Here is a 916,728-nt window from a genome sequence, read left to right on the forward strand (position 1 = left end):
CAGTTGACAGCGTTTGAAAGGTAATAGGGAACAAGCGTCGAAAAACAAAAACTCAATTTTATTAAAACTTATCCTCTTTTACCTTTCATTCATGGACAGCCTGCGGTTGACAGCGTTTGAAAGGTAATAGGGAACAAGCGTCGAAATATGAAAACTCAATTTCATCAAAACTTATCCTCTTTTACCTTTCATTCATGGACAGCCTGCGGTTGACAGCGTTTGAAATGTAATAAAGAACAAGCGTCGAAATATGAAAACTCAATTTTATCAAAATTTATCCTCTTTTACCTTTTATTCATGGACAGCCTGCGGTTGACAGCGTTTGAAAGGTAAAAGGGAACAAGCCTCAAAATATGAAAACTCAATTTTATCAAAACTCTCCTCTTTTACCTTTTATTCATGGACAGCCTGCGGTTGACAGCGTTTGAAAGGTAATAGGGAACAATTGTCGAAATATGAAAAATCAATTTTATCAAAACTTATCCTCTTTTACCTTTCATTCATGGACAGCCTGCGGTTGACAGCGTTTGAAAGGTAATAGGGAACAAGCGTCGAAATATGAAAACTCAATTTTATCAAAATTTATCCTCTTATACCTTTCATTCATGGACAGCCTTCGGTTGACAGCGTTTGAAAGGTCATAGGGAACAAGCGTCGAAATATGAAAACTCAAGTTTATCAACACTTATCCTCTTTTACCTTTCATTCATGGACAGCCTGCAGTTGACAGCGTTTGAAAGGTAAAAGGGAACAATCGTCGAAATATGAAAACTCAATTTTATCAAAACTTATCCTCTTTCACCTTTCATTCATGGACAGCCTGCGGTTGACAGCGTTTGAAAGGTAATAGGGAACAAGCGTCGAAATATGAAAACTCAATTTCATCAAAACATATCCTTTTTTACTTTTCATTCATGGACAGCCTGCGGTTGACAGCGTTTGAAAGGTAAAAGGGAACAAGCGTCGAAATATGAAAACGGTTGACAGCGTTTGAAAGGTAATAGGAAACAAGCGAAGAAATATGAAAACTCAATTTCATCAAAACTTATCCTCTTTTACCTTTCATTCATGGACAGCCTGCGGTTGACAGCGTTTGAAAGGTAATAGGGAACAAGCGTCGAAATATGAAAACTAATTTTATCAAAACTTATCCTCTTTTACCTTTCATTCATGGACAGCCTGCAGTTGACAGCGTTTGAAAGGTAATAGGGAACAAGCGTCGAAAAACAAAAACTCAATTTTATTAAAACTTATCCTCTTTTACCTTTCATTCATGGACAGCCTGCGGTTGACAGCGTTTGAAAGGTAATAGGGAACAAGCGTCGAAATATGAAAACTCAATTTCATCAAAACTTATCCTCTTTTACCTTTCATTCATGGACAGCCTGCGGTTGACAGCGTTTGAAAGGTAAAAGGGAACAAGCGTCGAAATATAAAAACACAATTTAATCAAAACTTAGGGAACAAGCGTCGAAATATGAAAACTCAATTTTAACAAAACCTATCCTCTTTAACCTTTTATTCATGGACAGCCTGCGGTTGACAGCGTTTGAAAGGTAATAGGGAACAAGCGTCGAAATATGAAAACTCAATTTAATCAAAACCTATCCTTTTTTACCTTTCATTCATGGACAGCCTGCGGTTGACAGCGTTTGAAAGGTAATTAGGAACAAGCGTCGAAATATGAAAACTCAATTTTATCAAAACTTATCCTTTTTTACCTTTCATTCATGGACAGCCTGCAGTTGACAGCGTTCGAAAGGTAATAGGGAACAAGCGTCAAAATATGAAAACTCAATTTTATCAAAACTTATCCTCTTTTACCTTTCATTCATGGACAGCCTGCGGTTGACAGCGTTTGAAAGTTAATAGGGAACAAGCGTCAAAATATAAAAACTCAATTTTATCAAAACTTATCCGCTTTTACCTTTCATTCATGGACAGCCTGCGGTTGAGTTTTCAAATTTCGACGCTTGTTCCCTATTACCTTACAAACGCTGTCAACCGCAGGCTGTCCATGAATGAAAGGTAAAAGAGGATAAGTTTTGATGAAATTGAGTTTTCATTTTTCGACGCTTGTTCCCTATTACCTTTCAAACGCTATCAACCGCAGGCTGTCCATGAATGAAAGGTAAAAGAGGATAAGTTTTGATAAAATAAGTTTTCATATTTCGACGCTTGTTCCCTATTACCTTTCAAACGCTGTCAACCGCAGGCTGTCCATGAATGAAAGGTAAAAGAGGATAAGTTTTGAACAAATTGAGTTTTATATTTCGACGCTTGTTTCCTATTACCTTTCAAACGCTGTCAACCGCAGGCTGTCTATGAATGAAAGGTTAAAGAGGATAAGTTTTGATAAAATTGAATTTTCATATTTCGACGCATGTTCCCTATTACCTTTCAAACGCTGTCAACCGCAGGCTGTCCATGAATGAAAGTTAAAGGAGGATAAGTTTTGATAAAATTGAGTTTTCATATTTCGATGCTTATTCCCTATTACCTTTCAAACGCTGTCACCCGCAGGCTGTCCATGAATGAAAGGTAAAAGAGGATAAGTTTTGATTAAATTGTGTTTTTATATTTCGACGTTTGTTCCTTATTACCTTTAAAACGCTGTCAACCGCAGGCTGTCCATGATTGAAAGGTAAAAGAGGATAAGTTTTGATAAAATTGAGTTTTTATATTTCGACGATTGTTCCCTTTTACCTTTCATTCATGGACAGCCTGCGGTTGACAGCGTTTGAAAGGTAATAGGGAACAAGCGTCGAAATATGAAAACTCAATTTTATCAAAATTTATCCTCTTTTACCTTTCATTTATGGACAGCCTTCGGTTGACAGCGTTTGAAAGGTCATAGGGAACAAGCGACGAAATATGAAAACTCATCAACACTTATCCGCTTTTACCTTTCATTCATGGACAGCCTGCGGTTGACAGCGTTTGAAAGGTAATAGGGAACAAGCGTCGAAATATGAAAACTCAATTTTATCAAAACTTATCCTCTTTTACCTTTCATTCATGGACAGCCTGCAGTTGACAGCGTTTGAAAGGTAAAAGGGAACAATCGTCGAAATATGAAAACTCAATTTTATCAAAACTTATCCTCTTTTACCTTTCATTCATGGACAGCCTGCGGTTGACAGCGTTTGAAAGTTAATAGGGAACAAGCGTCAAAATATAAAAACTCAATTTTATCAAAACTTATCCGCTTTTACCTTTCATTCATGGACAGCCTGCGGTTGACAGCGTTTGAAAGGTAATAGGGAACAAGCGTCAAAATATGAAAACTCAATTTTATCAAAACTTATCCTCTTTTACCTTTCATTCAAGGACAGCCTGCGGTTGACAGCGTTTAAAAGGTAATAGGTAACAAGCATCGAAATATGAAAACTCAATTTCAACAAAACTTATCCTCTTTTACCTTTCATTCATGGACAGCCTGCGGTTGACAGCGTTTGAAAGGTATTAGGGAACAAGCGTCGAAATATGAAAACTCAATTTTATCAAAACTTATCCTCTTTCACCTTTCATTCATGGACAGCCTGCGGTTGACAGCGTTTGAAAGGTAATAGGGAACAAGCGTTGAAATATGAAAACTCAATTTCATCAAAACATATCCTTTTTTACTTTTCATTCATGGACAGCCTGCGGTTGACAGCGTTTGAAAGGTAATAGGGAACAAGCGTCGAAATATGAAAACGGTTGACAGCGTTTGAAAGGTAATAGGGAACAAGCGTCGAAATATGAAAACTAATTTTATCAAAACTTATCCTCTTTTACCTTTCATTCATGGACAGCCTGCAGTTGACAGCGTTTGAAAGGTAATAGGGAACAAGCGTCGAAAAACAAAAACTCAATTTTATAAAACTTATCCTCTTTTACCTTTCATTCATGGACAGCCTGCGGTTGACAGCGTTTGAAAGGTAATAGGGAACAAGCGTCGAAATATGAAAACTCAATTTCATCAAAACTTATCCTCTTTTACCTTTCATTCATGGACAGCCTGCGGTTGACAGCGTTTGAAAGGTAAAAGGGAACAAGCGTCGAAATATAAAAACACAATTTAATCAAAACTTAGGGAACAAGCGTCGAAATATGAAAACTCAATTTTAACAAAACTTATCCTCTTTAACCTTTTATTCATGGACAGCCTGCGGTTGACAGCGTTTGAAAGGTAAAAGGGAACAATCGTCGAAATATGAAAACTCAATTTTATCAAAACTTATCCTCTTTTACCTTTCATTCATGGACAGCCTGCGGTTGACAGCGTTTGAAAGTTAATAGGGAACAAGCGTCAAAATATAAAAACTCAATTTTATCAAAACTTATCCGCTTTTACCTTTCATTCATGGACAGCCTGCGGTTGACAGCGTTTGAAAGGTAATAGGGAACAAGCGTCAAAATATGAAAACTCAATTTTATCAAAACTTATCCTCTTTTACCTTTCATTCATGGACAGCCTGCGGTTGACAGCGTTTAAAAGGTAATAGGTAACAAGCATCGAAATATGAAAACTCAATTTCAACAAAACTTATCCTCTTTTACCTTTCATTCATGGACAGCCTGCGGTTGACAGCGTTTGAAAGGTATTAGGGAACAAGCGTCGAAATATGAAAACTCAATTTTATCAAAACTTATCCTCTTTCACCTTTCATTCATGGACAGCCTGCGGTTGACAGCGTTTGAAAGGTAATAGGGAACAAGCGTTGAAATATGAAAACTCAATTTCATCAAAACATATCCTTTTTTACTTTTCATTCATGGACAGCCTGCGGTTGACAGCGTTTGAAAGGTAATAGGGAACAAGCGTCGAAATATGAAAACTAATTTTATCAAAACTTATCCTCTTTTACCTTTCATTCATGGACAGCCTGCAGTTGACAGCGTTTGAAAGGTAATAGGGAACAAGCGTCGAAAAACAAAAACTCAATTTTATAAAACTTATCCTCTTTTACCTTTCATTCATGGACAGCCTGCGGTTGACAGCGTTTGAAAGGTAATAGGGAACAAGCGTCGAAATATGAAAACTCAATTTCATCAAAACTTATCCTCTTTTACCTTTCATTCATGGACAGCCTGCGGTTGACAGCGTTTGAAAGGTAAAAGGGAACAAGCGTCGAAATATAAAAACACAATTTAATCAAAACTTAGGGAACAAGCGTCGAAATATGAAAACTCAATTTTAACAAAACTTATCCTCTTTAACCTTTTATTCATGGACAGCCTGCGGTTGACAGCGTTTGAAAGGTAATAGGGAACAAGCGTCGAAATATGAAAACTCAATTTAATCAAAACCTATCCTTTTTTACCTTTCATTCATGGACAGCCTGCGGTTGACAGCGTTTGAAAGGTAATTAGGAACAAGCGTCGAAATATGAAAACTCAATTTTATCAAAACTTATCCTCTTTTACCTTTCATTCATGGACAGCCTGCAGTTGACAGCGTTTGAAAGGTAATAGGGAACAAGCGTCAAAATATGAAAACACAATTTTATCAAAACTTATCCTCTTTTACCTTTCATTCATGGACAGCCTGCGGTTGACAGCGTTTGAAAGTTAATAGGGAACAAGCGTAAAAATATAAAAACTCAATTTTATCAAAACTTATCCGCTTTTACCTTTCATTCATGGACAGCCTGCGGTTGAGTTTTCAAATTTCAACGCTTGTTCCCTATTACCTTACAAACGCTGTCAACCGCAGGCTGTCCATGAATGAAAGGTAAAAGAGGATAAGTTTTGATGAAATTGAGTTTTCATTTTTCGACGCTTGTTCCCTATTACCTTTCAAACGCTATCAACCGCAGGCTGTCCATGAATGAAAGGTAAAAGAGGATAAGTTTTGATAAAATAAGTTTTCATATTTCGACGCTTGTTCCCTATTACCTTTCAAACGCTGTCAACCGCAGGCTGTCCATGAATGAAAGGTAAAAGAGGATAAGTTTTGATGAAATTGAGTTTTATATTTCGACGCTTGTTTCCTATTACCTTTCAAACGCTTTCAACCGCAGGCTGTCTATGAATGAAAGGTTAAAGAGGATAAGTTTTGATAAAATTGAATTTTCATATTTCGACGCATGTTCCCTATTACCTTTCAAACGCTGTCAACCGCAGGCTGTCCATGAATGAAAGGTAAAGGAGGATAAGTTTTGATAAAATTGAGTTTTCATATTTCGATGCTTATTCCCTATTACCTTTCAAACGCTGTCAACCGCAGGCTGTCCATGAATGAAAGGTAAAAGAGGATAAGTTTTGATTAAATTGTGTTTTTATATTTCGACGCTTGTTCCTTATTACCTTTCAAACGCTGTCAACCGCAGGCTGTCCATGAATGAAAGGTAAAAGAGGATAAGTTTTGATAAAATTGAGTTTTCATATTTCGACGATTGTTCCCTTTTACCTTTCAAACGCTGTCAACCGCAGGCTGTCCATCAATGAAATGTAAAAGAGGATAAGTTTTGATGAAATTGAGTTTTCATATTTCTTCGCTTGTTTCCTATTACCTTTCAAACGCTGTCAACCGTTTTCATATTTCGACGCTTGTTCCCTATTACCTTTCAAACGCTGTCAACCGCAGGCTGTCCATGAATGAAAGGTAAAAAAGGATAAGTTTTGATAAAATTGAGTTTTCATATTTCGACGCTTGTTCCCTATTACCTTTCAAACGCTGTCAACCGAAGGCTGTCCATGAATGAAAGGTAAAAGAGGATAAGTTTTGATAAAATTGAGTTTTCATATTTCGACGCTTGTTCCCTATTATCTTTCAAACGCTGTCAACCGCAGGCTGTCCATGAATGAAAGTTAAAAGAGGATAAATTTTGATAAAATTGAGTTATCATTCCACACAAGTATATTTCGCATATCTATGTTTTTTAATACTGTTATAAATATACATAAATAATTACTTACTTCGCATGCTTGTACGTTGGTTCTGTTTCGACATCTCCACAATCATTACCTCTTCAAAACATTGTTTATATGCAAATATGAACCGATAGCAAGTGTTTACTTAAGTCAAATTGACATCTTACGCCAAACTAAAAATTACGAAATTTCCATAAACTAAACTTTATGTCGGTGTCATAAAGACGAAACGCCGCTTACGCCGAACTGTCCTTAATCAATCGGCATTAATGTCAGTCACACAGGCGTAAAAATGTGTTCGCCTATATGAAACAAAATTCCATATTGATTTGTAGATACGCCAAGTAATGTCTGGCAAACCACTATACGTACGAGTTTTATCTTTGTACATATAATAGAACTGCGTTCTAGCAAGACAATGCAATATTTAACTCAAAACAGCCATTTTGTAATTTCGCCCTTATGATCCTAGAACCCCGATTTAATGTCAACGACACACATACTCTTGCGCAGCCCTTATGAATGAGAGCTTGGCGCATGGAACTCAGAAATAGTAAAAGTTCTATGGCTTGGCGTAATAAGGAAATTTGTTTAGAATCAATAAATCGGCGAACTATATTTCTGTAGACGATAAGAATGCCAAAACTACATCCGTCTTCTTTTCAGTGACGAAGGGTGGACGTAGGTTGTGCATATCGGGTAAAGATAGTGCATACTAAATTTTGTCAGTCAAACATAACATAAGTTTTCATTGAACTCTAAATTGCAATGTTTACTAAGTTTAACTAAGATTTTAAAATTCAATTAAATCCTACTGATCTAAGCGATATAATACTAAAAAAATATTCGACTATTAGCTGCTGTCTTTCTAATGATTTTTTAATTACCACCTTTAAAATGCACGTTAATTACATCGATCGGCCGCCTGGTCATTACGCGCCAGGTGCGTCTTCAGCGTCCAAAGTATTAATAGGATGTATTCTTAATTCAACGAAAATAAATAAATACGACTGTAAACGAGTGCACCATTTTCGTCGGGTCGCGCATAGCACACCTGAACTATAATGGTTTGGAGAAGGCAGGGCTTAATTGAATTTTAAAAACTAACAGCACATCTGCCTGTATTCTTAGTTCAATGAAAACAAATAATTATGACTAACAAAAAGTATAGTGCGCACTATTTATGTTGCATCTCAACAGCCTACCTCCACTCCTCGCCACTGCCATTAGACACAGAGATCCGTAATTTAAGCTATTAGTAAAAAAAACTTCATCACTTGATATTAAAATATATAAGTAATAATATACTTACAAATAAACTATCACACACATATTATGTGTAAACTTACCTACAAATGAAACGTAATATCTGCTTCTTACTTCTCAGTACGGCTATTATAATTTTTAGTTAGACCCCTTTTTCTGATTCTATTTTTGTGACCGAATTGCATAAGCGACACTAATTCTTAAATTGAGTCATATTTTTAAAAAGTATCAACACCACCACTTAGACACAATCTTCAGGACCTTATAAAAGTGCAAATTTTAAAAATCGAACCATTGGGTGATTTAGAATGATTTTTTTCCAAAATTCTTAACTTTTGAACATTTTGTATTTTGTCGGTTATTCCCGATAGCCTTTCAAACGCCATCGACGTATGAAAGGCTTAAAGGAATAAGCGACAGTTTTGATGAAATGGAGTTCTATGTAATGGATGTTATTTTTCATGTGTAAATAAAACTAGCTTAACGGTGCATAAAAAACATACAAACTATTAAATTTCCATATGTACCTATGTGATAGTTTAATACCTATTAAATGTGTTTTTAAATAAACAGTTCGGTTGTTTTTACAACGTTTTTCTTAGCTTGTATTCTTATTTGTCCGGTGATGCTTTGTCCGGTACAAATCTTGCAATCGATTTTTTACTGAGTTCCCGACTAGCTAGACATTTGAAACTTTTAGAATATATCAGAACACGATGCCAATGCATTCTTTTAATACTTTTAGCCCTTTAAGTAGAATTGAATTCATTTTCAGTTAATTCTGTTTTGTATGAAAAGTTATTTCGACACCATTATCGGTTGCTAGGGGTCTGGGGTCCTAGCAACTAAATTATTAATATATACGTGCCTTACTATTGAAATCATTATGACATATTGTCAAGTACTTACAATTTTTTTTAAATCGTTTAAGCTAGTCAAGTCAAGTTGATATGGTTCAACAGAATTTAAAAACGTTGTATATAAAAAGTTCTTTTTTATCTTGTAATTATTTTTATATAGGTAATATTTTATCTTAACAAATCCAGTATTCTCAAAATATAAATTCATTTTAAATCAAAAATGATGCTTTAGGTAAGTAAGTAGGTACCTAGGTACATACCTAATTCATTTTGCTATTGTCAAAATATATTTTCCTTCCAAGCGGACCAACTCATCACGCTGATAGTGAAGAGGCGACGTTGGACCTAGCTCGGCCACTGCGGACGCCTGAAGAGAAGTTCAACCTGACTGACCTGTTTCTTACAAGCCACCATATTCCAACGGAAGGGCACCAAATAACATCTACAGACCTACAAAGTTATCTAAAGAATGGATGGGGGAGCCGCCGTCGAAAACTACCCAATCAAGACTCGCAGCTGGACACATTCGAATGACGTTTTCAAAATGGCGTCCATAGTGTAGTTCGTAGTTCAATTTTTGACCATTCTTTAGATAAGTTTGTAGGACTGTACGCTATGGCCCCCACATCCTTAACCGGGCCCCCAGGCTAGGATCTTTGGCGGGAGCCCCTTACCTATCACTAAGGACAAATACAGTGTGACGCTCCACATAGCGTTTTCCAAATGGTGTATACGGTAAAATTAATGTGTATATTTAGTGTTTTTTGCATATTTTAATACATCCATTTGAATCATAATCGCAGGCGACTTTTTTTTACTATGGAAGCAATTTTGTGATTTGTGTGTTTATCTCACTTATCTGATGGACTCGCCTCACCGGGCCCCTAGGCTAGGGCCCTGCCAGAGCCTCCCTTGTGGGGGCCATGCTGTACACGGTGTATACGGCGGAGCCACGGAATGCTGGAATGACGCAAGGAGACTGATGAGTGACAGGGATTCTTGGAAGCGCCGAGTGGTGTCCATAATATGTTTCAACTAAGTGGCGGACAAGACATTTATAACAAAATACATCGAATTTGTAAAGAAAAAAACTTCGCTATAACCTTTCTAGTAAAGCAACCAGCAGCCCGGTAAGTAGGTACTACTACCTATGAGAGAAAATATGGCGTTTTGTGGTAGTACCTAGGTATCTAGTGAAGAATATTAGTTTAGAAAAACTATTTTTTCTCCCATGAATAATATTTGGGAGATTTTCAAAAATTGCTTTATTTTTTAGTCTTTTCCAAATTATTTACTTGTATTAAAACAACAAAAAAATCAATAGTACATAATTCTTGTTAAAATTATCAATTTACAAGTCTGAAAGGCATTAAAGAATCGCTTGTACTCAAAACATGACATCGACATTAGGTACTTCTTTTACCAAAAGTCCAGAAATATAATATTATTATTTATTTACAACATTGAAGTAAATAATGCTATTTCGGTTAACCTATAATATTCATGTACAATACATAATAATTACAAGATAAAAAGAACTTTTTATATACTTACAACGTTTTTAAATTTTCTGTTAAATAATCATATAAACTTGACTTGACTAGCTTGAAACGATCAAAAAAATTTGTACTTGATAGAAATGAGTAGTATAGTTCCTATATACGATAAGTGCACTTTTGGTCAAAATTGAGATAATGATGACATTTTTTCTACCGCCAGCGCTCCACAATTTGGTTCAGTTGATTCGTTCCTAAAAACTATAAATTCATATGAAAAGAGAGTTTCAAAATCACGATGAATTCCTATCGGCGATAAATCCACGGTGCGGTTGGTTCCTAATGCCGATAAATCCATGCGACCTTGTAGACAGCCAATTAGCATTTGCTAAAATCAACATGGCCGTTGTAGCAGTTCGCGTTATCAAAAGTGTCTCAAGTTTTTAGTAGAAATACAACGAAATAATGTTTGATCTTAGCCAGAATGTTGCTAAAGTGGAAGGAAATACATCAAGGAACCGATTCATCAATTAGGAATTATGGAAAAAGGTTGGGCGAATGGCTAACAACCATTCCTCGAAAAAAAGGGTCTCTTAATATAACCTTCACTCTGTGGAGGTTCCTATGCTCTGCTTAGGAGCGAAGATGGTAATTACATTTGTGTATCTTTTTCTACTATCACTTACCTAAAAAATCTTTTTAAGTTACCTAACCATGTTATATTTTTTTGATTTTATTTTACTAATCATTTGTCTATTTGATAAAGAGAAGACAAACCTTATGTTCGATTCGTTCTAATGTATTAGGTTTTATGATAATAAATAAATTTTAAAAAAATACGATTTTTATTTTACTGACGAAAATTCCCAGATCACCAATGAATGAAATCATTCTAACAAATTATTTTTGTATTTATTGAAATAATAATTGTTTTTTATTTACCCTATACTTGTCAACCACTCATCGTTAGCGTTGAGAAACAAAGACCGATAAGTCACACCTACTGGGTTCCTAAATACGATAAATTTGACAGTTAGTTCCAAATGCCGATAAATCCATCACTGTGAATATTTGTATAAAAACAACACACCACCATAATATAAATTCAATCATAGGTTTTCATAAGAAGAAGTAGTTTTAAATGAAAATATTTAGTTTGCAAACATTTTATCAAAGTGGACTTATCGTATATAGGAACTATACGACTCAAATACTGAATAATGAAAATATCATTTCATATTGATTTCCATAGTAACATACGTATTATTATTTAATAATTTAGTTGCTAGGACCAGCTGGCAACCAATAATGGTATAGAAATAACTTTTCATACAAAACAGAATTAACTAAAAATGAATTCAATTCTGCTTAAAGATGGCTAAAAGTAATAAAATAATGCATTGTCGTCGTGTTCTGATATATTCCAAAAGTTTCAAATGTCTAGCTAGTCGCGAAGTTAGTTAAAAATCGATTGCAAGATTTGTACTGGACAAACAACCACCGGACAAATAAGAATACGACCTAAGAAAAACGTTGTAAAAATACGTAATATAACCATCGGAATATAAGGGAAAAGAAGAAAATAGGTACCTAGGTAATTACATTATATTTACAATCACATCGTATTTATAAAATTTACCTAGTTCATTATTAAAAATATTTAAAACCAATAAAGACATCTCATAAAATTCGTATTGAATCTAATTGGAATTTTACTATTTACAAACTATCGCCGCATTGTGTAAGATACGTACAAAATATAAATATTCCACGGTGAAATGTTGAACGAAGAACTCGTCATTTGATTAAAATAATGTTATAGGAACACATGTTCCACGTACAACGGCATACGAAGAAATGTCCTGCGGTGAACTGTATACGTACAAATTTCAAGACACCTCACAAAAGGGGCTCGCAATAGTGCGCCATATGATGACGAGCCGACCACTCAATAATTCAAGTGAATTTATTTACCCTTTCACCGCGGAGCATTTAATTATATTTAATAACCACATTTAAATAACATGCTAATTATATCTAATGGGCAACTAATGAGGGCACAATAGCTGTGCCGTCAGTAAAATACAAAAAATACTCTTCATTTCATTTCGTGGAACCGTGGGTTCGGATTTGGAGAACACTATTGTAGAACATCACAGCCCCTAACCTTAGAAATAGGTAGGGGGCCCATCAAACTTCCTGGCCTAAGGGCCCGCTTCAAAATGTGCAGGCCATAGAGAAACCACTGTTTTTCCATTATTTATTTTTTCTTCCCTCAGACCCACGATGAAAGACCATGAGTTTTGTTAATAAGTATAGAATTGCGATTACTACGGATAGTGGGTATGCGAGTGCACTTTTTTAGCAGTAACGAGAAGGTAAGAGAGCAAACCAAACAGCCTCTTATCATACTGAGAGTAATAACGTTGAACCAGGCTCGAATTTCAATCTAAATTGCCTGTTCTTCAAGCCAACTGGATTGCAGCGTTCTGGAAGACGGCTAAATACTATCCATAGAGTTTATATGGCGGGTATCTAACATAGGTAACCTAAGAAGACATATAAGATTGGCGAGAAGAAGGGATTCTTGAAGGCACTGTGTGGTGTTCATACACTCCAACTAAGGAGCGGACATGGTCAAAGAAAAAAGAAAAACAATGCATATCAATATTATATAAAATTTATTGTAGCAATTATTAATGCTTAATTTATAATATAAAACAGTAATTATACTCATGAGATGGATACATAAATGGAAAATATTTGATTGGAAGTAATTAATATGAGGATTATAATAATCGTATATAGGTAGGTAGTATCACTCCCCTCCATTTTGGTAAGAGAATTTCTCAACTGTCACTTTGTGTTTTGTTTTCTTTTTTATCGTCTGTATTTGGGATGAAGGTGGATAATTAAGGCACCGGAATTGTTATCAGAAACGGCGAGGTTTATTTACGTTTATTATACTATATGGTTACATTTTTTAATAATTTAATTCTACGGAGGGCGAAATGTACGCGTTCGCGATTTTGCTGCTTGTCGCCATCTGCGCGCCATCTTGAAAAATCATTCCCAACGGTTTTTTTTTTTGGGCGACGTTGCATATCTCCAACGGTCAAAGACAATGTTGCCGGCCGACTTTTAACATTATTTATTTTCGTAATCAGCGCTTTATTATTTGTTGGCTTTGATACCGATTCGGGCGTCTCCAGATACACAAAGACATCCCCAAATGGGGACCATACGGGGGTGTCACAGTAGGTAATTGAATTGAAATTATTATTTAAACATGACATAGACAGTAATTAAAGAAAACAAGAGAAACATAACTTAAACCAAAGGTTACCATAATATAATACTTTCGTGTTCACACTAATGGTTAAAATATTGTCATGGATAATGTTACCCTAAGACACTTGGTTACAGTCTATGGGTGACAGATAGCCATGTCATGACTTTAACTCGAGAATCCATGTACTTAGTAATTTATAACTGTCATTTCAGTTGTACCGCAGACTCCCCATTATTCAGCCTAATGGCGGGGCGAGACGGCACGAATAAACAAAAAACACAGATAATCCGAACTATGCTTAAAATACTACATATTATTATATATTTCTAAAGCAGACAATTATTTTAACATGTTTAATTATCATTATTTATCAAGAAAATCTGTGATTTTGGTTTGTTTGCAGGAATCTTTCTAATATCAGTTCGAATTTAATAACGAATTACCTATCTTCTGTTCTAGATGAGAGTTTTAAATTCCTCTCTGTTTCTTCAAAAAATCTAAATAAATATCGAGGAGACTGACTAAACCCGCTCTTAAAATAAATTTGTTCTGGTAAAACCCTCTCTGCGTATCCGACCAATCAGACGCCGCGATTTAAATAATGACTCTTCACGAATCCTTTACTCCATACAAACCGTCAAACCGTTTTCTCGTGCGCGTCATAATTTTGCTTCAATTATTTTACTATTTTTTACTTTTAATAAAGAATGTTTTAATAGTTAGTGTGACGGAATCTCAACAAGAACAATCAAGGAAGCGTTTTAAAAATCCAGCTGCTTGGAAATGTAGCCTGTTACGCCAATAAACGTATTTAAAAATTGACTATATTTTGCTGTATTGTTATGAATAACCCAGTGGTGGCTCATATTATTTTCTAGTTTTACGTGTATTTTTTGTTGTCATTTATATTTAATATTCTGTGTGATATAATAAAATATCATAAGGTTCTTACACGTTTTTATCATTATTTGGTTTGTGTCAAAAATATAATTAAAGGAAAACTATTTTCTGTCGGAGAAATGCTTTTTGTTTGATAATTTGTACTATACAAATGATAGATTTAGTAGGTTATGTTACGTTAGGCTAGTTTTTTCATCTCCCTTGATAAAAATGACATTCCTTATCATTATCTCCACGGGACAAGTTTTTTTCGTCATAAAATTGTATCATTCGTTAATATGAGCGATAATGAATTTTAATTCAAATATGTTTATTAATTTGTAGATTAGTTTAGTTGTAATAACGACACATAGTTAACAATGCTGTGCTATCTTGTAGAAATACCTTTACTTTTATAATACGCTTTTGCAATAAATTTCAGAAATTCCACGTTATCACTATTATTTGTAGGTATATAAAACGGAGCAGGAACAACAGAATATAGGTAATAAATATTTATATGGGAAAATAAGTAAGCTCATACTTCGCGACTTTTGTTTATCAGATTTGGTTTTCTGAATTAAATGCTATAAATATCTAATATACCTAAGTAGATTATGAATAATATAGCTTAAAAATATTATTATTTTATTTTTACATTTAATAAATAGGTTGGTAGGTAATGATGGGTTTCCCACAGACATGGAATTTGGGGACACAGGTAATACAGGGATTAGTTAGGTAAAGGCCTGTACTTAAGTCCGCTGGGTTTTTTTTATTTATGCTATTGATATTATTAAAAAATATGTTATTGTTATTTCAAATTATCTTATAATTACCTTTTAAGGGTTTAAAAATATCTTTCTGATTCAAAATATGGTCATTAATATTAAAATTATTAAGAATTATTAGGGCACTTATATAATTATAAAAGATTAGTTACCTATTAAACAAATAATTTGCATGGTACGAGTATGTAGGTAATAACTAATTGTTTCCAGGAAAAGTAACATTTTTTGATAATTTTTTTTGTTTGTTATAGAATAAAAATAAGTACATGACATTAACATATTAAAATTAAAAAGTTTCACAAAGGCAATTTGACATAGTAAAAAGTAGGTACTATTCAACTAAATAACTATTTTTTTTAATTTAAAAAAAAATATTTTTAAGACAAGTACATACCACTATTTTTAAAAAATATTACATACCAATAAAACAGCTAAATATGTAGGTGCAATGCGAAAAATATACAGCTCCCAGTAGGTAAGAATGGCTATAAAATATTTTTTAGACAAAGTAAATTCGAAAATATATTACATAATTATAATAAATACGGACCGCTACTGAACTATCATCTCCTGTCAACAATGTACCACTGTGCGACAAACATCGCTCCTTTTAAAAAAATCCGCGTCGAACGCCGCTCTGTCAGGTAGAGACTGACAAAGACCGCTCTTGGGATAATTAAAATGCATTTATTTGAATAAATACAGCTTATACGTTGGATTTGACAATTTATTATACTTTTCCGTATGTATATGGTATAATATGGTCAAAACAGTTTTTCGTCATTTACTCAAAACTCAAAGTATTCCAATAAAGTGTCAACAGCTGACACCAGATGGGTTGCCGCAACACATGATTGTGATACATTTTTTACTTATAGGACCCGTAAACATGAAAGTGAGTGTTTTTTTTTTTAATTAAATTCATGCATGGATAAACCACACACGCATTATCGGAGGTTTACTGTACTAAGGATCCCATTAGACTAATGACATTATTAATGGCACTCAATACAGTGGCTAGCAAGTAAATTCGCGCATAGCGACATTCGCACATGTATAGGTAGACGTCACGCAATATCTATTATGCGATATCACGTATCGGGAATTTATAGCAATATGACCTTTATTGTATTGGCGTTAGAACAGTGTTTCTAGTGTCAATGTTCATTTGAGCGAACCCGTTCGAACCGAACCATTCGGCGGACCCAACAAAAACATCGGGAATTTATAGCAATATGACCTTTATTGGAATGGTGTTAGAAGAGTGCTTCTAGTGTCAATGTTCATTTGAGCGAACCCTTTCGAACCGAACCATTCGGCTGACCCAACAAAAAGCATGGGGAATTTATAGCAATATGACCTTTATTGGAATGGTGTTAGAACAGTGTTTCTAGTGTCAATGTTCATTTGAGCGAACCCGTTCGAACCGAACCATTCGGCGGACCCAACAAAAACATCGGGAATTTATAGCAATATGACCTTTATTGGAATGGTGTTAGAAGAGTGCTTCTAGTGTCAATGTTCATTTGAGCGAACTCTTTCGAACCGAACCATTCAGCAGACCCAACAAAAAGCATCAGGAATTTATAGCAATATCACCTTTATTGTAAGTGCGTTAGAACAGATTATGCCATTCGGCAGACCTGACAAAAAAGTGAGTGTCATTTTTTTTTCCCAGATGCTTCGTCCATATTAATGTCATTGCATTAGACACATTTATTTTAATACTAATTTAAACATTCGACAAAGTAAATTCATTTGATAGTTTTTACACAGTTATGTAATCGATTTTTTTAATCATATCGGAAAGGGCTGGTGAGTTAAACAATGTATAGAAAATTTCAACAGAAACATTAGCGAACTAGTCAAAAATGTGTGACGCAAATTTGTAACAATCACCTTGATCGCAGTGTAGAGTATATTATGCTTCATAACTTTGCACACCGGCGCTAGGATAAAAATGATACATATATTATTTATTACTAGATTTATTAATACAATTTAATATCATTTGATCTAATTTTATGCGAGGTAATCAAGCAGAGGCGTATTACTGTAGTAAAAAGTGCAAAGTTATAAAACGTATACTCTACTTGGGTAGTTCATTTTTCAACTTCATACAGGACGTATTGCATGAATATAGAATAGGATAACAGTGTTGTAAAGACACTAACGTCAATTTGTTGTCAAATGTTATTTTTATTTTTTTGACACTACAATAGGCTACAATCACAGTGGTGTATTTAATCATAGAATTAGTGAGACAATCACAAACACGAGGTTTGGGGAAAGAAAATCACATTGTGACCTCACCAGGAGTTAAATCCAGAAAGGCCAGCGCCAGTGTTACCAACCGTACTATAATTATAGTATTTGTACTATAATTTTGGTCCGCGTACTATGTACAATATAAAACAGGTATAGTACGCCCAAAATACTATAATTTGGAATATCAGAAAAAAATGTGTAAAAAGACACTTTTATTGACATAATGGTGCATGTATATATTGATTTAGAACAGTGGTCCTCAGAAAGTTTTCTGGTGGTCCGCGATTTTTTGGCGTCCAAATGCTTATGCTAAAATTTTAATAAAAACCTGTGCAACTGTAAATATTTGAGCATTGTGTTTTTGTCCTTAAATATATTAATGGTTTTACGTGACGAAATTAACTGCTATCATACGTTATTATATTTATATAATAATATGTTTTCCTTATACGTTAGCGGTGCGTAAAACGTTTCTAATAATTTCAGTAATCCGCAGCTGTCAAAAGGTTTAGAAACACTGATTTCGACCATTTTAAGGGACAAATAAACATTTTAAACATAGTATGGAAGTTTAAGTCAGAAATTTGAATACCTGAATTGAAAACTATTTCAGTCAAACAAATAATTTAGATGGACTAAAATACCTTGTTCAGCAAGAAAAGAAAAAATACCTACGCCAGAAGTGAAAAGGAATCTGACAAAATTACTGAAAAATATGTGTTTACAATAGACCTACAATGCGTTTTGGTATATCCAAAATCTAATGTGTCCAGCGCATATTTTAAAACAAAACTTGCCATTCATAATTTTACTCTCTGCAACCAAAAACGATTGATGGTCTTTGCAATGTTTTGATTGAAGTCGAAAGTGGGCTTACTGCAAATTAGCTTTCCAGTGTAATGTGTCAATAATTTACTCTTCCTCTTCTGCCTCTTTCTACGACGACGACGACGACGACTATAAAACCACTATTCTGTATAGTGATGGAGCAGGGAAAAAAAACCAGGAAAAAATTTAGTACTCACCAATGCTTTATTAAATTAATATTGCAATGCCACGTAATATCACCAATGTACATTAAAAAAAGGAGAAGGACCACACTCAAATTAAGGTTGAACGATTCGCTCTGTAAATGAAATGAGGTTGAGAAATAAAAAAAACGTGTTCATGCTGATTATATAACTGCGTTTAAAGAAGCCAGGAAAAACCTAAGCCATACCATGTCACAATCTCCACCTATAGTAATAGGTAACGACTCTACCTACGCTATGGCCGGTCCCAAGCCCGGATAAAGGAGGAGGGTTCGTCGTAGGGTTAATCACCCAACACGGTAAAAAAAAAACCCTGATTACGAACACCAAAACAACTGCCTTGGACCCCGGACTCCCCATAAACCAACGACCCAAGCAAAGAATTAAGGACAAACGATTATATTATATAGAATGTGGCACATGGAACGTACGCACTATGTTGCAGCCGGGCAAGATGGAGGAGGTTGCAATAGAATTGCATGAGTATAAAATGAGCGTGACTGCATTGCAGGAAATAAGATGGGAGGGCGCAGGTTTCATAAACAAGAGAAACTACACTTTGTATTACAGTGGATCTGCAGGTACGCAGGGTCGCTATGGAACTGGGTTCTTAATCAGCTCTGATATACGCAGGGCAGTAACTAGGATTTGAGCCAATTAGTGAGAGATTATGTAAACTTAAACTGAAAGGTACACTTTTCAATATTACGTTCATCAACGTTTATGCCCCAACTGATGATGCGACCGAGGAAATTAAGGATAGATTCTATGAAGATCTGCAGAGAGCCTGCGTAAAAGTCTCCCCACATGATACTCTAATTATCTTGGGAGACTTCAATGCAAAAATTGGAAAAGAGGAAGCATTTAAAGAAGTAGCTAGGCAGCACAGTTTGCATGAAACGACAAGCGATAATGGTGAACGTCTATGCTTTTTAGCGGCTGCAAATAATTTCATAATTAGTAATAGGTACATGGTTTAAACATAAAAATATCCACAAAGGAACCTGGAAAATACCTGGAAGTAATACATGCAACCAAATAGATAGAAATAGATATAAAAGAAGAGCGACAACAGTGGAGGATGTGATCGTCTGCAGAGGAGCCAATTGCGATTCTGATCACTTCCTGATGAGAGCAAAATTAAAACAAAAAATCTCCTTAATACTGAAAAAATAAGGCCAGAGAAGAACTAAATGGAGAGCTGAAAAATTGAGGGATGAAGAAATTTCGGATAAATACCAGGAATCTATAGAAACAAACTTAGAAATGACTTTAATAACCGATGATGTGAATGTGGACTGGGAAAATACAAAAAACTGTATTTTCACGAGTGCCACAGAAATTCTGGGGGAAAACAAAGCAAAAATAGATGCAGGATGGTTTGATGATGATTGCAGGCAAGCACTGTTTGAAAAAAATGAAGCAAAGAAGAAATGCCTACAAAGGGAAATGCGCCAAAATTACGAAACTTATAAAGAAAAGAGAAAAACTGCAACAAAGCTCTGTCGAGAGAAAAAGCGATTGATGCTCAAGAGAATACTTCAAGACATGGAATGTCAAAGAAGAAACAATGAACCCAGAAAATTTTACAAGATTCTTCGAAATCTAACGAAATCCTATCAACCCAGATTAAACTCCTGTAAGGATAGTGAAGGACAAATGCTGATCGAAAAGAAGGACATTATGGAAAGATGGAAAGATGAAAAGGTTATTTCACAACACTTTTAAATCAGGCTTATAGTAATGGTCACGAGGAAACGGAAGAAGTATTGTACCACACTGCTGAGGAATTTATTAATGAGCCTACTCTGCCTGAAGTAAGAAGAGCATTAAGAACGCTAAAAAACAATAAAGCACCTGGAACCGACCGGATAACAGCCGAACTGATAAAGAGTGGTGGCCCTACACTGGAAGCAAATATCCACAAGATAATTCTCAATATTTAGGAAAAAGAAATTCTACCTGAGGAATGGAAGATGGGTATAATCGTGCCTATTCTGAAAAAGGGAGACAAAACAATGTGCGATAACTACAGAGGGATCACAATTCTAAACACAGCTTATAAAGTTTTCTCATCTGTACTGTATAGCAGGTTAATGATCTATGGTGAGGAAATCCTGGGAGAATACCAATGCGGCTTCCGACCAAATAGATCCACCATAGATCACATCCATCTCATGAGGCAAACTATGGAAAGCGCACGAATACAACCTGACACTCCACCACCTATTTATTGATTTTAAACAAGCTTTCGCCAGTGTGAATAAGGATAAGATGCTGCAAAGCCTAAAAATACTGGGAATTCCCTTAAAACTAGTAAGGCTAATAAAGACCACACTGACGGATACTAATTACAAGCAGATCCAAACAGAGGATGATCGACCATGGTGGCACTATGAAAATAAAAGCAAAAAACGTTGGGCTGGAAATAAACCAGTCAAAAACTAAGGTACCGCTGCAGAATATAGTCATAGGACAGCATGCATATGAAGGGGTGGACAAGTTCACGTATCTCGGATCCAGCCTAAATACCCAAAATAAGACAGCAGAGGAGATAAATATCCGCCTTATCTCCGGGAATAAATGATGGCATGCCTGCAAGCGACTGGTGGGTCGAAAATTCTAGGCCGAAGAAGTAAACTTCTAATTTATAAAACGATTATAAGGCCAGTGGTCACTTATGGCTGTGAGAGTTGGTGCTTGACTCAAAACGAGGAGAACAAATTAGCTGTCTTCGAGCGCAAAATACTCCGCAAATCTTTGGACCCACGTTGGAAAATGGGAACTACAGAATTAAAATGAACCACGAGTTGGAAGAGCTGATTGAACAGCAAACAATCATAAGACACTGTAAGTCCCAAAGACTACGATGGGTGGGATATGTGGAGAAAATGCCTGAAGTTAGAGCGCCAAGGATCATGACGAAGTGGCTACCCCAACGAAAGAGACCCAGAGGCCGTCCAAGAAGGAGATGGGCTGACGCCGTAGAAATGGACTGGCTTCATATAGGAAGATCCGGTAACTGGAGAAGTGTGGCGAGAGACCGGAGTGAGTGGAGAGCGGTTGTGGAGGAGGCCAAATCCCACCCCGGGATGTAGCACCGTGGAAGAAGAAGAAGATACCATGTCACATATTTATGCCATCATTTTAATAAAAAAAATATTGGTGTTAGATTTTACAAATCCATAGGTACGACCAGGAGGAAAATTAATGACTTATATTCGAGCACCGCAATATAATGGATCTAATAAATGGAAATATTAATTTCAAACTGCGTTTTACTGAAGAATAGCAAGAGCTCCCTGTACGAATAAATTAAAGTACTATTATGCAACCAAAATTCTTTGCAGCCTTCCTCAACTATATCAAGAAAGGCATGAAATAAAATAAAATAACTAAGAATACCTTCAGTTCTTGAAAACAAGTATGGTGGCTGATTATTACTAATTTTATAATAATCTGTCATTTGAAGCTAACTCGAAAATTAAAATGAATTAAATATTATTTTGTTCATTTATGTGATGCTTATTACCCCTATTTATGCGATGTAATTGAATTTTCCAACATAATGTAGACAAGCAATAGATACTGTAAAACTTGGTGCTGTTTATTTTAATTCAAACATTGTAACTCCCAGTTCAAATCTCAAAAAAAACAAAAGCAAACCATGTAACTCCTCTATATTCTATGTTAATAAATATTTTGTAAAAATGACCAGATTTACTCATTTATAACATTAAAATACTAAAAGTGTTCAAATTTCCTTAAAACAGTTTTTTCTTCCTTCTGTGAAGTTGGTTAATAAGGAGTTACAAGTTCCGCGCATTTAGTTGACGAAATGTCATTCCAATATTATCTTTTGAAGAAAATATCGTTGCATAAAAATACATTGCATTTTTCAAAAATATGCATACCAACCTAATTATTGTATTATAACTTATTTATTTTTTATTACGGATCATAAGTTAAAAACAGTAGGTAAGTATAATTATTATTTACTGCATTTTTGCTTATGAAACTAACATTGATCCATTCAAAATCATAAATAAAAAGACAAATTTTAAGTTTAATAATGATTTTTTTTTAATTTTGACACTTTTGTGAATACAAAATATTTATTTTTAAGTAATCTATTATAAACCGAAATATTTAGAGAGCATACACCGTTTTGGCTATTTTGCGAGATTCTTTTGAGTGGATCTTCCAAACGGATGCGGTTGTTTTTGTTCGGGATATTTTGACGGGGTACTTAGTAAAAATGGAAAAATGGGAATTTTTCGCGTAATTTAATCATATCGCAAAATCAAATTTATAGCCTAATATAAAAGATAAAAAATTAAAAAATCATGTTAAAAGTTTAAAAAAATATATGTAATCGTATGCACCTAACAAAATAATTTTAAGGTAAATTTAATGGTTCAAGTATCAAGTCACTAAATTTAAAAAAATAATATCTCTCAAGATATAATCTCGAAATCAATAAAAGTATGTGCACAAACGTAAGCCAATAATAGACATATTGATGACCTAATAAAAAGTTAAAAAAGTTTGTTGGGTGGTTCTACTTAACGTTCATCAAATATTTCATATCGAATAACTCACGCACTATATGAGAAATAAATAAAAAAAAGTATGCAGAATTGCGCATTAGCTATGCGACAAGAGATTTCACTAAAAAAAATATTTTTTAACCCACGAAGTCAGGTTTTGCATAAAAACTTAAAAATTAAATAGCTCGCTGAATACAGGTGAAAAGGCAAAAAAGAATCGTGCACTAACGTTCACTACCAACGCACTAGTGCTTACAATTTAAATTTTTGAAAATAATCCAAGTTTAGTGACACAAGTATCCAGCATTTAGCTGGGTCACCCAAATTGAAATGCGAATAACCCCCTTAATGTGCGTGCACAAACGAAAAAAACGCGTGCACAAACGTGCACTAACGATGCACAAACGAATGCACTCAAAAAAAGTTGAAATTTCAACATTGGGTGACCCAACGTTTAGCTGGAACACCCAATTTGAAATTGGAATTTTTCGGTTATTATAGGTGCACAAACGAAAAAAAATCGTGCACAAACGTGCACTAACGATGCACAAACAAACGCACCCAAAAAAATTGGAGTTTTAACATTGAGTGATCCAGGTAAATGGACCTGTAATTATTGTGTCATTATTTCGTAGTTTTTGAGCGAAAATATTTTTTCTAAGTTTTTTACGTATGGCCACATTATATTACTCTATAGTCTATGGCCATTATGTACTGTCAAAAATATACGTCAAATTCTTCCTGTCAAAATAAAATAGGTTATTATTTGACCACAAAAGTTTTTTGAATTGAAGACGGCACATAAATAATACAATGTCAGACAAATCTAAAATTAAAAAGTTAGTTTTTACGTGAATCTATTAAAATTGTTAATTCAATTTAAATAAACAAAGGATGTAATATGTTATCCTTCATTTTTCAGGAATCAGAACAAGGATGAAAAGAATCCAAAATATAAGGCGAAACCTTTCAAGGAGAATGCCAAAGCGAAGAGGATTCCACAGAATGAGAGACCAATCCAGAGAGCTCCCCCACCAGCCCCATCAAAAACTGCAGACGGTGTGAATTTTCCTATGCCCGATAATATTGTGAATTGTGGTTAGTTTTAAATGGGTGGGAATTAATCGCACAATGCAATAATCAAAATTCACAAAAAAAAATAACTTTAACATTTGGAAAGTAGTTTTCACATATATTAAATGATTTCACAAATAAATAGATGAAATCACATAAAATAGTTTGTTTCACAAAACAAAAATCATAAATCACTCATTGTAAATACAAATTCACTCAATTTTGACAACTGCACACATTTGTAAAATTGTTTTCACCGACAAATAATATATCGCACAAAGAAAAGGTAGAAATTCACAAATGTCAAACTAATAATTGTAGCAGCAATACAATTTATTAGAAGGCAATCGCAAAAATGATGCTTAGGTGTCAATATAATTAATGTTTAACGCAGTAATATAAATATGTGTATATTCGTGCTGCTATCGTTCATATATTATTTGATGTAAATCTACAACCAAATAACACCACCTAGGTATATCTTTTTCGGTTCATCGATATAAATTTTGGTAAATGTGGCGCAGATGCCGTCTTGAGATTGTATAAGTATCATTTTTGAACTAAACCTAACCTAACCTAATCTAACGTAATCTAACCTAATATAACCTAACCTAACCCAACTTAACCTAACCTTTTTTTTTTTTTTTTTTTTTTTTTTCGGCGGGGGGAAATCTTCTTAAGACACCACCAGCAGTCAGCGGCGACTGACTGATGGTAGTGTGGGATTCTTACCCACTAAAACCCCCCTCCTCTTCTCAGCTGCCCCCCCGGAATCCGCTTTTATGCATTACTTCAGGGAGGCAGCTATGTCCTTGCCTTTTGTTAGGCCACTTCTACCTGTTCTCCTCGCCGAGATCTTTCGTCTTCTTCTTTGGTCTTGAGGACACACGATGCGAATTCTGCCCATGCTGACCATGCAGCTGTGCTTTCCAGCATTGAGGAAACCATGTTCGTCAGCGACATTGCTTCCTCGCTGACAATCCCTTTCAGGGTGTTTCTGGCTTCCTCCCAAGCTGGGCAGTCAAACAGCGTGTGCGCAGGGTTATCGTCATGGCCTCCACAGTGATGGCATTCGCGGGTCACTTCTTTCCCTATCCTGTGAAGGTAGTTGGAGAAACATCCATGACCAGTGAGCATTTGGGTCAGGTGGTAGTTCAGCTCGCCGTGTTTCCTTTCGCACCACGCGTTTAGGTTTCCGACGAGCTGATGTGTCCACCTGCCCTTTGTGGAGGCATCCCACCTTTCTTTCCATTTTTGCATGGTCAGCTCCTTAGCGTCGACTTTTTTTTGACCGTTGTACACTGCTTGCCTTTCTTTGGCAAGCAGGTCTATGGGCGGGGTGGCAGTCAACACGAGGATGGCGTCCTCCGACACCGTGCGGTATGCCGAAGCGACTCTGAGTGCACTTCTTCTTTGCACCCTTGCCAGAGTGAGCCTCGTGCTCTCTATTTTCGTGGCATCGGCCCATATTGGGGCGCCGTATAGGAGGACGGAGTGGACCACTTCGGAGTAGAGTTTCCGTCTCTTTTGTTTTGGTCCACCGATGTTGGGCATCAGCCTGGCAAGGTCTTCTGCAATTCTCGTTGCCTTGGACGCCGCCTTTTCTGCGTGCTCTGCAAATCGCAGCTTGTCGTCGATCTGTACTCCGAGGTACCGTAATGATCTGGAGAACGGCACCTCGAAGCCGTCGACCTCAAGTTTTGGCGGCGCCAGCTTTCTGCGCCTTGCGAAAAAGACGGCTTCTGTTTTATGGACAGCGAGTTCGAGCCCTCTGCTGTCAAGCCATCTTCTGACTTTTCTTATAGTCTCCTCTGCAGCAAAGCGTAGTAGCTGGGTTGTTTTAGCTGTGACGAGGACGGCCACGTCATCGGCGAAGGCAACCAGAGTCGCTTCTTCGGGCAAGGGGATTTTAAGAAGGCCATCGTACATTACATTCCACAGAGCTGGCCCAAGGACTGAGCCCTGTGGAACACCCGCCGAAACGTTACGTTGGCACTTCTTGCCCGTGCACTCGTACTCGAGTACTCGCTCCGTGAAGTAGCTCTCGACGAGCCTGACGATGTGCACTGGTGCGCCGATTTCGACAAGCGCGTTGAGGGTTTGTTCCCAATTTGCCGGGTTGAAGGCGTTCTTGACGTCCAGTGCAATCAACACGACGTGCTTACTTGCCTTGACACTTCCTTGCCAGGCAAGTCGGATCGTCGCTACTACCTTCGCTGTTGCATCGATGGTAGATCGACGAGGACGGAAACCGTGCTGGTTGTGTGACAGTCCTTTGTCTTCATCCTCCAATGACACCTGGAGTCGCTGAAGGATTAGTCTTTCTAGCAGCTTTCCGGCTCCATCGAGCATGCAGAGTGGTCGGTACGAAGATGGGCCAGGTGGCGTCCCTTTGCCCTTTGGTATGAGAACTAGTTTTTGCCTCTTCCAGGGCGAAGCGAAAGTTCCTTCCCGCAGACATGTGTTAAAAACCGCCAGCAGCAGCTCAGGGTCAGTCAATGCGATTCGTTTGATAACCGCGTTTGGAATGCAGTCTGATCCTGGTGCCTTTGCGGTTTTTATGCGCTTGGCAGCTATAAGCAGTTCTGCTTCGGAGAATGGGCTGATCACCTCGTCCATCGCAGCACAGGAACTTTTTCTGGGCTGGTGCTGTAGAAAAAGGGTGCTTATTACCGACTCCAAATTGCCCGGACCCTGGAGGTAGGGATCTACGACTGCAGTCCGGAGCCTCTTTCTTACAATTTTGTAGGGCATGCCCCAGGGATCTTCATTGACTGAACTGCACAGCTCGGCCCAGCATCTTGCCTTGCTCTCTTTGATGGCTCTCCGTAGCGCCTTCCTGTGGTCTTGGTGATTCCGTTGGAGGTCGTCGTTGCTAGGTCTCCGTTGAGCCCGGCGTCTGGAGGAAAGGCATTCGCGGCGGAGCTCAGCAATGTCTTCGTTCCACCAGTAGACTGGCCGTTGCTGGTTTTGGCTGCTACGTCTGGGCATTGAAGCGTCACAACTGTGTTGCAGAAGGTCATTCAGAGCGCTGGTAATTTCCTCAGCACTAGCACTCTGTGATTTGCTTAGCACCGCACTCCTTCTTTCAGCAACGGCCTCATCAAGTGCCGTCAGGCTGAGCTTTCGGACCCCCCAACCGGTATTTGCGAGATTCGGTTGGAGTCTGGTGAAGCACGCTTCTAGATCAAAACTGATATAGCGGTGATCGCTGTGGGAGTATGCGTCTAGGACTTGCCAATTTCTGATTCCCCCCACGACCGATTCGTCCGCAAACGTGGCATCAATGATCGAACCGTTACTGCCTCGGACGAAGGTGTGACGACTACCAATGTTAGCCGCATGTAAATGCAAGTGAGACACCATCTCAGAGAGCAAGACTCCTCTTCTGTCTGTTGTCGATGAGCCCCATTCTGGAGCTTTTGCATTGAAGTCTCCGGCAAGGATTACAGGTAGGATTGACGTTTTCACGTCATCTTCGAGGCGTCTGAGGTCATTTGCGAAGGCGTCTATGGGAGAATTGGGAGAGAAATAGCAGCTGTAAAGTCTAAGCTTTTCGATCTCTACCCATGTCCAGCCGCCTCCGTTATCATAACCGACGCCTGTGATGCGTAAGTGAGTAGTCGGCACGTAAATTGCAGACCTCGAACCTGAGCCTGAGTACCACCGGTTTGTGGCATTGCGATGCTGCTCAGAAATTATCACGAGGTCTGCTCGCCGCTCCTCAGCTATCTGCACCATCAGGTCCTGGGCAGCCTGGCAACCATTCAGGTTAATTTGGAGGACTCGGATCATTTTTTCTTTTTCTTGTCCTCCAATGCAGCTCTGAGGGCTGCGCAGTTTCTGCTCCCTGTCTGGTGATCGCAGCTCTTTTTGAGGTTGGCGCATGTCCTGCAATTGGGCTTGTTTGTGCAGGCGGCGGCTTTGTGGCCTTCCGTCCCGCAGCGATTGCACTCCTTGCTTCTGTCTTCAGGGCTTGTACAATCCGCTGCGAGGTGCCCAAATCCATGACATTTGAAACACCTTGGGAGGTGAGCCCGAGGTCTTAGTCGGCAGTTCACCCAGCCGATCCGTATTTTCCCTCCCTTGATAAGGTCTGCGGACGCATCTCTAGGTAGTCTGACGACCGCCAACTGGGTGCCACTAAAGGCAGGCCTAAGAGAGATGACTTTTGCATCCTTTGCCATTTGGGGGGACGCAGCCGTCAAAGCTTCCATCAGCTCGATGGTATCAGTTGCTCCGTCGATATCACGAATTTCGACAGTGACGCTGGGGGTAAGCTTTCTCACCTGAGCTCCTTCTCCCAGCGCCTTGGTGATTGCGTTTGCGAGCTCTTCGGTTTGGCTTGTGCCTCTTTTCATTTGCAGGAGCAAGTCTCCACTCCTGGTTTGTCGAATTCCTGCTACCTCGAGATTCGGGAGAACGACGTTCTTCCTGATGCGCCTGAGAGTCTCCGCGTAGGAGGCGTTGCCCTCAGCTTTGACTTCAATTGCGTCGTTTCTGGGTCCAGGAAGTTGTCTTGTCTTCTCTTTTCTTGGATTTTCTTCTTTCCCTTTCTGGGACTTTTCTTCTTTTCCGTTCTTGTTTTTAGAGTCTTCTTTTCCTTTTGGGCCATTTGGTGATTTCCTCTTTGGTATGGATTCTTTTTTCCCCTCCTTGGCCTTTTCTGCTTTGGCCGTTCTCTTGGAAATGACCTTGCACCACTTTTCCTCTTCTTTTGGAGACCCAGCTTCCGTGAGTGATGAAGTCTGGGTAGCCTTGGTTTTTAGCTTCGACCCAGTCTCAGCCACGTCTTGGCAGGTGCCCGTGTCATGCTTGCGGAGGTCAGCCAATATCAATACCGCATTGGTGATCACCGCTAGTCCCTCCTTTATCGGGGCGTGGACGTTGGTTTTTTCCTTGATGTACGCCATCAAGGACGTGACCTTTGCCTCCAGCAAGTCCACCGTCTCCCACATCTTCGTTGTATTTGTTTTTGTTTTATAAGTGTCCATAGTTGATCCCACGAGTGGCAAGGGAAGAGAAGTCCATCCGACCAGAGCCCCGCATAGCCGGATAAGCCAGAATACTCAGAGGGGTTGGCAGGTACCTCTGAGGGATCGTTTGCAACCTGTTATTTTGCGTCTACAGGCCACTCATCCATCAGCACGATGCCTTACACTATATCTTGGGTTAAAGACGTTGTCTGTTCTTAGTAAGCTGCCGAGGCAGCGGGAGCCCCACTACCACGACAAGGTGACAGACGCAGGGGGGAACTTAACCTAACCTAACCCAACCTAACCTGACCTGACCTAACCTAACCTAACCTAACCCAACCTAACCTACCCCAACCTAATATTAGGTACCTAATAATATAATCTTAGATTGTGATAATGAAGTATCAAAATCTATGAGCATTTTAAATTAACAATTATTGGATCGAAAAACCTATGTGCCGACAGAAAAGGGTATTTATTATAATTGTCTACTGGAATAAACTGTTTTCGTAAAAAAAATCATAAAAGCTCATGACGGCATCTGCGGCACAATTACCTAAGTTTTAATTAACGTCACTTTCTAAATAGGTATTTATAGTATTATTTGAATCTGAAAGTAGGTACCTAATACATACTTATGTTTTGCCAAAATATTGTTTAAAATCATTAAACCTAATTTTCATAGTGTTTGTATTCTTTTACGATTAATTGGTTACAATAGTATATTGATACGTGAAGACTACTTTTTCCTTAGTGCAAATCGATCATTTGAGTGTTGTAGTTGATTTGTGAATATCATCCATTTCCGATGTGACGAACATCTTTTTAAATGTTGTCAGCGCTTTGTGAAAACAGTCTATTCAATTGTGCGAATATATATTCCCCGTTTTAAATTGTTTAGATATTCTTAATATGCCTACAAGTGGCGAAGGGTAGATATAGGCTGTTAAGATCCGACATAAATAGTGCACATTAAACTTTGTTATTCATACATATTTGTGTTTATTGAAGTAAGACTACAATTTACAGACGGCGTTGGTTAGTTTTTAAAAATCAATCAAACCCTGGGTTAACCAAACCATAATAGTTTTGGTATGTTTTGGACGATCCGACAAAATTATGCACACTTTTTCATTCATACTTAATTGTTTTCATTGAATTAGAAATAAGTACATAATACACATGCTGTTGGTTATTTTTTTTAAATTCATTAAGCCCTGCCTAAACCAAACTATAATAGATAAAAAAACATTATTCTATCTATAAAATATCTAAAATTATGTATGATTTAATGGCATAATTTTAGATATTTATAGATAGACGAGTATTTTTTTACTGTTATCTATCATGGCTTGATTGTCGCAGGGTTTAATTAAATTTTAAAAACTAACCAAACCATCTGCAAATTCTAGTCTTAGTTCAATGAAAACAAATACGTACGACTGACAAAGTTTAGTGTGCACTATTTATGGCGGATCTTAACAACCTACCTCCACCCTGCACCACTGATACCTACCTATTTGCTGCCAATCGTCGTGTGAAAATAGCTCATTAATCTTCTGAACAAAGAGTCACAAGTTTGAATCCTAACAGTTTGAGAAAAAGTAAATATACAGTAGGTAGTGTCATTTCCCTCCATTTTCGAAAGTGAAAACACTCTTGTCACTTTGCTTCGTTGTGGATTTTCGTCTGGATTCAGGACATGGAGGTGGACAAATAACACACCGGAATTGTGATGGAAACGGCAAGGTATATTTACGTTAATATATTCTAAATGGTTACATTTTTATACAAATTCTTTTCAATTTAATTTTGACGGATAGCGAGGTTAACACTGCTTACTGCGTTGCTGTCAAAAATGCTTCTCCCGCTAAAACAAATGACCGCTTACGAGCGGTACAAATGCGGCGTTGCCGTTCGTATTTTTTTTAACGGTATTCAGACAATGTTGCCGGTCAGGTATTTAACATTATTTAATTATTTTCGCAACCAACCCTTACTATTTATTGATTTGATACCGATTAGGGCCTCTCCAGATTCACAGAGACATCCCCAAATGGGAACCATTCGGTGGTGTAACAGTAGGTACTCCGTATCATCATTTAAATACTAACGCCAACAATGCGAGTAACTCGGTGTGAAAGGCTCCATTAACCGGATGGCTGCCAATGACGTCTTAAGACGCGATCTTTTCCGTGAACGGCACGCCGCTCATACAAAAATGATGTCTTTGGACACACCGCTTTAAACGGGATTTTACTACATAAATCAATTATTTTAAACATACAAATATGTTGAACACACAACGACATATATTGGGAATATCGTCACATCTCAGAATTGAAACAGAATTCGTTTTTACCACTTGAACGTAAATTGATTTTTATTTTTTATTTTTGCAATAAAATTCGCGGCGTGCAAGGTACCTACCGGCAGTAAAAAGGTTAAATTTAATATAAATTCAGTATCTGTCACACTGGTACCGGGTGCGGAAATCCTCCATGCAAAACCACCCTAAATAATAGCTTAGTATTGAGTCTTCACTACTGTTTCGAGACCCAGATTTTGCCTTGTAATACAACAATATATTATATTCAATTGATATCAACTGTTATTTTTACCACGTTTTTATTAGCTCGTATTCTTGTTTGTCCGGTGCAGATTTTTTCTTGTGTATCCAGTATAAATTTTTTCTTGTTTGTCCAAGATTTTTATTGGACGGTTGAAGATTTCTAACTAACTTCCTGACTAACTAGACATTTGAGACTTTTAGAATATATCAGAACACAACGACAATGCATTCTTTTAATACTTTTAGCCATTTTTAAGCAGAATTGAATTCATTTTCAGTTAATTCTGTTTTGTATGGAAAATTATTATTGTTGGTTGCTAAGGGGGTCCTAGCAACTAAATTATTAATATATACGTGCGTTACTATGGAAATCAATATGAAATGTCAAAATGACATTTCAGTATTCTATATTTATTCAGCACCTATTTCTATCAAGTGCAAAAAAAAGTTTTTATTAATACATAGAATTGTCAAGTTTATATGATTCAACAGAAAATTTAAAAACGTGGTATATAAAAAGTTCTTTTTATCTTGTAATTATTTATTATTAATCATTGTTTTAAATTGTTAAAAAAATGTGTATTTTGAATTACTCAGAAAATACCGATGACGGTGCACCGCCAGTTGACATGAACAATCCATTTCCTAACCTCAGACGGGAGACTGATGAAATTCTTATAATCACCGGGAAGCCGAATTCAAAATTCTCAAAACGGGAAATAAAAAGTAATTGGCCAGAGTTCGAACTGCCACCAGAAGATTTTGAGACCGCTGAAGAAAGTTTCCAGGGTGCTGACTTTGAAGTAAGTCATAGTTTATTGTTCTTCTTCCTTGAGCTTGGACTTGTTACCTGACCGACATGTCCATGTGGAGGAGAAAAACAGGATGCAAACCACATCCTTTGGGAATGTCTGAGAATGTGCTCCGAGAGGGAAGAGTTACTCGAGTCGGTCCTACCAGCTGTTGGACCCATCGGGCCGTCCAACCTGGTGGCCACAAAGGCCAATTATCTTGCATTTAAAAAATTTGCAGTGTCTTACTGCGGGTGTGAAGATCTCTTCACATAATTTTTGCTGTCTGATCTGATGATAAGCTTAGTTTTTTTTGTTATATTATTATTAAATTCCTTTCTTTTTTGTTAATTTACTTGTGCCCTTTCTCTCCCGGGCACTTTACATTAGAGTAAAATCAGTAAACTCAGTCAAAGCTCACTTGTGGGCGTGGCGACCTCAGTCTCGGGTAACTGCTCCTGGGACATTACCAGGCGTAAACAACTCTACAGATGCTTCACATCAAACGTAGTATCTCATGATACGCTCGATTAAGACCGAGTGCGGTGCGGGTTTGGTTTGGAGGGCGTGTTTGTGTTATTCTTCTTCTAGTCATCTCCACTTTAAACACATGGCCGCAATATGGAGACCACAATTATTTTCACTTCTTGAAAGGCACGCTAGCAATCTGTATGCAGGGTTACTTTATCCAATAGGGTGGCTAATATCCAGTGGGCACTGTGCCCACTATCAAAGTGTGGACCGGGGCGTTGCGTTCTGTTTCAAAAAGAATCTGGACAATCTTAACTCAATTTGCTGATCCACGGTCATGATAGATTTGTATGCTTTGGTGACTATCAACTTCAGGCAGTAACAAAATTCAAATTTGCTAATTTAGATTATTTTGGTCGTAAGATATACTTGTCATTTTATCTAGGCATATATTACCATAGACCAGGGGGGGGCAAACTTTTTGGATGGAGGGCCAAATTCAAGAATTCAAAATGAGCGGCGGGCCGCAATTAAAATACCATTTTTAGATATACACTATTTATTATCACGAAAAATAAACATTACAAAAAAATTAATGGGAAGAATGAAACTGTTGTACATTTTTTAACATTTTTTTTTAAATTCAGGTGCTAATTTTGAAGTTGATATTCTCAAAACTGCTTGTAAATGGGCATCGGAGATATTTGATCGTAAAGATTTTTTATTGAGGTTCATGATCGAAAATGTTTGTTCACATATATAGGTTGATCCAAAAATTACGAACATTTTTCTTGCATAATCTTAAAGTTGGTCGAATTTGTCTGAATTAAGGGCATTGTAAAATTTGGAAATCCATTCACGACAACGCAATTTCTTTAATCAGTGTCACACTGCAGATCAATAATCTCAAGTTGTAGCTCTGTCGGTACACTATCAATATCTATTGAAAATGGATTGCGTACTATTGCTAAACTTGTCTCAATTTTTCGGAAGTCACCAAATCTTTGTGAAGAATCGTCATTCAGAGCTTTAATAATTTTACCATATTCTTCAAATTTATATTCTGGTATATTCAGCAACTTCAAAGTTGGAAAGTGATCCACGTTGTTATTCGATATTTGTCGAAAGAATAACTTGAGTATTAATTGAAATCCATTCAAACTTTTTACTATCATGGGCATATATTTTTTTTCCTTGCAACGCGGAGTTAAAAGTTTTTAAATGTGTCCCGATGTTCAACGTAGAAAATAGTGGTTACATAGTGTGAGACGAGACGCAAGGAAGACGTACTGAGATAATATATTTGCAAAACAACAAATTCTTCAAATTTTAATCTATTGTCAATATTTTTTAAAAATATATAAAAAAGTTATTCGTAATCAGAAGTACAATTAATGATGTCGGGCCGCAAAAAATACCCGGCGGGCCGCAGTTTGCCCCCCCCCCCCCCCCCTCCCCTGCCATATACCATTATTTTTAAGATAACGTAAAATACCGAGAAATATATACGGAGATTATGTAATCAAAGCAATCGAATTCAAACTAGAATGTGAGCCACCGTCTTGTTTTTGGGGCTGCCAATTGAAAAATAAAATAATAAACTTGTTGCCGATACAACCACACAAACAATCATTTGATTTTAAAATCGAACTGCCTTCATCATTCCAAATACGGAATGTCTATAAAGCGCGAATTATATTATGGTGCATGTCGTCTACTATCACGTGATGTTACAGTAAGCTGCCGCTACAAGAAAAAAGTGTGTAATGTCGTTTTTCTTGGTGTTTAAAATGTTATCAGACTGATGACGTAAATGTGAACTCTGCCATTCTTGGTGGTGTTGGCTTGTGTGTCTCTGATAATTACCTTAGGAATCGAGGGCATCCGTTGTTTGTTCTCCCACGGTGCAGAACTAACCTGCCATTAGTAATGCCAATTGGGAGGGCAGTAACCATGTTTAATGAAATCGCTTTGGATATTGATATATTCCACTTACGTGAGGGTGAATTTAGGTGGACGTTGTTTTATAAGTTTTAAGATAGGGTCTATCAAAGTCCACTCTGTGTGCTTCCATCTACTTTTATTTTGTTACTTATTTTATTACTTATTCTCTGTATTTTTTATTTTTAAAAATTATGAACACTTATTTTATGTCATGTCGTGAACGCTTTGAATTTATTATTTGTTATGTTCATTATATGTAAAATAAATAAATTTGATTTGATGCTCCCATCCCGTGGCACATATTAAACCTTTTCAGTTAGCAAAATCTGCCGAAATCACCAAAACAACAATGAGGTCACCTCACGCGTACCGCACTGCATGGAGACCCGCATGATTCAATGAACGTTTTTTACCATTTTCTACATGCCTACACTTTTCGACTGTCATGTCAATGTCACGTTTTTTTGTTTTTAGCGGTTGGCACTATATATTTTCTATAAGAATGTTGTCTATTATCTATGGTCTGCAGGTTGGGTTCTGTTCAAAATATTATCTATGAATATTATCGTAAGTAATTTTAATATACGCACACACGTAGAAACTTGAAATCAGCATAAATAATGAATAATAATTCAAAATACTAATACATTAGAGTTGGTATTACCCATCATTGAATTTACAGAGGTGGTGGTCGTTCAAAATATTCTGCAGAATGACAAAACCATAGACTAAATTTGTCGCTGTGACAGAGTGATAGTCCACTACATGCACCATAATGTATTTCACGCTTGACACTCCCTCTATCTAGAATCAAAATTCTTTGGTATTGACAAACGTTGATATTAGATACCACGTAGTGTTCCTCTAAATTCTAAATTATATTGGCCATTGCACAAGGGAATTATGAAAACAGAATAGCATGTTTATTCCAGCTACATTCTCTCCTAATTCGGACCTATTAATATTTCTGAATTTTTTGTTGAAGCTGTATTGTAAAGTTATAAAAAAAAAGCAAACTTTCATACATCAATCTCCATTTTGACAAAAATATGTGGTAAGGCTTCATTTTAAGATGTCAGTAGATTATTATAATAAATTAATATTTAATTTCCTTTTTTCCAGACTCTCCTACGCACCCCAATGTCTTTGGGCAGCCATTTTCAATTTAAACACGAGAAGACTTGGACGCACCGAAAAGAATCAAACCAATACGCCGACTTATTCGGGCTGGACTCCAAGGTGATCTCCGACGCTCTCTCTTGCATACCATTCTATGAAAGAAATCGGTTAGACCCTTCGCTGTTCACCAAAGAACAAGCGGCCAAAATGAAAAATACTGCCAATAGAAATAAGGCAAACTTTGATAAAAATTTGCCAATTCTTTCACTTGAAAATGAAATATCTATTAATATTATTAACAAGTTTGGCGCAAAAACAGAAATGGAGAGAAGTAATTCTGAATCAGAGGAAGTATCTCTGTCACATTCCGTAAAAGATTTCAATGAAGGGTCACAAATTAAATCCGTATCAAATGTTATCAATAGTGTTCTTCCGGCAAAGTTGGAAAAAGTTGCTTTGAATGATGACGATGATGAACTGGATATGCTCTTGGAAAATGTGTTACAGCCAGTTAATTCAAATATTAAATTACCTTCAATGTCTTCAGACGGTATGTAGCTTATTCTATTACTTACACATTTGCAGGTTGCACCATATAATTTTGTCCTTTTTTGTTCGAAAGTTAAAACCATATTATAGTAGTACAGGTAACCCCCCGTTCATCGCGGGGGATACGTTCTAGACATGGTCGTGATAAGCGAAATTTCACGATCAACGGGGGGAGGGATTCCCTTGTTTTGGCCACTACATTTATTGTGCAAAATTTGCGATTACATACTGTCAAGTAATGCATTACAGCCACGTTTTACAGAACTCACTCGTTCGTCGTTCTCTTCTAAAAACTCCATGTATTGATTGTGAAGAGAAAGGGCCTTTTCAATGGTTTTAACACTTGCCTTTCGCATGGGAACAGATTTGGAGACGTCATTTTCTAGGGGCGTATAGCAGTCCATTTCCTGCAGCTCTTCATTAGTTAAGGGTTCGCCGTGTGATTTTAACAAAGAAATAAATTTAATGAAGAAATCAATATTTCGTCCCTGTTGTCTTCCAATAATGTTTCCCATCATTAAAACTTGAACTGTCCTAATAATGTCAATGTGGATGTCATAATTATTATGTTACATGTACATTATTTATTTTATTTAATTCCAGGTAATGTTTCAATAAGTATACCAAAAGTACTGACTGGGTTTCAAACAACTCCTCAATCGCCAAAAGTAAACGCACCACCAGAAGTTGATTTGGACAAATGGCTGGACGATTATCTTGAAAGTTAACTAAATCATCCACCTACCAGATATATTTTATGCACTGTAGATATATCCTGCCTAATGCTTACTGAATACTTAATAAAAGTAAAATTGTATGAAAACATAATGCAATTACAGTGGGTTCTGGACTTAGGACGAACAAAAAAATCCGTTATTTTTTTTAGTTTATGTCACCCCGCGTGCACTTTTGGGTTACATGTAAAGTGTACGTAAAATATTTCACCGTGGCACAGTTCGCCGTGAGCTTTCTTATCGGAAAGAGATTACCGTATACTATACGGTCTCCAATTTTATTAGATTCAATATGTACATTAATTCAATTGTCATAGCTGATTTTGGCAAAATTCATGAAATCAAGAATGAAAACCTAACCTAACAAATAATCCAGTGTATCGGCTATTATCAAAATTTGTTTGCTACTGGCCTTCTGTAAAGTGTAAATCCACAAGAACCGTGTTTTATTTAGACATGAATTTTATGTCAGTACTTATACGACCCAAAGAGGTTGGACGGTCTTTAATATACGGCCATATATTTCCGATACAACATTTCACGGTGAAGTGTGATACGGCAAACTGCATACGTACTAGTTTCCGGATACGGAAAAAGACATAGCTTTTAAAATGTAATATGTAGCACTAAAAGAACTAGATGAACTTGGAAAACCACCCAAAAAAATGTGCTAAAAGACATGGCTGCAGTTTTTAGCCAAATCAATGATGCAATTTGAAAATATGGACCCAGACATCGATAGATCTTCAAAGTAACGCTGCCTCATTCAGCAAGCATTTACTGTTATAATGAAATTCGACTTACAACCTAGGTGGCCAAACGTAACCCTGTCATATGTTGAGAACTCACTGTACATTTTATTTTACATGTTGACATTACAACAGAAGCGAAGGGTGGAGGTAGGCTGTCAAGATCAGCCATAAATAGAGCAAATTAAACTTTGTCAGTGATACATATTTGTTTTTATTGAACTATGACTACAATGTACAGATGGTGTTGGTTAGTATTTAAAAATTAATTAAACCCTGCCTAAACCAAACCATAATAGTTCTGGTATATTTTGGGCGATACGACAAAATTGTTAACACTTTTTCATTCATAATTATTTGTTTTCGTTCGATTAAGAATACACGTGTTTCATTTTTTTAAAATTCATTAAGTCCTGGCCAAAGATATAAAATATTGTTCTATCTATAAATTGTATAATTTTAGATATTTTGTAGTTAAACATCTTGACTATTATCTATTATCTGAATGTTGAATTGAATTTTAAAAACTAACCAACACCATCTGTAAATAATTATTGTAGTCCTATCTATATCAATGAGAACAAAATATGTATGACTGAAAAAGATAAGTGTGCACTATTTATGGCGGATCTTAACAGCCTACATCCACCCTTCGCTACTGCATTATAAATATGTATGTTTCTTTCAAATAAAACAATTAAATCAATATGATTCCTTGTATTTCGTTTTCGTGATAAGGTACATTCATTTTTATTACATCTATTTGTGTTACACAAGGAATGGTGAATTCAAAGCATTAATATTCAGCATAGATCAATATGATTACATACCATAATTTTTTTTTAATATAATCTGTACATTAAACATCCATTTAAAATATATTATCCTGCCTAGTATTGATTATTAAACTTTATTTAGACTACATGTATGTCTAATATTATTTTATTGTTTTGTATTAATTATTTTTAGGTAAGTTTATCTTCTATTTACACCAATTAATTATTAATATCCATCAAATGCCTATTTACTTATTTCATTAACTTTTCTCTATGGTTAGAATATAAATTAATAATATGCAGTGTTTAATTTTTGCAATATAGCAACACAAATCAAGATTTTCCCGCTAAAATATGGTTACAAGTAAATTGTACGTAGCACAGTTCGCCGTGAGCTTAGAGATGACCATATACTATACGGTTATCTCTATTTATAGCACCGAGATGAAAAAAATATGCGTTGTTCTGTATTTCTAATTTAATTACATACCTATTTTCTATTGTCTTTCCCTTGTATGTCAATAGTTTTTATTACATATTTTGTAAGTGTTTTAGATACAAGTCGGTTTACAGGAAGTCAGGCGGGATCCGCGCCAATTTTCATAGCTGATTTTGGCAAAATTAATGAATTCAAGAATGAAAACCTAACCTAACCTTACAAATAATCCAGTATATTGGCTATTTTCAAAATTTGTTTGCCGCTGGCTTCCTGTAACCGTGTTTTATTTAGACATGAATTTTATCTCAATACCATATGACCGAAAGAGGTTGGACGGTCTTTAATATACGACCATATAACAACGCGCGGTTTAAGTCTCGGCCTATAGCGTTGTGTGTCCTAGGTTCGAATCCTGGGTCTGGCAAGTTCACATATTGTTTTTCAATTTTCTGTATGAGTCAGAGTATGGACCTAATAGGTTGAGCAAGTGGCTGACATCCATTTCTCGTAAAAACTAAATCTGTTAATACAAACCTCCACTCTGTGGAGGCCCATATGATCTTATTAGATCGGACATAGTCAAAAAGAAAAAAAGGTTTTTTCACGGTGAAGTGTGATATGGCGAACTGCATTGGTACAAATTTACGGACACGCTAAAATATGTCAATTCATATTTCTTAACTATCTGCGTTCATTTAGGTAGATAATAATAATATATTGTACTTGGGCAGACTAAACAACAACGACATGGTGGATTTAAATTACTTTAAATAATGAAAAAAGAATAACCATTTATATTAATGACAATCTTAAAATGGTGTTTATAGAGTTTACCGTCTCTACGTTATATAGTTTAACTATTAGATACCTACACATGGATATATTTGGTTAAATCTTAGTTCAATTATTAAATTAGACAATCTATTCTATATGTTATGTATTATTTTACCATAGAGTTAAGCCACTCTCGTAGAGGCTTGCTAAATACTATTATAAAAAAATTAGTACGTTTCGGTAGTGGGTTATTCATAGAAGTGCTTGGAGTATAAAAAATGTGCTTCGCTAGTATTAGTACGGCTAGAATTAAAATATTAACAGTGCAAGAGGCAGTTTACACAGCAATCCAAGTACCTACGTTATATATTTGTTGCCCGTTGAAAATTTCTGCTATTTACGGATCAAGGGTTTAACAGAAAACAGAAGACGAATACAAATGAATCGATCGGACAGGATAAGCAAAATATACTATTTACATTTTTCAAGGTGTTATGTATATAAAATTGTGTGAATATTTAATTATATTAATATTTCAAACAGAGAAAAACGAGACATTAATAATAATATTTTGTAGTTACACTGTTTTGTAATTCAAACTATAATAAATCAGTATTTTTAAGGTAAAACTCAATAAGTGACACTGAAACAATCCAAGGGCTATACATTATCTGCATAAATTCTACATGCCAATGTCAGAAGCCCTATTCTAGCAATTGTGATTGCTGTTTACATAACATTTAGCATCTGCATGCGTACAATATTTCAATAGTATTAAATAATTAGCATACACTTTTTAAGTCCACACAAAGGTGTGTTAATTAATATACCTATAGAATAGGGTTATAAAATGTAGGCATGTCGGAAAGTTTTAAAACATTTTCTCTAGTGTAATTTTGTACTTAGTGAGTTTCATCAAATTATAATATATTTTTCAATTGAACTTTATCCGTGCTGTAATATGCAAAATATTATTATCTATATTTAAAACATCAAATAAGTATCTATGTAGTAAAAAAAAAATTCTTAAATGCTAAAGGCTAAAAAAAGGTTTTGAAACTTCTCCGCAACATTCGATAGACATGAATGACTGGATGATTATCTAATTGGAAAAGTGAATAGCCTGGATTGCGGAACACCCCGCCCCTTTGCTACATAAGTGCTCTTAAATATTGCAATACTAGCTATGTGAAAATTAATCTTGTAGTCTACAACTCTACTCATCTACATGTATATTAATGTTAGTATAAGACGTCGCGCACGTGTGTGCATGCGGTGTCTTTAGTTCTTATCTAAATCACATTATTACTTTTGTTTGAGCCTTTAAAAAATGAAAAACACAAATTCAGGAACAACGCAGCACGTTTTAAAAGATGCGTTGATGCATGAAATGGACAAGACACACTACTCTACCTTACAAAATTTATAAATATATATTATTTATTAATATTATATTTTATCGGCATCGATTTGTCAAAACCTACTATGTGCACATACCATAGTAAATTCTCCTAAGTGACATATTTTCTGTCTGCAAAATGTTACAAACCTCGTTCCTACGTAGGATGTAATATATTAGACAATTAGACCATCCCATAAACGATGCAGTATTTTAATAATGTTGAAAGAAATGTATTTTTTAATCTGATCTGTGCCGGGAGGTTTTGTATGGCGGCAAGTTAGAGGCCGCGAATTTTTTAGCAAAAATAATTCTTATTATTTTTTTTTTTTAAATATATTGAAAGTTTATCATAAACACTAACCAATCATATGATAAATGTCTCATTATTGGACCAGTATTCTTCTGAATTTTAAATTATTCAAAACAAACGCCTGAGACTGGCATTCTGTCTTCAAAGACAGGTGAATAAGTCCGCGTTTTTTGAGATCAACAGCAATATATATAAACCACTAGTTGATTTGATTTTTAGTAAATACTTTTAGCTAGATCTCCTGAAATGGAAGTTTTCCTAATTACAGTGTAATTTTTATATGGTGGTCGAAAGCTCTTTCGGTTGAAGGTACCATTCAAATTTCAAAAACAAACTTTTGAATTTAATTCAGCTACGATTGTTAGATGTTATTCTGCCAAGAAAATTCCAACTAAATTAATTAACTAATTTACTGGTTATTGAAATAAGTCCAATGTGAAGATAAGTCAACAATAATTGTTGTGGAATTCTGATATAGTTTTCGCAGAAACAAGAGTTCATTTGTCACATGTTAATGTGGAAAAGTTAGAATCACAGATACTTTGTGAATGTCAAATGCAATGGCTCAAGATGAATTATTTGTTCAGAAACGGAAGTTATGTTGTTATTCCCTATCTTCCTTTACCACATAAATGACACAACAGAAACAAATATAAGGACAGATGAATCGCTTTAAAGATAATGTTTAATAGTTTTTATTGTTGAATCGATATATGGTTACTAAACTCTTATTAGCTGGAATATCTAAATATGCACATAGTAGGTTTTGCAGATTCAATAGCGAGTGTTAGTGAGCATCATCATTCCTTGTCGCGGGCCACTCGAATAAGCAAATCCGGACTGTAAAAAAGCTAATACCAAGCATGTTCCAGTACCATAATGCCTCTGTACTCAATTCCTTTCGATAATTACAAAATTAAGGCAATTCAATTCTTATCAATTATTTCTCTACAATCTCTTCATTAGACAATGATTTTCAAAAAATAAAAACAAACGAATTTCAGCTGTCATGATCATGGTGAAGATAATATCATTGGAGTGGGGATATATTAGTAACAACTTTATTATCAGATGCTAGATAACCTCTTTTGGAATTTTGATGACAATCAATCTCTAGTTTTTTGTCTTTACATGCATGCAACACTCAAATGTGTACATACAATGTTATTTAATTCATTTAAAATGTAATCGATTTAAATATTTAAAATCTGTGAATTATACCATTAATTCTAAATAAGAATGTATTGCAGTACTAATTGTGTCGGTTGAACTGCTCAGTGTCTTTTATGTCATTCCGTAAAAATTGTTTCAATATTAAAAAATCCCCATTTAGACTAAAATAAAAATGCAACATTTTTGTAATGTAAAGACTGTGTACCCACTCTATGTATTATCTTCTCTGTGGTCATGGTGTACATATAATATTAATCTCTATGAATACGTCTTATATTCTATCTACAAGTATTACTAATTTATTAAAATTAGGAATATTTCATCCAAATAAAATATATAAACTACGTAATACAACATTTGTTACTTCTTCTTCAAGACGTTATCGAAGAAATTTTTATTGATACAAGTCCAGCCAATAAGTGCTCTATGAGTCATCGCAAAAATTGTCATGTTTGAATTACTGTTTGGATATAATAACGGTTTTCACAGGTCATCAAGACATTTCGTGTTGCCAGTTTTTTGATGATATTTATATAGTAGGATTTGTTATGACGGGACCAGACGCATGTAATGTAACGCGAATTGTATGGACAGCACACAATCTCCATGCAAATCCTGTAGTTGTTCGAGTTCTCGGGCACCGCGACCGCCTTTGTGTTCGTCTTAAAAACCGACAGCCGATGGATCAGCGCGAACGTCGCTACGAGCATTACATGTAAAGATCGTAGCTACGTCCAAATGACAAATTCGCGTTGCATTACACACGTCTGGACGTGGCTTTATAGTTGTTTGAATAACACTAAGTAGGAATATAATACGGTTAAATCTTTTTATTTATATCCACAAATTGAAGGAACGTATTGAAGAAGATGAAACACATGTCATGAAAGATATTTTATTTGGAAAAAATATATTACAAGAAAGTATTCTTATTTTAAGAATCTACTTAATACTAAATCTACGTTTTATTGGTCATCGCGCACGCACTCTTTAAAGAATCTTTTAAAACAATATCATAAATTTCAAATTATACATCTTATAACTATGTTATTTAATTACTTAGAAGCTTATAGATAAAATGCGTCGGTGACTTTCAAAGTGTCCGCCTACTTAATATTGGCAAGAACAGTGAAACTACATCTGGCACGACATTGTCAGCCTCAATATGGCTGTTGGAATAAAAAGCTGATACAAGCATTAAATAATCTACATTATGAAAAAAAACTACTAGGTATACATTTTTTATAACTATTTATTTAAACAATCATAAATATTGTGTTTACTGAGTTAAAACCACTCCTTTTGCCCTATTGTAATACTAGATTCACTTAAATTGATTTAGTAAGGTTAAGTTAGATTAGTATGCCATATAAGCCATACTTCATATTTTTTTTTTTTGTTATTTGGCAACCCTTCACCTGATATCAATAATTCTTTGTTGCCTAGCAACTTGAGATAATGTAATTTGTTGTTGCCTGTCAAATGAAGGTAAAATTAACCATGTCTACCATATTAAGTCTTTTGAATAATGCTGTATTCAATAATTGAAGGCATCCCCTAAACAACGAAAAGCGGCACTTCGCATATTAAGTTATGTATAAAACAATGATAATTAGATCACTGTGAACGTTTTAATGTATCGAAAAGATTATATCCTTCACTTCTAGATGGTGCTGTAAGGTTTTTAAAACTGCTTAATCCAAGATCAACGAAAAGCAGAACAAAGATGGCGGATGTTAATGGTGTGAGTGAATGTGTGTGAATCTAGTGACATAGATCAATTAATAATAAAGGAAGATTCTATGAAGTATAGAAGTCTATGTTTTCTATATTAACAATATAATATCAATAAATAAAAAATATTATTTTCCTGTAAAAATATTTGATCAAACATTTTTCTTCATTCCTCAAATTCGTTGAAATGTGCCCCTTATCGTTGTTCGGGGGGGTGCCTTCTATTGTAACATTATATGATGGCCCTGTGGCTTAAGCGTCGGCCTATGGCGTAGTAGGTGCCAGGTTCAAATCCTCGGTCTGGCAATTACACACATTGTTTTTCAATGTGTGTTTGAGTCAAGGTATGGACCTTATAGGTTGGGCAAGTGGCTGACATCCATTTCTCGTAAAAACAAAATCTGTTAATACAAACCTCCACTCTGTGGAGGCCCATTTGACCTTATTAGGATCGGAAATGGTCGGAATGAATAATATAAACTAATGCGCTACAGAATATTAATTAAAAATTATTATGTAATTAATTTTGATCACTGTTGAAAGAAATTACATGCGTATTAAAGCCAAGGACAGAAGATAAAATGGTTTTACATTGTATTATGTAAATAATATAATTGTACATGATGTTTACTATATTATTAATATTTGGTACAAGATAAAGGAATGTCAAAATTACAACAATTATGTTTTAAAAATATTGTGACAACAATTTATTATTGGACAGATAGATATAATTATTATAAAATAAATTCCACTATGCTAAATTTTGATGATCAATAGACAATAATGTGTAAACCAATAGACAATATAATAATTACTAATTACATCGATTCAGTAACTACCTACTGATATTTTTAATGGCTATCGAGAGTGTTGTTAAATACACAACTCGAGTATCCCTGCATGATAAAAAAATTACAATTCCGTCTTTGGCGAATGTGGTTTGTATTCTCTTTTGCCGAGGTGAGGTCTCTCGGGGTACCTTCCGTGTTGGTCTTTCACGATCCAGAAATGATCGATGATCGCTCCGGCTTTGTCCTCGGACACCTGAAAAGAAAATCACAAGGATGTATATCATTTATATTAGTTTAGTGATGAATGTCACATATTTTGGGCAAGATTTTCTGTAGAATATTGTCATGTAGATAGAACACTTTGGAAGAAAGCTTGTGTGACATTGCTCAACATGCACAAAAAGCAGAAGGCATCAGTCCAGTTTATCAAATGTTTCTGCGAAAGTAGATTGACAGCATAGTATTATTTTTACATTTCCATCTGAAAACTGTTCAAAGAATCGATTGGTGGCGATTTCAAATCGATTAGACCAATAAGAAAAAAGGGCGAGTGGCTGCCAGTACGTCAATTCTGCCCCATTACACGTGGTGGGCTCTGCACTCGTAAGATTTTTGGTTGAGTGGTCGTGCCACTTGCAAAATTGACACCTGCATTGTCGCCTTGCTTCCTGATGTAGGCCATGTGATTGTGTATTCCTCTTTATCCTTCCTAAATTTTCGTTCGTTCGTTCTTAAGAGTTAATGTGGTAAACTGTACTGTTAGGTGTATGAATATGAACACTGCTCCAAGGGTGTCCGGAAACTGGTACGTATGAAGTTCGCCGTATCACACTTCACCGTGAAATGTTGTATCGGAAATATATGGCCGTATATTAAAAACCGTCCAACCTCTTTGGGTCGTATAGTACTAAAATAAATTTCATGTCTAAATAAATCACGGTTCTTGTCGGTTTACGCTTTACACGAAGCCAGCAGCAAACAAATTTTGAAAATAGCCGATATACTGGATTATGTGTTAGGTTAGGTTAGGTTTACATTCTTGAATTCATGAATTTTGCAAAAATCAGCTATGAAAATTGAATTAATGTTCATTTTGAATCTAATAAAATTGCAGACCGTATACTATATGGTCATCTCTTTCCGTTAAAAAAAGCTCACAGCGAACTGTGCCACGGTGAAATGTTTTACGTAAATTTACTTGTAACTCCAAAAATGTTATCATTAGCCAAGAGCAAATGTTGCAAAGTGATATTTTACTATGTTAACTGAAACAAGATATATCAAATCAGATATTGGATTTTGCTGAGCCATAACATTCTACTGAGTTTGCTGTTGAGATGTGCGTCCTGTGACCCTCCGTGGGGCTTCTGCTATCCACCAAGCTGATAAGGACTCCCTAGCAAAGATTGAGATTCAACCAGTCTCTCTAGAACTATTTTTGACAATGTAATTTTGTATTAATACTATCGACTGAAGGTACTTGATGGAATTTGTTAGTAAACTCCATTAATTTCCAATACGTTACCATTGTTCCTAGAATGGACAAATTTACACCTCTTGAGTGTAGTATTTTTATTGTTTGTAAGTACTAATGACCTATTATTTACAATTTATTATAATATGCTTATCGAATGTATTATTATTATTAATAAGATCGGGGTCTTATTACTAACACTTCAACTATTCATAATTTGTTCGTTATATTTTTTATTCTGACCCTTGACTTGATAGGTAGGTAATGGAGTTTTTATATACTTTATTGTATTGATTTATTATATAAGTTAAGAATGTTCGTTGTCAGTGTGTGTTTGTCTTTGGTGAGTACACACAGTGCCTGAAGATGCCGAAAGGCGAAACCCGGGTCGCAAAAAACGACTCAAATCGAATAATACATAGCTTAAATCCATTAGAATGTAATTTTGTGTCGGCGGCTGCGGTTTTGATTTTGTGTTGCATTCTCCACCCTGCCGTCATATGAGTGTATGAATGAATTCAAAAAATCTATTTTACCTGTTCAAGGTACATGTGTGTAGCGTTATATGCTTTCATTCTCGTGTATCCATAGTCCTGGCTGTGATAGGCTGACCATTCCGGAGGTGTGACTGTAAAAATAACGCATAAAATATAAGAAATAACAAATAAACCAACGAAATAATTTCATCGAAGAAGGATTATAAACAATTCACTGAATACTTACCGACGAATGGTTCTCGGCCTTCCTTGCAACCGGCGGATCCGGTTATGATGTGGACTGGAGCTCTGAAAATATTCAAAAACTTGTTTAATTTAAGTTAAATAGTGATTGTGATGAAAACCGAGTACCTAATAAAATAAAATAATAAAAAAAGTGTTTATTAAATTATTAGGAAGTGCAAGTACACTATAACAAAAAAAGAGTGATCCCGACACCAGTTACTAATTAAGGTAATTACAGTCGAACTTGGTTAGTACGAGGAAGATGGGACCGACTGAATTTGCTCGTTGTAAGCGTTTCTTGTTATATCAGAGAACAGGTATTTTTAAATGAGCGGTCACATAAAACAAAAATACACAATTAGAATTTTTCCCGAAACAAGCATGACATTCATAAACTACAAAAGAAGTTGTTTATTGTAATGAACGCTGGTAAGTACGTACTGACTTCACAAATCTTGGATTTTTTACATGCAATTTCAACCATATGCGTGGAAACTTTTTCAATATTGTCAGCGAAAACACCAATTAGGTAGGTACTTAGACACATAACCGTAATCCGATCCCGGCGGCATCCTGTCCGGTCGGATTTTATTGCTTAGGGTCGAAAAGTTTTTCGATCGACACATTAAGTTTTAAGAAAAATTTTGACAATTTTTAGCTCGGTATATCCGATAAGTAACTGGTTATAAAAATGAATAAATGTATGGAAAAGATCATAAACCAAAATGTCAACGAATGTTTCCTTGTTACATCCGAGATCTCGCTATATCCGTGATCGTAATAACCGAGTTCGACTGTAATATGATTTAAAATACAAAAGCTGATTGTCAATAAGTAACGCAATTTAGAAAGCGCTTCAGAGTATTTGTCGCAATTAGATAAGACACGTATAGCATAGTGGTCAGTGCACATGGGTTCGAATCCCGAGGGGCGCAGGTTAGAATCCTGCTGGATGTCATATTTTTTTCAAAAGGATTTTTTCTAGTGGTTATATATTTTCTAAGAAGTGTTTTCAGTTTATATATATTCAATAAAATAAAAATTATCTTATTCTTCGAGACACTGTTCAGGTTCGTGTAAGATTAATTATTGTTACACTCACTGCGGGTTGACGTAAGGCTCTTCATAGGATCCGTTATAAACGGTGTAGTCGTAGATCGGCCAAAGACGCTCGTACGAATGCTCGTGCGCCCAGATTTCCAAATCAACACCATACTTGTAGAATAGCTCTTCCAGACCTTCACAAAATACGGAGACAATTGAAATGGCAAGTATTTTCAGAGTAAAATAGATTTTTGTGCGAGCGAAAATTAACAACGTTTCAATCAGTAACTGCTACCCACTTTCCACCCCCTCTACTCAATTATAACATGGAATTTTATCAACTATCCCTTTCCCACATTACACAGACAATGCTCAATGACAGGACATCAAAGATCTTAACCAGTTGGATACCCTAGCACAGTGGTGGCGAACCTATGGCACGCATGCCATTGTTTTTTAGAATTATTAATAACCATGTCCTTGCTTTTTCGTACAAGGTGGTTGTTAGTAATTTTGGACAATCACAAACACCCAGGCTTTGAGAAAAATACATAAGTATTGTGTCCTCACCGGGAATCGAACCCAGAACTCTCGGGCGGAAGGCCAGCGCCTTACACACTGCACCACGAGAGCCGCCGCATGCCATTAGTTGCACGCGAATGTTTTATTTTTAAGAGAAAAATACCTATAATAATAATAAATGACAGATAGCATTGTATAAAAAATAGCAGGCAAATACTCTTCAAGAATACGCATTAATTTTAATATATGTATATTATTGCATAGGTCGGTTATGCGTCTCATATAATATTATCGCACTAACCTCATCAGGCGGCGGGAAAAACCGCACCGCAAAGCTCTGATTTTGATCAATTTACAATGCTTGAGACCACTGTAGCGAGAGAATGCTTCATATAATCGGAGCAGTTTTGGTATCAATTTACGTGCAAGGAACCAAACTAAGTAAAAGTAATACAATTACAAACAATTTCATTTCTACCCACAAAAATGGCTGTACCAAATATGAAACAAAAACTTGATGGAGCTTGTAGTAGTAATTCTGGCAGACAGTTTTAAAATTGGTTGACCGATTGTATGATGTAATTGAAAAAAGTGATAAAGCTATTATGTGTGCTATGTTCTGTGAGTGATATCTAAGATGTCATAATTTTTTAATAGAATTCTTAAAAACCATTTTTTTCTCCGTGAAAACTTCTGGGCACGTCAAACAGTCGAAAAATAATATTTGGAAAATTTTGGCACGCGTACGTAAAAAGGTTCGACAACCCTGCCCTAGCGGAAGTGACCTAGATGAGTCCAAGTGACTGTGCGGAGGGGGACTGGAGAGGAATGACAAGGAATAGGAGTCAGTGGAAGAAGCAAAATCCCACCCTGGGATGTAGCACCATAAAAAAAGAACAAATCACGGTCATAAATATGTACCCAATAAACATCCAACATGTATATCTATTTAGTTTGCCACATAGGGTAAAAATCGGTAAGTAAAATAATTTTTCAAGTGACCTGAATGAGCCAGTCAACGGCATTATAGAAATCTGTAAACATCAATAATTCACTTGTAACAATATAATATGATGATGTCATCGTCATGACCAATGTTCCCTGTAAGGTGTGCACGTGTGTGCACCTGTGTGCATGTGTGTACACCTACCAAAATGTGTCCGTACACATATTTTCATCCCCCGCACAGTCCTCACACAAAAATCTTGTAAAAGAAAGTTTCCTTTCCCAGATTTTAGTTTTGCTCAAATGCACAATTCTTCGAAAAAAAATATTTGTTGCATCACCCCACTCGTTGGGGTGAAAAGATATACATTTAGTGTTCATATTGTACAAAAACAACCCATCATACAAATATATAGATTTAATATATATTTAAAAAAAACGTTCTGCAAGTTTAGTATTTCATATATTTTATCAACAAATACTATTTTTTCTTTATTTCTTATTTTTTTATGTACTTCATAAATTATCGTTGTTAGTGTTATTATTAAAGTACTCTCCCAGTAATCCGCCACCCCAAAAACCAGACAAGTGTCCAATTAGTGAAAGCGGCGGATTATAGTGTATGCATACAAAATATGGTAAAAATTAAAACAGGTGGTTCGTAAATATTTTTTTTGAAAAATTTGTAATAGCAAATTACGGTTTTATTTATAATCAAAATCAAGTATTTACTAAATTATACATATTTATTAACTACCTGAATATTAAACAGTAAATCACTTGACACAACCAGTTGTTCAGTGAGGCAGATATTCTTGAATGGCTTAGGATTTCTGGCTTTCCCTATGACCAAAAGCTTCAATTTGTGTGTCCCGGCTGCATTGGAGCACGGCATAATAATTGTGATGCGGTCCTTGGGCACTTTCCTCCCTGCTACATTACTTTTTTCGCGATGAACGTACGTTTTACAAAGGAGTAGTTTCCAAAATAAACCCGTCTCATCTGCGTTGTATACTTGTATGCTGCGGACTACTGAATTTGACAATTGGATACCGGTAAATTATAGAGCTTGATTTTGTGCTTTCAATTATTAAAAATAACGGCGGATTGTAGTAGTTGTCGGTAAAAATATAAGTTTTAATAAAAATTGTATGTGTGTGCTTGTCTAGGGGGGGGGTGTAAATTTACCGCACCGGGTGACGAGTGACACTGCTCAGATGCGTTGATGATCCGCACACACAATAGAAAAATAATTAGAGGGAACGTTGGTCATGACTGCGACTACATTGTTCAGATTACTGCAATTAAATCGCATTAAGGTGATACATCAGTGAAACGGCAAATAATTTTCAACTATAGGCGCGACGAAATTTTGGACTCTTTGGAGTTGGAAACACGTCAATTTGTTTCGTGATGGCGACGGGCGTATTAATTTTTAAATCGTGTAAAGATGACTAAAAACGGTACCCATTTACTTTAAAAAGAAAACATGTCAATGAATATATTATTATTGTAACTGATAGAACAATAAACAGAACATTAAATGGACACATGTTGGATTTATATGACAAATTATATTGGATTTGACAATCCGCGCATCGCCTAGACACAATCTTTTTAGAGCGTGCATCAACTGAGGTTGATGCATCAACTGATAACCTTAAGGCTTATATACATATCATAATAAAGCTTTCAACAATCACAATTTATATCTATGGAATGTTTTCAATTATACAATACATTATTGCGGGGAATAATCAAAGCAAAAAAATATATTGATAGGGAAGAAAGAAAACACATATTATGTGAAAGTAAACATTCATACCTTTTTTATTATGTAGGTATATTTAATATTATATCATATTTAATATATAGGACAAATTTCTGACTAGCGCAAGAAGAGAATACATAATATTATACAAAAGGACAACACTGAATGCAGGAACAAATCATGCCATTCTTTAAAACTAGATGGAGTAAGAGGGGTAAGAACCAAAGCTAAAAGTAAATCGGTTACTTGCACAGGTAGAAACACACATTGAAAAAATAAAATACATTTTTTGCCAGCTGTGGCTTCAAAGATAGGTTCTCTACCAACTAGGCCACCGTTGGTATACAATTAAGACATAAAGTGCGTTACATATCGAGGGCTTAGTGTCAAACAACACTATCTACAAAAGTGCAACTTTACAGGAGAGCCAAAAATCGTTATTTTAGATTCTTGTTACTCAACAAGGGAAATGTTTATTTAAAACCTAATGTTAATATTTTATAATTTATTGTGTATTGTACATTTATCTTGCTTATGATGATGTTAAAATTTATAGGGATAGTTTTTAAAAAATATGAAAACAAGGGTTACTTATGTAGTTAGCGTTAAACTTTACTGACGATTTAATAAGAAATTAGAAAAAATTGACATAACGTTGTTTGACTATCATGTAGCCGTAAATGTAAAATAACGTTATCTTAAAAAAAAAAAAAACACTTTTTTGTAGATAACGTTGTCTGACTTTAAGCACTCGATATTTTAGCTACAATTTTTATATTTTTATGAATAGATGACATTATGGTCCCCACATCACGTAGTGGGCCCTCAGGCTAGGATCTTTGGTGGGCCCCCTACCTATCGCTAAGATTAAAAGCAGTGACGCACTACGTTAATGTTTTTAAAATTCTGTTTTAGGTCAATTAAAGGGTAATTATACAGAGTATTATTAGCGATTTTTAAGACATCTACTTTAATTATGGAGTTGTCGAGTATCAACACACAATAATCAAAAATTACATTATATAATTTAAAATGTTAATTGTCATTAAGTATAATAGCGCTGCAGGCGACTATTCTACTGTTAAAGCTAATCTCTAAACTTATCCGGTCAACCCGCCAAGCCGGGCCCCACCAAAGCCCGGGCCCCCAGGCTAGAGCCCTATCAGCCCACCCTTTGTGGGGGCCATGGATGACATTGCAAAGGATCGATTTAGTGAATTTTAGCCGGGACAGAACAACATAATAGCAATTTCTAATGATGCACAATCTGTTAATTCTACATGTGCACTGTTAAACGTTCTACAAAGCAGTGAAGCGTGTGATTTAGTGTGTGTTAGTAGCGGGAGCTTACCAAAGATATGCAAAAATGGCAACCCGACGCGTGTTATCGTCTCGTGATGCGTGCAATCGTCCGGATTCAGATTGCTGCAATACATCGGACGGTGACCATAGACAACGATCCACGGGCGGAGCTTCCTGAAATTGAGAGCAAACGGGCTCTCTTTTAGACACTGCCACAGTGGTATCTAGTCTAATTCAAATCGCAGATCACTCAAGAAAAAAATCAAAACTGAAAAAAACACCGTAACTGTAAAACTCATCGACACCTTCCTCTAGAAGGAATAAAACAATCTGAAGTGAGCGCAAAGCGTATGTGTATTTTATTTGTTATTTCAATTGTCATCAGTAAACGCGGACAATATTATGGGATATGTTAACCCGTACAGTCAAATGGCAGTGACTCAAACTCTAATACAGTCGAACTTGGTTATTACGAGGAAGATGGGACCGATTGAATTTGCTCATTATAAGCATTACTCGTTATATCGTTATATAACATTTTTCACGCCACGTTCTATTTAAGCATAGAACATAAAACATCTGAAAACCATCGTAAAAATCCCCGAAACAAGCATAGCATTCATAAACTACAAAGCTTGGATTTTTTACATGCAATTTCAACCATATGCGTGGATACTTTTTCAATGTTGCCGGTGAAAACACCAATTAGGTACTTAAGACACTTAACTAGTGTCATAAAAGTTATTCGATCCCGGCGGCATCGGTCTAGTAAACTACTCTTTTGTTTTTAAACGGACACATTAATAGTTTTGCTCGGTATATCCGAGAAGTAGCTCGTTATAAAATTGAATAAATGTATGGAGAAAATCATAAACTAAAATGTCAACGAATGTTTCCTCATTACATCCAAGATAACGCTATTTCCGTGATCGTAATAACCAAGTTCGACTGTAATTCATCATAACAGTTTCATAACAAACGCCTCATTATGTTGGAAAACTAAAAACTGAATCTGAACAAACCAAATCTGAAAAATCGACATATTCATGAGAAACCTAAATTTATAAACTGCATCGACATTACATCGTCGATTTTCGGCGATGAAAAGTAAAAAAACAAAGGTGTTTTATATAAAATAGTAACCATCCGGAGTGATCGGCGCCTTAGAGAGGATGATTCTGCAGCGGTAATACAGATTTGTAAGTGAAGGTGTGCCAAAGTTGGAAACTCTCCACCATCCACGCCATCACATACCGGAGACACGGGTACCGAACATGGTCCTAGTTGGGAACCAAAGAATAAGGAAGTACAGATGATTGTGTCAGTTAGAGGAAAGCGATATAGGAAGCCAAGGCTCGAATCGAGCTGTAGCACCATCGGAAGACAATAAAGAAGTACAGTATCACGGGTATTAATTAGTTATTATGTATGAGATGTGATAAATGTGAGGAAAAAACCAGAAAATACTCAAATTAATAAGCCTACATTTTGATACTTACTACGGTGTTAATGTACTATAAAATGACATCAAATCGGAGCAATAAATAACACTCTGCCAATAACTATAGCTGTGAATACAGTAATGATAAGATTAATAAGCATTACGGCACTAAGACAAGAAAAACTATACAATTGTCTATGAGAGAGCATAATAATGAAGTATCCGTTGACTCGAGTCCAAGTAACATTTTTAAACAGACGTAACCCGCCCTCTTTATTATTGAGGTACATATATCAGTCGCGCAGGATTGCGGTAGGCTGTTAACACCCTCCATAAATAGTGCACACTAAACTTTGTCAGTCACACACGTATTTGTTTTCATTGAAATAAAACTACAATTTACATTTGATTTAAAATTCAATTAAACCCTGCGAAAACCAAGCCATAATAGATAAGAGTCAAAAAATACTCGTCTATCTATAAAATATCTAAAATTATGCAATTAAAGAGCATACATAACTTTGGATATTTTATAGATAGAATAATATTTTTTTATCTATTATAGTTTGGTTTAGGCAGGGCTTAATGAAATTTAAAAAAATTAACCAACAATATGTGTAATATGTATTCTTAATCGAATGAAAAAGTGTGTATAATTTTGTCATATCGCCCAAAATATACCAAAACTATTATGGTTTGGTTTCGGCAGGGTTTAATTTATTTTTAAATAATAACCAGTACCATCTGTAAATTGAAATCATAGTTCAATAAAAACAAATACGTATGACTGACAAAGTTTATTGTGGACTATTTATGTCGGATCTTAACAGCCTACCTCCACCCTTTGCCACTGCTTTCTAAATATGTAAGCACTGTCAAGAGCGGATAACGGATACTAATAAAATGCTCTCCCTATGTGCCGTAACTGTTTCTCTGACAATAAAACACAAGCTGTAATGATAAAATCGCATTCCGACGCTGCATCTGTCATGCTGTAGACGCCCAGCGTTGCACCTCATTCGTCCGGGTTTTAGTAGTGGTTATTCTGACACCCGGCGAGTTGCTGAGGGGAGGGTGACTCACCAAAGGCGTGCGTGAAGGGCAGGCCGACGCGCGTCACCGACTCGTACTGCGTGCAGTCATCTTTGTTTAGCGAGCTACAGTACATGGGGCGGTGACCGTACACTACGATCCATGGACGTCGCTTTCTGGAATTATCGGCCGGACGTATTCAAATTCGGGGTCTGCTCTCCTTAGTTATTAGTCGGTACTCAGCCACGGTTAAAAAAAGTCTCGTTTACACGAGGTAAATAGCATAATAGAACAAATCGACTGTATAATTTATTGAATTTCAATTTTTAAAAAATGGAAGATATAAATAAATAAGTGTGATGTTTAGAATTTGTAAAGTTGCATGCGCCAATAGAAGTTGTATAAATATTGTGTTTTAAAACTGTATGTTACCAATTCAAAATATCCTCTGGGGGAAACCAGCCTCGGCTGTATTATAATAATTTTAGTATAAACACCCATGTCCGGAAACTTGTATGTATGCAGTTCACCGTATCACACTTCACCGTGAGAGTATCGGAAATATATGGCCGTATATTAAAGACCGTCCAACCTCTTTGGGTCATATAGTACTGACATAAAATACGGTTCTTGTCGGTTTACACTTTACAGGAAGCCAGGAGCAAACAAATTTTGAAAATAGCCGATATACTGGATTATTTGTTAGGTTAGGTTAGGTTTTCATTCTTGAATTCATGAATTTTGCCAAAATCAGCTATGAAAATTGAATTAATGTTCATATTGAGCCTAATAAAATTGGAGACCGTATAGTACACAGTCATCTTTTTCCAATAAGAAAGTTCACTGCGAACTGTGCCACGGTGAAATGTTTTACGTACAATTTATATGTAACGGACAAAACCGCCCGGTCATTGCCGCCAAACCAAATCCGCCCGTACCAATACTCGTCAATACCGCCCAGACAAATTCGCCTAGACAAAACCGCCCGCAAAAAATACAGGAATATATAAAACAAGTGCTTTTTTGGTTTTTCGTATTGCGTATCGATAGAAATTTTTATACTCACGATAATCAGTGTAACTTGAGATTTAATCTGTTGCAGCTGTTAATAGAGTAATAACTTCAATCAAATCATCAGCTTTTAACACTTAGTACTAAAAACAAAGAAAATGCCAATAATATGTGTGATGCAGCTGCACAGCCTACACCTGAGTTCCCTAATGGCATACCTGGAATTTCTACTATTTTTTTATATATCTTTATTAGTATGTTTTTTTTATTTGTGTATCTAAAAATGTAAGAATAAAAATTGTCTCATTTCTAAATTGTTTTGGCGGCAAAGTCTGGGCGGCAATGTCCGGACGGTTTTGGTTCGGGCAGTTTTGTCCGGACCCCTCATACTGCTCCACGTTTGATTCCCAGTGTATTTCACAATAGAATTACTGTTTGGCCTCGTGGCCTGATGTAGTGTTAAAAATATTTAAAAAAAAATCAACAAACAGAACTCATTATGACAAATATGCACTACATAACAAAATAAAAACATAAATATAATTTTAAAACTTATTGACAGTTTGCCGTACCTGTTCTCAAACTTATTGGCCTCTTGGAGGTCTTGTTCGAGCCAATCGTACTGCAGGATCAGCTGTTTGAGGCCGTAGTTGAGGAAGTAGTAGAACTCCGTGGAGAGTGAGATGAAGTGAACGGGGCCCAAGTCGAAGCTGTACATCATACCTTCGGTGCCTCCGGGCATCGAAAATCTATTACGATAGTTGCTGAAGTTGCTGAAAGAACGTTTATTGAATGAATCGTATTGAAGATTGTCTGATTATATATGTACGTGTATGAGCCTGACGAGGCAGCAAATTAATAGTATAGTCCAGGGTTGGCGAACCTTTTTACGTACGCGTGCCGAAATTTCCCAAACATTATTTTTTTACCGTCTGACGTGCCGACCGGTTTTTCATGGGTGTTTTTCAAATATGAAAAAATGGTTTTTAAGAAATCTATTAAAAAAGTTTAAAAATTACAATTGAGTTCATGAGATTCTATTTTTCATTGTGTTTCTAGCCGAAGGTATATCTTTTATTCTTTGAATAAATTTTTCCTTGTTTTCAAAATTTTCAAAAAGATCGTGGTACCTACCATTTTAACCGTGCTTCTTTCATAAAATATATTCTCCTTCACTGAACGGTTTTCCATTTTTAGCGATTATGTTTGAGGCAAAATAAAAAGTAGCTATTATATTTGAATGACTGTCGATAAATTTATTTATTCATGGAACCGTTGAAATCTGACATTTATATTTATATTCATTGGCTCTACAATTTAGTACAGATCTTGCCCACCCAATATAAAGGTTATTCTAACAAACTATTTGATGAATAGTGGTTGATAGTCATAATATATTCAACCTCATTGGCTCCTTGATGCATCGAGAAATTGAACAAAACAAGCATCCACAAATTTAGAGATGGTCATACTATCTGTTTCTACGCAGCTGTCACAAATCATGTGATATATCAGATGCCTGATTGTTAAGGCCATGCATTAGTTGAGGCACGGTCTAAAAAGATCGTTGCTAGGCGATGTGCGGATTGCGGGTCGCGGGTGCAAAAGACGCCTGTCAAACGAAATATTATTTCTCATATAAATCCAACATACGTCCATTTTATGTTCTGTTTATTATTCTATTAGTAACAATAATAATATATTCATTGACATGTTTTCTTTTTAAAGTAAATGGGTAACGTTTTTAGTCATCTTTACACGATTTTAGAATTAATTGGCCCGTCGCCATCACGCAGCAAAGTGATGTATGTCTGACTCGACGTTCTCTCAATGAATGCGAAGCGAGTACAAAATTTCGTCGCGCGTACAGTTGAAAATTATTTGGCGTTTCACTGATGCGTCACCTTAAGAAAAGAATTATTATAGTTACATCTAATTATATAATGTGTGACATGTCACATAAAATAGATATTAACTTGATGTTATCTACGATAGATTGTGCAATCTGTAATGTACATAGTGCAAAATATTGAGAACGCAAACATGACCTGATTTTCCTCGAGAGGCAAAAACTGTTATTACAAAACCTCACAGTATAGGATGTACTCTCTTTCCTTCTGCCAATGTCACAAAGGTCATCTGCCATAAATGTGACATTAATATTTTTGCGATAGGCGTCCATGAGTTTATGTGACATGTCATATGTTTACAAAATCATACGTATTATGTAGCTCAGTGGCAAAAACTTCATATTGGACAGACAGGCGTGGACAGAAAGAGAGATTTCAAATTTAGACCCCCAAGAGACTAGTAAACGGTCGAATGAAATATCACTTCCCGCAGTGATATAAAAAAAGATGGATGCTTTTAATATTACCATGTGTCTTGCTTAAAAGACAGAACACAGCAGCACACAGACTAAAAAATTACGATTAGTTTTTCAATTTGTATTTGACAAAGACCCAATGGCTTACGCGAGTGGCTAACAATCTTTCCTCGTTAAAAAAATTATCTGTGTATAAGAAGCTTCTAAACCTATATTATTTCTCCAAAATTCTACGCTAATTATTTACATACAAAGATTATTACGATTACAGACCAATAATTTCATATCAATAAAAGATGTTGCTAGTTTTTTAGGTTGCAATTTCATTGATTTTGCACTATTCATGATTTGGCAAAATATGATTTTTAAATAATTCAAATCAGTCGATGTACACTTACTAGGCTTCTTCGTGGTTACCAGGGCAGACCATGTACGGAAGATAGCCTGCCAATGGCTCCAGCTGCCTCATGAAGGCGTCTCCGATTTCTCCATTCTCCGAATTCATATCGTAGGCAAAGTCACCGACGTGAATCACAGCATCGTACATACCCCGTTGAGTTTCTTGTTGCAATCGGACCAAAGCCTGAAATTCACAAGATGACAAAATTTTATTACAACCACCAATGTGAACAAAAGAGTTTAGCCTATATCTTTGTGTAGGTATTACAACACTTTATGGCTATTGTATGGAGTTGGGCTACGGCTACGTAGGGAGATTGACAGATCTTTGATGAGTTATTATATTATTATAATGTAGGTTACTGTGAGGCGCAATTTTTTGAGATTATTCAATCAACATGATACACAGCATTGACTCCGGCAGTCACAGGATAGCCATTGTTGACAGGCATTTTTAACATAAAAAATAATGAACCAAACAAAACATGTTAAACTACTAATCAACATAGTGGTTATATATAGCAGAATGCCGATCACATCCTCTGGGAGTGTCCCTATATGTCGGTTGAAAGTCAGTCCGCAAGTCAGTCCGACATTCAATTGGACCGGTCGGCCATTGCAACTTGGTTTGCGTCATTTTATGATGAGCGAGAATGTTTTTTCTCATCGAGAATTGACTGTAATACATTATATCGAAGTAAAAATCACGCACACTCTAGTAGTGCATGCCAACCAAGGTCTTGGGAACACCTTCGGCAAAACTTTGAGCGCTTCACTAGTTCGTTATGCCACGCTATACGCCTGCATAACGGGTGGTGGAGGGAAAATCAAGTGGTTGTATATTTCTCAAAAGTGTTTTCAAATTATATATGTTCAACAAAAGAATGTAACATTCTTAAAGCTTGTGAATTATTCGTTGAATAAAAAATAGTTTTTTATGTATTATAAAATATTTTAAGAAGGTAAATAATAATATGTTCACCTGTGCATTCTCATTGCCCATGTCCCCGAAGATGGCAAGCCTTGGACTCCAATTCTCATCCGTGGGCACCGTGTCGAACCAGAACTCTGGAGACCAGCCCATACTACTGCCGCAGTGATAAACTGTTGACAACATAATCAATTTACATATCATTAGCAACAGTTCCATAGTTAATTTTATAAGTACTTAGTTAAATAGTACTGAAGTATGTGAAAACAGACGCATCTGTGTACATCATAGTCTCCATGGATTTTGTGATGCGTGATTGATTGATTCTCGTGTGCGGAAACTTGTATGTATGCAGTTCGCCATATCACACTTCACCATGAAATGTTTTTTCGGAAATATATGGCCGTATATTAAAGACCGTCCAACCTTTTGGGTCGTATAGTACTGACATAAAATTCATGTCTAAATAAAACACGGTTCTTGTCGGTTTACACTTTACTTACAGAAAACCAGCAGCAAACAAATTTTGAAAATAGCCGATATGAATTTTGCCAAAATCACCTATGAAAATTAAATTAAAGTTCATATTGAATCTATTAAAATTGGAGCACAAGGATTAAGAAAGCATACGGCGAACTGTGCCGCAGTGAAATGTTTTACGTACAATTTACATGTTACCGATAGCCGTATGTTTCAGGTACCAAATTGGAAAACGGCCACCGTGTGGATAGGGACAAATAAAGAGAGTTGTTGGAAGAAGACAGAATACATCCCGAATTAATGCACTTATATAACAGTCTAATACGTTGTATAAGTAGCTAATAATCAGTTCTCATAAAAAATAACAAAGCTATACGCCCTACTATTACCAAAATATGGATCTGCGCATCTATTCTATACACAAGGCTGCTATCGTCAGCTATCGAGGGTAGTTTATCATATTGATGTATTGAGGTATTATAATTGTTACAATAAGTGCTATGTTTTAACAGCAGCTCTCTTGGCTGTTTTAACTTTAGAGTGTTATGCGTCAATTACATTGAGCTACTTTACGAGCTGTTTGTTGGCGAATTTAAAAGCGGGCTACTGCGATTGTGATGATGACACACAGAACTTTCCATTCGCTGAGAAGCCAACAAGCTAGCGACTATTTTGACAGAACGTAGTTCGTTTTTACCGGGAGGTCGCTACTACACTCTACTGCGCAGACACAGTAGGCCCACACGCCGGCGTGTAGCGTGTAAAGTTGACCGGCTTTTAACTTTTCCTTGTTCGATGATGACACTGGGCAACTTTACAGGCAGATTGTAATTTCGCCAACAAGCAGCTTGTAAAGTAGCTCAATGTCATTGACGCATTAGACAGTTTCGACAGTTTAGACGGATAACTTATTGTAACAATTATAATACCTAAATAAATAAATATGATAACTACCTTCGATAGCTGCCGATAGTGACCGATAGCAGCCTTGTGTATAGAATAGATGCGCAGGTATAAGTACTAAATTATTTAACTAATGTAATGTGGAAATGCACCATTTATTAATTCCTTGATGTTTTCTCTTGTGCTTTTCACAATTCTCAGATGTCATTTACCTATAAATTCAATATGGAGTGTTTACAAACATCAATTAATATGAATCGTTGATTGTAAAATTGCTTGGCAAATAATAATGTTGTTAAAAAATTAACAGTAATTGTTATCTAAGGTCAGCAGAATGATAAATGCGAAAATTTAAACATGCGTCATCATTATGACACTATAAAGTTAATCAAGAGAAACGCATTTTAATTCTCATGCCGAATACTATGAATATTTCACAGCACAACTTTGCTTTTTGTACAAGGTGGTTGATAGTAATATTGAACAATCACAAACACCCAAGCTTTTAAAAAAAACACATAAATATTGTGTCCTCACTGGATTCGAACCCAGAACTCTCGGATGGAAGGCCAGCGCCTTACGCATTGCACCACGAGATAATATTATTAAAAACACCTAGTTCAATAAAATGCCAGTTACACAACCAACAAATAAATTTGTAGAGCAAGACTAAACTAAAAGATTCAGACAAATATATTTTAAAACCAAAATCAATAAGCTAATGTGTATCTACTGCTAATATTAAATATGGTATTTTCTTAAGTTTATTTGACTGTTTTGGGCAATGTTGTGTTAAAAAGGCAAAGTTGCAGCATTTTACGGTACTAGGAACTTTAAAGGAGGAGTTGGGATATTATCAGATCATATTATGCCATAGGTCTCCGATTCATCAGCGATACTGATGCCATTTGTATGCCCCCCCTTGCATCGCAGCGTAGTGTGTTGAACTGAGCGGCGGACGCGTCGCTGAGTGACAACTTGTCAACCGTGCGCGGGCGCCCATATAAAATTACAAACACGGTGACAGTTTCGTTACTCAAAAGCCGCCGGCTGGAGGAACTAAAAAGTCACCCCAATGACACATCGCTTCGTGCATGCACCTCCATATACTGTAATGTATTTTGACACAGTGACGAAACTGTCACCATGACAAAAGTCACCCGTAAGTGTAATATTATTAAAATTTGACTGAAAAACTCTATCCTTGCACTCGATAAAGAAAGCATTCGATGAAATTAAGATTTAAGAAATCATATTACATTGTGCATTCGTTTGTTGTACGTTTTGGTCGCCAGTAGATTACAGATCATGCTGTGAATGGTAGTCTAAAATCCAAAAGGTAAATTTATCAATTATTGTCCATCTCAACAGATATTATCTTGAGTCGCAAAAGTGTTTATAAGATGTAGACCAGATTGGGTGCCGTTTTCAATCGAGATAATTAACTATTTACATAGTTCACAAATAAATACACAGATAAATTGTAATTGGATTTATTTCATTTGTTTACGAAGATAAAAATACAAAGCATTCCAATGAAGCCATAGATAATTTGTTTCTTTACACAATTAGTAACCATAATCGTATTTTTAATTCCAGTACAATTGATGGAATAGTAAAGTTTATTATATATTTAGATATATTCTATCTCCACACTATAGCTCTGTTTCCCAAATTTGACATAGCAACTCCAGTATTTATTTATTTTGCAAACCGCTATGTGGGTCTATAGAGAAAATTGATTTTATTTTACATAATATGTGTTCATTCCAATGATGAGAAGATTCAACATAAAATTCTTTTTTTCTTTCGACCATGTCCGATCCTAATAAGATCATATAGGCCTCCACAGAGTGGAGGTTTGTATTAACAGATTTTGTTTTTACAAAAAATGGATGTCAGCCACTTGCTCAACCTATTAAGTCCATACTCTGACTCATACACAAATTGAAAAATAATATGTATACTTGCCAGACCCAAGATTCGAACCTGGGACCCACGATACTATAGGCCGACGCTTAAACCGCGCGGTAGTGCACACTAAACTTTGACAGTCATTTGATTTCATTGAATTAACAATACAATCTGTAAATGATGATGGTTAGTTTTTAAAATTCAATTAAACCTTGCCTAAACTAAACCATAATAGTTTAGGTATGTTATGGGCGATCTGACAAAAGTTATGTGCACGTTTTCAGTCATACATATTTGTTTTTGTTGAAATAAAAATACATATAACCAACAAATATAAAAAGACAGGAAGGAACATACTGATTTATTGCAGTATAAAAACGGGCAACCAAATTCGCCATCTTGAAAGCGACGATTTCGTGTAAACAAATATCACGTGGTCTGTATGTGTGCGGTAAACTTTGTATGTAATTTTGTGTATCACGCAATGTCGGCCATATTTGCCAGCCTTTCTGATTGCCGTGATTTGTACATTATGCTCATTCCTCTTTTTTTTTATTCGTAGCATATAACAGATGGTATTAGTTAGATTTTAAAAATTGATTATGGCACCATTCTATAATCGATAAAAAATATTCTTCTATCTATAAAATATCTAAAATTATATATCGTTTAATGGCATAGTTTTAGATATTTTATAGATAAATGAATATTTTTTGACTATTCAACAACTATCTCTTGGATTGGGCAGGGTTTAATTGAATTAAACTAACAAATTCTATGTACACATTGTAGTCTTAGTTCAAAGAAAACAAATATGTACATTTGACTGACAAAGGTTAGTGTGCACTATTCTGTCCAGCTAAGTCAAAAGACAGTGTTGAGAACTGAGAACCCAAGTTTTATACACTTTCTATATAGAGATTATGTGAAAATAATCCAATAATTTTACATAAGATAAGAGAAAATGTAGTTTAAAACTTGGGTTCTCATTACACTAAAACCTTTTACTTAGCAGGGCAGTATTTATGTTGAATCTCAACAATCTAATGCCACCCTTCATTACTGATTGATTCACTTGAATCATTGTTTTAAGGTCCAAGGTGCTGTGAAGGTCGAAAATAAAGAATTTGGGGTATCTTTGCAATCTGACAGCAGTCTTGTGTATAGAATAGATGCGAAGGAATGGATATTTGTCTTACTTTCTCTCATCTCTCCATAACGGTTGAACGAATGACTGACTGACGACCTTTAAATCCTTGATCAGCTGTGATATTTGATAATATTAATGATATCACAGAAAAAAATATGTTTTCATATCATTTTGATTACACTACAAAAGCAGATGAAGAGTTGTTTACATAACGTTATCGATTGATAGAAGTGAATGTTATATTTTTATGATTTCACTAAATAAACAGCAAAATATTGTTTGGTTTTATTACACAGATAAATTTAGTGAGAAAATAAAAAGTTTGACTTCAATACATTGTATATCTAAAATAAATTAAGTAAATTTGTTCTGCGTAGTTAGAACCTACTTTTAATTGGCTACCTCGTCAGTCTCATACACATACCATTGGCGAAGGGTAGAGGTAGGCTGTTAAGATCAAACATAAATAGTCAGTGACGTCCCGTGGGGGTAGGCAGATTGATCGTAGCCTGGGGGCGGCAGTTACTCAAAGGGCGGCAAATCGAGGAGGATCATTACGTATATATAGAAAGGTACCTAAACTTAGTAATAACGGAAATATCTTTCCATTAAAAAAATCAGCTCACTGGTTGGAAACAAAATATATAAATTAGGTACTATATAATTTTCAACAGGAATTAATTTTTTTGTCGGGTTCGCATTTTTGTAGTTTACTTCCGCTGTCGACTATTGACTCGCAATATTGTCTATTAAAGCAGAGATGGCATTTATATTAGATTTAGTGTATACCTATATCTTGTTAGTAATGTATCCATACAACACAATTCTTAGATATTGGAGTCATGAAAGGATGATAAAAAGTGGTGTATAAAAAAAATGTGGCGGCATTTTGTCTAGGGACGTCACTGTAAATAGTACACACTAAACTTTGTCAGTCATACTTATTTATTTTGTTTCCATTGAACTAAGAATACAAATTGCAGATGGTGCTGGTTAGCTTTTAAAAATTAATTAAACCCTGCCTAAACTAAACCATAATATTAATACTATCGACTGAAGGTACTTGATGGAATTTGAATTTAAATTCTAATGGATTCAAGATCTGTACTATTTCATTTAAGTCATTTTTTGCGACCCGGGTTTCGCCTTTCGGCATCTTCAGGCGTCGTGTACACTCACCAAAGGTAAACACACACTGACAACGAACACTCTTAACTCTAGCTTATATAATAAATCAATACAATAAAGTAGGTAAAAACTCCATTACCTACCTATCAAGTCAAAGGTCACAAAAAATACAACAAACAAATTATGAATAGTTGAAGTGTCAGTAAAAACCCTATCTTATTAATAACAATACACTCCATAGCATATTATAGATCATCATTCTTTATAAACAATAAAAATACTACAATCAAGAGGTGTAAATCGTCAATTCTAAGAAAAATAATTTATAGAGTTAACTAATGAGATATTAGTCTTTAATAATACTCTTATATGGTACCTACTTTTTTATAACCTTATTTTTAAAAAACTATACATATAAACTCGCCTAATATAATATATATAAACTCACCTAATATAATATATATGTATATACACACCTATACATACCTAAATCCTCATCCATACATTCTCATACTTACATCATAAAAACGACTTAAATGGAATAGTACAGAGCTTGAATCCATTAGAATTTAAACCATAATAGTTTAGGTATGTTATGGGCGATCCGTCAAAAATAGTGCTTATAAGTTTTCGTTGAATTGAGAATACATAATATTACAGATGGTGTTGGTTAGTTTTTTAAAATTCATTAAGCCCTGTCTACACCAAACTATAATCGATAAAAAATATTCTTCTACTATAAAATATCTAAAATTATGTATGGTTTAATGTCATGATTTTAGATATTTTACAGATAAATGAATATTTTCTGACTATTATCCTCTATCGCTTGGATTAGGCAGGGTTTAATTGAATTTTAAAAACTAACAAACACTATCTACACATTGTAGTTTTAGGTCAATGAAAACAAAAATACGTTTGACTGACAAAGTTTAGTGTGCCCTATTTATGTAAGATCTTAACAGCCTATCTCCACCCTATCCCACTAGAGATAGGTATACAATTTTTTAAATGAATAAACACTTTTAATACGGTATTTTAAAACATAAATTGTGATCAATTGATTAGATTTTTTTTGATTAGATGAAAACGTATGATTGTCGCTAACTGTTTTCATACAAAACATTATTTTTCAGATGTAACATGGTTTCGTTCTTACAAAAAATAGATCTTGGACTTAGATTTGATCCATTGTTTTTGCCACATTGGACCTTTTGAAGGGTAAAGGTAATAATACTTAAAAATTGAAATCAAAACAAAAGTAATCATTGATTTAAAGTTTTTGCATTCGCACCCGTATTTTATGATCGCTGGAATGCCCAATGGTTAAATTTCATTGAAAGATAAAATAAGAAATGAAAATGTCCATCAGCGGGTTCTACAATGTGTCCTCGAATGAATCGTTAAAGTATTAAAAGACCCCTTCTAGATGGATGGACGACATCAGAAGAGCAGCCGGTCTGAGTTGGATGAAGATGGCGATTCGAGTCAGTAGTGGGTTTGAACATCGGAAAGATCCACATTGGATTGTAGGTAGAACTGTAGAGGTTTTGTATATAACTCTACAACTGTCATGTTATTGTCTATGGTCATCGATAGACCATAGACAATAAAGCAACGGAAATGCAACAGTTGTCTTTCGGCCTTCCTATAATGTAGTCGACACGCCCCACTGTTCTATGTCTCTCTCCAAATTAATGTAAACCTTTCAACTCAAACTAAAATCAATGTGATAGTTAGTAGATAGATGTAGTAATTTCTTAGCGCCGCGTTTATCCAAAATTTATTACCATAAAATAAAACCATAAAAATACCAACTCCGTGTATTATTCATCACTGCCCGAACATACCATGTCAAGCACACTTCAAGCAACCTTCCGAACAATCGTCATCGATGGAACCAATGATATTAATAAGGATAATCGTATTGGAAAAACTAATAGGTATAGTTTTAAGCTAAAAAATGTTCTATTTTAATTATAAAAACAATTCACAAAATATTGTACTTTGTGCATCCGTTTTTAAGTTAAATACGAATCGAATTATGTGTCACACTATAACATAATGAGTATTTAAAGAGGGTCAAATTACGAATAAATTTGATGTTCATCACATGTATAGATTTAGTCAATCAGCTGAATCAATTTACATCAATTCGACCCCAATTAGAGGCGGTTACTAACAGAAGCCAGCTGTCAACCAATGCAAGCAACAACATTATAGTTTTAACCTGGATATAATGATATAATTAATTTAATCAATGCACACTGACATTGCTTTAATATTTTCATAGATTAAATCTTTATGAATGACAACACTGCCAATAAAACTTGTTTTTTTTATAGCACAGCAGTCATTGGCTGCTTCAAGCAGACTCTAATACACTATCATCACGTCATGTGCTGTGACAGTAAGCAACCGTTACGGGTAAAAAATGTATAATGTCATTATTCTTGGTATTTAAAATGTTATCAGACTGATGCTCCCATCCCGTAGCACATTTTGAACTTTTAAACGAACATTCTCAGTTAGCAAAATCTGCCGAAATCGCCAGAACAACAATGAGGTCACCTCACGCTTACCGCACTATATCGGTAACCGCACGGCTCAATGAACGTTTTTTTATTATTTTCTAGATGCCTACACATTTTCGACTCGACTGTTTTTTGTTTTTAGTGGTTTTCTGTAAAATTTCTATTAAATTATGTTATCTCTATATCATATATTAACTCTAGCGCACAGAAGATAGGATATTTTTAATAATACGGCATGGTAAATCTATTTGCTGTATTTTCGCAAATAAATAAAATTATTACATTATAAAAGCATATATTTTATAATTAATATTGAAAAACTATGACAGAATACAAATAAATACATGGCACCTTTATTGGCTGTTTTAACCATTTTATCAGCTAGCTGTTAATTTTTAATGTTGGCATAACATATTATTATCATATATGTACTTAAAATAAAATTGTTGACACTAAATGTGTTGTTATTATGAAATTCTTACTGCATATGTTAGAAATATTACTATAGAATAATACATTATTATTTAAATCACGTGCACGGTTTAGAGGGGTCCTGTGTTTGAATCTTATTGGACATACAATCTCACCCAAAACTATTCTGGATGAATTTATTTAGGTGACTTCACTGGGAGACCACAGGAGTCTCCCTTAACAGGGAATATTTCAGTCACCGTCGCTTTGCAGACCAGAGTCTTTTTACATAAATTAGTAGTATGTAGGGGCTTGTAAATGAATGCGATAAGGTTCAAAGATACAGCTGATGGACTCAGAAGCAATTCTCACCGATAGTAATCAACTCGAGCAGATCAACAACTATGTCTATCTAGGACAACATGTGTAATATTAAATTACTCACAGAAGCAAAATCGCAGAGTACATTTGACTCAACCAATGTGTGTTACCAGGAGTACGGAGTGTGATAGATGTTGTCAAATTGATGAAAATGGCAATGGCATGGACATACTGTACAAAATATGCAGTCGCTGGATCGACAAACTGAGTTCATCGGAGATACATGGCAGTGAATAAGGAAGAAGAGAGAAATTAAAGAAGCTTGGGGAGACCTTTATCCAGTAGTGATCATCGACCCCGACTGATGATGCATATGAGATTAATTAACAGCAAACACCATTAGTGTTTAAAAGATATTTTATATTACCGACCGTGGCATTGAGATTCCGACCATATCCGATCCTAATAAGATAATAATATATGGGCCTCCACAGAGTGGAAGTTTGTATTAACAGATTTTATTTTTACGAGAAATGTATGTCAGCCACTTGCTCAACCTATTAGGTCCATACTCTGACTCAAACACAAATTGAAAAACAAATGTGTGTATTTGTCAGACCCAGGATTCGAACCTGGGACCCACGGCACTATAGGCCGACGCTTAAGCCGCATGGCCATCGTGGAAGCAATGAGATTAATTCTCCATAATTAACCGTAAATATACTAAGAGTATAATATCAAATAGATCATCGCCAATAATATGACAGCCGAGTCATCAACAAAAAAAATGCGGCATGGTGCATTATTATTTGTTTAGGTTCATTTTTTTTATTAACATTACGTTGTTTGCATACAAACTGTCGAGTCTAAAGATCACATTTCCTGTTTTATTATGTCAGTGTAAGAATACACAACATTGCAAATTTTTAAAATAATCATAGACTGAGTAGTCATGGTGCTTTCACCATATTCGATTACAAGTAGATGGTTATAAATTTAATTGTCAAACATTGTCCACAAGTTTATAAATAAATGTAAATAAAATGTCTATATACATATTATATATTCTTTTTAAAACTACAACAGGCCATGAGACCCAATGAAAGTAGTGTAGTGAAACAGTAGCATAGTTAGTAATAGAAGTGATAGAAGTGAGAATATCACATAAATATATTGTGACCTCACTGGACTACGAGGCCCACTTCCCCGACACATCTCCTCCTGTCATTGTTGCTAAATCCTTTACATCGAACCCCATCCCCCGATTCATTAACACGTTCGCGGACACAACGTCTATGATCGTCGTATTCTGTGAGATGTGATATGAGAAGATGTCCATTGACGTCCTCTACTGCTAGACAGTGCTAGACGGACTCTACAATTATTTCAATGTGTCATATCACTTACGTGTATGAGCTAACATGTGTCTGCGAATGTGTTAAAAATAAATTCGCTAAAAATAATATTCATACAGAATATTGTATTCTATTTATATTTTTTTGGTTTTGGAATGGCACATTGTCTACACCCCCCTAACTTCTTCATCACGTCATTACATTTTATCAAACCTTCCTTAGGGTGTGACATCGTAATATATGGATGAGCCTCTAATATACATAAAGAAGATAGTAATGAAAAGAAAAGCAGCATTTGATTTACTTCTCCAAAGTGTGGCGCTACATATTTTCGTACAAATATTAGTTATGATTGTAGATCAATAATTTCATAGTGCTTAAAGATGTTGCTAGTTTCTCTAATTACTTAGAGATGAAAAAATTAATTAATCGTTATTATTCGTGACGATTGCATTTTTTATTTAATTATTTTTAAATCAAGATAAATGATCATTAGTATCGAATTTTCTCTACTGGATAATAGTAGACTATATCAAGTTCAAATTCCTTACCATACTTGCTGCTGGGCGTCAGATTAGGCAGGAGAACCCTGTGGATGTACTGAGTGTGTTTCTTTGGTCCGCCGTCCACAAAGAGGGTGTGCTCACCGGCTGCCGCCATGATCATTCCGTTGATGCCATACTCCACGATGGACTCGGGAGTCTTGTCGAAGGTGGTCCATGTCACCACGATCTCGCTCACATTGTCTGCAGAAAGAGGGCAAAAGTATATGAAACCGAATACTTAGTTAACCTACTTTGGTGATTTTCAAACTTTTTCAGTTCACGGCACCCTTAGCATATAAAAATTCTTCTACGCTAGGGCACCCTAAAAATTATATGCTCTGAGCAGCCAATAGAAAATTTGGTACTGTTCGGTTAGCAGGAATACAGCGGAAAACACATTTTGAAAATAGCTGATAAACTGGATTATTTGTTAGGTTAACCTAACCCAACCTAACCTAAACTAACCCAAACTAACAAATAATCCAGTATATCAAGTATTTTCAAAGTGTGTTTGCCGCTGTATTCCTGATAACCGAACAGTACCGAAAATTTTCCAATACAATCACTTTCGGGAGCTTATATTTATTTACATTTTTTAGCTTTTCTGCAGATTTATTCCAACTACATAACACCATAACCACTTTTGGTTACTTTTCTAAAACTGAGATAAATACACTGTGTTAATAAGTATGTATTTAAAGTGCACAATGGTTATCTAAATTCGAGGTAACACCTGTCAAACGAAAACGTTCAGATATTACAGTAATATCTGGACAAAGTAGTAAACGGCTAATGCATCGACTTATAATGTCGTGGGTCCCAGGTTCGAATCTTGGGTCTGGCAAATACACATATTGTTTTTCAATTTGTGTATGAGTCTAAGGATGGACCTAATAGGCTGAGCATATGGCTGACATCCATTTCTCGTAAAAACAAAATCTTTTAATACAAACCTCCTTTTTGTGGAGGCCCATATGATTTTATTAGGAGCGGACATGGTCGAGAAAACAATTTTTTTTTAAAAATGATTTTTAATCTCATCACAGGCTGTCAATAATAAACTTTTTTTTTAAATTAAGGATAATGGTATTGCAGCATTTTTCGAAATTTCCATAAGGAATTCATATATAATTTGAAAACACTGCAAAAACATAGCTATTATACTGCCGTACTAAGCACAGAGGCCGTAACTGACGTATTTAGGTATTTTCATGTTTTTAGATATTTGGATTCTGCAGAGTTTTTGTACAAGATCGGTGAATAAATCCAAGCCGTAACTGCTATAGTTACAGAGAAATCAAGGGTTTTAATAGCCGTATCTACGGAGTTTGAGAAATAAACTCGATAAATACTAAGCGATTTGGTTGTAACTATCATTTACTAAGGCATATTAGCCGTATCTGACATATATATGGCTAATATCAATACATAATAATAATAATAACATAAATCAAATTTTCAAGGTATGTAAACAAATCTTAAACCAAAATTAACTATTATAGGCAAATAAAATAAATAAAAAGTTCCCCAGTATTAGCAGGAAAAGTAAAATAATATGAAAGCTCAGATCTCCCACTTGCCTAAAATGCAGATACGGCCTCTGTGCTTAGTACGGCAGTATAGTACCAGGCAGGACTCAAACTTGCATCCATTAGTCCAATCTCTTTGCATCCATTGGATTACTTACAATATGCTTTACCAATTTAGCCACCTACACACTTTCTAAGAACAATAAAATTAAGTAACTAATAGCCACGCAACTGAAGCACTTGTCAAATTTGACTAATCTGTGGTTTCGGGGTAAAAGTTCTTAAGTCGCATTTTTATGAAATTAAAATTTGAATGACAATGTGTGTAATGAATTATTGTGCTCTTTTTGTGTATCATAGATTTTGTTAAATGTAAGCAAAATAAATCGATATTTTAATTTGTAGAAATAGCTTAAATTAAGAAAATCATTTTTAATTCTAAGTAAAATTACTTATTCAAATCATTGAATATAACACAATATCAAAAACATAATTATATACAAATAATGTAAAAGAAATTTTAAAAAACACCAATAATTAACTTCTAAGCAAGAGTATTTTGAAAACTGTGTTTTATTTCAAAACCTATTATCTCAGCTTCAACCAAACTGACGTAAGCACTTTTACCCCAATACCACAGTAAATATTGGCGACTGGTTTTTGTGGTTTGAAACAAGGTACCACTAACAGGCACTTAATCTTAATACCTTGATTGCTAGCTAACATCAGGATCTCCACAAATTCTAGTTTTAATGTAGGTACTTGCACTTGCTAATAATTTAATAAACTATTTTTTTTTTCACAAGATAGGTATAAGAATTTTATTGAACATATTTAATTCGGAAACATTCTTAAATCTTGTGAATTGCCTATTCGTTGAATAAAAAAATAGTTTAACAAAATTTATAACATATTTATTTCTTTCTAATCTACCTTCCTTAACATAATATAACTAAAAAATCCAAGCTAGAATGTTTTCACTGTCTTTATTGAAAACATAAGCCATTAACTATTTTAAATAGACGATATTTAAATTTTTTGCTTAGGTATGCGTCTACCTTACTTGAATATTATTTTCAATACAAAGAAGTACCTACATAATGACTTTAAATAATAAATTTAATACAAGAATTCGTCGAATCAACGCAAAACATAGATTATTTACTAGTTGCTTTGTGCTTTCTTTGTTATTGAAGCTTTAAGTGTAACACAATACATACAATGGATATAAATCAATCAATCTCATCCATACGTACTTCCAAATGCCAGATGAATTTGTTCCGGTTGATACGCTAAATAGCAATTCACGGCACTCACGACAAATAAAAACGTTAAAACACGTAATAAAGCCATTTGGCTATCGCTTGAGAATGTTTTACTACCGATTTGGTTACTTATCCATTCGGAACTGAGTGTCGATTACAATTTTTCACGGGTCGGGTCCATCCACTATTGCAGAACAAAGAACGTCAGAGAAAATCGTCGCGCAAGTACCAATACCAAATTCATATACACACAGCTGACCACTGACAGCTCTATATATTGTTGCTAACTTTTACATTTTTCACATGAAACCTCCTTCCAATAAATCACTAAACTGACTAAATTTCTTAAAATAATAAATACAATATTTAAATCTCTTAAATTTATTTAATATTTTCTCAAAATTCCTTAAAAATAACATTATGGTAAATAACTATGCAGGAGCAATTTTCTGAACACGTTAAAATGTACCCCAACTGCTTTGCTTTAACCAAAATACACGTAAGTATAGACATTTAAACGTCTTGACAAATCCATTCAATATACTATTTCTGTAATTTAGAGCATTGTTTTTTTACAAAAACATTTACGATTACTCATTATTATTAATTTAATTATTTATTTAAAAAAATAATTTTCTTTGTGCTGATATTATTGTAATATTTGTTATTTTTTTTCATGAATAGCGCTTTTTATATAACTATTACACAGGCGACTTTAACGCATATATGCTGGACATTTTCATAATATGTAGTTTTGTTTTTTCTGAACGCATATACTTTGCCATGTGTATTTTTGCACAACTGAATTTTGACAGTATTGTTTTTGACAGGAGTATAGGTGACATTAAAATCAATTCTTTTTTCAGATAATATCTACAGATTTCTGAACGAACAAAACAGTTTTTAACATTTACACCCATGCTTAAATTATAAAACTATTCTAAAATGAATGGCTTATCCTTGAGGATGCCCGCCAAAGCAAACGAATCGAAGAAGAGTGAATACAAAATACCTGCTCTCAGATTGAAGGAATCTAGTATTAGTTACTTTGGTAAGCTTATCTCTATTTCAATGATCATTTCCTAGTTCGAATCTAATCCTGGACATTATTGATCAATTGTATTTTAAGCAGTGTAAGCATGCATTAATGAAATCACGAAAATAGATTAATTTCAAAAGCTTTAGAAAAATCGACACTAATGACAGGATTCGTAAATATTTTGGATCGAATGTGATTCGAACACATATTTTTCGCTTGTGTGGCGAGTGTCCGAGTTCCATGTCGTCATTATGGTTAAGGTGTTTTAAGACCAAAACCCTAACACAACCTACTTACTTATATTTGGGTTATAGTAGGTTGTTAAGTTTTGGTTTGGTTTTTGGTCTCAAAAGTCCTCAATCACAAAAACGATATGGAGTACTACAGCTTTACCCAATTAAGCTACCAACCCAAGTGCCTTACGTACTTGCGTATTACACCATCTGATATGTTTCAAGTTCCGCCAAGAAATGGCTTCTATCTTTGTAATGTAAGTTGGTTAAAATCAATCGTCCGGCAAACAAAGAATGTTTGTGCGTATCCTACTCGGTCCAAGATTTTTTCTTAGATTTTTCCTAGGCTATTCTTAACAGTGGCGAAGGGTGGAGGTAGGCTGTTAAGATCAACATAAATAGTGCACACTAAACTTTGTCAGTCAAACGTATTTGTTTTCATTGAACTAAGTCAATAATAAATAAGTACAATGTGTAGATGTGTTTGTTAGCATTTAAAAATTCAATTAAACCCTGCCTATTCCAAGACATAATAGTCAACAAATATTCGTTTATATATAGAAGAATATTTTTTATCAATTATGGTTTGTTATAAGCAGCGCTCAATGTATTTAAAAAACTAATCAACACTATCTCTAATAATATGTAGGTATTCTTAATTCAACGAAAACAAATACGTACCACTGAAAAAGTGTGTAAGTACTATTTTGTCCGATCGCCAGTAGCATACCTAAACTAATATGGTATGGTTTAGGCAGGGTTTAATTGAATTTTAAAAACTAACCAGCACCATCTGAAAATTGTTTTATTAGTTCAATGAAAACAAATAAGTATGATTGACAAAGTTTAGTGTGCACTATTTATGTCAAATCTTAACAGCCTACCTCCACCCTTTGCCACTGATTCTTAATGATCTATTTTTAATAAAAGTTATGCTACATTCTTATATCTTCTAGTCTTGAATAAAAAATAATTTAATTAAATGTCAAATTATGGTTTGGTTATTATAATTTTATGGTTATGTTTTCATTCCAGATAATTTACTTCCTAGCTTTAGGACTTTCACAAACACTCCTACTGTCAATGCTCAATTAGACTACGTAAGAAATGTGTCAAAGACCCTTAGTACTCCTGAAGAAGATGGGGTGACTTCCTCGATGAGGCATATTCTTGAATTTTTAGTTGTAATATTCTTGGATGCCCCTTTGAAACACCCGTTGAAGAATACTTGTGCACGGTATGATTTTTAATACTTTTATATTTGTTTAAGTAGGTCCTATTGTATCAGTAGCGACGACTCCATACTAGGCAATTATTTAAAGCCTACCTTCATAAGAAAAATATTTTTTAATTGCATATCGACATTGTATTTATATACCTAATCACTTCATTATTTTATATTCCATAAAAATAATTTATTTTGCCAACGAGAGATGTCATATAATATGTAGGATGTATTACACAGATTACAAAACAATCTGCAAAGGTTTCAAAAAATATGCCACAGCGCGCCATCTGTCTTGACGTAAATAAAGGTTGGATTATGTGTCAAATAATCCTGAATTTTTTTCATATGGACTTTACGCCACGCAACTTTCGCCAGTCTGTTGATTTATATGAAATAAGGTAAGCTCCTATCGCAGAGCCTAAAACATTCGCGCATAATATTGCTATCGTGACTGCACTTTGTCCAAAATAATTAATAATTAGAAAATAATTTCTATGGCTTTTAATCGGCTTTTAATAAATATAGATTGTTTTTAAAAATAAAAAGACATTTTATCTAATGATTTTTGATGGGTGTAAATGTTTTGAAAAATTCGTAATTTAAACATATCGTGGAAGTGAAGATTCCACATGTCTGGAAGGGTTTGATGATTGTAGGCTACCGTATGAATTTGGACTCGTCTAGAAGAGGGTTGTCTTATTAGTACATATGTATGTAGGTATTTAAGAAAACAAGATTGATGCTTATTAGTTTCAAAGATGAGTTATCGAAACTAAAAAGAGGGGGAGAGAAAAAAAAATGGTTGGTTGGGTTAGGTTAAGGCTAGTGTTATGTTTAGTTTAGTTTAGCTAGGTATGTTTTAATGAAGATCTTGGGTTGCTTAATTCTACATATTTTTGGTGATGTTGATCATGATATCTGATGTGTGCTGAAGTTAGATGTCTATTTGTGTTTGCGCAACTAGAATGTGAGTGTACTGTGTTGGACAATTGTGTTGAAAGGTTGTCGAGTTGCTGTTGCCAATGGTGTTAAAATCAGTGATCGACTGGTGTCAATGTCTTCTTGTGGTCCAGTATATTTTGTCTGTCGATGTCCTTTGGTTGGTATTATCTCGCAGCAGCTCATGTTGTGGTGCATGATGTGACTACATCTGGCACGGGAGGTGTAGGGATGGTTGGGTCCCATTCTCCCTGGCGCTGAGCTCTTCAATGACCCGTTTGGTCATCCTCTTTGTACACCATTTCCAGTCGGCGTACGCCGCTTTGATTTGAAGATTTGAAGAAACGTCGGTGTTGTCCAACTTACGTAGGGTTCATCACTTTGGGGGTGAGCGGATGATGGTGTGATGAGGAGATGAGTAAAGAACTGAAGTATGATTGTCGAGAGCGGTTGTGTGTTTTTTTGACAGAGTGACAAGTACAGTTTAGATAGGTACAATTAAGACAATATTATGAGATATAAAAACTAGTGAGATATATAGCTCGAGGCTTGGCGATATTGAGTGACTATCACACGATCAAAATAAAAGCAGAGTGAGATATGCATTCAATCGTGATAGCTTATTTATTGAACTCCTTACTATTGAATAATGGTGACACAGTATCCCATGGCTTTGGTTTGATATGCATTTTAAGATAATAAATATTACTGAGGTATAAGTTCTTATTTGCACTTGATAATTAGATTTGTGTGAAATTTGTATGCTAAAAATTTAACATTATAATGTAATGTAAAAACCCTCCATTAAATGAATAATGTGAACTCTAAATTATGTCTAATTTCTAGGCTACTGTCGTCGCAGAAAGTATTCTACCGAGATATCGAAGAAATCATCTCTGTAGAATTGATAAAAACGATTCATCGATGCACAATATCCGCAAATAACTTCGAAGTTGTCAATAATATCTGCAACTCTCTCATCGGTTGCTTTGAAAACTTCAACCCTGGCCCGGGCGGAATACAAAATTGCCTGACAAATGTTTTAAACTTTTTATTGGGTGTATTACAAATGTATGCCGCTGTTTTGAAGTAAGTATTGTAAAGCCATCAGGCTTATAATATATCGCTGTTGACCTGTTAAAACTTCCAACGTGACAATTTTTAAAAATGTTATACCTTCAACTTACATAGTTATCTCATCGGAGTTATTACAAACACTCAATGGTGACGAGCCCCCCAATATATGCTATTAAGAAACTTCAGAGACTAAATCAGTCTTCCTTCATTTTGTTGCATATAATGCAGTTTTTGTCTCTCCTGTAAAATTTAAATTTTGCCCCTTCGGAAGTTTTAACAGCTTACGACATTGAAAGTATATTAGGTTAGGCTGTAATTGCAGTGAATTTGGTAGAACTTCCTTCTCTTAAGGTGACGCATCAGTGAAACGCCAAATAATTTTCAACTGTACGCGCGACGAAATTTTGGACTCGCTGCCATTCACTGAGAGAATGTTGACCCGGGAACACGTCACTTTGCTGCGTGATGGCGACGGGTCAATTAATTCTAAAATCGTGTAAAGATGACTAAAAACGTTACCCATTTACTTTAAAAAGAAAACATGTCAATGAATATATTATTATTGTTACTAATAGAACAATAAACAGAACATAAAATGGACGTATGTTGGATTTACATGACAATTAATATTTCGTTTGACAGGCGTCATTTTCACCCGCCACCCGCAATCCGCGCATCGCCTAGCGACGATCTTTTTAGACCGTGCCTCAACTAATGCATGGCCTTAAGCTGTGGTCTGCGGATTCGAATCCTGCAAATGGATCCAATCAAGTTGTTCATCAATGAGTGTACACTGCAAAGGCTCATGCAAATGGCTAACAACTATCCCTCGAAATAATATTTGTCTTTGTCTCATGACTAGATGACTCATTTAAAGTCGACTAGAGTCATAAACAAATACCAAAATTCAAATGTGTGTCGAAAAGAAATTTTCAACTCTTTTTTGTATTCTTACTAAATTTGTAAGTAACCTTAGAACTGTCATGGCGATCTACAATACAGTGAGTGCATAATGCAAAGTTAGAACAAATTATCTGTATTGAACAATTTGCACAAATTATTTTAACGTGAAACCCACCATTAAAATTAAACTGCAGTATTGAATATTTTAATAAAATACAGTCGCTTGTTTCAGAAATGACAGTTCGAAACTATCACCAACTGAAAAAATGGAAATATACATCTTCATCCATAACGCGAAACGAGTACTTCTTTCAATGCTGCAAAAATGCAACGTCAGTAGTTACTCTTCGGAGTCAGGCTGTGCATCAAAATGGAGAGAGTTCTGCATCACTTGTGGGTCCTTACTGGAGCACGAGGACTTGCCTATGGATAGTGCGGGAATCTGCTGCATGATTCTGATTATTATTTTACGAGTTATGTACACGTCTGATGCATGGATCATGGTAAGAAGTCTTGAGATTAAATATGATTTAAACGTATGTATCAAAGATGTTGAAAAATACTATCTCCATCTGGATTCCATCTAGTCACGTCGTCTTGTAGTTTATCTTTATTTCGGTACTACCATTGAAAATAAACTTCAAAGTACAAAAATGTGATATTTACGACAAATGAATTAATTGCAGTTAATTTAATCATTAGCATCAGTAAGTTTTTAAATACTTCAATTTCATTGAATCCTTAATCAACTATTTTTTTTATTCAATGAATATTTCACAAGATTTAAGAATGTACTATGTTATCTACTCATTGTGACAGATTGTCTTTTTACACACCCTAAAATTGGCAAATAAATGTCATAACAGTATTAAAGTTCTCTGCAAATGAACCTGCTATGCGAAGTTACTTGTAGCTAACTTAATCAGTAGACCAATGATTCTTTTTTTTTGCATCAATTTTATACATTTTGGTTCCATCTCTACAGAAGAAGATTCTTCAACATCTTCAACCTATCAGTAGCGAAGGGTGGAGGTAGGCTGTTAAGATCAAACATAAATAGTGCGTATTGAACTTCATTAGTCATACATATTTGTTTTTGTTGAACTAAGACCACAATTTACAAATGGAGTTAGTTAGTTTTTAAAAATCAATCAAACCCTGCCTAAACCAAACCATAATAGTTTTGGTATATTTTGGGCGATACGACTAAATTGTGCACACTTTTTCATTCATACTTATTAGTTTTCGTTGGATTAAGAATACATATTACACATACTGTTACTTCATTTTTTTAAATTCATTAATCCCTGCCTAAACCAAACTATAATAGATAAAAAATATTATTCTATCTGTAAAATATCCAAAGTCATGCATAATTTAATTGCATAATTATAGATATTTTATAGAGTATTTTTTGATTATTTACCTATTATGGTTTGGTTTCGCAGGGTTTAATTGAATTTTAAAAACCAACCAACACCATCTGTAAATTGTTGTCTTATTTCAATGAAAACAAATATGTATGACAAAGTATAATGTGCGATATTTATGGCGGATCTTAACCGGATGGCTGCCTGTAGCCAAGTCTACACTCGGGACTTTTCCGTACGTCTCACGAATTGAACACAGGGCATGCGTCGTCGGTCCTCAAATCGGTTTGAAAATGGCTGACATTTTGTGATGAAAGTACTAGCGCACTGCGATCCGACCAGCTTGGATTTCTGTTCAACACCCTAGCAGCTTCGTATTTTTTCGGTAAGATTCGGGTTGTTCGTGCAGTTGCTTGTCAATAAATATATTTATTTTAGTCTATTGGTGGTCGATGTTAAGAATAGTTGATCATATTGAATGCATATTAGTATTGAAATATTACGATTTTTTTGCAAAATGTCGACTGAAATGATGACAATGAATTTTATTGAGGAGTATAGGGCACATTGCGCATTATGGGATATAACCCATAAAGACTCTACGAACAAACTGAAGCGCAGGTATATTATCTATCACTTCACGGAGTGAAAGCTGTGATGAACGAATGTAGACAGTAAAACGGATTCATCTCCTCTGCGCATGCACAAAACTTCTCGGTGTAAAACTAGAATTTAAAAGTTGAAGAGGAAGTGGGTGATGAAGTGACTAAATGTGGACTTAGCTAATGACGTCTTAAGACGCGAACTTTTCCGTGATCGGAACGCCGCTCACACAAAAATAGTCAACCTATTGATTATAGATAGTCTCTCTCTGAGGTTGTATAGTCAAGAAAACCTTTACATATGTCTGCTACTCCTTATATTACCCAATATGATGAGTTGTGCGAGATAATATTAATATATTAATCGTTGTCAATAATTCTTTTCAGCTTCTCAAGAACTGCTACAATATTCCGTCGGATGACGCTACTCAAAAAGAAATCTGCGAATATCTTAGCAATTCTGATTCAGATGGAGTCAAATTAATGATATCCAGCGCAGTCATAAAAGTTGTCAGCCTGGAAGACATGTGCACAAAAAACATAGACAATGTTCCCATAATAAATTTCATCACTTCTAAGTTGGTAGCATTGGGTGAAGAGTGAGTTAAATAATTTTGTTTTTAATTCAATTACTATAGCGACACTTTGCAGCCCATAAGCATTCACAATAATATTAATATAGTCTCGATGCAAATCAAAAAATAGATCTACAAAATTTTAAATATATGGGCATATTTTAGATATAAATGACTATACAATAACCACTTTAATTTATTATTGTCTGATGGCTTGGTCAAAGTCAGATTTTCCAGAGCATGGCTGATAACTGAACCTTGTAAAAATGTCTCATGATACCTCCGAACTATAAGGGTCAATATACTTAGAAATTGGATCTGATCAAATGAAAATTGTATGGATTCGTATGGAGATAAATGAATCATTAAACAGCATTTTGCTTTACGGCGAGCTTTCATGGAGTGTTGATATTAAATAATAATCATTGGCGAAGGGTGGAGGTAGGCTGTTATTATCCGCCATAAATAGTGCAGATTAAATTTAATGTCAGTTATATGTATTTGTTTTCATTGAACTAAGACTACAATTTACAGATGGTATTGGTTAGTTGCTTAAAATTCAATTAAACCCTGCGAAACCTAACCATAATAGATACATAGTCAAAAAATACCTGTCTATCTATAAAATATCTAATATTATGCCATTAAATCATACATAATTTTGGATATTTTATAGATAGAATAATATTTTTTATCTATTATAAGTAGTTTATTTAGGCAGGGCTTAATGAATTTAAAAAAATTAACCAACAACATGTGTAAAATGTATTTCTAATTCAACGAAAACAAATAAGTATGAATGAAAAAGTTGCATAATTTTGTTGGATCGCCCAAAATATACCAAAACTATAATGCTTTGGTTTAGGCAGGGCTTAATTTATTTTTAAAAACTAACTAACGCCATCTGTAAATTGTAGTCTTCGTTCAATAAAAACAAATACGTATGACTAACAAAGTTTAATGTGCACTATTTATGTCGGATCTTAACAGCCTACCTCCACCCTTCGCCACTGATAATAATTAAGTACGATATATTGCTTTTTTAACTGATACTAAATGATCACAAAAGATAAATGTTTAGTCAACATTTATGATAAAATATTAAGTGGTTCGATGTATTAAAAAAATAATAGCAGATACAAATCTATCTCAATTATGACAGATTGCAAATGAAGATTATGTATAATGTTTTTGATGTATTATTTTTGCAGATTATCAGTAGATACGACCATCATACTAGGAGTGGCCAGGACGATGTTATGCATATCGCGTATATTGAACAATGTCTCCGATTTAAAGATTGCCATGACCTTAGCTGATAGTGTATTGCAATTTGTCTGGTCGTATTTGGAGTATTATGTTGACAGCGTACGCCATCTATCCACTCAGACGTTGACTAATATCGTGAAACTGTCTGTGGGACTAGAAAAGAAAGGTATTTTTTTTTTTATTGTTGGTTAATTATTTTTTACCTATTTACCTCTTTGCCTATATTATTTTGCATGATTGTTTATGGCTGATATTGTTGAATTGTCTATGGCAGGGATGGCAAACCTATGGCACGCGAGATGATTTTCGATGGCATGCGAGTGTTTCATTTTGAAGAGTAAAGAAATATTACTATTTTATATACATACTATACTATATATTAAAAAATGTTTTAACTTACTGAACTGAACTGAAAAACTTACTGGGCGATTATTTAAATCCTATTAATTCTATATTACATTATATCAGTAACAGATTAACAGAGGCATCAATCCGTGATATATTGTAATGGTTGTTGTAATATATTTACCACCAATACTGATGCATTCAAAGGCTGTAATAATCCATACATAAATTTATTATGTTTTTATAGAATACCGTGACATCTACCAGATAATTATCGTAAGAGATCGGTAAATTGCTCTAGAGTTGAAAGCTTTTCATTCAATCACCAGCCTTCAGGAAAACAATTAAAAATGAAATCATTTCAAAATAGTTTTTTCGACACAGTTTAATCATATTATTCAATTTTAAATATTTTTTTAAATAAAATTGAAATTTTATCTCTTATGCTGACCTATTCAGCATTTGTAATATCATCATCTGACAAGTATTTACCTATGTACAATGATCCCCATAGCCTATTTACTTCCAAAAGTCACTCTTCTGTACTGTTATATAAAAATTTTAAATATGGCAACAAAAATGATTTACTTTAAAAGAAAATATTGCCAAAATTCACTACACAGTGTTTTTTTATTAAGCCCACAATGGCCGAGTGGCTTACACGTCGGCTTATAATATCGTGGGTTCCAGGTTCGAATCCTGAATTTGGCAAATACACGTATTGTTTTGCAAGGTGTGTTTGGACTCATGGAGTATGTGCCTAATAGGTTTAGCAAGTGGCTAACATCAATTTCTTTTCAATTACATTTCAATCAATTTGAGGCCCGTACGGACATGGTCAAAAATAACTAGAATATTAACTTGATTCCAGGAAATGATCAACTATCCAACAAAGTTTTCACATCAGTAATGCTACTTCCGAAAGACCGACATTCAAAATACAAAGGACTTGCAACTTTAGGATCTGAATATGGCTGCTGTATTCTGTTGCAAAAGATCCCTAATCTCGTAGAGGATCTTTTGTCTGCCATTAATAATGTTGCCGTACCGTCAAATGTTTGTATTATATTTATTATTGTATTTTTATTTACCTACTTATCTAAAAAAATTCAAGTTTCACTGATTGATATAGACTCATTTTATGCCAAATTTAGTTGACTAAAGTTGTGATGAAATTGAGATGCATGTCATGCTGTCACGGTGACAAATTTAGTCAACGATTTTGTCATTTTGCAGAATATTTTGAATGATCACCACCTCTCTAAATTCAATTATAGACAGTGCCAACTTTTGAATTATTATTAATTATTCATGCTAATTTCAATTAATTTCCACAGTTTCTACGTGTGCGTAGGTTAAAATTACTTGCGATATTATATCCATAGATAATATTTTGAACAGAACCCAACTTGCAGACCATAGATAATAGACAATATTTTTATAGAAAATAGATAGTGCCAACCACTAAAAACAAAAAATGTAATTTTGACATGAATCGAAAATGGGTAGACATGTGGAATATGATAAAAACGTCATGCAGGTGTCGATGCAGAGCGGCTCAACGCAAGGTGACCACAATGTTGTTTTAGTGATTTCGGCAGATTTTTCCAACTGACAATGTTCGTTTAAAGATCCAAAATGTGCTACGGGATGGGAGCATCAGTCTGATAACATTTTAAACACCAAGAAAACGACATTACACACCTTTTTTCCGTAACGGCAGCTTACTGTAACGTCACGTGATAGTCCAAGACATGCACCATTATATATTATGCGCTTAAACATTCTCTTATACTATTTGCAGATTTCAACAGCGTTTGAAACACTGATGTTGTGTCACTCCAAAGAAGTGTCCATTGATGTGTTGTTTGAAACGTGGATCCGCCCTGTCTTGACTTGCTTGATGACTTGTGAAGAAATAGATGAAATCAATGCAGCCAGTGTGTTGTCAATTCTAGAAGACATCTTGGCGAAGGCTGTCAAAATGAATTCTGAAGTTGTCACACTCATGTAAGCAAAGTTTCCTATGGTGTAAGAAGAAATCCCTTTCACCCATATCCCAGACCTTCTTCAGTTACCACTTTTTAATACAGTCGAACTCGGTTATTACGAGGAAGATGCGACCAACTGAATTTTCTCATTATTTCAGAGAATAGGTATTTTTAAATGAGCGGTCACATACCACAAAAAGTGGCAATTCAAACAAAAATACAAAATTAGAATTTTTCCCCGAAACAAGCATGGCACTACCACTATAAAAGAAGTTGTTTATTGTAATGAACGCTGGTAGGTATCTACTGACTTCAGCTTGGATTTTTTACATGAAATTTCAACCATATATGCGTGGATACTTTTTCAATTTTTTCGGCGAAAACACCAATTAGGTACTGAGAAACTTAGCTAGTGTCATAAACGTAATCCGATCCCGGCGGCATCGGTCTACTGTCGGATTTTATTGCTTAGGGTGGAAAATATTTTTAAATGATCGACACATTAACAGTTTTAAGAAAGACAATGTAACAATATTTTTGCTCAGTATATCCGATAAGTAGCTCGATATAAAAGTGAATAAATGTATGGAGAAAATCATAAACTAAAATGTCAACGAATGTTTCCTAATTACATCCGAGATCTCGCTATGTCCGTGATCGTAATAACCGAGTTCGACTGTATCTTGAAATGCTCTCCCAGACATTCCAGGATTCCCTTTATATGGACCGTGCCCGTAAACTTGTACGTGTGCAGTTCGCCGTATCACACTTCACCGTAAAATGTTGTATCGGAAATATATGGCCGTATATTATTAAAGACTGTCCAACTTCTCTGGGTCGAATGAACATAGTACTGACATAAAATTCCTGTCTAAATAAAACACGGTTCTTGTCAGTTTACACTTTACAGGAAGCCAGCAGCAAACAAATTATGAAAATAGCCGATATACTGGATTATTTGTTAGGTTAGGTTAGGTTTTCATTCTTAAATTCATGAATTTTGCCAAAACAGCCATGAAAATTTGAATTAATGTTCATATTGAATCTAATAAAATTGGAGACCGTATCTTTCCGATAAGAAAGCTCACGGCGAACTGTGCCACGGTGAAATGTTTTACGTACAATTTACATGTAACCTATATGCACTGGTTCCTAACATAATTTTATTATTATAGACTGCTGTCTTAAAAATGTATGTACTATAGACTGACAAGTTTAATGTGAGGCTCCGCAGTATCTCTAATTCATCAACATGATGTACTTATTCATCACTTGACACTTTCAGGATGCCGAACATATTGCCAAACATGAATAACCATGGAGTCTTATCGGAGGGACAATTCAAATGCTTGTTGGTTTGTCTTCACGTGGCCAGAAAGATGGGCGTTTTCGACAGTGTTGAAAGCAACAAAATTGAAATGAAGAAATGGAAGAATATTCTTGAATATTCTATTTTGGAAAATGCTGTGACTCATCAGTCTTCTGAGGTAAAGAATCAAGACAGTTTCTAACTTCCTCTACTGCAATGTATATTATAATATATATATAAGGCATAAATGACACTTAAAAAAACAAAAACAGGGTATAGGTATACATATTCACTGGCGATTTTTTGCATGGATTTTAACATTTCAGAACACCACATAAATTTATTTATTTATTTAAGAAAACAAAACAATCTGGACACAACAAATTTAAATTCAAGACGTTCACAAAATGACAATATTTACATTATAACAAATATTACCCTCACAAGAGAGAAAAAGAGAATATAATACTTATATCATAATAACATAAGTATAAAAAAAACATAAGTACAATTGTATACAGAAAAATAAAATTTCGAATACAAAATACATAGCACGTCACCGAAAATGTCTACGTCTTTGGGGAGCACATTGACTTGTCTTGCACCCCTCGCTAATGTTGCCTGATAGGCTCGACACGAGGAAACGGTTCCGATCCAGAATAAATCATAGGCGCATGTAAATTCAAATTCTTTAGGACACCAGGATTAGAAACCATCCCTCGCTATAATAGGCAAAAAAAATTCAAGACCAGAAGAGACTTACGAGATTCAAGAGAGTGAAAAGTAAGCATGCCTTATAGAAAGGCAGTCGGAAAATAATCATTTATATGCACAGAGCACAGATATGGGGGCTAAGATTAAATTCACTTCTAAATTACACTGTAATATAACGTCTTGCTTAGGTGGAAGTCGAGCAGAGAAGACCATGATAATATCTACTGTTTTTTTAGAATTGCTATGTTGGTTTTTATTGACATCTATTGAAATTCCATGAACCTTTAAACTGAATGATATCAAAAATAAAAATCCCAGCCATAATTATGTTGGTAACAATGTTTAGTATTGTACTCTGGTTTGACTTCATTAAGTATATTGCAAGCCCAATGAAAGACTTGTCTTAAAAATATTTTGCCACTTTCAGATCAGAATACTGGCGTTTTCACTGATCGTGGACTCCCACAAAACCACAGAGCATCTGACCGAAGAAGAATTTGACATTTTACAAATGTTCATCATCTACAATGTCAATGTGCAATCGCCGGCTATTCGACAAAGATCTCTTGGCTTAATCAAAAAGGTGAGGTTATCAGTTGAATTTGATTCAGTTTTAGGATTTTGGATTGATAATAAAGTTGTGATAATATTGAGATGCACGTTGTGTACTGTCACGCTGTCACGGCGACAAATTTATTTCGTCATTTTGCAGAATATTTTGAACGATTACCGTTTCTGTATATTCTATAATGGAGACTGCTAACTCTACTGTATTAGAATTTTCAATTAATTTTACCAGTTTCTACATGTCCGTACGTTAAAATTACTTGCGATATTACATCCATAGCAGTGATGCCAACCGTACTATAATTATAGTACAATACTATAATTTTGATTTCGTGAAAAATGTTAAATACTATAATTTTACGCCAAATATACCAAAATACTATAATTTTAAAGGATTCAAGATGAAAAATGTTCCTGTACTATATATTTTTCAGAAATAATTTTTACGCCTTTGTACTATAATCAGCATAGAAAAATATGACAACACTGATCCATAGATAATATTTTAACAGAACCCAACCTGCAGACCATAGATAATAGACAACATTCTTATAGAAAATACATAGTGCCAACCGCTAAAAACAAAAAACATGCGATTTTGATATGAGTCGAAAATGTGTAGGCATGTAGAAAATGATAAAAAACATTCATTGAGTCATACAGGTATCGATGCAGTGCGGTACTACGTGAGGTGACCTCATTGTTGTTCTGGTGATATCGGCAGATTTTGCTAACTGACAATATTCGTTTAAAGGTTCAAAATGTGCTACGGGATGGGAGCATCAGTCTGATAACATTTTAAACACCAAGAAAAACGACATCACACACTTTTTTCCCTTAGCGGCAGCTTACTGTGACGTCACGTGATAGTAAGCGACGTGCAGCATAATATAATCACAACTTAATATGTAATCGCTGTGATATCTTTATCATTCTCTACCTTATTAGAGACGTATCAAAAATAATGTTATGTTCTCGTAAATAGTACAATGAGAACATTAATTAACTTGGGTTTCATATACAGATTGGAACCAATATTAACTGTACAATTATAAAATTCACCACATTTAATTGTTACTGATTTTTTGCGCACACAAACCGTATTATTTGTCATTTCATTAGTTGCCTCTTGCAACAAATTGTAATTAAATACCTTAAGTTAATTTATACCTACAAAGTGTATTACTATTTTGTAGCTCTTAAAACGCTGGAAAGACAGCTTTGACGTGATCCTTCGAAACATCGAAAACTATCTGTTGAAGGCGTCAATGAGACCGATTTCCGTGTTGGACGCCAACCAAACTCTGGCTGATGCAGACGAGGCTCTAAAACAGGTGTATATCAGACACATTGAGCGACTCTGGATATTCTGCTTGAGCAATCTCTTTCCCGGTGCTAACTTCAGTCGGAGAAATATGTCATTGCAGATTCTGGTTTGGTGCCAAGAGTTCGATAATAGCTGCCACGTGGAGTGGTATGTTTATTGGTTTTATTTTTAAGTTAAATATTTTTTTATAAAGACCCTATAAGTCAGTTAGTAATGCACAACTTTTTTATCAGTATGTATTGCCAATTTTTTTTTTCTAGTTGTGCCGAACAGGGAATATGTCATTATTATTGAAATGAAATGAAATTTAACCAAAAAATGGACCATATAACTTCACACTACTGCTATGACATTTATTTGCCAATTTGCCGGGCGTGTAAAAAGACAATCTGTCATGATTAGTAGATTAACAGCCAGTAATACATACACCCAAGATTGCTGCGCGCCTTAAGCGTCGACCTATCGCATCGTGGGTCCCAGGTTCGAATCCTGGGTCTGGCAAATACAAATATTGTTTTTCAATTTGTGTTTGCGTCAAAGTATGGACCTAATAGATTGAGCAAGTGGCTAACATCCATTTCTCGTAAAACAAAATCTGTTAATACAAACCTCGACTCTGTGGAGGCACATAATATGATCTTATTAGGATTAGACATGGTTGGACTTATAGAAGTTCGTATGAAATGAATCATCAGTCATTGTTTTTACTTATATAAAATCATTGTCCCTCCTGAACATTTTGACAAATGGTTCTTCCGCGGTATTGAACTTACATAGACAATATTTCATATTTCATTTATTGTTTTGTTGCATGTTTCATCCGGCTTGTACATCACTGATTTTGGCAAAGAATCTATAGGTGTTCAAAGCAATTCAAATAATATAATGATTTCAGGTCATGGAAAGAATTTGACGTGAAATCTCTTATGTTCTGCTTGGAAGACACTTACGAATGCAACAAAAAACTGGCAGTCGACATCCTGGCAAACTGTCCCTCGCAGAATCTTGGATTCAACGTTGGTACCCACATAAATCAATTATTCTCGGCTATTACTTGCAGTAATTAATTTTAGCTCCATTGTGTTCTAGTTATTGAGTGCCTTTCTCTGAAACCATAGGTGATGGTTTGATTCCGTATCTGACAAAAATCACATGTGTTGTTGCGCGTGATCCAGAACAAGCAACTAACAACTATTCCTCATAAAATAAACTATTAATATATACTATTAGTATGGACCGAATAGGTTGAGCATGTGGCTGACATCCATTTCTAGTAAAACAAAATCTGTTAATACAAACCTTGGCACTGTGGAGGCCCATATGATCTTATTAGGATCGGACATGGTCGGACTTATAGAAGTTCGTTTGAAGTAAATCATCAATCATTGTTTTTACTTACCTATATAAAATCATTACCTTATATGAAAAACCATTAATCCCAGGATCGAAATTCCTAATTGATTCCCTGTTATCACCTGTCACAAATATACCTATCAAATTAATACAGCATTTATGATATTTCAGGTAAATGCTATTATCATAAATATTTTCAACGAAGCATTAGCAAGCACGGCCAGTATCAAACCAACTGACAGCATCACAGCCGCTTATCAGCTGGACTTTCTCACCAAGTTTCCCAACTGTGTATTACCAGTCGTTCGAACTATAGCCAACATTGGGTAAGAACAGTTTTTTTTATTCCAATTGAAATCGAAAACTACATTGCGTGGCATAGCAAAGAGTGCGATGAATGTGAAAAACATATATATGGGGATTGTCATAATAGAAAATTGGGAAAGGAGTAAAATGTAAATAGTTAGTATGAATGATAGTAAAAGAAGTTTAATAATTGTAATGCACAATTATTAAACATTGAGTGCCAACTAATTCAATCAATAAAACATGAAATATTTAATCTCACAGCTTATAAGATTCGGCTTTCTGCCAACTTAACCCTGTGTAAAGAATGCTTTATAATTCATTTATCTACCTCAAATAAAATGTCATTTGTAAACTCGTTGAAATATTAAATTATAATTTTTGGGCGCCTTGAAAGATGTGTAATTACAAATTAAATATAACAGTATAAAAATAAGAACACAGCTAATCGTGAAAAGTGTTATTTAATTACACAAACCATTGAAATTTAAAAACATACTAAAACAAATACAGATTTTTAATACAACTTTGAGAAGCGTTTACTTGGTATGGACATAGAGCATTTGTTGGAAGATGGTAATTATTACTTAACTTTATGTTTAAATTGTGATGGCTGGAACTTCATCTTGGCTGGAATTATGAACTGCGAATCCTTCTCCCTGTCCGAAAGGAAGTAACTACAAATGGCGTTAAACTGTATCTAATTGTTAAACAAGCACGTCCGATCGGTACTGAATCTAATCTCGGAGTGAGGATCTTGTGGGCGGAAATAAGTTATTTGTAAACAAGACGCTTTCAAAAAGGCGGGAAGAAACCCGATTGGCCTATTTTTAACCGTCATTGTCTTGGAAACAAGGGTTGACACACATTTTTTAACAAGGTTGTGCCAAATTTTGTTATTTAATTAACATTATTTATTTTAATATCTGCGTTTGAAATGTAGCCATGTTACGTGAAATGTAACATGACAGGATAAACAACTCAATTCGAGTCAGCATATTGATCGGCGATATTAAATAACTGCCTGCAATTACAAATTCATTAATATCCATTTCCCATAGTATCCAATTATGTCAAACTCAGTAAATAGCTTACTGCAATTATAATTTCCGCAATATCCATTTTTAAACTCCATATAGAGTAGCTGACTCAATTACAATAATTATTTCCTAAATATTATTTTTAAAATATTATTTTGATTGTAAGTACGTCAATAAATAGCGGATCATAATTCATTGGACATGTCACTCGAATATAAGTTCCCGGTCTGTTAGTATCTCAGTCTCTGTATCGCTCCGCACAACATCTCATTCTACTGAGACTCAGAACTCGGAACAATATCATAAGTATTGTAACATACTCTTGTACCAACTGTTTATGCTAAAAATAAAACTTGGCCTTCAAACCACCAAATCTCGACTTCTTCATCCACCATACATGAAACCCACATATAATTCAAACACTCATGCCATTCATGTTTTTCAGCTTTCGCCACCCTCCTTTCGAACTCCAGTATCTGATGATTACTATACTGCGGAAACATCTGATCAGAGAAATGAACGTTGCCAAAAAGAATATTTTAGTAGCGTCGAGCAATGGACCAATGTATGGACTTTTGTACTGCATTCGGCATCTACTGGGAAATATTGACTTTAGGTAACTACTATAGAACTTCTGCTTATTAATTTTTATATTCCTCACTGTTGGTGATTGTGAATATCCTCGTTAGATTTCCCTGCACTTTGCTGCCCGCGTAGCTGAAGGTATTGAAACCCCCTTAATGTCCTTCACTTTGTCAGACCAGAATCCAGAATGCTTTAAGGTTGAAACAGACACAATGACGATCTGACACATATATGCTAAGAGCGATTTAGTGTCTATGATCATATCTATGCCATTATCTATGACATGAAATACCGCCTGTAGCCATAGGATTCACCTAGGTTGCTGCCGGTCCCAAGCCCGGATGAAGGAGGAGGGTTCATTGTAGGGCTAATCACCCTACATGGTAAAAACACCAGATTACGAACACCAACACAAGCGCCTCGGAACACAGGACCCCTATCAATGAAAGACCCCGGCTACAAATTAAGGACAAACGATTTTATTTACACTGCGGAACTTGGAACATAAGAACAATGTTGCAAGCAGGAAAGATGGAAGAAGTTGCAAACGAACTTTATAAATATAATATGGACGTAACAGCTCTGCAGGAGATAAGGTGGAAGGATAGTGGCTGCATTAATAAAAGGAAATATTCTCTGTACTTAAGTGGAGCACTGAATACACAAGGGCATCATGGAACTGGATTTATTATCAATGCTAATATACGGAAATCCGTGCTGGGGTTTGAGCCAATAAATGAGCGACTTTGTAAACTCAGAATAAAAGGCATATTTTATAATATTACTTTCATAAACGCCTATGCTCCAACCGAGGATGCAACAGAAGAAATCAAAGATAAATTTTATGACGACATACAAAGTGCATGTGAAGCTGTCTCAGCGCATGATGCATTAATTGTAATGGGAGACTTCAATGCCAAAATTGGAAAAGAACAAATATACGCAGAAATTGCTGGAAAACATAGCATGCATGAAACAACCAGCGAAAATGGAGAGCGTTTGTGCGGCTTTGCAGCGGCTAACAATCTCGTAATTAGTAGCACCTGTTATCCACATAAAATGATACATAAAGGCACTTGGAGAATCCCAGGAAGCACGGAGTGTAACCACCAAATTGATCATTTACTTATATCTAAAAGAAGAGCCACAACAGTTGAAGATGTACGCTCTTGCAGGGGGGCCAACTGTGATTCGGATCATTTTCTTGTGAAAGCGAAATTGAAGCAAAAAATATCAAGAGCTCAAAAAAGCGATGGAAAGAAAAGAATAAAATGGAATCTGGAAAAACTTATGAATTCAGACCCCCTGAAAAACTACCAACAAGTGCTGGATAGCAAATTACAAGTGACACCAATTACTGATGACGTAAATGATGATTGGGAAAACACTAAAAGCTGCATAATAGCGAGTGCCACTGAAGTACTAGGGGAAAGAAAAGTACAAGCAAATAACGGCTGGTTCGATGATGCTTGCAAACAGGCAATTATAGAAAAAAACAATGCAAGAAAAAAATGCCTACAAAGAGAAACACGCCAAAATGCGGAATTTTATAAAGAAAAAAGAAAATATGCAACAAAACTCTGCCGTGAACGAAAACGCGAAATGTTGAGGAAAATGGTGGAGGGTATGGAGTCTCAGAGAAGGTGCAATGAAACTAGAAAATTCTACAAAACTTTCCGGGATCTAACTAAATTATACCAACCCAGAATGAACATTTGCCGAGACTCAAATGGAAAAATTTTAACTGAAAAAGAAGATATCATGGCAAGATGGAGAGAATATTTCTATTCACTGTTAAATCATGCTGGCAATGAACAAGGAGAACATGACGATGAAATGGTATATCATACAGCGGAAGAAATCATTGAAGAACCTACGCTGAATGAAGTAAAGCAGGCACTAAGGGGGTTAAAAAATAATAAAGCTCCCGGTGTTGATATGATAGCTGCTGAATTAATCAAAAAGGGGGGACCAAAGGTGGAAGAACATCTGTACCAATTAATTCTCAATATATGGGATAAGGAAACACTCCCCAAAGAATGGAAGATGGGTATTATAGTACCTATACTTAAAATGGGGGATAAGACTAATTGTGAGAACTACAGAGGTATCACGCTCCTTAACACAGCGTACAAAGTTTTTTCCAGTATTCTATATGCAAGATTACTAAGGTATACGGAGAGCATCTTGGGAGAATACCAGTGCGGATTCCGCCCCAATCGATCCACCATTGATCATATTCACCTGATGCGACAAACTATGGAAAAGACTTATGAGTATAATATGATTTTGTATCATGTCTTCATCGACTTCCAAACAACCTTTTGACAGTATCAACAGAGAAAAAATGTTGCATGCACTAAAATTACTAGGAATCCTCTCAAAGCTTGGAAGACTGATACATGTCTCCCTAACTGAGTCAAAGGCCGTCATAAACATACAAAATGAGCTAACGGACCATATTGTGATTGAGTCTGGTGTAAGGCAGGGTGACGCACTCTCCACCATGATGTTCAACCTGGTTCTCGAGGCCATAGCCCGTAAGGTTGACATAAGGGGTTGTGTTAACTCTAACACATCCCAGATGTGCGCCTATGCCGACGACATAGTCATAACTAGCCGATCCAAACAAAGACTGATCGACCATGCCACAACATTGAAAAAGGAAGCGGAAAAGCTTGGGTTAGAAATAAACGCCTGCAAAACAAAATACATGGTATCCACGCGAGAGCGGGGTCCACCTCGAAATATCTGTGTGGAGCAGCAGGTATGGGAAGAGGTTCAGAGCTTCACGTACCTGGGCTCTAACCTAAACACACTCAATAAAACAACAGAAGAGGTGAACATACGACTCATAGCTGCTAATAAGTGCTTCTACGCCTGTAAGAGTCTACTGAGTTCGAAAATCCTAAGCAAGAATAACAAACTGCTTATCTACAAAACAGTTATTCGACCAGTAGCTACCTATGGCTGTGAGACATGGTGCCTCACTCAAAGGGAAGAACATAAACTGGCCATATTCGAAAGAAAGATCCTCAGGAGAATTTTCGGGCCCACATTGGAAAATGGAAGTTACAGGATAAAAATGAACCACGAGTTAGAAGAATTAATAGAACATGAAACGGTGGTGAAATTCTGTCGATCCCAAAGACTAAGGTGGGCTGGACACGTTGAGAGAATGCCTGAGCCCAGGACGCCAAAAATCATGACCAAATGGATCCCACAGTGGAAACGGCCTAGGGGCAGACCAAAGAAGAGGTGGGCTGACTATATCGAAGAGGACTGGAGAAAGATGGGGAGGGCTTGAGACTGGAGAGGAGCAGCCAGGGAAAGGAGCGTGTGGAGGACAATTGTAGAGGAGGCCAAATCCCGCCCCGGGATGTAGTGCCGAGAAAGAAGAAGAAGATTGTATGAAAGCAATGACATCGTATTTACACTCTGTGACACAGGACGCCAACATAAGAAACGGGTTTTTCGGCATATATATGACCGATCGTCATAGACTCTATTTGAGCCATTAGATTGGCACTATAGAAAATTTAATATTCTACATATTGACGTTTTCTTAATACAATCAAAACGGCAGCCTGCTTTTGACGTTTTGCTTTGATTACTCATTTATCAGATTAGTCACTTATGGGTGAGAGATGGTGCTTAACTCAAAACGAGGAATATAAATTAGCTGTCTTAAACGGCTTAATTAGAGGCCAGATCCCACCCCAGGATGTAGCGCCGTGGAAGAACTTTTTTTTTTTTTCATTTAAATAATGATGAATTACACATTACTGTTTGCGCCTAGTGATACATTCGATTATGACCAGGTGTAGTACGGGGTGGGTTGGATTGTGGGTTTTAAATGCTATATAAATGCTAATATAAAAATACTAAATGATTTGTCAAATAGTTGCATGTAGTGCCCCCCCCCCCACACAGCAGTCAACTTATACCGGTAGATCTATCGAATACTTTAATTGTATCAATTCCCTTTTCAGCGCCATATCCGCCTGCGAGCAGTGGTCATCGACCATCAACCAGTTGATCGAGCTGTCGTTTGAGGTGAATAGCATCGTAGGGCCTGTTGTGAACAACTCATCACCTGAGGGACACCTACCCATGGACTTCAATGCAGGCACCACTAATGTAGAAGGCAACGGAGTGCATTTGGACAATGGCAAGAAAGTCACTGCACAGATGGTGCTGTTATGCGCGTGGAGATCTGTCAAAGAGGTAAAGACTTATCTGGTATTTTATCATCATATCAAACACCGACAAGGACTACACACTTTGTTCCATTCCAGGTTTCACTACTCTTGGGTGACATATCCAGTCAAGCAGTGATCATAGAGAAAGGAGCATCGAGTGTGAAGCACACCAATCAACTTCTGGGAACAGACGAGCTGATCGCAATCGGAACCATCAGTGAGCAGAGACTCCTGGACATTGGAGACCATTTCACTACGTTACTAGCGGAGACTAAACATCGCGGAGCCTTCGAACAGGCCTATGTGGGATTTTCAAAACTCTGCTCTAGGTTTGTTACTTGTACCTACTTCCATTTCTTCTTCTAATATAAATCAAAAAAAAAAAAAAAAAATATTGTCATAGTCAAACCGCTTAACCACGAAAGGCCCAGGTGCTGTGTGAAAGTGAAGAATTTTGGGTATTTTTGAGTTTATTCTCAGTTTTAATACGGCAATATTTACAATAATACTATTTTATGGTATTAACGGCCCACGTGCTCGTCGTAGGTCAAAATTGAGTTTTTATTGTATTTTCAAACCATGATCCTGGACACTCCTTAAACGTTGTAGATAATCTATTTATATAATTTTGAAGCCTTATTATCCTTTATAGTTATTTTAAACATTTGATGACTGTATAAAGTATTTTTGTTACATAAAATAGTATTCTTTTAAACCTCTCGCTCTAATGTTTTAGAATATAGTCATATTTCGGTACATAACTGTGCAGTGGTGTTAAGATTTTTTACATTTATTAATTTTTAAACGCATTTATAAAACCATTAGTATAATTTATTACGAGATAATTTTTGTTAAATATTCACGATAAAAAATTATATTGATAATCTCTGTGATCCCAAATTTGACAAGAATTAGGCATTTTATTATTCAAAAAATCGGCAAGATAAACACATTTGAAGATGATTCTAAAGATACCAAGGCCTGAACAAAAACGATGCACGAGTGCGAGTGAGTAAGTATTCGGCACCCTTACAATCTCTGCGACACGCGCTAGAGTAAGATAAAAGGTCTACATATCTGTGAGATAGTTTCCAAAACTATCGCCATCAAATCGGGGCGAAACGCTTCACATAGCGTCGATAACTTGCGAGCTCGAGTTGCTAAAATTGATATTTTTTGTGTTAAACATAAAGTCAATGGTAAATATTTTTAGTTAATTAAGTAGAAAAGATGGTTCTGTGTGTTGTCTTAAAATGTGGTAGCCGTATTGATAAGCAAGAAGATGGTATTACGTTTCATAGGTAAGTTGATACATGTTCGTGATAATTTATTTGTATTTTATAATATATTTTAATATCAGTGACCTAGTGTTTCTTTAAAATAACTTAAATTATAGATATCTTTACCTAATGGTTGCATTTTGACCGCTTAAAAATACTATATAACGTAAAAAAATAGAAAATTATATTTTAATTCTGAGCGTCTAGTGCGAGCACTAGCGAAATGGTCTATGGTCTCGAACATTTGTAGACGAATGCGTTCGCTCGCTCACAAACCAAACGCAAGGCACGCGGCTTCATTTAGCAATGCAACGGGTGGCGTCTATATGTATCTATAGTCTAAGAAAGATACTTATTATAAGCTATGTCTTTGACCATTCAAGTGTGATAAACATCTTATGAATAATGATTGCTTTATAATAATTATTGACCTAAGAATAAGGTAGTGTTTTTTTGAAATACGCCATTCCTTTTGTCATTCCCTAGTAGTTAAGCTACAACATACGGCCGTAGCCATAAATTGACAAACTATAATTAAAGTAGGGAATAAAATTATGTTAACGCGCGTGTTTGAACATGTACCTAACCGAATTTTTTTTTATTTTTTTTTAAACGGTACATGTTCAAACACGCGCGTCAATATCATTTTACTCCCTACTTCAATTATAGTTTGTCAATTTATGGCTACGGCCGTATGTTGTAGCTTAACCACTGGGGAATGACAAAAGAAATGGCGTATTTCAAAAAAACACTACCTTATTCTTAGGTCAATAATTATTATAAAGCAATCATTATTCATAAGATGTTTATCACACTTGAATGGTCAAAGATATAGCTTATAATAAATATCTTTAGAATCATCTTCAAATGTGTTTATCTTGCCGATTTTTTGAATAATAAAATGCCTAATTCTTGTCAAATTTGGGATCACAGAGATTATCAATATAATTTTTTATCGTGAAAATTTTACAAAAATTATCTCGTAATAAATTATACTGATGGTTTTATAAATGCGTTTAAAAATTAATAAATGTAAAAAATCTTAACACCACTGCATAGTTATGTACCGAAATATGACTATATTCTAAAACATTAGAGCGAGAGGTTTAAAAGAATACTATTTTATGTAACAAAAATACTTTATGCAGTCATCAAATGTTTAAAATAACTATAAAGGATAATAAGGCTTCAAAATTATATAAATATATTATCTACAACGTTTAAGGAGTGTCCAGGATCATGGTTTGAAAATACAATAAAAACTCAATTTTGACCTTCGACGAGCATGTCCCCCCTTAATATATTTTATGAGGTTATTAAATGTTGATTTCTAAGGTGACAAAAGACAAAATAACATAATGACAAATGCGTCTTCCCTACAAAGTTTACAGATTGTTTAGGCTAAGCTCGCAAAAATCGTGTCCGGAAATTTGTACATAATAGGCAGTTTGCCGTATCACACTTCACCGTGAAATGTTGTATCGGAAATATACGGTCATATATTAAAGACCGTCTTTTGGGTCGTATAATACTGAGATAAAATTCATGCCTAAATAAAACACGGTTTTTGTTGGCTTACAGGAAGCCAGAGGTAAATAAATTTTTGAAAATAGTCAATATACTGGATTATTTGTTAGGATAGGTTTTCATTCTTGAAGATCGTTATTGTCTGCAATGCTCCACGAACAACGCGTAATTTTTTGTCCGTATACCATACGGTCCTTTCGCGTGATGCCCAACATACACCTCTCCATGCCTCGCTGTGCGACTCCTAGCCTTTGGACATCTCTCGTGTTGAGGGTCCACGTCTCGCAGCCATGCGTGAGCACGGGTAGCACACATTGGTTGAACACCCTACGCTTAAGACATAATGGTAGGTCACTCTTGAAGATACCATTCAGACGTCCGAAAGCACTCCATACCAGCTTTGTTCTTCGAGCAATTTCGTCCTGCATGCTTCCGTCTATGGTCACCTGCTGTCCGAGATAGACGTAGCTGCTGACTTGCTCGAGCTGGGTGCCTGTAACGGGTACATGTAACCCACAAAAATACGCCTAATTCTTAATTTTCGACCTTTACACAGCACCTTGGCCCATAAGCTGTGCAAATGCGATTTCTTCCCGTGCACAGAAAATAGGCGGAGCTAATGTGTTTATTGTTGATAGATGCTATCGGCAACTGTATTTATTTTGCGCTTATTGTATCATGACAATGCTGCTTTACGGTAGCCAATCATAGCACCTTACAAAGGCTCAAAGTAACCGTTTAATATTTACTAAGCTTATCTCTCGAAACAGCGATAATAAACTCTAATTGTTTATTGGTTTATCTTACAGGCTGTGGAAAAGCAACTCCTCAAATTTACACAACCTCCCACGGATATGGTTGGATGATCTGATTCAGGCGATCGCATCGGGAGACACAAACAACTCTAAGCTTTGTGCTACTAGGCGTAGTGCCGGTGTACCTTTCATGGTTCAGGTATTACCAATAAATTATACACGATCACACCAACTAGGGATTGCAATACCGAATGAAAATACCAATACAGTGGAACCCCGATCTACCGTTCTCGCATAAATCGTTTTCCCACCAAACACCCATAAGAACAATCTTAAATAATCCCGCATTAACCGTTCCCCGATTTCCTCGATCTATCGTCTAAATATTATGGTCCCGTCACAAATATTATCCCGATTTTTGATTATCGACCGTTTTTGTTGAATATTTTTCACTTCGCTTTCGTAGGATTGTTTGCACAAGTCGGTCGGCGGTCAGGCTTGCCTCGCGTCTCGTATCACGAATTTTTATAAGTCGCAGCTAAAATGCCCCCCATGAAGAAAACTAGAACTCTGACTCTGAAACTAGAAACTGAAATTAATTCAAGTCGAAAAAAATCCAAAAAAAGAGTTTTTTTTTTTAATTATATATCCCGCATTTATTGTTTCCCACATTTATCGTTTTTTTAGGGTCCCTTGAAAACCATAGAATTGGGGTTTCACTATACCGGTATTTCCTATTGAATAGAAAAAATAGAAGTATCTACCAATAAATATAGAGACAAAAATCTCTTTAAAATATTAATATATCATAAAAAATATCTAAATACGTACATATTATAATATTTAAACCTTTAAAAATAGGTAAAGATAAGATACAGTACAGATGTTGATGTTTACAAATACTTAGTAGTTGATTGATTGGCACTTTCTTCTTCGAATGATCTTTTAATAAATTTATATTATGAAGTGATCTTAGATGTGTATGTGCCCCACTGATAATGCCACCTAATGTTTTATTAGTTTATTGTACTTTTTACATATCTAATGGCAACGGAAGTAAACTAGACATCGCGTAATGCGACAAAAAATATACAGTCCTCTTAAATCTTTTATGTTAGTTAATACATTTTGTTTCCACTTTCAATACCGAATATATCGGTATTGTCTGATTTTTAAAACCGGTATTTCGATATTGAAAAATACTGAGATACCGGTATTGCAATCCCTAACACCAACATGCATTATAAACAGCTGCTCACTCAGTCGATATAAATTTAACTTCTTTCCCAGGCACTCGTCACAACGGAGTTACAAGTAAGCGGAAGCCCGCAGAGTTTCCAAAAGTGCATTTCCACCCTACTCCGACTGGCGACATTCGACAATGCAGGCGATAGTCGCAGTGTATCAGTGGAGACTCGTACCCATTGCCTGAACGTTCTCCGAGCGTTATACCGACATACGGCATTGGGAGAGCATGTCAACCCTTATGTGGCCGATGGCTTGATGACCGCTGTTAATGGATTCGATGGAGCTACTTGGGCAGTAAGTGCTCGAAGATTTTTTTAGTAAAGATTGTTATCATTTTTTTTTTATTAAGATGACAGGACCAATCACAGAAGTATACAATATTGAATATGCCAATAAAGCGCGAAATATATTATGGTGCACGTCACGTACTATCATGTGCTGTCACAGTAAGCTGCCGCTATGGGAAATAACTGTGTAATGTCGTTTTTCTTGGTTTTTAAAATGTTATCTCCCATCCCGTAGCACATTTTGAACCTTTAAACGAAACATTGTCAGTTAGCAAAATCGGCCGAAATCACCAGAACAACAATGAGGTCACCTCACGTTGTACTGCACTGCCACTGCTATATACCATTAGCAGAACTATCGTAGCACTGCACATTTCCTTAATAGAAGTTTGTTCAATGTGTCAACACAATAAAATAAATATAATATTTCTTTAATTTAGGAACGAAACTCTTCAACTTTGCTATTCAGCAGCTTGATGACGAGGGTATTCGGGGTCCAGAGAACCAAAGACAGCGACGCCTTATGCATCAGAAATCGAATGACTGGAAGAATTTTCTTTTTGCGATATCCAAAGCTGTACGACTTCATACTGGTAATTATTTCTGTTGACACGCCATCAAAATAAATGTGAAATATCTTGAATATATTAATAGTCGTAATTATTATGAAAGAAGCAAGTGGACTGTATAGGCGGAGGATCACGGGGAAAGGAGGCGGTTGAGTATGAAATAACGATTAGGGGCACTGAATTAATTCCGTGGACAATTAGTATCCCAGGAATGTGCACAGGCTTGAATTAGTATATCCACAACACTTGTTGGTATGCTTAATCTCGATTAAATATAGAAAATTATGATGATTACACAATGTATTAGCAGCCAATAGTGATGCGATTTGCTTGAAAATCACTTCAAATTCAATTTTACTTAAAATGAACATAACATATTATAAATTTAAAGCGTTCGCGACATGACATAAAATAAGTGTTAACAATTTTTGAAATACAAATACAGAGCAATGTGAGTAAATAATACAATGAGTAATAAAATAAGAAAAGAAGTAAAGTAACATAAATAAAAGTAGATGGAAGCACACAGAGTGAACTATTTATAGACCCTGTCTTAAAAACTTATAAAATAATGTCCACCTAAATTCACCCTCACGTAAGTGGAATATATCAATCTCCGAAGCGATTTCATTAAACATGGTTATTGCCCTCCCAATTGGCATCACGAATGGCAGGTTAGTTCTGCACCTTGGGAGAACAAACAACGGATGCCCTCGATTCCTAAGATAATTATCAGAGACACACAAGCCGACACCACCAAGAAGGGCAGAGTTTCCATTTACGCCTCTGGAAAAAATATGTAGATAAATAAAGATCCCTTCTAAATTTTAAGCTACAACCTAAGAGAAAGTCAATCGGATAGAGCCACGGATAATATCCATACAGCCGAAAGTAAAGGAGTCTCAAAAATTTCTTCCGGACCCTCTCCACCATAAGGCCGTACTTCAACTGATGCGGGGCCCAAACGATAGACCCACTCTCAAGTCTGCTTTTAAACTGTTAAACTCTAGTACTTTGCTTTGTCTGAGTGATTTTTGATATTAAAATATTTTATTTCCAGGACCATTTGCAACGTGTGAAAACGGATTCCACCAGTAAGGATTTATTGAGGCCATCGCTTTATCCAGTTTTACTGTTATTGGCCCGTCTTTACCCGTCGGCATTGGAAGGAACAGATTCTAATTTGCAGGTAAATGCATATTGTAAACAAACTGATATAGAGATTTTTAATAATTCTGGCCAATCTTAATTTAATACGCCGATGCGCACTCGCAATGTCAGATCCGTTTGCTTTGTTAGCTGTTTTCTTCAGGCAATAACGAAATTAAAATTCAACGCAGCCTACTTTCTTAGACACATTCAAGGCACAATCTCCGTCCAACTCTTCATTGGCAGAGGATCAGAGTCTGATCAAGCTGCCTTACGACAATCCATTACTAACAAAATTCGTAGAAGTCTAACTGATTGAATTTTTAATACTCTTCTTATTTCTGTACACACTCATTTTGAATGCTTTGAATAGTAAAACCCAATGAGGTTTGATTTTTTCGTTGTGCTCACGGAAACATTCTCACAAATGAAAATCGTACATTGCCCACCTTCTGTTTGAGCAAATCCGATATAAAATCTATTTGGCTGAAAACCACTCCACACTAGGGATTCCAATCCCGGGATCCCGAGCTATTTTCGATACCTATGAATCCCGGGATTGATTTTTTTATCAATTTTTATGGAAAATAAAATAAAATCGAAAAAAATTTAATTAAGTTCAAATGTTTTTTTTGGGTTTTTGATCCCTTCGATTTCGAATTAACTGCGTTTTACTGTATTGTCTGCTAAATGCTAAGGTTCAGTGAATCCTAGTTCCATTTGCGATGACTTACCTCTTCGAAGCTTGGTTTTTGGCTAATAATTTTAATAATAAAAAATAAAAAAAAAAAAAAAAAAACAAATATCGCTCATAACTTAACGGCAAATTGAACTGGCTTATGTTTAGTATTAAAACTCTTAGCCTCCATTGGTCTGTTCTAATTACAGCTTGTTGGATATATCCCTTACCTGTTGACATGTTCGGAGAGCTGTGTGCTTAAGACACGACAACTTGCTGCTAAGGCCATGGTTCCTCTCATAAGCCCAGAAAGGTAACATCAACATTATTATATATTTATTTTGTAATATTTAAACGTATGCAGCATATTTAACTTCCTCGGTATTGACGTTTTAATCAAGGTTAGTTATTAATTAATTCCCCAATGAACGTAATGGATATCGGTCCTATCCCTGATAGAATTGATTGTGTAAAGGCCTTTTTGTATTAACATGTTGTCTACTTATATTTAATAATCTATGGCCCGGCGATGGGCATACATGAGGTCAATAAGAGCCACATTCTGGATTTTCATATATAGAACCACACCATAGTCACGTTCTCATGTAGTATTACATACAGAAATTCAAATTTAATCACATTTCTACGCAAATCTGAAGAAAAATATTGAAAGCACAGCACACACGCATACACCAATATGTGTGTCTTTGACAGTTGCATTCATATACACGCATCTTGTCACTTACAACATTTAGAAAGGAAAACTCTCGAAAATACAAGTATAATACCTATACTTTTATCAAAAAATATTGGGAGCCGCACTTAACCCAACGAAGAGCCGAATTTGCCCACGTCTGATCTATGCTGTTTAAATATGTAATAGTTATGTTTTTATATTCCTGACAGATATTTTGCTCACTTCAGTATGCTTTTCAAGATGTTATATGATCGTAGCATAAAGAAAAACTACTGCCATGGAATACTATTGCAGGTATGTTTTTTAACCTTAAGGCCTTCTCTTAGACTAAAATTCCAGCCAGTATCTAGGTAATGTATTTCAATGGCGGCTAGCTCATGGCAGGATTGGAATCTCTCAGTTTCAAAGCGTTTATGACTAAACTGAAGAGACGCGACATGTTAGCCTCCCAGTCTCTCAGTTTCCAGTCCGCCATAAAACAGTGGTGCCAATATCAGTAGATTCGATGAAAAATCATATTTTCTTACCAAAATTGGTAGCACTGAACTGAACTGAATAAGCAATAACAAGTCAAGATGTCAAAAGTTAAAGATGGGCGAACTAATTTTTATTTAAAATTTGTGGCCAGAATATTTCCGTATATATTTTGTATAAAATTTATTATATATTTTGAGGTTATGAGATTATTATTTCAAGTTAGTTTCAGTCGCGCCGTGTGCGAAGCATCAGTCATTAGCCAGTTTATGAGTTCCATCAGCAACCAGTTCGTTGAATTTTAGTTTCTCCTTGAGCGAAAGGCCTTAAAATCCAAAAAGATTGATCTGTACAGACTTCACACACAAACATAGTGACGTATGCATACCAGTGTGCTAGTAACTAATATGCAAAGCTAGTTACTCAATACTAGCATGCTTTTTTACTGGAATGTGTATCAGATACACTTTGCACTTGCATCAGAGCAATGTTAAAATGCCATAGTTTAAATTGCTGTATTTTACATATAGGTATATTTTTAACGCCATAATAATACAGCTGATGTTTCCAGTTGATAAAAATTCTCCAATCAATCGATGAGAAATTTTCTATGGACAAATCTCAGATGACCCTGATGCTGAACGATATCGAGCACAGCAAATGGATTCTGTTACAAATATTCGATGAGAAACCGTGCTTTGTGATAGCCGATGCGTACGTCCAAGTTATTTTGCTGTTCTTAAAAAGGTATAATATGTTGAAATTAATAAAATATCTTAGGGTCTCCGCTCGTGGCGACGGCTGGCCCACAGTGATGCGACGTAATAGGCCATAAACAGCCAGTCGGTGGATCTACAGACGTTTTTTAACCCACCGACCAGTCGTTTATGGCCTAAACCGTACAAAATTTTAGATATTTTATAGATAGAAGATTATTTTTTATCAAATTATCGTTTGCTTTAGGCAGGGCTTAATGAATTTTAAAAAACTACCCAACACCATCTGTAATATGTATTTTAATTTAACAAAAACAAATAAGTATGACTGACTATCTTTGTTGAATCGCCCATAGCATGCCTAAACTATTATGGTTTGGTTAAGCAGGGTTTAATTGAATTTTAAAAACCCATCCACCGTAAATTGTATTATTAAAGTATGACTGACAAAGTTAAGTGTCACTATTTATGTCGAATCTTAACAGCCTACCATCACCCCTTGCCACTGACGTAGAATATAAATAGATACGATGATATAAAAAAAAATAACGGTATATCGATTGGCTACTAACTAGTATACCAAATTTAATAAATGCTAGCGATTGTTAAATATCCATATGTATTTGTTTTTCAGATTCCCTTCATTAATGGAGTTGAAACCAGATTTTTTCAATAGTCTAAAAACACCTTTGATATTTGATCTGACTAAATTAAATCCATCCTACCATCTCCATTCCGGCAAAGAATCATTCTACATTGAAGGCCTCCACCTGCACATATATTTATCGTACATGAAAAAAGAAATGACAGATATATCTACAATTCTCTTAGATAGTTTAAAAAGTCCTATGTACGAAGTACAGTTGGCAGCATTGAATTATATATTGTGTATTTACAATAATGCCAATATAAAAATGATTAATGAACAATTCGAATTAGGTATCACAGAAAAAGACTTTGTGTCTATGGTACCGAATAATGTATTAAATAATATAACAATGCTCTTGGAATCTTATGACATGTATCGTGTTCATTTATTGAACCTTTTGAAGCCAAATACATATCTACAATGTAAAGAAAAAGCTCTTATGATTCTTACATATTTACCTGACAGCTTATCGGCGATTGTATCAGTGTTAAACCCTGAGGAATTGATAGAAGAAAAGATGTATTTAGAATTTTTCATTGAACGGTGTAGTTCTGAGCATGAAAATATAAGTTATATTTATCTGAAGTGTGTTCATAAATGCTTGGAATATTATAGTGCAAAGCATAAATCAATCTATGACTGTGTTAGTGAAAACACTGTGAACGTGTTGAGTGAGGCGATATACCAGTGTTGTTCTTCTGAAAATGTTTTATTTAAAAGATTGGCCGCAGCCGAAATTATAATTGTTTTTTGGAAATTCCTTGACTGGCAAAGTAGCAAGGGTTCCAGATGTAAGTTTTGTATTTTGTCTTATACTTATTTTACTTAGGGCCCTTACGCACTGTCGACCAGTCGCCATCTACCATGAGGTGTAAGAAATGAAATCAGCGTTTACGCACGTGGTTGACAGAGACCAGACGACAGCGCATAAGAGGCCCTATCCGTATTAGTTTTATACTAATATTCACTTATGAACGTATGTTTTTCTGTTTGTATGTGTTTAGTACAGGGTCTTTAAATCGTAGCTCTTTCGTTGTGTGTGCGGTTCTTAAGATTGTTTGTGAAAATAAGACTAATATTCGTGAGGTTACCACCAAAAGTTGGTAAGCTTGAAATCATGTTATGAAGTACATACCTAACTGCAATTTGAAAATTTTACTTTTGTTCTATATATCGGATGACCCTTTTTTTCTAGCATACATATTTATTTGTAGACCCATAGTCCGTTGTTTCTAAATTATTACCAACTTTTGGCGGCATGCAATTTTTTATGCATAGCTTGATTATTATTTTTTATAACCTTTTATGCATTATAGCAGAAGGGCTTATCCATCATCAATTTCAAGATACTTCTCGCAAGAGTTTTTTTTATTAATAGATCCAAAATTTATGGCTCTTTAAAAAAACTCAATCGTTGTGTTCCTCATATTTGGCTCTATAATACAATATATCTGGTCTATTAACAAGAACCAAAAACCAAATTTACCAATTAGTCATTCAATCTTGTAGATGCAGCAGTATTACTCCAATGGTCTTCCATATTCCAACTCCTCGATGACGACGATGAAATAATACGGCACAGGATATCTCCGCTGGCAAACATTTTCATCGGAACTTACGATACGGATTTGAAAAACTCCAGTCCGCCGTTCAACGAAAACAAAGCCAAGGAAGTTATTCTGCAGACATTTACAAGGTGGATGATGGAGTCGTCCGATAGTCATGCTGTAGGAATGTTGACAGCGATAAGCCTTGGAGATAGTAATACTTGCGTGTCGAATAATGATGCATCAGAAATGGAGGTAATGTATTCAATGCCTTGTTTAGTTTTAAAACTATGACGAACATTCTGTTGCCGATTTCTATTTTATGAAACCTTATGTTGTTCAGTTTCATTACATATACTCAGGGGCAGATTGGCCTGGCGAAACACTGGAAGAAATTCCGATAAGCAGATGAGTTCCTGATCCAAATATTTGTATTGCGAATTTTAAACGCATGAATATGTATATAGATTTCATTAAATTTGAAACTGTTGAATGAAGTTATATGCATAATTTCTGTCGCCTTGTCACGTTGTCTTTATTAAATTTTTATCTCTCTCAGAGCCGTACATCCTTTGACGATAGAATTTATTTAGTTTCAACACTTTATTTTGAAAAAACATATATTTTTTTATGTTCGTTCACTTTTACCAAAAAAAATATTTTAAGTCTTGATTTATTACAAAAAGCGCCAAGTCCATGTTTCATATTATTTAAAGCTTGGTTGATTTCGCGCGTGTTTAAGTCAACCAATAAGTGAACGTTCAATATTGAAAAGGGCGTCTCCCATGCTGCAGCATCTGGTAAACTCATGACAGTGCCACGGAAATATTTGCCTTATGCGGAGTAAATTAAAAAGTGGGATACAAATAGCGCTAGGTCCAATTTTATTTTGCCTGTATTTATTACATTTAAGAGTTTATCGGCTAAAACAAATTGCCATATGGTTCTAATTTCGACATAAAATACGACGGAAAAAATAATCTCACGTTAAAACAGATAATTGAAGCTTGAAACATAAAAACGTTGTCTCCCGAAAATATTGAATTGTGGACTTGTCGCTTTTTGTAATTAGACGCCTCATATGTAATACGTATTCACACATATCGTCGCCGTAGATGTCAAGGGAGCCAAGCCACAATTTTGGCGAAAATGAGTAAAGTACACAAAAGCATTTTAAAATCATCAAAGATGCAGTGGTCAATGGATTTAAGCCACAAAACTCTTTTGACTACATTTTTTGTACATTTCAATATTCAGTGGCCAAGAGATATAACACACATAACTTCTAAGATACTATTTTTTTAGTTATTTGTACAAAATAATAAAAAGATAACACCACAAAGTATATTCTATGTTGAAAATTTCACCGTTATATCTTTACAAACAAAAACGTTAAATAAAAAAATGTTACTTTCCTTTGTCAGACAAAATCTTTGAGTGCCTGTTTCTCAGCAATATGATTTTGTGGACTGGCTCCCTTGACATCTGCGACGATGATACATTGATGTAAAATACACAATGTACATAATATGGTGTCTTAAATCAAAATTTGTTTACTAAATTTAAAGTTTTAATTAATTACTTTTGATTACTACCACCATAGACTATAACATCTAGACGCCTCCCGTTGCATTGCTAAATGAAGCTACGTGCCGTGCGTTTGGTTTGTGGGCGAGCGAACGCATTCGCCTATAAATGTTCGAGACCATAGACCATTTCGCTAGTGCTCGCCTAAAGTGCTCGCACTAGACGCTCAGAATTAAAATATAATTTTCTGTTTTTTTACGTTATATAGTATTTTTAAATGGTCAAAATGCAACCATTAGGTAAAGATATCTATAATTTAAGTTATTTTAAAGAAACACTAGGTCACTGATATTAAAATAAATAATAATATACAAATAAATTGTCACGAACATGTATCAACTTACCTATGAAACGTAATACCATCTTCTTGCTTATCAGTACGGCTACCATATTTTAATACAACACGCAGAACCACCTTTCCTACTTAATTAACTAAAAATATATACCACTGACTTTGTGTTTAACACAAAAAATAGCAAATTTAGCAACACGAACTCGCAGATTATCGATGCTACGTGAAGCGATTCACCACGATTTGCTAGCGATACTTTTAGAAACTGACTCAAAAATATGTAGACCTTTTATCTTACTCTAGCGCGTGTCGTAGAGATTATAAGGGTGCCCAATACCTTCTCACTCGCACTCATGCATCGTTTTTGTTCAGGCCTTGACTACCACGCACATAGACCACTATGCTAAAGGTACCATACTAAATTATGACAAATTTTAACTAATGGCTCTTACAATACTCTCTGAAACCCTTTCTAAATTGTGTAATTAAGGAATAACCAATCAAAAATTTTATGTTACGTCATATCTATCGATTTTTTACCTTCCCACATTACTCTCTGAATGGACCTAATAGGTACGCCAGTTGCTTCGTTTGCTGATTTAACAATATTATATTTCAAATTGTACTGTTTTTTCTTCACTTTTAAATATTAGGTCACATTAAAAACAATAATTTCTCGTGCTAGCTTTGTAAAGGTTTTTTGTAATACCCCGATCGAGATAGGGCATTCATCGTAAAACTGTAAATATACTTTTGTATCGTGTAAAACAGACTTTTCACACACAGACGCAGCATTTACACAACTACTCTATGCGCACGAAAATAAGTGTGCTTCTACGCAGGTCCTTGCCTAAGTTTTTTAGCTATACTGACATTTTTGAACTTTTTGCAGTTCCGGGTGTTTGACAAAGGAGAAATGAACATTTTCCAAGAGGAAATAGCACTCGCTAGAATATGCGCAGAGGAAATCAGGAAAATACTCGACCGAAAGCTGAAGAATTGCACTCCTACGAGGGACGTAAACAAAATGAAGATAACCACTTACTACGGAATATTGAACGACAATCAAGACTTGAAAATGTGGGCCAATAATACTAGAAATTCAGACTATCAAATCCTCGTAGACTGTTTGAAGAAAGTAATAGGCAATAGTGATGTTTTAAGTGAAAATGTTCTCACTCTGAACGATGAATTATTGTACAATAATAGACTGTGTTTTTACAAAACTATGACCATTTTAAATGAAATTTTATCGCACAAATGAAGTTAATAAATAGTATAGTACCTTTTTTTTGACTGGCACTAAGTGTAAAAGTCACTATGGATCTTCAGTCATTTTAATTGACTGCTGATTGAAAGTATGCCTAAAACCCTATTGGTTTTGGGTAATACCTCACTAAGCTTTAAATGAATTGTTTTTATCTGTATTTATGATATTTTGTACATACCTACATATTAAATAAATACCTCATGTGTGTTTTAATTATCGATTTCAAAATGAATTTTTCTATTCTAATTGATGAGAGTTTTGTTTCGACAAATGTCTTAAGGCGATACTTCAGTAAAACGGCAAATAATTTTCAACTATAGGCGCGACGAAATTTTGGACTCGCTGGCACTCGGAGACCGAACGTCGAGGTGTGAATACGTCAATTTGTTTGGTGATGGCGACGGGGGTATTAATTCTTAAATCGTGTAAAGATGACTAAAAACGTTACCCATTTACTTTAAAACGAAAACATGTCAATGAATATATTATTATTGTTACTAATAGAACAAAAAACAGAATATTAAATGGACGCATGTTGGATTTATATAACAAATTATATTTCGTTCGGCATGCGTCATTTGCACCCGCAATCCGCGCATCGCCTAGCCACGATCTTTTTAGACCATGCCTCAACTGAGGTGCCTTAAGCTATTTCGTGTAAGAAGATTTGAGAAAGGAGTTATGATTGATTTTTCTTATCTATATTATCTGAAGCGCTCGCTATCTTGGATTCAAGATGTCACACACACCTGCCTTGATTTCAAGCAAATAAGCCATGATTGTAGAGTACATAAAGAATGTATTTCATGTAGCCATTCAAAATCTCACATACTGTATTATTTAATTAGATCTGGCCCAGTACCATAGGATAGTTTTATGTTACATTGAGTGAGGTTAGGTGGTTGAGCCAAATTGTGGTCGCATTCATCCTTAGTCTCTAATCCCCTTATTTAGTATTGTCACAAGATCAGACGATGAGCAATTACGGGTCATAAGAAGACCGTAATTGCGAACAACATTCAGTGTCTTCAAGACAGACTTGTTAAAGTTATCGCTCTTTATCTGATACGATACGAACGAGGCAGAGTTACTCAAAACACATATGTTAAGTTCAGTTAGCTCGAGACAACTGGTGCATGCCTTTTACCGCTAAACCACAGTTTATTGATTAACTCCATTATACAGACTGATTCATAAGTTGTTCATGAGCCACGGCCGGGTTAGCTTCATATAGTGTGATCGTCGTTCAAGCGATACTTCTGAATACCTGGAGAGCTATGATACCGGCTCTCATCATTCATACAATCTATCATCATCATTCATCAACCTCATATTATATCATCCATCAACAATGTACCGTCAAGTGCCGCGCACTGGGTAACCCAACAAACAATAACGCGCGAGTGATAGTGCAACCAGACCACGAAGCCATCATAAAAGGTCAGTGTCTGGCATCCTGTTAAGCCCTCCCCCCTAGATTCGGAATCCACCATCACCTTCAAATTATACAGTCCATTGCTAAAAGCGCCACCATTAGGAAATCTCGTAACTACTCATTCAATATGTATATAACAAAACAAAATAAAAGTTCAAAATGTTTTAATTTTAGTATCACTATAAAACGTTACAAATTTACACAAGTACAGTCGTTTTTAAAGATTCCTGTAACCTCATCTTCTTCTCGTCTTTCTTCTGAATGTGACTAAATCCTTGGTTTCCGTACCTTTATCAATAATCTTCTTCAATCTCTTATTTGTATCGCTGATCTCTCTCTGTATTTTGATGACGTGTTTCTTAACCTCACTGTTTTTAAACTGCACCTTTTCCGTCTGATTTCCTTTGGCCATCTCCAATATCTCACCGTGCAGGCTGTTAAACACGAGGTCTTTGTCGATACTGTATGACGAATCACCCCCTTCATTGAATAAGTCTTTAATTGCGACAAGTCTATTGGAAGGCATATTATGTTGATTTGTTTGCTGTTTTATGGAAGTTTTATTGGCCATTCTTAGCGCGACTGCGACACCCCACACGTCATCCAACAGTTTCTCACTGCACGACTCCATTTGCCATGACGCATTCCGTAGTTCAATCCGTAATCTTTCGCACTCCTCTATGCTAACGTTTTTACTGACATTCAAATTAACTTCGAGGGGATTGACTATATAAAGGGGTGCGAAATCCGGTTTCCGTACAGGTTTTCCTTCGTTAATTGATATTGCGTTTATGGAGAATTCAAAGGAGGCATAAAACTCGAAGAACTGATGCAGGAGTGTCTCGAGTGAGCTGACATTCTTCGATGATTCATTCTTAAATAATAATGGTCTTATATCTCTTTGGAAAGTGCAATTTACTAAATCGTCAGTCAATCTTTTGTCTGATTTTCCTGTAAATAAAAAAACATGCCTGATTAAAAACCAAACTTAATTAATTAAAAAATAATCTGATACAGGATTTTATTTATTTACTTTTAGCAAAGAAAAATTACTAAGAAAATGCTAGACCAAAGAGATTGAACTACTTAGATAATGGGAGTAATATAAGCTTTGTAAACAACAGCAGTTAAACTTATCAAATGGTTGAATTGGCAACTATATAATTATGTGAAAATCTATGTTCTCTAAAAAGAAAATAGCAGCCTATTATTGACGAATTACTTTAGTTATATGTTAACTTGTTGACCGCGGAGCATTTAATCACCGCATTTAAATAACATGCTAATTATATCGAATGGCCAATTAATTAGTGTACAACAGGTGTACCGTCCGCATGGAAAGGATTAAAAATGTATTTTCAATAAAAGGAATGTTATGTTGAACATAAATAATTTTGAAAAACACTTCTGAGAAAATATATTATAACCAATAGAAAAAATCTTTTTGAAAAAAATAAGACACCGGCAGGAATCGAACCTGCATCTCAATGACTTTTTTTTGTTTCCAAATTGGCGATCGGCTTTTGTATTTTAAATCAAAGTAGGAATTACTTTAATTACTAACCGATGTCACGGATCACTCCAGATTTTTTGTTGTAACTTACTTGAACTTGCTAGTAATTTTTAATTAAGTAACTATTTTTTATTATGTGTGAATGTTACATTCTTCAATCATGTGAATTACCTATTCGTTGAACAAAAAAAAATAGTTAATTAAAAATGTTATACTCTTAAATTTTTATACCTTCAGTCTTAAAAGAAAAAAATATGTTTAAAAATTATTGGCAAGCGCAAGAACACCAAAACGAAAATTCGGTTAACTGGTAAACTATGGCTACCTTTTTATTTCAACTAGTTTTCGACAAAGATATTAATTTGTAGAATGTAATCGAAAAAATAATCATTAACTATGTACTTATACCATAGCGTCGTGGGTCCCAGGTTCGAATCCTGGGTCTGGCAAGTACACATTGTTTTTCAATTTGTGTATGAGTCAGAGTATGGACCTAATAGGTTGAGCAAGTGGCTGACATCCATTTCTCGTAAAATCAAAATCTGTCAATACAAACCTCCACCCTGTGGAGGCCCATATGATCTTATTAGGATCGGACAAGGTCGTGAACTTATACTAAGTAATATATTGTTGATGATGTGTTTATTTATCATACCTGCATTTTTTTTGAGTTGATTGAAGCTGGGTAAAATGGCGCCACCGTCCGTGTTCTGTAAAAAATACAGCACCATCAGAGTCAACGGGAAATTGGTGATCCACCTTCCGGGCGACGGGTTAGTGATTCCAACATTCTGCGCCCACTTCCTGACCGCAAACACCAGAGGCCTCACCCGCTCGTCGAAGCATCCGTACATGTACAGCAGTTCAGACATGTACACTCCTGTCCTGCAATGAAAAAAATGTTACCATGTTAATCCGGAATCAAAGGAATTCGGTTTACAGTATGTTATGGACATGACCCCCCAACGGGGGGGCTGACAGGGCTCTAGCCTGGAGGCCCGGCGTGGTGGGTCGATCACTTAAGCGAGATAAATATACACTACAAATTCGTGCCAATAGTTAAAAAGTCGCCTGCAGTGCTATTTCCCAAGTGGAATTTTATAATTATTTTTAGTGTGATTCCTGGCTAATAAAAACAACTATTTTATCCAATATGGCGAAAGGCCGTGTGTTACTTGGCTATCACAAAAGGGGGTCGCGATCATTGCTTCATAATATGATAACGTGCCAACAATTCAAATTGATTTATTTAAAAATGCCAAAAATCTTGGAAAACCCTTTATTTTACACAGAACCCAGTTCTGCAGAATACCATTTGGGGATCACTATTTTATTAGTAGAAAATTACACGGCTCTTAACCTTAGCAATAGGTAGGGGGACCCGCCAAACATCTAGGCCTGGGGGCCCGCTTCAGGATATGGGGGCCATGGTTATGGAGATCGGTTATTATAGTCGTACTTACCAAAGATTAATTTGTAGCATCGAGCAATTAAAATTCAATGAATCAGGCGAGACATTACAACCACATATGACCTAGTTTTTTTTCCTTTGTCGCAAGTCGCATCTCCAAATCATGGAGCATCTAAATTGAAACAAAACACAATGAAGTGCGCACAAACATAAAATTCCTTGAGACTTTCACCGTCGGTCATTATTGGACACTCACCGTGTATTTTACGTCCTTTCCTATTCTAAAAGGATAATATAGTAAAGTGTATTGATGTATCTACCATACTACCGCATCTACTTGTGCATGGATTTACTGCTGGTGGTACATATCGACAAGAAAATGTACATGTAGAGTCTGTCTTCTATAAGCTTATTAATATACTTATTTGTGTTCATTGGATTAAGAATATATATTACACATATTGTTGGTTAATTTTTTTAAATTCATTAAGGCCTGGCGAAACCAAACTATAATAGATAAAAAATATTATTCTATCTATAAAATATCCAAAGTTATGTATTACTAGCTGACCCAGCAAACGTTGTTCTGCCATATAAATTATTTCTAGTGAATATTTTGGTTGTTAAATAAAAAATAACGAATGTATCGTAAGTGTGTGGGGATGGGATCTATGACAGAAAGAGGAATAGAGCGCTGTAGACGATGACCGCCGATAAAAACAAAAAAAACATTTACCATTCATTTTCTCAATTCAAAATGAGTAATGATGTTCATAATGAATGAATTACCTGTGACAGGATCTCGTTGTTTAATGTTTATGCAATAACTGTCTTGTCCCTTCCAGAAAATTAGCGGATATTGGAGAGCGTCCTATGAACGGTGTGTGTCAGCGATGAACTCCAGATTATTGTTTCTTCTTCGAATCACGATTTCTCGCGTCGATGTGCGGTCGCCAACCATGATTCCAGCAATGTCATCAACAACAGTCGCATTGAATCGACGTACGTGCTCTCCAGCTGGTGTTTTATCAGGATTGATGACAATAGCCTGATTGTCACTTTGCAATTCGTGCATGTGTGCTTTGAAGAATTTCAATAATTCATTGTGCTTATTCAACAGGGCGTCCATATCGCCGACGATGCGCCTGGTATTAGGCAAATTGAGGCTATTGTAGCCGCAACGTGCATCCACATGATTGATGTCCTCATGATGCCCTGATGGATGTAAAAATGTATGTGGTTCGTTCGGCATTGGCAGCAATGAGCCTACTTTGTGATATACTTGGCCTTTGATTTTGAACGTAGAATGGAATTGTTGACCATTTGCCGCAGTATTGTGAACTATTTCTGTTGCTCCGGACGAAGTCATTTGGAAGCATGAATTGAATGTGCGAATGGACTTCAGGAACAGGTTTGAATCTGGAACCGTGCCGATGAGCAAGCCGTTCAATGGTTCTGATGGTATCTCAATTTTTGGTAGTTGCACTTTTCCTGATGCGCAACACATCCCGGCTGACTCATGTTTGAATTTGAGCGCATGACAATGGGGACATTCTTTGTCCATAGCACCAATCAGCACTTTCGGATGAGCGGAATATTCAATATCTTGCTCGTACTCGAATGCGAGTCGAAGGAACGAAGCGGATGTAAATGTTCGATGTACTTGTTGGCGTTGTCGGTCATTTGCTCTGCGTGTGTTAACTACAAACCGGCGCGCTTGGCTCCGTTCCAATTGTCGTTGTTGATTTCGTTCAGCTCGTGCCTCTTGTGATTGAGATGCACGCAATTGCGACATACTTACACGCACGTTTTTGTTATTTTGTTGGATTTGTTCGTCTGTTCTTTCTGCTCTACTATTTCGCATGTTTGTTGCTTTATTCGTTCGACTGCCCAGATGGCCCCCCTTGCGTCTTGCTGGCATTGTGCACTGTAATACACGCACATAAAAATAGATAAATTAAAATAAATCGTACAAAATTTTGCACGCACTGCGTTGTGATATGCCGAATGAAATGTCAAAATGACGCGACGCTTCTCTTGAATTCTTCTCGGACGTAGCGCCATCTGTCATTCAACAACATAAATAATTTCGTTCTGTTTGAAATACGAACGACGGTTAAATTTGTTCATACAAAAATAATTAAAGGGCAATTAAAAAATGGGAGGGTGAGGGTAGGCTGGTGAAAACTTGGGGTTATAGGTATTTTTTTATGCCAAATAATAAAAAAAATACAAAAAAAAAATTGTCAAAAAAATAAAAGAAAATTTTTCTGGATAGAGATACCCTAATCACCTAGCGGTATGAAATATACTTGTTGACCTATTCTCATACCTAACAAATATACATAAAAAAATTCATAAAAATCGGTCGAGCCATTTCGGAGGAGTTCGACCACAAACATCGTGACACGAGATTTTTATATATATAGAGATTTAATTGCATAATTTTACATATTTTATAGATAGATGAGTATTTTTTGACTATTAACTATCTATGATGGCTTGGTTTCGCAGGGTTTAATTGAATTTTAAAAACTAACCAACACCATTTCGTCGGTCCCTATTAAAAAAGTCGGATCTGAAATTTTGTCATTTTTGGATTATTACGTAAAAGTTATTTAAACACTTTAAACATTTATACCACAATCACAGTTTTTTTTGTTTGTTTGAAAAATTTCGAGATACTCAAGTTAAAAATGACGGATCTACCAAGAGTGTCCGAATAACAATGTCGGTTCTTACCAACCGACATTGTTGGCTGGGCGTGGGTGAGAAAGATGCGTCGGATCTGACAGTTGCTGCTATGTTCTAAGAGTTTCTATAACCCGTATTTTTATTCATTATGGCAAGCAATAGGTCACAAAGGATATTTGATAAAACATCTTTGATTGCTCGTACTGAAAAATAGCATTTTGCAGATCCGACTTTTTTAATAGGGACCGAAGATTTGTAAATTGTAGTCTTATTTCAATGAAAACAAATATGCATGACTGACAAAGTTTAGTGTGCACTATTTATGGCGGATCTTAACAGCTTACCTCCACCCTTCGCTACTGGTATACGCCAGTATGCCCCTTGGAAAAAAATTTGCAGTCGTGATGTCGAAATAATGATACAGCGTATGTATAGTAATTTTCACATTTGCAAATCAACCAACGTAAATATATAAAGAAGTTTACGTTTTAGTAAATTAAGTATACAAAATGTTTATTATATTTGCACATTCTTACAAAAGTCGAAATGGCGACCATTGTCATTTTATTTTTGACATTACATTTTAAAATCATAATTTCAGAATCTACATTAATAAATGTTGTCGATCATTGGGTTTCTGGCTGCAGAATAACAGTGAGCGATAAAAATTGACAATGAAATCTTCAGTCTTCGCATTAGCTGATAGGGAACAAGGAGGGACAGTTTACTGCTTTAGTTGCGTTCGGCAGAAATATAATTAGACTGTCAATTGCAAATGAAAAGGTTTCACTAACATACTAGCCATGGACAAATCGCACTCCAGCCCCGCATAATCTTGGTTGTACTTGATGATGGGTATCCTGGCTTGCAGTATCCTCCTGACGTGGCTGCAGCCGGGAATGAAGAGCTGCACAATGTCACTTATCACCTCCATGAACCTCTGCTGCTGGCCGCGCCCCGACATTGTGGATTTCTTTGTGTGGAAGACCAAGCGCCCCTCCGGCTCACACTCCTGAAATTTGCTAAAGTATAAACGGTGACGATAGACCAAACACCGTAGTACAATGTTTACAAAAATGAAAGAGTGTCTAAATTTCGACATCACGGTGTTCTATGGAATAGATTGATTGACGTAATACAAATGCATAAGTCATAATTTTGAAAACACTTCTGAGAAAATATATTATAACCAATAGAAAAAATCTTTTTGAAAAAAGTAAGACACCCGGCAGGAATCGAACCTGTGTCTCTTGGGTTTCTCGCCATGTACATTACCACTATACTACGACTGCCATGCTTAATTGCGACAAATTTTAACACTTGGCCTTTTTAATACCTGCTCACAAGCGCTCTAAGTTCATCGTGTATTTTATGTAAATATTTTTAATGATTTCTGTCTATACCTGTTTTAAATAAACAAAAGCTGAGCAGTTTTAGTAGACAAGAAGAACTAAATATAAGTTAATATCACTATATTTTTACACACCAGTTCATTGTCAGCAGTAAATCGTAACAATAAATCTAAGTCACATCCCATCTTTCCGAAACCATTTACTGTGGATCCAAAAGGACGAACGGTTGCATCTGGGTACAGTCCAATTAACGCACTCTCCACCTGAAATAAGTTTAAGAAAAACTTATATAACTAAAAAACTTGCCGTTTTCAAAACAAGTGAGTAATCTATTAGAATCTTGGGCTGAGATGCATGGTATGTCACTGATCACTAAACACCTGTTATTCGGGCATATAGTGTTTGACAGGTAACGAGTGAGCGCACATTATTTGCTTTTATCGGTAAGCACGCGCAATGAGTAACTTAAATAGTGAATCAAATCAGCCAACTGTCATATTTTGACCTGAAGTTAAATAAATACCTACAGTTTTTAATGTCCTCTACTTGTTTCCAACAAAACAAAATTATTTTGAGTACCGTTATATTTGAGGTAAGGGATGAATGATGGGGTAAGTAGGTTCCAATGAGTAGATGGATTTTGTGGGTGATAAATTAGTCCCAGTTTATTTCCCTTAACCATCAAAAAGATACAATCGTTAATACAGATTCGTACAATGAGATTAATGAATTTTACAATTAATAATTACGTAGATTGTGCTACGAGAAAAATTACTAATCGTGAGATCGTAGATGCGTCTAGAAAGTTGAACGGCGTTAATACGTATGTGTAGTTGATATCTCGCCCCCTCGGTTTTTATAGTGAATTGAGACAAAGGAAACTTAAAGTTGGCTTGGGATGAATGACAGATGGTGGGTTCATGCCCTGTAAACCATTTCGTAGAATTCTGTCTCTGTTTGCATTATGACACAATGTTATCAATTAATTTATAATGTATTTCTTGATACAAAGTTGCAACATCGCATTTTCGCACGCTCGTTCTAATAAATTTCCTCGCAATCACAATTGGCTTGAAATTGATGCGTCTGCATTCCATAAATTCTTATGAATGGTGAATTTAGCAAGAGATATTATTTACATGTTTTGCGAGGCAGTTTGCTCAACCGAGTTCACTGACCGCAGAATATATCATTGACAATTGGTTTGAGATTGATTTGAAAGACACACTTAATATTAGTTTTACAACGTAACATAGCTTTAGGGTATTAAAATAAACATAAGATGCTAACTAAAAGGTACACTCTGTCTGAAGATAGTAACAGGTAACACCTACATATTCACAAACAACTAGAATAAAAAGTTTATATTACAAACTAATAATTTTAAATTGTTATTCAAACCCTATAGTGCACTTTTCATAGGTACTTTTACCATTGTATGTCAATAAAAAAATAATTTAGTAATTATCAGGCAATCAGAATTTAAAAAATAGCAAAAATTTTGATTGTGAAATGCAGGGTTGCTTTTTTTAATTAAAATTTTCGCATGGTTTTGTCATTATTTCAATGTGGGCCATGGCCTATGTTTCCATCTGCCCATGTGTTTTATTAAAACCAGATGTGAAAGTTTGCTAATGGTATACTTTGAGAATATCTTTCCAAACCTTGAGAAGATGTAATGATGATTTAATTCCGTGGATGATCAGGATATACACGGACTTCAACTGATTGAATATATCACAACATTTGTGGGTATCAGTGGCAAAGGGTGGAGGTAGGCTGTTAAGATCCGGCATAAATAGTGCACAATAAACTTTGTCAGTCATACGTATCCGTTTTCATTGAACTAAGACTACAAACTGCAGATAATTATAGAAATAATTTTACTTTGTCGGAAAGAAGTTAACTGTTTATTTAATTTCTGGTTACAAAACGGTACATGTCAGACTCATTGACTTACACAGATTTCACATGGTTACTCTTTACTCCTGAAAAACAGGTAATTAGTGTTTAATGATTAGTAACCTATGATCTCAAACTGATTGATTTGTACTTATTTAAATAACTTCAGTGTGTAGCGATCATGCTACTCTGGATTAAATTAGTGACACACTTATGTAAGTTTTGTTATTAAAAAAAAACATTAGCGATAATAATTGTCAGTGTTTCCTCAATCATAACTAGAGCAGTGGTGTTTGTTTTGATTGAGAATTACGGCAATATCCATGGTAATATATGCACAGGTAACCCATTCATAGCGACCCCGGCGAGTGCGGTTTCGTTATATCGTGATCCTTCTTTGGAAATTGTGGAAAGGGGATATTACCCACCAAATTTAATTTTTAATGTGGATAAGACAGGACTCTATTGAAAACTAATGCCAACACGTATGTTTATTTCCTCTTCTCTTCTCTCAACTCATTGAAGAAACTAATGGAGGTGATAGAGATGCCATGCGGGTTTGGTGCAAACAAATTAATATTATGAAAGCTATCAGAAACATCGACGACGCGTGGAATGAAGTCACCCAGTCGTGTATGAAGGGTGTTTGGAAAAGGTTGTTCAGTGAAATTGTTGAAGTTCACTGCAATTATGAAAATGATATTCAAAATATCATCGAAGAGATTAGTCTTATAGCCTTATCCGGAGGCATCGAAGGTGTTGATATAGATTGATACCAGATGGAAATCTCCCACAGGAGACTACCTCAAAGGGCGGACCGAACCATCATATTTCCCAAAATACCACAGCCTACATCCACTCTTCGCGGTGATCGCAACCCTCGGCCGAGCGGAAACCGTCTCCTTGAAATTCAAATTCGTCAAATTCCCGCCAAAACAGACGCGGTCTATCAAAAACGGCCGCTCGCGCCGCCACTAGTCAATCCGTCGGTAAAACAGGGAGCTTCCTGACCGACGGATAAAACAGGACGCCGCGAATCTGGCAGTTGGATCTGGATGGGCGCGAAAGCTCTCTCTTGCCTGATACGTCGACCAGCCAGCATCTCTCTTACATCAACCGCCGAACCAGCAGCATCTGACATCGGCAAAATCTCTTCTCGCCTTCGCTCGCCTCGGACGCGAAGCCAAGCCAGCATTCCGGACAGCCCGCCAAAAAGACCACATCTGACATCGGCAGATCGCCACGCCGCAAGCACTGACTCGCCTCGGATGCCAAGCAATCAATCAGCAGCCCAGCCGCGACACCACGTTGCAGCCCGCCAATTACCAACCGACCGCCAACGACGACAATAACCTGTATCGTATCTGTAACGACTACCCTGCAAAACGATGAAATAAACCAGCCTTGACCAAATACCCCGTGCGTTTCTGTCCCCCACCCCCGCTTTGACCTTGACGTTATCACGGCCTGCCATCTCCGCTTCAGAGCGCGCAGAAGGCCGGTGATAAGTTGGCGCCCAACGTGGGGCGCCAGTATGTCACCGGCCTTCGTTGGTGAGACGAATTCGGCGGGCCGTGACACAGGGCTTAGGGCAAGAGTGAGGGGCAGGAGACTGAAACACGGATTGTTAGGTCGGCATTTATTGATAGATTACTATTGTATTAACTGTATTAACATGGACTGATATAATTGAGATTAAGCGAGAGCCAGCACGGGGCGCAGGCTCTGTGGGCACGAGGTAACAGCGAGGGGCGCAGGCTTCCGAGGGCACGAGGCAGCAGCACGGGGCGCAGAATCGGTGGTCACGAGATGACAGGCACGAGCGCCGGCTGGTTGTATTAACTGTAAGGACATGGACTGATATAATTGAGATTAAGCGTGAGCCAGCACGGGGCGCAGGCTCTGGAGGCACGAGGTAACAGCGAGGGGCGCCGACTCCCGAGGGCACGAGGCAGCAGCACGGGGCGCAGAATCGGTGGTCACGAGATGACAGGCACGAGCGCCGGCGGGGGCACGAGGCGACGAGCACGTGGTGGCGGCTGGAGCGCAGACTCGATGGACCGAGTGGCAAGCCCGGGGCGCAGGCTCTGTGGGCACGAGGTAACAGCGAGGGGCGCAGACTCCCGAGGGCACGAGGCAGCAGCACGGGGCGCAGAATCGGTGGTCACGGGCGCCGGCGGGGGCACGAGGCGACGAGCACGTGGTGGCGGCTGGAGCGCAGACTCGATGGACCGAGTGGCAAGCCCGGGGCGCAGAATCGGTGGTCACGGGCGCCGGCGGGGGCACGAGGCGACGAGCACGTGGTGGCGGCTGGAGCGCAGACTCGATGGACCGAGTGGCAAGCCCGGGGCGCAGGCTCTGTGGGCACGAGGTAACAGCGAGGGGCGCAGACTCGGTGGTCACGAGGTGACAGGCACGAGGCGACGAGCTTGTACACTGTCGATTCCACAAGATGGCGGAACACGGCGATATCGACAACTAGCGGCGTGCAGCGATATATCCAAACTCGACAAATGGCGAATACGGCGGTATTGGCACTCGCGGCGTACCGTTATAGATAACTGAACTCACCAGGCGGCGGAACACGGCGATATCGACAACTCGCGGCGTACAGCGATATATCTCAACTCGGAAAATAGCGGACACGGCGGGATCGGCAACTCGCGGCGTACTAAATAATAACAAGATGGCGGGACACGGCGAGGTTCTGCGAGGACCTTTCGGGGCAACGGGCTGGCGGCAAGAGGGCGAGCCGGCTGGCGCCGGCCGGTTATATTGCCCACCCACGCGTCAGTGGTCATCTCTCTCTTTCCGCGGAACTCTCTCTCTGATGGCGGCGGTTGCGGCCATCCGGTTTCTGTATTGCCATAGTTCGTACCCAGAGAGAACTTATGGCAAAAAGAATGTTGTCATCTAAATGGTATTGGCAATGGCTATTTGACTGAAATGGACTGCATAAGGACAATTTTAGGCTGAGGTAGGCTGAGGTGTCCTTTTGGGAAAACTGATGCTTCGGTCAGCTGCGGTAGTATCCCAGGGGATACCTTTATCTGGTATCAAGATGATATTCAAACTTTTTTTAAATCACACGGCGAACCCTTAACTAATGAAGAACTGTAGGAAATGGACTGCCATACGACCCTAGAAAATGACGTCTCCGAACCTGTTCCCGTGCGAAAGTTAAGTGTTAAAACCATTGAAAAAGCCCTTTCTCTTCACAATGGATGCATGGAGTTGTTAGAAGACAACGAAGGACATTACGACCGAGTGAGTGCTATAAAACATGGCTGTAATGCATTACTTGACAGTAATCGCAAATTTTGCACAATATGTAAACGTAGAGAGGTCAAACAAAGGAATCCCCCCCTTTGATCGCGAAATTTAGCTTAACGGGGGGTTACATGTACTGCATTAATATAAATAACAAGAACAATCTACGAATCTACACTCCACTCATTGAGTCCGTCACGAGATGTAGGTACTGCTATAGTCACGAGTTCTTCACTCGACATAGTACATCTGTTATTCCACTCAAATCAAGTCTCTCAGTGCATTCTTATAATTAATCTCTTGATCATATCAATCTTATCAATACATCATTACCTCGCGATTATAATCTCACGTCATCATCCTTATTATTGTATTCAGTGTATCCTGTATCAACCAATAAACTCTCATCGCCCACACATCATCATACCTCCAAAAGTGTATATTGAGTCATTATTGCATGTGAACATTGAATTTGACAAACTGCAAGAGAAAAAAATTGTTAAAATGAACATAAATACTTCATTACCTGGCGTGCCACCATGTAGCGCAGTCTCGTGCCAAGATCATTCAAACATGTCATATCGTACAGTGTTTGAATTTGCTGTGATACATCATCAGCTTCTATGATGCTTTTTAAAACCGCTGCTTCGCTGGATATTTCGCAGCCATCCCTAACGACTAGCTGGGCATTGTCGGACGGTCTGTTGGACTTTAAGACGTTCCATATATGGTTGCCCATTCCTTTGCTGGGCCTGAACCAAAGGAATGAAGACTTCACGGGAATCAGATCAAGTTCGGTGACAAAGCAGCCATGAGATATTAGCTTCGAGGATTCAGCTTCACTACTAAATTCGACAAGCATGAAATTCTGAAAGAAATACAATCGATGAAATAATATTCCCAATAATGTGATATAGTATAAACAGCAGGTCTGTGGAACCCTTATGTTATTGAATGTTTGGTTTCAGTAAAAAAAAATCCGGATTCGGAACTCTATAATGCAGGAGTGGCCAAAGCGTTGACCGCGTAACTATTCCTACTCGCCCGTCTGTCTGATATGTACACATCTCTGATGCCCGTTCCACACAGCGTGCGAGACAAGTCGTGCGACAGAGACAACGCGCTACAATCTCGAAGTTAGCCTATTATCGACGACAGTTTCTCTAAAACCCGACGGGTAAAACAAGAGTTGACTTGTAGGTAAGTCACTTGACGACCTTACCACATAGCGGACGTGTGTGTCATCGTTTCGGGTTTTTTAAGTGAAGTTTTATTCTTTGACCCACAATGAGTCACCCGACCACAAGTTCCAAGAAGCCGAGAATGAAAAACTATAATGATGAATGGGAACAGGAATTTTCTGAAGAAGAAGAGTTTGTCTGAAGTCATCATTAATTGCTATTATTAAAATAGCTTGATATTGAATTGTTATTGACATTATCTGTTTATTTTCAATTTAGACTTATTTTTGGCTTTAAATTACTTCTTTTAATGTTAGTAGACCGCCGTTAATAATTTCAAAAGCAGGTCGCCCGTAGTGGTTAAAAGCTTGGCCACCCCTGCAGTATAATAATATCAACTGCGTACTACGACAGACTGAGGCCCAACGAAAGTAGGGTAGTGAACTGTAATGTAGTAATAGAAGTCAAATGATCACATAAACTCAAGCTTTAAGAAAACCAAATTAAATTGTAACCTTCCCGGGATCCTTGGATGATAACCCAGTGCCTTATGTATTGGACCATGAGGGTAATAATGGTTAAGCCCCGCACGGATACAGGTTGTAGTAACTAGTAGGTGAACATACCCACCGGTGATTATAGCAGCAAGCTTAGAAGCGTTAGAATCAAATCGCAGAATGAAATTGCTCAGCGGTGGAAGAGGTTAAGCGTACCTAGTATGATAGTGTGCGGAGTGGCAATTATAAACTGTACGGTCCGCTCTTATAACAAGACGCCGCATTCGAAATGCTAACGCTGATTTTCTATTCATTTTTTTAACATATAAAATGCGTGTTGATTTATTAAAAATGCAAACCTGCTGTCCATTAAATACGGTGTAGTGGTGTACTCCAACAATTGTCCCAAATTGAGAACAGTAAGAATGGAGTTCAGGGAACGATAAATCTGAATTCACTTGTATTATGGCGCTTCGTTTGGCTTGGCATCTTCTATTGCTCACGAGTGTGTCGAACGGAACGAAACTTTCTTGAATATCTTAAAACAAAAATATTAAATTCAAAAAAATAATTGAGGTTATCAGTGGTTAACCTATATTTTTATATAATTGAATGGCATGATAATACCTCCGTAATAACGCCTTTCTATAAAAGTGGATGACCAAATTCTATTTTTAATACATATAAAATGTCTATCTACTGCAAGCGTTCTAAATGTGGATAATTTTAAAACTCGCCCCCCATAGCGGAGCAAAAATGACATTTTCCTTCCCAAATTATAAGTAGAAATACCAACATTCCTAACATTAAAAACTAGACCATTTTATAAAAGTCATGATTGCCAACTTGTTAAACAATAAATCCAGCTTTGTTTGCCCATAACATTGTCATCCAATTATAATAATTTCTAATTTTTTTTCTCCAGCTTCCAATAATTCAATAGAGATTATCTAAAAAAATTAAAAAGATTTCGCATAAAAATAATTCATTTTTAATTGTCTATGCGTATTATTATCAAGTTTAAACCATTTTTGAACTCTTTTTTTTGTTTATGTCTGAATATCTGTCACTTCTGTCACGTATGAAATAGAGGTTATATTCAGTAGGTGTTATATTTAAAGAATATGTTTTCCAACAATATTTTAAAACTTTTAACCAAAACTTATAAATATGTACCCTTGCAAATCAAACATATGCATTCTATTGCATGCATACCAATGCCTAAATATAGTTCTATCATTGATAATAGAGAGTTAAAACTATGTATCCCTGCAGGATTGAATTTGGATATTTGCCGGGGTTATGCCAAAAGCAAAGATAAAGGAAAGGATAAGAAGGGAAAAGGAGGCAAAGTTGAAATTAGCTCATCGCAAATGTCGAATATTGTGAACCTGCAAGAGATCAAAGCTGAATATCAACAGCACATCGTTAATTTGAAAGCTGATTTCGTAGAAAATCTCTCAATAAGATCTGCAACAGGATCGATTGAAGCCTTGAAAATACATTTCAACAACAAGGATTACGAGTTACAAGAATTAGCGCAAGTCGTCAGAAAAAATCCCAAGACTGTGATCCTGCACATGGCGTCATTTCCGCAGGCTATTCCGGTGGTGTTGAAAGCCATCGCCGGCTCTGGGCTCAATCTAAACCCTCAGCAAGATGGAACGAGTATTTTTATTCCGGTCCCGAAAGTGACCAAAGAGCACAGAGAGAATCTCGCCAAGAATGCTAAAATATTATACTTGAAGTGCAGGGATGGACTGAAGCTGGTTGAAAATGAGTATTTAAAGAAAACTCGAAAAGCCGAGATTTCTGAGGACTTGATGCGTAGTATATTGAAGCAGATACCCGCCATTGCTGAACCATTTCAGATAGAAGCTAGACAAGTTTTCCATCAAAAGGTTACAGAGCTAGTTGGAAAAGATTGATATTTTACATCACAATCCGTTTAAATTACAGTCGAACTTGGTTATTACGAGAAATATGAGACCTACTGAATTTGCTCGTTATAAGCATTACTCGTTATATCGTTATATAACATTTTTCGCGCCACGTTCTATTTAAGCATAGAACATAAAAAATCTGAAAACCATCCTAAAAATCCCCGAAACAAGCATACCATTCATAAACTACAAAGCTTGGATTTTTTACATGCAATTTCAACCATATGCATGGATACTTTTTCAATGTTGTCGGTGAAAACACCAATTAGGTACTTAGACACTTAACTAGTGTCATAAACGTAATCCGATCCCGGCGGCATCAGTCTAGTTAACTGGCCGGTCGGATTTTATTGCTTAAGGTCGAAAATGTCGTTTTTAAAGGATCGACACATTAACAGTTTTGGTCGGTATAGCCGAGAAGTAGCTCATTATAGAAGTGAATAAATGTTTGGAGAAAATCATAAACTATAATGTCAACGGATGTTTCCTCTTTACATCCAAGATCTCGCTATTTCCGTGATCGTAATAACCAAGTTCGACTGCAATTAATCGATAGTTAATTAGGCTGCTTGACGTAAACCAGTTTGGCATCGTCCGTCGTGCTTTTTTAAAACCTAAAACAGAAACCAGAAGTAGCCCAGGAATAAGCACCAACTGAGTGGGTTGTGTTAAGGTTTTGGTTTGCCAAGTTCGCAAACCCATTCACATCTATCTGCACCGGCCTAATTGACAAGTACCAACTGATTTTTTTTATGTGTTATCTATAAAATATTAAATTTGGCATTTCTTATTACTTTGATTTGAGTATAGTAGTGGTATGTTAGGGTAGTAAAATTATGTACCTAAATATACTTTTATTTAATGTTCTTTGTGGAAGGCCACTGTAATTAAATATACATAAACAATGCAAATGTTTTTTTTGTACTTCCATATTATTGTTTTTAAAAATGCTACACCAGAGGCGAGTAACCTTTTTACCATTTACGGCACACTACATAATTTGAAAATTGCCATATTCATATATAAATTAATACTATCAACTGAGGGTACCAGCCAACTGCAATTTTGACCAAAAATGAGATTTTGATGACATTTTGTTATAAAGCATGTTTTCTATGCTTACACAAAACTTTAAACTCCTAAAACTATAAATAAATGTGTTATCGTTCTTCACACAAAACACCCAACTGCATGTGCCAAATTTACAATATCATAAATGGAAGAACTCCGCTCTTTATATTAAGGCTATACCTCAGTTGAGGCATGGTATAAAAAGATTGTTGCTAGGCTTGCGGGTCGCGGGTGCAAATGACGCATGCCGACCGAAATATAATTTGTCATATAAATCCAACATGCGTCCATTTAATGTTCTGTTTATTGTTCTATTAGTAACAATAATAATATATTCATTGACATGTTTTCTTTTTAAAGTAAATGGGTAATGTTTTTAGTCATCTTTACACGATTTAAGAATTAATACCCCCGTCGCCATCACGAAACAAAATGACGTATTGACACCTCGACGTTCTCTGTCAGACTGCCAGCAAGTCCAAAATTTCGTTGCGTCTATAGTTGAAAATTATTTGCGGTTTCACTGAAGTATCGCCTTAATATACTTTACATATAAAATGGAAGCTAAAATTATAGTGTACTAATTCATAGTGCAGGTTTTTTTTTAAATAAATAATTTCCAAGTGTATTTTTGGAATTGTTAAATTCTGCTCAATAGTTAAATTATTATGTTTTTTCTTTTTCCTGAACAATTTTCCCAAATGGAGTTGGCCGGTTTGCAGATTAAGCCGTCGATATGTATATTTTTAGACTGCTAAACTTTCTGAAATTAGTAATATGATGATGGGTTAACTTTCTTTTTTGAATATTTTTTTCATATAACTATATCTTGAGAAGATATTATTAATCATTATAATTCAATTGTATACTATGTAAGAATGATGTAGTTACTAATAAAATACAATGCTTGTTGAACAATATAACTATCTTATTTTTTGATTTATTTCTGCAAAGTGAAAGAGTAAAAACGTAAATGATATCTTGATATTATTTAATATTATATTTAGTTGTCTCTATTTAATGTGAATTGCGGTGGGTAGATACGAAAAAGATGTGAAAATATTATCAAATAATCAGATTATTAATTTTGTAATACTAAATACTGTATTCAGTTGAAAATGTCCCACTGAGGCGGACGAAACCGGTCCTAATATATTAATTATAAGTGGAATAAGTACTTATTAAATAAAAACAACAATACAATGCAGTTCCACCATGAATTGACAGTTAACAAAATAAAAGAAATATGATACTGTGCTGACAATTCAAGTTGATTTATTTAAAAATGCCAAAAATCTCGGAAAACCCTTTATTTTACACAGAACCCTGCAGTTCTGCAGACTACCATTCGGGGATCACTATTGTATTAGTAGAAAATTACACGGCTCTTAACCTTAGCGATAGGTAGGGGGGCCCGCTTCAGGATATAGGGGCCATACTACTATTTGTGGGCTTTGCTTCTAAAGTGTATATTCAGATTTTGATACATATGCAGGAAAACTAGATGGCGACATGGATTCTCAGAGGCACTGTGTAATGTCCATAAGCTCCATCACAAAAATGAAGCTGAAATGATCTGGTTTTATCATCAAAAAAATACATTTAAATCACATAAAATAACTTAGTATATTCATTCCAACAGCATTAAATAATAGTAATGTTACTTTGAAGATTTCACTGTGTTTTTGTCACCCCATCCTACCAATACTGAATACACATTAGAAGCAGCGACGGCTCCTCTAATACCATGCAAGTGCTACGCACTGCCTGCATTTTTGAAGACATCGCTCAACTTTTCATTGTTATTCATACGTGTATCACTCACTTCGCGAAGTAGAACATATAGCAGTATTATGAACAATACTCCGTTCATGAGCGCAAATCGATTGCGATCCAAATAGATTTTCAGTTTGCACAGGATTACAATGAGGTCATTGTATACTACTTAAACGATGGCCGAATGCTCCTGTAATGGCGTTTTGTGTAGAATTTTTTACACACTTTTAGATCGGCGCACGAAACAAAGGACTCTAGAAACAAAAACGCCAGTTTCTGTTTTGTAACAATGTTGGCGAGTTAATTTTTAACAATTTTACAGTTAACATATTTAATGAATCGCCAACATGTTACGAAAATACACCCTGCCGCGTTTATTTCTAAACCACTCTATCGCTGATGCATTATTCGCTCGGAGCGTAAAGCCATAAAATGTGACATTTATAATTCTTTATTGATATTAAATCATTCTAGCTGTTCATTCAAAACTTTTTAGAGAAATAGTATAAATAAACAAAGACATATTTAATTTACCTTCTGAGAAGTCGGTAAGAGAACACGGCAGCCTTCGGTGATTGAGGTAATCATGAAAAGACGCTTTACGACCTTACGTGGCTAGGACACGTATTCCGGATGCCACCAAAGAGTGTAACACTTCGTACCCGTATGGCACAGCCTCAAAGGTTCCGTCGCCATGGCCGGCCCTCCCTCACCCTGCAGCGGTGCCACAAAAGCGACCTACGTGCTGCAGATCTGACATGGCGTAAGGCGCAAGAGTTGGCGATGGACCGAGGGAAGTGGCGCGAACTTGTACTTGCCCTATGCCCCAATGCTGGGTCGTGATAGGGTGAAAGAAGAAAATCTTCTCTTTATAGAAGGTAGACCATTGCGCACTACCAGAAAATGCTATTCTGAAGACCACCGGCCGCCACTGATTAGAAGCAGACACGGACAAAGTAAAAACATTTTCGAAATAACTGGTTTTAGCATAAAAAAAAGATATTTCCATAGTAATAAAAATTCCATGGTCATTTTAACTGCTATGGAAAATCAAAATACATAATAACCAGGGAATACGGAATTAATGGGAACTGAAATACTTAACGGGTGTGGAATAACAGGCAACCGATCTCGAGTGTAGAAGAATATGAGATAAACTTAAACACGTGTCAAGAATATGTCATTCTAAACTTGTCCTTCGTTCTGACAACTGCTCTCGGTTTAACACTCATTCAATATTGGTATATTTGAAGGTTGCAACACACTGTTTTACTCTATAATGTGTGCTTAATTTTTGCAGGACACTCACATATTCAAAACCCTGCTTCAAAATGTAGTGTATTGGGGTATAGCCTATCGGAATTCTATTTATTAATCTATTCTGTAATGATAACATTGCATTGATATTTGTACCCAGTTTTTGTCTCTATTCACTAAATATTACCGGTACTCAATAAGGGTTAAATATCATCATCTGCCGGGGTCGATCCACTACTGGATGAAGGTCTCCCTAGCTCTCTTCACTCTTCTCTGTCCCTAGTTATTTTCTGCCATATAAGTTCATCGAAATTTATGAGTAAAAATATACCTGTTTTATATGTTGGTTTTCTTCATGTTGATTTTCAAAGCAACGCGAGATGAGTTGTTGAATGCCCTCGATTGAGTTGTCGAATAGGACAGCGTCATCGGCATATTCCAGGTCGCATAGCTTCAGCGTGGGGGTAACAGGTAGGTATGCCTCGGTCGGATGGTATTGACTTCCGTAGTATGAAGTCAAAGAGGATGATGAAGAGAAACGGTGCAAGGACACAACCATGTCTGGTAGCGAGTGCTGTGTCAGAATTGGAGACACTGTCACGGAATGGTTCGGGGTCACGACCGGAGTCAGACGGTTGTATACAAAGTTATAATATTATGAAACAACCTTCGTTTAAATCCGAAGTAAGTATCATTATTCGTTATTGACTCTGAAGTCCCTTGAAATGTTGATCGTATTTTTTGCCTTGTGTTCTTCTGTGCTGGCCCCTTTTTACCCCCTTTTCTTCTCGATTATTAATCTCTCCGGTTGCTCATCTTGTTTAGCAGCCTGGCAGGACTGACGCTTCTGTTGGTGGCATCCTTTGACTCTGCTTATTCATTAGTTGATTGTTTTTCCTTTGTTCGAAAGCGGAAAAAATTGAGTCGAAAGTATAGTAAAATTGTGAAATTGTGCATGAAGTGTAATGAAGACAGCAACGTCGCGGAGGGACTGGGGACGGAGACCAACTTGAATGAGTCGGAATTACTGATGGAGGATCACGTGAGTGAGCTGAGGGCGTCAGTATTGTCACTGGATAATAAGTATCGCAGATTTTTTCAATGTTGACCCAACAGGGTCTGCCTGCAGTGGTACCTACTCCGCAGAGGCCGACGGTAAACATCGACTCTCCGGTAAGTTTCTTACGGCTGCCAACAAGGCCCGAACCAGCGGAAAAACCCAACAGGATTCCGTTGCCTGTATTTAGTGTCGTAGTACAGGAACCTGCTTTTCCGACGCCAGACAAAGCTCGGGTAGCGGAACTTACCAGACTCTAACTTTTCGACACAGATAATTGGGCGGGGGTTCGCTATGCTTAAACCCAAAAACAGTATTTGGCGGCCCCGTCCTTCGTTGAGTTGGGACTCAACGATGAGTTACGCCCCTAAGATCGTTCATCGCAAACCATACATCTAATGGAGCGTACGATCGCCGGTCTCCAAAATGTGATGCTCGCTCAAAAGGAGTGCATTCGGGACGCGTTACAGCGAGTGGTCGACTCTGTCAGCGACCACACCATTGGTACTACTCTTTTTGAGACGGTCATAAAGGAGTTCGGGAACTCGTCAGCACTCAAGAAAGTGTCTGAGGACGTCACCCGAATCCTTTGTGGAAAACGGGCAGAGTTGGTTCAGACGAGGCGGCAGAAAATCCTATCGGTAATAAAAGACACCTTTACGCGAGAGGCTCTTAACAAGATCCCACCTAGCGCCGAACATATCTTCAACAAAGATAAACTGGCGGTTTTCCTAGAAAGAGGTGGGGGCCACGAGAAGGTCTTCGATCAGACCACCAAAGTGGTTGACCAGGGCAGGGAGAGTCAACCTAGCACTTCGTCAGGTGGACACAAGGACACCTTTCAGAGGCAGGGATACACGAGGAGGATATCAGACCAGGTTAGGGGTGGCTTGCCGAGAGACCCACGCCCATCCAACCGAGGTTTTCCCAGAGGTAACCGAGGTGGTGCGAGGGGCACTTACCCTAAACGCAGGTGACCGGGTCTCACTCACCACGTTCACAGGGGGACGCCTCCAACATTTCCAGGAAATCTGGCAGGCCAAGTGTGCACCACCACCATTATTAAAAATAATAACAGGAACCCGTATTCCGTTTATAAAGAAACCCTCTCTAATAATGCCTTCCGTACAATTCCAGAATAATTTCCAAACGCGACAATCGCCGGAAATCACTTCACAAATCGCGGAACTGAAGAAATCGGGAGAATTGGAATCGGCAGAGCACTAAGTCTTTGCCGACAGATTCTGGAAATCGCCAACCAAGCCAGTATATCATTGACTGCACAATACCTTCCAGGCAAATACAACTGCGTGGCAGCGCTCGAAATGGAAAATTTTACGAACCGGAGCGCTCGATAATTTTACGAAAATATCAACTATATTATACTATACTACAATAATTGTAAATGTGATTTATAAAAATAAGTGTGTTATTTTTTTTATTATACTAAATATCTAGCTCAGACGGTCAAATTAATATTTTTACGAGACGGAGCTATAATTTTGTGGATTTTGTAAACCGGAACGGCGCTCCGGTGCGTTCCGGTCCATTTCGAGCCCTGCTGCGTGGCAGACCATCTCTCACGCAGCAAAATTATCCAAGACTAGCACCTAGTTATGGCGGCTACAACTCCCCTATTTCAAAGATGGGGACTCCCAGACGAAGACCTGTTCGCGTCCAACACAGCCCATGTTGTTGCAACGTATGTCGTAGAATGTAGAATCTAACCACTTTGAAGACCTATAAACCTGCATGGGACAAATGGAATACATGGTGCATGGCCAACACGATAAGCTATAATACCCCCGAGCCGATTGAAGTGGCTAGATACCTGGGTCACTTATACAATAAGGAAGGTTTTTCATATAACACTATTCTTGTACATAAGTCAGCCATAGCTACCTTTTGCAAACCTATGATCAGTAAAGACATCAGCAGTAACATAGTAATGCGTCATATGTTAAAAGCCAAATCCACCCGCAAAACTAAACCTACTAAACCACCGATTTGGGATCCAAGAATAGTCGTAGACTACCTCAAGAAAACAACACCACTAGTATAATACAACTCATATGAAGTTTCACGCAGAACATCTATATTATTATTACTCGCATCGGGACGACGGGTTCATGACCTTACCCTATTCAGTGTAGCGGATAATGGCGACCATATAATTCTATGGCCAGTGTTTGGTTCCAAGACAGACACATCAAGGCACCGCCAATCCGGATGGAAATTAAACGCTTCCAGTTGCCAAAACATCGATCCAGTATTTTGCCTACGAAAACTTATCTGCGTTTCCAATGAGAGAAGAGAAGAAGGTGGTAATATTCCGGCATTATTTATCTCGTCAAGAGGCCCCCAAAAACCTGCGACTCGAGCAGTCATCGGAAATTGGGTGAAGTCAGTACTCGCTGATGCAGGGGTACAGGAATCACCAGGCAGTACTCGATCATCAGTCGCCTCCCTAAGTTGGTTAGAGAATTACCCCATAGATGACATCTTGCAGAGAGGTAATTGGCGCCAGGAAGCTACTTTTTAAAACATTTTACCAGAGACCGATAGACACACAGACTTCTACAGCGGGGGAACAAAATATATTGACCTCTCTGTTCAGCCCGGTGCACTGAGCCTAAAAGCAAGGAATATATTATACCTAATTCTCATGTTAGGTTTCATCCATTCTATCTTGCTTTACCAGGTGATAACAAACAGATATCTCAAGGGACTTCAGAGTCAATAGCGAATAATGAAAGGAGTTTTACCTACCATTAAAACTGTTATTATTCTTGTTGACTCTGAAGTTCAGAGAACACCTACCTGGTTTCCTTGAGACATATCAAAATGAATAACAAAGTGACAAAGGACGCCACCAACAGAAGCGTCAGTCCTGCTAGCCTGCTAAACAAGATGAGCAACCAGAGAGATAAATAATCGAAAAGAAAAGGGGGTAAAAAGGGGCCAGCATAGAAGAACACAAGGCAAAACATACGATCAACATCTCAAGGGACTTCAGAGTCAGCAAGAATAATAAAAGTTTTAATGGTAGGTAAAACTCCTTTCAATATATTTTTGGTCATCACACGTCAGTTAATATTTAATTCCGTTATATTGTAATATTTATATTGAGGAATGTTTTATTACAATATATTATTCGAATTTGACGTTGAAGTCCTTCAGATAGGGTTTGCTCTTCCTTCTTCGCGTGAGGTGTTATTCTACTAATTTAATTTCCTTTTTCCTGTCATTGGTCATTCCTCCCTTTTTATTTACTGGTTATACCCGCGAGTTAATTTTTTATGTGGGGAGTTTGGGACTCCTTTGTCTTCATTCTGGATTTGGCTTTCTTACTGTTTAGATGTTGCGTTTGACATTTCATTTCTAACTACCTATCAAAAAATTAAGGGGGGACATGCTCGTCGAAGGTCAAAATTGAGTTTTTATTGTATTTTCAAACCATGATCCTGGACACTCCTTAAACGTTGTAAATAATCTATTTATATAATTTTGAAGCCTTATTATCCTTTATAGTTATTTTAAACATTTGATGACTGCATAAAGTATTTTTGTTTGTCGTGTTTGAACATGTACCTAACCGAATTTTTTTTTTAACGGTACATGTTCAAACACGCGCGTCAATATCATTTATAGTTTAGTTATATATATATATATATATATTATAGTTTGTCAATTTATGGCTACGGCCGTATGTTGTAGCTTAACCACTGGGGAATGACAAAAGGAATGGCGTATTTCAAAAAAATACTACCTTATTCTTAGGTCAATAATTATTATAAAGCAATCATTATTCATAAGATGTTTATCACACTTGAATGGTCAAAGACATCGCTTATAATAAGTGTCTTTAGAATCATCTTCAAATGTGTTAATCTTGCCGATTTTTTGAATAATAAAATGCCTAATTCTTGTCAAATTTGGGATCACAGAGATTATCGATATAATTTTTTATCGTGAATATTTTACAAAAATTATCTCGTAATAAATTATACTAATGGTTTCATAAATGCGTTTAAAAATTAATAAACGTAAAAAATCTTAACACCACTGCACAGTTATGTACCGAAATATTACTATATTCTAAAACATTAGAGCGAGAGGTGTAAAAGAATACTATTTTATGTAACAAAAATACGTTATGCAGTCATCAAATGTTTAAAATAACTATAAAGGATAATAAGGCTTCAAAATTATATAAATAGATTATCTACAACGTTTAAGGAGTGTCCAGGATCATGGTTTGAAAATACAATAAAAACTCAATTTTGACCTACGACGAGCACGTGGGCCGTTAAGTGAACGTTATGTGATCAGTGATTATGGCGCAACATCTGAATGACCGTTAGGAGGATATTTTAAAAGCAATGGACACCAGACGGCGAAGCAGAACTGCTACATGGAGAAAATTTCAACGTACGAGCGTCGATTAAGATGCTGATGTTTGAGGTATCCTCGTTACGTACCTTATTTCAGCAGGGGGATCGGCATTTAGTGGCACAATGCCAAAAACAATTCTCGGCGGCCCCTACGTTCGTAGAATTAGGTCTAAATGACGAGTTGCGTCGGTACGACCACTCGTCATCAGCTAAACATCTGACGGAGAGGACCATCGCGGCCCTCCAGAATGCGATGTTATCCAAACGGGACAGCTTCTGGAATGGTATGCAAGGGTTAGTGGATTGGGCAACCAATCCTCAAAACATCATAACAGCGATGGGCCTGTACCAAAAAATCGAAGAGAGTTTTAGGGACAATGCATAATCAATTTTGCGAGGACATGACTCAGATGCTTACAGATTATGCAAGCTCGGCGCCAGGTGATTTCGTCCTCAGTGAAGGATACCTTCATTCGGGAGGCACTATCAAGGATTCTTCCGAGCTCAGAGTCCCAGAAAGCCCTCGAATTCACATTATAGCTGGGGTACTCCCAAGGGGAGACGTCCTGTGGGAAGCGAGTTCTCCAGGGGAGGTACGGGCTCCACCAGGGGTCCGTACTCCAAGCGGTGACCACATCTGGACGACCAAAAACATTGGGGGCCGCCTAAGAGACTTTCGGGGAGTCTGGATGGCGTAGGGTACCCCCCCAACATTGGTAAAAAAAAAACCGTAACCCGCATACCTTTTGTGCGGACATCACCATTGGTAATTCCTTCTTTACTTTTACGGAAAGAATTTCATACGCAACAATCAGCAGAGGTCACTCTCGAGATCGAGGAGTTAAAGAACTTAGGAATTCTAGAAGAAACGGGTCCAACCCCCAGTTTTCTCTCAACCCTGTTTCTGATCAAGAAACAAGACGGGACCCTATGCACTGTTTTCACTGCTAAAGCCATTCAAACTAATTCACCATTACAAGGTTCCAGCCGTCTTACAAAAAGAAGACTGGCTAGTATTGATAGATCTAAGCCAGGCGTACCTCCAGGTACCCATGGCTTCTGAACATCGTCGATTCGTTCGACTAGCCTACCGAGGGAAGCTCCTAAAATTCCCGTGTCTCCCGTTCGTGCTGTCAGCTGCTCCGATTATGTTTGCATTCCTGACCAATTGGGTCGCCGAACGCCTACGAAAGAATGGCTGAGAATATTCACTTACCTAGACGACTTCTTAGTAGCCAACCAATCCGAGAAACAGTCTCGGTTCAGGTAGAATACAGGATAACCTTCCTACAGTCTTTAAGGTAGTTAATAAATATAAAAAGATCCTGTCTGATCCCAAGTTAACAATTAGGGTTCCTGGACATCGCGTGGGACACACACAACAAGCGGAGGTTTCTGTCGCCGGAGAAGTGTGTAGCACTCCGTTACCATCTGCTAACGCAGGTACCAAAATGCAGTTGGTCCCTCAGACAGGCACATATCCAATCCCTTCTGGGGCGACTCAACTTCAAATCCTACCTCCACGAGGAAGGTTGCATTGCAGACGGCTACAACGCTCCAGTCATCAATATGGCCGAGGTCCCATCCTCGCCAATTGATGACAATCCCACCACAGGCCCAACAGAACATCATGTGGTGGCTCTAGGCGATAGGATCCTCAGAGTTGACACAACACAGGTACAAAAAGGTAGTTGGTCCCTAAAACAGGCACATGTTCAATCCCTTCTGTGGCGACTTAACTTCACATCCTACCTCCGTGAGGAAGGTTACATTGCCGACGGCTACAAAGCTCCAGTCATCAATATTGTCGAGGTGCTATTCTCGCCAATAGACGACAATCCCACGACAGGCCTAACAGGACACCATGTGGTGGCTCCAGGTGATAGGATCCTCAGAGTTGACACACAGAACCACATTCAACCATCCTGACGACAGACGCAACCGACACAGTCTGGGGAGCCAACTGAATGAACACCACCTATCAGGTACGTGGAAACAAGACCAGTTAGCATGGCATGACATTCCAACAGGAAGGAAATGTTTTCAATTCAATCTCGGGTACAAGCAATCATAGGATCAGATATGCTTCTGCAGACAGACAACAAAACAGTGATGGCATACATCAAAAACGAGGGTGGCACAAAATCTGTCACCCTCCTACACCTATGCCGACAGATAGTAGTATTTACCAGTCGAGCCAACATCACGTTACTGCACAATACCTCCGCAGATATTACAACTGCGTGGCAAATCATCTCTCCCGTAGATAACTCATTCCCGAATGGCACCTTATCAACACCGCAACCACCCTCCTATTTCAAAGATGGGGAGCTCCCGAGGCGGATTTATTCGCAAGCGAAACAGCACATGTCGTTGCAACATATGTCTCACGAGACGTTACAGACAGTGGCGCGCTGTTTCACGACGCTTTCAGCCGAGTATAGGACTTCAGACTAGCGTGGATATTTCCCCCACCAAACTTACTTTCACGAGTCCTAGTTCACCTGAACTCAGCAAAAGGGAAGTACTGACTAGTGGCACCGAGCTGAAAACAATGCTTTAGGGGTGGACTTACGAAAAAGGACGATAGTACCTCCTTATACAATACCTCACCTACATACGACACTAGTAGGTACGGAGGCCAACCGTCCACCTCCAAGGACCCAGGACCTGTCCCTTTAACTATGGATAATTTCGGGTGGGGTGAAATAACATCAAATTGAATGGTGAAAGAAAGGGCACTCCTTACTTCCAGATGGCGGCCTTCGACTCTAAAAACTTACAAACCAGCTTGGAACAAATGGAAGACAATGACATGGTGTAACATGAACCTAATGGATCATAATAGTCCACAACCAATGGAATTGGCCAGATACCTAGGCTACTTGCACAACATGGAGGGTTCGTCGTACAACACCATCCTGGTGCATAAGTCAGCCATAGCCACATTTTGCAAACCGATTATCATTGTAGATATCAGCATCAACGTGGTAGTACAACACAATATGTTAAAGGCAATTTCGGTACATAAAACGAAACCCGTCAAACCACCGGTTTGGGATCCAGGACGAGTGATAGATCATCTTAATAAAAACAACACCGGTGGAGTACAACCTATTAGAAACGTCTCGCATGACAGCTACCTACTCGGCTGCTTCTCGCATCGGGACGAAAGGTTCATAACCTCACACTACTCAGTAATAGTAGACAATGGATTAGTGGATAAAGGTGACCAAATAATTATACCGCCAAGCATCGTCAATCGGAATGGAAGCTAAGCGCTTCCACGTGTCAAAACATCGACCCAGTATTCTGGTTATGGAAACTCATCTGCATGTCAAACCCAAGGAGAGAGGAAGGTGGGGATATTTCGGATTTATTTATATCTTTAAGAGGACCACCAAAACCAGCCACCAGGACAGTTATAGGGAATTGGATAAGGTCAGTACTGTTGGAAGCAGGGGTACAAGAACCACCAGGCAGTGTCCGCCCAGTGGTGGCTTCCTTAAACTGTAAATATACCCAATAGATGATATCTTAACGAGAGGTAACTGGCGTAGTGAGTCGACATTTCACGACAACTACCAGAGAACGATGGACACACCACCATCAGAAGGGGAAAAGAACCAATTAACTTCTCTATTCAACACTATACATTGAACGTCACGATGGTCTATACCTCGTCAATGAATCATTGTCACATACAGGAATTTGGCATACCCAACACCAGGTGATAACAAACAGATATTTCAAGGACTTCAAAGTCAAATTCGAATAATGAAAGCAGTTTTACCTACCAATAAAACTCTTATTATTCATGTTGACTTTGAAGTCCAGGTAACTTCTACCTGGTTCCTTGAGCCATATCATAATGAAGACAAAGGAGTCCCAAACTCCCTACATAAAAAATGAACGCGCGGGTATGACCAGTAAATTAAAAGGGAGGAATGACCAACGACAAGAAAAAGGAAATTAAATTAGTAGAATAACACCTCACGCGAAGAAGGAAGAGCAAACCCTATATCAAGGACTTCAAAGTCAACATGAATAATAAGAGTTTTATTGGTAGGTAAAACTCCTTTCAATAAATCACTATCAGTAATAATATCTATCAGGCGATAGCCATTATCATAAACATAGACAATATTATCATAAACAATAATCTTTGTTATTGTTATTGTTGGTAGTTTTGAAATTGACATTTCTATAACGTAACGTTGTAAAATAAATTCAGAATTTTGGAGTGTATATTCTTAAAAAGATCAATCAAAATATGAAACAATCAGGAAAACTACCGGGAAGGGAGTATTCAAATGTTTGTAGTATTGTAGGTACAACAAAAAATATACAGAATGAGAAACCACAAGTTATCAAACACGCAAATAAGTTTAAAAATGACTTTGGAAATGCAGTGCGAAAAATAAATAATTCTGAACTTCCCCAAGTGTTGAATGTTTCTTTTGATGAATCAAATATTGATCATTTTAAATTATCTACGGCGGTTGTTAAACCAATTTCGCGGGCTAGAAGTGTGAATAAGTCAGATTCTAAAAAGCAAGAAAAGTTTTCAACAATATCCCAAAGTGCAACCAAAAAAACCAAATCTGATAAAATCATAAATGATGATAACATTTTACATAAATTTGTAGTATCTCTGGATATTCCAAATAAAGTAAATTTACAGTCGCCAATTATTATAAATACAGACTTGGACAACACTAACAAATTAGATTTGTTGAAAATTGAAAAAAGGGAAAAGTCACGTATTGACTTTCTAAAGGTAAAACAATCTTATTTTTAATAAATTATCCGTTTAAAAACTAGTTGTGTAGATATCGTGTATTATGTTATTTCAGGGTACTAACCCACCATCACAACATCTTGTGGATTTTTTAAATTTTAAATCCACGGCCCTAAACGATTGAAAAACCATGCAATTTACTTAAACCATAAATTACATTGAATATAATTAATTAATATTGGCAATATTCTTCTTTTTTCTTTTGACCATGTCCAATCCTAATTGGATCATATTGGAGTGGAGGTTTGTATTAACAGGTTTTTATGTTTTTACAAGAGATGGATGTTAGCCATTTGCTCAACCAATTAGGTCCGTACTCTGACTCCAAACACAACTTGCAAAACAATATTTGCCAGACCCAGGATTTGATCTTGGGACCCAGGACATTATACGCCGATGCATAAGCCAATCGATATAGATATAATAGAAAATATCGTAATCTGACAATATCCAAGATAACTTGTGTCGTTTATCAGATGTTTTATTAAAAAAATGTGTATAATATTAGCTGACTATCTTGTTTTTAAAACAAATTAAACACCAAATTATTATGTTGCGACTACATGACAGACATTATCTAGTACGAGTACAAAACAAAAAAATATTTGAATTTATAATTTATGTATCTTTCATAGAGCAGACTAAGTAAGCATGCTATGAGCTTTATTTTCACCCTAGTCATATGCCAACTACCCACACACGTTCTTGCTCGATGGTTTTACGCTCATTCGAACATGTCTCAGCATGTGTACCATCTCGTTTGATGCTTTTTTATTCAATATCAAGCAAACGGCTCGATGCGAAAAAGATTCAAGGGCCATAATTCTTGCTTGATGCTCGACAGAAATTCGCTTGAGCATGACTCAACGGGTGCGCTTTGACTGAGCGTCTTGTGTCGAGTTGCTCGAGCGTGTGGACACAACGATGAGCATGCTTCCAAGTCAACATGTTCGATTTAGCGAAACCGTCGAGCAAGAGCGTGCGTGGGTATTTAGCTATAGATGTTGTGGGATATTAGAAGACTTGGAGCCAAGTTTTGGAGAAAGCTAACCATGTTTGTAACTATGATATGGGGGTCGCAATCCTCAGTTATCATTAACTCCAAGTTGTACTGAGAACTTCTTCAAAGCATATACATACAATGTAGACAAAATACATGTCGTAAAAGCTAATTAATATATTTTTTGTGGTAAAAAACCATGAGTTAGTGCCTAGCACGAAGATTAGGTTAACACCATTGAAACAATTTGTTTATTTTGTTGCAGGAGGAAATCAAGTCATACAAGGCACATTTAACGAATTTCAAACCAGCCAGTGATGTTTCGTGTAGTGTTAATAATTTATATAATAGTCATAAATATAGTGCTAAAACATGGAGTGAACACACAGAAACCATAAACCGTAGTGAAGTGCATCCAAACACTCTAACAGAGAAAGATGATGGTAACTTTTACATACCTACCTAATGCATGGCTTAATTTATTTTACTAACATTTTTAATATAAATGTTACCACTAAACCGTGTAGAATAGACCTGGGCAAACTACGGCTCTCCAAATATTTATATGGGGTCCGCGAGCTTTAATTGTATTTCTGAAAAAAGTTTGCTTTTTTCGACATTTTAACGTTAAAAATAAAATTTATTGAAGAATTTGTTAATTTGTTAATTGTATTGTTTTAGTATCTCTGGCTTTTGTTCAAACTAAAATAGAATTTGAATCTAAATTATCAATCTGCAGTGTGATACTGATTTAAGGGAATTGCACCGTCGAGAAGAAATGAAGCGTCTAGTTTCAAAAGCCCTTAAAACGATTTTTAGTTTTGAGAAAAATGAGAGAAAATCATATCTATTAAATCTGTGAACTTTATGTATTTATTTTTTAATTCGTTACATTCTAAAGAGTATTTTGGCTTTCCATTTTAGGGGTATTTGAAAAACACACCCAACCATTTTAGCAGGTTTTGAAATTTACCCTAATTTTTGATCATACGTACTGACGGTTTTTGTTATTTTTTAAAGTTCAATCTTTGGCCATCATATAGGTAACAAAAATATCCATCTAAATACATATCTAACTCAAAAATTTTCAAAAACCGTTTTAGGGGCTTTTGAAAGTAGGCGCTTCAAATCTGCAAATTTTACAGCACTCTTAATTCGGACAAATTCGAACAACTTAAGGATTCTGCTCGAAAAATGTTGGTTATTTTTCGATCAACCTGCATAATTATGTGAACTAACATTTTCAATTATGAATATCAATAAAGTTTTTGTCAAATTTAGAAATTAACCTCATTTGCATCATTTTTATACAATCAATTGCAATGTTTTATTTGCTTGTTTTATATAACAGGCATGTCCATCATGTAAATCGGTCAGCGGGATGGATTTTAATCGATCACATGTTAGGTCCATAGGAATTGAGTCATTAAAATATAAATCACTTAAACACTCACTTGTTATAATTATAATAATTTCATTGAGATTTTTAATAGGAATCATTGACCATCCCTATTTTTATTTTCTTAACCAGCTTAGATGAAAGTCGTTTACAAATTAACCATAAGGAAGCTCGCATGATCTCGTCGTATCGCTTGATTCCTATTGCATCTTCTTCTTTCGTGCCCATATCCGCCCCTTAACTGGAGCATATGGACACCACGCGGCGCCTCCAAGAATCCCTGTCGCTCGCCAGTCTTCTTGCTTCGTTCCAGGTCAAACCAGCATCCCGTAGCTCCGCCGTATACACTCTGTAGATTGTATTTAGCGGCCTTCCAGGACGCCGGAATCCGGTCGGCTTGAAGAACAGGCAAGCCAGGTTAAAGTTCTCTTCTGGCATCCGCAGCACGTGGCCGAGCCAGGTCCAACGTCGCCTCTTCACTTTCAGCGTGATGAGAGGCTGCTTGGTACGTTCTCTTATCTCCTCGTTGCTCCTAAAGTCATACCACCGCACACCCAGTATTCGTCGCAAACATCTGTTTTCGAAGCTCAGTATACGGTTGCTCTGAGCCTTCGTAAGGTGCCATGATTCGCTACCGTAAAGCAGCACCGTCAGAATGCAAGCGTCGAATAGGCGGCATTTGGTTTTGACCGAGTACAATCGTGAGTCCCAGACATTTCGCATCGAGTTGAATGTTGCTCCAGCCATTCCCATTCGGATAGCGAGCTCTTTCTGCAAAATGCCATCTCCCGTGATGTGTACCCCCAGGTACTTGAAGCTGTCGACGCTCTCGATGCTCTGTCCATCGCTAATCAGAGGGAAATCTGGATCAGGACAGGTGCTATTGCACAAGACGTTGGTTTCATAGCCTACTGCAGGAGTGAGAGAAAGAGAAAAAATGAATCCTCACCAGTGACGTCCCATGGGGGTAGGCAGATTTAGCGTCGCTTGGGGGCGAGAGTTACTCGAAGGGCGGCAAATCGAGGAGAATCATTTGGAATATATATAGAAATAGCTATCAAAACTTAGTAGGTACATAATAACGAAAAAATCTTTCCTTTAAAAAATCAGCTCACTGGTTTTATCGGGTTAGCGATATCTAGTTCACTTCCGTTGCCCTACGACGTCCTTGGTGACCAGAGACGACACGTGCAGATTTGCGAATAATTACAGTTTGATATTTTGTTAGTAATATATCTATACTACACATTTCTTAGATATTGGACTGATGAAAGGATGATAAAAATACTGTCTAAAAAATTAGGCGGCGTTTTGGCGCTGCCTAGCGGCGGCATTTTATCTAGGGACATCACTGATCCTCACGCCTTAAACTTTAGCATATTTTCCCTCGTGTCTGGAAATTTGTACGTGTGCAGTTCACCGTATCACACTTCACCGTGAAATGTTATATCAGAAATATATATCGTCGTATATTGAAGACCATCCAATCTCTTTGGGTTGTATAGTTCTGAGATAAAATTCATGTCTAAATAAAACACGGTTCTTGTCGGCTTACAGGAAGTCAGCGGCAAACAAATTTTGAAAATAGCTCATATACTGAATTATTTGTTATATTAGGTTAGGTTTTCATTCTTGAATAATTCAAATAATGATAGCGTACTTTTTTCGTTCTTTGGTACCTACTGGGTTGATGACACTCCTACTTGAAGTTGGACATGCCTGTTATAATAGATAATTGGAGACATACATAGATCTAAGTCTAACCTCAAAAACCTCTAACCATCGGGGATTTATTTTAAGAAACGCAATAATTATTAATTACAATTCTCGGGCGAATGAATATTATTATTATTATTCCCTTCAAACATAACAATATGTATGCGACGTAACCTGAAGCCAGTGGAACGAATACAGGGCTGTCAAAATAATATCAATCTAATTTTACGTTTTAAAAAGTTACAAATTTAAAGTTAAAAATAGCTTACTGAACAGATGGAATAATTACATAATTCTAAGCGTCAAACGGCATACAACATTTATCTAAAATAATTATGAAAAGACTGGCTGATTATGTTATGTTATTTTTGTATTGTTCTTATTTTTTTGCTTATCAAAATATTTCACATATTATCTGATGATGTGTATTTTGGATATATCGTAATATGTATCTTGTCTCATTAAAATTGATATTAAGTTGATATAACATAGGAAAATCTGTAAATCATTAAAATGTTAATTTTGTTATAGTTTTTAATTAAACCTGTACAATTACATATTAGATTTAAACACTGTTGTACTATGTAACTTTTATAATATCAGATATCCTTACGTGAGATGGGCAAGATAAAAAATAAAACTGTAGGATGTCTGCAAAAGATTAAACAAAACCCATCTCATTAGATACCCGAATGGTAAGCAACTGTATCTATATATTATATTTTTCCGCCAAATTGCACACAATTAAAAACACATCATAAAAATAAGTAATTAGTCTTCGACAGCCCTGGTCGGTAACTTTGCTATCTTCTCAGCTTTGAATAAAAAAATGTGTGGGTGTCTCTACGTTAATAATATTTTTTTATATAAATTATTTCTTGCAGTGGCTTTACTTACCAACAATAATTATTGTACCTACCTATTTTTATAAAAGTAAAATTGCGGTTCTTGTTTGTAAAAGTGTCAGACTAAATTAATTAAACTAATCGGGTAAGTAATAAAAAGTCATTAATTGAGTTAGCAGTAGTAACCAAGTAAATGGTAGAATTCCATTTTAAAAGAAATGAAAATATAATTAATTATATTTTCATTTCTTTTAATAAAAAGTCACTTTCTTTTTATAATAAACAGACATCACTATATTACACTTTTTTTTAAATATGCATTAGAATTAAACAATGTGTACCTATTTTTTTAATAATTATGTAATAGGTCTTACACATTCAAAATAAATACTATTCAATAATAATGTTTTTTGGATAGCACATGAAATAAAAATGTAGGTAGATATGTATTTCAACATCCTTCGTATGTTTAGCTCTCGGACAATTTCTGGTTAAAACGTTATTAATATATTATTAAGTTTATATCGTGGCTATCCATCATATTGGTTACAATATTTCCCACCAAACAGATGATTAACAAATTGAATTTAGTAACATTTACGTATATTAGAAGATATCATTTTTTGGTCACCCCATATTTTATTCACGTTGACAGTGTTATGTTATGAGAGATCATTATTTACTTTAGACCAAAGCATTGTCGGCGACCTGACCTTTGAATATTACCAGTAGAGCAACAATTCCGGACCACATGTAAAAAAACCATATTTTCAATTCTCAAGGGCAATTCTGTAGAGCGTCCCCTTAATTTATTTAATAAATTATATACATCAAAATTATTGATGAAATTTAATAATATTCTGGATAAATAATAATTAATTTAAATATTAGTACAGCTTCTCACCATAATAATATAAACAAAACTTTCGGTATGGATGTTCAGATGTCACTGTATTGTCTGCATTCTCTATTTTCTTATAGTTACCATATAAATTATTTTCGACGTTATACTGCGGAAATTCAAAAATATATTGTATTTATTTCGATGTTTTTTTATGTTTCGTCCGACGTTTGTAGTTTAGGTACATCAATGTAAATCACTAAAATTAATTTTAACTTATAAAATTCATCTATTTGAAGACCCGTCGTGGAGTTATTTTAAAATGTAGGCAACCAGTAAATCAACTTTGTCACGATTTTAAATTTTAGTAAATTATTTCATAATATTTCGATTAGTTAGTAGATTCCACTATCTGACAAAAAGATTGTCCTTTTGAAGTGTCATTAATAAATATTTAATAAACTTTTATAAAGTTATAATTTCATAATAGGTATGAGCCGAAATAGCTCAGTTGGGAGAGCGTTAGACTGAAGATCTAAAGGTCCCTGGTTCGATCCCTGGTTTCGGCAGCCATCTTTTTTACATTTTTTTTAAATTTTATTTCAGAATCTTCTACTTCTTCAGAATTTTACTGGTGAGTGAATTTTTTTTAATAATGGAAGGCCTGAGTGAAAAGCGTTTGGGGAGCTTGCGGCTACATGTCAATCACGCGGTAAAGTGGTAAATGAATGTAGGTACAGACATATAAACTTATGAGCCACAGTCGAAAACTGCCCAATCAAGACTCGCAACTATACAGAATCTGACATTTGAATGACGTTTTCAAAATGGCGCCCATATGATAGTCCGTAGTTCCATTTATGACTAGGGCCCGGATTTGTATGCAACAAAAAACATGGTTATATGCATGCACTTAAAATCAATAAAATATGCACTAAAACCGAAGAAATATGCAGTTAAAAATTGTCATTTTTTGTGGGAAAAAATTGTAAATACCCACTTTACCCAATATTACTGACAAAAACTAGTTTATAATTTTTCAACATACCTAATACGATATCAGAACAAATAACACAAACAAAGAATATAAAGTTAATCAATTACAATTTTCAAAATAGTTTTTTCACAAGTAACTACAAATAATTGAATAATAAATGCAATGTAAACCAAACATAACTTAAAAAACGGCACACTTAACTATTCCTAAATACTATTTTCTGTTTTTTGCCAGAAAAGTTCTTTAAATAAGTTTGTAGGACTGTATTGAACCGGTGAAATAATTCATCTTGCACCCATGGCCCCCCACAAGAGGGGGGCTGACAGGGCTCTAGCCTGGGGGCCGGCGTGGCGGATCGAGCTGATAAGTGAGATAAACACATTATAAATTTTCTCTAATGGGAAAAAGTCGCCTGCGGCGCTATTTTACTTTAAGAGTATTAACATTTAAAAACATCTCGTTATGTAATTTTTGATTATTGTGTGTTGATAGGTATTCGATTACTCCATAATTCAAGTGGATTTTTTCAACAATACAAATAAATCGCTAAAACAGTACACAGAATACCCTTAATTTCGCCTTTAACCCTGGCGATGAGAAGGCGGGCCTCCAAAATATCCTGGCCTGGGGGCCCGGTTCAGGATGTGGAGGGCATGAGCACCTCAGTCGATACTTGTTTTAAGGTAAGTAAGTACTACCGCTAAATGATATATAATATAGAGTGTATACGGCAGAGCTACGGGATGCTAACGCAAGAAGACTGGCGAGCGACAGGAATTCTTGGAGGCGACGTGTGGTGTCCATATTCTTCAGGACATGGCCGAAGAAGAAGTACTTATCATTCTGGTAACAGGGATTTTTTTCCTTCGCCTCGAATTCGAACACTCATCGTAATTATTGTACCTGTAAAATTCTTCTACTTTTTCCAGTTACCGTGAAAATTCTCTCCTTCCAATTCTCACTTACTGTTCCTAGCAAATCCAGAGCATAGATTGATATGATAGACAACGAGGTAACTCGCATTCACAGGTGGTTATTGAATGCTTTTGGCTTAAGAGGACGCTCTACAGAATCGGCCTTGAGAATTGAAAATATGATTTTTTACATGTGGTCCATAATAACTGGTCTACTAGTTAATATAAAAAGGTTGCCGCCAATGTTTGTCTCAATAAACTCCCTACAAGTGAAGCTTGTGAAGTGAAGCTATGGGGTGACCAAAAAATAGTACTTTCTAATAAAATTTATTTTCTAATAAATTTACTAATAACATTTAATGTTACTAAATTCAATATGTTTATCAGTTCTTTGGTGGGAAGTATTGCAACTGATATGATGGATATGATAACTTTTTTGATTATGTGTTGGCCACGATATAAACTTAATAATATATTAATAACTTTTTAACCTGAAATTGTCCGACAACTAAACATACGAAGGATGTTGACATACATATCAACCTACATTTTTATTTCATGTGCTATCCAAAAAACATTACTAATGAATAGTGCTTATTTGTAATGTTTAGGACCTACATATTAAAAATAATAGGTATTGTTTAATTCTAATGCATATTTTTTAAAACGTAGAATTTACTGTCTGCCTATAAAAAGAAAGTGACTTTTTATTGCCTGCGCAACTTCACTTTTATACTAGTGAAACAAGTGGTAGGTAAAGCCAATGGGCGAAATGATATATTATATTAAGAGTGCCTAAAAATAATTATTAACATACAGTCACTAGACACATTATTTTTTTATTAATCCATCGGACTGGCGGGCATATAAAAAATGACTATAAAAAATGACTGTCGCTATAAAAAGTGTCTGACAGGGCTGCCGACGCAATTAATTATATTGTACTTTTTAAATTTAATTTATAATATATTTTATTTAAGTTTTGTGCATCTAATGCCGGGTCCACACTGGCGCAAAACAATGTCGCGCGACAACCTCGATAAATTTTACGATAATTATCATAATGGCTTAAAAAATTTTACGATAATTATCATACTTATCGTAAAATTTAACGAGGTTGCCGGCAACATGTTGCCAATTTGGACCCGGCATAATATCCACTGTGGTTCACGTAGTGGCATGTACCTGTTTTTCTGGGGTCAACTAATTCAAAAAGTAAACACCCATAATAGAATTTTTCCAGTTTTGGTTGCATTATATTCCAACTCATTTCCGATATTATTAATGGAAATTTCTCGGTGTACATAGTAAACAAACCTACGAATAAAAAAAGACAGTAAGGAACACAGTGATTCATCGCAGTAAAAACTGGCAACCAAAATGGATTATATAATATATTCCATCGTATTATTTTCTCGAAATCATAAAGATACTATAATAGTATTTGAGTATCAACCTATGTTCAATTTGAATTGGGTTATAATAATAATATACCCGTAGATATATCAATAGTATGTTTGCCACGATATCCACCCAAGTTATCAGTATGTACTTGCACAGGTTTGATTAAAAACTATGATGAAATTAACATTTTACAAATATTATATTATTTTGACAGCCCTGTTTTCTGATCAGCGGACACGTGCAGGTGGTGTTTATCAAATAATAATGTAAGATTGTCCACAATAATAATAATGTAGAAGGTCGACAATAGTAATAATACTAATAATAATGTTTTTTTTTTAAATAAAATCTCCGATGATTAGTGATTTTTGCCAAAAGATCGATTTAAATTAACGTGCGTACGACGCCGAGGTCGATTTCATACTAAATTATATTTGAATACGGAGCTCTTCAGCCGCCCCTTAAGAGGACGTTCTACAGAAATGGCCTTGAGAATTGAAAATATGATTTTTTAACATGTGGTCCATAATATCTGGTCTACTAGTTAATATAAAAAGGTCGTGTCAAAGTTGTTTGTGTTAATAAATTTGCTCTGTGACTGATCCGACTCATATTTCACATTTATTTCATCAGGGCTGTCGAAAACATAAATCATAATATATATTTATAATTTTAAATTTTTATTTATAATATATATTATTTAAGTTTTGTGCATCTAATGCCGGGTCCACACTGGCAACAAGTTAATTTGCTGGCAACCTCGTTAGATTTTACGATAATTATTGTAAAATTTCTTAAGCAATTATGGTAAGTATCGTAAAATTTAATGAGGTTGCCAGCAACTTGTTGCCAGTGTGGAAATGGCTTAATATCCACTGTGGTTCACGTAGTGGCATGGACCTGGGGTTAGCTAATTCAGGAAGTCAACACCCATGATAGAATTTTTTCCAGTTTTGGTTGCATTATATTCCAAAACTCTTCTGTAAAAATCGTTTCCGAGTTTATAAATGGAAATTTCTCGGTGTACATAGTAAACAAACCTACGAATAAAAAAAGACAAAAAGGAACATACTGATTCATCGCAGTAAAATCTGGTAATCAAATTCGCCATTTTGAAAAGCGACGATTTTGCGTAAACAAATATCACGTGGTCTGTACGTGTGCGGCAAACTTCGAATGTGTTTGTAATTTTGTGCAAAGTGCGAATGTAATGTTTTCAAATAATTGATATGGATTAATTATACCATCGTATTATTTTCTCGAAATCATAAACATACTATAATAGTATTTGAGTATCAACCTATGTTCAATTTGAATTGGGTTATAATAATAATATACCCGTATATATATCAATAGTATGTTTGCTACAAAATCCACCCAAGTTATCAGTACGTGCTTGCACAGGTTTGATTAAAAACCATGATGAAATTAACATTTAAAAAATATGAATGCTTAATATTATTTTGACAGCCCTGTTTTCTGATCGGCTTCATGTCGCAGGTGTTCATAAAATAATAATAATTCTCCGCGCGGCAGAAATTATCAGTAATAATAATAATATTTCTTGAAATAAAATCTCCGATGATTAGTGATTTTTGCGAAAAGATCGATTTAAATTGACGTAGTTACGACGCCGAGGTCCTTTTTATACTAAATTATATTTGAACGGCGGGCTCTTCAGCGGGCCCTTAATGGTCATAATTATTATTGAGATCGTAATGATGTGATTACAATATGATGAACGCCGCGTAGGTACTGTCACATGCTGTCACAGTAAGCTGCCGCTACGAGAAGAACGTGTGTAATGTCGTTTTTCTTGGTGCTTAAAACGGTATCAGACTGATGCTCCCATCCCGTAGCACAGTTTGAACCTTTAAAACGAACATTGTCAGTTGGCAAAATCTGCCGAAATCACCAGAACAACAATGAGGTCACCTCACGTTGTACTGCACGGTATCGTGAGTGACTCAATGAACGTTTTTTTATGATTTTCTACATGCCTACACATTTTCGACTCAGCAAAATCGCGTGTTTTTTGTTTTTAGTGGTTGTATGTATTTTCTATAAGAATGTTGTCTATTTATTATCTATGGTCTGCAGGTTGGGTTCTGTTCAAAATATTATTTATGGATGCTATTTCGCAAGTAATTTTAACGTACGCACACTCAGAAACTGTTAAAGTTAATTGAAGTTAGCATGAATAATGAATAATAATTCAAAATACGAATACATTAGATTTGGCACTCTCCATCATTGAATTTATAGAGATAGTGATCGTTCAAAATATTCTGCGGAATGACGAAACCATAGAGTAAATTAAATTTAGTCGCCGTGACAGCATGACAGTACGCGACGTGCATCATAATGTATTTGAACATGTGTCCGTCTTTGTCGCTGGCGCCGTCTTGTCTTTTAGATAAACCGCATCAGAATATTAAACCAAACATTGGATGCCCCAGATAGTTGCATCAATTTATGAGTGCCTAGGGTCGTAGAATGTCGAGAAGAGTGGGGCCAACCAGTTCATAGACTTTTCGACAGCCAAATCATCCAGTCACGATCCTCAGTCACGAGGTCCCGATGAAAAAGCAGAAGAACTTTCTATCCTGGTTCGGACCTGTGTGTGCGTCTGAGAGGAAGAGTATCGTCAAGCATATCAGATTGGTCACGACCGAGAAGAAGATGAGAGGAAAGTGCAATCAAAAACAAATAAACTTTGGTTCATTCTACAAATTTAATGTATTCCTTTGAATATTAAACAATTTAAGCTTCTAGTCTTTTGTAATTATCTTCATGTTATAATTTTATTCATTTATATATTTTATTTTATTATGATTCTAATAATATACAGCTGCTGCCCTTCGTGTTTTTTTTAAAGGAAAGAAAAAAACCACTTCCGTGAATTTGATTATGCCTAAGCAAAGGTGCTACGGGAATACAAAAAAAAACCGGTTTCATTGAGAATGGGGTCCCGTTTATAAGGATAATAATAATAGTATTTTACATCACATTGCGTTCATCTTGATTTTTTCATAATACTATTTACACACATGCGCTATTCTTGAATAAATTGTAAAATTGTACTATTCATTCATAACAAAGGAAGTTTGATTTCGCTAAGTATTCCGTTTTGAATTTCGAGTTATTCCAGTTCGTATTCGCAAATATAATAAAATAATAATACAATATACATACCTACATTGTCAGTATCGTCACTAGTCAAAATGCCGCCCTTAAAATAACGTCCCCTTTCATTTTTAATTTCGAATTGTCTGTAAATTCATTAGAATTAGATCGTGTTACCAACAAACCACCTTGTACGAAAAAGCAAAGACATGGTTATTAATAATTATAAATAATTACTAGATAAAAATTATATATAAGTACAACCTTTTTAAATTTTCTGTTGAATCATATAAACTTGACTTGACGATCAAAAAAATTTGTACTTGAAAGAAACAATACTGAAATGTCATCTTGACATGTCATATTGATTTCCTTTAGTAATGCACGTATATATTAATGATTTAGTTGCTAGGACCCCAGACCCTAGCAACCAATAATGGTGTCAAAATAACTTTTCATACAAAACAGAATTAACTGAAAATTAATTCAATTCTACTTAAAGATGGCTAAAAGTATTAAAAAATGCATTGGCATCGTGTTCTGATATATTCTAAAAGTTTCAAATGTCTAGCTAGTCGGGAAGTTAGTTAAAAATCTAACCTTTTATAGTAATTCATTCATTTTGGTTCCAACCAGTAAGCAGATATTTTTAATGCAAAGATATTTCTGTTATTACTAAGCTGTTTAAGTATCTATTTCTATATTATACCTAATGATTCTCCTTGATTTGCCGCCCTTCGGGTAATTGCCGCCCCCAAGCGACGCTCAATCTGCCTACCCCCACGGGACGTCACTGGCTGGATATTACATAATATTATAAAACAGTGGCATACCTATTTTGCAGTCTAATACATAATATTATTAATTAATTAAATGATCTTTGCAAAGTGAACATATTATAGGAGTGTGTCTTCATAAAACAGCTGTCCCAATTTCTTCGGCCAATCCATGCTGTCGCCACACTGCAGATGTTGTTTTTATTATTACAATTTTAGGATATCCCTTTGTCCACGAGACCGTCTTACGTCACGATACATCGTCCACCTTTCCTTGTTATTGACCCAACATCTGTCTACCTACCTCAATAATAATATAATGTTACGCATCCACAATGGCGGCCAATAACGTAATAATGCAAATGGCGAACGTAACGCAAACAATAAACAAACTTTTATTATTTTTTAAATGCATGTCAGTAAACTTGAATTCATTTCGTTTTCTTTGTCTATGTCGTTCCTAGGATGTAGTCAGTCACATCCATGGCCCCCACAAGGGTGGGGGCTTTGGGCCCCAGCATGGCGTGAAGTATATTAGTCTATGATGGCGTGGGTTGAATAGTTAAATGAGATAAATATACACCACAAATTTGCTCTAATAGTAAAAAAATTGAAATATAAAAAATCACTAAAAAAACCCTGGATTCCACGGAATACCATCTGGAGAACACGAATGTAGAATTATTAATTACTTACCTAATTTAATAAAACGCTTTTTTTTAGTTGGTAGGTACCTGTTTATTCCAATTTTATTATCGAAACCTGGACCAGTTTCGTCCGCCTCAGAGGACATTTTCTCCGTCTCAGAGGACAGAAGAAAAAAAAACAGGAAAGTACCTATTTACTAAACCAAATTCAAAAGGCGACACAAATAATCTACCAATACAATGCAATATCCGTCCAATATCAAATCCGATTTCAGCTAAATGTTGCGAAAGCCATTCCCAGTCTTTCTTGACAGAATCACCTTGTAATTTTTTAGAGTCCGGTTCGATTTCTATGATATTTAATCTTCAAATTAGATTATCTTTCCCCTAACTTACCATCACTTAAGTGCAATATACCAATATCCGAAGCGATTTGATTGAACAAAGTTATTTTCTCCCAAGTTCTGCACAACAGTGATGCTCCCGATTAAGATTCGGGACACACAAGTCAATACTACCAATCATGGTCTCCACAAGGGGGGGCTGACAGGGCTCTAGCCTGGAGGGCCCGGGCTTAGAGGGGGCCGGCGTGGCAAGGTGACCAGTTAAATGAGAAAAACACTCACCACAAATTTGCTCTAGTAGTAAAAAAAGTCGCCTGCGGAGCTATTTTCCTTAAGGTTGTCAACATTTTAAAATATGTGGCTATGCGATGCAATTTTATGTGGTTTGATCATGGCCCCCACATCCTGAAGCGGGCCCCCCTACCTATCGCTAAGGGTAAGGGACGCGCTGCGGTTTCGTTTTCCAAATGGTGTACGCGGTAAAATTAAGGTGCATTTGTAGCTTTTTTGTATTTTTGTACCCTTGTGGGGGGCATGGGTATGATGATTGATAATTCACGCGTAGAATTTTATTTTATAATTATTTGATGTGTGTTTCCTGACTTACAAAATGGCTTTTTATCCAATATGCCGAAGGGTTCCATATTACTTGGATACCACAAAAGGAGGTCGCGATCAGTGCTTCATAATATTATGTTGAGTGCCGTACTCAATAAATCAACTGGATTTATTTAAAATCGCTAAAAATACACGGAATACTCTTAACCCTGGGTTTCCGTGGAAACCACTTGGGGAACACTACTGTAAAAAATCACACTGCCCTTAACCTTAGCGATAGGTATAGATACTGGCCTTGGGGCTCGCTTCAGGATGTGGGGGCCATGCACCAATAATGGCACAGTATACAGTGAATATATGTACATAGATATATGTATTCCAAACTTTAAATACCTAAGAGAACGTCAGTTGGATGGAGCAACGGATAATATCCATACCTACAGCCTAAAGTAAAGAAGTGTCAAAAAAATCTTATGAACTCTGTCCACTATAAATCCGTACATCAACTGATATAGGGCCCAGACAATGGGAATATATCCACTCTCATTCAAGCTTGCTTTAAGGAATTATAAAGAATATCGTGGTCGGTTGCTCATACTAGGTATTAATTTATTTATACCTGAGTTTACAGCGACTGTACATTGTACCTACGCCTACCTACATAGGTATTGAGCATGCTTCCAATCACTGTCACTATATTTTTTATGTACCTGTCTACCTATGTTTAATCGATTTTCAAACAAATCTGTGACAAACGTAAAATCTATGGTTAGGATCAAAATATGAAATGAATATTATTGATTATTTTTATAAAATATTACTTCCTTATCTGTTGCGCAAAACCTTAATTTTGTTTGATTTTGCGTATTTTTCAGCGTGCAGACATCTGCCTCTTTAGCTCAGTGGTAGAGCACTGGTCTCGTAAACCAGGGGTCGTGAGTTCAATCCTCACAGGAGGCACTCTTTCCTATAATTTTAGTCCTTGCTTATGAATCCAATAATATCCAAGAATTTATAAATTTAAATTAAACGATAACCAAGTACCTACATTTATTTTATTAGGTACATAGTTTGCTTTGTAAATTCACTAGATACCTATTCTATTGATTACTTTACGTCGTTATTTTTCTATCATGGAGCTTGCGATGACTTTTATTTGACTTACAATGACGTACTCTTAGTGAAATTGTTTCAGAGTAGGTATCTATTTCAGACGATAGGTAATGTAAATCTACAAAAAATAACTTTTAGCGTAGTAAGTACATAGGTATTCGTGTTTTATACAATTACAACGAATACAGTTATAGTTACAATTAACTCTGTATTTGTTGTCAATGTGTATTTACCATTGGTGAGTGCGCATAGTGACTGAAGATGCTGAAAGGCGAAACCTGGGTCGCAAAAAACGTCTCAAATGGAATAGTACAAAACTTAAATCCATTAGAATTTAAGGTTTAATTTAAACTAAATTGAAAAGCTATTTTGATGAAGTATAGATACTTATATAAAACAAACATTGATATTACGTATGGCATTTTCTGGTGACAATCTCCGTTAGAAAGAAGTTTGAAACAATGAGCGATAAAGATAAAACAAATCTTTATCAAATGCATTCCCAGCCATTCATTATGCATGCTTATTAATACTTTGATAAGCATACAAAGATAGGCTCAAAGCTGCGCAGCTATAACAATGATCGTCAGAATCTTCACCATGCATAGGTATAATAATATGCATTATTATTATTGTGTGCAATGTATTTAATTAAATCTTCACACACGTCTGGGGCCTTATGTTGTAACTTGCGACTTGAAGTCGCCCGGTCGACATGACGTCATATGACATCATTGTGACGTACTACCGGAGTGATAATAGCATTCGAGAAATTAACGCTACTCAAATACTGGCGTTATTCATTGTCCCCATACACAAATAGATGTTTCAGCATAATAGTATCTATGGTGAGCCGTGTGCTTGGGCGGCTCGCCTCGATGCGTGTATTGAGGTTACGTCACAATTACGTCATGTCGTTGGGTGACTCCATGTCACAAGTTATAACATAACGCCCCTGGTCCACAATTCTAGGATCCTGGTCCCTGGACAACGTGTTATGACTTACGACATACTACAGGGGCCCTATGTTAGAACTTGCGAGTGCAAGCCGCCCGGTTGACATGACGTCATATGACATCATTGTGACGTACTACCGGAGTGATAATAGCACTCGAGAAAATAACGCTGGTCAGACAGTGGCGTTATTCATTGTCACCATACACATATAGGTGTTTCATCATAATAATATCTATGGTGAGCACTGTGTGCTGGGCGGCATGCCTCGAGCCTGTATTGGCTGACGTCACCATTACGTCATGTCGTCGGCTGACACACGAATCGATAGTTAGGAAATCGCGGTGCAGGTTAAGAGTGTTATGTTGTGGTTATGAATATGATGATGTTATTATGACAATACAAAAACAGTAACAAAAATTAAGCGGATCGTAGATACGATAAATAAAACTCAATGAGTAGGCTGAGCCATAAATAGTATAAATAATTATACGTGATACATACACATAATATAAAAAAAACAACAAACGACTTACAAGATGATCACGTCATTTAAATGCTATGCTGCTATATACTAACAGACATTTTGATATATAAAAATAATAATAATAATGATACATAAGCTTATACATAATATAAACATGTCGTGTCTGACTGAGGCACTGAGGTACACATTCACCACTACCAAAATGATTGTATTCATATCCATGGACCATGAGGCATGAATGCTGGTTGTGTTGATTCTGTAAACATTGTAAACATGTATGTCAGCATTTAACTGTAAGTGACGTATAATAATGTTAGTGCATGTGGAACATAAACAACTGCCAGAAGTCATGTACCTAAATTCAAACTCAAATTTCTTTATTTTACATAAATAATGAACATTACAAATTATAAATTCAAAGCGTTCACGACATGACATAAAATAAATGCTAACATTTTTTTAAATTAAATTACAGAGAAATGTGAGTTAATAATACAATAAGTAATAAAATAAGAAATAAAATAAAATAACAAAAGTAAAAGTAGATGGAAGCACACAGAGTGAACTGATAGACCCTATCTTAAAAACTTATTAAACAACGTCCACCTAAACTCACCCTCACATAAGTGGAATATATCAATATTCGAAGCGAATATTAAACATGGCTATTGCTCTCCCAATTGGCATCACTAATGGCATGTTGGTTCTGCACCTTGGGAGAACAAACAACGGATGCCCTCGATTCCTAAGGTAATTATCAGAGACACAGAGGCCAACACCACCAAGAATGGCAGAGTTCACATTTACGCCGCGTATAAGTCGGAAAAAATATGTAGCTAAATAAAGATCCCTTCTAAATTTTAAGCTACCGTATGTAAGCATAATTAAGAGAAAGTCAGTCGGATAGAGCCACGGATAATATCCATACAGCCGAAAGTAAAGGAGCATCAAAAATTTCTTTTGGACTCTCTCCACCATAAAGCCGTACTTTAACTGATGCGGGGCCCAAACGATAGACCCTCTCTCAAGTCTGCTTCAAACTAAGAGTTATAGAGAACTTTTAGTACTGTAACATCCGAAAAGACCCGGGAAGTACGCAAGACAAAGCCTAACATTTTTAGCGCCTTTTTACAAAAATGGTATCTAGGTATATGACCACTAAACGTCAGTCTACTGTCAATCGTAATGCCAAGATCCCTTACAGATGATATTCGCGAGAGAACTCTGCCATGCATCGAATACTGGAAAAACAATACTTGTGAGGCTTTAGTAAACGATAAAACATTGCATTTATCAATATTGAAGTCCAGTTTGTTACGCCTGCCCCAATCTAATAAGTAATAATATATTATCTATATCAAGTTGGAGTTGACGACAATCGTCCAAGGTGACAACTTCCATGAAGAGTTTCAGGTCATCAATCAGCAAACAACAAAAGCATTTTTTAATTACCAATTATAAAAATCGTGAACAGCTCACGATTGACACTCACAACGACAGCTCTCGTTGAACTGTGATGCGTGCAATTCACATTGAGCTATCTGCTATGTGGTGCAATCAATTTCTCGTGGGTCTGCGTACTAGTGCACAGCTTAGAGCAACCAGCGCTCGAAATCGAAAAGTTAACGAACCGGAGCGCTCGACAATTTTCTAAAGTTATTTAAGTACTTACTTAGATAGTCGTTGTTATCAAATTTTATGAGTATTTTATAAAATAAGTGTGATAGATTTTTATTATAATATGACCTATCTAGCTCGGAGCGATAATTTTACCGATTTCGGAACGGCCTCCGGTGCTCTCCGGCCTATTTCGAGCCCTGGAGCAGACACTGTACCTAAATGACTATTCAAAAAATGATGTATAATCGTGGATTACAATAATGCAGCGTTATCAAAACCGTGGTCGGTTTTTTTCTAAACAAATTTTCTAAATTCAACATATTGGTTTATTCGTCGATAGCTATTTCGGTTTGTGCATGACTAGCTAGTCTAAATTCTTGAAATGCTAATTTAATAAATAATGAAATTGTCTTTCGGCGAAGCCGTATATTTTGCACAAACTTTATACCTACTACATAATATTTTATGTATTATTTTTTGCGGTGTGTCGCTTGTCTCAAAAGGCACAACTACGAACTAATGAGAAGGTATGTAGGTATTATACCTAAATTGGATTTTGAAGCAACATAACATGGAGATAATCCAAAGATGGTCGTGACTCGTGCATTGTATCGTATCGCCTGTTCGTAAATGATTGCTATCTGTTCGATAAATGAACGGTCTCGTCATCTTCGGTCTACCAACAATGTAAATCGTGATTCTTGAATATTTCGACTACAACGAAATACAAACCATGATAATGTCGGAGATTTTTTATTTAGGATTCAGTCTTTCTTTTGTAAACAGTCATTCGAGAGATTTTATCATCAACCATCGTTGAGTCAGTTGAGTGAGTTAAGTTTGAAGAAAACTAGTGTGCATTTAGAATTTAGATCAATTTTACTATTAAATTTGTCTTCTTCAGATCCTTTGCTTTATTATTATAGATGTGATTGCTAAAATCTCAGGCGTTATCAACAATTTCCTTTTATCCGGAGCGATTCTCCTTCCTTCGACACCAACGATGATTACCCTCTTATCCAGGCTGCTCGCTGGAACCTTGTCTAATAATGTGGCCGAATAATTAAATGAAGAACGCGTCTCTTGGAGGCAGCGCTCGAAATGGACTGGAACGCACCGGAGCGCAGCTTCTGCTCGTAAAATCCCGGAGATTATCGCTCCGTCTCGTGGAATAATTAAATAACGCATTATGGTTTGTGAATCATTAAAATTAGATACTAAAATACAAAACTTAGTAAAATGGAACTATAGAAAAAAATATACAATATAATATATTATATAACGTGACGTAGGTACCTAAATCTCGATTTTCGTCAGCGTCATCGACAATATTATGCCGCATGCCACAAGTTTAAAGACAGTTACTCCATCTGACGGTCTAAACTTGGCTTTTTTTTATATAATAGCTACATACTTAAATATGTAAATATTTTCGGAAAATAATTGTCGAGCGCTCCGGTTCGTAACAACTTCCATTTCGAGCGCTGCTTGGAGGTAGATAAAGTTGTGATTATATATTATGCTACACGTCGCGTACTATCACGTGACGGGTAAAAAGTGTGTAGTACCTTAAGAAAAATATTTTTTAATTGCATATTGACATATTTATATAATCACTTGATTATTTTATATTCTACAACAATAATTCAATTTGCCAACGACAGATGTCGTATAATATTATGTAGGAATGTATTATACGGATTACAAAACAATCTACAATGGTTTAAAAAAAATTACCACAGCGCGCCATCTGTCTTGACAGTTGACGTAGGTTAATAAATGTCGATTATTTGTCAAGGAATTGTGATATTTTTTGTATTATGGACTTTACGTCACGTAACCTCAGTCAGTCTATCGAATTGTATGAAATACGGTAGGCTCCTATCACAGACCTTAAAACCTTCGCAAATCATTTTGTTGTCACGACTGCACTTTGTCAAAAATAATTAGAGAGGTAATTTAAAAAAATAATTTATATGGCGTTTAATCGTAAGTATGTTAATAAATATAAGTAGATGGTTTTTAAAAATACAAATAAATTTTATCTAATGGTTTTTGATGTGTATAAATGTTTTGAAAAATACGTAAGTAATTTAAACTCATCGCTCAATTTTTTGTCGTCAGTGAGTTTTTGAAGTTTCATTGAATTAGTATGTCGTTGTCATTAATAATTAGTAGTAATATCGTATTATCTTCACGTATACCTGACTATTGTGCTCTTTTTGTCAGATCTCCACAGCCTACATCTTTCCAAAAGTAATCCTTCGCCACTGATATACAACAATGGGTTTTTCAATAGCTTTGTTAACAACCGTCGGTATTTAAATAGGTAATGTAATGGCAATTATGGTAGCTTACCAGTGTTACCACAATTCAGCGTGAAAATATGATAAATAACAATAAATATGTACGACGAGGTAGATACCTTGGAATGTATCAAAATTATTAACATTCCATAACGAACGATACCTGTGGTCGGGTCGTGAAAAAAATAACTCTTGATTTCTTTAGTACCTACATATACCTACCTGTGTTAATTTGTATGCCAAGTCACGGATATCAAATTTGTATTTTGTCTGGGACAATGAAATCAAAATTACGTGGACAGAATCCAAAAATAAAATTGTTGACACCTTTTAAAAATGTCATATTTTATTATCGTCGCGATTTTTCGTCGATTATTTTCTGACATGGCAACAATTTTGGAAGACTCGTATCTGTCATTCCATTTAGCATAATACAATAATAATTTTATGTCCGGAAACTTGTACGTGTGCAGTTCGCCGTATCACACTTCACCGTGAAATGGTGTATCGGAAATACATATAATAATATGCCCAAATATTATAAAAGATCGTCCAACCTGTTTGGGTCGTATAGTAGATAGGTACTGACATAAAATTCATGTCTAAATAAAAAAACGGTTCTTGTCGGTTTACACTTTACTTACAGGAAGCCAGCAGCAAACCGATTATGAAAATAGCCGATATACTGGATACTGGATTATTTGTTAGTTTAGGTTCGGTTTTCATTATTTTATTTATTTTGATCAGCTATGAAAATTGAATCAATGTTGTTCATATTGAATCTAATAAAATTGGAGACCGTATAGTATACGCCGTATACGGTCATCTCTTTCCGATAAGAAAGCTCACGGTGAATTTTTTTATATACAATTTACATGTCTTCTTCTTATTGTGCCATCCCCTAGCGGAGGTCGGCCACCATCAAGGCGATCTTAGCTGTGTCGTCTGCTACCCGGAACAGTTCAGTGGAGATGCACTCGTACCAATCACAGAGGTTCTTAAGCCACGAAATGCGGCGCCGTCCTCTGCTACGCTTACCATTGATCTTTCCTTGAATGAGAAATTGGGGAATACTGTACTTTTGTCCTCTCATAAAGTGGCCGAGGTACTGTAGTTTCCTGGTTTTGATCCTACGGTTTTTCTCGGTTTCTTTTTTTTCGGTCCTTCCCCATTCGATTGAGAACTTCAACATTTGTCACCCGGTCAGTCCAAGGAACTTTAAGGATGCGTCTATACAGCCACATCTCGAAAGCTTCAAGTCTCCGTGACATCTCTTGCAGTAACCTCTTGTTGCATGTTACCATTGACATACTAGTAGATGAGGAGTACCCATACAAGTGTCATTTTAAAAATGTACCACAAAAGAAGATATTACGAATATCGTCTAATAATATTTCCTTGTAGGTATAATGCGTTAAGACCGTTAACATGGATTCCCGAATTTCACCCGTATTGCCCTGGCTGTAAAACTAAATTTGCGTTCTTGGAATAGTAACCCTTAGCCGGCTCGCACATCACAATTCGCCTTGTGTGCCTAACGGCCATAAATCAAAAGTTCTAAGACTTTCGGCGAATGTTGCATCGTACATCCTCGCACATCTGCCCAGCGGCAAACGTCAAACACGAAAAAAGAGAAGTCTCTCGTCTGCCATTTTCATTGTGTTGATTGTATGAACAAACGTCAAACGCGGCGGCGTGAGCGAGCAATGACATTGTAGACAGAGACAAAGACAGAAATGACCGATGGCCGCCAGCTGTGCGCTTGCGCGGAGTCGTCTTTTTTTAGATACGACATGCAGGCTGTTCGAAATTCGACATGTTGCATCAGCGGATCGTCTCGCGTCGCAGTTGCAACGGCCAATGTGCGAAGGTCCATTTAATAACATTTGTTTCTTGGTTTACGATGACGTCACATCGACGTATTCGATGCGTTTTTAGGCGAGACGAGTTCCAATGTGCGAGCCGACTTAGAGGGCTCGCACATCAGAACTCGCCGCATGCGTCTTACGACGAATTCGTCGATGTGACGTCATCGTAAACCAAGAAACAAACGTTATCAAATGGAGCTTCGCAGATAGGCCGATGCAACTCGACGCTGCGGCGATCCTGCATGCAACATGTCGCATTCTGCTACAGCCTGCATGTTGTATCTAAAAGAAGTCGACTCCGCGCAAGCGCACAGCCCGCGGCCATCGGCTATTTCTGTCTCTATCTCTGTCTACACTGTCATATCGCTCATCGCTGGTCACCGCGTTTGACGTTTGTTCATACAATCAACACAATAAAAATGGCAGACGAGAGACTCTCCAATGCGGCGAATGTCGATATCGCTAGGCAGATGTGCGAGGTTTTATCAAGGGACACCGCCTGCCCGTTCTCGGAAGCTTTGATTTATGGCGGTAAGGCACACGGGCGAGTTGTGATGTGCGAGCCGGCTTAGAGGGCTCGCACATCAGAACTCGCCGCATGCGTCTTACGACGAATTCGTCGATGTGACGTCATCGTAAACCAAGAAACAAACGTTATCAAATGGAGCTTCGCAGATTGGCCAATGCAACTGCGACGCTCGACAATCCGTAGATGCAACATGTCGCATTTTGGATCGCCTGCATGTTGGATCTAAAAGAAGTCGACTCCGCGCAAGCGCACAGCTCCACAAACGGCCATTTCTCTCCAGACTGTCGCCGCGTTCTGAGCAGCCACGATGCGGCGAATGTCGATATCGCTAGGCAGATGTGCGAGGTTTTATCAAGGAACACCGCCTGCCCGTTCTCGGAAGCTTTGATTTATGGCGGTTAGGCAGACGAGGCGAGTTGTGATGTGCGAGCCGGCTAAGGGTGTCTGCAACCCAAAGCTTGCAAGCTACCAAAAATTCATGTCTAAGCGGACAGAGCAAGTCGTCATGCGCTGACTATTAGTTAGAGTAATATGCAAGCTAGATCGGGCTTACTCATAATTATTGCCAGGTCGTTTTCGAGTCAAATATTAAGTGAGCTTATATCGAGTTAAGTCCGCTGATATTAAAACACTAAGTTTTAACACTGGCCGAGTCGCTGAAAATCGGGCGTCATTTTAAGAAGCATATGATTCATCCAGTAGTATATCAATGCATGTAACCAATATAAATGTATGGCTTTCGTCGTTATTTCGATTTAACGTAAAGTCGCATACTATGCATCTGGACCTTAGTAACGGCATTATAATAATAAAAATTCTAGTCAGTGATTAGTGGATTATGATGATGCTACGACAGGAAATGTACCTATTGCACAGATCGTAAATATACAAACACAGGTCGGGAATAAACAGAAGTAGGTGAAGATTTCTAACTGGGACAAAATTATGAACTGACCTAGAAACCGGTACGTGAGGTCAAAACCGGAACAGCCCCGGATACAATTTTATAGTCACCCACTCACAGTTATATTATCTGGGTATATTAGAAATTATTATTGTAATAGTATTAGTACCTAGTGAATCTGACATTTATATTTATTTTTTGACTGGACGTCACATTCATTTTGTTTTTAAAGTAAGTATAAAGATGTTATACTTACCAAGTATAACAGCTTTATTAATTGAATTATCGTTACTAAATCGTATAATATTAAATACTATCGTTAAATATTGTAAATTATACTTCTTGCCCCCGTTTCAGACGGGACACCGGTCGTGAGTCTAATACTACAAGGTTCTAAGTGTTCGTCCTTGAAAAAACAAACCCAACAAAGAAATAGTAATCTAAGCTACCTCATTGCTACTTTTGTTTCTCCAAGGACAAACACTTAGAACCTTGTAGTTCTCCACTCGCGCGGTGTCGCGCTCGTATATAATAAGGAGACCTTTGTATTCGAATAAAGGGGCCTTTGTATTATGTTTATGAACGCCCAGAGCTAATGAGGCAGAGAGAAAGAGCAGAGGCGGGAGAAGCCGTCTCGTTAACCTCTGATTTTGATCGATTTACAATGCTTAATACCTATCAGGCAATTAAAAATGAAAATAATTAATAGCCAATCAACATACTTGATGAAATTTATCGACATTCGTTCAAATACAAACAGCTGATTTGCTATTTTGCCTCAAACATTATCACTAAAAATGGAAGAATATATATGAAGGAAGCGTGGTTAAAATGCTTCCACAACTCTTTGAACATGGAAAAAATTATTCAAAGAATAAAATATATAAAATGGCTAGAAACACGCCGAAAGATAGAATCTCAAGAACTCAATTGTAATTTTCCAACTTAACAGAATTCTTAAAAAAATATATTTTTCCCTATGAAAAACTGCTCGGCACGTCAGACAGTCGAAGAATAATATTTGGGAATTTTTGGCACGCGTACCTAGAAAGGTTCGCCATCCCTGACTTATAGCATAACACGGATTAATCCGGCTGCTATCCAAGCTATCCAAGATTAGTAATTAACAATTTTGTCTTATAATTCTTATTAAAATACTTTATTGGATTCAATTAATTGACAATTATAAAATCAGGTGTTTAACATAATATATCGGTATGGCGTTTGAAACAAGACTATTTTTTTACATTGGCTACAATCTACATACTCAATATATATGTTGAATACTGAATAGAGAATAGATTTAAGTACTTTACTCGCGATGATATATTCTCGCGGACAAGGGTCAAAGGGAGAATATGTAGGTCCCCTATACAGCAAATTTAATATTACACAAAAACATCATACACTATCGATTTTATGTTGTGAACATTACAATTAATTCGTGTTACTACACCATCTACAACATTGTGGGAATATAGCTAGTATTTAGATTTACACAATAAATCTTTATCTATTCTAATCAAAACTTAATCTAAAGGTATCCCTTATTTATTTATATAAAATATCCCTTGCTATTATATTTAACAATATAACATAATACTGTGGGAATTCGGTCAGTCATAAATTTACCTTTTAATTAATGTTTTATATTATCTAATAATGTTTTATAACACAAGATATATTATTTGTTTGACAACCGAAATAGCTGTTAATAGCTGTACTGCCCTTCTTAGGAAGAAGGCAGTAACTGACTCTCACACACTTTCGAGATAAATGACATAATGTGTTTTTTCTCAAACTTTAGTACTGTGAATTAATAAAAAACAGTGGTAATTTTTATTAGTAAGATGATAAAATACAAACAAAGTAATAATAAACAAGCAGTAACTGCAATGAATAGGTGCAATTACTGCCTTTTTGCTAAAAAACATGTTATTTTATTCTACTCCTTTCTGTGATATGAATTTCTGTATTTATCAAAATCGGTGATATTACATTTATCTACATATTCATATCGTCATCATCATCAACCAGGATCAATCCACTGCTGGATGAAGGGTTCCGCAACCTGATTCTACTACTATATTATACCTATTTCTATCGTCCTTATCATCATTGACCTGAACCTGCTGGATAATGGCCTCCCAAGCCTGATTCTACTCCTTTCTGTCATTTGAATTTGAATCACAAAATCGGTGATATTATATCTATTTATATTTCCATTATCATTATGAGCCTGAATCAATCCACCGGTGGATGAAGGCCTCTCTAAATTGTTTGAATTTCTGTCGGTCATATGAATTGCTATATTTATCAAAATTGCTGATATTATATTTACCCATTCATAATATCGTCATTATCATCATCAACCAAGATTAATCCACTGCTGGATGAAGGTTATCCCAACCTAATTCTACTCTTCTTGGTCATATAACTTGCAATATTTTTTTAAATTTGTGATTTTATATACCTACCCATTTATATCGTCATTATCGCCATCAACCTGTATCAATCCACTGCTGGATGAAGGCCTCTTTAAGCTGATTCCACATCTTTAGGTCTTATAAATTCCTATTTTTATCAGATATAATATGTATTGCTTCATTATTTATCAACATTTGTCTCGATATGAATGTCCCGCACCGGGAAACTATATTGTTTAAGGTTAATTTTTAAATCAAAATATGATTTTTAAAATATTATTTTATGGCTGCAAGCATTTATTTTTATAGACAATGTAAAATAATGTTTAAATTTATTTTTTATGCTGCTAACCTTTTTCTATTATGTAAATGGGACTCGAAAGAGATTAATATTCGCGTTATATTGGATCGCTATTTATGATAATCACGATTGAGATGTATAATTATTTATCATATTTAAATGCACATACCTACACATATATTGTATTAAAATTAAAATGACAGTGGTAGCAATCGGCGATTGCCAGCTGTTCTGCTAGGCCTAGCAGCCTGAAATGGTGTCAGACGATATTGAGAAGGCCAGACTCCAGAATAGACTACGTACATGACTCCAAATTTGTATTGGCAGTGACGACATGCAGATCGTAAAACTGACAAATCAGCTAAATTTTCAACTGTCTGACGTGAATGAAAATCCATCCCGAAGGGAAAACTATGTCGCCGTCTATACACGCTTTACAATTATTATATTAAAATCCAACACCAAGTCACTATGACGAAAAGCTGTCTGCAAGACCTAGCGAGACAGACTGGCGAGAGCCAGCTGGCTCAGATAGTAATTATAATTGTTGTTTTACCATTTTAGGTAAGTAGTTCATCGATCCAATCGGTCTAGTATTAATTACTACATGTTTAGAAAATCTTATTAACTTAATTTTACTTTAAATCAGGTTATGAAAATATGTAGGATATTGTATGTTTACTTGGATTGAATCATCACTGGAATGCCTACATTGTTGTGACAGATGCCTCTAGTTAAATTGACTCGGTAAAACACCTTGGAATTTCTCATATATTTTTCATCAAAGTATAGTTTTTCTTCGAATTTTAACATGTTTCAAATGGATAATCATTATAAAATTTTACTTCTGTCACGCGTCGATGCCAAACAGATTGATCTTAGTGACTGATAGAGGTATTCGAGACAAATCTGGTCTTTACTACGGTACAGTTTTACAGATTCTGAAAAATAAGTCATTCTTTTATTACATGCCTAAGTAAGTACTTACCTACGTAGATAATATCATTATGTATGTCTTCCCTTTATAAATTGTGATTTCTTTAGTTTACAGAGTGTTGAAGCGGACCATTTTTTGAGTTGATCCGCTCCAGCTCCGCTCCGGGACCTAATACTTGCTCCGGCTCCGCTCCAGGGTCTTCTCCGCTCCGAGTAAAAAGTTTTAATCAGTAGTATTTATGTACGTATACAAAAATGTTAAAAAATAAGTATGTACATAGTTTTAAAATAATCGTCATTTTCATTATTAATTCTATTAAACAAAACCGACAGCAAATCGTCTCTCATTATCTGCATTTTCTCTTAAAAAAGTGAGGTTATTTATCACTCGCAGTGTTGCCATATTTCAAATAAGTCCAATTATCTTCAATGCATTTTAGGATGAAAATTTAATAAAAAAAAAACCATCCGGAGCAGTGGAGCACCTCAAATTTTCGGTTCTCCGGCTCCGCACCTGCTCCGGGTAAAATCCATTGCTCCAGTGCTCCCGGCTCCGTTTTCTTTCTAACTTTCTAACGATGGAATTCGCGACTGCTTTCAAAAGTTGTTTTGATAGTAGGTATTCATTCCCTAATTTGCCGCCCTAAGTAACACATAATAACATATAACCTACTTACGTCAGGTACCTACTTGGTCATGGTTAATTAAATAAATATAAAATGCTTAATTTACTAGGTACATCAATATAATTTTGTACCTATGTGATTCATGGTAGGTACATTGTGTTTCCTAGAAATAAATACCTTCCCTCATTGCAGTTGCCTTGGCGGAAACGAACTTATCTTAAAAATATTTTTATTATTATATTATTAAGTACTTTTTATAAGTTATAATAATATGTAATATCCGATTATAATAATTATTTATAATATAATGGTAATGTCAACAAAATAAACATAATAAAATATTAGTATGTCTAAAACGAGCTCCACAATTTCCTTGTATTATCGGCGTCTGTATTCTGAGATGGAGCATTTTTCTACCTCATTGGAAAATGCTCTACTTACAAAGGTGTTTATTGTTTTATATTGTGCGCATGCGCGGGATTTAAAACTTTTTACTGCTGCAGCAGTTCCACATTGAAACGTCAGAGTGTGCGTGTAAATTCTTTGCAATGATATAATCACGTTGATGTGATTTAAAAAAAATAACAATATACATAATCGACACGCAGTATTTTGAAATGTCATACTCATAATATAATATTTCCAAAATTACTATATACGTATATAATACAGAAGTATTACATTTAGTTCCAAAATACTTAGGGCTTTGCTATGGGAAGCTGTATTAATCCAACTAGGTTTTCAACATTACAAACACATATTATGTATTATCAATCCGTGGGCGAAATGAAGATGACGATATAAAAGAAATAAATGAAATAATATAAAATCGAAAAATGAATTAAAGATGGCAAATGAACCATCATACACATATGCACAAATGATAAAAAGGAAAAGTCAAATCAACAAACACATTTTAATTACTAAATTCCACACACAAACATCTGAGTTCTCATTCATAATGGTCTAAAAATTAATCTTATTTTGGCTGTCTCGAAAAGTACCAATTTAAGATTTAACGCCTTCTTCCTTTCGCACACAGCATTTTTTTTTTTTTAGAATTATTAATAACCATGTCCTTACTTTTTCGTAAAAGGTGGTTGTTAGTAATTTTGAACAATCACAAACACCCAAGCTTTGAGAAAAATACATACATATTGTATCCTCACCGGGAATCAAACCCAGAACTCTTGGGCGGAAGGCCAGCGCCTTACCCACTGCACCACGAGAGCCGCTCGCACACAGCATAATCTACTCTACTTCATCATTCATCTCTACCCTCCTGTTAGATTATTAACCGTCACTGACGACTCAACTATGTAATCCGTTAAGGGCTTAAACACGCAGAGAGCGGTCAGGCGTTCTGCGTTCCGCGTTCAGAGTTCAGCGTTCAGCCTTCTTTGTAGTGTGTGGACCCGGTGGTCCGACGCGATCTGACTGCCCGGTGTGTGCACAGTTTTGATGAAGTCTATACACTACAAAGAGCGCTGAACTCTGAACGCGGAACGTAGAACGCCTGACCGCTTTCTGTGTGTTCAAGCCAATCATTGGTTCAAGCCATTGAAGTTTGAACATCGGCGAGGTATAATCTTCGATTCGGCAGCATTGGTAGTTGCTAAACCTTCTCTATGGATACTACGCAGTAGGACTAGATACTCGTCAATTAGTATCTATGCATATTCTGGGTTATTGAGGCAGTCCTTAAAAAATATCCGCAAATCGACGAATCAACGATTATATAATATTATTATGTAGTGTCCTAAATACTCATATTTCCTGTATTACATTCAATTTAATCGTGATATTTTCTTGCTAGAATATAATATTTTAATTGCAATGTTTTATTTTTCTAGTGTAAGGATAGAGTTTTCAGTCATGTTTTATAATTTTACTTTTATATTCAAGGGACCGCTAAGTAGGACGGAACGCTACCGACTGAGATATCAAAAAAAAAAAATCTCCGTAAAACGCGCGAATTGAAAACAGCTCGATCAGATTGTCATAACAAAGTTATACCCCCTTAACACGTGCATGGATTTACTGCTGACGGTGAGTAATTCAGAAGATTTTCTTTGATTCATGCATGCAATGGTGCCTACTTCAGGATAATACATGTTTATAGTACATTTCCTTATTATGGCCGCGATATACGCACTATTGCTGACAGTAAATCCATGCACGTGTACGGGCGCTATTATATTTCGGCATTCTAATGTGAATCAAAAAAACGTATTATCTATCGATTATCCGTTATCATTATATAGTATGTTTAGTATGTACAAAACACATACGATTACCGCTTTCATTTCTTTCGAAATTATTGATGGATGCTAAAAACACTCGAAACGTTTGATAACTAAACGAAAATTCCAAATATATATTCATTAGCCTTTGATACGGCCATTTATTGCGTTTCACTATAATATAGCGTACTATTCAATTTAATTGCGATTATGGATGCATTCATGGCAGTGACAACAAAACATTTAATCACAATTCAACTGCAGTGACACGATGACGCTTATATGTGTGCGTGATTATTGAGTATTGTATTTGTGTGTACGTGCGTGAACATTCTTGCGCCGCGTGCTCCCTCTCAATAGAATGGAGTTCAAGGACTGCTGACGTTTCCCCTTTACTTTTCCCTCTTTGCTCTTCATTCTTTGCTCCTCTCGCTCTTTCCACATCAACATTCTATATTCAAAACCGACGATACAAATCGAACAGGAGCGAACTTTATGTCATTTATTTATTCTTATATTTGAAAGTAGGTGGAGGTAGAATGTAGATGGTATTTCATAATGAATCATTTTTAGCGACCCACGCGTCTCTCACTTTTATGCATCTTCAGACAGTCAACAGTATTATTTAGTGATATATTTTCATTGTGTTAATAATAAAATATTCATAAAAAATAAAATGAAATAAAAGAAACTTGAGAAGGACAGAGTTTGCCCCGATAATTCCCAAATTGTGTAGTTGAATTTCTACTACTGTTGAAATATCCTCAAGCAATTGAGGTTTTTAAATGATGTATTTAGGTAACCGAGGTACCGAGATAAGTAAATCAGCTTCAAAGTTAAATATGGCATAGTTGTTTTTAACATTCTGTAACGAGCCTTTTTTTAATATGATCTGGTACGTCATGTCGGTTATTGGGAAGCCAGGCGGGAACCGCGCTAATTGTCATAGCCAATTTTGGCAAAATTCGTGAATTCAAGAATGAAAACCTAACCTAAACTAACCCAACCTAACAAATAATGTAGTATATCGGCTATTTTCAAAATGTGTTTGCCGCTGGCTTCCCCATAACCGACTTGAACCTATGATCTATTAAAATATTATTCCATGAAAATGTAACGATTTTATCTTTGTTATTATGTTAAAAGTTTTAATGGGTACAAGTCAGTTAAAAACATTCAAATGAGTTGCGTTTCTATAACGATAATAAAAAGATCGAATGCACAAACAACAGTTAGACTGTTGACACAATGAATCAAAAATATCGTATTTATTGATTATTGAAAAAAACCGTATTATTACATACAATTCCAGCCACCAATGCGTGAGTTATAGGCCTTATTTTTAACAAAAAATGGCGACAAATAATGCTTCTATGTTTTTACACAAACCATTTGCAACTTTGAATCCCTTTCCACTCGTAAATAGGTATCGAGTAATTATAATAGCTATACATAAATTAAATAGGTACCTATACTCAGGGATGGCTCTAGTAAAGGAGCAAAGTGTGCACTGCACTCCCATCATCGATTAAATAAAAATATATAATATACAACCCCCATGTATTCCGAAAAATGCGATAGGAAACTTATACGAAATCAATCATTTTGAATTCCGCGCGTATTCGAACATGTGATTTCGACGCGCCAACGCCACCGTCTACCAATACACACGTAACTACACCAATGAGACGCGACCAATACACACATGCCTCCATCGGTGAGACATGCCAAGGAGCAAAATTCAAAGTGTACCTTGAATTTACACTATTTTTCACGCATACATTTAAAAATTTAGATCGACAAATGAGGCTAGTAGAATCAAAACCAACAAAGTTCTATAAGACTACATGAATCTTCGTTGGAAATGATGTTTTCCAAGTTAATTCTTCAGGAGGTTGCCTGTACCTAATGCCATAGTACACAAAGCTTAACTCGGCGTTCGGACAATAAAATCATACACTGGCCGATATAAATATTCCAACACAAGCGCTTAGGCCACGCGTCGAGATATAGTTGGAAGCCTAATTATTGATGACTAATGTCATGTCGATGCATGCAGTGCAAAAATAGAAACATACCTATTCCCGACTTATTTATCAAACGGTTAGTTTAGTAAGTTTAGTTCAACGTAAGCCGCTCCCGGTTTCACCGATTTCGCCGATTTCGCCGATATTATTATGCTAACGTTGGTGGATTAATTTTTTTATTTTCATTTTGAGATTACCCTATTACTATTAGTGTTTCAATAGGTAGGTATCTTAAATTTGATGTACACACAGTTCAGTTCAGCTTGTTAATTTGGTACTTAGGTGCATTATGATTTTAATCAGGTGGGTATTCCACAGAAAGGCTGTTATTGAGAATAAATAGGTACTTAGGTGTAGAATTGTAGACGTAGGTGGGTGGGTAGCTTTTAACAATTAATTAGCCTAGTGTTTGCCGCATTGAAGTAGGTACCTAGTTACATAGGACTTATAATATCTATTATTACGTTTATTTTGTACAGATAGGTAGGTAGGTATCTATTCAATAAGAAGGAACATGGAGCATAGGTACTGTCGTTGAATGAGAATTTTACAAGTGAAATTATTATTGTTCATCGTTATTTTAATTAGCGATTCACATCGAGACGGATGACAGTTTACATTGGCCGACATTATTAGCTCAGCCAAGTATTCATTCATTGAACGGTACCTACCTACCTATTTATAATTTTTCTTATTTGAAACGATAATGGGGCCCTATTTTGTGGTCGATTTGAGATTAGGTGGTACCTATTTTGATAGGTAAGTAAGTACGATAAAAAGGCCCCATTTCTTTTGTGGTCATTTTGAGATTAGGTAGGTATCATTAACCTTATCATTAGGTAGGTAATTGTGTAGGTAGTATGTCGATAACTACCCACTGTCCTATAGTTTAATGGGAATTAATTTTCCGAGTCGAATTCATGAAGCAATTATTATTCACATCGGCGCATCATCTATTCTATAGGTGGGTAAGTATAAAGACTGCTTTTGGATCACAATAAGTGCTAATACTTCGATACAACCCTACCTTGGATAGCTGCCGTAGCGGCAGAATGTCATCAATGGGAATTTAGAGCATACATCGACGATTCAATTCAATAACGTCATCGTAGGTATCGTGAAAATGCATTCATTAAACGAAGTTGCGATTTTATATGACAGATCACAGCACTGTCGTGTCGCGGGAACGTTCTGCGATTTGAATCTGACATGGGCTGATTTTAAAGAAAATACCGAAGATATTAATTTTTTCCACTCAATATCGACGTTTCGGCTTAAATATGTTCAATAAGCATGTCACTCATGTTAAATGTGCCGAAATTCCTTCGTTGCAAAGTTTATATCATTTTGTGCAGTTCGACGTTTAACATAGGGGCAGATTGGCAATGCGCGGAGGTGACATTTATTTTTTATAACTTTTATTATAACTATCTTATTACTCGATGGACAACGCTAAAACTTTGGAATATGTAAATATGCATCGTCTGAAACATATCTACAATGCGGCCGCACGCAATGAATTTTTAAAAATCGGCGGTCACAGTTAGAGTTCCGTAAACAACGCGACCGAATTATGCCAAATTATCAGCTATGTTTCGCATTAATCATTTCAAAATCATACGTATATTTAAAATGTGTACTGAAGAGAGCTAGCCGCCTACCTAGCCGGCTGGCTTTATATTTTAGTAAATGAATTTTTTTTAAATCGGGTTATTTAATACTTAATTATAAATAATGAATAATTATTATTAACGTGACAAATTTAAACTTAAAAATGAACTAATAGTCTTATACAGTAGAGAAGATTTCTACGTTACTGTTGGAGCATTATTGATACTTCAACTTTTCACTAATAATAATTTACTGGAAGTATTTGGCAAAAGTGTTACCCTATTAAAAATAATTTGTACAATCCCGATGATTTCAGTGGGAAGTGAGCGTTGTTTCTCAACTTTAGAAAAGGTTAAGTCATTTTTGAGAAATACAATGACTCAAGACAGGCTAAATGCTCTTGCGATGTTAAGTATAGATGTTCGTCTTATCGACGTGTTTTCAAAATCGATGGAAAATGGACTTCTTGTATAAATAGGTGAGTTTTTTTTTGCACTCCCTCATATTCTTGTCACCGGCCGCCACTGCCTATACTACTAATAGTCAAACTAGCCCGCTACTAAAACTCAATAAAAAAAATTAGCAAAATACTCTTTATTTTCCTGAGACATTACTATAAATCTCACACTGCTTCCCTCCGTATTTGAAACTGATCGTCCTCTTTTCATATTTGAGTTATAATTGTGTAAGTCTGTGAACATGGCTACAATAGTTAGTTATATAATATATTACTTGTATATATTTTGTTGAATCTAGTTGCAATTTCATTTACCTATATTAGCGATTGTTTAAAAATCGGGCGCATGGTTTACCCAAATTCGGCCCAGTCCGAACTCATCATACCGTAGTGTGCGTAGCGTGCCTCGAGCGAACAAGATAGCAGCAGCCGCAGAGCGAGACAGACGACCGACGTGACGTCACGGCCCGTCATACAATACCTAGGTATGTAATTTTATTGTGAATTGTGATTACCGAAGCGCTGCGTTCCGGTTTGTGCACTTAGTGACTGAATTCGGTACGCCAGATAACGATAAATAATAATTTATTTAAATAATTATCGCTTTATGTTGTAAAACAACCTCTCGGAACAGTTGTTACGTATTGTATCGCAAGCGCATGCGCGATTCGCTCACCGGCGCAATGGCGGACTGGCGCTCGGCTGTGTCTTTCTGATTACGTCTGTATTCTGTCAACCCACAATATTTGCTTAGTACCTAATAACGCGTGGCTAATTTAATAATGCGATACCGATCTCAATAATATTATAGTATTGCCGCCTTCGACAAGTTTAATTTCGCTCGACGTTTTTGACGCGCGTTGAAGCAGTGATCTCGGCATTTTTCTGACGGTAAATGTTTTTACACCGGAAATGAACGATTTTTCTATAACTTTGTGACGTAAAACATCATTAGAGTCGTGTTAAACATTTTGACATACATGCCAATATATACATAATGTGTTAAGCTGAACAAACACACAATCAGATACAGATAAACACGTCATGTGTAACAAATTAACCTAACATACCTAGTTTGCGTTGTTTTGTAATTATGTAGGTACGTAACAGGGGCGTGACAAAAAAGTTCGAGAAAAGAGTCAGAAAAACTTTATTCCGGTTTATTAAATTAAAACTAATTTATGAGGCCACCTTCCGGGTGGTGAAATTCGAATTATTTAATATAAACTAATTCAAATTAAAATACTTAAGTATTTTTACGCCACGTATTTTTAATTAATAGTAATATGAAGTTTGCGTTAATTAAAGTTGTATTAAAATGTCTAAAAACTGTACTTAAAATATTGTAACGTATTGCTTAAAACGTCAAGCTCGTAGTGCAGTATTTTGAATTCACTGCTGACCAGTTAATTACCACAACTCGGTCACTACTAAAGACATGCCTGGCGTGTAGCAATTAGCATGATAATTAAATGTGGTAAATAACTGGTCAGCAGTGAAACTATATGTATCTACTGTACGAAAATATTTTCTTGGCTACGTGTTAAAACTGTGAACTAAAATGATCCGCCCATTTTTAACCGCAATTCCATTAAAAGCTCCTCCCATTTAGTAAACAACAGCGCCTGGAAACGCAACCAAGAAGATGTTTTCGTACAGTAATGGCCACACGCCAGGCGTGTCTTTAGCAATAAACGAAATTCGCTATATCACTGTCAATAATATTATGTAATCGTATAGGGCAGCACACGTGGATGTTTTTGTCACACACAATTTTCATATTTAGAAAATAGTGAAGCTAAAATATATTGTGGTACTAAACCGTAATGTACTAAAGCTAACATAATTGTCACATTTACCTATACATTGACATAAATTATTAAAATACCTGACTTTATAAATGCATCATACTACCATGATTATAAGAACATATATACCCACGTTTAAAACAATCATGTTTTATATCCAACAGTCAAAATAAGGGTTTCAAGTTCGCAGGAATGCACGTGTGGGGGCCAAACGAGACAAGCCGATATGAACGGATTAGAGTCAAAACGGTTGGCTCCGCCTACGTGTTACTCCATAAATTTGTGGACCTTACTTTGATTCTCTTGTGCTTGTAATACTGTTTGAATCAAGATTTAATTAACCAATAATGAAGATATCTATAATTTGTAAATCTAGTCGAGATATTGTTTCTACAATAGTATGCAAGTTGTCAAATTTAAACAAAATTTTGTACACATAATTTTGTATAACGGTGGTACTATATTAATTTACCTAATCATGTTCCTTTTCTCTTTAGATTTGCTAGTGTGCCTGATTGTGCAAACTCCTCAACATGCCTGACCAAGACGCGGAGCAGTATGCTCTCCTCAGCAAGATGACGTCTGATGGAATGGACGACGTAGACCTGAAAGGCATCCAACTTCACACTTCATCCGCGAGGAGTGTCGGAGGAGCACCCAACAACCCAGTCAGAGAAGAACGCATCCAAACCGACAAGGGAGAAATATTAGTAGCAGTACAGGGGTTAAGGACCAGGCCGGCGATAATAACGTACCACGATCTGGGTCTCAATTGGGTGTCCAGTTTTCAAGCGTTTTTCAACTACATTGACATGCGAGCTCTGCTAGAGAACTTCTGTGTGTATCATGTCAATGCTCCTGGTCAAGAATATGGAGCTACAGATTTACCTGATAATTACACCTACCCAAGTATGGATGAGTTATCTGACCAGATGCATTTCGTTCTGGGTCATTTCAATATAAAATCTTTCATCGGGTTCGGGGTTGGCGCTGGTGCAAATATCCTATCTCGGTTTGCGTTAGCTAATCCAGCTAAAGTGGAAATGCTGTGCTTAATTAACTGCGTTTCCACAGCTGCAGGATGGATTGAGTGGGGTTACCAGAAAATGAACTCTAGACATCTTCGCTCCAAAGGAATGACTCAAGGTGTCCTCGATTATCTAATGTGGCATCACTTCGGGAGAGGAACCGAAGAACGCAATCATGACTTAGTCCAAGTCTACAACTCCTATTTTGCAAACCACATTAATCCTCTTAATCTGGCACTCTTTATTGATTCATACGTTTACCGTACGGACTTGAATATTGCTCGGTCAGAAACTGAACCACCAGGAAGAAGGACGAGTGATACTCCTTATCCCGGATTGAAAATGCCTGTTATGAATATTACTGGATCCCTAAGTCCTCATGTCGAAGATACTGTAACTCTCAATAGTCGACTGGATCCTTCTAATTCGACTTGGATGAAAATATCTGATTGCGGAATGGTTTTAGAAGAACAGCCCGGCAAAGTGTCCGAGGCTTTCAAGTTGTTCTTGCAAGGGGAAGGTTATGCTGTCAATTTACTTCAGAAGATCCCCAAGAACGATTGATGTCATGCAGAAGAGGTTCAATCGCTTACTCACGTGACAGAACCTGTTACTCTATGTGTTGCACCCACACGTTATTGAAGTCTGAAGTCTGATGTCAGTCAAGTATTAGTCACGAATAAGATCTTTATTTTCTAGTGCTTTACTGTTAGACTGCCACGCAAAACATACCAAAAATATAGATATAAAAAGTATTATATTGATTATAAAACTGCCATAATTGTTATCGATTGTTTAGCGCCACTTCAGCCTTTGATCGCTTTATCACTTTTTACTTTCATAGACTAGGTTTGCTCCCACACTTAATCAAAAACCGGTTTGAGTCAGTTTGATATTTTGTTGCGTATGCGTGAATCCAAAACAGTTAAGCGCGAACCAAATTGATGTGCATGTCGCCTCCTGTCATGGGCTGCCGCTACAGGAAAAAAGTGTGTAATGTCGTTGTTCTTGATATTTAAATTGTTATCCAGACTGATGCTCCCATCCCGTAGCACATTTTGAACCTTTAAAGTCTTTAAACGAACATTGTCAGTTGGCCAAATCTGCCGAAATCACTAAAACAACAATGATATCACCTCACGTTGAATCGCACTGCATCGTCACCTGCATAACATTTTGAACATTTTTATCATATTCCAAATGCCTACACTTTTCGAATGTCATGTCAAAATGACATTTTTTTTTTGTTTTTAGTTGTTGGTACTATGTATTTTCAATAAAAATATTGTCTGTAATAAAACTATGGTCTGCAGTTTGGGTTCTGTTCAAAATATTATCTATGGATGTCTAATAGATGATAGAAACTGTTAAAATTTATTGAAATTAGCATGAATAATAATTAATAATAATTCAAATTACTAAAACATTATAGTTGGCGCTCTGCATCAGTATCATTCTTCAGTGAATTTACGGAGATGGTGATGGTTCAAAATATTCTGCAAAATGACAAAACCGTAGACTACATTTTTCACCGCGACAGCGTGACAGTAGGCGACATGCGCCATGACATGCACCTCAATTTGGTTCGCGCTTTATTGTGACAATTTGTTATACAAAGCATGTAAACTGACGTAACTTAATATTGTAGCATTGATATAACTTTTGGTTATAGTATCTGTCAGCATCCTCCAAACATAAGGAGATAATCGAAGCTTAATCGATTCTAGTTGTTTTATCAGTGTTGAAACTGCAGGAGAAGAATTCAACTTAGTGTTGAATAATCATTAGCTGGAACAAAACATCTTTCCTTTTATATATTTGTTTTTCCTACAATTTTTACACATTTTCGCAATAATTCATAGAAATATTAGAATGCCATGACTATTGATGTTAAAATATGTATTGTGGCTTCTACAATGATCTGCAATTTGACTGATTTTTTATGTATTTTGAAATAAATTTTTGTTTGGTTACTGGTTAATTTTTGTGTACCTGTCTTCGAGTTTATTAATAACTATGGCCTCATGATCCTGTTTTCAAAAAATATTGTACTTATATATTTTCATATAATTCATAGTTTAGTTAAAATATTAACTATATTATATATATATACAATTAGTAAGTACCTACCTGTTCCAAATTTTGAAAAATTGTGTCTTGTTGAAATTTATGTAGTTTATTTTGTTTAATATTTGGCAAATATTGTATGATTTGTTCAGCATTTTGAAGAAAATGTAACATGTTACAAATAAAGGCAAATCTTGTGATAATAAACTAAATGTATTAATAGCACTTGTGTATTTTTCTTTTCTTCCATTTCAAATACTGGACTAAACTCTTTCCTATCTTATAATTATTCGACTACATACAATCAATCTTTTGTCATCTGTCTTTATATTATGCCCAGTGACATCTCTTTATTACCTAAATTTTTATCCTAAATTGTTGGACCTCTACACACTGTTTATTTTCAGTTAGGGATATTCACTACATAACATGTTTTCTTTCTTCTTTCGTACCTTTATTATCTTTCTTCGATTACATATTGATTAATTTTTCAGCTTCACTTTTATCTACTTATTTTTTACTTGATTCAAAATCAATATCCATTACAATATTGTATATCTCAAGTTTCACACGATATGCTGCCTGTACCTATGTGTACCTATATATCTAAATAGTGTCGTAAATTCGTGGTTTGGTTTCGTCTCCTATTGGAGAAAAAGTTTACCATTCTCTTTTACAATCTGTAACAGGACTGCAGTAGCGAAGGGTGGAGGTAGGCTGTTAAGATCCGCCATAAATAGTGCAAACTAAACTTTATCAATCATACGTATTTGTTTTCATTGAAATAAGGCTACAATTTACAAATGGTATTGGTGTTGGTTCAATTTAAACCCTACGAAATATAAGCCATAATAGATAATAGCCAAAAAATACTCGCCTATCTATTATAGATAGAAAACTATTTTTGTCTATTGTAGTTTGGATTAGGCTGGGCTTAATGATTTTAAATAAATGTACCAACAATATATGTGTAATATATATTCTTAATGCAACGAAATCAAATAAGTAGGAATGAAAAAGTGTGCACAATTTTGTCGTATCGCCCAAAGTATACCAAAACTATTATGGGTTGGTTTTGGCAGGCATTAATTGATTTTTAAAAACTAACCAATTCCATCTGTAAAAAATTGTAGTCTTTGTTCAATAAAAACAAATACGTATGACTAACAAAGGTGCACTATTTATAGCGGATCTTAACAGCCTTTCTTCACCTTTCGCTACTGGTGTCCGCTTATGACACCGTGGGTTCTATCCCACATCTGGTAAATTCTTGCTTTGTTTGCGTCTGCTAATGAAGAAAAAGTTGACCATTCAATCCGTAACAGGTCAGTCAGGAAATCTCTCTTCGGGACACGATCAAAACCACGTATGATTGTAGAGCTAACGAAAAAGTGTACCAAATTAATTTCCTAAAAGAATAATCAGAATTCTTCAATGATAAACAATTAAATATTGTTATGGAAGCCACAGACGATAAACTTCAACATTCTTCGAGGGTTGAGAAACAGGAATTATGACGTAAGTATGTTATTGAAGGTAAGCAAGATGTAAAGGTAAACAGTACCCAAACATGAAATTAAATGTTTCAACATAATAATCAATTCTTCCACCAATTGACCAATTATGACTTAAATTATTTTCTAATGGATTAAGTTTTGTACTATTCCATTTGAGTCGTTTTTGCGACCCGGGTTTCGCCTTCCGGCATCTTTTGCACTCACCAAAAAAGGCAAATACACACTGACAACGAAACGAATACAATTAACTCTAACTTATATAACAAATTAATACAACAAAGTAGGTAAAAACTTTATCACCTACCTAGGATCCTACCAGTCAAGAATCACAATAAAAAACATACAAACAAATTTTGAATATTTGAAGTGTTTATAAAAACCCCTTACCTTATCGTTATCAGTGTTATCACTATCACTCTTGGATGGATCATTATTCATTAGTAATTATAAGCAATAAAAATACTACACTCAAGACGTGTAAACTCGTCCATAATGGTAACGTATTGGGAATTTACTTGAGTTAACTATGGAGATATATCTGTGATATCAGTCTTTAAAAGGTTATTACTTATTAGTTAAACAATTAATCTTCTTTGTCCATATCCGCCCCTTAAGTGGAGCATATGGACACCACGCGGCGCCTCCAAGAATCCCTGTCGCTCGCCAGTCTTCTTGCTTCTTTCCAGGTCAAACCAGCATCCCGTAGCTCCGCCGTATACACTCTGTAGATTGTATTTAGCGGCCTTCCAGGTTTGATCCAGGTTTCCAGGTTTTTCAAGCCAACCAGATTCGCCGGAATCCGGTTGGCTTGAAGAACAGGCAAGCCAGGTTAAAGTTCTCTTCTGGCATCCGCAGCACGTGGCCGAGTCAGGTCCAACGTCGCCTCTTCACTTTCAGCGTGATGAGAGGCTGCTTGGTGCGTTTTCTTTTCTCCTCGTTGCTATTATGTTGCTAAAAATTAATATTCTAACAAAACTTAAATCCATTAGAATTCAAATTCTTTCATTCAATTCAAGTTCCTTCGGTCGATAGTATTAATACCTACTTACATTATAGTTTGAGACAACCTAGTCCTAAAATTCTATGAACGTACACACAACAAAATGATCACGTAGCTTTATAAAGCTACATTCTCTGTCAAGTGTAAATTTGATACATTTTCCTTTATCATTCTTCAGCATCATTTCTTTATTCCGAATCTGAACTCTCGTTTTCTTAAACCTTCCAATGCTATTTCCATAGGTTTGACATTTTCTGGCTTCTTGCCCAAAATATATACATCAATAAAATTTGTCATTTTATATGAAATCAGAACTAGACAAATAATTATTTTTTTTCTGTTCAGATTTGTTTTCTTGATTTCATAAACAAAATGAATAATCTAGACAGCATTTAATTTGACAGTAGGTATTCAGTTGAGTTGATTTAGATAGTTATCGTCAAATAGATCTCCCAACTATATTTCCATCTTTTGTTGCATTCTTAAATCTTGTGAATTTTTCGTTGAATAAAAGAAATAGTTAAGAATTATTAGCAAGTTCAAGTAACTTACAACAGAAAATAATGGAGTGATCCGTGACGTCGGTTAGTAACCTAATAAATAAGTACTTTAATTTAGAATACAAAAAACGATCGTACCTACCGTAACTTAATTTGGAGAGCGCTTATGAGCAGGTATTAAAAAGGCAAATAGTTAAAAATTTGTCGCAATTAAGCATGGCAGTCGTAACATATGGTGGTAATGCACAGGGCGCGATACCCAAGAGACGCAGGTTCGTTTCCTGCCGGGTGCCTTTTCGAAAAAGATTTTTTCTATTGGCTATATTTTCTCATGAGTGTTTTCAGAATCATGTATGTTCAATAATTAAAATGGTACATTCTTAAATTTTGTGAATTATTCGTTGAATAAAAGAAATAGCTAATTTTTATTATTTGTTTACATTTTATATCGAAAAGAAATTTGATGGAACTGCTGACGGAGGTCCGAATAAATTGGCACCAAACTATGTTAACAAGGTTTAAAATTTCTTGCCAAGGAATTTCTCTGGGAACTAAATGTATGAATATGATCACAAACATTTGATTCGGGGAAGCATTCAAAATGACAACTCAAAGGTCAGTTAAAAAAAACGGAACTTTATTAAAATTACTATAAGTCGTTGCTTTGGTCGCTTTTTTATTGACTTGGAATGTACTGCTCCTTTTATGGAGTAGTTTATAACTATGTGTTCATGCATTGAATGTATGTATTTAAATGCGTAAATTGTTTATTTCATTCTTACTTCATTACCAATCATAGAAAGAATTACAATTTAAGAACTGTCCAAATACGACATATTTTTAGAATTTAGATTGGCATTTCTGGTGTTTCATTTTGAAGACTGTTCATAGAATATTACAAACAATCGAAAATCGCTGGATAATTGTAGTTATCCAACTTCCGAAAGAAACCTAAAGGCGTGGATCAACGAAACAGTTGAATTATTATGCAGAAATACGTGGCAACTCAACGCAAAGGATTACTTTTAAAAGCAGTTTTATTTTTCTGTAGGCTTCCTTTCTTCATTATTCGTCTCTGATTTTCTTCGTATAGTATCTAACACTAGACAGTGGATATCAGCTGCGTTCCGAAGTGTCGTTTTAACAGATTCCGGAGATTTCGATTTCGCAGCATTGTTGATCGAGCTAACCTTCTACCAACAGCAAGTTCACTCCAAAACCTCGAAACAGTCGACGAGTTTGCAGGTATATCTGGGATCGACCAGCGATGACACGTCTTACCACTATATGGAAGGATCGGCGAATTTCTCGTTCGTTTGATCTAAACGCATGCTTGAGCAAGAGTACAGATGTGTTGAGCATTCTTTCTGTGCTCGCTGGTGGAGCGGTTTCATCAAAGTGTTCTTCGCTCACTGTAGAACATACCTATACGATTACTAAATATTAGATCACTTTTGCGTATTGTTAGATGTTGCACGGAAATAAAAATTGACCAGCCAAAAACGCGACCAAGTCATGCACTCGCGAACAAACAAATGTGATAGTTTAAACCAAACGAACAAAAACACAGAAAGAGAGCATTCGCTCGTTGTGTTCTTTAAACTTATTTTGTGGATTTTGTTCACTAGCTGTTTACACCAGGCGAGCAGGAACAGAATGCTCTAGCTTTCGCTCTATATTCTTGTTCGTTTGGTCTAAATGCACCTTTACATCTGACAATTTTCACTCCGCCATCTAAATCCTCTCGACTTACAGTTTAAACGTTTGTCAAGTGGGAGTAAAAAAACTAGGAAGCTATCAACTTAACATTAATTATCGAACTTCAAATGCGAGATAAAACCAAAATGCCTAGCTACTAATACCAATACAATGTGTAAGAATTATGACTGTTCTAAGAAAATATTAATTTAAAAAAAATCTAATTTATATTTGTTTACCAACTTTTCGATTACTCCAAATTTTTCTTTTATTCATCACGATGAAATTTTTGAAAATCCGCCAAAAATCTTCGAATCGAATCGCGGGCAATAATCCAAGTGACATTTCATACATTTTAGCTGAATTCTTGCAATTTGCTGTCTCATTAATATTAGGTATGTATGGAATGTTGAAACGTGACTGAATTCATTGTAAAAATCAATGGCTTATTGAAAATAAATGGTAAGTAAGATGATTGTCGGAATTGCTGTTTTTTGATCCGCCTAGTTCTGGTGATATAACCAATCACTTTGTAATATTATAATAGATATACCATCATAACTACTCCGGTGTTCGAATTATAACTAAGCTCGCTGGCTTCCTGTAAAGCAGCGATTTCCAAACTGGGAGCCGCGGAGTGTTGCTAAGAGAGGCGCGAAAAGTTTAACACAATTCACTTAAAACCAGAATCCATATTTTCATACAGTGAAAGTGACGTGACAAATGTGACAAATATTTATTTGAATATATAGATGTTGAATTTATTTAAAATTGAAGAAAAAATTAATGTAGCCACAGGTCTGCAGTTTGCAAATGCATAGTTTATAAAACGGCCGCTAGTTATAAACTATACAAAAAACAGTCATATAAAAGGTTGTTTGCAAACCTGTCTGAAAATATGGAGACAAATTTTATAATACCTCACTTCTACACTATTGTGAAGCGCGCTGGCTATCTCGTGAAAAAATGAAGTCTGAATAAAAGGTTCAAATCATAATGTTGAAATTTGACGCAAGTTTGTTTAGGAACGATAATTTTGTTGTATTTGGTTGAAATTAAAATAAAATGTGTGGATAAATCAATGCAAGGACCACTAATGCATTCACTGATTTAAAAAGACAAAGTGAAGGCATTCATAAAAATTTGGGAGCTTTGGAAATCAAAATTACTAAAAAATAAGTTCGCCATGTATCCACATTTAAATTATTTCTACGCCAGATATATATATATTGAAGAAAACAAAAATCTATTTATTGAGGTCTTGATTAGTTTGATAATGCACTTTAAACATTATTTTATTAATAGTAAAAAAAGTCTTGTTTTGTTTCAAGACTATTAAATATTTTAAATATGTGGTTGAAAGATCCTGATCTCGGGCCCACTTCAGGATGTGGGGCCCATGATAGAATCCATTTGTCAATGAACGATGATAAATTTGGATTGACTACTATTGAAATTGATTGTGCTAATAAACAAGCACATTCATCGCATGAAAAACAGATTAATTTAAAAATGAATAAGTACTTAGTAAAACCTTGTTTATTTTTTTTCATTTTTGTGTTAGTACATTGTTGACTATTTAAAAGGGTGTCTGTATTATTTAATGATATAAAGAGGGGGGGAGGCGCCAAGATTAATTTTTTTTAAAAGGGAGACGTAGTAACATAAAGTTTGGAAACCACTGCTGTAAAGTGTAAACCGACAAGAATCGTGTTTTATTTAGACATGAACCGACAAGAATCTTTTAAATTAGTAAAGAATGAGAATAATTCTTTTTTATGCTTATGTGCCAAAATATTTGTGATAACGCCTGGCGTTACAGCAAAAAAAAACAAGCAATATTAAACCATGTCAAAAGCTTTTTTATAAACTCTTCCGGCCAAATTTTGTCCCTCTACTCAAAACGCTAGTTCTGGCAAGAATGCTATAGGTTCGCCTGTGTCCGGAAACTTGTACGTATGCAGTTCGCCGTACCACACTTCACCGTGAAATGTTTTATCGGAAATATATGGCCGAATATTAAAGACCGTCCAACCTCTTTGGGTCGTATAGTAGTTACAGACATAAAATTCATGTCTAAATAAAATACGGTTCTCGTCGGTTTACACTTTACAAGAAACCAGCAGTAAACAAATTTTGAAAATAGCCGCTATACCCGATTATTTGTTAGGTTACATTAGGTTAGGTTAGGTTAGGTTTTCATACTTGAATTCATGAACTTTGCCAAAATCAGCTATGAAAATTGAATTAATGTTCATATTGAATCTAATACAATTGGAGACCGTATAGCATACGGTCTCTTTCCAAAAAGAAAGCTCACAGCGAACTGTGCCACGGTGAAATGTTTTACGTACAATTTACACGTAACCGTTCACGTGTCTCGTGTAGGTAGATTCCCACGCTGGTTTTCCTGGAAATCATGACAACCGACTATTTGACTAGGTACTGTATCTAACAAACCTACTGTAAAAACCTACAAAAATGACGATAATAATTGCCTGAAAACGATGATTAAAATGGGTGATGATCATTGTTTCAATCAAAAAGTATAACTCCATTTAAGGTCAAAATAAAGAAATGCATTTTATTCTTTGTTACTAGTTACAAATAATAATATTTCTGAGAATAGTGTCGAGTTTCCAAGAATGATTGTGGTTTATGATACATTTATTAATCAACATTATCATAATCATTTCTGAATCAACATTTTCCTGTTTCATATGAATGGATAATGAGTTGATGCATTCTATGTAGGTAGGTACATTAATAAGTATCGAATTTATAAGTTATAAGAGTGAATCGTTAAAAATGTGCATAAATGGCAGATTTTTGTGTCCAGGAATTTTCTATATCCGAGAAAGCAACAAAGAGATTTTGGAGAAACCGAGAAATTGTCAATAGGCTAAGTTTACCCAAGAAAATTTGAGATCTGATAAAAAGAACACACGTGTCAGGTATACTTACAAGAAATAAGATGATCATACGATATTACTACTAATGAATAGGTACATAGGTAGACACTAATGACAACGACACACTAATTTAATAAGCGATCAGTATAAATTAAATACGTATTTTTTCATAACATTTATACACATCGAAAATCATTAGATAAAAGTTCTTTTTATTTTTAAAAACAGTCTATATTAATTATTAATATTCCATTAAACACCAAAGAATTTTTTTTTTATATTATCTAATTATTTAGTTGTAGGCTCTGCGATCGGAGCTTACCTTAGTTCATACAATTCGATAGACTGGGCGGGGCTACGTGACGTAAAGTCCATTATGAAAAAAATTGAGAATAATTTTAAACAAAATCCGACCTTTATTTACGTCAAGACAGATGACGCGGTGTGGTATATTTTTTAAAACCTTTGCAGATTGTTTTGTAATTATCTGTGTAATACATTCCTACACATACGGCATCTGTCGTTGTCAAAATAAATTATTTTATAGAATATAATATAATCAAGTGATTATATAAATAAGTCAATATGCAATTAAAAAAATTGTCTTAAGAAGGTAGGCTTCTAATAATCGCCTAGTATGGAGTCTTCGCCACTGCTGAGTACAAAAAAAACACTTATGGGAATAAACGTTGTGCATCTGGGGTGCGCGTTGTAACCCAAATGAATCTTGAGGGGTGTCCTTATAAAAAGGCGATGTGATGCAATTTTAACGCATTTATCGAACTAATCTTGCAGCATGGTTAAGTTGTTTATCTATAGATATTAACATCGCCAAGTTGTCATTACCGATTTCCTTCAACAAGCAATGGCTGCCAGTTTCTGATATTCATTGTTTTTATTATACTTACTTACTTGCGTGCAGTTATAAATGATTTTACATGGTTTTCCACAAAAGTTTTTTTATTATTACCTATCTATCCATTGTCGAATAAGAACTTCTTGTCCACGTGTTAAAACTGTGAACTAAGGCCCGTTTCAGATGGGACACCGGTGTCGCGCTCGATGTAATATTGGAGGCCTTTGTATTCGAATAAAGGGGCCTTTGTAATGAATTAGAACATAAAACTGGCTGCGGTAATAAAAACAAGTGTGTCGGCGGCTTGGGAATGTAGCGGCCGACGGAAAAGTGTACCGGACACGCGTTGACTCATTAGCTCTGGGGCATTCATAAAAATAATACAATGGCCCTTTTATTCGAATACAAAGGCCTCCTTATAATATACGAGCGCGGTCCCGTCTGAAACGGGCCTAACAATCCCCTCCAGTGCACCTAATCGCAAATCGTTTTCAAATGAGAAACGCCCCCAAATTTATCATTTCATTTTACGCTCCCATAGTGAACGTATCTACCAATTTATGTAATTTGAAGCTATGTGTAATAAAAGTATATCTAAAACGATCAGAAGTGATGTTAGAATTATTATTAGCTTTTAGAAGTTTTGGTTTATTGCGAACAAGAAAAGGAGTCGCATCTGAAAGGAGAGACAAGACAATAATATATAATAGCACGCGTTGCCGCTACGACAGGTATGTCACAAGTCCTCTATATGCGACTACAGCGACTTCCTGTTATCGCCGATTTCTTGTTGTCGGACAATACTCATTATACCTAATGGATTGAGATTTTACTGATTGTATATGCCCCAAAAATTGGCAAATAATTGGCATGGTAATGGTTTGAAATTCTTTTAAAATGACCCTGCAATGCGAAGTCATTTGTAACAAACCTAATCAACAGACCAGAGGTCGTTTCAACATTGTGAAAATCTTGTACGTATTTTTTATCCGGTTGGAGCGGCCGATCGATGTTATGCCAATGAATTGAGTGTCCGGAAAAGATTTAGAATCGCAATATACTTGTATACTGTGAGGACATTATTTCCCGCCATAAATCTTGGCAGGACTGCCAACTTTACTGGCAATGTGATATTTTACGTGAAAGTGGCAACAATGAGTAATTGCCGTTTGAGAAATGCTTGTGAACAACTTCAGGGACGTGGAAAACACGGAGGCTATCTAGTTTTCAATCTCGCCATTAATTAATATCTTTACATTTAATGAATGTGAACAGTATGGAGCATATTATATCGATTGAAAACGAAATAACTTTCAGTATGTCATTTACGAGGACCAAATAATGTCGTTTGTTCAACGCGTGCGTACCTACTACCTGTGCTACTGTATGGCTGTGAGACATGGCATCTTACTAAGCTTCAAAGGTCTCGGCTTTTGCGCTTTGAGATCGATGTCTCCGCCGAATCTTAGTGGTACACTGGTATGACCGCGTTACAGACACTCGAGTTCGTGAGCAGACACAGCAGCCTTCGTTAATTGAGGTAATCACGAAGAGACGTTTTACGTTGCTGGGACATGTGTTCCGGATGCCTCCAAAGAGTGCGACACTTCGTACCCTTGTGGGACAGCCTCAAGGGTTCCGTCACCATGGCCGGCCCTCCCTCACCCTGTAGCGGTGGCTGGAATGGCGGGAGGCGCAAGAATTGGCGATGGATCGTGGGAAGTGGCGCGAACTTGTTCTTGCCCTATGCCCCAATGCTGGGTCGTGACAGAGTGGAAGAAGCCGAAGATGTCATTTACATTAATTGGCAGAGTCGTATTACCAATTATTTGTTATGAAAAAATATCACCGTGACGTGTTCTGGCGTCTTCAGCGATTATGATTCTCGGAAGTGGCTTCAATTTATGCCCAAATTATTTCATAGCATTTTTTTATAGAAACAATACATCTATCTTTTTAATTTAATCTGAGGAATGTGTATTATATTTGGCGCGACAAGCCTGACTTGAGGTTTGTACCATTTTCCAACTTATCAATCTTTATAAAACTCCGATGAGGTTGTAAAAATTTGTTTATAATTGACCACCGCCAATTTTTACGAATAATAAACAGTAAAAAATGAAACTAATTCGTGCGCTTTAATCAAAATAACATTATACAAGACCAGGTGTCGCTACTACCGATGAAACAGTAAAAAATCCCCCAAATAATACAGCATTAATTTATTGTATTTATCTAATTTTATGACGTATATTAATTACATGCAAATAAGTGGCTAAGATTTGTTTATATACCTACCGAGCTCAGGCGGTCAAATAGAGTAACTGTCTTTAAACTTGTGACATGCAAACGCTGTCAGCGCCGCAGGCGTAAAATGAGGCTAATGATATCATAAATATTATTTTTTACCATGAGTCCGACAAGTTTGGAATTAAACTTGAAATATGCTTAATAAAGTAGATATTATGTACTTAAGTGAATTTAATTACCTTTTAATAATTCACAAACCGGGAGGCGATAATTTCGGGGAATTCACGGACCGGAGCTGCGTTCCTGTGCGCTCCAGTTCATTTCGAGCGCTGGACTCACTAAATTTGCACAAGTTTTTGGGATACAAAAAAACATGGTCAGTTTTTACAGTTTCTATAATCTGTACATTTTTGTTTTTTTTTTTCTTTTCTATGTGCCTTTATGGATGCCTCGCATTTACTATCAAGGTGTCTTTAAGGACTTTGGAACGCAAACGACTCTACTTGATGCTAGTCAAATGAAAATTGTACCGGCTGAGAAATATGCCTTATTGAAAACCATTCATCTACCCGCATCGGGTATTGCTAATTTGAAATTGGCCATGGCCTATGAAACCGCCATGCAAAAACCCTGGAAAATTCTTTTTGTTTGCGGACATAATAATTATGTTGGTTACGACTAGGCTAATTTTTAGCTAATAAAATTTATATTTTTCTCATGTCTCAAGTGTTCGAATAAGTTTAACCGTTGAAAAAATTGTTTTAATTTAATTTAATTTTTTGAATTGAATTGCAGCTACGCTACTGAGTGCAGAGAGGAGTCATTCTCCAGATATTCATTCGTGGAAATCTTTCAGGATTCAGTAATCGCTTCTGAGAAAAAACACTGTTATGAAAAGCGAAATAATAATAATAGCGGTCAAGTGTTTGTTTGGGAGAGTCCAACGCACAAAAAATGAACAGAATCTGGAGCGCATTTTTTATCGTGATTCATATACGGCAAGACTGCGGTGTTTTCATCATTCATACTTTCGGCAATATTAGGTATTCAGGGTATTCTTATGCATTTATAAACCAAATAACGTTTTCTAGAAACAGTGATAACTGATTGTTTACTTTGTTTTGATTACTCCGAGACTCATCAATAAATCGCTAGGATTGAAACCATGACCCCCACATCCTGAAACGGAACCTAAAAGTGCGGCCACACCGGCAACAACTCGCGCGACAACTCGTTAAATTTTACGATAATTATTATAATTGCTTAAGAAATTTTACGATAATTATCATGCTTATCGTAAAATTTAACGAGTTGTCGCGCGACTTGTTTTCGGTGTGGACCCGGCATAAGGCTAGGATCATTGTCGCCATACGTATCGCCAAAGTTAAAGGCAGTGTGACGCTATACAGTAGCTTTTTCCAAATGTCGTTCACGGTAAAATTAAGGGCATTTAGTGTATTTTTAATGCATCCACTTGAATTACCTATGGAGTTAACAAGTTATGACACAAAAAAATTACATCACACAGCCACACATTTTAAAATATGACCAATATTAAAGGAAAATAGCGCATTTAGGACTATTGGTCCCTCTGAGGCGGACGAAACCGGTCCAAATTTATTAAATAATAAAAGTGGAATAAGTAAAAACTAAAATTTTGGCGTTTTATTAAATTAATCAATAAAACAATGCAGTTCCACCATGAACTGACAGTTAACACAATAAAAGACATTTATTCAAGTTGAAGAATCACAATGGTAGAATGTGGTGGATCACTGTCGTTTCGATACTGGATAATAGATCACAGCCTACATGAAATTGATGTAGATACCTATAATCATAGCCCCCACAAGGCTCTAGCCTGGGGGCCCGGGCTCAGGAAGGGCCCGGCGTGGCGAGTCGACCAGTTAAGTGACATCAAAAATTCTCTCTAATAGTTAAAAAATTCGCCTGCGCCGCTATTTCTCTTCAATAACGTTATTATTTAAAATTGTGTGGATGTTCGATACAATTTTTTATTTTGTATCGATACTTGACAACTCCATAAATCAAATGGATGTAATATATAAATAAACACTAAATATACACGTTAATTTTACCGCGTAACCACACCGTTTGGAAAAGGCTACTGCAGAGCGTCACACTAGCTTTATCTTTAACGATAGGTAGGGGGGCAGCCAAATATTCTAGCCTGGGGGCCCGCTTCAGGATGTGGGGGCCATGCCTATAATATATAGAATCGGATTGGTGATTCATATACCTACATAGGTAGGTAGGTACTATTTATAAAAATCGTCAATTTTATTATTAAGTGACCGTTTATTGTTGGACTGTATTTAAAACATTGAGGCCTTGTTCCCAATATCTTATGATACCTACCATTATTAATTTAGTCAATATTTTACGTGCTTTCCGTTTTAAAGGGTAGTATCTGCACTCTGTTATCACCCCCCGCCGGATCTCAACCCCCAATATAGATGCGACGTCACGTTTTGTCCGATCGTACAACTTTGGGGGTATATTATACACTCTGCCCCGAATATAAATAGGTGTAAAGTGTTTAATAGAATAAGTATATTATATTTTCGAGAAAAATATACATGTTTCTGAAAGATGTTACTACCGGACTATGGCTACGAGGACTTTTAATTGATTTTGTAATTAAAGTGTTATTTGCATTTGAAAAGCGATTAGCAAAAACGCAAATTTGTGCATCCTGTAACTGAAGTGTGTGCCCGGGATAACACAGTATTGACTCTCACATTCTTAGTTTTGAAAAAAATCGAGATAGAAAAACTATAAGTATATATAAAAAAATAGAAAAACGTTAAAATGATGAAATGTGTTTAATTTGAAAATAATTACAAGATAAAAAGAACTTTTTATATACCACGTTTTTAAATTTTCTGTTGAATCATAAACTTGACAATTATATGTATTGATAATTTAGGACAAATAAGGCAATTGTCAACAAATATTTTTTTTTGCTATTTTGCAACCAACAAACAAATATAGAATACTGAAATGTCATTTTGATTTCCATAGTAACGCACGTATATATTAATAATTTAGTTGCTATGACCACCCCCTTAGCAACCAATAATAGTGGATTGGATTGCGGATTTCTTCCGAAATAACTTTTCATACCAAACAGAATTAACTGAAAATGAATTCAATTCTACTTGAAGATGGCTAAAAGTATTAAAAGAATGCATTGGCATCGTGTTCTGATATATTCTAAAAGTTTCAAATGTCTAGCTAGTCGGGAAGTTAGTTAAAAATCGATTGCAAGATTTGTACTGGATAAACAACCACCGGACAAACAAGAGTACGTGCTAAGAAAAACGTGTTAAAATAGTAGATAATTTATAAAATGTGTTTATCACTTAGTATTCACCAGTTTTAAAGATTGTTTTACGACATGTTATCGGGTTTCTTTCTTTGGTCATAATATGATTAACAGCACTAAAGCCTGATTAGACAAGATATGTGGTAGAATTATGTTTACCATCTTTATCATATTTAATTTCTAACAGTTCTTCTTGGCACGTTGTATCAGGCTCTTCAATATTTACGGTAAAAGGATTTTTCATCCAGTCATACACCTTCATTTATACAAATCATATATTTTCTGAAATTTAAATAATTGTCAATTGGGGAATTTTATGAAAACATAATGAAAATGTTTTTAAAACCCCTACCGCCCGGGTGCCGGACGAAATCCCGAATGGCCGAAATTCCGAAAGCCTAAATCCCGAATGCCGAAATCCCGAATGGCCGAAATCTCGAATGGCCGGAATCCCGAAAAATAAAATGGCATTCGGGATTCCGACCTTCGGGATTTCGACCCAAACCCCTACCGCCCACCATGAAAGCTGGAACGTTCACTAGTGGCGGTAGGGATCAGCTTGACTACCCCTGCGGGTCTATTCACACAGTGCTGCTTTCGGTCCGCTACGGCAGCTAAATAGGGTAAGTATCGAATTATTAACACTTATTGTAACAATTACAATAATTTAGTTATAATTGTTACAATATGTAAGTGCTATGTTTTAGATAAGATATAGGTACATCGCCAGAGATAGATGAGATAGACAGTTTTCACAGTTCAGGGGCCTTATGTTAGAACTTGCGAGTCGTGTGAAACATCGTAGTCATTCGCGAAAGTGACGTAGGTTATCGAAATAAGGCATGTCGAAACTTATCACTACCTGAATTAGTCATAATCTGTGTCGACAATATTGCCCATACCAAAGGGCACTCGTGACCATAGTCCCCCATACGAGTTGAGTATGTGAGCATGCGCACTGATGTCTCGCGCCGATAACGCAGTTTAGTTTTCAACTGTCAAATAAAAGTGAAAGGTAAGGCTGCGAAAAGATAGTATTTTATTATTGGGCTCGCGAGAATAATTACCTACATATTATTATTTTATATTTCGCCAAAGCATTGCTATAGATTTGTATCGTTCACCCAATTATTGTAAAATATGTCAATCCCATAAATAGTTACTTTTGCGGCACTTTTAGGATCACGTAATCATCCGCGAAACAGATCAAATAATTATGTTAACTTATGTCAAAATGCTTTTTCACTCAGTGATGCACTATTTATACGTAATTTTCGATTAAACAAAGAGCTTGTGAGATATATTTTACAAATTCTCACGCCATATAGGTTTATTAGGTATCTTAAGTTTAATGTTACTACCTACCTACAAGCGTGAAGAGTTTACAATGCGAAAAAATGAATATGGTTGTATAGATTAAAATTAATCAAAGACATAGAAGATGTATGTTATATTTTGACACATTATTACGTTTATAATATTATATCCATGGAGAATTAAAAAGTCGTAGGTAGGTATAATGTTGAGACGGACATAACCTCACCTACCTCATTTCAATTAAGATCACTTAATTGAAACCTCTCCATTCTTTTGCTACTTTTGCACGACGAAGGACGTGAATTCATGTACCTATTACCCGATTTCCATGTTTATTTTGATATTTCGTTTCGTATGTGACAGTGACCTTGAAAATCAAAACGTCAAAATGAATGAGTTCGCTGACGGAAAGAACACGGCATTACCAATTTATAAACAATAAAGATGCCGAATTATTATATTACCTATTCACAATGTTACTTAATACTCTGTTATCTTGAGTTCAATTAATTATGTTAATGTTTTATAATGGTTTGTAATGAATAAATACCTAGGTACATAAAAATAAACGTTATTGAAGACACTGTGTTTATTTTGTTAAATCTTGTTTTACAGTGTAATAATATTATATGGTTTCGCATTTATCTAAGGTTATATTCTACATACATATATCTATATCATAATACTAAATCAATCGAATATTGTAGGAATTATACACAAACATAACCAACAAAAATAATGATTTCGTTTGACATTTCATTTTTGACGTTTCATCTTGTACCATAGACACCGATTTTCTCGGTTTTGGCGATGTTGCCAACTGGTCACTCGCGAATTAAAATAGTCCGTAGCGAGTGGCTTCAAAAATAGTTATTATCGTATACGGCATGAAACGGGCGATACTAACTTGTCATCCCACACGGTTGTCGACCACACGAGTCGATAGTTACGAATTCGGGCTGCAGACGGCTAACTTATTGTGATTGTTACAATAAATGTTAATAATTCAATACTTTTCTACCCTATTTAGCTGCCGTATCGGACCGAAAGCAGGCTTGTGTATTGAATAGACCCGCTGCTATAGATAATCGCCTAGTTTGGAGTCTTCACCGTTGGTATGACTGATACGGGTCTAGGACGATTAGGCGCCGGGACAACTGGACGCCACGCAATTCGAAAATAAAAAGCCGTTAGGTACTTATACGTAGGTACTTTAAAAACATATTTAATGTTATTATTTATATTTAAATTATTATATTATGATTTAATAGTTCGTGAGAACTTAAATATGTACACGTAAATAATGATGTAATCGTGCATATGTTTAATCTCCAACAAAAAAAGAGTTTTTTATTTTTATATATAACCTTAGGCATGGTAATTCTCAATCCGCAATAAAAGAAACATTATGTTAAGAGTAAATTGAATTAAAACTACTAAGTAGTAGATAGAAATTGATTAAAATGCATCGTCTACGCTCTGTTTACGTGTCTACGACAGTGCGGCGTCCAATTGTCCTGGCGTCCAGTTGTCCCATACCCGACTGATACACACTTACTGTTCTTTTCGATCATGTAAAACCAGGGAACTCAGAAATAGAAGAAATTCTGTGTGTAAAACAGAGGTAGTCATAGTTTGACTCCTTCCAACATGCAGTTTGCCACATTACTTTCCGATAGCAATTCGCAATTATTTTGAACTCCTCGATAACGCAGGCTTATCTAAATAAAGCCTTTTGCATTTGCATCACGTGCCTATTCCGGTCACGTCGCGACCGTCGTCCTCCTCCACCCTGACTCCTCGCTCTTCAGGCCTAGTCACGGATATCCTCACCTCTGCGCAGTGGAGTACTCGATATTCGAAGCAAGTGGAATAATCCGATTATCATTAAAAATTAAATAAGTAGATAAACGAGTAGGCAATTTAAAGATTTTTGACAGTATTTCCAAAACGATTATAGCATGAACATACATACATTCTTAAATCTTGTGAATTATTCGTTGAATAAAAAAAATATTTAATTAAAAATTATTAGCAAGTTTTAGTAAGTTACAATACAAAATATCTTGGAGTAATCCGTGACGTCGGTTAGTAATCAGAGTAATACCTACTTTGATTTAAAGTACAAAAGCCTATAGCCAATGTAGCTCAATTTTGAAAATCGATTCAAAGAGTATTATAACTATTATAAGAGCTGTCCGCGGGTGCGAAACCCAAGAGATGCAGGTTCGATTCCTGCGGGGTGTCTTACTTTTTTCAAAAAGATTTTTTCTATTGGTTATAATACATTTTCTCAGAAGTGTTTTAAAAATTATGTATGTTCAATACTTAGAATATTACATTCTTAAGTCTTGTGAATATTATTCGTTGAATAAAAAAAATGGTTAATTAAAGATTATAGCATGGTTCAACTTTTTTTTTAGACAATAATATCGGCCTTCACAGAGTGGAGGTTTGTATTGACAGATTTTTGTTTTTACATACCTACTCAATAAGGGTTGAATATTATCATCAGCCGGGGTCGATCTATTGCTGGATGAAGGTCTCCACATAGCTCCCATCACTCTTCTCGGTACCTAGTTCTTTGCTGCTACGTACCTACTCGTGACTACCTTAGCGACTCTTGCCCAACATATTAGGTCGAAATTTAAAATCAATATGTGTATTTGCCAGACCTATGATTCGAACCTGGGACCCACTACATTATAGACGATTATAGCATTTTTTTACCATGTCCGATGGAACTTTGTAGGTACTTATCCAAATAGAATCTCCAATATGATTCAGTGACATTTGATGTAAGCAATTATGAAGGAATACTGTTTATCAGTGTAGCCACCAAGCTGTCAAATATATATTATTTGGTTTGTTTATTATTTGTAATACTAGCAACACAACTTGTGTTATTATTTGGAACCAATACAAAATACTCCGAATTCACAGTTGTCAACTTTACTATAATTAATTACTTCACCGTGCGAAATGATTCGCAATTAATTTAATTATTAGACGTATATTATTAGGTACCTACTTCACCCCTTTGCAGATTTGATTATTCTTCATTTTTACCGCTATATCCTGGGGTGCCTTTGATGGTGCAGTTGATTAAGTACACCCTGTACCTTAGAGCTGAAAGTCTGGAAGTCACATATTGAATATTTTTCAGGAGAGCAGTTTTAACATAGTTAATCTAATCTAGTTAATGTACTCACTCGCGTTCGAACTAAAACTCCGTATGTTAGACTTCCGCACTTTTGCAATTAATCTTTTTGCTATATCTTAAAGAAAAAATGACTTAAATTGGACATCCACTCTTTCAGCTCTAAAGTATAATAATTGGACTAGGTACCGTCATTTTAGAAGTAAGCATTTTGAAAACCATGTGACATTGGACTCCCAAATTTTCAGCATTAAGGCGATGTCTTTGGCCTAAATTACACATATAATGTGACTTTCACGCCATCTATTTATATTTACAGGCATCTACCATGAATTTCTAAAAATCTGTTACTAAAAACTTTGGTCGATTCCAACCAGATGGCAGTAAGTTACCATAATAAGTTAATAATGAAATTGCCAGATGAAAAAAAACGCTAGACAAAAATTCATTTACATATTATAAGAATATAATATATTCTACTTACTATAATATTATTATATATATATACTTATTCAAATAATTATTATTTTTTTTAAATAAGTACAATATTTTATTATATCGTATTGACATTTTTATGATAGTATATTATAATATATTGTAGGTATATAATTTGATCAAATTCAATTACACAAAAAACGTTGTTTATGGAATTACCTTCACTTATTATAATATAAAAAAGTTCTACTAGTTATTTTGTAATATGTGACAATCTAATTCACTGTGAATTGACACATATAATTTTAAATCGTCTGCCAAGAGTAAAAACTGGATTCCATTGATAACATTGACAATGTCACAAGATTTGATATAATACACGTGATATGATATAAGAAAATAAAATATAATCGCTAAGACACTTCGCTTTCTTCCATTTTTTGTGATGCAAGTGCTTTAATCGTATGTCCAATCACGAGAGTCCTTTTTGCTGTACGGCGTGGGTACGGGGAATTTGAAAAAGAAAGTTAGTAAGCGTCCTTTGTAAACCATGTACGGACCTGTGTAACTAATTGTAAAAACAAAATATGTAATGGACTATAAAGTAACGTTGTCCAACCAAATATTAAAATATATAACGCTAAGACCGCACGAGAAAGACTTAGTGTTTTATTTAATTTTACCAACATATATAAATCCTTTTTTTTATCTTTTTTTTGTGAATCCGGGGTTCGATGGACACCTGAGCTAGCCTGGAACCCCGGGTATCTCAATTTCTTATCTCTGAAAACTGCTTGAGATTCATACAGGATAAGAAATGAGATGAATACAAATTGAAATCACCAATGATGGTTATACAATTATCAACTGGCAAGTTTTCAAAGTATGAAAAGAACGAATTATATGCATCGCGAGACGATCGCGGTGGAAAATACACGCAACAGTGAAAAATGACCCATTTCACCGTAATCGAATAATAACGACGTCAATAGCTGCAGCAAAGTGACAGTCAACAACAGATATACTATCTGGTCGGTCGGAGCGTACAGCAATGAGAACGCCACCACCTCTCTGCCCAAAATAAAAATTGCATTATAGTGAATTTTTTTTAGCTTTATAAGCTGGCGACCCCACAGAAAACCCGTCGCGTTCCGAGGTTGGGAACCCTTGGTCTAAACAGTCATCTCGCTCGAAAGTTTAGCTTTGCCAAGAAAAGTGCTGTTAAAACATAGCACTTATTGTAACAATTACAACAATTGGATACAAACCTTCCTTAGATAGCAGCGGGAAGCGTCTTGCGTACATAGTCTAAGGAATAGACACGCTGGATCCAAACACATGTTTGTGAAAAATTGTTTAGGTTTAGGAATCAGGTTATAGAAAGTATTGAGAATACTAGACGTGTTGAAAATAAATCTTGGTGAATATCTTCACCTTGGAAGTGAATAGAGGTAATCCACACAAAATTCAAAAACGTTTTTATTTGACCAAACAATTTTTGAAATACTTATTGGTTATAATTATTATTATGGTGAAGAAAAATAACTGATTTTTTTACAGGAACATGTATTTCTATCAAATTTGCTAAACAATCTAATACACAAATGACATCCGTGAAGCTCTATTCACTTCCAAGGCGACGATATCAGGAAAACATGTATAATAAATAGTAAAACGCATGCGTAGATTAGAAATGCTTTTTATTATCGCTCAAGTCCGACAATTCTAGGAATATATTCTTGAAGAATTGCCAAAGAAACCAAAATAACCACTAAATAAACTAACTATATATGGTATATAATTATATAAAAAAGTTCCACTAGTTATTTTCATTAAAACATTTTAGAATATAAATCATTGGTTACATTGTATAGCATTGTAAATTAATAATAATTATGAGATATCGTTATAAGCATAGAACACGAAAAATCTGAAAACCATCGTGAAAATCCACGAAACAAGCATGGCATGCATAAACAGCTACAAAAGAAGTTGTTTATTCTAATGAAGTATATATAATAAGCAATATTATTGAAGTTAACCCACGAGCCATCACGTGGCCCTACATTGGTTGATGTGAAGCATCTAGTTCAGTTTTAGGCTGGGAATGCCCTAGGAAAAGATACCCAGGACTAAGGTTGCTACGCTCAAAGTGAGCTCTGACTGAGTTTAAAGAAGTTACTTTCTAATGCAAAGTTCCGGGGAGAGAAGAGCGCAAGGAAATTATTAAAATAAAAATAATTCTATTGTATATATAAAAAAATAATGAAGCTAATCATACGAACAGCAAAAATTACGTGTAGAGATCTTCACGCCCGCAGTAAGACGCCGCAAATTTTTTAAATGCAGGATAATTGGCCTTAGTAGCAACCAAGTCGGACGGCCCGATGGGCCCAACAGCTAGTTGGACCGACCTGAGCATCTCCACCCGTTCGGGAGCACATTCTAAGACATTCCCAGAGGATGTGGTTGGCATCCTGAATTACCCCTCCGCATGGACATGTCGGACGGCTTACAAGTCCAAGCTCAAAGAGCTTGCCAGCGAACCCACCGTGTCCAATCACAAATTGATCGGTGTGATGGTCAGGAGTCAGATATTTGGTTATCTCCAATCGCCATTTAATGTCTGGAAAAAATTAAAATGTGTGCCGGCCCTTGGTTGATTCATTCCACCGTCACTGCCAGGTCTTCTATGCCGCGTCAAGCGTCAATAGACGTATAGTCAGGTTACTTTTTCAGCAACAAGGTATTCAGGGCAAGGTGAAAGTCACCAACAACGGCCTCCTCACCTTTGAGGAGCTTCGTTGACGGACCGCTGACCTGTATGTGCAGGTCAAGTGGAAGAATGCGGCCAGGACCGGAAGCGCGTCCGTTGAAGTTGATCGGTAGGCCTTTGTGATTTCTAAGAGCGCACTACGTAGTCTATCAGTTTTATGGATACGCGAAATTCCATGTCCAAATGTCAAGGAAAACTATGACATATTGCGAGAATTATATCAGAAGTCAACATAAATTACTTTTTTATTTTCTTCGCTTTAGTTTGCAAATTATTTAATATAAACTCAGGTTCGCGAATTCTCATACCCCGTTGGATACGGCTATCAGCTAATTCTGGAAGAAGGCAATCATTATAAAAACTTATCAAACGCGGTAGAACACGTGTCTCAAACTGTGGATCTGGCAAAAGTCGTATGATTTCGATTCCACTGTCGGCATATACAATTAAATCACAGTATTCCTTCTTCGCAATGTACAACTGTCCCTGTATTTGAAACCAATAATTATGTGATTCTTTTAAGTGAAGTACGGAGTTCACAATAGTTAAACATAATATATTGTTTTGTAATGCTGCCTCTAAAATTGGTTTGGAACCGATGGACGGAAGACATTTAACTTCTATCAACCCATTTTCCCCAATTAAACCGTCGGGGCTTGCTCCTAAAAATGGGAATTCCGTTCTTACAAAAAGACCACAAGGCATAACAGTGACTTTGTTTTTTGCTTCATATAAGGCAATAGCAGTGCGTTCATTCTTCCTGCCATACATTATATCCTTTGTCACAATATCACTTGGGAAAAGCATATTTTTAACAGTATTATGCCGTGGTGTCGTATTTCTCATTTTGAAAATATTCCCAAACTTAGATGCTGTCAAACGTTTATGCCTGGCATCAATCCACAAATAATTTTCACTTTGCCCTACTGTCGCCAACTGCAATTGCTTACAATCTGTATCGCAAGAAACCCCAGCCTGTAAAGATTCCATAATTTCTTTCATTTTCTCCTGTAAGTCCAACTGTGGAATATCTGAATCGGCAGCATGCGGGCCATATTCACAGTCAGCTTGGTTGCCTACAGGGACAGTTGGTTTTTTATACCTGGAAGTTAAATCTAAACGTCTCGCCTTAAGACGATTTTGACGATTTAGCCGACTAATAACAACACTTTTAATTATTCGACTAGGAGACATACCGGTTATATTTTTATGCATACCTAAAATATGTGCTGACCCCAGCGAATGAGCTAGTCCAGCACCATAACATCTACCCTTATAACTACTGCCTCTGGAGAAATCAACTCTTTTTCCACCTGTCAATTTGCTCACCAATGACATATAATTTTCTGCCGAGTTTGTGGTAACATTCGTTACCAGTCTATCAGCTTTTTGAATTATTCCGTCTAGATGGAGGCGTATACCTTTCATCATCAAAGATTTTTCCAAATATGGTACATTGTTTATATCAGGATGTGTCTTCTTGCAGTAATCTGCACGGCACTCAGAGTGTTCGCCAAATACATGATTGGGTCCATTTTTCAAATCCAACTTTAACTGAGTGATATTGCCTTCGCATCGTTTTATAGCGCATCGTGCAGCACTTTTGAGACGTTTAATCTCCTTCCGCAATAAACTTCGGCTTTTCGTATCGTATTTTACGTTATTAACCATCGTATAAAGTTTGCTAGTGTAGCATTTGACCATGTGATTCGCGCATTCCATTTTTTTAATTTTATACCCAAACGGTGCTCTCTCACGCACCCTAGCAAATACACTTGAATCACCATCCCCTATTAAAAATTTTACCCATAATTGATGTTTGTCAAAAATATAATTTAGTCCCTCAACTACAATGGTTTGCTCCATGCCTGTCGATGGTCCAGAAAAAGATATATTACACTCATGTTTCTTAGCTGGTTTTTTTTCATTGGCTGCGATGGTACAAATGTGGCAATATTTGTTCTTAACACCTAGGTAAAGAAGTTTTCCTATTCGTTTTCCGATGATGCATGCCACTCCGGATTTGGCAGAAAAACTATGGCCATAACTCCTTCTTGACCAACCTCCGTCAACAATGACCGTTATATAGGGGTGTTTTTCATCAATTTCATTATTTTCTATAGCCAACTGTTTCTCGATCTCTATATCCTTCGACATTTGATCACACAAATGAGTTTTCCATGACTGGCCAACTTTTTTTTCATGCCTTTGGAACGTTCCCGAAGACATGAATGGAATTCCCACAATACCGCATAATTCCTGTGCCTGACTGTAACCAATCCCGATATTTAAAGATCCCCAAACAAATGATGTATTAATCGTAGACGTTTGGGGTTCAGTTAATACTGACGCTGTTTTCTCACAACACCTGCATTCAAAATGCAATGTTGACTTAATACCGTCTCTTGTTTCTCTTTTTAGGACCATTTTTCCTCCAGTGCATTTTAACGGATGACTAAAGACTTGTTCCATCTGTTTAAACAGGTATCCAATGTCGACGATGCGTCTGCCAGAAGGCATAGAGCTCTGGATGTCTTCGTCGACACAATTGTACTCAACGACTAAAGGTGGTAGATTGTCCGAATCATCTGTGATGGTTATATCCAAATCATTATATATTACCGGAACAGGTTCGATAACCGATGGTTTAGGTCCAGTCGTTTTCGAATACGTTTTCAATTTTTTCGGCCAACAGCTCTGAATGTCTTCACAACTCTCAAGTCTTACACAATAATTGTGCTCATCTGTCAATACTGGAAGATTGTCTGGGTCATCCGAGATGGATACATCACTATTTATCACCGGAATTGGTTCACAAGCAACGGCTGTGTTGGATGATACTAACTTCCGTTTCCTAAAGTATTCATCACGACTTTCCATCAATATTTTGGTAGTTTTAGATAGTTTTGTATTTTTTCTAGTGTAGGACTTATATTTTTTAACACTTACACATGGCACATCCATAATTATTAATAAAATATAGGTACTAGATCAATATGTAACAAAGATTTATATTCACTTATCACACACCTCTGGTATTCACTATTTAATTAAACTACACTGAATATGAGATGTAATTTAAGCACTCACAATATAATTTATCACAACAATATCACGTAATTTGCACTGAGTAACATAAATTATATAAAAATGCATAAAACAAGAATAACAACACGCCAAACGTCAGTAGCTACAACATAACCTAATAAAATAATTTTGGTTGCAGAAAATCATACAATGTGTGATTTCTTCACCAAAAATCAATCAATAATCACACGACCTACTTAGTAACGAAAATGTTACTGATTAGTCAATTAATTTATAATTAATTACAATTATTACAATTAATTAATAAAAAGAAAAAATTGATTGGCGGTTGGCGAAAACGCGTGGTGATTATTGATGGTGCTGCCATGTCAAAATGCGAGATTTGTTTATTTTTATCATAAATAATGGTATAAAATAGTTGTAATTTAAGCAAATACTAATTGAAAATAATTTTCAGTATCAAATTTTGAATATAGGCAGGTTCCTACGTATATTAAGTAAATATTGTAATTTTAATTTGTTAAGTTATTTTTATTCATATGGCAATTTCGCATAGAAGTTTAACACAAACTGATTTTTGCAAATCTTCAGAGAAAAATGTTACCTTTTGTCTTGTCTATGTGTGAGTTTCATTTTCAACGTCATGTTATGGTTGTGTGTTTATTTTGTATGAAGGTATTTTGTTTCCAAATAATTCCACGACGGCAGCACTATACGGCCAAGCGTCGGCTAAGTGTTGTCAGCATGTTGCCAATTCGACCAATTATTATGGTTTCGATTTCTATCGATTCGTTAATATACAAAAATACAAGATTAAATTTAAATAACTGCCGTAAAAATTAATAAATAATATTTTTAATAGAAACGCTAAGCGTTATTCGCGATAAATTGCGTGTAAGCCGAGATTTTTCGATTTTAATTGCGTGCTTTCTAACCTCTAAATCGATGTTTTTTAAATTTGAAAAAAGAGATATAAGGATATAATAAATTCCAATTTTCGCTTAGCGTTTCCCTGGGTAATAGATTTACGTACATTTTTATCGTAATTTTGATAATAAATCTTATGTCATTCATTCTTACCACCCGATAGAAATGTACCGAATTTGACACTTATTTTTGGTATATAGAACTCCATGATACTTCTTAATTTTTTATTTTATTTTTCTCATTACTTTTGAATATATATTTACCGATTAATAAACTTTTCTAGCTATTTTTCGATAACAACTTTACCTAGAGACATCACCTTAAGATAATTTGAATACACATTTAAATCTGCATGTGACTTCCGCACTTTCAGCTCTAATGTACAGCCATGCTCTCATGACGTTTGCTTAGTAAATTGTGGGATGAAGCCTCAATCTATAAAGATGGAAAAATATTTTTTATCAACGTTTCTGGTTATTGTATTTGTAAAGCTCCCCCCTCGCCCGATATTTTGTTTGTTCAGGACACCACTGGTCCCTTTCTACCGTGTTGAAAACTAAAAGCACGTAATTCGTGCCATATCTATCTCCTAACACGTCCTAGTGTTTTAGTCTTGCAAAAAATATACTTTCAGTGCCGAAGTTCCACGTCGGATGTTTATTAATATCGGAATAGTCCCATCAGCTAAACTGGTCGTCTTCTTCAGCCATGTCTGCCCCTTTGCTGGAGCATATGGACACCACACGGCACCTCCAAGAACCCCTGTCATTTTCCAGTCTTTATACGTCTTTCCAGGTCATTCCAGCATCCAGTAGTATACACTCTGTAGGTCGTCGTGTCTGGAAACTTGTGAAATGTTGTATTGGAAATATTTATGGCCGTATATTAAAGACCGTCCAACCTCTTTGGGTCGTATAGCACTGACATAAAATTCATGTCTAAATAATACATGGTTTTTGTCGGTTTACACTTTACTTACAGGGAGCTAGCAGCAAACAAGTTAAAAAAAATAGCCGATATTATAGTGGATTATTATTTGTTAGATTAGGTTTTCATTCTTGAATTCATGAATTTTGCCAAAATCAGCTATGAAAATTAAATTAATGTTCATATTGAATCTAATAAGATTGGAGTCCGTATAGTATACGGTCATCTCTTTCCGATAGAAAGCTCACGGCGATCTGGTCCACGGTGAAATATTTTACGTACAATTTATATGTAACCGTAGATTGTATTTAGCATCCTGCCAGGACAACCAGTATCCGTCGCAAACATATTATGTGCTCGAAGCTCAGTATACGATTGCTCTGAGCCCCCGTAAGGTGCCATGATTCGCTACCGTAAAGCAGCACTGTCAGAATGCAAACGTCGAATAGGCGACATTTGGTTTTGACCGATTGGCGATTGCAGTCGTGAGTTCCAGATTATCCGCATCGAGTTGAATGTTCCTCCAGCCAGCCATTCCTTTTCGGATAGCGAGCTCCCTTTCTAAAATGCAATCTTCCCGTCATGTGTAACCTCAGCTATTTGAAACTGTCGACACTGAGCGATGACTCTGATAAAATATATCCACTATTCGTCATGTTTTTTTTCTAGTGAGTATATCATGCGATGTTTTCAAATTATGTATGTTCAATATATAGAATGTTACATTTTTAAATCATGTGTCTTATTCGTGGAATATAATAAAATAGTTTATTAAATTATTAGCAAGAGTACGTTATAAACACTAAATGATGGAATGATCCGTGACGTCGGTTAGTAATTAAAGAATTAATTAATATTTCTTATGCAAGACAGTAAGTTTTGCCTACTGGCTTCCTTATTTTTTTTATTGTGTTAACTGTCAAGTTATGGTTGAAATGCATTAATTTAATTTATTAAAACATAAATTTTTATAGTACTTTTTCCACTTTTATTAATTAAATCTCGACCGGTTTCGTCCGCCTCAAAGCGACATTTTCAACATTTTCAAGGAATTAATTATTAAAAACCGATAGCCAACATTGTAACGCAATCTGAAAAGCATTTCATGTAAGAACCAGTAGCTTAATAGGAAAATCACACTGGCGCGAATCCAGCCGTTACAAGTTCCGTCGGATGTCGTATTTTTTTCTAAAATGATGTTCTTTCTACTACTGGCTATTTGCATGAGATATTTCCATGTATGTTCAAAAAACCTTGAATTTAACCCGAACGCTACAAAAAAGTAAAAACACTGGTATTCAGAATTACTTTCATAATCAAAATTACAGTATAGCAGATATTTGGTTCAATACTATCTACTACTTATAATATGACAGACTACTGTGGAAAATGTACTGAACTGTCTTATATTTTCTTTTTTTCCTGTGACGTATACCTATGTGTTTATTTTGTCCTATAGTATTGAGGAATTGTTCTACCAGAGTAATTATTATTGTTTTATTGCCAGTGGAGAAAAACACATTTAAAATGTCACCAAAGCATTACGAACCCCAAACCGAAGCGAACGTGGATAGCAGTGCAACGACTTTTGGAATCCTGCCAACTGCCATGCATACTTCTTTAGGATGACCATATTGTTTTAAATAATATTTGACTCTTGGAACATTTTACAACTTTTACGTTGATGGAAATATTATACAATAATTAACACATTCAAATTTATTTATTTTGACATCTTGCTAAACTTGAGATTAAATATAAATGATGTGATCGTCGCAATAACTGGCAGACACGGAAAGCATTATAAAAGCAGACACCAAATAGTGTTTATACAACTATTAAAGCATTCCCGACCATATCCGATCCTAATAAGATCATATTATGGGCCTCCGCAGGGTGGAGGTTTGTATTAACAGATTTAGTTTATAAGAGAAACGGACGTCAGTCACTTGCTCAACCTATTAGGTCCATACTCTGATTCATACACAATTTGAAAATACAATATGTTTACTTGCCAGACCTAGGATTTGAACCTGGTACCCAAGGCGTTATAGGCCGACGCTTAAGCCGCGCGGCCAACGTGGGTGGTAATAATTATGCAACATAAAAATCGATAAGATATATAAAAACAAAAAATGCAGTTATTATGAATAGCAAATATATAGCAAGTTGTTTTGGAAGATGCAAGAGAACAAAACAGTTTCACTCTATATCTTTGATGTTTCATAGATTTGCAGCTTCGAGTCACTGATCCATGATATCCGCCCTGCACACGGAAACATAGTTTGGCGGTGGGGTTCATTTCGGTAAAACATCAATAATATTTTTTTAATGCGACAGAAGGGGGCGGGATTTTTACGGGTACATTCCTCATACCCAGACACTGCTTTTTTATTCTAGCGATGAACACCTGGCCGTCAGCTATAACTAAGGTGCTCACCTACGAGTTATAGGAATGTATCGCATCCACAAGTAGTTATCGAATGCGCGTGGTTTAAAGGAAATAATTGTTAGGATACAGTGTTCGTTTGTGTCGTCCGCGCTGTCTTGTATTTTAGTATGGCGCGTCGGAATATTAAAAATAACATAATACGATGCCTCAGAGCCAGTGTAACGGGCCTTCCACTGACAGGCCTTGCGTGTCATATATAGGGCCCGGATTTATATGCTAGTGCATGTTTTGTTAGGGTGTATGCAGAGCTACGAGAGTTGCACAGAAATCTGTCTTGAAAGACACAGAATCCAAAAATAAAATTTTATTGTGCATATAAATGCATATTTGAGACGTTAGAGCATATTTGAGACATTAGTGCATATTTCATAAATAAATGCATATTTTAGAGCTTTTGAATGTATAATTTTAGTTTTTTTAAATTATTTTATCGAAATATAACTAAGTTAGGAAGGAAGATAGTTTAGATGCACTTGCATTTTTAATGCCATCTCCGAGCTGTGGATTTATCAGTGGAAAAAGTGATTTAAAGTTTGCCCAAGTGGACGTTGAGAGGTAGTTTTCCGCATATAAACAAAATACTGACAGATACCTATGCGGAAAAATTTAATGCCAGAGCATAATAATGTATATTTTTTTTCTGGCAAAAAACAGAAAATAGTATTTAGGAATAGTTAAGTGTGTCGTTTTTGTTTTTTAATTTATGTTTGGTTTACATTGCATTTATTATTCAATTATTTGTAGTTACTTGTGAAAAAACTATTTTGAAAATTGTAATTGATTAACTTTATATTCTTTGTTTGTGTTATTTGTTCTAATATCGTATTATGTTGAAAAATTATAAACTTGTTTTTGTCAGTAATATTGGGTAAAGTGGGTATTTACAATTTTTTCCCACAAAAAATGTCAATTTTTAACTGCATATTTCTTCGGTTTTAGTGCATATTTTATTGATTTTAAGTGCATACGTGCATGCATATAACCATGTTTTTTGTTGCATACAAATCCGGACCTGGTGAGAAAGCTATTAGACTGCGACATCATCCGGGTCACGATCCTCAAAGATGAGATCCTGACGAGGGATAAGAAAAATCGATATTTCTTCGATTTTGCACTTTTTTCGTTACTCTAAAGCAAATGTATTGACGTTCTTGGTAGAATAAGTAAATTTACTTAAAATCTAGCGTTTTTCATGTCAAATAGCTTGTTTTCATACCCCGTCTGGCTTGTTTTTGTCAACCACAGTTGGTTACACTGATTCTAACCTGCAATATAGTCAATAGGCAAGTATTCTTGTAAATACAACCTTTGTCCCTGATTTTTTGTAACGTTTGGAGTTATGTCGCGGACAAAAAATACACTTTTACGAGTTCTATTTTAGTGCGCGTGAGTTCCGGGAAGTATGCAACTCGATTCGAGAATTCCTACTCACAGGATTAGTTGTAGGTAGGCACTCTGGATTACTCTGTTCAAAATTAATGGGACCTAGCTTTCCCTACCGTGTGTGGTATAACAGGGTGCAGATCTCGGCATGCCCTCCACAAACGGGGGCCTGACAAGGCTGTAGCCTTGGGGCCCGGCGTTGCAAGTTGACCAGGTTGGAATGTTTGGTCTAATAGAAAAAAAAATCGCCTGCTGCAGTTTGTGAATATTAAAATTTTAAAATACTTATGTGGTTGTTCGATGCAATTTTATATTTTTGTTTGTCGATACTCAACTACTCTATGAATCAAATAAATATATTTAAAAAAACGTTAGAAATATACTGATTACCCTTAATTTTACCTCGAACACTATTTGAGAAAAGCTACTTGCTAACGCGAGAGTCACACTGCTTTTGACCATTACGATAGCTATGGGGGCCGCCAAAGCGCTTCAGGATATGTGGGCCATGGATCTCGAGTATGGTAAAGTATGGAATAAACACAATATGTCGAAGAATATGACGTTATTTGGTTGACAAATTTGGTGGTAAGCCACCAATGTCATTGGTGGCAAGACCTACAAATTTTGAGCTCCGTAACTATTTGCTTGTTAAATCCACCAATAAAATTGTATTTCAAAAGTGCTCGTGTCAATATCAATTGGAGAATAATTTTCTTTGTCGACTTTTTTTTTGTCGACTTTGTCGAAAACAACAACAATCACACCTTTTTGCATCAACCATCACGGAAGAAAAATTAGACTCGCGATAATGTCATTATATCATATAATAAGTGTACAAATCTATGACAAAAAATTACAATTGTGAATTTTGAAAAAGTTTTTGTAAAAATAGGGAATTTGGCAAAGAGCCGCACACCAATACCCAAAGAGCCACATGCGACTCGCGAGCCGCGGTTTGCCGACCCCTGTCGTAGGTGAACACCCTTAGATTTACCTGCAGGCCAGATTTTTATAGCTAGACTCAAAGTGCGGAATGTCTGGTTATAAGGGATGTATCTGGAAAAGTGCGGTATTCCATGGTTGATACGACTAGAAGGTAGACTGGTAAATTTTGAAGTCAGTTGCACCCGCCCTCTCCCGCCGCCTTTAATTTAATATCAATTATAACATATTTTAGATAATTTTTCATAACTGATCTCCCCAAAACATGGAAGATGAAATTTGTCCAACGGTTGCTCATCTCCACAGTTGTAGAGGTATATATGTCAAGTTGTTGTCTATGGTCATAGACCATAGATAATAACGCAACGGAAATCAAACAGTTGCATTTTGGCCTTTCAACTTTCAATAATGTGTCAACAACGCGTCCTTGTTCCGTGTCTCACTTAATCTAAATTCACAATTATAATATAAATATTCCAACTCAACCAATATAGATACGTGACAGTCATTTACTCTGTTCCGTGTTTATACTAAATTTATTACCACAATATAAAACCATGAAAATACCATCTCTGTGTATTATTCATCACGTCCCGAAACACTCCATGTCACGCACACATCCGCAACCTTCAGAACAGATATAGGTACATAACATCGGGGACTATCATGCATCTTCCAATTACCCCCGATACTTTCAAGCTTTCTAGGTACACTTTGTAATATTATGTCCGGCACTTTTGTTTCCTACCGCATCCATATATTTATTTTTTGATCCCTGCGAATTGTGCCCAACTTACATCTCCCCATTCCGCATTCTACTACTGTCAGTTTTTTGACATCTCTTGAATCTAGGTTCCGTGCTTCGCACCCATATTAGGTACGTTACTGTTAGAAGAACACATTAATCAAACACTTCCGGGTCGATGAGGGGTCACTATTGAATATGTACATACCTAATTCAGTGTTCGAATTCACTCCATCTCACCTTTGATGTCAGGACAACGTCTTCAGAAAGAGAAATTTACTATATTGGATAAACTACTTTTGGAAAATTAGTACAGCAGTCAGGGAATTGCAGTATGTCTCCACGGTGCGACTCCAGTAATTTAATGTGTACGATGATGTGTACATACTTACTTTAAATTATAATGCATTAATGAAACTTGGTTGCCGGCTGAATGCACTTTTGAACGCCAAACATTGGTAGGTAGTGTAGTAACATTCATGAAGAGAGAGTGATTTTCATTAAAGATTTAACTATTGATTTAATAATCTTTTTAGGCACATGGTAGAATATACGCGTCATACCTTTGCACTCCGGCTCTAGGATGAAATTATGTAATAAGTATATTATTCTTAAAATATTTTTTACATACTATATTATCTATTATTTTTATTACTACACATATTAACACAAGTGAATATCAGTTGATCTAATTTTATGTGCGGTAATCAGGCAAAGAGGTAAAATGTGCAAAGTTATACAACGTATCTATAGCGCGAACCAAATTGACGTGCATGTCGCGGACTATCACGTGACGTCACAGTAAGCTGCCGCTACGGGAAAGAGTTTGTAATGTCGTTTTTCTTGGTGTTTAAAATGTTATCAGACTGATGCTCCCATCCCGTAGCACATTTTGAACCTTTAAACTAACTTTGTCAGTTGGCAAAATCTGCCCAAATCACCAGAACAATAATGAGGTCACCTCACGTTGAACTGCACTGCATCGACATCTGCATGACTCAATGAACGTTTTCATCATCTTCTACATTCCTACACTTCGACTATCATTTGTCAAATTCACGTTTTTTTACACGCACACGTAGAAACTGTTAAAATAATTGAAATTAGCATGAATAATTAATAAAAATTCAAATTACTAACACATTATATTTGGCACTCTTCATCAGTGCATTCTTCAGTGAATTTATAGAGATAATATTCTGCGAAATGACGAAACCATAGACTAAATTTGTCGTCTCGACGGCGTGAGAGTAGGCGACATGCACCTCAATTTGAGTCGCGCTTATAGGTTATCTATAAAAATACAGAAATGTTCATAATATTAATACTATCGACCGAAGGTACTATACACAATTCGATAGACTGGCTGAGGTTACGTGATGTAAAATCCATACCAAAAAAAAATCACAATTCCTTCATACATAATCCGACATTTATTTAAGTCAATACTGGCGCTCTGTGGTATATTTTTTTAAACTTTTGCAGATTGTTTTGCAATCTGTGTAATACATTCCTACATATTATATGACATTTCTCGTTTGCAAATAAAATTATTTTTATTTAATATGAAATAATCAAGTGATTATATAAATACCTATGTCAATATGCAATTGATATATAATATTAATATTTTTCTTAAGAATGTAGGTTTTCAATAATCGCCTAGTATGGAGTCTTCGCCACTGATCTATACATATTGACAATCCAATGTGTCTTTCAACCCTTTCGGATTGAAGTAGAGTCCACAGTCACGTCCGCACGTGCGCACGTGCGACAAATAACATGGCAACAGCTTCTGTGGCCCGCGTCCGGCATTCAAATCCCGCCTTCCTACTTACAAAGCGAGAATCTATTTTTAAACACCATAGTGTTAGCCAAGGCATTTCGAATTATAAATAAATACAAACACTGAAAACCGTAATCTGAGCACGTGCTGGGTGATGTATATTATATTATTACATTCTATATAGGAACCAGGAAGGTATTATATTATAATATTTTAGAGTGCACTATCTTGTAAAAATGTAGATGTCGCCAAACAGCTGGAACGGCGATGGACTGGCATGTACATACTTATAAATTGGATGGGGGCGCCACTGTCGAAAACTACCCAATCAAGACTCGCAACTGGACAGAATCTGACATTCGAATGACGTTTTTAAAATAGCGTCCATATGGTAGTTCGTAGATCCATTTTTTACCGTTCTTTAAATAAGTTTGTAGGACTGTAGCTCGGCGAGAAGATAAGGTCTGGGAAAATGACCGTTCTAAGCCCCACATACGATTCGTAGGTGACCGTCCCTATCCAGTTGGTATAATTGCGTACTACCAGGGCTCGAAATGGACCGGAGCGCACCGGAGCGCCGTTCCGGTTCGTGAAATCGGTAAAATTATCGCTCCGTCTCGTGGAAAAAATAATTTGACCGAAAGAACTAGATAGGCCATAAAATAGAAAATCTAATACACTTATTTTTATAAAAACACATACAATTTAATAAATATGTGAATATCTTCAGAAAACTGTCGACCGCTCCGGTTCGTAAATTTTTCCATTTCGAGCGCTGCGTACTACTAAATCTCTGGAACCAACGCGCGGAGTATCTGGGCACACAAACACTAATATATGACTTCCCTGCATGGCCCCCATAAGAGGGAGGCTGATAGGGCTCTAGCCTGGGGGCGCCGGGTGATTTCATGTCACGAGGTACAACATAGGACTGAGATAAACGTATTTCACAATGTGTAGCTAATTTTTAATAGCAAGAAAAGTCGCGTGCGGCTGTATTTTCCTATAACATTTTAAAATATGTGGTTGTACTTAGAAATAGATACTTGACAGCTTGACAACTACACAATTGAAGTGGATATTATTATTAAAAACATAAAAAATCGTTAAAATACACTGAATACGCTTAATTTTACCTGAATCACCTATAGGGGTTACACTGCCTTAGCGATAGGTAGGGTTGCCCACCAAAGATCCTAGCCTGGGGGCCAACTTTAGGATGTGGGGGCTATGACCCTGGATCTTTCCACTCTTATCGGCCCTTATTTATTCGCTCTCATGGCTACCACTGTATAACAAAAATACCGACACTAATGTGGATAGGCGGAAATGCATTCGGCGCAAGATTATTCTTTAATCTATGTATGTAGGGTTCAGGCGCCCAAATACAATGAAAATCAGGTACTGCGTGCGATTTCGTCATTTGTCACGATTGTATTATTAAATCATTGCTGATTTTTTATATTCATGCCAAAATATATTACGCTTACACAGCATCAGCCATTTTTCTTCTTATTGCCATACTGTCATGTGTCACGTGTCTATGCCCTGTTTCCCGTTTCTCCTTTCTCGTATTCCAAACGCGTTCACATCATATCCGGTGTTGCGTATCACTCGGTATTATTTATTTATTGTATCGCTGCGAGCGGACGCAGCCCGGCGCAGCGGGACGGCGCCAACGCAACCGGAAGTGACGCAACTGTGACGCCGCTTGCGATGCAAATTGACGCCAAACTGTCAAAACAAACATAAATAAACATCTCGCTTTGTTGGGCATTTTAAAAATTTCGCGGGAAATATCACTAACGGAATATTATGTTGGTTCTAAGTCTATGTGAACGGACACCAAGGGTAAGCGTATTTGAGGGTAGAAGCGGCTCAATAATGACATTTTCTCGACACTGTTATGTAAATAACGTTCGGTTACCATCACACTCCAGAGTTCTTCTTTCCGTGGTTGGCATAGATCAGTGGTATTCAAAACGTGTCCCACAGCATCCTGTAATAATTAATAAGTAGGTAATTATATGTATGCATTTAGATTTTTTTTAAATATTGATGTCATTGATCCGGACGGGATGTGGTTTCAACAGGATGGCGCTGCGTGCCACACGGCGACCGCAACCATCGACTTATTGAGATTAAATTTTAACGATAGATTGATTTCGATAGATGGACGTGTCAATTAGCCTACAAGGTTGTGCGATTTTGGATCTCTGGATTATGTCCTGTGGGGCTACGTCAAGTCCACAGAACAACTGATAATAAATAGAATTCTGATAGGCTATATAGCAACACAGTAAATTTTGACGCAGGGTTTTGAATGCGTGAGTGTCCTACGAAAATTAACCACTCATTATAGACGTGCAATAGTAGTACCAAAATATTAACTGAGCGTCAATGCATAAACCGAGAGCAGTTGTCAGTATTCGAGGTATGACGTATTCTTGACACGTTTTTTTTTTTATTTATCCTGTATTCTTCCTTACTCTAGATCGGTTGCCTGCTTCTCGTTACCCGTTAGGTATTTCAGTTCCCATTATTTCTGAGTCTGGTGAAGTCTCTTCTTTATGGTGATAAGCCAGCAGCACTTGACGCCTAATTATACGCCCGACTGCGTTTTGTCTAGACCAGCCGCGGTGGCCATATGCCCGAAATTATTTTCAAATGCTATTTATTGATCTTTCGAATTAAAAGAAAATGATTAAAAGCTATTTTTTGTTAATTTTTAGGATTTCATGTTCTATGGGATTTATAAAAAACACTTCTATAGTATATTATTATTTGTAATGTTTATTTTAGTAACACACGAACCATACGATATCATTTCCCACGGATGTAAACATATCGCGATAAGATTTGCCTTATGTATTTTTCTTGCACCTTAGCATTTAGAATATTCATATTATACAATTCTACCAACCTAGTAATATTAATACCTAGTCTAGGAAATATGAACCTGCTATCTTGTCGGCCATTAAGTGCTTACGCCTTACAGCATTTTTAGTGAATCCATTTTTACAGATATTTACATTTGATGTAGAACAGAATCAAAATATATATGGGAATGCTGCAATTTCTGTGTGAATTAACGTCAAAACAAAATTACTTTGATTAATACGTACCTAACCATAAAGTTGTGATTATATTGAGATGCACGTCGCGTACTGTCACGCTGTATCGGCGACAAATTTAGTCTTTGGTTTTGTCTTTTTGCAGAATATTTTGACCGATCACCATATCTGTAAATTCTATGATGGAGAGTGCCAACTCTAATATATTAGTATTTTGAATTGTTATTCATTATTCATGGTAATTTTAATTAATTTTAACAGTTTCTACTTGTGCGTACGTTAAAATTACTTGCGATATTACATCCATAGATAATATTTTGAACAGAACCCAACCTGCAGACCATAGATAATATACAGCATTCTTATAGAAAATACATAGTGCCAACCGCTAAAAACAAAAAACACGCGATTTTGACATGATGAAAATGATAAAAAAATGTTCTGTGACGTCACTAGATAGTACGCGACGTGCAGCAATATAATTACAACTTTATAGATATATTAATTGGAAATTAATCTTTGTTGAATCTAAGGAAAATACAATGACAGGTTCAATAACTTCGAAACTCATGAAAGCGAACTCAAATTATCATTTTTGACCTCATCTAATTTATATCTTCACAGCTCAAAAAGAACTAACTACTTATCATCGCCCCAAAAGCAAAAGGGCACTTGTGCATAAATTGGGTTTTGAGAAAAACGCATTTTAAGTGTTTTTGGAGTGAAAAAAAAGTGGAGAGGTTATTACTTAATAACAAGAGTGAAATGCAATTTTTATTTTTTTTATAATTTGCCATGTTTGATTTTTAAGAGGTTTTAAGTCACATGTTACCTTTTTCCTATATGCATTTATGAATAGCTTTATCTTCATCTTTTGATTTGCGAGCGTTGACTTTACGCATATTGTGATCTTCCAAAATATTTATTTGGGCCTCTTTGTCCGCTGCCAACATGTTTTTAAAATTTTCACAAATGCCCTTTTTCTGTAACGAAATTATTTTTTTGTACAAAGGCCCTTACTCACTTTTAAATAATTACACTTGTTACCTTTTTCCTATATTATTTTTGTAAACATTGCACATAGTTCCTTAAATCGTGTACATGTTACCTTTTTCCTATACATTAAATAAAGTCAGTTTACAAATACACAAGTAACCTTTATTTTTTTGCTCAATTGTGAATTCATGGGTTTTGCTTCACAAATGGGGGCTTATGAGGGCTCTCTACATTATTATAGAGAAAAAAATTACGAAGAAAACTGCATTCATAACTCAAAATCGTCAAAATTGCACATGTGCCCTTTTGCTTTTGGGGAGACGATATGGAATTGTCTACATAATAAAACCAATATGTATTTATTGGCCCCAAACCAGAATATTATATCACATTTGAAAAAATCTCAGACTAACAAAAAATATTTGTTTTATTGAATTTTCCTCAATTCGGCCATATTATGTAATAGTTAACTGGCAGACTTCCAATGTGAAAAGGTTTCCCTCCCTTGGCCTAGTCATATTTTATGATACCCATTAATTATTTCTATTAATTAAATTATTGTTTGCAACATCATTTTGAAAAAGCTCGGAAGAAAAATCGGATCGACCGGGTTTCAAACCCACATCTTTCACTCTCCGACTGTGTCCCAATATTAAGGTACGAGTACCTACCGATTTAATTGTACTTCTTGAGAATAACTGCTAATAACTACGCTAATTTAAATAATGATAAATATGATATGACTTGTATGATTTATAAGTGGCGTCGGACAAATCCAAAATTATTTATGTTTTGACGTCCTAGCACTTGATATTATAATTTAGCATAGTTAACAAGTCGAAGGACATCGAAACTAAAATTTGGTTTCCTTCTGATGCTACATATATAAATCATTTTAATAATATCGGATTATCAAACACATCACTAAAATAGTGAAATATGTCTGTTCGAGTCCCACCCGATCCTGTTTTTTTGACATTTTTTCCATTACCTGCCTAGTTATGTTTCTGAGTGATTCAATATAACAATAGTGAAGGGTGGAGGTAGGCTGTTAAGAGCCACCATAAATAGTCAAACTTTGTTAGTCATACATATTTGTTTTTATTGAACTAATACTACAATTTACAGATGGTGTTGGGTAGTTTTTAAAAATCAATTAAACCCAGCCTAAACCAAACCATAGTAGTTTCGGTTTTATTTGGGCGATACGACAAAATTGTACACACTTCTTCATTCATACTTATTTGTTTTTGTTGGATTAAGAATCCATATTACACATATTGTTAGTTCATAAAGCCTTTCCTAAACCAAACTATAATAGATAATAAATATTATCACAGCTCGAAATCGACTGGAGCGCACCGGAGCGCCGTTCCGGTTCATAAAATCCTGAAGATTATCGTTTGTCTCGTGGAAATATTAAATTGACCGTCTGAGCTAGATATACCATATAATAAAAATCGAACACCATTATTTTTTATATAATACACATACAATTAGATAAACTATGTTAATATTTTTGTAATAATTATCAAGTGTTCCGGTTCGTAAAATTTTCCATTTCGAGCGCTGAATATTATTCTATCTATTCTTTCTTCGACCATGTCCGATCCTAATAGGATCATATGGGCCTCCACAGAATGTAGGTTTGTATTGACAGATTTTGTTTTTACCAGAAAAGGGTGTCAGCTACTTGCTTAACCTACTAGGTCCATACTCTGACTCATACACAAATTGAAGAACAATATGTGTACTTTTCAGACCCAGAATTCGAACCTGGGACCCACAACACAATAGGCCAACGTTTAAGCAAAGTTATGTATGATTTAATTGCATAATTTTAGATATTTTATAGATAGACTAGTATTTTTTGACTATTATTTATTGTGGCTTGGTTTCGCAGGGTTTAATTGGATTTTATAATCTAACCAACACGGTCCGTTAATTATTGTAGTCTTATTTCAATGAAAACAAATAAGTATGACTGACAAAATTTAGTGTGTAGGTACTGTGTATTGCGGATCTTAACAGCTTACCTCCACCCTTTGCCATTGCAATATAATATATTATATATTTATATATTGATTGTATTTTCTCTCTTGGCGTGTTACAACAAAAATTTTAACTTATAATATAATATTGCGTCAATTCCTTTTACAAAGTAGGTATCAAATGATTCATTAATTTCAATTAAATATCATTGCGAATTTTCTACCAACAGCTTCGTGGTAAATGACCACATGTCCTTTGTTGCCTGAAATAGGTAAGTTTATCCATTCACCTGACGAGGGTCAGGTGATAACTGAAATCGACTAACTACCTACCTGCCTAATTCTCCCAGCATTCCTTTGCACCTGCCCCAAATCGAGATCTTATCATCAGGCACCTGCTGCTTATTTAATCCTCTGTCATTTCAATAATCGTCAATCATACTTTTGAAGGGAAAGTATGTTTTAGGGTTTAGACGTTCCTGCTTACTATATGTACATACTTACATGGATTTGAATGAATAGTGACGTGGTGTTGGGGGTTGGCTAATCAAATAAATAATAAATCCAAAGAATTTAGGGTAGAGGGTATTTATTTAATATTTTATACAGATGATACGACGTAATGAATTTTTTAGGAATGTAAATCTAGGATTGCAGCTGGTATACCATTTTGGTAATGTCCAACAGTAAATGGCAAGTGACGACAATACCTAATTATCATCCCATCCCGTTGTCTCTTTTACTTGAAGCCACCAGCTACTAAGGCGTTGTTGACTTTGCCAGAACTGGCTCACCGGGGGTGTTGTGGAACGGTGAACGGTGAGATCAACTTTTTATATTTAAACTGGCTTTATTAGAAGGTAATATATAAATATAAGTGTATGTTTTAGACCAGGGTTTCCCAAACTGTTCCGCGGAACACCAGTGTTCCGCTGAACCTGAATAGGTGTTCCGCGACAATTAGGAAAGGTTTTATACACTTTTGCAATGTTTTCTGAAAACTAGTAAGAACGATTCCGGGGTTCGATATCCATTTTCCGTGACAGCTAAACCAGTAGGCTTAAGCGCAAGTGACTATGAAAATCTTATTGATTTAATTAGTGACTGATTTGAGGATCAGCCTTTAAATGATTTCTGGGCGAGTTTGTCAGAAGAGTAGGTACCCCAATTTTTCAAAACAAACTATTATTGTTTTCATGGCCCCACAAGGGGGGCTGACAGGGCTTTAGCCTGGGGTCACGGGCTCTGGGTGGACCGGCGTGGGGGGTTGATCAGATAAGTAAGATAAACACACATCACAAATCCTCCTCGTTGGTAACGTGATCAGCCCAGGAAATCCCCATTATACGCTAATACAGCCACATTTAAAACGCATCCAATTCTCTCATGGTCCATTCCCTAAACATTTACATTCTGGTTTTGTTATCGTTCATGTTGTAAACTTATCAGTGGCGCACCCAGGGGGGGGGGGAGACAACGTGCCCTGGCACCCCCCAAACATGAAAATCATCAGAATGATTTTAAACATGGAGATTGAAAGCCAATAAACTATACCTTAGCCTTAGAGAAATAAACACGGCAAAAAATGATTTGTAATTCTTCAGCACCCTTTTTAGAAAAAATTCTTAGATTTTAATTTCTAACACAAAAATTTCGAAACACTAATGTCGGGTTTTTTTAGAAACCCAATCCATAATGAAACTGTCAAAAAATTCTCGGTGTCCACCCGAATTCCGGAGTGGTGTAGGTCATGGCTGGGGAGGGTTAACAGGGCTCTAACCTGGGGGCCCTGCGTGTCGAGTTGACCAGATAAGTGAGATAAACACACATCATAAATTGGTTTTAATAGTAAAAAAGGCGCTATTATACTTCATGGCCATGAACATTTTAAATTATATAATTGTGCAATATATTTTCTGATTATTATGTGTCGATACTTGACAGCTCCATTATTAAAGTAGATGTATTAAAAATCACCAATAATAACAATAATAAAATAAACACTGTACAAGTAATTTGAACTAAAACACAATTTGAAAAACGTTAATGTAGTGTTTCACATTGCCTTTAATCTTAGCAATAGGTAGGGGGTCCGCCAAATATCCTAGCCTGAGGGCCCGTTTCAGGATGTGGGGGCCATGGTGTAGGTACACCGAGTGCAATAAACAAAAGACCGATAAACGAGAAATTAGGCTGTGTTGTATTGAGTAGGTTTGTGTACCTATAAGTTAAATGCAATAATACTTTTTTTGTCCATTTTCAATTAATATTTTGAAACCTCAATAATAAAAAACCAAAAATCGACGATAAACATTCGTCGAAAAAAAACGACTACAGTCGGTGGTGGTGTAAATCAAAAGAACATTTTTTTTCAATGGAATTCGGCATAAATATTGTAGCTCTCTAGACCAAGCGGGTAGCACAGCCGATATTATTTGAGTAATGTTTTAGCATAATAGGCGCACATGTCCAGCATGGTCACTGTTAGTCACTTCCAATCCGCCAGTCGCTGATGACACGCTCAACGGTTACCGCCACTATGCCTCCAATTTAATAAAAACTAGGATAAACTGTACAAATATATCACCGCGTATTGTGATAATATGTAAACATAATAATATATGAAGAAGAAAAAGAGCCTATGGGACTAATTTAAATTCTCCTCCTTGGGCCCCCCTCCAATATTAAATCCTCATTGCGCCACTGAAACTTATGTATTAACAATTTGATAATTATACCTGTTCACGGTGTATTTAAATGTGCTAATTAACAATTGAAATGGAAAAAAATAAATTTATAAAAAATAACTATTGTTATCAACCGATGTTTTCAAATTCACTATCGCGACAACACGCTGTGTTTTTGTAAGTAGTACGTTCCTACTTACATCTTTGGTTGTTTTATTTTTTTCCTTTTTTCCCGAGTTGAAAAATATTTATCGCCATAAACTTTATCAATCTGGCCGGACGTGAAAGTAATATTATGATTTTACCGTTGAGAAGAGGGGTGGGGTGGTTTAGGGGATGTAAGAAACGTCAGAGGTGGAAACATGTTGCAGAATTTTCTAAATAATTCTACGAACTCATATTGTTTTTATGATTATGTTGTCACTGTGCAAAAACCATTTTTTGACATTGCGATGTTGCGTTGGTGACATGACTCTGTGTTATCAATCGTTTATCATAATTACGTCCTACCACCATACAAGTGAATGCATACTATGGTTTGAGAATGTAATTATATATAATTTTATTATTTATTATTGTCGCTAAATATTCAGGCTTTTACGCCACTACTAAGCTATAACGCGGCGTCTTACGTGGGCGAAATCAATGCGAATGTGACGCGACGCGGCGCGGCACGAAAATCAACGCCACATGTGGGTCTATTCTATACATATCGAACACTAAATTGATAAATAGTATCAAACTTAGGGTAGGTTTGTATCAAAATATTAGCACTTATTGTAACAATTACACGAAGTTGGATTTTATTGTTGCAATAAGTGCTATATTTTAACAGCACCTATCTTGCTGCTGTTAAAATATTGCACTTATTGCAACAATAAAAACCAGCTTCGTGTAATTGTTACAATAAGTGCTAATATTTTGATACAAACCTACCCTAAGTTTGATAATATTTATCACTTTATCACTTTAGCGGTCGATAAGCATAGAATAGACCCACTGTAGTGGCCTTCGTGCAGATAATACCCTGCGAGCGGTGCGGGGCTTCAGTGACGCGACCAAACGGTTTGATATTTTTGCGCGAAGTGGACGCGGCGGTGTAGGCGTCGCCATGGTAACAATTTTATAATAAACATAATATATGAAGTAATTATTTACATACGTCATCTAAATATTTATAGGCTGTTACCATGGTAATAAACAAATTGTATAAATGTGCGGTGGTGACAGCTGGTGACTCAGCTACACGTAGGACAACGATGCCGGTTCGCATCGTTTTGGATCGTATCGCTTCAAACCGCATCGCGATCGCGTTCGCATCGTCTTCGCCCACGTAAGACGCCCAGTTAATGAGCCTTGTCCAGAGCAATATACATAATATGCCCGCAAACAAATTACTTATACAATTATTGTTTAATATACTTTTGTCGTTGCATCAATAGCGAAGATACTTCATCGCAAGAGTATGTAAAGCATTTGAAGCCCAGCCGGACAAGGGGTCCAAAATACAAAAAATACTAATTAAAAGTAAATCGCACGGAAATCTGAAAAAAATAAGGATAATTAAAAAAGATTTTCGACATTCGATATGCGTTTGGTCCAATATTATAATATACCTACTTAATAGATTTAACCCCATAAAATCTGTCGGTGCCGGCCCAACTGGGCGACACGCAATCGAATGAAATTCGAAAATAAATAGATGTCTCTGAATTATAGGTACTTTTAAAATAAATATTTAATATTATTATTTATATACCTATACTTGGTGAGAATTTAAATATGCACACGTAAATAATGATTTAATTGTTCATATGTTTAAGTTCCAACAAGGAGAGAGTTCTTTTATTTTTATATAAAACCTCAGCCATGATAACTCTCACGCCGCAATAAAAACACATTATGTTACGAGTAAAATGAATTACTAAGTAGTAGATAATAGATACTGATTAAAATTCCTCGTCTATTTTCTGTATTAAATCGTAATTAACGTCTATTTATTTCATTTGACAGTGCGGCGCCCAATTTTCCTGGCGCACAGAAAGTTATCCCATTCCCAACCCCGTACGCCTGATCCAAATTTTGTAAGCTAGAAGCGTATTTAGAAATGTAAGGTCTGTCAATAAAACCGATAAGTTAGTTAACCTGGAGAGACTGGTGGTTTTAGGTAGCCTCAAGGGAAGGCGAATCGGAGGAAGAGCGTTGACGCGCTGTGGTGACATCCTTCACTGGAGAAGGTTGAAGTCTTCGTCGCTCAAAGGATGACAAAATGTCCAAGTGGCCACGATCCTAAGCCGTGAGAGAACGATCAGAAGAAGATTTCGATTGGGAAAAAATAAGTAATAATCGTAAGCTAAGCGCGCTACCCCTGTTATAATATTATAGTGGGGGGAAATCATGTATTCATTAAAAATACGACGTTATGTAACAGCTGTTGCCGACTGATGTGAAACCTCACTCTCCTGTCTCCATGATAGCGCAACACTATCACGAAGTTAGGAGCAATCGCGTGACTTGCAAGACAAAACGACGCCTGTCTGGAAACTTTCCACTTACGCTCCTATTCACTTCACTCCACCCGGCTTCTCTTCAATATTATTATATTATTACAGATTGTATGGGCGTCAAGCTTTCGTAATACGTACCTACTCGTCCTTAGAGTACAGTCAGTGTTGTTATCAAAGAAAAAAGTTTTCCTCATTTTAGAAAATTTGCGTGTTTATGGTATGGAATGAAATTATTTTAATAAATCTAATTATTCTTTTATCGGCTTGATGCAGAGACTATTCCTAGGTACTGTCGTGCCATTATTACACCCCCATTCTCCTCTGATCTCATTATGCATTACTAGTCCTTTTCCAGACCGAACAACACGCGGTATAGGTTGTACACTTCACAAGGTATGCTTTGGGTTTCTACCTACAAATAATACGAAATATCCCAATGTGACTTAATGTAGAGTGTAGATTGTAAATCAGGCGACCCATTCGCAAAATATAGATAAACGGACCTTTTTTGTAAACACAACGTGGAAACACAACAATACTCAGAAATATACTCAGAAGAGTGACACGCCATGAGTTTGTAGCTTTGTTAAATCCACAAAACAGATAATAAATCTAATTCCGATAGGCTATATACGAATACAGTAAAGTTTGACGCAGGGTTTTGAATGTGTGAGTGTTCTACAAAAAATGAACCACACATTATAGATGTAGTGTATGTTGCAACCTTCAATATACCAATATTAAATGAGCGTCAATGCATAAACCGAGAGCAGTTGTCAGTATTCGACGTATGACGTATTCTTGACACGTGTTTAAATTTATTACGTATTCTTCCTTATTCAAGATCGGTTGCCTGCTTCACCTTACCCATTAGGTATTTCAGTTCCCATTGTTTCTGAGTTCCCTGGTTAAATCACTAACCCGGCAAGCAAAATACGTGTTTAAACTGAACATGGATCATTTTTTTTCTAGGATTGGTCTAATGACTGTGGATTTTCTAAGTTATGTATTTTCAATAAAAATGAAACGTTATTAAATCTTGTATATCTGTCCATTATTGAATAAAATAATATTCGCGTATTGAATTATAATGTAAAAGTCTGCATATTATTAGGTTTTAGCAATTAGTGTTAGTACCTATCAATTCATCATCAAGGCATGTAGCGCGACTACACGATGAGAGATGGACAAAAATAATTACTTCATGGAACGGCCCAAAAGGGAAACGCCATAGAGGAAGACCCCATGCGAGATGGCAAGACGACATCATAAAGACAGCGGGCCTAAATTGGCTACAAATAGCCAAAAACAGTCCAGTGGGACTCTTTGGAGGAGGCCTTCACCCGAAGAAGGGTTGTTACAAACCAAACAAACTAATTACATATCATTGTTTAATTTATAAACATTATATAATAGTATTATATACAAATAAAAAGTCTTAATATATAAATGTATTATACAAAAATAATAATAATTAATTTTATATAAACTAGAAAATAAGTAGATAATACAATCATAGATAGATATATATACATAATAGATATATTCGTAAGATATATATATATTCATTAGATATAGTCAATTAACTGTCATTTACTTTTGTTTGTAAGAAATAAAAAGGCTTTTTATATTTATATACCTATCAATTATTGCCATTTATAACCTTCGCATGATAGATAAATGCTTAACCTGATCCAACTATAAATAAGTGTTCAACGTGTGAACATGGATGATAATCGAAAATATAATATTTTTAAATTGATATTGTATCACCAACTTTACTGCACTACTATATAATGTTATTATTTTCGTCTATGGTAATAGGGAAAGTTGTATTTTGCAGTGTGGCAATCTGGAGCAAGATGGCGGTAGTGCGGCATGCTGCTGTCATATTGTGTACCGTACAACATATTACCAACTGTAAAACTTGTAATGGATTCCACAAACTTTCCGTTCTTTAGGAAAACTTACACGTATTCCGAGCCGGAGATGCATCGTGGGTGCTGAATAATTTCTAAGTCTTAACAAAACAAAGCACGACCTCTCGTGGATATGAATGAGAAAGTCGGATATTGTACCTACCAGTGGAGCCATCTTAAATTGATATAATAAAATTAGGATTTTTAAAAAGTATTGAAGAAAGGCATTCTTTCAAGCCAAATAAAAATTTGAGAAAACGTCGGTTCTTCTTCATTTTCTTTCACCCTGTCATGACCCAGCATTGGGGCATAAGGCAAGCAGAAGTTCGCGCCACTTCCCTCGATCCATCGCCAACGCTTGCGTCTCCCGCCATTCTAGACCTGCAGCGTGTAGATCGCTTTTGTAGCACCGCCGAAGGGCCGCCCACGACGACGGAACCCTTGTGGCACAGCCTCAACGTAGTATCGAAGTACGAAGTGTTCATCACCGAAGGCTGCAAACATAAATTGAAAAAACAGGATGTGTATTTGCCAGACACAGGATAATACTCACTATCAATTAATTAATATTCTTATTCGTTATGATGAAATTGTAACATCACTCCCCGCAATGCTCAACAAACAACGCGTATTTTTTTATCTCAATGCTTTACTGCAATCTAAGACAGCTCATGGTGAACTGTGATACGGAGAATTGTAATAAGTACGTAAAATTTACAGGTATCCCAATAACCCGCAGTTGCTATTTACTTCGTCAATCAACATTCAATTCGTGCATTTTTTTATGATCTCTGAGGGTTTTGCCTGCAATGCATATTAGTACTTATCCTCATTTCTATAAGTATACTTAATAATGAAATTGAAGACGAAAATAATTTACAGACCTACAAAGTTATCTGGAGAATGAGATGGGAAAGCCACTGTTGAAAACTACCCAATCACGACTCGTAACTGGCAAAATCCGACATTCCAATGACGTTTTTCAATGTGGCGCCCTATGATAGTTCGTAGTTCCCGTTTTGGCCGTTCTACAGATAAGTTTGTAGGTCTGTACTTCAGTTGATTATTATTAAAAACTACAAATCTTTTCGCATTGTAATTTTTTAGAAATCTTCATATTACTTATATACATTACTTTCTTAACAGTTTGAAAACCATTTTGAACAATTATTCGCACTATTCACCGTATGGAATAATAATAATTATTGTAATCTACTATTTTTATGTTTCTTTTAAGTGAGTTTAAAGAATGTGAACGATAAATGCATTTACTATTTATAGCGATAAGACTTATATAAAACTTTATGACGGAATGCAAATCGATTAGGTATTAAATCAGGAATGTTCAGGTTGTAATAATTACTAATTACAATTAGCTATGCCAGCAGGTGTGTATCGGTAAATATGTACAGTATCTAAATCGCCTTTCATTTCAGAGATGTCTTTAGCGTACATAAGTGAAACGGAAAATAATTTTCAACAGTATGCGGAACGAAATTTCGCAGTCGTCGCCAATCGTAGACTGACAGTCGAGGTGTGAGCACGTCACTTTGTTTTGGGATGGCGTCGGTGGAATATATTCTTAAATCGTGTAAAGATGACTAAAAAACGTTCCGCATGTAGGTACTTGAAAAAGAAAACATGTCAATGAATATACTATTATTATTACGAATATAATAATAAACATATCATTAAAAGGACGCATGTAGAATTTTTATGACAAATTATATTTCGTTCGGCTTGCGTCATTTGCACAATCCGCGCATCGCCTAGTCACGATCTTTTTAGTTAGACCATGCCTCTGCTGAAGTATAGCCTTAACCACAGAGAAAGTAGCAAAACCTAACTGGCAAACATACATATGCTAATACGGTTTACATATTATACACAACAGTAGCGAAGGGTGGAGGTAGGCTGTTAAGATCCGCCATAAATAGTGCACATTAAACTTTGTTAGTCATACGTATTTGTTTTTATTCAACTAAAACTAAAATTTTCAGATGGTAGTTTTAAAAAATCAATTTAACCCTGCTAAGCCAAACCATAATAGTTTTGGTATACTGTGGGCGATACGACAAAATTGTACACACTTTTTCATTCATACTTTTTTGTTCTCGTTGGATTAAGAATACATTACACCAGTGGCGAAGGGTGACTTTTGGAAACCGGTAGGCTGTGGAGAAATCACACTTGTTAGATGTATTTACGGGAAATAAGAAGATAATCCGACATAACTACTGATGAATAGGTAGGTACACAAAAACCGATGAAATTTCGAAAGCTCACTGATGGTATAAAATTAAGCAATTAATTTGAGATACGCTCAAAATATATTGAAAATATCCGCTGTTGTGAATCTGTTTCATAACAATTTATAATTTAACCCGTAAACTAGACATTTTAAAATTTAATACAATATCAGATTTCAACTTACATAATTGGCTGAATAAATTGTCTTAGTCTATGAATAAACTAACTGACAAATAAAAATCACGAGATAAATTATTTATTATTTTTTAACAACAATCAATATTTATATGTGATTGAATCCATGGAAATCATTTTTTTAAATTATCTTATAAATTATTTTGAATAAATGTGCACTTACGTAATATGTAAGCGTAAGCGCTCCTTAAATAGCTTACCAATTTATATGGGCCGCCGCAGACGTCTTGAAATTATGAGAAACAAACTTCATATAAAAAAAGTTTTCGATTCACGCGAACGTAATCCATACAATATGTAAAGCGAAACGAGATGTCGCTTATTTTTTTGAACCTTCGAGACATGCCATAAATGGTTCTTATTGAAATAGTGGAAAAGATCGTAATATTTATTATGACAATTATACGATAGATGTCGTTGGGAATATTGGATATATTATTATGTGATTATATTATTTAATATGTCAATATAAAATTAAAAAAATATTTTTCTTAAGAAGGTAGGCTTTAAATAATCGCCTAGTATGGAGTCTTCGCCACTGCATTACACATATTGTTGGTTAATTTTTTTTAAATACATTCAGCCCTGCCTAAACCAAACTACAATAGATAACAAATATTATTCTATCTATACAATATCAAAAGTTATGTATGATCTAATTGCAGAATTTAATATTTTGTAGATAGACGAGTATTTTGTTACTATTGTCTATTATGGCTTGGTTGTCATGTGGTTTAATTGAATTTTAACAACTAACCAACACCGTCTGTAAATAATTGTAGTCTTATTTCAGTGAAAACAAATACCTACGTATGACTGACAAAGTTTAGTGTGCACTATTTATGGCGGATCTTAACAGCATGGCCTCAGGAGGGGCCCGGCAAGGAAATTCGACCAGATAAGTGAGATAAACACACATCACAAATTTCGTTTAATCATCGTTTAATAGTAATTGCTTTAAGCTATTTTCCTTCAATAATGTTATTGCTTATTTAAAAATAAGTATGTGGTTGTACGATACAATTTTTATATGTTTATCGATGCTCGACAACTTCATAATTCAAATGGATGTATTAAAATATACAAAAAAACAAAATATACACATTAATTTTATCGAGTACACCATTTGGAAAACGCTACTGTAGAGTGTCACACTGCCTTTATCCTTAGCGATAGAGAGAGATAAGACCCTAGCCTAGGGGCCCGCTTCAGGATGTGAGGGCCATGCATAACAGCCTACCTCCACTCTTCGCCACTGACACATAGGTATATAGGTTCTTCTGATGACGACTCAAACTAAACTGTAGTAAACGATGCTTGTACTCTCAATCAGATCGGAGTAGGTACTAAGACGTACAACTGCATTACGGCGAAACGTAATATGTACAATTAATTCACGTGTAACCTACAATATAAGTTAAATTTTACTTGAATATTCTTGGGTAGATAATAATGAAACATAAACCTGCCCTATTATATAATTTACATAACCACCTGTCCACAATTATGGTGTGCAGGTCTCCTAACCGCAGCAGGCCGAAGCTATTATTTACATAATGCACTCAAGACTAGGTCAGGAGCTAATTTATGGCCGACGTAAAATGGCGAACATGTTATTAAATTATTTATGCAGGTAGATCAGGACAGGTGTTCTCTCTCGCTTGGATGATGTGTTGACACACCAGCAAACAGCTGAGAAGAATATTTTGTAATGAAGTAGTCACCTTTGATACGACTGACTTCTCAGTAGACAGCTTAGATTGTCGTATGGTTCAAACAATAGTATGACTGGAAAATGTGTAAAATCCAGAGCGTTGGAGCGGAGTTCGTAGCAGGAGCACGGAGCACCGGAGCATTGGGATCTTACCCGGAGCAGGAGCACCGAAAATTTGTAGTGCTCCACTGGTCCAGGTGTTTTTTTTATTATTAATTTTTCGTCCTAAAATCCAATCTAAATAGTATATTTTGACACTTTGCAACACTGGAATTATTTTAAATGTAGTAACACTGCCGAGTGATAAATAACCTCACATTTTTTACAGAAGATGCAAATAATGAGAGACTATTTTCGGTCGGCAATTTTGTTCAATAGAATTAATAATGAAAATGACGATTATTTTAAAACTACTTGTTTTTTTAAATTTTTTGACATATTATATACATATAATATGTAATACTTATTAAAACTTTTTACCCGGAGCGGAGCAGACCCTGGAGCGGAGCCGGAGCAAGTGTTAGGTCCCGGAGCGGAGCTGGAGCGGAGCAACTTAGAAAAGGGTCCCCTCCAATGCTCTGGAAAATCAACTAAAATATATTATTCACATTCCAGATAATCACAGAAATAGGGTAGGTAACTTACCAACCATAGAGGTATTAAATAAAAAGAGTGGCAAAGAATCGGCTTTCTCATACAACTGAATGAAGCAGGCCAACAATAGCTGACACGGAGGATTTACTTTGGTCATTGTAACGTACCCATATAATATAATGTTAACGTGGAAATTTTGCCACAAATTGATTACCAGCCCGCCTCACCATACTTTTTCACCATACTAGCCTGCTTCACCATACTTTCATATAACCTGCCGCCCTTAGTTACCAACAAACTGCCCTCTGCCAGCCTTCAACCCCATACCGTAATCCTAGGATAGTATTGCATGTGAATAGCTTACCTCCATGTCTGACCAATCGTGGCCAGGCATAAAACATCTACAGCAGGGGTAGTCCCACAGAACAGATAATAAATAGAATACCGATATGCCATATTCAATACGCCGCATGGTGAAGCAGGATTTTGAATGTGTGAGTGTCCTACGAAAATGAAGCACGCATTATGCACGTGCAACGGTGTTTGTAATACACCAACATTAAATGAGCGTAAATGCATAAACCGAGAGCAGTTTTTAGTATTCGACGTAAAACGTATTATTGACACGTGTGTAAGTTTAGCCCGGATTCTTCCTTACTCGAGTCGGTTACCTGCTATCGCCTTACCCGTTATGTATTTCAGTTCCCATTATTTCTGAGTTCCCTGGGTAGTCCACTTTTTTATACATACCGCCCACTTTTGTATCTCTGTTAGTAGTAAAATATTCTAACCGCCCACCGGTTCCACAGTAATGTTGATTTATAAAGTAGGGAAGTAACTTTGCTTTATAAAATTTATAAAACAGAGTTACAGCAAGTTAAAGCATATAATAATAATTACTTACCAAATACTTTATTTCAGAATTTTGAGAATTTTGCACAATAAATCTTTATAAAACAACTTACTGTAGTTAAATCTATCTTTTTATTTATACTTTCCATACATAGAAGCATGAAGTCTGATGAAATTAGATTTAATTAATTAAATTATTAATGAGATCTCTGAGGCTGATACTGCGAAACTAAATACTGGATATCTGGTTCAATTTTTGTGAGGAACAAACGAAGGTCTTCTCTTTCGGAAATATTCAGGCAGTTTCTTTCTTTGGTCATAATATGATTAACAGTACTAAAGCCTGATTCCACAAGATATGAGGTAGGAAAGGTATCTATCAATAGACTGAATATCATTTTCCAAATATTATTTTAAAACCCCTACCGCCCACCATGAAAGCTGGAACGCCCACTAGTGGGCGGTAGGGAGTGTAGGGACCAGGTTAACTACCCCTGTTGTAAACTGTAAAGGATGTAGATAGTGATTGAAACTGAATAATGCAATCAGTAGACCGACTGGCAGACGCAAACTTCGAATAGGAAAGATGGAAGTTCTGTAGGCTGGGACATAACACCAATGGTGATGATGGTGAATTCTCAGTACACTCACATATTATCACAATAAAGAATTTTGTTGATTTAAAAGTGGCCCTCAAAGTGTTTATCTGCCGGAAATGTGTCTTGACTTATGTAACAATTAGCATATTTTGAATAAATTTGTTTTGAAAATAAATTATTCTCATTTAAAAAGGCGTGAGACATTCTTTTCGTCACGCTATCACACACAAACAATGGACAATTATTTTTAAAGTCAACGTCATTATTAGTGCATACACTTTAAAAATGTTTTGAGAGTTACATTCAATATTGGACCTCTCAAAGGTGAAATGCAAAACAATGTCCAATAAAATACGATTTCAATCACGTGCTCCGCAATATATTACATAGGTACATGCTGAGGAAAATTGTGTTGCCTTTTCTAACTTCTGGAGCGCCAACAATAGAAGAAGAATCTCAAAGGAACGTAGCTTTCATGGTCTTTAAAATGACGTACGTACTACTTTTGCTTAGTTGGATACATGGGTGAAATTTAATTTTTTTTTGTGTCACCTAGTGATTTTGCCATTGTTTATGGATTTTGCAAGATGGCGGATGTTTCTTCAGTATGACAAACGTCAAACACCGCATATTTTGAGATTATGAATAATGACGCATGGGATGAATTAACATTATGCACCCAACAAGTTCGAATTTGAGACTTTCTAAATTTTGAACTTAAATTCTCTGTGAGAAGTAGCTTTCTGGTTAGTTTTGAGAGTGACATATCGTAGTCGACTTAATCGCTTTCAAAATGTCAAATGAATTTGTACCTAAGCACGTAGCGTGCGATGTGGCAGTAGTGTTTTTAGTAGACAAGCATAGCATATAGCTCAGGACTAGCGAAGCACCTGCCTATGAGGCCGAAGCCTTAGAGGACGTCAAAATGTGTCACCCTATCACTCCATGGAACTTTGTGGACGCATTCTGCGATATAATTTGCTTAATATCCGTCAGTGTATGTTTTGTGATATTTTAATACAATTTTCAGCTATTCTATTACATAATGTCATGCAGGTTGTCTTTGCCTCTGTCCATGTAAAGAGTCAAGGTCGATTGTTGTAACATTTCGTTGTTTTTTTTTTTGTAATCTGTTTATGGCACGTTTGATAAAATATTATCTTTACATTTGGGTAAACTGCAAACAGATAACATCCTTGCTGACGTCATTCAACGATGATAATAAAGCTGTCAACTCCATTGCAAGGTGGTCTAGTTGTTCTATGAATAATTTATGTTTTTTTTAATTCAATAAAGTAGGCTTGCCCAACTTAAAGTAGGCTGTGATCTACTTAGTATCCAGTATCAAAACTGACCGCGATCTACCATACGTCTACCATTGTTATTCTTCAACTTCAACACACTTATTAATTATTATATTTGGCTAAGGACATAGACGCGTTCAAAATAAAACACTATTCCAGCGATTTCCAAACTGGGAAGCGCGGAGTGTTGCAAAGGGAGGCGCGAGAAGCTTAACACAATTAATGTAGCCACAGGTTTTCAGTTTCCAATTGCATAGTTCGCTATGACGAATATCGCTAAAACGGCCGCTAGTTATAAATTACATATAAAACAGTCCTATAAAGGGTTGTTTGCAAACCTGTCTGAAAATATGGAGACTAATTTTATAATACCTCACTTCTATACTATTGTGAAGTGCGCTGGTTATTTCGTGAAGAAATGAAATAAAAGGGTCAAATCATAATGTTGTAATTTGAGGCAAATTTCTTTAGGAACAATAATTTTCTTGTTCAACTTATCTATTTCGTTGACATTTAAAAATAAATCAGTGAATAAATCAATGGAAGGACCACTAATGCATTCACTGATGTAAAATGACAAAGTGAAGGCATTCATAAAAAATTGGAGCTTTGGAAATCAATATTACAAAAAAAAATAGTTTGCCTTGTTTCCACTTTTAAATGATTTCTGCGCCAGATACTCGTATATTGAAGCAAACAAAAATGTATTTAAGTACTGAGTTCGTGGTTAGTTTGCTAATGCACTTTTTACATTATTTTATTAATAGTAAAAAAAAATTATTAGCTATTAATAAAGCTATTTATATAAAAAAAAACTGTTTTTATTAAATAAATAATAATATAAAAATAGCTATTAATAAAGCTATTACATATTTGAAATATGTGGTTGTGCATTGCAATTTGATGTTGATGATTGATATACTTAAATGATAACTCCCGTGTATAATTTAGGAAACACTACGTTAGAACACCACACTGCTCTTAACCTCAGCGATAGGTAGGTGGGCCCGCCAAAGATCTTGGCCTGGGGGGCTGCTTCAGGACATGGGGTCCATGATAAAATCCATTTGTCAATGAACGATGATGAATTTGGATTGGCTACTATTGAATTTGATTGTGCTAATAAACAGGCACATTCATCGCATGAAAAACAAATTAATTTAAAAACGAATGTATGTAGTAAGTAAAACATTGATATTTTTATATATTTTTTTTCATTTTTGTATTAGTACATTGTTTACTATTTAAAAAGGTGTCTGTATTATTTAATGAATGGGGAGGCGCCAAGATTTTTATTTTTAAAAGGGAGGCGTAATAACATAAAGCTTGGAAACCACTGCACTATTCTAACTCACATTTGAAATATTTTAGAAGGGATTTCTTTGAAACAACCTACTTCTATAAAATATTTCAAATGTGAGTTAGAATAAATTTGCATTCAGTCTTGTGTTTCAGTTTCACCATTACAAAAAACAATATCCAATTTCTGTAATTATAAATTTCAATTACTTACTTATAATTTTTGGTGTTCTTTTGGGTACTCATCGTGAAACTAACCTCCTACTGCCCAAAGAGTTGTTATGCAGTTCGCTGTATCACACTTCACCGTAAAATGTTGTATCGGAAATATAAGGCCGTTTAGGTTTTCATTCTTGAATTCATGAATTTTGCCAAAATCAACTATGAAAATTGAATCAATGTTCATATTGAACCTAACAAAATTGGAGACCGTATAGTACATTATAATACGGTCATCTTTTTCCGATAAGAAAGCTCGCGGCAAACTGTGCCACGGTGAAATGGTTTACGTACAATATACATGTAACCACTTTTGACAGACACAAAACGCCTAAAAAATCAGGTTTGAGGAATTAGAACCCTGACGAAATTGTGTTGCACCAACTAGCAAAAGACAAATAGCCATATAAAGACATCAGGGATGCCTTCATTTAGCAAAGAATAGTCGATGACTGATACAAATAAAATATTATATAAAACAATGAATTGTTTTTAAACTTCTATTGCTTTTTAAATAATTTTAATGGGTACCCTATTCCAAGATATTTTCGCATTTATATGAATATAATATGTGATGGGTGATGGTACTCGTATTTCAGCGCAATCTTTTATATCACTGTCAGAAACAGCTGAAGCGTTTCCTATTGTTTATGACTCAAACAATATCATTAACCATAGACAATCCCTCTTCGTCTAGACCCTTGTCTTATTCACGAAGTCTGACGTATCTTCTCCGGCAACAATCCGCGGCTGGCCAAGGTCCAGTGGTTTCCAGTTAGGCTTGGCTTATTCCTCGTGGAGCGTATCAGTCTCGCGTTGGTGACCACCGTCTCCCATTCCTTGTTCTTCTCGGTGTGACGCGTTCGACCCAGTGATACGCTGACTGAACTGCGATGGGAAGCCAGGGCCTTTGATAATAGTACCCGTTCGTTTTACATGATGACTTCGTTGATTTACTACTGATAATTATGGTTGTTGGCTAATTGGCCATCATCAGCACATAGGTGTCGCAATTTCGTGTAAGTTTTTAGTCGGTTGATCTTAAATTAAATGAACTTAAGAGTCTGGGGCCTTATGTTGTAACTTGCGAGTTAAAGTCACCATGACGTCATATGACATCATTGTGACGTACTACCAAAGTGAGTCAATACCATTCGAGAAATTAACGCTACTCTAATACTGGCGTTATCCATTGTCCCCATACACAAATAGGTGTGTCAGCATAATAATATATATGGTGAGACATGCGCATTTTCGATGCGTGTATTGAGCTTACGTCACAATTACGTCATGTCGTCGGGTGATTTCATGTCACAAGTTATAACATAGGGCACCTGGTTCTTAATACCTCATTATTTTTATTATTATAACTTATTTCTCAAATGAAGCAATTAATATTGCTCAAACAAATAGAAATGGATACTGGAGAATTTCATTGTCATGAAACTGTTTACATCTTAACATTAAATCAGAATTTTAAGGAGATACAAGTCATATTATTTACCAGATATGAGAAACGTTATGCCATATGAGATTCTTCAGTTAAACAAATAAGTAATGTAGCAGATGACTGACTTCGAGTCAATATACTGGTCACAAACGTTCGCTTTCAATGGTTCAATACATGTCTAGTCGTCAATGAATTCGGGCCTTGTTACCATTATTTCGACAGTGTAAGAATTAGGAAGTCATTTAAACTATCGCACAATCGTCGCATCTATAGTCAGCATATTCTACACGAGTGAAACCCTTCGATGGGAACGAAATGTTCGAAGTGCAATAATGCAGAGGCTAACAGATTTCTCAATTGCAAACTTCATCAACACTTCGTCACTATCGTTCTACCGCGCAGGCGCAGATATAATAGCAAATCCCTACAGTCGCATGAAAACTCGGTAGCTGCAGAACTTTTTTGATTCAAGCACGAAATCTTGCAACTTGCATGATAATACATGCTTACATGTGCGTTTTTCAAGTTATACTTCTTTTGGCGCGTTTGGCACAGATCAGAGTGTACTTTTGGCGTGTGACGAAGTTGCGCGTCCCGATGCAACACATAATTTATTATTATGATGATATTCATTTCGGTCTCCAGGGTTCATGCGCGTGCGCATAGTGTCATTTAGTTAATCATTCAATACAACCAAGTAAACAGCACGTGTTGTAAACATAACCAATATTGTGTCATAATAAATACATATGTTTATAAACAAATTTCTGGAGACTAACATCCTACACTGTTAATTTTTATTCATAAAAGTTTATTCATATTGGAGTGTGTATTTATTTTGAGGCTATATTTATGTAAGTATTATTTATGAGTAAAATTATATATCAATAAATAAATAAATTTTGTGAATGTTGAGTTGGTAAATAATTCAAAAAATATATTAAAATTCGATTTTTTATTAATTCATCATGGGCACTTATGAATCGATTATAACATCTGTATGGCAAAGATAAGTTTTGGTCCAAAACAATAATTAAATTACAATTATCGTGTGCTATATGAGACACAGATGAATCGCGTACGTTTTCATCAACCTAATCCACTGTAATATTAATATACTCAGGTAACAGCTTATTTTGTTTTGTTACGCCAAAGAAGTATAACTTCTAACGCGCGTACATAAGTACACACACCGTTTTTTTTTTGTTATGGTCGCGATAATACGTACTGTCAGCAGTAAATCCATGCACGTGTAAACGGGATATAATACACAGCTTGGCTATTGTCGGGAATTTAAAGAGTTGCAGCCCTGTAATGGAATATTTTACTGAAATAGTAATAAATATTTTGAGATTTGCATCTGGAAGGATTCATGGTGTGATTGTTGCGTTGAAACGAAGTTATGACGGCGTGGAACAATTGGAGGCAGGTAGCGTGACGCGCGTAACAGAAACGGACACAACGTTATCATCACCGGGTTATTAGCTATGCATAATGAATTTGATGAACTCTCATGCTTTGTTCGCCTTTGTGTAATATGAAGTGAAATGAAATGTTACTGTTAGACGATTAACAATATAATTGAGCTTCCACTTATCCATTTGTGACATTTCTGTGTCCTTGACAAACTATCTTGGAAATTTTGAGCATTTGATATTATTTCTCCCAATTGTGGATAATTGGGATGAACAAATAATGACAGTCCAGAGGCATGTCACGGATTGGTTGAATCAGGGGTGCTACACATACAATCTTATCGTATTTATGTTAACAAAAAGGTGCTCATATGTTCTTAATAATAACTATAAAAATAATATTGTCAAATGTTTGATACCAATCAATATCAAATTAATATTATTATCGAATCTAATAAACATACATAATTTGAAAACATTTATATATAACCAATAGAAAAATCTTTTTTAACAAGAATATGACATTTAGCAGGAATCGAACCTGCGTCTCTCGGGATTCGAGCCCACGCACATCGACCACAATGCTACAGACATCTTATCTAATTGCGACAAATTTAAACAAAGAGGGCTCGCAAATCAGAACTCGCCGCATGCGTCTTACGACGAATTCTTCGATGTGACGTCATCGTAAACCAAGAAACAAACGTTATCAAATGGAGCTTCGCAGATTGGCCGATGCAACTGCGACTCTGCGACATTCGTCGAGTTGCATTAGCCAAAGCCTGCATGTCGATGTCCGGCCAATATCGACTCCGCGCATGCACACAGCTGCAGAATCGGCCATTTCTCTCCAGACTGTCGCCGCGTTTGGCAGAGCTAGAGCTAGCAGCGCTAGGCAGATGTGCGAGGTTTTGATCATGCAACATTCGCCGGCAGTCTCGGAGGTTTTGATTTATGGACGTCAGGCACACAAGGCGAGTTGTGATGTGCGAGCCGGCTAATGGCTCTTCATAGTCTTGCTGTTACTGTCTGTAATGCTCCGCGAACAACGCGCAATTTTTTTATCTTAATGCAATACGGTAATTTTTTTCTGATAAGACAGCTCATTGTGAACTGCGCTACGCCGAAATATAATACGTACAGCTGCTATTACTTGCAGTTAACGAAATTGGTTCAAATATCGATTTCCATGGTAACGTGTGTCATTTCCATTCTGCTTTCTACCTATAGTTCAATATTTTTAATCTCTACTATTCTAATTGATTTTTATTATATTTGAATCATTATTTCTTTTGACCCGGGTTTCGCCTTTCGGCCTCTAACCATTAGTGAGGGCACTATGCGCCCTCACTAATGGAAAACGCACACTGACAGAGAATACAGTTAATTCTCGTTTATATAACAAAGTCACAATTACGTCATTTCGACGGGTGACTTAATGTCACGAGTTACAACATTTTTCGATAGGCATCTAGCTTGTAAAAAACTGATATGGCTTGTGGCGTTTTTACTAGCATTATTAACAGCTATGTGCTGAAAATACTTTAGATATTTAGTTTATTTATTTTCATACGCATCAAATTTCTGACTATCCGATACATACTTAATGCAGGTAGATCGGTATGTACCTATTATTTTAGTAGCGTGAGAAATAAAACAACATAATTTAACATGTTGAAACAATAGGAGCATGCATGTCCTTATTGTGAAATGGTATCATATAATTTAATGTGTGCTTAGGTATGTGACATCAGTTTGACAATTATCGCAATGACGGAAAGGTATTGACTTCGTTCTTGGTAGAATAAGTAAATTTACTTGCAATTTAATTTTCAGAAAATCTTTCGTTTTTTTCCTGCCAAATAGCTTGTTTTCGGGCCCCGTCTGGCATTTTTTTGTCTACAACAGTTGGTAACACTGGATCGGACAATGGGAAACTAATAAGAAACATTTTTTAAACAAGCACTGAAAAGTAAAATCTGAAAATCGTGCGTTTGTCGAACTTGGACATTGTTTTTTTCTTCGTCGGTATTTTTTTTGTGTGAAGTAACCACTGCCTGGTTCGATTCCCATGGGCGGCCAATCGTGGCGCCGCGGCCCCGCTCTGGTGCCGCGTGTCGCTTCTACGGACCGCTGCCCACGGCTTCGATACCGCGTAATGAAATCAACAACTTAAAAATAATCATGTATTTACTCGGTGTAAATACGCACAAAGGAAAGGGAAATATATTTTGGTACAAGTCGGTTATGGGGAAGCCAGGTGGGAACCACGCTAATTGTCATAGCCAATTTTGGCAAAATTCATGAATTCAAGAATGAAAACGTAACCTAACCGAACTTAACCCTAAACTATATGCTCAGAATATCAGTCCTGTGCGACATTTCTTTTACCACGGGAAAAAACACGACTACAAATCGCAGTCCTCAGTTCCCAATGAATACGACAAAATATTCATCAGAATCATCACCGCCTTGCGCTACAAAGAATTTTCCAGGGTTTTTGCAAGGCGGTTTCATAGGCCCTGGCCGAATTCAAATTAGCAATACCCGATGCGGGTAGAAGACTAGTTTTCAATAAGGCATATTCTCTCAGCCGGCACAATTTTCATTTGACTAGCATCAAGTAGAGTAGTTTGCGTGCCAAAGTCCTTAAGAAACCTCGATAGTAAATGCGAGGTATCCATAAAGGCATCTAGAAAAAGAAAAAGAAAAAAACCCAACCTAACCTGGATTATTTATCCAGCATATCGGCTATTTTCAAAATTTGTTTGCCACTGGCTTCCCCATAACCGACTTGTAGGTACCTATTTTTTACCATAAGAATGAAGGATTTAAACGCCCACGATGGCTGAGGGGCTTACGCGTTGGCTTATAATATCGTTGGTCCAAGGTTCGAATCTTGGGTTTGGATAATACACACATTGTTTTTCAATTTGTGTTTGGAGTCAGAGTTTCCATTTCTCGTAAAAGCATAAAATCTGTTCATATAAACCTACACTCTGTGGAGGCCCATGTGATCCTATTAGATTCGAACATGGTCAAAAGAAAAAAGAAGAATTAGCGATTGCAATCCCGGCATGCCATGTAATATTGTGAACGTCTTGAATTTATAATTAGTTACCTACTCAATAAATTAGAAGACTCATATTGTTTTAACCCCAGCATTCACTAATAATTATTGTTTGTGTGTTTTGCCATCATCATTAGGAGCGTGACAAACCGAAGTGGGTGTCTTAAAGAACCCTAAAAGAGTACCGGACCGCCCCCACATTTCAATAGGATGTATTGTCACCGCATTATGATTTGTGTACTAAATTTCTCTGGTAACATAATAAATGAAGTAGGCAGAAATCAGAATAGAAAAACATTCCAAATCTTTTTATATTTTACACTTTTACAGAGTAGATGTTTTTAAATTGAAATAATCGCAGTCACAATGCAGATTCGTGACCATGAGTTATTAAACTAAATAATAAACAAGCAATTAAAATAAAATAATATTTTTATTACGTAATGTATGATAGTAGATAGTAATAACTAATAAGTGAATAACATTTTTATAGAATAACATCCTATCTCCGGTTTTGATAAGGATTATTTTTATTTCATAATTCATTTTGTTTATATAACAATATATTATAATAATATTTTGAGTTACATACAAAATTATCTGCACGAAAAATATCTTAGAGGGAAATTTTGCACGTCACCAGATAGCAGTGATTAAAATGTGAAAACATTATCTATCTGAAATTGATAAAAAAAAATATTAACCCATTCATGACTATGGGCTGTCGGGGGGTGGCTGACGATGTTGGTATCTTACCCCCGATATTATTTATTGTTCATACGGTTGCGTTGTGTGAGGGATGTGATATTGTTCGGGTCTCATTTAGCCGGCTCGCACATCACAACTCGCCTTGTGTGCCTGACGGCCATAAATCAAAACCTCCGAGACTGCCGGCGAATGTTGCATGATCACAACCTCGCACATCTGCCTAGCGCTGCTAGCTCTGGCTCTGCCAAACGCGGCGACAGTCTGGAGAGAAATGGCCGATTCTGCAGCTGTGTGCATGCGCGGAGTCGATATTGACCGGACATCGACATGCAGGCTTTGGCCAATGCAACTCGACGCATGTCGCAGCGTCGCAGAGTCGCAGTTGCATCGGCCAATCTGCAAAGCACCATTTGATAACGTTTGTTTCTTGGTTTACGATGACGTCACATCGACGAATTCGTCGAGACGCATGCGGCGAGTTCTGATGTGCGAGCCCACTTACGGAAACACATGTGGTTGTTTAAATTGTATTACACGGCATGATAAAATGGCAGTATGTATATATTCATGCGTATAATCAGCGGGTCATCGTTGATGACTTAGTCAGTCTAAATACCTATTAGTATCAATCATAATCTCCGTCCGATCAGTAAGCTTTGAGTCCGTCGCTCCGCACAGCATTCTGTTCGACCGAGTCTCGGACCTCGAAACACTATCATAAATATTGTAACATAACGCTCTTGTGACATATTTTTGTATCGACTGTTTAGCCGGCTCGCACATCAGAACTCGTCTCGCCTAAAAACATGTCGAATACGTCGATGTGACGTCATCGTTATTTAACAAAACACAATATGTTGCCAAATGGAGCTCCGCAGATTGATCGAATGCAACTGTTTCGTCTGAAAAAAAAATTCTGGCTGTTGCAATCGACAAATTGCATCCTTCTCGGGCTCCGAGTCACAAACAAACACCTACGAATTGGTCATTCCTATACCGGCTCGCCGATCACCGTATTCAAATATCAATACGTTTCGAAGGCTACGCGCGACTGTCGCTAGATAGATGCGGTATTCACATTCACAAGGAACATTGGATCTCAGTTCTCGGTTTGATGTGAGAGCCGGCTTACGCTGCAAATAAAACTCGCTCCTCCATCCATCGGAGCAACTGTTATATACACTCATAATACATCAGACCTATTTAATTTACAATGCTATTTGATTATAGCATCATATAAACTTAAAGCTTTTAAAAGTAAACAACATAATATAATATAAACATTTATGCACCCACTTGAATGTGTTAAACTTAAGAAATATTCAGAGTGATCTCACAGCATTCAAATCACCATTTAAAAGCAGTAAATTAACTAAAATAACGCATTAAACCAAAAGCGCATCTGCAGTAATAAATAGAGTGATATATGTACCTTTTTACACAAATGACACTTCAAAGTGCTATTAAGGAAATCTCTCAACAGATGCATTTTTCTCACCCTCTTTTAAAATACTGACACGAGTTAAGTAATACACTTAACTGGCATTTATTAATATTATTTACGAGTCATGCAAATCCGTTCTCACCCTTTTGGAGTAAAAACACCTGCAGATAACTATGTTGATTTAAACAGATGCAACCAGAAAGAGCACTTAACTGGTAATTATCAGTTTATTTACGAGCTTATGTTTTATATTTGAAGTAAAGCAATTTGTTATCTATATTGATTACACAAATGTGCATCTTTTTGGGTTAGATATTCAGATCTTACACACTCTTTAACCTTTTGACCCGAACTAGAAAACTCACTAACCATTATTAGTGTGATTTATTGTTGATGTAAGTAGATGCGATTATGGACACCTGCACAGTCGAAATATGTCATAAATGTTATTTCTTGTTAATGTAAAAGCATATATCATAATGCACACGTGCAGTCTGTTCAAGTCAAAAACCCATTAAAGAGAATAGTATAAAACCTCAGGAAATGCCACCCCTGTTTGTCTTTAGTCTCCAACCATAGTACTGTACGTAACTTATGTCTGTCAAACACTTTGTACTAAAATTATTACTGAAATAAATAGTAATGTTTTACTTCGCGTAAAACCCTATTCTTCATCGTGTTCATAATCAATTATAAACGCCCACCGCTCAAGCATCCTAAGAAGGTAAATCCCCTGACAAAACTACCTTCAAGACGTACCGTCTATAACCGTACAAGAAAACTGTGAAGAATTACATCAAGGAGATTCACAGAGTGTCCCAATTCTGGTAAGAAACTTAAGGAAGGTTAATATCATCAAACCATACAGGACCTGCCAATCCAGATCTCCTACTCCATTAAGCTACTCATCACTGGGACATAACACAACCACCAAATCTCGACACCTCATCTCTCCTCCTGACGACTCTCCATCTACACCTCCTGGTCATCCCCAATCACAGCGGTCTTCGTCCCTCAACCACGAGACCCCGATAAATGACAATTAATATATATATTTATAAATAAAATTCACACAAATCATTGATAGATGCTGTTGGGTTAAATTTACATTGAATGATGGAATGTTTACTCGAATATATTTTATTATCTCTTACCTAACGTAGAGAGAAAAAAAATATGATAAAGTTGTCGATAAAACAGTTACCGATATGCTCGTATTATCGCTTTGTTTTGAAGGCGGCGGGTCGATCGGGTTTATCTCGCTACACGTGTCGCGCGATAACAAGTAACGGCTTATTAATCGTTAATAACAAAATATTATTTATTCTTATTATGCAAAAAATGCAAAAAAACATCATAAATAATGCCGTAATCAATGTGATAGCGGTTAAATCACGTAATGGGTTAAAAATAGAATTTCTTTTGAAAACAAACACAGACTTACTACGTATCCACGTAAAACTACAGACGTTTGTATCCGGGTAAACTTCATAAGCGATTTTAGTTAATTTTTATTAAACATTTCTATATAAAGGTTCTGACCACAGAACAGATTAATAAATAGAATTCGGATAGGCTGTTGTCACACCCCCGAATTTTCCCCGTTTTGGAACGTCTACTCTGGGCGTCTAGAGAGGCCGGAACCATTTTCGAGCTGACTCATAGTAATATGAGCAGGGGTCGATTACAAGGGAAAAAATGCGTAGAATCATGTTCGGTATTAATGTAGGTATGTAAATTCCTGCCCTTTCCCGTACATTAATCTTAGCATATTTGTATATAAAAAAATAGTATACACCTTGCGCTCCGCAAAAATCAGAAAAACTGAATAAAAATGTAATAACCAAAAGTATAATTTAAATAAATATCGCCGTTTTCGACCATCATTCCTAGGTGTTCATTTTGTTCACTCCCAAGTCCCAATTAGCAAACGATGCCCAGCAACCAGCCTACTGAGCGAAGAAGAAGAATGCATCTTCTCGCTCGCGCACTTGACGGGAGGTGACACTATCCCCAATACACTTCATTTTGAAGAAGGGTTTAGAACTTTTGAATGTGTGAGTGTCCTACAAACATTGATATATCAATGCCAACGAAAATTAAACACATTACAATAGTGTGTGTTGCAATCTTTAAATACACCAATATTGAATGAGCGACATTGCATAAACCATGAGCAGTTGTCAGAATGAAAGACAAGCTTAAAATGACGTATTCTCGACACGTGTTTAAGTCTATTCCGTATTCTACCACACTCGTAATCGGTCGCCTGTTACCCGTTAGATATTTCTGTTCCCATTAATTTAGTGTTCCCTGATCCTGACACTATCTACGTATGTAAATCGAGTCTATATCACGAGGATCAATTAAACATGTTCTAAACTAAGTATGATCTTAATTGTGTCGCTATATTTCAAAATCAGCCAAGTCCACCTTTAGGTATTTTTGACTTATTTATGAATTGCTGAAGAACTACTGCTTTCTAACATTTCTGCATTATCAAAATGTGGAATTTATTAATTTTAAATATTCTATACTCGAAATAATATAAACTTTCACCCTTGTGACTGTATTTGAGAAAACACAAAGCTGTTTTTCTCCTATTCATCTATTATGGACTTGGCTGATTTTGAAATCTAGCGACACTTTAATTGGTACACGTTTACATGCTTGACGCTCGAGTAAAAAAGTAGCGCCACCGTTTTAGGCTCACACGTATGCCGGCGTTAGCGTAAAATTTGTAAAAAAAAATGAAAATCTAGCTACATAATAATTATGTAGTTTCTAATTTTACTAAACTATTCTAAAATGCATTATTTATATACCCACTATGTGTAATAATTATAATCTGACGTCAATTACATTTTTATCAATTCGTTCAGTTACAGTTAGGTACAACGTACAATTAAAATGTAATTCTCAGATAAGTAACATTTAAAGTTTATGTAACGTCATAAATATTATAAATCTTAATTTTATGTTTAAAAAATGTGACTAAATGTTGGAATTAATCACCTGAATAATCAAAATTTGAGTACATACCTAGTCATATAATAATATTATCATTTTTATTCACCACCAAAAACCAAATAAGTAAATTGTTTTCTTTTTACAGCCAATAAATATTTTTTTATGTCAGAACAAGTCATTAAATTCGTCATTATTTTTGGCGTGACGATTTTGGTTGTAAAATAATGTCTAGAGATATATTTTTTTAATAACCTGGGTCACGGTAAAATTGAAAGAAACTAAAATAATGATGTAGGTATGTAATTTTATATTGTACCTATGTATTACATCACATCACTTCACTCGTGGTGTAATAGCTCGGCTGGTTCATGACCCTTGAGATTCCCCTGTAGTCCAGCCCATCTTCCTCCATCTTACACCAATCCGAGATTACGATCCTCGGCCAGCTTCAGTCCCCAACACCCGTCCTGCACATGATTTTGTCGGTCCAAATCCATTCATAGTCGGGAAATTTTGTATCTTTGGATTATGTTGTGTTCACCTAATAATTGTAGATGTAATGTTGGATACTGCAATAAATCAATTGCAAACATTTGATGGAAGATGACGTCTAGAGAAACAAAACGCTAATGTTTTTTTCATACCCAAAACAAGCTTATGTCTTAAATTTTGTTTTATTTTAAACTTAAAACAATTGATTTCTGGAACGTTTTTGATATGTTCGATTTGAAAACATATTTTTCAACGACGAATAAAAATTGACATAATATGTCTAGGTAGGTACTTGTTTATTTTTGCGTTCATCATTATTTTGATTTGTTGATGAGAATGGCAATTACGCAGGTGACATATTTATGATTTTTTATTTAAATAATATAAAATAAATATATTGTGAATACATGAACTCCACATTGAAGTTGTGACCAAATTGAGATGCATGTTACGTCACTATCACGCTGTCACGGCGACAAATTTATTCTATTGTTTCCTCATTTTGCAGAATATTTTGATCGATCACCACCTCTCTAAATTCAATTATAGAGAGTGCCAACTCTAATGTATTAATATTTTGATTTATTATTAATTATTCATGCTAATTTCAATTAATTTTAACAGTTTCTACGTGTTTGTACGTTCAAATTACTTGCGATCCATAGACAATATTTTGAACAGAACCCAACCTGCAGACCATAGATAATAAATAGACAATATTCTTATAGAAAATACATGCACAGTACCAACCAGTAAAAACAAAAAACGTGATTTTGACACGTGTCGAAAATGTATAGACATTTAGAATATGATAAAAACTTTCAAAACGTCATGCAGGTGTCGATGCAGTGCGGTTCAACGTGAGGTGACCTCATTGTTATTTTGGTGATTTCGGCAGATTTTGCCAACTGACAATGTTCGTTTAAAGGTTCAAAATGTTAAAAACGATATTACACACTTTTTTCCCGCAGCTTACTGTGACGTCACGTGATAATCCGCGACATGCACCATAAGACGATTCATCTTTTACCCAAATTATTTCATTTTGGCGTGTTACTTAATTTTACTCATGGATGGTTATGTTATTATGTACGCAATTTAAAATTAAAACGACGTGAGGTACCTACTATATAGGATTCAAAAACTTCGTGAATTGAGCATAAATCTCTATATATATAAAAATCTCGTGTCACGATGTTTGTGGTCGAACTCCTCCGAAATGGCTCGACCGATTTTTATGATTTTTTTTATGTATATTTATTAGGTATGAGAATAGGTCAACAAGTATATTTCATACCGCTAGGTGATTAGGGTATCTCTATCCAGAAAATTTTTTCTTTTATTTTTTTGAAAATTTCTTTTTGTTATTTTTTTTTTATTTTGCATCAAAAATCTCCAATATCCGCTAATTTTCTGGAAGGGACAAGACGGATATGGCATAAACATTAAACAACGAGATCCTGTCACAGGTAATTCATTCATTATGAACATCATTACTCATTTTGAATTGAGAAAATGAATGGTTGATGTTTTTTTTGTTTTTATCGGCGGTCATCGTCTACAGCGCTCTGTCATATATCCCATCCCCACACACTTACGATACATTCGTTATTTTTTATTTAACAACCAAAATATTCACTACAAATAATTTACATGGCAGAACAACGTTTGCCGGGTCAGCTAGTAATATTATAGAATTTACTGTTTCGATGACAAATTTTGTCGGTGAAATCTAACTGACATGCTTGCGGTTTTTAACTAATGCGGTCAAAGTAATGATTCTTACACACATTGATAAGGATACATCATTTCATACAATATCTGGAAAAAAAGTGAATATTTTTCCAAGAAAAGTTATAGACATTGTTACCACTGTGATATTTAATTGCAACTAATTTTACTGTGGCTATGAGACTTGGCATCTTAACTAAGCTTCAAAGGTCTCAGCTTTTGAGCTTTGAGAATTGATGTCTACGCCGACTATTAGGGGTACATTGGTACGACCGCGTTGATTGAAATAATCACGAAGAGACGCTTCACATGGCTGGGTCATGTGTTCCGGATACCGCCAGAGAATGCGATGCTCCGTACCCATGTGGCACAACCTCAAGGGTTCCGTCGTCGTGGCCGGATCTCCCTCATCCTGCAACGGTGCTATAGAAGCGACATGCGCTAGATTTAGCGATAAATCGAGATAAGTGGCGCGACCTTGTACTTGCCGTATGCCCCAATACTGGGGCATGACAGGGTGAAATAAGTAAGTCCATGAGTCCTTTCTTTCAGCATCACATTCATATTATGTTTAGTCTCTTAGTAAAAAAAAGTTTTCTACGATGTCTGATGAATGATGATGATACTATTTCTTTTTCGAACGCTATTGTTTAATGATGATTTTTATTGCAAAAATAGTAATAAAATGCATAAATTTATTCAATATTGTGTCACGGTGTATCAGTGTGCAATATGACCGCTGTCTCACTGTTTGAAGGTCAAACGTTGTGGAGTAACACATTGGGCCGTAATAACTGTTTTCTGACGTCACTGTTAGATTATTAGATGCATCACTGTGCATCTGACGTCATCATAACTTATCATCCGTCATTCATAATCATTATAAATGCATAAATCAGTACGTATTCAAATTCAATAGCTACTTAATACCATTGATTGATTAGATTATGCCAATTAGAAAATAGTAGAAATCAGTGGCCAAGACTGCATACTAGGCGATTATTTAAAGCCTTCTTCTTAAGAAAAATATTTTTAATTGTATATTGATATATTTATATAATCACTTGATTATTTTATATTCAATAAAAATAATTACCTAAATTTACTAACGACATGTCGTGTAATATGGTGGAATGTATTATAGATATTTCAATCTGCAAAGGTTTAAAAAATATATCACTGCGCGCCATTTTTGTCTTGACGTAAATAAATGTCGGATTATTTATCAAGGAATTGTGATATTTTTTCGTATGGACATTACGTCACGTAACCTCAACCAGTCTATCGAATTGTATGAAATATGGTAGGCTCCTACCACAGAGCCTAAAACCTTAATAATATTGTTGTCATGACTGCACTTTGTCCAACATAATTAATAATTAGATAGGTAATTAAAAAAAAATCTATTGCGTTTAATCGCATACTTATTAATAAACATAGATTGTTTTAAAAAATACGTAATTTAAATTCATCGCTCTATTTTACTTCGTCAGTGAGTTTTTGAAGTTTCATTAAATTAGTGTGTCGTTGTTATTAGTGTGTAACTATTCATTAGTAGTTATATCGTATTATCTTCTTATTTCCCGTAAGTATACCTGACAAGTGTGCTCTTCTTCTCAGATCTCCACAGCCTACCTCTTTCCAACAGTCACCCTTCGCCACTGGTAGACACGTTGTGTTTATATCTATGTATATGTGTATTTATATTTACAAATTAATTAATGTTAAAAACGTCATGTTTGTCAACAATATGTTTATAAAACACTAACACAGTGATTGCCACTTTTTTGTAGCCAAATTTTATGTACCCCTTCAAGATCCCCATCTATCGTCTGTAAAATAGGTCTTAGAGGTTCGCCGAGATTTTACAAAATATTTCAAGAGTTCCCCAAACACAACAATCGGGGGTGGAAGAAGTTGAAATCTTACCCCTGATGGGCCTGATGTTGTTCAGACGGTTGCGTTAAGTGTGTGGAATGTGACATAGTTCAGGGTACATTTACTGAAACTCATGTGGGCGTTTAGATTGATTTATATTTAGTATGAAGCACAAATGCGTATTACATGGGATGATAAAATGACAGTAAATAGGTATATTAATTTATGTTTTGAGTGTAAAGATTTATTATAATACTTTTGAATTTAGATATTAAAACGAAACGGACGAGCTGCTCGTGTCGACTACACTTTGGAAGCGCTCTATGACAACTGTGTCATTTCCGTTGCGTTATTGTCTATGCTCTGTGTCAGTTGTAGGGTTGTATAAAACGTCTACAACGAAAAAACATCTATTAATTTTGTAAAAAAACAGACCATGTAGGGTAGCGTCTTGAGCCTTGAATCGAATATATTGTGTCGGCTACGTGTTACGTCTCCCTCTACGTGCCCTGGCCTGAACCGGCTTTCGGCGTCCTATTATGCGCTATTTTATACCATTTACCAAACGTCCTCGGTGGAACTATGTGTCATCTACGAAATACTGGCATGTCATGCGAAGAATCAAGATTACGTTAATTGTGATTTTATATAAATATCGATTGCGTAAAATATATCCTATTAATCAACCTGATTTTTTTGAAACAACGTTTTTTGTTAATTCTACCATGTTTTAGTTAATTATGTTGTTGTTTTTGTTGTTATGTTATAATTATTCAAATATCAAATCGTGACTTCGCTATTTTTATCATAATATTATTTTATATGTATATAAATGAGTTTTCGTATTAATTAGCTATCAATCATTAGCGAGGCCGGCGTCTACCATAACATTTATAATGTGTGCCACCTTATCTATCGTGTCTGCTACACATTCGTTTATCTGTTTATTAATAGATTTTAAACGATAACATTTATAAATAGTTATTGAATTATAATAATTTACATGTAAACAAAGAATCCATAAAGAGTCTGTCAGTTTGACGTTTAGTAGTTCCGAAATCTGCCGCCAGGGAACAGGAAGGGTGTACTCATATTGCCAGGTGTATAAAATCGTAATGCCAACAAATAATACGCGTTCTATTTTTCAATCAAATTGACATCCGGTTGAACGTTTTACCCCTCTTTACAAATCGATTTGTATTGAAGCTGAAGGCACGTGTTTGGAATAATATTTTATTCTGGGTCAAGGTTTTAGGTTTGATAATTATATTATTCACCCTTTTACTGTATTGAGAATATTCACATTATATGATGTCTTGTTTTTTACCTTACGACATAAAATCCAGGGGATTATAGCTACATAGTCATCCGAGTATACGTAAATACTTACACTTTTATTTATATCTGCATTCTGAAGTAACTCAGGAGATTAAAAGGATCCAAGTGCAAGGGTAAACCAGTTGATGAGCAAATAGACTTAAACGTAAAATATGCAATTATCAATTAATTATTCCACATAACTATTTCTCGGTTGCGAAGGGTGGAGGTAATTGTTAAGCTCCGCCATAAATAGTGCACACTAAACTTTGTCAATCATACGTATTTGTTTTTATTGAAATACGACTACAATTTATAGATGGTGTTGGTTAGTTTTAAAAAAATAATTGAACCCTGAGAAAACCAAGCCATAATAGATAATAGTAAAAAAAATACTCGTACCTATATCTATAAAATATCTAACATTATACATTTAAATCATACATAACTTTGGATATTTTATAGATAGAATAATATTTTTATCTATTATAGTTTGTAATATTAATACTCTCGTACTGGAATTTCAATTTAAATTGTAATATATGTAAATTTTATACTTTTCCATTTGAGTCGTTTTTTTGCGACCCGGGTTTCGCCTTTCGGCATCTTCAGGCACCGTCTAGGCAAATAAATAAACACTTTTGGTGAGTGTACACGGTGCCTGAAGATGCCGAAAGGCGAAACCCGGGTCGCAAAAACGACTGAAATTGAATAGTACAAAACTTAAATCCATTACAATTTTTATTATTCATTGTGATATTATGTTAGAACAGCCCTGCTGATTTATATGAGTAGCTCAATACACTCGTTAGCTAAGTGCCCTGCATTGTATTGATTCATAAATAACAGCAACATGAATGCAAATTTGCAAGGATTTAAATGTCACGTCAGAGGACAGTGCAGCACAATATAATTATTAGTAATTGGGCATTTTCGCCAAAGTTTGTACATGTTTGAAATTTGGGTAATATTATTTTTTCACTCAAATTAACCATTTTTATATAGCTAGCAGATTCCTTGTTCTATTGCTGAATTGGTGATAGCAATTTTTCAGCAAAATATTGATTAATACAATATTTATATCATTTTTATTATGAAATTGGGCATAATAAGTTTCCGTTCCGTGACTACGAAACTTAGCTTTTAAAACATGAATGAAACACTTTTTATCACTTAAAAGAGCTCTATTAGATTAAAAAAACCATACACTTCAAAATAAAACTACAAATAGTCAAAAAATATTATTGAATTTTAATTCTTGGGCACATTTCGTTCCCCTCCGTTACCCTATGTCTATAATGGCAGAGCATTTTTCCTTTAGTATTTGAAAAAACCAATCAATGTTCGTTCTGCTATTTTTTTAAAGACAATAATCACTTTAACTAAATTTTATTGGAAAAATAAATAAGTTTCGTTATTTAATAATCAAATGAAAAATAGTTAACGTTCAACTTTTTTGGGGACATTTTCGGAATGGAACGAAATGGTAACGGAGTGTAATTTGTAAAGCTTAAGTTACATGTTACCATAAAAACAAATTTTTGTTTTATGAAATTTATTTGAATTTTTTGATAGACAGATAAATATTCAACGTGCGTCAAAATAACAAAACAAATCAAACTTAATCACTAAAATAGACATATTTTATAATAAATTTCACAATACTTGTAAAATAAGGTAGGTAATAATTTTGACACACTATACATTACCATAACTTTATTTGGCATTTATATTATTTGTAACTCAGATAAAAAATATTTTTAAGCAAATTAACAATATATGAAAAAAAAAATCAGCAAGGGATTCAGACGCGAGTTCCTAGCGCGGCACGGAGTATATAACTTTTACGAAAATAATTATAGTCAAACTCGGTTATTACGATCTCTGACATAGCGAGATCTCGGATGTAATAACGAAACATTTGTTGACAATTGGTTTATGATTTTCGCCATACATTTAATTCTTTCACTGTTATAACGAGCAACTTATCGGATATACCGAGCTAAAATACTGTTAATGTGTCGACCGTTTTAAAACATTTCGACCCTAAGCAATAAAATCCGATTGGACAGGATGCCGCCGGGGTCGGATTACGTTTATGACACTAGTAAAGTGTCTAAGTACCTACCTTATTGGTGTTTCACCGACAATAATAAAAAAGTATCCACGCATATGGTTGAAAAATCCAAGGTTTGTGAAGTCCGTAGGTACCTACCAGCGTTAATTACAATAAACAACTTCTTTTGTAGTTTATGAATGCCATGCTCGTTTCGGGGATTTTTACGATGGTTTCCAAATTTTTTATTTTCGGCTTTTTGTGTAATGTGACATGCTCATTTAAAAATACCTATTCTCTGATATAACGAGTAACGCTTATAACAAGCAAATTCAGTCGGTCCCATCTTCCTCGTAATAACCAAGTTCGACTTTATGTTGTCTTGAAATTTAATTGTATTCATCAACATAAAATGTAGCTATACAGGTTGATTGTAATCAAGACGTACTTTTCTGACATTTCGTGAATACCTACAGTTCTAGGTATTAAATCTAATCGAGTACACATTTCTGTTAAACGTGACAAAAAAATACTTTTTCATACATTTTTATAAATTTCTATGCCTAAAATGTATGGAGAAGTTTTAAAATTTTGGTGGCGTATAACAGAAAGAGTATGACAGAGCCAGTGCCTGTCTCGCAATTATTTCAGTCTGGTGTTTTTTCTTTTCCTTCTGTTGTTTTTTTTTATCTCCATACTTTTATGTGCGCTATTTTTGCGTATTCAGACATATCACATACTTTTTTAATCTTTATTATATTATTATATTATAGTCAGGTTATTTTTTATATTTTTTAATGAAAATATTTTTGTTTTTCATACGAACAGACAAAATAATTTTTTTTATAATCTATGAAGAACTAAACACACACTGTAAACCCAACTTTATGCATGCCATTTCGTTACTTTTACATTCCACATATACGTTACCACCAATATAGTTTCGGAGTGGAAGTAACGGATTCTGTTTCAGAAGTGTTTGAAGCCAAAATTTAGCTTAGTTTTATTGTTAAACCTGCGATATGTTTTATTATATCTGTAGTATGAAAGATAAGCTCCATATGTGTAGTATGTGAAATAGAAATATGTGTTTTCTTACCTTATAAATCGTGGTAACAGTAGTGGAACTTCTTAAATGACCAACCCAGAAAGCAACCTGTTCCGATAGCGATACCGACACACACCAACAATTTAAAGTGTACATGGCGATCAGTGTTATACAAAAATGTTGCTACATTAAAAAAAAACATATTTATAGTGAAAATTTTTCGCCTTCATGCTAAAATCGTGGTAACGGAATGTGGAGTTCCACTTTTTCAAATATCCTGGGACACACTTTAAACGTGATTTTTTTTCAATATTGGTACAAATTTACGAAAAAACTATATATTTTCCAAAAATATATAATGTAAGCTGTTGAAAACACTACGAATTTAATTTTACACACTCAAAATTAATGACGAAATCAGACTTTGTTTATTTGAATTTATGGGTGGGACATGGTAAAAACGCACTACCTTTCGATCTAAATAATCAATTAAAAATATATACAGGTCAGATAGTTGTATTTAACTGATTGAATAGAGTAAATTAATAAATTTGCATGTTAAAAGTACATAACTTTCCAACATTTTATAATATAATAACTATGAAAAAATCAATCAAAGTCATGGGACATGCCAAAAACGCAATGTACAAACTTTGGCGAAAATGCCCAATTACACGATTGTGCTGACTCCTTCAATGCTGAAGCACATGACTATGACATCACCGTTATGTCATCGCGTGGAATGACAGTGAAGTTTACTTCGATGCATCAAGGCAAAATCAATGCTGCAATTAAATTAAAGGTAAGTGGGTATTGTTGTGTAGGTTCAATTGTTATTTATAACTAGACCTCAAGGCTTTAGAGCAGTGTTGAGCAGTGGCGAAGGGTGACTTTTGGAAAGATGTAGGCTGTAGAGATCTGATAAAAGGAACACACAATATGTCAGGTATACTTACGAGAAATAAGAAGATAATACGATATTACTACTAATGAATAGGTACACAGTAATTTAATGAAACTTCAAAAACTCGCTGATGACACAAAATTAAGCGATCAGTGTAAATTAAGTACGTATTTTTTCAAAACATTTATACACATCGAAAATCGTTAGATAAAAGTTCTTTTTATTTTTAAAAACAATCTATATTTATTATTATTCGATTAAACACCATAGAAATAATTTTTTTAAATTATCTTATTAATTATTATAATTTTAGGCTCTGCGATCGGAGCTTACCTTAGTTCATACAATTCGATATACTAGGCGGAGCTACGTGACGTAAAGTCCATGTAAAAAAATGAGAATTATTTGAAACATAATCCGACCTTTATTTACGTCAAGACATGGCGCGCTGTGGTATATTTTTTAAAACCTTTGCAGACTGTTTTGTAATTAACTGTGTAATACATTCCTACACATACGGCATCTCTCGTTGGCAAAATAAATTATTTGATAGAATATAATATAATCAAGTGATCAAATAAATAAGTCAATATGCAATTAAAAAATGTTTTTCATAAGAAGGTAGGCTTCAAATAATCGCCTAGTATGGAGTCTTTGCGACTGGTGTTGAGGAACATTTCCTTTCACGAGGGCCAAATTATATACAGTCGAATTTGGTTATTACGAGGAAGATGGGACCGACTGAATTTGCTCGTTATATCGTTATATAAACACTTTTCGCGCCATGTTCTATTTAAGCATAGAACATAAAACATCTGAAAACCATCGTAAAAACCCCCGAAACAAGCATGGCATTCATAAACTACAAAAGAAGTTGTTTATTGTAACGAAGTCACCGGCGCTGGTAGGTACCTACTGACTTCACAAAGCGTGCATTTTTACATGCAATTTCAACCACATGCGTGGATACTTTTTTCAATGTTGTCGGCGAAAACACCAATTATGTACTTAGACACTTAACTAGTGTCATAAACGTAATCCGATCCCGGCGGCATCGGTCTAGTTAACTGCCCGGTCGGATTTTATTGCTCAGGGTCAACAATGTTATTTTTAAACGATCGACACATTAACAGTTTTGCTCGGTATACTCGAGAAGTAGCTCGTTATAAAAGTGAATAAATGTATGGAGAAAATCATAAACCATAATGTCAACGAATGTTTCCTCATTGGAACCAAGTTCAAATTGTACAATACAGTAACTTCTTGAGTTACGACCCAAAATAGTGATGAAAGAAAGACAATAAATAAAAAGTCCGACTGTAGGTACTCGTACCTACTATAGATTGGTTTTTATTTATATATAACTTGGAAACACTTTCGTGGCCAGTTATAGTGTGTTTTAGTATTTATAAAATAGAAACACTTCCGGTTTTAGTATTAATTACGAGATCACTGAGATTAATCAACAATAACAGAGAATACTTCAACCGTTACACGAAAACAGATTAACAAGATAAGATAACTCGCTAGACCAAATCACTAGATGTACGTGCCAAAGGATTAGTTAAGTTCCGATATGTACCACATTTGACAACTAGATACCACACTGATCACTAGAAACGAATCTCAATAGTGTAAGGTGCTTAGTCATACAAAAAATGCTTATCACATTGCGTTATAATTGACTATAGGTTTTGCACAGATTGGCACGACACCAATGGTTATACGGGTTCAAATCCCGTCGAGTTTCTTATATTTTTCAAATGTAATTTTTCTAGTGGGTGTTTCTAATTTTGGTTTGACACCAAAGTGTTACTAACAAAGTACCAGTTACGAAAAATATTGTGATACAATAATATTGATTTGAATTGCCAATGCACTTGTAGATGGCAGCACAGTCGCGGAATCACTTATTTGGCGGATATTTTTTTGAAATTAAACGAACTTAATTTGTATTTGCAAAGATCAAACGGATCAGACATTTTTGCAGTTCACGATAAAATTCGAGCGTTCATGAAAAAGCTTATGTTGTGGAAAAGTTGTATTGAGAATGGCAAGTATGATTGTTTTGAAACACTTGAAACTTTTATTATTGAAAACCAAGTGGAGCCTAAGGCATAAAGCCCATTGACGCAGCGAGTGCGGCGCTCGCGCAAAATTTCTACAAGTGGCGCGTAAATCATCGAAAATACAACGTAATCAAATACGCCAGCGCACACTGGACTTGACGATGCCTTGTGCCCCGCCTGCCGCATGAGTCACCGTTTTTCGCTTCTCGGCGATACGATTTAATGAAAATACAAAGAAGTCCATTCATTGAACACGGCTACCAAAATCACGCTGCTCGAAGCATCGTCGTTCGACGGGCGAGAAGTCATTATTTAATAACAGAGAAGTCATTGTTTAATTTTAATTAATTTAATTTAATTTAATTTGTTTAATTAATTTTAATTTTAATTTCGCTGGTTGAATAATGTCGTCGTAAATATTAATTACAAGCCCCGAAATAATATAATATTTTTATTGCTTTGTTATGAGAGACGCTGTAATAATAATTATGTTGTGCTGCTTGGGCCGCTTATTACATAGGTGAAGGGTAATGCGCGGCAAGAGACGTGTGATTATGGTTATGAATAAACGCTTCATACGCCGACTTCGCCCGCTCGACGCGTTCTATGGGCACTATCGCTAAGATAAACGTACTGTCTGAAATTTCCAGTCATTTATCACTGTTAATAGATAACTTTGACGACTATTTTGGGGAAGAGATGGAAAAGTTTGATTCGTTGCGTTGGATTTGTAACCCATTCAAGACGACTTACCAACTAGTATGTCAACAAAAGCAAGTGAAGAACTAATTGATTTATCAGAAGATACGTCACTGAAAAATAGTTTCAATCGTTAACAGTTAACGAAGTTCTGGCTCTCAGTTGCTGATAATTATCCTTGCCTGTTCGATGAAGCTATGAAAGTCCTCCTCCTCTTTACTACCTCATATCTATGTGAGGTCGGATTTTCGGCTATGGTTAACATTAAAACTAAATACCGAAATAAATTGGATATATCAAACTCACTGCGATTAAAAGTACTCGTAACTAAAGTTGAAGTTGATGCTAAAACTGTAATGAAGAAAAATAAGAAACAAATACATCATTTCCATTTAAATAACTTTGTAAAAAAACCTTGCAGGTGTAGGTATTTAATTAATATTTTTTTTTATTTAAGTTGTGTTTCTTATTTCAACAGTCTTTCATTCATATTGGTAACACTTATAAAAAATATTTTTTTTTATTTCAATTAGAACAAATTAATAAGACAGCATAAGTAGTTCCACGACTCGCCACTAGGGAATCTGAGCATTACCAATATTTACGCCTTCTTTTCTCTAACAGCTAAACTCTCTCAAAGCTAAGAGGTGGGTCCCAAGATTGGAAATTTTTGTTAGATGGGTCGGAGCCCAGTCATCTTTGGGAACCACTGTTCTAAAGCATATCTCATATAACGGTGTTATTAAATATTATAATATTGAATGAATCAATAATTCTAATAAATTTCAATGTCACTGGTCTAACTCCGATAGAAACGGTGATGCAATTTTATTCCGAACTGCCGTTGACATCATTATTTTCTTGACACTATTTTACTTAAAAACAATAATAATTAATTGTTTTAATAAAAAATGATATCGTCAACCCGTTAACATTTGCTTCACAATATTGTCATACTGTTAGCGCATGCAATTATTATTGACATCAATACTAGTTTTTTCTAGTTTAATAAATTTTCGTTTGATGCATCTATTAGTAGCTATTAGTAAGTTTATCTTTTTAGGAATACCTCCGACAGCCAGTGTAGTTGACCGGATAGGGTCATCCGCAGTTAGTTAGCATTTGGCAGGGTGTGTCACATTTAATTTTTTGAATTCCGCTGTGAGATGGTTTCCTGCAGAGCGGGCTTGCATGATTGCAGCTGGCCGAATTTCCATAGCTTTGATAGCAATTTCAGTTGTCCGTCTGTGACGCGGTTCCTCTCAGATTTTCAGTCGCTAGTTAGTATATCTCTGACTTTGGTGGTCCTGTCGATTAGTTTTTTACGGCTTCCCTGTTTCACTCTGCTGGGAATCCAAGTTTCAGCAGCTCGGAATGAATTTCTTCCGCGCTTGTGGTTTCCGAATTGCCTCGCAGGACTATATTAATTATTCGATTTTCGGCAGTGAAATTTATTCGATCGATGTAACAATACGTCACACAAAAATCTTGCATTTTATATAACAGAGTTTCGCCATCCGATATACCTGTAACAGGGAACTCAGAACTAATGGGAAGTGAAATACATAACGGGTAAGGCGATAGCAGGTAACCGACTCGAGTAAGGAAGAATCCGGGTTAAACTTATACACGTGTTAAGAATACGTTTTACGTCGAATACTGAAAACTGCTCTCGGTTTATGCATTTACGCTCATTTAATGTTGGCGTATTACACACACTATCGCACGTGCATAATTCAAAACCCTGTATCAAGATGCGGCATATTGAATATAGCCTGTCGGTATTCTATTTATTATCTGTTCTGTGACCCGTAACGTTCTCCTTCTCCCACAAAACATTCCACCCCTTCTGTTCCACGATTCTCTCCCCCAACCCTCCTCAATATACGCCCAAAACCCGCGCTTCCGGAAACTTGTACAGTTCGCTGCATCACACTTCACCGTGAAATGTTGTATCGGAAATATATGGCCGTTTATTAAAGACCGTTGGGTAGTATTGTAGTACTGACATAAAATTCATGTCTAAATAAAACACGCTTCTTATCGGTTTACACTTTACAGGAAGCCAGCAGCAAACAAATTTTGTAAAATAGCTGTATACCTGGATTATTTGTTAGGTTAGGTTTTCATTCTTGAATTCATGAATTTTGCACAAAATCAGCTATGAAAATTGTTTTTTTTTTGTGGTTTTACCGAGGCTTTGACTGCGACTCGCTGTCATGTCGCCTCTTCTCTTCTAGAAGGGGATCCGTCGATCAGGTCCTCACTCCTATTCTGTTAAATAACTTTACAATTTTGCCTAGCTCTTCCATCTTACCCACCGCCAGGACACCCTTCAATTCATCGACATTCTCATAGATATCCGCAATTCGCAGCTGTACTCTGTGAAGTTCATATTTAGGGCATTGTAGTGCTATATGTAAAATGTCCTCTAAAACATGACATTCATCGCAGAGCTGCGATTCGCTTCTTCCCATGAGGACATCAAATCTTTTGCCCATTGTGTGCCCTGTTCTTAGCCTCAGTATTAACTTAAGCTCATTCCTCGTCAAATGAGACTCTACAAACCAGGGCACCTCTCGTGGTGATGGTAGAATAGACTTACTCCATTTCCCCTTTTCTAATGATGCCCTATGGTGAAAATCTATCCACATACTTTGGCCCATTTTCTTTATAGCCTCATTCCAGTCCAGGTTTTCTGGTATCCACTGATATGGTACGCCTGAATGGCCAGCTTCCTTTGCCAGATCATCCGCCCTTTCATTGCCCTCAATACCCATGTGCGATGGGGAAAATTGAATTAATATTCATATTCTAATAAAGTCGGAGAAAGCTTACGGCGAACTGTGCCACGGTGAAATGTTTTACGTACAATTTACATGTAACCCAGAGCCCGAGGATGGTTTACTACTAGATAATTACATCATCCTAAAATTGTTTAGTTATTTCCCATTTTTTATCGACTTATCACTTAAAAGTCAAAAGGCTTCAATCTCTACTCCATCGTGACATAACTATGCACAAATACCTGTACAACTTACGAGATGAATTAAGTATAATAATTAATACTCGGTACGAAGTTATTTTTGTGGTATCTAAAAGAACCGGTTTTTATGTCCCGTTTGAATGAGCTTAACAATCGTGACGTGGAGTTTTGCAATAAGACTGTTGCATGATTGTGGCACTGTCGGGAATTTATTATGCAACCGTAATTTGTTGCTTACCTGCTTACTTATATAATAGAGATTGGGTTGGATCAATCTAAATGAGTTGTCGATTTATGATAGACAATTCTCGTTATGTTATAAAACATTAGACATTAATAAACGGATTCGATAGAGAGAAAAAAACATCACTCACTTAAAGTCGATAGGAAGCTATTAGGTGTGTTAACATAAATATAACCACGATACACCGTCCACCATGGAATGCTAAGGAAAGTGGATACATTATTTGTCAAAATACCTACATTTGAGGTGATTTTTATTTTCTATACACCATTTAATACGCAGTAACGTCTCTAGACAAAATGTCGCCCGTAGGCAGTGCCTAAATGCAGTACTTTTTATCAGTGATGTCGGCGGCAGTTACTTGAAGGGCGGCAAATCGAGGAGAATCATGTGGAATATATATAAATACCAATTATCATTTAAAAAAATTCAGATCCCTGGTTTTGTTTGGTTCACGATGTCTAGTTTACTTCCGTTGCCCTTCGACGTCCTTGGTGACCAGAAACGACACGTGCAAATTTATGAATTACAGTCTTAGTTATTAACCAGTACGCACGGAAGTTGTGTTGGTCGTCGAAATTAAATATGCACCCTCCTCTACCACTCCGGTGAACGATTTTAGTCTGTATCGAAGCGTCACGCCGTCATCGATTATTAATTTAATAATGCCTGAACCTTTGCGATCTCAAACTAAACATAACATTACAGTAGAACATATTTCTTATATATTGGAGTCATGAAAGGATGATAAAAAATACTGTATTTTGCGGCATTTTGTCTAGGCACGTCACTGCCTTTTATCATCCTTTCATGACTCCAATATCTAAGAATTGTGTTGTATGGATACATTACTAACAAGATGGTACCACTAAATCTAATTTAAATGCCATCTCTGCTTCAATAGGCAATATTGCGAGTATAAATGTTCAGATACAACCAAAACTCGCGACTGACTGTTAAACATATTTGGATAAATTTTAAATTATGTATGCACGTGTCATTGCTGTTCACCAAAAACGTAACGTCTAAGGATAACGGAAGTAAACTAGACATCGCGAACCCGACAAAAAATCCTGTTAAAACTTTTATAGTACTTACCTAATTAATACATTTTGTTTCCAACCGGTGAGCTGATTTATTTAATGGAAAGATATTTCCGTCATTACGTTTAGGTAGCTATTTATATATATGTATACCTACCTAGTGATTCTCTTCGATTTGCCGCCCTTTGGGTAACTGCCGCCCCCGGCGCTCAATCTGCCTACCCCCTCGGGACGTCAATGTTAATACGTCAGTAAACCCGTCCGGATCTAGATTGCTATTTAATTAGCGACGGACGGACAATAGAGAGTGACGTCAATACCTGCAGGCATGGCCCCCACATCCTAAAGCGGGACCCCCTACCCATCGCTAAGTTTAATGGCATATGTGACGCTCAACATAACCGTTTTCAAAATTGTGCAGAGGTCAAAGGCCTTCAGTGTATTTTTAGCGTTTTTCTTTTTGTAGTTTTGATACACCTACTTGAATTATGGAGATATAAACACAAAACTGATAAAAATTGCACCGCACAATCTCATGACGTGCAATTGCGCTGCAGGCTACTTTTTTATTATTAGAGCAAATTTGTGATGTGTGTTTATCTCACATCTACCCGACACGCTAAGCCCGGGCCTGCAAGTATATTCCAACTACGTAATACAAATCTTAACTCATTTTCTGTAAAATCGTACATATGACTCTGGTTCTGAGGTGATTTTAAATAATATCAAACAAAATATACCTATGCATGATTACGTATTTGGTTATTCATTATAGCATCCATTTATTATTTTAAATACGATATTATATTACCCGACCCGGAGATATTAAGTCAATGTATAAAATGTTATTCATAAAAGCCAGTTTTTTTTAGATTGCATAAGACTTTATTGTTACCCGAAACAGGTTTTAGACTGTTTTGGGCTTGAAGTAATATTATGCTATGGCGTCATTATAAGGTAAAATAACACATTTATTATTATTTATAGTGGAAGTTGTTATTATTGAATTGACATTGAGGTCGCTAAGCAGATGAAATGGCAATGGTCTGGCGTGTTGCTCGACGAGTGGAGAAATTCCGTCATACAGTAGTATAGGTAAATCAGTCTACAGTGGCACCATGGGTACGGAAAAAGCGACTTGAAGTTGTAGTGGTATTGTTTGTTAGCATTAAACCAGGCATTGCTGCAAGCAATTCCAATACATACGCGTAGGCTGCGGTTAGCGTACAGACGCTCATGCGACTCGCGTTGAAGTCTAGACTAATTATCCGCTCCAAATGTTTTGCCTGTCCAACGTAGGAGCGTCTTTTACCAGCGGCTTGAGCCAGTGGCACTTCACCTTTTCAATATAAATATTTATTTAATATATTTAATGAAATTGAGAACCTGAACAGACTTATTTGGATTATAACCAGAAGGTATTGTATGATCTTTTTGTAGAATACCCACTTTGTTTGTAAACTTATATCGCTTAACAAATGCACGTTACAAACATTTGGAAGTCTACGCACGTATTCACCTTCACACATTGTTATCAATTAAATGTAGTCTGGGCAGCCCGTATCATACAAATGTATGAGATTTAACCAAAACAACATTCGTCGAGACCACACGGCGTTACTTTTAGTGAAACAACATCTATAGACACGTCCACGCTCGCATGTTTCTTTGTGCGTTTGCATACGTTTTCTATTCGTGGCGAAATACAAAAAAGTGCACATTTGTTTAAAATATTATCTATGAATTATTGTTTTTATACAAATGTTTGCAAAGAATTGATATGCAACTTTAAAACTGTTTATATAATGTTTTTTTTTATTTATCTTGATTTGAGACTTGGCATAACTCGGCACTTGATGGCGGTTCCACAACGTTTTTAGTATTTGTGAATTTGTTATCAAGTAAGAATTATTGCACCATCCATTCTGCCCTGAGAGAAGCTGAAGATCGAGAAGGATGAAAAGTCTTGGTCGCTCAAAGGATGACGAAATTCAAATTTGGTCACGATCCTCAGCCATGAGTGCACGATCAAGAAGAAGAATTATTGAGATCATGTCGGCATATTGAAAGATCTCGACTACACACGCCTACGTAAACAAGTGTAATTTTATAAAGTGTTCATTTTATTATACACGCAAAGTTAAATATTAAAAATATTATGTAAATAAACATAAATAATTTACATAGCCCGACAGTCACTAGATCAAAAGTGATATACAAAATAAGGTTAAAGTATATAATTTCCCACACAGAAGCCGGATTTTTTTTATTGTGTAGGTAAAAATCCCGTATTTCACAAAAACAGTGAATTTTCAGCATACCAAACCAAACCAAACAATAAAAATGCCGAACTACTAAAAAAACAATAAGAATTGAAAGTTTTGAAATGTTTAGTAACGCACAAGCGCATTTTTTGAAACGTGAATTATAATATTGTATGAAATCTGGTATAAGTTAATTAAATATTATTTTATTCAGAATTAAATAATATAATAAAATAATAAAAGGTTTCATAGAACTGACCACATATGGTTTTGAAAAGAAATATGACGCGCCGTGCAATAAAATAAGAAATTTATCGACGTACCGCGTATTATTATTAGTCTGTATTATTATTATTTTATCCTTAACACAATAATTTTGTCGCGAACAATATAAAAAAATAATAATATTTCATTGTTTGTTCCGCATAATTAAAAAAATACACTGGAGGAGGTAATATGATAATAATAATGTCTTAAATAACTTAATTATAGTAGGTAAGTATTTGTATTTACTTAAAAATAAACTTTTTCCGAGACCATTCAAAATCACAGTATTTTGGACGTACCTACTATACCTATAGACATTTTTTATATCGTACATAGTGCGCGGACCAAATACGCCAAATAGTTCGGCTGGCAAAGAAACTTGGTTACCTACGAGGAACGGTTATCAGCCATTCGCCGAATTTATTGGAACCTTGCTCTGTTAAATGTTTTACATTGTTATCAGCTCGCATCCAATCATAAACATTTAAGTTATTAGCAGTTACTTATTTTTCGTTCTATTTCGCTCAGAATAGGTCAAATTTATTCAGAGATGCGAACGAACGACATATATTTTTAATTTACCACCAATTTCGTCCGATATTTGAAAACATGTCTCACAATAACTTTGTATTTTGTTGTTTTTCAGGAATATATTGCATTTTTATAATATTAAAAAGTTTTAACACTATTGTCTACACTTGCAAGTTGAAAGTTGTGGTCTGTGATACCAAACATTAGTTATAATATTTTTTCTTATGTTGGATGACGTTCCTATTATGTATGTATGTATGTACCTACCTATGTGAAAAAGTGACGTCGAGACAGCCGTGTTTTCAGTTAGTATACATAATGATTTCAAACTAGAACTACGTATTTTCAGTACCTACCCAGTTAATAATATTAAATAGTATGTCTTTATCAAATCATTCTCGGATGTTATGTCATCTCGAAAGGAGTTCGTTTTTCACGTATGATATCTTAATGAACAGAACAAACATTCACGATTTGAACTGTGAAAGAAAAGGTGTAACATAAATACGTACCTACTTATGTACTTCCATAGTTACCTTGTATTTGAAGATTATTTGAATATCGAGAGTATTTTTTGCACTTCGTTCTTCCGTATTTGTTGATATAACTATACGAATGAAACCATAGTATATGTGCATACCTATTGTTATAACATTCCTTTGTATTTTTAATAATAATTCATTATACATATTGGAAACAATATGCACCACATACAATAAAATATGTTTTATTCAATTAATAATACACCTACACAAAGCGGTTGGACCGGGGATGATGGCGATGGGGCGAGGGAAATGGCGCGACCTTGTGCTTTCCTTGCACTACGATGATTGAGCCTGATAGTGTTAAAGTAAGAAATATTTATCACAGTTCAAAAACATAAAAAAATATATTTATTGGGAATTCTGTGCTCCGTGGCCATAACTCAAAAACTCCTGGATGATGTAATGATTGATGAAAATCTTATAGAACACAACTTATAGAACAGCAGCTTATTGGTACCAATTTACTAAAGTTTCGTCTTCTTTTTGTGCTCCGAACATGTGGTCCCCAACCAACCTTCTTCCAAAAAACAACTTTATGTTTTTCATGCTTTGAAATCGTCTTCATAACATAAATAGATTTTTTGTACTAGTCAGTTTCCAGATATGAATTTCAAAAAACGATATTACGATTATTATTTCAATATAAATCAAATCAAGGTTAATGTGTATTCAAATCTAAAACTAACTTAAATAAATTTCATCAGTCTACCTATATCAGTGGCTGGTTTAGAGACTTGAAAGGCCGATTCACTGACTGATGTTGAGGTCCCCCCACAATAAAGAATACTACCAACGTACCTAATAAAAATAACAATATATCTATTTCCCTATCCAATTATTATTGAAGATAACAGTGATGACACATAATATTAGTGGTTTATTTTTTGTATGTACAAGTACATGTGAGTTGGAGGAATTCTGCATCTCTGCATTCAACATCTTCAGGCAATATGTAGGTAATCTTGACTCAATAGGTAGGTAATAAGCTTTTTACCTACTTTGTTGTATTAATTTTATTAAGTATATAAGATATAATTAACTGCATTTGTTGATAATGTTTATTTACCTTTGGTGAGTGTGCATAGTACCTGAAGATGCCGTAAGTCAAAAACCGGGTCGCACAAAACGATTCAAATGGAATACATAGTACAAAACTTAAATGGATTAGATTATTTATACCTGTACATATTTAAAAAAAAAAAACTTAAAGTATAGGTATATGCTAGTGTAATTTATAATACTATGGGTTTAGTAGGTATTTTCCTTCAAATAAAAATGAATAACAAACTAAGACGCGCGTAAAACACAAAATGTTTTGTGATCCGAATTAAATATAGCAGCGGCTTCCCAACGCTACCGATTGCAGACGTTTTTGGAAGTCGGGCAAACGAAGGGCGAGGGGAACAGTCAATTTTGTTTGACACACCGCTTATAAGCCGCTGGAAACGCTGCAAATTCGACGAGCGGCCAGACTGTCTACCGCTCACTCTCCGCGCTTTCATGGTGGTCCCCATACATTTTTCGGCTCCTTTCGACCTGGCCGCTTGTAGGCTAACCAAGGGCTAACGCCTATGGTGCCACTGTAGAATGATTTACCTATACCCAAGGAGCAGTTCACGATTATAAAACCCGGGGTTACATGTAAATTGTACGTAAAACATTTCACCGTGGCACAGTTCGCCATGAGCTTTCTTATCGGAAAAAGATGACCGTATAGGTACTATACGGTCTCCAATTTTATTAGATTCAATATGAACATTAATTCAATTTTCATACTTTGATTTTGGCAAAATTCATGAATTCAAGAATGAAAACCTAACCTAACCTCACAAATAATCCAGTACATCGGCTATTTTCAAAATTTGTTTGCGGCTAGCTTCCTGTAACGTGTAAACCGACAAGGACCTTGTTTTATTTAGAGATGAATATGTCATTACGACCCAAAGAGTTAGACGGTCTTTAATATACGGCCATATATTTCCGATACAACATTTCACGGTGAAGTGTGATACGGCGAACTGCATACATACAAGCTTCCGGACACGAAAACCCGGTGTATGTATGTTTGCAGGTACGTGGCAGAGTAGAAATAATAGGATAAATTAAAATTTATTTATTTACATACTTAATTATAGTGTTATAATATATTTTCTCAGAAGTGTTTTAAAAATTATATTATTGTTCAGTATGTATTAATTTTATTAAAAATATTATATAGGTACAATTGCTGGTTTCATCTCATATATTATAACCTCATATTATACCAATAGTAATTTTTCTGACATTTCTTTTTCATTGGTTAATTTTTAAATTAAGTATGTATACCTACTTCAAAAAAAAATGCCACGCAGCCTAAAATATCTTTTTGCTTTATAAACCCTACTTCCAAAGTGCATTTATTTCCCGCCGGCTAGGAAATTCTTAAAAGCAATGAGTAGGTACCTACCCTGCCTATCCTCAAGGGATGTTACTACCACCTTACAATTCTCGTTCTGATTCCCAGGTTTAGGTCAGGAGCACACAGTATCTATTCATGCAAATCAGATGTATGTGTTACGCCGAATGTGCGAAATTGACTATTACATGAAATGGGCTAAATTTTGCCTAAATCATGAAAAATGCAAGCCCGTTGCCTTATTCATGAATTAGACAAAATATCTGGTGAGTACATGAATTCCGCAGTAATTTTTCTGCCTTGTTCATGCATTGGACAAATTAGATAGTAGCGCTACGGTGGTATTTTTTGCAACTAAACTAAATGTGTGAAATGCTCGTGGATTGGTCAAAATATACGTATATTATCTATGGTCAAAATAGGTGGTCGCGCTCCGGTGGTATTTTTTGCAACTAATCAAACTAACCAAATGAAATGTGTCAGATGTCATTGATTATAATATAAAAATATACCAATCAATAACTAAAATGACGTTCATATCCATTTACTATGCGCAAAAAAACTAGAACTATAATATGATAACGGATGAATTTTATTAAAAGGTATTTTCGCGATTTGATTCGTGCTTGGGTATCGTACATGCAATGGTCGATTGTACGTTTTTGATAGTTTGTTGACACTTGTTAGCTAACCTCAAAATGGACATTCAGTTGAATAATTCAGAATTACAAAACCTAACCTAACCTAACCCAACCCAACCTAACCTAATAATATTATATTATGTCCAATTATAACTAATAAAATCATCCGTATTAAATTTACTTTTTCTGCTGTCATGTTGACAGTTTAAGAATTCCATGCCCTGGCGACTTCATGTACTCGGCAGAAAATTTACCTTATTCATGAATAAGGCAACAGGCTTGACTATTACATGAATTAGCCAAAATTTAGCCCATTTCATGTAATAGTCAATTTCGCACATTTGGCGTAACAAATAACTGCTTCAATAATATTTAATTATATTATTATTATAATCTAATAAACAAGTTTATTTTAAATTCTATTATTAAATCAAATGCTTTTTTGTTGTTGTTTAAACTCGCAAAGTTCGTGCGCGTGTCAGAGATTAATTTGAATGTTTTTTTCCACAACTGCTTCGTCATCGACGATGCAAAAAAGGAACTGGTTTTTTCGGTTACAAAAATGTTACACACACCTTTTTGTTGTGATTTTTATTCTCAGTTTTTTTTGTCAATAAACGTGTTTTAAAATTATTCACGGATCAAAAAACAAAATCTCTCTTTATTGCGGCTTGTATGTTCAATTCAATTAATCTTATCAAGAATTACCGAAAAAAAACTGGAGGTAAGGTTACCAGTGAATATTTTTATTATTGTTGAATTAATTTACTTACCATTGAAAAATTTATAATTATATCCTCTCTTCCATGGGCAAAGCATAGTCGCGTTGTTATATATGGTAACAACATACCTACATAATTTAAAAACACCTCAGATATATTATAACCCACTATAAAAAATCACATTTAAAAAAAATACAATGTTCGACTAGATTTGAACCCGTATATCCACTGGTGGTTTAATACATTGGACGCTAACGATTAGGTGGCCATTCGATATAATTAGCAAGCTATTTAAATGTGGTAATGAAAAAGTGATTATACAATCAACAGTTTAATGGTGGTGGTGGTTCAGGTTCAAATCCCGTTCAAATGTGATTTTTTCTAGTGGGCATATTATATATCTGAGGTGTTTTCTAGTTATGCTACTCACTGCTACTCCTAGGTATTTTAGTTCCGATTATTTCTGAGTTCCCTGGTGCAATGACTGCTTTTTTGCAAAGAAATGTGTGTTATTTTAGCAGATGTCCATTTTTTTACTATGGATTTTAACGGTATTTTAGTGATAATACCAGGGAACTCAGAATTGATGTACTAATACTAGATACTCAGATAATACTGATTTTAAAGTGAACAGAATATTATATGGCTTTCAAAATTACCTAACGGATAGCATTCATAACTCAATTTCACAAATTTTGCGAGTTATTGCCTTCTTCCTTGGAAAGGCAGTATACCGGTCCTGGTTTTTATTATATGGTGTAGCATGCTCACTACATAATATTATCGTGTTATATTTTAAGTAATAATAATATAATGTTTCCCACCGATACTTGACGGTTAATACCATTTTGTAACATGCATACCTACTGCTTACTTGACGGTGAAATGCTCCACGAACAACGCGATTTCTATGATATACGGAAAGTGAACTGTGATACGGCGAGCTGCATAAGTACATTTTTCAGAATAAGGCTTTATGCAACATCTTTGTACTTCAAACCAATATTTCAATACGATTAAATTATTTTCCCATTAATCTAACAACAAAAATATGTGCCACGACAAAATGTCCCTGCATATAATTCGCCTTTCGTGCCGATCGTTTAAAAACCTTTATGTTAATAATTAAATTCACATTGTTTTTCAGCTTCATTATTATTTGACGTCCATGTTTTGTGCCAACACGCCAAACAATAGCTTGTTTTAAAAAAAGCGCTATTGCTATATAGAACACCATCGGCGCACTTTCATCTTTGATACCTATTTCACCTTTCATCCTGTCACTATGCTTTGCATTGAGCCAGTATTGTACGCATTGTTTCGGCATCATAATACCATTTCGAATGAGAATTATTACCATAAGGTCCGTTTCAGACGGGACACCGGTGTCGCGCTCGTATATAATAAGGAAGCCTTTGTATTCGAATAAAGGGGCCTTTGTATTATGTTTATGAACGCCCCAAAGCTAATGGCCAACGCGTGTCAGGTACACTTTTCCGTCAGGCCGCTACATTCTCAAGCCGCCGACACACTTGTTTTTATTACCGCAGCCAGTTTTATGTTCTAATTTATACGCGAAATTATGCGTTGACTGATTAGCTCTGAGGCGTCCATAAACATAATACAAAGACCCCTTTATTCGAATACAAAGGCCTACTATATTATAATACGAGCGCGACACCGGTGTCCCGTCTGAAACGGGGGTAAGGCTTAAGAGCCGCATGCAGAATCTAAGAAATCGTTCCTAAGGATAAGTCGCCGAAAAGGATGACTTAACTATAGACAATCCTGAGTATAGAGTTAAGGAATCCTTAACCATAGACTACTTTTGTTATGAACACGCCCCCTTCCGTATTACGCATGAGTGCAGGACCGTAACAAAAATATATAATAAAATTATAAATAATCCTTCGCAAACAACCATAATTTGACAACGATATTTACAAACATGTCCCCCGCAAGGGGGGGCTAACAGGGCTCTTGCTCGGGGGTTAATCAGATAAGTGAGATAAACACACATCACAAATTTGCTCTAATACTAAAAAATTCGCCTGCGCTCTATGTATTTCAACGATTTTAACAATAGTAGTACGATGCATTTTTTTATTATCGTATGTCGCGATACTTGACAACTCCGCAATTCAAATAGATATAAATTCTAATGGTTTTAAGTTTTGTACTATTCCATTTGAATCGTTTTTTGCGATACGTGTATCGCCTTTCAGCATCTTCGGGCACTGTGCACACTCACCAATTGCCGGCCACAGACGGACAGTTCTCGTAACAGGTTGAACATGCCAGTTAATAACTATACAGTTATCTTTGGTAGATAATCTGCGGCGCCCATAGACGGACACTTTTCGACCTTTCAGATATGTGCCATGTTCAAACTGCCAGCGACCCCCCACTCCCGTGTTTTTGTAAAACTGTTGGAATTTCAACTAGCCGAAAGTTCTCGTTTGACGTTAGATGCTGGTAACGTAAAGTAGGAGTAGCTGGCGCGATTTGGCGGCAAATTTTGACAGTTCTGTCATAGTTCGTTCGTAAGAAGTATATTATTTTTGTTGCGTGTTAGTTCTTTTGCGAGATACTCATATTATATAATTACGAATATTGTGGTGTCAACTAGGTACCGCAAACAATATTTTCCACTACTTAAATGTAAATAAAATGTAAACTTGATGTAAAATAAATCTAGACAAAAGAAATATGTACTTACGTAAATTTAGTATTAAGTTAATGTTATAATATGTACCAAATTAATAGATATTATTCAAAACCAATAAGTAAATTGTTTTGGTGATTGAATAAAACATATTACACAAATTTAATGTATATAACCCTGATTTAAATAAAACAATACGTATGTATTTTATCTTAATTAAATTTTATTAAAACAACAATAAGTATACTATGAATAATTTATTCAAAATAAAAGAATCTGGACATATATTTACACAAACAATAAATTGTAATCATAATAAATCTAACAAAGTAAAAATATTCGTAGATCAATCGTTCGTTCAAGTATACCCTACTTAAAACTAATTTAACACATGGTACCCCTGTGTATGATCTCGGCGAACATAACCTCCATAGTTTTTGACACTTGATCTGCCACAGACAATAACTGTACGTATATGGGCACGTCTGTTGACAGTTCGACAGATTTAAATGGGGTAGTTAAACTGATCTGTGGTGTGTCCACTAACGTACAGTTATTGAACAGTTATTGTCTGTGCCATGTTCAAACTGCTACGAGAACTGTCCGTCTATGGGGGCCTAATGGTAAATACAATTGACACACCGACCCGGGTCGTATAAAAATGACCCATTCAGATATAATTAGCATGTTATTTAAATGTGATAATTAAATATTAATTAAATGGTCCACAGTGAATGGGGACTGCGGACCTTTTAATATAGAGATATATTAAAAAATACACAAAATCACTAAAAATACAGTGAATATCCTTCATTTTACCTCGAACACCATTTGAATGCTGTATTTCGAAAACGTTGCTTGACACATTTTAAAAAACAGTGATATAAGTTGAAAAAATCTTCATATTACCTAAATACACAAATGTTAGTAGTTTTTTGTAAAGACAACGGTTAACATTTGCTATAAAATAAAATATTTTACATCTACCTACCTATTTATTTTTATACATATAGGGTTGTTTTCACTATTTTGACTAAAACACAATAGTGACTTGTAACGTTTTCAAAATACAGCATTCATTTTGAAAACGATAATATTGAGCGTCACATTGCTTTTAACCCTAAGTATACTTAAAAATCCTGTCCTGGGGAGTGGGGGCCCGGTTCAGGTTGTGGGCCATCCTTTCCTTAAAGGACGACACTTTCTTTCGATACGATACCCATTCCATGTATCGATACTTTTTCAATGGATAGACAGGTCTATTCTCCCCCTCTCCACTTATGTTCGCCTGATACCGCTCAAGAAACAAGAGTGTTACCATGTTAAAAAAATATCTTGCGGTGCCTGTAGAATCACGTATAATGACTTACAACGGAAACATAAGAGTATTATAATTAAATATTAATATGTATTTATAGTTATTGCATTTATAAAGTGCAGTTGTCATATTTTTGTCATCGTTTAACAATTATAAAATAATTTACCTAAACTATAGGAAAGAGAATTTTTCAATATGGTATTATTTTCAATAGAAAAAACGACCGAAGCTTTAAGACGAGGTGAACCATAGACAACATGATCTTAGCTAAGGACGATGTTTGTGCATAGTGTTTTGTCCTGAGGAAATCTTAGTTAAGACAAATGTTTCTGCATTAGGCTCTAAATATTTAAGTGCCTAGGTACCAGTGGCGAAGGGTTGAGGTAGGCTGTTAAGATCTGCCATAAATAGTGGACACTAAACTTTGTCAGTCATACGTATTTGTTTTCATTGATATTCAACTACAATTTACAGATGCTGTTGGTTAGTTTTACGAAATTTAAATCTTTTTGTTCATATGTAGGTACGTTGAATTAAATTTTAAATCGTGTTCGATATCTTGAAAAAACAACATTTACCTAGGTATATATATGGCTAAGTGTAACGTTCATTTAATGCAACACTTGTATATAAAATATACATAATAGTGGGTATAAACTATAAAGTGTTAGTCAGAGCCGTTAGCAACGAAGAATGCCCTTATTTTGAAACAGGTTTTCCTTCTGAAGGTGTTCAAGACTTACCTTACTTTTATAAGCAACACCAGGTGAGTAATCTAGCGAATAATTTACAGGATTTAATATATTATTCATGTAAAACATTTTATATGAATAGAATAGACCTACATTATGACGGACTTGCTTGTACCGATACAACATTACGGTAATAGATTATTGCTGTGAGTTAGAAAATAATTTAAATTTTACACAAATTTAACTATGAATACATAGTATAAATTTATACTATTAATTTGTTGGAAAATGTAATTATATCAGTCGACTCCTGATGAATCTGTATTCACTAGATTCGCGTACTGGCGTCGCGACGCACCTACTAGGTGTCTTCACTGATCCCGCCGGGCGTCATATTCAATTCAAAAAGGATTTTTCTTCTTCTTCTTCGGCCATATCCGCCCCGGACAACACGCGGCGCCTCCAAGAATCCCTGTCGCTCGCAAGTCATCTTGCTTCTTTCCAGGTCAAACCAGTATCCCTAGCTCCGCTAGTAGCTCCGCCGTATATACTATGAGTCGTATAGTATCAAAAGTAGAACTGTCAGAACAAATATATCGAAATTTAACTAAGTATGCCGAATTATTCTTCTGACCTTATAATGTACGACTAGCAATATAATAGTCGAATCAAAATCATATCTGTGTGGTATAACATTGTGATGGAAAATAGGGCTTAGTATCAGAATTAGAACTGTTCAATACTTTGGAAACAAAAGTAGAACTATTGAATTTGAATTGAATTTCTAATTTCTAAATGTAGAAACATATTTCATGCTACTATAACACTAAAAAACCCAACAAAACGTTTTTCGTCCTTTTCTCGAAATTATGAATAACGCACAGATCTACCTTCTATACTATACGACTCATATTGATAGTATTTAGGGCCTTCCAGGACTCCGGAATCCGATCGGCTTAAAAAGCAGGCAAGCCAGGTTGAAGTTCTCTTCACGTGGCCGAGCCAGGTCCAACGCCGTCTCTTCTCTCTCATCATATTAAGAGGCTGCTTGGTGCGTTCTCTTATCTCCTTCTTGCAAACATCTGTTTTCGAAGCTCAGTATACGGTTGCTCTGAGCCTTCGTAAGGTGCGATGATTCGCTACCGTCAGCACCGTCAGAATGCAAGCTTCGAATAGGCGGCATTTTGTTTTGACCGAGTACAATCTTGAGTCCCAGACACTCCAATGCAATGGTTAAATATTCCCCACATTCAGGCTATTTGGATTTTGTTATACCTACTGAAATTTCCATAAGTAGGTATATATTATTAACATTTAATAAAGGATATATTTCATCGAAATAAATTATAATTATTGCTGTAATAACTTCTTATGGCCTGGTTAAGAGTACACAAAAACCGATAGCCAAAAACGAATGCAATTTGATAAGCATTTTCATATAGAAACTACTAGGTATAGTAAGTGAATATTTCTGTAATTTAAATAGGCACAAGTGAATCAAATTGCATTATTTGTGGAACTAATCACCAGTGACGTCCCTAGACAAAATGCCGCCCCTGGGCAATGCCAAAATAACGCCCCATTTTGTATACAGTATTTTTTATCATCCATGCACGTGTCATTTCTGGTCACCATGGACGTCAAAGGGCAACGGAAGTAAACTAGACATCGCGAACCCGACAAAAAAAATACAGCCATGTTAAACCTGTTATGTTAATTAATACATTTTGCTTCCAACCAGTGAACTGGATTTTTTTATGAAAAGATATTTTCGTTATTACGTACTAAGTTTAGGTAGCTATTTCTATATCTACCAAATGATTCTCTTCGATTTGCCGCCCTTTGAGTAACTGCCGCCCCCAAGCGACGCTCAATCTGCCTACCCCTATGGGACGTCACTGCTAATCACATATTGTGATTAATAAATGTACATAACCAACGTAAAATTTTCGTATCAACAAAAAACAAAGTTTCAGTCAATAAATTAAAATGTTTAATATATTTTTTTAATTGTTTCAGGTAAGTAGGAGCAGTTAGTAACACCTATCGCCAGTTCAACACTTTACAATGCGAGATATCTAGCTGTAAGTAGTAACACTGATATTATCCATAAAGGTTAGGTGCTAGATAATAACAATACCTACGTAGATATGACGTGCTATCTGTATCATCTGCTGTTTATTCTGGCCTATTTAATTAACTAGATAACGCCAATTGGATTAAAAGACGTCAGACACAGGTGATGTAACAAAATACTATAGATAGTACCTAAATTGATAGCATTAAATATTATATTGATAATAATTAATATGATTGGCGCAATGCCTAAGTGAAAATAAGTGTATTATTATATTTGTTCCTAAGTGGACCATATTACAGTTAAAATAACAAATGAAAAACCAGGTATTTTCCAAATCATTTTCGGTACCTATCGTTTAATAAATCTATGGTACCATACAATTTATTTATTTATTTAAAAAAACAAAACATTCTGGGCATAACAACTATTACCCTCACGAGTGAGAAGAAAAAATAATTACAAGATAAAAAGAACTTTTTATATACAACGTTTTTAAATTTTCTGTTGAATTATTATGCTCAATATGCTCAATATGCTCAAACTTGTACTTAATATCAAGTAAATAAAAAAACAAACAAATATAGAATACTGAAATGTCATTTTGACATTTCATTTTGATTTCCATAGTAACGCACGTATATAATACTAATTTAATTGCTAGGACCATCCCCTTAGCAACCAATAATAGTATTTTACTTTTTACGGATTTTACTGAAATAACTTTCCATAAAAAACAGAATTAACTGAAAATGAATTCAATTCTGCTTAGATGGCTAAAAGTATTAAAATAATGCATTGGCATCGTGTTCTGATATATTCTAAAAGTTTCAAATGTCTAGCTAGTCGGGAAGTTAGTTAAAAATCGATTGCAAGATTTGTACTGGACAAACAACCACCGGACAAACAAGAATACGAGCTAATCAAACGTTGTAATATAAACATAGACAATTCTATACAGTAAAATAAAATTTCAAAAACAAAATAGGTACACAGCACATCACCGAATATGTCCATGTCTTTGGGGAAAGCATTGACTAGTCTTGCATCCTTCGCTAATGGCAAACATATATCTCGTCCCAGACGCGCATACAGAAGAATTGTTTGGAGGGGTCCAATTTGAAAAAAGACGGCGGAAGGAGGCAGGTTAACAAAATCTATCTGAAGCCACTGACTCCCACATTGAACTACTTATAGGTAAAATGACTAAATTGGTAAATAACACGGGCCGGAATCCAATAGATGCAGGTTGGTGTCCTGTCCGGCACCATATATTTTTTCGAAAAGGTGTATTTCTCAGATGTTTCCAAAATATGTAAAATCGTTAATATTAATTATGTGTTAGTTAGATAGTATCTACATTTTACACACATTTATAATAACCTACTACTCGATAGGCAAATTTATTATTATTCACTATGGTCCCATGACTCCCATGGAATAAAATATTTTGACAATTTAAATTTAAAATATTCCTATTCCACGGTTATTATTTCAACGCATTGACAAGCCGCAAACCTGGGAAGAAAAATGTAGGAATCCCGCATGGAATCTTTTTATAGGTACCCAAGACATCAACTACCTACCATTTAACTGGCTTTAATTGTAATATGATTCATCATTTGCAAGATGCAGGCATACATAACGGAATAATACACACTTAACAAGTCAGGCCCGTTTCAGACGGAACACCGGCGTCGCGCTCGATATAATATAGGAGGCCTTTGTATTCGAGTAAAGGGGACTTTGTATTATATTAGCCTCAGACCTAATGAGTCAACGCGTGTCCGATACACTTTTCCGTCTGCCGCTACATTCTCAAGCCGTCGATACACTTGTTTTTATTACCGCAGCCAGTTTTATGTTCTAATTTACAACGTGAAATTATGTGTTGACTCATTAATACAAAGGCCTCATATATAATATCGAGCGCGACACCCGTGTCCTGTCTGAAACGGGCCTTAGTGCATGCCGTTCACAAGCCAGGTTATTTGGAAGTTCTTTCTGGGACGCGTTCTCATCACAACTTTGAAGGGCACATCATGATCGTGACATACTCCTAAAATCGTAACGTGTAATTTCTACGTAAACATTTGGACAAAAACATTTGTACTTATTGCAGATGGCAGAAAAGCTTCAATACCGAATTACACATTCTTCGAGTAGCATTTTACTGACTGGTAATTTTGTCCGTTTTTTTTTAAACGTACCATCTACCCGAATACAAGAGTAATAAGTTATAATAAATAAGTAAGTAAGTTAGATTTATAATAGTATCGGTATAGGTATGTGGGAGTCTTTAGATATCGCGGATCACCACTTCGTCCAACACTATCCGAGTGGATAGGTGTTGCAGATGAAAAACGGTAGTAGATATTAGTGATGATAGAGAAGCGAAAATTTATTTACTGTTTACATAAGTACCTGCAATATAATAAATACAATTACAATACGGTGCGATGTATTTTCAGGGAAGTTATAATCGAATGGCATTTTTAATCAATATATATGGGAAAACGGATATTACGGTAATTGCAGTCAGCTATTTACAGAGTTTGATATAATTGGACACTACGGGAAATGGATATTAAGGAATTCGTAATTGCGGTCAGCTATTTAATATCGCCGATCAATATGCTGACACGGCTCTAGTTGTTTATCCCCATGGGTATAAGTATAGGTATATGCGTACCTACTTATATAGTTTCAATATAAAATATTTTTTAATACAAATAAAAACATATTATGACTGCAGGAATAACACTAAATGATTCAACTGTAGATTGGTAAGTCGAATAAGCGTCGCATCTCAAATAGTTAATGGCGCGTGTACGTACACAATTACCAATCGATGAAATGCTATACCTACAAAGGTGTACAAAACGGTCTCGGAGCTTTTATGCCATCTGCAATACCTACTTGCAAATGTTTTCGGCCAAAATGTAATACTTAGTACAAATGTTTATGTGTATGGTGACGTGGTGGACAGTGGAGGGAAAACATGTGGGTACTAATAAGTAATAGACTTAGACTCCGTATTCATTATGCTGACGTTCACGTCACATCCCTCGCGGACGGAAAGCATTGTGTCATCGCGTTCGACTGTTGCAAGTTTTCAATGGGAAGGAACGAGAGGGAATGCAGTGTTAAGATGCTGAAGCGGTGGGGAAACCGCACGCCAGCATAAAGAATACGGACTATATATTTCTCTACAGAATGTCACAACAGATCGATCTTTTACACGATCGTCACACTGACGATCCGGCTAGAAGATCAGCGGGGATGGATTCGCTTCGTGTAATTTTAGCATTATAGAAGTGGGAATTTAATCTCTTGCGAAGCAATCAAAACTGCATGCGACATAACATAATTGTTCATGTCGGTCGATGCAGATGAGCTTTACGTGTAAACAGGCCATAACAATTGAGCGATTACGTGCCATTTTTAATAACACACGCCTGCTCATCCTCCCATGAAGACGGCTCGTTCGTCACGCGACTGATTGCGTGAAAAACACACAATTCGCGAAGGTTGTCCGACTGCAACTGCTGACCGAGTTAATTGAGATAGCAGCGCGCATGTGTAATAGATTCGTGCGAGTCGAATGGGGTAATACCGCGCGAGGGGTAATTAAATAAGTACTGTAAATTATTGCTCTTATTAAAGAGGTAGCTTCTTCTTTCGACCATGTCCGATCCTAATATGATCATATGAGCCTCCACAGAGTGGAGGTATGTATTAACAGATTTTGTTTTTACGAGAAATGGATGTCAGACACGTGCTCAACCTATTAAGTCCATACTCTGACTCTTAGATAAATTGAAAAATAATATGTGTACTTGCCAGACCCAGGGTTCGAACCTGGGACCCTCGACACTATACGCCGGCGCTTAAGCAACGCGGCCACCGTGGACGAAAAAAAATCTAAACGCTTTTTCGCGTAACCTAATAAGTACCAAAGTGCGCACACGTAAAAATGGTTTGGAGTGTCTATTTTGAAAAATTTTCATAGTATTTTTCATTGATTTTTTAACAGGTGGCACTGAGCTTCAAATTCAATCCGCCTACTACTTATAGCTTCTCGTCGCTTCAACCGCAGAATACCCCACCTTTTCGGGTACATTTTCCATAGTCAGACTCCACGTTTTGAGTCTAGCGATAAACATCTAGCCTGCATCTATAACTAACGGTGTTCACCTACGAGATTTTGCGAAATGTCGTATCTACAAGTGGTTATCGAATGCGCGTGGCTTAACGATCATATTTATTAAAAATCGTTAGTGTCCCTTTATGTCGTCCGCCCTGTCTTGTCTTTAAGACATGCCACATAGCAAACATTGAATGCACCAAATAGTCGCATCCAACTTATGAGGGCCACGGGTCTTCTAGTACTAGTAGCCACATGCATGTTTTTGTCAGCGACAGTTGACGACACTGTCATGTATTCTCCTTGGAGTGAAGATCCGTTGTTCAGGCCCTTTCCAATTTTGTTTATACCGAACTCTTCCGTCTTCTTTTATATCATACTACATATTTTAGCTCTTCGACATTCTCGCAGCTCCAGTATTAGGAAGTACTAAAAAATGTTTTCATAAAAAAAACATTATAATAAGTAGGTTTGTAGGGTATATGCTTCATAACTTTGCACTCCGTCTCTAGGATGAACATGTTTTAATAGGTATATTCTAAAAATATTTTTTCATAAGTAGGTATATTATCTATTTATTACTACATCAGCCTAAATCTATCCACTGCTGGATGAAGGCCTCTCCAAGCTGATTCCATTTCTCTCGGTCTTGTGCGTTGCGTTGCCACGTACTTCTGCAGAACTTTATCATTTCATCGATCCAGTGGCCTCTATGTCTACCTTGCGGACGTTTTGTACCTCTTGGATGACTAAATTTGAACAACGATTGTCCTTTCTTCGAGCTATGTTACCAGCCCAACTCAATTTGAGACTTTTATCACATCGCAAACCCATGTCTGTTTCCTTATCCACTCACTCTTATTTTTGTCCTTTCACGTTTTGCCCAGCATGCACCTCTCCATACCACGTTGTGCTACTCTAAGTTTCTGGTTCTCTCTTTTACTTAGAGTCCATGTTTCACACGCATATGTGATTACGGGAAGCACACACTGATTGAACACTTTGCGCTCTAGGCACAGTGGAAGGTCACTTTTGAAGACATTATTCAGGCGGCCAAAAGCACTCCAGCCTAACTTTACTCTGCGAACAATTTCATCAAATATACATCCATCTATAGACACTTGTTGTCCCAGATATATGTAGTTTTTAACCTGTTCGAGCTGAGTGCCATTGATGAGGATCTCTTTTTGGCCCGCAAAGCAGTTGAACATGACTTTCGTCTTTGTTACATTTATTTTCAAGCCTACTTTGTTGCTTACTTCAGCGAGTTCCTACATTATGGTTTGGAGGTCTTCTGAGTGTTGTGAAAAAATTACTATATTATCATCGGCAAAGCGCAGGTGACTCATGTATTCTCCATGTATGGTGATCCCTTTGTCATTCCAGTCAAGTTGCCTGAATAAGTCTTCAAGGGTAGCTGTAAATAGTTTAGGTGAGATTGTATCGCATTAAAAGATGAAAAAATGCAAAGTTATAAAACGTGACCAATAGTCATCATCATCATCAGGGGCGCGACAACCCGGTGTGGGTCCTGGCCTCCTCCAACAGCTCCCTCCACCTGTCCCTATCCAGTGTGGCCGCTTTCCAATTTGGTACCCTCAGAATACGGCAGTCACTGGCAGCTCCATCTAACCAGCGAATCTTTGGCCTCCCTCTTCTTCTACGTCCTATTGGATTGCTGGACATCACTCTCTTTGCCGGTTCATTGTCATTCATACGGTGCACATGACCTAGCCATCGCAGTCTCCCAATCTTAATTGATTGAACTGCGCTGCAATCTTCGTACAGCCGTATTGTTCCAATAGTATCCTCTTCATATTATTTTTAACTAAAATATGTACATATACGAAAAACATAAGCTTTTAAACAAGCTCAGAATTTATTAATGTGTCGCTGTTTATCCCCACTCTACTCTCACATAAATTCCTACTATACTAGTTAGTAGTATATAATTAAAATAAAGAAATACGGTAGCAACAGCGACTGGCAACAGGTAGGTAAGTGACAACATAAAAGTATTAATATGTATGTTATATTGTAATCAGGCTGTAGTAAACCAGTTCGACCGGTTTTATAATTACTCACAGATAAACCATATGAATTATGAATTGTTGATTACCTAATGGCTTTACGTGACTATTAAAAATAGCAGTATCATTTCATTACCCATTTCGAAGTAGGGAATGACGTAGCGATTGCTATTCACTGTACTGTACGGTTTACAGTATTAATACTATCGACCGAAGGTATTTGATGGAATTTGAATTTAAATTCTAATGTATTTAAGTTTTGTACTATTTTAGTCATTTGCTTCAGCATTGAAGGCGCCAGCGTCGCACAATCGTGTAATTACTAATTATTATTGTACTGCACTGTCCTCTGACGTGACATTTAAATCCTTGCAAATTTGCATTCAAGTTGCCGTTATTTATGAATCAATACAATGCAGGGCACTTAGCTAACGAGCAGGGGCGAATCAAGTCAAGTGGAGGCCCTGAGCGGTAAAAATTTCGGGGCCCCCAAATTCAAGTTAGAAAAAAAAAGTTGTATATGTACATAAAAACTCTCATTAATTTATTAACATAAAATATAACAAAGGTAATAGAAATAAAATAAAAAAACATATATTTTTTTCAATTTCGTCTTGGTTTATTTCTTGCAAATTCGTCAATTATTTTGGCAGTGTCAATTCGGTTTAAATTTTCTTGCTCTATATACAAATGGCCATACTATTTATTCTTTCTTCTCCGACTACTCAAATATTTTTTTACACGCTTTAAAACAGAAAACGATCTTTCACCTGACGCATTAGATAAGGGGATTGTTATAAAAGATTTCAATAATATTTCTACATTTGGGAATGTGCAAAACATTTCTTTGGCGGCTCGATAGATGTCTGGTGTGGTTTTAATAATGTCCTTGTTTTCTTTAAGAAATATTAAAAAATGATAAAATTCATCTTCAAAAGTTCAACGTCAGCAAAAATTATTAAATTCGGTGCATTTTTTTATTGTTCGGAATCTAAGACTTCAGTAGCGAGACCATAATAAAGTAAACGATTAACAACCTGCACCAATCACAGAAATTATCAAAATCCGCCTGTAAGACAATGCTTTAAAGACATTCCAAGATCTCGGGGCCCCTTGGCACCTCGGGGCCCCACGCGGCCGCTTAGTCCGCTTACCGGTAGACCCGCCCCTGTTACCGAATCTACTTAGCTACTCATATAAATCACCAGGGCAACATATCACAATCAATTATAAAAATTCTAATGGATTTATGTTTTGTACTTAGTATTCCATTTGAGTCGTTTTTTGCAACCCGGGTTTCGCCTTTCAGCATCTTCGGGCACTGTGTATATTCACCAAATGGCAAATAAACACTGACAACGAATACTATTAACTTTAAACTATATAACCTATAATTATGTAAAAACTCCATTACCCACCTCATAAGTCAAGGGTCACAATAATAATTGCACAACTTCAAAAGACATTCGCTAATTTCGTCCAGAATCACCCCCGTTTACAAACGTAGTTCTTGGTCCATAAACAAGTAAACTTTATCCTGTCACTATTTATAACACATGTTTGAGATAGCTATAGCAAGTAGGTACACGACGTTTTTTCGGACATTCAAAAATTAAATAATATTATATTAAAATATTAACTTTGAATTTCGCGTCATCCGTGCTGGCCCGCAAAAAATCATCATGCGGGTTGCTCATTAATGGACACCACATACCTGTTATTAGAGGTCATATAGAGGATAGAGGTCACCAAATTGATGAAATGGCGGTGGGCCGGATACATTGCACGGCGAATGGACGGCCGCTGGACGAATGGAAGTCATTCAGTGGTACCCGATGGGCACTAAGCGGCCACAGGGGCGCCCTAAAACCTGCTGGATTGACGAGCTTGTCAGGTTTGGTGGAAGTACGTGGTAGATAAAAAGGAGTGGAGGGAGCTGGGGGAGGCCTTCATCCAGCAGTGGATCGACCCCGGCTGAAAATATACATATCTGTTATATAAAATACACGTTGTAGTAGTTGACCCACTCAATGTTAGTGTCATTGATAACGATCGTTTTTAGGTTAACAAAATAATTTATAATCAAGTCTATCAACAAAGCATTTTTTTTATCTTGTACCTTTTTACTCTGCGACTTTCATTTGCGAGCTACTGCATCCCGTTCTGAAGGTCTTTTTGGTTGAAGACAACAACAGTCACTGTCAACCGTATGTGAAATTTTCGCCGTTAATGAGAACTCTCCTTTTCTTCCAGCCAAGTCACATGAAACTAAAAAATATATCTGCGGATTTCTTCGCATTTTAAAATATGTTTTTTTAATATACCGTTTCGCGATTTCGCACACGAATGACTACATCGCTTGTAGTGCGTATCCGGAAATTTGTACGAACGCAGTTTGCCGTATCACACTTCACCATGATATGTTGTTTCGGAAATATATGGTCGTATATTAAAGACCGTCCAACCTATTCAATTCAAATTAGATAAAATTGATGGCTAAATAAAACACGGTTCTTGTCGTTTTACAGGAAGCCAGCGGCAAACAAATTTTGAAAATAGCCGATATACTGGAAAAATTGTTAGGTTAGGTTTTCATTCTTGAATTCATGAATTTTGCCAAAATTTGTTATGAAAATGCTCCACGAACAACGCTTAATTTGTTCATCTCTTTCTGATAAGTAAGCTCACGGCGAACTATGATTTGGTCAAATGTAATACGTACAATTTACTTGTAACCGTTGTAGTGGGCCTGAAATAGGTAATCATTCACAACTGACTAAAGTAGCCTCCAAACATGAGCCACACGGCCCAATCCCTGATCGTTTCTAATCGTTTGGTTTAGCGTGAATCAAATTGAGGTGCATGTCGCCTACTGTCACATTTTGCAGAATATTTTGAACGAACACGATCTCTGTAAATTCAATGATGGAGTTACCTAGTAATGAGAATGAGATAGCATAACCCAACCTGCTGACCATAGATAATAGACAATATGCTTATAGAAAATACATAGTGCCAACCGCTAAAAAACAAAAAACACGCGATTTTGACATGAGTCGAAAATATGTAGAACATGATAAAATGCAGTGCGGTACGCGTGAGGTGACCTCATTGTTGTTCTGGTGATTTTGGCAGATTTTGCTAATTGACAATGTTCGTTTAAATGTTAGTTCAAAATGTGGTACGGGATGGAAGCATCAGTCTGATAACATTTCAAACATCAATATAAACGACATTACACAGTTCTTTCCCGTAGCAGCAGCTTACTGTGAGGTCACGTGATAGTAGGCGACATGCACCTCGATTTGATCAGAACTTTAGAAGCAGTTGTGTTTCGCTATACGCACTACCAGCAAAATACCAGAACACCATCCGCCTGCTTTAACACACCTACTAATAAACAAAAAAATCTGAAACCTTGCTCAAAATCGATAAGTAAAGTTCCATGCTTGTATTCTTCGCGTGTGAGTATTCATTGCACATGCGATTTCTTGGCAAACAGAATTGTGATTTGCATCTCGCAAGACGTGCTTTGAATAAACGCGCTTTGGGTATTTGCAATGGTGCGACTGACTGCATTTAAAAGCCCTAAGGCTTATGAGAACTTATCTGATCGAATAATAAGAAACCAACTCCCTACGGTGCACTGTTCTAGTACTGCAGAATACTAAACACTCAAGAAAACTAACGTCGTATTGAAATGCATATTATTATTATTATACAGTTAAGTCAGATAGGTAGGTCCTACGTAATGGTTTTCTAGTACATATTTTAGGAAATACTTTACTTTTACTACAGTGATCAGATTCAGTTGATTGTCTGATGAATGAAGGTATCCCGTTATCCATTCCAAGTTTCAATTATTAATCATTAGTTTTTTGCTTCCTCCATGTGAGAGATGCGCCCATACTCTTCCCAACGGGTCTAGGACGATTCGGCGCCGAGACAACTGGTCGCCACGCAATCAAATGAAATTTAAAAATAAATAGACGTTCGTGAAGTAGGTATAGGCTCTTTTAAAATATATAATTAATATTATTATTTATATTTAATACTTGGTGAAAATTTAAATATGCACACGTAAATAATGATTTAATTGTGAATGTGTGCAAGTTCCAACGAGAAGAGAGCTATTTTATTTTTATATAAAGCCTCAGGCGTGATAATTCTCAATCCGTAATAAAAAAAACATTATGTTAACGGCCCACATGCTCAGTGTAGGTGAAAATGGAGCTTTTATGTTATTTTCAGAGCATAACCCTGGACATTCCTTAAACGTTGTAGATAATCTATTTACATAATTTTGAAGCCTTACTATCCTTTATATTTATTTTAAACATTTGATGACTGCATAAAGTATTTTTATTACATAAAATAGTATTATTTTAAACCTCTCGCTCTAATGTTTTAGAATATAGTCATATTTCAGTACATCCATGTGCAGTGGTGTTAAGATTTTTCAGATTTATTAATTTTTAAACGCATTTACAAAACCATTAGTAAGCCTAAGACTAAGACCTAAGAATAAGGTAGTATTATTTTAAATACGCCATTTCTATTGGCATTTCTCAGTGCCTAAGCTACAACATACGGCCGTAGCCATAAATTGACAAACGATAAATGAAGTAGGGAGTAAGATCATGTTAACATGCGTGTTTGAACATAGAAACATAGCACTTTGTATTCTTCTTCGTAGTCATATAGACGCTACACGGCGCCTCTAAGAAATCTTCCCGGGTCATTCCAGACTTCCGTACACCCTGTGAGTGGTATTTAGCAGTCTTCCTACTTATGGTTATAGTTGCAAGCAAAGCTCATCGCTTCGTTAGTACGATCATCGCTGGTAATCTGTGGACTTACGACTTCCCCAACGAGCCACATGCTCTCGTCGTAAGCTATGCAGCATGTGGTTACAATCGATGACAGTTGCGTCGAATATCTTCATGCAAGGCACTTAAATCAACTTGTGCTAAATTCAAGAGTTTTACTCCAAGCCCAGTAACACACACAAAATTGTCTCGATTGCGACATGGTCAATCTATATTGCCGGTAGAGTTGCAACTCTCTTCCGCGCACACCTTATAGCGATGGTGCCCATAGAACGCGTCGAGCGGGCGAAGTCCGCGTATGCAGTGTTTATTCATAACCATAATCACACGTCTCGTGCCGCGCATTACCCTTCACCTATGTAATAAGCGGCCCAAGCAGCACAAAACAATTATTTTTAAAGCGTCTCTCATAACAAAGCAATAAAAATATTATATTATTTCGGGGCTTGTAATAAATATTTACGACGACATTATTCAACCAGCGATAAACTTGACACGCAATAAAATTAACCAATGATTCTCTGTTATTAAATAATTGCTTTTCGCCCGTCGATCGACGAGGCCTCGAGCAGCGTAATTTTGGTAGCCGTGTTCAATGAATGGACTCCATTGTATTTTCTTTCATTCGTATCGCCGAGAAGCGGTGATTCGCGAAAAAACGATGATTCATGCGGCGGGCGCGTATAATGCGTCGTGAAATCCAGTGGGCGCTGGCGTATTTGATTACGTTGTATTTTCGTTGATTTACGCGCCACTTGTAGAAATTTTGCGCGAGCGCCGCACTCGCTGCTTCAATGGGCTTTATGCCATAGAGCTAGACCGTGCCGGGACAGTGACGTCACGCGGATAGCCGAAATGCAAAAAAAATAGCTTCTGCAAATGCGCCGTTGCGACATTTTGCTATTCTAGATCGATTAAAATTCGTTGCACGTGGCAAGCAAAAGTTTTTTTGTATCTAAGTAGCTACCAAAAATGTCGTACCGTTGCTATGTGCAGCAGTGCACCTCCAAACGTTGCTATAAAATTAAATGTCGTTTGAACAGTCACATCGTAAAAATCTGCTCGCTTTAATTGAAACAACGCTCTATGAGACCATGAAACGCGCTACTTCCGGTGAAAGTATAAAAATGTTCACAATTACATTATTATATACCAATTCGCAGATGATTTCAATTTTTTTGGACCATGTCCGATCCTAATAAAATCACATGAGCCTCTACAAAGTGGAGGTTTGTATCAACAGATTTCGTTTTTACGAGAAATGGATGTCAGCCACTTACTCAACCTATTAGGTCCATACTCTGACTCATACACAAATTGAAAAACAATAAATGTGCACTCGGCAGACCCAGGATTCGACCCGGGGACCCACGACGCTATAGGCCGACGCTATAGGCCGACGCTATAGGCCGACGCTTGAGCCGCGCGGCCATCGTGTCTAAATGGTTAATAAACGTTCTCTATTGAGAACTAATGACGGTATTTTTTTTCGTTGCAGCAAAATGGATGCTGGCAGATTTTATGGGAATAGATCTTTTTTTAATATACCAGACGATAGTGATGACTGATGATGAATACTTATCGGATGATTCTGATTATATTGCTTCCAATAAAAATACAAACATACCACACGTAGTAATTAATATGTGAGTCGCCATCACAATCAGATGCAGAAGGTTTATCTGATTCCAAAGAACCTAATATATCTGAAACATTATCCGAATCTCAAGATCCCTTAAATTTAAAAAATTCACAGAATAATCAAGATCCAAAAATCGGAAATACGGAAAAAGGAAAGTGGAAGGAAAATAAAACTTTAAATGTTGTTTGAAAATTTTAAATGTTTTTATACAAACGTTTTTAAAATGTTTTGACACATTCGCGTTTTTTGTTTGTCAGCGGATGTAGGTCTACATTAGGATTAAAAGTGTTACAAACTTCTGATTTTAAAGTGATAAGTTTACTACGTACAATTTTTTTGCACACCTACTGGACTTCACTCCACTACGTTGGACAAAACTAGTAATCCATTCACGTTCTGAGATCACTTTGCATGCAAACACCTAGCTACAAATCCGCACTTACCTGATTTCAAATGAATTTTACTCCATTCTAGATACGTACGCTCGTAAAATAATAAATAATTTATTTAAATCGTGAAACACCTAGCAATTGTTTTTTTTTATTCTTCACACATATAAGGACGTTTCGATGACATTACGATAAAAACCAATAACATACTTTATAAGTAGGTATTTATTATTGGCTCCCAGGCTCGAATCCTGGGTCTGGCAAATACACATGTTGTGTTTAAGTCAGAGCATGGACTTAATAGCTTGAGCAAGTGGGTAACATCCATTTCTCGTAAAAACAAAAATCTGTCAATACAAACCTCCAGACTGTAGAGACCCATCTGATCTTATTACGATCGGACATGGTAAAAAAATACTATTATCATTGGTGATATTATATCAAATGGTAGAGCTCCCATGCGCCCGGCTCCCATGCAAATACATCATGGGTTTAAGTTTAAACCACATTAACTGTGTGCATATCGGATGTGCGTATGCGGGTACGGTAGTGTCTTGCCAAACCCTACTCTTATCAGAAAGCAAGCCAAAGACAATTTCCGCACTTACATCGATGTAGGTTTTGGAGGTGTAACCTGTATGGGCGATGTTGGGATTCAGTTGCCAAAAGCTACATGGGTGTAGGCGCGAAAATTACCGTTGCCTTGATTTGTGACAAGTTGGGTTTGGCAAGACTCGATCCGGTCTTAGTGCGATTTGACCGATTTGGCCCAATCGGGCTTCGATAAAAAAATAACTAAACGGCAAACGAAGGTGGATTTTTAAATTTAATAAATATTTTTATTGCAAAACATGTATGCAGTGGAATCGTAGAATTGTTGAGAGAATATAAACATTTTCGACATATTTCTTATAAAGATATTCAGGAAAACACATTATTAAATATAAGCTCAAGGAAGACAGAGTATGAAAAAATACTGTTAGGCGAATACAAGGACTCTGGGACAGTATTTGAATTGCCTGCAGATTTATTTGTAACAAATCTCACACTGTTATCGCCCGCATATGTCACAAACTACAAGAATTTTAACACCATTTTTCATAAAGTATTAAATGCGCATTTAACCCCTGGAACTTGAATTTTCTATGAATGAATCGTTAACCATTATCATTATTTAGAATATTTAGATGAATGATCACGTAAACGTTTCACTCCGGAACGGATCATATGAGGTTTCACAAAGTGTAGATCGTATTAACATGTTTTACGATAATTGGCTGGCAGACATTCGCCCAACCCATTTGTGTCCGGAAACTTGTACGTATGCATCGTAATAGATTTTTGGGTTTCCACCGTGTGTACTTCTACTACTAAGAAGTACACACGGTGGAAAGCCAAAAATCTATTACCATAAAAAACAACCGTGAAAGTTTCAAACATTATATGTACGTATGCAGTTCGCCGTATCACAATTCACCGTGAAATGTTGTATCAGAAATATATGGCCGTATATAAAAGATTGTCAAACCTCTTTCGGTCGTATAGTACTGACATGTCTAAATATAACACGGCTCTTGTCGGTTTACACTTTACAGTTTACAGGAAGCCAGCAACAAACAATTTTTTTAAATAGCTCATATACTGGATTATTTGTTAGGTTAGGTTAGGTTTTCATTCTTGAATTCATGAATTTTGCCAAAATCAGCTATGAAAATTGAATTAATGTTCATATTGAATCTAATAAAATTGGAGATAAGAAAGCTCACAGCGAACTGTGCCACGGTGAAATATGTACGTACAATCTACATTTAACCCAGCCAGTTCGGTCCTTGCATTCAATCAAAAATATATTGAAAAATGGGTTCAGCGATGGGCGCTCTGGGCCACCGTAGGTGTTGTTATTAGATAAATTAAAACATAAAATAGCTCTTGTAAGTGGTGCTACATTCTACTTTTTTAATGTATTATGTTTGACAGAAATTATGTAGATATAATATGCTCCAAAATTGGGTAGTTGTCTGAAAAGGTTTGCGAAACTCTGGTCTATCCCTCAAAGGCCAATGGCGGCGATCATGGATCACAAAATCTTTTCTCTCGTTGATTGGTGATGTCCAAAACGCGTTACAAATGTCGATCACGTTCTCGCCAGGAATTCAAATCATCAGACATGTATTTTACAAGATGGCGCGTGTTTCAATTTCAAGTCACGAAATTTTGGTTAAGTAAATGGACGTGCCATCATTTAGTTTTGTTCGCTACAGACTTATTTCTTCTTATATGTCATATTTACTTGGCAACTGAAAAGTAGGTATCATATAATATCATTCTATACAATTGTCCACACTAGAGAAAATCGTGAAATAATTTCGTCAGTAGCTTCTAAATCAATGGAGTAATATTTATGGACCTCAGTGGTGAAGTGTCGTACTTGCAAAAATTCACTTAAGTACATATTTGTAAATGAATATTTAAGTTTTTTTCGGTTCCGATAGCGGATAGCAGTGGCGAAGACTCCGTACTAGGCGATTATTTAAAGCCTACCTTCTTAAGAAAAATATTTTTTAATTTCATATTGACATAATAAATAATATAATCACATAATAATATATTCAATATGCCCAACTACATCTATCGTATAATAATTTTACGATCTTTTCCATTATTTCAATAAGCACCATTTATGGCATGTCTCGAAGGTTTAAAAAAATAAGCGACATCTCGTTTCGCTTCACATATTGTATGGATTATGTTCGCGTGAATCGAAAACTTTTTTTATATGAAGTTTGTTTCTCATAATTACAACACGTCTGCGGCGGCCCATATAAATTGGTAAGCTATTTAAGGAGCGCTTACATTTTACGTAAGTGCACATTTATTCAAAATAATTTATAAGATGATTTTAAAAAATTATTTCTATGGGATTCAATCACATATAAATATTGATTGTTGTTAAAAATAATAAATAATTTATCTCGTGATTTTTATTTGTCAGTTAGTTTATTCATAGACTAAGACAATTTATTCAGCCAATTATGTCAGTTGAAATCTGATACTGTATCTAAGTCTGTGTTTTAAACATATAAGTATTTTAAAATGTCTAGTTTACGGGTTAAATTATAAATTGTTATGGAACAGATTCACAACAACGGATATTTTCAATATATTTTGAGCGTATCTTGCGTTTATATTTAGGAAAGTACATAATTCAAATTAATTGCTTAATTTTATATCATCAGTGCCCTATTCCTATACCTACTCATATACCTATTCATCAGTAGTTATGTCGGATTATCTTCTTATTTACCGTAAATACATTTAACAAGTGTGCTTTCTCCACAGCATACCTGTTTCCAAAAGTCACCCTTCGCCACTGGCGGATAGGATATCTATTCACTTATATTGGTGGTTAAACATCTGCTTTAATTCACCAAAAAAATCTTTGCTATATTTTAAATAATTTTATTTCTCATAATTTCATTAATAAATCTGGTATAAAACGATAATTTTATTATTTGTCTATCTTTTCGTGTATGTATTATAAATATATAAAAAAAGTTTTGGAAATAAAATATACAATGTCCTTAATATTTTTTTTAATCCTGCAATATAGTATCAAGGCGTGTGAAATTTATTTTTATTAGGTATTACAATCCACTGCCGCATGAAGGCCTCTCCAATATCATTTTTGATCTCAGTCCGTAGTTCTTCGCTGCCACGTACATCCGCCGAAGTTTATGAGTTCGTCAACCCAGTTTTAGTGCATCGTTTAATTAAATCAATTTAAAATATAACATCGAAAAATTCCATAGAAGCCATCCAATTAACTCAATATTAACGCAAGATTAGTGTAAATACGAAAAAAATATCAATTACATCATTTGAAAACATCTCATGCATATACACACTAGAAAAAATCATTTTGTAGAACAAAAATACAGACAGATTCTACTGATTTTTCTGTAATATTTGTAATTATTTATTTGATTGTAGACGCCGCGTGCGCATACAATGAACATTGTTTAACATTTCTACTGCCTTGTAGGTATGTACTTAGTTTTCCCATGCCAAATATCATAAGGACTCCGGAACGTTTTAGTATGCTGGCATGACGTGAGCAATACATACAGGGCGCCGCTATTCGGGCTTAGTTAGTATGCCTGTGCACGTTTCCGTCGGACGCCCGTGTACGGCGGACGAGCGGTGGGGGTAGGAGCGCCGCGGCGCCTTGCATGCTTAGCAGGTGTCCAAGGAGGTGCTTTTTCATTCGCTCACAAGGATGGGGGATGGTTTTATTCAAATCTAATTTATTTTACATACGGTGAACGTAACAAACTACAAAGTTAAGGCGTTCGTAACATAAAAACAAAGAAAACAACCCTTAACAATATTTATTTAGAAGACATTGTTGTAAGAAGAGTAAAAGGTACACGGAAGTAAACGGAATGAGTTAAGAACATACATAAGTGAAACGGCAAATAATTTTCAACAATATAGGTGTGACGAAATTTCGCATTTGTCGCCAATCGCCGAGCGGCATTCGAGGTGAGAGCACGTCGATTTTTTTTGTGATGGCGTCATAAGAATATATTTTTATATAGTGTAAAAATAACTAAAAAACGTTATTCCTGTACTCTGAAAAGAAAACATCCAATGAATATATTATTATTATTACTAATATAACAATAAACACTAAATGGACGCATGTTGAATTTTTATGACAACTCATGTTCCGTTCGGCACGCGTCATTAGCACAATCCGCGCGTTGCATGGTTACGATCTTTTTAGACCATGCCTCAGCTGAGGTATAGCCTTAAATATACCGTATTTAAAATATATATATATATATAAAAAACGACGTCGACCTAAACTCGTATCATGCAAGTGGAATATGTCAGTATCCGAAGCGATTTAGTTGACCACATTTATTACTGTCCCAATTGGCATTAACTTTAATTACATATAGTAAACTTAACAAATTATAAATTTAAAAGACATTTCAAAACAAATAAATACATGCAGTACTTATTAGAATAACGGTATAAAAAGAATATACAAAAAATGTGGAAGTATACCGAATGAGCTAAATAAACCCTATTTAAAAATATTTAAGTATAAAACAACGTCGACCTAAACTCATATCACGCAAGTGGAATATATTATCATATAAAGTTTGAGACTTTCACGATTGTTTTTTATCGTAATAGATTTTTGGGTTTCCACCGTGTGTACTTCTTCCTTCTTTCCTCAACGTTTCGGGCTCGTTGCAGAGGGCATTATCAAGAGATGATACGTATTATGATGAAATGTAGTGTAGGTGTATGAATGCAAATGTAAATGCCATCGAAATCCGTAGAAACCATGAAAATAATAATAGGGTTGATGGGTTACGGTTAAAAACATCGTGGCTTCCGGTCAGCAAAATCCAATATTCGATCCAGTATCTCTGGTGGTAATGATTGACACATTACTCTAGTAGCTAATCGGATTCCTTTTGGCATTCTTAGAGCGATGCTTGCATTCATACACCTACACTACACTTATTATCATCTCTTGATAATGGCCTCTGCAATGAGCCCCAAACGTCGAGGAAAGAAGGAAGAAGTGCACGCGGTGGAAACCAAAGAATCTATAACGTCAAGTAATTAAATGTTATTTTATTTTAGGCTGTAAATAATCGCCTAGTGTGGAGTCCTCTTTACTGTTATCTATGATTATTAAATATTATTTCTAGGCTAGAGAAGATAGGGTTTAATAATAGTACATTTATTTTTCCCACAAAGCCGACATACCATATAGACTTAGCTCTCAAAAAAGCAAAGAAGTACTCACGGTGGAAACCCAAAAATCTATTACGATGGAATACATCAATATCCGAATCGATTTCGTTGAACACAGTTATTACTCTCCCAATTGGCATTATCTTTAATTACATATATTGAACATGCTTAAACTCTGAAATACGATCAATACAATTAAATACACATTTATTTTATCATTGAACTAAAAAAGTCCCTGCAGAACTAGTAAAAAAGAAATACATAATATTGAAACTTGTTTAGACCTATAAAAAACATTATGTATGTTCAATCATTTTTTTATTCGAGCAACGGTTAAACGCAGGGAACTCAGAAATAATGGGAAATGAAATACATAACGGGTAAGGCGAAGCAGGTAACCGACTCGAGTAAGGAAGAATCCGGGTTAAACTTGTTGGGGTCACTCGTGTGTGGTGTTCGATGTGTAGGTAGAGGATGATGATAACGACGAAGTCTACAATGTAGCAGGGTGAGATTTATTAGCAGCGTATCGGTACAATGGTATATTATACATGATAGTTACTAGCTAACTACTCTGATTCGAGTGACATTTAGGTAAATTATTCTTCGTTATTTATACAATAAAAAATGATACATTAACATAAAATTCTGGTACATAATCATATTAAACTAATTATATAATCAGCGTTTTAAATCGAGTAGTGAAATGAAATATTATTTGTTATTACATACAGTTGTACAAAAATATAATACATGAAAAGTGATTAGTCAACTCATACACCGTAATGGTATAAAGTATTGTGATATGTAATACTACACCGTCTCTGATTTCGCCAACCGATTTGCTCAGTTGTTTACTAGAAAATGGATTCGCTTGGGAATGTATAATCGCAGAGCAATTTGATATCTTAAACAACAGATATTTGATTCGCTATTATTCTGCCGCTACAAACTTACACACGTGTTAAGAATATGTTTTACGTCGAATACTAAAAACTGCTCTCGGTTTATGCATTTACGCTCATTTAATGTTGGTGTACTACACACACTATTGCACGTGCATAATGCGTGCTTCATTTTCGTAGGACACTCACACATTCAAAACCCTGCATCAAAATGCGGCGTATTGAATATAGAGAGATATATCGGTATTCTATTTATTATCTGTTCTGTGGTTAAACGGCTAGTAGGCTAGTTAATAATATAATAGATTTCATAAAACTACATAACATTTCTTCTCTGCCACTGTATTAACATCTGTAATGCCAGACATCATTCATGCCGAGAAGCCATGGGGAGGAAACGGGGGCAACATTCGTGAGTTTCCGCAATTAAGATTTCGGCGCACGTCTCGATCCTGTCGTTGCTCGGTCCGCCTCGCCAGCTTTTCCCCTTTTCTCCCCCTACCATTACTTTCTTCTTATGACTCTTTTGACCCTTCCTTTTCTTTTATTATCGGTCATTTTACATAACTCGTGTTGTAGGCATACCTACGTACTACGTAGGTAGGCGCCTATAATCTTTCCATATGTAGGTATTAGGTATGCACATACAATAGTCTTACCGTTTAGTATTCACTGGATGTATTTTTATAAGGGATTTAGGGTATTTTTTAGGGGAATGCGACAATTCGGTGCCACTTTCTTAACGCCAGAATAACTGGACAACATGACAGCTGGACGCCACTCAGATGAATGAAATATTATAATATTATTTCAATTTCAATTTTTTTTAACATATTGTCGACATAACAAATTATAAGTTGACTTTCACAACATGACATGAAACATTATTATAAAGAAAAAAAGTAATAAAAGCGATAAAAATGAAAATGTAAAAAGAGAACATAACATAAACATACAGAAGCAGTGAAAATACAATTATACATTTATATAGAAGTTCAAAGAAGTACACCGAGTTTGCTAAGGAGATCCTATTTTAAGAATTTATAAAATAGCTTCCACCTAAACTCGCGCTCACGCAAGTGGAATATATCAACACTCGGAGCAATTTGGTTGAACATAGTTATCGAGAATAAACAACCGATGCGCTCTATTTCTAAGATAGTTATCAGGGACACACAGGTCAACACTGCCCAGCTCATTTATACCTCGTCGAAAAAAATTACGTAGATAAAATAAAGATTTGTTCTAAATTGCAGACTAAGAGAAAGTCAGTTGGATAAAGCCACCGATAGTATTATGAAGTAGGTATCTACATATTATAATAAACCGAAATTTATAGACTAACGTCGATAGTGTGTTTTCATATTACAATCTAGCACTAAATTGCAGCAATATTGTGCAAAAATATGCACCTATTTAAAAATTGGTCGATAATCGACAAATTCTTACGTTGTCATATTTTTTTGCAATTGATGTAAGTAAATAATATTACTTTAGTATGCAGTAGTAGTCAGTAGCAGGCATTGATATACTACTAGATGAGGAGTTCCCATACAAGTGTCATTTTAAAAATGTACCACAAAAGAAGATATTACGAATATCGTCTTATAATATTTCCTTGTAGGTATAATGCGTTAAGACCGTTAACATGGATTCCCGAATTTCACCCGTATTGCCCTGGCTGTAAAACTAAATTTGCGTTCTTGGAATAGTGAACCTAAGGGTGCTGCAACGCAAAACAGACAGAGCAAGTCGTCATGCGCTGACTATTAGTTAGAGTAAGATGCAAGCTAGACCGGGCTTACTCAGTAAGTTTTAACAAAGGCCGACTCGCTGAAAATCGGGCGTCATTTTAAGAAGCATATGATTCATCCAGTAGTATATCAATGGTAGCAGGACATCCATAGACCGAAACTGTATGTGGTTTTGAAGCGTGTGCAGTGAAATATATTTTAAATATATAAATAAGTATATTATAAGCCTTTGATTGTATCCGTTTATACAATACACTTACACCTTAAAACTTAGTGAAAATATATTTTCGTGAACAGCAATCATAAGTTTAGTATGGCACACGGTTCTAACCCGCATACGGTTTCAATCTATGGATGGCCTCTAAGTCTGGTTGTTCATCCCTCCAAATTCATTAGCTCGTAATCGAAATTTTTATTATTATTATGTTTATTTATTCTTCTTATGTTTATTTATTCTTCTTATGTTTATTTATTCTTCCTATGTCTTTTCCAATTTGGGTCCGATTCGTATTATAAGAAAAAAATCATGTACTTATACATATAATGTGAAGCGATTTGATAGGAGATACCTATGTAACGATAGGAGAAATAGGGCGATGGAGTACGCCAGGAAAATAACATTAATTTACTTACATCTTTAAATCCATCCAAGAAAATTGTACAGCAGGCGACTTTTTTCGCCAAATCTTTAAAAATGATTTTTTTGACATTTGCCGTTTCCTGAATCTTCACACCTGGATACCTACTTCGCGCCCCAACATAACAGTAATCTCTTGTTTGGAATAGGTACGGCTTTTTAGCCATATTATGGTTAAACCAGCTCTAGGAAAAAAAGTGTTCCTTACACTACCCCAAAGTATTGGTTAATCGCATATTTTTATATACATATATTATAATATTAATATTTATTTATCTAGACATAGTAAAAAAGCCTAAACAAGCATGGCATTCATAACTACAAAAGAAGTTGTTTATTGTAATGAAGTGTTGAGCCACCGGCGCTGGTAGGTACCTACTGACTTCACAAAGCTTGGATTTTTTACATGCAATTTTAACCATATGCGTGGATACTTTTTCAATGTTGTCGGCGCAAACACGAATTAGGTAGGTACTTAGACACTTAACTAGTGTCATAAACGTAATCCGATCTCGGCGGCATCGGTCTAGTTAACTGCCCGGTCGGATTTTATTGCTTATGGTACGTTTACATTTGACACTAATATCGTCATATTTATGTATGACACCATATTCACTTAAGTGTAAACAGTAAGTATATTTGTATCTGCCACTTATTTTGCGTGTGTCGACTCTCACCTGCCACTTATTCAATCTACTTATATACGCAAATGTAAACACCGCGTATTCGACAAGTTCGAACTTGGAGCGATATATCACCGAAGTTGGACCACCGTCTACTTTTATGTCAAGTACCTGACACATTATTCGTAGTTTGACAGGTACCTAGTGAATTGCATAGGTATATTTCTAAAACAACGGACAATCAATTATCATAGGTACACCATGAATGTATGCCCAACGTTTACGTTAATAAATGTACTGTAGCGATCTGTCAAAAATCATAGACAATGAGAAATAAATCGGATGTGCCGTGTTCTATGGATTTTGTTCGAAAATAAAATATCGCTTGTTCTCGGCACATACGATTAATTCTGATGCACTCTGTGAAGAAAAAATGCGCTTCAAATGGTATTACCTAATTCATTTTGGCCCACACCTGCACTCGTATTAGGTACGATAATATTATATTGAATATGCAATGACGATCAAGTGCTAGATATCGCAATGTTACTGTTAATCGTTCTTCTACGCATTTCTGAATTGCGTGTCTTGTTTTTTGGCAAAAGGTCCAATCTTGCAAACTAAAGTTCACAAATTGAGTTGGATCTTCGATTTTAAACTCTGACATTAAACGGAAGGCACATAGTTCTTCTCGTCGCTGAATCCATTCCCGCATCCATCTAGACCATTTTTTCCTCCTTTTTGTTGCCAAAAGACTTATAGAAAGATAGAAAATAATAACACTCGCTGCTTTCTTTTTTAACATTCCCATATTGACAACTGACATAACGTTTTTGAGAAGTATACGAAATAAGTGTCCGAATAAGTTACAATACCATATGTAAACACCGCATATATTTATTCCAAATGTTGCCATTGAATAAAGTGTCGAGACTTTATTTCAACGAGAAGTATACGAGCATTTTATGTCAGATCCATGCAGGCGTAAACAGTAAGTGAATTTTTATGTCAGACACATAAAATAAGTATAACGGTATAAGTGTCAGATGTAAACGTACCATTAGGGTCGAAAATGTTGTTTTTAAACGATCGACACATCAACAGTTTAAGTTTTGCTCGGTATACCTACACGAGAAGTAGGTAGCTCGTTATAAAACTGAATAAATGTATGGAGAAAATCATAAACTAAAATGTCAACGAATGTTTCCTCATTACATCCGAGATCTCGCTATTTCCGTGATCGTAATAACCAAGTTCTAATGTATATTAATATTTATTTATCTAGACATGGACAACCAATTGTAATAAAATTCTCAAGTGAACAATTCCTACAATTCAAACTAGCATTGTTTGTTCTTTTGTAGGTCAGTGGAGGTCAACTTCGTAAAATCTGATAAATTTCTTCTCACGGATGTGAGGTAACGGCTCTTTTGTAATACTTTCTTTTTTAGCGATGGACAACCAACGACATACGTGCTGACGTATTAATAATATTATCTATTTAATTTTTAAAACTGATCTTATCAATTTACCACAGGTGAGTATTATTATATTCGTTTAATTCTTTATTGCGAATAGGTAGGTAAATTAATTGATCCACCTTATAACTTTGTCAATATATTTAAACCTAACCGTGGTTTCAGAGGGTGTTATCATTTCTCTTTATCCCTCAAAATAATCTGAAAGCTTTTTTTCCTCCACATACCTACTAAGTCAAAATTAGAATACACGTGCAAAAGTGAGAACAAAGTAATTCGTGTCACAATCTGACGATTTACATATCAGGCTAAGTTAAATTATTGAGGATCGTGGTCTTAATGACATTTCTCGGAAGGCGAAAGTCAAGTACGACTAACGCAAGCACGCAAGTGAAATTGTATGTCTGTGTTTGTGGGGGGGGGGGGTTAAATTTACCGCACTGGGTGACACCAACCCTAGTTACGCCACTGCTCAGATGCGTTGGTGATCCGCACACACAATAGAAAAATTAAAGAGAACGTTGCCCGCATATCTTGTCTTCCGTCATTTGTATGTATTAAGACGGTACTTCAGTGAAACGGCAAATAATTTTCAACTATAGGTGCGAAATTTCGGACTGGCTGGCAATCGGAGAGCGAAAGTCGAGCTGTGAGCACGTTAATTTGTTTTGTGATGGCGACGGGGGAATTAATTCTTAAATCGTGTAAAGATGACTAAAAAACGTTACCCATTTACTTGAAAAAGAAAACATGTCAAGAATATATTATTATTATTATTAGTAATAGAACAATAAACATAACATTAAATGGACGCATGTTGAATTTTTATCATTTGCACAATCCTCGCGTCGCGTAGTCACGATCGTTTAAGACCGTGCCCCAGCTGAAGTATAGCCTTAAAAAGAGGAAATATATTATACCGTAATGAAATATTTGAAATAGCTAGTAAGAAAATTAAAAAGCTAGTAGTAAGAAAACTAAAAAGCTAGTAGTAAGAAAACTGCATGTGTGAGTAAAAGGATTTAAAACCCAGTGTACTTATTGATAAAACTAGAAATCTTAAAATAGTTTTTGGTTTTCCAACCCTGTCAGCGAGGTCACGAACTTGCCCCCAAAACCCACGAATCAAAGGCGGCCGGCACATTGGTAATTTTATTTATTACTAGAACTCTTGGAAATCGTAACTTACATGTAGGTACCTTACTACATTCAAATTTAAAGTTATATCCTATTATAAGATAAATAAGCTTCAAGTCACGGATAAATCGATCGATCGAATCAGCTCGATCACCGTACACAGAGCTTGTCAAAGTTTACCGGATTGTTATCTTATACCTACTAAAGAAATAACTTCTAATTTACATTATAGTTTTCAATCTGCCACAGTTGCCGACGATAGTAGTCGAATGATTTTTTCCTACCTTTTCTTTTAAACTGATACATTGTTAGGTCTGAGAGGCAGACATGGCCCCCACATCCTGAAGCGGGCCCCCCTACCTATTGCTTGGATTAAAGATAGTGTGACGGTTTACAGTAGCGTTTTCTAAATGGTATTCCATGTAAAATTAAGGGTATTCAGTGTATTTTTAACGATTTATTGTATTTTTAAGAAATCCACTTGAAGTTGTCGAGTATCGACACACAATAATCAAAAATTGAATTGAAAAACCACGTGTTTTAAGATGTTGAAACATCTGAAGTGAAGTAGCACTTTTTTTACTATTAGAGCAAATTTGTGAAGTGTGTTCTCACTTATCTGCTCGATCTGCCACGCCGGGCCCCCAGGCTAGACCCCTGTCAGCCCCCCTCTTGTAGGGGGCCATGGATGCAGACCTCGGTTTCTTGACTTTGTTTATATTTCTAGTGTTGGGTCTTTTGAGTACATTAAAGCCCTTTCCTACATGTGATCTAGCTAAGTATTGAGCTGTTTCCTTCGCTTTTCGAGTGAAAAGAGTTACGAAAAACCCTACTTCAAATATTGTCCTTATTCTTGGTATCCGCATGGGCATGGCAGGGGTGCTATAAACCGACTCAGATTCAAATTGAGGCTGCAGCTGAACCTATTTTGCGAAGACCAAATGTTAGCTGTCCAAAGCGTGTGTGCTAGATTGCTCTGAAGAAAGCTTAAGGGTCTCGACTTTTGATTGTTGCACTTTGTCATAGACACAATTCCCCTCAGCGATGCTGCAAGACAATTGTATTTCATTGTTCCGACGCACTTTGGATTGTACCGTTGAAGAAGTTAGAAGCGTCCTAAGTATGTACACCGAAATTCTTCCACCGCACACGCGTTGTACAAAAACAATATTGTATACCATACATATTTGTAAGTTATACTGCCTCGATAAATTAGTTTACCAAGTCAGTGGTCATCTTGAAGCAACCCTCCCAACAAGAACATTCCACCTTCCACCGCTCCTGCGATTCCTCCCCGTATTCGTCCGGAGCCAAAAGAGCGGTTTGTTGCTACGTAGTCTGTCCATTTGTTTTTTTTTCCTTTCCTGGCATGATTATAAGTTGCAATGTATCCTGTCGATTTCCACTACAACCATATACCTAATCAGAGCTCGAAATGGACCGGAACGCACCGGAGCGCCGTTCCTGTTCGTGAAATCGGTAAAATTATCGCTCCGTCTTGTGGAATAAATAATTTGACCGTCTGAGCTGGATAGGCCATACAATAGAAAATCTAACACACTTATTTTTATGAAAAAAACACAAAAACTTTGATAACTTTACTATGTAAAAATCTTCAGAAAACTGTCGAGCGCTCCGGTTCGTAAATTTTTCCATTTCGAGCGCTGACCTAATGTTTTGTAGCCCCAGAGGCATAGGTATTCCATTGCTTTTAAAGTAGCTTAATTAACGGTGTATATAGAGATTCAAATTAATATATCAATTAAAATACAATAAAATAAAATATGTAATATGTAGGTCATGGGTCCCACAATGAGAGGGGCTGATACAGCTGTACCCTGGGGGCCCAGGCTTAGGGGGGCTGCGTTGTGGGTCGAAACAGAGAAATGAGATAAACACACCACAAATTTGCTCTAATATTTTTTTTAAAAGTCGACATTATTTTACTTGTGATACGAATTCATGATTGATATAATTAAATGATAATTCATGTATAGAATTTTATTTTATACTTAATTATTTTTGGTGTGTTTTCTGGCTAATAAAAATGGCGAAGGGTCGCATGTTACTTGGCTACCACAAAAGGGGGTTGCTGTCAGTGCTTCATAATATGACGAGTGCCGACAAGGGGTTCCGCAGAATACCATTTAGGGAAGACTAGTGTAGGACATCACACTACCCTTAACCTTAGAGATAGGTAGGGGGCCCACCAAACTTCCTGACCTGGGGGCCCGCGGAGGCATGATGTAGGTACTTATGCCGCATAATTTATTAAGGCTAAAGGCTATACTTCAGCTGAAGCACGGTCTAAAACGATCGTAACTACGCGACGCGCAGATTGTGCAAACGACGCTTGACGAACAAAACATAATTTGTCAGAAAAATTCAACATGCGTCCATTTAATGTTATGTCTATTGTTATTTTAGCAATAATAACAATATATTCATTGACATGTTATGTTTTTCGAGTAAATACGTAACATTTTTTTGTCATCTTTACACGATTTAAGAATTAATTCCTCCGACGCCATTACAAAACAAATTGACGTTTTCACGGGTCGACTATTGCTCTCCGACTGGCAACGCATGCAAAATTACGTCCCACCTATTACTGAAAATTATTTGCCGTTTCACTGAAGTATGCTCTTAATAATCAGGTCCATTTTAACCACTTCAGTATGACATTCTCAACTAGGGATTCCAATCCCGGGATCCCGAGCTATTTTCGGTACCTATGAATCCTGGGATTGATAAACATAATCCCGGGATTTCGGGATTGTTTTTTTTATCAATTTGTATGTAAAATAAAGTAAAAGCGAAAATATAACAGAAAAAATACTTTTAATAAAAAATAACTACATTAGAAATAAACTGAGTTTGAATGAAGTTTGATTTATACCCATGTGTAGGTAGCCGATTCATTTTATTTTTTCACATAAATTATTAAAAATGAGAAAGATTGGAAAAAACAATGCTTCACACTTTTAACAAAGTAATTCCACCATAATATCATACGTTTTACGGCAATTTCATATTTGGCTGACTAATTAGATTTATGAAGCGGAAAGGCCATAAGTACGCCATGATTATTTGCTTTACTATTTTAAATCTCGCTAATCCATTCATTATGTATTTACTATCAGAAACAGCAAACTCATATTAAATTCACATTATTATTTATATTACAATATTATTTACTCCATTAAACTTGTGTATTTCCAAGATTGAACGTATACAATATTGACAATAAATGTCTTAAATAGAATGAATTATACTAGATTTATTTTTGATCGATTTTATCAATGTTATTTGTAAATATAATTTTTTTATATAAACAATAGAAAAAAATGCCAATCCCGGGACCAGTCCCGGGATCCCGGGATTGTCAAATTGTAATCCCGAAATCCCGGGATCAGAATTTTGGCTCGGGATTGGATTCCCTATTCTCAACTGATTGAAACTGTTAAACACGTCACATTGAAGCGCACTAAGTCCTGTTCAATATAAATTTATCTAGAAAAAGTACTAACTATCTATACCTATACCTACTTATTGTGTCAAGAATAAGATTGACAGTGAATTGCATTAAAGTAATCAAATCAAGATACTTGTGGTAGTAACAAAAGTATTTCTGAAAACGAAACAAAGAGTAGGTGCCTACTTACCTCATCCCAAGAAGGGTCCCGACCCGCATTTTGAGAAACACCCAATAACATACTCAACTGTTTATAATCTGATGAATCGATCAAAATAAGATACTACAAGTCTGGACATGTCAGTCTTCCCATTTCTTTGTTCTCGTACCGCTGTCTGGAAACCATAAGGTCATTAAGTATTCTATAAATCAATGTCCATATGGTCGCGATACCTACTCCCATTTGTACAGAATTATCCCATCGACGTTACTAAAGTAACACACGGCCAATTAACCACTACGGACAATTTTATTGCACGCGCGGACAGAATCACAAAATGCTTTAAAAACTATCACAATAATATACTCACTGTGATATTGGAAATAATATTTAGGTACTTATCACACATTTAAGCAAACTAAATTTGATGAGAAATATTTTTAGCCATTAACCCATCCAATTGTCGTAAATAACTAAGATGCCCGTAGCTTAATTGGAAAAACATACTGGCGCGAATCCAGCAGTTACGGATCCTAGTCCCGTCGGGTGTCGTATTTTTTTCTACAAAATGATTTTTTCTAGTGTGTATATGCATGAGATGTTTTCAAATCATGTATATATTAACCCATCCCATTGTGTCCCTACACTGCTACACTGTAATCCATTGCCCAAACCACACACATGGCATTACAAAATGGTGTAGGTATGTATAATTCTATTTATTGTGCATGTATAAGTTTATCACTTTGAGTTTCACAAGAAATAATGTGTGAAATTTTTTATAATTCCAGTTAACAGACAATTAAATGTCTTACCACAGGATTGTTATTTTTATCAATTCCTGGATAATACAGCACCAAACTTAACACAGATATGGTAAAAGAAAATCCTGGAATTAACAATATAATATAAGACAATAAACTTTATTTTGTGTCGTGTGTTAATTGTCTATGACAGCCAATTTTTAACGACAGAATAATAATGTGATGGCAAAATTATTTGGTTATTTTTTTTTAATTGTTTTTTTACATTATAGTGAACATAACAAATTATAAATTCAAAACGTTCACGACATGACATAAAATAAGTGTTAATAATTTAAAAAAATTAAAATACCGAGAAGTGTGAGTTAATAATACAATAGGTAATAAAAAAAGAAATAAAATAAGAAAAGAAATAAAATAAAATAACAAAAATAACAAAGTAAAAGTAGATGGAAGCACACAGAGTGAACTTTGATAGACCATATCTTAAAAACTTATAAAACAACGTCCACCTAAATTCACCCTCACGTAAGTGGAATATATCAATATCCGAAGTGATTTCATTAAACATGGTTATTGCCCTCCCAATTGGCATTACTAATGGCAAGTTAGTTCTGCACCGTGGGAGAACAAACAACGGATGCCCTCGATTCCTAAGGTAATTATCAGAGACACACAAGCCAACACCACCAAGAATGGCATAGTTCACATTTACGCCGCGTATAAGTCTGAAAAAATATGTAGCTAAATAAAGATCCCTTCTAAATTTTAAGCTACAGTATGTAAGCATCCCTAGAAAATCAGTCGGATAGAGCCACGGATAATATCCATACAGCCGAAAGTAAAGGAGTCTCAAAAATTTCTTTTGGACTCTCTCCACCATAAGGCCGTACTTCAACTGATGTGGGACCCAAACGATAGACCCACTATCAAGTCGGCTTCTAACTAATGAGTGATGATTGAAGTTTTTGTTTTATCGATCGCTGTTTTATATTGATCCGTATGAAACAATGATGTCCTAGGAAAAACTTGGATATAGAAGTTTAATATATGAAAATGAATTAGACAGAAAGATTACTATAAACATACTTACCACATAAGCGTGAAGTTCGGTAGTTTTGACAGAAAATAATTTGACGTACCTAGTCAGAGTGACGCCGAGCGAGAAAAAACAATGCAATAGGCTTCATGTAAGTAAGAGCAGTCGGTAATAATAACGGTAACAATATTTAAATTCACCCTATGTAATTCGTGCGCAGTTAAAGAAATCGCAATCTGCGCAATTTTAATGTTAAGTTGTTCCAATATAAGACTAATGATTATTAAATGAACTTCAAGTCATTGCAAACTGTAGAGCACACTGTCATTGCCATAATCTGTCAAAAACCGGCAGCATTTAAATACAGTTTTACAGTAATTTCGTATTTATAGGCCGTTTACACGTGCATGAGTCTACTGCTAGCAGTACGTAATTACTATTATCGCGGCCAAACCAATAAAATGCAAGTGTAAACACATGTTATCGTGCAAGTTGCAAGACCGCATGCATGGATAACAAATGTTCAGTGGTTTGTAAATTTTCACGCGATAGTTGCAACTTGCACAATATAGGGACGAACCTGGCGGAAAAATACGAACTACACCGCGCAGAGCATTTTGATGTTTACCAATTTTCACAAACTGTCCAAACCTATAGCACCATACAACGACAACAAACGCGTTCGCTTATACCAGTGGCTCTTAACCTGGGTTCGATGAGTCAGTCTCAGGGGTTCGGCGGAGGTCAAGACACACACCCGACTGATATGAACAGAGAACGATAACTTCGCAAACTTTCCCCTGCTAGACGACTGTGTAAGTAAGATCGAAGATGTATCTGGAATCGGAGACATTTCTGTATCCGCGGAACTGAATGAAGCAAGCAATTGCCACGCACTTAGATGAGCTTGCAAAGTCTCTCGACGGATACTTCCCTACAAGAGAGTCATATCCAGCTTGGGGGAGACAGCCGTTCATGTTTAGTGTTGAGACAACAGATGTCAATGATGAATACCTCGATGAAATCATTGAAATTTAGCAGAGCCAGGTTCAACAGCAACTCTTCAGAACAACAACGCTCTCAACGTTTTGGTGTCAACAAATGGTAACGTACCCTGTTGTTGCTAAGAAAGTTCTGGAGATTTTCATACCGTTTGTTACAACATATCTTTGCGAGCAATCCTTTTCGAGGATGCTGGACATAAAAACGAATAAAAGGAACAGACTTTGTTGCGAAAATGACATGAGAGTGGCACTTGCCAAGGTGAAGCCGCGCATTTCTGAACTGGTTCATTTTGTGCCCCAGTAAAATATATACCTATGTTTGGAATTTGAAAAAAATCATATTTAATTTTTCCAATTAAGAAGGGTTCGGTGAATGCGCACATGAAACTGGTAGGGGTCAGTACCTCCAACAAGGTTAAGAACCACTGGCTTATACTGAATGAGATTGGCAAGATAGTCTGCACTTTTTTGTGTTAACAGTTATTTTAATTTACACACTATCGTTACCAGTGAATCCATGCACGTGTACAGGTCCTATTTAATTAACTTATATAAAATATATAAGTACTAATATATTTAAAAAAATCACATTTTAATACAATCAACTTAAACAGCTAATTCCTCAAATTATTAAATTTGCAGATATTGCCATGAATAGTAGGTACCTAAATTATTGTCAGAATCCAGCCGATTGACAAAATCGAGGCCAATGCTTGTGCGATTATAGGTACATTATTCTGATGTCAAATCAGAATCGGGTTTAAAGAAGAACCAAAAATAAATCATCTGAAAGACTACAGTAATGTTTTAGACTGGGTTATGTCTGGTTCAGCCAGAACGGCCGGTTAGTTATGTTATGATTCAAACGTGTATTTATAGAAAAAATGTTGAAATTCATTTAGTATCCAGTTCACAATGAATGGGTGCCCCAGTTAACCGAGAATAATATTTATTTAACTGAACACGTGGATACTATAAAATTAAATAGTATGTAATTGAGACATGAAATTGAGCATTCGTTTGGCGTACATAAACAACGATAATGAAGATTTCTTCACATCACTGTAATATTTTGGATCAGAGATAATAATATGCTGCAGCTAGGGTTTACATTTTACAACCACCGTATTGATTTGGCGGGAACCGTCACCAAAACCAAAACCCTGCACAATACAGCGATTGAACCATAATATTGACATAAGAAGTCCTGGAATTTAAAAACAACATCGACAAGATTTTGTTTTCAAATTCATTTCTTTTTTTTTTTTACATATAAGTACATAGTGAACATTACAAATTATTAATTTAAGACGTTCACAACATGACATTATTTTAGAAACAAAGAAATATTATTAAAACAGTATTACAATAAAATATAAATTAAATGGCTACAAGGAAGTACACACGGAATGAGCTAAGCAGACCCTATTTGAAAAATTTATAAAACAACATCCACCTATACTCATTATCACGTAGGTGGATTATATCAACATCCGAAGCGATTTGGTTAAACAGAGTTATTGCCCTCCCAATTGGCATCACCAATTGCAGGTTAGTTCTGCTCCTTGGGAGAACAAACTACTGATGCTAATTTACACCACGTTTAAGTCGAAATATTGATATCCTCTAGCTCTGCCATACATCGTATATTGGATTGGAATAAATGGCAGTTCGGTTCGTAGGTAAGATTGATAAATAGAATTCCGATAGGATTTACACAGTAAAATTTGCGCAGGGTTTTGAATGTGTGAGTGTCCTACGAAAATGAACCACGCATTCATTATAGACTTGCAATAGTGTGTTTCAACTTTCAATACACCAATATTAAATGAGCGTCAGTGCATAAAACGAGAGCAGTCGTCAGTATTCGACGTATGACGTATTCTAGACACGTGTTGAAGTTTATCCCGTATTCTTTCACACTCACAGATCGCTTGCCTGCTTCTCCACACCCGTTAGGTATTTAATTTCCCACGATGGCCGCGCGGCTTAAGCGTCGGCGTATTACTTCGTGGATCCCAGGTTCGAATACTGTACTGAAGTACCTACACATATTATTGTTCAATTTGTTTATGAGTCAGAGTATGGACATGAGCGGAGCTGTTTGCCAGGGTCCGTCTACACACGGGCCCGAATGGCCACGCCGACTTGATATCAACAAAGGCCAACTTTGAGGCATTCGAAAAATTTGCTGCGTCATATGGAGGACGGAATAATTCCGATCCTTCCTTAGAATCATCACTTTCAACTCCTGACTCCTCTGTTTCGGCAGAGTATCAGTACACGGGTACAGAGGACACTTAATGTCATTAAAGATAAATTACGGGAGAGCAAGTCAAGATTCTTTTTATTTTCTAAAACTCTTTCTTTAAGCACTAAGGTGCATGGTTGCTACATCAGTCCCGTGCAGCATCGCTTCGGGACAAGGAAGTGTTGCACTAAAATCTTTTCATTCTGACACGTCTATAGCGTCATGGAAGGCAGCCGTGCACAAACCGCGGGTGCATATACATGGTGGGTGGAGATGGGGCAACTCAAATCATTTGACCTCATAGGTTGAGCAAGTGACTGACATGCATTTCTCGTAAAAACAAAATCTGTTATTACAAACCTCTACTCTGTGGAGGCCCATATTATTAGATATGATCTTATTAAGATTGGACATGGTCGAATAAAAAATAAATATTCTGACCACACTCGTCCTCTTCATAAAAATTTCCACTCCTTTTCTCCCACGATTCCACACCAGCAAGAGTGCGGTTTATTACAACCTTCTTTATTTGGCTACGTATTTTTTTCGACTTATACGAGGTATAAATGAGAACTCTGCAACTCTGGGCAGTGTTGACCTGTGTGTCCCTGATAACTATCTTAGAAATAGAGAACATCAGTTGTTTATTCTCCCAAGGTGCAGAACCAACCTGCCACTGGTAATGCCAATTGGGAGTGCGATAACTATGTTCAACGAAATTGATTCGGGTGTTGATATATTCCACCTACGTGAGGACGAGTATAGTGGACGTTGTTTTATAAATTCTTAAAATAGGGTCTACTTAACTCATCCGGTGTACTTCCTTGTACCTATCTAATTAATATTTTTGTATGTACCTACATATTATTTCTACGGTTTAATAACATAGACTATCTATCTCTTTTTTATGTAACACTTACTGTTTTAAGTATACTTCTTTTTTTTCTATATGTCATGTTGTGAACGTCTTAAACTTATAATTTGTAATGTCCACAATATGTTAAAAAATAAATTGAAATTGAACCTACATACTTGAAAATTATTTCGACTTATGTTTTTCGAGACATTACTTTCGACCTTTTGGTTCAACAAAATATATGATAATATTACTTATTGTTATTACCTATCTACAAAATATATGATGATATTACTTATTGTTATTCTTTGCCCATATCCGCCCCTTAACTGGAGCATATGGACACCACGCGGCGCCTCCAAGAATCCCTGTCGCTCGCCAGTCTTCTTGCTTCGTTCCAGGTCAAACCAGCATCCCGTAGCTCCGCCGTATACACTCTGTAGATTGTATTTAGCGGCCTTCCAGGACGCCGGAATCCGGTCGGCTTGAAGAACAGGCAAGCCAGGTTAAAGTTCTCTTCTGGCATCCGCAGCACGTGGCCGAGCCAGGTCCAACGTCGCCTCTTCACTTTCAGCGTGATGAGAGGCTGCTTGGTACGTTCTCTTATCTCCTCGTTGCTCCTAAAGTCATACCACCGCACACCCAGTATTCGTCGCAAACATCTGTTTTCGAAGCTCAGTATACGGTTGCTCTGAGCCTTCGTAAGGTGCCATGATTCGCTACCGTAAAGCAGCACCGTCAGAATGCAAGCGTCGAATAGGCGGCATTTGGTTTTGACCGAGTACAATCGTGAGTCCCAGACATTTCGCATCGAGTTGAATGTTGCTCCAGCCATTCCCATTCGGATAGCGAGCTCTTTCTGCAAAATGCCATCTCCCGTGATGTGTACCCCCAGGTACTTGAAGCTGTCGACGCTCTCGATGCTCTGTCCATCGCTAATCAGAGGGAAATCTGGATCAGGACAGGTGCTATTGCACAAGACGTTGGTTTTCTTCGCGTTGATTTTCAAACCAACGCGAGAGGAGTTGTTATGCAACCTGTCGATTGTCTCTTGAATGCCCTCGATTGAGTTGTCGAATAGGACAGCATCATCGGCGTATTCCAGGTCGCATAGCTTCACCGTGGGGGTAACAGGTATGCCTCGGTCGGGTGGTATTGACTTCCGTAGTATGAAGTCAAAGAGAATGATACAGAGAAACGGTGCAAGGACACAACCCTGTCTGACTCCGGTCGTGACCCCGAACCATTCCGTGACAGTGTCTCCAATTCTGACACAGCATTCGCTATTCTCGTTCAGGCTTTTGATTATGGCAATGATCTTGGGAGGGATCCCGTATGCTCCCAGTATCATCCAGAGGGAGGGGCGGTGCGGACTGTCGAAAGCCTTCTCATAATCCACAAAACAGCAGGCCATCGGACTGTTCAACTCATGGCTCTGCTGGAGAAGACATCGAAGGTTGTGGATTTGGTCTGCACACGCTCGACCAGGTAGAAACCCGGCTTGGTTTTTCCTGAGGACGTGCATTATTGGGTCCCTTATTCTCATCAAAATGATGTTTGCCAAAATCTTTCCCGGAACACTGAGTAGCGTAATGCCTCGGTAATTGTCGCAGCTTAGAGGGTCACCTTTTTTAAGAAGTGTGATGATTTCACCGTTCACCCAGTCCCTTGGGCAGCGCTCTTCTTCCCACACCTTTGTCATCAGATGAAACATAGGGTGCAGGATTGCGCTCAAGCTGTACTTGAGGAATTCAGGATGAATCCCGTCTCCCCCCGGTGCCTTTCCGTTCTTGAGCCTTTTCACAGCCGATTTTATCTCGGTGTGCGTGGGCGGGCAATCGGAAATGTCGGTCGCTCGGGGAATGTCCAAAAGTAAAGCTTCCGCAGATATGTCAAAGGGATCCAAGGGGGGTGGGCGGTTCAGCACTCCGCAGAAATGATTCTTCCAAATCTTCTTGACGCATTCTGCGTCAGACTCTATTGCTCCACTGGGACCACGAATGGCTCCGGGAGTCGGTGGTCGGATTCGGAAGAGTTTCCTGGTGTCATTTCTGCTTGCTGCCTCCTCTGCCGCTTCAATTTGCCGGTTCATAAAATTGCGCTTGTCCAACCGCACGGATCGTTTGACTACCCTGTCTTGGGTCTGGTAGTCAGTCCGGCGGTCCTCGGTTCGGTCGGGGTCTCTCTCCTCGTCTCTCAGGGCTTTCAGCCTGGCTCGTTCACCAATTTCAACCCACGTTTCGTCAGACATCCACTTTGGCTGCTCACTCCTTCTGGTACCAAGGACGGTACGAGCCGACGACACAATCGCACTCTTTATGAGGCTCCAGTCCGCCTCAATGAGGTCGGATTCAGATTTGTGCCGCTCGTAGATACGATCTACACTATCTCGTACAGCAGTTTCGAAGTCGGTCCGAATTCTTCGGCGTCGGAGCTTCTCAACGTCAATTCGTTCGCACTTTGGAGGCCTCGCCTGGCGACTGAGTTTTACTCGGATGTTTCCAATAAGTAACTCATGATCGCTATGGATATCGGCGCCTCTGTAAGTACGCACGTCGAGAAGTTCCTTTCGGTGCTTCAAGCTGTATAAGAAGTGGTCAATCTGCGTCCTCGTGCGTCCATCAGGAGACGTCCACGTATATTTGTGAATGTCTTTGTGGGGAAAAACAGTGCCTCCGATTGCAAGCTCGTACAGAGTGGCGAATTCTACGAGCCGCTCACCATTATCGTTGGGGTCACCGAGGCCGTGTCGTCCCATCACCGTGGGGCCAAGCACCGGGTCTGCTCCTACTCTCGCATTATAATCCCCCATTACAATCACGCGGTCTCTTCGGGGGATGGCGGAGACTGCCGCGTGGAGAGAATCGTAAAAAGCATCCTTTGTCTGCGCGTCGGCATCCTCAGTGGGGGCGTAGCACTGAAAGACGGTCAAGGAGCTACCAGGCGTCTTGAAGGAGGCACGTATCAGTCTCTCCGAGATTGGTTCCCATTTCACGAGGCAACGGGCCGCTCTCTTTGACATCAACACTGCCACTCCCTGGCGATGGTATTGCTCCTGACCTGAGTAGACAATAGAGTAACCCTCAATCAACTTTCTCCCGGCTCCTTTCCAGCGCACTTCGCTCAGCCCTAGGATGTCCACACCATAGGTGTGCATGATGCGTGTGGCGTGCAGGTCCTTTCCGGGGGTACGCAGGGTGCGAACATTATATGTCCCAATGCGCATACTCGAGTTGTTAGAGAGGATTACTCTACCTGTTTCATTGTCCATTTCCATGCAAGGTCGTCGTTTTACAGAGCCGGTTGTCGTCCGAGGCTGCTGTGTAGGTGTTTTGTTAATCTGTTTTGTTTAAGGAGGCAAGGTGATTAGCCCAGCGCTCCCGAGGCCTGAGCCACGAGGGCCCTGAAGGTCGGCTCGACCAGGTTTTTCTGTCGGGGATTTCCTTCCCTTAGCCAGAAGGCCAGTTTTATGGCGCCGGTCACTCGCCCTTCGCCCCCTGCTGTTAGCTACAGCGTACGCTGCATTGCCCGGAGGTCGCCACGGGGAGGCCAGCAGATGGGACTTGCTGGCAGTTTGGCATTTCCCAACTTTTGCTATGAACACATCTACTGGCGTCAATGTGTCCACTTGGGGCCGACCAGCCGTTGACCACTATTACCCGTTACCTATCTACAAAATATATGATGATATTACCTATTGTTATTTATTACCTATCTAATGATCGACGTTGAATCTCTGTGCGTAGTTTTTGAAACTAAATATAAGCACGCTATATTGTTGGTAAATTATCTGTTCTAGTTCAGGGTTGCGTGTCTGCTAATTACAACAATATTGCGTGTTGGTACCACCAGCTAGCGTGGTGCGTGTCTTCAACTCATCACAGCTGCCCCAAAAAAAGTTTGGACACACCTGGGAGGTGGTGGTTACAGTCTACGCCTAATTTTACAAAACCTACGTAGGTGATACTGACCATATAATAATAAAATACAACATTATTGTGATAGAGTGATTAGTGGGTGCTGTTGAATGTACATATCATAGGCGAAGGGTGGAGGTAGGCTCTTAAGATCCGCAAATAAATAGTGCGCACTTAACTTTGTCAGTCATACGTAAAAAGTACATTTTTGTTTTCATTGAAATAAGACTATGCAATCTATAGACGGTGTTGGTTAGTTTTTAAAATCCAATTAGACCATGCGAAACCAAGCCATAATAAATAATAGTCAAAAAATACTCTTCTATCTATAAAATATCTAAAATTATGCAATTAAATCATACATAACGTTGGATATCTTATAGATAGAATAATATTTGTTATCTATTATAGTTTGGTTAGGCAGGGCATAATGAATTAAAAAAAATTTACCAATACTATGTGTAAATAATGTAATGTGTAATTCCAACGAAAACAAATAAGTATCAATGAAAACGTGTGCACAATTATTTTGTCACATCGTCCAAAGTATACCAAAACTATTACGGCTTGGTTTAGGCAGGGTTTAATTGATTTTTTAAAACTAACCAACACCGTCTGTAAATTGTACCTAGTCGTAGTTCAATAAAAACAAATACGTATGACTAACAAAGTTTAATGTGCTCTATTTATGTGCGGATCTTAACAGTTATCCTCCACCCTTCGCTACTGGTATATATTACCTAATAGTTCTCTGCAAACCAACCGCCCCGCACCACATTCGATAGCGTATCGCGAGGCCCTAAAAGAGGAATGTCTCAAGAGCAGATGGCCAATACTGAAATCGCCACGCACTCAAGTGTGCGTTAACTAAGCTTAAAACAATACGGACATATTAAACTATGTGAAGAAATCTTCACGTGCGCAAAGATTTATAAAGCATTATAGTTAGACTGTGTGGTGATCAGGTCGGTCGACCCGACAGATGGTTGAACCGACTTGAGCATATCTTCCCTTTCTTTCCCTACTCTGGGAATGTTGGATGTGCTGCCAGTTAGCACAGTGGACTATGTGCGTGGGCGCGATACCCGAGAGATGCGTCTTAGCGATGGTGCCCACAGAACGCGTCGAGCGGGCGAAGTCGGCATATTCATAACCATAATCACACGTCTCTCGCCGCGCATTACCCTTCACCTATGTAATAAGCGGCCCAAGCAGCACAAAACAATTATTTTTACAGCGTCTCTCATAACAAAGCAATAAAAATATTATATTATTTCGGGGCTTGTAATAAATATTTACGACGACATTATTCAACCAGCGAAATATAATGACACGGAATAAAATAAAACAATGGGTTCTCTGTTATTAAATAATTGCTTTTGGCCCGTCGATCGACGACGCATCAAGCAGCGTAATTTTGGTAGCCGTGTTCAATGAATGGACTTCTTTGTATTTTCATTAAATCGTATCGCCGAGAAGCGAAAAACGGTGACTCATGCGGCAGGCGGCGCGCAAGGCATCGTTAAGTCCAGTGGGCGCTGGCGTATTTGATTACGTTGTATTTTTGATGATTTACGCGCCACTTGTAGAAATTTTGCGCGAGCGTCAATGGGCTTTATGCCTTACGTTTTGCAAAAAGATTTTTTCTATTGGTTTTATAATATATTTTCTCAGAAGTGTTTTCAAAATTATGCATGTTCAATTACGAATATACTTACTCTTATGTGAATAAACGATGCCTAATAAATGTATGTTTCTAATATCGTCACCGTTTTAGCAAAACCATCTATGTGTCACTTTTATCAAAAATGACTTTTAAATACCAAGTCATTCCTTATTTTTTTCTCTATAGGCCAGTAAAATGATCTATGTGTTGGGTAAACTCGCTCCGAAGTTATTTCAAAAAATAAAAAACAGCTGTGTGTAAGGTTCAAAAACCACGGTTCACAAAAACAACTATGTGTATATTATAGTAACATATAAGTAAGATGGTATTTTGATATCGAGAGTGTAATGTTTTTTTACAGTTTGGCTACACATAGTTTGTTTCTATGTTATATGCTTTGCATTATGGTCTTGCACGACGGTTTGAAAGATGCTTTCTCAAAAAGAGAGACAGGAAATATTCAATAATTTCTGGAAGATGCCTACATGGTCAATAGGGCATAGGCGAGAATTAATTTAAAAGTTGGATAAACAACTACAAACGTCTCGATGACAGTGGCGAATTGAAAGCAACAATGACAGGTAATAAGAATCTAACTGAAGATAAATAATTGGTAGTGCAACCAAAAATCAAAACGGAGAGATTTGTGGAAAAATGTTACATTATGGTTGGATCTAATTCCAAAGTTCCCAGCCATTATTGCATAGAAAATACCTCCAGGGTGTATGTGGAATCGTGTTTCCGATCCAAAATACAAATGCATGATGAATATAAAAAATGGTCTCTGGAAAATGGTCATAAAGCAGCAGAATATACTCCAGTATATTTACCACCAAAAAATCAGTATCCACCAACCACGTAAAGATCAGTGTGCCATCACTGCCATCTGCTGTAGTTATAAAATGAAGAATGTTTCAGAAATGAAATACAATAGCCACATTATTAAAAAAAAAAGATGCTAGAAGACCAAAAATGAAATAGACGTACCAGAAGTATTACTGGACGGTTAGTAATCACAATGGATCTCCAAAGTATGCTGCTATGTCCAAAACACAGGCACACATGTATTATAAACAAAAGCTGCAACTACACAATTTCACCATATACATTCTTCATAATGTATCTTCTAATGAATTTGTCTCATCTCATCGAAAGCAGGACAATACAATGAAATAATTCTAATATCGGATGGGTGTGGACATCAAAACCGAATTAAATTATTCGCTACTGCTCTAAGTTATATCTTTAGAGAGAAAAAACATCGAGATTCAACAGCTTTTTCTGGAAAAAGGCCACACCATGATAGAGGCCGATAGTGCACATGCCACCTAAGAAAAGTATTTTAAGCCTCCAATATATTCACCATCTGATTATATAGCACGTATGCGGCTAGCAAGACCAAAACAACCTTATAAAATTAATGTCATTGATTTTAAATTTTTAAGAATTATGGATAAGATTAAATCTGGATTAAGTTCAATCAGACCAGGAAAACGAATCGGAGATCCTGTTGTATATGATATTAAAATGTTACAGTATCTACCAGATGGAACAATCTTTTACAAACTCAACTTTATCAGTGCAACCGTTTGACTACCTTTGTAATATATATAATGAATCATTGCCAACATCGCAGTCGAAATACATACATCTTCAGGAATTAAAAAGTGTAATAGAGAAAGATCACCACCATTTCTACGATAACCTAACATTTAAACCTGCTAATAGAAAGTAAACGAACTTATAAATATAATATCATCTCACTATTGCATTAATAATTAATAAAATCATATTGCAATTTATCACTAACGCACTATGTATATTTCAACTATTATTTATGTAACAGTTTTTCATGAATTTATTATTATTCACATTTTGATGAATAAATTAAACTATGTGTATTTACAAAACGGTCAAAACAACTTATGTGACATCACAAACTGTATATTTATTATTTTTGTATTAAAAATAAAAGATTTTTGTAAACAAAATAATAATCTTAGACCATTTTCTGATTATAATAAAGCATTCTTCATAATTTTAATGTTTAAATGTAACACTATTTTTTTATTCAGTTTTATCCTTCTCCTGCACAATTTGAGAAAGTGCACATAGATGGTTTTGCTAAAACGGTGACGATATTGTCTTTTTATTCGGGAATAAGGAGCTTTAGAGTTCAGGTATGTAGAAATGTTGGTAAATACAACCTTTACCGTAAACTACTTCGTGTTTTTATTTTAGGATGTATAATTTCATTTTGTCCACAATTTATTATTTATCTCCCTCTGGGACGTGCGTGACAGCCCTAATGAGCTCCGACACGTGTTAATATTTCCAAAATATAATATCCACGTGTGCACGCTCTCGCACATGCCGTTTGTCAAACATGTCACGCAACATTCGCGCCACACCTTTTCGACATTAATAACAATCTTGTCAATATTTATTGATTCAACGTCACATGATAGCAGTCTTGACGCAACAGCGAGGTGTGGGCCTCGGTTTCTTCTAATCGTCGTTCCCATTCTAGCGTGATGCAGATAGACATTGCATCCTGGGTCATGCCATCCAACCACTGCAACTTGGGTTGAACCAGACTGCATATCAAAAGACTCAATTACATTGGCAGACGCGCAGATCCAACCAGATCCAACGATCCACGCCGACCGTCGTGACCAACGTCTTTACACTATAAGCAATTACACGCAACGATTCGATCGCGTTGGTCCTTGCTTTTGATTGGTTTAAAATAAACATAGTGTTGCAATATATATGCAAAGTGGAATGGATGGCTGCTATATGGCGCCATTTCGGTTTTTAACCGTCGCCGTGTAATGTGAAAAGGGCTATGCTCTTAACACCGCTAAAAGAATGTCGTCGTTCGATTTTTTGCCGTACGGTCAAAACCGTAGAATGCGAAATGAGCGTAAGGCCCGTTTCGGACGGGACACAGGTGTCGCGCTCTATATTGTATATGAGGACTTTGTATTCGAATAAAGGGACCTTTGTATTATGTTTAGGAAAGCCCAGAGCTAATGAGTCAACGCATAATTTCGCGTTATAAATTAGAACATAAAACTGGTTGCGGTCATACCAACAAGTGTATCGGCGGCTTGAGAATGTAGCGGCCGACGGAAAAGTGTATCGGACACGCGTTGACTCATTAGCTCTGGGGCGTTCATAAACATAATACAAAGGCCCATGTATTCGGATACAAAGGCCTCCTATATTATATTAAGCGCGGTACCGGTGTCCAGTCTGAAACGGGCCTATGCGTGAGAAACAGGTGCATGTAGGCCTGGCGAATAAACAGTTGTAATATTTTGATAGTAAATACGACATGGCTGTTGGGTGACTCGCCTAGCTACAATGTTGATTAGCAGGTATGCCGTAGTAACGACGCAGTAGTTTTAATTAATGCGCGCCCCGTGAGGTGACTCACGACTCACAGGTTGGTATGACGTCATAAAACTCGTACAATATGGCGGCCTCGTCGATAAAAATAATCGTGCCGGTACTATCGCCCACGCCGAATTGCATACGGGCATATTGTTTATAGCGCCATCCGCGAGAGACGAGTTGGGAGATTGTCTTTAACTCATGTAATGTCCTACAAACCAGTAGCGAAGGGTGGAGGTAGGCTGTTAAGATCCCCCATAAATAACGCACATTAAGCTTTGTCAGTCATACGTATTTGTTTTTATTAAACTAAGACTACAATTTACAGATGGTGTTGGTTAGTTTTTAATCAATTAATACCTTCCCTATCTAAGCCATAATAGTTTTGGTATATTTTGGGCGATACGACAAAATTGTGCACACTTTATCATTCATACTAGACTTATTTGTTTTCGTTGGATTAAGAATATATATTACACATATTGTTAGTTCATTATTTTTTAATTCATTAAGCCATGCCAAAACCAAAATATAATAGATAAAAAATATTATTCTATCAAGAAGATATCAAAAGTTATGTATGATATTTAATAATAATTTTAGTCTTCTCCAATTAAAACAAATACGTATGACTGACAAAGTTTAATGTACATTATTTTTGGCGGATCTTAAGAGCATGCCTCCACCCTTCGTCACTGCTACAAACTTATCTAAAAACGGTCAAAATGGAACCAAGAACTACCATTTGGACGCCTTATTGATAACGTCATTCGTATGTCAGATTCTGTCCAGTTGCGATTCTTGATTGGATAGTTTTCGACTGTGGCTCCCTCATCAATTCTTCAGATAAGTTTGTATTTCTGTAAGTGTTTTTTTACGTTTATTGAGCACTGAATTAGAACCTTATCTCCTTCATTGATATGCTTGTGTCCGTTCTATTGGGTGATGATGATTAAAATGTATGGTAGTCTTTCCTGTCACGACTGTATTCAGTCAAAACCAAATGCCACCTATTCGACGCTTGCATTCCTGCTGCTTTAGAGTAGCGAATCATAGCAACTTGCGAGAGATCAAAGTAATCATAATATCGAGCTTCGAGGTTAGATGTTTGCAACGGATACTGGGTGTGCGTATAACTTAAGGTTACTTTCGTGTGCATTGAGTAGGTGTGTAAACGCTGCGTCTGTGTGTGAAAAGCCTGTTTACAAAGCAAGCACGAGAAATTATTGTTTTTAATGTGACCAAATATTTAAAAGTAATGAAAAAAATAGATATGACGTAAGATAAAAAATTTGATTGGTTATTCCTTAATAATTACACTCCGAATAAACGGAAGAAAATGCTGTGATCACGATATAAAAATCGAAGATTCTTACAGGCCAAGTGATTTAGGAATATACACACATATGGAAAACTTGATAATAGACATTGGTGTGGAGTCGGATTTCAGAACAAAACAATTAATCAGATGAGAGGTTATAGTAATGCTCGATTTATATTGTAAGTAATTTAATAATTTATTATTGAAATTGACGATTTGCTAAGTGTAATACTGGCTGCCGTTTTCGTATCTGACCGAAAACTTGCGAACCCACCCGAACTTCAAAAACGTCATGGTTATGTTGTCTAGTTATAGTTATTGTACAAATGACAATCTAGTTAATTTAGATGTGTAAAAAGACATGTTTCAACGGAAGCTTTGACTGCTAGACTACTCCATTGTCATATATCACCTCTTCTATGGAAGATCAGTTGTTCAAGTCTGTAGAAGAACTTTACAGAATTCTGCCGAAGTGTTCCATTGCATGTTGACATCACAAACAATATGTTGTAATTATGGATAGGAATTGTATGCAAGATTTTTTTAAATTTATTCTACAAGATTACGTTATGATTTAAATTTAAAATACTGTCTTTTTAGTAAATTATTAAACTGTATTTTTTGCGCTGCAGAGTACCTATCTACGACACAAAACTAATACCTATTTCCCAAGTGGTTTGGTTGTTATTTTCTACATGTAGTTGTACATTTCATAGAGTGTTGAACTCGCCTCTCGTGAATTTGCGTTTTGTCCAACTACTTACTAACATACACATGGTTAGCAAGCACGCAGGCCTGTCAGCCATGACCTTATTGGGAGTCATTCTCAATGTTTTGTGGCGCCTTTGTACAAATATGGAAGAAACAGAAGCCTCAAACTGTCTGCAGAATACGTTTGACCACGTTTCGTCCACCGCATCGTCAGATATAATCAAATTACATATTCACACTGTGGTCTACTTCTAGGGCATTCAGAAAGTTAAATTTAAATCCATAAAATCTACTGTAACGTCAGACCTTTGTGACGATTTTTATCACCAAAAGGCACTTCTTGTGGCCTATGCATGGTATGTCGCATAAAAGTGCGACACTCCACCACACTGTCTGTTACAATTTGGTAAGACATGGTAAGAGGGTCAGGACATGGCGCTCTTTGATAAAGTCTATCTTTAGGGACATCTCGATGCACTTCAGAAGTCTGGAAAGGTTTTGCACTTACCAAAAGGTCGACCCAAGATCGACAATAATTATTACATATTGCATCGACTCCTGATCATCAACTTATAAGCTATAACGTTATTATTGGTTTCTCATCTACGGATACTCTGCAGTCACTTCATGGCCAAATCCTTTTTAAAGACATGAACGTGAGTTTGCAATATGCACCCTTATTACAATATAAGAAGAATTCATTTTCAACCACACACATCTATTTACCTACTTAATATAAGAATACCTCAATTCGTCTTTGAAACTAGAAAAATGTGTAACTCCGTTTTAATCGAAATTGATTCTTGCAAATGATGTAGGTATGTGATTCCAAAAAAAATGTAACATTGTTAAATGATGGATGATTTAAGGCTTATACCTCAGTTGAGGCATGGTTTAAAAAGATGGTGGCTAGGCGATGCGCGGATTGCGGGTCGCGGATGCAAATGACGCATGCCGAACGAAATATAATTTGTCGTATAAATCCAACATGCATCCATTTAATGTTCTGTTTATTGTTATATTAGTAACAATAATAATATATTCATTGACATGTTTTCTTTTTCAAGTAAATGGGTAACGTTTTTAGTCATCTTTACACGATTTAAAAATTAATATCCCCGTCGCCATCACGAACCAAATTGACGTATTCACACCTTGACGTTCGCTCTCCGAATGCGAGCGAGTCCAAAATTTCGTCGCGCCTATAGTTGAAAATTATTTGCCGTTTCACTGATGTATCGTCTTAACTCCATAGCCATATAGGTATTTGTATACGAAACCATAATGTTTTTTGTCTGTCCTGTAAAGTAGCATTTTTGGAGTTACACAATTTTCAAGTTTCAACGAAACTATTGTATTACTTACCTAAAAAATAATTTGAACCTAGGTATATTTCTAACCCAAATCGGTACCTACTGTTATTTAATTCTTTAATTTTACAAAACATACCGCAAGATAACCTACTCATAGGTATTATTTGATTAATTATTATCAATGTCCCTTTGAAGAGGACAAAACCTTTCTAAAATTTAATTTTAAAAGTGGAATAAATACTAATTGTGTTTTATTTAGTTAAACAAATAATTAATCAAATAATACAGTGCAGGTCCACCATGAATTGACAGTTAACACTATAAAAGAAATTAACGTATAGGTATATATTTTTTGTGTGAATAGATTTTCGAAACTATTGCTTTTTCATCGTAATGCGAATGGAAAATTTGAAAGACGTTTGTATTAGATGGCTGTGACTAAAAACATAAGAAATCCACGAGTTGTCACTAGTACGACTAGTAAATTGGTATTATAGAATTCTACTTTGTCGACGGGTAAGTGACAAACTGGCAAATTTATACAGAAGCAATCTCACGTAACTATATTCTATTCTCTATTGTTACTTATAGCCCTGAGAAAGGCGCATTGGCTGTATTCGGTATATTAAACTATACTATAAATCTATACTAATAAGTTGTTTAAATTGTAATCTGCTTAATAAAATCCGTTCTAAAATATAAAAAATGTTAACATGATAATGATCCCGCTGTTCCATTACATTACACTATGGCCGTAAGGCTATCCGCTCAAGCCGAAACTAAAATCTGACGAACTGGTTGGTGATGGAACTCGTAAACTGACCAGTGACTGATGCCTCGCACACGGCGCTACTGAAACCTAATAATCACATACCCCCAAACTCTCAAACCCATTGTCTTTCCTAATTCATTCTAAGCTTTTTCCGTAATATCTTTACGGGAATATTCTGGCAGCCTGTCATCTGCCACATATTTTAAATTAAAAATTGGTTCGCCCATCATTAGCGACGTCTTGACTTGTTATTTATTGCTAGTTTAGTTCAGTTCAGTGCTGTCAATTTTGGTATGAAAATATGTTTTTTCATCGAATCCATGGATATTGGGACCACTGTTTTATAGGTGACTGGAAACTGAGAGACTGGGAGCATGTCGCGTCTCTTCGGTTTCGGTCGCGGACGTTTTGAAACTGAGAGATTCCAATCTTGCCGTCAGCGAGCCGCCATTGTAATACATTAGCTAGATACTGGAGTTTCAGGTTCGTCTTTTATGAGTATTCATGTGAGCGGATGGCCCAACGGTGGGCTTGGTTGAATCATCCAGTGAACAACCATACGACATTGTCGGTGAAGCAGGGGCCTTATGTTGTAACTCGCGAGTAGAAGTCGCCCGGTCGACATGACATCATATGACATCATTGTGACGTACTACCGGAGTGACTCAATACCATTCGAGAAATTAACGCTACTCAAATACAGGCGTTATCCATTGTCCCCATACACAAATAGGTGTTTCAGCATAATAACATCTAGGGTGAGCCTTGTGCTTGGGCGGCTTGCCTCGATGCGTGTATTGAGGTTACGTCACAATAACGTCATGTCGTCGGATGACTTCATGTCACAAGTTATAACATAAGGCCCCAGAGATGATTTCATGGTTTGGGGATAAGGCGTTCTGGCGTTGGGAGTTTGAAAAAGACAACGTGATTGTTGTAACTCCCCTCGACCGGATATGAACGAAGAAGGAGAAGACGGTGTCACGCTTTACGGTTCAATTTCTGTGCGAATGCCCTGAATCCATTTAAATAATTTAACTTTGTGTTGTGTGGGACGCGTGAGTAAATATATTTTAAACTGTTCCAACAATCGTAAGGCAGTTAAGAGAGTTAACCAGTCATAAAAGAAGAAAACGAGTTCCCACAAACATCAACAATCGCCATGACCTTACCACTCTCACGCACGCGCATAACACAGAACACAAAGAAAACGAACGAATCTATATTATTTGTGTTTTATAATTCAAATGCAGGGTGACCACTCACAATTATTATTGACACCAATCTAAAATAAGCTATCGTGACTGGAGATATGCGTGTAACTGTGTAATAGAACAAATTGAATGGTTCATTAGAGGGCAAGTATCTCTCTCTCTCTTCTTCGTCAGAATCGCAGGATCGTGCGTGACCCAGATGTTATGGCCGTCTGACAGCCTTCTCCGCGGCTTGGCTGCATCCCTACTGGTCTTCAGCGACATGCAGGACCGTTGTCAGTGTAAACTGTGACATTCTTCATTTGGTATGTTCATCTGAAGAGGGCAAGTTTAATAAACACTATATCAGTGTCAAAGTGTGAAGGTAGGCTGTGGAAATTCGACATAAATAGTCGCCACTAAACTTTGTCAGTTATGTTACATGTTTACATAGTTACATGGTGACCGAAGATGCAGAAAGGTGAAACCCGGGTCGCAAAAAATGACTCAAATGGAATAGTGCTAATAATCCGTTAAAATTTAAATTCAAATTCCATAATGTACGATTGGTCGACAGTATTAATTAACAACATTCATTGATTATTATTATTTACTCACCCGAATTCCAGTCACAGTTCATTGTGCACCTTTCTTTTAACGGGAGCCAAATTAAATACTGAACACCTTGGGGGGGAGGGGTGTCACATTTACAAAGAACCAAAAAAATCCGCCCAAAAAAGAGGTCGAGAACCATTCTAGGCCTATTCAGAATTTCCTTCAAAATCAAAGTCACATTTTAGGTCTCTTCCCTAGAAAAGGTCTAGACTAGACGTTGATTTCGGAGGGATTTTTTCTTCATGAAGAGACCTATAAACGCTCTCCTTTATAAAATTGCCTGAAGATGCCGAAATGTGAAACCCGGGTCGCAAAAAACGACTCAAATGGAATAAATATTACAAAACTTAAATCCACTAGAATTTAGAGGTATAGCTTCCATCAATCAATTGGCATACTTAATCAAAATCGATTTTTTTCACTTTATCTAACTGTTACTACTGGTGGGAATGGGACAACTGGACGCCAGGACAATTGGACGCCACACTGTCATAGACACGTATACAGAACGTAGACGAGAAATTTTAATCAGTTTCTATCTACTTCTTAGTAGTTTAATTCATTTTACTCCTAACATAATATTTTTTTATTGCGGATTGAGAATTACCATACCTTTATATAAAATAAAAAAACTCTTTTTTCGTTGGAACTTAAACATATGCACGATTAAATCATTATTTACGTGTGCATATTTAAATTCTCACCAACTATTAAATCATTATATAATAAATTAAATATAAATAATGATATAAAATATTTTTTAAAGTACCTATATGCACGATTAAATCATTATTTACGTGTGCATATTTAAATTCTCACCAACTATTAAATCATTATATAATAAATTAAATATAAATAATGATATAAAATATTTTTTAAAGTACCTATAAGTAGCTAACGTCTATTTAATTTCGAATTGCGTGTAGAGTTGGGTATTTCCCGAGAAAATCTCAATCTCGAGATTTGGGATTTCCCGAAATGATGAAATTTTGAATTCTCAAGATTCGGGATTTCCAGAAAAAAATTCTCGAGAAATCAGGAAGTTTAAAAAAACCTGTAAATATCCTAAAATCAGTGTAAAAACAGACAAATTCCAAAAAAATATGTTTTTTTTATTTATGTAAGAAGACAACCAAAATAGAAGTAGGAAAACAAAAATAATTCATGACATTACTTATTAAAATAGAATTTCAAAAAAACCACAGGCTGTCAATCGCTGCGTCTGACAATCGCGTACGCTTTTGAGACACAAAATTCCTTGATGTTGCAAAAATTGCGCTCATTTTGAGTCGACGTTGGCTTAATTGTGTTATAAATGCCCCGATCAGTCCTTGAACGTTTTGTGTTTTCTGTCCACTTTTTTCATATAAGTAGATTTTAGATAATCGTTTTTTCAATAAATATTTGATAATAAAGAAATCCCGAAGCCCGAGAAAAAATTCTCGAGATCCGAGATTTCCCTAAATGTTAAAGATTTCAATTCTCGATATTCGGGATGGAAAATATCGAAAATTTCTCGAGAATTCCCGAAACCCAACTCTAATTGCGTGGCGACCAGTTGTTTCGGCGCCAAATCGTCCTAGACCCCTTTCAAGTAGCAGTTTTATTATACTGATTGTAAACTTCATATTTGTTAATAATTTTTCCGACCATGTCCGATTCTAATAGGTTCATATTATGGACCTCCATAGAATGGAGATTTGTATTTACAGATTTTCTTTTTTACTAGAAATGGATATCAGCTACTTGCTCAACCTATTAGGTCCATACTTAACTTTTTTTTCTTTTATTTTGTTAACTCTCAATTCATGGTGGAACTGCATTGTATTGTTGTTTGATTTAATAAAACAACAATTCCATACTTACGTGACCATTTATTTTTTCCTCAACAACATGCGTCCATTTAATGTTCTGTTAGTAACAATAATAATATATTCATTGACATGTTTTCTTTTTCAAGTAAATGGCTAACGTTTTTAGTAATTTTTACACGATTTAAGAATTAATACCCCCGTCGCCTTCACGAAACAAATTGACGTATTCACACCTCGACGTTCGCTCTCCGAATGCCAGCGAGTCCAAAATTTCGTCGCGCCTATAGTTGAAAATTATATGCCGTTTCACTGATGTATCGTCTTAATGAAAAGAACATGAATGAAGACGTGAAAATAAATAATTTGTGTGGTATTATATTATTTATTCTGAAGAATAAGTATACTTACCAATTTGGTTTTGATTTAAAATAAGAGGAGGCCTTTTTAAAATTTACTTTGGTAATTAACATTGCTTAACTGCGACTTGCAACTGTGTTTTTACACTCGTCCACAACTTTTGCAGAGAAAATACCCTTTCCACCGGTGATTTTCCATCGATTTTTCGCGCTTTCTATTTGAAAATGTTACCGTGGGCTGCTCTCTTTCTGAAAACGGGACATTTCGGCGTCCCGAAGCTGTTCTTCAACGGGACAACGGGATAGGCTACCTAAAAACGGGACGATCCCGTTCAAAATGGGACATATAGTCACGTTATCCATACTCAGCTCAAACACAAATTGAAAAACAGTTAGGTGTACTTGCCAGACCCAGGATTCGAATCTGGGACCCACGACGCTATAGGCCATCGTGGATGTATGTTAATAATTACAATATGTTTATTTGAATGGTAAATGGACGCAGGAGATGTCTAACCTTGCATTTTCGATGATAATTCAGCTGCCAGTCTATCGAGTTTCTTCTTACGTGTACTTTTGTTAAAGTATCCACTTTGTAATGCCTATAGGTACATAATATGGGTAGAAAAATTCGGTAGGTATGCGTAAATTAATCTTCATTATAAGTCTGGTCATCCTATCTCCATTCCACGTCGCGCGGACATAAAAAAGAAAACCTAGAGTACGCGGGAAGTGAGTAGAAAAGAACACCAAGAAAAATAACAATGCTGTTTGGCGCAGACATCTTGAATAAAGAACAATGGGTGTTTACGTCTCGTCGGCACCGGCTCGGAACCACCTCTCCTCTGAGAAAAGAACGATCCAAATTTGATTCCACTCCTTACATACCTCTTCTCTTTTTGTCTCTGGTCTCTTTGTTAACTGCATTCATTGTTTTCTACTCCAAATGTCTGTAACTTTTGTGTCACATTTACTGTGATTTTGATTTTATTTTGGGCATTCTTCGCACGCATCTTCAAACTATTAGCCAGGTCTCACATACAAACTCGCCTCGACTACTCATGCAACCGACGTGTTGAAAAACTTGAGTTGTGACACTTTTTTATACAAGTTTTGGCAATATTTCAACAAAAAATATTCAATTCGAATTATGACAATATAGTCACTTTCCACTTTAAGACTATATTAAATAATATAGAATCTCAAATTCTGAGATACGAAATACAATACGTGCACACACCGACGCGTCGTACAGTCAAAAATGACACTGTTCGAGAATGAACACATTCAAATTAGTCTCAATGTAACACCGTCACAATTCCATGTAGTGGTTTTAATAATATTGAAGCTAAAATTATGACTATTTTTTAGCAGATGGAGATTTTTTTGTGAATATTTCTGTATTCTTAACTCAAAATCGTGTATTTTGACTTATGACTCTATTTTATCGGATGTGCGAATAAGGATAAATTGTTATTCTAAATGTTATAAAATACTTATAATTCGTAATAGTAATAGATAATACGTATAATAAAGCAAAGGGTGATGCTCAAGTTCATTTTTATTACAATAGGTTAATCATGATGACACATCGTAATTAGTAATAATTACGTTAACATTCTTATTAATTCACACGTTTTACGAAACAATTTATTCATGAAACAATACAATCCCACGCTTACTTCTCGCCATTTTGGAATTGTTTTCCTCAGAATTGGGGCGGAAAACAAACTATTTTATTAATACTATTCGGATTTAGTAGTAATTATATGCATATATTTTATAATACTGAAACTACCATTGCTGGGAACTTTATGTTAATTCTATAATATCGTTTGTAGAGAAATAAATACTTCGCGGAATTCTTGATCATCTCCCATTCGTTTGAGGACGTTTTAATTAATCACCCTGTCAGTTCAAGGGATTTTTATTACCTAATGTCTATATTTCTGCATAGTATTAATTAATGCAGTTTTTTCCAACCGCCAAAAATAGTTGGAGCCCATTTTTGGTCATGCATCTCTATGTTACAAACCAGGGAACTCAGAAATAATGGGAACTGAAATATCTAACGGGTAAGGAGAAGCAGGCAACCGATCTCGAGTAAGGAAGAATACGGGATGAATTTAAACACGTGTCAAGAATACGTAATACCTACGTCGAATACTGACAACTGCGCTCGGTTTATGCATTGAAGCTCATTTAATATTGGCATGGCCCCCACATCCTGAAGCGGGCCCCTAGGCCAGGATTATTGTAGGGCCCCCTACCTATCGCTAGGCTCTACAGAAACGTTTCCTAAATGGTATTCCAGATAAAATTACGGGTATTAAGTGTATCTTTAACGATTTTTTGTATTTTTCAATAAATTCATTTGTGTTATGAAGTTTTTGAATATCGACACATAGTATTCAAAATCTGCATCACACAATCACATATTTTAAAATGGTAATATTCTTAAAGTAAGATAGCGCCGCAGGCGACTTTTTACAATTAGAGCAAATTTGTGATGCGTGTTCATCTCACTTATAATATAGACGCGCCACGCGGGCCCCCCAGAACCCGGGCCCCCAGGCTAGAGCCCTGTCAGCCCCCCCCCTTGTGGGGGCCACGAATATTAGTGTATGTACACGCCTATAATGCGTGGTTCACACAGAACAGATAATAAATAGAATTCCGATAGGCTATATTCAATACGCCACATTTTGATGCAGTGTTTTGAATGTGTGAGTGTCCTACGAAAATGAAACACACATTATGCATACTATAAATTCTAATGAATTTAAGTTTTGTACTATTTTGTACTAAAGTTTTTACGTAAGTATGTACGTTATTGTATTAATTTATTATATTAGTCAGAATTAACTACTTTATTGTATTCGTTGTCAGTATGTATAGTGTGCGTAGTGCTTGAAGATGCCAAAAGGCGAAAACGGGGCGCAAAAAACTACTCAAAAGGAATAGCACAAATTTTTTATCCATTAGAATATGATAAGTATTTATATTATATTGCTTTCTTAAAATTCCAAAAGTATTTTTAAAAAATACTGATAGGTTTTTGATTAGTAGCAATAAAATTCCCATGTTGTCTGTTATAATAATAGGTAAGTATATGATTTAAAAAATAATTAACAAAATATGCGATCTGCGTACATAGTGTTCCTATTATTATATTCCGGTCCGCAGTTATAAAAATGTTGTGGAACACTGAACTACAGTACATAGCCCACACTATGAGATTGAGAGGACAGTAATGATATTACATTCGATCGCTCATTATCAAAGAAAAGATCAACAGTATACGTGGTAAAAATTTCCAAGTGTTTATAGTGTTAAAATGACTATACATAGACGTCATCCGCAAAATGAACAATGACCATGAAAAACTAGAAATGGAAATCGAATAGATAATCAATAATACTATGCAAGTTTTGAGGTTATGTGTGGTAATATTGATTATGAAACAAATAATTATCCATCACGTAATCGAATTGCGTAACAGACTAATCTACCTTTCTCTCTGTTTTTTTGTTTGATTGAATAGATAGGTACCTGATTATTTACCTTACCAGAACAGACCATGCGTTCATAACACAATAACATAAAATAAGCTTCGAACAGTAGACAACCAGTTAAGTGCTTTTTAAAGACATACAATACATACTATTCGATACATTGATTTTAATTCGGATGAACTGAGGTTATTTACCATTTTTTTATTAGCTCGTATTCTTGTTTGTCCCCTACAGGTTTTTTCTTGTTTGTCCAAGATTTTTAATTAACTTCCCGACTAGCTAGACATTTGAAACTTTTAGAATATATCAGAACACGACGGGAATGCTTTTTTTAATACTTTTGGCCATCTGAATTCATTTTCAGTTAATCCTGTTTTGTATGTTTCGGAAAAAAATCCTTTAAAGTAATATTTTACTACTCTATATACTACTTTATTGGTTGCTAAGTGGGTCCTAGCAACTAAATTATTAATATATACGTGCGTTACTATGGAAATCAATATGAAATGTCAAAATGACATTTCAGTAAGTATTTCTATCAAGTACAATAAGTTTTTATTAATACATAGAATTGTCAAGTTTATATTGTGATTCAACAGAAAATTTAAAACGTGGTACCTATATAAAAAGTTATTTTTATCTTGTAATTATTTTTATTATTGATATTGAATTTTTGAATGTGTTAGATATGGCCTCCGTGGCCACTCACTTCGATAAATAAAATTTTGAATACATTGCATATTTATTGATGGAATTAATAAAAATTATTAAGATCTATCAACTATGCCGTCATACAGTGGTACCCAAGGGGCACTAAACATCCACAGGGACGCCCTAACGCTGAGGCTTCGGCCACATAGGTAGGTGCTTCGCTAGTGCTGAGCTAGGTGCTATGCTTGTCTACTAAAAACACTACTGCCACAATGCACGCTACGTGCTTAGCTACAAATTCATTTGACATTTGGGAGCGCTCAGATCAACAACGATACAGGTCGATACTTTTGTCTTATGTCACTCTCAAAACTAACCAGAAAGCTACTTCTCACAAAGAATTTAAGTTTAAAATTTCGAAAGTCTCAAATTCGAACTTGTTGGGTGCATAATGTAAATTCGTCCCATGCGTCACTATTCATAACCTCAAAATGTACGGTGTTTGACGTTTGTCTTACTGAAGAAACATCCGCCATCTTGCGAAATCACTTGGTCATATGTCACCTAGCACTAGAGTTGGGTTTTGGGAATTTCCCGATGGGAATTCACGAGAAATTTTCGAGATTTTCCATCCCGAATCTCAAGAATTGAAATTTTAACATTTCTATTCTATAAAATCTATAAAATATTTATATTAATAAATTAAAAATTAATAAATTATCAAATATTAATTGAAAAAACGATTATCTATAATCTACTTATATGAAAAAAGTGGACAGAAAAGACAAAACGTTCAAGGACTGATCGGGGCATTTAACACAATTAAGCCAACGTCGACTCAAAATGAGCGCAATTTTTGCAACATCAGGGAATTTTGTGTCTCAAAAGCGTACGCGATTGTCAGAGGCAGCGATTGACAGTCTGTGTTTTTTGAAATCCTATTTTAATAAGTAATTTTTGAATTATTTTTGTTTTCCTATATAATTTTGGTTGTCTTCTTACATAAATAAAAAAAATCATATTTTTTTGGAATTTGTCTGTTTTTACACTGATTTTAGGATTTTTACATGTTTTTTTTAACTTCCCGATTTCTCGAGAATTCTTCTCTGGAAATCCCGAATCTCGAAAATTCAAAATTTCATCATTTCGGGATATCCCGAATCTCGAGATTGAGATTTTCTCGGGAAATATCCAACTCTACCTAGCACGTAGCCACCAAGCAAGGCACTTGCCCATGTGGCCTTAGCCTGACAAATTTAGTCATCCAGTGGTAGCCATAGGTACAAAACGTTCGCAATGTAGACCTAGGGGGCCGCTGGAACGATGAAATGGTAAAATTCTACGGAAGTACGTGGCAACGCAACGCACAGGACCGAGAGAAGTGGAATCAGCTTGGAGAGGCTTACATGCAGCAGTGGACAGATTCAGGCTGATGATGATGATTGATGAATATATAACCGAACCCAAGTTTTTCAGATGGAAAGATGCGAGTATGGAAATATGGCAAATGATGTACGAAAGTGTTACGTTGTGGCACCGCCAGTTTGCAAAAAAATATAATTTCAATCCACAAACAAAAAGATTTCCATTCATTATTATACAATATTGATGGCATGGAGTAGATTGTTTTCATATTACCTGGTTGATAGTGAATGTTAGTTCTGTTGCAAGCCATTCGGCTGAGTTGGTAACTGACTAACCGCCGCCAGTTCGTCGACCCAGCGGCCTTCATTTCGCAACCAGCTTCGCCGTCGATTCGCAACACGTAACAGCGGCTCACCAACAGTATTGCGAGTGTGCACGCACAAGTGCGCGGCGTGCGGTGCGCGGGAAAGTCCTTGGGAAAGTGTGACGGATGGACATTTTTGTGCGCAATGCAGCTGTGTTCGTGACTCTTGTGTTATGATGGTGTATGTGCGCGGGTTGCGGTTCTCAAATTGCAGTATATGTTCGCTGTCGTAGAGCCAATTTACACGTACAAACGGCATGGCGCAATATGGAAAATGCAGATTAGTGAATCATCATAAAGGCATGTTAGACAGGTGACTAAGGCACTGAAGCACAGCCGATCCGAGTATTTGCCAGCTGAAGATATTGTCTAAGGTAATTTATTAACGATTTCCTGATCTATCTATCTTGGTTAAAATCAAGATGTGGGTCTGCTGACCTATTGGTTATGTCTAAAACCGTTTCTTCGTATCCTCCTTTCACATTATTTACCCATTTGTATGACCAAGGATGCATTTTCTTGCTAATTGTCTATTCTCCGTTTTCGTCAGTCCTCTCCAATTTTCAACTTTCCCATCAAGCTACAGTCTTTCTCTACACCGTCAATCCATCTCATTCTTGGTCTCCCTCTAGGCCGCTTCCGCTGGTTTACCCACCAGGTTAGCATCATTGATATTGTGTCATATGGATATGGCATTCTCTCATTGTGACCCGCACATCTCACGATTCATTTTTTTATTCTTTAAGCTCCATTTTGTAAAGTTAGTCCAAAGTTATTCCCATTTTTTGTTTTGTTTTAACGACTACTAACTTATTTCATTCGGTCTGCGTTAGGGAAATTCAGTTGTCTTTTAACATGTTTAATACCTCCTTTCAGATAATAATGAGTGAAATTTTTGTGTATTCTACACACTCAACTTTTTTTTGATAAGTAACCTTTTTATAATTGAGTGATTCAGAATCATAGTGAACCAAGTACATTCTGGTTATTTTTGAGTAAGCTAGGTTCAAACATAGTATTTGAGTACTTCTTATTATGTAAGGGTATAATAGTAATTCAACTAACGTTTACGTGGTAGAATTCCATTAAGTATTAAATAAACAAAGTAATTTTTGTTAATTCTCCTTTATTGAGTTATTTACGTTGACAGCTGTTTCGGGATATAGGTAACGTTATAGTCGACCGTTCCGAAGATGGGTTTACAGTCCGAAAAACAAACGTTGTTTCAAAACCATGATATTAAAGGTCTTGCCCTTCTAATTGGCATAACCGATGGCAGGTTAGTTCGGCACCTGAAAAGAACAAACAGCTGATGAATCTGACTTCTCAGATATTTATCAAGGACTCAGAGTTATGCGTATATTTGAATTAAAAATTAAAGTATATGTGCCAAATTTCATGTAAATTTCAAACATTCACTAAAAACATGGAAACGAAAAGGTGGAATACCAACTAATTATTAATCTCCACTATTTATCATCTTCAAGGAGGGCATTGCTTTTCCAACTGGCGTCTCATAACCCCGTGAAATTATCCGTTTGATTGCATCAAATATGTCCAAATCACCAGTGGAACCTCCATCAGAATATTTTGAGATTCAGTGCAATAATACTGACGATGACGTTTTTAGCGGTTGCCAAACAGTAAGACAGTAAAAAAACGATGACCCCCGTCTACGTAGAAAGTAGGCAGCCAACACAATGAATGAATGAAATTTTATTGTTATTAATAATAACTTTACCGAGATAATATTAATACTTAATAAATTTCAGGATTTCAAAAAACTATGATGCTGTTAAATCATCAAAATCAAAGTTGATTGAAAAATATTAAAAATGGCGGCTGATTAATATAACCAACTTTGTAATTCACCCGTGGTATGATACTATTTTACCAACATATTGAGCAGGATTTGATAATTTATGAATATATCGCACCTCGCAACTAAACCGCCACAACGTCCAAATTTACGTGTTTTTAATTAATTACTACGTTTCATTGTCTATCGTTCATAGTATTATGTACCGAAAATTTCATATCTCAAGTCAAAACTTCATTCAATATCTAAACATATTTAAAAAACACAGTACAAAAATGCGAAAGGTAAAAACTTCAAAGCTGATTTTCTCTGTTTGACGTTTTTTGGATTGTGGCAGTTTAGTTGCGATGGTGCGATATACGATGGAAGAGTGTTTAGGTATAAAATGGAGATAACCCAATTTTGAATTTGAATTTTAAAGAAAAAACTAGTCATTTGTTGCTTAAGATACGTCTAATCGTAGGCCACTGATTCTAATACCCAAACGATATAACTGAAAATGTAGATTCAAGATACAAATGTTATTTTTATTTTGTACTTACAAATGAAAATATACATAGTTAGTTTTGATTTAGGTGTTTAATTAATTTTTGTAAACAGATTAGCGTATGTATAGTATAGAAACACCCATGAGATACTCACCCTGTGTTTCAAAATAAATACGCTACCTAAGAGACGTAAAACCCACAGGAAGCATCATAGCCAAAAATTACTTCACTTTGGCTTAACTTCTGAACGGCATCATCGATCGACGCGTTTCATTACCAAATAAAGCTCTCGAATGTGATTCTGGAGGGTAAATATTCAATTGGCAGCTCAGAGAACCTAAAAAAGGGCCTCGAACCAGATTCTAAATATTTTTAGTTGGCTGTTCTGAAGATATCATTGTTAGGCCGCCCTGAATGAATCGTTATACATCAAGGGCGCCGTGAATTGAAATAGTTTTAAAACCACCGTGTAAGGACCAAGCTTTGGATTCAAACCCGTTGAGAAAACCATAAATGTGAATTTGTCAGACGCGGGATTCGAACCCATGTCAGCTCTGATAGAATTGACGTATGAAATTGAATTGTCACCAAATTAAAAAAAAATAGGTTTGGTACTGATACTCCTAAGTAGTCAATTGTGCATATTTCTTTAATAATTTACTTAAATAGGTACAGTTAAATATTTTTTTTCTTCAATATAATATCTGCGGATCTATTCTATACACAATACTGCAATCGGGGGTAGTATAATTGTTACAATAAGTTAGCCATCTAAACAGTCAAAACTGTCGAGGTGCTGTTAAAACATAGCACTTATTGCAACAATTACAACTAACTTATTGTAATTGTTACAATAAGTGCTAATACTTCGATACAAAACTACCTTCGATAGCTGCTATCGGCGATAGCAGTATTGTTTATAGAATTTTGTGTAGCTAGATTTCAAAATCAGCCAAGTCCATAATGGATGAATAGGAGAAAAATAGCTTTTTGTTTTCTCAGGTACACAGTCACAGGGGTGAAAGTTTATATTATTTCAAGCATAGAATATTTAAAATTAATAAGTTTCACATTTTGATACTGCAGGAATGTTGGAAAGCAGTAGTTCTTCAGCAATTCACAAAAAAGTCAAAAATACCTAAAGGTGAACTTGGCTGATTTTGAAATCTAGGAAACTGATGCGCTGGAATGGAAATTGGTGATTCTTAATAATTATTGTACCTACGCAGATAAGTAGTTTTATTTTTAGGTACCCCATGAAAAACATCTTGTTTGACTGGGATTTAGGTTCCGGGTTGAGTTGAAATGATTGAGAATGCCATGACTTGAGATGTGACCCAATGCCATACAACAGGATTCGACATTCTCTAACATCTAACATGCAACATCACCGTAAAACTCGTGACTTACTCGGTTACACATGCAGAGACTGGCAAATCCGGTTGATCGACTCTTTACTAAGTAATAAAAATAATTCTTCATACTAAATACTAATTGTTGAAATTTTACATAACGTTTTGAATGAATATTCAACATGCAACTGAATAGGAAACATTGTAGTTAGGTAGTTATTAAAATTACCAAGTCATTTTTCTTCTTCGTGTGCTTTGTCATCAGGGAAATAATATCTATAAATTAAAGTGTCTATCTACTACATATTATAGCAGTGGCGAAGGGTGACTTTTGGAAAGAGGTATGCAGTGAAGATCAGAGAAAAAGAACACACTTGTCAGGTATAACTTACGGGAAATAAGAAGATGATACGATATTACTACTGGTGAATACGTACTCAATAAATTAGTGTTCGTCGTATTGTTCATCGTATTGTTGTATCGTTACCATTAAATGGTAACGATACAACAATACGATGAAATTTCAAAAACTCACTGACGACATAAAATTGAGCGATGAGTTTAAATTACGTATTTTTCAAAACATACACATCAAAATCATTAAATAAAATTTATTTTTATTTTTAAAAACAATGTACTTATATCTATTAATATGCAATTAAACGCCATAGATTTTTGTAAAATTATATAATTATTAATTATTTTGGACAAAGTGCATGACAAAAATATTATACGCGAAGGTTTTAGGCTCTGCGATAGGGGCCTACCATATTTCATACAATTCGATAGACTGACTAAGGTTACGTGACGTAAAATCCATACGAAAAAATATTACAATTGCTTGACAAATAATCCAACATTTACTTACGTCAAGATAGATGGCGCGCTGTAGTATATATTGTAATCTGTATAATACATTCCTACATATACGACATCTGTCGTTGGCAAATTAAATTATTTTTATAGAATAGAAAATAATCAATCGATTAGGTAGGTATATAAATACTTAGGTCATTAGTCATTATGCAATAAATAATTTAAATAATCTCCTAGTATGGAGTCCTCGCCACTGATATATAGTACCTATCTTTAAGGGTCTACAAACAACATTGCTTCTAAGGGCCATTCTTCACTAGTCACGGTAAACGAGTCACTTAAATTTGAACATAAGTCTTCACGTCCATTAAAGTCCTACAAACTTATCTAAAGAACGGTCAAAAATGGAACTACGAACTATCATATGGACGCCATTTTGAAAACGTCATTCGAATGTCAGATTCTGTCGAGTTGTGAATCTTGATTGGGTAGTTTTCGACTGTGGCTCCCCCATCCATTCTTTAGATAAGTTTGTAGGTCTGTACATGTCATGTCTCGTTCTTACTGATTCGATCGAATCATTCGATCATTCGAGTCGCGAATAACAAAAATTCTCATTGAACGCAATCACGAAGAAATCTGAGTATTGCTTCTGTTTTCATAACGTTCACGAAATACGTTGATACATGCGAATAAAACTTGGTGTACGATTGTTTCACGGGCAGCCTCCGATTTGCATGTCCCAAGTCAGTCGTGACCGACGCATGTATATTGAAATCAATGACGTTAATATTGACGAAGCATCTGGAAAAAAAATGACACTCACTTTTTTGTCGGGTCTGCCGAATGGCATAATCTGTTCTAACGCCATTACAATAAAGGTGATATTGCTATAAATTCCCGATCCTTTTTGTCGGGTCTGCCGAATGGTTCGGTTCGAACGGGTTCGCTCAAATCAACGTTGACACTAGAAACACTGTTCTAACGCCATTACAATAAAGGTGATATTGCTATAAATTCCCGATGCGTGATATCGCATAATGGAAATTGCGTGACGTCTACCAATGCATGTGCGAATGTCGCTATGCGCGAATTTACTTGCTAGGTATTGTATTGAGTGCGTTGTCCATTAATAATGTTATTGATTGAAATATATAAAATAATTTGTATTTTCCGTTTCTGAGGGGTACCAACCCGAAAACTCTCCATGTGTGCGCGCCTGTCTAAGAATATTATGTACCTCAACTGAACAAAAGTGTTCCGTCAAGCGCATTGATATCAATATCTAGGAAATACACACTACAATGTATTTTTAGAAAGTATTTTTTAAACATTGTTATCTGAGTAATAATAATTGTGGTAGGCAAAGATCAAAGTCGTAAAATAGTTACGTGGCTGTACATTGTAATCTATTGTGGTTTGGCTGGTGGATATTCTTTATGTGTTTCTATGAATGCACGGTAGAGCAATGCACCTTAATTGGGTTAAATGTGGGCTGTTGTCATACCCGACGTATGCATTGTCTTCTTCGTCTGGGGTTACCATAATATGGTATCCTAAGAGGGAACAAATCATTCTATCTATAGCAACTGGAATGTAATCTCTTTTTTATACGGGAATATTTGAAAATATGGATACTTACACCCTGTCCGATGAGGTTGGTTGTGGTTATTAAAAGTGGATAAAAGCTCGGTTTATCCGTATCCGGAAACTTGTACGTATGCAGTTTACCGTATTACATTTCATGGTGAAATGTTGTATCGTAAGTATCGCGGCATAAGCGTTGGACTATCACGCCGTGGGTCCCAGGTTCGAATCCTGGGTCTGGCAAGTACACATATTGTTTTTCAATATGTGTGTGAGTCAGGTTATGGACCTAATAGGTTGAGCAAGTGGCTGACATCCATTTCTCGTAAAAAAAAAAGTCTGTTAATACAAACCTCTACTCTGTGGAGGCCCATATGATCATAGTCGGATCGGATATGGTCGGAAAAATATTAAGGACCGTCCAACCTCTTTTGGGTCGTATGGTACTGACATAAAATAATCTAAATAAAACACGATTCTTGTCGATTTACACTTTATAGGAAGCCAGCAGCAAACAAATTTTGAAAATATCCGATATACTGGATTATTTGTTACGTTAGATTAGGTTTTCATTCTTGAATTTCGCCAAAATCAGCTATGAAAATTGAATTAATGTTCATATTGAAAGCTCACGGCGAACTGTGCTACGGTGAAATGCTTTCCCTACAATTTACATCTTCTTCGTCGGGTCTTCAATAGCTACAATGTGGCGAAGGCAACACCATTTTTCTCGGCTTGTAGGGTCTCGTCGAAATTGCAGCTTACTGGCTTAATGCCTTGCATGAAAAAAGGTGCTCCATGCTTTGCATTTCACCGCACCCACAGATTTTGTCATCGGAGAACCCCCACTTCACCATGTTGTCTCGAGTGCGCCCTACCATGGTTCTCACTTCTCAGTCTGTTTAGGGCTTTCCATGTACGGTACCCGAGACTGGCTCCGGGTGGGAGATGCTCTGGTGGCTTTATCAAATCTTCTAGACAATCAGAGGCTAGGTTTGCTTCCCATGTGGATAGTCTATCTTCTTCGGGTGGGGCGGGCAGTGGTATGGTTGTCGCCATAAAGCTTCTTCTGGATTTGTAACCGTACAAGGAAGTACGTCTAAATAAATACCTACTACGTATTAAATCATTGAAAATCAATATGTAATTAGTTCCTATTTCGTAATATAAATAAATAATATTAATAATCTGAGTTTTTTCCTAATCGGAAATCTCATGAGTAAAGACCGGATCTTTCAAGTCTTTAACCGTCAACCCATAAAAAACACATTAAAATGGTGGACGAATCCAATATCCTAAGGAGACTTTTGCCCAAATGATTCTTAGTATGGATTTCTACAATTATTCAGTTGTTTTTTCTGGCAGCTCAGGTGCGATGGTAATTATTGTAATTAAAATAATCGTCTTGCCAATATTTTAACGCGACGTGCGGGCGACTCAAACGAATTCAAATTCGCAAACTGTAATTAAAAAGGTCGCATTACAAAATTGATGATTTGTTTTATTGCAGGTAAGTAATGGTAAACCATTTTTATAAAATGCGTGTAGAATATGTTTTTTCATAATTAAATATCGAATAGCTTTTGCGTACCTACCACTAATATAAATACAAATATTGAAAGATTTTGTCCGCTGACCCGTTTTATGTTCTAAGTGTATCATATTGATACCTATTAGTATTACCAAGCAACAATACCGTACCTACATATCGATAAAAAAGTCACATACCTACTTGTTTATTTCTTTAGATATTTAAGTATTTTGAGGATGCTCTGCCCAAACTGGTCTATTTGATTATAAACTATTGACATTGAAGAATTTTATCAAATCGATCGTAAGAAATTTCATCTTCAAAATACCAGTGGCGTACATCTGTAGATGCGAAACATCCCTGAAAATATTCGTTTGAACCTACGATTATAATATTATGTATTGCGTAAGCCGTAATTGCATTCTTCTAAAGGTTTTGCAATAAATTATTGCTTCAGATTTTCACTTAGTCATTGTATTACGTATATATTTATTGTTGTTTAATTTAATAAAACGCATTTTTTTTGTAGTACTTATTCCACTTTTAATCAATAAATTAGGACTGGTTTCGTTCGCATCAGAGGGACATTTTCAACTGAACAAGGGAAGATTCAGTTGAAAATGTCCCTCTGAGGCGGACGAAACCGGTCCTAATTTATTGATTAAAAGTGGAATAAGTACTACAAAAAAAATGGAGCCATTGTCGAAAACTACCCAATCAAGATTCGTAACTGGACAAAATCTGACATTCGAATGAAATTTTCAAAATGGCGTCCTATGGTAGTTCGTAGTTCCATTTTTGTTCATTCTACAGGTAAGTTTGTAGGTGTGTAATGTTAAAAAAGTCCTGCCGTCCCATTTAATACATTGTACGCTAAAGGCGCGCCGATTAGGTGGCCATTCGACAAAATTAGCATTATATTTTTATATTTAAATGTTGTAATTAAAAAGTAATTATCTGATATATGATTATATTATGTATTTGATTTAAATACTTACATATTATGAAGTGTAAAGAACTATTCATCACATAAAACGACTGGTACCTAGATACATATTTCATTAAAACACTTTATATGTACTTTCGTACTTTTTCCACATTTATTTCATAATTTTGATATTTAACCGATTTTATCCTAATGGACATTTTCAATTGAATAACATTACAAAATATAGGTAGGTACATATTATTGCATAAAAAGTCAATTAATTAAGTATAGATAACGTGGGAGTCGTTGTTTACTTGAACTAACTTGTTGGTGATATTTGTCCTTATTTATTAAATGACTGATTTATATACATTATGAAATAGCGCAAATTCATCACTGAAAAATTTTCTGTGTTTAAAATTCACCTACCTCAGATATTAAAAAAGGTTCCCTACCAATGACATATTTTGAATGTGGTTTTATTGTTTTCAATCGCATGATGAATATAAAAAGTCCACTACTTTAAAATGAGTTATTTTCCATACGATAGTATGTATCATCATCAGCTGTAGTATATACCAATATTGTATATAAATTTATGTTTACCGTGGATTTACAAGAATAAAATTACAAAGCAAAGGATAATCTTAAAAAAATAACAATGCAATGTGCTTTTAAAACAATATTAATAGCAGGTTTACATAGTGCATTTGATAGTCACGCAGCTTTCGCTATCAAGGCTTGACAATTATATATTGTATGTGCCATATTATAATTTTTAGGAATATTATATTTCATCCATTATTGTTATTTTTAAGTTAATAAGTCAAAAGAATAATATCAACTAAGATTTAATAACAATAAACAAAAATGTAAAATGTACAATAACCATCGTAAGTTGTGATAGTTGTGTGACGTCTCAATATAAAGTGATTTTGTGGACAAAAAATCAGTTCAAAAGTGTTTAAAAGTACCTTATATACCTTCTAGAGGAAAACGTGGTATAATGGTCCCTATATCTAACGGGTACGAGTGGCAAAAACATTAATCAATAAATTCTAATTGATTTATGTTTTGTACTAGGTATTCTATTTAAGTCATTATTTACGACCCGGCGTATGCCTTCTTCGTGGACTATGCGCACTCACCGATCGTAAATGCACATTGACATCGAAAAAAGCTAATTTTCGTTTATATAGTAATTTAATATAATAAAAGAATGTGAAAACCTATTAGTAAAGGATCAAGTAAAAAACAAATTTTGATTATCTGAAGTGTTTGTGAAAACCCGTAATGAATATCTTACATACTATTAATACATTCAATATGTAAGCCCGTTAAATCGTCATTTCCCGTAAACAATGGAACCAGCTAATGTGAAATATCACGAAATATACCTACTCACTAAATACAAAACAAATCAACAATTTTAAGCTATAATCCATAATCGTCAAAACTGAAGTGATGTCGGATTTTAAGAAAATACGTAGATCAGTTAACAAGCGCGCAGGTTAAGTTTTTTTAATTTTTTCTACTATATTACTATAACATCAAATTATAGTTTCATGTGTGAACTCCCAGATTGGATAAAGCAATGAGCTATTAGGGAAGGTCAACTTGTTAAGAAATGGTAGGCACTGCAACTTTGTTATACCTATTTATATCTAATATTTCTTGATAAAATAATTTATTATCAATGGTATTAGGTACTATATATACACAATGTGTCAATGTCGACTAATTATGATTGTATCATTTTGATAACTTCCGAAACAATTCATGTGATATATAAGAAATATATAATTTATAGTATTAGGGAGTAGCAATTAACAGAAAACGCATATACTTACATATTTTGCATGATGAATATAAAGTGTTTGAAAATGGCCTATCAAAATGTCAAAAAAACATTACAACATCAGTACCTATATATTAAAATTGAATATCTCAACATGTCCAACCACTTGCTTGAAACACAAAAGTACGATTTGAAGTATCTTTCGTACGAAACTTTTTCTAAATGGTTTCATTAACCACGTAGGTCCGATATTCTCCATTTTACCCATCCCTAAATCCAGCTGTTGCATTCTCGTATCACAAGAAACGTATTATATGTGAAGTATACAAAAATAATTACTAGTTTGGCTTAAGTACTTAAGTAGTTATGGTAAATATAACAGACGTATCTTGATATTCTCAAGTGGCCGCTGTTGTGCATTGTGTAAAAATCTGTCCTTACTCCGAGCTGATAAGCATTGATTTGAATCCTCGTTGAATTGGTTTTACAATAATATAATAATATGTTTTTTATTATATACTTTCGTAGTATCATCATAATATACGAAATCATTCAGATTTGGTACGATTTTAATAATACACTAGCTGTCCGGTCCTTCTCATCATGGGAGCAAGTTTGATTTGTTATTTGATAGTGAAAATAGAAGTAGTTCAGTGGAAATTTTAAACTTTGTGATTTCAATAATAGGTATATAAAAAGTGGAATATTATTAAATATTATAGATATTACTATTAACACCTAATTCTTCCACTCTATACGTAAGCGCTTCATTAATTTCTCTAAATAGTATAGTATATCTACTAATAGCAGCGTTTCTATATAATTAAGTATCGATAAAGTCTCTTGCACATATTATCAATATAATTTATTTCATATTTCATTGTACCTACTACATCGTACAACTTATTTTTCTGAAAAACATAGGTTCCATAAATTATTAACGCATTTTTTAATTAAAAAATGTTGTAATATTCGAGTCCGTCCCAAACAAAAAAGTACTCCAGATGTCCGGTGTCTAGTCATGAGTAACTCGTCGCATGTCGTGTGTATATTATGTATTTATTTCCATAGCCTTTTTTATGTACATATTGGCATTTCGAATTATTATGTATGCACGAAATGGAGTTAAGTGGTCGCTGCTGACGTCATCGGCTCTCCAAATGTCACGAATATAAATAGAAAGTTGCCGGCACACAAACAGAATGATTAGCAACAGGTTGTGATGTGTTTTTTTTTACAATATTTTGCAGATTTTCTACGTTTATTTATATTTTAATATATCATTTGAATAATAGATAGGCACATTAAACATTAACCCCTTCATAACGCAGACGCCGAATGATTCATTCTGATAGAAAATATAGATATTAAACCATTTTCATTCCTCGTGGAGTCCGCGAAATCCATCCTCAGGTTTACTCAACTCTACACTAACGTATTATTGTGTATGAGGCGTCTAATTCCAAAAAGCGATAAGTCCACATTTGGTCAAAATCGAGAAAAAATACGCACGTATTCTTTGTATAATTTTACGCAATATGTATTGATCTATAAATTCCAAAACGCGACATAACCCTACGAAAAAAAAATATTTTAAGTCTCGATTTATTACAAAAAGCGCCAAAAGTCCGTGTTTCATATTATTTAAAGCTTGGTTGATTTCGCGCGTGTTTAAGTCAACCAATAACGGAACGTTCAATATTGAAAAGGGCGTCTTCCATGCTGTAGCATCTGGTAAACGCATGACAGTGCCACGGAAATATGTGCCTTATGCGGAGTAAATTAAAAAGTGAGGTACAAATAGCGCTACGTCCAATTTTATTTTGCCTATATTTATTACATTGAAGAGTTTATCGGCTGAAACAAATTGCCATTTGGTTCTAATTTCGACATAGAATACAACGGAAAAAAGAATCTCACGTTAAAGCAAATAATTGAAGCTTGAAATATAAAAACGTTGTTTCCCGAAAATATTGAATTGTGGATTTGTCGCTTTTTGTAATTAGACACCTCATATCAGTGGCGCACCCAGGATTTAATATTGGGGGGGGGCAAGGAGGAGAATGTAAATTAGTCCCATAGGCTCTTTTTCTTCTTCACAGCCTAATACCTACACCATGGTCCCCACATCCTGAAACGGGCCCTCAGGCTAGGAAATTTGGCGGGCCCCCTACCTACCGCTAAGATTAAAGGCAGTGTGAAACACTACATTAACGTTTTTCAAATTGTGTTTTAGTTCAAATTAAGGGTACTTATACAGTGAATTATTGGCGATTTTCAATACATCCACTTTAATAATGGAGCTGTCGAGTATCGACACATAATAATCAAAAAATATATTGCACAATTATATAAGTAATTGAAAATGTTCATGGCCATGAAGTGTAATAGCGCCGCAGGCGACTTTTTTTACTGTTAAAGCTACTTTATTATGTGTGTTTATCTCACTTATCTCGTCAACCCGACACGCCGGGCCCCCAGGCTAGAGCCCTGTCAGCCCTCCCCAGCCATGACTTACACCACTCCGGAATTCGGGTGGACACCGAGAATTTTTTGGCAGTTCTATTAGGGATTGGGTTTCTAAAAAAATCTGACATTAGTGTTTCGAAATTTTTGTGTTAGAAATTAAAATCTAAGAAATTGTTCTAAAAAGGGTGCTGGAGAATTACAAATCATTTTTTTGCCGTGTTTTTATATTGTCTAATCTGTTGGCTTTCAATTTCAATATTTTTGCCTCATATGCTCATTTATATAGCATAGACAATATTACGAACAGGAAATGACAATCGATAAAACAGTTGCATTTTGGCCTTTCAACAGTGTAGTCAATTTACGCAGGCGACTCCGCGTAACATTCAACCTAAATTTTAATAATAATGTAAGCCTTCCAACCCAACATCAAACTAAAGTGATAGTCCTTTATTAGTGCCGTGTTTATCTAAACTTTATATCTACAACATAAAACCAAGAAAATACCACCACTGTGTATTATTCATCACTACCCGAATTTACCATATTATCACGCACAATCTAAATCTAAATAAGATAATCTTAACATCGGGCAGTGGCGAAGGGTGACTTTTGGAAAGAGGTAGACTGTGGAGATCTGATAAAAAGAGCACACTTGTCAGGTATACTTACGAGAATAGTACGATATTTACTACTAATGAATAGGTACACACTAATAAATGACAACGACACACTAATTCAATGAAACTTCAAAAACTCATTGACGACATAAAAATGAGCGATGTGTTTAAATTACGTATTTTTCAAAAGATGTATACCCATCAAAAATCATTAGATAAAATTTATTTTTATTTATAAAAACAATTTATAAGTACTTATTTATTAATATTCGATTAAACGTCGTTGAAATTATTTTTTTAATTATCTAATTATTAATGATTTTGGACAAAGTGCGCAGTCGTGACAACAATATTATGCGCGAATGTTTAAGGCTCTGCGATAGGAGCTTACCTTATTTTGTACAAATCAGCAGACTTGCTGAGGTTACGAGACGTAAATTCCATACGAAAAAAATTCAGAATTATTTCACACATAATCGGAAATTTATTTACGTCGAGACGTCGCGGTGTTTATTATTTAATTTACGGCGCGCTGTGGTATATTTTTTAATACCTTTGCAGATTGTTTTGTAAACTGTGTAATACTGTAATACATTCCTACTTCCACGACATCTTTCGTTGGCAAAATAAATTATTTTTATATAACATAAAATAATGAATTGATTAAGTATATAAATATGTCAATATGCAATTAAAATTTATTTTTCTTAAGAAGGTAGGCTTTAAATAATCGCCTAGTATGGAGTCTTCGCCACTGACATCGGGGCTACTTCCATATCTTCGATAACCCTCGATACATCCTAAAGAGTTTAATAGATTTTATTTTAATGCTAAAATATAACCCATTAAACAATAAGATGAAAGCCTTCAACGAACGCTTTTTTAAATTTACCGTTGTCTTTGAATGATTTTTAATTTTAATATTTTTCGATACATCAATACGTATTAAAATACTTGTAAATTACTTATATTATATACGCGGCTTAAGCGACGGCCTATAGCGTCTTGGGTCCCAGGTTTGAATCCTGGGTCTGGCAAGTACACATATTGTTTTTCAATGTGTGTATGAGTCAGAGTATGGACCTAATAGATTGAGCAAGTGACTGACATAAATTTCTCATAAAAACAAAATCTGTGGAGGCCCTTATGATCCTATTAGGATCGGATCAGGTCGCAAAAAATGTCTGCTTCTTATTCTGTCGCTAGGTGCCCCTAGCGCCTAGCAGAACTACAGTAATACGAATTACACCATTTTAAAAGATCTCAGATATATCAATCGTATTAGTAATATCATTAACTTTATTTAAATTGCATCAGATATATAATACACTCTTTACACTAACAAATAATTATGTTCTTTCGAATCTCACCCAATGGCGAATTGCCAATCTTTTCCCCTATAGTGCGTATAAGTATGATGATGACGGAAAAGTAGGGTTTGGAAATACAATTGTGTGCTTGCCAAAAGCTACATAGATGCAACTGATACTCCGCTGACTGGATGTAGGTTTGGCAATACGCTACTATGTCTTTCTTTTTTCTAGAAATTTTCGTGAAAAACAAGTGGGTAGTATATAACATACACATCCATTGATAATATTGACTGGCAGTCAATGAAGTTAATGGAATATCAAATAATAATCGCTCGCACAACACTCAATCTTATGCCGGGTCCACACTGGCAACATGTCGCGCGACAACCTCGTTAAGTTTTACGATAGTTATCATACTTATCGTAAAATTTAACGAGGTTGTCGCGCGACATGTTGCCAGTGTGGACCCGGCATTAAGCTGAGGCATGGTCTAAAAACTATGCGACGCGCGGATTGTGTTTGACGCGTGTCGAACGGAACATAATTTGTCATAAAAATTCAACATGCGTCCATTAATTTAGTATTATGTTTATTGTTATACATATTAATAATAATAATAAATATTCATTGACATGTTTGCTTTTTCGAGCCTACAGGCATAACGTTTTTTAGTCATCTTTACACGATATAAAAATATATTCTTACGACGCCATCACAAAAAAAACGACGTGCTCCCACCTCAAGTGCTGCTCGACGATTGGCGACGAATGCGAAATTTCGTCCCACCCAGTGTTGCCATATTTTGAAAGTGGAATTATAGTACAGTGCCTTCAAAATTATAGTATTTCGACAAAAAATATAGTACGCGTTGAGTGACCAATAATTTTCTGCATTTTCAAAAAATTAAACGTGGGGTAATTAACGTCTTGTATTTTTTAGACAAAATATCCATGAAGGGTAATTAACGTCTCGTTTTTTTAGACAAAATTCAAATGTTAAGTCAGTGGTTTCCAAACTTTATGTTACCACGCCTCCCTTTAAAAAAATCTAATCTAGGCGCCTCCCCCCCTTATTTCATTAAATAATACAGACACCTTTTTAAATAGTCAACAATGTACCTACTTACGAATACAAAAATGAAAAAAAAAATAAACAAGGTTTTACTACTTATATTACATTAATTTTTGAGGAATGTGCTTCTTTATTAGCACAATCAATTTCAATAGTAGTCGATCCAAAGTCATTATCGTTCATTGACAAATGGATTCTATCATGGGACCCACATCCCGAAGCGGACCCTCCGGGTCTTTTTTTCTATTAATAAAATAATGTGAAAAGTGCATTAGCAAACTAACCAAGAACTCAGTAAATAGATTTTTGTTTGCTTCAATATGTCTGGCGTAGAAATCATTTAAAAGTGGTGACATGGCGAACTTTTTTTCTTTTGTCATTTTGATTTCCTAAGCTCCATTTTTTTATGAATGCCTTCACTTTGTCGTTTTAAATCAGTGAATGCATTAGTGAATGCAAATAGACAAGTTAAACAACAAAATTATCGTTCCTAAACAAATTTGCCTCAAATTTCAACATTATCATTAATTTGCAAACTGCAAATCTGTGGCTACATTAATTATGCTAAACTTTTCGCGCCTCCCTTTGCAACACTACGCGCCTTCCAGTTTGGAAATCGCTGTGTTAAGTAATTAACGTCACCTTTTTTAGACATGGGGATTATTTATTTTTTGCTTCTCACGGATTATTTTGGCGTTGTTATTCTTCTATTGGCAACTTTTTTTCCGATTTCTCAAAATTATAGTATTTTGGGCGTACTATATCTGTTTTATATTGTACATAGTACGCAGACGAAAATTATAGTACAAATACTATAATTATAGTACGGTTGGCAACACTGGTCCCACCTATTGTTGAAAATTATTTGCCGTTTCACTTATGTATGCTCTTAATTCAATAAAATGTGCCCCATGACCTGTCCACCCCTGCGGGGACGTCACTGTTAAATCTAAATATTTGATGCGGACCACTAATCTAATATTGAGTAGTAAAACTGAACTAATGACAGCGTGTGCTAGGTTTCCGTGACGCGTAGATCGTCGTGCCAGATCTTCGTCAAAATTGTCCTAAATACAAATATAGCAGAAGCGAAAGAATACACCCAGAGCAGAAAATGGAACCGGAACCAAACCCTGGAACCTTCCGAATTCGTTAGTTATTTGGAAACCGCAACTAGAACCCCTTCAAATATCGGGATTCCGGCGGTAACATTTATTTTAAGATCAAATAAAATGTCATAAATCAAATTAAATTTAAGTTATATATTTTTAACTAGGTAGTTTCACACTAGGACGTATGATACTTTACAGCGAACGGCAAAAGTTTCGATTTCGTTTCGAGGAGGTGGGGTAGTAGGTAAATTGATAACATGTACTTGATTTACGGTTGGATCCGATGAAGCACATGTATTTAGATGAGCACATTTTTATAATAGTCATATACGATAATGGAATTGGTGTTAACGCCTTTAACATAGTGGGTGATGTTCCTGCTTTGTTGTGGAACGGTGGGATCATTTTCATATAAACACATGTTATATTTAAAACTGATTTTATTTGAAGCTAATTAATATAATATATAAAGCAGATTACATTTTAGACAACTTGTTACAGTATGATTATTTAATACAGTGAATGCAGTCGATGCATCTTTCTCTAAGGTTGGTTTTAAACTGAATAAAGAATTGTAAAGCTATTTTGATTAAGTATATTATAAAACAAACATTGACATTCTCAGATAACAATATCGTTGGAAGGAAGTTTGAGAGAACAATAAGCGATAAATCAAATCGTTATCAAACGCATTTCCAGGCATACATTGTACTGCTTATTAAGGCGATACTTCAGTGAAACGGCAAATAATTTTCATCTATAGGCGAGACGAAATTTTGGCCTCGCCGGCAGTGATGCCAACCGTACTATAATTTTAATTCCGCGAAAAATCTAAAATACTATAATTTTACGCCAAATATACCAAAATACTATAATTTTAAAGTATTCAAGGCGAAAAATGTTCCTGTACTATAATATTTTTTAGAAATACTATAATTTTTACGCTTTTGTACTATAATCAGCATAGAAAAAGATGGCAACACTGCTCGCTGGCAGTCAGAGCGAACGTCGACGTGTCAATACGTCATTTTGTTTCGTGATGGCGACGGGGGTGGGTATTAATTCTTAAATCGTGTAAAGATGACTAAAAACGTTACCCATTTACTTAAAAAAGAAAACATGTCAATGAATATATTATTATTGTTACTAATAGAACAATAAACAGAACATTAAATGGACGCATGTTGGATTTATATGACAAATTATATTTCAGTCGGCATGCGTCATTTGCACCCGCGACCCGCAATCCGCGCATCGCCTAGCCACGACTTTTTAGACCATGCCTCAACTGAGGTATAGCCTTAACATTTGATAAAAATATAAGCTCAGATTGCTGGGCTATAACATCTTACTTATTTAAAAAAAAAAAAAAAAGAAGATATTTTCCATTGGTTATAAATGTTATAAGTACTTAATATATTTTCTCTGTTTTCAAAATTATGTTGATTATTTTTATTAAGTACGAGTATATCAATGCAAAAATTAATAAGCATATCTTTTCCGGCTTCGTTTGTCATGGTCCCCGGAAGGTGTAACATTTCCACTTGAACCGTATCTTTAAAAAAGATGGGGATCCAACAGCTCTGGATTTAAACACATCGCGTGCGACGTCTACAGTTCCATACCGCCAACGCAAAGAGGTCGGACTCGCGAACGTGACGTAAATCGAGTTTACTTTTTAATTTATTTACACTGCTAGAGCTGAGATTTACAAAAGATTGGCCATTGTTTGTATTCCACTCTGGCTATTATAATAATATTGGTTCTTCTTTGCGAACGGCTTTGGAATTTTAAGTAGAAGTGGGCTTTTTCAATAGGTCATGGAGAATTATTGTCGTGCAAATAATACTATGATATTTTAGCATTGAAAAGGTTGTCATGCAGTGGCGAGGCTGTTGAATATAGTATCTATGTAATATACATCGGTAAACGATAATCAGGCCGCAGCACTGAATTGCGAGTTCCGATTATTGTCCTAACTATTGCTTATCAAAATATGGCGAGTGTAGATAACCACTTTGACTCCGGACCAGTCAATTAGTGACTAGACATGGTGGCTTCGCTGGCAGGCTCTATGGGCTTGGTCTTGTTACCCGTTATACATGTCCATATGGCGGAGAAATACATGACGCAGACCACATCCTCTGGAAACGTCCTAAAATGTGTACGGATGTCGGATAGGGAAGACCTGCTCAAGTCTTCCCAAACCGCCTCATTTATGACGATGCCTTATTTAAAATAGTTAAATTTAAGATACTATGTATTTTTTCTGTCCTCATATTCGTACATATTAATTTAATGAGATTGTTTAATGATTTGTTTTGATCCATCGATAAGGCTGGTGTTTTGAAAACTTATTTTTTGATAATTGATTTGATATGAAAATAATCAAATTATTTAACCAAATAATTAGAAAAATAAAATACAAATAAATACGTCTACTTTTGACCCAATAAAAATATGATCCAGACAGTGTAAATAACATGACTTTGGCGACCGGTGCATTGTTGTACAAATAAACAAACTTTAATTACACACGGAAAGTGGTCCCAATTACTGATATGAAACTATTTGGGGGGCAAAATTCAGTCCAATAATATTTATTGGAGTGATGTGCCAAATGTGCATGTGGCATTATTTATTTTTTTCATAATATTTTTGAAATACATATTCAGATAAGGTCGTTATCAGCATTTCTCGTTTCATTGCATGTGACCTCACTTTTTTATTCCTATAATTTCATCACATATATATTTTTAATGCCATTGATTCAGTATCATGCTGCTCACAGTCTATTTTTATGAAAAGGCTACTTTCAATTTAAATTTAATCAATTTTCAATATACCAGGCTACCGTTTCCATATAATATGTCCGATAGGCCAGTCGCACAGCTTGCCTCACTTTCGAACGATAGATGCTAAACATGATATAGGTAGTGAATATAGTCAGTCTGATCATGCCCAGCCTTCCATGCTTCATGATAGTTATGCTTTACCTTAATGTCCCCAATAATCTCACGAGAAAACCACCTCGGATCACCTTCCACCACGACATGGCGACTTCCTCGAGAAACATTGATCGAAAATATCATAATATACAATAAATATTATAAAAACATTGTACCGCCTCATTCACATCACAAATCTCGAGCAACTCACTCCGGTCCACTTCACTCATCAATGAGTAAAGTAGCTTGAATGACAGTATTCATTCCCTAATTTACTGTCCCTATGCGATGCATGATTGCTGATTGCTGATAGTTTAAAGAGTTTACATCAACTGGTAGAAAAGGTTAATGAGGTCAGTAATTCTTATGGTTTAAAAATGAACCTCAAGAAAACAAAACTATTACTAGTATCAAAAACAGCTACACCAGACACCAACACAAATTTTGTCATTAACAGCGAACCAATCGAACGTGTGACCCATTATAAATATTTAGGTACATGGGTCAATGAGAAATGGGACCACTCTCAGGAAATAAAAACTAGAATTGAGATCGCAAGGAGCGCCTTTCTCAAAATGAGACGCCTCCTTAGCAATCGAGATCTTAACCTAGGTCTGAGACTGCGTATGGTACGATGTTATGTGCTCTCAATTCTTTTCTATGGTATGGAAGTATGGACGCTAAACCAAGAGATGTCACGGAGACTTGAAGCTTTCGAGATGTGGCTGTATAGACGCATCCTCAAAATTCCTTGGACCGACCGGGTGACAAATGTTGAAGTTTTCAATCGAATGGGGAAGGACCGAGAAGTTCTACGTAGTATCAAAACCAGGAAACTACAATACCTCGGCCACATTATGAGAGGACAAAAATACAGCATTCCCCAACTTGTCATTCAAGGAAAGATCAATGGGAAGCGTAGCAGAGGACGGCGCCGCATTTCGTGGCTTAAGAACCTCCGTGATTGGTACGAGTGCAGCTCCACCGAACTGTTCCGGGTAGCAGACGACATAGATAAGATCGCCTTGATGGTGGCCGACCTCCGCTAGGGGATGGCACAATAAGAAGAAGATGCGATGCATAGCCTGCCTACCCCCATGTGACGTCACTTGATACTAAGTACTATAGCGAAATCTCTGTGCTTTACCAAAATAAATTATAGGACAAAAATAAAAAAAGAATGGAATTAGTAAAGCATGAAATGGAAGTGATGGGTGAGTAAACAAGATAAGGTTGTTTTTGTGATATCATCAGTGAAGCCACGAGTAAGCTGAGTGTGATAACAGCTGATAAGAGAAGAGAGACCCTGATAAGATAACGCACCAGCAACGTATCGAATTGGAGCAAACATTGTTATCAATAATACTGTGAATAATTTCTAATCTCGTCTGCGGTCTCGGGTTTGTTGTTTGTTCACTTGGGTACTGTTACATAATAATTTTTATTTTTGTATGTGTCCAACTAAAACAGAGTTCGTAACCAGGCGAGCACACGAAGAAGTGGTAGAGGAGGATTTCGTGTCCGTACCCCCATAAACGAAAAAATACATTTTTAAGATGAATTGAACTTCTTCTTAGTCAGGACGAGTGATTTGTTGTCTAACAGCCGTCTCAATGGGTTAGTCCCAATCTTTTGGAATTCCCAATGGAAGACCCGTGGTAGTAGTCATGAATTGGTGCCACATGCGCATTCGATAACTACTTATGGATGCGATTGTTCGCAATAACTTGTTGGTGGCTCATTTATAGCTGCAGTCAAGGTGTTTATCGGTAACCTCAAAATGCGGAGTGTCTGGTATGGTGAATGTAAAATGCTGGAGTACGCGGTCGAAGCTACGAGAAGATATACGTAGTAGCCAGGGTAAATGTGGAAATCAGTGACGCCTGCTAGGTTTTATTAACCCTCCTGCCGCGCTAAAATCAATAATGGATGAAAAAAAGTTTCAAACATGAAAATAAACAGTTGCAAACTGTAGTGGAAAGTATTAACAGATTCATAGTATCATGAAATGAAGACTCTAGCTTCTAGAAGCCGTCGAAAACTTTCTTCCTGTTCTTCGTTTCCAGGTCTTCCATTTGACGGAGTTCGGAGCATTTCAAACGCTCGTGAATTTAAAGATTCAATTCCAGTGGAAGATCGTATAGGGCTCAGTTCCATCAAATCAAAAGTCGAAAGCCCGGTTACGTTGGTATCAGAAAGCAAAACAAGTAAGAGGCAATTTTCGTGCCTACGTCTATGTAGCTTTTGGCGACTGAATTTCGACATCGCCCATACAGACTACACCTCCAAACCCTACTTATCGGATTTTAATACATCACAGTAATCTTTGGTGCGTACTGAGTTCCAATGTATTTATGACCAATGCGTACCTATTAAAAATTGTGTCATTTTCAATCGATTTATTCAATACTTAAAACTGTGTGTTCGATTTTTTTGTTCTATGGCCTATCTAGCTTAAACGGTCGAAATTTATGTTTTCCACGAGATGGGGTAACAACTTTGGGGATCTCATAAAGCGGAACCACGCTCCCATGCGCTTCATTTCGAGCCCTGCAGCCCTATGTTCTAACTAGAGATATGAAGTCACCCGACGACATGACGTAATTGTGACGTCAGCCAATACACGCTCGAGGCAAGCCGTCCAACGCACACGGCTCACCATAGATATTATTATGCTGAAACACCTATTTGTGTATGGGGACAATGCATAACGCCACTATTTTAGTAGCGTTATTTTCTCGAATGCTATTATCACTCCGGTAGTACGTCACAATGATGTCATATGACGTCATGTCGACCGGGCGACTACAACTCGCAAGTTCTAACATAAGGCCCCTGTAATTTATCCAAGTGTCCTTTTATAAATGGCGTGACATCATAATTATTATCACATAATGTAACTATGTACATTTTTGATTTTTGTTATTGGTACACACAGAAAAGAAATTCCCTGTTGGTACCTACATCATCGCCCAAACAATGCCAAAACAAGTTTGTCGGAACTTATTATGTATTTATTTTCAGAGCCTTTATAATTATTCATTGTTTCTAATTTCAATTTTGTGGTTTTTATCCAATAATTAATTATTCTTTATTTTTTATTTTATTTTGTCCTGGTTTGGAAAAAATAATTATGGTAAGTCTACAGATACCTACTACTTATCAGTAAGTAATATAATTATTAATCTATTTATGTGTACGCAGGTACTGAAGGTGTCAATGTGCAACAGATATCAATTATTATTGTTTTTATCAATTTTGATTGATCACTAATGACGTTAAATTAGATTGTATCAATAATGTATGCGGTTTTGGTAGTAGGCTTACAATGTTTACATTGAACAAATTTAATCGTTGTGTATAACATGGAAACCTGTGGGTCTATTCTATACTTATCGAACACTAAATTGATAAATAGTATCAAACTTAGGGTAGGTTTGTATCAAAATATTAGCACTTATTGTAACAATTACACGAAGCTGGTTTTTATTGTTGCAATAAGTGCAATATTTAAACAGCAGCAAGATAGGTGCTGTTAAAATATAGCACTTATTGCAACAATAAAAATCAACTTCATGTAATTGTTACAATAAGTGCTAATATTTTGATATCAAAGATATCAAAGTATTAGCACTTATTGTAACAATTACAATACATTGGTTATAATTTTTGGAATAAGTGCTATATTTTAACAGCAGCAAGAGATGTGCTGTTAAAATATAGCACTTATTGCAACAATACAACCAATTTATTGTAATTGTTACAATAAGTGCTAATACCTTGATACAAACCTACCCTAAGTTTGATAATATTTATCACTTTATCACTTTAGCGGTCGATAAGCATAGAATAGACCCACTGGTGTACCTACTCCCAAAAAGCACAAATAATGTTGGAAGCCTTTGAACGGAGGATGCTCCATACTCCATAGTATCTTCAATCTTCTTTTTAAGTGTGAAGAAGAAGATGCTACGAATAATCCAATAAGTTATATAAGGTCTCGCATATCGTTGAAACCATTAAAATGAGACGTCCCAGATGGTTTTCCCGTATACACAGAATGTACATAAAACAACTGACATTATTGGCAAACCACGTGCGAGATGGCGTGACTTCAAGGCACGGGTTACTAGTAGATTACTGGATGGAAGCTGCCTGAGACAGAGATTCTTGCAGGAAACCAGGACCCACACTAAGTTGTGGTGCCAGAAAATAAGTATTGATAACTCAGTGATAACGTATTAGTAATTATTCGGAAGGATGACTTTTTTTACTATTAATGCAAATTTGTGATGTGTGTTTATCTCACTTATCTGGTCGACCCGTCACGCCGGACCCCTCTGACTCCGAACTCCCAGGCTAGAGCCCTGTCAGACCCCCCTTGTGGGGGGCATGATGTAGATCAGGGTTTCCCAAACTATGTTCCGCGGAAAACCAGTGTTCCGCGACAATTTATACACTTTTCCAATATTTTCTGAAAACTAGTAAGGACGATTCCTGGGTTCGGACTCCATTTTCCGTTACAGCTAAACCAGTAGGCTTAAGCGCAAGTGACTATGAAAATCTTATTGATTTAATTAGTGACTCTGATTTGAAGATCAGCCTTTAAATGATTTCTGGGCGAGTTTGTCAGAAGAGTACCCCAATTTTTCAAAGAAAGCTATTATTGTTTTCATGGCCCCCACAAGGGGGGGGGCTGATAGGGCTTTAGCCTGGGGGCACGGGCTCTGGGTGGGCCCGGCGTGGCGGGTTGATCAGATAAGTAAGATAACACACACATCACAAATTTGCTTTAATGGTTAAAAAAGGCGCTATTATACTTGATAACTATTAACATTTGTTAATTTTAAATTATATAATTGAACGATGTAATTTTTGATTATTGCGTATTGATACTCGACAACTCCATGATGAAAGTAGATGTATTAAAAATAGAAAAAAAAACAGTTAATAATACACTGAATAAGGGCCCTTAATTTGAGCTGTAACAAAATTTGAAAAATGTTAATGTGATGTGTCACACTGCCTTTAACATTAGAGATAGGTAGGGGGCCCGCCAAAAATCCTAGCCTGAGGGCCCGCTTCAGGATGTGGGGACCATGATTGTTTTACTTCCGTTTTCTACTGCCTATTTATCCGAAGCGGGAATGCTGCAACGAAGTCAAAGTGCAGGAACAGGCTCGACGCTACACCAGATATTAGAATGCAACTTATCAATATTGTGCCTATCAAGAAGATATTCAATTCAAGGACTCAAAATTATCAAAGTCATTACCTAAGTGCTTTATTTATTCATATTTTTATGTTTATATTATATTATAGTTGTATATTTAAAACCCTGATGTAGATAACCGCCTTATATACAGAATTGACCAGAGCGATATCCGTGTTATTTATTATCAAGAAAAATAGCGGAAACGTGCTGTCGTGTTAACTAGTCAGAATATCCCTTGCTGAATAAATAGTGAACGATGAACATCGAATCCCACGCAATCCGATTTATTAGGATATGTTCTAATTAATGTGTACCTTTCGGAGATTTCATTATAGTCTTCTTAAACCATCTTAAATCTTGCATTTTTTTTTAGAATTATTAATAAACATGTCCTTGTTTTTTCTTGTTAGTAATTTTGAACAAACACCCAGGCTTTGAGAATATTGTGTGTCGTGACCGGAAATCGAACCCAGGAACTCTCGGGTGGAAGCCAAGCGCCTTACGCACTGCACCACGAGAGCCGCCTAATCTTGTATTGAATAAATTTTAATTATTAGTAGTTATTAATAATTACACTATAAATTTCAACTTGTAACTTGAACACCCGAAAATATCATGTCATCAATATTGTGTCAGTGTTTCGTAACGTATTATGTAGGTACTTAATTGTTATTTCATGCTGATCATGTACCTGTTCAACCTTGAGTATTATTTGCGAACGTTTCCTGCCAAATGCCAGCAAACTTGTTTCGAGTAAAATATTCCATTGATCGGAATTTTCAATGCCCACTCACAATGTGCCAACACTGTAAATTTTCCGCAAATCGGTCATAAATCATAATATTATCATAACTTGTTGACAGATATTTTTTGACTGTTCGAATAGGAACGTATCATATCAATTTCATGCAATTTTAGAATTCAAATAAAATATGTAAAAAAAATAACACTGTCGGTACCTACAAATAATATTCGAAACGATTTACCTACCTACATAAATTATAGAACTCCTCTAGGGCAGGGATGGCGAACCTTTTTACCTAGTGGCGGTAGGTTATATGAAAGTATGGTGAAGCAGGCAAGTATGGTGAAAAAGTATGGTGAAACAGGATGGTAATCAATTTGCGGCAAAATTTCCACGTTAACATTATATTATATGGGTACGTTATAATGACCAAAGTAAATCCTCCGTGATGTCCTGCATTTTTTTTATCGCGTCGCCATTTCTCGTGAGTTATCGGCTGTTGTCGGCATGCTTCATTCAGTTGTATGAGGAAACCAAATCGTTGCCTAATTTTATTTTTAATACATCTATGCTTTTTACGTACGCTTGCTAAAATTTCCCAAATATTATTTTTCGACTGTCTGACGTGCCGAGCAATTTTTCATAGGGAAAAATGAAAAAAAATACAAATTTTGAGATTCTATTTTTCGCCGTGTTCTAGCCTTTTTATACCTATTATTCTTTGAATAATTTTTTTCCATGTTCAAAGAGATCGTGGAAACATTTAAACCATTCCGTAATGCTTATTCTTGAAATTTGTAGTATTTGTATGCTATTTTTTATACAATGCGACCTGTCATTTACCCATTTCGTTTTTTAGCGTTTGCGCATCGATAGGTAAATATTATTCGTAAAAATAATACTAAAAACCGAAGAAAAAGCCCATGGCTATGTCGTCATTATTTTTATATTTATTTGTAAAACTCTTTTGTATTTTCTTAATAGTTCATTTTTTCTCTTCGAAACATTGGCGTGCCACGCAAAATCATTTCGCGTGCCATAGGTTCGCCATCCCTGCTCTAGGTCGATCCGGGGTTCCCGGGACTGTCCCGAGATTGGCGTTATTTTCGATAGTCAATATTTTTTTATTTATATAAATAGCATTGATAAAATCGGTCAAAAATATCTAGTAGGTATAATCTATACTATTTAAGACATTTAATGTTAATATTGTGTACGTTCAATCTTGGAAATACATGGGTTTAATGAAGTAAATAATATTTTAATATAGATAATAATATGAAAGGAAAACATTGTTATTTATTTATTTAAAAAAATTAATTAATGAGAAATTTAAAATATACATTCATAAAATTCAGCGTAAAAACAAGTACGTATCTGCACGTCCGTGGCAATGGCGGTTAGATGCCGTCTAATTCCGTTCAGTGACATCTAACTGGTAAATAAATGTATTTATTATTTTTCTGATGTTGTTACGATTGCGTATGGCAGCAAAAATGGTTATTTATTATCCGTAGCATCCGGCGATTCCCGTGACATGTGCAGGTACATACACACGTCACTAACATAATGATTTTGTACTAGGGAATCCAATCCCGAGCCAAAATTCTGATCCCGGGATCCCGGGACTGGTCCCGGGATTGGCATTTTTTTCCATTGTTAATATAAAAATTTTCCTGGAACAGTTCCTTTGTGATGATAGTATATAAGTAGACGAAAAGTCATGGCTCCAGCCCCGAAGTGGATTCCACTCTTAATCCTCCTATCGTATCTGAAAGGCGATTCACTGTCATATGCGTAATATTAAGATATTATCGAATATCGATATAATATGCGCTTTGACTTATGTTGTGTTTAGTAGGCACCTACCTCTTGTTCGTTGGCATCATTCTTCTTCTTCTTCTTCGGAACCCATGTTGATTTGATCCATCCATATGGCTCTTCTTAGTATATTATTATAGTGCATCTATTTTGACTTTGATTATTGGCGCCGCGATGCCCATGAAAGATAGGCGTGCATATCTTTATGATAATAAGCAAGGTAATGCATCAAAAAAACATATTAGATTGCACTACGTAATTGACCAATACTAAGCGGATTTTTTATGACGAAATTCTGTCTATTATCAATAATGTGATATTGACATAATAATTTTGCTGATACGAAAGTCTACGATCAATAAAAACAGAATTCGTTGACAAATTGATAAACTGTCGAGTCTGTACTCATTAAAACGGAATATGATAATAATATTGATAACAATTCTGTTGACAGTAATTGTATGACCTCACGACATAACTTGGTTTATTTAACAGATAGCGAAATGACTGTTTATCACAAATTATTGCCATTATCTGAAGACAGAGCAAAGTTCTTCACTTATTTTCAGTGTTGTCTACATATTATACTATTTATAATGTTTTTTTTTTGTTATTAGTATTACTATTGGTGTGGTGTGCTTCATTTTGACTTCAAAATGTACTATGACAAGATAATATTATTATCTATCATTTTTATCATTCTATCTTTTGGCATAATTACGGCCCAATGCAATTATGATTGAAAAATTACATATATGTAAAAATGATTAATAAACACACTTATCTCGTCTGAAGAATGATAATTAATATCACGCATCAGGCGGCTCTCGTGGTGTAGTTGGTAAGGCGCTCGCCTTCCACCCGAGAGTTCCTGGGTTCGATTCCCGGTCATGACAAAAACATTTGTGTGTTTTTCTCAAAGCCTGGGTGTTTGTGATTGTTCAAAATTACTAACAACCACCTTGTACGAAAAAGCAAGGACATGGTTATTAATAATTCTAAAAAAAAAAAAAAATATCACGCATCGTATAATATGACATTTGTAGTTAAGATTGTACATGGTGTCATTCTTCCCCGATTACAGTGTTGCCAACCGTACCATAATTATAGTATTTGTACTATAATTTTGGTCCGCGTACTATATACGATGTAAAATAACTATTGTAAGCCCAAAATACTATAATTTGGAATATCGGAAAAAATATGAAAAAAGTACTAAAATTTCGATATTTCCGTTTGATAAATAATTGGTGCAAAGTACTATAATTTCGCAATATAAGAAGATTTAGAGAACTTGTTCAAAAAATTGTTCGAAAAACGTAAAAAAATGCCTTGATTTTGGTTAAAAATGAAATTTCTTGAATTCTTCGGTAAGCATTTTTGGTCGCAAGAGGTACCAAAATAAATAAGGGTCTCGGAGTTTCTCAAATTCTCCGTTATTTTTTCCTGTGAAACAAAAAAACCTATACATTTTCAACAGATGACAACGCGTACTATATTTTTTCAACAATTACTATAATTTTGGAGGCTCTGTACTATAATTACACTTTGAAAAGATGGCAACACTGCCCGATTAGCTTTAGTCTCTGCCAGAGCAAGTCGCTCCGCTGACCCCTCCATAGCAACGCCATTCCAACATTCTTCTCGACAGATTTCATGTAATCAATCATCCGCAATGTTCTTAATATCCTAAATTTATAAAATTTTCCCTCGTAGATACTAAGTCGCAATGGCCAAACTGAGGGTCGGACCGATTTGAGAAGCTCTTCCCTTTCAACCGACATATTGGGACACTCTCAGAGGATGTGATCGGCATCCTGCAATTCGCCACATAAGCAAGACGAAGATTCTATTCGGCCAAGCTGACAGAGCTTGGAGGCAAAACCACCGTGTCAGGTTAAGACATTCCAATGGTCTGGATTCAATCTGGATATCTCCCCCGCAGGATCGAACCTGCATCTCTCGGGTATCGCGCCCACGCACATATACCACTGTCCACTGTGCTAAAGGAGTCATACTTAATGGCGACAAATCTTAACTAATGGCTTTTAATACTAACTGAAGCGTTTACCAAACTAAGCTATCATTGGCGATCGGCTTTTGTATTTTAAATCAAAGTAGATATTACTTTAATTACTAACCGACGTCACGGATCACTCCAAGATTTTTTGTTGTAACTTACTTGAACATGCTAATAATTTTTAATTAAGTAAGTAACTATTTTTTTATTCAACGAATAATTCACAAGAGTTAAGAATGTAACATTCTAATTATTGAACATACATAATTTTGAAAACACTTCTGTGAAAATATATTAAGTACTTATAGCCAAAAGAAAAAATCTTTTTGTAAAAAGTAAGACACCCCGCAGGATCGAACCTGCATCTCTCGGGTATCGCGCCCACGCACATAGACCATTTTGCTAAAGGAGTCATACTTTTGTTTGTTTGGCATACTAATAAATGTTTATACTATCGTTTTATACAGCCTCATTTCTGTTGACATTCCTGAACATAAGCCCAGTCGCACATTGAAAATCGTTTCGACTGGGAGAATAGTCATAAATCAAAACTGAGCGCAACATGCAACTTTCTTATGTGCGTATATGCAAGGGGGTGCGAGGACAGTGACGTCACACGGCAAACCAAAATGAATGGCATAGTGCGACATTTCGGGATTATAACCGCGCTGCATGTTTTTTTCAAACTAAAATGACGCATTCCACCAATGTGCGGAGCTCCATTTGACAACGTGTGCTTTGTGAATACGATGACGTCACATCGACGTATTCGACACGTTGCAGACGAGACGTGTTTAGATGTGCGCAGAATTGACGTAGTCATTCATATTAAAACTAATCGTTTGCAGTGCAATATGTCATATAGTACGTATTTGCCACATGACGAAATATGCAGTCGGACAGTTGCTATCAGCGCGCCATTTTGTCGTCTTGTCCGGGGTCAACCGACCCGCTCTTTGCGCCCGACAAGTCACCATCACAATAATAAATTACGTAAAACATAACTGGCTTCTAATAATAAACATCGATAATTCATGTAGTAAAATAAATAATAAACAAACTCCTCGCGATAAGGCTCCAGACTTGTTATTGTAATGTTTGTCTCCAAGGGTGACGAGATAGCACACAGACACCAACCAACGCGTGTACTCTAGGAACATCGTCTTATTCTCAGAACCGGCCTATTGCTTGTTTACACTTCTGTTGACACCGATTCAATACAATTAAACAAAATATAAACTACGATAGTGGGTACTCATATCACTTATGTATTTAAGTGAAACGGCAAATAATTTTCAACAGTAGGTGGGACGAAATGTTTCACTCATCGCCAATCGGAGACCGACAGTCGAGGTGTAAGCACGTCAATTTGTTTTGTGATGACGTCGGAGGAATATATTCTTAAATCGTGTAAATATGTCTAAAAAACGTTACTCATTTACTTGAGAAAGAAAACATGTCAATGAATATACTATTATTATTACTAATATAACAATAACATGGCATTAAATGGACCCATGTTGAATTTTTATGACAAATTATATTTCGTTCACGTCACGATCTTTTTAGACCATGCCACAGCTGAAGTATAGCCTTAAAGATAAACACATTTTATGTTTTACGAACCGGGACAAAATTTAATATTGGACCTTTTATTCTTATCATTTCAGGTGTAAAACCTTTTATTTGGTTTCCTTCCATTTTGGGAGACGCGCTTTCCGAAAGTGGGTCTTTTTCTTCTAAAAAGACCCATATCATAAACAATTATTCAGTTCTGAGATAATTAGTGTTAAATTTATAGATTCATTGAAAAAAAACTCAGTGTTTTAATATATTTTTATTTTTATAAAATGTTTTTTGTTTTGTATTCACTGTCATCTGTAGAAAAATCTTCATCTGTTTCTTCCACCATTTCACGAATGTCAGACTTGTCCACCATTTTTATGTGAAATAGACGAATAATATGGCACTTATAATGCATTATTTTATGTGATTGCAAGAAATTACTGTAGATAGTAGTTTCGTACAGGTCTCTCAGCCAGAGTTGAGGCAAGCCATTGCGAATACTTTTACGAAAGATGTGTGTATTGGTGCATTTCTGAGGCAACGGGCATTGCACAACGTCTACGAGAAATAGCCGTTTGTCTTGCTTACACCTACTTATTGCGCTTATAGCGAAAAGAGAACAACATGCGTATACGTTGATTTTCTGTTTGTAAACAATTCGTCTGTGTTAGTATTGCTTCGCCTCAACTTTCGTTAACACATCTATAAGACGACAATTTTAGTGATAGTTCTATTTTTCAACTTGACAAAAAATTAATATTTAATATCAATGAGTCTAATGTTTTTTTCGTTTTATGGGTTGGACAAGTCTGGTTCTGATCCACACAATTATAAGTACGAATGATGGAAAAAACCTTTCAAAGTTCGAGACTTTGTACGAGACATAATAGGTCGTCGGCATTTTTTTTATTAAAAGGTTGTGTAAACTATATTATTACTATTAGTATTATGACGCCAGCATTATACCTAACTAATATCATTATCCTTTATTTATTTAACAGAATACATTTTATTATCTAATCTAATCTGTTGTGACTGAAACGTTTGTTTGCTCTTCCACGATATTATTAAATTTCATATCACAATACATACCCCGATATTATTTCATGTCACAAGAAAATTATTTATCATCTAATAAATGATAAAATTTCCTTCTTCAATTAATTGATGAATGAAACTGCACCTCGTTTAGAGAACATTTCTCAGGATAAGGATCCACAATACGTCATTCGAATACGGAAACCTACTAAACGTATACATCCAGGATGAGCGCTGTGGCATTAACTACACTTATGATCGTCGTACCCGAAGTGGATTTAGCCTTTAACATTAAGTAGAAAGAATGGGTTAAGAACAGCGGAGATTTTAGATATGGCCAAATTCAGAGTCAAGTCGAAGCTCGAAAAGAAGACTGTATGTATATTGTATTGTGTCCAATCAAGAAGCTTTTTAATTTCCACTCATCTTTACTGAGCAGCATGGAGAAGAGGGTGATCACTGAAGACGTCGAAGGAAGGAGATCGCAATGACGTGCACCTCGAAAGGAATTAGCACAGTACCGCTCCAGATGATGGCAGAAAATTGTTAGTAAAAAGCCTTTAATTATATGAAATGTATAAGTTATTTAACACTACGCGCCATTGATATTCCTATATGTCATACTATTATACTTAGGCTGTGAGATATAGCATCTTACCAGGCTTTAACGGTCTCGAATTTTGAGCTTTGAGCTCCACCGAATTTTAGAGGTACCTACATTGATACGACCGCGTTACAGCCCTTGGTGATTGAAGTTATCACGAAGAGACGCTTTTAGTGGTTGGAACATGTGTTCCGGATGCCTGCAGAGAGTGCGACCTGCACCGATCTTGAGACGTGGTGATGGACCGAGGGAAGTAGCCCGACCTTATTGCGTGAGACAGTGATGTAAGTACCTAGAGTCCGCATTCTTTATGCTGGCGTGCGGTTCCCCCCCCCCCGCTTTATTATTGCGAGTATAGAATATTTAAAATTAATAAATATCACATTTTGATAATGCAGAAATGTTAGAAAGCAGTAGTTCTTCAGCAATTCACAAAAAAAGTCAAAAATACCTAAAGCTGGACTGTCTCATCACTTTAAATCACACAAAATGACACATACTGGTCAAAAAACAAATAAATGCGATGTGTGTTCTTATACATGCACACAATCACATCAACTAAAATTACACAAAATGTCGCATACTGGTGAAAAACCATATAAATGCAATGTGTGTTCTTATACATGCATACAGTCCCATGGTCTTAAATACCATAACCTGACACATACTGGTGAAAAACTGATTTTGAAATGTAGCGACATTTGAATAATATCTCCTTCAACCCCTTGTTATAAGTAAATGCACTAAAATTTGCATTCTTCAAGACGTATTCTGTCAAACATTTCCCGGTTATCTTGAAAATAATTCACGGATAACTTGGCGTTAAAATTTTATTGTTATATCAATAAAAAACGGCCGTTCTGTTTCGTCGATAAGCGTGGTTTATCTGAACGTGTTATTTTTTCTCTTATCACATTGTTATCACTACAAAAATGCGATAACTCCAAATACAATCATGTAATTTTCCTTCACGCGACACGGTGACTATAGCCATTTCCTTATCGCTAATTCTACATATTATTTTCCTTATCATTTTTACTGCAAGTATTTTTGTAACTTTAAGCCAAGTATTCATATTATCTACATACATAATATTATAATTTATAATATCGTCACTTTACAGGCCAATTGTCGTAACCCTCAGGCCATCCGCTCACGTGAATACTCAAAACAAACGGGACTGAAACTCCAGTATCTAGCTGATGTATTTCAATGGCGGCTCGCTGACGGCAAGACTGGAATCTCTCAGTTTCAAAACGTCCGCAACTGAAACCAAAGAGACGCGACATGCTAGTCTCCCAGTCTCTCAGTTGCCAGTCACCCATTAATAAACAGTGGTACCAATATCAGTAGATTCGATAAAAAAAATCATATTTTCTTAACAAAACTGGTAGCACTGAACTGAACCGAACAATAAAAATAACAAGCCAAGACGACAAAAGTTAAAGATGGGTGAACCGATTTTTAATTTAACATATGTGGCAGATGTTGAGAAATACTACTGCCTGTACAATTACAGGTTGCCAGAATATTCCGGTAAAGATATTACGGAAAAAGCTTAGAATGAAGTAGGAAATATGATGTGTTTGACAGTTTAAGGTTATGAGATTATGGGTCTAGGACGATTTGGCACCGGGACAACTGGACGCCACGCAATTCGAAAATAAATAGATGTTAGGTACCTACTTATAGGTACTTTTAAAAAATATATTTAATATTATTATTTATATTTAAATTATTATACTTATTATGATTTAATAGTTGGTGAGAATTTAAATATGCACACGTAAATAATGATTTAATCGTGCATATGTTTAACTTCCAACGAAAAAGGAGTTTTTTTATTTTTATATAAAGCCTTAGGCTTGGTAATTCACAATCCACAATAAAAAAACATTATGTTAAGGGTAAAATGAATTGAAACTACTAAGTAGTAGATAGAAACTGACTAAAATTCCTCGTCTATGTTCTGTATACGTGTCTACGAAGTGCGGCGTCCAATTGTCCCGGCGTCCAATTGTCCCATTCCCGAGATTATTAGGTTTCAGTAGCGCCGTGTGCGAAACATCAGTCACTGGTTAGTTTATGAGTTCCATCAGTTCGTCAGATTTTAGTTTCTGCGTGAGGGATGGCCTCACTTTTCACCGAAGTGACATTTTGATGGCAATTGACTTACTGAATACTCTTACACAAACTGTCCAAGTATCATAAATCCCAAAAAATATTCATATCAAAATAATTCAAAAGTATTTTTAAGCCATTTGTAACAGCCAAATGCTGAAACCATCTAAACATTGGTGTGTCAATAAAATAAAATTCTCAATGTGTAATAAAATACTAATAAAATAATAAGTAAATCCAATGCCCACATTTTTTTTCACTTTCTGAACAATTTGATATTATTTGAGGGTTACGACAATTCGCCTAACATTGTTTTTTTTATTATTTCATTATGTTATAATTTTTATATTTTATTAAAATATTAGATATATAATAATTAATATCAGTATGTAATGAAAACTCAGTATTTTCCTATGGCAAGATGTCCTTAGAAAAGGAGGAATGGAGTAGGTCCATACTACCTTCAACTTATCCGGTGGCATTGTATAGGTACTATCATGGCCCCCACAAGGGGGGAGGGCTAACAGGGCTCTAGCCTGGGGGCCCGGAATCAGGAGGGGCCCGGCCTGGCGACTCGACCAGATAAATGAGATAAACACACAAAAAAAAAATCCTTCAATAACATTATTATTTAAAATTATGTGCTTGTAGGTACGATAAAATTTTTAATTGTGTATCGATACTCGACAAATACACATTCAAATGGATGTATTAAAAGATACAAAAAAACACTAAATATACACATTAATTTTACCGCGTACACCATTTGGAAAACGCTACTGTAGAGCATCACAGTACCTTTATCCTTAGTGATAGGTAGGGGGGCTGCCAAAGATCCTAGCCTGGGGGCCCGCTTCAGGATGTGGGGGCCATGGTACTATACACATAAAAGATGGTTTGGGGTGGCTCCATTTCGACAAAATATTCATAATAATTTTTTTTTGATTTTTTAATGCATTAGGAAGGGGCGAGATTAACAAAATCTAGCTGGTGCCACTGACTTCAGAATTTACCCCACCTACTAGCTGCAACAGTGGACTCCCCATTTTTCTTATATCCAGACATTATTTTTATTCTAGAGGTGAAAATGTGGCCTGTAGCTCTAAACTAAGGCCCGTTTCAGACGGGACACCGGTGTCGCGCTCGATATAATATAGGAGGCCTTTGTATTCGAATAAATGGGCATTTGTATTATGTTTATGAACGCCCCGAGCTAATGAGTCAAAGCGTGTCCGGTACACTTTTCCGTCGGCCGCTACATACTCAAGCCGCCGATACACATGTTTTTATGACCGCAGCCAGTTTTATGTTCTAATTTATATCGCGAAATTATGCGTTGACTCATTAGCTCTGGGCGTTCATAAACATAATACAAAGGCCCCTTTATTAGAATACAAAGGCCTCCTTATTATATACGAGCGCGACACCGGTGTCCCGTCTGAAACGGTCGTAAGGTACTCGTGTTAGTGGCTTAAAGATCATAATTATTAGGATAATTAGTGTCCGTTTTTTGTCGTTCGCACTGTCTTGTCTTGCCTTTTAGCTTAGTGAATATTAAACCAAACATCATATGATGCCTCAGATGGTTGGACCTATCCATGAGTGTCATGCGTCTTCAACTGTCACAGGTGTTGCGTGTCATAGAATTCCGAGAGGGGTCAACCAGTTCAGAAGCCAATTCATCCGAGTCACGATCCTCAGACATAAGATCCTTCCTAACGAAGGAGACGAAGAATACATATTCTATTATATTAATAATTTGTGTTTTTTTTCGTTCCTGGGGGGGGGGGGTTGTTTTTCTCAAAGTGTGAGTGTTGATGATTATTTCACCTATGTTACTATCTATACTACTGTAAGTGGGTCCCATGGCTTATTGTAGTGTAAAGAAATAATGTAAGATATATATATCCTGAATTATAAAAACTAGGAATGTTCAAAAAGTACCCAGACAATATTATCATTCTTACTTATTAGTTTTATCTAAAATCTATAACTAAACCAAACACATTTATTTTATATGGCCCGTCTTCAATCCTACTCATATTTATATGAGTCAGCTCGATATTGATTCAGGCCTCTTTATGGTTCTGTGGGTTCTATTCTATACTTATCGACCGCTAAAGTGATAAAGTAATAAATATTTTCAAACTTAGGGTAGGTTTGTATCAAGGTATTAGCACTTATTGTAACAATTACAATAAATTGGTTGTATTGTTGCAATAAGTGCTATATTTTAACAGCACATCTCTTGCTGCTGTTAAAATATAGCACTTATTCCAAAAATTATAACCAATGTATTGTAATTGTTACAATAAGTGCTAATACTTTGATATAAGCCTACCCTAAGTTTGATAATATTTCTTACTTTATCACTTTAGCGGTCGATAAGTATAGAATAGACCCACTGGAATAGATTTCATTAGGTGTCACTAATCAGTAATCACTTGTATATTTGGTTTTAATGACCATACGTGAAACACTAAGCGATGGTGCCCATAGAACGCGTCGAGCGGGCGAAGTCGGCGTATTAAGTGTTTATTCATAACCATAATCACACGTCTCTCGCCGCGCATTACCCTTCACCTATGTAATTAGCGGCCCAAGCAGCACAAAACAATTATTTTTACAGCGTCTCTCATAACAAAGCAATAAAAATATTATATTATTTCGGGACTTGTAATAAATATTTACGACGACATTATTCAACCAGCGAAATATAGGACACGGAACAAAGAGTTCCCTGTTATTAAATAATTGCTTTTCGCCCGTCGATCGACGACGCCTCGAGCAGCGTAATTTTGGTAGCCGTGTTCAATGAATGGACTTCTTTGTATTTTCATTAAATCGTATAGCTGGCTTGATTACGTTGTATTTTTGATGATTTACGCGCCACTTGTAGAAATTTTGCGCGAGCGCCGCACTCGCTGCGTCAATGGGCTTTATGCCTAATAATAATACAACGTAATCAAATACGCCAGCGCCCACTGGACTTGACGATGCCTTGCGCCCCGCCTGCCGCAATATAATATTTTTATTGCTTTGTTATGAGAGACGCTGTAAAAATAATTATGTTGTGCTGCTTGGGCCGCTTATTACATAGGTGAAGGGTAATGCGCGGGAAGAGACGTGTGATTATGGTTATGAATAAACGCTTCATACGCCGACTTCGCCCGCTCGACGCGTTCTATGAGCACTATCGCTAAAGCTTAAAGCATATTTAAAAATAATAAACACATTCCTGTAGAAAATAAAATAGCTAATAATTATAATCGCATTCATTTTCTGTTTTATTGCAGGTGGCATACAATTCAAATATGCCTACCTGTATGTATCGTATACGTAGCTTAGGAAAATTCCATGTATGTATCGTGATTCGTGGATATTTATAGAACTGAAGTTGTAAGTTGTGACTGTGATTACATTGATTACTGATTAGTGATTAAACTGATTAATAAACAAAATATAATAGCTGCTCGGTTTCTTACAATTCAGATAACAATATTGACTATCAAGAGTCGTATATTTTGTGACTTGTAACTATGTAACGAATACGTAACACGACGTTATTGTATACGTGGTTACTGAAGATTTAATAAATTTATATTTTACATAAATGATTTCATTCCATAGGTATATGACACATTCCAGAGACACTATTTTTCATCGTAAACATTGTATGAATAAAACGAAATATGATTCATTCTAGAGATAGATATTATAAATATGTGAATATTACCTATCCAAAGTTCAAAGATTTTTTTATACGCCATGGCAAAACAATATATAAAACAAAATATCAAAAGTTTGCATCGAAATATCGAAGAACTAAAAACGAGAATCGTCAGTTTTTACACCTTACTAGTGGCGAATGGTGGACTAAGGCTGTTAAGATCCGACATAAATAGTGCACACTAAATGTTGTCAGTCATACGTATTTGTTTTCATTGAAATAAGACTACAGTTTACAGATGGTGTTTGTTAGTTTTTTAAATTTAATCAAACCCTGCGAAAACCTAGCCATAATAGATAATAGTCAAAAAGCACTAGTCTATCTATAAAATATCCAAAATTATGCAATTAAATCATCATAACTGAAATAGAATAATATTTTTATCTATTATAGTTTGGTTGCTTAATGAATTTAAAAAAGGAATCAACAATATGTGTAATATTATGTATTCTTAATCGAATGAAAACAAATAAGTATGAATGTTATCGTCGAATTAAGAATGCATATTACACATGGTGTTGGTTAGTTTTTTTAATTCTTTAAGCCCTGCCTGAACCAAACCATAATTAATAAAAAATATTTTATAGATAAACGAATATTTTTTACTATTATCCAATATAGCTTGGATTTGGCAGGGTATAATTCACTATTTATGTCAGTCTACCTCCACCCTTCGCCACTGATATCTGTATATATATCATATTATTTTTATGATATATTTTCGGAGGGCGTCATTAATATAAGTAGGTACTTACCTAATTATTAGTACCCACGATGACCGCGCGGCTTAAGCGTCGGCCTATAGCGTCGTGGGTCCCAGGTTCTAATCCTGGGTCTGACAAATAGGTACACATATTGTTTTTCAATTTGTGTTTGAGTTAGAGCAATGATACTCAACTTTTTTTTTCTTCGGGCCAAATACATATATTTGTAAAGTAACCCGGGCCGCATCAATTTATGGTTTTTTATGTGACTAGGTACCAAAGATCTTTGACAGAGATATTTTATCAAATGTTTTATAGGATATATTTTAGAACATTATTTTATAAAACACGATAGATCTAATAGACCAATGATACTCAACCTTTTTTTTCTTCGGGCCAAATACATATATTTGTCAAGTAACGCGGGCCGCATCACTGCGTGTGACGAAAAAATCATGAAACCCCCCTTTTTTACAAAACATTTTTGAGATTTTAAAAATTATGCGTGTTTTTTAAATTAATCGTGTGCAACAGTCTTATACCAGATCTGATGTGGACCATAATGACAATCCTCTTCGGGTGTCACTATCTGTGCGTCAAAGTCGAAACGAATCTCAAGATATACGAAATTCCTGATAATAAATGTGTGCGGGCCGTACATAAAAGCTTAAAGGGCCGTAGGTTTAGTATCGCTGAGTTAGGGTATGGACCTTATAAGTTTGAGCAAGTGGCTGACATCCATTTCTCGTAAAAACAAAATATGTTAAGGCTGTACCTCAGTTGAGGCACGGTTTAAAAAGATCGTGGCTAGACGATGCGCGGATTGCGGGTCGCGGGTGCAAATGACGCATGCCAAACGAAATATTATTTGTCATATAAATCCAACATACGTCCATTGTATGGTCTGTTTATTGTTCTATTAGTAACAATAATAATATATTCATTGACATGTTTTCTTTTTAAAGTAAATGGGTAACGTTTTTAGTCATCTTTACACGATTTAAGAATTAACACGCCCGTCGCCATCACGAAACAAAGTGAGTGTTTCCAGCTCGACGTTCTCTCTCAGAATGCGAGCGAGTCCAAAATTTCGTCGAGCCTATAGTTGAAAATTATTTGCCGTTTCACTGATGTATCACCTTAAACAAGTGGAGGTTCATTCATTGAATTGCCATATTATGATCTTATTAGGATCGGACATGCTCGAAAGAGAAAAAAAGTACAGAGTAATTCGCAAAATCGAGCATTGAATTTGATGGTGTCCGGCTAAACCGTGATAACACTGATAACGTATTCTAATTTGGTCATTATTTTTATGAAATATTTCATGTGACCATTTTGCAAGTTCAATGTAAAATTTTGACACTTGTTTTTTTCAGATTTTAGCAAATTGGCACGGTTTCCCTCTCGTGACGTAGTAACTCAGTTTATATATAATATATTTATACATCGCCCTTCAAGCAGCGCACTCGTTTGCGTTTCTGCTAAAAATTGTTTTCGGCAATTTTTTTTCAGCGACACGTTCTCGTTATTTTCGAAAACCGAAGGAAAGTGTGCCGTCGACTTTGGGCGAAGGTCACGTGACGTCAATCGAAAACGTAAACGAGGGTTCTGGCCGGAGACGGCCGACGGGAAAGTGGGGGTGGAGAGTTGTGAAGCGTGAGTGGACGCATTTGAACAATGTAGTAGTAATAATACTAATAATAATAGAAGGTGAAATAATTACTGTGGATTCATTAATATTTGAGGTTGGGTGTTTATATTTCGAGTTTACATCATTAATAATATTAATATGTGGATGCCCTCCACAGAATGGAAGATGTATTGTATAAACAGATTTTTCTGATGGATTTACGTTTTGTACTATTCCATTTGAGTCGTTTTTTGAAACCCGGGTTTCACCTTTCGGCATCTCTGAAGTTAACTCCATTTATTCCCAATACGTTACCATTGTTCCCAGAATGAACGATTTTACACCTCTTGTATTTTTACCACGTTTTTATTAGCTCGTATTCTTGTTTGTGTAGTACAATTTTATTCTTGTTTGTACAATACAAATCTTGCAATCGATTTTTAACTAACTTCCCGACTAGCTAGACATTTGAAACTTTTAGAATTTATCAGAACACGATGACAATGCATTATTTTAATACATTTAGCCATCTTTAAGCAGAATTGAATTCTTTTTCAATTAAATCTGCTTTGTATGGAAAGTTATTTCGGAAAAAATTCGTAAAAAGTAAAACACTATTATTGGTTGCAAAGGGAGTCCTAGCAACTAAATTATTAATATATACGTTTCTATCTTGTAATTATTTATTGTGTATAAGTAGGTACTAATGATCTATTATTAGGTTTTGACGATTTATTATAATATGCTTATTGAGTGTATTATAATAATAAGATTTTTTTACTAACACTTCATCTATTCATAAGTTGTTTGTTATATATATTTTTATTGTGAGCCTTTTGGTGAAAGTAAGTACATAGTGCCTGAAGATGCCGAAAGGCGAAACCCGGGTCGCAAAAAGCTACTCAAATTGATTAATACAAAACTTAAATCCGTAAAAATTTAAATTCAAATTCCAAATTATATGTCAAATGTTAGTATGTGGCGCCCTCACTCAAAGGACAACTTATATTGGTGGACATGGCCCCCACAAGGGGGGGTTGACAGGGCTCTAGCATGGGGGGCCGGGCTCAGGAGGGGCCCGGCGTGGCGAGTCGACCAGATAAGTGAGATAAACACACATCACAAATTTGCTTTAATAGTAAAAATTTCTCCTTCGGTAATATTTTTATTTAAAGTTATGTGGTTGTATGATACAATTTTAATCGTGTATCGATGCTCGACAACTCCATAATTCAAATGGATGTATTAAAATATACAAAAAACACTGAATATAGGTACACATTAATTTTACCGCGTACACCATTAGAAAAACACTACTGTAGAGCGTCACACTGCCTTTATTCTTTGCGATAGGTAGGGGGCCCGCAAAAGATCCTAGCCTGGGGGCCCGCTTCAGCATGTGGGGCCCATGCTGGTGGAGCTATCGTAGAGTGGATCATAGAATAAGTACACGTATATGTAATTCACAGTAATTCAGAATTGTCTTATCTCTTATCAATAATATTATTATCAGTCGTTATCAGAGATAGTTCTACATTTGTATTTACAATAAATTATCTTTCGATCGATTTAATTTATCATATATGTAATAATACATTTGTTTACTATACTTATCAACCCTTATCATCCATCACAGTATTATTATTATTATTTATTATCAATAATCAGCTGTTATCAGTCAGTAAGCCTGCAATATCTACGTACATATATATAATATATAGAATAATCCGTGGCCGACTTATATATTATAATATATTATGATAAAAGCAATATCAGTGCGTTTTTATCGATTTTTCCGATAAGCCAGTAAGGCCATTCCATCGTTATAGGTACTATGGTTTCATGTAGTTATCCAATAATCTACCCCAAACTTAATCAAACGGCAATAAATTCAGTATTATTAAACAGCGTATTGATTAAATTTTTCATTTCGCTATGTTAACTTTTCCTTTTTTATGAACATCGTTAATTTATATCATAATTAAATGTTGATTTTTAATAATATAAGAAAATATCAGGTGTCATATTATTATACTATTTGCCTACAAAACCTCATATTAGTCAGACTTTTTCTTTCTCTTTATATCGTCATCTGAATCTACTACAACTAGATAACTCAATTTTCACTGTATTTTAGATATCTATTGAATATGATTATGTATACATTTCGTTCTCTACAAAATGATAAAACTAGGTAAGTCAGAACTTAATGGGAACTGTACTAATTTTATGTTTGAAAATATTAGATAACTTTAAGCCGGCTCGCACATCACAATGCGCCTTGTGTGCCTAACGGCCATAAATCAAAAGTTCTAAGACTTTCGACGAATGTTGCATCGTACATCCTCGCACATCTGCCCAGCGGCAAACGTCAAACACGAAAAAAGAGAAGTCTCTCGTCTGCCATTTTTATTGTGTTGATTGTATGAACAAACGTCAAACGCTCACCGCGATGAGCGAGCAATGACAGTGTAGACAGAGACAGAAACAGAAATGGCCGATGGCCGCAGGCTGTACGCTTGCGCGGAGGCGACATTCCCGAGATCGACATGCACGCTTTGGCCATTGCAACTAGACGAATGTCGCAGGGTCGCAGAGTTGCAGTTGCATCGGCCAATCTGCGAAGGTCCATTTGATAACGTTTGTTTCTTGGTTTACGATGACGTCACATCGACGAATTCGTCGTAAGACGCATGCGGCGAGTTCTGATGTGCGAGCCCTCTAAGAGCGTGCATTTATGTGAAACGGCAAATAATTTACAACACTATGTGGGACGTAATTTCGGCCGCGTTGCCATTCGGAGAGAGATAGTCGACTTGTGAGCACGTCAATTTGTTTTGTGATGGCTTCGGAGGAATATATTCTTAAATCGTGCAAAGATGACTAAAAAACGTTCCGCATGTACTTGAAAAATCAAACATGCCAATGAATATATTATTATTATTATTACAAATAGAACAATAAACATAACACTAAATGAACGCATGTTGACTTTTTATGACAAATTATCTTTTGTTCTGCACGCGTCGTTTGCACAATCTTCGCGTCGCGCAGTCACGATCGTTTTAGAGACCGTGCGCCAGCTGAAGTATAGCCTTAAAACAACAAATGCATTAAATAAATAAATAAAATAATATATCTACAAAATTTTCCATTTTTATTTTAAATAATAATTATAATCTAGATTTATGTTAATCGGGTAAAGTTTAAATGTCATTTTCCCAACAATGACCAAATCAGAGTTATCTAGTTGAGTTATTCTAATTGAGGTGACGATAATATATTCTTTATAACACCACAACAGACCAAGTGGACGAATGACAGTAATGTGGTGGAACATTAGTGTATTTAGATAAGTGAAACAATCATAAACCCCTAGGCTTTGAGAAAAATCACATAAAATATATTGTGACCTCACCGAAATCGAACCTGGAACTCCTGGACGCACGGCGCCAAGAGATCCGCTTTAGTTGCCAAAGATACCCCCCCAAATAATGAAACTTAAAATTCTCAAAGTTGTTTGCCTGCCCTGTATAATTTTACAAAAAATATATACATACTGGTTTTTAAGGCGCAATTATAATGTTAATAAGTATGTATTTTATAATACATAATATTATATTGTTTGCTTTCGGGTTTTTTCTTTGTTTCTGTTTAATTTAATGTTTTTTTACGTGTTTTAATTAAATAATTTTCTAATGTGCATGCCCGAGGGATTGGAAACTCAAACATATATTTAAGCAAACCATACAATATTAATAATTAATGGCCTGTTTTGTTTTTTTAAAGTACATAAGGTTAATTATTTCCAAGTTATATGGTTTTATTCCTTAGAGGGAATATCCCTTCTCTTTTTTTGAGTTCAATACTTAAGTTGAGACAGATAGTTTGTAGTTGTTTTTTTTTTTGATAATGGGATGACAACCGTAAAACCTATCTACAAAAAAGCAACATATTATTTAATTATTACTTACTATGTATTATAAATGCTAAACCTAACACAATACCTCTATGCCTAACACTAATCCAAAACACCGTCTACTAAGGATTAGAGCATTTCCACGAAATGATTTTCGGTACTTGGAGGTCTAAGGCGGTGACAAGTTTGGAGGCCCCTTGTGAACATTTTCCTTTGCGATAAACCGCCATTGACTATTACAATACAAAATATTGCATAGATTACCAGACAATTGTATGCTTCCATCCATGGCCCCCACATCCTGAAACGGGCCCCTAGGCTAGAATCTTTGGTGGGCCCCCCTACCTATCGCTAATGTTAAAGCCAATGTGGCACTATACCTATAAGCATTTTCCATATGGTGTTCGAGGTAAAATTATTTAGTGATTTTCGTATTTTTAAAAATATCTACTTGAATCATGGTGTTGTCGAGTATTGACACACAATAATCAAAAATTGTATCGCATAACCACATATTTTAAAATGTTAATACCTGCCTTTGAAGCAAAATAGCACCGCAGGCGAGTTTTTTTACTATCAGAGCAAATTTTTAAAGTGCGTTTATATCACTTATCTGGTCGATCCATCACGCCGGGCCCCCAGGCTAAAGCCTTGTCAGCCCCCCCCCCCCCCCCTTGTGGGGGCCATGCTTCCATCATTCTTTGAACTAAGACGTCGGCACTTTTAACGGTTTTAACCGCAGCGTCTACTTCGTGAAAAACAACTACTGCTCTCAAAAGTCGTAATATTCTTGTTCGTTCCTTTATTTGCCGCCCCTAAACAACGCATGACTTACCTACACGTATATATTTTGTTTTTTATTTGTTTCTTTGTTCAACACCACGATAGGCTATGAAGCCCAATTACAGTGGGAACACTCCCAGGCTTGAGGAATTGGCATATTATTAGATTATGTAAATATATTTTGACCTCACGGGGATCGAACCCGGAGTACTCGGATGGAAGGCCAGCGCCTTACGCACTGCACCACGAGAGCCGATGACGTTACTGCATTTGAAAGCTTGAAAATAATTGTGATAATTTTACTAGGCGTAGGATTCTTAGGTATTTAAATATTTTTTTTGAGTGGCCCAACATCAAAATATCAAAAATATCTATCTGTTTGAGACAATTTTGAAACATTTAAGCCCTATTTATTAGCACCTATTTTTAAATATTTTTGGATAATTACTTACATATTTTTACATATTTTCGGTTTAAGCTAGTGTTGCCATATTTTCAAAGTAGAATTATAGTACAGAGCCTTCAAAATTATAGTATTTGGGGAAAAAATATAGTACGCGTTGTCATCTGTTGAAAATGTATAGGTTGTTTGTTTCTCAGAAAAAAATAACCATGAATTTGAGAAACTCCGAGACCCCTTTTTATTTAGGTACCTCTTCCGACCAAAAATGCTTACCGACGAATTCAAGAAATTTCATTTTAAACCAGTTTTTTACGTTTTTCGTGCAATTTTTTTTCAATTTCTCCAAATCTTCTTATATTGCGAAATTATAGTAGGTACTGAGATATCCCGAGTTCTGGGCTAGCTCAGAACTGTGTCGAACTCAGGATTCACAAAAATTAATTAAATAAAATTCCTTGTTTTTTTTGGTAAGCACGTGGCTTTGTATTTTTTTATGATTATTTTTTTTTTACAAGAAAGAAACTTATGTTAAACAGTGACATAGATATTTATTATTATCGTTTCTATAGTTCCTTAAACTTAGTTTCTTAATTAACTATATCATAATATCACTTATATTCTAGTTATTAAGGGGCGGCTGAAGAGCTCGGTATTCAAATATAATTTAGTATGAAATGGACCTCGGCGTCGTACGCACGTTAATTTAAATCGATCTTTTGGCAAAAATCACTAATCATCGGAGATTTTATTTAAAAAATATATTATTATTACTATTGTCGACCTTCTACATTATTATTGTTGTGGACAATCTTACATTATTATTTGATAAACAGCTGCACGTGTCCGCTGATCAGAAAACAGGGCTGTCAAAATAATATAATATTTGTAAAATGTTAATTTCATCATAGTTTTTAATCAAACCTGTGCAAGTACATACTGATAACTTGGGTGGATATCGTGGCAAACATACTATTGATATATCTACGGGTATATTATTATTATAACCCAATTCAAATTGAACATAGGTTGATACTCAAATACTATTATAGTATCTTTATGATTTCGAGAAAATAATACGATGGAATATATTATATAATCCATATCAATTATTTGAAAACATTATATTTGCATGTATATAATATAGTGAAAAGGTCAGATAACTGTTTTCTCTGCAAGATAACATCAAAATTTATATAGACTTACTTAAATGAAGAATTACATTCATGAGTGAGCACGGCTCAAAGCTCAAAGTTGACTTTATATAACTAATAAAAAATGCTGTTTGTTTCTACGAATAAAAAATCACGGCAATCAGAAAGGCCGGAAAATATGGCCGACAATGCATGATACACAAACATAAAATACACAAAATTACATACACATATGAAGTTTACCGCACACGTGCAGACCACGTGATATTTATTTACGCAAAATCGTCGCTTTCCAAAATGGCGAATTTGGTTGCCAGTTTTTACTGCGATGAATCAATGTGTTCCTTCCCGTCTTTTTTTATTCGTAGGTTTGTTTACTATGTACACCGAGAAATTTCCATTAATAAAATCGGAAATGAGTTGGAATATAATGCAACCAAAACTGGAAAAATTCTATTATGGGTGTTTACTTTTTGAATTAGTTGACCCCAGAAAAACAGGTACATGCCACTACGTGAACCGCAGTGGATATTAGATGGACAAAACTTAAATAATATAAATATTATAAATAAAACTTAAAAAGTACAAAATAATTATGTCTTCGACAGCCCTGACATTATTTTTTGCCTGCCAGTCCGACTGGCGAATAAAAAATAAATGTGTGTGGTGACTGTATGTTAATAATTATTTTTAGGCACTCATGATATAAATTATTTCGTCCATTGGCTTTACATAAATAATGGTAGGTACTACCTACCTATTGTTTCACTAGTTGTATAAAAGTAAAATTGCGCAATAAGTACCTATTATTTTTAATATGTTGGTCCTAAACATTAAAAATAAATACTATTCATCAATAATGTTTTTTGGATAGCACATGAAATAAAAATGTAGGTATATATGCATTTGAACATCCTTCGTATGTTTAATTCTCGGACAATTTCAGGTTAAAAAGTTATTAATATATTATTAAGTTTATATTGTGGTAACCACATAATTGAAAATGTCACCATCATATTGGTTTCAATACTTTCTCCCAAACAGTTGATTAACAAATTGAATTTAGTAACATTTACGTACCTGCCTATATTAGAAGATATTATTTTTTGGTCACCCCATTCTGTCTTCACGTCGACCGTGTTTATGATTTAAATTTAATTTAGAGACCATTTACATTTGACACAAGCATTGTCGGCGACCTTTGTATATTGCTAGTAGACCAACAATTCCGGACCACATATAAAAAAATCATATTTTCAATTCTCAAGGGCAATTCTGTAGAGCTTACCCTTAATGGCCGACATTAGTTTTATTTTTGGCGCGCGAGTTCGCGAATCCAATTTGCGTCCGCTCGCCACTCGTATTTCAATACTATAATTATAGTACGGTTGGCAACACTGGTTTAAGCACATATTTTCACATAAACACAAAATTAATTAACACAATAACACTAGTAAACACAATTGAAATGTTAAAATCATCTACAAAGTCACTAGTGAGCAAATTAATATTTTAAACAATACAGCTGCCATATAAGAAAATGTTGCTGGACCAATTGGAATAGAAATAAGTACAAAATTAAATAGTGTTTTAAATAAAAATATTGGACTTCAAACGCTGCAGAATATTAAAGCTGTTTTGGAAAATCCATCAGATGCCTCAGATGTTTCAATTTTTTCTACTTCAGAAACAGTTTCATTTAAGTACATACCTACGCAATAATAACAACTGTAGAAATGAAAAGTTTTTCCAAGTATAAAAATTTGCTAGGATCAAATAGTCGTCAAAGATTCACTTTCGAAAATTTGAAGCATTATTTTATTATTTATTGTAATAAAGCGTTTTCTGTTTGTGAATAAATAATAAATTAAACTGTTGAAATATATTTTGTTTTTAGCACATAATTATGAAATTTTAATAACATATTTTACAATTATATCTACACATTTTAGGTACCTTTTATTATTTTTTTAGCACCTAGAAATCCTACGCCTAGTGATAACTATAAATATTACCATAATGTCACTTGGTGAAAATTTTACTGTTGAAAATTATAAAATAAATAATGTATATCGCATAAAAGCATGATTCGTCGAATACGTAGGTACCTATTCGCAGGTAGATATTATGCCCTTATACCTTCCACGTACCTACGTATAAGCCGAAAATAAAAACAGCCTAGCTGGGATCAATGTTATTACCAGGGAAATCTCTGGTCCCGTCCCACCCAAACAAAGCGAGTGACGTCACAGGAGCGGGCTTTGTGGGGGGTGCGGAAGTGCAGAACGGAGGGGCGAAGAAGACGTAAGGGCGGCGACGGGGGGCGCAAGATGGCGGGACTGCAGGTCGATAGCCAGCGTCGTCGGGGGAAATCCCGGAAAGTGTGCTAATTTATCAGCCGTTTCGCCTTGAAAATCAACACGTTCGGGAATCCCCTGCACATGTTTGTTAAACCGGGAAATGACATCAATATACACATACATACATATAATAATACACTTAAGAAACGTACATATTATTAAAAACAATTTATCAAATGAATTTTGAACTACTTCAAACTATTTTCCTTTCGATAATTCGTCAAATGATTATTTTCAGACTGCCTTTCTACAAGGCATGCTTACTTTTCACTCTCTTGAATCTCGTAGGTCTCTTCCGCTCTTGAAACACTTTTGCCTGTTATCGCGAAGGATGGTTTCCAATCCTGGTGTCCTAATGAATTTGAATTTACATGCGCATACCTACGTGGTCGCAGCCATGATTTCTTCTGGATCGGAATCGTTTCCTCGTGTCGTGTCGTGTGCCCCTCGTACTTTACGCCATAGTATACATCTGCATATCGGATGTGAAGACGTATCCAGAGCATCTATTCTTACACAAGACTGCTTTCGGCTGCTACGGCAGCTGTCGAGGGTAGTTTTGTATCGAAGTATTAGCACTTATTGTAACAATAAATTATTACAATAAATTAGTTGTAATTGTTACAATACTTGCTGTTTTTCAGCACCTCTCTTGAGTGTGCTAAATTTTAGAGTGAGGAAGACAGTTTTGTCTGTTTAGACAGCTAAGTTATTGTAACAATTATAATACTTCGATACAAATATATGAAAAACTACCCTCGATAGTTGCCAATAGTCTTGTGTATAGAATAGATGCGCAGGAATAGAAAGGAGGTACTACCTACTTAAATTGCCACCATATTTTCATTGGCGCTAGAAAGAATAGAACCCGTTATCATTGTTTTCATGCTTTATGTAAATACTCCACTGCAAGCACTATACATGTGGTAATTGATTTGTCATCTTCCAATAATACGATGCAGGACTTTATTTAAATCCTATCACTATATCTGTAATAAATCCTCGGGCTATTTTCAATGTTTACAATTTTTGAAATATAGTATTACGCATCGAAATTTGTACGTAAATATTATGTGAGTCGCAGTGACCGCACAGTTTTCACCCCTCGGGAATCGCAATGTGTTATTCCAGCGAACTGTCCCGAGCTCTCCCGGCTTTTCCCGAAGTTTGACAGCTCTGCCTGAACAACGGCATCATGGCATGGCATACCAACACAGTCATAATATTGTGGGGCTTTAACGATCGAAACCCGAATCTTCCCGACGTTTTTCCGACGCGAACTCAGGAATTTTTGAAAGCCTGTATTATTTACCTCTGTAGGAGGTGATATAAATAGTATTCCTACAGGAAAATGGAAGTATCGACAATCTCGTGCAAAACAACAATGACAATTTAAGGAACGAATATTTTTGTATCAAATAAATAATGTCCTTGGTAATTTTTAATTGTATCTATAAGAAATTACCATAAAATCAATCATTATACATCTTCTCTCATTTTATCTATGCTTGCATGTAAATTAGCAATCATCACATTTTCTTTTGTTACAATTTTCCTATGTGAATTATCACTGGTTTATAAACGAAGCTGTGTTATTTAATTATACAATATTAAGACATGTGTTGAACAAATCTAGTCATATATTGGTACCCAAGAGGTACAAAACGTCCTCAAGGTAGATCTAGAAGCCGCTGGATCGATGAAATGATTAAGTTCTGCGTAATAACGTGGCTGAGCTTCGAAAACAGATGTTTGCGACGAATACTGGGTGTGCGGTATGACTTTAGGAGCAACGAGGAGATAAGAGAACGCACTAAGCAGCCTCTCATCACGCTGAAAGTGAAGAGGCGACGTTGGACCTGGCTCGGCCACGTGCTGCGGATGCCAGAAGAGAGCTTCAACCTGGCTTGCCTGTTCTTCAAGCCGACCGGATTCCGGCGTCCTGGAAGACCGCTAAATACAATCTACAGAGTGTATACGGCGGAGCTACTGGATGCTGGTTTGACCTGGAACGAAGAAAAAAGACTGGCCAACGACAGGGATTGTTGGAGGCGCCGCGTGGTTTCCATATGCTCCAGTTAAGGGGCGGATATGGCAAAATAAGAAAGAAGAATAACGTGGCAATGCAACGCACAGGACCGAGAGAAGTAGATTCAGCTTGGAGAGACCTTCATGCAGCAGTGGTTAGATGCAGGCTGATGATGATGATGAAGACATTTACAGCTTTTTGAGACTATGAACTCACCTTCAGAATACGAGAAGATAGGGTAGATTGTTGGTCTAAGGCTAAGTAGATAATCATCATTGGAGGAGGTTCCACTGCCTGATAAAAGTCTCCACTGGTTCCTTGTATCCCTTCCAGTCCCTAGTGCTGACCGTCTTCATATTTTCTGTTGAAATAATCAGTTTGATGATGCAATGGATTTTAAAAGAAAATACATATGATCTGGAAAGATTTGTCCACACAGACTTAAAACTTCCCGTTGATATAAAAAAAAACTGTAGTTAACAATAATAATTATCGTGTTTTTGGCGAACCTATAAAAAACCTCGCAACCCCCTGACTGTAGAATGCCATAGCTTGCCCACCGCCTGGTTAAACAATCAGAAAATAAAACGTTTATAAGCTAGGAGGAAACTTAGGAATCCTCAAAAATTATTGAAATGGTGTAGTGACTATTAATTGTTGACGTACTCAAACAAATGGGAAAGGTTCAAAAAGTTCTACGTAGCATCGAAACTAGAAAACTACGGTACATCGGCCAAAGAATAAGGACAAAATTGCAGCATCCCTTAGGTAATTATCGAAGAAACTATCAACGCTGTCCATAGTACGATTTATTAATTGTATGCGTATTCTTCAGTAACAGTATAAGTATTTAGCTCATATCGTTTTCATGTTAAAATTTATTTATTTTATATACATATAGTGAACAAATTACAAATTCAAGACGTCCACAACAGTATTTATTAGCAATATCAAAAAAGAACATACCTAAATCGGAAGAGTAAATATAGAAATCATAAAAAAGTATGGTAGTACACCGAATGAACTAAATAGATAAACAGCTAAACTCATTTTCACGCAAGTGGAATATATCAATATCCAAAGCATTTTGGTTTGCACATAATTTGCATTGCCGATGACAGGTTAGTTTTGCACATTGAGAGAAGAAAACTACATACGAATTTTAAAACTTCCGCGAACTACCACGATAGCCGCGCGGCATAAGCGTCGGACTATAGCGTCGTGGGTCCCAAGTTCGAATCCTGGGTCTGGCATGTACACAAATCGTTTTTCAATTCAGTATGAGTCAGAGTATGGACCTAAAAGGTTGAGCAAGTGGCTGACATCCATTTCTCGTAAAAACAAAATCTGTTAATGCAAACCTCCACTCTGTGAAAAAACAAAACTCATTTTCACGCAAGTGGAATATATCAATATCCAAAGCATTTTGGTTTGTACATAATTTGCCTTGCCAATGACAGTTTAGTTTTGCACATTGAGAGAACAAAACTACTTGTGATATCAAGGGCCACAGGTCAACACAACTAAAAATGGCAGAGTTCTCAAATGAGTCGAAAAAAGCATAATATAGGAATAGTGTTGCGTAATCCCAGATATATGAATTCGTCATTTTCTCGGAAATCGTAACTATAACTTGAAAACTAGGATAATATTGAATAAACTAATAATTCTATTATTTTTTATTGAGCGGATATCCTGTTTCAGTGGTAGAATGAAAAGCAGTAATTTGCATATACCTGATTTGAGCTCGTCTGGAAAATTTCTGTCGGGCAGCTTTCCGCGTTTTCCGAGGAGATACGAGTGCAACCGGGCACAGACGAAGTTTTCCGAAGTGGCAATAAACGCCTCTTATGACGTTGCGAACAAAAGGCTACTATTTACTGAAACACTCTGTCCAAACTATAATATTTTGCTGTGTCCAAAATACCGCTTCTAGCAGACGTGACAGTTCTACAATGATTTTAATTTATCGGGGGGATGAATGAATTGTTATTCTTACCCCCGACGTTATGTTTAATTTCAGATGGTTGCTTGAGTGTGAATGTGACATAATATGTTCGGGCAGTGATGAATAGAAACACGAGTTGGTATTTTCTTGGTTTTATATTTAATAATGGTAATAAAGTTCGGTAACACGGCACTATGAAATACATTATAGGAATTAATTCTAGTTTGAGTTTAAAGGTTTAAATTATACTTATGAATTAGTATTAAAAGAGGGACAGACGTGCGCGTGTCGACTACATTTCAGTAAAGCTCAAGGACGACTGTGTTTTCGTTGCGTCATTGTCTATGGTCTATAAATGATCATAGACAACAACATGATAGTTGTAGGGTTATAAAATCTCTACAAAATAACAAAAAAAAACTATTATAATAATGCTAATAGATTTGCATAATATGTTCCTGTATAAATACTTACATCATCATCAAAAGGGTATCCTCGGTCCAGCCATGCGTCTTGTACCTTTTGACATGTTTGATCTTCGTTCTTGGCGTAAGAAAGCGTTAGGTCACGCCACATTTTACCTTTATAATTGTCGCTTGGATGTTATTCATTCATTTATTCGTTCGTATATCGTTATGTTCATTCGTTATTCGTCAACAGACAATAATAATTACTTACCTACTTCACACCTAGCATAGGGGCATAGATGAAACATAAGGTCGCACAATATGTCCTCACCCTGCGCTTATCTTCGCTATGCATGGCTTGCAGTGCATAGATTGCTCTTATAGCAACGCTTCGGGATAAGGCAGGTTTGGCCACGACGACCAAATCTATGCGACTATACTACGAGAACCCATAGTATCGTACTCGAGCAGTATCCGAAGTATTCTCTGCAGGCCTATGTTATAACTGGTGATATGAAGTCACCCGACTACATGACGTAATTGTGACGTAAGCCAATACACGCTCGAGGCAAGCCGTGTAACGCACACTGCTCACCATAAATATTATTATGCTGAAACACCTATTTGTGTATGAGGACAATGGATAACGCCAGTATTTTAGTAGCGTTAATTTCTCGAATGCTATCATCACTCCGGTATTACGTCACAATGATGTCATATGACGTCATGTCGACTGGGCGACTTCAACTCGCAAGTTCTAACATAAGGCCCCTGGTCGTGTGAATCGCTTATTCGTGGTTACCAAGAACTGATGCTTCTAACCAATCCAGTCTTCCTATTTGTTGTAAGTGCAACTTGTGGCATTATATATTTACATGGAAAAAACCGCCATGTCTAGGTTTTAATGATCACGGACATAACTGGACACCCTGGCCAACACTAGTGATCGGGTTCCGGAAGTAAAAAATGCACTAACGCTTTCATTTTAATTGTATGGTATTGGTTGTCAAAAGGAACACCGATAAATTGGAAAGGTTAATAGCTCGGATATTAAATTCAAAAGATTCACATATCTAATTATAAAAAGTTGACTACACAACCTTTCCAATCAAAATCACCTGAGTATATAATGGAGAGATGGAAGACGGCAAACCGAATACACAGATCAGAGTAACTAAAACCAACAAGATGGGAATACTTTTGATGATTTCACAAACTGTAAATTGAATGTCTTCTGGAGAAGATGTTCTGTCCACTTGTTCTCTCCAACTGTAACATCGACGACATGACGTCAAAATTCAATGAATGACGTGGCCTTAATACCAGACCAGGAAGGTTTAGGTGCATCTCTCGCACGGACATGATTGAAGAAGATTTAAAAAAAAAACGCCATTTTAAAACAGGCATACCAACCGAAATATCAAAAAAAAATATAACAGAAACGGTTTCGTTTGTTTACATCTACGATCTGTTAAAATGTATTTGAATGTTTTGGGAATTCACCTCTGAAACAAACACTGACTAATTCAATATAATACCAATGCACAGCTTTCTCCCTAGAACGGTATTCCAGTCGTCGTCCTGCCTACCGAAAGACGCCGCCCATAGACGTGCAAAATTTCACACAGACGGGGGGCCGGATGGATCAATACCGACAGCTGAGAGACCCGTGAACCTTTTACCTCTTGCTATAGCGTACCGCCCCTCTTGCGCCCCTGTACCCCGGGGCGTTACGTGCCCTCCTAGACAGGTCGACACGGCATCATGCGCTCGTGGAAGTATTGCCGATGCAATAAAGTGCACGTGGCTACGATGCAACGATCTGCATGACATAGAAACATGTATAGTCCGTTGCACCGTATTTTCATACAAACACACATGTTTAGTTGTCTAGATTCTAGAAGATTTCATAACTAAAGCTCTTCTCTTCAAATTGATTTGAATTAATCTATTGAATATACATAATTTTGAAAATACTTCTGAGAAAATATATTACAACCAATAGAAAAAATCTTTTTTGAAAAAATATCTACATCTCTCGGGTTTCGCGCCCATGCACATAGACCACTATGCTAAAGGCGCCATACCTACTTAATTGTGACAATTTTTAAATAATGGCTCTTAATACTCTCTAAAGCGCTTTCCAAGTCCAATGTTTTAAAAATTATGTATGTTCAATAATTAGAATGTTGCATTCTTAAAATATTGTGTATTATTCGTTGAAAGAAGTTGTTTATGAATCAATCTATGTAGTTAGATTTCGTCTATTTTAATTTAAAAACACCATTATGATAATGAGAATAAAAATAATTTTCCGACTAGTTTTCTCTTGGGTATGCTATCAATGCAATCCTTGTCCACCCGAAGAGTGATCGCTCTTTTAAAGCATTTCTTTTTACTTCTTCGGTGGTTCATTTACAATCCGTCTGTACTGGCAAATATTAATTATCATGTTTCCACCAATATCACTCGTAACTCTGCGGTCTTCATGATACCCCGTCGCAGGACGGTTGTGATGTTTCATGATGCTGTGTATCGTGCGATTAACTTATTTGATGGCACCATAAAGGTTGATTTTATTTTTTATTAAGTACCTATATCATGTTTGTGGACCTGTTAAATAGGTTAAATTCATAATTGTATTTATCATTTTACTTTGATATCTACATAAGCACATACTTTCTTGTTATATTGGTTGTTATTTGTAATTAAGTCATTTTTATAATTTGTATTTATTAAGTATTATGGCGCATTGGCCAATCGCTGTAATGCCAAAATACTCTTTTCTAAATAAATAAATTACGCACTCGTATTAAATGCTTGTTGAGTCAAGTTTGTAAAACCATGGATTTGCTTCTATTTTTCCATTTTTTTTGTCTTTATTGACCATATCTGCTCTTCGTTTAAAGTATATGGACATCTCACACCATACGGTTTCTCTAAGAATGTCTGTCGCTCGCCAGTCTTCTTGAATCTTCGTAGCTCCGCCGTATACACTCTCCAGATGGTATTGTCGATCAAGAACTTCTTGACCACGTGTTAAAACTGTGAACTAACAAGCCCCTCCTAGGAACGCCCCCAAATGTATCATTTAATTTTACGCTTCCGTGGTTTACGGATCTATCAATTTACGTAATTTGATGCTTTTATAATAAAAATATGTCTAAAACGGTGAAGATGATGTTAGAATTATTAATAGTAAACTTTTGGTTTATTGCAAAGAATAAAAGGAGTCGCATCTAAAAAGAGACCCGATACATTATTTAAAAACGCGTTACCGCCATGACAGATACGTCACTCAGAAGTCTTCTATATGCGACTACAGCAACTTCCTGTAATCGTCGAGATCTTGTTGTCGGACAGTATTTAGCAGCCTTTCAGAACGCCGGAATCCGATTGGCTTGTAGAACAGGCAAGCTAGGTTGAAATTCTTTTGAAGCATCCACAGCACGTGGCCAAGATAGAGGCTGCATGGTCCAATCTCCCCGATATTTCTAAAGTTATACCACCGCATACCCAGGATTAGCTGCAAACGTCTGTTCTTAAAGTTCAGTATATGTTTGCTCTGTGCTTCCTTGAGGTGCCATGACTCACTGCCAGAAAGCAGCACCGTCAAAATTCAAGCGTCGAATAGGCGGCATTTTGTTTTAACTGAGTGCCAGATATTCCGCAACAAATTTAATGTTAGTCCACCCATTTCCATTCGGATAACGAGTTCTCTTTGCAATTTTCTATCTCCTATGATGTACCTACACTCCCAGGTATTTAAACCTGTCGATACTCTCGATGTTTTGTCCGTCGCTAATTATTAGGGGCTTCATAATTTTAGTTGAGATTTATTTTTCTTCGCTGACGTGTCTTTCCCTACTGAGGGTCGTAATTCCCTACCTATACGAAATTCAGACAGAAACATATTTTCTAATACCCATATATGTTCCAAATTAGGTATGTTCAACCTTGGAAGCTGCATTCTTAAATCTTGTATTGAACATACATAATTTTGAAAACACTTCTCAGAAAATATATTATAACCAATACAAAAAATCGAACCTACATCTCTCGGGTATCTCGCCCACCCACATAGACAACTATGCTAAAGGAGTCATTTTTTATTTATTTATTTGTTTCTTTATTAAACACAATTTTTTTGTAGTACTTATTCCACTTTTAATCAATAGATTAGGACCGGTTTCGTCCGCCTCAGAGGGACATTTTCAACATTTCCCTCTGAGGCGGACGAAACCGGTCCTAATCTATTGATTAAAAGTGGAATAAGTGCTACAAAAAAATGCGTTTTATTAAATAAAAACAACAATACAATGCAGTTCCACCATGAATTGACAGTTAACAAAATAAAATTATTAAACACCACAATAGGACGTGAAGCCCAATAATAGTGGTAAAACTCCCAGGCTTGAGGAATTTACATATTAGATTATGTAAATATATTTTGACCTTACCGGGAATCGAACCCAGAACTCCGGGATGGAAGGCCGCTGGTCTTACGCACTGCACCACGAGAGCCGCCCCAGTCATACATAATTGCGACAAATTTTAACTATTGGCTTTTAATATTCACTGAAGCGCTTTCCAAATTGAGCTACTATTGGCGATCGGCTTTCGTATTTTAAATCAAAGCTAACCGACGTCACGGATCACTCCAAGATTTTTTGTTGTAACTTACTTGAACTTGCTACTTAATAATTTTTAATTAACTATTTTTTTTATTCAGCGAAGTTTCAATTCTCAGAAGTGTTTTCAAAAGTATGTATGTTTAATAATTAAAATGTTATATTCTTAACTCTTGTGAATTATTCGTTGAATAAAAAATAGTTATTTATAAATCTTGTACTAGTATTTATTATTCATTGAGTAAAAAATGATTTAATTAAAATATACTTAAGTAAGTATATAATTTCATAACTGTTTTATTTATTTACTTCATTATATTAATTTTCTTCATAAAAGTTATCAAAAGTTTACATTGCCCTAATGAAAATTTACTGTTATTGAGTAATACGCTTGGCACGTAGTATATACCTACTAGCATGACTATGTTTCCATTGGTATCAAACAAAAAAATATACATAAGTACGACGCGTTTCCACAAAGCACCGAACGGACGCGCCTATTCCAGGCAGGCGATGTCATCGATCCTGGGGTGAACCTTGCCTGGGAGGGGGTGGAGACATAGCTTTCCGCCTATCGAGCGGGAAATGCCCCCACCCTGCAACTAGCCTCCGCACGCCACTGCGCAAGACCGGCGAGGAGACACAACGTAGCTGCCACTCGACAAGCTCATGAATGTGTATTTCTATTGGAGTGAGGGGGTAGCTTTTTAATATAGACTACAGTCGAATTTGGTTACTACGAGGAAGATGAGACCAACTGAATTTGCTCGTTATAAGCGTTACTCGTTATATCATAGAATATGTATTTTTAAATGAACGGTCACATAACACAAAAAGTCGCAATTCAAACAAAAATACACAATTAGATTTTTTATTCTACAAAAGAAGTTGTTTATCGTAATGAACGCTGGTATGTACCTAGTGACTTCACAAACCTTAGATTTTTTTACATGCAATTTCAACCATATTACCTATGCGTGTATACTTTTTCAATATTGTCGCCGAAAACACCAATTATTTAGGTACTTAGACACTACTTAACTAGTGTCATAAACGTAATTCGATCCCGGCGGCATCCTGTCCGGTCGAATTTTGTTGCTTAGGGTCGAAATGTTTACGATCGACACATTTAACAGTTTTAAGAAAATTTTTGACCATATTTTAGCTCGGTATAACTGATAAGTAGCTCGTTATAAAAGTGAATAAATGTATGGAGAAAATCATAAATTAAAATGTCAACGAATGTTTCCTCATTACATCTGAGATCTCGTTATATCCGTGATCGTAATAACCGAGTGCGACTGTATTTTGATAATAACATCAAGTTCATTAAGTATATCTTGTCTGAAGTAAACGAATGTCAGATCAAAATTCGTCACGAAATATAATAAAGTATCAGTGTGGCATGATACGCGAGGAGGTTTCTGTTTCAGATGTAAACGAACCTGAAAAAGATAAAGACATTTTAAATATAGAACATTCGAAACAAATTAAAATGCATTTTCCTGTCAGATCAATAATTAATTGATTATAACACAAATTCGCATATCAAGTATAAAAATGTAAATCTGTCTTTCCTAATTCTAAAAAAACGCGAAATAATTATCCTGTAATAGTGTAATGCATAGGTTTAATTAGAATTTTCGTGTTTCAATTTTCTTCGTATTTATAATACACATACATTTTAATTAAGCTCTACTAATTCTGACATACTCGTACATTTAGAAAACAAAAATTATATATCCTTAAAATTACCTACCTACTGACACCCCTTTCCTAGCGTACTATCAAAAAAGGAGGTACGGTTATGGTTGGAAGTTGGAACCTCTCTTTACGTTGGTCGACATGTTCAATAGGTACCTCCATTCAGGTACTCAAACAGTACAGTTTATGACTTTTTGTGCTGAGTACTCAGCATTGTCGTGAGGCGGCCCTCGTAGTCCTGTGTGTAAGGCACTGGCTTCTCATCCGAGGGTTCTGGGTTCGATCCCGGTGAGGTCACAATACAATTTATGATAATTTCCTCAAAGCTTGGGTGTTTATGTGATTGATTCACTTCTACTTCTGCAATACTGTTTTACGCCACTTGTGTCATTGGGCCGCATGGCAAATTCTAAGCCTAGAGGTTCTAGAATTTAGATCTTAAAAAGAGATGCGGTAACCATAATAATTATGTCGTATCTAATCATCATATATGTATGTATTTAAATATTTTCTAGGTACCTACTTGTTTAGCAGTTAGTATCTTAGAAATATTTTAATAAATTGATGTGAGGGTAAACAACATTACAATGTAAAACGTCACTGAATGTTTGCTATTGCATTGTAATTTCGTTTGTATACGTAAATGCATTCATTGTCTACGACGCGACCTGTGATATCTCTCTACTTGTGTTTATAACATTTTTTTCAGTTATTTATAGCGACGTATTATCAATTAATTACATATGATAAATTATAAAAAATAGTTATGTAAACCTAAATAAATGTTTATTTTTTATTTCCGGTATCTAATACGGACGTGAAACAAATAATAATTAATAATACTGTTGGGTCACTAGTGTGTGGTGTTCGATGTGTAGGTAGAGGATGATGATAATGACGAAGTCTACGATGTAGCAGGGTGAGATTTATTAGCAGCGTATCGGTACAATAGTATAGTATACATGATAGTTACTAGCTAAGTACTCTGATTCGAGTGACATTGAGATAAATTGTTCTTCGTTATTTATACAATAAAAAGGTAGTACATTAACATTAAAATTCTGTTACATAATCTTATTGAACTAAATATAGAGTCAGCGTTTTAAATCGAGTAGCGAAATGAAATATTATTTGTTATTACAGTTGTACGAAAATATAATACATGAAAAGTGTTTATTCAGCTAATCCACCGTAATGAATGCCAGCGAGTCCAAAATTTCGTCGCGCCTATAGTTGAAAATTATTTGCCGTTTCACTGATGTATCGTCTTAACCGTTCAACATGTCCATGTGGCGGAGAAATGCAGGATGCAAACCACATCCTCTGGGAACGTCCTAAAATGTGTACGGAAAGAGAAGAGCTTCTCAAGTCAATCAAGATTCAATAGGTTGAAGTTGAGAGTAGTAGTAGAGTAGAAGTCGCAAGCGCAGTGACAATCACACGCTGCGGTCTTCATACCACCCATAGCTAAATGTTCTAGTCTAGGACCATTCGCATCCTTCAGTACTTACGATTGAATTGCTGGACGTCGTGTGAGAGACCTGGAGGACAATTTCTGCATGAAGCACTATAACCGGTTGCGCATCGGTTGCGCAAGCCTACTTCTACGGAAGTATGCGAAAAGTCAACCGCCACTGCCGACTACAGATAGTATTGAACTACATATGCTTTGCCGCTAGAGGCGCTGACGGTAAACGTCAGATATCTAATAAATGTCAACGTACTATTGTAGAAAGCTGTATGTATATCTATTGTGTTTTGTCTTTTACATAACTATTACATTTGAAAGTGTTATTTTGTGTTTAAATCCTCATTTAAGTATTTATTGTGATATACAGTAAAAAACATGTTTGTTTGCAAAATACAACGGAAATGCCGTATTGTAATATTGGATACATAATTAGCTTATTTAAAGATTAATTAGCTACGTACTTCAACAATGAATGGTTTAATAATGCAACGTTAACGGGTAAGTACTGATTAAATATGAAGTAATTACCCAAAAGGATAAAATGTTATTTAATTTCTATGAAATCGACATGACTTCCGTCTTGACATTTCGTCGCTGTAGGATTGGTTTCCCGAATAGACCAAATGTTCAGGAGACAAAAAACAAATTTCATAATCCTATATTGAAATACATGGAGATATTTAAATTGTTATTTTTACAGCATATGAATAATTTGTATTAATTACCATTACAAAGTAATTTAAAGAAAGGGATGGTCCTAGTCCAATTATATACAAAAAAAACATTCTGCATCAAAAGGTCGATTTCAACAAAAACGGATATTCGGGAAACCAATCTATAGCGACGATTTGTTGACACGGTCAAAATTCTATCTTACTCTAACGCATGGACCGGAGGTATAAGCGTGCCGAATCCTTGTTCACTCGCACTTATGGCTAACTATGAACACACAATAATATTTACTTTAAAACTAAAAATTTTACGTGCTTCAGTCAAAGCGGTTTGGTGCCGGGTTTCGTAGTGCTTCATTCAGGAATTGGGCGCTGCTGGCCTGCAACTCAAACTACTCGCAAATGCAATACGTTGCGACGTGTCGCACCACAATCAATTGCTTCTTGTGTGCGGTGGGCCTTATTATATTTTTCTTATCTAAGAAATCGTGAGCAACAGAATAACAGTAAACGTTTTTTTAATAGCGTTGCGCAACTCACTTCCCGATTCATTCACCCCTGCTAATAAATCGCTATTACATTGCGGTCTGTCCAATGAGTAATGACTCAGTTCACGTAAGTCACGTTCGTTTTTTTTCCTCTGATAACATTAATAATACGATAATAAGCCGGCAATAAAATAGCACTTGGCAACTTTCTAATTTACAGCATCCACATTGTATGGTGGCTTACGAAATGAGAACTACTATACTGACAAGGCGCCTTAGCTCTTTAGATAATTTCTTTTATTGTGTTAATTACTTTACTGCAGTGGCGAAGGGTAGAGGTAGGCTGTTAAGATCCGACATAAATAGTACCTACACATTAAACTTTGTTAGTCATACGTATTTGTTTTTTTTTTAACTAAGATTACAATTTACAAATGGTGTTGGTTAGTTTTTTAAAAATCAATTAAACCCTGCCTAAACCAAACTATAATAGTTTTGGTATATTTTGGGCGATACGACAAAATTGCGCACACGTTTTCATTCATATTTATTTGTTTTCATTGGATTAAGAATACATATTACACGTCCATATTGTTGGTACATTTTTTTAAATTTATTAGCCCCGCTTAAACCATATTGTAATAGATATAAATATAATTATATCCAGTGGCGGCTCGATGACTTTCTAGGTGGTGGGGTTTAGCCATTAATTATTAAATAAACATACCTACCTACTTTCTCATAATGATTATTGAACATTATGCACCAAGCTACTTATAATAATATGATGTTATTAATGAGAAAATGAGTAATTTTTAATAATATGATTATCTTAGTCGTTACTTAACCGTGTCTAAAATGCGTGCTAAAAATATTAACTTAATTAATAACTAATAATAATTATTACAGACTTACCATTATCAGTTTTGAACAACGACATACAGCGAGCGTTTTTACTCACCATGGGGTCGTTTGATTCTCTACCTAGTATGATAAAATAAATTAAATAGTTCCTTCAATCATGTAATTAAGTAGTTATATTATGACAATGATCAATATATCGGACGTGTATTTTTGACATGATAACGAAGTGGGGATGGTCCCTATAAACCCTTAAGGTAGAGCCGCCCCTGATTATATCTATAAAATATCCAAAGTTATCTATGATTTAATTGCATAATTTTAGATAAGTATTTTATAGATAGACAAGTATTTTTTGACTATTATCTATTATGGCTAGGTTTTGCAGGGTTTAATTGATTTTTTAAAACTAACTAACACCGTCGTAAATAATTGTAGTCTAATTTCAATGAAAACAAATACGTATGACTTACAATGTTTAATGTGGATCTTAACAGCCTACCTCCATCTTTCGCCACAGCTGTCCATTATAAAAACGCAAACACATAATAAATAACTAGAATACTTAAGAAAAAACAATTAAATCAATCATCTCTACTAATTTGAGTTCATTCGTTGGTAGCTGTGCATGATGTCACGAGCCAAAACTTTCATCAGTATAACGTGTTTACCTGACATGCGTCGTATCGAAACGCTTAGTAATGTTATCGTCGCTATGGTAATCAACGAATTGGAGAATGTCAAGTCATCGACGATTGCCGGGCCGTGATGATGTAGTAGAAAAACTGACCCGTTGCCGACAAAATATAAACGAATTCATCACGACGACCACGTGATATGTAGCTGATCGTTCAGCGATCATTATTAAATCATAACATCATTAACTATCGGTTTACGTCACGAATTATTACATTATTATTTACTAGTTAAAATCTTGAATAATTGATTCGGATAATATTTGGATTGCATTGCATTCTAATTCCCAACTTTTAATTTCCGGACAATTTCTTTAGCACCTTCTTTCTATATCTATACATTAAATTTGCTGTCCAAGATGTACGTCATATTTGACCGATCCGAGTTATAGTATTTACATGGATTGCTTTCGAATCCAGGCAGGGCGGCTCTACCTTAAGGGTTCGTAGGGATCATCCACACATCGTTATCATGTCAAAAATACACGTCCGATATTTTTATCATTTGTCATATTTATATACAGTACACTCTCAGTAATCCGCCGCTCGATTATCCGACAACTACTATAACCCGCCGTTATTTTTACTAGTTGAAACATTGATATACTATATCAATGAGTTGAAAGCATAAAATCAAGCTCTATAATTCGCCGGTATTCGATTGTCAAATTCAATAGTCCGCCGCGTACAAGTATGCAACGCAGATGAGACGGGTTTATTTTGGAAACTTCTTCCAACCAATTTGCGTTGTCTTGTGCCTATAATTAAATGTTCCCTATCAACAGTATTTGGTAGTACGAGGGTGGGTCAATAAGTCCTTAGAAAAGCCGACAGGTGGCGCGACTAGTACTGTAAGCGGTTTGTTTTCATGCAGCGGCACTACCGATTCAGTATGCTGCGAAGTTTCAATCAGATTGGTCGGGTTGTTGTGTGTTTCTCGTACATTTAAAAAAAAAATTTGCTTGTGGAAAATGGAAAAATGGAAAATGGAGAAAATTGAGTTTAGAGCTGTTATTAAACATTTTAATATAAAAGGGTTAACAGCAAAGGAAATAAAAAATGAGTTGGATTTAGTTCACGGCATATCTGCTCCTTCACTTGCAACTATTTATAACTGGTTAAATGAATTTAAACGTGGTCGTACATCAACAAAGAATGAACCACGCCCAGGACGTCCTGTAGAGGTGACTACACCAGAAATGATCAATAAAATCCACGATATGGTGTTAAGTGACCGAAGATTAAAGTTGAGTGAGATAATTGAGGTTACAGGGATCTCAAAAGGTAGCGTCATTTCTATTTTACATGACAAATTGGGCATGAAAAATATTTCTGCAAGATGGGTGCCGCGTTTGCTCACAGTCGACAATAAACGCAATAGGGTGGTGGCCTCTAAAGCCCTGTTGTCGCTCATGCAACGCAATCCGGATGAATTTTTTCGTCGCTTTGTGACTGTAGATGAAACATGGATACACCACTATACTCCCGAGACGAAAGAACAGTCAAAGCAGTGGATTGCGAAGGCAAACCATGCCCAAAGAAGGCGAAAACCGTAAAATCAGCTGGTAAGGTTATGGCTACTGTATTTTGGGATGCACGTGAAATTATTTTCGTTGACTATTTGGAAAAAGGAAAAACAATAACAGGGGATTATTATGCATCTTTATTGGACCAGCTAAAAAACAAAATTGGAGAAAAACGGCCTCATTTAAACAGGAAAAAAATCCTCTTTCATCAGGACAATGCCCGTGTTCACACATGTTTACGATCAATGGCTAAAATTGAAGAATTGAAGTTTGAATTGGTCGACCACCCACCGTATTCGCCAGATTTAGCCGCCAGTGACTTTTTCCTTTTCCCAAACTTAAAACAATGGCTAAGTGGACAACGTTTTTTTTCAAATGAAGAAGTCATCGATCGGACAAATGCTTATTTTGAGGACCTTCCGAAAACTTATTTTTCTGACGGTTTAAAAAAAATTGAGAAACGTCTTACCAAGTGTATTGAGCTCCAAGGAGATTATGTTGAGAAATAAAAAAAAAATACAAAAATAAAAACTGTTTTAATGCTTTTTTCTAAGGAATTATTGACCCACCCTCGTAGATATGAATCACTAGACACACGTAAATAATTATGCAGTGCACAAATTGCTAATAAATACCACATAACAAATATTGTCTGGTTTCATATTTATGGCTGTATGTAGTATTCTAAACCTGGCTGAGATTATACTAAATGCATTTTCAACTACGTTTCGAGCACGTGATAATCTGTAGTTAAAAATTCGATTCTCTCTATCCAGTTCCCTCTATAGTCTATGGATATGGTTTTAGAAAATTTTTCTTCAATCCAAAGGCCACCTCCAAGAAATACAAAATTATAGTTTCGTTATTTTCAGGCAAATTTTATTTTATTTTTAAGTTTTCGTCAAAAATCTGTATACTCTAACACAGCGGTTCCCAACCGGTGGTCCGTGAGACAATTTTGATGGTCCGCAGAGTAATTTGAATATATTTTCGATTTTCGTATTTATTAAAAAGTCATTGGAACCAAGAATCCAACAGCTTGTTTCACATAAGCAGCAACAAAGGTCACACTGATTATCTTTCTGTTACATGTAATTTATCTTTTATGCACCTCTATGTCATAGAATTCATAATAATTGAATAATTGTATTGATTCTTTTTTAATAAAGTGAAATTTTAAATGTTTTTTTTTTGCATTTTTCGTAATGAATATCTGTGTTAAAATATTTTTGTGACGTGTTATAATTATATTTATTCCAGGTTGACGCCAATGAGACCACTCCTATGCCAATCACACAAAGTAGAAAAAGGAAGGCGACTAATTCCCAGCCTGAATTATTTAATGTTTGCACTGCAACATTAGAGACAGACACCAAACAAATCGGTGAATATGATGCTACTGGAATAACAGTGACTAAGAAACTACAAAAAATGGATTCTGTGCAAGCCATTTATGCGGAATTACTAATAAATATGATTTTACGAAAGGGTCTATTAAAAAAACTGAAGGAAGAAACTGACATATGCAACGGCGAATGTAATAGGTACCTGACCGGGAACGTCTTCTTCATTTTGCTCTACAGAATTTTTGTCCTCCCATTAGTGGCTGAAGAACCGTCGTCTTTGCATCTCATAGGGAAGGATGGCGAACCTTTTTACGTACACGTGCCAAAATTTCCCAAATATTATTTTTTGGCTGTCTGACGTGCCGAGCAGTTTTTCGAGTAGTTCGAGCAGGGAAAAAATGAAAAATAGTTATAAGAATTCTATTAAAAATGTTCAAAATTATAAGTAATTGAGTTCTTGACACAAATTGACGCCAAAATTTCTCAGATCAGATGAGGCATCCTCTCGCCACAGTGGTCTCAAGCATTGTAAAATGATTGTAAATCGATCAAAAACAGAGGTTCGCGACACGGCTTACCCCGCCGCCTGATGAGGTCAGTGCTATAATATTATTATGGATCAGCTTAATCTCATTTCTCTTCATCAGAGGAAGATGAAGAACAAGTTATCAAGTTGCACAGTAAAAAGCTATATCTTGTCATATAGGTAACGTAAAGGCATTTTTTTCTAAATCTCCTCGAGTTAATTATTATAGCTTCTGTTAGTTGCCACATATTTATTTGCTTTTCAGATAAAAATGTTGACAACTCGCTTTAAAATATAGGGCGAGCAGACAATGCTTCTGAGGAATGCGCCCTTCTGGTGAGAGGCGTACGTAAAAACTGTAACTGTGTGACTTTCGTGAATAGATAGATAGTCGAGATGCGATGCAATAAGTCAGCCTGTGTATCATTAAGCGATAAATTATCAAAACACATCTGACCAAAGCAGATGCTATATAATATTATCTTGATCTACCTGATGGATACTCTTTCAGTATTTTTCGGTCACAATGCCAGCCATTTAATGGTGGAAAAGAGTAGAGGGATTCATTCCCTTTCGTGTATTTCGTCTATTGACATGTTCAATACCTCCGTTCGGGCACTCAAGCAGTGCACTAAGTATTTTATTTTTTTAAATTAATATTATCCACCTTTTTACTGGGTGGGATTTGATCTTTTTCGTGTATTTTAATTATTATAATAGATAATGTTATGGAACGGCGGGATCATTTTGATATAAACAAACTGATTTTATTAGAAGCTAATTAATATACTTAATATAATTATATAGCAGATTATATTTTAGACCAGGGTTTCCCAAACTATGTTCCGCGACAATTTGGAAAGGTTTTATACACTTTTGCAATATTTTCTGAAAACTTTTTTTTAAATTTTTATTATATATTTAAGTAAAAAACACTGCTTTTTGGCACAAACACTTTTACCGTTTAAAAAATATTGGAAGAACTGTGATGTTTTCACAATAAGGACTACTATGAGACTGTACTGACTACTGACAATGTTTCTTGCAAGTTGAAACATATCAAAGACTAAGAAATGTGGAGGAACCGGTACATAGGTGGTCATTGATAAACACTAAAATACGTACCTATCTTCTTTTTGTATACAAAACTAAAATCTGGTAAAGGAAACTTTCTTTTAGAACATTTTTGTGTGAGGACTGTGCGGGGGATTAACGGGGGCATACGCGCACACCTTACAGGGAGGGAACATTGCATATAGGATCTGTCTGCAAATTCTTTAACATTGAATATTTTTAAAGTAGGTATGATTTGCAAACACCAACTGATAAAGCTACACAGCTATTGTTAGATCACCACATCCGCTATTCGTGACACTTGCAACGTATAATATAATATTATGACTCCATCTCCGTGGTCCACAAAGGTGCAGCTGAGTGAGCCACCTCAAAGCTTTCTTATTGAGAACCTGCTTCTGCATTCCCGTTCTGCCTTGCTAGCCTTTCTACTTTGCAAGAAATGCTGTGTCACTGCGGCCCCTAGTCCTATCCCAGAAAGGTGATGATTGATTGAAATGACTAGTAAAATTATTTAGCATACGAGAAATCGGTGATAAATGTACCTAGACACTAGGAAATCCAATCCCGAGCCGAAATTTTGATCCGGGGATTACAATTTGACGATCCCGGGATTGACGTTTTTTTCGATAGTTCATATTTTTTATGTATACAAATAGCATTGATAAAATCGGTCAAAAATGTCTAGTATAATTTATACTATTTACGACATTTAATGTTAATATTGTGTTGGTACGTTTAATCTTAGAAATACATGGGTTTAATGGAGTAAATAATATTGTAATATAGAAAAAAGTAAAACAGTTTTTTTTTTATTTATTTAAGAAAAGATAACATTCATAAAATTCGGCGTAGAAACAAGTGCCTGCTTGCACGTCCGTGGCACTGGCGGGTAGACGCCGTTCACGTGCCAGAACGTCAGTGGCGTCTATTTGGTTAAATGAACGAATTTATTATTTTTCTGAAATGGTTATTTATTATCCGTGAGCATCCGGTGATTCCCCCTGTGACATGTCCAGGTACATACACTTCACTAACATAATTTTGTACACATACTCATTAATTGATTGTGATTGATAAAAAAAGCAATCCCAAAGGTTTCGGGAATATGTTTACTAATCCCGCGATTTATAGGTATCGAAAATATTCCGGCATCCCCGGATTCGGGATCCCGGGATTGGATTCCCTACTAGACACATATTATAAAAATCTAATTATTTGACTATAATGCATCTCAATGAATTGTGTTGTGTTCCTTGATCTCCTCACCTTTTGCGAGGTAAACTTTACACAACTGCATACAGACAACTGCTAGAGGTCGAACAGGTAATGCTGTGTCACCCGTGGTGTTGTCCGTATGCATCAAACCCGTTACTTCGGTTATCTACCAACCTACTTGATGCAACAAACATGTGGGTACCTACCTAATTACTTTGCTTTCGTACTCGAGCAACGTCACAATAATAATATAACGTCTTTTGTAACTGCATGCGAGCGAGCCAGCTCAGGCTGAAAGCAACCACCACCTCTTAAATTGTACCCTACTTCGTTGTCGTGTCCGGAAACTTGTACGTATGCATTTCGCCGTATAACACTTCGAAAGTCATACGTATCATTTTTATTGAAATAAGACTATAATTTACAGATGGTGTTGGTTAGTTTTTAAAATTTAATTAAACCCTGCGAAAACCAAGCCATAATATCGTACTACACTTTTGGGTTTCCACCGTGTGTCCTTCTTCCTTCTTTCCTTGACGGTGGAAACCAAAAAATCTATTACGATAAAAAAACAACCGTGAAAACCTCAAAGAAGCCATAATAATAAATTGATACTAGTGAAAAAATACTCATCTATCTATAACACAAAATTAAATTATGCAATTAAATCACACATAACTTTGAATATTTTATAGATACATAGAATAATATTTTTTATCTATTATAGTTTGACGTAGGCAGGGCTTAATGAATTTAAAAAAAATGAACGAACAATTTGTGTAATAGATAGGTATATTGTATTCATAATCCAATGAAAATAAATATGGATGAATTAAAAAAAGTGTGGACAACTTTGTTGTATTGTCCAAAATATACCAAAACTATTATGGTTTGGTTTAGGCTGGGTTCATTGATTTTTAAAACTATCCAATACCATCTGTAAATTGTAGTCTTAGTTCAATAAACATATTTAAATATGACTAACAAAGTTTAATGTGCACCTTTTATAGCGGATCTTAACAGCCTACCTCCATCCTTCGCTATTGAATTGGCATACACATTTTGAGGATAATATGTTCTTAAATGGTTCTTTCGCCTTTACATTAATAATAATTAAAATATATTTATTTTTTCCTTTTTTAGTACAAAAATAATATTCATTCATAATAAAATATAAATAAAATAAATAAATAAAAGTTATATTATAGATAACATTCATTATAATCAATTAGAAGGATGAAATTGTTTATTATGTTGAGACGACATTTCATCGTAATTTGGTTCCCTGGTTTTAATTTTAATCTGAGGTGTCTACAATTAATGCTGAAAAATCAACTTCACATAAATATGAAGTTGGAAAGGTAAGAGGTATTTCAGGACTTTCTCTGTTAAAACTAGATACACATTTGCAACCAGAATGCTGTTAAAGTATACCTATTACCTACTCATTATATTTATTTTTCAAGAACTGTCTGATCCTAATTCCAACAATTGCTCTTCTTCCGCATGCGATAAATCTTCTAGCATGGATGTTGTATTGATGTCGTATTAATGCTTGTTGCACCAGGCGCAGCCAACGCCTGGTGCAGCGCGTACCCCCACCAAACTCTTCCCTTACCATTGGGAAATACTGGCCTACACCATAAATTCCACATAAGCTGAATCCAAATACACGTTCATTGAAAAGACAACGTGTGAATTTGATACCTACCTCAAAATAAAACGATATTTGGATTCCGCGTTGATGCCTTGTACATATTGCGTTTATTCTAAATTCAAATTCATACAAGTACATATTACAAAAATAACTCAATAAATCCATATCGTGATATGCTGCCATTTGAAATAATCTGTAGAGGTGAAAAACCTTTTTACCAACGCAACTACTTTACCCAACCCTACCGTTATACAATTCCCCGAATACACACGTAGCTGCTTCATCCCCTTTCGTGATATGACATAATTATTATTATGAATTACATTATTATTATATTTGCTACGGACTTTCATTACCTACTGAAAAACTTTTTTTTATTTAAGGGTCGAAGTATCACGTTTAAAGTTTGAAAATTGAGAATTTTGGAGTATTTTTGAGAGCTAAGTCTGTATGATATGGGTGGTTCACAATAGTTATGGATCGAGTCCATCAAAATGGATCCTGAGATATTTGGACCTACAGTTTAAACGATGCCAGGAGAAAACTTCAACCCGGCTTGCCTGTTCTTCAAGCCGACTGGATTCCGACGTCATGGAAGGCCGCTAAATACAATCTAGAGTGTATACGGCGGAGCTACGGGATGCTGGTTTGACCTGGAATGAAGCAAGAAGACTGGCGAGCGACAGGGATTCTTGGAGGCGCCGCGTGGTGTCCATATGCTCCAGTTAAGGGGCGGATATGGCAAAAGAAGAAAGTTAAAACTCATTTTGTAAAATTCAGGAATGTTTTCACTCTATATACTTACCATATTTTGATAGTACATCGATCAATTTAAATAAATAGTCAAAACATAAAGTATATTCAGTCTTTATTAATATTAGCAAATTAATGTTAGCAAATACCTCTTTTTACTACTAAAGGAACTGCCAAAATGGACATGACGAATGAATGAATGGAATTTGATGTCTTATCAATACCTACTAGTATTGTCATTTATGCGGAAAATTAAATTGTACTTAAGTATCTTTTGATTTTATTTAATTTTTTGTTATTATTATTATTATTATTATTTCCAATATTCTCTTCTTCTCTCTTGTGAGGGTAATATTTTTGTTATAATAAAAATCTCATGTTGTGTAGGTACGTCTTGAATTTAGATTTGTTATGTCCACAATGTCATGTTTTCTTAAAATAAATAAATTTCTATTACTGATACGACTGTAGAAAAATATAGGTAGGTACCTAGTTTGAATGTCGCAAAAATCAACTAAAACAAAAATTTGGCCGAAAATTCACCGCTGACGATAAAACGGAAGTGGAAATGTTGGCGTCGCAAAGTGCAAGGTGCGCGCGCATGGCGTCGCCGCGTGGGCGGACGGAAGTGAGTGTGGCAGCGTAGCGGGAGGGTCTACGGGGCGCGTAGTGGCGTAGGCCCGGTCGATAGGGGCTCTACGGCCGCCGGGAATATCTACGCGCCCTGCGACGTACCCACCGCCCACGCTTTGGTGCTCCGCGCGGGGTGTTCGGAAGGTCGAATTCCGAATGGGAACGGTAAATAAATGGCAATGTGAATGTTCAAAATACAATCGACGTAAGTTACATACGGGGGCGGTGTGATAAGTAAGGTAAATAAAAGAGAAAACAACATTTTCTGGGTGGAATTTATGTATTTTTAAATAAAGGTTCTTTTTAGTTCGACACATTTGTGTTTTTTTTATTATTAATATTAAAAATATAATTTTTATATGTATATATAACACTACAACAGGCTAAGAGGCCCAATGACAATAGTGTAGTGAAACAGTAGTGGTTTTAGTAACGGAAGTGAAACAATCACAAAGCCTAGGGTTTGAGAAAAATCCCATAAATATATTGTGACCTCACCGTGTCGAACCCGGAGCTCCCAGATGACATATCAGTGCCTTACGGACTGCACCATGAGAGCCGCACCTGTTACCTAACCTAACCTAACGTCCAATAGTAATGGAGCATCAGGGGACTGACAAATTAAATTCTATTGAAAGACATATTATACAACAGACACTCCAAGATAAACATTTTCAGCATCGATCATTGTCACATTACAAAGTCCATGACGTTCACAACATGGCATATAACATAATATTAATAAATAGTACAAAATTATTAAATTCTAATGGATTTAAGTTTTGTACTATTCCATTTGAGTCGTTTTTTGCGACCCGGGTTTCACCTTGCGGCATCTTCAGACACTGTTTACAACTATAACTATGTACTAACTTAAATAACAAATCAATACAATAAAGTAGGTAAAAACTTAATCAGAGTTATAATTAATGATCCAAAATATTTGATTTTTTTGAGAACAAACTCAAAATAGTTTTAAACGTACCCCTAAATAAACGTCACGATGGCCGAGCGGCTAACGTCTCGGCCTATAATGTCGTGGGCATGGCCCCGCAACCCATTGCTAAGGTTAAGGGCAGCGTAATGTTCAACAACAGGAACTCCAGGGTTCCTTGTAAAATAAAGGGTATTTGGCATTTTTAAATAAAGCCAAAGCCAATTAAATTGTCGGCACTCGGTTTCATATTATGAAGCACTGCTCGCGACCCCCCCCTTTTGTGATAGCTAATTAACATGCGACCCTTCGCCATATCGGATAGTCATTTTTATTAGTCAAGGGACACAATAAAAATAATTATAAAATAAAATCTCACCCGTGAAATAGCACCACAGGCGAGATTTTTGAACTATTAGAGCGAATTTGTAGTGTATGTTTATCTCACTTAAGTGGTTGACCCGCCACGCCGGACCTCCTGAGCCCGGGCCCCTAGGCTAGAGCCCTGCCAGCCCTCCCCCCCTTGTGGGGGCCACGGGTTCGATCGCCGGGTCTGACAAAGAAATCACGTGTTGTTTTTTAATGTGTGTTTAGACCCAGAATACCTTAAATTAAGCATGTGGTTAACATGCATTTCTCGTAAAAACAAATACAATTTCCATTCTGTGGAGGTCCATATGATCTTATTAGGATCGGACATGATAAAAACAAAAAGGTGCCTGCCAGTATGTAAGGTAAAAAGGTATGCCTAACGAAGTCGTTATCGCATCACGTAATCATGTAACGGCGATGACATAAAAAATTATCTCCGTAACAATTCCGATTTTACAAACGGAACGGTTAACGGCGTTGCTCGTTAGTTTCCCCGCTCATCAATTCTTTAACGTTTCACGGCTCTGCTGCGTAATTAAATTGTATTAGTAATACCAACAGTATTATTTTATGCAGTTAGATTTAAAGTCAATTTAATGTGATAGCGAAATTGCTATAGTACAGGGTTGGCGAACCTTTTGACGTGTACACGTGCCAAAATTTCCCAAATATTATTTTTTGACTGTCTGACGTGCCAAGTACTTTTTCGAGTTGAAAAAATTCCGCTGTGGACCACAGTCGGCACGTTTTAAACGGCTTTAGACGTCGTTTCAGCAGTGGGCCGGAAGCTGCTCGTTTTTTCACAAACGTCTCGTTTATTAGGGAAGAATTACACGGTGGGCCACAAACGGCTCATTTTTTTCACAGACGGCTCGTTTTTAAGGCTAAAATTCCGCGAAGGGTAATTAACATCTCGTTTTTTAGACAACTTGTGAAAGTTCAAAAATAATCATCAGTTTACTTATAAATTTTATGGAACGACGAGATATCAGTAGATTCCATACAAAATCATAAATTCAGTAGGTATATTGGCAAAAAATGTCAGTATGTAATTCTACTGAAATTTCAACATGAAACATTGGCGTGCCATGCAAAATCATCTCGCGTGTCACTAGTGCCATAGGTTCGCCATCCCTGCTATAGTATATTCACGCCACTTTGGTGGACACCACTGTCTTTTTTCGATCAAATAATAAATTAATTTTCGACTACATAGTAAACAGTAGAGTCTGAAGTATCCGTTCTAAACGGAATTGTGAGTGTTGGGTAACAGATAATGACAGATAATCCTCAATGGTTATTACTTCACTGCACACTTCAGGATTTCGCAGTTCAAGAAACTGTATATTTCAGTGATCAGATGGCAAAACCTGATATGTGCACTTTTGTTAATTGTGCAAGAGACCTATTTTAAATTTAGAGAATATTTGTATATTTCTGGCGAATATGTCTTTTGAAAATAATGTAATGTAACGATGTATTCGAAATGAAATTTAGATAGAGATATAGAAAGTTTTTATTCTCCACGTTTGATAGAAAAAAAGATTTTCCAGATTTTCCAAAAAAAATAATGTTTTGCCATTTTATGTTCCAATATGTTGTAATTACTAATTATACCTATGGTAAAATGGAATAACATGATATGTGAGGTAATTGGATAATAATAAAAACTTCAAAAATTAGCTTAAAAATAATACATACATATTATGTATGCTTAATGCTTGACACTAATTAAAAATGTTACATAGGTGCATATATTGGCATGAATTAATATTTTCAGAGGGTTGCAAAAATTATTCCTAATGAGAATTTTCCGTTCCATGAAATAAGTCCTTTGTCCAATAGTTTTTTCCAATAATTTTGTTTTTCTTTGGGCAATTTATAAAGATGTTGGTATAATTTAGTAGTTGTATGACCGGTTTGAACTGTTTCGAGGTCCATTTTAGTTTTTTTGGCGAATCGATTAGGTACGTTATCTGCGCCAAAGAAAATCGCCCCGTTTTAACTCCAGGTAAATATACACTGAATCTCTCGAAAAGATTTACTTTCAAATTTAGAAACGTTTATTCGCGTCACGTCGTTTGAAGGCGGGAAAATTAATAAATCATCACCAATTATTCCGGTCACATGTCAGACTTCCTCGCCGTGCAGAGTCGCATCCTCAGTTCCGCTTTGGCCGTCTGGAGGTAGATCACCTCCTGAATTTTAATTAGTCAGCATTCACAGGATTATGAATGGTTCATATTGATATGCGAAGTTTAGTATTGTTATTGTGATCCATAATCGTTATTGGGCAATGAATTGTCGATGCTAATAATTAGAATGGGTAGCAACTACACACAAATGATGAATGTAAAAAAACGTGTCAAAAATAAATAATGACTAAGCTGCTATACATTTTTTTGGCCACATAATAAACTATAGAGAATGCGACAGCTTGGAAAAACGAGTAGTATTTGATATGTCAGAAGCAGGGAACTCAGAAGTAATGGGAACAGTGGGTCTATTTTGTACTTATTGACCGCTAAAGTGATAAAGTGTTAAATATTATCAAACTTAGGGTAGGTTTGTATCAAAGTATTAGCACTTATTATAAAAATTACAATACGTTGGTTGAAATTGTTGCAATAATCGTTATATTTTAACAGCGCCTCTCTTGCTGCTGTTAAAATATAGCACTTATTGCAACAATTACAATACGTTGGTTGTAATTGTTAAAAGTGCTAATACTTTGATACAAACCTACCCTAATTTTGATAATATTTATCACTTTATCACTTTAGCGGTCAATAAGTACAGAATAGACCCACAGGAATCGAACCTACATCTCTCTCAGGTATCGCGCCCACGCACATAGGCCACTACGTTAAAGACGTCATAGTTAATTGCGACAAATTTTAACTAGTGGCTTTTAATACTCTCTTAAGCGTTTTCCAAATTGAGCTAATATTGGTGATCGGTTTTTGTATTTTAAATCAAATTAGGTATTACTTACTTTAATTACTAACCGACGTCACGGATCACTACAAGATTTTTTGTTGTAACTTACTTGAACTTGCTAATAATTTTTAATTACCTAACCATTTTTTTTTTATTTAACGAATAATTCACAAGATTTAAGAATGTAACATTCTAATTATTGAACATACCTACATAATTTTGATGTTCAATACTATTAGAATGTTGCATTCTTAAATCTTGTGAATTATTCGTTTAATAAAAAAATAGTTAATTAAAAAATAATTACTACTTCAGTAGTGAATTTTTGATAATAAACGATTATTTATTAGTAAAAATTATTTGCATACGAGATTTTTTCAAACATACAAAACAATTTCCATGAATAGCGCAAATATTATTTTAGTACCTAAGTAATAAAATTCCTAGTTATGTATTGTGCTGACAAAAATAATATTGTAACTCAACTCAACGATATTTTTTGTTGAGCGAGCAAACGACTGTCATTCGTGATGGTTGATAGATAGCATAGCCACACTCGTGACGTAAACTAATCAATAATGTGCTCGGGTCACAGAATGCAGTTGATTGGCGTTGTGGTGACATGCGAGCACATAGTCATGTAATACGGACATAAGGTAGGCATATATATACCATAATATATATTATGTACTTCAAATAAAGTGACTCTGTTGCTAACTGGCATGACATCGAAGTTGCATTACTGAATTGATAGGTTGGTTGAACTATTTATTGAATAATTGAGTGTCATTATTCATTACATAGTATTACTACCGTCGGTTAGTATCAGGGAACTCAGAAATTCTCTTCTTTCGTTCCTGATTTTCTTTCTTTCAAAATTTATTTTCTGTGGTTAGTATATATTTCATTGCGTTTGGTCTATGAGTATTCATGCAAGCCCGCGCCAACGAGGGCGTTGGGAGTGTACATTTCCGACCATGTCTGATCCTAATAGGATCATATGGGCCTCCACAGAGTAGAGGTTTGTATTAACAGATTTTGTTTTTTAGGAGAAATGGATGTCAGCCACTTGCTCAACCTATTAGGTCCATACCCTGACTCACACACAAAATCGTCACTGTTCTGGCAGAAGACACTAATTCTAAAAAATTACATTGAGTTAGTTATACCAAAATGTTCCTTATTTCAAACTTTACCGTCTGGAAACCTTCTTAATAAATAAACAGTCTTTATTTTAAAGTCATCCTTTTTACGATTACTTAGTAAACTCACATGACAGACCATTTCAAACATTTTAACAACTTCAAAGTCAAATTACTCAAAACTAGTATTCTCCAGTTAGTGTGTTCTGCCAGAACAGAGACGAAATTGAAAAACAATATGTGTACTTGCCAGACCCAGGATTCGAACCTGATACCCACGGCGTGATAGGCGGCCACCGTGGGTGGGTGGGTGTGGGAGTGTACACTAGAGATGGGAAAACTGGTCGATTTTGATTGATATACTTAATGATGATTGATATACTTAAATGATAACTCCCGTGTATAATGTAGGAAACACTACATTATAGCACCACACTGCCCTGACCTCAGCGACAGGTAGGTGGGCCCGCCAAAGATCCTGGCCTGGGGGCCCGCTTCAGGATGTGGGGCTCATGATAGAATCCATTTGTCAATGAACGATGATGAATTTGGATTGACTACTATTGAAATTGATTGTGCTAATAAACAAGCACAGTCATCGCATGAAAAACAAATTAATTTAAAAATAATATAATATAAGTAGTAAAACCTTTTTATATATTTTTTTAATTTTTGTATAAGTACATTGTTGACTATTTAAAAAGGTGTCTGTATTTTAATGAAATAAAAGGGGGGAGACGCCAAGATTAGATTCTTTTAAAGGGGGGCGTAGTAACATAAAGTTTGGAAACCACTGACGTAGATAGTCAATTAGGTTTCTATATCTATCACCTGGAGATAACCAATTAAACCGTTAACATATTTAATTCACATGAAAAAACTGACCATATATTTTTCTTTTTGTTTCAGGTAAGCGCAGAACATCCGTGGTACAGTGTAAAAGTGTAAGTTTTATATCAAGTTTAAAGTTACAGTTTTTATAACCTCTTCACGGTTTCAATGGCGGTTATAAGTTACGGGTTTTACTCCCAGTTCGCGGTTTTACGCTTTACGATTTAAATAAATATGCTCAATAATATTTCCCCTCTGTGGGCATTAGGCTCGTCGCACATTACGACTTCTAGACGCAACTACGAATCGCAGCAATTAACACTATAGGTGTACATTTCTGGAACGGTTTGAACATACAGATACTATGTGGCAATTACATTTCTTTGCTTTTCGGAGTACTCGATCGAAGTGCTGAAATTTTTGCCGATGTATTCTGGTTATGATCGATTATGATCAATCGATTACTAAACCGGGTGCTGTCATCGAATCCGTATACATTATTTAGGAGACGCACATTATTTTGTGATTCATCTAGTTGAGAACATAGTATACACGAAAAGCCATGGTGCCAGGCCGGGAAGTAGTCGTGGCTCTCACTCCTCACCTCTGTAACTTAGTATTTGATGGGAAGAATCCGAGGCAAGCGCCCTTTAAGTACCACTTACGGAGGTGGGAGTCATAACCACTTTCCGGCCTGGCACCATAACTTTTCATGTATATTATGGTATCAACTAGTTACCAGACGAATCAAAAAAGAATGTGCTTCTCTGCACAGTACTGCACCGATATTGTATGTCCAGTATTTACAGAAATTTAGTTATTATACTCAAAATACGCCTGTATTATGAATTTATGCTGTAACAATATTATAGGTAGGTACCTCCCAAATATGGTTTTCAGAATATACCTACCTATTATTGTCTCAAAACTTTGTTTTTTTATTCAACGAATAATTCACAAGATGTACAAATGTAACATTCCTTATTGAACATACATAGTTCGGAAACACTCCTGCTATCGAGGGTAGTTTTTCATTTTTTGTATCGAAGTATTAGCACTTGTTGTAAGAAATACAATAATTTAGTTGACATTGTTACAATAAGTGCTATGTTTTAACAGCACCTCTCTTCGCTGTGATAAATTTTATAGTGAGATATACAGTTTTGACTGTTAGCTAACTTATTGTAATTGTTCTCGATAGCTGCTGATAGCAGTCTTGTGTATAGAATAGATGCGCAGAAAGACACCCACAATTATTATTAGAGGAAAAACTTCAGATTCCACCATCTAACCATCAGATTCAGCGGACTCGAGTCCTGTCCGACACTAGGTATATGTTTTTCAATATTTTTTTCTAATGTGTCATTTTAATATAATACTGAGACTATTTCGCCATCCATTTTCAACCGATTGGAATCTTTCAATTTCAATTAACTCAACATACAAAACTGGACACACATACATCAGATTCTGTATACTAACCCATGCTAAATCCCAGTTATCTCCGTCTATGTTCAGCTTGGCTAGATCCGTCACGGGTCAACTGACCATAGCTTGAGCGTGACGTAGGTAGATATATATATACATAATATATATGCGATGATGATCAGCAACGGCTTTACGTTCCTTTCTATGCACGCGATGTTTTTAAAAACTGCAATCGGCTACAATGTTCATTTTGTTTTCAGCTGACTCAAGAAATAATAATAACATTAATGTTCTCTACTCTAATGTACATACTGTACATTATTATCAGTACCGAAGGGTGGAGGTAGACTGTTAAGATCCACCATAAATAATGCACATTAAACTGTGTCAGTCATACGTATTTGTTTTTATTGAACTAAGACTATAATTTACGAGAGAAATGGATGTCAGCCACTTGTAAACTTTCTCGTAAAAAAAACTGTTGATACTTGATACAAACCTCTACTCTGTGGAGGCCCATATGATCCTATTAGGGTCTGACATAGTCGAAAAAAAAATTTTACAGACAGTGTTGGTTAGTTTTTGAAAATCAATTAAACCCTGCCTAAACCAAACCATAATATTTTTGGTACACTTTGGGCGATCCGACAAAATTGTGCACACTTTTTCATTCATACTTATTTGTTTTCGTTGGATTAAAAATACATACTTATTAAACATATTGTTAGATAATTTTTCATGGTTAATGGTTAAATTCATTAAGCCCTGCCTAAATCAAGTCATACTAGATAGAAAGTATACAGTCATCTCTTTCCGACAAGAAAGCTCACGGCGAACTATGCCACGGTAAAATGTTTTACGTAGGTACAATTTACATGTTACCAAGAAGATGCCTTTTCTATGATTTTGTAAGCTATCGGTTTTCTTCGTATCTAATTAATGATTAAAACTGTTCCAAATGGTTTATTAAGATTAAATTCTGGGCCTCTCGTATTTTTTTTTTTTATTTTATTGTTCGTCATTTTATCGGAATTTTCGAAAAAAAAAACAACTCAATCAATTCAGCTAGGTAAATAAATACCTACGGATGGCGTGCCATGTCCATTGTATATAGGTACGCGGATGTTCCTTCAAAATAATGAAGTATTTGAAACCGCTGTTGGAGTCGTCACGGAAAGTGATATCGCTCGGAGCGGACCTCCTCTCCTCGGATGGATGACCGCTCGTGTTCGAGCACTCCTCGTTCTTCGTCTGCCCGTTATGGATTTGGCACAACGTGCCCAACCGGTGTGACGGCATTTCCACGCCAGACATTGGCAACCAACCGCAGAATACAGCATTACCAGTTAGTTACCACTTGCATTGAAAACACAACCACTGTAGTATTAAGTGTACGTATCAATGCAGTTAGACGTATTTAAATTCACCGTTAACTGTCGTACCCGAAATAGATATATAGCCGTATAGCATTGAGATAATAAAATTATACGTTTGTACCTACTTTTGACTCATTCAGAATAAAATTCTATATTATGTAAACATATACAATATGATTGTATTTCTAATTTAATTACCTACCTATTTTTATTTTAACCAGTGTTATGCAATGTGGAAGATCGTACGATAATGCTGAAATTACATCAGCATGTTCAATCTAAGAGGTCATATAGGTCTACACAAAGTGAAGGCTTTGTTAACAGACATGGATGTTACCCACTTGCTCAACCTATTAGTTCCATACTCCGTTCAACACACATTGAAAAACAACATGTGAATTTGCGAGATCCGGGATTTGAACCTGGGACTCACTACAATATAAGAGGGGTACAAAAACAAAGGCAGCAATCTGCCACTTTAATATTTTTGAGAATAGGCCCAAAAACACATAAATATTAAAGGAGATTTCGTCAGAATACATGATTTTTGTATTTTGATATCAGGGAACAAAGTCATTCTCAGTTTTTCTTTTAGGCTATATATACTTCAGCTGGGGCACGGTCTAAAACGATCGTGACTGCGCGACGCGAAGAATGTGCAAACGACGCGTGCAGAACGAAACATGATTTGTCATAAAAATTCAACATGCGCCCATTTAATGTTATGTTTATTGTTCTATTTGTAATAATAATAATATATTCATTGACATGTTTTCTTTTTCAAGTACTTAAATGGGTAACGTTTTTTAGTCATCTTTACACGATTTAAAAATTAATTCCCCAACACCATCACAAAACAAATTGACGTGTTCACAGCTCGACTTTCGCTCTCCGATTGGCAGCCAGCCCGATATTTCGTCGCACCTATAGTTGAAAATTATTTGCCGTTTCACTGAAGCTTCTTAATGTATGTCTATAAAAATAAAAATAGTATTTAAATCGGGAGATTGCTGCTTTTGCTACCACGCGGTGGAGATTACTGCCCTTGCATCTTACAAAATTGGAGATTGCTGTGTTTGCCATAAAACTTTATAAACTGCCGACATCTTTGCTGTATGTTAGCTCGAAGGAAAACCTTATAACTTGAAGGGATATTAAAAAGATTTAAAATTCGCACCAACAAAAATCACGCCACTGTCTGTTTAGTATGGAGCGGCCATCCTGTGGCGTGACATTCCCTTGCATTTGATTGGTTGAAATGGAGATTGCTGTGTATGCTTTTGAGAGGACAGTGAGAGCCTTTGCTTTTAATAGCGATTTTCAAAGGTGTGTTTTGATGAGAAAATGCTGGGTTTGCCACTAAATATTGAATTAATTTGGTTCACAATTAATTATAATCTCTATAGAACTGCATTCATAACTTTATTTTCGAGTTTTCGGAGATTGTTATCTATGCTTTTATACCCCTCAACGCATGGTAGCGCCGTGCTGAAATAACATTAGGTACCTATCTACCAATAAATCAAACGGCATTTCTTATATTTGTTGGATGGTGGGGTGTAGAGTTCTGGATGTTATCTTCCCATGGCTCGTTGTCATGGTGCAATACCTCTGCAGTGTGCTCGCGAAGTCGCATTCCTTTCCACCCAAGAAACTGACACGACAAACTGTAAACTGCCGACCGGAAAGTTGGCTGCCGGAGCGAACCGACCGAACGACAGGCTTCGTTTTTTGTCGGACATGCTCGGTTCCAGTCGGGCGACCCAGATGAACGTGAACGTGAATCGATACGCGCTGCTGGATCCGATAAATGAAGAAAAAAACGATGACGTACCGAGTTGTTCAATTTTTATTTTGGTCGATAGGTAGATACCTGCCAAGGTATGTTTCAAAATAATGACATATTATTGTCGTGTAAACAAACTGTACATTGCATCTTTTTGTGCGGCTTCTTCTTACATGACAGTATCGATTTTCATTGGGCTATTTTATAACTGGCTTCTTGCTATGCATTTTTATTTGGTGATTATGGGTGGTTCACAATAATTATGGATCAAGCCCATCAAAATGGATCCTGAGTAGGCATTCCGATCCCGGGATCCCTAGCAATTTTCGATACCTATGAATCCCGGGATTGATAAACATAATCCCGAAACTTTCGGGATTGATTTTTTTTCATATCAATTTTTATGGAAAATAAAATAAAAACGAAAATATAACAGAAAAAATACTATTAATAACAAATAACTACATTAGAAATAAACTGAGTTTGAATGAAGTTTGATTTATACCCATGTGTAAGTTGCCGATTCATTATATTTTTTTACATAAATTAATAAAAATGAGAAAGATTGGAAAAAAACAATGCTTCGCACTTTTAACAAAGTAATTCCACCATGATCTCATACGTTTTACGGCAGTTTCATATTTGGATTACTAATTAGATTTATGAAGCGGAAAGGCCATAAGTGCACATGATTTGCTTTACTATCAGAAACTGCAATCTCATATTAAATTCACATTATTATTTATATTACAAATTATTTACTCCATTAAACTTATGTATTTCCATTATTGAACGTATACAATATTAACAATAAATGTCTTGAATAGTATAAAATATACTTGATTTATTTTTGACCGATTTTGTCAATGTTATTTGTAAATATATTTTTTTTATATTAACAATGGAAAAAAATGCCAATCCCGGGACCGTCAAATTATAATCCCGAAATCCCGGGATCAGAATTTTGGCTCGGGATTAGATTCCCTAATCCTGAGCTATTTGGACCTAAAGTTAAAACTCCTTTTATAAAATTCAGGAATGTTTTCACTGTATATACTCGTAGTTACCATATTATTGTATATATATTGATAGTACATGGATCAATTTAGCTGACTGCTGACTGCGAGCTGACTGGGAGCACAATCCATTCTGCCCTGAGAGAAGCGGAAGATCGAAAAGGATCGAAAGTTTTGGTCGCTCAAAGGATGACGAAATTCAAATGTGGTCACGATCATCAGCCTCAGTGTACGATCAAGAAGAGGATCACTTTAAATAAATAGTCGATTATTAATATTGGCAAATTAATGTTAGCAAATATCTCTTTATACTGCTGAAGTAACTGTCAAAATGGACATGATTCACATTCAATTTTATGTCTTACCAATACTAGTATTGTCATTTATGCGGAAAATTGTGGAGCTACGATTGTGATATTAACACACAATATAGAAATCTGTTATATCTAGCCACTGAAAGAAAAAAAATCGAATTTTATGAAAATTGGACTTGATCCATAATTATTGTGATTCCAAATATGGACACAAACTCACGAATTCCTAATTGTATAAATATTCGGCAAACCACACATTTGCAATCCACATTCTTGTACACGGTGACTTATTTAATATAATCAAAATACCTTTCTTGTGGCTTAAATAAGCACAGGGCTATGTATGGTCTTAACTAGGTCATCGTACCTAGGTCTTTGTCGTATCCTGTAGTGTAATCTTTACATGCGGTATTTTTTTCATTATAATTAAGTATTTGGTCAGGTCCAGGGAAGGTCACAGGTCACAAGGAAAGGTTCATTCAGGGACACAGACAGAATAATTAAGATTGCCATCATCCTGGATTCGAGGATGTGAAACTGCAAAAAAATAATATTACGTAAAAGTCTGTGGCGAGGGGTGGAGGTAGGCTGTTAAGATTTGACATAAATAGTGCACACCAAACTTTGTCAGTGAAACTTATTATTGTTTTCAGTGAACTGCCTATAAGGCTATAGTGTCGTGGGTTTCAGGTTCGAATCCTGGGTCTAGCAAGTACACAAATTGTTTTTCAATTTGTGTATGAGTCACAAGTATGGACCTAATAAGTTGAGCAAGTGGCTGACATCCATTTCTCGTAAAAACAAAATCTGTTAAACAAACCTCCACTCTGTGGAGGCCAATATCATCCTATTGGGATCGGACATGGTCAGAATGAATGAAAAAGTTTGGTTAGGCAGAGGTTAATCAAATAAAAAAAAATAAGCAACAAGATGTGTAATATGTATTCTTAATCCAACGAAAACAAGTAAGTATGAATGAAAAAGCGTGCACAATTTGGTCGTATCGCCCAAAATATACCAAAACTTATATATTATGGTTAGGTTTAGGCAAGGTTTAATTGATTATACAATGATGAATTGTATATTGACTAAATTGTAAATTGACTAACAAAGTTTAATGTGCACTATTTATGGAGGATCTTCACAGCCTACTCCCACCCTTCGCCACTGCTAGATATACCTACGCTTATATTTGAAATCCCGAGGGGATTCTTATAATTTTCAAACCCGGTAATTGGTACCTACACCGGAACCGCAAATCCTAGTCTACGATGATAATAGGCTATACTTCAGTTGAGGGTTTTTAGACAATAAAAAGATCGTGGCTAGGCGATGTGCGGATTGTGCAAAAGACGCGTGCCGAACGAAATATAATTTGTCATAAAAATCCAACATGCGTTCATTTAATGTTATGTTTATTGTTATATTACTAATAATAGTAGTATATTCATTGACATGTTTTCTTTTTTTAAGTACATACGTAAAGTTTTTTAGTCATCTTTACACGATTTAAGAATATTTTCATCCGACTCCATGACAAAACAAATCGACGTGCGCACACTTCGACTGTCGGTCTCCGATTGGCGAGTCCAGGCGACGAGTGAGAAATTTCGTAGCACCTACTGTTGAAAATTATTTGCTGTTTCACATTCTCTTAAGGTTCAGTGGAACTACGTAGCAGTGAAAAATAAGGAACCGAGAAGAGCGGTGAGAGCTTGAGGACGCCTTCATCCAACAGTAGATTGAAATAGGCTGATGGTGATGTTGATTGATGTTGACATATAAATATCCAGAAAATAAACATAACCTATTATTAATAATAATATGCATATATGTATGTTTATAGGTAGGTATATAGTAAAACATGCACCTATTGCTTTCATGAACTTTGTATCTATGTCTATAATACGTCAGTCATAAAAAAGAGAAAACATTTAACGCAATTGTAATCGACGAAGATTAATTTTAGTATTACTATGTAGTTAATTTTTTGATGAATAATATTGCTGTGTTTAAAACCTACATAGAAAGTGTTTCACTTCCAACAACGTCCTCATAATAAAGCGAAAAGTTAATCAAAACCTAGCGTGCCTGTCAAACGGTCAGCTGATCGCTGCACGCGCGGCCATTTTGAATTTGCACATCGCATAATTTTAAATTTATAATAATGCCTACTAATAAATTCATTGCACAAGGCGAATAACATTTTTACATAATAAAAAGTGCCAACGTCACGTGTTTCGTAAACGTCCAGGTGTGAATGAACTGTCAAGACCACTTCACTTTTTCTTCGTTTATTATTTTCGACATTCTGAATTTCACAATGATTGGTACGCCTGGATTTTTATATAACTATGAAAACATTACTGTGACTTGGATAACGAATGAATCATTCGTTCGTACAACAATAATTTTGATGTTATTAATTTTAATTTGCGTGCTCCTAACAACGTCATTTTACACCATCAATCCAAATCAATGTAATAAGTAGGTACTTACGTAAGTTATTTTTTCATTGTGTTAACTGTCAATTTATGGTGAAAATGCATTGTATTGATAATTTTAATTATTAAGGCCAGTGGTCACTTACGGCTGTGAGACTTAGTGCTTAACCCAAAACGAGGAAAACAAATTAGCTGTCTTCGAGCGCAAAATACTCCGAAAAATCTTTGGACCCACGTTGTAAAATGGGAACTACAGAATAAAAATGAACCACAAGTTGGAAGAGCTGATTGAACAGCAAACAATCATATGATACTGTAGGTCCCAAAGACTACGATGGGCGGGACATGTGGAGAGAATGCCTGAAGTTACAGCGCCAAGGATCATGACGAAGTGGCTACCCCAACGGAAGAGACCCAGAGGCCGTCCAAGAAGGAGATGGGCTGACGCCGTAGAAGTGGACTGGCTTCAACCAGTAACTGGATAAGTGTGGCGAGAGACCGGAGTGAGTTGAGAGCGGTTGTGGAGGAGGCCAAATCCCACCCGGGATGTAGCGCCGTGGAAGAAGAAGAAGATAATTTTAATAAAACATAAAAAAATCTTTTTTATTAAAATTATTAATATGTACCTACTATGTATGTAGGTATTCATTAATATACGATGTACGTGAACATTCAGTGGCGGGTTTTATATAACGCAAATGACGCAACAAAGATTTAAGAGGGGGCCTATAACATAGAATAAATTATTAATGTATAAGTACCAAAATATTAAATGTATCTAAGTACATTATTCAGTCAAATAAAAATATATCAACTAGATAGGTATGTAGTAGATTTTGTGTAACACTTATTACACATTGAATACCTATGTAAAGTTATCTATTTATTTATTCTGTGCATACAAATCTGAAGGAAGAGAATATTTTAAAATATTTTTTATATAAAAAGATTTGGTACTTACCTATGGATTTATGTAGTTTGGCAATGTTCGTGTTGATATGTTAGTATTTTTAAGTTGAATTTATGGGTTTCATTCTATTTTTATCGTGAGGGCCTCAAAATCAGTCATTGTGTCGGGCCTCCACCACGCTAAACGCAGCACTCTGAACATTACAAATTACAAGTTCAATACATTCACAGCATGACGTAAAACATAGGTTCTTAAAATTACACAATAAATCTAGTCCACAGAACAGATAATAAATAGAATAACGATAGGCTATATACAAATACAGTAAATTTTGACGCAAGGTTTTGAATGTGTGAATGTCCTACAAAAATGAACCACGCATTATTAGACGTGGATTAGTGTGTGTAATACACCGATATTAAATGAGCGTCAATGCATAAACCGAGAGCAGTTATCAGTATTCGACGTATGACGTATTCTTGACACGTGTTTAAATTTATCCCGTATTCTTCCTTACTCGGGATCGGTTGCCTGCTTCTCCTTACCCGTTAGGTTTTTCAGTTCCCATTATTTCTGAGTTCTCTGATTTAACAATAAAATACTGTGGGAATTCTGTTAGTCATAAATTTACTTATTATGTCTAATAATATTTTATAACAATCGTTATGAATAATTTGTATTTTTTCTGTTTCTGGAAGAGGGTCCGGACTCGACCCCCCCCCCCCCCCCACAACTGGATATTTATAAAGGCGCATTGTGTTTAAAAATGCATTTTTATCCACGGGCATGACTTACTAACTAGCTTTAACCGTGCAACTAACTGCTAACGTATTCGTATTAAATTTGAAAGTAAAATGACCCACTGTGTCCAGCTTACCAGACGGCAAATTATTATAAACTCTACCAGTTTTGTTCTAGTTGCATTTTTAAATTGAAAAACAAATTTAATATAATCCAACATTGGCTTTAAATAAGAAAAACAAAGTGTGTCGATCGGTAATACGAGCGATGAAAATAAACAAAGGTATTTTCACTCTAATGGCACAATCATTGGAAATTGGAGTTTCTTCCCTTCAAATATCTAAACTGATGTCTGCTTCATCATGTCATAAGAAAATGTAGTTAGCAGGCAACTGAAATACCTAACGGGTAAGGAGAAGCAGGCAATCGATCTCGAGTAAGGACGAATACTTATTCTTATAATATACGAATACGTCATACGTCGAATACTGACAACGTACTGCTCTCGGTTTATGCATTGGCGCAGATTTAATATTGGTGTATTACACACACTATTCTCGTGGATAATGCGTGTTTCATTTTCGTAGGACACTCACACATTCAAAGCCTGCATCAAAATGTAGTGTATTGAATATAGCCCATCGGAATTCTATTTATTATCTGTTCAAAAAGTGATATGTTTTAACAGCACCTCTCTTGCCTGTGTTAACTTTTAGAGTGAGATATACCTACAGTTTAGACGGCTAACTTATTCTAACCTACGTACTTCAATACATAAATATGATAAACTAGCCGCCGATAGCAGCCTTGTGTATAGAATAGATGCGCTGAGACATTACCAGATGTTAAAAACTGGTGATCCTTTACATCCAAACGTAGGGCTCGTGATACTTTCGATTAAGAACGAGCTGGCTGCGGTCATAAAAACATGTGTATCGGCGGCTTGAGAATGTAGCGGCCGACGGAAAAGTGTACCGGACACGTTTTGACTCATTAGCTCAGGGCGTTCATAAACATAATACAAAGGCCCTTTTATTCGAATACAAAGACCTCCTTATTATATACGAGCGCGACACAATCCTCGGCTAGCTCCGGGCCTGGAGTGGAGGTACATTCAGATTGTAGGAAGAACAGGTAGGCACTATGTCTAGTCCAGTAAAAGAACTTTACACTATATTAAACAATTTTTATTAGGTCCCACGATCACCAAAGGTTACAAAGTTCAAATTGTATAAGTCCGAAACCACAAAAATTATTATTAAAAAAAAGTCTTATTTATTATATAATATTAATTGTATAAACTAACACATTTATTATTTAATTATTTAAGAATTAATTTATCTTTATCTGCAATCGAGATTGCGCGAACACGGGGCACCGCGACAAAAGGTTGGGGACCGGGTCCGGTAATGACGATAAAACTCGCGAATAAAACGACTAAGTCGCTGGTTGACACTTCACCACTATCTGTCAAAGTGACAGTAGGTATGGAGGTAGGTATCTGCCAGTAGGTATCGGGACCTGGGCGAGTACCTCCTCACAAGTCCTGACGACTTGTATATGAAAAGTGTGAACAAAATTCCGCCGCTGACCTTCGCAGGTTCAGGGTCGTGAATGTGAGCGAAGACTGATATTGAATTTAAAAATAGTGGGTTTATATGCAAATCTGGCCGATTTCATCCCTTAGCTCAACGTTTTTCGGGTGACAAAATTAATTAACGGTTTCCTTACGAGAGTGGCGGAAGAAACGGGCCGTAGTGTTTTTGTAAGTTTGCGAATTCTCGCGGAACCTGTTTAGAACTGCTGGAAGTTACTTATATAAGTGCTTTGAGCTATTGTGTAAAATAATGATTGAAATCCGCCGACTATATAGAAGTATATAGCCCCTATTTACTGTCAAATTATTGTGGTGCTTCATGGTTGACATCCCATCACCAAGGAACAGCCATTGTGATAAGTCGTTTTTCCGTTTCTGTCACGACATTGCTTGGTCACATCGCTGTGACGGCGAGTCTGTCAAAGTTTCGAAAGTCTGTTGTGTCACCGTTCGCCGCGCGGTGAAGAAGACAAGGGTGGTGGGTGTCGGAGGGGACACCGGATATGATGCCAAAATCGGCCATCGCGCGGTCTCGTGGACCCGCGTCGCAATAACAACCGGGTAATTTATTGTTGATAATAAAATGGCCGCGGTGTGCTGTTATGTGGAGCGGCCGTGTCATGGCGTCACAACATCAACAACGCTGCGAATAATTTCTCCGAATTGAATAATGGTCGCGAATAAACAAAGCGATGACATTTGCAATTTCACACTTGTGAATTTCATGAATGATTGATACTATTTTAAGTTGTAAGCCAGTGGCGATTTTGGCTCCGATTCACCATACAATTTCCAAAGGGTACGGGCGCGGAAAATATTATAAATACATACCTATACAGTGGAACCCCGATTTACCGTTCTCGCATAAATCGTTTTCCCGCACGAATCGTTCATTTTTGAAAGTCCCGCCAATCACCCATAAGATTAGAACAATGCTAAATAATCCCGCATTAACCGTTCCCCGATTTATCGTTTTCCTCGATCTATCGTCTAAATATTATAGTCCCGTCACAAATATTATCCTAATTGACTATTTTTGTTGAATATTCTTCATTTCGCTTTCGTAGAATTGTTTATGATAAATACAGACCTTTCACTCTTTCAGTCGCGTCGCTTTGTTTGCACAGGTCGGTCGGCGCTCAGGCTTGCCTGTCAAGTCGCAACTCGTCAAGTCGCAACTAAAATGAAGAAAACTAGAACTCTAGTAATATATATATATATAGGTATCCCGCATTTATCGTTTTTTTTCTAGGGTTCCTTGAAAATCGTAGAATCGGGGTACCTAATATAAAGTCTAACTTGGTTATTACGAGGTAGGTGGGACCGACTGAATTTGATCGTTATAAGCATTACACGTTCTGTCGTTATATAATATTTTTTGCACCACGTTCTATTTAAGCATAGAACATAAAAATCTGAAAATCGTCGTAGAAATCCCCGAAACAAGCATAGCATTCATAAACTACAAAAGAAGTTCTTTATTGTAATGAAATGCTGAGCCACCGGCGCTGGTGGGTAGGTACCTACTGACTTCACAAAGCTTGGATTTTTTACATGCAATTTCAATCATATGCGTAGATACTTTTTCAATGTTGTCGGCGAAAACACCAATTAGGTAGGTACTTAGACACTTAACTAGTGTCATAAACGTAATCCGATCCTGGTGGCATCGGCCTAGTTAACTGCCCGATCGAATTTTATTGCTTAGGGTCGAAAATGTTGTTTTCAAACGATCGACACATTAACAGTTTTGCCTGTATACCCGAGAAGTAGCTCGTTATAAAACTGAATAAATGTATGGAGAAAATCATAAACTAAAATGTTAACGAATGTTTCCTCGTTACATCCGAGATCTCGCTATATCCGTGGTCGTAATAGCCGGGTTCGACTATTGTACTATTGTATTATTGACATAATTACGATATAATATTGTAAACATGTCAGGTTTTTATATCTACAGCCTCAAGTTTAGACATTTTGTGCGTGCGTTTTTTACAATACGTGTATAATCGTTTGTATGTGTTGGATGCATGAAATGTACCAAGTTGAATCCTATATTAGATCGTGCTATATATAGCTCGTTACGTAATAGTGGAATTGCTACGTACCGTCTGGTTGACTAAGTTGGCAGAATACCTATTATGTCGTCGGAAAATTATATTTTTTTGTAGAACATTGAATCATAAAGTTATTTGCAATTAAAGAATATTTGTATTAAAAAGGTAAGCTTTAAAATAATAGCCTTCGCCACTGTTATTTGGAGTCCTTATGAAGTTTCCTATAAGCTTATTTTAGAACGTCCATACGAAATTTCTTTGATGTCTTCATTTAAACTATTTTTCTTTGGATAATTCGTGAAAATGATTATTTCCCGACTGCCTTTCTTCAAGGTATGCTCGTTTTTCACTATATTCAAGCTCGTAAGTGACTTCTACTCTCTTCTTCGACATTTTTGTCTGCTCCCCCACGACGGATGATTTCTAATCCTGACATGGTCGCAGCCGTGACGCGTGACCTGTTCTGAATCATTTTAAATTTCTATTTTTTTTTTTAAATCATTTTTTTTCGTTCGTAAACATATTTTTGCTGCTAGCGTACTGAAACAGGATCGGGGGCACTCTGTTCGATACCCCTGGATCTATAGAGGCAGTGGTTGAAATGTATCTATATTTAGATAACCTCCATTCTTTATCTTCTAAGAAAGAAGTTTGTGATGAAAATAATTTCTTGAGATCAATTTTCTATCTCATCCTAAAAATAACGCTGTAAGTAACGATCAACAGCATTCCTGCTTACTTCGAATCATACGTACCTACATTAAATGGTGGGTTTTAAGATCGAGCCTTTCCAATGGCAGTCGCCGTGGCCTGATAGAGTAGCTCAGCGGAGTGTCTCGGAATGCCGCCTGACCGGTATTCGAAGCCGGGCCTTTGTCATTCTCACCAGTCACCGTAGACCGCGGCGCGACCAACATAACGGCTCGGTATATCAGTCACAACTCAACCTACGAGGACCGTCAATCACTCCGTAAAAACATTTTTTTTATGGACTCACATACATTGTATCCTCAAACTTTCGAACGTATATTGTGACGTAACGAACTTGAACCCCCCTTGTGTGTGCGCCTGAAAAGTACGGATCATAATCTTAGGGCTCAGACACACTGCTCTGCAGTTGCAGCGCGTTGACGAAGATCTTACTTGATTCCAAAATTCGTCAGCTGAATGCAGAACTATTCTCACTTTTAACATATTTTACACAAGGGTTTTTTGAATCATCATATTTAAAATTAACTAAGTATTTCTTTTATTCAACGAATAATTCACAAGATTTAAGAATGTACTATTCTAGAATAATACATTCATCAATATTGTGCATTATTCGATGATTAAAAGAAATAGTTAATTAAAAATTATTAGCAAGTTCAAGTAAGTTCAAACAGCAACATATTGAAGCGATCCGTGACGTCGGTTAGTAATTAGTAATAAGTACTTTAATTTAGAATACAAAAATCGATTGCCTACCGTAACTCAATTTAGAGATCGCTTATGAGCAGTAGGGATTCCAATCCCGGGATCCCGAGCTATTTTCGATACCTATGAATCCCGAGATTGATAAACATAATCCCGGGATTTCGGGATTGATTTTTTTATCAATTTTTATGGAAAATAAAATAAAAGCGAAAATATAACAGAAAAAATACTTTTAATAAAAAAATAAACTGAATTTGAATGAAGTTTGATTTATACCCATGTGTAGGTTGCCGATTCATTTTATTTTTTCACATAAATTATTAAAAATGGAAAGATTGGAAAAAACAATGCTTCGCACTTTTAACAAAGTAATTCCACCATGATATACGTTTTACGGCAGTTTCATATTTGTCTGACTAATTAGATTTATGAAGCGGAAAGGCCATAAGTACGCCATGATTATTTGCTTAACTATTTTAAATCTCGCTAATCCATTCATTAAGTCTTTACTATCAGAAACAGCAATCTCCTATTAAATTCACATTATTATTTAAATTACAATATTATTTACTCCGTTAAACTTGTGTATTTCTAAGATTGAACGTATACAATATTAACAATAAATGTCTTAAATAGTATAAATTATACTAGATTTATTTTTGACCGATTTCATCAATGTTATTTGTAAATATAAAAATTTTATATTAAAAATGGAAAAAATGTCAATCCCGGGACCAGTCCCGGGATCCCGGGATTGTCAAATTGTAATCCCGAAATCCCGGGATCAGAATTTTAGCTCGGGATTGGATTCCCTAATGAGCAGGTATTAATAAGAACAATAGTTAAAATTTGTCGCAATTAAGTATGGCTGTCGTAGCAATCGTAGCATAGTGGTAATGCACAGGGCACGAAACCCAAGAGACGTAGGTTCGATTCTTGACGGGTGTCTTACTTTTTTTCGAAAAAGATTTTTTCTATTGGCTCAGCTTCATTGTTTTCAGAATTATGTATGTTCATTATATTTAAGTTATTTATTATTTTTATAGACACACTTATGCATCATTATGTTCATCAATAGCCCTACTAAAATATTATGTATACATTTATCTATACTAGTAAAAAATAATTGAAGTAGGTTGTTTCAAAGAACTCCCTTCTAAAATATTTCAAATGTGAGTGAGAATAGTTATTCAGTTGACGAATGTATCCTATTTCGACGAATGAATCTCAAATTGGATGTTTTATCTAACTGGAGATTCTAATCGAATGCATTTGGAATCAAATAAGACCTGTGTCGACGTGCTGCAACTTCAGTGTCGTGTGTCTGATCCCTTACATAATATCTTCTGTTTCCCAAATCTTTACCGTCCACTGGGCCGGCAAGAAAAGCACAGTCTAATGCTCAACTACATTGGCAGATTGCGTCTGGCCCGATCGTCTGCCACGGTTGCCAAAATCTATTATCTATGGTTTTCCAGGATCGTGAATGATCGTGAGCAAATTAGAACCATTCCTATTTCCGTCTGCCACGCCCGCTTGCGAGGTTAAGTTTGACAGCTGAGTTTTGACGTAAAATTGCGAGGGAAAACTGTTCAGTGTAGCCACCAATCTAACGAAGAAATAGTTTTCGTACAATATTTGCAATTATTAAATATTTTTTATCTTTTGTCAGATAATTTGCTAATGTAATCAATCACCTACAGTAAGTATGTAGTGGCTAAATACTGTCTTCTTGTTTTATTGGTTGCGTCAAATTTCTGTGCTATATTTTGTTCATAATATGTTTCCACCCAGAGCATGGACCCAATAGGCTGAGAGAATTTTTTGCCACAAAAAGAACCTTCATAGAAGACAGCCCAATATCAACATATTATTTTATAGAGTTGTAGAAATTGGTAGGTAGCTATTTAATACGCTTAAATTGAAAATCCTGCTTACAAAATGCATTTGCAGCTGCAAATTACAAAATGCATTCACTGCAGTTGTAAGATGCGACTTGTGGTGTAAGTAAAAGGGAAGTGGGTATATTTAGATGTCCAACGAAGAAGTTTGTGTGAGTATGCCGCGCCGTTGTGAATCGGTGAACCGTGTAAAACAGTGAAACACAACCATTTTATCTTTTTTCCAAAATGCGGTACAAAAAACGCACAATTGTAGTTTTGCCTCTATGTTATATTTGAAATTAAATACCTACGTACCGACATGTCAGTGGATCAATCTCTGCTCTACATTACGTGCATATGAGGGGTTAAGAAACAAAACCGGCTTGTAACGGCATTTTTTTATATACTTAGGTAAGTAGGTATATAATTTCTGAAAAAATATATTTTTAAATGTAATTTTTATACTTACTAATAATATCTAATATTTAATTATCCTTTTTTTAGAAATAATACCCATGAGTGAAATAAAACTTTTATATTGACTTGCCAATATTTATCAAAAATGGAAACTGCCGTCTCTGTTTCTAGAGTCTTCATATGTATAAGATGAAACTCAGTGTCAGCGCTAGTAAGATGCTGATATAAAAACCTTTTTTAATTTTTGCGTTTCAAGCTTTAGCTGTGACGTTACAGTCATTGTTTAGTTTAAATCATTTAACGGCCCACGTGCTCGTCGTAGGTCGAAATTGAGTTTTTATTGTATTTTCAAACCATGATCCTGGACACTCGTTTCGACGAATGCGTTTAAAAATTAATAAATGTAAAAAATCTTAACACCACTGCACAGTCATGTACCGAAATATGACTATATTCTAAAACATTAGAGCGAGAGGTTTACAAGAATACTATTTTATGTAACAAAAATACTTCATGCAGTCATCAAATGTTTAAAATAACTATAAAGGATAATAAGGCTTCAAAATTATATAAATAGATTATCTACAACGTTTAAGGAGTGTCCAGGATCATGGTTTGAAAATACAATAAAAACTCAATTTTGACCTTCGACGAGCATGTCCCCCCTTAATAATAATAATTGCAATTGAATTTATCGTCGATGTATGGTTGATCAAGTAATTTAATATTGTGCTTTATTCATACGCAACCAGCAGTGCTGCCACCTAGCGGGATATTAAGTATAGCTGCTGGTGCTTGGTTGTTCATTGGTTACGACACACTACTTTTCTTGTAGGTATGTACTTGACATTTTTTTTCAAGACGTGCCCGTAAATGAGCAATTCAAATTTTAATAATCAACGAAACCATAAATTCAATGTAGATTGAGAAGAAACATTGTTTTATTGAATAGTTAATATATGTACTCCATGTGTAAACAAGGTTGGGGACCCCCGACATAAATGGTTTACGTTTACATTATTACAATATCGTTTATATTATCAGATCTATATATTCAGTCAGTTTTCATTCGAACGTTTCTTGTCATAAACTGCGCGAAATATGAAATCAAGCGAACTGCTTTGGTCAAGTACTCACATATTATACAACACTCAGTGACGTCCCTAGACAAAATGCCGCCCCTAGGGAGGGCCAAAATGCCGCCTCATTTTTATAGATTATTTTATATAATCCTCTCATGACTAAAATATCTAAGAAATCTGTTGTATAGAATATAGATACATTACTAACAAAATATAATTACCACTAAATTTAATTTTATTTAAGTAAATGTCATCTCTGCTTTAATATACAACATCGCGAGGCCACGGTTTCAGATGCATTTTAAAAAATTCACCTGGTAACTTCCAAAACTCGCGAGTGAAATAATTCGCAAATCTGCACGTGTCATTGCTGGCGATCAAAGACGTGACGTCCAAGGACAACGGAAGTAAACTAGACATCACGAACCCGAAAGAAATTGCAGTCCTGTTAAATCTTTTATGTTTATTAATACATTTTGTTTCCAACCAGTGAGCTGAATTTTTTAATGAAAAAATATTTTAGTTGTTACTAAGTTTAGGTAGGTGTTTCTACATATACCTAATGATTATTTTCTATTTGCCGCACTTCGAATAAGTGGCGCCCCCAAGCGACACTCAACCTGCCTACCCCTACGGGACTTCACTGGTCAACACTATATCGCCTCGCACGCATTGACAATGTATTATTAATAGTACATACTTACCAATCTACCTATACTATTAGCACCATGTTTTCGTTGCTTGTCAAGAGTCCTGACTATCTTTCTTCAAGCTGACATGTAAGCAGTTACGTCAACGATATTGAGAATCTGTATGATTTTTATGAATGTAGGTATTTATAGATGTTATATCTTATATAGCTCATCACATAATAATATTATGTCAAATGTTAATAACATGTGGCGCCCTCCCTCAGCGGACAACTTATACTGGTGGACAACGTTCCCTCTAATTTTTTTCTTGTGTGTGCAGATCATCAACGCATCTGAGCAGTGGCGTAACTAGGGTTGGTGTCACCCGTTTAAGTGACGGCCCGTCACCCGATGCGGTGAATTTCCACCCCCCCCCCCCTCCCACAAACACACACATACAATTTTTCATTAAAACTTATATTTTTAAGGTATTTATTAATTTCAGTGATTTTATATAACACTAACAACGATAATTTTTGAAGTAAATTACTTACTATGTATTAGACTACTATGAGACTGTAGGTACTGACAATGTTTCTTGCAAGTTGAAACGTGTCAAAGACTAAGAAATGTGGAGGACCCGGTACATAGGTGGTCATTGATAAACACTAAAATACGTATCTTCTTTTCGTATACTTTGGCATGCGATAGAACGGGACGGATAAAGTGATCTCGCTCGGCGTAAAATTTCACTTGCGTGCTCGCGTTAGTCGCACTTGACCTTCGCCTTCCTAGAAATGAGTCAAAGACTTGTGCATGTGATGGTTTCGTGCATTCGAGCAAAACTAAAATCTGGCAAAGGAAACTTTCTTTTACAATATTTTTGTGACTGTCCGTAGAGTGAAAGCATATGTGCGGACACATTTTGGTAGGTATGCGTACGCACAAGCGCACACCTTACTCGGAACATTGCTGTTGGATCTATACTAGGTTAATATTATCTTATCTTCAATTGAGTCCACCAACATCAGCTAGGTACGTGTGTATGTACATACAGATTAGATAGTAGACTTTTTCGTGATAGGTATTTAAATTGTGACATGAGACAATATTCTGTGGCATTTATTAGTCAATGTTGTCATTATTATCTTAGACAATTTTCATAATAAAATTAATCTTACAGTGATTTAAATAAATGTACCTACGTCAGTTTAATCATTTTGATAACATCACTAACTAACATTATTATTCTTATCATGAAAGTGTACGTAGGTCGTAGAAGGTAAATACGCCCGTAAAAATTGATTATTAATTATATTTATTGATCACTTTTATGGTATTGATTAGTGGCAGGCTTAGGGAAGTGGAGGTCCGAGGCCATGGCCCTCACATCTTTAAGCTAGCCCCCGTGTCACGGTGTTCCCCAAATGATACCATATGGAAGTCCAGGTTCCGTGTTTTTTTTAGCAATTTTTGGTATTTATAAATAAATCCACTTGGATTGTCGGCACTTGGCAACATATTGGGAAGCACTGATCTGACCCTTTTGTTTGAGAAAGCTAAGGCATAAAGCCCATTGACGCAGCGAGTGCGGCGCTCGCGCAAAATTTCTACAAGTGGCGCGTAAATCATCAAAAATACAACGTAATCAAATACGCCAGCGCCCACTGGACTTAACGATGCCTTGCGCGCCGCCTGCCGCATGAGTCACCGTTTTTCGCTTCTCGGCGATACGATTTAATGAAAATACAAGAAGTCCATTCATTGAACACGGCTACCAAAATTACGCTGCTTGAGGCGTCGTCGATCGACGGGCCAAAAGCAATTATTTAATAACAGAGAACCCATTGTTTTATTTTATTCCGTGTCATTATATTTCGCTGGTTGAATAATGTCGTCGTAAATATTAATTACAAGCCCCGAAATAATATAATATTTTTATTGCTTTGTTATGAGAGACGCTGTAAAAATAATTGTTTTGTGCTGCTTGGGCCGCTTATTACATAGGTGAAGGGTAATGCGCGGCGAGAGACGTGTGATTATGGTTATGAATACGCCGACTTCGCCCGCTCGACGCGTTCTGTGGGCACCATCGCTAAGTAACATGCGACCCTTCGCCATATTGGATAAAAAGTAAATTTTTACTACTTTACTACTCAGGCAAATTTGTGGTGTGTGTGTGTATCTCACTTAACTGGTCGACCTGCCACGCCGCCCCCCCCCCCTAAGCCCGGGCCCCATGCTAGAATCCTGTCAGCCCATAATTTTGAAATAATAGAAATGAATTATGTTTTTCTATTGGTTATAATATATAATTTTCTCAGAAATGTTTTCAAAATTATGTATGTTCAATAATTAGAATGCTACATTCTTATCTGGTGAATTATTCGCTATTTAATTGTTAATTTGTTTTTTTTTCATTCTTGGGAGGGGAGTCCGGAAACGAAACCCCCCCTCGCCCCCTTGTGTACACGCCTGTTTCGTGATGAATTTTGATCTCACACGACAAGAACTGCATCTCATTGGTACCAATTCGGTGAGGCTTCAGCGATTGATGATTTTTAACAATTTACGGTAGAGCGTATCCTCACTTAACGGCCCACATGCTCAGCGTAGGTCAAAATGGAGATTTTATGCTATTTTCAGAGCATAACCCTCGAAATTCCTTAAACGTTGTAGATAATCTATTTATATTATTTTGAAGCCTTATTATTATCCTTTATATTTATTTTAAACAGTTGATGACTGCATAAAGTATTTTTATTACATAAAATAGTATTCTTTTAAACCTCTCGCTCTAATGTTTTAGAATATAGTCATATTTCAGTACATTCATGTGCAGTGGTTAAGATTTTTAAATGCATTTGCAAAACCAAACATTATTGGTAGAATGTTTATCACACTTGAATGGTCAATGACATAGCTTATAATCAGTATCTTTAGAATTATCTACAAATGTGTAAATCTTGCCCATTTTTTGAATAATAAAATGCCCAATTCTTGTCAAATTTGGGATCACAGAGATTATCAATATAATTTTTTATCGTAAATATTTCACTATAATAATGTCGACATAAATTATACTAATGGTTTTATAAATGCGTTTAAAAATTAATAAATGTAAAAAATCTTAACACCACTGCACATGTATGTACTGAAATATGACTATATTCTAAAACATTAGAGCGAGAGGTTTAAAAGAATACTATTTTATGTAAGTAATAAAAATAATTTATGCAGTCATCGAATGTTTAAAATAAATATAAAGGATAATAAGGCTTCAAAATTATATAAATAGATTATCTACAACGTTTAACGAATGTCCAGGATCATGGTTTGAAAATAGCATAAAATGTCCATGTTGACCTACGCGGCGCGCACGTCCCCCCTTCACATTAAAAATGTAGTAACGCAGATAAATGATTCTTCAAAATGTAATTATGTCACATCGTGCTGAATTCATACCGCCTTTGGGTTATCAGGTTAATCTGTATGGCCTGTCAGCGTATTGCCACGTCTCGTGGTGATTGTGACAAATGCCCTCGGCGAGTCGTGACTCGTGACGTGCACATCGTCGACGCCCTGCCAGAGCTTCTGTCACGGCGCGGATGCCAGACACAATCATTCAATTTATTTGATGATAACCCCGGGGCCGGTCATGCGCCTGATGCCGGCCATAAAATTCTATAATCTCTGCTTAGATGCGCTCGCGGATGACTGATTTGTCAACCACTGTGGTTAGTCCAAACTCATCGTTAACTGCTTGACACTAATAATACCCATTTCGCAGTTACTAGTGAGAATCGAGAATACTTCTGAGCGACAACGATTAGTGTAAAGCGCGAAATATAATATGGTGCATGTCGTGTAAGCTGCCGCTACGGGAAAATAGTGTGTAGAGTCTATCTTCTATAAGCTGGCGTGCCGGTTTCCCTCCCATTGAAAACTTGCAACAGTTGAACGCGATGGCACAATGCTTTCCGTGTGACGTTTATAGAACAAAGACTCTAATGTTGTTTTTATTGGTGTTTAAAATTATCGGAGTGATGCTCCCATCCCGTAGCACATTTTGAACATTTAAACGAACATTGTCAGTTAGTAAAATCTGCCGAAATCACCAGAACAACAATGAGGTCACCTCACGTTGTACTGCACTGCATCGACAGCTGCATGACTCAATGAACTTTTTTTATCATTTTCTACATGCCTAATGCCTATAGTCCGAATTCTTTATGCTGGCGTGCGGTTCCCCCCCCCCCCCGCTTCATCATCTTAACACTGCATTCCCTCTCGTGCATAATACATAAAGAATACTGACTAAACATTTTCGAATCATGTCAAAATTGCGTGTTTTTTTGTTTTTAGCGGTTGGCACTATGTATTTTCTATAATAATATATTGTCTATTATCTATGGTCAGCGGATTGGGTTCTGTTCAAAATATTATTGAATTTACAGAGATTCCTTACTAGATTACTCCATCATTGAATTTACAGAGATCGCGTTCATTCAAAATATTCTGCAAAATGACGAAACCATAGACTAAATATGTCGCCGTGCCAGCGTGACAGTACGCGACATATAATCGCAATTTAAACCGTATGCTCCGCTTTGGGGTCGACGGTCGACCATAAACATTTTACCCCACAAGTCAACTGACGTTATTGAACTACACTCCCGTTAAAAACAAATTCAATGAAAATAATAGATTTCACTAGGATTTCACTAAATTATCATCACATTATAAATCAGACTTCATAATCCCCTTAGGGCGTGACGTCATATGTCTGGGCAGTATTTTCTAGAGAAAATTTCTGTGATCTCAAAGAAAATACAGACAAAATTTTTCATTAATTTCTCGAAATTAAGAACATTTCGTTTTATCGAAAATTCTCGAGAAATCGACATTATTACAAAATTACATATTTTTACCTGCCAAAAATTTTAAGCGGGGTATTTCAAAAATTCCGTTCAGATTGAAAGCCGAAACGTTTTATTTTGTTTTTTTCAGCTCTTCCGGCCAAAAAAGTGGGGCTTTTTTAACGATTTTTTTAGTAATTCAAGGAAAATTAATTTCTGTAGATTCGAGATTGGCCTTTTCTGATTATTTCTCCAGACGAGATTTCTCGATTATCATCTCTCTAAGAAACTATATAAAAAAAATTCTATAAAGTTTGACTTTTATTCCTGTTTTTTTTTTGTTCTTATGGCATGTTCTGATCATGATCTTCACTGTTTCGACTGCTGCTCAGAACAGTTGGTAGCAATCACAGAAAACCTTAAGCTACGAAATGTGGCGTCCTTCTTCTGCCACATCTATCGTAGCCTTTCCTTGGATAAGGAATGAGCTGGGTGGATTTGTTTTCTGGTCCTCTTATAGTATGGCTGAGAACACTATTCTTTATCAATAAGTAGTTAATGGTCTGCATCTCCTCTAACTCCACCACAGATATGGTAAAACAAAAGAAGTTTCCCTTTTTGGTAAAATACCAACAGGAGGAAATTTGATCAAATTCCAAACCGATGCTCTAACCTATTCACCTGACATATCATTTGCAATGGGTGATTAGGTTACTATCCACAAGTAGACATCGGGAAAAACGTGATTTTCAAACAAAGTTTATGTTGAAATCCCCTGCAGAAATGTCATCTTTTAATGTAGTTTAATAAAGTATAAAATCCCTGTACCTAATTCATAATAATTGGTTTCAAATTGCTCAAGTCTCTACCGGACGCCTACACTCCTAAAACCCTATGACTTGTGACCGTTTATTGTGTAAAAAATAATAAATCAGTGAACTTTAATGTGAGAATAGAATATCTTACGCTTCTATTGTTTATAAACTTCCAACAAGCAATAATTTTATTTGTTTGACGTAAAAGAAAACTCGTTTTCCGACTTGCCACTTTCTTTTTCCATCGCTGTATTGATATATTTTATATCCACGCTTGTATGTATCCCAACAGTTTCCAAGTATCATTTTCACTACCTACTTGTTAGGTAATGTTACCATCGTAATAATAAATCGATAGCACATGTTGTATTATTGAATCGATGTATTATTGTATTTGTAATCGTGATTGATTGATCAAAACGTTTGATTTATGTTTATAATTGGCGCCCTTTTAGCAAGATGCGCTTTCTCCCAGCGAAAGCGGTAACATAGTGCTACCACCAGGGAACTCAGAAATAATGGGAACTGAAATACATAACGGGTAAGGCAATAGCAGGTAACCGACTCGAGTAAGGAAGAATCCGTGTTAAACTTACACACGTGTCAAGAATACGTTTTACGTCGAATACTGAAAACTGCTCTCAGTTTATGCATTTACGGTCATTTAATGTTGGTGTATTACACACACTATTGCACATGCATAATGCGTGCTTCATTTTCGTAGGACACTCACACATTCAAAAGCTTGCATCAAAATGCGGCGTATTGAATATAGCCTATCGGTATTCTATTTATTATCTGTTCTGTGGCTACCACATTTTTTATACTTAACTTTCCAAGCTAGCTTTTTCGGACCGAGAGAGCGTGTTGCAATCTCGAGCCCCGCCAATAACTAAAAAATCAATTCCATAACCGTATAAATTTTAATTGACTATTTTTTTTATTCAACGAATACCTAATTCACAAGATTTAAGAATGTAACATTCCAATTATTGAACATATATAATTTTGAAAACACTTCTGAGAAAATATATTATAGCCAAAAAAATCGTTTTGAAAGAACTAAGACACCTCATAGGAATCGAACCTGCATCTCTCGGGTATCGCGCTCATGCACATAGACCACTATGCTAAAGGCATCATACTTAATTGCGACAAATTTTAACTAATTTGAACAATGCTTCAGAGAATATTAAAAGCCATTACTTAGTTAAAAATTATCGCAATTAAGTATGACGCCTTTATAATACGCATACGAACACGCTACGAATTGGTCACTCCTATACCGGCTGATGTTAGATAGGTAGTTTGATGTTATTATGCTCTTTGTTGCTTAAAATTTAAGTAAATTTGGCGGCAAACCGGTTGAAGAACTCTGGCGTTTGTCTAAATAATACTCTTCTCTGAGTAGGTACATTACTTTGTGTTTTGTTTTATTGTATGGGTATTATTTTGTTTATTTTTTTATACAAACCTTATCGCCTTTCGTCAAGTTATATTTTCCTATATTTAGCCTGCAACTCGAAAAGGTGGCAGCCCTGTTTAAATTAATTTTGTAACGCCACATCATAAGTCCTTTATACTTACTTATACAGTCTTGCATGTAGCATCTGAACTAGCTTGCTATTGGAAGCGGTCATTCATGCTCTATTAATAATCAGAATTCAAATACGACCCATCTCATGACGCCACGATTTCATTTTACTTTTATTTGGAGACGTAACGTTTCGGCGCGATGCCAACGCCGTTTTCTGGTGCCGCCAGCACCAGCTCTCGAATAACCCGACGATTTATTGATGCCAGTTTTTGAGTCAACACCTCTTCGCGGGCGTTGGGGTCTATTTTCGGCCCTGGCAGTGGTCAGCTCTTCATATTATGTTGTTATGCACCCGTGGAGCATTTTGATATCCTTGCGGAAATCGATCATGTTTCGTGACTATCGTCGAGGGTGAAAATAATATTATAATATATTAATACGCGTACAGTATTGTTGGTTATTTTTTCATTCTCACTGTGTTTCTTTCAATGACATTAATAAATATGGACGAAGCATCTGGAAAAAAAATGACACTCACTTTTTTTGTCGGGTCTGCCGAATAGCATAATCTGTTCTAACGCCATTGCAATAAAGGTGACATTGCTATAAATTCGCGAAACTTTTTGTCGGGTCTGCCGAATGGTTCGGTTCGAACAGGTTCGCTCAAACGAACATTGATACTAGAAACACTGTTCTAACGCCGTTACAATAAAGGTGATATTGCTTTAAATTCCCGATGCGTGATATCGCATAATGGATATTGCGTGACGTCTACCTATGCACGTGCGAATGTCACTATGGGCGAATTTACTTGCTAGCTACTGTACTGAGTGCGTCGTCCATTAATAATGTCATTGGTTTCTTTACATAAAATGTATCTATAGTATGACTATGATGTTTCAGGCGCGATGCAGTGACCTTGGTTTCAATTAATATATGGGAGTCCATTAAAGACTATCCTCACAGTGACCGTCACATTACCCCACATCCTGAAGCGGGCCCCCCAACCTATCGCTAAGATTAATGGTAGTGTAATGTTCTCCAAATGGTATTTCGTAGAGCTCCAGGGTTCCGCGAGGTAAACTTAAAGTATTTTTGTGACCCCCTTTTCTGATAGCCTATGATCCTATTAGGATCGGACATGGTCGGAAGTAACATGCGACCCTTCGCCATATTGGATAAATAGTCATTTTTATTGCTCTGGAAACACACCAAAAATAATTATAAAATAAAACACTGCCCGTGTAAAAGCGCCTTTTTTAACTGTTAGAGGAAATTTTTGGTGTATGTTTATTTCACTTAACTGGTTAGCCCGCCATGCCGGGCCCCCAGGCTATAGCCCTGTTAGCCACCCCTTGTGGGGGCTATGATTAGAACATACCAGTGGCGAAAGGTGGAGATAGGCTGTTAAGGTATGACATAAATAGTGCGCGTTAAACTTTGTCAGTCATACATATTTGTTTTTATTGAACTAAGAGGGGTCTAATTTATAGATGGTTGGTTTTTGAAAATCAATTAAACCTTGCCTAAACCAAGCCATAATAGTTTTGGTATAAGTACTTTGGGCGATACGACAAAATTGTGCGCACTTTTTCATTCATACTTATTTATTTTCGTTGGTTTAAGATTTATTGTTCGCTCATTTTTTGTTAGAATAGATTAATTGCATAATTTTAGATATTTTATAGTTTTATACCTATAGACGAGTATTTTTTGAATATTATGTATTAAGGCTTGGTTTTCACAGGGTTTAATTGAATTTTAAAAACTAACCAACACCATCTGTAAATTGTAGTTATATTATTTCAATGAAAACAAATACGTATGACTGACAAAGTTTAGTGTGCACTTTTTATTGCGGATCTTAACAGCCTACCTTCACCCATCATCACTGGAACATAATAATAATATTATGTACAACGTGACGAAAGAAAATGCGTGTTCAATTATTTCAACTATTTGTTTAATCTACTTTCCTACTCTGTCTTGGATCAATGTTCGAAAATGCACGAGAGTGGCCAGATTTTTGGCACAGCACTAAAGAGTAAATGCATTTAAAGTGCACGGTGCATCTAGGTAAAATATAAATAATATGGCACGATGACTTAATAGGTCAGTCCCACCATGGTGACCTATCAGTTTGGCCGATCACGCAGCGCTCTCCCGGTGACGTCAGAGCCAATATGTTCTTCATGCGGGTCGTGCGCCAAGTATTGGGAGAGTCCAATCCGCGAATCTGACTTCGCTTCTGCCCACAGTGGGTTGGCGGCACGTGGGACAGGCCAGCTTGGACCGGAAATAAATGACCCAGTGATGCAGGACGGAATTAAACCGGTGATGGGTGCTCCACAGCTACAAACTATTACGAATGCACTATGATTTTTGATGTTATTGATAGTTATATTTATAAAATGCAATATGTTTGCAATTCGGACAAGTTTTGTTTCTGTGTGACTACTAATTTAAAGGCGTCCATTCAGCAATCCATTGCACTCCTCTTCTCTTTCTATTCATTATGGTTGATTTGGCACGATGGCCGCGCGGCTTACGGCCTATAACGTCGTGGATCCCATGCTCGAATCCTGGATCTGACAAGTACACATATTGTTTTTCTATTTGTGTATGAGTATGGACCTAAAAGGTTGAGCAAGTGGCTAACATCCATTTCTATTAAAAACAAAATCTGTTAATACAAACCTCCACTCTGTGAAGGACCATTATGATCTTATTAGGATCGGACATGATCGAAAGAGAGAAGAAGATAGTTATATTTATAAACCGCAATATGTTTGCAATTCGGACAACTTTTGTTTCTGTGTGATTACTTAATTTAGAGGTGTCCTCTTTCTATTCATTATTATGGTTAATTTGGTATGATACCTATTTAACCAATCGCTCACACAATTGGGGAGGGGGTTTCGGCTCCAGACCCCCCCAGGAATGAAAAAAATATAAATTATCTAGATGAATGTAATAATACCCCTTCTTCGTCAGCGAGAATCGTAACCCGATTATTTGGCTGTCGAAATCTTCTCAAAGGGTTTTCTAAGTGGAAGATCCACGGCACTCATGTATTTATGCAATCGTCAGGGTTATCCAATATTCTAGATAAAACAGCGCAGACCAGACGGACACTAACGATCCTAATAATTATAAGTGTTAGTCCATGCCCAATCGATAACCATTTATGGATGCGACACGTCGCAATAACTAGCAGACGAGCACCGTTATAGCTGCGGAGTGTCTGGGTTTGATGTATGTACACGTAACACCTGCTAAATTGTGTTAAACCCGTTCCCTTCCGCCACATTAAAAAATCAATAAAAAAATATTTCTTATGGCTATTTTTTTGAAATGTACCCCCCATAATTTAATTATTTTTTCAAACTCTGGAATAGAATCCACGACCCACGAGTGTAAGTGCCACTACTCCACCCCAGTCTCTGTTTCTTCGGTTTCTTTAATCTAAATCCGACATAATATGAAATAAAACAAAAAATATTTTACGTAATTAGGTATTCATTTATTTAGGTTGATATACATACATTGTTATAATGATAATATTATGCTACTTGTAACATACTTGTATGGCGACACAAATTTCATAGTAGATACATCGAATGACAGAACATTATTATACAAATATTAATACGTCATTTTCCAATGACTTAACTTGTATAATTTAATAAAATCTAAAAATACCTGCCTCTTGAGATTATAGACATCGCATTTGCAATACCTATACCTAATAAAAATAGTAACTTGCATTCTCTTGACATATCAACTTCTTCAAACAAATTGCTGAAGTGTTACATAAATACAATCATTCATAAAATCAATGACAATAAAAGAATAAATTTATGAGATAACAATTGCACCATGTATTCTCAGTGTCAAGTATGCATTTGAACTATGAGCTTTGATAACAACACAAATTAACGCTGTTTCTTATTTGACAATGAATTTTATTCTTAGCTCACCGGTGAATTTGATTTGTTCTTTTTTTAAATATAAATATAAACAATGTTAGGTATATTTGATATTGGGGATATACGAATTTAGATGATCAAATATAAATCGTTCCAAAATCAAAATAGTATCAAAAAACAAATTTAACAAGATGACAACGCAAAGGATTCGTTTGAGAAACTGTAATGGTAATGCAAAACAGCTGAAAAAGTTGGCAATCTTATTAACTTCTTCAAGACTAAATACTCAGTGGCGAAAGGTGGAGGTAGGCTGCCAAGACCCGCTAAAAATAGTGCTAGTCATACATGTTTGTTTTCATTGAATTAAGATTGCAATTTACAGATGATGTTGGTTAGTTTTTAAAATTCAATTAAACCATGTGAAAACCAAGCCATGATATAAGATAATAGACTAAAGATACTCACATAATATCTACAAAAATATCTAAAAATATGCAATTAAATCAAACATAACTTTGGATATTTTATAGATAGAATATTTTTTATCAATAGTTTGGTTTTGGCATGGCTATAAAGAAATTAACCAACAACGTGTGTAATTATGTATTCCGTACTCCACTAAAACAAATAAGTATGAATAAAAAAGTGTACACAATTTTGTCGGATTGCTCAAAGTATAGGTACCAAAACTATTATGGTTTGGTTAGGCAGGATTTAATTGATTTCTAAAAACTAACCAATACCACCTGTAAATTGTAGTCTTAATTCAATGAAAACAAAATAATACGTATGACTAACAAAGTTTAATGTACACTATTTATGTCAGATATTAACAGCCTATCTCCACCCTTCACCACCGCTAAATAGGTATAGGTATGCTCCAAAACAAAAAATGGGAATGATTCATTCGAGAACACCGACCACAACACTTATCTGGGCTACTTATTCTACGTGCAATACGATTAATGTTTAAACTCGTTTGGCGACTGACTCCTGGAATCGATGGTCAACGATCTAGATTCTCTTCTACGTTTCGAATTCCCATTAGACTGACTGATCGACGGATTCTGGCAGGGCATAGAAGTATTCGGTTTCTCCGTGTATGGAACCTCCGGAGCGGTTCTCTTAATCCCTCGATCTACGTCTGGTCCCCCAGTCACCTGTCCTTGAAAGTTCGGGGTTTTAATCTCCGACTGAGGGGTTAGCTGATATAGCAAGCCTTTGTATAAGGCTTGGTTGATTAAATTTTCCGCGTATAGTCTTTGATCGTGATACATTTTCCTGAGTTTTGATGATACTGTTACTGCAATGGAGTGGCACTCGTCAGAAGGGATGGGCTGGCCAGATGTGATGGGTGGTATTGGGACAACAACTGGTTTTGGCTGAGCTGCTGCTGCTGTCTTCAACGCCTTCTTTTTGCTGATCATCTTCGTTTTCAGCCAAGTCGGGCTGCAGGTGGGGTCCAAGATGTCCTGTAAAATTAGTTTAAAAAATTGGTTAGGTGAGAAACAATACCAATAATATTATTCTTGAAATGATTCAGAATCGAACGCAACAATTTGTTCTTTAGACGTGCGATGCAGAATCATACTGACTTAAGATACGCGCCTGATTTTATAATATTTCGGCGACCTAAGTGCAGTGAGAAAAACATATATAATTCTTATTAGAATGCCCAAGTGGAAGAGAGACAGAACATGTGACGTGTTTCTTAATATGTATTCTTCTTAGGACTGCTGCTTAACGTCCACAACTCTGCATTACACTCTAAGAGCAGTACCAATACGTATTTAATCCTTTCTATGCCGCAATTAGTTAATTGATAGTAATTAACATAAGAATTGGTGTAATTAGGGCGTCCAAAGACGCTTTGGGCACTTAACCGGTTAATCGTATTATAGGAAATATGATACACTGAGATTTTCACGTATTTTTCTGTTCAATATTGACTTGATCAATATCAAAGTGTTGTATTGTATCATCCCCTTGACGTGACGACAAAAACCCAACAAAAGGTCGATCGGGTCTGTTGTATCACATTTTCACACGCAAGGATACAATGTTTTTCTGTCCACGCCACGGATACGCAACGACGATTAGGGATACGCTACAAGTGGATGCTGTCTGTAACGTATTCAATACTTACGTTGTTTTTTTTATAGCGTTAATGAAAAAAAATCAGCAAAGCACCGCACCGGCTCAAAACATCGGAGCATCCTACTTAAAAAGATAAATAATATTATTTTTGTTAGCGTTCGCTTGCCAACGAGACCATTGGACGATTCCATGACAATCTTATTTTAACCTTTTTTCAACGCCGTCATCTTGCGTGTTCTATTGGATCGATGTTATCGATATTCAAAATAAACTATACGTCCAGTGACGTCCCGTTGGGTCGGTAGATTGAGCATCGCTTGGGGACAGCAGTTACCCACAGGGCGGCAAATCGAGGAGAATCAGTAGGTGTATATAGAAATAGCTACCTACATAATATTACTAATAACGGAAATATCTTTCCATTAAAAAAATTAGCTCACTGGTTGGAAACAAAATGTATTTATCAGTTAGGTAGTATAAAAGATTTAACAGGACCTTTTTTGTCGGGTTCGCGATGTCTAGTTTAGTGTCCTTGGACATCATGTTCTTGGTAATTTTTAATTATTCCTAATTTAATTCCAAATTTAAAATTTATCCAAATATGTTTGCCAGTTTCTCGCGAGTTTTGGAAGTTGTTAGGTGTATTTTTAAATGTACCTATCTGAAACCGTAGACTCGCAATATTGTATATTTCTGAAGCACAGATGGAATTTAAATTAGATTTAGTGGTATACATATTGTTAGTAATGTATCCATACAACACATTTCTTAGATATTGGAGTCACGAAAGGATGATAAAAAGTACTGTATAAAAAAATGTGGCGGCATTTTGACACTGCTAAGGGGCGGCATTTTGTCTAGGGACGTCACTGTACACGTCATATTATGTTCATATTATAAAATGCGATAAAACAATGATTACTATAGTATTATTGAAAAGTGAGAGATAGGTAAATAATTATGAAACGTCTAATCTGAGTCTAAAAACATATTACGAGATTCACGAAACTCTGACGTAAAAGAATTTGGCATCACAAAATGTCACGATATTCGTGTTTGGTTGTGTGAATTTGCACGTATTCTACATCATTGTCATAATAAGTAAGAACAACATAAGTCCGCGTGCTCTAAATTAAATGCATTGTTATTTTAAACTTCACGTAGGAGTTACGTGAATGTGGACGACTGGCCTTATAAAATATCTTTAGTATTATTTATGTGGGTAAGTAGGATATAATTAGAACAATAATTGTGTACCTATCCATTTGCTGCAAGTAATGTAAGTAGTTAATTTATACCAATTCACGTCAATGTCCCCATTAAGTTATTTTGATATTGAGGTTCATTGTATATTATTTATATACAATAGTATGTAAGTACCTATATGTAAGTACCTATATTTAAAAAAATTATTCTCAATAAGTAAATCATTGTTGAACAATATAATATATAAACAATATATAAAAATAATTTTGAGAAAATATATTATAACCAATATAAAATACCCTTTTTGAAAAAAGTAAGACACCCCACCCCGCAGGAATCGAACCTGCATCTCTCGAGTATCGCGCCCACGTACATAGACCACTATGCTAAAGGAGTAACTAATGGCTTTTAACACTCTCTGAAGCGTTTTCCAAATTGAGCTACTACTGGCGATCGGCTTTTATATTTTTTAATCAAAATTATGTATGTTCAATAATTAGGATGTTACATTAATACTTGACACAAAACTCTTGTCACAAAACTTAAATCTTGTAAATTATTCGTTGAATAAAAAAAATAGTTAATATTGTTGTTAAAATTAACACGAATAGTGGTGCATTATTTACTAATAAATAAAATTCGCCTGCGGCATTACAATATTTTGGAGTAAAATAAAATCTCTCTAGCTTGTCTACTATGATATGAATTAAATAGTAAAATAGGTAATGTATCTCAACTGTACTGTAAACAAATCCCAAATAAAATTCTGTATACATTTTTAATCACAGATCTTTTTTCAGTGACAGAAGTTACCTAGTCATAATTTTATAATAATTGTTTTGAATTACTAATTTCGAATACCTACTCCTAACCTTTCTAATGAGGTTAAATAGAGGTTTTTCTGACATACTAACCATTTCTGGAGCAGTCCCCAACGGATCCTCGTCTTCGTCATCAACACCTCTCAGAAACTTGAAAGCGTTCCAGTATCTCCATTTTGGTTCATGGACATCACCGGGATTATCTGATCTTCGACTCTTGATTATCTTAATCTTCTCCCTCCGGCACGACGACATTAACGATTTCATCTTTCGCTTGCACACTTCTGGGTCGATTGCGCTCTCAGCTGCGACTATCTTCCAAGCTTCTTCTTTATTCTCCTTGTTGTGGTAACCCAGCATGTGAGGGTTCCAGAGGATCGCGTGCTTTTTGAAAGCGTTTATCATTCGCATCAGCTCCGTATAAGTCAGGTCCATATTCAATTCCTCCATTTTGTATGATTTATTTTCTCATCCGATATATTATTATGGTTTACAGTTTCATTAAATCTTTACGTAGTGCGACAATAATAATTATGTATTACGGTGTCTAGTAATAGCGCCTGTACACGTGCATGGATTTACTGGCGTGACAATAACTATTTACACGTAAAAGTTCTCTTCAAGAACTGTCTCTCCAATCTAGTTCGCAAGAATGAGCGAGACGCGATGTTGTCATTTTTGTTATGTGACAGGTAGTGAAAATCGGTTAACCTCAAAATTCGTTCGTAGTTCGTATTTTTGCCGGCAGGTTTGCCACTATCGTTCCACTACGCGGGCGCAGATCGAAAAAATCTTAACTGTCGCATAAGAATTCAGAAGCTTCCGAATTTTTTTGATTCATGGTATGCAATCTTGCAACTGCAGGATAATTACATGTTTACACGTACATTTTCTTGTTATGGCGCGATAATACGTGGAGTATCATCCACCTAACCTTGCCATTTTGAATAGATTTTTTTTAATTAAAACGTGAGTAAACCAATCAAGTGCCTGGCCTTTACCAATACAACTATACGGTTGGGTATATACACAAATCCTTGTCACTGTGTACAATAGCAAGGTTACGTGGAGGATACTCTACTGTCAGCAGTAAATCCATGCACGTGTAAGTGGGGTATAATACCGATCAGCATTAACCAACATGAACAAGGAAATAATAATTCGTGAATTTCAAGCTTTCAGAATCCACTAATATAATATGTAAAGAGAGTCTTTGAGCTCCAACAAGGTCTGAAATCTGAATAGAATAATTATTATAGTCTCAGGTGGAACAATCAATCAATACATGAGTCCCATTTATATGACGTGTCTATGGATTTGTTTCCCCGAAATACCTCAAAGTAAAATAACAAAAAAGCAATGAAGTTTTTCAAACAAGTAGGTACCTACTCTGGCCGTTCAAATTTATTACATCTTGTTGACTCTATACAAAATTTAACCGGTTTTCTGTACATTCGTTTTTGTACGCGAATAACTTTTTGTATTTATGTTATGACGCGGTGTGAACAGGTAATTATATACCCAACAAATATACAAAACAGTACCTACTCAATGTCAGTTTATTACATAATTATTATGAAAGATGCCTATGTCGTGTGGACGTCGTTTTCGTCTACGAGCAACACACAATCAGTTATATACTTATTCAAAATTTGATTATTTTTATCTATCAAAGATTTTTACGATCAATACTAGAATGTATAAATAAAGCAAGCTCTATTGTCTTTTCAAATATGTGTTCCACAGTATTCGAATTTTCAAAAGGTAATGGCGGCAAACGGCGAGAAAAACAAAATAAACAGATGACGAACGAACGCGAACTTTCCCGAACGCTGACCGGGAGGAACTGAACATCGCAAACTAAATACCCTGCCCGCGCGAGCACAAACACTTCGATCCGGAGGCGCCAGTATTTTCGTTTCGCTCTTTCACATGCGATAGTGGAGGACAAAGCTATACGCATACAGCGCTTGAATTCGTATTCGCTTGCTCTGTAGTTGGACATATCGTGCTTATGTGTTGTCATGCAATGCTGCCAAATCTGTCACTTTTATTAAATAAAAGATAAGGATTTTATTCAATCTGTTTTCCGCTACATAATTATTTAATATTAATCATTCTCAGAGTTAGAATTCTCTGAATAGATTTACCCACTAGTTATACCAAAGAAATCTAAATAAATACTATGTACATTAGGTATATTAGGTACTTAATTATATTGCCATTTTTTGTCAGGAAACTCAAGAAATTAATAATGGGAACTGAAATACCTAACGGGTAAGGAGAAGCAGGCAACCGATCTCGAGTAAGAAAGAATACGGTTTAAATTTAAACACGTGTCAAGAATATGCCATACGTCGCATACTGACAACTGCATTCTGTTTATGCATTGACGCTCATTTAATATTGATGTATTGCACATATATAATGCGTGGTTCATTTTCGTAGGACATTCACACATTCAAAACCCTCCGTCAAAATTTACTGTATTGGTATATCTATCGGAATTTTATTTATTACCTGTTCTGTTGTCATTGTCATTCGTAAACTACCCACTAATAAAATAATTACCCCTTACATCATCCACCACTTTTTGTAATTTACTAACAATAATAAATCAATTTATGGTTTTTATGTGACTAGATACCTACCAAAGATCATTGACAGAGATATTTTATCAAATGTTTTATAGCATATATTTTAAGAACATTATTTTATAAAACACGGTAGATCTATGTAAGGTACTTTCCTATGTTTAAAAATCGACAACAAATAGTTAATGTACTTATTAAACTTGTAGGTTTATATTATTAAGTCTTGTATTTTTATTTTTGTTGTTATTATAATACAGCTTTTCATATTTTTCATGTTATACAAATATTTTATTAATAATTTTATGGATTAATTTCTCCACTTTGAAACAAGTTGTCAGATAGCATGTTTACTGAAATTTCAATAGGTACCTATGCCTATTCACTATTGATATTTATTTTAATAGAGGAAAGGGTTTCCGTAAAGGTCACATTGATTTTGTAGAAGATCATTGTCAAAACACTGTTAACCATCGTACCTACTGTGGGCGTCGTTTACCTTTTATAAAATATATTTTATAAAAAACATATTTTAAAAAGATCATTGACAAAGATTTTTAATAGTTAGTACCTAACCTAATACACAATCATTGTATTTATAATACTATTATTATGATATAGAATTCAATCAATCAGATTCAAAATACAAAAGCCGATCGCCAATAGTAACTCAATTTGTAAAGCGCTTCAGGTAGCATTAAGAGTATGGCGCATATAGCATAGTGGTCTATGTGCATGGGCGCGAAACCCGAGAGATGCAGGTTCGATCCTGCTAGGTGTCTTACTTTTTTCAAAAAAACGATTTCTTCTATTGGTTATAATATATTTTCTCAAAAGTATGTAGTTTTTAGATATATTAGTGTTCTTACACCGCCATGATCTTCAAAGATGAGGGAAACAACGGAGAAAAGAAAATCATAATACTTAATAATTATTAATTTAAACTGGTGACCCCAAAAGCAAGAATCTAATATATAAAAAATAATATTTGTGTGTTTTGTGTGTTTGTTTGTTCGTATTTAATGCGCAGCCATACCGTTCATCCGATTGCGATAAAACTTTGTAAACTTATTGCTTGCACTTGCGGGAAGAGTATAGGCTATACTAATATATAAAAATGAATGTCTGTCTGTCTGTATGTCTGTCTGTCTGTGTGTCTGTCGCGTATGCGTTCCTATACCATTCATCCGAATGCAATGAAATTTTGGTAAGTGGTTGTATGCACACCCATGAAGGTTTCTGAATTAGAAAAATCCTCATCTTCTTCTTCTTCATTCTATTTTCTTTTATTCGTATGGTTCCTATACCATTCATCCGATTGCAATGAAATTTTGGTAAGTGGTTGTATGCACATCCATAAAGGTTTTTGAATTAGAAAAATTATCATCTTCTTCTCCTTCTTCATTCTATCTTCTTTTATTCGTATGGTTCCTATACCATTCATCCGATTGCGATGAAACCTTCGTCAGTTGTTGTGTTAACACCCGCAAAGGTTTCTGAAATAGTACAACCATCTTCTTCTTCTTCTTCTTCGTTTTATCTTCTTTTATTCGTATGGTCCCTAATACCATTCATCCGATTGCAATAAAACTTTCGTCAGTTGTTGTGGTAACACCCGCAATGGTTTTTGAATTAGTACAACCATCTTCTTCTTCTTCTTTTTCTTCTATTCTATATTCTTCTATTCGTATGCGTTCCTATTCCATTCATCCGATTGCAATAAAACTTTCGTCAATAATTGTGCCAACACCCGCGAAGGTTTCTGAATTAGTACAACCATCTTCTTCTTCTTCTTCTTCATTCTATCTTCTTTTATTCGTATGGTCCCTATACCATTCATCCAATTGCGATGAAACCTTCGTCAGTTATTGTGGTAACACCCGCAATGGTTTTTGAATTAGTACAACTATCTTCTTCTTCTTTCTTGGTTCCTATACCATTCATCGGATTGCAATGAAATTTTGGTAAGTGGTTGTATGCACATCCATGAGGTTTCTGAATTAGAAAAATTATCATCTTTTTCCTCTTCTTCATTCTATCTTCTTCTATTCGTATGCGTTCTTATACCATTCATCCAATTGCGATGAAAATTTGACCAGTTGTTGTGCGCAAGCCCGCGAAGGTTTCTGAATTAGTACAACCATCTTCTTCTATTCGTATGCGTTCCTATACCATTCATCCGATTGCAATGAAACTTTGGTGAGTTGTCGTGCGCACGCCTGCAAAGGTTTCTGAACTAGTAAAACCATCATCTTCTTCTTCTATTCGAATGCGTACCTACACCATTCATCCGATTGCAATGAAACTTTGGTGAGTTGTCGTGCGCATGCCCACAAAGATTTCTGAATTAGAAAATCATCTTCTTCTTCTATTCTTATGCGTTCCTATACCATTCATCCGATTGCAATGACATTTTGATCAAGTGTTGTGCCCTTGCCCGCAAAGGTTTTTGAATTAGTACAATCATCTTTTTTTTCTTCTATTTGTATGCTTTCTTATGCCATTCATCCGATTGTGATGAAATTTTGACCAGTTGTTGTGCGCACGCCCGCGAAGGTTTTTGAATTAGTACAACTATCTTCTTCTTCTTCTATTCGTATGCGTTCCTATACCATTAATCCGATTGCAATGAAACTTTGGTGAGTTGTCATGCGCATGCCCACGACGATTTCTGATTTAGAAAATCATCTTCTTCTAATATTCGTATGCGTTCCTATACCATTCATCCGATTGCGATGAAACTTTTGTCAGTTGTTGTGCGCACACTTGCGAAGGTTTATAAATTATTATTATATAAAATACAAAGTTTGTTGTTTGTTTGTTCCATCCAATTTTGATTTTTTTTTACTACATATTAATAACATTAATAACGTTTTCATATTTTGGATTCGATTTTAATTTAGTGTTCTTATGTTTGACCTTTACTCCTATTAGAATTATTTTCATGTTGCCATATTGTATTACACAGATATTTTAATATTAAAAAAATAATTAACTCTTATTATTTTTCAAATATCTAAGATAAATATAACCACGAAGTGACCCTGTGCGAAGCCGGGTACTTCAGCTAGTATTTAATAAAATCCAATAATCCAATTAAATTTGTATGTTCTTTTAATCATGTTGTCAAATAAAATGTTACCCCCCACAAAATCATCATTTTTTAGTGATTATGCCAAACCTTTGAGAATTATAATTCTAATTTCATTTCAGTATATCTACCCAAATCGATTCAAGCAGCTCTATTTTTGTCTGGCTCCGGTATAATAGTTTTATAGTAGAATGTAGACAGGCAAATAATATGCAGTTTTCATTGATTCACATTAAAAACTTACTAGATACAATCTTATTACTTAGCTACAGTGTTGCCACAAATAATTATATAAACAATTTAATATACTTAATTTACAGTTTTCTGTCCAAACTCCAAATTGATATTGACAAAATTTAGATTATTTAAATAAGGTTAGTAGATTTAATTTTGGATAAATGAAACAAAACACAGATTTTTTATGCAAATTTATTAAACGCAATAAAAATATTTCCTATGCTTATTTTCATTTCAGTTTTTTTAATATAAAATCACTTAAATATATAGGTTAAGCAAATTTTGTCAATGCTATTTATTGCCCACAATATTATTGTATTCATGTATTTACAAAGTTATATTTTTTTCCGCTCTGGCCAATGTCATTGCGTTACTGTTCTGGCAGAAAACACTAATTCGAAAAAATGACATATTGAGTTAGTACCAAAATGTTCCTTATTTCAAACTTTACCATCTGGAAACCTTCTTAATAAATAAACAGTCTTTATTTTAAAGTCACCCTTTTTACGATTACTTAATAAACTCACATGATAGACCATTATTTCAAACATTTTAACAACTTCAAAGTCAAATTACTCAAAACTAGTATTCCCCAGTTAGTGTGTTCTGCCAGAACAGAGACGATTGGCTCTGGCAATCAAAATTAAATAATTATTTTTATCAACTCCCAATTCCTTGATACAATGGCCACAATTTATAATTTTACTTGACTTGTTTATAAAATTACGTACCTATTTTATCATATATCTATAATTCTATATTCTATATAATAAGCACCTCAGTAGATAGTGTTAAGCTTTTTACACCTAGGTAAGAAACAGAGTAGTATGTCAATATCTACGTCATAAATTATTTAATATAATCATGATATTCATGATAAATGAATACTGTACAACTTAATTATGAAAGCATTGTTAACACCAGTTTAAAATTCCAAATTGTATTTTCACTTGTTCTGATCTATCTGTGAAACATTTTTTGAATTTGGTATAGTATTCTCCATTTATTGTCAGAGTATTGGTTATTTGGTACAACAGTCCAGTGAGGACTTTGTCGTATTCAGCAGTTTTATATTTCGTTTCCATGTCCTCTCCTCTCATTCAAAAGTCTCTTAGTCGCTTATTTTAGATTTCATCAAAGTTCCTCAGAATGAACATGATTTTTCCTTTGTTAAATAAAACCCTATGAACAAAACTCGTACTGATTTTACCTTAGGCCGCATTTAGACCAAGCGAGCGAATGTTTGTTCTTCCCCTACTCTAGCGAAATTCTCATGACGTAAGACGGTACTTCAGTGAAACGGCAAGTAATTTTCAACTATCTATAGGTGCGACGAAATTTTGGACTCGCTGGCAATCGGAGAGCGAACGTAGAGCTGTGAACACATCAATTTGTTTCGTGATGGCGACGGGCGTATTAATTCTTAAATCGTGTAAAGATGACTAAAAACGTTACCCATTTAATTGAAAAAGAAAACATGTCAATGAATCTATTGTTACTAATAGAACAATAAACAGAACATTAGATGGACGCATGTTGGATTTATATGACAAATTATATTTTTTTCGGCACGCGTCATTTGCATAATCTGCGCATCGCCTAGCCACGATCTTTTTAGACCATACCTCAACTGAGGTATGCCCTTAAACGCTTTTTGCTGAGCGAGCGTAAGAATTTCGCTGTGGGGGAAGGACAAACATTCGCTCGCTTGGTATTAATGCGGTTTTATATTCTGTCCTGCGTCACTTACACTTGGACTTGCTTGAGCACATCCATTACATTATTCAAACAGTACCTATACATCCAAGACGTCAATGGAATACATTTTTGTAACCTGGAAGGCTGCTCATTATGATTAAACGTTCGAATTTCACGTATCTACGGTATTATGATATGCCTTTGAAACAAGCAAGAATACTAAAATTGAGGAATATTGGAGACATCGCTTAATGGCCAACATTGTTACAAATTTAATGGTAAGAGAAAAAATGACGATTAACTTTTAAATTTTGATTAAAGCATTGTTATCTGCTTGTAATCATCAGACGGCGAATGGCGTCCAGTTTCCTGTGCTATTGACTCACTGCTGCACTTTACCAACGGATTCAAAGTTGTTGTCAGTGGATCTAGTCCGGTTCCGGTAGTACTCGTAAACTCAATTCCGTATTTTTCTTCATGGTGATTGATCCACTGTGCATTTTGACTTTGAATTATATCAGGACGGTCATTGATGGTGTTCTGGCTATTTTGATTGTGCTGAATTACAAGGTCAATGTCCTCGTCATTTGATTGTATACCTAGTACTTGATTTCTGGTAGATGTATTTGAAGTCTGCGTTGGAAAGTCTGTGCTCCGGATTTCTGATTGCGAAGTAAGTTGGAACAGTAGTCCTTTATATAATGCTTGGTTTATGATGTTCTCAGCGAACAGCCTTTGATTGTAGTCCATCTTTCTAAGCTTAGCTTCGACGGTTACTCCCATGGCAGTATACTCGTCGTCTTCTTTTGGAACTGGTGCACTGCGTTTATTTTGGCTGCTTGTCGTAGATGATGAAACTGTGGAAGGTTTGTTGTTTATGCCTGGGAGTGGTGGCATGTTCGCTTTTCTATGTTTGTGGGCAAGCATTCTTGATGTGGACCATGGAGAATTTACTTTTGGCTCCAACGTATTCTGAAAAAAAAAGTACATTTCTTTTAAATCTTTCATAAATGCGATTAGTTATATCGTATTACACCGTATACACACAGTTCTGTTATAAACCCAGTACCTGATCAGTGTTATCACAAAGTTATAAACGTTACCATGAAAAAATATATATAACATTCGCCATCCAATCATTCATTCGTGTCCGGAAACTTGTACGTATGCAGTTCGCCGTATCACACTTCACCGTGAAATGTTGTATCGGAAATATATGGCCGTATATTAAAGACCGTCCAACAACTTTGGGTCGTATAGTACTGACATAAAATTCACGTCTAAATAAAACACGGTTCTTGTCGGTTTACAGGTTTACACTTTACATTACAGGAAGCCAGCAGCAAACAAATTTTGAAAATAGCCGATATACTTACTGGATTATTTGTTAGGTTAGGTTAGGTTTTCATTCTTGATTTCATGAATTTTCCACAAAATCAGCTATGAAAATTGAATTCATATTGAATCTAATAAAATTGGAGACCGTTTAGTATACGGTCATCTCTTTCCGATAAGAAAGCTCACGGCGAACTGTGCCACGGTGAAATGTTTTACGTACAATTTACATGTAACCTCATTCATTACTATCGCTATGTAGATATACTTAAGTATATTTTTTATCGTCAACAACACGACTAATCACAGAAGTACCTACCTATATAGTATTGACGATTATAATATGAGTAAGTTTGGTGATGGTCAGACAAACATTCAGAGAAATTAAAAATGAATTGAAAAACTGTTCATATAAATGAATTTGGCGAAAGGCTAACGTCTAATCCTCTTAAAAATGTGTTAATACAAACTTCATTCTGTGGAGAGAGATATGCTCCGTTTAGCTCAAATTTATATTAAAAATATCTAAAAAGGTCACCAGTAAACCAATCAATGAAAAATAACAAAAAAATACAGGACAATAGGAGGAAATACAGACAGGCAGTAGGTATAAGAAAAAAATACAAATAATAATGTATCCATTTGTTAATAATGTTAAGTATATAGCTTTGGAGCAACCTATTTTAAAAGAAACAAGATAAGAAAACAGTTCCATTTGATCATTAGCAATGGTGACTCGTAGTTCTATAGTTGATCAGAGACATGTGATGATATTTGTGACAGTAAAGTTTATCTATTTATAAAATATATATGAGTAATAATAATATATCAACTGACCTCTTCTGGCGCTGTCCCCATCGGGTCATCGTCATCATCAGCCAATCCTCTAAGGAACTTGAACGCATTCCAGTACCTCCACTTCGGCCCTTGTACATCAGCAGGATTCCCTGAAGCCTTGCTCTTGATGATCTTCGCTTTCTCTCTTCTGCATGACGACATCAAAGACTCCATCTTCCTCTTGCATATTTCTGAATGCACTCCAACGTCTGTTGCTATTGTCTTCCAGGCTTCTGCTTTGCCTTTTCTGTCACAGTAGGCCAGAATATTGGTATTCCAAAGGGATGGATGCTGTTTGAAGGCATTTATTAGCTGCATTGTTTCTACGTACGTGAATTCCATCATAGAGAAGAATTTTTGGTCAAACTTAGTTCAAGCTGTAATAGAATTAAAATAAAACCATATTAATTAAAATTGGGAAGTCGGTTTTTTAATACCATAATACCCCGTTTACACATGTATGGATTTACTGCTTACAGTACGTATTATCGCGACCGTAACAAGAAAATGTACGCGTAAACATGTATTATCCTGCAGTTGCAAGATTGCATGCATGAATCAAAAAAGTTCGGAAGCTTCTGAATTTTCATGCGACGGCTGTGTTTCTGTGGTTTTTTCGATCTGCGCCTGCGCAGTAAAACAATAGTGGCGAACCTGCCGGGAAAAAAACGAACTACACCGCGGAGAGACCCATTTTGAGGTTAATCGGTTTTTACGACCTGTCATATAGATAATAAAATGATAACATCGTGCCTTGCTTACTCTTGAAGAATCAGATTAGAGAGACAGTCATGAGTTTTACGTGTAAACAGTTATTGTCACGATAGTTTAAAATACCCACTATTGCTGCCAGTAAATCCATGCACGTGTACAGGCGCTACTACAACATGCAACAATAAAATGTCACTAACTTAAATTAATCGGTTTAAATCAAAGTTTTTGATAATCCTACAATAATAAAATGTATAGTTTAAAACGATTTTGACAGTTGTTTCATTCTACAAACACAGCCTAAGAACGAAATTTCGTTAACTAGTTAATTAAAAAAAAAACAAATGAAATTAACAAAAACTTTGAATTGAAACCATTATAAAAGTACTACCATCATGGAAATGCCGATTCAATTAATGGCTTATATTAACTTTAAATATTTCACATAAGTACCTATTTATTTAATGAAATAAACATAAAATAAAAAACATGTAAATTATTATATTTAAAAATATTAAACCTGGTTTCGCCTGTTTTGAAATTGTTCATCTTCATATTTATTTTTTATAAAAGTCAACATAATAGGAGTCTAAAATAATTAGGTTTTATTATGGACAATCGGTGCGGCGCCATGATGGCCAAATTTGAGTTTTTTGTCTGAGTTAAAAGTATTAATTATTACTGGCGTTTGGCTTGATCTTTTGACACATAAAAAGCGTTGATCAAAAGCAGTACAAAACTTTCTTCCGTTTAAGGGGGGACATGCTCGTCGAAGGTCAAAATTGAGTTTTTATTGTATTTTCAAACCATGATCCTGGACACTCCTTAAACGTTGTAGATAATCTATTTATATAATTTTGAAGCCTTATTATCCTTTATAGTTATTTTAAACATTTGATGACTGCATGAAGTATTTTTGTTACATAAAATAGTATTCTTTTAAACCTCTCGCTCTAATGTTTTAGAATATGGTCATATTTCGGTACAGAACTGTGCAGTGGTGTTAAGATTTTTTACATTTATTAATTTTTAAACACATTTATAAAACCATTAGTATAATTTATTACGAGATAATTTTTGTAAAATATTCACGATAAAAAATTATTTTGATAATCTCTGTGATCCCAAATTTGACAAGAATTAGGCATTTTATTATTCAAAAAATCGGCAAGATTAACACATTTGAAGATGATTCTAAAGATATTTATTATAAGCTATGTCTTTGACCATTCAATTGTGATAAAAATCTTATGAATAATGATTGCTTTATAATAATTATTGACCTAAGAATAAGGTAGTGTTTTTTTGAAATACGCCATTTCTTTTGTCATTCCCTAGTAATTAAGCTACAACATACGGCCGTAGCCATAAAATGACAAACTCTAATTAAAGTAGGGAGTAAAATTATGTTAACGCGCGTGTTTGAACATGTACCTAACCATTTTTTTTTAAATTTTTTTTTTAAACGGTACATGTTCAAACACGCGCGTCAATATCATTTTACTCCCTACTTCAATTATAGTTTGTCAATTTATGGCTACGGCCGTATGTTGTAGCTTTACCACTGGGGAATGACAAAAGAAATGGCGTATTTCAAAAAAACACTACCTTATTCTTAGGTCAATAATTATTATAAAGCAATCATTATTCATAAGATGTTTATCACACTTGAATGGTCAAAGACATAGCTTATAATAAATATCTTTAGAATCATCTTGAAATGTGTAAATCTTGCCGATTTTTTGAATAATAAAATGCCTAATTCTTGTCAAATTTGGGATCACAGAGATTATCAATATAATTTTTTATCGTGAATATTTTACAAAAATTATCTCGTAATAAATTATGCTAATGGTTTTATAAATGCGTTTAAAAATTAATAAATGTAAAAAATCTTAACACCACTGCACAGTTATGTACCGAAATATGACTATATTCTAAAACATTAGAGCGAGAGGTTTAAAAGAATACTATTTTATGTAACAAAAATACTTTATGCAGTCATCAAATGTTTAAAATAACTATAAAGGATAATAAGGCTTCAAAATTATATTAAGAGATTATCTACAACGTTTAAGGAGTGTCCAGGATCATGGTTTGAAAATACAATAAAAACTCAATTTTGACCTTCGACGAGCATGTCCCCCCTTAACGTAAATAAAAATAGACAATAGGTAGGTACCTATAATAATAATCATGAAAAAATAATAGGGGTCACGCACATGCATACCTCTGTGACGTTTGTGTTATTGTTGTTCGATCCGCAGTTCGTGAAACCCACGTTCGTGTCACTCCTTTTGGCCGCCGTGGACAGACTGCCGACGAACACCGCGAACAAAACCAACCATTGATCGCCTGCACATACACACGAACCTACTACACATTTTACTGGTTTTTGGAAAACCTACATAGAGCGAGAGCTGATCAATTAAAAACTAACTCAAAACTCAAGAAATATTAATAACAAACTCAAAAAAACGTTTAAAATGATAAAAATATTAATTTATTGGAATTATTATCAAACAAAATATGATAAATAAGTAAAAAAATAAGATATTATTAGTAAAATAATTGCATTGTAGCGTTCGTATTTTGATAAACCGTACTGCGTACGTAAATGTATACAGAAACGGCGCGAACTTGCGCGTTCTTCCGCGTGCATTTCACGAATTTGATCGCATAGTATAAACAACGATACACGTAGAATTCAAAAAAGAGAAGAGAAAATTTCCCGCCTATAATATTGTTGTATTTTTGAAAATCGCACGGAACAAAAAGTGTTGCCTATATATAAAATTTAGTCAGTTTTTTTCATAGTTACAAACTATGATACAAACATAGATAGATCTAAAGTTAATTACTATAGATAGAATGTGTTCACATTTAGTGGTCATATAATTATTAATGATACAAGTCGGTTATGGGGAAGCACATTTTGAAAATAGCCGATATACTTGATTATTTGTTGGGTTGGGTTAGGTTTTCATCCATGAATTAATTTTGCTCAAAATCTGCTATGGCAATTTCGCGCGGTTCCCGCCTGGCTTCCACATAACCGACTTGTACCGTTGAAATGTAGGTATAACGAAAAAGTGGGTAGGTGAGGTATTATTACAAAACGAAATGTTTATGGCACATTTTTTATTTTAAAACTGGTAAATAATTGAGAAAACAATAGATTCAGAGAATCTGCCTTCGACATTTTATTAATATATATATAAACGACCTTAATAATATATTAACATTGTCACAAAAAGGGCACAATATTCTGGATAGCCTAAAGCATGTTGCATTGTTCCACTGCGAATTACACAGGGCGAATTTGATTATTGTTATGGTTTATATTCCCGCTTCGCTCGGCGGTACTCTGACTATAACTAATTTACTAACAAAACGATAAGTAATATAAATTATATTAAATTCTACAGAATGAGTCGATAGCTATTTCAGTTGTAAGATAGTCTTGATAATAGTGTTGGTGAACTTCGACTTCGAAAAAAACACCTGGGCAAAATGAGAAGCCCGTACATAAGACATTAACAATGCAATTATTGATTTGTGTATCCCATCTTCCGTGGGCTGGGAGAATGAATTGGAGAATATCACAAACACGTAAAAACTCGCCACGACTGCACCAAGTCGAATTGTTTTCATTCATAAACACAATATGTATGTTACTTAGTGTACATAGCAGCAGTGCGACATTTTTTGTAGAAAAACAATATCTGCTTGTCGCATGTAACAAATTTCACTCGACACGGGGCGCAGATGTTGCATCGGCGCAAGCGCAGATGCTATCATTCGTTTCGGGTAGCCTTGTGACGTCACTGCTCCGGGATGCGCGGAAGAGCGTTTCTACAATGCCGGCTGTTTTCATTTATGACCCATGTCGCAGTCAAGACTATTTTGTATGTGCGACAGGGCCAACACCTTATCAATTGAACAAAACATCTTTTTAAATTTCTTCATCTTTGACTCGGACCATGGACTCTTCGCATGTTTATTATTGCTAATTTTCAACCCATTCAGCTGCGGCAAATCACAACATGTTAATTTGCTTAAAGTCTTCTGCAGATTCCTGTCTTGGTTGAAGTGAGGAAGACAAAAGTGGCGAAGAGTGCTCAGCATGCGAAGCAATGGATGTGTTCTTGTTGGAGTATGAAGAATTTGGCGGAGCAAAAGTATGCTGCTGCGCCCACTGGGGGTTAGGCTGTGGCTCTTGTTGTTGGTGCATCCTCGGGTGCAAGAATTCAGCTTCAGACTGCATGCTCAATTGGAAAAGTAATCCTTTGTAGAGTGCTTGGCTTATGATGTTTTCTGCGTAGAGTCTCTGGTTCTCCTCCATCTTACGCAGTTTTGCTGCAACTGTAATTCCGAATGCATCGTGTTCATCGCCTTCCCTTTGAGGTTTCTTGGATTGCCAGTTTTCTTCGTTTTTGAGTGGATCACCGACCTTTCTGCGCTTTCGAGGAGGTCTCCGGGCTGATGGACACCACTGCGGAGTTGAAGATAAGACATCGTCCTGGAAATAGAAAACAAGACAAATGAACACCCCCAATATTGTATTTATTTTACTTATAGACTATTTGGATCAAAGGTGCTTATGACTACCAATAACTTAACCTTTCTTGTTGTATTAGTGTATTCAAATTTGATTCCTATAGTAAATTACGGGTACATAGATTTAGTAAATTACGTTAAAAAATTACATTGATATCTCCTTAAAAAAACTCTTTTTCTTTCGACCATGTCCGATCATAATAGGATCATATGGGCCTCCACAGAGTGGAGGTTTGTATTATCAGATTTTATTTTTAAGGGAAATGGATGTCAGCCACTTGCTCAACCTATTAGGTACATACTCTGACACATACACAAATTGAAAAACAATATGTGTACTTGCAGACCCAGGATTCGAACCTGGGACCCTCGACACTATAGATCGGCGCTTAAGCCACGCGGTCATCGTGGAGTATTGCTTGCATAATCGAATGAGTTTCAATTTCAATTTATTATTTAACATATTGTGGACATTACAAATTATAAGTTTAAGACGTTCACAACATGACAAGAAACACTTATAAATAAGAAAGACAAAGAAAAGAATAAACGGGATAAAAATGAAAATATATAAAAAAAAAATAATATATACATACAAAAGCAGTGAAAATTATACATCACTATAATAGAAGTTCAAAGAAGTACACCGAGTTTGCTAAGGAGACCTTATTTTAAGAATTTATAAAATAGCGTCCACCTTAACTCACCCTCACGCAAGTGGAATATATCAACATCCGAAGCAATTTGGTTGAACACAGTTATCGCCCTCCCAATTGGCATTCAGAGTGGCAAGTTGGTTCTGCACCTTGGGAGAATAGATAACTGATGCTCTCTATTTCTAATATAGTTATCAGGAATAGGGAGTAGGGACACATTTGTCAACACTGCCCAGAATGGCAGAGGTATGAACAATATTACATTGAAGTTAAGCGCCCTCCACCGAAACCCGCCTCGCACCACACTCGGTGTTAATCGAGCGTATCGCGGGACCCTACAATTGCTGATGTGAAACATCTGAAACAATTGGACTGGGAGTGTCCTGGGAGAAGATGTCCTAGACTTAGGTTGCTACGCTCAAAGTGAGCTCTGGCTGAGTTTCTTATAATGCAAAGTGCCAGAAAGAGAAAAGCACATGGAAATTGCGAAAAGAAAATTAAGTTACGTTGTGTATACAGCAAAGAAAACGAAGCTAATCATACGGACAGCAAAAATTATGCGAAGAGATCTTCACGCCCGCAGTAAGACGCCGCAAAATTTTTAAAAGCAAAATAATTGGCCTTAGTAGCAACCAAGTCGGACGGGCCGATGGGGCCAATAGCTGGTTGGGCAACAATATTACAGAATAATGTCATTAGTAATTATTCCGGATGCCGCCAAAGAGTGCGACACTTTGTACCCTTGTGGTACAGCCTCAAGGTTTCCGTCGCCGTCGCCGTGGCCGTGCCTCCCTCACCCTTTAACGGTGAGCGGTGCTACAAAAGCGACCTACGTGCTGCAGGTCTGACATGGCGAGACGCGCAAGAGTTGGCGATGGACCGAGGGAAGTGGCGCGCAGGGTGGAAGAGAAGAATTATTCTACGTACCAGACTCTGGTCCAGCGGATCCTCATCGCACTCCGCAATGCCGCGCAGAAACCTGAACTCCTTCCAGAACACCCACTTGGGTTCGTAAACAAGCTTCGGCTCATCGACTTGCTTACTCCTCATGATCTTGTTCTTCTCCCTGCGGCAGGATGCCAGCAGCGATTCGACGCGCCTCTTGCACACCTCCACCGGGATACCGACATCGCTGACCACCGTCTCCCAGGCCATGGCCTTCCTTCTTCGGTCGCGGTAATTCTTCGACCGCGAATTCCATAAAACTTCCTGCTTTTTGAACGAGCGTATTAGCCGTACGGTTTGCTCGCGCGACCAGTCCGTCGTCATATTGGGCGGTAACTGAGATACAAAACGGTCGCCGTGTTCGACGAACACGCACCGCGAATGCTTTGCGATGGCCGAATGTTGCCGAGCGCTTCCGAACACCGGTTTGCGTGACTGTATTCTGTGTGTATTGTCGAACATCGAGCGAAAATGAATGCATGCATGTATAAGCGAACTCAAACAGCGTTCGGAGTGTCTTTGGTTCGGACGGAATGTATAGAAAATAAACATCTATGCGCAGCGTCCAAGAAAATGGAAAATAATCGCTGTTATAATATGCTTATCAAGTGTATTATTTATTAATAAGTTTTTAATAATTAGATTTTTTACTTACACTTCCAACTATTCATAATTTGTTTGTTGTATTTTTTATTATGACTTTGACTAGATAGGTTATATGAGTCGCTTGGAGTCATAAGTCACATATTGCAATTTTGTCGTTTTTTAGTTAAATATGCCAAGTGATTCTAAATGAATTAATCAATATACAGAAAAATAGTTGAGTATCAAAAGTCAATTTAAACCATATGAAAATCATTGACAAAGTTCATTGTTGGTGTAATAATTCGCATATTTCAAAGAATAGAGTTTTGTCACCAACGCCTTCCTAACCAATCGGGGACCTCTATTTCTCATAGTATGCTGTATGTCTGCAACGCTATGAGTATTAGGTATATATATTTAAAAAAAAAATAGGTTACTCCACTCTCTCACTCATTATTATTCAAGAGAATTCAATAATTTTCTTCTAATTACAAAAAATAGTGCTCTGTTGGTTTTTTGCGATTATCTCAAAACTTGATTTTTGAAATATGTGAGTTATGACTCTAAGCGACTCATATTATATAAGCGAGAGTTCAGTGTTCGTTGTCAGTGTGTGTTTGTCTTTGGTGAGTGTATACAGCGCCTGAAGATGCCGAAAGGCGAAACCCGGGTCGCAAAAAACCACTCAAATGGAATAGTACAAAACTGAAATCCATTAGAATTATTACATCGTACCTATACCGTACAAAACAATTCAATATTAAATTCTAATGGATTTAAGTTATGCACTATTCCATTTGAGTCGTTTTTTCCGACCCGAGTTTCGCTTTTCGGCACCTTCAGGCACTGTGTAGACCAGTGGCGAAGGGTGGAGGTAAGCTGTTAACATCCGCCATAAATAATGCACATTAAACTTTGTTGGTCATACGTACTTATTTGTTTTTATTGAATTAAGTCTACAATTTACAGATGGTGTTGGTTAGTTTTGAAAATCCAATCAAACCCTGCGAAAACCAACCCATATAGATAGTATTCAAAAAATATTCGTATAAGTAGGTATCTATAAAATATATAAAATTATGCCATTTAAATAATACTTAATTTTGGATATTTTATAGATAGGATAATGATTTTTATCGATTATGGCTTAGTATCTATATTCAAGGCTTAATGAATTTAAAAAAAACTAACCATTATCATCTGCAATATGTATTCTTAATTCAACGAAAACAATAATAAGTATGACTGAAAAAAGTGTGCACTAGTTTGCCGGATCGCCCAAAACAACCAAAAAGTATTATGGTCTGGTTTAGGCAGGGTTTAATTGAAATTTAAAAACTGATCAATACCAACCATCTGCCAATTGTAGTATTATTTCAATGAAAACAAATACGTATGACTGACAATGTTTAGTGTGCAAAATTTATGATGGATCTAAACAGCCTACCTCCACCCTTCGCCACTGGTCAGTGTGAATATTTGCACACATGCCAATGGTCAATTACATTGGCGTAATTGGAGCTTAATTCTACACGTTGATAAACAAACCCTACCTTTGTTTCATTGTTTACCTTGTTACCAGGCACCGGCTCATATTCGTAATATCGACCACAAAAATAGCGATGACCTAGAATCATTACCACGTCAGTCTGAATACACACTCTGAATCATATAACTTAGTAGGTAGCTACCTTTTATTTATATTCATTATTTTCCCACGAAATTTCTAATCAATAATATTATTTTTAACAGTTTGTCATTTTTTATTCAATTTCAATTTATTTATTTTCTTAACATATTGTGGACATTACAAATTATAAGTTTAAGACGTTCACAACATGACATTTAGAAAAAAATATATATAAAACAGTATTACATAAAAAAGAGATAGATCAGTAGATAAATTAGATAGGTACAACGAAGTACACCGGATGAGTTAAGCAGACCCTATTTTAAGAATTTATAAAACAACGTCCACATAAACTCATTCTCACGTAGGTGGAATATATCAACACCCGAAGCAATTTCGTTGAACATAGTTATCGCCCTCCCAATTGGCATTACCAGTGGCAGGTTGGTTCTGCACCTTGGGATAATAAACAACTGATGGTCTCTATTTCTAAGATAGTTATCAGGTACACACAGGTCAACACTGCCCAGAATGGCGGAGTTCTCATTTATACCTCGTATAAGTCGAAAAAAATACGTAGGTAAATAAAGATTTCTTCTAAATTGCAGACTGCAGTATGTAGCAGTGGCGAAGGGTGGAGGTAGGCTGTTAAGATTCGCTATAAATAGTGCACACTAAACTTTTTTAGTCATATTTATTTGTTTTTATTGAACTAAGACTACAATTTACAGATGGTGTTAGTTAGTTTTTAAAAATCAATTAAACCCAGCCTAAACGAAACCATAATAGTTTTGGTCTAATTTGGGCAATACGACAAAATTGTGCACACTTTTTCATTCATAGTTATTTGTTTTCATTGGATTAAAAATACATATTACACATATTGTTGGTTAATTTTTTTAATTCATTGAGCCCTGCCTAAACCAAACTATAATAAATAAAAAATATTATTCTATTTATAAAATATTCAAAGTTATGTATGATTTAATTGCATAATTTTAGATATTTTATAGATAGACATGTATTTTTTAACTATTATCTATTATGGCTTGGTTTCTCAGGGTATAATTGAATTTTAAAAACTAACTAACACTATCTGTAAATTGTAGTCTTATTGCAATGAAAACAAATATGTATGTCTGAAAAGGTTTAATGTGCACTGTTTATGGCGGATCTTAACAGCCTACCTCCACCCTTCGCCACTGGTATGTAGTAAGCATGCCTAAGAGAAAGTCAGTGGGATAAAGCCACGGATAGTATCCATACAACCTCAAGTAAAGGAGTCTCAAGAATTTCTTCTGTACCCGTCTAAATCATGAATCTATATTCCGTGACACGAATTAGTATTTTTTTCAGGCATACATTACGGTTACACATAAGTTCATTAATAAGGAATTTGATAAATCACTATAGACAAAAAAAAACACGACATCATCAGCCGTCAATGATTGTCAGTCGTGGATCCAGTTATTGGAATCAAGCAAGCTTGCGTTGTGGCACTTCAGTTTTACAGCACCGTTTGTCTTTGGCAAACGACGAGGATGTCTTTTACCCACAGAACAGATAATAAATATTATTATTCCGATAGGCTATAACATTTTGATGCAGGGTTTTGAATGTGTGTCCTACGAAAATGAAACGTACAATAGATTGTGTAATACACCAATAATAATGTGTTATTTGCATTTCAAAATCGATTAGCAAAAACACAATTTTGTGCGCCCCGCTAGCATTGAGTAGGTAACACAATGGCTACTGGCACTTTTAAATGAGCGTCAATGCATAAACCGAGAGCAGTTGTCAGTATTCGACGTATGACATATTCTTGACTCGTGTTTAAGTTTATCTCGGTTCTTCCTCACTCGATATCGGTTACCTGCTACTACTTCTTACCTGTGAGGTATTTCAGTTCCCATTACTTCTGAGTTCCCTGCTTTTATCTGTACCTACTTAATGTAGTACCACTTTCGCTTCATCAGTCACCTGGTATCCTTGTGATGTTCCTGCCCAATCCCACTTCGAATAAACAAGCCTGTCCAATAGTACTGCAATATTAATTATCTTATTGATTGCTTTAATTTAAAATACAAAACCGATCGCCAATAGTAGCACAATTTGGAAAACGTTCCAGAGAGTATTAAAAGACATTAGTTAAAATGTGTCGCAATTGTATGACTCCTTAAGCATAGTGGTCTATGTGCGTAGGCGCGATACCCGAGAGATGCAGGTTCGATCCTACTTTTATCAAAAACATTTTTTCTATTGGTTATAATTTATAATATATTTTCTCAGAAGTGTTTTCAAAATTATATATATTCAATATTAATTATTGTTTCATTTGGCTGCGAATAGAAAACAATATGCCCATTATTACCTATAATAGTGGATTGTGTGCTTGCCACTTTGGCGAAAGAAGACTGTAATTTGTCACTTATATGCATCATAAATGAAAAGTACGATTGTGGAAAAATCGGCAGGTACAGATAAATAATATGTCCATAATTAATGTCATCACACGAGATTGGGTATATTTGACACACCATTGTTGTAACATTTCGCCGCAAAATATTTTATCTGTCTACTTATGTAGGTAATTTATAAATTACATTTTTTTCAATACATAGGTAGGTAGGTTAAGTTAAGACGGTACTTCGTACACTATAGGTGCGACGAAATTTTGGATTCGCTGGCAATCGGAGAGCGACCGTCGAGCTGTGAACACGTCCATTTGTTTCGTGATGGCGACGGGGGTATTAATTCTTAAATCGTGTAAAGATGACTAAAAAACGTTACCCATTTACTTGAAAAGGAAAACATGTCAATGAATATATTATTATTGTTACTAATAGAACAATAAACAGAACATTAAATGGACGCATGTTTTATTTATATGACGACTTATATTTCGTTCGGCACGCGTCATTTGCACAATCCGCGCATCGCCTAGCCACGATCTTTTTAGACCATGCCTCAACTGAGGTATAGCCTTAAGAGCATATAGAGTATAGACTAAAATAAGAGTTTACATTATTTTTATAATACATACCCTCAGAGCGGAATGCACAATCTAAGATTTCGATCCTAAGGATAAGTCGCCGAAAAGCATGACTTAACTATAGACAATCCTGAGTATAGAGTTAAGGAATCCTTAACCATAGACTACTTTTGTTATGAACACGCCCTCTTCTGTATTACCATTTATCACTGACAGCTGCTGTCAAAATAAATTCGCATGTCTATAAAACAGTCCATACATTCAAATTCATTCAACAATGTATCTCAATATGGATATTGATGTGTTAATTCGTTTGGCATGTACTTGCAGAATATTATTTTACTTTTATACGCCAGCCCACAGAAATACAAGATGCCAGATGATAGAATGACACTTGACGCTAGTGTTACCATGTTAAAAATATATCTTGCGGTGCCTGTGGAATCACGTATAATGACTTATAACGGAAACATACGAGTATTATAATTAAATGTTAATATGTAGGTATTTATAGTTATTGCATTTATAAAATGCAGTTGTCATATTTTTGTCATCGTTTAACAATTATAAAATAATTTATCTAAACAATATGAAAGAGAATTTTTAAATATGGTATTATTTTCAATAGAATGTTTCTGTATAGTGTTTTCTGCTAAGGAAATTTTAGTTATGACAAATGTTTCTGCATTCCGCTCTCAGATTTTAAACAATAACAATGCAGCTATAAATAGAGAACAAGTGGGGTTTTCATAAAATGCAAATTATCCTAGTCTTATTAGTGTTTAGATATTTATTGGCGATGGTCGCTATCATCGACAGTATTGAAATTGCGCCTGATGTATCGCTCGGAGCATTTCGGGTACAACAGATCACGGTGAATGTAATACGTACAATTTACATCCAACTAGGTACTTATTATATTCAGTAAGTATGTAGGTATGTATACTATTAGGAAGCATTTTTTCTACCTGTGTAGGTAAGTACCTACTTATGTTTGATTTGTTTCGTCATAGACTAATATACTTGTTTCGTTATGAAAAAGTTAATATTTTCAATGTCACGAATATTTGACTCGATCTGCTATTCCTTTCCTATTGGACTCGTCTCATCTCTGCAGTATCTCGCTCGTGAGAATTGGTAAACATTACCCCACTGTAGCAATGTTGAGCACGCTACGTACAGTGACGTCTGTATGCGAGAGTGGCCCAACACTTGCTCACATTTCACCCACACACCCATAAACCGCTGTGAGTATTCAGGCCAAGTAATATTAACGGTACAATTTAGGCGGATTGTTTCATCGTGCGGGGAAAGGAGAAAGAGATAGAGGGGCTATGGATCGCGTCTGGCCTGGCGTGAGGTGCGCGCGCATCGCCTTGCATTCCATTTTGTCTTTACGTGCTCTTGTCTGACGTTCTTCTGACGTTTCATTGGTCTAATGGGCGACAGCTACGTTCGAGGTGCGTCAAGGAATTCGATTTTTATTAATTAATTAATTGTAAAAAAAATAAACAATGAAATGATGCGTGAGTCGGAATATGATAAAAATGCTTAGGTCTTGTGACTGTTCTCCTCCATCGCGCTGTGCCATCACTGCCATCTGTCAGTGAACTCAGTGTTGCCAACCGAACTATAATTATATTACTTGTACTATCAATTTGGTCCGCGTACAATTAAAAAAGTATAGTACGTCCAAAATACCACAATTTTGAAAATCGGTAAAAATGTATTTTCATGTTAACGATTTAATTTTGACATTAAAAAATATGCCAAAAGAACTAAAATTTTGACATTTCCTACGAATTGGTGTAAAAAGCTCGAAAGAGGTATCTTTATGTGAGAAACAAAAACTTTTACATTTTCAACACGTCCTATAATTTTTTGGACCGCGTACTATAATTCGATGACAAAAAGATAGCAACACGTCTGTCAGCTGACGACGGCGGAGAACTAGGCCCGTTTCAGACGGGACACCAGTGTCGAGCTCATATATAATAAGGGGGCCTTTGTATTCGAATGAAGGGGCCATTGTATTCCGCTACATTCTCTAGCCGCCGATACACTTGTTTTTATTACCTCAGCCAGTTTTATGTTCTAATTTATAACGCGAAATTATGCGTTGACTCATTAGTTCTGGGGCGTTCATAAACATAATACAAATGCCTTCTATATTATATTGAGCGCGACACCGGTGTCCCGTCTGAAACGGGCCCTAGTCACATCCACCAAATGATTTTATTTCGCTGAGATAATAATAATGTTAAGGTGACGCATCAGTGAAACGCCAAATAATGTTCAACTGTACGCGCGACGAAAATTTGTACTTGCTTCGCATTCATTGAGAGAACGTGGAGTCGGACGCACGTCACTTTGCTGCGTGATGGCGACGGGCCAATTAATTCTAAAATCGTGTAAAGATGACTAAAAACTTTACCCATTTACTTTAAAAAGCAAACATGTCAATGAATATATTATTATTGATACTAATAGAAAAATAAACAGAACATAAAATGGACGTATGTTGGATTTATATGAGAAATAATATTTCGTTTGACAGGCGTCATTTTCACCCGCGACCCGCAATCCGCACATCGCCTAGCAACGATCTTTTTAGACCGTGCCTCAACTAATGCATGGCCTTAATGTGCGACGGATGAGGTTTTATTTCGTATATACATTTCCGCGTCGCCGCTGATGACGCTTCGATAACGTTATGTACACGAGTTTCCGTTTATGCGCGGCGCGTCGTGACGTCACTCGATCAATAATGGCCGCCTCCGATGTGCCCTCACTCCGCGGCCGTTTCATTTACCTACTCCGTGAGTTCGATTTCCTGCGACGAGCGGCGGCCAACCGTTCCCGAAGGCGAAGCGCCAGTCGTTCGAGTGAATTCGTCGCGTCAGTGTTGTTTAATGTGGACCGCTACGATATTTCAACAATAATTTTCATTTCCAGGGTGACGTAGTCGTTGTGGGTTCTCGGTTAACTATGTAGCGCGCAAGTGTGTCGATTCGAGTTTTAACATTCAGTGGTTACAGTTTGAGAAAACGATCGCGAAGATGTCGGTGATGCAAGTACACCAGGCCAAGCGGCAGCACTGCTATCTGTGCGACCTGCCGAGGATGCCCTGGGCCATGCTTCACGACTTTTCCGAGGCGGTGTGCCGCGGCTGCGTGAACTACGAGGGCGCCGACCGTATAGAATTAGTGCTGGACACGGCCAGGCAGATGAAGAGGGCGCACGGGTTCCAGGAAGGGCGGAGCGCCCACGCCAAAGCCGGGCATCGCGCCCCTTTGGAAACCCACCAGAACGGTTCCGGGTCGGGGGCGGGATCTCAAAGCGGAGTGCCGCCTGCCCACCATCAGATTTCGGCCGGATTGTCAGCGTTGCACCACGCTCGAGGCGCCGGCCTATTGTCGGAGTACGGTGGAGTGCGAAGTAACGCAGGAGGAAGGGAAGTTTCCGCGAGCGGAGGATCGCACCCCACCCACCATTTAGCTCATCACAGGCCGCCGGTGCCGTTAGGAATTAAGCGAGGAGCTCCCGAAGACGACGACCATCACGGTCAGGTGCACGGACACGGGCATGGACACGGTCACGAGCCGCCAGGTGCGAAGCGTCTCCTGGGCGACGATCACGTGACGGGAGGCGCCAGGCCTCCGCTAACTCGCGGAGAGTCCCTCCCTGCCGTCTCCTTGGCGGCTCCTTTCGTCCAGGAGAGGAGCTTCAAACAGGAGAAGCATCCCATCAGGGCGCCCTCATTCGACACGGCGACTACCTTCAAACCAAATGGTGAGTGATTTTTTTAAACCCATTAATCTTCTATAAAAATATGAGTAGATTTTTAAAACCATGCAATCTATAATGGGAACATTATTCTACGAATTTATTACACTGTGAATTGAATACTTGAAGGGCCAATAATTATTATTGTTCATATTTCTGAATTCCTTCAACGTCAGAACCTAAAATTGTCTGTATTTAAATAAATTAGAATTTTTAATACATTGGACGCTAAAGACGCACCTAGCGAGTAACGATTAGGTGGCCATTCGATATAATTAGCATGATATTTAAATGTAATTAAAAAGTAATTATCTGGTCAGCAGTCAATTTATTAATGTTCATTTTGTCAATCATAATAAATGATCGCGATGTTCATAAAATAGACATAGTTAACGGTCCTACGTGGTTTATTCCCATGGTTATCAAAATAGGTACCAAAAGGATTTCTGTCCCAAAGTTTAGTAAAATAAACAACTGTAAACAACCATCCCCCCTATTTCAGTTCAGGTACCTACCTATACCGAAATACCTGGAAAACACGTCTGTTATACCACCTGTGCATACTTCTAGGAATATTTTGTTTATTTCATAATATCCGTTGCACAGTGTGTAATAAAAATATTCATTTATAAATCGATTATATTAGGTACCATAGCATACAATTTAGAATAATGCATGTTATGCATACCTAGTTGAATTTATTGAAACAAGATATTATTACTGCCAGTACATATTTTTATAAAGCTAAAAGCTACTTTTGATGAAATAGGAAATTAACTAATATTTATATAGGTATATTATGTACCATCAGAATAATTAATAATTTATTAGAATTGAGTACATGTCATATCCTTCCTGTGTTTTAATATTCAAAATCGTAAAAATGCAGTTACCTTTTTTCTGTTTGTGAAAACAGCTGATTTTGGTGTGACGTCATTCTCCAAATGTAATAAAATAATAGATTGCAGCAGTTCTAAATCTTTTACATAAAATTAACCAATTCGTCTTGGTAAAAAAAAATTTGGTTTAATTAATTATAATAATTGAAATTCGTTTGAATTGAGGCCGTCTTATTATAATTTATATTCTTATGACATTAATTTCATCATCACTAATAAAATATAAATGGATATGTACAACGGGTTATCACTGTTATCTAGTATGGTTACTTATAATCGAAATTACAGGTAATTAGCCTCAGATCATTGTGATGGATAAAGTGGGCGTTGTAAGTTTAATTTAAGTAATTTATTCACTACTGTTTTACAAATTTAATGATGATTCACGAAATTATGTTATTATTTACTCAGCAATTCAAAATCAATACACAGAAATGATTATAACGTTTTCATTCTCCTTTCAATAAAGTAATTCAGTTCAATACTTACGTTTATTTTCAGAAAGCTTTCGCCAATAGTTTCACTTCTTATTTAAATTGATTGTCACACATAATGTTTTGAATAGATATTATTATAATAATACCTATAGTGTCAACCGACATTTTTTTTAAGTTATCGTCTAGTTATTATATTCCATAATATTGCATATTTACGTAAATTATCTTTCGCTTATGTCATCAATGGAGAATATTGATATAGAATAGACTCACTAGGACTGAGAGTAATGCTGTTATACTGCATCATCAACTTATTATACAATATATCGACCGTGTTTAGGAAAAAGGACGTAACTTCACATAACAAATTTTACAGGAGGGGCAAAAAACGTTTTTTGAATGATTTTGGTTCAATATTTAAAAAAAAATAGGCATAGACATTGGGTGCATGATAATAATTGATGATTTTTGGTGTAATATCTTTTCGATCTAATAATAATTAAAGAAATTATTGCAGCAAAATCATTAAAATTGAGGGTAAATGCTTTTTTCCGTAAATTAAAACCTGAATTTAGATATTAATTCGGCATTTGCGGTTTACTTCCTTTTTACAGAACGTGTATTTAGTTGTATACATTTTTAATATCTAATAAAAGCACTTTTCGAAAAATCGGGAGTTACGCCCTTTTTATTCATACATAATCTTTATGTTGGTTAAAAATGCAAACATTATTATTTTGCTGTGTATCAAATTAGACATGCACTACCTATTATCATTGTTACAAAATGGGAATTACAAACATTCCCTGGGTTGCAGTATTATTTACTCATTTTGTTTGCTTTACTATTAATGCAGGGAGTATCTACCAATATGACATACTAATAGAGCCACCCACTAAGTACGTACTTTGATCGTAATGGTCAAATTAAACTCAACATTTATGTAAATGCCTCGTCTATGTTTAAATCCCCCAAGGGGCATGATGAAAACTCCCTGTCGTGGGAATTCGAAGATTGAAACCAGTAAACATTGTAACAGTCATGCCTAGATCACATCGTCACTGTTCTGGCAGAAGACACTTATTCGAAAAAATGACATATTGAGTTAGTTATACCAAAATGTTCCTTATTTCAATTTTTACCGTCTGGAAACCTTCTTAATAAATAAACAGTCATTATTTTGAAGTCATCCTTTTTTACGATTACTTAATAAACTCACATGATAGACCATTTCAAACATTTTAACAACTTCAAAGTAAAATTACTCAAAACTAGTATTCTCCAGTTAGTGTGTTCTGCCAGAACAGAGACGACATTATCTTGTATTATTCGTAGGGGAAAATAAAATACAAAAATACCTACATACCTTAATAATATATTACTTCGATAAATTACACACTTCCTTATAAGAAGTACAATAAATACTTTTCCCAACATTATGACGACGGGTGCAAAGGCGAACTCGCCATTCTGTGTTTTCCTGATGATAGAAATCAGGAACACCATTTGTTTGTTCTCCCAGTGTGCACAGCTTACCTGCCATTGGTAATGCCAATTAGGATTGCTCAACCAAATGGCTCCAGATATTAATAATTGCACCTACGTGAGGATGAATTATTTACTTTAGGTGGACGTTTTCATTTGGCGTATTTCTTCCGTGTACTTGATATAGGTAGTTTTTAATACTATTTTTCATGTCACGTTGTGAACGTCTTGGATCTGTAATCTGTAAAGTTCATTATTACACCTGAATAGTAACGTATTGTAGTAGTTTTCCCGGGTAATTACAATTTTAGGTTGACATTTTAGTAACGAAGTCACTTACATTCACTAGTTTCTTTATCCTTTTTTTTTTTTTTTAAATATCAAATGCAATATCGGACGTTAGCGAGGATGACTTCTGATGCTCTGAACAGGAATGGAGAGATGGGCTTAACCCAGCCATGCTTGTTTTACTTCTGGCAGGTTACTCTTGCAGAATAATATAATGCAGAAGTATACGTAGTCAGTAGGTAGAGGAATGACAGATTCTTCTGGCAGTGGGCCACGACGAAAGCAGTTTGGAACGGTGTTTAGCGTCATTTGAAAGTAACGGTACCAACTCTTAAATGAGCCGCCTGCACTGCCACAAGAATCTGACACCCTACCCCTCGTGATGTCGCCAAGCCATGGCTAATTTCTAGCGTCTTTGATTATTCCTTTGGGGTTTTTTCACCTTCGTAATACTAATACCTATGATATGAATCAAATCATCACTCGACACTGGTAACTGTATTTTTCCAGTTTACACAGAGCATGTGCCTGCCTATCTTACACCCTCATTTCAAAATGCCGCAATTACTAATTTAATTTTAATCGTCGGCTTTCGTTTGTTTTTTAATTTAGCTTGCGCCAATAAAACTTCGTATCGACTGATCGTGGCCATTTTGAGCGCATTAGGTTAATCCATCGGTATTTATTCTAGAAATCAGGTGTTCGCGTGACAGTTATGAAAATATTTACAGTGTTTACTTACGCATTTACAATGTTATGGAACCGGGGCTTTGTCCCAAATGCAAGGCGAGCACGTGTCGTGTTTACTATTCACATTTTTTTAAACCGTAAAATCGAGTTAGTCAAAACATACTGTCGCTAACAGCAGTGGAATTTTTAATAGATAATTCATTGATTTTTTAATATTAATAGAGTTAAAACTTTTTTATAACGAGTTACTTGTCGGATATACCGAGCAAAAATATCGTCAATTTTTTTTCTTAAAACTGTTAATGTGTCTTCGACCCTAAGCAATTAAATCCGACCGTACACGGATGCCGCCTGGATCGGATTACGCTTATGACACTAATTAAGTGTCTAAGTACCTAATTGGTGTTTTCGCCGACAACATTGAAAAAGTATCCACGCATATGGTTGAAATTTCACGTAAAAAAATAAAGGTGAAGTCAGTAGGTACCTACCAGCGTTTATTACAATAAACAACTTCTTTTTGTGGTATATGAATGCCATGCTTGTTTCGGGGAAAAATTCTAATCGTGTATTTTTGTTTGAATTGCGACTTTTTGTGTTATGTGACCGCTCATTTGAAAATACCTATTCTCTGATATAGCGAGTAATGCTTATAACGAACAAATTCAGTCGGTCTCATCTTCCTCCTAATGAATGACCAAGTTCGACTGTATAACGAATAGGCATGATACGATACAATAGGTACCTACTCTTATAATATATTTATTTGCTTCGCAGTCGGGTTCTCAGTGAAATAGTTTGACAATGACTTTCATTCCTTTTTTAAATTTACCATCGTTTCAATATATTTCCAACTTATTTTCATAGATGACGTAAGAGAAAACTAACAGTAGGTGATACAGATTTCTATAACTTAAAGTGGTGATTATTTGTGCATGTTTTGTTAGGTAACCTGACAAAACAGTACATCAAGAAACAGAACTGACAATTATTACGGGACAGGGGAAAAATAAAACATTAATTTTTGTCATATCTATTTATTAATTATCTATATTTATTTTATATTATGATCACTGCACGTTGGCCATTCGAAAAACCTGAATCTATCTTCTTAATTTAGATATTTTTACACAACCATTGCCACCCGACTCCAGACCTACAAACTTAGATGTAGAATGGTCAAAAATGGTACTGCGGACTACCACAGGACGCCATTTTGAAAAATTCATTCGAATGTCAGATTTTGTCCAGTTACGAGTCTTGTTTGGGTCATCCCATCCAATTCTTCAGATAAGTTCGTAGGTCTGTACTAAGAGTTTCATACTTTTTTTTTAAAACTTTAATGTGACCTGTGTGGGCATTGGCTAATAATAATCACTGTCAGACTATATCTCGTCTTAATCCATCTAATTCTAGTAGGTTCCAGATTCTTGGGTGACCACAATGAAACAATGAGTTTACTAGATAGATTGTAATACATTTCCAAATAGGTAAATTTCTGTTTTTTAGCTTCACAGAATTATTTAAGTAGGTAACTCAATATTTCATGTAGTTAAGCCGCGTTGACACGGTCTAAGTACCATCCAAGTACACTTGGATCGAGAGCCATCCAAGTGACAGCTTCATACTATTTATTCCTATCCAAGTGCACTCGTATGCGACATCTTCATACTAATTATTCCTATCCAAGCTACTTGGACCGCGTCCTACTCATCCAAGTTAACTTGGATAGGAATAAATAGTATGGAGCTGTCGCTTGGATGAGACATCTTCATACTAATTATTCCTATCCAAGTCTACTTGGATCGTACTTGGACCGTGTCAACGCGGCTTTAGAGAGCATTTTTAACATATTAGATTGATTAAGACAAGATATAGGTACCTAGCTTGCCGACAACACCGAGTTGAGTCCCGTTTAATTGAGGCTTTCCAGAAATTAGGGATGCACAATCTATATTATATAATTTGATTTGTTTACGGCGTATTGAAAACCGTGTTGTTAAAAATCTATACGTAAATAGATACTCGTATAACATAATGTTATAGAGATAGGTACGACACTTTCAATATTAAATGTTATAAGTATTTTTCCTCTGTTCTGTTTTGTCACCGTTCTGTTTCTTCGTGTTCCGTTACTTCATATTCTGTTTCATCTTGTTCCGTTAATTTTAATTCATGTTCTGCTATTCATTGAACCGTTTCGTTATTCTGATGTCTCAACATCTTTATTATCCAGAGCTTTATTTACATACCTACTTGGCCTACCTATTCAATAAAATGTCTGCTGCCTGCACTTAATATTTCCCGATGTACATAATTTTGTTTAATTGCAACGGGATAATAAATAAATTATCTAGGTAGGTGCGTATAATATTAAATATTAAAAAAGTTAGTACCTACCTAGCTAACCGCAAAAATGTTCTTCGATAACAACGAAATCCAGGCGCCGGTCAATGCAGTCAAAGACCTATTATTTTTTAACCTTGCCAGAACAAACTAATATTGTTTAATGGCCGTTTTGCAATTGGTAAAGTTGCATTGGCCATTTTTATTCGTTCATAATAATAATAGTAATTTATTGTCAATTGACACAGCAATATTATATTATGTAACCTTATTCCATTCAGTCGGTATCCGTTTATAGAGAGGCCTTGACTGTAAAATCGATTGTATCAGAATTATTTTTACATTTGAGAGCTAAACCGGAATAAAATTATGTCTACTAATCCATTATTGATTTGTGTTTGTACAACTTTTACATATTATTTAACGTATAATATCGGTAAAACAAAATAAATTGTGTATTTGATCAGCTGAAAAGCAATTTGCGACAATTAGCGATTTTGCGAATTAAAACGACAGCAAAAAATTGTTACGTCATGTTCTTTATGAGACAACGTAGAATTATGAAACACCTAGGTATTTTTGGCGTGTGACATGTAACACATAATTTATTTTTTCACACAAAAGTAAACGCACTCGATTGGATTCGAACCACCGATTTTTCGGTTATCAGCCGAACGCACTACCATTGTGTCACAGTATGATACTGCAATCGTGACGATTATACAGTATAATAATATTATAGTTTACAATTGTTCCGTTGCCATGTATGGTATATAATATGTAGGCAGCGAATGTATTATTGTCGGCCATTTGCAATTCCTTACGTAAACATACTATTAAACGTCATTGTGGCAGTTGTTACTTTAAAAATAAAAACAACGATAAATAATTTAGTAATATACCTACTTAAGTTAAAGTGTATAGAAATAAACCAACGGCGTTCCAATAAGCGGTCCCTTTTCTTGAGTGTGTAATTCGAATCGAAGAATCTAGGTTATCACAAGTTTTGTTTTTGCTTTGTTATGCCAACGTATAACTTTTAACGCGCGTGTACATAAGTACATACCTATACCGATTTTTTTAAAACTTAATCTATGTTTTCATGATTTATTCTCAGGAACACGAATACATGGGATTAATCTGTCACGTGTTCGTGTCATCGACGTGTTCTTAATGTTCTTAATTGGTTGCCATCCTACAGGACCAAGAGTCAGGATTTTGTTTGTTAGAAAATCAATATTTTGTTTCTATTTGGCGTATGTACTTGTACAGAATACTTATCCACTGTAAAAACATTTTTGTCAACTTTAGTTGTATGGAGGGATAGATTCAATATTATGCTTTGGCATAACGTAAATAACTAAGTGTTCAACCAGTGTGTGTTTCCCATAATCACATATGCGTGTGAAACATGGACCCTAAGGAAAAGAGAAATCCAGAAACTTAAGAGTAGCACAACGTGGTATGGACAGGTGCAGGCTGGACATAACGTGGAAGGACAAAAGGAGGAATGAGTGGATAAGGAAACAGACAAGGGTTTGCGTTTGAGTTCGCTAAAGTCCTCAAATGGAAATGGGCTGGGCACATAGCTCGAAGAGGACAGGTGCAGGCTGGACATAACGTGGAAGGACAAAAGGAGGAATGAGTGGATAAGGAAACAGACAAGGGTTTGCGTTTGAGTTCGCTAAAGTCCTCAAATGGAAATGGGCTGGGCACATAGCTCGAAGAAGGGACAATCGTTGGACAAATATAGGCATCCGGTGGTAGCCAAGAGGTACAAAACGTCCGTAAGGTAGACCAAGGGGACGCTGGATCGATGAAATGATTAAGTTCTGAGGAAATACGTGGCAACGCAACGCACAGGACCGAGATAAGTGGAATCAGCTTGGAGAGGCCTTCATCCAGCAGTGGATAGATTCAGGCTGATGATATATTCACGGAATACTTATCCACTGTAAAACCATTTTTTTGTTAACTTTATTGTATCGAGAGATATCAATATTATGCTTTGCTTTAAAGCATAAGGACAAGGAATTAAATTTAATAATTATTGAATAAGGGAAGTGGAAGAGTATTATTTATCACGTGGGATGTAGATAATAATTTATTCTTTAATCTAAGGTCCCGAAGGTAGATTTAGGACGCTGAATCGACTAGATATAGGTATCTATCTAGTTTAGTTCTGCTGAAGAAGTACATGTATCAGTTCGGACAGGACTTCACCCATCAGTGGATTGATGAAAATGCTCTTATTTGAAAGATATACCTAGCTTAGGTACCTATGCATTAAGCCGCGTTGACACAATCCAAGTTGACTTGGACCGAGCGCACTCGTACGGGACATCTACATACTCATTACTCCTATCCAAGCTAGGGATGAGTAGGACGCGGTCCAAGTAGGTAGCTTGGGTAGGAGTAATTTGTATGAAGTTGTCTCATACGAGTGCGCTTGGATGGCACTCGGTTCGAGTGTTCTTGGATCGTGGCAACGCGGCTTGAAGACAGCTTAAGACCCTTTTAAGTTATGGAGGTTGCATAGCCAAATATCTACACTTTCAACATTGATTCCGTACCCTTTACTAATTCATTTCGCCTCGTGGTTATTAGTTATATGGGTCTTATGTTATTGTAGGTGTATGATATAACGAAAGATTTAATTTGTTTATTAGTAAAAAAAATCGATGTTATTGTTTACGAATCTGATGAACGAATTACAGTCTGCGAATAAAGCTTTGCCGCTTTCCATTTTTCAACTCTGCATCAGCCGGCTGTTTCTCAATGCGACCACAGACATAATTTTACACGTATTATAAATATACATAGCGTCTTTGCGCTCCCAACTCCCACACTGACTCACTTTTTCGGTTTCGTACGCATTGCAATGTTGTGTTTTTTTTTCTCGGCAGTCGTATTTTGTTCCGCTGCGTTGCCGGCTCGCCACCGCGGCGGCCATCGCGCTCGGTCTGGCAACGCAGCCTGTGACGACACTGCACCGCTGATCGCCGCCGCTCCTAATCAGATGGCGGGAAAGGGACAGCAACATGCAAATGGCGAGACGGATTGTGCAGGCTTCCATTTGGGATTTTTTATGCCCACCATCAAAATAACGGCTCTATTATGTTTTATCACATACATAGGCGTCTTGCTTTATTTTACGTACATACCAATGTTTAGTACTTCAGAGTAGTTATAGTAAGTACGTTTTAGAAATAATTGCATTTGCATGCTCTACCTACTACAGTCTACATTAAATTTAACATCGTTAGTCAAATAATGTTGGTCCAGTGCTGGATAAAGGTCTCCAATGGTTAAGGAACATGGCGCTGCAGGCTGCCGTGCCAAATGTGCATGTAGTTTGCAACATGTGTTTTAACACGTAGATTTTCAATTAATTATTTTTTTATTCAACGATTAATTCGCCTTAAGACTTCTGAGAAAATGTATTTATTAAGTACGGCGCCTTTAGCATTGTGGTCAATGAGCACGGGCGCGAAACCCAGGAGATGCAGGTTCGATTCCTGCGGGGTGGGGTTTCTTACTTTTTTCAAAAAGAATTTTTTCTATTGGTTATATGTTTTCTCGGAAGTGTTTTTCAAAATTATGTATGTTCAATACCAAGATTTTCGCTGTCTTGGATCTGTTAGCAAACGCAAGCCCATGTTTTTTAAGTGAATTGTAAAAAAACACTGAAAATCGCAGCAGATTTGACCAATACTCAATATCACGAAATGCAATAATTTGTTGTTTGCTACCTGGAACTATCACAATGTGAGTGAGGTACTGTAATTTTCTATTTTAACCTCATTCATTTGAGAACATCAGTTTAATGAATTTTTTAGTAGGTAAGTCTATTGAATGTGCCATGAGTATTTATGAAAATCCCTTGTACTTTCAAATAGGTATCTATGTACCTATATGAAAGTATAGTGTAATTTCTTATCGGAGATGGAAGTAGGGCACCATCAGGGCTATCTAAATTCTGTTGTCCGATACATTTCGGTGGAACAGCACTCCTACCAATGTCATAGGTTTTTAAACCACGAAATTCGACGACTTCCTCTGATACGTAGACTCAGATATCTATAAGCTGGCGTACACGTCATCGCGTCGCATTGAGTAGGCGGGGGCGGACGTAATGCAGTGTTAGAATGCTGAAGCGGTTTAGGAATTTAGTTCCACTAGTTCATAAAGAACCGTGATGACGTGTACGCAGCGTATAGAAATCAGACTCTATGTAGATATATCGTTGATCATTCCTTGAACAATCCCTGATGAATGATTACTTTTATCCTCGTAATAATTGTATTATTGCAATTGTACGCATAAAAATTGCATGCTATTTTTGCTGGACAACCAACCAATCTTCATAATTATTTCTAAAATACTTTTTATGGATAATGCGACTCTGTGGGCGGGCATACATACATAACAAAACTGTATTCAAATTTGCATGCTATTTTTGCCGTACAACCAACCAATACCTTCACATTAATTATTTTTAGAATATTTTTAATGCATAATGCGACTCTGTGGGCATACATAATTCAATGCAAACAAATAATTACGGCAACGCTGCATTTCGTGACGACACTCCGGCCTCGCGCAGAGAGGGACAACCCAAGAGGCGCGCGCGGTGGAATAAAATAAAACATCGCGAATGAGGACTATGCATGTGTGTGTGGGCACGTTTGCTTGTGTAGAAGGAGATGGCGAAAATCACGCCAGCGGCAGAACTCAACCGGTTCCTACCACATTCCGATTGACTACTTCCATCTACTTCCAGCCAGCCATCTCGTTCGTGCCACCAACAACAGCGATTTGCCTGCACGAACTCATATTATATTCTAACTAAAGTCTCATGGAACAACGAAACGCACCTACGAAGGCAATCAATTATTGCTTTGCTCACTCATTGGGTCAAATTACATCTGAATTATTGGCTTTCTTTGGCAGTCGATATAGGTAGGTATATATTACAATATCTTGCAATTTAGTAACATTGGTTTTAGTCATGTTTTAGTCCATATTCCAAACTATCGAGACGAGCCTCATGCGGCTTGCCTTTGTCGGACTTTACATTTTTTGTTCTATATATTATAATGTAATCCACATCAATGGAAATTACAGGACGAAGTCCATTTCTGCATAAAGTAACGATTTGTTGTTTTATACCCCGTTTACACTTGCATGGATTTACTGTTCACAATAAGAAAATGTATAGGGAAAACATGTATTAGGTATTCTGCAGTTAGCAAGATTGCGTGCATGAATCGAAACAGTTTTGGAAGCTTCTGAATTGTTCTGATTTTTATGCGCAAGTAAGATCTGCGCCTGCGCAGTAGAACGATAATGGCGAACCAACCGGTAAATAAACGAACTACTCATTCTTAACCGATTTTCAATACGTCCTGTCAAAATAGTACTATAAAATGACAACATCGCATCTCGCTCACTTGAAGAATGAGATTAGAGAGATAGTCAACACTTTTTTTGTGTAAACAGTTACATATTTTCACGCTATTATAAAATAAGCACTATTGCGAACAGTAAACCCATCCACGTATACAGGCGCTATTAGGGGTGCAACATCAACCACCCTTCTCCGTTGAAATCACGGTCGAGAATAACTTCCCAGTTTACAAGGTACCTAGAGAATTTCAATGCATACATTTAGTTTTATTTAAATCCCACAAATGCGTCTGTATTCATCAAAACTTGTTGGTTTCATAACCTAATTAGTCATGTATGTAGAATGGTGTCGGATTTTTCTGGTAGTGCAGGCGACTCGTGTGTTAGTATGACACAGGGAACTCAGAAATAATTTATTATCTGTTCTGTGGATGACACTAAACACCGTTCCAAACTGCTTTCATCGTGGCCGGCAATGCCAGAAGAATCCGTCTTTCCCTGCCTTACGCCCTGCGTGAATCGTGATAGGTATAATCAAAACCGAACATGTCCCGTTCACGACAAAATAATGTACTCTACAATAAATTAGCGTTTATGATTTAGGTATGTTCTGTCCAGGTTTAAATATCTTGATAATTACAGCTAAAATCTGTAATTTGTATTTTATTTTTGTGTGTAAAAAGTGTTCCTAACGTAAATCTAGAAAAAAATGAGAGAAACGGTAGAAACATAATATTGTCCAAATGCTATTTTTAACCACGTTTTTATTAGCTCGTATTCTTGTTTGTCCAGTACAAATTTTTTCTTGTTTGTCCATGATTTGTATTGGACAATTGAAGATTTTTAACTAACTTCCCGATTAGCTAGACATTTGAAACTTTTAGAATATATCAGAACACGACGACAATGCTCTTGGGCCGCAGAATTGAATTCATTTTCAGTTAAATCTGTTTTGTATGTTTCGGAAAAAATTCGTTAAAAGAAATATTTACTAGGTACTCACTATTATTGGTTGCTAAGTGGTTCCTAGCAACTAAATTACTAATATATACGTGCGTTACTATGGAAATCAATATGAAATGTCAAAATGACATTTCAGTATTCTGTATTTATTCAGTATTTCTATCAAGTAAAACAAAAAGTATTTATTAATACCTACATAGAATTGTCAAGTTTATATGATTCAACAGAAAATTTAAAAACATGGTAGGTAGGTATATAAAAAGTTCTTTTTATATTGTAATTATTTATACCTACATTTATTTTGCGATAAAGTTAAAATGAATCAGCTATTTATCTATGACTGCACGACTAACCGAATTCTTCATGATAATGATCATCGCTATTTCAAATACATAATATACAATTATATTATAAACTAACATTGGAGTAGTGATTTCTGCGGTTTTGCGTGTAACGAAAACCTGTTTTGTATGGTGTTAGGTTGGAACTTTTATTTTTACGAACCTGCGGTTAACCCACCTACCTATCTGTCGAATTGCTGTTTTGTTTATTTTTGTTTGAAACCAGTCTGACTGGTTCTGTCGATTTGTAAGCAAAGGAAGGCCCCATGGCAGTTTGTCAGCGTCCATTACTGTTCACTAAACACTGAGTAAACAGGCATGTGGACGTGGGTGTTATTATTATGTAGTAGATTTCGCCTGAAGATTCAAGGTGCAATGGGTGTTTACGATTAATAATGCTGATGCAATCGATTTTACACATAATTATTGATGTATTTAAATATCAATTTGCAAACCTTACATTTATAACATTAAAACCTACTACCGTATCCAAATTTAATTTAACCCTGGATACAGCAAACTATATAATATGCTAGATATAAATATTCTTCTATCTATAAAATATCTAGAATTATGTCACAAATCACACATAACTTAAGATATTTTATCGATATAAGAAATTTTTTTTTTATCTTTACTTAGAGGTACCTATATGGTTTGGTTTAATAGTGTTAACCACGATGGCCGCGCGGCTTAAACGTCGTTCTATAACGTCTTGGGTCCCAGGTTCGAATCCTGGGTCTGACAAGTACCTACACATCTTGTTTTACAATTTGTGTGCGAGTCCGAGTACAGACCTAATAGGTTGAGCAAGTGGCTGATATCCAATTCTCGTTAAAACTAAAATCTGTCAATACAAACCTCCACTCGCGTGGAGGTGTCCATATTATGATTTTATTAGGATCGGACATGGTCGAATGGTTTAGTTTAGGCAGGGCTTAATCGAATTAAAAAAAACCATTTGCAATTTGTATTCCTAGCTCAATGAAAACAAATAAGTTCCTACCTATCACTGACAAAGTTTATTGTGCTCTATTTATGATGTAGTCGTAGTCCAACGCGTTGATCGCGGGATTGATGATTGGTAAGTCAACGGACTTTTCGATAAAATGTGGATACAATCGGCTTAAAAATAATATGGTTTTTAGATACCCATGAGCCCGATCTGTTCACAAAATTTTCATGTTATTTATTCAAAGTTCTCACATAGTGACTAATAATTCTGCCTGTAGACAAATACGTCGCTATAGGATTGTTTTTTCGAATATCCGTTTTCGACCTTTTAATGCAATACAATTTTTTGTATCTCAATGGACCAGAACCACCCTTTTTTTAAATTGCTTTGTAATGAATACAGCATTCATATGCTGTAAAAACAACAATTTAAATACCTCCATGTAGGTATTTAAATATAGGATAATGGAATTTGTTTTTCGTCTCTTGAACATTTGACATTTGGTCTATTCGACAAACCAATCCTACAGCGACTAAAAGTTGTGACGTCGAGTAAACTAGCGATATATTTCCCAGATTTTATATTAAACTTTGTAAGTCACGGGGGATTATGTTTTGTTGCGATTTCTCCCACGATAAAGCACCGTGCTGTTTCCAATTATAATTATTATCGTAATCGCTTCACAGATCTCTGTACCGCGGATTTGTGTCCCAAACAGCGACAGACGGGCATTTTCGCCAAAGTTTGTACATGTTTGAAATTTGGGTAATATTATTTTTTCACTCAAATTAACCATTTTTATATAGCTAGCAGATCTCTTGTTCTATTGCTGAATTGGTGATAGCAATTTTTCAGCAAAATATTGATTAATACAATATTTATATCATTTTTTTATGACATTGGGCATAATAAGTTTCCGTTCCGTGACTACGAAACTAAGCTTATAAAACATGAATGAGACACTTTTTATCAATTAAAAGAGCTCTATTAGATTAAAAAAACCATACACTTAAAAATAAAAGTACAAATAGTCAAAAAATATTATTGAATTTTAATTCATGGGCACATTTTGTTCCACTCCGTTACCCTATGTCTATAATGGCAGAGCATTTTTCCTTTAGTATTTGAAAAAACCAATCAATATTTGTTCTGCTATTTTTTTAAAGACAGTAATCACTTTTACTAAATTTTATTGGAAAAATATATATGTTTCGTTATTTAATAATCAAATGAAAAATAGTTAACGTTCAACTTTTTTGGGGACATTTTCGGAATGGAACGAAATGGTAACGGAGTGTAATTTGTAAAGCTAAAGTTACATGTTACCATAAAAACAAATTTTTGTTTTATGAAATTTATTTGAATTTTTTGATAGTCATATAAATATACAATAACAGAACAAATCAAACTTAATCACTAAAATATACATATTTTACAATAAATTTCACAATACTAGTAAAATAAGGTAGGTAATAATTTTGACACACTATACATTACCATAACTTTTATTTGGCATTTATATTATTTGTAACTCAGATAAAAAATATTTTAAAGCAAATTAACAATATATGAAAAAAATTAAATCAGCAAGGGATTCGGACGCGAGTTTCTAGCGCGGCACGGAGTATATAACTTTTACGAAAATAATTACAGTCGAACCCGGTTATTACGATCTTGGACATAGCGAGATCTCGGATGTAATAAGGAAACATTTGTTGACATTTGGTTTATGATTTTCGCTATACATTTAATTTATTCACTGTTATAACGAGCAACTTATCGGATATACTGAGCTAAAATACTGTTAATGTGTCGATCGTTTTAAAACATTTCGACCCTAAGCAATAAAATCCGATTGGACAGGATGCCGCCGGGGTCGGACTACGTTTATGACACTAGTAAAGTGTCTAAGTACCTACCTTATTGGTGTTTCGCCGACAATAATAAAAAAGTATCCACGCATATGGTTGAAAAATCCAAGGTTTGTGAATTTCGTAGGTACCTACCAGAGTTCATTACAATAAACAACTTCTTTTTTGCCATGCTCGTTTCGGGGATTTTTACGATGGTTTCCAAATTTTTTATTTTCGACTTTTTGTGTAATGTGACATGCTCATTTAAATATACATATTCTCTGATATAACGAGTAACGCTTCTAAAAAGCAAATTCAGTCGGTCCCATCTTACTCGTAATAACCAAGTTCGACTGTATGTTGTCTTGAAATTTACTTGTATTCATCAACATAAAATGTAGCTATACAGGTTGATTGTAATCAAGACGTACTTTTCTGACATTTCGCGAATACCTACAGTTCCAGGTATTAAATCTAATAGGGTGCACATTTCTGTTAAACGTGACAAAAAAAATACTTTTTCATACAATTTTATAAATTTCTATGCCTAAAATGTATGGAGAAGTTTTAAAATTTTGGTGGCGTATAACAGAGCCAGTGCTTGTCTCGCAATTATTTCAGTCTGGTGTTTTTTCTTTTCCTTGTGTTGTTTTTTTATCTCTCCATACTTTTATCTGCGCTAGTTTTGCGTATTCAGACATATCACATACTTTTTTAATCTTTTTTAATCTTTATTATATAGTCAGGTTATTTTCTATATTTTTTAATGAAAATATTTTTGTTTTTCATACGAACAGACAAAATAAAACTTTTAAAATCTATGAAGAACTAAACACACAATGTAAACCCAACTTTATGCATTCCATTTCGTTACTTTTACATTCCACATATACGTTACCACCAATATAGTTTCGGAGTGGAAGTAACGGATTCTATTTTAGAAGTGGTTGAAGCCTCAATTAAGCTTAGTTTTATTGTTAAACCTGCGATATGTTTTATTATATCTGTAGTATAAAAGATAATCTCCATATGTATAGTATGTGAAATAGAAATATGTGATTTCTTACCTTACAAATCGTGGTAACAGTAGTGGAACTTCTTAAATAACCAACCCAAAAAGCAACCTGTTCCGATAGCGATACCGACACACACCAACAATTTAAATTGTAAATGGCTATCAGTGTTATACAAAAATGTTGCTACATTAAAAAAATACATATTTATAGTGGAAATTTTTCGCCTTCATGTTAAAATCATGGTAACGGAATGTGGAATTCCACTTTTTCAAATATCCTGGGACACACTTTAAACGTGATTTTTTTCAATATTTCTCAAAATTTACGGAAAAACTGTATATTTTCCAAAAATATATAATGTAAGCTATTGAAGACACTACGAATTTAATTTTACACACTCAGAATTAATGACGAAATCAGACTTTGTTTATTTGAATTTAGGAGTGGGACATGGTAAAAACACACTACCTTTCAATCTAAATAATCAATTAAAATATATACAGGTCAGACAGTTGTATTAAACTGATCGAATAAAGTAAATTAATAAATTTGCATGTTAAAAATACATAACTTTCCAATATTCTATAATATAATAACTATGAAAAAATCAATCAAAGTCATGGGACATGCCAAAAATGCAATGTACAAACTTTGGCGAAAATGCCCAGACACGTCGCACCAAAGGTCAACGATGACGTCACGCGTGCCCCTACTTCACTAGTATTATTATTATTATTTTGCTCCTATTCTGTTTCGAAACGAAACAGCTGTGACGTTCGGCGCGCGCATGTGTGTGTACGCTATCGCCTGTGTGTGTATGCGCTTCGCCCGTTTGGATGTGTGCGCGCATCAATTTGTCGTGTCCACGTGCGATGACTGATTTTTTTTATTTATTTCGGAAAATATTTTTTTAATTTTGTCGAAAGTTTATTTTAAGAAGACGCGTGGATATGAGTTTCGCTCTTGTTTTGTGAAAATTGGCGAACTGCCCTTTACTGACTTATACCTATTTACATTTATTTAACTTTAACAATATTGTCAACCTCAACACTTACATACTTATACATAGGTATATACGCATAACCTTCCTCCCATTTATATACAGTTACCTATTGACAATAATACGAATATTTTTTGTTGTTGTTACTCTTTGAAATTTACAAGACAGGCAGGCGACTGAATATTGCTATGGTGAAGTAAGTGGCATGCAATCTAATAGGTAGTAACACACCCTCAATAGCACGACACAAATCTGGCTAGCTCACTTGTTAGTGCACGTACCATAGGGTGGTTATTAAATGTTTATAGTTTTTTTTGGAAATGTATACAATGTGAATTAAAGTCTTAAAGAAAATATTAAAATCTGTTTATTTATTTATTTTGTTATAACACGGTTTTTATCATTTAAAACATTTCAGGGTTTATACATCTAATTTTTAACTTTATATAAAAAGGATTATTTATTTAGGAACTTATTTTTTAATATTCAATTGATAATTTTTACTTATTTAGTTATTAACTGGCACGCCATAAAGGAGCGTGGGTTTTATACTATATTCCTAGAGGAGCCGAATCGAACTCAACTATCCTATCAGAAGAGCGAAATCGAACTACATTACTACCTTATTAGAAGGACAGAATCGAACTGAACACACTACTTCTATTTCGGGAGAAGACCTATTTTTTAAAGCCTGTCCCCCTTCAGAGGCACCACCTAATTAGCAGTGCGATCGCGCGTATTATTCCTTAACATTTAATTTGTTATAAACTCTTATTCTAATCTATAAACAACTAGGTAAAATTATTTAAAACATAATTACGGAAGAAAGCTACGCAGGAAGTTAAGTATTTAAGAAGTTATTTCAATTTACAAATTATAAAAACATTGCGAAGAAAAAAATGGATAGGGAATTCCCAGCCGATTCGTTCAAATCGTATCGGTATAACAGTACACACATACTATCAAAATAATCTTCCGACTCACGCATATGCAGTATACAGTGATTTATAGGATAAGGCAGTGCAGTACGTGTATTATTTTAAATTATAAAATGAAGCTACTGAATTTAATTATACAAAACAAAACTACTGAGTTTAATAGTAACTCTCTGCGGTAATTATGCTATACATGTTACTATATTTTAATCCTCGCTTACATTTATTTATCTCAATTCTCATTTACTCCAGCATTCATCTCCTTTATAGTATAACAATTTTACATCTTCCTCACATACCAGTATACATATTTATTATTAAGATATTTCTTTATTTAAAACTTACGTGCTATGTACATACCATATTATTTGAAAACATAATTAAACAATTTAAATATTTACTTAATCTATTGACTCCATTCGTCACCTCGCATACTTGTTTCAATTTACCAAATTCTTCCCACCTAGTGTACACCAGTGCATACACAGAGCGAGGACTTAAACTGAAATAGAAAGATAGATTGACGATTTTCCAAGGGATTTTAGTTACGAGTTTTATAAAGCCGCCGGGGTAAAGATTAGGTGACGATGTTCGGGCCATCAAATATATATTATATTATCATAGATATTTAAACGGTATTTTATGTTGGTGTTAGTAGGTATATTATATATATATTTTAAATTCAAAATTTATTTATTTTACATATAATGAACATGACAAATTTTACATTTAAAGCGTTCACGACATGACATAAAATAAGTGTTATCGTTTCTTGAAATATAAATACAGAGCAATGTGACTTTAATGCAATAAGTAATAAAATAAATAAAAGTAAGTAGATGGAAGCACACATAGAGTGAACTGATGATAGACCCTATCTTAAAAACTCGTAAAACAATGTCCACCTAAATTCACCCTCACGTAAGTGGAATATATCAATCTCCGAAGAGATTTAATTAAACGTGGTTATTGCCAATTGGCATCACTAATGGAAGGTTAGCTCTGCACCTTGGGAGAACACTGCACTGTCAATATAGAAGTACATAATTTAGTTTTACAATTAATAGTAAGGTGTCGATATGATATTGGACTAAGATAACTCACAATATCTTTTTTTATATAAAAGTGTAGATCTTGTCTAGTGACATGACTTTTTGCTCTACTTGCTGATGGTACAATCTTTTAAATTGAATAATAACAATAAAATTATTATAACGGTAAATCGTGGCGCTAGTTGCGTAAAACGAAAGTCGACACTTTCTTGTAAACGTTATTGTTTGATCTTATCAAGATGGAATCAATATTATATCCGGGTACTATTTTATACATAGCTAAAAATTATTTAATGCCTTTTGACGTATTCATTTAGCAATTTCTGAGCTGATTTCTCTAATACACATTCTTGTCCCAATGCCAACGACAGTTGCTATAACAATACATTAAATAATCATTTAATTCAAATTTTAGGGTTTTTACGTGATTCCGTGATGAGTGGTGACATTTTATTTATACTACTTACGGAACATTTTGTGTTGTTTCTTCTGGGTCTTTATATTATGCATTATACGAAGTTGGTAGGTACACACCGTACATCTATCTATATTTTCTTCCCGTTTTAAGAGGTACTTACCTAGTTACCTATATTGAAGTTTTGTTATTTTAATCTTTTGTGAACGAATGACATAATATATCTTTCTTTATATGTATTTGAATTCAGTGGTTGTGTGGGTTGAACTTTATTGTATTACTGAAATCGATAAATCAAGAGAACTTAAAATATAAAATGTATTTTTCCTTTGTCCAACATCTCGATCTGTGTGGGAATCATTTGCCCTTGAAAATTTGACCCGGCGATTCATTTTTCATGTTCTTGTACGCTGCGTTTTTCTTGTTGAAAGTGTTATTTTAGTGTGAATTTAATGTTATTTACACATTTATCTATTTTGACAATTGATTGTATTACTTCCACTATCGAATATTTTAGTTCGGTGGAGAGATAAAAAATCGTGAAACCATTTGAGTTTTGGTAGGATTTCATTTGTCAAAGAAATCGAATGACAAAATGTGTTACCTATTCACTATTGAGTACACGCCTAGGTACCACGATTGCTAAGTTTTTTTTAATCAAGCAGATACGCCTATAAATCATTAGTTTTACTGCCATATATTGGACAGATGTATTTATAGAAGTATTTTTATGTTCTTCTTCAGTAAGTCAATCACATTTACAGCAATTTTTGTTGGAATGAATAATTATTTTTGGCTTGTGTAAATCACTAACTAGAGATGACACTATTTCACGCTTCGCCAGTATTAAAACATTGTGTTTTATAATGTGAATAAATTGCTTCATACATGAGGCAATAAATCATTATATTTACTTATTTTCCCGTCTGCTGACTAAAAGATCGAGATTCAGAATATGATGTCATTTTGAGCTGCGTTTAAAGCGGGGATCTACTTTAAAATATATATTTTTGTACTTTGGATAAATTATTAACATCGAGCAAACTGTGGCTGGCGTTTTGTAAATAGATTTGTACATACACTAACGAAAATAAAAGTAATCCTAATATATAAAAATAATTATCTTGAGTCTTTAATAATTATTATTAATGAATTAATGATAATGTTATCTTATCTGCAATAAACAATAATTATTGCACACCTATTTTATTTTTCAATTCATTTCCCACGCGTCATTTATGGCATTTCTATATCAGTAAGACGTTGCCATATTAATGCGATCGAAATGATAACGACATTCTGAAATATATTGAAATAACAGCTGGGCAGACACTATCAAAAATCACTATTCCATCGTTTTGATAGGTGTATATTGTCGTTTGTGAGGTTTCTCTCCACCCTCGCCATTGAACGAATGTCTCCGGAAAATTGTACGTATGCAGTTCGCCGTATCACACTTCACCGTGAATGTTGTATCAGAAATATATGGCCGTATAGGTATTAAAGACCGTCCAAACTCTTTGGGACGTATAGTACTGATATAAAATTCATGTCAATTCAATAAAACGCGGTCCTTGTCGGTTTACACTTTACTTACAGGAAGCCAGCAGTAAACAAATTTTGAAAATAGCCGATATACTGGGTTATTTGTTGGGTTAGGTTTTCATTATTGAATTCATGAGTTTTTCCAAAATCAGCTATGAAAATTGAATTACTGTTCATAATCTCTTGCTGATTTCACGGTGAAATGTTTTACGTACAATTTACACGTCACCATAACTAACAGTTTTAGTATTTTCCTAGCTCATAAAATTCGATTTGTTATTTAAAGTTTTACGAAACCAACTCAAAGTTAAACTATTAACTCACATTTTTATCATAATTAAGATCAGTCACCTATATGTATATATGAGTCGCTTAGAATCATAACTCACATATTGCAATTTTGTCGTTTTTTAGTTAAATATGCCAAGTGATTCTAAATGAATTAATCTATATACCGAAAAATAGTTGAGTATTAAAAGTCAATTTAAACTATGTGAAAATCGTTGACAAAGTTCATTGTTGGTGTAATATGTCGTATAGGTATTTCAAAGAATAGAGTTTTGTCACCAACGCCTTCCTAACCAATCGGGGAGCTCTATTTCTCATAGTATGCTGTATGTCTGCAACGTTAGGAGTATTAGGTATATACCTATATTTAAAAAAAAAAGTTATTCGACTCTCTCACTCATTAATATTCTAGGGAGCTTAATACTGTTCTTCTAATTACAAAAAATAGTGCTCTGTTGGTTTTTAGCGATTATCTCAAAACTTGATTTTTGGAATATGTGAGTTATGATTCTAAGCGACTCATATATAATATGACTGTTGGCAATATATTTTTAAGGTTAAGCGGTTGAACCGATCCTGATTATAACAATACCCAAGATTTAGGAATACGCCATACTCGAAAATTTCGATAAATGTGTGTTCAAGTCCCACTTGGTACATTTTCGAATATTTGTTTCTTTCCAAATTATGAATGGACATACTGCGTACGTTTTATTTTAATTATCAAAACGTGTATTTATTACTTACTCTACCGGATTATAGTAATTTAGAGCCTAGTGTTAACCATTACCTACCTATAGTTAGCATACTAAATGTCAACATATAATTTATTTTCTAAATATAACTATCTATCTGGGCGTTGTGTGAAATTACTGAATTATGCGTCTGGACCGCAACATCCAATCAAATTTGAATACACTCATACTATCTCACAATCCACACGGATGCAATAATAATATAATAGTAAGTTGTAAAATTTGTGTTCTCCGTCAGTATGCGTCATCTCGAAATGTCACAATGAGAAAACGTCTTGTCTCTCCCATACGCCAGACGCGCGTGCATGTGTTGGTAAATATGCGTGCGCACGTATAAAAAACTCGACGCGAGGTAGTGTGCTTCTCCGTCGGTGTATTGACCCGTTATGCGGCGGTGTGCGTGGCGTGACGTCATTGCGTATTATTTTAGGCTGGCGCGCTTCGTCGCACGCCGCTGACTCTCGAAGGGCTTTCTCTTCGAGTCTCGAGTCATTATTCTCGTCTCGTGATTGATTCGTGACTCTTTCGTATTCGTTCTCTTTTCGGCGAATATTAGCGCGCGTTTTTTGTCTCGCGTAACAGATATTATCAATAACATAATATTACTAATTTAGTGATGGGCTATTTAATTATTTTTACTTTATTTAATACAGGTATATCTATATTTTACTATTTCGATTACCGCTGAAAATTCATCATAATATAATAAAATATAATAAACATACATGTATTATTATCAATAATATCAATACTATCGACTTAGGTAAGGTAGGTACTTGATGGAATTTGAATTTCAATTCTAATGGATTTGAGTTTTGTATTATTCCATTTGAGTTGTTTTTTGCGACCCGGGCTTCACCTTTCGGCATCTTCAGACATTACGTTGGAGTTAATTATATTCGCTGTCAGTGTATATTATTTGCCTTTTGGTAAGTGTACAATGTACATAGTGCCTGAGGATGCCGAAGGTGAAACCCGGGTCGCAAAATACGACTAAAATGGAATATTACAAAACTTAAATCCATTAGAATTTTTATTATTGTTTACTAGCGATTTGTCCTACTCATTGGGTCCTTTCTCTGTCATGCTCTGATCAAGCTGTATTTTTTTTATTACCTTGTTATTTATTGGTCTGTCAGTGCGATGGAAGCCCACCTGCTCTCCTCAACGCGTTTTTCGTGCATGGTAGGTATAGAGTTGTACTATGGTAACTCAAGAAATATGTTATGGTACAGGTAAAGTGTACTGTATAAAATCGCACAATACAGAACAGATTAAATCAATGGAATGTAAAAGCGAATCAGCTCTGACGCCCGATTCGTTTTACGACTTAATGACCAACAAACTCTTGAAATATAAAGCCAATAACACTATTTAATTATATTGACGTAGCAACTTATTTTAATCCATTTTATTATATAGAATATAGATACACGCTATTTGAGTTTATCCACACTTGAGAATTGTGCCTTCCTACACCCACGTTCAGAAGTTAAACTTTTTATTTCCCATATTTTTGTGTTTCCAGTCGTACGTTATGGATTATTCAGTGAATTCCTTCACCTGCTCACTCCATGCTCGGCGTTCCCCCTATGTTCGTTTTCTCTGGCACAATGCCCAAAATAATAAATTAACCTTTGAGGCTTTCTGCGCCTAACAAACAGTGTGTGATACAACACTAATATACATGAGAGACCATCCCCGACACAGAATTGACACGTTTTCCAGAATATATAAGATGTTTTACGAAATATTTTAAGAATCACCCTTATTGCAATGTAGGTACATACCATATCATCATTAGCCAGGGTCAATCCACTGCTGGGTGAAGGCATCCCCTAACTACGTCCACTCTTGTACCCTAGTTATTCGTTGCCACGTACATTTACCGAGATTTACCATCTCCGCTTTTTAGACCTTCCCTCTGGTCGTTTAGTGCCACTTAGGACACTATCGTTTGACAGCATTTGTCCAGCGGTTGTCCAGCCCATTGCCATTTGTTCTGGCTAAAGACACCATATATTTTATTTATATTTTTACAATAAACATCTTGCATTACAGCTTTAAGCCGCGTTAGCAGAATAGAGATGTATATACATTAACGCAGTTTATATACCCATATTATTTCAACCCAGGTAAAGTTAATTTTTCAACCATTTTTATCTATTTATCTGTTTACAAAAGAATGTCTGTATGAACGGATTCGCGGAGGCATAAGTACGTAATGTATGGGTCGTGGTCACAGAACAGATACTAAATAGAATTCGGAGAGACTATATACCAATACAGTAAATTTTGACGGCAGGGTTTTGAATGTGCGAGTGTCCTACGAAAGTGAAACACGCATTATGTAGGTGTTAAATACACCAATCTTAAATGAGCGTCAATGCATAAACCAAACCGAGAGCTGTTGTCGGTATTCGACGTATGACGTATTATTTGCATGTGTTCAAATTTATCCCGTACTCGAGAACGGTTGCCTGCTTCTCCTTAGGCTGCAAACACACGGCATTGCAGTGAACGTGCGTCGACGCAGGTCTTATTTGATTCCAATTGCATCCGATTAGAATCACCAGTTGGATTTGTTTAATCTAATTGGTGATTCTAATCGGATGTAATTGGAATGAAATAAGATCTGCGTCGACGCACGTTAACTGCAATGTCGTGTGTCTGCAGCCTTACCCGTAAGTATTTCAGTTCCCATTATTTCGGAATTCCCTGAGCTTACCTCATGCACTGCAGTGCGACAGCTGTTTTAAGATATTGCCATCACACCTGCTGCATTCTGTCATAATAATCTTAAATTCAGTGTTATTAACTGAAGGAAGTTGAAGAACTTTTAATGAAACATAGTACCGCCTACTTGCTGCATTTATGTATCGACTGCTTATCGCTGAGTTTATTATTAAATGTCAATATTTTCCGTGATATTATGTTTCATTAAAAGCTCGTCTAGCGCAGTGGCTTGCATGTCAGTCGGACAGTTGCGTGCAGGTTAACCGGTGCCCATTCGACTCTCTCCCGAGTCGTATTCCGCCTGCGGCGCACGCGAATTCGCATGCCGCCAGTCCGGTTGATTAATTGAACCGGCCGACCGGTGGCGCTGCACGCATCGCGTGACGTTCTGCATCAGGGATTCCCCCCTTCGGTTTTTTGTCCGCATTTCACGATTGCGTTCTGTCACGACATCCTTTTATTATCGTGAAGCGATCGTTTTTAAGGTGATTGGGTTTATTGCATGGGAATTTTGTTATAAATTTATTATAGATTGCATCATCTCATATTTTTGATCCAGCTGCATAGTAAACAACGATATAGACGGAAAACCATAAAGTATAAACAATAATCTAATAATTTACTTTGCACTGACGTGTACAGTCGTTATCATTTGTTACTTAGTTCACAATTCTTGTTGAAGATCGGCTCATCAATTCTACACAAAAATTAAACGAAATATAACAGTAGCCGGCTCTCACATCAATACTGGGGCCCGATGTTAGAACTTGCGAGTGCCAGCTGCCCGGTCGACATGACGTCATATGACATCATTGTGACGTACTACCGGAGTGATAATAGCGCTCGAGAATATAACGCTACTCTGACAGCGGCGCTATTCATTGTCACCATACACATATAGGTGTTTCATCGTAATAATATCTACGGTGGGCACTGCGGGCGGGCGGCATGCTTCGAGCGTGTATTGGCTGACGTCACAATTACGTCATGTCGTCTGGTGCCACACGAGTCGATAGTTAGGAAATCGCGGTGCTGGGGCTCTATGTTAGAACTTGCGAGTGCAAGCTTCCCGGTCGAGATGACGTCATATGACATCATTATGACGTACTACCGGAGTGATAATAGCATTCGAGAAAATAGCGAGTGGTCAGACAGCGGCGCTATTCATTGTCACCATACACATATAGGTGTATGATAATAATATTTTCTATGGTTATTCTGTGCGCGGTCGGCATGCCTCGAGCGTGACGACACAATTACGTCATCTCGTCTGGTGCCACACGAGACGAGATGACGTAATTGTGTCGTCACGCTCGAGGCATGCCGACCGCGCACAGAATAACCATAGAAAATATTATTATCATACACCTATATGTGTATGGTGACAATGAATAGCGCCGCTGTCTGACCACTCGCTATTTTCTCGAATGCTATTATCACTCCGGTAGTACGTCATAATGATGTCATATGACGTCATCTCGACCGGGAAGCTTGCACTCGCAAGTTCTAACATAGAGCCCCTGGTCCGTCTGCAACGTGTCGAATACGTCGATGTGACGTCATCGTTATTCACAAAACACGTTGCCAAATGGAGCTCCGCAGATTGGTCGAATGCGACTGTTTAGTTTGAAAAAAAACATCTGCTGTTGCAATCGACAAGTCGCATGCATCTCGCACAGCGAGTCGAAGACGCTAGGACGCATATAAACACCTACGAATTAGTCATTCCTATACCGGCTTTCCGATCGCCGCATCCAAATATCTATACGTTTCGAAGTTACGTGCGACTGTCGCTAGTTAGATCTGCGCGGTCTTCATATGCAACACCGGATCGACGTTCTTGGAAGGTTTGATTTATGGCTGTGCGGCAGACGAGGCAAGTTTAGATGTGGGAACGTGGGATGTGCCGTGTTTCAATAATTGTCTAGAGATACTTATAAATTAAATTAATTTACTCAGCGTTTACGCCCCGTTACGTTTACACCATTATATGAAAACCATGTATTTCTATAATTATTTATGAAAAAATGCTTTTTTTAAGACATTTGTCAATCACTAGATTGAATTTGCCCTTTTTATCGACAAGAATTTAAATCTTCGATTCATAATATTTAATATGTGATGTATGTTTACACGGAAGTAGGTATGCTGATGTTATCTTCGCGCGATTTTTTTTTGTAGTATTTCCTGTAACTTATCGATTAATTACAGTATTCTTTGAAGGTACTCAGTGTTATCCCTCCCCTAGGCTAGCGTATCCATAATTTATTTATAAACCTTTTTGTAGACGTTTGGTTATAATTATTTACTTTATTCATTCAAAGAATATTATTTATTTCAGCTTTGAATGATTCAAAAATAATACAATCCAGATTGTTTTATGACTTGAGCATCGCTGGCTTTTTGTAGGGGCAGGGGAGGGGCTTGACTTTCAAGAAGGCTTTTTGCACGCCAACTTTTGTCATGCAGGTGTGCTTTTTACCATTACACATCTGTTGGAATGTACGAAAGGACTGTTTCTGAATTATTACAATAATAAAATTAAATGAAAAGGAATGAAGGGTTGAATAATTACGAGAATGAAGATAAGTCCATTATTTTCGTTTTTTTCCTTTCTTTCATTAATATGTCGTTATTAAAATATCAGTCATTTGTGATCATTTTACCTTTGTTTTTCCTATGTCATTCGCTTCTAATTTGCAATCATTCAGCAAAATCAAGCTAAATCAGATATTCACCATTCTTAATTTTACATTAACGTTCGGATACTAATTTGGATTAATAGTAGATGTTATTGACTAGTGATTGCTAATGATTATGTTTGTTTTGTGACATGGAAGAGTGGAGGTACAAATCTCTATACTTTTTGTTTATTTATGAGTTATGACAAGTGCAAAATTGATTATACCTATTCAGTTTAGATTTATAGGTTGGTTTTATTGCAGTTTCCTTTCTTTGTTTATTTATATGTTACATTTACAGGGATAAGGTTTAAACTATTCTAATTAAAAATATCACAATATAACCAAATACATTGAAATATCCAAATCAAAATAAAAAAAACTCACTGTTATTTATTATTGAATCGATTTTAGTTAAAGTGATTCAGTGATTCATTCATTCATTGGGTCAGTCAATCGTTGATTATTTGTTTGAACATTATCCAATCATCGATATCTGCATCTTTTGATTATTTATTCTTACTTTGATCAGAAACGTTTCTTTGGTCGTTAGTTGACCGATTGAGTTGTTGATCCTGTTTGCTAATGATTTCATTATTTTCATTCACTGACTGATACGTAATATGTATATGGAACAGCCTCGATTATTTTGGGTCTCATTTGAAGTACAGTATATTATTATATAAGATTTTATGATGGACTTAAATAATATTTAGATGAGAAATTACGATATCACTTGTCACAATAGGTGGAAAAGTTGATAATGTTTTATTTCTTGGAAACCACCCAGCATTAACAATAATAGATCGTTTTTATTATGTTGCTGCTAGATCTGTCTAAATACTCACGAATGATGAAAAATACTAGCTCGTTATTTCTTTATTTGACAATGACCAAGCCCAGCGCCGTCTTTATATTAATAAAGCCTGAGCATATCTTTTTGCACAAGCAACGAGTGGTCCACTGTTAAGCTGTCAAAATCAGATCCCAGATTGCTTTACATATTGATTCGCCCTTTCTCATTTCAAATTGAATTATAAAAAATTCTCAAATCAAATATATTAACTATTAGTGTTATTTATAAATAATATACATTCCTGTTACTCATCAGCTGTCAAAGTCAGACTAGTCCTTCACACGAAAACCGGTGGTAATATCGATTTCCAAAAAATATGTAGCATTGATCTAGCATTACATTTGTAGAAGGTGTGTTAATGCTAATGTATTATTTATCATGTAACTCATCTATCCAAATCAAACCATTCCCTGTGTGAACACGACAGACGCGTCAGTATGAGCACTTTATAGAACAATGACAGGTCATCCATAGACAACAACGGGAGGGGCAGAAAAAGTAGGACCAGTCGTTGTGAATATATCGGCTTTCTACTTGAGTCGGCAATGCCAAGCCACCAATTGTATGAAAAGAAGTAGCATTTTATTCCTAACACTAAACTACATTATTACGTGATAATTATTTTCATAGCAACGTATTCAATTTGAATGTATTGGACTAGCTTTGTAGGTATTCCTTTACATTTAAATACTTTCTAATAAAAATAAGTATAAAGGTATCAATATATTTTTCCTAGAATAGTAATAATTGATCATTCGAGAACAGCACCTGTAGAATTTATAATTACATATTATTTAACTATGAAATCGATTTACTTAATTCAGTTATCTATGCACATTTATCATTTTTATGTTATGTTACCAGTTTTCTTTTTAACGAGGAATTGTAGTCATTCGCCCAACCCATTTGAATACTTACATGTAGGTGTACAGTGTGTACACATATTGACAAAGACAACATCGGTCAACTACGGGGACGAATCTGCCCTGCTATATATTCAGACAGTTTCATATTCAGGTTATCGATTTTCTGTGTTGAGATATTTCCTTGTATGGCGTGAATATGTTAATTTGTCTAAAAACATCAATTCTCAGGGAACCTATTTGTAAGGTTGGTACCTATTCAATCTATGGTAAATCAGGAATGTTTTTAGATTATAGTTTGTTGAGAATTTACAAACACCAACCTGACAAATAGCTGCCCCGAGATTGACGTTTTGCTTTATCTATATATTTAAACATATTCACACCATCCACGGATTTAGTGGTTCACTTACCTACTTCTATAATTATGTCCACATTTTGCATTACTAATTATACATATCTTTCGTCTTTTCAGGTTACGGTAGCGCAGTGAGCATGCAGAATGGCCAAGCGGGCTCCCCCTTGAGCCGAGCGGCCATATCCCCTCCCGGCATGAACGCGTCGTCGATTGCGTCAGGAGTCACGTCGCAGCAGAATAATACCAACGGCAACGGAATGAGTGTGAACGTGGGTGGAAACGGGCAGCCGCAGTCAGGAGGGCCTTCCCCCATGGCGGCACTAATGTCCGTCGCAGACACCCTTCCCCCCGGCAGCCCTCGCAGTGCCCCCTCCACCTCCCCCCCTGGAGCCCCCGGAGTATTACCGGCCAGGTCTGCCAGCCGGGGTAGTCAGCACTCGCCCAACTCTTCAGGTAAATAGGTATTTATTTGTTTGTTTGTTTAGCCGAGTGATCATTTCATCTCATCGACATAACAATATCTTCATTCCATTCTTTCTTCGTAACCGGAAGCCTATGCAGCATCTAAAAGACTCAGCGCTAAATATATAGAATGTTTTAAATCCGATATCATCCGGGCATAAACTGACTATATGCTTCCTTGCTTTTAAATGAGCGTGTTCTAGCGTTTGTCATCGTAACTAATTCAATTTAAAAAGCATTACTTTTAAAAGCCTCAAAAGTAATCGTAGATCATCTTGAATCGAGTGGAATTCAAACATGTCTTACGTTATTCGGGTAAAGGCTCTTACCACAAAGATACTGACCCAAGTAGTATCCTATTAGATATTACCAAATAATCATGCTGTGGATATTTTAAAATTCTGTCAATAATGGAAAAACATATTTGTAATTTCAATGAAGTTAAATTAATAGTCAATTTCCTATTGTCATTTTTGAATTGTTTTCTAATGATGGTGTCAATTAATTCCACATTTAATTAACATGCTAATACTATCTAATGGTCAAATAATTGGCAACACACCTGTTGCGTTGGACGCACGGAATGAGTTAATGTTCTAATAAATTAAATGGCTGTTGGTTTGCAACTCTCATATTTTAATTATTTAATTTGTAACTTACTAAAATACCAATAGCATCATAAGTGTAGGGATTACAATTCCGGGATTCCACTTGATTTTTTGATCTTGAAATACTGGGATTAAATACATCCAGTCCCGAATTGTTGGGATTTGTTTGTTACAAAAAAGACGACGTCTTTGCCAACTAAACGCCTATAATTTGAAGCTGTTAATCTCATAATTTTCAAGGTATTATGGGATCAGAAAAAATGTGCATATTTATAAAACTTCATGTTTATATGACTTGCAATTATAATATTGTGTATGATGTAAATTCTGTATGGGATGATAACCCATAATCATAAGTCTATTTTTTGTCATTTGGTTCACAAATGCATTACATCCTGTCACTGTAATTTATTGCTGCTAGATCTTTTAAATGCTCAGCTCAATTGGTTACTCATTAACATATTAACTTTTCCATTATCATTATCATGTGATACTAACATATCTCTAACTATTATTCTTCTACTTATATGATCCATGATCACTTCTAAAACATACAAACTATTTATGTATTATTGTCTCAAATGCTTAGAATAATACAGACTACTGTTCATGGAATCATTGCTCAGTTACTTATGAATATTATTCTATTAACAAAAAAGTCAATGACGTGAACTTGTACCTGTGTTATTCTAATAATTTAGCACCTTTATATTCATCCCATTTCAATTTTACTTTACTGTTTAATTTACTATCAAATATAATACACAAATCAACTTACATTTTATTACATATTCTGTTGCAAGAGTTATTTTTGAATTTGAACTTATTCTTGGGTTTGTGTTTGCTTAGTGTCATTATGGATTGGTTTCTCTTTGTCACATTTTGTAATAAATGCAGGTCAAGTTATCATGTATGAAATTTCATTGCCGAATTAAACTATGAAAACTCAAAACGGGGAGATTCAAAATAATTGTATAAACGACAATACCTGATTAATTTTATAGTGGGCATCGTAGGTCCATTTAAACGTCAGTTCTGTTGTCCGTTCAGTCAATGTTCCTGTTTTGGTCCATTCAGTTTTGAAACAGCGGTGTATTTGGAGTATTTAGACGATGAGTTGTCCGTTCAGTCGAGGTTTCAGTTGCCAGGTCAGTTCGGAATCGGCGGTGTATATTTACATATTTTTTATCCACTAAAAATGAATATTAATTTTTATAATTACTTTCTAAACATATTGGTTGGTGTAATGCAGTACCTATATTTAAAGAAATTGTAATATTTCAATCCAAATTAGAAAAGTTTTAAAAGCTCCTTTATCCTTTGGGCATTGTGATTCTTTTGCTGTTTTGAATTCATCATCCAATTGTAATTAATTATAATAGATACTGTTTTCTTTAGGCTTGAGAAATGTATCCGCTGTGTCGGTAAAGCACACATCTAATGTCCAGAATGTGTCAAGTTCGATTCCCTAACAATCATCCAACTCTTGACACTTGAGTTTGTATAAAATTATATTCGGCATATTGGCACTCTTTAGTTTAACCAATTTTCTTGAATAGCAATGGTTTAATTTACTTTTTGAAAATATATAGGAACAGACTTTGAAACATAAATTTATTATTAGGAACAATGTTTGAATTAATCTATGGTTGCAGGACAAAAAAATAATATTTCGTCTTGATTTTGCAATAACTGTTATTCATGAGAAAAATATAACTAAGTAAAAAATAGGTACATGTGATAAACTAAGTCGATTATGGAATTTGATATAATTAATTGGACTGTATAATTTTTAACTGAAACAATTTATTTTACCTCTATTAGCATTATCCACAGTTAACTAATTTTGTTCTTATTTTCTTTAGAATGTTTAGTGTTATTTAGTGTTTAATACCTCAGGAAAAATACATTTTAATTACTTAGGAACGTTAAACTTAACATAATCCGCAACATAACCAATAATACCATTACAACTTTGTATCAAAATACTTTGATGATAATCGATGTCTTTATTACGTTGCTCTAGTATGCAGTATTGGCAGTGCCATCTACCGAACAATTATCAAAGCAGATGGACTCCATACCTCTAGGCTGCAATTGTATCGCCTACGCATATGGACATAGTTAAAAATTAAATAATATACATACATATTTTATATTATAATTTTAGAAATAGTTTCGGTTGCCAATTGTTTACCTCCATTCAACCACACTGTAATACACGGATGAACTAAAAAATAACTTAATCAATGATGTAACAACCTTTCAATTCAATGATGTAACTGATTAACATTATTGATCCAATAAGATATAGCAATTATTGCAGAAAAAAATGACAATTAAAATTCTTTTGTAACGTGATTCAATGGTGTTTGTGTTTCTGATTAATCAGGTTCATCGAGTGGGCGGCGCTCGTCAGGATCCCGGCACGTGTCGTCCACGACCTCCGTGACGTCGAGCGAAGCGGCGGCGGCGGGGGGAGCCGGTCCGGGAGGCAGTGTGCCCCCCTCCAACAACAACATCGCCAATCCTAACAGCAATGGCGGCAGCGGGATGGGCGGAGGGGGCCTGGAGGGCCCCGCGGGGTCTCTAGTGGCGTCGGAGCAGCAGCAGCAGGTGGCGCAGGCGGCCGTGGCCCCCACCCTCAAGTGCACCCTTTGCCAAGAGCGGCTGGAGGACACCCACTTTGTGCAGTGCCCGTCTCAGCCACACCACAAGTTCTGTTTTCCTTGTAGTCGGGACAGTATAAAGCGGCAGGCCGGAACAGAGGTAAACATTCTAACATACTCCTGTTAATTTCCTGTTGACATCAATGCATTAAATTCGAAAAATACTTTAAATATAAAATCAGTAAACCAAAGATGTCGAAATGTGAGTTGTGTCAGAGATTTTGCTAGAAATTGCAATAGCTTGTGTCCAACTTGAAATTTTTTGGTAATAAAGAAATAAACCTACCTATTTTAAAACAAGAAAGCATTTGAAAGTTAGTAAGATACCATAGTTATTATTAATGTAGAAGTGGTAAGACAGTTACTTGGGAAGGGAATTTTTGTAGCAACAGAATGAAAAAATATAATTTGAGGAATTTGTATAAATGGACTCCCAATAACATATTATATTGAGAGGAGATTCTGTGGAAATAATCGCCGATAGACTTCAATCGTTTGTTGTGCAATCGTTTGTTGTGTGGATGTGACATATCAGAATTTTAAAGCTTTTTTTTGAATTTACTTATAGGTGTACTGCCCCAGCGGAGACAAGTGTCCCTTGGCCAACTCGAACGTGCCGTGGGCGTTCATGCAAGGAGAGATCGCCACCATCCTGGGCGAGGACTTCAAGCCCAAGAAGGAGAGAGACACCTAGGAGCGGCTCCACCCGCCACCGCGTCTTTATTTATTGTCTCTCTCGCTCTAAGCAAACCGAAGCGACGCAGCGACCGCTGACCCGACCGTTGCCACATTGGCGCAACGGACGCAGCGATTTACGCACCTCCGAGGCACGCGCGGCAAAGTTAACGCCTTCCAAACAAACCGGAGCGTTATGTATAGATTTGCCGCCGTAATAGCCCACGGAAATATGCCAAACGGAGAGTAAAAGGGAATTATTCTCACGGGATCTTTGAATTGTCCGGCCATTATGCCGAATCACTCTACGAGCATTGTCCTAGTTGCAGACGGATTTGTAGCTATGCTCTGCGGATCGGGGGGTGGTATTAACCCCCCCGTTTTGTCACCTTGTACAGAATAAATTAATTGCGTGAAATGAAGGGGCGCCGAGTGTATAAAGGAATAATGGCGCCGACGGTGATTTATTTATAGTTCGTCATGCAAACTAAAAATATATGATGTGATGATAGGTGACGTCGAATATTAATTTCTTTCTAATTGATATTGTATTTTTTTTTTTTATCTTATAAAGGTAATAGCGGCTGTTGAAAATAATAAATAATATATTTGGTTTATTATATTTTTTATTATTATTTTCACTGTCTCATAATCATGCCTGTGTTGCCAGGCAAATTAATTCCTCTCATCAAAACTCTTTGAGCCATTTTTTGATAAATCAAATCGATTTATTTCGAATATATGATCATCAAATATATTTTATATGATCATCAAATATATTTTTTTAAATAAATTTATTTCGGCATGCACTTTTGTTAATTTCGATGTGAATTTTTTCTCGACACATGTTTCATTATTAGATGGTAATACAAAATTATAAACAATAATGTACAGAAAGAAAAGTAGGCACAATTTGCAACAAAAACTAAATGAAGATTTTAGTTTGGTGTAAATAAGTTATGATTCTTTTTTTTTTTTTGTATTTATGGCCACTGAATAATTTAGTCTATGGTCTATCTCTACTTACTTTTATTTATTGTTTTAGACTGACATGATGAATACTGAGAGTTTTATTTTGCGATATAAAAAATATCGTTAAATCTTTTGATGTCTTTCTTTTGATCTGATCTGTAAAAATTATATCAATTTTGGTATGTAAGTACTAATGAATAATAAAATTAATATATTTAATTTTTATTTCTCGCTAGCTTTCGCTATTTGTCAGCGAACCGTTTTGTTGTATTGTATATAAAATGTATATAATTGTTATAATTTTATTTGAAAATAATAATTAACAAATAATAAATTCACCTTGTACAAATTTTACATTATTAAGTATGTATAACATAAGAGACACAGCATTCTGATAATATTATTGTATCATTGATTATATTATATTCAAACTTACAATATTTTTTTTAAGTTATTTAAAACCCTCACGTTTTTTTATTAAATTTATTTCTCAAATTGTGTCTTATAATATACAAAAAAATAGCCCCCACATTTTTATTGAGAACAAAAATAACTAAAAATAACTCCTTGTTTTTTTATATACGTATTTTAATTTTACCATTATATATATAAATAAATTAATTGTATTATCAACTGACAATCAGTGAGGGTATATATAAATTTATTTTCTACATCTCGAAATGATTAAAATAAATTTTAATGTCGCCATCGCGCGAAATGGTTTTAAATTCAATGAATAAAACAAAATCATGTTTTCTTTTTACTGTCTATTCTGTAGTGTCAATGTATTATTATTGATTGTTGAAAAAGTTATGGTTTTTTTTATTCTCACTTAAAGAAGTGAGAAATTAAAGTAATAGGGAACGCTATCGCAGAATATCGTATCGCTCACTGGAAATGCCATTTTGAATTTTATTTTCCAAACAGTTGGAAAAATGAATACGTAATAATTGAATGAATTATGATTAATATTATTTATTAACCGGTACACGTTAATTTTAGATACAGTTATGTTAACGGTACACATTAATCTTAGATACAGTTACGTTAATTTTGGGTGTGTGTGTATAAAATCCAATATGGCGTCTCCGGTGTCGAATCTCATGTCTCGCGACGGCGTTACCGAGGTAAATAATATACAGTGTCTGCTGTTATATGATAAATTAAACTAGTCATTTGAAATATAAAATAACAGGCCGCGTTAAGCCGAGCCGTTACTAGGAACTCTAAAACTCGCTGGTATAATTGTAAAAAAATACGTACATTACGAAGACAAGTCGTAATGTGTACATTTAGTACGTTGTCAATATTTGTTTTATATTATTATTAAAAAATATATATATTATTTTTTAATAAAATGTTGGTTTTTGTTGCAGTTAAAAAAAAACCTTCAAATGTTGCTTGTTATAATATTGAATTATTTTCATTGAAATATCCTTGCAAGAGTGAAATGTGACAGTTATTATTGTTAAAAATAACCTCAAATTAACTCTAATGAATGCTTATGACAGATGTATTTTATCATAACATTTCTGTAAAATTTATAATTCGAAATTTGTTGTTATTCGAATTTTACTGCATTTAAGCAGATGCCACTATGTACCTTGAACCTCTTGGATTCAGCAAAATAATATTCTGTTTAAATTGAACTGTATATAGAACTTGAAACTTCAATTTATACGCACTTTTAAACTTTCAAAGACGCATCAAAAATTGATAGCGATTTTTGCCTGAATGGCAACAATGTGCCATATCCAAAACAATTTAGTTATGATAGACAGTTACTGATGGTAAAATCTTAAATGAATTGAGGTGAATTTAAACAGCTGAAAGTATGCATCTATTTATCTAGCAGGATTGTACCAAATTCAGATATATTTAAAAAAAAAAAAAAATCAAATGTTTACAGCTGCTTAGCTGTGTGTCGCAGAACGTATTTAACACATGACATGGCCCAGTTTTTCTATGGTAAACAAAATGATAATATAGCTTCTACTAACATCGAATTTTTCGTATCCAATGATTGATTTTGATTTATTTTTCATAGGAACCTGTCTGTCAAACGTTATACCAATGTTAATTAATGATCAGAAACTTTCAAATCATTTTTAATGGTGAAAATTTAACGATTTTGCTGGTAGTACAAAGCAATTTTTGTCAGTTTCATTTCTAACTTATAAGGGAAAAATGTCTTTAATATTTGTAGTAAAGAATTCCATATTTTTGCAACCGGCTTAAGTTTTTGCTACATGGAGTTCTCTTCGCCGTATATACTACTGTATATATTTGAATTTAAATAATTTGAAACTAAATAATATTGTCCTTACAATAAGTTGGGTGACAAGTTGTAATGTAGATATGAACTTTATATTGTTAAAATTGACATTGAGTTATATGTGTGCGGCTAGTATATAAAATAATAAATATGAAAATCAAATTCTTACCGAATTAAATCAATTCAATAAATTATTGTTGCGTTTTGGTATTTGCGAGAGATTTTAGAAGTTGGGAATTGTTTATTCTAGTGTCCAATGTAAGCCTTTTAATTCTACGAGGTTATTTGCAATATTCTTTGTAACTCTTGCAGGATTTTCTTATTGTATATCTGTGTTGTAAATAACTTGACAACTGCAATTAACATTTTATTATAGAGGTGGTCCACGGGTGTTCTGTTTTTGTGGGCATCCAATGTTACGAGTCTTAATGTCGGTCGTGAGCCGAAAACACGCCTCCGGGTGCATAACAAAGCCGGCTCACGGCGGTGACGGACATCTGCTTTGAAATTAGAAAATAAGTATTAATGTTTACGATTAAATGTGATTGTATTGTAATCTTGACCGTCTTTTATTCAACTACTTCACCCCCCCCATTCCCTTACCATCGAATTGAATTATGCGAAAAATTGTCACTTTGACTCTAAACCCATCATCAGAATCTCGCCTACACATTTTGTGAGACAAAAGACGTTGGAAGAAAATCTTCGATACAGTTCGGTTATGAGGAATACAGCGGAAAACACATTTTTAAAATACCCGATATATTGGATTATTTGTTAGTTTGGGTTAGTTTAGGTTTGGTTAGGTTATCCCAACAAATTATCCAATATATCGGTTATTTTCAAAACGTGTTTGCCGCTGTATTCCTCATAACCGAACTGTACCAAATCTTCTTATAATCATATATTATGAAAGTGAAACTTAAAAGAGTAGTATTGAATTAACTAACGTTTAAATTAGTAGCAAGTCATTTCGCTTTGCAGATTCATTACAGTGGATTTAAACTATAACTGCCTGCATCATCTCAGAGCAATAATAATAGAGAGTGGGTACTGTCTGGCTATATGAATTTATATTCTTTGCCTCTGATAAACCTCATTTTTATTATTATTAACTTGCCTACATGTGAAACGTTATATATACAGTGAGTTCTCGACTTACAATAATTCGCATTTACGATGAATGATGGGAAAAAAAACCTTTTTGTCACCGTCCACACGATTTAAATTTGTTTTACTTTGATTTTGCATAATTTATTTGTGATTTTTTAACTCCCGAAAAAAAGCGATAAAAATTAGAGAAAGTTAATAGACTTCGAAATGGAAATAAAAATAATAAAATACATGAGTGGGAAAACTGTCAAACTGTTGCTTTTAAACGATCAGTTTTGCTATCAAATCAGTCTCCGTTTCCGTCGGGCTGTCTGTTGAACCGACATGTAAATGCAAAACTGAAGCGGCCGACTGAAACCAAAACGGAGATGAGACAGGATGGATTTTCTATCGGTTATCGTATTCGTTTTTAGAGTTGCCAGTTAAATTGTCATGTGAATTAGTATGTTGCTATATTTTTAATACTATTCTAATTTGGATTGAAATATTATAATTTCTTTAAATATAGGTACTACATTACACCAACCAATATGTTTAGAAAGTAATTATTAAAATAATATTCATTTTTAGTGGATAAAAAATACGTAAATATACACCCGCCGATTCCGAATTGAATTGGCAACTGAACGGACAACTGATTGTCTAAATACACCGCCGTTTCAAGAAACCTCGATTGAACGAACAACAGAACTGTCGTTTAAAAGTACCTTTAGGCTTCCTCATGTATAAATCGTTTGGGAAGAATACATGTACAAATGATAGATAAAAATAGCGTTAATGATTTAGTTTCTGCCTTTGGCGATACTATGATTGTTTGGTCTTTGGTCCTTGCCTACTTGTGAGTTGGGCAGTCTAATTACTGCTCTAAACACCACGATAAGAACAGGTAAATTATTAATACTTTGATTTAAAATACGAAAGCCGACTGCTAAAACAATAATGCAATTTAGAAAGCGAGAATTGTAAGGACCACTAGTTGATTTTGTCAGAATTAGATAGGACACACGTAGTGAGATGAGACTATTTTGAAAAATAATATATCACATAATAGGTACCATTATAAGATTATTTTTGGCACATTCACTGTAAGCCAGGTCTCACATCAAAACTCTTCATGTCTGCAATGTGTCGAGTACGTCTATGTGGCGTCATCGTTATTCACAAAATACACGTTACCAAATGGAGCTCCGCAGATTGGTCGAATGCGACTTTGTGGTTTGAAAAAAACATCTACTGTTGCAACCAACAATTTGCATGCTTCTCGGGCCACCTACAAATTGGTCATTCCTATACCGGCTCGCCAATCGCCGCATCCAAATATCTATACGTTTCGAAGGTTGCATGCAACTGTCGCTAGATGTACACGGTCTTCATATTATGCAACATCGGAAAGACGTTCTTGGAAGGTTTGATTTATGGCTGTGCGGTAGATGAGAAAGAGACATGAGACAGTACATATGAAACAAATATTTAAATTGTGTATTCTTACGGTGGCATCGCAGCAACATCTCTGTGTCCGGCTGACATGACTAATCAAATTGTAGGTTATGTTCAATTCTTGTTTGACGTTTGTGTTTGTATATAAAATTTTGGAATTCAGGTGGAAAAACTATAGATACGCCTGTACGAGAATACCCGAATTTGACCGAGCTCCGCAAATAATAGACGTATTTCACACGATAGCTGTATCGACTTAAATTTTCGCTGTGTTATGAATTACCAATTATTGTAGATAATTAATTGCCTTGTGTGTGGTATTGCTTCTGTGTTAATTTGGACCAATTATAGCTCTGCTAGTCTACTGAGTGACTTCACATTGCAGGTTCAATTGAAGAGAACCTCATACATCTACTATGATATTTCACTGTAATTTCAGATTCATCTAATTTCTTAATTACATGATTCTATTGCGTAAATGAGGCTTGAATACTTAAATTCATACGATTGGACAGTGTATAAGTAAATTCGACTTCAATTTGGTTACATGTAAATTGTACGTAAATCATTTCACCGTGGCACTGTTCGCCATGAGTTTTCTTATCGGAAAGAGATGACCATATACTATACGGTCTGGAATTTTATTAGAATCTAATCATTAATTCAATTTTCATAGCTGATTTGGCAGAATTCATGAAATCAAGAATGAAAACCTAACCTAACTTAACAAATAATCATGTATATTGGCTATTTTAAAAATTTGTTTGCTGCTGGCATCCTGTGGAGTGTGAACCGACAAGAACCGTGCTTTATTCAGACATGAATTTTATGCCAGTACTAAACGACCCAAAGAGGTTGGACGGTCTTTAATATACGGCCATATATTTCCGATACAACATGTCACGGTGAAGTGAAGATACCGCGAGCTGCATGCGTACAAATTTCCGGACACGACGACGAAGTAGGGTACAATCTAAGAGGTGGTGGTTGCTTTCAGCCAGACCTGGCTCTTGAGTTTCCCTGAGTAGACATGATAAAATTTAGTTATAAATACATGTGGAAAGATACTTCCTCATCAATCGTATATACGCAGCCAAAGAGAAATTGATCATTATTTTTACGGTCATCATTAAATCATACAGGCGCGCGCGCGCACACAGAAAAATGGTTTGGGGGTCCATTTCGAAAAAAATATCCTTAATAATTTATTTTTGATTTTTAAGACTGGGTGCAGAGTTAATAAAATCTAGCAGCTACCACTCATTTCCAAATTTACCATGCCAACTACTTATAGCGTCTCGTCATTTCAATCGTCGACCCTCGTACTTTCCAGGTATATTCACCATACCCAAACAATCCACTTTTTGAATTTGGCAATGAACACATAACCTGCACCTATAACTGCGGGTGCTCCCCTATAAGTTATTGCGAGCTGTCACATCCACAAATGGTTATTGGTTGCGTGTGGTTTAACGGTTATAATTATTTGGTTTGTTAGTGTCCGTTTGTATCGTCCAAGCTGTCTTGTTTTTTAAACATGCCGCATTGGAATATTAAAGCAAACATCGGATGCTCCAGATAGTTTCATCAAATTATGAGTGCCACAAGTCGTGCGTATCGTAGAATGCCGTAAGGAGTGGGGCCAATCCGTTCAGAAGGTATTTAACAACCGAATGAAAAAAAATTAATATTCCATTTACCTAGCACGATGGCCGCGCCGTGGGTCGCAGGTCCGAATCCTGGGTCTGGCAAGTACATATTATATTGTTTTTCAATTTGTGTGAGTTAGAGTTTGCACCTAATAGGTTGAGCAAGTGGCTGACATCCATTTCTCGTAAAAACAAAAATCTGTTAATACATACCTCTACTCTGTGGAGGCCCATATGATCTTATTAGGATCTGACATGGTCGGAAAAAGAAAAAAAATGATTTATATTTTTTCTGTTTTTGGGGACGATCCGGCTCCGAAAAGCCTGAAGTCATAAACCGAAATTAGCCTCAAAATCTTAGTCCATGTGATTAGCTTTTGCATTTCTATCTTATTAATTTGTTTTGTGGTGACATGCAAAATATCTTGTTTCACATTCAATTTTACCACCATTTTGCTTTGAAAGTTTTGACATTGTGTTGCATAGCAACTGATAAAATGTAAACAATGAGCATTTCTGTATTTAGCTAACTATGTCATTAATATCGCTTATATTTTGCTTATTATATCAATAATTCGTATGGAATTATGAAAATGTTATGTAATACAAATACTGGGTCAGCATTTTTGTACAACTACCAATCAATCATAAAATATTTACACATATTAAATTCAAGAATTCACTAAGTATATGAAAGAGGTTAGTAAACAAAGTTTTCATATTTAATTTATGCAATAATTCAGTTGTAGAACTACATTATTATGTATTATTATATTCTAAGGTAAACAGAATTTACATAATCTAATGCGTCGATGACATTGAGCTACTTTACAAGCTACAAGCCAGCGAATTTACAATCTGCTTATAAACTCGCGCAGTGTCATCATTGAACTAGCTAACAAGCAGATTGTAAACAATCTACTGAGAAAAGTTGAAAGCCGGGCTACTTTACATACGCTGGCGTGTGGGCGATCTGCGTCTGCGCAGTAGAGCGATAGTGGCGACCTCCTGGTAAAAAAACGAACTACTCAATACGTCCTGTCAAAATAGTACCAAAAATGACGGTTTCAACTCGCTAGCTTGTTGGCTTCTGAGCGAGTGGAAAGTTTTGTGTGTCATCATGGCCCCCAAAAAGGGGGAGCTGACAGGGCTCTAGTCTGGGGGCCCGGCGTGGTGGGTCGACCAATCAAGTGAAAAAAAAAACGGTATAATTTTTCTCTAATAGTAAAAAAGTCGTTTCTATTTTCTAGTCTATTTTCCTAAATGAAAGAATTAACATTTAAAAATATGAGGCTGTGTGATGTAATTTGATGTGATATGTTAATTATTGATATAATTAAATTATAAGGGGGGACATGCTCGTCGAAGGTCAAAATTGAGTTTTTATTGTATTTTCAAACCATGATCCTGGACACTCCTTAAACGTTGTAGATAATCTATTTATATAATTTTAAAGCCTTATTATCCTTTATAGTTATTTTAAACATTTGATGACTGCATGAAGTATTTTTGTTACATAAAATAGTATTCTTTTAAACCTCTCGCTCTAATGTTTTAGAATATAGTCATATTTCGGTACAGAACTGTGCAGTGGTGTTAAAATTTTTTACATTTATTAATTTTTAAACGCATTTGTAAAACCATTAGTATAATTTATTACGAGATAATTTTTGTAAAATATTCACGATAAAAAATTATTTTGATAATCTCTGTGATCCCAAATTTGACAAGAATTAGGCATTTTATTATTCAAAAAATCGGCAAGATTAACACATTTGGAGATGATTCTAAAGATATTTATTATAAGCTATGTCTTTGACCATTCAAGTGTGATAAACATCTTATGAATAATGATTGCTTTATAATAATTATTGACCTAAGAATAAGGTAGTGTTTTTTTGAAATACGCCATTTCTTTTGTCATTCCCTAGTGGTTAAGCTACAACATACGGCCGTAGCCATAAAATGACAAACTATAATTAAAGTAGGGAGTAAAATTATGTTAACGCGCGTGTTTGAACATGTACCTAACTGATTTTTTTTTTAATTTTTTTTTAAACGGTACATGTTCAAACACGCGCGTCAATATCATTTTACTCCCTACTTCAATTATAGTTTGTTAATTTATGGCTACGGCCGTATGTTGTAGCTTAACCACTGGGGAATGACAAAAGAAATGGCGTATTTCAAAAAAACACTACCTTATTCTTAGGTCAATAATTATTATAAAGCAATCATTATTCATAAGATGTTTATCACACTTGAATGGTCAAAGACATAGCTTATAATAAATATATTTAGAATCATCTTGAAATGTGTTAATATTGCCGATTTTTTGAATAATAAAATGCCTAATTCTTGTCAAATTTGGGATCACAGAGATTATCAATATAATTTTTTATCGTGAATATTTTACAAAAATTATCTCGTAATAAATTATGCTAACGGTTTTATAAATACGTTTAAAAATTAATACATGTAAAAAATCTTAACACCACTGCACAGTTATGTACCGAAATATGACTATATTCTAAAACATTAGAGCGAGAGGTTTAAAAGAATACTATTTTATGTAGCAAAAATACTTCATGCAGTCATCAAATGTTTAAAATAACTATAAAGGATAATAAGGCTTCAAAATTATATAAATAGATCATCTACAACGTTTAAGGAGTGTCCAGGATCATGGTTTGAATATACAATAAAAACTCAATTTTGACCTTCGACGAGCATGTCCCCCCTTAATAAATTTTAGTGTGTTTCCTGACATACAAAATGGCATTCTATCTAGAGGTGAGTTGGAAATACTGTCACAAGTTTGTGTACTTAAGTTTCGGATGAAACTACCCATACTAAGTATTTGTTGCCCAATAAACTTGTTTCAAGAAATTTGAAACGTATTAGATGTTCGAATTCGAACGCATTCGATAATATCTGCGCCGTGACTCGCTATTCAGCGCTATTGATATTAAATGCCCGCGAGCGAGATATCATGATACACGTATGTCTAGCCGTGATATTATACTCAACTGTCATTGTTCTCCCTTTCTCCTCTGTTGTAAAGTTGGTATAGTGAAGGACAGAAATGGTCACGTGTTCGTTTTTTAGGATACGTTTGAGTTCGCCTTAGGGTTTTGGGTTTAAGAGTTTTTGGTTTCAGTTGAGTATGAAACTTTATCGAGTCCAGGAGTTCGACGCATGGTATGAGATCTCGCCGACCGCTAGCTAGTTCGTAGTCTTGCCACGTATGAAATCATCGCCTCGGCGTCGCGTCTCGCGTATGTTTAGTATGCGACGGGTTTTAATTTTAGTTTTAGTTGAGTAAGACATTTACATCGAATTGACGTCAGTCGCAAGCCGGAATAACGGAGTTCTGATAACGCTAACTGACTTCGCGTTTATCTGGTTTCGTCACGTCAAGTTTCTCGATTTTTTAGTGTTATAATTGTAATTTGTAAACATAAACTGAATTCAAATTATATGCGTGATTGTATAAATGGATAACTACTGAAACATGAGTGACTAGCGCCACAGTTCCAGCTGTACCTGTCTCGAAAATGGGACATTTCAAAAAGCCGACGTATTTTTAACGATTCTATTAAAGCTGATATTTCAAATACTAGTAAGTATTTTGGAACAAGTTTAGATACCAAGTATTTTTTTATACTGGTAGTAAGTATACTTAGTCTTCAAAATCGACCAGTTTTCCCACCTCTAATTCTATCCAATATGGCGAAGGGTTGCATGTTACTTGGTTAGGTACCACAAAAGGAGATCGCGAGCTGTTTCATAATATTATGCTGAGTGCCGACAACACAATAAATCAACTGGATTTATTTAATAATCGCTAAAAATATACAAAATACTCTTAACTCTGGGGTTCCGTGGAAACCGCTTGGGGAATACTACTGTAGAAAATCATACTGCCTTAAACCTTAGCAATAGGTAGGGGGCCCGCCATAGATCTTGGCCTGGGGGCCTGCTTCAGGATGTGGGGGCCATGTGTGTCATCATCACAATCGCACTAGCTGACTTGCCCGCTTTTAAACTTGCTGACAAGCAGCTTGTAAAGTAGCTCAATGTCATCGACGCATAATGCAATCTTGGTCAAAAGATTTTCAGACAAAACATGTGTAAAATATATACATATTATTGATTAACGTTTCCCACATAATGTTTGAGACTTTCGCGGTTGTTTTTTATTGTAATTGATGCTGGGGTTTCCACCGCGTGTACTTCTTCCTTGTTTTCTCGACGTTTCGGGCTCGTTGCAGAGGCCATTATCAAGAGATATGTGTTATGATGAAGTGTAGTGTAGGTGTATGAATGCAAACGTTGCTCTAAGAATGCCAAAAGGAATCCGATTAGCTAAGAGCAAACGTTGCTCAGAGTAATGTGTTTCTCCTTACGACCTATAAACATTTTATTTCTTATTGCTAGTAAATATTTTTATATAAACAAATTTATTATATTCTTAAATTATTTATTTTCATACATCATCTCGCGTACTTTCATGTTTCCTTTTTATCTGTTGTTTTTCATCTTCGCCCGGCATGTTACTTTCACACACCGGACGAAGGACTTTACCTATGAATTAAATATTAAACAGTTGAGCAAGGAATCAGATTAGGTGTTTTATACAGCCGTTTCTAGAGGTCAGGGTAACGTTTCGGTTTATAATTACTAACTGACATTAATCACTTGTTTACATAAGGAATTGCAAATGGCTGACAATAATAACAATAATGGCAATAATAACGGAACAATTCTACTATCAAACTTGCGTTTGTATACAGCTGACTGATTCGCAGCTAACTTCATACTGTTGCACACTTTCGTAACGGTGTGCACGCGCAGCTCTCAATTTCACTCTCTACCAAACACCCCAAAAGAAGTATAACTTCAAAAATCATTAAGCCTTGCCAACCAAACCATAATAAATAAAAAAATATTCTTCTATCTATATAAATTTATGTATGATTTATTGGCATAATTTTAGATATTTTTTATGGTTATGCAGGGTTTAATTGAATTTTGAATACATTGTCAATTAAATTGAATAAATCTTGAAAATTTCAGCATCTTTAATAACTTTTTTTCTTTATTTCAGGAGAGATTCCTTGAATTCCGCCGAAATCATGGGACCAATGGCAGATGATTCTCTCAACAAACCATCGATAACCTACACCCATCCCTTGGAAAGATATATGGTATGTATTTTATCCTACGATGGCCGCGCGGCTTAAGAGTCGGTCTATAGCGTCTTGGGTCCCAGGTTCGAATCCTGGGTCTGACAAGTACACATATTGTTTTTCAATTTGTGTATTAGTCAAAGTATGGACTTAATAGGTTAGGCAAGTGGCTGAAATCCATTTCTCGTAAAAACAAAAATCTGTTAATACAAACCTCCACTCTGTGGAGGCCCATATGATCGTATTAGGTCAGACATATCGGAATATGAAAATTATCACAATGTAATGGCAAAAATATATCGTTTCATCATTTCACGGTCACTTCATCAATTTTCTTGTTTCATTGATTTGTTCAACACTGAATATTTTTCTTTTCGTATCACCATGTTCGAAGAAGATCATAATAATATGGGCCTCCACTTAGTTGAGGTTGTATTAGCAGATTTTTGTTTTTATGAGAAATGGATGTTAGCCACTTGTTCAACTTATTAGGTTGCAAACTCTGGGTCCAAACACACATGTGTTTTTCTGTCAGACGCGGGATTCAAACCCGGAACATCATAGGTCGACATGTAACCGCTCGGCCATTGTGGGCGTCGACTGAATATACACAAGAAATAATAATAGACTCTTTTTATTAAAAATACATAATTTTGAAAAACCTCAGACACACCTATTAGAAAAATCTTGAACTCAGTCGGATTTAATTTTTGGTTAAAAACTCTTATGCGTTAAACCGTTGACTCTGATTCGTACAAATTATTTCTAATAACTCCGCTATTTGCTCCTCGACTGAGGAAAATACTTTGTAGCGACAACCTAAGCCTGGTACTCAGAATGAGAATGGTGTCATAATGAAATGTGTGGAGACACAAAAAAACATGCTCAGAAATCTTGAAGCTTTCGAAATGTGGGTGCGGTGAAATGTTAAGAATGTCGAGGAATGAAGACCAAAGAAATAACCAGAGAAATAGAAACTAGGACGTTTTATATTTTAAGCCCTGCACTCCATCCCTATTCAGAGCAGTGACACACGGAAAAAATACCCGAAATCATTGCCAATGTCCGATAACGGATATGGGACAAAAAGAGGAGAATTTCACTATCCGAAAGGATTCAAATTTCACCAATTGGTTCAGATAGCAGAATTATAAGAGATAATTTGAGTCAAAATAAGTCAGATTGGTAGCTTAATAGATAAAATCACTCACTGGATTGTGAAAAATGCGAGTTCATATCGCAATCGGTCCAAATTTTTAAAACATTAAACAAAACATTAAACATTTTTTTTGTGTTTCAGGTAGCGGGACCAAAGCGAGAGAGCAAGATCGACTTTTCAAAATTTGTCGATCACTCGACGACGGAAAAAGATTTTGAGAATCTAGCCAAAGTTAGCAACATTCTTCAACTCGCCGAAGAAGAAATGAACCGTATCGTTTCAAATATGTCACCGAAGGAATTACCGCGGACTGTATATTCCCAAGAACCCGCCTATTTTGATGAAGACTTTGATCAGCAACAGTATATACGAGATCTGGCTAGGGACAAAATAAACAAAATTAATACAGTTGAACAAGCCAGTGTAGAAATAAAAAATGGGTTATTGATTGTAGAACAATCAAACGTTGAGACTAGGGGGAGAAATGCTAATGAAGTAAAACAAACAGAGAGATCATTAACAATCGGAAACGAAATAATAAAAACAAATAAACATGCAAGTCACCATGGCAACACTGAAAGTTTGAATATGAGATTTACAAATAATGACGTGGTGGACAGTAATGTAAATAGAAGAAGTAATTCGGATAATCAGTCTAAAGGAAGATTGCAGAAAGTCGTGATTCATACAATGGAAATACCAGCCTGGGATTCTGAGCAAGTTAAAGTTAATAAAGTTGTTGGAACTCCTAAAAGTTTAGTTAAAAATAGTCACATCTTTGAAGTTAAATCGCAAGACAGTGAGCAAAGGGGGAATACCACAGAGAAATTGTCCGCCAGTAAATTGACATTTCAAATGATGCCGAGTTTGAACATTCGAACGCAGTTGATGGAACAAAAGATTCCATCTTTAGATATATTCCCCGGGGACGAAAACAACAGCCATCGAGAGAGAACGAGCAATGTGGGCTTCATCGAAGTGAAATATTGTGAAGAAAAAGCGCAGACTCCCAAGAAGGTTCAAATAAGTGAAGACGTGAAAGCGCCGGAAGAGTTAAGTTTTATTGGCAGCTCCGATAGTCAAATCGAAATATCCACCGATAAACTCTTGGGGATGGATCAAGATAAAAGAGATGATTTTCTCGAGAAGATTCTGCGGCCCAATAGAATTGTTTCGTCGGTTAAGAAACATTCGAAACGGGAGACAAAATATAAAGATAATATTTCAAAGAATTACGAGTCGCCTTATATGTTTCTGGGAAGCGGTAATGCCGATCATTTATCCTTTGAATATAACCGCAGTATTTCCAAGTTGAAGAAGTATGCTATACCGGAAATTCAAAGGATATATAGCTCGAGGCCCATTGAGTCTTTCAATTCTGTCTATACGAATAAGAAAAACGCATCTTCCGTTAAAAGTTGTAGTGTTCCATTAACGTATTCTAAAAATCAACCGAGAAGTCGGCATATCTATTTGCATTCGGGTAGCGGGTACGATGACAATATGCCAAGTACTTCCGGGTATAATCGGCAGAAATCAAACACGGAATATATTCCATACACTCAATTGACTGTAGGGGGCTATAACGCTAAAAATGTAGATCTGAAAGGTAAACCCAGGAAACACATTTTAAAGTCAAATATAACAGAAAGCGAAGTTACGAATAAAGGGTTGATGGATGATAATGAAATTCTACCGAAGAAAACTGGTAATGAGAGTCCTGATAAAGTTGATGATAATATTTCAGAAGACGTAAAATTAGACGAGGTTGATGAAGATCTTGACGATTCAAAGTCAAATAGCAGTCAAAATAAATCAGTCGTAAATTATGTCGACGATTTTGATGAAGACGATTCCAAATCACAATTTTCAACAGAGAAGTCTAAATCGGTGGAGGATAATTATTCTGAAGAGTTCTTAGATCAGAAAAGTCCTACGGTAATAAAGAAAACTGTTATTTCCGGTGAAAATAAGAGAAGATCTAAGCTCAAAATGAAAACTAAAATAGACGTTTTCGATTTTATTCATCATATAGAAAAGAAAGATGATTTTACGCAGAGTTGTTTGATTTCCGATTTGAGTTATAAAGAGACGCAGACCAGCCCGAGAGAAGAAGATGCGCCGAATGACAATAAAAATAAAACTAATCCGGATATTATAGAACCCAAAATGGACATCGCCAATATAACTTTGAAAGAGATGATCGAATTACAGGAGAGATTATCGTTTATTAATTCACAAATTATTTCTAATCAACTAAATCAAATTCCACACGCGACAAATTCTAATAATGATTCTGGTAGAGTGAAAGCGTCTTTAGGAAAGTCGGCAGAAGTCGATAATATACCGAAGAACACTCAAACATCACCGATGAAGACTAGCCACATGATGACGTCACCGGCCAAGATGATAAGTCGAATATTATCACCGGTGTTTCACGACACTTACACCGACGCCCAGACGAGCCCGTTGGATCCGACTTTTGGGGTTATTGATGAAATTTCAGACATCACGCAACGAGATCAGATTGTGTCACCGCAAATAGACATTCCTCTTTCTCCCAAAGCCATATTGACAAATATAAACTCAGCGTCTCGCGTCAGGAAGGATACGAGTCGAATTCCAGCGGACACGGCGGATAGTAAACCTTCTACGTCAAAGAGTAAAGCTCGGGATAGGCCTAATGTGAAATTTAAACCGAGGCAAGTGGATAAAGATTCTACTGATGCGTATACTGATATTTCTCAGTCGGAATCCAGCGAGACGCACAGCATCGGTGAGATCAATTTGAGGATATTTAGAAAGAAATCGGTACTCATCAAAAGCCAATCTACCTCTCATTCCACAAGTGCGTCTTTCACTACAAACAGTAGTAGTGACGTGCAGTTGGAGTCCGTTAACAAGAAGAGTGATGGTGAATTAAGTATAGGTCAAGTTTTAGCGAAGGTCTGAATTTCTGTAAAAACTGTTTTTTTTTTTTAATAAAATACAAATTAAATTTCTACTTAATTAACTATTAATTAATTTCTTACTTTCAAAATAAATTAACCTGTTAAATTTATGACAGTAACTATGAATCTACAGTCGAACTTGGTTATTACGAGGAAGATGGGACCGACTGAATTTGCTCGTTATAAGCATTACTCTTATATAACATTTTTTGCGCCATGTTCAATTTTAGTATAGTATAGAACATAAAAAATCTGAATACCATCGTAAAAATCCCCGAAACAAGCATGGCATTCATAAACTACAAAAGAAGTTGTTTATTGTAATGACTTCACAAAGCTTAGATTTTTTGCTACTTTATACTTTTTCAATGTTATACATGCCTGTCTATGTCACACCACGAGAAGTCGCACCAAAGCTAGATATTGGTGCATACAAGTTTGATACGGTCGACAGTTTCATATACCTTGGATCTCTTGTAACTCGACATAATGATATTACAGAAGAAATCAACAAGAGAATCATGTCTGCGAATAAATGCTACTTTGGTCTGTTAAGACATTTTAAGTCCCGCTTACTATCTCGTCAAACTAAAAGCACTCTTTACAAGACACTTGTAAAGCCAGTGCTCACCTACGCATCGGAAACCTGGACATTAACTCCACGAAATGAACGAGTCCTGAACATCTTTGAAAGAAAAATTCTCCGCCGTATATATGGACCGATCAGGGATGGCACCAATTGGAGGAGAAGATATAATGCTGAGCTCTACGGGCTGTACGAAGATTGCAGCGCAGTTCAATCAATTAAGATTGGGAACCCGCGATGGCTAGGTCATGTGCACCGTATGAATGACAATGAACCGGCAAAGAGAGTGATGTCCAGCAATCCAATAGGACGTAGAAGAAGAGGGAGGCCAAAGATTCGCTGGTTAGATGGAGCTGCCAGTGACTGCCGTATTCTGGGGGTACCAAATTGGAAAGCGGCGACACTGGATAGGGACAGGTGGAGGGAGCTGTTGGAGGAGGCCAGGACCCACACCGGGTTGTCTCGCCCCTGATGATGACTTTTTCAATGTTATTACGAAAACACTAATTCGGTACTTATACACTTAACTAGTGTCATAAAAGTTATCCGATCCCGGCGGCATCGATCTAGTTAACTGTCCGGTCGGATTTTATTGCTTAGGGTCGAAAATGTTGTTTTTAAACGATCGACACATTAACAGTTTTGTTCGGTATACCCGAGAAGTAGCTCATTATAAAAGTGAATAAATGTATGGAGAAAATCATAAACTAAAATATCAACAAATGTTTCGTCATTACATCTGAGATCTCTCTATTTCCATGATCGTAATAACCAAGTTCGACTGTATTTCAAATTTCTGCACACAGTTTGCCTAAATAGACTAAACAATCACCAACATATTATTCTCATATCATCCTCACGTCATTTTGTCAGTTTTATTGCCACATCAAAAGAATGATACGTCACGACTAAATCAGTATGGTACAGAAACGGATATGTCGGTGATGATATGAGAATACAAGAAACTGTAGCATAGTATCGTTATCACTATATTATGATAGGATACACTGATACACAACAAGTAGATACAGGCCATATTTAACCATAAGAATAGTTTTAAGTAGTAATTGTTTTAATTCTAAAATATAACTCTTGATTATTTATGCCTAGTCCAGGCCAAGATACAAAATTTAACTGTTTGAAAGTTATTTAAAAATTGTTTCCTAACGTTAAATATATACTGATACAATTGTGTGTATTTATTTTTGTTTTGTGACGAGGAAGGAAAACATTGTTCATATACAGATGTTTTTGGTAGTTAAAATGACTGACATTTTTATCTGCAAGACTCATGGCTTCCACAAGTGGGAGGGGGGGTGACAGGGCTCTAGCCTGGGGGCCCGGCTTGGCAGGTCAGCCAGCTAGGCATTATGAACAGAAAACAAAGGTCATTTTTAAAAATCATATTGACTGTTGTTTAAAATTGCATTATTTTCTTTGATTTAAACTGATTTATTACATCCTAAATCCTCTAGAGCAGCGTTTCTCACTTAAATTTAGTAACAGAATAAAAACTATAAGGTTTTTCTCTTAATGATAATTATGGTATGTATTAGGTTCTTTATTCATTACTATTAGGTATTTGGAAATCGTTTTCTGGACAAAAATATCCTTTGTAGGTATGCACTGCAAATGAAAAAAAATATTAAAAGTAATTATTACACTTGATTTCTAGGGGGCCGTCAGCTACTCTCAAATTATGAAACGTATATTAACATTTAGTTAGATGTACCTATACAGCTGTGCGACCTGTACCTACTGTGTTTTCTTCGAAATTTCGATTATATTATAGTCCCCAAGGTTACCCCGAATACCAGTTGGGAAACGCTGCTGTAGACATTAGAAATTGGTAGAGGGGCCCGCCCAAAGTGTTGTGAATATGTGGGGCCCATTGCAAGATATAATCAAAATTGCCCAAATTCACTAAAATTATTTTGCACCAAATCTCTACACTACACTCTAAGCTCTTTTGAAATAGTTTAATAGTGACAAATAAAATTTATCAGTCTATCTATCAGGAGAGCAATTGACCGTTCCTTCGTTTTTTTTCCACCTATCGTGTATACTTTATACGGAACAGCCGCTCTTTAAGTAGTACTGTTTTATCAAGCCAGTGAACTTTTGACTCCACTCTTTGCCGGTTCATCCTTGTTCATATGGTGAACATGACCTAAGCAGCAGTCCGACAAATTTGATATGTTCATAGAATGGAGTTCTATCCATTCCATAGAATGGAGCTCTGCACCGCGATTTCCTAACTATCATCTCGTGTGGCACCAGACGACATGACGTAATTGTGACGTCATGTCGTCTGGTGCCACACGAGACGATAGTTAGGAAATCGGGCCCCAGCATTGCATTTGTATATTTTCCTCTACATAACAGCTGTTTTTGTGTCTGACTATCATATACATTAATTTTATGATGGATGATTTTCCTTTCAGAAATATTTAACTATGTAATTGAAACCTATTTAAACTGACTACTTGAACATTGTTTCATCTTTGTAAAAAGGCTATTTTTCCAATTAATAAATTGACAGAAAGAGTACATTGTTTTGTTTTCCTTTCTCTTCCAACCTTTTTTAAGAACTAGAATGTACGAAATCTCTTTACTATGGCAGTGGCGAAGGGTAACTTTTGGAAAGACGAAGGCTGTGGAGATCAAAGAAAAAGAGCACACTTATCAGGTATACTCACGGGAAATAAGACGATAATACGATATTACTACTTAACTGATGAATAGGTACACACTAATGTCAACATCACACAAATCGATGAAATTTCAATAGCTAAATTATGTATTTTCCTATACCTACACGTAACATACGCCTAAAAATATTTCATCGGTAAATATTATCAACAGCCCAATATGACAAACTAAACAAAAAAATAATATACATATAATATGTCTGTTCTATGACTGAATTAAATGATAAAGAATAATCACGAGATAAAATTATTAATTATTTAAAAAAAAATTCTATCTTTATATGACGTGATTGAACAAATAGAAATTATTTTTTTTAACTATCGCATTCTTAGACTATAGATACATCTAGATGCCACCCATTGCATTGCTACATGAAGCTGCGTGTCGTGCGTTTGGTTTGTGGGCGAGCGAACGCATTAATACACAAATGTTTGGGACCATAGACGATTTCGCTAGTAGACGCTCAGAATTAAAATATAATTTTCTATTTTTTTACGTCATATAGTATTTTTAAGCGGTCAAAATGCAACCATTAGGTAAAGATATCCATAATTTAAGTTATTTTAAAGAAACAATAGGTCACTGATATTAAAATATACTAGCTGAGCCAGCTGGCTCTCGCCAGTCTGTCTCGCTAGGTCTTGCAGACAGCTTGGCATCCTAATGACATGGTGTTGAATTTTAATACAATTGTTGTGAAGTATGCATAGACGACGCCATAGTTTTCCCTTGTCACTGCCAATACAAATTTGAGGTCATCTGCTTAGTATAATCTGGAGTCTGGCCTTCAGAATGTTGCCTGATACCACTTCAGGCTGCTAGGCCTAGCAAAACAGCTGGCAATCACCGATTGCTACCACTGACATTTTCATACAATATGTGTGTAGGTATATGAATGTTTTGTTAAATCACGTGTATTTAAATATGATAAATTATACATCTCAACCTTTCGAATATAAAGCAATATGTGAATATCATGAAAATAGCGATCCAATATAACATGAATATTAATCTCCCGCGGGGCCCATTTAAAATTGAAGAAGGTACATAAGCAATGTAAAAAATAAATTAAAACATTATTTTGTTTCTATGTCGGTGCGGGACAGTCATATCGAAACAAATGTTGATAAATAATGAAGCAATGTATACATATGAGAGGAATAAACCAATTCTGATTAGAATAGGAATTTATAAGACCCAAAGGTGTGGAATCAGCTTAGAGACGCCTTCATCCAGCAGTGGATTAATCCAGATGATGATGATAATGACGATATTATGAATGGGTAAATATAATATCAGAATTTTGATAAATATAGCAATTCATATGACCGACATAAATACAAACAACTTAGAGAGGCCTTCATCCACCAGTGGATTGATTCAGGCTTATGATGATAATGGCTAATAAATAGATATAATATAATATCACCGATTTTGATAAATACAGCAATTCAAATGACAGAAAGGAGTAGAATCAGGCTAAGGAAGCCTTTATCCAGCAGTGGATGGGTTCAGGTCGATGATGATAAGGACGATAGAAATAGGTATAATATCACAAATTCGTTAAACCGATAGTAGTAGAATCAGGTTGCGGAACCCTTCATCCAGCAGTGGATTGATCCTGGTTGATGATGATGATGACAATATGAATATGTAGATATGATAAATATAATATCACCGATTTTGATAAATACAGCAATTCATATGACCGACAGGGATACAATCAGCTTAGAGAAGCCTTCATCCAGCAGTGGATTGATACTGGTTGATGACGATAATGATGATATAAATGGGTAGGTATATAAAAATATTTTTTTTTTAAATATAGCAATTCCTATGACCAAGAAAAGTAGAATCAAGTTGGGATAACCTTCATCCAACAGTGGATTAATCCAGATGATGATAATGACGATATGAATAGTAGATAATTATCATAAATTTTGATAAATATATATTGGTTCAAAAAAAATAGTATTTATAGCCATACTTACAAAAAAAAATAGAACACTATCTACGTGTGTATACATTTTTTATGATGAGGTTACATTTTTTTTGAGGTTATGGGTACCTATTTAATTTTTGAGACGATGTTATGGATTAATTCGCATTTAATATCTCTTGGGAACATGATTAAATTAAATAAAGTATCTGAATTATAAGTTGATCGGATTAAGAAAAGTTTGTCAAAAATTATTTTTAATTTTAAATTCTATATCCAGGCTTTAAATAATTTTCATTGGTTAAAAAAAAATTGTATTGATAGCCATACTTACAAAAAAAAAAAATTGAACACTATTCATGTGTGAATAAATTTTATGATGACGTTACATTTATTTTTAGGTTGTGGGTACCTATTTAATTTTTGAGAAGATATTATGAATTAATTCGCATTTAATATCTCTCGGGAACATGATTAAATTAAATAAAGTATGTGTATCAGTCGATCCAATTAAGAATAGTTTGTCAAAATGCATTTTAATATAAATATCGCAAGAAAAGTATATTAGTATTACCTACAGTGGCAAACATGTAAACGTAACAGCCATAAAAAAGTATTTAAAAAGAATCAAATTTGGAATCTGTGAAATTGGCAGTGGCGGACGCGGCTGTCAGAAGATAATTTATGTAGTGAATTGTATCAAAATTATGGTTTTCTCACCGGAAAAAAGTGCGCTAATGTGTACATAATGACATTTGAATAAAAATAATCGATTCCGTTAGTCAATAAAGGATTAGAAGGTCTTAAACGACGAAGACGTCATTCTGTTGGGCGTTAAAAGAAATATAATAAATATTATATACGGTATATAAGAAAATATCGGATATAAACGTCATGTTTCTGGAAAATCATCGGATATTTCTCAAATTTGGTCAATTCAATCGGTAGCGCACATTTCGAAGTGAAGATGTAAAAATAACAATAAAATGAGCTGTTGTGCGTTTTCCAAAATCTCTTAGGATAGTAATATAAAAGATAATAATATACAAATAAATTATCACGAACATGTATCAACTTACCTATGAAACGTAATACCATCTTCTTGCTTATCAGTACGGTTACCACATTTTAATACAACACACATAACCATCTTTTCTACTTAATTAACACGTTTATCGCCATGGGGGTCACCGGTGACCGGCAAAGAATACCTACCTTAGAGTTGTTCTACAGCGCCGGCAGGCACGCGCGCAGTGAATTTTTCGATACGCGGTGACCGGCATGGCCCTTCTGTATATTACTGCCACTTGGCCTGAAAATATTTCTTCCCAGTCACAAAATATAGGCTCACTAATGTAAAGAATGTACATAATGAAAAAGAAAGTTTTCCTTTTAAATTGTAAATGTGTTTTTATTGATATAAAAATAAAAATTAAAAAGATTATAAAAATTATGTAAATAATAAAAAAATTGAATTACAAAAATGATTAAAATGTATGTATACGTATATTTCCAGTTTATGTGTATCCAGGTATTATACTACCCAATATGAAAACTTTTATTCCGTATTTGCGCCTTTTCTGTTTATTATACTATCTAAATATAATTCGACCTCGAAATGGCACCACGCTCTCGTCAACACATATGGACAGGTGACCGGCGAAATGGCCGGCCCGGCGCAATATAATGAATTAACTTGTTGGCGCCGCGACGGACACATGAGGCCGGCACATCATAAAAACCAATATTTACGTAAAAAAATCATCAAAATGAAAAAAAAAAACATTATATTCTTTCATAACCTATCAAATAAAACCTTAGAAACAAATAATCATTTTTTAACTATTTTATGTAAAACTAGTTGGCGATCAATGTGTTAACTAAAAATATTTACCACTGACTTTATGTTTAACAGAAAAAATATCAATTTTAGCAATACGTGCTCGCATGCTTAGCTATGCAACAAACTAAGATTTGGCAGTGACACCACAGCAAATCATTTCATACATCTGTAAACCTTTTATCTTCTCTAGCGCGTGTCGCAGAGATTATAAGGGTGCCGAATACTTTCTCACTCGCACTTATGCATCGTTTTTGTTCAGGCCTTGATCGCATTATTAATTATTTGAATACTGCGACAAAGCGACAGTCCTCGACACTAGATACTAAGCTTTGCCTTATAAGCCTATAGATTCGTATGAATAAAAGCAGACTGCCGGATGCCCTTGAGACGCAGTTCATACGATAAGCTCGGCAAATTATCGTCGAGTGAATCGATATTAATTTTTTTTTTTGTTTGTCACTTATTATTTATTTATTCTACATTATTCTGACGATAGATGGCTCTCATTTATATATTTTTTTAAATATTAATTATTATGCTGACGATATATTCAATTGGTTCCCGCACATTTTTTTATTTAAATACTTTCTATCTATTTTTCTTAGAAGGTAAGCTTCAAATAATCGCCTACTATGGGGACTTCGCCACTGCTGTTTGATTATAATCAGGTACATATAAAGTTATAATTCGAAAACTACTGAACTATGTAATATTGATGAAACATGCACAGCTTTAAGAATCCATTGTTGGTACCATAAAAGTAGAATTTTGTCTCGATTCCTGTTATATTAAAAGAAGCTTCTTGAAAATCACTCGCAACAATATAGGCGAGGTGTGGGTGAAGAATTCATGAGTCAGTCTATTTTTTCACTATGTAGGGTAAATGCACTGGTATCCGGACAGTTAACTATTTTCTCACCTTATTTTCGATTATCTTTTCCATTTTTAGAAGAAAACAAAATATGTTATGATTTATAAATGTTTACATATATATTCTTTTGGTTTATATATATTTTAAAAATCCATATTTAGGTAAATTACTATCATATTTCTCATGTTAAGAAAAATGGTTGGTTTTTTTAGTCTCCGGACACACAATCTTAGTTTCCGGACGTACTATTTTTAGTGGTCGGACAGATTATTTCGTATAGAAAATAAGACAAGTTTTGGTGTTAAAAAAATATTTTTTCACGTTTAAACAATTTTAGTTAATACAGTGACGCAATAAAACCAGAAATAGTTCACAATGAGCACTCATGCAACTGCTAACTTGAAAAAAAAACATATTTTTATTTATTCAATGTGTTTCTTTCATATAGTTCTGTCGAAGTAATTTTGAGTGCAAATTGAGCAAAGCAAAATGAAATAAAAAACTGAACTTCATAAATCAAATGGTAAAACTAATAATCTAATAAACATCTCAAGTGAGTTGACCAAATTTTGACATTAATTTTTATTACATCCAAAAAATCTCAAACTGTGTAACTTTTGTTTGTGTAATATAATATGCAAAGCAGGCTTACAAAAAAAAACATACTTGAGAACTGCTGGCAACTTAAATTATTGCCATTGATAATTTTAAAAAGGTTCAACACTTCAGTCACCATAATTATATTTCCAAACACACTAAAATAAATTTCAATACTAATCCTAATCCCTTCTCTGACGAAAAATAAATGTTTTCAAGTGCTATTTTCAATCATAAATATAAAAGAGAACTAAGTGTAAAAAATCCATGCTTGAATCAAGCACTCTTCAGTAGTTTTACAGAGAAAAAAATGCTTCAGTGCTATACCCCCAACCTAATAGCCTGGATATGTGACATAATGTCTAAACACCTACAAACCCGGAACCGGGGTTCAACGTAATACGGGTGTCAGTGATTGTGATAAACATATTAATTTAGATCTAAGTTTAAACAAAAATTACATACAAAATCTTTTAGTGATGCTTCACTATAAGATAACATAGACATTGTCCTGCATTTAAGGTGAAACCAACGAACACATCCATCACAGCCAATGTTCTTTAATAAACCATCCTCAACATCACTTTCTAATTCATCAGAACAATTTTGGCAAATCGCCTTTTTCGCTTTCCTTTTTTTTATTTGTCTTCTCTTTTCTAAGGAAGACCTTTCATCTTTTATTTATTTATTTATAAAAAGAGTATTACGGCATTACAGCTATTGGCCAATGCGCCAATTGCTGTACTTTTGTCATCCTTCACTTTTTCTTCTATGATCTTCCTCCACGCTTCCGCAGAAATGGCGCTTGGTGCTTTGACAGTGTCTTATTATTCTATTTTTACTCCCAAATTGAGTAGGTTTAGGGTAAAAAAGATGAGATTTTAATGTTAAATTGCTCACACTTGATGAACTGGTGCTTGCATTTGACGTACTCGTACCAGCTATTGGAGATAATTGTGTAAATACATTATAATTAATTAGAAAATAGCTTTGTCCGGTCATTCAATATTGAATTTTAGTCGCCGGACAGCAGAATCAAAATTATAAAATCGTGTCCGAAAACTAAAAATATTTACAATTCTATGTTTGTCCTTTTCTAACTTGTATAAAACCAAGCAAGCCTCGATGTGATACTGTACACACACAAATACTCAATGTCTCTTATAAATTCAGTGCCCGGACACTGCGTCCGACAACTAAAAAAAGATAAAATTTTGCACTTTAGTTGCCGGACACCAAATATTTAACTAAATTTAACAAAATACATTATTTTTATCATTGAATAATATACAAGAACATATTACTGAATAATATGAAACATCTTTGAAGCGAATAAATGAAATAATCATAGTTTTAACGTACTTTTTGTATCCTTAGTTCACTAATTATTTTTTAAGAAATAATCATAGTTTTAACGTACTTTTTGTATCCTTAGTTCACTAATTATTTTTTAAGAAAACGAATATTTTTTTTGTTGAGTCAGCATGTGCACCACTACTAATGTAATACTATAGAATGAATTCCTTTGTGCGTGAAAAATATAATTTTATTGGTCAAGGAACAATACAGGCACAATATGTGAGTCATCCTTCATATGAAACTCTCATACTTTGCTTATTTTCGTTATATTTGTACAAAACTGTCCGTATACTGAAGCTGTCCGGGGACTAATGCAGTTACCCTATATCTATTATTTCATGAGGATAAAATTTAGTTATGGGCGATTGTTAGTATCTAACCACAATAGCCGAGCAGAACCATGTCGGGTTATAAAGTCGTGGGTTTCGGGTTCGAATCCTGGCAAATTCACATGCTGTTTTTCAATGTGTGTTAGGATTCGAGAGTATGGACCTATTGGGTTGAGCAAGTAGCTAACTTCCACTTCTTGGAAAACACTTCATGAGGTAGCTGTTTAGTCAATTAAAAAAAAAAAATACTAAGTAACAAAATAATAATTTAACTTTCGAGTTAGGGCAATGCCTATGACGGCTAGCTGCAGTGACGCGACACAAGGCCATGATGGAAATCATTTAGTTGAGAAATTATATTCCTGGGATTTTATTTGGTTCCGATGACTGTATGACCTTCGAAGTCGAGCAAAGTAAAAATGTGTGACTAATTATAATGAATAAGGAATCTAGATTCATATACGTACTCTAACAATTGGGAAGTTCTTGGGCAATGGGGCAATCCTCTATTCAATTCAACCTACGGCGAGTTGTTATTAGTCTCACCCACGCTCAGTGTTGATATAATAATCCGATGTCACAATCAATAAGATAGGGTGTTAAAAGCCAAAGGGTTAAGGGGGGACATGCTCAGCGTAGGTCAAAATGGAGCTTTTATTACATTTTCAAAGCATAATCCTGGACATACCTTAAACATTGTAGATAATCTATTTCTATTATTTTGAAGCCTTATTACCCGTTATATTTATTTTATTCATGATCTTACTCCCTACTTCAGTTTTAGTTTGTCAATTTATGACTACGGCCGTATGTTGTAGCTTAACCACTGGGGAATGCCAAAAGAAATGGCGTATTTCAAAAAAACACTACCTTATTCTTAGGTCAATAATTATTCGTAGGATGTTTATCACACTTGAATGGTCAAAGACATAGCTTATAATTAGTATCTTTAGAATTATCTTCAAATTTGTTAATCTTGCCCATTTTTTGAATAATAAAATGCCTAATTCTGGTCAAATTTGGGATCACAGAGATTATCAATATAATTTTTTATCGTAAATATTTCACTATAATAACATCGACATAAATTATACTGATGGTTTTATAAATGCGTTCAAAAATTAATAAATGTAAAAAATCTTTAACACCACTGCACATTTATGTACAGAAATATGACTATATTCTAAAACATTAGAGCGAGGTTTAAAAGAATACTATCTTATGTAATAAAATTTTTTTTTTTTTTTTGTTTTTTTGTTGTTGGAATGTCCAGGATCATGCTTTGAAAATACAATAAAAGCTCCATTTTGACCTACGCTGAGCATGTTCCGCCCTTAAAACACTGCATACTTTGGTGAAATGAAACTGTGAAGGTATCGAGACTGGGTGTTGGAAAAATAAAAACAAAAAATTCATATTTTTTAAGAAAACTTGGTTTATTTATTCAAGATGTTATAATAAAAATGAACATTGTCACCGGTCAAAAAGACCGCGCGTGACTGAACAAGATAGTTTCTCATAAAGCAAAGCCAACCGGCCACTCATGTGTGTATATTGTTAATATTATATAATAAAAAAAAACCTCTCTGAAACCGTTATAGACACAGCCGTAATGAAAGCGGTGTATGAACACATATTCCCGAAACCAGAAAAAATAATAAATTTAGTCACTGGACGGAAGACTAAAATAAACATTGCACTATTAATTTATCAATGAGTTGAACAAATATATGTTCAGCTAAATGTATTGCCGTCGAAATAATGATCATTTTGGAATTCTTCCAAGTTGTTAGATTCGCAAGCCCAAAAAGTAAATTATATTTTCATTGGAATTCCTAAAGATATTGAGTTTTATAATAATTGTAATGTAATTGTTTAAAATGATAATAAATAAATGAAATGGAATATTATATTATCGACTGTCTGTCGGTGGCATTAGGATGACCAATTTGTTTGCATTTACCAAAATACTTATGTAAATATTTTATATTTCATATAATATTATGTTCTAACCGTTAGAATCTAACGGATTTAAGTTTTGTACTATTCCATTTGAGTCATTTTTGGTGACCCGGGTTTAGCCGAAAGGCCAAAAACGACTTAAATGGAATAATACAAAACTTAAATCCATTATAATTTAAATTCAAATTCCATCAAGTACCATTGGTCGATAGTATAAATATTAATAATATTATGTCATGTATAAAAATGATCAACGCCTATTACAGCCCTACATACATCTGCCCGCAAACATAAAAACTGTAATTTTTTTTCCATGTTTACTGCCCAAAGAAGTTTTTTGTGCATGAGCATTTCTGTATAGATGAAAATTTATAAATTGTATAATTTGATTGCACGCAGACGTCTGTAGTTCTTGTGCTTGACAAAAAAAATAGAATTATCTGGCATCGAGTCATCCGAATGCTATCGTACAGAGTATGTTGTCACATAGGTATTAAATTGGAGTAGGCCCAACACGGCTGTGTGTATAACATGACAAAGGGTGAACACGAGGCGAACGGTTACGCGATCACTTGAAGATCTTTCCCTGGTTGAACTTCCTGCCTTGCTTGTCGGTGCCGCTCCACGAGAAGTACTGTTCGACCATCTTCTTGGTGTCGGGGCTGGCGGCGTCAAGCTTGGTCCAGCTGTAAGATTCGTAGTCGATCTGCCAGTCGGGACTGAGGGGGAAGCAGAGGTCTTGTCCGCGCCATACCCACACGCCGGAGATGGAACTGTTGTTGTCTTCACCGAAGAGGCAGCACGACGCGAACGCTTGCTTGCGCATCTTGTCTAGCCGCTGGAACATGCCTGAGGACAAACAACGTGGATCGGAGATAAGTCTACATAATAATAATTGGACAATGTCACCCAACCGACCCATGAAATTCAAAGATTGTCATATATCATCATCGTATTCCTTTTGCGACCGTATCAACATACGATTCAATATAAATAAAAACGATTTCAAGTTAAAAATCCCATCTACACCTTCAAATTAACTCCGTACCAATATGGCAGAAGCATATAAGTCGTGTTTTGGCGATTTTGAGATTTGAATGCCAATATATCAAAAAATGCCTACTTTATGTTATGGCAAAAGCATATATCTCTAAAACCTATAGATTTCTCGTAAAACGACTTGGAAAAACAATACATGTCATAAAATGTCAAGCTCTAATAAGCCAAAAGCATATATCTCTGACATATACGTTTTTGCATAATATAAAATTTCAAACTCTAACAAGGCAAAAGCATATATGTCTGACATATACGCTTTTAGCATATTATAAAATTACACATGCGCAGACTTATCTATGGTATTCTGCATTTTTGGCAGCTGTCTTTATTGAATTTATAAAATTAGCAATACAGAGGGACTGGAATATAAAGTTTGCAAAAAATGTTTCAACATGTCTTTGGATTTATTGGTAATGATAATTTCTTTTATTTTGTTAACTGTCAATTCATGGTGGAACTGCATTGTATCGTTGTTTTTATTAAATAAAAACAACAAGGTAATGATAACCGTGGAAAACACTACCCATAAACAAGAAAACAAACGAACGGGACGAAGTTACTGCACACATAGAAAGCTTTCCTAAACATGAAAGTCATTATTCACGTCGTCGCACATCCAAAGAATACCAAAATGTTTGAAATGTATTGTTATATGCAAACAGAAAAAATATGATTCCTGTATCATATAGTATGTATGCTTCATTTTTAAAAACACCGGATATAAATTTAAAGTACTTTACAAAAACACATGAAAAACTTGTGATACATACAATATTCAATTAAAATGTGCTACAGATTTACAAATAAAACAAATATTGGAAACCCACAAGTTTGCAAGTGGCAGATGAAGGCTATGAATTAAAAAAAAACGATAAGACCAAAGCTCTCCAATCTGAAGGTAAAATTGCTTTTTTAGCATTCGACCTGCAGCAGTGTTTGCCAACGCCTTCTCTTAACTCAAGTATAGTGTACTATAAAAGACAATTGTACACATATAATTTGACCATAAGAAATTGCACATCGAACCAAACCTCATGTTATATGTGGCACGAGGGAATAGCTGCAAGAGGAGCCAACGAAATAGCGTTTTGTGTGATAAGTCTTCTGAATACCTTAAGTCCAACTGTTGAAAATGTTATTGCATCCTCTGATTCTTGTCCGGGACAAAATAAAAATAACATAATAACTGCAGCTCTATCTTTCTTTGTAAGTACATCACCAACTATCCAGGTCATGGACCATAAATATTTGCTCCCAGGCCCATGTGACACTGACCATTCACGTGTTGAAAAAGCCAAGAAAACTTCCAACATAGAAATTAATATTCCCCATGATTGGTATCAGTTTGTTAGAACAGTAAGGGGCAAGAAATTTTGTATTGGTAAAGAGATGTCTCAGGATGAAATTTACAATTATTCAAGACTTCTTTCTAATCAACTGGTGAAGCGAAAAATTAATACAGTTGGAGAAAATGTCGTTTGGAACAAAATTAGATCGTTCAGGTATGAGAAGGAGTTTGGTTTAATAACATTTAAATATTCATTACATGAAGATGACCCATTTCTTCAACTTCATTTACGACGTACAACAAGAGGAAGAAGGAACATTGTTAACATTAAGCAATACTATAACGGTCCTCTGCCAATAAATCAATCTAAGAAAGATGACCTCATCAGTTTATTGCCATTGATAGATCCAGTTTATCATACATTTTATATAAATTTAAATACTTGTTAATTTTTTTATATACATACTATAAGTAATACTCATAAACAACTGTTTACCAATATTATTATCACTTTTAGTTTAATTTTATCATGTTTTCATTTAATTTCCATGCTCTTGTTTTAATTTCATAAGTTTTTCTATAATAAAACATCTATTATTGTAAATGATATGTCAAAATGTTGAAAATATTTTTATGCCAAAACCTCATATGTCATTAAATGCTCAATAACTCATTGAATTGCTTGATTTTCTTTTTTTATCAAATATATTTTTAAAATATACTAGTTTTTTATAATAATAACATTAAACAATCCAATTTCCATCATATCCTGATTTGTGACACTTCTTTAAACCTTAAAAACCTTCTCCTGTAAAATGCGAAAAAATGACTTATATGCTTCTGCCATATAGGTACGGAACTATATTCAATGATAAAAAAACATACACAAAAAGTATTTAATAATTCAACAAGTCTTCCAAGGAATGCTCATTTTAATAAAAAAAAATAATTGCCAGTTTATCTTTGAATTTAATTTTGATTTATATGTATTAATCAAACACTTAAGGTGACGCATCAGTGAAACGCTAAATAATTTTCAACTGTACGCGCGACGAAATTTTGTACTCGCTTCCCATTCATTGAGAGAACGTCGAGTCAGACACACGTCACTTTGCTGCGTGATGGCGACGGGCCAATTAATTCTAAAATCGTGTAAAGATGACTAAAAACGTTACCCATTAACTTTAAAAAGAAAACATGTCAATGAATATATTATTGTTACTAATAGAATAATAAACAGAACATAAAATGGACGTATGTTGGATTTATATGAGAAATAATATTTCGTTTGACAGGCGTCATCTGCACCCACGACCCGCAATCCGCACATCGCCTAGCAACGATCTTTTTAGACCGTGCCTCAACTAATGCATGGCCTTAAATGAAAGGTTTCAAGTAATTGTTTTAAATTCCATACATAAATTATTGAATAAAAAAAAGGTTTATACGAGTTTCGTAATTACATCACAGGTTGTCCCTAGTGGCACTACATAAGTTGTGCTTATATTGAGATGCACATCGCGTATTATCACGTGACGTCACATTGAGTCACATGACATTTTTCTAGGTGTTAAAAATCTCTTCAAACTGATGCTCCCTTCCCGTAGCACATGTAGACTAAAAAAAGGAAGGCGAAAAGATCATGTAGCATATAAAAGTTCTGGGACTGTGTTGAATCGGCCAAGTGGATATAATGTCGCCAGGAATTACCTACAAGGTGGGTTATGAATGCATCCCCAGAGGTCAGGGGTAGACCTGGACAGCCAAAACTGAGAATCTACATATTGCGAACTGTCACTAGTTAGTTTTTGACCATAGCTCCCCCGCAGAGAAAATCATCATATACAGATATATCAGACGGGCTTTATAAGGGTTACATGTAAATTGTACGTAAAATATTTCACTGTGGCACAATTCGCCGTTAGCTTTCTTATCGGAAAGAGATGACCTTATATTATACGGTCTCCAATTTTATTAGATTCAATATGAACATTAATTAAATATTCATAGCTGATTTTGGCAAAATTAATGAATTCAAGAATGAAAACCTAATCTAACTAACAAATAATCCAGTATATCAGCTATTAGCAAAAATTGTTTCTGCTGGCTTCCTGTAAAGTGTAAACTGACAAGACCGTGTTTTATTTAGACAAGAATTTTATGTCAGTACTATACGACCCAAAGAGGTTGGACGGTCTTAAATATACGGCCATCTCTTTATAATATTAACATTTATACCAAATCACCCATGACAATTTTAATATTACCAGTGTGTTTGAAACTTTCGACTTGTTTATTACAGTTTTATTTCCATCTTATCCATGGGAACTACTGCGTTTTGTTATGACATCTTTAGTGAATAATCGAAATACGGGAGCATTGTACTATCTAGATCTGTACGTATTTTGTAAACGGCACGATTACTGTGTTTAAAGTTCGCAACTGCTCTACAGAATCTAAAAAAAGAACGAAGGTCTCAAGTAAACGTTTTATTACAGATTAGTGACAGGCGGCCATGTTTAATTATGAAGTGACGTGAGTGACGTCACATTGCCTACGTCATAATCAGTTGATTAAGCTAATAAGCCAATCATCCATCGATTAACTTCAACGGTATTTGAAATTACATGCATACCGCGGTAAGGGGGTACACTCTGACTTGTAAGGGTTGAAACAAACGGGGTCTACATTGAAATGTTTAGCCGCCATACGGACGAGGTGTTGAATGTTTTCAAGCTTTCGCGGGCATTTCGCTACTGCTTGAAAAATATCTCTAATTATTAACTCTTGTGAAGGGTGGGAGGGAGATGCGAAGAAAGTGGGTGAAAGGGGTGTGACTAGATTCTAGAATGTCCTTTGGTCTTTAGGTTTTCACAGAATCCTGTTACTCGGGATCGAGGCGACCTTGGCTTGGCCAGTGACTAACCAGCAGGTACTCGAATATTGTTTGTGCCCGTCCACGTAACTCGCTTCTTTTCGAATCGTTTCGGTAATATTATTTAGTAATATTTTCAGGGGTTGCGAACGTTGTGGGTTTACATAAGATTTTTGATCTGGAATTGGAGACATTCTTTTGGGAGGGGCTTTATTATTTGTTATTAATATCTACTCAGGTACTAAAAAATATAAATGATAATGGTTTTCTCTTACCAGTAATAAGATTGCAGCTCATGAAAATTTTGGCTAATTCATCATTGTATTTGTATTCGCCGAACCAGATTGAGTAATTTTCGGGGTCGAACTTTTCAAAGAAATAAGGAATTGACTTCGCGTCGTCCTCATTCGAGTATACTCTCTTGAAATCGTCCATTACAAAGGTCCTGCAACAAATGGAAATATATATTTTTTAAAACAATTCTATTATAAACCAATTAATCAGCTTTATGGTTAAAACCTAACAATACAGTAGTTGATATAATGAAATGGGAGGAGAGTTGACAATAAGAATTATAATTTTCAATACTGGAATTAGTATATAATCAAAGAGATTGAAAGACTGGGGAGAGGGAACACGCCATCATTTATGTACTAAAAAATACGAATCGGAGAAAAACAGTTGGTAACGTTGGCATTCTGGAGCTAGTACTTCAAGTTCGTGTGGTAAAACAACATGGCGGATATAATATTGTTCTCTCGATGTTGAAAGAAGTAAGATATTTTCGTCGACATTTTAAGTAAAAAAAACCATGGCCTCTTGCAGTGCAATAGGATGCAAAGCCAAGAGGAATGCCGGCGTATCTTTTCACAGGTATTTATAATAATAATGTTACATTTTTCTCTACGTTTATTGACAAATAAGTGTTGTATTACTATACGTTATTATTCGGTAAAAAAATGTTTATAAATGGAAGAATACAAATGAGTAACAGCATTTCGGAACAATATGCATACTATTAATTATTTATACATTGATAGTTTTTCCTAAAAGATCTTTTACAATAATAATTCACACTTTTACATCAAACGTCAAATGGTTGTTTATTGCAAAAAATCCAGGGCCGTATGCATAATATTATTTTGAACCCAAAATATACGATGTGTTTTTCAAAGTAAAAACTGTTAGTGCTAGTTAATGACATTCATTATTTACATAGATTTTATATTTCATTTCAGAGTTAAATATATTTTTAAGAATACCAAACAAAAAATTAAATTTATATGAAGTATGTAATGGAGTATAATATGTAGCAATTTTATAATGTTATATAAATTAAATTATTTCAGATTTCCGAAAAATTAAGTTCTTCGGAAATTGTGGATTGATGCAGTCGGGCGAGAGAGCTGGGTGCCATCCAAATATTCATTACTGTGTGGGAAGCATTTCTCTGAAAGTGATTTCATCAGAGGCGGTCACATTATCCGGCTGCATTCATAATATTATTGTGTTTTTTGTGTTATTAAACATCCATTTGCATTATTTTTTCTTACCCTGAATCCTAATAAAGTTTTTATTGCGGGAACTTTTTATAATGAAAATACGCTTATCATAAATTGGTTGTAAGCTTGTGTTGATAAAAAAAATACTCAGTGGGGCGTTTTTATGTCCAAGTATGGCCCATTTGCAGCAAAGTGTACCTAATTTCAGAGAGGTAGAACTTTCTATCACAAAACGAGTACACACTGACATTTGTGTGCTACCTCTGGGGGAGGAGTCCAATCTCTTTGTATATAATATATCATTATATCCAATGACATTATTAATGGACAACGCACTCAGTACAGTAGCTAGCAAATAAATTCGCGCATAACGACATTCGCACATGTATAGATAGACTCCATTCCATTATGCTCCGCTCATAATGATAAATTCCATTATGAGCGAACGATATTGATATTCAAATATGAATTATGCCATTCGGCAGAGCCAACAAAAAGCATCGGGAATTTATAGCAATATCACCTTTATTGTAATGGCGTTAGAACAGATTATGCCATTCGGCAGACCCGACAAGAAAAGTGAGTGTCATTTTTTTTCCAGATGCTTGTATTAATGTCATTGATTATATCCCATATAAATACATAATATGAATTTATATTAAAAAAAATACTAGAAAATAATCTCACATTTATTAGGTAGCAATAATATCATTTTTCAATTGATATTATAGATATAGATCACACGAAGTTATAATTACTGTTGACCACAGTCTGAAGAGAAATTGCTACCAATCGAATCCATGTTATGGATCCACACACATTTGAATTTGCCTTTTCGGGATTCAAACATGTAACCTCCAGATTCAGAAATCTTACCACACACAGCAAGGCACGGGAAGTTTTATAATTTGATGCGTTTATTATTTCCGTTCTAGTATAACTATGAAAGATATGAGATAAACTGCATTTTTATATTTAACAATCAACAACTTTTTAAATTAGTCTTCAGTCAACAGCGACAATTTTTGCCAAAAATCTAAAATCTTGGAATCCAAGGATCCAACATTTACATTCCAAGGATTTTAGGATTAAGGAATTGAGTGAAATCTTGGAATTGTAAAACCCTAGTTGGCAAGGTGGTGTGATAAGAATTTAAGACACCAGTCAAACAAAACATAATTTAAGGAATCACATTTTTTGATAAGTACGTTACGTCGCCATGTCGTACACGTGGTAGAGAAAAGCAACAGATTTGTTTACAGTTGACAGCTGTCATTAGAGTTGTTTACGGTTGCAAGTAATTCAGATTTCGTCTTAACTAGAATATTTCTAATGGATTTAAGTTTTGTACTAAGTATTCCATTTGAGTAGTTTTTTGCGACCCGGGTTCGCCTTTCAACATTTTCAGGCACTGTGTGCACTCACCAATGGTAAATAAATACACACTGACAATGAATACAGTTATGTAATTGTAACTGTATTTGTTGTAATTGTATAAAACACGAATATGTACCTACGCTAAAAGTTTTTTTTGTACATTTACATTGCCTACGGTTTGTTATGTTAAATACCTTTCCGACCATGTCCAGTCCTAATAGGATCAAATGGGCCTCCACAGAGTGGAGGTTTGTACTAACAAATTTTGTTTTTACGAGAAATGGATGTCAGCCACTTGCTCAACCTATTAGGTCCATACTCTGACTCATACACAAATTGAAAAACAATACGCGTTCTTGTCAGACCCACGACGCTTAAGCCGTGCGGCCATCGTGGCAACCCGGTTAAATACCTAGGTACTCTGAAACATTTTAATTTCACTGAGAGTGGGTATGTCATTGCAAGTCAAATAAATCATCACAAGCTCCATGATAGAAATAACGACGAAAAATAATCCAAGGAATAAAGCCATATTATCTATGTAATAATAATATGTGCGTCGTTATTGTTTTGTACACAGCGCCTGAAGATGCCGTAAGGCGAAACCCAGATCGCAAAAAACGATTCAATTGGAATAGTACAAAACTTAAATCCATTAGAATTTTAATTCAAATTCCATCAAGTACCTTCGGTCGATAGAATATTTCTATTAAAACCTATTCTAACTAAATATCTTTCTATAACATTCAATGCAATTTATTTGAACATGTATAAAATTCACGCTTGATAAAGCAAGGATGCGATAAATCAGAAGTTAACTGCATGTTACATTTACAGCCCAGTTGCACTTTATCTGATTATAATAGCATAGGTCACCTCCACGGTGCAACTCAGAAATTTATAAACAATGCAAATGTAAAACATGAAGATAATAATTTCAAATAACATTGATAGACGAAATACTACACAACCAATTCCCTTGTAGATTTTATCATTAGATTTGATACTATGTACTATACATATATGGGCATAAACAACTCAATCCGTGTCAGCATATTGATCGGCGATATTAAATAACTGATTTCCCGTAGTGTCCAATTAAACTCAGTAAACAGCTGACTGCAATGATAATTTCCGCATATCCGTTTTTCCACATATTCAGCTATATCGATGACGCAATCTCCATATTATAAAATAGCTGACTCAATTATAATAATTATTTCCCAAATATTTTATCAAGATATTATTTTGATTGCGAGTATGTCAATAAATAGCGGATCATAATTCATTGGAGATGTCACTCGAATATAAGTTCCCGGTCTGTTAGTATCTCAGTCTCTGTATCGACCTGCACAACATCTCATTCTATCGAGACTCGAACCTCCGAACAGTATCATAAGTATTGTAACATAACTGCTGTAACATACTTGTGTACCGATTGTACCCCTGTACTTATGTAACAGTAAATAAACTCTCGCTTCTCCATCCATCGGAGCAACCGCCAAGTCTCGACTTCATCATCCACCACACCAACTCCCAAACAATACGTTGTAATAAATTTATAATTAATTCAAATTAGTCAGCAGTCTTGCAAACATAATTCATTAATTTGATTACCGTACTTTGTACAATATGAAAATAACAACAAATTCTCACAAAAATGCCTCTTGGTAGCATCACAAATCTATGTGTGGCATGATGAATATTTATATCAAAATAACACCGTGACAACTGTTCCTTATGTGACGCAGGCACCATTTTTAGTGCCTACAGCCGGCTATTCGTATCCAGCGACCGTGACAGATGACTACCGCTATAATAGACGTAGTGTCGTGGCCGCTGCACCGCCAGTTCCACTGTTCGAGACAATTGAATCGCTTGTTTGAACTGATTTACTTGCAGCATGAGAGCAAAACAAAACAATGTGTAGTTACCCTTTGGGCATAGTGCTAAATGGATCACTAGATTTGGGTTCTGCGGCTAGGGCTTCGTCACACATGTCCATGGCTTCTTCTGCAGCCTCTGGTGCCGGTGCTGGCGCTGCCTTTGCAGGTTTGGCTGCTTCCGGCTTCTTTTCCGGATGTTGCTGAAAATCCAATTCATTCCCAATTTGTTAAAATTGGTATTGTCAACTAGCATTATAAGTGGAACACAATTTACAGACAACATAACTTCGGGTTGACATCTGCTTTTATAATGGTGGTCATCATGACTATATTCATTATTTAATACAGTAATATGTTAGCACCCACATTAGCCCGGCTCGCGGAGCGGCTGTCTTTGTAAAAGAAGTTCGGGTTGACATCTGCTTTTATAATGGTGGTCATCGTGACTATATTCATTATTTAATACAGTAATGTTAGCACCCACATTAGCCCGGCTCGCGGAGCGGCTGTCTTTGTAGAAAGATGCATGTTATTTTTTAATGTGTATTTGATCCATTGCAAGAACCAAATGAATTGAACGAATGACTGACAACTATTCCTCATAAAAGGGGTCCATATATATATATACAACCTCCACTCTCTGTAGGGTCATTACTTTCCGGTTAGGATCAAACATTGCAACCAACTTTACATATACAATGTCCAATTGTTTGTGTTGTCAATATGTGTGTAATATCGTTATTAAACGTTGACAATTGCTCACAATGATCAGCGTTAATCATGGAGTCTGTGTAATTAGAACATTGTCATTTAATCAGTAGAAAGTTAATACAGATAAAGAAATAGAAAGACATTGATCAATACATACCTTCTTAGGGTCATATTTGATGGGCACTTCACAAAGCTTGACGCTGTCTCCGAGGACGCTCTTGAACTCCGGCTGGTTCATCAGGGTTGTAAACCAGCGGTTCACGCTCGAATATGGTTTCCTGTTGGCGGGGTCCATCACATTCTGAAGACAAAAACATATTCTTAATTACAATGTTGTGTACAACATGAACGACTATGAGTAGCTTTTCAGGGCCAGAAATTGGAGTTGATTTACGATTTCCGCAATTATCCTCGGATGTATGGGATTGTCAGTAATTAAAACCAAGTGTAGTGTGAGAATGTCATTCTCTAAACCCAAAGCCACGGGAGTGTGATCGATTCCACCATCTGGCAAAAATCAAACAATATTATAACACATTGCATTGAAACAAAGGTACCCAATGGGTTAGGCCAGTCTTTCTCAAAGTGGGTGATAACACCCCCTTGTGGGCGCTGGAGGCTTTCAGGGGGGCAGTAGAAGGCTCAATGAAAATTAGGGGGTGTTAAGGAAATCTAGAGGGGCGACGGCAGACAAATTCTATCTATAAAAATCCGATGGGATCCAGACACGACACCACTTGAGATGTGATTTATTACTCGAATGCTTGGAGTCCCGTATAGACGGTTAAATTAGAGTAGCTTACGCATGTAATGATGTGGATGCAGCTTTATATTTCATGTACGTAGTCCATGGTTTTTCATACAAAAATTTTAGGTCGATCGTGGCGATCTCATCCCTATCTGAAGATTCATCGTTCACATTAGATAAGTTTTAAATTCAAAGCCTTCTTTTAATGTTTATAAAAATACTTATAAATATGAGTTTTATTTCCTCTCATTGAAACATTCTTTGATCTCAGAAATAAGATATGGGTCACACCCTATCTATCCTATCCATATAATAATAATGCATGTTTAAAAATTATATGTGTGTGTTTTTAAGATACACAGCAGATGGTAATGGAAAAAGGTAAATTAAAAACTACGGGGGTAATAGTTTTTTTAAAATCTCAAAGTGGACAGTGGTCGAAATAAGTTTGAGAACCTGTGGGTTAGGCGAATGGCCAACAACCATTCTTCCCATTCACTCTGCTTATGAGCCAAAATGCTTCAAATCGTTTCTTTAGCATCGTTAAAATATATAAATGAATCATTGATATACTACTAGATGAGGAGTTCCCATACAAGCGTTATTTTAAAAATGTACCACAAAAGAAGATATTACGAATATCGTCTTATAATATTTCCTTGTAGGTATAATGCGTTAAGACCGTTAACATGGATTCCCGAATTTCACCCGTATTGCCCTGGCTGTAAAACTAAATTTGCGTTCTTGGAATAGTGACCCTAAGGGTGTCTGCAACCCAAAGCTTGTAAGCTACCAAAAATTCATGTCTGAGAGGACAGAGCAAGTCGTCATGCGCTGACTATTAGTTAGAGTAAGATGCAAGCTAGATCGGGCTTACTCATAATTATTACCAGGTCGTTTTCGAGACAAATATTAAGTGAGCTTATATCGAGTTAAGTCCGCTGATATTAAAACAGTAAGTTTTAACACTGGCCGAGTCGCTGAAAATCGGGCGTCATTTTAAGAAGCATATGATTCATCCAGTAGTATATCAATGAAATGAATAGAGATATGCTCTGATACCTGGCAGACATGAAGCAATGTGCAGAAGACGGCGATGTCAGCGAGGGAGATGCGCTCTCCGACGAGGAAAGTACGGGTGACCAGGTGGCCGTCCAGGTATGTCAGAGCGGTCTTGATGTCCTGAGACGCACGCTCCACTGTCTATAAAATAAACAAAATAAGTCTTTTAAAAAAAGATGGAACCACTGTCGTTAGATTGTAATTCTCATACATACATTTATACAGTAGACTGGTCGCAAGCCGCTTATCTCTTTCTATGGAGAAACACATAATTCTTAATTGCCATTTTGATGTCACCGCTGGCTTCCATGTATTTTTAACTAGTCGAATAGACTGTAATAATCCATAGTTAACTGATGTTACTATGCATAATTTAAAATTGTACAATACAACTTCTTGATGTGATAAAAAAAAGACAATAGATAAAAATAAAATTGATAAAAGAACACGGGTGCAGCAAAACAGTGACTTGTTTTTTTGAGAAAGAAATTTTTCTTTCTTCTTTGGCCATATCCGCCCCTTAATTGAAGCATATATGGACACCACGCGGCGCCTCCAACAATCCCTGTCACTCTTCCAGTCTTCTTGCTTCGTTCCAGGTCAAATCAGCATCCTGTAGCTCCGCCGTATACACTCTCTATAGATAGTTTTAAGTGGCCTTCCAGGACGCCGGAATCCGGTCGGTTTGAAGAACAAGCAAGCCAGGTTGAGGTTCTCTTCTGGCATTCGCAGCACGTGGCCGAGCCAGGTCCAACGTCGCCTCTTCACTCTCAGCGTGATGAGAGGCTGCTTGGTGCGTTCTCTTATTACCTCGTTACTCCTAAAGTCATACCACCGCACACCCAGTATCCGTCACTAACATTTGTTTTCGAAGCTCAGTATACGGTTGCTCTGAGCCTTCATAAGGTGCCATGATTCGCTACCGTAAAGCAGCACCGTCAGAATGCAAGCGTCGAGTAGGCCACATTTGGTTTTGACCGAGTACAATCGTGAGTCCCAGACATTCCGCATCGAGTTGCGGAATTTTTAATGTGGATAAGAAAGAAATTTTTGATGTGGATAAAACCGCACTATATCGAACGAACATACATTCAAAAGAAGCTTAAATCCTTAAATACATTCCCCCGGCTTTAATCTTATTGTGCTACCATTTTGTTGAGCGACTTCAACTTTGATCAACGTCCATAGTTACAGAACGGAACCCTGTCGTAAGCCAAGAAGTAACTGTACATAAATAATGTTTTTAAGATTTTTCTACAAGTTAAATAAGTGTTTGCTATTTTCGACGTTTTAGAGAGTTGGCGATGGACCGAGGGAAGTGGCGCCAACTTGTGCTTGCCCTATGCCCCAATGTTGGGGTGTGACAGGGTGGAAGAAGAAGAATTTTCGACAATTGAACCAAACATCGAGTGCCAATAGTTTTAGATATCTAGCATCAAGCATGGCAATTGTCAGAATGAGACAGAGCTCATGAGATAGTGAAGTAGCATAAAGTGAAGATGCAATGTTAGACATGGAACGGCCATATGCTATGGATGCCTGAAAAGTTTTAACCTAGCCCGTGCTTTCAGGTCGACTTGTTTTCAGTGACTCGAAAGGTCACTAAAATCCAACCGCAGACTAGAACCCAAAAAAAGTCCACGAATATCGAAATTTACTACTGATGATCATAATTTGTAATATAATGAGTTTTTCTTCTTCGAATAAGTACTTGAATGACAGATATTGATTGCTAGCCAACCAGCCTGACCCCTCCCCTCTTCACCGTGGTGGAATGTGGTCATGATACGCAAGACGATTGGTTTAACTATTAATTAACTAACTGGTGTGAATTCATTGAAAGAATGTGTTATATTAAATAATATGTGACCCAAATTCTGATGTTCCATAGTCAATTGAGTCACAGTGGACATCATGCAAAGTTAAAAAAATAAATAAATGATGATTTGAAAGACAGAAAGAACAGACTGCGGCGTTACCTGCTTGTTGTATGGCATGATGCCCATCAGAGGGAAGACCCAGGCGCAGGAGGCGGGTAGTACTTCACCGTCAGCCCAGCTGAGCCACTGGAGGACCTGAGAAGCGGCCAATGGGTCGGCGCTGCAGCGGAGAGCATTGTTGCTTACTGCAAACCACCAAAAATTAAATTACTTTGTCAATAGACAGCGCTTCGCGGGTTTTTTTTCATTTGGCCATATCCACTCCTAATATTACCATATGGGCCTCCACAGAGTGAAGGTTTGTATTAACAGATTTTTGGTTTTACGAGAAATGGATGTTAGCCACTTGCTCAACCTATTAGGTCCGTAACAATGTGTATTTAGCGAACCAGGATTCGAACCTGGGACCCACGACATTATAAGCCGATGCTTAAGCTGCTTGGCCATTGTGGACGCATTTTTATATAGATTGTTAATTACACCTCCTAATAATTGAATTCATTAACCTGACAATATTATCCATTTTTTTGCTGTTATTTATAAAATGGATATCTTTTACATTCACATGTGGATATTGTTTACACGAGACATGTTTCGCTCACATGGTGAGCTTTTCCAAATACACTAGAAACAATATCTATATATTGTGGCGAATAACCATGACATGGTAACTCATTTTATAAATTACCATCACCGCCAAACTCCAGTAAACACTGAATATATTAAAAAGATTGCCGTTACTTCTTGGTGGAAAGCCAGTATTGTATTTAAATAAAAAAAAAAATCAGTTACAGAAGGTAAAATTGCAAGAAAACTTGACCCTGCTGTGCCCCGTATAAGCCTAACCTGCCAGTAGAGGTTGTGATCGAGAAATCTTGTCTCAAGAATTCGGAAAAGAAAAAATTGGCAAGAGGTTATTTCGTAAGAAACTTGAGAAATCACAAGTTCTAGAGGTCGGGGAAATTGTCAAGTTGCAACAGCAAGACGTTATAGTGGGTGAGTGCTACACTGTTTTATGGCAACAAACCTTTTGACAGGAGCATAGAAAATTATTAAAAAATATGGAATACAAAACGAGATTTTACAATATGTTTAAATATAAAACAGTCAACGTGAGGATGCCTTGTAGTACAGAAAAGGAATACATTGAATAAAGTATCTATATTTTATGCAAATAAATTATCATGTCCGTTGCTAAACGGAGCATGTGAGTATAGGTAACATGTAAATTGTACGTAAAACATTTTACCGTGAGCTTTCTATCGGAAAGAGATGACCGTATACTATACGGTCTCCAATCTTATTAGATTCAATATGAACGTTAATTCAATTTTCATAGCTGATTTAGGTGAAATTCATGAATTTAAGAATGAAAACCTAACCTAACAAACAATCCAGTATATCAGCTATTTTCAAAATTTGTTTGCCGCTGGCTTCCTGTAAACCGACAAGAACCGTGGGTGCTTTTTACTGGTTCTCCGTCATCGTAATCTGTCAGTCGCCATTTTGAATTTTGGCTATCTTTTTGTCATCGAATTATAGCACGCGGTCCAAACCATTATAATATTCTGGCAAAAATTATAGGACGTGTAGAAAATGAAAGTTTTTTGTTTGTCACATAAACATAACGGAGAATTCGAGAAATTCCGATGCCCTGCTTAATTATAACACCTCTAACGACCGAAAAATGCCGCCGCCGTCATTAACTGTCACGTTAGTTTTTTAGTTTAGGTATACAACGCAAACCCACGTCCATATACTAATATCGCACACTGAGATCTTATATTATTTATATTATACACCGTCCCTCGCTTCACCTTATTACGATTTGCTGTGATTGAAGTACGAACATTTTACGGAACTTTAAACATCGCAATATACCTACCTAGATAACTTTTAAAAGCAATGAAATAAGCAATGGGGAATATTCGCACAATTAAATGGACTGTTTTCATAAAGTGCCGACAGCATTTTTTTAATTGTGGTATTTTTGACGTACTATACTTTTTTAATAGTACGCGAACCAAAATGTACTATAATTATAGTTCGGTTGGCAACACTGCGCTCACTGACAGATGACAGGGGCTGGTGGCGGAGAACCAGTAAAGACCCGAACCGTGTTTTATTTAGACATGAATTTTATCTCAGTACTCGACCTAAAGAGGTTGGACGGTCTTTAATATATGGCCATATATTTCCGATACAACATTTCATGGTGAAGTATGATGCAGCGAACTGCACACATACAAGTTTTCAGACACAGTGGGTATATGGGTCTCCACAAAGTGATAAATGATTCTTCACTAGGAATAGTGATTAGCCATAGAGTCCTTGCACTGTGCCAAATACACATTGGAAAAACATGATTTTTTTGACTAGCCGTGAGTTCAAACACCCACAGCTTCGTATTTGTGTAGAGGTGGCTGTTCCACCAACTAGACTAGGCCAACGTAGGCGTCTTATTACAGAATTAAAAATCTTTTAGAAAGAAATAACAAACGGTAATTTTATCAGGTATATTACAGCCAAGTAACTAATTAATGTGGTGAAAGTCATCACAGTAAAACCCATGCTCAAGAACATCACAGATGTAGGGCATAAAGCCCATTGACGCAGCGAGTGTTTTCACTGCATATAAACACTGCATTCGCCGACTTCGCCCGCTCGACGTGTTCTATGAGCACTATCGCTAGAGGTTATTATCATGAAATGAAAAATAAATTGTGGTATTTTTGACATACTATACTTTTTTAATAGTACGCGGACAAAAATGTTACTTTTTTAACAGTACACGAACCAAAATGGGGTCTTTTTACTGGTTCTCCGCCACCGGCCGCTGTCATCTGTCAGTGAGCGCAGTGTTGCCAACCGAACTATAATTATAGTACATTTTGATTCGCGTACTATTCGAAAAGTTACATTTTCGTCCGCGTACTATTAAAAAAGTATAGTACGTCAAAAATACCACAATTAAAAAATGCTATTTTTTTATAGTACTTATTCCACTTTAATTAATATATTAGGACCGGTTTCGTCCGCCTCAGTGGGACATTTTCAACGTTAAAAATGTCCCACTGAGGCGGACGAAACCGGTCCTAATATATTAATTAAAGTGGAATAAGTACTATAAAAAATTGCGTTTTATTAAATAAAAACAACAATACAATGCAGTTCCACCATGAATTGACAATGTTCGTACTTCAATCACAGCAAATAAGATCTCAGTGTGCGATTTTAGTCAATGGACGTGGTTTTGCGTTGTATACCTACTCTAAAAAACTAACGTGACAGTTAATGACGGCGGCCGGTGTTAGCATTTTTCGGTCGTAAGAGGTGTTATAATTAAGCAGGGCATCGGAATTTCTCGAATTCTCCGTTATGTTTGTGACAAACAAAAAACTTTCATTTTCAAAAAACTATAATTTTTGCCGAAATACTATAATGGCTTGGACCGCGTACTATAATTCGATGATAAAAAGATAGCTAAAATTCAAAATGGCGACTGACAGATTACGATGACGGAGAACCAGTAAAAAGCACACCAAAATGTACTATAACTATAGTTAGGTTGGCAACACTGCGCTCACTGACAGATGACAGCGAGCGGTGGCGGAGAACCAGTAAAAAGACCCCAAACCTCCACTCTGTGGAGGGCCCATATGATCCTATTAGAATCGGACATGGTCGAAAGAAGAAAAGAAAAAGAATTATATCTTTCTGATAAGAATTGCGAATAGTAAAAAATGTTATTGACATTATTTGACTAAAATGACAATAATTGCAGGCTTTTCCCTATTATAATTTTACACAAACGGTTATCTAAAATAGTGTAACTATTGCACAATTCGTAAAATATAAAAACAATTCACTGACGTTGTTTCATCATATTTTGTGCAATATACAATATTATATAGTAGTAAGTTTTTGAATAATAACCTATGTAGATTAGAATACATACCGTAGTAAGCAATGGCATTGCTTTCTGTCAAGAGCACTTTTCCATCGCCCGATTCAAAAGCTGGCACCTAGAAATAAATCACACGTCACTTCACATAGCAGTTGTCAAAACTTTAACCTACAAAACATAACACCGTTTACACTGGAAATAACCATCACGGATACATCTTCTGAAGAGAAAAGCACTTCGTCTTCCATACCTTTCCAGTGGGGAACTTTTTCAGGAAGGCCGGGGTCTTGTTGGATTTTCCGAAAACGAAATCCGGCTGGACCTTCACATTGCCCCCGGCATATTGGGCAGCGATCAGTGCTTTGTAAGCACGGAAATTTTCCGGGTAGGTGTATAAAGTCTGGAAAAATAACGACGAAATTAGACAGGGGAAACATCTAGCTGCAATATTACATCCTTGTATGGATTCTATAAGGTCGGATGAGTTAGATTTTAAATAAATAATAAACCGGATCTACTTACTCCAGCCGCCATAGTCGGATTCTTTCGTGGAAGAGAGAATGAAAGAGAAAAATACTTTTGAAAGTTCTCGCCATAGACTAAACAAGCAGTATTCAATTTTTGTGAAAGAGGTAATGGGTAGGTAATATTATTATAATTGCTATGATCTTGACTCTTGGACAAGACCATTATTTTGTCATTCATTCAATTTGAGGTTGCAGTTGTACCAATTTCAGTGTTGTACCTATTTTCGTAGATAGGACTAATATTAAACGACGAATGCCAATCACAAAACAAAACAATCGTCCGCTTTTACTTTACCGCAACTATCCTTAATGCCTGTGCTCCATTGGCTCGCAAGTCAGACGATTTACAGATCTGCGAACTTTTAAATCCGCAGACCAGGCTCGTTGGATTTCAAACATGTTTGATATTTTGCTCTCCGAGTTGCCAAACTACGTCCGTCGATCATCATGTAAATTCGATTTGATATGTCTATACACCAACACAAATATTCGCAGTTGCGAATTATTGTTCTCGGACTTTTGGCTCGCCAGTGGAGCGCTGGCATAAAAACAAATAAGTAAGTACTTAGTATTTATTTTCTAGTTTGCAATCAAACTTTACATAACTGTTATATAAAAAACCAATTCAATAATTGGTTTTTTATGTGAGAAGTTGACGCTTGAAATAAAGTTTTCATTCATGAATCCATTAATAATTACCCAATCCTATTATAAAAAATAGCTGTTGATGAAATGGTTAAATTGGTCAAAATAGTCGACTTTTTGTAAATAAATTAATATTAAGCACATTATACCATAATGGTTCATTGAATTCAGTATATTATTGTTATTTGAATTTAGCATTAGGTATATATTTGATATTATTCATCTTGCTCAACGTTGAGCTCTTGAGTAAAAATTCAGGGCATACAGAAAGTACCTACCTAACCTAAATTAAATACCCAATACGATTTGCCTAGCTTAATAACAAAATAATAAAATACGTACCTACCTATGTATTCTATGTACCTACCTATCGAATTTATTAATTTGAATTCCGGTTATATTATTGTAGATAAAAAAAAAAGCTTGGCAACAGCCTATGCAATCATTCATACCTGTATATGCTTTTTAATTTGTACATAAGAGGAGACTTAGGTAATAAAATGGATACAATGAAGATTTATGCAAATGCTTCGACAATATAATTGATTGTATAATTTAACTTATCGAAATTAAAATTTCAGAAACGGAAATGAATACGAAAATAGTTATTATGCAGGTGTTCCATTATTTTTATGTGGCCAGAAACTAGGTATAATGTAGAGGAGCCAGTTTTGATTCATAAAAATTTATTTTTAGTATTGAATTGACGAATATTTAGTAAAATAAAATTTTAATCGTTTTAAAAATTACCAGAGTGTATCTATTCCTTTTATTTTAAAAGAAAAGTTGTATAAATGATGTCAGGTTTGAAAGATACATTTTAATTCCGGGGGCATGTAGCATGTAGCATGCCATCCTTTTTTTCTTCGTATAGTCCACACTTGTGAGAGAGAGATAAGATCTGTATTCTGATAACAGGTTTTGATATGGCCAGTACTGTTTCAATGTTCATCGCTGCGAATGAATTTACTATTAGTAATTTGTATGATTTTCCTCAGATATTAAATATTGCGTCGTTTTATTGACTAAAAATACGGAGGATTCGCTAAATGTGTTATTCTTTTCCGTAGGAAGAGGTCGATCGTTTAGTTTTTTGTTTAAAGCGATAAACTCGCATCAACATATTTTATCGATTACTTTGAGTGCACCCAGTTGTATTTCGGCGAAGACCCATAAAATTATTTTGACATTCATGATCTAAATTAGTGTTCGCTCCAGGTGATATTTCGAAAGCCCGTATTGAAAAATAAAACATGGTAATTATGACATTCCCTACGCATTCGCGAATTAAATATGTTTTCAACGCAGTGAAATATAACATCTCAAACGAAATTTGAAGTTTAGTCCATCTGGGCCATGTAAATATGATTGTTGCTCGCGAGGAGCCTGGCTATTTTAAAATAGGAGCCGAGCGTGCAATATTCGCCTTTTAACGATTAATAATTACATTTCTTACGCATCCGTTAATAATTATAATGTGACGTTGATTTATAATTTATTTTTCAGGGCAATGAGACATCAATTCCCATGGAGTTATGCTCCAATTGTACGTATTCAATGCTTTTCTTTTACATTACATTACATTACAATTTAAGAAATAAATGTAATCTTTCAGATCTGCCGTCTCGATTTTAATTTTTTGCTATAAGTGGCCTCTCTTACAGAAAGAACCTTATAAGGTGATTAATTCTAAATTGGCACAACTTTACCTTCATACATAACTTGATAAAAACCTGTCTTGCCTGTACGGTGACGACAAAATTAATCGCTTGTTGTATTGTTTTTCATTTGATTTAATAAGTTTCGTGACTTACATATGCACAATGCTGCATCTGCTAAAAAGAATTATAATTTTGCATTTGATATTTGTGACTTTCGGTGAATAATAATTCAATGGTGATCCAGATAAATCGACGTAACCCACAAACCGTTTTCGTAATAATTTTGACGTTTGTCATAACTCCCTGAATTGCCCCTCAATTTTCTATTGGGTATAGTTTTATAGTTTTGCCATAATTTATTGATAATAGTATGCTCATTTATGCCAATTAAAGTAAACAAATAAAATTTATTAAAATTTTCGAACATGTTATTTAATTTTTAATTAAGTTAAAGTTAAGTTAATTAATCAATTAATTAATTAAAAATGAACAAAAATAGTGTTCTAAATTCAAATCAGTAGAAAGCTATTTAATATTTTGCTTGTTTTGTGACACTACGATAATCATTATTTCTTTTAACTTTTTATTGTTGTAAGAAGATAATAATTAGATATGCCATCATGAATGAATGCTGGTTATTTGATTGGTCAGTTTATTTATTGGAAATCAATTTGGTGATAATGATTAATAATTCATCGTTAAAGATGAATTAAAAATTTGACAGAGAGCTAATAAGCTTACATTTTCATTATAATAATTAGCTATTCGAAGATGTATTAATTTATTTACATAACGCACATCTGATAAAATAGAGTCACAAGTCAAAAAAACACAATTTTGAGTTAAGTACACTGAACTCCCCATTTACACGATATATACGTTCCACGCGATACCGTATTAAAAAAAAACGTGTGAAAAAAGTATACACTAAAATACTTGAAAAAATCAAAGATAACAAAAATTATTCACTATGTTTTAACACATTCTGGCCAAATTGGTCTCCAACATGCATTCAGAGTTGATGGCTTTGCACCGTGCTATTTCGAAATCGTGTAAAAAGGGAGTTCAGTGTATACAGCAATATTCACAAAAAAAAATCTCCATCTGCTAAAAAATAGTCATAATTTTAGCTTTAATATTTAACCACTAGATGGAATTGTGACGGTATTACATTGAGACTAATTTGAATGTGTTCATTCTCGAACAGTGTCATTTTTGACTTTACGACACGTCGGTGTGTGCACGTATTGTATTTCGTATCTCAAATATAGTCATAAAGCGGAAAGTGACTATATTGTCATAATTCGAATAGAATATTTTTTGTTGAAACATTCCCAAAACTTATATAAAAAAGTGTCACAATCACAACTCAAGTTTTTCAAAATTAAAATGAGTTTATTTACAATGTAACAGTACTTTTCACGATGAATCCAAATATATATATATATATATTATATAACATGGGCATTGCTCTAAAGAGTAATGCGGAAAACATACAAACACGTGATTTTGACCATTTTCAGATTAGTTTTTTGGCTCTATTGAAATATCCACTTTTTTTGAGTTATGACTCTATTTTATCGGAGTCGTGATATTAGTACTACTATGTCAAAGTCATCTAATTAGTAAATATCTCTTCTACTTTTTATGCATTTACTAGATATTTATCACAAAATAAAGACTGTTCCTGATGGCACGCTCTGATTTTTTATTAATCTATGGTTGGGTGAGTTTTTTAAAAATAAGGAGAAAGCGAAAATGATATTACTTATTACAATGTTGTGGGTTACGTTGATTGAAGAGGATCCTGTCATTATTTACCTGTGTTTCAATTTTTTGTCGATTCGTTATTAATCCAATCCCATCCAGTGTCAAATATCGACCCGGAAATATAATAAATTGAGAAATAATAAGTTTTTCTTTTGCCCCAACATCTGAAAAACAAATGTTATTGGTCTGTGTCATTTGTTTTTCAGCTAGACTGAATTGCATTGATTTGAAAGCGGAAAACTGTAAGTGGCAGTAACTGCTCACGTTAAAATATAATATAAATGAATGTTAGTTGTGTAATGGCTTACAGTTTAGAAAACACCATGTTTTTTTCAGCACCATATTGTTACTAACCCAATGTACCTATTGTTTTTTATATCAACAGAAAAAAGATACAATGTGAAAGCAAACTAAATATCGTCAAAACATGAATATTACTGTGAATCCCGTCGATAGATGGTGTTGAATACATTCACAATCGTCATCGACGCTATACGGAAAATAATTCACCTCCGTCTGCTGATAGCTACTTCCATCCCTTAAGGCTGGTTCGGACTGGTCGAGTGACAAGTGATTTAGCGATTTAGTAACTGAAAAGTGTCCGAACACAGTAAATTAGTAACTGACGTGTCAAAATGAACAGAGCACAACATAACAAAGCAAAAATGATCTATTTTTTTTATTCAACGGATAATTCACAAGATTTAAGAATACAACATTTAAAATTTTTATAATCAAAAATAAACAATTTAATAACTTCATATTATATTAGAAGAATTGGAGGAAGAAATTCTACAACAACTAATGAACTTGACTAAACATAACGTGTTCAGACTTGTCTTGTGGCTTGTTTAGTATTTAGTGAGAGGTGGTGGGGGTCGCTACTCGACCGAAAAAATAGAATAAATGGATCGACTCGATTAAATTTGACTGTTCATGCACGTTTAGTTAAATTACTCGCCACTCCTCTAAATTACACGACCAGTCCGAACCAGTCTTTAGACTCAGCGATGATGTGTATCTTTTTACACTACGCAGTCTAACCGTTAGAGTATAGATCTCCCGACCTTCCTTTTCCTTTCTGATCTATTAAAGAGGAGCTTCTTGTTTGTTTGGGTGTCTTCCATCCTTGAGACATGGCCTGCCCAACGCTATTATCCAATTTTGATTGACAGAATGTATTTCTTTATGACATTGTCACTACGGTAGATAGTTAATGAACATAACTACTGTTCTTCCATTTTGAATCAACATTTTTCCATTTGAAGAAGTCTGCTTCACCAAATGTAGTAATAGTAATGCATCCATACCAATAGAAGAATCAGAAGTTGACAGCTACGGTGTACCTTGTCTTTAATCAAAATTAACCGTATGCCGTCAGTTATTCAATGCGATCAAAATGATCACCATTTTTATTGTCCGTGATCTGTTGGCGTGGACCTGTCATAAGAGTCCATTTAATTGTTTATGATTATAATCATATACGTGGTTTTAAGCCGCGTTGACACGGTCCAAGTACGATCCAAGTAGACTTGGATAGGGATAATTAGTATGAAGATGTCTCATCCAAGTGACAGCTTCATACTATTTATTCCTATCCAAGTGACAGCTCCATACTATTTATTCCTATCCAAGTTAACTTGGATGAGTAGGACGCGGTCCAAGTAGCTTGGATAGGAATAATTAGTATGAATATGTCACATACGAGTGCACTTAGATAGGAATAAATAGTATGAAGCTGTCACTTGGATGAGACATCTTCATACTAATTATTCCTATCCAAGTCTACTTGGATCGTACTTGGACCGTGTCAACGCGGCTTTATACACATGAAATATTAAAGAATTCCAAATTACTGCTGTTTGTTTTTGAATTTGCCAAATGGGACACAATCTGTCACGTCAGTTTTGAATCCAGCTTTTAAAAAGCCGCTGTTTCGTAGATAATAAAAATCAATACATCTCTTAATTTTGGTCATAGATTAAGTTGGATGTCCTCAGTGTTTTGTCATGAATATATTCTTCCCTGTGTTGTCATCGGGGAGATTATTTACGATCATTTGAGAATTCACATTTAAGGGGTGTGGCAAATGTTACTAAGGAATTTGGGCTTCAGTTATGTATATGATACTATGAACCCGTAAAAGGCCACTGGAGCTGTATGGTAGTGTTAGTATTAACATCCAGCATGTCATCATGGGTTCGAATCCCGTCTGGGTCAAACGCATAGATAGTTTTTTTAATCAATCATTTTATTTAAAGAATGGTATGTTATGTTCTATTCTATTTCAGTAATGATTGTTAAGATTCTCTACATTGAGGGGTCTATACACTTCTTCGTTCTGTGCCATATAAGTTATCGGACATGTGTCATGATGTCAACTATTTTTTTCCAATCTGTCACTGTTCTAAACAGATTTTGAGTGTTGAACATATTCTCTGAAGTCTTTGAGATTTTTGAATTGGGATGTTCTTTGCTAGGGCATCACTTACCGGAGATCATTCTTTCGATGATATTGATATCTACTGGAACGCCGCATGATGCTGTCAAATTGAATTTAAAATGTAAAGACATAGGTAGTCGAAGTAATTGAATATCTCATAAAATATTCTTCATTTGTTATTGACTGCGTAACACTGTTAACACAGTTTATTTCAGTTTTTATTGTTCGGTATATTGATTATCGATCAATTAACAATCGGCATTATAACTTTCATCAATCTCCTGAAAGCTCCCTTATGGGAAAGTTTCCATTCCCATACAATTTCCCAGCGTTGTGTTTATGTGTCTTTCAACTCTGGGTAAACACTTCAGTTTAGGTGTCCAAATCCTATTCATACCACTCCGTTCTCAAGGAGTTTCATGGTTGTTGGGTGTCTTCTACCCTTCAGATATTGACTGCCGAGTGTAGCCATGCCATTGTTAGACAATGTAAGAATTATTGCACTATGTTCATATACAGATTAAAATTTCTGTATATAAAAGATTAATTATGTTTGACAAAATGCTACAAAATTTTTCGACTAAACGTTAACATGATAATTAATTTAAACAACAAAAAAATATAGATCCATGTTTCTTTGATTGACAAATCACCATTGCTGATATGGTAATGAAAATAATATTTTATTAAGAGTCGCATAGAGTCATAATCAACATATTCCAAAAATCGAGTTATGAGATAATCGCAAAAAACCACCAGAGTACTGTTTTTTGTAATTAGAAGAAAAGTATCGAACTCCCTTGAATATTAATGAGTAATTGAGTCGATTTACATTATTTTTTTTAAATATATATAATACTCTTAATGCTGCAAACACACAGGACACTATGAAAAATAGTGCTCCTTGATTGGTTAGAAAGGTCTTGATGACATCATTTATTCAAAAATGTGTATTATGACATCAACAGTCAACTTTTTCAACGATTTTTACATGGTTTAAAATGACTTTTGATAGCTAACTATTTTTCTTTATATAGATTGAAACCTTTAGAATCATTTGGTATATTTAATTAAAAAATTACAAAATTGCAAGTTGTGAGTTATGACTCTAGGCGACTCAATTATCTCATGCCGGCTTAGTGATAGAATGACTGTCTAAATTTTCTTGGTCGAGAGCATGGATTTCCGACCATGTCCGATCCTAATAGGATCATATGGACGTCCACAGAGTGGAGGTTTATATTGACAGATTTTGTTTTTACGAGAAATGGATGTCAGCCACTTGCTCAACCTATTAGGTCCATACTCTGACTCATACACAAATTGAAAAACAATATGTGTACTTGCCAGGCCCAGGATTCGAACCTGGGACCCATGACGCAATAGGCCAACCCTTAAGCCGCAAGGGGCATTGTGGGTGTATGGTTTTCACAGTCTAATAACAATTGCCTGTAGGATTTAGGAAGAAATCTCCTAACTAAACGATTGTAGAGCCAATTATTTCAGATCCGTTACAGATTCATTTGATCTTTAGATTTGAATATCTTTCCCACCGTGTACCGATTCCAAAGACGTTCTTAGTATCTTTCCGGAGATGTATAGAGTGCTTCGTCATGTTTTACGCTTGGTTTTCTTTCACATTCTGTCTGTCTTAATTTCAGCGCGTCGACACGTAATATTTTTTTAAACACCCAAGTTTGTCAATATCGGGCCGTTGAAAAAAACCATGGTTTGTTCTAAATCTACCAGCCTTAGATGCATCGAAACACTACATGTTCCACCTAACCCACATTCTGTGTGTTGTAAATATTATTAAATGTTCAAAGTAGAATGGTATTACACATTATTGTGAATAATTTGACAAGACCTTTTTTGTGTACATAGGTGTATAGGTGTGAAAATTTGTGTACTGAGTGAGTAATCATTATGTAGTAAGTATTGTCTTTAGAAGTTAGTTGGTATGCTTGACACGGACATGTAGTTTATGGTACATAATAAGTAAACATCACCTTTTATGTGTAATGTAAATTAGATCTCAAATACAGGGTGACTGGCACTTGAATGTTAAAAATCATACACGAATACCGAACTTTATGTAGGTATAAATGCGGATAACTGTTTGAAACGTAACCGACACCTGGCTAAAACACAACAATGTTTTGATTCCGGTTAGTCTTAAACTTCGATCAGTTTATATGAAAATAAGGAAAAGTAAGACCCGGGAACCGGGAGCTATTAGAATGGTGGTACCCGGCGGGCCACGAATTTCTATGAAAAATAAAACGTTAAAAACAACATTATTAATTAAAAATATATTAAAAGTATATTATAAAGATTTGTATATCAGTTAAGAATATCAATGTGATTTCAAGAGATGGCAGTATATTGTGTACAATATATTAATTTATTTAAAACAACCGACCGGGGCTAGTGTAGCGAGTGTAAAGTACAGCGTGTATACATTCTCATTTTCTATGGCCGGCCTTGCATGCACGGATTTGTAGAGTGGGTAAACGCGCTTGTGGCATATATCCCGTTAATAAATCTAGTCGTTGACCGGTTTAAACCTCCGATGTATCAATTTTGTTTTCATTTTGTTTTTGTACGTTTATATTAGACCACACAGTTTCTATATACCATCAAAATTAAACTAAATTATAATTAAAATATAAATCGATTTATTAATACCATATCGAATATATTGCATTTTTAAATGGATAGGATCACATCTTTTTTCAGTTCTGCAATTAATAATATGAGGAACTTTTCCTGCATCTATAACTATTTGCAGTTACAGTAAAAAAATTCCTGTTATGTGTCGTCGAAACTGTCACCTGTCATATAACTCAAAATATTCTGTAATATGTTTAATAAACAGGCAAAGAATGATTGATGTTTAGTTTTATTCTTTCAATTGGAAATTGGCCAATACGACTTTTGTAGTTAACTTGGCTCACACATATATACAGCCATATAGGTATCTATATACGTTTTAGTTTACAGTTATAATATTTGTCCCCCAAACAATACAATTTTGTGCACATTGGAGATTTTGTAGAAATTATGTCAAAAAGTAATGAAATATTAGACATCAATAATTTCCGTAGATAGATAGATGTTGGAATAAAAAGACAACGATTTAATCTTTAAACTTTAAATGTTTTATTATAGATAAGAAAATCATATCTCTCTATATTATATTGACGGTGTTTTGTAACAGGGGCGAATTAACCATAATGCTATTTTACAGGATTTTGAGGATTTTTAACTTTTGACGCTTATTTATTAATTACCTGTGGATGATTATAAATGTCTAACAAGTTTATAATAAAGCTTAGAAAGAATAGTGTCCTTGTAATAGGCATTATAATATAGTATTTTAAAAGGCCTAATATGTCACATTCGCTCTTACGATTATCATTTTAAGTACTTTCCTGTGGAGATACAAATTCGCCGTTTTTACACAACAAAACTAGTGAGGTACATATTGTTTTTTCATTAAAATCTCGATTTCGCGAAAATGGTTGATTCGCCCTTTTTACAAAACACTGACGAATTATGCATCATATTAAAAAGTACAGTTTTTTGTAAAGACACAGATTCTTGTATAATGTATTTAGTTTTTTTTAATTAAAAAATACATGTCAATGCCAGATATCATAGAAATGTAGAGGTCCAGAATGAAAAGTCCACCTATCAGTTGATCAAATTAATAAAAAAATACATACCTCTTTAATAGTTTCCTACTGTTTGTCGAAGTTTTTACATCTGACTGCCAGTCACCCTGTATATACATAAATAACCTGAATGGAATATTCTTACATACATCTACATATTACTTCACAGCCTCTAATGAATTTTTAAAATACAATGAAACAAAGATTATTTGAAGGACTAGCGATGACTCCTTGACATTGACAGATGATCAAAAAATAATAAACGTACTTACAAGTAAAAATCCATCAATTTACTTACTTATTTAAAAAATATTTTTTACTGTCGCTATTATGGCTAGAAAATAGTTTTAAAACAAATAGATAATATTGCTGTGGCAGTATAATTAGGATAATGACGATTTTTTACTATATTGTGCATTATCCACTGATGTAGAGGATTGTTAAATAACTGTTTTCTTGAATTTTATGACTCTTATAAGCCAGCGAGATTAGTCATCAATATTATGAGGTTTATGGGTCGATGATATTCAGCTACTTTATAAGCTGCTTGTTGGCGAATTTACAATCTGCTTGTAAATTCGCCCAGTGTCATCGAACAAGTTAACAAGCAGATTGTAAACAATCTACCGAGAAAAGTTGAAAGCCGGTCAACTTTACACGCTACACGCTGGCGTGTGGGCCTACTGCGTATGCGCAGTAGAGTAATAGAAGCGACCTCCCGGTAAAAAACGAACTACTCAATATGTCCTGTGAAAATAGTACTGAAAATGACGGTTTCAACCCGCTAGCTTGTTGGCTTCTGAACGAGTGGAAAGTTTTGTGTGTCATCATCACAATCGCACTAGCTGACTCGCCTGCTTTTAAATTCGCCAACAAGCAGCTTGTAAAGTAGCTCAATGTCATTGACACTTAACGTGTTTAAAGTGGCTATAGAGTCTTTTAAAGATGTAGGAGTATGAGATTAAGTCTGTAAAGAAAGGCCCAGAGTTTCCAGGCCAGAACAATATGAATCTTGTTTGGCGGGTCTCATGGTTAACAACCGATCCTCTTCAAAAATCTGTCATGGTATTATCTACGCCAGTGGCGAAGGGTGGAGGTAGGCTGTTAAGATCCGATATAAATAGCGTACACTAAACTTTGACAGTCATACGTATTTGTTTTTATTAAACTAAGACAACAATTTGCAGATAGTGTTGGTTAGTTTTTAATAATCAATTAAATTATGCTTATCCCAAACCACAAGAGTTTAGGTTTGCTATGGGCGATCCGATAAAAATCATTCACACTTTTGCAGTCATATTTATTTGTTTTCGTTGAATTAAGAATACATAGAGTTACAGATGGTGTTGGTTAGTTTTTTTTAAATTCATTTAGCCCTGCCTAACCAAACCATAAGATATATCATCTATAAAATATCTAAAACTATGATTTAATGGCATAATTTTAGATATTTTATAGATAAACGAATTTTTTTATCTATTATGTTTTGGTTTAGGCAGGGTTTAATGAATTTAAGAAAACTAACCAACACCATCTCATGTAAGTTTAATTTAATGAAAACAAATAAGTACGATTAAAAAATGGGTAAACTTTTTTTGTTGTATCGCCCATAGTATACCTAAACTATTACGGTTTGCTCTAGGAAGAGTTTAATTGAATTTTAAAAACTAACCAACACTATCTGGATATTGTAGTCTTAGTTCAATGAAAATAAATATGTATGACTGACAAAGTTTCATATGTACTATTTACGTTGGATCTTAACAGCCTACCTCCACCCTTCGCCAGTAATCTCCACTCTTGATATATCTGACTTTTTTTAGTTTAATTGAAGATAGATGTATTAATATTACTACTGTATGATTCAGAAGTATTAATGACGTTACTGCTCGGGGCTAAATACTGAACATGGATGAATTAAAAACAAATTAAGTTTTTTAACATTGGCAATAATATGGCAGTGTTATTTTTAAAGATTATATCATCAATTTATACATTGCTATTAGATAATGCAAACAGGTTTTTTTTAAAAACGAAATAATAAAAGTCCAATGTCAAATTATAAAATTCAAGTTTATTTGTATACAAGTCTTGCATGTTAATTAATTTATCCAGCATTCACAACTGGTATTATATTACATTAATGCCTAGAGTGGAGTAGAGGTTAGGACGCCCGCCTATCGTTTAGTGGGCCGCGGGTTCGAATCCCGCGACAGGAATTTCATATTGTCACCTGAATACTACAACCGGATAACTGTGATTAAATTTGGTCATTGTTGGGAAAGTAAAATTTAAACTTTACTTGATTAACATAAATCTAGACTAAAATAATTATTGTTTAAAAATAAAAATAATGGAAAATTATGCTTGTCTAATTGGGAACAATAATTAAATAATTTTAAACTGTATGAAAAAATATTGTGGATATATTATTTTATTTATTTAATGCATTTATTGTTTTAAAGTTATATAATATTTTCAAACACAAAATTAATACAGTTCCCATTAACTTCTGACTTACCTAATTTTATCATTTTGTGGTGAAGGAAATGTAGAATCATATTGAATAGTTACCTCAAAAACAGTGAAAATCAAGTTATCTAGTTGTAGTATTGAGGTGACGATATGTTATTGTTTTTTTAATCGATATGTGTGCTTTTAGAGTTGAGTGAATGGTTAGCAATCAATTCTCATTAATTAATCTGTTAAGATATCTTCTAAAATGCATTCATCGATCTTTGACAGTTCCAAAAACAAATGAGCTATGAATTAAAATTTTTAGTACATAATAATAAATAAATATTATGTATCTTATAAATTATAGATTGCTTGAAACTGGCTGTCCCCGTATTTACACTTCCTTCTTCTTTCCTCGACGTTTCGGGCTCATTACAAAGGCCATTCTCAAGAGATAAAGTAGTAAAGTGTACTGTTGGGTGTATGAATGTGAAGTCAGTTAAACTGAATACTTTCCGACATGCTTGCAGCGCCTACTACACCTATTAGTGTACTTGACTACATTATTTCTTGAGAATGGTCTGTGCAATGAGGCCGAAACGTCAAGGAAAGAAGTAGACAGATACACGGTGACAGTTCAAACACCAAATACCTTATATATACGATTATTCATTCATCTGAGAGAGATTTGAATTAAACACCATTACGCCGATTGCGTATGTATTTAAAAAATCACAACTTGAAAGCTAATTATCTAGCATAATAGTTAGAATTATTACAAAAAAATGTGTGTCAAGGACACGCACGGTAGAAATTAAACTTCATTACTATTAGAGCTAGGATGGCAAACAAGAGCGTCAATGTATCTGGCGCACATACAAATATCAAGGAGGGAACTGAACCTGAGAAAATATAGGTTTATATTAAATATTTTACATAGGCGCCAGTGAGACTCACTGCATTCGAATCGAATAGAATACCTCCTCGCATATCATTCAGCCCTGATACTGTTCGTTTTTTGAATCAAGCATGATGGATTTCATAGTCTAGTGGGCTGTCTTATCTCATTATATTCTGGAATTTAATGTTAAAATTTTAAATTTACATCTTTACAGATCTATAGACAGTTTATATTTGTTATTATAGTACATTTTTAATGATTATTTTGAAACATTGTTTAATCTCATGCTTAATGTAAAATTTCAGATTAAATACAAATGAAAACCAGAGAGCTAATAACAGTTATTCATAAGCCATAAAATCAAATCAAATATCCACCAGTTATGTTTACAAAACAATAATCCATGAATAACTTCTATAGTTTATGGTTTAGAAATTCCAACCATTTCATTGGTGCGTTTCTGATTGGAACGAAACTATTCTAAATGTTTTCACCTATTCTTATATGCAATTCTGTTACTTGCAGTTGTATCAGGCTCTGTGGCTCCGGGCTTAATATTGATTGGCTCTCAGAGGTCAAAATATATTTACATAATCTAATATGTAAATTCCTCAAGCCTGGGAGTTTTACCACTATTATTGGGTTTCACGGCCTGTTGTGGTGTTTAATAAAGAAACAAATAAAAAATTATGTAGAGAATAAAAATGTGGATAATTTGAAATGCTTATTGTTTATATCGAATCGAAATTTCATTTTATGAATATGTATGCGATCGGCGATATTCAAAACTCTCAAAGGAACAGTGGCGAAGGGTGGAGGTAGGCTGTAAAGATTCGACATAAATAGTACACACTTAACTGTGCCAGTCAAACGTGTTTGTTTTCATTGAACTAAGGCTATGATGTATAGATAGAGTTTGTTACTTTTAAAAATTCAATTAAATCCTACCTAATCCAAGCCACAGTAAATAATAATCAAAAAATATTTATTTATTTATGAACTCTAAAACTTTGCTATTAAACCATAAATAATTTTAGATATTTTATGGATCGAAGAATAATTTTTATCGATTATGGTATGTTATAGGCAGGGCATAATGAATTTTAAAAATCTAACAAACACTGTAATATGTATTCTTAATTCAACAAAAACAAGTAAGTATGATTGAAAAAGTTTGCACTATTTTTGTCGGATTGCCCATTGCATACCTAAACTATTATGGTTTAGTTTGGGAAAGGTTTAATTGAATTTTAAAAACTAACCAGCACAAACTGCAAATTGTATTCTTAGCTCAATGAAACCATATAAGTATGAATGACAATGTTAAGTATGCACTATTTATGTCGGATCTTAACAGCCTACCTCCGCCCTTCGCCACTGCAACGGAACAGGGATTAATATTTTTGATTATACAATTTTTTATTACTTAATTTAGAGGTTTTTGAGCAGTTGTAATTTATAGATCATCTTTTAGGTAGTGTCTATTGATTTTTGAAAGCATATTCTAATTATTCAATTAGATTTTTCTTGTAGTAATTTTAATAATGAAACTGTCTGTTTTTCCAAGTGAGAATGAAACAATGTCTAATCTAATCCGCTGACGAGTAAGTTGTGAGATACTCAGTGATATCTTCTATGTTTTCTTTTGCATCTTGCCGAGGGGAAAGCCAGTTGCTTGGAAAAGTAATGGCCGTTTGCCATTTAGATAGATATAGGTCTTCCGTTGATTCACACACTTCTTATAATGTCAAATATCAACTTGATTAAAATTAATTAGCGAGTGAGATTCGATATTTACTTTTTTTTGTTTGGGTAGTTACTTTACGCACAATGCCATTGAAATATTTATTTATTTTTAAAATATAGCGTTACAGCTATTTGACCAATGTGCCACACTATACAGCAGTGGCGAAGGGTGGATGTAGGCTGTAAGATTCAACATGAATAACATTTTTAGTCATACTTATATATTTTCATTGAGCTAAAAATACAATTTGCACATGGTGCTGGTTAGTTTTTAAAATTCAATTAAACCCTTCCTAAAATAAACCATAATAATTTAGGTATGTTATAGGCAATCCGACAAAACTATTGCTACGCTTTTTCAGTTATACTTGTTTTCGTTGAATTAAGAATACGTTTATTACAGATAGTGTTGGTTAGTTTTTTTAAAATTCATTAAGCCCTGTTTAAACCATTGATATACTACTGGATGAATCATATGCTTTTTAAAATGACGCCCGATTTTCAGCGACTCGGCCAGTGTTAAAACTTACTGTTTTAATATCAGCGGACTTAACTCGATATAAGCCCACTTAATATTTGTCTCGAAAACGACCTGACAATAATTATGAGTAAGCCCGATCTAGCTTGCATCTTACTCTAACTAATAGTCAGCGCATGACGACTTGCTCTGTCCGCTCAGACATGAATTTTTGGTAGCTTGCAAGCTTTGGGTTGCAGACACCCTTAGGGTCACTATTCCAAGAACGCAAATTTAGTTTTACAGCTAGGGCAATATGGGTGAAATTCGGGAATCCATGTTAACGGTCTTAACGCATTATACCTACAAGGAAATATTATAAGACGTTACTCGTAATATCTTCTTTTGTGGTACATTTTTAAAATGACACTTGTATGGGAACTCCTCATCTAGTAGTATATCAATGGTCTAAACCAAACCATAATCGATAAAAATATTCTTTCATCTATAAAATGTCTAAAATTATGTATGGTTTAAAGGCAAAATTTTAGATATTTTATAGATAAACGAATTATTATTAACTATTATCCACCACGGCTTGGATTAGGCTGGTTTTAGTTGAATCCTTAATCCAATGAAAACAAATAAAAATGAATGAAATATTGTGCACAATTTTGTCGTATCGCCCAAAATATACCAAAACTATTATGGTTTGGTTTGATTTTTAAAAACTAACCAATATCGTCAGTGAATTTTGGTCTTAGTTCAATGAAAACAAATATGTATAACTGACAAAGTTTAGTGTGCACAATTTATGTCGGATCTTGACAGCCTACCTCCACCCTTCGCCACTGCTATTCAGTATATAAAAGAAAAGTATATTAAAAATAAAACAACAAATTACTAACAATTCAATTATAAACTTCAACAAAAATTAAATAACTCACAATAGATACGTAAATCTCAATAGTTCTATCAATTAGGCCAACCGCACGATATATTGCATCATGCGACTTTTAATTATAATCTTCAGACTTAAAACTATCATATTATTATATAATTAGAAAAAGTTGTTAGTGCTGTATTGTCTATGTCAAATTGATTGATAGAATCGTTTTGATATACGGTGTGTGTTGCCATCGCAGGAGTAATGCCACCCTTAGTAGTTCTTCTAAAGGATGATTGTCACAGCAATTTCACGTGTCTTGCGTAAAACAAACATCTGCTAATTAAAATATACGAGGGTGGGTCAATAATTCCTTAGAAAAAAGCATTAAAACAGTTTTTATTTTTGTATTTTTTTTTTATTTCTCAACATAATCTCCTTGGAGCTCAATACACTTGGTTAGACGTTTCTCAATTTTTTTTAAACCGTCAGAAAAATAAGTTTTCGGAAGGTCCTCAAAATAAGCATTTGTCCGATCGATGACTTCTTCATTTGAAAAAAACGTTGTCCACTTAGCCATTTTTTTAAGTTTGGGAAAAGGAAAAAGTCACTGGGGGCTAAATCTGGCGAATACGGTGGGTGGTCGACCAATTCGAACTTCAATTCTTCAATTTTAGCCATTGATCGTAAACATGTGTGAACACGGGCATTGTCCTGATGAAAGAGGATTTTTTTCCTGTTTAAATGAGGCCGTTTTTCTTCAATTTTGTTTTTTAGCTGGTCCAATAAAGATGCATAATAATCCCCTGTTATTTTTTTTTCTTTTTCCAAATAGTCAACGAAAATAATTTCACGTGCATCCCAAAATACAGTAGCCATAACCTTACCAGCTGATTTTACGGTTTTCGCCTTCTTTGGACATGGTTTGCCTTCGCAATCCACTGCTTTGACTGTTCTTTCGTCTCGGGAGTATAGTGGTGTATCCATGTTTCATCTACAGTCACAAAGCGACGAAAAAATTCATCCGGATTGCGTTGCATGAGCGACAACAGGCTTTAGAGGCCACCACCCTATTGCGTTTATTGTCGACTGTGAGCAAACGCGGCACCCATCTTGCAGAAATATTTTTCATGCCCAATTTGTCATGTAAAATAGAAATGACGCTACTTTTTGAGATCCCTGTAACCTCAGTTATCTCACTCAACTTTAATCTTTGGTCACTTAACACCATATCGTGGATTTTATTGATCATTTCTGGTGTAGTCACCTCTACAGGACGTCCTGAGCGTGGTTCATCCTTTGTTGATGTACGACCACGTTTAAATTCATTTAACCAGTTATAAATAGTTGCAAGTGAAGGAGCAGATATGCCGTGAACTAAATCCAACTCATTTTTTTATTTCCTTTGCTGTTAACCCTTTTATATTAAAATGTTTAATAACAGCTCTAAACTCAATTTTCTCCATTTTCCATTTTTCCATTTTCCACAAGCAAATTTTTTTTTAATTGTACGAGAAACACACAACAACCCGACCAATCTGATTGAAACTTCGCAGCATACTGAATCGGTAGTGCCGCTGCATGAAAACAAACCGCTTACAGTACTGGTCGCGCCACCTGTCGGCTTTTCTAAGGACTTATTGACCCACCCTCGTATTATAGTCATTTTTAATAATTGCGGTATTCGCATGAATGAGATTTAAATATTATATCGCATTATAAATATAATATAAAAGTATATGTAGGTTCTACGCCTTTGAATACAGATATTTTAGTTTTTTCGATTTGTTACAATATAGTAAGATCAGATATAACACAATCGTCGTGCAGTTCACTCATCTCTTTGTTGAATGTTTCTGTGAATTCATTTCAAATTAATTAAACATTTTACAATATGCGCTGAAAACGCTTACCCTGTAATATTGAACCCTGAAGTATGGAAGAATTAACAAGTCAAAATTTTGTATGAATGTACGCATGTGTTGATTGTATTAGTTTAGCGTTCTCTTCAAAGCTCTGGTTTTGGTACCGATTAAATTTAACAATTATATACAGAGTCAAATAGATTATACAATATGTAATACGTAATGTTATCACTCACGTACATGAATTATCACGCCGTAACATAAAATAACGTTATCATAAGAATCAGCCATCATAGTGTCGCTTTATAGTGCACGGTTGTCACACGTAAATAATATTTAATAAACGATGTACAGCGTTGCGTAAGGATGTTAACGTAGTTTGACACGGACCTCGAAGGACATGTTTGTCTCACTAACCGATAAATTTAAATGAAACTTAATTTAAATGGGTCTCTGCTGATTGGTAGTATCGGCAACTTTTTTTTACGAGGAATGGTTGTTAGCCATTTTCTCAACCTATTGGGTCCTTGTACTGGATTGAACGCATTTAAAAAAATCAAAATAATTTTTTTGTTAGCCGTGGGATCGAACTTGCGACCTACGACTTAAGCGATGGGTGCTTTACCAACTATGCCACCGTGGGCCGGGTGTATTTTTATTGATTTGTCAATAATTATTGAATGATAAGTAAAAATGAAGAAGAATCTCTATTCAAAATTATTATGAGTATAAAAAGTCAATATAACTTGATCTATTCTGTTACTTAATTACAGACAGTAGACTAGTTCATGATTTGGATAAGTTCACAAATTGTGCGAGTTCACAAATTAGACAAGTTCACAAATTGGACAAGTTTACAAATTGTGCGAGTTCACAAATTGGACAAGTTCACAAATTGTGCGAGTTCACAAATTGGACAAGTTCACAAATTGGACAAGTTCACAAATTGTGCGAGTTCACAAATTGGAGAACTTCACAAATTGGACAAGTTCACAAATTGGACAAGTTCACAAATTGGACAAGTTCACAAATTGTGCGAGTTCACAAATTGGACAAGTTCACAAATTGTGCGAGTTCACAAATTGGACAAGTTAACAAATTGTGCGAGTTCATACTATTATGCTGCGTCTGCGAGTGAATAAGACGGCATCTCTCCGAGGCTGTGTGTCGAGCTGTCGCGACATGTTTATGTGACGTTGTATCCATATCGGCAAACTTCATGTTACACTTAGAACTATCTTTGTCGCCTAGGAGTTTGCTAATTACTGAAATGTGCATGCCTTATGTCCACACCATAATAGAGGCTTGAACATGTATAATACGTTGCCGTATGACCATGGCGATGCAATATTTGAAGGTATTCACAGGTAGTGTGTTGTGCAATATGTGATCCAGTTGATCAAGTGACAATGTTATTGTTGGTTTGAACGTAGGCATCTAGGTGATGTGTTGCACTTAATGATTGTACTTTTATAGATACCTATATCGGAGGATATCTTATACAGTCCGTGAAGTCACCGTAACTGTAATGTAATGTGTATCTGCCGCAGTCCAAACCCATTGAATTGATTGCCCAATCAAAGTCATTGATATATATATTGTTTCCTCTGCTTAATCTCTGAGAGACAGCGTGGTAGCCATCTGCTCCACTTATCGAATGCTCGTGTCATACAATCTGTTTGTTGTTTTTACTTGCTTATGGTTACTTATGACATTTTTGTGAACTATTTGGAAGTTTACCTATGGCTATCGTAAAAAAATTAGATTAAAAAAAAGTGGTGTGAAGCGCACGGTAGAAGTGAAACTTCTTAAAAGTTGGTGATAAAATGAACAAATATATATTTTATAAAATTTGGATAAGTAGGTACTTGATGGAATTTTATTTTAAATTTTAATTGATTTAAATTTTCTGCTATTCCATTTAAATCTATTTTAGCATCATGGTTTTTGTCTTTTAGTATCTTCAAGCTTTGAACATTCGCCTATTGTTATATACAACTGACACGGATTGTAGTTACTTACATCTTATATACTAATGTAACTATAAACCATGTCAGTTGTGTATTTAACAAAGGTGAATGTGCATAGTGTTTGTAGATGCTGAAAGGCGAGAATCGGGTGTTTAATTCATTAGAATTTTTCATAGTACCGTGAGTGAATGTTTTACAAGAGTATGGACAAATCGCGCCCTGTATTGGGAAGCGTGTCGTTACGGATTTACTGAAACCGTCATTTTAAGAAGTTTCATTTAAAAAAAATATTTATTTTATAAACCTTTTAATTTTATATTAGCTCTTTTAACACTAAATAAAACATATTTTGGGCAGTCAATTTGATTGTTGGATATTAATTAAAACCTTTGAAGACTGTAGATTAATATACCATAAGACCCGCTTCACACGGGACTTTTGTGTGGCACCACCGTCGTGGCGAGATTCCCCATTTACACGTAATTGAATGGGCACGTTCAGACGGGGAGACATGAGTGTTGCGTTCATCTATATGTAAATTCGGAATCTCGCCACGCCGGTGGCTTGCCACGCCGGTGGCTTGCCACATTTGTCCCGTGTGAAATGGGCCTAAATGTTATAGATATGGTGGCCATAGACACACTGTATATCGGGAAGCATCTATGTATATTACAATATCTAGACTAGAAAACAAGAGTGCCGTATTTGAGAAATGTGTACCAAACGACTAGCGTTAGGTTATTTAGTGATGTAGTGATTATTGTTGATGGTCAAGCAATATGGGAGAATATGCTCATCAAAATATATATATTATGCATGTACCTACCATAGATGGATAATAATTGAAAAAAAAATGATATTATTGTCTTTGGAATTAATTATAAATTGTGTATAAAGACGTGGAATATTCATTTATTAATGGTCTATCAGTATTATAAAAGGAAGATAGATTGAAACATTAATATAGATAGATAGATGTCTATATATAGTTTGTAATCACTGGTTAACGTTAAACCAACTAAAGTTGAATATTCAACGTCTTTTTATAATGTATTTTAATATAACTATTTATTTAATATGTATGTGATTAATTACATATTTATTTATTTTAGTGACAAGGGAGGTATTTTAATTTTAAGAAATATTAATCAAATTAAATTCTTCTGCAAATTATTTTGTTCACAAGGACTTTTTAAGCTTCAGAGTTCAATTCTCAGATGGTTGAAATAAATAATATTTAAATTTTATGAGCAATGGTTGTTTAACAATCGTGCTTATCTGAATTACACCGATTTAGTATCTAGCAGTAGCGAAGGGTGGAGGTAGGCTGTTAAGATCCGCCGTAAAAAGTGCACAATAAACTTTGTCAGTCATACGTATTTGTTTTTATTGAACAAAGACTACAATTTGAAAATGGTATTGGTTAGTTTTTAAAAACCATTTAAACCCTGCCTATGCCAAACCATAATAGTCTTCGTATATTTTGGATGATACGACAAAATTGTGCACACTTTTTCATTCCTACTCATTTGTTTTCGTTGGATTAAGAATACATATTACACATATTGTTGGCTCATTTTTTTTAAATTCATTAAGCCCTGCCTAAATTAAACTATAATAGATAAAAAATATTATTCTTTCTATAAAATATTCAAAGTTAATTATGATTTAATTGCATAATTTTAGATATTTTATAGATAGACGAATATTTTTTGACTATTATGTATTATGGGTTGGTTTTCCCAGTTCAATTGAAATTTAAAAACTAACCAACACTATCTGTAAATTGTAGTCTTATTTCAATGAAAACAAATACATGACTGACAAAGTTTGCTGTGCACCATTTATAGCGGATCTTAACAGCCTACCTCCACCCTTCGCCACTGGCATCTAGAGTCCCGGATTCAATAATCAAAGATACATGAACAGCTACTCTCCGTAAAAATAATATTCCATTGACATAACAGAGATATATTATGTCAATATCATTTGCCATAGTTTTAGCAATAGGCAGTATTTTTAATGGACAATCTACCATCCAAAAGGTTCTGGGTTCAAATTCCATCAATGTAAATTTTTGTATCCAAAGCATGGAACGTTTGTGATGTTTCTAATTATTGCGCCATGAAAAGGGATTGAAGAAAACTTCGCTATACAAAGTAAATGTTGTGTCGGTGATCAACCATGGTTTAGAAATCCAGACATTACTGTTGGGCTCTATGACGATGCCATAGCAGCTTAATTAATCGAGATTTGAAGACTACGCTGGTTAGGTCATTTCAGTGATATCCAGTTATCCGACAGCATATAAAAAAAAAGACTGGCCAAAAGTTTGCCGCCATGAAGGGTATAAGACATCCAACTACCCAAGAGACGCATCTATAGATCAAAAGAGAAACTAAGGGTTGCGAGTTCTAATGTAGTGTGTAGAAAGAGACGCGGATGAAATAGGATTCAAGGAATCGCTAACAACTGATACTCGTAAAAAATGCCAATAATGTAGTGTAAGGTAGCTGAAAATATTGCATTAAATAAATCTCAAACATGTGAAGTGTTCAAATAATGTGTGGCACAAGTGCTGTGATGTGAAACTTGGACAATTAAGAGAAAACCAAACCAATATCGCTACGTGGCAATGCTGGAATGGATAAGAAGACAAAATTCTAAAGCTCACTGGATCGACGAACTCATCAATTTGTCCGATGTATGTCACAGCTAAGAACTATGGACCGGGAAGATTGGAAGGAGCTAGGGGAGGCATATATCCAGCAGTGGATTGACCCTGGCTGATGATGATGACAAAAAAATCTGTTTTGTTTGTCAATTTAAAAAAATTACTATTGCATATTTTGTTTCGTATTTCGCTTAACCTTTTTACTGCCGGTAGGTGTATGTATGGCGGTATCTTGCACGCCGCGAATTTTATTGCAAAAATAAAAAAAAACAAATCAATTTACGTTTCAAGTGGTAAAAACGAATTCTGTTTCAATTCTGAGTATGTGACGACATTCCCAATATATGTCGTATGTTCAACATATTTGTATGTTTAAAATAATCGATTTACCCCCGTTTCCCGTTTAAAGCGGGACGCCCAAAGACGTCATTTTTGTATGAGCGGCGTTTCGTTCATGGAAAAGTTCGCGTTTTAAGACGTCATTGGCAGCCATCCGGTTAAGTCACCTCAGCTCACTACTACTATATTGTTGCCCATGCTGGATATTTGAGTTTTGATTGTTTTGCGTGTAGAATCGGTCTGTCACCGAACAAATTCAACGAAGAATTCTCGGACGGCGCGGAAGTCAGAAAAATGTCTCCACATAATAACAGACATTTTTATTTTCTGAAGTGTTTTTCTCTGCCGAACAAGTCATTAGTCACTGAGAAAAATCCCCGCGAACACAATATAATAATATGATTTTTTTTTGGTTTTTTGGCGAGGTGCCAACTTATTTCTACTGTCTGTAGTAGTTAGTGTTTCCTCAAAGGTTTAAATTATTCAGAAATAACTACGATCGGTCTCTATAGCATAATGAATCTGTGATAGCCGCTTCTAGCTGTCAGCCCATCGTAATTAATTACACTGTCATTAGTTGTGCTCTCCCCCCCCCTTTTGATGTCATCATAACGCCGATAATGATTTAAAAATAGCCTAATTAAGATCTATGCTAATTTGAGTTCTGTTTTTGTTTATGGTGGGCTATTTCCATGGCATACCTGAGCTCGCCGGGAGATTGTCTATTGTAAATAGTGTCCCCTCCAAAAATACAACGTGTTGAAACTATTTTTATCTCTTTTCCTCATAGCGATGTTGAATCAGATCAAGGTTATCAAGATTGTTTCTTTGTCTTTCTTAAGCAACGTATATACCGTCGTATTGGTAGTGAATATACCTATACCACATATGGAAAATTCACAGACATTTGAAAATATTCATTCTTCTTCTATCGAAGATCGGTGCCCAAATTTCAGTACATGCCCCTATCCTGACACAGTTGTATCAGATCACCAACTCTATTTTCACTGACAATCTTTTTCTACCCTTTACTACCCTCTACTGCCTTTTACATTTACATTTGCATTAAAATTTGATTTAAGTTTTTTACCATTCCGTTTGTCATTTTGTACAACCCTGATTCCGCCTTCTGGCATCGTCAGGTATTGTGGACACTGACACAGAATATAGTTCTTCTTTTCTTTAGACCATGTCCGATCCTAATAAGATCATATGGGCCTCCACAGAGTGGAGGTTTGTATTAACAGATTTTTTTTTTTTTTACGAGAAATGGATGTCAGCCACTTGCTCAACCTATTAGATCTATACTCTGACTCATACACAAATTGAAAAACAATATGTGTACTTGCTAGACCCAAAATTCGAACCTGGGACCCATGGCGCTATACGCTTATGGTGCTTTTAAACGATCAGTTTTGCTATCCAATCAGTCTCCGTTTCCGTCGAGCTGTCCGTTAAACTGACATGTAAATGCAAAATAGTGGCCGACTGAAACCAAAACGGAGACGTGACAGGATGGATTTTCTATTAGTTATCGGATCCGTTTTTAGAGTTGCCAGTTAAATTGACGTGTAAATTAGTATGTTGCCATATTTTTAATACTAGTTTTTTAATTTGGATTGAAATATTATAATTTCTTTAAATATAGGTACTGCATTACACCAACCAATATGTTTAGAAAGAAGTTATAAAAATAATATTCATTTTTAGTGGATAAAAATACGTAAATATACACCGCCGATTCTGAACTGACCTGGCAATTTAAACGTTGACTGAACGGACAACTGATCGTCTAAATACACCGCCGTTTCAAAACTGAACGAAACAAAGGAAACCTCGACTGAACGGACAACAGAACTGACGTTTAAAAGGACCTTTATAAAGCACACTTGGCACAATGGGAAATTATTTTTGAAAATACTATACTATGCTCTAGATATTTTAAAAAGTGATCTCAAAAGAAAATTGTGTCCAAAGAGTAAATTTTATATAATATATATATTCAAATAATTATGTACAGTGTACATTAGACGTCAGTTCTATGTCTGTCTGTCCTGTCAATCTGTCTATCCGATTTTTTGAGAAACTGTCAAAATAGCAGACATCAAATAAATTTTATTCGGTTACAAAAACAAAGGGACTTTCTCTCTTTAAATTATTAGTTAAATTGTAAAATTATCATTGATTAGCGACAGACAAAACATAACGAGTGTCGACAGCTTCGGTTACCTAGGAGTACGATGACACATGGGAGATGGCACTGAGGAAAAAGATCTTACAGAGTAATATTTAACTCAATGTGGATTGTCTGGGACATACAAATGCAATGGGCAGAAAAATGCCGCCTGGCAGTAATGGTGCCTTAATTGCTTTTCCCTCCACCGCCCGCCACGTCTCCACACCCGTTATGCAGGCGTATACCGTGGCGTAGCGAACATTAGGCGCTCTTCAAATTTGAACAGATGTGTCCCAGGAGCAACTTCCCAAGACCTTGGTTGGCGTGCACTAGAATGTGTGTGATTCCTATTTTGATATAATGTGTTACGGAAAATTCTCAAAATGCCGCAAACTTTTTAAAGGCTGAGAATTTTTTTTTTGTAGATACCAAGTCGCAATGGCCGACAGGTTCAACTTAGGCTCGGACCGACTTGAGAAGCTCTTCCCTTTCAACCGACATATGGGGACGTTCCCAGAGGATGTGATTTGCAATTCGCCACGTAAGCAAGTCGGAGATTCTATTAGGTCAAGCTGACAGAGCTTGGAGGTAAAACCACTTACTAAAACTGCAGAGAGTGACCGTGTAATGAGCTTCAAGAACATATGCTAGTGGTGGACACTGGTTATACAGTGGTTGCAGTGTTTCGTCACATCACCATGACAGAACATTAGACCATAGTCCTGATGCTTCAAGATGGTCTCTTTTCCATCAAGCCAACCAAATCGGCATTTCCAAAAATGTTCCTTAATACGTTTGATATACGTACAGAATGATTGGTGAGCAAACAAGAAGTCCTTATGCACCACTTAAAGAGCAAACGTGAATGAAGAAAAAATGTATCCTATGATATGTTGCGTTAAATACTACTGACAGTGTTCAACAGACAGTTGCAAACTGATTTATACAATGATAAAAACTTATCTCCCCAGCCTATAACGTCGTGGGTCCCACGTTCGAATCCTCGGTCTGGCAAGTACACATATTGTTTTTCAATTTGTGTATGAGTCAACAGAGTATGGACCTAATAGGTTGAGCAAGTGGCTGACATCCATTTCTCGTAAAAACAAAAATCTGCTAATACAAACCTCCACTCCATGGAGGCCCATATGATCTTATTAGGATTGGACATGATCGAAAGAAAAAGAAGAAAAACTTATCTTGGATCTGAGGCGTCGATGTATCTGATACTGTCAAGTTGGAGACCTGTTTAAAAATTTAAAAACGGAAAAAAATCTAAATAGAAATCCATGCACCGAGAATCTTTTTACGATGATCTTGTTTCAGCCAATTGATCGTTTACTATACTGTGTGTATGAAGACAGACGGAATAATATCACAAATACCCATGCTCTGCATCCAAATGCGTCAATCAAAAACAGAAAACTTCCTCGTTGTGATTTGAACCCAGTAACTTCGCATCTTATGCTAAGTACACACACACGTTCTGGCTCGATGATTTTACACTCATTCCAACATGTCTCAACGTGTGTACCATCTTGCTCGATGCTTTTTTGTTCGATTTCGAGCAAACGGCTCGACGCGAAAAAGATTCAATGTTCGTAATTCTTGCTCGATGCTCGACAGAAATTCGCTTGAGCATGACTCAACGTGTGCGCTTTGACTGAGTGTCTTATGTCGAGCTCCTCAAGCGTGTGGACGCAACGACGAGCATGCTTTCATGTCAACATGTTCGATCGAGCGAAACCGTTGAGCAAGAACGTGCATGGGTACTTTAAATTGGAACACTACGTTGTCAAATTGAGTTAGAATTTACTTGGTATAACATCGATTTCCATTTTAGAACTATACGAGTTGGTTCGAGTAGTATCGATAATAGTATAAAAAATTAAATAACCTTTGACTTTACTTCAAATAATTAGTACAGTTATAAATATTTTTAACTATTGCCAAAAGCTTAGTTTTTTTAAATGTTCGTCGAGAGTTGCGCATGTAGATTTGTTTTTCTAACTCCGCCGACGACCTCTTTCTGTTGATTCAATTTTCTCAAATGAAACGTTGACAGAGTAGCCGAGAGATTTATTGTATAAAAAAAAAATAAACAAATTTTCTCGACAACCTAATTAGTATTGTTCAACAAACAATGTTGAACAGAGAACATGAAATCTCCCTACCGCATCACGGTTCAGGAGCAATAAAAAAAACATTTGTTTTTTCTTGTGGTTTTAGTAAAAGTGTATTTTTATGCGTGTTGGAGGAATTAAATACTAAGATAAATTCTTCTGCGATGAGGTGTGCTATTAACGGAGATGTATTTTAATTTTTTAAATATTATACTAATAAAATTCAACTCAAGAAATGGACTGAATAATATGTACATTTCGGCCAATAAGCCACAGTTGCGAAGACTTAATACTAAGTGACTGTTTAGCGTTTACCATTTATGTTTGAGAGATATTTAAACGTAATATCTACAAGGCAATAGTCATGAAAAACACAAATTGATTTATTGTTTCATTGGTAAGTAATGAAATTACGTGAGAAACTAATGACATCATCGTATCTATTCTATACACGACTGCTTTCGGCTGCTACGGCAGCTGTCTAGGGTAGGTTTGTATCGAAGTATTAGCACTTATTGTAAAAATTATAATAAGTTAGCCGTCGAAACAGTCAAAACTGTCTATCTCGCTCTACAATTTAGCATTGCCAAGAGAGGTGCTGTGAAAACATAGTACTTATTGTAACAATTACAACTAACTAATTGTAATTGTTACAATAAGACTAGTGCTAATACTTTGATACAAACCTACCCTAGATAGCTACTGTAGCGGCCGAAAGCAGTTTTGTGTATAGTAATTTCTCCAATACACACATTGATACAACCAAAAATATCATTCGGTTTGTTCTAGTAAGACTTGTGGACAGTTTGTTGGTGATTAGCACAAAAATGCACATTTCCCTTGGTCCCTATCTGTGCACCATGGCTGTTTAAATTTACCTATCCGTTCATTGTCGGAGGCATTGATTTCAAATGACTGAATGTTGCCATTCAATGATCAAAGTGACAGGCGATTTAATTGAAAGTAATCTTTAAAAAAATCATTTTATATTTTTTGTGTAAAACACCAGTCATTTCTAAATTATTTACTTAGTAACTGCTTTTGGTCTGATGCATGCGTGCGTAAAGTTGTCAAACTGTCCAAAATAGGTTTGTGATTTGCAGCTAGAACAAATCTATCATAACTTATTTTGCAAACATTACATTGCGTAATTTCATAGTATGAAATATTTATAAATACAAAATTTCAAAGTACGTTTTTTTTCTGGCAAACTTTTTTATGAGTTACAATTCATGTGCATTTTGTAAGATAAGATACAATGATATTTTTTGTCGTGTACTTAGAATTTATGGTTGCATTAGCGATACTAAATATATAAAACAAACTGACGTGACGTTATAAATATGTTATTTAACAGTAGAACCTAATTATTTGTACAAAAAAAAAAGAAATCACAAATAAAGAAAGTTAATTTTCATTTTGTATTATGTGACATTAAAATTTAATAAACTGGTCGTTGGAAACAAACATAATGTATTGTTTTTTTAATCAGTATGTATTCCTATTTTAAAATTAGATACTAATCGTATCCTACATCCATTTGTATTTTTAATTAGAATGGTTTATCATCCAAATAATTGGGTTTTACTGTGTTCATATTAGATTATATATTATAATAAGCGTAAAGTTGATTCCATACCGGTTGCACATGCTTGATTAAATCTAATAATAAAATTAATGTACTTATTCCATACGTAAAATTTGCGCAATCTAAAACTGATGGAATACGCAATCACCTGCATATTGTCTGGAGCTAACTTTACGTAATATATGTGTATGATATTATTTTTTAATGATTGAACTGGCGTTGGAAACTGTTGTGATGATGAAAAATAAATTTATGTTAGTTTTACGGTTCCCTCCACTGTACTGTGTAACGTAAAATTAACACAAGTCTGTTTTTCAACATTGTCTCAGATAAATGTTTAGTTAGTGAGTATGGGCTGTCCAAAATTTAAATATTGAATGATACATATAAAGTTTGTTTATATGTTCAGGAGAAGCAGAGAACATTTAAGAGACTGATGCCTAGCGCAGACATATCACTTGTGGATGATAGTGGCTACCGGTGGTTGTCACAGGTTGCATGTACATGCAGTTACTTGCAATAGCAAGTCGCATGTGTTTGACTCAGCAATGCTGTGTATGCGATTGCCCCGTATAAAGAAGTCCGCAGCATGTGGCAACTACGGCTGGCTAATGGTCGTGTCTGCGCGTGGCCTATTTTTTAGTTATTCAAAATTATTGCTGAATAATATGCAAACAAAAATGCCATACAGGTACAAAAGACTGTTGTAATGTCCCTAAAGATTATTCCACATTTGAGAAGCAAACATTCAAAAAGTGATTTGTCACACATTTTGAAAAATGCCGTTTATTGTCAATTCTGATAGTCCATATTTAAATCTATGAAAGGAAACCAGAATCAGTGTTCAAAGAACCTTTTATCCTATAAAAAAATATAATGCCTTGATTTTCATTCAAATAGTGTTTTGCCCACAAGTTTCATGCAAATCGTGTTTTGTCCAAATTTCAAATCCAAAAAATGAATGAATGAATGAATTCTTTCCTTAAACAGTTTTATAATAAAAAAACCATTTTGAGTACAATATGTTTTTCTTGATTATCTCAGCTCAACATCTGTGTGACAAATCACGTTTTGAATGTTTGCTCCTCATTTATAGACATTTGCCCGCAAACAAATTATACAGTTGTTTATTAACTTTTGCCGCTACACAAATGACCGTAAATAGATGCCAAAATTATCAAATTAAATGTAGTTTAGATATACTACAAAATAAAAAAGTATAAAAGTGTACGCTTTAATAAAAAATACATTCCACTAGATCACAAGTCACTTTATTTTTGGCGAAAGAGTTAACATTTATTCGCAAACATGTTCACACTTGCTTGTTTGTCGGTGGACATATGCTTGTTTTCCATCAGAGGCGAATCACAAAAAATTTGCATTATAAAAGTTTTTATACAAACGTTTGTGAATAGTTTTTATACATTTGTTTATGGGCAAATGTATGTAGGTCTGTACTAGGTTTCATGAAAGCAATTTCTGTTTTGTCTCTTTCATGGTTCAATTCTGCTGAGCATCATGTCTCTGCGTGACCAGGGTTCAGTATGGCCTCTGCTCATTCAATGTTTGAATTGCCGGCAGACAATTAGTTATGTGATGGATGAGGGTCGGTGTGAGGAGTGTGTGGTGTGAAGGTAAGGCTAAAGCGTGTGGCTTGTGGTTGTGGCAGTCGATGCGGACGAGATCCGGCGGCTGGGCAAGCGGTTCCGCAAGTTGGACCTGGACAACTCGGGGGCGCTGTCCATCGAGGAGTTCATGTCGCTGCCGGAGCTGCAGCAGAATCCGCTGGTGCAGCGCGTCATTGACATCTTCGACGCGGACGGCAACGGCGAGGTGGACTTCAAGGAGTTCATCCAGGGCGTCTCCCAGTTCAGCGTCAAGGGGGACAAGCTCTCCAAGCTGAGGTTCGCCTTCCGCATCTACGACATGGACAACGACGGCTTCATCTCCAACGGGGAGCTCTTTCAGGTAATTGCGTCATTCTATTCATAGCTTCATACCGGTTTCCTTTTCTCCTTCCTCACCCCCCTTACGTGGACATGCAGTATACGTATAAGGGTAACAGGGTTTAATTCTCCCTCCCCTGTGCTTACTGTTACTTTTCAATTACCTACAGTTTGTTGTTGTGTTTTAAATTGAGAGACATATTGTAGAGAGCCGTTTTGCTATATTTATTTCTTCCATAACGGATTTTTTCCGTGTCCGGAAATTTGTACTATGCAGTTTGCCGTATCACACTTCACCGTGAAATCTTGTATCGGAAATATATGGTTGTATATTAAAGACCGTACAACCTCTTTGGGTCATATAGTATTGAGGATAAAATTCATGTCTAAAATAAAACACAGTTCTTGTCGGTTTACAGGAAGCCAGCGGCAGACAAATTTTGAATATAGCCGATATACTGGATTATTTGTTTGGTTAGGTTAGGTTTTCATTCTTGAATTCATGAATTTTGCCAAAATCGGCTGAGAAAATTAGCGCTGTTTCCGCCTGGCTTCCTGTAAACCGACTTGTACCTAAAACACTGATAATAATAAAATACGCAATAAAAACTATCGAAATACAAGGGAAAGTCAGTAGAAAATCGGTATGTAATTAAATTAGAACAATGCGAAATTTTTTTCATCTCTTTCCTATAAGAAAGCTCACGGTGAACTGAAATGTAATACGTACAATTTACATGTAACCAGATTTTTATCCCAATACTTAGCATGCACCTTCATTGTCACATCCCAATGGCATCAACCTAGTTTTGCTTTAAGGTCCAATTCTCAACACACCGTAAAGAAATACATAATGTAGAGAAGATCATAGACTTTTCAATAGAACATAATCTATGGCACATTATATCTATGAGAAATGAAATACTTCTAACTACATAACTGTACTTACTAATGATAATAATAAAAACAGTGAATTTGTGGTTTTTTTTAATAGACCAAGGCCGAACAGTTTAATATTTTATTTTGTTAACAATCCAAGTAACATTGCTCTCATGCCAACCTTTGAGTTGGTTTCCAAATACCCATGCACATTATTGTTTGTCATTTTTCTTTTTAGTGTTTTTTTTTTATTATCTCGACTTTGGTTCATAATTTTTTGTCATCGAGTAGGCGGTCTTCTGTCGTATTAAACATACAGAGGAGTATTGAGAATGCTTGGCACATTTCGAGGAATATTTTCATTGATATCTTTTCAGAAATTTTGGCAACGACATTCCGACTCGTATGTAAATTATTATGTTATCAACAAATTAAATTAATTCGATACACGATGAAAATGATGTTCATAAACCGTAATGATACTGTGCAGTAATCTATTTTGCTGCTGAAAGACAAATAAGTAGTCAGTCCATATGTTCTTCTCGGGATCTCCGGTTCAGTGACGTCAAAAGGAGAATATTAATGGCAAAAATACATCTAGTAAGATCTTTTGTCACCCCAATTTGTATATATAACCAGTGGCGGCTCGTGGATATTATTTCTGGGGGAGCTACGGTTGATTAAAAAAAATAGATTATCTGGATTATCCGCGCGTCGCGCTCATAGCCGCTGCACCCGCTTGCAACACGAAATACTGCCAGAGTGGCAGTACCAGACCAAGCTTTTAGCTGCGATCCCCGCTCCCCACGCCCCTCCTTCGCCCACTCGAGCATATTCCATTGAAAATGATACTGCACAAAATCACGCGATGCGTCACTTTCTGATATTAGTTCCGCGGTGTATGATAATTATTGGATGTATCGGTGCGCGGGCAAGTTTAATACACGCCTAAATAATATTGATATTTTCATATAATATACATAAATTTATATTATAATATTACATTTTTCTCAATTTGCTTGGGAGTGTTGCAGTTTCGCAGTGCATATGGATGAGCCGCTACTGTATATAACTCTGAAAACGTTAGCGGTGAAAGAAAGACAGAGAATAGACGCATTTGAAATGTGGTGCCGTGCATGTGGTGTGGTGCATTTCACAAATGACATAGTCATTCTTCGAGTCTCCCGTCCATTCATTATTCTATACAAAACAAGTGTGCAATAGATTACAACCGCTATATCTGACTCAAAAGTTAGTGTGATAAACGATTTGTATTTAGGCTGTAGTGTGGATCAATATTAGTCGTTTGTTCACAAAAGACGCACGTCTAGCTGAATGTCATTTCGCATTTAATTTCGGTTTGTAACAAATTTGGATTTGTGCTTTTATTTGCCAACGGTGCACAGGGATAAAAACCCGAAAGAAGTTTTTTTATACAATGTACCATTGTTATTTAGATGAACAGTCACGTAAAAACGCAAATAACAGTATTTAAGTAAGTAACCAAAGCAAGATGTCAACCGCAACGCAACATACACAACCAACGCGGATAGTATAAATTTTTCTGCGGTTGCCGATTCAATTGCACTAAAAATTGTTTTAGAAACGTTAAATCGATGAAGGCCTTCCCATAGTTTCTTCCACTTTTCTCGGTCCCTAATTCTTCACTGCCACGTACTTCCGCCGGACTTGATGAGTTTGTGTATACAGCGAATTTTATAGCAGCCCTGTGATCGTTGGGTACCCTTTGGGTATAACTTTGGGTTATCCGCTTGCTGAGTGACATATCCGGCTTGTTGCTATTTCATTAGCTCGGCGACCTCTACCATGGTAGTTCAATGTAATCTATTTAACTCTCATATTTTAATACAACAACCTCCAAATGAGACTTTATGACCAGTTACGTTCTTACACTTTGGTCATAAGTCGAGTTTTGTAAAAAATAATATTAGATCACGAATTAAGTCATTCACTTTTTGACCTCTTTCATATAATGCATAAATTAATCTACCTAAATCAATTTATTCGGTCAAAAATACTTTTTTAGGTTGCAAGTGCAAAATGTCATAATTCAAAGAATACCTATATAGACCAAGTGACTTTCACAAAACAAGAATAATTCAACGTAAAATTGTTTTTTCTCAAATATCTATACAATCGGCTGAATGGCTCCAATTGAAAACTCTCTTAGAGCAACATTCGTCTATAATTCTATTTGTTTAATGTTGCCGTAATCAATTTAAAGATTTTTGTTGCCATTCGTTGAACAGTTGTCATTCATAACTCATTTTATTTGGATATGTCGTCGCTTGTTTTTCAATTTAATTCAATTCTCATTTTTTTTTTAAATTTATTATGGATATTACATTAATTTATATTTTCACATGACATTAAAAACACAGTTATAAAAAGTTCATAATAATGATACAGAGAGCAGTTCAGCTAAAACCAAGGATTTTCAAGAAAATTTTCTTCTACTAAGATGAAGCCTAGATATTCATGTAATATGTGTAGCTGACAAAATGATCACTGAGGCTAATGATTAAATTAATTGCAGGTCATTTCACAATGAAGATTCATTTACCCATACATTTTTTTGCCAAGGCCGCACTTAGAGATAATACCTTAATGTTAGAAGCCTTAAAGAATTTTTTTTGTACAATCATGATTTATCATGTAAAAATAATAGTACTCAGATAATTAATCAAACCGTAACGTTAACAGCAGGCTGCCATTTTGATTTAATGTACAAAAAGTTGCCTGTACAGTGAATATTAACTTTTGTTAGCAGTTCAATAGTACTGTAACTGAAATCAAGTGTTGTAATACAAGTCTGTATGAATCCCTCATTTTATTACATCTGTCCGTTGCAATCCACACTCAAGTGGAATGATGTGTATCGATATCCGAAGAAATTTTGTTGAACACTGCTATCGCAGGTCAGCTCTGCAAGAATGCCAGAATTCTCCCTTACACCCTTCCCGAGTAGATTAATATATAAACATTTCTTCTTTGTCGGGACCTCTTGACTGATGATAGTGACCTGGATAATTTGGTTGTACGATTGCCTAGTTCTTTCTCATTTGTCATTCAGCGCCATGCGGGGTCTGCGTCGTAAACCCGTTGCATTCTTCATTTGATTTGTCCATCTGGAGGAATTAATAAACGCATAAGACAATTCGATTAATGTGTTAATTATTACCAGACAACATGGAATGTGTTATTTCTGTAACCAGTAATATTTGTCCTCCTTCAAACATTTAAAACATTTATAAACATATTCTTCTTGGTTGTACACTCATGGCTGAGGATCGTGACCACTTTTTAATTTTGCCATCCTTTGAGCGACCAAGACTTTCCATCCTTCTCGATCTTCCGTTTCGCTCAGGGCAGAATGAATGGTGCCCCCAGTCAGCTCTTTCACTTTGGTTGCTCCAGTGCGTAGACGTCTTCCTGTGCTTCGCCACCCAGAACCACCAGTCTCTCCATGTTGTCCAGTCCACGCCGGACAATATGTCCAAAAAACTGCACAATGCGTCTCAGACATATTGTCGAGAGTCGTTCCTTAATCTGCAGTCTCTGGATGATTGACTGATTCGTCCTGTGTTCTGTCCAAGAAATATGAAGCATTTGGTGCCAACACCACATCTCAAAGGCATCAATTGCCTTCCGCTCCCTTGCCTTCAGGATCCATGACTTGACTCCCTGTAAAAATATAGAGAACAATAATGTTTGCACAAGCATCATTTTTGTAGCAATTGAAATTCCCCGATCATTCCATATAGTGGTGAGACGTGTCATTGCATTTTTTGTAATCTGTGTGCGCCTTCTTATTTCCGCTTCACATCCGCCTTTTTCACTAATGGTCGATCCCAGATATACAAACTCGTCGACTGTTTCTAATTTTTGCAGTGTACTTGCTGTTGGTAGAAGGTTAGCCCGATCTACAACCATTAACTTGGTCTTATTCCTATTAATAAAGAGGCCGTATTTGCGACTCTCTTCCTCTACCCGGTCCGGTGTAGCAGCTCTGTGAACAGCGATTAGTGTGGTATCTGCAAATCTTAAGTTGTTTATTTTCTGGCCACCAATTGTTATTCTGCCTTGCCAATGATCTAGGGCTCTCAGCATCAGTAGCGTAGGGTGGAGGTAGGCTGTTAAGATCCGCCATAAATAGTGCACATTAAACTTTGTTAGTTATATGTATTTGTTTGTATTGAACTAAGACTACAATAATTTACAGATGGTGTTGTTAGTTTTTAAAAATCAATTAAACCCTGCATAACCAAACCATAATAGTTTTGGTATATTTTGGGCGATACGTCAAAATTGTGCACACTTTTTCATTCATATTTATTTGTTTTCGTTGGATTAAGAATAATATATTGCACATATTATTGTTGGTTAATTTTTAAATTCATTAAGCCCTGCCTAAACTAAACTATAATCGATAAAAAATATTATTCTATCTATAAAATATACAAAGTTATGTATGGTTCAATTGCTTATTTTTGGATGTTTTATAGAGAAGACGAGTATTTTTTGACTATTATGTATTATAGCTTGGTTTTCGCAAGCTTCAATTGAATTTTAAAAACTAACCAACACCATAATATTATGTAAATTGTAGTCTTATTTCAATGAAAACAAATACGTAATAACAATTAAGTATGACTGACAGTTTAGTGTGCAATGTTTATGGCAGATCTTAACATCCTACCTCCACCCTTCGCCACTGCTTCGCATTATATGCTTTCCATATATATTGAATAACTGGTGAGATAAAACCACAGAACAGATAATAAATAGAATACCGATAGTCTATATTCAATACGCCACATTTTGATGCAGGGTTTTGAATGTGTGAGTGTCCTGCGAAAATGAAGCACGCATTATGCACATGCAATAGTGTGTGTATTACACCAACATTAAATGAGCGTAAATGCATAAACCGAGAGCAGTTTTTAGTATTCGACGTTAAACGTATTCTAGACACGTGTGTAAGTTTAACACGGATTCATCCTTACTCGAGTCGATTACCTGCTTCGCCTTACCCGTTTTGTATTTCAGTTCCCATTATTTCTGAGTTCCCTAGATAAAACACATCCCTGATGAACTCCCTTCTCGGTTCGGAAACTCTCAGAAAATGCACTATTTACCTTTGTGTGACTGTATAAATATCAATATTTATATTGGATCATGTGAGAACAAGACCTCGTTTACTGAATGTTGTAAAGAGTCAAGTCGGATTTACAACCTCATATATAACTTTGGAAGTTGTACCTTTGTTACCTTTGTATATTGGGTTATTTTAATTCTCAACTGTTCAATTCTAGGAATGTCTGAAATACATTAATCGGATCACACATTTAGTTCCACATTTAACAAACAAACTCTAAGTAAATCTTTCAATATAGTCGGAACAAAACAGTTTCAATATTTATTCTCTTCATTATGTAATATTGTTTTCACTCTTAACTGTTGCAATTTACATATTATCAGTGGGAGCTTTTACAATACACAGGCCACCGTTATAAACAGAAATGGGCTAATCGATGCGATACAGACAAAAAGGTGGATGCGAGTTTTACTGAGTTTAATAATAAAATTCACAATTGTGATGCAGTCGTAGCTGTCCTAATCCAGATTTACTCTGATTAGCGTCAGCATTGCTATTTTATATTATATTCAATGAATAAGACACAAGGTTTGAGAATGTAACATTTTGTGTATTGAACATACATAATTTGAAAACATCTTATGCATATATATGAGGCGGTCAGAGCAGAAGTGGCATAACCCACAAAAATGTCTAAATAGAGTAACCATTGGAAGGGGTTCCTTATTACCTCTGGGGGGCAGAGGTTAATTAATTTTACTTCCGATCGGTGGGTCTATTTGGATTCACGGCATGGGGTTGACGCAGTGGCGAAGGGTGGAGGTAGACTGTTCTGACATAAATTGTCAACAATAAACTTTGTCAGTCACACGTATTTGTTTTCATTGAACTAAGTCTACAATTTACAGATGGTATTGGTTAGTTTTTAAAAAGCAATTAAACCCTGCCTTAACCAAACCATAATAGTTTTGGTATATTTTGGGCGATACGACAAAATTGTGCACACTTTTTCATTCAACTTATTTGTTTTGGTTGGATTAAGAATACATATTACACATATTGTTCTTTCATTTTTTTTTAAATTTGTTAAGCTCTGCCTAAACCAAACTATAATAGATAAAACATATTAGTCTATCTATAAAATATTCAAAGTTACGTATGATTTAATTGCATAATTTTATATATTTTATAGATAGACTAGTATTTTTTGACTATTATCTATTATGGGTTGGTTTTCGACAGGTTTAATTGATTTTTAAAACCTAACCAACACCATATGTAAATTGTAGTATTATTACAATGAAAACTAATACGTATGTCTGACAAAGTTTAGTGTGCACCATTTATGGCGGATCTTAACAGCCTACCTCTAACCCTTCGCCAATGCGTACTACACATATTTGGCCATTCCGTGTCAAAAGTTTGCTATCCCGGACGACTGCTAAATACTGTCCACAGGTTGTATAGACACTATTAATACACTAGTGAGTGTCATGGGTTTGTTGGAGGTCTTGTGCGGTCTCCGTATGCTCCACCTAAGGAGCGGACTTGAATAAAGAATAAAGAAAAAGCGCATAAGATAAAAGATTAGCGAGGGACAGTAATTAGAGGCAGGGTTAAAAAATGGACAAAAAAGAATTATTAATATGTCTCCTCGTACGAAGCAAGGTTTTAAAATAATCGCCTTATTGAATATTTGCCATTTTACATATTCTTTGTGGAGTCATTAGCGTGATCTTTTTTCTTCTATTAGAATTAGATGTTATATGATTTTGAATAGTGGACAATGTTTAATTTTAAGCTCTTTGTGATTTTTCACATTTCAATGCCGTGTTAGCATTTCTATAAGATTATTCAAACATTGACATAGTCCATATTGAGAAAAAAAAAACTACTCCACGATTCGTGATACAATATTGACCCAACGTGATAATACATGTTACACTGCGTACAGTCAAATACAATAAAATTGTTATTAGGAGTGTGACAATATTGGATGGATGTTGGCTTCTCCAACAATTCTCTACGTTCCGCGTAACGTACTAGGACGCAAAGGAATTATACTTAATTATGACAAATTTTAACTAATGGCTTTTAATACTCACTGAAGCGTTTTCTAAATTCCTTAAGCATTGTGGGCAATGTGCGTGGGCGTGATTACCCGAGAGATGCGGGTTCGACTCCTTTTCAAAAAGATTTTTTCTATTGGTTATAATATATTTTCTCAGAAGTGTTTTCAATATTATGTATGTTCAATAATTAGAATGTTACATTCTTAAATCTTGTGAATTATTTGTCTTTTCTCATATTAATACGAATACAAATTTATTATTGAATTCAATAGTAACATATTAGTGGAGCTGACTGTACGTCAATATAGATGTAGAATTAGAAATTAAGTTCAGTTAACTATGTATTGTAAAACCATTTTTAAGATAAAGTTATTTGCCAAATGATGTTTCGTAACTTGTAGACTATGTTATCTAGAATTTTCCAGCGGTTACATCGGTACACAATGTGATTTTACCGAGTGTATGGAAGTATCTTCAGAATCCATCTATATAATTATAATAATTATTACACCCTTCTGCGCATCTATTCTAGATACAAGACTGCTTTCGGCCGTTACGGCAGCTATCTAAGTTAGGTTTGTAGCACTTATTGTAACAGCCGATTAACCTATTACCTTTTAAAGGCCTGCTAAAGTATCTCAAACTGTAGAGGTCCATCTGCCTTCGAGCAAAACGACTTTGACGTCTTTGCTTCATATTATGACAATTTCTGGTATTCATACCGTTGCTCTTGATTTAATAGGCCATGTTTGTTAAGAATTGCCCACATTGTGCTGTGGAATCTATACATTTAATATTATACACGTGCATGGATTTACTGCTGATAGTACGTATTATCGCTGCCATAACAAGAAAATGTATGTGTAAACATGAATTATCCTGCGGTTGCAATATTGCATGCATGAATCAAAAAAGTTCTGAAGCTTTTGAATTTTCATGTATCAGTTGGGGTTTTTTCGATCCGCGTTTGCGCAGTAGAACGATAGTGGCGAACCTGCCGGCAAAAAAATGAACTACACCGCTCAGATTGAGGTTAACTGATTTTCACTACCTGTCAAATAATACCATAAATTTGTCACGATAGTTTAAAATACACACTATTGCTACTAGTAAATCCATGCACATGTACAGGCGCTATTAGTACGAGTCAATTCTGGTCATGGTGTCTTTGCTGGCAATCTTCCAGTTTGGTATTATAGATTATAAAATAAAATATACATAATATATTATATCAGTGACGGGGGGTGGAGGTAGGCTGTTAAGATCCGACATACATGGTTCACACTGAACTTTGTCAGTCATACTTAATTGTTTTCATTGAACTAAGAATACAAATCGCAGATGGTTCTTAAAATTCGATTAACCCCTGCCTCAACCAAACCATAATAGATAAAAAATATTTTTCCGTCTATAAATAGAGGAATTAATTTTTATTTAATATCAATATTTATTTATTTAGAAAAAAAGAGTATTACTGCAATACAGCGATTGGCCAATGCGCCATAATAAATAATAAATACAAAATTATAAAAATATTCTAATTACAAATAACAACTAATATAACAAGAAAGTAGAAAAGACAGCATGTGTTTATGTAAATATTAAAGAAACATGATAATAATATTATATACAATTATAAATTTAACCTATTTAACAGGTCCACAAACATTATATAGTTAATAAAAAATAAATCAACCTTTATGGTGCCATCAAATAAGTTAATCGCACGATACACAGCATCATGAAACATAACATCTGTCCTGCGACGAGGTATCTTGAAGGCCGTAGAGTTACGAGTGATATTGGTGTATCTACTATGGTTTGATTTAGGCAGGGTTTAATGAATTAAAAAAAACTAACTAACACCATCTGTAATAATATGTAGTCTTAATTCAACGAAAACAAATAAGTATGACTGAAAAAGTGTGCACTTTTTTTCTCGGATCGCCCATAGTATACCTAAACTCTTACGGTTTGGTCTAGGCAGGGTTTAGTTATTAAATTTTTAAAACTAACCAGCATCATCTGCAATTTGTATTTTTAGTTGAGTGAAAACAAATACCTAAGTATGACTGACAAAGTTTAGTGTGAACCACTTGTATCGAATCTTAACGGCCTTACCTCCGCTCTTCACCGCTGTTGTTTATACATTTCCTGTAATACCGTGTTATTAAAATTTACCAAAATATGCACCGTGACCCAGTGATGCCAACCGTACTATAATTATAGTACAATACTATAATTTTAATTTCGCGAAAAATGTAAAATACTATAAATTTACGCCAATCTTACCGAAATACTATAATTTTAAAGGATTCAAGACGAAAAATGTTCCTGTACGATATATTTTTCAGAAATACTATAATTTTTACGCCTTTGTACTATAATCAGCATAGAAAAATATGGCAACACTGCCGTGACCACATATTGTTGTGGTTAGTTGAACATATTTATCATTTGATAAGAGACTGTATAGATGTTATTTTTACAATAATTATTATCCATCAATGACCGTTTTCAACACATGTGTTGAATTCAATTGACTTTCTTTTATTATGGAGTTTCCTTAATGTTATACGTAACAAGAATTATTAATATCTAATTGCTTTAATTGTATTTTAATGGTTATTGATTATTATTGACGTTCGTTGCAATGTTTTGATAGGTATTTTGTCATTTTATGTTTTGTTTGATAAATGCCTGTTTTAAATATAATGTTTGACGCTTCTCTGTTATTGTTGGTTAATCTCTGTGAACTCGGAATAAATACGAAAACCGGAAGTGTTTCTATTTTATAAATATTATAACTGGCCCAAAGTGTTTCTATGTTATAAATAAGTAAAAACCATCCTATATGGTCCATTTGTCCATTTGGCCATGCCTGTTGTAGTCAGTAATGTGTGAGGAGCGAATGAAAGTCAGGATTTGTCATTAATCGTTTGTGTTATTGTGTTTCAGGTACTTAAGATGATGGTGGGCAATAATCTGAAAGACACGCAACTGCAGCAAATCGTAGACAAGACAATTCTATTTGCGGACAAAGACGAGGATGGCAAAATATCATTTGACGAATTCTGTTCGGTGGTCGGTAACACGGACATCCATAAGAAAATGGTAGTGGACGTTTAATTCTACCGCTCTGCGTCAATTGTTTTTTTTGTATATTTTTTAAACGATATCTCTACTATTAAGTATATATAAAATTGTTATCTAGTCAATTGGCATTGCGGGGTAAATAGCGGTAACAAAACAATGCCAACCCGACTTCTCTTTCACTTTCACTTCCGTTTCTCCTCTCACTCTCATTCTCACACTCATTCTCATTGTCATTCTCATTCTCACTCTCGTTGCAATACTCTATTTTAATTAATTAAATTGATACTTTTTAAATTTTTTTTTATTTCATCTTATTTTGAGTGATTAAGAATAATTTTTCTTTTTTTTCTTTTCTTTTTTGTCATCTTGTACTTTTAATTTAAAACTTAATCCGTACTAATTTATTTATTTTAAACGTGTAGTTTTATTTAATAAGCGTGTCGTTTGTAAGTTGTTTTTTTATGATTTTAATTTATTGTATGCCCCTTCCCCTACCCCTTCCCCTTCCCTGCGCTTCTGCCGGATTAGCACATTGTAAATATTTAGAAGCGTCTCCCGGTCGGCTCCGCGCCGGGCGCCGCCCGGCGGCCGAGGACTGCGAAACGCGGCGTAGGCTGTTTACCCTGCAGGGCCAACGGGCGAGTTGGATCTTTTGCTTAAAATTTTCCGTGTTCGTCACCGCGGTCGCCGTGTACCGCGATCACTTGAGGGCGCGGCCCCGTTCAAGCCGGCCGCGCCGCCCGTACGATCGCGATAGATCGAGCAAATTTCTAAATCAAATTTTTAATAACTTTTAAATTGGATAATAGTACCTATTATTAAAAAAAATATTCTAAGATATATAGATTATTAAAAAAAATCTGCACATTACAAATAATTGCAAATAAAGCAATACTTTTTCTACTTTAGCGTGTATACTTGTACGACACTCTTTACGTTCGTTTGATTACTGCGCAAGGACAGAGTTCTCGGATAAATATTACGACGCGACCCCCCCCCTCAGCCGCGGTGCGCTGTCAAATAGTCTCTCGGCGAGCAGAGAAAAGTCTTATTTTAGATCTTTCCCCTTGTACATACTGACTGTCCGTGTTGAACTTTATAACTGAGAGTTACGAATATTGTTACGTAGCCGTGTAGGAGGTCAAATGAAATGCGGCGTTCCCCCTTCTGCTGGACGGCGTCCGCGCCGCCCCGTCTCGTCTCCGCCTCGGACGTCTAATTGTAAATATTATTTAAAGCGTAGCCGGAATATTCCTTCCGATAACATTATTCTTAATTCAATTCTTCGAGAATACAATAATTCTAGATTACTATATTTTGTAATTTTATTATAATGTAATTTAAAATACAAATCACAATATGTCAATATCTGGTCTACCTGTTTAGTTAGTTCCTTTGTAAGTATCACTAAATGCAGGTGTCATTCAGTATCAGTTTGTTGAATTAATTCTAAATCTTTGACAATGCCTTTTGATGTTTTTTGATAATAGAAATAATCTTGTAATTCATAATTATAATAAAAGTCATGGATATGTTTCAAAAGGTTTTTACACAAAAAAACTACAGCAGATAATATTTTCATCCGAGGATTGCTAATGTAACATTTTTTTAAATTGCCTCCTTAGAAATCTTTGGAAACAATTGATCAGCTGCATAGAAGAGGCGCGTGTGTGATAAACTATAGTTTTGAACAAAAAAAGAGACATATTAATATGTCTATTCTGACCACTAGCCTGGCGATGGATCTGCTCAGATAGAAAATCATTTCTGTAGAAGACATTGTTGAAAGAATCAATAACTCTAAAAATATAGCAGAACAGCCCAATTTTACTTCATCTCATTACCTCTTTTATGCAGGTTCTCAATTGTATTGTTTTTTTTATAGAATGATTGTATTTTCAAAGAGTTGTCTCTCGGGTCACAGTATATTATGGTTTCCTCGCGTCAATCTTGTATCCCGCGGCGGCAGTTTGCAAAAGTTCCCCCTCTCCATATGTAATCCGCTGCGGCGTTTGAAAAGCTAGGATCGTTGTCAATCGACCAATAACTCAAATGCCTTTCTTAACTCTCGGTGTTATTCTGTAAGTCTGTTTATTTTAGATTTATTACCCCTCGAGGATTGAAAATCATTCAAAAGTCACGTGTTTATAATACCTGTTGTTGATGTGTTAATAAGTTTCGTCATCTATATAAGTAAATAGAATGATTAGGGTATTTGGTTTTCGACGTAAGGAGATGTATCGGCAGAGGGGCCCGGCGAAAGTCACAAATTATTTCGCCGGCCCCCGCGCCTCTCGGTTGAATCTTATATAAACTGTATTAATATCAATGTTTCCGTATCTGTAGCTTTCATTTTACTATTATTTGTAATGCGGCAGAGATACTCTCGGAGTCTTAACGATTAGCTCTACAACTCGCTATTTGGAGGCGGCCCCCGACTGTCCTGCACCGCGCGCCGTCTATTGAATAACATACTCGAATCGTTAGGATTAACATGGCTGCCAAACCACAATCTTTTCGAAAGGTATGCTTTCAGACGAACCAATCGAACAATTTTCATTTTCAAACTCTTTATACTTAATCTTAACGCAAAACAATCATTGCACGTACATGCCTTTCTGTATTACTACGATACTGTATGATTTTAAAATAATTAAATCAACGTACCGCACTCCCGGAGTTATAGTGTCTTATGTCAAAATATTTCAAACTGTGTTCGTAAACTCTGCATATTTCTACATAAATTCCTCTGTATCTATTGTAAAACAAAAAAAACATTTTATTCACCACAAAGGAAAAGTGACATAACTAAAAAATATAACAGTTTCAACGACGATATTCTGAATTAAAGATTTAGCGCTATTGATTGCATTATTATTACGTTTATTATACTTCTGAATATTATATCAACTCTCGTAGCTGTTTTCAGTAATATAGAAATATGTAGATTTTTTTTGTGTTGTATCTCTTTTGTTTTACGCTTATTTTATAAAGCGGAAATGTGTTATTTAGAAGATATACGAACGTGAGTGTTTGTGTAATACTCATAGGTTGAAAAATATGAATTTTTGACATGCGACACTTTAATTTGGGCGAGTTTTATTTGCCATACTTGTTCAAGATTTCAAGTCGCCTACCTCATAGTTTAGTTATAGAACTAGCTTTGAAAACTTTCTGGTTTGGTACCCCTTAAATAATTAATATTCCTCTAAAGTAAACTATGAATAGACGAAGATCAATGTTCAAAATATTTTTTATTTATAAGTATTATTTTGTGCCTTTACACATGCGTGTTTTTTGTAAATCAAGGCTTTCGGGAATTCCGACATCTACGGCTCGAGACCGAGGTAGCTCTGTCACAGAACGGCGAGGACATTATTAATATTGCCGGAGCCGCAACTCAAAAACCGCGCCCCGGTCGCAATAATTCTATTACGTATTATGCGGAGCGGCGAATGCTTCTGTCTCATTTCAAAATGAAGTGCCATCGAGTATCGTGAATGCAAAAGACATCGATCGAAGTGATTATAATTCAAATTTGGAATGTTCTAAAACCATAGAGAATAATTTAATTATTATACTTGATCAATTTACATACTGTCATCTCAATACTACAACTAGATAACTCTGATTTGGTCATTGTTGGGGAAATAAAATTGAAACTTTACTTGATTAACATAAATCTAGGCTATAATTATTATTTAAAATAAAAATAATGGAAAATTGTGCTTGTCTAATTGGGAACAATTAAATAATGTTCGATTGTATGAAAAAATATTATAGATTGAAGCGCATACTTTCAAAAGCGGCTAAAACGGTTTTATGCAATTTTGAGATAAATTGAAACAACTTAATATATTATTTCAATTTATCTATCTTTTACTACCGTTTTAGCCAATTTCGAAACTTAGGTTGATTTTTAATAATCAACATCGACATATTTAGCCGAGTTTTGAAACTAAAACTCAGACCATACAATGGTAGACAAATATATTTATCAATATATATGCCCAACTCAAAATACTCGAAAATCCGTTTAAGCCGCTTTTGAAAGTAAGCGCTTCAATATATTATTTTATTTATTTAATGCATTTATGGTTTTAATATTATTACAGTTCCATTGTTATACAAATTATTACAGTTCCCATTAACTTCTGACTTACCTTGTTCTATCATTTTGTAGACAAGAAAATGTAGAATCATAATCAATAGCTATCTCAAAAATAGTGTAAATCAAGTTATCTAGTTGTAGTATTGAGGTGACGATATGTAACGGAACATCAGGAAAATGCCAGGTTTTCTGCCAGGAATATTTATTTTTTTGTATTTAAAAATTTTGTTAGCGTTATTTGAATCCAATTGAAAATATTATAATCATCGTTCTGTGTTTTTTGCATCGGCGAACGTCATTAATATAATATAATCAAGTAGAGAATATTTTTCATTAACTATTGCACGTTATCTGTAAGTATCGGTTAGAGATTTAAAAAATAAAACACAAAGTCTTTGTCAAAAAATATAGGAGATAATTAAAATTATATAATAATATGATATATGAAGTTATATGAAATCAAAAAGCAAAAAATTCATTGATTATACTCGTAATAATTACGTTAAGGTTAACTAACTCCTCTAGTAAATTAATAACATATCGATGTTCACAGCTTGTTTTTAGTTTAAGGATTTAACCGCACGGAGGATAAGCAGTATGTAATATTGTAGCGTGCGTGTGCGTTTTGTAAATAATCGTTTGCGGCGGCGGCGGTGCAGGACGATCAGGCGGGCGGGTGGGCGGCCGCCCAAGAAAAGATCTGTCGCACGATATGTGATGTATATGTAATATGTTATTGTTTTATCATTTAAAAAAAATAATATTTAAATCAAAGATGTACATTTTAGGAAAAATTTTGTGCGTGTCCTACTTCTAATGAAACTTGTAAAATTACAACTGAACCCTTCTTGTATTGATTTCGGACGGCGGCCACTCGTCAGGCCGATAGTTGTTTATATAGTGTTTTTAAAAAAAAGAGTCTTTCTTTAGATATCATGTTGATCGTGAGATGTGTCCCCTAATATCCTCACAGTATCGTGACATACTTTTTATTATTCCTCTTTTCATTAATAGGATTATATCATTATTACCCTCCTACGTACTAATTCTCTTTTCTGTCTACTTTATTGACAATTTTTAAATGAAAACTAATGATAAATTATATTGTACTTAAAGACAGTAGATAGTCTGTTTGGCTAAAGGTTATATTGTATCCCCGTTTCTAATGAATCGCATAGTCTCTTTAGTTTAAATGACAGATTTTAGTGTTCGCTTCAAAGTATAAATATTAAAAAAATACATAAATGATATAATTGTAAGATATGTAAGTTGTGGCTACTCGATGATATATTTTTGGATCCTGTGCACAAAAATCGTGTAAGGTTCATCCGGCGCCCGCCGTTTTCTTGTTTGTTTGAGACGATCGCGAGGTACCGCTCGCGGGCGAGACCTTTTCTCCTTCCTCAGAGAGATCTCGGGGGCGCTGCCGCGATCGGGACTGTACACTGGGCGCCCGCAGGCTCCGCACACATGGCTGACTGACATCAGACAACATTTTAGTTTAGGAAATTAAAAAACTGACCTTAATTTATAATTAAGAAATTGAACCAAAATCATTTCAATGTTTATATTATTATCTAAATATTCAGATGGTTAAAATCCTGCTTTTGCAATTATTATGGTCAAACAGTAAATTCATTTGAGTTCCCGACAGACAGTTCTTAGGAGATATTTCAGTCGGTTGTCGGATGTTAAGACTCATTGCATTTATGTACTAATATAGTGTCTCAGGGATGTGAATATAATCGAATAGCTCCTATTAATTAGTCGATATCTTGGTTTCCGTGTGTGCAGTGAACTTTCAATACAATACTGTATATTTTTTTGGATGCAATCAAATCAGGATGTGATCAGAAAGGCATCCGTAATCAAACACATTTATTAGCTGATCTCCTGAAATTTTTGATGGAAATGTACACCAAAGAAACAATTAAATTTAAATTTACTAAATTTAGTCATTATTTTGTTTTCTTGATGTTGATTGATCATGTCTGTTCAGTGTGTATGCGCCTTAACCGCTTCGTTCGGATATAGCTAAAGATCATTGTAATACTGTAATATTATTCATTGTTTGGTTGACTTTGACTCCCGTAGCGGTTATGCGCCGCCCCCGTAAATTGCTCGAGCTGACTCAATCATTTTGCCATAGTTCGGTTAGTATCCTAGTTCCCGCAATGTCTGTCTGTACATTTTGTCGTTGAATTGTATGTTCTATATATTGTTGATTAGAAGCATATATACATATATACATATATACATATATACACATAACGAAAGACTGTCATCATTGTTAAATGTATTGAGCTATCCTGATCGGATCGTCCGACGTAGGCTTCAGAAATATGAACTGTTAAATGTTGAAATCTTTTACTTTCGGACGTGTGCATATATTGAGAGGGCCCCAGCGGCCGTTTCATTTTTGTTTTATCGGTTCACGTAGCCCGGATGTGCGCCGGGAATTCGATAAAGATGTTTTATTTAAATTATTATGATTACTATTTTTAATTGTTATTATTGTACGATGTCAATTGGCCCTTGGTAATTCTTCCGGGCGTCCGCCCGTCGAAGGTCTATTAATGGTCAATTTAATGTGATATGACACAAAAGTTGTGCAACTGGACACGACACAGCACGCTTTCACTCCGCACCTCACGTTATTTACTGTCGCCGTTTCGGAGAGTGGACCGCGGCCCAACGGTGTCGAGTTGTATTGTGTCAGTATCATTCAGCTTTTATAATATCTACATATATATATACATGATTATATTATATATATATATATTATATCTATCTGCTAAGGATGCAATTTTCTGAATTTTTTTTAGCTAGAAAATAATTATAAAAATTTATTATTCAGGAAAGTGCATCCGTGCGCGTTTATAGTAAATTTCCCTTGTATGTATAATAAATTTACAGAGCGATTTTAATGAGAAAAAAACATAATATTCTTTATTTCATTAAATTTTATCTTCTACTGTACAATTTTCCATTTTTGCATGTAAAAATCTTAATAAATGACTTCATAATTACAATGTGTACTTGTTTTAACATTATTGTCATCAGTGTAAGTACAATACTGCGTTAAAACCAAATTTATTATCTCCACATTTGTGTTATACACGAGACGACGCGTTAGAGAATCGACCAATAGTTTTCTTGTTATCGGCGTAAATCAATGAACCGTACAGCGGAAGTACAAAAACGCCGTTCTATCATATAAACCTCATAAATCCAATTTTTAGGAGACTTTTTTAGGTGATTTTTATTTAAAAAATATAACAAAACAACTAAGGCCATCCGCTCATGCAGAAACTAAAATCTAACGAACTGGTTGGTGATGGAACTCATAAACTGGCCAGTGACTGATGCTTCGCACACGGCACTACTGAAACCTAATAATCTCATTACCTCAAACGCATTGTCTTTCCCACTTCATTCTAAGCTTTTTCCGTAATATCTTTAGGGGAATATTTTGGCAGCCTGTAATTATACAGGCAGGAGTATTTCTCAACATCTGCCTCATATTTTAAATTAAAAATCGGTTCGCCCATTTTTAACTTTTGATGTCTTGACTTGTTATTACTTGTTCAGTTCAGTTCAGTGCTACCAACTTTGGTAAGAAAATATGATTTTTCATCGAATCTACTGATATTGGTACCACTGTTTTATGGGTGACTGGAAACTGAGAGACCGGGAGACTAGCATGTCGTGTCTCTTCGGTTTCAGTCGCGGATGTTTTGAAACTGAGGGATTCCAGTCTTGCCATCAGCGAGCCGCTATTGAAATACATTAGCTAGATACTAGAGTTTCAGTCTCGTCTTTTTTGAGGATTCACGTGAGCGAATGGCCTTACTGTACAAAATCACGATGCCTGGTATTTACGATGTTTACAAATTTTTCCGTTGTATGAACACAATTTATGAGATTTTGAAATAATTCTATAATACTTGCAAATCTAATAAAAATCTAATTTTTGACAAAATGAGATCTACGAGTTTTATAAGATAGAACAATGAAAGTTAGTCCAGATTTGCATTTACACTGATGATATTATATTTCCTTACACTTCTAAATTATCTCCTAATCATTACTCGCCTCCTTAAACGGCGTTGAAGACTATTCAGATGATATTGATCTACATTACGTCATGTTATGCATACCTTGCACCCATGTCTTGTATGGATAGCCTAGGGGTTATTGGCGAAGGGTGGAGGTAGGGTGTGTAGATCTGACAAATAATGCACACTAAACTTTGTCAGTCATACTTATTTGTTTTCATTGAACTAAGAATACAGACTGCATGTAGTGTTGGTTAGTTTTCAAAATTCAATTAAACCTGCCTAACCAAACCTTAATAGTTTAGGTATGTTATGGGCGATTTGACAAAAATAGTGCACACTTTTTCAGTCATATTTTGTTCTCGATGAATTAAGAATACATATTATTTACAGATGGTGTGATCTAGTTAGTTTTTTAATGTTCATTAAGCCCTGCCTAAACCAATCGATAATCGACAAAAAATATTCTTCTATCTATAAAATTATGTATGTTTTAATGGCATGATTTTAGATATTTTATTGATAAACCATATTTTTTGACTATTTACCAGGGTTTAATTGAATTTTAAATACCGTTGACTGACAAAGTTTAGTGTGCACTATTTATGTCGGATCTTAACAGTTTACCTCCACCCTCCACCACTGCTATACAGTATGTATACCTATAAAATATTTTTTGACTATTATCCACTATGGCTTGGATTAGGCAGGGCTTAATTTAATTTAAAAAAACTAGCCAACACCATCTGTAAATTATTGTAGTCTCATTTCAATTACAATAAATACGTATGACTGACAAAGTTTAGTGTGCACTATTTATGTCGGATCTTAACCCAATGCTTATGGGCCACACAAAATTGTGTTTTTGCTAATTGCTTTTCAAATACAAATTAACACGTTAATTACAAAATTAATTAAAAGAGCCCGTAAACATTGGGTTAACAGTCTACCTACACCCTTTGCCACTGCTAGGGGTTGAGTGCATGTCGGTGTTATCACAGAGATCTGCATCTCTTGCATTTGACAATGTGATTTGCCCAACCCTGTTATAAGTAACATTAAATAATGTGAAGATCTCCGCAATAAATTGAAATAGATGGACCATGCTTGGTTTTTTCTAGGAAAGGTTCTAGGTTTTTCTAGGAAAAAACCAAGCATGGTCCATATTATTTAGATAATTGTTAGGTATTCTTATACTGCAGTATTGATAGATGCATGTCGGCAAAAGACCATGAAGCGGAGACAGGCACGCGCATTGTTGGACAAATCACATCATGAAGTGGTATCTAAGTGATGGCTTCTTATCGGTGGGTATTTTAAATACAATTATTTTTGAACATACATAATTAGAAAACATCCCATGCATTTATATATCCACTAAAAAAGACACCTGATAAGACTTGAGCCCTGTTTATTAAAATTATCAGTAAGGCCCCGTCCAGGGTGGGCGCGTTCGGCGGAGCGTTGACCAGCGTGCGCATCTCGAACGTATAACTGTATCTGAAAATGTTCGTAGACAAATGTTTTTTTTTGGTTATACCTCCGCCGAACGCGTCCACCCTAAGTCTAAGCATGTTATAAAAATTAAATAAAGGAGTGATCCGTGACGTCGGTTAGTAATAATTAAGGAATTAATTGATACCTACCTTAATATAATATACATAAACCGATGGCCGATATTGTAATGCAAATTTGATGAGCATTTCATGTAAAAACTATTAGTTAAAATCATTAGGTAGGATGCCCGTAGCTTAATTGGAAAAGCACATTGGCGCGAATCCAGCAGTTACAGGTTCAAGTTCTGTGGGGGTGTCGTATTTTTTTCTAGCATGAGCATGAGATGTTTTCAAAATATGTGTGTTATAGTGTGGGGGCTGTTGAATACTTTCTTTTTCACTCATCGGATGTCGCATACAGCGCCGTCCGGGCGCCCCCACTATCAGGCGCTCCCACCACTGCACGCAGACGTTATCACATAGACAGCAGGGAAGGGGTTGCCTATAATTAGAATTGAGTCAAGCTTGGCTTCGTGAAGATCTAATTCACCTAGTTCACTACAGTAGCCTTGCTTGCACTATGAAAACGGATAAATGCGGTTAGCTGTAAGCCCCATCAGAGTCAAGTGAGCTATTCAATTGAACTAGGTACATGATCTGACTACGCCGTAGTTCCAGTATTCCAGTATAAATTACCCCGCGAACTTATGATACTCACATTGTATCAGATTATTGTAAAGAGTTAAAACAGTGATTCCCAAAGTGCGGTACGCGTACCACCTGGGGTGCGGGAAGAGTTTGGTGGGGGTACGCGCTGCACCGGGCTTTGGCTGCGCCTGGTGCAACAAGCATTAATACGACATGAATACAACATCCATGCTAAAAGGTTTATTGCATGCGGAAGAAGAGCAATTGTTGGAATTAGCTTCAAAATAAATATAAGGAAAGTACTTTACATCATTTTGGCTGCAAATGCAACACGTGTATCTAGATTTAACAGAGAAAGACCTGAAATACATCTTGCCTTTTTCAACTTCATATCTATGTGAAGTTGCTTTTTCAGCATTTGTAGACATTAAGTCAAAAAAAAAAAAAGGAACAGACTTTTGGATGTGGAACCGCATCTCAGAATAAAATTAATAACCAGGGAACCAAATTACGATGACAATTTCACCCATCTCATTGATTATAATGAATGTTTTTTATAATATAACTTTTATTTATTTTATTATGAATGAATTTTATTGTTTTATTATTATTTTGTTTATATACTAAAAAGGAAAAAAAAATGTATTTTGATTATTATTAAAGTACCTATGTATATGCATTTTTTTTTTTGGCGAGGGGTACTCAGTGTTACGAAAATTATAGAAGGGGTACGTAGATGTCGAAAGTTTGGGAAACACTGGAAACACCTGAAACACAGGTTGAAGATTTTACTTCCCGAAGAGTTTCTTTCTGCTGCTTAATTGGTCACATCCACCACATGAGTATATCATGTAACAAACAAGTAATTCAGATTTTATTAACTCAATAGAACACCTCTTTCTTACATTTTAAATTCATTTCAGAAAATACCCGTTCGGTATAGCAATTAGATGTCGGTATGATTAAAATAAATGAAATTAGCTTCCAACTATTTTTAGTCTCTTTTTCTGGGAATAACTTGAATAACTGATGCCATTTCTGTGCACCTAAATCTTTTGAATTTTTCGAAGTCGCATCAATAGAAGGTTTTAGCGAGCCAAATTTTTCATACATCAGGTCCATATCTACTTCTCCAGTCAAATTTAATATAGACACCGCATTCTCTATACTTTCAAAACGTATTTCAATCCTTATTTGTTGAATATTAATTAGCTGTTCAACGCGGGACAATCTATTTTTGCTTAAAAAGCGGGACGTCCCGCAAAAATCGAGCAATGCTGGTTGCCAGTGAAATAAACTAGTACTTCTCAAACTGGGCGGTGCGGCACCCTAGGGGGCCCTGGAACTCCTTGCCAGGGAGCCATGAAATATTTCAGTATTTCAATAAATATCTCCCAAACTTAAATGAAGACCAAAAGTACAATTTTATTGGATAAGAATACCATTTGCTAAATCATTAAAATATGATGATACGTGGTCAGCTCAAGAATTGATTGATATTATTAGATCATATAATTCCCCTGAAGTCGAATTTAATGAAAGAAGTTTTGCAGAATTTTAGATAAGGCGACAGGAAGAATATCCGTCAATCGCAAAAGCAGCATTGTTAATCATAATTCCTTTTGAGACAATATACCTATGCAAAACAGCATTTTCATCCATTACTGGTAATAAAAAATAAGTTAAAGTTAATTTTTGTTTGCTTTCTGTTTAAATTTTTGCTTTACAAGCAAGTAAATGAAAAATATTCTATTACTTTTTAATAACAATAATATTTTAATAACAACTAACAAAGCCAGCTGGCGGTCGTCAGTCTGTCTCGCTAGGTCTTGCAGACAGCTTGGCGGTGTTTGATAGTAAAATAATTGTGAAGTATGCATAGACGGCGCCATAGTTTTCCCTTCGGGATGAATTTTCATTCACCTCAGACAGTTTGACATTTCGCTGATTTGTCAGTTTTATGATTTGCAAGTCGTCACTGCCAATATAAATTTGGGGTCATATGCGTAGTCTATTCTGGAGTTTGGCCTTCACAATATCGTCCTCAGGCTGCTTGGCCTAGCAGAACAGCTAGCAATCGCCGATTGCTACCACTGACATTTTAATTTTAATACAATAAATGTGTAGGTATGTGCATTTAAATATGAAAAATAATTATACATCTCAATCATTCGAATATACAGCAATATATTATGTGAATAATATAAACAGCGATCCAATATAACATGAATATTAATCTCTTTCGGGCCCCATTTAGATAATAGAAAAAGGTTAGCAGCGTAAAAAATAAATTTAAACATTATTTTGTTTCATTGTCTATTAAAAATAAATGCTTGCAGCCATAGAATAATATTTAAAAATCAAATTTGAATTCAAATTAACCTTAAACAATATAGTTTCCCGGTGCGGGACATTCATATCGAGACAAATGTTGATAAATAATAAAGCAATACATTTTATATCTGAGAGGAATAGACCAATTCTGATAAGAATAGGAATTTATAAGACCTAATGATGTGGAATCAGCTTAAAGAGGCCTTCATCCAGCAGTGGATTGATACAGGTTGATGACAATATAAATGGATAGGTACTTATATAAAATCACAAATTTAAAAAAATATAGTAGTTTATATGACCAAGAAGAGTAGAATTAGGTTGAGATAACCTTCATCTAGAAGTGGATTGATCTTGGTTGATGATGATAATGACGATATTATGAATGGGTAAATATAATATCAGCAATTTTTATAAATATAGCAATTCATATGACCGACAGACATACAAACAACCTAGAGAGGCCTTTATCCACCAGTGGATTGATTCAGGCTCATGATGATAATGGCATTATAAATAGATATAATATAATATCACCGATTTTGATAAATACAGCAATTCAAATGACAGAAAGGAGTATAATCAGGCTATGGGAGGCTTTTATCCAGCAGTGGATTGGTTCGGGTCGATGATGATAAGGATGATAGAAATAGGTATAATATCACAAATTCGTTAAACCGATAGTAATAGAATCACGTTGTGGAACCCTTCATCCAGCAGTGGATTGATCCTGGTTGATGATGATGACGACGATATGAATATGTAGATAAATAACATTAGCATTTTTAATAAATATAGAAATTCATTTAATTAAGACTGTCAAGAATACAATCAACGTAGAGAGGCCTTCATCCAGCAGTGGATTGATTGAGGCTCGTGATAATAATGGCGTTATATATAGATAGGTAAATAGTAGTAGTAGTAATATCAGATTGATTAATAAAATAAAAAATTAAATTTCTTTCATTCCTTCAGTAGATTCAAATTTGCCATATTAATATGACTATATTGTAATCTATGGAAATAAATTAGTAGCCTTTAGGTAATTATTCAATAAAAAAAATAGTATGTGAACAGCCACAAAGAAGTATTTAAAAAAAATCAAATTTGGAATACAATTACGTTATCTATGGAATTAAATCAGTGACAGTTGAATAAAAATAATTAGTTCTATCTGTCAATAAAGGATTAGAAGATATTAAGCGACGAAGATGTAATTTTGTTAGGCGTGAACAAGAAATATGGCGATACGGTATGTAAGAAAATATCGGATATAAACGTCACGTACCTGTAAAATCATGGAAAATTTCTGAAATGTGTTCAATTCAAACAGTAGATAATTCGGTAGCACACATATCGAAGTGAAGATGTAAAAATAACAATAAAATGTCGCTTAAATGAGTAGTTGGTGTGTTTTCCAAAATCTCTTAGGATCATAATATATAGATGATAGTAATTAATGGTAAATAGAGTACTATTGGTCACTAAAGACTAAAATTTTTGGGGAGGGGGCCTTGGATTTTTTTTTCTGATTTCGGGGGCAGTGGTATAAAAAAGTTTGAGAAGCACTGAAATAAACAACAAAATATACAAGTTTATCAAACTTTTATTATAAGATAATTATTACTACAATACATAAAGAATCGAAATAAGGTTTCAAATAAATCTACTTGAGATGGCCAATAATTTAGTATAATCTGCTCCTTTGGTGTTGGTCTTCTCCTTCAATATGGTCCTGAGGATGGTAGGGATTGGGACGTGGATCCTGGTGCCTAGTGGAGTGCCGTTGTCATCTATGAGGACGATGTTGTTGCTGTCGAATCTGGGCACCTTCACCACCTGCCGCTGTCTCAATCCTACAAGGATTCCTTTCTTCTTCTGCCCCTTGATGGCCACGAGGACTTTGTCGCCGATGAAGCCGATATCTGTTGAGTTCGATCAGAGAATAAGTAAGTATGAGCACTGCTCCGAATATAGCAGAGAACTACAATTCTAAGGAACATAATATTTAGCTACGTATTTTTTTTATATACTTATACGACGTATAAATGAAAACTGCCATTCTGGGCAGTATTCACCCGTGTGTCCTTAATAATTATCTTAGAAACAGAGAGCATGAGTTGTTTATTCTCCCAAGGTGCAGAACCAACCTGCCACTGGTAATGCCAATTGGGAGGGTGATAACTATGTTTACCAAATTGCTTCGGGTGTTGATATCTTCCACATGGGTGAGGTTAGTTTAGGTGGATGCTATTTTATAAGTTCTTAAAATAAAGTCTCCTTAGCAAAATCGGTGTACTTCTTTGAACTTCTATAGATGTATAATTATATTTTTACTGCTTTTACTACTAGCTTTACTTTAGCTACTTTACAAGCTCCTTGTTGGCGAGTTTAAAAGCGGGCGAATCAGCTAGTGCGATTGTGATGATGACACATAAAACTTTCCACTCGCTCAGAAGCCAACAAGCTGGTGAGTTGAAACTGTCATTTTTCGTACTATTTAACAGGACGTATTGAGTAGTTCATTTTTTACCAGGAGGTTCCCCACTATCGCTCTACAGACACAGATCGCCCACACGCCAGCGAGTAAAGTAGCCCGGCTCTCAACTTTTCTCGGTAGATTGATTACAATCTGCTTGTTAGCTTGTTCGATGATGACACTGGGCGAGTTTACAAGCAGATTGTAAATTCGCTGGCTTGTAGCTTGTAAAATAGCTCAATGTCATCGACGCATTGGTAATCCAATTAGTATTTGGAATAGTCACTCACAAAATAAGCAACATGTCACCTACGTCTCTTATTGTAGACATGGATGCACTTTGGAGGTTTTCCTTCCATCATGGCTCTTTTTCCGATTTCGGAGTTGTCGACACATCGCAGCCTCGTAAGCAATCTGATTTCATTGCAAACAGCAGTGGTGTGAATGGACGAAGCCAATTGCTTAATGGGTAATACCAACTTCGACAGCAGGGGGAAGGACATTTTATCTGGAAAATTAGAAACATATCGACATTAAGATTTTACAACTGAAATGTCATAGTTGCGATTTCATAACGAATGTATGTGGTGTAAAGCAGTGTTCTTCAACCTTTTAACACCCGCGGCCTGGTGAACATAATATGAGAAATATTTCGCGGACCGATATTAACCAGAAATAATAAGCATTGTATACAGAATTTTATTTATTAAATCTTATGTTTTAAAATTACAACGTTAGTACCATATCTGCTGCTGCTTTTTTGTAAGCAAATTTGATATACGTGGTTGCAGCATTATTTCTGAGAGACGAAGCGCTGCATTAACATCCATTCGATTTCTCTGTTTGGTTTTTATTACTGACATAGTTGAAAAATTCTTTTCAGATAAATAGGGAGTCGAAAAAATTACCAATAACCTGATCTTTATAATTCAGAGATGGATATTCTTTATCAAGGGATATCTAAAATTGAGACAATGATTGCATTTTATGTCTGGATACCAGAGTGACATCAGAATATAGGTCGATCAGCTTTTCTTTCTCACAATGATCAAGACGTGCACATGATTTAATATCTTCCAAAAAGGGATTATTAATCCAGAGGTTAGAGGTCTGTATTTACGTACATCTTAATTTTCAGAGAAATATTCATTAAAGTTTTCAGCTAACGCTTTTATATTTGTGCTTATGATGTTGAATACGACTTTCTGGTTATATCAGCAGCATTCAAAAATTCTCCCAGCATTTCATCTAGTGCGAATTCCCCGAATCGTGTAGCGATATAGTCGGTCGATAGCATGGTGAAAGCTTTCGAATTCTTGCGAACCACCGGTTGAAGAACACTGGTGTGAAGGACAGGAGCAGGGATCAGCGGCATAGCTATGTATGTAAAAGAGAATGGAGACTATTAGTTCTGCAGATCGCTGCTAAGACGTCCACTGTCATCATTCAATGGTAAGTCATAAATGTTTTTTATGGTAAGTTTATAATATACCTACCTTTCAATTGAAAGCTTATGCCTGATTGAATGCATAATGACGTCCAATAGTACCATGATGAAACAATGGCTTCATTTCATTATTTATAGCAATGGGATTTCTAGTTTGTTGTGTATAATTTGTAGGGTTGCTATAATTTTTGGTGTGCTTGCGTTTATTCCTAAGCAATTCAATTACAGTAGAACCTCGATTATCCGGACTAATTGGGGATGAAGATAGTCCGGATAATCGAAAAAAAATTATAATTGACAGGGAAAGACAAGTATATTCAGTATGAATAATTTTTATTCGTCTAGATTACATACACATTGTTACACTCCCGAATGGTCCCCATTTGGGGATGTCTCTGTGAATCTGGAGAGTCCCTAATCGATATCAAACCGACAAATAGTAAGGATTGATTGCGAAAATAAATAAATAAATAATAAAAATGACAATAATATTGTAATATGTAATTTAACAAGAATGGCAACACACCATTTGGCGCATTGCTTTCTGCGCCGGATCTCGCAGAAGAGGGAAGGCGGATTTTGATAGTAAAATAAAAAACACGCTTATTCGAGCTCCGCAAAAGATTAAAATTATATAAAATGTAGCCCCAAATATTCACTTAAATAAACCTCGTCGTTGCCACCACAATTCCGGTGTGTTATTTGTCCACCACCAAATCCCGAATCCAGACGAAAAACCATACAAGAATAAAAGTGACAGCGTGTTTTCACTTTCTAAAATGGAGGGAAATGACAACATAATATGTATAATAAATATTTTTTTATTAAAAAAATCAATTATCGATTTTCGCTTTTAAAGCAGGTTACCGCGTTACTGGAATTTACTTATGGTCTTTTCAAAATTTAGTTCCATGATTTTTTCAAAGTTGACACATCTGAGGTTGAAGATTAAGAAAATGGAGAGCAAAATAAGTAGTTTGTTTTGAAATGGCTTCAATTTCAATTGTTAGTCTTTTTTCTATTTGTGCATCTGGTAATACGATTTACAAATAATGTAGTGGCAAGATGTACTGATCATATTGTATACAATGATAGAACATGCTAGTCAGTGTATTGAACTTTAGTTGTTGGATATTTATTACACTTTGACTAATTATAATGCACATAGATGAGAAGAATGACAGTTACCAAAGGAAATAATTAAAAAAAAACTAATACTTTTTCACATACGACCAACAGAAACGATACAAAAATGAACGTATATTTGTATTAATTTGGCTTTTTTGCCATACTATTTAAAGTATTGGCATACTAATTCTAATGTTGAATAACCATTTTGTATATTTTGATAATGTAACCTAACTTTTTAAGGTACCGTTTCATTATGACAAAAATTACAGTACAATTCGGTTCGGCATTTAAAATAATATACTTACAATGGTTTTTATTCAAGTTTTAATTTATTATTTTATTTGTCTAGCAAGTTGCAATTTTATTGCGACACAAGTTTGAATGTTTGACATCTACTTAACCTAAAAATAATAGTGCAAAAGACATTGGGTGCTGCCATTACCAAAAAAGTGTGGACATGCTAATTAGAAAGTTTATTATAAAACCTCCTAAAACCGAGAGAAACGTCATTTTTATGAAGGAATATTATTTTTCACATTGTAATTTGACAATAATTGTGGTGATCCACTCTACGTAATTTTACCAATAATAAAAAAAACTATGTGAAGCGAATGCAAGCGTGAATATTTTTCCTTTTTTGGATTGACTACCTCGCAATATTATAGCTACGACGGTGCTACGGCGTTGATGGCTTCTCTTTTCACCAATCATCAAGATCATTATCAGCTGTTATATTCTATAAAAAATGTCCTCTAAAATTATTCCTTGGGGCGAAACTTATTGCAACTGTTGATATATTATGTTGGTACCTAGTTGATAGATAATAAATATTCATATTTTGCTTTCTATTTAATGTTTTATACACTTCAGTAGGTATCTATATAGATATTGGTTGCGCTTTTTACAATGTACTGTACTTGATTTTAATGGAATGATTGTGATGGTGGATGTGGATGCAGGGGGGGAGGTTACGTTAGGATGCCAAGCACTGACCTTTTATGCTGTTGATGATCTTGCTTCGTGGTCTGGTTGCACTATCACTCGCTCGGTATTGCTTGTTGAGTCACACGGTGCGCGGCACTTGGTGTTTAGTATTAGTTTGGGTTCTAAGTGTTTATGAGCACATGGTTGATAAATGACAGTTTTTATATTAATAATCGGTCAACTACTGACTCGTAACTGGGTTGCGCCTGGTCTTGTGACAATACTGAGGATTTTATGTAGGAATGAGGGCCCCCATAATTGGCCCAACCAGATATGATTATGTAATAATATAACAAATTAAAAATATTTGTTTGATCTGGAATCCCATGAGCTTTATAGAATGTCTTATGGAAGATATGGAATATAGTATACATTTTTTAGAATACCTACTTGTTGCTGTGTCTTTTGTCTATAACAATTTAGGTTTAAATGTATCGGAGAATGTCGCCTTTCATGACTTCAGAATCTTCATGATTGGTAGAAGTGCAGCTCTGCTGAACTGTTCTAGGTAGCAGACGATAAAGCAAATAAGGCCCTGGTGGTATGGGATGGTACGAGAAGAAGTATTTCTATTATCTGACCGTAAATGTAAGTACATTTAATAGTGGGAACTGAAATACCTAACGAGTGGGGAGAAGCAGGGAACCGATCTCGAGTGTGGAAGAATTCGGGATAAACTTAAACACGTGTCAAGAATACATCAAACGTCGAATACTGACAACTGCCTCGGTTTATGCATTGACACTTATAAAATATTGGTGTATTGAAGGTTGCACGTCTATAATGCGTGGTTCATTTTCGTAGGACACTCACACATTCAAAATCCTGCGTCAAAATGTGGTGTATTGGGATATAGTCTATCGGAATTCTATTTATTAATCTGTTCTGTGGTACATCTTAGAAGAGTGCAATACATACTGCCATACATATGTAAAGTTTAATAACAATTAATAGGTTGTCTGTCGAGATAGCAATCAAGTTTAAATGCATACTAAGTGAAAGATTGCAGACAACGGCAGTCTTTTAAATGACCTTGGAATGACCGCATGGGCATAGCGGGTGAATTCAACCGACTTAAAGTAAGATGGCCAACGCTGTCAACTCTGAGTCATGCTTTCTGGGGTGGCAGTGAGTTTTGAGAATCGATGTTTTATTCTAATCTTATGGGTACACTGGTACGACCTGACATGAGCTGACTTATGAGCTGACACATCAGTAGTTTGTAATGTATATGATCACGAAGACCCTTGTGATACAGTCGTATGAATTTCAGTACCTACACGCTGCATGTGTACGTGGAATTAGTCTTATGACGTGGCAGTAAGCGCAAGACGTAGCGATGGACAGATGGAAAGGGCGCTACCAAGCACTACCATGTGTTTGTCCTATGCTCCTAAAAACTTATCTTAAGAATTGATAGAGGAGCCACAGTCGAAAACTATCCAATGAAGACTCGCAACTTCACAGAATCTGACATTCGAATGGCGTCCATATGGTAGTTCGTACCGTTCAACGAGAAGATTTAGGCACACGCCGGAAGTCGCTGTCGTCGACTATATAGGAGGAGCTTGTTTAGTTCACATTTTTAACACGTGGACAACTCGTCGCTAACCGGAAGGCGCTATAATCGAAATGCGGTTAAAATGGGAGGAGCTTATTAGTTCACAGTTTTAACACGTAGCCAAGAAGATGTTTTTCGACAGTAGTTCCATTTTTGACCGTTCTTTAGATAAGTTTGTATTACTGTAAATAATAAATTTTCATAACATATCTATTTTCTTCGAAGACGGCAGAATAATGTTGGAGAATTATAGTAATATAGTTGGAGCATTGTGACGTTGGCCGCAAAACCACTAAAGGAAAGAAACTTCTAGAGTTAATTATTAATTTTCTAGTTATCGCTTTTTAGGCGGTAATTAATTATGTCACTTCAAAATATGAAACAGGAAGTGGCAAATTATATATTCAATATTCAAATTATGGGTATTCGACAATTATTATAATATCTCTAATTAACTATTTCTTTTATTCAACGAATAATTCACAAGATTTAAGAATGTACCATTCTAATTATTGAACATACATAATTTTGAAATATATTATAACCAATAGAAATTCGAAAAAAATCGAACCCTGCATCTCCTGGGTTTACGCCCCATCATCGCATTACCTCTATGCTACGCAGTGATATACTAATTGCGACAAATTTTAACTATTGGCCACTTTTAATACCCACTCATCAGCGCTCTTCCAAATCAAGCTACTTTGGCAATCGATTTTTGTTTATTAAATCAAAGTAGATACGTATTGCGTCAATATTACTCACAATATAATAATAATATATGAACTTATAATATCTCTGTTAGCATTTTCAATGACAGAACCATCCACGGATACTTTCAGATGTTTTATCATGCATACCATGCATTGCAAGCAATATGGTAATCTGTTGTTGTTTTTATCATGTCGCAGTGGAGGAAACCAGTGGCGAAGGGTGGAGACAGGCTGTTAAGATCCGACATAAATAGTGCACACTAAACTTTGTCAGCCAAACATATTTGTTTTCATTGAACTAAGACTACAATGTATAGATAGTGTTAGTTAGTTTTTAATATTCAATTAGACCCTGCATAATCCAAGCCATAGTAGATAATAGTCAGACAATATATATTTATCTATAAAATATCTAAAATTGTGCCATTAAACCATACATCATTTTAGATATTTTATAGATAAATGAATATTTTTTTATCGATTATATTTGTCTTAGGTAGGGCTAAAAATTAAATAAAAAAAAACTAATCAACACGATCTTTAATATGTATTCTTAATTCGACAAAATCAAATAAATATGAATGAAAAAGTGTGCACTATTTTTGTTAGATCGCCCATAACATTCTTTAACTAAATTATGGTTTGGGTTAGGCAGGGTTTAATTTATTTTTAAAATAACCATCACCATTTGCAAATTGTATTCTTAGTTCGATGGAAACAATTAATAAGTATGACTGACAAAGGTTAATGTTCACTATTTATGTCGAATCTTAACAGCCTACCTCCACCCTTCGCTATTAGAAGAAACAGATGATTTGAGGCGAAGCAGTAACTTACTTTAAAAATAATTGTGTTAAGATAAATCTGTTTTGAAATAAATCACAATCTTCAAAATATCCTTGCTTAGAAATTTATTGGTGTATCTTTTTGTTATTCCTGTATAAATAAATTTTACTTAGAGTTAAAAAAGATTTACTCAACTTAAGCTATTTCTACAAATTAAAATATCTATTTTTTTTGCTTACATGTGAGAAAATCTATGATTCACAAAAAATCACAATTCTTTACACACATTGGCATTAAAATCGCAATTTTGTGAAAACGTGACTTAAGAACTTTTACCCTGCAACCACAGAAATAATGCCATAATTATTTTAAATACCCGATGACAGATTATCACGCAGGCAAATTTCTGACGAAAACGACTCGAGGATCTGCGTACTTCTGAAGTTTTTATCTATAAGTTATCATTTTTGTGACTCCTTTAGCATAGTGGTTCTATGTGCATGGGCGCGATACCCGAGAGATGCAGGTTCGATTCCTGCGGGGTGGGGTGTCTTACTTTTTTCAAAAAGATTTTTCAAAAAAGGCACTTTTCCTAGAGACGTCACTGGATAACATTGTACTAATCGACAATTCACATGAAACAAACAGTAAAGCTAAAAAAAAGTGATGATTGATAGTTCACATGTATAATTTTATTTTTATGATGTTGTTTTGGGTTACACGTAAATTGTACGTAAAACTTTTTCACCGTGGCACAGTTCGCCGTGAGCTTTCTTATCGGAAAGAGATGACCCTATACTATACGGTCTCCAATTTTATTAGATTCAATATGAACATTAATTCAATTTTCATAGCTGATTTTGGGAAAATTCAATAATGAAAACCTAGCCTAACCTAACCTAACAAATACTCCAGTAAGTATATCGGCTATTTTCAAAATTTGTTTGCTGCTGGCTTCCTGTAAAGTGTAAACCGACAAGAACCGTGTTTTATTTAGACATGAATTTTATATCAGTATTATACGACCCAAATAGGTTGGACGGTCTTTAATATACGGCCATATATTTCCGATACAACATTTCACGGTAAAGTGTGATACGGCGAACTGTACACTACAATACTATACAAACATGTTTCCGGACACGGTTTTTTGCCCTATTAAAATGCAGCATTTTATGCACGTGGCGCGAAGTGAGGGAGGGAGGGCGCTCTTGCAGCTTATAAGCCTTTTATCTTTTTACCTTGCTGTTATCTTTTACCTTACTTTTAATTCTGTTTTTGTGATACTGCGTATCATCACCTTACTATTAAGACCTCGTAAGTCACACATTATGGAAAAATGAAGTTTGTTCGATAAAATTTAAACAAAAAAACATTTTAAATCATATCAAAACCTCTGTTCTCTAGATTAGTATGCTATCCATTTATCGAAAAAATTAAAAAACTCGTAGGTCACGTGGTTTCAAACATGGAATTAAAACCTCGTATTTCACTACCAGTTTTTGCAGATTCATCGTTTAGAGAGGTGTTTAAAATATTGTTTTTATTACGTTTTTTCCCTTCACCTCAACATTCTTCTCAAACAGTCTTACGAGGTTTTAATAGTAAGGTGACGATATATTTATTTATTTTTTACACTGTTTCTTTGTTTTTTTAAATGTCATGTTGTGAACGTCTTAATTTATAATTTGTAATGTTCACGGTGTGTAAAAATAAATAAATTTGAATTTAATAAGAAAATAACAATAGAGGATCACGATTCGGAAAAGGTTAAGGGCCAACGATCTAAACGGAAGGAAGTACCTGTGCATGTTTAATGTTCTAATTTCAAAATTTATTTTCATGAAGGACTCTCAAGCGGTCTCACGTAAGTATAAATATTAAACATTTCATTATAATTAATTAACGCGTCCGATCGGATGGCAAGTTAATTTGTCGTCGGAAAATGTCGAGGGAAGGCTCTCACGCAGGCTGGCTGGCTGGCAGACGACAATACGGACCTGTGGCGCCCCTGCCGGACGGGGCGCGAAAAGCGACGTCGAACGCATGCGCGCCGGTACGTTGAACCTGCCAGAGGCGTGGCAGTCAATTAATTAACAATACATCTTGTTTTTATTATCTTTTGTTGGCCCATTTTTGGCCTTATTTCTCGGGAAGGATGCGTGCTGGATGGGCAATTAAGTAGGCTACTTTTTAGACACGGCGCTCTGACAGAGCCGTTCAAACGACTCACCGTATTAATTTCACCTTTACTTCATGTATATTAAGGTTTGTATACACAGAAGAAAAAGTTGTCAACATAATAAAATATCAATTCCACACAATATAATATAACATAATATATTCCACATAATGTTTTATTGAAGCAAACGAAATCGATCATGATCATTATTAAATTACATATATATAATACGTACCTATTACCGGACAAAACAGAATAGTGACAAAACAGAACAGCCAGGGTAAAAATTAAACATTCATTTTTGTGGAATATATTAATAATTAAATATATATAAATATTTAATATTTTAAATTTATTAAATTTTTAAGTGAAATCATTTCCTGTTTATTAGGTACATCTATATACTTTTTTTACAAAACCGTTATTTTGAAAATAATGCATTTTTTATATATATAGTATATAAAATATTATAATGACCTAATCACTGCATGTTTTGTGCCAATGTCAGATATTGTAAGAACTGTATTTGACCAACTAGCCGCCACATTTCTAGATGAGAATAACTACAATATCTAGCGTTTTTTCAACACAATTAAAGCTGTTGGAGGCATCAAAAAACGCTAGTAAAAACTCCACAAGCCAGATGCGTTTTTTGTAAGAAAAACGCTAAATTGGCAACGCTGATGGCGCGACCCTGTGTAGAATTATTAACAATCGCATATTTTTTTTATTTTTTTAAATGATTTACTGAACTTGGTCACCGACGCACTTGTATAAATATCAATATTCAGTAACACAATTGATTTTGGACATTCTATATTTAAAAAATGTCTTTATTTCTTCAGTTCAGAAACACCTCATCGTAAAGTCGTAAACCATTCAATATATTATTATCTACTATTTCGTGTACGAATTTAGGTATCACATTCTTTTGCTTCGACTGATTTTATGTTACCGCGGCTAAAGATGTTTTACTTCAAAGACTTTTATTCCTCGTTCATGTTTATTCCTAAAATACAATGCATGAATTAAATTTATTTGGGTTATTCTAAAAATAATTTACTTGGCCCAATACAATTTTGCGTAGGTATGTTGAATATTATTACAACTACTCGCTATTAAATTTTCTATACAGCTTGACGTAAACATATAAATGTTGAAGCGTAGATGTATATCTCAAGCAAGCTATTTCGAAATCAATAATAGAAATGATGTGCAAAAACACATGTTGTATATTGACCAATGACTTGATTCAAGAGAGATCAGCCAATTATTTTCATTCATTAATCTTACGTAGCTATATTGGAACTTGACTATTAATTGCAATATCTAGAAAATCTCGTTGATTGTCTCTACATAACGGATAATACATTTGTGGATTCGTTATATTATAAAAAATAGGTATCGTGTAAGAATATTATTGATTATTAATTGTTTAACTTATAACTTTTAAAGACTGATATCATAGATATATCTTATTATTAACTCCATTAATTCCCAATACGTTACCATTGTTCCCAGAATGGACGATTTTACACCTTTTGAGTGTAGTATTTTTATTGTTTATAATTACTAATGATCTATTATTAGGTTTTGACAATTTGTTATAAGCTTATCGAGTGTATTATTATTGAAAGGTTAGGGGTTTTTTATAAACACTTCAACTATTCATAATTTGTTTGTTATATTTTTATTGTGACCCTTGACTTATTATGTAGGTAATGGAGTTGTTACCTACTTTATTATATTGATTTTTTATATAAGTTAGAGTTAATAGTATTCGTTGTCAGTGTTTATTTGCCATTTGGTGAGTGTACACAATGCCTGAAGATTCCGAAAGGCGAACCCGGGTCGCAAAAAACGACTCAAATGGAATAGTACAAAACTTAAATCTATTAGAATTTAAATTCAAATTCCATCAAGTTCCTTTGGTCGATAGTATTAATATTATAAAGATAACCGGTTGAGTTTTATCCAGATTAAAAGTAACAAAACAAAAGGGTGCCTGAAGTGTAAAATATAAAGCTTCGACGTAGAAACATTATATAGATTAGCTTACCATACTATCTCAGGATAAATCTATGAACCTACCATAACATAAAATGCTAAGTTGTTGTCATTGCGACTGACTGAACGTATTTAATGCCGCCCGTTGTGCCTTTGATGAAGATGTAATCGATGTATGCACCACCGCGCACTTCAAACAAAGGTAGGTACTTGAAGCTTCTACACATTCATCGGTCACTTTGATTGTAAAGAGTTGATTCTCTCCAGTAGTAGCCATCTGCCGTACGTATGGGGAACTGCTGGTTACAATTATTTTATTTTAATTCAGACGGTCACTCCAAATTGACTTCCTTAGCTGTTCACTGGTGAACCTCGATCGACGCCTGGTCTAATAATCTATTGGATCAAAATAATATGGCCGCTGGAAAAGTGCATGACATGGATTTCCTTTGATTTTACGACCAATAAAAAGCTTAACGGTGAACTTTAATTGAAAGCTTTGGTTGAAACTTTACGAGGCATTTTTGAAGTGTGAAGAATTGCTTCTAATTTCAAAAGCTTTAACTTTTCAGAGAGCGTAACTATCTTGAAATATGCATGTGACCCATTTGAGAAATAGAACATTACATACGAGGTATTACGAATTTATAATTATCCACACTACGTATTCTAATAATTATTCACCTGTTTGATGCCGTATTTTATCAAAGGTCGGTTACCAAATTGCAGCATTTCTTCATATCCTGGGCAGTCGTATCTAACCACAAAAGTTTTTGACGTTGAGCCACTTACGGAGGTTGCGTAGCTAAGAGGATCTTCTTATACACGTGATGCATTATGAGTGTTGTAAATTATACTAAAAAATATCGTGTCCGGAAATTTGTACGTATACAATTGACCGTAGGACACTTCTCCGTAAGCCGCTGTTCTTGAAACATGTGTTCGTATAGCATTTAATCAAATTACTAGTTGTTCGTTGAACATTTTACTGTGGAGTATATTGTGCAAATGCTGCGCTAGTTTGCAAACAGTAATGTTACAATTAGATTCAATATGAATTTTATGCGATGTCTTTATTGATTTTAAATAATTTAATGATAAAACTACATACATATAATATACGATATGATTGTAATTATAATTTAGTTATCTACCTATTTTCTTGTTTTTCCGAAAATAATATTCTGAATCAATTTAAAATTCGGAATGATTCAAAAGTATATTAGGAAGTAGGTGCTTGTAAGTATCAAGTCATACTTATCAAATATCGGCTGTCATTATTAACAGCGTTATTATCAGATATCATTGAAATCAATCAATGATATGTTAATGCCCTCATTGAATCTAATAAAATTGGAACATTAATGTCTACAATCCTCCACGAACAGTGCGTCATTTCCAGTACGACAGATCACGGTGAATTGTGATACGGCGACATATGATACGTACAATTTACATGTAACCTGAATGAATACATACGTCAGAGTAAAATTTATAAGCATTTTTAATTAAAATAATATTGTGTAGTTATTTAGATCCAGGAATCGATGAGGTTAAGTGAGTTACTTGCAATAGTTCTACGAATAGTAGTAAATTCGGTACTAGTCAGTTGTGGGGAAGCCAGCAGCAAACACATTTTGAAAATAGCCGATATACTGGATTATTTGTTAGGTTGGGTTAGTTTAGGTTAGGTTAAGTTAGTTTAGGTAAGGTTTTCATTCTTGAATTCATGAATTTTGCCAAAATCGGCTATGACAATTAGCGCGGTTCCCGCCTGGCTTCCCCGTGACCGACTTGTATCGTAAATTCATTACAATATTTTTAATAAGTTATTCATTTCCATAATGAAAAGTTTTTCCCGCCGCCTCTGGAGTTTCCAACCACTACACCCTACAAATTTGTTATGTATTAGGTAGGGCCAGCCCTGCACACAGTCTCACAGCCCCTTCACACACGGGCGTAGACCCACGCACACTCGCGCAGACCATCTACGTACACGGGTCGCACGCACACAAGCAAGGCGCCCGTCGGTACGTTGCATAATTTCTCCAGCGAGTGGTCGATCTGTGGTTGTTTGGAGCAAAAATACGCGATGTGGTCGTGAGCACGAGCGAAAAAAACCGTTCAAAATGACGCTTCGTCGCGCAGAAACGGTTTAAAACCCGCAAAAACCCCTCGGCATCAATCACGGCCGCATTAAAAAACGTCTCTAAAGGGTCTTTGTTTAGTGCATGACATGTATCTTCCGCAAGACCACGAGTTGAAAGCATGTTGCTGTATGTTACGTGAATATTATTTCTCGCGAAGGAATGAAGATCAATTATGTCAGTGATAGTTTGCATGATCGAATTGATATCATACTGTAATTTCTGTGTTTTTTTTCAGTGGAAATGGCGTGTTAAAATAAACTAGATATCCGCCCAGTGTAATAATTTTCTGGTCAGTGAAAAACAGTGTATTCATAGCTCTAGTTTTTCACCTGACGTGATTTCGAAAATCATTTTTTTTTGTTCTTCAGAAAGATCATTTGGTGGTGACCGATTCGCGAAGAGGATGGGATATGAATCAAGGTATGCTTTGATATTGATTGTCACTTTTTGTGGGTTGTGTATTCTAGCTATTTACTTATTATATTATCATTAATTATGTAGTAGAACTTTAGAAGCTGTTTCATGTAATCCTTTGGCAGCAGGAATGATTTTAGAAAGCAGAGAATGCCGCTCGTTTTTTATTCTTATTTTAAAAATCTTAAAATTATTGCTAGTGTAAAAAATAAAAAATCCTTAATTTCCATTATATTAATTATTAGTCAGTAAATTAAATACAGCTGATCTTCTTTCCGTTCTTTCTATTATTTTCTATTGAATCATGTGTGAATTTTTCTAAAATCTTTTAAATATAGTAGATAATATGTGCTTTTGTATATTTTTATCTTAAATTGTAATAAAATTTCAATTTTAAATTATAAATAGGAATTCAAATTAATTAACCCCTGATTAAAAAAAAATAAATACTGTTTCTTATTCATTTTACTAAATGCAAAGTTTATGTGCATATTTGAAAATAGAATAAAAATAATAAAACAACAACTGTTAAGTCTATTAAAAATAGAATAAATGCATTTTATGAAAATAGAAAATGAATTTGTTCATTTGTAATTATTCTCATGTACCTATTTAATTAATCAATAAAAATACATTTAAATAGATTTATATTGACATGACAATATAAATAATACAGTGTGTTCTCGCAACAAAGCACACTTCTCGAAAAAAAGATACCTACTTAAACCTTTTCTATAAACTTTCTATTTTATGGTTAATATTTAATATAACTATAAATGTATAAATTAATTTTGTATTAGATGCATGTAATCATAAAACGGAAAAATAATTTATATTATAATGTGAATAGTTTTACTATTATTTAGATAATTAGCAATATTAAATGATAAAAATGATACTTATAATATTAGGTGTGAACGAAAATGTTTTTGTATTTTTGGACTGTCACCGTGTGTCATTTGTTCTCCTTCTTTTTATTGACATTTCGAACTCGTTTCAGATACATTCTCAAGAAAATTTCTCATATCTGGAGTACGGCTTCAGCAATGGGCTCGAATTGTCGAAAAAAAAGGAGGAACATAATATGGCGAAGCCTAAAAACAAAATACAATAAGAAATGACCGTATATGTTTTTGTATATCTGTATTAATTTAAATTATGTGTGTTTTGTAAATCCAGAAGATACCTATGACCTGAACTTATTAAAAATATTCATGTAGGTAGTTAGATGCTACAAAGCGCGAAAAACTAATTATTAAAAAAAATATTATATAATGTAGTTTTTTATGTACCTGTAAAAAAGAAGTAAATTTAATTTTTGACAGTTTTCCAGACGTAATAAAGACACCAGACACACATGCGCATTGGCGACAAGTTATATACTAGTAGACAGTATTAATATTATGTCACCTATATTTTATCTCTGTTAACAGTAGTTAATTCACATTATAATCTTCAATTGAAAAAAAAATATAACAGATCGAAACGATTTTATGACATTTTGAAATCTGAGACACTGTATCGTAAGTGGGTATCGGTATATAGTGGCGAATGGTGTAGGTAGGCTATTAAGATCCGCCATAAATAATGCACATTAAACTAGATTTCATCATTATTCATTCAGACATTAAAGTATTTCTTTTAATTGAAATAATACCACAATTTACACATGGTGTTTTTTAAATTCAATTAAACCCAGCGAAAACCAAGCCATAATAGATAATAGTCAAAAAATACTCGTCTATCTATAAAATATCTAAAATTATGCAATTAAATCATACATACCTTTTTATATTTTATAGATAGAATAATATTATGTATATATTATAGTTTGGTTTAGGCAGGGCTTAATGAATTAAAAAAATAAACCAATAATATGTAAAATATGTATTCTTAATCCAACGAAAACATATAAGTATGAATGAAAAAGTGTGCCCAATTTTGTCGTATAGCCCAAATTATACCAATCTACTATGGGTTGGTTTAGGCAGGGTTTAATTGATTTAAAAAAAACTAACCAACACCATAATTCTGTAAACTGTAGTCTTAGTTCAATTAAAACGAATACGTATCACTAACAAAGTTTAATGTGCACTATGCATGACGGATGTTAACAACCTACCTCCACCCTTCGCTACTGATAAACCATGATGTAATCAACATGATTGTGGGTTATGTTAAGACTTATGGTCGATATATAGATTGATTTTTGAATATCAGTACGATTCAGTACAGTGACATTCCTTGGTAAATTGCCACCCTTAAACATAGTCAAAATGCAGGCATTACCCATTGTACATAATCTTCTTCAATTGGACGTTATCAAACTATCATTCCTAGATACCAACTTGTTTTCTTAAATAACTCTAAGTAATAATCGAGGTAGTGAAGATTAAACGAGTGCAAGTGATAGTATACCTATATGGGGATAAACAACTCAATCCGTGTCAGCATATTGATCGGCGATATTAAGTATCCATTATCCCGTAGTGTCCAATTATGGCAACTCAGTAGATAGCTGATTGGAATGATTGTTTCCGAGATATCCATTTTTCCACATAGTCAGCCATGGCCCCCACAAGGGGAGGGGGGGGGGAGTGACAGGGCTTTAGCCTAGGGGCCCAGCTCAGGGGGGGCCCGGCGTGGCGGGTTAATTACATATTAAAGATAAACACACATCGCCTGCGGTGCTATTTCACGAGGGAGAATTTAAAATTTTAAAAATTAGGTCGTTAGATGTATTTTTATTGTTTTGTGTTGATACTTGACAACTACATAATTCAAGTAGATGTATTAAAACTACAAAAATCCCGAAAAACAAACCGGAGGCCCTTACTTTTACCTCTAAAACAATTTTGAAAACGCTCCTGTTGTGCCTCACACATTAAACTTAGCGATAGGTAGGGGGACCCGCCAAAGATTCTGGCCGGGGGCCCGTTGTAGGATGTGGGGCCATGTAGTCAGCCATATCCGATGACGCAAACTCCTTATAGTAGCTGACTCGATAATAATAATTATTTCCTAAATATTCTTTTCAAGATATTATTCTGTTTGGAGCGTAAACAGTCGGTACGGTTCCGAGGTCCGAATCTCAGTAGGATGAGATGTTGTGCGGAGCGATATAGAGACTGAGATTCTAAAAGACCAGGAGCATATATTCGAGTGACATGTCCAATGAATTATGATCCGTTATTTATTGACGTACTCACTATGTAATTTAAACTTATCGCTAAATTTTATGTCGTCAGTGAGTTTTTGAAGTTTCATTGAATTAGTGTGTCGTTGTCATTAGTGTGAACATATTCATTAGTAGTAATATCATATTATCTTCTTATTTCTCGTAAGTGTACATGACAAGTGTGCTCTTTTTGTTAGATCTTCACAGCCTACCTCTTTCCAAAATTCACCCTTCGCTACTGCTGTATTATATATTGTTTTCTACCAGTGACGTCCCTAGAGAAAATGCCGCCCCTAGGCAGCGCTAAAATGCCACTCCATTTTTTGTTATACAATATTTTTTGTCATCCTTTCATGACTCCAATATCTAAGAAATATTTTGTATGGATACATTACTAACAAAAAATATAAGTAGGTACCACTAAAATATACAAAATTAAATTTAACCCAAAAAATATAATATAAGTTAGACATTTACCCAAATCACCAGAGCTGAGGTCTTATTTGGTTGAATTTTGTCTGACACATTTGGTTTGTACCATTCAGCAATACACAGATTTATTATTTTCACAGCATTTTTACTATGCTACGATATTATGTACCTACAACGCGTAAAAAATAATTTTAGCTATTTCTATATACACCAAAATAATTCTCCTCGATTTGCCGCCCTTCGAGTAACTGCCGCCTCCAAGCGACGCTCAATCTGCCTACCCCTACGGGACGTCACTGTCTTCTACATCATGCAAGTGAATGAACGAATGTATACGTATGAGTAAAATTAATTATTATAAAAAAAACGCTTCTATTCAACGGGAGGAGAAAATAATGGTCAACGAACTTAAACTTATCTCAAAAACAAAGAGAAGTGTCATCAGATGTTTTTTTTTAATAAAGGAAAATATTTAGCTTTAAGGTTCCCTCTAATAAATCACGCTCACAGCTTTGACAATTTTCTTTGTTGTATTACTTTACTCGCCTTTATACAAAACAAACAAACAAATCCAAAGTCTGCGTTGTTTGGAAGAAAATGGTGGATTTTAAAAGTTCACAATTTTCTATTTTATGGCACATAAATAGTTCTGTCCACAATTTCAATTTGACAATATGCCTGAATAAATAATCAAGCATATAAAACGAAATTTATAAACGCTATCTGTCAGTGACGTCCCGTGGGGGTAGGCAGATTGAGCGTCGCTTGGGGGCGGCAGCGAACGGCGGCAAATTGAGCACCGCATCAGTTGAAGTATGGCCTTATGGTGGAGAGGGTACAGAAGAAATTCTTGAGACTCCTTTTCTTGAGGTTGTATGGATACTATCCGTGGCTTTATCCAACTGACTTTCTCTTAGGCATGCTTACATACTGCAGTCTGCAATTTAGAAGAAATCTGTATTTAGCTACGTATTTTTTTCGACTTATACGAGGTATAAATGAGAACTCTGCCATTCTGGGCAGTGTTGACCTGTGTGTCCCTGATAACTATCTTAGAAATAGAGACCATCAGTTGTTTATTCTCCCAAGGTGCAGAACCAACCTGCCACTGGTAATGCCAATTGGGAGAGCGATAACTATGTTCAACGAAATTGCTTCGGGTGTTGATATATTCCACCTACGTGAGAATGAGTTTAGGTGGATGTTATTTTATAAATTCTTAAAATAGGGCCTGCTTAACTCATCCGGTGTACTTCCTTGTACCTATCTAATTCATGTACTGATATATCTGTTTTTTATGTAATACTGTTATATTTATATATCTTTGTTTCTAAATGTTATGTTGTGAACGTCTTAAACTTATAATTTGTTATGTCCACAATATGTTAAAAAAATAAATAAATTGAAATTGAAAATGTATATTATGCAGAAATAGGAACCTAACCTTAGTACCTAATAACGAAAATATCATTATATTAAAAAATTCAGCTCACTGGTTCGGAACAAAATGTATTAATTAACATAAAAGGTTTAACAGTACTGTATTTTTTGTCGGGTTCGCGATATCTAGTTTACTTCCATTGTCCTTGGACATCACGTCCTTGATGACCAGCAATGGCACGTGCAGATTTGCGAATTATATTTGAATTATAGGTAGGTACATTCATAGATACTTACCTACCTAATAATTAATTTATCCAATATGTATCTGAAACTGTGGACTCGCAATATTGTTTATTGAAGTAGAGATGGCATTTAGTGGTATATATTTTGTTAGTAATGTATCCATACAACACATTTCGTAAATTTAATATTGAAGTCATGATAGGATGATAAAAATAACATATAAAAAATGGGGCGGCATTTTTTCTCGGGAAGTCACTGCTATCTGTTAGTAAAAGTTTAAACTAAAATAGGACAAAATTAAACAGCCATCAATTATATTGATTGATGGTTCGGTGAATTTCGAATTAGGCTCTATTAAGGCTTTTACAAATAGAGAGAAACGTTAACTTAGTAAAATATGACATACTTTTTTATACCTAGGTACCATAACATGTTTAAATGGGCTTTCGAGTTAAGTTGAGTTATTTTTCATCAATTAATATTGCTTTTTAGAAGAATTAACGAGTTAGCGAGTCGATTTTATGATAATTCCAACTCCAATCAAGCGACTTTTTCAAATTGTCAATTTTTTTTAACATGTAGTGAACATTACACATTATTAATTTAAGACGTTCACGACATGACATATAGAAACAAAGTATTATTAAACAGTGTTAATTAACTAATTTTTTTATTCAACGAATAATTTACAAGATTTAAGAATGAAACATTCTAATTATTCAACATACATAATTTGGAAAACACTTCTGAGTATAACCAATTGAAAGAATCTTTTTGAAAAAAGTAAGACACCCCTAACCAATAAATTAAAATATACAAACATAAATCATTGTAATTAAGTATTTTTTTTATTATTCAACGAATAATTCACAAATTTTGAGAATGTAACAATCTTTATTGAACATACATACATAATTTGAAAATAACTCTTTGAAAAAATTTAATTCAATGGCACGATTCCAATACATGCGGGTACGAGTCCCGCCTGGCGTCGTTTTTATATATATATGGGGATAAACAATTCAATCCGTGTGAGCATATTGATCGGCGATATTAAATACATTACCGTAATTACAAATTCTTTAACACACATTCCCCGTAGTGTCTAATTATGGCAAACTCAGTAAATAGCTTATTGCAATTATAATTTCCACAATATCCATTTTTTTACATAGTCAGCCATATATCCAATGACGTTAACTCTATATAGAGTAGCTGACTCAATTATAATAATTATTTCCTAAATATACTTTTCAAGATATTATTTTGATTGTGAGTACGTCAATAAATAGCGGAACATATTATTTCATTGGACATGTCACTCGAATGTAAGTTCCCGGCCTGTTAGTATCTCAGTCTCTGTATCGCTCCGCACAACATCTTATTCTATAGTATCATAAGTATTGTAATATAACTACTGTAACATACTCTTGTACCGACTGTTTACGATGCAAATAAAACTCGCTCTCCATCCATCGGAGCAACCATTAAATCTCGAATCCTTCACACACCACACTAAGACCTTCCCACATTATTATAATACTATATAATTCTGAAGTGTTTTCAAAATATGGGTGTTTAAAAGATGGTATTCCTACTAGAAAATTCCAGTTGGTACAAAAAACACATCCGACCAAAATTATAAAGTTTTAATTAAAGTAATTAATATAACAAATCTTGACGTTAAAAAATGGCGTTTTTATTACTAAGTACAACTCGTTTTCTGATGTTGAAAAGAGAAAGGACAGTATCACAGCTGATACATAATATATCTAGGATAATACTCTTCCAACATAAAAAAAAAACACCTGAATGTTGTTAGAAGGCTTCAGTTCATCTGACTTTTACCATTGTTAGATGAAAATACGTTTTGTATCATCCCTTTTATTGACATCGATTTAGCACAAGATGAATGGCTTTACAGAGTTACTTTATTGTTTCGTTGATTGAGTTCAGAGACGTCCCGATAAAAATAATATTATCAGTGACTTCAATATTAAACTCAGCCAACAGAGAAAATTGTAGCGTCAATTTCTGTTTACCCTTTTTATACGCTATGTGTATACTTACAACTATGGGAGTCATGGTGTGGTGGATGAAGACGTCGAGATTCGGTGGTTGTTTCGATGGATGGATGAGCGTAAACAATCAGTACAAGAGTATGTTACGATAATTATGATACTGTTCCGAGTTCCGAGTCTCAGTAGAATGAAATGTTGTGCGGAGCGATATAGAGACTGAGATACTAACATCCTGGGAACTGACATTCGAGTGACATGTCCAATGAATTATGATCCGCTGTTTATTGACGTACTCACAATCAAAATAATATCTTGAAAAGAATATTTAGGAAATAATTATTATAATTGAGTCAGCTATTTTATATAGAGTTTGCGTCATCGGATTTAGCTGAGTATGTGGAAAACGGATATTGCGCAAATTATAATTGTAGTCTGCTATTTACTGAGTTTGTCATAATTGGACACTATCGAAAATGGATATTAAGGAATTTATAATTGCGGTCAGTATTTTAATATCGCTGATCAATATGCTGACACGGATTGAGTTGTTTATTCCCATACAACTATAAATCGAATGGTTAGTACACAGCTGAAGATGTTGTTTGATCAGTTGAGATTGAAGGATTTAAAACAATTGATATCCGAAAACGAAATAATTGTCACATTATTGTGTATTTTAAATGAAATATTATCTTCTCATAGTGCTATCCAATATTTTTACAGCAAAAATGTACGACGCATGCACAGTAGCGAGTTTAGGTACTTGGAGGCCTGAGGCATTGATATATTTTGAAGCAACTCATGAAAAAAGATAAATTAAAAACCATTAATCCCAACTATTAAGTAAAATAACAATCCGATTATTACTGAGGATGACAATAATATTAGGGGTTTTTTTGCATACATGTACGTATCTATTTGAATTGTTATGTATTTTTAATAGGATTTGACGTTAGTTGCAGGGATTGTGTTATGATTTAAGTAATATTTTATACTCATTTTGTGAGAAATAAGTAGGTATATTTTGAAGATTTTGGTATAATTTAATATTTTTTTTTTATTCAACCCGAGAGATGCAGGTTCGATTTTTGCGGGGTGTCTTACTTTAAAAGAATTTTTCGATTTGTTTTAAATAATATATTTTCTCAGAAGGGTTTTCAAAATTATGTATGTACAATTTAATAATTGTATGACTGGTTTAAGCTGTTTCGAGGCCCCTTCTTAAATCTTCTGATGAATCGATTGTGTCATCTGTGTCAAGGAAAATCGCCACACACGGGAGTTAACGTATAATAACTCAATTTCAGTTATAACTAGGCCTACCCGTGCACTAACACATTGATGTATTTTCAAACTGATTGGCTATCGTCATATTATTATAGGGTGCCGGACGAACTGAAATCCCGAATGGCCGAAATCCCGAAAAATAAAAAAAATACAAATAGTAGTAGTTGCGCAATCTTAACACTTATCTTGAATTGCGCAATTTTTACAAGAGGACAAAAAACCATTTTTTGTAGAACACATGGATTTTGGTCTCTCCTGCAAAAAAATTGCGCAATCTCAACACTTTTCCATAAAAATAGTTTTTGTCTCTCTTGTAAAATTTGCACAATTCAAGATACTTGTTAAGATTGCGCAATTATTAGGTACTGTTTGTATTTTTTTTTATTTTTCGTGATTTCGGCCTTCGGGATTTCGGCTTTCGGGATTTAGGCTTTCGGGATTTCGGGCTTTCGGGATTTCAGCATTCGGGATTTCGGCCTTCGGGATTTCGACCCAAACCCATTATTATATGTATGAAATAAATCAAAATGATAATATATAATAACTGCTAATTTGGTTGGTGAATTTATTGATTATAATAGATACGCCACTGGTGTATATATAGTTTAAATGTAAACAAAGCTATGCCAAAAGCACTTTGTGATTTAGTATAGAGATGTGGAGCTTTTCGTATGTAAAGAGCTTTTGTTTTAGTTACTATTACCGCCCATCGATTACAGCTGGTAACTAAACGTATGCGAAAAAAGAAAAAAAAATACACTCTGGCACTTTGATTGAATTGTACAACGTTACGAAATTGAACGGCCTCAGTAAAACAGTGCTTTCCAATCATTAACTCGGCACGGCACACTATTTAAATTACAAAACTTTCTTGGCTCGGTGGAGAATATTTATGAACATACCTGTCACAGTTTCTAACTGTTGGATTAATATATTTACAGGTAACTGTTTGAAAAATAACCAGAAAAAATAGAGATTGGTTTCAAATTATTCGAAAGAAAGCAGTGGCGAAGACTCCATATTAGGCGATTATTTAAAGCCTACCTTCTTAAGAAAAATATTTTATATTTTAAAATTTTTATATTGACGTATTTATATAATCACAAATAATAATATAAGACATATATCGTATAATTGTCATAATTTTACGATCTTTTCCCATATTTCAATAAGCACCATCTATGGCATTTCTCGAAAGTTTAAAAAAATAAAATACACCGCGTTTCGCTTCACATATTGTATGGGATTATTTTGGCGTTAATCGTCGGGTTTTCCAATATGAAGTTTTTTTCTCATAATTTCAAGATGTCTGGCGTCCCGCATACAAATCTACAAGTTGTTTCGTTAGCGCTTACAACGCTAGAGCACATTTATTCAAAATAATTAATAAGAAGATAATTTAAAAAAAATATTTCTATTGGATTCAATCACATAAATATGTATTGATTGTTGTTTAAAATATAAAATATTTATTTATCTCGTGATTTATTAGTTCACTCATTAGACAATTTTGATTACGTTTATAAATGTTTAGGAAAATACAAAAGTAATTCAAACTAAATTGCTTATTTTTATAAACTAATTATAACAAAACAATTAAGCTTTTGAAATTTCATCGATTTAGCGTACCTATTCATCAGGAGTAATATTGAATTATCTTCTTATTTCCCGTAAATATATCTGACAAGCATGGTTACTCCCACAGCCTACCTCTTTCCAAAAGTCACCCTTCGCCACTGAAAGAAAGACACTTCGGTCTTCAGATTAATCAATGAAGCACTCGCCCGGCAAAAGAAGTTGTGTGTTCAAATCCCACTGTCTGTATGATTTTTCTAATACATCTGTTTTCGGGAAAGTTACAAGTTCTTTGTATTTTCAGTAAAAACATTGAAACTTTCTGAAATCTGGTGCTTCATTAAACATATTTAAATATACGTAAAAATCATTGATATTGAGGTGCTTTCCAAATCAGTCAAGCCACTGTACAATATACTAACGATTAAGATAAAACGCAATATATGTGAGGTATTGAGCGGCAAGCGTCGGCCTGTAACGTCGTGGGTCCCAAGTTCGAATCCTGGGTCTGGCAAGTAGTGGGTGTATATCTGAGGTTTTTTCAAGTTATGTATGTTCAATATATATAATGCTACATTCTCAAAATCTTGTGAATTATTCGTTGAATAAAAGAAACAGCTTATCAATGATATATATTTCTTTTCTACTAAAAAAATATAACAACAAGAAAACAAATTAATATCAAATCCTCCATCACAAAAGTGGCAACCGTCATATATCCCGATGGCCCGAAATGAAAATCTAACTCTAGAAAAGTAATATACTTATAAGGCAAGTTTTAGAAGAAAGCTCTGTCTAAAAGTTCTTTGACACTTTGTGAATTATTATCACTGTCACTTAATACTTTGGGCATTTTATGAAATAACCTTTGTTATAAGTTATAAGATTTTCGATCTAAATCTTTTGTTTTACGTTACTTTGGTATATAGTGTAGTAAACTAAGTTTTTATTGAAGTAATTATTCGTAGACACAAATCTGCTTCTGAAGCCGTGAGTCGCGGTTTAGAATTCTGTGTTTAGAAAATTTGTATTTCGTTTTTAATGTGTGCAGGGTTGCTAGGTTTTCAAAATTACAGATCGAGGCATTCGCTATTTCGAACGATCAAAAAAAGAAGTTAAAGAATGAAGGAATAAAAAATGCATCAGTTTAATTAAATTATAATATATGTATTTAAGTACATAATATTATGTATACAGAAGTGAACATATAAAAAATAGTCACATAATAATCCGTAGGAATTGCTATACAGGTATTTAAAAACCAGTATTCCAGTATTTATCAATATCGAAATACCGGTTTTAAAAATCCAAAATACCGGAATTTTCAGTATTAAGAAAGCACAGTCGTTTACGTTTTTGAAAATGAATTATAAGTAATATTTTGGTAAAATGCAAATATATTGAGTGAATCCAACAGAGGTGAAAAAATAATAAAACCAATTTCATCAAATATATTTATATAAGTAATTGTCGCCATGAATTATCATAATATTATTTCAAAATAGAAAACATCCGTGACAAAATTATTCTATAATTATTGATTTAGTCCAACGTTGAATTTAAGAAGCTTTTCCTGCAGCCGGACGTATTTGCACTTGAACTTTTGAGGACTTTTAGTTAAAATTATCTATATATTCAAATTATTTGTAAAAAATCACTAGTTATACAATTTTATTATGATCAATACTTACATGTTTTTAAATGTCAACATAATAAATGTAGGTATGTAGGTTTTCGCTGTAAAATAATAAATATTTTAAAGAGATTTTAATAGCTATATTTATTGATAAGCACCTACTTCTGTTTTTTAATGTTTAAGAAATACCGGTATTAACGCTTTCTTTGCTGAAGAGATAATGAGATTTTAATTGCCCCCTTTAAAATGCACGTTAATTACATCGATCGGCCGCCTGGCCATTACGCGCCGTGTGCGTCTTCCGCGTCCAAAGTATTAATATCGTATTCAATAATAAATACCGAAAAACCGGTATTGACATTTTAATTTGGTATTGCAATCCCTAGAATCACAGTTATTAAATATATTGATTAGATACAATTACAGGAATTACATTTTGATTTAAGTGCAAAAATGTATACAATCATAAAAATTTTATTAAAAATATTTTTACGAGCTTTTAGCTTGTTTCAAAATATGTTCGCCATCTTTGCTGATAAAATTTTAAATTATTAAAATCAAAATTTGTTTCAGCTTCTACGGTTAATAATAATCTGTTTCTCTCCTTTCTCAAGACTGCACTCAATAAACTAAATATTATTTCGCAAATTGCATTGCAATGTGGAATTGAGAGTATGTGGGCCACAATTTTAAACAAAGTATTGCACGCGGAATGGTTTTTAAATATTATCCATTTCTCATCTATTGTTTTTTCGCAGATTGTTGATTTTGTCTGCTACCGAAACCTTTTTAACTGTGACAAATGATATAAAATTTGACGTGGATTATGGCGCCGTTTTGTTGTTTAGGGTTAGGGTAAATCGTGTCCGGAAACTTGAATCCATGAAATGTTGTATCGGAAATATATGGCCGTATATCAAAGACCGTCCAACCTCTTTGGGTCGTAGATAACTGACAAAAAATTCATGTCTAAATAAAACACGGTTCTTGTCGGTTTATACTTTACAGGAAGCTAGCAGCAAACAAATTTTGAAAATAGCCGATATACTGAATTATTTGTTAGGTTAGGTTAGGTTGGGTTTTTATTCTTGAATTCATGAATTTTGCAAAAATCAGCTATGAAAAATGGATTAATGTCATATTGAATCTTATAAACTATATTCTAAAACATTAGATCGAGAGGTTTAAAAGAATACTATTTATATAATTTATGCAGTCATCAAATGTTTAAAATAAATATAAATGATAATAAGGCTTTAAAATTATGTAAATAAATTATCTACAACGATTAAGGAATGTTCAGGATAATGCTTTGAAAATACCATAAAATCTCCATTATGACCTACGTTGGGCATGTGGGCCGTTAAGAGATAAATCACATTGAAATTCTATCAATTCCACTTCTGACGAAGGGCCATCTTGTGGATAGTTTTCCATTTCGGAGTCCAATAATAAAATTTGAGAGGCAAATTTATAAATATGATAAAATATTCTACGCGAGCTACCGAAAATGCTGACGCGAGCTACCGATAGCTCGCGAGCGACCGTTTGGTGATCACTGTTCTAAGGTAACATATAGTACACACGAGGTTACAGCAGGTGTACAAAATTTGAATATTTCCATCTAACATGCGCTGTTTAATCAAAAAAAATGCAGTAAAAACTTTCACTTCTGCAGAAGTTTCATTCCAGGGTTGAGATGGAAGTTACAAGAGCTGAAAAGCAGCCAGTACTTCGACATCCCTGTAAATAAAGTTATGCAATCTGGCTTGGCGAATCGACCAACTTTAACGCTGTCTGCAGGAATTCACGCTTCCGGGAAAATTTGCATGTGTTGGATGGCGAGGGGTTGTGCACCTATTGACGGATATACCATGGTTAGGTATCAGTAGCGAAGGGTGGACGTAGGCTGTTAAGATTAAACATAAATAGTGCACACTAATCGTTGTCAGTCATACTTAATTGTTTTCATTGATCTAAAATACAATTTGCATATGGTGCTGGTTAGTTTTTAGAGTTAAATTCACCCCTGAACCAAACCATATAAGTTTATGTATACTATGGGCGATTCGACAAAAATAGTGCATACTTTTTTAGTCATACTTATTTGTTTTCGTTGAATTAAGAATACCTATTACAGATAGTTTTTTAAAAGTCATTAAGCTCTGCCTACCCAAACCATAATAAATAAAAAATATTCTTCTATCTTTAAAATATATAAAATTATGTACGGTTTAATTGCATAATTTTAGATATTTTATAGGCACACTAATATATTTTGGCGATTGTCTATTATGGTTTGGTTTAGGCAGGATTTAATTAAATTTAAAATTTAACAAATACTACTCGTATCTACACATTACAGTCTTAGCTCAATGAAAACAAATACGTTTGATTTACAAAGTTTAGTGTGAACTATTTATGTCGGATCTTAACAGTCTACATCAACCCTTCGCCACTAGGTATAGTAATGCCAGCCATAGTTTAGTACTACTCCGCAATTAAAATGTGATAAATAAAGTGTACTCTGGTATATTGTACTTTAATGTACCTTTATAGCCAGCTTTTACATAAATGTAAAATAGTATTGTGTAGGTACTTCTAGAGTCGTTTAGGATGTTACAGTATTTTTTCATACTTAATCATAATTAGTTCGAAGCAAGCTGATTGTTTCGGGCCCATTTCATTCAAAGTACAGATTTATTTTGGAGAGGGTTCATAGTATTTTTGGAGATTCTTATTTTAGGCGTAATGAATACTTATATTGCAGTGAATACCATGAAGGGGGGGGGGGCTGACAGGGCTCTAGCCTGGGCAGTGTGGCGGATCAACCAGCTAAGTTAGATTAAAAAACATCACAAATTTACTCTATAAGTAAAAAAGTTGCCTGCGGTGCTACTTTACTTCAATTTTAAATATGTAGTTGTGGACAGGAAATGATGCTGAATGGGTAGGAGAAAGCATTTTTTTGATTTTTTTTTTTTAATTATTAATTTACATTATATTAACTCAGTTCGCACGCCACTGGATTTATACGGAAGCAATATTTATAAACCTTAGTGCCGTCACTGGCTCGGGGCAACATACAGAATAACGAGTTGGCCGTCCGCTGCAGTAGGAGTAACCGTGTTACAGTCACTGCGCGATCTTTATCTGTCACGTGATGTCAACCGCTTTAATATTCCCGACATTGCCCGCAACAGCATTTGCAGGAACATAGATAATTTACTTCCAACAGATATAAGATAAACGAAAATATGGGCAACATGTTTTATCGCACTACGCTACGATGTTATGGGGAATTAACGTAAAATAAAATCAATAAATTTATGTTACATTACTTTATTGTCTGTAAAAATTTACAAACATAAGGACATTAAAATAATGATTAGAAACGGTTGTAATATTGGTGTAATCATTATCATTGTAGCTTTATGTTTTTTTTCGACCATGTCCGATCCTAATAAGATCATAATTATGGGCCTCCACAGAGTGGAGGTTTGTATTACCAGATTTTGTTTTTACGAGAAATGGATGTCAGCCACTTGCTCAACCTATTAGGTCCATACTCTGACTAAAACAATATGTGTATTTGTCAGACCCAGGATTCGAACCTGGGACCCACGACACTATAGGCCGAAACTTAAGCCGCGCGGCTACTGTGGGGATAATGTTTATAGTTTGAATTTATTACCAACGGCAATAATTAACAAGGTCAAAAAAGCTTCTCACCATTAAAAGATGTCATGCGGGGCATTTCAATCAATTTGTAGAGTAAACATACAATCTTTTAAACAAAACTATTTGAACCCACGAACATCGTCATTGGGGCGTGTGATTTATCAATTTAAGCCATTGATGTAATTACTAATCATGCATTTTGAATCTTTTTAAACGAACATTGTCACTGTTAGCAAAATCTGCCGAAATCACCAGAACAACAATGAGGTCACCTCACGCGTACCGCACTGCATCGACACCAGCATGACTCAATGAGCGTTTTTTTATCATTTTCTATATGCCAACACATTTTCGACTCACGTCAAAATCGCGTGTTTTTTGTTTTTAGCTGTTGGCACTATGTATTTTCTATAAGAATGTTGTCTATTATTATCTATGGTCTGCAGGTTGGGTTCTGTTTACAATGGCATACGTATAAACTGTTAAAATGAATTGAAATTAGCATGAATAATGAATAATAATATAGTATTCAAAATATACAAATTGGTACTCTCCATCACTGAATATACAGAGATCGTGATTGTTCAAAATAATCTGCAAAATGACGAAACCATAGACTAATATTTTTTCGCCTTACTAAAAATTATTTAATCATAAAAGATATTGTACATTTTAACATTCATACATTTATGTTGAATGAGTTACTGGACCCTTTCTCAAGTAGTGGACAGCCGTCACAAAATTTGACGACTTTTAGACGTTCGTTTAACCCATTGGGTCTTTTCTCAGTTGGGTCTAAGCAATAAAGGAAATACTAACCCAATGGTTTTCAAACTATATCGTTTCATCATAAAAATTTCCTTCGAAAATGCATGTGGGATGTTTTTAATGAGTTGCCAATCTTCAGAATCACATTCAACAATGGATTTAAAATTTTATGAAATGTTCTGATCGCTGATTGTTCAGAATTGAACTTATATTCTCGACGCCATACGATATAGGTATGCGACATGTATGCGATAAAGGAAGAGCAGTTTAAATTATCCTGAATAAAATGTCGAAGGAAGTAAACGATTTTATCATTGTGGCCGTGCATTGAATTGAGATTGTCTGGAATTATTATTGTTTTGGTGAACTTAAATATATAAAAGTGAAGCTGAAAGAAAACCCCTGAAAAAAAAGAATAAACTATTTATTCAATAAGTAAATAGTTCACATGATTTAAGAATGTAATATTATTTTATTGAACATTGAAGTTAATGGCTCCACCAAACCACAACGCCTTGCATTACATCCGGTCTTAATCAGGCGTATCACGGGACCCTACGTTTGGATGTTAAGCATCATTTTTTTTAATGACTGGGAATTTATCAGGAGCAGTTACCCAAAACTAAAGTCGCCATGCACTCAAATGTGCAACTTTAATAAAAAAAATAGTTAACATACATAATTTGAAATATAACCACTAGCACAAATCTTTTCATCGCAATTAGATATGACACGTATAATAGCTTAGTGGTCAGGGGATATGGGTGCGTAGTTTAAATGCTAGAATATATCAATATTTGGCCACGTATGTTTTTCGACTTATACGTATTGTAAATGAGAACTCTAACATTCTTGGTAGTATTGACTTGTGTATCCCTGATAACTATCTTAGAAATTGGAAACATCAGTCGTTTGTTCTCCCGAGTCGGAGAACTAATCTGCCATTGGTGATAACAATTGGAAGGGCAATAACTGTGTTCAACCAAATCGCTTCGGATGTTGATATATTCCACATACGTGATACTGCATATAATATTTTAATTCTTCTTTACACTGTTTAATACTATTTCTCTGTTTTTAAATGTCATGCTGTGAACGATGCGATGTTCACGGTATGTAAAAATAAATAAATTTGAACTTAAATTTGAATCCCGGGAGGCGCAGGTTCGAATCCTACTGGGCGTCGTATTTTTTTCATAAAGATTTTTTCTAGTGGTTATATATTTCTCAAAATTGATGTAAAGTTTGCTAAAAATTGGAAACTTTATAATTCTTTGGTTTGAAACGGTAAAGAAAACACTAACATATAAATAGCCGGAAATATGAGATTATATTATGAATTATGGAAAACGGGTAGGACGTTTATCCCGCCCAGGTGTAAAGAAAAAAAAACACCTGGAGGTATGTTACGAGTAGGTACTGTTCTAACCAAATTGGGAACAATAAAACAGTGAGATATTTAAAAAAATTCGTACGGAAGTGTTAAATTTATTATAGGGCTGTGAATAAAATATTATGATGAGTTCGCCCATCCCTTTTATAGATTTTCGTCGACGTTTCCTACGATTGAAATCGAGCGGTTGTATTGAATTGATTTTTTATGCACATGAGCGCCGCGCCGTATTATCGAATTGTTATTTTACAACGTTTTTATTAGGTCGTATTCTTATTTGTCCGGTGATTGTTTCTTCTTCTTATTGTGCCATCCCCTAGCGGAGGTCGGCCACCATCAAGGCGATCTTAGATTTGTCGTCTGCTACCCGGAACAGTTCAGTGGAGCTGCACTCGTACCAATCACGGAGGTTCTTAAGCCACAAAATGCAGCGCCGTCCTCTGCCACGCTTCCCATTGATCTTTCCTTGAATGACAAGTTGGGGAATGCTGTATTTTTGTCCTCTCACAATGTGGCCGAGGTACTGTAGTTTCCTGGTTTTGATACTACGTAGAACTTTTCAGTCCTTGCCCATTCGATTGAGAACTTCAACATTTGTCACCCGGTCAGTCCAAGGAATTTTGAGGATGCGCCTATACAGCCACATCTCGAAAGCTTCAAGTCTCCGTGACATCTCCTGAGTGATTGTTTATCCAGAACAAATCTTGCAATCGATTTTTAACTAACTTCCCGACTAGCTAGACATTTGAAACTTTTAGAATATATCAGAACATTTTTTTTAAATTCTTTTAGCCATCTTTAAGTAGAATTGAATTCATTTTCAGTTAATTCTGTTTTGTAGGAAAAGTTATTTCGGAAGAAATCCGTAATCCAATCCACTATTATTGGTTGCTGTCTGGGGTCCTAGCAACTAAATTATTAATATATACGTACGTTACTATGGAAATCAATATGAAATGTCAAAATGACATTTCAGTATTATTTCTATCAAGTACATTTTTTTTGATCATTTAAGCTAGTCAAGTCAAGTTTATATGATTCAACAAAATTTAAAAACGTTGTATATAAAAAGTCCTTTTTATGTTGTAATTATTTTACATTGCATCGTAAAATGCAAACTTTTAAAATTGAATGCTTTTAAGTTTTCCACTGTAAATGAACCCACGATGGCTGCGCGGCTTAAGCGTCGGCCTATAACGTTGCAGATCCCAGCTTAAAATCCTGAGCCTGACAAGTACATATATTGATTTTCAATTTGTGTTTAAGTCAGGGTATGGACCTAATAGGTTGAGCAAGTGGATGACATCCATTTCTCGTAAAAAAAAATCTGTTAATGCAAACCTCCACTCTCTGGATGCCCAAATGATCTTATTGGTATCGGACATGGTCGAACTGTAAATGAACGCATGCAAACGACAGGAGTAGTAAGATAAAAATGACGCCCCTTTTGTGTAGGTATCAAGTTTTGCGTTACGATAACGAATAAACAATACCGCGCGAGTGATAGTGCAACCAGATCACGGAGCCATTATCAACATCATAAAAGGTCAGTGTCTGGCATCCTGTTATATAATTTGAAGCAGTGGCGAAGGGTGGAGGTAGGCTGTTAAGATTCGCTATAAATAGTGCACACTAAGCTATGTTAGTCATATGTATTTGTTTTTATTGAATTAAGACTACAATTTACAGATGGTGTTAGTTAGTTTTTAAAAATCAATTAAGCTCTGCCTAAACGAAACCATAATAGATTTGGTCTAATTTGGGCAATACGACAAAATTGTGCACAATTTTTCACTCATAGTTATTTGTTTTCGTTGGATTAAAACTACATATTACACATATTGTTGGTTCATTTTTTTAATTCATTAAGTCCTGCGTAAATCAAACTATAATAAATAAAAAATATTATTCTATCTATAAAATGCTCAAAGTTATGTATGATTTAATTGCATAATTTTAGATATTTTATAGATAGACGTGTATTTTTTGACTATTATCTATTATGGCTTGGTTTTTCAGGGTTAAATTGATTTTTTTAAATCTAACCAACATTATCTGTAAGTTGTAGTCTTATTTCAATGAAAACAAATATGTATGTCTGAAAAAGTTTAATGTGCACTATTTATGGCGGATCTTAACAGCCTACCTCCACCCTTCGCCACTGCTTCAAATTATATAGTCCACTGCAAAAAGCGCCACCACTAGTTAATTATGTAATATAAATAAGTGTCCAATCATTTTTTTTTCTTTTTTATTGGCCTATCAATGCGGAATTTTGCTTCCTTCATTGATTCTTATCTTCCAGGCGTTCCCACTTTTTTTCCATCTACATTTAAATTTTAATCAATAAGATGCCTTTTTAACAGAATAAGCTCTCTCGAAAGTACCGATTACGAAATCAAATAATACTAAAGTGCGTGACATCCCTATTCGTGCATACTTGCGTAAGGTAAAACAGAAACGTTGACCTCCGCGACCTTTTTCGGATTGAAACTTCGGCGACGAATTATTGAGAATGGCCGAAGAAATCAATACAGCTCAATCCAAACGAGAATTATTTAGGTATTTCTACAAGTATATAATATTATATTTGTATAGTTATGTGGCAACACGGAATTACGTGCGTAAATAGTGACAAAATATGTTAGGTTAAAAATGATAGGGGGAATGTCGATAATTACTGTACACTGAAAGAAAACAAAAAAAACACAAAAATATTTAATGGGACGTTGACAGAATGGTATAAAGACTTTTTGTGGTTTCGTGTCGTTGCTTTTTTATACCAGTTAAAATAATGTCTCAGCAAAGAAAAACATGGTGGCCAATGGAAATAAAATTTTGAAAATAGTATATTTCTGAAAAAAAAATAATTAAAAAAAATCTTTTGCGTAACTAAGCCACATACAATAATGTTAACAGGTGGCAGTGCCACCTAGTATTTTTTCTTATTATATTATTCCGTGTCCGGAAACTTGTACGTATGCAGTTCGCCGTATCACACTTCACCGTGAAGTGTTGTATCGGAAATATATGGCCGTATATTAAGACCGTCCGACTTCTTTGGGTCGTATAGTACTGCCATAAAATTCATTCTTTCGACCATGTCCGATCCTAATAGGATTATATGGGCCTCCACAGAGTAGAGGTTTGTATTGGCAGATTTTTCAGACAAAATTCATATCGAAATAAAACACGGTTTTTATCGGTTTACACTTTACAGGAAGCCAGTAGCAAATAAATTTTGAAAATAGCCGATATACTGGATTATTTGTTAGGTTAGGTTAGGTTAAGTTAGAATAGATTAGGTTAGGTTAGTGTGATTTCCCTCCATTTTGTGAGTGAAAGTGAAAACATGCTGTCACTTTGCTTTGTTGTAAGGATTTTCGTCTGGATTCGGGACTTGGAGGTGAACAAATAACACACCGGAATTGTGTTGGAAACGGCAAGGTATATTTACGTTAATATATTCTAAAGGTTACATTTTTATACAAATTCTTTTCAATTTATGGTTTTGTCGGATAGCGAGGTTAACACTGCTTACTGCGGTGCTGTCAAAAACGCTTTTCCCACTAAAACAAACGGTTGCTTACGAACCGTACAAATGCGGCGTTGCCATTCGTATTTTTTTTAACGGCATTCAGACCATGTTGCCGGTCAGATATTTAACATTATTTAATTATTTTCGCAATCAACCCTTACTATTTGTTGGATTTTATACCGACTCAGGCCTCTCCAGATACACAGAGACATCCCCAAATGGGGACCATTCGGGGGTGTAACATTAGGTTAGGTTAGTTTAGGTTAGGTTAGGTTTGGTTGGGTTTTCATTCTTGAATTTGCCTAAACCAGCTATGAAAATTGAATTAATGTTCATATTGAATTTAATAAAATTGTAGACCGTATAGTATACGGTCATCTCTTTCCAATAAGAAAGCTCACGGCGAACTGTGCTACGGTGAAATGTTTAACGTACAGTTTACATGTAACCTATTATTCAAGGCGGTGTAATATATTATGTGTTTGTTGCGAAAACGAAAGATGAATGATTTGACGACGTAAGAAAAAAAATTCCAGCCGTCTTGGAAGTTTTCATTCGTGCTCCCGCGAGAACTGCCTTAAAAAATTCAATTCAACAATACGACTCGAAAGGTCGTGACGGTGTTGCCTTATATGAAAAAATGACGATCCTTCATTCCTGTTTTTTTCTTACACAGAACGAAAGTTGTTAAATTTAACATACGGAGCTTGAATTTCAGCGCGTTGAATATGTACTACGAAGATTCTAAAAATTTTCGAATGAAAATATGTACTTACTTATTTCATTTAACTTAGTAAATTTCACAAAAAATATATTACGCTAATTACTGGGGATGTCAAGCTGTTATCAATAATTTGGTTGTCATACTATAGATATACCATCATAAATTGGCGTTTCAGCGAGGGCGCTAGTATGACATTGAGAATATTACCATAACTAACAAAAAAATGGTAATTTATAATTTTTTATTGGTAGTAGATTTCTGTACAAATATTATGCAATCCATAATTCGAGAAACATGTTGTAAAATTAAATGGCATTTGTAACAAATTTATCCTCGATAGACAATTTTAGTTTCAAATTCGACCGGCTGCCAACTTACGATGGTAGATCTTTACCATACAAAGGCATCAACTAAGTAACTATTTCTTTTATTCAACAAATAATTAACAAGATTTAAGAATGTATTATTCTAATTATTGAACATACATAATTTTGAAAAACACTTCTGACAAAATATTATATTATAACCAATAGAATTTTTTTTTTGAAAAAGTAAGCCACTCGGCAGGAATCGAACCTGCATCCATTGGGTTTACGCCCCGTCCGCGCATTATCCTATATGCTACAAGGTGACATACTAATTGCGACAAATTTTAACTATTAGCCTTTTAATAGCTAATAATAAACAAAAACCGATTGCTAAAGTGCTTGATTTCGAAGAGCGCTGATGGGCAGGTATTAAAAGGCCAATAGTTAAATTTTGTCGCAATTAGTATGTCACCTCGTAGCATAGAGGATAATGCGCGTAAACCCAAGGGATGCAGGTTCGATTCCTGCCGGGTCGCTTACTTTTTCAAAAAGATTTTTTCTATAGGTTATACTATATTTTCTCAGAAGTGTTTTTCAAAATTATGTATGTTCATTAACTAAGTGTTAGCTGATGATTTTAAGTTATTACTACTCTACTAACAGTTGCAACGGATTAAATCTCAAATTATATTGACTATCGTAACTATGTAAATTTCTATCGATACGCAATTCGAAAAAGCACAAATCTTTGTATTTTTTGCGGGCGGATTTGTCCGGGCGGTATTGACGAGCACTGGTACGGGCGCATTTGGTTTAGCGGCAATATCCTGTCGGTTTTGTCGGGGTGCCTTTACAAAATATCAAGCTTAAATTCTCATTTTACATTAGAGAAAATTAAAATTTTGGCCACAATCTTAGTATTTTATGAACTTCCAGTTATTGCAAAACGTCAACTTTAACTTCGAATTAGTATTCAACAACATAGCGTATCCTCAAAATTACTTGGAGTGACCGGGTGACAAATGTTCCTTCTCAATCGAATGGCGAAGAACCGAGAAGTTCTGCGTAGTATCAAAACTAGGAAACTAGAGTACCTCGGCCACATTATGAGAGGACAAAAGTACAGCATTACCCAACTTGTCACTCAAGGAAAGATCAATGGTAAGCGTAGCAGAGGACGGAGCCGCATTTCGTGACATAAGAATCTCCGTGATTGATTGATACGAGTGCAGCTCTACTGAACTGTTCCGGGTAGCAGACGATAAATCTAAGATCGCCTTGACGGTGAGCGACCACTGATAGGGGATGGCACAATAAGAAGAAGAACATAGCGTATATGTTTAAACTGAAAATAAATCAAATTAGACAGTTTTTCTCGGCCATTTTGAAAACTTGTGGCTACAAAAGTGTACAATTATTTCGTCTCTGTTCTGGCAGAACACAATAACTGGAGAATACTAGTTTTGAGTAATTTGACTTTGAAGTTGTTAAAATGTTTGAAATGGTTTATCATGTGAGTTTATTAAGTAATCGTAAAAAGGATGACTTTAAAATAAAGACTGTTTATTTATTAAGCAGGTTTCCAGACGGTAAAGTTTGAAATAATGAACATTTTGGTATAACTAACTCAATATGTCATTTTTTCGAATTAGTGTCTTCTGCCAGAACAGTGACGATTTAACCATGCCAAAATATGTAATAACTGGGCGTACAATATCTGCGAATTAACATATTGGTCAGTAAGTAGGAAACTAGCGTCACTGGCTATATTATTCCACGTGGAATGGTTAATCTAAAACGCAGGAAGATAGTCCCTTGAAATATTTAGTTTCCTACCCTGAGTCCCAAGTCAGCCAAATTTTATGACGCGGGCCTACTGCGCCTGTGGGTTTAATTGCAGATTAATACTACAATATGTAAACGCAATCAAAATATCATATATTTAAAAATATTATGTACGATAGTAACAAAAAACTTTTTTTATTCAACGAATAATTCACAAGATTTTTAAGAATATACCATTCTAATTATTGAACATATATAATTCTAAAAACGCTTATGAGAAAATATAGCCAACAGAAAAAATCTTTTTCGAAAAAGTAAGACACCCGGCAGGAATCGAACCTGCGTCTCTTGGGTATCGCGCTCTATGCATTACCACTATGCTACGACCGCCATGCTTAATTGCCACAATTTTTCACTATTGGCATTTTAATACCTGCTCATAAGCGCTCTCCAAACTTCAATACAAGTAAATTATTATTGTTAACGAAAATAGTTGTACAGTCATCTGTTTAAGCAAAGATGGTCGAAATAGCGAGTTGCGAAATTTTTCAAACACAGGTTTTGAGATTTTTTTCTTCCAAAGTAGGTACATTCTGCAATAATATTATTTATTCGCATACATGATATTATTGCTGACGGTACCTTTATCGATAAAATACCCTCGAGACCGAAATGAATATAATCATAATAACACGTCAATAAAATTTGATTTTTTATTAATTCATCATGGGCACTTCTGAATCGATTATAACCGCTGTATGGCAAAGATTAGTTTTTTTGTTTTATTACGCCAAATAAGTATAACTTCTAACGCGCGTACATTAAGTAAGTACACACTCACCGTTTTTTTTTCTATTGGCTATATTTTCTCCATGAGTGTTTCAGAATTATGTAAGTTCAAAAAACTTTTGTATTAGTATACGGTTTTACTGCACCCTTTGCCGTATTGAAATGCTTTACTGTACGATTACTTTAAATTAGACGGACGTTTTGTTTCTACGTGTTGTACGTGAATGCGGAAAAAGAGTCGGAACATGATTACGTTGGTCCCTCCACGTGAATTTTGGAAACGTGCGTACGTAATTCGTTTCGGGGTAGGTATGCCACATCGCAAATACTAGGGTTGGCAATAGATTCGTCAGACGTATATCAAGGGGAGGAATAAAATATTATATAACTATTAAACATACATAATTTTGAAATCACTTATGAGAAAATCTATTATAACCAATAGAAAACAAATCGGTGTGTCTACTTATCGCACTAATAATAATAAACTGACTTAATCCAAAAAATGCGATTTTTTAGTACAGCCAAAAAACAGATTTAGAAAACAGACAGCTTTTCTCAATTAAATATTGATTTTATGATGATTTTAAATGTTACCACAGTTTTTTTTGCTCATAATGATAATTTGTTAAATTTAGACATATACTGAAGTAATTTTAATAATGATAATTGTTGATTAAATTATTATTATGGATTTAAAAAAAAAGTTATTATTTTAGGTCAATTTATTACAAAATATTCCAAATTGTTTTGAACGTTATAAATTGTAAAACGACCCATATAAAAATAAAACATACATGTATATCTCATATTTTGTATTATATCGACTTATGTGTTAATTAGTCATAATACGTTTAAACATTTTTTTGTAAAAAAGGGAAATAAGTACGAATAAGTCACTTTAGCATGAAAATGCTAAATATTAAATTTACCTTCTTTATGTATTGGTATCTCACTCTTTTGTTGAAAGAATCCATGTTTTTACATTTTAGCCCAATATATGGTGTTGTATTAAGTCGGTTTATCATTATAACCCAAGAACTGGAGATTTTGAGTTAGGTCACTTTATTATTGAGCGTGCGTTATGTACGTGCGTTAGAAGTTATACCTACTTCTTTGGCGTAATAGAACAAAATAAGCCGTTACCTGAGTCTATTAATATTACAGTGGATTAGGTTGATGAAAACGTACGCGATTCATCTGTGTCTCATATAGCACATGATAATTGTAATTTAATTATTGTATTGGACCAAAATTCATCTTTGCCATACAGCGGTTATAATTGATTCAGAAGTGCCCATGATGAATAAATAAAAAATCAAATTTTAATATATTTTTTGAATTATTTACCAACTCAACATTTACAAAATTTATTTATTTATTGATATATTATAATTTTACTCGTAAATAATACTTACATAAATAATATGGCCTCAAATCTTGATACACAATCTTTACAATGAAAAATAAATATACACTCCAATATAAATAAAGTTTTATGAATATAAATTAACAGTGTAGAAATATTGGTTATGTTTACAACATGTGCTGTTTAATTGGTTGTATTGAACGACTAACTAAATGACACTATGCGCATGCGCATGTACCCTCGAGACCAAGGTGAATATAATCATAATAATAAATTATGTGTTGCATCGGCGCGCGCAACTTCGTCACACGCCAAAAATACACTCTGATCTGTTTTCCCAAACGCGCCTAAAAAGTATAACTTCAAAAATCTTTTTGAAAAAAGTAAGACACCCCGCAGGAATCGAACCTGCATCTCTTGGGTTTCACGGCCGTGCACATTGACCACAATGCTAAAGGCGCCGTACTTAATTGCGACAAATTTTAACTAATCTTAAATCTTGCGAATTATTCGTTGAATAAAAAAAATAGTTAATTAAAAACTATTAGCAAGTTCAAGTAAGTTCCAACACAAAATATTTTGGAGTAATCCGTGACGTCGGTTAGTAATCAATGTAATACCTACTTTGATTTAAAGTACAAAAGCCGATAGCCAATGTAGCTCAATTTTGAAAATCGCTTCAGAGAGTATTATAAGAGCCATTATGATAATAAAATATTGATTTATATAATGAAAAAATATAGGGCATCATAATGAAATATCAATTAGCCCCTGAACATACCCCACCTTCTAAGTTTACGAACATTACATAATATGTTAAGCCTGCATTAATCGACTGGTATTTTCAAAGTTATGATTATTTTCAATTCGCTCATGAAAAAATGAATCGTGAGAAAATCTGAATGAAATGTGAGCAAAACTGAATGCAATGTGAGCAAAACACGTGTTGTGAAATATTTCAAGTGGCGAATACAGAATGATAGATAGGTATGTTTTATAAATTAATTAATAACATAAATATATCAGTGGTAATAATCCATTCATAAGACGCCCATGACAAACGTCGTTTTTACACTCAAATTTAATTTAATGTTGTTACAAAATGGCAACTTATAACCATTATGATTAAATGTGAGACATATACGGTATACAGTAGCAGTAGCGAAGGGCGGAGGTAGGCTGTTACGATCCGCCATAAATAGTGCACATTTAACTTTGATAGTCATACGCATTTGTTTTTATTGAACTAAGACTACAATTTACAGATATGGTGTTGGTTAGTTTTTAAAAATCATTTAAACCCTGCCTAAATCAAACCGTAATAGTTTTGGCATATTTTGGGTGATACGACAAGATTGTGCACACTTTTTCATTCGTACTTATTTGTTTTTGTTGGATTAAGAATTCATATTACACACATTGTTGGTTCATTTTTTTTAAATTCATTAAGCCCTGCTCAAGCCAAACTGTAATAGATAACAAAATCTTATTCTATCTATAAAATATCATGAAAGTTATATATGATTTAATTGCATAATTTTAAATATTTTATAGATAGACGAGTATTTTTTGCCTATCATCTATTTATGGTTTGGTTTTCGTAGGGTTTAATAGAATTTTAAAAACTAGCCAACACCTGTAATTTGAAGTCTTATTTCAATTAAAAGAAATACGTATGACTGAGAAAGTTTAATGTGTACTATTTATGACTGATCTTAACAGCCTACATCCACCCGTCGCCAGTGACGTCCCTAGATAAAATGCCGCCCCTAGGCAGTGTTAAAACACTGCCACATTTTTTTATACAGTTCTTTTTTATCATCTTTCTATGACTCCAATATCTAAGAAATGTGTTAAATTTAAAAATACACCTGACAACTTCCAGAACTCTCGAGTGACTGGCAAATATATTTCGATAAACTTAAAATTATGTTAGTATGTACCTATCTATATATCAAATATAATTCGCAAATCTCCACGTGTCATTGCTGCTCACCAAGAACGTGACGTCCAAAAACAACGGAGGTAAACTAGACATCACGAACCCGACAAAAAAATTAAGTCCTGTTAAAACTTTTATAGTAGGTAAGTACCTAATTAATACATCTTGTTTCCAACCAGTGAGATGACTTTTATAATGGAAAGATATTTCCGTTATTACTAAGCTTAGGTAGCTATTCCTATATATACCTAATGATTCTCCTCAATTTGCCGCTCTTTGGGTAACTGCCGCCCCCAAGCGACGCCCAATCTGCCTACCCCCACGGGACGTCACTGCCCGTCGCCACTGCACAGTCGGGTATCGCGATGAGATACTAATTTAATAATTTAGTTTAATAAATATGAAATATATTATTTGTCTACATATATGTACTATTGAGGTAAGATATTGCATGCATACAAAGTTCGCTTTTATTATACAAAAGATCGTGACGCCAACCTTGCCAAGTGACTTGTGAGTTACTCTACCTACAGTATATTCCATTTTCCGAGTTGTCAGTATAACCCGCGTTTGAAGTTCCTCAATAAAATTTTCTGTCACAAAGACTATTGCGAATTTTCAAAATGGAAATATGAAATTTGACTTTAGACAGAATATTTCAACATTCATTCCCTCGTGTAAAAGAAAATATTTACTAGTATCATCATCATAATCATCAGCGGGGGTCGATTAGCTTCTGGATGAAGACCTCCCCTAGATTCCTATACTCTTCTCCGTCTTTGATTCTTCGCTTACACGTACGTTCATCAAACTATATGACTTAATCTATTCAGTGTATTTTGGGGTTACCCCTGTTTGTCTAGCGGTTGTCCAGTCGTCTAGAAAAATGTATGTCGGGATTTGAACTCGTATATTCACTGATATCGCGCCATTGTGCTTTATCCGGTTAAGCTACGAGCCTCTCGCCGAATAGCAATAATTTAAACTAGTAGGTTCTACATGGAATGCTTATTAAATTGCGTTATTATTAACTATCGGTTGTTGCGTTTTAAATCAAGGATTATAAATTATCTTAATTAGTAACCGACGTCCAGCTCTCGCCAAATCCCATCGTCTCCTTGAACTTGCTAACAATTTTTAATAAACCATTTCTTTTATTCAACAAATAATTCACAAGATTTGAAAATATAACATTCCATAATATATTGAACGTACATAACTTGAAAACACCTCAGATATTATATACCCACTAGAAAAAATTACCATAAAAATACGATGCTCGACGGGATTTGAACCCGTACATCTACTGGTATCGCGCCAGTTAAGCTACGAGCCTCTTACCTAAATTTTCTTTTCTTACCTAAAAAAACTTTTCAAATGTGATGTTCAGGTGGCAGTAAACTTTTTAGTATGTAGGTATTTTCTGCAATAAAAATATCAATTTCATTAAAATATTCAAAAGAGATATATGCAATTTATTACTTTAAATGCCATCTGTTCAATGCTTATATTTTGACGGTGCTGATTCACAATAATGAGTTATGTCACCTTAAAAATACTTATAGAAACCATATGCTGAGATTCAAGAATATATTATTATGCTTGGGAGATACTGAGTGTGAGCAGGTATGAATTTGTCAGAAACGTTTGTGAGTGAGTGGACCATAGGAACACAGAATTAACGGGAACTGAAATACTTAACGGATGTGGAGTAACAGGCAACCGATCTCGAGTGTGGAAGAATATGGGATAAGCATAAATACGTATCAAGAATATGTTATTCTAAGCTTGTCCATCGTTCTGACAACTGCTCTCGGTTTATGCACTGACGCTCATTCAAAATTGGTGTATTTGAAGATTGCAACACACACTATTGCACGTCAATAATGTGTGCTTCATTTTCGTAGGACACTCACACATTCAAAACCCTGCTTCAAAATGAAGTGTATTGGGGTCTGAATTTTATTTATTAATCTATTCGAATGCATTAGTTGGATTCTTCTACGAGTGTCATCTTTTATTGGATGTTGGTCATCATCAGGTCTTTGTAGGAGTTACTTAGAATTTGTATTGTAATGCAGTTTCACAGATGTCTCTCGGTGATTATCTAATATTAATCCGATGTTATTTATAATATGCCCTTTCACATAGCCAATTTTATGCGGAATAGCTTATTGCTCATCCATTCTACCACTATCAGTGCACGGTGCTTATCTAGAAAGATAAACTTAAAGATGATAAATTACGATTTTGAATTTTAAATGTAACATGTACAGGAGAAAAGGTAACCAACTTTCATTTCAAAACCATTCAAACAACCAACAAATTTACTGGATCAAAAATACAGGTTGTGAATTTTGCCAGATACGGGACTGCAAACGGCGACTTGCGCTTTAGGGACGTGTACTCTGCCACTACTCTAGCAAGAGTATCAAGAAATGATCGTTTTTGTAATATGTCAAGTTTATGGCTGACTCATTGAACTATTTCGCAGCGTTTATTTAAAATATACAAATGTTTGCAAAGAAACGAACCAAAAACTTTTTTGTTTGAAAACTTTGCAAATAAAAATGAGAAAAAGCGTGAGCAACATTGCAAACTTATGTACAATTACACGTCTTCATGCAGGAAGCAACTACCCCTGAAAAGAAAATGCGAGATTATGCTGAGTGACGCCTTAAGACGATTGCAGATATTTTTCCACGTATATAAGTACCTTCGTGGTTTAGGTAGTTTTTAATAAATTTTTACTTGACTGTTTGAGAAATTATTGAAAATTTGATATCAAACTTTCAGGTCTCTTGTTTTTTTTTAACCAACTGTACTATATTAAAAAAATATTCTGTAAGTTCTATTTTATCATCAATATCATCATCATCATCAGCCTGAATCTATCCACTGCTGGATGAAGGCCTCTTCAAGCTGCTTCCACTTCTATCGATCCTGTGCATTGCGTTGCCAAGTACTTCCGCAGAACTTTATCATTTCATCGATCCAGCGGCCTCTAGGTCTACCTTGCGGACGTTTTTTACTTCTTGGATACCACTGGATGACTAGATTTGTCCAACGATTGTCTCTTCTTCGAGCTATGTGTCCAGCCCATCTCTATTTAAGGCTTTTAATAAACTCTATGGTACTGTTCGGTTATCAGAAATACAGCGGAAAACACATTTTGAAAATAGCCGATAAACTGGATTATTTGTTAGGTTAACCTAACCTAAGCTAATCCAACCTAACCTAACCTAAACTAACCCAAACTAACAAATAATCCAGTATATCGGGTATTTTCAAAATGTGTTTTCCGCTGTATTCCTGATAACCGAAGAATACCAACTATAAAACATCGCAAACCCTTGTCTGCTTCCTTATCCACTCATTCCTCTTTTTGTCCTTTCGCGTTATGCCCATCATGCACCTCTCCATACCATGTTGTGCTATTCTAAGTTTCTGTCTCTCTTTTACTTAGGGTCCATGTTTCACACGCATATGTGATCACGGGAAGCACACACTGGTTGAACACTTTGCACTTTAGGCACAGTGGATGTATCATCAGTATACTACTTATTATTGATTAATTTAATAAAACGCAATTTTTTTTAGTTTTTTTTGAAAGCTAAAACAATTAATTTTTAAAAACTAACTAACACCATCTATAATTTGTAGTCTTAGTTAAATAAAAACAATACGTATGACTAACAAAGTTTAATCTGCACTATTTATGACAAATCTTAACAGCCTACCTCCACCCTTCGCTACTGCAAAACGGTAACTTGTTTCTGTAGATCATCACAGTGATCAAGTAAAACTGTTTTGTCCTCTTGTCTCATTTGAAACAATTTAGTTTGAAGCTAATTACATCTGTATAAAAATGTAATTCTGGCGGTTTCTGATTGAACGATTAAAATACGGTTGAGCTCGGTTATTACGATCACGGATATAGCGAGATCTCGGATGTAACGAGGAAACATTCGTTCACATTTTAATTTATGATTTTCTACATACATTTATTCACTTTTATAACGAGCTCCTTATCGGATATACCGAGCTAAAATATCGTCAAAAATTTTCTTAAAACTGTTGATGTGTCGATTGTTTAAAACATTTCGACTCTAAGCAATAAAATCCGACTGAACAGGATGCGGCCGGGGTCGGATTACGTTTATGACGCTAGTTCAGTCTCTAAGTACCTACCTAATTGGTTGTTTCGCCGACAATATTGAAAAACTATCCACGCATATGATTGAAAATAAAAATCCAAGGTATGTGAAGTAAGTAGGTACTGTTACACCCCCAAATGGGGATGTCTCTGTGTATCTGGAGAGGCCCGAGTCGGTATCAAATCCAACAAATAGTAAGGGTTGATTGCGGAATGTTAAATATCTGACTGGCAACATTGTCTGAATGCCGTTAAAAAATACGAATGGCAACGCCGCATTTGTACGGCTCGCAAGCGACCGTTTGTTTTAGCGGGAGAAGCATTTTTGACAGCAACGCAGTAAGCAGTGTTAACCTCGCTCTCCGTCAAAATTAAATTGAAAAGAATTTGTATAAAAATGTAACCATTTAGAATATATTAACGTAAATATACCTCGCCGCTTCCACCACAATTCCGGCGTGTTAATTGTCCACCTCCACATCCCGAATCCAGACGAAAAACCATACAAAAATAAAAATGACAGCGTGCTCCTCACTTTCGAAAATGGAGGGAAATGACAGTACCTACACGCGTTCATTAATTGTTTATTTTGTTTGAATTGCGACTTTTTGTGTTATGTGACCGCTCATTTAAAAATACCTATTCTTTGATATAACGAGTAACGCTTATAATGAGAAAATTCAGTCGGTCCCATTTTCCTCGTGATAACCAAGTTCGACTGTATGTCATTTAAAAGCAGCGTTACATATACGGATGGGTTAATATAATTCATTTACGGCGGGATGTGAGATGGTTCCCTTTTGTAGAACTGCGTCGAATTGTAGGTATGGGTGTATAATTAATGTCCGCCCCGCCATAGCCGCTGGCCACACTAAATTATGATGACGCAGGTCGTTATTCAACTAGCAAAATCTGCCAACTAATTTCGCCTAACTTTACGGGAAGAAAAACAAAACACTTTATATAAGAAAGTAATGAAATGTTTGCTTAATAATGAAAAGATCTTATATAAAGATAAATAAATATCGTTTAGTATTGTTACAAAAGGTAGTTGGATAAGCATAATAGCAAATTTGAGGTATCGACCCTAAACCAGAAGATATTACTGATATATATATATTATAACCAATAAAAAAAATCTTTTTGAAAACAGTAAGACTCTAAGAGCCCTATGCAAAATCCAAGACTTAACTATAGACTATACTGAGTATAGAGTTAAGTAATCCTTAACCATAGACTACTTTTGTTATAAACACGCCCCCTTCTGTTTTACCATTTACCACTGACAGCTGCTGTCAAAATAAATTCGCACGTCTATAAAACAGTCCACACTCAAATTCATTTAACAATGTATCTCAATACGGATATTGATAGTGTTAATTCGTTTGGCATGTACTTGCAGAATATTATTTTACTTTTATACGCCAGCCCGCAGAAATACAAGACGCCAGATGATAGAATGACACTTGACGCTAGTGTTACCATGTTAAAAAAATGTCTTGCGGTGCCTGTGGAATCACGTATAATGACTTATAACGGAAACATAAGAGTATTATAATTAAATATTAATATGTATTTATAGTTATTGCATTTATAAAATGCAGTTGTCATATTTTTGTCATCGTTTAACAAATATAAAATAATTTACCTAAACTATAGGAAAGGGAATTTTTAAATATGGTATTATTTTTAATAGAAATGATCTTAACTAAGGACAATGTTTCTGCATAGTGTTTTCTGCTAAGGAAATTTTAGTTATGACAAATGTTGCTGCATTCCGTTCCTACGTGCCAAGCAGTTTTTCACGGAGAAAAAATTAGTTCTTAAGAATGCTATTATAAAATGATGATATTCTAGATATCACTCACAGAACATAACACACATACAGCTGTAGCACTTTTTCAATTATGCCATACATTTCGGGCCACCAATTTTGACTGTCTGCCAGAATGACCACTACACGCTCCACCAAGTCTTTGTTTCTTATTCGGTACAGCCATTTTCATGGGTATGAAATAGTTTGTTACTATATTACTTAGTTTGGTTCTTTACACACTCCGAATTGCTCCGATCAGATTAGGAATTCTCTCGCTACAGTGGTCTCAAGCATTGTAAATCGATCAAAATCTTAGGTTCGCGGCGCGGCTTCTCCTGCCGCCTGATGAGGTAAGTGCGATAATAATATATATGACGCATAAACCATAAGGATCAACATATTTAAGTATAATATATTTACATTAAACGTAATGCATATTTGTAATGCGATCTGTCATTTATTATCATTATAGGTATATTTTTTCTCTTCAAAATAAAACATTCGCGTGCCATGCAAAATCATCTCGCGTGCCATAGGTTCGCTATCACTACCTTAGGGCTTAGAAGTAGCATTACTCATAGGTAGGTAGATAATAAATGTTAACGTTTTCAAACGATTGGTTAAGTATCTACAGTACCCAAGTCACATTAAAAAAAGTAATGTAATTATCCAAATAAATATCAGAAATATGCCGTGTGATGTGCTTTATCACTTGGCTCATTTATACCATGTACCTAACAAATGTTGTTTCAATATATTTGGTGTGAGCTACGGTTGTTTACTTCTTGTTTGAATTATTGTATTTCGTATTTCTGTTGCTACGTCACCGCAACGTAGCACTACGGCGTAGAGCACACGGAGCGTCTACGCCAAAACGTTTTCGTGAAAAATAAATAATGGTATTTTCCAAGTGGTAGTAAACATATAAGGAGGTAGAATTTAATTTCGTGTCTGGTACGATAATGTAGTTTCAAAATAATGTACTTTAAGGGGGGACATGCTCAGCGTAGGTCAAAATGGAGCCTTTATTCTATTTTCAAAGCATGATCCTGGATATTCCTTAAACGTTGTTGATAATCTATTTATATAATTTTGAAGCCTTATTATCTTTTATATTTATTTTAAACATTTGATGACTCCATAAATTATTTTTATTACATAAAATAGTATTCTTTTAAACCTCTCGCTCTAATGTTTTAGAATATAGTCATATTTCAGTACATAAATGTGCAGTGGTGTTAAGATTTTTTACAGTCCGTCGACAATTTGATCGAATGTCATATTGTTTTTTTCGTTTAATACTCTAGATTTTGTATTAGGAATTAGGCATTAGGTATTTCGCATTATAGATTGGTTGCGCTTTTTGCAGTGGACTGTAATTTTAAGACGCTTGTAGATTACGGATCCAGTGGGGGGGTCAAACAGGATGCTAGGCACCAGTGGTGAAGGGTGGAGGTAGGCTGTTCAGACCCGCCATAAATAGTGTACACTAAACTTTGTCAGTCAGACGTATTTGTTTTAATTGAAATAAGACTGCAATTTACAGATGGTATTGGTTAGTTTTTAAGATTCAATTAAACCCAACGAAAACCAAGCCTTAATTATGTAATTAAATTATACAAATTTTATAGGTAGAATAATATTTTTATCTATTATAGTTTGGTGTAGACATGGCTTAATGAATTAAAAAAAATGAATTCACAATATGTGTAATATATATTCTTAATCCAACGAAAATAAATAAGTATGAATGAAAAAGTGTGCACAATTTTGATGTGTGGAGCTTTTTATACTTACATATTGTATCTGAAATGAAAAATGAATTGTAGCTGATAATATAACAATTAGTCAGCTTCACTATCATATTATATACGAGTAAACGTTTTGTCTAATATCGGAATGTTTTTATTTAACGTCTTTGGTTTATGTTTCTTTGACTAGATTAAAAAAACCCGCTTTTACAAATGGCAAAGAGTTGTTTATTTGATCAACGCTGACGGATAATGATACCCGTTTCGATTTAAAACAGAGCGGGATCTGTAATTCAATTTGGGCGTGTTACAAACTGCTGCCTATTTCGGCCCTTTAAAAATAACGACTATTGGGTATTTCCTATTTTGGCCGCGGCATATTGATATAGCGACACTCCAGATACGACATGCAGTATCATAAACGTTTCCAAGTTTAGTAAACTGTTTGTACATAATTAGCTGAACGTTTTATAGTAAATAGAATAACATGGAATATAAATTTGCAGACCGTACTTATTTATTTTTTGCAGCGTCGAGCATAATATGAACAATTTTATAATACAAACTATCACTGGGAAACCTCGTAGGGTAGTGAGAAGAAAAAATAAGAACGTGATGTAGAAACATAATTAGGCACGCAGGTCCCTAAGATACGCGCATATCTTTAAGAGACCGATATCGGTAACATAGATTGCATGCTTAAATTATTCATACATACTGATGCGTCGTACTCGTAGTCGAGCTAAAGTTTTCTAAGTCTATGAGATGCTAGGATGGTCCATACCATTAAGACCACAGAGAGGCGCAACTTCAATGAAACTTATTTTTTTTTTTAAATATATATTATGTATGTTAGATTATTATTATTGAAAAAGCATCATTTTGAAAAACCTCATAATTATACACAAAATGCTAGACAATTAAGTTGAATCGACTCGGATTCAAAATCACATCTTTCCTTTTAGGGTGAATGCTCTTAATACTTAAAGTTAAGCTATCGATCCGCATATGACTTATGGCTTATGTTCAAGATCACCTAGAATCCTATTTTACATCACCTGCAGATTTTTTTTTGAATTGATTTAGATCATGGGTCACCAACCTTTTCAGCAGCCAGGCCAGATTCTAAAAATGAGATAAATGAGAATCAAACAAATTTAATAGATTTAGACATTTTTTAAATAATAAAAAATAAACAAAATAATAAATTTTATTGAGAAGTTTGATTTTGTGTGGCAGAACTAAGTGCTATATCGATATCGAGTGAGGTTGTTCCTACACGCAAACAGTTTTCCAAATGCACATCAGTGATTCGTGTTCTCACTCGGGATTTGATATGCTTCATCCGACTAAAAAGCTGTTCACACGTGTAAGTGTTTCCACATAGCGAAGTCATCATTAGAGCATGTTTGTAAAATGCAGGATATTTCTCCTTGCTCAAATATGTTTTGTAAAACTACCCTGATGGAATTTCTCCTTTAACTGTTCAACGCAACATATTTCACAATATTCCATTTGTAAATTTCCCGGTAATAAATTCACGTCTACGGAGAATGGCGTTGCAAATGCAGCAAAAAGCACACGGTGCTTTTTAAAATCTTGAGCCAATATCGAATCTCAATTTGTGAAATTAGCACAACTAGCCGCAGCATTTGATATTATTTTTATTTTGTCACTGCTCCACGGGCCACAAATTGACACCTAGTGGGCCGCATGCAGCCCGCGGGCCGCGGGTTGGCCACCCATGATTTAGATTGAAAATTTAGAGAAGGGATGGTAAAAGATCGTGATTAGTTATGTGAAATACGGAATTGATTAGAACATAATAATAATAATAAAGAGAGGCTAAACTGGGCAGGCCATGTCCAGCACATGCCTGAGTGGCGGATACCGAAGAAGATCCTCGAAGGAAACCCAGGGGGGAAAAGGCCAGTGGGAAAGCCACACACACGATGGGGTGATAACATTACAAAAAATGTCAACCAGCTGCTAAAAATCAGGAACTGGAAAAGACGTGCAGAGGACCGTTCCGGCTGGAGGACGGCAGTGGAGGAGGCCAGGGCTCGACTTGAGCTGTAGCGCCATCAAAGAAGAAGAATAATAATAATAAAAATGGACTCGTATTGTGTGTGTTAAACTTGCAAATATTTGATTACTTATGCTTGCCATTGATACGAATGAGGGTTGTTATTAAAACGAATTGACTTATGTATGAGTATAATATATTAATGATATTAATACTATCGACCGAAGGTACTTAATGGAATTTGAATTTAAATCCTAATGGATTTAAGTTATGTACTATTCCATTTGAGTCGTTTTTTGTGACCCGGGTTTCGCCTTTTGGCATCTTCGGGCGCTATGTGCACTCACCAAAAGGTAAATACACACTGACAACAAATACAATTAATTCTTTGTATAATAAATTAATACAATAAAGTATGTAAAAATGTTATCACCAACCTATTAAGTCATGGATCACAATAAAAAATATAACAAACAAATTATGAATAGTTTGTATAAAACCCCTTTAACTAATAATAAAATCAATCGTCAAAACCCTAGTAATAAATCATTAAATAAAATGAATAATAATACTACATTCAAGAGGTGTAAATTGCTCAATACTGGGAAAACAATAGCAACGCAAAAACAAACAGCCCAAAACATTTAGAAAAGAATGAAGAAGTATACGCGGTGTATTCATTTATTATATAAGTTAGAATTAATTTTATTCGTTGTCAGTATGATTTACCCTTTAGTGAGTGCACATATCGCATGAAGATGTCGAAGGGCAAAACTCGGGTCGTAAAAACGACTCCCATGGAATAGTACAAAACTTAAATCTATTTGAATAATAATATATAGATATTAGTACCTAGTTAAATTATGAAGGATGAGAATATCGACTGTGTTTAGGAAATGGGACGTAACCCACGATTTTTCGAAAAGTGCTTTTATTAGATATTAACAATGTATACAACTAAATACACATTCTATAAAAAGGAAGTAAGCCGCAAATGCCGAATTATTATCTAAATTCAGGTTTTAATTGAGATTAATTAAGTTTTAATTTAAGGAAAAAGGCGTTTACCTTCAATTTTAATGATTTTTCTATAATAACTTCTTGAATAATTATTATTAGATCAAAAATATATTACACCAAATCATCAATCATCATGCGCCCAATGTCAGTGCCTATTTTTTAAAAATATTAAACTAAAATCATTCAAAAAACGTTTTTTGCCCCTCCTGTAAAATTTGTTCTGTGAGGGTTACGCCCTTTTTCCTAAACACGGTCGATATAGTTTGTTAAAAAAGGAACTATGTAAGGATTTTAATACGAATTCGTAGCAAAAGGGTATCTCGAGATATAATATAACTCATCTTTAAGTTTGGCAACTTTCAAGAATAGATTAATAATAAGTGTACAGTTAGTGAATGTATAGTGATAAACAACTTAATCCGTGTCAGCATATTGATCGGCGATATTAAATATCCATTTCCCGTAGTATCCAATTATGGAAAACTTAGTGATTGCAATGATTGTTTCCGTGATATCCATTTTTTCACATAGTCAGCTATATCCGATGAAGCAAATTCCATATAGTAAAGCTGACTCAATTATAATAATTATTTCCTAAATATTCCTTTGATTGTGAGTACGTCAATAAATAGCGGATCATAATTCATTGGACATGTCAATAGAATATAAGTTCCCGGTCTGTTAGTATCTCAGTCTCTGTATCGTTCCGCACAACATCTCATTCTACTGAGATTCGGACCTCGGAACAGTATCATAAGTATTGTAATATAACTACTGTAACATACTCTCTTACCGACTGTTTACGCTGCAAACAAAACTCGCTCCTCCATCCATCGGAACAATCACCAATTCTCGACTTCTTCATCCACCATTTATGCTTCCTACATTGATGACTCCTCAAAATGTGATATTTTGAAAACAAAAAAATAACTACAATTTCTGATGGATAAAGAGAAGATGGATCTGAGGTAAAGGCGTGAGAATAGGAGAAATCACCAACTAGTGGGAGAATTCTTTGTTTCAATGAACCATTCAACCGGCGGCCAAATATGTATGTGATAGACTAGAAAGGAAGAAACCGTATGCAGTGGCGAAGGCTCCATAGTAGGCGATTATTTAAAGCCTACCTTCTAAGAAAAATAGATCTACAAGTAAATAATTTAATTTAAAAAATAAATAAATACACTGAGAAATCCAAGATTGTAATTCTGTATTATTAATAATGTAACTATTTATGTCTGTAGTTAAAAAAAGTGTATGTATACTTTTGTAAACCATTGTAAAGCAGAATAGCCTTCCATTCAGAGAAGAGCTCAATTGCTTCCAAATAAAGAAGAAAAAAATTGAGAGTCATCTATCGTCAGAATTTATAAGTACATAGTTTTATTTTATCTAGTAAGGTTTAACCATAGCTAGCGTGAGTAGCGCGGATTCTACTATATTATGAAATATTTGATGGGAATTTAAGATGTGTTTTGTATGCGTTTTAGTCACCTGACGCCAGCACTGTCAGTTTGTCTGAAATCATAGGTTGTTTAGTTAGCGCCTACATCCGCAAGAGCACATTTATTTAAAATAATTATTTATACGATAATTTAAAAAAATAATTTCTATGGGATTAAATCACATATAAATATTGATTGTTGTTAAAAATATAAAATAATTTATCTCGCGATTTTTATTTATCAGTTATATATAACTAAGTCTGTGTTTTAAATGTAGACGTATTTTAAAATGTCTAGTTTTATGGCTTAAATTATAAATTGTTATGGAACATATTATACACAACAACGGATGATAGGTAATATATTTTGAGCGTATGTTACGTTTATAAATGTTTACGAAAATACATAATTCAAACTAATTGCTTATTTATAAACTAATTATATCAAACTAATGAAGCTTTTGAAATTTCATCGTTTTCGTGTACCTATTCATCAGTAGTAATATTGGGTTATCTTCTTATTTCCCGTAAATATATCTGAGAAGCGTGGTTACTCTACAGCAGTAATACTCAACCTGCGGCCCGCGGGCCACATGCGGCCCTTTAAGCTTTTATGTGCGGCCCGAAACACAATTATTATCAGGAATTTCGTATATCTTGAGATCCGTTTCAACTTTGACGCACAGATAGTGACACCGGAAGAGGATTGTCATTATGGTCCACATCAGATCTGGTATAGGAGTGTTGCTATTGCACACGATTAATTTAAAAAAACACACATAATTTTTAAAATCTCAAAAATGTTTTGTAAAAAAGGGGGGTTGCATGATTTTTTTCGTCACACCAGTAGTGATGCGGCCCGCGTTTTCACAAATATATGTATTTGGCCCTAAGAAAAAAAAGGTTGAGTATCATTGCTCTACAGCCTACCTCTTTCCAAAAGTCACCCTTCGCCACTGAGAGTAAGTGATATGAAAAGGTTTGGTAATATCATTTTGACTCTAAAAACACTGTATTTGTCGTATCCATAAAGCACTATACCAGTGGGTCGCAGAATTTTTGCGAAGGGGAGGATTCTAATTAAATTTCGCTGTACTGACGAATTTACTCCTCACCTTTGAAGTAACATTTACGAAATGGGAGAAAAACGAGAGGGGGGTCAAATTCGGTTTCCTGCATAAAGCCGACAGGAGCTTTGTAACGTGTTTAGCGAACTTGCCGACTCTGTGGATGTTTTTATATAAGCTCAACGTTATTTGGTTGAAAGATAATGTAAAATTTAACATAGTAAGGTAAGCAAAATGCTGTGTATTGCAATTTAGATGAGGATTACATAATATACTAGTGATATACATGTACACAATATGTCTGAGAATGTCGTTCATCTTTGCCAAACGTTATTTTGTCTGTTTGAATAATATAATTATATTCAATATACATAATTTTGAAAACACTTCTGAGAAAATATACTCCGTTTGCTTTGTGGTCAATTTGCGTGGGCAATACCCGAGAGATGCAGATAAAATTACCAAGCAATGGAAAATATTGGAGGCAATTGGTTAATGAACGGATATTAATAATTGATATAGTTGAAGAAGAAGAATTCCCGTAGCACGGATAAGAAAAAATATCTAGCTGTGTGTTTGTGTGTATAGAAAATAATTATTTTTCTATTTATTATTATTTTATACCACGTTTATAAATTTTCTGTTGAATTATATAAACTTGACAATTATATGTATTAATAATTTAGGACAAATAAGGCAATTGTCAAAAAATCCTTTTTTTGCTATTTTGCAACAAATAAACAAATATAGAATACTGAAATGTCATTTTGATTTCTATAGTAACGCACGTATATATTAATAATTTAGTTGCTAGGACCACCCCCTTAGCAAACAATAATAGTGGATTGGATTACGAATTTCTTCCGAAATAACTTTTCATACAAAACAGAATTAACTGAAAATGAATGCAATTCTACTTAAAGATTGCTAAAAGTATTAAAAGAATGCATTGGCATCGTGTTATGATATATTATAAAAGTTTCAAATGTCTAGCTAGTCGGGAAGTTAGTTAAAAATCGATTGCAAGATTTGTACTGGATAAACAACCACCGGACAAACAAGAATACGAGCTAAGAAAAACGTGGTAAAATCAGGGTTTACGTCGATCTATATGTTATTACAGCTCGATATAGATTTAAGCAATTTTTTCATCGCGTGATTGTAACACGTTTCGTCTCTCGCTTCGATGTACATTGTTTTTTTTCACTCCTGCGATTAAAACTTTTCGCATTAATCATTTTTAATGAACCCCTTTGTTGGGAATGTCCATTATGTATGAGAATATAAATAGAAATATCTAGTTATCTGGGAAGAGGAATCATTGCCGGCCATGTGCATGTAGTGTCCCTTTTCGGTGATAGGTTGAAACACGTCGACAAACAAACTCCAAGACTAGGGAATCCAATTCCGAGCCAAAATTCTGATTCCGGGATTTCGGGATTATAATTTGACAATCCCGGGATCCCGGGAATCATCCCGGGATTGGCATTTTTTCCATTGTTAATATAAAATTTTTATATTTACAAATAACATTGATGAACTTGTTCAAAAATTTATCTAGTATAAATTATACTATTTATGACATTTATTGTTAATATTGTATTCGTTCAATCTTGGAAATACATAAGTTTAATGGAGTAAATAATATTGAAATATAAATAATAGTGTGAATTTAATATGATATTGCTGTTTCTAATAGTACTTATGGCCTTACCGCTTCATAAATCTAATTAGTCAGCCAAATATGAAACTGCCGTAAAACGTATGAGATCATGGTGGAATTACTTTGATAGTGCGAAGCATTGTTTTTTCCAATCTTTCTCATTTTTATTAATTTATGTGAAAAAAATAAAATGAATCAGCAACTTACACATGGGTAATAAATCAAACTTCATTCAAACTCAGTTTATTTCTAGTGTAGTTATTTGTTATTAAAAGTATTTTTTTCTGTTATATTTTCATATTTATTTTATTTTCCATAAAAATTTATAAAAAAATCAATCCCGAAAGCTTCGGGATTATGTTTATCAATCCCGGGATTCATAGGTATCGAAAATAGCTCGGGATCCCGGGATTGGAATCCCTATTCAAGATGATATAGTCAATATTATTACAATATTTAGTCAATATTTTTTTCTATGGGATATAATATATTTTCTCAAAAGTGTTTTCAAAATTATGTATGAATATATATATATTTTACGGCTTATAAGTTTTGACAAGAAATTTTTCATTTTGAAAAATTTGCTCGAAGTATGTAGATTTTTCTTGACTATATATTATATACTATTCATTTTAGCTTCTTTTTATTGGTGACGTGATCAAAATCTCAATCGCTAACTTTTGGTGTTATCTAACAAACGAAAGATATTCACACAACCATCTCATATTTTATTCCCGACGATCGATCCTAAATCTTGCTTATGTTCCGGCGGACACGCTAAGCAAGTTTTCGAAAACCAAATAACGCCACCAAATAAGCTTTCTCGGTAGTTTCCTTCCACTGTCAGCCGGCCTTGCAAACTTTCCTAGGCCGGAAGTTTTGATACTTCGTGTCGAGCTTAAAGCTCAGCACAATCTTGATTGGCGGAGCCTTTATCGATTGTGCTTTCACAAAAGTGCGCTTTACATAATTCTTCACGCCATTTGCATTTCCGAATGTAAAAAGCTTTCTTGTGCATTACGATTCAAATTTTTGCGCCAATAGCGAAAAGTTAACGAGATGATTACAATAATCAAGTGACAAATTGACAGTTTTACACATTGTGCGACTGATGTTTTGATTGAAACTGAAATCATTTGAGTTGAAATATTCCGTATTGATACTTTTAATTTTAAAACTTTATCATCATCATCAGCCTGAATCTATTCACTGCTGAATGAAGGCCTCTTCAAGCTGCTTCCACTTTCACATAAATATAACAAAGACGAAAGTCATGTTCAACTGCTTTGCTGGCCAAAAAGAGATCCTCATCAATGGCACTAAGCTCAAACAGGTGGAAAACTACATCTATTTGGGACAAGTGTCTATAGATGGATGTACATATGTAAAGCTAGACTTGAATGCTTTTGGCCGCCTGAATAATGTCTTCAAAATTGACCTTCCACTGTGCCTAAAGCGCAAAGTGTTCAACCAGTGTGTGCTTCCCGTGATCACATATGCGTGTGAAACATGGAAAAGTAAAAGAGAGATACAGAAACTTAGAGCAGCACAACGTGGTATGGTGAGGTGCATGCTGGTCATAACGCGAAAGGACAAAAAGAGGAATGAGTGGATAAGGAAGCAGACAAGGGTTTGCGATGTAATAAAGTTGGTATTGTTCGGTTATCAGGAATACAGCGAAAAACACATTTTGAAAATACCCGATATACTGGATTATTTGTTAGCTTGGGTTAGTTTAGGTTAGGTTAGGTTAACCTAACAAATAATCCAGTTTATCGGCTATTTTCAAAATGTGTTTTCCGCTGTATTCCTGATAACCGAACAGTACCATAGAGTTTATCAAAAGCCTTAAATGGAGATGGGCTGGAACCATAGCTCGAAGAAGAGACAATCGTTTGACAAATCTAGTCATCCAGTGGTATCCAAGAAGTACAAAACGTCCGAAAGGTAGACCTAGAGGCCGCTAGATCGATGAAATGATAAAGTTCTGCTGAAGTACGTGGCAACGCAATGCACAGGACCGAGAGAAGTGGAAGCAGCTAGAAGAGGCCTTCATCCAGCAGTGGATAGATTCAGGCTAATGATGATGATGATGATATTGTAAGCTATGGAAATTAGTGGCCTTTAAGTATAATTATTCAATAAAAAGATATTGTGTGAACAGCCACAAAAAAGTATTTAAAAAAAAATCAAATTTGGAATACAATTACGTTATCTATGGAATAATTCCAGTGGGGGCGTTTTCAGACGATGCGAGGATTTCGAATCGTTCCAAATTTATGGTTTTTTCACCGCAAAAAAATTCAGTGCGCCAATGTGTACATGGTGACATTTGAATAAAAATAATTAGTTCTATCTGTCAATAAAGGATTAGAAGGTCTTAAGCGACGAAGATGTAATTCTGTTATGCATCAACAGTAAATATGGCGATCGTATACGGTGTGTAAGAAGATATCGGATATAAACGTCACGTACCTGTAAAATCATAGAAAATTCAGCATCAGGCTGATGATGATTATGATGATCTATAGTAGCCATAGAAAAATGAATACAACGTAGGTAGATTAAAGCTTTGAATGACGGCGGCTATAAATACGTATTTAGATTTCAATTTGCGATTATTCATATAATTATTCAAAATTAAGATGTTATGTACACGGTTTGTCGTTTTTGCATTGTTTGCTTACGTGTTTACTTTTTTTTGTAATTTACGTGATTTAATACAAAAATAAGGGAAGTTGCTTGTCTTTTTGACGTAACTGGAAGAAGGTACGATTCTCGACTATGGAGAAATATGTGATACACAAACTTAAACACGTGTGAATATTATGTTACTTTGAATATTTATGTCTGTATAATAACATGCATTAAAGTTTGTCACGTAAACGCAACCCGCAATAAATATTGGTAATATTTGAGGACTTTAAGGGGGCTTATTATTTAATTGTCTGACGGTCATTAAGTCAAACACCAAAACTGTCTTCAAAGTTTTGGTGTATGGCGACTGACTTTCGCATTCATATCTTATTAATCTGTGGCACGAATCCAGTGTTTTGTGATCCATTCTTAGAAGATTCAAGTTGTATAGTTTATCTTATTAATTTATAGAATTAAGTGAATTAAAACCTATGTTAAAACACTTGTTGTTTTTAATGGATGCGGATGATAACAGTGTTAAGTTTACTATTAATCGATCTGCAATATGAGTTCAATCATCAGATAAAGTAACATGTTTTTTAATTTCACGTTCGAGAAAGATTTTTTTCAACGTTTTTGTTTGATTTATGCAAAAATCAGCTAGTTTATGCAGAAATACGTTATATTATTATATAAAAAATAATTTTGACATTTGGATCAAATGTTGCTATTAGAAATATTATTTTTACCCTTGCTCAATAGATGTCAAAAACTTTATATAATACGAAAATAATTAACGGCCCACGTGCTCGTCGTAGGTCAAAATTGAGTTTTTATTGTATTTTCAAACCATGATCCTGGACACTCCTTAAACGTTGTAGATAATCTATTTATATAATTTTGAAGCCTTATTATCCTTTATAGTTATTTTAAACATTTGATGACTGCATAAAGTATTTTTGTTACATAAAATAGTATTCTTTTAAACCTCTCGCTCTAATGTTTTAGAATATAGTCATATTTCGGTACATAACTGTGCAGTGGTGTTAAGATTTTTTACATTTATTAATTTTTAAACGCATTTATAAAACCATTAGTATGATTTATTACGAGATAATTTTTGTAAAATATTCACGATAAAAAATTATATTGATAATCTCTGTGATCCCAAATTTGACAAGAATTAGGCATTTTATTATTCAAAAAATCGGCAAGATTAACACATTTGAAGATGATTCTAAAGATATTTATTATAAGCTATGTCTTTGACCATTCAAGTGTGATAAACACCTTATGAATAATGATTGCTTTATAATAATTATTGACCTAAGAATAAGGTAGTGTTTTTTTAAAATACGCCATTTCTTTTGTCATTCCCTAGTAGTCAAGCTACAACATACGGCCGTAGCCATAAATTGACAAACTATAATTAAAGTAGGGAGTAAAATTATGTTAACGCGCGTGTTTGAACATGTACCTAACCGAATTTTTTTTTATTTTTTTTTAAACGGTACATGTTCAAACACGCGCGTCAATATTATTTTACTCCCTACTTCAATTATAGTTTGTCAATTTATGGCTACGGCCGTATGTTGTAGCTTAACCACTGGGAAATAACAAAAGAAATGGCGTATTTCAAAAAAACACTACCTTATTCTTAGGTCAATAATTATTATAAAGCAATCATTATTCATAAGATGTTTATCACACTTGAATGGTCAAAAACATAGCTTATAATAAATATCTTTAGAATCATCTTCAAATGTGTTAATCTTGCCGATTTTTTGAATAATAAAATGCCTAATTCTTGTCAAATTTGGGATCACAGAGATTATCAATATAATTTTTTATCGTGAATATTTTACAAAAATTATCTCGTAATAAATCATACTAATGGTTTTATAAATGCGTTTAAAAATTAATAAATGTAAAAAATCTTAACACCACTGCACAGTTATGTACCGAAATATGACTATATTCTAAAACATTAGAGCGAGAGGTTTAAAAGAATACTATTTTATGTAACAAAAATACTTTATGCAGTCATCAAATGTTTAAAATAACTATAAAGGATAATAAGGCTTCAAAATTATATAAATAGATTATCTACAACGTTTAAGGAGTGTCGAGGATCATGGTTTGAAAATACAATAAAAACTCAATTTTGACCTTCGACGAGCATGTCCCCCCATAGATAAAAAGAACTTTTTATGTATCACGTTTTTAAAATTTCTGTTGAATCATTTATAAATTTGACAATTCTATGTATTAATAAATACTTTTTTTTGTACTTGATAGAAATACTGAATAAATATAGAATACTGAAATGTCATTTTGATATTTCATATTGATTTCCATAGTAATGCACGTATATATTAATAATTTAGTTGCTAGGACCCCCTTAGCAACCAATAATAGTGTTTTACTTTTTACGATTTTTTTCCGAAATAACTTTCCATACAAAACAGAATTAACTGAAAATTAATTCAATTCTGCTTAAAGATGGCTAAAAGTATCAAAAGAATGCATTGTCATCGTGTTCTGGTATATTCTAAAAGTTTCAAATGTCTAGCTAGTCGGGAAGTTAGTTAAAAGTCTTCAATCGTCCAATACAAATCTTGGATAAACAAGAAAAAATTTGTACTGGACAAACAAGAATACGAGCTAATAAAAACGTGGTAAAATAATGTAATTATTACGCGCATCAGCACGCAAATCTTCATGGAGATCAATTTATTCACAACAAAGGGACAAAACAGTGTTATTAATAATATATAATATTCGAAGTTCAACAATATTATCCAACACGACATTTTCCGTATAGGTAACTTGCTAAATATATTATCTCACTGTTAAAATATATCTACAAAAGAATATTTAAATGGTGTTTTTTTTAAATAAAATATTATGGTAATGAGTAATATCTATTCAGTTATTGAAATTCGTTGAACAAAAAAAAAATATGTCACCACCAAAAATATTAAAGTTGAAAATTGATTTTCACTTTCCTTGACCCAATTTGCATCTATTAACATAACTGTTTGAAGCGAAGTCATAATACATATTTAACGATTTCTCAGTATACGAATACGTCGGCAGAAACTGTAATGTTTCAATATACGAATTGAAAGTGAAAATAACAATAGTTTTAATACATTACTCGCATATTGAATTTCATGATGGCATTTTAATAATTCAAATGTATCCTTCTTGGTCGTTCCCTCTTGGTTGAGGATCGTGACTACACTCGAATTTTATCATCTTTTGAGCGACCAAGACATTTCACGACATTCCACTCCTCTCGATCTTCTGCTTCTCTCAGAGCAGAGTGATTGCTGCCCACTTATGCTCTTCATCTGCTTTGCCTTCCCTAGAAGCCACCAAAAACGACCAGTCTCACCAAGCTACAGTGGCGGTTCAACGACTTTCTAGGTGGTGGGGTTTCCATGACCATGTCCGATCCTAATAAGATCATATGGCCCTCCGCAGAGTGGAGGTTTGTATTAACAGATTTTGTTTTTACGAGAACTAGATGTCAGCCACTTGCTCAACCTATTAGGTCGATACTCATACACAAATTGAAAAACAATATGTGTACTTGCCAGACCCGGGGTTCGAACCTGGGACCCACGACGACATAGGCCAACGCTAAAGCTGCGCGGCTATCGTGGGGTTTAGTCATTAATTATTAAATATACACACCTACCTACTTTCTCATATTATACATCATCTATCAAGCTACTTATATTAATATGATTTTATTAATGGGAAATGAGTAATTTTTCAGAAAAAATAATATGATTATCTGAGTCGTTACTTAAGGCCATACATCAGTTGAGACACGGTCTAAAAAGATCGTCGCTAGGCGATGCGCGGATTGCGGGTCGCGGGTGCAAATGAGGCATGTCAAACCAAATATAATTTGTCTTATAAATCCAACATGTGTCCATTTAATGTTCTGTTTATTGTTTTATCAGTAACAATAATAATATATTCATTGACATGTTTTCTTTTTAAAGTAAATGGGTAACGTTTTAAGTCATCTTACACGATTTAAGAATTATTACGGCCGTCTCCATCACGAAGCAAAATGACGTGTTTGCAGTTCTACATTCTCTCTCCGAATGGGAGCGAATGCAAAATTTCGTCGCGCCTATGGTTACAAATTATTTGCCGTTTCACTGATGAATCACCTTAATACACATAAAATACGTGTTTAAAAATATTAACTTAATTAATAATAATACTTAGTACTTATAGACTTACCATTATCGGTTTTGAAGAACGGCGTACAGCGAGCTTTTTTTTACTCACTTAGGGGTTATTTGAATCGCTTCCCAGTATGCGTTCACCTCCATGGAGTCACCCCGGTCAGCGAAAAATAGATGCCATAGCTTTCTTAAATTGTACATAGGTGTAATCGTGAAATAGAGCGTATTTAATTAAATTAATTATTATGTTAATGCCGCGTAATCATAATTATGTTATTACATAATTTACAATCATTGCTTTATTTATTTGTATATTACTAATAAATATCTCTATATAACGACTTTTCTTACTATTAGAGCAAATTTTAATGTGCGTTTATCTCACTCTCATCTGGTCGACCCATCACGCTGGACCCCTCCTAAGCCCGGCCCCCCAGGCCAGAGCCCTATCAGCCTCCCCCCCATGACGCCGTCATTGCACATTAAACGTCACACTTACATACGTGTAATTTATTGATATCTGAATAAAAATATATTAAAATAAACAATCCCCACTAATTATTCGTATTACAAATGGAAGGGCCTAGATCTTAGAAAAGAAACCATTTTTACATAAAAATAATATGTAGATTCATTTACCACTTTACCGTTCCGGAAAATGTGCGCCTCAATATAAATAAATATATATAAAAAAAAACAGCGGACGTTATCAATATGGAAAGTATTTTTAGGAGAAGATTTATTTTTTATTTTTATGGCATTCGGAATACCCACTGACATAAACTAATAATTCAGTATAAAATGCGTTACAACAGAGAATATATTTATATAAAGCTTTACCCATTATTTCTTTATACCCGACAGTAATTTTTCCACATTTTTCATATATTCAAAAAAAAAATATAGACACATATTATGTTACATAATGGATATCGATACAATCTCAGTTATTATATTTTCAATTCAATATTTTGATATAAAATACATTTTGTCTCTTACCTTTTGGTATTTTCTTTCTGTGTGTTTTTATTGTGTGTTTAAAAATTATTTTCATATTTCCAATATGTCCGTATATACTTTATTTGATGTGTGTTTTTGTTAGTATTTTTATAAAATAAATAAGTAGTTAGATATATTATAATATGCTCGTGTGTGCTACATTTTGCTTGAGTGATTTTTATATTTTTCCAATTTATATTATCTATAGTACAAATCAAAATTATATATGTTACTAATAGATTTTTTAATAATGTGACCCAGTGAATGTTTTTACAATGTCTTTCCTATGTTTGTGTTATATGGTTATTTCGATTTATTTATCTTCGAATATAGTATAAGCAATTTGTGCCCATCGTAGAGTAAATTCTATAGCACTCGTTTATTACTCAATAGATCCAGGGGGTGAAACCCGCAATTACCAATTTTTACGTAATTATTAAGGGGTAGATTTAGTAGGTATATAAATATTGAGAGTTGATTGCGAGGTCATTGAATTATTGAATACGAAAGATTATATTAGAATTTAAAGTTGATATTGAATCGATTCTCTGTTTGCAAACTGCGTTAAAGTATCATTTTAAGAATTAGGCCTGTAGTGTCCGAAAATACATTAACAATAACATAGATAAAATGAGTTATCAATGACAACTACCAACAGTGACTTCATCTGGTAGTAGCAGATTATGTGTTGCTTAAAGGTGGCAAATTTTAAAGTGCGACAAATTAAAAAAAGGATATTGAGATTAGGTTTCGTAGATGTCAATTTTTTTTCGCCTGCGGTGCTAAAAGTATGTCATAATTTTAAAGATATCTCCTTGCATTCATTTATGTAAGATGGGTGAGAAAAATAATAATGCAATACGTTTGTTAACGGAAAATTTTTGATAAAAATAATTTAGAGTTTTGAGCCTGCTTAAGGCGGTTTTTCGTCTAGGGACGTCAATAATACGTTTTTATCTCCACCACCCGCAAAGACTCCATAAGTTTAATTCAAAGTGGTGGGTTACATGCAAATTGTACGTAAAACATTTCACCGTGGCACAGTTCGCCGTGAGCTTTCTATCAAAAAGAGGTGATCCTATACTATACGGTCTCCAATCTTATTAGATTCAATATGAACCTTAATTCAATTTTCATAGCTGAATTTGGCAAAGTTCATGAAATCAAGAATGAAACCTAACGTAACCTAACAAATAATCCAGTATATCGGCTATTTTCAAAGTTTGTTTGCTGCTGTCTTCCTAAAAGAGTAAACCGACAAGAACCGTTTTTTATTTAGACATGAATTTTATATCAGTAATATACGATCCAAATATGTTAGACGGTCTTTAATATATGGCTGTATATTTATGATACAACATTTCACGGTGAAGTGTAATACGGCGAACTGCATACGAACAAGTTTTCGGACACGAAGGTGGTGCTAGGAGTGTCCCAGAAGCAACTTCCAAAGATCGTGATTGTCATGCACTATTTTTTTTTAAATCAAACCTAACCTAATCAAATCAAACCTAACCTAATAAAATAAAACCTAACCTGACCAAATAAAACCTAACCAAATCAAACCTAACCTAAAATGACATAATTTTCTTGATTTTGTTTGCTACACCTTTTTGCTTGCCAAAAAATGCAGAGATTTTTTTAAAAACTATAATCGGGCTGATTTCAAAAACTCTTCCTTTCAACCGTTATATGGGGATACTTCCAGAGAATGTGATCGACACCCATAATTCGCCATACAAGCAAGTATAAAATTGTATTAGACCAAGCTGACAAAGCTTGAAGGCAAATAGCGAAGTGAGCCGGAATATTTGGTCATAGAACTACGTTTATCAACGAGGACAGTTATGTGTGAATTTAACGAGTGTTTTTTTTTTTTTTTTAGTTTGAATTGAACGAATAAATATGTAATTTACAAAATAAAACGTAAAAGTTCGAATTGGTTGAGATTTTAGATAGTTCGTCACATAAAATGACCGCAGGAAAGTAGTTATCGAGTATTGTTGGTCTTGTAGGCTCAACCTCTATACAGTCGGTAGATTATTTGTTTACACAGTGGTTTAATTTTTGTTTCGCTGTATATGTTTTTAAAAGGTGTAAAGCATTATAATGTAATACCCCGTTTACACGTGCATGGATTTACTGTTGATAGTAAGTATTATCGTGGCCATGACAAGAAAATGTATGGGTAAACATCTAGTATCCTGCAGTTGCAAGCTTGCATGCATGAATCAAAAAAGTTTGGAAACTTCTGAATTTTCATACAATAGTAGGGATTTTTTCGATCTACGCCTGCGCTGTAGACCGATAGTGGTGAACCTGCCGGTAAAAAAACAAACTATACTCATTTTGAGGTTAACCGATTTTCACTACCTGTCAAATAGTACCATACAATGACAACATCGCGTCTTGCTTACGTTTGAAGAATGAGATTGGAGAGACAGTCGGCACTTTTACGTGTAAACAGTTATTATCATATAGTTTAAAATACGCACTTTTGCTGCCAGTAAATTCATGCAGGTGTACAGGCGCTATAACACTTTTTGGACAACATTACCGAGAGCAGTTGGCATTTTTCATTGCCAATTTATTACAAAAACGTAGTTTTCTGTCAAAACACTGTGACTGCCAAAAAAAGTCTTAATTAAATTAAAGATTAAATTTTATTGATTGTTATGTAAAGTTTTTATCATAAAATAAATACAAAAGCTATATACTATATTATATTGGTAGATACATGAGATGAAAATACACTGAAGTACCTAACCATTTACCATAAAGTGCATTTCAGCGAAGTCCCATGTTAAACAAACTTTGTGTGGTTGGTTTGGGGTTTCGAAGTTGTTTAGACAAAAGTAAAACATATAACACCCTTAGATGTATACAGAAACTACATGCATATATTATTTACTCTATGGTCGATTTTACAAGCAGAGAGAATATCTAATTTGTTTGTTTGAAAATAACAACAGAAATTGAGGAAAACTTTTGAATTTTCAAGAAAAAAACACTCAAGAATTGTCTGGAAATATGATAGTTAGTACGATTTGACTTGTATAATAAAGGGAGTAATAGTAGCACTTGATAGCCTTTACAGAACGTTTTTTAGTATATTTAAATTGGTAACTATTTAAAAAAAATATTAGAACTTTTCGCAGTATTTTTGCATTCGTTTGAGCACATGAACGGCATTCTATCATACATAATTCACCTACGTATTAAAAGAAATCTTTAAAATAATATTATATGGTACCGGGTAGGATTCGAACCCGCATCTGTCAGATTTCGGATAATATACTTGACCAATTTAGCTACCTACACCTTATCTAAGTACGACGAAATTAACTAATAGCAATGCAACTGAAGCGCGCCAAAAATTTCGTTAATATCGGCGACTGGTTTTTGTGTGTTGAATCAAGGTATCAGTAATAGGTTCTTATCTCGATTCTTAAGCATCAATTACATTGAGCTTATTTACGAGCTGTTTGTTGGCGAATTTACAATCTGCCTGTAAAGTCGCCCAGTGTAATCATCGAATAAGCTAACAAGCAGGTTGTAAACACTCTAACGAGAAAAGTTGATAGCCGGTCAACTTTACACGCTACACGCCGGCGTATGGGCCTTCTGCGTCTGCGCAGTAGAGCGCAGTAGCAACCTCCCGGTAAAAAAACGAACTACGTTCTGTCAAAATAGTCGCTGGCTTGTGGCTTCTCAGCGAATGGAAAGTTTTGTGTGTAATCATCAAATCGCAGTAGCTGAATCGCCTGCTTTTCAATTCGCCAACAAACAGCTCGTAAAGAAGCTCAATGTAATTGACGCTTTAGTCAACGTCAGGATCTCTCCAAATTTTAATCATAACGTACATGCGCTGACTAATAATTTAATATTTTTTTATTCAACGAATAATATGTTCACAGTTTTGAGCAGTGGTTTCCAAACTATTCTATTTTGAGGTGACCTAAAATATTAATTAGAGAGGTGGGTGAGCCTGCTTGTTCTCTGCGCAGTTTCTCAAATTTTGGGATAAGCTATCCAGGGACAATACGCCTGTGATATATATACCCAGTGATATGACCTCGTATCGGTATCAAATGCAATAAGAAGGATCCAGTGGCGCGTTTACCATTAAAAAATGTTACGTGTATAATTAAAACTAAAAGTCGACTAGTTAGTGGGCATTTGTAAGATCAGTCGAGAAAGTGGAATTTATAGGATTTGAATCAATTGAAAATCGAAAGCGAAATGGTCATATTACTCTGTATTTTAAATGAGACATAATCTTCTCATAACGCTATCCAATATTTTGGTTGCAGCTGCAGTAACAGTTTTAGGGATTTGGAGACCTAACGCACTGACTGAGTTTTGAGGCCCCCACGATAAAAATAAAATAGAATCCATAAATTCCAACAATATGTTATTTGTATAAAATATAGTCTTTTTTGCATTGCTTTTTCGTAAATATACTACTTTTTTACAAATTAAAAATATTAAAATACCAACACGTACATTGCCAAACTACATAGGTAGGTACATAATCTTTTCATTAATTTTCATTTTCAATAATTATTATTTACGGTTATGTGTTGTAAAATTCAATCGGGTCTATAAACCTCAAATGTTACTCAGTAATATTTTTTTTGGATAACTATGAAAATAATATGAAATATCGTAGTATGATATTTCACGGTTTATTTGCTACATTAAAGACCGCATAAATACCGTAATAATTATTCCTTTCAAATATAAAAAAATGACGTTAATATATGTAGGCCCCAGGGCCGAATCTACCAGAGAACCTAAACTCACGTGAGTCGCCTGTATGTATAATGTAATGTGGTCGGACGGGGGTCGCGGCGAATTATTTACTGAGGCCGCCCCTTCAACAGCCGCTGGTCTATTCATATTACATGCAATGGCAGCGCAGTGGTGTGCCTGCGAGGGGGGCTTAGATTTTATCGAAATTGATCAGTCCTTTTAGATAAGTCACGTGATATTATTTTGATTATATTAAACGTTTTTTTATTATTATTGTGTCAGCCTATAAAGATGGATTAGTAGGATAATCACATAGAGCTGAAATTTATATACAAATTGTAAGGGGTTTTTTATAAATATTATTTTTATATATTGTAATATTGTGGGTGTTGTATGTATCATTCTTTATCATGCCAAATTTAAATTTGGAAATATTTTATTTCCATACACACTTGATACAAGATTTTAAAACAACCGAATACAGCATTTACTATCATTCATATTACGAACTTAAAATTCATAATTTCAAAAATACACATTATGTTTATAAGTAGCCCTTTTTGTCACACCGGATATTCCAATTTTGAAATTGATTTCTACGAAAAAAAATCACATTACGCTCTGGTGTGGAGAGTGCAAGCAAAATTTTATTAAATTGTATACAAATTAGTGTTTTTTCATTACTAAGGTCAGCCAATTTCATTCGAGAAAATTCGAGATTGCGCAATTATTGATGTTTGTATTTTTTCTATTTTTCGGGATTTCGGCTTTCGGTATTTAGGCTTTCGGGATTTCGGCCATTTGGGATTTCGGCCTTCGGGATTTCAACCTTCGGGATTTCGGCCTTCGGGATTTCGTCCGGCACCCCAGTACAAAATACGCATACAATAACAAACAGGACACTGCATAATTTATGAAGCCATGATTTATTATTCACGTATTATGAAATGCCCAGATATTGGAAAGATATTAAGATGAACTATCACAAAAAATGTCAAATGCGTGTGTCATTCTTACCGAAAAGTATTGAAACGATAAAGATGGCAATTATAAAAAAACTGACATGTTTCAATTTTATTATTTCAATTCGTCAACTCGCAAAGTATTACTTTTATGCTATGGTTATCGAATATATCACACTAAAATGGTCTCAAAAATACAACAAAGTATTTTTATACGAGTAGTAAGCTTTCAATTTATGGGGATAAATAACTCAATCCGTGTCAGCATATCAAATAACTAAACGCAATTATAAATTCCTTAATATTCATTTCCCGTAGTGTTAAATTATGGCAAACTCATTAAATAGCTTACTGCAATTATAATTTCCTCAATATCCGTATTTCTACATAGTCAGCCATATTCAATGACGCAAACTCCATAATGTGGAGTAGCTGACTCAATTATTAATAATTATTTCCTAAATATTCCTTTCAAGATATTATTTTGATTGTAAGTACGTCAATAAATAGCGGATCATAATTGATTTGTCTGTTAGTATCTCAGTCTCTGTATCTCTCCGCATAGCATCGCATTTTGTCGAGACTCGGACCGCGGAACGGTATCATAAGAATTGTAACATAACTCTTGTAACATACTCTTGTACCGATTGTTTACGCTGCAAATAAAACTCGCTCCTCCACCCATCGGAGCAACCACCAAATCTCGACTTCTTCATCAACCACACATGACTACCACAAATTCATGGTTCTTCAAACCTTTTGATAATACACAATATTTAGGAATGTGGAATTCTTCATTGAACGTTCACTTTATTATAAGTTTGAACAGGAAGCGTGAGCAGGTTGCATTGTATGTGGGATAGTATCCGAGTATTTCTATGTACATTTTCTCTAATAAATTTAGTTTATATTGTGGTACTTTTTCCGGAAGGTTTACTAAATGAAATCGGAACAATTCATAAAGTTAACGGGGCGAAAGTATGCCGCCGGTTTATACATAGTTAGCTGCGTTCGCTAACCTGTTTTGACAATAAGTATGGCGTGTTTTGTTGAAAAAAAAACCCTTGATTAATAATAGTCACGCAAAGGAATTTAGCAAACTGTTGATTAAAGAGCTACCTCACAAAGTGAACTCGGTTGAGTGATATCTTACCGTAATTTTTTGACAGTTGTATACCTACTCATTTTTTTGTAATATTTTTGTAGTTATACACTTTTGGCGCGTTTGGGAAATCAGATCTCAGAGTGTATTTTTGGCGAGTGACATGTAACACATAATTTATTTTTTCACACGAAAAAAAAAACGCATTCGATTGGATTCGAACCACCGATTGTTCGGTTATCAGCCGAACGCACTACCTTTACGCCACATAATGATACTGCAATCGTGACGATTATACAGTATAATATTATAGTTTAGAATTGTTCCGTTGCCTAGGCAGTGAATTTATTGTTGTCGGCCATTTGCCATTCCTTACGTAAACAAACTATTAAACGTCATAGTGGCAGTTGTTACTTTAAAAATAAAAGCAACGATAAATAATTATATAATTTAGTAACATAAGTTAAAGTGTATAGAAATAAACCAATGGCGTTCTTTTTCTTGAGTGTGTAATTTAACCAGATAATTAAGAGCTAGTCGAAGAATCTAGATTCTCACAAGTTTTGTTTTTGTTTTGTTACGCCAAAGAAGTATAACTTCTAACGCGCGTACATAAGTACACACACCGATTTTTTTTTTGTTTAGCAAACGTTAAATAACTGCAATTTGCAGGTGAATCATTAAAAAATAAGTCAAGGCAATTTTTGAACGAAGCAGTACGCGAACAAGTAGCAAAACGCGACAGTAGCATCATAGGAAGTACAGTGCTTCAAACGGTGTCCAATAATGCAACGAAAATGTTGAACGGACATTTATGCTCGCGTAATGTTCTGATCAAATTGAGGTGCATATCGCCCACTATCACGTGATGTACACTAAGCTGTCGCTACAGAAAAAAAGTTTGTAATGTCGTTTTTCTCAGTGTTTAAAATGTTATCAGACTGATGATCCCATCCCGTAGCACATTTTGAAGCTTTAAACGAATATTGTCAGTTAGCAAAATCTGTCGCAATCACCAGAACCACAATGAGGTCACCTCACGTTGAACTGCACTGCATCGACACCTTCATGACTCAATGAACATTTTTATCATCTTCTATATGCCTACAATATTCGACTGTCATGTCAAATCACGTTTTTTTTGTTTTTAGCGGTTGGCACTATGTATTTTATATAAGAATGTTGTCTATTATCTATGGTCAGCAGGTTGAGTTCTGTTCAAAATATTATTTATGGATGTCATGTCGCAAGTAATTTTAACGTACGCATACGTGGAAACTATTAAAACTAATTGAAATTAGCATGAATAATTATAGTTGGCACTCTTCATTAGGGTCATTCTTCAGTGAATTTACAGAGATGGCGTTCAAAATGTTGCAGAATGACGAAACCATTGACTGAATTTGTCGCCGCGACAGCGTGACAGTAGGCGACATGCACCTCAATTTGATCACAACTTAAGAGTTTGCATTATATTTTTGTCTATACCCACATGACAGTTAGTTGGGGATGACATTAGATCTTCCACCCTGGAAATTAATATATCTGCCAATGGTTTCGATAACCGGAATCGTTTCACAAAGGCTTCGTCTGTCATTTTGAATAAATCCATCCGGTTACCAAATCTTGACAGCAAAATTTCAGCGTGAATCACTTCCATCTTGTTTGCGCACTGCTTCGTTCAAAAGTTTTTCTTCGTCACATCTATTCTATGTATAAGACTGCTATAGGCCACTATCAGCAGCTATCGATGATAGTTTTTTCATATTTTTGTATCCCAAAGTATACCAAAACTATTATCGTTTGGTTTAGGTAGGGTGTAATTGATTTTTTAAAACTAACCAACACCATCTGTAAATTATTGTAGTCTTAGTTCAGTAAAAACAAATACGTATGACTAACAAAGTTTAATGTGCACTATTTATGGCAGATTTTAACAGCCTACCTCCAATCTTCGCTACTGCTGTGGAGTATTATTGTTTTTCACTTCCACATATTTTGTACATCATCGGTAATTGGGAAACAATTTTGTTTTTTAATTATAGTGTTTCATAATATATGACGTATGGAATTTTTAAATTAATAATAATATGAATATAATGAAAGAGAGAATTTTACTACATAAATTTGTGTTTAATTAATTTCAGTTTAAGTGAAAAATTCAGTAAGTACAGAAATAAAAAAAAATTAAATAGATTTTACAAACAATCTATATTTTTGTGAGAACCTATATGTTACGCACTGCCGAATAGATATTATAAGACAATTGTCATAAATATTCAAAAGCAGACTATGTTATGTCAAACTATAAACATCAAAATGTCAAAGAAAACGTTTTTCTCTTCTGTTTTATCGAAAAATGACAGATTGCCCGCGGACTTGTAGGGAAATATTTGAAATAAAATAAGCTCATTTTTATTCTATTAAATTCTATCTAGTTGGTTCAGCAAAATTGTTTATGGCACATCAAAGAACTTCGGTAGGCGTACACAAATGTTAACGGAAAGATATTTTGAATTTAAATGAATAAGAGAGAGACTGAGATAAGAATCATATGGCACACGATTTAGTCATAATAATAAGCTCTATAAAAATAAATCAACGTATGGACATTAGATACGTTGACCTAGTGCAGGGGTCGGTAAACTCTTGGACCAAAGGAGCCAATAGTAATTTCATTTTTTATGGACATTTTTTCTTTGACCTTTCACTTTGATTAGGTCCATACTCTGACTCATAAATTGAAAAACAATATGTGTTGCTGCCAGACCCAGGATTAGAATCTGGGACCCACGAAGTGGATGTGGACGTGGACGTGGACGGGACGCCGTGCGGCTATTGTGGATTTATGGACATTACCCATTATTAATTCAGTACGTTCACAACATGAGAATTAAATAAAAAAAGCAAGTCATATCATAAATAGTATAAATATGATATAACATTATATAGTTTTCACGAAAAAAGCATCGTGTATAGAATACGTGTTTAATATTATATTATCACAAATATTTTTGGTTTACGTCCGCGCTAGTAGGTATAAGTAAATATTTTTTTCGCGGTACTCAACTACTGTAAGTTTTCTATGAGCACGGTTTTGAAGCCCTGTGACAGCGTCAATTTTTTAATACCGGTTTTAAAGATGTTGACAAAAAACGTGACACTTTTGTGTGACAGTGGAGGTCCTGCCAATAAAAGGGGTTTAATTTTTTTTTAATTTTTTTTTTTACATATAGTGAACGTTACAAATTATTAATTTAAGACGTTCACAGCATAACATTTAGAAGAAAAGAAATATTAATAAAAAAGTATTATATATAAAAAAAATAAATAGATCAGCATTAAACAGTAGAAAAGTGTAAATACAAAAAATATAAATTAGATACAAGGAAGTACACCGAATGAGCTAAGCAGACCCTTTTTTTAAGAATTTATGAAACAATATATCCACCTATACGCATCATCACGCAGGTGGAATATGTCAATATTCTAAGTGATTCGGTTGAACTGAGTTATTGCCCTCCCAATTATTGGCATTGCCAATGGATAATTAGTTCTGCACCTCAACTCCTAAGATAATTATCAGAGACACACAAGCCAATACAACCAAGAATAGCAGAGTTTCTATTTAAGCCGCGTATAAGTCGGAAAAAATATGTAGCTATATAAAGATACCTTCTAAACTTTAAGCTACAGTATGTAAGCATACCTAAGAGAAAGTCAGTCGGATAGAACCACGGATAATATCCATACAGCCGAAAGTAAAGGAGTCTCAAAAATTTCTTCTGGACCCTTTCCACCATAAGGTCGTACTTCAACTGATACGGAACCCAAACAATAGACCCACTCTCAAGTCTGCTTTTAACTTTTTTTTAGTACCGTAACATCCGAAAAAACCCGGGAAGTACGCAAGACAAAGTCCAATATTTTTAGCGCCTTTTGACAAAATATATATGTAATAGTATCCTTATGACCACTAAACCACATATCTTCCAATTCCGCACGTCAAAAATCACCATATTCTTCACGATTCCGATCGGTTAGTTGTCGCCATCTGAACGATACAAACTGGACGATTGTCAACTCAGCGCCGGTAAAAATGAATGAAATATGCAAAAAATACAGTTAGATGTTATGATTTAAAACATTATATAGGTTACAAATTTCGTAAGAAAAGCATCCAGCATTGTTTTTATATCCCGATTCCCGATGCTACATCAGTCATTTGGTTTGTTAATTAGGTGGTTCAAAATAATTATGGATCAAGTCCACCAAAATGGATCCTGAGATATTTGAACCTAAAGTTAAAACTACCTTTATAAAATTCAGGAATGTTTTCACTGTATATACTTACCATATTTTGATAGTACATGGATCAATTAAAATAAATAGTCGAAACATAAAGTATATCAGGCTTTATTAATATTAGCAAAAACCTCTTTATACTGATGAAGGAACTGCCAAAATGGACATGATTCACATTCAATTTGATGTCTTGTCAATACTAGTATTGCCATTTATATGAAAAATTGCAGAGCTACGATTGTGATATTAACACACAATATAGAAATCTCTTTTATCTAGCCACTGAAAATTTGACTTAATCCATAATTATTGTGAAACACTCAATTATCGATAGGTATTTTGGCAGGTCTTAGTATTTTCAAATCGTGTCCATTTTTAACGTGAGAATTTTAAAATTGAGCGTTTTTAAATAACAATAAGGCAATTATCAAAAGTTCAAATCAGTTTTATGTTTCATCTGCCTGTTTATATCGTCTTGTTTATTTCGAATTCTAATTTTGAGTGAAATGAGGGACTCACTTTTCTAAATTATGAAATTCTTGAGTGATTTGAAATTTGTAAAATCCATTGTGAGTTGAAAAGCATATCTTGGATAGCATCTGTACTGATATCACTGAGTTGAAAAAACAGGGATTATTTTTAAGTGTTACGTATTTTAATGATTATTATAACGTATTCTAGATTAGTCGTTTCGTGTAATTTAGAAAAAAAAATAGTTCAGCTTTAATGATGTACAAAGATTACATTTATTATTATTCTTTATACGACCTACAAATCAATCACTGGTCACGATTTTTTGCAATGAACTGTAATTTGGAGGTGATGCTGGTTGGTGGATTACGGATCTAAGTGGGAGGGGGGTTACAGAGGATGCCAGACACTGACCTTTATCTTGAGAGGGCTGGCGCGTGCTGGAGCCGCTTCGGTGTTCACTCACTCACGCACTGGTAAACGGACGTTGATGAATGATGACGATAATTTCAGGATGGATGGTATAGACGCGATGTTCACTCAAACCGTAACAGATTTAGTGCATTGAAGGTCGAATAGATACGTTTTGTATGAATCACTCAGTAGTTAACGGCAGCCTCTATAGTATCGTATCATATAGATCGTGATAGCATTACAAGCCTAGACGTGTCGGCTGTCTTGGAGTAACTGAATGTTAACTAATTGCTGATTGCCTGGTCTTGTGAAAATAATAAATACGGATGTGAGGTAGGTGGGGAAATAAGGGATGACGGCCACCTGTTGTGATTATATTGATATGCACGTCGCGTACTATCACGTGAAGTCACGGCAATAAATTTAGTCTATAGTTTCGTTATTTTGCGGAATATTTTGAACGATCATGATCTCTATAAATTCAATGATGGAGAGTGCCAACTCTAATGTATTAGTATTTTGAATTATTATCATGCTAATTTTAATTAATTTTAACAGTCTCTACGTGTGCGTACGTTAAAATTACTTGCGATATTACATCCATAGATACCATTTTGAGCACAACCCAACCTGCAGACCATAGATAATAGACAACATACTTATAGAAAATACATAGTGGCAACCGTTAAAAACAAAAAAACACGCGATTTTGACATAGATCGAAAATGTGTAGGCATGTACAAAATGATAAAAAAAAGTTTATTGATTCATGCGGGTGTCGATGCAGTGCGGTATGCGTGGGGTGATTTCGTTTTTGTTCTGGTGATTTCGGCAGATTTTGCTAACTGACAATGTTCGTTTAAACTGTTTAAAGGTTCAAAATGACGAAAAACGACAATACACACTTTTTCCCATAGCGGCAGCTCACTGTGACGTCACGTGATAGTGCGCAACGTGTATCATAATATATTTGTTGCTTTAAATGCACGATGATTTAGATAAGTACTTATATGACTACAATAAAGTGTCTGTCTATGATTTAGAAATATTTTCCGTTTGATCCACGGTTTTGAATATTTACATACATACAAGCACCAAATATAGTTTTTTTTTGTTTTTTTTTTTAAATTTTGTCTGTTTGTCTATTTGTTCTGTCATAACTCAAAAACTATTGAGCCAATATTGACGAAGCTTGCATAAATTATAGAATATATTATTGTCGTTAATAAGTATTTACATTTTCATTTTGATATCTCAAAAGTTGAGATAAAAAAACGGGCAAAATATCAAACGTGCAAAATTCATCTCAAGTAGGTAACGTGGCCGTATAGCAGCGAAAGAGACGTAAAGTGGGGTACGGATCAAAGTGCTCGTGTCGGCCAACGGTTGTCGATCACTCGGGCTTAGTCAGAGCTAATAATATAATTGAATCATATTTAGGCAAAGTGATCGGATAGCAGGGTTGTAACAGTGAGGTGAGGTGTGGGTAGAGGTTGTCTATCTCATATATTTGAAAACATTCAAATCGAATCAGTTTCTTCATTCTAGGTACTTAATTTTTATTTTCGTATTTTAAGCGGGAAAAGTTCGATAGTAGATATTATACGTAATAGTGTGTAGATAGTATTTTAATGTTATCCTGGCTGTGAGTTTATCCCCCCCCCCTGCAATATAATAATATAGAATCTGTGTGCATATTATTTTATGTTGTTAACTGTCTGTAAGATGGACGATTGTATAATTGTAATGAAGAAAAGTAACATATAAATACAACTGTCAAATATGTAATAGTATATTTCTTAAAGACACTGGCTAGTTTTATGAAATGAAACGGTCATTATCTTTAACAAAATAATATAGTACTACAAAAGCAGTCATATTGTCTTGTTTTTTTTATAATATAGTAACTAATCATAACAAACTATCATTTTATTCAACGAATAAGACACAAGATTTCAGAATGTAATATTATATATACTGGAATATACATAATTTAAAAACATCTCATGCATATACACACTAGAAAAATCGTTTATGTAGAAAAAAATACGACGCCCGACGGGACTTGAACCGGTATCTGCTGGATTCGCGCCATCATGTTTTACCATTAACGGCCCACATGCTCAGCGTACGTCAAAATAGAGCTTTTATGCTATTTTCAAAGCATGATCCTGGACATTCCTTATCAAATGTTTAAAATAAATATAAAGGTTTCAAAATTATGTAAATAGATTATCTACTACGCTTAAGGAATGTCCAGGATCGTGCTTTGAAAATAGCATAAAAGCTCCATTTTGACGTACGCTGAGCATGTCCCCCCTTAAACTAACTAAATAACTAACGATTTTTTCTAGTGTGTATATATGCATGAGATGTTTTAAAATTATGTACGAGTATATTCTGTATATAGAATGTTACATCTGAAATATTGTTTTATTCGTTGAATAAAAAAAATAGTTTATTAAAATTATTAGCAAGTATAAGTATAAGTATAAGTAAAAATTGGATAATGGAGTAATCCGCGACGTCAGTTAGTAATTAAGGAATTAATTGATACCTACCTTAATTTAATATACCAAAACCGATAGCTAACCTTATAACACAATTCGATAAGCATTTCAAGTAACAACTACTAGTTAAAATCGTCATAATTATCTAAGGCGCCGGTAGTTTAATGGTAAAATATACTGGCGCGAATCCAGCAGATACAGGTTCAAGTCCCGTCGGGTGTCGTATTTTTTTCTACATAAACGATTTTTTCTAGTGTGTATATGCATGAGATGTTTTAAAATTATGTAAATTGAGTAAATAATCCGTGAATTAATGCAGTTAGTACGTTTAACTCTACGTTTTATGTGTGTGTCTATCAACTACCATTTTTTTTTCTTAAATAGTTTTCTCTACTATATTTTCACGGTATTTCATTACAATAACATTTAGTTAAACAGTGTTTAGTACGTATAAGTCCATTGTTTGTGTACTGTCATCCACCAATTCATTTAGTTTGCCCACTTAATAGTATTCCCTCTAGATTGTTACAGGGTTATACAACTGTCCTTGATTATTTATATTCCGGACAAGGCATAAATATCTGATCATCCCGAACCCAAGGTATAGAGTATCTCCTGGAGCAGTAAATCGTAAATTTCAGGTGAAAGTAAGGCACGAGCATGAACGAGAGGACGAATGCGTCGGGGAGCCAGGTCCCTGGGGGCGCTGGCCAGCCCCCCAAGTCTCCCCGCCAGTCGAGGATGGGCCCGGCCCCCTTCGCGTCATTCGAGGATGTCTCAGATGAGGTGAGAATGAAAGTATGTATCTATAAAAGTTTCCGACCCTCCCTAATACTCACATTAGACTCGCTTTTCTGCTGTATTTATTTATAACACACTTCTTCTATTGTAAACTATTATTAAAACACACCTTTCTTCATATTTTCACATTCACATAATATTATATTATAATGATATGGATACGTCTAATGGTTGTGCAAAGAGATAAACTTATATTTAAACGATTTATATACAGTATAATTAATTCAGCTTTGATTTTAAATACCTACATCACTTTATTTTATTCAGAATTAAATTTAAAGTTATGTAGGACATAATTAACTATTTTTTTTATTCAACGAATAATTCAAAAGATTTAAGAATGTAACATTCTAATTATTGAACATACATAATTATGAAAACACTTCTAAGAAAGTCTTTTTGAAAAAAGTAAAACACCCCGCAGGAATCGAACCTGCGTCTCTCGGGTATCGCGTCCACGCAAATATACCACTATGCTAAAGGAACCATACTAAATTAACTATTTTTTTTATTAAACGAATAATTCACAAGATTTAAGAATGTAATATTCTAATTATTGAACATACATAATTTTGAAAACACTCCTGAAAAATATATAACCAATAGAAAAAAACTAAAAAAAATACGACACCCAGTTGGAATCGAAACAGCATCTCTCGGGTTTGCGCCCATGCACATATACCACTATGCTATAGGTACCATACTTAATTGCGACAAATGGCTTTTAATACTCTCTGAAGCATTTTCCAAATTGAGTTATTATTGGTGATCGGCTTTTGTATTTTAAATCAAAGTAGGTATTACTTTGATTACTAACCAACGTCATGGATCACTCCAAGGTTTTTTGTTGTAACTTACTTTACTGTAATAATTTCAATGACAGACCATCTTTATTGTGTTTTATTTTATTTAATATTTATGATGTTGGTAGTATTAATTAAAGGTTATATCTAATGTGGAAAATATGGAAAATTTCAAATACAAACTTTTTCCTTTACATATAATATAACACTAAATCTATGTGTATTAAAAATTGTAGCAAATGTCATGCAAAAATACACATTACTACCTTTTTTGAAAATGGAAAGTGATAAATCAACTTTCATTTGGCATTTCAAAACGGAAAAAATATTGCCAGTGTTTATTTTAGTAACCGTGATAATATTTTGTAATGCATGAGTCAATATTTCAATACATTCTCGACATAAAACTGTTGAATAGTATACAGTATTGATAAAAATGAATATGCGATAGTGTCTGTCATATGGAAAATGGTCAACACTATATTATGAAAACAATTCAGGATTTTTAACGCTTTACAACAATTCCGTGGATCCTTATCAAAAGCTTCTATTATCATCTATTTGTGTACCTCTAAACTAATTTATTTTCTAAAGTTATAAAAACACTTTAAACCAATTTAAATACTTAATATTGTTTCATAACAACAAATTCTCACGAATTTAGTCATGATCTACTAAATACATATATTAGTACTAGTAGAAAAAGAAATACTTTTTAAAAACGCTAGTAACGGTAATTAGGTACGGAATGGGACTCAAACCCGCATCCATTGGATTCCAGCCAACGTGATATATTCAAAAAAAATATTACATTATTAAATCTTATGACTTCATCGAATAAAAAAAAATTGTAGCGTTCATGCGATTTTCTCTTAAGTTTTCCTATATTCCAAGTGATTTGTCTAATCTATCATCTTACATAATCAATAATATTGAAATATTCAATACCTATATAAAAAAAGATATATGTCTAAAATTTTGATAGTTTATGTAGAATAAACTTATATTTATTCATAGTATATATATATAATATAATCATAATTAAAACGAACTAATATATACGTATAAGTAATTCAATTTCTTAAATACAATACAAAGGTGTTTACGCGTAGGTTCGACATCTAAAATTTATTTAACTCAAGTATCTTTTTCATAAATATTTCCGTATTTGACTTAGTATTCTCTAAAAATAAAAATAACAATATAATATGTCATTGAAAATACATTCCTAACTATAACTTTATTAGTATGTTTTTTACGTTTTTTAAAATGATGTATTTTATATAATAAATAATATAAAACTATTAAATATTGTGTGCAAGATTCAGTATTAAAAAAAATAAATAATAAAACATAATTGTGGTCGTTGGTTTCAAAGTCGGTAATTTCGCTATTTTGAGATAATCGCAAAAAAGCACACTTACGAGCGCAAATAGAATATTTTATTTTAATAAATAATTATTATAAAAGTGAATAGAAAAATGAAATGTACACAATGTCATTACAATGAATAAAATTTATCCTTAAAGTTAGTCGTAAAAATATCTAAAAAATTGCGGTTGATTATAAGTAACTTTGGAATCGACTTCCGGTATAATTCTATAGAATAAAGTTCTATTTAACAAAAGAATAGTTAAAATTAGTCGTAACTAAGTATGACTCCTTTAACATAGTGGACTATGCGCGTGGGCGCGATACCCGAGAGATGCAAGGTTCTTACTTTTTTACTTTTTTCTTACCTTACTTTTTTCAACAAGATTTTTTCTATTTGTTTTAATATATTTTCTCAGAAGTGTTTTCAAAATTATGTATGTTTAATAATTAGAATGTTACATTCTTAAATCTTGTGAATTATTCGTTGAATAAAAAAAAATAGTTAATTAAAAATGATTGGCAATTTCAAGTAAGCTACAAACAAAAAATCTCGGAGTGATCCGTGACATCGGTTTGATTTAAAATACAAAATCCGATCGCCATGATGTAGCTCGATTTAGAAAGCGATTCAGCGAATATTAAAAGCCATTGGTTAAAGTTTGTCGTAATTAAGTATGACTCTTTAGCGTTGTGGTCAATGTGCGTGGGCGCGATATCCGAGATATGCAGGTTCGATTTCTGCGGGGTGTCTTAGTTTTTTCAAAAAGACGTTTTCTATTGGTTATAATTTATTTTCTCAGAAGTGTTTTCGAAAATTATGTATGTTTAATATTATATATATATATATATTACTGAAAGTATTATAACTATGTATTACTGAAAGTAATCCATAATAGTGCCGGAGTATAATCGTTGTGTTATTAATCTTGGACGTATCCTATCATGTAATATTATCTCAATATACACATTATCTTATAAATTTTCCTAATCTTCTTGTTTTTCTTGCTTCGTAACGCATTTTTGTGAGTTTTTTCATTTAATTTGCAGGCTTTTACGGCGCTGGTAGCAGAGCTTCTGGTAGTTTTTATATTATCAAATTACACTTCACACGCTTGCCCAATTTTATAATTTTTGACGTAGCTTTCGAGTAAAACACCCGTTTCCTACTTTGTTTTGTCGCTGCTTTGAAAATTTGATTATCCCGCTTAAAATTTTAAGTGTTTTTCTTTTAGGCGGGGAAAAGGGTTCTGAATTTAATATGGCGCGGCCGGTGCCTTTCCGGCGATCGCAAAATGACGGTTTGTTTTGTTAAAAAGTAACAAAATGAAATCTGCGAGACGCATTTGTTTTTTCAAGTGATACTGAACAAAAAATAATAATTCAACATAGGTTATAGATAAACACACTCTTCTGAAAAAAAGACGTTGTGTATTCTTGTTTGCATTAAAACTATACTTCAGCTGAAGCATGGTCTAAAAAGATCGTAACTAGGCGATGCGCGGATTGTGCAAATGACGCGATCCGAACGAAATATAATTTGTCATAAAAATTCAACATGCATCCTTTTAATGTTATGTTTATTATTATATTCGTAATAATAATAGTATATATTAATTGACATATTTTCTTTTTCAAGTACATGCGGAACGTTTTTTAGTCATCTTTACACGATTTAAGAATATATTCCTCCGACGCCATCACAAAACAAATTGATATGCTCACACCTCGACTGTCAGTCTCCGATTGGCGACGACTGCGAAATTTCGTTCCATCTACTATTGAAAATTATTTGCCGTTTCACTTATGTATGCTCTTAATAAGAGCATTAAAGAGAGACGTGCGTCGGTTAGTAATTAAGGTAATTAATATTCCTTGATTCAATACACAAAAACCGATAGTCAATAATAGCGGGATTTGATGAGCATTTCATGTATGATCTACTAGTTTAAATTGTCGATATTAGATAGGAGTCTCGTAGCATAATTGGTTAGTGCACAGTTGGCGCGATAACAGTGGTTATACCGGTTCAAATCTCGTCAAAATTTTTTCAAATATGTTTTTTTTTCTAGTGGGTGTTTTTAATTTATGTATGTTCAATAAATGAAACATTGGTTGCAGCTGAGATAATTGCATTTGTAAGAAATCTATGTTTTAAAAATACTCTAGCTTAGAAGTTAATTAACGTTTCTTTGTTTTAGTTAGGTTAGGTTAAATTCTTTGAAATGTTAAAAGTTTTGAATAATCGAATAACTCTAAGCTAAAAATGTTTTTCTCAACTTTAGGCATTTCTTCAAATTAAAATATATTTTTGACAAAATCTGTGTTAAACAAAAAATAGCACCATTCTTCTCCCATATCCGCTCCTTAGTTGGAGCATAGCACACGTCGCGGCGCCTCCAAGAATTTCTGTCGTTAGTCAGTCTTCTTGCATCGTTCCAGTTCATACCAGCATCTCATTAGATCCGTGGTATACATTCTATAGATACTATTTAGCGGGTTTCTAGGACGCCGGACGCCGAATCCGGTTGGCTTGGAGAACAGGCAAGCCAGGTTGACGTTCTGTTCTGGCATCCACAGCGCGCAGCCGAGCTAGGTCCACCGTCGCCTCTTCACTCAGTGTCATTAGATTCTGCTTGGTGCGTTCTCGTATCTCCTCGATACTCCTAAAGTCATTCACCGCACACCACGTATCCGTCGTAAACACCTGTTCTCGACGCTGTTATGATTCGCTATCGTAAAGCAGCAATGCCGTCAGAATGCAAGTGTTGAATAAGCGGCATTTGATTATGACCGAACACAATCATGAATCCCAGACAATCCGCATCGAGTTGAATGTTGCGCCAGCCGCAAGACACTCATACAGTAGTATCTAATAGTAAGTACACACGCACGTTCTTGCTCGATGGTTTTACGCTGATTCCAACATGTCTCAACGTGTATACCATCTGGCTCGGTGGTTTTTTGTTAGACATCGAACGAATTGCGCTATCCGAAAAAGATTGAAGGTCTGTAATTTTTGCGCGATCTATTTTGAGTGAGTGAGTGAGGACGCACCGGCAAGGCTAGTGTGGCCTCGCTCTCACTCGTGGTCAAACTCGATGTGACGGCGGCCTCACAGCGTCTTGTGTCGAGTTGCTCGACTGTGTGGACGCAACGACGAGCATGCTTCCAAGTCAACATGCTCGATCGAGCAAAACCGTCGATCAAGAAGGTGCGTGGGTACTACGCTTTATGAGCAATAGGCAAATTCGAGGCAACTCTAAAAACGTGTTGGATTCACAAACTGGGCGTCGAGAGATGTGGCGCTAGATATGACTAGTGTACCCATTTCCACTGATGATTCCATATAATTTTTACGCTTATAACAATTCTGTTTACAATGCGTAAAAGGTGAAACGAAAAACAAGATTTTAGCATTTCAGTGCCTGTCAAAATAACATGTCTAACGGTAGTTACATCAAAATACTTATCTATATCTATAATATATATTATATAAATCGTTGGAAATGAGTTGACCTACATAGGTACTGGTAGAATCCGGCGTAGTGAAATAAATTGATAAGAAATTTACGTCTCTCTACACATTGTATTGATTTCTGCTCGGTAGGCACTCAAAGAGGCTTTTAGTTCTGATGTAAATAATACGACTAACTCAGTTAATATACATTAAAGTGCTGATGGTATAATAATATATTTATCATCATCAGCACACGGGTTATACCAGTGGTTCTCACATGCAATTTAACTGTGACCGCACAATCGACGCTGACAGTTGTATGGATCACAGTATACAGTAGTCGGAAAAATTGACAATATTAATAAAGCAATTGTTGCCAATTCTTGATAAATGTATAATTCCGACCAAAATTTTTCAATCGTGGTATTATTAAAATGCTTTTTAAGTATTTGGTCATGACTCAAATCCAATAACGCATATTTTTAACGTTAGCTTAGTTTATTAAATTAAATGCTGAAAATGATGTTGGTGGGTACAGAAAAATCATCTGGTGGCCGCACATGAGAACCACTGGGTTAGATCCAACGTTCCATATAATTTTGATATAATGTTGTATGTCGATCATAAGCTTTCACTAGAAATTAGTCATGAATAATTGGGTTAGCAGTTTTATATTAATAGAATTCTAATTTACAACACTAGTTTATTATTATGTACATTTAATTGTTGTTTTAGTCTATAGATATTTCTGTTGTAACACCATTCCAGCGCTCGAAATGGAAAATTTTACAAAAAATATTAACATAGTTTATCTATTTGTATGTGTATTTTATACAAATAATGGTGTTCGATTTTTATTATATGGAATATCTAGCATATCTAATAATCTTCAGGATTTTATGAACCGGACGGCGCTCCGGTGCACTCTAGTTCATTTCGAGCTCTGACCATTACTAAGATTTATGGTGGTAGTAGGTAGACGATACCAGTAAGTTATAATTAACATCGCTGGTTATTATTTATTTATTCATTCAGAAAACGATGTCAAGAAATAATAAACGAAAACTAAATTGGTCTTGGGATAAATAAAAAATTGGCATACAATATCTTTTATCCAACGACAATGGTTTTTTCAAGTTATATAATATAAAACTATATGTATTGTAATCATTAATTAACATGATAATAGCACAAAATCCAAAGCAATATTTTGGGATTAGAAATTTATGATAAATTATTACCAACCACTGATAAAAATGCTAAAATGCCGATTTTTTACGAAACTTTTTGCGAAAGCTGTAATCAAATATTGATCGCCGGCCAAAATAAACTTTCGGGTAGGTACATATTAAAAAGCTTTCTTGCTTCAGGATTATTGCTTACCTTCCCTTTCTGGGTTTTATATTAAGTTTTCTTTTAAAAGCTCAAAAGCGAACATGTAAGAGGGAAAAAAACTCATGTACTTGCCTATATCAGAGAGATTTTTTTGTCCAAAATATATTTTGTGTCAACAAACGGAATGTTAATGCCATAGATACCTTTTTTAAAAACTTACAAATACGTCAGCCTAAATATTTAATTTGTTTTCTTTAGCTTTTGAATTGATATTTTATTGACAACTTGCTGTTCAGACTGAATGTATTTTATGTCATTTTCCAAGGGGGGACATGCTCAGCGTACGTCAAAATGGAGCTTTTATGCTATTTTCAAAGCATGATCCTGGACATTTGTTAAACGTTGTAGATAATCTATTTACATAATTTTAAAGCCTTATTATCCTTTATATTTATTTTAAACATTTGATGACTGCATAAAGTATTTTTATTACATAAAATAGTATTCTTTTAAACCTCTCGCTCGAATGTTTTAGAATATAGTCATATTTCAGTACGTCCATGTGAAGTGGTGTTAGGATTTTTTATATTTATTAATTTTTAAAAGCATTTATAAAACCAATAGTAAAATTTATGTCGACATTATTATAGTGAAAAATTTACAAAATAAATAAATTATATTGATAATCTCTGTGATCCCAAATTTGACAAGAATTAGGCATTTTATTATTCAAAAAATGGGCAAGTTTTACACATTTAAAGATACTGATTATAAGCTATGTCTTTGACCATTAAAATGTGATAAACATTCTACGTGGGCCGTTAAGTCTACTAAAAAATCTGAAGTTACCGATAGAATCATAGCATATTTCACTTGGTTGGATCAAGCCGAGTAAGCCGTAAGGCATAATTTTCTCCTCATCAGCGTCGGTTTCCACTGACAATAACCCTCTATACATACATTATCATCTTGTATTCTAAACAGGCTGTATCTTTAATTCTCTGATGAGTATTTGTAGTATCCCTCTCTCTCTTTTTGGTCATTCACTCATGACCACTTTTAAATGCAGTTATCTTCTCATCGACTAAAATTCTTCACCTGCTCGCGGTTCTCTGATTCTCTTGGAGTAGAGTGAAGGATACATAGAAAACTCCTATATTTGCACTGATGCTCTTTCTTTGCTTTGCCGTTCCTTGGAGGCTACCCAAAACCACCAGTCTAACTAAGTGTTAAGTTGCTGCAATTTAGAACAGACCTATTATTTCATGAAAAAATCATCTTCAGCGATGAAGCTCATTTTTGGTTAAATGGCGTAATGAAAACCCATATGATATTCTTGAAACACCTTTACATCCAAGAAGAATTATTAGTTTTGTACGATTTATGGTCTGGTGATGTAATTGGAGCATATTTTTTGAAAACAAAAATGGCAAACAGTCACTGTCAATGGAAATATTATTACAGATTTATTTTGGTAGGGGCTCTCTGTTTGGAGCATTGACAGTTGGTGGCGCTTTTAGCAGTGGACTGTACTTTGAAGGTGATGCTGGTGGATTGGTGGATTACAGATCTAGGTGGAGGAGGGTTTAAACAGGATGCCAGACACTGACCTTTATGTTGAGAGAGCTGGCGCTTTCGGTGTTCATGCATTCACGCACTGGTAAACTTTGAATAGATGATATATTATGAGGTTGATGAATGATGATGATAAGTTCAGGATGGATGATATAGACGCGTCATTCACTCAAACCGTAACAGATTTAGTACAACAAAGGTCAAACATATGCGTTTTGAGTCACTTGGTAGTTAACGACGGCGCGTTCGTATCGTATCAGATATAGCGCGATAGCTTTAGCAAACCTACGCGCTCGGCTGTCTTAGAGTAACTCAACTTGACTTTCAACATAGTCAATCATGAACCGTGACTGGTGGTCTTGTGACAATAATAAATAAGGATTCGGGAGTAGGTGGGAAGATAGGAATGATGGCCACCACAATTTCGCTCAATATAAAATATATGGCTAAAATCATCACCGAACTCATATGATTGGTATGAAGTAGAAAAAGAAGTGGATAGCTTGTTTGATAAATGTAAATTATTCATTCAGTTTGTTAATACTTTTATTCAAATTTAGAATCGTTTGTTCATAATACTCGTAATTATTCAGCAGTTGAAAAAAAACTGCGAATTTTCGATAATTGGAACACACGAGTAAAAAATTTGTTGTTTTTTGAGAGGTGAATAAACACGAGTGCTGAAAACTCGAATATTTAAACGAAATGTGTGTAGGTACTTTTATCGAACGAAAGCACGCGAGTTTCGTATTTTTTACTAAAAAAAATAAATAATTGGAAACTCTATACATTTTTGACGTTATCATACATTTTACCTGTTAAAAAAGTTCTTTTAATCCGGGGATGGTTTCGGTGTTTAAAAAAAAAGTCGATACAGTATTACGGCATGTGGACATTACAAATTATAAGTTCAAGACATTCACAACATGACATAAAACATTATTATAAAGAAGAAATAAAAACAAAAGTAATAAAAGGGATAAAAATGAAAATATAAAAAAGAGAACATAATATAAATATACATACAAAATCAGTGAAAACATAATTATACATATATATAAATTCAAAGAAGTACACCTAACTAAGGGTTGAAATCCGGGACATAATTTTCCTCGGATTTCAGGATTAGTAATCGAAATAAGGTCTAGGACGATTCGGCGTCGGACAACTGGGCGCCGCGCAGTCGAATGAAATTCAAAAATAAATAGATGTTCGTGAATTATAGGTACTTTAAAATATATATTTAAATTATTATTTAATGCTTGGCGAGAATATAAATATGCACACGTAAATAATGATTAATTAATTGTGCATATGTTTAAGTTCCAACGAGAAGAGAGTTATTTTATTTTTATATGAAGCGTAAGGCATAACAAATCTCAATCCGCAATAAAAAATATTATGTTAAGGACCCCATACGCGCCACGTAGGGCAAAATGGAGATTTTATGGTATTTTCAAAGCCTGGACATTCCTTACGCTTTGTAAATAATCTTTTTTTATAATTTTGAAGCCATATTATCCTTTACATTTATTTTAAACATTTGATGACTGCATAAAGTATTTTTATTACATAACATAGTATTCCTTTAAACCTCTCGATCTAAAGATTTTTTAGATTTATTAATTTTAAACGCATTTATAAAACTATTAGTAAAATATTAATGTTAACATTATATAGTGAAATATTTACGATCCAACATTATGTTCATAATCTCTGTGATCCCAATATGGATATTGGCCACCAGGAAATATAACTATTTACAAAAAAACTGTCATAAGACCCCACCATATTAGCCCCAACGATTGTATTTTTATATATACTCCAACCATAGCAGTGTCTTCCGTCATATTGAAGACGAGTCTCTTTGGGGGTTGGGTATCATCCACCCTTGAGACATGGCCTGCCAAGTAGAGTCTCCCCACTTTCATGTCTAAGTCAATGGAAAGGGATGCGCCAAGCAAGGGTGTTAGGGGTGTGAAACACCCTGGCGGCAGGATTTAAGGGATGGCAAGAGTCCTAAGAACTAGTCACCAGAAAATGAACTGAGTAATAAAGGTACAATATTAAAAAAAGAATTGTTTCACGAGATTGTTTGGAGTATTGTAAAAAAAAATCGCAATTTTCGTCAATACAATTAAAGATTATTTTATAAATTTAGGCTTCCGTGCTCCATCAATACATATCGATCGTTCTATAATTGAGAATGTTATATTATTTAATATGTAAAATATAACATAATTTTTGTTATGAATATTTTCATGGGGATTCAATTTTGAACTGGCACCCGGGTGGCAGACACCCTTGGCGCGTTCTTGAAAATGGGGAGATCTTTGTAAAAATGCGTACAGGTCATAGCTGTAATTTCATTGTCACGTGCCATTTTCTTCAAAACATCCTTCGTAGCATCTTCATTTAAATATCTTCAGTTTCCTCTTTCTTACAAACATTTCCTACATAGTATTATGTTACGGGTGGGTATTGCCAACATGTCGATAGTGATCGTATTTGTAATTTGGCAACCTCGCATTTATTCATTTTTACGCAGAAAGCATTTACGGATAACGGTTTACAATTTAACTACCCCTCTCTATCGGTTACTCACCCCTGACTCTTTCCAAATCACGTGGTGAGCAGTGTTGCCAACTGTACTAGAAGGATAGCATTTTTACTATATTTTCGTCCGCATGGATTGGCGTACTAAATGGATTTGTATTTTAAAGAAAGGTACGATAATATTACTAGAAAAATTACTCTTGTCAAGATTCTTGGGTGTGACATAGTTGTGAATCTGTCAAATCATTATGAGAGTATCCTATTATTTATTTTCTTTCACGACCCTATTAAATTAGTGATTCCTTTATTTTCATATAAGCTCATTTTTCAAATTGAGAATTTGCGTTGACATGTAGATATCTTTTTTTAAACTTTACCCAATTTAATATGTATCTGCAGTTGCAAGCTTGCATGCATGAATCAAAAAAGTTTGGAAGCTTCTGAATTTTTTCGATTTGCGCTTGCGCAATAGAACGATAGTGGCGAACCTGCTGGCAAAAAAACGAACTATACTCATTTTGAGGTTAACCGATTTTCACTTCCTGTCAAATAGTATTATAAAATGACAACATCGCGTCTCCCTTACTCTTAAAGAATTAAATTGGAGAGACAGTCAGCACTTTTACGTGTTAACAGTTATTGTGACGATAGTTTAAAATACTAGCGCCTGTACACGTGCATGGATTTATTGGCAATAGTGCTTATTTTAAACAGTCGTGACAATAACTATTTACACGTAAAAGTGCTGACTGTCTCTCCAATTCATTCTTTAAGAGTGAGCGATTGTTGTCATTTTATGGTACTTTTTCGTACTTTTTGCCGGCAAGTTCGCCACTATCGTGCTTTTTCGAAAAAATCTTACTGTCACATGACAATTCAGAAGCTTCTAAACTTGTTTGATTCATGCATGCAATCTTGCCAACTGGAGGATAATACAAGTTTACCCATACATTTTCTTACTGCCAACAGTAAATTCATACAGTGTAACCCCTACGTACTATTGCTGCCAGTAAATCCATGCACGTGTACATTCGCTATAAATGAAGGAAATTCTGTTGGCTACGCAAGCCTCACAATCTTGGAACCACAGAAAGCTCCACGTGACAGTAGAAAAGTTTCTTTAACAACTTTGGAACATTAAACGTAAACAAATTTAAGGAATTGTAATTTGATTTTTTTTCACTATTGTTTGTTAACAATTAATTTCATTTTCAGAGAAGAATAATCTTAATGAGTTTCTTTGCGTGCTTAAAATGTAAAGTGAAAAGTTTTCAAAAATATATTTTCTTTGAGCATTTTAGCAAATTAGATGTATTAGGGGGACAGAAAATGTACAAGAGCTTTTCCTACTCAGTTTTCAGCTCGACGAAAAGTGAAAAGCAAATTTAATTTAATCAGTTCATTCTTACCTGTCGACGTACAATTTTCAAATGAAAAAAATACACAACTAAATTAACATGCAGGAGTGATATAAATAAATTGTGTTTTTTTTTAAATTCTAGAATTTTTAACAAAATAATTACCATAATTTTATGCATTGGAGACATACCGACAATAAAATTATGTTAATTGTGCAATTCCTTGGTCTCAATTTCGTATTGTTAAATCTACTGTGTTAAAAACCCACGGGTTTCAAGCTATGACTGAAATAAAAATTGGACGTTAAACGTCACACCGACAAGTTGAATGTCGGCGATCTTTTTTGTTCGTGATAATTGTTTTAACTGATTGTTCGAATTATAATATTAACCCAGAGCATTGAAATTTTAGTCATATTCTGCATTTCATCACAACATACTATAGAGGTTAAATAGAGAGAGGATGAATATAGGCTGAGTGGAGAACAACCGCTGCTCGTAGAAGTATTAAATTATTTATCGAATTGTAATACCCAAGCTAAAACGCTAAGACGTTGGTTATTAATTTAAATAATATCTACTTTGATTTAAAATACAAAAGCCGATAGCCAATATTAGCACAATTTAGAAAGCGCTTCAGAGAGTATTATAAGAGCCACTAATTAAAATTTGTCGTAATTAAGTACGGTACCTTTAACATAGTGGTCTATGTGCGTGGGCGCGAAACCCGAGAGATGCAGGTTCGATCCTGTTACTTTTTTCAAATAGATTTTTTTCTATTGGTTGTATATTTTCTCAGAAGTGTTTTCAAAAATTATGTATGTTTAAAATGGGATTGGTGAGTTACCCTTTCTGATGTATTTAAAGTACCAGGAGTATATGAAAAGTGAAGAGGTAAATATATTCTCCAATGTCATGTAACAAAGTATACAAAAATACCTTTTAGATTTTTTATACGCTCCGGCATAAGACGTTGTTACTTCGGCTTTTAGTGCTCACTTTTCCCAGAAAATAAGGTTAATTCTCTTTAAACGGCCAGAGAGAGAGGTAGCAGAAAAATAATTTGCGAGGTATTGGGCTCACAGAATACGTTAGGCGGTGTTCCCAGCGTCGCAGATTTTCGCGCAAAAGAAGTAGGTCAGACTATACTATTATTTTATATGACAAAGGTATGAAATATCTTTTTGTACACTCGGCAGATTACCTTTTGTGACATTTTATTCGGATGATTTATTGTTTCGTATTATTTGGTTACATTAGTTCTAGCTCTGGAGAATAGATCTAAAGTCTCCATCATTAGTTATTAGGAAAATATCTATCTATATTCTATACCGTGTACCTTTCAAGTAATCATCATCAGTCAGAGTCAATCTACTGCTGGATAAAGGCCTCCCCAAGTTTCCTCCAACTCTCTCGGTCCTGTGTCGTTCGCTGCCACGTATTTGTGCCGAGCTTTATCAGTTCGTCAATCCAGCGGCTTTTAGGGCGACCCTGTGGCCGTTTGTGCCCCTTTGGTACCATTGGATGACGGCATTTGTCCAGCGGCCGTCCTTTCGACGAGCAATGTGCCCCGCCCATCTCCATTAACATCTATTACATCGCGTACTTTTGTCTGCTTCCTAACCCATTCGTTTCTCTTACGGTCCTTTCACGTGATGCCCAACATCCATCTCTCCATACCTCGCTGTGCGATTCTAAGCCTTTGGATATCTCTCGTGTTGAGGGTCCACGTCTCGCAGCCATACGTGAGCACGGGCAGCACACATTGGTTGAACACCCTACGCTTAAGACATAATGGTAGGTCATTCTTGAAGATATTATTTAGACGTCCGAAAGCACTCCATCCCAGCTTTGTTCTGCGAGAAATTTCATCGTGCATGCTTCCGTCTATGGGCACCTGCTGTCCGAGATAGACGTAGCTGCTGACTTGCTCGAGTTGGGTGCCATTAAAACAGATAATCGCAGGGTCCGAAAAGCAGTTCCTCATCAATTTTGTCTTTGAGACATTTATCTTTAGGCCGACCGTTTGACTGACATCCGCCAGTTCTTACATTCTACCTTGGTAGTAATCAAGCAATATTTAAACGAAATGATGTATATTAGCCAAATAATTTTTTCATCATAATCATCGTTGTCATAAGTAGCCCAAAAACCCAAGGCGGGTATTATGCTTCAAATACATTATCATCACGTTATGTGATATCATGTGTTGAGACAGGAAGCTACCGTTACGGGAAAAATTATTATTCCGTAGCACATTTTGTATCGTTAAAGAAACATTTTCAGATTGCAAAATCTGCCGAAATCGCCAGAACAACAATGATGTCACCTCATACGTACCGCGCTACATCGGTAACCGCATGACTAAATGAACGTTTTTTTATTATTTTCTACATCTCTAAACATTTTCTACTCTTGTCAAAATCGGGTGTTTTTTGTTTTTAGCGGTTGGCACTATGTATTTTCTATAAAAATGTTGGGTTCTGTTCAAAATATTATCCAGGATGCAATATTGCAAGTAATTTTAATGCACGCACACGTAGAAACTGCTAAAATTAATTGAAATTAACATGAATTATGAATAATAATTCAAAATACTAATACATTAGAGTTGGCACTCTCCACCATTATTGATCATTCAAAATATTTGTTGGAATGACAAAACCGTATACTTAATTTGTCGCCGTGTCAGCATTTGATAGTACGTGACGTGATTATAATGTAATTACAGCTTTAGTCTCCTTCAAGAACTTCCTCCGTTCCCCCTATCCTGCAAGTGTTTTCCAGGTGTCTGCGCCTGCTACTCTAGCCGTTAATACCGTTCAATCACCAGAGTCCAATATCGTATACCAATCAACCCGCTACCATCCGGTCTGGTAACCAGGATTGCGGTTGAGCACTGTCCATACTTGTGTTATGTCCAGCCAAAGCCGACTCAAGTACAAGCCGAAGCATTCGGAAACTTGCCGACAGTGAGTGGTCCTATATAGAGTTCTTATACTTTTAAGATAATTATTGGAAATCCATATTACCACCGGTTTTTGAGCTGGTGAATAACAGGAATGTATATTTATAAATAACACTGATAGCGATTTGCGAATTTTTTGTAATTCAATTCGAAACCAAAAAGAACTTATAATTATGTAGTTTTGCAAATCAATATGTCAGGCAATCTGGGATCCGATTTTGGAACCACGCGTTTGAGAAACATGCTTGTGCAAAAAGACAATCAGAGTCAGCCCATCAAAGCCTGCTAAGTTTAACAAATGAGGATATACATTCTTATTGGACAAGGTTGTAGAGCTCCAGGATGCCGAAAAAGCGATTCTTCTCTTTCTATACTATATAATCTAAGTTATGGATTCATTATATCCTACAAATTACCGTATTTTTAATACATCGAGCTTACGCTCATTGGCCTAGGTCAGTGGTCAGAAAACTCACTAGTCAACGGAGCCAAATATCAACAGTACAACGATTGAGATTTCTTTTGAGAGCCAAATTTCTTAAACTTAAACTATATAGGTAGGTACGAGTATACTGTTTATTAACTTTACTTAAAGTTTTAAGTTTTAATTAAACTATAGGTACACTAAATAGAGCTTGATATCATACTTAATAATGATCTAATTTATTTATTTACAATAAATTTTTATATGACAAAAATACCTGTAGGATGTCGTCGCTGTAGGATTGGTTTGTCGAACAGACCAAATGTCAAATGTTCAGGAGACGAAAAACAAATTTCATTATCCTATATTTAAATACATGAAGGTATTTATTTTAAATTGTTGTTTTTACAGCATATACATGCTATTTTCATTACAAAGCACTTTAAAGAAAACGATGGTTCTGGTCCATTTAGATACAAAAAATCATTTTGCATTGAAAGGTCGATTTCAACAAAAATGGATAGGTATTCGACAAACCAATCCTATAGGGACGATGTGTAGCTGTGTGGAAAAATACAGGTAAGTAGTAGATACGTTCGCGGTATACCTGCGCACCCGCACGTGGTCATTTGTGGCATAGCCGCACTCAATGGGCCAAAGAGCCGCATGTGGATCGCGAGCCGCGGTTTGCCGACCACTGGCCTAGGCGAGAGTCCAATATTCCGACCTATAGATCAGTATTGGTGTACATTTAAATTTTTATACGACGGGGTAGGATGCGAGAGCTTTATTTTTAAAAGCTTATAATTAATGATACCGAGTTCACTTGAATGAATATGTTTTAAATATACACGGATTTTTTCGCATTTAAATAGTTAAAATAGATAATTAATTCATAATTAAAAAATTGGCCTTGGTAGGCTTGTGCCCCTTTTAAAAGAAGACTTATGTGCTTATTCGTTTGAACTGTACCCGTATAAGATTTTTATTTCAAAAAAAAATATGCACATAAAAATCGCATTCACATAAAAGCTACTACGAACATGAAATACATCTCAGAATAATATAATATTTCGAAACAGCTATTACGAATATAATTCTATAATATATTAGACATATTTTCTCACTCAACCTGAGTATACTATATTATCAAATATTATGTATTACAACTTACTCATATAAAATGTAAGTATTTTATAATAAATTATTTAAAAAAGTCATTTATTTCGTCGGAAATTCTGGAATATATTATTGAATAATAATAATATATTAGTTATGAAAAAGCGTTGGAAATTATCCCATTTTTTATTATAAGTAATTGAAACGGTAACATAATGTGAGGATTCGCCATCTCCAGAAGACGTCACAGTTCACCGAGAGTTAACGAACCATGTAGCATTGAGATAACAAAACTACGCGTTTGACAGATACGTCTTAATACGGGCACCTACTTGCTCACATACTTTTGAATCGTTCAAAATTCTATATAAATATAAACGATATCAGTGTATTTCTAATTTACTTACATATTTTTTTCTGTCTTTCCCTTGTATTCTGGTGGGGTTGTGTTTTATTTAGACATATATTTGTAGCAATTATACCACTGAGCATTAAATGAGTGACACACATTAATATGTATGTTTTGTTGTCAAAACAAAACAATAGAGTGATAATATTCTTCAGCATTTCCTCAAAAATAATTAAAACAGTAGGGTCTGTTATGATCAGTAACTGCAATAATATCTCTTGTAATATAGTACTTACTGCATTTATATAAATTGGAAGGACAATGCAGGAATCCTCACTCAATTCATCGAGTCCGTCACGAGACGCACTACTATTGTCACGAGTCCTTCACTTGACATAGTCAACGTCATTCCACTTGAATTAAGTCTCTCAGTTCGTTAATATAATCAAACTATTGAACACATCGATCTCACCAGTACATCATTAGCCACGATTATAATCTCATGTTATCATCCTTATAATTATATTCAGTGTATTCTTGTAACGATCAATAAACTCTCCTCCAAGCATCCACGCAACGACGACCTTTATCTCCACCTCATCATCTACCGCTAAAGTGGTGACCCCGGCGTGATAACGACGTGGTCATATTCATCATACTGCAAAACATTTTTGATCTTAATATTATACGGCAGTGGCGAAGGGTAAGCGCCATAAATAGTGCACACTAAAATTTGTCAGTCACGCGTATTTGTTTTCATTGAAATAAGACTAGGTGCAATACAATTTACAGATGGTGTTGGATAGTTTTTAAAATTCAATTAAACCCCGAGAAAACGAAGCCATAGAATAATATTTTTTTATCTATTATTATAGTTTGGTTTAGGCAAAGCTTAATGAATTACAAAAAAATGAACCAACAATATGTGCAATATGTATTTTTAATCCAATGAATTTTGTCGTATCGCCCAAAGTATACACAAACTATTATGGTTTGGTAGGCAGGGTTTAATTGATTTTTTTAAAATGAACCAACGCCATCTATAAATATTGCTGTCTTAGTTCAATAAAAATAAATACGTAAGTACAAACAAAGTTTAATGTGCACTGTGTATGGCAGATCTTAAGAGCCTACCTCCACCGCTGCTATACGGCCATCTATTTCCAATACAATAGTGAATAGATTTACTGATCTGTGCTACGGCCAACTGAATACCTACGTACAAATTTCTCAACACGAACCTTTTCTACCATTCGCCGCAAGTCATTTAAACCAGCGGTCCCCAACCGGTGGTCCGCGGACTATCAGTGGTCCCTGAGAGAAGTTTGGTGGTCCGCAGAGTAATTTGAATATATTTTCAATTTTCGTATTTATTAAAAATTCATTGAAACCAAGAATCCAACAGCTTGATACAAAGGTCACACTGATTATCTTTCTGTTACCTGTAATATGTCGACTTAGAATTCATATTAATATAATAATTGTAATGAATATCTGTGTTAATAAGTTTATTTGTTATAATTATTCTTTTATCATATTGACATACTTATCGAATTTTTAACAAGTGTGGAAGAAATACGTGTAGTGGTCCGCGGGATTCAAGATGTTGAGTTTAGTGGTCCGCGAGGTCCAAAAGGTTGGGGAACGCTGATTTATACAACGTCGGGATTTGCTTTTTTGCCTCTGCTGAACATGTCGATTTCTGCAAGTACGACATTTTTGAACTCTACGAACAGTATTGCTAGTGTCTGGACACCTCAAGTAAGCTTTGCTGTAATCCAATACGGGTTTAAATAGCTAAATAAAACCCGGCCACCGACTGAGTATACTGGGATAAAACATCGTAAAAGCGACGGGCAACACCATAAAATTTAATAGCGGTAACCACCGACTCTGCTTTATGGCCTGTTCGATTTTTAAATTGATTGTAAATAAAATATTATCATTCTTGTATGAACTGTCATAAAACCCATAAACCCATTTAAAAACAGCGGCGATTGATAAAAAGGGTGTTAAAATATTTTCCTTAAGGGGATTTCTTCTACTTGTTTGCTGTCTAAGCGAAAATGTGTATCTTATAAACATAGTTAAAATGAACTCGCATTAGTCTTGTAAATGGTAACTTTTTAACGAATGTTTGATCAGTAATCTCTTTGGAGAGGTTGCATTGATTACTGGATCAATCATATGCTTCTTAAAATGACGCCCGATTTTCAGCGACTCAGCCAGTGTTAAAACTTACTGTTTTAATATCAGCGGACTTAACTCGATATAAGCTAACTTAATATTTGTCTCGAAAACGACCTGGCAATAATTATGAGTAAGCCCGATCTAGCTTGCATCTTACTCTAACGAATAGTAAGCGCATGACAACTTGCTCTGTCCGCTCAGACATGAATTTTTGGTAGCTTGCAAGCTTTGGGTTGCAGAACCCTTAGGGTCACTATTCAAAAAACGCAAATTTAGTTTTACAGCCAGGGCAATACGGGTGAAATTCGGGAATCCATGTTAACGGTCTTAACGCATTATACCTACAAGGAAATATTATTAGACGATATTCGTAATATCTCCTTTTGTGGTACATTTTTAAAATGACACTTGTATGGGAACTCCTCATCTAGTATCAATGAGAGGTTGACAACCTTGTATATCCGTTGCATATCCACAGTATACTTACATGACGGGTGGATATGGGGAACCTAAAATCACTGTTTATATATTATTAATTTAAATAAAACGCAAATCTATAGTACAATTTGTATTTAAATTAATATTAAAATACATTTACACCATGAATTGACAGTTACCACCACCATAAAAAACCGCTTGTATTTTAAAAAGAAAAAAATATTGGTAAAATACCTGTTATTTGATAAACCATTTTTTTATTCAACGAATAAGACACAAGATTTGAGAATGTAACATGCTATATATTGAATATACATAATTTAAAAACATTTCATGCATATACACGCTAGAACAAATAATTTACGACACCCGACGGGACTTGAACCTGCATCTGCTGGATTCGTGCCAGAATGCTTTTCCAATTAAACTACGGGCATCTTAGTTAATAAATGTTAACTAGTAGTTGTGGCCGCGCGGCTTAAGCGTTGGACTATAACGCCGTGGGTCCCAGGTTTGAATCCTGGGTCTGGCAAGTACACATATTGTTTTTCAATTTATGTGTGTCAGAGTATGGACCTAATAGGTTGAGCAAGTGGCTGACATCCATTTCTCGTAAAAAACAAAATCTGTCAATACAAACCTCTACTCTGTGGAAGCCCATATGATCTTATTAGGATCGGACATGGTCGAAAGAAGAAAGAAGAAGTAGTTGTTAGATGAAATGCTTATCGAATCCATATCGTATTCATATTGGAATTCGTATTGGATTATTAATTAATACCTACTGAAAATTTAAAAAATACCAAGTAATGAGATTCATTATTGAACAATTGTTAATAAGTGGTAATATGGCATCCAAGATGGCCGCGCGGCTTAAGAGTCAGCCTATAGCATCGTAGGTCCCAGGTTCGAATCCTGGGTCTGGAAAATACACATATTGTTTTTCAATTTGTGTATGAGTCAGAGTATGGACGTAATAGGTTTAGCAAGTGGCTGACATCCATTTCTCGTAAAAACCAATCCGTTAATACAAACCTCCACTCTGTGGATGCCCATATGATATTATGAGGATCGGACATGGTCGAAAAAAATGTCAACACAAATTAAGCGATGAAAAACAATAACAGCTGTTGCATGCTTGCGAAAATTGCGTTTTACTCTTATGATTTATTCGAACAGATAAGTACTTCAGTAACATAATACACGTAAGTAACAATAGGTATTGTCTAGAACTTAAGAACATATTACGCGCCAATTTAACGTGTGTATTTTACGTTTCGGGAAACCCATTATAGTATTAAATTAATATTAATAATATTGAATAAACAAGTGTCCTGGATTACGGCCGTGAATTGGCTTTGCGTGATTATTAAGGAGATTATGGCATTAGACAGACTTTAATGCTCTCATGAATAATCATATTATTAGGTGTTATGTTGATTTTAGACCGCGTAGGGAAAATAATGGCTGCGACATTTTGGCCATTTTCGCATGGCAAATTTGTTGATCAAGGCAGTCTACAAGGTAATATAATATATTACTTATCAATAAGTGATGATATTTACTGATTTTATGCAGTGTTACCTACTGTAATTCACAAAAAATATGTTGTATAAGGCAATAAGCATGTTGCCAGAAAAAAATACTTTCTCGGAACTAAGAAACTAGCATTTCAAAATAATAAATTATTATGGATACATAATGTTTCTAATAGTAATTATAATATTAATACTATTGACCGAAGGTACTTGATGGAATTTGAATTTAAAATATAATGGATTTAAGTTTTGTACTATTCCGTTTGAGTCATTTTTCGCGACCCGGGTTTCGCCTTTCGGCATCTTCAGGCACTATGTAAACATTGTAAACTCACCAAAAGGCAAATATACACTGACAACGAATTAACTCTAACTTATATAACAAATCAACACAATAAACTAGGGCAAAACTTTATCTACCTACCTATTAAGTCAAGGATCACAATAAAAAATATGTAACAAACAAATTATGAATAGTTGAAGTGTTTGTAAAAAACCCCATACCTTATCAATAATTATACACTCGATAAGCGTATATAAATCATCAAAACCTAATAATAGATCATTAGTAATTATTATAAACAATAAAAATACTACACTCAAGAGGTGTAAAATCGTCCATTCTAGGAACAATGGTAGGAACATGTACCGTTTAAAAAAATCGGTTAGGTAAATGTTCAAACACGCGCGTTAACATCATTTTACTCCCTACTTCAATTATAGTTTGTCGATTTATGGCTACGGCCGTATGTTGTAGCTTAACCACTGGGAAATGCCAAAAGAAATGGCGTATTTAGAAAAAAAAACACTACTTTATTCTTACGTCAATAATTATTATAAAGCAATCTTTATTCGTAGGATGTTTATCACACTTGAATAGTCAAAAACATAGCTTATAATGAGTATCTTTAGAATTATCTTCAAATGTGTTAATCTTGCCCATTTTTTGAATAATAAAATGCCTAATTCTCGTCAAATTTGGGATCACAGAGATTATCAATATAATTTTATATCGTAAATATTTCACTATAATAATGCCAATATAAATTATACTGATGGTTTTATAAATGCGTTTAAAAAATAATAAATCTAAAAAATCTTAACACCACTGCACATTTATGCACTGAAATATGACTATATTCTAAAACATTAGAGCGAGAGGTTTAAAAGAATACAATTTTATGTAATAAAAATACTTTATGCAGTCATCGTATGTTTAAGATAAATATAAAGGATAATAAGGCTTCAAAATTATATAAATAGATTATCTACAAGGTTTAAGGTATGTTCAGGATCATGCTTTGAAAATAGAACAAAAGCTCCATTTTGACCTACGCTGAGCTTGTACCTTAATAATGAATTGAATTGGGCCAGAACTAAAAATAATATGAAGAAGTTTAGTGCGTATATTTTGATGATGCAGGAAACTGCGGAGCACGTGACGGTCATTGAAAATAAAGGCGCGGTGGCTAAGCGGTGGTTGGGAAAAGTACAATAGAATTCTAGATTCTACTGATTTGAATATTTTTTCACGTTTGTCATCCATTTCATTCGTAACTTTGTCTGTACAATCATGTTTTAAAAGCTTTTTGAGCCAAAAATACTTTACATTAATTCTACAATATTAACGTAGCTATATCCTGTTTCTGCAATCTAAATCTATCACTGGATATACAGGAAAAAGCTTTGAAACGTATCTGTGAATTTAGGGATATATTTGATTTTCTTGAAACTTTGCTGCGAAAAAACCATATTTGATTTAAAGTTTAATAAACTTGGGTTAAGTATCACAGTTATTCTGTAAGTTTAATCTTAGCGTATGACAAACGTAAAGTATTCTGAATAATGAATCACTCAACTAATAAGGCTTCAAGGCGGTGAAAATATTATCCTTGTAAAAGTTTTGTGAGAGCGAGATGTTTGCACTTCCAAAGTGAAAACCTGAAAATGAAAAATTCAAAGACTTTTGCACAAATAGGTTTAATTTAAACAGAATTTTCTTTTAGAACTTTGAGTTTTACGTCGAGGCATGTAAGTTATTACGGTAAGAAAAGAGAGAAATTTTTTGGCATTGCCAATATTATTCGAAATATTGAAATCAATTTTTGGACTTTGAATTTTTATAGTTTTACGCTAATGTTTTGAACGTATATACCTCGGCACCTTGAGACGCCAAGTATAAGTCTCAGGGGTGCAGAATGTCAGAAACGATAAGCGGTATAGATTTTCAACATAGTATAGATAGGGTATATTACTTTTCTGACTGCCGAACGGTGAATCACAGATTTTTACTGCGTCAGCTCAAAAATAACTGAGCGATACGGCTCAACAAATACTGCTTCCCTTTGCAAAAACTTACAAATACTTATGCCAGCCGTATAATAGAAAAGTGAAAATGTTTCAATTCCAATCTACCAGCTTACAAATATTAATAATTTTGGGCTGGCTATCAAGTCAACGTTATAAAAAAAGAAAATCAAGTGATTTAATCACTGCTGACCTGTTAATCAATATTTAATTACCACATTTAAATATCATGTTAATTATATCTAATGGCCAACTAAGGCAAACGCGCCAGTCGTGGTGTCAGTACTAAATGAGTTTTAATACTGAACATACACATTTGAAAAAAATACGATGTTCCACGGGATTTAAACCCGATAACCACTGGTATCGCGCCACTGTGTATTAATCAATTATTATACGAGCCTCCTATCTAATTGCGTTATTATCGACTATCGGTTTCTGTGTATTAAATCAAGGAATATTAATTACATTAATTACTAACCGACGCCCGGCTCTCGCCAAATATTTTAGTTATAACGTCTACTTGAACTTGCTAACAATTTTTAATAAACCATTTTTTTTATTCAACGAATAATTCTCAAGATTTTGATGATGTAAATTAATATTCCTTGATTTAATACACAGAAACCGATAGTCAACATTAACGTTATTTGATAACCATTTCATGTAGGACTTACTAGTTTAAATTGTGGCAATTAGATATGAGGCCTAATGCTCAGTGGCGCGATACCAGTGGTTATACGGGTTCAAATCTCGTCGAGTATCATATTTTTTCAAATATGATTGATATGTTCAATATATGGAATGTTACATTCTCAAAATTTTGTGAATTATTCGTTGAATAAAAGAAATGGTTGATTTAATACTATTTTTATAGCCAAACTGTTCGATATAATTTGATACTATACTAAAACAAATTAATATGAATAAAAATGAAGGTTTTTAGCGTTGAGTTATATTAGCATACTTGTTGACATGGTTATAAATAGCCTTAAGCATGACATTATTATGAAAAAAGTCTAGGAGAGCATTATCTAAAAGCCAAGGTGATAGATCAAAGTTGAAGTTGATCCCCGAACAAACAAGCGGGTGTTATATAACGCTTTACCCGACTCGAAGCTTTTAGAATAGGTCATCATTTTATTGGGAGCTTTATAAAGTTTTCCATTACATGGCGTAAGGTGGCGATTGTTGAATATTGAACGGGGTAAATTTAATTGATATCTTAAGTTATTTTTATATCATTCTCGGAAACAGCTATTCTTTAAAATTGTCATATACTTACAACAATTTTGATAGGTCCTGGTGGGTTCGCTGCTAAGCTCTTTGAGCTTGGACTTGCTACCCGACCGACATGTCCATGCGGCGGAGAAAAACAGGATGCAAACCACATCTTCTGGGAAATGTCAGAGGATGTGCTCCGAGAGGGAAGAGATGCTCAAGCCGGTTCAACCAGCTGTTGGGCCCATCGGGCCGTCCAACCAGGTCGCCACAAAGGCCAATTATCTTGCTTTTAGAAAGTTTGCGGCGTCTTACTGCGGGCGTGAAGATCACTTTACATAATTTGTGCTGTCCGTATGATTGGCTACGTCTTTCGTTATATATATTTTAAATTCTTTTTCTTTTTGTTAATTCTCTGTGCCTTTTATCTCCCCCGGCACTTCGCAATAGTATTTCAGTAAACTCAGTCAAAGCTCACTTGAGAGCGTGGCGACCCAATATTTGGGTAACTGCTCCTGAGACATTCCCAGTCATAAAAAAATATGTTTCACACCAAACGTAGGGTCCCGTGATACGCCCGATGAAGACCGGGTGTGGTGAGGGGCGGATGTGATTTGGTGGTGCCATTAACTTCAATGTCACATACGACACAGGAACGTAAGGAATATTTTGGCAAACATGAGTTGTTTTAGGGATAAGATTGTATATAAAATCACACTAATAGTGCTTCAGTAAAAGTTATTTTGTGACTAAGCTATAATATTTTTTTGGTAGGTTAGCCAGTGAATAATAATATATAATCATCGTCATAATCATCAGCTGGGTTCGATCCACTGCTGGATAATGGCCTCTCCAAACTCCCTCCATTCTTATCGGTCCCTAGTTATTTGCTGCCACGTAACGTTATAACTTCGTCCATCCAGCGCGTTTTAGGGCATCCTTGGGGGGTTTAGTGACCTTTCGTATCACTGTATGACGGCATTTGTCCAGTCCATTACCATTATTTCATCTGCTTTGCGACCTCTATCACATCGCGTACTCTTGACTGTTTCATTATCCATTGGTATATCTTGATCTTGACGAGTTGTGCACCTTTCCATGCTACGTTGTGCTACTCGAATTTTGGATTTATCTTACATTAAGGGTCTATGTTTCACATACATACAGCACACATCGGTTGAACAGTTTATGTTTAAGACACAGTAGATCACTTTTGCTGATACTATTCAGGTGCTCATATGCACTCCATGCCAGTTTGGCTTTGCGATATAATGATATAATGCATGTCCCCCACATCGTGAAGCGGGCCCCCATGGTAGGATTTATGGCGCCCCCCCTATCTATCGTTAAAGATAAAGGCAGTGTGACGCTTTACAGTAACGTTTTCTAAATGGTGTAAGAGTTAAATTAATGTGTATACCTATTTAGTGTTTTTTTTTGCATATTTTAATACATCCACATACACAATACAAAATTTGTATCATACAACCACATAATTTTAAATAATTTGTGATATGTGTTTATATCACTTATCTAGTCGTCTCACTACGCCGGGCCCTTCCTGAGCCCGGGCCTTCAGGCTAGAGCCCTGTCAGCCCCTCCTTGTGGGGGCTGTGATATAATGAGACAAATAAAATTGTATAGTTACTTATTAGATGTGGTTTTTATGGTTAATTGTTGCCATTTATTTTTGTATCGTCTACGGCCTACGCTGTGGTAGACTTAGGGGTAGTATTATGATTTATGTATTTCAAATATTTTTCTAGTTTCCTTAATAACCGAGCACACATTGCACAATATATATTGTACGTATATATACGTAGGAGTACATATATGAAGGTTTTTATTTTACTTCCTTGTAGAGCCGCCTGCTGTTTCTGTTATGTACTACCCCATTGGACGAAAGTAAATAAAATCTTACACGTAAAGGTCTCCCGGAGTTCATATTTTTTTATTTTTCATCAGATGAAATTTTGTTTTCGTCTTTGAAAATTTTAATTGAAAATTCTGTTTAGTAAATTTATGTCACAGAAGAGGTTATTTAACATGTAGATTGAATCATTTAAATAGCGTTATGCATTGGTTGTCAGGTTGGTAGAGCGGCCGTTTAAGAAACCGTCGGTTGCGAGTTCGATCCAGCGGCTTGAAAAAACTGCGTGTTTGATCCCGTGTAAGGATCCCACGATTGAGCATAATTCATTTTGTAATGCTTTCCGTAATCACCCTAAGCAAAAGAGAGATCCAGAAACTTAGAGAAGCACAACGCGGTATGAAGAGGTGCATGCGGGCATAACGCGAAAGGGCAAAAAGAGGAATGAGTGGATAAGGGAATAGACAAGGGTTTGCGATGTAATAGAGTTTGCTAAAAACCTCAAATAGAAATGGGTTGGACACATAGCTCGAAGAAAGGATAATCGTTGGACAAATTTAGTCATCCAGTGGTATGAAAGAGGTACAAAACGTCCGCAAGGTAGACCTAGAGGCCTGAAAGTTCTGCGGAAGTACGTGGCAACGCAACGCACAGGACCGAGAGAAGTGGAATCAGCTTGGAGAGGCCTTCATCCAACAGTGGATAGATTCAAGCTGATGATGACATGTAGTCAAAAATACCGAACGATATTATTTAGAATAATATAAGAATAATATCAAAAATGCTTCCAAATATGGTATAAACAATAGCATATGGCAGTAATGTATCAATGGGCTAACGTATGATGGATGAAGAAGACCGTCAGATGATGATAAATGAACCGGGTTACAATTCTCAGTTATGTAGTCCCGACGAAGAAGACGAAGAAAAATGTCGTAGTATCAGATCATAAAACGCCTTTTTATTACAACCAAAGTTCTGGATCTAATTGTATATTCTGTCTGGAGCGGATATGTTGATAAAAATCAGTACATAACTGTAAAAGCTTTCTATTACAAAGCTTTTCTTACAGTAGAAAGCACTTATTACAATATTTTAATATTCTACTATTCTAGTCATAGATATTGATCTAGTCCAAAGTATTTTTTTTATACAATAATGCCATTGTAACGATGATTTTTTAACCCTGTTTGAACATACAAGACACTAAATGAATAATTTACAACAGAGAAGGAAAACCCCGGTCTGCGAGGAACAAAGAACCTATTCTTTTCCCATTATTATACTCAAGGGCTGGATGTATTTTACTAGCGTATGAAGTGGTAATGTTTCGTTTTGGCCCTTTTATGACTATGTTGAAAAACTAATATTTCTATGAAAATTTTTATTCCCTGCATCGTATTATCAGGCAACGTTATAAAGTAACGACATGTCCAACAAATAATACGAATGACCTTTTTTCATGCGGGATGAATCGTAAACCTAGTCAGAGCCTAGATTCGATTCCTGCCGGGTGTCTTACTTTTTTCAAAAAAGATTTTTTCTATTGGCTATATTTTCTCATGAGCATTTTCAAAATTACGTATGTTTAATAATTAGAATGGTACATTCTTAAAATATTGTGAATTATTCGTTGAATAAAAAGTAATAGTCATTAAAATTATTAGCAAGTTCAAGTATGTTACAACAGAAAATATTGGAGTGATCCGTGACGTCGGTTAGTAATTAAAGTAATAAATACTTTAATTTAAAATACAAAAACCGATCGCCTACCGTAACTCAATTTGGAGAGCGCTTATGAGCAGGTATTAAAAAAGCCAATAGTTAAAATTTGTTGCAATTAAGTATGGCAGTCGTAGCATAGTGGTAATGCACAGGGCGCGATACCCAAGATTCCTGCCGGGTGTCTTACTTTTTTCAAAAAAGATTTTTTCTGTTGGCTATATTTTCTCATGAGTGTTTTCAAAATCATGTATGTTCAACAATTACATTCGTTTTTCTTCCACTGGCTTCGACGACTCCCAACACATTTTTTATTCAGAACTCATGTGTTTTCTACTAAATAAGCCTTAAATGTTGCAGATTTTCGCAAGCCTTGCCTCACTTTAGTGGGAGTAATGAACGACATAACATAGATTTTCGCGTTTTAGAGCTGAATTCAAAGGACGCACGGTAAAGGGAATACAAATTACGAAGCAGTATATTCCCAGCGCAATTAGAAAAATTACCCGCGGGACTCTGGTGACATAGTCCCTTTCTAATATTATGAAAGTGGCTTTGTATATCATGTTTTAAAACGGACGCCATTTTGAACATTCCGCCATTTTATGAAACGTTACTGGCGCCATATTTCGTAGTAATTTTAAATATCGAACGTATTTACACGTATAAAAGTAAATCCAATTTGACAGGACAATAAAGGGCGAAATACATTATGGTGCATGTCGCGGACTATCACGCTGTCACGGCGACAAATTTAGTCTATGGTTTCGTTATTCCGCAGAATATTTTGAACGACCACCACCTCTGTAAATTCAACGATGGATAGTGCCAACTCTGATGTATTAGTATTTTGAATTATTATTCATTATTCATGTTGATTTAAATTAATTTTAAAAGTTTCTACGTGTGCGTACGTTAAAATTACTTGCGATATTATATTCATAGATAATATTTTGAACAGAACCCAACCTGCAGACCATAGCTGATAATAAACAACATTGTTAAAGAAAATAAATAGAACCGCAAAAAACAAAAAAAAAAACACGCGATTTTGACATGAATCGAAAATGTGTAGTCATGTAAAAATGATAAAAAAACGTTCATTGAGTCATGCGGGTGTCAATGCAGTGCGGTACGCGTGAGGTGACCTCATTGTTGTTCTGGTGATTTTGGCAGATTTTGCTAATTGACAATGTTCGCTTAAGGATTCACAATGTGCTACGGGATGGAGCATCATTTTAAACACCAAGAAAACGCACTTTTTTCCCGTAGCCGTAGCAGCTTACTGTGACTTCACGTGATAGTACGCAACGTGCATCATAATGTATTTCGCGTTTGATTGTCTGCGGCCAATGAAAGCATTGCTATTTGTTGGCTGTCAATTTATTATAATTATTATTCCAAGCATAATCTTCTTTCTTTCAAATTGTGGCATTTACCCTACACGTAGTATGGAAACAATCACAGAGTGAACAAAAACAATCACAAGTCCTAGGCTTTGAAACTGAACTAATAATCGAACCCGTGGCCTCCAAATGAAAAACCAGTGGCTTACGCATTAGACTTAAATACCAAATGAGAAGTAATTATGTTTTTAAAACCGAAGATAATTGATACTCATATAACATGCCTCATGACGTGTATCAAATGCTTGAATTTTGATCTTGAGGTCAAACGAACTACGGTGTCATCTATTACATAGTACCTATAAAGGCGTAATATTGATGACTTTGAGATGTAATGCCAGAGGCACATGCCAACGATTATAGTTACATGTAAATTGTACGTAAAACATTTCACCGTGGCACATTTCGCCGTGAGCTTTCTTATCGGAAAGAGATGACCGTATGCTATACGGTCTCCAATTTTATTAGATTGAATATGAACATTAATTCAATTTTCATAGCTGATTTTGGCAAAATTCATGAATTAGAGAATGAAAACCCAACCTAACCAGTATATCGGCTATTTTTAATTTTTTTTTGCTGCTGGCTTCCTGTAAAGTGTAAACCGACAAGAACCGTGTCTTATTTAGATATGAATCTTATGTCAGTACTATACGACCCAAAGAGGTTGAACGGTCTTTAATATACGGCCATATATTTCCGATACAACATTTCATGGTGAAGTGTGATACGGCAAACTGAATACATACCTACAAGTTTCCGGACACGCAGTATCAGAGACTATTGAGCCAAGACATTCCTTCTTGCCAGGACCTTACTTACTAATAAGATACTAAACGATACAGAAGTTGATATCTCTTAGGATACTGCATAGTGCATGGTGTGGAAAAACCAGACACGAACGATTTTGTGTATATTAAGTAAACAGGATGAATAATATCTCCATTCATTCTGTAAGATATAAAAGCAAAATGATCACTCTCTAAAATATGTCTCCAGAGAATTCTATAGTTCTTTGGCCAAATAGGCAGAAAGTCAGTCAGTAGAAATATTAAAGGCCCACGTGGAAGGTCGTCTACATGTTTGTCCGACCAAATCAAACACTCTGTAGGTCTCAAAATGTCTTCGAGATCGTTGGTAAGATCTAATTATATCTAGCGCTCGAAATAGGAGATTTTACGAACCGGACCGCTCGATAATTTTCCGAATATATTTACATAATATAATAATTGTATGTAGGTATTATATAGAAATATATCTGCTAAGTTCAGATAATCAAGTGGAGTAATTATCTTTACACTTGTGGCATGCCAGATTAGGGCATACTGCTGTCGGCGTCGCTGAAGAACATTGAGGTTTATGTCACATCATAAATATTATTTTTTACTATGATTTCGACAACTTTCATATAAACTTTAAAATAATATTACGTTTTAATAATTCACGAACCAGAGCAATAGTCTTGGTGATTTCAGCTACGCTCCGGTGCGTTCCGGTCCATTTCGAGCGCTAAATATATCAAAATAAATATGAAAACAAAGAAGAATAATTCGTATACTGAAATCCTTATAAAGAGAAGCTGACAACTACTCTTGGAACTATACAGAAAGATTAAATGACATCTTACGTAGACGTCTTCATAAGTCTGGACAGGAAGTAGAAGAGGAATCCAAAAATTTGGGAAGGTACGAGGGTGGGTCAATAAGTCCTTAGAAAAGCCGACAGGTGGCGCGACTAGTACTGTAAGCGGTTTGTTTTCATGCAGCGGCACTACCGATTCAGTATGCTGCGAAGTTTCAATCAGATTGGTCGGGTTGTTGTGTGTTTCTCGTACATTTAAAAAAAAAATTTGCTTGTGGAAAATGGAAAAATGGAAAATGGAGAAAATTGAGTTTAGAGCTGTTATTAAACATTTTAATATAAAAAGGTTAACAGCAAAGGAAATAAAAAATGAGTTGGATTTAGTTCACGGCATATCTGCTCCTTCACTTGCAACTATTTATAACTGGTTACATGAATTTAAACGTGGTCGTACATCAACAAAGGATGAACCACGCTCAGGACGTCCTGTAGAGGTGACTACACCAGAAATGATCAATAAAATCCACGATATGGTGTTAAGTGACAGAAGATTAAAGTTGAGTGAGATAATTGAGGTTACAGGGATCTCAAAAGGTAGCGTCATTTCTATTTTACATGACAAATTGGGCATGAAAAATATTTCTGCAAGATGGGTGCCGCGTTTGCTCACAGTCGACAATAAACGCAATAGGTTGGTGGCCTCTAAAGCCCTGTTGTCGCTCATGCAACGCAATCCGGATGAATTTTTTCGTCGCTTTGTGACTGTAGATGAAACATGGATACACCACTATACTCCCGAGACGAAAGAACAGTCAAAGCAGTGGATTGCAAAAGGCGAACCATGTCCAAAGAAGGCAAAAACCGTAAAATCAGCTGGTAAGGTTATGGCTACTGTATTTTGGGATGCACGTGGAATTATTTTCGTTGACTATTTGGAAAAAGGAAAAACAATAACAGGGGATTATTATGCATCTTTATTGGACCAGCTAAAAAACGAAATTGAAGAAAAACGGCCTCATTTAAACAGGAAAAAAATCCTCTTTCATCAGGACAATGCCCGTGTTCACACATGTTTACGATCAATGGCTAAAATTGAAGAATTAAAGTTCGAATTGGTCGACCACCCACCGTATTCGCCAGATTTAGCCCCCAGTGACTTTTTCCTTTTCCCAAACTTAAAAAAATGGCTAAGTGGACAACGTTTTTTTTCAAATGAAGAAGTCATCGATCGGACAAATGCTTATTTTGAGGACCTTCCGAAAACTTATTTTTCTGACGGTTTAAAAAAAATTGAGAAACGTCTAACCAAGTGTATTGAGCTCCAAGGAGATTATGTTGAGAAATAAAAAAAAAATACAAAAATAAAAACTGTTTTAATGCTTTTTTCTAAGGAATTATTGACCCACCCTCGTATTTACATATTATAAAAAAGAACATTTCAATTTCACACAGCGTCTTTACAGCATGTTATCAAGAATTTTCACGTTTCCCAGACACTAAAAAATACATTTTTCATAAAAGAAAATTATTATTAGTATAAAAATCCTTTGAGAAAGTAATATAGATAGTGTCGCGTGGTTTTCGCGGCTGCTAAAGAAGAAGAAGATTTATGCGGAGGTGATAGCACACGTGTGGCGACATTTTGAGCCAATCGTTATTTACATAATATCTACTCGTACCTAATATATATCTGTGCATTTACTTTATACACAAGATTGCTTTCAGCAGTTATCGGCAGCTATCGAGGGTAGCTTTTACCTAAGAGAGGTGCTGTTAAAACATAGCACTTATTGTAACAATTACAACTAACTTATTGGAATTGTTACAATAAGTGCTAATACTTCGATACAATAAATGAAAAACTACCTTCGGTAGCTGTCGATAGCGGCCTAAAGCCGTCTTGTCTATAAAACAGATGTGCTGGTTAGTTTCGTTTGCAGTAGGATTTTGTGGCAAAATAAGCTGGCTGGTGTATGGACGAGTTTTGACAATATAAACGAAATTAACATTAACATTAAACATAGTACGTTTTAACTACCAACGTACCTGGTAAAAACACATCATAACAGTATATAACATAGTACGTTTTAACTACCAACGTACCTGGTAAAAACACATCATAACAGTATATAACATAGTACGTTTTAACTACCAACGTACCTGGTAAAAACACATCATAACAGTATATAACATAGTACGTTTTAACTACCAACGTACCTGGTAAAAACACATCATAACAGTATATAACATAGTACGTTTTAACTACCAACGTACCTGGTAAAAACACATCATAACAGTATATAACATAGTACGTTTTAACTACCAACGTACCTGGTAAAAACACATCATAACAGTATTAATTCAAATAAATCGCAATATGTAGAACTTTGGCATTTAGTTTATTATTAACCTAACCGGTTTCGTCCGCTTTAAAGGCTCATCGCTAGTCGTCGCTGTAGGATTGGTTTGTCGAATCGTCAAATGTTCAGGAGACGAAAAACAAATTTGATTATCCTATATTTAAATACATGGAGGTATTTAAATTGTTGTTTTTACAGCATATGAATGCTGTATTCATTACAAATCAATTTAAAGAAAAGGATGGTTCTGGTCCATTTAGCTACAAAAAATCAATGTGCATTGAAAGGTCGATTTCGACAAAAACGGATATTCGACAAACTAATCCTATAGCGACGAGATGGTAAATAATATACAATCATACAGATATTTATCCAAACAAATTTTGAAGGCTAAAATATATTATGGGGAATTCAAGCAAACTAGAAGGTAATTAATAGCTTCAGAGAGCATTGTAAGAGTCATTAGTTTAAATTTTTCGGAATTAGATAGGATGCCTATAAATAGCATTGTGGTTGATGTGCGTGGGCGAATCCCGAAAGACGCAGGTTCGTTTATTTGTATATTATTATACATTTTGATATCAAGTGACCGTGTTTCTTTAAAATAACTTAAATTATGGATATTTTTACCTAATGGTTGCATTTTGACCGCTTAAAAATACTATATAACGTAAAAAAATAGAAAAATATATTTTTATTCTGACCGTCTAGTGTGAGCACTTTGGGCGAGAGAAATGGTATATGGTCTCGAACATTTGTATACGAATGCGTTCGCTCGCCCACAAACCAAACGCACGGCACGCAGCTTCATTTAGCAATGCAATGGGTGGCGTCTAGATGTATCTATAGTCTAAGCATGAACTCGACATCAAGTCGTCACTTGATTCTTTGAAAAATAAATAAAATATATTGATATACATGTTGAGTGAGAGAGAGCGGCACATTTTGTTTCTGTAATACTAGTTTTTCTGATATTTTAATAAAGCTGTGATATCAAAACTGATAACTGCTTATTATTGTGATAAGAAGTTTTTTTAATAAAAGCTGAATAAATGAGTGTTATATTTATCGAGTTTTATCGCTATTATTAATATAGCGTTAGAAAACCAATAATGTGGAAAAGAGAACGTTCGAAATATAAAAAAATGCAGAATTACGCAAATTTTACCGCCTTTTTTATCACCCCGTCGTTCAGATTTATTAAACCATTGCAAAGTAATCCTTGCATGCGTGTGGATAGAATATTTTATACCACGCCCTCCATAGAGCAGAAGTTAGCACGTTTGGCTGTTAAAGGTGCATTCATATTCACAGACACATAACGTGCCAGACATGATTTATCGATAGTATTCACACTGACAGGCCCGTAACGTGGCAGACACAGCATTTTTTAAGCATGCTACTACGCAATAGGCGTCATCTTTTGCAGCCGATTCAGTATTATGTATGACAAACGAACGAAGCCAGTTATAACCGTTTATAACTTGTGTAGATATTATGTTTTATATTATTTAGCCCACGATAGCCAAGCGATTGCGTATCAAGCTTATAAAGGATTCGAAATCTGGAAAAAGATTACACATTTTCAATGTTTATTTGGAACCAAAGTTTGGACCTAATAGGTTGAGCAAGTGTCTTTCATAAAAAAAAAATCTGTTAGTACAACCTCTGGCTAAATAAATATATTATTTAGAAAGCCGTTTTGTGATCTTTTCTTTATGGTATTAACTGTCAATTCTTGGTAGAAACACATTGTATTAATATTACATTCCACATTTTTATAAATAGTACTAATACATAACTGGAATTAGTACTACATAATATTGTGCCTTATTTTATCAAACTTTTGGTTTGTTTTTTATTTATTGATATAATGGTTTTCCATTAGTGATGTCTCGTGAAGAAAATGGAGTAATACTTTATTGCTTAGGGTTGAAACATTCTAAAGAGGGACAAAATATTCAAATAATAATTAAGTACCTACCTACATATTTTAAGAATGGATTTCGTCGAATCGAAAATATATTGTTTGCTAGGATTGAAACATACATTGCAGCAAATGATACCAATACACCAGAGAATCGCCAATGAAACCACTTTAGAATGATTTACCAAGATTATAGATAAATTTACTTACATACCTGCTCAATCTGGACACTATTGATTAAAATCGAAACATTTATGTTCGAACATACTAAGCTTGGTAGCTTTTTTAATGTAATCACATTTTAGATTACATTTAAATCTGACGAAAAAATGACAATGCTTATTATATACTTACTAATATATATATCATGTTATACAATTTTTAATTTTCGATTTTTTTTGTTAGATTATATTATAAAGTAAAATAAATACTGCAGAGAGGTGACAGTTTCTTATAGCGGCTCTCGTGGTGCAGTGCGTAAGTTGCAAGCCTTTCATCCGGGAGCTCCGGTTTCTTTCCCGGTGAGGACTCAATATATTTTTGTGAATTTCTCAAAGCTCAAAAAAACAATCAAAAACTTGGATGTTTTTGATTGTTTCACTTCTATCACTAAATACACTACTGTTAAATTGTTGTCATTGGGCCTCTTGGTCTGTTGTAGTGTTAAAAATAATATATAATAATAATAATATATATGTGTATAATTAAATCAGTGGCGAAAACTCCATACTACGCGATTATTTAAAGCCTACTTTCTTAAGATAAATATTTTTTAAATTGCATATTGATATATTTATATGATTACTTGATTATTTCATAACCTATAAACATAATTTAATTTGCCTACGAAAGATGTCATATATTTAGGAATGTATTACACATATAACGAAACAATCAGCAAATGTTTACAAAATATATACCACAGCGCGCCATCTTTCTTGACATAAAAAAATGTGTCAAGGAATTGTGATTTTTTTCCATATGGATTTTATGTGACGTAACCTCAGTCAGTCTATCGAATTGTATGAAATATGGTAGGCTCCTATCGCAGAGCTTAAAACCTTCTCGTATGTCATGACTGCACTTAGTCCAAAATAACTAATAATTAGATAATTAAAAAATTAATATCTATTGCGTTTAATCAATTATAAGTATATATAGATTGTTTTTAAAAATAAAAAGAAATTTTATCTAATGATTTTTTATGTAAGTATATGAAGTATTTGAAAAATACGTAATTTTAACTCATCGCTCAATTTTATGTTGTCAGTGAGTTTTTGAAGTTTCATTGAATTGGTACGTCGTTGTCATTAGTGTGTACCTCATTATACCTAGTCATTAGTAGTAATATCGTATTATATCTGACAAGTGGGCTGTTTTTCTCAGATCTCCACATCCTACCTCTTTCCCTCAAAAAGTCACCCTTCGCCACTGGTATATATTATAATTTATTATTTGGTGAATCAAAATGAATTATAGATTATAGACAAGAGTGTACATATTGATTGTAATATGACAAGATCAGAAAAGTTGATATTGACGACAAAGTATAAGATTTTTTATTGAATTTGTGACAAAGAATAAAAAATAAGTAGATGAGTGTATCCATCGCCAGGAAAAAGCGTCAACTTATTTCGCGATGCCAACCACTCACCATTAAAAGTAATATATTTTCCTTTCTTTTGACGCTTGCTCCGTCAAACTAACGTCACTATAGTAAAGGGCAGTGTTTCTCAACTATGTCAGAATACGAATTACGTCACGGCGTATTGATGTGTCAAAGATGTGTCTCAAGCAGGGTTGCCAGATTTCCAAAATCACAGATCGGGACATTCATTATTTCGAATTATCAAAAAAAGAAATTAAGAAAAAATACATAATTTTAATTAAATTATAATAAATGTAAATATGTATGAATAGAACAAACAAAAAATAGTCACATAATAATCCGCAGGATTCACAGTAATTAAAATATATTGATTGGATATAATTACAGGAATAACACTTTGATTTAAGTGAAAAAAATTATACAATCATAACAGTTTTTAATTACAATAATTGTAATCTCGCTGACAGTTTCAAATTTTATTCATAAAAGGTGGTACGCCTGGCTGTAAAAAAACATTAAGCGAGCCTTTTTCACTAAATAGTTACGTACATTATACAACTTTGTTAAGTCGGGATTTTCAGAGGCAATACGGGACTCGGGATTTATCTGTTGAATTCGGGACAATCCCACTTAAATATGGACGTCTGGTAACCCTGGTCTCAAGAAGCAATTTTAAAAATAATAAAATGATAACATATCCAATGATACCTCTCAAGTTAAGACATAAAATTTATGTCTAAATAAAACACGGTTCTTGTTGGTTTACACTTTACAGGAAGCCAGCAGCAAACAAATTTTTAAAATAGCTGATATACTGGATTATTTGTAAGGCTAGGTTAGGTTTTCATTCTTGGATTCATGAATTTTGCCAAAATCAGCCATGAAAATTGAATTAATGTTCATATTGAATCTATTAAAATTGGAGAAAATATAGTACTTATACTTACGATAAGAAAACTCACGGCGAACTGTGCTACGGTGAAATGTTTTCCGTACAATTTACACGTATCCGTAAAGCAGCACCGTCGAATAGGTGGCAATATAATATGGCGTAGTTAAATATTTTAAATCTAAGTTACCAGGATATTGTCAATATCAAAAATATTCGGCACTCGTAATCCAATGTGTAATGAACTAACTGCTTATATAAGAAGTTACGGATTCGATTCCCGGTGACGTCATAGTAAATTTACGTTATTTTTAAGCCTGTGTGTTTATTAGATGATTTCGCTACTATTACTACACTACTGTTTCACTACGACTTACATATTATTGTCTTTGGGACTTGTGGCATGCTGTGTTAAAAAAAGACAATAAGAAAAAGCTACGTACGTACCGTATATTAAACACAATAGATAGGTACCAACAATATCAATATAAACTAAATAGATGAAAATATATATTATCATAAAAAAAGGTAATATAAAACATAAGTGTACTTTTTTATCATCCTTGAAGTGTGCTGTCGTGACATAAAGGTTTAGAAGCGCTGTTATGGAGATAGGATAGTTATATCGCGTGCCGCAGTTCTGTCAGTGGCGTTGTTATCATAAATCACGACGACATTATCACATCTATGTATTAGTTAGGTATATAGGTACTATTATATACATAGTATATTATACACTTCGTTTCGTTACATAATTCCAATAGTATTTGAAATTATATAATGTTTGAGGCTTTCACGGTTGTTTTTTTATCGTAGTAGATTTTTGGGTCTCCACCGTGTGTCCTTCGTCCTTCTTCCATTTCTATGGATTTCTATGGAAACATGAAATCGAAACAATATTCTCAACATCGACAAAGGTTCGAAATATGTTAAGACCAGTAAAGGACTCGCAACCTTTGGATGCAGGTGTATACCAGTTGAGCTGTCGCGGATGGCAAAAAAAGTATATAGGCCAAACTTCTAGAACAGTAAAGAAGTGTGTGAGTGAACACGAGAGGACATACCGACGAAAACATTACACGATGTCAGCAATTGCCGAGCACTCGATGGATACAGGACACAAATTTGACTTTGAAACCAAGATATTGGGTCGGAATGAAGGATATTTCGCACGACCTTGAAATCCATAGAAACCCTGAAAATATTAATAGGGATGATGGATTACGGTTAAAAACGTCATGGCTTCCGGCACTAATAGCAAAATCCAATATTCGAGCCGGTATCTCTCGTCGTAACGATTGACGGATTACTCTTAGCAACGTTTGCTCTTAGCTAATCGGATTCCTTTGTACATTCTTAGAGCAACGTTTACATTCATATATCTCCACTACATTTTCATCATAAAACATATCATCTCTTGATAATGGCCTCTGCAACGAGCCCGAAACGTCGAGGGAAGAAGGATACACGGTGGAAACCCAAAAATCTACTACGGTATTTGAAATTATATTAAACCTAGGTGATTTATAATATACTATTTATTTGTATTCACAAAAATCCGATCAAATATGTCATTTTGAGAAAATATATTATTCGGAAATTTATTACTATATTATATTAAAATATATTACTAAATATACCAACTACTGTTTTACTGCAAACCTGTCAATGTGCATCAAAGCTTGTTGTAGTATTAAAGAGAATATAATATAAATACATGACTGTGGTGAATATGGATTACTATTACCCAGAATCAACATTATGCTACAAAAGCCGTTTGGGAACGTTGCGAAGTTCAAAAACAATAATTTTACTGTGCTTTTTTTCAAGCCTTTATATTCGTACCGTTGAGTAAGAGTACGTGAACTACAGTTTGGGAAAGACTGGTGTAGATAAAGAGAAATGAGTGAGTCAACAGAGTCCTTATGTGTTTCGGTCTCTGCAATAGAACCTCTCAACTATGGGTTGCGTTTGTAATTTATTGTTAGGATCGTCAAATGCGTGTATTTTTAAAAACGTTAATGTTAGCACTGCATGGAAGTCAATCGGCAACTGAATAGATACAACCGTTTTTGTTTTCGCTCGAAATGTTTCGAAAATACTGTGTAATTGAATTTACATAAAGTAACAGCTGACACTTTTCCTTTATCAGTTCTAATATTTGTGTCCACGGTGGAGTGATGATCTGTCAGTGAAGCCATCTCATTTGATAGATCTGTTATAAAACCATAAATAATTTTAATGTCAAAATATGTATGCAGTGTGATGAAATTGGGGAATGGGATAATTTTGCGCCGCCAGATAGGTGATGCCGACTGGGCGATGGAAAACTGGATGCCGTACAGCGCATCTTTTCTATACACAAGACTGCTTTCGGCCGCTACGGCAGCTATCTAGGGTAGGTTTGTATCGAAGTATTAGCACTTATTGTAACAATTACAGTTAGCCATCTAAAACAGTCCATCTCGTTCTAAAATTTAGCATCACCAAGGGAGGTGCTGTTAAAACATAGCACTTATTGTAAAAACTACAACTGACTTATTGTAATTGTTATAATAAGTGCCAATACTTTGATACAAACCTACCCTAGATAGCTGCCGTAGCGGGCGAAAGCAGTCTTGTGTATAGAATAGATTCGCAGATCAAAAAAATCTTATAATATTTTATAATAAAGCAAGGTTTATTATTGTTGAAAAGATTCATTTCGATGTTGTGCTTTTACATTTCAATATTACACTGAACCACATCGATATTGCGCAATAGCCGCTAAGAATGAAGTATCTAATGATACTCAAATTGCACAATGAGTTTCACTAAACTTTTAACTGGGAAAGTTTATTACACAAACCTTCAATATAACGACCAAAGGATCAAGAATTTTACGCAATGATTAATATTGTTAATAATTAGTAACTATCGAGTGCAATCTCGAATATTGGACAGTCAGTATGTCCGTCAGTCAGTTATCTCACCGTCAAGTTGTCCCAGCACCCAGTTGTCGGGTCTAGGACGATTTGGCGCCGGGACAACTGGACGCCACGCAATTCGAAAATAAATAGACGTTACGTACTTAAAAAAAAGATTTAAAATTATTATTTATATTTAAATTATTATATTATTATGATTTAATAGTTTGTGAGAATTTAAATATACACACGTAAATAATGATTTAATCGTGCATATTATGTTAAGTTCGAACAAAAAAGGAGTTTTTTTATTTTTATATAAAGCTTTAGGCATGGTAATTCTCAATCCGAAAAAAAAACATAATGTTAAGAGTAAAATGAATTAAAACTACTAAGTAGTAGATAAACCTGATTGAAATTTATCATCTATGTTCTGTTTACGTGTCTACGACAGTGCGGCGTCCAATTGTCCTGGCGTCCAATTGCCCCATTCCTCAGTTGTCTTATTAGGCACTGGCCTATCCAGTTGGCGCCGAATCGTTCTAAAATCTAAAGTTATGATATTATTTTAATAATTATTTGCAATGCAAAGAATTGTATTGTTTTCGAGATATCGAATCACACGTTTCCTATTATTGTCAATACTACAAAGTTCTACATTAGAATCTCTTGTTCGAATAATGTTATCTTTTAATACGAATGAATCATGACAAAAACCGATACAAATAAACATTATCTCTCTAATATGTGCCTTAACAAAGGTAAAAGGGGACAACAACCGTATCTTTTCCGATCAAATTTAACACTATTGTCATTCCAACTCAACCCTTCAGGACATTATTACTGTGTTTGTATACACACATTGCTATATAATATGGATCGTCCTTGTGTATTGTATGTGTGTTCAATATAGTCTGTATGAGTGTGTGTATAAACTAGAATACATTGACAAACAAACAAACATGACCCATCTCTATTTCAATCAAGTACTTCACACTTGTGTTGTAGCTGGAATATAGAACTGTGTTAGAAGATCGTCCGAAGAAAAACAATATTATTATTTAGTTACAATGACTGCACAACGTCAGCTGGTCACAATGTATGAGGCAGAATTAATTTTATAAAATATTTTTAGATTATTAGATATACTGGTTGAATACCTCAGATATATAAATACTAGAAAAAAATCTTTTTCAAAAAAAAATAATACGAAGGAACCTGTAATTACCGGATTCGCGCTAATGTGCTTTAACTAATTAAGCTACGGACATCCTACTAGTTCTTATATGATTTTATTTTATTTGACAATGTCCGATCCTAATAAGATCATATGGGCCTCCATAGAGTGGAGGTTTGTATTAACAGATTGGTTTTCACGAGAGATGGATGTCACCCACTTGCTCATCCTATTAGGTCCATACCCTGACTCAAACACAAATTGAAAAACAATATGTGTATTAGCCAGACACAGGATTTGAATCTGGGACCCACGACGCTATTTTACAATATGAAATGCTTACCAAATTGCGTTAATGTTTACTATCTGTTTTTGTGATTTAAATTAAGGTATCATTAAGTGTCCCTAATTATTAGAAAATGCAAGTACGTTCAACTAAAAATTTCGAGAGATCTTGGCTGGGAAGATTTAAAAAAACCGATATTCAACAATAACGCAATTTGATAAGCATTTCATGTAAGTTAAATTCGTCATAATTAAGAAGGATGTCCGTATCTTAATTGGTTAAATTACAATGGCGTGAATTCAGTAGTTACAGAGTCAAGTCCCGTGGGGTGTTGTATTTTTTTCAAAAAATATTTTTTTAGTAGATATGTATATATATTTGAGGTGGTTTCAAAGTATGTACACCCGATCCTCTTTTTGCACGGGGGATACGTTCCAAAGACTATCGTGCAAAACAAACAAACAATGTACGAAATTCTTGAACTCAAAAATAAATCGAATTTATTTATTATTTATACATAAAAATACATAGTTTTCGATTTAAATTACATTTAGCATAGATAAATATATTCATTCATTGTGGCTACTTGACAATAAACGTGTCCGTTTACTGCTGTTTTTGGCTGGCGAAAAATCACTCTCATCACTGGAAGTATTTAATGACGCTGACGCCGAAGCATGCGGTGCGTTTCTCGTATCGAATCCGAAGTGACTGACTAGTGGCGCCATGTATGTACGTACCCATGTATATCTGGGCGGCATCCAGTGACAACATTATGTATGCACCAGTGACGTGCGATCCATTGCAATGCAATTTTTTGATAAATATGTACATACATACGTATTTTTATTCTTTTTAGTTTTTTTAAACCGTGTTAAAGCGAAAAAATCAGTGTAAATAAGAAATAATCGGTACTTTTTTTTAAACCGTGCAAAAAAAAGCCTTGCAAAAAAGGATCGGGTGTATATTGTGTGTGAAAGCGTGATTAACTCATTCGCTGCTGACTAGATAATGATTTTTTAAATACCACCTTTAAAATGCACGTTAATTACATTGATCGGCCGCCTGGTCATTACGCGCCAGGTGTGTCTTTAGCATCCAAAGTATTAAGGTCACATACATCAAACTCTACGTGCGGTTTACGCGATCGAAAACCACTTTCAGTGCTTCTTTGTAATGTGAAAGCTTCCATATTATAGTTTCAGACTTGACGGAAAATTATCGCCCGAATTTGCACCGCGCGATAATATACGATGCGGATTACCTACTCATTGTATTCATTGCACAAGCAATATTAAAATTTTAATTACTCTATTGTTAACGCTCAAATCTTGGTATAAATACTTATCCCACATAATTTAATAATGTTTGAGACTTCTACGGTTGTTTGTTTTCGTAATATTTTTTGAGTTGTCAGCGTGTGTTCTTCTTCATTCTTTCCTCAACGTTTCGGGCTCATGGCAGATGCCTCTGTTGCAAGTTCTCTTGAAGAGGAAGAACGCACAGTGAAAATTAGGGATTCCAATCCCGGGATCCTGAGCTATTTTAGATACCTATGAATCCCGGGATTGATAAACATAATCCCGAAATTTTTGGGATTGATTTTTTTTATCAATTTTTATGGAAAATAATATAAAAACGAAAATATAACAGAAAAAATACTTTTAATAACAAATAACTACATTAGAAATAAACTGAGTTTGAATGAAGTTTGATTTATTACCCATGTGTAAGTTGCCGATTCATTTTATTTTTTCACATAAATTAATAAAAATGAGAAAGATTGGAAAAATTAATGCTTCGCACTTTTAACAAAGTAATTCCACCATGATCTCATACGTTTTATGGCAGATTCATATTTGGCTGACTAATTAGATTTATGAAGCGGAAAGGCCATAAGTACACCATGATTTGCTTTACTATTTTAAATCTCGCTAACCCATTCATTAAGTCTTTACTATCAGAAACAGCAATCTCATATTAAATTCACATTTTTTATATTACAATATTATTTACTCTATTAAACTTATGTATTTCCAAGATTGAACGTATATAATATTAACAATAAATGTCTTAAATAGTATAAATTATACTAGATTTATTTTTGACCGATTTTATCAATGTTATTTGTAAATATAAAATTTTTGGTACTGTTCGGTTATCAGGAATACAGCGGAAAACACATTTTGAAAATAGCCGATAAACTTGATTATTTGTTAGGTTAACCTAACCTAACCTAACCTAACCTAACCCAACCTAACCTAACCTAAACTAACCCAAACTAACAAATAATCCAGTATATCGGGTATTTTTCAAAATGTGTTTTCCGCTGTATTCCTCATAACCGAACAGTACCAAATTTTTATAATAACAATGTAAAAAATGCCAATCCCGGGATTGTCGAATTGTAATCCCGAAATCAGAATTTTGGCTCGGGATTGGATTCCCTAGTGATAATCCAAAAATATCTACGATCATTTAATAACGATTAGAAGCTTGATACAACAAAGATTCTGCTAAGAATGTATTATTAAAGCAAATCATTATTAAATTATGTAGAATTAGTATTTATTATAAATGTGTTTAATTGTAATTAAAATATGTAGTTAACGGTTTTATAATTAATATTAAATTGGTCATGTATCGTTATTTCAATGGAACCTTTAATTATAGGGAGTATGTTTTGGGGCAATCGCCACAATTTGAATGTGGTATATCTATCTTACGATAATAAAGCCCAGCCCGGCCAGAACATAGGATCAATAACACGTCATTACAAATATTATGTATATGTACAAATTATGTTTGTACATATATATATATATGTATGTACGTATTTGCTTAACTAATTATGGCACCCGTTACTCAATCTGAGTTACAGTACGTGAACAATAAGTTTGATGTGAAGTGACTATTTAGTTACATAATATTTAATATGAAAATTGAGACATTTCTCCATAATTAAAATACAGCCAAAATATATCTAGTTTATAATATAACAACATAAACTAAATATTCAAAGTTTTTCTGTAAATATCCGCGTTTATACAGACACTTTAAATTTGATACTCTTAAGTTGTGATCAAATTGAGATGAATGTCACGTCACTGTCACGCTTTTACGGCGACAAATTTAGTCTATGGTTTCGTCATTTTTCAGAATATTTTGATCGATTACCACCACTCTAAATTCAATTATAGAGAGTGCCAACTCTAATGTGTTAGTATTTTTAATTATTATTAATTATTCATGCTAATTTTAATTAATATTAACAGTTTCTACGTGTGCGTACGTTAAAATTACTTGCGATATTATATACATAGATAATATTTTGAACAGAACCCAACTTGTAGACCAGGGGGGGCAAACTTTTTAGATGGAGGGCCAAATTCAAAAATTCAAAATGAGCGGCGGGCCGCAAGTAAAATACCATTTTTAGATAAACACTATTTATTATCACGAAAAATAAACACTACAAAAAAAATAATGAGAAGAATGAAACTGTTGCACATTTTTTTTTAAATTAAGGTGTTAATTTTGTAGTTGATATTCTCAAAACTGCTTGTAAATGGGCATCGGAGATATTTGATCGTAAATTTTTTTTATTGAGGTTCATGATCGAAAATGTTTGTTCACATATATAGGTTGATCAAAAAATAACAAACATTTTTCTTGCATAAGTTGGTCCAATTTGTCTGAATTAAGGGCATTGTAAACTTTGGAGATTTATTCACGACGATGCAATTTTCTTAAATCAGCGTCACACTTCAGATCAATAATCTCAAGTTGTAGCTCTGTCGGTACACTATCAATATCTATTGAAAATGGATCGCGTACTATTGCTAAACAAATTTTAGTCTATGTCAATATTTTTTTTTAAATTATAAAAAAGTTATTCGTAATCAGAAGTACAGTTAATGATGGCGGGCCGCAAAAAATACCCGGCGGGCCACATGGGGCCCGCGGGCCGCAGTTTGCCCCCCTCTGCTGTAGACCATAGATAATAGACAATATTATTATTATCGAAAATACATAGTGCCAGATACTAAAAATAAAAATCGTGATTTTGACATGATTCTAAAAATGTGTAGACATGTAAAATATGATAAAAACGTTCAAAACGTCATGAAGATATCGATGCAGTACGGTTCAACGTGAGGTGACCTCATTGTTGTTTCGGTGATTTCGGCAGATTATGCCAAGTGAAAATGTTCGTATAAAGGCTCAAAATGTGCTAAGGGATGGGAGCATATCCGATAACATTTTAAACACAAAAAAAACGACATTATATACTTTTTTCCCGTAGCGGCAGCTTATTGTGACGTCACACAATACTTCGCGACATGCACCATAATATATTTCGCGCTTTAGGTGCTAAAATATTCGAGGTATCCTGGTACGATATCCCAATACAAAGTTCTTTTTCCGTTCATATGAAATTTTCAGTTCATAAAAATGTAACATGCGTGTGGTCGATTTTCCTTTCGAGATAATGGAATTTTAATATTGCTTTATTTAGAGATAGAAGGCAAAACGTGAATAAAACCCACTAGTATCTATATTATTATTATTATTTAAATTTATTTATTGTAAACCTTGTACATGCTTTTACGTACAGGTTGGTTCAACGAGACAATTACATTGAGTTATTTACATATTCGAATTTGTGGTTACGATGTTCAAAATTTGTTCAGTTACAGTTTAAAGTGATGTCGGTAGTTAATTATGTTCCTCCATTTATTACTTAAATTTTCTTAATGACCAGAATTTTGTTTAGTGTTCTTGTGCTATTTTCTTGTTTAGTATTTCGTGAAGACTTTGAAAGAAGAAAGAAAAAAAAGAAGAAGAAATTTAGAGATTATGTTGCATATTATACATTTCTCCGAGATCCCATCCCTATATAGTATTTATATTATTTTTGCCAGCCGGATTTTGTGTTTTCAATCAAAGTATTAATATTAACTTAATTACTAAATGGTGTCAGGATCTCTCCGAATTTTAGTAATAACGTGCATGCACTTGCTATTAATTTAATAAACTATTTTTTTCATTAAATGAATATTTCACACGATTTAAGAATGTAACATTCTTTAATTGAACATTTTGAACTTTAATAAACATCAGTTAATAAAGTACATGGACGCGAATTTTATGAATGCGGGTTCAAACCCATTGGGCGTTGTGTTTTTAGTAGTGGTTATCATATATGAGGTGTTTTCAAATTATGTATGTTCAATAAAATCATGTTACATTCTTAAATATTAAAATATCTTGACATAGAAAGTGTCAACATGAAAATAATTTCGATATCTAAGTCAATTAAAAGAACATCAAATTAAAGTCGAAACTAATACATACAAATTTTATCTTGATCTGTCGTAAAAAATCAAAATTGGAATTGGCAGGAAATGTAATTACAACAAACAAACTTTGTATTTTTATATTATATAGATATCGGTTGGGACTTAGTCTTCTTCTTCTTCGGCAATATTTGCTCTTTAGTTGGAGCATATAGACACCACGCGGCGCCTCCGAAAATCGCTGTCGCTCGCCAGTCTTCTTGCTTTATTCCAGATCAAACCAGCATCCCGTAGCTCCGCCGTATACATTCTATAGATAGTATTTAACGGCCTTCCAGAACGCCGGAATTCGGTCGGCTTGAAGAACAGGCAAGCTAGGTTGGGGTTCTCTTCTGGCACCCGCAGCACGTAGCCGAGCCAGGTCCAACCTGCTTGGTGCGTTTTATTATCTCCTCGTTGCTCAAAAAGCAACCGCACACCCAATATCCGTCGCAAACATCTGTTTTCGAAGCTCAGTATACGGTTGCTCTGAGCCTTCGTAAGGTGCCATGATTCGCTACCGTAAAGCAACACCGTCAGAATGCAAGCGTCGAATAGGCGCAATTGGTTTTAACCGATTACAATCGTGAGTCCCAGACATTCCTCATCGAGTTGAATGTTGAGCCAGCCATTCCCATTCGGATAGCGAGCTCTTTCTGCAAAATGCCATCTCGCGTGATGTGTACCCCCAGGTATTTGAAGCTGTCGACGCTCTCGATGTTTTGTCCATCGCTAATCAGTCGCTAATAATCGTCGCTAATGGGACTAAGTAGAAAAAGGAAATCAAACAAAAAAAATTTGAATTTTAAATACACATATTATATTATAGATAAAACATTCAATATGAATCACCACCTCATATTTAATGGATACCTTTACATAGTCCAGAGTCTACGCGCAGAGCATACTGCCTACGCCGAATGAATAATTCCTGAGGTCTACGCCTCACCGTAGAGGCAGTTACTCGTAGATCTATAATCCGTAGGCACTGCGCTAAGCTCTACGCATCAGTAATAATTGAACACGTTCTCGCTTGAATGAATAATTGAATATTAATCTATCTAGTCTAGTATTTAAAAAAATCACTGTTGATTTATATACATACGTGAACATATGATGTCGGATTCTGTTGGCAGTGTAGCGATCGATTTATTTATGTGTAGTTATTGTATAAAAGTATATATTGACGAGCTGGTATCCAGTTTCAAATACTTAGGTGCTACGGTTGCCGATGATGGTGGTATTTCTAGTGATCTTAGAATCCGTATGGGTATGGCGGGGACTGCATTCAACCAACTTGGAGTCGCATGGAGGTCAAGGCTATACTGTGAGGACCAAATGTCGTTTGTTTAACGCGTGCGTGCTACCTGTGCTCCTGTATGGCTGTATAGCACAAATGTCAGAATTATGGATTTTTGCGTATCTACATTAAGAAGAGTTGTTATATTACTCATTATTAGTAATTTTAAAAAATAGTAAGACATTGGGAAAAATACTTGGTTCTTTGTGACGGAGTCTATCAATTTTTGAAATGTACTACAAATTGTGTCCAATATTAGTTTTGCGATTTCCACTGTATACATACATACTTTAATAAATGTTGTTTATTGACATAAACCTATTATTAAAATATTTTCTTCGCTAAAAAGTGGATGACAAATTACTGTCATTAGCTCAATCGATTGAATCTTGCTCTGAATGAAACACACGCTGAGAAAATGACGCCTTTTTTCATTTTTCAACCGAAATAAACCTGAAAGTGTTTCCAGATAGTTAGTAACATATAAATATTACATACAGTATTTGAGAAGTCATCACAACACGTTTTAGCAATACTATATGTACCAAGACGCTATTATTTTCTATTAAAAGCAGTGAAAATACAATTATAAATCTATAGAAGTTCAAAGAAGTACACCGAGTTTGCTAAGGAGACCGTATTTTAAGAATTTATAAAATAGCGTCCACCTAAAGTCACCTTCACGTAAGTGGAGTATATCAACACCCGAAGCAATTTGGTTGAACATAGTTATCGCCCTCCCAATTGGCATTACCAGTGGGCAGTTGGTTCTGTACCTTGGCAGAATAAACTACTGAAGCTCTCTATTTCTAAGATAGTTATCAGGGGGACACAGGCCAACACTGCTCACAATGGCAGAGTTCTCATTTATACCTCGTATAAGTCGAAAGAAATACGTAGCAAAATAAAGATATCTTATAAATTACAGATAGTATGTAAGCATACCTAAGAACAGCGCTCGAAATGGAAAATTTTACGAACCGGAGCGCTCGATAATTTTATGAAAATATTAACGTTGTTATCTAATTGTATAATATGTATTTTATAAAAATAAGTCTGTTAGATTTTTTATTATATGACATATCTAGCTCAGACGGTCAAATTAATATTCCCACGAGACGGAGCGATAATTTTTGAGATTTTACGAACCGGAACGGCGCTCCGGTGCGTTCCGGTCCATTTCGAGCCCTGCCTAAGAATAAGTCCCGTAGTATATTTTGAATCTTTAAACGAACATTGTCAGTTAGCAAAATCTGCCGAATTCACCAGATCAACAATGAGGTCACCTCACGCCGTACTGCACTGCATCGACACCTGCATGACTCAATGAACGTTTTTTTATCATTTTCTACATGTCTACACATTTTAGAATCATGTCAAAATCGCATGTTTTGTATTTTTAGCGGTTGGCACAATATATTTTCTATAAGAATGTTGTCTATTATCTATGGTCTGCGGGTTGGTTTCCGTTCAAAATATTATTGAATTTACAGAGACTCTGTATAGATTACTCCATCATTGAATTTACAGAGATCGTGTTAGTTCAAAAGATTCTGCAAAATGATGAAACCATAGACTAAATTTGTCGCCGTGACAGTACGCGACATGTATTGCAATATAATCACCACTTTAGACTCGATTACTACACCTTTCACGTCCTTTGCTTCTCTCAGAGCAGAGGGCTGCCCCCAGTAAGTTTTTAAATATATTTCAGTGCACAAATTTTTTACCTCCATTTTTCCTTACTCGGTGACTACTAAAATATTCTCTGGCCTTACTGTAAAATGATAGTGAAGAACTTTCAACATGCTTCTATTATATTTACAAGTACATAATAACAGGGCATTATGTAATTGAAATACTTACTATTCTTCTTATATAATATAAAAGGTTTGTTTCCGTTGACGACATGTTCAAAGAAATGTGAAGGATTTTGTTACATGAATAGCAAAGTTAATTTTATGGAAAGATTAGGGCAAAAGCCATGCTTGGTAATAAATAAAATTACCCTGTGATTAAGTAAAATTACTTGGCGTTTAATTATAAGTAATTATAATTAGGCCGGGCAACAAAGTGTAAAAACGATGTTTGTCTTAATAAGGCGGGAACATTTGGCGCCTTAAAAAATTATAGCGCCATTTTTTGAAAGAAGAATACGTTATCAATCTTAAAAAGAATTTGATATTAGATAATAATCATTATATAATAATTTACCGCCACCAACCAGTATATTGTGACGCAAGTAACGAGAGTCCTAATATAAAAGCAATGTAAGATACGAATGGAAATATGTGCGTAAAGATTCGACATGCCAACACCATATCGCCATGAGAGCATATTGGATTATTATTTGGACCAAAGTCTAAAAAAAAATGTCGTATGTGGCAATCCAGTATGATATTCATTAACTTGAAGTTATTATGTATCAATGTTTTGATTTAAGATCTCAGTATAAGTTGTTATTTTATTTCAGTCTATCTTGTCGAAAAGTTATTGTACGCGACCTGGCGTATGACACGGCGCTGCGTGCGTGTCAGGGGCGATGGACCACTTCTTCCAAGGGCAGACAAACGCATTTGTTTTTGCCTAATATAAAGTGGCGCATGGAGATAACCAGATTGACTCCAGACCATTGGACTTCTCAGTTCTTAACCGGACACGGTGGTTTTGCCTCCAAGCTCTGTCAGCTTGGCCTAATAGAATCTCCAACTTGCTTTTGTGGCGAATTGCAGGATGCCGATCACATCCTCTGGGAGTGTTCCCATATGTCGGTTGAAAGGGAAGAGCTTCTCAAGTCGGTCCGACCCTCAGTTGGACCGGTCGGCCATTGCGACTTGGTATCTACGAGGGAAAATTTCCCAGCTTTTAAAAAATTTGCGGTATTATACGGCGAGAAGGTCTTTTCTGATCGAGAATTGACCGTAATACATTATATAAAAGTAGGGATCCCGCACACTCTAGTGCACGCCAACCAAGGTCTTGGGAAGTTGCTCCTGGGACACTTTTGGCACAAATTTGAACAGCGCCTATCGTTCGTTACGCCACGGTATACGCCTGCATAACGGGTATGGAGACGTGGCGAGTGGTGGAGGGAAAAGCAAGTCTATCTGTATAGAGTGGAAGCATGGGCATTAGAATAAGCTATTTGTTCTCACAAGATGCAAAACTAACCTGTCATCGGTAATGCCAATTGAGAGGATAATAACTGTGTTCAAGCAAATCGTTTCCAATATTGATATATTCCAGTTGCGTGACGGTGAGTTTAGAATTTTATAACGCCTGTACACGTGCATGGATTTACTATCGGCAATACTGCTTATTTTTAACTATCGTGACAATAACTGTTTACAAGTAAAAGTGGTGACTGTCTCTCCAATCTCATTCTTCAAGAGTAAGCGAGACGCGATGTTGTCATTTTATAGTACTATTTGACAGGACGTATTGAAAATCGGTTAACCTCAAAATGAGTAGTTCGTTTTTTTACCAGCAGGTTCGCCATTATTGTTCTATTGGGCAGGCGCAGATTTTACTTGCGAATTAAAATTCAGAAGCTTCCAAAGTTGTTTGATTCATGCATGCAATCTTGCCAACTGCAGGTTTATCCATACATTTTCTTACTGTGAACAGTAAATCCATGCACGTGTAAACGGGGTATTAGATAGAAGTTGTTTTATACATTTTTTAAATAGGGTGTTCTTACCGTACTCGGAGTACTTTCTCGTACTCAATACTTTATTTGTTTTTTTCGTGTAATGTTGTTGACATTTTGAATTTAAAATTTATAATGTTCATGATATTATGTAAAATCAATAAATTAGAATTAGAGTTTCACTATAATAAACGATGCATTATGCAAACAATACCTTTTGAGTTTTGGTTATATAGAACTATGTTTAAATATTTTTGAAAGACAAGATAAGAAATTAAATGGTATTATATTAAAAAGAAATACAGTTAGAATATTTTGGACACATGATGTGTGGTAAACAATATCACTGCCTACAACTTAACGTGTAAATAAATGTATGAAGAATTTAAGAACATGGTTTGTCAGTGAGTTGGAAACCGGTATTATTCGTACAAGCAATACTTTCCATATGGCAACTAAAAACTTCGCTCGTGCTAATCATCTACACTAGCGCATCTATTGTATACACAAGACTGCTATCGGCCGCTATCGGTGGCGATTGAGGGTAGTTTTTTCACGTTTTTATATCGAAGTATTAGCACTACAATAAGTTAGTTGTAATTGTTACAATAAGTGCTATATTTTAACAGCACCTCTCTTGGTTGTGCTAACTTTTAGAGTGAGATAGACAGTTTTGACTGTTTAGACGGCTAATTTATTGTGATAATTATAATACCTCAATACAAACATATGATAAACGACCCTCGATAACCGTCGATAGCGGCCGATGCGCTGAAGCCAGCTCCTTTCACATTACACGGTTTTGACCGTACGACAAAAAATCGAACGGCGACATTCTTTTAGAGGCGTCAAGAAGAGCATGGCTCTTTTCACATTACACATTGACGGTTAAAAACAGGCCGATGGCCGCTTTGCACGCTTTCACATTAGACGGTTTTAAATCGTACAGACAGCACAACACTCAACCAAAACCTGAGCTTGTGACGGAAAAAACCGTGCATAATACATAAGAACGTGAACTTCTTGCCGATTCGGATTTTTACCGTTAGATTTTTTTCCGTACGGTTAAAACCGTATAATGTAAAAGGAGCTGGCTTCAGTGTTACTTTTCAGCCTTCGAGACAAAGAATTCTCGTTTATTAAGTAAATTAACGTAATTTAGGTAGATTATTGCTTGTAAAGATTTGAATAACTAATTTCCCGTAATAAGTCAGAATATTCCACAGTTAAAAGAGTACAACCTCGTTGTTCTGGTCATCAGTATCAAAAGTTGAGATCGCTTTGTTGATTTTCAACCTTTGTAGAGGAGACGGTACTATAGAAATAATGTAGAGCTGTGGAGTTAGTTAATGAAAAACGGAAATGTTTTGTTAACAAACGTTTTATGAGTACCAAGGACGAGTAATTCAAAATACTTTTTAAATTGAATTATATTTTGCTAGTATATAAATGTTACTGCCACGAGTGCCATGTTGTCGTTAACCTGAAGAATTTGGTTGAGAAGGGAAACATTGTCAAGGAGTCAATATTGACATATTGTTCTCATGGAATTTAATCTTAAGGTTACATAAAATGGCATACATTTTATATTATGTGGACTACGTACAAGGAAAAAAGCAAACAAGGGTCTTAAAACTTGGATAATAATCACTGAAGAGCCACTATTACGAAACATGATAATATTATATGACAAAAGGGTCCAGTGGTGTACGAAATTGACATTTTGTAATCAATATAATATTTTTTATTGAATGTACTTATTTTGAAATATATATCCGCTAGAAAAGACCCAGCAGGGTCGGAACCTATGCCCCTCGTGATTCGCGCTCATGTGCACTGGCCACTATGCTATCCGCGTCTTATCTAATTGCGAAAAATATAACCAATGATTTTTACTTACAACGCTTTCAGAAGCGTTTTGTAAATTGCGTTACTTATTGGCAATTAGTTTTTGCATTTTAAATCATTCATAAAATCATTTTAAATTACCTTAATTACTAACCAAAATCAGGATCCCTCCAAATTTTAGTTATTACGTACTTGCACTACTTGCTAATAATTTAATTTACCATTTTTTTAATTCAACAAATAATTTACAAGGTTTAAGAATTTAACATTCTTCAATTGAACATACATCATTTCAAAACACTTCTGAGAAAAATATAACTAAAAATAAGGAAAAATAAAGATTTTTTGGCATTTTAATTTCAGTGAGATTGACCGAGTTTGATTTTTTTCATACAAAATATTATTATATACCACAAGTAATTTAACATGTTTTTATTACAATAACAAATATGTTGCAATGGAAAGTAAATAAATCTATTAATATGGTAATCGTATATTATACGACATGGTATTACTAAAATATTCCTAATTTAAAATTATTAAACAAACATAAAAAAAGACCACGTGATCGACAGATTCGCATAGTTTTGTATTTGAAATTATATAATTTTTATTGAAAAGGTTCTCATATAATATATAAGGCGAAAGGTGGAGGTATGCTGTTAAGGTCCGCCATAAATAGTGCATATTAAACTTTGTCAGTCATACGTATGAGTTTTTATTGAACTAAGACTACAATTTATCTGTGGTGTTACAGTTTTTAAAAATCAATTAAGCCCTGCCTAAACCAAACCATAATAGTTTTGGTATACTTTGGGCGATACGAGTAAATTATGCACACTTTTTCATTCATAATTTATTTGTTATATTACACACATTATTGTTTCATTTTTCAAAATTCATTAGGCCATGCCTAATCAAACTATAATAGATAAAAATATTATTCTATCTGTAAAATATCCAAAGTTATGTTTGATTTAATAGCATATTTTTAGATATTTTATAGATGGACGAGTATTTTTTACTACGTATTGTCTAATATGGCTTGGTTTCACAGGGTTTAATTTAATTATAAAAACTAACCAACACCATCTGTAAATTGTGGTCTTATTTCAATGAAATCAAATACGTATGACTGACAAAGTTTAGTGAGCACTATCAATGGCGGATCGTAACAGCCAACCTCCACTCTTCTACATAGTATCTTTAACAGTGTTTGGAAAATACACGTTTTTCTTGAGAGAGGAAAATACAAACCTATAGGCCATCCATGGAATGAAACCGTGTGCTATACTAAGCTTATCTTTTCTGGTCATGGAAATATATTTCCACAAAGTATATTATAAGCATCTGATCGTATCCGTTTATACCATACACTTACACATAAAAAATTAGTGAAAATATATTTTCATGAACAAAAATCATAAGTTTAGTATGGTATACAAAAATCTAAACCACATACGGTTTCAGTCCATAGATGGCCTCCTAATCTCCCTCTGATGAGTGGGAAATAATAATTAAATAACATTTATCTCTAAAATTTTCTTCTTTGTTACCGATAATTTACTATAATAAATTTCTCTTGCTTGAAAATCCTCCGTAGTTTGTCATACCGCTGTATACAAAAGAATTTTTAATTTGACTTTATCGTGTACGCAATATTTCTTCCTCGTAAATCCGAGGTTATTTTTCCATAGAGATGATAAAATGACGGGCGAGTCAGTCGTTTTGACAACAATGACTCATTGTGTGTTCATAAATGTAACGACTTCGCTGGACTTTATGAAAGCAGTTTGGCTTCGTACCTATATAAGTTCCTAAAATTACTCAAATTTTATACACATAGATCAGTGTTTCCCAAACTTTCGACATCTGTGTACCCCTCCTATAATTTTCATAACACTGAGTACCCCTCGTCAAAAAAAAAATTGCATATATTTTTTTCTTTTTAGTAGATACATAAACAAAATAATAATAAATGAAAAATAAAATTCATTCATAATGAAATTGTTTATAATATTAATACTATCGACTGAAGGTACTTGATGGAATTTGAATTTAAATTTATTATAATATGCTATCGAGGGTATTGTTATTATAAGATAGGGTTTTTACTAATTAGGTTTTTTACTAACACTTCAACTATTCATAAGTTGTTTATTGTATTTTTTGTAACCTTTGACTTGATAGGTAGGTAATGGAGTTTTTACCTACTTTATTGTATTAATTTATTATGTAAGCTAGAGTAAAGAGAGTTTGTTGTCAGTGTGTGTTTACCTTTGGTGAGTGTACACGGCGCCTGAAGATGCCGAAAGGCGACACCCGGGTCGCAAAAAACGACTTAAATGGAATAGTACAGAGCTTGAATCCATTAGAATTTGAAATTATTTATGTGGAAACAGATCATCATAAGTTGGTTCCCTGGTTGTTAATTTTAATCTGAGATGTGGTTCCACATCCAAAAGCCTGTTCCCTTTTTTGACTTAATGTCTACAAATAATGCTGAAAAAGCAACTTAATATAGATATTATGAAGTTGGAAAAGGTACGATGTATTTCAGGACTTTCTCTGTTAAAATCGGATACACGAATGTTGCATTTGCAACCAGAATGATGTTTAAGTACCCTCCTTATATTATCTATTCTTCAAGAATTCGTCTGGAGCTAATTTCAAAAATTGCTCTTCTTCCGCATGCCTTCAAAGATAAACCTTCTAGTTAAACCTTCTTGTGTTATATTGATTTCGTGTTAATGCTTTTTGCATCAGGCGCAGCCAAAGCCCTGTGCAACGCGTACCCCTACCAAACTCTTCCCGTACCCCAGGCGGTACGCGTATCACACTTTGGGAAACACTGATAGATGAACTGTTAAATGGCACACATTAAAATAAAGTATTTAGGATGACAATATCATATTTTATAAAGTAACAAACTTGATAATACGATTTACAATAAATGGATCGCGTTAATCATTTAAAATTTAAATCATCAAATCATGCAACATTTATAAATAAGGAAAATGGATGCATAATTATTAAGATTTAAGTTTATTTGAAAAAAAATGAGTGACTCCCACAGAACAGATAATAAATATAACTCCGATAGGCAATATTCAATACACTACATTTTGATGCAGAGTTTTGAATGTGTGAGCGTTCTACGAAAATGAAACACGCATTATGCACGTGCAATAGTGTATGTAATAAACACACCAATGTTAAAAATAAGCTTCACTGCATAAACCGAGAGCAGTTGTCAGTATTCAACGTATGACAGATTCTTGACACGTGTTTAAGCTTATCCCGGGTTATTCCTTACTCGAGATCGGCAACCTGCTACTCTTTACTCGTTAGATATTTCAGTTCCCATTATTTATGAGTTCCCTGGTGTCTCCTGCATTCCAAAAAATGCTCAATGGATTTTCAGAGGGTGGTAAGGATTCGTGCGAAGATCGTGACTGCCCTTGAGAGACAATTTTGAGAGGGGTGCCATGGAGATGTTGCTGTTAGACGACTACGTAACATGTGAGGAGTGGAGCATCGAGTGTTGTGGAAGAAGAAGAAGAATAATAATAGTTTAGTTATCTGTTTAGTATTGATGAACCAGTCAATCATCCAGAGACTGAAGATAAAGGAACGGCTCTCGACGATATGTCTGAGAAGAATTCTGCAGTTTTTTGGACATATTGTCAGGTGTGGACCGGACAACCTGGAGAGACTGGTAGTTTTGGGTAGCCTCCAGGGAAGGCGAAGCAGAGGGTCTGCGCGATGGAGCGACCAAGTGAAAGAGCTGACTGGGGGCACCATCCATTCTGCCCTGAGAGAAGCGGAAGATCGAGAAGGATGGAAAGTCTTGGTCGCTCAAAGGATGGCGAAATTTAATTGTGGTCACGATTCTCAGCCATGAGTGCACGACCAAGAAGAGATCTGTGATGCAAAGATGAAAGCCAAAGCCGGCAATATTTAAAAAAAAATCACAATGTTAAATTACTGAATCAACTTCTACTGTCTCAAAGAAAACCAAAAACTCTCGTATTTTTAAGTAGGTATTTCATTTAGATATGAATTCGATCTCAATACTATACGGTAATCCATTTCCAACACAGCAGCTCACTGTGATCTGTGATACGGCCAACTGCATACGTACAAATTTCTAGACCTGATTTGAAGATGCTTGGTAAAAAGAACCGGGAAATGGCTACGCTGGAACGACCAGCATGGATAAAGTTTTTGGTAGAAGCCAAAACCTCTCTAGTTATGGAGTCTATATCACGGATATAGTATCTATGGATACTGGTGGCGCTTTTCGCAGTGGACTGTAATTTGAAGGTGATGGTGGTTGGTGGATTACGGATCTAGAGAGGGGGGCTTGCAGAGGATGCCAGACACTGACCTTTAAGTTGAAAGGGCTGGCGCGCGCTGGGGCTGGTTTGGTGTTCACGCACTCACGAACTGGTAAACGGACTTTTATGGGTGAGTGGTTCACAAGCATAGTGAACCAAGTCCATTCTGGTTTTGAGTAAGATATGTTCAAACATAATATTTGAGCATTTCTAATTCTGTAAGGGTATAATTGCAATTCTGAAGTTTTATTTTGAGTACATTTAAGTTATTATGTAAGGGAAATAAAATTATACCCTTACAGAATAAGAAATACTCAAATATTATCTTTGAACCAGCTTACTCAAAAATAACCAGAATGGACTTGGTTCACTACCTATGCTTGTGAACCACTCATATATGAGGTTGATGAATGATGATGATAAGTTCAGGATAGATGATATAGACGCGTTGTTCACTCAAACCGTAACAGATTTAGCGCAACGAAGGTCAAAAATATGCCTTTTGAGTCACTCGGTAGTTAACGAAGGCTAAGCTATTAGAAGCCCGCAACGCGACCGCTTTCTTGATGTCACTCAAGCTAACTAACTGTTATTCAATCACGGTCGATTAATGACCCGTAAATGCTCGTCGTCTAGTCTTGTGACAATAATAAATAAGGATTTAAGGTAGGTGAGGAAATAAGGGATAACGGCCACCATATTTGTATGAACCAGATACAAAAAGTAGAAAATTTCGTAAACTAGATAAAACATGTAAATGAAATATTTATAAACTATGAATAATTTTAATTATAATAAGATCGAAATATTTCTGAGTTTAAAATGGATTTATTATCCAGAATGTTGTGGTAATTAGGAACTCAGCAATACGATTATTAATTTTATTAATAAAACAGATTAATAACATTAGTTCTGTATTTAGTTGCATTTATTTTGTTAAATATTTCCAAAGTAAACTATTTATTGTTGTTTATAGAATAATATAATGTTTATAATGTAAATGTTTCCCCAATGATCCTTAATTGGTGCATGTAAATGTTTGTAAATTTTGTAAATATATCTGTATATTTTTTGTATAATATGTCATGTAAATACGCTATAGGAAATGTTTGTCTTTGGGGCCAAACAGTAAATGTTTATTTTTCTTTAAAAAATATATTTGTTTATTGATGTCATCGTTTTCTTTTGGTTTCAGCAGGACAGTCCTGATGAAAAGCCTGTGATAAGATTACCGGACATTAGAGAAGACGTTTCAATAAGTGGCTCAACAACAGCCATCAACACATCTGTTCAAGGCGGTCAGTCTCACCAGATTCTCACAGCTGCGATGGAAAACCTAGCTCCCGGTAACCACACGTCAACGTTAAACCTCCAAACACCTTCCACTCCTAGGATAGATATTTCACGAGCGTCGAGTTCCAGCCATCATGACTCAAGAGATAGTTCTCCAGAAAATGCTATATTTGGCGTGAGTGAAAACGAAAAAGATCGAGAAGGTGCCAAGCTTGGATTAGGATTCCGAGAAGATGGAACTGCAGATTTGAGATCATCCACTGAAGAATTAGCATTTTTGGAACCGAATACTGTCACAGCTGAAAAAGAAACATCTAAACAACCATCCAGAAAATCACCTCTCATGTTCAAGCAAGAAGATCACCATAGAAAAGATAGTCAATGCTCTGATATTGTGCTGCTCTCGATATCAGGTAGAACTAGTCGATTGTCCAGTATTGGAAGTCAAGGATCTGGACATTCAAATGCGTCTGGACATTCAAATATGAGTCATATATCTGGTGTTAGTAATGTTAGTCATATATCTGGTCAAAGTCGCCTTTCAGTCATATCTGGAATATCAAGATCACCTTCACCTCATAAAATGTTACTCGAAACATCTTTTTGTGGACCAAAACCTCTTGAGAATGAAGTTGGTGTAGTTGGTAATGATAAACATCGCAATGAAGTACTGGAAGAAGTTTTATTATCACGGAAGCATGATCCAAGAGAAGCTATAGTAGCCGAAGGTACGAGAGTTGTAGTGGCAAAAGCAAAAGAACCAGTTATACCTCCGGCAGTTGTTGAAGTACCACCTGCTCGTGTTGTTGAAAAACCACGGGTTCCAACGGCAGCTCAACAAAAATCCGCAGCCATTAGAAGACAATCACAAGAACAACTCAGAAAGGAGTCTCTCACATCTCCAGTTATAACACTCTCAACTTTGGGATCAAGTTATAAACCTGAGAAGAAATCCGAATCACAGTTACAGGTCAAAAGTAATGTTCCGACGACTAAGATAAAGCAGCAGAATAGGAAAAATTCAGCTGGTGGTAAGCAACCTGCGAGATCGAGTAGAAGCGGGGGCGGTTCGGAAACTGATTACATTAGAATAAAATTAAAACCAGATCATATGTACGATGAAGACAGCGAACAATCGAAGGAGGCACAGCAACAGCAAGAAACAGTGCAGAAACCAGTGTCATTGAATCTCAATGACCACTCTAAAAAAAGTGCTCAACATTTTTCACAATTAGTTAAACGCGAGGATAGTCTAAATAAAATTAGCCGACATCCAGGAGATGGTAGTGATTCTCAAAAATCCTCAATCAGCTCAAAAAGTAAAAGTCAATCGCCGAATGCCACTCCAACTGCAAGTCCAAGATCTGGTAGACGCATTCATTTAAAGGATAAAGAGCCTGGAAGTAGAACACCTTCTCCAGCAGGAGTGACGACGTCTAGAAAATCTTCATTCTGTTCTCTGTTCAAGTCAAGAGAAACTATTGCTAGCCCAGAATCTCCCACTGGTTCTGTGTCTAAAAAGAAAGGCCTGACGGGTCTAATTAAAGATGCGAGTGGTAGTATTCATAGTTCAAGATCAAGAAGTAAAAGTAGAGACAGATCTGGTACAACTACGCCTACTTCGGGAAGCAAGCCTAAAGGGTCTGTTTTGGCAATATTTAAACCAAGAAAGTCAAGCGCTTCTGCGTCTCCTGTTGCTCGAGAAAGTTTACCTAATTTAGATGGTATTAGCAATATGGAGTATAAGTACAGCTCCGAAGCTAAAAGCGTTCAGAATCTAAGATCAACTGCGAAAGAAAGATTAAAGTACTACGATACTCCTGTGGATGGAGTTATAAGAATTCCACTACATACACCATCAGATGAAGAAGAGAAGATTTTGAACAAAGAAAAATTAATGGGGAAATCTACTCTGCAGGAGGATTTGAATCAAATAAAAATTGATCGACCAGTAAGTGCTCCTAGTTCAAGTAGGCCGTCAATAAGTCAGCCATCTTCGAATGTTGCAGAAAAACAACAAAGTAAAACGAGGGACCCTAATTCTAAACAAGTCGTTCTTCCTGATGGCAGCATCAGAATTCCGCTTCATTCTCCGAGTGAAGATAAATTCGTTCGATGTGATTTATTGTCTCCAAAAGAAGCGCAAGAATTAAATAGACAATGTAGCAAGATTTCAACCAAGAAAGGAACCAAAATTGACAAAGTTTCAAATGGTAGTGTATCGTCTTCTTCAGATATTTCAAGACACGAAGAAAAAGTTGTTATAGAAAGAAGAACAGAGGTAAAAAAACCTATTGAAAAAAATATAGTAGTTGAAAATCCTGTTACGGTTGAAAAAATAACTCCAGTTGAACAAATAAAAACATTTGAACAGCCCAAAGCAGTTATTAAAACCAAATCAATAGAAAGAATGAAACAAGTTGACAATATAAAACCCATCGAATTGCCGCCTAAAATAGTTGAGCAGTACAGGATGCCAGAGCCCGTGGAGAGCACGCCAGAACCGGATTCGGAGCCTGAACCGTTTGTAGAAGAAGAAAAAATCAGTAATCAAAGTAAAAAGCATATCATTTTTACAACAAAAGTAGGGAGCAAGGATCAACTTTTTAGTTTGCAATTTAGCTTATCCAAGACTGACAGTCAGTCCAGCCAGATGTCGGAAAACCGAAGCCAAATCTCTGAAGACAGCGTGATAGAAATGCCGATTGGAGATAAACGAATAGAAGACGCATTTTCAAATAGATCTCCATCTGTTGATTGTAAAACAGATGCCCCTAGTAAAAAGGCAGAAGTCGAAGTGGCCAAATTTGCGACTGACGAATTCTGTATTCACTCATCTGAGATGACGGATTCTAAGCATTCTGAAATATCTCTCATGTCTAGTGAAAAATCTTTTAAAGACTCTCCTCAGACGACTTATCGAAATTCCGCTATATCTGAGAGCGTGAGCCCGCGGAATTCAGTCGATGACCCGGTCCACGACTCTTCAGAGTCAGAAAGAGACTCAGAGCTGGATTTTGTGAGAAAAAAACAACTCCAGGCTCTGGAAAAAGCCGGCGTTCCAGAACCTGAAGTTGTTGATCACGAAAGAAAAGGCCTGGTCTTGCAACAAGATTCTTTTGACGATGAACTCCCCTACGTGCCAACGACATTGCCGCAGGAGCGGTCGGTCGCCGTGCCCATTGTGCCTGTCAAGCAGCGCCAGGGCTACGAAATGAAGACATTTCCAATTGAACGACCTCGATCGACCACTCCTATAAATCCTAGCTGTTTAGAAGAGTATTGTTCCGACGAAGTCTACACCCCGGACGCTACGAAAGCGGAAAGATTAAAAATTAGTCTACCGAAAGAAGAAGCGCCAGAAAAGACTAAAGCGAAGCAAAAAACGAAATCCCCGCGACGCATTTCGACTGCATCTAGTCCGAAGACTTGGTTTGAATTTGCTGAACAAGGTATTGCGAATGTTCCAAGAAAAAGTTCCACGGGGCATGAGTCTGATTCGGATCCAGCTCCTCCTTTACCCCCGAGAGCACCAATTAATAAGCCACAATGGATTAACTTCGAAGATATACCTGAGAGAAGAAAACTGCCGAAGAGAATACAGACTATCCCAAGTCGTACCAATGTAGAGGTCTCCAATGAAACTAATGTCGTGTATACTTATGTGAATCCTGAAGATTGCAAGTGCGAGTGTCACGAAGCTGGGAAGGAGCACGAAGTAGATGATATGACTCCAGATAAGGAGGAAGACGAAGAACCACTGCTGGATGAGAATGAAGAGGCTGAAGGGATCAGTGCACCGGTTTCGAGTAGACTGCGAGGTGAGAGCACGAGAGACAAGCGGTGCAGCAGTATAAGGTATAGTCAATTAACCTCTTAACTTAAAAATTGAAATAATTGGAAGGCCATATAATACCAACATGGTAGCTGGCTTCAATTTTCTATATGTACCTACCTACTTATCGTCTGATTTGATTGTTAATATATTTTTTTTATTTATTCATTTAAGAAAACAAAACATTGTAGACATAACAAATCTAAATCCAAGACGTGCACAACATGAGATTTACATTATAACAAATATTGCCCTCACAAGAGAGAGGAAGAGAATATATAAATTAATAACAATAATAATTAAAAGAAAAACATACTTAAGTACAATTTTATACAGAAAAATAAAATTTCGAATACAAAATACATAGAACGTCGCCAAAAATGTCTACGTCTTTGGGGAGTGCATTGACCTGTCTTGCACCCCTCACTTATGGTCATAAAACGTAAAGATTTTATGCTGCAAAATGCTAATTTGAAGTTAAATTTGATTGGTGATGTTTTGAGTGGACTATATTTGAATGAAGTTGAGTTTTGTGGGGTAGAGTGGATTGTGTCACTCACTCGCAGTAGTTTTGTTTATGGTGGAGTTGGCGGGTCACCTTAGGTCACCAAAGGTGTGACTTTTATGCGCTTGTAGGTATTCAATTTATATTTTTGCAGATAGGCATACTGTTATTCTTAATCTTCTTCTTTCCTATCAGAAATGACACGAGAGAAAGGCATTACTTTAATACGTATTATGGATCGATAGTCTTAATCCCAATGTTAAACAAGGAGCGGTAAAAGTATACAATTTCCATTCCCAACTGCCTAACATAGCGCGCTGTTTTTTTTAATATTCGCGTAACGGCTTTTACGACCGCCATTTTTAAATGTTTCGAAAAAAATATTACTTTCGCGAGCGGCATAATATTGCCAGAACAAAAATATTTAAATTAATCCTAATTAAAGATGTAGATTGTACACCAGGTACACTTATAATGGGCAATAAAGGAAATTTTGACAAAAGAAAATGCTTTGTAGAACAGAGGTTTTATTAGCATCGTATGCGGAAAATATAATTAACAACCAATTTAAGTTCTACAATAATCATAAAGCACATGTGGTGTATTTCTTCTTTCTTACAAACGATTGTTTACTATTTTAATAACATACGCGACTTGTTTTGAATATTTTGAGTAGATCGTTAAACATTTTTGGTACTTACCTATATAGACTTTGTAATAATGCTGTCATCTGTCAGTTCATGGTCAAAACTATTATATCTACCATATGGTCACGACTGAGGAACCCAATCCCGACCCAAAATTTTGATCCCGGGATTTCGGGATTACAATTTGACGAGCATTGGTCCCGGGATTGTGCGTTTTTTTTGATAGTTAATATATTTGTTTTAATTATTTATACAAATAGCATTAAGGCTATACTTCAGCTGGGTCACGGTCTAAAACGATCGTGACTACGCGAAGCGAAAACTGTGCAAACGACGCTTGCAGAACAATACATAATTTGTTAAAAAAAAATTCAACATGCGTCCATTTAATGTTATGTTTATTGTTCTATTAGTATTATTAATACTATATTCATTGACATGTTTTCTATTTAAGTAAATGAGTAACATTTTTAGTCATCTTTACACGATTTAAGAGTTATTACCCCGACGCCATCACAAAACAAATTGACGTGTTCATAGCTCGACTTTCGCTCTCCGATTGGTAGCGCGTCCGAAATTTCGTCGCACCTATAGTTGAAAATTATTTGCCGTTTCACTAAATGCTCTTAATACAATCGGTCAAAAATGTCTCGTATAATTTATACTATTTAAGACATTTAATGTTAATATTGTGTACGTTTAATCTTGGAAATACATGGGTTTAATGCAGTAAATAATATTGTAATATAGATAGATAATAATGTGAAAGGAAAATAGTTTTTTTTTTTTATTTATTTAAGAAAATATAACATTCATAAAGTTCGGCGTAGAAACAAGTGACTGTCTGCACGTCCGTGGTACTGGCGGTTAGACGCCGTTCGCGTGCCAGAACGTCAGTGGCGTCTAGCTAGTTAAATGAACGAATTTATTGTTTTTCAGATGTTCTTACGTTGCGTATGACAACAAAATTTGTTATTTATTATCCGTGAGCATTCAGCGTTTCCCCCTGTGACATGTGCAGGTACATACACTTCACTAACATAATTTTGTATACATACTAATATATTGTGATTGGTAAAAAAATCAACCCAGAAGGTTTAGGGATTATGTTTACTAATTCCGGGATTCATAGGTGTCGAAAATTGTCTGGCATTCGATTCCCTAGTCACGACTAAAAATAATTATCATGCATGATAACCTGTTGACATCGCAGGAATTTATGACAAAATTGTTCAAAAAAAAGATACAGGGAATGGAGGGTTTCCACGTGATATTCACATTTCCAGACCGTTCCTGCAACGAGCATCTGCTCTGCAACTTGTGGTGGTATCTATTTGTTGTCGTTGTGACGCTACTTCCTGGACCATAGCTACAGTTGGTAACCACACCTTGCGTACTGCATTTACCATGTTTGACTCTGGACGTTTGCACATTTTTAGTGGAATAAGTCAACATTTAGCTGGTGCCGTTGACTTTCACTCTTACTTTGCCTACTTATCGCGTCTCACCATACATTACCCGCGTACATTCATCATTTTGCGATACTCCGCAAAGTGATTCTAACTACGTGTACACACCTCATGATATGACACTATAACCACTGGACGAGCTTAATTGCGATTAAATATATCGCACCCACAAGTGGTTACCTAGCATATCGCCACATACAAACTACATACGCGATAAACGCAGCCAAATATTACCCGTACAGCATTCTTCATAAATAATGTATTTTCAAGATATTTGAACATGGCCCCCACAAGGAGCCCGGCGTGGAGGATCGACCAGCCAAGTGAGCCAACACACATAAAAAATGTCGCCTGCGGTGCTATTTCACTTCAAGCATACCAACATTAAAAAATATGCGCTTGTGCGATGCAATTTTTGATTATTGTTTGTCGATATTCGAAAACTCCATAATTCTAGTGGGTGTATTACAAAATACGACAGATCGCTATAAAATACCCTAAATATTACCTTTAAGACTATTTGGAACACAACAGTAGATTGTCACACTGCCTTTAATCTTAGAGATAGGTAAAGGGGCCCACCGAAGATTCTAGCTTGGGGCCCGCTTAAAGATGTGGAGGCCATGTATTTAAAGTTCCATTACACCATTATCAGCTTGCATCAATGCACTGCTGGATGAAAGCCTATTAAGGAAAATTCCATTACTTTTCTACGCATTTATTTCGAACGTTTTCTACCTATTTGGTACCTCTAGATTTCTTCAGTGTTTGCCTCTCCTTTGAACTATAATATATCCCCTATCCATTTTCAACTAAAGTTTTTAACAAATTCTATCAGATACCTACCCTTATTTTCTTCTCTTAGTGAATTATTTCGTTTTCCGTCCTTGCGAGAACTGACAGAATATCTACGTCGTGTTTCTGGAGAACTTTTTTCCTAAAAGATTATGTTTCGCATGGATGCGTCATTATGGGGGGACTATACGCAGTTGAACCCTTAACATTTTAGGCATAATGGGAGGTCACATTTGAAGGCATTATCAGGCGCCTAAAATACTATAGTCCAGTTTTGATCTGCAAACAGTTTCACCAAACTAAACTACCATTTATTCAAATCTATTGTATGATACAGTGGCAAAGGGTGGAGGTATGCTGTTAAAATCCGACATAAATAGTGCACAATAAACGTTGTCAGTCAAATGTATTTGTTTTTATTGCATTAAGACTACAATGTGTAGATAGTGTTTGTTAGTTTTTTAAATTCAATTAAAAGTTCCCTAACCCAAGCCATCGTATACAATAGTAAAAAAATATTCGTTTATCTATAAAATATCTATAGTTATGCCATTAAACTATACAAAATTTTAGATATTTTATAGATATAAGAATATTCTAACGATTATGGTTTGTTTTAGGCAGGGTAATGAATTTTAAAAACCTAACCAACACCATTCGTAATATGTAATTCTTAATTCAATGAAAACAAATAAGTATGACTGAAAAAGTGTACACTTTTTTTGTCGGACCGCCCATAGCATACATAAACTAATATGGTTTGGTTTAGGCAGGGTTTAATTGAATTTTAAAAACTAACCAGCACCATCTGCAAATTGTATTATTAGTTAAATGAAAACAAATAAGTATGACTGACAAAGTTAAGTGTGCACTATTTATGGCGGATCTATAGCCTACCTCCACCCTTCGTCACTGATGGCATGTTTACTAGGCAACTATTTAAAGCCAAACTAAATAAATATACATACTAACTAAAATAAATCCTAAAAATGATGGCAAGACAGTCTGGTTCTTTTTATTAATTTTTTAGTAATTCATCTTCTGCAATACAGAAAGTTAGAATCCTGGGTCTGACAAATATACATATTGTTTTTCAATTTGTGTTTGAGTCAGAGTATGGACCTAATAGGTTGTCAAAGTGGCTGACATCCATTTCTCGTAAAAACAAAAAAAAATCTGTTAATACAAACCTCCACTCTTATGATCTTATTAGGATCAGACATGGTCTAAAAAAAAACTGTCGTCAAGATGGTAATCGTTCAGTTAAAATTTGTCCAGTTGAATTGGCGTGCAGATGTCGGCATCGAATCTTCCCATTTCTATAAAAGCTAACTTAATTAATGTTTTATGTTATCCGTCGTTTCGGATACTTTTGTTATTGGTACATAGCTAACGGGACAAATTTGTATTGTCGTTATATACTAACGGCGATGTTTGTCCTTATTAGCAAACTAATTTTGTTTTTCTCGTGCGCTAAACAACAATTAGACGAGCACCGCTGTCCGAAATTAGGAAAAATGTCTTTCAGGAAAAGCAAAAGTGTGCCGTCCCTCTTAATCCTTCTAGAAGACCTTGAAATGAGAAATAATGGACTCGACCTGATTGACATGCTCGACAATGGGGCGCCACACGTTCACAGAACGTTTCTTAGGACAGGTTGTCTCAACTGAAGGCCTGAAAAAGCTTGACGCCCATGAATTTATTACAAAAACATATCGTGAAAGGAAAAATGACATTGAAGTTAATGGCCCCACCAAACCACATCCGACCCGCACAACACCTGGTCTTAATCGGGCGTATCACGAAACCCTATGTTTGGTTGTGAAGGATCATTTTTATTTTTATGACTGGGAATGTCTCAGGAGCAGTTACCCAAGATTAATGACGCCATGCACTCAAATGTGCTTTGACTGAATTTACGTTGCTGAGCAGATAATTAGTAATTAATTATCACATTTAAATATTATGCTAATTATATCTAATGGCCAACTAATAGACCAAATACTTAAGTTAAGGTACCCATGAGAAAGATGAGTATGTAGAGGCAATATTAAAAAATGTAGTAAGTAACAAATTAAAGCTAATACAAAACTGCCGAAGATTTTAAGTGAAGAGATCTTCACGTTGGCAGTGTGATGCCGCAAATTTTATAAATGCAATAAAATTGGCTTTTGTGGCGACCAAGTTGGACGGTCCGAAGGGCCCAACAGCTGGTTGAACCGACTTAAGCAGCTCTTCCCTTTCCGTACACACTATATTAATGTGATTTTATCAAAGCCTGGGTGTTTGCGATTGTTCCTCTGCTATGACTAAATACACTACCTTTTAACTACACTACTATCATTGAGCCTCATGGGCTGTTGAAAGTATCATAATATGACGTATGGTTCACAATAATTATGGATCAAGTCCATAAAAGAGATATTTGGACCTAAAGTTAAAACTCGTTTTGTAAAATTCAGGAATGTTTTCACTGTATAATACTTACCATATTTTGATAGTACATGGATCAATTTAAATAAATAGTCGAAACATAAGGTATATTCAGGCTTTATTAATATTAGCATATTGCCGTAAGCAATTACCTCTTTGTACTGCTGAAGTAACTGTCAAAATGGACATGATTTACATTCAATTTTATGTTTTATCAATACTAGTATTGCCATCTATGCGGAAAATTGTAGAGCTACGATTGTGATTTTAACACACAATATAGAAATCTGTTTTATCAAGCCACTGAAAAAAAAATAGCTTTTTATGAAAATTGGACTTGATCCATAATTATTGTAAACCACCCATATATTAATGTATTATACGACAATGTGACTTATTTTAGATCTTTTATAATTGTTATTTGAATAAAATTCAATATCAAAACCTTACTTACAGCGTATCCAGAAATTTGTAGGTAAACAGTTCACCGCAGGACACTTATTCGTGCGCCGCAGTACGTGAAACATGAGTTCGTGTAACATTTAATCAAATTACGAGTTCTTCGTTGAGCATTTCACCGTGTAGTATAATTGTATGTATGCTACAAGATGTGGAGAATTTTATGAGATGTCTTTACTAGGTTAGGTTAGGTTAAGTTAGGTTAGGGTTAATCTAATTGGAACACTACTATCTGCAAACTATCGCCGCGGTGAAATGTTCAACGAAGAACTCGTCATTTGATAAAATGTTATACAAACTCATGTTTCACGTACTGCGGCGCACGAATAAGTGTATCACGATGAACTGCATTCGTGAATATGAACTTACATGTAACCTACTTACAGGAAGTAATGTTTTAGTCAGAATTTAGAAATAAAAGTTATATTAAAAAAATATATATTTTGTAGTTGATGTTTCCTGGAATAAGTCAGTAATTTCCACGATGGGCGAAATGCCATCGTGCGTTATTGTGGTTTAAGAAGTTTGCCAGACGTTTTATGAAATTCTCGACTATACACACGCAATCTACTTAGCGATTAAGCTAAATGAAATCACCGGAAAACTGAAAGACCATCCTTAAACTTGATAGTGTTTGCTTATTATAATATTATGACTACTTTCTCCCTCTGAAGGGTTTACATTGTCCAACGTTGCATGGACTTGCTTTTCCCTCCACCACCCGCCACGTCTCCACACCCGTTATGCAAGCATATAAGTGGTGTAACGAACGTTAAGCGCTCTTCAAAGTTGTGCCAAAAATGTCCCAGGGGCAACTTCCCAAGACCATGGTTGATGTGCGTTAGAGTTTGCACTGGCGAAGGGTGGAGGTAGGCTGTTAAGATCCGCCATAAATGGTGCACACGAAACTTTGTCACTCATGCGTATTTGTTTTCATTGAAATAATACACAATTCACAGAAAAAAATTCAATTAAACCCTGCGAAACCAAGCCATAATAGATAATTGTCAAAAAATACTCGTCTAATTTATAAAATATCTAAAATTACGCAATTAAACCATACATTGAATTTATAGATAGAATAATATTTTTTATCTATTGTAGCATTGCTTAATAAATTTTGAACTGAAAATGAACCAATAATAATAATATATTGTGTGATATGTATTCTTAATCCAACGAAAACAAATAAGTATGAATAAAAAACTGTGCAAAATTTTATCGTATAGCCCAAAATATACCAAAACTATTATGTTTTGGTTTAGGCAGGGCTTAATCGATTTTTTAAAACTAATCAATACCATCTGTAAATCGTAGTCTTAGTTCAATAAAAACAAATACGTATGACTAACAAAGCTTAATGTGCACTATTAATCGCGGATCTTAACAGCCTACTTCCACCCTTCGCTACTGAGAGTTTTCCTGATTCCTACTTCGATATAATTAATGTATTACGGTAAATTCTCGATGAAAAAAGACCTTCTCGCTGTAAAATGCCGTAAACTTTTTAAAAGCTGAGAAATTTTCGCTTGTAGATACAAAATTGCAATGGCCGACCAGTCGTACTGAAGGTTGGACCAGCTTGAGAAGATCTTTCCTTTCAACCGACATTTGGGGACACTCCCAGAGGATGTGATCGGCATCCTACAATTCAGTACATAAGCAAGTCGGAGATTCTATTAGGCTAAGCTGACAGAGCTTGGAAAACCACTGTGACCGGTTAAGAACTGACAAATCCAATGGTCTGGAGTCAATCTGGTTATCTCCATGCACTAATTCATATTAGGAAAAAAAGATATTCGTTTGTCTGCCCTTGGAAGAGACAAGCACTGCTATCATCTACCCTTAATCATTACTACAGAAAATATAAGGTTATGGGAGAAATAAACATTATTTTGTATAAGTACATAATTATATAACGCCAGACAGGGTCTCAATTTTTAAAATAAGCAGTAGGCACATAACAGATCATAAATAGAATACCGATAGGCTATATTCAATACGCCGCATGGTGATGCAGGCTTTTGAATGTGTGAGTGTCCTACGAAAATGAAGCACGCATTATGCACGTGCAATAGTGTGTGTAATACACCAACATTAAATGAGCGTAAATGCATAGACCGAGAGCAGTTTTCAGTATTCGACGTACAACGTATTCTTGACACGTGTGTAAGTTTAACCCGGAATCTTCCTGCTATCGCCTTACCCGTTAAGTATTTCAGTTCCCATTATTTCTAAGTTCCCTGGCAGTAGGTACCTATATCACCTTGCTTAAAAATGCGCGACAGCTTAAAAAGTAAATAATGTAGCTACTGAACGGTGTCTGATCGATAATGCCTTGAAAATTTGGCGCGTGCATTTCTGATCGCGTAAGATTTTGTATTATATTTTAGTCTATGGATTCCATGATAGTTAAACTTAACACGTAAACAAGAAAATATCCTAAATAGTGGTAGTGAAATTATCGTATTTTATCAATAACTGCTATAGTGCTATTATTAAAGCCCAGCTTAAAAATTAAATGAAGCCAGCAGCAAACAAATTTTGAAAATAGCCGATATACCTACTGGATTATTTGTTAGGCTAGGTTTTCATTCTTGAATTTTGCCAAAATCAGCCATGAAAATTTAATTAATGTTCATATTGAATCTAATACAATTGGAGACCGTATAGTATACCTACGGTCATCTTTTTCCGATAAGAAAGGTCACGGCGAACGTGCCACGGTGAAATGTTTTACGTACAATTTACATGGCACCCTTGGAAATATGTTGCATACTTTAGAACGCAAAATGTTGTGTGCGCCGATACATTAAATTACGTATATTAACAACCACAACCCAACACCAACAACAACATTACAGACCTACAAACTTATCTAAAGAATGGATGAGGGAGCCAGAGTAAAAAACTACCCAATCAAGACTCGCAACTGGACAGAATCTAACATTCGTCCATATGGTAGTGAGTAGTTCCATTTTTTACTGTTCTTTAGATAAGTTTGTAGGACTGTACATCGACAAATTAGAGTTTGTATGTGCGACCGGTTGAAAAAACTGGACTGCGCCACAAGAGGCTTAAGAATGCTCGGTCAAATGATTAGAAAGAGTCGCCACTGAATCGTCCAGGGTTTAAAACGTTTTTGGAGGTATCCATTACCGCCAAATGTTGTAGTCTCATAAATGGTGATATTATAATTATTGTCTAAGTATTCATTATTTTTGCTGGATAACAGACGTTTCTACTTTTTCCAAATTCTCTTCACTGCTGAAATAATATAACATGTTATTTTTGCTCAGCGATATTTGACATCCGGCAGACTTGATTGAATCTTTATCTGAAGCACGACGGATGTTCGCGATATTTATAAATACAATGCGAAAAACGATTCGCGAAAGCAACACAAAAGAGAATTTTCGAGAAAAACATGTCAGGCAGGAAGTGAGGAAACATTTGCGAGATGTAACGAGATTGGTTTGTTGGATATCTTAAGCCAAGTACAGACTGATACATGTCTGCCCGTAAACAAATGTACTAAATATATTTACATTTTTTTTTATAAAAAGATAAAAATATTATGGCAAGCGTCTTGATGCTATTACTAATGGCAATGTATGGTTTAGAATGCCGCTATGATGGATAGACTAGTTCAATTGCTAAATGCTCATTTAGACGAGTCAATGCGGCTGATCATCGGCAGTGAATTGAATGCAGGCGTTCATTTTTTGTTTTCACGTGCCACTGAAAGTGAAATACACAATTCATCCAATATGGCGTCAAGTGAAATTACGCTACAGGTTGGACTTCAAACAATTTGTGATCGTTATATGAATGCAGAAATTTCATTGAGAGAAAGAGGAATAGGAAAAAAGTCATTAGTGGATAAAACCATAATAATATACTAATTAATATACATGAGTAATGCGACGAAATAGCATGGGGAATATGATGACAGTACTCAGGGGTACAGTGCGCATGCGCAGGACTTTTGGAATCAACCGCAGTGAACACAAAGTGATCAAAAAGTAGAAACACTTGATCTTCATTCACTTTTGATTCCGGATGATCACTTTCGATGATTCGTTGATGAATGTGCGTTTACACGGGTCACTAGGGATGATTCCTCCGCGATGATCGTCAAAAGTGAATCATGTAAACGAGACCTAACAAAGCCAAAAATACGAATGTATGTTACCTAATTACATTGTCTATCCCCTGGATTTCGAAACATTTGGACCCTAGGAATGTCGACTTTGAAGACGGTGGCTGAGATCGGTCATCGCTGGACTGATAAAACAGATGAGTGTCGTTCAACTGAGTACCTGAAATAGTGAATTAGTATAGAGATCCAAAAAGGTATTGCAGTCGCTGTTTTAGGTTCTCTTGAGGTATGCAGGAGACTGTAGGAGGTACTTTATATACCTACTTTGGGAAACCATGTATATTAATAGTTTTATAATTTATCTTATATTTTATATAATATATTACGTACTTATATCGTTTCATTTTATACCTTTTGTTAAATTATTTTATTTTTCTATATAATTTTCAATGTAATATTGTAATGTGATGTAATAATTGTTTGTTTTTTGAAATAATAAAATATTGCAGATGTTAAAACGCAAAACTTTAATACATATGTTATTTATAAAACTTAACATGTTTATTAAATACTTTAACATGCATCTTTCTTATGTGCGTGTAGGCAAGGCTATGCGAGTACAGTGACGTCACGCGACAAACCAAAATGAATCAGAAAGTGCGACATTTTGGGATTTTACCAGCGCTGCATGACGGATGAAAATAGTTGCATGTGACTCTGCAACTATTTTGCTGATTTATTCAAACTAAAATGACGCATTTAATCAATGTGCGGAGCTCCATTTGGTAACGTGTGTTTTGTGAATAACGAAGACGTCACATCGACGTATTAGACACGTTGCAGACAAGACGAGCGTAGATGTGCGAGCCGGCTAAGTGTGGATATGAGTTGAGTTTCACGCGCGTATTTATATAGCGGCAAAAGTTTGCGGGAAACTTTGCGTCAGTCTGTACTAAGCTTTACGTTTCCTCATAAATACTTTTGTATTTAACGGCCTGACATTTTTGTATTTCTTTGGCGTTATCATAACGCCCTTTTTAATGCCTTCTGTTTCTCGGAAGTTTAGATTAGAATAATAAAAGAATAAGTTAGCGACTTATGACACTTTTCGCGTTGCTCTCCTTTTGTGTTTATTTATAAATTGACGGTTTGGTTTAATTTTATACTTCATACCAGTGACAAATACTTTGTAATAGGCCAGGGGTCGGCAGTTTGTCAAGTGAGAAGAGCCAAATTGTCAAGAAAACAGAATAACAAAGGTACCAGAGAGCCGTAATATGTAATATACTATGGATTTTTAGGGGGAAAAAGTTCAAGATTTTTTATTAAAATAATAATTAGAACGGCGTCCATGCATCGCTTTTGATAGCTTTTAAATGAATACATGATTGTAAATTTTTATCCATTATTTTGCTTCTAAGCTTATTTTTTATTTGGTTCATAGATGAGAATGTTTGTTCGCATATAGGTATTATGTAGAACCAAAGATTGTGAGAATACCAAAAGCTAATTTTTTAACGCGTCATATATTTCAGGCAAACTATTCCATGTATCAAATATTATTGTTTCTATTTTAGGCAGTTATTTTAAAGCTGTCCACTTGTGTAGAGAAATCAAATTGGATTTCTCTCTTTCGAGTTCTTCCAAGCGGCTGGTTAGATCTGTGAATGTGTTGCTCCACTTGTCCTTGCATTTTAAATCTGTTAACTATATCTGGAGTGAACCAGCATCTGTATGGAACGGTATCAAGTTAAGTTCATTGACATTTGTTTTGAAAGGACGTACGATAAAAGCTAGTGTTGTCTTATTTGCTCTGAAGTGGTGAAAACGTTCACCAAATTTGTTCTTCATTTTTCTTAATACGCTGCTGAAATGAATTGCATCAAAACAAGTGCTTTTTTAGTCACGATACTGTTTTAAATTCTTGAAATGAAGTAATTCGCCTCTCTCTATATCTTCGGTGAGAACTTGTAGTTTATTTTCAAAGCACTCTACGAGCGGCATGCACAATCTAAGATTTCGATCCTAAGGATTTGTCGCCGAAAAGCATCACTTAACTATAGATAATCCTGAGTATAGAATTAAGGAATCCTTAACCATAGACTACTTTTGTTATGAACACGCCCCCTTCTGTATTACCATTTACCACTGACAGCTGCTGTCAAAATAAATTCGCATGTCTATAAAACAGTCCATACACTCAAATTCATTTAACAATGTATTTCAATATGGATATTGATAGTGTTAATTCGTTTGGCATGTACTTGCAGAATATTATTTTACTTTTATACGCCAGCCCGCAGAAATACAAGATGCCAGGTGATAGAATGACACTTGACGCAAGTGTAACCATGTTAAAAAAATATCTTGCGGTGCCTGTGGAATCACGTATAATGACTTATAACGGAAACATAAGAGTATTATAATTAAATATTAATATGTATTTATAGTTATTGCATTTATAAAATGCAGTTGTCATATTTTTGTCATCGTTCAACAATTATAAAATAATTTACCTTTTATTTTATATTTTATTTTAAAGAGAATTTTTATATATGGTATTATTTTCAATAGAAATGATATTAACTAAGGACAATGTTTCTGCATAGTGTTTTCTGCTAAGGAAATTTTAATTATGACAAATGTTTCTGAATTCGGCTCTACTTCTTCCAATAATGTATATGCGATGTTTCCTTTCCCTTGCAACAATATATTCAAAGCATTACGGAAAACGTACTGAAATTGGAGTTTATGTTTGAAGAGCCGCAAACGTTTATGCTAAGAGCCGCTTCTGCCGACCCCTGTACTAGGCGATATCCGTTTATTTTATCTGATTATATAATATATCCCTGTGGGTATCATGGTGTTGTGGATGAAGAAGCCGAGAGTTGGTGGTTGCTCCGATGGATGGAGGAGTAAGTTTTATTTGCAGCGTAAACAGTCGGTACAAGGGTATATTACAGTAGTTATGTTACAATACTTATGATACTGTTCCGAGGTGCGAATCTCGGTAGAATGAGATGTTGTGCCGAGCGATATAGAGACTGAGATATTATCAGACCGGGAACTTATATTCAAGTGACATGTCCAATGATTGAATATTATAATTGAGTCAGCTATTTTATATGGAGTTTACGTCATCGGATATAGGCTGACTATGTGAAAAAACGGATATGCGGAAATTATCATGGCTGTCAAGTATTTACTGAGTTTTCCATAATTGGATATTACGAGAAATGGATATTTATTATCGCCGATCAATATGCTTAAACGGATTGAGTTGTCTATCTCCATAAATATAATTTGCCAATATGTCTATAAGTATATATTATAAATTTATTGCCCGCTGCACATTGCAGTAATATAATCAAAAAATTCTCCAAGTAGTTTTGAATATTTCACGCATACAACACATACATACAATTACATTACCTTTTTAGTCATTCACATCAATTTTGTCACATTTTGAGCGTCTTTTCACCCCTTTTGATTCTCTGCTACTCTCAAGACAGAGTGAATGCTGCACCCGTTCAATTCTTTCACTTTGTTGCTCCAGCGAAAAGACACTATTCCTCTGCTTCACCTTCCCACCACTAGTTGCTCCAAACAATATGTCTAAAAAACTACATAATTCGTCTCAGACATATTGTCGAGAGCCATTCCTTTATCTGTTGTCTCTGGATGATCGACTGGTTAATCATGTGCTCTGTCCAATAAATACGAAGCATTCCGCACCAATACCACATTTCGAAAGCATCAATTGCCTTCCGCTCCCTTGCCTTCAGAGTCCATGAGGATATCGTACAAACATATGAAGAACACTAATGTTTGCACAAGCATGATTTTCGTGGATATTGAAATACCCCGATCCTCCCATATAGTGGTAAGACGTGTCATCGTATTTTTCGTAGTCTATGTTTGCTTTCTTATCTCTGCTTTACATCCGCCCTTTCCACTAATGGTCGATACCACACATATTATACAAACCACACGCACAATGTCAAAATTAATATCATATTATCACATGACCTAAGGCTGTTATATAAGATAGAGTTGATTGTATTCGTTTTCAGTGTATATTTGCCATTTGGTGAGTGTACATAATGCCTGAAGATGTCGAAAGGCGAAACACGGGTCGCAAAAAATTACACAAATAGAATTGTACAAAACTTAAATCCATTATAATTAAAGTTTAAATTCTATCAACTATCGGTCGATAGTATTAATATTACAATTAATTAGGTTAATACGGTTTTCAAGTATTGGGCTATTACTATTGAATAATTGCTGGAGTGAAAGAGAGTGAGTATTCCGTCTCTTTCTGTGAGTTGAATACTCAAACAGAGACAAATCATTTATTTATATAGTCTTGATAATGGTGTAGCAACCGAAATAGCTTAAACCTAATAAACCGGGAATAGAACAACTGGACGCCGCACTGTCGTAGACACGTATACAGAACGTAGACGAGGAGTTTTAATCAGTTTCTATCTATTACTTAGTAGTTTTAATTCATTTTACTCTTAACATAATGTTTTTTATTGCGGATTGAAAATTACCTTGCCCAAGGCTTTATATAAAAATAAAAAACTTTATTTTCGTTGGAACTTAAACATTTGCACGATTAAATCATTATTTACGTGTGCATTTTTAAATTCTCATCAACTATTAAATCATCGTATAATAATCTAAATATAAATAAAAATAATAATATATTTTTTTTAAAGTACCTCTCTCTTCTTGGTCGTGCACTCATGGCTGAGGATCGTGACCACATTTAAATTTCGCCATCCTTTGAGCGACCAAGACTTTCCATCCTTCTCGATTTTCCGCTTCTCTCAGGGCAGAATGGATGGTGCCCCCAGTCAGCTCTTTCACTTGGTCGCTCCATCGCGCAGACGCTCTTCCTCTGCTGCGCCTTCCCTGGAGGCTACCCAAAACCACCAGTCTCTCCAGGTTGTCCGGTCCGCGCCTGACAATATGTCCAAAAAACTGCAGAATTCTTCTCACACATATCGTCGAGAGCCGTTCCTTTATCTTCAGTCTCTGGATGATTGACTGGTTCGTCCTGTGCTCCGTTCAAGAAATGCAAAGCATTCGGTGCCAACACCATATCTCAAAGGCATCAATTGCCTTCCGTTCTCTTGCCTTCAGGATCCACGACTCGACTCCGTATAGAAATATCGAGAACACTAACATTTATTTATGTTGTAATTGCGTGGCGTCCAGTTGTCCCGGCGCCAAATCGTCCTAGACCCAATAAACCAACCAGTAGAATTTAATATAGTTTACATTACGAAGAAAATCGTCATTGGGTGTATTATTAATTAAATTGTCTAATTTAAGTGGAAATACATCTCTATGAATTAATGATTAGTTCCTATGACGTCTTTAGTTAGCGCTTGGTGATTGCCATCCACAAATGATATTTATAAAGCTGTCATATTCACAAAGCGTTTTGAAAATTCGCTCAGGCCTTTACAGCAGTTATTAAAATGGCGTACTTTACCGCAAACGGAATATGTAAATTGCAAAATTACAGTGGAGAAGTTTTTCGAAACCAAATAAAAATAATAAAAAAAGAAATGTTGTTTTTAATGAAAATACGTTTGTAATAAGAAGTCCTATTCGAAATTAATTACACCAGCACTACTAGGGTAGTTTTAAAAGTTTGCCAAGCTTTTCTATGACACGACGCCACAGTTTTTTAAATTCTATTTTATTGTGTAATTTATATTTTTTTTTGAATTATTGTTGTTTTTTTAATTTCATTTCTTTTGTATTAAAATATTTTTTGCTTTGTTTTTTCTCTACCTTGTTTTTTCTCTAACTGATTACTTGTAAGTTTTATTCTAAATGTCATGTTGTGAACGTCCTGAATTAATAACGTGTCTTTTTTAAATAAATAAATAAAATTCATAAAATATCTGAGTACACTCGTGTCCGGAAACTTGTACGTATGCATTTGGCTGTGTCACACTTCACCGTGAAATGTTGCATCGGCAATATATGGCCGTATATTAAAGACCGTGTCCAACCTCTTTAGGTCTTATAGTAGTGACATAACATTCATGACCAAATAAAACACTGTTCTGGTCGTTTTACACTTTACAGGAAGCCAGCAGCAAACAAATTTTTAAAATAGTCGATATACTGGATTATTTGTTAGGTTAGGTTAGGTTTCCATTCTTGAATTCATGAATTTTGCTAAAAATCAGCTATGAAAATTGAATTAATTTTCATATTGGATCTAATACAATTGGAGACCGTATAGTTTACGGTCATGTCTTTCCGATAAAAAAAAATTGGCAAAAGCCAAAAAACTGTTTACAGTGTCTTGCATGCTTTTTGTATTGAAAAAGTTACTTTTGTTACAAACACCGATTTTGAAGTTGATTTTTCTACTGGAGTGAATGCTATCAGGTTGTTCTATAATCTATACAAAAAAAATACTTATTAATCCTTTAAATTCTGGCATTCATAACTCATTTTCGTCAAGTAGTGGAATAAGTTCACTTTGAAAATACACCCCTCATATCATAGATAATGGACAATATTTTTTATTGGAATAGTATTAGTGAATTAGTCAAAAACAAATCCTCATTATCAACAATTTGTTGAAAAAAGTAATTGTGTAGAGTTAATCGTATATTTAACTTTGAAATCGGTTTAATCAAAATAGTCATCACCATCAGTACACTTATTATAGTTTAATCATTAACACCTCAAATATGGATGTATTTATATCTCAATTAAGATTTTTAAGTCTTTTTAAGGATACCTATTTTAGAGTTTAGAATGCTCCACCAATTCAGTTAATATGTCTCCAAAGGTTTCCCTTATCCGATCGCACTGAAAGTAATACAGGAATTGTTTTTTTTTCTTCATAAAAACAAATCTAAACAATGTTTATAACATGAAAATAAGAGCAGGGCGTCTCTAAGTCACTCTTTGACTATATTTTATCAAAAAACGTGGTGTATTGAGATTATAGTTAAATATTGTATATTCCTTAATCCAAACAATCGCTGCATTATAATATGTTCACTGAAACACACTGTTTAACGATATATTTTTTTTATATTTTTCAGTGATTCTTCGCAGGAGTCCAGCTATGGCCATTCTGATTCGAAACCTCCCGCCAAAAAGGTTGGCGAGCCGTTCAATGCTGACCTGGATCTAGGAAGTAATCGGTCCAGTATTATATCGCAAGTAAGAGATTTTCGATTTGATTAATTATTATGAAATTAGAACAAAATAAAATAAATGTTAGCATTATAATAAATTGTACTCCTTTATTCAAATTAATTATTAAATCAAAATGTTCACCCAACAAATTAGCCTTTACATAAATGTATTTAGAAAATAAATACAGTCGAACATTGTTTAACGAGGAAGTTAAACCGACAGGGACCGACTGAATTTGCTCGTTATAAGCGTTACGCGTTATATCAGATAATAGGTACTTTTAAATGAGCGGTCACATAACACAAAAAGTCGCAATTCAAACAAAAATACACAATTAGAATTTTTTCCCGAAACAAATATGGCATTCATAAACTACAAAAGAAGTTGTTTATTGTAATGAATTTATTGTAATACCTACCAGCGTACCTACTTACTTCACAAACCTTGGATTTTTGTTCAACCATATGCGTGGATACTTTTTCAATCTTGTCGGCGAAAATACCAATTAGGTAGGTACTTAGACACTTAACTAGTGTCATAAACGTAATCTGAACCCGGCGGCATCCTGTCTGGTCGGATTTTATTGCTTAGGGTCGAAATGTTTTTAAACGATCCACACATTAACAGTTTTAAGAAAATTTTTGACGATATTTTAGCTCGGTATATCCGATAAGGAGCTTGTTGTAATGAATAAATGTATGGAGAAAATCATAAACCAAAATGTCAACGAATCTTTCCTCGTTACATCAGAGATCTCGCTATATCTGTGATCGTAATACCCGAGCTCGACTGTAAAAATTGGCTATTCAGAATCACTAATTTATGAAAAGTGTTTCAGAAAAATATCATTAATATATCTTCTCAGTATGTTTATAGTTTTGAAATTAGTAAAAAATGTTACTGTCCAGGGGTCAAAACACAATGTTACTTCCCAGTCTCGATATGTCATTATAAAAACGCAATATGTTCGACTTGGCAAATATGATTAATGTTAGCGACAAATAAAAAGGTCTAGATCAGTGATGTGCAACCAGCATGCCTCGGGCTAATTTTCTACGGCCCGGCACGGATGACACAAATTAAAAAAAAAATACGTAATATATTATATTAAAAAAATATGTACAAATATAATAGAAGCCCAACTAGTGAAATATGTAATAATGGTTATACCAGTTTGTATTTCAATCTAATCAATTCTACAATGATCTGAGACAGGGAACTCAATAAATCAAATAATGGGAACTGAACTACCTAATGGGTAAGGAGTAGCAGGTAACCGATCTCGAGTAAGGAAGAATCCGGTATAAACTTAAACACGTGTCAAGAATACGTCATACGTCAAATACTGACAACTGCTCTCGGTTTACGCATTGTGCGCTCATTTAATATTGTTGTATTACACACACTATTGCACGTGCATAATGCGTGTTTCATTTTCGTTGGACACTCACATTCAAATCCCTGCATCAAAATATAGCGTATTGAATATAGCCTATCGGAATTCTATTTATTATCTGTTCTGTGATTTGAGTTGATATATATTTCATACAGGATTACCAAAGGTCAATATTAATTTGTATTGCAAACAATACGAAATAATAGACAACAAATTATGATTAATTTGTTGTCTATTATTTCGTATTGTATTGTATTGTATTGTATTTCGTATAATGTATTATATATTATTAATATAAAGTAAAATATTTATATTATATATATTTCTAAAATAATTGTAATATTGTATATCGTCACGTCAATACTACAATTAGATTTTCACTGTTTTTGAGAATTAAATATGATTCTACATTTCCTTTTCTTCAAAATGATAAAACTAGGTTAGTCAGTAGTTAATGGGAACTGTATCAAATATTAGATAACTTTAAAACCATAAATGCATTAAATAAATACAATACAATTTCTACAATATTATTTCATTTAAATGAACATTATTTACTTGCTGTCAATTAGACAAAGCACGATTTTCCATTTTTATTTTATATAATAATTATAGCCTAGATTTATGTTAATCAAGTAAAGTTTAAATTACCATTTCCCAACAATGACCAAATAAGAGTTATTCAGTTGTAGTATTGACGTGACGATATTATGTTGCCTGAGTTAATAATGCAGTACCTATTGATGAAGACAAAACAGATCCTGACGATAATCACATTACTTAGGTTAAGTACTACATAATGCACTATTAAAGGAATCATTTTCTTCAAAATATTCATTAATAAATTATATATTTCTAATTCTAGGAGGGCGACAGGAGATCCTCGTCCAGCGGCTCTCCAAACGAAGGTCCACTCCCTCCGAGGCGTCCTCCGCGACCCCCCTAGCCCTGGAAGTCTACCCTGCGTCGTCCCATACCCCCTCCGCCCCCTCCACGTACCTAATACCACCCCATTCAATACTTAAATAAGGATATTGTTGACAATCCTAGCTGATCCTGACTATTTACTATGAACTTAAGGTCTATATTCTTAATTACCTACTCTATATAACGATACACTTTCTCAATGTTCCACTAAGTCTCAATAAAATACTTAACCAATATATTACAATGTAAACATTTTGTTACCAATATCTTTATAAAGTATTGAATATAAGAGAATACCAAGAAATATAACATACTATAAATAATTGATCGTCAGTTGATTTTTTTTAGGAATTACTGTTGGATTTTTATACTTAACATTTTTGTCCAACTTATGCGTTTATCTAGGTATATTTTGTAGAATAATCTAAATACCCAGAGCATTTCAAACTCCTCAGTTTGGAGCAGTAGCAAAAGGTGGGGGTAGGCTGTAAAGATCTGCCATAAAAAGTGCACATTCACAATTCAAATTCAAAAATTCACAATTTGGTTAATTTTTAAAATTCCATTAAACCCTGCCTAAACCAAACCAAAATAGTTTTAGTATGTTTTGGGCAATACGACAAAATTGTGCACACTTTTTCATTCATACTTATTTGTTTATGTTGGATTAAGAATATATATTTCACATATTGTTGGTTAATTTTTTTTAAATTCAGTAAGCCCTGTCCAAACCGAACTATAACAGATAAACAATATTATTCTATCTACTTATAAAATATTCAAAGTTATGTGTGATTTAATTGCATAATTTTAGATATTTTATAGATAGACGAGTATTTTTGACTATTATCTATTATGGCTTGGTTTCGCAGGGTTTAGTTGAATTTAAAAAAAAAACTAACCAACATCATAATGTAAACTGTAGTCTTATTTCAATAAAAACAAATACGTATAACTGACAAAGTTTATTGAGCACTATGTGTGGAGGATGTTAAAAGCCTACCTCCACCGTTCACCACTGGTATAAAGATATCATTTGCGAATGATAATTGTAAAGAGCCAAAAAAGTGCTAATAGTAATTCCTATCATAATATTATTAGCCCGAGATGCATGGAATGTCAAGTTATAATCATCAATGGTTATAATACACACTCCTTCACCCGCCGTGTCTGTACAGTCGTTTTACGTTAAATCGAAAAAGCATTAAAGTGGTATGCATACATAAAAATAAGACAGCTGCGAAAGTCATATTGTATTCAGGCAACGCTGCATACAAAGTCACAATTCTTGCCATTTTAAAAATTCGATTTCCCGAGATTTAATAAAATTAAAAGTATGCAAATGGTGCAATATAAATTGAATAATTTCAAATTAAACATTAATATAAATATTAAATGACATAATCATTGATTTATTTGTGGTTAAGTGAATCAATAATCGATATACTGTGTATACAGTAGTGGCGAAGGGTGGAGGTAGGCTGTTAAGATCCGGCATAAATAGTGCACATTAAAAGTTGTCACTCATAAGTATTTGTTTTTATTGAACTAAGACTACAATTTACATGTTGTGTTGGTTAGTTTTTATAAATCAATTAAACATCGCCTAAACCAAACCAAAATAGTTTTGGTACGATTTGGACGATCAGACAAACTTGTGCACACTTTCATATTCATACTTATTTGTTTTCGTCGAATCAACACATGTTGTTTGTTAGTTTTTTTTAGATTTTTTAAGCCCTGCCTAACCAAACCATAATAGATAAAAAATATTATTATATCTATAAAATATCGAAAATGATGTATGATTTAATGGAATAATTTTAGATTTTTTATATATAGACGAGTAAATTTTGCCTATTATTTATTATGGCTTGGTTTTCGCAGGGTTTAATCGAATTTTAAAAACTAACCATCACTACCTGTAAATTGTAGACTTAGTTCAATGAAAACAGATATGTATGACCAATAAAATTTAGTGTCCACTATTTATGTCGGATATTAACAACAGCCCACCTCCACCCTTCGCCACTGAGTCAGTATACCTAGTAAGGTACGTTTACAAGATTTGTATATTTTATTGACATGGTAAGAAATGCGTATTCATGCTGAAATATCGTGATTTACGAAAGTCAATGTCAATATTGTTAATAATGCAATGATATATAGGTATTTAATAATTTTAGTCATATTTAATTCATGATATAAATGCTTATAAGGCAATCATCGTCACCTTACTATTAAAACCTCGTATGTCTGTTTGAGAAGAATGTGGAGGGGAAGGAAAAAACGTAATAAAAACAATATTTTAAACACCTATCTAATCAATGAATCTGCTAATACTGGTTGTGAAATACGAGGTTTTAATTCCATGTTTGAAACCACGAGACCAACGAGTGTTTTTATAATTTGTCGATAGATGAACAGCATACTAGTCTAGAGAACCGAGGTTTTGATGTGATTAAAAATGTTTTTTTGTTTAAATTTTGTCGAAAAAACTTCATTTTTCCATAATATCGGTCTTACGAGGTCTTAATAGTAAGGTGACGTTATATATTTGATTGTTGTTTGCGTGAATATTCAGAAATCGCGAATATAATATCACCTATCTTCTTACACTCACTGTGTTTGTTTACATTTCGCTATTCTTTGTACATATGACATTCCATGCATCAGGCTCTTAATCTACACCTGATTATCGATTATTTTCTAAAAAGATAAGTTCATTAAATGATCTTGTGAGTTACAAATTTCGTAACTCAAAAATAAACCTCAATCAATATCTATGAACAATAAGTAAAAACATGATTTATAAATCGTAATAAATTACTACTAAACCTACCCATATTGTATTCTTGTCATAGGACTTGGATATACATATTCTGATACTAATAGATGTATTTAAATAATAATAATGATATTTCATCTATCTAATGTAACAATTTTGCTAACAACTGTCACATGAATCGATCACTTTTAGGCTTCATTCCGCCATATTCTTTTAAATTATTTCAAAGCTAAGCACTCATCTATTTCTATAATATATGTATAAATATTATATATGTAGAAAACGCGGTACTAGTTTATTATATGGCTGCCATTCATATTAATATTATAGTTATGTTGAAAGACTGTGCAGGTATAGCGCATGCTCATGCGATGAATAGTATGCAGTGACGTCCCGTGGGGTTAAGCAGATTGAGCGTCGCTTGCGGGCGGCTGTTACTCGAAGGGAGGAGAATAATTTGATATAATATAGAAACAGGTACCTAAACTTAGTAATAACGGAAATATCTTTCTATTAAAAAATTCAGCTCACTGGTTGGAAACAAAATATTTAACATAAAAGGTTTAACAGGACTGTATTTTTTGTCGGGTTCGCGATGTCGAGTTTACTTCAGTTGTCCTTGGACATCACTCCTTGATGACCAACAATGATACGTGCTGATTTGCGAACTATATTTGAATTATAGGTAGGTAGGTACATACTTAGGTACCTAATTAATTTATCCAAATATTTTTGCCAGTGATTCGCGAGTTTTGAAAGTTGTCAAGTGTATTTTTAAATGTATTTGAAACCGTGGACTCGCAATATTGTCTATTGAAATAAAGATAGCATTTAAATTAGTTGTTGTGGTATATATTTTGTTATTAATGTATCCATACAACACATTTCTTAGCTTTTGGAATCATGAAAGGATGATAAAAATACTTTATAAAAATGGGGTGGCATTTTGGCGCCGCTGCCTAGGGGCGGCATTTTGTTTAGGGACGTCACTGATAGTATGTCAAGTGGATAACTATGCATCTAGGCTCAACTCTTGTGGTATTTTCCATTGACTACTAGTAGGTTACTAGTGACAAAAGAAATCACGGAGTATCTATGCGCACTGTTGACAACGTGAGAATTAGTGAGAAAGGTGTACAATGTACGAAATATTATGTACGCAAACACTTGTACGTGTGACATTATTTTTTGCACTGGTTGATCTAAAATCAAGGATAAATATTTCAAGCATGCTTAACGCGTCAATCACGAAATGGATTTTGATCTATCACACCATAGGCATGTCTTGAAAATGTAAAATCGTGGTACATGCAATTATTGTAATATAATACGATTTCCTTGAACTCTTGAAAAGTTATACATTTAATTAGAAGCCCATTGTATCACATGATTTGCGTTACATAATATATAGCTTGCAGCAGGGGTGAGAGAAAAAGAAGACAAATATCACTGCGCTTTAAACTGAGGCAGACTTTGAGTATTTAATTCGCGTCCTTGGACAAATATTTAAGTTGAAGAATGACAATGGGGGCGGTAGATCACTGCGACTTTTAATACTAGATAGTAGATATCAGTCTATTTAAAGTTGGATATGCTTGTTGTCAGTTCATCGCCATTAACGCAACCATATTGTGTTATGATAATATTGACAATCATCCCTTATCGTGTGTGTACTTTATGTACCCGGCATAATATGAAGTATATTACGAGAGTGGCACCCATATAACGAACAAGTACCGAAATGAATCATCAATAATAAAATATATAACTGTAGCGGTCCTGTTTTAACCAGTCCGTGACAGGCATTGGAACTGTCAACACCACAGTCATAAGGTGACCTGTGTTGCAAGGCACAAGTACAAATTAACATCTTAACTGTTAAAACACTAATTAATATTATAATAAACAACTCAATCCGTGTCAGCATATTGATCGGCGATATTAAATAACTAGACGCAATTATAAATTCCTTAATATTAATTTCTCGTAGTGTCCAATTATGGAAAACTCAGTAAATAGCTTACTGCAATTATAGTTTCCTCAATATCCATTTTTCTACATAGTCAGCCATATCCAATGACGCAAACTCCATATAGAGTAGCTGACTCAATTATAATAATCATTTCCTAAATATTCTTTTCAAGATATTATTTTGATTGTGAGTACGTCAATAAATAGCGGATCATAATTCATTGGACATGTCACTCGAATATAAGTTCCCGGTCTGCTAGTATCTCAGTCTCTGAGATTTACCGAGATTCGAACCTCGGAACAGTATTGTAACATAACTACAAACTGTCACATACTCTTGTACCGACTATTTACGCTGCAAACAAAACTCGTTCCTCCATCCATCGAGCAACCACAAACTCTCGACTTCTTCATCCACAACACCATGACACTCACAGTAATGAAGGGTATATAATATAATCAGATAAAATAAACGGATATCAAAGGTGTTAATGTAGACCTGTGCGTTGCAACGCGGCTATTCACGGAACGGTGGAATCAGGGCTGCTACATAATTTATAATATAGACTTTTCTGAAGCTAAATGATTTAAGTCAACGTACTGACTGACATATACCATTTTAATATAATGTGAGAATGGTCAATGTAATATTAAAAAAATGCTTTATAAGTAATACAAAATATACGCAAATACACTGTTTTTTATTATTACCTATTATAATCTGTTTTTATTTATATAGTGTTGGTGTTAATTATATGAAAATTATCCCCAGCCAATCTTGTAATAATATTGTTCAAATATGTACTTAGTTTTTTTTATGTATTTAAATAACATTATTTTTATTCATTTTAGTACTATAAAATTTTATTAATTTTGAAAATGTCTAATTGTAAATAGCGTGCTATCAATCTATTCTAATACTTATCCATGTTTGTACATACAGATTATGTATTATCTTTATATACCTATAATTATTATAATATTTTGAAACGTAAAAAAAAATCTTGTTAACTCACATATATGTTACTTACATATATATATTCGCAAAATAAGTATATATATATATATATATATATATATATATATATATATGCGTTTAACCGGTATAAAAGTAGTCCTTTTTTAAATAGCAGTTATTATTGTTTTGTTTATAATAAATATAACGCATATACAATGAATGTCTGTTTTTAACGTCAAAGAGAAGTTATTAATTTCTCGTATTTTTGCTATGATAAACGTCGAAAAACTAGCCTTTTATTGATTGCAATAAACATTAAAAACTACCTGTCTATGAGTAACACCTGTCATTAATTCAATATGTAGTATTGATTTTTATAATCTATCATTATTGTTATTAACTTATTTAAAGACAGTACATACCTATATTTTTTTCATATCTGTATGTTGTGCAAATTTTAATTATAACTTAAAAGATAGTTGGTATTTATTTAAAATATAAATACAAAAAAAAAACTGTTTGATATATTATTATATATTACTGTGGAAAGTAAAATAGAGGATTTAATGAGTTTTATTTATATAAAGTAACTGTTATCAGTTTTTTTTTTTAAATAATTGCACTCCATGATAAAAATGTTATGTATTGAACATACAATACGATTGTAATAGATATATTAATTTCATTAGCTACACGATTTCTTCTTCATGTTTTGGTGTTGTCATATCGAAGCTTAGAAGCTACATTGCAGTGCATAGATCTTCCCATTCTGGACCAGTAATATCAAGTCACGTGGGGATTGGGCCACAATATTCGATACAATTGTATTTTGAAAACTGCATTCTTTTATTATTGAAGATTTCAATCAATGCTTTTATAAAGTATCGATAATCATGTCACTTCTCTCCAAAACACTGCAATACCGATACAAAAATAGACCAGGATACGATTGTCATCCTGCAACTCACCATACTCACATCATGAGAAGATTTCACTGGTTAACGGCCCACATGCTCGTCGTAGGTCAAAATTGAGTTTTTATTGTATTTTCAAACCATGATCCTGGACACTCCTTAAACGTTGTAGATAATCTATTTATATAATTTTGAAGCCTTATTATCCTTTATATTGTTCAAACACGCGCGTTAACATCATTTTACTCCCTACTTTAATTATAGTTTGTCAATTTATGGCTACGGCCGTATGTTGTAGCTTAACCACTGGGGAATGCCAAAAGAAATGGCGTATTTCAAAAAAACACTACCTTATTCTTAGGTCAATAATTATTATAAAGCAATCATTATTCGTAGGATGTTTATCACATTTGAATGGTCAAAAACATAGCTTATAATGAGTATCTTTAGAATTATCTTCAAATGTGTTAATCTTGCCGATTTTTTGAATAATAAAATGCCTAATTCTTGTCAAATTTGGGATCACAGAGATTATCAATATAATTTTTTATCGTGAATATTTTACTAAAATTATCTCGTCATAAATTATACTAATGGTTTTATAAATGCGTTTAAAAATTAATAAATGTAAAAAATCTTACACATATTGCACATTCATGTACCGAAATATGACTATATTCTAAAACATTAGAGCGAGAGGTTTAAAAGAATACTATTTTATGTAACAAAAATACTTTATGCAGTCATCAAATGTTTAAAATAAATATAAAAGATAATAAGGCTTCAAAATTATATAAATAGATTATCTACAACGTTTGAGGAGTGTCCAGGATCATGGTTTGAAAATACAATAAAAACTCAATTTTGACCTACGACGAGCATGTCCCCGCTTAATATGCCCAATTTCTACAGGATTAGTTTGCTCGTATCTTAGAGTACCAAATTTTAGTATATTTAATACCTTGCAGACATCGAAAGACTGTTCGTGTCCCAGTAATTTCTCTCTTGGTTCCGTTTACGCATTGGTTAGTCTTTTCTACTCTCTATTCCACTTCTATCGTCTTTAACAAAACTCATCAAAGCCTTCAGATTTATACTGTACTCAGAGAATGCATCTGTTTCTTTTTATTATTGTCAGAAAATACTCTCTTCTTCATACACGAGAAGAAATGGTACAAAATGTGTAGATAAACTCCACTCATTAAAATTTCAATCAAAGAAGTTTGTTTATAAATCACAGTAATATATCAATATATAAATATTGAGCAAGAATAATTACATTAACCCGTGTGTCAAAAAAAACAAATGAATATCATTATTTGAATAAAAAAAATATAGAAAGAATAATACTTTACATAAATAATTACAATATAACTTCGTAGTGCTCAGAATAATATGTAGTATTATAAAGTATATTTTTCTGATACTAACATAGTTACCTATACTATTTCCATCCTGTTGTTTTTACTAATGGCAATAATGAAAAACTTATGAATTGTTAATTGATGTATTTAATAACATAAAAACACTATTATTATACTATTTATATATATTGTTAATTTAAATTCATTGTTGCACAGTTGATTGTCTTACAAAATATATTATATTATGCACACTTTACGTATTTATATCAAATATATGTTAATTTTTCCAACACTATACTGCCGATATATTCAGCTTGCTTTTTACAATATTTCGTAGGGGTTTGTTTTCAAAATATTAATGACAATATATGTATTTAGCGGGAAAGCAATTTGAATCGATTTTAAATCTACTTATGTTTGATGCAATCGGATATTAATTTTAATAATGTTGACTATTAAATCAAATAACATGTCGACTGTGGGCTGCCAATATCTCCTAACTTTATAAAAGTATCGTAATAAATTCTTGAGTTTCCACTGTGTGTACTTTTTCCTTCTTTCCTCAACGTTTCGGGCTCGTTGTAGAGGCCATTATCAAGAAACATATCTCTTTATCTGAGCTCGAAACATCGAAAAAAGAAGGAAGAAGTACACGTGGTGGGAACCCAATAATATATTTCAATTAAACACAACCGTGGAAGTCTCAAACATTTATAAAAGTAAATTTAACAACAATATTAAAAAACGTTGTATTGTATACATGATGTTTCCAAGACATTTTCATAAGATTTTTTATGAATTTAGACAGGATTTCAACAAGAAATACCCGCCAGCTTAATAAAAAGGTATTGTTTTATAAAAATGCAAGTTACTGCTAGTGGTTTTCATGGGTATTTGATATATTTTTTTGGTATTTAAGCTATCACCATGACGTATCATTCCTTTCACAATGTGTCAGACTCATCGCAAATACTCTTTTCATTAGATTATGTATTATGACATGACGCAGAACAAAAGTATCGACTGACGTCTATCTTACAATGTCAAAATCGGCGACATAGGTTCTATATTACACTCTTCTGGCCCCAAGTAAGGTCGCTGTTTGAAACACCGCCGCTGTGTCAATATACGGCAAACATTTGTCGTCCAACGCGTATGTCGCTTCTTCGCAATGGTGAATACTACATGAAAACGTACATTAAAGTCTACTTGTGAGGTGTATGAATGCAAAAACCGTTGTGAACGTCCATTGATTCATAAAACTTAACTATCAGTTCACTCGCTAGAGTGATGATAACTCGTAATACAATGTTAATACAGTATCTCATGAGAATTGCCTTAGTGCTCGGCCGTAGTGGTTTGGCGGGCGTGGCGCGGCGGCGTCTTGCGAAACTCACGTATAACCATGTGTATTATGCCCCAAAAAGACACTGTCTACGAACATTTCACACACGGTTATACGTTTGAGTTTCGCAAGACGCCGCCGTGCCGCGCCCGCCAAACCACTACGGCTGAGCACTTAGAAATGAGCTTGAAATATCGAAATATGAGGTAAAAGGAACAACCATGTATTATGCTGTATGACAGTTAACAGTCGATATTAAAAAAAGAATTTAAATTTAATACGTCAAAAATTAATTTCGATTACCACATACCTACATAATATATAAATAATTTATTCACGGCAATATCTATCGTTAAGCAAATATTTGATGTATGTACTCTTGACTGCTTTTATAATATACTAATTTGTATGCTACAATTATGTAATTCTCTCAATTATATTTACTCAAATGTATCTATTACTATAATTATTATTATTCGCATTTTCATAAAAAAAAATTCATAAAGTAATCATGGGGAGAATTATCCCCCCTCCCCCCACCCGCACTATACATATTATTAATTATTACTCTATATTATTCTTACATTAATCGTCTTTGAATAGAAGAATGTTGATTTTCTTTGTGATTATTCAATAACAAAATAATACATAAGCTGACTTTAAATAATAATTAACTTATTACATACTTACAATATTAATATTATTTTGTAAACATTAATATTAAAAAATATATTTCCAATAAGAATCGATCCTGAAATAAACACTAAGTTTTGTTTTTGAATATTGATTCGAATATATTCTGTTTTATTTATATTTTAATGGTAAGTTAAAAATATTATATAAAAAAAATGTTTTAATGTGTAATTTAAACAATAATTAAAATACGTTATGTTCCCCTTATAACGTTTAAAAGGCATTTAGGCCGAGCTATTTATAGCAAACCAATTCATCAATAAACATAAAGTAAAACCGTAGATAAATCATACATCATTCATAATAATAATAAATATTGTTTTAACTATTAAAATATAATAATTTATAAAATAATACTTGCTTGAATCTAAATAATTATATTATACTAAAACTGATAAAAAGCGAATCACTAACAAGTGCTATTGGTAATATGTTTTCCGTATATTCTTAGTAATGTAACATAAATATATTGCTAAGAGTATGCACTTATTTGAAAAAAATTAACCTGCTGATATTGTTAATTGAATTACTAATAATCTGTAAAACACATCTTAAAAACTATTATTATTAATTATTCTATGCCTTATGCTCAATTTTCGTATGCATAATATTATTTACACTTCTTTGAGTCAAATTAAATGAATAATAATATTAAATTATAATATGATAACTGAATATTATGATCTATCCGTTAAATTAAGACCCCCATGATAATAATATAAAGATCATTGGTGAAATATAATATATTGGGATGTGTGGTAATTCGTTAACAATGATGCAATTAATTCGTTACCTCACTACTACAATTAGATAACTCTGATTTAGTCATTGTTGAAAAAATGAAAATTTAAACGTTACTTGATTAACATAAATCTAGACTATAATTATTATTTAAAATAAAAATGGAAAATTGTGCTTGTCTAATTAGGAATATAGTTTTGGGTAGCCTCCAGGGAAGGCGAAGCAGAGGAAGAGCGTCTGCGCGATGGAGCGACCAAGTGAAAGAGCTGACTGGGGGCACCATCAATTCTGTCCTGAGAGAAAGGGGAGAGATGGAAAGTCTTGGTCGCTCAAAGGATGGCGAAATTTAAATGTGATCACGATCCTCAGCCTTGAGTGTACGACCAAGAAGAAAAATTGGGAATAATTAAATAATGTTCAATTATGAATTTTTTTTGTAGATAGATTATTTTATTTATTTAATGCATTTTATCAAATATTTTCAAATTCAAAATTAATATAGTTCCCATTGACTTCTGACTTACCTAGTTTTATAATTTTGTAGAGAAGGAAATGTAGAATCATATTCAATAGCTATATAAAAAAACAGTGAAAATAAAGTTATCTAGTTGTAGTATTGAGATGAAGAATTTATTCATACAAATCAGCTTGCGGATGGGTTAATTAATGGGATCTCTCTAATTTGTCAAATGTTTTGAAAAAAATCGTGTATTTAGAGCCAAATCTGAAAACAGATGTTTGAAGTGCTGTAAATTTAATATTATAAAAATAATTTATTTCAAAGTATATTATAGTCTAATACGTATTTTGTTCATTTTAAATACGCTTTGAAGATATACGTTTTTTTCAAGACAACATAAACAACGAACGATTTGCCGTTAAACGATTTATCAACGTAACCAAACTGATAAAAAATTTCACTCGGTTAATGGGTGTATATTTGACTCAACCAAAGCCTATATTATATTATTATTGCATTCTTGCGGTACTCTTCACAATAAAATATTGGTTATTGTCATGTATACAAGTATCATAAGTGACTTTATAATTACGTATCCAGAAACATTGCATTTTGCAGTCGTAATTTTTAATATCGTTTAAGACTTCATCATTGAAAGACATTCAGCTAATTTAAAAACAACAAATCAATATGTCAGCTGAATGCAAAACTATTCTAACTCACATTAAAAATATTTTCGAAGGGAATTCTTTGAAACAACCTACTGCATTTATTTATTACTTGTATAGATAAATTTATACATCATATTTTAATAGGACTATTGATGGACACAATGATGCATAAGTGTGTATATGTAAACAATAAATAACTTCAATATGATGATTCAAAAAACACTTCTGTAAAATATTACAAATGTGAGTTAGAATAGAATAATAAGGAATTTTAAAAGAGTATGACGTGCATTTATTTTAATTATTGTGTTAAAATCTATACAAATGTAAGAACTTATTAATTTACATCGTATTTACTTGTAGAATCCGTTTTAAAACAGTATAATATTAGTTAATAGTAGTAAAACATATGTTATAAAATTTAATTAATATTATACTGTTATAAGATAATAGCTACTTGTAAGTTATATCTTAATATAACATTAACTAATTCAAATAACGTCGTTATGCATAAAATAAAATCAATTACTTATAAATTTAAAATTTGTACCTACTATAATCATTCCCGCTTGAAGGTTTTTTAAAGTAGTCCACCATCATCTATCTATTCAATAAATTTTCTATCGGCTTTTAATAATATCTACTAAAAATGTATTTATACTATGTGACATATTTTAATCTTCGCATATTTTTACAATGATGCATTTATAATATTTCGAGAAAATTTTTCGTATTTCTCGCTTGGATTTGTAATAATTCGAAGTGTTGTAATTATTTTCAAAAAAATATTTTTGTTTGTAATGATAATAATATGTATTTGACATGCTTAGCATCCAGTTTTGTCTCACTTAGTAATCGTTAATGATAATAATATGATAGTTATTAGAATCCAAGTGAAACATTTTACCCTTTTGAAGTAATAATTTAAAAAAAACTATGTATTGTTGAAAAAAAATCATTTCTTGTTGTTGATTCATTATATAAAAAGAAAATTGTAATCTGATTATTTATTTGACCTGTACTATAAGAAAATTAAAGCATTATGTACGTTAAAACGGCGCAGAATTATTCAAACATTTTTTTTATACAAAACCTTTCCTAGATATCAATGTTCTAATGTAAATACCCCGCAGTGACGAAGGGTGGAGGTAGGCTATTAAGATCAGCCATAAATAGTGCAGACTAAACTTTATCAGTCATACGTATTTGTTTTCATTGAAATAAGACTACAATTTATAGATGGTGTTGGTTAGTTTTTAAAATTCAATTACACCCTGCGAAACCAAGCCATAATAGTTAATAGTCAAAAAATACTCGTCTGTCTATAAAATATTTAAAAGTATGCAATTAAATCATACATAACTTTGGATATTTTATAGATAAAATAATATTTTTTATCTATTAAAGGTTTAGGCAGGGCTTAATGAATTTAAAACAATGAACCAGTAATATGTTGAATATGTATTCTTAATCCAACGAAAATAAATAAGTATGAATAAAGAAGTTGCACAATTTTGTCGTATCACCCAAAGTATACCAAAACTAGTGAGGTTTGGCTTAGGCAGGGCTTAATTGATTTTTAAAAACTAACCAACGTCATCTGTAAATTTTAGTTCAATATAACAAATACGTATGACTTAAAAAGTTTAATGTGCACTCTTTATGGCGGATCTTAACAGCCTACCTTCACCCTTCGCTACTGACCTATATGATAAAAATGACTTTTTGATGTCATCTAAAAACAACAAAAATACTGCCTATCGACTGCGAAATTTTCATATCTGTAGTTATTTTAACAAAAATAATACAGCCATTTTAGTAATTTCCCGTATCTGAATATTGCAGAAATAAACCTGTAATCGCCCGTATCTTGCCTATAAGCTATCAAGTGTGTTAAATTCAGGATCAAAATGTCACTTTAGAATTATTTAAAAGGTAAAACAGTAAGTAATATAACACATTTGGATGTTTATCTTTATATATTTGTCACATTCTATTGGATGTTATCATTAAATTAGGCGTTATGTGCTTTGGTTTACCACTTTTTACGTTACGTTGGGATGCCATGTAGTTACAACACGTATGAATTATTAACAGTCAGATACGGAATGTTAAATATTTAGTTTGTAAAAACTCACTCACAAGATATTGACATTAGGCCATCGATATTAAATTATATACATTGAAATCAATGGCCCCACCAAACCATACTACCCCGACTGCATCTGGTCTTAATAGGGCGTATCAAGAGACCAGTGGCAAAGGGTGACTTTTGGAAAGAGGTAGGCTATGGAGATCAGAGAAAAAGATCATACTTGTCAGGTATACTTACGAGAAATAAGAAGATAATACGATATTACTACTAATGAATAGGTACACACTAATGATAACGACACATAATACGATGAAATTTCAAAAACTCACTGACGAAATAAAATTAATTATTAATTAAAATAAAGCGATGAGTAAAAACAATTTATGTTTTATTAATATTCGATTAAACGCCATATTTTTTTAAATTATCTAATTCAGCGGTTTCCAACCTTTATGCTACTACGCCTCCCCGAAGAATTTTTTTTTCCGCGCCTCCCTTACCTTTTATTGTTTTAATAGATTAAATAATATAGAAACGTTTTAAATAATAAAAACTTTATTATAAAAAAAAACTAAAACTACAATTAACAAAATAATAACAAGGTTTAACTATAACATACACATACGTGTAGACTTATTTTTTATAAAAAAAATATTTTTAAACATTTAAACCAACTACATCTATCGCATAAAAATTTAATGCGAGGGTTGTTGTTGTTTATTGGCACAAAGTTTATCAAATCTTGGGGGCAATGTGGAGAGTGCCACTCGTAGCTCTTTTTCAACCTAGCTCGATATTTGGTTTTCATTGCAGCCAGTGCCGAAAAGCCCGTTTCGCATAAATATGACGTTACAAACGGTAGAAGCACTTGCATTGCTTTGTAATACAAATATTCATACTCTCCGCTAAGATTCATCCAAAATTGAATTAAGGTTTCATTTTCAAACTTTTGTTTCAGTAGGCTATCGCATGATAATTCTATCAGCTTTTCCTTTTCAATGGTTGTTATCTCAAATTCGTCATCTTCATTGTCGATAAATGGATTCTGTACCTACAAAAACTTTGAGAAATCAAGGTCTTTAAAATAATTTGAAAAATGCAGCACTAAACCATCCAAGTGTTCAATAAAAAGATTCTTGTTTGTTTCAATATTGGCTGTGGCCCAGAAATCTTTTAGCAGTGAAAACATGTCCAACTCATTCTTTTGTAAATTTGACTTCCATAAATTCAACTTTTTAATGAAAGCTTTTACTTTGTCTTTTTGAACAAGTGGATGCATTTGTGATCCCTGCATTGATTTATTCAAACTGCTCAATTTTCCAAAAATTTCAACCAAATAGGCAAGTTTAACAAGGAAATTATCGTTCGTCCACAAATGTGCCTCTTCATGGTGATTTCCTTCGAGAAAGGTTGCTATTTCTTCTTTGAGTTAAAATACCCTTTGAATCACTTTTGCACGAGATAGCCAGCGAAATTTACAATAATACAGAAGTGAGGTATAATTAGCTTCCATATCTATACGCAACTTTGCAAACAGCCTAGATCTCAACGGACTGTTCTTAATGTAGTTTATAATTTTTGTAATTTTTGTAAAAATGTTATTAAGTTCCTCGTTCATATTTTTTGACACTAGAGCTGCTCTATGAAGCATACAGTGCGTCCAGATAGCATGTGGTGCTTTCTTTTTAACTAATGCTTGAAGACCTGCTTTGTGTCCGGACATTGAGTGAGCACCGTCAGTACACAGTCCAATGTAATTATTCCACGTTATGTCGTTTTCTTCAAAAAAACTGTCCATTATATTAAAAATTTCAATGGATGTGGTCCTTCCAGGAATGGGTTTGCAAAATAATATATCTTCTAATATATTATTTTCCCCAACATATCGAACATATGCAATTAAATGGGCATCTTTAGCTATATCAGTCGCCTCATCTACTTGTATGGCGAATTTCGAAGTACGCAGCCGAGAAACTAATTGATCGCAAATATCTTCAGATATATCATTGATTCTTCTTCCGACTGTATTATCAGCAAGCGGAATTTGTCGCAACTGTTTTGCATATGATTCGCCGAACATTATTCGAACCATATCAATAGCTGCTGGTAAAATTAGAGTTTCTCCTATTGTATGTGGTTTCTTACATTTTGCGATTCGGTAAGAGACATGGTACGAAGCCAATAATAATGCATTTGGTGTTACAGAAAATATTTTTTTGAACGTTTGCTTTTGGTTATTAAGCTCATCCAATTTTGTTTGGAAAAATTCTATGGGCTTATCAACATATTCAGAATGTAGAGTTTCATGGTGCCGTTTTAATTTGACTGGTCTCATACTATCTGAAGCCAAAACTTTCGAACACAACAAACACATTGGTTTTTCCAAGCCATCTATACTAACACTAGTGAATCCTAATGATAAATAGGATGAACTGTATTGTCTTTTCTTGGGAGCTTTACTTCCTTGTTCTATTTCGGTTTTATTCCCACTAGTATCAGCATCTTTTCTCTTACAACCACTCAAAAATGTATCCATTCCACTAAAAAATATTTTATTATTATATTATATTAAAGAAATCATGTCAAAAACAATTTAAAAAAACAATATCACACCCTGCCTACACGCTTCAGTTGACACTTTAGCTACGAGTGACATTTAAATTTGAGGTTATTGTTTTCATGCAACCAGCGGTCGTTTTGTGTATTACCGAAACAGAGCGTTTGCAAAAGCGCCATTTTTAAATTTCTCCGCTCCAAATATTTTTTAATAGGATTTAAATATATGTATTATGTATTATATATTAAAATTAACATTCATGCACTGAACTTTCACTGTTACGTTAAGATATGAAGTTTTATTTATTTGTAGATATTATGGTATAAAAATTAATTTATTAAAAAATTTTGGCGCCTCCCAGGTTGGAAACCGCTGATCTAATTATTAATTAAACTAAACTATTAATTAAATTAAACCTCGGCCACATTATGAGAGGACAAAAATACAGCATTCCCCAACTTGTCATTCAAGGAAAGATCAATGGGAAGCGTAGCAGAGGACGGAGCCGCATTTCGTGGCTTAAGAACCTTCGTGATTGGTACGAGTGCAGCTCCACTGAACTGTTCCGGGTTGCAGACGACAAAGATAAAATCGCCTTGATGGTGGCCGACCTCCGCTAGGGGATGGCACAATAAGAAGAAGAAATATTAATTATTTTGGACAAAGTGCAGACATGACAACAATATTATGCGCGAAGGTTTTGGGCTCTGCGATAGTAGTCTACCATATTTCATACATTCAATAGACTGACTGAGGTTAGGTGACGTAAATTCCATACGAAAAATTATCACAATTCCTTGACAGATAGTCCGACATTTATTTACGCCAAGAAAGATATATAGTTTTTAAACCATTGCAGATTGTTTTGTAATCTGTACAATATATTCCTACATTTTTGACATCTGTCATTGGCAAATTAAATAATTTTTATATAAAATAAAATAATCAAGTGATTTTATAAATATGTCAATATGAAATTAAAAAATATTTTTCTTAAGAAGTTAGGCTTTAAATAATCGCCTAGTATTGAGTCTTCACCACTGCAAGGGACCCTACGCTTGTATATTTTATGACTGGAAATATCTCAGGAGCAGTTACTCAAGTTACTGAATTTACATGACCTTAAGTAATGAGTGCAAGAGCATGTAAGTTCAATAATTATAATAAGTAACAAAACCTAATACAAAACTGTCAAAATATCTTAAGTGAATTGATCTTCACGTTGGCAGTATGCTGAAAATTTTTATAAACCTAACAAAATTTGCGTTTGTGGCGGACATGTTAGACGGTTTGATGGGTCTAACAGCTGGTTTGAGTAGTTCTTTCCATTTCATACATATTTTAAGACGTTTCCAGAGGATGGATTTTCATCCTGTAATCCTCCACCACATGGACATGTTGAACGGGCAACAAGATCAAACTTATGAAGTCTGCCAGAGAAGCCATAATCTCCAGTCAAGAATTGACTGGTGTAATGGTCCGAAGTCAAAGCAGTTAGTTATCTCTATTCGCCATCTAGAATTCTATATATTATATATACTATATCATAGATAACATAAGGTTGTATGGATACTATCCGTGGCTTTATCCAACTAACTGACTTTCTCTTAGGTATGCTTACATACTGCAGTCTGCAATTTAGAAGAGATCTTTATTTAGCTACGTATATTTTCGACTTATTCTTAGGCAGGGCTCGAAATGGACCGGAACGCACCGGAGCGCCGTTCCGGTTCGTAAAATCTCAAAAATTATCGCTCCGTCTCGTGGGAATATTAATTTGACCGTCTGAGCTAGATATGTCATATAATAAAAAATCTAACAGACTTATTTTTATAAAATACATATTATACAATTAGATAACAACGTTAATATTTTCATAAAATTATCGAGCGCTCCGGTTCGTAAAATTTTCCATTTCGAGCACTGTTCTTAGGTATGCTTACATACTATCTGTAATTTATGAGATATCTTTATTTTGCTACGTATTTCTTTCGACTTATACGATGTATAAATGAGAACTCTGCCATTCTGCTCAGTGTTGAACTGTGTGTCCTTGATAACTATCTTAGAAATAGAGAGCATCAGTTGTTTATTCTCCCAAGGTGCAGAACCAACCTGAAACTGGTAATGCCAATTGGGAGGACGATAACTATGTACAACCAAATTGCTTCGGGTGTTGATATATTCCACTTGCGTGACGTGAGTTTAGGTGGACGCTATTTTATAAATTCTTAAAATAGGGTCACTTAGCAAACTCGGTGTACTTCTTTGAACATGTATAATTGTATTTTCACTGCCTTTGTATGTTTATAATTTATGTTCTATTTCTATATTTCTATATTTTCATTTGTATCGTTTTTATTATCTTTATTCTTTATAATAATGTTTCATGTCATGTTGTGAACACCTTAAACTTGTATTTTCCACAATATTTAAAAAAAAAAATTGAAATTGAGCATTATAAGACCATATAATTATTATATCTTTCATTAACAAAAATTCCATTCAGGATGTCGGGGATAGTACCTATTTACCTTTGCGTTTTGAGACTGGAGCCGAGCTGGATACAGTAAGTAATAAGAAGCACGATTAGAGTTGAAAGATAAATATTTGTTTCTGTATTTAAAGTAGGTATCTTTATTTTAAATGACAAGTTTTATATTTGTTTTAATATCATAAATTAAATAGTTAATGCTATTCGCCGAGAATTTTAAGTTCTTATGAAGAATATATAATATGATAATCTCACTTGAGAACAGTTATCTTATGAATAGTTTTTTTTCCAAGCATGATATTTTTTGTTTCTCAACATTATGTGTACTCGACACTGATTCAATGCGCACACTAAGCCCTAAAATAACTTACAATGATCAATGGTTAATCGCAAAGTGCTGGCATCTCATACCAATTCAATTCCCGGAAGTCACTATTGAATACACATAAGAAATTTTTTGGTACTGTTCGGTTATCAGGAATACAGCGGAAAACACATTTTGAAAATAGCCGATAAACTCGATTATTTGTTAGGTTAACCTAACCAAACCTAACCTAACCTAACCTAAACTAACCCAAACTAACAAATAATCCAGTATATCGGGTATTTTCAAAATGTGTTTTCTGCTGTATTCCTGATAACCGAACAGTACCGATTTTTTCAAACCTGAATGTTTCTGTGGTGTAATCCACTACAACAGTAATATTGTATGAATATGTCATGGCATATTTTAGTTTTAAAAGAATGACATATTTAAGATAAAACGCTGGGTATTTAACACATTATGTGGTTACAATCGTACTTATCAATTCAATCAGCAATACTTGTTACTCTTTGTTAAACATCTTTATATTTTATAATGTTACGGTTTCTCTATAAATATTTTGAAAACTGGGGTTTTATTATAATTATTACAGTTACATTATCACCTATACATATTACCATAATCAAATGCCTGCACGAGAATAGCGAACGCTGTGTCAGAATTGGTGACACTGTCACGGAATGGTTCGGGGTCACGACCGGAGTCAGACAGGATTGTGTCCTTGCTCCGTTTCTCTTCATAATTCTCTTTGACTTTATAATACGGACGTCAATACCACCATCTGTTACCCCTACGGTAAAGCTTTGCGACCTGGAATACGCCGTTGACGCTGTCCAATTCGACAGCTCAATCTAGCGAATTCACGAGACAATCAACAGGTTGCATGACAACTCGTCTTGCGTTGGTTTGAAAATCAACGCGAAGAAAATCAAAGTTTAGTGCCATAGCACCTGTTCTGATCCAGATTTCCCTCTGATTAGCGACGGGAAAAACATTGAGAGATTCAAATACCTGAGAGTACACATCACGGGAGATGGCATTTTGCAGAAACAGCTCGCTATCCGAATGGGAATGGCTGGAGCAACATTCAACTCGATGCGGTGTGTCTGGAACTCACAATTGTACTCGGCCAAAACCAAATGCTGCCTATTCAATGCTTGCATTCTGACGGTAGCGAATCTTGGCACCTTATGTAGAGTCTCAGAGCAACCGTATACTGAGCTTCGAAAACAGATGTTTGCGAGGGATACTGCGTGTGCGGTGGTACGACTTTAGGAGTAACGAGGAGATAAGAAAACGCACCAATCAGCCTCTCATCACACTGAGAGTGAAGAGGCGACAATGAATCTGGCTCGGCCACGTGCTGGTGATGCCAGAAGAGAACTTCAGTCTGGCTTGCCTGTTCTTCTAGCCGACATAAATACTATCAATATAGTGTATACGGCGGAGCTACGAGATGCCGGTTTGACCTGGAACGAAGCAAGAAGACTGGCTAGCGACAGGGATTCTTGGAGGTACCGCGTGGTATCCATATGCTTGGATATGTCGAAGAAGAAGAAAAAGAAATTATTATTAAAATCGACATCAATAAAATTCAAAGCCAGGGAGTTTCATATAGTTGACGAGTAAAATAAAACACAAAATATATTTCCATGATATTTTTACTGCACATCCTTCAATTACATATATATCATCTACAAGTAGGTAGTATTGTTTTGTGAGAATTTTCTCGCTTGTTTTATTTAATATTTTCTAGTTTTCAGGTTTATAACTAATTTTTTTCAAGCCAACAACTTCATCAACATTTATAATAGTATTACATTTTCACCACACATAAATTTTATCAGTAGGTATTTTACTAAAGGAAATTTACTCCTATACATAATAATACAGTCGTACAGGGTTGAAAATCATTCATTGTGTTACTTTTAATCCCAAAAATTTAAATATTAAGGGTACATTTAGGGAAAACTTTTGTATAATGGTTATTTTTTATTTATAATTAATAATAAATATATAATATTTTTTATACATAATATGCAACATTCTTTATTATTTTTCTCTGATCATCAAATACATAAAGCGATATTGTAGGTATATAATATATTATATTTTTATAATATAAATATTATTGGATATATCATAAAAATCAACTTTTTAAATATTCAACATTACATCTTAACTCCAATATTCGATTCAATATATTAAATTATTTTATATTACTATTGTGTATTGTTTTTCTTAAACTATTTCATTTTTTTAATGTTCTCTGAGAGATTGTTATAATATACATATTTCAGTTTTTCTTGCAGTGGAAATATACTTTTTATAAGTGCCCATATGAAAAAGAACCATTAAAATGTGGCTTTGCTTAACAATTGCCTACCCTATGTTAAAAGCATAGGGCAGAGGTTAGTCAATGGGTTCATTTATAGAAAAACAGTCAGTTTTTTTTTAAAATAATAATATTTAGTTAACTAAAAAGCATTTTGTTTCATGTACATATCCGTTATAACATAGTATATAAATAAGTTTGATCAATCGAAATAAATATCATTTCAACTATTAAAATCTTTCATAACCAAAAGAAGTTATTTAAAATGACTCGATTCAACAATGAATATCCCAGAAATGTTACCTATAAATTATTCGAGATCTATGTGCAGAGCTATTTTATGCATAGTATTTATTATTTATTGCATTACATAAACACTAAAATTATCCAATCGATTTATACTAAAATTGCATATGTCAGATTTCAGGGCTGCAGTATAGTTAAAATGTGATTATCGAGAAAAGGTTTAATATTTAAATTCAAACTTAAAAAAAGATTACATAATTATTGATGTAGGTATCTACTTGTTTAATAACCATCTCTGTCTAAAGCACCGGTTAGACGCTCATGCTATACCATAAGCATAAAAACCGGTTTAAATCGGGAAACCCGTGTGTATGGACGGGAAAACTGTAGCTCGCGCAAACCGAAAAGCGCTGTAAAAGTCCGTATTTTTTGCACAAACTATACCGCACAGGCAAGTCGCTGCCGTCTAGCCGGCGGTTAACAGCTGTAAAGTCCTAGTACCATTGACAACTTTCGGAACCATTATACTGAAAATTTACCGCGTAAACCTCAGTTCAGTGAACACTTAATGTTTTTGCATTATAAATTGTTTATATTTTGCACATTGGAAAAGATTGTGTTTACATAATACAACAGTAATTATTATAAATAACAATTTCTTGTATGCTACATTACAGTGATAAATACATTTTTTTAAATAATACATTTTCATTCAACATTATCTTCCATTTCAACCTGAAAATATTTTATACATAGTGATTATATTTTACAACTTTATAAAATTATTTGCAGAAATTACTTTTTTGTACATAAATTTATTACATTTTACAATGATTAGTACAATGCATGTTGGCAAATCTCCTGTGACCACATATTATTTCAACTATTTTTTTTATTTATTTAACAAGCGACTACAGTATCATTATTATAATCTACCTAAATTCAAAATATATCAACGTAAACAATTGCCAATAACTATTTGTTTTTATTTTTACACTTATGATATTATTAAAAATAATATTTGTGGCTTGACTGTTACGCAAAATCGTTATTAGAAATAATTATATTTCAATTAACACCGTATTAAATTAAGATTTTCCAACCATTCCTTCACGGATATATGCTTAAATGTCGTAATATATATTATATATAATTTAAATTAATTTACCAAACAAGAACTAGTGACTAACGTAAATCTTAAAAATATGAGAATGCATTATTATTTACAATGGAATAAGATTTTTAAATTTGCTGATAATCCACACTGCAAGACGAAAAAATACAAGAATATTTACTTAATTTAAATATACAACTGGTCAGCCTACTTATATTAAAGATATACATTAAAATACTAATTTGAATGATTTATAGTAATAATATTATTAACACAATAAACTATAATACAGTATTTTTTAATAACAGCAATGATACGTACGTACATATTTTTACAACAATTATTAAATAGAGCAATAAAAATACTTGTTAGACATAGTTTTAAAGGTAATTAAAATATAATAAACTTCAGTTTTTTCTACGGTTTAATAATTTATATGAACCACTGAAATGGAAAGCAATACATTGCTTTGGAGTATGTACAAAAGAACTTTTGAATTAATACACTATATACATAATATATCATGAAATCAGGCAGTATTAAATGGAAGATTATAGTTTTATTTATTATATTATTCATATAGACATATTAAATAATATAATTTAATCTCTGCTTCATTTATATAATTAATTTAAATTAATTCGGGTAACTTGACCGTTGGTCATTTGCCATTGAAGCAATTTATTTATAATAATATTAAACATTTTGAATATATTCGGAAACATTCACTTTGCGATAATGATTGATTTGTCAAGAACAAAATGACTTCATAAAATATATTAACCCATCCGCATGCATAGCACCGATAGTTACTCTAACGTTATGCTGTTCACTTGTGTTCAAATTGCCCTATTTCGCTCATCGGTACTAGATATTTAAAGAATGAGAAATGAAGACGACACATGGATGGTTTATACTGAAATACACAAACAATACAAGTCTCGAAGGAACACAATATCTAAAAGATCGTGTTGGCAAAGACACAACTTAAGTTTAATAATATAATTTCAAGTGAGTGTATTGAGCGCGAATTATATTATTATGGTGCATGTCGCTGACTATCACGTGACGTCACAGTAAGCTGCCGCTACGGGAATAAAGTGTATAATGTCGTTTTTCTTGGCGTTTAAAATGTTATCAGACTGATGCTCGCATCCGTAGCACATTTTGAACCTTTAATTAACATTGTCAGTTGGCAAAATCTGCCGAAATTACCAGAACAACGATGAGGTCACCTCACTTTGAACTGCACTGCGCCGATACCTGCATGACTCAATGAATGTTTTTATCATCTTCTACATGCCTACACTTTTCGACTGTCATGCCAATATCACGTTTTTTTGATTTTAGCGATTGGAACTATGTATTTTCTATAATAATGTTGTCTATTATCTATGGTCTGCAGGTTGGGTTCTGTTCAAAATATGATCTATGGATGTCATGTTGCAAGTAATTTTAACGTACGCACACGTAGAAACTGTTAAAATTAAATGAAATTAGCATGAATAATTATTAATAGTTAAAATTACTAAAACGTTATAGTTGGCACTCTTCATCAGTGTCATTTTTCAGTGAATTTACGGAGATATTTATCGTTCAAAATATTCTGCAAAATGACAAATTTGTCGCCGCGACAGTAGGCGACATACACCTCAATTTGATTCGCGCTTTAATGTCTTAAGTGATAAAATCATATTATAAAGATATTACAATTCATACATTATCATAATTGATAAAAATAAGCTTAAAACCTATTTTATTATCTATTTTTAGAATTATGTTTTTATACATTTTGACTAGATGCACCCATCTCATTTCGCATTGCGAAAAGTTTTAAATTGAAATCATAATATAATTGAAAATAATAAGTTCCTATAGAGCTATCTATTTACATATGTTACAGAATATTAATTATTATCGTACCTCCACCCGACTGAGAAAAACTTTTCAATAGCCTTCAATAAAATGTACAAAATAAATATAATAACACATATTGTAATCTATAAATATGAAAGAAAATTTAATGATTTCAAATGATTCAGTGTTGTTTACTTGGTGGTAATTCCTAATAATGGTATCAATCGTATTTAAAAATTCCAACGCCCTCCACTCAATTCTGACTTAATATAAATATCATGGTAGAATCTGCTCTATGGTGCTGAATATATCAGTGAGAATGCGAGAAGATTCGCGAGCATTGCAGACAATTAGAGACATAGGTGTCCTCATAAAAGAAAACCAACATTTTTCTTCAGAAGACAATGAAGACCGTCTACTTTTCAAATGCGCACACGATGGCATAGCAGTGTCGCAGCATATGCAGCATAAGCAGATGGCATAGCATAATGTTGTCGGTCACGGGTACGAATCCCGAGTCTGGTAAACTCACACGTTGTTTATCAATGTGTGTTTGAACCCAGAGTATGGACCTAATATGTGTATATTGAAAAAGTATTTACATATCACAAACCGCTTAATATTTGACTTTTACTGTGAATTTCATTTAAGGTCCGATATTTAAGGCCAGATTAGTAGAATTTACTCAAAATAAACAAAATAAAATACTAACATAATCATCGACAACAGTCAAAATCAACATACGATAAGCCAATAAATATTATTTATTTAATATTTAATTTAAGTATTTTTTAATACTATGCATAATTTAAATCTAATAATTAAAAACTATAACATGTATGACAAATAGCCGTTTATGTAGAAATTCAATGCAACTCGAAAGATTTATGTGAATTTATAGGCACCCTCTAAATATAATATTTATTATGTATTGAAATCTAGTATCGAATGAAAAACACAGATTTAATTTGGGCAAAACTAAACATAGTGTGGATATCATTGAAAAAACTATACGATTGTGCAAAATTTCATTGAGATTATGAGTAATATCTTTATATTATATTAATATTAATTATTGTAAAAGAAATTAGTCCATACAGATAAACAGAATGCAAATAAACTAAAGGCATAAGGATATCCTTATTAAAAAAAATCTTTGTGAGTTAAATATATTTTTAACCAAAGTTTATGAAAAACATGCAAGATACAATAAATTAGTAGGTTCACACATATCTTTCGAATTTCAAATGCTCTTTCATATTTTTACATATATACTACATTATTACACATATATAATATATATAATATAATATTAATCATTATTCAAGTATTCCTCCGATTTATATACAAACCGCCCGAAGCGGCTCTAGTATTTTTTAATACTATGCATAATTTTAATCTATCACTTAGTATTTCGGTGGTTAGGTCTCTTATGTAGAAATTCAATGCAACTCGAAAGATTGATGGAAATCCCACGCTCGATAAATTTATAACATTTATTATGTAGTGGAATTTAGTATCGAATGAAAAACACAGATTTAATCTAGCCAAAACTAAACATTGCGTGGATATCATTGAAAAAACTATACGATTATGCAAATTTTCATTAATATTAATATCATATAAAACAAATTAATCAACACAGTTAGACAGAATGAAGAGAAGCTAATGACTTAAAGATATCCAAAAAAAAGGATTTATTTGTCAGTTGAATATATTTTTAACTAAAGTATATGAATAAACATGCAAGGTGTAATACTTTCGTAGATACACACATATCTTTCGAGTTTCAAATGTTCTTTCATATTTTTAATACATATAAAATAAATATGTAACTTAATAAATTAGTTACACCGACAGTATATTTTATAATCATATTAAATATAATATTCGGCTACATTAATTTACTTTATGATGGCTTGCTTAAAAAGAGCATCGTATATTTTTAAGACCATATATACATATATACGACGTTATTTCACAAATTTATATACTATAGTAACAGTCCAATTGCACGCATAAATCGGATTTTTTAATATACAAACCGTCCGATCACAAAGCTTTTAAATAAAGAACAACGACTTTTTGGGTGATTTACAAAAAATAGACACACTACAATAGAAGCATGGTAGATTTTAGATAGAAGAAGAATGGTAGAATTTTCAAGATATCGGATAACAAAAAGATTATAATTATATTCATCTCATTATGGTAAGCTAATCTTACGTGTGTAAGTGTATTCTAATATCGCCACTGTTCTGGCAGAAGACACTAATTCGAAAAAATGACATATTGAGTTAGTTATACCAAAATGTTCCTCATTTCAAACTTTACCGTCTGGAAACCTTCTTAATAAATAAATAATTTTTACGATTACTTAATAAACTCACATGATAGGCCATTTCAAACATGTTAACAACTTCAAAGTCACATTACTCAAAACTAGTATTTTACAGTTAGTGTGTTCTGCCAGAACAGAGACGATATATTAACTATTACAGTTCATAATATAATCATAAATTGTTAATTATAAGGTTTGGGTTGACAGGTAGACTGGCTATTCGGCATTTTTTTAATTTCGTTTTTACTGATAAAATCTTTTATAAATTAAATATTCAAACAAATATCATATTACGTGTCCGAAAACTTGTACGTATGCAATTCGCCGTATCATACTACATCGTGATATGTTGTATCGGAAAAATATGGCCGTATATTAAAGACCGTCCTTTTGGGTCGTATAGTAAGTAAAGTGGCTAAATAAAACACGTTCTTGTCGGTTTACACTTTATAGGAAGCCAGCAGCAAACAAAAATTGAAAATAGCCTAGATTATTTGTTAGGTTAGGTTTTCATTCTTGAATTCATGAATTTTGCCAAAATCAGCTATGAAAATTGAATTAATGTTCATATTGAATCTAATAAAATTGGAGACCGTGTAGTATACGGTCATCTCTTTCCGATAAGAAAGCTCACGGCAAACTGTGCCACGGTGAAATGTTGTACGTACAATTTACATGTAACTATCGTCTTAATGATAAGTGGGTATACTATAACGCTATAATGTGGTGATAGGTACTCAATTGAAGAAATATCATATATTTATTAAAATAACCTAAGATAACTTATAAAAAGTATTTTGCAAAGGCCATACATAGATAATATATTAATTAATTACTATACATTACTACTTTTTTTAAATGTCCATGAGCCACATATGTAGAAGTTCAATGCAACTCGAAAAATATGTGTGAATTTGACTGCAATAAAAATATTTATATTGACTGAAAAAAAATTCAGCATCGTTTGAATTGAGAAAAGAACAATTATGAAATGTATAAAGCATTTTCCATTGACATTATATCATAATATTATTATGACATGTTTGTTTTTAGTTAAACTTACGAAACTCTAATTATAAAAAAAATACAATTTTGAGTAATTTCAACAACACAAACACGCCCTCCAAACCAAACCCGCCCCGTACCACACTCGGTATTAATCGAGCGTATCACGAGGCACTACATTTGGTATGAAGCATCTGTACAGTTGTTTACACCTGGCAATGTCGCAGGAGCAGTTACCCGAGACTAAGGTCGCCACGCTCCCAAGTCAGCTTTGACTGAGTTTACTGATTTTACTCTAATGAAAAGTTCCGGGGAGAGAAAAGGTACACGGAAAGTAACAAAAATCATGCGGACAGCAAAAATTATGTGAAGAGATCTTCACGCCCGTAGTAAGGCCGCAAATTTTTTAAATGCAAGATAATTCGCCTTTGTGGCGACCAAGTTGGACGGGCCGATAGACCGACTCGAGAAACTCTTCCCTCTCGGACCACATTCTCTCATTAAACAGATTTATCTACTCAATTTAAAAAAAAAATCAGCATAATTTATAATTAATATAAGTAATAATATATTGGATATAAACTAAAAACATAGGAAGTTATTCATTAAAAATTAAGATACAATAATTGTAATACATTTTTATTACGTCTCTAACCAAAATGCAAAGTTAATGAAATAAAGAGACTTTTACAATCATATTATCACACACAAATCTTTCGAGCTTCAAATGTTCTTTCATATTTTTATTACGCGAATATTTAGCCTAATTACGATAATAGATAATACATTTTATAATTCTAAATGTCCTATGTTTAATTATCATGGTAATCTTTGGCGTATGCTGCATGAAAATTTTTCAATTCCCTTTTTATAAAAAAATCAAAAGTTTTATTTACAAATAAAAAATATTCAACTACATTAATTTACTTTACGACGATGAAGATGAATTAAAATTACCATCGTATATTTTTAAGACCATATATACATATATACGACGTTATTACACAAATTTATAATATAATCTCGTGCGATACTTCAAGTATAATTAATCCTAGAAAATAAATATTGTTAGCCTTTAAGTATTGTAATTAAAAACTAATAAACAAAGAATATATTATTTTATTTGTTTGTAAAAGTATTATGTATTTTTATAAGCTAACTTAATTGTAATTACTTGTAATATTGTTCATACAATGTAGAAATTCAATGCAACTCGAAAAATCTGTGTAAAACTAGCTGCAATCAATAAATATGTTAATTATTATTTTGTAGAGATATTCTATAATTGAAAGAATAAATTTAATCAAGACAATACTAAACATTGTGATGAAACAAAAGATTGATTATTGAAATTATAATGATTTTTTTCAGTAATATTGTATTGAATTATGTTAATTTTTGGTCATATTATCAGAAAACCTAAATACAAAAAAAAGGTTTTTTTTGCAATAATTAAACTATATAAAATAGAAGACATTAACTAAAAACTTAAGATAATCGTTAAAATAACGACCAACCAAAGAGTAAGTACAGGTAGACCTATAAGATTTACACATTTTAATGATAGCAACTTCTTTAAAATACCCACATATCTTTCGAGCTACAAATGTTCTTTCATATATTTATTAGATAAATTTTTAATAATTAATATTCGTCTCTCTCTGTGAATAGTACATTTAATAATCCTAAATGCATACATTAAATTTAACCTTCGGTGGGTGTTCAGTGTTGTTTACTTGGTGGTAATTCGTAACAATGGTACCAATCGTATTTAAAAATTCCAACGCCCTCCACTCAATTCTGACTTAAAATAAATATCATGGTAGAATCTGCTCTATGGTGCTGAATATATCAGTGAGAATGCGAGAAGATTCGCGAGCATTGCAGACAATTAGAGACATAGGTGTCCTCATAAAACAAAACCAACATTTTTCTTCAGAAGACAATGAAGACCGTCTACTTTTCAAATGCGCACACGATGGCATAGCAGTTATACGTCAGATTTATAATGTTGTCGGTCACGGGTTCGAATCCCGAGTCTGGCAAACTCACACGTTGTTTATCAATGTGTGTTTGAACCCAGAGTATGGACCTAATATGTGTATATTGAAAAAGTATTTACATATCACAAACGGCTTAATATTTGACTTTTACTGTGAATTTCATTTAAGGTCCGATATTTAAGGCCAGATTAGTAGAATTTACTCAAAATAAACAAAATAAAATACTAACATAATCATCGAAAACAGTCAAAATCAACATACGATAAGCCAATAAATATTATTTATTTAATATTTAATTTAAGTATTTTTTAATAATATGCATAATTTAAATCTAATAATTAAAAACTATAACATGTATGACAAATAGCCGTTTATGTAGAAATTCAATGCAACTCGAAAGATTTATGTGAATTTATCTGCACCCTATAAATATAATATTTATTATGTTTTGAAATCTAGTATCGAATGAAAAACACAGATTTAATTTGGGCAAAACTAAACATAGTGTGGATATCATTGAAAAAACTATACGATTGTGCAAAATTTCATTGAGATTATGAGTAATATCTTTATATTATATTAATATTAATTATTGTAAAAGAAATTAGTCCATACAGATAAACAGAATGCAAATAAACTAAAGGCATAAGGATATCCTTATTAAAAAAAATCTTTGTGAGTTAAATACATTTTTAACTAAAGTTTATGAAAAACATGCAAGATACAATAAATTAGTAGGTTCACACATATCTTTCGAATTTCAAATGTTCTTTCATATTTTTACATATATACTACATTATTACACATATATATATACTATAATATTAATCATTATTCAAGTATTCCTCCGATTTATATACAAACCGCCCGAAGCGGCTCTAGTATTTTTTAATACTATGCATAATTTTAATCTATCACTTAGTATTTCGGTGGTTAGGTCTCTTATGTAGAAATTCAATGCAACTCGAAAGATTGATGGAAATCCCACGCTCGATAAAATTATAACATTTATTATGTAGTGGAATTTAGTATCGAATGAAAAACACGGATTTAATCTAGCCAAAACTAAACATTGCGTGGATATCATTGAAAAAACTATACGATTATGCAAATTTTCATTAATATTAATATCATATAAAACAAATTAATCAACACAGTTAGACAGAATGAAGAGAAGCTAATGACTTAAAGATATCCAAAAAAAAGGATTTATTTGTCAGTTGAATATATTTTTAACTAAAGTATATGAATAAACATGCAAGGTGTAATACTTTCGTAGATACACACATATCTTTCGAGTTTCAAATGTTCTTTCATATTTTTAATACATATAAAATAAATATGTAACTTAATAAATTAGTTACACCGACAGTATATTTTATAATCATATTAAATATAATATTCGGCTACATTAATTTACTTTATGATGGCTTGCTTAAAAAGAGCATCGTATATTTTTAAGACCATATATACATATATACGACGTTATTACACAAATTTATATACTATAGTAACAGTCCAATGGCACGCATATTTTAATTTTAATATACAAACCGTCCGATCACAAAGCTTTTAAATAAAGAACAACGACTTTTTGGGTGATTTACAAAAAATAGACACACTACAATAGAAGTATGGTAGATTTTAGATAGAAGAAGAATGGTACATTTTTCAAGACGGATAACAAAAAGATTATAATTATATTCATCTCATTATGGTAAGCTAATCTTACGTGTGTAAGTGTATTCTAATATCACCACTGTTCTGGCAGAAGACACTAATTCGAAAAAATGACATATTGAGTTAGTTATACCAAAATGTTCCTCATTTCAAACTTTACCGTCTGGAAACCTTCTTAATAAATAAATAATTTTTACGATTACTTAATAAACTCACATGATAGGCCATTTCAAACATGTTAACAACTTCAAAGTCACATTACTCAAAACTAGTATTTTACAGTTAGTGTGTTCTGCCAGAACAGAGACGATATATTAACTATTACAGTTCATAATATAATCATAAATTGTTAATTATAAGGTTTGGGTTGACAGGTAGACTGGCTATTCGGCATTTTTTTAATTTCGTTTTTACTGATAAAATCTTTTATAAATTAAATATTCAAACAAATATCATATTACGTGTCCGAAAACTTGTACGTATGCAATTCGCCGTATCATACTACATCGTGATATGTTGTATCGGAAAAATATGGCCGTATATTAAAGACCGTCCTTTTGGGTCGTATAGTAAGTAAAGTGGCTAAATAAAACACGTTCTTGTCGGTTTACACTTTATAGGAAGCCAGCAGCAAACAAAAATTGAAAATAGCCTAGATTATTTGTTAGGTTAGGTTTTCATTCTTGAATTCATGAATTTTGCCAAAATCAGCTATGAAAATTGAATTAATGTTCATATTGAATCTAATAAAATTGGAGACCGTGTAGTATACGGTCATCTCTTTCCGATAAGAAAGCTCACGGCAAACTGTGCCACGGTGAAATGTTGTACGTACAATTTACATGTAACCATCGTCTTAATGATAAGTGGGTATACTATAACGCTATAATGTGGTGATAGGTACTCAATTGAAGAAATATCATATATTTATTAAAATAACCTAAGATAACTTATAAAAATTATTTTGCAAAGGCCATACATAGATAATATATTAATTAATTACTATAAATTACTACTTTTTTTAAATGTCCATGAGCCACATATGTAGAAGTTCAATGCAACTCGAAAAATATGTGTGAATTTGACTGCAATAAAAATATTTATATTGACTGAAAAAAAATTCAGCATCGTTTGAATTGAGAAAAGAACAATTATGAAATGTATAAAGCATTTTCCATTGACATTATATCATAATATTATTATGACATGTTTGTTTTTAGTTAAACTTACGAAACTCTAATTATAAAAAAAAATACAATTTTGAGTAATTTCAACAACACAAACACGCCCTCCAAACCAAACCCGCCCCGTACCACACTCGGTATTAATCGAGCGTATCACGAGGCACTACATTTGGTATGAAGCATCTGCACAGTTGTTTACACCTGGCAATGTCGCAGGAGCAGTTACCCAAGACTAAGGTCGCCACGCTCCCAAGTCAGCTTTGACTGAGTTTACTGATTTTACTCTAATGAAAAGTTCCGGGGAGAGAAAAGGTACACGGAAAGTAACAAAAAAGAAAGAAATTTAATAAATATAACAAAAAACGAAGCTAATCATGCGGACAGCAAAAATTATGTGAAGAGATCTTCACGCCCGCAGTAAGGCCGCAAATTTTTTAAATGCAAGATAATTCGCCTTTGTGGCGACCAAGTTGGACGGGCCGATAGACCGACTCGAGAAACTCTTCCCTCTCGGACCACATTCTCTCATTAAACAGATTGATCTACTCAATTTAAAAAAAAAATCAGCATAATTTATAATTAATATAAGTAATAATATATTGGATATAAACTAAAAACATAGGAAGCTATTCATTAAAAATTAAGATACAATAATTGTAATACATTTTTATTACGTCTCTAACCAAAATGCAAAGTTAATGAAATAAAGAGACTTTTACAATCATATTATCACACACAAATCTTTCGAGCTTCAAATGTTCTTTCATATTTTTATTACGCGAATATTTAGCCTAATTACGATAATAGATAATACATTTTATAATTCTAAATTTCCTATGTTTAATTATCATGGTAATCTTTGGCGTATGCTGCATGAAAATTTTTCAATTCCCTTTTTATAATTAAATCAAAAGTTTTATTTACAAATAAAAAATATTCAACTACATTAATTTATTTTACGACGATGATGATGAATTAAAATTATCATCGTATATTTTTAAGACCATATGTACATATATACGACGTTATTACACAAATTTATAATAAAATTTCGTGCGATTCTCCAAATATAATTAATCCTAGAAAATAAATATTATTAGCCTTTAAGTATTGTAATTAAAAACTAATAAACAAAGAATATATTATTTTATTTGTTTGTAAAAGTATTATGTATTTTTATAAGCTAACTTAATTGTAATTACTTGTAATATTGTTCATTCCGTACGCCAAATGTAGAAATTCAATGCAACTCGAAAAATCTGTGTAAAACTAGCTGCAATCAATAAATATGTTAATTATTATTTTGTAGAGATATTCTACAATTGAAAGAATAAATTTAATCAAGACAATACTAAACATTGTGATAAAATCGTTAAGTATAAAAGATTGATTATTGAAATTATAATGATTTTTTTCAGTAATATTGTATTGAATTATGTTAATTTTTGGTCATATTATCAGGAAACCCAAATACAAAAAAAAACGTTTGTTTTCATTAATTAAACTATATAAAATAGAAGACATTAATTAAAAACTTAAGATAATCTTTAAAATAATGACCAACCAAAGAGTAAGTACAGGTAGACCTATAAGATTTACACATTTTAATGATAGCAACTTCTTTAAAATACCCACATATCTTTCGAGCTACAAATGTTCTTTCATATATTTATTTTATTAGATAAATATTTAATAATTAATATTCGTCTCTCTCTGTGAATAATACATTTAATAATCCTAAATGCATACATTAAATTTAACCTTCGGTGGGTATTGCCCGAAAATATTTCAATTCCCTTTTCATAATAAAATCAAAATGATCATTTACAAATTAAATTGTAATAATACCATTGAATATTGTACACATATTTAGCATCATTCATTTAGTAGCTAGGAGATGCCAGAATATTTGAAGATTTTTAAAACTCTATTCAACTGTATTTATGTGGAATAAAATAAATACCTCGAAATGCACAATAAATTCTGTTTCAAAGTATCTCTGGGTAAGAAAAATAGGTTCATTATACTTATCAAAATATAAATTCAATATAAATTAAAAACATGATATTAAGATTTATTTAGTATTTTAAACTAACATTAAAATATAACGATTAATACTGTGTGTGAAAGAAAAAATAGAGATAAGTTTTAAAAATCACTACTTTTCAGGAGAGTCTGGTAGATGATTGAATACCTAACCAATTATTTTCACAATAAAATTAATAATACTATACATATAAATAATTGCTGATTTGGCATGACTATAATATTACATATTATTATATTGACCTATATTAATTACAAAATTCATTGAATTTTTATTATATAATTATATTTTTTTGTTTATATTAAAAAAATGACTAGGTAGAACATATTTCCGATTATGTTGCGAAATAAATAATAGCCAATGACTTCAATAGTTTGCCGTGGTACTCGTAGCCCAGATTATAAAAGGGCTACAAATAATCGTTAACGTAACTGTGTTACATTTACATAATTTACTAAAGACTTAAAATATTATTAAATTCATGCTAAACATATTATTATATTATGAATAAAGAGAAGAATATAATATAAAATAAAGCAGAACACCTCTATATTATGAAAGAAAGAATATTTAATGGAAAGAATTTAAAATTTTTGCTAATTTTTCGACTAGACAAGGATTTGATTTTTGAAAACTGTAATTCCAAATGAAATAGTAAACAAATGAATGTTTTTTTGTAACTGTTGGCAGTTACGTCAGACATCGGTATACGAATGGGAATAGTTTGATCAATATTTAACCCAATACGGTATGTCTGGGCTTACCAATAAAGCTCTGATCAAATTGAGGTGCATGTCACCTACTATCACGTGACGTCATAGTAAGCTGCCGCTACGGGAAAAAGTGTGTAAGTAATGTCATTTTTCTTGGTGTTAAAAATGTTAACAGACTGATGCTCCCATCCCGTAGCACGTTTTAAACCTTTAAACGAACATTGTCAGTTAGCGAAATCACTAGAACAACAATGAGGTCACGTTTTTTGTTTTTATCGGTTGGCACTATGTATTTTCTATAAGAATGTTGTCTATTATCTATGGTTTTCAGGTTGAGTTCTGTTCAAAATATTATCTATGGATGTCATGTCCGAAGTAATTTTAACCTACGCACACGTAGAAACTGTTAAAAATAATTGAAATTAACATGAATAATTAATAATAATTCAAAATACTAATACATTATAGTTGGCATTCTTGTCAGTGTCATTCTTCAGTGAATTTACAGAGATGGTGATCGTTCAAAATATTCTGCAAAATGACGAAAACAAAGACTAAATTTGATGCCGCGACAGCGTGACAGTAGGCGACATATAGGCGATATGCACCTCAATTTGATTCGCGCTTAATTATTGTTCACGTCAATAATCAAATGCCACCCATAGCTTGCACGTTCGACGTATAAAGAATTGGAGAAATCGTAGGCTGACGTTAGAGAACACATGATTTATGGAATTCTTCTATGGTAGGACTTCTTTGGAAAGATAATACAGATCACAGTAATATTGAGAGGATGAGTCAACGATGATTACTGTATGATGTAATTTAATGTATGGTCCGTAGGTTTACAGATGTTTCCATGATCTCTATACACGCAAAACCGATGATGACCAACGGAGATGCTAACAATGAGAATAAGGTGGTATTTATTAATGTATGCAATTAATGAATGTTATCTAAATATTGTATGCGATGTTAAACAAAATAATATTCGGCCTCTACGGTAAAACGTAGAGGCGCACCGTAGAGTAGATATTTAAACCAATGATAGTAGAATTTTCTCCAAATAAACTTTGTAATACAATTTTCATAATATACGGTTGAAAAAAAAAAATAATATGCGGATATACATAATATTATTTACATCATTTTGTTAAATCTACAATTTTTAATACGAGTATAATTTTAGCATTCATAAATCTATTTAGTCCTATTATTGTCATCATGTTGTGACATTAATGTAGAAATTCAACGCAACTCGAAAAATCTGTGTGAATGCAATATATTTATTATGTAGACTGTAGACGAAGGTACCACTGAAAGAAAAATATGTAATTTAGATAGATTTTAGGCTACACTGTGACGGTCATTGAAAAAGAAACGTTAATATACAATGTGAAGCATTTTCCATTTACAAATCGTATATTATTTTTACATAATGTTACTTTTTAGAAACGTCATAAATTCAATGACATAATATTATTTCGTTTTCGGAAACTTGTACGTATGCAGTTAGCCGTATGACACTTAACCGTGAAATGTTGTATCGGAAATATATGGCCGTATATTAAAGACCAACCTCTTGGGTCGTATAGTACTGACAAAAAATTCATGTCTAAATGAAACACGGTTATTGTCGGTTAACACTTTACAGGAAGCCAGCAGCAAACAAAAATTGAAAATAGCCTAGATTATTTGTTAGGTTAGGTTAGGTTAGGTTTTCATTCTTGAATTCATGAATTTTGCCAAAATCAGCTATGAAAATTGAATTAATGTTCATATTGAATCTAATAAAATTGGAGACCGTATAGTATACGGTCATCTCTTTCCGATAAGAAAGCTCACGGTGAAATGTTTTACTTACAATTTACATGTAACGATAATATTTTATACACTCATTTGAGGAATATAATGGAAACGGACGTTTAACAAAGTCTTCATACAAAATTCTAGAAATATTGCTTAAATGACTAGCCAAGTAATCGGATAATATACGGTTAATAAATAAAAGACTTTCGCCATTACACACATATCTTTCGACTTACAAATGTTCTTTCATAATTTAATTATACTAATTTTGACGCCATTGTACCACAAGTGATTTGGTCATCATGAGCTGTTTCTTCTCTGCGCACCATTCACCCTCAGTTGTGTCTGGATTCAGTTGAATCACATATTTGACCGGCTCAGCATGATTATTCCGCTCACTCTTGTACGCTGCCAATTATGACAGGTTTCTCCAAGCTGTCACACCATTCCGTGTTACATGTCTAAATAACTGAAGATTTCATCTCAGATATCATTGCGTATGTATTAATTATATCATATTTTATTATACTAATTGTGGCGCAATCGTATTATGAGTAATGTGGTCATCATGAGCAGTTTCTTCTCTGCGCACCATTTGCCCTCAGTTGTGTCTGGATTCAGTTGAATCACATATTTGACCGGCTCAGCATTATTATTCCTCTCACTCTTGTACGCTGCCAATTATGACAGGTTTCTCCAAGCTGTCACTCCGTTCCGTGTTACATGTCTAAATAACTGAAGATTTCATCTCAGATATCATTGCGTATGTATTAATTCACTGCAACTTGACTGGAATGACAAAGGGATCCCCGTAAATGGAAAATACCTAAGTCATCTGCAATTTGCCGATGACATAGTAATTATCTCGCAAGACGTAGAAGACTTCAAAAGCAGAATGCAGGAACTCGCTGAAGTAAACAATAAAGTAAGCTTGAAAATAAATGTAACAAAGACGAAAGTCATGTTCAACTGCTTTGCGGGCCAAAAAGAGATCCTCACCAATGGCACTCAGCTCGAACATGTGAAAAACTACATCTATCTGGGACAAGTGTCTATAGATGGATGTATGTATGATGAAATTGTTCGCAGAGTAAAGCAAGGCTGGAGTGCTTTTGGCTACCTGAATAATGTCTTCAAAAGTGACCGTCTACTGTGCCTAAAGCGTTCAACCAGTGTATGCTTCCCGTAATCACATATGCGTGTGAAACATGCACCCTGAGTAAAAGAGAGATCCAGAAACTTAGAGTAGCACAACGTAGTATGGAGAGGTGCATGCTGGGAATAACGCGAAAGGAAAAAAGAGGAATAAGTGGATAAGGAGACAGACAAGGATTTGCGATGTAATAGAGTTCGCTAAAAACCTCAAATGGAAATAGACTGGCCACATAGCTCGAAGAAGGGACAATCGTTGGATAAATTTAGCCATCCAGTAGTATCCAAGAGTAACAAAACGTCCGCAAGGTAGACCTACAGGCCGCTGGATTGATGAAATGGTAGAGTTATGCGGAAGTGTGTGACAATGCAACGCGGACCGAGAAAAGTGGAATCAGCTTGGAGAGGCCTTCATACAGCAGTGGACAGATACCGGCTGATGATGATGATATATTTTTAACATTTTGTAGAAGCTGCTCGAGTGGAGGTGGATTTGATGGCCAGTCTCGAAGATTGGTGAGGAGCATGAGCCGGTAGAGGAGACTTTTGGAGGAGGTCGAATGTCGCCGAGAGAAGATGCTGCTAGAAGATCCTTTTTCATAATAAAATAAAATTTTATATTTACAAATAATTTGTCAAAATAATAATCTTAATGTCGAATAAGGATACTGTAACGTCCTTTTAAAACTATGCCTTAATTATTTATGAGACTAGACATTTGTCATTTTTTGGATAAGATAGGGTAATAAGAATTTATTTATTTAATATTTACAACAATATTCTCATTACAATAAATATAAATGAAATAATCACAGTGAGAATGATGATGATATTATTACAAATAATGAAAAATAAAACATTGCAAATCCTAGTTCTGTAAATTTATTCTGATATTTTAAAAAGCTGTGATTTCACAGTTAGACTATCTTGAGTTGCCGCAATTAAGCATGGCAGTCGTAGCATAGAGGTAATGTACAGGGCACGATACCCAAGAGATGCAGGTTCGATCCTGCCGGGTGTCTTACTTTTTTCGAAAAAGATTTTTTCTCTTGGTTATATTTTCTCATGAGTGTTATCTTCAATAATTAGAATGGTACATTCTTAAATCTTGTGAATTATTCGTTGAATAAAAGAAATAGTTAATTAAAATTATTAACAAGTTCAAGTAAGTTACAGCAGAGAATATTGGAGTGATCCGTGACGTCGGTTAGTAATTAAAGTAATAAATACTTTAATTAAGAATACAAAAATCGATCGCCTACCATAACTAAAAATTTGAAGAGCGCTTATGAGCAGATATTAAAAAGACCAAAAGTTAAAATAGTCGCAATTAAGGATGGCAGTCGTAGCATAGTGGTAATGCACAGGGCGCGATACCCAACAGACGCAGGCTCGATTCCTGCCGGGTGTCATACTTTTTCGATTTTTTTTTATTGATTATATTTTGTCGAGAGTACTTTCAGAATTATGTATATCTTTGTTTGATTTTGAACAAGATATAAAATATTGGAATATATTGTACAATATAGAATAATATGTTGCATTTCATGAAGATATTTTATTTAGCTCGGAATACTTTCAAATTGTATGCACCAAAATATTATAAATACTTATTATGACATGATAAATAAGTGGTAAATTAAAAATCGTCAAAGCGTGGAATCCGAATTTCGATAATATATTTTCATGAATTTAAAAGGCGTTCAAAGCCTTATACGATGAAAGTATAACTACAAACTATACGAAGTTTAATGGTGACCACTCACGTCAAAAAGTAGGCGATTCAATTGGGCAGGTGTTATCCCAAAGATAGAAGACCCTACGCATTTCTAAAGGTCTTCAATAGACTAGAACATTATATTGTTACCCAGCTTGTCGTGGTTGGACTATGTACAAAGAACACGGCATCCCTGAGGCTAAAGGCCGGTTCGGATTAGTCGAATAGTTAAATCGAGTGGCGAGTGATTTAGTTACCACTAAATGATTTAGTAACTAAAAAGTGTCCGAACACAGTACATTAGTGAGTGACGTATCAAAATGAACAGAGCATAACGTAATAAATCAAAAATAAATAACTATTTTTTTTCTTCAACGAATAATTCACAAGTTTTAAGAATGTAACATTCATTTTATAACATACATAATTTTAAAACACTTCTCAGAAATATATGACCAATAGATTTTTTTTTATATAAAAATACGACACCCAGCAGGATTCGACCCTGCATGATGATCGCATCGAAGTGTTTTCAAATTGTGTACGTTCAAAAAATAAATTAATTAATAACTTCATTTATAATGGCTGTATTAGAAGAATTGGAGGATGAAATTCTACGACAACTAATAAATTTGACTAAAGATAACGTGTTCAGAAGACTTATTTCGTGGCTTGTTTAGTATTTAGTGGAAAAATTAGAACAAAATGGATGACTCGATTTAATGATTTTACTAAATTACTCAACTAAATTTGTCTTTTCGTACACGTTTAGTTACTAAATTACTCGCCACTTGACTAAATTACTCCACTAATCCGCACCGGCCTTTAGGCAGTGAAGGGAGTTTGTGACGGACATAGAGGGGGTGAAAAAAACTTGGGTGTAGCCACCGTAGGGCTGCGCTGCCGACGATAATTGAAATTAAATTTTAGCCTCGTTTTGCATAAAGTATGATTGTAAGTCGAATGTCAATATGATTTAATCTTAATGTAATATAATTAATCCAAGCTTGTGCGATAATTTACATCTATAGAGTTATAATAATAATTAATTTTAACAGTAAATTTTCCCGTGGAAACAGACGTTTACAACACAATACAATAATCATCTACTTAAAGTTTAATATAGTTTTTTGAAATAACTATGTTTTACTTTCGATTATATATTATTACGACTATTTATATCATGAAAATAATTTATATGCTAACTAAAGTATGTAGCCACTTGTTACTTATATTTGTATTTTTTTACATATAGGTACATGTAGTGAATAAGTACGTACGTAAAGAATTTTACAAATAATTAACGTGATATGTATGCTAAAAAAAAATCAACAACAATTAATTATTTCACTTAAATATAGCATAAATACATTATAATAATATATTTAAAACTTAATAATGATTCTTTGATAAAGGTGATGATATGACTATTTGAAATATATATTATATACTATTGATATTATGCACATTTAGTCAGTAATGATATACCAATAATATAATCAGCAGAATTGGATATACTTATTAAGAAAAATTTAAAAAAAAAACTGAGAAAACAACCGCTTTAACTTATATATTATAATTTAGCTTTATCATTAAGCTAAGAACTGATATTTAAAAAAAAACAACGGTGCAAATTTTGTGTACATATATTATTAAGTATATGATAAGAATTTTAAATGAAGATAATAAATATGATCATATATTATATTTGGTTAAATCAAATTTATTCTACGTAAGATATATTTTTTAAAATATACGAAACATCTTATTTAATTATACCTATTGATTTGAGATCATATGAAAGCCTTTTCATTTATACAATATAATAAGTATTTTTTTAAATTTTAATATAGCATTAAAGTCTTAATATTTATTTGTGCGAATTATATATATATACATCTACATTATATAGCATTTATAAATATATTGAAATAAGAATGTAAAATTATTTTATAACGATAGCTAATATACTCGATCGACGTGACAATCTGTTGCAATGCGAAATCGATGAAACTTTCCAATCGCGCCCTACGTCATGGCGCTGCTAGTATCAGCGCTGTGTGCGGATGATGGTGAATGGTACATTCCGTTCTGGTGGCATTGTGACGTAGCACCGATAATGAAAAGTTTCACTGTATAATATTTTTTAAAATTAAAAAATGTTGCAATATAAAATAATTAATATTTCTATTCATCTTTAAAGTATGTAGATACATAATAAAGCAGCTTAACAGACAAAGTTATTATTTATAAATGGCTAAGTAAGTAGTATATTCATTCTTTTTTATGGATTCATTTACCACGTGGCGTATTTACAATTTACATTATATAATATTATCCCCGACTTTGTCACCTTAAATTTATAATAAAACTACAACATACGTCATTAATTATAGTAACTATTTAAATACACAATAATAAGTTACAATTTTTTGTAGTTAAAAAAAAATATATAATGCATTAATCTCTTTCAGTAACCGTGCTATGGAATAATTAAATAAAAACAATAGTGACAATACATTCGTCATAAATAAAATAACTTGAATAATAATATAATATGTCTATCGATTGTTGTTGGAAGGTCATTATACTAAATCAATTAAAATAATATTCACACTACTGATCTCACCATTTACACTTGCGAAACCGGTATTGATTAAATTATGTATTTTAATATATTTTATACTCGATGGCATTGTCGATACATAAAAATATAGGATTTTAAATATTTTCAAGCAATTTAATTTAAATTCTGTGTATTATTAATTATTTTAATAATTATATCAACAATATTATATTATATAATAACTACATATTATATAAATTAAATAAAAACTATAGAATTGTGTTTAAATATATATCGTAATATTAATGAAAGATAAAGAAAGCCAAAGCTGCGATATAAGTATGTATTATATGATAAAATCGAACAGACCGCAGAAAATTATGTCAAATATATAAGTATGTGTACATACATACATAAATGATCTTGAAGTAGCCAGGGTTCACTAAAACCGACCCTTTTGAAAAAGTACAAAGTAGGTAGATATTTATAGATTTGAAATATTACATTATAATATATAAATATTGTCGACAATGTCATAGATTTTATTTGGTATATATATTTTTATGTGAAACATTTTTTAAATTATACCTATCATATCCTTAAGAGAAATAACCCGACCAGTTGGGTATATAAATTAGTACATACTTAAAAATAAAGCTTTCTTCAGACACTGTAGATTATCAGCTTATATTACGTACAATAGAATATTGTTTTGTTATGATGAATTCTGAAATATTTATGTTTAAAGTAGAAAATCAATATTGCGAGCTTGTTATTTAAACCAAATGATATTCATTGGTTTGTTTCAGGACGTATTATCTGCATTATTGCTTTTAAAATACAAAATACAACAGAAAAAAACCGTATCACAACACACCCGGATTATAAAAATAGTACATATTATTATGTATGCCCGGCATATAAATTCGAAGTCCAAACAATATCGTAGTAGATTTTTGGGTTTCCACCGTGTGAACTTCTTTCCTTCTTTCCTCGGCGTTTGCATTCATACACCTACAATTCACTTCATTATAGCACATTCATTATCTCTTGATTATGGCCTCTGCAACGAGCCCGAAACGTCGAGGAAAGAAGTGCACACGGTGGAAACCCAAAAATCTATTGATAAAAAACAAACGTGAAAGTCTCAAACATTATATCCATACAATATGTCAAAAATAAAGCACAGTGCAAGGAATTCATTATTTATTGGTAAGAGAATGGGACACTTTTATACGATTGACTAAATAATATAACGTAGACATGACCTGAATACGAGAATCAGAACAAAATGTTAGGATTTTTGGCCATATTGTACGGAGTGGAAACGTGAATACTCCTCACGTCGTGAAAAGCTTTAAAAAAATTTGAAGATTTCAAAATGAGGGTACGAAGACGTTGATTTTTAATGTTACAATCGTAGAGGCAACGCCAAGAATTAAAAAAGGATAAATAAATAATCAAAGAAATCAACTTTGGTCACATCACGTCACTTAAGGGAAAATTTCTTGCCAAACAGAAGAAGAACATCCCGGCCCAAAAATCTTAATTGGGTTCATCACTCCGCCTCTGACCAAAGTAGCAATACATAGAGAAAATATGGCCAACCTCACCACCGGTTTAGTAATGTAGTCGAGTCGTGATGCCAACTTTATAATGTTGTTAACTCGAGTCAGGCCACAACTTAAACGTACACATTGAAAGATAGTGTTAACATATGCCTTAGAAACTTTGTATCAATACTGCAATATAAAAGGAACTAAGAATACTGTAAGAGCATGCTTCAGTGAAACGGTAAATAATTTTCAACTATAGGTGCGACGAAATTTTGGACTGGCTGCCAATCGGAGAGCGAAAGTCGAGCTGTGAACATGTCAATTTGTTTTGTGATGGCGACGGGGGAATTAATTCTTAAATCGTGTAAAACTGACTAAAAAACGTTACCTATTTACTTGAAAAAGAAAACATGTCAATGAATATATTATTATTACAAATAGAACAATAAACATAGCACTAAATGGACGCATGTTGATTTTTTATGACAAATTATGTTTTGTTCTGCACGCGTCGTTAGCACATTCTTCGCGTCGCGCAGTCACGGTCGTTTTAGACCATGCCCCAGCTGAAGTATAGCCTTAAGGCAAAGATAGGGTAGTTAATTCATTGATGCGACGACTAATCTCAACCATTTGTGGTTGCCACATGCTGTGTAGTGCATTTCTTGTACTATTTGTACCAGATACTTTGGATATAGACATATTATGTAAAACTATGTTGCAAGTATGGTAAATATTGGACAGAAAGAAATCGATATCTTGGGCTACGAGAAACACAATGCAACATTGAATTTGTACTATTTCTATTACATAGGGTCACATGGTTAAATTAAATATAAATATTTTATTAAATGTATGAATGTTTTTCAATTAGACCATATAGAATTTTTGACATAAAAACAACAATTTAAATCATTGAAATACAATATGGAAAACGGTCTTTGTAGAAATACAGACACATTATTATGGCATCATATTATGAAAGCATTTTGGACTAAACGACAAAACCAAAACTGGATACATAACATTACAAAAGTCGAATGTTTTCACAACAGAATCGATGATTCATCACTACACGTATGGCGGCGGGCGTAGCACGGACAGACAGAAATACAGAGCCATCTCATAAAATACTTAATAACATATTTTACAATATATATATTATGATAAGTTATTTTAAGTTATTTAATCAGATTCGGAATCAGAGCTGGGGGGCGCGGGGGCTGGTGCCACCTCTTCTTTGACGGGCTCCTCTCTGATTGGCTTAGAGATTGTGGCGGCGGAGTACGCGTTTGGTCCATCTCCCTGCGTGTGCTCGATCCCGACTCTGAAAACAATCCCGTTTCATTTACACAATTTAAAATCGAACTCCTCCTCGTATATCAGAATATCACTATAATATGTCGGAATGAGTTTTGGTCTCAAATCCATTTCCTGCAGGCAATTTTGCGTTACGCGGCTAAAGTGCGAATCAAATTATGGTGCGTGTCGCTGACTATCACGTGACGTCACGGTAAACTGCCGCTATGGGGACAAAATGTGTAATGTCTTTTTTCTTGGTATTTAAAATGTTATCAGATTAATGCACCCATCCCGTAGCACATTTGAACCTTTAAACTAACATTGTCAGTTGGCAAAATCTGCCGAAATCACCAGAACACTAATGTGGTCACCTCACGTTGAACTGCGCTGCATCGACACCTGCTTGACTCAATGAACGTTTTTATCATCTTCTACAAGCCTACGCTCTTTGACTGTCATATCAAAATCACGTTTTTTTTGTTTTTAGCGGTTGGCACTATGTATTTTCAATAAGAATGTTGTCTATTATGTATGGTTTGCAGGTTGGGTTCTGTTCAAAATATTATCTATGAACGTCATGTCGCAAGTAATTTCAACGTACGCACACGCTGTTAAAATGAATTGAAATTAGCATAAATGATTATTAATAATTCAAATTACTAATACATTATAGTTAGCACTCTTTATCAGTGAATTCACAGAGATGGTGATCGTTCAAAATATTCTGCAAAATAATGAGACCATAGACTAAATTTGTTAGTAGGCGACATGCACCTCAATTTGATCAGAACTCAAAGAGGTTTCACTTGAATTAAATAAAATAACGACTCACTTGTACTCGTGCCTAGCGAGATATCTGACGTACTTCTCGGGAGGTTCGTCAGAATCGTGGTTCTGCATGCTGACGCTTCTGACGGTGGTATGTGACGCCTGCGTCGCCGGCATCGTGAACTCCACGTAGCACCACTCCGCCAGCTTATCCGGGATCTGGTCGTAGCTCGTCAGCGCCATGCGGCACACCAGATTGTGAGTCGTATATGCACCTGTACGTTACGAATGAATCCATTACACAAGAGTTTGGAATATAACAGCAATAAGTCTTAGAGCATGGCCCCCCACATCCTGAAGCGGGCCCTTAGGCCACGATATTTGGTGGCCACCCAACCTATCACTACGGTTAAGGGCAGTGTAATGCTCTACTGTAGTATTTCCCAAATGATATTCCGCTGAATTCCCGGGTTCCGTGCATTTTTAGCGATTTTTGGTATTTAAAAAAAATTCCGCGTGAATTATCGGTAGATATTGTCACGTTGTGGATATCCACTCATACCTATATTCAAAGTAGGTAAATTCTGACCGATAGAAGAGGATGCAAGATTGCTTGTCTTTCACACAAACTCCCACTCTGCGGCCGGAGCTGATCCCACTTTTTTACTTTGGCGGCAAGGAGGGATGGATCTCCATCGATCTCGATCACTTTTACCCTGACGTCTCAACTGGATGGATTTTTCCCTTCCCTTGTGGAGGCCATGCTTATGATCTTCAGTATAATTTTGCAATGTTTTTCATATGGTATACTAATTGATAGTCAAGTAGTTTTCCTTCCTCGTGTATAAGATTTGTATATATTTTATAGATATCTGCTGAGATTTATATTCGATTCTACGTTTTTGAGATGTGGTGCCGGCGACAACTTTACTGCTGGGGGTGTCTTGGATGGAACACTCAGACAATGGTTTGATACTGTACGATCTCCACACCAGCGAGTAATGTTTTGATGCGCGTTACACGTGTTTTACTGTGGCCAAGAAAGGGTCGAAAGATTACTTGTTTTGAGAAATATGATGAGGTGAATTGACCAAGTGAAGTAATTCGTTGAAAAACTGATAGCATCTATCATACGGCTTGCAGAGGATGAGGAAATGTGGAGAAGTTTTTTACAGAGTTCCGCAGTACCTGTTATAGAGTGATCGAAAAAAAAAAGATTTCATTTATGAATTTGATTCCGTCGATTGTGTAAAAAAAAATATTTTTCTTTCGAACATGTCCGATACTAATAAGATCATTATGGGCCTCCACAGAGTGAAGGTTTGTATTAACAGATTTTGTTTTTACGAGAAATTGATGTCAGCCACTTGCTCAACTTATTAGGTCCATACTCAGACTCATACACAAATTAAAAAAACATATGTGTACTTGCCAGACCCAGGATACACTATATGCCGTGGGTGGGGTTAAAAATTTAATGAACTGTGATCGAGTCTTTTTGTTGTATTCGATATAGTTTGTTGCTGAAGACCCACCATTCTTCCTTCTATGCTCTGGAATTATTGTATTATAAGTATGTATTTAAAATGTAATGCTATCACATGGGCAATGGAAATGCTTCTTCTTCTCTTAAGGTAAGATCTAGTTACCCCATGACTTGTTGATGTGAGTTTAAACGTAGATTTGTGTCTCCGGGAAACAGATGGCTGTATCAATATTGGGAATAAATACGTTTGTGACAGACAATTATTAATTTCTGATATATTCAGTCAGGATGTACAGTCTTCGAACGTTTGCAATAATTATGATATTTATTAAAAACAAAAATAATTAGGTCCGATGAAATAAGGTTACCTTGTCCTTCTTTCGGTAACCTGGACATTCTCCAGACGATAGACCTATGTTGGTGCTCGTATTTAGCTTGGCCTGACGTCACTTCAATCAAGGACTCCTGAAGAGTATCCACGGCTCCCAGGAACCTTTCGATGCCCTTTATTTTTCCCGTCCGTCTAAAAGACAAAAAAATATAAATACATACATATAATTAAGCACTACGTAATCAGTTGAAATAAATAGGGTATTTTTTAGACAGTTTAGAAAAAAAATAACGTCGAAAAAGAACGTTTTAATATTTTTCATTTATAAAATGTATCAGGAATTTACAGAAAAGAGAAGAAACAATTAATTGAATAATGAATTACCTATGGGCAGACTTGACGCTACCGTATCGGAAGTGTTTTTCCACCCTAAAGAGGTAGATCCAGCACTCCGGGATGGGGAACCTGATCATCACATCTTCGCAAGGAACCTGGCCGAGAGATCTGGAGGTGAACCCTGGAACCAGCGCGTCCGCACGAAGCTCCACCTAAACAAGAATGATATTATTATTTTACTTGTTTTTATTTTTCAATTCGCATTATAATCCAGCGTTAATCTTTGCACAAGAGCTTTATACGGATATTGGTTAAAGACAAATTCATTAAAATTCACTCTTATGATGGCAGAGTGGAGGTTTGTATTAACAGATTTTGTTTTTACGAGAAATGGATGTCAGCCACTTGCTGAACCTATTAGGGTCCATACTCTGACTCATACACAAATTGAAAAACAATATGTGCACTTTCCAGACCCAGGATTTGAACCTGGGACCCACTGCGTTATAGGCCGACGCTTAAGCCGACAATTAGAGTGTCAAAAAATAGATATCATAAAGTCGCATCGGTAGAGCCTCAATCCACCACAATGCGTTTTCATAATGGCAAAAAGTTCTGTAGAAAAGGCATAGATAGTGGTTTTAACAACATGGTCAATGGTTTGGTTTTATCTACTCTCACATGAAGAAGAGAGATTCGAAGACTAAGGTGTATTTGCGGGAGAGTTGGACTCATATGTAGACCAACTTCTATATCAAGTCTTCCACGTTACGGCACTGCATGCGCTGACACTGTTACGTCACGTGCTCTTTGTGTGCTGCGTGATACTCTATCTCTGGCACTAGTAAGATGAATTAAAAGTTTTCTCTACTGTTTTTCATCCTCACAATATATCATTCTTCTTCGTCGTGTTGGCTCTTCAATAACTACAATGTGCAACACCATTTTCTCGGCTTGTAGGATCTCATCGAAATTGCAGCTTACTGGGCAAGCCTTCCATGAAAATAGGTGCTCACTGCTTTACATTTCACCGCACTAGTCATCGGAGAATCCCCACTTCACCATGTTGTCTTGGGTGGGCCCTTCCATGATTCTGTCTGTTTAGGGCTTTCCATGTACGGTACCCGAGACTGACTCCGGGTGGGAGATGCTCTGCTGGCTTTACCCAATCTTCGAGACCCTCAGAGGCTAGGTTCGCCTCCCATGCAGATAGTCTATCTTATTCGGGTGGGACGGTCACAATACATTCGAAATAATTCTCTTTGTCTACTTACGTAAATGTTTAAGTATTTTAATATTAATAAGAACTTCACGCGATTTCGAACACAAACTGATTTATGTGTGTGCGCGGGAATGTAGTAGTGGTGAAAATAAGTAAATGCGGTGGAGGGTTTTAGTTCCAGAAATGACCGTAGTGTTATGAAAGTCGCACTGTAGGCTCTAGGATCAGTTAAGAGTTCTTCGCCCCAGATGCTTACCATTTATAGCGGTAGGCTTTTACGACAAATGGTTAATAGTCATTCGCCGACTCTCCGTCACTCCTTGATTGTTGGTGTTCATAAAAAATAAATGAAAATCTAGGTAATTGAGATTTCTTACTTTATTTCCTGTAACACACATGACGGCCTTCAGTTGAAGTGGCAGTTCTCTGTTTTTGGGAGGCCTTATTCTGAACCTCATCAGTTCGATATAACATGCATCTGGTGGTTTAAATCTGAAAAGAGAAAATATAAATTATTATCTAAGGGTTCATACGAACTTGTTGTTATGATGACGACGATTCCAGAATATTTTATATTTTTTATTCTTTGCCTCGTAAGCACTGAAACATGGCAACATAAACAAGGTGGTGGCCAATTTCGATGATATATTAATGCACGTATAGTATATATAGGTACTGTTATTCGCGAATAATATTTGTAAATTAATCTAGTAGGCATTTATTTGATAGCAAATATTATGCAATATTACATTATATAAATTTAGTTTTTAGACGAAAACGTATAGCCATCGACTAAGTATTAATGTTGGTTTGTTTTATAATAGTAGTGTGATTGTAATACTAATGCAAGGCACTTGTGCTGGCAAATAATGCGCTAAGTACAGTGCCACCTATTTGAGAAATGACTTACAACTGATATCTTGCAATAGTGAACTATTTTTTGGTTTAAGTTAAAATTTTTTCCTCTTTTTAATGCTACGGAGTCAAAATACAGTAGCGTAGTAACAGTAAAGAAGTAGTGCAGTAGTAGCAGTGAAACAATCAGAGAAACAGTGTAAGATTGAGTAAATCACAAAGATGTATTGTGACATCACCGGAAGATGAATATGGTGATTAAGAGAATTGCTATATAATTGATTATATTTGGACTTGATTTTTATGTTATATTAAAATAAAATTGTTAAAATAACAATATTATTATTAAGAAAAATATTAACCTAATAAATAAACAAATACCTAATGATTCTTGTCCTCGTGTACTCCTCGGGTTGGACGCACGAGTGGAACTCCACTCCCTCCAGCCGGATCCACTCTTCAGTCGCCACGGGAATGATGTCATGCCGACCGACTACTTCTTTACCCTGTCTCCACATGTCGTTCACTCCAAGCTCTACGTCGGGCATACCTAAAATCAAGCGCCATAATACTTATAAAATATGTAATAATTTCTCATTATATTTTCCTCTCAGATTTTTGGCTACTAAGGTGTTAAATATGTAATTGGATTTTTGTTGATTATTACAATTTGATTATTATCCATTTTTTCAGATATATCTATTGTATACATTTATAATAGTATTAAGTCAGTTGACAAAAATAGAAAATAGTTGAATGCTTCATGTAAGAATTTGTTAATTTGAAAACATCTCATGCATATACACACTAGAAAAAATCGTTTTGTAGAAAAAATACGACACCCGACGGGACTTGAACCTGTATCTAATGGATTCGCGCCAGTATGTTTTACCAATTAAACTATGGGCGCCTAAGATAATTACGACGATTTTAACTAGTAGTTGTTACATGAAATGCTTATCGAATTGCGTTATAAGGTTGGCTATCGGTTTTTTTCTAGTGTGTATGTATATGCATGAGATGTTTTCAAATTATGAATATTCACTATATAGAATGTTACATTTTGAAATCTTGTGTCATTCGTTGAATAAAAGAAATAGTTTATTAAATAAGAATTTGTTATTCATTTTTTTAATGTATAACAATGGGTTGCATATTTTATCAAATAGTATGGACTATCACTATAACAAGAAGGAACTGTATGAATTTCGATCATTGCAGTATTTGTTATCAAACATTAATATTTTGTACTTTGACACATAGAAGGCGACATGCTTCTATGTGTCAAAGTAAAAAATATTATTTAATATAATAAAGTAATTAACAGATAATTTAACATATTATCTATATATTTATGAAGGAACTATCCAGAACTCCAGAGGAGATGTGTGGATAACGTCAAGAGAGACGTAGAGAGGCTGAGTGTAACTGACTGGAGAGGGAAAGCTCGGGATAGACATATATGGAGGACGATTGTTCAGTCGGCCATGGACGTGAATGATTTGTATTGCCAGATTAGGTAAGTAAGGAAGTATTATCTATACATATTCTAATTGATTTGAGTTTTGTCCTATTCCATTTAAGTATTTTTTTGCGACCCTGGTTTCGCCGTTCGGCATCTTCAGGCACAATGTACACTCAAAAATTGCAAATACAGTTAATTATTGTTTACTTTGTTTACGATATTATATACAGATACCATTAGGCAAAACCCGGGTCGCAAAAAATGACTCAAATGGAATGGTACAAAACTCAAATCAATTATAATTTAAATCCAAAATCCATTAATTACCCTCGGTCGATAATATTAATTATCTGTATATTTTTAGCTTATTGTATGCACATATTATAATATACGAGATCTTTGTTTGTTCATATAATTAATAGTGATAGCTCCAGACCTTATCATGGTACTGATTTTTGGTACTGATACTTATAATGATTTGTAGAATAAAGTGAGTCTAAAGTTGTGATGACATTTTTGGGTTTTGTAACAGATGCGAACGATAACAGTGTAAAGTTTGTTATAATCGACTCGGAAGTGCAAAACTTGCAAATAATTTAAAAATTAATTCTAGTACTTAGGTAGTCCTTTTCTCTATGTTCATTTTCAAATATAACTCTTTATCTATTGTTGGTGGTGGATGTATCTTGAATTTACTATAAAGTCAGGCGAGAAAACGGTAAATAGTAAAAGTAGTTAGATATATAATTAGGCAATAAATAATTATGTAAATATTAAAAGGTTTATCATTTACCTACCTGATAGGAATCCCAAAAAGAACAGTCGAACTCTGGCAATCTGTTTCAATATGTGACCCTCTGCATCTTGTTCCACGTAAAGTTCATCAACTGCCGTTATTTGAACCTGAAAATCAAACATTTATAAATGTAGATGATCTAAGAGAACTCGATAACTAGACTGCGGCTACTATATCGAGACCATCGCGGTCGTTTCTGGAACTAAAACCGTTGCAATACCGCCATCATGCAAAAAGCGCGTGGCGTAATACTGTAATCGCAAACAACGCCATAACATAAATGTCAATATATAGAATGTGCACAATAGCATAGCGTTTCATATCTGGAGAGTCATAAACTATATTCCAATCATACTAGATCATAATAACCCATTACTTGGAAATAATTACCTTAAACGGAAGAATTCGTGTATGCGTAGTGCTAGTGTCCAATAATAACATCAACATTCGTACACGTTGTTCTTAAGCCGCCATCTTGGAAAATGGCGTACGATTTTTAGTTTTTCAACCATATCTCATTAAAATATCAAAATATCAAAAAAATTACAAGATTTAAAAATACTCACTTCTTCCAGTTTGTAGTGTAATGCCCTGTCTCTGTGAGCATTCAGTCTGAAGAGAGCTTCTTCGATGCACATTGAAAATTGTTTCATATCCTCGAACGTTGTGGAGCCGATTTTGAACAGTTGAGAAATCTATATTTAAAAAAATCTTATATGAGTATGCATAATATTATGTTACACTTTGGTTTAAAACAAAAAGAAGCCAATTTGCTGATTCAGTAAAATATATAGATAAATGATGATTCCGTTATTGAAACCCGTATCTGGCAAATTCACATGTTGTTATCTAATAGATTAATAGGCTAACTAACATCAACTTCTCCTAAAAACAAAAAAAATGTTAATTCAACATCCACTCTGTGGAGACCCATAATATTATGATATTCTTAGGATCTAACATGGTAAAAAAAAAAATGTTGAACAACACACACCGAGCTGCGCAAATTGTCAATTCGATGATCTGACAGAAAAAAAATCATAGAATTTTATTTGATGATCTATAATATATAAAATTTGTCATTATAACATTCGAATATAATCCAATACATCCTCACATATCATAATCCCTTGATATGGTACATATTTCATAACGAATTTGGTTTTAAAAAATTTAGACATTTTACGCTACAAGGTTGTACTTGAAAAAAAGGCAACTGTTAGGTAAACTATTAAATTAAACAATACAATTTTCAGCAGTCATAGACATATCTACCAGTATTAATTTAGAACATACATTAAATAATAATACTCGTATATTGATATCGAAACAAAGTTCTTGTTAAGGGGGGACATGCTCAGCGTAGGTCAAAATGAAGCTTTTGTTCTATTTTCAAAGCATGATCCTGGACATAACTTAAACGTTGTAGATAATCTATTTATATAATTTTGAAGCCTTATTATTCTTTATATTTATTTTATACATTTGATGACTCCATAAAGTATTTTTATTACATAAAATAGTATTATTTTAAACCTCTCGCTCTAATGTTTTAGAATATAGTCATATTTCAGTACATAACTGTGCAGTGGTGTTAAGATTTTTTAGGTTTATTAATTTTTAAACGCATTTATAAAACTATCAGTATAATTTATGTTGACATTATTATAGTGAAATATTTACGATAAAAAAATATATTGATAATCTTTGTGATACCAAATTTGACAAGTATTAGGCATTTTATTATTCAAAAAATGGGCAAGATTAACAGATTTGAAGATAATTCTAAAGATACTACTTATAAGCTATGTCTTTGACCATTCAAGTGTGATAAACATATTACGAATAATGATTGTTTTATAATAATTATTGACCTAAAAATAAGGTAGTGTTTTTTTGAAATACGCCATTTCTTTTGGCATTCCCCAGTGGTTAAGCTACAACATACGGCCGTAGCCATAAATTGACAAACTATAATTGAAGTAGGGAGTAAAATTATGTTAACGCGCGTGTTTGAACATTTACCGTTTAAAAAAAATCGGTTAGGTATGCAGTCATCAAATGTTTAAAATAAATATAAAGGATAATAAGGCTTCAAAATTATATAAATAGATTATCTACAACGTTTAAGGTATGTCCAGTATCATGCTTTGAAAATAGAAAAAAAAGCTCCATTTTGAGCCACGCTGAGCACGTCCGCCCTCAATACTATATTTTTTGAGTGATTGATGTTGACAGTTGTTTCTCGAAACATCGTTTGATTTATATACCTACTTAACGTATAATGCAGTCTAATTATAAAAATACCCAAAGATTTTGAAAGTAAATGTAGAAGCGATCAACATTACCTGTTGTATTATATTTTCAATACAATTGATTACTAATTGAATTTTGTCTTATTTACCTGAGGAGCGTGCTCGACCGGCAGGCCCAGCTTCTTGAGATCACTTCCAAACTCTTTGACTCCTTGGTAATCACCCTGAATGGCATAGGCTGCGAACTGACTCAGTTTATTTGTGATTCGTTCAGCTTTCGTCACCTGACCCGGTCTGGAAAATTCAAATAAATATAATTTATAATACCAAACTAGCATTATTGATTAAATAATGCCTTGTTCAACTTGGCGATATCATCTGGAGAAGAGGAATGAGCGGATAAGGAAGCAGACAAGGGTTTGCGATGTTATAGAGTTTTTTAAAAGCCTTAAATGGTGGAGATGGGCTGGACACATAGCTCGAAGAAGAGACAATCGTTGGACAAATCTAGTCATCCAGTGGTATCCAAGAAGTACAAAACGTCTGCAAGGTAGACCTAGAGGCCGCTGGATCGATGAAATGATAATGTGCTGCGGAAGTACGTGACAGCGCAATGCACAGGACCGAGAGAAGTGGAAGCAGTTTGAAGAGGCCTTCATCCAGCAGTGGATAGATTCAGGCAGATGATGATGATGATATTTAGATTCTCGTTTCCATTTGTATGAGTCCTGTTTTATTCGTCATTAAAATTTATATTTATTTTTAATCTCGATGTCCAAATCCAAAGGAAATTGGAAATATTACGACCAAACTGAAATGTTTTATCTTCATACCTGACTCCTGGCCTCTCCTTGTAGAAGACGTACTGCAGTTTGATGGTGAATATCTTGCCATACTGATCGTATTGCTGTGCAGCGATGTCAGAGACGGAATAGCACGCTTGAAGAGGAAGCTCCTGGAATGGCTCCTTGTCGTTTTGAGAGTTGTAGAGTTGTACAACGGGATTGTCGCCCTGGTATGCCAGCTTTACGAAGATCTTCTTCCAGAACCTGAAAATGGCAAATTTGATTAATGAAATATTCCTAAAATAATAATTAATGATACTACAACCGGTAACAATATCTAGGAATTGAACATTCTCAGTGATAAATCGTTGTTTAATAATCCACAAAATCAGGAAACGTTGCCCTAAAGCTACTCGTAAAATATTAATAATATATTTGAGGAACTGAGGATTGAAGGAATATAAGTTCGCTGGCGAATAAGTAAATCGACTTCAAAATAAAAGATATAATAATTGTAAAGTCTACATAATTGTTTTGATATGCTGTAAATGCGGTCTTATTATCAATTAAAAGATATTGTTATTTCTTCAGGTTTAGTAATGATATGTTAAATGTTTGAAAACGAACAAGCGCACATTTTAGTTAATAACATTTTATACACACAAGTCTATGGAATGTAATCCTATGTTAGGAATTAAATGCTTATAACTTTCACACAAATCACATTTATAAATATTCATATGTGGTGATGTGAAAACTGCTCTAAACCAATATTTTACTTATGTCACATTCACTCCTTTAATCTTCAGCACCTGAATAATCATGTCTAATTTCACTATTAACAGCATAATACGTAAAACTTTTTCCAAGAAGTGTTAGAAGTGTTATCGTGTACAACTTGTGTGTGTACAATTTTCAATTTTGATTGTGAAGAAAAAGAAATACGAGAGATTCCAACCTCTGTCCTGTAATTTTTTTCTTGTTGGGCTGCCTCAGCTGGACCTCCCATCCTGTACCTTCGTAATGAATCCTGGGGAAGTCTTCTAGAGGCTGTGACGTATCTTCATCGAAGAGTGGTGTAGGAGGCGTCTCTTGGGAATCGGTTCGCTTCATGCCAGATTCATCGCCTTCTGATTTGCAAAAAAAAATCGTATAATTAATTTTAGACATCAAAATTTTAAAAGTAATCACATAGATGTGATACGTATCACTTTTAACTAACCTTGATCACCCATCTCCTGTTGTTTTCCGAAGGCAGCCTCAGCAAATTCGGCACTCTTGTCGAAGGGATTGAGCCTCGGCGACGAGTCCTGCGCGTGGGGTTGAGCTGGACTCCGCGCGGGAGGCGGCGCCAGGACAGGAACTGTGCCTCCAAAGGAAGAGGCGTCGAACGGAACATCACCTTCGCGGGGCCTAAGAAGAAGATTTCAATTTTAAAAAAAATTAAGTATAATCTAATATTTTACCTATTGAAGTGTAGTATCTTGAGTAGTTAAGTGTTTTTCATCCTTAAAACATGGCTTGCCGATCGGACTCAACCTACTTTTAGATGTGTCATGAGATACTATACACCCTGTATAATTAATTTGTGGTTATACATTTCTCGGTACCCTCCATTGTCGCTACATACGGCTCCAAAGACCGTTTATATTATACCTAATGCCTTTTAAAAATCGTTTTTTGATAAAGCTAATATGGATGTACCTACATACATAATTTGAAAACATCTCAGATATATATCGTGGGGTTTTTTATAATCATTAATAACCATATCCTTGCTTTTTCGTACAAGATGTTTGTTAGTGATTTTGAACAATCACAAACACACGGGCTTTGAGAAAATCACATAAATTCTGTGTCCTCATCGGGGGTCCAACCTAGAACTCTCGGGTGGAAGGCCAGCGCATTACGCATTGCACCACGAGAGCCGCCTATATATATCGTGGGGTTGCTGCCAAGAGTTGGTAAGTCTCTAAATAATGTTATGGAGTAATAGCAGATTGAAAGTTTGACATGCCTTCTAAAATCAGGGATAATGGTAATAATTTATTTATGCTTTATGTGCATGTTCTATATATCGGATGACCTTGATTTTTTTCCTAGTATACATATATATATATATACACGTCATAATCCGTTATTACCTCTACGTACATAAATTATTGCCAGCAACACCGCGATATAAACCTACTAGAAAAAAGTAAGTAAGAGAATATAACGTCCGATCCTCTGGATTGGGTGCCAATTATTGGTAAAATATATTGGTTATATGGGTTCAAGTCCCGTCGGGCGTCGTATTTTTTTCAAAGATTTTTGTAGTAGATATATCTTAAATGTTTTCAATTAATGATGTGAAGCGCCTACTTTCAACAGCCCCTACAACGATTTTAGGTAGTTTTGAGAAAAATGAGAAAAAAGCATATCTATTAAATCTGTGAACTTTATGTATTTATTTTTTATTTGGTTACATTCTAAAGAGTATTTTGGCTTTCCATTTTATGTGTATTTGAAAAGCACAGCCAACCATTTTAGCGGGTTTTGAAATTTACCGTAATTTTTGATCATACATATTGACGGTTTTTGGCGTTTTTTTAAGTTCAATTTTATATAATAATATTTATAGTGAGGGTATGGGTTTACGTAGGGTGTTGATTTATACTTTTCACTTATTAAAAACACTGATTCAGGGACATTAAGTTACGTAAGTATATTTCGCTTGACAAGTAACAATTAATTATTAACAACATTTTTTGTAAACGCACGACTTGGCGCGAAAAAAAGGTAGCAAATCGTATTTAGAGACGATGTTCAAGGCTCAAGGGTGGTAACCGACTGACCGTACCTGCCCTCGACCCTTCGTCCGCCCAGAAACAGATAACGGTAACTTTCTTTTTCTTTGTTTAGCTGTGCGTGCACCCTGGTCTAGCTTTGACTCATTTACAGTTACAACAATATCATTATATTCCCAACTCTGTCGATTGGAGGATTTTTGATGGGGGATTTAGGTATTATGATAATATAATAAATATTATTTGGTATCAATAGGTAACAAAAATATCCATCTAAATATATATCTTACTCAAAAATTTTCAAAAACCGTTTTGCTCAATATCAAGAATAATTCACAAATCTTGTCAATTATTCGTTAAAAAAAAAAGTTTATTTATATGGACGTGTTGAAGGTTTTGAAGGCTTAATTTAAGTTTTATTTTAAGTATTTTAAGTATCTCTGTAAATTGTAGTAGCATAATATCCTTTCTCAGTGTAATCCTTGAATTTGTATTGAGTTGCATTGATCATAAGAGATGCGCTTGCAGGAGTCTCAATTACAGGCATGCACATAGACCTAGGCTTCAGTGTTTCCCCTTCGACTGGACTGTATATAAATAACCATCATTAAAACCACGATAGTAAAGTATGCTTGCAGCAGATAGGGTGGAGTGGAAACTTATCCAGGAGGTGGTCAAAATCCAGACTCAGTTGTAGCGGTGATGATGAATTAATATACATATATATTATCAATATCGTCAGCCATATTGATAGCTAGGCACCCCGACAAACCCGCCCGGACATTGCCGTCAAACCAAATCCGCCTAAACAAAACCGCCCGCAAAAATACAAAAATATATAAAACAAGTTATTTTTGGTTTCTCGAATTTCGTATCGATAGAAATTTACATACTTACGACAATCAGTGTAATTTGTTTAAGAAGACCAATTTCAAAGTGTAAAAATATCCAATAAAACGAAAAACTGCAAGAGTTAATGCATTTGTATAGTATCTACCTAGTATTTCTAATTTAGAATATTTAAGAAGTTAATATACAACATTGAAATTTAATTTATATAATTTATATTTTTTTATTTAATGTTTGAGACTTTCACGGTAGTTTTTTTTATCGTAATAGATTTTTAAGTTTCCACCGCATGTAGGTACTTCTTCCTTCTTCCTTCCTCTCTTAATAGCATCTGCAACGAGACCGAAACGTCGAGGAAAGAAGGAAGAAGTACATGCGGTGGAAACCCAAAAATCTATTAGGTACGATATATTTTTTTCATATCTTTTTTCGTATGTTTTTTTATTTGTGTATCTAAAATATAATATTATGTAAAAATAAAAATTGTCTCCTTTCTAAATTGTTTTGGCGGCAATGTCTGGGCGGCAATGTCCGGGCGGTTTGGGTTCGGGCGGTTTTATCATGACCCCTGATAGCTCGCATTGTGAAAATTGAAATAACTGATTAAATTATTTCGTTCTTTGTATACAGGAAGTTCTGTACAGAAATTGTTTAATTATATTATATGTATTTCAAGAAATGTTTGAAAAATCTACACAAATAAGTCGCTCTCGGAATTACATACATCTTTGGAGTGATAGCGTTTAAGAAAGAAATGACAATCAAATCTCCATTTAAAGAGAAACTAAAAGACGAAGTTTTGTAGAAGAAGGAAGACATGATAATCCAGTCAGATAAGTGCGAAACAGTGACTGACAAAATTAAGATAATGCTCAGTGTCAAGTGTGAAATAAAGCCTTTGACAGCGAGAGGCTCATAAACTTTGTAAACTCCTTATTTTACTTGCTACTAATGAAGATAAATAATATCAGTAATGTAATGTAGGTAGATATATCATGCTTTTATCGCTCGTTAAAAACGTGAATACTACAACGAATATGATGATTTCATTTCGCACCATAGCTAAAATATAAAACTATATATTACAATTTAATCTTAGAAGAAAATACACCGGATTCCATCGGTTTCAATAGACTAACTTTCGTTTGTTGTATGATTCGTTATAAACGAACAAATTGATTATACAGAATATTTTTATCAACTAAATATCAAAAATGCAGCGTCACAGTATAGTTAACGTGAAACACTATAAATAATTCAAAATATTATGTTCATGAAACCCTTATTCTGTCAGATAGAGTCGTAGAGTTTATTTGTACACATACTAATTGATTGTGAATGATAAAAAATTCAATCTCGAAGGTTTCGGGATTATGTTTGCTATTCCCGGGATTCATAGGTATCGAAAATTGCCCGGGATCGCGTGATTGGATTCCCTACTCGTAGCTATACACAAGTGAAATCCATTGGCACTTACTTGATGAAGACATTGAAGTTGCCTTCCTCGGACTCCGCGGAATCGTTTCTGCCGAAAGGCGCAGGGGTCCCCGAGGGCACGGGCGGCGGCTGGCTGAGCGTCAGGAACGAGTCGAAGTTATCCTCGCCTCCGAAGCCATCACCGCCTCCGGTACTAGCGGCGCTGTCACCGAATGCCGAAGCGGCCGACACACCAGCTGATGCGTTGCCCCAAGCTGGTGAAAACATTTAAATATTTATATATACCACGTTGCATAGTACAGTCCTGGCAAGTGCCCAATGTAGAGCGAAGGTGAGCACTTTCGCTTTCTGATTAATGGGTTAAAAGGTTGTTTTTAATTCAATACGTGCGTTAAGATCCAAGGAAATTACAGAATAGATTTAACAAAAGACTAACAATGCATTTGTAAAAAAAAATCTCGTTTCACTCGTTATATCTAATCTGCGTCTAAATAATGCATTTTTTTTTAAATTGTTGTTTTTTTTTCAACCATGTACGATCCTAATATGATCATATGGGCCTCCACAGAGTGGAAGTTTGTAGTAACAAATTTTGTTTTTACGAGAAATGGATGTCAACCACTTGCTCAACCTATTTGGTCCATACTCAGACTCATGCACAAATTGAAAAACAATATATTGTGTACTTGCCAGACGTTATAGGCCGACGCTTAAGCCGCGCGGCCATAGTGGGTTGTTGTATCACTTGGATATTATATTATTTATACTTCTACAATTACTATTATACGTACAAATTTTATGGTATTATAGAAGATATTGTCTGATTCAAAATACACAGTATATTGACGAGTAAAGTTGTGATTATATTGAGGTGCATGTCGCGTACTGTCACGCTGTCACGGCGACAAATTTAGTCTATGGTTTCGTCATTTTGCAGAATATTTTGAACGAACACGATCTTTATAAATTAAATGATGGAGTAACCTAGTAACGAATATCTGTAAATTCAATAACATTTTGAACGGAACCCAACCCGCAGACCATAGATAATAGACAACATTCTTATAGAAAATACATAGTGCCAACCGCTAAAAACAAAAAACACGCGATTTTGACATGATTCTAAAATGTGTAGGCACGTAGAAAATGATAAAAAAAACGTTCATTGAGTCATGCAAATGTCGATGTACAATGCAAGGTGACTTCATTGTTGTTCTGTTGATTTTGACAGATTTTTCTAACTGACAATGTTCGTTTAAAGGTTCAGAATATGCTACGGGATGGGAGCATCAGTCTGATAACATTTTAAACACCAAGAAAAACGACATTACACACTTTTTTCCTGTAGCGGCAGTTTACGGTGACCTCATGTGATAGTACGCGACATGCACCTCAATATATTTCGCGCTTATTTCACCTTACATTTTATACAAAAAAAACAAATAAGTACTGGTCAAAGAAGATTTGTGCATTAACACATATATTGTGAACGTGTTTCATTTATTAAACTTTATCAATAGTAATCGCCGATACGCAGCGCAGTCTCACAGGGGATGACGAAAGACACCCGTTATATGGACCCAAGTTCAAGGTAGAGATATTATATCAGAACCGTCTGCGGTGGAAAAATGAATCAGTTGAGACACGAGCTATTGGGCCACACTGCCTTCCCAATGGTGTCAGAGGAGAAGGATTTATGCAGTACAAGGTGGTTTTGAAGACGATACACCGCAAACAGACTACAATAACCAGAGCCAAAGATAATAATATAATCTCGCCAGAAACACAACATTAGTAAGAAGCATTTATCTCTTTACTGCTTGCACGTAGTTCATTAAAGCCAAAATCAAAAAAGATGGTAGTGATAAAAACATATACAATAATATGTACACCGCAGAATAAAAACACTGGAGAAATGCCAAAAAAGCTCGTGAAAAAATCAATGCAGTACAGACGAAATATTATTGTAAAAATCAAAAAAAATACAGTTAGGTATTATAAATGTAATATTTTACGCCAAACTAAACCAGAGTTTCTTTTCATACGAATCCATCTACTCATAAACAAACGGCAATTATTTCAAGTTGCTAAAAACCTTGAAGCGCGAAAAACCTTTACTTTGAAAATTAATATAATGATGCCGGTAATAAAAGCTGTCTGCTCAGTCGATAATAAAAATAAGTTCATTATAAGTTTGGAAAGTTTTTTTACTAAGGTTTGGTGAAATAGATACTTTGAAACGATCACTTCAATTTATGTTGGATATATAAGAACTTTACATCGCATGTACAATTTATTAATTAGGATATCTAGGATATATTGTAAAGTACGAGTATAAACATGTATTTTATATTATTGAATTGCATAATGTCTAATTAAAACAAATTTTAATTTAAATGATCATTAAATTGTGTAAAAACTATATAGGTACTTCGTATCCCAAATAAAATCTTGTGAATTATTCGTTGAATAAAAAAAAATAGTTAATTAAAAATTATTAGCAAGTTACAACCAAAAATCTTGTAGTAATCCGTGACGTCGGTTAGTAATTAAAGTAATACCTACTTTGATTTAAAATACAAAAACCGATCGCCGATGTAGCTCAATTTAGGAAGCGCTTCTGTGAATATGAAAGGACATTAGTTAAAATTTATCGCAACTAAGTATGGCTACTGTAGCATTGTGATTAATGTGCGTGGGCGCGATACCCGAGAGATGCAGGTTCGATTCCTGTGTCTTACTTTTTTCAAAAAAGATTTTTTCTATTGGCTATAATTTATAATATATTTTCACAGAAGTGTTTTCAAAATTATGTATGTTCTTAATATAATATATAGTTTTTTACATCTACGAAATATTGTAAAATACAAACATAATATATTTTATTTGATTTGTGTACCAATCATTTCGCAGAGATATTGAATTGTATTACATATTAGTAAATTATTGTGGTAAGCTGTGTGCTTCGTATCCCAAATAAATATGTTTTTACACAACCTTCTGTAATTCGTGTATTTCGTGTAACACGTAGCGTACTTGTTCTGATTGTTTCCAGAAGGGAAAATAGTTTCTCAAGTAAGTACCTACCTACTCACTTGTTTTCTAAAACTCGACTACTTGCAAAAACTTGTCAGAAAAGCGCCGTTTCATTGAGGTGAGTGTATACGAGAAAAGTGGGTTGACGTAAAAGGAAATTAATGAACGTGATATAAGCAATTTGCTGGAAAAATATTATTTGAAAAACAAAACTTTTATTAGATTTATTTCAAAGAAAATTAAACGGATTTCCACTTGCCTTTCTTAAAGGAAGCCCCAACAGTTACCTGCTAACTATTACGTAATGATCAAGATGTTTGAATTTTTCTTCAATGTTTGTTATAAAGATTTTTTTTTCCGACCATGTCCGATCCTAATATGATCATATGGGCCTCCACAGTGTAGAGGTTTGTATTAACAGATATTTGTTTTTTTACGAGAAATGGATGTCAGCCACTTGCTCAACCTATTAGGCCCATATCCTGACACACACAAATTGAAAAACAATATGTGTACTTGCCAGCCCCAGGGTTCGAACATGGGACCCACGGCGTTATAGTCCAACGCTTAAGCTGCGCGGCCACCGTGGGTGTTTAATAAATTACTTTACTGTTTTAATATTTGGTTATGCATTATTTAAATTTGCTTGGAATCCGCATTGATCTTCATTTTAAAACGTTTTTACGTTTTCCCACAGTTTTTCAATAATTTTTAGTCATCACATAATATATTATAAACACGAGTAAACAGTTAAATACATATCAATTGATAATGTGTTCATTCTTTGTTGATTATAGTTCTTATTTTAATACGAAGAGAGAATTCTCAATACTAAAGAAATGTCGTTTTATGGTTTGTTTTGAGAATTGTACTTCAAATTCATATTTACAGCGACAATTAAACGACTGAAAAAAATGGATTTATAAGATTTGCAAAATAGAATTCGATATATCGTACTGTACTATTATGTAACAAAGTCAAAAATATTTAATATATGACACAATCCAGTGGCGAATGATGGAGGTAGGCTCTTAAGATCCGACATAAATAATGCATACTAAACCTTGTCTGTCAAACGTATTTGTTTTCATTGAACTAAGACTACTATGTGAAGATAGTGTTTGTTATTTTTTTTTAAATCCATATAAACCCTCACTAATCCAACCCATAGAAGATAATTGTAGAAAAATATTCGTTTATCTATAAAATATCTAAAATTATGCCATTAAACCATACAGAATTTTAAATGTTTTATAGTTCAGTTTAAGCAGAACTTAATGAATTTCAAATAACTAACCAATACCATTTGTAATAATATATATTAATGAAAACAAATAAGTATGACTGAAAAATGTGTGCACTATTTTTATCGGATCGCCCATAGCATACCTCAACTATTATGGTTTGTTTTGGGCTGGATTTAATTGAATTCTAAAAATTAACCAGCACTCACTATCTGCAAATTATATTCTTAGTTCAATGAAAATAAATAAGTATGGCTAACAAAGTTTCGTGTACAGTATTAATGTCAAACCTTAACAGCCTACCTCCACCCTTCGCCACTGACACAATCTCCACGTATTTTTATTATTTAGCCAAAAATGCGTTTTCGAATTGCAAGCAGTGATCACAATTTATTATAAATAGTTTTGGTGTCATTTCAATAGACCGTAATTTACTGTACTTTGCCTTATATAATATATAGACATCGTATATAATTGGATTCGATAATCAAACTCGGTTAGCTAAAACTAATAAATCATACATTAATGTTAATGGCCCCATCAAACCACACCCGCCCCACACCACGGCCGGTCATAATCGGGCGTATCACGGGACCCTACATTTGGTGTGAAGCATCATTTTTTTTATGACTGGGAATGTCTCAGGAGCAGTTACCCAAGACGTAGGTCGCAATTCACACAAATGCTTTGACTGATTTTACGTGACTTTAAGTTGAGGTACCCATGTGAGAGATGAGCACGTCAAGAATTGACTGGTGTAATAATCTGGAGTTAAAACGGTATTTCCATTCGCCATTTGATATTTGGTGGAAGCATTTCTTACCAACACCATCTGTAAATTGTAGTCTTAGTTCAATGAAAACAAATACGTATGACTGACAAATTTTTGTGTGCACTATTTATAATGGAACTTAACAGCCTCCACCCTTCGCAACTGTGTCTCTTCAAATTTTTAGGCGCATGTCGCGGGGTAACGTCCTTCAAAACGGTGATTCGATCGTCCTAAAAAGAACTAACATAAGTTCAGTTATATTCACAACCATTAATGCGGGATTCAACCCGTGATATACGAAACAAGAAGCGAAAAGTATAAGCTAGCTTCTACTCTGGGATGAATGACCATACATTTTAAAACGGCTTTCAAAACTTAAGATCAAGCGTTTCATAATCTAAAATGATGTTGGTATCTTTTCTATGTTAATTACAAGACACGTCTGTATTTTTCATCGAGTTATTTTAAAATTGAAGTATATTAGTATCTTGCAAATCATTTGGGACAATGTTAAAAAGAAAATATTTAAATAAAATAATAAACAAAAATAAAATTTAAAAAAAAACCGCATTTAGGGAAGATAGTATAAATTTAAAAAATATATATTTACTTGACTTACCATCGTCCGTTGGAGCGCCTCCACCCGAACTGCCAAACGCATCAAATCCTGCTATCTCTTTATTTGCAGTCGACTCGAACTTGGCGGAGAACGCATCGAAGGCGTCATCACCGGCCGAGCCCAAGAACTGAGAAGCAGGTGCTTCAGTAGGAGCACTGCCGAAGGCGTCATTCGAGTATCTTCCACCCGCCCCAAATGCGTCCACAGGTTCAGGCTGATCGTCGAAGCCGGCGTTAGTACTTGGAAGACCGAAGATATTAGCAGTCGGTTCAGGCATTTCCGCTTCAGCGGCGTTGCCAAAAATATCGTTACTTACAGCAACAGGTATTGCTTCTTGTGCACTAAATGGATTTGACTCTGTTGCTATAGAAGAAGCGGGTGATTTAACGCTCTGATCATCGGCTACCATCGCTCCAAATGGTGGTTGTGCCGTAAATGAAGATTCGCTGATCGCCGGTGTTAGTTCAGCATCAAACGGTGAACTCTCGGAAGGAATTGGTTGTACACTAGTGAAAGAAAGCTGTGCATCATCCGGAGTAGCCTGAATAGTTTGATTGGTGTCATTAACTGGTGCTGGTGACACTTCTTCAGTTGGGATAAAACTAACAGGATCTACTGCCATCTGTTCTGCCACTGGTACATCTTCAGTGCAAGGGGTGATATCCATAGGCTGCGGCTTTTCAAAAGCAGGTGCCTCTGGCTCTACTACAGGCGGTGGGGCTGGAGTTTCTTGGATAGTCGGTTGCGGTTCAGCTATATCATCAGATAGAAAATCTACCTGTTTTACAGGTTCTTCTGGTTTCTTAGGCGTGGCGTATAAATTGAGAATATCTTGATTTGTAGATTTGGTAGGTACTTGCGGCGCAACTGGGGCGTCAAAGAAACTGAACTCTTCTTTGGCCGCTGCCGGCGGAGGAGGAACTGGTGGCGCCGCGTGAGGAACAAACGGCGGTGGCCTGTGGGGTATTGCGGTCGGAGGGGGTGGTTTCTGTGGGGGTAGCGGCCTCGCCGGTCTCGATGGTGGGTTGGGCCTAGCTGGCGGCAATCCAGGACGCGGTGGTTTATTTTGATTCACGTCGCAGAAAGGAGTCTCTTCTTTCGGCGATACTTCACGGCTAGGGATGGCATTCATTAGATTTGCATTATCAGTTTTATTAACAACAGCCGGTTGTGTTGGTATTAAGGTAATATCTGTATGTGGACTAGTATTTTGTTGTGGGCTGGAGCTATATTGAGTGACGATATCATCCATGTCAAACAGATTCATGTCGTCATTTCCGCTTCCGTCTTTTCTCGCTTCACCTGGATCTCCGAGGAAATCTCCAAATCCGTGATCTGGCGTCGGGCTCGGTGAATGGAGATCTCGCATGGAGACGGGGCTAGGCGTTCTTGTAGGAGGTATTCTGTCCAGTAAATGAGAGCTCGTCTGTTCCATATGACCGGTCACTGATAAAATCAAGTTTTTGGTTTCCGCAGCTATCGGTCGCGATGGCATTGGAGGCCTTGAAGGTCTACTAGATTCATCATCACTTAAATAAGACTGTGCAGAATCATCCATTCCACCTACCGTATGGGTCATAGTCAGGTCCAAGTCTGTAGGTTTTTGTATGGCAGGTGCGGAGTTAAATGGTACGTGTGGTAGTGTTTCGTGAATAGTGGTGTCGAAGAAATTACTCGACGCCACAATGTTGACATTGACATTAACAGTTGGCGCTGTTGAAAATAAAGGTTCGGATGTTCCTTGGTCGTAGCCATCGTTTATTGTAGTCGAGAAGAAATTATTTGCGGCAGTAGTTGCTACCGGATCGGCAACACCAAATAAGTCAGCAGCTGTTGTTACTGCGACCGCGCCGTAGTCAGTTACTCCGAAGTCAGCGAATGGATTGCTCGTAGCAAAAGGATTATCTGCAGCAGGAATATCTGCCCCTCCGCCGAAATCCCCAGTCAAAAAAGGGTTCAGCGCCGGATTTTCAGGGCCAGCGGCGAACTCCTCGTTCATCGCTAGAAATGGATTGCCCGCCATTTTTAATATATTAAAATCTAAATCAATTAATTAATTCTGACTCTAAAAGTTTGAGCTCTGTCTTTCCTGGGCCCAAATTTTCTGCTATAGACGTATCGAACGGATCTATATCATCGTCTTCGGTGCTGATCAAGAATCCAGTCGGGGCTTCCGGGGGTTGCGGTGTGAGTGCTTTAACGTGAAAAGCGTCGTCAGAGGGTGCCAACAGATCTTCAGGTTGTCCACTTGATTGAGTGTCTGCTGATCTAGGATCGAAGTCCTGGTCTTCAAGATGATGAGTCGTCGGAGTGTGAGCCAAAAGTTCGCTTTCCAAAAACTTCAATTCCGTTTTACCAGGTAAAAGAATATCACTGATGATAGATGTATCAAATGGATCCGTTTCAAAATCTACGCTCTGTTGGTAAGGCGTGAGTACTTTTGTGTCCACCGACTCTTCTTCGGTTATCGAAAGAAAATCTGTTTTGGGCTTATTAGCTTTAGCAGAGAACTCAATAGCCTTGGAAAACCCTATCGGGAAGTCGGAATGCCTTCGTAATTGAGAAAATGATTTTTCATTTGTGCACTCTTCTTCTAGATTAAAATCCTGGTTGGAGTTGCTTCGTTTTAATTCATCACTTCCTTGACCGTTCTTCAAAATGGATCCTGTAAACGGCTTAGAAGAAACTACTGGAACACTGTCAAATGATGTATCAAAGGAATCTTCTTGAGTATCAACTTCTTCGTCAGTAATAGAAGCTTCTCTCGCGTAGTATGGAGTCAGTGGCTTAGGTTTTCTGTCTTTATCGCTGTCGCCGTCAGCGTCAGAGGGGATTTTAAAACCAACAGCTTTACTAACAAACAGGTTTTCTGGTCTTGAAGGTTTTCTTTGAACGTTCTTATACACTTCTTCTTGGTCGTCAGCCCTCGGATCAAAATCAGGATCGCTCAGTGTTCTCTTTAGTTCAGTTTCACCTAAAAGTTCCTTTTCGATAAATTTCAATTCCGTCTTTCCTGGTGCAGACGCAATATCTATATTTGATGTATCAAATGGATCAGAGTAATCGATTCCTTCTTCGATAGCTGATGGAGCTATAGGAGAATCGGCCAACTGGGTCAAATCAGTGCTACTGCCACCGAGTAAATCAAGATGTACAGGTTTTAAGGTTGCCAAACTATTGCTGCCTTCATGTCCTAAGCTTGAAATTGATTCTCTTATACCAGTTGGATCAGTTAAGTGAATGTGGACTGACGATTGTCGGCGATTATTGATATAGGGCTTTTCGCCGTCCCTAGGATTAAAATCAAAGTCACTGTCACTCCTTGACAAATCGTTTGTATTTAAAATTTCGTCTTCGATTTGCTTCAGTTCAGCTTTTCCGGGAGCAATGTTATCTGCAAATGTTGTGTCAAAAGGATCTGGGCCTTCATCGAATTCCACAGAAGAATCTGGATCAAAGTTTGGAGTTACGGCAAGTTCAGCCGGTTTGCTTTGACCAGGTCCAGATGCCGGGCGCGGAGGAGGAGGTCGTGATGGTTTAGGCTTGGAATCTTCAAATGCTGACCAAGCGCCGGTATCTTCAGGAACGGATTCAAAAGCAGAAGTTACAATCGGTTGAGCTTGGGTTTCAATAACAGTGGGTTTAGTCAATGATTCACAAGCTAGTGCTGCAAATTCATCATCATCTTCATTTTGGCCAATAGTATCAAAGTCATTCAATATATCTTTTTGCTTGCTTTCTTCGGTTTCTTCTTTTACTTCTTTGTGTATAAATTGTGTATGAAGCGATACACTCAAATCTACAGGTGCGTTGTCGAATATATCAGCGTCATCATCTAAGATACTCTTTGCATTTGATTCTTCGACAGGATAGTCTGCTGCGTCATCACTGTCAGCAGTTTCGAACAACAAGTCACGAGGTATGCGTCTTTTTGCTTTCTTGACAGCTGCACTAGAAGTAGTTACATGGTCAATACGCCCAGTCAAAACTTCAACAGCTGCGCCAATATTCACGAGTTTTTTACCTTTTTTGGAAACTTCTGGTCCTTTTATTACCTTATCTGCGTACGATGTGTCAAACGGATCTGGTCCCTCGTCTAATTCGTCTTCTGGTGAATCAGGTATGTAAGCTAATTTAACTTCTCCCTTTTCAACGGCTTCTACATAAGATGTGTCAAATATGTCATCGAAGTCTTCCTCTTCGGATTCACTCTCAGAAACAACGGGCTCTACTGGAGTCGGTGTGGCTACTTCTTCGTGTCCAGTTGCCTGTTGGAATTGTGGAGCTTCTTCAGTTGTTCGGGGTGGACCTCCTTCTTTTTTTTCTTCAAATCCTATCCAGCGTTGGCCATCCTTTTGGGCATCGCGTCTGAATGGAAGATCTTTTCCACACCTGTCAACTTGCTTCGGTCCTGCCGGAACTCTCTGAAAGAATGAGGTGGACTTGATGCGATCTAAATCACCCTGAGTTTTCTTTAATATAGAGTCAACTCCAGTTGTTAGGGCATTAAATTTGGACCACTCGTCGTTTTCTGCCGGAGCTGTGGCTTGTTCTTGGTGATCTTGGGTTGTTTCAGACTGGGCTTCCTGCTGTTGGGGTTGGGCTTGGTGTTCTCTCTTGTACTGTTCTAGTTCTTCTTCAGTGAATAGTTCTTGTTCCCCCTTTCGTTTCGATTTCTTTCCTTTTTTCTTTTTTTTGAGTCCTTTAGGTATCTTCAGCATTATCTACGCTACGCTGCATCGAGGCTTCTGAAAAATAAAAACAAATAAATAAATATTTAATCAAATAAAAATTCTCAATACATAAGTAACTTTTCCGTAATCCATAAAAATCAATACATGTCATGGTCTACCATTAAACGTACATATTCAATAAATATTTTAGTATTTTATTAAAAACACAATTAAAAAAAAAATCGGTGTGTGTACTTATGTACGCGCGTTAGAAGTTATACTTCTTTGGCGTAACAAAACAAAAACAAAACTTGTGATAACCTAGATTCTTCGACTAGCTCTTAATTGTCTTGTTAAATTACACACTCAAGAAAAAGGACCGCTTATTGGAACGCCGTTAGTTTATTTCTATACACTTTAATTTATATTACTAAATTATATAATTATTTATCGTTGTTTTTTATTTTTAAAGTAACAACTGTGACTATGAAGTTTAATAGTTTGTTTACGTAAGGAATTGCAAATGGCCGACAATAATAAATTCGCTGCCTAGGCAACGGAACAATTCTTAACTATAGTATTATACTGTATAATCGTCACGATTGGAGTATCATATTGTGGCGTAATGGTTGTGCGTTCGGCTGATAACCGAACAGTCGGTGGGTCGAATCCAATCGAGTGGGTTTATTTTTGTGTGAAAAAATAAATTATGTGTTACATGTCACATGCCAAAAATACACTCTGATCTGATTTTCCAAACACGCCTAAAGAAGTATAACTTCAAAAATAGCGTATATTTAAACAAACATAGAATTAGTGGAGTTATTGGTTATGGATATTATATACAGAGATTTTAGTAGTGATCTTTTCATTACAAATGAGAACGTATTATTTATAAAAATGGTTTACGAAGTCTTGTTTGAAGAATTGTTGTATCGAGATAAAGCTTTGTTCAATTATTAATACAAGCCCGTGATGATATTATCGATTGAAAGAATATTATGAAATTGTTGAACATTCACAATGATAAGAAAAATATTATCTATCAGACATATTATGAAAAGTCAATGGATGAATACAGAAGTATATAAAGTTTGTTTATTATATATACAAAGCAATCAAATCTTTAATATTAGTGTGTATTATTAGATATAAAATAAAATAAGTAATGCTATTGAAATAAAGCACTTACATGTCAAAGAAAAATCTATGATTTGGCACAAAATGATCACAAGAAAACAAAATGTCACCGAAAATAATATTTTGATATGTCAGATATTATTCCAATTTTAAAATCAAAACAATTTAAATTCATAAATGTATTATTAGAGATGTTCTTTTACAGAATCGAATAAAAGAATATAGGAGTCGGTACCTATTTATATAATATGGTAATATAATAATGTGGTTATTATTAGAACGATTGTTCTCGCGGAAATGAAAATTACGCAACAAAATAATGCCTAAGTGTATTTATATGTACGGTTGTCGAGTTTATATTTAGGTATATATTCGTAAATTAAGTTCATTTTTTAATAATCTTTTAATATTACTTGAAGTTATTGATTCAGAAAAAAACGTAAAAATACATCCGGTTCAATATTCGGCATATATAATATTATATTCCTTGTATGTAATGGCGCGCAGTCGAAAAGAAAATGCAATTTTCATACTATTTTAAGATTACTAAGATAAAGAAATCAATAGTATATGTAAGAAGAAAGTAACCTAACAATAATAATATATATTTATTAGTTGTATTTGAGGGTTTATATAGGCGGGGGAATAATAAAAAGTCGCATATATTTGGAGATTTTCCCAAAAGACGTTTTATAGAAAGCCCGGCCTACAGCTGATGACGTCAGATTCTTCCCGTGGGAGGGTGAAAAGAGTAGCAAATATTCGTCGTTATATATTTCCGATAAATTGGAGCAGAATTTGATTGAATAAAATAAATATAAAGTCGTTTGAGATACAGGAAATAAATATGTTGTATGGTTAAATAGGGATGGGAAAATATATAGCAACAAAATCGATGATACAATCTTTATATGTTCAAATATACTTACGATTTATGCCTCATTACTACATATGTTCAATCTACATTGAGCTGAATTTCCGTCACAATCCTCGCGTAGTTTTCACTCTTGATTTAAATACACAATGAAGGATCCATTTAATAATGATACTGAGCTTTTTAAATGCGTAAATGTGTGTTAATTGATACGTTTCTGTTATATCCGCGATGGAAAGAATGCGGGCGGCGATTTTCACATGAAATCGCAACCACCGCCGAATCGTAGCGACAGTATGTCTATTGACGTTAGTGATGGCCGAAATATGTACTATTATACCGTTTTGTACTATAAGAATCTTATCAGTGGATAAAACTGTATATTTTTACCACGTTTTTATTAGCTCGTATTCTTGTTTGTCCGGTACAGATTTCTTTTTGCACAGTACATTTTTTTTTGTTTGTAAAATTTTAACTAACTTTCCGACTAACTAGACATTTGAAACTTTTAGAATATATCAGAACACGACGACGATACATTCTTTTAATACTTTTGGCCATCTTTAAACAGAATTGAATTCATTTTCAGTTAATTCTGTTTTTTAAGTTTCGGAAAAAATTCGTTAAAAGTAATATTTACTACTCACTATTATTGGTTGCTAAGTGGGTCCTAGCAACTAAATTATTAATGTATACGTGCGTTACTATGGAAATCAATATGAAATGTCAAAATGACATTTCTGTATTCTATAATATTTATACAGTATTTCTATCAAGTACAATATATTTTTTTTATTAATACATAGAATTGTCAAGTTTATATGATTCAACAGAAATTTTAAAAACGTGGTATATAAAAAGTTCTTTTTATCTTGTAATTATTTACAAGTGCCTTTGTGGAACTATTGATGTCTCAAAAAAGTCTTTGTCACGATAACTACTATACTTGATGCTAATTAAAAAGTATGTCGACTAAGAAAAATGCTATTGTTATAAAAAAGGTATAAAAAATAGTACATCTGCACCGAAATGAGAATTGGTTTCTCCAAAATGCATCTGTTGATTTTATTTACCAATGACTATAGAAATAACATAAAGACTAAATTTTTAAATTTCTGATGCTGTACGATAAAGTGTATCTATCTACAAATACCGGAGATAAAAGACGCAGAAAAAGGTGCATAGGTATTAGACGTAATGTAAATGAAATAGTACATACAATAAGGCACGTTATATAAGTTACATGACATGACAGATCTGATTAGGTTTATTCATCTCAACCAAATAGTTTAAACATAAATGGTACCTAGACGCTTATATTGTCATACTATATTTTTGTTTTTCATTTTTTATTTGTCGAAGTGCGGTATCAGATGTTTTCATACATCGATCCAAGAATAAATAACTTTATACAATTAAATTATTGCCATTGCAATACTTTTATAATTGTATTCCCCTATTTAACGTAATACAAGGTTACATGTAAATTGTACGTAAAGCATTTCACCGTGGCACAGTTCCCCGTGAGCTTTTTTATCGGAAAGAGATAACCGTATACTATACGGTATCCAATTTTATTAAATTCAATATGAACAATAATTCAATGGTCATAGCTGATTTTGGCAAAATTCATAAATTCAAGAATGAAAACTTAGCCTAACATATCGGCTATTTTCAAAATTTGTTTGCTGCTGGCTTCCTGTAAAGTGTAAACCGAAGAGAACCGTGTTTTATTTAGACATGAATTTTATGTAAGTACTATACGACCCAAAGAGGTTGGACGGTCTTTAATATACGGCCATATATTTCTGATACAACATTTCACGGTGAAGTGTGATACAGCGAACTACATACGTACAAGTTTCCGGATACGTAAATACAAACCTTCACAATATAAAAATATATTAAGATATTTTAGAGCATTGGTGGAATGTATAATATGTTTAACCCAATGACATTATTAATGGATAACGCACTCAATACAGTAGCTAGCAAGTAAATTTAGCCATAGCGACATTCGCACATGTATAGGAAGACGTCACGCAATTTCCATTATGCGATATCACGCATCGGGAATTTATAGCAATATAACCTTTATTGTAATGGCGTTAGAACAGTGTTTCTAGTGTTAATGTTCATTTGAGCGAACCCGTTCGAACCGAACCATTCGGCAGACCCGAAAAAAGCATTGGGAATTTATAGCAATATCACCTTTATACTGGCATACCCATTTATATTGGCATACCCGCCAAAAAAGTGAGTGTCATTTTTTTCCCCACTTGATTCGTCCATATTAATGTCATTGGTTTAACCCTTGTTAATATGGGAGATGAAGAGAATAATATCTAAAATACTCACCCATCGACTTAATAACACATTTTGGTTTTTAAAAAAATGAAGTCGGAGTCTCATCAAAAATTTTAGTCTATCAGTGATCTGGTCTAGGGTTGATGTCTAAAATAAGAAACTAACTAAAATATTCACACTGATTCAATACAATGGTGTTTATTTTCTAACTGTGTCTTCTTATTAATAATTATATCTATTGGTTTATTTTGTGATAATGAAGCAGAGGAGTATGCGATATGATAGAGGTCGCTAAACAGATAACATAGCAATAGGCTGGACATCTCACCCAGCATACAGTGGTACCCAAGGGGTACTAAACGCACACAGGGATGCCCAAAAACCCGCTGGATAGACGAAGTCATAAAGTTCGATGGATGTACGTGACAGCAAATAATTTGGGACTGAGAAAAGTGGATGGAGTTAGGGAACGCCTTCATTCAGCAGTGTATTGACCCCGGCTGATGATGATGATTGATTATATACAATTTTATTGTATGACATTTGCAACCAATGTCTATTTTAACATGGTATGGGACATATTTTCTTCTAGTCAAAATAGTACGGATATTAATTTAATTATTCCGCTAACTTTCAGAGTAATAACTGCATTTAAAGCGAAATAATAAAAAATAAGAATAACAAACGTTAATAATTAAATATTTCTTTTATTCAACGAATAATTCACTAGATTTAAGAATGTCCCATTCTAATTATTGAACATAAATAATTTTGAAAAACACTTCTGAGAATATATATTATAACCATTAGAAAAAATCTTTTTGAAAAAAAGTAAGACACCCGGCAGGATCGAACATACGTCTCCTGCCACGCCATAATCCGCGCATTATCCACTATGCTACGAGGTGACATACTAATGACGACAAACTTTAAATATTGGCCTTTAATACCTGCTCATTAGCGTTCTTCCAAATCAAGCTACTATTGGCGATCGGTTTATGTTTATTAAATCAAAGTAGGTACCTGCTACTTCAGACGTCACCAATTGGGGCGTAAACCCAGGAGATGCAGGTTCGAGCCTGCCGGGTGTCTTACTTTTTTCAAAAAGATTTTTTCTATTGGTTATAATATATATAAAAAATTATGTTTGTTCAAAAACGTTAATATTTTAATAGAATAAAACTAAGATACCGTTAGAACAATCTATAAGTACTATTACGATACGTACTATAACGTGATGCCCACCTCTATAGTGAGTATGATAAAAATCGGTAGGGCGCATGTGTCAGGTAATATTGATTCTTGAAAGTACGCGCATGCGCCGAGCGTCGCGCGTGCGCACTTCTAGGGGTTGAAAAGCTCCCCCTTGGAAGCGTGCTCAGCTCGGAAATATAATGAAACAACCCCCAGCCTCGCCGAACGGGGTGATCATAGGAACCCCCGTGCGTAAGCTAGCGGCTGTGGGTAGATAGGTCAACATTTTTATCGGATGATTGTTGCTCTCGTTATTTGGTGAATCATCGCTGTAATGACGCAGCAATTTCACAGATGTCGCAAGGTGTCTGTCTACATAATATTATAATAATATTAGGTTATGAATCATTATAGAAATTGTACACATATTTTGAATTAGATAATATAGATAGAGATAAAAAAATAACAAAACTTTGAAAATATTAAAAGCTTTGTTAAAAATTAACAAATACAAGCTTAACGTTTCGCAGGTACGATTATGGTATTAGAATAAGATATTTTAAGATTATTTTTAATGTAAAACAATGATAAACACGTCGTAAATGCGTCATCAGTATATATGAGTACTTTTATTTGCTTACTGTATCAGTATCAATTAAATAATTAGATATTTCCATACGTCTGGCATTTGCATAAATTATGAATTTGTCTATATTAAAAATACTGATGAAATAAAACAATTTTTTATTATATTTTTAATTTACTTTATTATACTTAACTACTTTGTTAATCGGTTATAAAAAAACTCTAATTTTAACTGCATTATATTATTATTAATAGAGCTGTAGACTTCTATACTATGAATGTATTGTAAGAGGATTGGTTGTTAGCCATTCTTTCAATGCCTCCATTTGATGCAATGGTTTAAAAATAGATTTTCGAAAAACACGTGAAAATTTGACCCAGTTAGTGAAAATCAGGCGCGATTTCTTCATGAAAAATAAATTGTAATTGATCTCACTCTAAGCCAGTGGTTCTTAACCTTGTTGGAGGTACTAACCCCCACCAGTTTCATATGCGCATTCACCGAACCCTTCTTAATTGGAAAAATAAAATATGATTTTTTTCAAATTCAAAACATAGGTATATATTTCACTGGTGCACAAAATGAACCGTGCATCAACATCACTGTGTTCAAAGAACAAAACCATTAAAACATGATTTTCACACAAAAACAAAAACATAATAATGAATATTTACTGCAAATCAGTGTGACTTCTGCTGTTGCCTTTCAGAGACCAGTTCAGAAATGCGCGGCTTCACCTTGGCAAGTGCCACTCTCATGTCATTTTCGCAACAAAGTCTGTTCCTTTTCTTCATTTTTATGTCAAGCATCCTCGAAAAGGATTGCTCGCAAAGATATGTTGTAACAAACGGTATGAAAATCTCCAGAGCTTTCTTAGCAATAACAGGGTATTTTACGTGTGTGTCTTGACCTCCGCCGAACCCCTGAGACTGACTCACCGAATCCCTGGGGTTCGATCGAACCCAGATTAAGAACCACTGCTCTAGGCATTATAACAAACTCAATTTTGGCGGATGTACATGAAAGTGAAGAATTATGGACCGAATTATCACCCAGCAGTGGATCGAGTTATGGTGTTGGCGAAGATAATAAATATAGTTAATAAAATATTTTCATGAAAATCACTTATAATATAAGTAGTGCGTTGCGAGCAGTGCATTGATGAGTCGAACAGCGTTTTCAACTAGCGTACCATGAGCTTGGCGCAAGCAATATGATCACTTATTTACGTACTGTTATTTGCGAGTTTACATGAGTTTTCATAATTCAATAGCTTTAGTAACATATTATAATAGATTTAAGTTTTGTACTGTTCCATTTGAGTCGTTTTTTGCGACCCGGGTTACGCCTTTCGGCATCTTCATTGTCAGCCAGGGTCGATCCACTGCTGGATGATAGCCTCCCCATAACTTGCGTCGTGGGTCCCAGGTTCGAGTCCTGGGTCTGGCAAGTACACATATTGTTTTTCAATTTGTTGTGAAAATATTGTATGAGTCAGAGTATGGAACTAATAGATTGAGCAAGTGGCTGACATCCCTTCCTCGCAAAAACAACATCTGTCAATACAAACCTCCACTCTGTGGAGGTCCATATGATCCTATTAGGATCGGACATGGTCGGAAAAAAAAAATATAAATGCACATTGAAAACAGAGCTTACTAGTAGAAAAGACATACTCAACTGTGAGAAATATTTATGAAAGTAAGGGATGAGATCAAGATAGTATTATGACTTAAAGGCTGTAAGAATGTATAGTACTACTTTGATGCCATTTTGATTAGTTGATAAAATTGCAAATAATTATGATGAAAACTTATTAGACTTATTTACGTTATTAAAATAGGCATTTCCCTTTACCCACTATAATATTTTCAATCTAGTACGGTAACCCAAGGTAACATCATCAGCATGGATGGAATTTATTATAATTGTAAACGGAAGGTTAAAAGAATGAAGCGTAGAGGTCAAGCTTCTTACCGCTACGACAATGCTACGGTGGTGCTACGTCATTTGTAAAACTTGGCAGGGTGGCAATATTCCAAACTACTTACCATATTATATTTATATGTAGAAATTAGAAAGATTATATACTGGCGCCTTTATATACAAACATACTGGCGCCTTCGTATATAACATTTTTTATTTATCAGCTAATATATAAGTGCCATGTTATTGTTATGATAATAGAAAAATATATGACGGTGAGGCATTAGTCACAATATTTTGAACAATATTATTTGTAGGCGTATAAACAATTCATAATAGAAACACAATAATCTGCGATACATTCAGAACAGAGGTCGTCAATCTTTTTTATACTTTCAATTAAATTTATTAACTATGCAAAATAGTGAACATGACGCGAAAAATATACATAACTAACTGTCAGTGGCGAGGTAGGCTATGAAAATTCGACACAGATAGTGCACATTAAACTATGTCAGTCATATTTATAAGTTTTTAAAGTTCTGTGAAACCCTGCCTAAACCAAACCATAACAAATTAGGTGTGCTATGGGCGATCCGACAAAAATAGTGCACACGTTATTTGTTTTTGTTAAATTAAGAATACATATTAAGTACAGGTTTTGTTGATTAGTTTTTTTTAATTCATTAAGCCTTGCCACGGTGGCCGCGCGGCTTAAGCGTTGGACTATCACGCCGTGGATCCCAGGTTCGAATCCTGGGTCTGGCAAGTACACATATTGTTTTTCAATTTGTGTGTGAGTCAGGGTATGGACCTAATAGGTTGAGCAAGTGGCTGACATCCATTTCTCATAAAAAACAAAATCTGTTAATACAAACCTCTACTCTGTGGAGGCCCATATGATCCTATTAGGATCAGACATGGTCGGACGTAATCCAAACCATAATCGCCAAAATATATTCTTTTATCTATAAAATATTTAAAATTATGTAAGTTTTAATGGCATAATTTTAGATATTTTATAGATAAATGAATACTTTTTTACTATTATCTTCTATGGCTTGGATTAGGCAAGGTTTAATTGAATTTAAAAAACTAACAAACACTACCGACACATTGTAGTCTTAGTTCAATGAAAACAAATACGTATGACTGACGAAGCTTAATAATTATATACTATTTATGTCGGATCTTAACAGCCTACCTCCACCCTTCGCCACTAATAACTATATAGGTACTGATATATAAATTCGTCTTATTTTTTTTCAATATAATGTTTGATCCAGTTCAAATACCCGATGGGTTGGGCAAATGATTAACTACCACTAATAATTAAAAAAATCTGTAAATATAACCTCCAATCTGTGGAGGTCCGTTTGTTCCGCTTCGGAGTAAACAATTTACACACAGTCAGAAGAAGGAAACCTACAGGATAGGTTAACTCACATGTAACAGTATAATATGGCCGAAAGAATTGTACCGATTACAGGTGTCATAGATTTAATTTGACTGGTATTTCGCCGAGAGGTAATTTGTACGAATTTAAAAAATACGTGTCATTTATTTGATATTCGACGATTTTTTTCTGTTGAGAGCATGCATATAGTTTCAAACCATTAATGGCTTACGCGTCAGCTTATAATATCATGGTTTCTAGGTACAAATCATGGGTCTGGTAAATACACATATTGATTTTCAATTTGTGTTTGGAGTCAGAGTATGAACCTGATAGGTTAAGCAAGTAGGTAGATAACATTCATTTTTCGTTGGCCGGCCACGACGATGGAACCTTTGAGGCTGTGCCACAAGGGTACGAAGTGTCACACTCTTTGGCGGCATCCGGAGCACATGTCCCAGCCACGTGAAACGTCTCTACGTGATTGCCTCAATCACCGAAGGCTGCTGTGTCTGCTCACGAGCTCGGGTGTTTTTAACACGGTCGTATCAATGCACCCCTAAGATTCGGCGGAGATGTCGATTCTCAAAGCTCAAAAGCCGGGACATTTGGTCCTCCTTTGGAACCCAGCCTAGACCTCCATGTGACTCCAAGTTGGTTAAATGCAGACCCCGCCAAACCCATGCGGATTCCAAGCTCACTAGAAATACCACCATCGTCAGCAACCGTGGCACCCAAGTATTTGAAACATTTGAACCATTTGTGAATAACCCAGCGGGTCTATTCTATACAAAAGGCGACTATCGACCGCTAACGTGTTAACGTGATAATGTGTTAGTATTTGTTACATACATTTTATATTGACATATTATTATAATTGTAATTGTATTGTAATCAGTTAATCAGTCGAAACTGTCTCTCTCTCGCTCTCTCTCTATCGCTCATGCTCTAAATTTTAGCACAGGCAGGGAGCATGCCTTTAAAATATATAATTTATTGCAACAATTATTAATACCGGCTAATTATAATTGTTACAATATGTGTTAATAATTTGATACAAACATACCCTAGTTAGCTGTTTTAGCGGACGAAAGCAGCCTTTTGTATAGAATAGACCCGCAGATGGTTATAATAAATTTTAATCAGTAAAAATGTTTTTGTACAAATTATCGAACTCGCATTCTTTTAAAACCGGTAATCGTCGAACAATACACATAATTATATCAATTACAAAAGTGTTATTTAGTTATTATACCACCAGTTTTCAACAGCTGCTCTTATCACATTAAAAACGTGCAAATTCGCTAGAAAAACAGAGTACTGATAAAAAAAATCTATTTTCGAATTGGGTAAACAGGAGTGACCCCTCTGCGTATTATATTTATATCGTAAACAAAGTACTTAGTAAATTCCAGTTATAGATTCTGAATAAGGATTAAGCAATAGATATTTATTGTATTTTTTGTATATGCCAATAATATTTACTTATCCTGTAATCTGCAGGTTAGCTACTACAGAAGTGATCTATGACACTGGATGGCCTATATTTTAAGGCGTGTATTGGCAAAATAAGTACAAACCGATTGGTTACATGCAGGGATTGCAATACCGAATGAAAATTTCAATACAGGTTTTTCGGTATTTATTATTGAATACCGGTATTTCTTAAACATTAAAAAAACATAAGTAGGTACTTATGAATAAATATACCTATTAAAATCTTTTTAAAATAATATTTTATAGCAAAAATCTACATACCTACATGTTGACATTTAAAAATTCGCACCGTGAGTGTAAAACCAAGGCATCTGCAAATTTTTCAATTTTGAGATTAAATGCAAAACAACTGCAAAGGTCGTGAACTTGATAATGTAAAAGTAAAGTAACTGGAAGAACATGCAATATAATGTAGATATAAACCAAATATTATGGTTTTATTTTAGAAATTCTATTTCTCCTAACAAAACGAAGACTTCAAACTCTAATATATCCAAAATATGTCTTTTGCAGATGCCTTGGTTTTACACTCACGGTGCGAATTATGTATTGATCATAATTGTAGAAATAGTAATTTTTTGTATAAATAATTTGAATATATTGATAATTTTAACTAAAGCCCTCAAAAGTTCATCAAGTGCAAATAAGTCCGGCTGTACGCTTGTACTTGCATCAATAACTATACAATAAATGAACATTTTTATCACGGATGTTTCTATTTCGAAATAATATTATGATAATTCATCGCGACAATTACTTATATAAATATATTTGATGAAAATTGTTTTATTATGTTTTCACCTCTGCTGGATTTATTCAATATATTTTGCATTTTAGCAGCACGTAACATATAATTTATTTTCAAAAACGTAAACGTGTGCTTTCTTAATACCGAAAATTCCGATATTTTGGATTTTTAAAACCGGTATTTCGGTATTGATCAATACTGGAATACTGGTTTTAAAATACCGGTATTGCAATCCCTAGTTACATGAAGCGAAGATTACATAATATTAAAGGTTTAAGATGTTTACATGTAAAAAAAAATCTTGCGAGAAATAATAGAGTTCGTTAAAAACCTGAAATGGGAATGGGCTGGACACATAGCTCAAAGACGGGACACTTATTGGACAAATTTAGTCATCCAGTGGAATCCAAAAGGTGTAAAACGTCTGCGAGGTAGACCTAGAGGCCGCTGGATTGATGAAATGATAAAATTCTGCGGTAGTACGTGGCAACAAAACGCACAGGACCGAGAGAAGTGGAATCAGCTTGGAGAAGCCTTCACCCAGCAGTGGATAGATTCGGGCTGATGATAACGTGTGACCTCAAGCATTGTAAAATGATTGTAAATCGAGCAATCGATCAGGGCTTCCCTCTCCGCCTGATGAGATCAGTGCGATAATATTATGTGTGATGCATAAAACCTAAGGTTCAATCTACGGAATTTTAATAATAATAAATGACAGATCGCATTGTATAAAAAATAACACGTAAATACTCTTCAAGAATAAGTATTATGTTTAATGTAAATATATAATTGCATTGGTCGTTCCTTAGGCTTTATGCAGTGACGTCCCATGGGGGTAGGCAGATTGAGCGTCGCTTGGGGGCGGCAGTTATTCAAAGGGCGGCAATTCGAGGAGAATCATTTGGTATATATATATAGAAATGGCTACCTAAACTTAGTAATGACGGAAATATCTTTCCATTAAAAAAATCAGCTCACTGGTTGGAAACAAAATGTAATAATTAACATAACAGGTTTAATATAAATGTATTTTTATGTCGGGTTCGCGATGTGTAGTTTACTTCAGTTTACTTTGGACGTCACGTCATTGGTGACCAGAAATGACACGTGCAGATTTGCGAATATATTTGAATTATATGTAGGTACATACTTAGTACCTAATTTAAAAATTATCCAAATATTTTTACCACTCGCTCGTGAGTTTTGGAAGTTATCAGGTGTATTCTTAAATATATTATCTGAAACTGTGGATTCGTAATATCGTCTATTGAAGCAGAGATGGTATTTAAATTAGATTTGGATGACATAGTTACCTACTGCCTTTGCAAAAAAAGGTCAGGAAAGTTTGTTTATTTTATTGATTGAGCGTTAATAGACTATTAATTAATAGCGTATTTATGATTCATGAAAGGATGATAAAAATACTGTATAAAAAATGGGGCTGCATTTTGGCGCTGCCTAGGGGCGGCATTTTGTCTAGGAACATCACTGGCTTTATGCGTCACATACATTATTATCGCACCAACGTCATCAGGCGGCGGGGGATGCCGCGCCGCGAACCTCTAATTTTTATCGATTTACACTAGCTTGAGACCCACTATAGCGAGAAAATGCCTCATCTGATGGGAGCAGTTCTGGTGTAAATTTGTGCGTAAAAAACCAAACTAATTTATACATTAACAGACAATTTCATTTCTACCAACAAAAAATGGCTGCACCAAATAAGAAACAAAAACGTGGCGGAGCTAGTAGTGAAAAACTGCTCGGCACGTCAGACAGTTGAAAAATAATATTTGGGAAATTTTGGCACGCGTACGTAAACGTTCGCTAACCCATGTACCCAATAGAAAAAGGTACATTGCCAAAGTGAAGGAGCCATAACGGGTGGTGTGCATTTGAACGATGAAGGAAGTACTTATGTACATCCATATAAAACCAGTCATTGCCGACTCAAGTAGAAAGCCGATACATTCAAAACGACTGGTCCTACCTTCTCCGCCCCTCCCGTTGTCTATGGATGACCTGTCATTGTCTGTAATTTTTCTATATAGTGCTCATACTGACGCGTCTGTCGTGTAGATGAGTTACATGATAAATAATACACTAGCATTAACACACCTTCTACAAAAATGTAATGCATAGATCAATGTTACTTATTTTTTGAAAATCGATATTACCACCGGTTTTTGTGTGAAGGACTAGTCTGACTTTGACAGCTGATGAATAACAGGAATGTATATTATATATAAATAATACTTAATAGTTAATATATTTTATTTAAGATTTTTTTATAATTCAATTTGAAACGAGAAAATCAATATGTCAAGAAATCTGGGATCTGATTTTGACAGCTGAACAGTGGAACACTCGTTGATTGTGCAAAAAGATATGCTCAGGCTTTATTAATCTAAAGATGGCGCTGGACCAGTACATAATATCGTCACTGTTCTGGCAGAAGACACTAATTCGAAAAAGTGACATATTGTGTTAGTTATACCAAAATGTTCCTTATTTAAAACTTTACCGTCTGGAAACCTTCTTAATAAATAAACCAGCGTTCGAAATGGAAAATTTTACGAACGGGAGCGCTCGATAATCTTCAAAAAAGATTAACATGGTCATATAGTTTTATGTATATTTTATAAAACTTAGTATGTTTAAATGGTCTATCTAACTCAGATGGTCAAATTATTTTTCCCTCAATACGGAGCGATAATTTTTGGGATTTAATGAACCGGAACAGCGCTCCGTTCCATTTCGAGCCCTGAAATAAACAGTCTTTATTTTAAAGTCATCCTTTTTACGATTACTTAATAAACTCACATGATAGACCATTTCAAGCATTTTAAAAACTTCAAAGTCAAATTACTCATAACTAGTATTCTCCAGTTAGTGTGTTCTGCCAGAACAGAGACGATATTATGTATACGGGTATGTTTACCAGCTATGTAATATGGCTTACAATGTAGGTACATGGTAGGAATAATAAATACTTAAGAGTAATGTTTGTTCATAGGTTGACAAATGCTTGAGTTTCAAAGTATTCAGAGAAACATATCTAAAAGTAATATCAAACAGTTAAAACACACTAGATAAGCTTCCAATAATTGAATAAACCTATCGGAAATGGTATTATGTAAATATTTGTATTCGGGACCCTTGATGGCATAACGAATTCGCGGTAAATAATATTATTTACCGCGTTTAGTTTATACCTATAGCCAAATAATGTAAGCTGTATTAACATAATCTGGAGCTGCAGGCCATCCGGGTTAATAGCTGACTGCACAACCGCCTTTCATTTAAAATTTTATTTATTATTACATGTAGGTAGTCAACCTGAAAAAAGTGGTAGTGCTAAATATCAACAAAAGGCAAAAAATAAGACACACAAAAATAAGAAATATTTCAAAAGCCACAGACGCTCTAATCCAGAGGGGGGCAAACTTTTTGGATGGAGGGCCAAATTCAAGAATTCAAAATGAGCGGCGGGCCGCAAGTAAAATACCATTTTTAGATATACACTATTTATTATCACAAAAATAAATATTACAAAAAAAAATATGAGAAGAATGAAACTGTTGTACATTTTTTACCATTTTTTTTTAATTCAGGTGTTAATTTTGCAGTTGATATTCTCAAAACTGCTTGTAAATGGGCATCGGAGATATTTGATCGCTAAGAATTTTTATTGAGGTTCATGATCGAAAATGTTTGTTCACAAGTATAGGTTGATCCAAAAATAATTCTTCTTGCATATTCTTTAAGTTGGTCTAATTTGTCTGAATTAAGGGCATTGTAAAATTTGGAGATTTCTTCACGACGACGCAATTCTCTTAAATCAGTGTCAAACTGCAGATCAATGATCTCAAGTTGTAGCTCTGTCGGTACACTATCAATATCTATTGAAAATGGATCGCGTACTATTGCTAAACAAATTTTAATCTATATAAATATATTTTTTTTTAATTATAAAAAAGTTATTCGTAATCAGAAGTACAATTAATGATGGCGGGCCGCAAAAAAATGCGTTTTATTAAATTAAAACAACAATTCTAGCATTTAAACTACAGTATGTAAACATACCTAAGAGAAAGGCAGTTGGATAAAGCCACGGATAGTAGGTATCCATATAACCTCAAATAAAGGAGTCTCAAAAATTTCTTTTCAACTTGCTCCACCATAAGGTCATATTTCAACTGATACGGGGCCCAAACAATCGACCCATTCTCAAGCCGGCTTCTACCTAAGGAATCATCCCTATACCAAACTCCCTTTCTCAAGTTGGTCACACTCAGCCTCTTTGCCTGCAACTTGACAATGTCCGCCCATCCTCTTCGAGTGCCTACTGAAGTCTCTGCATACATAATAAGAAAGGCATCTAGACCAGTGACGTCCCGTAGGGGTAGGCAGATTGAGCGTCGCTTGGAGGCGGCAGTTACTCGAAGGGCGGCAAATCGAGGAGAATCATTTGGTATATTATATAGAAATAGCTACCTAAACTTAGTACCTAATAACAAAAATATCTTTCCATAATAAAATTCGGCTTACTGGTTGGAAACAAAATGTATTAATTAACATAAAAGGTTTAACAGGACTGTAATTTTTTGTCGGGTTCGCGATGTCTAGTTTACTTCCGTTGCCCTTCGACGTCCATGGTGACCAGAAATGACACGTGCCCGGATGATAAAAAATACTGTATAAAAAATGGGGCGTTATTTTGGTGTTGCCCAGGGGCGGCATTTTATCTAGGGACGTCACTGATCTAGACTAATTCTTTGGATGACACTGGTAGAGTGAAAACGTTGCAATCACTGCCTTCACTCGTGGCATACGTATCACCGTTGTTAATATAACAATTTGTAGGTTACATGTTGAGGTAATATTATATTAATTATGCATTGTTTGCGGTTAATTTGATAAAAAAATATTTATGTGTTTGAAAAATGAAATTGACGTATAAATTCATGACTATCAATGAGTCATATTATTAAATTTCGACGTCAAACTATAACTCATTCGGAAAACCAAAAAGATGTGTGGCTAATAAAAGATGCCTATATTCAAACGCCTCTCTGATCGTGTTTGTAGTGAATTTTTTCTATGAATCGTCGCGTGTTTTGTTTGCATACAGGCGCCGTCATAATCTGACAATCGATGATACGCTAAAATTTCCAGGAAACCGCAGAAATAATACAAGTTGACGTTTTGGCATTATCGCCCCCCTTATCAGATCAGAAACGTGCGTACATTTCATTCAGCAATATTCAGTAAACACCGCTTTGAAACTATAGCTAAACAACTTAGAAACTAACCTGCGCAGAAGCACACGTACTTTAGTGCGCATGTAGTAGATGTGTAAACGCTGCGTCTGTGTGTGAAAAGTCTGTTTTACACGATATAATATTTAATAAACAGTTTTACAATGAATGCCCCATCTCGATCGGGGTATTACAAAAAACCTTTACATAGGCAAACACGGGAAATTATTATTTTTAATGAGACCGAATATTTACAAGTGATGAAAAACAGTACAATTATATTGATAGGTACCTAGATATACCTATATTTTTATAGAAAATGATTTTCACAGTATGCATTTTTATAACAACTTTACTAAAAATACCAGTAATTCAAAGACATTATTTGAAAATTATAAAAAAATGTGATTGCGTCATCGATATTTATTTCATCATCATCATGATCTCTTAATTATTTAATTAATAAATACCTGCAGCAATATAATCATTTAATGTGGGTTTAAAGCTATATATACCTACTTCCAAACTCAATACTCGACACCCACGATAGCCGCGTGGCTTAAGAACCGGTTTACAGTGTCGAGGGAAGGTTCGAATCCTGGGTCTGGCAAGTACGCATATTGTTTTGCAATTTGTGTATGAGCTGGGGTCGATCCACTGCTGGATGAAAGCCTCCCCATAACTTGCGTCGTGGGTCCCAGGTTCGAGTCCTGGGTCTGGCAAGTACACATATTGTTTTTCAATTTGTTGTGAAAATATTGTATGAGTTAGAGTATGGACCTAATAGGCTGAGCAAGTGGCTGACATCCACATCTCGTAAAAATAAAATCTGTTAATACAAACCTCCACTCTGTGGGGGCCCATAATATGATCCTGTTAGGATCGGACATGGTAGGAAAAAAATCTTATTTGTCCGGTGGTTGTTTATTCGGTACAAATCTTGCAATCGATTTTTAACTAACTTCCCGACTTTAAGTAGAACTGAATTCACTGTCAGTTAATTCTGTTTTGTATGAAAAGTTATTTCGATAGAAATCCTTAATCCAATCCACTATTATCGGTTGCTAAGGTTGCTTGGTGGTACCAAGCAACCTTAGCAACTAGCAACGAAATTATTAATATATACATGCGTTACTATGGAAATCAAAATGACATTTCAGTATTCAGTATTTCTATATTTGTTTGTTTTTTATTTACTTCATATCAAGTACAAGTTTGAGCATATTGAGCATAATAATTCAACAGAAAATTTAAAAACGTTCTTTTTATCTTGTAATTATTTTAAGTTATTTTTCTATTGTTAATTATCGAATAATAATTGGGCTTCTAAGGCCATCCTCCCACGGCGCAACTGAAATCTGATGGAACTGGTTTGTGAAGGAACTCATAAACTGACCAATGTGATGCTTCGCACACGGCGCTACTGAAACCCAGTTGAAATAATAATCACATAACCTCAAACTATCAAAATGGACTGTCAGCTGTGTTGTACAAAAACTGACAATACGCGCGCTGCAGCGTTTACAATTATGTTATTTTAATTTTCCGATTAATATTTACTTTTGACGTCTCTGGTTGTTTTGGTTTTTACGATATGACGCTAGCGGCTTTACGAAGTGCTACCAATTTTGGTAAGAAAATATGATTTTTCACCGAAATCTAATGATGTTGGTACTACTGTTTTACGGTGACTGGAAACTTCATAGACCGCGCGACTAGCATGTCGCATCTCTTCGCGACCGTTTTGAAGCTGAGAGATTCCAGTCTCGCCGTCAGCGAGCCGCCATTGAAATACATTAGCTAGATACTGGCTGGAATTTTAGTTTCAGTTTCGACGGACATAAGTTGCGTCGTGGGAGGATGGCCTAAGTGAATTACTGGGAATAAAATTGTTATAAATAAAAACTAATTTTACCGAATTGGTTTTCTCAAAAAATTACAACACAAAAAAATTTTCTACACGCGACTAAAGCGACTTTCTATTATCGCCGGGATCTTGTTGTGGACAGTAGTTAAGGCTATACTGCAGCTGAAGCACGGTCTACGCGCAAATTGTGCAAACGACGCGTGACGAACAAAATATAATTTGTTATAAAAAATCAACATGCGTCCATTTAATGTTATGTAAGTAATAATAATAATATATTCATTGACACGTTTTGTTATTCGAGTAAATAGTAATAACCATCTTTACACGATTTAAGAATTAATTCCTCCGACGCCATCATAAAACAAATTGACGTGCTAACAGGTCTACTATCGTTCTCCGACTGGCAACGCGGCTGATATTACGTCCCACCTATTGCTGAAAATTATTTGCCGTTTCACTCAAGTATGCTCGTAATCTTATTCATATTGAAAGTAACTTGGACGATTTTTTACGTGTAATACGGCCTGCTTTCTTCTTATACACTCGTGTGCTGGCCGAATACAGCCGAACATCAAAATGTTCACTGTTATGTTGTCGGACTATAGCACCTACCGCTCGAAGAAAAGATAACAAAAAAATAATAGTAAAGTTTACCGTGTATTTTCAGTCAGCGGGAGTAGTGGGACCGCTGCAGTGTAATAAACATTGTTTGTGGCAACACTGAATTTGTCATAGTAGTCAAAAAGAGTACCTACTAAAAAAATAAGACGCACTTTTCCAGTGACAATTAGTTTGTTAGTTTTATAAGTGACAAGGAAGCGTCGTCCTGTTTATTTGAAATATTATATTTTGACGAAGGCGCCATACTTTCCAAAATACTATTTTTTGTGAGTGATGATATTTCATAAAATCCCGCTTCTTTTGTTTAGTAACAAAATCTACCGATGTCTTCGCATGGTAGGAAATTTCATTACAGACCTACAAACTTATCTGGAGAATGAGATGGGGGAGCCACTGTCGAAAACTACCTAATCACAACTCGCAACTGGCTAAATCTGACATTCGGATGACGTTTTTCAATATGGCGTCCTATGGTAGTTCCTAGTTCCACTTTTGGCCATTCTCCAGATAAGTTTGTAGGGCTGTAGTCATCGCCTCTAGTGATAGAATCTCGTACTTATTTGTCAAAATAGGGTCGCCGCAGAAGTGTCCGCTGGATTTAGCGATATATTTGGAAAAAAATACGCTGTCAATCGACTGAGAGTGTTTAAAAATGGATTGAACAATCACAACAGTGATCTATTAAGTGTTGTTTTCATTGTACCGTCAAATAAACGTCGGACAAACGGGTAAGTCGACCGTCGCCGATGGACCATGTGATGTTATTAGCTGTCTAGACAACACATTCATACCTCCGCGTTATATTTTGATTATCCGGCTAGTATTTTAAGCGGAACGGCACGGAATAATACGGATAGTTTAGTGCGTAGTGCGATGTGTTTGTTTATCAAGCGCCGGTTTTATGAAATGGAGTAATAAAAGTTGCATTTGGAAAATTCGCAATCTTCAAAAAGTCGTGTTTGGTCACGTGACTGGACATGAATGTCGCCTATTGCTCGCGAGGTCACTGCAGAAATTATTATAAACATCCACTCCCTTGTGCGCGATGAATTTCCGCGTGAAGTCAAGTCCAGCGCTGATGCGGAGCGCCCGAATGCCGGGATGGCTGTCAAAGTCGGACAAAAGTGTGCGCGGGTCGTGTGTTGGTGAAACGCCATGGACGTAAATACGTCAGACTGTCGCGGATTCCGCGTGCATTTTAGTAAATAATACGACGTTTGGGCTCGAAATATATCTCTTAATCATTGCCGGATGCGACACGAATAGGTGGAAACTTCCAGACTACTTTATTTGCCGAAAATAATCCGTATAAGAGCATTGCATTAATTGGTGTGTTTTTCCTGTCTGGCACATCTTCCGCACATATCTGTTTTGTCTGCAATATAATCTTTAACAGAATTCACATCAGACTAAACCTAGAGAACTTCCTTTACAGCGTAGTTTAAAATTACTGTTTATTATTTTTTACCATTAAATAATGTCAAACAATCTGATGTGACAAATAATGATGTTATTATTATATTAAAAATACACGTTTTTTACCCGTAATATATAAACAATGATTGTGCAATATGGTTTTGCAATTTAATGTTAACAATGTGTGGATGAGTGTTGATTAGTCCTATTAGCCGTCTCGTACATCTAAACTTGTCTCGACTGCACCGCATCGAATGTCAATGTGATTTTATTGGTATTAACAAAACACATGTAACTAAATGTACCGCCACACACGGCATGATTATAACGTTTTAGTTTTTAAAAAAAACAGCTGGTGTCGCATGCAACATATTTCACCTGACATGCAGTGCAGGTATAATCCCAAAATCTCACACTTCGTCATTCATTTTGGCTTGCCGTTTGACATCACTGTCTCAGTATCGTCTCGCCTATACGCACAAAAGAAAGTTGCATGTTACTCCCAATTTTGATTTATGGCTATATCCCAGTCAAGACGATTTTCAATGTGCGACTTGAATTAAGAGTGTTGCACAACATATTTAAGCACGTTGTGCAACATCCCATCCCATGCCTATAATATTTGTGCGAGACAAATATATTTTTGGTACTTGTTTATTATTATACAGCCACAAGCAGATAATTATGTGTTTTTCACATTGGAAACTTTAGCTCTCGAATGCTAAAGTAATACCACGTGTTTTTATACTACTTACCTTGGAATCCGCCACTTATTAATATAGTAATAAGTGTTAAGGTATAGTAATAATTGTAAGCGCCTAAATATAGGTTGAGCGATTGGCTAACAATCAATCCATTTGTAATCGTTCATACAGTGCAGATGCAGCACAGTTTCCCAATCGACATCTGTGACGGCAGAGCAAGTCAAGATTCTTTTTATTTTCTAAAACTCTAAGCACTAAGGTGCATGGTTGCTACATCAGTCCCGTGCAGCATTGCTTCGGGACAAGGAAGTGTGGCACTAGAATCTTTTCATTCTGACACGTTTATAGTGTCATGGAAGGTGGCTGTGCACAAACCGTGGCTGCATATACATGGCGGGTGGAGATGGAGTAACTCAAATCATACCAAAGAGCTCATTGTTGTATTTTTACCAACATTTGTTACTGTCTCTGATTGGGCTATAGATACGTCGTAGAAGAGTACTGCCTTTACAAGTTGTCTGTTGTCCGTACTCTATTTCTTTCTCATGGGTACTCTTGACTCAGATACATAAAAATTATGTCAAGTCAAAAGTAACATGGCTAAATTCTAGATGTCAAGACTGTTTATTTTTGTTACCATGGTAACTGAAACAATGAGAAATTTGAAGCTATTTGAAAAAAAAAACTGAAATAATTGCCTTTTCAATGCTTTGATATCCAATGTTGCTTTCATTCATTCTACTGTGAGTTCACATGAAAAAACTGAAATAAAATTATTCCAGTGTAGATCTTGACCACTTCTCTCTGTTGAAGACACGATCTGTTCATGCACTCCATATTATTAATATTTTTGTGCGGCTCCAATACTTCTGTCCCTGTGACGTGGTCTGCGCAATGCAAGTATTTTACCTTACATGTACTATTCTTAGCTCCGTGAACAGATGGTGGAGCTCTGAATTACACCGTTTTCTTGTATGGCTCCAAAAGTTATACTTTGGATCTTTTTCTCGTGTATGTCGAAGGGTCCTCTGGAATAATATAGTTAATATAAACAATCTCAGGAATTTGAAAAATTATAGAAAAACAATTCAAGCGATCAGTTTTACACCGTGCAGAATTTCAAATTCTGTACATTCCTTTAGGTTGCTCCAAATTATGTATCGTCAATGAAGAATATTACATTCTCAAATATTATATATTGTTTTGAAATCTTCCGTCTTCAAAAAAAAAAATCATTGAAAACACCAACACTGCACCTCAAGGAAATGTCTCCATTTCCCTTCTAGTTTTGGAGAAGACGGTCTTCGGTGGTTGGGTGTTTATCATCCTTGGGACGTGGTCTGCCCATCAAAGTCACCCCACTTTTACATGTGAGACGACAGGGGTTCATTATTCAATGCGTATACAGTCGAACTTGGTTATTACGATCACGGAAATAGCGAGATCTCTGATGTAATGAGGAAACATTCGTTGACATTTTAGTTTATGATTTTCTCCATACATTTATTCACTTTTTATAACGAGCTACTTCTCGGGTATCACGAGCAAAACTGTTAATGTGTCCATTTAAAAACAAAATTGCAGTTAACTAGACTGATGCCACCGGGATCAGATTACGTTTATGACACTAGTTAAGTGTCCAAGTACCTAATTGGTGTTTTCGCTGACAACATTGAAAAAGTATCCACGCATAATATGGTTGAAATTGCATGTAAAAAATCCAAGCTTTGTGAAGTCAGTAGGTACTTACCTTCACTTCACTTCATTACAATAAACAACTTCATTTGTAGTTTATGAATGCCATGCTTGTTTCGGGGATTTTTACGATGGTTTTCAGATTTTTTATGTTCTATGCTAAATAGAATGTGGTGCGAAAAATGTTATATAACGAGTAATGCTTATATCGAGAAAATTCAGTCGGTCCCATCTTCCTCGTAATAACCAAGTTTGACTGTAGTTTGCGGTTGTATATTTTTCATGATGTTTGTTGTATTCGGTCCCAAAGACCCTTCCTTTCAAAGATATTGTCCTCTTCTCATCTTTTTTTTATGATATCTGTGTTTAAAAAATGGTTCATGATAAAACGTGCTTTGAATTTTAGGTCATGGCAGACGTGATCACCACTGGCACAGGGTCACCAGCCGTGGGAGTGAATGCCGAAATAGTCAAAGAGGGATGGTTGTATAAACGAGGAGAGCATATCAAGAATTGGCGTTCCCGCTACTTTATCCTCTTCGACAATGGCCACCTGGTGGGGTTCAAGAACCAGCCGGAGAAGAACAATTATAATGACCCCCTCAACAATTTCACAGTCAAGGGCTGCCAGATCATGCCAGTGGATCGGCCGAAGCCCTTCACCTTCACCATGAGAGGCCTGCAGTGGACCACCGTCATCGAGAGGATATTTCACGTTGAAAGTGATTCCGATAGGTAAATATTAATTAATTCTAAAACTAGTCAATTTCAGTTTGGTCAAAAAAAAAATATTTTTATTGACTGCGCAATTTTTATCGAATGTCTACCTCTGTGTGAGTTTTGCAACCGTAACGCATTTAGTCATTTCAAAAGTCAATCTCGCAATTCGTGCTCATAGGTAGGTATAACGGAAAAAAATCAGAAACCTCGTAAATACCAGGTATTGTCACTTTGTAGAGCGTTTTTTTGTTTCATTTCAATATCTTATTCAAAACGAATTCTTACAAGTTTACATTGTTGAGTGCCGGCTAGACGCTCATGCTTTTCGACAAGCTTACCTGCGCAAACCGGTTTGTATCGGGAAGCCTGTGTGTATGGGCGAGAAAACTGTACGCGAAAATCGAAAAGCGCTGTGCAAGAGTGTTCCGTATTTTTATACCGCACAGGCAAGTCGCTGCTGTCTAGCCGGCGCATTATGGAGATTTACAAAATAGAATGGAGATTTATAATATGTTATATTGAAACATTTAGTATGTTAGGATTTTTTAAATTTTGATTCATATTGGACTATTTCTTCCTCGTTTATCCAAAGCCACTTTCTTCCAATTTTAGACGCCCAACCTATTGAAATCTGACTCGACACTATCCCTTCACCTTTTATGAGGTTGACCAGGTCTTCATTTGCTCTTCAGCGAGTTTATTCCAACATAATGTTTTACTCCAAAATTGTGGTAAAAGTATTATGATTCTATGCGTTTAGTATGAAATAATACTGACTATCTTTTAGGTAACTGTTTTGCACACAAGAGTACACCTGTAACACATTAGGGTTATTCCAGATCTCGGAAATATAATGAAATGGTGTTATTGGGTGTTATGGAGTTTTGTAGTTAGAATAGATCTGCAGTTTACCGATTGTTAGTTTTTTTGTCATGCGTGATTTGTCTCTTCTATGTACAGGCAGAATTTAATGGACTGTACTAGTATGTGGGTTTATGTATAAAGGGTACAGCTTGTTGTATCGCCGTCTCAACTCTGACTATGTCGTCGTTGGGTCCAAAGATACCATGCAGTCGGTTGCATACTGGGCGAGTACTCCAAATTAAGCTATTGACTCAAGTGTCCCTGCAAACGATACTATGTTTTACTTTCCTGGAGGCAACCCAAAACCACCAGTCTTCAGGTAGTCTGGTCCGCGCCGAATAATATGTCCAAAACTCCAGAACGCATCTCCGACATATTGTCGAGAGCCGTTCCTTTATCTACAGTCTCTGAATGATTGACCGGTGTGTTCTGTGGTCTGTCGAAGAAATATGAAGCATTCAGTGCCAACATCACTTCTCGAAGGCACCGATTGCCTTCCGCTCCCTCGTCTTCAGGGTCCGTGACTATCGTATTTTTCGCAACTGCCCAGCACCGTCTATATATCGTGTTAGAAACTTGTTAGGTACTTTGGTTTAATAACTTAGCCAGCTGCTTTGGCCATTTTAACTCAGCGAAGACTGTAAGAGTGCGTATATATAAATTGCATGAATCATAGGTCAACAACTCCGGTAACAGTCAAAATATGTGAAGTTCGATTCCCATCTGGTCTAACTCATTTTCAAGGATAAGTATTTCAAAATTATGCATGGAAATAATCAAAACGTTGATCAAAATGTTTTTCATACAAAATTTGTATGAAAAAGAGTCTCGGAAACATGCCTATTTGAAGAATCACCTATCAATAAAAATAAGTATTAACCTGTCAAATCTATTAAAATTTTACAATTTCACGCTAGTATCGTCAAAAGAAATTGTGTTGTTTTGTCAATTATCTATAAAACATGACAAATCATTGTTTTTCACTATTACTGTTGCCTGTGCTGATAATGAATTCCTACACATTGTGTAACAAGGATGTTTACAACTTGTTTTCTATTGAATTTTTTCTGATAAGTAATGCTTTTCCACATTGAAAATTGTTTATTTTGTATTTTTGAATATCTTTATCTATTGCAGCATTGCTAGTAATAAATTACAAATAAGTGAGACAGTTACCCTATTTATATTTGAATACGAAGGAATTGAAATTTCAGTAGGTACCCTCGTTCGCTCAATGTGACATTGGGTAATGTTTGGTAGGCTGCATTCTTCTTGGCTGCTGGTCATTCTTCTTGCGTCATTCCAAGTCATACTGTATACACTCTATCGGTTGGCTTGAAGAACAGGCGAGCCAGGTTGAGGTTCTCTTCTGGAATCCGCAACACGTGATTGAGCCAGGCCCGACGTCGCCTCTTCACTCTCAGCGTGATGAGAGGCTGCATCATTCGTTCTTTTATCTCCTCGTTACACTTTAAGCCATACAACTCCACACCAAGTATTGGTCATAAACATCTGTTCTCAAAACTGTTCTTCATAGGGTGCTTTGATTCGCTACCATAAAGCAGCACTGTCAAAATGCAAGCGTCGAATAGGTGGCATTTGTTTTGAACCGAGTACAGTCGTAAATTTTAGACACCGCATTGAGTTGAATGTTGCTCTAGCCAATGAGCCATTTCCATTCGGATAGTGAGCTCTCTTTGCAAAATGCCATCTTCCGAGATGCGTACCCCCAGGTTTTTGAAGCTTTCGACGCTCTCGATGTTTTGTCTGTCGGTAATCAAAAGGAAACCTGGATCAGGGCAGGTGCTATTGCGCAAAACATTGGTTTTATCACATTGATTTTCAAACCAACGTGAGACGAGTTGTCATGAAGCCTTTCGATTGTCTCTTGAATGCCCTTGATTGAGTTTTCGAGTAGGACAGCGTCATCGGCGTATTCTGGTATAACCGGTCCAATACTAATCATGCCGAAATTTCCTAACTACGCGTCTGAGGTGTTATCTGAAATTCCATTAATATAGCTGATCACCTTTTATAATTTTGAATCAAGGTATTATGCACCTAATACCGAAAAGGTGTCAAGATCTCCAAATTTTAATATAGTTTTTACCTTGATCATTTTATATTTAAAAAATGCTAGATATGACACTTTTTTGTTGTTGCGAGTTCCTTTACTGATGGCGTGAAAATAACTCACCTTTTCCGGATCATTATCACGGTCTTGAAGTTAAATGTGTAGCCTGTGTGTTTTCTCTGATGTGCTTTTGTAAAGTTCACAAAGTCTGCCCCATATAAATTTTGTCACATCCACTGCAATTCAATTCTTAGATTGTGCCGAAATCAAAAGATGAGCATCGTTCACCGATTGCAAGGGTCAAATAATATGTATATTCATAATAATTATTAATACCTATACTCGCCTTTCCAAAAATTCTGAATATATTGCTTCTGAGAAACTCGAAATTCCAAATCACAAAATGCATGTGTTTCAATGACTCATACACTTGACTGAAATGTGCATTCGGAATTCATTCCTACCAAGTCTAAAATACATAGATAATAATGTTTTTTAAGATGAATGTATTTTAATTTATTATGACTAAGAGTTGGAAATAGGTTTCTTAGAAAAAGAGCCACACTGTATTATGTCATCTATTAATCTCTTTCATTCTTATGCGACTGCATAGTTGATTCTTAAAATATTATTTCTATTTCAAAGATGCCTTCCTGTTATGTTTTTCTGGTGGCATTTCTGTGAATCATCCGTAGCATCCTTCCGCTGTTGCAAAAGACAGATGTGGAAGTTCTAAGGCAAGACTGAAATAACTGAACCCTGTTTTCGTGCTTTGAAAAGTTATTTCAACATCAGTTTTTTTCAGTTATTTTTAAATTTAACCGGAGTTGCTGCATTGTTCGTCTAGCAAAATTGACTGTTTTCCGAAATGTTCAAATGGCTTTAAAGCAATAATTTTTCGGTCAATTCTAGTATTTTCGTTTCATGTTATAGCGAAATTTAGTATCTTCATTATTACTATGGCAGCGTCGTGCGTGCGGATGTGGTAAATTCCACTTTAGTAATAAACGCAACTGTTTGAATAGGCTCTCAATAAAGCTTTATTCCTATGGTAACATGTCTGTTTTTGAAACTTCTAAACGACAGTTGGCCGTCATTGTTTTAATCTCATTACGGCTCTGTGCTCTGACCTCTATGTTACCTTGTATGAATTAAAATAATACACATTGTGCAATACTTATTCCACATACTTAATTCAATAACGATCGGGACCAGTTTCGTCTGCTACAATAAGACATTCTCAACTGATGCAAAAATACACTCTTAAATCTATTTACCTATATTAAATAATTTAATAATATTCTTTAAAAACATAAAATATTTTTTATTTTAATTAATACAATCCATCCTTCTATGGCTGATTTTCCAGTCACGCTGACTACGCGGCACTGACACGCTTTCTCTGCCAATGAGTGTTGCAGTGTCATGCTGAGCGTATGTTACGATGAGTACAGTCAAAATGAGCTGTTGTCTGTTTTCCATAAGTAATACACGGCAACAATTTTGACAAGCATTTCTCCGACTGTGATCCGCACGAGACTAGAACCAGTCTAGGCTGACAGTCAGCGCCGAGCAGCTACGCATCGTCGTCAGTGCCGACGGTCAGCGTGACTGGAAAATCAGCCTATATTATGATAGTAGACCTCACAAATCCAAAAAAAAATCAGAACGTGGCGAGCTTGATTTTTATTTTAAATACAAGTGTACAGTTCTAAAAAGCTCTATTCAAATTGATATTGATTCTGGTATTTAGGATTTTTACAAAATTTTCTATCATATGTACGTGATTTAATAGGTATTTGTGGTTGAAATGTTTAGACGTGTTAAGCCGCATTTAGACCAAGCGAGCGAATGTTTGTTCTTCCCCACTCCAGCGAAATTCTCTTGACACTTTTTGTTGAGCGAGCGTAAGAATTTTGCTGGAGTGGGTGAAGAACTAACATTCACTCGCTTGGGTCTAAACGCGGCTTTATAAGTGCGAGAATCTTACACAGAGATAGTCATTCAATAACAGTGGCAAAGACTCCATACTAGGCGATTATTTAAAGCCTACCTTCTTAAGAAAAATAAATTTTATTTTCATATTGACGTATTTATATAATCACAAATAATAATATATTCAATATACCACATAATGCCCGATAATTTCACGATATTTCTCATATTTCAATAAGCACCATCTATGGCATCTCTCGAAAGCTTAAAAAAATTAAACACACCGCGTTTCGCTTCACACAATATTATTGTATAGGATTATTTTGCGTAAATCGTCGGGTTTTTCTATTTTGCGTAAATCGTCGGGTTTTTCAATATGTTAGTTACAATATAAGTTTTTTTTCTCATAATTTCAAAATGTCTGGCGTCCCGCATACAAATGTACAAGTTGTTTCGTTAGCGCTTACATCGCTAGAGCACATTTATTCAAAATAATTAATAAGATCATTTAAAAAATAATTTCTATGGGATTCAATCACATATAAATATTGATTGTTGTTAAAAATATAAAATAATTTATCTCGTGATTTTTATTTATCTATTAGTTCACTCATTAGACAATTTATATATCTAATATTGTACCTATCTAAGTCTGTGTTTTAAATATAGAAGTATTTAAAAATGTCTAGTTTTACTGGTTAAATTATAAATTGTTGTTATGGAACATAATATATACACAACAATGGATATTTTCAAAGACGATAGGTAATATATTTTGAGCGTATGTTACGTTTATAAATGTTTAGGAAAATACATAAGTATTTCAAACCAATTGCTTATTTTTATAAACTAATTATAAGAAACCAATTAAACTTTTGAAATTTCATCGATTTACCGTACCTATTCATCACGCCCACGGTGGCCGTGCGGCATAAGCGTTGGACTATCACGCCGTGGGTCCCAGGTTCGAATCCTGGGTCTGGCAAGTACACATATTATTGTTTTTCAATTTGTGTGAGTCAGGGTGTGGACCTAATAGGTTGAGCAAGTGGCTGACATCCACTTCTCGTAAAAAACAAAATCTGTCAATACAAACCTCTACTATGTGGAGGCCCATATGATCCTATTAGGATCGGACATGGTCAAAAAAAAAAAAAAAATCATCAGTAATATTGGGTTATCTTCTTATTTCCCGTAAATATATCTGACAAGCATGGTTACTCCCACAGCCTACCTCTTTCAAAAAGTCACCCTTCGCCACTGTTCAATAATACTAATGCATACAATTGATAATACTCTCATTTGTACAAGATGGACTAACCAAATAATGTCTTTCCACCAAGATACCATTACAAAAGAATTTGAGTTTTTGTTTCATCATGATGAATACGTCTTATAAAAAATATCTTCCGTTGTGGACGGCTAGTTCATATTTCACATATTCATGTCGCTTTAATGTGATGTACAGGAGAGACTGGGTGGCGGCAATCCGCTACGTTTCGGAGAAGCTAAAGGAGAGCGATGCGGAGAGTGCGGGGGGCGGGGCAGGTGGAGACGTCGACATGGCGTCCACCGCGGACGACGATATGCTGTCCAAGCTCGCCACGCAGGGAACTTCCATGGAGAAGGCCAGCGGCAAACGGAAAGTGGTCAGTCATCATTCACTAATATTCTGTCAATCTCATCAGTCAGCATTAATGCCCATGCCGAAGATATTACATACTATGTACCTACTTATTATATTTAAAATAGACTCGGTCTGCATTCTATATATAATTAGAAAACGGATAAATTTCCCCATCTGTTTAAAAGTGCTTTACAATGGACATGTAGACGCAAGGAGATTAAAAGATTATAGACCGCAATGCAAAGATCTCGTCATGTATAACTAACATATAACTATGCGTAGTTGACAGATTAACAAAACAATATCATGAGAATGTCGCTTCCCATGATCAGAAGTGGATTTTCCCGAGTATATTATTATTGTTTTTTTTTACAAACACTTCAACTATTCATAATTTGTTTGTTGTATTTTTTATTGGATCCTTGACTTAATAGGTAGATGACAAGTTTTTACCTACTTTATTATATTAATTTGTTATATAAGTTGGAGTTAATAGTGTTCGTTGTCAGTGTGTGTTTTGCCTTTTGGTGAGTATACACAGTGCCTGAAGATGTCAAAGGCGAAACCCGGGTCGCAAAAACCGACTCAAATGGAATAGTACAAACCTTAAATCCATAAATTCCATCAAGTACCTTCGGTCGATAGTATTAGAGTATACATTGACTTCAGAATATAAATTGAATAATTAATATTAAAACAACACTTCAAATCATTGCATCGGTTTCCCAGTGGTTTAGTTGAATTTAGTTGAATAAATGCACGCACTGTGGATGCAGTGTCCCTAGCATTTGGATAATTCTATTTTAATTGAAAGTGTGTGTTGTTATATTTATTAATACATAAATTATTGTTAAATCTTGTCTTTTCAGACGCTGGAGAAGTTTGAGTTTGTGAAGGTGCTAGGTAAGGGCACCTTCGGCAAGGTGGTCCTCTGCCGAGAGAAGGAGACGGCCAAGCTGTACGCAATGAAAATGCTCAAGAAGAATGTCATAGTACAAAAGGATGAGGTGGCGCACACGCTCACCGAGAATAGGGTACTCAGGTCCACCAACCACGCCTTCTTAACGGTACGTTCAGAATTTATCTATCTTCTTTTAAATCAAATATTTTTTGTCAGCGGCGGCATCTTCCTTCTAGCTGGTATAGTCTTTGGTGACTTTTCTTATTATTTTTTGTATATATTTTTTTTCTCCAGCTTCTATGTCAGTGATTCTTAACTGGGTTCTCCAAGCAGTTCACTTTTACATCATGCAAAACAGTATCGTAAACATTTGTTTTCATGATATATTTCTTCCGGGAGCGGAAACAAGATATAGTTGACATGTATTTTAAATTAAATGTCTATGACTCAGGTCATAACACTGCCGCATACCTAGATTGGCAGTGGTGTCAACATTAAGAATTATTATTAGAAATGAAAAATCTATGTATGTAGAGTCCGTATTCTTTATGCTGGCGTGCGGTTCCCCCCCCCCCCCCCCGCTTCAGCATCTTAACACATTTTGCGCGGGCCTCAGTACAAATTCACAGGTACACGCAGCGGGCGAAAACCAGCGGCAATTGAAATAAAATCGAATTTTACAAAAATCGCTCTATCTTCCAAACTATCAGTTATTTTTAAATGAAATATGGAATTCACACTCACCATATATTGCTCCTCAGTGCTGTGTTTCTTTTTAGAACAAATTGTTTAAAATAACATAAGTACATGGTGCTAATCACATATTTACAGGAAGGTTTCGTAAAAAATATTCCATTCACTATAAATAAATTCCCGCACAAAAATTATTATTCTAATATTTGGATAAAGTATGATATTTATGAAAACACTCACCCCTGTGTAGGGGGACGTCACAAAATGTACACATATAACTAGTCAAACTTTTCTTTTTGTGCACCGAACACACTCGACACTGTCTTTGTGGGTATTTTTTTTTACCATCTGTAACAATTTTTATCATTCGATGCTTCTTCATATCGAGTGATAACCTACCAGGATGATCACTTTTACCCACTCTTCTTGGTAATCGCGATGTAGATGGCCCTGCTTCTTCCAAAATTGCGTCGGTTTCAACGATATGGTTGGCTATCCAAAATTTGCTTATACTACGCAAAAACTGTTTGTAAGTTAGCCTTTTGGTCGGATTTAATACTTTATAAACTTTAAAAGAATTGAAAAAAGCACAATTTAACAAATACATGACAACTCTCTTTGTCCATTTTTTTGTTCTTCGTATGATCGAGTAGTAAGAGAGATACTGATCCGCACGGTCAACCCCTTTCATATATTTATTATATTCGATAACACATAGCGGTTTCCAAATGTGTAGTCTCGTATTCCAATCGGTGTTGTGACTCTCTAAAATGGTAGATGGATGTATTGTTGAAATCATTCGAACATCTCTCTTTGATTTCCAGAGTTGTAACAATACATCCTTTCGCCGACGGAAAATACTCTGTCCTGCACTAAGATTGACGTGTTTAAAACATTCTGGGAAGCCTCGGTTTATTCGCATTGTTCCGCACGTCCTAATTTTATTTTCTAAAAGTGCTTCACTGGTTTTTACACTATTATAATAATTGTCCATATAGACATGATGCCACAAATTTAAATACGGACCAAGAAGCAATTGGATGGTGTCTAATAGTGGTCTTCCTTGCCCACTGTAAATGAGCATATTACAGATGTATCCCGTAGTGGCTTCACTGACCATGCGCACTAGGATACCGTATTTTATTATCTTAGATGCATTATATACTTTAAATACAAGTCTTCCCCGCCACGGTATAATACCTTCATCTAAAGAAAGTTCCCTTTGAGGCTTATAAACCGAAGAAAACTTCGGTATTAGGTATGTCATAATTGGCCTAATCTTTTCAAGGCGATCGCTGGAATCCGTAATGATATCGTTATTTGAAAAGTGCCACGATTGCCAAATTTGTCTAAAACGATCACGACTCATTGTTTTAGAATATATTGGTGTTTCTATACTCGGATCAGTAGACCAATAATCATCTCTTGTGTCTTTTCGAACTTGTCCCATAAGCAAAATGAGTCCGAGGAATTTTTTCATCTCACCAAGATTTACAGGCTTCCATTTGATAGATTTCTTCATTTTCTTGATTCGGGATTCATTTTGTGTGCCGTATCGATTGCTTTCTTCTACCATCATGCTAAGTAAATCATCTCCAATAAATAAACTAACTATATCCATCACATTTTCAGAATTGTTTGGTGCTACGCAAATACCAACGTTGCCTAAAAATGGTTCAATATGCGGTGGGTTGTCTATTTCAGACCATTCCATGACTTCCTCTTCCTCCACTTCACTGTCTTCAGAATCACTGATTTGTAACGGTATCACTGGTACCCTTCTCGTGCGAGGGAACTCTTCACTATCGCTGTCGCTATCACTGTCGCTGCCTAATTCTGGTAAATCTTCACCAGAATAGGCAGACAAATTATCGGCAAATATTTCGTCATCGCTTTCATAATTGTCTGAAGCCATTTTTTAAAGATTAAATAAAATATCGATTACTTAAATATATTTCACTTGTAAAAACACACCCGTTCTATAGCGCCGTATTTCAAGACTGAAAATTCAATACTGATATTCAATATAGATCGTAGTAGATTACAGACATCTAAATAACATTGGTTTCCACTTATGTTATAATTTATTGCTCCGCTCGCATACCAGCGTTATCGCACCGCACAATATCACTTACAACAAGTGCGAAGATGCATTCCGTCTATCACAAATTGTCGTCATTTCACTCGCTCACAAAGGATAATATTATAGTATGAAAAGGAGGCCTATGTATTTATCACACATCATAAAAATATACATATCGCATTCACAGTACAGCGAACAAACCATGTTTAAAGAATACATCGATATTTCACAAAATGTTGTCTTCCTGCTCACCCATCAAGTAATAAACAAGTGTAAAAAGAAGACGCATATAGTTTTAGCATTCTTATCGTCTACAGAAATATAGTTCGCTGATTCAGTGACTCTAAACAAATTTCCTGATTACGCACAAGCTCTCATTTGGGCTGCGCAAGAGTGTGTGTGTAAGTAAATGAATCGACGGTAAATTATTTTTTTTTGTAGATGTGTGTGTAGTTTGAAACATTTTCAAACCGTTGACATAAAATATTCGTATGCAATAATCGGGTAGAAATACCTTTCCCGCACTTCAAGTGGAGCCGGCGTAAAAGGTATTTCTACCCGTCCCGCCGACGAGCACCGGTACGGCGCGCGGGTAGAAATACCCTTCCCGCTCAAGATGTGTTAACACTGCATTCTCTCTCGTTACCTCCCATTGAAACCTGCAACAGTCGAACGCAATGACAATGCTTTCCGTCCGCGAGCGACGTGACGTGAACTAATATAATATGCGTTAATTGTTTCTCGCTGTGGTCTAATTAATTTTATTTCACCCTATAAATCTGTAGGGTCTGCATTTAGATCATGTCAGCGAGATTAAATTCACACATCTTAATCCAAGGCATGGATATTTTTAATGTCATTTGATTCCTATCTATTCCCACAATCTTGCTTGAATCATTCGCAGCTAATCTTCATAAAAATGTATATTACTTATGTATGATTTTATAACATTTGATCGGTGTAAACAGATAAGTTACAATGTTGAGTGCATAAAGCATGTTCTAGGAATATTGGAAACGAATACAAAATATATAAGATGGAGAAGAATATTATCTAAAATAATAGGGATGTGTGGTAGATAACAAGTAAATAATTAAGGGAATAACATCCCCATTAATGAATTTGCTATTATACTATTGACAATAGGGGAGATAAAATTATTACAAACAAACAAGTTTTGTAAGTATGGCGACTAAGCGACTCGTTTGATTGTATTTTTTTTTTCTTATATTGAATATCTTTTTATATAGGTACTATACTTTATGTTTTTCAGTATATTTTATTTTTCACTCTCTTATAATGTCGCCGTAGATGTCAAGGGAGCCAAGCCACAAATTTGGCGAAAATGAGTAAAGTACACGAAAGCATTTTAAAATCATTAAAGATGCAGTGGTCAGTGGATTTAAGCCACAAAACTCTTTTGACTACCGCACACGTGTGCCAACTGTACATTTCAATATTCAGTGGTCAAGAGATATAACACACGTAACTTCTAAGTTACTATTTTTTTTAGTTATTTGTACAAAATAATAAAAAGATAACAACACAAAGTATATTCTATGTTCAAAGTTTCACCGTTATGTCTTTAAAAACAAAAAAAATCAATAAAATAATGTTACTTTTTCTTTTGTCACACAAAATCTTTACGCGCCTGTTTCTAAGCATTATGATTTTGTGGACTGGCTCACTTGACATCTATGGCGACGATGAGTATAACCCATGTGTTTTTTTTTCTTCTAATCATTTTCAATAGCTTGCTCCAATGTATTTTTCATAACTATATTTAATATTTAATTTACGTAATTTGATTTAATTATGCTTTTTGTGCCCGTCTGTTATTGAGACCTTATTCTTTTATTTTATTTCTCACGTCGTAGGTACTTACTCTTCTCTGATTGATCCTGTCGGTTGACCTAAATAGTAAAATAAAAAAATGACACGCAAAAGGTTGCATTTTATACACAAACAAAATATAAACAATCCGCTATGTTTGAAGGCCAATGGTTGCACAATGATAGTCAGCATATCAATTACTGCACGTGTTGAACGATATTGTTTTGTTGGTTTTTCCAAGAATGGAAGTTGCCGGTAATAGGAGTGCTGACATTCATAGACAATATGTATTTCTATTTCAATTATCATGCATAAATGATTCACCGTCACATGTTGTATGCATGGCATCAGTTGGAAACCTTTTTGGGACTGTGGGCTGACTTGATTAAACACGGCACGAGAAGAACCAGTTTTTATCGGAACGGCAGTGTGATGAAGGGTTTTTAAATTAATTAATACCCATAGAAATTTTGGCATATATTATATTATATAATATTTGCCTTTCCTAAAAATAAATATATCTGAGTTTTGTGGCCGGCTGTCTCTCAGTCAGTGTTCCTCTTGTCATGGGGATTTTATTTTATAGTTGATATACAAAAGTAACCAGAAGAACATGAAAAGAAATACACAATGAATTAATTTTTTAGCATGGATGCATGCTTTTGTATTAACCTTCCGGGCAGATTCGTTACGAAAAATAAAATCACTAAAGTAGTGCGGCCGCGAACGGCGCTTCGGGAATGACGTGTAAACCCGCGCCCTGCAATTTTATTTTCTTTCGAATTTGGATAACCAGCATTCAGAGAATCAGTAGGCAAAGCTTGTTCTATGTTTAATATTTTTTTTTATTGATATACCCATTACACTATTTTTCAACATTCCACACGTCAATGGAAGGTGTCAGTAGGTACATCAAAAGGTAGGTGAATCCAATGTAGATAACGTTTAGCAGGTGTAACTGTTCACAGCAGCGACACTGGGTGTCACTTAGTAAAAGCAACGTGGTGGCTCAGATATTTTACCGACATACAGGTTGTCTGTTGCATGGGTATGGGTCCTTTAGTGCTGGAGAAGGTGTTGGATTGAACAGCAGCTAGTATGGTCCTGAAGAGTTTATTCAAAGAAATTTTAGTGTTTACCTAGCCTACTATACCTTCTGGGTCACTATAGGTGGATTACAGTGGCGAAGGGTGGAGGTAGGCTGTTAAGATTCAACATAATTAATAGTGTACACTAAACTTTGTCAGTCAAACGTATTTGTTTTCATTGAACCAAGACTACAGTGTGTAGATAGTGTTTGTTAATTTTTAAAATTTAATTAAACCCTGCCTAAACTGAGCCATACTAGATAATAGTCAAAAAATATTTGTTTACCTATAAAATACCTAAAATTATGCATTTAAACCGTAAATAATTTTAGATATTTTATAGATAGAAGAATAAGTATTTTTTATCGATTGTGGTTTGGTTTAGGCAGGGCTTAATGAATTTAAAAAAAAAATAACTGACACTTTGTGTAATATGTATTCTTAATTCAATGAAAACAAATAAGTATGACTGAAAAAGTGTGCACTATTATGGTTTGGTTAGGCAGGGTTTAATTTAATTTTTAAAACTGCCCATCACCATCTGCACATTGTATTATTAGTTCAGTGAAAACGAATAAGTGTGACTGACAAAGTTTAGTGTGCACTATTTATATTGAATCTTGACAGCCTACCTTGACCCCTCGCCACTGGGTGACTATACATAATATTAAATATGGTGTTATCGTTTACTGCTGTTAGTTAGACACGAATTGATATGTTTTCATGCCGCTCACTTTCACAACTCAGTCTTGTAAAATATTTACAACTGACCTCATACCTGATATTATTATGGACGTGCAAAATTTTCTCTCCTGACAGTTGGATATCAATGTCTTCAAAAAAACATGCAATATACAAAATATTGTTTTGATGTTTTGTTTGCTGTTGTGATGCAATCATTTGGAATTGATAATAATATTTGCAAGACCGGGATCAATACACCGCTACAAAGTTGTAAATCAATATTCTATTAGAAAATTTAATTTTATGATTATAAATTCGTAACAAATTGAATTAATTAGTCTACTGGGCATGATTCATACTTTACATTCATATTCCTTTTAAATGTAGACATATTTGTTAAGTATAGCCCATGTCTAATAAATTTCATTTATTTTTAATGAGTCATTTATAATAATATGGGTAGTAGCTGCGCTTTTCAGTGGACTGTAAATTGTGACAATGAATAGGATGTTAGGAGCGGTTATCTTAAGGATGCCAGGCATTGACCTTTTATGCTTTTGGGCTGGCCTCCGTGGTCTAGCCGTCACTCCTGGTCGCACTGTCACTCTCGTGCGGTATTGTTTATTAGGTCATCCGGTGCGCGGCACTTGACAGTCAAAAATATTTTAGGTTATAAGTGTTTATAAACTTTTTTGTCGTATTAGAGCCGCCTAATTTTAATCAGCAAGATGGTAAATGTTATATTGACATATTTATAATGTTCAGGTCAAGCTGTGTTTTGATATATGAATACGTGTATTAATTAAGGCTCTAAGTACCAAAAAGTAGTATTGCCTGTAGTTACAAAATACCGAGTCATTGCAGTAAAATTTCATGAAGCAGACCTTTTGAAAAATGTGGTTTTACAGTGTGAAGCAATCACGGCAGCTTCTATAATTTTAGGTATTAATAACTCGCAAGTGTCAACACACCATCGTCAGCCATTTTATATTGAATGAGGTTGATCACTGTAGTGCTATTTACACCATTATAAATAAAACAGGCCAACGGACTTACAACGTCGACAGGTTTAAATATTTTGCTGTATTTTTTTGACTTGCTTGAGGCACTTAGACCATAGTTGAAGTTATTGGCGTTAGTATGTAGAACACTTTTCTATAAAAATGTCAGTTTTTTGGTTTTTGGTACTTAAGCGCCTTAATTAATACACGTATTCATGTACCGACACTCAATGGCGAAGAGTGGAGATAGGCTGTTAAGATCCGACATAAATAGTGTGTACACTAAACTTTGTCAGTCATATTATGTATTTGTTTTCTTTGAAGTAAGACTACACAAACAGCCTACCCACCTCCACCCTTCGTCATTAACGTTATTATTAACATTCACCAATTAAGATGAAAATGTTTTATATATGGGGTTAGATCATTTAGAATGTATTCAGTTTCATAATACTTACATTGTTTATACAGTGGGTGTTTGTGCAGGGGGCAATTGTCCTATAATCCAAAGAGCCATATGTGGCCCTCTACACTTACCCATCAATATATTCTTGGAGGCCTACCACCATTAATGTCGACTCTTCTTCATTCTGGTGTTTCACTTATCTTGATTTTTGAGAGTAATACAATTTGTATTTGTTTGTTTGTTGCAGTCATTACGCTACTCATTTCAAACGGTGGACCGAGTATGTTTTGTGATGGAGTATGTCAACGGAGGAGAACTATTCTTTCACCTTAGCAAAGAGAGATTCTTCTCGGAGGACAGAACTAGATTTTATGGAGCTGAAATCATATCTGCTCTCGGCTATTTACATTCAGAGGTCAGTCATCTAACAATATACGGTTCTAATGACAGCTCTGCTACCTTGCTTCTGTCGATAAAGGTCCTTTTAAATGTCAGTTATGTTGTCCGTTAAGTTGAGGTTTCCATTTTGGTCCGTTCAGTCGAGGTTTTAGTTGCCAGGTCAATTCGGAATCGGCGGTGTATATTTACGTATTTTTTGAACTCTAAAAATGAATATTATTTTTATAATTACTTTCTTAACATATTCCTATCATATTAAATATCATACATATATCAAATCCTGGATCTGGCAAATACACATACAGTATAACCCCTATTTTACGTTTTTTAAGGGATTGAAAAAAAAACCTAATTGGAGGGAAAATGTAAAAGGGGGGTATTGAAAAAAAGAACACTTAAATTTTATGTTTCTAAAAAAATAACGTTTTATTAAAATACATCATTCAATTAAAATTTTTATTGAAAAAGCGTTTGAATGTCACGACCCAATCGTTGTCAAGCGCGCGTAACTCGCATATTTTGAATATTTCCGACATGAATCGCGGGAAAGAAAAACGTAAATACGGGTATTAAATGTACTGAGTTCCTTTTATCTTGTAATTATTTCCATGTGTGTATGGACCTAATAGGTTGAGCAAGTGGCTAACATGCATTTCTTGTAAGAATAAAAGTCACAATACACACCGTCACTCTGTGAGATCCATATTATGATCTTAGGATCGGACATAAAAACACCACCAGCAACTTGTTATTTGTGTAAATTTTATTTGTTGCTTTACTAGGAATTGTTCACATCAGCAACCAATCTGATTGAACCAATCAAATCAAGCTGTATTACGATTGAGTTGGTAGCTGAATCGTTCCCTGTAATTGCCATTTTAACGACGATCGTCTGAATTTGGGTGGGTCTATGAGCCTTTAGAAGAGTTTTTATAATCTTTCAGATGATTTGAAGGGGTGCATATTTTTGATTTTTTTGCATTCTGTGACTTATCTAACTACAATCTCCAATGGTTTTCAGTGATCAGTGATCCATTATATTATCTAATTACATACGATGATTAGCGTAAGTCTACACTGAAAGAAGTCTCTTATTTAAGCTAAGACAAGAATCGGAATATGTTCATCGTCCATTCTGTAATGGTTCTGTTATTGCAATCTTATTTATCTGTTATTGAAAATGTTTCAGGGCATAATTTATAGGGATCTGAAATTGGAAAATTTACTACTAGATAAGGACGGTCATATAAAAATAGCTGATTTTGGATTATGTAAAGAGGAAATTACGTACGGGCGCACCACAAAAACCTTCTGTGGGACTCCTGAATATTTAGCACCTGAGGTATGTACACTCCGTCAATTGATTTCAAGTATAGGTAAATCATTCTACAGTGGCACCATAGGCGATTCGCGCGAGTATTGAATTGCTTGCGACAATGCCTGTTTCAATGCAAGCAAACAATACCACTACAACCGCAAGCCGCATTTGCCGTACCCATGGTGCCACTGTAAAACGATTTACCTATAGCTGTGTGGTTTCTCACAGTACCAGTCTATGAAATTACTGACAGCTTATATATGACGTATTAGGCCAATTAATGAATCAGGAATTTTTTCTCATTGACTACAGTCTACTTAGAAACAGTTAAAGCTTAATTTGTAGCTATGGACGTTGATAATTATTTCGAGTTACAAATTGATCTTCAGAACGATCTATTGATAACTATGTAGCCCAAAACAGCTGTCAACATCTTTAACTCGTAAATAATTTGTTTCTAAATCATTGTACATGATAAGTTTTAACATTGTATATAAATGCTAGTAAGTACAATCAATTATAATGTTTCACAAGAGGATGCATAGTGTGTTATTATTGTATTCATTTAATTTTAGTTGTTATTACCGGTCGGTAGGTGGTGATTGCTAAAAACAATTTATAAAATTAATACTATCTACTTAAGAAATCTCAGTCGTTAAAACTGATTCATTATAGAATGGTATGAGATTCTTATGAATTAAAATATTAATTGCTATGTACATAGTTGCCTATAATGCCTAATGAGCTGGAGTACATTTTGAGTCTAGTTTGGCAAAGGGCTCACTACTTTTTTAGCAATCTGGTCTCATAGACTACACACTGTTAAGTGAGCATCTTGTAAAAACTTTAATGTATAATGAAAGTAGTGTAGTAGTAGTTGTGAAACAATCACAAAATGAGGTATATATCGAACCCGAATGCCTGAATGATAAGTGAGTACCCTACGCACTGTGCGAACATGATAAACTAATGTTCTTTTAATAATTTTTACAGGTTTTAGAAGATAATGACTATGGACGGGCGGTGGATTGGTGGGGTGTCGGTGTTGTCATGTATGAAATGGTAAGTATATTCCAAAAAAAAACGTTGGTTTTACACCTAGTGCTGCAATCTCTTTTTAAATTTATTATAGTACAAAATCTCAAGGGGAAAAAATTAAATAATTTGTTCCTCACCTCAATTAAAATTTTGTAAGATTGTTAAATTTTTCTCTGATTACATGGCTTAATGCGTAATTTGTAAACTTTAAAGTTATTTATTTCTAAATTATGAATTATGAGGGTTGACACCGTTTATCCCGTCCCCCCTAATGAACTCTCATTGTTTTCGGTTGATCTTGTAATGGCCTCGATTCCACTCGGTTAGTAAAATAATGTTTGCGATTGTCAGGTGTGCGGGCGGTTACCGTTCTACAACAAAGACCATGAGGTGCTGTTCACGCTGATCGTGACAGAGGAGGTCCGCTTCCCGCGCTCCCTGTCGAAGGCGGCGCGGGACCTGCTGACGGGTCTGTTGGCGAAGAGTCCGCAGCAGCGTCTGGGCGGGGGGCAGGAGGACGCCAAGGAGATTATGAACCACTATTTCTTCAGCACCATCAACTGGCACGACCTTGACCTCAAGAAGGTGTGTATTCCTTATTGTCTTTTCCCAATTGTGCGAGAGACGGTGGCTATCGAGTTTTTTTGAAAATTTGTTATGAGCAGAATAAAGAGTAAAATGAATTATCATGACCACTCCTAATCGGAAGTTATATTAATAGTTTGTTACGAGGAATGGTTTTTAGCCATTCACATGAGTCAATCGGTCCTTGCATTGGATAAAACTTATATTGAAAAAACAACATGCATTTTTTGCCGACTGTGGAATCGAACCTGCGGCTTCAAAGACGTGTTTCATCAATTGGGCTACCGTGGATGCAAAAGAGTATGAAGTCTATTGAACTTTCAGTATTGCAACACTCAATGACGATTCCAGAATGTTTTAATATGGTTGATTTCGTAACTTATGAAAATGGTAGGCACCACTGAATACGGTGTTTGTAATAAAATACAATTGGCGACCTGCTTTTGATGTTCCTTTGCTGCGGTTACTTATTTACGTATCGATATTTGGCAATGAGTCCAGTGTGCCTATATGGATATATATTTACAAAAATTACATTGCTGTATGCACCGAAGGGCCCGTTAGAATTAAATACCTACACCCTCATGTTACTGGTTCAGCTGACATTGTGTGTTTTTTTACAATATGTGTGTAATAGTATGTATGTGTTGTATGCGTGAAATTGCTTGCAGCCTTTTTTTGATTGTGTCTATAGTGTCAGTCTGGTTAAGGGGCTTAATTTAAATCGATCTTTACGCAAAAATCACTAATCATCAGAGAATATTAAGCATTCATATTTTTAAAATGTTAATTTCATCATAGTTTTTAATCAAACCTGTGCAAGTACGTACTGATAACTTGGGTGGATTTTGTAGCAAACATACTATTGATATATATACGGGTATATTATTATTATAACCCAATTCAAATTGAACATAGGTTGATACTCAAATACTATTATAGTATGTTTATGATTTCGAGAAAATAATACGATGGTATAATTAATCCATATCAATTATTTGAAAACATTACATTCGCACTTTGCACAAAATTACAAACACATTCGAAGTTTGCCGCACACGTACAGACCACGTGATATTTGTTTACGCAAAATCGTCGCTTTTCAAAATGGCGAATTTGATTACCAGATTTTACTGCGATGAATCAGCATGTTCCTTTTTGTCTTTTTTTATTCGTAGGTTTGTTTACTATGTACACCGAGAAATTTCCATTTATAAACTCGGAAACGATTTTTACAGAAGAGTTTTGGAATATAATGCAACCAAAACTGGAAAAAATTCTATCATGGGTGTTGACTTCCTGAATTAGCTAACCCCAGGTCCATGCCACTACGTGAACCACAGTGGATATTAAGCCATTTCCACACTGGCAACCTCATTAAATTTTACGACACTTACCATAATTGCTTAAGAAATTTTACGATAATCATCATAATTATCGTAAAATCTAACGAGGTTGCCAGCAAATTAACTTGTTGCCAGTGTGGACCCGGCATTAGATGCACAAAACTTAAATAATATATATTATAAATAAAAATTTAAAATTATAAATATATATGATTTATGTCTTCGACAGCCCTGATGAAATAAATGTGAAATATGAGTCGGATCAGTCATAGAGCAAATTTATTAACACAAACAACTTTGACATGACCTTTTTATATTAACTAGTAGACCAGATATTATGGACCACATGTTAAAAAATCATATTTTCAATTCTCAAGGCCAATTCTTTAGAACGTCCTCTTAAGCAAGCGGGTAATAGATTTTAAATATATACCTACAGACAGATTTTGTTTGGCAAATTATATCATTTTTGTAGAATATAAAATAATGAGGTTAAATACGTTAATGACAATTAAAAATTAGTTTACTTATGAATGTGGGCTTTAAATGAAGCCTAGCATGAAGAGCGGTATGACTTTATTTTCACTACATATTATTTAACATATATTATGTATGAATATTAGTAGTCTGTCTTCTATAAGCTGGCGTGCCGGTTTCCCCCCGCTTCAGCATCCATCTCGTTCCCTCCCATTGAAAACTTGCAACAGTTGAACGTGATGGCATAATGCTTTCCGAGTGACGTGTACGCCAGTTTATAGAATACAGACTCTAGTATGTTTTTTTTTTGTGGAATTTCAATGTCAAGGTGTAAGGGCCACTTGACATTAAAATTCCAGGAAGAAAATTAAATGGAGTGTTGAATTTTACATGTCATGTTGTATGGTATATTACCTATATTGCTTTTTTTGTATTACTAATGTATTTTCTTCGCTACTATAAGTGTTATTTTGATAAACACTTCCAAGAATCTCTGATAGATATAACAGATATGGCGTATTTATACGGTATCTATATTTCAATAAATGATAATTTAATCAAAATTATGAATGTGGCATCGAAAAATAGGACAGTAGAATACATTGTCTTACTATTATAGGCATGCTCCATATGGATAGATGGAGTGAAGCCTTACTATCATATAGCCAGTATGTAATGTAATGGACAAAACCGGGGATCAGATTGAATTGTACTTGAAAAAGCGGAGGAGTTTGTGTAGTTCCATTGATCACTGCCGAGGTAAAGCTATAATATGGCTATACTGCTGTGAATGTAGCCTTTTTAACTTGGCGACGCACAACATAGGTACACGTGTTCGCAATGTATGATTGATCAGGGTGTTGTGATCCGGTTTCTGCTACTTTCATGCAGTAGTCATGCTTGTCAGAATAATATAACTATTACTAGATACATTGTTATATTACCTACCAACATATTATATACATTATACCTAACCTACATAATATTTACTCTCACAACCATACACAATTATGTATTGTATTTTGTCTATGGACACCAGTCCTACCGACTGAATTAAGTTACCTGTTATTAAGAATCTTAACGTTCAAATATATTATGATCACGTTATGTGCTGTCACAGTAAGCTGCCGCTATGGGAGAAATGTGTGTAGGTAATGTCGTTTTTCTTGGTATTTAAAATGTTATCAGACTGATGCTCCCATCCCGTAGCACATTTTGAACCTTTAAATGAACATTGTCAGTTAGCAAAATCTGCCGAAATCACCAGAACAACAATGAGGTCACCTCCTCATGCGTACCGCACTGCATCGACACCCGCATGAACAATGAACGTTTTTTTTATCATTTTCTACATGCCTACACATTTTTGACTCATCGCATGTTTTTTGTTTTTAGCAGTTACTATGTATTTTCTATAGGAATGTTTATTATCTATGGATGCCATATCGCAAGTAATTTTAACGCACACATACGTAGAAACTGTTACAATTAATTGTAATTAGCATGAATAATGAATAATAATTCAAAATAATAATACATTAGAGTTAGCACTCTCCATTATTGAATTTATAGAGATAGTGATCGATCAAAATATTCTGCGGAATGACGAATCATAGACTAAATTTGTCACCGTGAAAGCATGTGACAGTACGCGACGTGCATCATAATGTGTATGAACCTTTACAGACTGACCATTATGAGCTGTTTTTACTTTTACCGTTTATAAAACAAACACAAAAGTTTAATTTATTGGATTGTGGACTTATCGGCATATTTGCTATCTATTTCCTCTTGTGTGTTGTATAGTGAAACGGTGATGTAACGTTGTATTTTGTTTCAGATCCCGCCTCCCTTCAAGCCCCAGGTGAGTTCGGAGACGGACACCAGATACTTTGACTCAGAGTTCACGGGCGAGAGCGTGGAGTTGACCCCTCCCGAGTCGGGCGGCGGCCCCCTGGACCACATCCAGGAGGAGCCCTACTTCCCGCAATTTTCGTACCAGGACATGGCCTGCACCCTGGGCAGCTCGGCGCACATCTCCTCCGCCTCCTCCCACACCATGCATCACAACTAGACTCTTAACCTTACTCTGTGAGTGACATTACGCCGGACCCACGGACGTGTGAAGTGCGTCATTCGTTACGGATAGTTTTGTGCAATGCTACGAGTGAGAGTGCGCGCATACCCACGGGGTCCTTATATCGGAATATTAATTAACTAGCGTAGCAGTATATATACATTATGTATCACCATTACTTTGGTATTTTTCTTTTGTTCGTTTGGTACGGGGCCGAAACACGGTTGCTGGGGTTTGTCTGTATTTAACCGCGCTGCTTTTTTACGTGTGTGCGGAGTTGTTTACTTTAGTTTCATTTGCGGACACTCTTTTCTTTCTCTTCTATAAGACTACCTTCGGAGTAGCCGCGCGTTCAGTTGCGGCGTCTGCGATGAAATCACTCGAATCATATTTTTGTCTCACTTCTTTTCATCTACCTTTGAGATATTTCCCCCGCGCCGCGACTGAATGCGGCTACTCTACCTCGAGTAAGGTGCGACCCGTATGTGAAATATTTAAATGTTATGTATATTAACCGATCGGAACTTGTGTCGTCGACACGCGGGTCGTACTTTATTAAAGGTCTACGATTGTTATTTGTAATTTGTAAACCGACATATAATGTACAATTATTTATATATTTTGTTTGTTCATTTGATTGATTGAAGATGACAATGTCTAAATGAGATTCTAAAATTTCGTTAATTATAACTGTATTACGTAAAAAAATGCTTTATATATCCGATTTATATAACGAACATTGTACTCTCACATTTTTGAGATGTCTCATCACTATTAGTAAAGTCAATAGTCAATATTGCATAGGAAAGACGACCTATTACATACTGTATGACATTAGCTCAGTTTATTAACTCGGCAATATTTTTATATTGAACTGAAAATTGACCGAGTTTGAAAACATTTCATAATATTCCAATCCAATAGTGGCGCAATTTGATGTATTTATGATTTTTTAAATGAATATTTTGATTTTTAGATATCATCGATTGACTTGTTTTAATGATAAATTGTCGATGATGTAGTTTATTGACATTTTTTTAGATATGCCACTATTGAATTGAAGACAAATAGTAATTTTATCATAAATCAAATAAAGCCTTATTATGCTGCCGTTAAGTTTTGACTGGAATTCATTTGTAAAATGATACTTTGCTAATTTTTTGACTTGTGACACTATTGAATCGCAGGTTAATATTAATCATTCCAAATAATTTAAATTAATTAACCGAACAATGGAATAATTTATTTCAAAATTTATAGGATCGGAGTTAATTTCAGAGGTATCTAATTGATTGTAGATATTTTTAATGCCATGTAACTGTAATAACTGAAAACAACCCAACTGTAGATTCTTTGGAATGAAAAATATATCCTGGATTCACTAAATTTAGTTGTAAAAAGGATTTGTATGCAAATTGCATTGCATTTTATTTTAAAGAAATGTCCGCAAGTTTGTCACTATGTATTTATAATATAACAATCTTATTTACATTTTGATAAGAGTTATCGTTGTCCTTTAGTTGCAGATCTAAATAGCACTGCAAGCAATAGTGTCACAATTCCAAATATATACAGAATTTGAAAAATATAGTTAAAAAATTTGATAACTGTTAGTTGATATATTCAATACAGTATTGTTTGCGGTTGTGACAGTATTGTTTCCGATGCGTGGATATATGTCCATTTTGCCTAATATTATAAACAATTGTGTTCCAATAAATGACTACCATTGACGAGGAAACAGTGGCCTATTAGCTCAAGTATGTTTTTGTGGGATTTTTTTTTATTTTCACATTATAAAAATAAAAATTACATACATAGAAGGTTATCTCTTAACACGCATTGTATATATAAAATAAAATAATTATTATGTTGGGATAATTATTATGAATCCACGCACCAAGCGGTTGGTAAAAAATATATTTTTACCGAATTTCAAATTCGATAAGTTAATAATTGGTTAATGTAAACCCGAGCTCAGATTCTAATTAAACTTTCAAAAGATAAATTACCATTTTTGTTCTTAGGCGAAATATATGGGCCTCCACAGAACGGAGGTTATCTATCTGAACAGGCATCATTTTACGCATAACAGTTGTTAACCATTCTCTCAACGCATTGTGTTCATGATTCAAACAGTTTTTGAAAAAAAAAACATGTGAATTTGATTCAGCTGCGGGATTCGAACCCATGGCTTTAGACTCTAGAGGTTGGTATTGTATTTGGTTCCAACATATTACATCAACTGTTCCTTTTTGGTGTTAGCATTACAACCGTTGACTTATTAATGGACACCCCATTTTTAAAAATACAAAGGTCCTCGTAAACATGAATACGGGTGAATGTGGTTGAAAAATTTACTCAACCTACATTACAATATGTGTGCATATTGCAAATCCCCGTTTATGACTAGCATAACAGCTTACAAATCCATATTGTATATTGCAGAGAAGATCAATTTTAACTTATTTAATAATACAATTAAAAGTGAGTTAGGAATGAAGTACATATTTATCTTTTGACTGAAAGTTTGTAAATGAGAAGTGTGTGTTTTCATAGCGTTTATAGCGGAGGGTGTGCGTGTTATCAAGGATAATCTTAATCTCTACATTTAGCTCGAAACACACACAGTTACCAACCTCGTGATTTGCAAGGGTTAGAGTGATTCAGCAGCAGTTTAAAAAAAAATGAATGCGATGTTGCCATATTACAAACCGTATTCTAACTGTCAACCCATCCGGTCTTTCGTATAGTTGTGAATTTAGGATGTGAGCTCGGGTATCAAAGCTTCGTAATACATACCGATGACACCATTTTGCGGCATTTGCATCCGATCAATATCCGCGACACCGTATTTTGAAATGTATTTTTTGCTACATTTATACGAATATTTATATATATATATATTATAATAATATAATATAAATCTAATATTGTAAGAACATTTAAAAATAAAAACAACCCATTTATACATTATTATTTATGCATACACAGATTGTATGAAGAAGTATACTCTAAGATATTTTGTGTTTCCCAAAAATATGTGTTTATAATTTACATACATGAATTGGTATACTATAAGAATACATGAAATGAGTCCAGTTTCTTAAATTGAGAATGAATAATGTGTTGGGGCCACATATTAATGGTTACATGTAAATTGTACGTAAAACATTTCACCGTGGAACAGTTTGCCGTGATCTTTCTATCAGAAAAAGATGACTGTATACTATACGGTCTTCTATTTTATTAGATTCAATATGAAAATTAATTTAATTTTCATAGCTGATTTTGACAAAATTCATGGATTCAAGAATGAAAACCTAACCTGACCTAACAAATAATCCGGTTTATCGGCTATTTTCAAAATTTGTTTGCTGCTGGTTTCCTGTAAAGTGTAAATTGACAAGAACCGTGTTTTATTTAGACATGAATTTTATGTCAGTACTACACGACCCAAAGAGGTTGGACGGTCTTTAATATACAGCCATACATTTCCGATACTACATTTCACGGTGAAGTGTAGTACGGCAAACTTGCATACCTACAAGTTTCCCGACACGCATATTACTACAACTAACATATTATTATGTTGCACTCAAACTAAACAGTGGCCGACTTAGGAATTGCATGTGCCATTTGTCAAAATAATTCAAGCAAATACTGTACTGTAGTTTGTTTATTCAAATAATGTAGTTTGTTTATTCATATGTAAAATTAAATCTGTCTCCAAAAGGAAGAGGGAGATATGTCTAAAATAACTACTTTACAGGAGGAGTCAAAAGAAGAATTTGTTTTGGACGACTTTGTTTGGGAACTCCTATTTCTGTATGAAATTTAGTAATTGAGTCTATTGGAAGCAAAGGTAACAAAATCCCGTGTAGTCTTATTGGATTTTGTTGCGTTCTGTTCCAATAGCCACATATATTTAATTAATGGTTTATTTGGTATATTCAACATATTTTTCAAATTTTCATATACATATTTCTGTGCGTGAAAGGACAATGGAGATAAGTTGAATATGCCAAATGAACCTTAATATATATATGCATATGTGAGAAAAAGGATGGGTCCAATCAACGCCTCTGAATTACTAAGTTCCCCATGAAAACATTGAAAACAAAGAAAAAGGCAAGTCGATTCTGCTGTATTATTAAACTTCTCACAGTAATATAGAAGTTCCCATATAACATGGTCCAAAAATCAATCTTCTTTCGCCTCTCCTGATGAGTGATTTCAGACTTCTGGCTTTTTCCTTTCGCACACAGATATAATACTATATTGGTTGGAATTATTTACTTTGACAGCTGTCTCTTTGTTTCTCAATTCTGACACTATTTAGTATATAACAGTGTACACATTTCAAGTCTTAAGTAAACACTGAGATTGTTAAGCCAAAAGGACAATTCGAAATAGTAATTTTATATTGTATTCTTCACATATTTTTCACAACTTCTTTCTTTCACCCTGTCACGCCAGAGCATTGGAGCATAGGGCAAGCACAAGTTCGTGCCACTTTCTCCGGTCCATCGCCAAATTTCGCGCCTCCCGCCATGCCAGACCTGTAACGCGTAGATCACTTTTGTAGCACCTTTGCTGGGTGAGAGAGGGCCGGGCACGGTGACGGAACCTTTGGGGCTATGCCACAAAGGTACGAAGTACTCGCTCTCTGGCAGTATCCGGAACACATGTCCCAGCCACGTAAAGCGTCTCTTCTTGATGATTCACAACTATCTCTAACAAAAAATAGTCATAAATTTGTCACGGAATAAGTCTTGCAGACGCACTTTTGGGACATTAAAGATGAAATACGATAGAAACAGTCTAATTTCAAATATAAATAATTTTCACCAAAATGTCCCTAATTTTGGCTTAGCACTCAATATTATAAATGACAATAATTAAGCCCTTCTACAGAAAAAGTGCATTATCAGGATAATGGTAGTTTTCGGTAAATGGGTTCCGATGAGTCATTACATTTGTCTCATTTTTTTTCTTTTTCCGACTATGTCCGATCCTAATAAGATCATATGGGCTTCCACAGGGTGGAGTTTTATATTAACAGATTTTGTTTTTACGAAAAATGGATGTCAGCCACTAGCTCAACCTATTAGGTCCATACCCTGACTCACACACATATTGAAAAACAATATGTGTACTTGCCAGACCCAGGATTCGAACCTGGGACTTACGGCGCCATAGGACGACGTTTATACTACATACCAGCCAAAAATAATTATTATATAATATATAATAAAAAGAACAACTGTCACTAGGAGTCTTAAAGTGTATATGATTTTTCAGCTGGCATGTCATGTTTAAACACTTATCGTATAATGAAGATTTCAGGATGACACCACTTTTCCGGAGAGGGGCTCAATTAATAGTTTACATATTTTTGGGAGATTCAAATTTGTCAATTATTGGTTTTAGAAGGAAGGATTGATGAAGTGGGGGGGGGCACGGTTTCTACCGAATTTAAAAATTAATAACAACATAAATGCATTCAAATGTTGTACCGGGGGGTACTGTCAGGAATTATGAATTATTTTCATACCTGACAGAACAAATAATATTGTTGTTTAATACAATATCGATTGATTTTTTAATATACCTATTAACTTCCTATTTATTTATATGCATTGTGAGGATCTTGGAATATAAGATAATTTACATCGCAATCCATGGTGTAGGAATCCATTATAAACAATTATTGCTGTAATGGAGCGAACACATTATCATCACGCTATGTGCTGCTGGCACGGCAAGCTTGATTTACGGGAATAAAGTGTGAAGTCATCACGTACATTTGGAACCAAAACTATTATTGTCAGCTAATAAAATCTGCTGAACTGGCCAGACCCAATATTGAGGTCACCTCACATGTAAGACACTACGTCACCAACCAGAGTTTGAACTTTTTTTTTATTTTTTGCAGGCCTACACATTTGTGATTTGGTCTATGTATTTTCTGATAGATTATTATCTATGACTAGTGTGTATGTATATTATCTATGGTCTGCCGGTTCGGTTCTGTTCAAAATATTATTTATGATTTGACATACGCACACGGGAAGTTTTTCGAATTAATTGAAATTACCATTAATCATGAATGATAATTCAAAATATCAAATGTAAAGCTTTGTTCTCACCTTACTTATCAAATTTATTTTTTAATAATACTATATAATATGGGAATATTATTTTCGAAGTTATCGTCTCCAGTAAGATATCGAAAATGTCAATAATTTTGGTTTGGGTAATTGACAGTTTATCTACCGATCGAGAATTGTTTTTGGTAAAAATAATTAGATATCACTATAAAATGTTTATTAGCCTAGAAATTGCCTTATGTAATTTTGGCTGCTAATAATTGCTTGACCCGGTGCTTCTCGTTTTCTGTTAATTTATGTCATGCTCTTTTTGTTTATTTTATTCTGTTGATCGATATCTGCAATAGCATATACATAACGGTTTCCATTTCCTCTTCGCAATCTGAAGAACTACTCGAGTCGGCACTGTAATTGAATTTATGGAGATAGTGATCATTCAAAATAATGTGCGGAATGATGAAACCGTAGACTAAATTTATCAGCATGACAGCACGTGACATGATCGTAATGTGTTCGCCCCATAAGAACCAAATTTGTGTTAATTATAAAATTGCTTTTGACAGCTGTTTCAGGCTGCTTAATTTACAACTGTTTAAATTAATATGCGCAGTCACTGTTGTAAATAAGTAACCATGAGATGCGTACATGAATCATTTATTTCGCTATATAAGACACATACACAGGTGTAACAAAAAATGGATACTTCATTATAACTACGTCTGCGTCAAATTTGTAATGAATTTTTACTTTTAGATATTTTAATGTATACTGGCAAAATACCACAGTAATTAACCCAAGGGAACAAGTCGACTGATGGGTACATTTACTACAGATTTAAAAAAAAATATGCAGTTTAATAATTGTATGTACATGTCTGAATGAGATTGTTCATTCAATTTAAATAAACAGATGGAGGATCCCAAAAAAAAATCATACTGAATCGTTTGCTAACATTAGTGCGCACACCGTGGGACGTGCTATTCTCATTTTTTCAAATATGAGAGCTAGCGCCACAAACAAGCGGTAACACAGTAAAATTTGTGCATCCTGCGATCGACTGATACTCCAAGCTCCATTATTATAATGAAAAATTACAGACATTGAAGATTCTGTATTGAACTCATATTTTTTTAAAAATATTAGTCTTACATATTTCCAATATCCGCTAACTCAACTCCACGGGTAAATCAATTTTTGACAAATTGTTATCTATAATTTTTAGAGCAATTTTTGAATTGTTTTTTATTCACTCAGTGTAAATTAAATCCGATTAAATAAACAGGCAGTATGTGTGTAGGATAAAAAAGAATAGACAATACAATTATTTCGTAACTATAGAGGAAGCCGATATTGGAAATAGATAACTCAAATGTTATTCGTTCCCGTTCTCACCTGAAACAAAGTCCATTCATCTTAACACTTTACCTACCGCACAAGTACCTATGTAAAGTATGTTTGCCAAATAACGCCAATGTTTGAAAACAATTAACAAATTTCAAAAGCGACATTAAATATTAATTTGACAAAATACAATATATTATGCAAAGTTTATTGCTTCGTTGTAGGTAAAGGTCATAATTAATGACTATTTATGATCAACTTTGACATTATCGCATCTATTCTATACACAAGACTGCTTTCGGCCGCTACGGCAGCTATCTGGGGTAGGTTTGTATCAAAGTATTAGCACTTATTATAACAATTCCTATAAGTTAGCTGTCAAAACTGTCTATCTCGCTTTAAAATTTAGCATAGGCAAGAGAGGTGCTGTTAAAACATAGCACTTATTGTAACAATTACATACATGCTAATACTTCAATACAAACCTACCCTTGATAGCTGCTGTAGCGGCCGAAAGCAGTCTTGTGTATAGATAGATGCGCATGGCCACTGTTAAGTGACTCCCCTGCTGCTGCATAGCTATGTTTGAGTGAAAAAATGCAGTAAAACCAAATGAAATGAAATTCTAAAATGTGAAAATGTAGTTTTTCTTTTATCATGAATTTTAATCTTTAAACCAAACATTGTATACCTAATTACTTTATACAGTTTAGCCATGCCATTTTGGCGAGAGCGGTACATAGGTAAAGTGTTAATATAGATAATATATTTATTATTAAGTTATAATGATTTCTGTTCCAAACTTTTTGTAACGTCGGTGACTCGATTTGTTCCAAACTTGTAGAAAGTGTATAATTTTGATAATAATTGTTTGTGGGTTTGAAGGTGTACTAAGTACTTGTTAAATACGCGAGATCAAAGCGATACTGATGTGTTTGTAACCAAATTTGATTTGATGGACATAACGAGATTGAAGTATTTTCTCTCCAAAAAATATACGATTATCTTGTTTATTTAAAATTTACTATGCATAGCATAAATTGATTAGGTTACGATTAATATTATTGATAAAAAAATATATTGAGAAGGCAGAATCACGTCTCGTTCTCTTTCAAAAACCAATTATGCATTTCGACATAGAGAAGTGATCGATACGACAACATGTAAATATGTGTACAACTATTATTGTATGAACGAAGTTATGTTTATTTTTGACAATTAAATGATTGAGAATGATATACTATTATGTTTTATTCAAATGATAAATCCCTTGTCATACCGACCCTTTTCCCATTGTCGGTACAGAACTCCGACGTGACTCCTAAATCGCGCCTAGTTTCAAATCCCCCAAAAACAGTTTTTGAAAATTTTTGAGTTAGATATGTATTTAGATGAATGTTTTTATTACCTATGTGATGGCCCAAAGTTTGAACTTTAAAAAACGCCAAAAACCGTCAATATGTATGATAAAAAATTAGGGTAAATTTCAAAACCCGCTAAAATGGTTGGGTGTGCTTTTCATATTCCCCTAAAATGGATAAGCCAATCCAGTGGTTACAGGTTTGAGTCCCGTCGGATGTATTTAAAAAAAAAAAAAAGGTTTTTCTGGTAGGTATATATATCTGAGGCGTTTTTAAATTATGTATATTCAATAAATTTTATATTGATAATTTTAGTTACTTTGACTATTTTTTAAAGAAATACATTTTTAACTTGTATCAAACACATTAGTTTTGTCCAATAAAAATAACCACGAAACGCCTTGGCCATTTCTTTGTGCATCGCTATGATATGTAAAGTTTCAGAACCCCCTAAAATCATACGTTTTAACTTCAATATCCCCTAAAATGATAGGTATGTTTCAAAGTCAAATTGAAAATCATTTGATTTTTAATTTATTCTCTTAGTGAAATAGGTAGGGTAAAAGTTAGTAAAAGAAATTTATCAGAATACTCTTCAGGATGTACGAATTAAATAATAAATACATAATGTTCACAGATTTAATAGATATGAGTTTTTCTCAAATCGATCGTTTTAGGGGGTTTTGAAACTAGGTGCTTCATATCACTTCTGAGAGGATTTTGAAGGCAGTATTCAGAAGATCTTATATCTATGTGTAAAATAAGGTCAGCTTGTGAGGAATTGTCTTAGGGCTTTAAACATTCTACGTTGTATTTCAATTTATTTATTATCAAATAATAAGTAAATAAAATTTAATATATTATCAAATTATAAGTTTAAGACGTTCACAACATGACATGAAACATTATTATAAAGAAGAGAAAAAAGCAATAAAAATGAAAATATAAAAAGAGAACATAATATAAACATACAAAAGCAATGACAATACTGACAATACAATTATACATCTATAGAAGTTCAAAGAAGTAGACCGAGTTTGTTAAGGAAGCCGTATTTAAAGAATTTATAAAATAGCATCCACCTAAACTCACCCTCTCGCAAGTGGAATATATCAACACCCGAAATAATTTGGTTGAACATAGTTATCGCCCTCCCAATTGGCATTACCAGTGGCAGGTTGATTCTGCACCTTGGGAGAATAAACAACTGATGTTCTCTATTTCTAAGATCATCAGGTTATCAGGGACATACAGGTTAACACTGTCCAGAATAGCAGAGTTTTCATTTATACGTCGTATAAGTCGAAAAAAATACGTAGCTAAATAAATATCTCTTCTAAATTGCAGACTGCAGTATGTAAGTATACCTAAGAGAAAGTCAGTTGGATAAAGCCATGGATGGTATCCATACAACCTCATGTAAAGGAGTCTCAAGAATTTCTTCTGAACCCTCAACCATAAGGCTATAAGTACTTCAACTAATGCGGTGCCCAAACAATAGACCCACTCTCGAGCCTACTTCGAACTAAAGAATTAAACAAAAGTTTTAATACTGTAACATCCGAAAAAACACGGGAAGTACGCATGACGAAGCCCTTGTTACAAATGGTAACTATATGGCTAATAAATGTCAGTTTACTCTCAGACGTAATGCCAAGGTCCCTTACAGATGATATTCGTGACAGAACTCTGCCATGCATCGAGTATTGGAAAAACAACACTTTTGAGGCTCTGGTAAACGACAAATGATTGCATTTATCAATATTGAAGTCCAGTTTGTTACGCCTACCCCAATCTAATATATTATCTATATCGAGTTGGAGCTGACGACAATCGTCCAAGGTGACAACCTCCAAAAAGAGTTTCAAGTCATCAGCAAACAACAAAAACATAGCATTTTTTATAACCAATCATCATCATCAGGGGCGCGACAACCCGGTGTGGGTCCTGGCCTCCTCCAACAGCTCCCTCCACCTGTCCCTATCCAGTGTGGCCGCTTTCCAATTTGGTACACCCAGAATACGGCAGTCACTGGCAGCTCCATCCAACCAGCGAATCTTTGGCCTCCCTCTTCTTCTACGTCCTATTGGATTGCTGGACATCACCCTCTTTGCCGGTTCATTGTCATTCATACGGTGCACATGACCTAGCCATCGCAGTCTCTCAATCTTAATTGATTGAACTGCGCTGCAATCTTCGTACAGCCCGTAGAGCTCAGCATTATATCTTCTCCTCCAATTGATGCCATCCCTGATCGGTCCATATATTCGTCGGAGAATTTTTCTTTCAAAGATGTTCAGGGCTCGTTCATTTCGCAGAGTTAATGTCCAGGTTTCCGATGCGTAGGTGAGCACTGGCTTTACAAGTGTCTTGTAAATAGTGCTTTTAGTTCAGCGAGATAGTATGCGGGACTTAAAATGTCTTAACAGGCCAAAGTAGCATTTATTCGCAGACATGATTCTCTTGTTGATTTCTTCTGTAATATCATTATGTCGAGTTACAAGAGATCCAAGGTATATGAAACTTTTTATAACCAATGCTATGTCATTTATAAAAATCGTGAACATTGAAGTTAATCCCTCCAGACCAAAACCCGCCACGCACCACACCCGGTCTTAATCGAGCGTATCACGTGGCCCTACATTGGCGATGTGAAGCATCTAGTTAAGTTTTAGGCCGGGAATGCCCTAGGAGAAGATACCCAGGACTAAGGTTGCTACGCTCAAAGTGAGCTCTGACTGAGTTTAAAGTTACTTTCTAATGCAAAGTGCCGGGGAGAGAAGAGCACAGGGAAATTATAAATTATGAAAATAAAAATGATTCTAGTGTATATAAAACAAAATAATGAAGCTAATCATACGGACAGCAAACATTATGTGAAGAGATCTTCACGCCCGCAGTAAAACGCCGAATTTTTTAAAAATGCAAGATAATTGGCCTTAGTAGCAACCAAGTCGGACGGCCCGATGGGCCCAACAGCTGGTTGGACTGACCTGAGCATCTCCTCCCGTTCGGAGCACATTCTAAGACACTCCCAGAGGATGTGGTTGGCATCCTTAATCTCCCCTCCGCATGGACATGTCGGACGGCTTACAAGTCCAAGCTCAAAGAGCTTGCCAGTGAACCCACCGTGTCCAGTCACAAATTGACTGGTCTGATGGTCAGGAGTTATATATTTGGTTATCTCCAATCGCCATTGAATATTTGGAGAAAATATATATGTGTGCCGGTTCTCGGTTGATTCATCCCATCGTCGCTGCCAGGTCTTCCACGCCGCGTCAAGCGTCATGAGACGTATTGTCCGCTTCAACGAGGTTACTTTTTCAGCAACAAGCCGAGGAGGCGGGGCTAGGTGAAAGTCACCAAAAACGGCCTCCTCGCCTTTGAAGAGCATCGTCGATGCGCCGCTGACCTGTATGTGCAGATCTAGTGGGAGAATGCCGGCCAGGACCGGGAGCGCGGCCGTAAAAGTTGTTCGGTAGGCCTTGGTATGGAAAGCAGCGCGCTGCGCTGTGCGCTTAAAAGAGTGCGTTTAAGTTTGACACTTTTCGGGATACGCAAGTACCACGCACTAACAGCGTAGGCGGCGATCCCCATATAAATGGCGCCATAGGCAATCTTAAGTGCCGTTACTTTTAAGCCCCATCCATCACCAGCCATACGGCCAACCCTCTGGAAGGCCCTCCCATCCTTAGGGTAAAGGCATGGTGATGGAAATTTAACATACCTAGTGTCCATTTTGACGCCTAGGTAGGTGACGATCTTTGACACTTTCACTCTCGTGTCACGTTTAGTTTAGTCGTCCCGGTCCTTTCAGGACAATAGCTTCTGTCTTGGCGAAAGATAGTCTGCTTACTTTACGCCTCAATTGACTTTAAGGCTTCGCCGACGGCACTCTCAATCGCCCTGCTGTCGGCCTCCACCAACAGCAGCGCATCGTCAGCGTAGGCGATGACAGTGCAATCGGTTGGAAGCAGGATCCTAAGGAGATCGTCGAAGAGCACGTTCCAGAAGAGGGGCCCGAGGACAGAGCCCTGGGGGCAGCCCATGCTGGTGCGCCTCTCTATTGTGGTAGAACCAACACGAAACTCGATCGATCTATTCGCGAAATAACTCTGAATCGACGCGAATAAATTTCCTCGTAGTCTCTTAAGCCGAAGCTTTTGAAGTATAAGAGGCCAGGATGCACTATAAACGCACCTGCAATGTCCAGGAAAACTCCTAGGACGTATTTACGGCGAGAATTTTCAGCGATGGCAATCACATTTCTTATGGCTTCTGTCGTTGATTTGCCTCTTATGAATCCAAATTGCTTATCAGAAAGCGGCGCATGCTCTTCCAGGTGGGCTTCAATCCTGTAGCACAAAAGTTTCTCCAGCACCTTACCGAGAGCCGGCAAGAGTGTTAGATGACGGTAGGCTTTGGGGCTTGACGGTTCTCGACCGCCGGCTTTGGGGATTACCTTCAGTAAGCCCCGTTTCCAGCAGTCGGGGAACGTGCCGCTCTTGATGCAGTCACTAAAAAGTTTGGTAATTTCTGGCGCGGCGATGGCTCATGTGCGTTTGACAAGTATATTGTCAATGCAATCCGGGCCTGGGACCTTGCCAACAATCAACGTTCTAATGATGCGATTGATCTCCTGTTCATAGGGCAACGATGAATGGTCCGTGTCGATAGGAAGAGAAGCCTCAAAGCGGACCATACTCATGGTGGCATCGTCCTTGGACTCATCATCCAGGGGGATGAGTGCCTCGAGCTGGACCGCAGCCGTTTCAGACTCGGTACTGGTGTATCCGCCACCTGGTTTCTCGATACCGCACAGGAGGCTCGTCGGTCTGAGACCAAGCTTTAATGCACGGTATGGAGGACCCCAAGGGTCCGAACCCCCCTCGACGGTGACGAAGTTCCTCCAGTAGTCCTTCTTGGCTTGAGTAATTGCTTTCTTGTAGTTGTATCGGGCGGACTTAGCCATGGATGCAAGAAGATCAATAGAGGCAGGTGGTTGCTTGAGTCGGCACACACGTTGATGGACCTTGCGTGCTTTCCTGAAAAAGTCGCGCAGGTTCAAAACGTGCTGCGTCCACCACGGCGACTGGCTGGGTGGCTTGGGCTTGCAGCATCCGAGTGAAGCTTTGGCTGCTCCGGTGATGTCTGCAGTCAGTCGTGAAGCGGCCGAGTGCAGGTCCGGAAAACGGTATCTCGAAGTCCTATCAAGCTTTTTGGAGAGCGCCTTTTCAAACTTTTCCCAATTCCCGTCACGCGTTCTGAAACGCGTGAAGGGATAGGGTATACGTCAGACACGCCATCGTGCGTGAAAATCGTGAACAGCAACGGCCCTAAGTTTGAGCCCTGAGGGACACCAGAAAATACGAAAAAGATCTTTGACTGATAAAGGCCCGATACGTACTGCTGACGATTCCTAAAATAACTACCGAACAAATCGAGAAATCGATCCGACAACCCGATTAGTTGGAGTTTTCCCATCAAGATGTCATGGTCGACTCTATCAAACGCTTTCGAGAAGTCATTATAGGAACAGTCAACCTGGAGGCCTCTATCCAGCGCCGACGACACATAATCAGTGAATACCATCAGGTTGGTTTCCGTTGATCGGCCTGCTCTAAATCCATGCTGTTCATATATATATATAATATATATATAAAAGAAAGTCGGGTTAGTTACACCATTTATAACTCGAGAACGGCTGGACCGATTTTCACGATCTTTGATTTTTTGGATTTGTCTTAGCCCCGAATAGCAGAATAACTATTAAAACATCGAATAAATCACGGAAAAATTAAATTATGAAGAAAATTAATTTTCTCATACATTTTGACATTTTGAACAATGAACTCGCGCATTCGAAAAGAAAAGAAAATCACAAAAAATTAAATCCGTATACAACGCCATCTCTGATACATGACAGAAACAATAAACAAGAAACAAACAAACAAAAGAAAGTATGAACATGGCGTTTTTGACAGTTGATTCAGTTCAGCCTCAGATAATACTGAAAAACTTTGTTGTAGACAAATAATAGCGATTTTGATCGTGATTTTCAAACTATAAGTTGCCTTCAAAAATGTTCACTTTGTGAGATTATCAAATTTGTGAATGTGCGCGTATCGATAATTGCTTCATTATGTAATTTTGAATTGTGTGATTAATTTTCCAGTGTTATTTACAATGCCGCGAGCCAGAAGATCTAATCTATCTATCTATATAAAACAAAGTTGGGTTAATTTTTTAAATTTATTTTATAACTCAAAAACGGCTATACCGATTTTTATGATCTTTAATTTGTTGGATTTGTCTCCGACCTGAATAGCAAAATAACTATTAAAACATCGGAAAAATTCACGGAAAAAGAAATTATGAAGAACATTCATTTTCTTATACATTTCGTATGGAACGGCTTCTTTGATGATGTCTATTGATGATATAGAACTAATTGACTGGTTACGATGAATTTTTTTTTGTTCGTCTCGGCCTCGAAAAGCTTTCTCGCGTATTGGAAAAGTAAGAAAATCACAAAAAAAATCCGTATACACCGCCATCTCTGATACATAAGTATTGCAATTCAGTAAAGTACATCAAATACATCTGCAAATATGTCACCAAAGGCAGCGATATTGTGGTTTTTGGCGTTCAAACTCCCAATACCAACGATGAAATCACGCACTATAAAGTTTGTCGACATGTGAGCTGCAATGAAGCAATTTGGCGTATTTTCTCAATCCCCATTCATGACCGTCATCCCACTGCTGTACATATTTGGCGGTGCATCTGGAGAATGGTCAACGAGTTTATTTTAATGCATCGAATGTTGCTCAACGTTCTGTAACACCTCCAGCGACAACATTGACCAGTTTCTTTTCAATTTGTCAAAGCGATCCGTTTGCACGAACGTTTTTCTACTCTGAGATGCCACGTTATTACACTTGGAACGCTTCATTGAAGAAATTTCAACGTCGGAAGCAAGGCGATGCGGTTCCTGATCATCCGGATGTGCATTCTAATGATGCTCTTGGTCGCATTTACACAGTTCATCCGATGAATGACGAATGCTTCTACTTGCGGTTGTTGATGGTAAATGTTCGTGGGCCGACATCATTTGAATCACTTTGAACTGTCAATGGTGTAGTGTGTCCAACATTTCGTGCTGCATGTCAACAGCTCAATTTGCTTGAAAACGATATTCATTGGGACATGAAAAAAGCAATTGTTTCTGCATCTTCAAGTCAGATACGCACATTATTTTCTATCATTATTTCGACATGCTTCCCATCAAATCCACCTGAACTGTGGAACAAGTACAAGGATGACATGTCAGAAGACATTTTACATCAAATTCGTGTCAGTTCAGAGAATCCCGATCTCGAAGTGAATGAGGAGATACATAACCAGGCTTTGCTTTTGATCGAAGACATGTGTTATCTCATGTGCGGCAGTTTGTTAGTCAAGTTAGGAATGCCA

The 916,728-nt window shown here is 35.1% G+C and overlaps 19 protein-coding genes and 2 non-coding genes across 36 annotated transcripts; 12 read left to right on the forward strand and 9 right to left on the reverse strand.

The window, feature by feature from the left end:
* The first annotated feature begins 24,019 nt into the window (after positions 1–24,019).
* Positions 24,020–40,069, forward strand: LOC147070766 (uncharacterized). Of its 5 annotated transcripts, XM_085949192.1 has the most exons (6): positions 24,020–24,133; positions 24,217–24,353; positions 32,514–32,719; positions 36,245–36,791; positions 37,394–37,567; positions 38,912–40,069. In XM_085949192.1, exons 1-5 carry the CDS (start codon positions 24,108–24,110, stop codon positions 37,516–37,518), a joined length of 1,041 nt encoding a protein of 346 aa, XP_085805318.1. In that variant the 5' UTR covers positions 24,020–24,107; the 3' UTR covers positions 37,519–37,567; positions 38,912–40,069. The 5 variants fall into 5 exon arrangements, with proteins under 5 accessions (XP_085805318.1, XP_085805321.1, XP_085805316.1 ...); XM_085949195.1 differs by having other exon boundaries at positions 36,245–36,361; positions 37,394–39,194; XM_085949190.1 differs by having other exon boundaries at positions 24,217–24,392; positions 37,394–38,959.
* Positions 37,531–74,357, reverse strand: LOC147070767 (acid phosphatase type 7). 2 transcript variants are annotated; one of them, XM_085949189.1, is made up of 10 exons: positions 74,122–74,357; positions 71,343–71,537; positions 60,647–60,768; positions 59,664–59,848; positions 57,512–57,712; positions 53,505–53,629; positions 48,974–49,109; positions 47,873–47,934; positions 47,686–47,777; positions 37,531–45,928 (listed from the first exon to the last, which is right to left on the reverse strand). In XM_085949189.1, exons 1-10 carry the CDS (start codon positions 74,216–74,218, stop codon positions 45,797–45,799), a joined length of 1,347 nt encoding a protein of 448 aa, XP_085805315.1. In that variant the 5' UTR covers positions 74,219–74,357; the 3' UTR covers positions 37,531–45,796. The 2 variants fall into 2 exon arrangements, with proteins under 2 accessions (XP_085805315.1, XP_085805314.1); XM_085949188.1 differs by lacking the exon at positions 53,505–53,629 and adding an exon at positions 55,980–56,104.
* A 568-nt stretch (positions 74,358–74,925) lies between these two features.
* On the forward strand, positions 74,926–112,043 carry THADA (Thyroid adenoma-associated protein homolog). The gene is made up of 26 exons (XM_085949176.1): positions 74,926–75,181; positions 76,438–76,639; positions 78,416–78,658; positions 79,782–80,052; positions 81,909–82,120; positions 83,308–83,531; positions 84,582–84,766; positions 85,515–85,720; positions 86,987–87,188; positions 88,152–88,307; positions 89,488–89,765; positions 90,514–90,634; positions 91,143–91,297; positions 92,763–92,933; positions 96,895–97,129; positions 97,201–97,433; positions 100,721–100,865; positions 101,957–102,208; positions 102,642–102,794; positions 103,831–103,959; positions 104,808–104,911; positions 105,505–105,589; positions 106,341–106,516; positions 107,120–107,925; positions 108,644–108,936; positions 111,453–112,043. Exons 1-26 carry the CDS (start codon positions 75,076–75,078, stop codon positions 111,822–111,824), a joined length of 5,715 nt encoding a protein of 1,904 aa, XP_085805302.1. The 5' UTR covers positions 74,926–75,075; the 3' UTR covers positions 111,825–112,043.
* Positions 112,044–113,414: 1,371 nt separating this feature from the next.
* LOC147070769 (poly(A) RNA polymerase, mitochondrial-like) lies at positions 113,415–127,869 on the reverse strand. The gene is made up of 7 exons (XM_085949186.1): positions 127,713–127,869; positions 127,445–127,623; positions 125,934–126,275; positions 120,370–120,498; positions 119,678–119,895; positions 115,434–115,663; positions 113,415–114,216 (listed from the first exon to the last, which is right to left on the reverse strand). Exons 1-7 carry the CDS (start codon positions 127,846–127,848, stop codon positions 113,501–113,503), a joined length of 1,950 nt encoding a protein of 649 aa, XP_085805312.1. The 5' UTR covers positions 127,849–127,869; the 3' UTR covers positions 113,415–113,500.
* LOC147070770 (uncharacterized) lies at positions 123,767–125,211 on the forward strand. Its single transcript, XM_085949205.1, has 2 exons — positions 123,767–124,237; positions 124,274–125,211. The coding sequence occupies exons 1-2, from the start codon at positions 124,124–124,126 to the stop codon at positions 124,700–124,702; spliced, it is 543 nt and encodes a 180-aa protein (XP_085805331.1). The 5' UTR covers positions 123,767–124,123; the 3' UTR covers positions 124,703–125,211.
* Positions 127,870–128,127: 258 nt separating the features above from the next.
* mRRF1 (mitochondrial ribosome recycling factor 1) lies at positions 128,128–131,019 on the forward strand. Its single transcript, XM_085948886.1, has one exon. It carries the CDS (start codon positions 128,210–128,212, stop codon positions 129,011–129,013), a length of 804 nt encoding a protein of 267 aa, XP_085805012.1. The 5' UTR covers positions 128,128–128,209; the 3' UTR covers positions 129,014–131,019.
* An 11,734-nt stretch (positions 131,020–142,753) lies between these two features.
* LOC147070772 (uncharacterized) lies at positions 142,754–529,827 on the forward strand. The gene is made up of 5 exons (XM_085949245.1): positions 142,754–143,363; positions 144,650–144,827; positions 149,792–149,819; positions 525,635–525,734; positions 527,017–529,827. The coding sequence occupies exons 1-5, from the start codon at positions 142,857–142,859 to the stop codon at positions 529,825–529,827; spliced, it is 3,624 nt and encodes a 1,207-aa protein (XP_085805371.1). The 5' UTR covers positions 142,754–142,856.
* On the forward strand, positions 149,682–149,754 carry TRNAF-GAA (transfer RNA phenylalanine (anticodon GAA)). The gene has a single exon. It is a non-coding gene; the product is annotated as a tRNA-Phe (tRNA).
* Positions 158,840–158,911, forward strand: TRNAT-CGU (transfer RNA threonine (anticodon CGU)). Its single transcript has one exon. It is a non-coding gene; the product is annotated as a tRNA-Thr (tRNA).
* On the forward strand, positions 178,771–183,155 carry LOC147070775 (protein NDRG3-like). Of its 4 annotated transcripts, none has more exons than XM_085949009.1 (2): positions 178,771–178,844; positions 180,665–183,155. In XM_085949009.1, the coding sequence occupies exon 2, from the start codon at positions 180,701–180,703 to the stop codon at positions 181,757–181,759; it is 1,059 nt and encodes a 352-aa protein (XP_085805135.1). In that variant the 5' UTR covers positions 178,771–178,844; positions 180,665–180,700; the 3' UTR covers positions 181,760–183,155. The 4 variants fall into 4 exon arrangements, with proteins under 4 accessions (XP_085805135.1, XP_085805138.1, XP_085805134.1 ...); XM_085949012.1 differs by lacking the exon at positions 178,771–178,844 and adding an exon at positions 178,859–178,917; XM_085949008.1 differs by lacking the exon at positions 178,771–178,844 and adding an exon at positions 178,904–179,250.
* Positions 449,680–454,690, reverse strand: LOC147070776 (uncharacterized). Of its 6 annotated transcripts, none has more exons than XM_085949202.1 (3): positions 454,390–454,690; positions 452,935–453,348; positions 449,680–450,189 (listed from the first exon to the last, which is right to left on the reverse strand). In XM_085949202.1, the coding sequence occupies exons 2-3, from the start codon at positions 453,289–453,291 to the stop codon at positions 449,680–449,682; spliced, it is 867 nt and encodes a 288-aa protein (XP_085805328.1). In that variant the 5' UTR covers positions 453,292–453,348; positions 454,390–454,690. The 6 variants fall into 6 exon arrangements, with proteins under 6 accessions (XP_085805328.1, XP_085805326.1, XP_085805325.1 ...); XM_085949200.1 differs by having other exon boundaries at positions 454,386–454,689; XM_085949199.1 differs by having other exon boundaries at positions 452,935–454,078; positions 454,386–454,689.
* LOC147070777 (uncharacterized) lies at positions 458,937–465,649 on the reverse strand. 2 transcript variants are annotated; one of them, XM_085949197.1, is made up of 3 exons: positions 465,564–465,649; positions 462,631–463,007; positions 458,937–461,430 (listed from the first exon to the last, which is right to left on the reverse strand). In XM_085949197.1, the coding sequence occupies exons 2-3, from the start codon at positions 462,973–462,975 to the stop codon at positions 460,774–460,776; spliced, it is 1,002 nt and encodes a 333-aa protein (XP_085805323.1). In that variant the 5' UTR covers positions 462,976–463,007; positions 465,564–465,649; the 3' UTR covers positions 458,937–460,773. The 2 variants fall into 2 exon arrangements, with proteins under 2 accessions (XP_085805323.1, XP_085805322.1); XM_085949196.1 differs by having other exon boundaries at positions 465,572–465,648.
* On the reverse strand, positions 466,471–469,840 carry LOC147070778 (uncharacterized). The gene is made up of 2 exons (XM_085948883.1): positions 469,485–469,840; positions 466,471–467,863 (listed from the first exon to the last, which is right to left on the reverse strand). The coding sequence occupies exons 1-2, from the start codon at positions 469,824–469,826 to the stop codon at positions 467,381–467,383; spliced, it is 825 nt and encodes a 274-aa protein (XP_085805009.1). The 5' UTR covers positions 469,827–469,840; the 3' UTR covers positions 466,471–467,380.
* On the forward strand, positions 477,568–516,885 carry Pits (Protein interacting with Ttk69 and Sin3A). The gene is made up of 4 exons (XM_085949187.1): positions 477,568–478,504; positions 508,782–509,117; positions 512,127–512,503; positions 512,972–516,885. The coding sequence occupies exons 1-4, from the start codon at positions 477,772–477,774 to the stop codon at positions 513,095–513,097; spliced, it is 1,572 nt and encodes a 523-aa protein (XP_085805313.1). The 5' UTR covers positions 477,568–477,771; the 3' UTR covers positions 513,098–516,885.
* Positions 529,828–541,473: 11,646 nt separating the features above from the next.
* On the reverse strand, positions 541,474–560,934 carry eEF1gamma (elongation factor 1-gamma). The gene is made up of 9 exons (XM_085949206.1): positions 560,902–560,934; positions 560,630–560,779; positions 560,431–560,497; positions 556,512–556,657; positions 554,533–554,673; positions 552,880–553,023; positions 552,060–552,211; positions 547,522–547,691; positions 541,474–542,873 (listed from the first exon to the last, which is right to left on the reverse strand). The coding sequence occupies exons 1-9, from the start codon at positions 560,911–560,913 to the stop codon at positions 542,593–542,595; spliced, it is 1,263 nt and encodes a 420-aa protein (XP_085805332.1). The 5' UTR covers positions 560,914–560,934; the 3' UTR covers positions 541,474–542,592.
* Positions 560,935–562,466: 1,532 nt separating this feature from the next.
* On the forward strand, positions 562,467–604,216 carry LOC147070781 (calcineurin subunit B type 2). 2 transcript variants are annotated; one of them, XM_085948796.1, is made up of 5 exons: positions 562,467–562,807; positions 563,058–563,097; positions 565,189–565,224; positions 591,954–592,252; positions 603,259–604,216. In XM_085948796.1, the coding sequence occupies exons 1-5, from the start codon at positions 562,805–562,807 to the stop codon at positions 603,427–603,429; spliced, it is 549 nt and encodes a 182-aa protein (XP_085804922.1). In that variant the 5' UTR covers positions 562,467–562,804; the 3' UTR covers positions 603,430–604,216. The 2 variants fall into 2 exon arrangements, with proteins under 2 accessions (XP_085804922.1, XP_085804923.1); XM_085948797.1 differs by lacking the exon at positions 565,189–565,224.
* Positions 604,217–617,631: 13,415 nt separating this feature from the next.
* On the reverse strand, positions 617,632–621,512 carry mRpL14 (mitochondrial ribosomal protein L14). The gene is made up of 3 exons (XM_085948784.1): positions 621,406–621,512; positions 618,836–619,030; positions 617,632–617,968 (listed from the first exon to the last, which is right to left on the reverse strand). The coding sequence occupies exons 2-3, from the start codon at positions 619,023–619,025 to the stop codon at positions 617,700–617,702; spliced, it is 459 nt and encodes a 152-aa protein (XP_085804910.1). The 5' UTR covers positions 619,026–619,030; positions 621,406–621,512; the 3' UTR covers positions 617,632–617,699.
* Positions 621,513–631,394: 9,882 nt separating this feature from the next.
* LOC147070783 (uncharacterized) lies at positions 631,395–783,078 on the forward strand. Its single transcript, XM_085948798.1, has 5 exons — positions 631,395–631,903; positions 697,900–698,044; positions 758,476–762,431; positions 779,910–780,030; positions 782,268–783,078. The coding sequence occupies exons 2-5, from the start codon at positions 697,919–697,921 to the stop codon at positions 782,346–782,348; spliced, it is 4,284 nt and encodes a 1,427-aa protein (XP_085804924.1). The 5' UTR covers positions 631,395–631,903; positions 697,900–697,918; the 3' UTR covers positions 782,349–783,078.
* A 45,137-nt stretch (positions 783,079–828,215) lies between these two features.
* Positions 828,216–851,635, reverse strand: stnB (stoned B). Its single transcript, XM_085949250.1, has 14 exons — positions 849,378–851,635; positions 843,747–843,960; positions 839,854–840,044; positions 839,590–839,761; positions 838,680–838,895; positions 837,996–838,140; positions 836,158–836,286; positions 835,593–835,698; positions 833,712–833,880; positions 832,853–832,967; positions 831,302–831,465; positions 830,955–831,109; positions 829,165–829,375; positions 828,216–828,357 (listed from the first exon to the last, which is right to left on the reverse strand). The coding sequence occupies exons 1-14, from the start codon at positions 851,398–851,400 to the stop codon at positions 828,216–828,218; spliced, it is 4,152 nt and encodes a 1,383-aa protein (XP_085805376.1). The 5' UTR covers positions 851,401–851,635.
* Positions 851,423–856,354, reverse strand: stnA (stoned A). Its single transcript, XM_085948715.1, has 2 exons — positions 856,120–856,354; positions 851,423–854,125 (listed from the first exon to the last, which is right to left on the reverse strand). The coding sequence occupies exon 2, from the start codon at positions 854,096–854,098 to the stop codon at positions 851,423–851,425; it is 2,676 nt and encodes an 891-aa protein (XP_085804841.1). The 5' UTR covers positions 854,099–854,125; positions 856,120–856,354.
* Positions 856,355–874,014: 17,660 nt separating this feature from the next.
* On the forward strand, positions 874,015–902,582 carry Akt (AKT serine/threonine protein kinase). The gene is made up of 9 exons (XM_085949212.1): positions 874,015–874,201; positions 877,695–878,023; positions 884,350–884,530; positions 885,378–885,575; positions 893,445–893,612; positions 894,786–894,938; positions 895,908–895,976; positions 896,304–896,537; positions 900,201–902,582. Exons 2-9 carry the CDS (start codon positions 877,698–877,700, stop codon positions 900,432–900,434), a joined length of 1,563 nt encoding a protein of 520 aa, XP_085805338.1. The 5' UTR covers positions 874,015–874,201; positions 877,695–877,697; the 3' UTR covers positions 900,435–902,582.
* The last annotated feature ends 14,146 nt before the right edge of the window (positions 902,583–916,728 follow it).

The sequence above is a fragment of the Rhyacophila brunnea genome, unplaced genomic scaffold, assembly GCF_057557595.1.
Source record: "Rhyacophila brunnea isolate RB1 unplaced genomic scaffold, BYU_Rbru_1.0 scaffold_21, whole genome shotgun sequence".
NCBI lineage: Eukaryota > Metazoa > Arthropoda > Insecta > Trichoptera > Rhyacophilidae > Rhyacophila > Rhyacophila brunnea.

What these genes read in the sequence shown, in the direction of transcription:
- LOC147070766 (XM_085949190.1), top strand. Translation starts at nt 24,108, where the DNA reads ATGTCAGACAAATCTAAAATTAAAAA. An exon ending in GACAAATCTAAAATTAAAAA is followed by an intron (nt 24,134 to 24,216) that starts GTTAGTTTTTAC and finishes TTCATTTTTCAG; the next exon opens with GAATCAGAACAAGGATGAAA. An exon ending in CGATAATATTGTGAATTGTG is followed by an intron (nt 24,393 to 32,513) that starts GTTAGTTTTAAA and finishes TGAATTACTCAG; the next exon opens with AAAATACCGATGACGGTGCA.
- LOC147070767 (XM_085949189.1), bottom strand. Translation starts at nt 74,218, where the DNA reads ATGGCTTTATTACGTGTTTTAACGTTTTTATTTGTCGTGAGTGCCGTG. An exon ending in GCCAATAAGTTTGAGAACAG is followed by an intron (nt 53,630 to 57,511) that starts GTACGGCAAACT and finishes TCTCAATTTCAG; the next exon opens with GAAGCTCCGCCCGTGGATCG. An exon ending in GAGCCTTACGTCAACCCGCA is followed by an intron (nt 47,935 to 48,973) that starts GTGAGTGTAACA and finishes GAATATTTTCAG; the next exon opens with AGCTCCAGTCCACATCATAA.
- THADA (XM_085949176.1), top strand. Translation starts at nt 75,076, where the DNA reads ATGAATGGCTTATCCTTGAGGATGCCCGCCAAAGCAAACGAATCGAAG. An exon ending in GCCATGGAATACTATTGCAG is followed by an intron (nt 105,590 to 106,340) that starts GTATGTTTTTTA and finishes TGATGTTTCCAG; the next exon opens with TTGATAAAAATTCTCCAATC. An exon ending in ATGATGCATCAGAAATGGAG is followed by an intron (nt 108,937 to 111,452) that starts GTAATGTATTCA and finishes AACTTTTTGCAG; the next exon opens with TTCCGGGTGTTTGACAAAGG.
- LOC147070770 (XM_085949205.1), top strand. Translation starts at nt 124,124, where the DNA reads ATGACAGGCACGAGCGCCGGCGGGGGCACGAGGCGACGAGCACGTGGT. An exon ending in GCAGGCTCTGTGGGCACGAG is followed by an intron (nt 124,238 to 124,273) that starts GTAACAGCGAGG and finishes CGAGGGCACGAG; the next exon opens with GCAGCAGCACGGGGCGCAGA.
- LOC147070769 (XM_085949186.1), bottom strand. Translation starts at nt 127,848, where the DNA reads ATGTCATTTTTGCTCCGCTATGGGGGGCGAGTTTTAAAATTATCCACA. An exon ending in GATTTGTCCATGGCTAGTAT is followed by an intron (nt 115,664 to 119,677) that starts GTTAGTGAAACC and finishes TTTTCATTGCAG; the next exon opens with GACAGGAGTGTACATGTCTG. An exon ending in TCAACTCAAAAAAAATGCAG is followed by an intron (nt 114,217 to 115,433) that starts GTATGATAAATA and finishes TTTTATTTACAG; the next exon opens with GAAAATCAGACAAAAGATTG.
- mRRF1 (XM_085948886.1), top strand. Translation starts at nt 128,210, where the DNA reads ATGTTTTCCAACAATATTTTAAAACTTTTAACCAAAACTTATAAATAT.
- LOC147070772 (XM_085949245.1), top strand. Translation starts at nt 142,857, where the DNA reads ATGAAACAATCAGGAAAACTACCGGGAAGGGAGTATTCAAATGTTTGT. An exon ending in TCTAACAGAGAAAGATGATG is followed by an intron (nt 144,828 to 149,791) that starts GTAACTTTTACA and finishes ATTTTATTTCAG; the next exon opens with AATCTTCTACTTCTTCAGAA. An exon ending in ATCCCTTGGAAAGATATATG is followed by an intron (nt 525,735 to 527,016) that starts GTATGTATTTTA and finishes TTTGTGTTTCAG; the next exon opens with GTAGCGGGACCAAAGCGAGA.
- LOC147070775 (XM_085949009.1), top strand. Translation starts at nt 180,701, where the DNA reads ATGCCTGACCAAGACGCGGAGCAGTATGCTCTCCTCAGCAAGATGACG.
- LOC147070776 (XM_085949202.1), bottom strand. Translation starts at nt 453,291, where the DNA reads ATGGAGGAATTGAATATGGACCTGACTTATACGGAGCTGATGCGAATG. An exon ending in TGGGGACTGCTCCAGAAATG is followed by an intron (nt 450,190 to 452,934) that starts GTTAGTATGTCA and finishes CTAATTTTACAG; the next exon opens with GACATCTTGGACCCCACCTG.
- LOC147070777 (XM_085949197.1), bottom strand. Translation starts at nt 462,975, where the DNA reads ATGATGGAATTCACGTACGTAGAAACAATGCAGCTAATAAATGCCTTC. An exon ending in TGGGGACAGCGCCAGAAGAG is followed by an intron (nt 461,431 to 462,630) that starts GTCAGTTGATAT and finishes TTTTTTTTTCAG; the next exon opens with AATACGTTGGAGCCAAAAGT.
- LOC147070778 (XM_085948883.1), bottom strand. Translation starts at nt 469,826, where the DNA reads ATGACGACGGACTGGTCGCGCGAGCAAACCGTACGGCTAATACGCTCG. An exon ending in ATCCGCTGGACCAGAGTCTG is followed by an intron (nt 467,864 to 469,484) that starts GTACGTAGAATA and finishes TTCTATTTCCAG; the next exon opens with GACGATGTCTTATCTTCAAC.
- Pits (XM_085949187.1), top strand. Translation starts at nt 477,772, where the DNA reads ATGTCGGTGATGCAAGTACACCAGGCCAAGCGGCAGCACTGCTATCTG. An exon ending in GACTACCTTCAAACCAAATG is followed by an intron (nt 478,505 to 508,781) that starts GTGAGTGATTTT and finishes TCGTCTTTTCAG; the next exon opens with GTTACGGTAGCGCAGTGAGC. An exon ending in GCACTCGCCCAACTCTTCAG is followed by an intron (nt 509,118 to 512,126) that starts GTAAATAGGTAT and finishes CTGATTAATCAG; the next exon opens with GTTCATCGAGTGGGCGGCGC.
- eEF1gamma (XM_085949206.1), bottom strand. An exon ending in TCAAATATGACCCTAAGAAG is followed by an intron (nt 552,212 to 552,879) that starts GTATGTATTGAT and finishes TTGGATTTTCAG; the next exon opens with CAACATCCGGAAAAGAAGCC. An exon ending in TTTAGCACTATGCCCAAAGG is followed by an intron (nt 547,692 to 552,059) that starts GTAACTACACAT and finishes CATTTGTTGCAG; the next exon opens with GACCTTTGTAATGGACGATT.
- LOC147070781 (XM_085948796.1), top strand. An exon ending in CATGGAGTTATGCTCCAATT is followed by an intron (nt 563,098 to 565,188) that starts GTACGTATTCAA and finishes TTTGTTTTTCAG; the next exon opens with CTAGACTGAATTGCATTGAT. An exon ending in CCAACGGGGAGCTCTTTCAG is followed by an intron (nt 592,253 to 603,258) that starts GTAATTGCGTCA and finishes ATTGTGTTTCAG; the next exon opens with GTACTTAAGATGATGGTGGG.
- mRpL14 (XM_085948784.1), bottom strand. Translation starts at nt 619,025, where the DNA reads ATGTCCTTCCCCCTGCTGTCGAAGTTGGTATTACCCATTAAGCAATTG. An exon ending in CCATGTCTACAATAAGAGAC is followed by an intron (nt 617,969 to 618,835) that starts GTAGGTGACATG and finishes CGAACTCAACAG; the next exon opens with ATATCGGCTTCATCGGCGAC.
- LOC147070783 (XM_085948798.1), top strand. Translation starts at nt 697,919, where the DNA reads ATGAACGAGAGGACGAATGCGTCGGGGAGCCAGGTCCCTGGGGGCGCT. An exon ending in AAGCGGTGCAGCAGTATAAG is followed by an intron (nt 762,432 to 779,909) that starts GTATAGTCAATT and finishes TATATTTTTCAG; the next exon opens with TGATTCTTCGCAGGAGTCCA. An exon ending in GGTCCAGTATTATATCGCAA is followed by an intron (nt 780,031 to 782,267) that starts GTAAGAGATTTT and finishes TTCTAATTCTAG; the next exon opens with GAGGGCGACAGGAGATCCTC.
- stnB (XM_085949250.1), bottom strand. Translation starts at nt 851,400, where the DNA reads ATGGCGGGCAATCCATTTCTAGCGATGAACGAGGAGTTCGCCGCTGGC. An exon ending in TACACTACAAACTGGAAGAA is followed by an intron (nt 835,699 to 836,157) that starts GTGAGTATTTTT and finishes TTTGATTTTCAG; the next exon opens with GTTCAAATAACGGCAGTTGA. An exon ending in TGTGTGTTACAGGAAATAAA is followed by an intron (nt 831,466 to 832,852) that starts GTAAGAAATCTC and finishes ATTCTTGTTTAG; the next exon opens with GTGGAGCTTCGTGCGGACGC.
- stnA (XM_085948715.1), bottom strand. Translation starts at nt 854,098, where the DNA reads ATGCTGAAGATACCTAAAGGACTCAAAAAAAAGAAAAAAGGAAAGAAA.
- Akt (XM_085949212.1), top strand. Translation starts at nt 877,698, where the DNA reads ATGGCAGACGTGATCACCACTGGCACAGGGTCACCAGCCGTGGGAGTG. An exon ending in CCAGCGGCAAACGGAAAGTG is followed by an intron (nt 884,531 to 885,377) that starts GTCAGTCATCAT and finishes TTGTCTTTTCAG; the next exon opens with ACGCTGGAGAAGTTTGAGTT. An exon ending in CCAACCACGCCTTCTTAACG is followed by an intron (nt 885,576 to 893,444) that starts GTACGTTCAGAA and finishes TGTTTGTTGCAG; the next exon opens with TCATTACGCTACTCATTTCA.